Source organism: Aedes albopictus, chromosome 2 (assembly GCF_035046485.1).
Source record: "Aedes albopictus strain Foshan chromosome 2, AalbF5, whole genome shotgun sequence".
In the NCBI taxonomy this organism is placed as follows: Eukaryota; Metazoa; Arthropoda; class Insecta; order Diptera; family Culicidae; genus Aedes; species Aedes albopictus.
Genome location: NC_085137.1, coordinates 334,912,438 through 336,065,870, shown reverse-complemented (window position 1 = coordinate 336,065,870; position 1,153,433 = coordinate 334,912,438). Strand labels below are relative to the sequence as shown.

Below are 1,153,433 nucleotides of genomic sequence, written 5' to 3'. Positions count from 1 at the left end.
CTTCTGTACACGTTGTGCAAATGCAAAACGGTTAACTGGAGGTGGAGTGTTCTAGTTAGTGGAAATGCTCATAGAACTTTTGATTGAGAAGTATGCTCTAATCCAAGGGGAATGACATATCCTTTTCTAACCGGAATATCCGCATTTATCCGTTTCTAACCGTCGCTAACCGTGTCTAACCGCTGCTCACTTAGCAGCTCGCTTAGCAACGGTTAGCGACGGTTAGAAACGGATAAATGCGGATATTCCGGTTAGAAAAGGATATGTCATTCCCCTTGCTCTAATCCAGTTTAGACGTTGCTTCAAGAGGGAGCAAGACTAATTGTGCGAGATTGAGTCTTCAGTTATTCTAGCGCTTGGGTTTTGGAACATCATTACAGTGATTTCAGAGATCGACACTTTTTATGACCGATGATGTTTTCAGTTGGGAACAAATCAAGATTTGCAGGGCATTTCGGATCATCGTGCTTTACCACACGGAATACAAATGCCTTTAGTGGCAGAGGGAGATGTCCTTAAATCACCTTCTGTGGAAATTGGAAAGGTATACTTAAGCTAAAGGATCGAGTTGCGTTCCAGTAGAAAAACAAATAGAGGAGAGCTCTCAAAGATATGTGGTCCATTGATTTATTGAACAAGGCTTCACAATTCAAATGTTAAGAGAAGACGATGGAATTTGATGATGTGTGAGATCAGGCAAACGGAAACGGAAAGTGTGGAAACAGCACATCTGCAAATAAGCGCTATGAACTTCCAACTCAGTTCCAAACGTGACGTTCGATAACTGTTGGCGGTGCGATAACTGCAAATTTGTTGCAGTTAAAAAGCGTTGCAGTTAAACCGTTTGCATCGACCGAACGTCTACTGACCAATGTTTGGATTGCGATGCATCGCAGTTGGTTACGACAGGTTTAGCTCAATTACATTTGGCGATCTAGAGGATTTTACAACCGTTGATGTTAAAAAGCGGATAGGTCACCGCAATATCAAACAAGAAGTACTCGTCGGTTAAATGAAACCAAGAATGAAACGACGGCTGAGCAACGTAAGATACATGAGTGGAATGAACAATATTTTAAACGTACTTTTGACTATAAGAAGTTATACTTATGTTAACAGTAACTATAGAAAGAGAACTGAAATGGCACCTGACGTACTGGACGAGATAGCATCTCACAAGGCAGTAAAGGAACGGAAATTTGGATTGATGTTGTATCTGATTTTGAATAAATGCCTAATTTTTATTTGAAAGCCATAAATTAAGATTCGAATCAGTAAACATTTCGTCTCGTAGAAAAAGGGAGATGTGGTATCCTGTGTGAGATAATAATAATAATTGCAAATCTTACAGTTTGTATAAATACTCACACGAACTAATTGGTTGAAATTTAGAGTGCATATTTGATTGTGTTGAACGACGCCGACGCTTGGCCGTGAATATGGACGGCGGAAACCTGAAGCGTCTTGTGCGGTTCTGAGTCAAGCAGACGACACCGAGTTAGTTGACGGAGTACCACAGATGTTGTCGACCTAAAGCGAAGCAATAATATGTTTATTCTATTCGGAACCCGAGCACATCGCCCTTGCGAATGATGTTAACATTCAGTTCGTGTATGAAAAGATACAGGAGGCTGAATACACATTTTAGGTTAGGTCATCAAGCACGTGTTTATGTTAGGAAATAATCAAAACAATAAAATAATTGATATTTTTTTCGTCGCAAATTCTATTTAGCTAAATCAGAGGTTCCCAAACTTTTTGCTATCGCGGCGCCCTTTGAAATTTCCAAAAATGTCGCGGCGCACCAAGGTTTTTAACAATTTTTTTTTATTATTTTAAAGAACTTTCGCTTTGAAATGTCAAAGGCTAAATCCTGAAACACTTCTTATATCATGTTTTCTAAGAATTTGGATAAAATTGGAAAGCCAACTCCTCTTTTTAATTCCTCTAAGATAATTAAAATATTTGTAAGATTTCAAAAATAATGTTGATTTCTTCATAGAAGCTTTATGAATAAGATTTCGAAAACAAAACCCAGATGTAGAAGTAAAACAAGCAGCAGATATTTAATAATTCAACCGAAAATTCTAAAGCGTTTGCATTAATTAAAAAATTCTAATTGAATTAAAATGATTTCACAGAACATGACCAAAATTTCAATTTTTTGTGGAAATTGCAAAGCAACACTTTCAAACACTTCTATTTATGTTGTAATATTTCGGTAAACTAAGACACATGAAAAGATTGTAAACAACCTGCAAGATGGGCTTTGATTGAACTTTTAATTTTCATAAACTTAACCCTTTGGGGCTGGAGTAGCCATATATAACCCCGGTTATATGACATCACAAACTTATTCAAAATCAACGAGGTTGCGGCAGTTCTGATGAAACAGTCTGGCTCAAAAAGGTTAAAGCTAGCTGTTCACACTGTCAGAAAGACAAACTTGCATGCCGCTAAGCTGTTCCGAAGACCTTGTAATTATTCTGAAAAGAGCGAAAATAAGGTTCTTGAAATAAAAGCTATGGACAAGTTATAGTTAAATCAAAAGCTAAAGCATAAGAGGTCCATAAACAATTTCAAAAACTTAAATTTGAATAATTTTTAAATTTGATTTGATATTTAAAAAAAGGATGCCAGAAATCCTATGGACCAATCGAAAAATCAGGGAAGATTAAAAAAAAATGTGAAGCTACACTAGTTTTACTGAATAAAAAAAAATAAAGGTGTTCCTCAATACCAATAAAGAGTTTGTTCTTTTTGTTTTATCACATAAAAGCTTGCGGCGCACCTGGGAAAGGTTCGCGGCGCACCAGGGCGCCGCGGCGCACAGTTTGGGAAGCACTGAGCTAAATGTTATGTTTGCATTATTTTACATAGTTTTATTGCAAAAGCTTAGAAAACACAAATTGAAAGAAATAATAGCACGTACGCAGGCCTGACTTGCTAAAGCATGCTGACCTTCGCAAGAAAAAAAATAACCCCAATCAACACGTGTTCCATCATTCTGACATGAAATTTCTACTTACCGGTCTTCTGTTCGGAGAACCTCTGGGGATGGTTCGTCGGATCGGCTGTCATCATATTCCAAAATGTTATCCTCCGTACACCCTACAACGAAACAACACAGGCTTGTGTACAATGTACACAGATTTGTGTACTACTAGATCAGCCTCCACCCGTGTGTCAAATGTACACAGTCATTTTTCTGGCTCAGGCGCTGGTATGGGAGCAAAGTTCATAACTAATTTTCTCTGAACGATGGCATGCATTATCAGGAATCGATCAATGCAAAAATAATTGTTAATTTTGTTTTCATGCCAGCGCTGGAGCCGGAAAAGTATTGCTTTTTTCACTGAAAATTTTCCTTGCTTCGCTGAACAACATGACGTTTTCTTCCAGCGAAGGCTTACGCGATACAGAAAACCGCTGAATTTCACACTAACACTGCAGAAAATCTGTCAACAATAACTCAATACACATGCATTTTCAGCGAAAAGATCTATTTGCGTGACAACAATCCACTCCCATGACTACCGGGCGGCCGCCGTCAAATATCAGGATTGCCAACTGTCCGGCGACTGCTGTCAGTTTTCTTTGTCGCCGAATCTGGCGCTGGGTCTTCGGCGCGGAAACCCAAAGGTGGGAATAAAATGTTGGGGTTTGCGCGCAATATCTGTGTACATTTGACACAGCGGTGAGGCTGATCTAGTAGTACACAAATCTGTGTAACTTCTGTAACCGTGTATGAGACATTGTACAACTTTTACCTCTGGCTTTTTGATAGAGAAAGAACTGCGCTACCAATAGACGAGTGCACCGATGAACATTGAGTTCACTGAGCCTGAAAATTTTTGACAGCACAGCGGGGTCGACTCTCAACAACTTCTACTCAGAGATGCATCACCAAAATGCGCTGATAATATTTTTCTTTGATTTCTTACATGAATTTACATTTAAAGTGATGCATATGCATATAGTTAATGCACTAGCCCATATTTTTGCAACTTAATCGCGAAAACTAGATGCAATAAATTAAACAAATTTTCAGCTGGGTAGAAGTTGTTGAGAGTCGACCCCGCTGTGGTGTCAAAATTCGCGGCCCGAGTGAACTTTCAGCGGGCGGTGCACTCGTCTATTCAACTAGTCGAGTGGCGCGTGGCATTAATAATTTTGGAACAAGAGAGAATCTGAGAGAGATGGTGAGAGGCTAAAGAGAAAATTGCCAGGTATCAAATGAAAAGGCTTTTAGACAATCTAGATACAAACTGGTCGATTACAAATGTCTTTATACGAACCTTGTTATGAATTCTGCTATTGTTATATTTATTTACAATTTTCTGGATACCTTTGGGTTGCCATTTAAGAACTCATATCTTGTGTGAGTTAAACAATAAGAGAAATATTTGCACTGGACATCGTCAGTGATGTCAGATTTTTTCACAAGTGCTTCCGTAGATGAAAATTGATGAGCGGGGGGAGATTTTCAGAATTTTTATTCCGTAGATTCAGGTTGAAAATCCGTAGATTTCCCGTAGCTTTCCGTAGGTTTCCGTATAAAAAACCGGGTTTTCTGTAGATTTATTCCACGGATCCGTAGTTCCGTAAAATAAGCGCAATTCCGTAGATCTACGGAAATTTCCGTAGATCTGGTAACGCTGGACATCGTCGCGGAAAAAATAATTGAACAGGTTTTTCAGATCAATGTGATATTTTTGACAATGAGCACCTTTAATACGAACGACGAATTCAAGCTAGCCTTCATGGTCTCGGAAGCCGTTTATGAAGAAAAACGTTTTCAATTTTATTCTCTCGTGGTAACGAAATGCTTTCGATCTTAAAAGGTGTTTAATATACAAAGGCCATGTATGGACAGGGCCGATACAATCTTGGACACGAAATAACACATCTTCACTCCATGTATTCTCTCTGTAAATCCTTGACATAACTTCAAGAATATTCATCATTTTTTGAAATTATAATCGAATTTTTACTAGCTATTAGGCAAACCAATCTCCTCACAATACTGTTACTATAGCTGACAAGATAGCTGGTATAACATCTCAAATAGGCTTTTGATTAGTAGTACCGTAAAACGGGGTATCTTCGTAACTTTGATAGTGTGGCAGGCATTTAGAAGCTTGGTGACCCTAACCGCACGGCTTTGAGGCTGTTATATGAACGCTTCCACAGTTAAGCCTCAAACACAATGACAACGGCAAAACGGAACGGAACGGAACGGCAAAATTCCAATGTATGGAGCTCCGTGCAGTCGCTCACAATGAGTGCGCAACGGCGTCAACGGCATTGTACTAAAACGCACATTTTTCCAAAAATCTGGAAAAATGCAGAACGGCAGAAACGGCAGAGACGAACCAAAACATTGATTTCTTCTTTTTACCGTATTTTATGATTAGTGGGCTATGTTTATGTCAGTAGGAAGATCGAATTTTATGATTAAATTCTCAATCAGAATTTTTTCAGGTTTTCTACGGGTTCTCATCCAGAAAGAACTTCGAAAATAATATTACCAAATCATTCTTCAGGTAATATTTAAAGAATTCCTCCTGCAGTTCGTTCCTGGGCTCCTTCCGGGGTTTCTTCAGAAAGTCCGGGTTTCTGCAGTGAAGAACAAAAACATTTTTCCGAGTTTCATCTAGTTGATCCTTCCCTGATTTAGCAGAGTTTTTTACGGATTCGTCAAGGATTTTCTTTCGGTATTTTTCCAGTAAATACATACGGGAATCTAATGTGTTTTTCCTTGATTTCTTCAGTAGACTCTTCCGCGTCTCTTCAAGGACTGCCTTCCAAAATTCCCCCAGGACCTCATTCCCGTATATCTCGTAAAATTCCGCATTCCTACAGGAATTCAACCCGGGATACTTCCAGTTATTGTTTCCAAAATTTTCCCAAGGTATCCTTCCGGGATTCCTCTAGGTGATCCCTCCGGTATTCCATGAGATTCTTCCAAGAAATCCTCCCAGGATTCTTTCCAAGATTTTTCAAGACATTCTTCTGGGATTCATTTAAATGTTCCCTCCGAAATTCCATGAAGTCCTTCCAGGATTTCCTCCTGGGAATCTTCAAAGATTTCATCTCGAGATTCCTCCAGGAATTCCTCTCGGGCTTCCTCCAGGAAGTCCTCCCGAGATTCCTTCAGGAATTCCTCCCAAGATGTTTCCCGGAATTCCTCCCAGGATTCTTCCAGGAATTTCTACTACGGTTCCTCCGGAAATTCCTCCCGGGATTCCTTAAGGTGAATATATAACGAAGCCACACCTCGATTTTTCGAGAGCACAAATCTGAAGAACCGAATGTCGGTTTGAACTGAAAAGTTGATCGATTGGTTACCCGCTGGTGGTGACCAATCGATTAACTTTTCGGCGACAACCGACATTCGGTTCTTCAGATTTATGCTCTCGAAAATTCGAGTTGTGGCTTCGTCATATATTCACCTTAAGAAACTCCTTCAGGGATTCCTTTATATTCTTTCCGAGATTCTTTCTGTGATTCCTTCAGGAATTCCTTCCGCGATTCCTTCAGGAATTCCTTCCGGGATTCCTTCAGAAACTCCTTCAGGGATTCCTTCACAATTTCCTTCCAGGATTCCTTCCGAGATTCTTGCAGGAATTCCTTCCGAATTTCTTCAACAATCCCATCCAGTTTTCATTTCCGCGATTGCTTCAGGAATTCTTTCCGGCATTCCTTCAGGAATTCTTTCCGTGATTCCATAAAGAATTCCTTCAGGAATTCCTTCCGAGATACCTTCAGGAATTCCTTCCGAGATATCTTCAAAAATTCCTTCCGAGATTTCTTCAGGAATTGGGTTTTTAAATTAAGAAAAATGTATCGATTTTTTGATTTTATACGAAAGAGCACCTTTTTCTGAGCCACTATGATTTTTTTCAGATTTTTAGAACTTTATTTTGGTACCTAAAATTAATTTTAAAGAGATTTTTTCAAATCACCTTTTGACAGCTGGGTAACTGCTTGACAGCTCCGCCCAGTACAAAATGCGACAAGGGGTGATTCGACAAATCGCTCCCATACAAACTTTAAATTGATTTTTAAATAGGTTCCCGGGCACCAAAATTCATGAAAATTTGGATTTCGGCTCAGTTTTGCATGCAGATTCAGAATATGGAATTATCTCAACACCGCTAAAGAAGCCAATTCTTTTCGAGATTCCTTTAGATTTTCCTTCTGGGATTCCTTCCAAGAATTCCTTCCGTGATTCCTTCAGGAATTCCTCCCGGGATTCCTTCAGAAACTCCTTCATGGATTCCTTCAAAATTTCCTTCAGGGATTCCTTCAATATTTCCTTCCAGGATTCCTTCCGAGATTCTTTCAGGAATTCCTTCCGAGAATCCTTCAGCAATTCCTTTCCGGGATTTTTTCAGGAATTCCTTCCGAGAATCCTTCAGCAATTCCTTTCAAGATTCCTTCAGGAATTCCTACCGGGATTCCATCAGGAATTGTTTCCAGGAATTCTTCAGGAATTCCTCCCAGGAATCCTTCAGGAATTCCTCCGGGATTCCTTCAGGTATTCCTTCCAAGATATCTTCAGGAAGTCTTTCCGAGATTTCTTCAGGTTTTCCTTCTGGGATTCCTTCAGGAATTCCGTGATTCCTTCAGGAATTCCTCCCGGGATTCCTTCAGAAACTCCTTCAGCTATTCCTTCAAAATTTCCTTCAGGGATTACTTCAAAATTTCCTTCCAGGATTCCTTACGAGGTTCTTTCAGCAGAAATTCTTTCCGAGAATCCTTCAGCAATTCCTCTCCGGGATTTTTGCAGGAATTCCTTCCGAGAATCCTTCAGCAATTCCTTTCAAGATTCCTTCAGGAATTCCTTCCGGTATTCCTTCAGAAATTCCTTCAGGAATTCCTTCCGAGATTCCTTCTGGAATTCTTCCCGAAATTCCTTCAGGAATTCCTACCGGGATTCATCCAGGAATTCTTCCCAGGAATCCTTCTGGAATTCCTTCCAGGATTCTTTCAGGAATTCATTCCGGGATTCCTTCAGTTATTCTTCCGAAAATCCTTCAAGAATTCTTCCCGAGATTCCTTCAAAAATTCCTCCCTGGAATCCATCAGGAATTCCATCAAGGATTCTTTCAGGAATTCGTTCCGGGAATCCTTAAGGAATTCCTCTCGGGATTCCTTCAGGAATTCCTCCCAGGAATCCTTGAGAAATTCTTCCCAGGAATCCTTCAGGAATTCGTTCCAGGAATTCCTTCCGGGGTTCCTTCTGGGATTTCTTCAGGAGTTTGTTCTGGGGTTCCTTCAGGAGTCCCTTCTGAGGTTCCTCCAGGAGTTTCATCCGGCAATCCTCCAGTATTCCTTCCGGGATTCATCCAATAGTTCATTTTAGAATTCCGGGGTTCCTCCAGGAGTTCTATCGGAGAATCCCGTAAATGTTCCTTCCGGGATTCTTCCAGGAGTTCCTTTTGGGATTCCTTCAGGAGTTTCTTCCAGGATTCGTTCAGGAGTTTCGTCCAGGATTATTCCAGGAGGTCTTTCTGAGATTCCTCTAGAAGTCTTTTGCAAGGTATCTCCAGGAATTTCTCCCGGGATTGTTCCAGGAGTTCTTTCTTGGATTCCTTCAGGATTTCCTTCGGAGATTCGTCCAGGAGATCCTTCAGAAGTCCCTTCGGATGTTTCTCCAGGAGTTCCTCCTGGGATTCCCCCAAGATTTCCTTCTGGGGTACCTCCAGGAGTTCCTTCGGAGATTCCTTCAGGAGTTCCTTCTGGGATTTCTCCTAGAGTTCCTTTCTGAATCCCTGCAAAAAATCCTTCCGAGATGCCTCCAGGAATTCCTTCTTTCCTTCCGAGATTCCTCCAGGAGTTCCTTATGAGATTTCTGCAGGAGTTCCTTCTGAGATTCCTCCAGGTGCTCTTTCCGAGATTCCTCCAGGAATTCTTTCCAGGATTCAACCAGGAGTTCTATCTGGGATTTCTTCAGGAGTTCGTTCTGGGATTTCTTCAGGAGTTCCTTCTGACGTTCCTTCACGACTTCCATCCGGTAATTCTCCGGCAGTTTCCTGCGGGATTCATCCAGTACTTTCTTTTAGGATTCCTCCAGGAGTTCCTCTTGGGATGCTTTTGGGAGTCCCTTCCAAAGATCATCAAGGAGTTCCTTCCGAAATTTCTCCAGGAGTTTCGGAATTCATCCAGAAGTCCCATCTAGTATTCTTTCAGGAATTCCTCCCGAGTTAAATACTGGAATTCCTTCTAGGATTCCTTCAGGAATTACTTCTGGGATTTTTCCAGGAGTTCCTCCAGGAGCTTCTCCAGAATTTCCTTCAGAAATTTCTCCAGGAATTGCTCCAAGAATTTCTCCTCACTGGATTCCTTCAGAAATTCCATTTCCACGATTTTCCCAAGCCATCCTTCCGGGTTTGCGGAAGGAAATTCTGAAGAAATCCTGGAAGGAATCCCTGAAGGAAACCCGGGAGGAATTTCCGAAGGAATCCCGGTTGTAATTCCTGGAAGAATCCCTTTAGGAATTCCAGGACAAATCCTGTGAGAAACCTGGAAGAATCCTGGAGAGAATTCCGCGAGGAATCCAGGAAGGAATTTCTGGAGGAATGACGAGGGAAATTCCTAGAGAAACTCCTGAATTTTCTGGAGGAATCCCGCGAGGACTTCCTTGAGGAATCCCGGAAGGAAGTCCTGAAAAATCCAGAAAGGAATTCCTGAAGGTATCCCAGAAGGAATTCTTGAAGGAATTTCTGAAGGATTTCCGGAAGAAATTTCTGAAGAAATCCCGGAAGGAATTCCTGAAGGTATCCCGGAAGAAATTTCTGAAGGAATCCCGGAAGGAATTCCTGAAGTAATTCCGGATGGAAGTCCTGAAGGAATCCCGGAAGGCGGACCATAAAAATCCCGAAAGAAATTTCTGAAGGAATCCCGGACGGAATTCCTGGAATCCCGGAAGGAATATCTGGAATCCCGAAAGGAATTCATGAAGAAATCTCGAAAGAAATTCCTGAAGAAATCTCGGAAGGAATCCCTGAAGGAACCCCGGAAGGCATTCCTGAAGGAATCCAGGAAGAAATTGCTGAAGGAATCTAGGAAGGAATACTGGAAGGAATTGTTTAAGTAAATCGTTCCTCCAGGAATTTCTTCTGAATTAAAGGAATCCCAGGACAAACTACTGGAGGAATCTTAGAAGGAACTATTGGATGAATCGCGCAAGGAACTCCTGGAGAATTGCCGGAAGGAACTCCTGGAGGAACCTTAGAAGGAACTCTTGGAGAAATCATTGAAGTTATTAGGAAGAAATTGTTGAAGAAATTCGGAAGGAAATCCTAAAGGAACCCTAAAGGAATTCCTAAAGGAATCCCGTAAGAAATTTGTAAAGGTATCCCGGAACAAATTTCTGAAGGAACCCCGGGAGGAATTTCTGAAGAAATACGAAAGGAAATCCTGAAGGAATTTCTGAAAAAACCTCGGAAGGAATTCCTGTTGGAATCACGTAAGAAATTTCTGAAGGAATCCCGGAATAAATTTCTGAAGAAATCCCGGAAGGAATACTGGAAGGAATTATTGAAGTAATTCGGATGAAATTCCTGAAGGAACCTCGGAAGGAATTTATAATGACATGCCGGACGGAATTCTTGAAGGAATCCCAAAAGGAATTTCTGAAGGAATCCCGGAAAGAATTCATGAAGGAATCTCGAAAGGAATTCCTGAAGAAAACTCGGAAGGAATTCCTGAAGGATCCCCGGAAGGGATTCCAGAAGGGATCTAGGAAGGAATACTGGAAGGAATTGTTAAAATAATTCGTTCCTTCAGGAATTTCTTCCGAATTAAAGGAATCCCAGGAGAAACTCCTGGAGGAATCTTAGAAGGAACTACTGGATGAATCCCCCTAAGAACTCCTGGAGGAACCTCGGAAAGGACTCTTGAAGAAATCCCAGAAGGAACTCCTGAAGAAAACCCAGAAGAAACTCCTGGTTGAATCCGGAAGGAACATCTGGAGATGTTCCGGAAGTAACTCCTGAAGGAATCCAGGAAACGACTACTGCAGGAATCCCAGAAGTAAGTCCTGGATGAATCCCGGAAGGAACTCGTGGAGGAATCCCCGAAGTAATTTCTGAAGTATTCCCGGAAGGAACTCCTGGAGGAATCTCGGAAGAAATTCCTGAAGGAATCCCAGAAGGATCTCCTGGATGATTCCCGGAAGGTACTTGAGGAGGAATCCCGGAAGGAACTCCTGGCAAAATCCCAGAAAGAACTTCTGGAGGTATTCTGAAAGGTACTCCTGAAGGCAACTTAGCAGAAATTTCTGGAGGAATTTAGGAATGATTTCCTGGAGAAATCCCAGAAGGAACACCTAGAAGAATCAAGCAAGAAACTCCCGGAGAAATTCCAGAAGGAAGTCCTGGAGAAATCCTGTAGGAAACTCCTGAAGGAATCATGGAAGGAATTTCTGGAGGAATCCCAGAATGAACTAACGGAGGTATTTCGAAAAAAATCCCGATTTATTTCAGGAAGGAACTCTTGGAGGAATACCAGAAAAACCGCCTGGATGAATCTCGGATGGAACTCATAGAGGAATCTCCGAAGGAACTCCTGGAGGCATCTCGGAAGGAATTGCTGCAGGAATTGAGGAAGCAACTGCAGGAGAAATCCCAGAAGGAACTTCTGCAGGAACACTGGAAGGAAACCCTGGAGGAATTCCAGAAACAACTTCTGGAGGAATCCCGGAAGGATCTCATGGATGAAACCTGGAAGGAATTTCTGGAGAAACATCCGAAGGGACATCTGAAGGAACTCCTGGGGGAATCCCAGAAGAAATTCCTGGTGAAACCTCGGAAGAGACTTCTAAAGGAATCTCAGAAGGAACTCCTGGAGGAATCCCGGAAGGTACTTCTGGAGGAATCCCGGAAGAAACTCCTGAATGAATCCTAATAGGAAGTCCTGGAGGAATCTCGGAAGAAACATCTGGAATCTCAGAAGGAACGACTGGAGGAATTCCGGAAGGAACTCCAGGATGAATTCCAGAAATAACTCCTGAATAAATCTTAGAAGGAACTCTTGGAGGAATCCAAGAAGGAACTTCTGGAGGAATTCCGGGGGAACTCCTGGTGGAATCCCAGAGAAAACTCCTGCAGGAATCCTGGAAGGAACTTCTGGAGGAATCTCGGAAGGAACTTCTGGGGGAATCTCGGAAGGAGCTCTTGGAGGAATCCAAGAAATAACCCCTAGGAATGTCTCATAGCGATCACCTGGAAAAACCTCAGAATGAATTCCAGGTGAAATAACCGAATGCGAATTTGCACGGTTGTATTTTGTAAACAGAACAAATCAAAATAAAAACAAAAAAGCATTCATTTACACAAGAGTTTTCCGTTCTCATTGTGGGCTGGGAACGGCAAAACGGAACGGCACAACGGCAACGGCAGTTTTAGTACATTCCGTGCTTGCCGTTCCTGCCGTTCCGTTCCGTTTTGCCGTTGTCATTGTGTTTGGCCCTTTATTAATTGAGAACATCTTCTGCCAGTGACGTTGCATATGTGTGTCGTATGGCAGACACGAAGATACTCACTCTATGCTCAATAAAAGCCAAGGAAATTTCCTTTACGAAAAGTGCATGGACCGACCGAGAATCGAACCCGTCATTCTCAGCATGGTCATGCTGAATATCTACGCCTTTACAGTTTGTTATAGGGGGCTTCACATTAAATGCGGCGTAATTCTGCAAGGTAATAGAGATGCACCCTTCTTTTGTATCTGATGTTAGAAAGTACAGTCAGGTTTTTTTTACGCGGGAGATACCGTGCCATGCCCTAATACCGTGTGCCTCCTAATACCGTGTATTTGACAAAAAACTCAAATATTTTACTAAGTGTATTATTTTTTTAACTGAGGAGCTAGTTCAATCATTAGCATATTAAACCTTCTCAAGTTAGGCGTGATAAATTTGGCACATATTTACAAAAACAAGCGATTAAAAATATTTACAGAATGTGAGTGCAAAGTACCTATACACACGGTATTAGGGCATGGTTCCTTATGTGTTCCAAATACCGTGTTTCGATTAAAAATTGCAAACTGAAAATATTATTGATACTTTTTACTTTATGAATCAATTGCACAAACGTCTAGGCAACGTTTGACGCACAGGTTCTTTTAAGTATGAACTTAGTATGATTGATATAGCGATGATTCAAAGGACCACCAATGTATTGGGGTCACATACACGGTATTTGGAACAATAATATGTTTTACAATTTTGATTTTAACAATGGATTACACATTTGGAATTCCATTAATCATATTTATTATACATAATACACACAATAAGCAATAATGTAGCGTTTGAAAAATCAAAAAACATGGATTATTGATTTTTACAGGGCTCTTTGAAGTGAAGAGCATCCTTAAGGTCACGGTATTAGGGCATGGAACGGTACATACCGCGTAAAAAAAACGCGCAAAAATAAACCGCGTTAATTCCTAAATAGTACACCGCGTATAGTGGCACCCTTTTTTTGTATCTGATGTTAGAAAGTAAAGCATTTGCCCAAAATTGAAAATACATAGTAATACATCAATTTGTCAGAATATAGAATTAAACTTTCACATAAGATGTGTTTTTTCTAAATAAATCGAAATGTGATGAAATCCATCGCCCAGTTTACAATATCATCATCTGGTGGGCATCGTCAGCAGAAGGCGCTAGTGTAAAATATCATACGCAAAACAAACGTTACACGCGTCTCTGGTTGTAAAGGCCACAACTATGAAGATTCAAAATGGTCGTTAAAACGGTGGTCTATGAAGATTTTGCCAATGTTACGTCTGTTTGTCTGTGGATACACCCTTCTTTATTGATGCATTCATTCAATTTTAAACTTCAATAATGATGCACCCTTCTTTAATTCCAACTTAAATTCGTATCTATCAAATGATGAAAATACATAGTGGGAATAAAACGAAACAGTGTGTATAACTCGAATTTCTTTTACTTGAAAAATGAGTATCGTTACTTTTCGAACAACTTTCATTATGCCAAATATCCTTATTATGCATAATTAGAAATTATGCCAAATGTCCATTATGCCATTTGACCGTTATGCCAAGTGACCTTATGCCAAATGACCTTATGCCAAACGACTTTATGCCAAATGACTTTATGCCTAATGACACATACCCTATTTCAGTAACTCGCTTGGTAATTGATCTGCTCCAGCGGCTTTGTTGTTTTTCAACCGACCAACCTTCTCCTCAATCTCTTGGACGTAAGGGGCCGGAAGTCTTTCGTCCTGTGCACATACTCCTAAATCTGTTACCACGCCACCTTCGGTACTTGCACCGTCGCCATTGAGGTGCTCATCGTAATGCTGCCGCCACCTCTCGACCACCTCACGCTCGCTCGTGAGAATATTCCCGTGATTGTCTCGGCACATGTCGGCTTGTGACACAAAGCCTCTGCGCGAGCGGTTCAGCTTCTCGTAGAACTTTCGTGTGTTCTTAGCGCGGTACAGCTCTTCCATCGCTTCGCGATCTCGTTCATCCTCCGAAAGAATGAGTTCCGTTCAAAAAGCGTTACAAGGGAGGGGGAGGGGGTCTGAAATGGTCGATTTTAGCGTTACATAATTTGTGTACTATGTCATACGTACAGTTTCAAGCTGTGTACAAAAACTTAAACAGATTGGTAAAAATTTGATTGAGTTATAGCAGGACGTGCCCAAAATAGGTCACCCAGCCCAAGTGGCCCACCATTAGTGTAATGGATTGCCCACAGGGAGTGCGTTCAATGTTGGTCAGCAGGAGTAAAATCATTTTATTTTGTAAGGCGAAAAGCATCTAAACTCAAATTTCTCGAAATGAAAAGCTTTAACCGAAAAAATATTTGGTAGGCATCAAACCGGGCATCAATGAGAACAACCGCTATCAACTATTTTTTCGAATAATGTGTTCCACTTCGAGAAAACCGCCTTTATAAACTATTCGCCATACAATATTTTTGCAATTTAAGTCTCTCAAATAAAGACAAATCAATCAATCAATTTTGCAATTTACTTTTAGCGATTTTTTGCGCATATAAGCTAGTGCTAAATTGGTCGATGCGGAGGAAAACAGCAAAAGCATTTAATTCATTGTAGGATAATTTAGAAGCTTATCATCAAATTATAATAAAATACGTATTATTCTTAATAGTTGACATAACTGTTTTTATTTTATAGTATAAAATGTATCGTATTTGAGGAGTAAATATGTATCAGCTTTCCCATTACGTCTATTGCTATCATTGTCAATGTTGTATAATACGTTTGGAACATTAAAATATCATTCACAATAGCACCTTGTCAAGGTTTCTCACGATCTATCGAAAATTTGTGTTTCATATTTGTTCATTTGTAAGTTTGTTGTCTGTCGTTAAACGCTTTTCGTACCTACTGTGCAACAAATATTTAGAAAATAGTGAAAAATATAGTGTACTTATTTAAGATAAACTTTAGATGAGCAATAAGTTAAATGGTTATTCAATAGTAGCTATTAAAAGATTCAGGAAAAGTAAAATAATCAGTAGAATACAGTTGGAATAAGTGCATTCCTAGAAATAAAACCTTCCACGCTAAATGCAAGGATAATACAAGTTCACATATTGCTTTCGTATTTTTGGTTATTTGTTGCTTATCATCGGTTAGTACGTCACATCAAGGCAGTTGCTATTCCACGCATTACATTTATGGATCACTTTTGCGGCGTTTCAACCGTAGAGGAAACACTGGACGCATTCGAATCACCGTTGATACTGCTATCGTCAAATTCTCCATTCAAAGATAGGCCGACCTTTTCCATCAGTTCCGACAGGCGTTTTGCCTTGCGTTCTTCATTGTGCGAAATGATCGTACAAAGATGCTCGGTTAGCATTTCCTTACGCTCAAGAGCCTGGTGCAGTTCAACTTTCGCTTTGAGGAAGAGATTTTCGATGTTGAGGTAATTTTTCCTAAAAACAATAAAAAATCTGAAATTATGAAACTTTAACAGTAAGGAAAGACAGTGAACTTACTCAACGTTAGAAAAGTGTAGACTGGCAGCATCTATCTGTTTTCTAAGAATTGCTACATCAGTTGCTAACTCCGAGTCCAATTTGCCCAATTCCGTTTTGATTTCTTGCAGCTTGTTAGCTTCAGCAGCAGTCTTTTGTGCACTGGAAAATAAATAAAGCAAACATTTTTAATAAATCAATATAAACTTCCCTATTTATAAATATTGTTCTTCAAAATATCATGACAATTGAAAGGAAATGTAAAAAATGTGGATATTTGACAATATAGGTAGGTACTGTCTTTTGAAAGAAATTAGTAGAAATCATCAGAATGGTTCGGTTTATTCAATTGGCTTCTTTAGCGTCGTTCTGTAATTCTGTAATCTCAACGCATCCTCTGGCTCCGTTGCCTATCTGCGTTTTCCCTCCGCTGAGCGATACGTCTACCGGACGGAGTACGACGAGTGAGTGGGTGAGTAGCATGAGAATAGATGACCGCACACTTCGTAGTTGCTACTCTGTGATTGACCGGAGCAATCAAAATTGATTGCCAATGAATACTGCTTGGGATTAGCTTACTATTCTCAATGTGCACAGTTCGAGAACTCCCAAAGGTCAATAACGGCGCTGGCTACGTCCTTACAGTCATCGAGGATGGGAGGGAGTGTTAGTAAGACAACCGTTGTTATGAAGACCGAAAATCTCAGTGTCTCCCCGATCGGCTTAGGAAGTAGGGTAGAGTAGGGTAGGGTAGGTACATTGTTAGTCTAGGAGTCATCTATGGTTGGTGATGCGATCTGACAATGGATAAATCGACATTAACCGCTACGCACAAAAAATATGCGAGAAATAACAATTTCAATTCAATTCAATGGACTACCAGCTTTGCACGCAGCCACAGTTGATCAGCAGGAGTAAATCAATTTAATTTTGTACGGTGAAATGCATCTAAACTTGAATTACTTGAAATACAAAGTTTTTCCCGAAAAAATATTTGGTAGGCTTAATAGTGGTCACCATTGTGCACAACCACTACCAATTATTTTTCCACGTTAAGGAGGATCATTCTAGACGATTTGCCTTGAGTGAAATTCGAACGAACTTGTTTTACTACTCTTACCAACTGATGACAAGTAGAATGTCCCTTTTTGAAACCGAACTGCTGGTTCGGGATAATACTGGCAGTGCTCAGGTGCGCTTCGATGCGAGATATGATGAACCTTTCCAGTAGCTTACTTAGACAGGAAAGAAGACTAATCGGCCGATAGTTGGATGGGAGCGTCGCATCTTTATTAGGCTTGGGGATGGCAATCACAACGGCGTGCTTCCAGCGAGAGGGGAAATAGCAAATTTTTAAGCATGCCGAAAAGAGGTTAGCCAGTACTATCACGCCTTTTCGTGGAAGATTTTTTAGCAAAACGTTTCTAATTTGGTCCTCTCCAGGTGCTTTTTTAATCTTCAAGCTGCGGATATGTCTTTTGACGTCTTTTGGGCGAATTATGCATGAAGTGTCAGGCACAGGGACAGCCTGGTCAATGTACTCCGAAAAGTGGGTTACATTTCCAACGGTAGTTGGGTCACTTACCATCGAATTAGTATGGAATTTGGCAAAGCTATCGGCGAGTACTTTGGCCTTCAATGCTGGAGAGGCGACTAGTGTGGCATTATCAAAATGTGGTGGGCTGTACTTACAGGTATTTCGCAGAGCTTTTGTTATTTTCCACATTTGGTTGCACCCATGTTCCAGCGTTTGAAGAGTTTCTCTGAATGTTCGAAAACAAATCTGGTTGCATTCTTCTGTGATTCTAGAGTTGAGCGATTGGAGAATTTGTTTGTCCTTTGGTTCTAATCCATCTGGTGAATGTAATTACGGCTCAACAAGTTAGCTTATGAACTTTGAAGGCTATAGCCTTTATTATAATTTACGATTTTTGAATTTTTGATCTGATAGTTCGACCGGACTAACCACTTGTTTTGAACATTTGCTATCAACCTCGGGGGAAATTTTATGTATTCTTGCAAGCATTCGTGAAATGCGATATATGATGTGAGTTTATATGGAATTTTCTTAAACAGTGGAAACCCTGGAGTTAGACAAGAAAGAAGTCTCAGTTTGCAAACAAAGATTGTGCCACCATGTCATGGCGAAAAAGTTTATATTGCCTTTAGTAATGAAAGTAAATTTTACTGAAATGTGCATATGCGAATAACTAAAAAGCTTTACGTAGTAGTATTCAATAATGCTACAAAATCCTTTTGTGTATTATGATTAAAATTCCCTTTGCTTAGTATTCAAAGTAGGTAGTATCAATGTTGAGGGCATGCAAAGTTCTAATATGGTCGTAATGTCGTATAAAAGTTGAAAATGAAGAATTCAATTGAATTTCATCTATGAATCATGTTCTCATTACAATATGTTATCTTTTTAGAGTTTTTCCCATGTGCGCAGAATTAGGAACATAAGTGCGCAGAATTAGGAACATAAGTGCGCAGAATAAGGAACATTCCAAAAAAGGGTGCGCAGAATTAGGAACAGAGACACACTTTAGAATTTTCATGATTTTACATATACATTGAGTGTTTTGTATAAGAATTACATTTTTTCCTCATTTACAAAGCTAATAACTATGTGCAGTCAAAAATTCAGCCAAATCGGTTCGATTTGGAATTTGTTACATCTGATTGGAATTGAAAAAGTCTTAGATGCGCAGAATATGGGCCCTCCACGGTACATATTATACAATATGATAGGAAGCATTGGCTCGAAAGGTCGCGGAGCTTTCTACATCTAAATCTTAGAAGGTGTCCAACTAGCCGTACTTTCTAATCATTCAACAGTCGCAAGAAAGTGGCCAGGACAGTCATTGACCGTTGGAAGATTGCGTCAATCTTGTCTTTGGTGCAGAGCTTAATCCATAATCTTTGTGCTTTGGCAAAGGACGGGAAGGATGCACTAGCGTTACCAGGGTTCATGTTGTCCCCTAAGGACTCCCCTTTGCTAGTTCTCAGCGCGCTAAGCGCTGTGTGTCCACGGCGAGCAGCGCATCGACAAAGAGAGGGGGCAAAATTTAAGCTCTAGTATCCTGCCGCCACTCGCATAACAGTCCCATCTTTGCTGGGTTTCCTATTCATATGGGACTGTTTTGCGAGTGGGGGCAATATACTCCACATTAAAAAAATGAATAATTCAAATATTTCATCGCTACAAACTGAAATGAAATACAATTGCATTTCATTAATGTAAATACTACTTACTGTTGTTCTATAACTTTTTGCAGCATGTCGCGTTTTTGTCGGTTCTGCTCCTGCATGAGTTTCCTTTGCTGTTCGAAATCCTTCAGGGACATTCCTTTGAAGGGAGTAGCCGAATCCGGAGTGGAACCTTTCGTCATCGGAGTAGATGCAGGCAATCCCTCTAACACTGGGCTATCCGGCACCACCGTGTGAACAGCTGCACCAGCAGCGCTACCAGGCATCAAACTCACACCGCCCGACAGTTGTTTCGGCAGTATCAGTATGGATTCATCTTCCGGTGCGTTCATCATGGCGGGCAACGGTTTGAATGCGACCGCCTGTTGAATCGGATGGTTTGGGTAAATGCTAGAATCGACGCAACTGGTGGTTGTACTGCTGTCGGCGGGCTGCGTTTGCACATGCTCTTTTGCTGGAACCGATTTCGCGGGAGGTTTTTTCTCGCCTAGCCGAACGGGCTTTTGATGGGGACGCGAAATGTTCTTTGCTGCAACGAATCAAAACCCAGCGTAAACAGCTCAAACTTGCAACGAAAATTGATTTACTCCTACCTGAATCTTTGCCATTGGTTTGCCGGGTGATTTTATAAATATCGTCGTCAGAAAAACCAACAAATTGCTTCGACATTCTTAAAAATTAAAAAATGCTATCACAAGCGGTGAAGAATGTTTACGTTTGATGTCATCAAAAACTGTTTACGCAAGCTGAAACTGACGTTTCTCTGCACAGGGTTGTGCAATCCGCAGCGGCAGCGCTATTCTTTGAAGGGTTGGATTGCACTTTGTGCGATGGCGCCCTCTGTAAGCGTCTAGGATAAACTAGTGAAGGCACTGAAAGAAATTTGCTTATTAAAATATTGTATGTTGCTTTCATAACAAAACGCGCTGCCAACTTCCAGTTGGCATTTTTGAATCATCGCAACGAATCAAGCACCACCTCTGCTGTTGTTTGTGTTAGTGAGATCGTAGAAACGTCAGACTCTTGCCTGCTGATTGGCTGCGACGACTCTGGCGACGGTTTCCACTCGCGACGGATTCAAATCGTCGCGTTCGATAAGGGGGGAAATCGTCAATAACTAAGAAAAATGGGGAAAATTTTATTTTTTTTAAATGCGACGACGACGACGACGTCCTGTAGTGTCCTGCCCTCTAGTTTAGATCGATCCGCCAGTCTATAATGAAGAGAGTATCTACATGCTGGCAACACCAGAACGGAGACCGACTGTTAGGTGATGAAGTGGAGACAGATTGCTGTGTGACGAGAGACGATGCGGACGTGTCTCTACGCTCGGTGTGAGTGAAAACCTAAATACGAATAAATATGTACTTTGTTTAACTGAATCTTGTGAAGTGATATTATTAATTGATATTGAGTGAAGCTCCTTCTGTGAATTCAACAACCTGGCGACGAGAATAGAGCAAGGTAAGCGTGAAGAAATTCCGATTAAAACTGAAATTGGATGCAAAGAAGAAAAAAAAACGCGTGAGATTTTTTTTTCAAAATGGCCGAAGGTTGCGGGAAGTGCATTTCAATTCATCGGGCGAAGAGCTGTACAAGTGATGAAGAAGAAAAGATTGGGATTTGTGAATTAGCTAATGTGCAAATGATGATGGTTTATATTGATTGTGGAATAGGGGATTTTTTTTCATATTTGGACGTGATGAGCAGTCCGTGGAGCTCGATGTGGAGGAAGGAGACGGTTGTGTGTGTGTATGTGCGCGCTGGCAAACAAAGTGGCAGTCTGATGGTGAGAGTGATGCGTTATGGAAATTGAGCAAATATTCTATCATTGAATGATCATTACTGACGGTGTGTCACGGTGGTGGAAGCGCGAAGTACAGCGGAAGGCATAGTTGTGTTGATTGTGCTGATTGATAATGCTCGCATCTATTACGATGGTGTGGTTAGAAAAGAGATAAAGAAGAAATAAATGTGAATGTAGATAGCATACGAGGAGACGACGCGACGGTTGGGACGGAAGCTGTATTCTTGCGCTCTGCTAGCAATGAATATAAAGGTATGTAGAGATGTTCAAATAAACTTTCAATGGTCTGTAAAAAAAAAAAAAAAAAAAAACGGAGAACTGATAAACACGATAAGCTTTTTCAAACCAGAAGCTTTCGAAGGTATGTGTCGAAAGACGAAACAGTTGGTTGGTTTTGTATCCTTTCGACCAGTAGCGTCAAGGGAGGTGAGGAGGTGTAAGTTATTAATTTCTGGGACATATTTGCGAATGCAATATTATCCTTCGGACCAGTAGCGTCGAGGGAGGTGAGGATGGATGTTGTGGGAACATAATTCAGTTGGTTGTACTACAGTCACTATATACACAGTCTGGCGGACTGTCACTTTCGACCGGAGCCAATCGAGCATGACGTCACGGTGTAGCATTTATCGGTGTGGACACTATGACGTCATGCTCGATTGGCTCCGGTCGAAAGTGACAGTCCGCCAGACTGTGTATATAGTGACTGTAGGTTGTACGGGCGGTGCTCAGGTGAGGTTTGAAAATACATTGATATCGTTTTACATATATGAAGTTGTATCCCTTGGACCAGTAGCGTCGAGGGAGGTGAGGATGTAGATCGGAAAAATAAATATTGTACCAGTAGCGTACAAAGGAGAGGACGTAAATGTGCAAGATGTTGTATTGCTATGCAGGCGATAAAATCCATAACAATATTAAATTTGTTTTGTTTCTTGAATTGTACGATGCAAATTTTTATTACCAGCTAATAAACGAGTCTTCAAAACACGGGTGTTCGCAAAGGTAAGTGTTAAAATTTGGATTTATTCAAATATTTTGAAACATGCGTGGGACCTCATATTGAAACGTTAATCATTCAAAATTGTAGCAATAAACTGGTTTACATCGCTAAAATAAAGTAATTTAAAAGCTTGTTTAAATAAATAACTCATTTGTTACACTATTTAAAAGAGAAGCTTAGTCGATTTTATTTATGTACATGCTCTTCCCGACAATTGAAATGCACTATGAGAATCGGAAACGTGAAATTGGGCAAAATATCAATGAATCAAAATGCTTTACAGATGGAGGAAGCAAGACCGATACCACCCTTCAGATGCGAATCGATGGAGAAACAGAAGCTGTCTCGTGAATGGGAGTCCTGGAAAGGATCATTAGAATGTTACTTCGATGCGTATTCCATTACAGATCAACGTATCATGAAGGCGAAGCTACTCCATTTGGGCGGGGTAGAGCTTCAAAAGGTATTTCGAAGCTTGCCAGATCACGATAAATTTCCCATTGTGGCTCTGGACCCAAAATACTATGATTTGGCTATCGACGTTCTGGATGCGTACTTCCGTCCAGGAAAACAAGATGTGATTGAAAGAAGGAAGCTCCGTCAATTGAAGCAGGAGGTGGGAGAAAAGTTTTCACACTTTTTGATTCGGCTTCGCCAGCAAGCTGCAAATTGCGGGTTTGAGAAATACCATACTGATGTGGGTGAGGTCTTGAGAGAAATCTATCTAATCGACATTATTGTGGAGAATTGCCGTTCTGAAGAACTAAGGCGGAGTATTTTGAAGAAAGATCGTAAGCTTGCTGAGATCGAGGAAATCGCCGCATGCATTGAAGGCACAGAACAACAGTTGAAGGACTTGAAGGAGGCAACATCAATTGTTCGTGAAACGTCAGTATTTGAGGTTCAAGGTCGGAAACAGTTGTTCCGGGATAGAAACAAGGTGACTGAGTCGACAAGTGGAACAATGAATTTTCGATCTACTTCCGGTCAATCAAATTGGAGAAACACGAATGTGTCCTGTTTTGCTTGTGGTACACCAGGGCATATTTCTAAGTCACCAAATTGTCCTGCCAGAGGCCGCACATGCCGTCACTGCAAGAAGTTGGGTCATTACGAAGCTACGTGTCGCAAACGGAAAGCCGATGTCGCGGTCGGAATAAAGCCGAAAAAGGTATTCAGCGTTGGAAACAAACATGAAAACACCGAACCAAGACTGGAAAAGTCAGAGTCTACTACTGGAGAAACAGAGAAAGTCTATTATGCTTTCTATGGGGGAAATGAGTCCAATGTGCTTCCCGGAGTAGTTGGCGGTGTGCCAATTGAGCTATTGGTAGATTCTGGGGCGGATGTCAATCTGATTAAGTTCGAAACTTGGGAAGCAATGAAAGAGAAGAGAGTTCGCGTTAGCAGATCGGTCAAAGGATGCAACAAGACATTGAAAGGATATGGTAATGACAGGCCGCTAGACGTTATTGGATCTTTTGTTGCTGATATTACTGTCGGTTCCAAAACTGCAACTGCTGAGTTCTTTGTGGTGAAAGGTGGCCAGAAAAACCTTTTGGGAGATGCAACCGCAAAGCGACTGGGTGTTCTAAAGATCGGTTTGGATATCAATCAGGTTGACGCGTCGATGAGACCTTTCACTAAGATTACTGATGTTCAGGCCCACATTCGAATGAATCAGCAATTCAAACCGGTTTTCCAACCGCTTCGCAGGGTTCCAATCCCTATGGAGGAGGCGGTGAACAAAAAGCTAGACCAACTCTTGGCTCGTGATATCATAGAAGTGAAAACTGGACCAGCGACTTGGGTCTCACCTTTGGTGATTGTTGGAAAAGCTTCTGGCGAGCCTCGTATTTGCTTGGATTTGAGGAGAGTTAATGAGGCTGTGGTACGTGAACGCTTTCCCATGCCAGTAGTCGAGGAGTACCTCGCCCGGATCGGCAAAGGCAGAGTTTGGAGCAAACTAGATATTCGGGAAGCATTCCACCAAGTGGAGCTGGCAGAGGATTCCAGGGACGTAACAACTTTCATAACCAGCCGTGGTCTTTTTCGCTTCAAGCGTCTACCCTTCGGGTTGGTAACAGCTCCTGAAATCTTCCAACGTGTGATGGAGGAGATGCTGTCGGGATGTGAAGGTTGCTATTGGTATTTGGACGACGTGATTATCGAAGGGGAGACACAGGAGGCTCATGATACTAACTTGGAGAAGGTAATGTAAACGAGTAAACTTGGTTCATATTTTTTAAACGAGCATAAATAAATGTATGAAATGTTGTTCATTTTTTTTTCTCATGTTTGAATAGGTATTAGGCAGATTGAAGGAAAGAAAAGTAGAGTTGAACTGGGACAAATGTAAAATCGGTGTCAAAGAGTTGGATTTTTTGGGGCATAACATATCGGAAAACGGTATAAGTCCTTCCCAGATCAAAATTGATGCAGTGTTGTTATTTCGAGAGCCAGCAACAGAAGCAGAAGTAAGAAGTTTTCTGGGATTAGCAAACTATATGAACAAGTATATTCCTGATTTGGCTACCTTGGCGGAACCATTACGAAAGCTTATGCAGAAGAATGTTAAATTCGAATGGGGACAAGAGCAGAACGAATCTTTCCAGGCAATTAAACAAGCGTTGGCAGCTGCTACAAAACTTGGCTTCTTCGATCCGAAAGATCATACAGCTGTGATGGCTGATGCGAGTCCTACAGGATTAGGCGCCGTACTTATTCAGAAGAACGCCTTAGGTGATCCAAGGATAATTTGTAACGCTTCGAAATCTCTGACGGATACGGAACGAAGATATTGCCAGACGGAAAAGGAGGCTCTGGCACTGGTATGGAGTGTTGAGCGGTTTCGTAAGTATTTGTATGGTAAAGAGTTCGATCTTATCACGGATTGCAAAGCATTAGAATTTTTGTTCACCCCGCGATCAAAAGCTTGTGCGCGTATTGAGAGGTGGGTGCTGAGGCTGCAAGCTTTTGATTACAGAATGGTCCACATTCCTGGTTCTCAAAATATAGCTGATGCACTTTCTCGTTTGGGTTCGTCAAAGCCTGTACCGTTTGATCCTGAAGAAGAACTCTTCATTCGCCAAGTGGCTGCTACTGCAGCTGCTTCATTTGCTTTGAAGTGGGAAAAGATAGAAGAAGAGTGCAGGAAAGACCTCGAAATCATTGAACTAATCCAAATGATTCGAAATGAAGATGAGGAAAATATGCCGTTGTCGTATAAAGTGATCGCCAATGAACTCTGCATTGTTGGTGACGTTCTTCTACGAGTCGATCGGGTTATCATACCGAAATCCCTGAGAGATCACGTCTTAAAGCTAGCACACGAGGGCCACCCGGGCATGCGTATGATGAAGAGTCACTTAAGGTCGAACGTTTGGTGGCCGCAGATTGATCAACAGGTCGAAAGGGTGGTCAGGCAATGCAAAGGGTGTTCTTTGGTTGCTGCTCCTAATCCTCCGGAACCTCTAATTCGTAAGCAGCTTCCTGATCAACCGTGGATTGATGTTGCAGCTGATTTTCTCGGGCCGTTGCCTGACGGACAGTATCTATTGGTTGTGGTCGACTATTACAGCCGTTTTATGGAAGTCAGCGAAATGCATTCAATTACTGCTAGTGAAACGATTAGTGAATTAGCAATAATTTTCAGTCGTTTCGGACTGCCAATGACACTGAGAGTCGACAATGGTCCACAACTGAATGAAAATTGCGAAGAGTTCCGTGAGTTTTGTGAATCGAATGGTATTACGTTGATAAACACCATACCTTTCTGGCCTGCCATGAACGGAGAGGTGGAAAGACAAAACAGGTCTCTATTGAAAAGGCTCAGAATCGCACAACAACTAGGGAAGGATTGGAGAGCTGAGATGCGGCAATACCTATTGACCTACCACGCTACGAATCACACTACAACAGGAAAGTCGCCTGCTGAGCTCATGTTTGGCAGAAAATTAAGGACTAAGCTACCTCAAGTCCCACCAAACCGATTGGAAGATGAAGAAGTCAGAGATCGTGACACTATTACAAAAGAGAAAGGAAGGATATATACAGATGCAAAAAGGAAAGCCAAGGAAAGTGATATCGTAGAGGGCGACAGAGTAATCGTGAAACGAATGAAGAAAGATAATAAATTGGACACTGTGTTTTCACCAGAAGAATTTGAAGTTATTCGCAAAACGGGCGCTGATACTATTATCAGATCTTTTGTGACAGGAAAAGAGTACAGAAGGAATGTAGCACATCTCAGGAAGCTCGAAATTGCGAATGTTCCGGAATCATCAGATGCAGCTGCAAGGCAAAGTTCGTCTAATGGAAAGGTACAGCAGGTTCCAGAAACAGCAGATGAAACAGAGAGTACCGAAACATCATTGGACAAAGGAGAGTCACCGAAGAGAAAAACAACCAGATCAAGAAATGAACCGAAGTACTTCAAGGATTTCATCCCACATTAGCAGTCTAAAAGGAGGGGAGGGTTGTAGTGTCCTGCCCTCTAGTTTAGATCGATCCGCCAGTCTATAATGAAGAGAGTATCTACATGCTGGCAACACCAGAACGGAGACCGACTGTTAGGTGATGAAGTGGAGACAGATTGCTGTGTGACGAGAGACGATGCGGACGTGTCTCTACGCTCGGTGTGAGTGAAAACCTAAATACGAATAAATATGTACTTTGTTTAACTGAATCTTGTGAAGTGATATTATTAATTGATATTGAGTGAAGCTCCTTCTGTGAATTCAACACGTCCTGCCTGCCTACTCTGTTTTTTTACATTCGGTTCCATGAAGAAATGCCCCTCAAAATGGAATATCATATTTTCCCGTTTTTCTTGCCTTCCCGGTCACTTTTTCCAATTATTTTTTCCTACGAACACGTCGGAGCTCTGGCGGAATGCAACAGTGAAAGAATCATGCCGATCTGTTAACCCGTTCCCGAGCCTATTCGTGACATACAAACACCATTCTATTTTTATTTATATACTAGCTGTCCCGGCAAACTTTGTATTGCCAAGCTGTGGTAGTTTGACAATTGTACTTGCAACATGGCACTCTAGATTGGTTTCTTTTCAATCGTGTTGATTTTATTTCCCGGTCATAGAAAAACAGTATTTAAAAATTTTCTTATTGTTTGGTTCATTTTCGTAACTTTTATTACTTATAAACACAGCCACCATGAATATGAATCAAACCATGCAAGAGTCATCCTATTTGGTTCAGCCGTTCTTGAGTTTTGTTGCCTCAAAGGAACTTCAAACTCATTTTTATATATATAGATAGACATGGCAAAAAGCATCTAACTCGAGGTTCTCGAAATGAAACGCTTTTACCGGAAAAATATTTGATAGGCATCAAACCGGTCATCATTGTGCACAACCGCTACCAAATATTTTTTCAAATAATGTGTTCCACTTCGATAAATACGCCTTAAGATGCTATTTACCATACAATATTTTTGCGATTTACTTTAAGCGATTTTTCGCGCATTGAAGCTAGCACCACATTGGTTGATGCTGAGAGTAGGAAAACAGCCAAAGCATTTAATTCATTCCCGGAAGAATTTCTGCTCAAATGCATCAATATTTTTTTGGATTGCGGTATTTCAAAAAATCATTAATGCAAGATTCTTTGAAAGAATGCTTTGTGAATTTTGTAGCATAGGAGGTGTTTCTTAACAAATCCCTGAAGATTTTTTTTTTAATCCGTGAGGAGATTTTTAGCCGAATACTCTGACAAATTTCCGAAAGAATTTTGTCGGAAAGATTTTTTTGAAGAATTTCCAATAGGTTCTCCAAACGAATGCCTAGAGAAATTTCTGAATAAATATCTAGAGCTATTTCTGAAGTAATCCCTGGGCGAATTTTTCAAACAATCCCAACTAACAATCACTCATTTAACAGGCACCGACGAATGGATCATTGAAGCCAACTTTTCCGCTACTCACCGCATCAAAACAAAAGCGCCACCGTACATGGACTGTATTACAGTGACAGCAGTCGAGTTACGTCAAACACACAAGGCTACGGTGGCGCTATCTGTTCATTTCATAGCGGCCGTTTTAGTTATTTTAGTGATCCATTTATTCAGCATAATGTTGAATAACATTTAAAATATTTTCTCGTACAACCTATGTTCGGATTTTGTTCACACAAATTTGGAGAAGTTATATAGCATAGTGTTTTGTACCAACTTGATTGTTTGTTGTAAAACGCGTTTTACAAATATTCAGGAAAACTTTTATTAAGGTTTGTCAAAAATGGCTGAAAATAAATAAAATTAAGCAATGTTAACCGAGATGAACCAGCCCTGGGCTGAAAATCTCGTTAATAAAGATAATAAATAATATAAAAAAATGTTAAACTCTAACGAGAGTTCACGCAGAAAAAAATATTTTGAACTCAAAAATAAAGTGCTTTGATTCAAAGAAAATAAACCATTGATCCACGGCTTAATACCATTTTGCTTTGAATCAAATACATTTGGTATTAGTTTCAAAGTATTATTTTCATTGCTTTAACAATCAAGCCTCCGCGGCACTGATTGTAGTTTCAAATATTTGTTGACTTTGAATGTAAGTATTTTTTCAATTTGAAAGGCTATATTTTTTTGAAACAAATATTCATGGACTTAAATTCAAAAACAAAATATTTTTGTTTGAAAGTGAAAGCGAAATAAAAAAAGGCGAGTGAGAATCGAACACGGGTACTGCTATAATATGCTGTACTGATAGCGAGTTATCGTTCACGACCAGATCTGCTCTTGAAAATCTGAAGGTAAAATGGAATTACCTTGCTCATATTTGCATTACGCATTCTCCAATATTGAAAACAAAGAGATATTTTTATTGATTCAACAAACCTCGCGACTTCGTAACAAAGTCTCTTTAAATTTGGTTCTAATATGTATTATTTTTCTGCGTGTTATTATTTGCTATCATGTTAAGAAACCTATTATGAAAAAATAGTTACATATAACATAATCTGGGGTCTCCAGTTAGCCTAGTGGTTAAGGCTATGGATCGCCAATCCGGAGATGGTGGGTTCGATTCCCGTTCCAGTCGGGAAAATTTTCTCGACTCCCTGAGCATAATGTATCATTGTGCTTGCCTCACAATATACAAACTCATGCAATAGCAGGCAAAGGGAGCCCTTCAATTAATAACTGTGGAAGTGCTCAAAGAACACTAAGTTGAAGTGAGGCAGGCCAAGTCCCAGTGTCGGCTTTTCGGGCCCGTATGAAGTTGATCACCAATATTAACTTCTTTTCCCGATCTGCCTAGATAGCTGTGTAGTGTCGGTAGCGGTTAGTTTTACTGGCTAAGAATAGCATTACGGACCGCCTGTTCCAGTGGTAGGAATGCACTAGTGACCCCTAATTCATGGTGTGATGCGGCTTTACGCTTACCGTGCCTAGGAATGAATGGTTAGGGGGGTCTTATAAAAACCTAATCGCAAACGGAGCCTGTGGAGTACCAGGGCACCCTCCACAGTATTTGCCCTTACTGTGTTAACCGGAACAATAGCGCGGTGGACCTTGTGTTTCTCCGAGACAATCAGCTGCCCTTCTTCAATCTCATACTTGAGGCTGAATAAGGGCGGGATTATGAAGATGTTATTAATTAGTTTAAATTTTCACCTACATGGTTTCGCATTATGCGTTTTACACAGTGTATTCTGTGCATCCTCGCCTTTGGCGCACTCAAATCGATACCGATCTGGCTTTATTGTTGCTGTTCTTTTTTGTGCTGTGATTGTTAAGAGTTTAATCTTGCCTAGTTTGGGTAGTGGCTACGGTTAGGATAGCTCAGATCAATCTTCAGCAACAAAAGAACAGCAACGATCAATCTTTGTAGTCTTATGCAAAATGGTACAGCCCAAGTGGCGTTAGTCCAAGAACATTACTTTCGTAAGGGAAATTTATATCTAGGAAACCTTGTGAATCCGGTATTTGCTACTTTCAATAAAAATGAAATGGCAAACTCACGTGTCATGCATCGAACATGTGTGCTTGTCAACAACGCAATCGTTGCTACACTCATCTCTGAACTAACTGCCAGAGATGTATGTGCTATCACAATCGATGTATCTGTTGGAAACCTCAACAGGAAATACGTTTATTGTTCGGTTCATTTACCGCATGATGAACCATCCCCTACGGATGCTTTCAAGCAAGTCATTGCATACTGCACTTCAAAAGGCCTTCCGCTAATTGTTGGCAGTGATGTTAATGCTCACCATATAATCTGGGGCAGCTCAGACATCAATTTGCGAGGCTCCAGTTTGATGGAATACTTAAGTAATACACACACTTAGAAATTCTGAAATTTGCACAAAACGGAATCACCAAAGAACTTAAACGTTTTCAAGACTGAATCACAATTTGGACTCAATTTTACGCGCATCATGTAAGTGCTGGTTGGTTGCGTTAAATGTCAACAAATTCGTTTCACCAGGAACGTAGAAGCAGTATCACGTTCATCAGCCACATTCTAGCTCGGTGAAATAGCCGAGAGGTAAGAGATGTGGCTCACGATCAGGAGATCCGGTGTTCGAACCCATGCATGGCATTATTTTACTTTTCTATGTTTTATCTGTCAAATCGGTTTTAGCGATTGCTAGACGCTAAGAAAAAATAAGCTTTATTTTAGGGTGTCTTGAAAGACGTAAATTTACATGTTTCAACCTCTAAATTTGTGTTTTTGAAGATGCTCGTATATGTCAGGTTCAGGACACTTAAAATAACATGATATTTTCTTGGTGTGCAGATCTTGGATTACTTAACATAGGCAACCGCCCAACCTTCATGGTATCTGGTAGAGAGGAAGTGTTAGACATAACGCTTTGCTCTAGCAGAATTAGTCACGAGCTGACCAATTGGCATGTTTCAGATGAAGAATCTTTATCTGACCATCGCTACATCTTATATGAACATGTGAATGTTACTTCGCAAACTTTGCGTTTCAGGAATCCCCGGTCAACAAACTGGGATCTCTTTACCGATTTGGTTGCAGCCAAATTTCATGGATACTCCAAGTGATTTAGATGATGCCGTTGCTACTACAACTGCCTTCATCATGGAAGCTTTTGAAGAAGCCTGCCCTCTGTGGTCTGTGAAGACCACAAGAGGAACCCCTTGGTGGAACTCCGATCTGGCGAAGCTCAGAAAACAATGTAGAAAGAGTTGGAACAGACGACGTTCGGTTGGATCAGAAGCTTTCAGGTCGGCTCGCAAGGCCTACCAGAAAGCTCTTCGGTCTGCTGAACGATCCGGCTGGAAAAACCTTTGTACAAATGTTTCCAGTCTGAGTGAAGCCAGTCGATTGAACAAAATCCTTGCAAAATCTAAGGATTTTCAAGTGAACGAACTTCGTTTGCCAAATGGTGATTTCACTTCAAAAGCAATCCTGCTTGGGTGTTTTCTTAGATATCGAGGGTGCCTATGACAACGTGCCTTTCGATGCCATATTGGAAGCCGCACGGGGTCATGGTATATCTCCAATGATTTCCAATTGCTCAAAAATGCTCAAAAACCGACATCTTCTCTCGACTTTGCGTCAAGCGGTGATTAGTAAATTGAGTGTTTGTGGATGCCCCCAAGGGGGAGTCTTATCACCTCTTTTGTGGAATCTCGTAGCAGATACGCTATTGAGGCAACTCAATAATAGCGGTTTTCCTACTTATGGTTTTGCCGACGACTACCTAACATTGTTAGTCGGTATGTGCATCAGCACCCTTTTCGACCTGATGCAAAACGCTCTTCAGGTAGTTGAGGGTTGGTGTCGCCAATATGGCCTTTCGGTAAATCCGAGTAAAACATCTATTGTTCTTTTCACGGAAAAGCGAAACCGTAATGGTGTTCGACCTTTACGTCTCTTTGATTCTGAAATCAATGTGGTATCAGGTATCAGAAGGCCGGCTCCAGAGGCACGTTATCCTCCATTTGGGACATTTGTGCCACCGCCAAAATAACAGCCTATTTCATCATCTCCCTGAGGGAAAAGGAAGGAAAAAGGATTTGGATGGGGATAGGGACAGGTAGGGAAATAGGAAAAATACCCTGGAAGAGGGTACTAACGCACAAGCGTACCACAATGGGTTCAAACAGCGCCCTGAAAAGGGCACTGTAATAACGCATAAAGCGAAAGAGAGCCTATAGCTCTTTACCACAGCGGGTCAAGAACAACAGAACGTCCTGAAGATTCAGGTTTCTGAAGTCAGTTTCACTTAATAAGTGTTTACCGAATACTCGGAAACGCAATTGCGCAAAAACTGGACAGTTACATATTAAATGATACGAAGTTCCATAATCGGATTCACAGCTATCACATGCAAATGAATCAGCTTGCTGAATATTCGTCATGTGATAGCTGAGTCGGCAGTGGTCAGTCAATGCTTTGACCAGCATGCTGCAATTCTGCTTAGACAGATTAGTTAGATACTTCGCCACCCGTAGAGATGGCTCAGCACTATACAATTTGGTTTGACGACATGACTCCAAACTATTCCAATATTGTCTGTGTTGAGTGACAGCCCAGGTGTGAATCTGAAGCTTAATCCAACACTTCGATATCGGAATAGCTGGCTCAGGGCCAATGAAGTCATGTGATGCTCCAGTGCGAGCTAACTCATCAGCCAATTCATTTCCAGCGACGGAAGAATGGCCAGGTACCCATACAAGGTGAACAGCGTTTGCTGAATTCAGCTCCTCGATTTGAGTTCGACAAGCGATAACTATCTTCGACCTGGAGTTGGCCAAAGCAAGTGCTTTAATAGCAGCCTGGTTATCTGAACAGAAGTATATTACTTTGCCCATTACGTGCTGCTGAAGTGCTGATTGCACTCCGCACATAAGAGCGAAGATTTCGGCCTGAAAAACGGTGCAGTGTCTACTATCCTATCTTTGGTACTTCTTCAATCAATGATGACACTAAGACGATCAGATTGGGAATGCATTTATTGCTCAAAGAAACTTATCAGCTAACTTACAAAATTTTCCTGAGGGTGGAGCCTGGACAAATTCATTTAAACAAAAAGACTATTGCCAAGAATGGGCGTTTCCAAACACAGCATGGTGCTTAACGCATGCCTCGAAAAGTATGTCATCATCGTTCAACAATTGCCACACGCGTTGTTGAACGATGGTGTTTAATTTCTTGTAGCGCATGTTGTCAAACATCAGTGCATGTTTGAAAAGGTTTGAAATTTGACCCACGACACGGAATCGTTTTGGGTCTGCTTTGAAAACATGTGGCGGAAGAAATATGAAGAGAAACTGTAAACTCAAGTGTTTCATGTATACAGGAAATTTATTGGCTTTTTGCCTTACGGGAAACGTCGGTTGACTTTTGAGAAATGTAACTTGCTGATCTTATGGAAAACGTCGGTTTTCCAGGAAGGTTTTATGAAATAATGTTTAGGTACAGTACACTACCAAGACACTATAGCTCACGAGAATAAACACCAGCACCTGCTCGACCTTCGAGAAGGGAGCCATCAGTGTAACATCTGATGCCGTCTGAAATACTTCTTTCCAGATAATTAGATGTCCACTCTTCCCGGGAAGGGAATTTCGTGGAAAATGTCCTATATTTATGGAAAATTACAAGCAATTGTAAGATCACTTGGAGCAAGGACAATTTTGTCCCAATTCACCAAAAGTGGAAACAACAAGGTGTGTGTTGATGTGCGGTTCACAGGAGTTTCCTCTAGTAGACCGAGTACCCGTAACCGGTAAGTGCAAGAAAGGGCTTCTTGTTTTAGATGAATGTGTAGTGGGGCAACGTCAAAGAGCACTTCGAGCGCTGCCGTAGGAGTTGAAGAGAACGCTCCAGACATCGCCATTAAGCACATCCTTTGGAGATGGCCTAATTTTGATTGGACCGTTCTCACTTCACCCTTTTGCCACCACACAAGACATCCATAAGCCAATATTGGCCGAACCACAGTTGTGTAAATCCATTTGATATACTTGGGTTTTAGACCCCAAGTTGTACCAAAAGTACGCCGGCATTGCCCGAAGGCCATACAAGCTTTCTTGATTCTGAACTCAATGTGAGGTGTCCAGGAAAGCTTGGAATCAAGAATGACTCCAACGTACTTTACCTGTTCAGTCACATCGATTTCAGAATCAAAGAGACGCAACGCCATTACGGTTTCGCCTTTCCGTGAAAAGAACAATAGATGTTTTACTCGGATTAACCGAAAGGCCATATTGGCGACACCAACCCTCAACTAGCTGAAGGGCGTTTTGCATCAGGGTGCTGATGCACATACCAACTAACAATGTTAGGTAGTCGTCGGCAAAACCATAAGTAGGAAAACCGCTATTATTGAGTTTCCTCAATAGCGTATCTGCTACGAGATTCCACAAAAGCGGTGATAAAATTCCCCCTTGGGGGCATCCACAAACACTCAAATTCCTAATCCCTGCTAGACGCAATGTCGAGAAGAGATATCGGTTTTTGAGCATTTGGTGAATCCAATTGGAAATCATTGGAGATATACCATGACTCCTTGCGGCTTCCAATATGGCATCGAAAGGCACGTTGTCAAAGGCACCCTCGATATCTAAGAAAACACCCAAACAAGATTGCTTTTGAGCGAATGCTTTCTCGATATCGTTAACAACCTTGTGTAAAAGAGTCACAGTGGACTTACCAGATTGGTAGGCATGTTGGTTCACATGAAGAGGCACGTTGGCCAGATGAACATCACGGATGTGACGATCCACAATGCGTTCTAAGCATTTCAGAAGAAAAGAGGTCAAACTGATAGGTCTGAAACTCCTTGCTTCTTCATACGACGCACGACCCACTTTCGGAATAAACTTTACAGTAATATCCCTCCAGGATTTGGGAATATACCCTGTAGCAAAACTGCAAACAAGTAGTTTTTTCAAAACATGTTTGAAATAATCAAATCCCTTCTGAAGCAAAATAGGATAAATCCCATCTGCCCCAGGAGATTTGAAAGGAGCAAAGCTATTGAGAGCCCACTCAATCGACTCTATAGTTACAATACTCCGAGCCGAAGCTAAAGAATCATAACTACAAGAAAAGACATCAGGATCATCCGAAGATGCAATATCCTCACATCCAGGGAAGTGTTTGCTGAATAAGCATTCCAGAACTTCCTCATCAGAGGAAGTCAGATCGCCATTTGGCAAACGAAGCTCGTTCACCCGGAATTCTTTAGTTTTCGCAAGGATTTTGTTTAACCGACTGACTTCATTCAAGCTGGAAACATTTGTACAAAGGTTGTTCCAGCCGGATTGTTCAGCAGACCGGAGAGCTTTCCTGTAGGCCTTGCGAGCCGACCTAAAAGCCTCCAAACCAGCCGAACGTCGTCTGTTCCAACTCTTTCTGCATTGTTTCCTGAGTTTCGCCAGATACGAGTTCCACCAAGGGGTTCCTCTTGTGATTTTCACAGACCGTAGAGGGCAAGCTTCTTCAAAAGCTTCCATGATGAAGGTCGTTGTAGTATCAACGGCATCATCTAAATCACTTGGAGTGTCAATGGATGGTGAATATCCATGAAATTTGACTGCAACCAAATCAGTATAAAGATCCCAGTTTGTTGACCGAGGATTCCTGAAACGCAATGTTTGCGAAGTAACATTTAAATGTTCAAAAAAGATATAGCGATGTTCAGATAAAGATTCTTCATCTGACACCTGCCAATTGGTCAGCTCGTGACTAATTCTGCTAGAGCAAAGCGTTATATCTAACACTTCCTCTCTAGCAGATACCATGAAGGTTGGGCGGTTGCCTATGTTAAGTAATGCAAGATCTGTACTACTTAAGTACTCCATCAAACTGGAGCCTCTCAAGTTAATGTCTGAGCTGCCCCAGATGATATGGTGAGCATTAGCATCACTGCCAACAATTAGCGGAAGGCCTTTTGAAGTGCAGTATGCAATGACTTGTTTGGAAGCATCCGTAGAGGATGGTTCATCATGCGGTAAATACACAGAACAATAGACGTATTTCCTGTTGAGGTTTCCAACAGATACATCAATTGTGATAGCACATACATCTCTGGTGGTTAGTTCAGAGATGAGTGTTGCAACTATTGCGTTGTTGACAAGCACACAGGCTCGAGGCATGACACGCGAGTTTGCCATTTCATGTTTACTGAAAGTGGCAAACACCGGGTTCACAAGGTTTCCTAGATAGAAATTTCCCTTACGAAAGTAAGGTTCTTGTACCAAGGCCACTTGGGCTGTACCATTTTGCATAAGTCTTCAAAGATTGATCGTTGCTGTTCTTTTATGCTGAAGATTGATCTGAGCTATCCTAACCGTAGCCACTACCCAAAACAAGGTAAGATTAAACTCTTCGCAACAACAGCACAACAAAGAACAGCAACAATAAAACCAAATCGGTATCGATTGGAAAACGCCAAAGGCGAGGATACACAGAATACACTGTGTAAATCGCTTAATGCGAAACCATATAGGTGAAAATTTAAACTAATTAACAACATCTTCATAATCCCGCCCTTATTTAGCCTCAAGTGAGACTAAAGAAGGGCAGCTGATTGTCTCGGAGAAACACAAGGTCCACTGCACCATTGCTCCGGTAAGCGCAGTAAGGGCTACATACTGTGGAGGGCGCCCTGGTACTCCACAGGCTCCGTTAGCGGTTAGGTTTTTATTAGACCCCCCTAGCCATTCATTCCTAGGCACGGTAAGCATAAAGCCGCATCACACCATGAATTAGGGGTCACCTGTTGGTGGATTCTTACCACCGGAACAGGCGGTCCGTAGTGTTATTCTTAGCCAATTGAGACAATCGCTACCGACACTACACAGCTATCTAGGCTGATCGACAAAAGAAGTTAATATTGATGATCAACTTCATACGGACTCGAACAGCCGTCCATCAGCACCCTTTTCGACCTGATGCAAAACGCTCTTCAGGTAGTTGAGGGTTGGTGTCGCCAATATGGCCTTTCGGTAAATCCGAGTAAAACATCTATTGTTCTTTTCACGGAAAAGCGAAACCGTAATGGTGTTCGACCTTTACGTCTCTTTGATTCTGAAATCAATGTGACTGAACAGGTAAAGTACGTTTGAGTCATTCTTGATTCCAAGCTTTCCTGGACACCTCATGTTGAGTTCAGAATCAAGAAAGCTTGTATGGCCTTCGGGCAATGCCGGCGAACCTTTGGTACAACTTGGGGTCTTAAACCCAAGTATATCAAATGGATTTACACAACTGTTGTTCGTCCAATATTGGCTTATGGATGTCTGGTGTGGTGGCAAAAGGGCGAAGTGAGAACGGTCCAATCAAAATTAGGCCATCTCCAAAGGATGTGCTTAATGGCGATGTCTGGAGCGTTCTCTTCAACTCCTACGGCAGCGCTCGAAGTGCTCTTTGACGTTGCTCCACTACACGCAGAACTCGATGTACACAGCTATCAACTATCAAATTTGATTTGGTAAAACGAAATATTTTGCATGAGTCGTTAATTTAGATGTTAATTGACCAATTTATCCTTTGATTGAATAAAAAATATATTTGCATGCTTAATGGCTAGCAGTCAAAAAAGCCCAAAATCGCATATTTTGCCCTATAAATTGAGGTATAGCTCAAAATTGAGACGTGTTGGAGCAAATCTGAGCCCGGATTCGGATTCAGCGGCCCAAATTCTGTCAGAGACACATAAGTTTGCTCTTGAGACAGACCAAAAGTTATTTTTTGTTACGCTGTGTGTGTGGACGGCCAGTGGTGGCAAAATTGAAGACAGATACCATATTCTCGACATTCCAAATGTGTTCAACATAATGATCCTTTGGTGTAGCGTGAAAGAGCGCGCCGAGTGAAGCCACATTAGCTGTGAGAACTTTCCCACAAGCGCGTTCCAATTTGTCGTCGTCATCAAGCGGATTGAGTTGGCGAAATTAATGCCAAGTATCTTCACAACATTGGCTGTCTGTACCCATGGGATGTTTATCCTTCCACCTAAAAACCTATGTCGATCGAGATTGTTTTACGCATGTTGAGTATAGCCCCAGCTGGTAATTCAAATTGCTTAAACAGCTCCCTCATCTCATCTATTCGTCGAGTCGATGTGGAGATCACGCTTATGTCATCCGCATACGCTACGAGTGTATCTTCACCGCCACATATGCTTGCTCCAGTCTGTACACCAGGGGATGAAGGTATAGTACAAAGAGATGCATGGCTAGGGGGTCCCCTTGCCGAACAGAACGTTGGATGGTGATCGGACGCGAGAGATGCCCGTTGATAAGCAATCGAGAGGTTGAGCGATTGGCTATTTGAGAGAGGAGGGTAACGAATAATTATAACGAACAATTATTGTTCATTGAATCCGATCGACCGCATGGTAGAGAACAGAAAAGAGTGCCAGACCCGATCGAACGCGTGGTCAAAATCGAAGCTCAGCAGTTTTCCAGGGCGACGACGATGACGTAGGCTAGCTATACGATCTTTGAGAGCCAGAGTAGCCTGATATATATTCCTCTCCGAGTTGGAACATTTCTGTCCATCACTCAAGATGCGATGCGCCTTCATCACACTCTCCAGACGGTTTTTGAGAATACGAGAGAAAAGTTTGTAGTCCGTGTTCAACAACAAGATGGGTCGATACGATTTGACCGAGTCATCACCACCTCGTTTTTTCACCAGCACGATGATCCCGTCTACGAAGGTGGAGGGGAAGTTACCGGCGAGCGCCTCGTTCATCAGTAGGTTAAGTTCTCGGTGGATTATATCGAACATACGACGATAGAACTCATGTGGAATCCCATCGCAGCCGGGGGACTTCCTCGATGGACTCGCTCTGATTGCCGAGAGTATCTCAGCCGTCGTGATTTCTCTTGTGCATGCTTCGTTTGCCGCATCGTTTGGGGGAATGGAGTTTTCGCAGCCGAAGTTGTTCTGCTCTTCTGCAGCTGCTGCTGCCGGCGCCGGCTCGGAGTACAGGCTTGAGAAGTAGTTCACCAGATGTTGTTCGATCTCCTGCGGTGCCACAGTGATGTTGTCTTCCTCGGTGCGGAGTTTGGAGATGATTGTTTGTTTTCTTCGCCTTTCGCCCAGATGGAATAACGAGATTGGTTCCCCCGACACAAATGTCTCGTTTATCCGCATAAAGGTGTGGGAGAAATTATGCTGGAGATTTAGCATTTCTGCTTTTGGCCGATTGATGGTGGGAAGCATCGTTGGATTTTGGAAGTAACCATCGTACGCCACCCTCAACTCAGCGTACAGCCGTTGGTGTTCGTTGCGAAAATCATCGACCGCTGATTTAGATTTCCACATGAAAAAAGACTTTATCTTGGGTTTGGCGTATGTCATCCACCACTCCATCCAAGAATTGTAGTGCCTGCGTTGTCTCGTCCAATATTGCCAACGAAGCTGGAATTCTTCTACATTTTCGTTTGACAGTAGGTGAGGGCGCAGGGACCAAAACCCACGGCCGTGTTCACGCCCGAGATGCGGAAGGCAGATCCGGAGAGTGAGCGCTTTATGATCAGTAAACGAGCAAACGTGGGTGTTTGCCACTCGTAGTTGATCACGTAGGCCTCGGCTCACGTAGATGCGATCGAGACGGGATTGCGCATTTCGGTTGACGTAGGTGAAACCAGTGTCTCGTGGGCACAATTTCTCCCAGACATCGAGCAGTCCGATTTGTTGGACGGCCGTTTTGAGAGATGGACTTGTGTTCGGACTGGAAGAGTCGCACGGCCGAAGTACACAGTTGAAATCTCCGGCCAGAATAGTGTGCTGTGTACGATGCCGAAGATAGTAGGCAAGCGTGCCGTTGAAAAACTGTTCCCGCGCCGCACGATACGCTGTGCCGGAGGGGGCATAAATATTGCAGATTGTGGTATCTTGCACACGCAGGGCAATCAACCGGCCGTCCATGCTTTTCTCGACGTGGGAGTATTGAATGTGCTGCTTCAGGGCAATTGCGGTTCCTCTTCGGGCGTGATCTACATTAGAGAGAACGGTGTAGCCAGGAAGGTCGAGTTGCTCGTTCTCAACCTCCTGTAGGCAGACAATATCGAGCCACTGGCTGTTTATAAAGTTTCGGAGGGCGTTGATTTTAGTTGGGCTGGTAATGGTGTTGATGTTTATAGAGGCGACCATTATAGGATGTGAAAGCCATTTTAATGTCGGTATCCCTCTCCTCTCTCTAACTCGTCGTCGTCACCCATTCGGATTTTCTTTATCCGACGGCTTCGTCTGCTGCTTGTAGATGTGGACGATTCGTCGGTTTCGTTGCCGTTGTTGCTTGGCATAGCTAGAGCGCTGCCAGGCTTTTTGAAAAGATCCAACGTGGTGGTGTTGGGCGTAACAGTTGTCGGTGTAGCTATTTGGGATGGTACGCTCAACGTCATTGGCACACGATCAGCACAAGTGCTTTGTGCCACCGACGACGGTGCACGACGGTTGTCGGGGTTTGTTGACAAACCAGAAATTTCGCTCTGGTTCGAAGACTTCGAGAGTTCAGGAAATGCCTCCGACGAAGTAAGAGAAGGGACAGCGACCCGACGGTCGGGTTTGTTAGCGTTCGTTCGCTTCGACGTTGATAGTTTCGTGCCGCTTGGCTGTTTTTGGACTTGTCGTGGTGGACCCTGTTTCGTTACGTTCGCGTAGCTCTTTTGCACCAAGAGCTTTTTGTTTTGAACGCACGAGATCCCCGCGTGCGATTTTTCGTGGCAGTAGCGACATGACTGTAATTGACCTTTGTAGGCAATGTACGCCTGTTCTCCGTCTATCGTAACACACGAGTCGATGTTACTCCGCAACACCATACGAACAGACCAGATGCCGAGTGGTATACCGCCATACTCATACCCTTCGCCCCACGTTAGCTCGCGGATCGAAAGAACATCTCCGAAGGCGCTCAGGAAATCGGTGATTTTTGCCTCCGATACATCTTCGGGGAGATCGTGCACTTTCACCTCTACACTTCCATCTTCCAGCGTAATTCGTAGCTTGTATTTTTTCCCGTCACTCTCCACTTCGTGCTTCCCATCATGTTCTTCGACCACTCTTTGAGCTAGTGCGAGGTCATTGACCTTCACAAACGCACATGCTCCACCTTTGTGACACTGTAGTCTTAGCACTTCTTCCCTCTTCAAACCGAGGACCGTACGACAGAAGGCGTGTATTTTCTCGTAGGACGGTTTCAAGGGGAAGTTCGAATAATCGATTTTGAAAGTGTTTTCACGCCTCATCGTGGAAATTTCACACGCGACGCGGCCGAGGACGACTTCAAGTTGCAGTTCTGATAGCTTGACTTCTACACGCGGAACGATTTAGAAAAATACCACCGCCCAAGTGGCGCGATACCCTTCTTCTGTTCAGATAGCCAGGCTGCTATTAAAGCACTTGCTTCGGCCAACTCCAGGTCGAAGATAGTTATCGCTTGTCGAACTCAAATTGAGGAGCTGAATTCAGCAAACGCTGTTCACCTTGTATGGGTACCTGGCCATTCTTCCATCGCTGGAAATGAATTGGCTGATGAGTTAGCTCGCACTGGAGCATCACATGACTTCATTGGCCCTGAGCCAGCTATTCCGGTATCCATGTGTTGGGTGAAGCTTCAGATTGATACCTGGGCTGCCACTCAGCACAAACAATACTGGAATAGTTTGGAGTCATGTCGTCAAACAAAATTGTATTGTACTGAACCATCTCTAGGGGTGGCAAAGTATCTACCAATTTTGTCAAAGCAGAATTGCAGCATGCTGGTCAAAGCATTGACTGGCCACTGCCGACTCAGTTATCACATGGCGAATATTCAGCAAGCTGATTCATTTGCATGTGATAGCTGTGAATCCGATTATGGAACTTCGTATCATTTAATATGTAACTGTCCAGTTTTTGCGCAATTGCGTTTCCGAGTACTCGGAAAACACTTATTAAGTGAAACTGACTTCAGAAACCTGAATCTTCAGGACGTTCTGTTATTCTTGACCCGTTGTGGTAAAAAGCTATAGGCTCTCTTTACACTTTATGCAGCATTTATTGAATCCAATTGGAAATCATTGAAGAGAAACTGTAAAATCCGTACGGCTTAAATATGGCTTCAAGAAGTACGTGTTCAAAAATACCCTTGAAATCCAAGAAAACACCCCCACAAAATTGCTTTTGAGTGAATGCTTTCTTGATATCGTAAGCAACATTGCGTAAACGAATCACAGTAAACTTTCCATTTTAATAAGCATGTTGGTTCCCATGGGGAGGCATATTTGCTAGAAAAACATCACGGATGTGATGCTCGACAACGCGTTCTAATCATTTCAGAAGAAAGAAGTCAAACTGATAGGTATGATCTTCATACGTAGCATTATCCACTCCCGGAATAAACATGACAGTATAATACCGCCTAGATTTGGGAATAGTTATTGCAGCTTTGCTGTTTTATCTAAACATGTTTGAAGTATTTACATGTTGTAGATTTAAAAGGAGCAAAGCGATTTAGTGCACATTCAATCGATATCTATCAAGTTTATACGAAGATGTGAGCATTCAAGGAAATCATTATCAGAGGAAGTTAACCTTCCAGGACGCGAAACTGCACCGCACTCGCACTGTATACGAAAAGCGAGGTTTTTTGGTAGTGTTGTACTTTTTACAACAGCGCGCGCGCTGAAGGGTTAATGGCCGCAAAACAAACAAAGCCGCTGGAGCAGATCAACTACCAAGCGAGCTTCTAAAATACGGTGGAGAAGTACTGGTGAGAGCACTACACTGGGTCATTACCAAGATTTGGGAGGAGGAAGTATTACCGGAGGAATGGATGGAAGGTATCCCCGAGCAAAGGCGGATAACAAAATGATAACAAGTTCTGTTACCTGGTTATCATTCGTTTGATAATTGAGTTTGTTATCATTTAGGTTGAATTAAGAGCCAACATAACAAAAATGATAACTCATATTTACTTCTCGAATACCAAAATGATAAGAAGTTAAGTTATCATTGAGTTCAAGTTGATAACTAATTGTGTTATACAATATTTTGTTCAACATTTCATTTAGTTATCAACCTGAAAAAATACATCTGACTGATAACTGGTTTTGTTATCAATTAGTTATCATTTAGAGCTATTTTATCGACCAAAATAGTAAAAATCTACTTTACCGGCATCGTCACCTATTGAAAAAAGTTTCTTATAATTTACAACCAATGTTTTCAACTATTGCGCCCAGGCGGGTCTCGAACTCTGATCGAGTGATTGTCGGTCGCAGCCGATAGCCCCTATACATACATCTCTGGTGGTTAGTTCAGAGATGAGTGTTGCAACTATTGCGTTGTTGACAAGCACACAGGCTCGAGGCATGACACGCGAGTTTGCCATTTCATGTTTACTGAAAGTGGCAAACACCGGGTTCACAAGGTTTCCTAGATAGAAATTTCCCTTACGAAAGTAAGGTTCTTGTACCAAGGCCACTTGGGCTGTACCATTTTGCATAAGTCTTCAAAGATTGATCGTTGCTGTTCTTTTATGCTGAAGATTGATCTGAGCTATCCTAACCGTAGCCACTACCCAAAACAAGGTAAGATTAAACTCTTCGCAACAACAGCACAACAAAGAACAGCAACAATAAAACCAAATCGGTATCGATTGGAAAACGCCAAAGGCGAGGATACACAGAATACACTGTGTAAATCGCTTAATGCGAAACCATATAGGTGAAAATTTAAACTAATTAACAACATCTTCATAATCCCGCCCTTATTTAGCCTCAAGTGAGACTAAAGAAGGGCAGCTGATTGTCTCGGAGAAACACAAGGTCCACTGCACCATTGCTCCGGTAAGCGCAGTAAGGGCTACATACTGTGGAGGGCGCCCTGGTACTCCACAGGCTCCGTTAGCGGTTAGGTTTTTATTAGACCCCCCTAGCCATTCATTCCTAGGCACGGTAAGCATAAAGCCGCATCACACCATGAATTAGGGGTCACCTGTTGGTGGATTCTTACCACCGGAACAGGCGGTCCGTAGTGTTATTCTTAGCCAATTGAGACAATCGCTACCGACACTACACAGCTATCTAGGCTGATCGACAAAAGAAGTTAATATTGATGATCAACTTCATACGGACTCGAACAGCCGTCCATCAGCACCCTTTTCGACCTGATGCAAAACGCTCTTCAGGTAGTTGAGGGTTGGTGTCGCCAATATGGCCTTTCGGTAAATCCGAGTAAAACATCTATTGTTCTTTTCACGGAAAAGCGAAACCGTAATGGTGTTCGACCTTTACGTCTCTTTGATTCTGAAATCAATGTGACTGAACAGGTAAAGTACGTTTGAGTCATTCTTGATTCCAAGCTTTCCTGGACACCTCATGTTGAGTTCAGAATCAAGAAAGCTTGTATGGCCTTCGGGCAATGCCGGCGAACCTTTGGTACAACTTGGGGTCTTAAACCCAAGTATATCAAATGGATTTACACAACTGTTGTTCGTCCAATATTGGCTTATGGATGTCTGGTGTGGTGGCAAAAGGGCGAAGTGAGAACGGTCCAATCAAAATTAGGCCATCTCCAAAGGATGTGCTTAATGGCGATGTCTGGAGCGTTCTCTTCAACTCCTACGGCAGCGCTCGAAGTGCTCTTTGACGTTGCTCCACTACACGCAGAACTCGATGTACACAGCTATCAACTATCAAATTTGATTTGGTAAAACGAAATATTTTGCATGAGTCGTTAATTTAGATGTTAATTGACCAATTTATCCTTTGATTGAATAAAAAATATATTTGCATGCTTAATGGCTAGCAGTCAAAAAAGCCCAAAATCGCATATTTTGCCCTATAAATTGAGGTATAGCTCAAAATTGAGACGTGTTGGAGCAAATCTGAGCCCGGATTCGGATTCAGCGGCCCAAATTCTGTCAGAGACACATAAGTTTGCTCTTGAGACAGACCAAAAGTTATTTTTTGTTACGCTGTGTGTGTGGACGGCCAGTGGTGGCAAAATTGAAGACAGATACCATATTCTCGACATTCCAAATGTGTTCAACATAATGATCCTTTGGTGTAGCGTGAAAGAGCGCGCCGAGTGAAGCCACATTAGCTGTGAGAACTTTCCCACAAGCGCGTTCCAATTTGTCGTCGTCATCAAGCGGATTGAGTTGGCGAAATTAATGCCAAGTATCTTCACAACATTGGCTGTCTGTACCCATGGGATGTTTATCCTTCCACCTAAAAACCTATGTCGATCGAGATTGTTTTACGCATGTTGAGTATAGCCCCAGCTGGTAATTCAAATTGCTTAAACAGCTCCCTCATCTCATCTATTCGTCGAGTCGATGTGGAGATCACGCTTATGTCATCCGCATACGCTACGAGTGTATCTTCACCGCCACATATGCTTGCTCCAGTCTGTACACCAGGGGATGAAGGTATAGTACAAAGAGATGCATGGCTAGGGGGTCCCCTTGCCGAACAGAACGTTGGATGGTGATCGGACGCGAGAGATGCCCGTTGATAAGCAATCGAGAGGTTGAGCGATTGGCTATTTGAGAGAGGAGGGTAACGAATAATTATAACGAACAATTATTGTTCATTGAATCCGATCGACCGCATGGTAGAGAACAGAAAAGAGTGCCAGACCCGATCGAACGCGTGGTCAAAATCGAAGCTCAGCAGTTTTCCAGGGCGACGACGATGACGTAGGCTAGCTATACGATCTTTGAGAGCCAGAGTAGCCTGATATATATTCCTCTCCGAGTTGGAACATTTCTGTCCATCACTCAAGATGCGATGCGCCTTCATCACACTCTCCAGACGGTTTTTGAGAATACGAGAGAAAAGTTTGTAGTCCGTGTTCAACAACAAGATGGGTCGATACGATTTGACCGAGTCATCACCACCTCGTTTTTTCACCAGCACGATGATCCCGTCTACGAAGGTGGAGGGGAAGTTACCGGCGAGCGCCTCGTTCATCAGTAGGTTAAGTTCTCGGTGGATTATATCGAACATACGACGATAGAACTCATGTGGAATCCCATCGCAGCCGGGGGACTTCCTCGATGGACTCGCTCTGATTGCCGAGAGTATCTCAGCCGTCGTGATTTCTCTTGTGCATGCTTCGTTTGCCGCATCGTTTGGGGGAATGGAGTTTTCGCAGCCGAAGTTGTTCTGCTCTTCTGCAGCTGCTGCTGCCGGCGCCGGCTCGGAGTACAGGCTTGAGAAGTAGTTCACCAGATGTTGTTCGATCTCCTGCGGTGCCACAGTGATGTTGTCTTCCTCGGTGCGGAGTTTGGAGATGATTGTTTGTTTTCTTCGCCTTTCGCCCAGATGGAATAACGAGATTGGTTCCCCCGACACAAATGTCTCGTTTATCCGCATAAAGGTGTGGGAGAAATTATGCTGGAGATTTAGCATTTCTGCTTTTGGCCGATTGATGGTGGGAAGCATCGTTGGATTTTGGAAGTAACCATCGTACGCCACCCTCAACTCAGCGTACAGCCGTTGGTGTTCGTTGCGAAAATCATCGACCGCTGATTTAGATTTCCACATGAAAAAAGACTTTATCTTGGGTTTGGCGTATGTCATCCACCACTCCATCCAAGAATTGTAGTGCCTGCGTTGTCTCGTCCAATATTGCCAACGAAGCTGGAATTCTTCTACATTTTCGTTTGACAGTAGGTGAGGGCGCAGGGACCAAAACCCACGGCCGTGTTCACGCCCGAGATGCGGAAGGCAGATCCGGAGAGTGAGCGCTTTATGATCAGTAAACGAGCAAACGTGGGTGTTTGCCACTCGTAGTTGATCACGTAGGCCTCGGCTCACGTAGATGCGATCGAGACGGGATTGCGCATTTCGGTTGACGTAGGTGAAACCAGTGTCTCGTGGGCACAATTTCTCCCAGACATCGAGCAGTCCGATTTGTTGGACGGCCGTTTTGAGAGATGGACTTGTGTTCGGACTGGAAGAGTCGCACGGCCGAAGTACACAGTTGAAATCTCCGGCCAGAATAGTGTGCTGTGTACGATGCCGAAGATAGTAGGCAAGCGTGCCGTTGAAAAACTGTTCCCGCGCCGCACGATACGCTGTGCCGGAGGGGGCATAAATATTGCAGATTGTGGTATCTTGCACACGCAGGGCAATCAACCGGCCGTCCATGCTTTTCTCGACGTGGGAGTATTGAATGTGCTGCTTCAGGGCAATTGCGGTTCCTCTTCGGGCGTGATCTACATTAGAGAGAACGGTGTAGCCAGGAAGGTCGAGTTGCTCGTTCTCAACCTCCTGTAGGCAGACAATATCGAGCCACTGGCTGTTTATAAAGTTTCGGAGGGCGTTGATTTTAGTTGGGCTGGTAATGGTGTTGATGTTTATAGAGGCGACCATTATAGGATGTGAAAGCCATTTTAATGTCGGTATCCCTCTCCTCTCTCTAACTCGTCGTCGTCACCCATTCGGATTTTCTTTATCCGACGGCTTCGTCTGCTGCTTGTAGATGTGGACGATTCGTCGGTTTCGTTGCCGTTGTTGCTTGGCATAGCTAGAGCGCTGCCAGGCTTTTTGAAAAGATCCAACGTGGTGGTGTTGGGCGTAACAGTTGTCGGTGTAGCTATTTGGGATGGTACGCTCAACGTCATTGGCACACGATCAGCACAAGTGCTTTGTGCCACCGACGACGGTGCACGACGGTTGTCGGGGTTTGTTGACAAACCAGAAATTTCGCTCTGGTTCGAAGACTTCGAGAGTTCAGGAAATGCCTCCGACGAAGTAAGAGAAGGGACAGCGACCCGACGGTCGGGTTTGTTAGCGTTCGTTCGCTTCGACGTTGATAGTTTCGTGCCGCTTGGCTGTTTTTGGACTTGTCGTGGTGGACCCTGTTTCGTTACGTTCGCGTAGCTCTTTTGCACCAAGAGCTTTTTGTTTTGAACGCACGAGATCCCCGCGTGCGATTTTTCGTGGCAGTAGCGACATGACTGTAATTGACCTTTGTAGGCAATGTACGCCTGTTCTCCGTCTATCGTAACACACGAGTCGATGTTACTCCGCAACACCATACGAACAGACCAGATGCCGAGTGGTATACCGCCATACTCATACCCTTCGCCCCACGTTAGCTCGCGGATCGAAAGAACATCTCCGAAGGCGCTCAGGAAATCGGTGATTTTTGCCTCCGATACATCTTCGGGGAGATCGTGCACTTTCACCTCTACACTTCCATCTTCCAGCGTAATTCGTAGCTTGTATTTTTTCCCGTCACTCTCCACTTCGTGCTTCCCATCATGTTCTTCGACCACTCTTTGAGCTAGTGCGAGGTCATTGACCTTCACAAACGCACATGCTCCACCTTTGTGACACTGTAGTCTTAGCACTTCTTCCCTCTTCAAACCGAGGACCGTACGACAGAAGGCGTGTATTTTCTCGTAGGACGGTTTCAAGGGGAAGTTCGAATAATCGATTTTGAAAGTGTTTTCACGCCTCATCGTGGAAATTTCACACGCGACGCGGCCGAGGACGACTTCAAGTTGCAGTTCTGATAGCTTGACTTCTACACGCGGAACGATTTAGAAAAATACCACCGCCCAAGTGGCGCGATACCCTTCTTCTGTTCAGATAGCCAGGCTGCTATTAAAGCACTTGCTTCGGCCAACTCCAGGTCGAAGATAGTTATCGCTTGTCGAACTCAAATTGAGGAGCTGAATTCAGCAAACGCTGTTCACCTTGTATGGGTACCTGGCCATTCTTCCATCGCTGGAAATGAATTGGCTGATGAGTTAGCTCGCACTGGAGCATCACATGACTTCATTGGCCCTGAGCCAGCTATTCCGGTATCCATGTGTTGGGTGAAGCTTCAGATTGATACCTGGGCTGCCACTCAGCACAAACAATACTGGAATAGTTTGGAGTCATGTCGTCAAACAAAATTGTATTGTACTGAACCATCTCTAGGGGTGGCAAAGTATCTACCAATTTTGTCAAAGCAGAATTGCAGCATGCTGGTCAAAGCATTGACTGGCCACTGCCGACTCAGTTATCACATGGCGAATATTCAGCAAGCTGATTCATTTGCATGTGATAGCTGTGAATCCGATTATGGAACTTCGTATCATTTAATATGTAACTGTCCAGTTTTTGCGCAATTGCGTTTCCGAGTACTCGGAAAACACTTATTAAGTGAAACTGACTTCAGAAACCTGAATCTTCAGGACGTTCTGTTATTCTTGACCCGTTGTGGTAAAAAGCTATAGGCTCTCTTTACACTTTATGCAGCATTTATTGAATCCAATTGGAAATCATTGAAGAGAAACTGTAAAATCCGTACGGCTTAAATATGGCTTCAAGAAGTACGTGTTCAAAAATACCCTTGAAATCCAAGAAAACACCCCCACAAAATTGCTTTTGAGTGAATGCTTTCTTGATATCGTAAGCAACATTGCGTAAACGAATCACAGTAAACTTTCCATTTTAATAAGCATGTTGGTTCCCATGGGGAGGCATATTTGCTAGAAAAACATCACGGATGTGATGCTCGACAACGCGTTCTAATCATTTCAGAAGAAAGAAGTCAAACTGATAGGTATGATCTTCATACGTAGCATTATCCACTCCCGGAATAAACATGACAGTATAATACCGCCTAGATTTGGGAATAGTTATTGCAGCTTTGCTGTTTTATCTAAACATGTTTGAAGTATTTACATGTTGTAGATTTAAAAGGAGCAAAGCGATTTAGTGCACATTCAATCGATATCTATCAAGTTTATACGAAGATGTGAGCATTCAAGGAAATCATTATCAGAGGAAGTTAACCTTCCAGGACGCGAAACTGCACCGCACTCGCACTGTATACGAAAAGCGAGGTTTTTTGGTAGTGTTGTACTTTTTACAACAGCGCGCGCGCTGAAGGGTTAATGGCCGCAAAACAAACAAAGCCGCTGGAGCAGATCAACTACCAAGCGAGCTTCTAAAATACGGTGGAGAAGTACTGGTGAGAGCACTACACTGGGTCATTACCAAGATTTGGGAGGAGGAAGTATTACCGGAGGAATGGATGGAAGGTATCCCCGAGCAAAGGCGGATAACAAAATGATAACAAGTTCTGTTACCTGGTTATCATTCGTTTGATAATTGAGTTTGTTATCATTTAGGTTGAATTAAGAGCCAACATAACAAAAATGATAACTCATATTTACTTCTCGAATACCAAAATGATAAGAAGTTAAGTTATCATTGAGTTCAAGTTGATAACTAATTGTGTTATACAATATTTTGTTCAACATTTCATTTAGTTATCAACCTGAAAAAATACATCTGACTGATAACTGGTTTTGTTATCAATTAGTTATCATTTAGAGCTATTTTATCGACCAAAATAGTAAAAATCTACTTTACCGGCATCGTCACCTATTGAAAAAAGTTTCTTATAATTTACAACCAATGTTTTCAACTATTGCGCCCAGGCGGGTCTCGAACTCTGATCGAGTGATTGTCGGTCGCAGCCGATAGCCCCTATACCAACGGGACTCATTGAGAATGAGAGTAATAAAAGGCTACACTTTTGTACTGCAGTCGCATTGTAGGTGGAAAGCGGAATCTATTTTTAGATTCGAGGTTCATCAGACTCTCAGTTTTAGGAAAGCTTTGAAATGTGCGTTAGGAAACAGATAACATATTTTGTTATCATTTAGTATTTTTATGTTATCGCGATAGACCAAAATTATCGATAACTAAATTTGTTATCATCTGGTTATCATCAATTGAAAAAGATGATAACACAAATAACAAAATGATAACACCGATAACACAGTTTACTATCAAAGTGATATCATTTTGTTATCCGCCTTTGCTCGGGTCGTGTGTCCCATCTACAAAAAGGGCGACAAGTTGGATTGCGGGAACTACCGCGCGATCACACTACTGAGCGCTGCCTACAAGATACTCTCTCAAATTTTATGCCGCCGTCTATCACCGATTGCAAGAGAGTTCGTGGAGCAATATCAGGCTGGATTTATAGGTGAACGCGCTACAACGGACCAGATGTTCGCCATCCGCCAGGTGTTGCAGAAATGCCGCGAATACAACGTACCCACACATCATTTGTTCATCGATTTCAAATCGGCGTATGATACAATCGATCGAGAACAGCTATGGCAGATTATGCACGAGTACGGATTTCCGGATAAACTGCTACGATTGATCAAGGTGACGATAGATCGAGTGATGTGCGTAGTTCGAGTATCAGGGACACTCTCGAGTCCCTTCGAATCTCGCAGAAGATTACGGCAAGGTGATGGTCTTTCGTGCTTGCTGTTCAACATTGCTTTAGAGGGTGTAATAAGGAGAGCGGGGATAAACACGAGGGGGACGATTTTCACGAAGTCCGTTCAGCTGCTTGGTTTCGCCGATGATATTGATATTATTGCTCGTAAATTTGAGACGATGGCGGAAACGTACATCCGACTAAAGAGTGAAGCCAGGCGAATCGGATTAGTCATTAATGTGTCGAAGACAAAGTACATGATGGCAAAGGGCTCCAGGGAGGAATCACCGCGCCCGCCACCCCGAACTCATATCGACGGTGATGAAATCGAGGCGGTTGAAGAATTCGTGTACTTTGGCTCACTGGTGACCGACGACAACGACACCAGCAGAGAAATTCAGAGGCGCATTGTGGCAGGAAATCGTGCTTACTTTTTACTCCGCAGAACTCTACGATCGAATAAAGTTCGCCGTAACACGAAGTTAACCATCTACAAAACGCTGATTAGACCGGTCGTCCTCTATGGGCACGAAACATGGACCCTACGTGCAGAGGACCAACGCGCCCTTGGAGTTTTCGAACGGAAGGTGTTGCGTACCATTTACGGCGACGGCGGAGTGCAGATGGAAGACGGGACTTGGAGAAGGCGAATGAACCACGAGCTGCATCAGCTGCTAAGAGAACCAATCATCGTCCATACCGCGAAAATCGGGAGGCTACGGTGGGCGGGTCACGTCATCAGGATGTCGGATAGAAACCCGACTAAAATGGTTCTCGAGAGTCATCCGACCGGTACAAGAAGACGTGGAGCGCAGCGAGCTAGGTGGGTCGACCAAGTGGAGGACGATCTGCGGACCCTACGCAGAGTGCGGAACTGGAGACAAACAGCCATGGACCGAGTGGAATGGAGGCGGCTACTATGTACAGTACAGCAGAGGCCACCCCGGCCTTAGCCTGACCGGTAAGTAAGTAATGGCAGCTCGAGGCATGACACGCGAGATTCATTTTTACTGAAAGTAACAAACATCGGGTACAACGCCCCCCTCCGTAACGCTTTTTTGTATGAAAACCCGAAAAATTTTGTATGGGCCGTAACGCTTGGCCATACTCCCCCCCTCCCCCTACAGCGTTACGTAATTTGTGGATGGCGCCTAATGCGAAACCATATAGGTGGTAATTAAAGCTAAGATAGCTAGATAGAAATTCCCCCTACGAAAGTAAGGTTCCTGGACTAAAGCTGTTCTTTCATGCTGAAGATTGATCTGAGCTGTCATAACCATAGCCACTACCCAAACTAGGCATGATCAAACTCTTACAATCACAACATAAGAAAATAACAGCAGCGTTTAAAACCAGATCGGTATCGAATGAAGAACGTCAAAGGCGAAGATATACAGAGGACACTGTGTAAAACGCATAATGCGAAGAGCCATATAGGTGATAATTAAAGCTTATAAACAACATACTAATAACCCTACTTTTATTATCCTTGCAGTTGAGGTTTAAGAAGCATAGCTGATTATCTCAGAGAAACACAAGGTCAACTCCACTATTGCCCCGGTTAGCGCAGAAAGGGCAGAATACTGTGGAGAGCGTCCAAGTACTCCACAAGCTCCGTTAAGCGGTTAGGATTTTATTAGACCCTCCTAACCATTCATTCCTAGGCACGGTTAGCATATAGCCGCATAACACCATGAACTAGGGGTCACCTGTTTAATGGACTCTTACCACCGGAACAGGTGGTCCATAGTGTTATTCTTCGCCAATAGTGACACCACTAACGACACTACACAGTTATCTAGGTTGATCGAGAAATGAAGTTGAAATTGATGATCAACTTCATACCGACCCGAACAGCCGACAATGCAGTGATGCCCACCGAATAGTTTAACCACCATGAGTAAACATTTCGATTCTGGATGAAAATCGGTAAGTAATTAATGAAGCATGTGATTTGAATGCAGTCTTCGGCAAACTTGTACCTGATTGAGTAGCCTAGAAGTACCAAGGGTTATCTAATGCTCTAGGGCACTTGGGGGAATACTAGGGTCGATTGAATGAAAAACATCATTTTCCCATAGTAATTCCCATACAAACTTTGAAGGGCTTGTGCAGTCTCAAACTAAATGAGCTCAAATTTTGGGAGAAGGCATAGAATCTGATAACGAATCGAATAAGCGGTGTGGAGGAAAAACGATTTTTCGAAGCACGCTACATACATATGCAAAATGGTCATTGGCCAGAGGAATCTATCAGCTAATGCCTGTGGAAGTTCTCATAGGACACTAAGCTGAGAAACCGGCTGTGTCCCAGTGGAGACGTTTCGCTAAGAAGTAAAAGATGTATTGTGTAGCTCTTGCAATTAATTTGTGTTTTAATTTACTAATACAAGATTTTTGCGGTTCAATTTACGGAAAATATTAAAGCTAAATCAACACTGCTGTAATTTTCAATGGCAACAAATTATTGTATATGACCGGGTACACAAATTGATAATTTCATAGGTAGATAAACACTTGCGCGCCTAATTTCCGTACCAGCATCACATTTCAATTTTATAACCATTTAACACCTTCTTTCAACGATTGCTCTGTCTTGCTACGCTAAAAGCTCCATTATCTACGCCTCCACGCCACCCAGTCACAACAAACCGCATGCGATTAAACAATTATGCAAACAATTAGGGTCGAATCTATGCGGTGACGGCGCTACGAGAAAGAAAACTATGAGGAAAAACTTAGAACAAGCGAGTTTATCGATTGAACGACTGACTGACCGCAGCCCGTGATAAAGTGCGCAAAAAAAACTTGCTGATAATTGGATGTCTTGCTTGCACGCTACTTAGTTAGATATCCCTGACATAGCTCAGACCGGACACGCGCGCATTTGCTTTCCACTCGTCATCACGTGGATGTTCTACATCTACTTAGTAAAGGTACATGCTTACCTAATTGTGTTATTAGTTAAGGAAGTTTGATTTCTCCATTGAGGCGGGCACCGGCATCGGAGGCGTCGGAAAGCTAGACGAGGGAAATTTTCTATTTCCCTCTTCTTTGTTGAACTGAATCTAGAGCTTGATACAATTGTATTCTAATCGATTGTTCTCAGCGTGAGCTGAACAAGCTTTTTCACGTCAACCATTTCTTTCAATTGTTCTACTGAGAAGATGAATTGATTTTTTTGCCCTATAAAAAGGTGATTCAGCAAGTGAATGGACATCAGTATCTGTCGGTAGTTTGAACGGTTTGAAATCAGTGAACTGAAAACAACGCGCAGTCAAAATGAAACTGACTCTGGTTCTTCTGTTCGTCGGATTGGTGTGTGCCGTGTACGCCCAGGACGCCGCCAAGGATGTTAAGGATGCTGCAGGCAAGGCCAAAGCCGATCTGCCTGACGCACCCAAGCTGGATAAGGATGCAGTGACCACTCCGGATCCTAAGGATGCCCAGAAGAAGGTCGACGATGCCGCTGGAAAGGCAAAGGATGCTGCGGCCAAAGCCAAGGATGATATCTCCGGGCTGGGCAAGAAGCTCCAGGATGGATTCAAGCTTTGAGTGAAGTGTGTCTTCAATTTGACGGTTGAAGATTGACATATACAGTTAAGTTATTGTGATCAGTGATGAAATAAATAAAGCGTCTTCATAAAATTTCATAAAGCTAAAAATGTGTGATGTTGAAGGAAATTTCCATGCGAATCCATTTGTTCAAGCCGTGTATTAGTTTCTGTAGTGATATGGGATGACTCGTATATGCTATTAATGCTTTATAGGGCTCACAGTATCTAGTGAAATGCAGTACAATTTTCGTGTGATTAGAATTGTCCCTCATAATTCGGTTCAAGTGTTGGTATAGGAGTTTTTTGTGGTTACTATAGTTCTATACCCAAGGTGGCAAAAATAATAACTTTTTCATCACGATGTCCTGATAAAAGTTCAATGCCTTATGCGAAAGGTTTCTGATTATTTTCTCAATAACTCAATAGTGATACATAGAACATATAGTTATTTGTACATTTTAACAGGTAGGATAACACATAGTCAACAATAGTACGCCACAACACTCGGTTTGCGGCTGTCGCTCTCCGCTCTCTATCACGGCCAATGCTCGCCAGATTACGTTTCACCTGGTGATAGAGATGAACCAGCCAAGGGCTGAAAGTCTCTAAGGGGGCGTCCATAAATGACGTAGCTTTTTTAAGCGATTTTTAATACCCCCTCCCCCCTCGTAGCATTTGATGATGATGATGATGATGATGATGATGATTGAAGTGTACCCACCATCATCGCAAGGATTACCTATGGCTGCAGAATCACTCCGGGAGGGAATGATCTACCTGATGGTTTGTTGTAGCAGGGTGAGTTAAAATTCCTGAATTCCTTCGGTAGTCAACATAAAGTTGCTATCTCATGACAAAAGTCTGGCCAATCCACGAACTTAAGTCCGGGCATCAGTTCATTTAACTCCCTTAGGCTACCCCCCCGTGTGTGTGTGAACCCCGGAATTTACGAATGAAAATTGTACAATGTTATAATACTGAATCAATGAAAGGTAAAATTAAATAGATATAGTTAGGAAATAAACTAGGTATAGTTCGAAACGATCTCAGCAGTTCATCTAGATGGTCCTTTTCGCCGTTCGTGCATGACTTTCGTCTACACTAAATTACAGAAGATGGGGCATCGTAAGCGTCGTGGTCAATCCATTCCCCTCCGATCTGATCAGCAGGTTCTTCATTTTCTGGGCAAATCCCAAAACAATTCAAGCCAAGATTCTAGCACTAAATATGTAATGCAAATCAACGCAATAGATGATATATATTTGATAATGGGATAAAAGGAAATTAAATATATAATGTAATGAATATCATATAGTTAAATGAAATAAGATTGGTGATTATTGAAATATTATTCACCGACGAGTAGTATTGTTACATTCAACCCTGTAGTATTTCAGTAGGATAAAATATTTTTTATAAAGGTATTAATAATAAAATTACGAGTCAAAGTGATATTGTTGAACAAGTTTTGTTGTTTTTACTTTTTTTTTTGTACAAAAATAAAGCATCCCAAACAAAAGAACATCTAAACGTTCCTAAATTTGAAAAAAAAACCTCAAAAATGATGCACAAATTAGTCAATTTACCAATTGTTAACAAAAAACATGGTTAGTTTATTATCCATTTTACCAAAAACACGGATTGATTATGAGAAGGACTAACCTTTCTGAGAATTGAAGAATAAAATATTATTTGCGAAATTAAATAAAGTATCAGCTTGTCGATAATTTAAATGATTCACAACCAAGATAGAAAGATAAAGCATTATTATATGTAATAATAAGATGTAAACGTGATAGATGATATATAATCAATTTATAATGGAATATACTGCATTCAAATAAAAGATGTAGTACAATGAAATAAAAATATATTTAAATACTCTCTAAACTGAAAATTAAACTGCATAAAATTGTTAGTATCTCGTTCCAATACGAGCAGTCTCCAGGTTACTCTATTGAATACCTTATTTTTGTGTGAATAAAATAGTTAAACAGTCTGTAAAACATCATTTTGCCCATGATATGTGATTCTATGTAACAGGAAATCCAAATAGGTTAAGGTGAAAATGTGACGAAGCCACACCCCAAAACCACAAGAGCACAATTCTGAAGAACCGAACGACCGCACTAAAATGTCGATCGATTAGTCATCTGCTGGTAGTCACCAATCAACCAACCTCCAGCGCCAACCACCACTCCTCGGCTCCCCAGGCCTGCACCCCGAAAATTCAACATGTGGCCTCGTCACCTCTTCACCTTAAATGATCGCATTTCAGAGATGCCTATAAATAAATCTAAATTTTCAAAAATCAAGTCTCAATAAAATATTATTCTATAAAACTATATAAGATTTGAGCGATCTTCTTTCGAAGTACCACTCTGCAAAAATTTGACACAGTTGCTTGATGTATGTAGACGTATCAAAATCAAAGTTTTTCCTACATCCTCGCCATGGGTGAATGATTTTGATCGTGCTTCTTTGTAGCTGAATCGGGTGATTTGATGTGGATGTTCAGCCTGTTCTCATTGGATCAGCAAGGATGCCAAATCGATGAAAAATGAATCCCAGAAATAATCCCGTTCTGGGCTGCCACAACCAGGTGTGATTTTATGTAATTAGAAATCCTGAACAGATAACTCACTCGAAGTATTTTTTTTGTGTTGCTGTTGGATGGGAGAGGTGTTAAGGTATTTTGTGATTGTTTAATTCACCGTGTGAGAGCATGTTTAACCTTTCAGGACGCGCGCCATCAAGCAGCTGAAACTGCACCACGCTCGCGCTGCATACGACGAGCGAGGTTTTAAGGTGGTGTTGTACTTTTTACAACGGCGCGCGTCCTAAAGGGTTAATATTTGCATCTGGTGTTGCGTAGCGGAAACTCAACAATCGGAAGAGCTTTCAGAGGGAACACCGAGAAAAACTCAGTTTCCGAGTTGATGGTCCCACTCAGATATCGAAAAATCCCCCGCCCCCCTCCCAGCTTCCGTCGAAAGTGCGACAACCCATTGGCAATGAGTTTTCCCACTTCTGGCTGAAACTGAGCAGGAAAACAAATGATCCCCGGCCTATGAGCAGGCCCAACTCAGTGACTGAGTAGAAATTTTTCTCGGTGAAAATTGAAACTTTTCTGCAATACGGTTGATTATTGTCAAATTAAAACTTACCGCTAATATAAAAATGCAACAATCGTATGAGAATAAATAGGCTTATCAGAAAGGAAACAGATTGAGGACACGTTTGAAATATTTATAATGACGTGGAACATTCTCACCAGTTTCTGTCCTTCTTCGCGGCTCTGGTCATCTTTCGGGTTAAGCTGAGCAACCTTGCAGTAGGAAAACAAACACTACAAACCCCCCTCGTAGCATTTCGTCACAAATTCAGATACCCCCCTTTATAAATGACGTAGCTTGTTAAACACCCCCCCCCTCAACAAAATTTTCATGTAAAAAAAACTCGAACTTAGCACTGATTTCAATTTTAACATACAAATATATTATGAAAAAACAACAATAGCAAGAAAACATTGCTGACCGCCAAGATCAGATCGCCAACATCAAGACGATAGGTGCAACCAGTGGAGATTATCACCAAAGCTAATGACTCAATAAACCACTCATCGAATTGGTTTCATTTGAATAAAATTTGCCACGACATTCGAAGAACCCTGCAACATTTTTTTTTAAATTCTTACAGCATTTAATTTTGGAATTCCTCGAGAAGTTTCTTTTGGGATTCCTATTTTTGAGAATGTCTTCCTTTTTAATTCGTCCAGCACTTCCTTCTGGGACTTCTCCATGGATTTTCTTTGGGATTCCGTTAGAGAATTCCTCCTAATTGTATACTTTCAGGGGTTGCTTCAAAGATTCCTCCAATAATTCATTTCGCAGTTCCTTCTTAGATTCCTCCAAAAGCACCTTCTAAGATTTCTCCAGCAGTTTTTTTAAGGTTTTTCTAAAAGTTTATCCATGGTTTCCTTCAGGAGTTCTTTCAAGGTATTCTTCTCCTCTTTTCCACCAGCAGTTTCTTTACAGGGATTTTAACCGGAATTTCTTTTGAGATTCCATCAGAACTTCTTTCTGTGTTTCCTAAAGAAGTTCCTTTCGGGATTCCTCCAGGAGTATCTTCTTGGTTTCCTTCAGGAATTCACTCAGATATTCATTCCAAGATCTCGGCAGGTAACCCCTCCGGCATTCTTTCAAAACCCTCCCAGGAGTTGCTTCTGGGATTCCTCCAGGAGTTTTTTTTTATTCCTTCAGAAATTCCTTTCTGGATTCTTCTGGGATTCCTCGAGGACTCCCTTCTAGGATTTATCTAGGATTTTTTTCCCGGGATTGCTTCAGTAACTTTTTCCGGCATCCCTCCATTCACTCCATCCAAAATTCCTCCAGGATATCTTAGAATTCTACGAGGAATCCCTTAACGGATTCCTTCCATAGTTGGCTCTGGAATTCCTCTAGGATTTTCTTTCTTAGATTTCACCAGGAGTTATATCCAGATAATCTTCTATGATGCCCTAAAAGTTATTTTCGGGATTCCTTCAGAAATTCCTTACGGGATTCTTTCAATTATTTGTTTCGTGCTTTCTTCAGAAATTAAACCACGAGTTTTTTTTTTTTTTGATAATCTACAAATATCTCCTTCTAAGATTCTTCTAAAAGCTTATTCAAGATTTCTCCGAAAGCTTCATCAAGAACTGCTCCAGATACTCCACACGGAATTTCTTTTGAAGATAGTTGCAAGAGTTCCTTCTGAAATTCTTCTGGAAGTTCCTTCAGGCATTCCTTCTGAGATTCCTCCAGATCCTTTTGGAATGTTTTCAGAATTTTTTTTCTGGGATTTCCAGTAGGAATTCCTGTGGAAATGTTATCCTTCTCCTTTTGGGAAAACCTATAAACAACACAATGAGAAATTCCTAACAAAGTTGCTAGAGGAGCTCCTTTAGAAATTGTTGGATGAATTCTTCGAGGAAGTCCTGTAGAAACTATATAAGGAACTCCTGGAATAATGGCGTAATGCTAAAAACTTAGAAAAATGTTTCTTTGCAACCTTAGCGGCGTGCAGTGCCTTATAGCAAACAGAAAACTATTAGTCTTGAGAAGCATTTGAGCGAAATTGATTTTTGTCTGCAAACACAATACATTAATCTTTACGCAGGATTTCAAAACCATTTTCCCAGATACAGTTGTTGCGTCCGATAGCTGCAAGTCTTATGAAATGAAGCCGGCGTTTATTTCCATTATTTGTTATTTACATTAATGTGAATGGAAAAAAACATGCGATATATTTTTTTATTAACTGGATAATGATACTTAATGCAAGTAAAAATTTTATTAATTATTAAATATTTTTTCCAATAGGCCTAGTAGAAAGCTACGTAGCATATCATAAACCCCTACCCCCCTATCGTCACACTTCGTCACAAAATCACAAACACCCCCCTCCCCCCAAAAAGCTACGTCATTTATGGACGACCCCTAATAAAGACAAATCAATCAATCGTTTCACCTGGTCCACCCAGCGTCTCAGTGATTAACGCCTTCTTGTGCCAACCGGATCAGTAGCGAACTGGAGTATCGATTTTATAAACGTTTTGTACACGATGCATTTGGTGCGGTCGTAGATCCGACTTCCACTTAAAGGGTCACATACCTTGTGGGGATTAAAAACATTTTTTATTGCATAATTTAAAAGTTTACTAGCTAGACAATACACATTCCAAATTTAATAAAGATTGGAGCACTAGAACCAAAGTTATAGCCCATTGTAGCACGCATCCTTCATAAGCCAAAGCGCGAAACTTTAAACGCGATTAACTCGAAATGATTTGCAAACTTTTTTTAATTGATGGTATTTCAAATCTCATGGTATTGAACGGTTCACCGCATCAAAAAAATCCAAATCCATAACCCCTTAAAGCTTGCGCACTACAGAATCGGTACACTTCCAATCGGTAGCAGATCAAAAACGGTTTCACTTAGAAAAAAGTGTTGCTATTGAAGTTTAGCTATTTGTAAGTCAAATATGGGTCTTCTTAATTTTAAATAGTGCCAGTATTTTTCTGTTCGAATTGAACGAAAACCAATTGCTACCGTAAATAGTACAATGGAGCCTTCTGGTATTTCATTAGAATTCGAAGCGAGAATTGCCAGTGGTCCTTTTGCCTTATGTCCTATCTTTCAAAATGCAGGACATCCATAAAATCATCTGAATCTTAATTATTTGGCCACGTTTGCTTAAGGGTGCCTATTATCCCTCCCTCCATTCCCTAACTATAGTTTTGTTGTTGGTTTGGTTTTCGGATTTTTTTAATCAAATATAACAAACCACAACGGTGCACAAGGAAAGATAGTTTTTTCTACGTTGGTTGGATTTTGAAGTTCATTCCATTTTATTTCAGAAGGTTGCTTCATGTGCGAGTATAAGCACAATACCGGACTGTTTCGCATTTACATTGTACATATGTATATCACTGTGACAATTGATGATTTAGGGTTAAACCCCCCCCCCCCCCCCCGCTTTGCGACGAAAAAAAATATTTTTCGGTTGCGCCGCTAATTTCAAACTACGAATACAATTGCTCATTAGTACTCATTAGATTCATAACTGATTACAAAATGTAAGTGTCAAATCAAAAAAGGTATCATTGACCGTTGAAACCCCTCCCAGAGAAAATTTTCAGCTACGCCACTGAATAGGCAGATCATCAATCTCAGAAATATAAAACAAAAGGCTCATAAGGCATATAAAAAGAAATAATACATATGAAAATCTTGTGACTTTTATGGGTACATGCAATCATCTTAACTTAGAAATTAAAAAGCTTACGAAGAGCATAATGCGTCAGTAGAAAATAATATTGAAACAGATCCTAAGGGATTCTTCGACTATGTTAAAGGTAAACAAAAGTCAAATAAATTACCAATAAAAATGAGTCTCGACAATAGAACTTGCTGCTTTTTAAATTATCTAAATTTGGTTTCAATCCTATGCTTCTGAGATGGATTGAGTCATACTTAACAATAGAACGCAAAATGTAAGAATTGAGGAGAGTTTATCCAAAACAGTAAATGTATCATCCGGAGTTCCACAAGGTTTGCATCTAGAGCCATTATTATTTTTTTAGTTTGAGATCGATGTTGAATATGTTGTTAAGCGAATTCGCCTTTCCATACACGCTGACGATATGAAACTTTTCATGGAAATACGTAAACCATCTGACATCAGCATATTCCAAAATGAAATCAACATTTTTTTAACTGGTGTAACAAAAATCTTTTAGAACTTAATGTTAAAAATGTAATTTAATTGCGTTCACCAGAAAATTGAATTTAACCTTAGAAACAACAACCCTAGGTGAAAAAGTGTAGAACGATGCAACCAGATTAGAGATTTAGGTGTTATTCTGGACTCAAAACCAACCTTTGTTAATCACTTTAATAATATTATATACATAAAAGACAAAAAACATGCTTGAGTTCATCAAACGTTTTAGTTTGCCCTTTAACGACCCTTCAACAATTAAAACGCTTTATGTTACGTATGTAAGACCTTTACTTCAATACTGTAGTATTGTGTGGGCACCACATGAAGGAACTCATATCAACCGTATAGAGTCGGTACAAAAACAGTTTTTATTGTTTGCTTTAAGAAAACTAGATTGGACGGCGAACTCACCACTACCATCTTATGAGTCACGATGTGCGTTGATTGATCTAAGTTCCCTTGAAAAACGAAGAAAGTTTGCAATGGTGGCAGTTTTAAATGATGTCATATTAAATAAAGTATGCTCTCCGGAAATTCTAGAAATATAAACTTTTTTGCTCCCACTCGATTATTAAGGAATAGAAACTTGTTTTATATAAACAGTCATCGAAAAAAATACGCCTTGAATGGGCCTTTAAATATGATAATGTTTTGTTATAATAAACATAGCGACAGAATCGATGTAACTATGAGTAGAAACATGCTTGAAAAAGCTTTTTATGCAAGAAGACAGGCGCAATTAGGTTAATGCAAGTATAATATTACTGTAGCTATTGGTATATAAATAATTGTAACGGTCTACGAACTGATTGACGACAATAAATAAATAAATCGGCACCAACATTTCAAAAGGGCGTAACCCTCTCGAGCTATCCACTAGCACAAATAGAAAGATAAAATCCTCCTCTTTCGATTAATGGATATGAATTGCGTGAGATGTATGAAATACGACCCACAGCTCTGTGAGAAGGCATTGGTTGCAAAAGCAGTTACGCCCTTTTGAAATGTTGGTGCCGAAATAAATAAATAAAGAAATTCGACAAATGCTGAATAAGCGAGATACGGGGTGTTTTATATTAATTTTCATACATCATTGGGGCTATAGCATGACTGTTGATGTAATACAAACAAAGATTTTTAAGTACATGAGACCCAACTCTTGAATTTCCCATACAAAAGGATTCATCAAACAAGAGTCCCTACCAGCGGCGAGAACCACCACAAACGCACTTGTAACGCCTCCAACACGCCGAAAATTCTCTGAAACTTCTGAAACCTGCTCCGAACCATTCTCACACTTCCGTTTATAGAAGTACCTTCATGACTCTCTTACAGTTTTCTGAACTTAGGACTTAGGAACCACTAGAACACCAGTAACGTCGTTTAAAGTGACGTTAATAAAAATGGCCACTAGAACACCAGGTCCAGGTCGCCTCTGAGACCCTATGAATTACCCCAGAGATCCCCTAGAAATCCTCCAAAATGCAAGCTAAAATGCTCCTGAGACTTCATAGAACCCCCTGAAACACCATTGGATCCCCTGAAACACCCCTGAGCCCCTGAGTATCCCCTAGAAACCCCCTGAGATTTTTTGAAGAGCCTCTGAGACCCTTTGAGGCGCCGCGGAGACCACATGGAACCCTTTAAAGCACCCTGAGAGTACCATTTTTTTTAAACAATTTTCAAAAAAAGAAAGACGTCAATCTGGAGCTTGCCAAGGACGTCTTGGAACATGAGGAACAGACGCTGTTGTGAACCGCTCCTCGCGTAGAGAGAGATCAGACGCTCAGGTTTGCACAAGCAAACCTCACCTTCCCATGTCAGCCGACGAGCACACTTCCTACCGGGGTTGGTTACCCAATCTTTCCTAAGACAAAAAAAAAACAACGCACATTTTCTAGTCTCCTATAGCTTACATTGTAACGCGGTTCAGCACCATCGTCAACCCGATCGAGGGATTTGGAGGTTAGGAAATTTAAGCATTTAATCAGCCGTATATTTGGCCAAAACCTGCATTTAAATAGCACTTATGGTGCACATACGGCAAATAAGCAATTAATAACCTGCTGTAAAGGCGCATTTAGTGCCGAATTAACCCTAAAAGGGATACCTTCATGGCCTCAGTTTCGTCACCTCGCTGAGTGTGTTCCATCAAAGACGAGCTCTGAAAGGCGCCTGGGGTCCAATGGACCCCAGGTATCCCTTTTAGGGTTAATGCCATTTTATCTGCTTGTTGGTTATCGGGGTAGAATAACCGATAGATTACCCGTTTCCTATAAAAACACTTTGGTAATAAATAAACCAGAGAACTTTTGACGACAAGTTATTTCATATTCTGTAGGGTATTATTTATTGGATGTCGATATTTTTCGGTGATTGCTACACACTAACGCCTCGATTTTTTACGTTTCGGCGAGTGTATCGATTTAGACAAATCTGATGATGGCTGAAGAAGAGTAATCCGAAACGTAATAAATCGAGGCGTTAGTGTGTAGCAATCACCGAAAAATATCAACAACCAATATATATAAGTTATTTCATAGTCCCGAAAACAAAACCATTGAAGAAAGGGGTTAACTAACATTCCTACTCATTATACGTGATGACCATAAAGACGTGGTCGATGGTAGTATTTATTTAATTGATGTTTGAACTTTCAGATTATGCAAACTGGGTCCATTCATTGGACTGCTGTGTAAGTTTGATTGTTCTGATCAGTCACGGAGTCGCCCTTAAGAATTGAACGGTGATCATCTGGCTATGTTCAGGTTCAATAGAAATCTTAGGTAGGTACACTAATTTGGTAATGATCGAATAAATTGATAGTGGTGAAATTAATTTAAATTTTCATATAACGTGTCAGCGATATAAAGTTGAACACATGAGCGTGGATCTCAAATGAATTTGGGAACTGCCCTCAAATCTAAAATCATTCACCAAATTGTGCGTTTGCGGTTAGTGATATGGTTGTGGTTTATATTTCTATGTACTATAAAAGCAGAGCAACTGGTCGTCATCAGTACGTTTCAAGCATCCAATAGACTCAGTGCTCTTGTGTTTCCTGTGCGAAAAAATGACCGACGCCAGCAACTTACTTGCTCTGTTACAGCGTCCTCTGGAGCCAACTTTCCTCCCGAAAGACGACGGAAAAACGGTCATCGATGTTCCAGATGATTTCCTAACCGACCGTTATCGTCCGATCGGTGCTGAATTGCAGTCTCGGTTCTCCAGCGATGCCGAGCAACGAATTCCCATTCGTAGCACGGCCCCACCGGATCTCACATTCGCCGATGGAATCGACCGCCGCGGAGCATTCTCGCTGTTTATTCCGAAACATCGGGACGCTGCTGCCGCGTTGATCACCCTGTTCGTGTCCCAGCCTGATGTGCAGTCGTTGATGAGCGTGGCAACATATAGCCGCGATCGTTTGAATCCTGTGCTGTTCCAGTATGCGCTGGCCGTTGCCATCCAGCATCGCCCAGACACTAAGGACGTCAACATCCCATCCATTGTTTCACTGTTCCCGGATCAGTTCGTAGATCCATCTGTGTTTCCAAAGTTGCGCGAAGAAGGATCAGTTGTTCAGCGTGCTAATAGGGTAAGAAAATCAGTGTTATCCGAATATTTGAATTCAATCTAACAAATACATATTTTTGAACAGATGGTGATTGACATTCCGCCGAATTACACGGCTTCCGATCGCGAGGAAGAACAACGCCTTGCCTATTTCCGAGAAGACATCGGTGTCAACATGCACCACTGGCATTGGCACTTGGTCTACCCTGGAGATGGTCCCGATGCGGTGGTCCGAAAGGATCGTCGTGGAGAGCTGTTTTTCTACATGCACAGTCAGTTGATTGCTCGGTACAACATTGAACGTTTCTGCAACCGTCTGGCACGTGTTAAAAGTCTGACAAATCTGCGCGAACCGATTCCTGAGGCATACTTCCCCAAGATGATCCGTAGCTCCAATGCTCGATCATATCCTGGTAGACATGCCAATATTACATTGCAGGATGTTAATCGAGTGGACAATAATACGAATGTGCAGGTTAACGACCTAGAACGTTGGCGCGATCGTATTTTGGAAGCTATCGATCAAGGATTTGTATTGGACACACAGGGTAATAGGATTCCGTTAGATGAGACCAAAGGAATTGATATTCTGGGAGACATTGTTGAGGCTTCAAGCTTGTCTCCAAATCAGCGTTTGTACGGTAGTCTGCACAATATGGGACACAACGTCATTGCCTACATTCACGATCCTGACTATCGGTATCTGGAAGATTACGGCGTAATGGGTGATGTAACCACTGCTATGCGTGATCCAATTTTCTACCGCTGGCATGGATTCATCGATCAGGTGTTCCGCCGTTTCAAGGACTCGCTTAATCCGTACACCTCTTCTGATTTGTCTTTCCCTGGAGTTACCGTCAACTCCGTTGGAGTTCAGCTGAATCGCGCCAACACTCCACCCAATGTGCTTCTGACCTACTGGCAACGGTCGCAGGTTGATCTGGCTTCCGGTCTGGACTTCGGACCCGAGGGTAATGTGTTTGCGTCGTTCACTCATTTGCAACATGCACCATTCGCTTTCCGGGTGGAGATCAACAACGACACCGGTGCTGTTCGACGAGGAACCCTGAGAATCTGGTTGGCGCCCAAGGTGGACGAGCGTGGCACACCGCTAACGTTCCAGGAACAGAGGACGTACTTTGTGGAGATGGACACTTCGACTGTGACGCGTAAGTAGTTTCGATCATTTTAATCGGCTTTATTATCTTAACCCTCTACTTCCCATGGTTGCTCTAGAGCACCATTGATTTTCGACGAACTCCGGACAAAAGGAATTAGATGAATATGATGCAATAATTTTTAGAATATGGTTATAACCTCATAAGGTTAACCCAACTACTACCTACTTGTTTCAATAGTTGAACTATTGATAAATAATCAAAAAACTATTGATTTACAATTTTTTTTTTCATTGATTTCGAAAAATTTAGTCAATTTGCAATAATCTTAGTTCTACCACTTTTTTCGGAAACGATTTTTTGGCATAGATAGTCGTTCAAAGTCGTGGGAAGGAAAGGGTTAAGAATGCATTCATTAGGCTTGTCTTCGTACAGGGTTTTCTCTACACAGAACAGAAATGTGGTTCTCGTCCCATGATACACTTTATCAAGAAATTTATTACAAAGCTATCTTGACCGAAGTACACAATAAAGAGACTAGAACTAGAGACTGTCGCGTAAATTGAACTTGTGGATTGTTACCTGATTGATTGATCAATTGATTAAAATGGATCTTGATTTGAACTTGTAATTAACTGAGTGGTCTTCTAAATAGAGTTGGCCTGTTGACTGCGCTAGCTTACTTGCTTACTTTCAGTCCTGACCCTGAGCAGCCATGGTGTTGCAGAGGGCTGAATTGAAATATCTCCATCCTGGGCGATTGCCACCATCGCCTGGACCTGTAGTCTGGTCAAATTTCTATCGACTTTCTTTGTAGAGGCTGTGCCAGCAATGTCCTGCAGAGTTCCAATCTAAAGCTTGCTTGCAGATTTCCTTCCCGCTTCTGCGTAGCGTGTGGTGGGTTCACCTCCACTTTTGCTCTCGAAATTCTGTTGCTATCGCATTTTGATGACATCGACGGTGGAGCTGCACGTTGGAGATCCAATTGTGAGGCCACCATGTACGAATTTTATACCGCAGGCATCTATTGATGAAGACCTGCAGTCGTTGAGTGTGCTCCTCTGATACACACCAGGTTTCACTAGCAGCACAGATTTCACGTTTGAGTGGATAATTCGTTTGGTGCGTCGACTAAACGTACATTTCTTAAACTCGCAAGAGCAGCCCTCGCCTTCTTGATCCGTGTACCTATGCCAATCTCCAAAGATATTGAAAGCTTCAAGCATTCTTAACTGTTCGCCAAGCTACCGTAAAACTGGAAGGGTTGACTGCGTTGACATCCAACGGTTTATGATCTTGTTGAGGTTGATAATATGACCTGCCGCCTCGGCAAGATCATCAAGCTAACTGCGCTGGCATGGGGGCGGAATATTATATATTTATTTTTTAAATTCCTGACAATCAGACACATTATTTGGAACAAAATGCGATTAAAATCATCGCCTAATGCTAATTATGTGTTCCACAAACTAACTGAGTAGATGGCAATAGCGAGCAAACGTCAAATAGGAGCGAAAACGATGCGTACTAAAGAATATTTGAATAATCCAATAAAATGGAAAGAGAGTGAGGAGAGTGAGACGTTTGTTTGTGTGTGTTGTTACGATACAATCCACAGCATAGGGAATCAATACTATAATATACGCAAAGAAAAAATATACAGAAATTTCACAATGGTATTGAAAAAAAAAAACGCGTTACATATTTCAATAAAACGTCGTAAAAACCGAATTGTTATGAAAAATCGCGTAAAAATGTCAAGCTACGGTATAGATGCTAAAAGGTTTCAGGGGTTCTAGTCTCAGGGGGCTTCTAGGGACGTTTCAGGGGCGTTTCAGGGCGTTTCAGGGAGGGCCCAGAGTAGGCCGTCCCTTATTTTGCAAAAATTGGAAATGTTATAAGTTCGTTAGTGAAAAATGATCGTTTAAGCTAAGAAATGATCGTGTCAAAATTTGAAGTCCGTATGTCAAGGCTAAGTGGTCCCTCAAGGGGCTTAAAGTTGTCAAAAATGGTATGGGACCAAAAAAACATGAAATTTTTTTCGACATAAAAATATGCTATTCTACTAAAACCGTTGATTTTAGGGCCTTAAAGAGCGGCAAATGTGCTTAGAATTGCGATATCTCCACTCTTTTTTGAGTTATTGAACAAAATAGGGTAAGTTTCCTTCGAAATCTAAAAAAAATGGTCAAAAATTCTGAATTTTCGGTTGTTTTTTTTTGTCAATAACTCGGAAACGAGTAGAGATATCGCAAATCTAAGCACATTTTTGGTCCTTTGGGACCTAAAATCACCGGTTTCAGTATAATAGCGCATTTTTTTGTCGGAATCATGTTTTTTTTGGTCTCATACAATTTTAGACAACTTTAGGTCTTTTGAGGGACCACTTAGCCTTGAGATACGAATTTCAAATTTTGACACGATCATTTCTTAGCTAAAACGATCATTTTCCACAAACGAACTTATAACATTTCCAATTTTTGCAAAATATGGGACGGCCTAGTCCAGAGGCATTTTAGGGGGTTCCAGGATGCTTCAGGGCGTTACATGGGTTTCGAGGAGGGGGATTTCGGAGGCATTTCAGAGGCATTTCAGGAAGTTTCAGAGGATTTTTTATGAGTTTCACAGAAGTTACATAGGCGTTAAATAGGCGTTTTCGGGGGTTTCGGATGCAGTTCAGGAAGTTTCAGGGGATTTTCGGCGAGTTTCAGAGACATTACAGAGGCGTTACTTAGGCGTTTTCAAAAGTTTCGGAGGGTTACTGTGAGTTCCAGAGGGTATCGCACCTGAGACTCTCCGGAACGGAACCCTCGGAAACGCCCCTCTGTAATAATTCCTTAGCCCGCTAGAAATTGTCCAGAACTCCCTGAAATCCCTTCTTGTAACTTATCTGAGCCCCTCCAAAACCCCCAAACACCCCTCTGCAGTTTCTTGATATGCCTCAAAACTCCCTCTAAAACCTCGTCGGACCCCATGTAACGCACCTGAAGCCCTTACTTTTTATGGTTCCAACTTTTTGCTATTTAAATAATAAGCGAGATTTATAGAATAATTTATATGATATAATATCTTTCCTGGAACCAAGCATGCTACCACGGGGATGAATCTTCGTTACGAAAACCATTGCTCGTTCAATAGCTGAACATAGGCGAACCTGGTGGTGGAAGTCAAGCTTTAGCCGACGCCGAGCATGACTTCCACCTCGAAATTTCAAATTTGTTCAAAGTTACATTTCTGTTCTGTGATGCTTCTCAGTTAAGCGTTATACGATCTATTTCGCAGTTTTACGAGAATTTTCGGTGTTAAAGTTGTATAAGTAATGTTATTTAGCTCATTGCAGCACGACCATCACATCTTCTACTTATTCTTGAAATTCCTACTTTTAAACTCCAAACGACATGACAGTAGACAGCAGTAAGGGAATTCGATTTCATGTGTAAATGGGAGTAAGAACGCCAAGTAATGGAAAAATCTGCTCTGACAAACACCAGGACGAACTTTTTGAGAAATGGACAGGACGAATCCCCGATAAAACCGCTATAAGAACTCTTGTAGAAAATCCTACAGAAATTTCTAGATAAATGGTGGAACTCCTGCAGCAATGTCTAGAAAAAATCCGTGAGATATCTCCGGAAAAATTTCTACCGCAATAAGCACAGTTATTCCAGGTAAAATGCCCAAAGAAATTCGTGGAATAATTACATCACGTCACATCTGTAGAAATCTCAGGAGTTCCAGCAAGAATTTCGGGAGAAATTCTAGCACTGGAGGAATCATTGTTACAATTTCTAAAGGGGTTACAGTGAGAACATGGAAACAACTCAGGCAGAATTCCTGAAGTAATTATATAAAAAATCTTGGAGGCATTCCTGGAATATTTCAGGAATATCTGGAAGAAACTTTGAAAAATTTCCTGGTGGAAATCTATCAGGTATTCCTGGAGAAATTCTTCCAAGAATTGTTGGAACAATTACCGCTGTATCTCAGAGAGAAATTTCCAAGGAATCTCTGGAGAATTCACGGAAATTATTCTAGCGAAATCTGAGGAGGAAATCCTTTAGAAATTCCATCAAAATGCGCTGGTAAAGTTCCAGCAGCAATGCCTGGTGAATTTTAGCAAATACTCCTCGAACAGGAATATCTGTTGGAGCTTTTTCTGCAGGAATTACTAGAGGAATCTCAGTAAAATTATAAGAGGAATGAAAGAATCAATCCTTCAAAAAATCTGGGACAGAATAAATCTTGCAAATTAAATCTTTTTGGGGAATCTTACCGACATCTCCAGAGAAGCCGCAGGTGAAATCATATCAAGAACCTCTGGAGCAACTGCAACAGACATTCGACAGAATGTTTAACAACGTAATTTGTGGAGGAATCATAAGGGATAGACGGAGATAACTCTCTGGAGGACACGTTAGAAAACTTCAGGAAATCACAGGACGTATTTCATGTGGAACTCCATCAGGAACTCCTGGGTGAATTCCGAATTAATTATGGACGAAACTCAAGAGGAATTCCTGGAGACATCATCGAACGGAAAATTTTGCATTTTTCACTGCGATAAACGAAATGATGTACATCCCTGCGCTACATACTGGAAAGATTTTTTTTTTTGAAATTTCCCATCGTAATTAGGCTGCTCACGCAAATCTGCCAGGAAAAGTCCTACTTTCCCACACAAAAATAGCAGTGTGGTAATGGTTTATTATAGCACTGATTTGCGTGGCGTAATGAACCATTACAGCACTGTTTTCAGTTTGATCAACTTTTTGATGCTTTCTGGACGCAGGTTTGAAAAAATTTTGACAACTACTCAGTATAATCTGCTATGATCAGACTTTCCTCAACATGACCATGAATATCAGTGTGCAGTTTGATGAAAAAGTTTTGGCAAAAACTATTCTCAAGTGGTAATTTATGTAATTGCAAAAAACTTGGTATGCAACTATGTGCAGAATTTGATTTTTATAGCACTCGTTGTAATTATTTGACTGGGTCAACAAATTCGATTTTTCGGAACAAATCTTTTTCGATTCCTTTTAGCGTCCAAAACAACTGTGCAAAATTTGGGAGCGATCAGTTGTTTCCCCGTATTCCGCATTGGGATTGAAATTTGAATGGAATTTAGTATGGAAAAACGTGCTTTTTTGCATTTTTCTCATAAATTGAAATTGTATAAAACGATCTAAATAATGACGTTGAAGTATGGCCTAAGATATGCCGAAAAACTTTGCCGAAGACCGTAAAGTGATCCAACACTCTTTGAAAAAGGTATTACGTACAGATAGCCCGGTGGTGCTTAACATTTAACATGTAAAGGAATAACATCAATAATAAAATCTCAATTTTTGGTCTACCAGGCGAATAACTTTTTTACAAGCGTCGGATCACTTTGCGGTCTTCGGCGAACTTTTTCGGCACATCCTAGGCTATACTTTAACGTCATTAGTTACATAGTATTCTCATACTAAATTCTATACAAATTTCAGTCACAATGCGGAATACGGAGACGCAACCAATCGCTCCCAAATTTTGCACAGTTGTTTTGGATGCTAATATAGATTAAAAAAGCTTTGTTCCGGGTTAATACGATCAAAATTAAAGTTTCTTCATACAACGTTTACCCACTCTAGTAATTATCCAACTCTGCAAGCCTCGTTGGATAAATGTATGACTCGTGCTGTAACATCTTTATTCTGCACCTTGTTGCGTACACTATTATTTTGCAATTTCTCATCGTAATAGGCTGTTTTGCCCCAAGCAAATCTGCCAGGAAAAGGCCTACTTTCCCACATCAAATTGGCAGTGCTGAAAAGGATTTGTTCTTGGCTACTCTAGTTTCACCTTAAAAATTTAAAATTACATGAATATTTTATCTGTGCCCCCCCCCCCCAGAATGCTGAATTCCGATCAAAATTTTCCGAGGGGAGGGAGGGGTTTGTGCCATAAGAGAAAATCTAAATTTGTGTCAGCCTAATTTCATTTGCACTATAACAATATTTCTTTTTTCACCTGTATGAAAAATCAGTGTGCAACTCAATAACCAATAAAACACATAAACGATTCAATACACTGCACTAATCACAATTTCTCGTCACAATTCTTTCAGTGAACCCCGGAGTCAACACCATCGTACGCCGTTCGGACCAATCCAGCGTCACGATCCCGTACGAACGGACTTTCCGTTCCGTGGGCACCAGCACTCAGCCCAGTGATCCGAATGCGTTGGCTCAGTTCCGATTCTGCGGCTGCGGTTGGCCCCAGCATATGTTGGTACCGAAGGGAGCCGTCGGCGATGGCGTTCAGTTCGATATCTTTGCCATGGTGACAGACTACATGCAGGATGCTGTGGATAAGTCATCGGATACGTAAGTTTTCCTAGGAATTGACCGTACTACGGCAATCTGTTTGATATCTTATAGCCTCCGTTTTGTTGAGAGCTATTCAAATACTAATCGATGATTTCCTAAACCATCCAGGCTTGGACCATGTGACGATGCGCACTCGTTCTGCGGTTTGCGCGATAAGCTCTACCCGGACCGTCGAGCCATGGGATTCCCCTTCGATCGCAAGGTTGCTGCAACGGTCGCCACGCTGGACGACTTTGTCACCCCCAACTCGAACATGAGGACCAATTCCATTCGGGTGCGGTACAGCAACACTATTATCGCTCGTGCTTAGACTTCTTTCGTTCAATTATAATAAAAATACTTTCTTTACTTTTGTACCCGTAATTGATTTCAAATAAAAACAATTGCAACTCCAACTATGAATCACTGTTCTGTTTCACTGAAAGTTTTCGGCAAATGGTTTGGAACGATCTCCCACCGGTCGTTGATGGGCAGCCAGGTGTCGAAGCTTGGCGCTGGCAGGAAGTGCATCCGTTCGGGTTCGTTGGGTGACGACGATGAAGGTGCGCTGAAGACTTTGTTCAGCGTGTTCACCAGTATTTGTATCGGCTGCCCCGGTTGATAAGAGTTGTAAGTATTTTCGTATGTCATTTCGGCCGTGAGAACAAACGGTAGCCAAAGTAGCCACACGAGAGCTACGATAAAACGTTGGGAAGCGAGCATTACCGCAATGTAAGAACCGCAAAGTTAGACTAAATGATGTGGAGGAGTTTCTCTTTTCGGGTTTCGGTTTGCGTGAGACGGCGAAGAGTTGAAACAGATGTTTTTGAAGATATGGCTACATATCGTATTTTGTGCAACAACTGCAATAGATGGAGCTTCACCGCAATAGCGGGTAAACGAATATTTCAGCTGTCAAAATACTATGCACATGTACATAGGTATTAGACTGGGTCAACAAAGTTGTTTTTTTGGAACAAAGCTTTATCGATTCCTTTTAGTGTCCAAAACAACTGTGCAAAATTTGGGAGCAATTGGTTGCGTCCCCGTATTCCGCATTGCGATTAAAATATGTATGGAATTTGGCATGGTAAAAAGTGCTCTTTTGCATGTTTCTCATAAATTGATTTTTTTTTCTAAAACCATATATTGTCGTCGCGGTTGAAACCCGAAGTTTCCCCACACCCGACAATCGATTTTTCTCAAAATCCACACGTGAAACCTAACGTCGGACGTAGTGCGCTGGACAGCGGACCTGGTCCTCTATCCAGCGCACTGTGTCCGACGTACGTCCGACAAACGATTTAGGAGAAAAATCGATTTTCGCGTGTCGAAAATTCCGATTTTCAACTGTACGAACAATAACTAATGACGTTGAAGTTCAGCCTAGGATATGCCAAAAAACTTTGCCGAAGACCGTAGAGTGGATCCGTCACTTGTGGCAAAAGTTATTACGTGCAGATCGTCTGATGGTGCCCAACAAACATTAGTGCTGTACAACAGCTGAATAAACCGATTGGCACCGCCGAGTGCTCGGCAACCAGCTCAGCAAAAAATCACTTTACTGAGATCTCGGCAATCACAAATATGACAGCTCTCCATACTTTTGCCGAGCATATCAGTAAATCAAATTGCTGAATGCTCAGTAAAACCACTCACAGCACAAATGAGTTTGCTGAATCTCGGCATTTTTTTTTTGTTTATAGTTGTCACAAGAAAGGAAAAAAAAGTAAAAAAGATGAGCTGAAACATCGGACCCACATAAAACGCACTGTATAACCATTTTCAGTTGATTTATTGGCTTGAATATGACCAAATTAGTACATGTAATGGAATTTGACGCTGGTTGGGTTGAAACTGAGTTCGAGTGTTCTTTTTTTCAACACACTGCAAAGTGGATTCAGGATCATACTGAAGGAATTTGGACGTGCCGCTTTACACAAATCTCCACTGGAAAGTCTAAAATGAATGAGGAAATTTATTAACACAGTTTACTTACAAAATTAGCCACACATTCTTACACATTCACGTTATTTTGCGGTTGAATTATTAACTTCTGCAGCTAGTTAAACGAAAAAATAAAAAGAGCTGTTTTTCCACTACCATGGAATAGCGAATACTAAAGTGACAGCTGTATTTTGCAAATTTCGGCAATACATAATACAAATGCTGACATCTCGGCAATCTTTTATGCTGACTTCGGCTTTATTTGTGTTTGCAGATGTGCCCAGAAAATAATGCTGTCAAATTTCAGAACTTTAAAACGATTTGCTGGTATTTCGGCAATTGATTGTGGTAAATCTCAGCAAACGCATTTTGTTTGCTGAAATATCGGCAAATTTTTGAGTTGCCGATGGAAATCAGCATTTTATTCTGCCGAGCTCGAGAATCTGTTTTAAGTGTGTGCTTAACATTTGATTGATGATCAAATTTTTTATTTTCCCCATACAACGTTGACCCACTTTAATAGGTACCGTAAACCGGGGTCAAATTGATCAGCGGGGCGAAATTGATCATTTGGGTACTACATTGTAATTGCATACCAGGAACTTCTAAGCGTCGCAATGATCTCAAACTTCTTACCTCATATAGTTCATAAATGTCTAGAGATGAGTTTAGACTTTTATTTGTTTACAAAAAAGTTAGTTTTGCCATATTTTTTTAGGAATTTGCAATGTATTTCTCACTTAGCTGAAATCATTGCTTCTAAACAATCGATTGCCACCAGGACTTCCCGTAAATTTTTTGTTTTAACATTTTTGTGGAGCCTTGGTTGGAGAGTTGAGAAGCTATTCTAATTTGAATAAGTTAAAAAAAGTTCTTTTTTTGACGAAAAAGTCATTTATTGTAACAAAAAAACACTTATTTCAAAGGAAATTGCCTACCTTTAGGGGTTAAGAGGGAAATTTCAAAATTTAATTTTGCGTTTTAAGTGTCAAATTCACTAGTTGTAAGAGTTTTGACGCGTTATTCGGGTTTAGAAGAGCAAAATTAAGTGGATAAGGATTTTTATCTTTTTAACCGATGCTTAATTGTATACTGATCAATTTCTCCCCAAAGTGGCATCCTCAATTTTTTGATTTTTGAATTAATTTAACTAAAAGTTTAAACTTGTTGAACAAAATTCTATCACATGGTTTCATAGAGATCCACTGGGTACTGATTTTACAGGAATTCTTTTGACAATATTTGAATTGTCACTCATGTTATCCGCAAAAGTTGTTTTAAAGTGATCAATTTGACCCCGGATTACGGTATTGCATGTTGAATAGCGATTGCGCAAATAAAAAAATGAGATCAATAACAAAACAAGGAATGAAGCAGCCTGGATCGACTTTGGAAAGATTAGTATGATTAAAAATCAGAAAAGCCATGTTTACTAAAATTGATAACAGCGATGGCTTGTTAGGCTGAGTGTACCAGTTATCATAATAGTGGTTATATGAGATAATTCAATATTTTGCAACGTATTAAGAGTTTTAGTGACAAGATACATTTGAATTCTTGCTATTAAAACACTCATCGTAGGTCAGAGCTTGAAAACTTTCTAAATTTCCACTATGGCCAAATAGGGAACCACTATGGCGATAACTGGTACACTTACCCTAGCTATCGTGATATTTCAAATATTCAATTGACAAAGTCACGTAAAACTAACGATACATAACAGAATGATTTTAGTTGACAGACGAAGGAAGATGATTTGGCGATAGCTCGAAAAAGGTCCAAATGGTCGTCTTTCTTATGGCGGATAGGACACATCACCTCATTCTTCCACACCTCCGTGGCTGTTCGGTTTCACAGATCATGACTATTGACCGATGATCAACTTCTCAGAACCCCTCTTGATGAGTTCAGTTGCGATATCATCCTTACCAGCTGCAATTGTTGATTTTTGTGAGTTGGTCAAAGACATCCTTCACTTTGTTCTGCGTAGTAGTTGGATCACTGCACGTCCCCTGCTGCACTGAAAAAGTCGCTTTCTCGTACCGATGTTATCCAGGTTGTTCAGGTGTGAACTGCTACTTTCATCTTCACGCCATATCACGCCATTGAATATCATACCTTCTTGAGTACTGCACAGCAATTCCACTTACAGATGTTTGTTTTTCTTTTTATTGCATACATTTATTTACAGCTGTACGAATATATTTTGTACAGGGGACATGCCCAGAGTCCAAGAAAAGAATTATGACCAGAACATCCAGCATTCAATATTTTTTTGCAGTTTTTTCATGTATATTTGTTAAGGGATATGGGGAAGATTTACAGAATCCAAAATGGAGACCAAAAAATCGAAGACAGTCTTTCAGTATTGCGATTGTTTCATGCACACCCAAGTAACACACATGTTATATAAAAGTTACGACAGCGCAAGTTTTGGTTGTATAAAAGTTTATTTTACGTTATTAACACCGCTAGCCATGATGGTCTCCAATAGCGGAAGGTCCGAAAGAGCTTGAAACTATTGAGAAATCATCATGTCTACAGGTCGTAAGCCCTGATAAAGTGTGGAACGTTTTGATGGCTGTGATCCCTGACCATCATGTCAAAACCCAGGGATACCCAAGTGACCATACTGTTAGGGTGTAGGGGTTGCATGTGTGAGGCGCATATATTGACAGGCATTGCTATGGACCGTTAGGGCTGAGTAGGGTCGAAGAATGGATCTACGATTGCTGAATTATACTGAAAAACTCGTGATTCAGCAGTGGTGGCACCGCTTTCCGCTTTTGGTCGGCCTTGGTGGTTTGTGTGGGGTGGTGCGTGTCGGTGTGTGTGCTTTGTGCGTGTGGTGCTTACGGCTTCAGCAGGGTGGTTACTTGGGTAGTGTGGGATAATTGGGTTTGGGACTGAGGGGGTCGTCGTTGATAAGGCCGACATCATTGAGTGCTCAGTGTTGGCGGTTGTATTGGTGACGATTTCTTCAGCCTTAAGATCTCATTTATACCACGCACAGATTTTTGGGAAGAGGGAGTACTTTGTAATGCAAGAGAGGGACTTAAACTCTGCGTTACGGGTTGGGCGAGGTCATGCAGATAGACTCAACCCAGGTGACCGTGCGGCTCGGACAGTGATGCATGAATGAGTGCGGTGTGGGTGAGGTGCGCTGCCCTGTGGGTGCAGTTGAGTCCGGGTTGGAGTGGAAAGAGACCCTTCTCTACTCTAGGTCGGGTTCGGTTGTACGGGCGTGGTAGTGTTTGTCTTATTTGTGCCGTGTTGTGCGTGATTTGCGGCTCGAGCTGTGTGGTTACTTGGGAAGTATTGTACTCTGTAATCTAGATTTTGGTTTTAAGGTGAAGCTAAGGCTGGGCTGTGCCTCGGATTTGTTGGGCGCAGGTCGGGAGAGCTGGTGGCAGTTTGTGCTGGGGGGTTTACTCGATTGGTTATTCACTGATGGTGGCCAGTCGATCGACTTATCGGCGCTGCCTGTCATTTGGTTCTTGGGGTTTGTGCTCTCGAGGTTCGGGGCGTTGCTTCGTTGTATCTTCGCTTTAATACTAATATTCCTTGTTTGATTTAACTGACTGTTTTCTACAGGCGTTTAACTCATTCTATTTCATAGATTGCCAAATTTAAGGGTAATGGTTCAATAGGGTGTTAGCTATCAGAGTGGATTAGAACGAGTTGGCGCCTACAATACACCAACACTGACACACACACTCCAATACTTACACGCACACATGCACCTACAACTAGCTGTAAAAGACCAGTGGGCGGGACAATGGTGCCTACCCAACAGTTGTAGGTGGGGTGTTTGGCTTAGCTACATGACTTGGTCCGGCAAGCCCATAAACATCAATTGGTAGACGTATTGCCTAGTGAAAAGACAACGCAGATGGGCGAAAGCCAGGGGATGCGTTGATAATAGCAGAATAGCAGAATAGCAGAATATAAAAGTTTATTTTACGTTATTTCAACACAATGTTAGAATTGCGTAAAATAAACTTCTATACAACCAAAACTTGCGCTGTCGTCACTCTATTATAACATGTGTGTTGCTTGGGCACTAACCCGACGTCTCCACTAGACAGAAATGTCTTGCCATTTTGCTGGACAGATGTGTCATGACAGAAATGTTCTCTCGCTGTTTGCATGGAAAGCAGTGGTGTTGACCATTTCTGTTACGTTTTCTCTTTCTGGCAGCAAAATGGCAAGACATTTCTGTCTAGTGGAGACGTGGGGTAAGATTTAGATGTTCCAGCTCAGTATCTTTTTCACTGAGTTCAGTATTTTTTCCATCTTTTTACTGAGCAAGCAGATTTATCTCGGTACACTCGGTAATCGTATTTACCGTTCACCAGTAGAGATTTTTACCGTGCATCTGTAACTTTTGACAATTTATTAGCTGATCTCGGTAACTCATTTACAGAATATCCGAAAAAAAAACAACCGAGCGTACCGAGTTAAATCTGCTGTTGAGAACTCAGTAAAAACATGGAGAAAATACCGAGCTGATCTTAGTGTGTGGAGTTTATGATTTGAAACCATGTGATATAGATACTTTCGGAATTAGTGAAAGATACCAGAAAAAATACAAGATGACAGTCCTAAACCTAAAATATGCCATTTTTAATACATTCAGGATCTAGGACCATGCAATTTTCGTACAATAAATTGGTATTATCGGTATTCCCCCTTATCGAACGCGACGATTTGAATCCATCGCGGGTAAAATCATCGCCAGAGCCGTCGTCAGCCAATCTGCTGGCGGGAGTCTGACGTTTCTCCGATCTCACTAACACAATCAACAGTAGGTGCTTGATTCGTCGCGATGATTCAGAAATGCCAACTGGAAGTTGGTAGCGCGTTTTGTTGTGAATGCAACATGCAATATGGAGAATAGGGTGGCCCACACTTATATGAAAAACAAAAATTTCGAAAAATACCAAGTCTTACCTCCTCAATCAGTTGTTTTGGACTCCCAGAAGTTACGTTCAAAATTTGAGCAAAATCGGTTGAGCCTAAGGGGGCGCTCAAAACGCTTGAAGTTTGTATGGGAAAACTTGGCCAAATGTATGCAGAAAATTTAAGTTTTCGAATTTTGCCGCTAGGTGGCGCTGTAAGCGTTCAATATTCAAACCCTTTGGTATTATTGTTGGTGACTATATGCCAGAGAACTTTGTCGAAGACCGCGAAGTGATCCGACGGCTGTGGAAAAAATTATACCCTAGGCAAAGTAAGGCTAAGTATTGAGATTTCATTATTGATATTATTCCTTTACATGTATTGGAAAAATAACAATAAAGTTTATCCTCACCTTTCCTAGGGTATAACTTTTTTCACAGACGTTGGATCACTTTGCGGTCTTCGACAAAGTTGTTTGGCATATAGTCACCTACAATAATACCAAAGGGTTTGATTATTGAACGCTTACAGCGCTACCTAGCGGCAAAATTCGAAAACTTAAAATTTCTGCATACATTTGGCCAAGTTTTCCCATACAAACTTCAAGCGTTTTGAGCGCCCCCTTAGGCTCAACCGATTTTGCTCAAATTTTGAACATAGCTTATGGGAGTCCAAAACAACTGATTGAGGAGGTAAGACTTGGCATTTTTCGAAATTTTTGTTTTTCATATTAGTATGGGCCACCTTAATGGAGAAGGTATCCGAATTTCAAAAATGATGATCAGAAAATCCAAAAAGACGTAAAAAAATCAGCTGCTTTATGAAATTGAAGGTTCTAAAACAATGCAATATACCTATAATGGGTAAGGGGAAAATACCCCAAGATGGAGAATTACAAATAAATTTGGGTCTAAGATTTCATAGGGTCTGTCATAAACTATGTAGGCTCTAAGGGGCGATTTCTTCACCCTGGCTTAAGCGTTAAGCCAGGTTTAACTGTATGGGTAAGCCTGGCTTACAGGTTAAGCCGAGGTGAAGAAATCGGCCCTAAGAGTAGGAGGAGAAGTGACCAAAGTCTAAGGTTTTGTAACCAGTTGGTTCCAATCCGTAGGTTTTCTTGTTGTATGATTATTTGTTTTATGAAAATTCACGTTTTTAGGTGATTAATAACAGTAGGTATCACACTATCGAGAAACTGTGCCGCTACAAATAAGCTACCAAAACCGTTACCAAAAAGACTCATCAGAACTCGCACAAATATGGTGTCTGCTGAGAAGAATTAGAGGGAGTGGGATCTTCATGGGCACGGCCATCTTCAATTTTGGAAGATTGACCAGAAAATGGTAAGGCGTCCGTGTGTACAGACCGGTAAAAGTGCAGTGTCTCAAATTAGTAACCCTAGCCCCCCCCCACTATGGGGCGGCTCCATACAAACAGGTGGCCAAAAATATTTTCGCGTCATTTTTATAATGTCTTGCTCCTATTCGTAGGGTTTATGCCTGAAAAATATGAAAAACATGTTGAACAGGTTGTTTCAAAACGACAGTTTCAAACAGCATGAAATTACAAGGGCATTGCATACTTTTAGGCGTTTAAGGATTTCTGTTCCTATTTACAAAATGGATTCCAATTCGTAAAAACACGCTTCGCTAAGAGATCCAAGACCATATTTCGACTGCTCTATGATTGATCTACCGATAAAAGTGGCCATGACGACCAAATGTTTCCTCAGAGGTATTTAATGGCCAATAGGGTGATTTTATAAAGCAATATCTCAATTATCGCCGACAACATGATTGGAATTGCAGAAAAGCAGCTAGTAGCAGCCAAATTTGATTTCAATGCTTCCCAGGGATCCTAAACAAAGACATAGAAATAGTCCCGAAGCGAAACTCAGCGAAACTTTTTTTTGTATGGAACGATTTGTATGGGAAATTTTTATTTTTTTTTTTTGATGTGGCATCATTTAAACGTTTTACAATCAACATTTCTAGGTCTGATACGTCATTCAAAAGGTTTATAAGCAAGCTTTTAGAAACTTCTTTGAAAGTTTGACATTTTTTATTTAAGCCGAAGATATGCAAAGTTGAACATTTCATTAATTTTACCAAAAATTTGCAATGGTCTTATTCTGCTGCCAATATCTCGATAAGTATAGGTATCAGGTATCAGAAGGCCGGCTCCAGAGGCACGTTATCCTCCATTTGGGACATTTGTGCCATCGCCAAAATAACAGCCTATTTCATCATCTACCTGAGGGAAAAGGAAGGAAAAAGGATTTGGATGGGGATAGGGACAGGTAGGGAAATAGGAAAAATACCCTGGAAGAGGGTACTAACGCACAAGCGTACCACAATGGGTTCAAACAGCGCCCTGAAAAGGGCACTGTAATAACGCATAAAGCGAAAGAGAGCTTATAGCTCTTTACCACAGCGGGTTAAGAACAACAGAATATCCTGAAGTTTCAGGTTTCTGAAGTCAGTTTCACTTAATAAGTGTTTACCGAATACTCGGAAACGCAGTTGCGCGAAAACTGGACAGTTACATATCAAATGATACGAAGTTCCATAATCGGATTCACAGCTATCACAGGCACATGAATCAGCTTGCTGAATATTCGCCATGTGATAGCTGAGTCGGCAGTGGCCAGTCAATGCTTTGACCAGCATGCTGCAATTCTGCTTAGACAGATTAGTTAGATACTTCGCCACCCGTAGAGATGGCTCAGCACTATACAATTTGGTTTGACGACATGACTCCAAACTATTCCAATATTGTCTGTGTTGAGTGACAGCCCAGGTTTGAATCTGAAGCTTAATCCAACACTTCGATATCGGAATAGCTGGCTCAGGGCCAATGAAGTCATGTGATGCTCCAGAGCGAGCTAACTCATCAGCCAATTCTGGAGTTGGCCGAAGCAAGTGCTTTAATAGCAGCCTGGCTATCTGAACAGAAGTACAGGGGATGGCCAAAATGTTTGGGATAGGCAACTTTTTTTCTCTCACAAAAAAAGTTCAACATGCTATAACTTTTCATAGAGGGCATCAAAAAATCTCAAATTTTGACTGATTGTCAACCTGTTATATGTGCACCAATGGTACAAATTTGGGCTTGATTGATTAATCTTTCGCAAAGTTAGAGAACCGTTTGGGTAAAACACTATTTTTAAGACAACTCGTTTTTGAGCTGTCATATCTTGGAAACCAGTGAACCGAATTGAATAAAATTTTGAACGTACACTAACAATACACAAATGCTTCACAAACTATTAAAACATAGATACTTTTTGAACGTTGAAAAAAGTAATCATGGATTGACACTTTTTGGATTTTTCTCGAAAAAATGTAATTTTTTTACGTCAATGTCAATAAATTTTAGTGTTGATGTCCAAAGATTTTCCGCTTCTGTTTCCAAGTTATCTTCAATCAGATATATTAGAGCCTATTTAGATTAAAGGAAGAACACATTTAGTAATTTTTGTGTGGTATTGTAAATTTGAATTATTTTCCTCTATATGGGTAAAAATTTCAACCCGGTATAACTTAATTTGCCGTGAGAAAATATTACATTTTATAACGTTGTATTAAGTATCAATATATTGTTGATAAACGTTAAAAAATTCATTCAATTCGGTTGACTGGTTTCCGAGACATGACAGCTCAAAAATGAGTTATCTAAAAAATAGTGTTTTACTCGAACGGTTCTAACTTCGCCAAAAATTATTCAATCGAGCCCAAATTTGTACCAATGACGCACATATAACAGGTTGATAAACAGTCAAAATTTGAGATTTTTTGATGCACTCTATGAAAAGTTACAGCATGTTGAATTTTTTTGTGGGAGAAAAAAAGTAGCCTGTCCCAAACATTTTGGCCACCCCCTGTATATTACTTGGCCCATTACGTGCTGCTGAAGTGCTGATTGCACTCCGCACATAAGAGCAAAGATTTCGGCCTGAAAAACGGTGCAGTGTCTACCAAGTGAGTAAGACTGATACAGCCTTAGCTCACGAGAATAAGCACCAGCACCTGCTCGACCTTCAAGAAGGGAGCCATCAGTGTAACATACGATGCCATCTGAAACACTTTTCTCCAGATAACCAGATGTCCACTCTTCCCGGGAAGGGAATTTCGTGGAAAATGTCCTATATGGAAAATTACAAGCAATTGTAAGATCACTTGGAGCAAGGACAATTCTGTCCCAATTCATCAAAAGTGGAAACAACGAGGTGTGTGTTGATGTGCGGTTCACAGGAGTTTCCTCTAGTAGACCGAGTACCCCTAACAGGTAAGTGCAAGAAACGGCTTCTTGTTTGAGATGAATGTGCAGTGGGGCAACGTCAAAGAGAACTTCTAGCGCTGCCGTAGGAGTTGAAGAGAACGCTCCAGACATCGCCATTAATCGCCATTAAGCACATCCTTTGGAGATGGCCTAATTTTGATTGGACCGTTCTCACTTCACCCTTTTGCCACCACACAAGACATCCATAAGCCAATATTGACCGAACCACAGTTGTTTAAATCCATTTGATATACTTGGGTTTTAGACCCCAAGTTGTACCAAAAGTACGCCGGCATTGCCCGAAGGCCATACAAGCTTTCTTGATTCTGAACTCAATGTGAGGTGTCCAGGAAAGCTTGGAATCAAGAATGACTCCAACGTACTTTACCTGTTCAGTCACATCGATTTCAGAATCAAAGAGACGCAAAGGTCGAACGCCATTACGGTTTCGCCTTTCCGTGAAAAGAACAATAGATGTTTTACTCGGATTAACCGAAAGGCCATATTGGCGACACCAACCCTCAACTACCTGAAGGGCGTTTTGCATCAGGTCGAAAAAGGTGCTGATGCACATACCAACTAACAATGTTAGGTAGTCGTCGGCAAAACCATAAGTAGGAAAACCGCTATTATTGAGTTGCCTCAATAGCGTATCTGCTACGATATTCCACAAAAGCGGTGATAAGACTCCCCCTTGGGGGCATCCACAAACACTCAATTTCCTAATCCCTGCTAGACGCAATGTCGAGAAGAGATGTCGGTTTTTGAGCATTTGGTGAATCCAATTGGAAATCATTGGAGATATATCATGACTCCGTGCGGCTTCCAATATGACATCGAAAGGCACGTTGTCAAAGGCACCCTCGATATCTAAGAAAACTTCCAAACAAGATTGCGTAAACGATATCGTAAACAACCTTGTGTAAAAGAGTCACAGTGGACTTACCAGATTGGTAGGCATGTTGGTTCACATGAAGAGGCACGTTGGCCAGATGAACATCACGGATGTGATGATCCACAATACGTTCTAAGCATTTCAGAAGAAAAGAGGTCAAACTGATAGGTCTGAAACTCTTTGCTTCTTCATACGACGCACGACCCACTTTCGGAATAAACTTTACAGTAATATCCCTCCAGGATTTGGGAATATATCCAGTAGCAAAACTGCAAACAAGTAGTTTTTTTCAAAACATGTTTGAAATAATCAAATCCCTTCTGAAACAAAATAGGATAAATCCCATCTGCCCCAGGAGATTTGAAAGGAGCAAAGCTATTAAGAGCCCACTCAATCGGTTCTATAGTTACAATACTCCGAGCCGAAGCTAAAGAATCATAACTACAAGAAAAGACATCAGGATCATCCGAAGATGTAATATCCACACATCCAGGGAAGTGTATGCTGAATAAGCATTCCAGAACTTCCTCGTCAGAGGAAGTCAGATCGCCATTTGGCAAACGAAGTTCGTTCACCCGGAAAACCTTAGATTTCGCAAGGATTTTGTTTAACCGACTGACTTCACTCAAGCTGGAAACATTTGTACAAAGGTTTTTCCAGCCGGATTGTTCAGCAGACCGAAGAGCTTTCCTGTATGCCTTGCGAGCCGACCTGAAAGCCTCCGAACCAGCCGAACGTCGTCTGTTCCAACTCTTTCTACATTGTTTCCTGAGTTTCGCCAGATCAGAGTTCCACCAAGGGGTTCCTCTTGTGATCTTCACAGACCGTAGAGGGCATGCTTCTTCAAAAGCTTCCATGATGAAGGTCGTTGTAGTATCAACGGCATCATCTAAATCACTTGGAGTGTCAATGGATGGTGAATATCCATGAAATTTGGCTGCAACCAAATCAGTATAAAGATCCCAGTTTGTTGACCGAGGATTCCTGAAACGCAATGTTTGCGAGGTAACATTTATATGTTCAAAAAAGATATAGCGATGGTCAGATAAAGATTCTTCATCTGACACATGCCAATTGATCAGCTCGTGACTAATTCTGCTAGAGCAAAGTGTTATATCTAACACTTCCTCTCTAGCAGATACCATGAAGGTTGGGCGATTTTATTGCAAGATCTGTACTACTTAAGTACTCCATCAAACTGGAGCCTCTCAAGTTAATGTCTGAGCTGCCCGCATCACTGCCAACAATTAGCGGAAGGCCTTTTGAAGTGCAGTATGCGATGACTTGTTTGAAAACATCCGTAGGGGATGGTTCATCATGCGGTAAATACACAGAACAATAGACGTATTTCCTGTTGAGGTTTTCAACAGATACATCAATTGTGATAGCACATGCATCTCTGGTGGTTAGTTCAGAGATGAGTGTAGCAACTATTGCGTTGTTGACAAGCAAACAGGCTCGAGGCATGACACGCGAGTTTGCCATTTCATGTTTACTGAAAGTGGCAAACACCGGGTTCACAAGGTTTCCTAGATAGAAATTTCCCTTACGAAAGTAAGGTTCTTGTACCAAGGCCACTTGGGCTGTACCATTTTGCATAAGTCTGCAAAGCCTGATCGTTGCTGTTCTTTTATGCTGAAGCTTGATCTGAGCTATCCTAACCGTAGCCACTACCCAAACTAGGTAAGATTAAACTCTTCGCAACAACAGCACAACAAAGAACAGCAACAATAAAACCAAATCGGTATCGATTGGAAAACGCCAAAGGCGAGGATACACAGAATACACTGTGTAAATCGCATAATGCGAAACCATATAGGTGAAAATTTAAACTAATTAACAACATCTTCATAATCCCGCCCTTATTTAGCCTCAAGTGAGACTAAAGAAGGGCAGCTGATTGTCTCGGAGAAACACAAGGTCCACTGCACCATTGCTCCGGTTAGCGCAGTAAGGGCTACATACTGTGGAGGGCGCCCTGGTACTCCACAGGCTCCGTTAGCGGTTAGGTTTTTATTGGACCCCCCTAGCCATTCATTCCTAGGCACGGTAAGCATAAAGCCGCATCACACCATGAATTAGGGGTCACCTGTTGGTGGATTCTTACCACCGGAACAGGCGGTCCGTAGTGTTATTCTTAGCCAATTGAGACAATCGCTACCGCTACCAATTGAGACAATACTACACAATTATCTAGGCTGATCGAGAAAAGAAGTTAATATTGATGATCAACTTCATACGGACAATGGGGTGATTTTTATAGTGTCCTTCCCGGGACATCCCGGGACAAGAATTCTCGGGATTTGGATGATTTCGGGAATTCCCGAATCCCGGGATATAGTTTTAGAAATCCCGACCATTCCGGGATTCCCGGGATAAAGATCATTTGTAGCTATAATTGCCAAACATCATTGCAAAACATTATTTTCACTTTTGAAATCGGATCGTTTTTTTCACATGCACGCACTACCATCGGGCTTTGGACACTAGGTTTTACTTGAAAAAAAAAAACATAAAAACCTTGATTTTATGTAATGCATTTACCAAATTTAAATTTTCTATCTTTCTGGTTTATTCAGTGATTGCAAGAGCTATCTGGACATAGCCCCAATATAATATTTGGGAACCTGATTCCAAACTTGTACTATATTATATTAATGAATCGGTTTTTTTTTCTTCAGGAAATTCATGAATCTTAAAATTAAGTACTACAACATCTTTGAAATTATCCAAAAACCGCAATGAATTACAAGTACAGCATTTCGAAGCATTATTCGAAAAAATATTTTTTTAGAGAGGCTGTTCATTTAGAAAAATTTGAGTTCGCAATACAAAAATAAATGATTTTATTCCTCCCGTGAACGCACTTCATACGCGCATGAATTGAAAAAAAATCCAAACTTCTGTATTGAAATATTTGTAATGAGTTTGAACTCATTTCCTGAAGTTTGAAAGATTTCCTGAACTTGTAATAAGGCTCAACAGATGCAATTTTTACAATGCATCAAAAATACAAACATCATCCGTATCGATATTAGATAGATTATGATGCTTATTCCACTCAAACTATTGAAAACTTGTAGATTTTCACCTTGCAATAAATCAACTACATATTTGGGAGTTAAAACAAATATTTCTTGGTGAGCATCATGCTGATAATTTTGATTCTCGTTATATTACTTCTTGTTTTGGAAACAAAATAAAATCATAACTATTCAAAAAAATAATACTTGAACTGCACAAGAGTAAAAGAAAACATTTTTCTGGGTTTTTATTAAAATTTTGAAAAATCCCGGGATCCCGGGATTTCCCGGGATTGGCTAAGTATTTTGTCTCGAATCCCGGGACAAGAAAAGTGGCCGGGAAATGGACACTCCAGTGATTTTATAAAGCAATATCTCAATCATCGCCGACAACATGATTGGAATTGCAGAAAAGCAGCTAGTAGCAGCCAAATTTGATTTCAATGCCTCCCAGGGATCCTAAACAAAGACATAGAAATAGTCCCGAAGCGAAATTCAGCGAAACTTATTTTGTATGGAACGATTTGTATGGGAAATTTTTAATTTTTTTGATGTGGCATCATTTAAAAGTTTTACAATCAACATTTCTACGTCTCTCTCTCTTCTTGGCGTAACGTCCTCATTGGGACAAAGCCTGCTTCTCAGCTTTACACAGCTTTACACAGTTATTAACTGAGAGCTTCCTCTGCCAATGACCATTTTGCATGTGTATATCGTGTGGCAGGCACGAAGATACTCTATGCCCAAGGAAGTCAAGGAAATTTCCTTTACGAAAAGATCCTGGACCGACCGGGAATCGAACCCGTCACCCTCAACATGGTCATGCTGAATACCCGTGCGTTTACTGCCTCGGCTATATGGGCCCTATTTCTACGTCCTACATTTCTACGTCTGATACGTCATTCAAAAGGTTTATAAGCAAGCTTTTAGAAACTACTTTGAAAGTTTGACATTTTTTATTTAAGCCGAAGATATGCAAAGTTGAACATTTCATTAATTTTACCAAAAATTTGCAATGGTCTCATTCTGCTGCCAATATCTCGATAAGTATAGGGATTAGTAAACTAATATTCTAGGGTTTACTGGTCCAAGTGGTCTACTTCCAACTTCTTCCATCTTCCATGTGGCTCTACGTCCCCAATGGGACTTGGCCTGCCTCGCTTCAACTTAGTGTTCTTTGAGCACTTCCACGGTTATTAATTGAAGGGCTTTCTTTGCCTGCCATTGCATGAATTTGTATATTGCGTGGCAAGTACAATGATACACTATGCCTAGGGTGTAGAGAAAATTTTCCCGACCGGAACGGGAATCGAACCCGCCGTCTCCGGATTGGCGATCCATAGCCTTAACCACTAGGCTAACTGGAGACCCCAGTCTACTTCCAACTACCGAACCTTAATCTCAAATTGAATAAAGTTAATTTTCGATTTTTGGCCACCTGAATCCCCTTAGTGCCCGCCACCCCCCTACGTAGGGGCTGAATAAGGGATCTGCCTAAGTTCAGGTAATTAGGTCTGGTATTCGCCTGATGACCACCCTGACGGAAACCTCTAATTCCTTTATTTAGGACCTTGTATCTGTTTCAAAAAAACGGTCAACACATGGCGGTCGGGAGTCAAGATGGCTTCCGAGCCCAACAGCCGTGTGGCCCAACAGCGACGAGACGATAGTTCGCAGCAAGAGTGAGTACAGTACAGTGCCTAGGCATAGTCAAATAGTCTCGCTTACACGACACACAGCTATGTACCTATACCCACACGCCACACTAGGTTTTCGAATAAATATTAGAAACTAGCTGTCCCGGCAAACTTTGTCTTGCCAGGTTGAAGTGGTTTGACAACTGTGGAGGTCATTTTAGCACAGCACTCTAGATTGGTTTCATTTCGATCCTGTTGAATTTCTTCTCGATTCATGAAAAATCATTACTTTCACAGTTGTTCTACTCTTTAGTTGATTTTCGTTACTTTTTATTACATATAAACACAGCCACCACAAATACGAATCGAACCGTGCAAGAGTCATGCTGATCAGTTCAGCCGTTCGTGACCTTTATTGCCTCAAAGGGACTTCAAACTCATTTTTATATATATAGATGTGAAATTTCCTTTTCATTTTCATACGTTTTTGCGAAGCCCCTCCGATTATCAAGTAGCATGCCGGCCCTGAGACTCAGATAGAGGGGTTTCATGTTACTGAGCTTGTCCGGGAGTAGCTGGGAGCCACTGTGGCTGCGTGAGTCCTGTAAGTCTCTGTAGTTACAGTTTAAAAAAAAAATCATTTTTTGTATGGACTAAATTTATGAGAAGGGATGAGATGGTCAAAAGAGAGCCTACATAATTTTTGGACGGTTCCTTATTTCCCCAAATGGTGGAGAGTGTGCCTCTGGAGTCGAACTACCTGATATATCAAATGTAGGTACCCATTTTCCTTTTTTTTATCTATGTATGTAGTGTTGGGAGTTATTCCAGCAGTGATCAAAATCCAAGCTTTAGAATGATCTGCTTAAGGGGTTATACATGTTGAAGTCGAGCACAAAATCATTTTTTTTTATTCTTTTATCTAAAAGTATGGGTTTTGAGGAAGGCTGTGTCAAATTTTCATAGAGATTCAAGCAGTACAAGCAAAGATATATCGTTTTGCGCCTCGTTTCCTTATGGGCGCGTTGTGCAAACTTGAAACTTTAAACGCGATTATCTCGGAATTATGTTTTTCCAAAACCATTTTTTTTAGTTTTCCTATTTACCTATGTGTCCTTGAACGATCAGAATATTAAAAAATGTTTTTAGTTTTCAAACGGGGCCATTTTTTTTCCAAAAAAATCACTTTTCTTAATGCAAAAATGTATGGAAAAAATCATAACACTAGAAAAAGTTGATTGTTTATGTTAAGTAATACATCGTTATTACAACAAAACTGAATAAATAATTCCGCGCCACAACACTCGGTTCGTGGCTACAGTCCTCCATCCTAGGCCAGATCGTTCTGCACCTGGTCCGCCCATCTTGTACGCTGCCCTCCAGGTCTTCTTATACCATCCGGATGTCTTATGAACACCCGCTTTGCAGGGTTGTTGTCCGGAATTCTCATAACAAGCTCTGCCCATCGTATTCTTCCAGCTTTTGCGACCTTCCGAATGTTATGTTACGAATTCGCCGCCACACACCTTTCTCCTGTACACCACCAAAGATGGTCCTAAGAACCCGAGGTTCGAAAACTTCGAGTGCTCACATGTCTTCCTCCAGCATAGTCCAGGTCTCACCGTGCCCGTAGAGAATCACCGGTTCTATCAGCGTTTTGTACATGGTGCGAAGGAGAATAGTTTTGATGCGCCTTCGTATTTCACGGCTAACGTTGTTGTCCGCCGTTAGTAAGGATCCCAGGTAGACAAAATCTTCCTCCACCTCGAAAGTGTCTTCGTCATATCTTAACACTGATCTTAAGGCTTGCACTGGCGTTCGCGGTTCCGTCAGCCAGCATTACATAGTTTTTGACGCGGTCACCTTCAGTCCGACTTTTGCTACACTGCAAAAACTGCAAATATTTATTTCATATTTCGAACACATATATTTTTGCAATTTGTCTAGACAAATACTGTTTATGTGTGACACACATAACGAACTGTTTTTTTGTATTTATCGTTCTGATGTGTGATCACACATAAAAACAATACAGAATAACAAATATAATCAATAGATGTGCTCAAATGGTTTTTATATGAGAGAATAGAAGTTTTACCGGGGATTAATGTTCCAAGTTTGATCCATAAAACTGTATAATTGATTTTAAAGCAAAGCCAAGAGCTCATTTGAAAAGAGCCAAACATAGTAATGCACGGAAATTATGGTTGATTGTTTGTTAACCACCCAGTGAGTGACCAATCGGTCAACTTTGCAGCTCCGGCTCCGAGTGATGCTTCAAACTGTAAAAACTCTTGAAAATCCCCGAGTTTCCAATGAGTTTTCCATTTCAAGCGATTGAGGACGACTTTTCCATGCTCCAGTGCATATAGCCGCTATAATTTTGGTACAATAACTTCACTGAGAGTTGCAACTCTTGCAGCACCTTTTTTCTGTAAACGCCTTTCAGTCGCCATTATTTTCACTTTGCACTTCGCGGACGGCTGACACAGACGCCATGCATTGTTATTATGTGTGTACACACATATATTTTTGCTATGGGTGTTAACACATAACAACTATTTGTGAAACTAATCTAAAGCATGGACAACAAATATGTTGATCATATTTTAAATTATAAAATGTATGTGTGGGAACGTCAATTGGATCGATGTGAATTTTCACATAGAATAAATATTTGCAGTTTTTGCAGTGTACTTCACGTGTCAGGTGGGTTCTGACAATTCTGCCACCGTTCCAAATGTTTTAGCAATAATATGCGTCAAGATGCTCTGCTATTTATCCCTGCACATTTTGGCTCTCGACACGAAGCCTTCACGGAATGCGTTAAGCTTCTGCTAGAATTTACGTGTTTTTTGTGAACGGCACAGCACTTCCAATTGCTCGCACTACACATCTTCCATGTGCCGTGTGCCGTGCCGTTCCACGTTCTGCCAAGTCCCGTGCTGCAGCATGATCGCCCTCGCTGCGTTTTTCTCTACCAAAATCTCATTACACTTATTGTCGAATCAATCGTTCCTCCGGCTCCGTCCCTCATACCTAACGTTGGTTTCAGCTGCTTTATTGATGGCTGCTTTCATCGTACTTTTTTTGCTATTACGAAAATGCTTCGAATGAGTGTAATCAGCTGTGTATCTTTCAATTTCGCTCTGTAATGCATTTAGAGGGCGGAATTGAAAAGTACAAAACTGATTAAACTCGTTCAAGAAGGGAATTCTGCTTAAAAGGTTCGAAAAGTCGATACAAGAACGAAAGTTCTATTTAAAAGAGATCTTTTTTTGATAACATACTGGTGCAGAACGTGATACGAAAGAGTATCATGACTAATAAATTTCACTAAACAGAAATCGGAAAGTAATACTTTTCGGTGCTTTTGTTTTGATGAAAAAAGTAGTCCGTTATTATACCGTTATTCTGCTAAGTAAGTTGATGTTTTCATAACGTAATGACAAAATAATAAATTTTAAGACGAAGGAAACGTTTTTTTTTTTCAATTTCGTTATTCATCTGGCAAGACTTCGTGGTGCATCAAGTGTATCACAATGCACGATAAAACTCCCGCCCTTATCTATCATATGTGAGGATAAACATTCTGACAATGCGATTATAGGGCACTCTAAAAGACATTGTTTTTTTTTTTTGAGACAAAGACTGTTTTTCAGCTTAGTGTTCTCTCAGCTCCATGTTCTACTGTTATCAGCTGAAGCTTTCTATACTGATTGACAAATGTTTGACAAAGCTTACAACCATAACAATGACAGCAATAAAAAATGATATTTTTTCGTATCGGATGGTTTTCTACAAATGACCAGTCGATTTGCTGCCTACAGAGGTCTGATTCTTAAAGTGGCCATATCAGATCAAATCAGTGCAGTGGTTTATGCTTTCAACAGATAAAACATAGTTTGCTCAGCTTTGAAATCGTTGAATTCATAACCAACATGAATGAATTAGTTACTACTGGAACATGTTACGTAAAGAACATACATGGGCGCATTGTTGATACATGCGTCTCATATCACAGAGCAACAAAAACAAAACCATTCTTATCACACATCTCATTAGAATTTTGTCTAAACTGTGCACTTTATGCTGTGGAGATTGCGGTTTCCGTTGACAAAAATTCAATTGCCTTGTATAAAAGTGATCGATGCTTCACATTCTAATCACAGTCCCCATCCAATCGCAGATTGACTAGCACCGTACGGAAACGCAGTTTCATCGTCCGAAGATGTCCGAGAGTAAATCTTTCCAAGCGCTTCTCCAACGGCCCCTAGAGCCGTCGTTCATGCCGAAGGACGATGGCAAAACGTCACTGATTATTCCGGATGAGTATCTGAGTGATCGTTATCGTCCATTGGCAGGAGATTTGCAGAGTCGTTTCACGAGTGGTACTGATGTCGAAATCCCGGTACGGAATGTTGGTATTCCGGACCTTGCGTTTGCGGAGGTTATAGATCGTCGTGGGGCGTTCTCGTTGTTCATCGAGAAACATCGGGATATTGCTGGTCGGTTAATCGATGTGTTTGTCAAGGTTGTGGATCCTAGCTCCTTGGTGGGAATCGCAACTTATGCCAGGGATCGGTTAAACCCGGTTTTGTTCCAGTACGCCTTGTCAGTGGCGTTGCAGCATCGCCCCGATACCAAAGATGTACCGATACCCTCGATTTTGGAACTGTTCCCTGATCAGTTCGTGGATCCAACAACGTTCCCAAAGTTGCGCGAAGAAGGAAGCGTCGTCGATCAAACCAAAAGGGTGCGGTGAAACTTTGTGTGCAGTATTGCTGTTTTTCTACAGATCGTTACTTTTACAGACGGCCATTGACATTCAACCCAACTTCACTGCTTCGGATCGAGAACCGGAACAGAGAATGGCTTACTTCCGCGAGGATATCGGAGTCAACATGCACCATTGGCATTGGCATTTGGTGTATCCTGCTGGAGCTCCTCCGGAAATTGCTCGCAAGGATCGTCGTGGAGAATTGTTTTACTACATGCACAGCCAAATTATCTCTCGTTATAACGTTGACCGGTTCTGTAACCGTCTTGGACAGCTTCAGCCACTGACGAACCTTCAAGCTCCAATTCCAGAGGCGTATTTTCCAAAAATGGTTCGCAGTCTGAACAATCGTGCCTACCCGGCTCGGCACGATAACCAAGTCATGCGTGATCTCAATCGAACAGATAGTGATACGGTCGTTACTGTGAATGAGTTACAGCGTTGGAGGGATCGCGTCTACCAGGCAATTGATCAGGGTTTCGTTGTTGACGTAAGTATCGAATGATATTTTCCACCAACAAATACTTTCAACTTTGTTGTAATGTTTTTTCAGTCATCCGGTAAAAATATTCCATTGGACGAAGTTAAAGGAATCGATATATTAGGAGACTTGGTGGAAGCATCCACTTTATCCGTGAACAGAAGGCTGTATGGAAGTTTGCATAACTTTGGCCATGACTTTTTGGCCTACATCCACGATCCTGAAAATCGTTATTTGGAAGATTTTGGAGTGATGGGAGATGTAACGACGGCAATGCGTGATCCAGTGTTTTATCGGTGGCACGGAATGATCGATGGATTGTTTAGAAGATTCCTTGAAACGCTCAATCCTTACACTGCGGCTCAATTGGGATACACGGGGGTCAAAATCAACAGCATTAGCGCACGCGTTAACAGGGCAAATGCGCCAATGAATATTCTGTTAACATATTGGCAGAGATCGCAAGTTGATTTGGCTGCTGGGCTCGATTTTGGACCTCAAGGAAACGTTTTTGCAACCTTCACTCATCTCCAGAATGCTCCATTCACGTATGAAATTAAAGTGACTAACTCTACAGGGTCTCTGAAGCGCGGAACAGCTCGTATCTTCCTCGCTCCAAAAGTTGATGAACGTAACACTAGCTTGCAATTCCGTGAACAACGGCGATACTTCATCGAGTTGGATAAATTTGGAGTCAATTGTAATGAGTTTGTTCATTTTAGTGGGATTTCCAAGTCTAATATGATTAACTTTTTACAGTGAAACCGGGAGAAAATACTCTTACCCGCCGATCGGATCAATCTAGCGTTACTATACCATACGACAGATCCTTCCGCCGCGTTGGAACTAGTCAAACTCCAACCGATGCGAGGCAACTGGCAGAATTCCGATTCTGTGGATGTGGTTGGCCGCAGCACATGTTGCTTCCCAAGGGAGCCCCTGAAGGAGTTCAATTCGATCTGTTTGTTATGATTTCGAACTTTGACAATGACTCAGTTGGGCAGGAGTTTGATGAGTACTATTTTGCACAACACTTATTCGAATTGGTTCTTAATGTACTGTTTCTCTTACAGAACGGTTGACTGCAATGATGCTCATTCCTTCTGTGGAATCCGCGACAAGTTGTATCCGGACAAACGCACCATGGGATTCCCATTCGAGCGTCGTACTGAGGCAAACGTGGCCACGTTAAGCGACTTCATGCGACCGTATTCTAACATGGCTTCCACTAATGTGCAAATCAGGTTCACCAATACGATTATCAGTAGAACTTGAATTATGAAGTTATGATAAGGAAACCAAACCATGTTTGTAACCAAAGTATGAATTTTTGTAATGACCATAAACGATAGCAAAATAGTGGAAACTATAAATAAAGAAACTTTTTAAGCTGATACACATACCTGTTTATCTTAATTGTTTGGGCACAAAAGCCTCCATTGGATCTATGACGAAAAACTAATGAATCGGTCCCAGGGCAATCGCATACAGCCTGCCAATCGTCAATGCGACAATATGTCTTCTTAATTCAACCAAATATCGAAGTATTCTTCTCTTCTTGAGGCTATCGTAGTTCTATCAGTCAGAATGTCAGTGGATTACATTCTCGATCTTGACGAAGGACGGCGCAGTTTTCCTCCGTAACGGTTTCCATACTTTTTGTAATCACGGCGCCCTTCGAAACTTTTCGATAAATCCGCGGCGCCTCAGTATTCGAAGCCAGTGATATCCGATATTTTTCGTAGCTTGGAAGTCTTGGAACTTCAGTTTCATACTGGAGTCGGTTGCTAAATCAAAGAACTGTTCTGCTTCATTTATCAATAAGGACTCTGGAACTTCATCAATAAATGGATTTTTTACCCAACCAAACTACCTGTGTCCCCAACGCTGTTCGAGATTCTGCGCGTATGCGCAGATCGTACCGGGGCGCCACGATAGGTCCTGACGTCAATAATGTCGGAGAAGTGCCGCCCATCAATCAGAACGTGGTCGATTTGCGATTCCGTTTGTTGTGGTGATCTCCAGGTGTAACGATACGGGAGGCTGTGCTGGAAGAAGGTGCTACGAATGGCCATGTTCTTGGAGGCGGTGAAATCGATGAGGCGTAGGCCATTCTTGTTTGTCAGCTGGTGGGTGCTGAACTTTCCAATCGTCGGTCTGAATTCCTCCTTCTGGTCTACCTGAGCGTTTAAGTCTCCTATGATGATCTTCACGTCGTTGTTTGGGCAGCGGTCGTACTCGCGTTCGAGCTGTAAAATGCGCCTTTGTCATCATCAGTGCTTCCGGAGTGTGGGCTGTGCACGTTTATTATGCTGATGTTGAAGAATCGGCCCTTGATCCTCAACCTGCACATTCTTTCGTCGATCGGCCACCAACCGATCACGCGTCTCTGCATGTCGCCCATCACGATAAAAGCTGTTCCCAGCTCACGTGTGTTGCCGCAACTCTGGTACACTGAAACCTCCTTTTAGGTAGGATCCATTTAGGTAAATTCTATTCAGATCCCTCCATTTAGGAAACGTTACCTAAATGGAATTTGATTGTGTTCAGAGCAGTTGGAGTACTCAAGATTACAGATAAAGTTGGTTTACGGGAAAAAAGCAGAATTAAGAGTTAAGGGACGTTTATGGAATGTTTAAGGGTTAAAAGTATCCGAGAATTCGAGGGATTCCTGGAGTTTAGGCCATCTGATCTACAAGCGTACTCAGTGATCTATTGGAGTATTATGAACGACATTTATGCTTGCACAGCCTCATGTTGCTATGTGTTGTCATGTGGTGAGTTCGTTGTATGTTTGCGGATCTCCAAGAACTTTCTTGCGTATAGGTTGATTCTTTAATATTCTCCAAGAACTCCCTTGAGTATAGGTCATCGAATCTACTAGGGCTACTAGTTGTATCTTAGAGCATTAAGAATGAGGTTTATACTCACACAGCCCCAGGCATCTATGTTCTATCAAATGGTGGGTTCTATGATTGTATAGCATATCCTAGAGTTAAGGCTATCTAATCTTCAAGCGTAATCAGTGCTCTATTGAAGTATTGTGAATGAAATTTATGCTTGCATAGCCTCATGCAACTATGCGCTGTCAAATGGTGTGTTCGTTGTCAGTTTGAGTTGGAAGAATCTAAAGGTTTATAAGAACTCCCTTGAGCGTAGATCATCAAATCTACGAGGGCTTAACGCTAAAACGCCCAGAAACGCTTTGAAACGCTTTAAAACGTCTCTTGAACCCCTATAAAACCTCCGTGAAATTCACGTAAAAGTCTCTGGAGCCCCCCTAAAACCCCTATGGAACTTCCTGAAACGTCCTGAACCGCATTGAAACGCCTTGTAACACTTTGTAACGACTCTGAAACCCTCATTTAACCTCCGTGAAATTTACCTGCGAGCCTGTTAAGCCCCCCTCAAACTCACTGGAAACCACCTGAAATGCCCTGAAACGCATTGAAACGCTTTGAAACGCCTCTGAAACCCCTTTAATCCTGCTTGAAAGTCACCTGAGAGCGTCTGAAGCCCCCTAAAATCCCTGTGAAACCTCCTGAAATGCTCTGAATCGCCCTGAAACGCATTGAAACGCATTGAAACGCTCTGCAACGCCTTAGAAATCCCCTGAAACCTCCGTGAAATTCACATGCGAGCCTCTGAAGCTCCCTGAAGCCCCGTAAACCCCTGTGAAACCTCCTTAAACGCCTTGAAACGCTTTAAAATTCCTCTGAAACTTCTATGAAACCTACGAGAAATTCACCTGCGAGCCTCTGAAACCCCCCGAAACCTTCGTGAAACGTCCTGGGATGCCCTGAAACGCCATGCAATGCCTTGTAACGCCATGAAACACCACTTAAACCCATTTAAAACTCCAGTGATATTCACCTGAGAGCGTCTGAAGCCCCCTAAAATCCCTGTGAAACCTCTTGAAATGCTCTGAAACGCCCTGAAACGCATTGAAACGCCTTGAAACGCATTTGAAATCCCCTGAAACCTCCGTGAAATTCACATGCGAGCCTCTGAAGCTCCCTTAAGGCCTCCTAAACCTCCTGAAACGCCCTGAAACACATTAAAACGCCTTGGAAAGCTTTGAAACGCCTCCTAAACTCCCTTTAGAACCTCCGTGAAATTCAACTGAGAGCCTCTGAAGCTCCCTGAAACTCCTATGAAATCTACTGAAACGCCCTGAAACGCATTGAAACGCTTTGAAACGCCTCTTAAATCCTTATAAAACCTTCGTGAAAGTTACTTGAGACGCTCTGAAGCCCCCTAAAACCCCTGCGAAACCTCCTGAAACGCATTGAAACGCCTTGAAACACATTGAAACGCCCTGATACCCTCATGACACCTCCATGAAATTCACCAGCGAGCCTCTTAAGCTCCCTCAAATTCATCGGAAACCTTCTGTAATGCCCCAAGCTTGGCTCCAAAACGCCTTGAACCACATTGAAACGCTTTGAAACGCTTTGAAATGCCTCTGAAACCCCCATGGTAGCTGTGAAGCCCCCTTAAGCCCCCCTAAACCTCCTGAAACGCCCTGAAACGCATTAAAACGCCCTGACGCATCTTGAATCGCTTTAAAACGTTTTGAAATTCCTCTGAAACCCCTATTAAACCTCTGGCAAATTCACCTGCGACCCTCTGAAACCTCCTGTAACCGCCTGAAATGCTATGAAACGGCCTGAAACGCATTGAAACATCTTGAAACGCTTTAAAACGCCCCTGAAACCCACATGAAACCTCCGTGAAACTCAACTGAAAGTTTCTGAAGCCCCACAAAACCACTCTGAAACCTCCTGAAACGCCTTGAAACACCTCTGAAACACCAATGAAATCCATATGAAACGCACCTGAAAGCCTCTGAAGCCCCCAAAAATATCTCTGAAACCTCCTGAAACGCCCTGAAACGCCTTGAAACGCCTCTGCCTCCCCTAAAAACTCCCTTGAAATCCTTCTGGCCATCCCCCTTTTACATCTGAAAGACTTGATTCCCTCCCCTGTGCATCTGCAAGCAACTTGCCCTTCTCAAACTTTTTTGCAACCTTTAAATCCATCTAGGTAAAAAATCTATTTGGGCAGTCCCGACTCGTTATCTACATGGAGGTTCGGGTGTACCTCTATATGTTCGCACCATAGATCCTGTCCAACACACCTTCTGCAGCGCTACAATGCCGAACCCGCGGTCCTTCGGGTGCTCCCGATGAAAATGGAGAGATCTGCAGTTCCACGTACCGAGCTTTCAATTGCAAGTTCCTGTTCGTCACTGTGGTCGTCGCTATTGGTATCGGTTTGCATTCTTCTTTTGTTGATTTTTCGGTGCTAGTCTTTTTACGGCTGGCTCACAGGGCCTGACACCATCCCACTAATCCAGGGAGCTTGGCTTACCTTCCCGGAAGCTACGGGTTCTGCATTGGCATTTCCTCCAACTACAGCGCCAGTCTTTGCCGGGGATTGAGTTTTTAATGGGCGCCCAGCAGATAATATTTTACCTGAGCTTCCACCCAAATGATTATTTAAAAATAATTGTGTTAGGAAGACCCCTGACATGCAGTTTTCTTACATTAACTTTTAATTCATTCGTTTCTCGATGTTAAATTCTCGTGGTTCGTAAATTGTGAATGCTCAAAATTCACAATAAAATTTACGTGGTTAGTGCTAACATAATAACAGTAACGACAACAGTAAACAGTAACAGTAAAATTCATCAAAAACTTTTAACTAAAAAGGTACCTGTATTCTTTTCACGATAAAAATAATAGAGTACGATCTTTTCAATACATCTAAGTAAATGCAAATCTACTTGCTCCTTTTTCTAAAAGAGATGTTTTTTAAAGTGCTTTTTTCGTAGAAAATTGCAGTTAATTGTTTTACTATAAGGAATAGAGCATTAATAAATAATATGCTTCGATGATAGTTCGGAAAGTGCTCGGGACAAAGCTGTTACGAGAAACGAATGAATTGAAGGTTATTGTAAGGAAGCTGAATTTCAGGGGTCACCCCAACGTATTCATTTAAATAGATCATAAGTTAGAAACCAGAAGAGATAGCATAATGTTGTCTTTGGCAAAGTTGCTCTAAGTTTGTGAGTTATTAAAACATTTTGTAAGCGTATATAGAATAATTAAAAACCAGTTGTTTATATCAGCTAAATTTGGGGGGCTTCAATTTCAAAGTAATGGGGAAAAGGGTAAAAAAATACTAATCTACCCAAAAGACACTGTATATCTAAAGCTAAAGGTTTAGGCACAAACATTTGGACCTATTGTGAACTGTGATGGTGTATTATGATGTGATGGGCAATACATAATATTACCTAAAATATTTTGAATGATATTTTAAAGCTATAACCTCAAGCTTAAAAAAGCTTTTAGCTCACTGTACTACGAAAACAACATTTGATTTGGTTGCGAAGAATTTGACCGCCGTTTTCGAATACATTCGAACATCATTATTTTTGACCGTCCCACGTAACATCAATAGGTCAGCTCCAGAGGCATGTACTCTTGGGAAAATTTGTACCATCTCGCGTAACATTGTGACACGTATAACGGAAATTGAATTGAATAAAATAGACATGGAGAAGACGAAAATATAATTCGAGGGACAATTGTTTAATCTTATAATTTTAAGGAAATATTTACCACTTGTTTTACAACAATGTTTTACATAATATGAAGGTAAATTCATAATCAGTAATTTTGTATCAATATGGTCATTTCTCATGGAGCATTAGGCGAAGTGCAAGAATAAATTTGATCATTATTGGCCTGTGCTAAGTATGACGGGAATAAGGAAAAAACTCTACCAGATATCATCATCAACTTTCTGGCGATGTTCTTCCAAACCCATATTATGTTCTGCCTTATCGCTGACGCTATGATGGTTTGAGATTTGTTCAAGAAATTTCAAGCTCTTCAATGGCGTTCAAAAGGTTTAAGGGGCGTTTTAGACGGAGCTTTCGAGCCATATCTGAAACTCTGGAAACCCTCCGAAACGCCTTTGAATCCTCCTGAGACCTCCTGAAACGTCCCTGGGCTCGCTGAAGCACTCAAGAATCCTCCTAAGACTTTGTGAACCACTCTTGAGACCTGCTGACACAACCTCTGGACCTCTCTGAAATGTCCTTGAAATCCCCTGAAACAACCTGAAATCCCTCAAGTTATATCTGGTCTAGTGAATAAAGAAGCAAATTTTGAGGAACGTGTAAAACACAGCGGACTTGCATGGGCTGATCACGTGGTAGGAATGTCGGAAGAAAGTATTGCGAAAACTCAGCAGGGTATTTCGCGAACGGCCGTGAAAGCGCTGCGACGCTGGCTGCACTCGATTGAAGAAGACCGGACAAGCTTGAATGTTCGAAAAATCGGAGCAATATCTCCCAAGGCCGACCAAGCTGGTGTTATAATAAACGGGGATTTTTTTTATTATTACAGAACAGGTTTGGGCCGAAGGGACTCCGATTTCAATTAAAATTTTACCAGAGCTAGAGGTCGTGGACATATGATCATATATGGAATTCGAAAAAATCATAGTGGACTATTTTCCCAGAAAACGCTAGATGAAATTTCACGATTTTCCAAAACTTTCTAAAACACCCCTAACTTCGAAAAATCATGTCTCGAAAACTATGCATCGTAGAACAAACTTTTTTTTAGTAAAATCAACGCCAAATTACCTCTGCAATCTAATAAAAATACATGGAGAAAAAAAATCACAGAAAATTTTTCACCATAGAGAAAAAACGTCTAAAAATGCTGATAAAAGTACCGTCTGTATCATAGATTATTTTCAACAAAATTTTTCTAAGCGCAAAAACTGATGTTCCTTCTTTTGTTCTTTGACACCAGAGTGGAATCTCTTACCGTTTTGGAGATATAGCCATAAAACCAACGGCCAGTCGCTATATTTTCATAGGAAGCCATCTACAACAGCGGCCGTTCACTTGTTGCAATACATTTGCATTGCAACGAGCAAATGACATTCGCTCATTGCAACGTAACTCAGACACCAACGTGCATTGGAGTGCACTGACAGCACTTTTATGGCACTTGAATGCCTTTTAAATGCATTGAATATTCATGTTTTGTAATGATCGGGTTTGTAACTAAAATGTGTTTCAAATGACGGGTTCACAACGAGCGAATGCCACCGGTGATCGTGAGATTACTTATTGCACTCAAACCCAATATGTTTTCCATTTCAATTTAAGAAAACAAAGACTAACTATTAACGGAGCTTTGGTGAAATTTTCATTGAAATTGGAGACCCTTCGGCCCAAACTGTTCGGTAATAAAAAAAAATCCCCAAACGCGTCGTTGTCCCCACTAACGTCCTCAATGGGGTCCATTTTTTTCCTCCAGGGTCGTATAACTCAGCCTTTACCACTCCATGGTCGACTACATTATCGATATTTTCTATGAGTAACATTGCAATTCCCCAAGCCCAATGATTCTGGCTATTTCATTCACATCCGCAAACGATGATTCTATCGACTAATTTGCAATCTAATGCGAGAAATCCACTCTAGCTACTAAACAATAAATTTAGGTTATTCACCTGTCAAGTGACGCATCTGCGGCTGCAACGGGACTTGAACAAACTCGTGACTATTTGCCTAATTTTGATTGCAAACTGACTTATTAAGCCAATTTTCAATCAAATATAAATAGCTTCATAATCGCTTTTGTTTGATGGATTACCATTCAATATTGACTGGTAGCACCTCTTTCTGGTAGGTAATTAGTTGGGTTCAGGTTTGGGTTGGGTTCAATCTGAACCGGTATTGTGTTTACCATCAAACCACGATCGTTAAACAAAACTGACCTGCCAAGCAGAGTCCATCCTAATTGCTGACTACCAAAATGTCTTCCCCAATCGGATTATTATCAAAGGTCACCGATTGATGGCAGTGTTCGGAGCAACCGCAGGTCAATGTCAATTGCCGGATGGTCCGGATTTTTTTTTCCACAATAAATGGCATATATCTCACTGGTTCCTCTTCGAATCGAACCCAATTCAAAATGCTCGCCGCTTCGCGATTATTAATGACTGTGCTTGGATTTTTCTCAGCCTAGCAAACGACTCCAAGCTCCAAAACCTGTTGGGGCGGCGGAACAGGTTGAACTCGTCGAATCTTTCCTCAATTTGTGGATGCGAGGATCATCTATCAATAACCGTGACGGCAACTTCAGGATGCTGCTAAATGGATAGAAAGGGGGATTCTAAATCGAAGGAATAAAATTAAGCACATTAAGGAGAAACTATTGGAAAACATGCTATTTCGCAGGTGCAACTCAACGTTGAAAATTGATAGAAAATCGGCATTTTTTGTCACCCAGCGCGCTGTCTATAGCGTTACCCTAAGTATCTACAGTAAAAACATGGATTACTCGTGTTTAGGAATTTTGCATCAATTAATGGCAATTTCATATAATCGATATGATTGCGTACTCTGCAATTGTAAGTGGTTTCACCTTAACTAATGCTGTACATACCGATACATTCGATGCAAGTGTGGTAAAAGATGTGACCTTTTACTTAGAATCAACCTATCTGCTTATGAACTCTAATTTCGTAAGTTCCTGAAGTCCACACGGAAAATTCTTTTATTGGCAAAGGCAGAGCAAAACATCAACTATGACATTCAATAATTAAGGCTGACTATGTATATGATTTTTTCTATGAAACACATTTCTATGAAATCTCTTCCTTTAAAGAATGAAACAGAAGAATGAAGCTCTTCACGATCACGTGTTGTAAACTTTATTCATTAAATTTAGCATAATTGTTTTTAACCAATTGCTATAAGGCTGGCTGATGTTCCGTTCGTACACTATGTTTGTCCTCAAGGACATGCTTATTCTAGTGCTTTTTTTATATTAAGTAAACATACGCATTTGTGTGTACATCTTACAGAGAATCCATCCCATTCATAGGAAATGTCATGGCACACACATTAAACAAGCAACTGTCAGCACCCAAACAACCACCAAACAAAGCATCGCCTTTTTGGAGAAAACGATTCCGCTCGATGGGCGGCGTTTTGTTAATTTTCTTGTCAAATCAGTAAACGATTAGCCAAAATCACTGCTATCGGGTGGCAGCGGGTTACGACATTGGCGGCCAATCGTTTCGGCTATGCATATGAATCTCTGATGGATGCCACACAGAAGCCTTGAATCAGATTGGAATGCAAACAGCATCACAGAGCAAACGAACTCAAATATTAATATCAGTCAAGTTTACTGTACGGTAGGTTCGGCGATGACCAAAGACACTGATGGTACGGGCTCTACAACTAACAGCAGCTACCATTCATCATGCTACACGCGACGAGAATCGGCGACATTGAATATTTCTCACCCGGCCTGAGTTTGATCATATTAGCGGACAGGCTGGCGATATCGCCAATCAGAGGAAGTATAATCAGAGCTTGACTAGAAGAACACTTGTGGGGAAAATATGACAAAGCCATACCCTGAATTTTTAAGAGCATGGTTTGCGCCTTGGTATGCGCTGAAAAGTTAAGTTTTTTTTTTTTTTTTTTTGATGATTTTGTGGCTATATCGGTCTCTTTCTACTCATAGTATAAGGGAGTAGAGATCAAAGTGGATAATGAAATGATAGATATGATAGAATTCGCTAGGTAGCGAACAAGTGTGAAAATTTTTATAGAAGGTGAAATTAGGCAAGTAGGCCATGTATTGAACGAATACATCGAATGCGTGAAACTTCTGCCGTGCGACCTGTGCTTTTAAACAGATCGGCTTGGTTGGTAGTTTTCATACCACCTTTCACGCATTCGATGTATTCGTTCAATACATGGCCTACTTGCCTAATTTCACCTTCTATAAAAATTTTCACACTTGTTCGCTACCTAGCGAATTCTATCATATCTATCATTTCATTATCCACTTTGATCTCTACTCCCTTATACTATGAGTAGAAAGAGACCGATATAGCCACAAAATCATCAAGTTATTAATAGAATACGGTCGATAAATCAGCATATGATATGAAAAGTTAAGGTGAAACATAAAAAAATCCCATTGTAATTTTGCATACAAACTTTAGATGCACAAATATAACGAACGAAACATCAAACCAAGCCGCACTTGTTTAATCTGACTTTGCTCACTTGCAAAAAGAAGCAGTTTTTCCAAATCGAGCGCATTTGTTTACGATTTTTTAAGATTGGTGCTCTCGAAAACGTGAGTAGGGGTCCAAAACGGCCACTGCGGCAGCCATATTTGTATTTTCTGATGTTTCTCCTTAATCGGTTGATTCCACCAGCGGGTAATCGATCAGCTTTTTAGCGCAAATCGTCATTTGATTTTTCAGATTTAGGTCCTTGAAAATTCGGGATGTGGCTGCGGAAAAAGGTATCTTTGATTTAGCTACAATTCATGTCCAGCTGTATCTCGCCTACATACATGAAGGACTAACCGGTAACTGTTTGTATCGAGAAAGACATCAATCAGGATTTACATATATGCCTACATATATTTACTCTAGTTTTTCGACTGTAAGGCTTCCATTTCATCTGGATTATTTCCAACAAATATTTTTCAAAAATATGAGTGAGCATAAGTACAAACAAAGATTGTAGTAATTTCGGAGCAGTGCCAACTATGTCTCTTACCCCCCGGTGTCTACACCAAGCAGCAGCACCACTCATGAAGCCCTACAACTCGCGAGGCCCAAGGTGTCAATGGTGGAGTTGAACAGGAAGGTCATCGAGCTGCACGAATACGAAAAAGGCCGTAACAACGTGCACAGTGAGATTAAGCAAAGGGTGTCGAGCCTCAGGTATGCCGTGTTGGAAGCTGACCGCGAGCACACAGTGTTGCGTAAGAGCGCTGAGACTGCTGAAAAGGCTTTGAAACTGGCTTTGGAGCAGATTGTGGCGGTGGAAGCATCAACAGAGTTACAGGAGACGCCGAAAGGACGCAGAAAAAAGAGCTCGAACAAGCGGGATAGAGCAACACCAGGCGAGGAGGAACGCCCGAAGAAGACAAAGAATGTTCAAGGTAGCGAGGTCTCGAGCAACGAGAGAGCCAACAGCGATTGGAACGTCGTCAAAAATCGCAAGGAGAAGAAGAAAAATCAGCCCAAAAAGGAGGAATCGAAAGGTAATAATCGGATCGAAACAGGTAGAAAGCCGGCTCGAGACGAAAGGAGATCCAAAGAGAACAGGCAAGAACGCCGTCTGCCTCATCGAGAGAGACACATGAGAGACGCTCTGCTGGTCAAGGCAAACGACAAACAGTCGTACGCAGTAATCCTCAAGAAAGTCCGAGAGGATCCGGAGTTGACGGAACTGGGTGAGAACGTGGTGAGAACCAGGCACACTCAGCAAGGAGATATGATCTTTGAGCTGAAGAAGGATCCGACGATAAAAAGTTCTGCCTACCAAGAGCAGTTCGCCAAGTTATTGGTCGTGAACTGAAGACGCAATGCGAATTGGGAGAAGAGGTTCTAATGATCCGTCTGACGAAGGGGTACCAAGGCACACAAACAGCGATGATTCGACTGTCGGTACCTGCGGCTAGCAAATTGTTGAAGGTAGGCAAGGTACGAGTTGGAAGTTCGGTGTGCCCGCTGAGGGTCGCCGCCCGAATAGCAAGGAGTGACCGCAAACGGGTGTTGAGATGCTTCAAGTGCATGGGCTTTGGACACATGTCGGCCAACTGCAAAGGCCCAGACAGATCTGAACAATGCAGAAAATGCGGAGAGAAGGGACACTTTGCGAAGGACTGCTCGCAAGCGCCAAAGTGCATGCTCTGCACAACGGAAGAAGGAAACGTCCATTCGACGACTGGATACAAGTGCCCTGCATATAAGAAGGCGATCGTAGGCCAATAGTAATGGAGATAATGCAGATCAACCTGAATCATTGTGATACCGCAACTGTTGAGGCAGTCAACAACGGAAGCAAAGTGCGACGTTGCGATTATTGCAGAGCCATACCGAGTTCCTCTCGGTAACAACAACTGGGTGACAGATAGCACGGGAACGGCTGCTATACAAGTGATGGGAAGATTTCCTATTCAGGAAGTGATTGCAAGCACGTACGAAGCTTTCGTAATCGCCAAAATCAACGGTATTTTCAAATGCAGCTGCTATGCACCCCCAAGGTGGACAGCAGAGAAATTCGATCGGATGCTGGAGGAGTTAGCCGACAAGCTGGTTGGACGTAGGTCAGTACTGATCGGCGGAGACTTCAATGCGTGGGCCGTGGAGTGGGGTAGCACGCTAACCAACGCAAGAGGTCACAGCCTGCTGGAAGCACTAGCGAGGTTGGAGGTACAACCCAAGTAACAATTTTGATTCTATTTAGTTTTATTTGTTTTTATGACAGTTTTATCGGAACATTACATATTGATCTGATCTTATCGAAATTTCAGCTAACTATTCTTCATCAATTTGTGGTTTCAAGAACACCTCCAAGAATACTTGAGAATCAATCCATAAAACCATAAACACTACAAGAACTGTTGAACTTATTTTTGGTTTTATAAGGCTCTCGTAGTTATCTTCAATCAACCAATCTTGAGCAAGTGCAACTGTCCTCGCATAAGAACAGTTTGATACATGAAAAATATAAAAAACTCAAGCCAGAGCCGTAGCGTGCCGTTGGCCAGGTTGGCCCCCGCCAAGGGCGCCTGCCTCGGAGGGGCGCCGAAAAGGCATAAGGCTAAAAGCAAACAAAAAAAATGTTATCACGATTTCACTGTTCAAAGTATCTATGATTAACTAAAAAACTATCAGTAAGTTTTTATTTTTATTTCCTGAAAACAAATTAAATATTTTAGGAACTCCCAATAAATTTCATCAGATCTTTCTTCGGAATTTCTTGCTAGGTTTCTTTCAAAAACGCTTTCTGAAATTCTTCTAGGGATTTCTTTGAAAAAATCTTAAAGAATTTCTCCTGAAATTCTTTCGGAAACTTCTTCAGGAGTCCTCTGAAAAAAAAAAAACAAATCAGAAGTTGTTCTGGAGATTTATCTCGACATTTCTCGAAGGATTCCCTTAGAAGTTCCTCCTGGGAGGCTTAAGGAAGTAATCTAAGAAATTATTGAGAAATTATTGCAAAGATTCTTCCGGATGTTTCTCCAAGGATTTTATTAGATTACCTTTCACAAAAAATAAAAAAAAAACTTCTGCAGATATTCTTTCAAAACATCTTATTTTAGAGATAATTTTCTTCAAGTAAAGCCTGCGCACTTTAGAATCGGTACGCTTTCTACCGGCTGCAGATCAAAAACGGTTTAACCTAGAAAAAAATGTTGTAAGAAGCAAATGAAGCTTATTTATTGTGTTTTGTAGGAAAAATAAGAAAAAATCAGTTTTTATTTGTTCAAGATAAAATTTTGACCTGATTGTGAAATTCATGCCATTTTATTCTGCACAAACCAATGATCGTCAATATTTTCAAATTTCACAGCTTACGGGCTGATATTTCCGCAAGAAACGAAATTATACTCATCAAACATATGCTCAAAACAAGTTACGACATTAAAATTTTGACAAATATGGTTCACAAGACCATAATAAACTTATAGCCTTATTGGCCATTCACGCTATATTCAAAACATAATTTTACTCACACTAATTTTTTATGAAAAAATATTTCCTGAGATCGTTTTTTGGATTTAAAATTCCCCAATTCAAGTGGCCCAACTTAATTCATATCGAAACCTGGATTATTTTTGGAATTATTAGCAGTTTTCCCTCACAGTAGTCGGAAATTAACAGTCATAAGGCTAACTCCTCACAATAAGCCTAAAATAAGATAGTTTTCATGGATAAAACACTGAAAACCATATAGATTATGGAACTGTATATGTGATTCTATGATCACAAATAAAAAACTTCTGAGTAGATTCAGTTTTATTAACAAAAATCGTTAGATATTTCACGCCATCAAAACACATATAATGAATTTCGTCAGCAATAGTCCATACAGCTTTCGAGCCACGATTAATTATATTGTTCTGCATCAAATAATTGATTTCTTGTATACCAATACTAATCGTATAGTATCCTTCCCGTATGCGTATTTGCCGAACTAAAGCTTATGCGAAAATAACTTTTTTGACCTTAAATATCTATGCAAGTCTTTGATTTTCCATAAAACCTTTCAAAGGCTTACCATAGCTATATTGGAAATTTTAAAACACTTATGGAATATTTTACTCCCCTTAATCAACAATCATAAGGGGCTGTCCATAAACCACGTGGTCATGAGGGGGGGGGGGGTTCGGCCAATGACCATTTTGTATGGACGAATAAAAATTTTTGTATGGACTAATGACCACGCGGGGGGGGGGGGGTGTTGAAAAGTCCCAAAAAAATGACCACGTGGTTTATGGACAGCCCCTACCAAGAACTATTATATACTGCGTAATTGGTGGGTTTGATAATTATATATTCCTACACAAATCTTGAATCTGACAATGATTGGTTTTTGCTCAATGTGTGCACAAAAAACCGGCACTATTCATGAATTCAGATCAATAGTTCATCTAATAATATAAAAACAGCAAATTTTATACTTTTCCTACAATCTACAATAGATAAGCTTCAATTGCTTCTAACAACACTTTTTTCCAAGTGATTCCGTTTTTGAGCGGCAGCCGGTTGAAAGTGTACCGATTCTAAAGTGCGCAGGCTTTACACCTTCAGAAATTCCTCCACAGATTCCTCCAAAAATTTTTCTAGGGCTTGATACTTATATTTCTCAATACTTATTTCACTATTTTTCCTGGGTTTCTCCTGGATAATATTCAATAAATTTCTGAGGAATTTTTTATAAGGATTCTTCCGGAAATTCTTGTGAATATTTCTACAAAAACATATTTAAGGATTACGGATTAGGATTATGGATCTGCAATGGATTCCTATAGAAACTCCTGCAGATTCGTTTAGAAATCTCTGAAGCGATTCCTTCATAAATGTCTCTGAGAATTCCTTCAGAAATTCTTCCAGGATATTTATTTGGAAAACCATCGCTTAGAAAATATTTTTTCCAGGTATTCCGTTTGAAAGTCTGCCATTGGATTACTCTAGGTATGTCTTCATAAAACCTTCTACATGAAATTCTTCAGGCATTTCTTCAGAAACTGCTCCAGGAATTCTTCCAAGAATTTTTCCGTAAATTCCAATGGACATTCTTGCTGAATTTTTTTTTCGGGTTTCCATCAGGTATACCTCCGGATCTTCCTGCAGGAGTTACTACAGAGATTCTAGCACAATTTCGTTCAATGATTCAGCAGATTTTTTTTCCAGAGATTTTAACAGAAAGTCATATAGAGATTTCTTCAGGATTTCCTCCTGTTATTTCTCCATATCCATGATTCGTCTAATGTTTATTGAAAAATTTCTTCAAGATTTTCCAAGATATATTTTGATTGAAGAAACCTTTCGTTAATTTAATGGAAAATTCGGTTAAAACCAATTGAATAAATCATCGAAAATTTGTAAAATAGATCGTTTGAGGATTCCTGAAAACCTTTGGAACTCTATCAAGTGAAAAAAAAACACAGAAAATTAAAAAAAAAAGTGGAATTAGGTTCTTCGGAACACCAATTCTAAATAAAGAAACATTGAAAAAAGAAAATGAATTACCACATTTTTTTTTGTTAATTTACAATGATCAATTGTCGTGGGGCGCCAATCTGAATGCTTGCCAAGGGCGCCATGGGATCACGCTACGGCTAGCATCGTTTTTGCTCCGGTTTGACGTTTGCCCACTACCGCCACCTACTGAGTGGTTTGCGTAACACAGCTTGGTTAGCATTGGGCGATTATGTTTTCGTGACGATGATTTTGATCGCAAGTTGTTCCAAGTGATACGTCTGTTTGTCTGTGGTTTTACATTTATCGTTTGTCTCACAACTCGGTGATACAGCCGAGAGGTATAGTGCGTGCCTCTCAATCCGCGGACCAGAGTTCGAATCCAGTTCATTTTTTTACAAACATATGTTTTATCTCTCGGTTCGACTCTAGCGATTGCTAGCTCGACTTTATCTGTGATAGAAGACGTAAATTTGTGTCAAACGGGCCGCTCCTCTTATGTGCATCCAAGTGAACTTGAATTTACATGATTTTTTCTAAGAGTGCAGCTATATAAGTGCAGTATCGATAACGATTGGTTCAACTGGCAAAGAATAGCACTACGGACCGCCTCTTCCAGTGGTACACAGATAAAAATTATGAGATTTACACGTCATGTAAACTTCAGTTAAGTCATGTAAATTTACTGTTATGATGGTTTACATGATATATCATGTAAATTTGTGTTATATGTCATGTAAACACACAGAGTCATGCTGAATTACATGACAAATAATGGAAGTTTACATGATATTTCATGACTTTTACATGACATGCCATGTAAATTTCTGTGATTTCCCACGCTCCAATCATGTGCATCATATGTCACAGAATTTTACACTCTTTTTTCAATCTGTGTAGGATTCCAGTAGTCAGGTGACTTTTAATTCATGGTGTTAAGCAGCTTTATGCTTACCGTGCCAGGAATGAATGGTAAAGGGAGTGTAATAAAACCCATATTGCGCACGGGACCTGTAGACTACCAGGGTACCCTCCACAGTATTTTGCCCTTACTGCGCTTAACGGAGCAATAGCGCAGTGGACCTTGTGTTTGTCCCAGGCAATCAGCTGCCCTGCACAGATCGAAAAGATAGTGTAAATTTCTGTGACATATAATGCATATGATTGGAGCGTTTGATTCCACAGCAGTTTACATGATATGTCATGTAAATCTCAAGAAATATCATGTAAACTTCCATTATATGTCATGTAATTCAGCAAGACTCAGATTTTTTACATGACATATAACACAAATTTACATGAACTATCATGTAAACTATCATAACTGGAAGTTTACATGACTGAAATGAAGTTTACATGACGTGTAAACTTGATTATTTTTATCTGTGTGCTTATTCTCAAACTTGAGATTGTATGAGAGCGGGATTATGAAGATGACATTGATTAGTTTTAATTTTCATCTGTATGGTTTCACATAATGCGATTTACATAGTGTATTAATGTATTATGCACAGATCGAAAAAGAGTGTATAATTCTGTGACATATGATGCACATAATTGGAGCGTGGGATATCACAGAAGTTTACATGACATATCATGTAAAAGTCATAAAATGTCATGTAAACTTCCATTATATGTCATGTAATTCTGCATGACTCTGAATGTTTACATGACATATACCACAAATTTACATGATATGTCATGTAAACCATCGTAACAATAAGTTTACATGACTAAAATGAAGTTTACATGACATGTAAATGACATTATTTTTATCTGTGTGGGTATGATTGCTTTTGGCGTTTTACAATCGCTACCGATCTGGTTTTATTGCAGCTGTTCTTTTTTGTGCTGTGATTGTAACGAGAATAATCTTATCTTTGGGTAGTGGCTACGGTTAGGATAGCTCAGATCAATCTCTTTACTAATTTGGTTGAGGCCAACTTTCATTCACTGTCCATTGACACTCCTAGTAGTTTTGATGATGCCGTTGATACTACACAGATAAAAATAATGAGATTTACACGTCATGTAAACATCATTTTAGTCGTGTAAACTAAGTGTTATGGTGGTTTACATGATATATCATGTAAATTTGTGTTATATGTCATGTAAACACACAGAGTCATGCTGAATTACATGACATATAATGGAAGTTTACGTGATATTTTATGACTTTTACATGACATGTCATGTAAACTTCTGTGATATTCCACGCTCCAATCATGTGCATCATATTTCACAGAATTTTACACTCTTTTTTCGATCTGTGTACAACGTATTCCGCCATAGCACACAGATAAAAATAATGAGGTTCACACGTCATGTAAACTTCGTTTTGTCATGTTAATTTAGTGTTATGACAGTTTACATGATATATCATATAAATTTGTGTTATATGTCATCTAAATACTCAGAGTCATGCTGAATTACATGACATATAATGGAAGTTTACATGATATTTTATGACTTTTACATGATATGTTATGTAAACTTCTGTGAAATCCCACGCTCCAATCATGTGCATTATTAGAGTGTCCATCCCGGGACATCCCGGGACAAGAATTCCCGGGATTTGAGTTATTTCGGGATTTCTCGAATCCCGGGATATAATTTCAGAAATCCCGACAATCCCGGGAATCCCGGGATGAAGACAATGTGTGGCTAAAACTGCCAAATATCAAGGCAAAACTTTATCTTACCATTTTTACTTTTGAAATCTGACCGGTTTTCACTATACTTGAAAAATAAAGCAATAATTCATGATAAACTTGATATCATGCTATGCATTTAAGTATTTTTTTTCTATCATATTGGTTTCTTCAGGAGCGGCAAGAACAAACTGGACATAGCCCACATATCATATTGCATTGTGATGTTTGAAAACTTTATACCAAACTTTTACTATAATATTGAAATAATCTGACATTCTCAGAAGGAAATTCATAAATCTGAAAAACAAGCACAAAATCTTTGAAATTATTCAAAAACCGCAATTGCAAAAAGAGACCAAGCTTTTGTATTGAAATATTAAGAAACTAAGAATTCAAAAGGTTCCCTAAAGTTATAATGAAGTGCGATTTCTACAATGCATCAACAATACAAACATCATCCGTATTGATGTAATACAGATTATGATACTTATTTCTCTTAAAGTATTAGATATTGGTAGAAAATTCCTTGCAACATAACAAACGAACACTGATACTTTTATATTTCGTTTTTGACGTTTGTACATAAAATATATGGTAGTTCAGTACATTGTACACAAATTTTATAAAACTTCTTGCGATGGACACAAAAATAACCATGACTTTAAAAATAACATTTCAACTGCACAAAAGCAAAACAAATCAATTTTCTGGGTTTGATTGAAATTTTAAAAAATCCCGGGATCCCGGGATTTCCCGGGATTAGCTAAGTATTTTGTCCCGAATCCCGGGACACGAAAAATGGCCGGGAAATGGACACTCTATGCATTATATGTCACAGAAATTCACACTATCTTTTCCATCTGTGCAGCTTTTGAAGATGCTTGCCCTCTGCGGTCTGTGAAGATCACAAAAGGAACTTTGGTCTGGCTAACCTCAGGGAACAATGTAGAAATAGACAACGTTCGGCTGTATCGGAGGCTTTTATGTTGGCTTGTGAGGCTGCTGAACGTACCTTCATTTATACAAATGTTCCCAGTTTAAGTGAATCAAGTTGGTTGAACAAAGCCCTTGCTAAATCTAAGGATGTCCGAGTGAACGAACTTCGTTTGCTAAATTTCGTTTGGCAATTTCATTTCCGCTGATGAGCAAGTTTTGGAATATTTATTCAATGCATACTTGAGGAGTAGGGTGGGGCTAATTTTAAAAAATCTCAGGGATATGATTTCTCAAGTGGAAAGTGATCTACTAGTAGAAATAAGTGAGCTGTTTAAAAATGAGCGATTTCTGTTGATGTTTAGAGGTGGCGCAAAGCTTTTAAGTGAAATTTTTTGCTAGAGGAAATATTCAAAAAACATTTCAAATTTAATTACAAACATAACATATCTAGACTAAATCGGTGATTCTAGAACCCATTTGGGCCAAATTTACGCTCAAAATTGCGATATCTCTACTGTTTTCTGAGATATTAAAAAAGGAGGTTTTTTGAGTTGGATACCAAAATATGACATTTTTTTCTAATATCGCGGAAACCCTTTGCATCACCCCTAAATATCAACAGAAATCGCTTATTTTTGCACAGTTGCACTTATTTCGACCAGTAGATCACTTTCCACATGGGAAATCATATCCAGGAGGTTTTTTTTTCCAAAATTAGCCCCACCCTATTGAGGATATTACATTTTTTGATGATCCTGATGCCTTTCCTTGTTTCTATGCTTCTCTGGCTTCGAATTGGAGTATCATAACTTTAGAATCGATTGAGTGGACACTAAATAGCTTTCCTCCTTTCAAAGCTCCCGGAGCAGATGGAATATACCCTTTTTTGCTTCAGAAGGGGTTTGATTATTTCAAACATGTTTTGAAAAGATAACTACTTGTTTCAGTTTTGCTATAAGGTATATTCCTAAATCTTGGTGAGATATTACTGTAAAGTTTGTTCCGAAATAGTGAGTCTATATTCTTTTGGCATGCTTAGAACGCATTGTCATATATCACATCCGTAGTATTCATCTGGCCAATGTGCCTCTTCATGTGAGCCAACACGTTAATCCATCTGGAAAGTCCAATGAGACTCTTTTACACACGATTGTTTACGATATCGAGAAATAATTCACTTAGAAGCAATCTTGTTGAGGTGTTTTATTAGTTATCGAGAGTGCTTTTGAAAACATACCTTTCAATGCCATATTGGAAGCCACACGGAGCCAAACTTTTATTTTCGATACTCCTGTATAGTTTTGTTTTCAATCTAAATAGGGTATTGGTTCCCTTATTAAGCATGTGGCTCCCATTTTCATCCCACGAAAAACAAAGGATTGAAGCGCTGTTTCTTTTGTTTCTTATTTTTGTATTTTTTGTTAGAAGTGAGCACCCATGAAAACAAAAAGAACGGAGTCAATCGGTGCCGTAATCGCTTGTTTTCGAATAGGATGAAAATGGGAGCATGAGATTACTGATGGCACACATACCCTATAGCCGATTTTGCATTTAAGACATTCCTGAATAAATTTCACCAATGAAACGAGAGGGTATCAATAACGTCGTATGATCGATGATTCCCACCGCTAATTTGATTCTATCTTGACTGTCAGCAGCAATGGACAATGTTTGTCGTTTTATTTTAGCATGTTTATCTTCTGAAAAATTAATCCAATCGCATCATTTGGATGGAAACCGACAAGTGACGAACCTACCACAAAACCGGCTAGACGTCGGCCGGCTTGACCACCACAGGAATATCGCATCTTTTTCTGACGAATACCGACCAATGCGGTGATGTGAGAGAATGGAGAAAGAGAGAAATCACCAGCTTTGGACAATCCTTAGGTCGGATGATGGTTATTCTCTTTCCGAAGCCAAAAGAATATTTTAGGCAAGGAGGGTGAACTATCATGTTACGTTCCATGTTCACGTTAAATTCTATAAATAAATACTTATGAATCAACAAAAATCATAACTCACTGAAAACAACAACCCATTGAGCCCATCACTCCCCTGCTAAAGAGAAACAACTTTATCACACCCCGTTCGTTCCTTAGAGTAGCGAGTAGCTTCTTCGCTGATCTTCCCGCTGACCAGCAGCAGCGAGACCTAGGGTCGACACCAACGGAGCAAGAGCGAACAACACCCGGCGGTATAAAAACGTTGTAAGAAGATGGAGCATCTTTTAGTTCTCATTTGAATTTTCACCTGACCGCTATAATCACTGCCACGTTCTCGGGGATCGGTTTACGACGACGGATCGTTATCCGAGTGTGTTTTTCTTTTTCTTTCGACGCGAGTGAAATTGATGAACTGTGTATGTGTGTGGGCTGAGTGCTAAACCTCTGACAAGGGCGCGAAAAGTCTAATCGGCAAGGACTCGAGGAAGTGCGTGTGTTAGTTTTCAAGGAGCACGACATCAAGTATTGCAGTTGATTACATAAGGATAGCAAGGCAGTGCCGGCTGAGAGGGCGTGAAAAATGGTGAGTGTCGATCGGTATCGATGTTTTTTTTGCGCGACGCAATAAATGTCAGGAGTCATTGCGAAGGATTACACGCAAGGGTGGTCTGGTGCAGGATGAGTGATATGCTCATGTGAAGATTTGCATTGTAAGCGAGTGTGATTGATGGAAACAGGTATCGAGCGCAGATGGGCTACAATGTAGGATTTTTGCGGACCGATGGTAATAAATTTGATCTTGGTTATTGCCGTTATTCGGAACCCAAGCTGTAGTGATGGGTGATGTTGATTGAAGAGTGTACGAGAAGCTATTTGTCGATTTTATGATGCCTTCAGTAGCAGTTATCCATCGTGTTGTTTGCCAAGATGTTGAAAATTTCGTAAGATATTCAATAAAAATTAAAATAAAGAAGTTTATTTGTGCTACTGTGTCAACGTTCACCTGATTAGGCATTGCAATATTTCCTATAATGCTTTTAGTAATCTTAAATTTTCCGCGTTATGCTTTTTCCTCCAGTCTAGCTTCGATAAATAAGAATATTTTAAGTGTTTAATAGAATATTAATGTAAATTGGAGTAAATAAATATAATTAAAGTTTGCGATACACAAACAATATATATCGTCGTTGGGGGTGCTTGCTTAATAGGTTTTGCATCTTTGCATGAAAAAGTCCTTTGATAATTGGAATGTGATCTTTGGTAATGCATGCACAAAACCGTTATGTGTCCGACAATTTTTTTGCTTTTTTCTACACCGTGTATTTTAAATGGGTGCTGGGTACCCGGGTACCCTGTCGGCCACATAAGGGTTAAAGAAAACATGTATTTTATCATATATAATAACTTCGTAGAACATTTAAAAATTCCTAAGAATGTCTGAAAAAAGTTACAATGAAATAACTGATATTAAGGGGTCGTTTTCAGGAAATAACTTATATCTTTCAAAATGGAGCATATAGAACAAAAGTTCGTTCGGCAAGTTTTCTTATAATGATATTTCCTACAACTTTCCTGAAGACATCAGTATACTATATTCACATATGGTAAACACTGAATTTTCATCTCACTACTAGGTGAATTGTTCACAAAAGTAATACTTTCAAAAGAAGGGTTCTTGTCTATCAAACAACTTCTTGCAACAAACTTTTGTCCTATCTGCTCCGTTTTTAAAGATATGTTAACGACCCCTAAATATCAGTTTTTTCATTGTAACTTTTTTCAGACATTTTTAGGAATTTTCAAATGTTCTACAAACTTATTATATATGATAAAATGCATATTTTCTATAAAGACGACAAAGTTCTATCTTCAATACTTTTTGAGTTTTTTGAAAATTTTAGTTACGAACTAAAATATTTCATAGCTCAATTTTACTGTCAAGGAAGCAAGTGTCCAGCCTGAGTTGAAACAAAATTTACACCTATTATAAACTTTCATATTCAATTGAAAAATCTTGCCCCATTTTGCCTCTGTAAATGTCACAAACCCGTAAAAAAGGCTACTTTTCAAAATAAATTAGTAAATATATCAAAAACTGTCATAGATACAATGTTGCCGGCTTCAGAAGAAATACGTATTTTGTCATATTAAATAACTTTGTAGACCACTTGAAAATTCCCAAAAATTTCTGGAAAAAGTTACAATAAAAAAACTGATTTTAAGGGGCCATTCACAAATAATGGCCCATATCTCTAGAAATTGAGCAGATAGAGCAAAAGTTTGTTCGGCAAGTTTTCTCATAATGCCATTTTCTACAACTTTGCTGAAGACACTTATGATACTTAGTGATACTTCCAAAAGAAGGGCTTTGATATACCAAACAACTTCTTGGAAGACACCAAACCTCTAAAATCAATTTTTCATGTCCAAAACAATTTCGATCACGAAATTGGGCCTTTGGAAACAGTGTGCGTCTCATTACTACCCAGACGGATCAGGTCATGTTCGGTTCCGCCTACCAGCATGTACTTTGTTTTTGAGGCATTCACCACCAGTCCGACCTTTGCTGCTTCGTGTTTCAGGCAGGTGCACATGTGTACATGTTCAGCTGTACAGGTGTACATGTACAGCTCTGTCACCATTCCAAATGTCCTGGCGATAATGTCCATGTCATCCGCAAAACACACAAATTGACCGGATTTTGCGGCTGTTGAGCCCGGCTCACCGCATCACACCTTCCCGAGCGATGTTGAAGAGTAGGCATGAGAGTCCTTCACCTTGTCGTAGTCCCCGGCGAGATTCGAATGAACTAGATAGTTCACCAGTACATACGTAGTTTTGCACACCGTCCATCGTAGCTTTAATCAGTCTAGTCAGCTTCTCAGGAAAGCCGTTTTCGTCCATGATTTCCCATAGCTCAGCGCGGTCGATACTGTCGTATGCCGCTTTGAGGTCGATGAACAGGTGATGCGTTGGGACCTGGTATTCTCGGCATTTCTGGAGGATTTGCCGTATGGCGAAGATCTGGTCCGTTGTCGACCGGCCGCCGATGAAGCCACCTTGATAGCTTTCATCGAACTCATTCGTTTTAGGTGACGGGCGACGGAAGATAATCAGGGATAGCACTTTGTGGGCAGCATTCAAAATAGTGATCGCTCTGAAGTTCTCACATTCCAAATGGTCGCCTTTCTTGTGAATGGGGAAGATTACCACTCCTCCGGTAGCTGTTCGGATTCCCAGATCCTGAGTATCAGCCGGTGCAGACTGGAAGCCAACTTTTCTGGGCCGTATATGAAGAGTGAATTCAGATATATCGAAATCAATTGTTTATATTGACGTTGCTTGAGAACATTCATGTTGGAATTCGTTGACAGTATTGAAGTAGCCGATGTTGGTTATAGGCTGATATCATTCATACGAACTTTCTTCTCTCCTCGATAAATCATCAACTGCAGACGATACGAATCCTGAATTTTGAATATTCTGTTGAGCTCCAGTAAGGTTTCAGTAACTGCTGCTGTCGACAGTGCTAAGAAAAAACAAATACTCCCGCTACTTGAACAACATACGATACCGTTAATTGTTCAGTACCACCTTCAACAGATTCCACAAATGTTCAAACAAAGAGGACAACACGACAGGCTAAAAGTTCTAGGATTTGAGCGAACAATTCTTTATCCCTGAAGAAGGTCCCAAACCAGGACCGAAACGTCGGAGCGAAGAAATTGTAGTTCGCTTAATGATTAAATAAGACTGCCGAGTCAATACAAAACACTAAGGCCTTTTTTTACACGAGTAGTTTTTCTGCTTTAACTCGGTCAATTTTGAACCTACCTATCTGATTTTCCGTACACATGTAGTACTAACCGTGTCTACCTTAGTAACCCTCTCTTTAGGGTTTTTCAATAAAATTACCAAATTCAGCAACACTTCCATCATTAGCTATTGCGACATTTGCACCCATTTAGACTCGACCGAAACTCACTATCATCACAGTCGAATTTCGCACACGACTTCGCAGCGCCTGGCATACACAAGTTCGGTTGAGTTCATGACAGGGGCGACTGATGCACAACAGGTAAACAAAATAAGTTTGATTTGTGTGAAATGTCGCTGGGAAATGATGATTCAGTGGATTTTCAAATTATCACACTAGTCTAAACATTGATAAGAAACCTAATATGTTAAAACAGATGAAATGGCAAACGAAATGAAGATATTAATAGATATACCGCATTTAGTTCACTACTGGACTGCGAACTGCGACATTATAAGTGCGAAAACGTAAATAAAAGTGCGCGATTGCATCAAATCAGGTTGATGTCTTCGGCGCACTATTTCTTCAATCTATGGAGAACAAGTGCTCTGAAGACACCGAGTTGATTTGATGCAATCGCGCACTTTTATTAGCGTTTTCGCACTCGTGTAAACTAGTGCGATAGTCCAGTGGTGAACTAAATGCGCTATACATTTCATACTTTCACAATTTATCCTTTTCTATGTTCCAATATACCTATAACTGATGAACTGGCAACACTGTCACATTTTTATTAATAACTAGCCATTTATTATAGTCCTAACTAACTCAAATCATCTTTAAATTGCATCAAAACATGTTTTATTCACGAAATTTGGAAATTTCACCAAATTTTACATGAAACATCTTTTTTAGGCACCACAATTCTTGGTTTCAATTAATTTAAAAATAGTTATTTATGCAACAAGTTGCAAAATGATGATTTTTTCAGCACGAGTCGTACATTTATCCAACGAGGCTTGCCGAGTTGGATAAATACGATGAGTGCTGAAAAAATCGAGTTTTGCAACGAGTTGCATACAACATTTTTTTAATTATGAATCTTTTATCACTACACAGATCGAAAATATAGTGTAAATTTTTGTGACATATAATGCACATGATTGGAGCGTGGGATTTCACAGAAGTTTACATGACATGCCATGTAAATCTCATGAAATATCATGTAAACTTCCATCTTATGTCATGTAATTAAGCATGACTCAGAGTTTTTACATGACATATAACACAAATTTACATGATATATCATGTAAACCATCATAACTGGAAGTTTACATGACTAAAATGAAGTTTACATGACGTGTAAACCTCATTATTTTTATCTGTGTACACAAACTTGCATCAGGAGGAAACACGTGCGCGCATCCAAGCTCGTCGACGTATTTTTTTATTCGATCAGGTAGGCTATGGTGTATGCCAGTGGTCACCAAACTGCGGCCCTCGACCAGATTTTGTGCGGCCCGCGAACTGATTTTCAAATGTATAAGAAAGCGGCCCACGTAAAGATTCCATAATGAAAATCAGAAATTTAACCATATGTTAAAACTTCAATGAGAATGAATTGCGAATATCATGGAGATTTTTTCAAAAGAAGTAAGATTTTTGAAAGTTTTCCAAGCTGTAACAGGCTACTTTTTCGAATATTGTTTCGAAAATATTCGAAAATGTTGTTTCGCTTAAATGTGTTTCGCTTAAATAATGAGTTTAGGCTAAATTTCATAGGCTCTCTGCCATGGATTTTCGACTCGTTATTAGTAATTTATTTAAATTCACGAAAATTAACTTAAAATATTTTCCATTTTGTTTCTATCGGCGAAAAAACTTCCTTGTTTATACTTTATAATCACCACTCTGCCAGGAAACTATTTCAATTTTTTTTACAGAATTGTTGCCTATAACTTCTTTAAAAAAAAGTGTTGTCCAAACTTTCGGAATTTCGCTGAAAACTTCAGGGATTCGGCAAGACACTCTTTATTCTCCTAGTAATACTTTTGGGAATCCTTCTTAAAATATCTATTCTGAATCGTCTACAAATACTTGTTCACATTGCTCAGAAAATCATGTCTGCAGGTTTTTCTTTATTAGCTTCTAAAGAAATCATTCTGAAATTTCTCAAAATCCACGAGGAATCCCAAAAACCTCACAGTACCAAGATTTTGTTTGAATTCTTCTCAGGAAATCCTTAAGCTGCAATAAGAAACTCCATTAGGAAATTTATCAAAACTGGATCCAGAGGTTTTACAAGAAATTTGTCCGTGTTCGTGTCTAGGACTTCCACAATTCTGCACTTATAATCTGCGTTATAAGTACGCTGTAAGTTTATCCACAATATTCTTAAAAAGCTTCATATTGTTCTAGCCAGCTATTGCTATTTTTTGTGACTTAATGTAGCTTGTCTGAAATAATTTTTTCAACATTAACCAAAAACTGCACAAACTATTTTATGTTTTCAATACCATACAATTTTCAATTTATTTCCAAGTTAAATAAAATCTCCTGATAACTCCAGGTTGTTTAGTTTTTTGCTCTTGTTCAATGTTAAAAAATGTTATTTGTAAAATTGAACTAATGCTTATTCTTTAAACTCTTCGAAAAATCAAACAAATGTATTTTGTGTTAAATCCTTGGTTAAATCTTGAAAATTATTGAAAATAAACTCTTTAATGACTTGCGGCCCGCAGTATCTTTTCAAAATACAATTTTGGCCCGCAAAGACAGATAGGCTGAGGATCACTGGTGTATGCCTACGACCGAGCTACCGTTGTCAAACAGTTCTTCGCCGGCAAAGGCAAAAGTCACTAAAGTAGCTTCAGCAGCTGCTTCTCACCCGATCTGCAGCCTTAATCGGATTAAGAACCGTCCAGATTTGGATTCTAGATTGTCAGTGGATGCAGAAGCAGAAGCTGAATAAACGCAAGTCTGGGCAGTTAATAAAAAGTATATGCTGACAAAGGTGCCGAAAAGTGCTACTTTTCAGTACTCATAAAAGTGCCGAAAAGTAATACTTTTCGGCACACTTGCATCGGTGGTGAAAAGTAGGCCGTTTCATCCAACTTCAGGCCATTGAAAAGTTTAATTTTTCACCATGTAATTGCAAAAAAAAAAATTCTAATAGAAAAACGTATGATAATTTAGAAAGGCGGGCGCTAAAATGTAGTGCCTTCGATCAGGCTGAAATTTTACATAGTTTATATGGGAACAAAATAAAACACAATATTTTTCCCATTTTTTATTTGTTCCCAAATAACCGTGTCCCATGCTAGTAGTTATGCTGTTTATTGCACTTAGTTCATAACTGGTTGTCGCAAGTTAATTTATATCATTCAAGCCCATAAACCAAATAATTTGGTAGAAAAATAAAAATTAATCGTACCAAACACACGCTTATCTCTCTTATAGTCACCCCACCTTTTAGCTAAAACTAATTTTTGTTTTTCTTCCCTAGGAAATCGAAACCTTGATTTTTATAGATGACTTTTAGGGCTGTTCTGTATATGTATCTCAAAATGGTTTATGGGATCTTTTAAAGCGTTTTCACATTTTTTATTCTTCAATTACTTAATTTAAAGCTCTATTGTCCACTAGGGCACTGCGTGAGCGATTCCAATTGGAAGCTGTTCACTTTGTACAGCGCCTAAATGTATGCTATCCTAATTGTACTACAACGAACTGGTTGTCGTTGCGCTTCTTTCACTTTCTATCCTATCATGGTAGAATGATGAACACGAGGATGTTGGTTGTTCCTGTTTCAAGTCCGATTGGGGGTCCATTATGGGTTGCCGTTCGCCGTTGTCCATGTATCCGGGTTCGTTTGAGTCATGGGCTCAGAAGAGGGTCAGTGTCAGCTGCTCTCAGGAGGAAAGAGCAACTGACGAAAGTCCCGGGGCTGGGATCGAACCCATGACCATCTGCTTGTGAAGCAAACGTGTAGCCATTACGCCACGGGCCCCGGCAACTTTTTACATTTTGTTGAAATCATTGAAAAATTGATGTTTTGTTCACCTATGTCCAGGGATGGGAACACTCACTTTTAAACAGTTACACTCACTTGCAGTTTTCTCAGCTCAGAAGCGTGTAATCAAGAAACGATGTATGGACGACTTTTGCCTTGTGGTTTTGTCTAAAACTTTGCCGAATAGAGTAGGGGTCGCACACAAATCCCAAAGTCGTGACAGAGCTGTGAATGTGACTCTCCACGAGGTGAGTGTAATTTTCATTCACCTCGTGGAGAGTTGCCTTCGTATTTCCCTCACGACTTCGGTATGCGTGTGCGACCTGTACTCTATTCGGCAAACTTTTAGACAAAACCACAAGGCAAAAGTCGCCCATACATCGTTTTTTGATTGCACGCTTCTGAGCTGAGAAAACTGCAAGTGAGTGTAACTCTTTCCAAGTGAGTGTTCCCATCCTTGCCTATGTCATTTTTTATTTCGTGTTTTTGTAACATATTTTATATTTTCATCAATCATTCTATTATAGTAAAATAGTTGAGCGGAGTTGAAAACATTCCATTTTTTTAAATTACACAGAAAATGAAATTTTCCATGAAAAAGAGAAAACAAAAATAGAAATATTTCAACAATAATCATAAAATTTCAAAATGTTTTCATTAAAAAAATAGAAAATATAGGCTTTAATGAGAAATATTGGGGATGTTCAAAAATAAAAATTGGAAAAATAAAATTCACAAAATTGTTAATTAAAAAGAATCATCTTCCAAAGCATGTTGATTTTATATGACGAAAAATTATATTTAGATCAAAATAAAAAAATTTGGATATAGAGGGTTAAGCAGATATGTCATCACTCAATTGACTTAAGCAATTTCTCAACCTGCAAAAATTTCCGCATTCGAAAGACCCGTTACCAAGCGCACGAATGCTTAGAATGGTTTGTGCTTTGTCGGGTGCACAATACCCCGTCTGCTGGTAGAACGATCAATATTGATATTTGCCTTACCGTTTCAACGTTTTACCGAAAATTATGACCTCACCACATTGTGACATAAAATCGCACTTCGCGTTGTCAGAGTCGACACCGAGAAAAGGCTGCCGCTTCCAGTTTTTATTGACACACAGAGTCACGTCGACTTTTCGCATTCCTACTCGTGTAGCGCAGCATAAAAAGCAGACGAACCTGTCCAATTATTACAGGTGACCTCGGTACATCCAATGCGGGTCCGGCAAAAGAAACTCGACTAGAGTTGAGAAACTGAAATAATAAAAAAAAAAAAAAACAGAAACAGAGATGCACAAGCACAGCCCAACCCTTTTCGGTGGTGTCCTTAGTACATATTGGTTCCAATAGTGCAGTAATTACCGTTCGCAATGGGGATCCCCCTTTTTGGGTCCTTTTTTAGTAGTTGGCAGACTGGGCTATGGGCTTGAAAGTAAAGGTCAAACTCGTACGGGTTATATTTGAGACTTGGTTAAAGCGAATTATGTCACTTTAGTCCGCAATTTCAGAGAACTCTAATTAATTTTGGTGAATTAAACTGCGCTGATTCATGTAGCTTTGTCGACTTCATTTTAGTATTTCCTCATACAGTCACAACTGGCATTTTCTCGTTTATATTTTTATTGAGATTGATGTTGATGCCGCACAATCTTGTCAGTTATGATTTTTGTGGATATAAAATATTTTGTTTCATGTACTTTTTTTAAGGTTGTACGTCATGTATGCCTGTTTTTGCTACGATTATCATTGTGCATTACAATCTTCAAGTCGAGTCAAGTACAAGACACTGAAGACGACCTTACAGTTGAGGTCGAAATACGTATCTGTCAAAGGATGCAAATTCTTAGTGGAATTCAAAGGAACCGTACTTAACCCGATTTTCTTTTATTTACAATCTTCAAGTGTTACATTCCAATCCGTTGCAAGATTTCTTTGGTAATTTTCTGTAAAATATTTTTTGTTTTATTAAGCTGTTCAAAACATAAACCATTCTGTTCATAATGGTCCGACACATTCCCACTACACACCTATGGTAGTCATTGTCATTAACTGTTTTACTCGAGGGTTATAACTCGCGTGCATGATCTCAACGAGCCAGCCCGCAGAGCATTTCTTTTTCGCCAATTGTGGCTCACCTTCAACCGGATGAATCTGGAGTGCATTATCACTACTGTTCGTTGGAAGATCCGAAAGAAACAAGACTTGAACTTTGCCAGCGCGGTCTGGTATTTATCACCGGGCGATAACGATCGATTCGACGAAAATTACTCATCTGAGACACCTTACCCCGCAGCGACAAAACGCACAGTGACAGGAAATTTGGGCGATCAGGGAAAAAATACATTGCTAGTAAACTAAAGTTATTAACTATTTTCAATGACCAAAATTTTCTTTACAAAATCATTAAACATAATCATTTCAAACATTGGAATTTACAGAAATTCAAATACCTTGCGTTGTATTAAATCAATTTCAAATATTTTGGCAAGAACTAAATGCTGAATATAACAAATTTCTATTATCTGGACACAATTTTGCATTACATTGGTACGAGTATTACGAGTATCAGCGTGTTCGAAGCAGACGTATGCGCCGGCGCACCACGCCTCGACACCGAAGTTTTTTCCACGCCGTCGCCACCATCAAGTTGACCCGCATGTTCACTATTGACTGTTCACATTTTTCCACGCCACCTATCAATATTTCCCACGCCGCGCCGATGAGAAAACATCAAAGTTTTTTTTCTCGTCAGCACTTTACGAACTACCTCTGTAGACCTGATAGCGATAATACTGATATTTATTAAACAGTTTGCATTTGTTTGGCTTGTATTTTTTTCGTATCCCGGGTAGAGGTGAATAACAAACCAATAACTAGAGAATAACATATTTTGTCATCATATCTAAATTTGCAATTCTTTAGTTTCTATGAATAGCTCAGGATGACACATAAAAAACAAAATATGCTATCATTGTAAAATTTGTAATTGGCGTGTTATTAATAAAAAGTATAATAACATAATAATAACAAATGTTACTATCATACTACACCTAAACCTTGATTTACGTCCACTATTGGCTTAGCGAAAAAAATTTCTACTTCCAAAATAATGATCAAAATACACATTTTTATATTTTTGTACACTTCTCTCAATCACGAAGATTCTTTAAAAAATATAAAACTGTTGAATTTGCTGATAATCTTAGCGGTAGAATTTTTTGTCGCTTAGCCAATCATGGACGTAAAAAAAGGACAAGGTGTATCCTGCCACAATATCACAACAATAACATAATTTACCATCATATTTAAATACCCGGGCAGAGGAGAATTACAAAGCAATGGCAAGTTTTACCATTAAAAAGAATTACTGAATGGTAAAATTTGCCATTGGTTTGTTTGAAATAAGTGACAAAAGGGCAAAAATAATAACTGACATTGTTCGACGAAATAACTAAAGAATGCCAAATTTTGACATTACAATGGCAAACCAAGAACAAAAAAAAATTTAAGGTTGAAAATTGCAAAATATACCATGCATAAACTATTGAAAACAGAACAATAACAAACTTAGTTATTCGTTTGTCAACCAAAAGAAAGGTATATTAGGTTGTTTATATTAAACTCATAAGAGGTCAACAATATCTCGCCAACTACAGAATTAGTTAGGGGTAGGCGGGGCAATATGGACACCCTAAGGTTTTTGCCAACTTTACCTGGCAAGGTGTCAAAAAAGTTTTGTTTTTTGATACATGTATCCTTTTAATGTCTATTTAGCATCTATTGCATAAGAATACTCATGAAGAAAAATTATTTATCCACTTCAAAAAATGTCTTGAAAAATGTTAGTTTTTCATGACCGTCTTCAAGCTTACGGGGCAGAATGGACACCCCCATGGGGCAATATGGACACCATGAGACTTTTACGAATTTCATACATTATTCACACCTATAAAGTCATTTCATTACAAAACAACTGTTGTGGATGTATAATACGCCGAAGTAGTTCATTTTTGTTCAGTTAATTTAAATTCAGACTGTTTTGGATAAAGCTTCGTTTTTGTCGGCATGTACAGTTGTGCCTAGAACAACTATTTTCCTCTGCTGTCGTTTTTTGACCAATTTGTTTCACCCTATGTCTACTATAGTGAACATTTCACCGAAAATATACTGAAATCGAAGAATTTGGTTGGTTTGTGATTCAGGTTATATTTTTCCCTGGCCGCTTCTTTCAAAAAGGTGAGTGTCCATTTTGCCCCGACAGCAGAAGATATTTCCAAACTTGATTTTAGATATAATAAAGAAGAAAATATAAACATGTTAAGCATGTAGATACAGCAAAACTACTTGCATGTGTTCTAGAAATATCAGGTTTTAATCGACCTGCGATAAATTAATCACTAAATCTTATTTTAGATGGTGTGAAAATTATAATTTTCATGCACAAAAAACGGAGGACGCAACTTGCTCGTGTAAAATCAAGTATAATTTTAATTTCGAATGTTTCTTTCCTGAAACTACGTTTTAGACAAATAGTCCATTCTCTATTCGTTAAAAGTTCAAAAAAGTTCGCGTATTTCAAAATTTTGAGGGTGTCCATTCTGCCCCGGGTGTCCATATTGCCCCGCCTACCCCTATCATAGCAAAATAAGATATTCAGTAGTTATTCTTCCAATTTTCAAATCATTTGATAAATGACAAGCAAATGACATATTTTGATATAACATCAAAATTTGCTATTGATACGTTGTTTTAAGCTCTTCATGAAGAACTCATGCATGGTAAAATTAGTTATGACAATAAAATTTGTTATTCTTTTGTTTTTGGTTTGCCATTCACCTCTACCCGGGTATGTTTTTTATTTTGAGATTCTTTTTGCTATTATTTTGTTATTACAATGGCAAAATCAGTTATTCTTTAGTTGTTATTCCATAGAAATTTAGATATTATTTTTGTTATTTTAACTCTTATTTCAAACAAACTTTTGCCATTAAATCATTCTATTTTAATGGTAAAATTTGCCCTTCATTTGCCATTTAGCTCTACCCGGGATGTTTCCTTGGATTTATGAATCTTTTGATAATTTGTTTATAATTTTATATAGTCAAGAGCTGAAAGTCTCTTAAATAAAGACAAATCAATCAATCAATCAATGATTTTATTATTATCATCATCATCATCATCATTTCTTCCGCAATACTTGGAAGATATTTGCTTTGGAAGATTTTTATGGCAATTTACTTATGCCTTTCTTGGTTACTTTTTCACAATTCCCTTGGCAGATTTCCAGTTCAACTACCGTTAGCCTCATGGTAGTGGCTTGGTAGAGCCTATCCGGTGACGGGTAACAAGATTATCGATCCTAGTGAATATTCAATATATAGGGGGTGGCCAAAATGTTTGGGATAGGCAACTTTTTTTTTCTCTCACAAATAGTTCAACATGCTGTAACTTTTCATAGAGTGCATTAAAAATTCTCAAATTTTGACTGTTTATCAACCTATTATATGTGCATCATTGGTACATATTTGAGCTCGATTGGTTAATCTTTCGCGAAGCTAGAACCGTTCTCGTAAAACACTATTTTTTTAGACAACTAATTTTTGAACTGTCATATCTCGAAGACCAGTGCACCGAATTGAAAGAAATTTTGAACGACTACACTAGTTTACAAAATAAAACGAAAGTCGTGAACTTCTGTCATCGACCAAAATTTTTGAAGCACAATTTAGCGCTGATTTCGAAACCGCGCTTCAAAAAATTTTAAGCAGAGCAGTTTTTCAGTTTTACCTCAATATCGAGTTTTACAATTTTTTTCAATATGGAATTTACTAAAAGTCAAATATCTTGCGTTTTGTTCAACCAATTTCAAATCTTTTTCCGTAAATTAAAAGCTGAATACAATATCATTCGATCACCTGAATGCAGGTTTTGCGTCAGATTGATGAAATTCAAGATATCGGCAATTTTTTGGGACAATCTCCTTCAATTTTAGCAAAATTTCCAAAAATTTTTGAAGAAATGTATTTTTTTCAATAAGAAAAAAACAGTTTAAAAATTCTTTTTCAACGTTTATTTGACATTTTATATGTAGGCGAAATACAGTAAAAAATTCAGCTCAATCGGAGCATTTATTACGGAGAATGAGATGTGTGAAGTTAGCGACTTTGCTTAAAAACAGAACAAATATCGATTTCAAATCATCATCCTTGTATGAAAAATCGAAAAAAATTCCGCTCTACTGTAATTTTTTTTCCTTCACGTTTTTAAACTGAGGGCATGATTCTACACCAAAAATGCTCATCAGCTTACCGAGTTCAACAATGCTGTAAACTAGTGCTATCAACAATATATTAATGTTTGAAAATTCTTTAAAACATTGTCATTAAATTTTATTTTTGATATAAAAAGATTTTCTTTTTTTATTCTTAAGATATCTATAATAAGATATATTAGAGCCCATTTGGATTAACCCTTTGGAGCCGGAGGGGTCATATTTGACCCCAACATAGAAACGGCTGTATAAATTCACCGATTCGATAAACCAGAATACTGTCTTCGGCAAAGCTGTTGCATATTGAGTCTTCTATTAGGGAAAATGGGAATATTTCTATTTGGGACTTCATTGATAACCTAGAACATCCTGAACAACATGAATTTGGAAAAACGAAATAATTGACATATCAGTTGTTCTAAAAGCTGAACTTGGATGTGGGTTACGTTTATATGTATTTATTTGGCCTTTGTGAAGAATATCAAAAGGTGTTTTTTTATTCTGGGATGTTCTAGGTGTTCCAAATTGTCCTATAGTGAAGTCCTGCAAATTTACAAGAACATTTTTATATATTTACGCCGCAAATAATTGCATTGCATAAACTACTGGGATCCGTGAAGTTCTTGACATCTACAATGTCATTTACAGACGCTATAGGAATATTCCAGGTCAGCCAAACTACCTTGAAGTTTAGGACTTCAGGTCTACACTCGTAACAGTATCCATAACTGTTATACTGAGTAACGCTGCATAACCAACCGCAGTTACTGGAGCAATCTGAAGTCTACCAGCTTATTGTAAACCTTTGGGACATTCAGGGTCGTCCAAACTATTCTATGATGAAGTCCTTCAAACCTACACGAATAACTTTATGTGTTTTCGTCATAAATAATAGTATTGCATAATCCGCTGGGATCCGCGAAACCCTTGAAATCTCAAAAGTCATTTAAAGACACTGCAGCGATATTCCACGTCAGCCAAACTACCTTGGAGTACAGGACTTCAAGTCTACACTCGTAACAGTATCTATATCTGTTATACTGAGTAATGCTGCATAACCAGCCGCAGTTACTGGAGCAATTTGAAGTCTTCTATATATTATTATGAACCTTTGGGACATTCAGGGTTGTCCAAACTATCCTGAAGTAAGCTCTTGATAGTAATAGTAGTTATTCTAACAATGAACTTTGAATTGTAATCTGTTAACCCCCTGGCATATCATGGGTCATTTCAAGGTAGTATTGAGATCACGTTTGAGATATTCCAGATCAACAAAAATACTCCGGAGACCATAACTTCAGGTTTACACTTGTGATAATAGCTTTTGCCACCACTTTAAGTAGTGTTACATAATCCACTGTACCAAAGTAGTTAGAGGAGCAATAAGCGTTGTTATATATTTTTGGGATATTATGGATTTTCTTACTGTTATGAAGCTTAGTGGTTAAAAACAGCCGTTGTAACTTTCAGAAGACTTACTGGACATGATAGATTACAAGTCGTAGCTTTTAATTAAAGAAGTTACCGTTACACCCGCAGACTTAAGGATCTAAACTCAATAATAGTTTGGATGACCTAGGATATCCTGACTGATCTGATGCTGTCTATTGAACTTTCAGAAGACTTGCTGGACATGATAGATTACAAATCGTAGCTTTGTATAATGAAAAAAGTTACCGTTACACCCGTAGACTTTAGGATCTAAACTCAAGAGCAGTCTGGATGACCTAGGATATCCCGATTGATCTGATACTGTATTTTGAACTTTCAGAAGACTTACTGGACATGATAGATTGCAAATCGTAGCTTTGTATAATGAAAGAAGTTATCGTTACACCCGTAGACTTTAGGATCTAAGCTCAATGTCGTTACACTTGTGGACTTAAAGAACTAAACTCAAGAATAGTTTGGATGACCTAGGATATCCGGAAAGAAATATTCTGCATGATGTTCTACCATTTTTATGCTAGTGACCACCAAAACTACAGAAAATGAAGAAAAAACTCCATAATAACGCTTGAAAAAAATCCGGCTTTAAAGAGTTAAACAGCCTCCATCTTGAATTTCAAATCGCCATATTGTATTTTAGGCTGCCATCCTGGATTTTCTGGTCGCCATGTTTGGACTCCGGACATCTTCTCCCCATACCAAATATACCCATATTGTCTGGATTCAGAGCCTAAAACTCCATCAAACAGCCGCCATCTTGAATTTTAAACTGCCATATTGGATTTTAGACCGCCATCTAGGATATTCTGGTCGTCATTTTTGGGCTCCGGACGTCTTCATCATACCAAATGTACCCATATTTCATGATTTTAGACTCTAAAACTCTATTAAACAGCCGCCATTTTGAATTTGGAGCCGCCATCTTGGTTTTTAGATCGCCATTTTGGATATTCTGGTCACCATGTTTGGACTCCAGACATCTTCCTTATACCAAATATACCCATATTGCATGGTTTTAGAGCCTAAAACTCCATTAAAAAGCCGCCATATTGAATTTGCCAGGAAACCAAAGTCAAATACTATGTAATATTTTTAGAAATGTGCTGGAACCTCTTTCTTTCAGGAGAGGGGTGAATAAATTTTACTTGTGCCTATCTTTATTAAGCAAATTCGTTAAAAGAAGATATTTGATGCGTAATATCAACTACATAATGAAGAGGGAATTTAGTTTGTAGAAATGCGTTTTGTTTCTGAGATGTTGTTCAAACATGATTTATCGACAATATTTTATGGAATTCAGTTTATGTTGTGTGGCATAATGGCCTATATTTCTGTACATGCTCATCATAAAATGCAATTCAAATGAGTTTCATAATGAAAATTGTTGAGTTGACCGGTTGAAAAACAACAGAGCCGCTGAAGCAGACCAACTACCAAGCGAGCTTCTGGAAAACGGTGGAGAAGCGCTGGTTGGAGCGAGCACTACACTGGGTCATTACCAAGATTTGGGAGGAGAAAGTATTACCGGAGGATTGCATGGAAGGTAGCGTGTGTCCCATCTACAATCTTATACCAAATATACCCATATTGCATGGTTTTAGAGCCTAAAACTCCATTAAAAAGCCGCCATATTGAATTTAGAGCCACCATCTTGAATATTAGGCCGACATCTTGAATTTTGGGCCGACATCGTGGAATTTATGGTCTCCAGTGTTGGTTTCCACAGAAAATTTGTCAACCATGCTAAAGGTTATGAAAAACGCCGCAGTTTGATGTATCGCATGATGGGGGTAGGTGCAGTTTTATATACGGCCAGTTCTAAAGGTGCTGGCCCGGACCACTAAAATGGCCATAACTCCAGAACGCATCGACCGCTCTGGACCATTTTTAATAGCGAACAATGCGGTAACATTCCTGTTCGATTCGAGCTATAACCCGAAAAATTGGCCAATGGGATGTGCCTTAAAAGTGAGAGAACTTTTTTGGACACAGACATACATACACACAAACATACACACACACCCATACATACACACAGACATCATCTCAATTCGTCGAACTGAGTTGATTGCTATATGTATGTGTCTTGACCCTCCGAGCCTTCTATCGAAAATTCATTTTTTGAGTGAACATATAGCCTTTCAGTACACTTTGGTGTACGAGAAAGGCAAAAAGGTTTGAGTGTACTCTAAGTTTCTCTAGTAAATCAAACATCGTTTAGGAAAATTTCTTAGAGTCGAATCCAAAGTAGTAGTTCAGAATAACCGCGCGTTTACCGCATTGGTATTATGATTTTACCAACTTTCATGCTTGATCCAGTCACTGTGCAGAATCAGTTTGCGTGCGAGACCTGGCGGACTACTTCACAACAATATCTCAATCAGCTTGGTGTGGAGCCGTAGGACGTTTCGAAGAAAACAATGACCAAAAACGAGCAAGTAATATATTTTACTGCCATCTGCGGTGGAACGATATGTCCATATCGCCGTGAGAAGTTTTAAAGTTGAAAAGGGTCACACTCTAGAAAAGTAACTCTCCCCTGAGCTTGTCCGCCTGGCGGATACGTGACGCGATTCCTTAAGAAGATAGCAGATGTGAAATGTGCGCAGCGAGATCACGGATCGCGCCATCCAGCGGATTTCATTTGTGTAATAAATCAATTTTTACGATTCCACACACAGCCTAGAACGACCGGTTTCACGGGGTGCAGGTTGAGTGTCAGCCATCCGAATATGTCATAGTGTAGCATCTTAGGCTACGAACTGGAGGGAAAGCTGCGGCCTATTTGATGCCGATCGAAATTCGTCCAATGCGAGTATCGAAGTTGGCTGAGTTAAGGGTACTAATTTGATAAATTTAAGGTGGGATGAGTAGGAATCGGACGAGTAACCTTCAATCGTTCAATGTCGTTCGGCTGATGAGTTTAAAAACGAATGGCTGTTCGCTGAGAACAACTTGCTAATTAAATGTGTAAGATGTGAAGGCGAGTAAGAATATTACGAGAAGTGGATTATAACCTCTTTGATTTGAAAAAGAGCTTTAGGAGACAGATTAATTTTAAGAGATTGGGAGTAAAAGGGTGCAAGTAACATAAAACCACTTTTTTCCAAGAAAACAGGACTTGAAGTTTTTCAGCATTTTTTCTTCCATACATGTTATAGGTATAGAACTCCATTAAAACATTTTTTTTTTCGTTAATTACCTAAACTAAAATTGTATTGAGGCCAATCAACCTAAAACCCAATCAGATTAAAAGAAAATAACATTTTGAATTTTTATGTGAAACAAGTAAACACCAGAAAATCAATCAAACGGGACAAACTTCAACGTTCATGCTTGATCGAGCGAAAATAATTTCTACTGTAGAAACAATTATTTACCAATCAGACCAAATCAGACTAACACATTTTAATTTGTTTCAACACTTTTTTGACAATGAAGATTCATCATTTAATTTAAAATGTTTAGTTTTGCCATTTTCTTTACGGTACAAATGATTAAACCAAGGATGAGCGAAACAAAATTGAAGGTATCTTCAAAATGATGTTACCAGTACAAATAATACTGGATGAAGTAATGACAAGCATGATGTGATTAATTTTACCAGTTGGTTTACTCTTTGGCGAAATATGAAACTTTTTGAATAATCATTGCAGAAAAATTGCATCAAGTTCCACGACTGTTGTTCAATGTCGGCCAATGAATATGAATGCATTTATCAACACCAAAGGCAACCCACGCGTGAATTTGACTCAACATTTGTTAATATTAAGACCAATATTTCCCCAAGCAGTTTGATGGATGACGATCAACCATGCAGAACATCCACAAGCGACGACGTGGCTTGACAACTATTCTAATTGGGAAGACGGTCGTGTGAAACCGGTTTCATCGCCCCAAAGTTTGAAAACGCAAATAAAAGTAAAATTTTTTTCGTTAACAACTGCATCGTTTTGCGTGGGCCGGGGGTTGAAAATTGAGAATAACGTAGCTGACACTCAGCGTCCGTATGCGTCAACTTGCTGTCGCATAAGTGGGTATCAGTCAAAATTTGAGATGTCGGCAGAAATGAAAGTCAAAAGATTAATTAGCGCCACTTAGGGTAGAGATATTTCGAAAAGGAAGCAAATTTAAAAATACAAACAAAAATGATAGGAATACTTCGGGAGGAGTCAACTCTGACCTTACACTGCATTACTAATGAGTTGCTGAAAACCACTCAGAAGCAATTTGACTAATGATGCAAGGACATTAATCAACAATATAAATATCTCGACTTCTTGAAGCTGACTCACTAGCTATTCTTATTAGACGCTCCCAAATTTCAAGACATTCTTGTTCCACCACGTTTCTCGTTCTCGAAACCAAATACAAATACTGTGTATTATTTTTAGAAATATGCTGGAATCTCTTTCTTCCAGGAGAGGGGTGAATAAATTTTACTTGTGCCTATCTTTATTAAGCTTATTCGTTAAGAGAAGATATTTGGTGCGTAATATGAACTACATACTGAAGAGGGAATTTAGTTTGTAGAAATGCGTTTTGTTTCTGAGATGTTGTTCAAACATGAGTTATCGACAATTTTTTATGGAATTCAGTTTATGTTGTGTGACTCGAGGACTTCAGTAGCATAATGGTCTATATTTCTGTACATGCTCATCATAAAATGCAATTGAAATGAGTTACATAATGAACATTGTTGAGTTGACCGGTTGAAAACAACAGAGCCGCTGTGCAGACCAACTACCAAGCGAGCTTCGGTGTACGGTGGAGAAGCACTGGTTGGAGCGAGCACTATACTGGGTCATTACTAATATTTGGGAGGGGGAAGTATTACCGGAGGAATGGATGGAAGGTAGCGTATGTCCCATCTACAAAAAGGGCAACATGTTGGATTACGGGAACTATCGCGCGATCACACTACTGAGCGCTGCCTAGAAATTGCTCTCTCAAATTTTATGCCGCCGTCTATCACCGATTGCAAGAGAGTTTGTGGGGTAAAATCAGGCTGGATTTATGGGTGAACGCGACTAGATGTTTGCAATCCACCAGGAGTTACAGAAATGCCGCGAATATAACGTGCCTACACATCACTTGTTCATCGATTTCAAATCGGCGTAAGATATTTATTTATTTATTTATTTATTTATTTATTTATTTATTTAAAAATTACATCATCTGACGACAAAGGTCTACATGACTAAACTAACGCAACTAAACAACAAAACAAAATGTTACAAAACTTACAAGAACATTATACAAGACTACGTAGACGAGTTTTAAAAGTTTCACAGCTAACATTAAAATCAAAAAGATTATACCGAAGACGGCTAATAACAAGACAGACAGCTCCCACCCTGTCGCAGGCGACATGGTTGAAACGCCCTCAACGATTCACAGGAACATTAAATCATGAGTGTGTGCGTGTACATGCTAATACGTACACGGAAATTGTAGCATCGAACGCACACTCATTCATGATGTTGTTCCCTGAAGTCGCTTGCGGCGCTAGTGTGATTGTAGCTCCCAAAGTATATGGAGCAAGAGGGTAGATGTCTGTCTTGTTATTAGCCGTCTTCGATTATACACAGAATTAAAAATTTCACACATTGCACGTATAGGTACCTTTTGTCCATATGTTGTCGGATGGAAAGGAAGCCTAAAAAAGGGCCTGTTTCGCAGAGCTACCGAAGTTGCATTTATGTTCAATTTTGCCATGATATTTGGATATAAAGAGTGGTACGGTCAAAATTTGGTCACACCATTTTTTTATAACCTTAGTTTTCGTACATCAAAACAGCTTATTTTTGGACCAGTAATAATACATTATATGTAGCTTATGCCATAAAATTTTCATCAAAAGCCATTAAGTATTGGTTGATATATAGACCTGCCTTTTTAAAATTATGTACAAAGCGCTCCATAGTAAATTTTCGGCAATTTAAGGACATTAAAGCACAATTTCGATTATAGAAATACCAAAACTTCTCCGATTCTTATGAAAATTTTACAGTATAATACTATTATAAAAATATGTTCTTAGTTAAATTTTGAGCCATTTTGTATGAATACTCTCAAAGTTGTAGCAGTTTGAATATGAAAAAACTAACCAGGTGCCACTTAAAAAAATATAACTTTGTAACGACTAGATAAAATAAAATAAAATTTTTACACAACATTTTGAAATGCATACTTTACGAACAGAAAATTTTTCATTGAAATCGGTTAACTTTTTCTGGTTATATAAATAAAACAGTAAAAATGTGTTCTTATTTTTAAATCCTCTTTGTACAAAACTTTAAAATTGCAGATCTCAGGATTCAACAATATCTCCGCAAATACTAAACCGATTTTGATGAAAAATTTATGGTATAAACTGCATACAATGTACCATTACTGGTTCGAAAATCAGCTATTTTGGTGTACGCAGTCTAAAGTTATAAAAAAATTGTATGTCCAAAATTTGACCGTACCACCCTTTAATCGATCGAGAACAGCTATGGCAGATTATGCACGAATATGGATTCCCGGATAAACTGATACGATTAATCAAGACGACGATGGATTGGAGTCCCTTCGAATTTCGCAGAGGGTTACGGCAAGGTGATGGTCTTTCGTGCTTTCTGTTCAACATTGCTTTAGAGTGTGTAATAAGGAAAGCGGGGATAAACACGGGTGGGACGGTTCTCACGAAGTCCGTTCAGCTGCTTGGTTTCGCTGATGATATTGATATTATAGCTCGTAAATTTGAGTCGATGGTGTATACGTACATCTGACTAAAGAGTGAAGCCATCCGAATCGGATTAGTCATTAATGTGTCGAAGACAAAGTACATGATGGTAAAGGGCTCTAGGGAAGAATTACCACGCTCGCCCCCCCCCCGAATTTCCATCTGGGACTCCTTCCATGAATTTCATGCGAGAGATTTCTCTGGGAGTTGTTTCTGGGATTTCTTCAATAATTCTTTTTAGGTTTTTTTTTTCAGGAATCCTACAATAACTTCTTTCAGTATTCCTCAGAGCTCCTTTCGATATTTTTCAAGTAAATACTTCTGAGATTCCCTCAAGAAATTCTGGAATTCTGGGCTGCTGTCAAGAATTGCTTGTGGAATTTCCTCAGGAGCTCTTTCGTGGATTCCTTCGGAAACTCTTGCAGGGATTGCTCCGGAAAGTTCTTCTGGAATTCTTGTAGAATTCTTCAGGAACTCTTTTTAGGATTCATCTAGGATCTCTTTTTTGGTTTTCTCCAAAAGTTCCGTTTGAACTTCCTCCAGAAGTTCATTTTTGAATTATTTCAGAAGTTGATCTTCCAATAGTTTATTGGACAGATTTTTCCTCCGGAATTTTTATAAATGGTATTTCTCATGATGTTTCTACAGTATTTCTTTGGGGAAACACTCCAGGGATTAGTTTACAGGGATCCGGAGAAACTAACACAAATTAGGATAGACTTTTCTGAGCATGAGCATAGATGACCGTACAATTCGTAGTTGCTACTCCGTGATTGACCAGAGCAATCGAAATTGCACAAAGAACCAATGAATAGGGTTTGGGACTAGCTTACTATTCTCAATGTACACAGTTCGAGAGCTCTCAACTTTAGTAAGGGGGCGTCCATAAATGACGTAGCTTTTTAGGGGGGAGGGGGGTGTTTGTGATTTTGTGACGAAGTGTGACGATAGGGGGGTAGGGGTTTATGATATGCTACGTATCTTTCTACTAAGCCTATTGAAAAAAAGTATTTCGTAATTAATAAAATTCTTACTCGTTATCCAGTAAATCAAAAAACAAAATACATTGCATGATTTTTTTTTTCATTAACATCAATGTAAATAACCAATGAAGGAGATTAAAAGCAGCCTCATTTAATAGGACATGCAGCTATCGGACGCAACAACTGTAGCTTAGAAAATGGTTTTGAAATCCTGCGTAAAGAATAATGTATTGTATTTGCAGACACAATTTAATTTCGCTCAAATGTTCCTCACGACCAATAGTTTGTTGCTTGCTATAGAGCACTGCTCAGTGCTCACCACTAAGATTGCAAAGGAAATTTTTTTCAGGACTTCCTCGAAGAATTCCTCCAACAATTTCTTAAGAAGCTCCTGTAGCAGCTTTGTAAGGAGTTTCTCATGGTGATTTTTATAGGTTTCCCCAACAGGAGAAGGATAACATTTCCACAAAAATTCCTATTAGGAATACCAAAAAAAAAACTTCTGAAAACATTCCACAAAGGATCTGGAGGAATCTCAGAAGAAACTTCCAGAAGAATTTCAGAAGGAACTCCTGGAGGAATTTTGAAAGGAAAACATAGAGAAATTTTGAAGGAAACTCCGTGACGAGTTCGTTGAGCAATTCTAGATGGAGCATTCGGAGAAATCTTGAAAAAACTCCTGAAAGAGTCTCAGAAGGAGATATTTGTAGATTCTTAGAAGGAACTCCTGGTTCAACTTTTGGGGAATCCCGGAAGATTATCTGGATATAACACCTGGTGAAATATAAGAAAAAAAAATCCTGGAGAAATTCCAGAAAGAACAATGAGAGGAATCCCTAAAGGGATTCCTCGCGGAGTTCTAAGAGAATGGAGGGATGCCGGAAAAAGTTCCTGGAGGAGTCCCGAAAAAAAAAATCCTGGATAAATCCTAGAAGGAAGTCCGCGAGGAATTCCAGAAAAACCCTGGAAGGAATTCCTGAACGAATCCGGAAGCAATTCCTGGGAGGGCTTTTAAAGAATGCCGGTGGGATTTCCTGCCGAGATCTCGGATTGAATATCTGAGTGAATTCCTGAAGGAAAGCAAGTACGAACTCCTGAAGGAATCCCGAAAGGAACTTTTTTGAAAAACATAGAAAGAAGTTTTGATGGAATCTCAAAAGAAATTCCCGTTATATCCCTAAAAAGACGTCCGAAGAAACTGTTGGTGGAAGAGAGGAGAAGAAACCCTTGAAAGAACTCTTGAAGGAAACCAGAAAAAAAAAAACATTAGAAAGCAAACTCGCGGAGAAATCTCAGAAGAAACTTTTTAAGGAATCTAAGAGGGAACTCTGGTAGGATATATTGAGGGATCTTTGAAGGAACCTCTGAAGGAATACAAAAAGGAGAAATTCTCAAATGGAATTCCAAAGGAAATTCTTGCAGAAATCCCGGAAAGAAGTCCTGGAGGAATTAAAAAAGGGAGAAATTCTCAAAAACGGGAATCCGAAAAGAAACTCCTTGAAGAATTCCAAAATGAACTGCTCTAAGAATTTTAGAAGAAACTCCTGCAGGGTCCTTAAAATGTCGTTATTCAAATGCAACCAATTTGAAATTCTGAAGAGATTTATTAGTGAGCAAACTAATATCTTCGGAAGAGCTCAGGTAATATATTGGGAGCATCAATTTCCTGTTCTTCGGCATCCAGCAGAATGATGGGTGGTTTATTCAGTCATTAACTTTGGTGATAATCTCCACTAGTTGCACATATGGTCTTGATGTCAGCGATCTGATCCAGGCAGTCGGCAATGTTTTTTGCTATTGTTGTTTTTTCATAATATTCTAATAATATTCTATAAACAACAAGTTAGAATTGAAATCAGAGCTAAATTTGAGTTTTTTTTTGTTTTTTTTTTTTACATGAAATTTGTTTAAGGGGGGGGGGGTGTTTAAAAAGCTACGTCATTTACAGAGGGGGGTATCTGAATTTGTGACGAAATGCTACGAGGGGGGAGGGGGGTATTAAAAATCGCTTAAAAAAAGCTACGTCATTTATGGACGACCCCTAAGGTCAATAACGGCCTCTTAACCGCACCCCATGAAACTCTCTGAAAATTGTTTTAAAACGCATCAAAAAGACCGCCCCCCCCCACTCAGACTCCACCCTGAAGCTCACATGAGGGTCTATGAAACCGCATAAACCTCTTCTGATACCTTCTGAAATTCCCTGAAGCATTATTAATAGCTAGAAGGGCCCCTTACAATTGTAAAGGACCTAAAGATACTTAACATTCAGGGAGACTGAAGGCGATTCTCTCAGATCCGGATCCAGCGGAAAAGCAATCTTCATTCGACGCATCAATTAAGATTGTAACATTGCTACCCTCTTCCTAATTCGCTTTGACTGTAACTACGTGGCCGTTAATAATTCCATAACATGGAGTTATTTTTATCAACAATGGATTTCAACTGAAGCGAGTTCGTTTGATGGACCTGTATGTTTTGTTGTAGTGCGGTTCTTAAGTTAAGACCACATTGAAAATAGACCCTCATTTTTCCTCGAGGTGTCTCTAACAACAAATTGTACATCACTTGGCTTAGCAAAATAATGCATCTAATTTACAGTCGCTCGTCGAGCGTCAAAGGATGCTTTCTAACTTATCGCTTTTACGATCCGCGTTGAGTAGAATGACCATAGCGGACCATTTGCATTTTATATTTTTCAACAAAAAAAAATAACTCCCATGAGAAGCAAAGAAAACTATGCAGTTTTCTGTCGAGTAACGCGATCAGATTGACCAAGATACTTATTCCAACTGAACAAGTATAAACAGATCTGCAGATTGACTAGACAACGTCCAAGACTGTGTGATCAAAATAGCACACATCTTGACAGCGCAAATTTCGGTGAATGGCTGTTACAGTGATTCCCATCGAAACCAGTTAGATACGGTCGTCGTCACCCCATGACCAACCGTTTTGTCGTCTAGCCCGACAACTAGTCGCGTCTTCAACATTTCGCCAAGAAGATGTATGTATCCACACTCGTTATTGACAGTGAACTTGGCGGTCAGCTTTTTCCTGCTCTCCTCCAAACCAGATGATGATGATGCGTTCAGAGTTGGTGGGTTTATAGTTAGCTCATCGCCACCGTATAGAGGAAATTTTGCGATTAGCGATCATCGCTACTCGTCCATCGCACGCGGTCAATGAATCTTGTTTCGGAATGAGCGGCGCACTGGAAGAGAGCAGACGAGCTGCGTGTGACCGGATCGCAAACGGACAATGTGCTGTGTGTACACACTGTCGCACGTTTTCGTGTGTAACTCAACAAAGGGTTCGTCGCTAATGGATTTAGCATTTAAATCACCCGTTCCGCCTGGCAATGGAATGCCTTCGGACGGACGGATGATATGATAATTATACCCGGGGTTTCAAGTTCACGTTACGCAAAATGATAAGTAGTTGTCTTTCGTTGCGATGAATAAATCTCGAGTGCCAAATAAGGCATTTGTTTTTTCGAAGAGTGATTGAAAGAGTCAAGGGGATATGTATTTCCCAAAAAAAAGCTCCAAAAAGCCATTTTTAGCATATCAAACACTCGACATTCCAACAACGTCACTCGGCGGGGTTGGGAAGATAAATCCCGTTGATTGTCGGGTACGATAATGTTTTGAGGACGCGCTCATCCGGAATGCAAATGAGAGGCTAGCCACAAAAGTGCTACAAAGCCAGTCAAAGTGAATCTTCTTCCCGCCCGTTGCACATGGGATTAAGGATTCAGCAAATGTCAGACGTCGAAAGTTGGCGGCATAATGAAATCATCGTTCATCTACAGTGTGTTTTGATTATCGGCGGTTATTTAAAATTTCTCTCCATGCTAGAATTGAGAGGTTTATTTGCCATATCAAAAAGATGCACAACGATTGTCTTCAGGAAGTCCAATACCTTGTAATATCTTGTACAATAGCAATTAAATAATTCAATAATATCGCCAGGAAATTCAACGACGAGTTTAGTGAGAGGGTCTAATAGCGATGTTGTAATAGAAAAACTAATATTGGAATATCTTTAGAACAGTTTCATCAAAATACATGGAACGGAAACCTCTAAATGAGCTCATCGTTAAATTGCCTGGTAAATATCTTGATAAATCAGCGCAGATATCTTTATTATGGTTCTTCATGAAACTGGTAGGTTAATGCACTGTCTCAGATTATATTAAGACGTTTCCGAGAAGGTAACTTGCGAAAAGGCTGGCCTAATCTTTGTTCTTTTGTCGCGGAACTTTGTGCAAGGTTAAGGAATACCGACTTAATCGTTTTCATGCCATCTCGAAAAGTTATTTGAATTTCGCATCGATTTTCAGCAACACTGCCGCAATAATTTAGGTAAAATAAAAATTCAAAGCACATTTGTGACTACAACTCCGTGACATGAATCCGTAACAACAATGCTTGATTATAATTTTCACAGCCGTAAAGAGAAAATATCATTCATGGCCCACAAAAACAACCTGTGTAGGTTTCTGAAATTCAGTCGGAATCGAGCAATCAGCCGACGTCGTCGTCAGTCTGAGAAGTTTGCAGGAGATCTCCCTTGGCAAGGCCGGTAGGTTTGTTTGTGCATGCGAATGCCGCATTGTCCCCTCTGCTGCATAGGAGGTATATCTCTGGTTGCCAACACGTGGGTCTCTGTTGTCTTCATTTGGCCCAACCACAAGCAGGCGCGACTTCGCAGGCCCTGTGGTTCAAGGTTGATGGAATTCTGAACCATTCATAAACAGCGTTACGCTGAAGGAGGAGGGGATGGTTGTCCTTATAGCCGAGCCTTTTTATCAAAATCGTTACGGGAATGTTTCTTTCCGAATCAATAATTTTCAATCGGAACGTTACAGAATAAGTGAACGCCGCCCAAGTGCCCGAAAAGGCGGCTACCCGAAAAGTATCGTTTTGTTTTGATTGTAGAATGTTGTACATCAAAACGGGTTGGATGTAGGAAATTGATAGTTTGTCATGTGATTGGGTTAGGCGTGTGTGACCGAGGAGACTGACCGGTTGCGAGTGGGAAGCTGAATGAGCATCTTCTTTTCGTGTGCGTTAGGCGTTGGCCTTGTACGGCAGTGGTTGGTTGTAGGGTAATTGATCCGATCATGGAGGAGTTAAGCGCTGGGTTCATGTTTAAACCACAATTGTATCGCCCCAAGCAAACTTTTTACATGGATTGAATTGAAAATAATAAAATCCATCCTTAATCTACGGGAAAATAACGAAATACTGCCACTTTGATGTTGTTATGAGCATTTTATTCGTTTTTATCTGAAAGATCATTGTGTTCCTAATGTTGCGGTATGTGTTCCTAATGTTGCGGTATTTTGTTCCTATTGTTGCGGTATCCCATTGAAATCATATGGGATACCGCAACATTAGGAACACTACCGCAACAATAGGAACACAGCAGCAAACACATTTATGAAAATATTTTTTTAAAATAGGTTTTTGGGCAAATCTTAAGCAAACAAATGGTGCAATCTCATAATTTAAGCACCATACATCTATTAAAAATACCTTTTGGTAACATTTCAGTCGAAAAAGTGCTCAATTGCCATTACCGCAACAATAGGTACTACCGCAACGATGGGGACAATTACCCTATCTATTCAATGTGAAGGTTGTGTTCGTAATTTATGATTTTGAACGGGTAATCAAGAAGATTGCCTGATATTGCAAATAGTAGTGTGTTATTATTAGAAGAATATGAATGCTTCATAAAGTTAGCATCAAGACATAGTCCTTCTTTAGCAGTATGCTGTCAAAACATAATATCGAAAACATGTTTCGATTGACAGTTAATGTATAATATTTTATTTAGATTAGCATGTTAGCTCTATGATACGCTAATTTATCCTGTAATTTGTTCGATATTTCCATAAAAATACATAATCTTCTTCTTATTTTGTGGTTGTACGTTCTCACTGGGACTTGGTCTGTCTCACTTCAAATTAGTGCTCTTTGAGCACTTCTACTGTTATTAATTAAAGAACTTTCTTTGCCTGCCATTACATGAATTAATATGCATATAGGAGGCAATCAGTGAAGTACTAGATTGAAAGTAGTGAGCTGGATTTTTGTATGGTGAGATGTTCAATTCTCCATTTTTGCAATTAATTGGTGCAAACAGCGTGGGTTATATGATTTCTTAGTTAGTTTGATGCTGTTTGAGCAAAAGTTTGGGTAACTTTGTTGTTGTATTATTTATTTAATGCAAGTTCAACAACACAGTTACCCAAACTTTTGCTCAAACAGCATCAAATTAGTCAAGAAACCATAAAACCCACGCTGTTTGCACCATTTCATTGCAGAAATGGAGAATTGATCATCTCATCATACAAAAATCCAGCTCACTACTTTCAATCTAGTACTTCACTGATTGCCTCCTATTGCGAGGCAAGTACAACGATACACTACAGTCAGGAAATTCGAGAAAAGTTCGCGACCACAATGGGAATCGAACTCGCCGTCTCTGGAATGGCGATCCAAAACCTTATCTACAAGGCTAACTGCCCGACCAGTAACACACAACAAGATCATAACAAAATTATGACAACTGTTGTTAGAAATAACAATAGTTGATATAATTCTGTTATAAGGATTTTTTTTTTCCACAATTATGTTAATTGTTATATTTTTAGTAGTTAAATTATAACAAAACATGTTGCATTTATTCTAACAGGTGTATAACAACATTTGTTATATTATGCATTATAATGTAATTGTCTCTAACATAATTTCGTAACACGTTTATTGCAATCTTTGTTATATTTTTTGTAACAGAATTGTTTCAAAATTTATAAGATTTCATGTGTTGTCGCGAAAAAGATCAATAATTTTTGTTATTTTGGTTACTCGAGCCAAAAGATTTGTAACAAAACTTGTAACAAATATGTTCTGAAATATAAAACAGAACATTTTATAATTTTGCTATAATTTTGCAAGTTTAGTCTAACAAAATTTGATATTATCTTGTTATGTTTATATCTCAACTTGTTATATTTTTGTTTTATTTGAAACGAGTTTTGTTAGATTTTTTGTTATTTAAACTACTAAAAGGTACATGTTTTATGACAACCGTTGTTACAAAAATCATTGTAACAAACTAACACAACTTGTCTTCGGCATCTGTGCTACATGATCAGCCCAGTGCAGCCTGCCATGTTTTATTAGTCCTATTCGCAGCATCAAAATTCCTTTTGTATGAAAGCTTGATAGCTGAACAGCTTGATTACAGCTCATGTGTAAGTCACACATCCGGTTGGCTTTGGAGCATTGAATGGATGCATATCAGTTGGTGAGCTCTTTCCATACTCTTATTGTGAAAATTAAATTGAAGATTCCTTTTATGTACAAAGAGGATTGCTGTTTGTATTCATTCAACAGACAATGAAATGACAGTTCCGCTGCACAATGGTCCATGAACCAGATTTACGAGGAAAGATGCATGAGATTTAGAGACGCATTGTGGCAGGAAATTGAGCTTACTTTGGACTCCACAGAACTCTACGATCGAACAAAGTTCGCCGTCACACGAAATTACAAAATGCTAATTAGATCGGTAGTCCTCAATGGGCACGGAACATGGACTCCACGTGCAGAGGACCAACGCACCCTTGGAGTTTTCGAACGGAAGGTGTTGCGTAGTATCTACGGCGGAGTGCAGATGGAAGACGGGACTTGGAGAAGGCGAATGAACCACGAGCTACATCAGCTGCTGAGAGAACCAACCATCGTCCATACCGTGAAAATCGGGAGGCTACGCTACGGTGAGCGGGTCACGTCATCAGGATGTCGGATAGCAACCCGATTAAAATGGTTCTCGAGGGCCATCCGACCGGTACTAAAAGACGAGGTGCGCAGTGAGCTGGGTGGGCCGATCAAGTGGAGGACGATTTGCGTACCCTATATGCAAAGTGCGGAACTGCAGACGCAGAGCCATGGACCGAGTCGAATGAAGACGACTCCTACGTACAGCAGAGAACAATGAAGCCATAGTCTGACCGGTAATATTCTGAAGGCATTACAGGGGCGTTTTAGGAATTTTCACAGGGTTTTATTGAGTTCTCTCTATCCATTTCATGGAGTTTCAGAGAACTATCAGCTGGTTTCAGGGTTTTCAGGGGCATATTTAGGGGCTTACGAGGGTTTCCATGTTACATAGGGTGTACGAGAGTGTAAAGGTGCCTGCAGAGGGTTTTCGGCGGGTTTCAAAGGAATTAAAGATGTCAGGGACGGTTTGTTGCGGATGGTTTTTGGGTGTAACAGAGTATTTGAGGGAGACTCAGGGGCAGAGTTAATTCCAGGGTTGACAATCGTCCTTCTCGTCATCACTGCGTGAAGATAACAATAAAACAATCTTCATCCGAAAGAACAACGGTGACGATTAGCCTTTTCGTCGCCGACTGCGGGCGTCACGACGAAGCTCAATCATAAATAGTCACCCACCAACTTTAAGGGTGGCCACTCAGAGCGGCAAATAAAATTCCCGAGTTTTTCCCGGTTTTCCCGGTAGATTTTTGAAGATTTTCCCGATTTTGAAATATAACACACAGTCAAAATTAAACGTAACCTGCTAAGAAAATTTCAAGAGATTTAATATTGAATACTTTCAAATCCTTGGATTAAACATATGACCCTTCAAATAAGTTTATAATTAATTTACTGAACATTTAGCTGTGTTGTTTGATCTGTTTGTCTCGTATATAATGGCTATTGAAGTTACAACAACTTCATTAGAGATTCGTTAAATTCGTAGATAATGAAGATGTACAAATTATGCAGTTATTAAAGAAAACAAAAATAAAGAGGATAATCCTGGGGGGTCGAAATTTTTAGAGAAAACACTATGAATATAGGATTTGTTGTACGAATTTAATAATAGATGGATTTCTTAGTATTATTCCAAAAGTCTTTTCCAAAAAATATTTGGTAAATTCGTTTGGGTACTAATAGGCAATAACAGAATGCCCAGGAAAAAAAACATCCTAGATGAACATCTGGTGGACTATCTGGAAAGATTACTCGTGAAAGAGTTGCAAAATAGGGAAATCTTCTGGAGAAATACGTGTAGTATTTTTGATGATCGTTCTTAAGTTATTTCAATGTAAAACCAGTGGCGAACTTATGGTAGCGTAAATGGCCACTGCAGAGAGTCAGGTAGGTTTTTTAGGCTGAAATCGTAAATTCTAGGAAAAATTTAAGAGATCAAAGAAATCTTGAATATTGTCTAAAATTGTCTAGCATTTAGTTATTTCATCAGCGATTGCAATATGAAATTCTAAGTGATTAATTTTCTGATCCCATTTTTAGATATGTTAGGAATTTCTGAAAGTATTTTCCTCAAAATTTAGAGGCAGGTCAATTATTTGGGAATTCTCCAAATTCCCCAGAATTTCGTGAACCAAGAGTTTCGCCAGGAATTTATGATATAGCTTCACTAAAAGAGATTTTTCAAACAACTTACTCCAGTTTTCCCCGAACACTTTTTTTCACCAGTTCAACAAAAGAATGCTTCAAAGAACTTAATGAAAAACGACAGAAATTTTTCAAACAAATTATTAGAAATACTGTAATGAACCACACTAGGCGAGCTTTGATTCTTATATTCTTCCAAATGTTTTTCACTAATTATTTTTAAATTGTTAGAATGTTTTAACCAGAATCACTATTCCAGATTTTGAAAATTATTAATTTGAATTTCTTCTGGCATTACATCAAGATTTTCTTGGAGCAATTCTTTCAAGAAATCAGTCAAAAATTTGATCAGCATCCTACCCGAATCTCTCAAAGACTTCACTCATAGGCTATAACAAATATTCTCCTAGAGATTGCACCAGGACTTTTTTCAGATAGAAGTTATATTTTTTTTGTTTTATAGAACTTTTATATGACATTTGATACTCCTTGAATATGTATATCCTGAAATGCAGGAGGGTTATATGAATCTATAAATATTTTTTTTTGTCTCAACCAGTCTTTCCACCATAATGTTCTTGAATATCTTTTAAATTATTCAAATTGTGGCCAGCTCACTCTACAGTTTTTGACTGCATATTCCACAGATTCTCGTACTAATGCTTCTGGAGACAATATACATTTAATAAGTCGCCCGAGTGTCCATGTTGGAAATTCCCGGTGGCTAGCAACAATTCCCGAGGTTTTCCCGACTTTTTCCCGGTGGTTTCAAATTCCCGAGCTTTCCCGGTTTTCCCGAAATTCCCGACTGGGTGGCCACCCTGAACTTTTCCGTCGTCCCCTTTGTTCCCTGAAAATGAGCGACGACGGGCCAAGCGAACGCCAACTGGGAATAGCTTTTATTGGCGTTTCGGCACTCACGATGATGTGAAACCTCACTAGCTCAGTTGGTAAGAGTGCTGGATTGGCAATCTAGAGGTTTGTTGTTTGATTCCAGGTGCAAATATTTTTTATTAAAATCTTTTTGTTTTTTTGTGTGTTGCTGGTGGCAACATTGACTCCGTCGGCTAGATGCACTTGGACGAAGAGCTAAACAAAGCGAATGAAGATTTTGTTTTCGTCACGACGCAAGCCCTTCACGACGATTCGCTGGCTTGAATGAGTCATCCGATGTGGAACGAGCAACGATGACGATCTAGTTTTCGTTCTCGTCGTCGACTTTTTTGGTCGTACGGTGACGATTTTCAGCCCTGGTTAATTCAGATGGTTTTGGAAAATTCCGTAGGTGTTTGGGTGTGGAATACACTAAATGGTTGAAAGTCTTGTTTTTTTTATTTGCAGTAAAGCCAGGTTGAAACTTAACATTTTATTAAATGAACACAAATAACCGTGTATATGATAAGCACTATGCACCCGTCGAAAGTAATGTATGTAACGCTAACAGAAGCTCAGAAAATATTCGATGACTTTGACTCCGACAAACGAGAAGTGGGCCCAACCCGGGAGCTTCTTGACAGCTGCCGAACAACGTCAGCGTACCTAAAAATTTTGGTCCGGGTGGTACTGTCAGATTCAAAGCGGCAAGCGCTACTTTTGAAAAGGACGAAAACCAACAACAACAAACCGCACAAAAAATATTAAAACATTAACCAGAAATTTTAATTTGCTGGTTCCGCTTTTTTGTGGTAGATAAATGCAAATTAAGTGCGGCATGATGAATTTGTTTACTAGAAGTGAAAATTATATCTATAAAACGGGTAAAGGCAAAATAGTCGGCACGCACAAAATTTATAAGATACTCATGTTTTCTTCTAGTGCGGTTATTAAGCACCAGCAAGTAATAAATTAGGTTACTTATGCTAACATTTTACAGCTACATATCTGGTGGCAAAGCCAAAATGGAAGTTAAAAATAATCATTTGCAGATGTTTTTTTTTTCGAGTTTTGGTCTAGCATGCGCAGTCACCAATTAATATGGAAGACAGTTTAAACATGTGGTTTTATTACATTTCTTACAACAAATTAAAAGAAAAATCAAAATAATTTCAATTTAATGAACATTAGTTTTGCGCTTCTGTTGAATGCGTCCTTTTGATACGAAACGCTAGCCTTTCGTTGGCTTCCACCACAGAACAGATATACAAGATCCTTATAAAACTATTTGCTGATTTGGAAACGCAACACTAGCGATCCTGGTGGCGGAAGTCAAGCATTCTACACTGTTAATTTTTTTGAATCTTATGAACTTAGACGAAAAAACTCGTCTAATAATGTAAACAAAAATCCGCCATCAAGGTGATTGCAAAAAGAGGTGCTCTAACCCACTGGCAGCTTTCCGACAACTGAAAACTGTTTTCTTGAGGAAAAAATGTGTATTGCATTGTTTACACCACATCGAACTGCACAGTATAACACTGCACAGTATAAAAGAAAGACGGTTGAAAAGTGTGACGATAAGTACACCCGCGTCAAACGGTTGGTCAAACATCGCCACACGAACGACCAATTCGCTCCGATTGACACAATGTTTGTCACAAACGATCAAACATAGCACAGGTCTGTGCGATTTGGTCGGTCGTGTGGCCAGGTTTGACCAACCGTTTGTCTGATATGTACTACCTGTGATCGCATAACTGTCCCATATGAATAAGAAACCTCGCAAAGACAGTATTTTCACGTCGAGAAATGTCACGAATTAGTAATTATCTCATTGTGTCTCAATTATGTCCTGATTCCTCTTTATCTGACAAATCTCCTATTCGACCTTTACTCTGCTTTTCTCACCAAAGTCGTTGCGGGGTGACCAGTTATGCCGGTGTGTGCGTTTCTTCTCGTGAAAAAAGTGATGATGAAATTTATCCTTGTGAAAACACAAATGTTCGCTATGAAAATGCATTCACTGGATTCCAGATGGAGAATGGAATACACTGAATACATATTCATTGCAAATATTGATGCCTTGAAAGAGAATATTGCCTTCCGAATTTCAATGATGACGGTGATATCACTGACGAATCCTTCAACCTTAATAAGGCGCTCTGACGTTTATCATCCTTCTCTCTCAAGCAACAGCATAGATTCGCGACTTCGAAGTTGCCGAATGTGCGTGAAGGTTTACGTGAGAAAAAAAACGAGAGGGAAATATGTTTTGCTTTTTTTTCACGCACATTCTAACAGTTATTTACGAGGTTTTTCATTAGTGCGACAAAGAGTTCAGATCTCTTTCAACTTCGTAGTCGTGAATAGCATTTTTTTTGTTTAATGTTTTCGTAGGGAAAACAAACCTATACTCTCCGGGAGCCAAAAAGAGAAAAATGATCAAACGTCAGATAGCCTTATAAACATCTCCGGAAAGGATAGGGTAAGGGGTATTTTGTACCCTTTTAGGAAGTGGCCGAACAATTTAGCGAAAAAGAACGCGGCAGTTTTAGAAAAGTGTGACAGTGAGTGTATTAAGTATGCACTTATCTGCAAACGGTAATGGTGCCGGCGGGCACAACTAACTGGTTCGTATTTTGACGTTTCTTGAAGGGGATAACAATCGGTTGGTGTCACCGAACGGTTAGCAATAACTGCAGGGGTGAGGAGAAGAATAAAACCACTTTATTTTCCCCCAAGAAACGTCAAATTCCGGACCGGTTCTGCCCGCCGCCACCATTACCGCTCGCGGGTAAGTGGATAGGAAAACAGCGTGACAGAGCGGGGAAGGGGTCATGAAATCCTGGAAAACGATCGACGTAACATTTGAATCTTCCCTAAACAGCACAATAAACTGAAAACCAAAATGAAGTTCACTCTATAGTTGAGTACTTTGCGTGTTCCCATAAAAATTTACAAGGTTTTGTAGAGATTTTATGATTAGGTATATGGAACATTTAATAAAACTCCCTAGGTAGTCTACAATTTATACCTGCCCGGTACAAAATTCCTCCACTACTCTACCACTCGTAGTAAAAGCCAAAAAAATCCATTTTACAAGCCGATGCGGATTAGCTGATCGCTCATTTCATAAATGAAAATTTGACAGTAGGTCAAATTCTACACGTGGGTATTAACACAGAACAGATACCCATCTTAGAACAAATCGATATTTTCCCTCCCATGGTTGGCAATTTTTGATAACCGCTGCAGAATAAAACCAGTTTTACCTGCTTTGGAATCATAGTGCAATGATCTTGTCTAAACTGACTGGCATCGCTTGTCTAAAATCGTTTGACATTTCGGTTGAACTCGTCTTTGTTTTGAACAGGATACTTCCAAAATTCTGTACAGGTAATACGAGTACAGTGCATATCCGAAATAGTTGCACTGCCACGCCATCCAATTCGTCGCATACAAATAAATGATATTGTTCATTCCAGCGTTCATACTCCGATCTTGATCCAGTGGCCGTTTATCGCGATACGATTGTGCAAGTGCGATTTGTTCACGGTGGCTAATTGTCTAGCTGCACCCGGATGGTTTTGAGAGCGTAGGATTTCTAATGAAGCGATTTGGGTTCGACGATATTCATCCCCAGACGTCATGACCCCACCGCAAAATCACTAAGGCGCAAAGATTGACGCACCACCATCTTTCAAATGTTAGAAGGCATAGGCCAGTGGAAGTGGTTCACCTAGGATGAACCAAACGTCAAAGCCACTTTTTCTTTTCATAGAGACTCATTTTGTTACATAATTATTAAATATTATAGTGAAATATGAATCGAGCTAACCTTGCACTCGTCTAAACTGGCGAATCTTCAATGAGATGACACTCAAACGAACTTGCATGAGGCCCAACCTATTTTTGTCTTATTTTCGCATGTTGTTTTGCCCTTTCGCATGCTGCTTCTGTTTATGACGTATTAACCGCGGTTGGTGGAGAGTAACAGAGACAACACTCGCTGGCCATGCCTTGTCGTTTGATCATTTTGATTGCCGCAACACCACAGGTCTCGCTCGATTATTTGCATGTCTCGTGAGTGAAATCAATGTTTCAATACATCAGACGGTGGACATGTATCGTTTTACGCAACGAATATCATCCCGTGTATTCATCTGCTCAGCGCATTTTACAGCGGAAGACTTCGTAAATGTGACGTGCACAGCGAAAGGGTAAGCATAATTAATAACATCAGAGTTGTTTGAGAATAATGGATGAGTCGAAGTTAGGGGCTGTCCATAAACCACGTGGTCATTTTTTTGGGACTTTTCAACCCGCCCCCCCCCTCCGCGTGGTCATTAGTCCATACAATTTTTTTTATTTGTCCATACAAAATGGTCATTGGCCAAACCCCCCCCCCCCCTCATGACCACGTGGGTTATGGACAGCCCCTTATCATATGTGAATATATAATACAGTAATCGCCCAAATATTTGAACCACACCAGTTATTCCAAACATAATAAGGAGGGAATTTTTTGTTTCGCTGCTAAATAATGACGAAATAATTATAAAAAGTTCAGCATTGATCCTAATATAGATTTCTATATTTTCGCGCATTATCTAATTTGACCTCTGGGACTTTTCCGAAATTCATTGCGACCTCAACAAAATACTTTCGAAATTGAAGTACATTAAAAAAGGATTGTTTAAGAAAACTAAGCTGCTCCCATTGAGTCAAATCATATGGAGGAAAAAATAAAACAAACAGCAAAGCTGGCGAGCACCAAAAATTCACTGATAATCCAAATGAGCAGACGGAGAAGGCAACGTCTGAAAGTGTTTTAATCTATCTATCTTCTACATTAATAAAAATGAATGTTAGAAAGTAGGGATTTTATAATGTATCTTTTCCTCTAATCCTGGCAACATAAAAAAAAACAAAAATTGTTTCGCCACATATGTATGTGAGAGTGTGCATTAGTACTGTCGATAATAAAACGGTGCTAAAAAAAGATTTTTATTTTGGTTTTTTCGTGTCGCATTTATTAGGCATGCACAAAAGGAAAAATGTATATAATACATGCATGAATATTGCTGAAATGCCTAACAGTACGAGTATTTGCTGAACATTGGCTAGTTAATGGTGCCAGTAGCTGGCTGAATATCAAGCTGTATTGAATATTCTTTATCTGTGTAACCAGCTTGAAAACATACACACACATTCAGAATTATTCATCTGTTGTTCAACCCTAAATCAAATAATTTTCTGACAGCTGATCCAAGCTGAGTGTCGCGGACTGACTCAATGTACTCTCTCAGCGGGAGCCAAACATCAGGAGCCAAACATTGAAGATGGAGGTTATGTTAAACCTTGTTGAACCTGTGTGATTGATTGAAGAGTATTGTTATCTAGGTGTCTAGACGGATATAATCAAAACTGTTGTCACTATATCTCCATTTGCCGCTGTCAAGCCGTTGGAAAACGAGGAGAAGGATAAACATTGTTTTGAGCCTATTTTAGCTAATTTTGTAACAACTATCCATCAAAATTTCCATCGCGAATGGTAAATAATAAACTTTGAACCAGTGTTGGTAAACTCACACTCAAAGCACACTCATGAACCGCTCCTGCGTGAGCAAACTCGAGCGCGATTCTGAATCGTTTTCTCACGCGCGAGTTTTTCATGCAAAATCTCGCTCTCACGAGTCAAGCGCCGAAATCTCGTTTGCTTATAAAACAAATTCAAATCAGTTTGAACGACATTCAATGTTGTTGTACGCTAGATTTGCTTTTGTTCTATCATGCAATCCTAAAAACTTCGATGTAAATAGTAGTAACACCAAGAAATAAAGCAATGAGTAAAATCACGAGTCAACTCATGCATGATTTTTTCGGCGGCGAGTTTGGCGAGTCAAGAATCGCGCGTGAAACAACTCATCCATGAGATTTGAAAATTTGAGTTTTTCCCAACACTGCTTTGAACACGAGAACAAAATGGGAATAATGGTGGATTGATCGTGTATACCGTTTCCGAACAGCGTCGCGATGGCGTTTTTGACAACCGCGCTGAGAGAAGTGGTTGCAAGAAAATTGAACGCTCGTGCGTGTTTACAAGCTGTGTGTCGGGAGTGTGTAGGTGTGTGTTGGCTAGCTTGAAAAATAAAATCGTGGATTTTGCATTAGTGAAGCCTTTATTTTAAAATTGACGGTTCCCGTATTGTGATTGTGACCGAATTTAAAGAGCTTGTCGTTATTCCACTGCACTGGTGACCGATTTGGTAATACACCGCGACCGACAACAGGCCGGCACGCATGGCGTTGCATATTTTGTAAAATACTCACTTAATATCTAAAAGATTATTATGTCCTGTTTCTGGTGCTGTAGTATTTTGTCTATTTTGTGTAAAAATTACATATCAGAACGTTACAATGAGATAGGGTTGAACGTAGTGTCACCAGGAAGTATTGAGAGCATTCGTAAAATAATCAGGGCTGCGAGTGTTGTTTTGTTCCGTGATTATTTTCAAGCAGTTCTCTGCAGTATTCCTCAAGATGTGACTGGCACAACAATTGTGAAGTGTCAAATGGATAGCGACAAGCTTGGTGAGAATGTTTCATGCTTTCATATTTCACTTTAATATTTAATAATTATGTAACAAAATGAGTCTCTATGAGCTTGAGCTTGAGCTTGAGCTTGATTGACCGCCCGCAGTTGCAACTCCAGTATCGCCAGACCAGCTACACTCACACAAGGAACCAATGAGATAGCTGCTTGGGACTAACAGGCATCTTCAGTGTATGAGCGTTGGTGGTCTTGTATTTTAGGCGATAATGGCGCCTGCTGCGTCAGGTTGCAGGTCAATGGGGAAGGGGAGGGAAGTGATGATTGCAATCGCTTGCCCACATCAGGCCGTTGAGTCCTCTGCGCCTGCACAAGGTCATGCGGATGTTGGTGTGTTGGTGGGAAATGTTTTATTTTTGGCACATGGATCATGCATTGGTGCAAGGGTGCCAGGCGTAAAGCGATAGAATGTGTGAAGATTACTATGAAGCGGCACAGTCCGCTTGGTTGCATAACTTGTAGGCGTTATATGATAAATTGACACTGTGCTGTAATGAAAGTTGGAAGGAAGGGAAACGGCTTTTTTTTTTCAATCCGTTTCTGGTTCTAGCGATCGCTACGAACATACGAATATACATGAGATGTATATGTAGGAGAGAGAGAGAGAGAGAGAGAGTGAGAGAGAAAGTAGATAGAAAGATTCAAAGTAGGAGGAAAGGGACGAGCCAGGGATTGAACCCAGGACCTTCTGCATATGAATCAGAAGCGGTAGCCACTAGACCACCAAGCTCGTCTTATGTAACAAAATGAGTCTCTATGAAAAGAAAAAGTGGCTTTGACGTTTGGTTCATCCTAGGTGAACCACTTCCACTGGCCTATGCCTTCTAACATTTGAAAGATGGTGGTGCGTCAATCTTTGCGCCTTAGTGATTTTGCGGTGGGGTCATGACGTCTGGGGATGAATATCGTCGAACCCAAATCGCTTCATTAGAAATCCTACGCTCTCAAAACCATCCGGGTGCAGCTAGACAATTAGCCACCGTGAACAAATCGCACTTGCACAATCGTATCGCGATAAACGGCCACTGGATCAAGATCGGAGTATGAACGCTGGAATGAACAATATCATTTATTTGTATGCGACGAATTGGATGGCGTGGCAGTGCAACTATTTCGGATATGCACTGTACTCGTATTACCTGTACAGAATTTTGGAAGTATCCTGTTCAAAACAAAGACGAGTTCAACCGAAATGTCAAACGATTTTAGACAAGCGATGCCAGTCAGTTTAGACAAGATCATTGCACTATGATTCCAAAGCAGGTAAAACTGGTTTTATTCTGCAGCGGTTATCAAAAATTGCCAACCATGGGAGGGAAAATATCGATTTGTTCTAAGATGGGTATCTGTTCTGTGCTTCCACTCACCACGAAACAAAAAGATGTTTTCGCATGGACAAAAATTGTTGCGTCGGTGAAGGATGGACCCGTTGTTTACGAACAGTAGCGACATCTGCGATTTGCAAGTAGGTACGCGAAACTGAGCTCATCTGTCAAGTTACGGGAGGGTTGAGTGGGCCAAAGAAAAAAAAGCGCGAGATCTTGGATGATTGTAGAGTTGGATCCAGTTCGAGAGCACCGAAAAATTGTGAAGGGGGAAAGGAGAGAGGATGAGGCTGCTTCATGACTATTAGAAAGTGAGATGCGCATGTAGTTTGTTGGATTTGGGAGGGAGTAGAAGAAGCGTGTATAGAGCGAGAGCGGAGAAAGATTCTGGAAGACTCAAAACGCGCGAAAAGAAGGCGAGCTGCACACTTAATTTATTTTGCCGAGGTCAGCAAAATAAATTGCCGAGAATCCAACAGCTGAGAGATCGGCAAAAATCTCGGTAAAAGATCAGATTGCCGACTGAACTGCAAACTAGGAGAAAGTTCAGCTGTCAAACTTTGACGAGCGGTTCGGTAATGCATAACCGAAAATTTCGGCACGTGTGATTACCGAACACAGATAAAAATAATGAGATTTACATGTCACGTAAATTTAATTTTAGTCATATAAACTTAATGTTATGATGGTTTACATGATATATCATGTAAATTTGTGTTATATGTCATGTAAACTCATGCTGAATTACATGACATATAATGAAAGTTTACATGACATTTCATTAACTTTACATGATATACTATATACTTCTGTGATATCTCACGCTCCAATTATGTACATCATATGCCACAGAATTTTACACTCTTTTTTCGATCTGTGAAGTTCAGTAAATGATTATTTTCATTCCTGATAATTTGTAAGAAGAAGAAGAAAAATTATAAATAAATTTTCTATTTAGGAATTCAATTGTTATTCAAAAGGGAAATACAGTTTCACAACTGGAACAGGTCAGAACATTTTACATATAGGTAGAATACTCGTTTAATTCATGAAAGGTCCGCACTAGCAAACTAGTGGCAGGAACCCGGTAGTTGACGATAAAGTTCGTACGTCCCAAAATGTAACGAACTGAAAAGAAAATGAAAAAAGGCATAACATTCATAAACACGTGCATGAGCGTACAAAATGTATTGATTTAAATAGCAATAAAATTACTTACAGGGATAAAATTCCAACGAAGACACTGACTTTCTCCTTTTCCCTTTGTTTTACGAAGATAGCACCTAATTTCATGCCTAATTTGGCAGCGCGTGTTGTTTTGAGAGTTTGACAGAGAAACTTTACCGAAGTTCAGCAAAATGATTAGATTGCCGATTGCTGGGGTAAAATATTTTGCCGAGATTCAGCAAATCATGTAGATAACAGCTCCTAATACGCGCTCTGATACTCGCTAATAAATATTAATTTCCTAATCCTGCCTGAATTTTGAAGTGATTGTAGTGCAGTATGTCATGACTTTTTATTGAACATCCATCTGTCAACAAAACATTCAGCGGACTGTTGGGTAATTTCTTTTCAATTAATTTATGATATTTCAACTAAGTTTTAACAACTTTTAGGAACTGGCACTGGCACACTCATTTTTTAATAGGGTCATTAGAATTACGGAAAAGGAACTGAATATATCCATTTCCATTTCCATATCCAAGATGTCAAAAACACAGTAAGGCCCGTCTACTGTTTTGATCAAGGTAAGTAAAAGGAAGGTAATCCAATATGTCAGATTGCACCATCCGCCATATTGAAAAACCTAACGACAGCTGGCAAGTTTGTGTTTCACTAGTGAGATGACAAACAAAAACTTTCAGCCCTAGCAACGTAGCAACCCCATAGAAACCATTCACGCTTAACTTTCTCGGCACTAAAATCGGGCAAACTCCATGACACTCATCAAGTGTTTCCTACTTACACAGATTGCAAATTTGCTCGTAAACCCACTTAAGCAAATATTTTGCAATATTTTCGGCATAGCAATCTCTTTTGGTTAAGAAATCACTATTGTATTCATAATTCACAAAAATACGGGGGCATGAGCAAACAAGACTGATAAGAGCAACGATGGACGGTGCGCAAAACAGCGTAAGGATTTCGGGTGAACTATCCAGTTCATTTGAATCTCGACGGGGACTACGACAAGGTGATGGACTTTCCTGCCTACTATTCCTCATCGCCCTGGAAGGTGTTATACGACGAGCCGGGCTCAACAGCCGGGGTACGATCTTCACGAAATCCAGCCAATTTGTCTGTTTTGCGGATGACATGGATATTATTGCTAGAACATTTGGAACGGTGGCAGAACAGTACACCCGCCTGAAACGTGAAGCAGCAAAGGTCGGACTGGTGGTGAATGCGGCTAAGACGAAGTACATGCTGGTAGGTGGGACTGAGCGAGACAGGACAAGCCTTGGCAGCAATGTTACGATAGACGGGGATACTTTCGAGGTGGTAGAAGAATTCGTCTACCTCGGTTCCTTGCTAACGGCTGACAATAACGTGAGTCGTGAAATACGAAGGCGCATCATCAGTGGAAGTCGAGCCTACTACGGGCTCCAGAAGAAACTGCGGTCAAAAAAGATTCACCCCGCACCAAATGTACCATGTACAAGACGTTAATAAGACCGGTGGTTCTCTACGGACACGAGACATGGACAATGCTCGAGGAGGACCTACAAGTACTCAGAGTTTTCGAGCGACGGGTGCTAAGGACGATCTTCGGCGGCGTGCAGGAGAACGGTGTGTGGCGGAGAAGGATGAACCACGAGCTCGCTGCACTTTACGGCGAACCCAGCATCCAGAAAGTGGCCAAAGCCGGAAGGTTACGATGGGCAGTGCATGTTGCAAGAATACCGGACAACAACCCTGCAAAGTTGGTGTTTGTTAACCATCCGGTTGGTACAAGAAGGCGTAGAGCGCAGAGAGCACGATGGGCGGACCAGGTGGAGCGTGATCTGGCGAGTGTTGGGCGTGACCGACGTTGGAGAGCTGCAGCTGCAAATCGAGTATTATGGCGGTAAATTGCTGATTCAGTATTATCATGAATTTGATGTTAACTAAATAAATGAAATGAATGAGCAAATTTTAAACCTGGGGGAATATTACTCATTTTGTGAGTGCCATGGAAATATGTCGACATTGGTTATCCGTAGAATGTTGTAGCCGATGCGGCGCAGCAACGCTTCTGTAGCGTTCTGCAGCATAAACAAACTGGCCGGCTGTCATCTCCATCCCCCCGCAGTGTACCGCACTCCCGCATCCACTTACTGCTTATACGCTTCCTTAAAAACACCTTGGTTTTGATAATCTCAGGCCTTGACGTGGCAGAAGACCCTAAGACGCGTGAGATGCACAACTAAATCAAACAGCACATTGATGTTTCAGCTGACTTAAGAAGTTAGAAGACGCAGATAATCATTGGAATATGGAATATATTGTCTTCTAGTAGGGTACCTCACCGTTTCAGTTATGTGTTGAACAATCTTGAGTAACCGGTTTGTAGATTCAACAATGTCGAAGATTCTTGATGTGCATGTGAAGAAGTGCCATAATCTATGAACTCTGAAGAAAATCACAAACAATGACCACTAGTTACACAAATAAAATGCCACAATAAAGATATAATAGGTACTACTAATACCATGTTTTCAATTTATTTATGGGACATCACACGGTTCATACACTGTGGATCATAGAATACAAAACAGAATGTGATTGATCCCTTCTGTGGGCTTCGTGGCCGTGCGGTTAGCGGCGTCAGTCGTTTAGGCGTATTGTGAGTGCCACGGAGTGAGGGTTCGATTCCCGCTCCAGCCGGAGGAAACTTTTCGTCAAACGAAAAATCCTGCACTGGTCCACTGGGTGGTTCCGTGTTGTCCGTTGCCTAATGTTAGTGAATGTTCAGTCTGTGCAACCTCTGGTTGAAGACGGTGTAGTGTTTAAAAAAAAAAGTTGTTACGGTTCACATCCTCCCAAATTTGGTTTGATTACAACTTTATCAAATACTCGTTAGGATTTCTTTTAAAATGCCGAGAGCTATCGATTGTAGTGCCATCTACGTCCCTGCCTGGGCCTTTATTGAGGATATGTCTAGTTTAGTCCTATTCCTATGGTTGGGATGACAAATGAACCATTGTTCTATGGATTGTGTTAAGTAACATTTTATCAACGCACGTTAGATTTTTTCCATGACATGCTTGATCGCAATAATCATATTCATGGGATCAATATTTCCTAATACTGCTAATATCATTAATTATTATGGAAGCTGTCCCGCCCCTAGTGTCAAATTGTTGTTGAACTAGGCTTTACCGATTGAGCTCGTTATTTCACTTTACCGAGACCAAATTTCAAGATTAAGTGTGTGATGCAATCACGGCTCTTCCAAGAATCGTTGGTCATTCAGTGTTATATGTTCTAGGTAGAGTCAGTCTAGTTAGAGTCTGGCGGACTGTCACTTTCGATCGGAGCCAATCGAGCATGACGTCACGGTGTAGCATTTATCGGTGACGTCATGCTCGATTGGCTCTGGTCGAAAGTGACAGTCCGCCAGACTCTAATTATAGGGACTCTAGTTCTAGGCGGTAGCATCGAAAAATCAAAAATCAAAATGGAGTCCAGGCAGTACGACACTGGGGATTACCTTTTCGCGGTTTCGGAGGGTTGCAAGTGCATAACAGGGTTTCTAAGGAGGTTTTAGAGAGGTTTCGGAGACATTTTCAATTTTAGGAAATTTCAGAGGTTTTTCAATCGGTTTTAGGGGCTGTCCATAAACCACGTGGTCATGAGGGGGTGGGGGGGGGGGGGTGGGTTCGGCCAATGACCATTTTGTGTGGACGAATAAAAAAATTTGTATGGACTAATGACCACGGGGGGGGGGGGGGTTAGAGAAGTCCCAAAAAATGACCACGTGGTTTATGGACAGCCCCTTAGAGGCGTTTCAGCTAATTTAAGGGGCGTTTTCAGAATCTGGGAAAGGTCAATGGGGGTTCAGTGACGTTTGCCTCTCCTGAAACGCATTGCGGCCCCTTGGAACGCCCTTGAAACTCCCATTAAACCCGCTGAAGAACCGCCTGAAGCTACATGTAACGCCCTTAAATTGTGCTGGAATCACCCGAAACCCCATGCCCATGCCAAAGCGCCCATGGACCGCCCTCGAAACCCGCAACAAACCCCCAATTGCGCCCCTAGAACCCTTTGAAACGCTCTTCAACACACAAAAGCGCCCCTGAACTGTAGTGCCGTATAGGGATGTAGTACCGGTACCTTCTTTCTTCTTTTGTTGGGTTCGAGGGACTTTAACCCGAAGGTCATTCGTCCCTTTGAGTACCGGTACCGAAAATACCGGTATTACCGACCAATTTTTGGTATCGAAATACATACCGGTACTGACTGAATTCTGGTACCGGTACTTTCGGTACCGTAAAATCTCTCCCGAAGTGCTAAAATCCTGTAATGGAAATAAAGGAAAACATTTACAACCAAGTACTTTGACAAACAAACATTTCATATATGCAACTTTTCTGCAAATCCAGGATATCATAGCAATGACTGGTTTAATGAACGTTGAATTTTGGAAATAGATTTACTAGCTAAGAATAAAACTTGTTAGATTAGGGTTTCTTGCTATTTCTTAAGTTTTTAGCATCATCAAGAAAAAACAGTTATTTTTTTTCTGTCTGCACCTACCAGCTATCTATCTATCTGGTTTTTGGTACATGTAAGGTTTATCCTGTTTAATTTTAGACTGGCCAAGATACTGCAGGCACAGGCCTGTGAAACTACGCAGAAGCTAAACAATAGCTCCAAAAACAATTTCATACTACTCATTTCTTTCTATCATTTTATCTATCTATACTTGTTTTTGTTTAATTTAGATTTTACTGGTTAACTTTTATGCCATCTCTGACAACCGGAATTCTTAAATGCCTGATAAATTGTAGATAGATTTGTAGATTTATGTGCAAATAGATTATTCTTCATTTTAGTGAAAAATTTCCCAGTACCGGTATTTTACCGTTACTACCGGTACTGTAAGCCCCAGTACCGAAATACCGGTACTCATCAAAAGTGGTTGATACTGCGACCCCTAGTGCCGAAGGATGCATGTGTCATCTTTATATCTGACTGTAAAACGAATTCAAAACATATCATATCATATCAGAAGAAAGCTCCTGAATCCTGACTTGGTAACTGTGGGTAGTGCTATCGACACATTAACTCTATGAAAAGAATCTACCTTAGTGAGAAAAAGGAAGAATTCCCAAGTGGTTCAATACCTCCAGTAAACTGAAGTCAATTCGCAAAGTGCCTGTATCATCATCAAACCGGCTTGCACAGGCTTAACTAACCCTCTAGCCTAGCATGAACCATGCCGGCACTCAAAGTGGTGGCAATCAATTTGCTTCCCTACCGTGTGCGCAAAGCACTGCGCGCGTAAAAAAACTGCTGAAAAAACAAGTGGTTTCAAATAAAAGATGAGAAATGTGCGATAATGAGCACAGCTGGTCTGTGTTGTTTGCTGTTTATTGCATTTCACGTCCGGCAAAAAGGTGGCCTGGCCTGCCCTGCCTGCAAGAAGCCCGAACAATTAGTCAGCGCAGTGTAGTGTACAAGATGGACTCATGAATTCTAAGCAGGGAGGGGGTTCACTTTATTTATGCACGGTACCTAGATGACCATCGTGACGTAATATATTGAGTGGGTCTGAATGGGCAGAATAGTCTTTGAGGAAGGCTGCTCTGAAAGATCTATACGATTTGCAAGCTGAGGTGTGCTGTATGTATGCAAATTCTTCTTTGTGTTAATTTGCAAATAAAATCATCGTAATTTGTAATGGAATCTGGTTAATGGTATGGATTCGAACAAATCGTTTAGGGGTTGATTAATTCCATTTTTTTAATTAACTACTTTCTAACAAATGATGATATGACAGTCAGTGTTAAAAGGTCAAAAAATTGAATAAAGTCCTATTAAGTCAGAGGTATTATTGTAGTGAAATAGTTCCAAATCTCCGAAACTTCTTCCTAACACTGCTTTCGTATATTAAGCATACAAGAGGGAATAACTTAAAAGACGATTTCCATACCTTGCTGAAGCGCAAGAAACATAGATCAGTTCAATAGGTAAGAAGGCTAGAGCCCGTGACTTATCCGGTTTCTCCACTTCCACGCCGCGCCGATGATCGTGGAGATGATGCTTCAGAAGATACAATTAACGTGCGAATCTCCTGTCCAGTCATTGTCGGTTAGCGATAGTATCTCCCGCTTCATTCCTATAATGGGAGGATGTGGATATCGAATGGCTTCTACACGGTGCACGGTGCAGTAGCGGCCTTGACTGGGTTTCTTTTATTACACTTAGTACTACATGCCTACCGTAGGAACGTGCTATAGTCAGTCAGTGGCAATACGGTACCCAAACCAATCTCGCACGGATGCTATGTCAGCTAATATCTGATCAGGGAATGCACGCCGCAGATTAGAAACTTCAGTGAATAAATAATTGGTAGGTTTATTGGATGCGCTTGGCATCTGGGTAGTTTACGCATTTCATTACACATTAGAGGAACAAACGTAATGGAGGAGGGCTCGATTGGTTATTATGGATGAAATTATTATGGTACTGGTTTAGGGAGCGTCCTTATATGACGAGACGTTTTACAACTTTTTGCCACAAACTTCTTGATTATCACGTTTTAATGAAATAAGAATCTTTTGCTCCTTAAGTTTAACGTCTTTAATTCCTATAACCGATTTCTCGAGAGTGAATAATATAAGGTATGAATTTTCGGAAATATTTCCTCTTAATGTAAGCATCGTGGAGCAGCTATTACGAAGAAACTTCCATATGCAATTATTTCTCATCGCTAACCAGTATTTTGCGTGATCATACTTTTAGGCTCAGGGATATCATCCCGACCGCCCATATTGACTCGTGTTTATATTCAATAAATCTACAGTGGTTCTATTAGTCATTCGTTTATGACTTTGCGATTCTACCGCTGCTGAATGGCAAACACGACAATTACTTTGTAATGAGCCAATTAATAAAACCTACAGAAGAAAGTGAAACGTTGCATCACCGGTTTGCGTGAAGATGTATAGCTAGCGGTCCTACATCCTAGGTATGTTCATCGGTGATTTGGCGAATGCAGATGAATTACTATTTGTGTAAGAGAGGTAATATACTACACGAGAATCAGAAAGTAATTCTAAAACATAGTGATATGTTACAAAAACCTAGGCGCTTGTGTCTTGTTTTTCTTAGGTTTTTGTACTTTCCTCACTTGTTTTTTTTTCTTCTGTTTATGCTTCTCGGTATTATATTTTCACTATAACAGTTGCTGCTTTCTAGGCTTACTTTTGTCATTATGCTGTTTGTACCCACTGGGACAAAGCCTGCTTCTCAGCTTAGGGTTATTATAAACACTACCACATTTATTAACTGAGATCTTCTACTGCCACACTTTTTTTTTCCTTTATTTACGAGATTTTCGGTAGTAAGCCGGTTCATCTCGGGATTGCCTTTTGACATATGTTGAAAGAGTTAAATGGTGTTTAGCCTAGCACAGCATAGCATGAATACTTCCACAAATCGTGAATGGAGTTGCAAGGATTAACACACTGGAACCTCTTTTATGCACATGGCTGGGACTACATGAATTTAAAAAAAAAAGTTTATGCCCTGTTTTATTTCATTTAAAGAGGGAAAATTATGCATAAATTAAGTTTCGAATTTAATGAGGGAATGTAGTTCGCGAGAACAGGTCTTGCTCTTTGGCATTAGGGGGTTTTCAGAAAGTTTCCAGAGAGCCCAAAATAGGGGGTTTCAAGGTGCTTCAAGGGCATTTTAAGGGGTTGTTTCAGTGAAATAGAGGATCCTTTTAACTCTCGAGCGTTCGCGTTGTTGTATTTTGTACAACATATTGAAAAAAATCTCACTTTTCATATTCAGCATTAGCGTGGTGCTGGCGGCATTCGTTCAAGATTTGTTGGCGTTTTAATGGGATTACGGAGAGTTCAGGGGCATTTCAATAGTACTAAAGGGGTTTCAGGGACGTTTCAAGGGACTTAACTGCCCTCGGACGCATACATGTCACATGTTACAATAGAAAAACTCGAGAAAACGCAATTCAAAATAAACTTTGGCTATGGTCGCATTTGTTTGACTTCAGGCTCAAATAACCATCATTCAATCATCAACAATCATCAATTTTTCAAAAGTAGTTTTCTTCACGTAAGTCACAAAACCGTCATTGAAAATTTTTTCACGGTTATCCAGATGGTGGCCAGAGTGCAGTGATAAATTTTTATTAACAGTGGTTGAAATTTCAGCGAGAAAACTGCTTTTGAGTTTTTGCCAAACGATGATGGTTTGGTTCCTCTTCAGTGCAATTCAACTATCGAAATATATGTAAATTCATATGTTGACCAAATATTCCAAAAATACGCATCAAAATATGAAGTTTGACATAAAAAACTCAAAAATGTCGATATGTAACATGTGACATTTATGCGTCCGACGGCAGTTTAAGTGCAATTCAAGAGATCTCAAGAGCCTTTAAAGGGCGTTGCAAGGGGTTCGAGAGTCGTTTCAAGGAATTCCAGAATCAATTCAGAGTCATCTAAGAGAGTTTCAGGGTGTTTCAGGAACATTTTTAGGGCGTTCCTAGAGGTTTTAGGGGCGTTTAATATCATTTCAGGGGCTTTCAGGTACGATACCAGGGAGATTATGGACCCTATTAATGGTGTCAAAGGTGGTTTCAGAGGCTTTTCGAATCAGGTCGTATCAGGTGGTTTCACCATTTAAATCAAACGGTATTTCAGGGAAGTTTCAAAAGATATTGTAATGGGGTCTCTAAAAATTCTCTGACACTTTCTGAAATGCCTCCAAGGTGCTCCTGAAAGTCCCACGACCCCATGTAACCAGAGATGCCAGATTTTTTTTTTATCAACAATCTGTATTAATACAGATTTTTCTGTATTGCCGTATTTGAGGGTTTAGCAGACACCGAGAGTCCCAGATTTCAATAGAAACTAACAATGATGTACTACTTTTTTACGGTTTTAAATTTTTACTGGTATTTATTTTTCTGAAACATGTGTGAAAATTTACAGATTTTCATAATTTTTTTAAAGTTTAAGCAGCAATTTATAAAGTTTTCATAAAATTTATTGAAAATAACTTCAAATTCAATGTTTTCTGGAGAAATCTGTATCACATTTTAAACATCTGTATTTTTCTATACTCTGTATCTTGCCTGTATAGAAGCAAACATCTGTATAATACAGAAAAAATCTGTATATCTGGCATCTCTGCATGTAACGCACCAAAGATGCTCCAAAACCCCCGAAAACTCCTCCGTGATGCTTCCGTAACACCTCTGAATACCGCGGAAATGCTTCAAAAATTCCTGAAATGTTTCCAAAATCCCTTGGACCACATGTAACGCAAGTGAGAGGTTCAGAATCCCCCGAAAATTCCTCCATAACGCTTCTGTAACGCCTCTGAATTTTGCGGAAATGTTCTGAAACTTCCTAAAATACCTCAAGAATCCCCCTTAAAACCCTTCGGTTCCCATGTAATGCACATGAGAGGCTCCGAAACCCCCGGACACTCTTCTGTAACGCTTCCGTAACGCCTCCAACCCTCCAAAAATGCTCTGAAACTTCCTGAAATGCCACCAAAATCCCCCTTGAACGCTCTCGCACCTCATATAACGAACCTGAGATTCTCCGAAACCCCCAAAAACGCCTCTGAAACCATCGTAAAATGCTCTGAGAATTCCTAAAATGCCCTCGGTGCCGTTCAGACCCCATGTTGAGCAAGTGAGACTTTCGGAAACTCCCGAAAACGTACCTGTAACACCTATAAAACCCGTCTAAAATCCACTGAAACTCTCTGCAATGCTTTCGAAAACCAATTGTGCATAGGCGTATAATAGAAACAAAGACTAAATTTTCGTTGAGGTTGACTTGACCAAGACAATGAATGAATCGTGCAGGATTGCGTAATTTATTAGTGTGTATAAGTGTCACTTTAATCGAGATTTGCACCAGTGTAGATTAAGTGTTGATATTTTGAGGCCTTGAGGCCACTTGCGAGCGCAGCCTTTTTTTCTCGCTCGTTCATTCTGTTGAACCCAAGAAAGAGCGAGATAAAAGAGGGGACAAAGCGCCCCCTCTATTATCTGTTTCTTTCGCGTGTTTGTTTACGAGAGTGAGTGAGAAAAAAGAAAAAGCTGCGCACGCTAGAGCTTGAGACCTCGGAAAACATGACTTTATGAAAACAGTATAATTATTTGGTTCTCTTTCAACGGTAACAAAATTCAAAAATCAACTGAACCAAATCCTCCCACTCTCATCCTATTCGTCATGCACTGATCTCATTCTGATAGGTTGTTGGCCTGCACAAATCCATTGACATTACATCACCCATATAGCTACAGCTAGTTGTCCTTAGCGTATGTATGGTTTTTCCATCATTTCGCCAACCGATACTGCACGATGCAGCCAACTTAGCTAGAACACTCCTACGGTCTGTCGGTCGAATCTTTGCAAACAAGTGTCACCCGTAGACCACAAGCCTAACGTGATAAAAGCCACGGAAGGTCGTTGGATCCGCGTCCGTCGGTATAGTTTTCAAATATTTATCATCATATTAACATATGATGGCTACATCATCCCCCTCCCAACAACGGAAAAGAACAGCAGACAATACCTACAACCGCAATCCTCAAAGCAGGTTTTGGACCAGATGATTGGAACCGAAGATGGCTAGCAGAATCTCGCAGGTCGCAAAAACCAGTTTGTTTTTCTTTCGGCGATATATTTTTGCCGATTTTTAATATCGATTCTTTGGTTCGCTTGATTTTTTCTTTTCAAAAAAACATATTGAAAAGCTGTGACTGCGTCCATTTGAAACAGCATTTGCAATTCAAATTTTCAGCATTCGATCATCGGACGCCGGACGGGAAGGAGTTGACTCTCTGGTTCACAATAGCATTGTTAGCAATGGCGTCCTCGTTCAAGGTAGCATTCCATCTTGGTGAACGGCCTTTGAAATTGTTTGTTTTGTTATCAGTATAAAATTCTAATAAAGTGACCCATAACTATGTTTGAAATATTTCCTATGAAACCACTTATGATTGTTTTCGTTTTTCTTTCTTTCAACAGAATTTCCCCTTTCTGGCAATTGTATCGCTGCTAGCGGTCTGTCGGGCAGATATTCCATTACTGGAACTTGGACTAGACTCGGAAGCTCAGCAGTTCAAAAATGTACTCGAACCAAGCGAATCGGAAAACGTTTTCAGTGGATATTCGAACGATAAACCAATAGTGCCATTCCCCGAGCCAACTAACGAATGTGTAGGAGGACCAGATGTTTGTGGCTACAAATATACGACCCAGTCCTGCCCTTGGGAAGTGCGAACGGAATACAGAACATCCACGCAAATTGAAACCAAAGTGAAAACGGAAGTATCAACCAGGGTCCAGACGGAAACCGTAACGCAGACTGTTCCGACCACCATAACGGAAACTACCACGAAGGTCACGAGATTGTGTAACGAGTATTTGCCACCGGTTGAGCCTGTTACAACTACAGTTCGGCCAAACCCCCTTACAACAACGGTTACTCTACCTCCTACGACAACGACGATCACTTCACGTGGACCTCCACTTTCCACAACTCGTACTATAACTCCTACTACTACCGTAGTAATCAGTCAAACACCTTTTGTAACGAACACTCGCACTGTAACTCCTACAATTACCAGCGTCTTCACTGCCCAGAGCACTTCGGTGACCAGGACCATCACACCCACTTCCACCTTCCTGAGCTATTTGCCTTCCGTGTCCATTACTCGTACAATAACACCAACTTACACCAGTTTAGTCTACTTGGATTCCGTAACCCAAACGCGAACAGTTACTCCTACGTCAACGTACCTTGAATATCTGCCTTCTGTAACAGTGAATCGTACGGTCATTCCTACATCGACCAGTCTGTTCTACCTTCCATCGGTAACCGTGAACAGGACTGTCACTCCAACCAGTACGAATGTTTTCTACGAGGTAGCAGCTACCATCAACCGAACCGTGACACCAACTTCCACTAACGTGTTCTACGCCGCATCAGTAACCGTCAACCGCACAGTGACGCCAACCTCGACCCGGCTCTCGTATCTGGACTCGGTGACCATAGATCGAACCGTTACGCCCACGTCTACCAGACTGATCACGTTGGACTCGACCAATACGCAGACTCGTACGCTAACGCCAACCTTCGTCGTGCAGGAGACAGCTGATACGCGAACCGTTACGAGGTAAGTAATTTTCTGGTAAATGCCATGCAGGCTCTTCACCATTACTGGGTTAGCCGCTTGTAGTTTTTATCTACGCAATTAAAGACACTTTATTAATTCTTAGCATTTTGAAACGCGAAGATGAAACTATTTGAGCACGAATTAGACTAACTAAACAACTAATGTATTCTTTCTTTTTAGGACCATCACTCCATCGTTCGTTGTACAAACGTCCGTCCCTACGTCCACGATCACTAGAACATTCACCCCGACCAATGTGATCACAACAACCGCTGCAACCACCAGCACTGTTGTCCGTACCGTGACTCCACGAGCAACTAGCACAACGACTATCACGGCAGGCGTCTCAACAGTCACCGTTCGGGACACTAAGACCATTACCACCACACCGGTGTTGACGTCAACTCCCACCATCTACTCTACCGTGACACTCCCTGCCGTTACGCAAACCATCTGCAAGCCCGTCAACACGTATCTACCGGACGCGGGAACTCCAACCGTTACCCGTACGCGCACCGAAACCGTTACCGAACGTTTGACGGAAACCGTCATCGCGTGTACGCCCACGAACGCATATCTTCCAGTTCAGCAAACGGCCACCGTGAAGCGATCCTCCCTGAACCGAGACGTCGTTCCACCGGAAGCGGAACGATTCAACTTTGTCTAATATGAAAACCTCGTAACGATGTCGTATGAACAAGGAATAATACTCCGTCCTCTGTCGTAGAAATGAGATATGCCAGAAGCGTAGCTTCTCTTTGCCTCCTTCCGCAAGCTGGTGCTCTATCGATCCAGATTTCCCTAACTTTTTAAAACGAGAGAAACAAACAAATACTCAACATTTCTCTGTTGATACAAAGTTCAACGCTGTGTTTTAGCAATTGTTAGCAATAGATGTATTTTCATTTTAGTGTAAATAATAACGACGAAAGCTGCCCGACGAAAAGAGCTGTTTGTTGAAGTGTTGTAACTCTTCGGAAAGGTTTCGTCAGAATAGTGTGAGCAGATTGCTTCAGCGGTACGAAACCAATGCACTGTGTAACGAAATAAAAAAAAATCGAAACTAGCTGTACAGTAACCCAAAATGTGTTCAAAATGATGGCACGCGAAATAAAGACTTCATGGTTGTGTTTTTGAATCCATTAGTAAACGGTTGAATAGTAGACTTCTTCTTCGAATGGGAAGGGGTATGACCAATGACAAAATCCCTGAGAATATCACGACAAACAATCGGAACATCCTAAAGTGGCCTAAACTAATATGAAAAATAAAAATTTTGAAAAATGCCAAGTCTTACCTTCTGAATCGGTTGTTTTGCCCTCCCAGAAGCTACGTTCAAAATTTGAGCAAAATTGATTAAGCCTAAGGGGGCGCTCAACAGGCTTGAAGTTTGTATGTAAAAACGTGGCCAAATGTATGTAGAAATCTTAAGTATTCGATTTTTGCCGCTAGATGGCGCTGTAAGCGTTTAATGATAAAACCCTTTGGTTTTACGGTGACTAACAACTTTGTCGAAAACCGCAAAGTGATACGACGCCTGGTAATAATGTTATACCCTATAGATAGTAGAGTAAACATAGATCCGCTAAGATGAATCCGTTGTATCCAAACGAACTGTCAAAATCTGTATCCAAACGAGCATGACGTCACGATTAGGACAACATCAATGGAACGCATGACGTCATATTCAATCGTCGCACTTTTGAAAGTTACTACTTGCACGCTTGAAACATTTTAGTCAGCGGTGTCCGCGGATCTATGTTTACTCTACTATCTATATTATACCCTAGCTAGGTAATATGAGACGGCATTTTGTTTGTATTTCAGTACCATGATTTCGGGTGAAATTGATCAGTGGGGTGAAATTGATCGACGAGAGAGCCATTTTTATTTGTTAAAAATAACGCTTTAAACCTAGAACAATTTGAAAAAAAAAAATGTTCATCACCTGCCTCAGAAGTTATTGAATGATGAGTTTACATGTTTTACAGCCAATTAGTCATACATTTCTGTATAAAACTCAATATTTTCTGAAATTGCCTGACAGGCGAACTTCAAAAATACTTTCAAACTTTTGTTGCTGTAGCTGTATTGCAAATGTAATGAATATTCGAATTAATGTTTCTAGCTGTCAAGTATTCGCTGAACCCGATTTCGTCATCAAAAATTCTATAAATATTGAAATTTATTCATAAAATTGTACTTTTGCGGAAGTAATAACATATTTAGTATGAAAACTGCATACTTTCAGGCGTTTTCTCAAGATTTATTAAACTTTATACTTAAATAATTAAAAATTCAGCAAACTTCTAAAAATTTTGCATAGCTTTTCGCATTCCAAGGTGGTTAGTTTAGGAGGAAAACATATTTTCAGCACTTACAAATACATTTCACTGACTGATCAATTTCATCCCGTAATTAAAATTTTTGATTTTTTATTTCAAATGATATTTTTTGTAATACAATGATTTGCAGTAGAATTATTAACCTCGTTGACAGATGAAAACTATGGTCGTACTTGTTTTAAAGCATTAAATTTCACCATATCGATAAGTATTCAAAAAATATTCGCCAAAATCTACGAAAAATGATCAATTTCACCCGAAATCACGGTACATGTAAAATAGACCTGTTCACTTTTTTTTATCTATCCGTGTCACATCAAATTCTGAATCCATATGCAATAACAAGTCTTCTGTACAAAAATAAGTCAAACTGATGCAGGTTTTGAGGTGTATCAAATAAATTTTATGTTTTTTAGAGCTTTTTCTAGAATATGGACACCAATATCCAGAAAATTGTACCGTGAACGTGACAAAAATATCGTTGAAATATAGTTAGAACAATACTCTACAACTTTGCCAAACACATTGGTGTTTAAATTGCGTATTTCAAAGTTATTTAACAATTTTCGTAAAAAAAAACAATGAAAAATATAATATGTTTACGATTATCTATTTAAAAGTAATGTAAATTTACATTGTTTCACGTGACTAATTTAATAAGCTATTGCTTCTATTTGTTATGAACATCATCCATACATCATAGGGTATTGGTTCCCTTATTAAGCATGTGGCTCCCATTTTCATCCTACGAAAAACAAGGGATTGGAGCGCTGTTTGTTTTGTTTCTTATTTTTGTATTTTTTGTTAGAAGTGAGCACCCATGTAAACACAAAGAACGGAATCAATCGGTGCCGTAATCGCTTGTTTTCGAATAGGATGAATATGGGAGCGTGAGATTACTGATGGCACACATACCCTATATGCGTAGGAATTCGTTTTCATGGACTATTTATCAAAAGTTTGTCACATATTTATATACTAAAAATTGCACAGAGTAGCCAGCAGGAAATAAAACAAAATTACCCATGATTAAAACGTCGTTACACTTCTTCGTCTCATTTGTAACAGTTACAAATTAGTGCAGATGGTTGAGTAAATATGAGACAGTCGATTCGAAGATTCAAGGCTCGATTAAGTTGTAAAGCTGGAAGTATTATTTCCACTTTTCTGCAAGGGAAACTACGTCACTGTATCTTATCGCAATTTGGCATCCAAGTCATGTTTCGAAACTGTAGAGTGTATAATAAGAATGAAGTTTCCCTTCATCGTTCAGCTGTGTGAATTTGTGCGTAAATCCGTTCCGATATACGTACACTCCCAGTCACGGCAGCTGGAACAAACGAGATCGATAACAACAATGATAAATGTACACCGTGAACTAGATTTCACGATCTCTAGAACGCCCATTTGACAGCTGGAACTAGTTCACGGTGTATATATGCTTGTTCTCGAATTTGCGTTTGTTTGTTCAAGTTTATCAGAACGATTTTTTTCACGTGCAAGTAAATTTCACAGTTGCATGAAAAATTTTGAGTCCAGAATCTGTTCCACCATATTGAAAAGTTTTAGCAAAATTGATCGTAATTAAGCAGATGCTCAATAAATATTTTGCCCAGTTGGTTTCGTCGTCACGATTTTTTATCAACAAGTAAACCAAATATCTAGCTAGTCGTAGGCTTAATTAACAGATTCCCATCATTATTATTTGGGAGACATGGCTGAATCATCATCCTATCTGCTACAAGGAAAGAAAAAACGTTTTTCATGTACTTTACTATTACTTTAGAGCTTTTAGTAGAACTTGTTACTTCAGACTCTAGTTTAATTTAAAAACACTTCACTAATACTTCACTTTTGCAAAAGAAAATAAAAAATGAATAACTCTTTTAAAGAAAACTAGAAAGGACGAGCAAATTCCTTTTAATTCTACTACTGTGCTTATCTTCGGTCAGATAGGCCTTTTTCGTCTGTGACTTACAGACTTCTTCAGTGTCAAGTGCTCGACTCGAATCGAGCACTTGACACTGAAGAAGTCTGTAAGTCACAGACGAAATAGGCCTATCTGACCGAAGATAAGCACAGTAGTAGAATTAAAAGGAATGTGCTCGTCCTTTCTAGTTTTCTTTAAAAGAGTTATTCATTTTTTATTTTCTTTTGCAAAAGTGAAGTATTAGTGAAGTGTTTTTAAATTAAACTAGAGTCTGAAGTTTTTCATGTATTTGTACTTGAACTTGAGCTAAGACCTTCTGATCCACAGGCTCCAGTCTTATCATATGCACCATTTCTGACACGTAAATCAAAAGACATTAGAATTCGATGGCATGATGCCTTAACCATAGGTAACTGCATTTTAACACCTATGTGCCTGAGCCCCATTTTGCACCCAATTTCAAAACTTCAACAATCTGATTCTCAGCCGTTCCTCAACAAAAATTAATGAAATTTTGACAGTTGATCACAAAACCCTTCTAGTTTATGTAACCGGGATCATGGATCCGGATTTTTCCGTTGTTCCGGATTTATGGCCGGGGGTACTGGGGTAACCTCCTTATCAGAAAGAGGTGCAACCTATAATTTGCCTGCAAAAACTAGCTTGCACCATATCATATTGGACCATGTTTTTAAAGATTTCGGATACACTGGCCACTTCTCCGGATGTTCCGGAAACCTGGTGCCCCAGGGAAGTGGCCACTTTCTGGCCGGTTCTGAAACCTAGCTCGCGACACATCAAACTTCATGATTTTGCAAAACAAGAGTATTGGACCATGTTTCTAGAGATTTGGGATATACCGGCCACTTCTCCGGATGTTCCGGAAACCTGGTGCCCTCAGTGAAGTGGCCACTTTCTGCTCGGTTCTGAAACCTAGCTTGCGACATATCATACTTTAAGATTTTGCAAAACAAGAGTGTTGGGCCATGTCTCTTGAGATTTCGGATGCTCTGGCCACTTCTCCAGATGTACCGGAAACCTGGAGCCCCATGTAAGTGACCACTTTCTGACCGGTTCTGATACCTAGCTTGCGACATATCAAACTTCATGATTTTGCAAAACAAGAGTATTGGGCCTTGTTTCCAAAAAAATCGGATACACTGGCCACTTCTCCGGATGTTCCGGAAACCTGGTGCCCCCAGGGAAGTGGCCACTTTCTGGTCGGTTCTGATAACTAGCTTGCGATATAGCAAAATTCATGATTTTGAAAAACAAAAGTATTTGACCATGTTTCCAGAGATTTCGGGTACACCGGTCACTTCTCCGGACGTTCCGGGCCCTGGTGCCCCCAGGGAAAAGGCCACTTTCTGACCGGTTCTGAAACCTAGCTTGCGACATATCAAACTTCATGATTTTGCAAAACAAGAGTATTGGACCATGTTTCCAGAAATTTCGGATACAGTGACCACTTCTCCGGATATTTCAGAAACCTGGTGCCCCTAGAGATGTGGCCACTTTCTGACCGGTTCTGAAACTAGCTTGCGATATATTAAACTTTGTCTTGCTTTGCAAAATCATGATGTTTGATATGCCGCAAGCTAGGTTTCAAAAGCGGTCAGTAAGTGGCCACTTCCCTAGGGGCACCTGGGTCCGGAACATCCGGAGAAGTGGCCAGTGTATCTGAAATTTCTAGAAACATGGTCCAATACTCTTGCTTTGCAAAATCATGAAGTATGATATGGTGCAAGCTAGTTTTCAAAGGCAAAGTATGGGTTGCACCTCTATCTGATAAGGAGGTTCCCAGTCAACCAGTGATCGTATAAGATGCTGCATAAGATGATAAAGTGGAGGCGATATGCGTACATTTTATATGCGCCCAAATGGAGGCATGCACGCATATGGCCTCCACCTTATCATCTTATGCAACATCTTATACGATTACTGGTTGTCTGGGTTACCCCAGTACCCCCGGCCATAAATCCGGAACAACGGAAAAATCCGGATCCATGATCCCGGTTACATAAACTAGAAGGATTTTGTGATCAACTGTCAAAAATTCATGAACTTTCGTTGAGGAACGACTGAGAATCAGATTTTTGAAGTTTTGAAATTGGGTGCAAAATGGGGCTCAGGCACATAGGTGTTAAGGTTCAACATAATAAAACGAAATTTTTGGACAAATTTTACCGCAATAGGATGCAAGCATGTTTTAGAAGTGAGAATGGTGGGAATCAACAAGATAAGATGCAGTCATGCTTCTTAAAATACAAAAAAAAATCTCATTAAAAGGAGTAAATAGCCTTTTTGTTTATCTCACGTATTATTTTGTACGAAATAAAATGACTTCGTACTTCACCAATACATAATCTCAATTTTTTTTTCTCTTCTGGTCATAGTTGCTGCTAGCAATGGTGAGGGCAGGAACCTAATTTGTTTCAACTTAAAACCATTGCTCGTTAAAATAAGGCTAAATTTCAATGAAATGGCATGCGTGCCAGCTGAAACGAACTTACGACACATAAGCGATTAGCAGAGAAGGATAAAGTACAGTTGATTCCAAAACATATGCTGTATTTGATCTGTGTTAGATGGCCTTTCAATAAATAAACTTACTTTGAAAATCCTAATTACAGATGTGAAATGAATTTAATTTGATTTTGTATGAGAACTTATTGGACACGGTGTAAGTGCAACATGTTTATGTTTCGGTTATCGAATGTTATTCGCTAATTGCAGCGACTGGTAAACGTCAAACCGTGTTGGCAGAGGAAGCTCTCAGTTGATAACTGTGGAAGTACTTAGGCATAGAACACTAGCTGAGAGCAACCTTGGAGATCAAGATAATGAAAAAAATCAAGATGCGTTATCCGTGCAAGGACGTACAAGTGCTACAAGTGCAGGTGACCATCAAGTAGGAACCCACTCCTGCTTTTCCTGATTGCCTTAAGCGAAAAAAAACCAGTTCCTTACAGCACAGATTTCACGTTCGAGTTGAAAATTTGGATTTTGGTGCGTCGACTAATCTATTCGTTTTCCCATACATTTCTTAAACTCGCAAAAGCAGCCCTCAACTTCTTGAGCCGTGCACCTATGTCGATCTAGGTGTCACCATCGGCCGCCATTTGGCTACCAAGATATTGGAAACATTCAACATTCCGCATTTTTCCCCAGCTACCGTAAAATTGGAAAGGTTGACCGTGTTTACATCTGGTCAACCCTTCCAGCTTTGGTCTTGTTGACGTTGATGGTAAGATCTGCCGCCGAGAAGCAGGGATTGGCGGCATGCACCGTGCGGTGCGAAAAAAGCGTGTGCTTCACACAATCGCAAGTGCTCGTCTCCCGTTTTGCCGAGAGACAAGAGATGTATGAGTGAGAGCTTTCGTAATTGTGCGAGAGACAATCGCAGCACTAGCTCTACGGCGCAGGGAGTAATGCACGGTGCTTGGGACTGTGCTTGTCTCCAAACAGAAAAAATCAATCAATAAATTAATTGAAGAGTTTGTGTTTTCGGCAAAGTTGTTAAGCTTGTCAAGGGTTGACAAGTGATGGGTCGTTTGATTCGAAATTTTTGCAATCATGCGTAGTATCAAGCCAAGTGCAAAGCACGGAGACAAGCACCGAGCGAGTGCATACTAGCCTGGTACACGGTTTATATGGGAAAATACAAAAAATGGAAAAACTCTAACTACTGTACACTTTTTGAGTTCCACTTTGGTCCCATATCAACTGTGCAAAATTTCAGATCAATCCGAAAAACTATATTTTAGCGCCCGCCATTCTTAGTTTTTCGTACGATTTACTATGGGGAAATTGTACATCTGCAAAGAAAAATAGCTAGGAGGCACCCCTAGATCCCAAAATATAAGTCGATGAATGATTTCGGTAGAAAACTTCACGAGGAATCAGACCTCCGAAGCCCCACAAACCGATGCGACGTTCGTGGAAAAAGTTATTAAGCCTCACCCGATCGATAAAATGACGAGATTTTATTATTTATTGTTATTCCTTAGATGTTAAACAGCATTGGCATGCCATTCGATTTTCAGTCAATAACTTTTTCCACATGCCTTAGATCGCTTTGCGGTCTTCGGAGGGTTGGTTTCCAACAGAAATCATTCATCGATTTATTTTTAGGAGTTAAGGGGCAACCAGTGGCGATTTTTGTTTGAAAAAGTGATTTTCCCCATAGTAAATCGTATGAAAACTTAAAATGGCTGGCGCTAAAATATAGTTTCTCTGATCGAGCTGAAATTTTGCACAGTTGATATGGGACCAAAAAGGAACTCAAAAAGTGTACAGGAGTAAAATGTCTTTCGGTGTCCCACGCTAGTGCATACGACAGAGCGTGAGAGACAGGAGAGCTCCAGCGCGCGGCAAAGTAAGCGAGCAACACACAACCGATTGCGCGTACTCGTCTCCTTCTAGTTTGTTGTGCTGTCTCGTAGCAGAGTGTGCGGCACGCAAAGAGTTTTGAGTCGCACCCTATCCCTGCCGAGAAGTGATTGAGAAAATCATCGAGCCTGTTATGCTTATGCATATCAGAGCGCCGTTGAGCTAGAGCAACGTCGTTAGCCAATTCGAAGTCATTTAGGTGCTCCATGGTAATAAGCTGCCACAGCAACCCACGATTAGGTTCACGATCCATCGCACCTACCAGGATCTCGTCGATTACGATGAGGAACACTAGCGGTAATAGTATACAAACATCCTTGCCTCACTTCAGCAACGACGTCAATCTTCTCCTGTATCCTGTTAAGGATCACTTTACAGAGGACTTTGAGAACGGTACACAATAACATGATGCTCCACCAATTAAGTATAATAATTATCGCATACAGTCAGGTCGCCCTTTTACATCCAGTCGGCCGAAAATGTCGCGATTTCCCATGTTCCTATGCTCACTCCTCTATATTCCTCCAGGTAACATCTGTGATCCATTGCTTTCTCCGGGTGCATAGCTCCATTACCATAACCTCCTCAAGTCGTATGCATCACAAAAAAAAACTTTATTAGTCAGAAACAAGCCAGATCTTTCCAAAAATCTCGACTAGTGCTAATATACGATTTGAATCAGTTCTCTTCCAAAATATCGCCAATCAGAAAGCTCTCTGGTTTCTGGAACAGCTTTTTAATTCCTATCAAATATTCCGTAAAGTCATACTAATGTTCGTTCACTGTCATTAGGCCGAACGGTTATCAGGAAAAAATACAATTTTGCAGGAACTGTAACTGGAAACGGAACGATTTTTAAATCTGTTAATCATTTCAATAATTAGCTACTACATCTACAATACTAATATTGTTTGATAGTTTTTATCGTTTTCATCATTAAGTAAATGGATGAAACTGCAAAGAATAGTCTATGTTTAGAAGAAGGAAAAATCCAAAATTTGAACATTAGCAGTTTATGCGCCAAAAATTCATGGATAATATCAGTAGATTTAACTCTTTTAATTATTATATCAGTATAAATGCAGACATTTCCAGAAATGTTCCAGAAAAGTTGAGCCCCTTCAGAAATTCTTCCAGATATTTTATTTATAGAAAAAAAAACCTCTATAGATTTCTGCAATAATTTGTCCAAAGAAAGTATTCTATTGATTCCTTTAGAAAGAAGAAGTTAGAGATTTCTTCGCTTAGAAAATCTTTCATTGATGCATTTCGAAAAGTTCCATGTGATTAGAGATTACTCCATAAATTTATGCTAGAATTCCCCTAGAAAGCCTTTCATGAATATCCTCATAAATTCCTCCAGAAAACAATAAATTTTGAATTTCTTTCAGAAATTAATCTGGGCCGCCAATAATTTACCCATTCCGATGAAAATTTTACAGTATCATCTGCGCACTATTAGCTATTATTGGTGAAAAAATCAGCCAAAAGTTATACACTATTTTCCGTGGCGCAATTTGATTCCGTACACCCTTTATTCCAGCAGAGTTAATTCAGAGATTCCTACATAATTTCAATCAGAAATTCCAGCAGGAATTCTTCTAGACATTCCTACAAAAACTCATTGTTCACGCCAATGTGAACTGTTATATCCTGGATTCAGTTTTAGCCTACGAATCTTACCAGTCGCACCCACTGTTCGTTACATCATATGAACACTATCGATCCAGCTATCGCTCTTTCCAATAGAGTTAATAAACTATAGAGGAAGAATGTCGCTGGCGTCGCTGCTGAAACATCTCTTGCTGGCGGAGATAGGCCGGGCTATAAGTGTCAAAGCGAAAAAGTATGCAGTTTGACAGATAGATACCCGACATGTTTGCGAGCGAGAACAAAGGGAACAGCAGCGACATTCGTCCTCTATAGTTTATTAACTCTATTCTCTTTCCATCCGATCAAGAGCCAGACCAGCGAATACTACCTGGATTGTTTCTACGCTGATTCGTTATGAAGCTCGTCCCAACTGGACAGACTGCATGTGTACAGAAATAGCCTACCATCCAGAAATGATATTATATATCACTGTCCGGAGCGTTTCCACGCTGTTTCATAACAACGTCTGGATAGCTATACTGTACTGTATTGCTCGATTAGCAGCATCCGAGCTGAATGCTTCCCCATTTCGTGTGTACGAGATCGACCGCTGATTATAAAACAATAACCTTCCTGCCGTACACCTACCCCCCCTTCTTTGGGGACTCTTATCCTGATTTACTGTGCAGTAGCTGTAGCAGACAGTCAGTACTGTAGTTGATCGCCCTATCGTACGGTCCTATCACACAGTCTTCACTGTGCTTTGCGCGTTCTACCGCCGCGTCGCACCGTTCGCCCACAGAATGGGAACGGGCAATGATATAATTAGATTAGTGTGAACATTGTATATAGTGTAAATAAACCTAGCATGACTTCCGAAATATAATGAGTGTTTTGTAAACGTGATTACTACAACATTGATTCAATGAACTCTAGGGAGAATTATCACTTGGACTTTCGTGCTAGTGTACCGATTACGCTAATCAGTGTGACCTGCAGATACATCCGTTATAGCTCTATCGGGCCTGAGCTCGACCATCCATCAGGCGTTCAACATTGGTCCTTCGAGCCGGATAGACGCTCAGGCCTAGTGTTTCATGCTTCTTCAGACCTTACAGAAGCTTGTGGGTATTGTCTGCGATCGCCATCGCGCATACCCTACGGGCGCCATCACGCGCCAGTTTCATACGTGTCCCTATTCTCCGAATGCCATCAACACCTGCATTCACCACGTCAAAATGGTGGAACACCTGCTCCTAAGTCTTCTTCTAACGCAAACCAAGTTGTTGAACATTCGTGACATCATCAACTAAAACAGTAGTCGAAGCAAAATCCCATCATCGTCTGCGGTTCGAGCAGAATTCTTCACCAATTTACACCAATTCATCATCACATGGCACGAGGAACCTGCCAAAGTGCATCAGTCGCACTATGGGAAAATCGTCATCGCCATCTTCGATGCCTAACAACTATAATTCAAACTGTGGCCATCGAGCACCAACATCAAGCTGCCAATTTTCCGTTTTGAATTCCTGTTCCTCGACACACTATCTGTTGTCGGACCGGAGGGACTTATCTTTGCGAGCAAATCAGAGGAATGCTCCACAAGTTTGGCAGTATGAATGGACCTTTTCCAACGAACGTGATCATCGTCACTTCTACCAGTCATCGTCGATATACCGGGACATGGTCCAGACACCATGTTATCAATGTGAACAGCCCTCGTCAAGCAAGCACCAGTTTCGATTCGCCAGTAGAGAGGACTCCTTATCCTGATTTACTGTGCAGTAGCTGTAGCAGACAGTCAGTACTGTAGTTGATCGCCCTATCGTACGGTCCTATCACACAGTCTTCACTGTGCTTTGCGCGTTCTACCGCCGCGTCGCACCGTTCGCCCACAGAATGGGAACGGGCAATGATATAATTAGATTAGTGTGAACATTGTATATAGTGTAAATAAACCTAGCATGACTTCCGAAATATAATGAGTGTTTTGTAAACGTGATTACTACAACATTGATTCAATGAACTCTAGGGAGAATTATCACTTGGACTTTCGTGCTAGTGTACCGATTACGCTAATCAGTGTGACCTGCAGATACATCCGTTATAGCTCTATCGGGCCTGAGCTCGACCATCCATCAGGCGTTCAACATTGTGGTCCTTCGAGCCGGATTGATGCTCAGGTCTGGAGTCCGCATTGCTTCAGAAGATAAGGAAAGAAGCCCGTTTGCATATATCGCAATCGCCATTGCGACAACTCTGCGGATTCCATTGTTCGTTGATCTGTGAGGTCCTAAGTGCAATGGATGTTATCTACAATTGCAACAATTATTGTCACCGGAACTTATTACCATCTGTGAATTGCTTCGTTAATCGAATTCATCGCGAAAAAATTGTGCGTGTTACTCTAGGTGGACGAGCACCCAATGTTTGCTGCACACCATTGCTTAAGATCTCGACAACGACGGTTGTGTTCCCGTGTGATAATGGAAATAACCCTCCCCATGCTACACAAAATGGATGTACACGAAACCCTACATGCGATAATAGTTGAATAGATACAAATAAGACAATGCGTTCCGATATCTGCACAACCAATACACACCACAATTGTCAATCCTCCGTCCAACGTACGCTTCATTGCACTCAAGTGGAGTCGTTTGAAAATATTTTCCAATGCGTATGGCTACAGTTGCTGTACCACAGGATTGACAAATCGCTTGCATAACATCAGTAGCTATCCTCCGTATGAATCTTCCCGCAATGCACGCCAAGTGATTGGGCTGGGGGATTTGTTTGCGTGCAGTCCACAGTCAGACTGTGTCACAGGATAAGCTGCTACATCACATTACTACGGTCAATCTTCCGCTTCCGACTCTTGTTCCTCGACGCAAACCATTGTGTTCGGACCGGAGGGATTCATCATTGCGTGTATACCAGCAAGGAATACACCACAAGATTGGCCGTAAACTCCATCGAAGAACGCAGTGCAGTATTGGAACGTAATATGCATCACCCACAACATTCCGGAGAAACGTCTGGACCGATTTCCAACGATCACCCTACCGCGCCAAGTTTTTATTCAACACTACTCTGCAATCGTCAATATCAACCCGTCAGTCGAGGGGACTCCTGACCCAAGCTCGGGGGAATCGAGTATGTTCCAGGATCATCTATAAAGAGTAACAAGGCTTTCCGTTTGGGTCCTCGGACCCAACGGACAGTACTTGGCCACAGGCAAGTACCCTTTGATTTCTTTCTGTGTGCAGTCATTCAGCCGTTAAACCATTCTAGCTTCGGATGTCTCCTGGCTTCGACACTGCAGTATCCTAATTCTCCAATCACGATGATTACCTGCAATCATCTGTGGTCTACCAGTTAGTACAACGTCGACTACAGAAACCATCACGACACCAATAAGAAGCAATTGTTACCAAGAACTAGTACATTGAAGTCACCATTCTGGAATACATCCACTCCGGACCGCTTCGACCCTGCGTGACTGGCGATGACCCGTTTCATCGATGTGATCTTATCTAACGCACACTACCTAACGACCTACAACACGTGACGAAATTCCCAGTAACCCGCCTTCAAGACTCGACAATCCACAGCACACTACTGTTAGCAGTGATCAGAGATATTGTTGCAAAGTTTATAATCAAGTTGAACCCTTACGGGATTCAAGGCGGGGAGTATGTTCACGCCGAACGTGAACAAAGCTTCTGAATTTTGGCCAATATTCTCCTACCACACACTCATGGTGCGCAGATGGTGAATTTTGCTGTTTCTACAGTCGCTAAGGCGATCACACATGCTGGGAGATAGCTGAGTACATCCGTACCTGTGACAATAGTTTTGCAGTCCGAGCCGTTTCTACACTGCTTCTAAACAATCTAGATGCTGATCCATATAGTAGATCTGGCTCTACGGTAGTAAAGAGATGTGTATATGGTGTGCACATCTAGCTATCGTATCGTAAGTTATACAAAGCAGAGCATCACAATTTTCTCTGCAGAACAACCAAACCCCCCCCCCCCCCACGACCTTCTGCTACCTTTTCCTTACATGTACTTCTACTGCAATAGAAATTCCATCACATCACCACTCCCGTCAGTACGTTAGTTGACCGCCAACTATTACGGTCCTGCGGCTCAGCCCGGAGCCGCGCGCGCTCGTTCTCCAACGCGAAATAGACCCACAGATCGGGAGTGGTGCAAGACTAATTGTAATTAGTGTACATAGTCCGTATGAGTAATAAATGTTGAATTATTGTGAAGAGTTTGCCTTTTGCATTGACTATTGAAAGTTCACTTTAGTTCTACGGTATAAGTGTACATACTGTGTCATTGATCTACGTTCTTGTGCTTCATCCCCGACCTGAGCTCGACCACCCGCACCGGCGTCAACACTCATATTGACTTTTTTATTATTAGTCTCTCCTACTGGTATTTTTTTTATCCATGTTCATAGTTTGTTCTATGATCACTGAAAATTTTCTAACAGATCTTCTGGGAAATATTTTGATTGAACTTCAGAAGGATGCTTTGGTAAAGCTACTGGAAAATTCTGGTAAAACTAATTGAACACGTCAAAAGATCATTTGAGATTTCCTGGAACCCCTGAAATTCAGTTGAGTGTCTTTTATATCAAATTCAGTTGAACAAAAGATTCAAATAGAATAAAAATGTAACAAAAATACTGTAAGATGTCTTGAAGAAAATTATGCATCATTTATGCAAGGAATCTGAAATGTAATGTCTTATTATTCTGATGGCCTTAGCGAGATCCTTTAAATGCAAAATTTGTTCGTACTTATACTCGAAGTAAGTAAATTATTTTTCAGACGACACCCGAAGGAATTCCCAAAGAAAAACCGTAAAAAAAATCGGTAAGAATTTGTTTCTACGAAACACCAACATCCAACTTAAAAAAAATGAATAACTAGGTACAAACTTTTGCAAATTAACAATGTCCAATTGCCGTGGGGCGCCAATCTGTATGCTTTCCAAGGGCGCCATGGAGCCACCTTACGGTTCTGACTGGGTCATGGGATAAAGCAGGTGACAATGTTCTATTTTAAATGCACACTAGCGCCACGTGTACTAAGAATTCAACTATTTGCGAGCCATTAGACTTCTGACAAACTTTGCTTAAGACAAGAATGTTCTAGATGAACTAGAGCATGAGATAATTATCACATAAAAGATGCGAAACGTCGCAGTAGAATTACATAAAGCATTTACCAATTTGAGAGAAATGAGACTTTTGAACAACATTGCTGACTACCCGAGCAGGAACGAATAACTTGCACATAACTGCAGCATACCAAAGTCAGGTATCATACCAAGACAATGTATTGGTCGGTTACCCAGGTATTGAAAATAACTTATTTTGGTATTTTGTAGGTATGTATGAAATACCTCAACGAGTTATTGGTTTGGTGTTGAGGGTTGTTTGAGGTATTATTCAGTAATGGAAAAATCGCTATTTGTATGGAAAAAATCGCCGATTATTATTTATGTATTGCCATACCTGAGGCCATTATTCACTTGTTATGCCCAGAATATACACCAGTTATTATTTTAGGTATTTTACCTCTTATGCAGGACTTCTTAATACCTCATTCAGGTTGTAGGTATTCGGTTTTCCATACCTGAGTTAGGTATTCTTCAGCTATTTTCTCCTGGTCGGGTACAAGGACTTACTAAGTGGTCTGTATCAATCAAGCCTTTCAAATAAACGAATTAGTAAAATAAAAAGAAAATGTTGAATTTAAAAGCACACTAGCGCCATGCAGCGGTGGAAATGAGCACCACTCATTTAACCTATTTTTGTTAACAGAAGTTATCTGAACAATATTTTGGATGACCGCAACTTGATAAAAGCAATGAAATCCAGAAGGAACTTCCTAAGAATTCTGATCCTGCAGGAATTGTCTTATACATAGATGGTTGCTTTTATGCATTCATTCCAGATATGCCACCACTCCCCACTGAATCGAATCATTAATGTGGTACTTCTAGAGCAATAAGAATATCTTTTGGGGGTTTCCTAAGCTCTCCTAAAGCATCGTTAATAATAATGATACTAAAAGGTTGAGAATGATTTGAAATTTATTAAATTTCATTGAAATCTTTGTTACAAAATACATATTACACTTAATGAGAGGTAATTCAATTAAAGCATACGCTTCACAAAACATTCTTTGGTCCCTAAATCTACTAAGCCAGCAAATTCACTCACGCATTTCCCACATATTCTCGATTATACCACTTGCATTCAACAACATTTCGCCTTCAAGCCACGGGAGGCAAAGCTCCCAGGTTGAGCGAAACTGCTTGCTGTCCGAATGGCGAAACGCGAACACTGCTTCCACTGCTACCGGAGGAGCTTTCGTAATCCGAGCTCAAAATGTTAGCTCCACTCGAGCTGCCTCGGGCGTTTCCAACGGCGGTTGGAGGCAGATACTCATTATCCGGTTCACGAGCTTCGTCACTGACCTCCGGTGCTGGGGGAAGGTAAGCGTTGTTGACCGTCGGTTGACGGCTGTCGTCCTGAACAGAACTCACAATCGTCACGGTGGACACAATGGTCGAATATTGCGTCACAGGAGTGGGTCGGATCACTAGAGTGCTTGTTCTAGTTTGGTACTGAATCACAGGCTGAATGAGGGTTGAGTATACGGTGAGGTACTGCTGATCAACTACCGTAGATGTTAGGTAAACTGGATATTGCACTGTTGACGTGTAGTACACAGGATATTGAGCTGTTCGGGTAAGTGTCTGCGTTCGGTACACTGTTTGGCATGGTGCTTCTCTGAAGGGGATGCTAGGCCTAGGATAGAAGTATCCTTGAAATCCTTGACCATAGCAGCCAGCGACAACAGCCAAAACAAGCAGAAATGATTTCTGTGAAATCAAAATTAATTATTAGAAGGACATCCAAACATAAGTCTCTTAATCTTAACTTACCATTTTGAATCCAAACTCCAAATATAGCTTTTATCGAGGAGGGATGTTTTGTTGAACCTTTCGCTATCGAAAGTGATATTAATGATTTCCATATTGGACGATTCTTTTAAATAGTTCGATGCTATCAAACCTCCAAAAGTGGGGGCCATCGGTGGCACAGGCCATGTGTGGAGTAATGTCTTGAAGTGATAATTGACGAACAATAACTGTGCAACCTACTGCCAGCGTACGCAACGGATGGTCGCTGGATTGAGAGATCCGCAACAGGTTTGTCCGAGAGGGATTGACACTGAAACCACACTTTGCATCTACAACGGTCAACACCGCCCATTACTTCACCGTTTGTTGGTCAGATTCAGGTTCAAGCTGATATGTAATTCAATTAGCGTGCATGCATCTGTCAGTAGCGTTGCTTCTGTTCAACAGAAACTGTTAGATGCTTTAGATGCAATTGTATGCAGATGATAATTTGAGTTACATTTGTCACTTAGAATCGAATGAGGCTGCAATGTGAGAAGCATATTTTTGGTTCAAGGTTACATCGTTGCGAATGTCAGAAAATTTATGAACTAATCACGACGAAGCTAATCTACAATTTTAGATAGAAGCACAACCTGAGACATTCATCAATCTAAAGGAAAACTCAATCGAATATGGTCACAGAAGACACACAGAAGACACACAGAAGACTTTTCAGTTGATCACTATTTGGAATATGTTTTCAGAATCGTATGGTAATCGAAGGTATCGAAGACCTTAAAAATAGTGTCATTGTTTTTTTTTCCTGAGGTAATATGTCGTATTTGAATCGTGGTTGAAAAAGTACAGATCATATCATCCACAAAAATACGTAAAGCTGAAAACCCAAATTGATATTCATTATGCATATTCGCAAGCAACAATAGCTTTTTAGCTCTTTGTTTTATTACGTCATGAGATCCATTATAAAGTAAGAAATATGGCTTCCAACATAAATGAAAATAGAACATAATAGCGTCTGAGACTATTTGGGCAGGGGGACCTATTTTGGGCACTCGCTGCTATAACTCAGTCAATTTTTAACTAATTGACTTTATTTTTTAAACACGGTGAATTACACACAGTATCTAGCCATGTGCAAAAATTCAAGTCAATTGATTTGAACTTGACTGAGTAAAAGCAGCAAGTTACCAAAATAGGCTACCCTGCCCAATTGGTCCCAGACCCTACAACATAATAGAACATAGTACAACATAAATATAAAATAGAATAATGCGACCATACTGGTACTGAAATTGTAAGAACTTCCTTATACACCAAAACCTCCATTTAGGTAACGAGTCGGGACTGCCTAAATAGGTTTTTTACCTAAATGGATTCAGGTTTTTACCTAAATGGATTTGAAGATGGCAAAGAAGTTTAAGCAGGACGAGTCTGGGACGGGACGTGACTGCTCATTGGTACAAGCCCTCTTATTGCTCTAGTGTTGCCAACACTTTTCATATGCAAATCAATCAAAACTTGTTGACTAGTTTTATTTAGCATTCTACTTCAAAGAATGAGTTTGAAAACAATCTGATCTTCCTCGTTTGGATCTCACACACAGACTTCCATCCCTTGCCGGCAAAACTTCGGATTCTTCGAAAATTAGTAAAAATCTCGTTTTCAGCTTTCTGAACCATCCAGCAATTTTGACAGTTGATCAGCAACGTTGTGCTGATACTCAGCAATTCATTTTGCTGATTTTTTTTGTGCTGGAAGCATTTCAAAAATGTGGTGTGTAGGAATTTCAGGAGGGGGGGGGGGGTGTCAGAGGCGTTACAGGGGGGAGGGCTTCAGGGGTATTTTCAGGGAGTTTGGAAGAGTCTCAGTTGCGTTACATGGGATTCGATGGGCTTTTAAGGGGATGTTGAGGGCATTTCAGAAAGCTTCAAAGGATTTTTGGCGAGTGTCAGAGGCGTTACTCAGGTGTTACGTAGGCGTTACGTAGGTGTTACGTAGGCGATTTCGGTGGTTTCTGAGGGTCGCAGGTGCGTTACATGGAGTCCGAGGGGGTTTTAGGGGGATTTCGAAGGCATTTCAGAAAGCTTCAGATTATTTTTAGCGAGTTACAGAGGCGTTACTCAGGCGTTACGAAGACGTTACGAAGGCGTTTTCGGGGGTTTCTGAGGGTCTCAGGTGCGTTACATGGGGTCCGAAGGGATTTTAGGGGGATTCCGAAGGTATTTCAGAAAGCTTCAGATGAATTTTAGCTAGTTTGAGAGGCGTTACGTAGGCAATTTCGGTGGTTTATGAGGGTCTCAAATGCGTTACATGGGGTCCGAGGAGGTTTTAGGGAGATTCCGAAGGCATTTCAGAAAGCTTCAGAGGGTTTTTAGAGAGTTTCAGAGGCGTTACGTAGGCGATTTCGGTGGTTTCTGATGGTCTTTTTTTTTCTCTGTTCGGGACATAACTAACCACTGCGACCAATATTTGATCTATTGTGGTATACCCCGTGTCGTATTACTTTATCATCATTGAGAAGTTATAAAGTATTCGGTTTTGTTACAGTAGACACACTTATTTCTGAGTTGCCTGTTCGGTACTTTTTTGACGAGATTATAAAAGTAGTACGGTCTTGGTAGTTTCGGTAATCGATTTTACTGAGGTTCAGTAAAACAACTGTCAAAATCGTATGGAAAAAGTAAACAATGCATTTTTGCTGAACGAGCTCGGTGCTCAGCAGTTTTAGTCTCGTCAAAAAATTACCGAAATCGGTAATCAAAATTAGGTGTGGACATTTTCAACATAATCGAAAGGAAGGATTCTGATTGATAGGTTACGCTTTTAACACGCTCCTTTTTCAGTCAAAATTGGATAACTTAACGAGAAAGTCAAGAAATAATACCGATATTGACCATGCATCGGAACCCTAGGCCTTTCTGTTTTAAACCAGTGTACACTGAATAAAAGATTAGGAATACTAACCCATGTTTCCTTGTTTCAAGATCCATCTCGGCCACACCTAAAACCGAGACCTTTCACTTTCAACAAGGTGTAAAATGTAATTAGGACCGAAGTGTTTTCCTTTGATTACTAAAGTATGCTGTTCCACTAGTTGGAAGCAGTTAGGACTAGGGTTCGATTTGGTAGGTCTTTCGCCGCAACGCAACCCAAAAGGGAGATCTACCCACGCTACGGGCTCCGTTAAAGATCGAGCAAATTTTAAACCCCCCTCAATCTGAGGGTCTCAGATGCGTTACATGGGGGCTGTCCATTTATTACGTAAGGTTTAGAGGCGTCACACAGGCGTTTTAAGGGGTTGCGGAAGGTGTCAGGAGTGTTACAGGGTTTTTGAGGAAGGTTAAGGGGGCAGTTTTTGAAAATACATTTTGGATCACAGCTCTTAAGCAAGTTTCAGAGAGATTTCAGCGGCGCTTCAAAGCGCTTCCTCAACGATTCAGGTTGCTCAAGAAAGTTCTTAGGAAACCTTAAACAGTCCCAAACCAACCCCATCCCCCTCATTGCTCCCCTGCTGAGCATGCCCTGAACTGCCGTTAAATTCACTTGCAACTTAATTCCCTTAAACCAGACCTGCCCAACCTTTCACAGCCGTGAGCCACATGTGACACTCCATATCAGTCCACGGGCCAACAATTAAAATTCGACGATAATATACTTTATTTTCTGAAATTTGCTTGTAAGAAAATGGCTTCAACCCGAAAAAAAAATAGAATTCTAAAAATGAAAATGAAACTTTTGTTTCAACGCTGATTATCTGATTCTCCAATTCTCTGGTTCTCTGATTCTCTGACTAGATTTTTACAATTATTTTTTAATTTTGATCTTTTGATTCTCTGATTCTGTGATAATCTGATTCTGTTATTCTCTGATTATCTGATTTTCTGATTCTTTCATTCTCTGTTTCTCTGATCCTCTGACCTTTTGATTTTTCACAATGATATTTTGATTTTTAAATGTTTTGATTTTTTGATTATTCAATTCTCTGATTCTCTGTTTCTCTGATTCTTTGATTCTCTGATTCTATGATTCCTTTATTCTCTATTTACCTGATCCTCTGACTTTTTGATTTTTTTACCATTTTTTTTTAATTTTGAAATATTTTATTTTTTTATTTTTTGATTCTTTAATTCTCTGATCCTCTGTGTACGATGTTTCGTATGCATAAAATACACGGACACATTTGCTTGCGTCCTCCCTAGGAGGAAGACAATTTCTTTATTCACATATTACCGAAAGGAAAAAGTTTTTTTTTTCGATTTTTCTGTATCCTGGATCCTAATGTTTCTATGTCGTACCAGAGCTTGATGAAATTTTACGATGAAAAAAAAAAACAAATTTTTGAATGATCGTAGACTTATAATTGATTTGTTTTAATTTACACGCACATCCCATCCGAAGGAGGTTTGGATTGTGAAAAGACGATAACCATGTGCGACTGTAGAATCGAGTTCAGTTCTAGGCCTGCTGGCGACGGAGATAGTCGAGTGACTCCGTAGCTTGAAGGAATAGAAGTGCCCGTCTAGCGAATTGGGCGTCGTGAGTTCGAGTCTCACCGGAGTACGTGGGTTTCTTTTCATAATTCAAATCTCAATTTGTTCATCGAGCACATGTTCTGTTGTGCACATGGATGTCAAAGCATTTTCAACAGTGTAATTTCCCACATGGCTTGGCCAGCCAAAGAAAAATCAAGAAATCGACACTTGTACGGAAACGTTATTGAAGTGTCAGTAGTGACGTATTTTTAATATGTGGATAAGAGTTTCCATTTTTAAATTGCGTACAATGTAAAAATGTGTCACATTTCAGGTTATGTCAAGGGCAATTACGTCAGTTTATTCAATTGTGTCACACTCAAAAACGATTTTTTTTTTGTGTGGGGACCAAAGTTCAAAATGGTAGATCTTTTCAAGCCCTAATACTTTGCCGCAGAAAGTATTGCGCTATCTCTTAACACATCCGAGATAATTTGCCACACTCCCAAAAAGGCGAAATCCCATATGCTCTTGTAGTTTCCGATAACTCTCACCCCTGCACAATGGTCGGAAAAACATAAAGTTCGGCCAAAACTCTTTTTATGTGTTTAATTGAAGTTATAGGTTGTCTAGATATGTTATATAGTATTCTTAGTGTTTAAAAAGCGGTATTCAAAAATTACGTAACTTCAATAATTTCAAAAACGGTAAAAATCAGTAAACCCCACATTTTTTGCGTTTTTTGTTAGAAAATCAGTTTGAATTTAATTATATGATCATCTTTCGATCAAATCCAATCAAGTTTGTTCAAAAAGTGTGAAAAATGTGGGAAGATAAATTTTATTTCAGTCAAAAATGGAAAAATAACGTAAAATATATGAAAAAACATGACTTTTTTAAATAGCTCTAATTTGAAAAACTGCAAATTTCTGCAAAAAGTTTAAACGTTTTTATGCAGCCCTAAGCATGATGTTTAAGATGTACTATTAGAAATTGCGGCGACACGTGACGACACGAACCGTTTTTTAACTTAAAAATTACCAAAATTCCTAAGGTACAATATATGAAAATTTGAAAAGTTTTGTGACATATTAATTTTGCACCATACGTGCATTCAAACAGTCCAATAACAAGCTTTCATATGCTGGATAACATAAAAAATATATTCCATTCTCAAAATATTATTATTTTACTTTTTTCGAATAATTCATTTTTCAATTTTATGACTTAGGCCACTTTGGCAGTGAAAATGTTATTGAAATACAAAAGCTGGTATGCTTTTAATTAAGAATCATAAAACTACAACACATTATCTTCGTTATAAGGTGAAAAAAAGTTTAAAAATATCAATTCCGTTTTTTGATAGTTTTGGCCGCCCCTTTGTATGGAGCCCGACCAATGTGCCCTGTCTGGTAAGATCCGTTTAGTATGAGTCCGTTTAATAGGAATTCGTTTAATAAGAGACTCGACTGTATTAGCTGACTAGACTGATTGCTTTTCTTAGGTACTTTCGAACTCGAAAGTAAGATGAGGTTGAACTTGATGAAGTACGAGGTCAAGGGTGTTCCAGGTTTCGTAATTATATAACCTTGCTGATCCATCTCAATACAGCCCTTAAAAATACCTGAATTTGGTGATGATTTTTTTACGATTTAAAATGGGGTCTTATAGTTTCAAAAACAGAACTACTTAGGGGCTGTCCATTAATTACGTAAGGGTTTATGGGGGGAGGGGGGGTTTGAGAAATCTTACGCGCCATACAAAAATATGTGGGTTCTCATACAAAAAATCTTACAAGGGGGGGTGGGGGTGTCGAAAAATCGTAAAATTTCCCTTACGTAATTAATGGACAGCCCCTTAAAAATGTGGGCTGCCCATTACCAATCTCAATTCATCGCTTCCATACAGCTATTTGCAAAAGGATTAGTAATCTTGTCGATGTTTCCACGAATATGGAATGTTGTCGATTGGATGATATATTAATCGGTAAAGCTTTATCGATTTGCATCCTTCCTTTGACTCATTATTCAACACTAAATATGCATTTTTTAAACTCCAGAAACACTAAATAATATTTCTTATCGATTTGAGAGGATGCTCTGCCCATATATAATGAAAAAAAATGTTACCAAGCAAAACCCAATTGGCGTTGCCAGCTTCTTATTTCAGTTTTGTGATTTTCTGTGCGATCGCATATTATGGGATGTACATGCCAGAGGAAGTATCCCCATCCCCATCAAATGTCAAGGAGTCAATCTTATCCATATTTTTGGAAGGTGTTCTTCTCTCAGATGAGATAAATGTTCGTTTTTTTTTTTTTTTTGAAAGACCATGCAGCTAGCAACACACTTGAAAGCGACCGTTACAGCTCAAAGTTAATTTTAGCTCACATCATGTTCAAAATGTGCAATAAACTCCCTCATCATGATTTGAATGCCATTTATATAGCCATTCAAAATATTCGTTGGGTTTTCTTTTTCTGGAGCTACATTCTGGAATGCTTTCTGGGGATAGAGCGCTTATTAGCATAATCTTCAAAAGAGCAAGATTTAAACCAGTTTTGAATCAGAAATTCTTTTACTCGCTTTTAACTTTTGAAAAGATATATTTCTACCCCAAAATCGGACCATCGCTCAGCACGATGAGCAAATGCTAGCTTTGTGTTAGATAGCCCCAACCCGGATTTGAATAAAACTCGGAGACATTCTCTCCAGTGTAGCATGTTTTTTTTTCTTTTTTGAAACGGGTAACAAAAGAAAACAACAGATTCCCGCAGGTACCCCAAAGCATATGAGCTTCAAAGCAAGCTTTTCTTTTATTATGCATGGAGCTTTTAAAGATCAAACAGACATGTAAACATTCGTGAGCTTGGTATCATCAATCACTAGTGAATAATGAAATTCAAGACGTGTAACGGTCCAGTGGCGAGGTAGCTAGCGAAAACTTTATCTCGAATGAGATTGAATTCAAATAGGTGTCCTAGATGTGAACGCTTTCCTAAATCATCATCAGAATATAATAAATCAACAGTTTACCGTAATTTATGCGCATATGGCTGATCAGTCTATAAATAGACAGATCAATTGGTAGACGCAAGCAGACGTCACAACAACAAAAAAACGCTATTTTGACTGTATGCTACATCAAGTTTGTTGAACCATGCTGTGCACTGACGATCAGTCGAGATTGTGTAACATCCTCCATAGCGTGTCAATCGTCGTGGAATTTAATCAAGCAGGTGGTAATTGATAATTCAAACAGAAGGTGAAAACGTAAGAAGAGTTTGATGTTATTCAACATATAACCTTGATAACAAGCGGCATCGTATCACGTCGCTGTTGGTCGTATCCTGGAACTGATGATACTTAGTCAGAAAACAATTCTAATCTGGGATTATTTTTCCATTTAGCAAACCCGGGGAAGTCCTCCTTATTTATTCTGATTTAGATTTCCACGCCTACATATTATGTATGTTTTTTGATTGTCTTTCCAATGAGCCATTATCTCACATTTCAGTCAATTTCATTAAGTGAACCGAATAGCGAAGTCCCTTGTCTACTCGGTCCATGGCTGTGTGTCGCCAATTCCGCACTCTGCGTAGGGTCCGCAGATCAACCTAACCTTGATTGACCTACCTAGCTGGCTGCGCACCACGTCTTCTTGTACCGGTCGGATGACTCTCGATAATCATCTTAATGGGGTTGCTATCCGACGTCCAGCATGCCTTGAAGGTTTATTCATGTTTTATCCTGGTTTTATACGAGCATTTGCAAAAACTAGTTGTTTTTTATTAGTTTTATGTGGTAGCCATTTACTTTGCACCATTAGCATTCCATAAAACTACATCATCAGTTAAAGACTTGCAAGTGGTCATGAATTGGTTTTATCACTTATTATATGCCATTTCAATAAAACTTGCATTTGCGGTTGTTGCCGGAGATTTTTTTTTTTGTAAACAAACATACAAAACTGTGAGGCAATGCTTAAAACCATCAAAAGATTTCGTGGCCGTATCATAGACCAAGAAATGCTGTGATAAAACCGTTAGTGCTATGTCATGAGCTCAGTTATGCCCACCATAGGAGGGTTAACCCTATTGGAAAAAATCATCAGGAACACAGAGTTTTATCATGAAAACATGTCAGCTAGCCGGGATAATTTATGTAAATACTGAAAAATCATTACTCAATATTATGATTTCAAGAACAGCTGATCAAACTTAACGATTCAACACGTTTCCGTCTTTTTATGTTCAGGAAAACTACACAATGTCTTTGAAACTCCGCTATGTTAAAGTAAACCTTTTTTGTACTCAATTCCACCGAGTAAATTAAATGCATTTAACTTCCAATTAATGCACAGTTTGTGTGACGCACTTGTTTTTTGTCATTATCACAGTCACATTCCCCACAAATTTCCCGTGACGCGTATTGAAAATGAAAACAAACCTGAATTCCAGATCGACATTTTTCCAATTGATGGCTGGATAAATAACCAAGCATAATTTATTCTGACGATCGAACATTGATAGTGAAAAATAAACAAAACAAGTATTTGACAAGTCAGAATATGGGTTTATTTAGAAGGTTGTATCGGGGATACGATACAACTATGATACAACCCGAAATCCTAAGCCGGTATGCATACGAAGTCCTGTAGATCGTAACAAAGATTGAGCTAACTAGCCAGAACGTGGGCTTTTGGTGGCATATAAGAGTTCGAGATGACTTTCAAGTCGGCATCAATGGTTTTATTCTTAGGGTTTTTGAATCGCTAAAAAAACTTCGATAAAATCAAAATTGTTAATTGGGTGATGACGTGACCCGCCCACCGTAGCCTCCCGATTTTCGCGGTATGGACGATGGTTGGTTCTCCCAGCAGCTGATGCAGCTCGTGGTTCATTCGCCTTCTCCAAGTCCCGTCTTCCATCTGCACTCCGCCGTAGATGGTACGCAACACCTTCCGTTCGAAAACTCCAAGGGCGCGTTGGTCCTCTGCACGTAGGGTCCATGTTTGGTGCCCATAGAGGACGACCGGTCTAATCAACGTTATGTAGATGGTTAACTTCGTGTTACGGCGAACTTTATTCGATCGTAGAGTTCTGCGGAGTCCAAAGTAGGCAAGATTTCCTGCCACAATGCGCCTCTGAATTTCTCTGCTGGTGTCGTTGTCGGCGGTCACCAGTGAGCCCAAGTACACGAATTCTTCAACCGCCTCGATTTCAGCACCGTCGATATGAATTCGGGGTGGCGGGCGCGGTGATTCCTCCTGGAGCCCTTTGCCATCATGTACTTTGTCTTCGACACATTAATGACTAATCCGATTCGCCTGGCTTCACTCTTTAGTCGGATGTACGTTTCCGCCATCGTCTCAAATTTACGAGCAATAATATCAATATCATCGGCGAAACCAAGCAGCTGAACGGACTTCGTGAAAATCGTCCCACTCGTGTTTATCCCCGCTCTTCTTATTACACCCTCCAAAGCAATGTTGAACAGCAAGCACGAAAGACCATCACCTTGCCGTAACCCTCTGCGAGATTCGAAGGGACTCGAGAGTGTCCTTGACACTCGAACTACGCACATCACTCGATCCATCGTCGCCTTGATCAACCGTATCAGTTTATCCGGGAATCCGTATTCGTGCATAATCTGTCATAGCTGTTCTCGATCGATTGTATCGTACGCCGATTTGAAACCGATGACCAAGTGATGTGTGGGCACGTTGTATTCGCGGCATTTCTGCAACACCTGGCGGATGGCGATCATCTGGTCCGTTGTAGCGCGTTCACCCATAAACCCAGCCTGATATTGCCCACGAACTCTCTTGCAATCGGTGATAGACGGCGGCATAAAATTTGAGAGAGTATCTTGTAGGCAGCGCTCAGTAGTGTGATCGCGCGGTAGTTCCCGCAATCCAACTTGTCGCCCTTTTTGTAGATGGGACACACGATACCTTCCATCCATTCCTCCGGTAATACTTCCTCCTCCCAAATCTTGGTAATGACCCAGTGTAGTGCTCTCACCAGTGCTTCTCCACCGTATTTTAGAAGCTCGCTTGGTAGTTGATCTGCTCCAGCGGCTTTGTTGTTTTTCAACCGGCCAACCTCTTCCTCAATCTCTTGAAGGTCAGGGGCCGGAAGTCTTTCGTCCTGTGCACATACTCCTAGATCTGTTACCACGCCACCTTCGGTACTTGCAACGTCGCCATTGAGGTGCTCATCGTAATGCTGCCGCCACCTCTCGACCACCTCACGCTCGCTAGTGAGAATATTCCCGTGATTATCTCGGCACATGTCGGCTTGTGGCACAAAGCCTCTGCGCGAGCGGTTCAGCTTCTCGTAGAACTTTCTTGTGTCCTGAGCGCGGTACAGCTCTTCCATCGCTTCGCGATCTCGTTCTTCCTGCTGGCGCTTCTTCATCCGGAAGACTGAGTTCTGCCTGTTCCGCGCCTGTTTGTAACGTGCCTCATTCGCTCTCGTACGGTGTTGCAGCATTCTCGCCCATACTGCATTCTTCTCGGTTTTAAACTGTTCACATTCGCCGTCGTACCAGTCGTTTCTGTGATTCGGAGTCGCGAAGCCTAGTGCTGTAGCCGAGGTACTACCTATGGCGGATCGGATGTCCCTCCAGCCATCTTCAAGTGTAGCTGCGCCAAGCTGCTCTTCCGTTGGTAGGGCCACTGCTAACTGCTGCGCGTAGTCTTGAGCCACTTCTACGTTACGCAGCTGCTCGATTTTGAGCCGCGGCGTTCGACTTCGACGCGTGGTGATAACTGTCGAAAGTTTTGAGCGCATGCATACAGCAACTTAATAGTGATCCGAATCCATATTCGCACTGCGGAATGTGCGGACATTGGTTATATCCAAGAAGAATTTACCATCGATTAGAACGTGATCGATTTGGTTTTCTGTTTGATGGTCGGGTGATCTTCAGGTGGCTTTATGGACTGGATATCTTTGCGGGGAAAGAAAGTGATTCGGACTACCATACCACGGGAAATTGCAAAATTTACGCATCGCTGGTCGTTATCATTCGATACGGCGTGCAGGCTGTTTCGTCAGATTACCGATCTGTACATTTCCTCCCTTCCTACCTGCGCGTTCATGTAGCCGATAACGATTTCCACGTCACACAGAGATCAATAAGTATCGGAAGTTTGCTCTAACTGCGCGTAGAACGCTTCTTTCTCGTAATTAGTTCCCCCTTCGTCGGGGCAGTGAGCATTGATGGTGCTGAGTTGACGAAATGGCCCTTACATACATACATTTATTTGTTCAACATCATTAAGACAAGACATACCGTCGATGGGGGTGACAATGGGTCTGGGGGGTGAGATTGGGTCAAAACGGAGAAACATAAAATTTGAAATAGCTCATCAACTATCGCTAATTTATATTGAAAACTTTATATTGTTTCAAAGAGAAGATGGTTTTTGCACATCATGATGCAGAATAAGATGTTTAGCAATAATCGTTTTTTGTTAAATTTGTGGCTAAACTTATATGATGAAACTACTAGTAAATCACTCTGAAAAAATTTCTCCTTCGTAATGTTTCACACAAGTACCTAACCATAAATTTTCTTATAAGTGGTTAGCTGTAGGTATTACCTGGTTGATGCAACGAAAAAAGCGAACCATCAATGCACTTTTTATTTAAAAATTCAATATTTTCGACCCTATGTCTAAATATTAAGAATGGGGGTGAGATTGGGTCAAGCAAGTTATCAAGTGCACATAACCTTAACTGAAAATTCAACTTGTTATCCAGTCCCCATTTGACGTTAGAGTGGTGCCATGTTTACCGTATCTTCATAAAAGCACGCTTTTTTCGAAAATATGTCGAAGAAGTGTGAATCGAGAGTGTTCATACGTTTAGTGCCTAAAATCATTTATAACAATAAACCCATGCGTTTGGACAGCTCCTCTGACCATCAGCTAATTGTTAGTGTACTGCAATATCGTAAGCTCACAAAATATACTTGATAGCGTTTTTCTTCTCCACTCATTTTTTAAATTTTAAGGAAATATTGTGAAACTACCAGACGGTAGTGGCATCCAGAAAATACCGGGCCATAAAAACCGGTTACATGACAAAATTTCGGAAGACGAACGAACGTCGAAAAATATCATGTTTTTTTTTCTTCAATAAATCTTTTAATGCGCCTCTCCCTCATTGTAATCCCCCCTCCTCTCATGGAGGTTGAAACTTAAAATGAGGATGATTATGGTGGCTAAAAATGGCGATACAACATACAAACTTTATTTTATCAAGTTTCAACCATTTTTTCGATTGTATTAGCCCTTTTAGGTGGATTAATCATCTTTTAAAATTACCTAAGTTTTTATTCGTCATGGTTACATTGTATTTTAAGTAGGTTTACTAGATATGATCAATAAAATTAACTTGTGATCTTAGATAGGCGACTTCAAATACTTTGACCCATTCTCACCCCCTCTAAGGGGTGAGATTGGGTCAATTTTCAATCATTTGTAGTTTTTTAGACAATTCATATAATGTGATACTTTCTTGCTAAACTATTATTACCATATAGAAGAGTATACATACCAAATTAAAAGTTATTCTGACTTCAACTGCATTTGTTATTTAACAAACAATCTTTGAGTATCCGTTTTTGACCCATTCTCACCCCCAACGATGGTAATCAATAATAGTACGCTACAATACTCGGTTTGTGACTGCCGCTCTCTATCCTCGGTCGCACCCGATGCTCGCCAAGTCACGCTCCACCTGGTCCGCCCATCGTGCTCTCTGCGCTCAACGCCCTCTTGTGCCAACCAGATCAGTTGCAAACACCAGCTTTGCAGGGTTGTTGTGCGGCATTCTTGCAACATGCCCTGCCCATCGTATCCTTCCGGCTTTGGCCACCTTTTGGATGCTGGGTTCGCCGTAAAGTGAAGCGAGCTCGTGGTTCATCCTTCTCCGCCACACACCGTTCTCCTCCACACCGCCGAAGATCGTTCTTAGCACGCGTCGTTCGAAAACTCCGAGTGTTTGTAGGTCCTCCTCGAGCATGGTCCATGTCTCGTGCCCGTAGAGGATCACCGGTCTTATTAGCGTTTTGTACATGGTGCATTTGGTGCGTGGGTGAATCTTTTTCGACCGCAGTTTCTTCTGGAGCCCGTAGTAGGCCCGACTTCCGCTGATGATGCGCCTCCGAATTTCACGGCTCACGTTGTTGTCAGCCGTCAGTAAGGATCCGAGGTAGACGAACTCCTCCACCACCTCGAAAATATCCCCGTCTATCGTAACATTACTACCCAGACGGATCCGGTCGTGTTCGGTTCTGCCTACCAGCATGTACTTTGTTTTTGAGGCATTCACCACTAGTCCGACCTTTGCTGCTTCGCGTTTCAGGCGGGTGTACAGCTCTGCCACCGTTCCAAATGTTCTAGCGATAATGTCCATGTCGTCCGCAAAGCACACAAATTGACCGGATTTTGTGAAAATCGTTCCCCGGCTGTTGAGCCCGGCTCGTCGCATTACACCTTCCAGAGCGATGTTGAAGAGTAGGCATGAGAGTCCGTCACCTTGTCGCAGTCCCCGGCGTGATTCGAATGAACTGGATAGTTCACCCGAAACCCTTACGCAGTTTTGCACATCGTCCATCGTTGCTTTAATCAGTCTAGTCAGCTTCCCAGGAAATCCGTTTTCGTCCATGATTCTCCATAACTCTGCGCGGTCGATACTGTCGTATGCCGCCATGAAGTCGATGAACAGGTGATGCGTTGGGACCTGGTATTCACGGCATTTCTGGAGGATTTGCCGTACGGTAAAGATTTGGTCCGTTGTCGACCCAGATAACTTCCTACGAACTCATTCGTTTTAGGTGACAGACGACGGAAGATGATCTGGGATAGCACTTTGTAGGCAGCATTCAAAATAGTGATCGCCCTGAAGTTCTCACATTCCAAATGGTCGCCTTTCTTGTGAATGGGGCAGATTACCCCTTCCTTCCACTCCTCCGGTAGCTGTTCGGTTTCCCAGATCCTGACTATCAGCCGATGCAGACAGGTGGTCAACTCTTCTGAGCCCATCTTGTTGAGTTCAGCTGCGATACCATCCTTACCAGCTGCTTTGTTGGTTTTGAGCTGGTGAATGGCATCCTTAACTTCCCTCAGCGTGGGAGTTGGTTCATTTCCGTCCTCCGCTGCACTGGTGTCGTCATTTCTTCCGTTGCCGTGTGCTCCCGTGTCTACGTTCTCCACGCCGTTCAGTCGAATTGCTGCTTCCACCTTTCGATCACCTCACGTCCGTCCGTCAAGAGGCCGCCGTCTTTATCCCTGCATATTTCGGCTCGCAGCACGAAGCCGTTGCGGGATGCGTTGAGCTTCTGATAGAACTTCCGTGTTTCTTGGGAACGGCACAGCAGTTCCATTTCTTCACACTCCGCTTCTTCCAGGCGGCGCTTTTTCTCCCGAAAGAGGCGGGTCTGCTGTTTCCGCTTCTGTTTGTAACGTTACACGATCTGTCGAGTCCCTTGCTGCAGCATTACCGCCCTCGCTGCGTTCTTCTCCTCCAAAACTGTTCTGCACTCTTCGTCGAACCATTCGTTCCGTCGATTCCGTTCCACGTACCCGATGGTGCTCTCGGCTGCGTCGTTGATGGCTGCTTTCACTGTACTCTAGCAAGCCTCTAGAGGGGCCTCATCGAGCTCGCCCTCGTCTGGCAACGCGGCTTCGAGATTCTGCGCGTATGCTGAGGCGACATCCGATTGCTTCAGTCACTCTAGATTGTACCGTGGCGGTCGCCGGTACCGTACATTGTTGATGACGGAGAGTTTTGGGCGCAGTTTGACCATCACCAGATAGTGGTCGGAGTCGATGTTGGCGCCACGGTAGGTCCTGACGTCGATAATGTCGGAGAAGTGCCGTCCGTCAATCAGAACGTGGTCGATTTGAGATTCCGTCTGCTGTAGTGATCTCCAGGTGTAACGATAAGGGAGGCTGTGTTGGAAAAAGGTGCTACGTATGGCCATATTTTTGGAGGCGGCGAAATCAATGAGTCGTAGGCCGTTTTCGTTCGTCAGCTGGTGGGCACTGAACTTACCAATCGTCGGTCTGAACTCTTCCTCCTGGCCTACCTGAGCGTTCAAATCTCCTATGATGATCTTGACGTCGTGGCTTGAGCAGCGATCGTACTAGCGTTCGAGCTGCGCGTAAAATGCGTCCTTGTCATCATCAGTACTTGCGGAGTGTGGGCTGTGCACGTTTATTATGCTGAAGTTGAAGAATCGGCCCTTGATCCTCAACCTGCACATTCTTTCGTCGATCGGCCACCAACCGATCACGCGCCTCTGCATGTCACCCATCACGATGAAAGCTGTTCACAGCTCGCGTGTGTTGCCGCAGCTCTGGTAGATGGTATGATTACCTCTAAACGTTCGCACCATGGATCCTGTCCAACACACCTCCTGCAGCGCTACGATGCCGAACCCGCGGTCCTTCAGTAGATCGGCGAGTATGCGGGTGCTTCCAATGAAGTTGAGAGATCGACAGTTCCATGTACCGAGTTTCCAATCGCAAGTCCTTTTTGCTCGCTGGGGTCGTTGCCGTTGGTCTCGGTTCGTATTATTCTATTGCTGATTTTCCGTTACAATGGTTTTTTACGGCTGGCTCGTAAGGCCTGACACCAACCCCCTACTTTCCGGAGGACCATAGTGCACAGTTGAGCTTAGAGTCCTTCCCTGGCACTCGGACGTAGATCAGCCGCCCCTAACATGGGGATCAGACGCTGTTGTGAGCCGCTCCTCCTGGAGAACAGACGCTCAGGTTTGCCGAAGCAAACCCCCTCCTTCCCTGTCAGCCTACGACCAAAGTTCCCACCGGGGTTGGTTACCCGATGTTCCCTAAGGTTGCTCATAGTTTCCAGCCGGTACCGCGTGGAGGTAGGGATAGGAGTTGCTGGGCAGAGGCTAGTGGATCACAATGAGATCTGAATTGCGCAGCATACCCAGCCTTTACCGTGCCGAAATGGCCCTTAATCACAAGAATAACAACCAAAAAATCACGCAAAAAAATACGCTGATGTTTTTTTTTATCAAATTGTCCTAAATTAAAGGGAGGGTGACAAGAAGTATTAGAGAACCCAGGTAACATTTTGATGCTGTACAAACGATTTTCCAACCAAAAAAAATAGAATTTCCACTTGTACTACAATGTGAATCATCATTCTCTTCGTTTAAAACATAGGCCATAGGTAAACACTAAGATGAGCTCGCCAATCGCCAGTGTCGCCCTTTGAGGAAATAAGTTATATTAATTTCTGCAAAATATTTCCTTAACCTCGGCGAACAAACATAATGATTGCTGGGATATCTTGAATGCTATAACGATCCAACGTCGTGCCATTGGACTGCAGTCCCATTCGCGACAGAGCAGAGCTACGCATATTTATGTTACACGAAATTGCATTCTATACGTGTGTGTTTTTGTTGGTCTACATTAATGTGGATATTTTTTCAAAAGCTGTGTGTGAATCGCTATAATTTTGATCTTTTCAAACTCTAACAAAGTATATTCTTCAACAATACTAATATCATGTTATTAACATGAAATCAAACCCTGATGATGTCGATAGACTGCGTTAACATTTAAAAATAAAAACATTTTAATGGTCGGCATCCTCGAAACAGTTGAAGGTAGCATTCCAATAGTCTCGTCGTCACCAATCGCCCCTTCTCGGTTTGATCCAATTAAATCAGATTTGCATAAATGAATCTATAAAGTAACTTAAACTGTCTTCCATCCGAATCGTAGAAAAGTTATTTACCAAACGGAACCAGTTCTCGCTTGGATGCCTATCTCACGCAGTGTTTTCAAGTCAGAGTCGATTATTTTCAAATTTTGCTAGAAAACAAAAATTTGCTCTCGTTCTGTTGATTACCTGGTAGAACGTTGAACCGCACCCCAAAAAACTAGTCTGTGAGAATCGGGGGAAAACTGGATTTTTTGTCGTAGTCGCTATATGGTATCATCCCAAAAAGCAATGCAGCGACGAGGAATCTCGCAGAAGCGTTTTTGGAAAGGACAAAATTTACATAAAGTTCAGCAAGCTTCCAGAACCGTGGGTTCAGAGAGCGGACGAAAGAAGCAAGCAGGTCTGGTTGAAATTTCGTCCAGTTTTAATCATCGTAAATTAGAATCGTCTCCTTCTCTCATGTCTTGTCGCATTATGGATAGTGGTTGATGATACACTTAGAAAGGGGGACTTGGAGCTGCCGGGACTGTTGAAAGTGGGCGTTCCAGGGTCTTGAAAAATTGATATTCTGGAGAGGATACCGGTCTCTCATCTCGCCAAGATATGTCCAAGAAATGCCAGTTCACAGACTTGAGACGACCTTTGATTACTTTTCTTTGGAGGAACAGGAAGGAGTTGTACTCATCGGGTTTTCCAAATCAACGCAGCATGAAGCATTTGTTTAGCACTGCAAGTCAATCGCAATTTGCCAAACTTGATATTCTGCATTTCATGGTTATCAAATTTGGCGACCAAATTAGCACATTTTGTCTTGAATGCAGATCGTTTTGCGCCATTTCGCACTGCTAAGCTGTCCGATCATTTTATTACCCGAAAAAGCTTACTGATCTAAATCAGCTTGGTATCTCTTTTGTCTCTGTTAAGCTTTCTAGAACGATTAGATATAAATAAGGCCGCGTTGCCATCCTGGGCTTTAGTATAGATTTGAAAGTTAACCATCGACTTGGATCGATGGCAAGAACGCTGTCCGGTCTACTACGGTAGAAGCGATATCGAGCCTGACGACGCGACACAACAGAAGGACGCACGCAGATACGCGGATTGATTTGGTGTGATAATTAACCCGGATGCGGATATAGTGCAGTGCGAAAATTCTACGAAAAATAAAGACTGATCAAAAAGTGCTTCAAGATGGTGAGTGGGCGAAGATGGCGTGGTTTGTGGGAAATTTGTGCGAAAAGTCTGAAAACGGAAAGCAGTGAAAACATGCGGAACATTAAACGAGGACAAACAATGTGAACGATGTTGTTAGAGATTTGGAGGAGGATTACGACTGGGAGGAAATGTTGAACTGTTGTGGCTTTCTCAGTCTAACAGAATTAAAACGGCTAGTTTGGCATAGCCCGACGTTTCGGTCCCGTGTATTGGGCCTTTTTTGAGGGATAAACAGTCAAAGAGGTCCAATATACGGAAACGAAACGTTGGGGTATGCCAAACTAGCCGTTACAATTCTCTTAGACTGAGAATGGCTCAACAGTTCAACAAATTTGTTAGAGATGAAATGTGATATGCAAGGTTGCAACCATTCATTTACAAAGATTTACATTCATTTGCTATTATCTCAGTTCAGAAGCATGGTATCGAAAAACAATGTATGGATCAATTTAACCTTGTAGTTTTATCTGAAAGTTTGCCGAATATCATTGGGGTCGCACACGCATTCCAAAGTCGTGAGCGAGCTGTGAAGGCAACTTTCCACAGCGTGAATGAAATTTACATTCACCGCGTGGAGAGTTGCCTTCACAGCTCGCTCACGACTTTGGTATAGGTTTGCGACCCCAATGATATTCGGCAAACTTTCAGATAAAACTATAAGATTAAATTCATTCATACATTGTTTTTCGATAGCATGCTTCTGAACTGAGATAATAGCAAATGAATGTAAATCTTTGCAAATGAATGGTCGCAACCTTGGTGATATGTGCTTCATATTTAGCCTTTATAAACTTCCATGCAGCCTCTGCTTTTCCATTCCATGCATCGTGTCATCTGAAAGTACGTTTGTTTTTTTTCTGAAACTTATTGGAAACTTTTCGTGACTTGTTGTTTAAAGGGAAACACTAGTTTTGTAAAACAATATAGTTATGTTATAATAAGTATTACAGTTTAGAAGACAATTTAAACCGAATCAGTATATATCATATATGGTAAAACTCAGGCCCCAAATACGCTTTGCGCATGGAGTTGGTTAGACTTTTAGTATTTTCATGCAAAGCCACATGAAAACAACACAGTACAGTGAAGGCAACCTCAAAAACTAAATAATAAATAGTTTATTATTATTATTGGCTCTTTATTATGGGGATTTTCAGCCCGAGGCTGGTTCATCCCCATAATAATAAATAATATCAAAACCACTGCGCTTTATAATTTGCATATCTCGATTGTATAATATTATTGCTGACAGCATCCCAAATTGGACTGACACAATAGTGTGCACACACCTTAAAAGTATCATTGCAGCGCAGGATCACGTCGGATCGAGTTGGGGAATAGAAGAATAAGTGCACCGAAGACGTCGAAACGATCCGAGGCAAATGTGCACTGCTTTTATCACACTTTTTAGGCGAACCAAAAAGAGTGTGAGAGTCCTATTTGGAATTAAATCTGCAATACCACGTTCGAGTTTTGGTTTTCGTCGATATTTGTAGTATTTTGACAATCTTCAACAGTAAAACCACACTGAAAACGATTTTTTAGTGGAAGGAACGGCGTCACATATGGTGACTAGGGCAGTTCAGACTACAAAAATGTTAAAAACTCAAAGCTCCCATATGTTCATTACAATCCTTGGTGCAAAACTAGAGTCCAGTCAAATTTTCAGCCATTTCGGTGGCAATTTAATGGTGGCCCAAGAGTAAAATAGGTTTGTATGGGAATTACTATGGAGAATTTTCAAAAAAAGTTCTCCACGTTGTAGAGCATCCACACATGGATAAAGTCATAGGGAAAAAGCCAAATTGAATTCTTCAGATCTCAATGATGAATGTTGCCGAAGACCGTAACTCATTTCGACTCACGAGTCAAAAGTTATTAATCAATATTCATACATGCATGCTTGAACAGAAGACCACAGCTCGACCGACACGCTTGACACGCAATCACAGTATGCGTGTTAGCTTCTTGCACACTTTGCAGGACATCGTGTAAGAAGATGCGCATGCCAGTGAGAATTTGTTGAATATCTTTTTTGCCGATTGTCGAAATAAGTTCCAGTCTTCGGCAACATTCATCATTGAGGACTGAAGAATTCAATTTGGCTTTGACCCTATGACTTTATCCATGTGTGAATGCTCTACAACGTGGAGAACTTTTTTTGAAAATTCTCCATAGCAATTCCCATACAAACCTATTTTGCTCTTGGGCCACCATTAAATCGCCACTGAAATGGCTGAAAATTTGACTGGACTCTAGTTTTGCACCAAGGATTGTAATGAACATATGGGAGCTTTGAATTTTCAACATGTTTGAAATCTGAACTGCCCTAATGGTGACTTAGGGTATTATCGGCAGGTTTGTTTTCTTCGTCATAGGGAGCTTTTGTAGACCAAATAGCCTGAGACATGGTCGTATGTATAATTCAGCCTGGTTGAAAAGATTTGACAATTTTTGTGGAGCGGACCTGGTGTGATGGTTAGAACACTTGACTATCACACCTAGAACCTGGGATCGAATCACACTCCATAAAAAATCGCAAAATGTGTTTGTTTTGTCAAATGGCTAAAAGTGATTATTTCGTGTGCTATTGCGTTTGAGAGGCCCCTGCGGAACCTATTCCAGGTATTCCAGAGCGGTCACATCAGTACTTCAGTCATTTTTTTTCTGTCCCATTCTCTCGAAATCATGAATATTGATATGTCGCACGGCATGTTTTGCTTGCAAACCAGAAATAACCCCGATGACATCTATGTAGAACCTGTGTTAGATGTTCCGGGGTAACCATATTAGTTGATAAAGAATTCAGTCTTTCGTTTCTGACTCAGTCATTTGAAATCATGAAGATTGATATGTCGCACGGCATGTTTAGGTTAAAAACCCGAAGTGTTCTCAATGAGGCCCCGTGGTACCTGTCACTGGGACCCTGATGGATCAACTTTTTCAAATCTGGTTATATTGCAGTTGTGTTTCACTGTTCACAACAAAAATTGCGCTGAAAATCGATTGTACAAACACTATACATAACACATGAAATAATTATTTTTAGTCATTTTGGCAACCCCCTGACCCCAGCACAAGCCGGAATATCTCCGGAATGGTTCCGGATATTGCATGGCCACTTAAGTATAATAAACTAGCAACAATTTATGATAGATTGAGGGTGACTTCAAAAAATCGGATGAAAATTGACGAAATACGATCATTTCGAAAATGAAATTTCTAGGATCGGGTACGTGAAGGTTAATGAACTCAGATCTTCCCTCACATTGACGTAGGGGAAATTACGTTTTTTGGCAGTTTTTTTTTCTCTCCGTCATGGGGAACGGACGCGTGATGTCGACTATATCCGACAGAGATGATTCTCTCGACTTTGCCAACATATTCTCTCATCTATCAAACTGTCAAGCCGTTATCAAGCTCAACATATCAAATGGTGCTATGAAAAAGATATTATAGTACAAAATACAGACTGTTTTTCAGCCGAAAATGAATGACTGCGGCGGTCGTTTTCAGTTCCTCGATGTGAGAACTGACAGAGTCCGAAAGCTCCATTCGTGAGCGACCCAACAAGGTCAATTCCCAATCATCCACACACTACTTATGCTGGAAGGCCATTCGTCTCAAGCGGTGGCTTGTGAAATGAGTGCCCTATACGTTACCACGGGTGAAAACACTCAACTACAGAAAATTGAATGGAAATTCAGCCCTGTCAGCTCTCGCTTTCAGCACGCTGCGTGCGAGTGTGAGTACCTATTTCATTTCGCTCCCGTGTTGCTGATCGGAAAACAACAATAACAGGAAAACTAAAACGGAGAAAATAAAAAAAGCAAAATATCGCTATCATAAAGGCCTGTCGAAAAATTGCAGCACTGCTTGCGAATAATATTTCCTCCTGAACTTTTCATGTCGTTTAAGAAACTTTCTTGTAATTTTGGGTTCGATCAGGATTGAAAAAGTAAAAATAATGATGAGCTGTCAATTTGACAAACACACAAGGGTGGAAAATTTGCAAACTAAGTTTTAAAACAATTTTATTGCTACTGATAATGCGGTGCACTCTGAAAGTGGTCCATTTATCCGGAAGCTGCCGTTAAAGATGTTTTTATATATGAATCAGTTGTATTGGAAGTATTTTTAATTGGTTACGAAAATCTTTTATAGAGCAGAATAAAACATAAAATGTTACTTGGGACGGCATCCATACTTAGCAGTTATGGGAAAAGTAATAAGGTATTTTGATAAATTTCGTTAGTTTATTCTGCTGAGTGTACTTGTAATATGACACATAATCTATCACCTTACGTCAGCCCACACCTACTATGGCGAACCCTTTGCGATACAGCCATTTCCTAACAAGACTTCGACATTCCAGAATGGATTAGTGTAGAAGCAGAAGGCTCAACGGTCTGCCATGGGCAAGCGATTTTATAAATAACTAGCTGTTCCGGCAAACGTCGTACTGCCTGATGCCTACTATGTTTTTTGACATTCAGTTCCATAGAAAGGCCCCCTCAGAATGGAATTTTAGATTTTCCCGTTTTTCTTGCCTTTCCGGTCACTTTTTCCAATTATGTTTTCGGACGAACACGACGGAGCCCTGTACGAAAGCAACTGTGAAAGTAACTTTTGAATCCGTTGACCAGTTTTCATGTCTATTGGTGACATACAAATTCCTCTTTCATTTATCTATTTATCTATATATATAAAAATGAGTTTGAAGTCCCTTTGAGGCAACAAAACTCAAGAACGGCTGAACTGATCAGAATGAATCTTGCACGGTTCGGTTCGTATTCGTGTTGGCTGTGTTTATATGTCCAAAAAGTTACGAAAATCAACTAGGAAAGTAAAAAAAATGATAAAGAACTAATTTTTCATGAGCTGAGAAGGAAATCAACACGATCGAAATGAAACCAATCTAGAGTGCGGTGCTATTTTGAGCTCAACAAATGTCAAACCTCCACAAGACGGCAAGACAAAGTTTGCCGGGACAGCTAGTATAAGATAAGATTTCCATTCCCGGCAGACGTTGTACTGCCATTTTCGTAATTTGACAACTGTTGTGACTCAGACAAACAGACGTAACACTCTTTAAAACGGCTTGGCACATGCATTTAACGATCAGTTTAAATTTAATTTGATTTGGGCGATTCTTCTACCAGAGGCGTTAGTGTTCAATCGCTTTGACGTTTGCCAGTGCACACGTTGCTGAATGATGCAAACGAAAATTACAGGCGCTTTGTTTAGTAGTGTTGATTGATTGATTGATTTGTCTTTCAGACTTTCAGTTGTTTAGTAGTAATCCATCACGGCCGACAGTGTCTCGCACGGTTCTACCAACAGGTGGCAGTGTGCTCATGAAAAAGACAACGAGCAAATGTTTTGAGGAATTTCCTTTAAGAGTTACGTCTGATTGTCTGTGGTTGTGGATAATTTTGGCATCGCATTCTAGATTGATTTTGTTGCGATTGTTTTTAATTTTCCACAATGATCTGTCATTTGACGTTGGTGTCATTCTCACCTAAAAATAGTAGATCCCAAACACTCACACGCCTGTTACTGTCGCCAAAATGAACCGGCCTACAGTAACCACCTGAAACGTCTTGGATCGCTCTGAAAACCCCTTTAAAACTCTTTAAAATTTCCTAAAATACTCGAAAGAAGATTTTTGTGAAGTCGCCCTTAATCGGTCATAAATTGGCGCTAGTTTATTATACTTGAGTGGTCGTGCAATATCCGGAACCATTCCAGAGATATTACGGATTGTGTTGGGGTCAGGAGGTTGCCAAAATGGCTAAAAGTGATTATTTCGTTTGTTATTGTTTAAGAACCATCGATTTTCAGCGAAATATTTGTTGCGACCAGTGAAACACAGTTCCGATAACCAGATTTGAATAAGTTGACCCATCTGGATCCCCGTAGCAGGTTCCACGGGGGTGTCTCGGGGACATTTCTGGTGTGTAAGCAAAACATGCCATGAGACGCATCAATCTTCATGATTTCGAGGGAATGGGACAGAAAAAAATTACTGAAGCATGTAATAACTGATATGGCCGCTCCGGAACACCTAGAACACGTTCCACGGGGGCTTCTCAAACACAATAACTCACGAAATAATCACTTTTAGCCATTTGGCAAAACATACCCGTTCTCCGCCTCCTGACCCCAACACAATCCGGAATATCTCCGGAATGGTTCCAGATAATGCATGACCACTTGAGTGTTATCAACTTTCACCAATTTATGATCGATTGAGGATGACTCTAAAAATATTGGATGAATACTGACGAAATGCCAGCATTTTGAAAATGAGTTGTCGGGGGTCGGGAACGTGAAGGTTAATTTCGGATAATATGACACAGTAAAATGTCTTCTATTATTTAATTAAATTTGTTTGTTTCTTCCTTTTACAGAAATTCTTCATTTTATTATTAGCAACTCTAGTGGCTGCAGCCCAATCAGAGTTTAACGGATACACATACACCACGCCTACCTGTCCACTGACGTACAACACGGTTACTACTACTTTATTGAAAACAAGCGTACAAACTGTCTCCGTACCAGTTGAACCAAGTACTCGATATGTTACACGACAAACCACTATCATCCAAACTTCTGCCATTACCGAGACCGTTCCCGTTTACAATACTATTACACGTATTAACACGGTGACCCGCACTCAACCTCCTCCACCACCACTAACGCTCACCAATACAGTTACTCAGCCTCCAATAGTGTCAACTTTTGTTTCCACTATTGTCAGACCAACACCAGTGTTCAAAACCATTACAGATGTAGTAACTTTCACCCAACCCCCGGTGATTCTTCCCCCAGAAGTGGTTACAAGAGTTGTGACTCAACCCCCTGTAACTAGATTCCAGACTAGAGTTTTGACAGAAACTATCCCTGTTGTAACGAGAGTCACTAATGTTGTTAGCGTACCTGGACCAACTATCACTCTGCCACCAGTGATCACAACCGCAACCAAAACATTACCGCCAGTAGTACGGTATAGCACTTCTTACCTTACAACCACAACTCCGGTCATTGAATTCTCAACAGTCACTCTTCCACCTACTACGCGTACTCTTCCCGCACAAACAGTTCTAAGAACTACGACTTTACCTCCGGTGACAACTACATCTACATCCATCATCGCCACACCCACTCCCGTCTACCGTACAATCGTCAGTACCACTACTACATCCCTGCCACCACTGCCACCAAGTACTCAGGTCATTTATTCCACCATAATTCCACCACCGATCGTTAAAACCGTTCAGCTGACATCGACCTCCATCCAACGTGACACCCAGATCATTACGCGTACCATAGTCAACACTGTAACATCTCCCGTTCCTCAATACATCACCACAACCATTCAACTGCCACCGGTGACTACAACAGCAGTCTGCTCAATAACGAAAGGATATCTACCGGTGAAACCTGATCCCGCCTATCTGCCTCAATTCAAAGACAATCGCAATCGTGAGGATGACTACCAACCACGGTACAACGATATCTACCCGTAATGATGACGAATTAAGCCACCTCCAGCTACACGCGAACATGATACTCAACGATATGGTATGAATGGATCATGTGTAAATGAAACTGTTGCAAGCGGTGTTCCAGTGAAGCAAGACATCCGAAGTAGTTGTTTGAATGCTAGAGAATGAAATAAATGTACATTTTGAAATGGTTAACTTTGGAGCTTTGGTTTTGTGAAACTATCCCTAATTGATTGAAAATCAAGCCCACGATCCTGTGGATGGTCAAAAACTTTTTTACCCATATTTGATAAACTCGACTCAACGAATTCTGGCTGTATAGGTAATCACGCTACTTGGGCGGTGGCTTCTATATTCGTCTGTTTTCCACTATAACTCAGTCAAATTTGAATCAATTGACACAACTTTTAAAGTGTGGTGAGATAGGTATAGTATCTACCCGTGTACAACATTTCAAGTCGATTGGTTCAAAATTGACTGAGTTATAGTGCAACAGGGACGAATATAGAAGCCACCGCCCAAGTGGCGCGATACCCTACGTGTTGTCTCCAACAAGTAAGCTAAAAATGACAAAATTCACTAATTCTTCCTAAAAATGTAAAGGCTCGACTGGGATAGGGCTGGCTTCACGGCTTAGTACTGTATTGACACTTTCACAAGTATAAACCGGGAATGGCCATGAAAATGTTTGACACTTTTTTATTCTTCAATTACTTAATCCTTATGTAGCCGACAGGATACCCGGGTACCCAGCGCCCATTTAAAAAGCACGGTATAGAAAAAAGCAAAAAAATTGTCGGACACATAACGGTTAACCTAATTTACAGCTCTTTTGTCCACTAGGGCACTGCGTGAGCGATTCCAATTGTAAGCTGTACTTACACTTTGTACAGCAGCTAAATGTATTCTATTCAAATTCTACTATATCGAACTGGTTGCCGTTTCGCTGCTTTCATATTCTATCCTTTCATGGTAGAATGATGAGCACGAGAATGTTGCTGTGTGGCTGTTCTTTTTTCCAGTACAATTGGGGGTATTATAAGGTGCCTTTCGCCGATGTCCACTACTCCGGATCCATTTGAGCCATGGTCAGTGTCAGCTACTCTCAGGGGGAAAGAGCAACCGACGAAAGTGTCGGGGCAGTGATCGAACGCATGACCATTTGCTTATGAAGCAAACGTGTGACCAATTGCGCCACGGGCCCCGGTAGCGCTTGACACTTCTAAGGTAATTTTGACAGGCCACACACATGCACGAAAAAACCGGATCATATATTCTACTTAATCGATCTTGTTGCCGTCCATTTCATCGCTCATGTAACATCTGTCAAAATGACCTGAGAGTTGTCAGTCATTTTGAGGTTAGTTTCGTTGGCGTAATAAAGAATATGTGTATTAGACCTGTTCACTTTGAAACTTTTTTTCTCCGATTCTCCGTGACACATCAAATTATCAATCCACATGCAAGAACAAGTCTTCAGTACAAAACTGAGCCAAATTGATAAAGGTTTAGAGGTGTATCAAATCGGTTTTGTGTTTTTTTAGCCGTTTTCACAGAAATTTACAAAATTGCTCCGAAAAGGTGCCGGAGATACCGTTAGGATATAGTTAGAACAATACTCTACAACTTTGCCGAAGACACTACGGTGTTTAAATTGCGTATTTCGAAGTTATTCAACGATTTTCGTTAAAAAATCACGAAAAAACACGATATTTTTACGATTTTACATATAAAAGTCATGTAATTTTACATTATTTTACGTGACTAACTTAATGAGCTATTACTCCTTTGTGTAATGAACATTTCCTCCATACATCGTTTTTGTGTAGGAATTCGTTTTCATTGACTAATTATCAAAAGTATGTCATTTTCATACTAAGGGTCTGTTCCAATTGGCGAATTAAAAATAATTTTTACTTAAATTTGACAGTTCGACACTTAAACTTGACATTTCTCCTAAGGAAATAATTATCGAACTGTCAAGTTTAAGTGAAAATTAATTTTAACTCTCCAATTGGAACAGACCCTAAAAATCGCACAGAGTTACCAGCACGAATAAAAACAAAGTTACCCATGATTAAGACGCCATGCCATCGTATTCTAATGTATCTAATGAATCAAACAAGTATCAGAAATGGTGCAGTTGATAAGACTCGAGCCTGCTGATCAGAAGGTCCCAGGTCCAAGCTCAAATACATAATAACCTTTTTTGTTCTTTCTTTGTAGCAGTTAGGATGATGAATCTGCCATGACTTACACGCATTCTCCCAAATAATAATGATCGGGACCTGCCAATTAAGCCCATTCCAGGACTAGCTAGATACTTACTTTACTTGTTAACAATAAATCGTGTCGACGAGATCAGCTGGGCGAAATATTGAGCATCTGTTTGATAACGATCAATTTAGCTAAAAAAAATCAATACGATGATGGAACTGCTTCTGGATGCAACATTTTTCAGACAACTGTGGGTGGAGCTTACTTGTATCTATTTACCCACAAATCAACACAACTACTGAACAACTGAAGGGAAACTTCATTCATACTATGCACTCTACGGTTTCGAAACAAGGCTATGATGCCAAATTGCAATGAGATGCAGTGCGTAGTTTCATTAACTTATAGCTGGATCGAGACGCAAAAAAATCCTATTCCAGGATTCGAACCTTGAATCTTCGAATCCATAATCTCATGCTCAACCATCTGCACCAATTTGAAACAAATGCAGATGAGACAAAGAAATGTAATGACGTTTTAATCATGGGTAAGTTTGTTTTATTTTGTGCTGGCAACTCTGTACAATTTTTAGTATCAGCGTGACAAACTTTTGATAATTAGTCAATGAAAACGAATTCCTACACTAAAATGATGTATAGACGAAATGTTCGTTACACATAGGAACAATAGCTCATTAGATTAGTCACGTAAAACAATGTAAAATTACATGACTTTTACAAGAAAAATCGTAAAAATGTTGTATTTTTTCGTGATTTTTTAACGAAAATCGTTGATTTACTTTGAAATACGCAATTTAAACACCGTAGTGTCTTCGGCAAAGTTGTAGAGTATTGTTCTAACTATATTTTAACGGGTATCTCCGGCACTTTTTCGGAGCAATTTTCTGGAAATTTGAGTACATTTTCGTGAAAATGCTCGAAAAAACACAAAATCGATTTGATATTGTCTATCCGGTTGGAAAATTGTCATTTTCTTGGTCCACAAGTGTCGCAACTGTTTCGCATCTAGTGCGCTGTGTTGCTGACAACAACGGGAAGGATGCGCACTACTTTTGACATGATTCAAAAACGTCGCGAGTTGGGTCGCGTCGCGACTTGATTGTGCGAAGTCCGGTTTGGTGGCGGCTCGACAATACACCTCTAAACCTTTATCAATTTGGCTCAATTTTGGACTGAAGCCTTGTTTTTGCATGTGGATTGATAATTTGATGTGACACGGGTAGGTCAAAAAAAGTGAACAGGTCTAATGTGTATGGAAACCGATTTTGAAAATATTACTCGATTAAAAAAAAACAAAATGGATCCAGTTTCGAATTGAGGTTTTGAGAGTACATAGGGTCTTGTACTATTTGGGCAGGTGTATTTGTTTTGGGCACTTTCTGTTATAACTAAGTCAATTTCAAACCGATTGATTTGAATTTTTGTATAGAGTTAGATACTGTAGGTGCCTAACACTATACAAAAAATCAAATCAATCGGTTTGAAATTGAGTTAGTTATAGCAGCGAGTGCCCAAAATAGGTACTGAAAATAGTGGGCTGAAAATAAAACTCAATATTCTTTGTGAATGAGCAAACAACAAGTAGCATTTTCAGTTTTGTTGGCTTGCTAGATAATCAGATATAGGGTAAAAGCACTAGACTTCACCACTGCTCTAGTCTTCGCCCCCTCCATACAAATTCCATTTTTTATGTATGAAGTGGCGAAGATTGAAGCAGAATTTTAGGGGGGCGAAGTCTAGTGTTTTTACCCTATGCTTTTGCAAATTGAAACGAATTGCGAGGCGGCCATTGTGGCTGCTAGCTTTGGATTCCAACTAGGGTTTATGACCCCATTTCCGGCACTACAGGTAAAAAAAAATTGTGCAGTACCTGTACTCACAACGAAACGACCGTTTTCGTCCACTTCTTCCATCTGAATCAGATACCTTATTGGGTGAACTAAAGCATGGTCCAGTTAGAATCCGGACACAAGGTATAATTTATTACGACGCTCTCAATGATCATCAGTAGGTCGGCTCCAGAGGCACGTTCTCCTCCATTTGGGAAATTTGTGCCATCAATGATCATAACCATCTTTCTTTTACAGCAGTCTGATCATAAACTAGTCCTGTTTTAATGATGTAAATTCCATCGATTTTTTTTTGCATCAAATGAAAAGTTATTTCAGATTGAGAATTAGAGAAGGAAAAAAATCTTGCACAAACAGGTTGAAAATTTAGCGAGGTCAGTTACGACAGTCGCTGAAAATGTTGATATCTCCAAAACCATTTCGTCTGATGTGCTCAGATGTTGTTAACCATGTTATGAGGAAGTGTCTCTGGACGATTGAAGTTTGTGTTCATGGATAAGTCTGCTTGGAATTTCAAGATTTGGCAGATTGAATCGAATTTGCCATTCAGTCATGAAATGCTTACGTACGTATATGGTTTACGTCACGTGTAAATTCCTATTTTTTTAAGAGTGTATGGCATCCCTGCCACCGAAAATTGTTCGCAGCCCTTTACGTTCGAAGACTCCAAAGGCTCTCCAATCAACTTCTTTCAACGTCCACGTTTCATGACCGTATAAAGAAACCGGAAGAATCAAAGTCTTGTACAACGCGAGTTTTGTCTTCGGTTGCAGCCTACAGAACATCAGCTGGTTTCGCAGACCGAAAAAGGCCTAATTTGCAGCCGCAATCCGTCTTCTCACCTCGCGGGTAACATCATTATCGCACGTCACTAGAGTACCAAGGTTCGTCCATAACATCAAACGTTTCGCCATATAGCACCACTTCACCACTACCACGGCCGGATCGAAGTTGACATCAAATTCAAGAAAAAACTGCATCAACAATATTTCTCCATAATACACCGTTCGTGGCTGCCATTCTCCATTCTCGGTCACGTCCGATGCTCGCCAAGTCACGCTCCACCTGATCCGCCCATCGTGCTCTCTGTGCTCCACGCCTTCTTGTGCCAACCGGATCTGTCGCGAACACCAACTTTGCAGGGTTGTTGTCCGGCTTTCTTGAAACATGCGCTGCCCATCGTATCCTTCCGGCTTTACCACCTTCTGGATGCAGAGTTCGCCGTAGAGTGCAGCGAGCTCGTAGTTCATCCTTCGTTCTCCTGCACACCGCCGAAGATCGTCCTTAGCAAGCGTCGCTGGAAAACTCCGAGGGCTTGCAGGTTCTCCTCGAGCATGGTCCAGGTCTCGTGTCCGTAGGGGACCATCGGTCTTAATAGCGTTTTGTACATGGTGCATTTGGTGCGTGGGTGAATCTTTTTTTTTTTTTTAATTTTTAACTTTAAATTTTGTAAGAGGGAAAAGCCCCTTTGAGTGATTTCCAAATTTACATGTTGAAATCGTTCTCAAAAAGGCATAAAAACTCTTAATCTTTTCAAAATACATTATAAACAATTTGTAAAACTAAATAAAGGCTCCTCCGGAAATAATCCATAGCCGAGCCGATATCTTGATAAGAACTTGATAGGGATGGTCCATGATCCGAGGTACTCTGTATGGCGATCGAATTTTGAATGCTGAAAATATAAAAAAAAACAAAGCAGTATCAAATATTATAAGAAATATCTTGTAAATATGAATAAAGAAGCTTCATTATTGGCAAACATTTAGTGCCAAGAATATTTCGTGTGGATTCAGGTAAGGAGTAGTTTAAACTAATGATACTATCAATAAATTTTTGTCTAGGTAAGTTATAGCGTTTACAATGGAAAACAATATGATCAATATCTTGGTATGATTCACCACAATCACATAAATTTGATTCTTCAATGTTAATTCGATATAGATGACTATTAGAAATGTAATGATTTGAAATAAGTCTTGCAAATGTACAAATAAAATTTCTCCCTACATTCAAATTTTGAAACCATGGATTATTATTTACCAACGGATATATCGAATGACACCATCGCCCTTTCTCACTTGAATTCCAATCAATTTGCCAAGTTTCAAGTGAATTCCTTTTTATTTGAGCGAAGTACTCTGAAGGAAAAATTTCACGATTTAATATTATACCACGATTGGCACCTAGCTTAGCCAAAGAATCGGCTTGTTCATTTCCATAAATTAGACAATGAGCAGGAATCCACACGAATTTAATTATATAACCCCTAGATTGCAAGTTGTATAATAATTCCTTCAACATTAAAATAATATGATGAGATTTACAATTGAATTGATTGTTTCTGATTGAATTAATAGAGCTCAAACTGTCAGAACAAATGATAAACAAGTTAGGAGATAAATCTTTAATTAAATTGCATGCAAAATATAAAGCGATTAATTCAGCTACAAATATAGAACAAGGTGATTGTAATTAAAAAAAATGTGCTGAACATGAATTATACACACCAAAACCTGCATTGTTTCCAATAAGAGATCCATCAGTATAAAACAATTGATTTTGATTAATTCCAACAAATTTACGTTCAAATAATATTCTAGCGTATCGTGAATATTCAGTATCTGGAATTTGCTTTAACTCCAATTGCAAAGATGTATCAATTATTGGTGAAAATGAATGTGCCTGAATATCACAGCTTTTGAAATAATTATTAGTTGAAGGAATTATTTGTTGCCCATTACAATGAATGAATGATTCTAAAATTCTACATGAAGGATTGATTTCATATAAATCATTCAATATACTAATTATTGAATGATTATTTGAAAAACATTGCACTAAAAATTTATTATTCAGCTCTTGAAAGCGAATTTTAATCGGAATAACCCCTGCTAATACTTCTTCAGATTTTGTGTGGGTGGAATTCATTAATTTTAGGCAAATTCTTAGACAACGAAACTGAATTTTTTCAAGTTTTGAAAAATGTGTTTGAGATGCGGAACCAAAAGTAAAACAACCATATTCCAACACAGAGCGAATTGTAGTTTTGTAAAGAGTAATCATATCTAAAGGATGGGAACCCCACCAAGTACCGGTAATACTACGGAGAAAATTAATTCGCTTTGCACAAACTTTTTGAATGTATCTAATATGACAATTCCAAATCAGTTTTGAATCATACCAAATACCCAGATATTTATAAACAAAAACTTGTTCAATTTCGTTTCCAGCAAGATCCAAATCAATGCTAATGGTAGAATGTTTACGTGAAAAAAATAATAAATTTAGTTTTTTGAGCTGAAAAAGTAAAACCATTATTATGAGCCCATAGACTAATATTATCCAATGAACATTACATGAAATGTCGAATTACCGCACGCTGAAAAATCCGTTGCGATAAACGTGAACAAAAAGTCACGAACATCAGAACCTACTGCCGGTTCGATTTTGTGATTTAGTTCCCGTTAACGTGATTTGCAGTGCCCGTCTGTTGCGAATATGTGAGAACGAAGTTCATGTCTACTCAACTACACTGATCCATTCGTAACGCTTGGGAAACCAAGGAACAAAATCACGTTATCGGGAACTCAACGAACGGCTTTTAAGAATTCGTTCCTGTTTCTGTGAAAAACATTCATGCGATCTGTCATTTGGTACTGCCTGAGAAAAAATGAAAAAAAAAAACAAAAGCTGCAAGAGTGAACAATGTGTACTGTATTGTCGAGACATGTAAAAAACACTAAGTAAATAAGCTATTATCGCAGTGCTATTGTGAAGAAAGGTGAATTCAGTGTTAAAGAAATACGAGAATGTGGTTTGTGTGCTATTTTCCACTACGAAGACTTGACGTGATTGGTAAGTTGGATGCTGTAAAAATACAACGGAATTGTGTGCTGGTGATGTAATGTCCACAAAATCACGATAATTCATTCAAGTTGCCGTGAAAAATGTATAATCTTTCGTAAAAAATGGTTCACCTTTCAAATATTATTCGATACTTTATGCTCAGAAGTGTTCCGACATCTATAAAACTGGCTACCGAAAATGTTCCACGGGTTCCTATTTTTGTGAAAACAAATCTGACTTCCATGAACTAAGTGCTCACCGCTGTCAAAAACCAAAACAGACCGTGAACTAAGTTCTGGTTGCCGTGATTTTGTCTCCTATATTCATGAATTGAATTTCCATATCCGTGAACTTACTTCACGGTTTTGAATTCACTGTTCCTCGAATTGCGCCGAGCGTTCCGTTACGGAGGCGTTACGTATGTGCGGCGGAACTATGTTCCCAAAATCGTAAATTTTATTCACGGTGTATAATCGTAAAACGAAATCTGACGTGTTCTCAGATTCGTGACTGAGTGTGGACGATTTTCGGAACGGATTATTTTGCGTGCGTAATCCGGGGTAACATTGATCAGAATTTTCGATCTTTCTTGAATAATTCTCTTGTTAATGCAAATGTTACATGTTTCATATTTTTAAAACAAGTACTGGCCCTCTGATTATGTGTTAAGCTACTCGAAAAAGTATTGCAAAACTTCTAAACATGTTTGAATAGACTTTTTAAACTAATTTTTGATTTTGTTGATTTGGGGTAACATTGATCATGTCAGTGATCAATGTTCGTTTGTGTTGAAACTACTCTTACTTACTAAATTCGGGGTCGCTGATTTCGAATATGTTGTCCAAATTCTTACAAGTTATGTACTTTTTGAGTTATTTTAAGATTAAAATCCTCCAAGCATCGAATATCGCCTAAAGGTAGGCAATAGCTTAAGGATTTGATAGCCTGCTTTTAATAAATCGTATATTTTACAGAAAAAGTGCATTTTCATAAAAGTTTCGTTCATTAAATCCAAGTCTAGGATATCATATTGAAGTAATACAGTGATTTCGAGCCTTATATTGTATCTAGTATTCATGCCATGCATGAATGTTTGACCATGTATCTCATTGCGTTACGAAACACAGTTATGGAAAAATCGATTTATTTCAATGTTTATGAAATCAAATTTTCAAGAATTACATGCCATTTAATAGCTAAACAATTTCAGATTACGATATACCTTTCGATAACAGAAACTGATTCAATGTAAAGTGCTTATTTGAACATTTCATCAGGTCGGTCAAGCCGATCAATGTTACCCCGCTGATCAATGATACCCCGTTTTACGGTACTTCCCTATTTTTTCCACTGATGGAAATTACATTGTCATCGGCAAATTGAATAAAATAACATCCATTAGGATTTATTGATAACATATCGCTTGTGAATAAATTGTATAAAAATGGACTCAAACATGAGCCTTGAGGAAGACCAAAATAACTATAACGAATCATTTTTGAAGACCCGTCATGATAAAAATTCATGATTTTGAAGGAAAATAAATTATAAATAAAATTAGTTATTATTACTGGAGTTTTAAAGTTATTCATTTTATGGAAAAGTAAATCAATCAGAACAGAATCATAGGCACCAGAAACATCAAGAAAAGTTGAAATAACATCTTGTTTTCTATTAAACGTTAATTGTAGGCAATGTGAAGGCAAAAGTGCTGTACAATCCCGCGTCTCACGACCTTTTCTAAATCCAAACTGAGAAGATGCAAATATATTATTTTTTTCTGCCCATAATTCAAAACGATTCAAAATCATCCTTTCCATTAATTTACGAAGACATGATAACAAACTAATTGGTCTACGACTATCAGCCAAAGAAGGATCCTTACCAGGTTTCAATATACTAACCACTTTAATCGATCGCCATTCTAATGGAAAAATATTTTCAAAAAGAAAACTATTGAAAATAGAAAGTAAATGAACTTTGCCATCAATTGGCAAATTTTTAAGAACAACGAATTTTATATTATCAATTCCGGGAGCAGTATTATTAGTTAATGATAACGCCAAATCTAATTCTTCTAATGAAAAAGCAGCAGATAACTCAGGGAAGTGATTAATTGATTAATAATGTTTATAAGTTACTGAAGGTGGAACAAAATCAGGACAAATTTTAGACGCAAATTGATCTATCCAATTATCTGTATATTCTAAAATAGAAGGAGGAGACGAATCACAATTTCTTAAATTTCTTGCTACAGACCATAATTTAGATAATGAAGTCTCCCTATCAAGACCATCAATGAAATTTTTCCAGTAATTACGTTTCTTGTATTTAGTAATTCTAGTGAAATAGCTTCTGCCTTACGATATTTAAAATAATCATCCCTAGATCCAGTACGACGAAAAATTTTAAAAGCTGCTGCTTTAAAAGTAGGACATTTTTTATTTTTAACTGCTGATACTGAACTATTTTTACGAGATTTAATCAAACATTTAATTATAATATTTTTAAATTGCTCATAATTTTCAACTTGAGAATTGAGATTATTTATATTTATTAACGACAATGAAATTAAATAAGTAAATTTTCCCCAGTCTACATTTTTTGATAAATCAGGAGCTTGATTATTTTGAAAAACATGATTGCGATCAGGATGACAAATTTCAATTAAAATGGGGAGATGATCACTACCATTCGGATCATCAATAGTTTTCCAAGAAGAAAGAAATGACAAACTACTTGAACAAATGGATAAATCAATACATGAACTTGATAAAGGAGGAACAGCAATCATCGTAAATGATCCATCATTTAAAATATTCAAATTTAATTCGTCAATCAATTCCAAAATCAGAGTACCTCGTCCATCAATTTTATCACTTCCCCAAGCAAAATTATGAGCATTAAAATCACCCAAAATGAAAAATGGAGAAGGAACATTATCCAAAATGTTTCTTATATCAGAAATTGAAAATGAAATATTGGGTGGAATATAAAAACAAACAATGTTAAAATTAAAGTTATTCTGAGTAATGGAGACAACTAAATATTCAATTTGAGTGAATATTGAAAAATTCATATATTTAAATTCAATTCCCTCTCGAATGCCAACCAACACACCTCCAAAGGAATTGTTTCTATCTTTCCGAACCATATTAAAAGATGGAATACGGAAATATTTGGTTTCAATTAACCATGTTTCATTTAAACAAATTATATCTAAATTATAAATTGAAATCAAAGCTTTTAATCTATCTATTTTTGGAATTATACTACGACAATTCCATTGTAAAATATTTAATTTTCTAGTATCATTGGGAGTCATTACGATTAAAAAAAATGAAGCAATGAAGGGTCCAAATGAGTTTAGTTTTTCAAAAAGGTTTGCAAAAACGGTAAAATTTTCTTTACCAATGATTTCCAAAAATTCCAAAATTGTCAAAATTGATGTTTTGTCATTAGTATGTGTAGTATTACTAGAAGAATCATTCGTATTGGCATTATTTCTACTAGTTGAAGCATCTTCATCAACTTTTTGAAATCCAGGTATGGTACGTTGGGAAAATTTCTATCAAAGGATGTTGCCGGTTCAAAAGAGAAGTTTGGTTTTTTATTCAAATTTGTAATCTTTTTTCTTTTTATCGGAGGTTTATAAACGAATTCATTAGCATTAGTGAAGTCATTCTGTACATCAATAGATAAATTGTCAAATATATTTGGATCAGAAAAATCACCTGAAGATTTCAATATTTCCGAATAAGATGTTTGATTTTTATTTTTTAGTTTTTGGTTTAATTTTGCCTGCTTACCAATATAAACAGAACATTCCTTGAGAGACAAATGTTTCTGTTTACAGTATATACAGATATCGAAAAATTTTACCACAATCTGTTGATGAATGAGGTTCACCACATTTACCACATTTGGGTTTATTTGAACAAAATTTAATAGTGTGTCCAAATAGTAAACAACGTTCGCAGTGCATGAGTTTTGGAAAATAAAGCCTCACGTCAAACGTTACATTGTTAACCACAACGAAATCAGGTAGAACTGACCCGGCAAAAGTAATTTTAAAGCAATTAGAGTGAACATATTCTGAACCTTTGTCACTCAAAATCAATTTTGATAAACGATTACATTCCAACACTTGAACAGGTGAAATAGAATTGTTTTTAAAAACTCCAATACCAGAATTTCTAACATCTTCAGATTTCAAGGATTCGTCATATATGACCCCACTTATTTCACAAAAATCGCATGGAGCATACACGCGATAAGAGTTTGCAAGTGTGATTCGAGTAGAGAATTTGCATCCTCTCTTTTACCAAAAATAACTCTTAACTTGTCAAGAGAAATCTTTTTGATTTCCTTGACAGAAGAATATTTTTTGTAAATTTCTGATGATATTAGTAAAACATTTATAGGTTTATCCTTTTTACGGAAATAAACCAAAAATGGGCCAGGGAATGTAGCAGGATAAAGCTTCACACGAAATGGATTCGTTTTTGATGAAGAAGATCCTGGAGGAGGGTCACCTTCTTTTGAACCATCAACATCCATAACAAACAACAATAATTAAAAAAAAATAATAATAATAAATAAAATAATAGAAATAGAAAGGTAATAAAATGAAATTGTACTCAAGGTTTCCTGGACAACAAACGTTTCTTCAATAAATTGCTTCTTCAATCCGTAACCTCCGTTCACTGCTCCTTCCGCCACAAACTAGTCCTCTTGAATCCAAAATCTTCGAAAATGTTTGGTCTTGAATCAAAGCTTCAATGAACGCCACTGACTTCACCGCACCAATCCGTCTTGCAAAAATCCGCTGATCCCAAATCGATTTCCTATTATTCCGCAATCCTCGAAAACCTGTAATTGGAAAATATTTGAAAAACGCAGAAAAAATCTGACAAGCACAAAAAAGACCGTCTAGCCTGGTCAAGGCCTACTTACCGAGTGATGTGGGTGAATCTTTTTAGACCGCAGCTTCTTCTTCTGGATCCCGTAGTAGGTCCGACTTCCGCTGATGATGTGTCTTCGAATTTCACGACTCACGTTGTTGTCAGCCGTCAGTAAGGATCCGAGATAAACGAATTCCTCCACCACATCGAAGGTATCCCCATCTATCGTATGTCACATTACTACCCAGACGAATCCGGTCGTGTTCGGTTTCGCCTACTAGCATTAACTTTATTTTTGAGGCTTTCTCCACCAGTCCGACCTTTGCTGCTTCGCGTTTCAGGCGGGTGTACAGCTCTGCCACCATTCCAAATGTTCTGGCAATAATGTCCATGTTGTCCGCAAAGCACACACATTGATCGGATTTTGTGAAAATCATTTCCCGGCTGTTGAGCTCGGCTCGTCGCATCACACCTTCCAGAGCGATGTTGAAGAGTAGGCTTGAGAGTCCATCACCTTGTCGTAGTCCCCGGCGAGATTCGAATGAACTGGATTCACCCGAAACCCTTAGGCAGTTTTGCACACCGTCTATCGTTGCTTTAGTCTAGTCAGCTTCCCAGGAAAGCCGTTACAAGCAACTTCCTAGTTGCTATTACTATACTCCCCCAAAATTTTGTAGATATCTTATCCTACAAAGAAATTTAACAGAATTCTTTCAAGGAATCCATGAAAACCACTAAAAGTGATCTAATGGCTTAGACAAACGTCATCAGAAAGAGAGTAAGTAATATGTGCCCCAAGAACATTCAAGTGTTTTACTTAGTTTGTTTTTTTTTATATTCTCGAGTACGTCGAATTCCTTCAGAATCGAACCCGCTACAGTGTTTTTTACACAATGGTGACCCGGACCTTCTTAGGTCCCCATCAGCAAAATTTCTCAGCTCCACCAGTGACGAAGCAATGGACAAACTTCATGAAAAATCCCCCGCAATTTAAAATATTTTTTTTTTCATTTCTCAACAGACTGAAGTTAGCAGGAAATTCCAAAGCACCATTGTGTTCCGGAAATTTTCTATGCTTCGGGGTGATTCCATCAGCAGCGTTGCTTCCTAATTCGATGACCGCATGGCAAATGTCAGACTGAATCGTCTGCTGCATTGCCAACGGATCGGTTCATAAATAAGAAGATTAGCACACACATAGCGCAGGAGCGCCGAGCGGTCCATCAACAATGGCTGTTCATCAACCATGTGGATTATAGATTCGGTTGATAATTTATCATAATCAAAGCAAATGGGTGAACTCATTTGAGTTTTTTTTTTTTAATATATTGGAGATATGGTAATGAAAATATTTTGTAGTTTATAATAAGTATAAAAAATCAAATGTTTCCATTGACATTCCCCTTTATGACCTTCAGTAGCTCTAAGAAGCCCAACCACGTTTGAGCATTCGTTTCATTGCAGACACAATTGCTCGCACTATTGGCAGTTCAATGATTTACACGGTTGCAGCATCAGCATAAAATAGCCCTCCAAATGACCGTGTCAAGTAACACTAGTACGTGACCACAGGCGACCCGACCGATCAGCACGCATGGGCAGTGGGCATCTAACAACGGCCACAGCACAAGTGCTTTGCCAAACACTTGAACCAGGCTATGTACCAAGCAAATATCAATTTCTGTTTCCCAACGTTGCCGTGCCGTACCCATTTGCGGATTGATGTAACATCACCACCACACCGCCGGGCGGAGAAGAAGCCGCCAATTTCTTCTTATATTTCCGCGATTCTTCGGATCGATCGTTCCGCTAATATTTGAACACAATTTTTCGCCGCTCGACATCCAGCCACGCGTCGTTGGCCCCTTTGGGGGTAGTTGAGGTGAGACGATCAACACTTTGTGCAAGTGGTATATAATCTAAACATCCTATCGTCAAAATTGAACATTTTTATTTAATTTCGTAGTTGAGTGGGCCTGGTGTGGTGGTTGAAGCACGTGACTATCACACCGACGACCTGGGATCGAATCCCTATCCCGACAAACTTCCAAAATGTGAGTTCCTTCTTAGAAAGGGAAGTAAAGCGTGGATTCCGAGATGAACTAGCCAAGTTTTAGCACTCGTTAACAAAGATAAATAAAACAAATTTCGCAGAGAAAGAAATCCAAGAAATAACCATTTTTGTGTCACCCTCAAATTTCATTGGTTTCATTAGAGTTTGGTACAGGAGCCATTGGCTGAAGGAGCATAAGTTTAAAAAATATAAAAAGAGGGAGTTTAGTACGTATATTGTGTCAGGGCTTCAATGAGGAAATTTAGTTCGCGAGAACAGCTCTTGCTCCTGGGAGTTTGAGCTGGGGCCAATGGCGTTTCCAGAAAGTTTTCAGAGAGCCTAAGAGAGCGTTTCAATAGGATTACGGGGATGTCAGAAGCGTTTGGACAATATTCAAAGGGTTTCAGAGACGCTTAAAGGCATTTGAGAGTTACGGGAATATTTCAAAGCATTTTAGATGCATTTCAGGAGATCCAGGAGATCTCAGGGATTCCTAGAGGATTTATGAGCGTTTTATAGCATTTAAGCGGCATTTTAAGGGGTTTCTGGAGCATTTTAAAGATGTTCCTAGGGATTTCAGGGGTGTGTCAAATTGTTTATGTTGATTTCAAGGGCGTTTCAAAGTGATTACGGAGGTTTCAGGGGTGTTTCGAGACATTTCAGATCAGGGTTGTAAGGATAAAGGGGTTTCAGAGGCTCCAATGGATAACGGGGATTTCAAGGGTATTTAAATGGGACTATGGAGGTTCCAGGGATGACTCAAGGGCTTTGTGAAGAGGTATCTAAAAATCGCTTCCAAAACCCGCCAAAAATCCTCGGATACCTACTTCTTGATATGCCACCGAAATATCCATAAAATACCCTCGGACCGCATGTAACGCACCTGAGACACTCTTAAACCCCCAAAAATGCTTCTGCAACGCTTTTGAAACAAACACCCAAATACATAAAATAAATCCCCCTGAAACCACCTCGACTCTCATGTAACTCACCAGAGACCCTCCGAAAACACCTCCGTAACGCATCTGAAGCTCGCTGAAAATACTATGAAATTTCTTGAAATGGTCCCGAAATCCTCCTAAATCCCACTCGGCCCCATGTAACGCACCTGAGACCCTCCAAAACTATCGAAAACACACCTGTAACGCCTCTAAAACTTGCAGTTCTACGCCTACACAGGACGGAGATGGTTAAGTGACTCTGTCGCTTGGAGGAAAGAAGCACCCGTCCAGCGAATTGGGAGTCGTGGGATCGATTGGGTCTACAATTAGCCTAGTGGTTAAGGCTATGGATCGCCAATCCGGAGACGGCGGGTTCGATTCCCGTTCCGGTTGGGGGAATTTTCTCGACTCCCTGGGCATAGTGTACCGCACAATGTACAAATTCATGCAATGGCAGGCAAAGAAAGCCCATCAATTAATAACTGTAGAAGTGCTCAAAGAACACTAAGTTGAAGCGAGGCAGGCTAAGTCCCAGTGGGGACGTAGAGCCATAAAGAAGAAGATGAAGGGTTCGATTCTCAACGGAGTACGTGTATTTCTTTCCATAATACACATCTCAATTTGTTCATGGATGTCATGGATGTTGTGAATATTGCGTAACTCACTGGATCAATCCGTTCTCCGCCATCTTAGCAAACTACAGCAGAATGTAGCTATGTAGATAATTCCATATTCTGAATCAGCATGCCAAACTGCATGGGAACCTTCTAAAAAATCAGATTGAAGATTGCATGGGAGCAATTTATCGAATCACCCCTCGTTGCATTTTGTACTGGGCGGAGCTGTGAACCAATTGCTCGGCTGTCAGAAGGTGATTTCGAAAAATCTCTTTGAAATTGTTTTAAGTACCAAAATTAAGTTCAAAAAATCTGAAAAAATCATTGTGGTTCAGAAAAAGGTGCTCTTTTGTTTGAAATAAAAAAAAATCAATATATTTTTCTTAATTTAAAAACCCAATTGGCATAATCCGGAACCGCACGATGAATGAAGGTGACTTGCTCCGCCAAAGCTCCTCTCCTCAATGAGGCAGCTTCATACTGACACCATCGTCATGGTGCTGGGCTGGCTGTCTCTGATGCATGCTGAGGGACGGACACGCAAGGGAAATAACAGTAAACTATATTCAAACCCCACAGATGTCAAAGCATATTCAACGTGAAATGTGTCAAACAGAGACGGAAACAGTAGACTCACCTCTTTTACAGAAACTTTTTCCAAAGTTTATCGTATGAGCACTTTAAACGGCAGGCCTAAAATAATGTTTTTTCAATCGAGCTAAAAATTTGCACAGTTGGTATGTGATCAAAATGGAACTTAAATAGTGCACAGAAGCGAACGAAACCGTTACCCTTAGAAAGGTCTTGCTAAACACCTGCGCGTATTCCGCTATAGCTATTTGGGCGTATGCTCATTTTGCCCCGTCTACCCCTGAATGCTGGATGACGACGGCCTTGACTGATGTGATGATTTGGCTAAGGGGAGTCCCCATCTTTTCGCTTCCTAAGAATAAAAAGTTCAATCGTACACCATCTACCCACCGCTACCAGTCGTTGTACTCTTTGATTTGTGGAACAGATTGCTGGAAATCTTATGTTCAAGTGAAGACGGTCAACAAACCAAGCGCAAATACCGCAGCCAGACTTGAAAAATCTAATCGAAATTAAAATTACCGGTATTCACCTATATGGAAAAGGTCTTGGTCCGATTTTTTTTTGTTATCATTTCGGGGAATTTTGTACCGTGACCAATTTGAATATTGTCATCGTAGACGTCGTCTTCATGACATGCGTAAACATGACAATGACATTATGGTGGCTGACGCGCACTTACCAGGTCTCGCCTAGTCAAAAGGTGTTGTTCGTGAAGATTAGCGACTAGCATGTGATTGGGGCGCACGAAAATGCTGTTGTTGTTATGGGGAAACAACGAAAGATGACTGAAGATAAATTGAAATTGCTGGGGTGGGTTGGATGCGCCATGGGTGGCTGCAGATTGGTTCATGATGTTACCACAAATAAATCACATCATAACGTATGTACATATGTTTGTAATATGTATGTATGTACATTGTACACATCATAGTAGTTATATGATTCACTAATATGAATTCTCAATTGAAATGTATTTCGATTCTTGAGCCACTGGAACAAGAAAAAAAGAATTTAAGTATTCCATACATACGAAACACTTTTGGCAATGATGTGTTGAATTCTGCCTTTATATTCCAGCATTATTGGTACAGGTACATTATTGTTTTTTTTGCAAAATTTGTTGAATAGAAAAACATTGCTGATGAACAGCACAATAATGTATTGATCGAATCATCTAATTTTGTTAAATTTCAGAACTATTTGTATTATGTAGGCAACACATTTAAAATCAGGGTTCATCGGCGGCCGGTCGACAACGGATCAGATCTTCACTGTACGGTAATTCCTCCTGAAATGCCGTGCATACCAGGTCCCAACGCATCACCTGTTTATCGACTTCAAGGCGACATAAGGCAGTATCGACCGCATACTGCTTACTACTTTCAGTCCTGAGCATGGTGTTGCAGAGGGCCGAATAGAAAGATCTCCATCCTGGGCGATTGCCAGCCATCGCCTTGACCTGTGGCTAGGTCAAATTTCTGTCGACACCCTTTTTTTCCTTTTTAAGGCTGCTTTCGCTCCCGAACATCTGTCGCCATCGGCTTTTGATGACATCGACGAGAAAGCTCCACGTTGTTGATCCAATTGTGAGGCCACCATGCACGAATTGTAGCAGCAGGCATCTATTGGTGAAGAGCTGCAGCAGTTGAGTGTTCCCCACTGATACACACCAAGTTTCACTGGCGTATAGCAGCACAGATTTCACGTTCGAGTTAAAAATTTGGATTTTGGTGCGTCGAGTAATCTGATTGTTTTTCCATACATTTCTTAAACTCGCAAAAGCAGTCCTCGCCTTCTTGATGCGTCCACCTGTGTCGATCTTGGTGCCACCATTTGGCTACCAAGGTATTGGAAGCTTTCAACATTATCTACTGCTTGCCCAGCTACCATGAAGCTGGAAGGTTTGGTCGTGTTTACATCCAACGATTTGGTCTTGTTGACGTTGATAATATGACCTGCCGCTGAGGAGCGATCGGCAAGATCATCGAGCTTACTCTGCATATCAGAGTGCCGTTGAACTAGAGCAACGTCATCAGGCAGTTTGAAGTCATTAAGGTGCTCCATGTTAATGGGCTGCTATAGCAACCCACGATCAATCGCACCTACCAGGATCTCGTTGATTACGATGAGGAACAGTAGCAGTGATACCTAGTATACATCCTTGCCGCACTCCAGCAACGACCCAGATGGGATATTTTTTCCTGTTCGGGTCTGCGACCAGTTTTTGGATCTATTGTGACATCACCCGTATCCTTAGTGTAGTGCATGTCGCATTACTCAATTGCCATTGAGGGGCAATAAAGTATCGATTTTGATACAGTTTTTGTTTTGTTTCCTTAACCCTAAAAGGGATACCTTCATGGCCTCAGTTTCGTCACCTCGCTGAGTGTGTATCCCTTTTAGGGTTAAACAAAACAATACTACTGATATTGGCCATGCATCGGAAACCTAGCATCACCCTTGTTTTCTTCCCAATAGCAATTTTAGGACCTAGGTTTTAACATAAGCAGCAATATCATTCCAATAATGGAACATGTGTTCAGTAATAAGGATTCTGGTATGTTCCTTGCATACTAGTACTTACCAGTCTTTGAAGAGTAACAATGATTTTTCATAAGCGTCTAACTGACCTGATCGATTTCTCTTCGTCGACTCTCTCTTTTGTTAATAACTTGATCAAAACAAACGAAAACATTATTGTTTTTGTTTGTATAGCAAGATGTTGTCGTCTTTGCATTTCAACCAAAAAATCTTTGGAAAACTTTATGCACTTTCTGTAATAACACATTTCAACCAAAAAATCTTGAAAAACTTTATGCACTTTCTGTAATAACACAAAGAGAGGATCGATGAAGAGAAATCGAGAATGTCAGATAGACCCCAATGAAAAATCAATTTCAAGTTAGTGCATACATTGATCCCTAACCCAATTTGGTTTCCTTTGCATTGAGTTTGGCCTCGGATGGTGAGGTTTTTAACTACTTGCAATGTAAAGTTGGTTATCTTAGTTTAATTCTAAAACTGGAAACCTCCAAGATATTAGTAGCAAAGACTAAATACTATGATTCCTTGAATTATCAGAACACATATTCTAAAATTGAAAAATGGGACGACACTAGATTTTGGTTTGGTAGATCTTTCACCGCAACGCAACCCAAAAAGGTGATCTACCCACGCTACGGGCTCCGTTAAAGACCGAGCATCTTTTAAATCCCCTCAATCATTCGTCCATCAGCACGGGTCGCCTAACACCTTGGATTGGGGTTACCTGTTTGGTGGACTTTCACCTCCGGAACAGGTGGTCTGTAGTGCTATTCTAAGCCAGCGCTACACGGATGGGATAGGACAAGACACCGTTGTGCAGTACTCTGCACGGGAATGCCATGTACTGTGCTTCAACGAGGCCGATGATTTTCTCAGGGACACACTTACGCATGAAAGCTCCCCACATGTTTTTATCGTGATTAAGACTGTCGAAAGCATTTTCATAATCAATAAACACCAGGTACAGAGATTCTTGGGATTCATTGATTTGCTCCAAGATGATACGGAGCGAGACAGTATGGTGTTCACAAGATCGTCCGGCACGGAATCCTGCTTGCTGCCGCCGGAAATGTCGCGGTTTTCCATATGTTGCAGAATAATTGATGCAGCAGTCGTGCAAATACTACAGGATCAGCTTTGAACATCTCGGCTGATATGCCGACCCCCGGGACCCTTTCGAATTCATGCTACAGATGACTGTTTCTATCTACTGCAATGATGAAGCTTCACTGTCCCGGATGATGTACAGTACAATAGCTCTGCGCAGAGCTGCGCCAAATCAGTCATGTCAGTTAACCGTTATGTGACCAGCAGTTTTTTTTTGCTTTTTTCTACACCGTGTCTTTTAAATGGGGGCTGGGTACCCGGGTACCCTGCCGGTCACATAAGGGTTAACTACTGATTTGGCACCACCATCACTATTACTGTAGGCCGATTAATATCAAGACGACAGTGATCGGCAACGACTTGATACTGAACCGCACTCCAGAGCACTATCATTGCAGATCAATTGATGTTTTTGCGATTTTAGCTAAAACTTAAACAATGAATAACATGCAAAACTTGTTGTTTCGTATCACATATTCAAATTTCATCACGGTAAGTGTTTATTCTGATTTTTAAACGAATTTTAAAAGTGGCCTATCAGTGATATCTACCCGCCATCGCAGTCACTTCAGCTGTGATGGAAAAAGGAAAGTAACGGTGACTCGACAGAGCACACACTGACTTGGATCGCATTCAGCATTAGAATAACTAGCCACAGAAGTCCAATGTCGCGGCTGTTCGTGTGACTAACATCTAGTTTTCCACGCCCTTACAGCGTCATTAGCGGTCATAGAAGTGTCAAATAAATTTTGTTTACCAAAACAAAATATCCTTTACAAGATGAATACTTAAAAACGATGATTTATTACAATTAGAGTTATCAATTTAATTAAATAGGAAAAGTGACAACAACGCCATTGGAGTTCTAGTGTATTTCTATTCATTCAGCCTATCAAATTCAGCGGTTTGCCTACCATCAGCACGACATAAATATCACAAGGCAGGCTAGTAACATATGTAAACATAGATTTTGGATGTAAACATGTGACGTCATTCTAATCGTTCTTCACATGATCAAATTGCTGGGGAGTACTAGATCGCCTCTGAACGATTTGAATTACGTCATCAAAAACTGTCAGATTTCCGGAAGGTATCACCTTCTAAATGTTGTACACCGTGACCATCAGTGATGAGAATTGTCAGACAAAAGAGGCACACAACAAGCAACAAAGAAAGCGTGACGATTACTCTTTATTCCTACTGGTAACAGATAATGACATGATCTCAAAAATTTTTATTGCAAACAAAACGGATGCTTTTCAACTCTTGAATAATCAATTATTACCAACCCAAAGTCGAAACTGTTTGATGACAGATCTTCAGCAGAGTTGCAGTGTTTACCGACTCGAAGTTACCGTTCGAGAATCGCAATGCAAGGCTTAAAAATCTCTAAACTCGTGGTGTACGACATTTATCCTATTATTTTCAAGTTGGGACAAACTTATGTCGCATTGGTTGGATTGTCGCAAAAAACACAGGTTGCGACATTGTCATTATTGTTGCGTGATGGTTGAATTATGATTCACTGCCTACCATTGATAGTGACAGAAAGCAATTCTGGCTCTGCTGTGTACGCCAGTAGGCGCTAGCTTCTGGCTAGTGTCGCTACGTCCATGGTAAGGTATGTCGGCTCTGCTTGGGGCACTGCGCTAAGTACTAAGTGCTATAGTCGTATGCTGAAAGGTACTTACAGGCTAATGTGCCTGAGGGTTGCGAGCGCGTACCGTACCGTGTCACACGACGCACTCTGCGTCATCACTGGTATGGTGCCTATCAGCATCCTTATCAGTGAAGACATGGAGTTCTTCGAAATGCGCGGCACAAGAGGCATACTCAGGACTGCCAAGATGATCTCTATGGTCAAATGGCAGCGCGCGTGGGACAGTTCCACCAAAGGAAGGTGGACCCAAAGGTTGATACCGAGGGTAGATAGTTGGATTAATAGGCACCATGAGGAAGTAACATTCCACCTGACACAGCACAGGTCCTTTCAGGCCATAGTTGCTTCCGACAGTACCGTTTCAGGCATTCGGATTCTCCCAATTGCCCTGTTTGTGCTGGTTTAGAGGAAACGGCGGAACACGTTTTGTTCGTGTGCTCGCGTTTGTCACACGATGCGTGACCGCATGCTTGCCACATGCGGAGAGGTCACCACTCCGGACAATCTTGTCCAGAGGATGTGTAGGTATAAGTTTGGCTGGAACGTCGTTTCAACGGCTATCTTCCATATCGTCTGGGAGCTACAGGGGTTCGGAGTCGGCTTCGTAGGTCATACCGGTGCCCTGCGGTCGAAATCGACCCTTACAGCGATTAAGTGGCCGCGGAGAGGAAGTCCTGGTGGCATTGCTGTCGTGGCATCGTTCTACTGGGTTGGATCCGAGCCCGCGGTTGGAAAGGGGTCCCCGGCAAGGGCCGGAGAAGGTGGAGACCGTGCTGTCAGCAACCTTCTGGTGCATCTGATAGGGCCTGAAGGGTAGTGATACCCTTCCTTACGGGCAGGTCAGATCGGGTTGCACTGCACGTAGGCATCAGTTCTTGATGTCTGCAAAACATTTGGGCGTGAACGGGGTTAATCCTGCACGCCTTTCGAGGACAAAGGGAGTCATGAGGACCACTCGGGAAACTGTCTAAGCGCCAGTATGCTATCGTGATGGACTCTCTAAAGCGAGTCATCGATGTTCGTTGCTTCAGGCTACTCAACTAACCTTGAGGGTGCGATGTGCATTAGCCCCTCTCTGAAGTCATGCCTTCTTGGTGGTTCCGGATACGACGAAGGGTTTGGCGACCATAGTAATGTAATAAGTGAGTCGAGGAGAGAGTAGTCCTGGCTTTCACTTGTGTTGTAGAAGACGGCCTTAACCCCGCACTACCCTCACCTTCCTGTTAGGGTGTCTGTTGAGCAGATTCTTCCCCTATGGTTTTGAAGGAGAAAAAGCAGGGTGTTGCCATTTCGATCTTGCTGTTCAACATAGCACTGGAAGTAGCGATTAGGAGAGCCGGTGTGCAAAGCCGGTAGCATATGCTCTTGGACTTCGCGGACGATATCGAAATCATTGGAACTGTACGGCCGGCCGTGGAAAAAGGGAAGACTGCGAGAATTGAACTTTTGATTAAAACCACAAAGATCAAGTACATGCTGGTGGTCAACGTCGGTCCGGTCGTGGTAGAGGTGAAGAGGTGGTGCTAGGTGGTGAAAAGTTTGATGTTGTGGACGAATTTGTTCATCTTGGCACTCAAGTGACGTGCACTATCGATGTTCCACGCATGGTGAAAAGACGGATTGCGACTACGAGTCGGGCCTTTTTCGGTCTCTGAAACCAGCTGAAGTCTCCTTGGCTGCAAATGCAGACAAAACTGTGAGGTATATACCAAGCTTGTCCATTAATATATGGTGCATACCCGCCTTATCCTTGCTGCCTGACAGGCTCACTGCTCACACAGACAAATCGATTATGTTTGCAACACAATCGTGGTCGTAGGGAGAAGTTGATGGTAAACTTAGTGCCGGATTAAGGATTGTGAGTTTCCGTGGCCCATTAACCTTCACGTACCCAACCCGAGCAAAGTCTGACAGCAAATCGAAAACTTATTTTGATGTTGTGATATTGCAAATTATGATTACTCAGGTTGATGTCGTTTTGGTCGTTTTAACGGTTAAAACATCAAAAATGAGAGCAGAAAAATGTTCCTGTGAAAGCAAGTTGAAAACAATTCCTGCTATCAGTGATGGCAAATTGATTACTGTTTTTGCTATCAGTGCGAAAAAATGGAAAAATAGTTAAACTTAGAGTTTTTTCGAATAATATGGAAACCTAAATGCAATACGCTAATTGCACTGATGGTATATCATTAGATGCTTTATACAAGGTTGCCTAAAGTTTTGAAATAACTTAAAAACTTAAACATTTGTAATTATTTTAAATGACAGCAAAACGATATCAAAATTTGAAATCGAAATTAATCAAGTCAATCTGATATCAAAATATGATATCAATTTGCTGCTGATTACAAATCGTGTTTTCGATTTGCTATCATTTTGTTGTTAGACTTTGCTCGGGAACCCCCGACAACGTAATTTCAAAATGTTAGCATTTCATTCGTTTTTTTTTTTAAAGTCGCCCTCAATCGATCGTAAATTGATGCAAGTTTATTACACTCAAGTGGCCATGCAATATCCGGAACCATTATTCCGGACTGTACTGGGGTCAATGAGTGGGGAAGGTGAATGTTTTGCCAAATGGCTAAAAGTGATTATTTCGTTTGTTGTTGTGTTCGAGAGGCCCCCGCGGAACCTGTTTCAGGTGTTTCAGAGCGGCCATATCAGTTTATTTCTTCTTCCCCATTATCTCGAAATCATGAAGAACCAGAAATATCCCCGATGACACCCCCATGGAACCTGTGCTAGATTTTCCGGGTGGCCATATTAGTTGATACAGACTTCAGTCTATCGTTTCTGATTCAATAATTCAAAATCATGAAGATTGATATGTCGCATGGCATGTTTAGGTTGAAAACCAGAAGTGTCTCCAATGAGGCCCCGCGGAACCTGTCACGGTGATCCGGATGGGTCAACTTATTCAAATCTGGTTATCGCAGTTGTGTTTCACTGATCGCAGCAAAAAAAATCGCTGAAAATTGAAGATTCAAACACAATTATACACACGAAATAATCACTTTTAGCCATTTTCGCAATCCTCTGACCCCCCAGCACAATCCGGAATATCTCCGGAATGGTAACGGTTATTGCATGGTCACTTGAGTAAAATAAACTTGAACCAATTTATGATCGATTGAGAGCGACTTCAATAAATTGGATGAAAATTTATGAAATACCAGCATTTTGGAAATGAGTTGTCGGGGATCGGGTACGTGAAGGTTAAAACAACAAATAGTAAAACCTGAAATACTGGATACATAGGAAGCAAAAACTCTTTTTAATCTCACACACCGTGTATGATCTACGATTAATTATTAAATAAATTACGAAAGAAAGGAAATACTGCACACAATGATCAATAGATAACAGAGCCATTATAAAAGGTATCAAATCGTCATTACAATAACTATTAGCAATAAATAAATTTGTATTATAAAGTACGAATTCATAACAAAGACGAAACTCGACACCCATCTCTACAGCTAGAACCCGAAGAGATTTGCATGTCGATCTACTTATTCGCCCGATAGTCGATGACAACCCTCTTCTGAAACACTGCCATGTGCTCCAAAGCGCGAAATTGGTTATGGTTTTTAAAAACGGTCAATCAGCATCTGAGCTGGCCTCAAGGGCCGCCAGTTAGCACCTTGTGAATGTTTTTCAACTTTGGTCTCCGAGCATCGTGCTCACCGAATCACGAGCTCTCTTCATCTCTGCCTCGGAACCGCTATCAGCTTAAGGAAGGATCAGCCCAAAATCACGAAATTTGGCGTAGCGTCTTACCCGGGGCCAACAACGGGCAGCGCGTGAGTCTTGGGAAACTCAATACTTCTTTGTCGAGTTGTGCTTTTACCGCCGACGTCGTTTGCCACATTGTCTAAATGTTATAATGCCATGCAAAATATACAAACCGACCTATACCTACCTGTTGTTATGGTTCGCCTTCTGTGACGACGACGTTGACGACGGCGACGACGTTGATGATGATGAGAGCAGATGACCGACGGCGACTACGCGAACGCGACGTCGTCGTCGCTGGAATTGCCCTAGGCGAGCGCGGTGGGCGTCTTTTACTAATATTCTCGCGCAGCTGCGAAACCGGCGAATTTAATGCGATGATACATTTCGTCTAGAAAGAGTTATGATTTAGTTGTGGGTTGCTCGTTCGCAGAAAAGTATTGTGATATACTATGGTATTTAGGAAATTGGAGTTGCGATTTATGTATAGGCTTGTCTATAAGACTATTTTGTTCTCAAATCGATTTTTACAACTGGCACGATTTTGCGCAAATTTCTCAGTTTCACTGTTTCGGCTAATTTTCGGCGTGTGATTCTTTTCGAGTTGTGCCGGTTCTATTTACATAGTACCGGGAGAATTGGTGAGGATGTTCTTTTTATCTTTCATGTCTATGCTAGTTATTTTTTGATTTGTAAGCCAGAAAGGGGATGGGCGCAACATTATTTCTCGTTTCATAGAGAGAGCAAAGGCGAGCCTAGCCAGGACATTTTGCGGAAAATCTTATGTCCCATACCAGGAAGAAGAGCATCAATTAAGGTGAATCGGGACGCTGTGTTATTTTTCCTATCTTCCCTCTCTTTCTAACAATTTGCCTCGCGATTTTGAAGATGGTAATCTCGATTTCTATCGCACAGATGAGGCTGAAAAACAATCAGCATATGCACTGCAAGTGAGCATACACAATGATAGATTTTTGTTCCATTATATGAAGTAGAATCTGAGATTACCATCTTAGTAGCAACAGAGCAATGGCGGATATTTCCTCGACCGTCCCGTCCGCCCTTAAGGGGTTGTCCATAAACCACGTGGTCATTAGGGGGGGGGGGGGTGACCATTTTGTATGAACAAATAAAAAAAATTGTATGGACTAATGACCACGCGGGGGGGGGGGGGGGTTTGAAAAGTCCCAAAAAAATGACCACGTGGTTTATGGACAGCCCCTAAGTGACATTGACTTTCTTAGCAATGTCACTCCCAACACTTTTGCTTCTCATCAATATCATATATTATACAGAGCGGCTGACAAGATGTCGACGTTTTATGATTTTGTTCAATTGTGTACAATGATGCTGTACAGTACACGGAGTCTCGTCAGCGTTACAGTTGCACATGTGGAACATTACGTGATCCGTACGTGGTATACGTCGGTGCCCACCACCGAAAATTGTCCACCCAAGTCATGTTTTGGTTGCTATCGGTTCGCTGCTGCGTCTGTTTTGTTTGACTAACGTTAACTTCAGCACTGCGTTATCCCAGACCTATGAGGATTCGGAGAACTGTATTCTAAAAACTTCGTACTGGAAGCCCTTTCAAATGCGCAAAAAGTTTGGAGATTACTTCGTAGTCAACACTTTGTTGTGGTTAATCTATGTTGGGTATTGTTTGGACCCCTGATATTTATCGTGTAATCTAGTCCACCGTTGACACCAGAAATGCGCACCTCCACTTGTCTAAATGACTTCAGCATGACATTCAATCCATCGTCCATGTTACGGGAACTTATAGGGACTCTCGGCTGAATTCTATTAAGCAGCTCGCAAACTCCGGGATGTGGGTGCGAATCAGCTAAAAGCTGTAATAGAGTATGTTTATTTCCTTTATAATTTCATTGTTTTACATTTTACTTACATTTTTCAGTGTTGAGCGTAGCAATACATTTTGCCCATAGTTTCTAAGTTCACGTACTTTAATATCTGTGATTTAGTAATAAGTTAGGTTTAATTTAATTAGATTTAGGAAGAAACTATCTGTGATTACCTGTGATACTAGCTTTAAATATAGATAACAATAAATATAAGTTTTACTTCACTGACCAATTCATGGTCCGTGCATGCGAGCTTCGCATCGCACGATTTCGACTGTTATGTCCTATATGAATAGGAATACCAATTGTCTCTCATCGTTGCTGTATGCCTGGGTGCTATCATTTAGACTGGTTCATAAATATATTTAAAACAGTGCCAGGTGGGGCAGTGTTGGCGGCAACAGTCCATATCATTTTAAAGGATGACTAGAATCACCTTGAATAACACGCTAGCTTGGCGAGAACAGTGACGGACCTATTTCGTTTTCGCAGGATGGAGCAGTCTGTGATGAGGCTCCTTACATCCGTTAGTTTCACAGATTTGTTTTGATTGGCACAATCTCTTTTCATTGCTTCCCAGGCAACTATTTTAACCCTTTGAAGCCGGAATTTTCCCAAGCGTTTTTATAGAGCTTTTTCTACGTATTTCAGTAGTTTTGGTGCTACATACATACATACATTTATTTGTTCAACATCATATTTAAGACAAGACATATTTTTTTTTTTTTTTTATCCATTTCGTTTATTTTAAGGCTCATTCACCGTTTACAGTTTTACAGAGCCGCGATTCATGCTTTACAATTCTTATTGTAATTCAAAACTTTTCTATTTTTACTAACGATGATTTCCGGATGACCGGTGTTTGGGAAACACTGGTCCGAGCACATTTTTTTCGATTCACCATCTTCTTTATTCCGCTTCGATCGTCGTCGCTTATTTGTAGCCTCGTTGTAATCTGATGAGCTCGATGTATTCTCATTGTCGTCAATATCGGTCCACTCGTCTTCGTTTTGTTGTTTCGCTTCAGATGGCATAGGCAATGATGTTTGTTGTGCGTTGTTGATGGGAGGAAAGTCCTCTGGATTGAAAATCCCGTCGCCGTCGGTTGAATTTGATGGTGCTAATGGTGATGCTGATTTATTGCGAGCTGAGGTGCTCGATTCTAGACATCTTTTGCCTGGATGAGCTGGTTGGTTGCAATGGCGGCACGATTTGGGTTGATTTTCGTAAGAAACCATGGTTTCTTCTTGGTCAATTGTGATGTAGGAAGGAATTTCTCGGAGCAAATTCATTCGTAGAACCCGCACGCCGTTCGGTATTCCGGGGAAGTAATGTTTCCAGGTCTCATTCCGGATGGTTATCACCTCTCCAAACTTCATCATGTAGTCCCGAATGGTGGTGTGGCTCATCGACGGGGGAAGGTTATGCACCCTAACCGTCACCGCAGCACAGTCCACGTAGACGGGAACACGAAATTCTGTGCCATCACAAAGCATTTTACGCTTCCAATTGTGTTGCGATTGGTAGCGCGAAGCAATCTCATGCGACTTCATTTCTATAAGTACGCAGTTGCGGAGATGATGCAACTGAATGCTAATTACATCCGCATAATTGAGCTTCAGCTCACTCTCCAAAAAATGTTGCACCTTTGCAACATCAGGTCGTGTTGGGAGAACACTAAAATCGATCACCAGGGTGTTTTTTCGCGCACTGCACATTATTCCGGCGGTACGAACAATAGCGAGAGAGATGAATAAATGCGTCCGTCGTATGTGATGGTTGACTATCGACTGTAGACAAAACATAATCAACAATAGTACGCCACAATACTCGGTTTGTGGCTGCCGCTCTCCATCCTCGATCGCACCCAATGCTCGCCAGGTCACGCTCCACCTGGTCCGCCCATCGTGCTCTCTGCGCTCCACGCCTTCTTGTGTCAACTCAGTATCAGTTGCAAACACCAGCTTTGCAGGGTTGTTGTCCGGCATTCTTGCAACATGCCCTGCCCACCGTATCCTTCCGGTTTTGGCCAGCTTCTGGATGCTGGGTTCGCCGTAAAGTGCAGCGAGCTCGTGGTTCATCCTTCTCCGCCACACACCGTTCTCCTGCACACCGCCGAAGATCGTCCTTAGCATGCGTCGCTCGAAAACTCCGAGTGCTTGCAGGTCCTCCTCGAGCATGGTCCATGTCGTTTTGGTTGCTCAACAGTATAAATAGGGTAGAATATAATGCAGAATATTATTTCTGGATATACTAGGCAATCCAAACTGTTGTTGAGTTTAGATCCTACAGTCTACGTGTGTAACGGTAACTTCTTTTATTACATAAAGCTACGATTTGTATTCCATCATGTCCAATAAGTCTTATGAAAGTTCAATAGACAGTATCAGATCAGTCGGGATGTCCTAGGTCATCCAAACCGTTCTTAAGTGCAGATCCTGGAGTCTACTGATGTAACGGTAACTTCTTTTATTATACAAAGCTACGGTTTGTATTCCATCATGTTATTGGACAGTATCAGATCAGTCGGGATATCCTAGGTCATCCAAACCGTTCTTAAGTTTATATCCTAAAGTCTATGGGTGTAACGATAACCTTTTTTCATTATACGAAGCTATGATATACGATCTATCATGTCCAGTAAATCTTCTGAAAGTTTAATGGACATCATCAGATGAGCTGGGGTCATCCAAACTATTATGATGTCTAAAATCTAGCATCTACAGTAAATGAAGTTTCTGTTTTGGCTATATAGAGTTATGTTGCATTATCTATTATACTTACTGGAACTCAGAGAATATAAACAGAGACTATGACATAGCTTCGGGATATTCAGAATCGTATACACTGTCCTGCAATGTATTACATGGGGTCTACAACCGTAATAATATCTTTTTTGCTGTTTTGAGTTACACAACAAGTGTAAGCCTGAAGCTATGGTGTGCGGTGTAGTTTGGTTGATCTGGAATATCTCAAAAGTATCTTGGAATGACTCATGAAATGCCAGGGAGATGACAGATTTTAGTTGAGAGTGTACAGCTCATTGTGAGAATAACTACTGTTACTGTCAAGAGCTAAACATCAAGACAGTTTGGACGAACCTAAATGTCCCAAAGGTTTATAATAATATCTAGTAGACTTCAGGTTGTGGTCCAAACACCGCGATGGATTTCGCAACGCAATTTCAAATATCCCTATAGTGTATCTGAATTACTTTTTAGATTTCCAGAGCTTCACGGATCCCAGCAGATTATGCAATGTTATTGTTTATAGCGAAAACACAAAAACATATTCTAGTTGATTTGAAGGACTCCATTGACGACCCTCAATGTCTGACTTGGTATGAACACCGCGATAATTTATATGCTTAGTTAGAATGGCTATTTTCAGTGAAATGATCAACAAACAGTATTATTTGCGTAACGCGTTTCGGTCTACTACTCTTCGACCATCATCAGACGCCTAAAAAATGTCGCAAAGGTCTGTAATAATATCTAGTAAACTTCAGGTCGGTCCAATATTCATGATTGATTACACTGCTCGACTTAATTTTACAAAATGTGGTGTTATGGGATGAGAAAAAAAAATAACAAGGATTTGGGACCCTAGAAGTGTCATAGTGAAAGAATTTTTGAAAAATATTGGACCGGGCCTTCACAGTTCAAAACCAAAGTTTGTATGGAGAACGTGGGTGTTCAATTGATATGTGCATTAGAACGTGCCGTGCATATTTTTAGGCGTTTTCGGTATTTGGGTTAGTTTCGTTATTGTCTAATGTCTAAATAGGGGAAATTACCTATTCTCGGCCGTTTTGTTCTCTTCGTCTTTGGGGGTTTTTTGAAACCTATAGAACTCAGAATTGGTCTCAAATCCTTCCCAACTAAGCTGAATTATATGGCCAAGTTTCAGGTAATTTGGCTGACAAAAACCCTCCATGACGAAAAGAACAAACCTGCCGATAATACCCATTGTCACCCTATATGCACAGCGCGTTTCAATGCACATATCAATTGAACACCCACGTTCTCCATACAAACTTTGGTTTTGAACTGTGAAGGCCCGGTCCAATATTTTTTCAAAAATTCTTTCACTATTACACTTCTAGGGTCCCAAACCCCTGTTATTTTTTTTCTCATTCTATAACTTTTTTTTCACCATTTATGGCCCTCTATCACCCTTTAAAAAGTTTGCACTCACGAACCTAACACCCTGTATATAATTAAGTTATTTTATAGTAGAAACAATACAAGCAATCCCAAGTGGTAATGTTTTCATTTGCTCTTTTCTTTTGTGGTTCAAGGCAGTCATCGATAAGTCACGGTTGACGTTCAACGCTATTTTACCTGGGATCCCTTGAAATGTCCCTGAGACCCCTAAAGCACCCCTGAGGTCACTGAGACCCCACCGAAACCCCCTGTGGCTCCCTGAATCGACCTTGCTATTCCCCAAAGTTGCCCAGAGACCCTTCGGAATGCCCCTGAAACCCCATGCGACCTTTTAAAACCTCCAGATACTCCCATGCACGCCCTTGAGACCCCCTGAAGCACCCCTCAGGCCCCTGGAATCCCCAAGAAATCACTTAAGGTCCCATTAGACATGACAAATATTTGGCCAAACAAGCCCAACAAATGACCAACACAACGCAAATCATGGCAACCTCGGATGAATGTCGGACTACCATGACAAATATTTGTCATTATGACAAACAGTCTAATGGCCCCTTTAGAATCCACTGAAACTCCCCTGAGATCCCATAAACCCACCTGAGCCCTGTGGAAAGCCATTGAGACCCCATGGGACCGAAACCTCCTGTAGCTCCCTGAATCCCCTGAAAGCCACTCTAGGGTGCCCATCAATTTTGAGTGCATAAAAATAACCTACATAGAAAGATGTTTTGGTGTACTAAATCTTTGTAGTAGTGCTGAGAATATCAAGCTTACATTAAAAAGGAATTTAATTTGAAAATTCTACATGGGATAGACAAAATGATCGGGACAGGCAAAATTTTAACTTTCCAAAATATCTTCAATTAGCTGTAACTTTTCGAAAAGTGCATCAAATATTCTCAAATTTTCACTATAATTTCAAGTTGAATCAAACGTTTTTCAAAGCTATCAAGTTATATAAGTCATAAATGGCGCACAAGACCGGGATAAGAGCAAGCAAAAAGGCCTGCTTTGAGGGTCTCTGTCAGAGTGCCAATACTAACCCGTGGGGTGACGCCTACAGGATCGTTATGGCCAAGACGAGAGGTGTGATGGCTCCTACAGAGCAATCTCCAGAGATGTTGGAGGGGATCATCGGAGGACTTTTTCCGCGTCATGATCCAAGTCCTTGGCCTCCTTTCGTAGGACAGCCGGAGACTGGGGCTGGCGATGAGGAAAGGGTCACCGATGTGGAACTTGCGGGGATAGCTAAGTCCCTTAGCGTAGGTAAGGCCTCAGGTCCGGACGGAGCTCCGAACCTGGCCTTAAAAGTAGCTATTGCAGAGGCTCCCGAGATGTTCAGGTCTGCTATGCAGAAATGCCTGGACGAGGGAGTTTTCCCAGAAGCTTGGAAGAGGCAGAGCCTGGTACTATTGCCAAAGGCGGGGAAACCACCTGGAGACCCGTCGGCATATAGACCAATATGCTTGATTGACACGGTGGGGAAGGTGCTCGAAAAGATCATCCTCAATAGAATGTTGAGGTTCACTGAGGGCGTAAATGGTCTTTCGAGCAACCAGTATGGCTTCCGGAAGGGGAGCTCCACCGTAGACGCTATCTTGTCGGTTACAAAAACCGCCGAGAAAGCACTCGAGCCTAAGAGGAGGGGAATTCGCTTCTGCGGGGTAGTGACTCTGGATGTAAGGAATGCATTTAATAGCGCCAGTTGGGCTGCTATTGCCGATACGCTCTTGCGTCTGCCCGAGCAGAAGGGCATACCTTACAAATACCAGGCGAAGAGCAACATGTGCTCTAATACCTAAAATTGTTATTACTGCGTTATTCTACGAAATGTTATGAGAACATCACAATAACAGTTGGAGATATTTGAGCAGAATTTGGTATTGATATAGTATTTGTTGGTTCTGCAGTGAAAATAACCGAAGAACAAGATTTGCTATTACATCATGAAGTCATCAATGAAATGAAACATTTGATAACAAGAAATGTTATTAGTTTGTTATTCAATAACTTTGGAATAACAAATACAGTACTTAAAATTTTAGGTATGCATTCATTATCGAAATAACAAGACTTGTTATTTTGTAGGTGTTATTTATACAAAATTTTGGTATTCGATTTTGTTATTTTGCCTCTTATTACCAGCTTATGGAGGGCATATCAAGGTATGGTAGTATTTAAGATAAATACCTTGATATGCTATTCACTTGTTATTTTCTTCTGCTCGGGTGGGGATACCGGAGTACTTGTACAAGATTCTTGGAAGCTACTTTCAGAATCGCGTACTAGTTTACGACACGGAGGTGGGTCGGAAGTGCTTTCACATAACCTCAGGAGTCTCGCAAGGTTCCATCCTGGGTCCGGTGTTATGGAATGTCATGTACGACGAGGTGTTGAGGTTAGAGTATCCAGTGGGAGTGGTGATTGTCGGATTTGCCGACGATATTACGCTCGAAGTCTACGGTGAAACGATCGAGGAGGTAAAGTTGACTACCAACCACTCGATCAAGGTTGTGGAGGCGTGGATGCGGTCCAGAAAACTGAAGCTGGCTCACCACAAGACAGAGGTGACGGTTGTTAACAACATGCAGTCGGCGTAGCAGACGGAGATCAGTGTAGGAGAGTGCACTATCCTGTCAAAGCGCTCTGTCAAGCACTTGGGCGTGATGATCGATGATAAGCTTACCTTCGGTAGCCACGTCGATTATGCCTGTAAAAGAGCCTCCACAGCTATTGCGGCACTGTCCCGGATGATGTCCAATAGCTCAGCGGTGTACGCCAGTAAGCGCAAGCTTCTGGCTAGTGTTTCTACGTCTATACTTAGGTATGGCGGCCCGGCGTGGGGTACCGTGCTAAGTACTGAATGCTACCGACGGAAGCTGGAAAGTACTTACAAGCTTATGTGTCTGAGGGTTGCGAGCGCGTACCGTACCGTGTCATACGACGCTCTCTGCGTCATTACTGGTATGGTGCCTATGAGCATTCTTATCAGTGAGGACATGGAGTGCTTCGAAATGCGCAGCACAAGAGGCATACGCAGGACTGTCAGGATGGCCTCTATGGTCAAATGGCAGCGCGCGTGGAACAGTTCCACCAAAGGAAGGTGGACCCATAGGTTGATACCGAGGGTAGATAGTTGGATTAATAGGCACCATGGGGAAGTTACATTCCACCTGACACAGGTCCTTACAGGTCATGGTTGCTTCCGACAGTATCTACACCGTTTCGGGCATGCGGATTCTCCCGAATGCCCAGTGTGCAATGGTTTAGAGGAAACGGCGGAACACGTTTTGTTCGTGTGCCCGCGTTTTCGCACAATGCGTGACCGCATGCTTGCCACATGCGGGGAGGACACAACTCCGGACAACTTGGTCCAGAGGATGTGTAGGGATGAGGTTAGCTGGAATGCCGTTTCAACGGCTATCACCCATATCGTCTGGGAGCTACAGAGGAGGTGGCGCGTGGACTCGGAGAATGGCTAGTCCAGATGCAGTGCAAGAGGTGGTCCAGGGGTTCGAAGTCGGCTTTGTAGGTCATACCGGTGCCCTGCGGTCGAGATCGACCCTTACAGCGATTAAGTGGCCGCGGAGAGGAAGTCCCGGTAGCGGTGCTGTCGTGGCGTCGGTCTACTGGGTTGGATCCGAGCCCACGGTTGGGAAGGGGTTCCCGGCAAGGGTCGAGGTAGGTGAGACCCTGCTGTCTGCAACCTTCGGGTGCATCTGATAGGGCCTGAAGGGTAGTGATACCCTTCCTTACGGGCAGGTCAGATCGGGTTGCACGTGGGCATCAGTTCTTGATGTCTGCCAAGCAGTTGCGCGCGGGCGAGGTTGATCCTGCCCGCCTTCCGAGGACAAAGGGAGTGGTGAGGACCACTCGGGAAACTGGCTAAGTGCCAGCATGCTACCGTGATGGACTCTTCAGAGCGAGTCATCGATGTTCGTTGCTGCTAGGCTACGGCAGCTAACCTTGAGGGTGCGATATGCACTAGCCCCTCTCTGAAGCAATACCTTCTTGGTGGTTCCGGAGAGACGTAGGGTTTGGCGACCATAAGAATGTGTTTTAGTGGGTCGAGGTGAGAGTAGTCCTGGCTTTTACTAGTGTTGTAGAAGACGGCCTTAACCTCACACTACCCTAACCTTCCTGTTAGGGTGTCTGTTGAGCAGATTTATCCCCCTATGGTTTAGAAGGAAAAAAAAACCCTGTTATTTTTTTTTCTCATTCTATAACAAAATTAAGTGTTGAACGGTGTTGTTATGCAACGTTACTCAGTATAGCAGGTATAGCTACTGTTACGAGTGTAGATCTGAAGTTCTGAACTCCAGAGTAGTTTGGCTGACCTGTAATATCCCTATAGTGTCTGTTGCGTACAGATGTAGTACGTATGGTGCTTAGTGTAACTGTCAACACTGAGAACTACAAGCGCCGGCACTGCCTATGAGCAATCTATTAGGCAGTGTTGTTCAATCAGTGAGCCCGGTAGGAACTGCACTGCTGTTGGGAAATCTGTCTGTTTCGTGAACGAATGCTAGATTGTAAGTTTTGAATGAAATGTAATTTAATATAATCCAATTAAACCCAATAAATTTGCAGTATTGAAGCTGCGTGAAATAATGCTGCTGTCGATATGGTGTTCTGGTTCTGAGCGCGACTGACTTCCCAACAGTGTCTATAAATGATATTTGAGGTTTCAAGAGTTTCACGGATTTCAGTAGATTATGCAATGCTATTATTTATGGCAGTAAAAACACATAAAATTATTCTTGTAGATTTCCAGGACTTCACTCTACAGTTTGGAACACCTAGAACATCCCAGAATATAAAATACCTTTTGATCTTCTCAACGAAGCTTAAATGAATACATATGAACGTAACCCATATCCAAATTCAGCTTTTAGAACTGGTATGTCAATTATTTCGTTTCTCCAAACTCCATGGTGTTCAGGATGTTCTAGGTTGTCAATAAAACCACAAATACAAATATTTCCAGTTTTCTGCTCGGTTTTTCTGTGTTCTGTTTTATTAAATGTGTGAATTTATGCAGCCGTTTTCATGTTGGGGTCATATATGACCCTTCTGGCTCCAAAGGGTAAAGTCACTATTGCATACCTATATGTACGGCTGAGGACGTTTTCATTGCAAATGATGTTTTTTTTTGAACTTATTACCGTCAAGGCACCATTCACCGTGGGGGCTCCATTCACCGTGTGCCTTCGAATATTTTTTCATTATTTCCATATTATGATTGAATGATATGACAATTTCCCTACAATTTCACCAATACAACAGTAATGTATTGTTACCATGCCAAAACGCTCATTAGAAACATTTAAAAGTATCATTTTGACACTAAAGTGTGTTTACATGAAGCGGGTTTCTGCTCGTTCATTGCATTCATAGTGAAAAAACGAAAACTGCGCTAAGGTGATATAAGCGATAAACTAAATGTAGTAATATTTTTATTCCACCAAGAAGCAATTAAATTCACATATCAGGTATGTATTTTGCATTACCGAAGTAAGTTTAACAAGAAAGTACGATTACTCGTACTTTTTAATTGAAACAAAAAGGCACGGTGAATGGGTACCCTAAAAATCAATGGTCTCCATTCACCGTGCCCCATATTGTCCCATATATCTAAAAAAAACGAAAATTTGAACATTCGTTTTTCTAATAAAATCTTGCAAGTTATTACTTGAAATGAATTTAAACGAAGAAAATTCTCTTGGTTGGGTTGTTTTGATCATTTTTAAACAAAGTAGGGTATCGCGCTACTTGGGCGGTGGTTTTCTTCGTCTGTTATTTTCGTCTGTTTTCCACTGTAACTCGGTCAATTTTGAACCGATTGACTTGAAATTTTGTACACGGGTAGATACTATACCTATCTCACCGCATTCCAAGAATTGTGTCAATTGGTTCAAGATTGACTGAGTTATAGTGGAAAACAGACGAATATAGAAGCCACCGCCCAAGTAGCGCGATTCCCTAGAATAACATTTCTCATACACGGTGAATGGGTCCCTACTACCACGGTGAATGGTGACCTACCACGGAATTAGGCGACCCTACTACCCTTTACTAATTGTACTATATCACCAAATTTTGTGAAAAATTTTCTACTTCTGTGGATTTTGCTTTAATTTTAATCTATAATGAAGGCAAATAAAAGCGGCACCAACAATGTTTATAAGACTGGTGTCAAATGACAGCCCTTATTTGCCTCGAATCCTCTTAGATCCACGGTGAATGGTGCCTTGACGGTACGATGTGTCTGGTAAAATCATAGAAGAGTACAAATTAACTTGACTAAGGACTGTTCAATTCATGAAACGGACAAGTTTGCTATTAAAAGACAACGCGTAGTTCAAATTTAATCAGCCTTGGTTTGTTGTTTGGTATATTATATTTACATACAATAACCACAATTCAATTGCATAAAAATAGTTGAATCTTAAAGAAATGTAACAAAGTGTAAAAAAGGGACATTTTTAGAGGGTAGTAATGACTGTGCGAGATATCACTCTCCGTCCTATTGAGCTCCAAATAGCCTGCCAAACACGTACATCGCAGCCCGAGCAGGAAAGAATAACTGACACATAACTGGAGCAAATCGAAGTCAGGTATCATACCAATACAAAGTATTGGTTGGTTATCCAGGTATTGAAAATAACTTGTTTTGGTATTTTGTAGGTATTGATACAATACCTCAACAAGTTATTGGTTTGGTGTTAAAGACTGCTTGAGGTATTATTGAATAATGAAAAAATCGCTATTTGTATGGAAAAACCGCCAATTATTATTTAGGTATTGCACAGAATATACACCAGTAATTATTTTAGGTATTTTACCTCTTATGCAGGGCTACTTAATACCTCATTCAGGTTGTAAGTATTCGGTTTTCCATACCTGAGTTAGTTATTCTTCAGCTATTTTCTCCTGCTCGGGAGGGAAAACAAGCGCAGTCCAACAAACGCTGAAGTTAGTTACAAGGATGAGATCATTCATTTGCAATCATTTACATTCACTTGCTGTTAACTCGCTTAAGAAACATTGCAGCAAAAATCAATGTATGGAACAATTTTTCATTTTTGTTTTACCTGAAACTTTGTAGCAGAATGTATTAGCGTAGAATCAATAGTTAAGTCAACAGAAGCCAGCAAACGCAACTCTCCACGGCGTGCATGTTATTTACATTCACCGCGTGGAGAGTTGCCTTTACAGCTCGCTCACGACTTTGGTATGCGTGTGCGACCCCAATGTTATTCGGCAAACTTTCAGATAAAACTACAAGGTTAAATTCATCCAAACATTGTTTTTCGATAGCATGCTTCTGAAATGAGAAGTGAATGTAACTCTTTGTAAATGAATGGTCCCATCCCTGGTTAGTTAGAATGTCATGACAATTAATCAGTGAGTTTGATAAGTAGTATTAAGTGTGAAGTATGGCTTGGTAATCCAAAGGTTATTAGTATCGCTGTGGAGCGGACCTGGTGTGATAGTTAGAACACTTCACTACCACGCCGAGGACCTGGGATCGAATCCCATTCCCGACAAACACGCAAAACATGAGTTCTTCCTTCGGAAGGGAAGTAAAGTATGGGCCCGAGATGAACTAGCCTAGGGCTAAAATCTCGTTAATAGCATAGCATAGCGTAGCATAGCCGACCGTACACCTCCTGGGGTGGCTGTCGATAGAGAAGTTTAATGCGCCACAAAAGTTGCCTGGGACTTGACAAACCTTTCATTTAACGAACTTTCGACACCTGGCCAGGTCCTTACGATCAGCGGGGATGGGGAGGAAATGTTGATTAGATATCTACTCAGAATATGTCCAAGAACTTGGCCCACTTCATCGATATCTAGATTTGGAAATTGGGGGTTTAATGGGATGCTTTCCTTGGCGAAAAAGCGTACGACAAATTGTCATGGTTTAACCATTTACCTGGTTACCACTGAAAACGTAAAAATAAACATTAATCAAGTCGCACAAATTTCGTAGGTAGTACAGCCATAGACCACAGTTGTGAGGATTGCCTCCTTCCCGTCGGATACCAAAACACAAAGATTGGAGACTTCTCTCTGACTTCTCAACAAGACTGACGCAATCCTCCAACAGTCTAGAGTTGTCCTGGCCTCATTCTTGCGACTGCTGAGGAATATGAAAGGATGGTTAGTTAGACACCTAAAGAAAGATGTAGAAAGTTATACGACCTCTTGGGCCTAGGTGTCAAGGGGATATGGGTGTTGTGCTAGGTGTTGTTAGTGGAAGAGTACTCCAAAGGATGCGGTTGGTCAACGTTCAGGTACACCATTATTAGACTGCTCCGAAATAGTTATCTGCCCAATACATCCTGGTTTCCTCGTCATCTTAATGGCATTTATTTGTATAACTTGATTTTTCACTTGAGAATCTGAAATATTACATAATATTAACATTGACGCCGAATAAGCTACATATTAGTGATACGCTCGCCACAGTTACATATTTTTATAATATAATTTGTATCATACAATAAATTTACCTGAATCCTGCTGAAATAAAATATTGATTAGCAGCAAAATTGAAACAAAAATATTACATAAACATCAAAAAAGTGCATCAAACTTTGATCTTGGAATATTTGTAAACTACTGCCTGATTACTTTAGGCAGGAAAATTTCAAGATCAAAATTTGATTTGGTAGATCTTACGCCGCAACGAACCATTCTGAGGTGACCTACCCACGTTACGGGACAATGGACATACACAATAACGTTATTTGCATAAATGTCCCAAAAATTCAAAAAGTGCAGAAATTCATTCAGAGATTTCTTTGAAAATTTTCATTTTTGACCCAACAAACATTATTGCTGCAAAAATCCCTTCATGGCTCACCTCTGGTTACTGGTTTTGCTGTATTTGACGAACGATCTTTCTGTACGAGTAGTGTTGGTTTGTACCGCAATAGGACACAATCGGCGAAGTACTAAAATTAAAGTAATGACCTGAATTTTTGTATGGTGAGAAGGTCAATTCTCCGTTTCTACAATAAAATGGTACAGGGCTAAAATCTCGTTAATACAGATAAAAAAACCCAGATTAATCCACCTAGTGGTGATAGTGCCTTTCTCGTTCCTGAATTCTGAGAATACTCTAGAACGGAACAAATCTTATTTTCTTCTTTTGTCACAGTGCTCGCTGACTTATCAATGGGGGAGTAGAGTTGGTAAATAATTTATGTATTTGGTTATCCAACGTTTTTGATGATTTGATGTTTTATAAATATGCATGGGTTTGGTTCACTTTTTTAACTGACCGGCGGGACACCTGGAACCGGTTCCGGAACACAACCGGTTCAGACATGTTATTTGTGGATTGATTGGTAATTATCTGTGACAAATATCGGAAGCAGCTTGTTAAGCGTTTCGACCTACTATTCTTTGGTCATCGTCAGACGCATTCAACTGGATTCACCCCTTCAATTTCTTCAATTTAATATATCGGCACCAACATTTCAGAAGGGCGTAACTGCTTTTGCAACCAATGCCTTCTCACAGAGCTGTGGGTCGTATTTCATTCATCTCACGCAATTCACATCCATTAATCGAAAGAGGAGGATTTTATCTTTCTATTTGTGCTAGTGGATTGCTCGAGAGGGATGGGATACGCTCCACAGCTTTGTGAGAAGGCATTGGTTGTAAATGCAGTTACGCCTTTTTGAAATGTTGGTGCCGATATAAGCGGTTCAGATATTATCTGAAACTATTTTCCTGCTTACCGTTCATCTGGTTATAGAAAAAGCCGCTCTTTGATGTGTCGCATGCATGGGTTTGGTTCACTTTTTTGATTGGCCACTTCCGGGGGGACACCTGGAACCGGTTTCGGGACACAACCGGTTCAGATAAGGTATGAAACTATTTTCCTGTTTACCGTTCATCTGGTTATCGAAAAAGCCGCTCTTTGATGCGTTGCATGCATGGGTTTGGTTCAATTTTTTTATTGGCCACTTTCGGCAGGACACCCGGAACCGGTTCCGGAACACTTCCGGTTCAAATATGGTCTGAAACTACTTTCCTGCTTACCATTCAACTAGTTATCGAAAAGCCGCTCTTTGATGTGTCGCATGCATGGGTTATGTTCACTTTTATATTTGGCCACTTCAGGCAGGACACCCGGAACCGGTTCCGGAACACTACCGGTTCAGATATAGTCTGAGACTATTTTCCTACTTCCCGTTCATCAGATAATCGAAAATGCCGTGGTTTGATGGATCGCATGCATGGGTTTGTTGCATTTTCATATCTGGCCCCTTCCTGGGGTACCCATCCGGAACACCTAAATGGCCATAACTCCGGAATGGCTGGACCGATCCGGACCATTTTCAATAGGAAACAATGGGACCACATTCCGCGTCGAATGAACCGTCGGTCGTTAAAATCGGTTGATGTTTACTATCTAAAAGTTAGGTGACCTTTTTTGTACACACACACACACATACGCACACACATACATACACACACACACATACACACACACAGACATCATCCCAACTCGTCGAGCTGAGTCGATTGGTATATAACACTTGACCCCTCCGGAGGCTCTATCAAATTTTCGTTTTTGGAGTGAACATATAGCCTTTCGGTACACCTTGGTGTACGAGAAAGGCAAAAAATCGCTTCAAGTCATAAACGTTATTGTTTTTTTTTTTCTGAAAATGCATGTATAGCACCTCAACTTTTGTGCGTATAAGGCACGTTTACTTTATCTTATGCGATGTAACTTTTCTATTTATATAACATGCACATAAACTGTATCCTGGGCAGCTCAGCATCTGTTCCTTCTGTACGAACTTGTCCTCAACAGCGGACACGGATAGAAACGTGACTTCTCAAAGGATTCGAGCCTGATAGCATTGCACAATGGTCCATAGGCCGCTTTTAATTGAAAAAAAAATACGCCTAAATTATTAGTTTTAGCTATATGCTGTCTTCGGACAAGTTTCTTCACATTTTTTTCAGTAATGTGAAATTAGGGTGGCCTAAAACGGTTCTCGAGGTCACAATGTCAACCTTTCATTGTTTCTTAATTCTGAACAACTTTGTCGATGAAACCATATTGCTAATATATTAATTGTCTATTTATTGAAAAATCATTCGAATAAATGAGAACAACGGATCCAAGGCAAAACTATCGTAAGGTGCTACAAGGGGTCGAGAAAACATTTCCATTATTCATGCTGGTGAGGTTGCCTCAATTTATAAAGGAACCCCAAAAGAACCCCCCCCCCCCCTCCCCCGGCCGTTCGCGAAAAATGATGCAAACAGTCTACCAAATATCGTTTTTTTTTCACAACACTCACCATGGATATTCACACACATCCTACAAGAGATCTGCAATGCATCTCCAGCAACTTTGATATAAAGATATCAGAAGCTATTTAAGTTTCTGAGGTTTTGCATAGGACTGCAGAAGGAATCTGTTACTCCATTTAAAATGAATTCTCCTTCAAATCTACCAGAACACCACGAAGGAATTCAAACGAATCTTTCAATCATCTTGGAAAGATTTTGACATTGATTTCTCTAGAAATCCAGGAATGGTAGGAAATTTATCCTGGTCCTTAATGGTCCTGGCATTCATTTTACCATAAGCCTGCTCAGGATCTCCCACAGCATTTCGAAAGATTTTATTGGGAAACTTCCAGAAATATTTTCAGCAGGAAAATATTCCTAGTCGAGCGACAGTGTTATTTTTATTATGCCGCGTCATAATTAGCGTAGGAAAATATTTCAACGTGGAGTGTACCTGGGAGTTGATATGAAATAACAGCAGTTCATTTTACGAATTTGAAATTGCACTTCTTGTCAATAATGAACATGTGCACCACGAAGCGATTTATTCCCAAAAGTTGCACCACGAGCTAAAAGGTATGACAACCCCTGTCTTATGGTTTCAGAGATATTATTTTTTTTGAAGACACCAAATGAGGCCCCCAGACACTCCACTGAGACCTCCTGAAGCGTCCCTGAGACCACTTGGGGCCCTCTGACCCCACATGGGATCACTTGAAATGTCCCTGAGACCTCTAAAGTCCCCCTGAGGATACTGAGACCCCCTGAAACCCCACCAAAACCCCCGCGGTGGCTCCCTGAATCGACCCTGATATTCCCCAGAGCCCCCTAGAGACCCTTCGGAATGCCCCTGAAACCCCGTGGGACCTTTTAAAACGTCCAGAGACTCCCATGCACACCCTTAAGACCCACTGAAGCACCCCTGAGGCCCCTGGAACTCCCAAGAAATCCCTTAGAGTCCACTGAAACGTCCGTGAGGTCCTATAAAACCCGCCCGAGTCCTGTGGAATGCCATTGAGACCCAGGGTTCCCACCAATTAAGAGTGCATAAAAATAACCTCCATAGAAAGAGGTTTTGGTGTACTTAATCTTTGTAGTGATGAGACTATCAAGCTTACATTAAAATGGGGTTTAATACAAAAATTCTAGTTTCCAACTGTTATAGTCATCGCTCCTACAATATTTTAGAACTTCAGAAGGATAGTATAATAAATAACGCAATATATTTATTTCAATTCAATTAAGAAACGTCTGCTAGTTGAATCAATCATTCTCGTTAGTTCAAACCGGCGGCGCTCAGCCAAGAGACGTCGATCTCATGGAACTCTGTTTTATCCGCGAGACGCCACTAAGCCGCATGGCTACCGCTGCTGCTGCTGCTGTTTCCTCAGTTCTGCACAATCTGCGACGCTTCTTGGCCAATTAGATATAAATAAGACCACTGTCATAAACATCTCCGTAGTGCCAAACGTAACAACAGCCTAGAACGATCGCCATCGTGGCGAGACCCGTGTCCGGTACCGTATAGTAACTGTCGTGGGCGAGCGAGCTTGCAGTATCCGTTTACCTTAGCATCCGAGCATTGCGGATGTGCTGGGTTGCGCCCGAGAAGGTGTGAAATCTGATCAGATCATCTGGTGTGGTTGCTCAAAGGAGCTAGCTGATCATCAGCGAAAAGAAGAGTGAAAAGTGTTGTTCTCGCACTGCTGCTGCTGAGGATCACGTTGGCGGAAAAGCAAACAGACTGAAGTGATAATAGGGTGGCATTACGTTGCGTAACCGATAAGTAACTAACGGACGGACTGAAAGTGAAATTTAACGGAATTAGGGAAAATAATCAGCTGGAAAATGGTGAGTGAAAGATTAAGTGAACATCTGGAATGGAAAAAATAAGGACGCTGGTGGTGCACTGATACAAGAGTTTTAAAAGTTGTAAATACTTTCAATAAGCTGATAGTTTGCGTGATTTTTCGTGTCTGAGTGCAAATATGCAAACATATGGAAGTATGGATTTATCGCAGCGCAGTTGAACAAGTTGATAATTAGCAAGAAATCCTTCGACGGATTTAATAAATTACATCATAGGCCAAGAGCAGAAAAATCAACAAATATATACCAAAGTTCCAAAGTGTCATAGTGTTTATCAATACTATCTAAGGGGCCAATGACCATTTTGTATGGACAAATAAAAAATTTTGTATGGACTAATGACCACGCGGGGGGGGGGTTGAAAAGTCCCAAAAAAATGACCACGTGGTTTATGGAGGCAATAAACTGTTCCTGTGTTCAAATTAAAGATAAATGTGAAATCTTTAAAAGTGTCAAACAAAAAAAAACGGGGGCTTGGTGAATCAAAAACCAAATGTGTTATTTGAAATCATTTTGTAAAAATTATTGGAAATGTCCAATTACTCTTTTTTTACTTCTACAAAAAAAAAGTGAATCAGATCACTTTGCGAAAATTTTATCCACGAAAATCTAGAAACATTTCATGCAAACCCAGATTTTTCCACATTATTTCTGATACTACTCTCCTTGAAGTTTCTTCAGTTCAGCTTAAAATCCATTAAGAGATGTTCATATTAAATTCATTCTGGAAAATAGGTCAAAAGGTATTGCACTTTCGCATTCTTTTGAATTATCAGCGAATGACGCAACCTTCCTCCAGATCACAGATATTTTGAATCTTATGATTTATATTTTTGTAACCATGCCGTCAGTATTAGAAGAAACAAATCGAATGGAATAGATTTTTTTTTTTCAATTTTTATTTACGTGTATTTTAACTTAGGCTTATTCTACACTAATAGAAAATAAGAATTGTTGAACTGAATAATAAGCATTTGAAAGATTTCTAGAATATGTTTCTAAAAATAATACAAAAAAAAACTATTTTATGACATATTCGGAATATTCCCAGAAACTCACTGTGTAAATAAAACAGACGCGAAGAAGGTACCTTGGACGCGATATTTGGCAATCTGTCTTCAAAAATTTCTGAATACTAAAAAAATGTTCAAAAACGCAGTCCCATAATGTTTTAAAGAACCATTTTATAGAAATCGCAAAACTCCACCAAAATCTGAAAAACACTTAGAAAAAAAATATTTTTTTTTTGTTTTAAAATTTATTTAGACCGAAGTTTTTTTTCTTCTCCCGAAATACAGGGTAGAAGAGCTGAATATGCATCTAAAGTAATTTAAAACAAATGTCAGTTGGTACTAAAACAAATAAATCAGCTTCACTGCAAATTGTGTAAAGTAAAGAAAAAAAATCTGTGATGATGTTTCAGGAGATATGTGTTATACCATATAGCCGAGGCGGTAAACGCACGGGTATTCAGCATGACCATGCTGAGGGTGACGGGTTCGATTCCCGGTCGGTCCAGGATCTTTTCGTAAAGGAAATTTCCTTGACTTCCTTGGGCATAGAGTATCTTCGTGCCTGCCACACGATATACACATGCAAAATGGTCATTGGCAGAGGAAGCTCTCAGTTAATAACTGTGGAAGTGCTCATAGAACACTAAGCTGAGAAGCAGGCTTTGTCCCAGGAGGACGTTACGCCAAGAAGAAGAAGAAGAAGAAGTGTTATACCAACATTATAATAAACAGAATAAGCTTCCGGGCACACTTCACGAAATATTCTAGCCCTAAAATATTTTGCGACAAAAACTTAAAAAACGCAAATTGTCTAAAAATCTTCTTTTGCGAAAATTTATTAAATTAAATTAAAGTTATTAATTTACTGAAATATAATCCTAGAGAAATCGATATTTTTTCCTAAATTTACGTGTATAAATATAATCGTAAAAAAATAATCATGAATGGATCATTTGAGAAGTAATAAATTGCTTTCAAAAACGTTACATCTGAACCTAAAGGTCAAGCTTTCTATCTTGTAATGTATTTTTTTTGAACAATAGTATCTTTTATATTCTTCTCTATTTTAAACATTTCCAGAAACTTGCCGCATTGATATTAGTTGCCCTGGTGGCAGCCTCACAAGCTGAAGAATTCAACGGATATTTCTACCCAAAGCCCAGCTGCGACTTTGGAGTCCCTCAAACAGTGTACGTTACTCGAACACAAACCGACTATCAAACTCGTACCGAAACTGTACCAGGAGGAATTCAATACGACGAGCAAACAATTACCGAAGCTGTGTACATTACCTCGTCCTATACTCAAACTGTTCCGGTCTATCAAACCGTAACTAGAACTAACACTTTCACTGTCACAGCCCCTCCTCCACCTCCACGAGTGCAATACAGCACCATCACTCTTCCACCGGTTGTCTCTACCTATACTTCGACCTACATTCAAGCTACTCCTGTTTATCAGACCATTCGAGATGTTAGTACCGTCACTCTGCCACCCCAAATCCTCCCGCCACAGACCTACTATGACACCGTGACGCTACCGGCAGCTACCAGAACCTCAACCGTCTACCGCACTAATACCGTTCCAGTGGTACAAACTGTCCGTGATGTCGTCACTGTAGTTGCTCCTCCTGTAACTCTCCCACCACAAGTCATCTACTCCACTGTCCAATTGCCTCCTCAATACCTCACCTCCACTCAGTACATCACATCAACCAGACCGGTAGTCCAGACCATCCGTGAGACCATCACCCGTCCTCCAGTCACTCTTCCGGGACAGACCTACTATAACACAATCACCCAACCCCCAGTTACCGTTGTTTCCACCGTTGTGAATACCGTCCCTACCCCCGTCTACCGAACCATTACCAACACCCAAACCGTCACGCTCCCTCCACCACCACCACAATACCAAACGATCTACTCCACTGTAACCCTCCCCGGACAAGACCAAACCATAACTAACTACCGCACGACCACCCTTCGGGACGTCCAATACCTCACCCGAACGATAACAAGCACCGCTCCTGCAGTGCAATATGACGCGCAAACCATCTATTCCACCGTGACACTCCCGGCTGTCACCAAGACCTTCTGTGGACCGGAAAATACCTACCTTCCAGCGGCGGACGACAACAACATCGGCAGGAGCTACAGCGGATTCGGAGGCTTCAACCGACAGTACAACAGTTTCTTCTGAAATCAGTTCTAGTGATATAGGATGTGGTGTTAATAAAATACTCAAAGAGTACTGCCAGTAGACCAGAAAGAAAATTCTGAATGTAAATACATGAGGAACGTTTGGTGATTCGAAATTGCAGACGAACTATAATAGTATACGAATGAATAAACGAATTGTGCGAAATTCAAAATTGTTGGTAATCTGGAAAGAAAGTGGTCCCCGTTTAACATGAGAAGGCGTTCTTTTCTCAAGTGGTTCGGACGGACAGTCACATGAAATATACTCCTAGGATGATGTTTGGCGGGTAGCCTAATTTGGGTCACTGCAATTAAAATATCCTGATGAAACTGTTATCAATAAGCATGATCCAGTCAAATAAATAAAGTTTAACGGAAAATGGAATTCCATGGAGTAGAGTAAACAAATGTGGATTGTAAAAAAACATCTGAGGGTTAGCAGAAGTCGTATAACAAAGTCCAACTAGATACTCAATAACTATTCAGCCTATCCATATAAAATCAATATAGTGGATAATGTCGAGACACTTGGGCTGCCCATGATCGCATAGTCAACGTAACCACCATTGACAATGTCCAACACTCAAGCTAATAACTAACGCATGAACATATTTGCGACCAGTTTAATTCAAACGAGTACAAAATCGAACCTTAAGGAAGATGTTTTTGAACTTCGTATTATTCATTGTTAAAAGTGTATTGAAAACTACAGTATAGCGTTTACGTCGACTATGTGAAATTGGGCACTGGCGGGGATACTAGTGCACCCTGGGTGAGTAGGTTGGTGTCACGCGATCCAGCCGTAAAAAGACTAGCACCGCAAAATCAACAAGAGAAGAATGCGAACCAATACCAATAGCGACGACCACAGTGACGAAAAGGGACTTGCGATTGGAAGCTCGGTACGTGGAACTGCAGATCTCTCAACTTCAGCGCTGCAGGAGGTGTGTTGGACAGGATCCATGGTGCGAACGTTTAGAGGTAATCATACCATCTACCAGAGTCGCGGCAACACACGTGAGCTGGGAACAGCTTTTATAGTGGTGGGCGACATGTAGAGGTGTGTTATCGGTTGGTGGCCGATCGACGGAAGAATGTGCAGGTTGAGGATCAAGGGCCGATTCTTCAACTTCAGCATAATAAACGTGCACAGCCCATACTGATGATGACAAGGACGCATTTTAAGCGCAGCTGGAACGCGAGTACGATCGCTGCCCAAGCCACGACATCAAGATCATCAAAGGAGACCAAAACGCTCAGGTAGGCCAGGAGAAGGAATTCAGACCGTCGATTGGAAAGTTCAGCGCCCACCAGCTGAAGAACGAAAATGGCCTACGCCTTATCAATTTCGCCGGCTCAAAGAACATGGCCATTCGTAGCACCTTCTTCCAGCACAGCCTCCCGTATCGTTACACCTGGAGATCACCACAACAAACGGAATCGCAAATCGACCACGTTCTGATTAATGGACGGCACTTCACCGACATTATCGATGTCAGGACCAAGCCCGTGCACAAGGGGGTGGTTTTGGGGGTTTAACCCTCCCCATCACCGACGCTTCTTACACTAGGCGCCCCTCCGCCTTTTGCCGAAATTGTGAAAAACCCCTCCCATGGCGCCACTTCTGTGCACGGGCCTGGTCAGGACCTATCGTGGCGCTAATATCGACTCTGATCACTACCTGGTGATGGTTAAACTGCGCCCAAAACTCACCGTTATTAACAATATACAGAACCGGCGGCCACCCCGGTACGATCTAGAGCGAATGAAGCAGCCGGATGGCGCAACCGCATACGCGCAGAATCCGGAGGCAGCGTTGCCGGACGAGGGTGTACTTGATGTGGCCCCTCTAGAGGGCTGCTGGAGTACAGTCAAAGCAGCCATCAACAACGCAGCCGAGAGCACTATCGGGTACGTGGAACGGAGTCGACGAAACGATTGGTTCGACGAGGAGTGCAGAGCGGTTCTGAAGGAGAAGGATGCAACGCGGGCGGTAATGCTGCAGCATGGAACCCGACGGAATATGGAGAGATACAGACAGAAGTGGAAGTAGCAGACCCGTCTATTCCGGGAGAAAAAGCACCGCCTGGAAGAAGCGGAGTGCGAGAAAATGGAACTTCTGTGCCGTTCACAAGAAACTCGAAAATTCTACCAGAAGCTCAACGCATCCGGCAAAGGCTACGTACCGCGAGCCGAAATCTGCAGGGAAAAGGACGGGAGCCTCCTGACGGACAAACGTGAGGTGATCGAAAGGTGGATCCAGCATTTCGACGAGCACCTGAATGGCGAAAAGAATGTAGGCACGGGGGATGGCAGCGGAGGAAATGACTGTGTTGGTGCAGTAGAGGACGGGAACGAACTAGAGGTGGGCAAAACAGCTCACTTCAGTGATCGGATCTGAGCCGATTCAATCACTCTAGTGATCCGGATCTTTTGAACGGATCTGCAGCTCAGACATGAATGACCAAACCGCACCGAGCGAATAGGATTGCTTGCAGCTCATTCTCTCAGACACAGCATACAACACTCATTCTCTCGATGTGGCATACCCGCATCCGCATTACCCCTTCCTTATCAACACATTGCATGTTGCTCTCTGATGTTGCTGATGAGCCAAAAGAAAGAAGTCGAATAGAGTCGAATGTGTGAGTAGCTGCATGTTTGGGTCGTTCGAGTCAGGATGGCCATTACAGTCGGGTCTGCGCTCTCCAGATTGAGCATGGTGCGCATTGTATGCGGACCGCTTGCGTGGTGTCTATTCGCCAGGGGACAGAACTCGGTTGGTAAAACTGTGGTGGTGAGGGTACGGAGCCAGCGCTGTTTAGCTGTGTTTGGTTGGCGCGAGGAAAAAGCACGTGTCATAAAGCTAAGAATATAGACCAAAGTGATGCAAAGAGAAGTGAATGATTCTTTTCTCGGGCCATTTGCACAGATGCATACGGACGGGTGATCCACATCTCTCTGGAAAAGAGCCACGGTTCTCTCGCTCACTGCACTGATCCGGATCTTTTTAACAGCTCCGGATCTGATTGCCCATCTCTAGAACGAACCAACTCCCACGCTGAGGGAAGTTAAGGATGCCATTCACCAACTCAAAAACAACAAAGCGGCTGGTAAGGACGGTATCGCAGTAGAACTCATCAAGATGGGCCCCGAAAAGTTGGCCACCTGTCTGCACCGGCTAGAAGTCCCATCCACAAGAAAGACGAGAAGTTAATGTTTGAGAGCATTCGAGCAATCACCATTTTGAATTCCGCCTACAAATTGCTATCCCAGATCATCTACCTTCGTCATTCACCTAAAACGAATGAGTTCGTGGGAAGTTATCAAGCCAGTTTCATCGACGGCCGGTCGACAACGGACCAGATTTTCACCGTTCGGCAAATCCTCCAGAAATGCCGTGAATATCAGGTCCCGTTCCAACACACTGCCTGTTCACAGACAAACAGACGTAACACTCTTCAAAACGGCTTGCCACATGCATTTAACCACAGACAAACAGACGTAACTCTTAGAGGAAATTCATCAAAAACTTTTCCCATGAACACACTGCCGCCTGTTGGTAGAACCGCGCGCGACACTGTCGGCCATGATGGATTTGGATTTGACGTTTTGCTGACACGCACACTACTACAGAAATTGCCTGTAATTTTCGTTTGCATCATTCAGCAACGTGTACACTGGCAAACGTCAAAGCGATCGAACACTAGCGCATCTGGTGGAACGATCGCGCAAATCAAATGTAATTTGAATTGATCGATCATTGATCATTTTTCAATACGAGTATCAGCAATCATTTTTCAATTTGCTGAACCATCCAGTAATTTTGACATTTGATCAGCAAAGTTGTGCTGAAATTCAGCAAAAATGTTGCTGAAATTCAGCAATTTATTTTACTGATTGTTTTGTGCTGGGAGCATTTAAAAAAAATTGGTGTGTAGTGTCCATGATTCAAGTCTAGAGATTTTTTTCCATTTTTTTTATCATTTTTCTGCGTACTTGGTGTAATAGTCAAAGTACAAGACTATCGCGCCGTGGGCCTGGGATAGGAACCCACCCGACAAACATATAAAATAAAAGACCTTCCTTCGCAAGGGAAGCGGAGCAGCCCTGGGCTAAAAATCTCGGTTATAAAGTTAAAATAGACATTCTGAGATCCACTATTCACACTTATTCAGATTTCCACGATATCAGACTTTTTTATTTTGCCGTGAGTTGCACAACCGAGGTCAGCAAACAACTATTTTACAATTGATTTCAGAAATGTTGACTGTTCATTGCTGAGATTCGGAAAACGTTTTGCTGACACTCAGCTCACAAACGTTAGTTTTTGCAGGAATATCAGTTATCAGTAAGCTACGTGAACTTGGCGTCGGCCACGTTCTTAGGGTCATCGAAGAAGGGAATGAAATGTTGGTATAACGTACGTTGATCATAGAGTTCGAGGTCATCTCTACTGCTCCACGACTGTCACGGAAAGTTACGGAGTTTTTGTTAGTGGAGAGGGGGAAAAGTCGCATGATATGGATTCCCTTCAGTAAGGTTAATAGATAAGAGCACATAATGTTGTTTTTGATCTCACAATCAGGCTAATAACCATAAAATCTCATAAATGAGTTATGTGTTTCATGCGATCTATATGTATTTGGATTGCAACACAAATGCGCACGGTTGTGTAATGTGTCGTTATTAAATCAACAAACAAGCAACATCTAGACCAAAAAAACAGATAATCACAAAAATAAGTGATGTGATTCATGCGATCTCTATGTGGATTGCGACACGAGTGCAAGCATCGTTAATAAGCAAACAAAAAACCACATCTATGTGGAATAAAACACTTATTTTCATTTTCACTTAAATAATATTGAGCAATCACCTGACGAGGGTGGTTGGTTGTTTGCTTTCCGCGTGAAGCGAACAACATCACTGCAGTTTGCACGGCATACTGCAACTCCAAAAGGTCATATTACTTATCGAAGTGAATCCTGACCCAACGATACCTGCCCTACTAACAATCACTCCTTCCTGCAGCCTTTGGTGGAGACGTGCGGTAAACGCCAACTTTCACATAACAAAGGTTGCTATTAACATTCCTTCACTTTTCCAACCTGACTGCAAGGACGTGGCCGGCGCCGTTATTGTACTGTTAAAGAGAGCCTCTGAAGCGTGCACAGTGAGAATGTTAACCACTCCCAGTCAATTATTCAGTTGATTCATTGTGCAACTGTCATTGGTTCGAGTCAATCACGGAGTAGCAACCATAGATATGTGCAGTCAGTCTAAGCTAAGCTAAGCTTTCATTTTCACTTAAAATTACACATGTAAAACATGAAGAAACATAATTTTGTTATTGATCAATACTTACTTTGAAATTTTGGCCGACAATTGACGTAAAAAGAACCTTTCAATTTTTGTTAAGTAAAAAGTAGAAAAAAATTGTTTGGTATTATACATCATAAACTATCAATTATTTTAATAATATGAAACGAGCTCACCGATAAACTTCCAGCATTGGATAAATATACAACTCGTGCTGCAAAAAAAAACCTTATTTTGAAACTTGTAGCATAAAATATATTTTTGCGTAAGATTTTCGACTGGAAGTTTAATGTTTTGGAGATTTTGGCTTTCTCAGTCTAGGAAATCCAAACGATTAAATTGGCATTGCCCGACGTTTCGGCCTAATTTATTTGGCCTTTTTCAAGGGTAAAGCTGTCTATCGTTTTTGTTATAATTTATAACTAGTGCCACAGTTTCTTTTGGAGCTTATTGTAGCCTTTCTATACATATGGATTTACGGCGAATTTTTGCAATAATTTTGGAAGGGACGTAGACACTGCGTTTGCACATTCATCAACTCACTTGGTACTCCGAAAAATATATTTTCAGAGTAAAGCCAAACTAAAAAAGTTCTTGTTTAATCTTAGATTTCAAATCTGTTTTAAACTAACTCAAAGACGACGTTATGTAAAACGTGGGAGGGAGGGGGGTTGTCTCGCGTTTGTTTCAATTGCATAACGTGATATTTGAATGAACTATAAGTCAAGCACTATAATTTTGCCTAAAAAAGTATGAAGCGTGTGAATACACCAGAGATACTCCCCCACAATATTAGCGTTAGCGTTAGCGTAGTCATGGTATACTTCGTAGATTGGATACTAACAACATGTATGTAGCTTTTGATAATCTTGCTCGGATTGCTTTTCGGAACAAGGCCGGAGAGTTGACTTTGTTCCAATCTTATGCAAGAATACCAAAAGCAAAAATGTCATTATTCCCGGCAACGCCCATCTTTACCATAACTTGAGATAAGGGAAGGAAATGTTGATGTAGCACTTATTTAAGAGGCCTTCGACTCAGTGACACTCCCATAAGTACTACGGAGTGGGTGGTTGGGAGATGTATTATGTTGGTCAAGGATTTCGTCTGAAAAGCTGGCGATGGACCCACGGCATTGGTTGTTTACCTGGTTAAAATACTCCCCCACAACCCTATTGAACATAATCTCATAAGCTCTTAGATTTGAATCACACGGATTCCTAAAATAGACAATTTTAAACAAATGTTTCGTCACGGCGTGTTTGAAATAAGTAAATGTAAATATTCATTGAAAATGTCGGCCGCATACTGTCAACATCTATGGAAACAGTGAAATAGGATAGGAAAGCATCTTGGATTAAGGTTCAATATTGATTTTTATGTGCAAAATGTGATTTTTTCAATAGTCACAACCAAAAAGAAACATCGCTTTCGACTAAGATAAATTGCTTTGCATGGATGTACCTCTTCATATTCATAAATCAATCCAGATTGATCTGAATCAACTCTTTATTGACTCCTTGACCTTTTCAGCAGTTCTTCCACCCAACAGACACACACATCCCGCAACTAGAAGCCGTGGATAATAACTGGAATCTAAGATAAAATTCTAAAAATAATTATCAAACCGTATAATGTGTGTGCAGAACAAATTAACCAAACTTGAAACCGAAATGTTAGGAAGATGAAATCAGCGCCTGTACGCCGACAAGCGATCCCCATACGAGAAGTCCACAAAAAGAATCGCACCTCGCAAGGCTTCCGCCACGTTTGTCAACAATAGATCAGCTACCGTCTTGGCGCAATATAAGCACATCGGCGGCGGTGGCCGCACTACCTACCATCATCGTTCAATGATGGAGCCGATGCACCTCAAGCATCAAACTTCATGACCAATTAGATATAAATAAGGCCCGCGGCATAACGAGCGGCTTAGTACCAAAGCGACAATTGACCGGTAAAACCGTCCTGGGGTATCATCTCAAATCACCTCCCGGGAGCTGCTGGTCAGGTGCACAGAATCGTGCGTGTGTGTGGCCATCAGTAGTGGGGTGGGAAGTAAATCTGATGTACCGCAATACCGCGTGAATACCATACTTGTCCGGAAAGGGGCGAAGCAGAACTTGCGACGGATTGTGAAGATCAAGTGCTACATGAGGTGAAAACTGATCTTGCACGGCAGTTGCGAGAACAAAAAGCCTGTGAGAAACTCTAGCTGACCAAAGTGCTAAGGACAGATCTAACAGGTCTGACAAAAGACGGCCGGCCACCCTTGGATGGGCTGAAAGTGAAGCTTGACTTGCTGAAGCAAACGAGATCAGTGTGACAATGGTGAGTGTGAAGGTGATATTTACGATGTATTATTGTTCTGCCGGATTCGCGATGCGAAAAGAATGAAGAGATGTTTGCCATCAGAAGATGGTGTATTCCATAGTTTGACCTTAGCTAACGATGTTTAACGATTCTATTTGATTGTTATTGTGGAATGATTGCTACTCAACGGTTTTATACAATGTGCCAATTTTTAGTGATAATGCATCAGTAATTCACTCAAACTCGTGGATAGTACATTCCTAAATTTTGATGAAACATAAAAAAATGTGTCACCGATTCTTCAAAGTAGGTGGCATCCTGGAATCTGTGAAAAATGTTTGTTTTCCACTATAATTTTCCAGAAAATTAGGCGACCCCAATATTCTTCAATTAAGTTTTAGTTCTTGGCTGACCTGGCAAACGCAGTATTGTACATTGAAAAGCTTGTGATGTTTTTTTAACAGTTGAGCTATTGCACTACCACAGTCTCAGGAGCGTCCATAAAGTAGGGATTCAGCAAGTTGTGACAACCCAAATTAAATTTTCAGAGGGCTCATACAACATGACAAAGGGGGAAGGGGGTTGAAAATAACGTTTACAGTCGGATCTCGTTTCCTATAGGAATGCCTTTAAGGAATTCCTCCTCAAATTTCTCTAGGTATACCACGATTGTTCCATGAATTCTTTCAAGAATTTCTCCAGAAATTCCTTCAAAAGTTCTTCCAGGAAATTCAACAGGAATACCTCTGCAAATTCCTCTGCAGGAATTCTTCCTTGCATTCATTTAGTAACGTCTCCAGGGAATCCTCCTGAAATTCCTCCAGGGATTTTTCCCGAATGCTTCCATAAATTTCTCCAGGAATTTTACCAAGAATTCCACTATGAATTCTTCCAGTTGGTCAAGTAATTCTTTAAATTGATCACGGAATGCTATTTTGATGCACGAATGGCAAAAGTGGTGAAAAAAAATCAACTGTGGTGTATAAGATGCCTGTATGATACAATGAACACCAAGAAGGTGCATAGAATTTTTAAACGGAGTTTGAAGTGCGTATGGTACATTATTTTCCTTAATAATCAAGGGAACGTCAAGATAGTGCATGCGTGGCAAGTAATTGTAAATTGATGCATATTTATTATGCTAAGATGGAGCAGGGAATTTGAAGATGGTTCTCAAGTTAGTCGATGTATAATGTTCTAATTGCGTGCGGCCATAAAGGTGCATGATGTCAGCATGATGTATTGAACTCCTAGATAACACTGAGATTATTAGGATGGTGCATGGAATACTAATATGGAGCATGGCTTTCGAAGATGGTGCATGATGTCAGTATGATGCATTAGAGTCGACATTGTTTATGATACATATAATGCTATTTTGAAGTACGAAATTTCAAATGATTTTATAGTAAACGCCATGATGATATAGTAAACGCCACGATTGCACTTGAAAAGCTTTGGTAATGCATAAAATGTGACGATGGTACATGATTTCGACACATAATTCATTCCAGGATATCATCTAGGCACTGATTTTGTGAATATCATGGTGGTGCATGAGGGTGGGGCTAATTTTGAAAAATCTCTCCGGGATATGAAATCCCCAGTGGAAAGTAATCTACTAGTAGAAATAAGTAAGCTGTACAAAAATGAGCAATTTCGGTTGATATTGAGGAGTGGCGCAAAGGGCTTAAGTGAAATTTTTGCTAAAGCAAATCTTCGAAAAACATTTCAAATTTAATTTTTAAACATAACTTTACTAGACTAAATCTGTGATTTTAGCACCCAATTGGGCCTAATTTTGGCACCAACATTTCAAAAGGGCGTAACCTTCTCTCAAAGCTGTGAATCGTATGTTCAATCTTTTGGACAATCTATAAGCACTAAAAGAAAGCTAAAATCCCCCTCTTTCTGATAGTGGGGATGGATTTCATGGGAAATATGAAATATGTTCCACAGCTTCAAAAAAAGGCACTGTTTTGAAATGCAGTTACGCCCTTTTAAAATGCAGGTGCCGATTTGTGCTCAAAATTGCGATATCTCCCCTGGTTTTCGAGATATTTGAAAAAAAAATGCCATATTTTGGTACATATCCCAAAAAATACCGAAATACGACATTTTCTTCGAATATTTCAAAAATCAGTAGAGATATCGCAATTTTGAGCACAAATTTGGTCCAATAGGGTTCTAAAATCACCGATTTAGTCTAGTAAAGTTATGTTGAAAAATTAAATTTGAAATGTTTTTTGAAGATTTGCTCTAGCAAATTGCCCCACCCCTAAATATCAACCGAAATCGCTCATTTTTGTACAGCTCACTTATTTTGACAAGTAGATCACTTTCCACTTGGGAAATCATATCCCGGAGACATTTTTTTTAATAAGCCCCACCCTAGTGGTGCATGGAATGCAAAGAAGCTGCATGATGCCAGAATGGTGCATTAGTTTCACCATGATTCTGTTAACCCTTCAGCACGCGCGCTGTTGTAAAAAGTACAACACTACAAAAAAACCTCGCTTTTCGTATAGAGCGCGAGCGCTGTGCAGTTTCGGTTGCTTGATGGCGAGCGTCCTGGATGGTTAACATCAAACATGTTTCATGTTTAGGTGCACAAATTTCAAAAATAGTGCAGGAAACTTAAAGTGACGCGGAATTCAATATGGTCTAGGTATTCATTTCATTCATTTATTTAGTTAACATCAAATTCATGATAATACTGAATCAACAATTTGCCGCTATAATACTCGATTTGCAGCTGCAGCTCTCCAACCTCGGTTGCTCCCAACACTCGCCAGATCTTGTTCCACCTGGTCCGCCCATCGTGCTCTCTGCGCTCCACGCCTTCTTGTACCAACCGGATGGTTAGCAAACACCAACTTTGCAGGGTTGTTTTCCGGCATTCTTGCAACATGCCCTGCCCACTGTATCCTTCCGGCTTTGGCCACTTTCTGGATGCTGGGTTCGCCGTAAAGTGCAGCGAGCTCGTGGTTCATCCTTCTCCGCCACACACCGTTCTCCTGCACGCCGCCGAAGATCGTCCTTAGCACGCATCGTTCGAAAACACCGAGTGCTTGCAGGTCCCCCTCTAGCATGGTCCATGTCTCGTGTCCGTAGAGGACCATCGGTCTTATTAGCGTTATGAACATGGTGCATTTGGTGCATGGGTAAATCTTTTTCGACCGCAGTTTCTTCTGGAGTCCGTAGTAGGCCCGACTTCCGCTGATGATGCGCCTCCGAGTTTCACGGTTCACGTTGTTGTCAGCCCGTCAGTAAGGATCCGAGGTAGACGAATTCCTCCAGCACCTCGAAAGTATCCCCGTCTATCGTAACATTACTACCCAGACGGATCCGATCGTGTTCGGTTCCGCCTACCAGCATGTACTTTGTTTTTGAGGCATTCACCACCAGTCCGACCTTAGCTGCTTCGCGTTTTAGGCGGGTATACAGCTCTGCCACCGTTCCAAATGGTAATAATGTCCATGTCGTCCGCAAAGCACACAAATTTACAGGATTTTGTGAAAATCGATCCCCGGCTGTTGAGCCCGGCTCGTCGCATCACACCTTTCAGAGCGATGTTGAAGAGTCCATCACCTTGTCGCAGTCCCCGGCGAGATTCGAATGAACTGGATAGTTCACCCGAAATCCTTACGCAGTTTTGCACACCGTCCATCGTTGCTTTAATCAGTCTAGTCAGCTTCCCATGAAAGCCGTTTTCGTCCATGATTCTCCATAGCTCTGCGCGGTCGATACTGTCGTATGCCGCCTTGAAGTCGATGAACAGGTGATGCGTTGGGACCTGGTATTCACGGCATTTCTGGAGGATTTGCTGTACGGTTATTGTCCTCCGCTGCACTGGCGTCGTCGTTTCCTCCGTTGCCGTGGGCTCCCGGGCCTACGTTCTCCACACCGTTCAGGTGCTGATCGAAGTGCTGCTTCCACCTTTCGATCACCTCACGTCCGTATGTCAAGAGGCCACCGTCCTTATTCTTGCATATTTCGGCTCGCGGCACGAAGCCGTTGCAGAATGCGTTGAGCTTCTGATAGAACGTCCGTGTTTCTTGGGAACGGCACAGCAGTTCCATTTCTTAGCACTCCGCTTCTTCCAGGTGGCGCTTTTTCTCCCGAAAGAGGCGGGTCTGCTGTTTCCGCTTCTGTTTGTAACGTTCCACGTTCTGTCGGGTCCCTTACTGCAGCATTACCACCCTCGTTGCGTTCTTCTCCTCCAAAACCGTTCTGCACTCTGCGTCGAACCATTCGTTCCTCGATTCCGTTCCACGTACCCGATGGTGCTCTCGGCTGCTTCGTTGATGGCTACTTTCACTGTACTCCAGCAGTTCTCTAGAGGCGCCTTATCGAGCTCGCCCTCGCTTGGTAACGCGGCCTCAAGGTTCTGCGCGTATGCTGAGGCGACATCCGGTTGTTTCAGTGGCTCTAGGTTGTACCGTGGCGGTCGCCGGTACCGTATATTGTTGATGATGGAGAGTTTTGGGCGCATTTCGACCATCACCAGATAGTGGTCGGAGTCGATGTTGGCGCCACGATAGGACCTGATGTCGATAATATCGGAGAAGTGGCGTTCGTCAATCAGAACGTGGTCGATTTGAGATTCCGTCTGCTGTGGTGATCTCCAGGTGTAACGATAAGGGAGGCTATGTTGGAAAAAGGTGCTACGTATGGCCAAATTTTTGGAGGCGGTGATATCAATGAGTCGTAGCCGTAGGCCGTTTTCGTTCGTCTGCTGGTGGGCACTGAACTTACCAATCGTCGGTCTGAATTTCTCCTCTTGGCCTACCTGAGCGTTCAAATCTCCTATGATGATCTTGACGTCGTGGCTTGGGCAGCGATTGTACTCGCGTTCGAGCTGCGCATAGAATGCGTCCTTGTCATCATCAGTGCTTCCGAAGTGTGGGCTGTGTACGTTTATTATGCTGAAGTTGAAGAATCGGCCCTTGATCCTCAACCTGCACATTCTTTCGTCGATCGGCCACCAGCCGATCGCGTGCCTCTGCATATAACCCATCACGATGAAAGCTGTTCCCAACTCGCGTGTATTGCCGCAGCTCTGGTAGATGGTATGATTACCTCTAAACGTTCGCACCATGGACCCTGTCCAACACACCTCCTGCAGCGCTACGATGCCGAGCTCGCGGTCCTTTAGTAGATCGGCGAGTATGCGGGTGCTTCCAATGAAGTTAAGAGATCGGCAGTTCCACGTGCCGAGTTTCCAATCGCAAGTCCTTTTTGTTCGCTGGTCGTTGCCGTTGGTCTCGGTTCGTATTATTCTGTTGTTCATTTTCCGTTACAATGTTTTTTACGGCTGGCACGTAGGGCCTGACACCAACCCTCTACTTTCCGGAGGACCATAGTACACAGTTGAGCTAAGAGGCCTTCCCTGGCACTCGGACGTAGATCAGCCGCCCCTAACATGGGGATCAGACGCTGCTGTAAGCCGCTCATCCAGGAAAACAGACGCTCAGATTTGATAAAGCACCCCCTGTGCACGCTAATGGAATTCCCAGCTATCACATACAAATGAATCAACTTGCTGAGTATTCCCATGTGATAGCTGGGTTCGCAGTGACCAGTCACTGGTTTGATCAGCTTTTTTTTTTGGTCTATGTACTTGAATAGATATGTTTGATTCGCCACTCCTGCAGTTGGCTTAGTACAATACGATATTGTTTGGCAACATGCCTCCAAACCAGTGGCGTAGCCAGAAATTTGCTCTGGGAGGGGTTTTCGATGTTCAATTTTACCTTTTTTATTTGACACTCACATTTCGTAAAAATATACACTGAATTTGAGCCATAGGTTTAAAATAGTGGCGCAGCCGAAAAATGTGTATTGTTTGTGCTGGGTGGCAATCTGAAGCTTTACCAACACATCGATACCGGAGTGGCTGGCTCAGGTCGTAAGATGCTCCATTGCGACATAACTCATCAGTCAATTCAATTACAGCGATGGAAGAATGGCCAAGTACCCATACAAATTGTGGGCTTCGTGGCCGAGCTAAAGCGTCAGTCGTTTAGGTGTCTCGTAAGCCTCGGAGTGTGGGTTTTTTTTTTATTCCTGTTCGGGTTTGTCACTGCGACCAGTTTTTAGATCTATTGTGACATTACCCGTATCCTTAGTGTAGTGCATGTCGCATTTCTCAATTGCCATTGAGGGGCAATAAAGTATCGATTTTGATACAGTTTTTGTTTTGTTTTCTTAGAAAACAAAACAAGAGTACTGATATTGGCCATGCATCGGAAATCTAGCATCACCCTTGTTTTACTGCCAAATTCTCCCCAGTAGGAAGTTTAGGACCCGGGTTTTAACATTAGCAGCAATATCATTCCAATAATGAAACATGTGTTCAGTAATAAGGATTCTACATAGTATGTTCCTTGCGTACTAGCACTTTCCAGTCTTCGAAGAGTTAGTACATACATGGATCCCTAACCCAATTTGATTTCCTTTGCATTGAGTTTAGCCTCAGATGGCGAGGTTTTTAACTATATGCAAAGTAAAGTTGGTAAACTCAGTTTTATTCAAAAACTGGAAGTCACCAAAACACCAGTAGTAAGGACTAAATACTATATTTCCTTGAATTACCAGAACACATATTCCAAAATTGAAAAATAGGACGACACTAGATTTCGGTTTGGTAGATCTATCACCGTAACGCAACCCAAAAAGGCGATCTACCCACGCTACGGGCTCCGTTAAAGATCGAGCATCTTTTAAACCCCCTCAACCATTCATCCCTCAGCACGGGTCGCCTGACACCTTGGATTGGGGTTACCTGTTTGGTGGACTTTTACCCCCGGAACAGGTGGTCCGTAGTGCTATTCTAAGCCGGCAGCTACACGGGCAGTGTGGGTTCGATTCCCGCTCCAGTTGGGGGAAACTTTTCGTCGAACGGAAAATTCTCCACTGGGCCACTGGGTGTTATAAGTGTTGTCCGTTGTCAAATGTTTGTAATGTTCAGTCTGTAGAGGCCGCAAGGTCGAAGACGGTGTGAATGTCTTTTAAAATTGAACTGCATTTTTTTGCATTCCACTCCTCGATTTGACCGTACCGTTGTAGAATAAGACTGATGATGCCCTAGCTCACAAGTATAGACACCAGCACCTGCTCGACTTTCGAGAAGGGAGTCATCAGTGTAACATACGATGCCTTCGAAAATACTTCTCTCCAGATAACCAGATGCCCACTCTTCCCGGGAAAAACATTTCGTGGAAAATTTCCTATATGGAACATTACAAGCAATTGTAAGATCACTTGGAGCAAGGACCACTTTGTCCCAATTCACCAAAAATAGAAACTACGAGGTATCTGTTGATCTGCTGTTCACATGATTTTCATCTAGTGAAATAGGTAGGTACCGTAAACCGGGGTCAAATTGATCAGCGGGGTGAAATTGATCACTCGGGTACTACATTGTAATTCCATACTAGGAACTCTTAAGCGTCGTAATGATCTTAAACTTTTTACGTCATCTGATTCGTAGATGTCTAGAGATGAGTGTAGACTTTTAATTTTTTAGAAAAAAGTTAGTTTTGCCTTATTTTTTCAAGGAATTTGCAATGTATTTCTCATTTAGCTGAAATCATTGCTGCTAAACAATCAATTGCTAATAGAACTTCCCGTGAATTCTCTGTTTTAACATTTTTGTGGAGCCTTGGTTGGGATGTTATGCAGCTAATCAGAACATAAAATTGTTATAAAAAGTTCATTTTATGAAGAAATAGTCATTTATTGTAATAAAAATCACTTATTTCAAATGAAATTGCCTACCTTTGGGCGTTTACGGGGAAATTTTGAAATTTAATTTTGCATTTAAAGTATAAAATTCACTAGTTCTAAGATTTTAGACGCGTTATTCGGTTTTAGAAGAGCAAAATTAAGCGGTGAAGGAAATTTTCCTTTCCAATCGATGCTTAATTGTATACTGATCAATTTCGCCCCAAATCGGCATGTTCAATATTTTGATATTTGAAGTTATTTAACTTAAAGTTTAAATTTGTTGAACAAAATTCTGTTACATGGTTCCATAGAGATTCACTGGGTACTGATTTTACAGAAATTCTTTTGGCAATATTTGGACAGGCACTGGTGTTATCCGCAAAAGTTGTTTTAAAGTGATCAATTTGACCCCGGATTACGGTACCCATAGGCGGTAAGTGCAAGCGAGTGTTTCTTGTATGAGAAGAAGCCCCAGCTCCCTCATCTATCGGTTCTTCTCAAGGTGTGAAGAACAAGAATAAGTTAAAATTCACAAAAATAAAGAGATAAAAAAAGTTCTTCTCAAACCCTTGTGTGCTTTGTAGTTTTTCTATGTATTCGAATAAATTTTGCAGCGTTTTTGCCATAAATATATTAGTTTTAATGATTAGCTTTAAATATAACGAAATAAAAAAAATAGAATCCTTTGTATTGTTTTACGAGTGATACCGTGATTTTTCGGGATGTCCAGTATACTGAGAGGCCATCATCAAATTGATAGTTTTCAACACACAGTAGACCATCCAATCAAATGAAAACATGTCTCCATGAAGCGATCAAAGATGCAAGCTGCACTTTTTCACAATCAATTGATTGTTCGCATTTTTCTGCATTTTCCCACGCCCTCAAAGATAAATGCAGACAATAATTCACAAAGCTACCTACACCACCGTTAAATACACCTCCTCTTTGAGCACACAATTTGTCACTATTTCTCGCACCTACGTCAGCGCCTGACTATCCAAGTGCCAACGCAGAAGATGGGCCGCTAAAATACGTTTACCTTGCCGGTAGCGGTGCAACCGTTGCTGATTCGCGCTTAGGAGCGATTAATAATCGGTTTCTGACGCCCAGTCAACGATGCCGTCGTCGTCGCCGTCATCCGGTTGCAATGTCATCAAGGGACGGACTACAATCCTACCATTTTTGTGTACTAAGACAACTATGAACCGGTTTTCCATGAAGATTAACACACTATGCGTGGTCATTAGTAAACCTATCGATCAAATTGCTTGCTTCAGATGAGGAAGCTGGTTTTACTCAAATGAGATAATGAAAAATTAGTGTTCAACACTAATGTCAAATGACCTGTATATTATAACTGTACGTTGTTAATACAGCTATCTATCTACTGGCATCTTTGTTTGAAGATGATCTACATAACTCTGATGTTTACCGAAAATATTAGAGTGCCGTGGTTTAGTGGCGGCAGTGGTTTACCTTCAAAACCGTTCGAGCAAATATTCTAGCATCTTAGCAAGGCGTTATAGAAAAGATGTTCCAACTGTTATCACTAATATTTGTCTTTGGTCTTTTACTTGCAGAACGTTGTAGGGCTCATAACTTTTGCACTTGTTGCATTTGTTCAAGCAGAGAAGTTCGATGGATATTTTTACCCGAAACCCAGCTGTGGACTTCAGGAAGCACAAACTGTGTACGTAACACAAACAGTTACTGATTACCAAGTACAAACCCAAACTCTACCAGGAGGGATCCAGCATGATGAAAGAGTTGTAACACAGTACTCTTCGATATATGTCACGTCTACATATACTCAAACAGCCCCAGTGTACCAGACCGTTACCCATACAAATACATTCACAGTTCCTGCCCAAGTACAACCAGGACAAACAATCTACCAAACGGTTACTTTACCACCAATAGTTTCTACTTATGTGTCAACTCAAATTCAGGCCACTCCAGTATACCAAACTGTGCGAGATACCACTACTGTAACACTGCCACCTCAGGTTCTTCCTGCACAAACCGTTACTACAACTATCCAGCAACCCCCAGTCATCAGTACTTCAACATTAGTAAGAACCGAAACCATACCAGTAGTTTCCACCATACGCGATACCACTACTGTATCTGCACCAGCTGTTACCCTTCCTCCCCAAATCATCTATTCCACCATTCAACAACCTGCCCAATACATCACCACAACTTCATACTATACGACGACTTCTCCAGTGATTCAAACCGTTCAAACAACGATCACCGCAGCCCCGATTCAACTGCCAGGGCAAACCATCTACACCACCGTTACTCAACCTCCACAGGTCATCTACTCCACGGTTAATCAACCAGTGCCAACTCCCGTCTATCAAACAGTTACGGAGTATAAAACCGTTCAAGCACCTGGCCAAGCTCCTGTATACCAAACAATCTACAGCACCGTGACCTTGCCAGGCCAAGTGCATACCGTCGACAACGTGCTGACGATGACCCTCCGGGATGTCCAGTACATTACTCAAACGGTGACCCAAACTCGGCCCGGTGTCCAACTCGATGCCCAGACCGTATACTCCACCGTTCAACTGCCAGCTGTCACGCAGACCTACTGCGGACCTCAGAATACGTATTTGCCTGCGGCGCATGACAACGCCATAGGTCGTGCAGGTTTTGGAGGTTTCAGCCCTCGATTCAATAGGTTCTTTTAACAAACGAATAGAGAATAATTTCCTTAGGTAAAATCGAAACAAAAACAACGAAAACTAAGTGCAATTCAATGGGAACTGGAAGCATGTAAATATGTAATTTTGCGCTATTCTACAGGATGCCATAAATTTCAATTAAATGTATCGAATCGACCAAACAAAACCGTTGTTTTATTGAAAGAAATTTCCCCACCAAACAGCAACTATTACCTAATAAGCAAAAAGTTTGGGGTCGATCCTCTTTAAAGTTTCGCAATTCTCACGGAAACGGTGTTAAACAAAAGACTTCACTCGGATACAAGTAACGAACCCTTTGAGGACAGAGAAGCAAAACCAGCCGGTAAATTTTATTCTTTTCTCTCACGCTTTCAGTTCCACCTTAACCCAGTAGAGCTTCGGACTCGTGAACCGCAGATTAATTGGTGCATATTTTAAGATGCAACATACGAATAACTCCCATGCTAAATGACAGAAAAAAAGAGGGCAAACAATAGGTGCAGTGACACGCATTAATGATTTCGGTGCTCAACTCGGTGGGCTTTGGGCCACCACCACCACTTCGGTCAATGTCAAAAGTGCTAACTAGCCTGCGCCAGGTTCTATTTGAATTTGAATGAATTCGTTAATGAATCAACCACGTTGAAGCGACGGCGGCGCGGCGGTAGCCTTGAGGCTAATTCTAGATGGCTGGAAAGGCTGACACCAAGATGTTAGAATCTGATGGCGATTTTGCATTCTTTATGACGTGCGTCAAACTGCATCAGGAAGTAAACTGTACAATTAGCAAGCGCTTCTGAAAACAAAAGAAAAAGTGGGTTTTCCGGGGATTCGGGGATTCTCACTGGCTGAAATTTCGGAGAACGTGAGCAGGTAATGCAACCAACATTTATTGTCTGTCGCGGATGTTCGCAAATAGCGAAAATAATGTTCTTCATCACAAGTTGTACGACTCTAGCGAATTGGGAGTCGCTGGTTCGATTCCCACCGAAGCATGTGAACATCTTTTCGCAATTCAGATATCAACTTGTTCTTCAAACACGTGTTTCTGATGTGTCCATGAATATCAAAGCATTTCAATCTTCGAAGTTGCTGAAAATGTTTAAAACAGTCAATGTTTGTACATATTATTTCATGTTTAGTAAATATTAGGCGGTATCTCTTTTCAATTCCAATCGCCTCGAAAACTGTTTACCGTTTTCTTGTTTCCAGTCATGCTCTAAATCAAGTTCGCGTATCTTCTTTGCAGAAATAGATTATGTAATACGCTGAACCTGAACGGTTAGTTTCGGCGCAGATTTATAAAGGCTGCTCGCAGAAAAAACTGTCGCGAAAAATTTGCAAATTTTGTCCTTGTGGACGACCCTGCCGAACATTCCTCCTATCGTGTATCATCAATGCGAAGGAAACGCACGTTCGTCATCAACCCAGCAAAGTTGTGATGCAGTCAACATCGTAGGCAGGCCTGATGAATATTTAAATGAGGTTCGATCAGTAATCTAGATGGAACAACAAGTATCTGAATCAAGTTTTAAGATTTTTATGTTTATTCCGATGCTACAGATCCCTCGTGATTGCGGAATGGAGCAACTGTAAAACCATAAAATATCAAACGATAAATTTGGCAGCTTGAAAAGAGATGTTCGACGTCAATGCTAACGTTTGTAATCGAAACCAGTCGGTTCGTTCAAGGAGTTACACAAGGGCTTGCCAAAGCTGTTGAAAAGCTGTTGAACTGAATATGTTAAAAAGAAATCTGTTAATTGATGATTATGCGTTCGTTCTGCATTCTCAACTAATTTGTTCCATTCCGTCAATATTTTTTTTTTTTTTTTTTTTTTTTTTTCATGCGAGCGTTCGTGCGAGACAGTCGCAACTTTTCGTTCGTCCGGTTTGTCTCCCGATACTATCCAGTTCGGCAGTTCGGTGGCTTTTTCCAGTGCTAGTTTTCCGAGTGATCAAGTGTTGAAGTGAAAATCCCTAGTGGGACGCGTGCGGTTGGCTAGGCCACAATTTTTGCCGCAAAAGTTCGTTTAGTTTGAGTAAAGTTCACGTTTTCATTTTATCACGTGGCGCATCGACCGATTATCGAGCACATCAGTGCAGCACCCCCCGCACACCGCGCCGCTCGCGCGGCCGTGATCGGCTTCTTCCAGTGAGTACCCAAGCTCATCGTCGTCGACAGCAGCAGCCCACCGAGAGAAGAGCAGAGAGCGTTCAACCGCCGCACACCAGCGCAGCGTCGGGCGCTCAGCAGCAGCTCGCTTCCTCCCTGTGCGGGCCATCCGATCGCTTGGACCTGTCGTCGTCGAGCCTGTGGCTAAACAGAGTGCACAAAGATAAGTACATAAAGTTACCTCTCGTTGTTCCCCCCTCTCCACTGACTCTTTGATTAGATTTAATTTGGTACATAAGCAGTTTTTTCTCACTTTTCCTGTAGCGTTAATTTTGTCCCTTGTTTTTTGATTATTTCTCGTCCCTGTGATAGTGGTAGTTTAAGATTTTTGAGTGACCCGTGGTGGTAGTTAGCTACCACAATGGGCGATGATGATGATGGCGGGGGAACATCGTACCGCATCAACGAAGCTTCGTTATTGGCATCGGACTGCTCGAGCCAACAAGGCGATGTAAATGCTAATCCCTTTGTCTCCCTTCACCCTGGTGCTTCTGCAATGGACACCAACAGTAAATCTGTTTCGACGTCCCCCCGCCTCAAGGCCTACCCTCCCGACTTTGGCGGGCCATATGTTGTTTTCTTCCGACCCAAAGGCAAACGTTTGAACACCGTTCAAATCAGCAAGGATCTGACTAAGCGGTATTCTTCCGTTGTCTCCATTGACATGGTCGGTACAGCTAAGCTTCGGGTGACAGTAGGCGACCGAAAACACGCTAATGAGATTGTGGCCTGCGAGTTGTTTACACTTGAGTACTTCGTTTACCTACCAAGCGCGTCGATAGAGATTTCGGGGAAGGTCGCCGACGCATCTTTGACCTGCGAAACGATCATGCAAGGCTGTGGTCGTTTCCATAACCCTTCTCTTCCTCCTGTCCAGATACTGGATTGCCGGCAACTGCATTCGGTGTCCCAGGAGGGCGAGAAGAAGGTTTACACACCATCTGAAGAATTTTCTGTGACCTTCTCCGGATCTGCATTACCAGATCTGCTGGTGATTGGCAAACTTCGGCTACCTGTGAGGCTGTATGTACCGAAGGTAATGAATTGCATCAATTGCAAGCAGCTGGGTCACACCGCCCAGTACTGCAGCAATAAACCTCGCTGTGCAACATGCGGGGAGAGACATGTGGACGGTGCGTGTAAAACGCCACCCAAGTGTGTTTATTGTGGCAGCGACCGTCCACATGATCTGATTGATTGCCCAAGGTACATACAGCAGAAAAAACATCAAAAACGATCGTTGCAGCAGCGATCACGGCGAAGCTACGCCGAAATGCTGAAAAAAGCTGCCCCGACCGTTGAATCCCGTAACATCTACTCGTCTTTATCTCTCGATGATCAGGGCTCTGACTCTGAGGTCGGGGACGGGGTTCCCTTTGTTTTCAAGGGTGAAACGAGGAAACGGATGAGGCTCCAGAGACCCACCAAAAAACCTCGGAATCTGCCTAGCAGCGACCCCCAACCCACCATGACAAATTTGAAGAGTGGTAAGAAAGCCACAAAACGTTCCCCTCCGGGATTAAAAATCCAGGACGAACGAGACTTTCCATCACTCCCGGGAACATCTAAAATCCCAGATGTCCCACGTTTTTCGAATTCTCAACCGGAAAGACAGCATTCGGAGCACCAGGAGCAACCTCAGGGTGCGCCATTGTTTACGCTCTCTGGCATTGTAGACATCATCCTCAGCTTCTTCAATGCTTCAGACTCCGTGAAGAACATTGTAAAAGGACTTCTTCCTTGCGTGACCCCTCTTTTGAAGCAGTTGGCTTCTAAAATGCCCCTCCTTGCGACAATCGTATCTTTCGATGGCTAATTTAACCACCGAGTTCGAAGATACGATTTCGGTTCTACACTGGAACTGTCGTAGTATTACACCGAAATTAGACGTTTTTAAATTTTTAGTTTACAATTTACAATGCGATGTTTTTGCACTATCCGAAACATGGCTGACACCTGATGTAACCTTACCTTTTCCCGATTATAATATCATTCGCCTTGATCGATCCGACTCTTACGGAGGGGTGCTTCTAGGGATCAAGAAGCAGCACTCATTTTACAGAGTCGATTTTCATCCGATGACAGGCATTGAAGCCGTCGCATGTGAGGTGACTATCCGAGGTAAAACCCTCAGTGTTGCCTCCATATATCTTCCACCGAGAACTGCAATATTTCGCAGGGATCTCGCCCACATCTGCTCGGTTATGCCCGAGCCTCGGCTGCTCATGGGAGATTTCAACTCCCATGGTACAGGCTGGGGGGAACTGTACGATGACAGCCGTTCAACGTTGATATATGACCTCTGCGACGACTTCAACATGACAATTTTGAATACCGGAGAAGTTACACGAGTGGCACCTCCAGCTCAAGATGGCAGCCCTAGAAACAGCCGATTAGACCTCTCAATCTGTTCGAGCTCACTATCGCTGGAGTGTACATGGAAGGTTATCCAGGATCCTCATGGTAGTGATCATCTGCCGATTGTTGTTTCTATTTCCAATGGGTCACATCAACCTCCATCTATCGACATCGCCTACGATCTCACCAAGCACATTGACTGGGAGAAGTACGCAGAAGCAATTATCGACGGTGAACAATCGGTAGAAGTCCTTCCACCGCGGGAAGAGTATCAGTTTCTATCAGAACTGATCATCAGTAGTGCGCGTCAGGCACAACGTCGACCAGTGCCAGGTCCGTCGGTTCGCAGGAAACCCCCCAATCCGTGGTGGGATAGTGAGTGTACAGAAATATATCGCGAGAAATCCGCGGCGTTCAAAGAGTTTCGGAAACGCGGTTCGGTCGAAAACTTCAAGCGGTTCGCTTCCCTTGAAAGCAAGTTCAAGAACTTGATCAAGGCGAAGAAAAGCGGTTACTGGCGTCGGTTCGTCGAGGGTTTGTCGCGCGAGACTTCGATGAGAACTCTTTGGAACGTCGGTAGAAGAATGCGTAACGCGTCGTCGGTCAACGAGGATCGAGAAAGCTCTCCTCGATGGATCCTCAAGTTCGCAAAAAAAGTTTGTCCAGATTCCGTGCCCGTGGAGCGAATAATTCGTGATGTTTCCGACGATAGGGACGACATGGATAGACCGTTTTCAATGATTGAATTCTCACTTGCTCTTCTTTCATGTAACAATTCCGCTCCAGGAATGGATCGAATCAAGTTCAACTTGCTTAAAAACCTCCCCGACGTCGCTAAGAGGCGCTTGTTGAACTTGTTCAATCAGTTCCTGGATAACAACATCGTTCCGGATGATTGGAGACAAGTGAGGGTGATAGCTGTTCAAAAACCCGGGAAACCCGCGTCGGATCATAATTCGTACCGTCCAATCGCGATGTTGTCTTGTCTACGGAAGCTGTTGGAGAAGATGATTCTCTTTCGACTGGACAAATGGGTTGAATCGAATGGCATGTTGTCAGACACACAGTTTGGTTTCCGCAGAGGCAAAGGTACGAACGACTGTCTTGCGTTGCTTTCTTCAGAAATTCAGCTTGCCTTTGCTCAAAAGCAGCAAATGGGCTCAGTGTTTTTGGATATTAAGGGTGCTTTTGATTCAGTTTGTGTCGATGTTCTTTCCGACAAACTACACGACTGTGGCCTTTCCCCAATTCTTAACAACTTTTTGTATAATTTGCTGTTTGAGAAGCAGATGAGTTTCGCTCATGGTGACTTGACAGTTTCACGAATTAGCTACATGGGCCTCCCCCAGGGTTCATGTCTTAGCCCCCTTCTTTACAACTTTTATGTTAGAGACATAGATGATTGTCTCATGGAAAACTGCACGTTAAGGCAGCTTGCGGATGACTGTGTTGTCTCTGTAACGGGATCAATAGCAGTCGATCTGCAAGGACCACTACAGGATACTTTGGACAATTTGTCTACTTGGGCTCTCAAGCTGGGTATCGAGTTCTCTCCGGAGAAAACTGAGATGGTTGTCTTTTCTAAAAAACACAAACCGGCAAAGTTTCCGCTCGTTCTGATGGGTAAGACAATCACTCATAGCATGTCTTCACAATACCTCGGCGTCTGGTTCGACTCCAAATGCACCTGGGGGAAGCACATTGTGTATCTGATACAGAAATGCCAAAAACGAATCAACTTTATGCGAACTATTACCGGAACATGGTGGGGAGCACACCCGGAAGATCTGATCAGGCTGTACCAAACAACCATTCTATCGGTTTTAGAATACGGTAGCTTCTGTTTTCAAGCCGCGGCGAAAACACACTTGCTGAAGCTTCAACGGGTTCAGTACCGTTGCCTTCGGATCGCGTTAGGTTGCATGAACTCGACTCACACAATGAGTTTAGAGGTACTTGCTGGTGTACAGCCTCTGACAGACCGCTTTGCGGAGTTGTCGTTCCGGTTCCTCATCCGATGCGAGGTTGTGAATCCGTTGGTCATAGAAAACTTCGAAAAGCTGCTCGAACAGAATCCCCAAACTCGTTTTATGAGTGTGTACTACTGGTACATGACGCTGGAGGTAAGCCCATCTCCGGTTAACACCAATCGTGACAACTTCTCAGACTTCGACAGCTCCTTTGTGGATTTTGATCTCTCTATGAGGGATGAGATCACCGGTATACCGGAATCTTTTCGTTCCATAGGTATTCCACAAATTTTTGCAAGTAAGTTCGGGCATGTTAGCGGGGCCAGACAGTTCTTCACAGATGGTTCCAAAACCGATGATTCGACTGGATTCGGTGTCTACAACGAATTTCATAGCGCCACCTTTATGCTTCAAAAGCCATGTTCGGTATATATTGCTGAGCTAGCGGCTATATACTACACCTTAGAGTACATTCGCACTCTCCCACCTGAGCACTACTTCATTTTTACCGACAGTCTAAGCTCTCTGGAGGCTGTTCGGTCAATGAAACCGATGAAGCACTCAGCGTACTTCCTGAAAGGAATACGCCAAGTCTTGAGTGCTTTGTCCAAACGCTCATACATCATCACCATAGCTTGGGTCCCTTCACATTGCTCAATTCCGGGCAATGAGAAAGCGGACTCTCTGGCTAAGGTGGGCGCTAGCGAAGGCGATATTTATGAGCGTCAAATCGCCTTCGACGAATTTTTTGAATTGGCCCGTCAGGAGACCTTGATCAGCTGGCAACACAAATGGAGAGATGGAGAGATGGGTAGATGGTTGCACTCCATCATTCCACAGGTGTCGAAGAAGCCATGGTTCAAAGGGTTGGATTTGAGCCGCGATTTCATTCGTGTAATGTGTCGGTTGATGTCCAACCACTATTTGTTGAACGCACATACCTTCCGTGTTGGGCTCTCAGAAAGCAATCTCTGTGTCTGTGGCGTGGCTTACCAGGATATCGAACATGTCGTGTGGGGATGCAATGAGTATCGTGAGGTCAGATCTGAGCTGCATGAAATTCTCCGGGTCCGAGGAAAACAACAGAAACCCGTTAGAGAAGTGTTGGCAGGACTTGATTTGGAATACATGAACCTGATTTACCAGTTTTTGAAACGTGTTGATGTCAGAGTTTGATGTAGTACGTTCCTTGTTTTCGTTGTCCGCCTTTTGGTTTTGTTGTTCGCCCCTGTCTGTCGTCACCCCCTTCCGTTTGTCCTCTTCTTGTCGTTTTCTACCGATAAAGTCCTTTCTTTTTGGTTCCGTTACAGATATGGACAATTTGTCCCATCAAAGTTTTAGTATAAGTTAGCAAATAATTTAGTTTTAAACCCATAAATCCGTTCTTCCCATTTTTTTTTTTCTTCAATCCTTAACCTCGAAACAGCCGCGAGTACTTCGGCTTCCCAAACTAACATAGTTTTAAGGCAGTAATAAATTGTAAAATGTATAACCATTATAAAAAAAAAAATTGCCCATGTGGCGCCCGAGCCTTCCAAATAAACGAATAAGTAAAAAAAAAAAAAAAAATAATTTCTTTAAAATTTTAGCTCACATTTCTTGTCAATTTCTCGATTTTTGCTTAGGCTAACCAAGCTATGTGGAAATTACAATGTACAATGCCTTACACGTGTTCGATGAACAAATTGAAATTTGAGTTGCGAAAAGAAATCCACGTACTCCAATGGGAATCGAACAACTCCCAATTCACTAGCTGGGCGCTTCTTTCCTCCAAGCTACGGGGCCATTTGACCATATCCGTCCACACTTCTTTTAAAACATACGATGTAAAAAAATAACAACCTAATCAATCCATCTTGCGGTGATGGTGCCTTTTTCAAGCCTTCGAAACATAAATTCAACAAAACTCATGACATATTGATGTATATCGCACTTTTATCCGTTTAACATTATAAGTAAAGTAACCCACTAGGCCATTTGGGTACATTTTAGAGTAGGGTTCCCTTATCAAGTATGTGGCTGCCATTTTCATCCTCCGAAAAACAAAGGATTGAAGCGTTTTGTTTTGTTCCTTATTTATGTAGCTTTTGTTAGAAGTGAGCACGCATTAAAACAAAAAGAACGAAATCAATCGGTGCCGTCACTTGTTTTCAAATAGGATGAATTTAGGAGCGTGGAATTACTTATGACACACATACCCTATATCACTAGTTTACAGCATTTTTGAACTCGGTGAGCTAATAATCGTTTTTGGTGCAGAACGAGATAGAAAAAAAAACAGTAGAGTGGAAATTTTTTCGACTTTCCGTACAAGGGTGATGATTTGAAATCGATTTTTGTTCTATTTTTAAGCAAAGTCACTCACTTCACACATCTCATTCTCCGTAATCAATGCTCCGATTAAGCTGATTTTTTTACTGTAACTAGCCTACATATGATAAATGATGTCAAATAAACGTCGAGGAATAATTTTTGAATTGTTTTTTTTTCTTATTGAAAAAAAAAATACATTTTCTTCACATAGTTTTTAAAATTTTGCTAAAATTTAAGGAGATCGTCCCCAAAACTCGCCAATATCTTGAAATTCATCAATCTGACACAAAACCTGCCTTCAGATGATCGAATGGAATCATGCTCATTAATTTATGGAAAAAGATTTAGAATTGGTTGAACAAAACGCAAAATATTTGAATTTTGGTAAATTCCATATTTTAAAAAGTTGTAAAACTCGATATTGAGCTAAAACTCAAAAACTGTTCTACTTAAACATTTTTTTAGCACGGTTTCGAAATCAGCGCTAAATTGTGCTCCAAAAATTTCGGTCGTTGACAGAAGTTCACTACTTTTGTTTTATTTTGTAAACTAGTATTCGGAAGAAATTTCTAAAATGTCAAGATGAACAACTTTGCAGAAGAAAGTTTTCTTCCAGGACGCTTCTATGAAAAGTTAAAACTGATCTAGATGAGTTGCAACTTATCTAGAACAAATATTGCTTAACCATATTTTAATTTAAAAAAACTCTTACAAGACACTTCTCTGAACACAACAATCCTCTAGGATGGATATAGCGTGGGTCATTTTTTTTTCAGATCTAGTTTATGTTATTCCATTTCGGGTCCTGGAGTGATTGTACACAATTTGAGCGCGATCATTTATGTCTACACTTTGCACATCGCGATTGAAAATTGTATGGAATTTTATATCGGGAAACATCCTTTTTGCATTTTCTTTATAAAAGAATACACTAATTCGGGAAGCATGTAACCGATATGTAAAATTTTAGCCTCTGATGTTCTGAAAAACTTTGCAGAAGACCTCAAAGGGATTCGAGTTTTGTGACAAAAATTATAACCTAAAGGTTGGTACGGTCAAAATTTGGTCACACCATTTTTTCATAACTTTAGACTTCGTACAAAAAAACAGCTTATTTTTGGACCAGTAATGGTGCATTATATGCAGCTTATACCATAAAATTTTCATCAAAATCCATGAAGCATTGGTTGATATATAAATAAAACCAACGACTTGCCTTTTTGAAATTTTGTACAAAGCGCTCCATAGTAATTTTTGGCAATTTAAGGACAGTAAAGCACAATTTTGATTATAGAACTTCCAATACTGCTCCGATTCTTATGAAAATTTTACAGTTATATACTATTATAAAAATATGTTCTTAGTTAAATTTTGAGCCATTTTGTATGAATACTTTCAAAGCTGTAGCAGTTTGAATGTGAAAAAACTGACCGGGTGACACTTGAGAAAATATAACTTTGTAACGGCTGGGTCTTTTTTTTTTCTTCTAAACCATAGGGGGAAAAATCTGCTCAACAAACACCCTAACAGGATGGTTAGGGTAGTGTGGGGTTTAGGCCGTCTTCTACAACAAAAGTAAAAGTCAGGACCACTCTATCCTCGACCCACTAAAACACATTCCTATGGTCGCCAAACCCTACGTCTCTCCGGAACCACCAAGAAGGCATTGCTTCAGAGAGGGACTAGTGCACATCGTACCCTCAAGGTTAGCTGCGTAGCCTGCAGCAACGAACATCGATGACTCGCTTTGGAGAGTCCATCACGGTGCTGGCGCTTAGCCAGTTTCCCGAGTGTTCCTCGCCACTCGCTTTGTCCTCGGAAGGCGGGCAGGGTCAACCCCGCCCGCGCCCAACTGCTTTGCAGACATCAAGAACTGATGCCCACGTGCAACCCGATCTGACCTACTGAAGGCAAGGGTATCACTACCCTTCAAGCCCTATCAGCTGCACCAGAAGGTTGCTGACAGCAGCGTCTCCACCTGCCCCGACCGTTGCCGGGGACCCCTTTCCAGCCGCGGGCTCGGATCCAACCCAGTAGACCGACGCCACGACAGCACCGCTACCGGGACTTCCTCTCCGCGGCCACTTAATCGCTGTAAGGGTCGATCTCGACCGCAGGGCACCGGTATGACCTACGAAGCCGATTCCGAACCCCTGGACCACCTCTTGTACTGTATCTGGACTAGCCATTCTCCGAGTCCACGCGCCACCTCCTCTGTAGCTCCCAGACGATATGGGTGATAGCCGTTGAAACGGCGTTTTAGCCAAACTCATCCCTACACATCCTCTGGACCAAGTTGTACGGGTTTGTGTCCTCCCCGCATGTGGCAAGCATGCGGTCACGCATTGTGCGAAAACGCGGGCACACGAACAAAACGTGTTCCGCCGTTTCCTCTAAACCATTGCACACTGAGAATCCGCATGCCCGAAACGGTGTAGATACTGTCGGAAGCAACCATGACCTGTAAGGACCTGTGTCAGGTGGAATGTAACTTCCCCATTTCGCCTATTAATCCAACTATGTACCCTCGGTATCAACCTATGGGTCCACCTTCCTTTGGTGGAACTGTCCCACGCGCGCTGCCATTTGACCATAGAGGCCATCCTGGTAGTCCTTCGTATGCCTCTTTTGCCGCGCATTTCGAAGCAGCCAATGTCCTCACTGATAAGGATGCCGATGGGCACCATACCAGTAATGTCGCAGAGAGCGTCGTGTGACACGGTACGGTACGCGCTCGCAACCCTCAGGCACATAAGCCTGTAAGTACTTTCCAGCTTCCGTCGGTAGCATTCAGTACTTAGCGCGGTACCCCACGCCGGGCCGCCATACCTAATTATGGACGTAGCAACACTAGCCAGAAACTTGCGCTTACTGGCGTACACCGCAGAGCTATTGGACATCATCCGGGACAGTGCCGCAATAGCTGTGGAGGCTCTTTTACAGGCATAATCAACGTGGCTACCGGTAAGCTTATCGTCGATCATCACGCCCAAGTGTTTGACGGAGCGCTGGGTCTCCAGTTAGCCTAGTGGTTAAGGCTATGGATCGCCAATCCGGAGTCGGCGGGTTCGATTCCCGTTCCGGTCGGGAAAGTTTTCTCGGGCATAGTGTATCATTGTACTTGCCTCACAATATACAAACTCATGCAATGGCAGGCAAAGAATGCCCTTCAATTAACAACTGTGGAAGTGCTCAAAGAACACTAAGTTGAAGCGAGGCAGGCCAATTCCTAGTGAGGACGTAGAGCCACAGAGAAGAAGAAGAAGAACGGCTAGACAAAATTCAATGAAATTTTTACACAACATTTTGACATGCATACTTTGCAAACAGGAAAATTTTCATCGAAATCGGTTAACTTTTTCTGGCTATATGTATAAATAAAACAATGAAAATGTGTTCTTATTTTTGAATCCTCTTTGTACAAAACTTTAAAATTGCACATCTCAGGATTCAACAATATCTCCACAAAAACTAAACCGATTTTGATGAAAATGGTATAAGCTACATACAATGTACCATTACTGATCCAAAAATCAGCTATTTTGGTGTACGCAGTCTAAAGTTATGAAAAAAATTGTATGACCAAAATTTGACCGTATCACCCTTTATTGATCGTTTGAGTGTAAACAGCGGAGTGTGGCACTCTCATGTGTTAAAATACACATAAAACAAAAAAAAATAACATGTTAAGGAATAACAATCGCTTTGCGGTCTTCGACATAGTTTTTCGACACATCCTGAGCTATACTTCTACATAAGCTGTTATATGGTATAGGACAGTTTTGAGAAACTTACAAGAACAATACGAAAAAAGTATATTTTCCCATGTGAAATCCCATACAAACTTCAATCGCGATGCGCAAAATGTAGGCTAAACCAATCATATCCAAATTTTACACAGTTGTTTGAGACTTTAAAGAGCATCTAGAAATTGAGCGAATGCCTTCTCGATATCGTAAACAACCTTGTATAAAAGAGTCACAGTGGACTTACCAGATTGGTAGGCATGTTGGTTCACATGAAGAGGCACGTTGGCCAGATGAACATCACGGATGTGATGATCGACAATGCATTCTAAGCATTTCAGAATAATAGAGGTCAAACTGATAGGTCTGAAACTCCTTTCTTCTTCATACGACGCACGACCCACTTTCGGAATACCCTTTACAGTAATATCCCGCCATGATTTGAGAATATGCCCTGTAGCAAAACTGCAAACAAGATTTTTTTTTTCAAAAAATGTTTGAAATAATGAAACGCCTACTGAAGCAAAATAGGATAAATCCCATCTGCCCCAGGAGATTTGAAAGAAGCAAAACTTTTTAAAGCCCACTCAATCAATTCTATAGTAACAAATAATCCGAGCCGAAGCCAGAGAATCATTACTACAAGAAAAGACCGAAGATGTACAGTAAGGGGGGGGGGGAATGGTCAAGATGGGTCATCTAAGAAATGGATCCCTATAACTTTCTAAATATAAATCGCATTTCTCTGTATTTTACCACGACTTTCAGATACACTAGTCAGCTATGATATAAAATGATAGAAAGGTCATACAAACTCAGTTTAATTTCCCGAACTCGGCTGTGCAAATCCCGGTTTCTGAATTTTAACCGAGACTCAGCAACAGCAACAGGAAGGTAGGTTGCTTGGCAACAGGGCGTGTAATGCTGATTCTCGGCATTTATAAGCTGAGATCTCATGAAAACATTTAACTGGCTACTCGGCTGTGCAAATCTCGGCATTTGTAAACCGAGATTCGGCATTTAAAATTAAGTGTGTAAGGTTAGAAACCTAATTCGTGACAAGCAATTTTTAAAACATGACCGATCTTGCCCCACCTATTTTTTACGGGGGCAAAATGGGTCAGGTAGCAGACAATTACATTTTTCTCCAACAAAAAATACTATCTCTTCTATTTTTCTTTATACTTCTAAGCTTCACATACGTACAAATTACATGAAGGCAGTGATGAAACACACTGGTGGTTATTTCTAAGAACTAAAAGATTTTTGTTCAGGCAGTCATAAACGGACTTCAAAAACCTATGGCTTTTGCAAAAAAAAAATAATCTATGTACAGAAATTTTAAGCCCTCTAATCGCTTCGATAACGTAGGTCACGGAATAACCTTTCAATGAAAAATACATTATTTTCAAAAACTATGCAAACATGCAAAAAACTAAGGCTGACCCATCTTGCCCCGCCTATACTTTACACGTAGTTAAATGGGATGTATAGCATAAGGAGTATAACGAAATTTTTTTTATTGTTTTTTGTGCAAGGAACGTAGAGAATTTTCAAAATCTGGGAAAATTACTGAAAGATTCTAAAATATGTTGTGCGCTTGAAAACGGCACTGACCCATCTTGCCCACACATACTATAATATCCACACATCCGGGGAAGTGGGTACTGAATAAGCATTCCAGAACTTCCTCATCAGAGGAAGTGAAACCGCCATTTGGCAAACGAAGTTCATTCACTAGAAATTCCTAAGATTTCACAAGGATTTTGTTTAACCGACTGACTTTATTCAAACTGGAAACATTTGTTTTTCCAGCCGCATCGTTCAGCAGACCGGATGGAGAGCTTTCTTGTAGGCCTTGCGAGCCGACCTGAAAACCTCCGAGCCAGCCCAACGTTTTCTGTTTCAACTCTTTCTACATTGTTTACTGAGCTTCGCTAAATCAGAATTCCACCAAAGGTTTCTTTTAGTAGTCTTTAATTACAGACTGCAGTGCAGAGCTTCCATGATGAAAGTCGTTGTACTATCAACTCACTTTGAGTGTCAATAGATGGTGAGTATCCATGACATTTGGCCGCAACCAAATCAGTAAAGAGATCCCCGATTGACCAGGGATTCCTGAAACGCAAAGTTTAAGTAACATTCACATGTTCAAAAAAGATGTAGCGATGGTCAGATAAAGATGCTTAAACTGACACATGCCAATTGGTCAGCTCGTGACTAATTCTGCTGGAGCAAAGCGTTATGTCTAACATTTCCTCTCTAGCAGATACCATGAAGGTTGTGCGGTTGCCTATGTTAAGTAATCCAAGATCTGTACTACTAAAGTACTCCATCAAACTGGAGCCTTTCAAGTTAATGTGTGAGCTGCCCCAGATGATATGGCGAGCCATCAATCAGCGGAAGGCCTTTTGAAGTACAGTATGCGATGATTTGTTCGAAAGCATCCGTAGGGGATGGCTCATCATGCGGTAAATAAACCGAACAATAGAGGTTCACAAGGTTTCATAAATAGAAATTCCCCTTCGAAAAGTAAGGTTCTTGGACTAAGGCCACTTGGGCTGTGCCATTTTGCTACTACCCAAACTAGGAAAACTAGGCAACTTCATACAGGCTCGAACATCCGACACAACCTAGGATGGAATCTTGCGGGGCTCTTGAGGTTATGTGAAAGTAATTCCGACCCACCTCTGCGTCGTAAAATAGTACTCGATTCGATTCTGGAAGAAGCTTGCGAGAATCTTGTACAGGTACACGGGTACCTGGCCCAGACCCGGAAGCGCATCGACAATAGCCGCCGAACTGGTGAATCCCTCTCCTCTCACGCTGAAGAGCCATCTCGGCAGTCTTTGTAACCGATAAGATAGCGTCTACGGTCGACCTTCCCTTTCGGTAGCCGAATTATTTGCACGAGAGACCATTTACACCCTTAGTATGCCTCAACAGCCTGTTGTGGATGATCTTCTGTTCCCGGCCGTATCGATTAGGCGTATAGACAAGCTGAAACAGGATCTAGAAAAGCGTAGGCACAACCGAGGATGGAGAGACGCGAGCATGCGCCGTGCAAACTGACGTAACATTTGGCCAAGGTTTGTTTAATTATCTTTGAAGAAAATAGGGCGCCATTTCGTCCCGGTTAACTTCGTCTCAAACCGGCAGTCTTCAATGGAATAAATACGGAACAACTTAATTACCGCCCTCGTCCTGAATTCAGTAAATATCGTAGCGTTCCTAACCATGACCGTCACCGCGGGACAAACTGCACGTCTGTCTCCAATGGCAAATCAGCGATCAACTCATCGCCATCATCACAAAACCTGCAAGCAGTCCCAATATGGTATCGGACGTAATAATTTGTCACTCTCTTTCACCTACGCCTTCATCTCGTGAAACGTCTTCTGCCTATGTCCAACACGGAGATGAGTGGGAATACCCTCCAACCGTACCACCAGAGAGAAACCGCCTGACGCCGCTCGAGATCAAGTTGCTGAAGTACACTAGAATAGTCGTATGCCTACTTAGGAATTTCGTCATCTTACCGTTTCTAAACACATGTATGCAAACATTTGTTTTGGACCCACCTGAACTTCCTATACGCATGATCAAGAGGTAGCTTAAAACTTCAAAGGTTTGGCTTTTGGAGGGAGATTTTGAATCGATTAACAATTTTAAAAAATATCTTGAAGCCTTGTGCTTTCGCATAAATCAGAGTACTTTTGAGCACAGCGAACAATACTTCATTTGTACCTTCTTTTATTCATTTGAGTATCATCACTAAGTGCAACCCAAACTGCATTCTCTGGCTTATGACAGCGTAAATTGATCTTTATGGCTGAAATTATCGCAATAAAGAGAGTTGTCTCTATAAACCACGCATTCATATAGAGTTTCCACTGTTCAAAATGCAAATTGAGTTCGTTTACGACGAATTTTGATCAACCGCTTGGTTTTATTTGAGCAAATCATTAGACCACGACTCATCGGTAGTGGTCGACCTTCGAATTTTGTGTGCAAATTTTTCGACTATTTATCGAAGGTGTGCAAAAATGTCGGGCGACATTACTTGCAAAACCACCAACCAGCCAGCTTTAATATCTCTTCTGTTGACACTCAATTTAGTGAGGGATTTACCTAAATCTAAATTTATTCGCTACTCAGCGTCAGAGGGAATGCAGTAGCCACTGGGCAAGACAAAGTTTGTACCTGTCCATCTACAATTGCCATCGATGCTTATTTTCTCCCACGCATTTTGCGCTTCGTCATCGTCACTGAGCAGGAGATTAGCGCTGAGGATCTTGAGTAGATGCACAATTAACGCTGTGATTATGCTAAAGTGCAAGCTGAATGGAGGTTTCTAAAAAAATGATGCAGTCTGTGCCTGTGTTTCGTTAAACAAGGCAATATTTCCGTTTTGTGTGCGGTCACCGTGAAATGTTAATCAGAAAATCAGATCGCTAATCGATGTAAAATGCGTGTACTGCGCCAATGACAGTCAAAATATGTTTTGTTATCAAATGTTTTAGTTATTGGAGATAGAGGTTTTTATTTTCAAACTTTGATGCCACTGTAATAGTTATTTATGCAATTCAGTATCAAAAATTATAATTTATATTACTCATTTTGGTATCATAATGACCAATTTTTCCGAACTGGTTCTTTATGCAACTGAAATGAGTTGCATAATGAAAAATAGTTGTATAATGTTCATAATGCAACTCATTTGGGTTGCATTATGAACATTATGCAACTCAAATGGGTTGCATTATGAAAAAATCATAGCATAAAATATTGTATGAAACTCATTGCAAAACTCGATTTTTTCAGCACTCTTCGTATTTATCCAACTCGGCAGGCCTCGTTGGATAAATGTACGACTCGTACTGAAAAAATCAACTTTTTGCAACTCGTTACATAAATAACTATTAAGCAACAAGTTGTAAAATGATAATTCTTTAAGCACGAGTCGTACATTTATCCAACGAGACTTGCCGAGTTGGATAAATATGATGAGTGCTTAAGAAATTCAGTTTTGCAACAAGTTGCATACACATTGTTTTGTCATTACGAAAAATCAGATTTGAATAGATTTTTTTTTTCTAGGTTACATACTTCTGTAGATTGAAGTATGACTGAGTATTATGATCAATCAACCTCATTTAACCGTTATGTGTCAGGGTTGCATTATTCGGCGGAAAAAAAAACAAAAAGTGACGCGTGTTTGTGGCAGTTGCGATGGAAATCTCGGTCGCGTTGTATTGTTCGAAGGAAAAATTGAAAAGTGACACGTGTTTGGGACAGGTGCACATTGTCCTTCCTCGTGAAGTAACAAAAATGGATGCACACTCGGTAGCAAACAGTATTGCAGAAAATTGAAGGAGTCAATGAGTGGTTGCGGTCATCCGACGACATGGAACTGGGTGAGATCATTCCGAGTTTTTTTCTTTACATACTAGAAGAGGTTGGGGTAATTTCGCCAATGCGTTTTCATGAGGACTCCTGGAGTCTGTAATATCTGCAAATTATTCTTGTAGCTCTGGTGCTGGCCTAATATTGAAGCTATAATAATGTTAAAAGAAAGTGATTGCAGTTCACAACAATCATTGAGCAAATTTAAAATAACTGGCTCAATTACCTCAACGGCTGTCGATCACAGGTAACACATCCCGAGTAGGAGAAAATAGTTGAAAAATAACTAACTGAGGTATGGAAAACCGAATACCTACACCTGAATAATAATCGGCGATTTTTCCATAGTTGAATGATAGCTCAAGCAGACCTCAACACCAAACCAATAACTCGTTGAGGTATTGTATCAATACCGCGCAGCGACCCGCAGCCATCCCGGTCATGTGTACGAGTGTGGAGAGGGGGTCTTCCAAGCTCCGTTTACAGGCGAGTACACTCGTAATCCCAGCAACTGTCTCTCTGTGCCCGTTGTTCCATTTTCCAGAAATTCAAACACGCCATCGAGTAACACGGTTTCCAATCCGGTGTTGAATGATACCTTGCTGATTTATTATCAGAACGCTGGTGGAATGAACTGCGACGTTACCAAATACTACCTAACAATATCTGACGGCTGCTACGATGTTGTAGTACGGACCGAAACCTGGCTTGATCCCCGAACCACATCCAGTTCTGTTTTCCGTCCCGATTACGAAGTATTTCGCTGCGACCGGAGCCCCAGAAACAGCCGCAAACTAACAGGTGGTGGTGTCCTCATAGCTGTGAAGAAGACACGTAGGGTCACCAATATCCAAAACGACCTATGGGGAAGCGTCGAACAAGTGTGGGTTCGTATCCATCTGTCGAACCGCTCTATCTTCCTTTGCGGAATCTACTTCCCGCCAGATCGTATACGTGATGAATCATTGATCGATACGCATACCCTGTCTATTATGCCAGTTGTCGAAACTGCCTCAGCCACGGATGAAATCATCGTCATTGGGGACTTCAACCTACCAGGAATTTCATGGCGGTCGTCCTGCAATGGGTTTCTTTATCCCGACGTCGAGCACTCCTCTATACATAACGGTGCTTCCAAACTCCTCGATCGTTACAGTACCGCTACGCTAAGACAGATTAATCATGTGACTAATGAAAACAATCGGTATTTGGATTTGTGTTTCGTTAGCGCTCAAGACGAAGCTCCACTTATTATCGAGGCTCCGTCACCTTTGGTCAAGGATGTCAATAATCATAAAGCGTTAGTTATCACACTCCATGATCACCAGATTAGCTTGGCGCAATCGATCAGTTCGGTTTTTAACGATTTTCGTAAAGCCGACCATCAGAGCATTACCGAATACCTGGCAGCTATTGACTGGAATGATGTTCTCGATGAACGTGACGTGGACATTGCAGCGCGGGCTCTCTCGCACATTCTGGGACATTTCGCCGATAGGCATGTGCCTAAAAAGGTTCACGCCAACATCAGCCATCCATGGATAACTCGCGATCTGCGCAGGATGAAGACAACGAAACGAGCAGCACTTAAGCGTTATTCGAAATACCGGACCTTCTCTCTCCGCGAGCACTATACCAGATTGAACTCGGCGTACAAGATCGCTAGTCGCCTGTGTTTCAATCGATATCAGCGCAAAATTCAGCAAAATCTGAAGTCTAAACCGCAGGAGTTTTGGAGGTTCGTGAATGAGAAGAGGCAAGAATCTGGGCTTCCTACGACGATGTCTTTGGGCAAAAAGGTGTCAGCTTTTTACAGAAAAAATCCCGAGCATTTTCTGCAATGAAACTCTTCCGGCAGCGTGTGTCGCTGAGGCAGCAAATAATGTACCTTTGGTAGAGGACACTTGGGCCAACTTCGTTATCGATGCGACAATGATTTGCGATGCGGCTGCGCGGTTAAAAACATCCACGAAACCCGGGCCGGATGGAATTCCTTCCGATTTTCTGAAAAAGCACATTGAAAGTTTGCTGATTCCCATACTGCACGTGTTTAATCTCTCGTTGTCTAATGAGGTGTTCCCATCTACATATTTGGAAGACGTCTACGTTGTTTCTTGTGTACAAGAAAGGCAACCGGCAAAATGTAAACAACTATCGGGGTATTTCGTATTTATGCGCGATCTCTAAACTGTTTGAATTAGTTTTGATGGACCCACTGCTGTCTCATTGTAAACAATACCTGAACGAAACGCAACACGGATTCATCCCGGGCAGATCCACCGCTACTAATCTCCTGTGCCTCACATCTGATATTGCTGACAGCTTTGCCGAAAAATCGCAGACAGATGTCATCTATACCGACTTGTCCGCGGCCTTGGACAAAATTAACCACGCCATCGGAACTGCTAAATTAGAGAGATTCGGTTTAAGCGGCAACCTTCTGCGTTGGTTTGAATCGTATCTTACTGTGCGTAAACTAAGCGGCGATTGCCAATCCACCGAGTTCTTGGCAACATCCGGAATTCCCCAAGGAAGTCACCTTGGGCCTCTGATTTTCCTACTCTATTTTAATGACGTAAACCGCATGCTGCGATGTCCTCGGCTGTCATACGCGGACGATATAATGCTTTACCTTTTAGTCCGTTCCATCTATGACGCCTTGAAACTTCAAGAAGATATCAATTCCTTCGCAACATGGTGCGCACTAAATCGGATGGCTGTGAACCCAAGTAAATGTTCGGTAACCTCGTTCTTCCGAATAAGTCAACCAATTCAGATCAACTACAAACTCCGCGACGCAACAATCCAACGCATCGATCAAGTGAAAGATCTTGAAGTAATCCTGGACACTAAGCTTACGTTTAAGCACCATGTCGTACATATCGTTGACAAAGCGTCTAGGACCTTGGGATTCATTTTTCGCATCGCCAAGGACTTCATCGACGTTTACTGTTTAAAATCCCTGTATTGCTCCTTGGTCCGCTCCACCCTCGAATACTGCTCTGCTGTTTGGTATCCGCATTATCAGAATGGTTCTAACAGAATCGAATCAGTGCAGCATCGTTTCATCCGCTATGCGCTACGCCTGCTTCCATGACGCGATCCGCTCCGGTTACCAAGTTACAGCAATCGATACCTACAAAATACCAAAATAAGTTATTTTCAATACCTGGTCACCGACCAATACCTTGTCTTGGTATGATACCTGACTTTGGTATGCTCCAGTAATGTGGCAGTTATTCATTCGTGCTCGGGATGGGACTACTCTTAGTAAAATACATAATTCGAAAATAGCTATCGCAGCTTGAAAGTTTATTCTCCGTATACTCTAATGTCGAATTCGTTTTTGAACCTGGGTTGGAACTGGATTGGCAGAAAATGTATAAACAAACAAACGTCAAACAAACTCAAACAAACTTTAGTACAAGCGAAACCGAAGTCGGGTTGGGGTTGAAACTGTGATCTGATCCATAGCGTCATAGTGAAAGAATTTTTGAAAAATATTGGACCTGGCCTTCACAGTTTAAAACCGAAGTTTGTATGGAGAACTTGGGGTGTTAGTTGCGTTATTGTCTAACGCCTAAAGATATGCACTTTGACAATTCTAGGGTCCCAAACCTCTGTTATTTTTTTTCTCACCGCATAACAAAATTTACACGCAAAACAAGAAAAGCTACCAAAAATTGAGATATGCCTTTTCTACCAATTTATGTATTAAAAACGTACACAAAATGAGATAAATCATAATCCATTCGTTGTATTAAAATGCGCTACACGGTTCCATAGCTTCCATACCACTACACACAAACACCTCCATTCAAACCCGAGAAGTTGAACCGGGCTGCGTCTAAAAATAACTTTCGCTTCGCTGCTGAGCTTCGCGTCCTATTGTCTACATGGAATTTTCCACTTGCAAACAGCAACCTGCTGGATGCGGGCTTTTCAGTGCACAATAGGTCTAGAGTCGTATTTACGAAGACAAAAATGTTTCTGCCAAGTTCTGTAAAGTTGAGTAAAGTTGAATAATCAATCAAGCCCAAATTTGCACCAATTAAATCAAACTCGTTGAGGAACAAGTAATCAAAATTTGAATAGTTTTGGTGGACTTTATAAAAGGATACAACTTGCTAAGAATGTTTTAGGAAATTTTTAAAACTTAGCTTGCTTTTGTGTATACCTGTAGGCGGCGCTAGAGGTCAAGCAAATTTTAAATTTAATGTATCTTAGAATTCTGGTCACTTACAAAGTTGGTGTCTTTGACAATGTTGTTTGGTAGGTCAAGGGCTTACAGTTAATGGTCCACTGGTTTCGAAATTTTACCACAAGGAAGCGCAAGTTACACATTTGCAAAATTATGGAAATGAATGTTTTTTTTTGTAAAGCAATCAAAAAGCTGTAATTTAGTTTTCTTTGAACATATTTAAGTCAAGTCAAGGGTTTTTCAAAGAGCTATATATTAGTCATAAATGTGCAAAATTTCATTTCATTCGGTTCACTTAATCCAGTGATATAGCAGTTTAACGAAGAACACTCAAATATGAAACATTTTACTAGAGTCGCTCCAACTTTATGTAAAACTATCCAATCGAGCTCAGATTTGTACCATTTATAGCTAATTAGTTGTGCATATAGCAGATAAAATATGAGAATATTCCCTACACATTATAGAAAGTTACAGGTTGCTGAATATATTCGAGATAATAAGTAAAAGATACATGCTTCTACTAATTTGCAACTAACGCCGTCTACTGACAGAATCCTAAACCAATCAGCTAATCAACTGAAACGCCTTAATAAACCAAACAACATTGCCGAAGAAACCAACTTTCTAAGTAATCAGAGTTCTGAGATATATGGAATATAATAATTAATTTATCGTCAGCGTTACCTAGTGGTGGAATTTTGAATCAAACGGCCCATCACCAGTAAAACCTTGGCTGGCTTAATAACTTTGCCAAGTATACCGAATATTTAAGTAATCATGGTGCTAAGATGTACGGTATGGAAATTTCGCCAGTGCTACGTCTTGCTGTCTGTGATATCTGTCATACCAGAGACAAACAGACGTAACACTGATGAAATGTTTATACAAAATATCTCATCATCCTGGTTACTTAGAGAGTTGGTGTCTTCGGCAATATTATTTGGCTGGTCAAGAACTAACAAATGATGAGCCGTTTGATTCAAAATTCCACCACAAGGCAGTGCTGGTGAGCAAACAAATATTATACATATTCCATATATCTTAGAACTCAGATCACTTAGAAAGTTGATGTCTTCGGCGATGTTGTTAGGTTGGTTACGGCCGCTCAGTTGATTAGCTGATTGGTTCAAGGTTCTGTCAGTAGGCGGCGCTAGTTACGAATTAATTGAAGCATGCAACTTTTATTTATTATTTCAAATATATTCAGCAAGCTGTAACTTTTTCCAAAATGCACCAAATATTCTCAAAATTTTTCCTGCCAGTTGCACAACTAGTGAGCTATAAACGGTACAAATTTGGGCTCGATTGGATAACTTTACATAAAATTGGAGCAACTCTAATAAAGTAGTTCATATTTGAGTGTTCTTCGTTTAATTGCCATATCTCTGAATCAAGTGAACCGAATGAAATGCGACATTGCACAATTATGACTAATACATAGCTCTTTGAAAAACCTTTGACTTGACTTAGACACGTTCAAAGAAAACAAACTTACAGCTTGTTGATTACTTCAAATATCAATCATTTGAATGATTTTGCAAATGTGTAACTAGCGCCGCCTAGTGGACCATTAACTGTAAGCCCTTGACTCACTTAACAACGTTGTCGAAGACACCAACTTTCTAAGTGGTGAGAGTCCTGAGATATATGAAATTTAGAATTTGCCGTTTATTGGTGGAATTTCTAATTAAACGATCCATCACCATCCATCATGGCATCGCAAATAAAATTATTAGAAAGCAGATTTTTGAATCAGTTTAACCAGACGAACCACCCTAACATAACAATAATAGGGAATAGAGTCCACAATTGAAAATAAACTTTCAAAAACACAATATGTGTCTAAAAACTTTAAGCTGAAGCTTAAACAGTTTTGTCTTCGCAAATACGGCTCTGGACCCATTGTGCAGTGTGGCGGCTGTATCACTTCCATCACCAAGCCACGTTTGTGTTGATGATGATGGCTTTCAGCCTCTTGCCTATTCATGTGCAGTTATAGCCGTGCTGGTTAGAGCGCAGGATACTGTGTATCACCATGATAGTGTCTCGATTCGATTCCCGCCGCCGCCCGTATTTCTTTTTAAACATGTATTGGCATTTGATGCCGCCGCTGCTGCCATGATCAGTCTAAAAATAGAACAAATAATGAGAAACCAGTGCGACAGACCACACGCACACATACGAAATATTCCTTTTCCAGATTCTAGGAAGCCAATGCAATTTTTGGTATACTGCCACCTACCATTTTTTGTATTTGCAAGGCCCTAATACAATATTTGTATATGTTTCATACCCAATTGTATTAGAATCTGCCAATCTCAGGTTGCGTGTAGTGTTGATCGGTGTAATAAGAGGAATTAGGAACATAGGACACCCTAAGAAAAAATGTCCGTTAGGCATGTAAAGCAGAGAAAAACATATTATCAAAACAGATTAAATTGCTGCGTAAGCCATGATTTACTGATTATTTGAAATGTTCCATGATTTTGCGAATGAAATAATCAAAGATTGCCTTGGTAATCGCGAAGTTTTATCAGTTTAATCAGTTTACGCTGTTAAGTGAATCCCCCTAGCATTCTTGCAATTTTAACATATCAGTGTTCAGTGAAGTGTGACAACCCATACAAAAATTTCAAAGGTCTCATACATGTGACATGTGACATAGGGGGAGGGAGAAAGAAAATGGGCAATTTTTGCGTGACGTAATTAATTGACGCTCCCTTACTGCTAATTCGAAATTATACGAATTACACGATATTTTTGGTTTTTTTGAAGGGATATAAACCATTGAAAAATAGAACATTGACTTGTTTCTTCACACGTCTGCATCAAAATTTTTAACTTAAAATTCCATGGTTTAGACAAAAACAAAGGTGTTTCGCCCCTGGTGTTCATTTTGCCCCGAACTCCCCTACGACAATGAAACCGACAGTGATTTTTCATAAGGGCCTATCTGACTTGATCGATTTCTCTTCGTCGACTCTCTCTCTCTCTCTCTTCTTGGCGTAACGTCCTCACTGGGACAAAGCCTGCATCTCAGCTTTACCAAAGATTTTTAGGGCAGGTCTAGGAGAATGCAAAAAACACTATTATCGAGTTTATCCAAACTACTCTAATATGTATTTCTACGCTACCCTAGGTAGGGTATTGGTTCCCTTATTAAGCATGTGGCTGAGCCATTTTCATCCTACGTAAAACAAAGGATTAATTATATTTTTTGTTAGAAGTGAGCAATGTAACCGTTCGTCGAATTAGCACAAGAGAATCCTAAAACGCGATGGCTTTTGCGCCACCCTTGCGAACAAGAGACCACCGGTTCATTTTTAGGTTTGCCCGACTGATTTGTCGACTCTACTCTCAAGGGCTCCTTCGAACGGCCGCTATCTAGAACAAAAACCCAAAACGCACTAAATTTTATACATACACATAAATCAATCGGTGCCGTAATCACTTGTTTTCGAATAGGATGAATATGAGAGCGTGAGATTACTGATGGCACACATACCCATGGTTTGATTTGTTGACCAGTCATCGTTGAATTCGGCATTATACCACAAAGCACACCGCTAACGCATCGTTTCCAGAAGCCCGTGATCGTTTATCGGGTTGCATAAGCAAAGGCGAAGAAAATCGACCAGTTACGCACATACAAGTTATATGATTCCCATGCGTTTCTCACCTAGGTTAGGTGAGAAGGAGGCGAAACATGTTTCTGCGTTAATCACTAGGGGAGGATTCAATGCAAAATGCGCTGCTGTGCCAACGCAACCAGATGTTGTACTGATGATATTATTATGGATTTTTTTTTATTGGAAGTTGGTAATTGTCTTCAATGTTATTTTATTTCAATAAGGCCGTTACAAATATTTATTTCACTTTTTGTCCCACCACTCTTTGGCTGGTCGATGGGGGGATAAAAATAATAAAGCATTTAATCTGAAAATATTAAAAACTCATCGAAGTCTTTAAAGAATTTTTAGCAAGACCCGATATTTTGATAAATATTTTTTCATCTGCCCCCTCAAAATGCAAAATCCTGCCAAAAATTTTTGAAGGGGGGGGGGGACAAAAAGTCAAAATAAAATTTGTATCCGCCTAAGAGAAATTCAGGTATTTTGGACAGACCATTATGTATTCATATTTTAGACATTTACTGCAAAATGAAGTGTCAATCCGGAGATGGCGGGTTCGATTCCCGTTCCGGTCGGGAAAATGTTCTCGACTCCCTGCCACACAATGTACAAATTATTCATGCAATGGTAGGCAAAGAAAGCCCTTCGATTAATAACAGTGGAAGTGGTAGGGCAAAGAAAACCCATCGATTAATAACTGTGGAAGTGCTTAAATAACGGTAATTAATGTATGAGGCAGGCCAAGTCCCAGTGGGAACGTAGAGCCATAAAGAAGAAGAAGAAGAAGATCTTCTTCAGAAGATACTCTGACAGTTGAGCACAATCATAAAACTTTGATTTGAAAATAAATTTTCTCGGTGACCTGAAATGTTTCTGTTTCCGAGAGGGGAACCAAGTTTTTAGAGCGGCTCAGGTTTTTTTGAAGCAACGCTTAAACTGAAATTTATTAAGAAAATTCAATAAACATAATTCACAACACAGACTAAAATTACTAACAACTTACAATTAAATGGTTTCCTTGCCACGACTTCTTTTATCAATTCTCTGGTTGGACTATAATTGGGACCGTTACCCTAATCGGTATGTTGCGCGGATTCTATTTTTGTATTTAATCACAAATATTTTCAATTATACATTACATCAGTCCTGCAGAATATCAGTCTCAGTGCCTGTTTTTCAGCCGAAAATGAATGACTGCGGCGTTCGTCCGAGAGCTCCTTTCGTGAGCGACCCAACAAGATCAATTCCCAATTATCCACACACTACTCATACTGAAAGGCCATTCGTCTCAAGCGGTGGCTTGTGAGACTGAGTGCCCTATACGCTACCACGGGTGAAAACACTCAACTACAGAAAATTGAATGGAAATTTAGCTCTGCGTGCGAGTGTGAGTCCCTATTTCAATCCCGACTAGATGGACATTACAAAATTATAACAAGCTGTGTTATTTTGTTACAATAAATTTTTATAACAAAGGGTTGCTATAAAACATGTACCGTTAGTAGTTAAAATAACAAAAATTCTAACAAAGTTCCCACTGAAAAGAACAAAAATGTGATAAGGGGCTGTCCATTAATTACGTAAGGGAATTTTAGCAATTTTTCGACACCCCCTCCCCCCCTAGTAAGATTTTTTGTATGAGAACCCAAATATTTTTGTATGGCGCGTAAGATTTCTCAAACCCCCCCTCCCTCCATAAACCCTTACGTAATTAATGGACAGCCCCTAACTTGTGTTACGATCATAACAAAAATATTACAAAACTTGCTCCATGAAATATGATAGAATTTAACAAAACTATAACAAATTGTGTTATAATTCCTTTGACCTATTAGGGTAAAAACTATTTTTATACTCATTTTTTGGGTAAATATTGTTGAGTGTGTTATTCTATTTTTAGAAAAAGTAAGGAACATAAAAAAATGGTTTCCAGAACGTTATATAAAATTCTTGAATCCGAACGGGATTTGAACCAAGACACCTACCATCGGTAGAAATCTGGCGCCACTACCAATGAGGCCATCACGGCTCTTGAAGAGTGCGGTGATAGAAGCTTTACTTTTTCTACGTATTGCCAGTTTCGTCATTCAAATCCTTGTTTGTCAGACGTACAATTAGAATAACCAGCCACAGAAATCCAATGTCGCGACTGTTCGTGTGACTAACATCTAGTTTGCCTCGCCCTTACAGCGTCAGTACACTGAACGACGGCTTGCGGTGAAAATTACTATTCTGAGGGTCAATTTAAATGCACAACGCCACTAAATTTGTGCAGACAGAGTTTCGTTTTAATTCAACAGAATTATGTTTTCAATTTTACCATGGACTCGATTTTCAATTAAAAAAAGTTTCTGTTGGCAACCGGATTCGAACCAAGAACCTTGACATCACCAGACTCGCACGCTACCACTCAGCTATCGAACCGGTTGATGTGAGAAGAAACAAAACGCACACAAGAAGCGTTGGTGGGTCGATGATCATGTTTTGCCATGGTAAATTTAAAAACATTTTTATGCTTGTCATTACTGCAAGGCTCCTTTCAGTGTAGCGGTACTATACACTACCCGCCATAAATATGGAATCGCATCGCCTAGTATTGCAACACCCCAGTTGAATATTGCAGCACCCCCAGAAAGTTTGGCATCACCTGAAGACTTCATCATTTTCTGAACTGTATCTCAAAAACCGTATCCCCTGCATAGTTTAGACCTTCAGCAAAGTTGATCAGAAGACCTATGGCTATCAAATGGTAGTAAGTTTAGTGCGTAATTCCGCCGCTATGTGGCGCTAGTGTGCATTTAAAACCATGTACTTTGAGATGGTTTATCTCATGATTCGGACCACCTAGAAAGTTCGTGTCTTCAGCAATGTTGATCAGACGGTCTATGGCTATCAAATGGTGGTAAGTTTAGTGCGTAATTCCGCCGCTATGTGACGCTAGTGTGCATTTAAAACGAAGTACTTTGACATGGTTTATCTCATGATTCTGACCACCTAGAAAGTTCGTGTCTTCAGCAATGTTGATCAGACGGTCTATGGCTATCAAATGGTGGTAAGTTTAGTGCGTAATTCTGCCGCTATGTGTCGCTTGTGTGCATTTAAAACGAAGTACTTTGACATGGTTTATCTCATGATTCTGACCACCTAGAATGTTCGTGTCTTCAGCAATGTTGATCAGACGGTCTGTGGCTATCAAATGGTGGTAAGTTTAGTGCGTAATTCCGCCGCTATGTGGCGCTAATGTGCATTTAAAACGAAGTACTTTGACATGGATTCTCTCATGATTCGGACCACCTAGAAAGTACGAGTCTTCAGCAATGTTGATCAGACGGTCTATGGCTATCAAATGGTGGTAAGTTTAGTGCGTAATTCCGCCGCTATGTGACGCTAGTGTGCATTTAAAACGAAGTACTTTGACATGGTTTATCTCATGATTCTGACCACCTAGATAGTTCGTGTCTTCAGCAATGTTGATCAGACGGTCTATGGCTATCAAATGGTGGTAAGTTTAGTGCGTAATTCCGCCGCTATGTGGCGCTAGTGTGGATTTAAAACGAAGTACTTTGACATGATTTATCTCATGATTCTGATCACCTAGGCCATACGCCGCAGTTTGTCACGCCGTCGGTTTTTATTTTTCTCGCCGGCGATCAGTGCACAAACAAAATTAATGTTGCATTCCTTCAAGGATTCTTCTTGAATTTTTTTCGGGGATTTCTCCTGATACGCTGTCGTGGATTTCTCTTAAAATTCTTTCGGGGTGTCCTCCTGGAATTTCTTCGATGGTTTCTTTTAGAATTCTTACGGAGATTCCTCCTTGATTTCCTCCAGGAATTCCTCATAGAATTCCTCCAGGAGTCCTCCTGGAATTTCTTCGGGGATTTCTCCTAGAGTTTCTTCGGAGATTTCTTCTGAACTTCCTAAGGAGTTTCCTCTTCCCCCTGGGATTCCTGCAGGGATTTTTCATGTAATTTCTTCAGAGATTTCTCTTGAAATTTCTTCAGGATATCCTCCTGGAATTCCGTCGAAGTATTTATTCTGGGCTTCCTTCAGGGATTCCTTCGGAGATTTCTCCTTGAATTCTTTCGGCGATTTCTTTTGGAATTCCTTCGGGGTCTCCTCCTAGAGTTCTTTTGGGGATTTCTCCTGGAATAATTTCGGGGATTGATCCGCGAGTTCTTTCGGAAATTCCTGCTGAACTTCCTTCAGGGATTCCTCTTGAAATTTCTTCGGAGATTCCTCCTGACATTCCGTCGGGGATTCCCCCTGGAATTTCTACGGGAACTCCTCCAGCAATTACTTCGGAGGTTCTTCCTGGATTTCCTTTGGAGTTTCCTCGTGGAATTTCTGTTGTGATTCCTCTTCGAATTTCTTCGGAGATTGCTCCAGAAATTTCTCATTGAATTCCTCCGGGGATTCCACCTGGAATTCCTTCGGGGTTTCCTACTGGAATTCCTTGGGGAATTTCTTCTGGAATTCATTCGGGGACTCCTCTTGGAATTCCTTCGGTGATTCCTCCTAGAATTCCCTCACGAATTTCTCCTGGAACTCTTTCAGAGGATATTTTTCGTTGATCCGTTATTGAAATCCTTTGGAGATTCTTACCCGAATTCCCTTGGAAGTTCCCACTGGAGTCCTGCTGGAATTTTTTTGTGGATAATTGCTGGAATTCCTTTGGGATTCACGCAGGATTATTTTCGGAATTTTCTCTTGAAATTCCTGCGGGGATTCCTCCTGAAATGCCTTTGGGGATTCCCCCTAAAATTCCATCGAAGATTCCTTTTCAATTTTATCCACGGGTTCCTCATGAAATTTCTTCGAGGATTCGTCTAATTTTTTTTCGATGGTTCCTCCGAGAAGTCTTTTGAGGATTCCTTCACGAATTACTTTGAAAAATTCTTTGGGGATTCCTCCTGGACTTCCTTCTGGATTCCTCCTGAAATTCTTTCGGGGATTCCTCTTGATATTCCGTCGTGGATTCCACCGGGAGTTCCTTCGGGGTATCCTCTTAGAGTTTCTTCGGGGATTTGTCTTGGAATTCCTTCGTGGATTCCTGCTGGACTTCCTTCAAAGTTTCCTCCTGATATTTCTCCGAGTATTCCTCCTGATATTCCGTCGGGGATTCCTCCTAAAATTAACACGGGAACTCCTCCTGGAATAACTTTGAAGTTTCCTCTTGGAATTCCTGTGGTGATTCCTCCTTTTTTTTCGGAAATTCCTCCTGGAATTCCTTAAATTTTCCATGGAATTCCTCTTGGAATTCCTTCAGGGCTTCCTTCTTGAATTTATTCGGTGATTTCTCCAAGAATTCCTTCGGAAATTATTTCTAGAATTCGTGGATTCTTCCTAAAGTTCCTTCGAGGATTCCTTCTTGAATTTCTTCGGGGATTCCTTCTAACTTCCTATGGAAATTCCTCTTGGGGGTTTCCTCTTTAAAAACCTTTGAGGATTCCGCTCGAAATTCCTTCGAATATTTCTTCCGAAGTTCTTTCGGTGGCTCCTCCTGGGGTTTTTGCATAAATTTCTCCTGTAATTTCTTCGGAGATTCCTTCGAAGATTCTTTCTGGAATTCCTGCTGGGATTCCTCTTAGAATTCCTTCGGGGATTCCTCCTAGAATTCTCTCAGGGATTTCTGCTGGAGTTCCTCCAGAAATACCTCTAAGGTAATTTTCGTTGATTCCTCTTAGAATTCCTTTAGGGACTCTTTTTCTAATTTCTTCTAAACTCCCACTTGAATTCTTTGAGGTTTCTTGCTGGAAAATCTTTTGGAATTTCTCCTGGCTATTTTTCGTTGATTCCTCCTAGAAATCCTTGCTTAAAGGATTCCTTCTCGAATTCCCTTAGAAATTCCCGCTGGAATTCCTTCGAGGATTTCTGCTGTAAAACCCTTAGGATACCTTCTTGAATTCATTTATGGAATCCTGAAATTCCTCGAAAATGTCAATCATGGATTCCTTTAGAAGTTTCTGCAGGGATCTCTCCAAGACAGACTCTTGAACCACCAGAGATTCCTGCAGTAGTTCCTTCAGGATTTCATACAGTAGTTCCTGCAGAGATAAGCCCAGAATTTTCTTCACGGATTTCTCCAGTTTTTTTTCAAGGTTCCTCCTGGAATTCCTTCTAAGATTCCTCCCTGAAGAAACGAGATTCCTTCCCTCTAAATAAATGAAACAAAAATTGTAGCAAAATCTCTATTGTATTGCCTTTAATTGCAATGCAGTATTGCAACATGAACTACACTAAGGATGCGGGTATTGTCACAATAGGTCTAATCACTGGTCGCAGCAACGGATCTAAACAGGACTTACAAAAGGTATTCATTCAATCAATAGTTTATGTCATCAATGGTCATGAAATAGCTCAGACTACAAATTCTAGAGCGTAATGATAACTTATTTGCTTTGTTAATGTAACATTATGGTCAAATTTTGGTCACGCCGATTCACGCCGCCGAAAGCTGCCACAGGCGTGTCGCCGCCGCCGCCGGCCAAAAATGGTCATCACGCTGCCGCCGAGCAAAATATAGTCGGCGCACAGGTAGGTCTAGGTGGTCAGAATCATGAGATAAACAATTTCGAAGTACTTTGTTGTAAATGCACACTGGCGCCACATAGTGGCGGAATTACGCACTAAACTTATCACCATTTGATAGCCATAGACCGCGTGACAAACTTGTCTGAAAACACGAACTTTCTACGTGGTCAGAATCATGAGATAAACCATGTTAAAGTACTTCATTGTAAATGCAAACTGGCGCCACCTAGCGGCGAAATTACCATGTCAAAGTACTTCGTTTTAAATGCACACTAGCGCCACATAGCGGTGGAAATACGCACTAAAATTACCACCATTTAATAGCCATAGACCTTCTGATCAACATTACTGAAGACACGAACTTTCTAGGTGGTCAGAATCATGAGATAAACCATGTCAAAGTACTTCGTTTTAAATCCACACTAACGTCACATAGCGGCGGAATTACGCACTAAAATTACCACCATTTGATAGCCATAGACCGTCTGATCAACATTGCTGAAGACACGAACTTTCTAGGTGGTCAGAATCATGAGATAAACCATGTCAAAGTACTTCGTTTTAAATCCACACTAGCGCCACATAGCGGCGGAATTACGCACTAAACTTACCACCATTTGATAGCCATAGACCGTCTGATCAACATTGCTGAAGACACGAACTTTCTAGGTGGTCAGAATCATGAGATAAACCATGTCAAAGTACTTCGTTTTAAATGCACACTAGCGTCACATAGCGGCGGAATTACGCACTAAAATAACCACCATTTGATAGCCATAACCCTTCTGATCAACATTACTGAAGACACGAACATTCTAGGTGGTCAGAATCTTGAGATAAACAATGTCAAAGTACTTCATTGTAAATGCACACTAGCGCCACATAGCGGCGGAATTACGTACCAAACATTTCACCATTTGAAGGTCATAAACCTGCTGAACAACTTTGCCGAAGGTCTAAACTTTGCAGAGGATACGGTTTTTGAGATATAGTTTAGTAAATCATAAGGTTTTCAGGTGATGCCAAACTTTTTGGGGTGCTGCAATATTCAATTGGGGTGTTGCAATACTAGAAGATGCGATTCCATATTTATGGCGGGTAGTGTAAGTGTCAAATAAATTTTGTTTACCAAAACAAAAGGTCCTCTGCAAGATGGGCACTTAAACATAATCAATTATTTCAACCAAAGTTATTAAAATAATTAAATAGGAAAACTGAGTACAGCGCCATTGGCGTTCTAGTGTATTTCTATTGACATACACCAGCGCGGTAGTATGACGTCACATTGAGCTCGTTGACACATACACGCAGAGAAATTTCATCTTATTGAATCAAAAAAATATATTTTTGGAGCTCATTTTTGTTATAAACAGTCTTATTTTTGAATTCTACAATTTTATTTTGTTCATTCAACTATTAAATTTGTTGTTTTCAATACTACAGCTGAACGAGACAAAAATTGTAAATTAAAAAATGTATTTTTTTTGTTTGAAATACTTTTTTATTTTTGATTCTATAAAATATTGTAAATCCAAAAAATGTTCACGTCTAAATGGCAGGCAGCTGACACACTAGTGTATGCGAAAAAGATTGCAACTTTGTAAGTGCCATCTGCCAAATTTTAAGCGTTGTTGGCACCTCCAACCATAGAGGAAAATCACGCTGACCGATAATTTATGATCATGTTTTGGCAATATCGGAAAGCGGCAAACGTCCATAACGTAGAAAGTGATTCACATTTATTGATCAATTTTCAAGAGCAGTTGTGGCTATAATGAACAACGCGCAATAATTCATCAGCATTCCAGAAGTGTGTGTTCGATTCCCGCTTGGAGTAATTGTTGTTTTGCCAAAACATTAAAAAATTGTAAATTCAACAAAAAATTTCTTTGTAGATGTTGGCAGCCGACTTTTTTAAAAACAACAATTTTTTTTATCTGTATTAACAAGATTATTAGCCCTAGGCTAGTTCATCTCGGGGCCCACACTTTACTTCCCTTCCGAAGGAAGAACCCACATTTTGTGAGTTTGTCGGGAGTGGGATTCGATCCCAGGTCCTCGGCGTGATAGTCTAGTGTTTTAACCATCACACCAGGTCCGCTCCACACAACAAATTGGATTTTTAAACCAAAAAGTATTTATTTTTGAAATCAAAAAATAAAATTATTAGCCGGGGAACGACAATCATTTTTGTTGTTTTTACACAGGATTTTTTTGAGTTTAAAAAAGATTTTTCTGCGTGTAATAGACTTGGTTTGTCGTTAGAGATTTTGTTTTAATCGATCACAATTATATCATATGCAGATATGATAACAGCTTTAGATATAATTTAGTTACATTCAAAATTTTATTTTATTTTAAGCAATTAAATGAAATCCATTACATAAGCGGTCGTCCATTAAGTATATCGTCACGTTCAGAGAAGCCAGGGAGGGTTAAAAAAATTACAACTTTAGCGTGACATACAACGGAAGTTAAAGAAATTAGCAGAAGTCGGAAGGAGTTTAAAAGAGCAAGTTTTATGTGAAAGACTGTGGAAGAAGCAGAGCAATAGAAATATCCAGGTAAAAACCCCCGAGCAGAGTCCCAATCGTCCTCAACAGTAATGCGCCACCTACTCGTTTTCAAACCGCCCGCAGGACCCCTTATATTTGACCTTGGTTTTCTTGGTGTAGTCCTTGGAGTACGTGTAGCAGGCCCGAAAGCCCATGCGTGGTCCTACCGACTCCCAGCCAGGCCCAGTTCTCGATCACGACAACCCGAGACTGCATACGTAGAACGGAAACCTGACAGAAAGTGCCGCGTATCCCAGTGTCACTACACTTGGCATTCGCGAGCGTCGCCATTTTGCCTGGAGCTTCGCGGCATCGTCAAGTTAAGACCGCGAACGCTGGGCAGTTGAAGCCAACGGAAGGAAAGCAAGCGAGAAAGAAGAAGAGAAGCCAACGTAGCGTCGCTGATCGAGAGGAGCGAGCCAGCGTCGACGAAGGAAGGTGGAAAGGAGTGGTTGCGGAACGAAGAAGGGGCCCGCCGACCGTAAAAGGGAAGAAGAAGAAGATAGGAAGTTAAGGTAGGAGATAGGCTGTTAGAAAGTGGGATGAAATAAAGGTACCTTGTGCACAAAAGTTAGAATAAAGTGTGAAAAGTGTTTGCAATTCGGTACTTCAAGTGTTTTCTTGGTCGCGACTGGTCAAGCGCATATGCCGACTCTGAGGCAGTTGTAGAAGGGGGTCTCATTGATGCCGGATAAGAGGAGGTCCCATTAGTTACAAACTAGAGAGATCACGAAGCTAAATTAAAAGCTATGGTTCGTGAGGACAAGCGAAGACGGAAGAAGCATCCTGAGTAACGTTGAGGTTGAATGTCACTATACACACCAAATTTTGTTTACTGGTATTCAACAAACTTTGCTGATTTTTTTTTTGTGCTGATTTCATTCAGCAATGCGAATTTACTGAATATCAGCAATTATTTTTCAACTTGCTGAACCATCCAGCAATTTTGACAATTGATCAGCAACGTTGTGCTGAAATTCAGCAAAAAAAATTGCTGAAATTCAGCAATTTATTTTGCTGATTTTTTTGTGTTTTTGCGTTTCAAAAAATTTGGTGTGTAGAGTGAAGGAAGAGTCGATATTCAACCTACATAGTAATGCAGTAATGGAGGAGTATAATGAAAACATGGTGGTCATATATGCATTTGGTCAAACCATAGTCGTCTCTAAATGACGAGATGTGGCCCTTCCGGTGTTCTGCAAGTGAGAAACATGTGCAGGTTTATTCAAAAAACGTACAGGACCTCGAAGAAGCAAATTTTAACAGCTAAGAAGTATTTTTTTTGAATATAACTGGCACACGACTCTTAGATCATGAGATCGTCTAAGATTCTGGCAACGAAATGTTTCTGGTATTGGATTAGTGGGTTTGCCTAGAATCAATTAAATTACCGTGTGTTTTAGTAGATCAATAGGTTGACGAAATAATATTCCAGACGCATATGAAGGCCGTATACAATATGTAGCTGGGAGATGGTAACCTTTTGTTTGTGTGTGTGTGTGTTTTTTTTTGTCGAGAGGTGAAGGAAGATGTGGCATACCAGTTTAGCATCCCATGCGCAGAGATGCGAATCGTCAGCATTCGCGCATCATCGAACACCGTGACCCAACCGCGACAACAATATTCGCGCTCCATCAGACATCACGACTTCGCGACGCGACGACGTGCACGTCGTCGGTCGTCAGCGACACGAAGTCGGTCGGACAGAAGAGACTGCGCCGCCGACGATCTAATCTAATCTAATCTAATCTAATCTAATACAAACGCAGCCAGTACGAGAAAGCATCCTGGAAAGTAATCGGGTTAGATCATGCCCGATTACTTTCCTTGTCAATTTTGAGGCTTGCAGCATATCATAGATATGACACAAGCGTCAAAGCGGCCAGGCCTACTGCGCTGTATTTGCCGCAAAGATGATTCGACTCGAGTTTTGAATGATTGTTCTTTCGTCGAAGTTATTCTCGAATCCACAGGGGAGGAAGGATGCGTGGACATACCGTACCAAACGCTCCAGATTTTATATGGTTAATATGGTTGAAATATATGTAAATGTGTCATATTGAATGATATATAATGTAAATTGGAAAGGTCTCACCCATTTATTGAGTAGCTTTGTAGTACGTCGATCCTACAATTCGTTGAATCAGGAATCCGCTGTGACACTGCTATCACTATATGAACATTGAAACAGTAACTACAACTCACATAATTTGTCATCGCCAGACCATATGCCGGGTGCATACACTTTCAAACTTAACTTATTTGCACACGAGATTTTCTTTATTAAAAACATGCGAACTTTTCATCTAGTTCACATTATGAACGACACCTGTCTTGGCGCAATATGTGATAGCACAGCGCAACATTTTTTTGTCCCAAGAGCAAACTTATGTGTCTCCGAAGGATTTTGGGCTGCTGAATCCGAATCCGGGCTCAGATTTGCTCTAACACGTCACAATTTTGAGCTATACCTCAATTTAAAGGGCAAAATATGCGATTTTGGCCTTTTTTGACTGCAAGCCATTAAGCTTGGAAATATTTTTTTTAAGCAATCAAAAGGTTAATTGGTCAATTAACATCTAAATTTACGACTCATGCAAAATATTTCGTTTTACCTAATCAAATTTGATAGATTTAAGCATTTTATGTTAGTATGAAAACTTGCATGCAACTTTTGGAGGGTGACTTGTATGGGAAATATCGTACCTAACATAAATCGCTTGAAACTATCAAATTCGATTTGGTAAAATGAAATATTTTGCATGAGTCGTTAATTTAGATGTTAATTGACCAATTAACCTTTTGATTTCTTAAAAAAATATTTCCAAGCTTAATGGCTTGCAGTCAAAAAAGCCCAAAATCGCATTTTTTTGCCGTATAAATTGAGGTATAGCTCAAAATTGTGACGTGTTAGAGCAAATCTGAGCCCGGATTCGGATTCAGCGGCCCAAAATCCTTCGGAGACACATAAGTTTGCTCTTGAGACAGACCAAAAGTTGATTTTTGTTACGCTGTGTAGCCAATAGGAAAACAAATTGTGCAGTATCACCGCAGGTGCAAACTGATTTTTGTCAGCCGAAACTGTTACAGCTCGAGATCCACGATATAGAAGCACCAGCTAAACGCAAAGAAACTCAACTTCTTCATAGCATATCTTCTGAGGCGTTGAAAGATTTCTTCATAAATTTTGATATTTTTTCAAAAGAACTTGTACTTTCCACCATTTTACCAAAGGAATCCAAACTCAAACATATTCTTTAAACGTTCTTGCACACTAAAACTTCCCGGCTGCACACGGATAATGACGACGCACTAACAAACCGACTGTAGTGCGATCAAACCGACACGAAAACTGACTGGCACCATCGTCACTGCAAATCACTCTCCAATCACTTTGCAAGCGCTTCTCAATGGAAAACTATCCGGACGGAAGGCATAGCGCCACTATTCAGAGACCGCGCCGCCGACGAACGTCCTTTTTCACATCACAGCAACCGGGCGGCAAGCACGTGTCATCCAAAACAGGCTGGAGGCAATTTTGCGGCAATCGGCCGAAACTGTAGTGCGGAAATTTACAAATATAGTTTAGGATACGCCGAAAAACTTTGTCGAAGACCGCAACGTGATCAGACACTTGTGAAAAAAAAAACTAAAGCCTAGACAGTACGTACCCATTCAATGAGATTTTATTGCTATTGTTATTCCTTTACATGTTAAATATTAAGCACCACCATATAGGTTGCAGTTAATATCTTTTCTTACAAGCTTCGGATTACTTTGTAGTCTTTGACAAAGTATTTTGGCACATATAATACTATAGTTCTATATAATCGGCCATGTGATTTAAGTAAAAATAGTGTCTCTCACGAGAAAAATGAAAGATAACGATGTTTTCTCATATAAACTCCCATACAAATTTCAAATGAGTTTAGCACCGCCCAAATGTTAACGGATTGAGCTGAAAATTTGACCAGAGCATTGTGGCATCATATAAAACGAAAGGAAAAGAGTGTCCATCGAACATTTTGACATGTGGTAATTTGAGCCACGCTAACCTACACTAATAGCTCTTAGCTTTTGTTTGTATGTTTAGTTAAAAATACAGAAAACAACAAGACTTAAAGGGTCAGCTCACGTGATTTAGATCAAACACTAACAAAAACAAACATTTCTCTACAGCATCCTCTCCCACAAAACATGACCACATCGTGCTATCTCTCGGAGAGTGAGCGCTTGGTAATTTATTTTTCTTGGTTCAAAGCAACTCAGCTCCATTGGCAGTAACTGCTACGTCTGACCAGCGACAAACCCGCGCGGAAGCACGTTTTTACAACCAAAACAAAATAACACAAAAAACGGCGGTTTACCTGTTCGTTCGTTCATCGCCCCAAAAGGTTCGTTTCTCTCTTTCGTCTCGATTCGAGACTCTCAACCAAAAGTCTTTGAGGTACAGTAATTTCTCAAATACCGTGGGATTGGTTGAAATGCACAAAATATAATGATCTTGGAATGCAATTGTTGTTAACAAAAACCATTTAAGTAGGTATTACAAATATTATGTTCCTAACTTATGATACACAGTGTATTACGAAAAAATATAATGATCTGCTGCAAATATGATCGGATTTACTTAAGTTCTTTACCCATTATTTGTATATCAAAAGATGAAGGGTTCAGGCTCCAGTGCAAAAAATAAATGTATTCTCCCTATGAAAAAAAAGATGAGAGATACAACCACCGATTCAAAATTATAATTCTTTATTATTTGTTTTGAGTCTTGACTAATCTTTCTCAAGCAAAACGGAATACTACAATAAGTTTTATCATTTCAATGCTTTACATACTCTAGCTGTCAACCCTTGTTTTTTTTTTTGTAGTAGGTGACCCTTATGAAAATTTAAAGGGTTTCACGGGACGTATAAGACTGATAATAGTTTTTCTGCAAGTGCAAGTTTCAATCAAGCTAAAGATTAGCGCCACTATAACAACACATTTTGGAACCATATAAGCGATGCGGTAAGCGCACAAGACCATGCAGTAAAATTATGCCGAGGGTAACGAGTTCGATTCTCGGTTGGCCCAGAAACTTTCTGTAAGGGAAATTTCCTTGACTTCCTTGCGCATAGAATATCTTCATACACATGCAAAATGATCATTTGCAGAGGAGGCTTTCACTTAATAACTGTAGAAGTGTTCATAGAACACTAGCTAAGATTTAGACGTTGTCACAGTTGGGATGTTAGACCAACAAGAAGTAGTACAAGAAGAAGAAGGAATTATGAACCCTACTCAGGTTATTCTAACGCCGCACAGTGGGATCGTTCTGAAAAAAGACGATCAAAACCTCTAAGAGCCGTTAGATGACATTTTAGCATATAGGTGTCTTTGGAAGATGTGTTCAGAAAAATCTTCTCTATTTTTATGCATATTCACTGTACGGTAAAACTGTAGGGTGAACCCGAGCAAAAAAATATTTTTTCAAAATAATTTTTTAGAGGGTAGATGTCTTCAGCAAAGTTGTAGAACAAGTATTTTCAAATAACTTTGCTGAAGACACCATATAGCTTGGATTTCATTTTTAGGGATAAAATATGAAAGTTTAAAAAACAATCTCAAAATCAGTTTTTTGAACTTTTCCATGATTATATCGTAAAATTTCAACGTGATATGTTCTACAAGTTTGTAGGTACTACTGGAATACACTATCTTGCCGAAGACACCAGCTCTGTAAAATTGAAAATTTCTCCAGTAAACCAATTTTTTTGAATTTTTTTCACTATTTTCACTATTGAATATTTTTTGAATAGGCACTTTTTGGCAGCCGTGCTATCAAAATTTCAATGCTTTATCATGTCCAGAATAGACCAAAAGTGGCTTAACAATCGGGTCTGATAAGGCACTTTGATGCCTGATGCTATTTTAATAGTCATTTTTTCAAAGAAAATATTCACAAGTTTCATACAAATCAATTAATACAAACTGAAAACTCACGAAAACTTTTTGACATTAATATTTGTTAATCCAATTAGTATTCTTGTTGAACACTGTGGTTGACTTTTCATTGAATATACGACAAAAAATATCGCTTTTTAATTTTTAGAAGAGCTTTTAATGCCAATTAAAAACTGGGTTTCTTATCTAATTTTTTATTGTAATTCCCAATGCATTTGCTTATGTTAAAATACATACATTAATCAATCAACTTAAACAATGATAACATTTTTTTTTTCATTTGCTATGTTAACATTATACACACTTAAAATAAAGTACAGCTGTTCTATTTTCGGTAAAAGCTAAGATTACCGAATGTTCAGCAACATGTTACCGAAGTTCGTCAAAAAATTACCGAACGTTCGGTAAACTCTACTGAATCATCAATAATGTTTACTGGACGTTCGGTAAAAAATAGCCGAACTTCGGTAATCCGAACTTTTACCGAAAATAGAACAGCCGAACAAGTGACTCTGAAATAAGTGTGTAACTTCGGTTAAAAAGAGAAGATTTTTCTGAACACATCTTCCAAAGACACCTATATGCTAAAATGTCATCTAACAGCTCTTAGAGGTTTTGATCGTCTTTTTTCAGAATGATCCCACTGTGGCGCCGCACTCCCCAAAGGAAAGCTGTGAACCCACTCACTCACCTCAAGACAGTCGCGAGCGCCGCGATCCAAGCCGTTCGACTTCGGCGAACTCGCAATCTTCGAGTAACCTTTCTCGCGGTAAGACGTGTGTGTCGATCGATCGCCGGACCATCGTTGCGCTCCCATTGGGGTCCCCAAGGCAGGCCCTAGCCCGCTCCACAAAGGTGTCGTGCTGCATTTAGCGACCCAGGCCAGACCATACAGATAGAAAGGCTGAAAAGGAAGCTGAAGAAAAAGATCTTACATCTCTGGTCGTCGCGTCGGTGACCAATGCTGTTCGGAGATGAAGGAAAGGTGAAAATAGTGTGCTTGGTGGCTTTCTTCTCGCTGACGAGAGTTGAGATGGGTTTATAGGTCTTTGTTTTGTGCATTGTGTCGCCAGGAATGTGTTTGGAATTTTTTTAGCTGGCCTAGTTTCACTTTGGTTTCTGAAATTTACATCCAAATCAATGTAGATGTGAAGAAAATTTATTTCATAAATTCAAATCCTGTAGCACTTTGGAAAATGATCAAGAATATTTTATTGATCATGGTATAAAGGAAAACCTAGCAAATCAACGTTGAGGTCCGTGTATGCAACTGGCAACCGCAAAAGGTGGAGAGCAAAAAGAAGAATTGTGCAACGTAATCGAGCTCCGTGGTGTCCAAGATTGGTACTAGTGTATGTGAGTGGTCTGCAGTTTGAAAAGGTCCATTTGGGTTGCAAGAAATGATCAACTAGCGAGTTTGAATAAACTCGAAGGGGTCAATCGAGTTAGTGAGTTGATTAATTCCAGAGTAAAGAAACCGTGAAATCATCCTAGGAGCGAATGTGTGTGTCATCACTACATGTGTCCATCGAGTTCTCAACAAACCACAGCTGAGCAGTAACGAAGATCAACCAATCAATTAAATCAATATAATACAAGTGTATTGACGTTCGTTAAGCCAAACGGATAGAAATGGTGAGACTCAAGGAAATCCTCCACAGGAGGAGGATGCTGATTCAACGACTGGTTTTTGCCAGTGCAACCGTCTTGCTGTTTCTAGTCCAACCGGTTAAATGCCAAATCATCAACCGAACGCCGCACTTCATACCCGGATCCGGCGACATGTCTCGCTTCAGTCTACCGGAAAACACTCCAGTTGGCAGTGTTGTTTATCAGCTGAGAGGTAAGTCCAAATCATTCGTCTCAAAAACTTGAAAAATCACTTTTATTTTCACGCAATACTCCGACCAATCGAACAGACTGATCCAGAACGCACCGTCACACACCTGCTTTACGCAGAGTATCGTTCCGGTTCGCTTATTGCTCATCATGCAGCTCTTCTTGCAGCACTCTCGTTAGACACCACCCAACTCTTCGCCCGTACGGCTTATTTTCTTTCCGTCGAAGCTCCGGTTTTTCAACTTTTGCTTCCCACATTGGCTCAGCTCCGGCCGGTTGTCTGCGGGTCTGTTCGAAGAAGTTGTTATTTTATTATTTCTTCACCAGCTGCACTACCCTCTCTACAGAGATAGGTACCTACCTATAGCCAACTTGTGATCGCACTCGCATGGTCGGCTGAGTATCGACCTTCAGAAGAAGAGAATAACGTAGGTCTCGAGCCAGATCCTATGCGGGGCGCCAACATCGACGACCAAGGAACAAAGAAGTTCTTCTGGCAATTGCATCAGGTGTGATTGCCTTCGTCATCACAATTTGCCGTGTTGGGCAACTTTCAGCAGAAGTCAGTTATTTTTTTTACTGATGAAGAAAGATTCAGTTGACGCAAGGAGACATCCCAGACAATCAATTCGTACATATGATGAATTTTGTAACCGTGTTATACGTACTTGCGGTTTAGTTTTATCGCATAATATGCAGCAAAAGCGCTATACGCGTACAAAAGGGGAGGCGATATACGTGAATTTGCGTGACAATAATAACGCCATATGACTTGAAGCGATATCTTATTCGATATAAGGTGTGCACTAATGCGTGATTTCCCACACTGTTTCTACTATCTCTCTCTCTGGCTCTCTGGCATTTCACGGTTCAGTTTCTTGTAGCGTTTTGGCACTGCATCCGCAGTCCAACAATTTCTGTTTCATTGTTCACGTATCAAGTCGCATTATGTCAACATGAACGATTATAGCTCTTGCGAGTTTGTTTGCACACTTGAACGGGTTTATTTTTTCAGTAATGCGATTTCATTCATACATTAATGCGAGTAAAACCTTCATAATATGAAAAGTATCAAGCGAAATCCTATAGGTTCATCGTAATGAAACATCAGAATATCGTTTACTACGATGTAGTCATACAAAATAAAAGTTGCTTTGTATTATTATACGACTTTATCAGATACATCGCAATATGCTCAAAAAAAAATATCATATGCGATGACAGTTGTCCCTCCGCCGTACACATATGCGATAGTAACTTGAAATAGTACTTTATACGATATACTGTGCGCATCCTTATGCGACTCATGGTTGATTGAGATTGTTGATAAACTTGTTTTTAGAGCTCCATACCATACTATTTGCAAATTCATGAAAATCAGGGCTAGATTATTTATTTAGAATCTAAAGGTGCTATTAGACTGTTTGCTATGATGCCAAATATTTGCTTCGTAAAGTTTTGCCAAATATTTGATCAAATCGGATCAAATATACTTGTCACAGTAATCGGTGATCAAATATTTGACACAAACATATTTGATCAAAAGCTTTGACAAGTGCTGTGTTTGGTGAAAGTGGGCTCAAACATGCCCTTCGGCATAAATATCAAACTTCATTTATTTACGAAACACAGTTATTGAAGCATTTTTGGTCCTATAGGTGATATTACTGATTCTTTCTTTAATTTCAAATTGCGCCAGCCAATGGAACATTTATTGAACTGAGAAATACAAAATAACTACGACCAGCAGAACAAAACAAAAACCGTAACCGAATGCAAGAGTTCAACTAAACTATCCCTGGTAACGAGTGTGGGCACCTGGACTTCCAAACTACTTTGGTTTGCAAAGGCGGGGATCGGCAACCAGCAGGATACGGCCAAGGTACGGCCAGGAATCAGGATATCCTTCAGTTCCTTGCGAGAGGCTTCATCCACATACTTCTGGTAGAAAGAAACCAGCTCCTAGGGAATGGATTGGCGGATGGCGTAGACTTGGGTGACATGACCACCACCGGAAACGCGGATCAGGATGTCGACACTGACAAACTTAGACGTAGACGCTATCTTGTCGGTTACAAAAACCGCCGAGAAAGCACTCGAGCCTAAGAGGAGGGGAATTCGCTTTTGCGCGGTAGTGACTCTGGATGTAAGGAATGCGTTTAATAGCGCCAGCTGGTCTGCTATTGCCGATGCGCTCTTGCGTCTGGGGATACCGGAGTACTTGTACAAGATTCTCGGAAGTTACTTTCAGAATCGTGTACTAGTCTACGACACGAAGGTGGGTCGGAAGTGCTTTCACATAACCTCAGGAGTCCCGCAAGATTCCATCCTGGGTCCGGTGTTATGGAATGTCATGTACGACGAGGTGTTGAGGTTAGAGTATCCAGTGGGAGTAGTGATTGTCGGATTTGCCGACGACATTACGCTCAAAGTCTACGGTGAAATGATCGAGGAGGTAAAGTTGACTACCAACCACTCGATCAAGGTTGTGGAGGCGTGGATGCGGTCCAGGAAACTGGAGCTGGCTCACCAGTGCTGTCATGGTAAAATCAGAGCTGGTTACCCAAGATTTCAAAATAGCTGCGCCCCCTATAATGCTACGCCGCCCGTATAAATAAATCAAACATTGCGCTCAATATGACGATTTTACGGTTTCCTAAAATAAAGCAAATAAAACAACTTTCCGCTCACAAAAAAATGTTAATCATAGATGGGAAATTGCGCTCATCATATACCAAAAATAGTGTAATATTTTTTCGGCATCCCATGATAGAGAGTGGCGATCTCAGATTCGAAAACAGTCCTCATCGTAAATTAATAACAATGTAAAAATTCCTGCATTCTTCAATGAGTTGCATTTAGCATTTCAGAAGAAGGAAATGCCCTTGACATATTTCAAAAATAGAATGAGAAAATTGCTCTCATCAAAATTTGATACAAAAGGTTAAAACTGCTGCGCCTCTCATAATAAGAAATGGGATCTCATATCAAATGTTCTCAAAGTATATTATTATAACAATGTAATTAATGAAAGTGATTTCATGCCATGATTTTGTATAAACTCCTCCGGGTGTTTTTGCGGGCATTCATCCAGAAATTCCTTTGAACGTTTCTCTAGGTGTTGATACCTCTAAGAAGTCCTCTATGTATTCCTACAGGAATTCCTCCAGGGATTCTTGCAGGAACACCTTAAAAAAATCCTGCAGGAATTCCCCCAAGTATTTCTGCAAGGATATCTCCAAAGATTTATCCGGAAAATCAATCAGGGATCCCTCCATGAATTTCTCCAGAGATTTTTCCTGGAATACCTTCAAGAATTTCTCCAGGAGTTCTTTTAAGAAGTCTTCTAAGAGTTCATCCAATAATTCCTTAAGAAATTTCTCCGAGAATTCCTCCAGAAGTTTTCCAAAAACTTCTCCAGGAATTTCTCCAAGAATTGCCCAGGAATTTTCCAATTTTTTTCCAAGAGGTTCTCTAAGATTTTCTCTAAGAATTCCTTCAGAAACTTCTCCAATAATTTCTTCAGGAAATCCTTTAGAAATGCCTGCAGCAATTCCTCCAGCAATTTCCGGCAAGACTTACTCCAAGTATGCTCCTGGAACTCCTTCCAGAATTTCTCTAGCAGTACCTCCAAAAATTCAACGAATTTTTTCACAAATACTTTCAGTACCTCTTAATTCCGCCCTCTTTTGCTTAGTTTTTGACAGATACGCGTATTTCGACTAACACTTATAATCTTCCTCAGTGTCTGTTATCCTCTGGATCTGTCAAAGGGTAGGAGCAATCTTTTTCATGAATTTCTCCAAAAAATCTTCCGGAAACTCCTTACAAAAATACGCCAGGGATTCTTGACAAAAAGTCCAAATTAAATTTATATTAGCCTACAGGAAATGTTGTAGAAATTCCTGGAACAATTTTTGGAGAAATTTATGAAAAAAATATTGGAAAAATTGCTGGAGAAATTCCTGAAAAAAATACTAAATAAATAATTCTTGTAGGAAGAAGAAATTTCGAAGGTACTCCTGGAGAAATTCTTAGAGTAATTCCTGAGGGAGATTCTGAAGTAATTTTTGAAGGAATTTTACAAGGAATTATCATAGCTATTCTTGGAAGACCTACTGGGTTCCAATCTAACGCTTGCTTGCAGATTTCGTTTCCGCCCCTGCGTAGAGTGTGGCCGACCCTCCTCCACTTTCGCTCCCGAATTTCTGTCGCTATCGGCTTTTGATGACATCGACGATGGAGCTCCACGTTGGAGATCCAATTATAAGTCCACCATGCACGAATTATATGCCGCAGGCACCTATTGATGAAGACCTGCAGCCGTTGAGTGTTCTCCACTGATACACATCAGGTTTCACTGGTGTATAGCAGCACAAGTTTCACGTTCGATTTGAACATTCGGATTTTGGTACGTTGACTTATCTGGTTTTTCCCATACATTTCTTAAACTGGATAATAAGTAGCCTGGAGAAATTCATAGAAGAATTCATTGAGGTACCGTGATTTCTGGTGAAATTGGTCGACGTGAAGGTCATTTTTGTTTGTTTAAAATAACGCTTTAAACTTAACACAATTTGTGGAAAATGATGATCATCTGTCTCAAGAGTTATTGATGACAAGTTTACATGTTTTATAACCAATTAGCCACATACATTAAATTCAATATTTTTCCAAACTGCGTGTTAGGCGAACTTCAAAGACACTTACAAACTACTGTTACCGTAGTTGTATCGCACATGAAATAAACATCCAAATGAATTCTTAGGGTACCGTCGATGGGGGTGACAATGGGTCTGGGGGGTGAGATTGGGTCAAAACGGAGAAACATAAAATTGGAAATAGCGCATGCGTTTTGACAGCTCCTCTGATCATCAGCTAATCTTTAGTGTACAGCAATATCGTAAGCCCACAAAATAGACTTTATAGGGTTTTTCTTCTCCGCTCATTTTTTAAATTTTAAGGAAATATCGTGAAACTACCAGACGGTAGTGGCATCCAGGAAACACCGGGCCATAAAACCGGTAACATGACAAAATTTCGGAAGACGAACGAACGTCGAAAAATATCATGTTTTTTTTTCAATAAATATCTTAATGCATCTCTCCCTCATTTTAACCCCCCCCCCCCTCCTCTCATGGATGTTGAAACTTTAAATGAGGATGATTATGGTGGCTTAAATGGCGATACAACATTCAAACTTTACTCTATCAAATTTCAACATTTTTTTCGATTGTATTGGCCCTTTAAGGTGGATTAATCATCTTTAAAAATTTCCTAAGTTTTTATTCGTCATGGTTACATTGTTTTTTAAGTAGGTTTACTAGATATGATCAATAAATCAATAAATAGGCGACTTTAAATACTTTGACCCATTCTCACCCCCTCTAAGAGATTGGATCAATTTTCAATCATTTGTAGTTTAGTACACAATTCATAGAATGTGATACTTTCTTGCTAAACTATCATTACCATATAGAAGAGTATACATACCAAATAAAAAGTTATTCCGACTTCAACTGCATGTGTTATTTTACAAACAATCTTTCAGTATCCTTTTTTGACCCATTCTCACCCCCAACGACGGTAGAAGACATATTTTGGCTCAGGGCATGTAAATATTTTGGCCCACCTTGAGAATTTTATTACAATTATCATATAATCTCTACAAAATTTCGGCAAATTATTATTGGAACTTTCAATAAAAAATTGCGAAGATATTGTAGAAATATCTGCCCGGGCCAAAATACGTCCACTACCCTATAGTTGACAAGGATTCACTGAATCCGATTTCGTTATCAAAAGTTCTATAAAAAATTAAATTTATTCATAAATTTGTATTTTTCCGGAAGTAATCTCTTGTTCAGTATGGCAACTGCATAGCTTCAGGAGTTTTCTTTGGATTTATCAAACTTAAAACTTAAAAAAATAAACTTAAAATTTTAAAACATTGCAAAAATTTTACGTAATTTTTCGCATTCTGGGATGGTTATTTCAGGTGGGAAACATATTTCCAGCACTTACAAAGGCATTTCATTTACCGTAAAACGGGGTAAGTTTGATGGTTTTTCAGCGAATTTTCCTAATACTTGTAACAGTATTTCTCCTAATTTTATATTTTTAAAACAAGTACTGGGATATCAGTTATCAATTGCAATTAAAAGATTCTAGACTCTTAAATATTCTGGGTGACTTTTAGGGTTCCATATGAGCGAGAATCAGATTTTCATTTTGGGGTGACTTTGATAGTTCCCTGAAAAACCTATCAAATCTTAAAAAAAAACAATCACATATTGAATTCTTAGGAGTATGAACATGATGAGAGAAACCATGTGCAATGAACTCGGCGAAAAGGTGCAGGTAAGAGCCCTGACGGCGGAGGCAACTCTCCAGTGTAAAAACCTGGACGAGATTACTGACGCAGAGGATCTCGCAGCCGCACTCAAACAGCAGTGTGAGATAGATGTACCAAGTGCATCGATCCGCCTGCGTAAGGGTCCGGCTGGCACGCAGATTGCCGCGTTCAAACTTCCCGTAGGGGATGCGAACAAGGCGATTTCAGTCGGGAAGATCAAGGTAGCTTGGTCAGTGTGCCCGCTCAGCATATACGAGCCGCCAGAGGCGTGCTTCAAGTGCTTTGAGCAAGGGCATAAGTCCTGGGCATGCAAAGGCCCAGACCGGATTAAGCTCTGCAGGAAGTGTGGAGTAGAAGGCCATATCGCCAGGAAGTGCAACTCTGCACCAAAATGCCTGATTTGCACGGCGAACAAGGGCCACACGACGGGCGGGCCTAAATGTCCAGGCACGCGAGGAGGTCGAAGTTCCAAACGATAATGCAGGTTACACAACTAAACCTGAACCACTGTGAAGCCGCACAACAGTTGCTATGGCAGTCAGTCTCGGAGTCAAGTACAGACATCGCACTACTATCGGACCCATACCGCATCCCTCCCGATAACGGAAACTGGGTAGCGAATAAGGTCAAGCTAGCGGCGATCTGTACAACCGGTCGTTTTCCGGTCCAGGAAATAGTTTCCACGTCGCACGAGGGCTTCGCAATAGCGAAGAACAACGGGGTATACTACTGCAGTTGTTATGCCCCTCCCAGGTGGACGATAGACCAGTTCTCGTCTATGCTGGAATCGTTAACAAGCGCAATGGTGGGATTGAGTCCCGTGGTCATCGGTGGAGACTTCAACGCCTGGGCGATTGAGTGGGGTAGCCGCTTGACTAACGCGAGAGGTTGGGCCTTACTCGAAGCTATGGCTAGACTAAACGTGGATGTCGCGAACGTAGGCGACAAAAAAACCTTCAGTAGGAATGGTGCAGAGTCCATCATTGATGTAACCTTCTGGAGCCCGGGTCTAAACCCTAGCTCGGACTGGAGGGTCGACGATGGATACACGCATAGTGACCATCTGGCGATTCGATACAGAGTGGAACACGGAGGAAGACGGCCACAGCCTTGGCCACAGCCGAAGGTCATCGACCGTCATCGGGGATGGCTGACCTCGCGATTCGATAAGCCGGCATTTGTGGAGCGATTGTTTATGGAGAGTAACACCGACGATCCAGCGATGATCTTGTAGGAACCCTAAGCCGTGCATGTGACGCCGCTATGCCAAGGCGATCCCTACCCAGAAATTGACGCAAACCGGTGTACTGATGGTGTCCAGAAATCGCAGAACTCCGCGCATCCTGTTTAAGAGCTAGAAGGAGGATGCAAAGGGCTCGTACCAATGAGGATAGAATTGAACGAAGCGAGGCCTACAGGGCGGTTAAACTGGCACTGAATAAAGAGATTAAGACTCGTAAGCGGGCGTGCTTCGAAATTCTCTGCCAGGCAGCCAACACGACCTCATGGGGTGATACCTACAGAGTAGTCATGGCCAAAACGAAGGGCGCGTCAGCACCCCCAGAACGCTCCCCAGAGATGCTGCAGAAGATCGTGGAAACGCTGTTCCCGCGCCACGATACAAGACCATGGGCCCCCGTTCCCTATAGCCAAACCGGCCATAGCGAGGTAGCCCCGGTGACGAACGACGAACTCATTGCAATAGCGAAGTCGCTCAAGTTGAACAAGGCCCCGGGTCCGGACGGTATCCCGACATTAGCCATCAAGACGGCCATCGAGGCTAAGCCTGACATGTTCAGAATGGCTATGCAGATGTGCCTAGACAGAGGCGAATTTCCGGAGAAGTGGAAAAGGCAAAGATTGGTTCTACTGCCCAAACCCGGCAAGCCACATGGCGACCCGTCGGCATACAGACCTATCTGCCTGCTGGACACCGCCGGAAAACTGTTGGAACGGATCATTCTGTCGAGGCTGATGGTCTATACCAAGAAAACCGATGACTCTGGTCTCTCGGATAACCAGTTCGGCTTCCGGAAGGGTCGATCGACGGTGGACGCTATTAGGGCTGTAACCAAAACGGCCGAGATAGCGCTCCAAAAGAAGCGAACAGGAATCCGCTATTGCGCGGTCGTCACGCTGGACGTTAAGAATGCGTTCAACAGCGTCATCTGGGCCGCCATTGAGTGTGCAGTACACCACCTAGGAGTCCCGGTTAGCCTATGCCGGATATTGGAGAGCTACTTCCAGAATAGAGTGCTAATCTATGACACCGAGGAAGGCGAGAGGAGCTACAAAATCACCGCAGGGGTCCATCTTGGGCCCGATACTATGGAACGCGGCGTATGATGGCGTATTGAGGCTCAAACTTCCACCGGGCGTAAAGCTGGTCGGCTTCGCCGATGATATTACCCTCGTGGTATACGGTGAGTCGATAGAGGAAGTGAAACTGACAGCAACTCACGCAATTGGCATAGTGGAGGATTGGATGAGGTCGAGACATTTGGCACTCGCCTACCACAAAACCGAGGTGGTGGTGGTGGTAAACAACCGCAAGTCTGAACAGCAGGCAGTGGTCTCCACAGGTGGATGCACGCGTTCACTGAAGCAATTGGGGGTCATGATCGACGATTAGCTGAAATTCGGAAGCCACGTAGAAAATGCCTGCAAAAAGGCAAGCATGGCGATAATGGCATTGTCAAAGATAATGTCAAACAGCTCGGCAATAGTCTCGAGTAAGCGTAAGCTGCTCACGGCAGTAGCGGTCTCCATACTACGGTATGGCGCCGCTGCATGGTCGAAGGCGCTAGTGGATAACCGAAACGTAAAGCGACTTGAGAGTACCCACAGGCTGATATGCCTTAGGGTGGTGAACGCATACCGCACGGTCTCAAAGGACGCGGTATGTGTGCTAGCGGGCATGATGCCCATAGCGTTAGTGGTGGCAGAGGATGAAGAATGCTTCGAGCGACGCGGCATAAGAGGCGCGAGGCGTATCGCCAGAACCTCGTCTATGCTGAAGTGGCAGAGGGAATGGGATTCCTCCAGCAAGGGTAGATGGACACACAGGCTCATACCGAGCGAGTCCAAGTGGACGAGCAGGCCCCATGGCGAGGTGAATTTTCACTTGACTCAATTTCTGTCAGGCCATGGGTGCTTTAGGTGGTATCTGCACAGATTCGGACACGCAGGCTCCCCCGCATGTCCGGAGTGTGCAGACTGCGACGAGACCGCGGAGCATGTGCTCTTTGAATGTCCACGTTTCGTGGAGCAAAGGTCGAGTATGCAGGAGGTATGCGGTAGAGATATCACGCCTGACAACATTGTTGAAAGGATGTGTATGGGGGCGGACAAGTGGGACTCCGTTACTTCCACGGTTTCTCGAATCGTACTTGAACTACAGAGTAAATGACGAGCCGAACAACAGCTAGTTGATTTGCCCCCCCTTTCCCATCCAGGAGCTTGAGTTCAGCTTGAGTCTAAGTACTAGCCAGGACCCGAGCCTCCAGGGGAGAGTGAACAACTTAAGGCGGTAGCTGGTGGAACGCTTATTAGAGTGTACTCATGTACGGTCCCCCCCTCTCGAAGTCATCCCTAACGGGCGTACCGCGAAAGTAAGGAAGAGAGAGAATGAGTTTTTAGTGGGTCGATCCCCACATCACCCGAGGAACCACCTCTTGGGTATCTGTTGCAGATTTTCTCATTCTATAAAAAAAAAATGCGATGTATTAGATAGATCTTTTTATATCAAAACATTGATTTTTTTTACTAAATTCTACATATAAAACCCGATTTAATCCACCTATGGTGAACAGAACCCTTCTTACACTTATTAAATTTATTGTTGTATTATTTGTTTTTAACATATTTATTTTGTGTAATTGACCAAAAGTTATAGAAAATATTGTGGATTTGGCATCTAGTGGATTGGTTTCCAAAATAGCATCATGGACCATGGACTAAACTACCAGAAATGCCAGACACCTCATAGAATCTTGTATGGAATTCTTAAAAAATAGCTAACATATTCTGGAATATTGTATCTTTTGTTAACTGCCAAAAGATCTTGAATCGATTATCAAATGGATAAGAAAATCAGCGAGATACACTTTGTCTAATATCTCTTAATCGGTCGAATAAGTTAGCTCCGAAGTACTTGGTATTCATGGTTACGGTGTCAAAAGGACAAAAATGATATATCTACTAAGTTAATAAGTTTTTGCATTAGCTAGTTATTTTGGCTGTCCGGTTCTTGCATTTTTTCCCACAATATATAAATTCAAAGCTTTCATTTAACATATTGTTAGTTTTCATAAAATTCCTGGTATTTGTAATTTGTTATTTATAATTTTGTTGAAAACAATTTCCTACTAGTATACACTTTGTATGAGGTCAGCATTATTTATTTAAAAATAAATTCCCATACACTGGTCAAAAACTTGTAGTAATAATCATGGTAGGCACTGACTTAGGACGGACACATAGATGTTGACATTCAATAAACAACCTTCGAACTGAACAGTTGTGTTTCCTTAAGTTCAGAAGTGGGATACATCTCATAGCCCCAGGATGCTGACGTTGGACCAGAGACAATCGGATATACAAGATTTGCAAAATTTCGGAACTGGTTTTCCTTTTGCGAATCATCGAAAATTATCTGAAAGGACCTGCGATTCTGAACAACAGACGCACGGTGTCAAAATTTCGATTATTATCGAACTTTCATGTACCTCGGATTTTTCTTCATAGAATGTTAGAATTTCGGCTATAATGTATAAATGCAAAATTTGAAAATATTCTATCGGGGAAAATTTGAGTTAGATGAGTTTTTGGGTATTTTCCATACAAAAAATCAATAATTACTATTTTAGCCCAAAAAACGTCCCATACAAAATGTATGGAAAAATTTTCGCCGATGAAATATTTTCTAGTTTTCCGATTATGAATATATAGCCGAAATACTATTCATTTTCGAAGAAAAATCCGAGGTACATGAATGTTCGATAATAATCGAAATTTTGACACCGTGAGACGTATTTAGAAGGAGAAATCGGAAGAGCAAATGGACGTCATTCGGGATACGATAATGTTCAAGGGCAAATTAGAACGGCGTCTGAAGGAGAAACAAGCTCGTTTTTCAAACTCGAAGATATATTTTTCTTGCTACCAAATTTTTCGGGAAGAGCGGCGAAAGTTTTGAACATTTTGAAAACATTGCAAAAGAAATGAAAAGAATTTTTAATGTCAAAGACGAAGTAATGAAGTTAATCATTTTGAAACGCCTGACTGGAGTAGCGAAGATTTGGTCTATGTCACACCCAAGTTTGATGGCAATGGATCTCCAGGAGCTGTTAAGAAATATGAAGGAATTATTTTCGAAGGTTGTTTATTGAATGTCAACATCTATGTGTCCGTCCTAAGTCAGTGCCTACCATGATTATTACTACCAAATGATCGTTATGTAGTAACGGATATAGAGGGTTTTCAAGCATCTAGTGTTCCTTTTCACTCAGTGTGTTCGCCAGGAAAAATGAAACTGTGGTTGTCTCCCAATAATTTGATTGGTCAAAATTTAACTGATGAAAATGACGATGAGGACATCGGTTAATCAGGATGGCCGAAATGTAGTAATAATCATGGTAGGCACTGACTTAGGACGGACACATAGATGTTGACATTCAATAAACAACCTTCGAACTGAACAGTTGTGTTTCCTTAAAAACTAATGCAAGATAACAAGTGAATATAATAATAAAAAATAATTTATTGAAATACTCTTCGTAAGATATCTCAGTAATCAAATATCTAATCGAAATAAAATTTCAGGGCCTTTTACAAGGATATTGTAGCTTTCATTTGGTGCTTAGAGAACCCAAATCGGTTGACAGACGGCTGAGATATTTATTATGATACACTTGGTCAAAAATCTCAAAAGGTTTAGTTGTATAAATCCTAAGTACTCTTCGAAAGATATCTCTGTAACCAAACGTCCAATCGAAATAAATTTACTGGGCGATTTACTAGGATGCTGTAGGTTTCATTTGGTGCCAGGAGAACCCAAATCGATTGTCAAACGGCCGAAATATTTATTATGATACACTTGGTCAAAAATCTTAAAAAGTTTAGATGTATGACTCATAAGTACTCTTCGAGAGATATCTCGGTAACCAAACGTCCAATCGAAAAAAAAAAATCAATAGCGTTCTACTAGGATGTAGTAGCTTTCATCTGCTTCCAAGAGAACTCAAATCGGTTGACAGACGACTGAGAAACTTACTTGGTGTAAGAAGGGTAAAATGCCAGGAAATTCCTCCAGAAATTTCTGCAGAAATTACTTCAGAAATCCTTCAACAAAATAAAATCAATAAAGATTCCTCTCAGAATTTCTCTTGGAAAACGTCTAAGAATTTTTCCCAGACTTTCTCCAAGAATTCCATAAGGAATTTCTGCAGAGATGCCTTTCAAATTTCTCTGAGTTTTCTCCATGAATTGGTCCAGGAATCTCTCACGAAAGCCAAGCACTCCTCTGGAGATTCCTCCTAGGGTTCTGCAGAGATTTCTTACCACGAATTCCTCCATAGATTGCTTCTCTAATTTCTCTTAGTTTTTCGCCAGGAATTCCTCCAGAAAAATTTAAATGAATTCCTCCAGGAATTCTCCATTCATCCTCTCCATTCATCTAGGGGATTCGTCCAATAATTCCTCCAGGTATTTCAGGAATTCATTTTAGGAGCAGTTAGGCCGTTACAAATACTTGATTGGTCGAGGAGAGGGGAGATAAAAATAAAAAAGCATATAATCTGAAACTTATTACAAACTCATTGGATTTGTTAAAGAATTTTTAGCAAAACTAGATATTTTGATAAATATTTTTTAGCTGCCCCCTCAAAATGCAAAATCCAGCCAAAATTTGTTGAAGGGCAGAGGGAGACAAAAAGTCAAAATTTAATTTGTATCGGCCTCATTTAAAAAAACCATTCAGATTTCCCTGCGTATGTTCTTCCAGTGATTCCTTGTTGAAATGGGGAATCCCTGGAGGAAATCCTGAAGGAATTTGAAGAGAAATTCTTGGAGGAATGAGATCCTGAAAGAATTTCTGAAAAAAAAACTCTGGAACTTCTGAAGTAAGTCCTGCATGAATTCCTGCAAAAACACCTTGAACAATTCCTTCAGGAGTTCTTGGAGGAATTTTTGGAGGAATTCCTTGATGAGTTCCTGGTGGAACTTAAAGTTTTCATGGAGATATTCTTGGAAAAAATACCTGCAATAATTTCTACAGGATTTTCTTGGGGACCATTTATAAATGACTTAGCATTATAAGAGGGGGCAGTCTCTGAAATTGCTACTAGCCATGAAAGTAGACCACGAGAAAGGAGGGTATTGAAAGTTGTCCAAAAAATGCTGCGTCATGTGTGGATGCTCCCTAGTTGAAAATTATGGTAAAAATCCTAGAGAAAGTCCTGGAGGAATCCTTGGAGAATTTCATGGAGAAATTCCTCGAGAAATTCTTGGAGGTACTCCTCAAGAAATGCTTGATGGAATTCCTGGAAAAATTGTTAAAGGAATTTCTTAAGGATTTTCCGGAAGATTATTATGATTTAGAAAAAAACATGGAAAAATTTATGGAGGTATTCTCGGAGAATTTTGTAAAGAAATTCTTGGAGGTTATTCTAGAGAAATTCCTGATGGAATTCTCGTAGATATTCATGAAGGAATTATTTGTGAAACTTCTGGAGAAATTTGTGGAGGAATTCCTGGAGAAATAATTGGAAAAATTTCTGTACGATTCCTTGGACGGACTATTGGAGGAATTTCTGGAAAAATCTCCGGAGGAATCTTTGAAAGAATTCATGGAGAATTCTCGAAAGAATTCCTGGAGGACCTTCTTGTGAATTCTTTTGAGGAATCCCTAGAAAAATTTCCGGAGGTATTCGTGAATCAATTTATTGAAGAATTTTTGCAGAAATTTCTGAAGGATTTCTGGGGGGAATTCCTGGAGGAATTTCTAGAATAATTTCCGGCAGGATTTCTGGAGGATTTGCTGGAGCAATTCCTTGAGGAAATCCCTGTGGAATTTCTGGAGGAATCCTTAGAAGAATTCTCGAAGCAATTTAAACAGTAATTCCTGGAAAAATTCTTTCAGGAAACCCTGTAGAAATTCTCGGAGTAATCCCGGGAGGAATTCTGGAGGAATTTCTGGAATTATTGCTTGAGCAATTCCTGGAGGATTTTTCGGGAGATTCCCTGGAGCTATCCCCGGAGATATTTCTGGATGAAATTGATGAGGAAGTCCTGGAGGGGTACCTGGATAAATTTCTGGAGGAATCCGTAAAATAATTTCCGGAGGAATTCTGAAGTAAATTGTGGAAAAATTCCTGAAATAATTCCCGGAGTAATTCCTTTAGGAATCCCGGTAGAGTTTCTGTATTAATTCCTACATGAACTCCCGGAGGTATCCCTGGAAAACTGAGTAAAAGAATTCCTGAGGGCATCCCTGTAGAAACTCCTGGAGAATTTCTTTAAGGAGTCTCCTGGTGAAATTCTTGGGGAATCCGTGGAGGAAGTTCTGGAGAGAGATCCTTATATCACAGCAAAAAAAGCAAAAAAAAAACTTAAACAGCACATACATTGAAGATCAACTGAAATTTGCGGCAGAAAAATGTAAATTACCAACATTTAACGTCAACCGAGCAGCCCGCTGCTGGTGAGACGACTTGTTTACAGATTTTAAAGCATATTCGCTTTAAATTTGCATGCATCTGCTATATATCATACCAGCAACGCTCCGTTATCAGCTAAACGAACGGCTGCTCGCAGCTGTGACGGTTTCACTGTTGTCTCAAATACACAGTGTACACAGTGTACAGTGTACACACCTACACTCAGAAATAAAAGTATACACGGAATTACTATTATTTATGCATTTTGTATCCGCATCTCTCTCACTCTCTTTCTGTTTTCATGCTATCTGGTGCTTCGCCTGGGTTGACGTAACACTTCTCTTCAACCCAGGCTAAACGGCAGATAGCATGAAAACAGAAAGAGAGTGAGAGAGATGCGGATACAAAATGCATAAATAATAGTAATTCCGTGTATACTTTTATTTCTGAGTGTAGGTCACAGTTTGAAAAAAAAAACCTGTAAAATTAAGACGGATCGAATGTAACAAAGGGACCCCGTCATACATGATGGAAATTGTTGTGCGATCTTAAAATTATATTGCAGATATCTGTTAGAAAATATAAAAAAAAAATTAAGATCCGAGCGAGAATTGAACTCAGACCCTTCGAGTGTGAGTAGCACGCCCGAGCTATCTCGGCTATCTCATCTTGTTGAACAGAAGACAGTCAAAGTTAAACTGCTTCTACCATAATGCACGCATTACTGACATGCTCCGACTGCTGCAAAGAGTACTGAGAGAGACAACGGGGAAACCGCAACAGCTGCGAGCAGCCGTTCTTTAGCTGACGACGGAGAGTGGCTGGCATGGTTTATAGCAGATGCATGTAAATTTAAAGCGAATATGCTTTAAAATCTGTAAAGAAGCCGTCTGACCAGCAGCGGACTGCTCGGCTGACGTTGAATGTTGGCGATTTACATTTTTGTGTCGCAAATTTCAGTTGATCTTCAATTTATGTGTTGTATAATTTTCATGATTTCTTTCTGTGTACTTTTGAATATTTGAATTCAATGTGTTGTATAATTTTCATGATTTCTTTCTGTGTACTTTTGAATATTTGAATCAACCGTTAAAAAGGTGATCGGTGGGAAGCGATGAGAGTGTGACGTCTGTTTCTCTGTGGTTTTATCTTTCATATTTTTTGCTGTGTACTTTATCGATCTTGTTGCCGTCCTCTTCATGCTCATGTTACATCTGTCAAAATGATTGAAAATATAAAGTAAGAAATCATGAAAATTAAACAACAAGTAAATTGAAGATCAACTGAAATTTGCGACAGAAAAATGTAAATCGCCAACATTCAACGTCAGCCGAGCAGTCCGCTGCTGGTCAGACGGCTTCTTTACAGATTTTAAAGCATATTCGCTTTAAATTTACATGCATCTGCTATAAACCATGCCAGCCACTCTCCGTCGTCAGCTAAAGAACGGCTGCTCGCAGCTGTTGCGGTTTCCCCGTTGTCTCTCTCAGTACTCTTTGCAGCAGTCGGAGCATGTCAGTAATGCGTGCATTATGGTAGAAGCAGTTTAACTTTGACTGTCTTCTGTTCAACAAGATGAGATAGCCGAGATAGCTCGGGCGTGCTACTCACACTCGAAGGGTCTGAGTTCAATTCTCGCTCGGATCTCAATTTTTTTATATTTTCTATCAGATATCTGCAATATAATTTTAAGATCGCACAAAAATTTCCATCATATATGACGGGGTCTTTTTGTTACATTCGATCCGTCTTAATTTTTGAGGTTTTTTTTTCGAACTGTGTGGGTGTAGTAAACACTTTTTTTTTTCTAATTCTTGTTTTGAAATCAGAACATTGTCAACAACAAATCGAAGTGAATATCCATTTAAATTGAAGAGACATTGAGTGTTTTTTTCGAATGATATTTAATTGATAACAAATTGATTAGACAGTAGTGCGAATTCAAGTGCCAATCAATTCATATCAGAGTGCAGATTTTTTACCGTCTATGTTAACCCTCGAGCAGTCGCGTCTTTGACTACCTGCAGCGACGCCCCGCTCACGCTATGTATCACATGCGAGCATTTTTCATGGTGCGTTTTTACTCAGCACATGACGCGACCGCTCCCGGGTTAAATATCAAGTCAGTAAAGTAACGAGTGTAGCAAGAGTTTATATTGAGTAAAGCTTACCCAACCAGCAAGACTACTAAACTGGTGCAGTGGTACCGTATCAGACTGCGAATGCCAAGGTTCCATGTTCGAGGCTGAGTTTTAGACGTTAAGGTTTGAAACTTTTTTTATGGTCATAATAATTTCAAACATAATATTAATCATAGGAAATCGAATTTTCGTTTGTATAATTTACAAATTTTAACAACTGTAAAAAATATTATAAGTAAACAAGTTGTGGGGTATAATTGAGAACCACAAAGTATGATATAGAAAAGCGGGTAACATCACTTGTTTGCTTATGATAAGGTTTTAACAGTAGCCAAAATTTGCAAATTATTCAAACTACTTGTATATTCACTAACATGTATGTATGTATGTTTGTAACGCATTACGTGTAACGCGTAACGCACTATGTGTTATGTGTAGAATGTCACAAACAACTAGCAGACCACACGAAAGTTTATAAAAATATATCATATAATATGGATTGATTATTAAAACTTAGATCTAAATACACTCAAACCTCCATTTAGGTAGGATCCATTTAGGTAAAATCTATTTAGGTCCCTCCATTTAGGTAACGTTACCTAAATAGAATTCGGTTGTGTTCAGAACAGTTTGAGTACTTATGATTGATGACGTCATACCCGACATTAACCTATCATTCACCTGTTTTTATTTTGGCCTCCAAACCCAACATAGACCCAACAGTTGTTCGATGTTGGTCCAACAGTGGCCCAACATACGATAAAAATTTACCCGACATTGGCCCGACATTCAACAATTTTTCAGTCTGGCGCAATTTTTCAGGGTTTTTTGTGTTCCGCGCCCAGCTAGTAATTTGCATGACAATTCTCACCTGAGACCCTTCAAAACCCCCGAAAACGCCCCTGAAGCCCCTCCCCTACAGAAACTCCCTTGAAAGTTCTCTGAAACTCCGCATGACCATCTTTAAATCTCCTATTCGAGTTACTCTCCCTAGTTAAACTTCTTTGCAACCTTGTACTCCATTTAGGTAATGAACTGAATCCATTTAGGTAATGAATCCATTTAGGTAAAAATTCTATTTAGGCAGTCCCGACCCATTACCTAAATAGAGGTTTTGGTGTATTAATGGAACGAATTGACCTCGGCTTTTTTTCTGCACCGGTGTTTCAGCGTGGTCAATATAGAGTGAAAACTGTAGGCACCCACAATGGTACTTCAACTTTGACGATTTCTGTGGCCCAAACCGCTGGATGAAAATATTTCGAATTTTGACCACAACATTTCCTATATTTACTGATGCTGCAGTGAAATTTTTATGAAGGTACTTAAATTTTTCACTGAAATACGGATTTTTGAAAAAGGTATGGCCAAAAATGGATTTTTTTAAATAAGTTGTCATAACTCAAAATATATCATTTCTATTAATTTGAAATTTTGTCCATACATTATCAATATATTGATGATGAAGTGGTAAAATTTTCAGCCAAAAATATTGATAATTGTCAAAGTTGCAGCAGATTAAACATGACGCATTTTAGGAGAAAAAATCAGCTCGGCTTTTTTTTTTGCTACTGAGTGTATTCTATAAGCCACCATAAGAAATCGAGAAAAGTTGTCATAAGTATGCATATGGGTTCCGGTACTTTGGTACGTATATAGCAGTTTTGTGCAGTTTAAACAATTGAATTAGTTTTTATGGGGGCGCACGAAAAAAAATAAATTGGTGATTTTAGGGCGGAAGAAAAAAAATAAAAAAATATAAATGTTATAAATGAGCCAATTTCAAGATATTTTTTTTTGATACTCATGGCGGCGCAAAAAATAAATGAAATTTATATGGTGATTTCGGAGCGCAAAAATATTGGGAAAATTCTAAATGGGCAAATTACAAGATAACATTTCTGATATTCATGAGGGCGCAAAAAAAAGAAATTCGATTGGTGATTTCGGGGCGGAAGAAAACATGGGGAAAATCCTGAATGGGCGAGTTACAAGATAGCAATTCTAATATTCAGGGGGGCGCAAAAAATATTTAAATGATGATTTTAGGGCGGACGAAAAAAGATGTAAACCACAAAAGTACCTATACAAATACCAAAAAAAATTTTTATGATATTTATGGGGGCGCAAACAAAATAAATTGGTGATTTCGAGGCAGAAGAAAATATAGGAAGAATCAGACATGGGCGAATTACAAGATACATTTTCTGCTATTCATTAGGGCGGAAGACCACAAAGGTATATCAGTGGATTAATTACATGATAACTTTTTCTGAATGGGAAAAATAAATTGAAATCAGAATGATGATTTCGAGACGGAAGAAAAATTGGGAAAATCCTGAATGGGCGAATTACAAGATCGTATTTCTGATATTCATGGGGGCGGAAAAAATATTAAAATTAAAAAGGTCATTTAAGGGCGGAAGAAAAAATGGTAAAACTACAAAGGTACCTATATTAGTGGGCGAATTACAAGATAAGTTTTACAATATTTAAGGGGGCGCAAAACAAAAATAATAAATTGGTGATTTTGAGGCGGAAGAAAATATTGGAAAAAATCAGGCATGGGCGAATTACAAGCTAAATTTTCTGCTATTTATGAGGGCGGAAAAATAATGGTAAGGCCACAAATGTATATCAGTGGATTAGATTTTTTTATTGTGCTTATTAAGTTTTGGATATTGTGGATTAAGTTTTATGGTACTTATGGGGGTGCAAAAGAAAAATAAATAAATTGGTGATATCGGGGCGGAAGAAAATATTGGAAAAAAACAGACATGGGCGAATTACAAGCTAAATTTTCTACTATTTATGAGGGCGGAAAAATAATGATTAGGCCACAAATCTATATCAGTGAATTAATTACAAGATAACTTTTTCTGATAACGGGACGCAAAAAAAATTAAATTAAGATAGTGATTTCGGGGCGAAAGAAAAATTGGGAAAATCCTGAATGGGCGAATTACAAGATCGTATTTCTGATATTTATGGGGGCGGAAAAATATTAAAATTAAAATAGTCATTTTAAGGCGGAAGAAAAAAATGGTAAAACCACAAAGATATCTATAATAATGGGCGAATTACAAGATAAGTTTTACAATATTTAAGGGGGCGCAAAAGAAAAATAATAAATTGGTGATTTCGGGGCGGAAGAAAATATTGGAAAAACCAGACATGGGAGAATTACAAGCTAAATTTTCTGCTATTTATGAGGGCGGGAAAAAAAGGCAAGACCACAAAAATATTTGTGGATTAAGTTTTTTTATTGTGTTTATTAAGTTTTGGATATTGTGGATTAAGTTTTATGGTATGGGGGCATGGGGCGCAAAAATATTAAAATTAAAATGGTGATTTTAGGGCGGAAGAAAATTTTGGTAAAACCACAGAGGTTCCAATATTAGTGGACGAATTACAAGAAAAGTTTTATGGTATTTATGGGGGCGCAAAAGAAAAAGAAATAAATTGGTGATTTCGGGGCGGAAGAAAATATTGGAAAAATCAGACATGGGCGAATTACGCGATCAACGATCAATCATCATCAGTGATAAATTTTCTGCTATTTATGAGGGCGGAAAATAATGGTGAGGCCACAAATGTATATCAGTGCATTATTTACATGATAACTTTTTCTGATACCCAACGGGGCGCAAAAAAAATGAAATTAGAATAGTGATTTCGGGGCGAAAGAAAAATTGGGAAAATCCTCAATGGGCGAATTATAAGATCGTATTTCTGATATTCATGGAGGCGGAAAAATATTAAAATTAAAATGGTCATTTTAAAGAGGAAGAAAAAATTGGTAAAACCACAAAGGTACCTATATGAGTGAGCGAATTACAAGATAAGTTTTACGATATTTAAGGGGGCGCGAAAGAAAAATAATAAATTGGTGATTTCGAGGCGGAAAAAAAATTGGAAAAAATCAGACATGGGCGAATTACAAGCTAAATTTTCTACTATTTATGAGGGCGGAAAAATAATGGTTAGGCCACAAATCTATATCAGTGAATTAATTACAAGATAACTTTTTCTGATAACGGGACGCAAAAAAAAATAAATTAAGATAGTGATTTCGGGGCGAAAGAAAAATTGGGAAAATCCTGAATGGGCGAATTACAAGATCGTATTTCTGATATTTATGGGGGCGGAAAAATATTAAAATAAAAATAGTCATTTTAAGGCGGAAGAAAAAAATGGTAAAACCACACAGATATCTATAATAGTGGGCGAATTACAAGATAAGTTTTACAATATTTAAGGGGGCGCAAAAGAAAAATAATAAATTGGTGATTTCGGGGCGGAAGAAAATATTGGATAAACCAGACATGGGAGAATTACAAGCTAAATTTTCTGCTACTTATTAGGGGGGGGGGGGGGGAAATGGCAAGACCACAAAAATATATATATGGATTAAGATTTTTTATTGTGTTTATTAAGTTTTGGATATTGTGGATTAAGTTTTATGGTATGGGGGCATGGGGCGCAAAAAATATTAAAATTAAAATGATGATTTTAGGGCGGAAGAAAATTTTGGTAAAACCACAAAGGTTCCAATGTTAGTGGACGAATTACAAGAAAAGTTTTAGGGTATTTATGGGGGCGCAAAAGAAAAAGAAATAAATTGGTGATTTCGGGGCGGAAGAAAATATTGGAAAAATCAGACATGGGCGAATTACAAGCTAAATTTTCTGCTATTTATGAGGGCGGAAAAATAATGGTGAGGCCACAAATGTATATCAGTGCATTATTTACAAGATAACTTTTTCTGATACCCAACGGGGCGCAAAAAAAATGAAATTAGAATAGTGATTTCGGGGCGAAAGAAAAATTGGGAAAATCCTCAATGGGCGAATTATAAGATCGTATTTCTGATATTCATGGAGTCGGAAAAATATTTAAATTAAAATGGTCACTTTAAAGTGGAAGAAAAAATTGGTAAAACCACAAAGGTACCTATATTAGTGAGCGAATTACAAGATAAGTTTTACGATATTTAAGGGGGCGCGAAAGAAAAATAATAAATTGATGATTTCGGGGCGGAAGAAAATATTGGAAAAAATCAGACATGGGCGAATTACAAGCTAAATTTTCTACTATTTATGAGGGCGGAAAAATAATGGTTAGGCCACAAATCTATATCAGTGAATTAATTACAAGATAACTTTTTCTGATAACGGGACGCAAAAAAATAAATCAAGATAGTGATTTCGGGGCGAAAGAAAAATTGGGAATATCCTGAATGGGCGAATTACAAGATCGTATTTCTGATATTTATGGGAGCGGAAAAATATTAAAATTAAAATGGTCATTTTAAGATGGATGTAAAAAATGGTAAAACCACAAAGATATCTATATTAGTGGGCGAATTACAAGATAAGTTTTACAATAGGGGTACTCACTAAACAGATTAAATTGCTGCGTAAGCCATGATTTTCCGCTTATTTGAAATGTTTCATAATTTTGCAAATGAAATAATCAAAGATTGCCTTGGTGATCGCGACGTTTAATCAGTTTAATCAGTTTACGCTGTTAAGTGAATCCCCCTAAAATTTAAGGGGGCGCAAAAGAAAAATAATAAATTGGTGATATCGGGGCGGAAGAAAATATTGGAAAAACCAGACATGGGAGAATTACAAGCTAAATTTTCTGCTACTTATTAGAGGGGGGGGGGGGGGGAATGGCAAGACCACAAAAATATATTTATGGATTAAGTTTTTTTATTGTGTTTATTAAGTTTTGGATATTGTGGATTAAGTTTTATGGTATGGGGGCATGGGGCGCAAAAAATATTAAAATTAAAATGGTGGTTTTAGGGCGGAAGAAAATTTTGGTAAAACCACAAAGGTTCCAATATTAGTGGACGAATTACAAGAAAAGTTTTATGGTATTTATGGGGGTGCAAAAGAAAAAGAAATAAATTGGTGATTTCGGGGCGGAAGAAAATATTGGAAAAATCAGACATGGGCGAATTACGCGATCAACGATCAATCATCATCAGTGATAAATTTTCTGCTATTTATGAGGGCGGAAAATAATGGTGAGGCCACAAATGTATATCAGTGCATTATTTACAAGATAACTTTTTCTGATACCCAACGGGGCGCAAAAAAAAAAAGAAATTAGAATAGTGATTTCGGGGCGAAAGAAAATTGGGAAAATCCTTAATGGGCGAATTATAAGATCGTATTTCTGATATTCAGGGGGGCGGAAAAATATTAAAATTAAAATGGTCATTTTAGGGCGGAAGAAAAAAATGGTAAAACCATAAAGATACCTATATTAGTGAGCGAATTACAAGATAAGTTTTATGATATTTATGGAGGCGCAAAAGAAAAAAAAGGTGGTTTCGGGGCGGAAGAAAATATTTGTGAAACCACAAAGGTTCCAATATAAGTGAGCAAATTACAAGATATCGTAAAACTTATATTTAAGGGGGCGCGAAAGAAAAATAATAAATTGGTGATTTCGGGGCGGAGGAAAATATTGGAAAAAAAATCAGATATGGGCGAATTACAAGATAAATTTTCTGCTATTCATGAGAGCGTAGAATATGGTAAGATCACAGATACTCATGAGGGCTCAAACAAATTTCGATCGGTGCTTTCGGGGCGGAAGAAAAAAAATATGCAAAAATCAGACATGGGTGAATTATAGATAATTTTTTGCTATTCGTGGGGGCGTAAGAAAAAAAAATGCTAAGACCACAAAGGTATATCAGTGGGTTAATTACACGCAAAAACGGCTACGCTCAAAAATGTGTTTGACCTGCACATTTTTAGTAAACATCCATGCCGCACATGACTGTGTTGGAAACACACATTTTTTTAAAATTGCTCGTACGCTCACATGAGCATGTATTTTGCAATAATTTCGACATGGCAGCTCACTGGGTTTATAAACCACCTTCAAATACCGAAAAATATTGATATTTTGCAAAAATGTGAGCGTACGAGCAATTTAAAAAAATGTGTGTTTCCAACACAGTCCCTGTGCGGCATGGGCGCTACTCAAAAATGAGCGTTTTTATTTTAGAGAGTACAAGATTACTTTTTCTGATACTCATGGGGGCGCAAGAATAAAAATAAAATCAATTTGGCGAATTCGGGGCAGAAGTAAAAATTGGTCAAACCAAAAAGGTATATTAGTAGGTAAATTACAAGATAACTTTCTCGATATTCATGAGGGCGGATAAGTATAAGGTTTGCGGCTTATAACAATTCTGATTGGTTGCACATCAATAGAGCAAATATTGCGGTAGATGCGAAGAATATCTAGTATTTATATTGTTATAGCTTGCATTAAATAAGGTATGCACAAAAAAAATAAAACGTTTTTCAAAGAAGCGTATTTTTATCCTGAGGGCTAAAACAAATTTTTTTTCACCAACTGAAGAGCTGGTTACTCAGTGAGTAACTTGGAGTAACCACGATGACACCACTGTGGCTCACCACAAGACAGAGGTGACGGTTGTTAACAACCTGAAGTCGGAGCAGCAGACGGAGATCAGTGTAGGAGAGTGTACTATCCTGTCAAAGCGCTCCGTCAAACACTTGGGCGTGATGATCGACGATAAGCTTACCTTCGGTAGCCACGTCGATTATGCCTGTAAAAGAGCCTCCACAGCTATTGCGGCACTGTCCCGGATGATGTCCAATAGCTCTGCGGTGTACGCCAGTAAGTGCAAGCTTCTGGCTAGTGTTGCTACGTCCATACTTAGGTATGGCGGCCCGGCGTGGGGCACCGCGCTAAGTACTAAATGCTACCGACGGAAGCTGAAAAGTACTTACAGGCTTATGTGCCTGAGGGTTGCGAGCGCGTACCGTACCGTATCACACGACGCTCTCTGCGTCATTACTGGTATGGTGCCTATCAGCATTCTTATCAGTGAGGACATGGAGTGCTTCGAAATGCGCGGCACAAGAGGCATACGCAGGACTGTCAGGATGGCCTCTATGGTCAAATGGCAGCATGCGTGGGGCAGTTCCACCAAAGGAAGGTGGACCCACAGGTTGATACCGAGGGTAGATAGTTGGATTAATAGGCGCCATGGGGAAGTTACATTTCACCTGACACAGGTCCTTACAGGTCATGGTTGCTTCCGACAGTATCTACACCGTTTCGGGCATGCGGATTCTCCCGAAAGCCCAGTGTGCAATGGTTTAGAGGAAACGGCGGAACACGTTTTGTTCGTGTGCCCGCGTTTTCGCACAATGCGTGACCGCATGCTTGCCACATGCGGGGAGGACACAAACCCGGACAACTTGGTCCAGAGGATGTGAAGCAATACCTTCTTGGTGGTTCCGGAGAGACGTAGGGTTTGGCGACCATAGGAATGGTTTAGTGGGTACGAGGAGAGAGTAGTCCTGGATTTTACTTTTGTTGTAGAAGACGGCCTGTCAGACCTACACTACGCTAACCTTCTATTAGGGTGTCTGTTGAGCAGATTATCCCCCTATGGTTTAGAAGGAAAAAAAAAAAACACTGACAAACTTTTCCTTGCCGAGCAACAGCAGCAGCTTCTGGAGCATATACTGCAGAATCTCGGGTTGGTCCAGCGAGCAGCCGTTCACCCGTAGCAAACCTTGCGTGCCTTTACGATATCCGTTTTAATATGTACACAAAATCTTCTTTCGGCCACCCTTGCCAAGTTGACAGTTTTTGATCAGTTTTCGAACGTGGCTTACGACTCATTAAAATGATGAATTTACGAAACAAACCCATTGAATGAAGGTTGGAACAGTATTACATTTACCATTTTTTGATGCCTGATGCCCCCGAAATTTGACTAGGTTTTTATCAGTGTTAGAACCTGATGTGCAACATTTTAAATACCATATTTTTTATTTCTTCTGGGCAGCCGTGTGCAGCATAGCTGTCCCATGTTAATAGGGATTCCCATATAACATTGGACAACTATGCTACACACGGCAGTGAGGATCCCTCTGATATTCCTCCAGTATTTCGTTCTATTATTCTCTCTGAATTTCCTTCCTGGATTTTTTTCGCGAGTTATTTTTTTTTCTGGGATACCTCATGGAGGTCCACAAGGGCGTAGCCAGAGGGGGGCAGGGGGGGGCCGTTGCCCCCCCCTGACCGAGCAACTATGTTCTAACTTAACCGAAAAACTTAGATGATCAGAGCTGTTTTTGACTAGTAAAAATAAAATTCTCCTGCATCCTCGTATTTTTTTAAAAGTATGCAGGAATTCCTTCGGATATTCTTGGAGGAATATCTTCGAAAATTCCTGAGGGTATTCCTTCGGAAATACCTGGAGGAATTCCTTCGGAAATTCCTGGAGGAATACCTTCAGAAATTCCTGGAGGATTTTTTTCGGAAATTGTTTTTAGATTTTTTTTTGGAAATTCCTGGAGGAATACCGTCGGAAATTGCTAGCAGAATTGCTTCGGAAAATCTTGAAGGAATTCTTCCGGAAATTCCGGGAGGAATTCCTTCGGAAATTCCATTAGGAATTCCTTCAAAAAATCCTGGAGGAATTCTTTCCGAAATTTCGGGAGGAATTCCTTCGGAAATTGCTGGACGAATTCCTTTGGAGATTCCCGGAGGAATTAATTCGGGAATTCCAGGAGAAATTCCTTTAGGAATTCCTGGAGGAATTCTTTCGGAAATTCCTGAAGGAATTCCATCGGAAATTGCTGGACGAATTCCATTGGAAAATTCTGGAGGAATTCCTACCAACATTCTTGGAGGAATCCTTTCGCAAAATCCTGGAAGAATTCCTTCGGAAATTTCTGGAGAAATTCCATCGCAAATTCCTGAAGGACTTCATTCGGAAATAACTGGAGGAATTCCATCGAAAATTCCTTGACGAGGTCCTTCGAGATCTTGGATGAATACTTTCGGAAATTTCTGAAGAAATACTTTCAGAAATTCGGAAATTGCTGGACGAATTCCTTCGGAGATTCCTGGAGGAATTCATTCGGAAATTCCAGAAGGAATTTCTTTAGGAATTCCGGGAGGAATTCTTTCGGAAATTCCGGGAGGAATTGCTTCGGAAATTCCTGAAGCAATTCCTTCAAAAAATCCTGGAGGAATTCCTTAAAAAATTCCAGAAGGAATTCCTTCCAAAATTCTTGGAGGAATCCCTTCGCAAATTCCTGGAAGAATTCCTTCGGAAATTCCTGATAGAATTCCTTCGGAAATTCCTGAAGAAATTTGTTCGGAATTTCCTGAAGGAATTCCTTCAGAAATTTCTGGAGGAATTCCTTCGGAAATTCCTTGGGGAGTTCCCTCGAAAAGTCTTAGATGAATATCTCCGGAAATTTCTGGATGAATTCTTTCAGAAATCTATAGAGAAATTCCTGAGAAAATCCTTGGAAGAATTCCTTAGGACATTCCTGGAAAAAAATCATTCTAAACTTCTTAGAGGAATGCTTTTTATGATTTCTGGAGGAATTCCTTCGGAAATTACTGGACGAATTCCTTCAGAAATTCCTGGAGGTATTCCTTCGAAAATTCCTGGAGATTTTTTTTCGGAAAGTCTTTTTGGATTTTATTTTTGGAAATTCCAAGAGGAATTCCCTCGAAAATTCATGGAGGAATTCCTTTACAAATTCCGTTAGGAATTCCTTCAAAAATTCCTGGAGGAACTTTTTCGGAAATTCAAGGAGGAATTCCTTCGGAAATTGCTGGACGAATTCGTTTAAAGATTCATTGAGGAATTCCCTTGGAAATTCCTGCAGAAATTCTTTCGGAAGCTCTTAGGGGAATTTCTTCGGAAATTCCTGAAGAAATCCCTCAGGAATCTCTTGGATGCATTCCTTCTGAAATTCGTGGAGCAATTATTTCGGAAATTCCTGGAGGAATTCCTTCGTAAATTCTTGGAGGAATTTCTTTGAAAATTCCCGGAGGAATTCCATTGGAAATTCCTGGAGGAATTCCTTTGGAAATTCCTTCGGAAATTCCTGGAGAAACTCTTTTGGAAATTCCTAAAGGATTTTTTTTTTTTTGGAAATTCCAGGAAGAATTCCTTCAGAAATTCCAGAAGAAATTCTGTCGGAAATTCCTGGAGATATTCCTTTGGAAATTTCCAAAGGAATTTCTCCATGAATTTCCGATGTATTTCCACCAGGAATTTTGCGAAGGAATTCCTTCAGGATTTTCCGAATGAATTCCTCCATGTATTTCCGAGAGGAACTTCCGGACAAATTCCTCCAGGAAATTTCGGACAAATTCCTCCACAAATTTCTGGAGGAATTACTCTAGGAATTTCCGGAGGAAGGGAATTCCTCTTGGAATTTTCAAAGGATTTCCTCCTGGAATTTCCGCAAAAATCCTTCATGAATTTTCGAAGGAATTCCTCCAATAATTGCCGAACAAATTCTTCCAGGAATTTTGCCAAGGAATTTCTAAAGATATTCCTCCAGAAATTTTCCAAATTTCCGAATTTCCGAAGAAATTCCTCCATGAATGTCCGAAGGAATTCCTCCATGAATTTCCAAAAGAATTCGGAATTTTGCGAAGGATTTTCTAAAGAATTTTCCGAAGGAATTCCTACATGAATTTCCAAAGGAATTCCTCCAGAAATTTTCCGACGGAATCACTCCACGAATTTCCGAAGAAATTCTTCGAGGAATTTCCGGAGGAATTCCTCCAGGAAATACCGACGGAATTCCTCCATGAATTTCCGAAGGAATTGCTCCAGAAATTTTCCGAAAGAATTCATCCACGAATTTCTGAAGAAATTCCTCCACGAATTTTCAAAGGAATTACCCCAGGAATTTCCTGAGAAATTCCTCCATGAATTTCTTCAGAAATTTCAGGAGGAAATCCTCCAGGAATTTCCGAAGGAGATCCTCCAAGAATTTTCAAAGAAATTCCTTCTGCAATTTCCGAAGGAATTCCTCCTGGAATTTCCGAAAGAATTCCTTTATAAATTTCCGAAGGAATTCCTTCAGGAATTTCCGAAGGAAATCTTCCAGCAATTTCCGAAGGAATTCCTCCTGGAATTTCCGAGGGAATTCCTGCAGTAATTTCCGGTGGAATTCCTGCCGGGATTTTCAATGGAATTTCACCTGGAATTTTCAAAGATTGCCTGCCGGAATTTCCGAAGGAATTATTTCATGAATGTCCGAAGGAATTCCACCAGGAATTTTTGAAAGAATTTCTCCAGGAATTCCTTTACGAATTTCCGGAGGAGTTCCTCCATAAATTTCAGAAGGAATTCCTTCAGGACTTTTGCGAAGGAATTGTTCAAGGATTTTCTGAAGGAATTCCTCCATGAATTTCCGAAGGAATTCCTCCAGAAATTTCAGGAAGGAATTTCTCCAGGTATTTCCGAAGGAATTACTCCAGGAATTTTCGAAGAAATTCCTCCAGGAATTACCTAAGTAAATCCTCCACGAATTCTCGAAGGAATTCCTCCAAGAATTTCCGAGGGAATTCCTCCAGGATTTTCCCGAAGAATTCCTCCATGAGTTTCCGGAGGAGTTTGTCTAGGAATTTCCGTAGGAATTCCTCCAGGAATTTTCAAAGGAATTTCTCCTGGAATTTTCAAAGGATTTTCTCCTGAATTTCCGAAGGAATTCCTCTACGAATTTCCAAAGAAATCCCTCCCGGAATTTCCAAAGGAATTTCTTATGGATTTGCCTTAAAATACCTCCAAAAATTTTCGAATGAATTCCTCCAAATATTTTTGACGGTTGCCCTCAAAAAAATTCTTTAGGATTTTCTCACATAATCCCCAAACGTGTTTCTGAAGGAATGTTTGAAGAAGTTTCCCAAGTTTTCGTAGGAGTTCCGCAATACATTTTTGAAGGAATTTCTTGAGGAATTTCCGAAGAAACTTCTCAAGGATCTTTCGCTGGAATTCCTTGAGGAATTTCGTAAAGATTTATAAAAAAACGAAAAAAAATCCTCAACGAACTTATCAAACAATTTCTCACGAAATTTCCGAAGAAATTCCATAAGACATTTCAGACATATGTCAAAAGAATTTCCAAACGAACTCCTTTAACAATTTCCGAACTTTTCTTATCAAGGTATTTTTAAAGAAATTCTTCAAAGAATTTCTGAATGAGTTCCTCTAGGAAATAAAAAATCACAAAAAGCATTTCTTCAGGAATTTCCGAAATATTATTTCAATGAAGTTTTGAAAGATTTTTAAAGAAATTCCTTATGGAATTTCAGAAGGGATATCTCATGAGACTTTTAGTGGATTTTTTTCAATATTTTCGATAGAATTACTTCAGAAATTTGGGAAGTAATTCTCACAGAAATTTCCGGATGAATTCCTCCAAGAATTTTTGAAGGTATTCCCCAAGGAATTTTCGAAAGAATTCCTCACGAAAACTCCGAAGGAGTTCCTCAAGGAATATTCTAAATCTATTTCAAAGAAATTCCTCAAGGAATTCCCGAAGAATCTTCTAAAGGAAATCGTAGAAGAACTCTCGAAGGAATGTCTTATGGAATTTCGCAAGGAGCTTTAGAAATGAAGGAATTCCTTAGGAAATTTCTGAAGAATTTGTCAAGGAATTTCCGGTGGAATTCCTCAAGGATTTTCGAAATAAATTCCTGAAATTATTTTTTAATTGATTCCTTTAAATATTTCCGAATGCATTCCTCTAGCAACTTCCAAAGATATTCCTCCAGGAATTTCCGAAGGAATTCCTTTAGAAATTTTCAAAGATTTGTTTTCCGGTAATTCCGAAGGAATTCATTACAGGATTTTTCGAAGAAATTTCTCCAAAAAATTCTTGAGGTATTCCTCAAGGAAAGGAATCTTAGTTTGATTGGAATTTTTGAAACAATTCCCGGAGATATTTTTAAAGTATTTTCTTGAGCTTCTCAAACGGATTTCTGGTGGAATTAAGAATGATACTTGTAAATAATTACTGGTGAAATTCTCAAAAGAATGCATGGTGAAATTCGTAATAAAACTTCTGGAGAAATTATTGAAGAAATTTCTGAAGGTATTCCCAACGGAATTACTGCAAGTTTTCCGAAGGTAATTTCTGCTGGAATATCTACAATCAAATATCCTGGAAAAATATTAAAGAAATTTCTGGAGAAACTGCTGGATAAATTCAAATTCATGATGGCATTTGTTAAGAAATTCCGGAAGCAAAATCTTGAGGAATTCCTCAGGATTATAATCATATATGATTCTTCCACTGATCCATTCCTGTTAATTACCCATATTTCATACTTCACTTTTATTTTTTTAATGATGAAGTACTTGAACTCCTTGTTACTGCAAAGTGGTTTTCAGTTTAAGGGTGCTCGCCCCCCCCTGGCCGAAGAGCTGGCTACGCCCTTGGAGGTCCATCTGAAAGTCTCCAAAGAATACTTACGAGGATTTCTCTTCGATTTTGTTCTTGTATTTTACCTGCAGTTCCTTTTTGTTTTGTTTTTTGGAATTCGGTCTGCAAATTCATTCAGATGTTTTTTCAGGGATTTTTGCAGAAATTTCTCCTTGAGACGCTTTTAAAATTTATCGAGTAGTTCTTTCTGAGCTTTTAAAAATTCTTTTTGGGATCATACCGAATATTTCTACTGAGATTCCTTTAAAAGGTCATTCTGACGCTCCTCAAAATGTTAGATTTCTCCCTTAGACTAAGACTTCCTAAGACTTTCTCTCGGTATTCCTTCTGAAGTATCATACTGGATATTTTCAGGAATCCATGCTGGAAATTCTTCCTAAATTTCTTCTGAGATTTCTCCTCTCGGAATTTCTTCTGGTCATTCATTAAGATCCTTCTGGTATAGTTCTTATATTATTTCAGTAGTTCATCCTTTCCTTATGGATTCCCAAGCAACCAAAAGTTCGGATTCCACTTGAAGAACGAACTCAGAAGTTCAAGTTTGGTTCAATTCCGGTTTCGTTGAAGTTGATTCTCCAAAAAGTTACTCATGTATTGTTTATGGACTTGGAAGTACATGTACAAACTTTTGACTTCTCTTAAAAACCAAAATAAAGAAAAAAAAGGTCCAGAAACAACTTACTTTGAACTTTTGAGCAGAGTTCAATTAAAATTTAACCGAACTCATGTTGAACTTTTGCGTGCCTCTAAAGCTCAAATAAAGTTCAGTTGGACATATTCCAATAACTTAAAAAGTTCCATTTCGAACTCGTGTTGAAGTTGCTAGTCAAAATCAGATAAATATTAACCGTACCAAAAGTGAACTTCACTTGAACTTCGGCGACAGCGGAGCTCGGGAGAAGTTCTCATTCAATTAAATCACTCGGAAATCGAGCTCAGCAGACACAGCTTGTGTTAATTTCACAAGCACACTTTGCTTCACTATAATATTTCAACGTACCGTAAAATGGGATATCTTTGATAATGCGGGTAACTTTGATAGTGCGACAGGCATGGTATAGTTTATCTTATAACTATGATTCCTTACACCAGTTAAGAAAAGGCATACGTAGATCAAAACTATACATGTGAAAGTCCATCTTAGACGTATTTTCATTAAAGCCGAGTCTATATTTCACTTTATGGGCAAAAAATAAAAATTGTTGATATTTTTGTCATTTGTCAACGCTTTCAAACAATCTGCTGTACAACTTTGTTTCGACTATTTTTCAATAAAAGGCCTCTTATTCTTGGTAGATCCATCATAGCAGATTCCAAATCTGGCCTTGAATCTCTTAACGAAGTGCGTTTTCACAAACTGGAATCAATTTTGTAAATGTTGACATAAATCTCCATACACCAATAAACGCCGAAAATTATGCAATGCCCTTGTAATTTCATGCAATTAAATATGTTATGTTAAAAATTTGTTTATAAAACATTCAGACACAATAAAAAAAAGAGAATTCACTATGAATAACATGTAATCATATGTTAATTTGCCGTTGAGAATGTATTTTTACAAAGAAAATGATTTGTGATAGCTAAATACTCTGTGTTTCTCACTCAGTACTCCACAAACTCATTCTTATATGTAGTATTTTGTGAAAAAACATATTTTGCTATAAAAATTCAATCTAATATATTCCACAAGGCTTCTTTCATCATGTTCTTACTACTAAGATTTCAATCTGTGATAATTTTTTTAGATTTGATGTGTTTTTCAGAGCACTATCAAAGTTACCCCGAAATGAAAATGTGATTCTCGCTCATATGAAAAATTTAAAGTCACCTAATATATTTAAAATTATCGGATATTTCAATTGCAATTGATAACTGATACCCCAGTTCTTGTTTTAAAAATATTAAACTAGGGAAAATACTGATACATAGAAAAATAATCAGAAAATTTGCTGAAAAACTATCAAAGTTACCCCTTACTTGTAATCAACGCAAAGCATCCGTATTGTGTGGCTCAAAGGCTGCCCCCGCATCGGACAACTGTTCCCTCGGATTCCGCTGGAGTTTTTGTTTTGGCTGTGCGAGTTCAAATCTCAGTAAGTAAAAAACATCAAAAAATATTTCAAGGTAGGGGGATTAGGGGCATAATGGACACCCGGGGCGAAATGGACACCCCTGCTCTTGTCGAAACCGTTGACTTTTATGTAAAACTTTTAATGCATAAGTGTAAAAAAACAAGTCAATGTTCTATTTTTCAAAAGTATCACTTATATTCCTTCAAAATAATCAAAATACCATTGAAATTGAAGTATGTTTTTCATATGGAGGATTTCTTATAATTTCGGAGCAGCAGCAAATAAGGTATAACGCGTGTTTAAGTGTGTCCACCATACAAACAAGTAAATTGTTACCTTATCTACATGTATAGGAAGATTTAGCAATGGACGAAGTATTTTATTTTTGATCAGAATTTACTTAAAATAGCAATTTCAATGTTGTAGTCGATTCGGGGAGAAATGAACACTGGCAATTATGAATGGGTGTATGCGTGTTGCATACTGTTAGGCGGTTTAGAGAGTGTGGAAAAAATCAATCCGATTATTTTAGGCTAAAATTTATTTAATTAACTTTGATGTTATGTAAACTCGTCTAAGATGGAGTATTATATCTGTGGTATTGATCTCCGTAGGCAAATTACTTAACTGGTCGATATTCTCAAAGATACAGCATAAAATATGCAGGGGTGTCCATTATGCCCCGATGGGTGTCCATTTCGCCCCGTACCTTTCCTGCCAGCCCCAAAAAACACACGGTTTACAATTCATTATTTCTTCGCAATAATGACATTTTACCTGCTGTAAATGTTTGAAATACGTAGGAAATAAGTTAAAGTTGTAAGGTAACTGATAATATGTTAAGTTTTTGTCTGTTATACAGGCCTAACATACTCATTTGCTTAGGGTGTCCATTATGCCCCTAATCCCCCTATTAGTCAATTTGGATTCACATGAACTAATGTCTCTAAATAATAAATTACTTTTGAGGACTAAACACATTTTTTTTTTCATTTTTTCGAAGCTTATTTTTAAGCTGAATAGCGTTCCTTTCAGCGACACAAGTGTACTTTTTGTGAACTCATGAACTGAATATGAATTTCTTTTGGCATTTTTTCGCAGTATTTTTTTTGGTGATTTCTTCCATGATCTTTATGGTATTCATTCATTGATCATTGATTCTTCCCGGGATTGAGTGTTGAATCAGCTTTAAGTTTACATACACGTTAATGAAAAAGAAAAGATCTCACCGGAATTCCTTTCCCAAGTAACACAGAAAACATCTTTTAAAATTAAAGCTGCAAAAGATGTATTATAACTGTGATATAAGTGTATTAGGAAGCATATTATGTTAGTATTAGGCTTTAATTAAGTAAGCCGCTGACAAACAGCAAAAACAATATCATAGATTTCACCAAGCATTAAATGAGTACACTTTACTAAAATAAAACATTATTAGAGCCTTGTGCAAATCAATCACGAAGGCGAAAATGTTTGTATTCGATAATAAGTTTGCCGAATTTTCATAATTACAGTACAAATATGTAAATTAAACGCTGATTTTTTGCATGCACACTTTTCATGGACCATTATTTGGTCAGCAGCGGTTGAAGATATCCCCGTGGAGGACGATAATGTCGAAGTAGAATCACACGTTAACTGCCAAACGTCGAAAACAATGGCCAGAGAAACGTTTTATCTGGAACAGTTGGTTATAAATTTCAGGATGCAGGTTGAATTCCCGTGTACAGTCGAATAGTTGTTGATTACATACCTTTCAGAACGTCAAGCTGCATCGCAAGCCTTTTCGGCAACAGCAATCCCGAATTGGATTGCAATTAATCTAATCCTCTAGTCTGCAAAAACAACTGTACAGATACTGGACAAAAACGAATCAACAGCAGAGCGAAGAAAATAATGACAATGTTTACGTTTACATTTTGACAGATTTTGTTCTGCCAAAAAATAAGTTGTATTGTAGCTATTTTGGAGTTCAAATTGTTCCCGCAAAACATAATTATAGCGCAATAAAACGTTCGTTGAAAATATGTCACCGAAACGTTATATAACCGTTGGCACAAGTCGTTCTACAATCTATTGGAAGAATGATTTGATAATGTTTGAATAACAAATTACTGTACCTGTCAAAAATGTGCATACACAAATAAGAATATTGAAGAAATTAATTTTTTTTTCTTAATTTTTTTGATATATTTGGTAATAAAACTTTTTATTAATTTTATAACATTCTCGTCTCCTATGTTTTCTGTACAGTGATAAATCCTACGCTCAAAAATAATTGGATTCGAATAGTTGTTTTAATATTTTTGTACGGCACTGTAAGCTTCATAGGCTGTCAGCCATATTGATTCTTCATGTGGAGTCAATAAACTGATAAAATATCATAATATGGATGACTTATTTGCAATTATTGTGGTGGGCATTTTAATTAAATTCAGCAGCGCTTAAAATCTGGGTGAGCAGAATCGAAACATTTACCATAAATCTTTAATTGCATGTAAACCAGTAGTAGCTTGAACATAATACATGGCTTAATTCGCTATCCAATAATTGACTACACTATTATTGACTGCATATTATTTCCAAGTTTCATGTTTATGCGTTTGAAGAAGTCAGACGTATTCATAATTAAATTTATTTTTTTTTTCGTACGTCAGATTTTATGCCACTCACATTGTTGATTATATTTGTTATTGTAGTATAAATGCTTTCTACTAGTTAGGGTATCGCGCTACTTGGGCGGTGGTTTTCTTCGTCTGTTATTTTCGTCTGTTTTCCACTGTAACTCGGTCAATTTTGAACCGATTGACTTGAAATTTTGTACACGGGTAGATACTATACCTATCTCACCGCATTCCAAGAATTGTGTCAATTGATTCAAGATTGACTGAGTTATTGTGGAAAACAGATGAATATAGAAGCCACCGCCCAAGTAGCGCGATTCCCTATATAACTTTCAAAAAACTTGGATCCAACTTTTGCAAATAATGTCTGGAGCAACATTTGAAAAGGGCCCAAGAGGTGTTGTGTCTTTTTTCGAAAACGCTCCGTAGGGCCTAACAGCAGCCCGCCCACGCAAACGAACACCGCTATCCGAAAGATCGATGTTCGCTCTATCTGCTAACGGTCTTAGTTTGTGTGAATAAGCTGATGGGGACTCAGGAGCGACGTGTGAAGTCATTGTTTACCAATGCTTGTAAGCCCTTTTCAAATGTTGCTCCAGATGTGTCGTACAAATGTTTCCTGCGAGTAATATAACTAAGAAAATGCGTAATTTGAACTAATAAAGGTGATTGTATTATAAGTGTATTCTGCAAGTGATATTATTGATAAATATGTTGATACATTTTTGGGCGTTGGATGGTATGTACTTTAATCATGTTTTTAGTAAAATAAATGCGTTGGGATACATCTTATATTACATGTAAGATGTTTTATAAGCCGCCATTTTTTGCGCTGTTTTGATTATATAAGTGTTCAAAATTAAGTAAATAATACAAGGAAAATACACCACGCTTTGTATGAATAGTGGAATTGCAACTCTTATAGAGCATCTTGTGTTACTTGGGTTAGATAATTCTTCCAGGATTCCTCCCGGGTCTACTTCATCGATATCTTTGGGAATTTCTTCCGGAATTCCTTACTGGATTCTCTCACGGATTGTTCCCGAGACTGAATCAGGGATCATGACCAGCAATTCCTTTAAGATTCTTCATGGGGTTTCTCCCGGGATTTCTCTTGGGATTTCTTAATTGATTACTCCCAGGTCTCCATTAGAAACTTTTCCCGAGATTTTCCGGGATTTCTTGAAGGACTTCCTTCAGAATTCCTTGTGCGATTCCTTGATTGATCCCCACATTTCTACAGGAATTCTTTTAGGTATTTCTTTCAAAATGAATTTGAAGATTCCAATGGAAGTTCTTCTACACTCAAACCTTCATTAGGTCCTGTTAGGTAAAATCTATTTAGGTATCCATTAAGGTAACGTTGTCTCAATGGAATTTGATTCTGTTCAGATCTGTTTGAGTTCTAAGGAATAGAGATAGAGTTGGTTTTACGGAAAAAAGCAGAGTTAATAGTTAAGGGGCGCTAAGGCAATCTAATCTACTAGCGTAATCAGTGATCTATTGAAGCTTTATGAAAATTCATGCTATCACAGCCCTATGTAACTACTGTACTGTACTGTCAAATGGTGAGTTTATTTTCTGTTGGAGGACCTACAAGAACTCCCTTGAGTAGGTCATTGGATCTACCAACGTATTTGGTTGTCATCTCTAAAAGCTTTATGACTAAGGTGCACACTCTCACAACCTCAGGCAGCTGTTCCATCAAGTCTTAAGTTCAATGATTGAATAGTAGTATCCAAGAATTCTGTTGAGGCCATCTGATGTACAAGTGATCTATTGGAGCATTATGAATGAAATGTATGCTTACACAGCCTCATGGAACTGAGTTTATGTCTGTTTGAGGATCTCCAAGAAATCCATTGAGTATTGATCATCGTATCTTATCAAGTGTTTGGTTGTCTTTAAGAGCTTTATGCCTAAAATTCATACTCACACAGCCGCAGGTAACTATGGTCAGACACTTCGTTAGGCAACAGTTGTTTGCGCCTCCACGAGTCTATTGTATCTATAGCAGTGACGTAGCAAGGGGGTGCGATGGGTGCGGTCCGCACCGGGCTCCTGATTTCAGGGGGCCTCCAAATCAAGGAAGGTTTCTAACACAAGTGGTATCAATAGATGGAAACTGTTCTGGCAGCACTGCGCGGGAGCCGGTTACCACACGGTATGCTTTGGACGATGAGGCAAAGGTAAGCGTCGGTTGACAGGTGTCAGAATGACAGAATGGAAATGACAGATGAAATGACAGGAGTAAGAGGGAAGGAAAGATGTCAACAAATTGTAAATAAAAACAAATAGAAGAAGTAGAATTAACTGCAGATTGAGATTATATTGAATTGCAAGTGAAGAGTAGGATTGTGGTAAATGTAGCCAAGTTGAAGAGTGTTTGAGCCAGGTTTTAGTGCAAAGAATTTAACCGAGGTGACGCAATTGGTCAAAAGATTACAATTTGCAAAAGCCCGTAAGTAAAGAGGGAGTAATTGAATGAGTGAAAACAGTGGAGATGATCGATGTGCTATTTCATTGAACAGGGTCCGGTGAAGTTACAGTTGTGACTCAGCTTACGCGGACGGTTAACGTTGGACGGCGAACAACACCCACGAACTCTATTAAGGAAGGGACAAAGTAGTACCTGTAGAATTGTAAGTAGAGTGGATTTAGTTTAAACGAAGGTATTTTAATTTGAATTGAAATTAGGAACTGCGACAACGATATCTTGTTGGAAGGAAGGCATTAACAGGAGAGAAGCAAACTTAAAATTGTAAGTTGGACTAAATTATAGTAATTGTATATGAATAATTAACGAAAACTGAATATTTAAATTACAGTTTGATCTGCCAAAATAAACGGCCGATTCGCAAAAATTGTTTGCCCCATTTGATCCGAACAAAATCAAAAATTTTAAAATCGGATTCTTCGAAATGGCTTCCTCACCTTCCAAGTCCGAGCAATGTTTGTTCTGCTCGATGACGGAGTCGATGTCTGAGGACGTAAACTGGGTCCAATGTGGGAAATGTGAACACTGGGCACATTTTTCTTGCGCTGGTGTTGACGAAGGGGTTGTCAAAAGTGATTGGCGGTGCCCACAGTGTCTCCCAAGTAGTGCGCAGCAGCTGAAAGTTCCGGATGCAGCGGCCAAGAAGCGGAGCAAGAAGTCCGGCCAAAGAAGCGATGGAGGGTCCGACCTTGGAGCTGGCTCTGACGTGGATCCGATTGAGAAACAGTTGGAAGAGGAGCAACTCGCCAAGGAGAAGGCCTTCGCAAAGCAGATGGCGGCGCGGAAGAAGCTACTCGCTCGGCAGAAGGCGTGGAAGGAAGAGCAGCAGAAGCAAGAACAGGAGATGCGTGAGCTGGAACTCCAGGTTCAACGCGAAATGGAGGAGCAGCAGTTGGAGCACGAACAGAAGTTGCTGGACGCCCAACTGGCAGCAGAGCAAGACTTTGTGAAGAGGCGGGAAGCGATTCGGAGGCAGTTTGCGAACAGCGTTAACCGAGTAAACTCGTTGAAAGGCGAAGCTTCGGAAGACCATCCGAAGAAGAGGGTGAAGGAGTGGCTGAAGGATCAGCCAGCGGCAGTCGACAAGCCGTCGACCGCAGATTTTCGTGGAGCGTACCCGAAAGGAGACGAATCATTTGGAGCGGGATGCTCGAAGCATGTTGGCAAGCCAAAGCCAATGTCGAAAGTGCCGGTGATCACTGGCACAAGTGAGGACAGCGACAGTAGCAGCGACGAGTCGTGCGAAGACGTTCGTGCGGAGAGCAGCCGGCGTGCCAGTCTGCGGAGGAACAAAGTTGCTAACGGGCTGGGGCCCAGAGTTGGCCGAATTTATGGAGAGCAGGTTGACGATCGAACGGATAGCAGTCGGCGTAGCAGCTTACGGAGTAGCAGAGTTGCTGACGGGCCGGGGCCAAAAGTATTTCGAATTTCTAGGGAACAGCTTGCTGCTCGGAAAGCGGTGTCTCAACACCTTCCGACGTTCCGTGGAGAACCGGAAGTCTGGCCGCTATTCATAAGCAGTTTCGAGCATACGACGGCGGCATGCGGATTTTCAAACTTGGAAAACTTGAAGCGGTTGCAGGACTGTCTACGAGGGGACGCGTTGGAAGCAGTTAGAAGCAGACTCGTCCTTCCGGATTCGGTTCCGGACGTGATAAACGACCTGAGAAATCTTTTTGGACGACCAGAGAAGCTGCTTAAAACGTTGTTGGTTAAAGTTAGAAATGCTCCAACTCCGCGAGCAGATCGGCTAGAGACGTTCATCAGCTTCGGAATTACTGTGAAACAGTTATGTGATCATCTAGAAGCTGCAGGGATGAAGGATCACCTTAACAACCCGATGTTGGTGCAGGAATTGGTTGAGAAGTTACCTCCGAGCTACAAACTAGATTGGGTCCGATATAAGAGAGGGAAGGTGAACAGTCCGCTGAGGATGTTCACAAACTTCACAACAGAAATAGTTTCCGATGTTTCTGAGGTGACAGAATTCTCTACACTGTCACTGAATGAGCGCGCGCGTGGGCGAGAGATTCCAAGAAGGGAGTTTTTGCATTTGCACGATTCCGAAGAAACGTTTCACGAAGGTCCTCATAGTGCATTTTCCGGTCGGATCTGCTGGATATGTGGTGAAACTGATCATCTAATCAAGAACTGTGAAGAGTTCAGAAACATGAACATCGCAGAGAGACTGGAGGAAGTCGAGAGGCAGGGGCTCTGTGGAATTTGTTTGAATAAACACGCTAACGATCGCTGTTTTTCGAGAATTCAGTGTATGATACGGAACTGCCGAGGAAGCCATCATCCTCTTTTGCATCGGGTGGAAGAATCGGTGCAACTTCAGAAATCGAACTCGGATTGTGCTGTTATCTTTCGGATGGTTCCAGTAACGCTACATGTCGGCCACCGGAGGTTCGACACCGTGGCATTCCTGGATGAAGGGTCCTCTGCTACGCTAGTAGATAATGCGGTGGCTAAGCGACTAAACGCAGAAGGAGTTCGTGAACCATTGATCGTTACATGGACGGGAAACATCAATCGATACGAAAACGAATCCAGAAGCGTTGAAATGATGGTGTCTGCAAGGGGTTCGACGGAGAAGTTTCCACTGTTTAATACACGCACAGTAACTGAGTTGCAGCTACCAAAACAGGATGTTCGATACGGGGAGGTGGTTAGGCGTTATAATCATCTCGCTGATGTGCCAGCGGACGATTCTCTGGCTGGAGTGCCCACCATTCTTGTCGGGTTGGACAATCTCCATCTGTTTGCACCGTTAGAGTCAAGGATTGGGAAGGATAGAGAGCCGATAGCCGTGCGGTCAAAATTGGGATGGACAATTTATGGACCTGAGAAGCGGAAGGTAGTTAGGAACACATACGTCAATCTACACTCTGTTCGAACCATAAGTGATCCCCGGATTAGTAAAAAGGATCCTATGGACGCTACGCAATCAGCTTCGATTACTGGACCTGAATTGGAAAAAGGAGGAAACGATGAGGGTACAACAGAGATAAACGTAAAGCGAGTTTGCACCTACCATAAAACAGATCGATCGGGAAGACGGAATCTTCGGGCACATAAGTTCCAGGGAATGAACGTGGATGGAAAAAAGCGAACCAAGGAAAATACTTTAGCGGATGTTATTGAGGACCGTCTGTCGGAAGAGGTAAATGTTGCTGGATTGAGAAGGTCATCGCCATCAGCAGGGTTGAATTTGTATCAGGAAGCAGAAGGAGAAAGACATGGAGAATTAGGATACGAGGTCGAGAGTGTGAAACGAAGGTGTTCGGTTCGTGGAGTAGTAGAGGAAGCCATCCCATCCGGCGACGGAAGAATCCGTCAAACGTGGCTGCGTACCAGCACTGGAGAGTACAAACGAGCGACAGTAAAGCTGGCCAGAATGGAGATGAGTTGTGGTAACCCTGAGCCGGATGAAGCCTCCGGGGCAAAGTTACGGGCCGGGGAATGTTCTGGCAGCACTGCGCGGGAGCCGGTTACCACACGGTATGCTTTGGACGATGAGGCAAAGGTAAGCGTCGGTTGACAGGTGTCAGAATGACAGAATGGAAATGACAGATGAAATGACAGGAGTAAGAGGGAAGGAAAGATGTCAACAAATTGTAAATAAAAACAAATAGAAGAAGTAGAATTAACTGCAGATTGAGATTATATTGAATTGCAAGTGAAGAGTAGGATTGTGGTAAATGTAGCCAAGTTGAAGAGTGTTTGAGCCAGGTTTTATTGCAAAGAATTTAACCGAGGTGACGCAATTGGTCAAAAGATTACAATTTGCAAAAGCCCGTAAGTAAAGAGGGAGTAATTGAATGAGTGAAAACAGTGGAGATGATCGATGTGCTATTTCATTGAACAGGGTCCGGTGAAGTTACAGTTGTGACTCAGCTTACGCGGACGGTTAACGTTGGACGGCGAACAACACCCACGAACTCTATTAAGGAAGGGACAAAGTAGTACCTGTAGAATTGTAAGTAGAGTGGATTTAGTTTAAACGAAGGTATTTTAATTTGAATTGAAATTAGGAACTGCGACAACGATATCTTGTTGGAAGGAAGGCATTAACAGGAGAGAAGCAAACTTAAAATTGTAAGTTGGACTAAATTATAGTAATTGTATATGAATAATTAACGAAAACTGAATATTTAAATTACAGTTTGATCTGCCAAAATAAACGGCCGATTCGCAAAAATTGTTTGCCCCATTTGATCCGAACAGAAACCTTGGAAGAATGCCCAAAGAATTCATTGAAAAAATCAAAATAAAACTTCTCAAAGGAATTTAAGTGGGAGTTCTTGGAAGAATTCTTACATTTTTACCCTTCTTACACCCATAAGAAGGGTATAAATACCGCTTGGAAAACCAACTTGCGATCCGAGGCCCATATACCAATCAACTCAGCTCGACGAATTGAGCAAATGTCTGTATGTGCGTGTGTGTGTGTGTGTGTGTGTGTGTGTGTGTGTGTGTGTGTGTGTGTGTGTGTGTGTGTGTGTGTGTGTGTGTGTGTGTGTGTTTTTTTTTTTTTCCTCCCAACCTCCCCAGCAGAGAAAACCGATTGGAAAAACTCTGCTACACCTAGATGCCTCAATCCCCCTGGTACCACTGATGCGACTGCTTCAGGGGGGGCAATGCGCTCATGCGCTTTTCTGTTATAGTGCTCATGCACTTTTTGTCGCTTCTAAACTGTGCTCATCGTCTATGCACTTACTCTTTAAGCGATCCCAGCTTGCTGGTCGCTCCTCCACTTCCTCTGCAACTCCGTCAGCATTTTTGTGACTGCCCTGCTGATCGCATTCCACGTCTCTTCAGTGCGGCACATCTCGTCGACGACGTTGTCCACGCTTAATGCCGGCATCGATCTTCTTACTTCCTCGAATCTGGGGCAGATGAACACTACGTGCTCCGGTGTCTCCTCCACGTTCTCGCACTCCGGGCAAAAGGGCGAAGCGGCATGGCCAAACCGATGAAGGTACTGCCTGAAGCAGCCGTGACCAGACAAAAACTGGGTTAGGTGAAAGTTCACTTCTCCGTGCTTCCTGTTCACCCAAGTCGACACGTCAGGGATGAGCCGATGGGTCCATCTCCCTTTCTCCGTGGAATCCCATTCCTGTTGCCACTTTGTCATTGAGGCCGTTCGCACCAACGTTCTCACTTGGCTGGTCCTCCTCCGCTCATAGCACTCGATGTCCTCCTCCAAGGTGATGCAGATCGGGATCATCCCTGCAATCACACAAACTGCCTCCGACGATATTGTTCTATACGCGCTCGTTACTCGCATGGCCATGAGCCGGAACGCGCTGTTTAGCTTCATCCGATTTCGCTTTATTTTCAGCGCCGCACCCCAGGCTGGGACTCCGTACCGCAGTATCGAAGATGACACACTAGCTAGCAACCGCCTCTTGCTGCTTCTCGGACCACCGGTGTTTGGCATAATCCTCGACAGTGCGTTGATCGCCTTCGCCGCCTTTTCACAGGCATAGTCGACGTGGCTATTAAAGTTTAGCCGATCGTCAATCATCACACCCAGGTGCTTCAGCTCTCGCTTCGACGCTACTACGTGTTCTCCGACGGAGATTTCCACTCGCTGCACTGCCTTGCAGTTGCTCACCAAAAGTACCTCCGTTTTGTGGTGGGCTATCTTTAGCTTGACTCCATCCATCCAGTTTTCGATGATGCCGATCGATTCTGCCGCCAACATCTCCACCTCTTCCAGTGTCTCGCCTATTACTGATAGGACGATATCGTCCGCGAAACCCACGAGCACGACGCCTGTGGGTAGCTGCAACGTAAGCACTCCGTTGTACATAGCGTTCCACAGCGTTGGCCCGAGGATGGAGCCCTGTGGAACTCCCGCCGTCACTTTCATCCTCCTCTGCCCAGCTTCAGTGTCGTACACCAAGACTCTGTTCTGGAAGTAACTTTTCAAGATCCGACACAAGTAGTCTGGAACTCGCATTCTATGCAGCGCTACGGCGATGGCCTCCCAGCTGGCGCTGTTGAACGCGTTCTTGACGTCGATTGTGATTACGGCGCAGTACCGGTTTCCTCTCCTCTTCTGTTTTGACGCCTTCTCGGCCTTCTCCAGAACCGTCCGGATAGCATCCACCGTCGACTTTTCCTTCCGGAATCCAAACTGCAGCTGTGACAGTCCACGTTCTCCTTCTGTGAACGGCACCACCCTTCTCCAGCAGCTTCCCAAGTGTGTCCAACAGGCATATCGGTCTAAACGATGCTGGATCCCCCGGCGGTTTTCCAGGCTTTGGCAGTAAAACCAGTTTCTGCACCTTCCATATGTCTGGGAAGTGGCCTTCTTCCAAACATTTCTGCATCACCGTCCTGAACATGTCGGGGTAAGCTAGGACCGCCGATTTTAACGCCACATTGGGGATCCCGTCCGGACCCGGGGCTTTGTTCCCTTTCAGTTTTTTCGCTACTGCCTTCAGCTCGACATTGGAGACCTGCCGAGCTTCCGCACTTGCTTTGTCCTCCTCACCATACGGTGTTGGTGGCCACGTCGTTGGTTCGTGCTTCGGAAAAAGACCCTCCACGATTACCTTCAGCTTTTCTGGACACATTTCTGCTGGCGTCGCTGGACCTTTAATCTTTGCCATCACGACTCGGTACGCGTCACCCCAGGGGTTTGCGTCGGCCTCTCGGCATAGCTCTTTGTGACAGTTCGACTTGCTCACGATTATCTCCTTTTTAAATGCGGCTCTGGCCTCCTGGAACGCTAACTTCCGCTCTTCCCTATCCGGGAGGTTTCTTGCCCTCTGGTAGCGTCTTCTGGCTCTTAGACAGGCAGCACGGAGAGTGCCGAGTGTCTCGTTCCACCAATGCGCAGGACGTCGTCTGTACCTTGGCTCCCGTTTCCGTGGCATTGTAGTGTCGCATGCCCTTGTAATCGCTCTTGTTAGCTCTACCGCATCTAGGTCTGGAGTGTCACTGTCCATACGGAGTGCCTCAACGAAGAGGTCCTTGTCGAAGGCCTTCGTCTTCCACTTTCGCTCGCATGTTCTGTTTCTCTGCATGGCCGTAGGGTTCCGTTGGCCAACGCTGTAGCAGATCGCCTGGTGATCACTGTGGGTGTACTCTTCGCTTACTTTCCAGTTCATGTTGCTTGCTAGCGATGGACTGCAGAAGGTAATGTCGATGATCGACTCCCGCCCGTCTTTCCTGAATGTGCTTACGGTGCCAACGTTGCACAGTTGTACCTCCAACCTCGCTAGTGCTTCCAGCAGGCTGTAACCTCTTGCGTTGGTTAGCTTGCTACCCCACTCCACGGCCCACGCATTGAAGTCTCCGCCGATCAGTACTGGCCTACGTTCAACCAGCTTGTCGGCTAACTCCTCCAGCATCCGGTCGAATTTCTCCGCTGTCCACCTTGGGGGTGCATAGCAGCTGCATATGAAGATACCGTTGATTTTGGCGATGACGAAACCTTCGTACGTGCTTGCAATCACTTCCTGAATAGGAAATCTTCCCATCACTTGTATAGCAGCCGTTCCCGTGCTATCTGACACCCAGTTGTTGTTACCGAGAGGAACTCGGTACGGCTCTGCAATAATCGCAACATCGCACTTTGCTTCCGTTGTTGACTGCCTCAACAGTTGCTGTGCGATATCACAATGATTCAGGTTGATCTGCATTATCTCCATTACTGTTGGCCTGCGATCACCTTCTTATATGCAGGGCACTTGTATCCACCCGTCGAATGGACGTTTCCTTCTTCCGCTGTGCAGAGCATGCACTTTGGCGCTTGCGAGCAGTCCTTCGCAAAGTGTCCCTTCTCTCCGCATTTTCTGCATTGTTCAGATCTGTCTGGGCCTTTGCAGTTGGCCGACATGTGTCCAAAGCCCATGCACTTGAAGCATCTCAACACCCGTTTGCGGTCACTCCTTGCTATTCGGGCGGCGACCCTCAGCGGGCACACTGAACAACCAACTCGTACCTTGCCTACCTTCAACAATTTGCTAGCCGCAGGCACCGACAGTCGAATCATCGCTGTTTGTGTGCCTTGGTACCCCTTCGTCAGACGGATCGTTAGAACCTCTTCTCCCAATTCGCATTGCGTCTTCAGTTCACGCCCAAGCTCCTCCACTGTTGTGATCTCGTCCAGGTATCGGCATTCGATCGTTGCTTCCTGGCACAAAGCTTTCACGTTCCCACCATCCCCGACGAGGTCGCCCAATGACTTGGCGAACTGCTCTCGGTAGGCAGAACTTTTAATCGCCGGATCCTTCTTCAGCTCAAAGAGCATATCTCCTTGCTGAGTGCGCCTGATTCTCACCACGTTCTCACCCAGTTCCTTCAACTCCGGATCCTCTCGGACTTTCTTGAGGATTGCTGCGTACGACTGTTGGTCGTTTGCCTTGACCAGCAGGGCGTCTCCCATGTGTCTCTCTCGATGGGGCATACGGCGTTCTTGCCTGTTCTCTTTGGATCTTCTTTCGTCTCGAGCCGGCTTTCTACCTTTTTCGATCCGATTATTCCCTTTCGTTTCCTCCTTTTTGGGCTGATTTTTCTTCTTCTCCTTGCGATTTTTGACGACGTTCCAATCGCTGTTGGCTCTCTCGTCGCTCAACTCCTCGCTACCTTGAACATTCTTTGTCTTCTTCGGGCGTTCCTCCTCGCCTGGTGTTTCTCTATCCCGCTTGTTCGAGTTCTTATTTCTGCGCCCTTTCGGCGTCTCCTGTAACTCTGTTGATGCTTCCACCGCCGCAATCTGCTCCAAAGCCAGCTTCAAAGCCTTTTCAGCAGTCTCAGCTCTCTTACGCAACGCTGTGTGCTCGCGGTCAGCTTCCAACACGGCATACCTGAGGCTCGACACCCTTTGCTTAATCTCAGTGTGCACGTTGTTACGGCCTTTTACGTATTCGTGCAGCTCGATGACCTTCCTGTTCAACTCCACCATTGACACCTTGGGCCTCGCAAGTTGTAGGCCTTCTTGAGTGGTGCTGCTGCTCGGTGTAGACACCGGGGGCCCTCCTTTAGTGCTACCGCTTGGTGTGGACATTTGACTCGTTACCCCTTTTGCTCCGAAGAGTCCATGTTGTCCACCTCGTGGCGTGCTGCTGTTATCCGTTGCCGCGATACTAAAAGCTTCTACCGGCGAACGTGTCAACCTACTGCTCCTTAGGAATGCGCTCGCATCCTTATCATCTGCTACCTCCGTTGTTGTGTGATTGTTGTTCTTCTCCATTTGGTTGGGTCCCCCCTCCAAGCCGCTATCTTCGCCCGTCGTAAGTAGTTGCCATCGTGATCCCATGGTGATCTTTGCAAGCAGTGAGGGCATGCTAGGGTTGACACGGTCCTTTATGGGGAACCGTGTTCAGAGCCAGATCGGCATTAGTCAGGAATGTTCAACTGAGCCTACTTCCACCGGCTAAGGTGCCGAGTTCGGAACGTACTTGGAGGCCTGCCAAGGTTTTAACGGGACGGGGGCAACCATTCCGTTAGCCCACTCGCCGTTTCGGAAAGGTGTCACCCATTCTTACTAGGGTAGTGGAATAGTACGGTTGTCAGCTCTGTAGCGTTTGGTAGTATACACTGAACGACGGCTTGCGGTGAAAATTACTATTCTGAGGGTCAATTTAAATGCACAACGCCACTAAATTTGTGCAGACAGAGTTTCGTTTTAATTCAACAGAATTATGTTTTCAATTTTACCATGGACTCGATTTTCAATTAAAAAAAGTTTCTGTTGGCAACCGGATTCGAACCAAGAACCTTGACATCACCAGACTCGCACGCTACCACTCAGCTATCGAACCGGTTGATGTGAGAAGAAACAAAACGCACACAAGAAGCGTTGGTGGGTCGATGATCATGTTTTGCCATGGTAAATTTAAAAACATTTTTATGCTTGTCATTACTGCAAGGCTCCTTTCAGTGTATACGTATTCCTTGCTCGTGTCCATGTCCATGTGCTGCCAGCAGTGTTGCGAATACTCACTTGCAAGAGTGATACTCATTTGCTTCTATCTCAGTCCAGAAGCATGCTATCAAAAAATGATGTTAGAAGGGCTTTTAGATTGTTGTTTAATCTAAAAGTTTGCCGAATAAAGTAAATGTCGCAGACGCATACCAAAGTTGTGAGAGAGCTGTGAGTACGAGGTGAGTAAAATTCATGTAATTTATACTCACCTTGCACTCACAGCTCTCTCACGGTTTTGGTATGCGTTTGCGATCTTTACTTTATTCGGCAAACTTTTAAATCAAACTACAATCTAAAACCCCTTCAAACATCATTTTTTGATAGCATGCTTCTGGACTGAGATAGAAGCAAGTGAGTATAATTTTTTGCTAGTGAGTATTCGCAACACTGGCTGCCAGTTTGCCATAATTAGGGTCTTACTGGCGTCGATCCTAATGTGCCGGTTGGCACGCCGGGTGTTTGTGTGTGTGTGTGTGTGTGTGTGTGTGTGTGTGTGTGTGTGTGTGTGTGTGTGTGTGTGTTTTTCCTCCCAACCTCCCCAGCAGAGAAAACCGATTGGAAAGACTCTGCTACACCTTGATGCCTCGATCCCCCTGGTACCACTGATATGCGACTGCTTCAGGGGGGGCAATGCGCTCATGCGCTCTTCTGCTACTGTGCTCATGCACTTTTTGTCGCTCCTAATCTGTACTCATACACGTCTCGTATTTTGCCTACTCCGGTTGGTGTTGGCTCGCCATTAAGCGGACAACATGCTTAGTTTCAAATTTGTTATTCTACACGTTCTAATGTTAGTACCTAACATATCGCCATTCAGCGACACATAGGTACAACATACACACAATTTGTTATTCTAATACCACGCAAGGCATTCGGATCCTACTAACTTGCTCCGAACGGTGTCCTCCCCGTGCCGCCGTTGTGCCATTTAGCACTCCAGCTTTTCGCGCACGACTCGTGTAGTCCCCGACGGTGGATCTACCATACGCCGACAAAGAGTTCCCCGGCAGTGGAACATCTTCCGAAACCGTTTCTTCACAGACAGATGCCGAGGTCTCTCCTGCGATTCCGGTTGGAGACTGGCTTCCGGTTCACAGGCGCCCCGACGACCAAATTCCGGTGCTTCTTCGCGATAGACTCGGTCTAGTCCCCGGCGGTGGACCTAGCCTACTCCGACGGAGAAAAACCCCGGCGGTGGAAGTTCTCCCGATACCGATGCTTCTATCCCGACCAGTAAGGTGCCGAAGTCGGTCCGGCGATTCCGGTTGGTGGTGGACTTCCGGTTCACCGGCGCTCCGACGACCAAAAAACCGGTGCCACGTTACGGACGACTCAGTCATGTCCCCGGCGGTGGATCATGCCTACCCGGATCACGTTCCGCCGCTCTCTGGTCTTCGCGCCACTTCCTCTGCAGCGCGGACAGCATCCTCGTTACTGCTCTGTCGACAGCGTTCCACGTGTTTTCATCGCGACACATCTCTTCGACAATGTTCTCGACTGTCACTCCGCGCAGCAAGACGCGAATTTCTTCGAACCTGGGGCATTCGAAAACGACATGTTCCGGTGTCTCCTCCACGTTAACACACTCCGGGCAAAAGGGCGAAAGAGCGTGCCCAAACCGGTGCAGGTACTTCCTGAAGCAGCCATGGCCGGACAGGAACTGCGTCAGATGGAAGTTCACCTCCCCATGCTTCCTATTCACCCACGCTGACACGCTAGGGATAAGCCGGTTAGTCCACCTGCCATTCGCCGAATTGTCCCACTCTTGCTGCCATTTAGCCAACGAGTTCGCTCTGACTATATCTCTTACGCTCCTGGTGCTTCTGCGTTGGTAGCATTCCACGTCTTCGGCGATGGTGATGCAAATGGGCATCATTCCCGCGATAACACATACTGCCTCCGTCGAAATGGTTCTGTACGCGCTGGCGACCCGAGTGGCCATGAGTCGGAATGCGCTGTCTAGCGCTCTTCTATTCCGCTTCGTACTCAGTGCTTCAGCCCATGCTGGGGCACCATACCTGAGTATTGAGCCTGCTACGCTCGCCAGAAGACGCCTCTTACTACTTCGTGGTCCCCCGACGTTCGGCATTATCGTCGCTATAGCATTGACAGCCTTCGCCGCCTTTCCGCAGGCGTAGTCGACGTGCTCCTTGAAGTTAAGTCGATCATCGACCATCACTCCTAGATGCTTCAAAGCTCGTTTCGATGTGATTACGTGCTCTCCGACTACGATCTCCATCGTTTGGGCTGCTTTACAGTTGCTGACCAGAAGCACCTCCGTTTTGTGATGGGCAATCTGTAGCTTGACCCCAGTCATCCATCTTTCAACAGTGGACATTGATTCCGTCGTCAGCATTTCAACTTCTTCAAGAGTCTCTCCCATTACCGTCAACACGACGTCGTCTGCGAAGCCCACAATGACGACTCCTTTGGGAAGTTGTAACGACAGTACGCCGTTGTACATGGCATTCCAGAGCGTTGGGCCTAGTATGGACCCTTGTGGAACACCTGCCGTTACTTCTATAGACCTCTGCCCTTCGTTGGTCTCGTACACCAGTACCCTGTTCTGGAAGTAGCTCCGTAAAATCTGGCACAGATAATCGGGAACCCGCATACTGTGTAGCGCTACGGCGATAGCCTCCCTGCTGGCACTGTTAAACGCATTTTTGACGTCTATCGTTACCACAGCGCAGAATCGGTCACCTCTCCGTTTTTTCTTGGACGCCTTCTGGGCATTCTCGATGACTACCCGAATCGCATCCACCGTCGATTTTCCCTTACGGAATCCGAATTGCATCGCTGACAGTCCCCTCTCACTTTCGGCGTATTCTGTCAACCTGTTAAGGATGACCTTTTCTAACAGTTTTCCTAGGGTATCCAGCAGGCAGATCGGTCTATACGATCCTGGGTCCCCCGGCGGCTTTCCTGGTTTCGGTAGAAGCACCAACTTTTGAACCTTCCAACCGTCTGGGAAGTAGCCTTCATCCAGGCATTTTTGGAGCACCATCCTGATCATGTCCGGAAACGCCAATATCGCCGTTTTAACTGCTACGTTCGGGATCCCATCCGGACCGGGAGCTTTCCCGATCTTGAGCCCCTTCGCAATTACCAGCAACTCTGCATTGGATAGCCGAGCACCTTCGTTGGGTTCTTCTGCATTCTCTGCGTATGGTGTGGGCGGCCAAAACGTTGGGCCATGTTGAGGAAAAAGACCTTCCACGATCCTCCTTAGTTTGTCCGGGCACATTTCCACGGTTACTGCTGGACCTTTGAGCTTCGATACCACGATTCGGTACGCGTTGCCCCAGGGGTTGGCGTCGGCTTCTCGACACAACTCTTTGTAGCAGTTCGACTTACTCAGCCTTATCTCGCGTTTAAGAGCGGCTCGAGCTCCCCGAAAAACGGTTCGCCTTGCTTCTCTCTCAGCTTCATTTCTGGCCCTCTGGAAACGTCTCCTAACACGGAGGCAAGCAGCACGGAGGGTACTGATCGTCGCGTTCCACCAATACGCTGGCCGTCTTCTGTTTCTGGGCTCTATCTTCCTCGGCATTGCTATGTCACATGCCGTAACAATCGCTTCCGTTAGTTCACCTGCATCAAGGGTTGCACCGCCGTATGGCCGCAGCGCCTCGACAAAGACTTCTTTGTCGAAGTCTTTTGTCTTCCATCTTCGTTCGCATGTTCGCGTTCTCCTCGTCGAAGTAGAGGCTCGCCGGCTAATGCTGTAGAGGATCGCCTGGTGATCACTGTTGGAATATTCCTCGCTGACTCTCCAGTTCATGTCTTCCGTAAGCGACGGACTACAGAACGTAACATCGATGATGGATTCACGGCCGTCTCTGCGGAATGTGCTGGCCATACCATCGTTGCAAAGCCTCACATCCAGCTTCGCCAGGGCTTCCAGTAGGCTGTACCCCCTAACATTGGTGAGCCTACTACCCCATTCCACGGCCCAGGCGTTGAAATCTCCTCCGATGACTACCGGCTTCCGCCCGACCAGCGTGTCCGTGAGTGCATCCAACATCCTGTTGTACTCTTCATCTGACCACCTTGGAGGTGCATAGCAACTGCAAACGAAGACTTCATTAATTTTGGCAACCACACCCAATTGCCGTTCTCAGGGGGCACCCGATACGGCTCTGCGATGATTGCAACATCGCACTTAGTCTCTGTTGTCGACTGCCACAACAGTTGCTGTGCGACGTCGCAGTGATTGAGGTTGATTTGGGTTATCTCAATCATTGTTGACCTGCCATCGCCTTTTTATAGGCCGGGCACTTAAAGCCTCCCGTCTTATGGTCGTTTCCGTCCTCCGGCTTACACAGCATGCACTTGGGTTGGCTCGTGCAGTCCCGAGCAACGTGGCCGTTTCCACCGCAACTCCAGCATCGTCCGGACCTGTCGGGGCCCTTGCAATTTCTCGCCTGATGACCAAACTCCATGCATTTAAAGCATCGCTCCATTTGTTTGGTGGCTCGGGGAGCCAGTCGCAACGAGCACTCCGCCCATCGAATTTTCACCTTGCCAGTTGCTACCAGCTTATTGGCAATATCCACAGGCAATCGGATTGCCGCCGTCTGAGTGCCTCCATACGACTTCCTTATCCGAATCACCATCGGGCCTTCGACGTTGCACTGCTCCTTCAATGCGCGTTTCAGATCATCTTCTGTCGTGATCTCGTCCAGATCCTTGACTTCAACCACCGCCTCCTGTGATAAGGCTCTCACATTGGCCTCGTTCTCCAGGGATTTGGCAACGAGCTCCCTGAACGCCGAGCTCTTAGCCGTCGGATCCTTCTTGAGCTCGAACAGCATCTCTCCTTTTTGGGTGCGTCTGGTCTTCACTACGTTTTCGCCCAACACCTTTAACTCCGGGTCCTCCTGCAGTTTCCTAAGCAGAGCAGCGTACGTCGTCTTGTCCTTCGCCTCGACGATCAATGCATCGCCCTTCTTCCTCTCCCTAGGAGGCCGGTGGGTTTCTTTCTTCTTCTGTTCCTTCTTCTTTTCTTCCTTCTTCTTATCTTCTTTTTCCTTTCGCTTTTTCTTCTTCTTCGCCTGCTGATTCTCCACAGTGCGCCATCCATCATCACTCCGATTGCTGGCACGCTCCCGTTCGCTTCTCTGTTTCTTCGGGACTTCCTCTTCTCCTGGCGTGTCCCTGCCTCGTTTCTCTGAGCGAGTACTCCGGTGGCTCCTCGGCGTCTCCATGCTTTCAGCCGTAGGTCTATCCGTGGCTTCCGCCAGAGACTTCTCGGCTGTTTCCACTCTCAGCTTGAGCGCCTTCTGATCGCGTTCCGCAACTGTAACGGCAGACTTGATGCTCGTCACTAGTTGCTTGATCTTCAGGTGAACGTTGTGCTTGTCTTTGACAAACTCGTACAACTCGTTCACCCTTCTCCTCACTTCGAACAAGCTCGACTCTTGTGCTGTGCCGCTGTTCGAGTTCGGTGTAAGCACTCGCTGATTCAGGAATGCTAGCTCCCGTTGGCTTCCTTGAGGCTCGCTCCGTATCGCGCTACTACTCGTTCTCGCAGCAGTTTCCAGCGGCGTCACTGGTGATCGCTGCATCATTCCACTTCTTCTGAACGCGTCCGCGTTCTCTCCAACTACTTCGGTATAATTTGATGTCTCCATTCTATTGGGTCCCCCCTCCGAGCCGCTATCTCCACCTGCTGTACGTAGTCGCTTTCGTGATCTCTTGGTTGTCTATGAATCAGGGAGGCCAAGCGAGGGTTGAACACGTACCTTCATGGGGTCCGTGTCCAGAGCCAGATCAGCGCAAGTCGGGAGTGTTACATCCGAGCCTAGTACCCATCAAAAATGATGGACAGATGAAGAACGTATCCGGAGGCCTGCCAAGGTTTTACCGGGACGGAGGCAGACGCACCATTAGCCCGCTCGCCGTTTCAAGTAGGTGTCACCCTTCCTTACTCAGGGAGCAGAATGGCACGAATGTCAGCCCATCGTCGTCATCCTATCCGTAATCCGTAGTCCGTTGTCGTTTGCGTTGACCAGTATGCCATATTCAGGATGTTACTGGCATCGATCCTGATGTGCCGGTTGGCACTCCGAGTATTTGGGCTAAGGCACTTTGGAAGCGGTACCAGGTCGCTTGTACAGAGTTGCTTGCGGATGTGTGGCTTTTTATGGAGATCCAACAGAGCCCACTGTTGAAACCCCGCCACATCCTAGGCATCCTCTGCTTGAGCTATCTGGAAACCAGAAGCTCGGTCACTCCCCGAAGGAAGAGCCAAAGGTGGTAATCCACACGGATGTGTGAACGATTTTCGCTTAAGAATTCCCAAGCTGCCCAAGCTTCCCAAGCTGTGTGTGTGTGTGTGTGTGTGTGTGTGTGTGTGTGTGTGTGTGTGTGTGTGTGTGTGTGTGTGTGTGTGTGTGTGTGTGTGTGTGTGTGTGTGTGTGTGTGTGTGTGTGTGTGTGTGTGTGTGTGTGTGTGTGTGTGTGTGTGTGTGTGTGTGTGTGTGTGTGTGTGTGTGTGTGTGTGTGTGTGTGTGTGTGTGTGTGTGTGTGTGTGTGTGTGTGTGTGTGTGTGTGTGTGTGTGTGTGTGTGTGTGTGTGTGTGTGTTACAAAAAAATGTCACTCACGGTTCTCAGCCTTCTGTTGACCGATTTGAGTTCTCTTGGAAGCAAATGAAAGCTACTACATCCTAGTAGAACGCTATTGAATTTTATTTTGATTGGACGTTCGATTACCGAGATATCTTTCAAAGAGTGCTAGGGAGTAGTACAACTTAATTATTTTAGATATTTTTGAGAAACTGTATCACCATAAATTTCTCAGCTGTCTATCAACCGATTTGGATTCTTAAGGCCCCAAACGAAAGGGGCTGTTAGGGGCTATTAGGAATCCGGAAGAATCCCCGGAAGGAATTCAAAAAGGAATACCAAGACAAATGGATTGAAAAAATACGGAAAAAATCTTGTAAAAAACTCTGGGAGGAATTTCAAGAGGTATTTCCAAAGAACTTCCAGATATAAAAGGAGATCTGGCATTTCTGGTAGTTGAGCGGCTTTAGGGGCGCACTTTCAAAACAAGAACTGTACAGAAATCGATGCTTCATTGCCTCTCAATGACAATGGAGTAGTACGACATGTACTAAATACTAAGGATACGGGCACCCTTCTAAATTCTAATTACAATGTTTTCCAGTACAATACGGGTATTGCCACAAAAGATCTAAATACTGGTCGCAGTGGCTCACCCGAACGAAAAAAAAAGACCTTCTCCAAGCAACACACATGTTACATAAGAGTTACGACAGCTTAGGATGTGTAGAAGTTAATATGACATAGTTCTACCATTCTGTTAGAATTACGTCATATTAACTTCTATACCACCAACATGTTCGCTACTGCAATTCTTATATGAAATGCGTGTTGCTTGTGTCGGCCAAACGGCATTTGGCTTAATGACCATCGGCCGTATGGCCTGACACCTGTCTGGGCCAATGACCTAGTTGGCTGCACATTCATTTCATAAGCGAATAATCATGGATTTGGTTTTAGGGCTTTAGACACAGCATTTGCCATTTTGCTTTCATTTTTTCTTCCAGAGAGCGACTGGTGTTGACCCTTTTCAGATTCTGATCCCATACCTCTATCGAACCCGGATATCTTGATATCGATGAACGGCTAACTTCTAATGGATCCCAAATCAGACTGGTAATAAACAACAGTCATACATCAACATCCTCATACTTATCATTCTAGCGTGGATGAAGGATGAAGTGGATGAAATCGGTGCCTAAATCGTCTGTTTCTAAAATAGAGTGAACAGAGGAGCATAGGCTGAAGAAATGTACTCATCATACCCAATTACGCTTGGAAATGCCGGTACCGATACTTCTAAAGTTTAGTCACAGACAAACAGACGTAACACCTAGAACAGTTTTCGTGAAAATTCATCGCCCAGCTCCTGGTGGAAATGTTTCACGCTACACTGAGTTGTGCAATATCGTCAACCGAAAGCGCTAGTGTGAAATGTCAAACGCAAAGAAAAGCGATGCGCGCGCCTCTGGTTATGAAACCTACAACTATGATGATTCAAAATTAACGTTAAAAGAGTGGTCGATGGAAATTTCGCAAGTGTTACGTCTGTTCGTCTGTGATTTAGTGTTATAAGCTTCCCCATCAAGTGAATGTATAGCTTCCTTTGTCAGTTCCGGCTCTGGTCAAACAAGAAATAGAAAAAAAAAAGTCAATGCTCAGATCTAATGCGGACTGCACATTTTAAGCCTAACTTCAATTTGCTTTACTTATCTGAGAATAGTAACAGCACTACGTGTTTAAATGCAACATTGTTGATCTCAAGTAACCTTTATTTGTCACACGCAAAGCATATAGGCTTTTCCATGTTGATGTGCTACATCACGTTCTACTCATGGTTCGGTCGAAGTATCTATAGCGTATTATTTTTTTTTCTAATTGCCAGGCTCATTAGATAATATGCACCAGAAGCCTTAAACAGAACAATGTTCAAGTATCACGTAGCACTCGTAGCAGTTAATTATCATGTGTCTTAAGCGGATTTTTCAAGAATTTTCAAATAAATTTAACTTTAATCAATATGCAGCAGATTTTTTTCCTAAAATTACCAGCAGTTGCTCTCAATTTCCAATGACCACTTACTATTCTATAATCAGGATTGACTGAAAATGCATATGTAATGGTTGGATGAGACATTGCATTATGATGATGTTTTTGAGCTCTCATTTGCAGATGAAGATCATGTGACGATGGAGCGTGGTCAAAAGTTATGGTTGCCAAACTTAAACTTGATAGAACAGGTTTAACAACAAATAATTTTCACGCAAAAATAATAAAATGCCTTATTTCCCCAAGCCACCAAACGCATTAAGCAATCCACCGGTCGTTAACCATTGTAACTTGCTCTATCGTAAAACTCCCGTTCGTGATTCAGGTGCTAATAATGGCAAAATGAAATATTTCATGCTAAACGAAGCATACTCACTAGTTCAACTGCCTACCAGCACAACCAGTGCGTCGCTATAAGCTTGAGAGGATGAAGGCTTGAGAAACACCACGAACGCTACGTGCCCTCGAAGGCCATCGAGATGTGGATCGTAGATATTTTGGGAGCCCATATGTTACTGGGGCTAGCTATCACTCTACCACCGCACCGTTTGCCATATGCACATTCGGCAGTGTGGTGTGTGAAGGCAAAGGCAAATACACGCAACACAGATGGTTGAATGATACATGCCGAGAAATTAATGTGTTCTTCACCACGGGTGCAAACACCATAAACCACCAATAATATCATATCAAGATTTTTACACATTTTTTTGCCATACAGGTGCTTGCGGTGTGTGACTGCAAAACATGGTCACGGCTGGGCATGCACTTGCTTAATTCATTTGATGGTTGAAGACCTTATGATTTTGTTGAAGATAATCTTGAACGCATTGTTCATTACAATGTAACAAATTGAGAAAAGTAGTACATATTAGAACAATAAATGATGTTGCACATAGTGGATTGAGTGGGTTCAATTAATATTACTATTACCATCAACTTATTAGCAAAATTTAAGTCAATGTTTGGTTTAATGAATGTGATAATGTTGTATTATTGTCACATGAATTTTCATTATGACTAACTCGTTTACATTCCAACGACTGTGTAGCGCAACGAGCAACCATAAAGCTTCACAAACAAATTCATGAAGAAATCTCTCCCAAAACGAAAACCGGTATTGCAACTATTCCGCCAAGCTCTCGTAACCAATGACTCACGACACGACACTATTTCCCGTTCGTCGGGGGTTTGGATCTTACTATTCACGATCGCGATCTTGAAACTCTTTCTCTCTCTCTATCTTTCTCCTGTTTTCGCGACACCATGATAGAGGATATACAAAATCTTTACCCGACTGGAACTGATGTTTTGGCCGGTCCCCATGGAAAGATCAACATGGTGAAGTTCCAACCTCTCTTTTGCCTGACGATTACGACGGAAGCGACTCGAGTCCAACATGTTGGCTGGTACCTATCTCCTTCCTTGCCGGAGTCTTGGTATTCTTCTGTTTGTTTCCTCCTTTCGAGCTACTCGCGAGTTGGCCAATGCTCTCACCATTGGAATGTTTATGTTTAGTTTTTGCTTGCATTGGGTTTGTATAACTGACTGGTTAACCGGTTGGACCAACTTAAATCGATTTTATGCTTTGTAAAGTAGAACGGTGGAAAATCTTTTTGTAAAAAATCAGATGTAGCACAGCATAAGGAGGAACACTTGCACATCGTCGATAAAGTGGCAAGGATGAGGACAAGGCGGGGCGATGATGTTATGGGCGCCTTATGTTTTAGGAGATAGTTTAATATTTTTACTAAGAGACTCCCGCGTGATACCAAGGTTTCCGAGTCAAATAAATAACTTTAGTGTTTGAAGCAGAGGTTCCCAAACTTTTTGCTACCGCGGCGCCTTTTGTAATTTTCAAAATTTTCGCGGCGCACCAACAATTTTTTACAAAGAATTTTAATAATTTTAACACCTTCAGTTCAAAATTTCAAATATAAATCGTAAAACAGCCTTTAATGTCATTTTTTTCATAATAAAAAAAAAGAAAAATTGCTTAAAGATCGCAGAATTTAACACAAATCTTAGGTTTCTGAAGGATTGCATTGCAAAACTTTTATTTTTTTTTCAAATAAAGTACGTAGATTACCAAATTTTAGGCAAAATAGATATAAAAAAGAATTGTTCAGAAGCTGTCAGAACGGCTGACAGTGACGGCGAGGGGTCATGTTTTTGTATTCGGAATTCAAAAAACTCAACTCAACTCAATAACTCAAAAAAAGCGGTTTCAGAATCATGCATGAAATCGTCACATAAATTGTCGCAGATTTTTTTACGATAAGGAGCTAAACCAGTCTGTAGGAGGAAATCTCAATCATAGAGATAAACTAACAAGTTATGATAGTGATGTAAGTAAAAATGTCATACCGAAACTTTTGAGACAGCACAAAATATAAGTGTAGAATTTGCTCAATGTTAAAATACACGTTAATAAAAACAAAACAAACACAAAAAGAGCACGAAGACCTGCAATCTCCATGAAGATTGAAGTATGGCACTATTATGGAAAGAACTTAAAAACAGATTCTTGAAATATCTACTTTGAATTACAAGCTATTGATAAAATCGAAAACTAAGCCGAATTACAAAAAGTCCAACAAATTGAGAGTCTTACCAAAATTTTCAATATTCAGGAAATATAAAAATTTAAAAAAAATCTAAATGTTTCATGAGGATGTAACAAATTCCGGGAAACATTCGTAGACTTTGGAATATTTACTATTTAATAAAATTTTAAAAGAGGGTAAACCCCTTTGAATGACATTCTTTTGAAGTCTTCCACAAAAAAGCCAAAACATTGGTATCGAACACAAAAAAAAGGGAGATTACACTAGTTTTACAAAACAATACAAAAACAGCTAAAAATATATTCTGCCTTCACTAATAAGGGTTTGTTCTTTGTGTTTTGGCTCAAGAGCCTGCGGCGCACCTGAGGGATGTTCACGGCGCACCAGGGCACAGTGATGCGAGGGCGGAAAAAAGTCGAAAAATCAACTTACGTATTTTGATTCAACTGTATTTTTTCATTTTAACTCGACATTTGAATAGTCTATTTTCAAAATTTGGTGCTGATTGAACGAAAATTGAATTTTTTCCAGAGCTTTAAAGTGGGTGTAAATCATACTTGAAATTTAAGCTCCCATATAAAATGTATGGAAAAACAAAAACAAACTTCCTCTATGTTTTCAAATATGAGCACACATTTGTACACATTTGACGCTATATTTATTTTGAAGATTTTTTTGTCAGCTTTCAGAAAACCTAGGGGTTATTTTGCGCAAACTTGCGCAACATATGTTTTTCGGCAAAGAAACAATTAGAAAGCCCTTATGTTGAATGACATTTGACCTCCTGCTTATAGTTAGCGTATTGCTTTACTTATTTTGAGAATAAATAATAGGAGATACATGTATATCTTCAAATTGTTACGATTGTATTGCTTCCATTTCTTATCTTTTATCATTCCACTTTTTATTTTCAAGGCTCAGAGGTCATGAAGCTTTACGGAGCCATGCAAGCAACTCATACATAGACGAGAGGTCAATGGGAAAACATCTTTATATCTAAATTATTTCCAACATTTTCTCAAATTCTACATTGAAGTTGAATCATCCTATTTATTTGTATCGGCTCAGCTACCATAGCGCATAACAGAGCCGCTGGTTGTTGTAGAATGTTAACATTTTTATGTGTAAAAAGTATTTTAGTATTGTAGTCTGTGTTCGATTTATAACCGTTCCAGAATATTTTTCGTATTTAAAATTTCAATTGCGATGGTGGCCCTTTGGGCCCTATTTCTTGATTTTCTCGAAGTAAAAAGGACCAATTTTAATTAGAAAGCATGAAATGACCCTAATATTCAAATCCGATCTTTTGATAAGTTGGTTGGCATGAATTTATCAACAAGCAAAAGTTTGATATTCACACAAAACGTAAGGCGTGGAATGTGTCAAACGCCAAAAAAGGTAAATTGGCATAGACAATTTTAAGTAAATAACTACGGAAGTCTTTAAAGAACTTTAATTGAAGTTGATGAGCAGATTTTGTTGAAGCTGGGACGTTACGCCAATAAATAGAAGGAAGTTGGTTTTTATTGAAATTGTAATCCCACGTATCTTTAATGAAAAAAAAACAAAATACTTGAACTTATTAATCCATGTTATATATATCAGGTTTTGTAATTGTTTGCATTACACACTTCTGGTAAACTTTTTTTGTTCTGTGTGAGTAATTACATGCTTTTGTTTTTCTATCGGATATTTTGCCTTATTCAGATAGATCCTAATTTTCGCCACTTCCACAAGCATTAACCAATAACTCTATGCTCTGGCTTATTTTACCGGTAGCTGTTCGAAAAATATTTCTTTACAATATTTTTTTAGTATTGATTCAACATTTTTTTGTGTTCATGAATATTAGAAATTTATGGAAAATATAAATAAATACATAACTAAGTACTGGTACGAAATTGTTTTAGTTGGTTCAAAAGTGTAACGGTCAAACGAATTGGTTCTTCTGATCATTTAGGAGAACTTCAACGTTTCTCCAACTGAACAATAATTTATTTTAACCGGTTCATAACTAAGTTGGTTTTGGCCAGTTTGCAAAATTATTTAGTTTCGTTGATCTATCATTATTTGAAAATAATAATGTTTTTTACACTGACACTGCACAGGCGGAACTTTTTTATTCTTTTCAAAAGTTTATCGGATTAGTGAACCGGCTTTCCTTATCACTTCTTTTGGTCGTTCATAAAAATAAATTAACAATTATCAAGCTGGACAGCAAAATTAATTAACCGGTTCATAAATTATTGTTTTTGATTAACCGGGTCTCAAAATTATCTTTTTTTTGTCGAATGGGCATCCATTTACTAGTGGGATAAATTTCTTGATTTTATCGGTTCGAAAATGAACCGGTTTTCCAATTCACTTATTTTATTTTTTGTGGAAGGTTAGCTATAAGAAGTAATTATAAAACAACTATCCTCAAGAGATATACTGTAATTATTTAACCGATAAAAAATAGATCGGTTAGATAAAACGGTTCAACAAATAATGCATTCTCCACTTGTTTATCATCATAATGTATAGAACATCAGCATAATACCAGTTGGACGAAATCCTTGATTTTACCGGTTCAAAAGTGAACCGGTTGAGCAAACCGGTTCGCAAAATAATACATTTTATTCATGTTTAATTTCCCATGAAAATAATTTATAAAAAATTAACGATTTCTAATCGGAATTATAAAATATTTTTTACCGGTTCAAAAATGAATCGGTAAAATGAACCGGTTCGGCGAATTGAACATTTCTATTGTACTATTCACTTCTCACTCAAAAAAAAATCTGTTATCTCCATTGGTTCCCTTTTGGGCGTTGGAGGGTAAAAAACATTCCCAAATTGTCCACTTCCCCAGGGGAACCAGGATTCCGGAACGGTCCTGAAAGTGGCCAATGTGGCCCATAGGAAGTCAACATGACTTCTAGTTAACTTATTCTAAAAAATAATAAAGTTTTTATAAGCTTTGAACGAATATCATGCATGTTAAGACTTTTTGCCACCTTTTGTATGGAGCCGCATCACTGTGCAGGGCGCCGCGGCGCACAGTTTGGGAAGCACTGGTTTAAAGTGTTACCTTTTAGGTGACTCCTTCTAACTATTCACCGCAGCAATGGAAAGTGTAGGAGGCGTATGGAAGTTAGGCCATATCCGCCCAGCGTCCTATTTATAGGATAGATGCCCCGAACGCCCAATGTCCTATAAATAGGACAGTCCTTTTGATGTAAATATCTCCAGAATTTAGCAAAAATTTAGAGCCGTGTGCTCAGCAGACTTTCAGCACTTGACTGGTATGGAGCCTCGTAGCCGTGCGGTTAGGGTCACCAAGCTTCTAATCGCACCATGCTGTGGGGTGAGGGTTCGATTCCCGCTCCGGGCGATGAAACTTTTCGTGAGAACAGTTTCTTCTCCGTATCCACTGGTGCATGCTCCGTGTGTCCCTTGTCTAGTGTTAAGTTTCATTCAGTCTGTGCAGCCTTTGGCTGAAGACGGTGTGCGCGTCTTTTTTTTCTTTTTTAAAGATTATTTCCGGAATTTATTCTGTTATTCCATTTGAGAATCCTGTCGAAAATGAATATGAAAGAATATAGATTTCTGCCGAGATTTCAGGCAACCTTAGATTTTTTTAAGTTTCCGTGTCGGAATTACTGATAGGATTTCTTCAAAAAATCAGGAATTCAATTTTTCAAGAATTTCTTTAATAGTTTCATCGGGAATTTCTTCAATGGTTCTTTCACGGATCCCTGCTGAGCTTCCATCAGAGATTCCTGCCATGATTTCTCTAAAGATTCTATCAGGTATTCTCTACGGGACAGGGAGGGGTTTTCTCATGTTTTGGGAAAGGGCGGAGGGGCGCCTAGTGTATGGAACATTGGCAATGGGAGGAGTTGAACCCCCAAAACCCCTCCCTTGTGCACGGGCTTGCTACGGGATTCCTTCAGGAATAGAATAATCTCTAATTTAGAAAATCTTGAGAGGATTCTTTCAGATTTTCTAGCCGGTATTTCTTCTGGGATTAGTGCTGGAATTACTTTTCTCCTGGTATTCTTTCAAAGTTTTCTATTCTATTCAGACAATCCTAGTGTAAATCTTTCAGGGATACGTGCCGATTCTTCTCTAATTTTTTGCAGGTATTTCTCTCAGGATGTCTCCAGTAATTCCTCCCTGGATTTCTTCTGTGACTTTTTCAGTTGAGCTTCCAGCTGAGATACCTCTCGGGGTTCTACTAGATATTACTCCCAGAATGTCTTTAGGAAATCCTCCCGGGATTTCTGCCGGGATTGTATTAGAACATCTTAAGCTAACAAATGTTCTAGTCGGCGTTCCTTCAGGGATTACTGCTGAAGTTCTTTCAAAGATCCCTTCCGGGATTTTGTAAAAGATTCCTTTATAGGTTCCTGCTAGGATTGCTTCAGGAATTCCTCCCTATATTCCTTCAAAGATTCTTTCAGGGAATCTTGCGGGTATTCATGCCAGGATTCTTGTTGTGGTCTTTTCAATGATTCTTTTCGATTTTTTTACATTCCTCGAGGGATTTTTCCTATGATTTCACCCGGGATTTTTTCAATTAATCTTCCAAGGAGTCCTGCCGACCTTTCAACCGGAATTCCTTCCGTGATTTCTTTGAGGATCCCATGAGGAATTCTGAACGGGTTCCCTTTGGGATTTTCTTTTGTGACATTCAGGGATTTCTCCCGGGATTTCTACAGGAGAACTTCCTCCAACGTGAGTTACAGCTAATGAGAGCAGGATAATAGGAGAAAAATAGAGAAGCAGAGAAAAATATGCTTTTTGATGCACGTAGTAAACCAAGACGTCATCTGATAGTCATTCTCTTATTCTTCTTGAGTAGTTATTCTCTCTTTCACTGAATGTAGCTACATTGTATATATTCGGATCAGAACACAACGATAGTATAAAAGTTATGCTAAAACCACAGACAAACAGACGTAAAACTTCGAACATTTTTCGATTCAAATCATAGTCATAGAAACATATTCGCCAAATGCTAATAGGACTATGTTTGGCCGACCACCAACTAGGTGGCGATAGTGAGCAAACGTCAAACTCGAACAAAAACGATGCGAGCGCCACGGTTGGGCAGTTGGCCAACTACCAATTTTGAAAAAGACCGTTAAATCGGTGTACGATAGGAAATATTAGAGTGTTACGTCTGTTTGTCTGTGCTAAAACAGAGCTTGTCAAAATTATCGTATGTTGGCATGTCTCCAAAACAACAACTTTTGTAATAGGGGAACTTACTTTTTTTTGGCAGTTTTGTTCTCTTCATCATGGGGGGTTCTTTGAAACCTGTTGATCTCAAAGTTGGCCTCGAATCCTTCCCAATCAAGCTGCCCAAATTTCAGGCCAGGCAATTCGGCTTACAAAAACCGTTTATGACGAAGAGATCAAACCTGCCGATAATACCCTTTGTCACCCTACATAATCTGAATTGCTTCAAACACATTATTGATTCTATCACTCAAAGAGTATTCTAAAATACAATGCAAATCGTGAGTCATAACATAATGAAAAAGGACACATTTCGGTTAACCCTCTAATACCCAATCCCGCCTTCAGACGGGGTATAATTTGATCATTTTTGTAATTTTTGTTTTGTGGACAATTAATTTTTTTTTATATTTTTGGCTGATATTTAGGACTATTCTGTGTATCTCAAAATAGTTTTTGGTGTCTTTTGAAGCTTATTAATATTTTTTTAAAAATCATTGGAAAATTGATGTTTTGTCACCTTTCAGAAGCCATTGTATATTTTGTATTGAATCGCTTCAATTAACATATATTAAATTTTTCCCAAATCATTCTATCATAGTAGAATAGTTTAAGGGATTCGAATACACTCTGAACTTATTTTTGTTAAATTACACGAAAAACAAAATTTCCTATGATAAAAATTTAAAATAAAAGTAATTCAACAATAACCATAAAATTTCAAAATACTTTTGTCTCAAAAAATTCGTCTTCCAAATAGGCTTTCAAGAAAAATATAAAAGTGTGCGGATGTTTAAAAATAAAAATTATAAAAATCAAAAACCGAAATGGGACACGTTCGGTGTAGTACTAGATTTGTAGTAATGAGCTAAATCTTAGAATGGTGAGGAGGTCAATTCTCCGTTTCTGCAATGAAATGGTCCAAAAAGCGTGGGTATTATGATTCCTTGCCTAATTTGATGCTGTTTGAGCAAAACTTTGGATAACTATGTTGTTTATGTTGCGAGAAATGGAGAAAACAACAACACTGTTGCCCAATGTTTTGCTCAAAAAGCATCAAATTAGGCTAGGAAACAAAATACCCACGCTTTTTGCATCATTTTATTGCAGAAACGGAGAATTGACATTCTCACTATACTAAAATTTAGCTCATTACTACAAATCTAGTACTTCGCCGATCTGTCATATTCACAAAATCGAGAATCATCTTCCAAAACATGTTTAAATCGATTTTAGATGACGAAAAATGATATTTAGATCAAATTCAAAAATTTGGGTATTAGAGGGTTAAAAGATCAATGCACTTTCCGGTATGATTGTTTTGAATCCACGGGCTGTAGATAAAAACAAAACAAAACTAACAAGCGAGTAACCCAGTTAACCGGATAAATCGATTCTTCTCCAAACACGATTCCATCAACCTAAAAATTCCTCTTTACGCAAGATATTGTGTAAATTGAAATCAATACTGCAACGATTTGGTCAGCTAAAAGCCACTAGATGCTGCCAGGAAAACCTACGTTGAATCAACATCCACAACAGCGCACCACCGAAAACCTTTGGTCCGTGGCACACTACTACATAACATCGTCACGCTGTGCCGCCAACCGGCCATGCCAGTAGTGGCGGTAATGTTCCACCACCTTAGATTAGCCCAAACCTCAATTTGGCTCGTCCGAACGATCGCGGAGTTTTTTCCCATGCAGCCAAACCTTTCATCCACGGTTTCACAGCTTCTCTAAAGAGCCAATGCCTATTCAACCACTCAAGGCGAAGGCACCAAAACAAAATAAGAGATTTTGCATACTGTGCGTCTCTGAACATTCATAAAAATCGGCGATCACTGTCATTTCGTCGGTGAAAGCAGTGAACCCTAACTTGATATTTTACCTCCTTCGTTTGAATCGATTTATTTATCTCGAAGAAAGCTTTGAACTGGGTAAGTCGAACTCATGGAGCTCGTTGCAGCATCCACAATCTCTTAATAATTACACAAGTTTACAAAATAAAACGAAAGTCGTGAACTTCTGTCAACGACCAAAATTTTTGAAGCAAAATTTAGTGCTGATTTCGAAGCCGACCTTCAAAAATTTTTAAGTAGAACAGTTTTTGAGTTTTAGCTCAATATCGAGTTTTGCAACTTTTCAAAATATGTAATTTACTAAAATTCAAATATATTTCATTTTGTTCAACCAATTTCAAATCTTTTTCCATAAATTAAAAGCTGAATACAATACCATTCGATCATCTGAATACAGGTTTTGCGTCAGATTGATGAAATTCAAGATATTGGCGAGTTTTAGGGACGATCTTCTTAAATTTTAGCAAAATTCCCAAAATTTTATGAAGAAATGTATTTTTTTTAAATAAGAAAAAACAACTTAAAAATTCTCTCTCGACGTTTATTTGACATATCATATGTAGGCGAGTTACAGTAAAAATTTCAGCTCAATCGGAGCATTGATTACGGAGAATGAGATGTTTGAAGTGAGCGACTTTGCTTAAAAATAGAACAAAAATCGATTTCAAATCATCAACCTTGTATGGAAAGTCGAAAAAATTTCCGCTCTACTGTAATTTTTTTCTTTCGCGTTTTCGAACTCAGGGCATGATTCTACACCAAAAATGATCATCAGCTTACCGAGTTCAAAAATGCTGTAAACTAGTGTTATGAGACTGTGAGACAATCAGAACTTCGACCATCATATCACTACTGGCTGATAACTTAATTGATCCCAAACCTCTCATACTATGAATATCAGCACAAGTTTAAATCTTGTGCTCCAATGATGATGGCTAGTGCTAGTGTATAATTTCACCATTGTCCACCAATCTATTGTTTGTATTTCTCCCGGTCATATTTTGTCCAAACAAAGAGCAGAAAAAACCAGTTCCGTTGCCAAACACAACACAAGAGAAATTCACTTTCACGCAGATGAAATATTTTGACGACGCCACCGCTGTCCCATTCACTGATTCAAAGATGATAAAAAAAACGTGTGCAGCTATCATGATGGACGGAAGCTGCGGTGCTCCTACCACAAGGTTTGCAATCTTGAGCACCAGTAAACGTCCACAGCATCATCCATTTCGGTTTTCGCGAACCTTTATTACACTAGGTACTCCAAAAGTGTGCTTATTGTCAATTTGATGATACTAAAATGAACGGTGGCACGGGTGAATCTTTCATTTGCTCGGAAAGAGAAGCACCCACAGATGAAAGCCACTGGCTATTTTCTTTTGCTGGGGTTCATGGTTATTGAACTCTGCCGTTGGTGGCTTTGAAACATACATTTATTGTTGCTTCACATGTTATCGTGAATTATCTCAGAAACCCCAAATTCGATGTGCGGGCGATAACTTGGTCATTTGACCACAACTGATCTCATATGTATGTATGTATAGGTCGTTCACAGCGGTTTTGACCTCTGTAAGCTTGTGGTGAATTCAATTGTGTTACGTGTCCCGATTTTAGCAGTTGAAATTTGGCACGGTTAAGGTTGAGTAACTCGCCATATATTTCCTATTGGATCATAAGCCTCCTCCCAGCATCTCCTATCCCTACCTCCTCATGGCACCGGCTGGGCTGCAAGCAACCATAGATTGGTGGGTGGCCAACCCCGGTGGGAACTTAGCTCATACCCGAGCAGGAGAAAATAGCTGAAGAATAACAAACTCAGGTATGGAAAACCGAATACCTACAACCTGAATGAGGTATTAAGAAGCCCTACATAAGAGGTAAAATACCTAAAATAATAACTGATGTGTTTCCTGTGCATAACACGCGAATAATGACTTCGGGTATGGTAATACCTAAATAATAATCGGTGATTTTTCCATACAAATAGTGATTTTTCCATAATTGAATAATACCTCAATCAGTCCTCAAAACCAAAATAATAACTCATTGAGGTATTCTATCAATACCTACAAAATACCAAAATAAGTTATTTTCAATACCTGGACAACCGACCAATACCTGGTTTTGGTATGATACCTGACTTTGGTATGCTCCAGTTATGTGTCAGTTATTCATTCCTGCTCGGGTAGGCTGACAGGGAAGGTATGTTTGCTTCTGTAAGCCTGAGCATCTGTTCTTAAGGTTCAGGGTGGAGAGGATCTCAATAGCGTATGGTCTCCATAAAAGAAGCGGTTAATCAACGTCAAAGTACAAGTGAGGGATTCTAAGCCTATCTGTGCACCATGGTTCTCCAGAAAGTTAGGGGGTTAGGGCCTGATTCTACAAGGCAGCCGTAAAAAAGAATTGCAATGGAAAGTATGTAATCCAGGATGGACTACTTACTCTCTCACTTTCTGTCCCCACGGTGATGCAGAGGGCCTAATTGAAAGATCTTCATCCTGGGCGATTGCGCGCCATCGCCCTGACCTGTGGCCAGGTCAAATTTCTGTCGACTTGCTTAATTTCATTGTTGAAACTGCACCGTGGACCTCTGGGTCTGCCTCTGCTGCGATGTCCTGCTGCGTTAAATCTAACGCTTTCCGACCAGAAGCACATAACAAGATAATAACAAAATTATGGCAGCTGTTGTTAGATATAACAATAGTTACTTAATATAATTCTGTTAGAAGGTTTTTCTATGTGAATATCCATTACTAAATTGAATTATTTTAGTAACAAAATATAACAAAACTTGTTTAATTTATAACAGATGTATAATAACATTTATTTTATTATACATCATTATATAATTGCCTCTAACATAATTTCGTAACATGTTTATTGCAATCTTTGTTATATTTTTTGTAACAAAATTATTTCAGAATTTATGAGATTTTTTGTGTTGCCGCGAAAAAGATTGATGATTTTTGTTATTTTAGTCACTCGAGCCAAGAGATTCATAACAAAACTTATAACAAATTTGTTCAGAAATATATAACAGAACTTGTTATAATTTTGTTCTGATTTCGCAAGTTTAATCTAACAAAATTTGATATAATCTTGTTGTGATTACCCATATCTCAACTAGTTTTATTTTTGTTTTAATTGGAACGAGTTTTGTTAGATTTTTTTTTGTTATTTAAACTACTAACGGTGAATGTTTTATAACAACCGATGTTGCAAAAATCATTGTATAAAATAACACAACCTGTAATAATTTTGCTATCCTCACCAAGTCGGGTTTTGTTCCGCCTTTACGTAGAGTGTGGCCACCCCCACTTTCGCTCCCAAATAGTTGTCGCTATCGGCTTTTGATGATATTGACGATGGAGCTCCACGTTGAAGATCCTATCGCCAGGCTACAAGATAAAAACTTGCAGCCGTTGAGTGTTCTTCACTGATATTCAGCAAGTTTCATTGGCGTGGCGTACAGCAGCGCAGATTTCAAGTTCGAGTTGAAAATTGGGATCTTGATGCGTTGACTAATATGGTTGTTTTCCATACATTTCTCAACTCGCAAAAGCAGCCTTCGCTTTCTTGATCATGCACCTATGTCGATCTTTGTGCCACCTTTTTCTGCCATTTGGCTACTAAGACATTGGAAGCTTCCAACATTCTCCACTGATTGCCCAGCTACCGTAAAGTTAGAAAGGTTGACCGTGTTTACAGTTTGCTCTGCATATCAGAACGCCGTTGAGCTAGTAGAGCAACGTCATCAGTCAATTCGAAGCCGCTTAGGTGCTCCATGGTAATAGGTTGCCACAGCAACAAGGGCCCATATAGCCGAGGCGGTAAACGCACGGCTATTCAGCATGACCATGCTGAGGGTGACGGGTTCGATTCCCGGTCGGTCCAGGATCTTTTCGTAAAGGAAATTTCCTTGACTTCCTTGGGCATAGAGTATCTTCGTAGGTACCTGCCACACGATATACACATGCAAAATGGTCATTGGCAGAGGAAGCTCTCAGTTAATAACTGTGGAAGTGCTCATAGAACACTAAGCTGAGTAGCAGGCTTTGTCCCAGGAGGACGTTACGCCAAGAAGAAGAAGAAGCAACAAGGGCGTAGCCAGAGGGGGGCAGGGCACCAGGCACCAGATTTATTTATTTTTTTATTCGAGCCGACTCAAGGATTATCAATAATTCAAAGAGTTGCAAAAAAAAATATTTAAAAAACTATTCTCTAGACTATTCTAATATTTGAGGTTTTTATCCACAATTATCAAACCTTTTGCCTTTCTCGTTCACTAAGTGTACTGGAAAGGCTATATTTTCACTCCAAAAATGACTTTTTGATAGAAGGCCCGGAGGGTCGAGTCACATATACCAATCGACTCAGCTCGACGAATTGAGGTGATGTCTGTGTATGTGTGTATGTGTGTGTGTGTGTGCGTGTGTATGTATGTGTGTATGTGTGTGTACAAAAAACTAACATCAACTCAGTTCGACGAATTGAGATGACGTCTGTATGTGTCTATTAGAGTGGGTCAACGTTGTATGCAGAAAACTTAATTTTGATCGCATCAACCCGGAACAAAGTTTTTTTCAATCTGTATTAGCGTCCAAAACAATTGTGCAAAATTTGGAAGCGATTGTTTGCGTCCTTGTATTCCGCCTTGCGATTGAAATTGGTATGGAATGTAATATGGGAAAACGTACTTTTCTGCATTTTATTCAAAATTTGAATTCTTTTGTCTAACACCATGTAACCATTGACGTTAAAGTATAGCCTAGGATAAGCCGAAAAACTTTACCGAAGACCGCAAAGTGATCTCGACTCTCTCTTTCGCTAAAAACTTGATCAAAACAAATTATTATTCTTTTTGTTTCTAGAGCAAGATGTAGTCGTCGTCTTCGCATTTCAACCAAAAAATCTTTGGAAAACTTAATACACTTCCCGTAATAACACAAAGAGAGGATCGATGAAGAGAAATCGAAAATGCCAGTTAGGCCTCAATGAAGAATCAGTGTCGAAATTTCCATCGCAATGCGGAATACGGGGACGCAACCAATCGCTCCCAAATTTTCACAGCCTGAGGGCATCCCGGGAAGGAGTTCCCAAAACCCCTGCTCCCACCTGGCTCCGTCTCTGCGGGGACGTGAGCACATTCGGTGACGCCAAACCGGCCAATAGCCAGCCCCATATCCCAACCCAATACAGTCCACTGCGGTAAGTATCCAACAGCGTCTCAAAATTCAAGATGACGACTGATTAATGGAATTTATGGACTTGAAACCATGCAGTATGGGTATATTTGATGTGGGGAAGAAATCTGGACTCCAAAAATGACAAACAGAGTATCCAAGATAGTGGTCTAAAATCCAAGATGGTAGCTCAAAACTCAAAATGACTTCTGTTTAATGGAGTTTTAGGCTCTAAAACCATGCAATATGGGTATATCTGGTATTGTGACGAAGTCTGGAGTCCAAAAATGACAATTAAAATATCCAAGATGGCTACCAAAATATCCAAGATGGCGTCCCAAAATTCAAGATGGCGGCATAAACTTCAAGATGGCAGGTATTTAATGAAGGTTTAGGCTCTAAAACCGTTCAATATGGGCCTATTTGGTATGGGGAAGACAACCGGAGTTCAAAAATAGCTACCAGAATATCAAAGAAGGCGTCTCAACATTCAAAATGGTGGCTGTTTAATGAAGTTTTGGACTCTAAAACCATTCAATATGGGTGTATCTGGTATGAGGAAGAATTCTGGAGTCCAAAAATAGCGACCAGAATTTCCAAGCTGCCGGACTTCAATCCTAAACGGCGGCTCAAAAATTAAAAACCAGATAAACGATATGATCTCTGATGTCAAGAAATGAATTTCTGTTAAACGTATGGAAGTGCAATATTCATCAACATGTCACTTGAGTTGTGTTGAAATGTGTTTTCGAAGGCACGAGAAAGGCGCCATCACCGCTAGGTGGATTAATTAGGGTTTTTTTCTTGAGAATCACAGAAAATTTCGCCAAGTGTTTCTCTACGAGATCCACTTCAATCTTATCATAGAATTTAACCAAATAACAAGCTTGGTTGAATGGTTAAATTTTGTGATGTTTATTCATGGAATACAGAAACAGCATGCCCAGTTTCCGGTAGGGAAAAACTTTGAAGAATTATATGCTGCTATAGAGTGCAGTTCTGTGCTACTGCTACACGAATTTTCACTTGTATACAATTCAATCAAACGTCATGCTAAGAGAATAATACCTGAGATTTCTTTACAAATTATTTTAAGGACATCTCCAATAATTCATTTGGGCATTTATTCAGGAACTTCTCCAGGGATTCTTTCAGAGATTCCTCAAGGGACATGTCCAGGAGTTTCTCTTTCGTGAATTCTTCCATGGATATCTTGCAAGATTCAGATAGTTTTTTTTTTTTTCAGGGTTTGGAAATGCTTCAAGAATTCCTCCCACGATTCCTTTAGATTTTTTTGCAGATACTTCTGCAAGAATACATCGATAAATAACTTCAGGAATTTTCCATAGCTTCTTTCAGTAATTCTAGCATGGATTGCTCCAGAGAGTTTTTCAAGAATTCCTCTATGGGTTTCACCAGACATTCCTCTGGGAATTTCTCCATCACTGGGATATCTCCTCCAGTGATTGTTCAAGTGCTTTTTTCGACGCTTCTTCCAGGAATTTCCAGGAGTTCCTAAAATCATTGTACAAAACATTCTTTTGGGAGTCCATTTAAAGATTCCAACAATAATTCGTCCAAAAATTATTGCAGACATGGATGCCTTCATTTTTTTTCTACAGAAATTCTTCCTGGTATTTGTTAAGAAAGCTTCCCTGGGATTTCCTAAGGAATTCCCCATGGGATTGCTTCCGGGATTCCTCCAGGTTTTCCTTCAAGCATTCCTTCAAGGATTCACCCGGGAATATCTTCTGTGTTTCTTTCAGAAACAACTCCAAGAATTATTTTAAACAATCCTTCAAGGGTTCCTCCAGGAACACTTTTTAGAGCTCCTTCAGCAGTTCTTCTTGGAATTCTTTCAGGAACTCCTCCAAATATTAATCCAATGCTTTCTCCAGGAACTTTTTAGGAATTCCCTAAGGAATGCCTCTAAGAATTGCTTCCAGGATTTCTCCTGGGGTTTCTTCAGGAACTGCTACAGGGATTTTTCAAGGAGTTCTTCCACGAACTCTTCTTAGAATTCCTTCAGGATTTCTCCAAGGATTCCATCTGCAATTTCTTCAGAAACTTTAACTGGGATTCCTCCATGAATTTCTTAGGAGATTCTTCTAAGAATTATTCCAGGGATCCTCTGGGAATTGTTGCAGTGATTCCCCTAAAAATTCATCCAAGGATTTATTCAGACATGCGTATAGAGATTTCTCCAGAAATTCCTCCAGGAATTCTTCTAGAGATTCCTCCAGAAGTATTTCTAGAGATTTCTCCGTTTATCTCTACGGGCATTTTTTCTAGGATATTCTCCAGGGGTTCTTCCAAGAATTTCTGCAGGGCTTAACTCGGGACTTCCTTCTGTGATTCTCTCTGGAGCAACTTATTTTAAAACGTCCTCCAGGAACTCTTTTTAGTTTTCCTCCAGCAATTCCTCCTTGTCTTTTTAAAGGAACTTTTCCAGGAATTGATTCGGTACTTCCTCCAGGAACTGCTTAGGGATTCTCTTAGTAATTCCTCTTGAAATTGCTTCCGGGATTCCTTCTGTAGTTTCTTCTAAGAATTCCTCCCGAATTTGTTCAAGAACTCCATCTGCGATTTCTTCAGGAATTATTTCTGGTATTCCTATACGAATTCCCTAAGAGATTCATCCACGAATTTCTTCAGGAATTCCTCTAGGAATTACTTCAGGAATTCCTTCAGAAATTCTTCCAGGATTTTTTCTAGGAATACCTTCTGGAATTTTTCCAGAAATTCCGCCAAGAAATCTTCCAGTATTCCCTCCAGGAATTGCTTCAGGCATTCCTCCAGGAATGGCACTAAAAACTCCTTCAAGAACTTTTTTAGTGACTTTTCCAGAGTTTTCTTCAGAAATTCGTTCGAGAATTTCTCCGGGAATTCCTCCAGAGATTTCTCTAGAAATCCCTCCAGGAATTTCTCAGGGGAACCAGGAATAACCTCGGGAATTTTTCAAGGGGTTTTTCCCAGGAAATCCTCCGAATATTCCTGCAGGAAATCCTCTAGAAGTTCCTCTAAGGATTCTTCCTGGAAATCCTCTAGGGATTTCTTCAGAAATTCTTCCAGGAAATTCCTGGAGGAATACCATCAGTAATTTTTCAGGGATTCCCCCAGGGGCTTCTTTACAAACTTCTTCTAGGATTCCCCCAAGGATTTCTTCAGGAATTCCTTCGAGGATTTATCCAAGAATTCCTCCAGAAATCCCGCTAGAAATTCCGCCAAAATTTTCTCAAGGGATTTTTTTCAGAAATTTTTTTTCTAGAATTTTTTTCAGTAATTCTTCCAAGAACTCCTCTAAAGTTTTCTCCAGAAATTCCCAAAGCGCTCCAGGCTTTCCTCCAGGGTGTTTTCAGGAATTTCTCCAGGAACTTCTCTAGGAATTACCCCTGGAGTTTCTTCATGAATTCCCCCAGGAATTTCTTCAGGAATTGCTCCTAGACATCTTTCAGAAATTATGTCAGCAATTCATCTAGGTATATATCTAGGAATTTCTGCCGAGATTCCATCAGGAATTGCTTAAGGGATTCCTCTTGAGATTTCTCCATGGAATCTCTTCAGGAAATTCTTTGAAGATTCCTCCAGGAAATCCTGCAGAAGTTTTTTCCAAGGATTCTTCCAAGAAATCTTCTAGGGATTTCTTCAGAAATTCTTCTAGAATATTCTCCAGGAATACCTTCAAGAATTTTTCAGGGATTCCTCCAGGAATTACACCAGGAATTAATCAAGAAACTCCATCATAAATTATGTCAGCAATTCATCCAGGAGTTACTCCAGGCAATCCTTCAGGGAATTCGGAAATTATTCCTTGATTTTTTCAAGGAAAACCTTCAGGAATTTTTCCAAAAATTCCGTCAAGAAATCTTTCAGTTTTCCCTCCTGAAATTGCTACTGATATTTATATATGAATTCCTCTAAAAACTCGTCCTTAAACTCTTTCAGGGATTTTTCCACGGATTTCTTGAGAAATTCGTTCGAGGATTTCTCCAGGAATTCCTCCAGAGATTTATCTTGAAATCCTTCGGGGAATTTCTCAGGGGATTTTTTCAAAAATTTCTCCCAGAGCTCCTCTAGAGATTTCGCCAGAAATTCATCCAGAAGTTGTTGCAGGAATTTCTCCCATTCCTTCAAGGATTCCACCAACAATTCCCAAAGGAGAACCTCCAAGAATTCCTCCAGGATTTTATCCAGGAATTTCTCCAAGAACTACTCCAGGAAATTCTCCAGAAATTACCCCAAGAATTTCTTCAGGAATTCCTCCAGCAATTTCTCTAGGACTTGATCCAGGAATTGCTCCTGGACATCCTTCAGAAATTATGTCAACAATTTCTCCAGGATTTTTTCCAAAAACTCTTCAGGAGATTTTTTCAAAAATTCTGAAAGTAGGCAAATCACTTTTAAATTAAAGAGTTTTACCACGATTAATTACTTCTTCTTCTTTTTTAGGGTTAGACGTTCGCATTGGAGCTTGGCCTGCTTCTCTTCAATTTAGTGTTCTTTGAGCATTTCCACAGTTATTAATTGAAGGGCTTCCTTTGCCTGTCATTGTATGAATTTGTACATTGTATGGCAAGTACATTGATACACTATGCCCACGGAGTCGAGAAAATTTTCCCGACCGAAACCGGGAATCGAACCCGCCATCTCCGGATTGGCGATCCAGCCTTAACCACTAAGCTAACTGGAGACCTCTGGAAATGATAAATGATTGTAAAACATGAATCTTCTTTATATTAAGTGAATGGCTAGAATAGCTACTTCACAACCAAGGATACACAAAAATAGGAACACAGTAGTTACCGTAACTCCTAGTTGCAACCGATTATTTAGTCCTAACGTCAGCTATGTAACAAAAACATTAAAAAAGCAAGACAATATTTTTTCTATAAATTGAAAAAAAAATCCACCCATATCTAGCCATCTATGAACTAAATGAGGTCAAATTATCGGTAAAATGTTTATGATCATAACGACGTTAGAAGTTCCTGGTATTACAGATGGAATTACAATTTAGTTCTTGAGTGACACAGCCTCGAACTGTGGGGTATATTCTCGCTCCAGGAAACGTTGTAGTCTGTAACTTTTCGACAAACGGGTAGTTCTTCACTAGGCTACTTCTGTGTATTGTCCATTGTCCAGTCTAATATTCAGGATGTGTTATATACAGTATGTGTATTGCCATTCTTCGCACAGTTGTCCCATGTTGTATAGAAATCCCTAAATACATGGGTCAATTATGCGTAGAATGGCAGTCTAGGTTCTGGTTGTTTTTATTCGTAATAAATTTTATGACATGTTATATGGATTTCGGCAAACTACGATGGGCCGGTCACGTATCATGAACGCCTAAAAACGTATAACATTTCAATATGAAGACCATTTCGTTTGTTTTACAATAAGAGCTTTGAAATGTATTCTCATTAAGTTGATTTGTTAAACAAAAGTGCATGTTCATCAGTTTTTGTGCAATACTACTTTATATGAGAAAAATGGTAGAACACTAAAATCTATTTTATTTTAATTTTCCCCGATGAAAGATTTTCTACCCTCCTGAATCTTTTTCTACACGGTTAAGGCTAACTTATAACGAAAAAAAATTTTAGGTTCATGAAAGTTGGATAATAATCGTGTTTCAGCACACCGCACACTGGAGTAACAGGGTCCAATTCATGGCCAAAAAGTTTTAACACGTTTTTATGGTGTATTATGTATGTACTAGCGATAAAATTGTGAATTTAGATATTGAGGAAGCATTTTGGATTATAAATAGCCATATTAATCCACTTAAAGGTTAGAAATGATTTCTTATAACCTCTCCAAGGACAACGTTTATTTTCACCCCCAAAAATCGCTTGAAGCGTCGAACATTTTTATTTGACAACAGAGAACTGAAAAATAATTATATTGTTTGGAAACAAGGGCCACCTCGTTTCATAGAAATTCTCCTAGAAGTGTGAGAGAAATTCAATTCTTTTATAAGTGTACATAACGTGTTTATGTCTTCAGCAAAGTTGTAAGGAGTGTCATAATTGGGAAACTTGTTGAGCAATTGTTCTATCTTAACAATTTTTGGGAATATGGGCCGTTATTTTTGAACGGTCCCTAAAATTCAGTTTAAATGTTGTACCTTTTCCTAGATATTTTGGGAATCACATTTTCATTTTGGGGTAACTTTTACAGTGCCCTGGAAAACACATCAAAACTCAAAAATTAATCATGGATTGAAATTTTAGGAGTTTGAACATGATGAGTATATCAGTTTAAATTTTTCTATTAAAACATGCAATTTTAACACAACTTTAAACATAACAGTAAGTTCGTGGAGTACTGAGTGAAAAACTCAATGAGTTTAGCTATAAAAAAACAATATTTATCTGAAAATATTTTCTTAACGGTGCATTAACATATGATTACATGCTACAAATAGTGAGCTCTTTATTTGAGTTGTTTTTGATTTTTTTATAACAAATTTTGAACACAACAGTTCTAGCAACATTAGATTACTACTGCATTGCATACATTTAGGCGTTTATCGGTGTATGGAGATTTCTGCCCAAATTTACTAAATTAATTCCATTTGACACATTTTGTTAAGAGATAGAAGACCAGATTTGTATTCTGCTATGATCTATCTACCGAGAATAAGTGGCCGTTCATTGAAAAAGTAGTCGAAACAAAGTTGTTATATCAAAATTAAACATAAATTGTAACTAAAAACTAGTCAAAAAGGTGTAAATTTCAAAATGATTTATTTTTTCGTCTGGTACTTTCTGGTACCCGTTCTCTTGCGATTCACAAAGGATATGCCTTATATTTTATTGTAATTTTATCCAGATCGCGGAATGCTGCAGAATCTGTAAACTTTTTGAATGCTGAAAATGGTTCAAAATTGACAAAAAACATGATTTTGAAAACTCTTCTGTAAGAGAGCAAAATAAATGAAACCAGGTGAAATTTTTTGTTTAAATGATACACCCTTATCAGGAGAACTGTGTTACATACTCAGTTATTTTTTCAAATTGTCAATATTTCGATAATTGAAGTTCTTCCGATGAGTTATGATGCAAATGAAAAAAAACAGTAGAGAAAATCGTCAAATTTCGGCATTTATTCTTAAAAAAATATGCACCCCAAAGTATTTTATTGATTGCCACATGATAAAGCATTACTTCATTAATCTTTAAAAAATATTAGACTCTGGAAAACCTTGAAAAAAATTTTTTGACTTATGGCCAGGAATTTGGCCCATTTACGCCTGTGTGCACCGTGCGCTTCTGAGCTGAGAAAACATCAAGTGAGTGTAACTCTCTGCAAGTGAGTGTTCCCATCCCTGCTGCTGATGAATGTTTTGTAGACATTGACAAAAAAAATCAGAGCAGAATAATGCACGAGTAAAAAAAATCCATAATCTTTCAGAAATTGGTCAACGCAATCAGGTGAGCTTTTTTTAACGTATTGTACAAAATACAACAGCGTGGCTGCTGAAGGGTAAAATAAAGCTTTTAGAATATAATGCTATTATATTCAATTTCATCGTGTTGCGCTTAGTTTCAAAAACTAGTAGATACATATTTACTAAGGATGTCAGGAGTTTACTGATAGCTTTCATAAAACAGAACGCATTACAGCTGAGTTCTGCAACTTATCGCTTTTGAACGAATCTTATTATAATGGTCCCAATGTCAATGTCAATGTCAATGTGAAAAGTGATTACTAAGGGTATTCATTGAACAGATTTAATAGTTACGAAGGCCATGATTATCTGATCATTGAAATGTTTCATGAAATTTCGGATGAAATAATCAAAGATTGCCTTGATGATCGCAATTAGGAGATTTACTAAACAGCGTAAACCGATTAAACTGATTAACTATGAAACTGCTATATAATCACGGTGTGTCTGGTAGAACAAATTTATTACAAAAAAAATGGGCATCGCTAATTTTTACGCTACGTGAAAGTTGACGCTACCAGCTTTCATTCAAGCCCAACATCGAAATATTCCATCGGGGGAACTTTTTCATACAAAAATTTGGTATGTTTGTTAAGTAGAAATAGGGATTAATTTGGAACCGTGCATTTTGTATGGGGAAAAACAGTTTTCTGAAAAAGTTGTTCGGGATCCCTCGGTGGATTTTTTTGAGGGACCCTGCAAATGAAAGCTGAAAGCCTCTATTTTTGAATAACGAAAAATTTGACGATGCCTATTTTTTTGTTATAAACTTTTCCCATACACACGCCGTGTAATGCAACGGTATACAAACATACTTTTTCGTTAAATTGAAATTTGAATCGTTTGCGTTTTTTTTTTCAACACTATACCCAATTGTTTTTGAAATCTTTTGCCCTTGATCAAAAATCTTTCAGCAATGGATCTTTGAAATATCTTCAAGGGATATAGTTTCTACATAATTGACCTTTACCTCGTTTCAATTTCGGTTGAATGTCGATCATTCCAAACATTCATATTCTCATTATCTAACTATGGCTAATTAATTCATCACGCAGTTCACACGCCACACTACTCTGCCAGACACGATCACCAGACATGCAGAACTAAACGTGCTTCGCATGCAGGGTGTGTGGTGGGCCCCCGTGACTACTACTACTGGGTGCATAAATTTACTGGGTCGGGTGGAGCCGTCGTTACCGGCGAAGGTGTGTGTAGGTCATATGAAGTTATGATCTGCTGTTATGGTAGACGACATGTAATGAGCATATACCGGCGTATGTATGCTGTGGCCACTGCAAGATAGATAATATTGTACTTTCATTTCTGTTCGCTCTTTATGTATGCGATCGGGCCCTTTTTGCCCGCAGTTTTAGCGCCGCCATGTGCTCCGATGAACTAGTTTCTCACGACATTTAGCCTGTGTTTTCGTACCACCTAAGCAAAGCGAACTTGAGAACTTGTGGAACAGTTGGGAATAGTGATGAATATCGAGAGCTAATTGAAAGGCGTGCAACCTTGACTTGGTTCAATGATTCTTATAGTCTCCATTCTAGTGTTAGGGTTGTGTAATAACAACAACTGGGACTTGTTTTGTGAATGGTTTAGTACAGCGCCATAGCTGAATGAAGTATAAACTGAGCTCGTGACTCGAAGTGAGCAGTGTTCCGACATACACAAAATAGCGTAGAACTCATATAGCCGATACGATAAGCGCACTGGTATTCAGCAAGACCATGTTAGGGATTATGGGTTCGATTCCCAGTCGGTTCAGAAACTTTTCGTAACAGAAGTTTGTTGCGGGTTTGTTCATCGGCTTTTTTTCGGTGAAAAAGGCCGATGAACAAATCTGCAACATAATTAGCAACGGTGATGATCCATATAAAATAACAGAAGTTCCCATCACTTTCTTGGGCATAGGGAATCCTCGTGCTTGTCAAACGATATACGAGTGCAAAATAGTATTTAGCAGAGGAAGCTCTCAGTCAAGAACTGTGGATAACTGATCAAACCGAAAATTTGTGGTGCGGCTTCAGCATATATTCACTAGCCTGGTACACGGTTTACATGGGAAAATACAAAAAATGGAAAAACTCAAGTTCCTGTATACTTTTTGTGTTCCTCTTTGGTCCTATATCAACTCTGCAAAATTTCAGATCGATCGGAAAAACTATATTTTAGCGCCCGCCATTATTAGTTTTTCATACGATTTACTATGGGGAAATTTTACTCTTGCAAAGAAAAATCGCTAGGAGTCACCCCTAGATCCCTAAAAATAAGTCGACGAATGATTTCTGTAGAATATTTTACTAGGAATCAGACCTCCGAAGACAGCAAATCGGTGCGACGTTCGTGTAAAAAGTTATTAGGCCTCACAGGATCGATAAAATAACGAGATTTTATTATTTATTGTTATTCCTTACATGTTAAACAGCGTTTGCATGCCATTCGGTTTTCATTCAATAACTTTTTCCACATGCCTCAGATCGTTTTGCGGTCTTGGGATGGTTGGTTCCTTGTAAAATTTCCAATAGAAATCATTCATCGATTTATTTTTAGGAGTTAAGGGGCAACCTGTGGCGATTTTTCTTTGAAAAAGTGATTTTCCCCATACTAAATCGTATGAAAACTTAAAATGGCTGGCGCTAAAATATAGTTTCTCCGATCGATCTGAAATTTTGCACAGTTGATATGGGACCAAAATGGAACTCAAAAAGTGTACAGGAGTAAAATGTCTTTTTGTGTCCCATGCTAATATTCACCTTCTATTGATATATGTTTACAATTTGGTTCAGGAATATTATCGCTCAATATTGCAATTTCTAAATTGAACACATAATTATCTTAGGAGTCATTGTTTATAGTTTTTTTAAGAAACTTTTATCGTACATAAGTGCTAATAACAAATCTAAAATGGCACCGTTTTGCACTTCCTATGCTAATGTCAATGACCATAGCTAAGCCCAATAACGGATGTTGCACGATATCAAATAACTCGCAGCACAGCTCTATATGTTATGTTCAGTGATGTTGTGACATTTGAACAGCCTCTCACTTGAGCAAGTGACCTTTCTGACCAGTGATCTAAATGGCTAGCCACAACCGATCTCTTTGTGAGCACCCGACGATTAGAACACAAACACGAAGACCACTTATCTTGTTGATTCTAGCGCCCCAAAGAACCCCTGCATCAAACGAAACACTTTCGATAATTTGAACCTTGTGTGCACATTTCCTACCCATTATTTCTTTTCACTTTCAATTCATCGGTACCGGCGCTGCGCGGAGCAGCGTGGCGCAGCGCAGTGGCTGGTGCTCTAGCAGCTAGACAAGAGAGGATCGACCCCCGACACCAGCAATCAATCGTTTGTAAATTGCGGCTGCTGCTGCTGGTGGTGCATGCATATCGTTGAACTTGGGAGCCGCGCGCGCCTGCGTTTCCACCGTTTATAGGCTTTCGATTTTGTTTCCCCAAGCATGTGGAGCAATCACCGCTGCTGGCTGCCGGTGGTCAGTCAAAACTGGGCATTTGATTTCCAGACTGAAGAGAAGAATGGAACGAGGAAGAGTGTTAATTGTAAATAATTTTAGATGGGTACTTTACAGGAAAAAGTTGATTAGTATGAATGCCATTGTTTTGATATTGTTGGAAAAACGAAGAAAATGTTTATTCACTACAACTATGCAAAAAAATGTGTTGTTGGTTTTTATTTTTGTTTCATCTTTTGTGGACTAAAGGTTCATTGGAATCCCCGGATAAATCCCCTATAAAATCCTATAATAAATCATTTTCATCATTTGATTTTACCTTAAATGTCCAAAATATATACGCGTAATGGTCTGTCCAGTTAGCCTAGTGATAAGGCTATGGATCGCCAATCCGGAGACAGTGGGTACGATGCCCGTTCCTGTCGGGAAAATTTTCACGATTCCCTGGGCATAATGTATTATTGCCCTTGTCTCACAATATACAAGTTCATGCAATGGCAGGCAAAGAAAGCCCTTTAATTAATAACGGTGGAAGTGCTCTTAGAACACTAAGTTGAAGATAGGCAGGCCAGGTTCCAATGAGAACGTGGAGCCATAAAGAAGAAGAAGATGAACGGTCTGTTAAAATTACCTGAAACATAAAACTCACTGAAGGAATCCCAGAATAAATCCCTGGGAGTATCCCTAGAGTAATTGCTAAAAGATATCCTGGAGTAATCACGGGAGGATTTCCTGGAGGAATTCCACGAGAAAGCCTTACAGAATCTTTGGAGAAATCTCAGGAGGAAAGCCTGGAGGACATCCCTGTAGACATCCCCAGATGAATCTCCGGCGAAATTGATGGAAGAATCAGTGAATCAGGAATCTCTGAAGGTATCTCTAAAGAAGTCCCTGGAAGAATGTCTGAAAGAATCTACTCAATGATTCAAACTAGCCGTATAATAGCCATATAAGGCTAAACAGATGAAATATAGTGCTAATGGTTTCTTGGGTCTGTTGAAATATATCTCTGGAGAAATTCCTGAATAATATCTGGAGTAATCCCTAAAGGAATCCATAGAGAAACCCCGTGAGAAATTCCTAAAGGGGCCATCCATAAACCACGTGTCCCCAGTAGGGGGGGGGAGGGTTGTTGTTGGGCAAAGGCCACGGTCCATATAAATTCAATTTTTTTTTTCTATGAAAGAAAGATCACGCGGGAAGGGGCTTCGGAATCTCCCAAAAAATGATTACGTGGTTTATGGGCAATCCCAAAGGCATCTCTGAAGGAATCCTTCGAGGAATTCCTTAAAGAATACTTGAAGGAATCTCTAGATGAGTTTCTGGAAAAATCCCTGGTAGAATTTCTCGTGGAACCCCTGACGAGATCTACAGAAGAATCCCTATGTGTTGGTGGTTCATGGATTGTTTTCGGCGAAATTTTTTTTTTCGCCGAAAACAATCGATGAACCACCAACACATCAATTCGCGGCGATTGAAAAATCAATATCAGAAGAATCCCTAGAGAAATATCTAGAGGAATCCCAGGAGGAATCCGTGCAAGAAACGCTGAATAAATCTAAACAACCCTGCAACGATATCAAAAAGGAATGTCTGAAGCATTTTTTTTTGTAAAGAGACTGCCAGAGCAAAGGCGGATAACAACATGATAACAAGTTCTGTTATTCTGGTTATCATTCGTTTGATAATTGAGTTTATTATCATACAGGTTGGATTAAAAGTCAACAAAACGAGAGCTCAAATATACTTATCGAATATAAAAATGATAAGTAGTTAAGTTGTCATCTAGGTTATGATTGAGTTCAAGTTGATAACTAATTGTGTTATAGAATAATTTGTGGGAAATAACATTTAGTTATCAACATGAAAAAAACACAGCTGATTGTTTTTTTTATCAATAAGTTGTCATTCAGAGCTATTATTCGACCAAAATAGTTGTAAAAAGTTAAAAATTAGTTAAAAAATAAAGTTTCTCATAATTTACAACCAATGTTTTCAGCTATTGCGCCCAGCGGGTCTCGAAGCTTGGTCGTGTGATTACCGATTGCAGCCGATAGTCCCTAAACCAACGGAACTCAGTGAAAGTGAGAGTAATTGAAGGCTACGACTTCGTACTACAGTGGCATTAATGGTGGAAAGCAGAATCGAGGTTCAACAGACTCTTAGTTTTGAAAAGGCTATGAAATATGCCCTTGGAAATTGAAAACATATTTTGCTATCATCTAGTATGTTTATGTTATCGCGTAAATTCAAAATTATCAATAGCTAAAGTTGTTATCAATAGGAAAATATGATAAGAAAAATAACAAAATGATAACACCGACAACACAGTTTATTATCAAAGTGATATCACTGTTACCTGTCTTTGCTCGGGTACCCAACAGGGCATTCGTCTTTGAATTTGTTTCAATTTATTTCGAAAGTACAATAGCAGTCTTTCCATAAGTTTTTAAAAATAATGATAAGTATATCACTGTTCCTGAGATATATTATTTTCATTAACTTCAGGTTTTCTGGGGTGAATCCATGTAACTTATCTCCGATTTGTCCAGGTCTGCAGTTCGTTCTCGCTTGCGTTTTTCTCCGAAAGTGCCTCGTTTGAGTTGTCAGCCTGATTGCTTTCCGTTTTGCTTTCCCGGGTGGACGAGAATATCTAAATCATATGTATCTCAAATCGAACAATTTTCATGTCATAGCTCGATGTGATTTTTATGTGTTATTCAAAAATCTAATGAATATGGAACGAATAGCTCAAAGTGATATGTATGCTATCAGTTTTTGTTCTTGTCGAAATAGCTTAAAATTTCAACATAAGAACAAATTTAGCTCTTCTGCCCGACATGGAACACATACACCCATGGAGATGGCTCAATGTTAGTGAAATGCCATGTGCCCCTTTCTGAGCTGTGGAAACGAAGAACCGCATGCTCTTATTCCCATGTTATTTACAATAGCTAGTCACAGTTGAGTGGTAAGCATTGCCGCCTGTGAATCCTAAGGTTGTAGGTGCAATGCTACATGCTAACATTTTTTTAATTTTTTTTTCTAAAAAAAAAAATGACAGATCTTGTCAGCTATTGTTTTGATCTTGTAATATTTAAACGAGCTATTATTGAGTAGTTCACCATATTAGATTTTGCTATTATTTCTGTTATTTTACCTGCTACCAATTTTCATCCTATTGAAAATAGAGGTGTTTGTTTTGTTTTTTATTTTATTTTGTTGGGAGTAAGCATGCATGATAACAAACAGAACGGAAGCAATTTTCGCTTAAATCGCCTGTTATCTATGAAGGAATCCCGGGAGGAATGCCTGGGGGATTTCCTGCAGATATTCCTGGAAGAACCCATAGTGAAGTCAGTGCAGTGGATTAATCTCTGGAGGAATTCCTGGAAGAACTTCAGCAGAAATTTTTAGGATGAATCTCTGGAAGAATCCCTTGAGGAATGCCTGTTGAAATAGCTGAATGAATTCTCAGAAAAATCTCTGAATAAATCTTTGAAGAAATCCCTAAATGATCTTTGAAGGAATCCTTGAAGGGATCCCTGGATGAATCCGTAGAGAAAATCCTTAAAGAATTACTGGAAACATCCTTAACGAAATCTCTGGAATAATCCTTGAAAAAATCCTATAGGAGTTAATAAGGGAAGCCCTGGTAAAACTCTTGTGGAAACCTTACCAAAAATTCAGTAAGAATCTGTGGAAGATTTCCTGAAAAAAATCCTGAAAAAAAATCCAAAAAGCAATCCCTACTAGAATCCATGATGGAACATCTGAGGCAATCTTTGGAGGAATTCTTGGCAAAATTCTCAGAGGAAACCCTGAAGGAATCTTTAGAAGAATCCCTAGAGAAATACCTGAAAGTATCTGTAGAGGAATCGCTGGCGGAATCCGTAGACTGAATGAATTCCTGCTAGTATCTCGGAAGGAATAGCTGAAAAGATCCCTGATGGATACCCTGAAGGAATCCATGGTAGAAATTCTGTGGGAATCCCTGGTGAAGTCCTTGCAGGAGTACCTAGAAAAACCCATAAAGGCGGAGAAATTGCTGCAGAGCTCAATGATACATATTGCCCTTTACTGGCATTTACCAGATTCGCTGATATGTCTCATACTGGAAAAACTTGTAATACGAAGGCAAATGTTGCTAATTGACCAATTAAGAGATGAAATTTGTGAATTAGCGACATTTCGTGCCTTCTAATTACAAGGTTTTCCAATATCTTGCAGAATTCTTCAAAAGAACGTTTGAAGGGATTCATCGAGAAATCCATGGAGAATCTGTTGAGGAATCCGTGAAAAATCTCCTTCACAAACTTTCCTTAAGAAATCTCTGAAGTAATTCCTGGTAGAATTCTAGGTAAAATCAGTATAAATATTCCTGAAGAATATTGGGTCTTTAGTTAGCCTAGTAGTTAGAGCTATGGATCGCCAATCCGGAGACGCAGGGTTCGATTCCCGTTCCGGTCGAGAAAATTTTCACGACTCCCTTGGCATAGTGTACTTGGCATTGTACAAATTCATGCAATGGCAGGCAAAGATCACTAAGTTTTTTTTTATTCTTAATCACTTAACCTAATTTACAGCTCTAAATATTGTCCACTGGGGCACTACGTGAGCATTTTCAATTGATAGCTGCACTTACATTTTGTACAGCGCCTAGATTCTATTCTACTTCATCCAACTGGTTGCCTTTATGCTTCTTTCACTTTTTCTACTTTATACCTAGTAGAATGATGAGCACAAGGATGAGGATGGATGGCCGTTGTTCCTTTCCAGTCCGATTGGGGGTCCACTATAAGTAGCAGTAATGCGGTAATGCTGCAGCATGGAACCCGACAGAATGTGGAGCGATACAGACAGAAGCGGAAGCAGCAGACCCGTCTCTTCCGGGAGAAAAAGCGCTGCCTGGAAGAAGCGGAGTGCGAGGAAATGGAACTGCTGTGCCGTTCACAGGAAACACGGAAGTTCTATCAGAAGCTCAACGCATCCCGCAAAGGCTACGTGCCGCAAGCCGAAATCTGCAGGGATAAGGATGGGAGCCTCCTGACGGACAAACGTGAGGTGATCGAAAGGTGGAAGCAGCACTTCGACGAGCACCTGAATGGCGAAGAGAATGTAGGCACGGAGGACCAAGGCAGCGGAGGAAATGACTATGTTGGTACAGCAGAGGACGGGAACGAACCAACTCCCACGCTGAGGGAAGTTAAGGATGCCATCCACCAGCTCAAAAACAACAAAGCGGCTGGTAAGGACGGTATCGCAGCAGAACTCATCAAGATGGGCCCGGAAAAGTTGGCCACCTGTCTGCACCAGTTAGTAGTCAAGATCTGGGAAACCGAACAGCTACCGGAGGAGTGGAAGGAAGGGATAATCTGTCCCATCCACAAGAAAGGCGACAAGTTAATGTGTGAGAACTTTCGAGCGATCATCATTTTAAACGCCGCCTACAAAGTGCTATCCCAGATCATCTTCCGTCGTCTCTCACCTAAAGTAAATGAGTTCGTGGGAAGTTACCAAGCCGGTTTCATCGACGGCCGGTCGACGACGGACCAGATCTTCACCGTACGGCAAATCCTCCAGAAATGCCGTGAATACCAGGTCCCAACGCATCACCTGTTCATCGACTTCAAAGCGGCATACGACAGTATCGACCGCACAGAGCTATGGAAAATTATGGACGAGAACAGCTTTCCCGGGAAGCTGACTAGACTGATAAGAGCAACGATGGACGGTGTGCAGAACAGCGTAAGGATTTCGGGTGAACTATCCAGTTCATTTGAATCTCGACGGGGACTACGGCAAGGTGATGGACTTTCCTGCCTACTATTCAACATCGCCCTGGAAGGTGTTATGCGACGAGCCGGGGTACGATCTTCACGAAATCCAGCCAATTTGTCTGTTTTGCGGATGACATGGATATTATTGCTAGAACATTTGGAACGGTGGCAGAACAGTACACCCGCCTGAAACGTGAAGCAGCAAAGGTCGGACTGGTGGTGAATGCGGCTAAGACAAAGTACATGCTGGTAGGTGGGACTGAGCGAGATAGGACAAGCCTTGGCAGCAATGTTACGATAGACGGGGATACTTTCGAGGTGGTAGAAGAATTCGTCTACCTCGGTTCCTTGCTAACGGCTGACAATAACGTGAGCCGTGAAATACGAAGGTGCATCATCAGTGGAAGTCGTGCCTACTATGGGCTCCAGAAGAAACTGCGGTCAAAAAAGATTCACCCCCGCACCAAATGTACCATGTACAAGACGTTAATAAGACCGGTGGTTCTCTACGGACACGAGACATGGACGATGCTCGAGGAGGACCAGCAAGCACTCGGAGTTTTCGAGCGACGGGTGCTAAGGACGATCTTCGGCGGCGTGCAGGAGAACGGTGTGTGGCGGAGAAGGATGTACCACGAGCTCGCTGCACTTTACGGCGAACCCAGCATCCAGAAAGTGGCCAAAGCCGGAAGGATACGATGGGCAGGGCATGTTGCAAGAATGCCGGACAACAACCCTGCAAAGTTGGTGTTTGCTAACCATCCGGTTGGTACAAGAAGGCGTGGAGCGCAGAGAGCACGATGGGCGGACCAGGTGGAGCGTGATCTGGCGAGTGTTGGGCGTGACCGACGTTGGAGAGCTGCAGCTGCAAATCGAGTATTATGGCGACAAATTGTTGATTCAGTATTATCATGAATTTGATGTTAACTAAATAAATGAATATAAGTAGCAGTTCGCCGATGTCCAGGTATCCGGGTCCGTTTGAGCCATGGGGCTCAGAAGAGGGTCAGTGTCAGTTGCTCTCGGGGGAAAAGCAACTGACGAAAAATTGCAAGTGCCGGGGCTGGGAATCAAACCCATGACCATCCGCATATGAAGCGAACGTGTGACCAACTACGCCACGGGCCCCGGCCTAGATCACTAAGTTGAAGAGAGGCAAACTTGTTACTTCTGGCAGTGCACTGAAAATTAAACAAAAAAAATCATATATGTTTCTTTTAAGGATTTGATCCTACTTTGAATTTTGAATATCTTATTCCTAGGTGATACAAAATCCTATGTTTGTTTCCTTTGACGTTTCTTTTTACCAATCCAATTTTCACCGTACTAATCCCAAGCAGAACATATATCACCGCACCGCAAGTTTTTATTGTACACGAGCCATTTTTAAGTAATATTAGTATTGGTTTGGGTTACAAGTACATTTAAGCATTGGGTTAGAATTATATAACTGTAGCTCCTGTGCAACTAAAACATGCGTTGCCGTGACTCTTCTGTGACATATGCGCTGCTTGAGATTTGAAGTTTTTATGGGCTTGGTGGTCTAGTGACTATTGCTTCTGGTTCATATGCAGAAGGTCCTGGGTTCAATCCCTAGCCCGTCTTTTTCCTTCTACTTTGTATTTTTCCATCCACTTTCTCTATACTCTCCTCTCTATATATACAATTCATGTGTATTCACAGCCATTGCTAGAACCAGAACGGTTGAACCTTACGCCTGGCATCCACGCACCAATGTGTGAGTCCTCTGCCAACCATATCCCACCAACACTCCGACATCCGCATGAGTTTGTACAGACCATTCTATTTTCAACACTATTTTATTACAAAATAATTTACACCTCTCATATATCAAGTTTGTTTTCTGGTTAGTATGCTGAAAACCATCCTAATATATAGACAGCAAACTTTGCCAACTTTCTATGTACCACAGTCTATCACCCACACAAGTTCAATCTCCAGTGGCACCTTATACTGCACCGTCAAATGAACCGGCTGAGCTGCCCCATTGTATGCGAAAGTTGCCCTATTTCTCATGATCACCGCCACCATAGTTCAAGAAGACGCGCGGAAAAAGCAGCGCACCCAGAGTATCTTTACCAAATCCCTTACTTTGTACGTCGTACCTATACCTACATTCTCTCTTTCGGTGCAGCAAACGAGCTGGAGCTGTTTGGAAATTCATCACCCGGTTGCCCATAAATCGTGGACAACATTCGCACTCCCCAGCTATGGGGCCACTTCCCGTGCAAAGTCAGATAAGAAAATGATAACAAGTTCTGTTATCTGGTTATCATTCGTTTGATAATTGAGTTTGTTATCATTTAGGTTGAATTAAGAGCCAACATAACAAAAATGATAACTCATATTTACTTCTCGAATACCAAAATGATAAGAAGTTAAGTTATCATTGAGTTCAAGTTGATAACTAATTGTGTTATACAATATTTTGTTCAACATTTCATTTAGTTATCAACATGAAAAAATACATGTGACTGATAACTGGTTTTGTTATCAATTAGTTATCATTTAGAGCTGTTTTATCGACCAAAATAGTAAAAATCTACTTTACCGACATCGTCACCTATTGAAAAAAGTTTCTTGTAACTTTCAACCAATGTTTACGATTATTGCGCCCAGGCGGGTCTCGAACCCTGATCGAGTGATTGTCGGTCGCAGCCGATAGCCCCTATACCAACGGGACTCATTGAGAGTGAGAGTAATAAAAGGCTACGCTTTCGTACTGCAGACGCATTGTAGGTGGGAAGCGGAATCTATTTTTAGATTCGAGGTTCATCAGACTCTCAGTTTTGGGAAAGCTTTGAAATGTGCGTTTGGAAACAGATAACATATTTTGCTATCATTTTGTATTTTTATGTTATCGCGATAGACCAAAATTATCTATAACTAAATTTGTTATCATCTGGTTATCATCAATTGAAAAAGTTGATAACAAAAACAACAAAATGATAACACCGATAACACAGTTAATTATCAAAGTGATATCACTTTGTTATCCGCCTTTGCTCGGGTTGACCACCACCATACCACTATATGATGGCCGCGGCGACCGCAGTAGTGATCATCATTGTGCCGTCGATGAACGGTATGTAGCATCGTCACGTGCGACTAACTGGCAGTACTGTGATGGCAAAATAAATGCAGATATTAGCATTCTTGGACGGTTTTGCACTTGAGTTGGTCCCGATTTTGTATCTGTCTCTCTTCCATCGGGCACATGACTCGTCGTTCAACAAAACCGTACGCGGCAGCTAAGCGGTTGTTTTATTTGGACGCGAAAATGTAAAAGTTGTTTATGACCGGGCAAGTGGTAGGTATAGCGGTTTTCTTTAAAACACTTCTCGCATGAACCTTTTCGTCCCACAGATGCTGGAAGTGTGCTCAGTGGATTATCGTTGCTACTTTATTATTAGACAACAAGTATCCCGGAAATTTGCAGTGATTTAATATATGCAGTATGCATACTCTAAATTCTCTTTTTATACAATTTTTTGGTCTGCCAAAAAAATTGCGTATGAAAGTTTTCAAAACTTTTATTATGGGATCGTCTCTACATTTTTACAGGATATTAAGGATGATAAAAGATATCTCTGGCACAAATTAGAGCCTCGTCGAAAAGAAATAGCGACCAGGAGAGAAGAATCTTTTCGAAAGAACATCGTGTAATGTCGAGAAAATCATGTAAAATAAAACCGCGTAAAGTCGTGTAAAAAAAAATAGTGTAGTATGTACTACAGGAAGTAGAATACACCGAAAATAGCAAGCCTTTTAGCAAAGAACCTTTTTGCTATTGTATTGTGTGGTAGGTACTCCATGTCCTACAAAGTCAAGAATATTTCTAATACAAAAATGATCCTCGAATGCAGGGATGGGACCATTCATTTGCAAAGAGCTACATTCACTTGCTATTATCTCAGTTCAGAAGCATGCTATCGAAAAACAATGAATGGATGAATAGAACCTTGAAGTTTTATCTGAAAGTATGCCGAATAACATTGGGGTCGCACACGCATTCCAAAGTCGTGAGCGAGCTGTGAAGGCAACTCTCCACGCGGTGAATGTAAATTACATTCACGCCGTGGAGAGTTGCGTTTGCTGCCTTCTGTTGACTTAACTATTCAGGCCAAACATGTCTAAAGGTCCAATCTGCAGAAAAGAGGCTCTCTTTGGTTTCCCTCTCTTTCGTTAATATCTCAGCTGTTTATTTGTATTATGATTGTCTCCTTGCATTGAACGATGGTCAAAACAATCGTCTTTTGATTTGTACTGCAAAAATAGTTGAAAAGTGTACCATTACATTACAATAATTGAAAGAGAAAGTGAACAAAGAGAGCCTCTCAAATGCAGATAGGACCTATTGAAATGTTTGGCCTGTATTCATTCTACGCTAATATATTCTTCTACAAAGTTTCAGGTAAAACAAAAATGAAAAAGTGTTCCATACATTGATTTTTGCTGCGATGTTTCTGAAGCGAGTTAACATCAAGTGAATGTAAATGATTGCAAATGAATCATCCCATCCTTGCTCGAATGTTCAAATTAGATGTGTCGAAAGATGTATGGAAAAAGTCCTTGCCGAAATAGTAAGGGTTTTAAGGGTAAGGCATTTGGTTACTCAAATTGATGGACCCCTCGTTAGTTAGAGCCATAACAATTTTTGCAGACCCCTCGATTTTGGTCAAATTAGTGGCTCATTTAAACTGTTATAACTCGACAATTTGTTCTAAAAAAAACTCCCTCAAAATGAATCGTTGTTGAAAAGAGAGAAGATAAAGCTGCTATTTATAGTTATATAAAGTTGGGTCGGCCATATTGGTTTTGGACGCCATCTTGGATGTTTATACCAAAACATTTTTTTTCGACATGTTGGCAACCACCGATTTTCTAAATTTTAGCATCAATTGAAAGCTGAGACATTTATACACAAGATATCAAAACATTAGAAATGTCTTTTTTTCCTATCAAAATTTATCTGCTGTTTTGTAAATCAAGCCACGTTTTCTCCATACATTTCCATGCGCACTAGAGGGGGTCAACGTTGTATGGAGAAACTTTAAATTTGATCACATCAACCTGGAGCAAAACTTTTTCGATCTATATTAGCGTCCAAAATAACTGTGCAAAATTTGGGAGCGATTGATTGCGTCCCCGTATTCCGCATTGCGATTGAAATTTGTATGGAAGTTAGTATGGGAAACGTACTTTTTTGCATTTTATTCATAAGTGGAATTCTTTTGTCTAATACTATGTAACTAATTACGTCAAAGTATAGTCTAGGATATGCCGAAAAACTTTGCCCAAGACCGCAAAGTGATCTGACGCATGTGAAAAAAGTTATTCGCCTGGAAATTTAGGCCATCAATTAAGATCTTATTATAATTATAATAATTATTGATGTTAATCCTTTACATGTTAAATGTTAAACACCACCAGGCAATCTGTACGTTATAACTTTTTTTACAAGTGTCGGATCACTTTGCGGTCTTCGGCAAAGTTTTTCGGCATATCCAAGGCTATATTTTACGTCATTAGTTAGATCGTTTTATACGAAAAATTTCAGTTTATGAGAAAAATGCGAAAAAGCACGCTTTCCCATACTAAATTAGCTGAGCTTAGCTTAGACTGACTACTTTCCCATACTAAATTCCATACAAATTTCAATCGCAATGCGGAATACGGGGAAGCAACCAATCTCTCTCAAATTTTGCACAGTTGCTTTGGATGCTAAAATGAATCGAAAAAGCTTTGTTCCGAAAAAAGCACAGCACAAAAATCGACTTTGTTGACCCAGTCTAATGCGCACCGGCAACGGCATACAACATCATCCGAGTTTACGCCCTGATATATACACACACTCACCGGCAGCGAAATCTGGGTACATTCCCATTTTTGACTGTTTCTCGATGATGCGGATATTGTTTTTATAACTTTTTTCATGTTTTGAAAAGCTTAAACCTTCGGCTGTCCATTAGTGAGTTCAGAATTTAAATTCCTGTTCGTAAACACTGCGAAATAGCGCTGCATTTATGTGAAATCAATAAGGCCGACCCAACTTTTTATAACTTTTTTATTGTATTTCTCAATATTCATCATTTTAGAACATCTTAGACTCACTAGCACCACCCAGCAGCAGCAGATAATATCATGATCAACTTTGCCGAATTCTCCTATGTGGCCGATTCTCGAGGTACAGTAGTTTAGAAATTCAAAGACTAGCGCCAGTTAGCGGATAGACCTAGAATCAACTAGTTCCCTACCGCACAACTCTTGATGTGTTGATCAACCTTGCCGAAAACGGAATTCTTTAGTATTGATTTTCTTAGACCCTCTAGCGCCACCTTCCAGATAAACCAGTTCACTATTTGATAGTTCTTGATATCTTGATCAACGAAATTCTTCTAAGTGACCTGGTAAGAGATACAGCAGATTATAATTGCTAAGACTCACTAGTGCCACCTAGTAGAGAAAACTAGAATCAGCTAGTTCATTATCGGATAGCTCTTGGTGTGCTGATCAACGTTGGCGAAGACGAAATTATTCTAATTGGTCTGGTTCTCGAGATACAGCAGTTTAGATTTCTTAGACTCACTAGCGCGTGTACGCCAGTAAGCGCAAGCTTCTGGCTAGTGTTGCTACGTCCATACTTAGGTATGGCGGCCCGGCGTGGGGCACCGCGCTAAGTACTAAATCCTACCGACGGAAGGTGGAAAGTACTTACAGGCTTATGTGCCTGAGGGTTGCGAGCGCGTACCGTACCGTGTGACACGACGCTCTCTGCGTCATTACTGGTATGGTGCCTATAGGCATCCTTATCAGTGAGGACATGGAGTGCTTCGAAATGCGCGACATAAGAGGCATACGCAGGACTGCCAGGATGGCCTCTATGGTCAAATGGCAGCGCGCGTGGGACAGTTCCACCAAAGGAAGGTGGACCCATAGGTTGATACCGTGGGTAGATAGTTGGATTAATAGGCGCCATGGGGAAGTTACATTCCACCTGACACAGGTCCTTACAGGTCATGGTTGCTTCCGACAGTATCTACACCGTTTCGGGCATGCGGATTCTCCCGAATGCCCAGTGTGCAATGGTTAAGAGGAAACGGCAGAACACGTTTTGTTCGTGTGCCCACGTTTTCGCACAATGCGTGACCGCATGCTTGCCACATGCGGGGAGGACACAAACCCGGACAACTTGGTCCAGAGGATGTGTAGGGATGAGTTTGGCTGGAACACCGTTTCAACGGCTATCACCCATATCGTCTGGGAGCTACAGAGGAGGTGGCACGTTGACTCGGAGAGTGGCTAGTCCAGATGCAGTACAAGAGGTGGTCCAGGGGTTCGGAGTCGGCTTCGTAGGTCATACCGGTGCCCTGCGGTCGAGATCGACCCTTACAGCGATTAAGTAGCCGCGGAGAGGAAGTCTCGGTAGCGGTTGGAAAGGGGTCCCCGGCAAGGGTCGGGGTAGTTGAGACCCTGCTGTCTGCAACCTTCGGGTGCATCTGATAGGGCCTGAAGGGTAGTGATACCCTTCCTTACGGGCAGGTCAGATCGGGTTGCACGTGGGCATCAGTTCTTGATGTCTACAAAGCAATTGGGCGCGGGCGGGGTTGACCCAGCCCGCCTTCCGAGGACAAAGGGAATGGCGAGGACCACTCGGGAAACTGGCTAAGCGCCAGCATGCTACCGTGATGGACTCTCCAAAGCGAGTCATCGATGTTCGTTGCTGCAGGCTACGCAGCTAACCTTGTGGGTGCGATGTGCACTAGCCCCTTTCTGAAGCAATACCTTCTTGGTGATTCCGGAGAGACGTAGGGTTTGGCGACCATAGGAATGGTTTAGTGGGTACGAGGAGAGAGTAGTCCTGGCTTTTACTTTTGTTGTAGAAGACGGCCTCAGACCTACACTACCCTAACCTTCTGTTAGGGTGTCTGTTGAGCAGATTATCCCCCTATGGTTTAGAAGGAAAATAAAAGGCTCACTGCGCTAGTGACCCTTTTATTTTCCCTACACAAGCGAAAAAAAACTAGATTCAACTATTTCACTATCGGACAATTCTTGATGACCTGATCTACTTTGTCGAAGATGAAATTCTTTTAAGTTTTGTGGTTCTTAGAAGTTAGAATTCGTAAGACTCACTAGCGCCACCTTGCGGATACACCTAGGGTAAACTAGAATGACTTCGTGGTCGTGCGGCTAGTGTCACCAAGCATGTAGTTGCATCGTGCTGAGATGGAAAAGTTTTCGACTGTGCCACTGCGCGTTGCATGCTAGTCCGTTGTCTATGTGTTAGTGTCGTGATACCTTGAAAGAGCTAATAGCTCACTGGAAGCATTGAACGTGTCCGTGGTTTAAAAAAAAGTTCACTATCGGATAAATAGAGCTTGATGCCCTGATCAACTTTGCCGGAGACTCTGCACTTAACCCAAGAATGGTTTCAAATTATGCTAGGTACAGGGGATGGCCAAAATGTTTGGGATAGGCAACTTTTTTTCTCCCACAAAAAAAATCAACATGCTGTAACTTTTCATAGAGTGCATCAAAAAATCTTAAATTTTGTCTGTTTGTCACCCTATTATATGTGTATCATTGGTACAAATTTGGGCTCGGTTGATTAATTTTTCGCGAAATTAGAACCGTTCGGGTAAACACTATTTTTTATACAACAAGTTTTTGAAGTGTCATATCTCGGAAACCAGTGAACCAAATTGAATGATTTTTTTAACGTTTATCAACAATATATTGATACTTAATACGACGTTATAAAATGTAATATTTTCTCACAACGAATTAAGTTATACCGGGTTGAAATTTTTAGCCATATAGAGGAAAAAAAGTTAAATTTACAATACCACACAAAAATTATTAAATGTGTTCTTCCTTCAATCTAAATAGGCTCTAATATATCTGATTAGAGATAATTTGAGAACACAAGTGGAAAATCTTTGGATATCCACACGAAAATTTATTGACATTGATGTAAAAAAATTACATTTTTTCGAGAAAAATCCAAAAAGTGTCAATCCTTGATAACTTTGTTCACCGTTTAAAAAGTACCCATGTTTTAATAGTTTGTGAGGCATTTACATATTGTTAGTGTATGTTCAAAATTTCATTCAATTCGGTTCACTGGTTTCCGAGATATGACAGCTCAAAAATGAGTTGTCTAAAAAATGGTGTTTTACCCGAACGGTTCTAACTTTGCGAAATATTAATCAATCGAGCCCAAATTTGTACCAATGATGCACATATAGTAGGTTGATAAACAGTCAAAATTTGAGATTTTTTGATGCGCTCTATGAAAAGTTATAGCATGCTGAACTTTTTGTGAGAGAAAAAAAAGTTGCCTATCCCAAATATTTTGGCCATCCCATGTACACTACGCATTGCAAAAGTACGCTTGATAGAATACACGAACGCGACGATACTGGAAATAGCTGGGGACACAAACCTTATAAAAGTAAAAAGTTTTATGATCACTAGCGCCGCCTATTGGAGAAAATATGTATTAAATAACGTACTATCGCAGAATCCCTTACTACTAATCTTCCAACATGCCTAATTGATTCACGGTAGGTAATCGTTAAAATCACTGATCTACTGGGCGTTCGAGACATCTGATCAATAAATAGATCGCTGGGTTAAGTAGAAAATGACTACTGCGATGGCTGTGTAGGGCTTGGCGGAGCACACTGACTGGGACAGAACGATGTTATGGACGAACAAAACCACTAGTGATCTGGATATCCATCCTAGAGTTTTGGTGTCTGTAGAGAAGTGTTTTGTAAGAGTTTTTGCTAAAATTTGGATACCGTAATCCGGGGTAACATTGATCAGAATTTTTGATATTTCTTGAATAATTCTCTTGTTAAAGCAAACGTTACATGTTGTATATTTTTGAAACAAGTACTGGCCCTCTAAGTATGTGTTAAGCTACTCGAAAAATTATTGTAAAATTTTAAAACATGTTTAAATAGGCTTTATAATCTAATTTTTGAATTTGTTGATTTAAGGTATCATGTCAGTGATCAATGTTCGTTAATGTTGAAAATACCCTTACTTACTAAATTCGGGGTCGCTGATTTCGAATATGTCGTCCAAATTCTTACAAGTAATGTTCTTTTTGAGTTATTTTAGGATTAAAATCCTCCGAACCGCGAATAACGTCTAAAGGTAGGCAATGTCTTGAATTGATCGCCTACTTTTAATAAATCGTGTATTTTATTAAAAAAGAGCATTTTCATAAAAGTTTTGTTTATTAAATCCAACTCTTAGGTATCATATTGAAGTAATACAGTGATTTCGAACCTCATATTGTATCTAATATTCACTCCAAGCATGAATGTTTGACAATGTATCTCATTGCGTTACGAAACACAGTTATGGAAAAATCGGTTTATTTCAATGTTTATGAAATTCAATTTTCATGAATTGCATGTCATTTAGTAGCTAAATATTAGCAGATTACGATATACCATTTGATAGCAGAAACTGATTCAATGTAAAATGCTTTTTTGAACATTTCATGAGGTCGGTCAAGCCGATCAATGTTACCCCGCTGATCAATGATACCCCGTTTTACGGTACATAATAGTTGATCTGAACAAGTTGCAACAGGTCTAGATCAGTTTTAGCTTTTTATAGAAGCTCTGTAGAAGGAAACTTTCTTCTGCAAAGTTGTTCATTCTGCTATTTTTTTACATTTCTTTCGAAGACACTTATACACTCAAACTTCCATTAGAGTAATGAGTCGGATATACTTATATTGATCCATTACGTATATGGATTTATTACGTAAATGGATTCAATTTTTGACTTAAATAGATTTCATGCATTTCCATTGCAGTTTGCGTCAAAATATATACAATAAATCTTTATTTCTTTATTTTTTTTTATTTCTTTATTTCTTTATTATGTCCAACTGATTAAATTAAGGTCTTATTGAACCACTTATCTAAATTGCATACAAAAACTTATCAAACATAAACAAGATAAACAATTCAAAATACTTCCTAATAGCTTTACAATGATGTGCAATATCATACTAAACAAATACAACAATCATACAATCATCTTCAACTAAAAAGGTAAAACATAAGCCAAAAGAACGTTAGGCCGAAAACGTTATTAGGTCGAAAAGGACATTAGGCCGAAAATGTTGTTAGGTCGAAGAGGTCACCAGATCAAATATTCGTTTGGTCGGAAAAAGGTTGTGTGGCCGCAAAATATTATTGCGTCAAAGTGTTTATTAGGCCGATTAGGTAATTAAGCCGAATAGGTCATTAGGCCGAATAGGTCATTATGCATAAAGACTTTTTCGGCCTAAAGACCTTTTCGGTCTAACGATTTTTGAGGCCCAATGACATGTTCAGCCTAATGATCTATTCGGCCTATTGACCTGACATATTCGGCCTAATGACCTTTTCGAAGAATAGATGTTTTCGAAACCGTAACATATGCACATTTGTTTTGCTGTGAAAACAGTCAATTTCCATTTAAGTTATGTTATTTAAATGGAGCGGCTTTAATGGAGTTTACTTTAATGGATTCGACTTGAATGGAGGTCTGAGTGTACTCTAAAATGCACACGAAAGGCACAGTAGGCCACTTAACATATAAAGTTGAAAAAATCAATTTTGATAAATATTTATCAGCAAAAAATTATAAAAAAAAATAATTCGAACGTTAGGTTAGCAAAAATATAGAAGAAAAAAATATTCCATAACAAAAACCTACATAATCACGAAAAAAGGAGGTTTTTTTCTTGTTAAAATAACAAAAAAAGGTGATTATGTACCGATTTTTTGAGCCCTCTAAGCAGATACCCTCTACGAATGAGTGTAATCAGTTTAGTACCTTTTAATTCCGCCCTATTTTGCTTTGAAAGATACGCGTATTTCGACTACCACTTGTAATCTTATCCACTAACTGACACTGAGGAAGATTACAAGTGGTATTCGAAATAGGCGTATCTGTCAAAGAATAAGCAAAATAGGGCGGAATTAAAAGGTTTAAAACTGATAACACTCATTCGAAAAAAGGTGATATAGAATTTATTGGATAACTCATGAAACAGCAAGTGGAGGCAGCTAATTTTTCAGGTCAAAACATGTCAATACCACTGGCATCGATATTGTGGAGAAAGAAAAGTGGGGTAACTCGGGGCTTTTGTTATTCACTATGTAATATGAAATCATCACGAGAATAAATGAAAATTGCCAATTTTTAGAACACCTAACATGATGTAAAAAAAATATCTGACTATTTTCTAATGTAACATATCTGGATAATTACTGAGATGAAGCACAATTATAATAAATAAAAATGAAGCTGCTTCGACCTATATTTCATTCAACCAATCAAGTCAACTGGTTCAAAATTGACTGTGTTAAAGCTCCAAGTATGTAAAATAGCCCCCCTGTCCAAATGGTCCCAGATATGGGTTTCACGGCTTTACTAGAAGCCCAATAGTCAAAACAATATTTTTGCATAACTTAATCGCATAATCTACTATGTCCAAAAATAAGCGACTGACCAATAACGATACATCTACAATATACCAATCCGAATTACTCCATCATCTCAAATTGATATTTTCACCTCTCACCTTCTTTCTTTGCAGGCATTGACCCTGAAGGAAGTAAGCTCCGGTACAGTATATCGGGACCCGTTTTCAGCGTGGATCGCGATAGCGGTGTCGTGCGGTTACGACAGTCGCTAGATCGAGAGCTCCAGGACAGCGTGGAAGTAATCATCAGCATAACAGGTATGCAAACGCCGACGTCACTGCAAAGTTTAATCGTCCAATGAACTGGTTCAACCGATGTAGAAGTAAACGTCTTAGATGTTTTGCCATTAATTATCCAAGCAAATCACCTTACATCACCTTATACACCGGTTCGACATGCTGTTACTAAAACGCTTTCACAATCGTTAATTTGCCATTTTTGCCGTTGCTGTCCTCTCTGCATGTGTCTATTTTTTCTTCTCATCCATACAGACGAAGGCGTGCTTGGTACGGAACCGAACACCATCTCGCTCAGGCGTGAAATTCCTATACGCGACTACAACGACAATGCGCCGACGTTCGTTGGGCGGCCGTACAGCGCCTCGATGAGCGAGTCCACCAAACCGGGAAGCACTGTCAAGATTAGCCCGGAAATAGTCGTCACCGATCTCGACGAGGGAATGAACGCAGAAGTAAAACTTTCCTGCTATCTCGATCCCACCAAAGAAAACGACGACATCTGCGAAGTGTTTGAAGTGAAAACGGAAAAGATTGCTCAAGGAAAATTTGGAGCTACAATCATTTTGAAAAAGACCTTAGATTTTGAAACTAGGCCGTCCTATATCCTGACAATTCAGGCCAAGGATGGAGCTGTTACAAATCCACTGAAATCGTATGCTACCGTAGCCATCACAATCATAGATGTTCAGGATCAACCTCCTGTGTTCATCAACGCACCGTATTCAGCATCAATCCCTGAGAATACGCTTGAAGGGACGGTAGTTCTTACGATCAATGCAACCGATGGGGATACTGGAAGCCCACGACCTATTGTATTGACCCTTGAAAATGAACCAATGGGTCACTTCAAATTACGATTTATTGGAAACCCTCGCGCGGGTATAGCCGAACTTGTAACGACCGACCGACCTCTCGACCGAGAAGATCCTAAAATTACTAAAAATGGTGGCGCATATACCTTTTCTGTGCGTGCCACAGAGCTGATAAATAATGAAGTCCCTGGAGATTCCACCAGCTCACAAATTACCATTGTTCTGACCGATGTTGATGACCACATTCCCGTATTCAACAAACCTTCCTTTGAAGTTTCAATTCCGGAAAACTTAGAACACGATACGCCTCTACCGGATCTTGCAATTATCGTAACAGATATGGATCTTGGCGCAAACAGTCGTTACACTCTGTCCCTTAGAAACATTCACAACTCCGAAGGTGTGTTTGCCGTGGTACCAACGCATGGTGAAGGACGAACACCCATCGTCGTAAAAGTAGTAGACTCTTCAAAACTGGACTACGACGTACCGGATGGTGATATGCGAATCTTCATATTCGATATCGTTGCCTCTGTCAACGGGGAAGAAAAGTCAAAAACAGAAGTAACCGTTCATCTACAGGACGCCAACGATAACTCTCCTATTTTTCCGCGAACTAATTACAAACTTCAGGTCAAAGAAAACTCCCCCAAAGGTTATAAAATTGCGGAAATTTCAGCAATGGATCACGACACCGGGAAGTTCGGTAAACTCACATATTCTGTGAAAGGCTTTGGAGCAGAGTACTTCTACACGGACCCACAGAAAGGTGGAGTGTTTGTAAATCTAAACCTCGACTACGAAGAGCAAAAGAGCTACAGTTTGGCGCTGGTCGCAACTGATGGAGGAAAACGAGAAACCAACGCAAATTTATTGATTGACATCATGGACGTGAATGACAACAGCCCGGCGTTCGAGTCGCTAGAGTACACTCGAACGATTCGAGAAGGAGCCGTAGAGTTCGAACCGCAGTTCTTCGTACATGCCACGGATCTTGATGGTCCGCAGCAGGGCGGAGGAAAAATAACTTATTCCATTGAGTCCGAAAATAGCATCTCTGGACACGTCTTCACCGTAGATCCAGACAGCGGAGAGATCAAAATAACCCGACCGGTAAACTCGATGGACACGGAACGGGGACAATATGAGTTAATTGTGGTGGCAACAGATCACGGAGTTCCACCTCTGAAGAACGATACACGGGTTCTGGTCAGAGTTGGAATATCTGGTAATCAGCGACCGATATTCAAGGGATTGTACACAAACGGAAAGAATGACATTCCGGGACCGCCAAGCTATCGAGTCAGCATACCGGAGAATGCACCGGCAGGGTACAACGTAACAAGTGTCAGTGCTACGGATCCGGATGGAATAGATGATCTGCTGATGTACAAAATCGTCGGTGCGAGCGATAACTTCGAAATCAACGATCAGTAAGTATATATTTAAAGTACAAAATGTAACAATAAATAATAAACGTCAAACTTAAGGGCGGACGGGACGGTCGAAGAAATATCCGCCATTGCTCTGTTGCTACTAAGATGGTAATCTCAGATTCTACTTCATATTTTGCAACAAAAACGTATCACTGTGTATGCTCACTTGCAGTGCATATGCTGATTGGTTTTCAGCATCTTCAGTGCGATAGAACTCGAGATTACCATCTTCAAAATCGCGAGGCAAATTGTTAGAAAGAGAGGCAAGATAGGAAAAATAACACGGCGTCCCGTTTCACCTTAAGGCGAAACTGGATCCATTTCCTCACTTTTTGGTTTTTTTTAGAGAATAACGAAGCAATATTTTCAAAATCGGTTTTCGTACACATGTAGAGTATGGATCAAGGTATCTCCTTATTTTTTTTTCAGATGGAAAATTTTCTTAGTTTTCGCAAAAACCATGTTTGAACAAAATTTTACAAAAAAAAAATATTTCTGCAAAAACATTTTCCACTACAAAAAAAAATCAACAGATACCTTGATCCATACTCTACATGTGCACGAAAACCGATTTGAAAATATTGCTTCGTTATTTTATAAAAAAAATCAAAAATCAAAAATGTGAGGAAATGCTTCCAGTTTCGCCTTAAGTCCCTCTCCCACTCTCAGCCGAACTTCCATATGAGAGGTTTAAGTTTAAGATTGGGGGTGCACAAATGGATTATAACCTAAATTTCAGGGAGTTTCAGGGATTTTCAGGGGTTTCAGGGAGCGTCAGGGTGTTTCAGAGAAATTCAACAGAAGTCTGCTGGGATTTCAAATGTATTTCAAGGTGTTAGTGGGGGCTTCAGAGGGTTTCAGGGGACTTTATGAGTTTTCATGGGTCTTTCAGGGCAAGTTTCTGCGTGTTTTCAACGCGTTTTAGGGCATATCAAAGCTCCGCATGATATTTTAGAGGGTTTGACAGCGATATGAGAGTCTGGGGTGCTACAGGGATGTTTGAAAGGGTGAATGGACGTCCCAGGGGTTTTTAGAAGAATTTTTGTGGCTTCCATTTGTTTTGAGATGCTGCGAAGGATTTTAGGGAGCTTTTATACGGGTGTTTCAGGGGAGTTTCTGAGAGGTTTTAAGGTTTTTCAATGGGTTTCATGACATTTCAGGGAAGTTCCCAAAAGGTCTGAGTTTGAGGCGTTTCAATGAAATTTCAAAGGAGTTTTCTGGGGTTCAAGTGCATGAGGGATAATAGGGGTTTTAAGAGAGAGTTTCAGAGCGATTCCAGTTCGATTCAGGGGTTTTCATGGCGTTTGTACTTCAATGTGTAAGGGTACACATTTTAAAGCATAATTTATTTTAAAATTAACGTTAGGTTTACAAGTTTTGAACTGCAAGTGCGGAAGGAGTTTAGGGAAGTAATGTTTATTATGTTTGGAAGATAGTTTTTCCAAAAAAAGTTCCGTAATCCGGGGTAACATTGATCAGAATTTTCGATCTTTCTTGAATAATTCTCTTGTTTAAGCAAACGTTGCATGTTTTATATTTTTAAAACAAGTACTGGCCCTTTGAGTATGTGTTAAGCTACTCGAGAAACTATTGTAAAACTTTAAAACATGTTTAAATAGGTTTTTAATCTAATTTTCGAATTTGTTGATATGGGGTAACATTGATCATGTCAGTGATCAATGTTCGTTTGTGTTGAAAATACCCTTTCTTACTAAAATCGGGGTCGCTAATTTCGAATATGTCGTCCAAATTCTTACAAGTTATGTACTTTTTGAGATATTTTAGGATTAAAATCCTCCAAATCGCGAATAACGCCTAAAGGTAGGCAATAGCCGAATGAATTGATAGGCTGCTTCTAATAAATCGTATATTTTATTGAAAAGTAGCATTTTCATAGAAGTTTCGGTTATAAAATCCAACTCTAGGATATCACATTGAAGTAATACAGTGATTTCGAACCTCATATTTTATCTAGTATTCATGTCATGCATGAATGTTTGTCAATGTATCTCATTGCGTTACGAAATACAGTTATGTAAAAATCGATTTATTTCAAAGTTTATGAAATTCAATTTTCATAAACTACTTGTCATTTAATAGCATAATAATAGCAGATAGCAATATACCATTCGATAGTAGGAACTGATTCAATATAAAATGCTTGTTTGGACATTTCATGAGGTCGGTCAAGCCGATCAATGTTACCCCGTTTTACGGTATTCTGTAAGGATATTTTTGCCAAGCACTCAAGAAAAGCAGTTTAATAAATCTTATTTAGTACATACTCATGCAGAATTTCCGTTCTCATGTGATATTCAGAATCGGTATGAATGCCTTTTTTATCAAAACTAAGCATTATCTCTTCTGAAAATATCGTTGAAAGCTTGTCTTATGCAATTATTGCATCTGCGCCGCTATGAGCACATTCATTCTTTCATTTATTTAGTATTACTTTAGTATTTCATTTTTTTAGTATTAATCTGATTCAAGATAAAACTGAATCAACAATATTTCTCCATAATACACGGTTCGTGGCTGCCGCTCTTCATCCTGCCGCTCCACCTGGTCCACCCATCGTGCTCTCTGCGCTCCACGCCTTATTGTGCCAACCAGATCAGTTGCAAACACCAGCTTTGCAGGGTTGTTGTCCAGGATTCTTGCAACATGCCCTGCCCACCGCATCCTTCCGGCTTTGGCCACCTTCTGGATGCTGGGTTCGCCGTAAAGTGCAGCGAGCTCGTGGTTCATCCTTCTCCGCCATACACCGTTCTCCTGCACACCGCCGAAGATCGTTCTTTGCACGCGTCGCTCAAAAACTCCGAGTGCTTGCAGGTCCTCCTCGAGCATGGTCCATGTCTCGTGCCCGTAGAGGATTACCGGTCTTATTAGCGTTTTGTACATGGCGCATTTGGTGCGTGGGTGAATCTTTTTCGGCCGCAGTTTCTTCTAGAGCCCGTAGTAGGCCCGACTTCCGCTGATGATGCGCCTCCGAATTTCACGGCTCACGTTGTTGTCAGTCGTCAGTAAGGATCCGAGGTAGACGAATTCCTCCACCACCTCGAAAGTATCCCCGTCTATCGTAACATTACTACCCAGACGGATCCGGTCGTGTTCGGTTCCGCCTACCAGCATGTACCTTGTTTTTGAGGCATTCACCACCAGTCCGACCATTGCTGCTTCGCGTTTCAGGCGGGTGTACAGCTCTGCCACCGTTCCAAATGTTCTGGCAATAATGTTCATGTCGTCCGCAAAGCACACAAACTGTCCGGATTTTGTGAAAATCGTTCCCCGGCTGTTGAGCCCGGCTCGTCGCATCACACCTTTCAGAGCGATGTTGAAGAGTAGGCATGAGAGTCCATCCCATTGTCGCAGTCCCCGGCGAGATTCGAATGAACTAGATAGTTCACCCGAAACCCTTACGCAGTTTTGCACAACGTCCATCGTTGCTTTAATCAGTCTAGTCAGCTTCCCAGGAAAGCCGTTTTCGTTCATGATTCTCCATAGCTCTGCGCGGTCGATACTATCGTATGCCGCTTTGAAGTCGATGAACAGGTGGTGCGTTGGGACCTGGTATTCACGGCATTTCTGGAGGATTTGCCGTACGGTAAAGATCTGGTCCGTTGTCGAACGGCCGTCGATGAAGCCGGCTTGTTAACTTCCAACGAATTCATTTGTTTTAGGTGACAGACGACGGAAGATGATCTGGGATAGCACTTTGTAGGCAGCATTCAAAATAGTGATCACCCTGAAGTTCTCACATTCCAAATGGTCGCCCATTTGGTCGCCCGCTATGAGCACATATTAAGATGATAAGGGGCTGTTCATAAACCACGTAGACCAAAATTTGGCCATCTCAGAACTCCCCCCCCCCCCTCCCCCCTCGTAGACTTTTGTTCATACAAAAATTTTGAAATTTGTATGGAGCGTAGACTTCGGCAAGACCCCCCCCCCCCTCCACTCCCACAAAAAGTCTACGTGGTTTATGAACGGCCCCTAATACATATTGTGTAACTAATTACATCTGTCTTATTTCAGCACCGGCCTTATCACCGTCGCTCGTGACGCTCGGCTCGATCGGGACTCCAATCCGGAAAGCTACTCCATTGTCGTCAACGCCATTGATGCTGGCTTCCCTATCCCGGAAACAGCCACCACTACCGTGTACGTCAAAATCCAGGACGTCAATGACAAACCTCCGAAATTCAACCAACAATCCTACACCGCATATGTGTCCGAGCGAAGCAGCGTTGACACTGAGGTGCTGCGGGTAACAGCTACGGACACGGATGTCAATGCCAGAATCCTATACTCGATTGTAGATCCCATCACGGCCAAAACGAAGGCCGGTATCCCACTGCACACAACTTCCACATTCGACTACAAGACTGCCTTCCGAATCAGTGAAGATGAGGGCGTTATCTACGTTAACAGTACCTTGGACTACAACTATGCCGCTGTTATATCGCTCACGGTTCGAGCAGTTGATGTGAATGCCGAGTACAACGTCGATATGCAACAAGACCGAGCCGAAGTCACTCTCTACATTCAGTCGTTCAAAGATATAAACCCAGTTTTCAAAAACAAAGGGTGGAACACGGTTAGACCGAAAATCGAAGTCAAAGTTAAGGAGGAATCTCCCATTGGCAGCGCGGTGATGAAACTGGAAGCTGAAGATCCCGTAGCTGACGTCCCAATTGTGGACTTTGAAATGGTTATGGCGGATGTTGATGGGTATTTCAAACTGAACGAGAGAACTGGAGATATTATTTTGAACAAGCGGTTAGACTACGAAACGATCAACAAAACCCATATTAATTTCGTGGTTCGCGCAACGACAAGCAATCGGAAAAGGCAATCCCTTGCTTACGTCAATGTTACCATTGAAAATGTGAACGATAATGCTCCGGTGTTTGAAAAAGAAGTCTATCGAGTGACGGTAATGGAGTCAGATCGGTATCCTCATCAGGTCATGACCGTGAAGGCTACGGATGCAGATGCTGTCCTAACACAAAAAGATGTGCTGCTGGGCTATAATTCAGTATGGTACAGTATAGCCGGCTCCCACTCTAATCTATTTACGATAGATAACCGGACCGGTGTAATAAGCATCGCCAAGGGTCAAAGTTTAGATCGGGAGAAGCAATCGGTGCTAAAACTAGTGATCACCGCGGAGGATTCGCCTGGAAAAGCAACTGATGCCAAGCGGGGATACGCTGAAGTGATCATTGATGTGCTGGATGTCAACGATAATGCACCGGTTTTCGGGCAGAAATCCTACACGGCCGTCATACCGGAGAATGTATTGGCTGATACGTTCGTGATTGCCATCACGGCCAACGATCCGGACGAGGGACCCGGTGGAGAAGTGCGGTATGAATTTCTCAATGAAGGAGAAGCGAATGGTGAGTTTTGTTGAGCTGTTTTCTACCCTTTAACGCATACCAGTATAAGTGGAGCCCACAGATTGCAACTCTCGTTATTTAAAATTAAAAAAAAAATCTAGAATTTTTAAAATAATCATTTAGAATTGTACATAATTATTTAGAAATTTAGAGTAAGACTACGGGAAGATCTACTATTTGTTCGTGGGTTTTCCTTTGTGCCTATGTATATTAGCGTGGGACACAAAAAGACATTTTACTCCTGTACACTTTTAGAGTTCCTTTTTGGCCCCATATCAACTGTGCAAAATTTCAGCTCGATCGGAGAAACTATATTTTAGCGCTAGCCGTTTTAAGTTTTCATACGATTTACTATGGGGAAAATCACTTTTTCAAAGAAAAATCGCCACAGGTTGCCCCTTAACCCCTAAAAATATATCAATGAATGATTTGTGTTGGAAATCAACCGTACGAAGACCGCAAAGTGATGTAAGGCATGTGGAAAAAGTTATTGACTGAAAACCGAATGGCATGCAAACCAAATGCAAACGCTGTTTAACATGTAAGGAATAACAATAAATAATAAAATCTCGTCACTTTTTCGATCAGGTAAGGCTTAATAACTTTTTCCACGAATGTCGCATCTACATAAATCATTCAACGATTTATTTTTAGGGATCAATGGGTGACCTCAAGCGATTTTTCTTTGAAGATGTAAATTTCCCTCATAGTAAATCGTATGAAAAACTAAGAATGGCGGGCGCTAAAATATAGTTTCTTCGATCGATCTGAAATTTTGCACTGTTGATATGGGACCAAAATGGAACCCAAAAAGTATACAGGAGTTGGAGTTTTTCCTTTTTTATATTTTCTCATATAAATGGTGTACCAGGCTAATGTATATACATTTATATTCCTGTATAAATTTCACCAAAGAAAAATCTTCTTAGATGATACGGCGGTCCTTTTTTACTTACAACAATACAAATTTTATTTTCTCGTCCAATTTAAGGTCTACTTCATATCAACCCCAAAACGGGTGAAATCAAAACGAAGGTGCTCCTCACCGGCAAAGGTCGTTCGGATCCCTACGAGATGGTCGTCCGAGCCCAGGACAGTGGAAGCCAGCTGCCGAAGCAACGCTCGCTGTACAGTGACGTCACGTTCATCCTTTACATAGGAGACATCAGCGCAAACGATGGAATCCCCTTCTTCATAGCGCCGAAAGTGGGACAAATAGCCAACGTGACCGAGGTAAGCCGACAGACAACGCAGCAACGGTGACTTTTAACGATGATAAAGTGCACACTCATCTGGTGCTTGCAAGTGTCAGTTGTGTGAATAGAGGGAAATTTTGATTGATTGTTTCGTTCGACAAGGCATGAGGGATGGTGAATAAAATACCAAGAGTTGAGGTGTGGGGAACTGTTTTGACACATAATTGATGAGTTTTGTTCTCTTTCAGAACGCAACGATCGGTGCACCAGTATTCCAAGTGGTGGCCAGCGATCCCGATAGTCCTGCTACGCCAAGTGGCACGTTGCGCTATCGTATTCAACCGGACATTGAGGATGCTAAATCGTTCAGGATAGACTCGAAAACGGGGTTGATTTCCACTACAAGGTCGTTGGATCGTGAAACTAAGTCAATGTACAATATAATTATTGAAGTGAGTGATATGGGCGAGCCCCCGCAAGCATCAACTATTGTTCTACGAATCAACGTATTGGACATTGATGATCATAAACCAAGGTTCTTAAGGGACATTGACGCACAACCCATTGAAATGATGGTTCTTGAAGAGCAGCCTGCTGGATCGATAGTAGGTAATCTTTCAGCAATAGACGAAGATGTTGGAGATAATGGTGCCATCGACTACGAATTTATAGATGGTAATGAACTAGGATTATTCAAAATCTCTAGAACTGAAACCAATGCTGCAATCATTACTACAACAGCACCGTTGGATCGCGAATCCTTGGAGCAAGTTAGTCTAACCATCAAATGCTTCAAGTATAAGATTGATCCTGTTCCTACCATAACGACCTACAACAAGTACGATAAATCCGAACAAAAGATCATCATACATGTGGCAGACATTGACGACCACGCTCCCAAGTTCGAAAAAGAAAACCAAACTGTTGGAATTCGTCACAATGTTCCTATAGATACGCCCATAGCGTCATGCAGAGCCCGTGACGAAGATTCAAGTGCGTCACCTATTTTCTACAGTCTCGAAGACATTACGTTTGTTCCGCAGTTTTATCGAAGAGACAATCATACCGAAAACTATATGGCAGTCTTCAATCTCAACAACTCCACCGGAGATATCCGTACTACACGGTCAATGTCCGACTATGTGGACGGGTTCTTCCAAATGACTGTTCGTGCAAACAATTCCTACAACGCGGATCGTGTCACCGACAATCAGTTAAGGATCTTCGTCATACGTGACAAGTCCTTGCTGCGATTTGTCTTCTCAAAACCGCCCTCGGACATCAACGCCGTACTCACCAACTTTGCGTCCGAGCTTCAATCGCGGCTCACAGAACACAATCTGGAATTGTCTATTTTCGACGCTCAAGTGCTAGCCAAACCGGATCATAGTTTAGATTTCAGTTCCACAAGTTCCTGCTTCCAGCTATCCCGACACGGTTCAGCCCTGCCACCAATCGAGATGATGAAAATTATGGACAGCCAAGAGATGAAGGATGCCTTGATAGAAACCTATCTGAAGTACTCCGTCCACAAGATAGATTCGTGTTCCATCGCGAGAAAAGCTCCCACGGCAGCACTGATTGCATCGTCGGGAACTTGGCTTGTGATTTTGGCCGGATTGATTGGGTTCGCTGCGTTCGCTTCCACCATGACTGCTTGCTGTTTGGCAAGAAGGTAAGTAGTGTATGATAGTTGGTGTTGAACCTTAACCATTCTAGATACATTATTTGCTATCAAATTCTTCTTCTTTTTGGCATGTTGTCTTCGATGGAATAAAGCCTGCTTCCTAACTTAGCGTTCTATTAGCACTTTCACAGTTTTGACTGAGAGATTCTCTGCCAAAAGTTTCTCGACCGATCGGGAATTGCACCCGTCCCTCTTAGCATGGTCATGCCGAACACCCACACCCTAATAACTGTTGAAATATGGGCCCAATGAAGTAATATTCCTTCCGAATATAGCAGAACACATTTGATGAAGTTCGTAAATTATTTTCAAAAGAATGAGCTTTGAGAATCTTTGATCTTTTATGGCTATTTTTTTTTGTTCTTGGTTTGCCATTGTAATGTCAAAATTTGCCATTCTTTAATTATTTCATAGATCAATGTCAGTTATCATTTTTGCCCTTTTGTCTCTTATTTCAAACAAACCAGTGGCAAATTTTATCATTCAGTAATTCTTATTGAATGGTAGAACTTGCAATTGTTTTGTAATTCTTTTCTGGCCGGGAAGTGTTTCGATTCTAAAAGGCAGATTTTATCAACAAAGCTACTTCATGCGATTCTTGTATAAAAGCAAGAGCATTCGAAGCATTATAAGTGTATCTATCTCTTAGGAAGTAGCTTAGGTGTACTTATCTCTTCTATTTTTGTCCCATATTTTCAGATATAAAAATCAAATCCGATCAACGTCATCGTCACAGCGAATTGCCGGATCCGATATCTACGGAAGTGCCACTCCAGTCTTGTACACTGAACCCATCTACGGAGCGCTGTAGTAGATAAATGCCACAATCCTCAGAAGATAAAAAACCAACAAACTATAGTCTGTACAAAACAAGTCAAACAAAAGTCATGATGTGCAAAACACCACAACAAAACTGCATGCATTTGCGTTTGTAGGTACGTGCGGTATCACGTGCTTTGCAAGGCCATGAATCGGAACTGAAGACATTATGGGTATAGCACGATAAAATAATAAGTAACGAGTGGAAGTTGGTGCCCCGAGCCCCGTATGGGTTGTTGAACGAACAGAGACCCGTGCGTTGCTGGGCGGCGGATAATAGCATGTTAAGTTTCGACTAGAAAAAAATTAATGGGTAGAATCATAGTTAGGAGGAACTCTTATTTATTATCATTGTTTTTAAAATAGACATTCAAGAACGTGACAGGCGAAGTGAGTGTAGAGCTTACACTATAATCAACGTGAGTTTGAGTGCATTCTGAGCTTTGGCGGTCCGAATCAGACATTTTGGACAGGTTGAGAATGTATCTCTGTATGACTGGGACTGAAATGTTGTTTGTAAATAAAAATGAAAAATAAACGAAATGGTATTTTTCAGTGTACTTAAATCATTGAGGCTCAATTGGGAATCTTATGTTATATCCAGAATGTTCAAAAAGCCGAAGAAAATGATAATGTCCGATTGTCATGGCAAACAAACAATCGTACTTTTTTTTTCGTTTTACTGATCATTTTAGCGAAAAGTGCTATTGCACTCCTGGAAGATTTGCTATTTTCATTTGGGCCTTAAAAGTATATTCGAAATTCCGCTACAACATATTTGTCCTACAATGAAAAATAAAATTGACTCAATAACTGATCAAACTAAACTGAACCCTTTTCCGTACGTCGAAGTAAGGGCATGATATTGAACAATAACTAAGGATTATCTCTGTTAAATTGCACAAAATGTCCTGCTTCACGTGCTCGAGTCATTAATTACATAAGAAATACTTTAAAATAACATTATTTAACAACACATAAAGGATTATACCTCATCATCTGAACCGTCAATACAAAAGCACGCTGATCTTGCTCATCATCCATCCCTCATATCGTTAGTATTCCTCGTTTCATATACCATTTAATCAGACACGCACCACTGCAGCCCAGTTGTCACCCAAAGGATTCGAGAAGAAGAAAAAAACACCACGAATAAAATTCAAATTACAAGCGTAAATCCGCTTTGAGGCGACATCGACGATAAAAATCGCTCCGTTCAAACCAATAATAAATACATTTCACCGGCTAATCCGGCCGATCTCATGGTGGGCCTACACAACACGACAGTGGAAAACTTTAAACTTTTCTACCCCCTTTGGTTTGGCCAACATGGCCACTTCCACACTCGCCCAGTTGTGAGGCCCCGAAACCGGGAAGTATCAAAATAAATGTTACAGTTATTTGAAGAACAATACCAGCGAACCAGTGAATTACCACCCCTTTCTTCCGTTTGATGGGCGATGATGGTATACATACGCAGTCGATGTGCGATGGAAACGGTTCATTGAAAAATGTTATAGGATAGGATTTTAAAGAATAGGGAAGAGTGGTACAAAACAAACTAGCTGTAAAATGTAGCTGTTTGAAAGGTGTACGAAAAGCATAGTTTTTTTTTTCTTCAACATCAATTATTTCTATATTGTTTATGCTCACTGAACTTCAAGTGGCCGATTCACTTCCACTTTCGCTCTTGAATATCTGTACCAGATTTCACTGGCGTACAGCAGAACAGATTTCACGTTTGAGTAGCAAATTCGAACTTTGGTGCATTGACTAATCTGACTGTTTTTCGATACATTTCTTAAGCTCGCAAAAGAAGCTTTCGCCTTCTCGATTCATGCACCTAAACATGCCGGTCCTGGTGCTGCTATCAGCCGCAACTTGGCTGCTAATATATTGGAAGCTTTCAACATTCTCCACCTAGCTACCGTAAAACTGAAAGTGCTGACCGTGTTCACTTCTATCGATTTGGTCTTGTTGACGTTGATGGTAAGACCTGCCGGCGAAAAGCAATCAGCTAGATCATCGAGTTTACTTCGCATATCAGAGCATCACGCTATGTCTGAACCAGCAGATTATAAAAATTGATTGTACATCGGATTTTTTTCCGCAGAACATCAGTATTCAACCTATATTTTCATTTGCAGTAGGTTTAAAAATATTCTATCGGTGAAAATTTTTCCATACATTTTGTATGGAAGAGATATTAGCCGAAAACGAGAATTTCATGTAAATTTGTATGAAAAACAGCTAAAAAGATGAAAAAATCAAAATTTTCCCGGTGAAATATTTTAAAAGTTTCTGCATATGATAATATAGCATGAATTCTGATATTCTGTGGAAAGAAACCCGATGTACATTCAAATTTTATAATCTTCTAGTTCAGACATAGCGTGCGAGCATCGTTGAGCTAAGAGTCAGTCATCAGCCAATTCAAAATCATTTGAGTGCTTCATGGTAATGGGCTGCCACAGCAACCCATGATTTGGTTCACGATCAATCGCACGTACCAGGATCTCGTCTATTGCAATAACGAACAGTAGCGATGATAGTTTACATCTTTGCCCAACTCCAGCTACCCAGACAACCAATTTGCACATATAATGAAGTTTATGCTCATGTTATACGTACTTTTATGCGTTAAAGTTACATCACATAAGATGCAGCAAAAGTGCCTTATGCGTACAAAAGTGGAGGCGCTATACGTGCATTGACGGAACAATAATAACGCTTTATGACTTAAAGCGATATCTTATGCGATGCACCGCGTGCACTATTGCGACGCAATTTAGCATCTTATGCGATTTAATAATATCAAAAAAAATAAACAATTCTGTCAGCTCGATATTGAACTAATGACCTCTGGATTGTCGAGCCACACTTAACACACAACACCAAACGCTGCTTATGAAACAAGCTGATTAATTATCATGATATTCTAACCCACCTCAGTGTTTGTTGGAATGCACTTGGTTCACTTGCGCTGTGCGTGTTTGGCAGGCTAAAATGATTTCCCGTACTGCCCCTCTCTGGCTCTAGCACTTCCCATTGTTGATTATCAAGCCAACAAAACAAATAATGATGACTTTGCAACCATAATTATGGCTGTTCACTTTCTTGTAGCTTTTCGGCACTGCAACAGAAACTCTTTAATTGTTATCACATATCAAATCGCATTATGTCAACCTAAACGCTTCTAGCTTATGCGAGTTTGTATGCACACTTTAACGACTTTATTTGTACTTTTATGCGATTTTATCCATACACCTTTGCGAAGTAAACTGACACAACAAGAAAAGTACCAAACGAAGTCGTATACTCATCGCAGTACGCAATTATGCGAATTCATTTGACACTTTGCGAGTTCGCTCGCACGCTTTTACGGGTCAGTAAAGTTCATCGCAATAAAACATCAGAATATCATCTACTACGATGTGCTCATACCTGATAAAAGTTAATCTGTATTCTTATAAGACTTTACCTGACACATCGCAATAAGTTCAAAAAATAACATCATATGCGATGAAATTTGTCAGTCAACGGTAGATATATGCGATAGTGACTTAAAATAGTACTTTATACGATGTACAACGTGGTTTCTTATGCGAATCCTGGTTGTCTGGGTACGGCCCGAATGGGATCGGACTATTTGGACACCGTTGTGCAGTACTCTGCATGAAAATGCCCTGTACTGTGTTTCAATGAGGCCGATGATTTTAAATATAGTCCACACATGATCGTCCGACCCGATCTCCTGCTTGCTGCCATCGGAGAGTTGCGTCAATATTCTCCAATCTGGGGCTCTGTTCGACTTCATGCTACGAATAACTAAATTTCTATCTCTTGCAATGGTGGAGCTTCGGTATTGCCGCTGGTAATACATTGAACTCTTGGCGGTGCAGCCGGTAATTTGAAAAGGTTTCCACGAATAGCGCCGACTGGCTACGGCTTTGGCTCCTTGTGTTTTCCCTCGATCTTTGGCGTTCTTTTGCTCCTCTATCTTTCTTCAGTTGTCATTTGTTATCCACTGCTTTCTCTGAGTGCGTAGCAAACCCAAATTATTTTCGATGAAAACGTCCCTGATGGAGCTACATTAATCTTCTACGCTTTCACCTTCCCGAATATCTGCATCATGCTTCCATAGCTCATCCACGAAAAACCTTTTCACCGCAGCGTATTCTAGTCGGCATGTGTTGAACCGGCGCCCGATTTTCTTCACCAGTGGATGGATCCCTTATAATGCCAGATTTCGTTATTCAGGAGATAATCGGACACAATGTCGACGCAACATCTCCATCTTTGGCTGTTGCAGATGAGGTCGTTTTGATTTTCCGTGACACCATTACGGGAAACTCATGTCCAGGGCTGGCATTTCCTCACTCACTGCGCGCAATGCGCAATTTCTAAACGCAAAGCGTAAAGAGCAGGTGGCTACGCAATGAGAAATAAAAAGAACGCAGTGAGCAGTTTGCCATTACATACTGCGTTATTTGTTCTGTTCACTGTGAAAGAGTGTGAAAGTAAATTGACAATGAGTGAGGCGAAACGAAGTGAAATCAGAGACAAACAGACGTAACACTGTCAAAATTTGCTTTTTATATTTGTGAAGATCCTGATTACTTTGAGAATTGATGTTTTCGGTAAAGTTGTTAGGCTGTTCAAGGGCCTAAAGGTTATGGATCGTTTGATTCAGTATGCCACCAATAGGTGGTGCTAGAAGTCAAACAAATTTTATATTTCATATATCTTAGGACTCTGATCACTTAGAAAGTTGGTGTCTTCGGCAATGTTGTTTGGTAAGTCAAGGGCTCAAAGTAAATGGACCACTTGTTTCGAAACTCAGCCACTAGGCGGCGCTAGTTAGACATTTGCAAGATCATGCAAATGATTGATTTTTTTCTAAGTATTCAACATGCTGTAATTTTGTTTTCTTTGAACATATTCAACTCAAGTCAAATGTTTTACAAAGACCACTATGCTAGCCGTAAATGTGCAAAACTTTATTTCATTCGGTTCACTAAATTCTGAGATAAAGCAGTTTAATGAAAAATACTCAAATATGAATCATTTAACTAGATTCGCTCTAACTTCATGTACAATTATCCAATCAAGCCCAAATTTGTACCATTTAGAGCTAACTAGTTGTGCAATAAGCGATAAAAATTTGAGAATTTTTGGTGCACTCTATAGAAAGTTACAGCTTGCTGAATATTTGTACGATAACTAATGAAAGTTTCATGATTCTTCTAATTGAAAACTAGCGCCACCTACTGGCAGAATATTGAACCAATTTACCAATCAATTGAAAGGCCTTAACCAACCAAACAACATTGCCGAAGACACCATTTTTCTAAGTGATCAGAATCCTGAAATATATATAATATAAATTCTGTTTGCTCTGTAGCGCCGCCTAGTGGAGGAATTTTTATCAAACGGATCATAATTGGTAGGTTCTTAACCAGCCAAATATTTTTTTCCGAAGACATCAACTCTTAAAGTTATCACGATCATGAGATATTTGGTATAAAAATTTTGTCAGTAACCTATCAACAAAAAAAATTGTTGAAAATTTTAATTATGTTTAATGGCGTTCAGCTGCATACAAAAGTGCAGAAACTACACCTAATATAGTTTAAAAATAAGTAACATATTGTGGCACCAATTGTGATTACATAAACCATAAATGGAACAATTTGCATTATTTTTGAATTATATGGCAATCAAGTGAGTGAGTGCTTTTTAGCGTGAACCGAGCACTTTTGACGTTTGCGGAACGACTGTGGCGGTCGAAACCCCGTTGGATTTTTTTCTATTTTACCGCAATATCATCCTATTCTAATGTTCTCCATTACCCTGCTAAAAAAATCTGTTGGTAATCTAAACTGAAGACAGAAACTAAACTCGTGTTTTTTTGCATTTGGTTCAGCAGAAAATTTACCCAAAATATTAAGTATGGTCCCGCAAAATGTTGGAAGCATACTTATTGAGTACCGTAAACCGGGGTCAAATTGATCTCCGGGTCGAAATTGATCAGGCGATTTTCAGTAAGATTGAGCAAACTTTTAATAGTTTCTTCACATGTATCGTGCTGTAAGTATCGAGTAGGGGGATTAGGGGCATAATGGACACCCGGGGCAAAATGGACACTCCTGTTTGTGTCGAAACCGTTGACTTTTATGTAAAACTTTTAATGCATAGGTATAAAGGAACAAGTCATTGTTCTATTTCTCAAAAGTATCATTAATATTCCTTCAAAATAATGAAAATATCATTGAAATTGAAATATGTTTTTCATATGGTGGATTTCTTATAATTTCGAAGCAGCAGCAAATAAGGTACTACACGTGTTTGAGTGTGTCCACCATAAAACAAAAAAAAATGTTAGCATATCTACATGTATATGCAGATTTAGCAATGGTTGAAGTACTATATTTTTTCTCAGAACTTACTCAAAATAGCAATTTCAATGCTGTAGTCGATTCGGGGCGAAATGAACACTGGCAATTATGAATGGATGTATGCGCGTTGCATACTGTTAGGCGTTTTAGAGAGTGTGGAAAAAATCAAACCGATTATTTTAGCCTAAAGTTTATTTATTTAACTTTGATGTTATGTAAACTCGTCTAAGATGAAGTATTATATCTGTGGTATTGATCTCCGTAGGCAAATTACTTAACTGGTCGGTATTATCAAAGATACAACATAAAATATGGACGGGTGTCCATTATGCCCCGATGGGTGTCCATTACGCCCCGTACCTTTCGTGCCAGCTCAAAAAAACACACGGTTTACAATTCATTATTTCTTCGCAATAACGACATTCTACCTACTGTAAATGATTGAAATACGTAGGAAACAAGTTGAAGTTGTAAGCCAACTGATAATATGTTAAGTTTTTGTCTGTTATACAGGCCTAACATACTCATTTGCTTGGGGTGTCCATTATGCCCCTAATCCCCCTACTTAACGATATTTGTAGGGAAACTATTTAAAGTATGCTTTATCTAACCGAAAAACGTCTGATCAATTTCGACCCGGAGATCAATTTGACCCCGGTTTACGGTAATATCTTAATGGTGGGTCCAAGATAAGAAGTATATTCGAGATTTTATTCTGTCTTTATTATAGAACCTGGGAGTAGTTTGCCTCTCGCTTTTCGAGATGGTTTTTAAAGACTTTTCTGTAACTATAGATTAGCAAGATCTTCGAAAGATGTTGAGGACATTTACACTATTTATTTGTTGGATGAGAGTTCGACTGTACTATTATAGCTGTTTTGATTATCGGCAACGCAGTCTTTTTAATTTGTAAAACGAGTTTTATTATATAACCCGACGTTTCGGCGCAGGTATGGCGCCTTCTTCAGGGGAAAAATAAAGTATTCGTTTTTGATTTGGGGTTATGGCGAACTGTAACTGTCGGGGTTTTATAATGTTGGTACATGACTAACTGCGGTGAAAACTAAAATTTAAAATTGGTTTCAATACTATTTTTGCGCGCTTTTAGTTTTCTGTTGGTTTAACCTCACTGTTGTTAGTTGCAGCGGTTTTGAAAAGATTTCGGTGGTTTCGTGCCCATAGAGGACGACCGGTCTAATCAGCGTTTTGTAGATAGTTAACTTCGTGTTACGGCGAACTTTATTTGATCGTAGAGTTCTTCGGAGTCCAAAATAAGCACGGTTTCCTGCCACAATGCGCCTCTAAGTTTCTCTGCTGGTGTCGTTGTCGGCGATCACCAGTGAGCCCAAGTACACGAGTTCTTCAACCGCCTCGATTTCATTACCGTCGATATATATTCGGGGTGGCGGGCGCGGTGATTCCTCCCTGGAGCCCTTTGCCATCATGTACTTTGTCGTCGACACATTAATGACTAATCCGATTCGCCTGGCTTCACTCTTTAGTCGGATGTGCGTTTCCGCCATCGTCTCAAATTTACGAGCAATAATATCAATATCATCATCGAAACCCAGCAACTGACCCAAGTAACACACTTGTCCCCGAAGGGTCACGGCGGCGCAGGTTTTTGTTGCGCAGAAGTCACTGTAACTTACTTCTATCAAGTAAGTGTTTATTTGTTATAAGTAAGTCACAGCGACTTCTGCGCAACAAAAACCTGCACCGCCGTGACTCTTCTATGACTAGTGTGTTACTTGGGAAACGGACTTCATGAAAATCATTCAACTCGTTTTTATCCCCGCTCTCCTAATTACACCCTCTAAAGCAGTGGTCACCAAAGTGCGGCCCGCGGGCCGCACGTGTTGTCCAGTTCGCAATAATGCCGTAAAATTCCTTGAAATGTTTGTTATGGAAGTCATTCTACTCAGGGACTCAGGGACTCGAGAGTGTCCCTGATACTCGAACTACGCACATCTCTCGATCCATCGTCGCCTTGATCAATCGTATCAGTTTATCCGGGAATCCGTATTCGTGCAAAATCTGCCATAGCTGTTCTCGATCGATTGTATCATACGCCGATTTGAAATCGATGAACAAGTGATGTGTGGGCACGTTGCATTCGCGGCATTTCTGCAACACCTGGCGGATGGCGAACATCTGGTCCGTTGTAGCGCGTACACTCATAAATCCAGCCTGATATTGCCCCACGAACTCTCTTGCAATCGGCGATAGACGGCGACATAAAATTTGACAGAGTATCTTGTAGGCAGCGCTCAGCAGTGTGATCGCGCGGTAGTTCCCGCAATACAACTTGTCGCCCTTTTTGTAGATGGGACACACACGATATTTATTTTATACTGGAAGCTATATTAATATGTTTAATTAAGAGTTATACTTGACCAATTTATCTGTTCTGATGTAATGACGAATGTATGATATGATGGATGAAATCATCCAAAACATGAAGATCTTTTTGCAGACTATTTTGCACTACTGTTCCCTATCAAGCAAAAGAGGCGCTTGCAATTTGCTTCTGCTGGCTAGAATTTCAATCGCGATTCTCTCAGCTAGACCTGCACGTGTTTCGCTGCGGTCATACATGACTTGCTCATAATTGCAACTGGATAGGATACCCACAATGAATTCCAACTCTTTCGAGCCACCTCACAAGAACCGTCCCTAAAAGTTAAACAAATGCAGCATAAAATTGCTAACCCCTTTTTTGCCTGTTTAAAAAGTGTACACCACCAACTAGCAACACCCCTTCCACTCGGGCCGTGCAGCAAGTAGAAATAATGTTATAAAAAATAACAGGAATTGAAGTGCGCGCTTAGCTGAAAGGCAAGATCCTCCGCGCCGGCAGTCCTAATGTTGAAAAAATTATGTTAGTTTTACTCCACAACCTGGACCAAGTGTACGAGAACCGAGGGTGGGTTGGCGATAACCATTATTCATGTTCCTACCGTTTGTATACCTAACGGGTGATCGGTAAAATGCGCGGAAGGAGAAAGGGGTACCCGCCGCGTCATATCATCGGGATACGACAGGGGTAAAATGTCATAAATTTTGTCATAATCATAATCGGTGCAAGCGCGAGCGGTGATTTCGATTGTACTCCGACGGGTTAACGGATTTTCTCGCTCGGGGCTGATGGGTGTGCTGCTGCAGCAGTAGTGTAGTTTATTGTGATTTTTGCCTCTGGCAGTACTTTGGTGACCCGCTTATGGTCAAGTCCGCAGAACTGTTAGACCATGTGCGGGTAATCAGGGCCAGCCAGCTTCGTTGTGCTTATGAAGCGAAAATCCTTTTTATTGCGTTTATGTTTTCAGCTCGTAAAACTTCCAATTGGGTTCATTGTATCGTTTGGAGCATCATGATTGTTGCTAGTCGTTATAAAAAAAAAACTTCGTACGTTTAGATAAAAACCATTATAAGAAATGGATAGTTATTAATATATGTACACACAAATTTCTACATGTGCAACGTTGACTCCTGTTTGAAGCCTTTTAATATTATTCTGATAAGGACCCACATTTGGCACGGTAAAGGCTGGGTATGCTGCGCAATGCAGATCCCATTGTGATCCACTAGCCTCTGCCCACCCGAGCAGGAGAAAATAGCTGTAGAATAACAAACTCAGGTATGGAAAACCTAATACCGACAACCTGAATGAGTTATTGATTAGCCCTGCATAAGAGGTAAAATACCTCAAATAATAACTGGAGTGTATTCTGTGCATAACTAGTGAATAATGACATCAGGTATTACAATACCTAAATAATAATCGGCGATTTTTCTATACAGATAGCGATTTTTCCATAATTGAATAATACCTCAAGCAGTCCTCAAGATCAAACCAATAACTCGTTGAGATATTTAATCAATACCTACAAAATACCAAAATAAGTTATTTTCAATACCTGGATAACCGACCAATACCTTGTCTTGGTATGATACCTGACTTTGGTATGCTGCAGTTATGTGTCAGTTATTCGTTCCTGCTCGGGCAGCAATTTCTATCCCTACCTCCTCGTGGTACCGGCCGAAAACTACGAGTAACCTTAGGGAAGATCAGGTAACCATCCCCGGTAGGAATTTTGGTCGTAGGCTGACAGGGAAAAGGGGTTTGCTTCTGCAAACCTGAGCGTCTATTCTCCAGAAGGAGCGGCTCACAATGACGTCTGATCCCCATGTTAGGGGCGGCTGATCAACGTCCGAGTGTCAGGGAAGGACTCTAAGCTCAACTGTACACTATGGTCCTTTGGAAAATAGGGGGTTGGTGTCAGGCCCTACGAGCTAGCTGAAAAAAACCATTGTAACGGAAAATCAGCAACAGAATAATACGAACCAAGACCAACGGCAACGACACCAGCGAACAAAAAGGACTTGCGATTGGAAACTCGGTACGTGGAACTGCCGATCTTCCAACTTCATTGGGAGCACCCGCATACTCGCCGATCTACAGAAGGACCGCGGCCTCAGCATCGTAGCGCTGCAGGAGGTGTGTTGGACAGGATCCATCGTGCGAACGTTTAGTGGTAATCATACCTTCTACCAGAGCTGCGGTAACACACGCGAGCTAGGAAAAGCTTTCATCGTGATGGGCGATATGCAGAGGCGCGTTATCGGTTGGTGGCCGATCGATGAAAGAATGTGCAGGTTGAGGATCAAGGGTCGATTCTTCAACTTCTGCATAATAAACATGCACAACCCACACTCCGGAAGCACTGATGATGACAAGGGCGCATTTTACGCGCAGCTCGAACGCGAGTACGACCGCTGCTCAAGCCACGACGTCAAGATCATCATAGGAGATTTAAACGCTCAGGTAGGCCAGGAAGAGGAGACCAACAGACGAACGAAAACGGTCTACGATTCATTGATTTCGCCGCCTCCAAAAACATGGCTAAACGTAGCATCTTTTTCCAACACAACCTCCCTTATCGTTACACCTGGAGATCACCACAGCAGACAGAATCTCATATCGACCACGCACATATCCTACATTTGTAACGGGTATACATATGTAGTTTTTGTTCTCTAAATGTTTTTCGTAATCTTCAATAAAATTATTCCCATAGATATAGACTAAATATCGAACCAGTCTAAAAGACATTATTCACCTTTCCGCTTGAACATTCTTCCGAGTTCACGAGTAGCACCTCTTAAGATGGACAAGTTAAATGAGTTCCCACTACAGCCAACACGCACATGTGACCTGCAGTCCAAAAGGCATAGTGCTAACACTTTTTGCGAAATTGCGCGCTCGGCGCTGTGCATTGACCCCCCTAAAGTTGCATTCAAAGGATGTTGAACTTTGCCGAATGGGTTGACTCTCTCTTGGGTCGGAGATATAGACGAGTCGTATGACGAAAGACTTTCGATGCAGACCACCCTCCTCCCCCTGACCTTGAATATTTCGCGAGCGTGGAAACGAAAATCTGCGGTATTCTCTCGGGAAATATTTCAGACCTGATGGTGGTAATTGCATTTCGCGACTTATCTGAGGCATCTAGGACTTTGATCAACCACTTCGTTCTGGCTAGTGGAAGAGGCAGGAGTGATCGAATTCAAGTTTCGCGCCGTGACGTGTGTTTAAAGGTAGTCTTTGTTAACATGCTTTGTCTTCATTTAACTTATTAAGTCTTTCCCTTTAGCTAGTAGTGCAGTTAAGTTTTGTGCAAAGTTGTCGAGAAGAAGGAGATTGTGCGTTGGATTAGTTTTGTGCAGGTAAACCGTGTGTGAAATTTGCGTGTATTTTATGTGTGTTAATTTGGTCGTCGTATGACACCACGTGCTCCCCAACTAGGTCTGTGGCCGTCTTCAAGACCGAACACGTCACACCCCAAGCTAGGATCGCTTCTGACCCCACCGTCAGCTACGAGGTTTTTCCCGGAGGTGCGGAAACCGGAAGAGGGCCAGCGTCCGTCAATCGCGCCCTAGGCTTAGGTAGAAGACACCCAAGTTCACCGTCAAATTGCGCCAACCGTCGAAACGTTCATCGGCGGCGCCGCGACGGCCGCCCCCGTCGTCCAACACACAGACCGGAGGTTTACTGCAGCAGCGTCCATCTCGACACCCCTCGACGCGCGATCCCCAGCGGCGAGTTCATGCTCGATGAGTGACCGCCGTGGGTAGATCATCGAAAGCAGTCCTCCAAGCGTACGCAACGAAGTAAATGGTCAAACCGTGAGTAACAAATCATGCATGATAGTAGATAAGTCCATGCGCATGGCTCGTTCTTCCCGCTATCGAAGCTACTAAAGTAGATAGCGTAATTTTCGAATCACGTGGCCCACCGTAGTATCCGCTTTCGCGCCGGTGGCCACCTCTTGAGCACGCACACACACACACACGCACACCGTCCCGGATGAACAGCACTTGCACGTAGAGTACTCTGACGACACGACGACAGGTTAGGTCAGCCAGTGATGAAAACTTAGCGATCTTACTATATCATTACCGTCTAGTTTCCTCGTCTCAAAGAAATTAAATCCTTTTCCTTTTCCCTTGAATTGTCTCCCGAAGTCTGACGTCAGCCGACTCGTTTGTATCCTTGATCGGGAGTAATTAGACCCATTCCCTGGGGGTCTCAACGGCCGGGCAATCCATAAACTGGTAGGTGGTCTCCGAAAGGAGTGGCGCATAAGCCACCTCAATTTAATCCCGACAAACTCGCAGGCTGGCGTGTTACATTTGGCGCCCAACAAAACAAGGCTTTTGATCGTTTATATCTTATTTTCATATTTTCCTGTATAAAACGAATTTTCAGTCGGAACATTTAGTTGTAATTTGTATAGGGTAAGTGCTCCAATTATGGTTATAGTACCAATCATTCGCCATAGTTGATTTTCACCCTTTAACGGTGTAAACCAACAAGGAAAAATTTGTGAACAACAGATCACGTTCACAAAAGATGATTGAACTCATTTAAACTTAACATTTTGCTCAAATTATGGTAGAAATAAATCATTTTCCTTAAAATTTCGGCTTCCTTGCACCCTTTTTCGCCATAGTGTACCAGTTATGGCTAATCCCATAAGGAATGCATGCAAATAGTGCGAAAAGGAACCGAAGTTAAAAAATGTAACCATAATTGGTACAGGGTTCCTATCACTGGCACACGCTGTAATAAATACTAAAAGTAGTTTTGACTCCGTTTCTATATTTTTCATGTAAAGTGTGGAAACTTAGCTATCTTTTAACATATTGATGACATTCGCTGGTCTTCTTGTTATTTTTGTACAAATAGTTTTCCTTAGTAGTGCCATATTTGGTACATCCACCCTAGTAATATGCACGTTTTTTCATTTTTGTATTTAATAATTATTTATTTGGTCCTGTAGCTACTCGTTGTTTAAATTATTCTGTATTTGTGAATATAATTTATATAAAATAGTGTCCCGTCAGTATTTATTATTATTTATTATTTATTTGTGAAGTTTTTTTTTCTTCGAGTAAATGTATTTGACTGTTTTCATGCATTTTGAATAATTTCTTCATATAATAACGAATTACATTTAAAAAAAATAGAACAACTACATACTCAAAATGATTCGCATACTCCCACGAGCTCAAGATCTCAATCAAGAGGAGATCGATTATGAGCTCCTTATTCGCAATCAAGAACAAGATGTTTTTACACTCGATTTGGCTGGAAAGCAAAGGCATTTGAGAAGTTTATTTAAAGAGGATTTGAAAGAGGGAAGATCTTACAAATCGCCTCTCTCAATAACGGCAGAAATTGAACATATTCAAGGCAGGATCGATACACTCGAGAAAGCGCTTGAGAAAAAAGTGGAACTGAAATACGAATCCAGGGTTTTGCATTACTGGTATCGGGCAAAATGGAGTAAGGCTTTTGGGGAGGAAGAAAAGAGAATGCGAAGAGAACTGTGCCAAAGGATTGAAGCGATAATGAAACATTATCAGTTTGGGCCACCCCAAAACCCTATTGTAGGTCAAATTAACACTATACTCTCGGGTACAGAAGGTGCTGTAGGCGGTCACAGATCAAGGTCTGAAACGTCTGATCAGGGAAGCGAGAAGAACAAAGCTTCGCCAACGGCGGACAACGAGAAGCATACAGGGACAAAACCTAAAGAACCAATGGAGAAGTTCGATAACCCTTCAGAAGTTACGATCAGCCGTACCGAATGGCTAGAGATGAAGCGAACTTTGGCAGAGTTAACCGCTAAACTGTTAGAAGCCAATGCAGCGCAGCCAGGTGGGTACCGGTACGATACTCCTGGGACTTCGTATCAACCGAATACGGAACCGTCTAAATTAGCTCCGGTCAACGGACAGCAGCATCTGCCGTTGGACAGACGTTACCAGCTTCCAGCTCCACCGACTCAGCTCAATGATGCGCACAGTCCAAGTAAAGTCGCACCAGGACATTCACATCCGACAAACCAAGGCTGGGATCAACCTCAACCGTTGGACCTACACCGCGACACCGTACAGGAGACTAGTAGCGAAGACGATGATCGGAGGCATCCGCCGATGTCAAATGGACAGCAGTACGAAGGGCCAAGGTTCTTTCCAGGGGCGCGGGATATCAATCATCGAGTAAGGACACGCTGCGTAGACAGACGGGGAAGACTTTCAGGGCCAGTTGAAAGCGAACTGGACAATTTCTCGGAAAACCGGTACAGTGATTCTTCCAGGTTTCGTTCTGGAACGGCACGGATGGGATTCAACTACAGACAGGCGCACCAAAACCGAATTGAAAAATGGAAGCTTCGGTTTTCTGGAGATCAAAGGTCCGTCTCTGTGGAAAACTTCTTGTACAAGGCCAAAAAGCTGGCTGACCGGGAAGGGATCCCCAGAGAAATCCTTTTAAGGGATGTGCACATGTTGCTGGAAGGACCAGCGTCAGATTGGTTCTTCACATTTGTGGATGAACTGAACTCGTGGCAGCAATTTGAGACGTCCATAACCTACAGATTCGGAAACCCCAACATGGATCAAGGGATCAGGTCGAAGATCCATGAACGAAAACAGCTCCGAGGGGAAACTTTCATAGCCTTCGTTTCGGAGATTGAAAAGTTGGATAGGCTGCTGTCGCGTCTGTTATCGAAGCGAAGGAAGTTTGAGGTAGTGTGGGACAATATGCGCCAACACTACCGGACTAAAATATCGCTGGTCGAGGTAAAGGATCTTCAACATCTCATACGATTAAATCACCGGATCGATGCGGCCGATCCTCAACTTCAACAACAGACCAGCGAAGTGCCGATGCGGCGACCAGTCCACCAAATCGAGGCCGAATATAGTGACTACAATAGCGATCAGTCGGCATCGATAAACGCGATTGATAGTCGGAACAAAAGAGCCTTGAGACAGAGGAATCAACGAGATGCTCCAAGGGGTCAACAGATCACAGCTCCTCGTCAGACAGCTCCTGAACCGCAGCAGCTCAATTGCTGGAACTGTCAGAAGCAGGGACATAGCTGGAGACAGTGTCAGAGACCTAAGGTGGTGTTTTGCTATGGATGCGGTAACCTGGGTAGGACCATCCGCAGTTGCGAACGGTGTTCCAGACTAGGAGAAGGACAAAACCATGGCCAGCAGGGAAACGAGTAATGGGGTGCGACGCCGGGAATTCGTTCATCCCGCAGGAAGCCGACATTCCCCAATTAGCAAAACCAAATACAACCTACAATCCATTTTCACAGATTTAACACGTTAAGATTAAAAATTCAAAGTGTCCTCACATTAGGGTGAAAATCTTCGAGTCAGAACTAGAAGCTCTTCTGGACTCGGGAGCGGGTATCAGTATTTTAAACTCCCTAGATATTGTTCATAGGTATAATCTTGTAATTCAACCTGCAGCGATCCGCGTAACCACAGCCGATGGTTCGGTACACGGATGCTTAGGGTACGTCAATTTACCTTTGTCCTATAAAGGACTTACCAAGGTCGTGCCAACTCTGGTTGTCCCTGAAATTTCGCGACATTTAATATTAGGGGCCGACTTTTGGGAGTCTTTTGGCATCAGGTCAATGATTGATCTAGGTCAGGGACTCGAAGAAATCGAAACCGTAGAACATCGCACCAGTTCAGCAGTTTGCTTCACGGTAGAGCTATCAGGCGACCTCCCGAAGATGGAAGCAACGGAAGAAGATGACACACTAGACATCCCCGTGTATGAAGGACCGACAGAAACTACACCGAATATTGACGAGATAGAAACGGAACACGAGCTGATAGTAGAACAAAGATAGAAGCTCTCAGATGTGGTCAAACAGTTCGGGCTAACAGGTTAAGGGAAGCTAGGAAGGACCAACCTGATAGAACATGAGATAATTCTCAAGGAGGGAGCAAAAAATAGAGTAACGCCGATGTACAAATGTTCTCCGTACATCCAACAGGCCATTGATGAGGAAGTAGAGCGGTTCAAAAAGCTAGATGCGATAGAAGAATGCTACAGCGAATGGACTAACCCTTTAGTACCAGTTCTCAAAAAGAATGGTAAAGTAAGGGTATGTTTAGATTCGCGGAAGATCAATAAAATGACCGTGAAAGATTCGTACCCAATGCGGAATATGCAAGACATATTCCGGCAATTGGGGAAAGCAAAATACTTTACCGTCATTGATCTGAAAGACGCTTACTTCCAGATACCCTTGAAGCAAGAGAGTCGCAACTTCACAGCTTTCCGTACGGCGAAAGGAGTATTTCGGTTCAAAGTACTTTCTTTCGGATTAATGAATGCTCCATTCACTATGTCTAGGTTGATGGACAAGGCGATAGGCTTTGACCTAGAACCTTACGTCTTTGTCTATCTAGACGATATAGTGATTGCGTCGAACAGCTTTGAGGACCATTTAAGGCTGCTGAAGATTGTCGCGGAACGGTTACGGAGTGCAGGACTAACGATATCCATTGAAAAGTCCAGGTTTTGTAGGAAGCAAGTTGTATACTTGGGGTACCTTCTCAACGAGCACGGTGTGGCCATCGACGCATCCCGTATACAACCCATACTCGACTACGCTCAACCAAAAACCCAGGAAGACATCCGAAGGTTGATGGGTCTAGCGGGTTTTTACCAACGCTTTATTAAAAACTACAGCGCTATTACAGCCCCGATAACCGATCTTTTGACAAAGGAAAACAAAAAGTTTAAATGGACGAAAGAAGCAGAGGAAGGATTTCGGGAACTTAAGTCTGTTCTCACATCGGCTCCGATATTGGGTAACCCAGACTTCTCTCGGATGTTTACCATCGAGTCAGACGCTTCAGATAGGGCCATAGGCGCCGCCCTAGTGCAAGAACAAGATGGCGAAACTAAGGTCATAAGCTACTTTAGTAAAAAGCTGAATCGAACCCAACGTCGCTATTCTGCTGTAGAGAAGGAGTGCCTAGGAGTGATCTCGGCCATACAGCACTTCCGTCATTATGTAGATGGGACAAAGTTTCGCGTGGTAACGGATGCTCGGAGTTTACTATGGCTTTTCAACGTTGGCACAGAAACCGGTAATGCCAAGTTACTTCGATGGGCTCTCCGTATCCAGGCATACGATTTTGACCTGGAGTACCGGAAAGGAAAAGCCAACATAACAGCGGACTGCTTGTCTCGCTCAGTAGAAATCGACACACTCACGTTGACCGAACCAGATTTTGAGTATGAAGACCTTATCGATAAGATCCAGTCAGATCCAGGGAAGCACACAGACTTTCGTGTAATCGATGGCCAAGTCTATCGATACACGAAAACCCAAAGTAGACAAACCGATCCGCGGTTTGCGTGGAAACTGATTCCAAATGCGGCACAGCGGAAGAAAATAGTGAAAAAGGAACACGAGAAGGCTCATCTAGGATTTGAGAAGACGCTAGCTACTGTGAAGCAACGGTATTTTTGGCCCAAGATGAACGAGGAGGTGCGCAGGTTCTGTCGAAGTTGTTTAAAGTGCCAGACCAGCAAGGCTGGGAACACCAATGTCACTCCACCGATGGGGTCCCAGAAACCTGTTGAGTATCCCTGGCAATTCGTGACACTCGACTACGTCGGGCCATTGCCACCGTCCGGGAAAGGCAGACACACCTGTCTGTTGGTTGCAACCGATATGTTTAGTAAATTCATTCTCGTACAACCATTCAGGGAAGCGAAAGCGCATTCGTTAGTGGAGTTCCTGGAGAACATGGTATTTCGTCTGTTTGGAGTCCCGGAAATCGTGCTGACGGACAACGGCACGCAATTTGTGTCAAAACAATTTAAAGAGCTGCTCAGGACGTACAATGTTTCCCACTGGTTAACGCCGGCTTACCACCCGCAGGTTAATAACACCGAGAGGGTTAACCGGGTTATAACAACAGCCATTCGCGCGACTCTGAAAGGTGAACACAACCATTGGGCGGACAATCTGCAGGAGATCGCAGACGCGATCAGAAACGCTGTTCATGACTCAACCAAGCACAGTCCCTACTTCGTAGTATTCGGCCGGAGCAAAGTATCGGATGGTTCCGAATATGCGCGAATCAGAGACAACCATACGACAGCGACCGACAATGACCAAACTATAACCGATCGTAGACGAAAACTTTTTGATCAAGTGAAGCAAAACTTATCGGCCGCCTACATCAAGCACTCCAAGACGTACAACCTGAGGTCGAACCCTAACTGCCCTACCTACGCAGTGGGCGAAAACGTTTTGAAACAGACTTTTGATCTATCTAACAAGGGGCAGGGCTTTTGTAGGAAGTTGGCTCCAAAATACGAACCGGCAGTTGTTCGTAAGGTTTTGGGAACCAACACCTATAAACTGGAGGACTTGAATGGCAAGCGTTTAGGGGTCTACTTCGCAAATAAGCTGAAGAAGATGCCAACTCGTCCAAACCGATAAGTGGTATGGTTTTTCAAGCTATGTCCCTTCTAGTGAGAGCTGTTAAAGCAACGAACCTCCTAGAAGCAACCACAGATTACGATGAGCAAAAACACCTTCGGGTTAACAACATCTTCAGGCAACATTCGACGGACTCGTGGGAGGGGAGTTTTCGAACGAACCGAACACTTGAGGGTACCGAATTTGTCAACATCAGCTATGAATAACTTTTCTGAAGTGACTACAAAACGACGCGTTTACGGAAACACCGACAGGGTATTGTACCAAGTCTTACGACCCGATTTACGTGGCGTAAGCATTGTAAATATGTAAAAAGTTAGTAGTTAGTATGCCTAGTTCCCTAACCCTTAGATGTAATATTAGTAATTAGCCTATTTGTTAATAGTAAATCATAAATTTCACTCACAATATCGTTGTTGTTCGTTTGGCGATACGTCGTTCTTGTAAATAGTAGATTTAGCTAGGATTTTCCAATTTTTCCGTTGATTGTTATTTATTTCCATCGCGTTTCCATTTTCGTTATTTATTTATTTATTCGTCGTTTGATATTGTGCCTAAAAGTGAAGTATAGTATGAATTTGTTGCAATAAATTGTTATTTATGTAGATTAGTACGATTTCTTACCGTTTTGTAGTCAGTTCCTTGTTGTTATGTAGTAGACCTCAATCGTTCTCAAGTTTTGCCATTTCGTATTTTCCGTCCTTTCAGATTCCGTTAATATGTCCAGTCCACGTCCTTCCTCCCTCAGTTAATCGGTTTCTCCGTCCTATCGTTCCGTTTACCATTCTCGTCCTTCAGTTTCCTGCTGGGGTCGGTCCAACTGTGGAAGAAAAACATAAACAAACAACTTACATCTAATGTTGGAACGATCATTATCGTTTTACTCTCCTCAAATTCTCCCAGCGGGAACAGGTCGCCGTCCGTTAGCTCCGTAATACATTTTGGCCACCGTAATGCACCCGAAATACACTAAATTTCCACTTTTTCACAAAATTTTCACGCACTGTTTTGATCGCGAGCACCATCTGTGCCGTCGGTCGGTTTTGACGTTTCTCTTCCGTTGTTGATGACTTGGTATGTGTGATAAACTGCTACGTGTGTATGAGTGAGTGATGAATGAAACGATGAACTTCGTTCATTTTGAGTTTGAATGCGAGGGGTGTGTGAATGGATTTTTTTTTGTCAATGTTTTAATGTTTAATTTCTTTAAGAATTTTTTTGTCGAGTAAAGCTCGGCGTTTAAAAATTCTTTTAAGAAGATACTTTGCGTTTCAATGTTACGATAAGCGATTATGACGGATCATTATCCGTAGAAGCAAATCGTGAGTTGAAGCAGTCATTTATGGTGGGAAAGAGTTGAGTCTCGCGTGCTCGCTTCGGGTTGGGCTAGAGATTGCAATTCAGACCCACCGGTTTACGTCCATTTCGGTGGAGATTTTCGTGTACATTGTCTTCGTTAATCGGCGTTGTCCTGGTGTAGAAGATGATGTATCGTTTCGTGTCAGTTTTCCGCGTGAGCTCTCTCAATGTTCGTCGACCACATTGAGCAGATGCCTTTTAAATGTTGTTTCAGTTTTCATGTATTTTTTCCGATTTTGCGTGTTTGGAGTCATCAGCAGCAGCAACAACAATAAACCAAATTTCCTCAAACTTTTTCTTATTGCCGTTTTTTTTTTTTGCCATTTCGAGGTTTTCTGTTAGTTTAAATTATTGTAAGTAGTGATGGATTATTTGAATTTGTTTTCGCTGAAGGCTGGAGACAAAATTGTCGTTGATAGTCAGTAGCAGGCAGGTTCCGTAATAGAATCTGTGCTGTAAGCAGAGATGGAGTCAACTTCGGTTGATGATGAATCTATATGACCCCGAAAATTTAATTCAATGTTTCTTAAGCTCCTGCAATTTGTAAATATGTAATTAGATTTTGTGTTCATTGTTTTGCCTACGAAAATTTGATTGGTGATTGTAATCTCCATTCCAATGCCAATCAAATTTTCGTACTTTTAGTGGGGAATGATGTAACGGGTATACATATGTAGTTTTTGTTCTCTAAATGTTTTTCGTAATCTTCAATAAAATTATTCCCATAGATATAGACTAAATATTGAACCAGTCTAAAAGACATTATTCACCTTTCCGCATGAACATTCTTCCGAGTTCACGAGTAGCACCTCTTAAGATGGACAAGTTAAATGAGTTCCCACTACAGCCAACACGCACATGTGACCTGCAGTCCAAAAGGCATAGTGCTAACACTTTTTGCGAAATTGCGCGCTCGGCGCTGTGCATTGACCCCCCTAAAGTTGCATTCAAAGGATGTTGAACTTTGCCGAATGGGTTGACTCTCTCTTGGGTCGGAGATATAGACGAGTCGTATGACGAAAGACTTTCGATGCAGACCACCCTCCTCCCCCTGACCTTGAATATTTCGCGAGCGTGGAAACGAAAATCTGCGGTATTCTCTCGGGAAATATTTCAGACCTGATGGTGGTAATTGCATTTCGCGACTTATCTGAGGCATCTAGGACTTTGATCAACCACTTCGTTCTGGCTAGTGGAAGAGGCAGGAGTGATCGAATTCAAGTTTCGCGCCGTGACGTGTGTTTAAAGGTAGTCTTTGTTAACATGCTTTGTCTTCATTTAACTTATTAAGTCTTTCCCTTTAGCTAGTAGTGCAGTTAAGTTTTGTGCAAAGTTGTCGAGAAGAAGGAGATTGTGCGTTGGATTAGTTTTGTGCAGGTAAACCGTGTGTGAAATTTGCGTGTATTTTATGTGTGTTAATTTGGTCGTCGTATGACACCACGTGCTCCCCAACTAGGTCTGTGGCCGTCTTCAAGACCGAACACGTCACACCCCAAGCTAGGATCGCTTCTGACCCCACCGTCAGCTACGAGGTTTTTCCCGGAGGTGCGGAAACCGGAAGAGGGCCAGCGTCCGTCAATCGCGCCCTAGGCTTAGGTAGAAGACACCCAAGTTCACCGTCAAATTGCGCCAACCGTCGAAACGTTCATCGGCGGCGCCGCGACGGCCGCCCCCGTCGTCCAACACACAGACCGGAGGTATACTGCAGCAGCGTCCATCTCGACACCCCTCGACGCGCGATCCCCAGCGGCGAGTTCATGCTCGATGAGTGACCGCCGTGGGTAGATCATCGAAAGCAGTCCTCCAAGCGTACGCAACGAAGTAAATGGTCAAACCGTGAGTAACAAATCATGCATGATAGTAGATAAGTCCATGCGCATGGCTCGTTTTTCCCGCTATCGAAGCTACTAAAGTAGATAGCGTAATTTTCGAATCACGTGGCCCACCGTAGTATCCGCTTTCGCGCCGGTGGCCACCTCTTGAGCACGCACACACACACACGCACACCGTCCCGGATGAAAAGCACTTGCACGTAGAGTACTCTGACGACGCGACGACAGGTTAGGTCAGCCAGTGATGAAAACTTAGCGATCTTACTATATTATTACCGTCTCGTTTCCTCGTCTCAAAGAAATTAAATCCTTCTCCTTTTCCCTTGAATTGTCTCCCGAAGTCTGACGTCAGCCGACTCGTTTGTATCCTTGATCGGGAGTAATTAGACCCATTCCCTGGGGGTCTCAACGGCCGGGCAATCCATAAACTGGTAGGTGGTCTCCGAAAGGAGTGGCGCATAAGCCACCTCACTTTAATCCCGACAAACTCGCAGGCTGGCGTGTTACACATTATCGACGTAAGGACTTATCGTGGCGCCAACATCGACTCCGATAAACTGCGCCCAAAACTTTCCGTCACCAACAATACGGTACCGGCGACCGCCACGGACAACCTAGAGCGACTAAAACAACCGGATGTCGCCACCCCATACGCGCAGAATCACGAGGCCACGTTGCCAGACATCGCAACATCGCATTTCAGATCATAAATTTGCAACTGTCATGGAAAGCACTTTTTTGCGCATTGTGCCGCACATTTAAATCAAAATTGCAAGAAAACGATAAGAGCTAGACGTTTGGTGTCAAAGAACGAATTGTAGAGTGTAACAGGGGCCACAACTTTGCCAAAGAAAGAATTTTAATTTATTATGCATGTTTCAAAGATTATTGACAAAAACCAATAAAAATACACTATTTTTAGCTATTTTGCTCTACAAAACTTGGTTATTTAACTAAACCAATCGATTCAAAGATGCCATTTGTTAGAAAATTCAATAATCTTTTGAATAAGGGTAAAAAAACTTCGATAAGTTTGACCATTTTCAAGTTATTGCCAGTTTAGGCAAAAAGAGTCATAAACATGGGAAGTTCAATAACTACGTAACGGTTGAGATTTGACCATACGCGTAGAACAATTTTTTTCTCCATTTATGGTCCTCTATCACCCTTTAAAAAGTTTGCACTCAGGAACCTAACACCCTGTATAAAAAAAAGCATCCATCGAGCTTACTACTCCTGTCAGTACACCTCATGTTCTGATCGCTATGGCAAACAAGTGTAGCCACATGCATCTTTCCTTAACACAATGCACTCTCTGTGGTCTTTTTGTGCCAGTTTTGATTCCAAATCGTTACTACTGCAATGTTTGCTATCCAGATCCAACTTTCAAAGCAATATCGTGCAGCTTGTACTCCGTCCACCGTTTAAGTGTTAGTATAGCCGTAGCTTTTCGGACGTCACCTGGTTGTGACCGATGGTCATCGGAATGTAGATCCTGCCGGGCCTCTATCTCAAAAATCCCGCGAACTGCAAAGCCGTTCATTGCTGAGGGATATTCCGGACACGGGATGGTCGGGTAAATCATCCACCACCAGGAATCCCGTGAAAACGAAAAAAAAAACTCCGACGGATCACCAACAAAACAAGTACTGTGATTGCTAATGAAAATATTTTGACCTTTGACAGATACAGCTATGCCGCGTTGAAAGATTAGCTGTAAATAAGTTATTTTGGTGTCGAGAAATTCTTCCCATAGCCATAACAAAATTGGAACTAATGTATGAACACGCTAGGAAGATGCTATTTAAATGTATTATTTTCGTTATTATAAGTACTTTTTCAATCGTTTGCAACGTAGTTGTTGGAAACTTATTTTAACGTAATTTTAACTTATTTAGAACCAAAACACTGGGTTTGAATTGCGATTTGTGTTCCACCAGAAAAAGTATGCTGATCACATCACCGCCTAAAAGCATTAGTACAAATATAAAAAAGCAATCCAAAATAACATTCTTTTCTTTTTAATTTTGTTGTTATTCAGCTGAAAAAAAATTTCTTAAACATATACACATTTGAATCGCAACTGAAGAACGATCAGAATTAAAAGCTATAGTTGATTTTTTTATTATTCTTAAAACTTTCAACCGATACTGTAATTCTCATGGAAAACTGCCATATTGTTTTTCAAGAGAAATATCCCAAATTTTCAAAATTTTAATGTTCATTTTTTAATTTGACTCAGTGGCGCTTGAATTCTGATGAAGTAAAACCATAAGTTTCACCATGAAACTAGCAGCGCATGTGAAAAAACTCCGCCTTTATTGCATGAGCTTTTAAATTATATTGTCAGTACAGTTTATAAACTATCATATATAAGCCTAGCCTTCATCATCTGAAAAAAATATCATGTTGTTGCAGTTATCAATACAATTACTTTGTGTCCGTTGATACGACTCGTGTACGTTTTGATAATAATACATAGTTTATATTTATATTGGTCTTGTATTATGGGATTCCATAAGTTAAATTACCTTCAAACAACTGAATTCCAACAAATGCTTATGGTATGTTATATTAAAGCATTCTATATGCAATATTGCATGAAAATAACCTTATTCCAACTAATGAACATAATTGCATTATATAGGTTGTCTGCTAGTTGTTGATTATGACAAATAGCTTATTTACAATCTAAACCTTGGGTGGAATGTACTTGGAACGGAATTATTAGTACTATAAGTGTATTGGCATACATCTTGTATAACTTATGAGATGTTTTATAAGCCGCCATTTTTTGCGCTGTTTTGAATATATAAGTGTTTCAAATTATGTTAATAATGCAAGAAAAATACATCAGATCTAGTATGAAACGTGTATTTTGAACTGTTATATAACAAGTTGTGTTACTTGGGCAATATGTGTGCTTTGCGGACGTCATATACATTATCGCTAGAACATTTGAAACGGTGGCAGAACTGTACACCCGCCTGAAACGTGAAGCAGGAAAGGTCGGACTGTTGGTGAATGCGTCAAAAACAAAGTACATGCTGGCAGGCGAAACTGAACACAACCGGGTCCATCTAGGCAGTAATGTAACGATAGACGGGGATACTTTCGAGGTAGTGGAGGAATTCGTCTACCTCGAATCCTTATTGACAGCAGCCAACAATGCTAGCCGTGAAATAAAAAGGCGAACTATCAGTGGAAGTCGTGCCTACTACAAGCTACAAAGGAAGCTGTGGGCTAAAAAAATTATCCACGTACCATGTGCACCAAGTACAAAACGCTAATAAGACCGGTGGTCCTCTACGAACACGAGACATGTACTATGCCCGAGAAAAACCTGCAACCACTCGGAGTTTTCGAGCGACGCGTGCTAAGAACGGCATTCGGCAGTTTGCAGGAAAATGATGTGTGGCGGAGAAGGATGAACCACGAGCTTGCTGCACTCTACGGCGAACCCAGCATCCAGAAGGAGGCCAAAGTCGGAAGGATAAATATGGTGGGTAGGACATGTTGTAAGAATTCCAGACAACAACCCTGCAAAGTTGGTGTTCGCGACTGATCCGGTTAGCACAAGAAGGCGTGGATTGCAGAGAGCACGATAGGCGGACCGAGTGGAGCATGACTTGGCGAACATTGGGCTGACCGAGGATGGAGAGCGACAGCCACAAACCGAGTATTGTGGCCTAGATTGTGGCGTACTATGTAGATCTTGAGGAACCATCCATTAAGTGCATCATGATCCTAGGGAGGCAGGGTTTTTTCAAGTGTGAAAATCAATGTATTGAGTATAGGAAAAACACGTACAAAGGGGGATGGGGGGTTGTGAGGACCCATGTAGCCGAGGCGGTAAACGCACGGGTATTCAGCATGACCATGCTGAGGGTGACGGGTTCGATTCCCGGTCGGTCCAGGATCTTTTCGTAAAGGAAATTTCCTTGACTTCCTTGGGCATAGAGTATCTTCGTGCCTGCCACACGATATACACATGCAAAATGGTCATTGGCAGAGGAAGCTCTCAGTTAAAAACTGTGGAAGTGCTCATTGAACACTAAGCTGAGAAGCAGGCTTTGTCCCAGTGAGGACGTTACGCCAAGAAGAGAGAGAGAGGGGGTCGAAAATCCCCAATTTTAGCGTGACGTACTTTGTGGATGCTCCCTAAATGTGATATCAAGAAAATAAATGCATGTACGGAATGAGAAGGAGCCAAAAATTAGTTTTTGTTTTATAAAAAAGGTTAATGTAAACATGTTAAGTATGTAATACAGCAAAGCAAATTAAATGTGTATTAGAGATCTCAGTTTTCTATCGACCTGCAATTATTTTCTCATTAAATCTTATTTTGAATGGAGGGAAAATTATTATTTCCCTCCATAAAAAAAAAACAGAGGACGCCACTTTTTCGTGTAAACTCAGATATTCTAATTTTCTCTGCTGAAACTGGATTTTATATTAATGGTTTATATACTCCCTGAATCAAAATTGCAAAAGAGTTTGCATGTATCCCAGGTAACCAACAAGCAGTTGTAATGCGCCTTTTCAGAATGTCATTAAATGAAAATTAGCCGTGTATGCCCCTTAAGTGCTGCTTAAAAGCAGGTTTTGGCCCAATAAGGGTTGATTGAATGCTTATCCCTCAGACAATCGAAAAGAGAAACGAAAATATGTGTAGAATTGTACACATCTTCCCTCGCTCCTTTTCTATCGCCCTCCTGTTTCTCTTTTCTTCACTCTGCGTTTCAAAAAAGGTTAAAAGGTCAAAAATGTATGCAAATTTGGTTATACCGGACAGTGTTTTCTGCTTGAAGGCCCCAAAAAATCGTGCAGTAAAAATGCTACACAACAGCTGTCACATTTTTAGTAGCAGTTCAGTTGCTAATGGAATGTAGATATAATGCTGGAATATGGCTTGTTTAAATGCCTATTGGTTAACTGGGATGGGAATATTGAGGCTGTCTATTCTGCTCCGGGTGTCTATACTACCCCACCTACCCCTAAACCACAAATTATTCGATAAGTAAATCACTTAGCAACTAAAACACAAACGTCATGATCCTTGGTAATCAATCCGATTCCCTCAACACACATTTGTATTCCTAAACAAATTGGGATCTACCGAAAGCCTCCAGCCAACTCTTAATGAAAAGTGCCATAAAAAATTTAATTAAATTTCCAGCTCTCATCAATTTCAAACCCACCAACGACGAATGCATAACAAGTGCCGAATACGTTTTGCAACCGACATGTTTATTTCTAACGCCTTCGTCCGTTCATCTGAATACCTAGAGCTAGCCCACATCGGTGCATTCATCGGTAAAAGTCAAAAGGCTCATTACCTCTGCGATTGTTATTCAAATTATGCCGCTCTCCATAGAGGAAACTGGAACTGCAGGACGAATGACGAAAAGGACCCCTTTTGTCTTTTCGCATCACGGTGGCGATGGTGTGGTGGTGCGATTTTGTCTGGTTGGTTCAGCCTGAGCATGCCGTTAACCAGACCTGAACACCTCTCCCAGAGGGGTTGACATGGCCCGAAAGAATGAAGAACCGTTCCCAATTGGAATCGTTTGCATAAATTAAATTTTCCATGTTTGTTTCAGAAATGACAAAACATGAGATAATTTATAGGACAGGATTTTGAAGATTCCGGTGACGGGGAATATAATTATCATAAAACTAGTTAGCGATGATTTTCAGCTGTTGCCTGTTATGCTACTCAGCGTTCAAGTTCTATTACAAGAAATTCAAATGCATCGCGCCTTTTGTTATGCAATGCAACGTGAAAAACGAGGAATTCAAAACTGAATTCGGTTGAATTGGGCTATCTCATACCAACAGCCTCGACAGTTATCAGCTATCATCTGGCATGTGTTCATTTGCCATGTTTGCGTGATATAATATAATGCCAGTATAAATGATTATGTTTGCAGTTGGTAGCATTAACAAGTGAGCCGTCAACAGCAAAGTAAACATAGTCAGCCGACCAGTGAATAAAGAACTCAAGTGCTAGGAATCATAAAATGCTGTCCACCATATGGTAACTGTTTGGTATCAAATAAACATAAAAGTAAAAGTAAATATAAAGAATATAGGAAAAGTTACGGTCAGTTCTGGGTAACAAAATATTTAATTGAAACCCATATGTATCAACAAAAGTTATTAGGGGTTTTGAAAGAATACCTTGGTTTATTAAGTAGGCCGTTCTGCATATAAGATAAGCATTCTGAGCTCTAAAGAATCAATCAGTTAGTAATAAGAACGAGCATCGTCTTCGGCTAATAGTCCTACGGATTGAATATCACGGAAATTATATGAATATGCAATCGCACCTTCCGTCACAGTCTTCCTAATATCATTGCATTTTCTTGTTCCGTTTCCACGAACCTGTTAGTATAATCGATTAGCTTTCATCAAATTCTCGATTCTATACCATTACCCGGAAAACCATTACCCGGAAAACCAATACCCGGAATGCCATTTACCGGAAAACCATTTACCGGAATGTACCGTTTACCGGAAAGTACCATTTACCGGAATGTACCATATACCGGAATGTACTATTTACCGGATATATACTTACCCTCAAGTAACACACTTGTCACAGAAGAGTCACGGTGGCACAGCGTTTTGTTGCACAGAAGTCATTGCAACTTACTTCAAGCAATTACATAAGTATTTATATGTTAGAAGTAAGTCACAATATCTTCTACGCAACAAAACCTTGCGCTGCCGTGACTCTTCTGTGATGAGTGGGTTACTTGGGCCGTCTACCCCCGTTGGTTTGAATGCCACCTCATGCAAACTATCGGAATTCATTTTTAATTTGAACTTATAGCAACTCTGTGCATTTGATCAATTATTTGTTTTAATGATGTGCAGATTAGCGGGTTTCAAATTAAAAATTGCTCAGATTAGATGCGATCAAACCAACGGGGGTGGACGGTACTGAAATGTGCATGTCCAGAAAAAAAAGTTTATGAAAACTTTGCATGGTAGGGGCTATATACCACATGGTCTATATTAAGCTATGTACATAGTAACATAGTTCCTACTTCTGAAAGCCAATCCAGACAGAAGATTTAATTCTTAGTCCAACCGAGGATCATTCATCATAATCATCATAATCTGGATATAATAGAAGAACCCAATTATTATTAGGCTACATAGTGATCAGGCTAGAGCAAAGACTGAAAACGAGCATCGAAAGAACAGCCTGTTGCTAGAAGAAGAGCAAATATCTAAGAGTGAAATTTACAATTTGTTATTTAAACAATTCTGTAACAGGCTTAGTTCAAAGAACAATACATTGAATAAAGAAACATATCAGACAAAGTTAATAGTGTCGTAAATCAAGTTTGCAACGATGCAACTTGATGCAATTGAAGAAGGGCAAAACTTCTACCTAAAAAGCAGCAATTGCCAATAAACAACATGGTAACCAAACAGCTCTATAACAGTGTATGTCAAAAGAACAGCCTATGTTTTAAAGAAGGAAAAACACTAAATGGAATTAATAGATTGATCGCCAAGTAATTCTGTAACGTTACATCGTTAGAAAGAATAGCCTAAAAATTGAAGAAGGGCAAATCTCCTATACAGTAAAAAACCGACTGCCTATAAACTTCATAAATTAACCTAGAAGCAGAATCTGTGACGAAATGGAAGAAAATGTCATATGGAAAACTACAGTCTAAAAATGTTCATTCAGCCCAACGATGCTTGCTCTACTTTGCTAAGTGAACTGAACCGAGAATTTATTTTTAGTTATATAATCTTGAAACCATATTTAGAATATAGTTTAAAGGCTTGACTATCTTGAACTTGATCATCAACTGATAAGATTAATCGAAATAAGAAACAGAATATCAGATCAGGTTTAAAAACACCGAAACATTTTCTGTGACCTTAGGTTTTCCTAGGCCTTTCCGGGAAATAATTCATTTCGGGAAATGGGGCAGTTCGGAAAATGGTTTTCTGTGAAATGCATTGTTCCGGAAAATGTATTTCTGGGAAAAAAAAATTTGAACCTTACGACCATAACAGTAAACCTAGAAAGAACAGCCCATGTTAAAAGAAGGGCAAATATCTGCTGGAAATATTAGCAATCAGCACATTGTTTATAAACTCGTTGATGAACCACATGTATGTACACTACATGATAGCTCCTTCGGTCAACCAATTTACTGCTAATCATAATTTGGCGAAACTAGTGTGCAGCTAAATTACCGCGTCATGGTTTGGATCAAAACATAACCGGTGCAAAAGGCATGGGATCAAATGCCTGGATATCGCTGTGCAATCTGGAAACAAATTTCGGGAAAACAATCTTTTCCGATAAATGGTTTTCCGGTAAATGGTTCATTCCGGTAAATGGTACATTCCGGTAAATGATTCATTCCGGTAAATGGTCTTTCCGGTAAATGGTTTTCCGGTAAATGGTTCATTCCGGGTTTTGGTTTTCCGGTAAATGGCATTCCGGGTAATGGTTTTCCGGGTAATGTCGTAGAACCCAAATTCTCATAATATTCAAATTAATTAAGTATCGATTTGTACGGCTTAACCAGCCGAGTGGAAATTTAACTTAATTCCGAAAGCTAGACTTTACAAATACTGGCTTGAGTGAGAAATGGACAAATTGGCGTTCAATTTGCGAAAAAGTAAAACTTCCAATCGGGTGGTTAAGCCGCAAAAATCGATAAATAAATAATTTGATTATTTTATCGAGCAACGGACTCATGATCCGTAACCGGTCGTTTGAGAACGTCCCGACCCGTAGGAAGCTTTCTGCTCATCACGCAGTCTCTTTAACACACACGGAAAAAAAAACAGATTACCTAAAAAATACGTTAAAAGAACGCAAAAATAAGTACACCGCTTGAACTGGGCGGTGCCCAGAAGGCAGATAGGTCTGTATGCCGAAGGGTCGGCAGGTGGCTTGCCGGGTTTGGGCAGAAGGACCAATCTTTGCCTTTTCCACCTCTCCGGAAATTCGCATCTCTCTAGGCACATCTGCATAGCCAATCTGAACATGTCAGGGCTAGCATCTATGGCCGTCTTGATGGTTTCTGTCGGGATACCGACCAGAGCCGAAGTCTTGTTCAACTTAACCCGTAAACACCTGGGACGATCTTCTTTTGGAAGAACTGCAATATCTTCTTTGTTTTAAAACATTTTACCCTGGAGTCTTTTTTTAATTATCAAGGGGAATAGTTGTGCTAAGAAATGCAAGGTACCTTTCCTATTTGTACCTTCCCCCCTTTCGCTGGTAGCCGAAAATATGAGGCTATTTTTTGTATTTTTTATAAATTCAACATGTAGAATGCTCAAATTTCATCGTTTTGCTAATCATCAATTGTTTTGACTGATCCTTGACATGCAATGTATCACTACCCATCATAGTTCAAGTTTTCTTCCTAGAGCTATACTAAGGCCTCCAAAGTACTCCGAAGTTCGTGTCACAAATTCAACATTTTAAACCAAATTTTATATACGATGAATGATCACAGAACATATTCTACGGTACTTAAAAAGTCTCAAAGCAAAAAAAGCAAAAAAAGGGCCGCAAAAAAACTCATGGTGCATACATGTATTAAAGTGATCTAGGTCATCCAAACTACTCTGGAATTAATTTTCTTAAGATCTACAGGATCTACCATCATTTGTGTTCTTGGACAGAATTTAGTTACGTTTATGTCCATTAGACCTCGTATTGCTTTTTTTTTTTATTTATTTATTTATTTAAAGTGGATCTTTTAACTATTGTCATTCGGATCCACTCGTATTGCTAAGAGCAACTCAATATTGTGGTAGTTGGACATTCCGTGAAATACAAATGGCCTCCAATACACTTTGAAGGTTGGGTTACAATGTCTACATAGTGTATCAAGCTTTAATTGTGAAAAATATTCGTGGAATGTAGCCTATATTGCTGATAGAGCCTCAGTGCACAACTATAATGCTTTTGATACACTCATGGGATATTCACGGCGTTCCAAACTATTCTGGAATTAGGACCTTCAAGGTCTACAGGCTCTCTTCACTCTATTGACATAATTCTTTCACGATTGTGTCTGTTTCTCGGAAATATCTTCAGGAGCTATTGTGGAATTCCTCCTGGAGTTTCTCAGGAATAACCCCAGGATTTTTTCGAGAAATCTTGCAGAAGTTCCTCGGAATTTCTTCCGGGAGTCCCTCGAAAATTCCCCCAGGAGTTTCCCGAGGGTCCACGGGAGTTCGCCAAGGATTCTTTGAGAGTCCCAAAGGATTTCTCCAGGAGTTCCCAGAAAACTCCTTCAGGTAATTTTTCCAAAAGTTCCTCCAAAAATGTCTCCTGGGACTCCTCCAGGAAGTTTTCTTGGGATTCCTCTTGGCATTCCTCCAGAGATTTTTTTATTCTTCATTCACTTAAGGATAGACTTGTGAGAATCCCAAAATGGCCGACTTTGGCACCTACTCACGATTTTGAGAGCACAAATCTCTTCGTTAACAAAACCAGCGCACTTGATCTTCTTATTTTCAGCTTATTACAAGTGAGCAAGAATAGAATAATCAAATGCATCGTTGTGTGGAGCTTGCTTCTTGAGGTTTGTGCGTCTGAAGTTCTGTTGCACTGTTGAAGCGGGATTTCAAGACGTTTGTCCTTAACCTAATTTACAGCTCTTTTGTCCACTGGGACACTGCGTGAGCGATTCCAATGTGCACTTTCATTTTGTGTGGCGTCTAAATGTATTCTATTCTTTTTCTACTATATCGAACTGGTTGCCTTTGCACTGCTGTCACTTTTCTACCCTGTCCAATGAATGATGAACACGAGGATGTTGATGTGTGGCTCTTGTTCCTTTTCCAGTCCGATTGGGGGTCCATTATGAGTTGCCGTTAGCCGATATCCAGGTTTCCAGGTCCGTTGTAGCATATGTTCTGAAGAGGGTCAAGTGCCAGCCGTTCTCGGAGGGAAAAGCAACTGACGAATAAATGCAAGTGTCGGGGCTGTGATCGAACCCATGACCATTCACTTATAAAGGGAATGTGTGTAGCGACTACGCTACGGGCCCCGGCTTCCAGCGAATTTCTCCGGGTGATTTATCCACAACTTCCACAATTCATCAAGGGATTCCTTCAGAAATTCCTCCACAGTGTCCTCCAGATATCATTCCAGGATTTTTTCCAGGAATTCCTCCACAAATTCATCCCGAAATTCCTACAGGCCGTTTTTCAGGAACCCTCACAGTGATACCTCCTAAGATTTCTCAAATGACTCCTTTTGGAATTCCTTCAGGAATTGTCCAAGGGATTCCACCACGAATTCTTTCAGGGATGCCCCCAAAGATTCCTCCTGGATTCAACCAAGAAATCATCTAGGAACTCCTCGTGGAATTTCTCCATGAAATACTGAAGGGTCTCAGGTACAGGTCTACAGGTACCCCGCCAGGATTTTTTCTTCTTAGACTCCTCCAGCTGTTTCTCAGAGGATCCCTTCAGGAAACCAGGGATTTCTTCTGAGAATACCCCACAAAATCCCTCTGAAATTCCTCCAGGAATTGCATCAGTCACTCCTCAAGGAATTTCTTGGAGGAAAAGCCTACTTCGAAGACGATCAATGGTTTCAATGAGCAATGGTGATCGTCTTCGAAGTAGGTTCTAAATTCCGGAGTGCTAATTTTCGGAACGAGTTTCCCCCGATAGGGCATCCAATTTGGCTGCGATTGTGCGGGAAAATTCGAACCAAATCGACAGTTACAGGTTCTACCGAACCACACTGGACGAGAACACTGTAACTATTGAGTCCCTGAAGAAGGTCCCAAACGGACCGAAACGTCGGACAAAATAACATAAATAGTGTTTTATTTTTGTCAAGACTGACAAGCCACCACGAAACAGCACGTTATTGTCAGCCGTTAGCAAGGAACCGAGGTAGACGAATTCTTCTACCACCTCGAAAGTAGCCCCGTCTATCGTAACATTGCTGCCAAGGCTTGTCCTGTCTCGCTCAGTCCCACCTACCAGCATGTACTTTGTCTTAGCCGCATTCACCACCAGTCCGACCTTTGCTGCTTCACGTTTCAGGAGGGTGTACTGTTCTGCCACCGTTCCAAATGTTCTAGCAATAATATCCATGTCATCCGCAAAACAGACAAATTGGCTGGATTTCGTGAAGATCGTACCCCGGCTGTTGAGCCCATCTCGTCGCATAACACCTTCCAGGGCGATGTTGAATAGTAGGCAGGAAAGTCCATCACCTTGTCGTAGTCCCCGTCGAGATTCAAATGAACTGGATAGTTCACCCGAAATCCTTACGCTGTTCTGCACACCGTCCATCGCTGCTCTTATCAGTCTAGTCAGCTTCCCGGGAAAGCTGTTCTCGTCCATAATTTCCCATAGCTCTGTGCGGTCGATACTGTCGTATGCCGCTTTGAAGTCGATGAACAGGTGATGCGTTGGGACCTGGTATTCACGGAATTTCTGGAGGATTTACCGTACGGTGAAAATCTGGTCCATTGTCAACCGGCCGTCGATGAAACCGGCTTTGTAACTTCCCACGAACTCATTTACTTTAGGTGAAAGACGACGGAAGATGATCTGGGATAGCACTTTGTAGGCGGCATTCAAAATGGTGATCGCTCGAAAGTTCTCACACATTAACTTGTCGCCTTTCTTGTGGATGGGACAGATTATCCCTTCCTTCCACTCCTCCGGTAGCTGTTCGGTTTCCCAGATCTTGACTACTAACTGGTGCAGACAGGTGGCCAACTTTTCCGGGCCCATCTTGATGAGTTCTTCTGCGATACCGTCCTTACCAGCCGCTTTGTTGTTTTTGAGCTGGTGGATGACATCCTTAACTTCCCTCAGCGTGGGAACGAACACCTACAGGAACTATTATACAGGAATTCCTCTTGAAATTGTTCCGGGAAATACTCCAGAAACTCCAACAATAAATATTCCAGAAATTCTTCCATGAATAACTTACAATAATTCCTACAGGAAATGGTGTAGGAAATACAAAAGGAATTTCTTCAGGATTTCCTCCTGAAATTTCTTCAAGATATTCTTGAAGATAATCCAAAGAAATGTTTAGAGGAGTTCGTGTAGGAATTGTTGAAGTTACTTTTTTATTTATTTTCTGCAGGAATTTCTGCAGAAAATCTTGAAGTATTTCTTGTAGGAATTCATGGATTACTTTTTGGAGGAGTTTCCAAAATAATTCCTGGAGGTATTTCTGGAGGAATTGCGAGAATATTTCCGGGAGGAGTTCCGGGATAAATTCCTAAAGTATTTCCCAGAACAAATCCTGGAAGAATTCCATATATATATGGATTCCAACAGGAAATGCTGTAAAAATTACAACACGAATTCCTCCACAAATTTCTCCAAGAATTGTTCCAGCAAATCCTTCATGAATTACTCAAGGAAATCATATACGATTTCCTTGAGTAATTCATGAAGGATTTGCTGGAACAATTCTTGGAGAAATTTGTGGAGGAATTCGTGTTGTAATTTTTACAGCATTTCCTGTTGGAATTTCTGCAGTTATTCCTGAAGGAATAACTGGAGGAATTTCTGGAATGTTTCTTGTAGGAAAACCAGGAGTATTTCCCGGAAAAATTCCTAGAAAATTCCTGAAATAACTCCTTCAGGAATTCCTAGAGTAATTCCTGGAGAAATTTCTGTAGGAATTTCTGAAGAAATTTCTGGAGGAAATCCAGCAGTAGCTCCTGAAGGAATTCCTGGAGTACTTGCTGGAGGAATTTCTGGAACATATCCAAGATTATATCCTGGAAGAATTCCTGGAGGAATTCCTGAAGTAATCCCTGTACTTGCTGGTGTAGTTTCAGGAATACATCTTGGAAGAATTCATGGAGGAATTCCTGGAGGAATCCTAGGAGGAATTCGTGAAGGAATCCATTAAGGAATTCCTAGATGAGTGACTGATGGGATTCCTGCAAGAATTTATGAAGAATTTTGTGGGGTATTCCCTGGAGGAATTCCTGGTGGAATTGCTGATGGAATCCCCTGCGGAACAGCTGGAGTAATCCTAGAAAGATTTCCTGGTGGAATTACGGGATGAATTGCTTCAGGATTTCATGGAGAAATACCAGGAGCAATCACTAGATGATTTGTTGGTTGAATCCTGAAGGAATCTCTTATGACATCCCTGAAAGAATTCGTTGTTTAATCCCCCGGACAGTTACTGGAGGAATTCCAAATGGAATTCTATGACGAATTTCGGAAGGAATCACTATGAGGAAACCTGAAAGAACCCTTGTAGGAATTACTTGAGGAATTTCGGGATGAACTTGTGGAGGAATTCCTAGAAGAATAGCTGGAGGACACTCTGCCGCAATTCTGCAAAGTGACGTAAGCGCCATTCAAAATTTCGATATTTTTTGGTATATTATATGTAATATCTGGGGTAAAAATAACACTGTGGTATTCCTACTGTATAAGAATGCAAGATCTAATCGTAATGTATCATCTATGGAAAGAAATTTGGAGGATAAGCAAGAGTTTTATGCATAATAACCAAAAAATGGACCAAAACTGTCAACGTCGCTTACGTCACTTTGCAGAATTGCAGCAGACTGTCGAGGAATTTCTGAAGGAATTCCTTGATGAATTCTTAGATGAATTAGCAGTTAATGGATAAATTATCCTGAGAAATTCTCAGGAGGAATTCCAAGAAGAATCAACGAAAAACTTCCTGGAGGAATCCCAGCAGAAATTTCTGGAGGAACTCTTGGAAAAATTACATGGAGGAGATGACAGGGAATTCCGGAAGAAATTCTTGGGGACTCCCGAGGAATCCTCGGGGAACTCCCGTGGAATCCTCGGAAAACTTTTGGAGGAATTCCCGAGGAACTCCCGGAAGAATTCCCGATGAATTCCTGCAATTTTTTTCAAAAGATTCCTGGAGTAATTCCTGAGGAACTCCAGGAGGAATTCCACAACCGCTCTTGAGGAAATTTCTGAGAAACTCCTGGGAAATTCGTGGAGCATTTCATGGGAAGTCCTGGACGAATTCTCGAAGAGCTTGCAGAGCTTGAAAGTTTCAGTTCCAGAACAGTTTTGATGACTTAGATCACCAAGTGAATGTTGTAAAACAAGTTATCATTGCACTCTGAGGCTCTAAGTGGCGTAGGTTATATTCCGCGAGCGTTCGTTATAATAAAAATATCCAAAGATTTACAGATATGTATTGCAACCCAAACTTCTGAATATTTTGGTGCGCATTTGTGTACCAGTGTACACCAAAATAACAAAACACATAGCGATACTCGTAATATTATGAGGTGCAACAGACACAATCGTGAAAGAATTATGTCGATAGAGTGAAGAGAAACAAGGGTAGAGCCTGTGGATCTTGAAGGTCCTAATTCAGAATAGTTTGGAAAACCTGTAATATCCCATAAATGTACCAAAAGCATAATAGTTGTGCACTGAGGCTCCATCAACAGTATAGACTACATTCCACGAATATTTTTTACAATTTAAGCTTGATACATTATGTAGATATTGTAACCCAAACTTCAAAGTGTATTGGAGGCCATTTGTATTTCACAGAATGTCCAACTACCACAATATTGAGTTGCTCTTGGCAATACGAGGTCTAATGAACATCAACGTAACTAAATTTCTTGAACAGAGTAAACACAAATGATGACAAATCCTGTAGATCTTAAGAAAATTAATTCCAGAGTAGTTTGGATGCCTAGATCACCTAATACATGTACCATGAGTTCTCTAGCGGTGCTTTGAAGCTTTTTGAGTACCGTAAACTATGTTCTGTGATCATTCACCGTGTAAAAAATTTGGTTCAAAATGTTGAATTTATGACACAAACTTCGGAGTACTTTGGAGAGGATGAAAACTTGGAGGCTCTGAGATGAAAACTTGAACAGACTATGATGGGTAGTGATACATTGCATGTCAAGGATCAGTAGCAAAACGATGAAATTTGAGCAAAAACATGTAGAATTTATAAAAAATACAAAAATGCCACGTATTTTCGGCTACCAGCGAAAGGGGGAGAGGTACCATGCATTTCATAGCACAACTATTCCCCTTGACTATTAAAAAAATCCGGGGTAAAATGTTTTAAAACAAAGAAGATATTGCATTTCTACCAAAAGTAGATCGTCCTGGATGTTTACGGGTTAAGCGACTCTGCTATGGCGATGAACTCGTCGTTCGCCACCGGGGTGACCTCACTTTGGCCGGTTTGGCCCATAGGGTACGGGGGCCCATGGTCTTATTTCGTGGCGCGGGAACAACGTCTCTAAAATGTTGTGCAGCATCTCGGGAGAGCGTTCTGGAGGTGCTGAAGCGCCCTTTATTTTGGCCAAGACTACTCTGTAGGCATCACGCCAGGGGGTCGTGTTGGCCCGCCCGCTTACGCACCTTAATCTCTTTAGGAACGTTCATAAATTACGTCACGCAAAAAATTGCTCAATTTCAACCCCCCCTCCCCTCTATGTCACGCTTTTTGTATAAGATCTCTAAAATTTTTGGATGGATTGTCACAGAGCCCAGCCTCTTGCGTTTATCGTGTGGTTACCCCCCTCAATCACCCAGTCGTTAAAGTCCCCACGGGACTCAATCTCACAATTGAATTTGATAGCGAATCTAGCATAGAAAAAAGTCTAGGAAATTTCCATTACGAAAAGTTTTTGGAGCGACCGGGAAACGAACCCATCACCTTAAGCATGGCCTTGCTGAAAACACTCGAGTTTACCGCTTTGATTACATAAACTTCCTGAGCCCCAGGGATAGGGTGCGACTCAAAACTCTTTGCGTGCCGCACACTCTGCTACGAGACAGCACAACAAACTAGAAGGAGACGAGTACGCGCAATCGGTTGTGTGTTGCTCGCTTACTTTGCCGCGCGCTGGAGCTCTCCTGTCTCTCACGCACTGTCGTATGCACCAAGGTTTTTATATAATGGAAGGTTAAGCAGGTCGTTTAGTTTGTGGGGAAAAGCAGAGGAAGCCAAATTTCAAAGGAATTTGCTGAGGGGGGGTGTTTGTTTTCAGAATTTCTCACGGTGAAAAAATAATGGCTGCTCAGGCAGTTGTGACATCTAAGACTACCTTAGAATATGTAAATACCTTGGTATGCACTCTCTCGGTGCTTGTCTCCGTGCTTTGCACTTGGCTTGATACTACGCATGATTGGAAAAATTTCGAATCAAACGACCCATCACTTGTCAGCCCTTGACAAGCTTAACAACTTTGCCGAAAACACAAACTCTTCAATTAATTTATTAATTGATTTTTTCTGTTTGGAGACAAGCACAGTCCCAAGCACCGCGCATTACTCCCTGCGCCGTAGAGCTAGTGCTGCGATTGTCTCTCGCACAATTACGAAAGCTCTCACTCATACGTCTCTTGTCTCTCGGCAAAACGGGAGACGAGCACTTGCGATTGTGTGAAACACACGCCTTTTTCGCACCGCACGGTGCATGCCGCCAATCCCTGCTGAGCCCCCCTCCCTTTAACACCCCTGAAATCCCCTGAAATCCCCTGAAATCCCATGGAATCCCCAAAAGCGCCTCTGTAACCCCCTGAACTCCTCTAAAATTCTTAATAAGGGTAATACATTTATTGCACTTTGTACTTCGGAATGAATTTTAACACACTTTTACTAAAAAGATGATTCGTAACACCAACAACTCACACTAACTACGAATGATAGGTTATACTCCCGAATATAAGAACCCTCGCTAATAAAAATAGATATTGATACAACTTAAGAGTAACCCCTGCAAGGCGGTCCGATTGAATCAATTGCTTTTGATGTATTGTTCTATCTCGTGTCGAATCAGACCTATTCCGGAGCATTTTTTATGCCACAACCTTAACCCGATCTGACCGAGCGCAAACTAGGCCGTTTGGAGAGCAAAAGAGTTGGAAGAGTTCAAAAGGCGGTGCACCGATTCGTTCCCGAAACAAGTTTGCAACTTTTCGTGATGCGCCAATTTCATGACGATTTTTAGCAATAATTTATCGAACGGTAAAAATCAAACATGCCGCTGGTAGAACGAATTTTATTTGATTTTATGATCGTTCCGGTTGTGGATCGCTTTGACGAAATTTTGGTGATAAATTGATGTTAACTCCTTCCCTTACTGGTGAGCAGATGTTCCATCTGCCAGAAATGTTTTCGAAGCTACTGTTTGGATGTGTTTTGTATATCAGATCTCTTACATTCCACGAATGCGGAAGTGTAGTTTGAATATAAGGACAATGTTGGTCGTATTTATAATGTTTCGGGTTTTCTTGAAAAGCCTGTAATTAGCATAACAAAAAACAGTTCAGCGGCATCAGCACTTAGATGAACTCTCTTTGACAATAATTACTTCCTTATCCTTTTTACACCCCTTATGCATCCCTTCACAGCAACGTTAGTCAGCAACTTTTCGATTTGGTTTGTCACCTTCCGCAAAAAGTGTGTTTCTTTCCTCCTCCTAGGCTGCATTATTTCCACCGGTCCAACAGACACGTGTGCGTGTGCAACCGGTGAACTATACGATTATCATTGTTGCTGCTATACTCCTCAACGCTGGTACGGATTGCCACCCCTCGCATTTCGACAGCTCACGCTTGGCTGCACTCTTTGAAGTGATCGTCAATAAAAATCACCACTCCGCACGTGTCCCTGTTTAATCACGTCCGATTGTCTACCTGATGCGAGGGACAGTAATTTTTTTCTGTTTTGCTTCCAAAAGCAAACTTACACCTTTACTTTCAATCTAAGAAGGGATCAACATCACTTCCGGGTATAAGGGCATCTTTGACACAGTGCCAAAGTGATTGAATCAAAGCAAGAAAAGATAATTCCTACTGAGAAATGGGCGTTAATCCTTTTTCGTGAAGAATGAAAGTGTACTTCAAATTTGTCACTCCTGTTAAAGCGATGTTAATGATAATCTGCCTTTGGGGAAATATTCTTAAGTGGTTTTCATGCTGTTTTCGAAAAAAAAACTAAATCTTTCAAGCAATTCACAACCACATTACTTTGATTTTAGTTCAAAACAACCCGATGATTACGAGAAATCGTAAATATCATTGTACGAATATCAAAATATTTAAAAACATGATGTGTTGTAAAATAGACTGTTCAAGCCCGTATTTGAATTAAAGAATTAAAGAGTTCTCTTTGACGTTGTTTCCACTTTTGGTGGGTTGGGACAAAGTTGTCCTTGCGCCAAGTGATCTTACCATTGAGGGGCCCAGAATCAAAGGAGCGTTAGTGACCATTTTGTCGATTTTCAGCTGAGCATACCAACAAATTCTTCAGGTTTCAAGCTTTCAGGAACTTTTTTAAGATTATTTTTACGATGATTAGAAAAAATACTATAAATCGTAGAAAATTGGGTCCATTTTCAAACTCCATACATTTTGTATGGGATGAAAAATTGGGGAAAAACTTTAAACTTCATTTACTCCAAAGTGGGTTTTTGTCACTTACACCCCTTTTCTAACCCCCTCAATTGGTTGTGACTTTCCATATAGGACATTTTCAACAAAATTCCCTTCTCGGGATGAGTGGACATCTGGTTATCTGGAGACGGCAACGTATGTTACACTGATGGCTCCCTTCTCGATGGTCGAACAGGTGCTGGTGGCCACTCTCGTGAGCTATAAAGCTACATCAGTCTTACTCACTTGTGCAATCAGCACTTTAGCAGCACGTAATGGGCAAAGTCATATACTGCTGTTCAGATAGCCAGACTGCTATTAAAGCACTTGCTTTGGCCAACTCTAGGTCCAACTTAGTTATCGCTTGTCGGAGCTGAATTCAGCAAACGCTGTTCACATTGTAATGGCCAGGTACCCATCGCTGAAAATGATTTGACGTTTCCATCGCTGAAAATGATTTGACTGATGATTTAGCTCGCACTGGAGTATCACATGACTTCATTGGCCCTGAGCCAGCTATTCCGATATCAAGTGTTGGGTAAAGCTTCAGATTCACATCTGGACTGCCACTCAGCACAAACAATATTGGAATAGTTTGGAGTCATGTCGTCAAACAAAATTGTATTGTATTGAGCCATCTCCAGGGGTGGCGAAGTATCTAACAAATCTGACCAAGCAGAATTGCAGCATGCTGGTTAAAGCATTGACTGGCCACTGTCGACTCAGCTATCATATGGCGAATATTCAGCAACCTCATACATTTGTATGTGATAGCTGTGAATCCGATTATGGAACTGCGTATCATCTGATATGCAACTGTCCATTTTTTGCGCAACTGCGTTTAAGAGTACTCGGTAAACACTTATTAAGTGAAACTGACTTGAGAAATCTGAATCTTCAGGATGTTCTGTTGTTCTTGACCCGCTGTGGTACGTTTATGCGTGTATGACGATCTTATTCCCTTACCTGTCCTTTTCCCTTTCCCATCCTTTTTTCCTTCCCTTCTCCCTCATATAAATGATGAATAGGTTCGTATTCATGGCGATGGCACAAATTTCCGAAATGGAGGAAAACGTGCCTCTGGAGCCCACCTACTGATACCAGTGTCTGAAATCTTGGTTTCCAGGGATCGAACACGGGAATTTACTCTGTATGCTGGCCCTTATGCCTTAAGCCTAGGCCTCGCACTCTGAAACGAGAAAAAAGTGCAATCACAGAAAAACAAATGTCGCCCTCCACTCGCTTACTATCGAACACCTTTGTAACGGTTAATTCAAATATTCGGTAGTTGGTCAATTGACCAGTCGCGGCGTTGGTATCGTTTTCGTTCCTGTTTGACGTTTGCACACTACCGCCACCTAGTGGTGGTCCGGCCACGTATAGTACGACTAGCATTGGGTCCCTGCGTTTTCGTAACGATGTTTTTAAATTAATTTTGTTCGAAGTGTTACGACTGTTTCTCTGTGGGGTAATGATCTCTTCCCTAAATACTAAACAATATACTAAAAAATATATAATATATTGTATCAAAACTATGCAAATAATTATTACGAGTTGCAAGCAATCTCGCGGTTCACATCAGAACGAACTCACCAAATTCATCATCTTGAGTTCGCAAATCGCCAATTACGATAATGGATTACATGCTCCAGTGGTCATCCAAATTGTTCTTCTCCGAATTAAGCTGAGAAAATGTTGCAGCTATTATGTATTCCTACACCGAGGTAGCAAATAGAATACTTGCACAACAGAGATTCTTCATCAAACTGTCCACCACACTATCTTGAGCACTTACGTCAGATTCTAAATCGTTTCAGTCCCTTTTTCTTCTGCACAAATCGTTTAACAAGTTTTCCTCAACTCGCGCACTTCTTAACCCTAAAAGGGATACCTTCATAGCCTCAGTTTTGTCACCTCGCTGAGTGTGTTCCATCAAAGACGAGCTGTGAAAGGCGCCTGGGGTCCAATGAACCCCAGGTATCCCTTTTAGGGTTAAGAAGGAACGACTATGTTTTCTGATTTTTCGACGCTTTTCCCACCGCTTTAACCAGCTATGTGTAAGATTTAAACTTTCTTCATATTTGTAAACCACGTTTCATCTTTTTTCACAAATCAATATGCACTACCGAGGATTCAAAAAACGCACACTTATTCCAAAACTTCCAACTTCCATTGCCTTTTGGTGCCTTCAGCTTTTGTACGGCAGAATTCAAGTTTAGCATGACAGCTAATTTGGAAACCTGTTTCCTCTCAATGATTGCTTCCTAACCTTTTTTAGAACCGATCGGACTCAATCTATCATTTTTGAGATTAGCAAAGCCATCTTAACTAGGAAACCTTGACCCATACGGACCGGAACATCAGAAAAAAAACATAAACTACCCAGGTAACCAATAAGCACAGTGCTTCCCAAACTGTGCGCCGCGGCGCCCTGGTGCGCCGTGAACATTTCGCTGGTGCGCCGCAGGCTCTTGAGGCAATACAGAATGAAAAACAAATCAATAAAGGAACGTATTTTTTTAGTTTGATAGGATAGAACTTGGAAGTGTTGCTTCAGGGTATTTATACAAAATGTATCCCAATCTTCGAATATTCTATGGAATTTCTAGTATCCTCCTAAAACATTTGATTTTGAACAATCTTTTAAATTTGAGGAATTTTGAGAAATTATTGTTAAGATTTTAAAATAGATAGGTACCGTCATGCGGGGCTACTTTTGAAATACGGGGCTACTTTGGACACTTTTGAATATGGATTTTTTGAATTTGAAATATCGTTCAAATCTGTTTGATGTCTTTGGGACTATTATGACGCAATATTTTCCCCTTCATTTGGTTGAAATTGTTTTTCAAACAAACTCTTTATTGCTTGTCAGGAGGCGAAAAAACATCGAATGAATCATAAAAATATACGTTACGTATCAGAACATTTGCTCTGTAAGCATTGTTTCTGCAGTTCATAAATTTCAAAGGGTTGCTCAATTCGTGCAAGAAGTATCGACGTAGCATATACAATCGAATATTTATATGGATACACAATATAAATGACCGTTTCACCTAAATAAAGGAATGATGGCCCCCAGACAGCCTTTAAGTCTATATTAAAATATCACGCTGCTCATAATACCAAAGGTAGCACAGAACCACCTAAAAACGCATATATTTATTGAAATCATGTATGATATAGTATACAACAGTATTGGTACAAAGTAGAATTCTAAATAAACCCGGAATTTTAACTGCAGTTTTGTTTTAATTATGAATGTCCAAAGTAGCCCCCCTCTGGTTCTATATGATATGTCTCCGATTGATGTATGGACAACTTTTTTGTTTATGGATGGATTTAGTTCAAATTTTGCATGCATCCTACATACATACTCACAATTATTATGTGTAAAAATTGTGGAAATACATTCACTACTCTGGAAGTTATAATGTCATAAAGTTGAAAAACCATTAAAAAGTGTATAAAGAAGCCCCGCACGACGGTAATTGAATTTTCGATATTTGCTTTAGCTGAGTTTTCGATTCTATCAACAGCTTGATTTCAAAAATATTATAAGAGTTCTGTCCAAAACAATTTCTGTCAGTCTCCCGGTCTTTGAGTTTTTAACTAGTTTTCGGGACGACATGTTTTACTAACGTCACTGAATACTTCTACAAATTGTTGATTTCGTGCTACTAGCTCACATTTCCACGAGACTCTGACATTTTTTATAAATTTTGTGCACCAAACACACTCCTGAAAGTTTATCAACTTTTTCAATGGTAGTTCAAAGATAGTCATCCAAAACTCTAATCAAAGATAGCCCTAAAAGCTTTCCTCAACACATAATGATTAAACGCATGGTAATAAATAGTCCTTAACATTATATTTTTTTATCATAGTTTGCTGAAATTTTCCACACCACATTATTAACTAATTATCTTTGAAGGTTTTGTAATTCCCGCAGAAACCTAAGGTTTTCAAAAAAATCTGTGGAATCATTTCAATTCACTCGGAACTATCAAAGTATTTTACTGTTATTGGTTAAATTATTTGGAGTCAGTAGCTTGCTTTAGATGTATGTACATAGAAGTTTTAGTCATATTTGACTAGTCAGTGCGATAAATAAATATGACATTTGAAATCAAACAAATATTTATGAAATCCTTAAAAAAACATGTTGAGAAACTCGAATTTCCATTTTGAGAAAAAGAGAAGAACCAGCCAAGGGCTGAAAGTCTCTTAAATAAAGACAAATCAATCAATTTTGAGAAAACATAGAACTGAAAATTCTTCACAATTTTGCATTTAAAATTTTGAGCTGGAGTTTTTTTTTAATTCTCTATTAAAAGATGTTAGTGTGCCGCGGAATTTTCAAAAATTTCAAAAGGCGCCGCGATAGCAAAAAGTTTGGGAACCTCTGAATAAGCAGTTAAAATGGCATTAATTCGGCACTATATGAGCCTTTACAGCAGGTCATAAAATGCTAATCTGCCGTATATGTGCCATTAGTGTTAACTAAATGCAGATTTTGATCCGATATACGATATAGATCAGATAAAGCGCGTTGGATTTTGTGATCTATTTAAGGCATGAGTATTACACCGGCAATTGCATCGTTATGCTATGAGCTCGGCAGGTGTTGACAATAAAATCGATAGTAGAAAACCAACCATGTAATTAATTTGCCAATATATGTTTTCCCACTGATTTTATTCGTTGTTACATATGATTGACTGGACATGGGCATGATGATGACTTCTACAGCCGTGGCACGTAAATTAGAAAGTGGCAATGTGTTGTGATTTTAGCACAGACAAACAGACGTAACACTCTGATGATTCCCATCGTACATCGATTTAACGGTCTATTTAAAAAAAATGATAGTTGGCCACATGGTCATCCGTGGCGCTTATATTGTTTTTGTTCGAGTTTGACGTTTATCCACTACCGCCACCTAGTTGATGGTCGGTCAAACTCAGTCATTTTAGCATTGGGCGAACATGTTACCGTGACTATGATGTGAATCGAAAAATGTTCGAAGTGTTACGTCTGTTTGTCTGTGTTTCATGGCAATAAAGTAGTTGACCTAAATATACCGTGCATTTGAAATGCTACGAAACAGCTGTCAGATTTTAAGTAGCATTTTAATTGTTAATATAGGGCAATTTAGCAGTCGAACTGCTATCATACGGCAGTAAGCAGGCCGAATGCAGATATAAAACAGAAATACAGCTTATTCAAATGATTATTGGTTACCTGGGTAGTGTTTTAGATTTCACCAAAAGACTGCAACGCCAATATTTCGAAGCAAAATCATCCCAGTCGTATTCCCAACCAAGTATAAATAAAGTGCATTCTTCAACATAAATTTAATCCACAATGATGGACATGGTGAAAAAAATCATACTATCTGCGCTATTATAACAACTTTCTAAAAAGAAACTTATCTTGTTTATATTCAACCTCTATGTCGTTACACACCTTATTCGAAAATAACTAGAGTATTGATAATCTTATAAAGCATTGGGCTCCCATTTACATCCTACTCAAATCAAAGAATAAAAGGGCTGTTTGTTTTGTTTCTTGTTTAAGTCAGCACGCATGAAAACAGGGCCCATATAGCCGAGGCGGTAAACGCACGGGTATTCAGCATGACCATGCTGAGGGTGACGGGTTCGATTCCCGGTCGGTCCAGGATCTTTTCGTAAAGGAAATTTCCTTGACTTCCTTGGGCATAGAGTATCTTCGTGCCTGCCACACGATATACGCATGCAAAATGGTCATTGGCAGAGGAAGCTCTCAGTTAATAACTGTGGAAGTGCTCATAGAACACTAAGCTGAGAAGCAGGCTTTGTCCCAATGAGGACGTTACGCCAAGAAGAGAGAGAGAGAGAGAGCATGAAAACAAAAAGAACGAAATGAATCAGTACCGTAATCGCTTGTTTTCGGATAAGATTAATTTGGGAGTATGAGACTACTATTGGTACTCGCACCTTACATTTAAAGTTGTATTCCTGACATCGATGTCATGTTAAATTTGCATCGTTATCCATCGTTATTTTGTTTTTATCTTTAGTATTGGCAACCAAAAATTGACCTTGGAACATTTCAATGAAGTTCAACTATTTTAACTCAATAAAATTATGGTTATTATTTGTTAATCAAATGCACTGAACAACCAACCAAGGCTGCTTAACTTTGAACTATGTGAACAGACCTTATTCTTGCCACGCAAGTTGAATTGCAAGTTAAATTTCAAAAATCTATAAAGAACGCTTTCAATTTAAAACTGTGAAAAAATAACAAAAAGTAATCACGAGAGTAAACGTTATGTTGAAGTGTATAAAACAATTTTATCACTACAAATTGCTATTCAAAGCAGTTATCGGTAGAAAATTATCACTTTAAGAGACATCCACCTAGCCCCTATCTTTATATAATCATGGATCACACTCCAATAAACACTAACATTTCGCATCCTACCCCAATATCTATTCAATAACACCCTCAACTGCAAACTTCCCCACCCCAGACGGAATTCACTCAGCAAAATCCCAGCATGACCAGCTTGAGCCTTTTTCTTCATCCCCCTACAACCAACAGCGCGCGTTACGATCCCGGTCGACAGCAGTCATTGAATGTGCAGTGCAAGATTCTTTTGATGAATGACTTGAATGCCCCCGGTGCGGCGCCCAGACGAACCTTACTTCCACTCGAAGAGCTGCCTCATGATTATTAGCATTCAAGAGCAGAAGCATCATAACGAAATTCTGCTCACCACCCAATTGGTCGAAATTAGATTGCGCTTCCGAAGAAAAACAAACGCCACCACGCTTCTTCTTGGCGGCTCGTGCACTTTACCCTGGGCCGACGACCGCGCGCCGCCGCCGGTTGCATGCAGTGCAGAGCTGGGAATGAAGAGGGAGTGCAACCCTCGGAAGTGCGACTCGAACCATTTGGGTGAATGTGCTGGAAAGGGAGAAAAGAGGGAAAATCGGTTAGAGAGTACGAGAAGGGACGAAATGTAAAAGAGAGTGTAAATCAGCGAACAGGAATCCTCCAGGGAGTCCTGACGGTAGATCCTTTCTATATCATTCGGAGTGAGCGTTGAGCAGGAGTTAGTTGGTGTTTGATAGCGGCAGAGATTAGATCGAACGAGACGAGGCGTAGTTTCGTGCGTGTGCGCAGTGGATTAGGATCTACGGATTATGGATAATTTGCAGTGACTCAGGCGATAATTAGTGAGTGAAGATAGATTGAAGATCTCAGAATGTCGTCGTATTGTGGATTCGATGAAACATCTTTCGACGACTTCGCGGATTACACATCTGAAGATAGTGGTTTCGAAAAAAGTTTGGAATCTAATGGTGAACTATCGTTTAGCTTTGCTTCGAGAAAGTTAGATTTTGAAACCGTAGCGCCATGTGTTCAGCCGCCTGCTCCGCGAAAACGTGGACGAAAGTCGTTGAAGGAGAAAAGCCTAGAGCAGACGTCGGCCGAGTTCCATCCCAGTTTAGGAGTTCAAACCTCGACACCAACCAAACCATCAACTGCCGCCAATAAAGATCAGAAACCTAAACGGAAGTATGCAATGGGGAAGAGCCGTATCACCAGAAACCGAAGTCCCACTCAAGTCGTCAAGATCAAACGGTTTCGTCGATTGAAAGCGAACGATCGGGAGCGAAATCGAATGCACACCTTGAACGAAGCTTTGGAGAGACTACGGCTCACTCTGCCGACATTCCCCGAGGATACCAAACTGACCAAGATAGAGACACTACGATTCGCTTATAATTACATATTTTCACTAGTTCAGGTACTTGAACTGGACGAGGAAGTTCATCTGGATTTGGAGAAGCTTCAGAGTTTAACGCTGAGTGGTGAAAGGATCAACAAGCAACTGTTCGACGCCATGTTCATCAATCCTCCGCCACACTTCATGGAGTCCGGATTTGGATGCAGCGAGTTCTACAGCAGCATGCAGCAGTATGGCATAACCATGAGCAACCCCCAAAGCTACGATCATCCTAGCTTCTCCAAGCAAAACTATCAAATGTTCCGAGGTGCCTTCGACGCGGCCTACAATAGTCATAAGCAACCTTACCTCAATCAAACATATCCCCCATCTACACCGAACTATCAGCAACATCAATCCCCGCTGAATTCAGGATTCTACCAGCATCAGTCAACGGTTAATCCAGCGGACGTGTGTGGTGGTCCCTCGTATCAAATGACTCCGAATTCTGCGCATCAATCACCTCAGCAGCAAGCGATGCACTTCGGTAGCAGTTTCTACAGTCAAACCCCACCCTGGACCGAAACATCTTCGGGCTACAACGAACCGACGGGATTTCACGTGGCAGAAACAACCAGCAGGAAACCCGGAGAAATCTATCCGGTGCCGTTGTAGCTTAGGAACTGTTATGCTTTTTGGAATTGGTTGTATGTTTGAACACGCAAAGTTAACAAGTTAAAAGTGCATAATTGTAAACTCTGGTGATAAATCATTCTCAAGTAGGTGAACTAGTGAATTGCATATTTGGACAAATAGCTGAATAAGTGATCTTCAAATCATGCATGTTTCGCATTTTTTTCTAATCCAAGTGAAAAGTGCAAAACGTAACGATTTGTTAGGAAAACATAGATTTTAAGAAAACGTTCCCATCTTTTACGATAATAGTAGTACAACATTTGAATGTGATTTAAGAAGAGAATAACTTTGATTGCTCTTTATCAAACAAAAACTCTCTATTTCATTCAAATTCGAACCAAGAATGCCTTCGACTTTGAATGTTGAACTGGGTTGTAGAATACGATCACGATGAAAAATATCAGTGATAAACGCAAAGAGTGAATTTGCAACGATAGCAGCATATAGTACCACGATTTAGTTCATATTTTTTTTGTTGCTATCTCAAATTATATTACTGGCACAAAATACTAGTAAAACTGAAACTAATTTCAAACGAAACGCAGAGGTTTTCGTTGATTTCATGTAATGAAGTTATCAATTTGTTTGAAGGCGGTAACGGTTAGTATGAAGATGCTTTTGAAGACATTACGATCCTTGGAAAAATATTCCGTTACACACCACCTAGTGATGCTAAATTTCACATTTAAATTTTGGAAAAGATCTGCGGGATTTTCAGATTTACTTTTTTAACTGAAATCATACATAAATTATTGAGGGATCGCCTTTATGTGTCCTTCAGGTGAAATTCTACATATGTAATCGAGTTAGGTTATATTTAACTCAAATCTCAACAGCTGAGCATTTGGTATCTTTTAACCAATATTCTGAAAACCGAATTTTGGTAAAACACCTTCGTTCATCTAACTTTGACGAAGCTCGGTATCTTTTATGCGTAATATTGAGTTTTCTGGACAAATATGTATCTGATATTGGCAAAGTTTTATCGTAAGTCCATGAGCTAAAATTTGGATATTTGGAAAAAAAAAACTCAGGGGAAACTGTCCGATGAAATTTTGGAAAAATCTCTTGAAAAAATTCTCGAAGGACTTAATGATCTCAGTGAAAATCGTCAAGTTAGTTAATTTCTGAATTGATATGTTCCTGAATGAAATTTAAGTATCTTATGGCGGTGTTTTTCTAAGAAATTTAAAGATCTGATGCGGATCTTCAGAGTGTGGCAAAATGACTGGAATTATTTAAAAATTGTCTTGTTATTAATCCAAGAGTTTCTTTAAAACTTTCAATATTATCTAACACATTCCACCAAAATCACTCTGAAAAAATCGAAAAAATGTACAACTTCCAAAGGTTCCGTTAAATACTCCAAAAAAAAATCACTAATATATTTGTAAGACATTCCAAGCAACGTTCCGATGGTCACACTTGGGATTGTATCTTTTATTTTGGTGTAATGATGGTTCTAAGAACCTCTTTTACTCTATATGATTAAAAATGTTACCTGGGTATGGACCCTAAGTTATTCAATATTTTCTTCTTGAAATTCAATGGCTATTTTCACGGGAAGCTCGTTAAAATCGTACCCATGAATTATTTCATGACTATTTTCGAGAAGGTCATCTGCATGTGAATAGTAAATTGTTTCATATACTCCTTCTGAAAATTCTCAAAATATAACATTTCATTCTGAAAAAAAATGTCCAACAGATTCAAATGTGTTCGGTCTTGGAGTATTCTGCTTTTCCTGAGGTTTTTTCCAGTAATGCCCACACATCTGACTAGGTATGCTTTTGAAAAAAAAAATCATAAATTCCTTTATTACTTCTGATAAAGGAATATTTTGAAAACTTTTCAAAAATTTGCCTGGGAGTTCTTTTTGAAGTTACGATAGGAAATTCCGGCATGGCTTCCCCAAGTAATAGCCTCAGATAGTCACTCACTATTTCTTTTTTTAATGTGTAATTAGAAACTCTACCAGCAACTCAAGCAAATAATTTCTTCGGAGATTTCGGCAGGATTTTTTCAGGAACAGAAACACCAGAAATTTCATTCTTAATTCAGCCTCTCAATCAATGGTGTCATCGACGTTACTCCAAGTTAGCCCAACTTGAAAAAAAAACTTGAAAATTAGAAGACACAGAATGCTGATTAATTGGCAAATTGAGAGATAAAATTGTGAAATCATCGTTTTCTTGGTGGGATTCGAACCCACAACTCTGTATTCACTACACCGGCGCTTTAACCAACTAACTAACTAACTAACAATTCTGCAGAATGGCAAGCCAAACTGACTCCGAGCCCATACAATGATCACTTTTATTTTCATAATTCCATCTTTCTTTCGGCTTATATTCCAGTATGTTTCGACTTACCATCAAATTGGTACATGCCTGTAAAGAGCAACTCTTGAAAAATTCTATCAAAGACTCATACAGGAATTTCTTTCTTCAGTTCCTAACAAAGATGAATTCAAATTCCTTCAGTGTTTCTTTCAAAAATTCTGGCTGAGATTCCTTCATAAATTTCGAAAGTTTTGATGAAGAAGACTTCTATGGATTTTTTTCCGATATTGCTCCACGGGTTTCTACCAACGTTCCATTCGGAAATTCCTCCAGTGGTTTATCAGAAATTTTTCCAGAGTTTTTTGAACAAATTCCTCTATGGCATTTTTCAGATACTCCCTTGGGAATTTTTCCAGAAATTTCTTTAAGCATTTTTTTTCAGAAGATTTCTATGAGTCAATTATGAAAATTCGCCATGGATTAATTCGGAAATCTAGGGACGCGTTTGGAAAAACCATTGAAAATTTCTCCTGATGACTTTCTAATTCTAAACCCTTCAGAATTCTCATCTATGTTTTTCCAGTAGAGTCTTCAAAAAAATCTTCTAGACATTCCTTTAGAAGTTTGTAGAGGCATTTCTTCAAGAAGTCCACCAAAGATTAGTTCTAGAATTGTTCTAAGAGTTCCATTGAAAATTTTCCCAGTAATGTTTCCAGGCATTTCTTCAGGGATTCATCCAGATATTCATGCAGAAATCTTCCAGGAATTATTGCAATATAACTTCCAGTAATGCAGGCCGGAAATCATTAACAGATTCCTACAGGATGCTCTCCAGATATTCCTCCATGCATTCCCATAGTTCTCCATTCTCTTTACTTTACGAATTTATCCACGAATTATTCAAGGTATTTATTCATAATTCCTTTATTAACCCTAAAAGGGATACCTGGGGTCCATTGGACCCCAGGCGCCTTTCAGAGCTCGTCTTTGATGGAACACACTCAGCGAGGTGACGAAACTGAGGCCATGAAAGTATCCCTTTTAGAGTTGATATTTGAAGAGTATTTTATGCATCTTTACTGAATCTCATCAAAGCGTATCTCCAAGTATTCCTACAGGAATTCCTTCAGAAATACCTCCACAGATTGCTCTATAACAGGTCAAATTATTGGGGGGGGGGGTGTGGAGGCAAAGCCTGGTTTTTCTGATTTTTTTGTATGGGAAAATCGAAAAATCGTCAAATATTGGGAATTTTAGCGATTTTTTTCGGGAGTTTTGGCAAGAGGTTAGATCAAAAGCTCTGTCTTGGGGTTTTCCAGAAATAACTTTAAAAAACCTACAGAGATTTCTTCCGCAATTCTTAGTAGTTGCTTGAGAAATATCTGCAGGGATTTCTTTTTAGAAGTTGCTCCTGCAGATCCATCAGCAAAAAATACAAAAAAAAAACAAATTCTGACAGTACCTATATAAGAATTCGTGGCTATGTTGCTGTAGGTAATCTTGGAAAAAATTCTGAACATGGGATAGAGTATATTCAAAAATAATTCTCAGAGGAATCTTTAGAAGAAAACTTGCCAAACTAATAAAAGCAATTCGATAGTTAAAGGAAACAATCGTGAACAAATAATTCATGGAGGGTTTCCCCGGAATCATTCTAAATAAGGCGAAACATTGATTTTTTTTCCACTAGGGCGTACCACACGCATACCAGGAACCTACATATTATCGAACTTGCATGAACCTAAAATCTTTTTCCATAGGGTTTCAGCTTATGGTCTCACCTTTCAGAAAAGCCTTTGTTCAAAATATTCTATCGGTAAAAATTGAAATAAATCAAGTTTGAAGATTTTCTATCAAATGAGGTATATTCAGAGCGTAATTTTGTTGATCATCCCGAACTGCAAACAACAAGGTATCATTCGTGACCTGTCATATACCCGATGGTCTCTTCATAGTTTTATAAACATTATATTCACTTGTCATTTCTCCGGCATCTGTGTTATATGATCAGCCCAAGGGGGTCTGCCGTGGTTAATTAGCTCATTTTTTATTTTGTGGGTTTTGTGGTCATGCGGTTAGTGGTGGTAAACGTTTAGGTGTATAGTAGTAAGCAATGGAGTAAGACTCTGAAGAAACTTTTCGTGAAACGAAAAATTCCTAACTCGCTCCTGTGTGTTGTCGGTTATATGATGATAGTAATATTCTGTCTGTTCAGCGTCTGGCTGAAGAAGGTGTGAATTGCCATATTTGTTTAATATTTTAAGTAACATGAACATTCGCCGGTACGATTTCCATATCAGCCATCTTCTTTACCCCTACCGCAATATCGCAGCTTTTTCCATCAGACTTTATTTACGTGGTTAGCTTAAGTTATGCCATCGTCCTGCTAACAATTGGGTGGAAAACAACTAAGAAGCATTAACGTGGGTAGCAGAGTGTTTGTGTGGTGAGGCACACAGTATACCAGAAGACGAGGCACGCTATTTAGCAATGTTAACTTCAATTTTGGACGTCAACTTGTGACGTCATCCTTATCGTCCTTTTACTTGGATGAAATTGATGAGGAGCAATCGATCATTCAAAAAGTCATTTTTGAACACATTATTTTCAAAAATCCGTATTTTAGTGAAAAATTGAAGTTGCTTTATGAAAATTTCACTGCAACGTCAGAAAATATAGGAAATGATGTGGTCGAAATTTGAATAGGATAAAAGCTCCCTTAGTTGAGGTAGTACCAATAGTGAAGGTAGTGGCAATTTAGCACTATTTCGACCAAAAAGCTTGCACATGAAATTTTTTTAGATGCATTATACCTAATCAATGACATTAATTCAGTTTTCTGTTCAGGATTTTCCGAAAAACCTATTTTAAACAATTATTTTCCTTAATTATTTTGCTCCTTTGCACCTATAGTGGTGGGTCCCATAAGAATTGAATGGGATGCGCCACTATAGGAACCAATGTTAAATTTTACCTCCATAATAGGAACCGTGTACCTATAGTTGTTGCAAGTGATTTATTGATAAAAACTGAAATAAACAATGATTTTTACATTTTTCATAGCAAATTTAAGTGAAAAGCTACCGATTAACTTGTTCAGACTTTTGATTTTGTGGTATTACCAATTTAATTCAATTATTTTACTGCAAGGAGCTACTAATAGAACCACTATTGGTACATTTACCCTAATTGTAATCCAATGATTTGGGAAACAACCATCGTCAAAGTTGAAGTACTTATTTGTATGCCCACTATTTTCACTCCGTATTGACCATAATGAAGCACCAGTGCAGCAGAAAAGCCGACGTCAATTCGTTCCATTCCATGTTTAGTCTAAGTTTTTAATAAACAATTAATGTTGTAAGACGCGTTTACTTAAAGTTCCGTATATTAATTATTTATGATATAGCGCATTTAGTTCACCACTGGACTATCGCACGAGTTTTCAAGAGTGCGAAAACGTAAATAAAAGTGCGCGATTGCAACAAATCAACTCGGTGTGTCACCTAAATGGTGGTGTAATATATGATCATGGTGCGAAATAGAATCAAGGTGTGACACACAATATGAATTCCCAATATGGGGTTTCAACATGCTGTGGTGCTAACATCGCCAAGTATTTTTTTTAAAAGCTTTTATAAATTGACCAGTTGATTATTATCAAGCCCTGAAAAAGTTCCGATCCGAGGACCGAACATCGGCGAAGATAAGAAACAATCAACGTAAAACCAAAGACTGCCTAAGCCGAAATCCAAAATTGTAAATCGCCCATTGGGATTCTGGAGGATGCTTTGATAAACATATCATATAACTGACAATTTGAGTGTTCGACTCTTTGAATGCACTGAATGTTGAACTTTTCGGCTAAGCAGTCACCAAACTCTTTCAGCAAATTATTTGGTTAGTTTAACAGACACAGAACGAACAAAGATTTTTCCTTTGAAGATGACAAGAAACATTGCCGAAACGTAAAGAAACGCATACCAGGAACCTAAGTATTATCAAACTTGCATGAACCTTACCTCTTTTTTTGGCATTTCACACCGTCTTCTGCCAGACGCTGAACAGACTGCATACCACCATAGACGAATTTCGCGCCAACTCGACCAGTGGTTGGCAACACCCTCTCAGAATCGAATGAAACTTGGTGGGCATAAAGACTAGGTTTTTATAAGCAACCTTGCATACTTAAATTTTCGAAAATATTCAAGAGTAACATTTGAAGAGGGCCTAACTTTTTTCGAAGAATTTTTTAAAATTGATGTAACTCAAAAATGACAAGACCTATAGAAAAGTGTTGTATGGGGGACTTTTAGAGAATTGTCCAAGCTTTCATGAAAAAATATTTAAAAAATTCTAAATACATTTTTACACGCTAAAAATATATTTTTAAAATTAAAAGTCAATTTACAGAAAATGCCCACTTTTTTATGTTTTGAAATTTTTTTTCCAAGAAAGTCAATATTGTTGCCTAACTTTCCTGCATACATCACGAGATGGGCACTTTTAAGGAAAAAAAGTTTTTCTAACAAAAACTTTTTCATGTTATTTTTTTTAGCGTGTTGCGCATTAACTCGTACAGGATGTATCAAGAATCCTTATACCCATTTAATAACACTCAATGGGCATTACCACTTTGTTTGATTGGGTGCCTTCTTTTTCTTGGCGTTACATCCCAACTGGAATAGAACCTGTTTCTCAGCTTGTTTTGATATCTGAATGCTTAAAACAGCATTCTGTTGGCTGAAATTGTATTATTGTGTGCCTAGAACCAGTGAACTAACATCATTATTAGAAGCGGCCCATATAGCCGAGGCGGTAAACGCACGGGTATTCAGCATGACCATGCTGAGGGTGACGGGTTCGATTCCCGGTCGGTCCAGGATCTTTTCGTAAAGGAAATTTCCTTGACTTCCTTGGGCATAGAGTATCTTCGTGCCTGCCACACGATATACGCATGCAAAATGGTCATTGGCAGAGGAAGCTCTCAGTTAATAACTGTGGAAGTGCTCATAGAACACTAAGCTGAGAAGCAGGTTTTGACCCAATGAGGACGTTACGCCAAGAAGAGAGTGATTAGAAGCGAATGATAAAGAATCGGTTTTATTTCAACGATGGCTTACCACTGATCGATGCAATTTGGAATTTATTACTAAGACTATAGACGAGTTTGTTCCGTATTTTGTAGAAAAAGTTGATAAGCTTATAACTCATGATTTCATTTATAAAGAACAATCCTCATTTTTGCGGGATAAAAAAGAATCTCTTAAACAGGGTAAATTTGTGACTTTTCAGAAAATTATTCATTTATCATTCAAAATTCAGCTCAAGGTTACCATTGGAATAATTCTCAAGCTACCATTCACCCCTTTGAAGTGTACTACAGAAAAGAAAAGAAGTTGGAAAACTTGAGCTTTATAATAATATCTGAAGTACTTACACACGATACAACAGCAGTTCAGTTATTTATATCAAAACTGCTGGATTTCATTAAACAATCGATTGATTTCTCAAAAATTACTTTCATGTCAGATGGAGCAGCAGCTCATTATAAGAACAAAAAAAAATTGCCAGTTTGTGCAGTTTTCGGTCCAAGTATGGATTGGAAGCAGAATGGCACTTCTTCGCAACTTCACATGGCAAAGGTCCATGTGACGCTGTTGGAGGTACTCTCAAGCGAATGACAAAACGAGCAAGTCTTGCTCGAGATTATGGAAACACAATCACAACTCCTCGAGAACTGTATGACTGGGCAGTTAAACAGTCAGATATACATATAACAAAATTGAATTTCTGCTTTATTTCAAATGAACAATATGCAAAAATGACGGATGAACTTGAAGAACTATACACATACAGTCACGTAAAAACAATACCTGGTACACAAAAATTTCATTCATTTGTGCCAATTTCTGAAAATCAAATTGAAGCGAAGAAGTTTTCGAATTCAAAAAATAATCCAAAAAAGTTTACTTTGTTTCATATAGACTAAAGATCTAATATTCAAAAAACGTTACAATAGAATGTATAAAAGAAGGATGTATATATTGTAGAAAAGAAAATAATTGAATACACATATACATATGTACATATTTCATCAATACACAAGCGTTTTCATTGATATAAAACCCTAAAAGCAAATTTGTCTTGAGCCCTTTCCAATATCAAGCACATTTTCAATGTCAAGCACGTTAAGATATTAAAAAAGTAGTTGAGCCCATTAAGTTTTAATGGATTGTCATTGGGATTCTGGATACATTACTGTACGAGTTAATGCACAACACGCAAAAAAAAATAAAATGAAAAAGCTTTTTTTTGGAAATTTTTTTTTTCCTTAAAAGTGCCCATCTTGTGATGTATGGAGGAAAGTTAGGCAACTATATTGTCTTTCTTGGGAAAAAATTTCAAAACATAAAAAAGTGGGCTTTTTCTGTAAATTGACTTTTAATTTTGAAAAGATATTTTTTAGCGTGTGGAACATTTTTTTATATTTTTTAAATATGTTTTCTTGAAAGCTTGGACAATTCCCTAAAAGTCCCCCATACATCACTTTTTTGTACAACTTATCATATTCGAGTTATATTTTTTTGTGAAAAAAACGGCTAATGCGCAACACGCTAAAAAAACTAACATGAAAAAGTTTTTGTTAGAAAAACTTTTTTTCCTTAAAAGTGCCCATCTTGTGATGTATGGAAGAAAGTTAGGCAACAATATTGACTTTCTTGGAAAAAAAATTTCAAAACATAAAAAAGTGGGCATTTTCTGTAAATTGACTTTTAATTTTAAAAATATATTTTTTAGCGTGTAAAAATGTATTTAGAATTTTTAAAATATTTTTTCATAAGAGCTTGGACAATTCTCTAAATGTCACCCATACATCACTTTTTTGTACATCTTATCATATTCGAGTTATTTTTTGTGAAAAAAAAACGGTTAAAGAACTTTGACTCTTTTTAAATGTTAGTCTAGGTTAATTTTGAAAAAAACAAAATACGCAAAGTTGCTTGAAAAGGTAAAGTCTTGAAACCTACAAAATTTCATAACATTCTGAGGGGGTGCTGCCAACCCCGAAGACGAGTTGGTGCGAAATTCGTCCATATATCCACCATATAATAGACAACACACAGAAGCGAGTTAGGAAATTTTCGTTTCACGAAAAGTTTCTTCTGAGTCTTACTCCATGACTTACTACTATACACCTAAACGTTTACCACCACTAACTGCATGACCACAAAACCCACAAAATAAAAAATGAGCTAATTAGCCACGGCAGACCCCCTTGGGCTGATCATATAACACAGATGCCGGAGAAATGACAAGTGAATATAATGTTTATAAAACTATGAAGAGACCATCGGGTATGTGACAGGTCACGAACGATACCTTGTTGTTTGCAGTTCGGGATGATCAACAAAATTACGCTCTGAATATACCTCATTTGATAGAAAATCTTAAAACTTGATTTATTTCAATTTTTACCGATAGAATATTTTGAACAAAGGCTTTTCTGAAAGGTAAGACCATAAGCTGAAACCCTATGGAAAAAGATTTTAGGTTCACGCAAGTTCGATAATATGTAGGTTCCTGGTATGCGTGTACCAGTGAGCAGCTCTGATTTTACCATGGCAACACTGCTCTCACTGAGCTTTAGAATTCTGCCAGGAAGATATACCGATATAAATTTCTTCCTGGCAATCTCCTACAAATTATTCCAGAAATTCGACACAACTCCATGAAGGTTTCTTCGAGAAATTATTCAAGGAGTCCATCAAGGCGTCTTCCCGATAATTAAAGATGGGATTTCCCTAAACACTGCTGGAAATTTTTCAAAACTTTTAGGAATTCTTAAAGAAAATTTTCAAGGAATTCTTTGAAAAATTCTTTCAAAATTTTGTCCTGAAATTCAATGTGTATTTTGAATTTCAGCAATAATTAATCCATGCTGCAAAAAACTACCAAACAATGATCTAGGTCAAAATCTTTTTTTTTTTGGGTTTCGTCGTTCTGCAGGGAATTAAAAAAAAAATTTGTGATAAAAAAAGTATACGAGCATCAGAAAAGACTCCAAAACCTCATACCAGAATCACCGTTGATATTCTTGTGAAACAAAAAAAAACAGGACTACACACTTAGAAAAAATGACGGATTACGGTAAAATTTTACCGTAATCTCAACAGCTGAACGTATGGTAAAAAGTTCGGTGATTTTTCAAACTACCGAACTTACTGCGAATCTCAGGAAAATGCATCTGTCAAAATTAACCGAACGTTCGGTATTTATTACAAATTTACCGTAAAAATCGCAGAACGTTCGGTATGTTTGTTTACAAATGAATTCTCAATATCACTGAACGTACGGTAAATTTTACAAATATACGGTGATTTTATGCGAGCACAAAAAAACAATATTTTCATTAAAAACATCGATGATGGGATTGAATACATGACCTTCTGATCAGGAACCACACTTGCTGCCACTTTTTTTTTTTTATTAATGTGTATTTTAACTTATAGCTAATTCTACACTTAAACTTGCTGCCACTGTACAAGAGAGTCTTGCTTGGAGATGATGGGCAAATTCTAATAGAAGTGATGCTCGAAGCTGCCGGCGTGGCTGTCAAAAGCATTTTACAGTAGTACGGTAAAATAGTCCCATCACCGATCTGTTCGGTAAAATATTCACAGGTCTCCTGTAAATTTATCTGATTTCACCGGTTCTTCAGTGATTTCTTAGATTTCACCGATTTTCTCCTGCAATTTCATCGATTTCGCCGTAATACTGTAGTTTGCTTGTTTACAGACCAGCTCCGGTGATTTTTTTCACCGAATACTGTAATTTATTCTAAGTGTGTAACTTTCATTGAATCCGCCAGTATTTTTTTGAAAATTATCGTCTAATATCTAAGAATTTTTTCTGAGTTCTGTAGAAATTCTTAATTGTGAATCGAAATAGAAATATCTTTAGAAATTCTCCCAAGAAAATCCAATTGAAATCAAAATGTTTCTTTAGTTTTTCTTTAGAGAATGTTGTTCTTATCCACCAAAGTGTACCTTTAAAAACTTGTTCATGAATCTTCCATGAATTATTTTTCAAATTTAGATGAATATACCATTACATGTTTTCAGGATTTCTTCCAGGGATTCGACTGTAAATTTATCCCACATTGTTACTGTAAATGGAAAACGATTTTTTTTATAAATTTCTCAAGGAAACTGATCGTCTAAGCATGCATCATTTGTTGACACTAGTCAAATATCAATTTAACTAAAATATACATACGTATGAAGTCTAGCAGTCAACTCGATTTATTGATAACTTCTTCGTTTCGTCTATGTTCATGTTGTTTTTTTTTTTAATCTTTCGTCGTTTTTTTGTTAATCTGGTTTGTCTCCGCTTCATGTTGTTCTTTCATAAGTAATTCAAAATTTTTGTTCGATATTTTTTCAATACGTTTCGATGCAAATTCACTCGTTACAGCATTTACTTAGATTTATTTACGAGGTATCCCAGGTAATATCCTGCTTATGTTCATGTACATTATTTTTCAATTTATCAATATGCAAGACACAAAAATTTTACAATCATTTCTGTAAAAACCGTGAAGCAGATCTGCTTGAAAAATTTAGTCTGTCTGTGCCATATTAGTAGTAAGAAATTCAAAGGTCTGATAAAACTGCTAGTCATACTAGAAAAATGCAAAACGTATAGTGTCAAAGTAGCACTAAATTGACTGTTTCGTTGTAAAACTCTTAATTCAATGCTACCATGATATGGTGGAGACGGCTCAGTCACTGACTGAATCTCTCGTCCAGGACAATCTTCTTGCCTTTCTAAATATCACACGAATGTAAATGAACTATTTTTACTCAGAAGTTTATATTTTGTACCATTTTCCGAGAATAAATACAACTCCAATTAAAAGTCATTACTGTTCACGATTATTTCCGCCCGAAACGACCCTCCCATGTTACCGGATTGACCGAGACCATCCGAACCATCCATGCTAATCGCAATCCGTTCCGCTACGATTAGTTCTGTCCAATCATCAAAACATTACCAAAGAGCAGTGCGATTTCACCCATTTAGACCCCGGAATACACCGGTAAGCAAATATTTGGAAGAACAAACAAATGAAACTAAAATCTTTCAACTTTTAAAATCCACCGAAGCATCACTGCTCAAGGACGCCGGAACAAGCGTAATCAGCGAATCAAAAATTCATTGGATTTTATCTGTTTACACACTACATTGAAGAGCAACATTCGTAGTGGAAAAAACGACTGTTTCCACTCAAGTCTGCTGCGCAGAGGGGACGTGACGGTGTTGCCAGATTTACTGAAGACGATCCATCTATGTGCAAAGATTTATATCACAAAGACAACTTTCGTAGAGCGTTCGACCACCGATTTAGACCAATTTCTTCCACTTCTCGTAGTTATACAAGTTCTGGAAACACTGCTATCATACTAGTCAAAGCTTTTCCCTTTAAACTACTTCTGTTATTCCCCCCGTACGCATGTCGAACCTTAACTACACGTCACAACAACAATGTAGAACCATCCAACCGACAGGCAAACGGACCCCGCTATCCTGTTCACCGCACAGCACTATTCCAATTCATCACAATTAAAGGAGCAAACAAACAGGACCCCAGGCAGTGATGCACAGTGCGAGTGCAGTACCTACTGCAGTGCCAGTGGTGACGGCAGCGCGGCGACGTTGAACTAACAACGCACGCGCTGGCAACGAGGAAAATCTCAACGACCCTCGTCGTTCTATTCCGATCCGACGACAACGGACGACGGGTGAGTCCTTCCTGTCCCCGCTACATTCGCATCTACAGATCCGCATCAGTCGGTCTGATTATGCGAATAATCCGTCGGTTGACACCTCAGGGGTTCTCTCGAATGGGAGGAAAAAAAGAGCCTGGAATGCATCTAGCGAAACGCTGAACAAAGGAGAATTTTGAAAAGCCGGTCCGATTGTGTCGGGTTGGTTGGTATTGTGTTTCCTAATGGACAGTCAGTCAGCATACGTAAGATTCTGTTTGGTGAGGGATCCATTGATGTTACCAAATCAAGTCCGGATAGCAAATCAGTGCATTAACTACTGTAAACTTATTGTACTGCTTTTAGTAAACTATTATAATGAAAACGGATAAGTTTATATAACATATAACTTCGCAGACTACCTTGGTACGTTACGGTATAAGATTACCAAATCAACTTTGATCCTGATGATGTCTTCCTATTTTTTTAATCTAAAATTTTGATAGATTTTACTAACTTACTTATGTTATCGACAGATTCCTGATAAATTGGCAAGTATCATTATAAGCATTTGTTTCCCAGCATTCTGAGACGGTTGGCCGCGGTCTAATTTACTGGCATGACTGCCCTTACTTTCAAGGTTAACAACCACCTGGCCTTGTGAGTGCCGCCTGGTAGGTCCTCCCCTAACTACTGCCTCATACGCTTCTGTGGTTGCTTGCCGTAAGTGATCGCATCTGGCGGGCTACCCGAGATTTCGAAGGCTTCAGTATGAGTAGACTTTGGCATCTTCAGCTTCTGGGGGCTTACTGCTTGGTGGTCTAGTGGCTACCGCTTCAGACTCATATGCAGAAGGCCCTGGGTTCAATCCCTGGCCCGTCTCTTTCCTCCTACTTTGTATCTTTCTTTTCTCCCTCCTCTCTACATATACAACTTTGTACATTTACATGTTATGTATATTTACATGTTCACAGCCATCGCTAGTACTGAAACGGGTTAAAAAAAGCTGTTTCCCTTCCTTCCAAACTTTCGCAGCACAGTTTCTCAATCCTGTTAGATAACGCCTACAAGTTATGCAATCAAGCGAACTGTGCCGCACAACAGAATAATAAAAACTCACAATTCTATCACCTTACCCTGGTATCCACGCACCAATGTGTGAACCTTCTGCCAACCAAGTTCCACCAACACTCCGACATCCGCATGAATTTGTGCTGAAGCAAAGGTATATATACAAACGATTGCAATCATCACTTCCTTACTTTTCCCCACATTGACCTGCATTCTGACGTGGCCGCCTAAAAATAGAAGATCACCAACGCTCACACACTGAAGATGCCTGCTAGTCCCCGGCAGATATCGCATTGGTTCCTTGTGTGAGTGTAGCTGGTATGGAGATACTGAAGTAGCATTTACGGGCGGTCAATCAAGCTCAAGCTTAAGCTTCAGCTTCTGGGGATTTACTGCTGTTTGACCGTCCTCAACGACTTACGAAGTCTCAGCAAAGTCTTCTTGAGATCCTTGCTGATCTTCGACTTCAAGGACGAAACGTCATTGATGGATTAAAGCTGCTGCGTAGTCTTCTCCATGGAAGAAACACCATCTCTATGTTTGATAATATGGCTCTCATTGATAACGCTCCATCCATGATCCATGTTCGGGATGGATTTGTCACCCATTCGATTATTCATTCCTCGGCACAGGTCACTTAACACCTTGAATTGGGGATGTCTTTAAGGTCTTCGACAAAGTTGTTGGCCATATTCATAGTTGCCAAGCTTCACACCAATAACATTAACAATTGAACGCCATGCTGAACGCTTACAGTGCAATTTAGGGCCTGTCTATAAACTACGTAGACTCTTAAGGGGAGGGAGGGGTCTGGCCAAAGTCTACGCTCCAAACTTTGTGTGCACAAAAGTCTTCGCGGGGGGACGGTGGTCTGAGATGGCCAAAAATGAGTCTACGTAGTTTATGGACAGGTCCTTAGCGGCTACAATCTAAATCTTGTTTCTTTTTCTGCATAAAATTTATCAATTTTTTCAATTCAAACTTCAAGCTCGTCAAACGTTCTGGAGTTGAACCAAAACTTTACAGAACCGGGCTTTTTCAAGTTCGATTTTTTATATAAAGTTGTTCCACATTTGTTTCCCCTCAGTGAAATATACATATTTCAGAAATTAAGGTACGCGAATTACAAAGACTATGCCTACCAGGTGCTACTTCTCCGCTTCTTCTATGAGCACTTTAGCAGTTATTTAACTAAAACTTTACCTCAAGAAATCACAAAGAAGCTGAAAGAATTCCTGAAGAGAGCTCTAAAGGAGGATCCAAAGGGATTCCTAGAGGAGTCCTTGAGTGTACTCTGTGGTAGAATCCCTGAAAAATTTCCTTCAAAAAAAACTCCGAAAAATGCTTCTGGAGGAACTCATGTGAGAATCCCTGAAGGAGTTGCTCCTGGACGAAACTACATATCGGCATCAACATTTCAAAAGGGCGTAACTACTTTTACAACCAATTACTTCTCACAGAGCTGTGCGTCGTATATCATTCATCTTACGCAATTCACATCCATTAAACGAAAGAGGAGGATTTTATCTTTCTATTTGTGCTAGTGGATTGCTCGGGAGGGATGAGATACGGTCCACAGCTTTATGAGAAGGCATTGGTTGCAAAAGCAGTTACGCCCTTTTGAAATGTTGGTGCCGATATAAGGAGTTCCCAGAGGAATCCGAATGGGGATTTAATATAAATCACAAAATAACAATCATCCAGCGATTCAGGTTTACTTCATGAGCAACTTCTTAAAGAACTTTAGGAAGAATTCCTGAAGAAATCCCCGAAAGAGCTCCTGGAGCAATCCCTCAGAAAATACCAAAAAAAATCCTCAGGGAACTCCAGAAGTAATCCCCCGAACAATTCCAGGAGGAATTTCTGCAGAAATTTCGGAAAAAAATCCCTCAAGACATTCCTGGAGGAATCCCAGAAGGAGTCCCTGAAGAATTTCCTGGAGAAATCTCTGAAAGAGTTCTCGAAGAAATCTCTCCAACAATTCCAAGAGAAATCCCTCGAGGATTTCTAGGAAAAATCCGTGTAGTAATTTCTGGAGGAATTTTCGCAAAATTTCTAAATCAATTCTAACAGAAAACAGTAAAGAAGATCCTGGGGTAATCTCTTAAAGAGTTTATGAAGAATCAAAGACACGGACACGTTTAATGCTTGCAGTGAGCTATTTGCTCTTTGAAGGAAGCACGACACTAGACAACGGACTAGCCAGCAATGCCCAGTGGCACAGCCGAAAACTTTTCCTGACAGTTGCGGCGGGAATTTAACCTCCTCAGCACGATGCGACTAAAGGCTTGGTGACCTAAGCCGCACGGCCACAAAGCCACACATTCATCCTAGTAATTCCAGGAAAATCTCAAAAAGAATACCAGTATAAACCTTTGAAAGAGTTCCTTGACAAATCCCTTAAAGAATTCCAGAAGAATTCTTCGAAGGAATTTCTGGAGGAATCCGTGAAGGAACTGCTGCAATGAATTAAATGAATGAAAATCTTGAAAGGAATCGCTGATGGAATTCTTGTAGAAAACCCTGAAGGAAATACTGGAAATCTATGAAAAAATGCCTAAAGAAATGATGATTAACCTGGGCTTGTTAGGGGAATATCTGTAGATAAAAAGAAAATCGGTTTAAGTACTGTTCCTTTGAATACCACTAAGAATTTGCATCCTTTGACAGATACGTATTTCAACCTCAACTGTAAGGTCGTCTTCAGTGTCTTGTACTTGACTCGAGTCAATAGATAAATTTGAGAAGGCATTCCTGAAGGAGTTCCTGGACAAATCTCCCCAGCAAATTCGATTTGCAGGAAAATCTACGAAGCATCTTCTGGATAAATTCAAGAAGAACATCTAAGAAGAGTCCCCGAAGAATTTCAGGGAAATCTTTGAAGGAGTTTCTGGAGTAATCCATGATGGAGTTTTTGAATAAATTCCTTAAAGAAATCTGTGAAAAATACCACAAACAATTCTAGGAAAAAAAAACGAAAGAAACTTCTGCAGGAATCTCTGAAGAGCTCCTGAAGAAACCTCTGAAAGAGTCCCTGGAGAAATCTCTGAAGGACTCCTGGGGAAATCTCTCAAGGAATTCCAATTGAAATCCTCCTAGGAATTTCAAGAGAAATTGATTTCATTTCTTTTATTCTTATTATTCAGTAACCAGAGGGAATTCCAGGGAAAATATCTTCGGGAATTCCTAGAAACATTCCAAGATTGACAGATTTCTTCTTGGCACTCTGCGATCGAGCGTTGTGCATTGCTGCAAATTTGCTGCCACTTTTATTGATTGAATGCCCTGTACTTTTTGTTTGAGCTTAGGGCTCGTTTTTTAGAATTGTTAGTGACGTTGGTTGTTTCGGTTTGAATTGAGGGGGTTAGAAGCAAAGGGGTGTAAGTGACAAAAACCCATTTTCAAGTAAATGAGGTTTAAAGTTTTTCACCAATTTTTCATGCCATACAAAATGTATGGAGTTTCAAAATCAACCCAATTTTCAGTGATTTATTGTAATTTTTCTAATCATCGTAAAAATAATCTTAAAAAAGTTCCTGAAAGCTTGAGATTCGAAGTTTTTTTTTATATGCGCAGCTCAAAATCGACAAAATGGTCACTTACACCCTATTGATTCTGGGCCCCTCAATTTCAAGGAACTTCTAGATTAAGGGGTTATTTGTCGTGTCCTTAAACGATCAGAAAATTTAAAATGTTTTTTAGTTCTCAAACGGGGACGAATTGTTCCAAAAAAATCACTTTTTTCATGCAAAAATGTATGAAAGAAATCATAACACTGATATGATTTTTTTTTAAAGTTGATCGTTCAAGGGAACGAAACATAAATTGGTTGAAATCGGTTGAGAACTGTTTCCGCAATCGTAGACACCGCATTGACGTTTTTGGAAAACATAATTCCGAGATAATCGCGTTTAAAGTTTCAAGTTTGCACTAAGCGCCCATAAGGGAATGAGGCGCAAAACGCTATATCTTTGCTTGTACTGCTTGGATCTCTATGAAAATTTGACACAGCATTCTTAAGAGCCCATACTTTAAGATACAATAATAAAAATATTTTTCTTCCTTGCAGTTTGGCCTGACACTATTAAGTAATGTCGCATTCAGCACGTTGCGCCTGAGGAAGGCTGAAGAAAAGTAAGCTGAAACGCGTAACGAGTAAGTAGAAAGCTGTTTTAATCCAAGCTATCACCGAGAAAAGCCAATGCAAACAAATTAGTATAGGGTTTTTGACCCCATTCCTGGCACCACAGGTAAACAAAATTGTGCATTACCTAAATTCACAACGATACTAACGTTTTCATCCACTGCTTTCATCTGAATCTGATATCTTATTGCGTGAACTTGTTGTTAACAGTGATTGTTGCGAAGATTTTCTGTCGGAAAGTTAATTTTGAACGAGTTTAGTCCAACGTCAATTTTCGGCACCAGTGCCGAACTTCCAGCAAAATCAAATGGGAAATCACTTCGGCACCCACCTTTGTGCTGACGAAGTGCACTCGCCTGCGTGTGATAATTGTTTTGAGCACTTGTGCGGCTTCAGAGTGAGCGTGTAGCTAATTGACTGTGGATCCCGTTGCGGAAATGTTGCGGGCGATGATTATCCACGGAAGTGCGTTTGGAAAATAGGCCTTGACGGCGCCGCAGTGCTGCCTCCTGGCGGGAGTCGTATGGCAAACGTGAGAAAAAACGAAACAAAACACGTTTGTACTTCTTCACGCACACGATGACAGATACAAATGGCATTTCCCATTTGAGTGAGTGCATTTTTGCTGCCGTCGGCAAGTGATATTTTGATTTGTTTTGCTGTAACGTGCCGGGAATTGACGCGGGTTCCCAAGTTTGAAACCCTACATGTTACGCGGTGCCATTAGACTGTTTGAAATTATACCAAATATTTGCCATTGAAGTCCGACATTCATCCAATGTTGCTATGATTCACGTTGTGTTGGTCATTTGTTGGGCTTGTTTGGCCAAATATTTGTCGCTTCTAATGGGACCTTAAGGCTTTTTACGGCATCATCAGCATCGGCAGCCATGGCTCGAAATTTAGAAGTGATAATTCTCAGCCACAAAAGCGAATATTTGTATGAAAAAGTATCATCCTATACGCTCTCTCGCAGTGATTGCAATGATACTTTTTCAGCTGCGTTGCTGCAGAATTATCGATTTTTTATCACTTCAAAAACGCGAGGCAAACAATCATTGAAAAGCAAAAAGTCAATGATTCCTTTGCAAGCTCCGTGATGAATCATGATGTAGTATTTGTTAGTTTAGCAGTGAAAATAACTGACGAACGAGTTTTGCTATTACATCATGGAGCTATCGAAAAATGTAAGTTAATAGCAAGGAATATTATTCCTTTGCTATGCTATACCTTCTGGATAGCAAATACAGCATTTGAAATGTTATGACTGCATTTATTTTTGAAACAACATGACTTTGTCATTTTCTAGGTGTTGTTTATACAAAATTATGGTGTTCATTTTAGTTATTTTGCCTCGTATTGCCACCCAATGAAGGGCATATCGGGGTATACTGGTATTAGGAATTAATACCTTGATATATTATTCAGTTCTTATTCTTTTTTTCTCGGGTATTATTATAAGTATCAATGGCAGAAATATTATCTGATTCATTTCAATATTCCCAAGGGAAACAACTGATTTTCAGAAGGATATGTCACCACGTGCACCCATAAGTATGTTTAAATCGGCTCATATCATAATTTGCTAATAAAAAAAATCCATCAGCTCGCTGAAACCATAATCATGATTGTCACCACGTGTCACCAACCGTAGCTCATTGACCGCCTGCCTGATATCTGATACTTTCAGAAACGGTGACACAGATGGAAGTTCTCACCATAGCACGTGCCAACCATCTTTAGTCCCGGATCACCCACCCGTCAGAAGATCTTGATACTCGACAGCCAAACAATCCTCCTTCCGGCGCAAAGTGCGAAAATGCGCACACTCCTCTGCCAAACGCCTCCCACTTGTGGTTTTGTTTGCATTTTCTCTTTTTAATGGCCGCCACGCGACTTGGTCGGTAAAGTCTGGTGTAGTGCCTGCACCCGAAAATACTCAACAAGTTGTCGCCTTCAAGACACGTGTCCTACCGATGGTGATGCGCCACCAGCCGCCACCGGCCACTTCCGATAACTTATTGTTATTGTTTTCTCTTTTTAATAAACATTCATTACCGTATGGAGTTGTATGGTGAACCGAGTTTATTATGAATTAATTATTTTATTGGCTACCGAGTGGATGGCCACGTGGCGTTCAGAGTGTGGGATGAGAAGTGTATACGGAAAAGAAAGCACGTGACCGAACGGAAGCGAACGAATGTTATAGTTTATTTGAATTTTCTCCATTTTCCGGTTCTTCGTTTGCGATCGGTTCTAATGCAGCACCCTTCTAGAATGCCGCTCCAGGAGCACGCAGAAATTGGTTTGAGGCGACAGGCGCATTAAATTGAGTCGTAAAAGAGCGTGAAATTTGTCCTTAGTTACGGGTTGGTAATACGTCTTGTTGTGGTAGGTTTTTTTTCGGAATGGGATAGAAGCATGTATGCATTTACGAGAATTTGCCCAAAATACTTTCTGTTTGCATTACCATGAGCGATAATAGGATTAGGTTTACTTTTGGTTAGAAGAAATAACGTTAATTGAAAATAGGATCGTTTTGACAAATTTTGAATGTGCAGTCATATTTAAATTCCGAAAACGAATGAATATCGTAGAAGCGTGGTAAAATTGGTTGGTTTGATCTTTGTCATGAAATGTTCAAATGACCGTATTTCATTGAAGCGGTTCCTGATCACAATTTGTGGTTTGTTATCTGTTAGAAAAAAAAACAGGTTTTCCATTCCATTGCCTTAATTTGCACGTTGGACGTAGTGCAAGAGGTAATTCATCAGATCCTATATATCAAGCACCAATGGCAATTGAACAGAAGGGATACACGCTTTAAGATGCGGCAAGCATTTCTCTTTCACGAGCAAACAGTACAAACGTTGCCGTCGTCTGAGAAGAAAGCATAAAACTGCAATTTCACGCCGAATATGTTGTTGCTTGTTCGATCACCTTGTCTCAAACCGCCAAGAAAGAAGCGTGACAAACGAAGGCAATCTGCCTTAATAGGAAATAGGAAATCGACTGTTTGTCACGAGGATATTGAGTTCTCAGTCAAAACTGTCCTCGGGGTATTAACATTTGGGAGCTTGGTTGTACCCACCAGGAATCATTTTTTTTTTCCTCTCATGTTGGTTTAATATGCGTCACGTGAGCAAATACGCACAGGATAATTATGGTCCACGCAGGCACCAGGTACTGTGTAGCACCCCAGAAACTGGAAAAATGTATTCCTTTTCATCAGTTGAGAAGGGATCTAAACGCCCGCGGCCATTAAAGGCTAATATTATAGAATTTATTTCCAAATCAAATAAGCTAATGTGCGTCTATTTGTTTATCTTTCCTATCTAACGAGCACCCTGCTGATTCGCTTCTCTCCTACATGTGCCTGTTTGAATGCTTACTGTTGTAGTCCTCTCTGGCTGCAAAACATGTTTGCTGAGAAGAAGAAGATATACGTCAGCCGTGGCACGAATGCATCATCAGCATTGAAATCCGAAACAAACGGGGCGGAAAGTGTGCTTCCTATATCTAGGAAATTTGTTTGGCAATGGGATTAGTGGTTGATGCGCGTGTAAAGTATTCTGTAGAAGTGAGATCAAAGCATGATTGGCTATGGAGCTATTGATCGTGAAAATAAGCCATCGAATTGATTTCTTTTATTTTGCGAATTAGAGAACGGAGAATGACTAAGACACCGTTCCAACTATTTCGCAGAGTTCTCCTTATTCATCCTTCGGAAATCAAAGGATTGAAATTTGTTCGATGATATTATCCCTTTGTTTACGAATTTAATAATAGTGCTGCGACCCTAAATGAATTGAAATTTTTGCCCAAAATCACATAAATTCTCATTGCATACAATTGATTGAACAACATCACAATTAGGATAACAAATAATCAATAATAGGGTATGTGTGCCATCAGTAATCTCATGCTCCCATTTTCATCCTATTCCAAGCGATTACGGCACCGATTGACTTCGTTCTTTTTGTTTTTATAAGTGCTCACTTCTAACAAAAAATACAAAAATAAGAAACAAAACAAACAGCGCTTCAATCCTTTGTTTTTCGTGGGGTGAAAATGGGAGCCACATGCTTAATAAGGGAACCAATACCCTAGTAAACTACGCCACAATACTCGGTTTGTGGCTGCCGCTCTCCATCCTCGGTCACATTCAATGTTCGCCAGATCACGCTGATGATGCGCCTTCGTATTACACGACTCACATATTGTTGTCAGTCAGCCAGCAGTAAGCATTCAAGGTAGACGAGTTCCTGTACGACCTCGAAGGTGTACCTCCGCTGTACAGCTCTGCCTCCATTCCAAATGTTTTGGTGATTGTATTCATGTCGTCCAAAAAGCACATAAATTGACCGGATTGCGTGAAAATCTTACCCCGGCTGTTGAGTCCGGCTAGTCGCATTACATGTTCCTGGGCGATGTTGAAGAATACGCATGAGAGCCCATCACAAGGGGCCTGCAACTCTCAACTCTGTAGTATTTCTTGCTCAAGTATATTACGCGTTGCAAGAAAAATTTTGATTCCAGGAAAATCCAAACCCGTGGGAAGGGATATTTTCCTGGACAACGATCGTAGGTAGCTATGCTCAATGAATGTTGTTTTGTCTTTTGACAGAATGGAAACTCGGTAGCTCATGAAAAATGCCAATTTGAGAGAGCTTGTCGCAGATTGGGAGAACCCGCTCATTAGCTTGGAGGATGTGTGGTCTTTTGATCGCGGATTTTCCCTATATAATGTGAATCGTGATACTACAGAGGACAGAGGGGATCGCTAACTTTTTAGATTTTTAGATGTTCGTTTATGATCCGGCGGGGTTGGGTTAATATCGAACAAATAAGATGCAGCGACACGGTAATTCGTCAGTGTTCTATTCCGGAGTCATCTCCATAATGGCATAATGTGGGAACTTTTGGGGAACTTAGTGTCGTACTCTAGAAGAGTACTTTTGCACTGGATAACAGGCCATTTACGGGGAAATCTTATTCAACAACCGACATCCACTCACACGGACATTCATGTTCTGCAACCAGATACGACGATGACAGTCAATTTTTAAACTGCCTAGATAAATCAAGGCATACTGGGCACATTTTCTTATACGCGGGGATAGCCCTCTGCGCGTTATTTCCGCACCGAAATCCAAATTTTTAAATTTCCGTGTAATACCAGTAGTATTTCTAGTATTTTTCAGTTTTGCGTAGTATGCCTTGCGTCCATAGCAACATCTGTACGAAAAAACAACAATGGTTTGGCTGTCAATTTCTGTCGATTGGATTTCGTGAGCTTAAATCCATAAAAGATATTCAAAGGTATTCTCGGATGAAATGACCAGTAAATGTCAAGGTTAGTAACAGATATTCCAACGATCGATTTCAAACGGAGTAATTTGATTTTTTATTTTATCAGCCACATCAAATGTGCCAAAATCAAATTGCAGGATAGGCCGCGACACTTACCGCGACATGAACTTTTTCTCGTAGCAATTGATGATCTCGCTAAAAGACCTCACCAAGGACACACACGGCCTTTTCAACAGTGGCCGAGTCATAGAAGCTCACATGAGCGTCTGCAAACGAGAAACGTTGGATTGGTTCTGAGCGGGACATTGATCATGGAGTAAAAACTGCGATTACTTCAAGAAAATCTTTGTCTGCACATAAACGGCAGAGCAGTAATTGCCTGGAACAAATCGTATCTGCTGAATAGCGCTAGTTCCAGACCCAACAGGATCCCGCACTGGTGTAATGCAAGGCTAGGTAGAGGCTTCACCCAAGAGGACGCAATTAATCATTTCGTTGCGTAGTGTACTTTCCGCATGCAATATTTCATTGTATAAACGTATATTTTCAAAATCGATAAAATTTTAAAACAAAGAGTTTTAGCGTACTGTCTTATCGTTTCATTGAGCTGAAAAAAAGAAATCGACTTACAAACTTTGACAGCCGTGCTCAAAATGCTCGTCTAATATGTGAAGATGAATCAAAGCAACCTGCTTGCTAAACCGATAGTATTTTCGTAGTATTTCCTAGTATTTATGCATACTATTGAAGGTTTAGAGTTGCATACCCCTTGGCCCATCACCTTGTCGCAGTCCCTGTAGATATTCTAATGTACTGGATAGTTTGTCCTGAACCCTTACGCAGTTGTGCACACCGTCCGTCGTTGTTGCTTTGATCAGTCTGGTCAGCTTACCGGAAAAGCCGTTCTCTACCATGATATTCCATAATTCTGTCGTATGCCGTCTTGAAATCGATGAGCGCATCACCTGCGTTAGGACCTCCATTTCTGCAGGATTTGCCGTACGGGAAGATCTTGTCCAATGTCGGTCGGCCATCGATGATGTCGGCTTGATAACTGCTCACGAACTGATTCGTTTTAGGTGACAGATGACGGAAGATTATCTGGAATAGCTCTTTGTAGGCGGCATTCAAAATGATGATCGCTGTGAAATTCGCACATTCCAAATGGTTCCTTTACTTGTGATTGAGGCAGATTACCCCTTCCTTTCACTCTACCTGTAGTCGTTAGTTTTCACAGATCCTGAACATCAACCACTACAGACAGATGGCATGACAGATGCCAGCTTTTCTAGAACAATTTTGATTAGTTTAGCTACAATACCATTCTTAACCGATATATTGTTTATTTTAACCTGGTGAATGGCACCATCTACGTCCTCCGTGCCATTCAGGTGTTAATCAAAGTGCTGCTTTAACTTTTCAATCACCCCACGTCGTCCGTCCATCCAGAGGCTCCCATGCTTAGCCCTGCAGATTTCGGCTCGCGGTATCAAGCTGTTACGAGATATGGTCGGCGTTCGGTCAGAATGGACTACGCGGTTTTTTGGATAAGTAAAAATATGCGAGGGAATTCGAAAACTCTGAACTTCTCGTCATTATTTTGAAGCAGGTGCTTCGCTACATAAAGAAACTATAGTATTTCGGACAAAAATGCACTACATTTGACATTCCAAGTTCTTGCAGGGCATTTTCCCGAAGTCGTTGAAAAACAGATGGTCCAGTCTGATTTAACGCCGGCCATATGTATGTCAAGCTTTCACCCCCGCACCAAATGTACCATGTACAAGACGTTAATAAGACCGGTGGTTCTCTACGGACACGAGACATGGACGATGCTCGAGGAGGACCTGCAAGCACTCGGAGTTTTCGAGCGATGGGTGCTAATGACGATCTTCGGCGGCGTACAGGAGAACGGTGTGTGGCGGAGAAGGATGAACCACGAGTTCGCTGCACTTTACGGCGAACCCAGCATCCGGAAAGTGGCCAAAGCCGGAAGGATACGATGGGCAGGGCATGTTGCAAGAATGCCGGACAACAACCATGCAAAGCTGGTGTTTGCTAACCATCCGGTTGGTACAAGAAGGCGAGGAGCGCAGAGCGTGATCTGGCGAGTGTTGGGCGTAACCGACGTTGGAGAGCTGCAGCTGCAAATCAAGTATTATGGCGGCAAATGGTTGATTCAGCATTATCATGAATTTGATGTTAACTAAATAAATGAAATGAATGAATGTCAAGCTTCTGATAGAACTTCCGTTTTTCGTGAGAATACCATAGCAATTCCATCTCCTTACTTACCGCTTCTTCTAGGCGGCGTTTTTTGGCTACAGCATAACCGCCCGCGCTACGTTCTTCTCCACCGAAATCCATTGGCGTAGCTAGCTTTTCTTTTTTCTTACATATTCTCCTAATCAAACACGAGTATCACCTACTCATACTTAACGATCGGATTTTTCGATCGTTTAGTATGAGTAGGTGAAACTAGCGCTCAAGCGCCGTATATATAAGAGTTAGAATATGGCGTCTTTGGTGATAATTGTAGGAAAAACACTAATCTACAGCTTTGTCGAACACCACATTTCAAAATTAGGTTTCTGAATTGAGTTATGGACAAATGAGTCAAACGATCGGAAACATCCCTGCTGGTGGCCCACACTTATGATGATGATGATGATGATGATTGTGTACCCACCATCAGCGCAAGGATTACCTATGGCTGTAGAGTCATACCAGAAGGGAATGATCTACCTGATGGTTTGTTGTAGCAGGGTAAGCTAAATTTACTGGAGACCTTCGGAAGACAACACGATGGTTGTTATCTCGTGACAAAGTCTGGCCACCCCACGAACATTTGTCCAGAAACCAGTTCATTTAGCTTCCTTAGGCTACCCCTCCCAATATCCCAAGTAACATGTAATTTGATTATATGTATTTAATTATATAGTTAACCAATTACCTGATTTAACCTGAAACCTGAAAAAATATTATGAGTATAATACCTAGAATTTTAATTGACGTTCGGCTGTTCGAGTCCGTATGAAGTTGATCATCAATATTAACTTCTTTTTCTCGATCAGCCTAGATAGCTGTGTAGTGTCTCAATTGGCTAAGAATAACACTACGGACCGCCTGTTCCGGTGGTAAGAATCCACCAACAGGTGACCCCTAATTCATGGTGTGATGCGGCTTTATGCTTACCGTGCCTAGGAATGAATGGCTAGGGGGGTCTAATAAAAACCCAACCGCTAACGGAGCCTGTGGAGTACCAGGGCGCCCTCCACAGTATGTAGCCCTTACTGCGCTAACCGGAGCAATGGTGCAGTGGACCTTGTGTTTCTCCGAGACAATCAGCTGCCCTTCTTTAGTCTCACTTGAGGCTAAATAAGGGCGGGATTATGAAGATGTTGTTAATTAGTTTAAATTTTCACCTATATGGTTTCGCATTATGCGATTTACACAGTGTATTCTGTGTATCCTCGCCTTTGGCGTTTTCCAATCGATACCGATTTGGTTTTATTGTTGCTGTTCTTTGTTGTGCTGTTGTTGCGAAGAGTTTAATCTTACCTAGTTTGGGTAGTGGCTACGGTTAAGATAGCTCAGATCAATCTTCAGCATAAAAGAACAGCAACGATCAATCTTTGCAGACTTATGCAAAATGGTACAGCCCAAGTGGCCTTGGTACAAGAACCTTACTTTCGTAAGGGAAATTTCTATCTAGGAAACCTTGTGAACCCGGTGTTTGCCACTTTCAGTAAACATGAAATGGCAAACTCGCGTGTCATGCCTCGAGCCTGTGTGCTTGTCAACAACGCAATAGTTGCTACACTCATCTCTGAACTAACCACCAGAGATGTATGTGCTATCACAATTGATGTATCTGTTGGAAACCTCAACAGGAAATACGTCTATTGTTCTGTGTATTTACCGCATGATGAACCATCCCCTACGGATGCTTTCAAACAAGTCATCGCATACTGCACTTCAAAAGGCCTTCCGCTAATTGTTGGCAGTGATGCTAATGCTCACCATATCATCTGGGGCAGCTCAGACATTAACTTGAGAGGCTCCAGTTTGATGGAGTACTTAAGTAGTACAGATCTCGCATTACTTAACATAGGCAACCGCCCAACCTTCATGGTATCTGCTAGAGAGGAAGTGTTAGATATAACGCTTTGCTCTAGCAGAATTAGTCACGAGCTGACCAACTGGCATGTGTCAGATGAAGAATCTTTATCTGACCATCGCTACATCTTTTTTGAACATTTAAATGTTACTTCGCAAACATTGCGTTTCAGGAATCCTCGGTCAACAAACTGGGATCTTTATACTGATTTGGTTGCAGCCAAATTTCATGGATATTCACCATCCATTGACACTCCAAGTGATTTAGATGATGCCGTTGATACTACAACGACCTTCATCATGGAAGCTTTTGAAGAAGCATGCCCTCTACGGTCTGTGAAGATCACAAGAGGAACCCCTTGGTGGAACTCTGATCTGGCGAAACTCAGGAAACAATGTAGAAAGAGTTGGAACAGACGACGTTCGGCTGGTTCGGAGGCTTTCAGGTCGGCTCGCATGGCCTACAGGAAAGCTCTCCGGTCTGCTGAACGATCCGGCTGGAAAAACCTTTGTACAAATGTTTCCAATCTGAGTGAAGTCAGTCGGATAAACAAAATCCTTGCGAAATCTAAGGATTTCCGGGTGAACGAACTTCGTTTGCCAAATGGCGATCTGACTTCCTCTGATGAGGAAGTTCTGGAATGCTTATTCAGCACACACTTCCCTGGATGTGTAGATATTACATCTTCGGATGATCCTGATGTCTTTTCTTGTAGTTATGATTCTTTAGCTTCGGCTCGGAGTATTGTAACTATAGAATCGATTGAGTGGGCTCTTAATAGCTTTGCTCCTTTCAAATCTCCTGGGGCAGATGGGATTTATCCTATTTTGCTTCAGAAGGGATTTGATTATTTCAAACATGTTTTGAAAAAAACTACTTGTTTGCAGTTTTGCTACAGGGTATATTCCCAAATCCTGGAGGGATATTACTGTAAAGTTTATTCCGAAAGTGGGTCGTGCGTCGTATGAAGAAGCAAAGAGTTTCAGACCTATCAGTTTGACCTCTTTTCTTCTGAAATGCTTAGAACGCATTGTGGATCATCACATCCGTGATGTTCATCTGGCCAACGTGCCTCTTCATGTGAACCAACATTCCTACCAATCTGGTAAGTCCACTGTGACTCTTTTACACAAGGTTGTTTACGATATCGAGAAAGCATTCGCTCAAAAGCAATCTTGTTTGGGTGTTTTCTTAGATATCGAGGGTGCCTTTGACAACGTGCCTTTCGATGCCATATTGGAAGCCGCACGGAGTCATGGTATATCTCCAATGATTTCCAATTGGATTCACCAAATGCTCAAAACCGATATCTCTTCTCGACATTGCGTCTAGCAGGGATTAGGAAATTGAGTGTTTGTGGATGCCCCCAAGGGGGAGTCTTATCACCGCTTTTGTGGAATCTCGTAGCAGATACGCTATTGAGGCAACTCAATAATAGCGGTTTTCCTACTTATGGTTTTGCCGACGACTACCTAACATTGTTAGTTGGTATGTGCATCAGCACCCTTTTCGACCTGATGCAAAACGCCCTTCAGGTAGTTGAGGGTTGGTGTCGCCAATATGGCCTTTCGGTTAATCCGAGTAAAACATCTATTGTTCTTTTCACGGAAAGGCGAAACCGTAATGGCGTTCGACCTTTGCGTCTCTTTGATTCTGAAATCGATGTGACTGAACAGGTAAAGTACGTTGGAGTCATTCTTGATTCCAAGCTTTCCTGGACACCTCACATTGAGTTCAGAATCAAGAAAGCTTGTATGGCCTTTGGGCAATGCCGGCGTACTTTTGGTACAACCCAAGTATATCAAATGGATCTTCACAACTGTGGTTCGGCCAATTTTGGCTTATGGATGTCTTGTGTGGTGGCAAAAGGGTGAAGTGAGAACGGTCCAATCAAAATTAGGCCATCTCCAAAGGATGTGCTTAATGGCGATGTCTGGGGCGTTCTCTTCAACTCCTACGGCAGCGCGCGAAGTTCTCTTTGACGTTGCCCCACTACACATTCATCTCAAACAAGAAGCCCTTTCTTGCACTTACCGGTTACGGGTACTCGGTCTACTAGAGGAAACTCCTGTGAACCGCACATCAACACACACCTCGTTGTTTCCACTTTTAGTGAATTGGGACAAAATTGTCCTTGCTCCAAGTGATCTTACAATTGCTTGTAATTTTCCATATAGGACATTTTCCACGAAATTCCCTTCCCGGGAAGAGTGGACATCTGGTTATCTGGAAAGAAGTATTTCAGACGGCATCGTATGTTGCACTGATGGCTCCCTTCTCGAAGGTCGAGCAGGTGCTGGTGTTTATTCTCGTGAGCTAAGGCTGTATCAGTCTTATTCACTTGGTAGACACTGCACCGTTTTTCAGGCCGAAATCTTTGCTCTTATGTGTGGAGTGCAATCAGCACTTCAGCAGCACGTAATGGGCAAAGTAATATACTTCTGTTCAGATAGCCAGGCTGCTATTAAAGCACTTGCTTCGGCCAACTCCAGGTCGAAGATAGTTATCGCTTGTCGAACTCAAATCGAGGAGCTGAATTCAGCAAACGCTGTTCACCTTGTATGGGTACCTGGCCATTCTTCCATCGCTGGAAATGAATTGGCTGATGAGTTAGCTCGCACTGGAGCATCACATGACTTAATTGGCCCTGAGCCAGCTATTCCGGTATCCAAGTGTTGGGTAAAGCTTCAGATTGACATCTGGGCTGCCACTCAGCACAAACAATACTGGAATAGTTTGGAGTCATGTCGTCAAACCAAATTGTATAGTGCTGAGCCATCTCTACGGATGGCGAAGTATCTAACTAATCTGTCTAAGAAGAATTGCAGCATGCTGGTCAAAGCATTGACTGGCCACTGCCGACTCAGCTATCACATGGCGAATATTCAGCAAGCTGATTCATTTGCCTGTGATAGCTGTGAATCCGATTATGGAACTTCGTATCATTTGATATGTAACTGTCCAGTTTTCGCGCAACTGCGTTTCCGAGTATTCGGTAAACACTTATTAAGTGAAACTGACTTCAGAAACCTGAATCTTCAGGATATTCTGTTGTTCTTAACCCGCTGTGGTAAAGAACTATAGGCTCTCTTTCGCTTTATGCGTTATTACAGTGCCCTTTTCAGGGCGCTGTTTGAACCCATTGTGGTACGCTTGTGCGTTAGTACCCTCTGCCAGGGTATTTTTCCTATTTCCCTACCTGTCCCTATCCCCATCCAAATCCTTTTTCCTTCCTTTTCCCTCAGGTATATGATGAAATAGGCTGTTATTTTGGCGATGGCACAAATGTCCCAAATGGAGGATAACGTGCCTCTGGAGCCGGCCTTCTGATACCTGATACCCCTCCCAATATCCCAAGTAACATGTAATTTGATTATATGTATTTAATTATATAGTTAACCAATTACCTGATTTAACCTGAAACCTGAAAAAATATTATGAGTATAATACCTAGAATTTTAATTGACGTACATTGCAATTACAACTTTATTTACTGATGGCCCACACTTATATGAAAAAACACAAATTATGATAAATGCCAAGTCTTACCTCTTGAATCGGTAATTTTGGACTCCCAAAAGCTACGTTCAAAATTTGTGCTTAATCGATTAAGCTGAAGGGGCGGTCAAAGAGCTTGAAGTTTATATGGGAAAACGTGGCCAAATGTATACAGAAATCTTAAGTTTTCGATTTTTGCCGCTAGGTGACGCTGTAACCCTTTGGTATTATTGTAGGTGATTATATACTTAACAAATTTGTCGAAGGCCGTAAAGTGATACTTCGCCTGTTGAAAAAGTTATACCCTAGGTAAAGTGAGGTAAGAAATTATGGTTGTTTTTTTTTTCAGTACATGCAAAGGAATAATATCAATAATGATATCTCAATTCCTTGCCTCACTTTGCCTAGGGTATAACTTTTTTCACTGGCGTCGGATTACTTTGCGGTCTTGAACAAAGTTGTTTGGTTTATAGTCACCTACAGGGGATACTCAAAATAACTGGGACAGGTAAAATGTTTACCTTTTAAAAAATGTTCAAATCGCTGCTGTTATTTTTCGAAAATAGCATCAAATATGCTCAAATTTTTACTGTAAGTTGATCAACTAGTTGTGTATCAGTGGTCAAAATTTGGGAATGATCGGATCATTGTACACGAAGTTATAAAGATTCTAGAAAAAGGTATAATTATCCGATGGCCAACTTTGAGCTGTTATATCTCCGGATTCAATGAACCGAATGCAACGAAATTTTGATCATTTATGACTAATATAATGAACTATGAAAAACAGTTTACTTAATTTGAAATTATTAATAAGAAAAAAGTTATGGCGGTTAGAATAAATGTATGTTTTTTAGTAAATTTATCTATTTTTCATATGCATCCTATTACTTTTTCAATTAATGCCGATTTTTTTTGTTACTTCCTTTCAAAACATATTCATATTGAAGTCAATTAGAGGGAATTTAAATGAATTATAATTACTATCTCGAATTTTGAAACGATGATGAAGTTTTGGATAAGTTGGTGGTATATTAGAAAAATAATCCAATCGTAATAATTTTCTTTCGTGTAAAGAATTTTAAGTTTAGTGAAATATTTTTATTAGCTCATTATATAAGTCATAAATGATCAAAATTTCATTGCATTCGGTTCATTGAATCCGGAGATATAACAGCTCAAAGTTAGCTATAGGATAATTATACCTTTTTCTAGAACCTTTATTAGTTCGTGTAGAATGGCTCGATCTTTTCCAAATTTTGACCACTGATACACAACTAGTTGATCAACCTACAGTAAAAAATTGAGAATATTTGATGCATTTTTCGAAAAGTTACAGCGAGTTGAACAATTTTTGAAAAGTGAAAATTTTACCTATCCCAGTTATTATGAGTATCCCCTGTACAATAATCATAAAGGGTATTATAAATAAGCGTTTACAGCGCCACCTAGAGGCAAAAAGTCGAAAACTTAAAATTTCTGCATATATTTGACCACGTTGTCCCATACAAACTTCAAGCACTTTGAGTGCCCCCTTTGGCTTAATCGATTTTACTCAAATTTTGAACGTAGCTTCAGGGAGTCCAAAACAACAAATTCAGGAGGTGAGACTTGGCATTTTTCAAAATTTGTGTTTTTCAAATAAGTGTGGGCAACCCCACACTGCACTCCTCATCGAACCAATAAATTTTATTCATAACTAAATGAATATCTATCTCTACGTAGTATGTGTCACAAGCGTGTGTAGCTTCTTCTTCTTCTCACACATTTTCCTTCATAAACACAAAAAAAGCGATATGAAGGAGGGGGTAAGTATCCTTTCTTGCATTTTTTTTTCTTTTTCGTGTTTGTTTAGTAGAGTAAGAAAAAAGAAAAACCTGCGTACGCTAGTGGTTTTTGTGAAGTGCTCATAGAAAACTTAGCTGATATGCAGGATTTGTCTCAGTAGATATCACTCTAAGAAAACGAAATAAGGAGATAAATATTCTAAAATATTATGATGTCAATCATCAGGTCAATCCGTCTTTAAACTATGCATGTCAATGAGTGCAAGAATAAAGATTCAAAATAGAGTGATTCATTATAGACTTCAGCATGTTTTCATATGTGTTTCTCCCCAAGTAACTAGGTTGCATCTAGATCTTGGGTGAAAATGTCCTTTTGTAGACTTTGAATTATAACCTTGAAAATGAGATCCAGAATTTAAATTAGATCGGGAGTGTATATACGATATATTTCAATGAAAATTGCACCAAAATCTTTGTTTGGGTTGTGATTAAAAAATACGCAGAAATGATTTGGGTCCTTTTACAGTACTGTAGCTGGCTCCAGGTTATCCAAAACGTTCAGAAGTTTTGTACGTAGTCAACTGAATACAGAAAGTTTTGTTCACTTTTCAAATCACTTGAACCCTATTCATTATATTCAAACGGATTCTGATACTTAAAATATTACTGTTCATGTCCTGTACATGTTCCAAGCAACATAAAACGCTCTGGAGTTCTGATTCTAAGGCCTATATCTGTAAGTTACTGTAACAGCAGAGTATCAAACTAATTTATGCATATCAGAACTGATTTCAGTAGGTCCATACATGGAAACCAAAATATGAGAGACTAATTCCACATCATTGGCGATACCTGTAAAAATGCGTTGAGTTTTTTTTTAACTTAATACAGTGCGTTGTGGTAGTCATGTAAGCTCAGTTGAAAAAAAATATAGTTGTACATATGCACATCCTAATGGCTTCCTGTAAACTTCAAACTATTCTAAAATTGAGATATATGGTTTGCATTTGTGATGAGCAGTCAACAAAATTGCACAAACATCAGAATTGATCCCTTTTGATTCATACATGTAACACAAGTCATGGGAGACAAATTGAGTTCTTGAGGGGTATCCGGATTATTTCATAATCAGATTCTCCGCTCAAAAATTAGTCTAAACCCAAAATTTCATAACTTTTGGATTTCAGGAACTGTTTCTAAAATGCATTTAATGTTTGTATGGGCATTTAAAGTTTGTTCGCGTCGAACTGTAATTTTATCGATTGAACTGTCATTCTATCCGTACGAAAATTTAAACTGTTTTGTTAATTTAACCATCAAAACAAAGGTATTAAAATCCAATAAAATCACGTTATGCTCAGAAAAATGAACTCTTTCGATCAGGCTATAGAAAACAGCAATATGTTATTCGCTAAACAACCCAATTACCAGAGCATCAGGGATATTTGAGTTCATCATAACATTGTATTGTGAGCATTTCCGATCTGACAAACAAGCGGCTACAAAATATATAACATATCTTTGAACTGATCTTCTATGACCACTCAAACACACTACATATATATAATTTGAACTGTCTGTACTCGATGTTTTATTACAAGTGTCGATCAAACGACGACGGTAACATCTTGAAATTGGTTCTGTTCTCAGTGGTGCTACTATTACAACAGATAGGTATTACAACACTTTGCTGACACCTCGGATAATATGTTCACATATTTATCACATTACAACCAAACTACCGTTTCTAATCTCCAGTATATTATAGATTCCCGCTGAGTGCTTGCATTCTACAGTTCATCCTGCTACAGATGTAATCCCTAATAATGCCCACCAACCACACTAGTCACGGTCAATGATTGCGACCGACGACCGAAACTGGTGCGACAGACAGGTATATTCCAGTGTCCCTATTCCCTAACGTTACGGTTCGATTACTTTTGGCTACATTCAGTAATGTAGGAATACAAATCACTATGCGTTTGATTTTATAGTGTGATAAGTTAAATGTCATTTCCGTTCCGCAAGTACGTGTTATGGTCAGCTCTCTACCTCCAAGCACTTTGTGATTGGAGAAATCAGGAAAAACAACGCCCTACTCATGCCCGAGCCGTTTCTTAATTTTCGGAGCAGCTGCATTTACATATGAAACCGTTTTTTTACTGCTGCGTCCATTGCAGGGTGCCCTATTTTTCCCACATTAGATATGCACTCCCAACGACCATCGACTTCACTATGTGCGAGGAACTTTCGAACTGTTGACTGTTTCCGGTTACCTGTTACCGACGGTTCAGCAAAATTAATTACCGGCCTCAGCTCAATCAGAGTTTCTATTATTTTCCCTTCCGAATGGCCCGGACGGTAATGGTGGCGCAGAATAGAATCGAATAAGGGTACAAAAATCGTTAACGCCAATCGACAGATGCGTGCAGGTTAAATCAAGCGATTTTTTTTGGGTTTCGTGATTCATTTTTTTTTTCGAAAAAAAAAAATTTGGTCCCTCTTCATAAGAGAAGAATTATGGATATGTTTCCCAAATGCAATGTTTCATTCGGTTTTAACGACGAAATATAGATTAACACAACTTCCCTACATTTTTTAACGTGGAAGTAGTACGCGTTAGTCCTGTTCAATGAGCGAGAAGGATGTAGTAACTTCGAGCAAGTTTAATCTACCTCAATGAACAGGATCATTCATACTTTTATCATTTTGAACTAATCTGAAAACGTATAAATAGATAAGTGGTTTCGGAAGTGAGGAACATGGGAGCGTAGGCTATCCAATTGCTATTACCTACGCTGATTCGACGAGTCGACGAAACGATTGGTTCGACGAGGAGTGCAGAGCGGTTCTGGAGGAGAAGGATGCAGCGCGGGCGGTAATGCTGCAGCATGGAACCCGGCAGAATGTGGAGCGATACAAACAGAAGCGGAAGCAGCAGACCCGTCTCTTGAGGGAGAAAAAGCGCCGCCTGGAAGAAGCGGAGTGCGAGGAAATGGAACTGCTGTGCCGTTCACAAGAAACACATAAGCTCTACCAGAAGCTCAACGCATCCCGCAAAGGCTACGTGCCGCAAGCCGAAATCTGCAGGGATAAGGACGGGAGCCTCCTGACGGACAAACGTAAGGTGATCGAAAGGTGGAAGCAGCACTTCGACGAGCACCTCAATGGCGAAGAGAATGTAGGCACGGAGGACCAAGGCAGCGGATGAAATGACTATGTTGGTGCAGCAGAGGACGGGAACGAACCAACTCCCACGCTGAGAGAAGTTAAGGATGCCATCCACCAGCTCAAAAACAACAAAGCGGCCGGTAAGGACGGTATCACAGCAGAACTCATCAAGATGGGTCCGGAAAAGTTGGCCACCTGTCTGCAACAGTTAGTAGTCAAGATCTGGGAAACCGAATAGCTACCGGAGGAGTGGGAGGAAGGGATAATATGTCCCATCCACAAGAAAGGCGACAAGTTAATGTGTGAGAACTTTCGAGCGATCACCATTTTGAATGTCGCCTACAAAGTGCTATCCCAGATCATCTTCCGTCGTCTTTCACCTAAAGTAAATGAGTTCGTGGGAAGTTACCAAGCCGGTTTCATCGACGGCCGGTCGACAACGGACCAGATCTTCATCGTACGGCAAATCCTCCAGAAATGCCGTGAATACCAGGTACCAACGCATCACCTGTTCATCGACTTCAAAGCGGCATACGACAGTATCAACCGCACAGAGCTATGGAAAATTATGGACGAGAACAGCTTTCCCGGGAAGCTTACCAGACTGATAAGAGCAACGATGGACGGTGTGCAGAACCGCGTAAGGATTTCGGGTGAACTATCCAGTTCATTTGAATCTCGACGGGGACTACGACAAGGTGATGGACTTTCCTGCCTACTATTCAACATCGCCCTGGAAGGTGTGATGCGACAAGCCGGGCTCAACAGCCGGGGTACGATCTTCACGAAATCCAGCCAAATTGTCTGTTTTGCGGATGACATGGATATTATTGCTAGAACATTTGGAACGGTGGCAGAACAGTACACCCGCCTGAAACGTGAAGCAGCAAAGGTCGGACTGGTGGTGAATGCAAAGTACATGCTGGTAGGTGGGACTGAGCGAGACAGGACAAGCCTTGGCAGCAATGTTACGATAGACGGGGATACTTTCGAGGTGGTAGAAGAATTCGTCTACCTCGGTTCCTTGCTAACGGGTGACAATAACGTGAACCGTGAAATACGAAGGCACATCATCAGTGGAAGTCGTGCCTACTATGGGCTCCAGAAGAAACTGCGGTCAAAAAAGATTCACCTCCGCACCAAATGTACCATGTACAAGACGTTAATAAGACCGGTGGTTCTCTATGGACACGAGGCATGGACGATGCTCAAGGAGGACCTGCAAGCACTCGGAGTTTTCGAGCGACGCGTGCTAAGGACGATCTTCGGCGGCGTGCAGGAGAACGGTGTGTGGCGGAGAAGGATGAACCACGAGCTCGCTGCACTTTACGGCGAACCCAGCATCCAGAAAGTGGCCAAAGCTGGAAGGATACGATGGGCAGGGCATGCTGCAAGAATGCCGGACAACACCCCTGCAAAGTTTGTGTTTGCTAACCATCCGGTTGGTACAAGAAGGCGTGGAGCGCAGAGAGCACGATTGGCGGACCAGGTGGAGCGTGATCTGGTGAGTGTTGGGCGTGACCGACGATGCAGAGCTGCAGCTGCTAATCGAGTATTATGGCAGCAAATTGTTGATTCAGTATTATCATGAATTTGATGGTAACTAAATAAATGAATGAATACCTACGCTGATCCTGAATATAATAAAATGTGAATATGTTTATGACACACTATACTATATGTACTGGAAAGTAGGATCACTTCCAGTTGGGTGCCACGTTAGAAAGAAAACAAAATATAGGAGCTGTTTACTTCGGCACTGCAGTATTGGGGAATCAAAAAGACAGATTTTCCCAACGTTTTGACTCGTATTAGAGTTAGAATAACCAGAATTATCCCTTGAAGAAAACTTTAATGGGAGTTGAAATATTAGACGAAAATCCAAAACTTTTATTTTCGTTCCCCAAGACTGCATTGTCGAAATTAATAGCTCCATCGATCGTAATAGTCGAACTCTCTTTATCCGGAAAAATATTCATTCCTTACGTACCTCAGTCTATGATTGATTACCTTACAAATCACGTAGTAGCCAGATTTTCCACGAAAATAACCCGAATGTGTATCTCTACATACTATGTCAACCATGACTATAAATCACCAATAAAGGACTGCGCAGATAAACGGACCTTTTAAAATCCTTTCTAGAATTGGCATTTAAATACTTTTTGATGAATGACTTCAACTCGCATCTAAATAGCAGCACCCCTATGGCAAGCCATTCAAGCTATAGAGAGCTATAGAGAAATGAAAACGAGAGCAAAAGCCACCCCAGAACGTGTTGCCGGCCGGCGAAGCTGACTGAACGGGGAAAATCTTTTGTTTAACCATCACCTGCTCACCTCGTCGGGATGCTTTGGCCAAAAACCAAAACGCGTCTGCAAACAATAGGTACAGGGGTTTCTGGGGTAGTATGCACTGTAGGAGCAAAATGTACCCATGTTGTATTTTCAATATTGTTGTTATTAATTTTACATGGTGAAAGACTGGGCTGCAAAACGGTGAGTCGATAAGAAAAGCGTCCAACATAGCCTGGTCATCATTAGTTACTATCTCATGCTTCCACGTCAAGCGATGACAAAGACCACCAGCTAAGAGGTGTGTGCTTAACTGGTAGTGCAGCCTGGGCACTGTTGTCCTTCTGACTTCAGCTAGATTGAGGAGGTACGACCCGAGCGTCTACAGGGTGCGGCAGGAAAAAATGCGAAAAGTTCAAGGCACTACTACACGCTAAATATGGGATATATATGACTATTTTTTCTTGACAGTGTATCAGTCAATGTCAATATTCTAGCACTGAAAAATAAAAATGAACATATTTGATGTTTAACATGTGATAATGTAGGCCTAATAAGCGGATATCAATAAACTGCGCGCCCAATGGTCATTAAACAAAATGACTATAACAGTAACAAAATTAGCTCAAATTCGATGAACAACCAGACCTCACTGATCCAGAGCCATGTAGTTTCACATACCAGATGGAATAAGTACATATATTTGATGATATTGTAGAGAAAATCTAAAATTTTGTTTTATCAGATGCAAAATTTAGCGACCTGTGTGATTTTCTGCGATTTGGAAATTCTGGTTGTCTTCATCTTCAGGCGCCGCCCTGTAAAGGTTAGTGACCAAAATGGGACATTTTTTAATTACCTTTTCAGAAAATTAGCCTATTATAGATCATGGAACGTTGAAACATAGGTTGGTTAATGTCAAATGGACGAAAATCAGGTTTGAAGTTGAAAAACACTTTCGCATTTTTTCCTGCCGCATACTGTATTCACGAAGGAGGTGCGGTTCAAACAGCGTCTGTTCTGGCATCCAGCGGCTGTGTAAGAAATGCTGCACCACGAACAGCTAGATCCAAGGTGGTAGCCCCATCAGCGTGGTCGTCCCAGTGTTGGTTGAAACGTTAAACAGAACGATGGCCCTCCGGTGAGACAGGAGTGTTGGAGTAGGTCCAATAAGCCACACGTAAAAATCCCCATTGCGAATAACATAGAAGAAAATACGACTCGATACAATCGGCAAACACCCAAGCGACGAAATAAGGACTGCGATTGGAAACTTGGAACATGGAATTGCAAGTCACTTGGTTTCGCAGGATGTGACAGGATAATCTACGGCGAACTACATCTCCGCAACTTCGACATCGTGACGTTGCAGGAACTTTGTTGGACTAGACAGAAAGTGTGGAAAAGCGGGCGACAACGTGTGATCGGGTGGCAGCCATGTGCTGCATGTTGAGAGTTAAAGGCCGTTTCTTCAACCACAGCATCATCAACGTCCACTGCCCACACGAAGGGAAAACTGATGACGAGAAAGAAGCGTTCTACGCGTTGTTAGAGAAAGCATAAGGATGGTTGCTCGCCGCGTGACGTGAAAATCATTGTCGGCGACATGAACGCCCAGGTAGGAAGGGAGGAAATGTACAGACCGGTAACCGAGCGAAACAGCCTGCACGCCGCGCCGTATCGAATGATAACGGCCAGCGATACGTAAACCTTGCAGCCTCCCGTGGTATGGTAGTCCGAAGCACCTTCTTCCACCGCAAATATATCCACAAAGCCGACTGGAGATCATCCGATCATCAAACAGAAAACCAAATCGACCACTTTCTAATCGACGGTAAATTCTTCTCGGATAAAACCAATGTCCGCACATACCACAGTGCGAATATATAGACTCGGATGATTACTTATTAGCTGTATTCTTGCGCTCAAACTTTCAACGGTTATTAAATACCACGCGTCGAAGTCGAATGCCGCGGCTCAATATCGAGCACCTGCGTAACGTAGAAGTGGCTCAAGACTACGCGCAGCAGCTAGTAGTGGCCCTACCCCAATGGAAGAGCAGCTTGGCGCAGCTACACTTAAAGATGACTGGAGGGACATCCGATCCGCCATAGGTAGTACCTCGGCTGCAGCACTAGGCTTGGCGACTCCGAATCACAGAAACGACTGGTACGACGGCGAATGTGAACAGTTGAAAAACGAGAAGAATGCAGCATGGGCGAGAATGCTGCAACACCGTACGAGAGCGAATGAGGCACGTTATAGACAGGCGCGGAACAGGCAGAACTCAGCCTTCCGGAGGAAGAAGCGCCAGCAGGAAGTACGAGATCGCGAACCAATGGGAGAGCTGTACCACGCTAAGGACACACGGAAGTTCTACGAGAAGCTTAACCGCTCGCGCAGAGGCTTTGTGCCACAAGCCGACATGTGCCGGGACAATCACGGGAATCTTCTCACGAGTGAGCGAGAGGTGATCGAGAAATGGCGGCAGCATTACGATGAGCACCACATTGGTGACGTTGCAAGCACCGAAGGTGGTGTAATAACAGATCTAGGAGTACGTGCGCAGGACGAAAGATTTCCAGCCCCTAACCTCCGAGAGATTGGGAAGGAGGTTGGTCGGTTGAAAAAACAAAGCCTCTGGAGCAGATCAACTATCAAGCGAGCTTCTAAAATACGGCGGAGAAGCACGAGTGAGAGCACTACACTGGGTCATTACCAAGATTTGGAACTTGGATTGCGGGAACTATCGCACGATCACACTACTGAACGCTGCCTACAAGATACTCTCTCAAATTCTATGCCACCGCCTACCACCGATGGCCAGAGAGTTTGTGGGGCAATATCAGGCTGAATTCATGGGTAACGCGCTATAACGGATCAGATGTTCGCCATTCGCCAGGTGTTGCAGAAATGCCGCGAATACAACGTGCCCACACATCATTTGTTCATCGATTTTAAATCGGCGTATGATACAATCCATCGAGATCAGCTATTGCAGATTGTGCACGAATACGGATTTCCAGTTAAACTGATACGATTGATCAAGGCGACGATGGATCGAGTGCGTAGTTTGACTATCTTGAGCCACTTGGAATCTCGCAGAGGGTTACGGCAAGGTGATGGTCTTTCGTGCTTGCTGTTTAACATTGCTTTAGAGGGTGTAATAAAAAGAGCGGGGATAAACACGAGTGGAAAGATTTCCACGAAGTCCATTCAGCTGCTTGGTTTCGCCGATGATATTGATATTATAGCTTGCAAATTTGAGACGATGGCGGAAACGTGCATGCGACTGAAGAATGAAGCCAGGCGAATCGGACTAGCCATTAATGTGTCGAAGACAAAGTACATGATGGCAAAGGGCTTCAGGGAGGAATCACCGTGCCCGTTGCAGAATTCGTGTACTTGGGCGCACTGGTGACCGCCGTTATCAACATCAGCAGAGAAATTCAGAGACGCATTGTGGCAGGAAATCGAGCTTACTTTGGACTCCGCAGTTCTCTATGATCGAACAAAGTTTGCCGTCACACGAAGTTACCTATCTACAAAACGCTGACTAGACCGGTAGTCCTCTATGGACACGAGGCATGGACTCTACGTACAGAGGACCAACGCGCTCTTGGAGTTTTCGAATGGAAGGTGTTGCGTACCATCTACGGCGAAATGCAGATGGAAGATGGGACTTGGAGAAGGCGAATGTACCACGAGCTGCATCAGCTGCTGAGAGAAACAACAATCGTCCACACCGCGAAAATCGGGAGGCTACGGTGGGCGGGTCACGTCATCAATAGCAACCCGACTAAAATGGTTCTCAAGAGTCATCCAACTGGTAGAAGAAGACGTGGTGCGCAGTGAGCTAGGTGGGTCGATCAGGATGAGGATGATCTGCGGACCCTTCGCAGAGTGCGAAACTGATGGATACACAAAGCCATGGACCGAGTAGAATGGAGACGTACAGTACAGCAGAGACCACTCAGGCCTAAGCCTAACCGGTCCGGTCCGCATGACGTTTTGACTTCATATTGCCACAAATTCCTAATCCGTAGTACATTTTTCCCCAGGATCCCCTACATGATTTTTTTCTCTTCGGATAAAGTTCATATCAGAATCTGCCGACAGCACGTGTTATATGCCTTTTAAACCAGAGGTGCTCTGAAAAGTCAGCTGGGCGAAATACTACTACAATCAATTCGCCCCCGTATAATTCCATCGTAAATCAGAGAAATCCTCTGCTGCTTTACCGCCTACATCCTCCGTTTCCCGACTCTCATGGTGGTACCTATGCGGCATGGTGCACTCACAGTCAGTCAATGGCACAGTTCCCTGGCTGCATTGCATACATTAACAATGCCCGGGCCGGGTGCTGCAGAGAGTCCTGAAATTAATTTTATTACTCTTCTACCGGGGATGAGATGCCGATCGATCGTAAATGCATGCCTTTCACGAAAAATCTGTTTAAGGCGCAGGACTCAGTCAGGGTGAGGGTGCTCGCTCTAATGGTACCGCACATTATCGGATCCAATCGACCAGTTGGGACATTCTGAGTTGGGTGTGGGTCACTGAGGGAAATTGTTGCCCTTTTCGTCTATGGAAATGCAAACGGACGGACCATAATCATAAAAATTGATTGTCGCCATTATTTGATTTGATTTTTCTTTTGTTTTGAGGTTGTAAAACTGTTAGCAAGCCGTTGATTTATGTGAAAGAACATCGTTATGCTGCCAACACTATAGAGCTATATGTAGGTCACGGACAAAACTAGACAACTTATTTTGAACGATGTCTATAGGCATAGCCGTGCATACAAACATGCACAATTCTTTTGAAATGGTAAAGCAAACAATTACGTTTCACCGGACAGAACGAGAGACATATGAAATAATATTGCATTAGCGTTGTGCATCGTCATTGTTGTGAAGAGTGCATTTTTCAAAACCCAAAAAGGGTTGCCACCACTTCAGGGAACCATTTTTGCAAAAAAGATTGCATCTGTAATAATAATTGTAATGACAATAACTCTGAATGCAAATTCCAGCAAGGGAGAACGACCAGTTGTTGCGGATGTCCATTTGGGAAGTAAACCGTTATATCAGCTTCTATTGACCTTTCTTTCCAACCGATCAACTCGCCTATTTGAGTGTTTGTTTTGATTGAATTATGGCATCACATATATGAATCACCGCGTTAATAACTATCACGTCTTCTAAAATATTCCTATACAGTCATTCCATAGAAAACGATATAGTGCAACTCCGATTGTCATGAAACCTGGTAGGTTCAAAGTTCTTCGAAAATAATTAGACCCGCAATTTTTTATTTCGTCACTAGAGTGACCAATTTTCAGATAAAGGTTTTTAAAAACTAAAAATTTTCAAAAAATAACTTTTTAACCAATTGACCAAATTTAAACTTCTTTTTTCTTTGTTGTTAAGCTATTGAATTGTTATTTTTAGGAAAATACGATGAAGGGGTGTAATCAGTTTCGTACCTTTTAATTCCGCCCTAATTGCTTATCCTTTGACAGATACGCGTATTTCGACTACCACTTGTAATCTTCATCAGTGTCAGTTATCCACTCGTGGAGTTTACTTCAGCTTGAAACATTACAAATTTGCGGCAATATGACATATTTTATTTTGTCGGCTACTTTTGCGTATTTCGCGGCCATTATGCGATCCCATATTTTTGATTATTTTATTGACTAAAACTCAACTTTTGCATGCCAAATAAATATTAAACTAAACATAACCTAAAGAGAGGTTATGTTTTGTGAAATCCCATTTCGTATTTGTATTCGTATTGAACCGTTCCAGATATATATATTATTATTATTTTAATCCGGGTAGAAATAATATTTTTTTTTTATTCTTTATTAAAGTGATTTTCCTCCGTAGGACCACAGGTAGAAATAATAGATTTAGTGGTAAATTTACAGAAAAATGAATGATTTAGCTGCTAGGGAACTGGTATTTCCGTTTTTAACTTCCAAATTTTCACGACATAACCTCTACTTTCAATCGCCAATTGTTAAGACAGATTAAGACTATAACTTAGTAGTTATCTTGTCAAAACATCCGAAAATTTGAGCCCAAGTTCTTATCTAGTATCAATCAAGTGGTCAATATTTCATCACAATCGGTTGTTTTTTTTCTAAGGCAAATTTTAGACACTTTTTAACAATTTTAAGTTTCGTGTTTTGACTGTACAACTGTCATTAGTGTCCCGATTCTCAAATAACAAAATTTGATACTGTAAATCCTTAATAAAAACTGTTTTTAGCCATATGTTGAGCCATATAACATGAAAACTATCGAAGATGTAACTGTTTGAATGTCCGCTTATAGCAACTTTGTGACACATATACGGCAACAACTTTTTAAAATTGAAAATGTAAGCACAGACAAACAGACGTAACACTTGAGAAGTTTCCATCGACCACGCATTTAACGATCAGTTTAAATTTTCGTAGTTATGGTTTTCACAACCAGAGGCGCGCGCAGCGTTTTTCTATGCGTTTAACATTTCACACTAGCGCCTTCTGTTGACGATATTGCACAACACAGTGATTCGTGCAACTTTTCCACCAGGTGATGGTAGTGTGAACTGGGCAATGGATTTCCATGAAAATCGTTCAAGGTGTTACGTCTGTTTGTCTGTGATGTAAGTTTGCATAACGTTTTTGAAAGGCATGTTTCTTGTTTCAACGACATCATTGGTTTGCCAAAGACTACGGTTCGTACAAAATTTGAAACTTTTGTATGGAAATTTACGAGGAGGAGAGGGTCTGAGATGGCCAAAAACGGAGTCTACGTAGTATACACATAGACAGCAGCGCCTTAACGGAGATTTTCCCATAAAATCAAAATCCAATAACATTTATTGTTCGAATTCAAAGTCATTTTTATTTTCACAGTCCATATCTTTCTCTCAAGTTACATAATTATGACATAATTATGACGTTCTAACTACTTATTGTTCAACCTTAACGATAAAATACGGATCGTAGTTGTTCTCTGGAATGGGCGGAGAATCGTTGACGTACGTTGTATGTTCGTGCACATCCGACGTGTCATCGTCGGCGTAGGTAAAATCAGCCTCAAGTTCCGCTTCACTAACCGAGCTGCCCACTTCACTGACATTAGCTCCTTCCGGTTGTGTTGCCGGCACTTTCTTTCGCCGTCTTACATGTCGCGTGCTTCGGCGCACTCCAGAGATGGTCAACCGCTTCAAGGAGTTTTTAAGTTTCTTCATGAAAAAGTTGGCCAACTCCCGTTGATTCACCACTTCCTTTTCATCGCTACCGATGATTTGGAAGATTTCCAAAATGTTTCGGTTGGGCATGATGGCGGTCTTCGGGCCTTTTCGGCTAGCACCAGTCCAGGTACACATCGTTTGAAACTTTTTGGTGAACAGCAAATCAAGCACGCACAACATACGATCCTCAGCACAACTTCCGCTCACATTTACCCGAAGCCATTTCACCTAAAAGAGTTGTTGAGTGCAATTAATACTATGTCTTCAAAAATGAAACCTAGAACTAATTGTTTGGGGGCGAAATGCGAAATTTTGTTTGAACAGGATCTTGCTACTAAAGAGTATCATGGGTAATGAACTACCTCCTGCTGGTATTTACACAACCGTTTGCTTTTTTCTTCAAAAAACTCCTCTACGATTTAGAGGAATATCTAAAAATTTCAATTCAATAAAGTTACACCGAAAAACGGTTTTAAAGTGACTATTTATATGAAAAATTTGCAATGTCTCTTATGTGCTTCGATAATGCATGAGTAAGTGTTTAAATGATGGCAAAACTAGCTACTAAGAACCCCTATAGGCACAGCTGTAAATACGTGGATATTCAGCGAGGGTTACGGGTTCAATTTCCGGTCGGTCCCGGTATTTTTCGTAATGAAAATTTTCTTGACTTCCTTGGGCATAGAGTAGCTTCGTACATCGTAACTGCCACACGATATACACAAGCAAAGTGTGAAAGTTCTCATAAAACACTAAGCTAAGAAGACTTTGTCCTAATGGAGACGTTAAGCCACAAAGAAGAAAACTAGCTGTAAAGTTTCGAGCTCGTGTAGTTTGTACTAAACAAATAATTTTATATGTTTAAGCACTACTGCACAACCAGCCTGAAGTACGCTCATTACCCATACTATCGTTCTAGGCTTAAATAATATTCTACGGCTCAAATAATCTTACCAATTTTGCATTGAATTCCTTATCATCCAAGTTCCTCTCCAGCTGCTCCAACTCCTCCTCGGTGTCCATTGGGTTGAAACTGAACGACAACGTTTGCTCAATGTCACTTTTGGCGGCACGTTCTTGCAATCGTGTCGCCTCCAAAATTTCACAATTCTGCTGCGAAATTCCTGCCACTCGCCTCTCCAGCAGATCCAACCGTTGATTGATCCGCTGCTGCATACCAATGATGATATCCATTTTGTCCAAACATTTCTGAATGGGATCCTCCACCTCAACGTGGTCCGCTTCGTCATCGGATACCAGCTGGACAGTCTCGGTGTGGGCCGATGCGTTAGCAGGAAATCGTTCCTCAGCTCGTTTTCCAATTTGACTGATTTTTGGTGTGCTTCCGTTATGATTTCGTTCATCCAAGCGAGAAGGATTCCTGTTTACCAGTTTCTGTAAGAAATTTTGCGATTCCTTCTCGTGCCGCACTTTCTTCGAGGGCCCTTCTTCCACAGACATATCATCCAGCACGCTCATGGCGTGGTTGTACGAGCCAATCATGTTGTGTTTCACCGTGCAATTGTATCTGAGCCACGAGCTATCGGGGTAGCTATTTTCATTGCACAGATATCTCTCCTGCTCTGCCACGCTTACGTCGGGCCACAACACTGCATAGCCGCCCGGTGTTCTGCGAAGCCAATTGTTCGGAACCACCGAGAGCTCCCGGCTGCCTCTGGCGTTGATTGTTTCGATCACAGCGAACGGCATATCTGAGAGGTTTGACATAATTTATTAGACTAATAATAGCAGGATATTATTAAAACTAGTTTACCTGTGGCACAATATCACACTTTTTAGAGATACAAAATCGATACTTTACAAAAGTAAACAAAAAAACGAACGCGAAACGTCAATTTGTTGCTAGTTCACGTGGAGTTCGGTAACGAGTGTTGGTCGGCGCTTGCAAGTTCAACTACGGTTTAGTGAGCATCGTAAATCAGCTCTCAGTGAAAGTGTGTAAACGTATTGGTGGGACGGTATGCTGTGGTAATGGTTGACATCAAGGTTGACATCATTATACTGAACATGTAGTTGTTATGAAATTCAAATAACTCAACGTACATATGTACAGATGGGTAAATTATTGGTCAAATTGGGAAAAAATCCACAGCTCAGGTGAGATTTGAACTCACGACCCTTATTCGCTAGACAAGTGCTTTACCAACTAAGCTACCGAGCCAATTAATGACCCGGCAACTTAGTTGTCATAAGGTTCAATTCTAATCTCATCGATCTATATCATCTTCCCTAAACCGCAAATATAACCATCTCTGTTGTACATATGTACGAAGAGCGAAAGCGATTTGTTTATTGTTTGAAACTGTTTGCCTATCGTACAGGCAACGCTTCCTCAACCACTTGTAGAGGAAGAACAATGCTACCTGGAAGGCGATCAAACGCGTCGTTCGCATTCTATTTGATACGACGGGTAACTACGTAGAGGTAGATGCTCGAAAACGACTCACTTGAAGTGCAAATTTTCGGTAATACCAATCCGTGTGGTCAAATTATGAAATTCAAATAACTCAACGTACATATGTACAGATGGGTAAATTATTGGTCAAATTGGGAAAAAATCCACAGCTCAGGTGAGATTTGAACTCACGACCCTTATTCGCTAGACAAGTGCTTTACCAACTAAGCTACCGAGCCAATTAATGACCCGGCAACTTAGTTGTCATAAGGTTCAATTCTAATCTCATCGATCTATATCATCTTCCCCTAAACCGCAAATATAACCATCTCTGTTGTACATATGTACGAAGAGCGAAAGCGATTTGTTTATTGTTTGAAACTGTTTGCCTATCGTACAGGCAACGCTTCCTCAACCACTTGTAGAGGAAGAACAATGCTACCTGGAAGGCGATCAAACGCGTCGTTCGCATTCTATTTGATACGACGGGTAACTACGTAGAGGTAGATGCTCGAAAACGACTCACTTGAAGTGCAAATTTTCGGTAATACCAATCCGTGTGGTCAAATTATGAAATTCAAATAACTCAACGTACATATGTACAGATGGGTAAATTATTGGTCAAATTGGGAAAAAATCCACAGCTCAGGTGAGATTTGAACTCACGACCCTTATTCGCTAGACAAGTGCTTTACCAACTAAGCTACCGAGCACTTGTCTAGCGAATAAGGGTCGTGAGTTCAAATCTCACCTGAGCTGTGGATTTTTTCCCAATTTGACCAATAATTTACCTTGAATTTCATAATTTGACCACACGGATTGGTATTACCGAAAATTTGCACTTCAAGTGAGTCGTTTTCGAGCATCTACCTCTACGTAGTTACCCGTCGTATCAAATAGAATGCGAACGACGCGTTTGATCGCCTTCCAGGTAGCATTGTTCTTCCTCTACAAGTGGTTGAGGAAGCGTTGCCTGTACGATAGGCAAACAGTTTCAAACAATAAACAAATCGCTTTCGCTCTTCGTACATATGTACAACAGAGATGGTTATATTTGCGGTTTAGGGGAAGATGATATAGATCGATGAGATTAGAATTGAACCTTATGACAACTAAGTTGCCGGGTCATTAATTGGCTCGGTAGCTTAGTTGGTAAAGCACTTGTCTAGCGAATAAGGGTCGTGAGTTCAAATCTCACCTGAGCTGTGGATTTTTTCCCAATTTGACCAATAATTTACCCATCTGTACATATGTACGTTGAGTTATTTGAATTTCATAATTTGACCACACGGATTGGTATTACCGAAAATTTGCACTTCAAGTGAGATGTAGTTGTTATTACATACACAGAGATGAGCATACAAAATTCTCATAACAGGTAAGAGCACACAGATCACAATTTGATAGAAAAATTAAAGACAGACTTGGTCGAAAAGCCGGCAATGAAAAAAATAATGGAGAATAAGAAAAAAGGACAATATTCGGAATTATTTTTTGCTTTAACGTTGAAAAGGAAGACTATTTTCCTTATCATTATTGTTAATTAATTAAGTTCGACTCTTTTTATCATTGAGGATTTCAGACTTAGGCTGGTTCAACTCTTTTATATTTTTTTGCTTCATAGTGAACACGATAAATAAAACTCGTAATAATCTCTATTTGCATCACATTCAAGTTTAACATTCTACAACTTGAAAGTAGATTATGCGTAAAGCTTGGTAAAACTTGGCTTTTCCAAAACTATTGCTAAAGCTAAAAAATGTAATTTTCGCAAAAAAAACAACACATAATTTCAAATCGATATTTTCTAATTATTATCATCATTATCTATTGGTTTCAATACATCATTGGTAAGATAATGAAGCAAGCTTTCCAACAAACACGTGGTTTTACGAAATAATTGAACCATTGAATGAAAAAAAGGTACAAGAAGAAGAAGAAGTTGAAAAAGGCATGAGATTCAAATTTTGATAATCGGCATCTTTTTTTTCCCAAACATTCCCAGGCTCAAAATCAGTTTATGGTCAAGCTTTAGGTCTACTCTAATGATTTTGTATGCGAAATGCTGCGGTAAATTGCGGTCTTGGGAGATTCAGAGTTTTTTACGCACGAGGCCGCCCGGGCGCACCCCTTGAGATTAAACGACGATTCTCAAACATTCTAAGCAAATTCCCTTGGAATTCATTTTTGAAAGTAACTACACAATAGTGTTGATCATTCTAAGCACAAAAAAAATTAAAAAATAAAACAAATTCAAACTTTTTTATATATTATCAGTTATTTGACCATATTGAAAATACGCCATTTTCAAAACTTGGTCGTTATTTTTGAAAATGTTCATAGACAATATATTTTAGTCGAACCAACTACAGAATACCAATAAATCCTCGAAAATATGACGAAAATATTTTTGTCCGCCTGCTTGTATGGGAATCCCCCATAGTGCAATCCCCCTACAATTAAGATATTAGGTAGGTCATACTAGTTCGAATGTTTTTTTTTTGTTTCTCATGTGAAAATAGCGCTCAAGTAATCACGGTGCTGGAAGCCTTATCGCATGCAGATATACGGTGTATTTAGAGCAATCATTACTTTGCATAAACACTTAAGGTAATTCTGGATTTGAACCTACTTCTCAGCTTCCACCCATTCACCCTTATCGATTGAAAGCATCATACGTCAAAATGTTGTTATTTGTAAACCGGGTGACCGCTTAACCCTTAAGCCAAGTAGCAATCCTTAGTGATAACTTTATTAGCTTTCTCTGTTTCGGTATCTAACTACACAGATAAAGAAAAAGGAGATATACACGTCTTGTAAACTTCATTTCAGTCATGTAAACTTATTGTTATGATTTTTTTTTAATCAGTAGCAGTTATTGTTATGATGTTTACATGATATATCATGTAAATTTGTGTTATATGTTATCGTTATGTAAACACTCAGAGTCATGTTGAATTACATGACATATAATCGTAGTTTACATGATATTTCATGACTTTTGCATGATATGTCATGTAAACTTCTATGATATCCCACGCTGCAATTATGTGCACCATATATCACAGAATTTTACACTCTTTTTTCGATCTGTGTAGCTTATACTTTTATAATGACTATAAAAACAACTCTCATGTTTGTGTCACAGCTTTAATACACTGTTTTTTTTTTTTTTGTTCCTAATTTCCATTTCACGAACCACCCTAACGAAATATGGCATATGCACCTATTTTTCGTGTTTCAAAACAGCCAAACTTTGACCGCATTGGTCAAACACTTAGTGAAGTCCGATTGAGCCGATTTTTTTTTTTTTGTTTTGAGGAGACGAAACTTTTGAGCACTGCCCGTATTTTAAATTCGATGATCAAACTTTTCCCATACATTACATTGGCACCCTAATAAGTAACTCATGGTAATCATTTCAGTGGGTTTTGTTCACGAATAGAATAGTTGTAAAGATTTGAACAAAACAAAAATATGACGTTTATCGCTGTATGAACAATTGAGTGATATATCGTAAGAAATGAAGCCAAGAGCATTGGTACCTCGTCATTAATTATCACCAAGTAGAATAACTACTACTACGAACCGATTTCGATTCGCTAGCGCCCGAAACGACCCCTTCATACATAGAGCTCTCAACAAGAGGGGGAGAAGAATCGATTCCTTTTTTTTTCGAAAATTCCCTGATTGACAAAGGCGATTTATCGGATTTCACGTTTGTCAACAGCCGTTATAATCAGCAAATTTGGGTACTTTTGACACGGCACGCTGTGGCGATTTGTTTGTTGCGCAGCTTATTCGACACGCTAGATCAACGCTAGACCATAGAATGAGTATCCGCAAGCAACCATTGCATTGCATTGTTGGCAGAGAAGAAATTCGTTTCGAAATTTCGGAAATTTCATCAACCACACAGAAGCGATCAGAATCAATCAGGATTTTGGTGGATTAATTGTGCGGAGTCTTTGAATTACGGCCACTTTGCTTTGGTGAAACATGCTTCTGATTTCGAATACAAATTCATTTGAAATTATTGCACCGAACCGATAGAAATCTTCATGATCGTTATCACCCCCTAATGACTCGTAGGAATGCATAAATGAAATGGGATAAATATTCAAATGACTGCCCTATGGATCACCTATTACGACTGCATCAGTGATGATTTTTTTTGGCTTTCGGTTGGTGATGGACAGAGCCTCAGTGAAGGACGAACCCCTGCGTTAATATTTTGTTGGGGTAGCATTTCCAAAGGCTCATCGGTCGGTGCTGTTAAGGATCAACCACCGTAACTACAAAACTTTTTGACGATGGTTAGATACTGGTGCATTCAAAGTAAGATTGAATTACACTTGCTGGTGTAGCTTTTTTTGTGGGGTGAGCTGTAGGCAGTTAGAACTTTGAAAATCGCGATTAATTCAATTGGGTAATGTTTGCCCTTCCTTTCGAGCTAACGGTGTTTCAGAAAATGGATGAAGGAAAGCGATGCATGTAGTATTGAATGGTCCACATCAAATAGTTGTTGGCAATGTAAAAGATGCACTGGAAACGCAATGAAAAAAGATAAGTTTAGCATTGTAATCAATACTAATAATCAATAAATAACATGTTGAAATCAATATCAATCGAACCTTTACCGGTGAGCTATGAATGTTTCCTTCTTATTTCAAACTAGATTCAAACCTATAAAGCCTAATTCTTTGAAAATCTTGCAACAGTATATCTTACAACCGCGTACCTTAAGAGTTAAGGTTCATTATCCCGTCACACAAAAGCGTGCCAAATGTATCGTCTTCTAATCTTGATCTTATCATAAACTTCCTATCTTTGCACATTACCAAAAGCGATCATCTTTCCGTTTCGAAAACCAGCCTTTCAGATTCAGGTAAAATAAGAATTGAAATAAGCAGAACGGAAAATCAGACATGCCCATTCCCCTTAGAATACAGGCACCGTATTTTGTTTCGTTACCTTTATCTGATGTATGTACATCGAATTAAGCTATGACGATCTTCAGTTCCCCCTTTTCCGTGTGTGCTGTTGTTTTCACTTATATCTTGTAGTTGAAACTTTGAGTGTCTACTTGAAGTGTTATGTTTAATTAAATGTGCATTGCACTGGAACAAGTTTCAGCGGTCTACTGATTCAGCAGCCCTACTGATAAATGTACATATTTTTAGAGGAACGTAGAAACATTTTCTATGCACACATCAGAAACTACCATTTTACCCATCAGTGAAATGATTCTTATTAGAGGATTGTCTTAACATTAAAATTTCATATAACTTTACAGATGGTGTAGTCAACAAACCAGATTCATAAAAAAAGTATATTCTTCTTCTTTCTAGTGTTGGGTATGTCCTAACTGGAACAAATTCTACTTCTAAGCTTAAGAGTTCTATGAGCACTTCAAAAGATATTAACTGAGAGCTTTATTGCCAATAGTAGATTTGCATTCTTATATCATGTGGCGGGGCCGATGATAAGTAATTTGGCCTTCCGGGAGTCAAACGGTCAGTCACCATTTCCAGCACTACGCTGCTGCTGTGTACAACAACCGAGCTCTTTTCAACGTGTTGTTCAAAATACAACAGCGCAACTACTAAAGGGATAAAGCTGGAATCTTTAAGAAATAATGACACATCTTGCTGTAACAGAAACACTCCAAGAATGATATGTGCTATATTGCCAATATTCAATTGTTAATGCAATGCTGTAAGTGTTACATATTATATATAAAAAAATATACTCTAATTTATCAGAATATACCATATTGACTTGAAACTTCTGAACACTTTTAATGGAACTGCAGTGCCTTTCCCATGAAACACGGAAGTTCTACGATAAGCTCAACGCACACCGCAACAACTTCGTGCCGTGAGCCGGAATATGCAGGGATAAGGACGGACGTGCGGTGATCGAAAGGTGGAAGCTGCACTTCGGCGAGCATCAGAATGGCGTGAAGAACGTAGGCACGGGAGACCACGACAACGGAGGGAACGACTACGCCAATGCATCAGAGAACGGAAATGAGTCAACTCCCCCGATGAGGGAAGTTACGCATGCCATTCACCAGCTCAAAACCAAAAAAGCAGTTGGTAAGGATTGTATCGCACCTGAACTCATCAAGATGGGCCTAGAAAAGTTGCCCACTTGTCTGCACCGGCTGATAGTCAGGATCTGGGAAACCGAACAGTTATCGGAGCAACGGCGTAGCCAGCTTTTACTTTCGGTTGCTCACTCTCCTAAACAAACAAAGAAAGGGGTAATCTGTCCCATTCACAAGAAAGGCGACCATTTGGAATGTGAGAACTTCAGAGCGATCACCATTTTGAATGCTGCCTACACAGTGCTATCCCAGATAATTTTCCGTCGTCTTTCGCCAAAAGTGAATGAGTTTGCGGGAACTTATCAAGCCTCCTTCGTCGATGGCCGCTCGACAACGGACCAGATCTTCACCGTACCCCGAGTAGAGGGGAATATCAAATTAATAACTACGAAATTACAAAATCTGTTTTTATATCTCATTTTGTTATTATTGTATTATCAAGGAATTACGTTTCCATAACATGTTTTGTTTGACAATCTTATTTTGTTATGACCAAGCTATTTATATACAGCCATTAAATAACATTTCAATATTACATTTTGTTGTGGAACAAGTTTGGTTATTATTGTATTATTGAAAGTGTACAAATATTATCAAAACTAAAACAAGTTTTGAAATAAATCCTACGTCATTCAACAACGTTATTTACAGTATTTCGCGAGTTATGCTTACGGTATCACATTTGATAAGAGGTGTGGTATATTACGTGACATGGAGGTGCTGTAATGTGTACAAAACCAAGTCCCTGCTGGGCGCCGCGAGGTTTGAAATTGACTGAGTTGTAGCTGAAAAGTTCCCAAAATATCAGCCACTGCCCAAGCGGCGCACAGTGCTGCGCCCCATAGACAAAAGTGAAAAAATCGACTTCAAAATTTTGTTCAATCTAGTATGTCATGCTGTTCATACATGCTTAAAGTATGTTGCTCGGCCATTATAAGCTTGAATATCGTGTTTATTATACCAAAAAATCCTAGATTACCAAACAGTGTTTTCGTTGTCCATAAAAAAATAATATTTTATAAAACAGCTTTATCTTTGGTCTAGCTCAACATTATTAAACGTTTAAGTTTTCAGTGAAATTCAAATTAGAAGGTCTATAACACATCAGTAGAATCTATTTTTTCGTTAGGCACGGCAACATGTTTTGATATTTGTGAAAATAAAATGTCATAATGTAAGTACTATATGGCGTAGAGGAAAAACGACCTCAAAAATCAAATTGATGAAACAAAAAATGACCTCAAAATACCTCTCTGAATTTTTCACCATGTTTTCTTTATAGTATCCACTGAGTACTGAATTCGACTCCAGCTGCTTTTATTTGCTAATTTGTTAGTAATTGAGCTTTTTTCCAAGTGATGTATTTATAGTCAAAATCAAAGATATTTTTGATCAAGTGTTCTTTTCTGATCCGTTTAAACGAAAAATGTAACAGTTTATATTTTTTTTTTTTGAGATTTTACCCTAGAGGGAATTCATCTCAGTTGCTTTATTATCTTCTAACAGTTTATATTGCTCCCTCGTTTCCTTATGATTTGCTGATTTCTACGAAGAATTTGAGGGTAAACTTCTACGATTTCTCCAGTTTTAAAGTAAGCAACTGGACAAGAAGTAGCCAAACGCACGACCTTCAAGAAACAAAATTTTCGATGAAAATAAAGTTTGGTAAATAAGTCATTCTTGCAATTACCTTTTTATTATGATCTATTTGTTTACATAGTTGCCTAAATTGCATTCTTGGAAAAAAAAACAGCAAGATTTAAATAAATTGGCGTTTAACACACTTAAGCGATTATGAATTATATATAGGACATTTATGCAAATTGTAGCTTTTATCAAGTTTGTCAACTTCACCGAAGACACTATTGAGAAAAAATGTATGGTACGTTAGTTATGATTTTTGTCCTGCAGTTCCATACATTCGCAGCACTGTGCGGCGCAGCACCCTACATACATCAAAACGAGAACATAGCAGACGATATTGGAGGTGAGGCTTGAAAGGGACGTTCCAGATTCCGCCTTTGACATGAGAATTTCAATGATAAAAATGACAAACTTATTGAGTAAACTTGTTTGAACGAAGCTAATACAGACAGCTGAATCCAAAATTGTAGATGGTTTTGAATGGGATTTTTCAGAAATATTTTGTATTTTCACATGTTTTCCTTGTCGTTCCAGAGGATGAAGTCGGATCTACCTATTTGTGGTAAAAGATTACATGAATAGTTGAAAATACGCATATGAGGGAAGAGAGAAACTGAAGTTTCTGATTGTTCCGCCATTCTCACATGCTGGTCTAAATATGTATAGCATTCTCAGCCAACACGAAGTCATATGTATAGGGGCATCTGGGGTAATACGCACTGTTTAAGCAAAACGCACCCCCTTTGTTTTTCAGGGATTATCGGTTTTAGAGCTTTGAAACCTTATCAGTCTAATAGAACGTCTTAATAAATGAGCATCTGGAAAATTTTACATATCTGCGTTACCTAATTAGTGAGAAAAATGAATAAAATTGAAAAGCACGATTCTGATCTAATTTTCCCGATCGTTTGTCGAATGATTTGATGGTGAAAACCGACCAAACATCTAATGCTGTTGTGTTTATTCAGTTCATTGAGGGCAATGCTAAGCATAGGAAAAATAACTTAAACAGTAATCTACGTAAATTATATGTTTTAAACTATTTTATTTTTTGCAATTGGTTGGGTCAAAACGCACCTATAGAAAACAAGCTGTAATAATATCTATGAGTGCTCTGTAAGTAATCGCAAACAAAATTGAGCTATTGTTTGTCTTAAAACCTTATAAAACATGCATTTTGTCTAAGAAGTAAAAAGATTTCTAAAATCGACGGTGCATCTTGCCTCAATGTTGTGGTGCGTCTCGCCCCTTTGTTTGAGTGCATCCTGCCCCATTGTTGTAGTGCATTTTACCCCGAGCAAGGGTGCACACTGCCCCGCATAAACATACGAAGCCGTAATGTTAGTCTTTACAAAAAACGTTATTTTCAAGAGCTGAACTGTATTAAGGCTGAAATTTTGTTTGGTTTCTCTTAGAATGAAAGTATATGCAGTGAATGCATGCATTAAACCAATAAATTATTGCCTTTTTATATGCATTTGGACGCATCTTCCTTAAGTGGTGCGTATTACCCCAGAATCCCCTATGATGTAGAAAAGGATGCTAATGTGGAGGCCATATGCATACATGCTTTCATTTTACCACGGGTAAAGCGTACGCATATCGCCTCCACTTTAGCATCCTATTCAACAGCATGTGTGATTGTTTGATATCATAACTAATTTTGCTTTCGGAATGTTATCAATAACTCTTTAATATCAAAATGTGTTATTGAAATATTTCCCAAATTCACTGTTATTAAGTTGTTATTAATACCAACAAAATATGTTATTCAATTGATTTTCCAGGAACAAATTTTTGTTATGTGACTTGTTATTTTGCCGCTTATGACAGACAAGTTTATAACTAAATATGCTATGTTAATAACATAAAAATAACTAATTCCATTATGCAGTTATTTTGCCAAAATAACGCATTTTGTTATGTTGTTGTTATTCTCTTCTGCTCGGGACGGCAAATTCTGCAAAATAGCCGCGAATACCAGGTCCCAACGCACCACCCCCACCACCAGCTTCATCGACTTCAAGGCGGCGTACGACAGTATCGACCGCACAGAGCTATGGAAAATCATGGACGGGAACGACTTCTCTGGGAGGCTCACTAGACTAATGAAAAACGACGAAGGACGGTGTAAAAAACTACGTAAGGGTGTGTGGCGATCAGTCTAGTGCGTTCGAATCTCGACGGAGACTGCGACAAGTTGATGGGCTCTCATGCCTGCTCTTCAATACCGCCCTGGAAGGTGTTATGCGACAAGCCGGGCCAATTTGTCTGTTCTGCGGATGACATGGATATTATTGCTGGAACGTTTGGAACGGTGGCAGAACTATACGCTCGCTTTAAACGTAAAGCAGCTAAGGTCGGACTCACGGTGAACGCGTCGAAAACGAAGACATACTGGCAGGCGGAACCACGAACGACAGGGCAAGCCTAAGCAGAAGTGTTACGATAGACGGGGACACTTTCGCGATGGCGGAGGACTTCGTCTACCTTAGGGTTCTTATTAACGGCCGCAAAATATAAAGGTGCTTCATCAGTGGAATCACAAGAATCTGCGATCGAGAAAGATTCACCCACGCGCCAAATGTACCATGTACAAAACGCTGATAAGACCGGTGGTTCTCTACGGGCTCGAGACCTGGACTATGCTCGGGGAGGACATGCAAGCACTTGAAGTTTTCGATCGGTCCTAAACACCCGATCTTTAGCGGTGTGTGCCGGTGAAGAATGAATCACGAGCTCGCTGCACCTAGCATCCGGATGGTGGCAAAAGCTGGAAGTAGGCGGACCAGATGCAGAACGAACTGGAAAATGTGGGACGCGACCAAGGATGGAGAATTGCCGCCACGAGTCGAGTGTTGTGGCGAAGAATAGTTGATTTAGTTTTATTATGATTGTAATATAATGCTTAGTAATTAAATGAAATGAATGAATCAAATACAGCATATGTTTTAGGATGACGTCTTCTTCTACTTTTTATAAGCCTTAGATGTATCAAAGGTATGTTAACTCCGGTCCAATTTATAGGACTTTGTACTTTACCCAATCTGAAACTTATTGATTATTTCGTATGAAACTTATATATTATTTCGTATAGTCATAGTTGATATCGATTTTATTTCCTTAAGAATTGTATCAAAACTTTCTTCAAAAGTATCTCACCGATAGGCTGTCCAAAAAAAAAATCGATGTATGAAAAGGCAAGGTGCTCAACCATAATGAAAGATTTACATAGTTGCTGCACTTTTGTAGGTCATTTCGATATTCTAAATCATTTAAAGGCTTCGCCAGTGGGATCTTCGAGAAATTACCATTTCAATTCTTGATGTTTTCCAGTACTTTGTATTTTTCAATGTACCTCTAGACATACGTAAAATGTATACACTGAACGGCGGCTTGCGGTGAAAATTACTATTCTGAGGGTCAATTTAAATGCAAAACGCCACTAAATTTGTGCAGACTGAGTTTCGTTTTAATTCAACATTTATGTTTTCAATTTACCATGGACTAGATTTTCTATTAAAAAAAGTTTCTGTTGGTAACCGGATTCGAACCAAGAACCTTGACATCACTAGGCTCGCACGCTACCACTCAGCTATCGAACCGGTTGATGTGAGAAGAAACAAAACGCACACAAGAAGCGTTGGTGGGTCGATGATCATGTTTTGCCAAAAACATGTTTATGCTTGTCATTATTGCAACGCTCCTTTCAGTGTATAATTTGGATATTTTGCGTTTAATTTGACCCCAGAACCGTTTCATAAATCTACTGCCAACCAACCTATAATCGAAAAACATATTCTACGTATGAACAAGTTTGATCATCAAAAAAATGCAACAAAGCCTTGAATTTAAATCTGAACCTATTCAGTACGAATGATTACGAGAACAACAAAGGCCGATACATAAAGGTTTGCAAATACTCAACTCCCAGATAAAATAGTTCAAATCTTTCTCCATAGAAGTGTGGATCCTCGTAGCCGTGAGCTTAGGGTCACAAAGCTTTCAATCGCACCATGCTATGGGGTGAGGGTTCGATTCCCGCTCCGGGCGATGAAACTTTTCGCGAGAATAGTTTCTTCTCCGTATCCACTGGTACATGATCCGTGTGTGCGTTGTCTAGTTTCGTTCAGTCTGTACAGCCGCTGGCTGAAGACGGTGTCCGTGTCTTTCTAATAAAATTTAAGATACGAATAGTACTATCAGATAAAAGTTTCTTAGACCAGCTAGACCAGCTCTACAAGGAAGTCACGGAAAAATCGCTCATTTTTGAATATTTAAGGTAAATGTCACGGACTACCTTCGAAAAATGCCAAATGATATTCACCATGAATTCCGGTTTCTAACAGGATTTATCCCGAGATATACCGCAGATATTTTTTTTATTCTACAAACACTTAACCTAATTTACAGCTCTTTTGTCCACTAGGGCACTACGTGAGCGACTCCAATTGGCAGCTGCACTTACGCTTTGTACAGCGCCCAAATGTATTCTATTCTACTATATCGAACTGGTTGCCTTTGTGCTGCTGTCATTTTTCTACCCTGTCCATGGTAGAGTGATGAGCACGAAGATGTTGAAATGTGGTCAGGTGTCCGACGCTCTCGGAGGGTTAAGAACTGACGAAAAATTGCAAGTGCCGGGGCTGGGATCGTACCCATGACCATCCACTTATGAAGTGAACGTGTGACCACTACACCACGGGCTCCGAAATATCGCAGATGTTGTCGCGGAAATTCTGTTGAAGTTTCTCTCTGGATTCCTCCTAAAGGAGTTGTTCCTGGGATTTCTACCAAAGCTCCTCCAAGGGTTTTAATGAGGTTTCCACTAATTTTCTACAGAAATTCCCTTCGGGATTCTTTCCGATGTTTCTCCTGTGATTTCTTGAAAAAATTTCCAATACCTTTCTTCTAGAGTTTCTCCTAGAATTTCTACGTGCTATTTTTTTCGGATATTTTTCAAAGCTTCTCCTTGTAGTTGACTATCTAATTTCTTACAGCGATCCACTTGAGATTATTTTCTTACAGATTTTCTCGGGTTTATTCCCAGAGCTCTTCCCGAGATTCTGGATGCTTCCTTTTGGAGTTTCTTTACAAATAGGACACGATCGGTGAAGTACTAGATTTATAGTGGTGAGCTGAATCTTTGTATGGAGAGAAGGTAAATTCTCCATTTCTGCAAGGAAATCGTGTAAAAAACGTGTGTATCGTGATTCCTTGTCTAATTTGATGCTGTTTGAGCATAACATTGGAATACTGCGTTGCTGTTTTCTCCATTTCTTGTAATAGGACAGATTGGTGAAGTACTAGATTTGTAGTAATGAGCTGAATTTTAGTATGGTGAGAAGGTCAATTCTCCGATTCTGCAATGAAATGGTGGAAAAAGCGTGGGTATTATGATTCCTTGCCTAATTTGATGCTGTTTGAGCAAAACTTTGGGCAACAGTGTTGTCGTTTTCTCCATTTCTTGCAACATAAACAACATAGTTATCCAAAGTTTTGTTCAAATAGCATCAAACTAGGCAAGGAATCATAATACCCACGCCTTTTGCACCTTTTCATTGTAGAAACGGAGAACTGACCTTCTCACCATACTAAAACTCAGCTCATTACTACAAATCTAGTACTACACCGAACGTGCCCCATTTCAACAGCACAGGTTTTCAAAGTTTTGCCCAAACAGCATCATTCTACCACAAACAAACAGACGTAACACTCTGATAAATCCCATCGTACACCGATTTAACGGACTTTTTTTCAAAATTGATAGTTGGCCAACTGCCCAACCGTGGCACTCACATCGTTTTTGTTCGAGTGTGACGTTTGCTCACTACCGCCATCTAGTTGATGGTTGGCCAAACTTAGTCCTTTTAACATTGGGTGAATATGTTCCCGTGACTATGATTTGAATCGAAAAAAGTTCGAAGTGTTACGTCTGTTTGTCTGTGATTCTACCATTTCCTTGCAGAAACGGAGATTTCGCATGCTCACCATATACAAATTCAGCTCATTACTAAAAATCTAGTACTTCACCGATCGTGCCCCATTGCTCCCGGAGTTCTTGCAGAATTTTTGCAAAGGGTTTTTCTCGGAATGTATTCTGGGATAACTTTCGAGATATTCCAGGAGAAATATCTGAAGAAATGCCGGTCAAATTTTGCAAAAATCTGCGCAAAGACTTATTGGAGGAATCTCGAGAGGAACTTCGAAAGAAATCATGCGAGAAACGCGGAAATCTAGTAAAAAAAAGTTCTGGGGCTAATCCCAGGAGGAAATATTAAAGAAATTCAAGGAAAAACTCTGAAAACCTCTAAAAAAGGGAGAAACTACGTGTGAAATCCCGCAAGGAAAACCACGAGAAATATAGAAAAAAAAATGTGTGTGGAAGAAATTCCTGGAAGAACTTTTGCAAAAATCTCGAGAGAAACTATTGGAAATCTATCCCGAAACCACTAAGAACAAAACATTCCTTAAATGCATTTTTCTTTTAAATTTTTAACTCCAGTTTTGAGGATATTTCTGTATAGTTTTTGAGATGTATAGAAATTTTATTAAATTTACATTTAAAATTTCCCCCTGGAAAAAAACCTGGAAAACTCAGGGAATTTTATTTTGGCTTGAGTCAACACTCTGTATTTAATTCTGACGCCATGAACTACCGTGTTTTGCCGAGTGTTCTGCAAATGGGCAGCTCGTAGATCGCAAGAAATTTCTTGGCCTATCTCCACTCGTCCGTTCCTGGTCATGAAAACAGAACACTGAACGGCAGTTACTGGAGTGATTCTATTTGAGGTGCATACCTAGTGTAAACTGCTACTTCTTCTTTTTGTCGTAAAATCTCCTCTGCGACAAAGCCTGTTTCTCAGCTTAGTGTTCTATGAGCACTGCCACAGTCATTAACTGAAAGCTTCCTCTGCCAATGACCATTTTGCATGTGTATATCGTGTGGCAAGCATGAAGATACTCTATGGCCAAGTAAGTCAAGGAAATTTCCTTTACGTAAAGTTCCTGGACCGACCGGAAATCGAACTGGCACTGTCAAATATAACGACTGCTGTTGCTTCTGCGAAAATGTGCGGCAGCTCAAATTTGAATCAAAACTGTTTGTTCAACAAGTGACCTGGCAGTCGTGTTATTAAACACTAGCTACCATGCGTCTCCATTGCTTATTGAATACGCGTAAGCTACAGGTTTTAATTTAGGCGGTTTCCATTAAAACTTTGAAAGTTTGCCACCCAAACCCAGGCCCGGATTTAAGGGGGGGGGCAAAGGGGGCAAATGTCCCGGGCCCCCCGATTAGGGGGGCCTCTCAAGAATCCTGAAGCACTATATATTATGTTCAACAAAATTATATAAAATGCACTTCGACAGACGATTAAATTTTATAGATGTCCTAGAGCTGTTATAAATGGGTTCTTTTAAGGCATTCAGATTATTTCATAACCAAAATTTTTACTTGAAAAGTTTCATAATTTTTGATAACTTTATATCAAAATCCTATGTTTCATAATGTTTGGTGCAAACATATTTTGCTCTTTTGATTATAATAGGGTATGAGTGCCATCATTAATCTCACGCTCCTATATTCATCCTATTCTAAAACAAGGGATTACGGCACCGATTAATTCCTTTCTTTATGTATTCATGCGTGCTCACTTCCAACAAAAATACAGACATAAGAAACAAAACAAACAGAATTGTATCCTTTGTTTTTCGTAGGATGAAAATGGGAGCCACATGCTTAGGAAGTTAACCAGTACCCTATGAGGCAGGAAAAAATGCGAAGGTGTTTTTCAACTTCAAACCTTATTTTCGTCTATTTGACGCTAATCAATCTCTGTTTTAATGTTCAATGATCTCTAACAGCCTAATTTTCAGAAAATTTTTTGATTTTTTTTTTCGTTTTTGTCACAACCTTTACAAGACAGCGCTTGAAACTGAAGACAATCAACGTTTTCAAACCATAATATCATCAAATGTATGTGCTAATTTCAATGAAACTACATGGCTCTGGATTAGCATGGCTTGGGTTTTCATCTCATTATATTTTAAAAAAAATAGTATATTAGCCATTTTGTCTAATGACAATTGGCGCGCAGTTTATTGATAATCACTTTTCCAACTTACATTATTACAAGTTAAAAATCAAGTATATTTATTTTTATTTTTATAGTTGACATATTCAAAATTTTGTTTTTAGGGGCCCACTTTATAAAGTTTGCCCCGGGCCCCTCGAAGCCTAAATCCGGCAATGCCCAAACCCAACGAATCGAATCACGTGCATGTTGTACTCATTTTTACATCTATTTGTCCCATGGATTAGACCGGGATTTGATTTTCTAATTGGACGCAGTATGATTAACTACGGAATCAATCTACATACTTGGGAATTTTTCGTATAAGATTTGAACCAAAATACAGGCATAGGGCTTAAATACAACGTGATTCAAGACAGTATCATCAGTAAAGGCGGCTCCAGTAGTGGTGCGCAAGCGCGCCATTCACTCAACCACAGTTTATTCAAACACGTGCTTTCTAAATGGCACATACACCACCGTAAAACACTGTCAGACATCAGATGGGTAATATACCCATTGGGTATAGGAGTTTTGTTTTGATTTCGATGATGAAATAACGAGAAGAATCTGTCTAGAATACGTATTGCACTCTCCGATGTTACAAAATCCTCAATAAGTTTGTTTGTGGCTGTCGTGTTTACAGTACATCTCATTACAATGTTGCTTTAATTACTCATCTTGCATCTTCAATGCATGCACCTTCTATGGCTACTCAATAGTTTACTGCTCGCGCTGAAGTGCAGTATTTAGGAAATCGCCTTTAACCATCGTGATTTGCATCTAGCTGGCACCGAATCTGTGTTTGGTTTGTTATCAGTATCTACGTTCTGTGACAGTGTCAATCTTATCTTATCGCGAAACTTTTCGTTGTTGATCGCTAGTCATCCAGGCAGTCTTGAATCGAAAACGCTTAGAGCTATAATAGCCTCATCCTGGTCCGGCAATAGCTCAGTCGTGCAAAACCACTCTGCGTGAACAAAATTTCATTCAGAACTTTCGGTTTGATTGATTCGTGTTTTTTTTTTGGTAAACATGTCAGCTGATGTGCATCGCGTCCTCTCGATCCAAAGCCATGTAGTGCACGGATACGTTGGTAACAAAAGTGCAGTTTTTCCATTGCAGGTGAGACTATTCAGTGAGTTTAGAGCTCAATGTATATTGAGTTGAATGTTATGAATGTGACTATATCTTAATTGACCTCATGGACTCTATTAATAGATAAACTAAATTCAGACTCAGATCTATCCCTAGTGATGTAAACACAATGCATATTTCACGTATTCGCGCGTATGTGTATACAGCACATATTAGATCTTCGAATTTCACCATATCATTAAAAAAATATACCGATCATGATTTCGTCGTTGTTTTCAGAGGAGATTTTATAGTTGAAATAAGTTATGTAAAAAAAAAGTTTTAAAATGATTTAATATTTGAACGCCAATATCCACAAGAGTATTAGTTTAAGAAAAAAGGAAATAAAAACATTTTCCCATTCAAAATAACAGGTTCAGTGTTAATATAATCCTATGATGCACACAAAACTTGACACAAAGTATTAGTGGAAATTAATCTATGGTATTACTGAGCAGAAAGTGTGTGTGCAGAAAAAAATAAATAGATAATAGTCAAAATAATGTATTGATAAATAAGAAAATTCTCAGCTTTACATTTCTTTTTGCCTTTTATACATCTCCTGTTTTTCAAATAATGAATAGATACGTAATTTGGATGCCAAACATTGAAACCATTTGAATGGATTGATTTGGTTATTTGTAAAAACTGTTTTAGAATTTGGAAATACCCCAGACATACGAATGATACGATAATGGTGGACAACTTTTTAACTTTTGTATCTTAGAAAATATCCTTCCTGTGAGCAGCACTGACGCATTCTTGTGCCGTTCACCATTGACCGTTGCATAAACGTTCCGCATATCATTTCGATCCATGCTTTCCTGCGCTCCAGCTCTTCATGCTGCATGCAGTGGATTCGTTTCTCTTCTGCTCTTGCCACCCTATTGAGCCAGCTATTAGAAATCGACTTCTGGCGACATTTTCCTCGTTCGTCACTCGTTGGCGTTTCTTGTCAAAACAGCCAATTCATGTGAGTCGTTGGGCGGTATACCTATCATCTTTTCCGCTGTCGTTGTATCTAACAAACGTCCATAAACCGGTAACATCACTTGACCGTTGAACTCTCCTATCCTCTCGTCTAGCTTCCAATGTTTGAACCTGGCGGATCTTTATGATGATACATAACTGCAAAATAACTTGCACTGCTTTGTCTTTATTATGCTGCAACAGGCCTAATATACATTATGTCAACAGAAATGGTATCAGCAACTCCAAGATCACATGCTATACTTATATTTTTTTTCTATTACATAGGTTCTTGGCTTTGAAGTGGACAACATAAATTCGGTGCAGTTCTCGAACCACACTGGCTACACCAATGGCTTCAAGGGTCAAGTGCTGAACGAAACTGAACTTGCTGAGTTATTTTCCGGCCTGAAGGCGAACGACTTACTCAACCAATACACTCATCTCTTGACTGGATATGTCGGCAATATTAACTTCCTGGCGGAAATTGCCAACATCCTTAAAACTCTGCGATCCGTCAATCCAAACCTTATCTATGGTGAGTGGTCTGTATATAAGACGTCCTCTAATTAGGTTTTGTAAAAATAAAATTAAAAATATGAATATTCATAGTCTCTTTAATAGCACAGATATGAAAAAAAAATATGATTGGACATTACTGTTACGAGGCGTTTTATCATTTATTTGTTTTGTCATCGTCAATGGATGGTCCATACTTATTGCACCTTGAATTTTCGCTTATCAAATGTGCAACATTGTATTCTAATCTAAATATACTGCAAAAGATAACCATCTGTGTACTTTCCTCCAGTCTGCGATCCAGTGATGGGTGATGATGGCGTCATGTATGTACCGCAGGAACTGCTTCCAGTCTACCGGGATACGATTGTACCGTTGGCAGACATTGTGACCCCGAACCAGTTCGAGGTCGAACTACTCACCGGCAAAAGCATAAAATCTGAACAAGAAGCATGGGATGCCGTCGAATGGTTCCACGACAAAGGCGTGAAGACTGTGGCCATTTCCTCGTCCGAGCTTGGCGGATCCAACGATTTGCTGGCGCTGGTTAGCCATAAAGAAGGCATGTATTTGACATTACTATTGTTTATCATTACGTAGCATGCTGAATAAGCTTTTATTTGCAGGAAACAAATCTCAACGTTATCGCATGGTAATACCGAAGCAGGGTAACGGAATTCGTTTTACCGGCACGGGTGATCTTTTCGCAGCACTATTCCTGGCGCATTCTACCTTGAGCAAATTTGATATGTGTGCCACCCTGGAGCGAACGATCGCTAGTTTGCAAGCAGTCATCACCAAAACACTAACTTACATTCCCGAAGATGTGAAGGCCGGAAAGGCGAAGGTGACTTCTACGCAGCGTGAGCTGAAAATTATCCAAAGTAAGCAAGATATCGAACAACCAAAGGTTACATATCACTGTTCTAAAGTTTGAAGATATTTATTACATTGTTTGTTTGTTTTTTGTGTTTTGCTTTTGATGTATGAGACAATAATACTTTAAAATATATACCAAATTGTAGATGTTTGTTGTAAAATATGATATATGTACAATGTCGGGTCAATAAAACTTATTGCAAATATCTTGAGCAGCCTGGTGGAATTCGTTGGTACCTGTTGGTACAAGTTGTCAAGAAAATGTTCCCAATACTATCTTTAATAAATACAATAAGTGCCTGTCCATAAACTGCGTCTAAGGTCCACGCAAATTTTCAAAAACAATTGCATGGACTAAATTCTACGAGGGGGAGGGGGTGAGTATCTGAGATTGCTCAAATTTAGTCTCCGTCAGTGGTGATCATCCTGCGGCCCGCGGGCCGCATGCGGCCCTCCTAGCCTTAAGATGCGGCCCGCGAAGTACTTTAAGACGAATCAAAATATTTGAACGATTATTTGAAATAACTCGTTAAAAATCTAATTTTTGAAGAAATTTAATGATGAAGTATTTCATCAACTTTAGAAGAGACTTATGAGAAGAATTTACTAAAATCTTCAAGAAACTCCAGGAAAATTTTCGGAAAAATCCGGAAGCTATTCTAGGAGATATTTTTGGAAACGATTAATGAGGAATTCCTGAAGTAACTTGAGGGCAGTTCTAAAGGCAAATCTAAGAGGAGTTCTTGAAGGTGTTCCAAGAGAATTCTAGAAAAACTAAAAGAAACTTCAAGAAATTTCTCGAAAACCTTCTGAAGCAACTCCACAAGAAATTTCAGGAGAAAATCCAGCAAACCTTTTTGGAGCGATTCAAAAGAAATTCTTGTAAAAGCTGCTTGACAAGTTCTTGAAGTGGCTTCAAGGCAATTCCAGGGGCAACTTCTAAATTGTTTGTTTGAATTTCAATTTGAAGCTCAAACGTTTTTCTCAACCAAACTTACAAATCTAAATTGAACTTCACGAAGGGCAATAGATTATAAAGTTTGACCTGTGTAGTTCTGAACAGTTCAGATTTTTAATAAATATGCTTTAGAATTGTTCTTTTTGTTGTTTTTGTGCATCGATGTTTTATGCGGCCCGCAGGTCGATCCCGAATTGCAAATTTGGTCCGCGGTATTCTCCAGCCTGAGCACCACTGGTCTACGTAGTTTATGGACAGCACCTAATCAGTATGCAGCTATTTTTATGATAATTGTAGCATGGTACGAATACCACAAGTGTATCTAAGGTATAGAGGTACCGTATTTTTTTTCTAAACCATAGGGGGGAAATCTGCTCAACAGACACCCTAACAGGAAGGTTAGGGTAGTGTGAGGTTAAGGCCGTCTACATTCCTATGGTTGCCAAACCCTTCGTCTCTCCGGAACCACCAAAAAATCGTTGCTTCAGAGAGGGGCTAGTGCACATCGCACCCTCAAGGTTAGCTGCGTAGCCTGCAGCAACAAACGTCGATGACTCGCTTTGGAGAGTCCATCACGGTAGCATGCTGGCGCTTAGCCAATTTTCCGAGTGGTCCTCACCACTCCCTTTGTCCTCGGAAGGCGGGCAGGGTCAACCCCGCCCGCGCCCAACTGCTTGGCAGACATCAAGAACTGATGCCCACGTGCAACCCGATCTGACCTACTGAAGGCAAGGGTATCACTACCCTCCAGGCCCTATCAGCTGCACCAGAAGGTTGCTGACAGCAGGGTCTCCACCTGCCCCGACCCTAACCGGGGACCCCATTCGAACCGCGGGCTTGGATCCAACCCAGTAGACCGACGCCACGACAGCACCGCTACCGGGACTTCCTCTCCGCGGCCACTTAATCGCTGTAAGGATCGATCTCGACCGCAGGGCACCGCTATGACCTACGAAGCCAACTCCGAACCCCTGGACCAACTCTTGTACTGCATCTGAACTAGCCACGCGCCACTTCCTCTGTAGCTCCCAGACGATAAGGGTGATAGCCGTTGAAACGACGTTCCAGCCAAACTCATCCCTGCACATCCTCTGGACAGAATTGTCCGGAGTTGTGTCCTCCCCGCATGTGGCAAGCATGCGGTCACGCATTGTGCGAAAACGCGGGCACACGAACAAAACGTGTTCCGCCGTTTCCTCTAAACCATTGCACACTGGGCATTCGGGAGAATTCGCATGCCCGAAACGGTGTAGATACTGTCGGAAGCAACCATGACCTGAAAGGACCTTTGTCAGGTGTAATGTAACTTTCCCATAGCGCCTATTCATCCAACTATCTACCCTCGGTATCAACCTATGGGTCCACCTTCCTTTGGTGGAACTGTCCCAGGCGCATGCCATTTGACCATAGAGGCCATCCTGGCAGTCCTGCGTATACCTCTTGTGCCGCGCATTTCGAAGCAGTCCATGCCTCACTGATTAGGATGCCGATAGGCACCATACCAGTAATGACGCAGAGAGCGTCGTGTGACACGGTACGGTACGCGCTCGCAACCCTCAGGCACATAAGGCCTTGAAACATTCCAGCTTCTGCCGGGCCGCCATACCTAAGTATGGACGTAGCAACACTAGCCAGTGGCTTTCGCTTACTGGCGTACACCGCAGAGCTATAGGACATCATCCGGGACAGTGCCGCAATAGCTGTGGCTACCGAAGGTAAGCTTAATTATCGTTGATCATCACGCCCAAGTGTTTGACGGAGCGCTTTGACAGGATAATGCACTCACCTACACTGATCTTCGCCTGCTGCTCCGACTTCCGGTTGTTACCAACCGTCACCTCAGTCTTGTGGTGAGGCAGCTCCAGTTTCCTGGATCGCATCCACGCCTCCACAACCTTGATCGAGTGGTCGGTAAACACCGAAACACTGTTGAAGGTCTACCATTACACAGTATCGGTTCTACTCCTGTTGCGTACAGTTTCAGTACGTTTGTTGTTGAGTGGAACAGGTAACTCAAAAGCAAGAGTGTAGTACATACGCGGCGGTGCGAAGGCCGACGGTGGTTATAATTTTACAACTCGGCAGTGTCGTTTGGTTAGTGAACGAGAAAGGGCACTGCAGTTAGGAGATACGTTTGTCCCGAGAGCGAATACCACATTGTAAGATTTAATACCAAGTAATGTAAAAATGTAATAATAATTGAATAAATAAATTGCAGTATTGAAGCTGCTTGGAGTAAGAAGCTGCTGTCGATGGGTGGTTTTAGTTCTGCGGCAAAGCGTCCCTAACAACTCCTCTCAAAAATTTAAACAGATATTCATACTTTTTATCCCTCTATATTTTGCCTTTCGGCAGTAGTTTGATGATGATCATAAATGAATTCAGTAACAAATTTTGAAAACGACGTATAATCAATGCTGTAGCATAGATTATACGTCGTTTTCAAAATTTGTTACTGAATTGGTCAATGTTTGACCGTTAGATAATGAAAGCAAAAAGTTCGTCGCAAAATGGGGCTGACAAAATCGGGTCCGTACTGTTATCGATTATTTACGAGTTGAAAAGTACGCAATAAATTCAGCTTCTATTTCGGCAATAAATTCAGCTTCTATTTTGTCACCAACAAAAAAAAATCGAGACCATGTCGTTATCAGTTATCAGTTAGGACAAAAAGTAATCGCCGCGCCTTCTTTGTTGCTTGTTTTGTGCCTCTTTTGCCCGACAATTCTCTTCTCTGTACCTCATACTTCCACGGGGCTGTCCATTAATTACGTAAGGGTGTATGGGGGGAGGGGGGGTTTAAGAAATCTTACGCGCCATACAAACATATTTGGGGTTTCATACAAAAAATCTTACAATGGGGGGAGGGGTACACTGATATATGTTGCCCTTTACTGGCATTTACCAGGTTAGCTGGTATGTCAAAAAACATACAGAAAAACTTGTAGTTAGAAGACACAGAATGTTGCTAATTGACAAATTGAGGGATGAATTTTTGAAAAAAATCGCGTTCTGGTGGGATTCGAACCCACGACCCCGTATTCGCTAGACCGGTGCACACTGGGGCAGGATTGAAAATACACGGAAAAAACCTCTAGCTCGTCGAGATGTCGAGATACGCACTTGGTGTCTTCAGAGAAAATATTTCTATGAACAAGGTCGATATTCTGAATGGTGGCATATTTTTCTTACGTTATTCGCATAAAAGTCCTATAAGCCATTTTGGCCATCTTTCATTTTAGCGGTATGGTGTCTTCGGCAAAGTTGTTCGACTATTTATGCTAAAAAAGTTTGCCGAAGACGTCAAATTTCCAAAGCCTACTGTTCTTGAGATATTAGTCGTTTTATAAAATACCTACCTAAAATCGAGTTTTTGCATTAAATTACGTTTGTAATCAAAATTAATGTCCGTTTTCGAGTTATAATAATTAAAAATACTAAAATAAAACATATGTAAAATAAATTAGTTGGAAAAAACAAAATATGCATTGATTTTTCATAGAAAGTTCCTGAAAATCACGCAAAATGTATATAGGACGTTCTTGCAGTCGGGCAAGTTCGGGCAAGTTTTTTCATCGGCAATCACCTAAAAAATACATAAGCTTTCATGTAAATTTTTTTCACCGACATGATATTTGATGATTTTTTTTAAATAGCGTTCAAAGTTTACTGTTTTGTGTGAAATAGTACAACATTTTTGCACATATTTTACCATATTGTATGTTGCCAAGTGAACCATGAGAAGTATGAATGCAATCTAGTTACAGGTTTAGCCATATTTAAGCTCCAAACAAATTGTAAAACACAAAAATGTCCGAAACGCCAATAAAAGTGAGTTTTTAGATCATTGAACACACAAAAAATATTTCTATTCAATAAAACTATATAAGATAATGATAAAACCAAGGCTAAATGGCGTGCTTAGGACATTTTTGCGCTTTACAATTTGTTTGGAGCTTAAAAATAACTAAACCTGTAACTAGATTGCATTTATACTTCTCATGGTTCACTTGGCAACATACAACATGGTAAAATATGTGCAAAAATGTTGTACTATTTCACACAAAACAGTAAACTTTGAACGCTATTTAAAAAAAATCATCAAATATCATGTCGGTGAAAAAAATTTACATGAAAGCTTATGTATTTTTTAGGTGATTGCCGATGAAAAAACTTGCCCGAACTTGCCCGACTGCAAGAACGTCCTATATACATTTTGCGTGATTTTCAGGAACTTTCTATGAAAAATCAATGCATATTTTGTTTTTTCCAACTAATTTATTTTACATATGTTTTATTTTAGTATTTTTCACTATTATAACTCGAAAACGGACATTAAATTTGTTTACAAACGTAATTTAATAAAAAAAACTCGATTTTAGGTAGGTATTTCATAAAACGACCAATATCTCAAGAACAGTAGGCTTTGGAAATTTGACGTCTTCGGCAAAATTTTTTAGCATAAATAGTCGAACAACTTTGCCGAAGACACCATACCGCTAAAATGAAAGATGGCCAAAATGGCTTATAGGACTTTTATGCGAATAACGTAAGAAAAATATGCCACCATTCAGAATATCGACCTTGTCCATAGAAATATTTTCTCTGAAGACACCAAGTGCGTATCTCGACATCTCGACGAGCTAGAGGTTTTTTCCGTGTATTTTCAATCCTGCCCCAGTGTGCGGTGCTTTAAACCAACTAAGCCACAGAACAGGTGATAATTCTGCGGAATAGAAAGCCAAACTGAACCCGAGCCCTCACCATGAACATTCACTTTTTCAAGAACCATCTATCTCTCTTTCGGCTTAGATGTCAATCCACAACACAGCCTCGTGTGTGCCCAACAACTACAAGTGAGAGCGTATTATTTTTATTTGAAGCCGAGACTTACTCTCGCACTCCGCATACCTAGCCACCAAGCAGTCTGTTTGCTGGTGTCTAATTCAGTAGGGCGTCGAGAGCTCGGCACGGTCGCACGCTCCACGACCAACTGCGCCGATGACGCAAAGGTAGGGTACACTGATATATGTTGCCCTTTACTGGCATTTACCAGGTTAGCTGGTATGTCATAAACATACAGAAAAACTTGTAGTTAGAAGACACAGAATGTTGCTAATTGACAAATTGAGGGATGAATTTTTGAAAAAAAATCGCGTTCTGGTGGGATTCGAACCCACGACCCCGTATTCGCTAGACCGGTGCTTTAACCAACTAAGCCACAGAACAGGTGATAATTCTGCGGAATAGAAAGCCAAACTGAACCCGAGCCCTCACCATGAACATTCACTTTTTCAAGAACCATCTATCTCTCTTTCGGCTTAGATGTCAATCCACAACACAGCCTCGTTTGTGCCCAACAACTACAAGTGAGAGCGTATTATTTTTATTTGAAGCCGAGACTTACTCTCGCACTCCGCATACCTAGCCACCAAGCAGTCTGGGGAGGGGGTGTCGGAAAATCGCAAAAAATCCCTTACGTAATTAATGGACAGCCCCATGACAATAACCGCCAGCTAAGAATTGTGTGCTTAGTAGTATGGGACACACTTGTATGGAAAAAATAAATCCTCGCTCCAGTCGGCTTTTTAGATCTCATTTAGGTCCCATATGATCTGTACAAAATTTCAGCGCAATCGGTGAAACTATAATTTAGCGCAAGCGGTTCAAAGTTTTCATAGGATTTACTATGGGAAAAGTTACACTTTCAGGTAAAAAATCCCAGAGGTTGTCCTTTGTCTCCTTAATTCAAATCGATCAACGCTTCTTGTAGAAAAATCGTTAATGAAACTTTCCTTCGAAGACAGCAAAGCGATTGGATGCTTGTAAAAAAGTTATTGATTTATTATCGATTAGTGATCCAACGAACGGCTTTTTGTTTTGTTTTATCAGCAGCACTGCTGCTGCCGTTGTTGCATGGGGTGGCGGGAGGCATCTCCACCCCCAGAAACAGCAACAACCACACGGTAAAAAATCTGCACGCTCGATGTAAGGGAAAAATCCATTAACTATTCAACATCCCAATCAACATGATCACCAATGTTTTTCCTTTGAAATTGCAATGCTGTCACTGTTGATTTCAGAACCAAAACAAACCCACCAGAGGAATTAACTGAAAATCATTTCGATTTGCACTACTGTATAAAGCAGTACGATCCAAAGTGAAAAGCTATTGGCTTGGTAATGACTGTTTTGGACATGAAAGTAAATAGATGACAGGTGGTAGAAAGTGTTTCGCTTCGATACGCACCTCTCTAACAGATATGAAGTAGTGTAGTGGGGAAACAGATGATTGTGAATCTCAAGGTCCTGGTATCGCATCTGGGTGTGATGAACGCTTTTTTTTAATTTCAGGTTTGAAATCAAAACATTGTCAACAACTAATTGAAGTGAATTTCCATTAAAATTGAAGAGACATTGAATGTTCTTTTTCGAATGATATTTAATTGATAACAAACAGATTAGACAGTAGTGCGAATTCAAGTGCCAATCAGTTCATATCAGAGTGCAGATTTTTTACCGTGAAGGCAGCAGCTACAGTGCTGCTGATAATACAAAACAAAAAACCGTTCGTTGGGTCACTAATCGGCAATAAATCAATAACTTTTTCCACAAGCATCCAATTGTTTTGCGGTCTTCGAAAAAAAGTCTCATTAATGATTAATCTACAAGAAGCGGTGATCGATTTGAATTAAGGAGACAAGGGGCGAACTCTGGGATTTTTCACCTGAAAGTGTAACTTTTCCCATAGTAAATCCTATGAAAACTTTGAACCGGTTGCGCTAAATTATAGTTTCACCGATTGCGCTGAAATTTTGTACACTTCATATGGGACCTAAATGGCATCCAAAAAGTCGACTGGAGCGAGAATTTGATGTTTGTCCCACACTAGTAGTTAGGTGTTAGGCACCGGCAGCCAATTAAACGCCCCATAATAAATTAAAAAGTTTCCATAAATAATTCGAAAATTGCCAATAAATAAATAGGGGTGGAAGCAATAATAAACTATAAAAGTTCCATAAACAAATCAAAAAGCGCATAAATAAATCAAAACTTCTCATAAATAATCGATTTTTGAGCAATAAAAAATGCCAGAATTTCCACAAATAAATCAACAATTCACACACAATACGCGACGCGACACAAGACAACACTTATCGTTCTTACAATCGTCAAGAAAAGATTTAAAAAATTACCTTTTGTCGACCGGTTTCGGGCGAGATCTAGCCCATCTTCAGGACAATGTCCGACTGACTGCGGTGTGTTCGTACGTTGTTCGTATACGTCCAAAAGAAGAGAAATTTACTCTATCGTCAAGTCTGCTAGGTCGAAGAGACACGATGCGATGGGAGGGTCATCCTCATTCATCAATTGCTTTTTCGACCCTGTGATGAACATGGACTCCCATGCATTCAAATGCGAAGATTTGTTGACACATTTGAGCAGTTTCGCTTCTTCCCAGTTGATGTTGTGATTACTGCTCGCTGTATGAACTGCCACGCTGGATTCGTTTTGTTTGTTTGTGTCAACGGCATTCTTATGTTCCCTGATTCTGGTTTTGAATTTCCGGCGTGTCTGACCTATGTAGACAGCTGGACAGTCCCTGCATGGAATTTCATAAATTCCTGACTGCTCAACAATTCCAACCGAGATTCCAACATAAAATTTCGAACATACTACATCACAGAACTATTACACAGCGCAACATTTTTTTGTCTCAAGAACAAACTTATGTGTCTCCGAAGGTTTTTGGGCAGCTGAATCCGAATCCGGGCTCAGATTTGCTCCAACACGTCACAATTTTGAGCTATACCTCAATTTATAGGGCAAAATATGCGATTTTGGGCTTTTTTGACTGCAAGCCATTAAGCTTGGAAATATTTTTTTAAGCAATCAAAAGGTTAATTGGTCAATTAACATCTAAATTAACGACTCATGCAAAATATTTCATTTTACCTACTTAATCTAATTTTATAGATTTAAGCATTTTATGTTAGTATGAAAACTTGCATGCAACTTTTGGAGGATGACTTGTATGGGAAATATCGTACCTAACATAAATCGCTTAAAACTATCAAATTCGATTTGGTAGAACGAAATATTTTGCATGAGTCGTTAATTTAGATGTTAATTGACCAATTAACCTTTTGATTGTTTAAAAAAATATGTCCTTGCCTAATGGCTTGCAGTCAAAAAAGCCCAAAATCGCATATTTTGCCCTATAAATTGAGGTATAGCTCAAAGTTGTGACGTGTTAGAGCAAATCTGAGCCCGGATTCGGATTCAGCGGCCCAAAATCCTTCGGAGACACATAAGTTTGCTCTTGAGACAGACAAAAAGTTATTTTTTGTTGCGCTGTGTTATGATAGAAAGACTGAACTATGTGTCGCTAACGCTCGTCGGACTTTAAAAAGGGATAACATCTCTGTTCGCATTCTACCGGGCAAATTCTTGGATCTGTGGATTGCCTAGATCCGAATTGACGCAGTTACGGCGCGTCGGATTTTGGAAACCTCGGCGGCCTTCTGCCGCCTCAGTTCCTCAATCCTCTATGCGGCATCGCCGCATGGCTTGGCCGAAACTTTTACTTTACTCATTAGGAGGATTCACTAAACAGCGTAAACCGATTAAACTGATTAAACGTCGCGATCACCAAGATAATCTTTATTCATTCGCAAAATCATGAAACATTTCAAATAAGCAGAAAATCATGGCCTACGCAGCAATTTAATCTGTTTAGTGAGTACCCCTTTTGTTTCGTATTTATTGCTAAATTTTCAATTGCTTTTTTATGTTTTTCAATTGGGAATTTTTAAATTATTTATGGAAAAATCAGATTTATTTATGGAAAATTTAAACTTTTTTGGTGGAAAAAATGTAGTTATTTATTGCAATTTTTGAATTATTTGTGGAAAATCCGACATTTTTTATTGCTCAAAAATCAATTATTTATGGGAAATTTTGATTTATTTATGCACTTTTTGATTTGTTTATGGAAATTGTATAGTTTATTATTGCTTCCACCCTTACTTCTTTATTGGCAATTTCTGATTTTGGTATGGAAAATGATCACTTTTCTATGAGTCGTTTATATTTTAGCCGTTAGGCACCCTGGGTACTATTGCCCTTCTGACTTCAGCTAGATTGAAATTTTGAGGTGCGTATCGAGCGTCTGTTCAACAAGGAGGTGCAGCTCAAACAGCATCTGTTCTAGCCAGGGGACCCGAATGCGGCAAGCTCATCTTTTGCGAGTGTGTTAGTGTGACTGGCAACGCGACCCTTGACGCGACCATAAGCCTAGTCGAACCCTGCTTGGAAATCGGTTTGTTTAGTTGATGGGGGTGGCCCGCGAATCGCATTGTGTTGTTTGGGAAGGCCCGCTCGATGCATGTTAGGTAGGCGTAGTTTGTTCGAGTTTGACGTGCCTGCACCCTCCCTGGTTCTAGCATCCAGCGGCTGAGTATGAAATGCTCCTCCACTGGAAGCTAAGGAGGAAGGAGGCAGCCCCACCACGATGGAAAAGGGACCTCAGACCAACAACCTACCGTTCTCGAAACCCAAAAATCGTTGCAGCAACCGAAAATGAAAGATTACGAACTGATTCAACGGCAACGACTGTTAGCGCGAAACAACGGACAAGCATGGAAACTTGGAATAATGTATTAACCCTAGCCCCTCGATCGCTTGCGAAAAATCGAAAATTTTCCGAACGGCTCCTGGCCCGAGCGCCCAGAGACAGAATTCTCTCTCTCAAAATATGGACCCTCTGACAAGATGGACCAACCAGTGGTCTTAGCCAGTCGTCAAGACTAGTAATCCTACATTATAGAGATCTGCGGAGGCGGCCATTGTAAGCCAATCGTGCAGAAAGAACTGTCAAAGTGTGAGCCAAATGAACAGGCTGATCGTTCGTAAGAAGGCGTCGATTGAACGGTATTGCAATCCGAGCTAAATAAATTAAAATTATTTATTTTTAATATCGAGAAATTGACGGTATATGTAAGTTTAGTAAAAAGATAGAATTTAATTAATTCTGCTTTCAAAAGCTCAAGCTTATGACGAAACTTTTGTTGCTGCACTTCTCGAAAAAGCTTTCATTGCTGCTTCTTGCTTCAGTTCTGCCGATATGTTTAGCTTAACACTTTACAATAAATTTCAGATTTCATCGATTGCTCCGCTTTTTTTTTCAAAATTTTGGCCCCCCGTCCTTGCACCGACGCGAAAGTCTCCGAAACGTCATTTGACACCCCAACTTTGTGTTGTACACATTGTTATGAGTGTGTTCGTGTGAGCGGGGACGACGGGTTGAGCTGCGTTCGGTTTCTATTTATAGTTCAGTTCAATTTGTTGCTCCAGTTTTTTTTTTGTTAAAAATTATGTTTGATTCGCTTCTACAGAGTTTTTTTTTTATTTGGATTTGTCTTTATTACGAAAACGATAGCCTGCTAGTTAAGTATTACAACTTTTGTTCGGGTCAAGGAAAGATGAAGCGAAAAGCGTTCGTGGATTGCTCCATAGTGAGTTCAGTTCGACTGATACCGGTTGCATTGCCGGCCGCTGGATACCGATTCACCGTCTGCGAAGGAGTAGCCAAGAACACATCGGCAAAGGAAATTATTTAACAAGGTGGAATAACAACTGGCCAAAAAGTATCATCCGGACAAGAACAAGGTCGATCCGAATCCGAGCCTAAAGTTTCAGGAAGTTTCCGAAGCGTACAAGGTGAGATGCATTGCACAACAGAAACAACATTGTAACACAAAGTGGAAGTAGATTATCCCAGTTTATTTGTAATGACCACCAATCGATGTAAATTTTATATCTTCTCCATGGAAAATCTGATCGGATCTCGCTTACTCACGATTATCATTCATTTGTAGGTGCTGAGCTCCGATGCCACTGATGACACGAAACGAACCGATCTGTGGCCGACGATGTGCCAAGGAAGTATTCCCTGCCATTATTGCTACCACAAAGGCTAGTCTGTAAAAGTAAATTATAGCCCCCCAACCGGCCATCTGAAAAATCTAGCGGTGCCGTATGGGCGATGTCTTAAAATCTACCTCTTTCACCTCCGCCTGGGCAAGAGTCTGGATCTATCGGAACCGCAAAGTGTTCGCTAAGAATGCTTTCTTCTGTTGATGCATGGGTGAAGAATGTATGGCGATAGGCGTATTGTACGGCGCCTAAGGATTTTACCGCCCTGAAGGATTATTACGAAGCAGTCGTCATTCAATCCGAGTGATTTGCGATTCTCTACAGGTAAGTACTTGGCATAAATATTTTTCAATTCTTCATTGGGGAATTGTAAGAGGAATACAATTTTCAATCAGATACCACCAATGAAAACAATTCCGGGAACACCGGGAAACTTAGCGAGTTGGTTTGGAAACAACCGCAACAGCAACTGCAGCTTTTACCCAAGAATTATTTCACCCGTTATTCAGGAACTTCTCAAGGAACCGGTTCCACGGGATGACCTCCAGGAGTTATGGGAATTTTCTTCAGAATTTCCTGATGGATTCCCAGGAAATTCTTCAGGATATTTTTATGAATTTCTGCAAAAGTAGGATTCTAAAACTGACCCCCCGGGTAATTTTTTGGACAGTTGCCCGGGTAGTTCATCCAAGAGTTTCCCGAAAATTCCTCAAGTTCTTCAATAACCTCTTCAGCTGTTCCACGGGATTCCTTCAGAGTTCCTCTGGAGTCCCTCCAGGAATTCTCCAGAAAGTTTACGGGAATCCGTCCAAGAGTTCCGCAAGAATTCTTGCAGCATTCTTATGTAAAACATCCTCCAAGCCCAAGATTTTTCTGGGAATTTTTCAATTTTTTCCCTGGTAGTTCATCCATATTTGATCCTCCAGACGTTCTCAAAGATTCATACAGCATTTTTATGGACATCCTTCCGGGAATTCTCCGATGAGTTTCACAGGAATTCTTCCAAGATTTGCCTGGTAATTCAACCAGGATTCTCCCAACGGTTCTTTTAGAAGTTCCCCGGGAAATCCACCCAATGCCCAAGAAATTCATTCCAGAAGCGAGTACAGAAGGTACCCGTAAATTTTCTCCAACACTTCCCCGGAAATTCATTGTTCCCCGGGAATCTCTCCTGCAGTTCTTCCACTTCCACAGAAATTTATTCCGATCAGATGATCCAAATGAATTGCCTCAGGAGTTTCCCTGGAATTCCTCCCTGGATTCTCTAGGAATATTTCCACGAGAATTCCTTTAGAATATCACCCATCTATGCTGCCGTGAATCGCACATCAACCCCATGTTTGCTGGTTTTCTATGCAAATGGAACAGATATGCAATTTACAGTAGAATAATTAATTCAAAATTTATGGTAAAATCCCTTCAATTTTCCTGAAAATTTATCCAAGATTTCTCTCGGAATTAATCCATAGTTATCTAATTCCCAACATTTATGCAAATCCCTTCAGGAGTTCCAAGAAAATTTCTCAATTAATAACTCTAAAATTCCTCCAAAAGTTTCTCGAGAATTCCTCCAGAAGTTCCTCGGTTGTTCCCTCAGAAGTTCCCCGAGTATTCAGCCATGGAATTCCACGGATAATTCTACACCACACGAGTTCCTCAGAAATTTCTCAGGAGAATATTTTCAGAAATCCCTTCTGAATTCTTCCACGAGTTCCCCGGAAATATCTCTAGGAGTTCTTTGAAAATAGCTCCAGAAGTTCCCCGGAAATTTCTGCAGGAGTTTTTTTTTTTTGGTAATTTTTTCGGGAGTTCCTGAGGAATTTCTTATGAATTTCCTCGAGGGTTCATCCAAAAGTTTTCCGGAAACATCTCCAGAAGCTCATCGTGAATTCTTCCAGGAGTTTCTCAGGAATTCCTCCAAGAGTTCCTCGAGAATTTTATTCTATTTATTTATTGCTTCACGAGTTCTTCGAAAATTCTTCCAGGAATTTATTGGCAATTTCTACAGAAGTTCCTCGATTATTCCTCCAGGAATTCTCCGGAAAAATCTCCAGGAGTTCATCGGATATTCCTCCACTATTTCCTCAAGCATTATTCCAAGGCGTTTCTCGTACATTTCCTCAAGATTTCCTCGGGAATTCCTCCTGGAATTCTTCCACGAGTTCCTCGAAAATATCTTTGGAAATTCCTTGAGAATTCCTCCAGCAGTTCACCGGTAATATCTTTAGGAGTTCTTCAGGAATATCGAAGTTCATCGGGAATTCCTCCTGGAGTTCCTCAGGAATTTCTAAAGAATTTCCTCGAGGATTCTTCCAAGAGTTCTCCGGGAATATCTCTAGAAGCTCCTCGGGAATTCTCACAGGAGTTTCTCAAGAGCTCCTCGGGAATTCCTCCAGAAGTTCCTCCGGTTCACCGGTAATATCTTTAGGAGTTCTTCGGGAATATAGAGGTTTGTTAGCATATGCAATATCGAACATTACCCGCAATACCCAATGATGTCAATCATGGTAGGCCATGTCTTTTTGAATTGTACCGTCTAGTTAATAAACTCATTTTTTTTCGTTTCAACCGTCAAGCGAAGTAGTTCGTTCTTCGGCTCTCTCCCCATTTTCCAATAGGTTATGGGCCCAGAGTTTTAGCCATTTTTTTTTTCTCTCGAAAAGTAAATCGCGAAATTTGTCCGAACGATGAACGCGCCAGGAAATTCCCAGCAGGTTGGTGATGGTGCTGCTGCTCAAAGGGTGCACAGTTCAACGAGTCTGCCGTCGATCGAGCGTCTAGTGGGGCGAGAAAATTGGCCCACGTGGAAGTTTGCGGTCCAGACGTTTCTCGAACTGGAAGACCTGTGGGAAGCAGTCAAGCCGACACCGAATGCGGACGGAACGGATCCTGCCGTCGACCCGTTGAAGGACAGAAGAGCGCGGGGGAAAATTATTCTGCTGCTTGACCCAGTCAACTACGTCCACGTGCGTGAAGCGAAAACAGCCAAGGAAGCGTGGTCCAAGCTGGAATCGGCGTTTGAAGACACGGGACTCACGCGAAAAGTTGGTTTGCTGCGAAAATTAATTACGGCGTCCCTAGCAACCAACGGGTCCATGGAAACGTAGGTACGTCAACACGATCGTAGCAACCGCCCACCAGTTGCGTGGCATCGGGTTCGACATCAGCGAGGAATGGATCGGCACTCTCCTACTGGCGGGCCTGCCAGAAGAGTATCGGCCGATGATAATGGCACTGGAGAATTCCGGAACAGCAATTACCGGTGACATCGTCAAAACGAAGTTGCTGCAGGAAGTTCGTGTGTCGTCGTCGTCGTCTGCGGCGGGTGCTGCGTTTTCAAGCAACAAGCACCACGGCCGAAAACCGAAGCAAGCCGACCCACCGCCTCAAGGTAAGGGACCCAAGTGCCGACGGTGCCAGAAGTACGGCCACATCGCCCGAGAATGTCCTCAGAAGGAGCCCAGGAATGGTAACGCGTGGTGCACAGTCCTTTCTGCGATTTCCGAAGATGATGGCAACTGGTACTTCGACTCCGGTGCATCGAACCATTTCTCAAGAACGGAAAGTTCGCTGGAAAACGTCCGGCGGCATGGTGGCACGGTGGTCGCTGCCAACCGAGGTTCGATGGAAGTTGTTGCGAAGGGAAGCATGAAGCTGAGACCTGAATGCTGTCCCGAAGACCCTCCGATAGAGGTGCATGAAGTCCATGTGATTCCGGAGCTGTCGGCAAACCTGCTATCCGTGAATCAAATCGTGCAACGAGGGCACACCGTCACGTTCACCACCGACGGTGTCACAGTGAAAAATCCAGAGGGACACATCATTGCTACCGGAAGTAGAACGAATGGTCTATTCAAGCTAGACCAACTCCCGTCTACGAAAGCACTGGCATGCGCGCCGGTGGTCACCGCCGATCTGTGGCACAGAAGGATGGGTCACATCAATTTCAACAGTCTGCAGCGCCTGAGGGGCGGCCTGGTGGCGGGCCTCGAATTCAGCGACGTAGCCAAGAAGGATGAGAACTGCAGGATTTGCGCATTAGGTAAGCTTTCTCGTTTGCCTTTCAGCAATGTCGGTTCAAGAGCGACGGAGCTTTTGGAACTGGTACACTCCGACATCTGTGGACCAATGGAGACGGATTCGTTGGGTGGTAGCCGGTACTATCTCACCTTCATCGATGACAAGTCGCGGAGAATCAGCGTGTACTTCCTAGCCGAGAAGTCGGCGGAAAGCGTGTTCAAGGCCTTCGAAGATTTCCGGCGCTCAGCTGAAAGACAGACTGGTAAGAAATTAAAAGTGCTACGAACAGACAACGGGAAAGAGTTTACCAACAAGCTTTTGGGCGACCATCTGAAGCGATTGGGAGTCCGCCACCAAACCTCGGTCGACTACACGCCCGAGCAAAACGGACTGGCGGAGCGTGTAAACCACACCATCGTGGAGCGTGCGCGGTGTATGCTCTTTGAAGCAAACCTTCCGAAAAGTTTTTGGGCAGAAGCGGCAGCAACAGCTGTGTACCTAGTGAATCGTTCTCCGACGAAGGGGCACGATAAGACACCGGAAGAAATGTGGAGCGGTAAGAAGCCGAGCCTAGCACACGTCCGTGTTTTTGGGTCGTCGGTGATGGCCCACATACCGAAGCAGAAACGTAAGAAGTGGGATGCAAAAGCGCACGAATGTATTCTCACTGGGTTCGATGAAGACACCAAGGCGTATCGCCTGTGGGACCCGAAAGCGAAGCAGATAATCAAGCGACGAGATGTAAGTTTCATCCGTGAAGGAGGAGCGGCACAGGCCACTAGCAATGTCAAGGCAACAGAAGCACGGAAAACGATTCGACTGGACCTGGAAGGCGAATTCCCGTGGGAACCGGCTGCCTGCGAAAGGGAACCTACCGTGCAAGGTAGCACCGAGCAAGCAACGGCAACACCATTCGACGAAGACGATTCCGACAGCGAATACAGCGATACCGTGGGTCCTATTCCAGACGACACTGTGACAACTCCTGCGCTCCCGTCGCGCACATCTTCAAATCCGCCCGAGTCACCGGCGTTGAGGCGAAGCGGCAGGGAGCGCTTCCTTACAGGCAAGTTAAAAGATTATTTTTTCAAAACCACTGGACTGCCCTCCACCCGTTTTACAGGCGAACCTGACGACAGCACGGCAACCGCCGAGCACGATGATGGTCCTGAAGCTCAAGCAAGCCGCTTGCAGCAGGGATTCGTCGTCACAAACCGGACGAAGAACAACGATCCACGTACCCCATCCGAGGCGTTAAATGGTCAACAAGGCGACCTGTGGAGAGCTGCGATGGACGATGAGTATCAATCGCACATCGAGAACGGTACCTGGGAACTGGTCGAGTTGCCACCGAACCGCAAAGCCATAGGTTGCAAGTGGCTGTTCAAGACGAAGGAGGATACCATGGGGAACGTCGTCCGTCACAAGGCCAGGCTGGTGGCCCAGGGATTCTCGCAGAAGTTTGGCGTCGACTTTGACGAGGTTTTCGCTCCTGTCGCCAAACAGGCCACATTTCGTTCGCTCTTGACCATCGCAAGCCGGCGCCGAATGCAGGTGAAACATGTGGATGTCAAGACTGCGTACCTTCATGGGAAGCTGTACGAGCCCATCTACATGAAGCAGCCGGAAGGATACTCCACGGGAGACCCCAACACAGTTTGCCGGTTGCGGAGAAGCATATACGGACTGAAGCAATCCGCTCGTGTATGGAACCTGCGGATCGACGAGGTGCTCCGGGAAATGGGGTTCAAGCCTTCAGAAGCGGATCCATGTCTGTACGTCCGGCGAAAAGGCAATTCGGTCTCGTATATCCTGCTCTACGTCGACGACATGCTGATTGCCACTCGGAGCGAGGAAGAATTCGCCACGATTTTCGGAGAGCTGCGGAAGAAGTTCGAGGTTGCCAATCTGGGGGACGTGAAACAGTTCCTTGGTATTGAAGTCGAGCGAGATTCCGGCGGATTCAAGCTAAACCAGCGCAGCTACATCACGAAGCTTGTAGAGAGACACGGTCTGAAGGATGCCAAACCGTCGAAGATACCGTTGGATCCAGCCTACCTACAGCAGAAGGAGGAGGAGAATCAGCTGCCGAGCAACGCGCAGTATCTCAGCCTGATTGGAGGTCTGTTGTACGTGGCTGTCCATTCACGTCCGGACATAGCGGTCAGCACATCGATTCTGGCACAGAAGTCGAGCTGCCCCACGCAGTTGGAATGGCAGGAGGCCAAAAGAGTTCTCAGGTACCTGAAGGCTACATGCGACCATAAGTTGCACCTTGGGTCGTCGAACTCGGGTTTGGAGCTGTTTGCGGATGCTGACTGGGCCGGCAACCACCGTGACCGGAATTCCAACACCGGTTTCCTGATTCGTCTCGGAGGCGGTATCATAAGCTGGGCATCCAGGAAGCAAACCTGCGTTGCGCTATCCTCCACAGAAGCGGAGTTCGTGGCGTTGGCAGAGGCTTGCCAGGAGCTCACTTGGATGAAGAAGCTGCTAGCGGATTTCGGCGAGGACGTCTCGGAACCAGTACCAACCTACGAAGACAACCAAAGTTGTATAAAGCTAGTTTGCAGTGATCGAATTGAAAAACGATCGAAGCACATCGAAACTAAATATTTCTATGTTAGGGACCTGCAAGAGAAGAAACAGATTAGTTTGCAATATTGTCCAACTGAAAATATGCTTGCAGATATACTAACTAAACCTTTGCAACAGTGTAGGATTAAAATATTGAACAAGCAGTTAGGGCTATTTCCAAGTCAGTTCGAGGAGGAGTGTTAGCATATGCAATATCGAACATTACCCGCAATACCCAATGATGTCAATCATGGTAGGCCATGTCTTTTTGAATTGTACCGTCTAGTTAATAAACTCATTTTTTTTCGTTTCAACCGTCAAGCGAAGTAGTTCGTTCTTCGGCTCTCTCCCCATTTTCCAATAAGGTTCCTCGTAAATTCCTCCTGGAGTTGCTCGGAAATTTCCCCAGGAGTTCCTCAGGAATTTTTAGGGGAATTTTTCAAGAATTTCCTAAAAGATTCATCCAGGAGTTCCCCGAAAATATCTCCAAAGTTCCCCGGAAATATCTCCAGGAGCTCTTCGGGAATATCTCCAGAAGTTCCTCAGAAATTCCTGCAGGAGTTCCTGGGGAATCCCTCCAGGAGCTCTTCAGGGATTTTTTCTGGAGTTCCTCGAGAATTCCACCAAGAGTTTTTCGGAAATTTCTTCAGAAGTTCCTCGAGAATTCCTCCAGGAGTTTCCCGGAAATATCTCCAGGAATTACTTCCACGACTTCCTCGCGAATTCTTCCAGGAGTTCCTCGAGAATTCCTCTTGGAATTCCACGAAGAATCTTCCACTAGTTCCTCAGAAATTCCCGCAGGAGCTACTTGGAAATTTCTCCGGGAGTTCCCCAGGAATATCTCAATAATTTCGAGGAATATCTCAATAATTTTGAGGATTCATCCGGGAATTCTCGGGGAATATCTACAGGTATTTCTTGGGAATTCTTTCAGGAGTTCCTCGAAAATTCCTCCAGTAGTTCCCCGGGATTTCTTCCAAAAGTTCCTTGGGAATTCCTCCAGAAGTTTCTCTAAAATTCCTACAGGAGTTCCTCGAGAATATCTTTAGAAATTTCTTGAGAATTCCTTCAGGATATTTCACCGGAAATATCTTCAGGAGTTCTTCGGATATATCTCTAGGAGTTGCTCGGGAATTCTTTAAGGAGTTCCACAGGAATTCCTCCAGAAGTTCCTCGGGAATTCTTCCAGAAATTACGGAATTCTTCCAGGAGTTCCTCGGGAAATCCTCCAAAAGTTTCTCTGGAATTCCTCCCATAAGTTCCTCGAATATTTCTTCAGAAGTTTTCCGGGTATCTATCCATGAGTACTTCAGGAATTTCACCAGTAATTCCTCGAGAATTCTTCCAGCAGTTTCCTGGAAAAATCTCCAGGAGTTTCTCGAATATTCCTCCACTAGTTCCTCGGTAATTACTCCAAGGAGTTCCTCGCGAATTCCTCCAAGAGTTCTTCGGGAATTTCTCCTGGAATTCCACCACAAAATCCACAGAAATCTCTCCAACAGCATATCTTCAAAATTCTTCTAGAATTCCTCCAGGAGTTCAGCGGAAATATCTTCAGGAGTTCTTCGGGAATATGTCCAGAAGTCCCTCGGTAATTCCTCCTGAAGTTCCTTGGAAATTTCTCCGGGAGTTTCTTGGAAATCTCTCCGAAAGTTCTTCAGGAATTTCTTAAAAATTTCCTCAAATATTCATCCAGGAGTTCCCCGGAAATATCTCCTAAAGTTCCTCGGGAATTCTTTTAGGAGTTCCTCGGGAATTCCTCCAGAAGTTCCTTGGGACTTCTTCCAGGAGTCCCTCGGGAATTCCTCCAAAAGTTTCTCTGAAATTCCTCCATAAGTTTTTCGGATATTCCTTCAGGAGTTCTCCGGGTATCCATCTGAGTTCTTCGTGAATTTCTCCAGAAGTTTCTCGAGAATTCTTCCAGGAGTTCTCCGGAAATATCTCCAGGAGTTTCTCGGATATTCTTCCACTAGTTCCTCGTGAATTCCTCCAAGAGTTTCTCGGGCATTTCATCTGAAATTCCTTCACGAAATCCTCAGAAATTCCAGCATGAGTTCCTTGAGAATATATTCAGAAATTCCTCCATAATTCCTCCAGGAGTTCAGCGGAAATATCTTCATGAGTTCTTCGGAAATATCTCCTGAAGTTCCTCGGTAATTTCTCCTGGAGTTCCTCGAAAATTTCTCCGGGAGTTCCAGCATGAGTTCCTTGAGAATATATTCAGAAATTCCTCCATAATTCCTCCAGGAGTTCAGCGGAAATATCTTCATGAGTTCTTCGGAAATATCTCCTGAAGTTCCTCGGTAATTTCTCCTGGAGTTCCTCGAAAATTTCTCCATGAGTTCTTCTGGAATTCCACGGAGAACCCTCCACGAGTTCCTCAGAAATTCCTTCAGGAGATCCCCGAAAATATCTCCAGGAGTTCTTCGGGAATATCCTCAGAAGTTCCTCGAAAATTCCTGCAGGAGTTCCTCGGGCATTCCTCTAGAAGTTCCTTCAGGAGTTCTCCGGGTATTCATTCATTAGTTTCTCGGGAATTCCTCCTGGAGTTCTTCGGAAACTTCTCCAAGAGTTTAGCGGGAATTTCTCCAAAAGTTCCTCGAGAATTCTTCCAGGATTTTCTCGGAAATATATCCAGGAGTTCCTCCTCCACAAGTTTCTTTTGAATTGCTCCAACGAGTTCCTCGGGAATTCACCCAGCGATTCCTCGTGAATTCTTCCAGTAGTTCATCGGGAATTCCTCCAGAAGTTTTTCGGAAATTCTTCCAGGAGATCTCCGGAAGTATCTCCAGGAGTTCCCTGGATAATCTCCCACTAGTCCCTCGGAAATTACTCCGAGGAGTTCCTCGCAAATTCTTTCAGAAGTTCCACGAGAATTCCTCCACGAGTTCCTCGGAAATTCCTGAAGGAGTTTTTCAGGAATATCTTCATGAATTCCTTAAGAATTCCTCCAGGAATTTCTGGAAATATCTTTAAATTCTTCGGGAATATCACCAGAAGTTCCGCAGGATTTCCCATGGGATGTCCTCTTGGAGTTTCTCGGAAAGTTCTCCGGGAGTTCCTTGAAAATTTCTCCGGGAGTTCCTCAGGAATTTCTCAAAAACTCCTCGGGGATTCTTCCTGGAGTTGCTCGGGAATTCCTCCAGGAGTTCCTTCTGAAGTTCCTTGGGAAGTTCTCCTGCTATTTGTCTAAATTTCTCCAGGAATTCTTCAAGATTTTTTTCACGAGCTCCTCTGAAAATATCTCTAAAAATTCCTCGAGAATTCCTCTAGGAGTTCCCCGGAAATATCTCCAGGATTTCCTCGGAAATTCCTCCAGGTGTTTCAGGGAATTTTTCCAGGAGTTTCTCAAGAATCCCCCCAGGAGTTCCTCGGGTATTCATCCAGAAGTTCCTCGGGAATTCCCCCATGAGTTTCCTGGGAATTTCTCCAGGAGTTCCTTGAAAATTGCGCCAGGAGATCTTAAGAACATCCTCCAGGATTTCTTCGAGAACTCCTCCTTGGGATTTCCTCCAGGAGATCCCCGAGAATTAGTTTTAAAGTTCCACAGGAATTCTTTGGGAATTTTTCCGGGAGTTCCTCGGAAATTCCTCCTGAAGCACCTTGAATACTCCTCCAGGACTTCATCGAGATTTTTTTTTTTTCGAACTCTGGGTATGGAGAACCGTTGCCGGAGTTCGTTAACCACGGTCTCTTGGTTGAGGTGGTGGTATTTAGTGTGATAGTGGGAGATTATTAGTGTCGTTATGTGATGGTCACGGGGCATAATTATAGGGTTCTTTGCTGCGTCGGTAATGAATGGACAGTGCGATGTACGTCCACGCATACGTAAGATACCATTTTCGTCAATGTACGGCGATGACTTGAAAAGCGGACTACTTCGATGAACCGGCTTATGTTGGGCCAGAGTGCTGATTTCCACAGCAAATCTTTCCCGTTGGGCTTGGATTATGATACAGAATTCAGCCGCACGTATCTCCTCCATGGATAAGGGACCGGTGTGGGTTTGCTGATGCAATGCCTTACGTCGGCAGTTGGCTGCGAAGCGTAGTACGAATCCAACTACGTTGACTAAACGTTTCCAGCTTGAATAGTCGGTTACGCGTACCGCCGGTGATTCAGTCGAGACGTGTGCAACTAGATGTCCTCGAAGCTCTTCTTCTGTGGATTTGTTGACCATGGGTTGCTTTGGCCAATCAGTTTCACTTTTCCAGAGAAATCCTGGACCAGTGAACCATCTGCTGTTAGCGGTGAGGTCTGGTGATCCTTGCCACTTTGTGGCGTCATCTGCCGCGTTTTCCTTCGTTGGTACCCACAGCCACTCATTTGCTTCCGTGGTGTCAAGAATTTCACTAACTCGGTGTGCCACGAAATGTGTGAAGCGACGGTGGTCTGAGTTAATCCAACATAATACGTCTCGAGAGTCGGACCAAAAGAAGCGTCGACTAGCGTGAATGGTCAGGGATTCAGCGATAGTTTGTGCCAATCTTGCACCAAGAACTGCTGCCTGCAGTTCTAACCTTGGGATTGACTGAAATTTCAAAGGAGCAACTCTAGTTTTCGCTGTGACCAGGGTGCACTTAACTCCATTGCTGTATGCGAATCTCAAGTACGAAACAGCAGCAAACCCATTCTCACTGGCGTCGACAAAAGTGTGCAACTCAGTTGTGCAATTTGAGAGATCACCAACGTTGTAACACCGTGGAATTTGTATACGCTCAACTTCAGGCAACACTTGTAACCAGGATTGCCACTTCAAGAACGATGTACCTTTTATCTCCTCATCCCATTCTCCGGAGCGCCAAATTTCTTGCAAAAGCACCTTCAGATATATCATGAAGTGGGCAATTAAACCCAAGGGATCGAAGATGGTCATGAGCACCCTCAGAACCTCTCGCTTTGTGGGGCGACGTCGCCCAAGCAGAAGCTCTTCATCGTAACGAGTCCAACATATTTTGTAGGTAAACGTGTCTCTCTCGGTGCACCACCACAAGCCCAATACTTTCTCCGTTGCCGCCTCAGCTGATAGATCGAGATTTTTCACCTTGGCATCCTTTTCTTCTAGGGCTTGCAGAACTACGGGGGAGTTACTTATCCAATTGCGTATTTCAAACCCACCTTGGGAATGAATGTGCTTAACTTGATTCGCCAACTCGATTGCTTCTTCCTCCGTTTTAACGCTCACCAGCATATCGTCCACGTAATGTCGCTTGATTATGACGTCCACTGCCTGAGGGTACTTTCCAATGAAACGCTCCGCGTTCAAATTTTTAACGAACTGCGCACTGCTAGGTGAGCAACACGCACCGAAGGTCATGACGCACATTTCGAACACAGCAATCTGCCCAGACTCATCTTTCCAAAGGAATCGTTGACATGAGCGGTCCTGTTCTCGAATCTGCACCTGATGGAACATCTCACGTATGTCGCCGGTTAGTCCAACGCGGTATTCCCGAAATTGCAGAAGAATGGAGAAAATGGATGTCACTTGGTCGGGACCCTTCATAAGAGCGGAATTCAGAGATACTCCAAAGGTCGTAGCAGCCGCATCCCACACGATTCTCACTTTTCCCGGCTTATTTGGATTAAACACAGGAAATACCGGTAAATACCAGGCTCGCGAAACAGGGCGATTTTCTTCTTCTTTTGTCAGTCGTCGAATATAACCTTTTGACATATACTCTGCAATTTTCTGGTTCAGGGCCTTGCTGAGACTTGGATCCTTGCTCATGCGCTTTTCCAGTAACTGATATCTCCGCAGTGCCATTGGTCGACTATCTGGTAGACGGGTATTGTCGTATCGCCAAAGCAATCCTGTTTCGTAACAGCTGCCATTGAAGTTGGTTAGCGATTCAAGCATGCTACAGCTTCTCTGATCCTCGGACGAAAGTAGAGCCTTATTTGACCTTACTACACCAAGACTGTCTAGGGCAAAATATTCCTTCATCGCCTGATGCAGGTCTTCATCCGAGGGATCGTTGCGAGATCCTATGTGGAAGGTATAGTGTACCATATTTGGTGCATTTTCATCGTCACTTCCGCCACATATGGTCCATCCCAGTCGCGTCTTTATGGCTATAGGTTGTTCCATTTTTCCTTCTCTACACTGCAGTACAATACTGACATGAGCGTGCTTCAGTCCGATCAGAATTCGTGGACGGGCGCTTTCGTAGGACTCGATAGGAAGATCTTGCAGATACGGATACTGTTCCATCATTTTCTCGGCATCCAGGGATTGACGTGGTAGTTGTAACTCCTTCACCGTTCGCACCTTATCCAACTTGAACGTTTTTGCTCCAGCGAAAGTTCCGGCAATCGAAATGGTGATGGCACGTGATCCTTCCTCACATCGCTCGGTTCCCCCCGTCCACCGGAGATACAGTGGACTTTCAACACCATCCAGTTCAAGCTCATCCGCCAAATCTTGGTCCATAAGGGTTAGCTTGGAACCTTCATCCAAGAATGCGAACGTCTCAATGCACCCGTTTTTTCCGAATAGTGTTACTGGTAGGTAACGAAATAGAGAAGTGTTGGAATTGGACCGATGAGTGTTACACTCGTGCTGTGTCGGACTCGAACCTGGTTGATCCCGCTGATTATCGTCGACTGTCGAGGCCACATCTTTCTTGCTTTGATTCTCGTTATGTAGCAGTTCGTGATGTTTCCGTGAACAACCATTCCTTCCGCATGCTTTGGCTTTACACATACCGTTATGTTTCTTCAGGCATCGGCGACACAGATTGAAATCGCGGATTACAGCCCACCGAGAATCCCTGGACAGTTCCAGAAATTGTTTGCATTTGTCGATTCCTTTGCAAGTGGATTTGCAAACTGGACATTGGTCAGCAGTTTTTCGGGTAGCGTCGACCTCTGAAGATTGATCCGTTTCAATTGAATCTAAATGTGCGTTGAGAAACCCCGTATTCTTCTTGGTTGCGCGGTAGTCGTTCCGCGTGTTCTTGAATTCTGGTGTTTCTGGTATAGTTACCGTGCTTGCTGCCTCTGCCAAGGAATAGATCCAGTTTCCGAAAGTTGCCAAGTTGACTCGTGGTAGCGTATGACGATATCTGGCCTAGTCTAACTTGATCGATGGAGGTAATCTGGAAACGAGTGTATGTAACAACGACACATTGTACATATGCTCCTCCAACTCGCAGGCGTCCACGATGGCGCAGAAGTTTTGAACTTCCACCGCAAAATCCATTATTGTCTCTAGCTTGTCTTCTTTCAACGTTGGCAAAGCTGCGATTTTCGCTATCAACGAATGTACAATGGCTCCCGGCTGACCAAACCGCATACGTAGCGTATCGATGACTCCTCTCACGTTGGACGGATGCATCAAACGACTCTTCACCGCATCATAAGCTTTCCCTGTCAGGCTTTTCTGTAATCGGACTGCGTTTTCTGCATCTGTGAATCCACACATGGCTGTTGTGTTACTATACGACGAGAAAAATATGGGCCACTCTTCTGGATTCCCCGAAAAGCTTGGCAGATCTTTCGATATGGCCTGACGCGCCGCCAGTTGCTTTTGTGTAATACTGCATGGATCTTCGATATATCTTCCATGTCTTGGGTCTCTCCTAGAATCTGACAGCCACAATGGAACTTGCTCCGAGCGGTAACGATCTTCTACTGCGCTGGCTACCGGGACGTACTGCCGAGCTGCTACTCTCTCGCGACGATCACAGAATTCCGTTGCTGGGTTCACTGTTTCACCAATAGCACTGGACATTGCTCTCATAGAAAACGTTCTACCGTCATGCCGTAGTGAAAATGACTGCTCTCTTGGTAATCCTAGTTGATTCCGAGCCAGCGTACTCGGGTTCTGCGTAGAATGTCGTTCGGGATCGAACACGTCCGGGTAGTTCATCAGGCTTCCTTCTTCACGATGTGCATTGTTGACTTGCACCCAATCCCGTATTCGGCTCAAGCTAGAACTATCATTGCTACCTGCCCTTGAGCTTGTCCTGGAACTTCTCTCGCTGGCGGCCTCCTGCAAAATGGCATATTTTCGTTCGAGGAACTCTTTAGGCAACCGCTGCTCTTCCTCCAGTTTCTGCATTTGAAGCTTCAGGAGTGTCCTTGAAGACCTCCGCGACGATGTAGACGACATGACGCTCGATGCCGTACTGAAACACGGTGTTGTGTACTTTAACGGTAGATTATAATTATCGTTTAGTCCCCTAGGTAGTATCGTACGTCTTCGGTTTCTGTCTCGTCTTGAGTATCAGTCGGTAGCGTTGCGCGGTATTGTACGTAGACTAGTGGACGGGTTATGTGCAAGGTACAATTTTAGAGCACTGGCTAAACCTATTATGATGGCAGAATTACTTAATTTCCTTAGAGTATGTCACATTACAATTATTACCTAAAGCTCATGAAATAGCTATCACGAATTCAATTGACGTTCTAATTCACTTGGTGTATATCTAATAATCACAAATTATCTTCTACAAATTTAATGCCAACTCACTTTGCTATTGCAGGATTGTTTTCCTTCTATCCATCTTCTTCCTTACTCACCAGTTGACAGCCGTTGGTATTACCTGTCATCTCGGCGCTCGTGGTGTTCGTAATTCAGGGTTGTATTGTAGGGGCGCGCTGGCAGCAAGGGGCTCGCCAACAGTTTGCACTGACTTCAATTACCCGACCGGATTCATGAATGTCACCCATCTTTGATGTACGGCGTCTAGGATCGTTTCACCGTTCACCGTATTGCACCTGATGAAGCCAAGTATGTACAAGTTCCTGAAGATGAAGTGCGTCTAGATCGGCCCAAAGAAGGTGCCGTTTATCTTGACCCACCATTCGGAACCGAGCATCCAGAACGATTCGATCCGCTATCATATCGCCACCGGTGATGAACATGCTCAAACTCGAACCCGGCAATCTGCACATGACCATCTATCTGAGTCATGTGGCTTAACAGTCATTCAATAGATCATGGTTACTCAACCTTCGTTTCGCGACCCCCCAACTGCTTGCAGGCACACTACTTCGATTAGTCTACGAAAAGCGTGCAAACTGACTGGGGCGTCGCGAGAGCCAATGTTGGGAAACGATGCGATAGATGATATTTTACTGCGAAACTTTCCTTAGATGAGCGGAGTCGGGTACACTGATGGTACTCACAAAAACTTCTCAACATTATTTTCAGTTCATACAAATAGGGCCCATATAGCCGAGGCGGTAAACGCACGGGTATTCAGCATGACCATGCTCAGGGTGACGGGTTCGATTCCCGGTCGGTCCAGGATCTTTTCGTAAAGGAAATTTCCTTGACTTCCTTGGGCATAGAGTATATTCGTGCCTGCCACACGATATACACATGCAAAATGGTCATTGGCAGAGGAAGCTCTCAGTTAATAACTGTGGAAGTGCTCATAGAACACTAAGCTGAGAAGCAGGCTTTGTCCCAGTGAGGACGTTACGCCGAGAAGAGGAGAGGACAAATAGTGTTCTCATTGAAATAGACTTCATACTATCAATTTTACAAGTATTTACATATATTTTACATATTTTCAGGAATCACGTGCCTACAAGCAACGAACTTCTTCCAAAGAAGCGACCGGGTTGCAGCGCCTTCACGGATGTTGCAAAAAACGATCCTTCGTCGTGCCCGCAACGCCAACATCAATCAACGAGATCTATCGACACGCGCTCATTTCGGATTAGAACCGACCCAAGGTAACCCTAACGAAAGCAAATTTAATCATATCCGAAGCCAAACTGTTGGAAGCTATCCAGGAAAAAAGTCGAAAACTTTACTTTCAAAAAAAAGGTTAAAAGGAAAATTCGTTTCCAGGCCTGTACATAGGGTTAGTACATATTAGTCGCTTACAAGTAATTTAACAAATATTCCTTTTGATTAGAATCTAATATCTGTGAAGAAAAGCAATAACTACCAAGAATAACGCTTGAGTCTTGCGTCAATGATAATCCTTTTGCAAAAAATACCGCCTACTAAAATAATGTTTCTATTGCTTGTTTCAAATCGTGGAACACTTAGGATTAAAGCTTCTATGTAAATAATGTTCTGATACGAATGTTTGTAAATTTCCAGTTGTCATTCACTTGATTGTTGCAATAAAATTTTATCAATAACCGTGTTAATCAGTTTAAACCTTTTTCAACCCCCTCCCCCCGATGTCACACTTTTTGTATTTGATGTGACGTGTAGAGTTTCATCGAGCGACCCCCTGGTATCGGGCGACGCGCGCTCGGCGCGAACATGAGTGGAGAGAAAGAGAAGAAAATGTCAGTTTTTTTCAGTTGGAATAAATACGTTGAACAGTTCACACGCAGTGTTTCGATTCATTTGCAAATCCTCAAAAAAACCAATTCCTCCGATCTATTTCCCGAACATTTTGGTCCATTCGAGCCAGATGAACGTTTTTGTGATGGTTTTTTGTTGATTTGTGGTGAAATTCCGGTAAAACGAGAGAACTTTCTGATTTCCACCGTGTGGAAAATTCAATCGGCGACGACGCCGAGGACGCGTCAGTGCAGTGTGTTGTGCGTACGCGAAACATGTATGATCGTGTTCGAAACACCGATTCTAAGTGAAGGGAATCCCTGAATAAATTTGAACGATTTGTGAACGAACAGTGAAAAGTGGTGGTCCAATGACCGAAGAAACTCCTTATACGCTACGGAGTAAACACCCGAGAAAGCTTCTTGGTTCTGTGAGTGGTACACCGGCGGCGATTTACGAGTCCGTACAGAAGCAAAAGCAAGAACAAGTGAACAAAGAAATGACGAAGAAACTAGACAGAATTCTCGATCATCGTGATCTGGCGAAGCAGCGGATGCTCCGGATACGCGAGAGTTTGAAACAGGACGTCCTCAACATTCACTGGCTCAAGCTACAACTGGAGACGCTTCGTCAGTGTAACGATGAATTGCAGAAAACGTACATCGAAATCTGTGACATTGTTCCGCGAGAGCAGCGAGATGAACACAAGCAAAATCACTTCCGCTGCGAGGAGCTGCATAACGAGTTGTTTGTGTACATCCAAACGGAAGTCGCGAAGTGGAACGCGGCAGAAGAAGAAAAACAACGAGGAAGAATGAGTGCGTTAGCTCCTGTTTTCGTACCGCAGCAACCGGTGGCAGTGAACAACTCGATGCCTCACTTACTGGTGCCACTGCCAACATTCGATGGCAGCCTTGAAAATTGGTATTCCTTCAAGTGTATGTTCAAAACCTTAATGAACAGGCAGGGATGGGAACACTCACTTTTGAAGAATTACATTCACTTGCTGTTTTCTCAGCTCAGAAGCGTGCAATCAAGAAACGATATCAGTTGCTAGCCAGACATTGCTCGCGTCAGACGTAATTCTTTGTCTTTCTTGCTTTCCTTCGCGTTTGGTGAAAAATGTCGAGTGCTCGAAAAAACACTCTAGTTATTGATTTTAGTGTTCTGCCGATTCGCCCTGAAATTGCTAAAGTGCGAGATTTTTTGGAGAATGAAATTAGCTTCAATATTCGGACATTCGGAGCATACAGTTGCACCATACCCGCAACTGCGTGTTCATTGAGATGATTTCTCATGAAATTGCTGTTCGCTATCAAAAAGAGCATAACTGGAGGAAAGTTATGCTTTGTGGAGACGTAAAGTTTCGCATACCGATTTTCGTGGATTGTGATGCCGTGACGGTACGGGTGCACGATCTTCCCCCGTCAATGAGCCACGTCACAATCGCTGACCATATGTTAAAGTATGGCGAGGTAATATCCATCAGGAATGAGAAGTGGAAGCACTACTTTCCTGGTATAGCCAACGGGGTGCGAGTACTGAGAATGAACCTACTCCGTCACATTCCCTCGTTTATTACCATCGAAACTCACGAAACCATGGTTTCTTACATCGATCAACCGAAATCATGTCGCCACTGCGGCCAACCGTCTCATCCTGGCGGAAAATGCCCGGACTCGAACGTCGTTTCTTCCCCTCAAAATGTGAGAACACCTACTTCGACGACGTCAAAGTCATTCGGCGGGTTATTCAATTGTGATGATTTCCCACCGATAAACGAAGAGCGGCAAACGCCATCATCACCCGTTCACGTGAACAAAACAGCACGCAGAGAAACAACAAACGAGACAACAAACCAACAGAAGACTGATGACGACGACTGGACTGATGATGACAAAGCATCGAGCTCATCCACCGAACACAATAGTGCATCGAACAAGCGACGGCGATCGAGGCGCAACAATGCACAGCTTGCAACGAAAAAGGCTTGCTCTGATCAGTGTCCCCCAAACGCGGATCATGCGGTACAAACGTTATCACCGGATGAAAAAGAAGGGTCATCAAAAAATAAATTTATTAACGATGTAAATTATCCTATACAAAATAGAAAATGAAAACCGGCTCTGTTAAGCTAAATTTGGCGGGTGAGCCTTGAAATAAACGAAATAGTAAAAAAGAAACGATATATGGACGACTTTTGTCTTTTGGTTTTGTCTAAAAGTTTGCCGAACAAAGTATGGGTCGCACACGCATATCGAAGGCGTGAGAGAGCTGCGAAGGCAACTCTCCACGAGGTGAGTGTAAATTACACTCACCTCGTGGAGAGTCGCTTTCACAGCTCTGTCACGACTTAGGTATGGGTTTGCGACACCTACTCTATTCGACAAACTTTTAGACAAAACCACAAGCCAAAAGTCGTCCATACATCGTTTCTTGATTGCACGCTTCTGAGCTGAGAAAACAGCAAGTGAGTGTAACTCTTCGCAAGTGAGTGTTCCCATCCCTGTGAACAGGTACCCCCACGAATCCCCAGTCATCAAACTATACCACTTGAAGAATTCGCTGGTCGGAAGCGCTGCCGGTAAGATAGACCAAGACGTAATCAACAACAACGATTACGAATCAGCGTGGAAGATGCTTGAGGAAACCTACGAGGACGAACGACTCATCATCGATACCCATATAGACGCCTTACTCTCGTTGCCCAAGATGACGAGTGAGAACGCTACTGAGTTGCGGAACTTGCTCGATGCTTGCATGAAACACGTTGACGCACTGAAGAACCGGTCGTTACCCGTTGAAGGACTCTCTGAGATGATCCTGGTCAATGTGGTAGCGAAACGATTGGACAAGGAAACCAGGAAGTTGTGGGAGTCGCAGATTCCGGCTGATGAGTTACCTTCGTACACTGATATGATCGACTTCCTTCGAGACCGGAGTCGCATACTACAGAAGATGAAAAGCTACGAGCAGTACCCACCGGCTCCAACTAAGCAAAGAGGAAAATCCATTGACCAGAAGCCCACCCAAGCCAGGAATTTTGCACAAACTTCAACGCAATCCAACGAAGTGTGTGCATGTTGCAACGGCGAGCATGTGATCTACAAGTGCGATGTATTCGAGAATCTCACAGTGAGCGACCGATACACCAAAGTGAGACAAGCTGGCCTCTGCTTCAATTGTCTACGGCGTGGGCATCGTTCTGCAGATTGCAACTCAGACAGGACCTGCCGAACATGTAAGCGTAGACATCACAGCCTTCTCCACGAAGAAAAATCGACGACCACACAGCCGCAGGTTAGCCAACTTGCCGTGGCAGTAGAACCAGTCGCAGAAGAAGATCCAAAAAATGATGAACCAACGCAAGGATCGGTGAATTGTGCCCGTACGGGCATGACGAAACAAGTGCTCCTTTCGACGGCTGAAGTATTTGTTTGCGATGCCAGCAACAGACGGGTGCTATGCCGTGCGCTACTGGATTCCGGCTCCGATGCAAACCTCATCAGTGCGGCACTTGCGAAAAAGCTCAACATCATCCTACAACATGTCAATATTCCGATTAGCGGCGTCAATAACGCCGCAACCCTAGTTAAGTATAAACTTCGTACCAAGATCAGCTCACGCGTTAATTCATTTGACGCAGTTCTAGATTTCCTGGTCGTGCCGACGATCACTGCTAACCTGCCCGTCACGAAGGTGGACACGCGCTCCTGGAACATACCCGCAAACATCGCTTTGGCGGATCCGTCGTTCCATGCTCCGGACGAAATCCAGATGATCATCGGTGCTGAATTATTTTTCGAGCTGCTCAAAGGCGGCCGCATGAAATTCGCTGGCGGAACACCGATGTTGGTAGAAACACAACTTGGATGGATTGTAAGCCGTCCCGTCAAGGTCAACCGAACCGGTCCCGCACGTAGCGTATGCCAGTTCAACCATGCTGAAGAGCAACTTAACCGCACACTTGTGAGGTTCTGGGAGATAGAGGCGTGCAACGAAGCATCACCATACACACCAGCGGAACAAGCCATCGAAAAGCACTACGAACAAACAGTATCCCGCGACGAAACGGGTCGGTATGTTGTCAGACTACCGTTTAACGAAAACAAAGGTCAACTAGGTGACTCGTTGGAATCGGCCCGATCCCGATTCAACCGACTCCTGCGATCGTTCGTGAACGAAGAAAAAAGGAAGCGCTACTCCGAATTCATGGCAGAGTACCTAGCACTTGGCCATATGGTTGAAGTTCACGATCAGCCCGATGATTGTTACTTCCTACCACATCACGCGGTCTACAAGGAGTCAAGCTCGACTACAAAAATCCGTGTAGTGTTCGACGCGTCGGCGAAGACCACATCTGGTATATCACTGAACGATGCTTTGGGGGTAGGACCGACAGTGCAAAACGATCTCATCACGATTCTTCTTCGATTCTGCTGCTATCCTGTGGTACTAACCGCCGACATTCCGAAGATGTACCGTCAGGTGCAAGTACATGACGACGACAGAAAGTTTCAGGGTATCCTGTGGCTTAACTCCAACAACGAAATAGCTGCATTCGAACTGACAACCGTTACGTACGGTTGCGCCAGTGCCCCCTATTTGGCAACGCGCACGTTGATGCAGTTGGCGAAAGATGAAGCTGCCGAGTTACCGCTTGGATCCAGAGTCATTGTAGAAAATAGTTATATCGACGACTTCCTCACAGGAGGTAACAGTGAGCAAGAGGTGATTGCAATGGTCCACTGCACGAATTTATGCTGGCCTGCTTACTCTCACGCGAAATTTGACGTTTGAGCGGTGCCGACACCGCTCAAACGTCAAATTTCGCGTGAGAGTAAGCAGGCCAGAATAAATTCGTGCAGTGCACCATCTACGAGCAACTCACTGAGCTACTGCGACGAGGTGGCTTTGGAATCCATAAGTTCTGCACCAATAGTAAAATGGTTCGTAACATCATTCCATCCGAACTTCAAGAAACACTTTTCGATTTCGAGGAAGCCGACATCAATAACGTCATCAGGACCCTTGGCGTCATTTGGAACCCTGACGACGACTATTTCACCTTCAACGTTAGTCCACTCCAAGGTAAATTTAATGGAAGGTACTGGCATATACGCAGTCAGTAGATGCGGGGAGAGGCTTATGACGGGGGTGGTGGATGCGACTGCTGGCGAGTTTGTTTACGCTGTACTCTATCGGTTTCTGTGGGGTTGCTAGGAGTTGTTTTTACCCCCACACAAGTGAAAATTTTTGTCGTAGTGGAAGAGCAGCTTTTTTGCGATTTAAAATTAATGATTGTAAGAAAAATTCAACTTATTTGGGTGGTTTGGATGCAGCAACATTGGCAATACGCATGTGGAATCTTTACTGCCATAAATTCGAAGAAAAACTTATTTAAAAGAGGACTTGACATGATGAAAGGCGGTGTAGCTGCGGCAGTTTCTAAGGTTTTAAATGGGAATTACACCCGGAGCTGTAACTTTTTGGGCGACAGGTAGTGATGGGGAAGATGGGTGGCAAGGACTAGCCGTACCCACCAAGCCGTTGGTACCCAGGTATGACAGGTACTAGCAGGAGGATCCTTATGTCGGCGGGAAGCGGTTGTCATCAACCAAAAAGCACCAGATGCAGTTGGGAAACATTTGGGATTGCTGTGATTTGTCTGGCGGGTGAACGGATTTCCGATACTTTGTCCGGCAAACACTGCTCGATAAAATCACGAATTTCTTTAGGGACATAAGGTACACCGGGGCAAGTTGAAACGGGTGGGGCAAGATGAAACAGCGGGTTAACATGATCTTTTCTAATTATGATAAACAGGTTGATCGCCATAACACATACTTTTTGATTCAAACAATCTTTTAGCGAAGGACAAATTTCCAAATTGTATTGAAATCTATTTCAAAATTTCGTGTTTCATCTTGCCCCACCCGTTTCAACTTGCCCCACGCGTTTCAACTTGCCCCGGTGTACCTTACGTCGAAACGTATCCCCAAAGTCTTTCGGATGGAACGTGAAGAAAAAGTGCACAAGAGTGATCGCTTCGAGGCTCTGACACTTTTGAGTCATGGCTTGTATGCCATGTATATAGTTCCAAATCAAAACAAACTTGCCAGCTGTCATTCCGAATTCCAATATGGCGGATTGTATGATTTATCATATTGGATTACCTTCCTTTTACTTACCTTGGTCCACTCCATGGTAAGGTGACGAGCGCAACGCCGACCAAGCGCAATGTACTTTCTGCCATTGGACAGCTTTTCGATCCATGTGGGTATCTTGGTCCTGTGATTACGACAGCAAAGCTGCTGATGCAAGATCTGTGGAGACTCAAAATAGGTTGGGACGAAGCATTGCCAAAGGAACAGTACGATTTGTGGACCACTTTTCGGGAACAGTTGCCGATGTTAAATGAACTGCAAAAGAAGCGATGTGTTATTTCAAGTGGAGCAGATGTTATAGAACTTCATGGATTTTCGGACGCTTCCAAGCGTGCGTATGGGGCAGTCTTGTACACAAGGTGCATCTCCCCGGAAGGAACAGTGAATGTCGAACTCGTGTGCAGCAAATCAAGAGTGGCACCCTTGAAGCCAATGACCATCCCCCGGCTGGAATTGTGTGGTACACTCCTTTTGGCAAGGCTAGTTGAAAAAACTGTAGCGGCGATGAAAATCCCCTTTTCCAATGTGACACTTCACACTGATTCGCAAGTTTGTTTGAGCTGGCTTGCGAAGTCACCGCTTGCTTTGAATCAGTTCGTTGCAAACCGTGTCGCTACTGTGCACGAACTGACGCAGGACTACAACTGGCGTTATGTGCGGTCGCAGGACAACACGGCCGATATAATTTCACGTGGTGTGCTACCAGCTGAACTGCTTACAGAGGAACAGTGGTTCAATGGTGCTCCAATATTGTGGCAATCGAATTCCCCTAACGAGAAGATACTGTGTTTGGACGACAGCGAACTGCCAGAGTTGAAACCAACGGTGGTCGCCACTGCCGTGCAAATAAAATCCCATGTAGATTTGACACGGATTAGCAGCTTTCGACGTCTACAACGAGTGTGGGCTTACGTGTTACGGTTCATCGAGAACGTACGCTCGAAGCAACGTAATACACCTGAACTCCAAACGCAGGACATCAAGAAGGCAACGCACACCATCATGATGCTCGTGCAGAGGGAGTCATTTCACGAGCTTTTCGACGCGCTGAAGCAAGGTAAGAAGACGTTGAAGCAGTATCGAGGATTGGCTCCGTTCATCGACGAGGAAGGATTGATTAGGGTTGGCGGGCGTCTTAAATATTCGTCAATTCCCTACGACGGCAAACATCAGATCTTGTTGCCTGAGAAGCACCACGTGATTCAGATACTAGTTCGTCAGCTTCACAAAGACCATTTCCATGTCGGTCAGCGGGGTTTACTGTCCATCGCACGGTGTGTTGAAACAGGATTATTATCGCACTTTCATGAACCTAAAATATTTTTTCGTTATAAGTTAGCCATAGCTGTATATATTAAGATTCTGGAGGTTAAAAAATCTTTCATCGGGGAAAATTAAAATAAATTCGATTTTAGTAGTTTACCACTTTTCCCATATGATATGGTATTACGCAAATCTGATGAACCTAAACTCCGCTAGAAAAAATCCCCTTTCTATTAATAAATTTGAAACCATTTAGACAGAAACGAATGGAAAAGTCTTGACAACGAGTTTAAATTTGTTTGGCGTTCGTTTAATGTGTCCAGCCCACTACAGTCTGCCGAAAGTCATCATAAAAGTCTACATTTCTTCCATTTAATGGAGGTAAACAAATACTTCCCATCACTGCGACTCATACATTTGAGGAAGCGCCATACACCTGTGACTCATACCATTTGCAGCCCATACCCTTCATGTGCTAATTTGCCTGAAATGGCGGGTATTTGTTGCACATACTTTGCATGTCAAACACATCCACATGGATATTTGCCAAAAAGTATTAGTCGACTATACTGAGCGTGCATGATTCATTCGTAAATGTTCTGTCGAGGACTTTTGTCTATACAAAATCTTAAAATTTTCAAAAACCTTTTTTCCTTATTACTTCTAAAATGATACCTTTAGGGTTGAGTGGGCTGTTGAGTCTCAAATAACAAAAAGTTGACGTAAAATACATAAGATTGGCGTTGTCATATTATGCTAATGCATTCAAAAATGATTATTCAACATTTAGTTTAAAATAAGGCACACTGGGCCAAGTTAAAACGGGTGGGGTAAGAAGAAACACCGGGTTAACGTGATATTATCTAGTCATGATTAGCAATTTGAATGTCACAACAGTTTTTTTTAATCAAACAATCATTTGGTCAAGGATAATTATATAAATTGTATTGAAATCTTTTTCAAAACATCACAAGTTTTTATAAGGAATTTACCGAATGCAACGCATGCTTAATACATATATGTCAATGTGAATGACATCTTATCCAGCTTTTTACGCTAGCCATAAAGCAACAAGGGGTGAATCGATTTTGACATTTCTTGCCGACAGATTTTATAGTAAGATCTGAGTAGGCCAATATGTAGGTTGTTGATTCAATTGTCAAAAATTTTCACAATTGTTTACAACAGTTTACAACTAGGTTTACGGCTGACCGTTTTGAATTATAATTTTCACAAATTTCCCATTTGTAACAACTTTCTTCTAATTTTAGGCACTCGAATGGAAAGATCAACGCTTTTATTGGCAGCTGTTATTATTAAAAAAAAAGGTCGTTCAGCTTTGAAAGTATTCCTACTTTCTATTCAGTGCGCATAATTTGTTTATTCGGAAGCTTTTTACACCTTGACAGAAAGTGGACCGCAATTTGGCCTTTTCTTAAAAACCCAGCGCAAAATGAAATTACCTTTATAATGTGATTCATTTATCACTCAACAAAACAAAAGTTTTGGTCTCCCAAGGGAAAACTGAAAGATGAATAATGCCCTAAATCCCGCCGTATGTTGTTTGTATATCAATTACACTCGACATCTCTATCCTGAATTTATTTAAAAAACAATTAAAACGTTGTAGTTCTTTTCTTTGATTTTTCTATATTAATTACATATTTAGCTTTGTGTTAATATATAATACTGCGGAAATGACGGCTTCGACAGTTTCTTGACCTCAGGGGGACAGGGACTAATTGAAGTCATTGTAGTATGTTGTGCATAAAGATGTGTAATATGAAAAATAGATTTGAGTTGTAATCATCTACACATAATTTTGTCGTTTTGTCAACTAATGTAATCGTTAATGTCGGTTTAGTTTCAATGTTTTGGGTAGTGCAGTCAGCGGGGCCGTGAAGGGTCCTAATCGGATGACACTCATACGAGGCCCAGATCTAGACAAATTCAGGGCTAGGTACAGTAACTGTAACTGTACAGAACTGTTCAATGAGCGCCAGTCATCAACATAATCCAACCACTAAAATCGCTGTCTGGATTTCACAGTTTGTCCACTTTTAGCCTGGTGAAGTAAAAAAAACATTTGCACTCAAGATTGCACTCCATTGACAAAAGTCACATCTTTCTACTTTTTTCCAATGGTTGACACGTATTACAGTAAGATTTTAGCTGAATTTTTTTATTGGTCCATTGGTTCAATTAGTTGATATCACACGGTGCACCGCGGTGTTTGCATGTTCGGCAGTAACAACCTAAAAAGAAATTTTCTAAGGATTAAATATAAAATATCAAAGTTATAGCTACTAAATTTTAATTTTCTGAAAACCACAATTGAAACATTTGACGTTTCATCATCAACAACCAAATTTTCACCACTGACGAGCTTGCTTCGATCCAACCATAATAAAATTATAGTGTCGGCAAGAATTGTCAGAGAGGGGTGATCCAAATTTTATGGAACGCCAGCGTAAAAAGCTGGATAGTATAAGTCTAAAATATATTGGGAACATATCAATTTGCAAGCAATCTGATAAATTTCAATAATGGTAGTCTCATGCAGTGATTTTTTTCTATGTTCATCTGGGTTATCTGTAGTTTTTTTTTATAGGACATTTTGGTCTTGATAAAAACTTCATGCATTTTAATGGTTTCAATGTTATGACTGCATAAAATAAAGCTTCTTTTTCCCAAGTAAAGTTCTTTCATTTTTGCAAAGTGAGTTTGACAACAGATTCAGTATGGGGAGAAATATCACTTGTCCATGCAGAGCGTGATAAAAACGAATTAAAAAGTCACCCGTACACACGATACCTTCCAACCATATTCTATGTGTAATAACTATTTAGCAAACTAAATCTATCCAATGATTCTGAAATGAAGCATACAATAACCAATAAAAGTTCTTAATAAGTTGTATTGAAACCTCAAATTGCGTCAATCTTGCCTCACTTTACACATCACAGTTGTTGTTGTTTTTTTAAATATATTTTATGACATTCCCAGAACATTGATGTCTTCTTAATATTGTTCTACATTTTCAATTTTCATTTTGTCTGTAGGTTTAGTTCAATGGTTCCCAAACTTGTCGGAGCAATCGCCCCCTTGAAGCTGTTGAAAAATATTTTCGCCCCCCTAAGCTTGCTTTTTTTATAAATACGATTTGAAATTTTGGATTTGCATTAAAATCTACAAATTCTGTCTATTTTGTTAGCCACTAGAACAAAAGCTGCTTTTTTCACTGTATTTTTTTATTTTCTTAATGTTTTGACGTGCGCAAAATAATATCACATTTTCATTTAATTTTCAGCTTTAAATTGAGAGAGTTAGAAGCAAAGGGATGTAAGCGACAAAAACCCACTTTCAAGTAAACGAGGTTTAAAGTTTTTCACCAATTTTTCATAACATACAAAATGTATGGAGTTCCAAAATCAACCCAATTTTCTCCGATTTATTGTATTTTTTTCTAATCACCATAAAAATAATCTTGATCAGTTCATGAAATAAAGCTTTAAATCGGAAGAAGAGGGCTCCTCAATTTTTAATAAAAAATCGTGAATAAATAGCATTCAGAATCATATTTTTTGCTAGAATTTCAAGGAAATGTAACTTCTAAATAAAATTATTTCCAAATATCGAAGAAGGAAGAATAGATGGTAGGGTTTTAGAATTCAGCTTTATACGTCGTCTTGGTTTTCTCAAAGAAACTCCAAAAGTTCGACGAAGATTGAAATTTCACCGTAAATTAGATAATTCCGTAATTAATACATATGCCAAATAATAAAACAAAAAACCTTCAAGTAGAGTGGAAAATTTCAGCAATAGGATATTTGTAAAATCAAAGGAAGAAAAAAGGCCTAAGAATCTTCAATACAATCTTAAAATCCCAAATTTTGTTTAAAATTCTATCAGAAAATCTCAAAATACGATTGAAAAACTCTGGTAAAATTAAAATACTTTCAGAGCTTCTCTATATCATGGAATATATGAATGCTTAAAGAACGCGTTTTCAATTTACACCTGAGACACACAAGTTTTGTATTTCTTTAAACATGATGAATGTATCAAATCATATTGTTGTAAACTTGCGATAATCAACGAGTATAATTTCTGTAATTACATACTTCATTTTTTAAAATACCAGGTAACAACAAATGTACTACATACATGTTAAAATTTCAAACATGTATTCGAGTATTAAGTGCATTAAGTAGATTTATTATATTAAATCAGATGTTATTTGATAAATGGCATTTTAAATTATACACAACCAAAAAATATAGGTATTGCTGTGTTTTCAAAAAAAAAACGAAAACTGTTATTTTGAAAGAGATCTGTTTTCACTCAATGGCTGATGGCTCAAGAAAAGCACATGATCAAATTCTCCGAAATAGTTGTACTTGAGTTGAGATTAGGTTTTCAAAATGAATCTTTCTGAAAATAATTACAACCCGTTTAAGGGGAACTTATTCTATTGTGTGGTAAGGTATAATAAGCCTGGTAAATCCCAAATTGATATAGAAACTTTTCCAATCGAGCTAATTTGTTCGACCAACAAAGCTCATCTTGACAAAGAGACCGAAACTGTCAAAAATACCCAAAATCACTTGAAATGGTTTTCGGAAAATCGCCCCCTTGTTGGATTTTTCGCCCCCCAATTTCTAATTTTAAAATTTTCGCCCCCTTCGATGTCGTTTTCGCCCCCAAGGGGGCGATTTCGCCCACTTTGGGAATCACTGGTTTAGTTAGTTTTTTTTCTCAGCATAATCAGCAATTATTAGAGTGCGTCATCGTTTATATGGAAAAATGAAAAATTCAATGGTATCCCATCAGATCAAAGCTTTCAGGATTCAAAAAAGTGTGCAAAATTTGGGCACGATCGGTTATGTCTACGTTTTGCGCATCGCGTTTGAAGTTTGTATGGGGTTTTACATGGGAAAACACACTTTTTTGCATTTCTCTCATAACGAGCTCAAATTTGTCTAAAACCATAAAACCGATACAGTGAAAACATAGCCTAGGGTGTCCTGAAAAACTTTGTCGAAGACCGCGAAGTGATCTGATGCTTATGAAAAAAGTTATAACGTTGGCATTGCTTGGCGAAACAACATGATTTTGTCGCTATTGTTATTCCTTTACATGTTAAAACATAAACACATGTATGCGGTTTGTTGGTTATAACTATTGTCACAAGCATCGGTTCGCTTTGCGGTCTTCAACAAAGTTTTTCAGAACATTCAAGGCTATCATTTAATAGTATCGGTTAAAAAGTTTCAGACAAACTTTTTCAACTTATGACAAAAACGCAAAAAAGTATGTTTTTCCATACAAAATCCCATACAAATTTCAATTGCAATGCGCAAAGTGTAGACGCAACCGATCGTGCTCAAATTTTGCACAGATACTCAGGACCCGAAACGGAACCAAAAAAGCTTTGATCTGAGAAAACGGTTCGGATGACCCACACTAATGGACATATCTAAAGCTAAGTAAAAAAGCAAAAATGGAGTTGAGGACTGTTCCTTTTAATTGCACCACGATTTTGCATTCTTTGATAGATATTTCAACCTTAACTGTTAGGTCATCTTCAGTGTCTCGTACTTAATCCGATATTCTGTTTACGTACATGTATTCCGCTAGCATGCCCAGGTTCATCATCATCATCTGATTTCTTCACCTCGGATTAACCGGTAAACCGAACTTACCCATATAGTTAAACCTGGTTTAACGCTTAAGCCAGGGTGAAAAAATCGGCCCTATGTGTCCAACATGCAAACAAAAGTATTCAAAGGATGAATTTTCACTTGCTAGTAAAACATCGAGCCTTGCAAAATCAGAGCACAATATACATAAAAGTTCTTTTTATATTCGAAGAGTTATAAGTATTTCTGCTAAACTAGCTCAAAACAAGTAAATTTACAGTTAACATGAATGTTAAAAAATACGCGTGATTAAGTCACCATATTTGTTTAATGATTTCCCAATCGAAGCATCTTTCCCGGCCGTGTGATCGGCATCGTTACATGGTTTGGCATGCAAAGTATGTGCAACAAATACCCACCATGCAAATTAGCACATGAAGAGTATGTGCTGCAAATGGTATGAGTCACAGGTGTATGGCGCTTCCTCAAATGTATGAGTCGCACTAATGGGAAGTATTTGTTTACCTCCATTAAATGGAATAAATGTAGACTTTTATGATGACTTTCGGCAGACTGTAGTGGGCTGGACACATTAAACGAACGCTAAACAAATTTAAACTCGTTGTCAAGACTTTTCCATTCGTTTCTGTCTAAATGGTTTCAAATTTATTAATAGAAAGGGGATTTTTTCTAGCGGAGTTTAGGTTCATCAGATTTGCGTAATACCATATCATATGGGAAAAGTGGTAAACTACTAAAATCGAATTTATTTTAATTTTCCCCGATGAAAGATTTTTTAACCTCCAGAATCTTAATATATACAGCTAAGGCTAACTTATAACGAAAAAATATTTTAGGTTCATGAAAGTGCGATAATAATCCTGTTTCGACACACCGTGCATCGTACGCGAAAGGTACTGGCCGATCAAGGTAAAGGTGCTGATCAAACGAATCGTCTCCAAATGCTATGTCTGCTTCTGCCACAATCCACCACCAGTTCATGGGCGATCTACCAGACTATCGGATTACACCTTCACCTGTGTTTTCGAATACCGGGGTTGATTACGCTGGACCGGTATATCTCAAAGAATACCTAGCTGACATCAAAGAAGCCTAGCTGACATCATATAATGAACGACAGAACTAAGCTCAGATCGAGTCTGAAATAAAATTTGGAGCACACCTGAGCACCAAAGAAGCCTAGCTGACATCATATAATGAACGACAATGTTAAGCTCAGATCGAGTCTGAAATAAAATTTGGAGCACACCTGAGCATCAAAGAAGCCTAGCTGACATCATATAATGAACGACAATTTTAAGCTCAGATCGAGTCTGAAATAAAATTTGGAGCACACCTGAGCATCAAAGAAGCCTAGCTGACATCATATAATGAACGACAATGTTAAGCTCAGATCGAGTCTGAAATAAAATTTGGAGCACACCTGAGCATCAAAGAAGCCTAGCTGACATCATATAATGAACGACAATTTTAAGCTCAGATCGAGTCTGAAATAAAATTTGGAGCACACCTGAGCACCAAAGAAGCCTAGCTGACATCATATGTATAATGAACGACAATTTTAAGCTCAGATCGAGTCTGAAATAAAATTTGGAGCACACCTGAGCATCAAAGAAGCTTAGCTGACATCATATAATGAACGACAATGTTAAGCTCAGATCGAGTCTGAAATAAAATTTGGAGCACACCTGAGCATCAAAGAAGCCTAGCTGACATCATATAATGAACGACAGAACTAAGCTCAGATCGAGTCTGAAATAAAATTTGGAGCACACCTGAGCACCAAAGAAGCCTAGCTGACATCATATAATGAACGACAATTTTAAGCTCAGATCGAGTCTGAAATAAAATTTGGAGCACACCTGAGCATCAAAGAAGCCTAGCTGACATCATATAATGAACGACAATGTTAAGCTCAGATCGAGTCTGAAATAAAATTTGGAGCACACCTGAGCATCAAAGAAGCCTAGCTGACATCATATAATGAACGACAATTTTAAGCTCAGATCGAGTCTGAAATAAAATTTGGAGCACACCTGATCACCAAAGAAGCCTAGCTGACATCATATGTATAATGAACGACAATTTTAAGCTCAGATCGAGTCTGAAATAAAATTTGGAGCACACCTGAGCATCAAAGAAGCTTAGCTGACATCATATAATGAACGACAATGTTAAGCTCAGATCGAGTCTGAAATAAAATTTGGAGCACACCTGAGCATCAAAGAAGCCTAGCTGACATCATATAATGAACGACAATGTTAAGCTCAGATCGAGTCTGAAATAAAATTTGGAGCACACCTGAGCATCAAAGAAGCCTAGCTGACATCATATAATGAACGACAATTTTAAGCTCAGATCGAGTCTGAAATAAAATTTGGAGCACACCTGAGCATCAAAGAAGCCTAGCTGACATCATATAATGAACGACAGAACTAAGCTCAGATCGAGTCTGAAATAAAATTTGGAGCACACCTGAGCACCAAAGAAGCCTAGCTGACATCATATAATGAACGACAGAACTAAGCTCAGATCGAGTCTGAAATAAAATTTGGAGCACACCTGAGCATCAAAGAAGCCTAGCTGACATCATATAATGAACGACAATGTTAAGCTCAGATCGAGTCTGAAATAAAATTTGGAGCACACCTGAGCATCAAAGAAGCCTAGCTGACATCATATAATGAACGACAATTTTAAGCTCAGATCGAGTCTGAAATAAAATTTGGAGCACACCTGAGCATCAAAGAAGCCTAGCTGACATCATATAATGAACGACAATGTTAAGCTCAGATCGAGTCTGAAATAAAATTTGGAGCACACCTGAGCATCAAAGAAGCCTAGCTGACATCATATAATGAACGACAGAACTAAGCTCAGATCGAGTCTGAAATAAAATTTGGAGCATACCTGAGCATCAAAGAAGCCTAGCTGACATCATATAATGAACGACAGAACTAAGCTCAGATCGAGTCTGAAATAAAATTTGGAGCACACCTGAGCACCAAAGAAGCCTAGCTGACATCATATAATGAACGACAATTTTAAGCTCAGATCGAGTCTGAAATAAAATTTGGAGCACACCTGAGCATCAAAGAAGCCTAGCTGACATCATATAATGAACGACAATGTTAAGCTCAGATCGAGTCTGAAATAAAATTTGGAGCACACCTGAGCATCAAAGAAGCCTAGCTGACATCATATAATGAACGACAATTTTAAGCTCAGATCGAGTCTGAAATAAAATTTGGAGCACACCTGATCACCAAAGAAGCCTAGCTGACATCATATGTATAATGAACGACAATTTTAAGCTCAGATCGAGTCTGAAATAAAATTTGGAGCACACCTGAGCATCAAAGAAGCTTAGCTGACATCATATAATGAACGACAATGTTAAGCTCAGATCGAGTCTGAAATAAAATTTGGAGCACACCTGAGCATCAAAGAAGCCTAGCTGACATCATATAATGAACGACAATGTTAAGCTCAGATCGAGTCTGAAATAAAATTTGGAGCACACCTGAGCATCAAAAAAGCCTAGCTGACATCATATAATGAACGACAGAACTAAGCTCAGATCGAGTCTGAAATAAAATTTGGAGCACACCTGAGCATCAAAGAAGCCTAGCTGACATCATATAATGAACGACAATTTTAAGCTCAGATCGAGTCTGAAATAAAATTTGGAGCACACCTGAGCATCAAAGAAGCCTAGCTGACATCATATAATGAACGACAATTTTAAGCTCAGATCGAGTCTGAAATAAAATTTGGAGCACACCTGAGCATCAAAGAAGCCTAGCTGACATCATATAATGAACGACAGAACTAAGCTCAGATCGAGTCTGAAATAAAATTTGGAGCACACCTGAGCACCAAAGAAGCCTAGCTGACATCATATAATGAACGACAGAACTAAGCTCAGATCGAGTCTGAAATAAAATTTGGAGCACACCTGAGCACCAAAGAAGCCTAGCTGACATCATATAATGAACGACAGAACTAAGCTCAGATCGAGTCTGAAATAAAATTTGGAGCACACCTGAGCACCAAAGAAGCCTAGCTGACATCATATAATGAACGACAGAACTAAGCTCAGATCGAGTCTGAAATAAAATTTGGAGCACACCTGAGCATCAAAGAAGCCTAGCTGACATAATATCATGAACGACAATGTTAAGCTCAGATCGAGTCTGAAATAAAATTTGGAGCATACCTGAGCATCAAAGAAGCCTAGCTGACACCATATAATGAACGACAGAACTAAGCTCAGATCGAGTCTGAAATAAAATTTGGAGCACACCTGAGCATCAAAGAAGCTTAGCTGACATCATATAATGAACGACAATGTTAAGCTCAGATCGAGTCTGAAATAAAATTTGGAGCACACCTGAGCATCAAAGAAGCCTAGCTGACATCATATAATGAACGACAATGTTAAGCTCAGATCGAGTCTGAAATAAAATTTGGAGCACACCTGAGCATCAAAGAAGCCTAGCTGACATCATATAATGAACGACAATGTTAAGCTCAGATCGAGTCTGAAATAAAATTTGGAGCACACCTGAGCATCAAAGAAGCCTAGCTGACATCATATAATGAACGACAATGTTAAGCTCAGATCGAGTCTGAAATAAAATTTGGAGCACACCTGAGCATCAAAGAAGCCTAGCTGACATCATATAATGAACGACAGAACTAAGCTCAGATCGAGTCTGAAATAAAATTTGGAGCATACCTGAGCATCAAAGAAGCCTAGCTGACATCATATAATGAACGACAATGTTAAGCTCAGATCGAGTCTGAAATAAAATTTGGAGCACACCTGAGCATCAAAGAAGCCTAGCTGACATCATATAATGAACGACAATGTTAAGCTCAGATCGAGTCTGAAATAAAATTTGGAGCACACCTGAGCATCAAAGAAGCCTAGCTGACATCATATAATGAACGACAATTTTAAGCTCAGATCGAGTCTGAAATAAAATTTGGAGCACACCTGAGCATCAAAGAAGCCTAGCTGACATCATATAATGAACGACAGAACTAAGCTCAGATCGAGTCTGAAATAAAATTTGGAGCACACCTGAGCACCAAAGAAGCCTAGCTGACATCATATAATGAACGACAATGTTAAGCTCAGATCGAGTCTGAAATAAAATTTGGAGCACACCTGAGCATCAAAGAAGCCTAGCTGACATCATATAATGAACGACAATGTTAAGCTCAGATCGAGTCTGAAATAAAATTTGGAGCACACCTGAGCATCAAAGAAGCCTAGCTGACATCATATAATGAACGACAATTTTAAGCTCAGATCGAGTCTGAAATAAAATTTGGAGCACACCTGAGCATCAAAGAAGCCTAGCTGACATCATATAATGAACGACAATGTTAAGCTCAGATCGAGTCTGAAATAAAATTTGGAGCACACCTGAGCATCAAAGAAGCCTAGCTGACATCATATAATGAACGACAATTTTAAGCTCAGATCGAGTCTGAAATAAAATTTGGAGCACACCTGAGCATCAAAGAAGCCTAGCTGACATCATATAATGAACGACAATGTTAAGCTCAGATCGAGTCTGAAATAAAATTTGGAGCACACCTGAGCATCAAAGAAGCCTAGCTGACATCATATAATGAACGACAATGTTAAGCTCAGATCGAGTCTGAAATAAAATTTGGAGCACACCTGAGCATCAAAAAAGCCTAGCTGACATCATATAATGAACGACAGAACTAAGCTCAGATCGAGTCTGAAATAAAATTTGGAGCACACCTGAGCACCAAAGAAGCCTAGCTGACATCATATAATGAACGACAGAACTAAGCTCAGATCGAGTCTGAAATAAAATTTGGAGCACACCTGAGCACCAAAGAAACCTAGCTGACATCATATAATGAACGACAGAACTAAGCTCAGATCGAGTCTGAAATAAAATTTGGAGCACACCTGAGCATCAAAGAAGCCTAGCTGACATAATATCATGAACGACAATGTTAAGCTCAGATCGAGTCTGAAATAAAATTTGGAGCATACCTGAGCATCAAAGAAGCCTAGCTGACACCATATAATGAACGACAGAACTAAGCTCAGATCGAGTCTGAAATAAAATTTGGAGCACACCTGAGCATCAAAGAAGCTTAGCTGACATCATATAATGAACGACAATGTTAAGCTCAGATCGAGTCTGAAATAAAATTTGGAGCACACCTGAGCATCAAAGAAGCCTAGCTGACATCATATAATGAACGACAATGTTAAGCTCAGATCGAGTCTGAAATAAAATTTGGAGCACACCTGAGCATCAAAGAAGCCTAGCTGACATCATATAATGAACGACAATGTTAAGCTCAGATCGAGTCTGAAATAAAATTTGGAGCACACCTGAGCATCAAAGAAGCCTAGCTGACATCATATAATGAACGACAATGTTAAGCTCAGATCGAGTCTGAAATAAAATTTGGAGCACACCTGAGCATCAAAGAAGCCTAGCTGACATCATATAATGAACGACAGAACTAAGCTCAGATCGAGTCTGAAATAAAATTTGGAGCACACCTGAGCACCAAAGAAGCCTAGCTGACATCATATAATGAACGACAATGTTAAGCTCAGATCGAGTCTGAAATAAAATTTGGAGCACACCTGAGCATCAAAGAAGCCTAGCTGACATCATATAATGAACGACAATGTTAAGCTCAGATCGAGTCTGAAATAAAATTTGGAGCACACCTGAGCATCAAAGAAGCCTAGCTGACATCATATAATGAACGACAATTTTAAGCTCAGATCGAGTCTGAAATAAAATTTGGAGCACACCTGAGCATCAAAGAAGCCTAGCTGACATCATATAATGAACGACAGAACTAAGCTCAGATCGAGTCTGAAATAAAATTTGGAGCACACCTGAGCACCAAAGAAGCCTAGCTGACATCATATAATGAACGACAATGTTAAGCTCAGATCGAGTCTGAAATAAAATTTGGAGCACACCTGAGCATCAAAGAAGCCTAGCTGACATCATATAATGAACGACAATGTTAAGCTCAGATCGAGTCTGAAATAAAATTTGGAGCACACCTGAGCATCAAAGAAGCCTAGCTGACATCATATAATGAACGACAATTTTAAGCTCAGATCGAGTCTGAAATAAAATTTGGAGCACACCTGAGCATCAAAGAAGCCTAGCTGACATCATATAATGAACGACAATGTTAAGCTCAGATCGAGTCTGAAATAAAATTTGGAGCACACCTGAGCATCAAAGAAGCCTAGCTGACATCATATAATGAACGACAATGTTAAGCTCAGATCGAGTCTGAAATAAAATTTGGAGCACACCTGAGCATCAAAGAAGCCTAGCTGACATCATATAATGAACGACAATGTTAAGCTCAGATCGAGTCTGAAATAAAATTTGGAGCACACCTGAGCATCAAAGAAGCCTAGCTGACATCATATAATGAACGACAATGTTAAGCTCAGATCGAGTCTGAAATAAAATTTGGAGCACACCTGAGCATCAAAGAAGCCTAGCTGACATCATATAATGAACGACAATGTTAAGCTCAGATCGAGTCTGAAATAAAATTTGGAGCACACCTGAGCATCAAAAAAGCCTAGCTGACATCATATAATGAACGACAGAACTAAGCTCAGATCGAGTCTGAAATAAAATTTGGAGCACACCTGAGCACCAAAGAAGCCTAGCTGACATCATATAATGAACGACAGAACTAAGCTCAGATCGAGTCTGAAATAAAATTTGGAGCACACCTGAGCACCAAAGAAGCCTAGCTGACATCATATAATGAACGACAGAACTAAGCTCAGATCGAGTCTGAAATAAAATTTGGAGCACACCTGAGCATCAAAGAAGCCTAGCTGACATAATATCATGAACGACAATGTTAAGCTCAGATCGAGTCTGAAATAAAATTTGGAGCATACCTGAGCATCAAAGAAGCCTAGCTGACACCATATAATGAACGACAGAACTAAGCTCAGATCGAGTCTGAAATAAAATTTGGAGCACACCTGAGCATCAAAGAAGCTTAGCTGACATCATATAATGAACGACAATGTTAAGCTCAGATCGAGTCTGAAATAAAATTTGGAGCACACCTGAGCATCAAAGAAGCCTAGCTGACATCATATAATGAACGACAATGTTAAGCTCAGATCGAGTCTGAAATAAAATTTGGAGCACACCTGAGCATCAAAAAAGCCTAGCTGACATCATATAATGAACGACAGAACTAAGCTCAGATCGAGTCTGAAATAAAATTTGGAGCACACCTGAGCACCAAAGAAGCCTAGCTGACATCATATAATGAACGACAGAACTAAGCTCAGATCGAGTCTGAAATAAAATTTGGAGCACACCTGAGCACCAAAGAAGCCTAGCTGACATCATATAATGAACGACAGAACTAAGCTCAGATCGAGTCTGAAATAAAATTTGGAGCACACCTGAGCATCAAAGAAGCCTAGCTGACATAATATCATGAACGACAATGTTAAGCTCAGATCGAGTCTGAAATAAAATTTGGAGCATACCTGAGCATCAAAGAAGCCTAGCTGACACCATATAATGAACGACAGAACTAAGCTCAGATCGAGTCTGAAATAAAATTTGGAGCACACCTGAGCATCAAAGAAGCTTAGCTGACATCATATAATGAACGACAATGTTAAGCTCAGATCGAGTCTGAAATAAAATTTGGAGCACACCTGAGCATCAAAGAAGCCTAGCTGACATCATATAATGAACGACAATGTTAAGCTCAGATCGAGTCTGAAATAAAATTTGGAGCACACCTGAGCATCAAAGAAGCCTAGCTGACATCATATAATGAACGACAATGTTAAGCTCAGATCGAGTCTGAAATAAAATTTGGAGCACACCTGAGCATCAAAGAAGCCTAGCTGACATCATATAATGAACGACAATGTTAAGCTCAGATCGAGTCTGAAATAAAATTTGGAGCACACCTGAGCATCAAAGAAGCCTAGCTGACATCATATAATGAACGACAGAACTAAGCTCAGATCGAGTCTGAAATAAAATTTGGAGCACACCTGAGCACCAAAGAAGCCTAGCTGACATCATATAATGAACGACAATGTTAAGCTCAGATCGAGTCTGAAATAAAATTTGGAGCACACCTGAGCATCAAAGAAGCCTAGCTGACATCATATAATGAACGACAATGTTAAGCTCAGATCGAGTCTGAAATAAAATTTGGAGCACACCTGAGCATCAAAGAAGCCTAGCTGACATCATATAATGAACGACAATTTTAAGCTCAGATCGAGTCTGAAATAAAATTTGGAGCACACCTGAGCATCAAAGAAGCCTAGCTGACATCATATAATGAACGACAGAACTAAGCTCAGATCGAGTCTGAAATAAAATTTGGAGCACACCTGAGCACCAAAGAAGCCTAGCTGACATCATATAATGAACGACAATGTTAAGCTCAGATCGAGTCTGAAATAAAATTTGGAGCACACCTGAGCATCAAAGAAGCCTAGCTGACATCATATAATGAACGACAATGTTAAGCTCAGATCGAGTCTGAAATAAAATTTGGAGCACACCTGAGCATCAAAGAAGCCTAGCTGACATCATATAATGAACGACAATTTTAAGCTCAGATCGAGTCTGAAATAAAATTTGGAGCACACCTGAGCATCAAAGAAGCCTAGCTGACATCATATAATGAACGACAATGTTAAGCTCAGATCGAGTCTGAAATAAAATTTGGAGCACACCTGAGCATCAAAGAAGCCTAGCTGACATCATATAATGAACGACAATGTTAAGCTCAGATCGAGTCTGAAATAAAATTTGGAGCACACCTGAGCATCAAAGAAGCCTAGCTGACATCATATAATGAACGACAGAACTAAGCTCAGATCGAGTCTGAAATAAAATTTGGAGCATACCTGAGCATCAAAGAAGCCTAGCTGACATCATATAATGAACGACAGAACTAAGCTCAGATCGAGTCTGAAATAAAATTTGGAGCACACCTGAGCACCAAAGAAGCCTAGCTGACATCATATAATGAACGACAATGTTAAGCTCAGATCGAGTCTGAAATAAAATTTGGAGCACACCTGAGCATCAAAGAAGCCTAGCTGACATCATATAATGAACGACAATTTTAAGCTCAGATCGAGTCTGAAATAAAATTTGGAGCACACCTGAGCATCAAAGAAGCCTAGCTGACATCATATAATGAACGACAATGTTAAGCTCAGATCGAGTCTGAAATAAAATTTGGAGCACACCTGAGCATCAAAGAAGCCTAGCTGACATCATATAATGAACGACAATTTTAAGCTCAGATCGAGTCTGAAATAAAATTTGGAGCACACCTGAGCATCAAAGAAGCCTAGCTGACATCATATAATGAACGACAATGTTAAGCTCAGATCGAGTCTGAAATAAAATTTGGAGCACACCTGAGCATCAAAGAAGCCTAGCTGACATCATATAATGAACGACAATGTTAAGCTCAGATCGAGTCTGAAATAAAATTTGGAGCACACCTGAGCATCAAAGAAGCCTAGCTGACATCATATAATGAACGACAGAACTAAGCTCAGATCGAGTCTGAAATAAAATTTGGAGCATACCTGAGCATCAAAGAAGCCTAGCTGACATCATATAATGAACGACAGAACTAAGCTCAGATCGAGTCTGAAATAAAATTTGGAGCACACCTGAGCACCAAAGAAGCCTAGCTGACATCATATAATGAACGACAATGTTAAGCTCAGATCGAGTCTGAAATAAAATTTGGAGCACACCTGAGCATCAAAGAAGCCTAGCTGACATCATATAATGAACGACAATTTTAAGCTCAGATCGAGTCTGAAATAAAATTTGGAGCACACCTGAGCATCAAAGAAGCCTAGCTGACATCATATAATGAACGACAATGTTAAGCTCAGATCGAGTCTGAAATAAAATTTGGAGCACACCTGAGCATCAAAGAAGCCTAGCTGACATCATATAATGAACGACAGAACTAAGCTCAGATCGAGTCTGAAATAAAATTTGGAGCATACCTGAGCATCAAAGAAGCCTAGCTGACATCATATAATGAACGACAGAACTAAGCTCAGATCGAGTCTGAAATAAAATTTGGAGCACACCTGAGCACCAAAGAAGCCTAGCTGACATCATATAATGAACGACAGAACTAAGCTCAGATCGAGTCTGAAATAAAATTTGGAGCACACCTGAGCATCAAAGAAGCCTAGCTGACATCATATAATGAACGACAATTTTAAGCTCAGATCGAGTCTGAAATAAAATTTGGAGCACACCTGAGCACCAAAGAAGCCTAGCTGACATCATATAATGAACGACAATGTTAAGCTCAGATCGAGTCTGAAATAAAATTTGGAGCACACCTGAGCATCAAAGAAGCCTAGCTGACATCATATAATGAACGACAATGTTAAGCTCAGATCGAGTCTGAAATAAAATTTGGAGCACACCTGAGCACCAAAGAAGCCTAGCTGACATCATATAATGAACGACAGAACTAAGCTCAGATCGAGTCTGAAATAAAATTTGGAGCACACCTGAGCATCAAAGAAGCCTAGCTGACATCATATAATGAACGACAATGTTAAGCTCAGATCGAGTCTGAAATAAAATTTGGAGCACACCTGAGCATCAAAGAAGCCTAGCTGACATCATATAATGAACGACAATTTTAAGCTCAGATCGAGTCTGAAATAAAATTTGGAGCACACCTGAGCATCAAAGAAGCCTAGCTGACATCATATAATGAACGACAATTTTAAGCTCAGATCGAGTCTGAAATAAAATTTGGAGCACACCTGAGCATCAAAGAAGCCTAGCTGACATCATATAATGAACGACAGAACTAAGCTCAGATCGAGTCTGAAATAAAATTTGGAGCACACCTGAGCACCAAAGAAGCCTAGCTGACATCATATAATGAACGACAATGTTAAGCTCAGATCGAGTCTGAAATAAAATTTGGAGCACACCTGAGCATCAAAGAAGCCTAGCTGACATCATATAATGAACGACAATTTTAAGCTCAGATCGAGTCTGAAATAAAATTTGGAGCACACCTGAGCATCAAAGAAGCCTAGCTGACATCATATAATGAACGACAATGTTAAGCTCAGATCGAGTCTGAAATAAAATTTGGAGCACACCTGAGCATCAAAGAAGCCTAGCTGACATCATATAATGAACGACAATTTTAAGCTCAGATCGAGTCTGAAATAAAATTTGGAGCACACCTGAGCATCAAAGAAGCCTAGCTGACATCATATAATGAACGACAATTTTAAGCTCAGATCGAGTCTGAAATAAAATTTGGAGCACACCTGAGCATCAAAGAAGCCTAGCTGACATCATATAATGAACGACAATGTTAAGCTCAGATCGAGTCTGAAATAAAATTTGGAGCACACCTGAGCATCAAAGAAGCCTAGCTGACATCATATAATGAACGACAATGTTAAGCTCAGATCGAGTCTGAAATAAAATTTGGAGCACACCTGAGCATCAAAGAAGCCTAGCTGACATCATATAATGAACGACAATGTTAAGCTCAGATCGAGTCTGAAATAAAATTTGGAGCACACCTGAGCATCAAAGAAGCCTAGCTGACATCATATAATGAACGACAATGTTAAGCTCAGATCGAGTCTGAAATAAAATTTGGAGCATACCTGAGCATCAAAGAAGCCTAGCTGACATCATATAATGAACGACAATGTTAAGCTCAGATCGAGTCTGAAATAAAATTTGGAGCACACCTGAGCATCAAAGAAGCCTAGCTGACATCATATAATGAACGACAGAACTAAGCTCAGATCGAGTCTGAAATAAAATTTGGAGCACACCTGAGCATCAAAGAAGCCTAGCTGACATAATATAATGAACGACAATGTTAAGCTCAGATCGAGTCTGAAATAAAATTTGGAGCACACCTGAGCATCAAAGAAGCCTAGCTGACATCATATAATGAACGACAATGTTAAGCTCAGATCGAGTCTGAAATAAAATTTGGAGCACACCTGAGCATCAAAGAAGCCTAGCTGACATCATATAATGAACGACAGAACTAAGCTCAGATCGAGTCTGAAATAAAATTTGGAGCATACCTGAGCATCAAAGAAGCCTAGCTGACATCATATAATGAACGACAGAACTAAGCTCAGATCGAGTCTGAAATAAAATTTGGAGCACACCTGAGCACCAAAGAAGCCTAGCTGACATCATATAATGAACGACAATGTTAAGCTCAGATCGAGTCTGAAATAAAATTTGGAGCACACCTGAGCATCAAAGAAGCCTAGCTGACATCATATAATGAACGACAATTTTAAGCTCAGATCGAGTCTGAAATAAAATTTGGAGCACACCTGAGCACCAAAGAAGCCTAGCTGACATCATATGTATAATGAACGACAATTTTAAGCTCAGATCGAGTCTGAAATAAAATTTGGAGCACACCTGAGCATCAAAGAAGCTTAGCTGACATCATATAATGAACGACAATGTTAAGCTCAGATCGAGTCTGAAATAAAATTTGGAGCACACCTGAGCATCAAAGAAGCCTAGCTGACATCATATAATGAACGACAATGTTAAGCTCAGATCGAGTCTGAAATAAAATTTGGAGCACACCTGAGCATCAAAGAAGCCTAGCTGACATCATATAATGAACGACAATGTTAAGCTCAGATCGAGTCTGAAATAAAATTTGGAGCACACCTGAGCATCAAAGAAGCCTAGCTGACATCATATAATGAACGACAGAACTAAGCTCAGATCGAGTCTGAAATAAAATTTGGAGCATACCTGAGCATCAAAGAAGCCTAGCTGACATCATATAATGAACGACAGAACTAAGCTCAGATCGAGTCTGAAATAAAATTTGGAGCACACCTGAGCATCAAAGAAGCCTAGCTGACATAATATCATGAACGACAATGTTAAGCTCAGATCGAGTCTGAAATAAAATTTGGAGCATACCTGAGCATCAAAGAAGCCTAGCTGACACCATATAATGAACGACAGAACTAAGCTCAGATCGAGTCTGAAATAAAATTTGGAGCACACCTGAGCATCAAAGAAGCCTAGCTGACATCATATAATGAACGACAATGTTAAGCTCAGATCGAGTCTGAAATAAAATTTGGAGCACACCTGAGCATCAAAGAAGCCTAGCTGACATCATATAATGAACGACAATGTTAAGCTCAGATCGAGTCTGAAATAAAATTTGGAGCACACCTGAGCATCAAAGAAGCCTAGCTGACATCATATAATGAACGACAATTTTAAGCTCAGATCGAGTCTGAAATAAAATTTGGAGCACACCTGAGCATCAAAGAAGCCTAGCTGACATCATATAATGAACGACAATGTTAAGCTCAGATCGAGTCTGAAATAAAATTTGGAGCACACCTGAGCATCAAAGAAGCCTAGCTGACATCATATAATGAACGACAATGTTAAGCTCAGATCGAGTCTGAAATAAAATTTGGAGCACACCTGAGCATCAAAGAAGCCTAGCTGACATCATATAATGAACGACAGAACTAAGCTCAGATCGAGTCTGAAATAAAATTTGGAGCATACCTGAGCATCAAAGAAGCCTAGCTGACATCATATAATGAACGACAGAACTAAGCTCAGATCGAGTCTGAAATAAAATTTGGAGCACACCTGAGCATCAAAGAAGCCTAGCTGACATAATATCATGAACGACAATGTTAAGCTCAGATCGAGTCTGAAATAAAATTTGGAGCACACCTGAGCATCAAAGAAGCCTAGCTGACATCATATAATGAACGACAGAACTAAGCTCAGATCGAGTCTGAAATAAAATTTGGAGCATACCTGAGCATCAAAGAAGCCTAGCTGACACCATATAATGAACGACAGAACTAAGCTCAGATCGAGTCTGAAATAAAATTTGGAGCACACCTGAGCATCAAAGAAGCCTAGCTGACATCATATAATGAACGACAATGTTAAGCTCAGATCGAGTCTGAAATAAAATTTGGAGCACACCTGAGCACCAAAGAAGCCTAGCTGACATCATATAATGAACGACAGAACTAAGCTCAGATCGAGTCTGAAATAAAATTTGGAGCACACCTGAGCATCAAAGAAGCCTAGCTGACATAATATCATGAACGACAATGTTAAGCTCAGATCGAGTCTGAAATAAAATTTGGAGCATACCTGAGCATCAAAGAAGCCTAGCTGACACCATATAATGAACGACAGAACTAAGCTCAGATCGAGTCTGAAATAAAATTTGGAGCACACCTGAGCATCAAAGAAGCCTAGCTGACATCATATAATGAACGACAATGTTAAGCTCAGATCGAGTCTGAAATAAAATTTGGAGCATACCTGAGCATCAAAGAAGCCTAGCTGACATCATATAATGAACGACAGAACTAAGCTCAGATCGAGTCTGAAATAAAATTTGGAGCACACCTGAGCATCAAAGAAGCCTAGCTGACATCATATAATGAACGACAATGTTAAGCTCAGATCGAGTCTGAAATAAAATTTGGAGCACACCTGAGCATCAAAGAAGCCTAGCTGACATCATATAATGAACGACAATGTTAAGCTCAGATCGAGTCTGAAATAAAATTTGGAGCACACCTGAGCATCAAAGAAGCCTAGCTGACATCATATGTATAATGAACGACAATTTGAAGCTCAGATCGAGTCTGAAATAAAATTTGGAGCACACCTGAGCACCAAAGAAGCCTAGCTGACATCATATAATGAACGACAGAACTAAGCTGAGTTCGGCATCGTGGGCATAGAGTGTCTTCGTGCCTGCCACACGATATACACAAGAAAAATGGTCATTATGCCATATCAACATTACGACAACTGACGTTATGCCAAATAGTGAAGACCTTTTGTAAACCTGCTCTTCCAGCGTACAATGCTAAGCTACTAAATGTGTTTGTTGCATGATATACAGATAGGGAATCGCGCTACTTGGGCGGTGGCTTCTATATTCGTCTGTTTTCCACTATAACTCAGTCAAATTTGAACCAATTGACACAACTTTTGGAATGTGGTGAGATAGGTATAGTATCTACCCGTGTACAACATTTCAAGTCAATTTGTTCAAAACTGACTGAGATATAGTGGAAAACAGACGAATATAGAAGCCACCGCCCAAGTGGCGCGATACCCTAGGTTGAATAGGAAGGAAATTCTTTTTTACGACAAAAAGTTTCCCATTAGTGTTTGTGAGTTGTACAAAATTATACATGTGAAGTACCTATATAATCGAAAACTGCCTACAGCCTAGGCAGATGAACATGTTGTCATAAAATAAGAAGAAAAGAACCAGCTTACATGATTTTAAAATTGCGTCCCCAAGCCGGTGGCGTTGCGTTTCCAGCATCGGGACGTCTTTTTGCCACCGCAGTGTCGTCGGTTGTCTCCAGATTTAAGGCATATTATTAGGACTTTCTCGCGATCTACTTGTCGACAAAATATTCTCGTTGATTTAGATCCTACTCGGCGCTAGGAAGCGGATTGGAGATATATTTGGCATTCGTTGCAATCGAGAGCAGTACATGCGACTGTAGCGCTTCCCACAAGTTGTCCAACGCGTTCGACATGATCGGATCCCGCTCGTACATCAAGTACAGGTCTTGGAGAACTTCGCCTCGTGAAATCAGGGCCAAGCGTACCAGACGCTTTACGAAAGAGGCCACTTGGCCTTCAGGAAGGAGGCCTTCAAAACGCAGAGCCAGCCTTTGTTGGTGTTTTCGGAGATATTCTGGATAAACGCCGTGCGGGCAGAATTCCTTCGGTGCCAGCAGAAGTAGAAGCAGAAGTAGAAGTAGTAGCAGAATTCCAAAATCCGATTTATTAGATAAGTATTCAGTCAATGGAGGACCTGTCTCAGCTTGACCAGCGGGATGTAAACGTTGTCGGAACTGGCTTCCAGTGAATGTTTAGTTTCCGCCACAATCAGTTTCATGGCTGTGGCCAATGCTTGCGAAATCCCCGCCGGCTTTTCGTGTCCGAACGACTCTTTGTACTAGCTTGCAGCCACTGCTTGTGGGACGATCCGGATCATTAGTCAGCTAGTTTGTTGGATGCGCTTTCCGGGGCAGCGAGGAACTCGCTAGCTTTATCCTTCAGCTACCAGGAGATGGCCTTACAGGATGACTGCTGTTGGTCGGAATTTGCAGACGACAATATCTTTGCTATTTAAAAAGCTGTTCGGACACTTCTTCACGCAGGCTATCGTACTTAAATAAATTACAAATCACAATCACTGCTGCAAAATAAAAATCATTTACCTAATCAAAACAGAGACGATCTGACAAAAAAAAACCGTTGACGAATTTGCTAGCGCAATATCAACTGACGTCTAAGGGCGCAGCCTGAAATCACGGCCGGCTTCGCCTACCACACTAATACCAACACGAGCCGTCAAGTGACACTTGTTTCGGAGAGTTTCGCGGCGGAGCAACTACGGCGGCCCCATCTAGCTTTGCAACAAGTGTTGGCAGCTGATGTAAACAAAATGAACAGCGTTGCCGAATCGACATATGTAACTTCCGCTTATCTCTATGTAGAGGATTTCTAGTCAAGACAAGTTCAAAAAAAAAAAATATGTAGGTACCATGCCTTGATTCGATGTCAACAACACTCAGCCAAATAACCTTAAGATTTCCATAAGGTCCAACTTATGAAACGGCCTTTAAATAATTCATAATGATTCGGATGAATTTTATAAGGTCACTCTATGACGTAAAATCGTCTCACAGCTTGGCTTTTATTCATGTTTAGCAACATGGTTTTCTCAAGCGTCGATAGCCGTGTGTATAAAACACGGGCTCGGTAATCCCGACGTTCATGGATCGCCAAGTAACCACGATGTTGAAGCCTTATATTGCATGCAGATATACGGTGTACTTAGAGCAATCATTACTTTACATGCAAACTTAAAGTTGATTTAAAGTGGAAATGGGCAATTATGCGAGTGCTCTAAGATTATACCAGTATAATCTTAATTTGATTCTATAATTGCCCACTTCCACTTTAAATCAACCTTAAGTTTGCATGTAAAGTAATGATTGCACTAAATTCACCGTATATCTGCATGCAATAAGGCTTCAGCTCCGTGGTTACTTGGGGAATCCAGTCTGCATTATTTTAAGATTTTTTTGTTCTTTCCATATAACAAGCACGATCAATTTTCATAAGGTATTCTTATGGATGGCATAAGAATAATCTATATATATAAAAATAAGTTTGAATTCGCTTTGAGGCAACAAAACTCAGAAACGGATGAACCGATCAGAAAGACTCTTGCACGGTTCGATTCGTATTCATAGTGGCTGTGTTTATATGTAGAAAAAGTTACGAAGGGAATCGCGCCACTTGGGCGGTGGTTCTATATTCGTCTGTTTTCCACTATAACTCAGTCAAATTTTAACCAATTGGCACAACTTTTGGAATGTGGTGAGATAGGGATAGTATCTACCCGAGTACAACATTTCAAGTCAATTGGTTCAAAACTGACTGAGTTATAGTGGCAAACAGACGAATATAGAACCACCGCCCAAGTGGCGCGATACCCAAAATCAACTAAAAAAGTAAGAAAATTGATCAAGTACTGATTGTTCATGAGCTGAGAAGGAAATAAACACGATCGAAATGATACCAATCTAGAGTGCGGTGACTTTGTGAGCTCAACAGTTGTCAAACCACCACAGCTTGGCAAGACAACGTTTGCCGGGACAGCTAGTTCTTATTAATTATTAGTTATAGCAAATTTTCATAAGGTATTTCGATGAATTTCACTAGTTTTTTTCGCTGAGTGAATGGACTCACTCGGGGGCCGAACAACGCAAATAAAATTTGGGCTTGTTCACAAATGTCATAACGCTGGAGGGGGTGGGTGGGTGTCCTTCATGGTGTTACAGCTCGAACAAAATAAAATTTTCCCCATATAAACAGTGTTACGAAGGGGTGGGTGGGTGTTGAAAACGACCAATTTTAGCGTTATGACATTTGTGAATGAACCCTTTCAGAAAGACTCCACCGACACCGGGTGAAACATTAAATAGTTTCAAATTAGCTTAACATGTTTATCTATCATTTTTCATACTCTTTTGATAAATGTCAATGCAAATTTGATTACTGATGCCTAGATACTTTTAATCTTGTGTCATCAAAACAGAAAGCATTTTAAAAAATCCTCAAACTGAGAAATACGAATAGAAAATGTGATGGGAAATGTTTGCATCGATTTTCTCAATGTTTATGGTTATGGGGATAGGCCCTTTTCAAATGTAACGCGAGTTATTTTATACCAGAGAATTTGTTATTTATAGAGAAGCGCGAAGAGGATTTTGGTTATGTTTATTTACATTTCGATTGGGAACTCGTTTGACGGTTCAATAGTCCATTTTACGAGCCGATTTTATGAATGAATTTTGACAGGAGGTAGCGTCCAATAACCCATGAAAATCAATATAATCATCAACATAGTTGTCACTTCGTAAAATAGCTCATTGGAATTTTTGGTTTCAGTCTTCGCGCATCTCTATAACAAATTCTCTGTATTATACCAGCTTCGCTGTCAAAAAAGGGGAAAATGAAAAAAAAAACGCCAACAGTCGCCGAACACGCTCGTTCAAAACTACTCTAAAGTGAGTCGTTTTCGACTCACTTTGGTAGAAAGTGGAACAGCTCAAAAGAGAGTAATCTGCCTTTACTCACTTTAGAGTAACTTTTGATTTTATCAAAAGTGAGTAGAAAGTGAGTAACTTGTAAAATCGCAAATTTAAAAAGTGAGTAGATGTCATTTTTTTTTTCTTTGTCGTTTTCTTTTTCTACCATGAAAAAAAAAAATCAAAAAGAAAATTACAGAAAGCAACAAAAACGAACATTTATTCAATTATCAATGTCCATTGATACAAAGTTGGATGAAAATTATACAACTATCCTCTGTAAGATCCTTTGTGGTTGTGGTGATCCTTCGGTGGTCTTACGCTGCAACCGCAGTCCACGGGACACTCCGAGACATGCATAGCCTTGCCCTCTTTTATTAACTGAAAGCAATTTAAGATTTTTCTTAGTTTTATGTATTTACATACAGAGAAATTTTTCAACTCACGTGACTGATTAAAAAAAAGATAAATTTCTACATGTTTGGGACATGTTTGCCTTGCAGTCTGTTAGAATGCATATCTGTAAGAATTTGTTTAATTTCAAAGTTGATATTTCCACACTCTAATTAATTGGATAAAATAAAACTTACCTGTTGAACAACAGATGTGGTTTTCCATAATTTAGAAGAATTTATTGCTGAGATTCCACCTGTTTAGACTCCTGCGCGAAAATTCGTTGCGTGGATTTTTCTTGCGTGGGCCCACAGATTTAAAACCAGACCGCGTCCTGGTGAATATTTTACGCTGTGTTGTTAGGTACACATTTGGTGATAGTTTTGCATTGTAAACAAACATTTATAACGCACCTACGCTGAAAATGAGCCTAATCATTTATTCGCGTCGGAATCTACAAATCTTCGCAACGGGCAATAACGTAGAGATATTGTGCGTTTAGCACTAAATTGATTTCCGAAAAAACTTCATCGACTTCCGCTGCCTTTCCTATGCGTTAAACATAACGTCGGAAGTAGTGCGCTGTATAGAAAACCAGATTTACTGTACAGCGCACTACTTCCGACGTTATGTTTAACGCATAGGAAAGGCAGCGGAAGTCGATGAAGTTTTTTCGGAAATCAATTTAGTGTTAAACGCACAATATTTGTGTTACATAATTTTATTTGCAAGAGGTCAGGACTTCTTAATGGCGGTTACCGGCACGAAATTTGAATAATGTTACTCAAAAATAGAATTCTGCCATAAATTTGAGCGGGTGAGTGAAAAACAGCTCACTTTGGAAAAAATGCCAAGTTACTCAAAAATGAGTATCGTCCAAAATTCAAACGTGTGAGTGAAAAATCACTCAGTTAAGAAAAATGCTGTCACTCACTTTTTTAAATTTTCAATGAAATCGAAAAGTGAGTAAAATTCTACTCTCCTGAGAGTAGTTTTGAACGAGCGTGAACGAACGACCGCAAGAAAGCAAGCAGTCAAAAAGAGAAAAGAAGTTGAGTACGCGTTTCTGCCGTCGATCCGCTTGTGCTTCAGAATTTGCAACTTTTTCTCCGATTAGGGCCCGTTTTTCCGTCGAAATTCCATCAAAATGAGCTCCGCGGTAATGTTGTTCGCCTGTTCGAAGTGTTTTTCACGCCATCCGTTCGAGGAATTGTCCCCTGGGCAGCAACTTTGCAAGGTAATTTTTGGTGGCACACAAAGCCAAATCATGGCTGATGAATGGCGAATCGAGGACAGGGAAAAGATGCTGTTGCAAAATCTGCGTCACTGCGGGATGTGGACAGACCTTGGATCGGGACATTTTTGAAAGTGCGACAACCGAGTGCCTAAAAACTGTGATTGTTACGAGCAAAATGAGTGGGAAGAGAGTGAAAATGGCCGGAATACAGTGCCGAGGGAACATTTTTGGTGACACTATGGATACATTGCGAAAAACTACGCCACAAATCATCGGCTTTCAAATGACCCTGCTTGAGTAGTAGTGACGTGTATTGAAGCCGATCCGAGGAAAAACAGTTTTGACTGATGCAAGTGAAGAATGGATCGGATTCCTTATTTGTGTGAATTTGAGTAAATCCTGTAATAACGTCCATCGGATATTTAAAAAAACAGTGCACTTACAATCATAATTTTGACAAAGTGTAAAGAAAATACATCACTTCAAGCCACTTTCGTATGGTGGTCAGGGCTGCCAGTTGAACGCCATAGTGTGAGCTGTGAAGTGTTTCGTGCCAGGACCGTACTCAGAGGACGTTGAAATATTTCCTAAGTTTGTACATTCCGATTTTTTTTTCAAAGTTCTAGAAGCAAACAAAATGGACAATGGATAAGTATTATACATTTTATTTTAACAATGCCCAGTAAGCTAACAAATACTGTTAATTTATGCAATAAAAATCAATGAGAAAATCTAAGGTATTTCAAAAAAAAATTATTCATTCTTTACAGGTCAGAGAACGTTTGAAAATTACGTTTATGCAATTCAGTATTATAATTCTTTTTTTTGTATTACTCATTTAAGTGTCATAATGACCTATTTTTCCGTACCGGTTCACAAGGGGCCGTTCATAAACCACGTAGACTTTTTGGGGGGAGGGGGGGTCTGGACAAAGTCTACGCTCCATACAAATTTATTTTTTTTTGTATGGACAAAAGTCTACGAGGGGGGGGTCTGAGATGACCAAATTTTGGTCTACGTGGTTTATGAACAGCCCCTAATGCAACTGAAATAAGCTGCATAATGTTCATTATGCAACTCATTCTAAAGGCATTATAAACATTATGCAACTCAATTGAGTTGTATAATGATAAAGCCTTGAATGAAACTCGCTGCAAAACTCGTTTTTTTAGCACTCTCGGCAAGCCTCGTTGGATAAATGGTCGACTCGTGCTGAAAAAAAGTAAGCATGACACCCATTGATGATGTGCCGTAAGCTGTTGGGGGCATCGACTCTATTCCCTTATCTTTCCTTTCCCTATCCCATCCCTCATTCCTCCCTTCGCTCTCCCTCAGGTAAATGGAGGAGAACGTTCCTCTTGAGCCGACCTACTGATACCTGATAGGGGCATCGAGGGTAATATGCACTGTCGAGGCAAAACGCACTCCCTTCGTTTTTTCAGTCAATGTTCAGCCGATTCTCATGAAATTTTGTACACTGATAGCACTGATCGTGCCTACTCTGCCGTGAATCGCATATTTGTTCCATTTGCATAGGAAATCCAGCAAAGATGGGACTGATATGTGATTCACGGCAGTACTTGTGTACAAAATTTCATGAGAATCGGTTGAAAATTGACTGAGTTATAGCAAAAACCAGACCCGTCCAAAAAAAAAAATCGGGAGCAAGTTGATTTGTTTTATATCACTATGACGCACACAGGCTTACAGGGGATAGACAAAATGATCGGGACACAAAATGATCCCTCCTCTAAAAATTAGAGGGATAGACAAAATGATCCCTTCTCTAAAAATTTTCAAACAGCTGTAACTTTTCGAAAAGTGCATCATAAATTCTCAAATTCTCACTGTAGGTTGATCAAAATTTGGAAAAGATCGGACTATTCTGCACGAAGTTATAAATATTCCAGAAAAAGGTAAAATTATCCGAGAGCCAACTTTGAGCTGTTATATCTCCGGATTCAATGAACCGAATGCAATGAAATTTTGACCATTTATGTCTTATATAATGTGCTTTGAAAAACTCCCTGGGCTTGGATTATATCTTCCAGGAAGCTTCGATTACAGGCATGTAGTCGATGTGCTTTACAGTAATGATTGGAATAGCTGAATGTATAATCAATGGCAAACAATTCTGTAAAAATCATATCTTCAAGTCATCTGATATAGTTATACTGATCATGCTACTGCATAGTATATAGAACATTTGTCGAAGTCATTTATGTGCTGGGAAAATATAATTTCAAGTTGGTGAGAATATTACAAACTGAGGGAGGGTAATAGGCCCAGTCAGACCCCTGAATGGGTAATGTGGGTTAGTCTATGGGAATGCCATTGAAGGTTTGTAATATTCTCCGAGGCTTTCGAAATCCAACAGGGCGCGTCCCCGGGTTGCGGATAGGGGGAAAAGGGAGATTTTTCGCATTTGTACTGTAGTCAGCCAATGTGATATTATCTCCTATGGTGTTGTAGTGCGAATGAATGATCCCATTCTATGGGAATTTGAACCTTGTAATGTATTGTTTATTAACTCCAATTTTCTAAGTTTGACGAGGTTTTGAAGACAAACATGTGATGAGAGAATTGCCTAATAGGAAAGTCACATCAGCAAAACTTTTAGGATGCAAATGCTATCCATGGGGTCATGTCTAGCATTTAATATGTATGGCAATGACTGGTTCTTACCTAGCAGGGGTACTACAAGACCACGCGGACAATTCGATTAAGGCTTAATTGGGGATAATCTATTTTCCAGAACTGAAGGGACATTTTTTCCGGGATGACTGGCGAGTCGGAGAGGGTAGAAGTTTCCGTTTGTTATAATTGACAAAACAAACAATTGGGCGCTTTTCTCTTTCTTTGACTTGCTTGGTATTTTGTGGATTATTGTTTTTTGGTTTTGGAAGCTATGCGATTCACTATTGAGTCTTAAAATTATTTTGCATCTGAATAGCATTGATATTGTCAAGTCTGTACCAACACCCTAATCCCACACCAAAATACCCTTTTCCTATCCCATGGCGTTTATGTGGTCAGCAAAGACTATTCAGCCATTACCCCTCCTTATCATCGGCTTTGGACTGACTTGCGCTCTCATTGCCCCACCAAATGCTGCAAAATGAAAATGAAAATGAAAATATAATGTGCTTTGTAAAACTTTTGACTTAACCCAAAATTTCTTTACACGGAAGAAAATTATAACGACTACATTATTTTTCTAATAAAACATAAAATTTTCTTAAATTTCAACATCGTTTGAAAATTCAAGATGCTAATCAAAGTTCATTTAATTTCCATCCAATTGTCTTGAATACAGATATGTTTTAAAAGAAAGTAACAACATAGTCGGCAATTCATTGAAAAAGTAATGGGATGCATATTAAAAATAGACCAATTTACCAAATAATCATAAAATTAATGAAATCGCTATAACTTTTTCTCTTGTTAATAATTTCAAGTTGAGTCAAACGTTTTTCAGAGCTCATTATATAAGTCATACATGGACAAAATTTCATTGCATTCGGTTCTTTGAATCCGGAGATACAACAGCTCAATTTGGCTATCGGATAATTTTACCTTTTTTCTAAAATGCTTATAACTTCGTGCAGAATAGTCAGATCTTTTTCAATTTTTTTTTCAATTGATACACAACTAGTTGATCAACTTACAGAAAAAAAATTGAGAATATTTGATACACTTTTCGAAAAGTTACAGCTAATTGAATATTTTTTGAAATGTGAAAATTTTGCCTGTCCCGATCATTTTGTCTATCTCCTGTATACGTCAAAACATACATATATTCAATATTTTTTGTTCGGCGCAAGCCCATCTGTCAAAGTAAGGCTTCAATTGTGAGTATCGAAAAGTGCGTGCGCTGTTTCCGTAAGCTCTGTAAAAGCGAGCTAAAGTGATTTTCAAGAACGAAATTGTATCGCCACCAGAACAAAGTTATAATTTACGTTCTTAATGTGTAAATTCATGTGATTGAAGCTAGGTAAAGCTTATTTCAAGCAAAATTTAAGTGACTCATTATTGTGCCAAGGAACACCGAAAATCACACAATTATGGGTCACTTTTTGTGCAGCATAAAATTGAGAGTTCTGCGTACATGGGCATTGCATACTTTTAGGCGTTTATCGGTGGTTGTGTTGAAAATTTTGTCCCAATTTTGAAAAATTGATTCCAAATTGTGAAAACACGCTTCGTTAAGAGGTTTGAGACCAGGTTTAGATTCTACTGTAGTTGATCTATCGAGAATAAATAATCATTCATTGAAAAAAATAGACAAAACATTATTGTTGAGCCGTTTCTTCTTGACTGATTCATAATAGACAACAAATTGACCCATAATTGTTACACAGCCAATTTTGACCCATTATTGTAGTTTTCATTAATTACCAACATTTTAATAATTTTCACCGCCCAAATCTGCCCTCGGACGCATAACACAAACACATAACACATGTTACAATAGAAAAACACGACAAAACCACATTTTAAGTTTTAATATAAACTTTTGATATTGTCGCATATGATTCAACGCAATTCAACAATCGAAATATATATAAATTCATAAATTGACAAAATATTTCAACAATACGAACCAAAATATGACTTTTTACATAAAAACCTCAAAAATGTCGAAATGTAACATGTGACATTTATGCGTCCGACGGCAGCAAAGTGAATTTACAAGCAGATTTTTATATAAAACAGTAAAAAGGAGTTTCAATGAAGAGAATATAAAATAAAAATAATGAAAATGTAATTTTTGTATGAAAAACTATTCATGTTATGAAATGATTGCTCCTTGAGTGACCCATAATTGTGCAATGAGTGTATATTAAGGCTAAATTTTAAAATATATCGTTTTGAATGATAGTATTTGCACGCATTAAAACAATAGGGGGATTCAATTAACAGCGTAAACCGCTGATTAAAGATTATTTTGATTAAACGTCGCGATCGCCAAGGCAGTCTTTGATTATTTTTCATTCGGAATTCCATGAAACATTTCAAATAGCTGAAAATTATGGTTTACGCAGAAATTGAAACTGTTTAGTGAGTCCCATTAATATGGTATTGCCAAGCTTGCTATTTGATGAAAATATTCGCGAAATGATGAGATTCGCTTTCGACAACGAATACGTTTTCACCCTTCCTCGCTTTATCAAACCAACCTCCCGTACGAATAGCACATGATCAGACTCGACGCTGATCAGCATTGTTGGCTGCTCCTTTTCGCCGTTGAGCTTTTGCGTTCCAGCCAAGCCTGTCTTTTCATCGCTTCCGATGCTTTTCGGTCAGCTTATTGCGAAGCATCGTAGGCTGGAAACGTTATTGGTGTGGTGTTGGTACATGCGAATGTTGCTTCTGTGTGCGTGTCGAGCGTTTGTGCCGTAGCTTCTAAAACCAAACCATTCGGTGTTGTTCGTTTATTCCGTTTATTCGGATGAGCATGTGGCGGCACTGACAGATGTGTGCGAAATCGTTTGTGAGTTACATGTTCGTTTTGCCACCTCTTTGCCTCTGGTCATCGCTGAGCAGTGTACAGTTCAATCGCAAGCGATAAAAATACAGTTGATAAGTTGATTGAGCATTCGTGAGGTGATAATTTGCATCATTGGGTATTGCCTTTTTATATGCTTATGAACGCATCTTCCCTAACTGGTGCATATGACCCCAGAATCCCCTAGTATCAGTCTACCCCGTTTGACATAATGCCATTTGGCGTAATGCCGTTTGGTATAATAGTCATTTGGCATAATATTCGTTTGGCATAATGGTCGCTTGGCATAACAATAACTGAAGTTGTATGTATTGATCATTTTTATGTAGGGTGACGATGGGTGTTATCGGCAGGTTTGTTCTCTTCGTCATGGGGGGTTCTGTGAGCCGAATTGCCTGAAATTTGGGCATACAATTCAGCTAGGTTGGGAAGGGTTCGAGGCCTGCTCTGAGACCTTACTTACATACTTACCGATCAGGCTAAGGCCGGGTGGTCTATGCTGTACATATGTAGTAGCCGTTTCCATTCCACTCGGTCCATTGCTGTTTGTCTCCAGTTCAGCACTCTGCGTAGGGTCCGCAGATCGTCCTCCACTTGGTCGACCCACCTAGCTCGCTGGGCTCCACGTCTTCTTGTACCGGTCGGATGACTCTCGAGAACCATTTTAATCGGATTGCTATCCGAAATTCTGTTGACGTGACCCGCCCACCGTAGCCTCCCGATTTTCGCGATGTGGACAATGGTTGGTTCTCTCAGCAGCTGATGCAGCTCGTGGTTCATTCGTCTTCTCCAAGTCCCGTCTTCAATCTGCACTCCGCCGTAGATGGTACGCCACACCTTCCGTTCGAAAACTCCAAGGGCGCGTTAATCCTCTGCACGTAGGGTCCATGTTTCGTGCCCATAGAGGACGACCGGTCTAATCGGCGTTTTGTAGATGATTAACTTCGTGTTACGGCGAACTTTATTCGAACGTAGAGTTTTGCGGAGTCCAAAGTAAGCACGATTTCCTGACACAATACGCCTCTGAATTTCTCTGCTGATGTCGTTGTCGGTGGTCACCAGCGAGCCCAAGTACACGAATTCTTCAACCGCCTCGATATCATCACCATTGATATAAATTCGGGGTGGCGGGCGCGGTGATTGTTCCCTGGAGCCCTTTGCCATCATGTACTTTGTCTTCGACAATATAATGGCTAATCCGATTCGCCTGGTTTCACTCTTTAGTCGGATGCAGAGTATCTGTACGCACATATCTCAATACGAGATTTTGGCTGTAAGCACATGGAAATTTCTTTAGCTTGAGACTCGCGATGTTAGCGCACATCACATTAGCATTGCGAGTCTCAATGAGCCATATCAATGAGACAAGTCTCAAATCATCTGTCAATATGAGAAGTTTTCTGAGCGGGTAGATTTTCATGAACTAGTTTTCAAATTATGCACTTTTTTTGCAGCTTCAAGATTTTTCCCTACAATACAATATCCGTGCATTTGGTCAACATGGTCAACGTCAGTGAGGATTTCTTTAACAAATAGGCATACCGAAAAACATCGTGTACATCGCTCATTATCCATATCGAAAGACTATTTTCACAGTAGAGAAGTTGCATATTCAGATTTCTGTAGGGATTGTTCAAATAAATTCGATTTCGGAGATTCGTCTCCAGAAAAAAAAACTTGTTAAATTCTTGTCTTAAGTTTAAAAAATTCGTGAAAAAAATCGTTCCATAGAGACAGAAGCGATCTTGTGTAAAGTTTGAAATGATTAAATATAATGCAGGATATAGTTTTTTTTTCTGAACACAAAACGTACAGTATTTTATCTGAATATAGTTCATTGATTACATAAAACTAAATGGGATAGGATTGTTTGGAAAATCGTCCGTGTCGTACAAAAAGAAAGGGACGCGAGTTATTTTTTGAGAGTGTCATACATACAATCTCACAAGTCCTGTTGATGGCTAGTAACCCTAGTAAGGTGTTGGGTTCAGTTCGACCCAGGCACACTTAATATGTACTACGCCAGTGTGATTTGATTGACCTAGACCCTTAAGAAGGTTAGATATGTATAAGGTGAAGATTTAACGAAGCGACACCTCGAATATTCAAGAGCATATTTCTAAAGAACCAAACGGCGGTATGCGCTGAAAAGTTGATCGTGTTGTCACCACCACCGGATGACGCAGATTTCCATTTCAAACCTAAGATTTGTGCTCCAAAAAATCGAGATGTGGCTTCATATTTTTATCTTTTGTTTTTTGGGTATCCCTACACCATCTAAAATTTAGATGTGGTTTTCAACCTTTTTCAGTCCGTGGACTCTTTTGGGATTTTTCATGATCGTCATTCCCCCCTTCATCGAACAGTTTCATAAAAATACACTGTAGTAGGGTAGCGGACGTATTTTGGCCCGGGGCATATATTTTTATTGAAAGTTCCAACAATGGAAGATAATAATCTTGTTTTTAATCATCGAGCAGCTTAAAAAAGTTTTTTGATCTAAAAATCCATGCGAAACTTGTACATGAACATTTTTTTCTAGTAAGTTTATCCCTGACGTTGATAAAGCACAACTCTATTATCTTCGTTGTCCACTCTTTGCTTCAACTTTATCTGCAGCATCGTTGAAAACCCAGTTTCCTACAGATGTAGTCACAAATGGTAATAAAACTCATAAGGTCACTTGAGAAATGTTGGGGTGTATGTCTCTTATGAGAACCCAGAACTCATATTGGAGTTTGATCGAAGAAGTCTTCTGCGATTCAATAGACCTGTAGTTCGATTAACTCATCCTGGGAATTGATCTGGACTATTCAGGCCAAACATTTCAATAGGTCCTATCTGCATTTGAGAGGCTCTCTTTGTTTACTTTCTCTTTCAATTATTGCAATGTAAAGCTAAGTTTCGTGTTGCCAAGTAGAGCGTAGAATTCCACCTTTTTCCGCAAGTAATTTTGACAACTTATCCTGTATGGGGAGAAACGTTACTTTTCCTTACGGAATAATAGCGCGGACAATTTTTCCGCAAGGAAAAGTGACAGCTCCATTTGATTTGCACGGGAGGCGTTACGAGTGTTACACTTTTTTCATTACTTGCCATCTGCGAACTGCACAAGTAATTTTGAAGCGGAATCATTACTTGACCATTACTTGTCCTATCTTTTTACACAGTACGTACGAAGTGGAAACTAGCCATAATGGTACACTTTTCAACTATTTTTGCAGTAGAAATCAAAAGACGATTGTTTTGACCATCGTTCAATGCAAGGAGGCAATCAAAATACAAATAAACAGCTGAGATATTAACGAAAGAAAGAGAAACCAAAGAGAGCCTCTCTTCTGCAGATTGGACCTTTAGACATGTTTGGCCTGTATTCTCAACTGCAAAAGTATTTGATGATTGGAATCATTGTTGGCACAAAGTATTGAATTCATAGCGCTGGATTTAACAAAATTAACAATTTTAATCATTTAGTCCAAAGCGATGCTCAAAGATTTCGGTAGCGTCTTGGTAGCAAGTGCTTGACAATGAATACACTGACATATTTCAGTGTTGAAAATTGTTTCTTTGGTGTTTAGCTAAGAACATTAGATGATAATCTTGGGCGGACAATTCCCCCCCTGAAAGGACAAAATTCCCCCCTAGGGGGGAATTCCCCACCGGTTGAAAACCACTGAAGGTGATTCTAAGATTCTAAATGGATACAGCTAAAACCACTAAAACCACAATTTTTGATTCCCGGGTTATCGGGTCTCGATAATTGGCCTACAGTTAATTGAATCCCCAGATCATCGATCTCTTAGTCGATATGTTTCTTCCGGGGCGAGACCAGATTTGTAAGTTTCTTCTGGCAGAAATCTCAATGAGACGAGTCTCACGAGACGTCTCATTGAGGCACGTACACTAGATTTTTCATGTGCGTGCTATGATCTCAAATCTCACTAATTTCTTGAAACGCATTTCAAACCAAGCGCATGGCACACTATCTCATTCATATATGTATACTAGACTGGCTCAAATACAAAAATCAAGACCAACAATTGAAAAGGCCACATCAACATTGCGTAAACAAACACGTTTCTGTCGACTTAGGGCCTTCTGGGATCCACCCACGCATCTCACCACCATTAACAGAAAGCTTGATGTTTGCGCTTTCTGTTAGTGGTGGTGAGGTGTGTGGGTGGAGTTCAAAAGGCCTCAAGTCGATAGAAACATGTTTGTTTACAAAATGTAGTTGTGGCCTTTTCAATTGTTGGTCTTGAAATGTCGAAAAATTCCACGGGGCACCCCCTAGAATCGTGCCTTTGGATGAGAAGAGCAATCTGTGAAAATTTCAGCTCTATCGATTCAAAACTGAGCTGGCGCAAATCAGTTGAAGGTTTGTATGGGATCTTCAGTCCAAATATATGGGAAATTGGATGACCTCCAGTCTCTCATTCAGCACGCTGGTTGAAAGAGTTTGATTTGGCTCATAATTGAAAAACTAATAACTCTCGGTTATTACATGCAGCACGTGTTTGCTGTTCGAAACTTGATCTCTACATCAGAGGTGGCTCAATAGTTGGTCAGTAATAATGCACCAAGCTTTCTCCAGCTTGATATAGTGAGTTGTCTTGTTTTCATAGAAATTATTAAAAAAATGTTCATTTTAGTCCTGTGTTGCAATACCATCACGGATTCGGCTAAAAATTTGTCCAGAGTAGTAGAATATTGGTCTCTGAATGATACAGAAGAAAAATTTACTTTTAATTGCATTTTTCATCAAAAATTTAATCCATAAAGATGGTCATATTATAAAACATCATTCTTTTTGCTCCATTGATGCAGATTTTCGACTCTAGCGAATTTTGTTATTATTTATTTTCAACAAAGTTGGTCCTATGTTTTTTGTATACCTTATTTATTAATACTGCCCATAACTGCATATTTGTAACATTTGCAGTTTTTGTCAAAATTGAGTTAATAACGGGGCTCATCTCCAAATCATCAGTACTTTCATCTATCCAAATGAACTTTACAAGTTTGTTCCACAAAATGTGAAAAAAATACCAAGTCGTTTTGTCTCATTAACAAATATTAACGAATGTAACCGCATAACAGTCACACTGGGAATACATACTGGCCTCATAACGTACAATGAATCTTATTTTGCTCTAGTATTTTTTGAACTATTGGCCCAGCATACAAGAAGAGCTGTAGAAGATTTCATTGCGAAGTAATTAATTTTGTATTTTTGCCAAATTTTTGAGATTTAGATCCTTTCCCATACTAGTGCAAATTGCAAACTTTGAGCTCAATTTTCTCCAATGCCTACTTCTGTCGAATGTGACTGTTATGCAGTTATGGGCAGAATAATCGGATGCAAAGTTTTTATTTCCAACATCATTGTTATGCAAAATTTGCATTAGGTTGCATTGTTATTTGGAAGAACCTTCAAAGAACGAAACTGTTTTGATTACTGTACCTGTAATGGCGCACAATAACCAAACCAGCAATGCTATAAAGAAGCAGTTTTCTGCATTTAAAACCACATTATTCCTACTTTCGACTGCATGCATATATAAATTGTTTATTTAATATTTTCATGCCCTTCTTGCTTTACAATTGAATTTCATTCAAAAAATCGAATCTCACTTGAAACTTTAATATCTCAACAACTAATTATCCAATTGAGTTTAAATTTCGCCAGAATGTTTATTACTCATGCTGCTGCAGCATAGCACACACTTTTCTGATATTCAAAATGATATACCATATGTGAACAGTAATTTTATACATATTTTCAATTTTCAGAAATCGAAATAGTCACCTCATTTAACACCTGGCTGATTTTCTATAAAATAAAACTATTTTTATTCGATTCAAAAATTATTACTATAATGAATGATGATGTACTGAACAACGAAGCAAGGGTGGTTAAATTTGAACTACGCGTTTTGTTTTTATAGCCTTGTAAATTTGTCCGTTTTATAAATTGAACAGTCCTATGCGCTATAGCGCGCAAGCTTCGACCGACAAACACGTGCTGCATGTAACAACCGAGAGTAAGCGGGGGAAGATGTCCTCATTCTGTTTTCGTTAGCTAAAACCGCAACTAAATTAAGTTTCATCATGTTATGGTCTTCTACAGAGTTGTTCCTTAGGGTATCAACTACCATTCTTTCAATTCTGAGCTAAATCGAACTCGCTGAACAGGCGTACTGAGTGAGAGACTGTAGGTCATCGATTCTAGAGGGTGCCCCGTGATTTTTTTTTTCAACTTTTCTTTCTTGCCATACAAATGTGGGCCGGTCTAATGTATACATGAGCTTTCAGACACTCTGGTCGGATGTACGTTTCCGCCATCGTCTCAGATTTACGAGCAATAATATCAATATCATCAGCGAAACCAAGCAGCTGAACGGACTTCGTGAAAATCGTTCCACTCGTGTTTATCCCCGCTCTCCTGATTACACCCTCTAAAGCAATGTTGAACAGCAAGCATGAACGACCATTACCTTGCCGTAACCCTCTGCGAGATTCGAAGGGACTCGAGAGTGCCCCTGATACTCGAACCAACGACGAACCGACGTGACAGTGGTGTTTCAAAACTGTCCCCCCTAAATTTAACGGTCGACTAGCGAAGCGAGCGAACGCATCTGTCAAATTAGCGAAGACGCGAACCATTTCCTATATCAACACACGGGGGTTTGGGATCAAGCTATCAAACCAACGCGAACCGTTATAGAGGTGGCGATAGTGTTCGGCTATTTTTCATCATGGCGTCGGGAACAACAAATTTGAATTTATTTGTTCTAGCTGTCACGTCGGTTCGTCGGTGCTCGAACTACGCACATCACTCGATCCATCGTCGCCTTGATCAATCGTATCAGTTTATCCGGGAATCCGTATCCGTATAACGCTTGAAGTTTGTATGGGAAAACTTGACCAAATGTATGCAGAAATTTTAAATTTTCGAATTTTGCCGCTAGGTGGCGCTGTAAGCAATCAATAATCAAACCCTTTGATATTATTGTAGGTGACTATATACCAAACAACTTTGTCGAAGACCGCAAAGTGATCCAACGTCTGTGAAAAAAGTTATACCCTACGTAAAGTGAGACTAAACTTTATTGTTGTTTTTCCAATACATGTAAAGGAATAATATCAATAATGAAATCTCAATACTAGATGGGACACACGATACCTTCCATCCATGCCTCCGGTAATACTTCCTTCTCCCAAATCTTGGTAATGACCCAGTGTAGTGCTCTCACCAGTGCTTCTCCACCGTATTTAAGAAGCTCGCTTGGTAGTTGATCTGCTCCAGCGGCTTTGTTGTTTTTCAACTGGCCAACCTCCTCCTCAAGCTCTTGGAGGTGCGTTTGGAAAATAGCTGACAAGTGATATTTTGATTTATTTTGCTGTTGGAAGCGGGACATTTGGCATAAGGTCGTTTGGCATAAGGTTACTTGGCATAAAGTCATTTGGTATACAGTAAGGACCCGATTTTGTCAGCCCCATTTTGCGACAAACATTTTGCGCTCGTTATCTTACGGACAAACTAAAACCAATTAACTTATGTTTATCGTCATAGCTTTTATGCAGAACATAGAGAGATAAAAAGTTTGTAAAAACTGTTCAGGTTTTTGTAGAGAGCAAAAACGGTGCTCTGAAAAGGGGCTGAAGTAGTATTATATGGTACACACCTAGAAAATATCATGTAATTTTAAATGTCCTGAACCTGACATATACGAGCATCTCCAAAAACACAAATTTAGAGGTTGAAGCATGTAAATTTACGTCTTTCAAGACACCCCAAAATAAAACTTATTTTTTCTTAGCGTCTAGCAATCGCTAAAACTGATTTGACAGATAAAACATAGAAAAGTAAAATAATGCCATGAATGGATTCGAACACCGGATCTCCTGATCGTGAGCCACAACTCTTACCTCTCGGCTATTTCACCGAGTTAGAAGGTGGCTGATGAACGTGATACTGCTTCTACTTTTCTGGTGAAACGGATTTGTTGACATCTAACGCAACCAACCAGCACTTACATGATGCGCGTAAAATTGAGTCCAAATTATGATTCAGTCTTGAAAACATTTACGTTCTTTGGTGATTCCGTTTCGTGCAAATTTCAGAATTTCTAAGTGTGTAGTAGTTACAATACGATGTTCGGTAACGGTCATTTGGCATAATCGAACGTAATACAAATTTAATTTGAATCACATAGTATTCACTTGAAGTAGGGTGACTTTGGGTATTATCGACAGGTTTGTTCTCTTTGTCATGGGGAACCGGCCAAATGGCCGGAGGCATCGTCATATAATTCATCTCGGTTGGGAAGGATTTAAGGCCAATTCTGAGTTCCAGTTTCAAAAAATTCCCATGACGAAGAGAACAAAACTGCCGAGAATACGTCAGTTCCCCTATATGGAAAACAAACTAGTTTGAACGTCATCTAAGTTATTTACACAAGACAGTCTTATGTGGTATTTTTGTTCAGCCCTCGTCGGGGTAAATTGACCAACAATTTAAAATTTTACTTTTCTAATTTGCTATGGGATTAATTTACTTCGTTCTAATGTTTCAATCGCTCCAAAATGTGATCGGTATTATAGCTGTGAGGTGAATTTGCAAAAACTATTAGATTTTAGGTGATTTCCCAGTTGTGCTCAAATTGTCCCATTGGCCAAATTACCCCGATTACCCCTAGGTTAACCCTACAGGTGTTTCCTACCTGACTATGGTGATGAACTAGCCATCTGCTCTAAAAATCTCCCTAATAAAATTATAGAAGGTATGTGACATAGTAGGCGTACATGCCGATAACTAATAGTTATTTATGTGACGAGTTGCAGAAAGTTGATTTTTTCAGCACGAGTCGTACATTTATCCAACGAGGCTTGCCGAGTTGGATAAATACGAAGAGTACTCAAAAAATCGAGTTTTGCAACAAGTTCCATACAAAATTTTATGCAATGTTTTTTTTTCATAATGCAACTCATTTGAGTTGCATAATGTTCATAATGCAACTCAAATGAGTTGCATTATGAACATTATGCAACTATTTTCAATTATGCAACTCATTTCAGTTGCATTATGAACCGGTTCGGAAAAGTTGGTCATTATGATACTGAAATGAGTAGTATAAAATAGAAATTATGACAGTGAATTGTATAAAAGTTCTTTTCATGTGCGCATTAAAAAAAATATAGTGCACATAACAAAAAAAGTGCGCAAAATTAGGAACACACCTCATAATTTCCATGATTTTTTTATAAAAACCCAGTGTTCTGTAGAAGAATTGGGTTTTTGAATTTTGAAAAATGTATTGATTTTTTGTTTTTATACGAAAGAGCACCTTTTTCTAAGCTACAGTAGACGTTAGATAACTGTAACATGTTTACGTTTCACTTACCGAATGAAATTTGATAACTGCAATAACTGAGAGACGTCAAAGAGCTGTCAATGAATTAAATGCTTTGGCTGTTTTCCTACTCTCCGCACTGACCAATGTGGCGCTAGCTTCTATGCGCGAAAAATCGCTAAAAGTAAATCGCAAAAATATTGTATAGCGAATAGCTAAAGGCGTATTTCTCGAAGTGGAACACATTATTCGAAAAAATATTTGGTAGCGATTGTGCACAATGATGACCGGTCTGGTGCCCACCAAATATTTTTTCGTTAAAAGCGTTCCATTTCGAGAAATTCGAGTTTAGATGCTTTTCGCCATACAAAATAAAATGATTTAACTCCTGCTGACCAACATTGAACGCACTCCCTGCGGGTAATCTATTGCTGCAGAATGCAGCCAATGTGCATTGGAAAAACATCGCATTGCAGCAAAAGTTCATGCGAAAAACATCGCATCGCTGTTGACATTTCATTTTGATGGATAACGGTGCGATAACTGCAATATTGTTGCACTTAGCGGACTTGCAGTTGAAAAGCATTGCAGTTAAAGTGTTTGTGTTATTAAGTTTAAAGATTGTTTATAATGTATTTTGAAAAGATTAAGAGTTTTTGTGCCTTTTTGAGAACGATTTCAACATGTAAATTTGGAAATCACTCAAAGGGGCTTTTCCCTCCTACAAAATTTAAAGTTAAAAATAAATAAATAAATAATCAATACATATCTGTGAATAATATTACATTTGCTACAAAATTGTTCAGTTTTGTGTTCAGGGCACACAAATCCATTTCGGAACGTTTATGCGGGTACTTTCAATATGGGACGCTCATGATTTAGGTATTTTTCACACATTGATAATAACCCTTTCCCGCTCAATAAACTTACTAGTATTTTTTTTTTTGATAACTTTCAATATCTTATTTAGTTTAGAACGTGCGCGGGTTGAATGAATGAGATAGTTTTAAACTATCGAATGCATTCAGTTTGCTCATACATGCATAGTGCTCAAATCTTATTTTACATGATTTTATTACCCTATTTCAGTTTTATTTTTTTTTTTAATTACTTATAACTTGGTAAATCCCAATATGTTTCGAATGGCTTCAATAATACCTAATAATATTTTCAAAAAATGTTCAACTAGCTGTAACTTTTCAAAAAGGGCATCAAATATTCTCAATTTTTTACTGTAAGATCATCAACTAGTTGTGTATCAGTGGTCCAAATTTGGAAAAGATCGGACTATTTTTCACGAAGTTATAATGATTCTTGAAAAAGGTATAATTATCCAATAACCAACTTTGAGCTGTTATATCTCCGGATTCAATTAACCGAATGCAATGAAATTAACCATTTATGACTTAAATAATAAGCTATGAAAAACCTTCGACTTAACTTAATATTCTTAACACGGAAGAAAATTATAACGATCAGATTATTTTTCTAATATAACACCAATTTATCCAAAACTTCATCATCGTTTCAAAATTCGAGATAGTAATTATAGTTCATTTAAATTCCCTCTAATTGACTTGAATTTATTTATGTTTCAAAGGAAAACAACCAAATAGCCGGCAATCAATTGAAAAAGTAATGGGATGCACATGAAAAATAGATCAATTTACTAAAAAAACATAGAATAAATGAATTCGCTATAACTTTTTTTCTTATTAATAATTTTAAATTAACTGTTTTTCAAAGTTTATTAGGGTAAATCGGTGTAATTTGGCCACCTGAAGCAAAAGTCGATTGAAGATGCAGAAAACAATGTTTAATCTCTCGTACATCGTATGGTCAGAATGTTTTTGATACAGTCCCGATTCGTTCGTTGGCGGCTCGTTAGATGGGCTGTCTCGATGGTTGGATGTTCACTGGTTAGGGCAAAACCCAACTAAAAAGCACTGTCAATGTCAAAATCGATGTCAAAACGAGTTTGACGTCTGTCCGTCGTCGCGTCGCAGCTCCTGTATACAGACCGTTTGCGCAAGTATGTGAGTGTTTCGTGACGTATTTCTCGTCACTTGCGTGTGTTTAGAGCATTTTGATCAGTTGTCAGTTGCCCCAACGAACGAACACGATTCGCTAATCGGGGCGCAGTCGTGACCCAACGAGCGAATCCTCACTGTAATACTATACTAGTTGCATAAAAATATCATGGTCTAATCGTGTTTAAATGCCAAAAAATGATTTTTGAAAAAAGTGTTGTTTTTGGGTCGATTTTGAACCGTCGGGGTAATATGAGCACCCTATTTTCAATAAAGAATTTATATCGCCTAATGCAATACAAACTTAATATGATTCGCTTGATGTTGAATCATATAGTATCAACTTAAAGTGTACAGAAAACAAACTAATTTGGAAGTTATTTAAAGTATTTAAACAAGAGAAGTTTTATGAGATGTTTTTGTTAAGCCCTCGTCGGAGTAATTTGGCCAACAATTTTGAATTTTATTTTTCTAATTTACTATAAGACTAAATTACTTCGTTCTAATGTTTCAATCGCTTCAATATCAGGCCAGTATTGGAGCTCCTAGGTAGATTTTCAAAAAATCAGGCCAAACATTTCAATAGGTCCTATCTGCATTTGAGAGGCTCTCTTTGTTCAATTTCTCTTTCAATTATTGCAATGTAATGGTACACTTTTCAACTATTTTTGCAGTGCAAATCAAAAGACGATTATTTTGACCATCGTTCAATGCAAGGAGACAATCATTATACAAATAAATAGCTGAGATATTAACGAAAGAGAGGGAAACCAAACAGAGCCTCTCTTCTGCAGATTGGACCTTTAGACATGTTTGGCCTGAAATACTAGTGATTAAGTGATTTTCCAATGGTGCTCAAAGTGTCCCATTGGCCAAATTACCCCGACTACCCCTATATTAGTCATAAATGATCAAAATTTCATTGCATTCGATTCATTGAATTCGGAGATATAACACCTCAAAGTTTACTATCGGATAATTATTAGCGTGGGACACAAAAATACATTTTACTCCTGTACACTTTTTGAGTTCCATTTTGGCCCCATATAAACTGTGCAAAATTTCAGTTCGATCGGAGATACTATATTTTAGCGCTAGCCGTTTTAAAAGTTTTCATACGATTTACTATGGGAAAAATCACTTTTTCAAAGAAAAATCACCACAGGTTGCCCCTCAACCCCTAAAAATATATCGATGAATGATTTCTGGTGGAAATTTAACGAGGAACAAATCCTCTGAAGACCGCAAAGCGATCTAAGGCATGTGGAAAAAGTTATTAACTGAAAACCGAATGGCATGCCAACGCTGTTTAACATGTAAGGAATAACAATAAATAATAAAATCTCGTCATTTTATCAATTGGATAAGGCTTAATAACTTTTTCCACGAACGTCGCATCGCTTTACGGTCTTCAGAGCTCTAATTCCTCGCGAAATTTACTACAGAAATCATTCATCGACCTTACCTGTCCCAGTTATTTTGAGTATACCCTATAATGCACCCACTCGCATAACAGTCCCATCTTTGCTGGGTTTCCTATTCATATGGGACTGTTATGCGAGTGGGGGCAGTGGACACTCATACAAACAACCAATTAGATAGCTGCTTGGGACTAACTTGCATCTTCAATGTGTGGGTGTTGGTGGTGGGATCCGTAGGCCGTATTTATCTGAGAAAAAAGCCTAAACAATTATTTTTTTCGCTATACGGCATCTTCGGGGAAGTTTCTTCCTATTTTTCAATGTTGTAAAACCAGGGTGGTTTAAATGGTTCTCAAGAACGCAACGTTAAAGTTTTGGTTTTTCCATACAAAGCAGTGAAGTGTTCAATTGAAAAGCATCTAATTCCGAACAACTTTGCTTAAAAAAAAATTATTTCTTATAGTTACAGAGATACAGGGGGTGGCCAAAATGTTTGGGATAGGCAATTTTTTTTCTCTCACTAAAAAGCTCAACATCCTGTAACTTTTCATAGAATTTATCAAAAATTTTCAAATTTTGCCTGTTTGTATTGGTACAAATTACAAATAAATAAATAAATAAATTTGGACTCGATTGGTGAATTTTTCGCGAAGCTAGAACCATTTTCGTTAAACACTATTTTCAGACAAATATGTTTGAACTGTCATATCTCCGAAACCAGTGAACCGAATCGAATTAAATTTTGAACGTTTATCAACAATATTTTGATACTTGATGCGCCATTATAAAATGTAATATTTTCTCACAACGAATAAAATTATACCGTGGGGTGCCCTAATTTCGCGCGGGTCCAAATTTCGCTCACTTATTATTTTTTGAGATCATAATCATAGAGATAAATGTTGAATTGTCCTAATTTTACTTTAGACAGCGTAGCAAAAGTGTATTTTGGACAATTGCACAATTAGTTTTATGATTATGATCTCTAAATATTGTCAGTTAGGAAAATTTGAATCCGCGTGAAATTAGGGCACCCCACGGTACCGGTTTCACCCATATAGATGAAATTAAGTAAAATTTACAATACTACTCAAAAGTTACTAAATGTGGTCTTCCTTCAATCCAAATAGGCTCTAAAATATATAATTAGAGATATCTTGAGAACAGAAGTAGAAAATCTTTTGATATCAAAACTAAATTAAATGACATTGATGTAAAAAAATACATTTGTTCGAGAAAGATCCAAAAGGTGTCAATTAAAAAAAAAAAACAACTATGTTTTAATAACATTTCAATACTATCATATGATAAACGTTTAAAGTTTCATTCAATTCGGTTGACTGGTTTCTGAGATATGAGAGTTAGAAAATAAGCTGCCTGAAAAATAGTGTTTTACGAGAACGGTTCTAGCAACGCGAAAGATTAACCAATCGAGTCCTAATTTGTACCAATGATGCACATAGGTGCACATGAATAGGTTGACGAACAGTCAAAATTTGAGATGCACTCTATGGAAAGTTACAGCATGTTGAACTTTTTTGTGAGAGAACAAAAAGTTGCCTATCCCTAACATTTTGGCCACTCCCCGTATTTTCCCTTTGAATTATAATGGCCCATACAAATTCGTATCTTTTTCAGTATAAATTTCTTAAAATAAGTTGTTTTGCTAATTACCGATATTTTAATAATTAATATTCAACCCGTTTAGCTGTTAAGGTAAATTTCATAATAATTATTTTTAAATTTTATTCCTATTCCAGGATTGCCGAGGGTCATTTCCAATCGTTAAATGTACGTACTGCCGTACGGAGTTCCAGCAGACCAGCAAGGGCAGCACCGCCGCTATTTGCAAAAAATGCGACCAAAATGTTAAACAGTATGGAAAACCGTCCGCCTGCGAGCTGTGCAACATTATTGCTGCATTCATTGGATCTAAATGCCAAAGGTTTGTGTTGATTTTTCATATTATCTTCTGTCAAAGTATCCTTCATAACCCGCAAATGGGGATCCATTGCTGATAATTATGTTGTGGGGCCGTGAATTTTTTATGCAAACAAACATAATTATGAACAATGGTATTTCCGTCTCCTTCCTCACCTTGTTTCACCACTCCATCCAACTCATAACAAAACATCTTCTCGACTGTATCAGCACACAAGCATCAGTTGCTGTTGCAATGACTCCAAAATTACGTTTGATTATGACGCAAACATATTTGTACCATTCCCCCCGAATAGGTGTACAAACTCCGAGTTAAAGTACGGACCAGCGGTAACTTGTGATCAATGCAAACAACGATGTGCCTTTAATAGGCCAGACTATAAGGTTAGCATCACGCCAACTTGAAGTGATGACCAACACCTATGCTAATCTTCACACAAGCCCCAAAACTATCGACCGATGATCCCTGGGGCCGCCCATAGATGGGATTGACTGACCACACGCACACACATCCGTAACGTGGACACTGTACGGTGTTCTGAAATGAAAGAAACAAAAAAGGATCGAGCAGACGTTCGGTTCCAAGCAATCCGAAAGTTGAAGAATGATCTAATGGAGGTGGATCTAGAAATAAGATAGTTATTAAAATATCAGTGAGAAGAGAAAAATATCTAGCCATAGAAAACTAATACAATGCTAAGATACAGTGTAGGTTTTAAGGTCGTTTGAATTGAAATACCTATGCGATTACCAAAAACAACCGATAAAATATTTGAAATCAAAGAGAGCGCACATATTTCAAAATGTTTAGGATAGCTTCTCTGGGTCACATCAAATAATATGATTTTTTTTACTAAATGATGATGGTACATATTTTACTGTAGCAACGATACATTTTTTGTTCAAAATTATGGCCTAATAATGTGCACATGAGAATTTCAACATATCAACAAAGTTGTATTAACAGATCAGTTACAATTAGTGTCATAACTATTATTTATTATTCACGTAAACGAAAACAACACTGGAAAACCTTAGAATCCTATCTAGTTGACATAACATTCAGAAGATGTACAAAAAATCGCGCATAAGGGCCATCTATTAAGTACGCTTAGATTAGATTAAATGTATCCAACCTGGCACATGCCTGAAATTTAAAATGCACGTTCCCTTGCGTTCATGGTTCATATAGCCAAAGGGGCAAACGCGCGGGTTTGCAGCAAGACATCGGGTTCCTGGTCGATCGAAGATCATTTTGTAACGAAAGCTACCTTGACATTTTTGGGCATAGAGTATCTTTGTGTCGGCCACACTACTACATACACGCTATGCATGTAAAATGGTCCATGGTCAGTTAATAAGCATGAAAGTTTTCGTAAAAGCGTAGAAGTTGGCACGATGCGTCAAGAAGAACAATTTGGGAATGTAATATTTTTGCAAAAAAATTGCGTCGATATTGAACTGTTGGGCGATTTGAATATCATGTTTTCTATACTGCCCAACTCGCGTAACAGTCCCATTTGTAAAAAGTAGAAATTGTAAAAACGGCATTTAAAGTTTAAAAGAAAACTTGTTTTCATGTAAAACTTTGAAAAATCGCCGTAACTTGAAAACATTTTTGATCATCTTGAAATTTTCACAAATTGCTTTGCACTTCAATACAAAACTTCAGGCAAACTGAAACCTATGTAAAACTTAGAACAAATTACAGTTTACAGTTACATCGTCTTTCACAACTGAACTTATGAAAAGTTATGAAAAATCGAAAACTATTGTTCTGCGAGCAGTATAAAGCTAGGAACAAAAATGCTCATGTAACAGAAACTTGATATCCGCAAATGCGCATCAAATATTTCTATCAAGTATCAACTTCAAGTACCGCCGTTCGGGGTGACATTGGGCCTAGAGGGTGACATTGGCCCATCGTTCCCACGGATTCATAATAAGTTAGAGAATCCGACGGTGGGTGCAAAGTATCTTAGAAGTATGTACCGTCAGTGTACCAGTAGCCGCTCATGACCCAATAGCCGCTCACTGTTGCAAAAATCAAGTTTACACGCATAAATAGGGGGTTGTGGGGCAAGATGGTCATATGGGGCAAGATGGCCACCCTATGTTTTAAGCATTAATTCGCAACACAAAAATATTTTCTGCATGGGTTGTGATTATAAACAATGCTTCTTGTTTATAATATGCGAAAAAGTTACTATTTGTTTGAAACATCTACTATAAAATAGTGTTTGAAGTTTGAGTGTTCAAAAACAGTGTTTTTTTATAGTATCAGGTCATCTGATTTTAAGGATTAGTAATGAAATAACATCGTTTTAAAAATTATTTTTAATTTTTAATGGTGTCTATATGTGACTGTTGTTGATCCTGGACAATAAAATTTCAATGTTTTGAATTGATTATGCCATATAAGAAATGATAAAGGTATCGTAATCATTCGGGGCAAGATGGCCACCTGTGGTAAGGCCTATGTCGCCATCCAAAAATCAATCTAAAGCAGCCTCAAAACTGTTATTGATGTTTAAAGATACTGCAAAACCACAGAAAATTGCTTTTTCATATTAGTTGGGGCTTTTAAAATTAATTACGATGTAGATGATATCTCAGAAAAACTTTGAAGTTATTTGCTCCTGAACGGTGATTGGTTTCATTTAATATTTTGGTACAGATATGGAAAATCGTAGCTCCCTCCCCCTGGATATTCAATCTTGACACGATGGGAGGGCTTAACCCAGTGGTGCTCAGGCTGGAGGATACCGCGTGCCAAATTTGCAATTTGAGATCGACCTGCGGGCCGCATAAAACATCGGTGCACAAAAACAACAACAAGAACAATTCTAAAGCATATTTATTAAAAATCTGAACTGTTCAATTTAGATTTATAAGTTTGGTTGAGAAAAACGTTTGAGCTTCAAATTGAAATTCAAACAAACAATTGAGAAGTTGCCCCTAGAATTGCCTTGAAGCCACTTCAAGAACTTGCCAAGCAGCTTTTATAAGGATTTCTTTTGAATCACTCCAAAAAGGTTTGCTGGATTTTCTCCTGAAATTTCTCGTGGAGCTGCTTCAGAAGGTTTTCGAGAAATTTCTTGAAGTTTCTTTTAGTTTTTGTAGAATTCTCTAGGAACACCTCCAAGAATTTCTCTTAGATTTGCCTTTGGAACTGCCCTGAAGTTTCTTCAGGAATTCCTCATTAATCGTTTCGAAGAATTTCTCCTAGAATAGCTTCCGGATTTTTCCGAAAATTTTCCAGGAGTTTCTTGAAGATTTTAGTAAATTGATTTTCCTCAGGCGTTCAAGGCATCTTTTGTGTCTTGATGCAGTTGGTCCTGGAATCTTGTTTGTAGTTACTCCTGAAAAATCTCTTCTTGTTGCTCGAGGAATTTATTCTAAATTGTTTGAGAAATTTCTGTTAGAGTGGCACCAGTACATTTTTCTATGAGATGTTCCTTTAATTTCCATTCGCCGCAACTTTCTCATTGAGTTTCTTCAGGTTTATTTTCTCCAGGATGATATGAGTTTCTCCATATGTTTTGCTTAGAGTTGCTTTAAAAATTTCTCCAATAATGTTTCCTGGAGTTTCTCCAAAAATATATCCAAAAGTTTCTTCAAAAGGGCACAGGAGACGCTTTATGAATCTCGCCTGAGATTTTTTTTTCTTTAAGTTTGTTCAGGAGTTTCGCTTGGACAATTCAAATTGTATTCGTAAGTTTTGTTTCGAAAAATGTGTGAGTCTTATAATAGAAATTTAAACAAACAGTGAAAAATAAACAATACCGTCTACCCCCGTTGGTTTGAATGGCACCTCATGCAAACCAACGGGGTACGCTTTTTAATTTGAACTTCTAGTAGCCCTGTTGACATCGAAAAACACACTGATGATAACCTTTTTTCTGTTTTGTTTTGATTCTGCATTCCGTTTCACTGTGGTTTCACCTCGTTCCATAAGCAGAATGACGTTTGAACCATTTTTAGTTTGAACGATGTGCAGATTAGTGGGGGTCAAATTAAAAAGTGTTCAGATAGGTCAAACCAACGGGGGTAGACGGTATTGGCAACCAAGTTGAGATTTGTTGAGAATTTTGTCAAAAACTTCGTGTTTTGTGTTTTTATGTTCTCCGGAAAGGCGAAATGTGAAATATTTGCTCAGCGTTGCATTGACTGCGCCTAAAAACTGAAACTAATTTTTAAATGATTCAAGATCACATTTTTGACAAACTTTCATTTGATTCGTACCACTTATAAATCACTATAAGCTGGCATCGTGACTTAGCTAAAATGCCGAAATATTTCGGAGTTGCGATTTCGAATTTTACCAGAACGGATTGTTCTTTTTGTTTATTTATCATTTAATTTGTATTCAACACTGTGAAAATTGATCAGTATTTTTTTTTTGTTTGATTTCTTAATAAATTTAACGAGTTATTTAAAATAATCGTTCAAAAATTTCGATTCGTCTTAAAGTACTCCGCGGGCCGCATCTTAAGGCTTGGAGGGCCGCATGCGGCCCGCGGGCCGCAGGATGAGCACCACTGGCTTAACCCATTAGCACTTTAGCGCCAGTTCATTCACCACCGCTTGGACTTTGAGCTAGATATATCTAGTTTACGAGTTGAGCGCAAGTGAAGGAATCGCCGTAAGTGCTAATGGGAACCAAAGGAGTATCCGTTGTGCATTTATCACAAGTCAAAAACAAATTATATTTCAGCTTGCATAGACTTAATCTTTGCATTCCTTGAATTTTCTCAAATTTAACAATAATTGTTAAATTTAACGTAACGCAAGAGTGGGTAGGGGAGGTCTCTGCGTTACATTCATCATTCATTACTTGAATTCATTAGTACACAGGACAGGGGACGCTAGGATAAGTTGACTTACAGCCTTACAGATTAGATTCATTACAATTAGAAAATTATGGACTGATTAGGTAAAGATAAAACTGTTGATTTTAGGAGTTTATATTTGTATTTCTTATTTTTATAGGTTTTGTAGGGATGAATATATAAAAGTTGACAAATAATCATTATCATTTTTATTTTTGACAAAAATCAGTTGACTGAACTTTTTTGATTTTATATATTAGACGGTATTATTTCACTGATAAAAAAAAGCAGGAATTTAGTTAGGACTTAGGACGGTTGACAATGTAAAGGGTTACGATGGATATAATATTACTTTGGACTGAGATGATCACAGATATGCAGAAGACGACTAGCGAAATTAGGAACACAATTTGATACATTATTGACTATATTTTGACAAATAGGGTTTGACAAATTTCTTTACAATATCGAATGGAAGCTCAAAAAGTGTTATCTAACACTAATATGAGAGTTATTTGGGGATGATGCTGGTGCTGTCAATGACTAACATCGGTTATTAACACGATTGGTAATCAGCTTGAAATAATTTTCAGAATGTATTATAAAATAACTGAGGATATTATCTGATTTATTGTTTGGGGAAGCTGTCAGAAAAACTAGTTGCCCATATCGGCTAAAAACGCTAGCTCTGGTAGCTGTCTTCGAATAATTTTCAGAAATATCAAATCTTTAAAAATTAGCTACGACACATTTATTTTTGCTCTTTGTATATTTCTTAAGAATAGTACTCTGAAGGCGTTTACATAGACAGCCTTTTTTTCTCTCTGAATGTTGTCCAGTGACCTCGGAGATTTTAGATTATTGAAATATGTTGAATTATCAAATCATCTTTGGAGCTTCCATTCGATCAAAACACTAGTGCGATGGGAAAAGTTAAAAACAGTATTTTTAAAAACTACTACGACCCAATGCTAATTACTATACACTTTGCTCAAGTTGACGACATCGTCTAGTCCATCGTGAGTATTGGTCCTAGTAGGGGGAAAGTTGGGAAAGGGTCCAAGCTCTGCTATTAGCTGTCCTGCAGCTCCACCTGGTCACTCTTCAAAAAAAAAAAGATATGGAAAATCGTAGCTAAAACCGCCATAAGAGGATTCGTTACAAGACGTTGAATTACAGTGTAATGCGTGAGAAGAGTAGTAATGTATCTGCAGATAAATCGTTTCGAGAGAAACAAGTTTGTTGAAAAAATAGATCAAACCATAGAACATTTCCAAAGAAATTTCTATCAATTTTATTTCAAACATTTTCATAAAGAAAATGTTGGCAAATACCACACCATCTGTAGGCAAAGCGTTGCGGATGATTCGACCTTGGTTTATTGAACGTTGCTTAGGGATTAAAGCACACTAATTGTGAAAATTTAGCTCTGTGACCGTCTTGCCCCGATGGGGTGGCCATCTTGCCCCATATGGCAAAAATTCTATGTCGAAAGTAACATTTTTCAAATGAATTTATTTTGCATTCGTAGTGCAAAATAAAATGCTTTTTTGTGTTAATAAGATAAAAAAGACATGAAACAAAGGGGATCAATGTTAAATAGCCATATTCTATTGAAAGTATATGCTCCCAAGCCGCCTAAGCTTAGGGTGGCCATCTTGCCCCTGAACCCCCTACACTTTTTTCGGTGCTGATATTCTTGGACAATATAAATTAGACGAGAGCAAAGCCATTTTATGCAATATTTACTGGATAACATAAATTTTAAAAACAAAACAATGAAATTTTTTGAGCGGCTATTGGGCCCAAAAAAGCTGTAGGTAATTTCTTGTGTTCCAATAACCGCTCACGCAAAAACATACGTCAAAATCGTAAAATCTGCCGATTTTAGTACACAGTGTGTTTAACCCTTATTATACACTCCTACGGAACAGAAAAAAATAATTGTAAAAACATAGAGTTGAAAAAATAATGCACTTTTCCGCAAAAGTCTATTTAAAAGATGGTATAATTTTGTTCGTGAGCGGAATTAAGACCACTTTGGTCTCACACCAAATGTAACAAAATCATACTTTTATGAAAAGTTCTACATAAGTCTTGATTTATATCTGATTGTACTCAGATTGAACTAACATAAAATAGAAAAACATAACAAATTGACTTAACAGTCATTCAACAGCTGATGTTTTTCTGCGAAACTGGCCTTAGATGAGCGGAATCTGGTACCCTGATGGTATTCTAGTAGTATAGCACATAATATGCATTCCCCTCGTATTCTAAACGTGTGAAATTTTGGCCCAATGTCACCCCACTTTGGCCCAATGACACCCCGCACGACGGTACTAAAAGGAAATCAAACAAGTATGGAGGGCTCTAAATCCCCATTCCGGAAACGGCGAGTTCGGTTTCCTTTCCAATCAAGAAATTTGTCCGACCAGACTCCCTGGGAATAGTGTACCATTGTGCGTGTCACGCAATACCTATACAAATGCATGCAATGGCAGACAGAGAAAACGCTTCAATTGCAATAACTATAGAACACAAACACTAAGTTGAAAGGAGGCGGGCCAAACTCTGGTGGAAAGGTAGAGTTCCAAAGAAGCAAAAGTAGTTTTATCATGTGGTGTTTTTGTTCAGCTGCCATCAAAGGAATTTGGTTAATGTTTTCAATATTATTTATCTAATTTATGAACTACTTCTTTATACTAGGGCTGATATTAGAGCGACAAGGTTAATTTGCAATAATTACTAGCATTTTAAGTGGGGGTTCCCAACAGAGAGGGTTGGTAGAGCCTTCCAGTGATGAAGAGAAGTGTGTAACTGTGTTCCCAAAAGTTACTGCAAACATTTCATTGAAATCGGATGAAAAAATTTGCATGTGAAAGTAAATCAAACATCGGCACCAACATCCATAAAGAACGTTACTGTTTGACCGATATTAACTGAATTTTCTATTCTGAATACAAAACATAAGAATGTGTCAAGGGATTGTTCATATATTTTATAACGTCAAAAATGTGGGCTTCGTGGCCGTGCGGTTAGTGGCACCAGTCGTCTAGCCGTTTCGTAAGCCTCGGAGTGTGGGTTCAATTACCGCTTCAGTCGGTGAATCGTTCAGTCTGTGCAACCTCTGGTCTTTTTTTAATTCAAGACCAATAATTAAAAAGGCCGCATCAACATTTTGTAAACAAACATGTTTCTATCATCACTACTAACAGAAAGCGCAAACATCAAACTTTCTGTTAATGGGGGTGAGATACGTGGGTGGATCCCAGAAAGCCCGACAGAAAGTCGACAGAAACGTGCTTGTTTACGCAATGTTGATGCAGCCTTTTCAATTGTTGGTCTTGAATTGAAAATTCAAGTTCACAAATCAAACTCCAACGTATTTGGCCTCTCTCAAGCAAACCACCATTATCGTAAAAAAGGCTTTTTTTCCTGCCTAGTTGATATAATAAAATGCGTGGAAGGAATAAAATACGGCCGATAGCTTTGTAGGAAGGTGTTGTTTGCAAAAGCAGTTACGCCCTCTTGAAATTTTGGTGCTCATATGTTTCTTGGGATGTACGTATATTTCAACCTTAACTGTAAGGTCGTCTTAAGAATCTTGTGCTCAAGAAACCGTCATGCAATCATCAACTTTTCAAAAGCAGTTTTTTCGCTCAAAACTGTGTTTGAAAAATATGTCACTGTTGTCCACATATGTAGAGTGCAGTGATAAATTCCATTACCAATAATAGGATTTAGAACGAAAAAACTGCTTTTGATTTTTTGCAATACGTACGATGATGGTTTGTTTCCTTTTAACTTAATCTAAAAAAAAACATGGAAACACAGACAAACAGACGTAACACCTCGAACATTTTTTTTTATTCAAAACATAGTCACGGAGACATATTTGCATAATGATAAAACCACAGACAAACAGACGTAACACTCTGACATTTCCCATCGTACACCGAATTAACGGTCCATTTAAAGATTTGATAGTTGGCCAACTGCCCACCCGTGGCGCTCGCATCGTTTTTGTTCGAGTTCGACGTTTGCCCACTACCGCCACCTAGTTCATGGTCGGCCAAACTCAGTCCTTTTAGTATTGGGCGAACAGGTTTCCGGGACTATGATTTGAATCGAAAAATGTTCGTAGTGTTACGTCTGTTTGTCTGTGATAAAACTAACGTGTTTGGCCAAACATAATTCAATGTGGTGTTAGTTTGCAAACGCAAAACTCGAGCACGGTGTACGATGGAAATGAGTGTTACGTCTGTTTGTCTGCGATGGAAGTATTGAGAAAGCCTTTTTTCACTTACCCTGATTTGAGGAAAATTTTCTTACTTAGACACTTGATTTGAAGCCCAGGGAAATTCAGGAAATGTAGTAATTCAACAGACTTGGTCAAATCACTTCTTTTACTACAATGGGACACGTTCAGCGAAGTACTAGATTTGTAGTGATGAGCTGAATGTTTGTATGGTGAGAAGGTAAATTCTCCGTTTCTACAATGTAATGATGCAAAAAAGTGTGGGCATTTATGATTCCTTATCTAATTTGATGCTGTTTGAGTGAAACTTTGGGAAATTGTGTCGATTAATAGGGGTAGTCGGGGTAATTTGGCCAATGGGGCAATTTGAGCACCTTACAGAAATCACCTAAAATTTAATATTTTTAACAAACCAACCTTACAGCTCTACTACTGGTCTGATATGGAAGCAATTGTAACGTTAGAACGAATCAATTTAGGCCCACAGTAAATTAGAAAAGTAAAATTGAAAAACGTTGGCCAAATTACCCGAAAAGGGCTGAATAAAAACACCACATAAGACTCCTGTTGTTCAAATAGGGAATCGCGCCACTTGGGCGGTGGCTTCTATTTTCGTCTGTTTTCCGCTATAACTCAATCAAATTTGAACCAATTGACACAATTTTCGGAATTCGGTGAGATAGGTATAGTATCTACCCGTGAACAACATTTCAAGTCAATTGGTTCAAAATTGACTGAGTTATGGTGGAAAACAGACGAATATAGAAGCCACCGCCCAAGTGGCGCGATACCCTACATTAGATAGGTTTAAAATTAGTTTATTATCTGTATACATCAAGTTGACACACTACAATTCAATGTTTATCGGTGCATATTATTTTTTTTGTTACATTAGGCGAATAAAATCTTCATTGAAAAAAGAGTGCTCAAATTACCCCGACGGTTTAAAATCGACGCAAAAATCATACTTTTTTCAAAAATCTTTTTTTGGCATATCAACACGATTTGACTTTGATATTTTCATGTATCTTGCGTAGTATAATCAGAATCATTATGATCATACAATGAACGAGTGATTTATCGTTGTTTTCTGCATGTTAAAACGACTTTTGCTTAGGGTGGCCAAACTACCCCGATTTACCCTAAGAGCAACATTAACGGCAGCTACTATTCGAGCAACCCGCGCAGCGCTACCATTTTGACTTAACCACCCTTTTCCACACCGGTAGCAATCAAATTAGTCACCCTGATTCGTATCGGGAGGGCTGTCATATTCCCATAGAATTTTTAGCAGCGCAACTGTCCCGCTATTATATTTGGTCACCCACCCATAGCGCTACTATTTTGCGAGCGCATCCAGCAGCGACCGGTAAAGTTTGCTGCAATGATGGAGGGTTGCCAAACGGGGTATAGAAGCGCACCGTTAAAGGTGCTCTAAGCAAGAAATGAAGTTAACTATAACACAGTTACCTAAAGTTTTGCTCAAACACGCATCAAATTAGGCAAGTAATCATAATATCCACGCTTTTTGCACCATGTTGTTGCCCAAACGGATATTTTACTTTCTCGTCAATATGCAAAAATCCAGATCATTATAACAAATCTAGTACTACACTGAGTTCGTCTTATTCCCTGATTTATTAGACGCTTGATTTACGCTGATTAAAACAATTTTGGTATCGCTTATTCCAATGGTTGCGGTTGAATCGCCCGCCGTCAATTCTCGACTGTCAACGCAGTTATTTCATTGTTATGGATTGTAAGTGGCCCAAATGTGTTTTGTTATCTTCAAAAAAGTATTAACGATCAATATGGAAAAATATAGTTCTAGTTTATGGAGGCGTCAAATTTGATGGGTTACTAATTGAAAATCAAGTGTATCAAACATTCGTTATTTTTGTTTATTTTTCAGTAAAAAATCGTTCAGATGAAACTATATTTTTCAAACTAAAACCCGATGTTTCAAAAGAGACGCTCCAAAATTTTCAAATACATTCTATCTATAATAACAACATGCCCTTGAAGGAAGATACACAGACAGAAAGGACTTGAAAATGTAGTGTACGTTGGTAGATATCCAATAATGTTTGCAAATGAAACCACGAAAAATATTTACAAAGTAAGCCTAGTGAAAAAAAAATGTATAACCATCTGTTATAACAGCAGTCTAAGTTGAGAAGTAGATATTGAATAAGACGATAGGTCGCATGTGTATAAACATCCAAAGTATTACGAAAAGTTAGTGTTTCGGTCAACCAACTGTAAAATTATCGAAAATGATGTGGCATGAACGGTTACAACGCACTCTAGTAAAAAAAAATATAAAACACGATCAAATTGTTGTTACAATTAGAACACCTAGAGATGATCAGAATGGGTATTGAAAATTACAAAAGGAACCGTAGAACACATTTCAGTAGAGTAAGACTCTCCTGCCTTGTAGAGTTAGGCCACATGATATACGCATGTAAAAACGATAATTTCATTTTGTTTTTACTAACGTGTATTTTAACTGAAAGAAGAAGGATGCAGACACTAAAGTTTAAAATTAATAAACTAGATTGATATTAGTCCGATACTGCCGGTGGACACATAACTCCCATGGGCAAAAATAGACAAATGGAGAAAATCGCGTCCGAAGTTGTTTTGCATTTATTGTGATGTATGCGAGCTAAAGCGTACTCCATCAACCAGTACTGAATTTTGGACAGTAAATTTTGTGATAGAGCGATTTATAATTTTCATTGACTTTTCCATGAAATGTGATGCTCATTCATTTTCATTTATTTAGTTCACATCAAATTCATGATAATACTGAATCAACAATTTGCCGCCATAATACTCGATTTGCAGCTGCAGCTCTCCATCCTCGGTCACGCCCAACACTCGCCAGATCACGCTCCACCTGGTCCGCCCATCGTGCTCTCTGCGCTCCACGCCTTCTTGTACCAACCGGATGGTTAGCAAACACCAACTTTGCAGGGTTGTTGTCCGGCATTCTTGCAACATGCCCTGCCCACCGTATCCTTCCAGCTTTGGCCACTTTCTGGATACTGTGTTCGCCGTAAAGTGCAGCGAGCTCGTGGTTCATCCTTCTCCGCCAAACACCGTTCTCCTGCACACCGCCGAAGATCGTCCTTAGCACCCGTCGCTCGAAAACTCCGAGTGCTTGCAGGTCCTCCTCGAGCATCGTCCATGTCTCGTGTCCGTAGAGAACCACCGGTCTTATTAACGTCTTGTACATGGTACATTTGGTGCGGGGGTGAATCTTTTTTGACCGCAGTTTCTTCTGGAGCCCATAGTAGGCACGACTTCCACTGATGATGCGCCTTCGTATTTCACGGCTCACGTTATTGTCAGCCGTTAGCAAGGAACCGAGGTAGACGAATTCTTCTACCACCTCGAAAGTATCCCCGTCTATCGTAACATTGCTGCCAAGGCTTGTCCTGTCTCGTTCAGTCCCACCTACTTTGTCTTAGCCGCATTCACCACCAGTCCGACCTTTGCTGCTTCACGTTTCAGGCGGGTGTACTGTTCTGCCACCGTTCCAAATGTTCTGGCAATAATATCCATGTCATCCGCAAAACAGACAAATTGGCTGGATTTCGTGAAGATTGTACCCCGGCTGTTGAGCCCGGCTCGTCGCATAACACCTTCCAGGGCGATGTTGAATAGTAGGCAGGAAAGTCCATCACCTTGTCGTAGTCCCCGTCGAGATTCAAATGAACTGGATAGCTCACCCGAAATCCTCACGCTGTTCTGCACACCGTCCATCGTTGCTCTTATCAGTCTAGTCAGCTTCCCGGGAAGGCTGTTCTCGTCCATAATTTTCCATAGCTCTGTGCGGTCGATACTGTCGTATGCCGCTTTGAAGTCGATGAACAGGTGATGCGTTGGGACCTGGTATTCACGGCATTTCTGGAGGATTTGCCGTACGGTGAAGATCTGGTCCGTTGTCGACCGGCCGTCGATGAAACCGGCTTGGTAACTTCCCACGAACTCATTTACTTTAGGTGAAAGACGACGGAAGATGATCTGGGATAGCACTTTATAGGCGGCATTCAAAATGGTGATCGCTCGAAAGTTCTCACACATTAACTTGTCGCCTTTCTTGTGGATGGGACAGATTATCCCTTCCTTCCACTCCTCCGGTAGCTGTTCGGTTTCCCAGATCTTGACTACTAACTGGTGCAGACAGGTGGCCAACTTTTCCGGGCCCATCTTGATGAGTTCTGCTGCGATACCGTCCTTACCAGCCGCTTTGTTGTTTTTGGGCTGGTGGATGGCATCCTTAACTTCCCTCAGCGTGGGAGTTGGTTCGTTCCCGTCCTCTGCTGCACCAATATAGTCATTTCCTCCGCTGCCTTGGTCCTCCGTGCCTACATTCTCTTCGCCATTCAGGTGCTCGTCGAAGTGCTGCTTCCACCTTTCGATCACCTCACGTTTGTCCGTCAGGAGGCTCCCTTCCTTATCCCTGCATATTTCGGCTTGCGGCACGTAGCCTTTGCGGGATGCGTTGAGCTTCTGGTAGAACTTGCGTGTTCCCTGTGAACGGCACAGCAGTTCCATTTCCTCGCACTCCGCTTCTTCCAGGCGGCGCTTTTTCTCCCGGAAGAGACGGGTCTGCTGCTTCCGCTTCTGTCTGTATCGCTCCACATTCTGTCGGGTTCCATGCTGCAGCATTACCGCCCGCGCTGCATCCTTCTCCAGAACCGCTCTGCACTCCTCGTCAAACTAATCGTTTCGTCGACTCCGTTCTACGTACCCGATAGTGCTCTCGGCTGCGTTGTTGATGGCTGCTTTCACTGTACTCCAGCAGTCCTCTAGAGGGGCCACATCGAGCACACCCTCGTCCGGCAACGCTGCCTCGAGATTCTGCGCGTATGCGGTGGCGACATCCGGTTGCTTCAGTCGCTCTAGATCGTACCGGGGCGGCCGCCGGTAATGTACATTGTTAATAACGGAGAGTTTTGGGCGCAGTTTAACCATCACCAGGTAGTGATCGGAGTCGATATTAGCGCCACGATAGGTCCTGACGTCGATAATGTCGGAGAAGTGCCGTCCATCAATCAGAACGTGGTCGATTTGCGATTCCGTTTGTTGTGGTGATCTCCAGGTGTAACGATACGGGAGGCTGTGCTGGAAGAAGGTGCTACGAATGGCCATGTGATGCTCATACATACGTCCATTTTTTAGAAAGTGACAAATCGGCGCTGCATTTTTTCTACAATTTTTCAGAACAAATGACCTGTTTCCATTTGCCTAATTGAAAATATTATATAATTCATGTACATTAGATACAGAAATCCTTCCGGCGGCAGTATATATCGCTTGCGGAAATATCTATCTATATATATAACAATGCAGTGGCAGACGTGGGACCGCGCATAACTCGCAAAAGAAACGTTAGATTTGGACCGTATTGGTTTTGCTCTGTTAGTTTTCACCCAAGGAAGGATTATGAGGCAAAAATAACATTGCGAAATAGGAGATCTTACGTATTCTCGGCAGTTTTGTTTTCTTCGTCATGGGTTTTTTTTTGAAACCTGCAGGTCTCAAAGTTGGCCTCAAATCCTTCCCAACCAAGCTGAGTTATATGCCCAAATTTCAGGCAATTTGGCCCACAAAAATCCTCCATGACGAAGAGAACAAACCTGCCGATAATACCCATCGTCCCCTGGTCTATACAGGGGATAGATAAAATGATCGTGACAGGCAAAATTTTCAATTTCCAAAAAAAGTTCAACTAGTTGTAATTTTTCAAAAACTGCATCAAATATTCTCAAATTTGCACTGTAAGTAGTTCAACTAGGGTATCGCGCCACTTGGGCGGTGGCTTCTATATTCGTTTGTTTGGCACTATAACTCAGTCAATTTTGAACCAATTGACTTGAAATGTTGTACACGGGTAGCTACTATACCTATCTCACTGCATTCCAAAAATTGTGTCAATTGGTTCAAATTTGACTGAGTTATAGCAGGAAACAAACGAAAATAGAAGCCACCGCCCAAGTGGCGCGATTCCCTACTTGGATATCAGTGGTCAAAATTTGGAAAAGATCGCGCTTTTCTGCACGAAGTTATAAGAAGTCTAGGAAAAGGCATAATTAGCCGATAGCAAACTTTGAGCTGTTATATGTCCGGATTCAACGAACCGAAGGCAATGAAATTTTGATCATTTATGACTTATGTAATGAGCTATGGAAAGCTTTTAACTTAACTTAAAATTCTTTACACGGAAAAAAATTATACCGATTAGATTATTTTTCTAATAACACGCCAAATTATTCAAAACTTCAACGGTGGGCTTCGTGCTCGTGCGGCTAGAGGCGTCATGTCATCTAGGCATTTCGTAAGCCTCGGAGTGTGGGTTCGATTCCCGCTCCAGTCGGGGAAAACTTTTTGTCAAACGAAAAATTCTCCACTGGGTGTTATGTGTGTTGTCCGTTGTCTAATGTTAGTGTTTGTTCAGTCTATACAACCTCTGGTTGAAGACGGTGTAGTGTCTTATTTTTTCAACATCGTTTCAAAACTCAAGATCAAGATGCTTATTATAGTTCACTTAAATTCCCTCTAATTGACTTGAATATAAATATGTTTTGAAGGAAAGTAACAAAATTTTCGGCAAAAAAATAAAAAAGTTATGAGATGCATATAAAAAAAACCAATTTACCAAGAAGTTATAAAATAAATAAAATCGCTATAACTTTTTCTCTTAAAAAATAATTCAAGTTAAGTCAAACGTTTTGAAAAGTTCATTATATAAGTCATAAATGGTCATAATTTAATTGCATTCGGTTCATTGAATCCAAAGATATAACAGCTGAAAGTTGGCTATCGGATAATTATAGGTTTTTCTAGAATCTTTATAACATCGTGCAGAATAGCTCGTTCTTTTTCAAATTTTGACTACTGATACACAAGTAGTTGATCAACATACAGTGAAAATTTGAGAATATTTGATGCACTTTTCAAAAAGTTACAGCTAGTTGAACATTTATTGGATAGTGCCAATTTTACCTGCCCCGATTATTTTGTCTATCCCCTGTGTATGTATATATTTTTTGAGGATCGATTTTCCATGCAATTACGTACGGGGACTTGGTCATGAGACGTCAAAAACACAGTAGGCTAGAAAAAAAAACTTGCCGGGGTCAGTTAATTGAATATATAAATAAACAGACAGTGAATTCGCAATGGTTGCTGTATCTCTGTTATCGAGTACCTAGAATTAGTAAAACATCATAAAGTTTTCTGCTTTTTTTATTTTCTTTTTCCTTAAGTACGTAGAATAAGGAAATGGTATTTAATTGTTGTTTATAATTCTGTAGAGACATTTAAAAGTCTTAAAGGCATTTTTACGTTCCTTGCTCTTTGATTTATGAGTTCGGCTGGTTTAACCATCTGTTTCATACATTTTCCAACAATCCGTTTTTCCATTTCATTTGTTTTTCTTTCAATCATTCGTCAAATATATCCATTATTAACCCTAGTAGAATGTTGGGGTCAATATGACCCAGACAGGTACTGAACGTGCACTATGCCATCGAGAGCTTAGCTTAGAATTGAGAACATACGACACAGCTAAGAATTTGAAATATTTTGCATAAAAATCAGTTTTTTGTATAATATTTTTTATTGCCCTTTTTTCGGTTTGACTTAGACTCCATTACAGCTCATTAAAATTGAAAAAGTCCTGGGTGCGTAGATCCTTTCGCATAACTTTAAAGTGTTAAATGTCAAAGACAAACACACATAAATATTTGATCACATTTCTTGTCAGAGATCAATATTGTTCGTGCAGTTGAACGGAAACGGAATTTTTTACACGCGAAAATCGATGTTTCTTAAACCGTGTGTCGAACGTACGTCGGGCACAGTGCGCTGGATAGAGGGCCAGGTCCGCTGTCTAGCGCTCTACGTCCGACGTTAGGTTTTACGTATGAATTTTGAGAAAATTCGATTGTCGGGTGTGGGGAAACTTCGGGTTTCAACCGCGACGACAATAATTTGTCAACGAGGCCACAGGATGCGTTATTACAGAAGATCAATAATTTGTTGCAATACATCCGCAGTTCGTTGAATACATCAGGTGAATGAAAAATCTATAGGGTGGGGAGGGGCAAGATTGGTTACATAAGGATGGATTATCATAACTTTGGAAATACAAATCGTATTGGTTTGTATTCACCCTTCACTTTTCAATACACTAGCTAGCTATGCTAAAAGAAAGTATCGGTATATTAGCCTCATTCCATTCATATTCACTCCTCTTTGCTCAAGCGAATCGAGAAAGATGCAGCAAACGGATTGTCGTGATCAAACACGCAAACCTCGCAAATTTATTTGTATTATAACTGACCTTGTTATAATTCTGATATAAATAAATCAGGTTTTCAAATATTTTTTGTCAAATATATCTAAATATAACATACGATGATATATCTATCGACCGCTGATATAATTTTGCTACATTTTTGTTATGTCTTTCTGATCGGGAAGCAAACACACAAACTAAAGCGCAACCGTTCGCTGCTTACTGGCTTCGAACGTGGAAGAAGATTAAAAGTGGAAATCAGAAACCCTAAAATTGGCTAAAAGTCAATAAAAAATATTGAGAAAACAAGATATTTAACAAGCAGTTTTAAAAAGTGAACAATTTTGTGTCTATAAAAAATTACGGGCAGGATGGGTCACCTTTTAAGTAGTGAATATTTTCTTAACGAAAAACGGCAATATATACGATTTTTTCTGTATACTGTTATGCTCCATATTCATACTGAATAAAAAAGAGCTACAAGAAAACATTTCAACCACTTCCAAGCAGAGACATCAAAATGCAGCCGTCTTGCATTGAAACCCGTTTCGCGATGGCCCATAAGAATTACTTTTCCTAGGCAAAATTAAGCTATGAACACAGAACAAGGACTGTTAACAAGAATGCAATCAGGCAAACAAAACCCAATTCCAGGATTGGCTGATGGACCAAAACCAATAAATGAAACCTCGTCATCTTGTGATCGTAAATTGTTATTCCTTTGAGGATAACTGGGCACTTTAATGTTTTGTGTTGTAAGTGTGAATTCGTGATGTTATATTTTAATGTGCATTTGTAGTTTTCTGTCTTATTTTTGCGGGGCCAAGTGAAAAATAAAATAGAACATTTATAGGATTATTATTGTTTGGTCGTGATATGTCTCCCAACGTGGGCTATTAATTATACTATTTTTTTAATTGTAATAATATTTCACCGAATTCTGTGATTTATTCTTAGTGTGTATTAATATACATTAGTTGTATATGTAAGGGAACGCCCATAAATTACGTCACACAAAAATTGCCCATTTTCAACCCCCCTCCTCCAATGTCACACTTTTTGTATGAGACCTCTAAATTTTTTGGGTGGGTCGTCACACTTTGCTGAGCCCCCCTCCCCTCTAAAAGCGTGACGTAATTTATGGACGTTCCCTAAGGAAGATGAAAAGATAAAGTAGATAGAAAAATACAAAGTAGGAAGAAAAGAAAGGTCCAGGGATAGAACCCAGGAATTTCTGCATACGAATCAGAAGCGGTAGTCACTACACCACCGTTGGAATAGCGTTGATGAACATAAACAAAGAATCTATAATTTCACAATCGCGCTGATGAGTGCATCGTAATAAAAAGAAACGCACTTGCCTATTTATTAAGTTAATATTTTGAAATTTATTAAGAAACTATTTAAACTAAGATCCACCTCCAATAGTTCATTATATTGTTTGCTAGGCTCAGTGTCCACGTTACTATGTTACACCACATTTTTCACTTGAACTTGGACTGTTCAATTAACAATAAGAACCCTTTCGTTTCTCCATCTTATTCTACAGGTCGATGGCAAGCTACTGTGTTGGCTCTGCACGTTGTCCTACAAGCGTGCCCTGACCAAGGCACGCCAAGCGGAAAGCGATCGTCGCCGTGCGAAGAAACGTGGAGCTGATGGTGGCCCACCGCCGGCGTTGTCTTCGTCGGCATCAGGTGCCGGAACAGGCAGCCGCGGAGGAACCGGCTCCAGCAATGCCGCTTCCGGACCGCTCGGATCCAGTGCAAATTCTGGTAGTCGTGCGGACAACCGCAGCACGTCGGACAAAACCAATAGCAGCAGCAACAGCAGTTCGTTGAATCGTGGAGGTGGATCCGGTTTACCTCCGTTGGGTGATGTAGGTTTGGGCCCCGTTGATCTACCGGATCCGGTACCCTTATCAGTTGAATCATCCGCCCCTACTGGAATGGATCGAGTGGACAACGCCCGGAATGACAACGGACGGCATTCGTCAAGCAAAAAGCCTCGTACCGACATGAAACCGGGTTCGGAAGGACCGGAAAAACTGGGACACCATAAAAGCTCCCACCACCATCATCATCACCATCATTCAAAGTATGTCGACCCACATAGTTCCGATCATGTCATCGCGATGACTCAGCTGAAGGAAACAATTGCCACGTTGCAGCGGAAGATAAAACAGAAGGATGCTATTATTTTAGAGAAAGAAAAGGAGGTAAGTTTTTGATTGCGAAATAATTGCAGCAAACTTCTGTACACTAATGAAACTGGTCGTATAAAAGTCATGAAAGTTTTTCCAATTAAATGTTGAGCTTAAACTGTGATCTTGTGCAGTCTGGAATCGGACCAGTGACGTGAAGTTGTATTGATCCATGCTTATTGAAAGTAGTTACAAATATAAATAATGCGAATTATTATTTTTTCATTCTCTTTTATTTAACAGATCAGTGCATGGAAGGGAAAGCATTTATACTTAGAGCAGGATTTGATGAAAAAATACAAGGATATGGAGAAGAACTACGAATTCAAGCTTGAAGTGCTGAACAAGAAGCTCAAGTCGCAACTGTTAGAGATCGCTCAGCTGTCGAAGGCCGCCAAGGATGCCGCCGAAAAGAGGAAGAAACCGATTGGATTTTTGGCAACCACCAAGCTACACAAGCTCAAGCCGGAATCGAAGGAAAAGGAACGCGAGAAGACCAGCGGACGAAATCGCATCATCGAGGATGAAGACGAAGATGAGGAAAAGGAGGACAAGGAAAACGACAAAGGAGAATCGGGCGCTAACACTCCGAAAGATACCGGAAAGGAAAGTCCTCGGGATGTCGACTCTGGCAAGGAGAGTCCGCGTGACTCGGACAAGGAGGATGATAAGGAAGATGAAAACGACAAGAAGGACAAAAAAGACAGCGAGTCCGACAAGGAGAAGGATGATGAGCAGAGTAAAAGTAATGGCTCTGTCAAGGACGCAGAAGATTCCGACAAGGAGAACGATGAGAAAAAAGATGATCAAAAGGAAACAGAAAAGGAGGAAGATAAGGAAAGCGATGAGAAGGACCGCAGCAGCTCTGACAAAGGATCTCGTCGAAATTCTGAGCATGGCTCGGAAAAGGAATCTGACAAGGGGTCTGACAAAGGATCCGACAAGGGATCAGACAATGAGTCGGACAAGGAATCCGATCATGATTCTGACAAAGAATCTGATCGCGGATCCGAGAAGGGTTCTACTAAGGGATCAAACCGTGGTTCAGACAAAGGATCTGATCGTGGATCGGATAAGGGATCAGATCATGGTTCTGACAAGGGGTCGGATCGCGGATCTGATAAGGGATCGGATCGTGGCTCTGATCGAGGTTCTGATAAGGAATCCGATCATGGTTCCGATAAAGGATCCGATCGCGGCTCTGACAAAGGATCGGATCACGGATCCGATAAGGAAAGTGACAACGAATCCGATGATCGATCTGCAAAGGGTAGTGGCAAGGACAGCGGATCCGAAAGTGGATCTGATCGGGACAGTGACCGTGATTCAGATTAAATCTGAAGCTGCTTCTCTGCATCGGAAGCAGATCGTTTTATTACAAACGGACAAGATTAGTGTTATCCTCAAATTTAACTTATAAGACATGTCCCTAGATCGTAAACTGGTACGCACTATTATTTGTTTTAGTTGCCAATTTCTTTATTTCCGCTTAATAGATCCTCCATTAATTGCTGCAAAACTGAAAAAAATCACGCCGTTGAACTCTACTGGTAAATGTTAAACCCTTCAACATAAAAAAAACTTGTTGCAGCTCAAACCGATTCATGAAGCCATCTTTTCACGATTTTTATTCTTTTGCTTCCTACTCCCTAGTTACGGTTACATAGATGTAGTGCATGTATTTCCTCTGTGCTTCTTTTCTCCCACTTGCTATCTGCAAACTTGTTGAGCTGATAAAAGCAGATTGCAATAGAAAAAAAAATAGAACCTACACCATTAGAACCCAATAGATCGTAAGAACTGTCTCCCTAATCTGCCCTAATTTATGATTTACATTTTAAAGTCGGTTTAATTAGAACAAAAAAAAAACTTGTAATGAACAGAATACTTAAAATAAAAATCAAATAAAAATTTTACGAGGGAAATGCCAATGTTGCTGTATTTTGGAAAGAACAGGCCAGAAGATAATGTGGAGCCTACCTGTCTCTGAGTTTATTGTCAACGTCATGCCTATCCTCGATGCTCTCTTTAGAGCAGCGAAAGCTTGCTTCACTGCCCTGCGATCTAGGCCGATGAGATCGGTTACCGTTCCTCTGTACGATAGTAACTTCTTCAAATGCAATGCTGCCGTGTGCAGCATAGCTGTCCCATGTTAATGAGAATTCTGGCATCGAAAAGAGCGAACGTCTCAGGTTTCACACAGAGCGCGAACGACATGTTGGGCCTTCAAGATTTTAATATTGTTCTTGCTCAACACAGTTGTTCGGGAAGCGATTTTCGTACAGACTGAGTGGCAAACAGTTTCCACAATAAACAAATTGTACTCGCTAGGCCCTTTTTAAATGTTGATCTAGAAGTGGTACTGTTGAGTTAGTGTCTTATTTTTAATCTTTGTCTCTTTCTGAAAATAGGCAGGCTTTTCCGATCGTTTATAGGTACCATAATCCGGGCTCAAATTGATCATTTTAAAACAACTTTTCCGGATAACATCAGTGGAAATTCAAATATTGGCAAAAGAATTTCTGTAAAGCCAGTGCCCATTGGATCTCCATGAATTGGCTCTTCTAAAGCCGAATAACGCGTTTAAAATCTTACAACTAGCGAATTTAATACTTTAAATGCAAAATTAAATTTTAAAATTTCCCCCTTAAACGCCTAAAGGTAGGCAATTCCATTTGAAATAAGTGATTTCTATCACCATAAATGACTTTTTAATCATAAAATGAACTTATTTTTAACTATGTCATGCTCTGATTAGCTACATAACTTCCCAACCAAGGCTCCACAAAAATGATTAAACAGAGAATTTACGGGAAGTTCTATTAGCAATAGATTGTTTAGTCGCAATGATTTCAGCTAAATGAGAAATACATGGCAAATTCCTTAAAAAATAAGGCAAAACTAACTTTTTTTTTAAATATTAAAAGTCTACACTCATCGCTAGACATCTACGAACCAGATGGCGTGAAAAGTTTAAGATCATTACGACGCTTAAGAGTCCCTAGTATGGAATTACAATGTAGTACCCGAATGATCAACTTCACCCCGCTGATCAATTTGATCCCAGTTTACGGTACTTGTGGCTGGTTTATTCACATCAGTAAGAGCCTACAAAGACACATTCGTAAATAATTATGGAAAAGTCATCAATAATTAATTGGTTTCAAATGTCATTATTCTCATTTTTAAAGAGAGCAGCTTTATCTTCGAAAAGATTTCCCGTACATGACTTTATATATTGTCTTCACTTAATTTAAGTACTTGATGAAATATATCAAAATATATTTACATGATACATTACATGTTATAAAAACAAACAAATATTGGAATAAGAGCACTATCAGCGAGAACTGGACGTAAAAACTATTCAGTCTTAAACTGATAACGAACTCGTTTGCTTTAAGCTATGGCATGATCTGAAGGGTTCTTTCGCAAATGTCGCATGACCTTTTCTACAAACGTATCCACATCGTCATACTCGTCGTCTTCCTCGATGTGATACAGTACCTTCCGTTGTTCGGCGTCCCTCAACAAATTGGACCACACGTTCGCCTCCTAAAAGTTAGAACATTAGTAAATCATATGAATTGTGGTAAGCTTCCGTTGAGATTGAACTAAATTACCCGTAGATCGGCAAAATTGCCACACATGACCAAGCACTTTCTGGCCCGTGTCAGAGCCACATTTAGCCTCTGGGGGTTGTCCAAAAACCCGGTTCCGATGGACCTCGCCAGGGAAATCACCACCACGTCGTACTCCTGCCCTTGCACCGAGTCGATCGACAAAACCGACACCTGGGTGATCTTCTTCGCCTGCAGAAACTTTTCGCACTCTCGTTTGTGTCGGGTATAAGGCGTGATAATGGCAATGGACGTATGCCGATCGCAGAACTGAATGATTTCGGTGAGCAGTTTTAAAACAAACTGGATCTCTTCGTTATTGTAGATTTGGTGTTCCATCTGCGTTTGGTTCTGCTGGCATTCCAAGCTGAAGATGGTGTACGGTTTGAAAGGGAACCCGTCGCATTTGGTAGCTTTCGGATCGCTCGTCAGCTTCCCGTCATAGAAATACTCGTTGGGCCATTTAAGTATTTCCGGGTGCATACGGTACTGCACGGTTAGCATTTTTACTCCTTCCAAATTTGTTCCAATGAATGAGTTTTGGATTCTCGAAAACAGAGAATTTTTCAGCCCAGCTTCGGCACATTCTTTCCCGAACACAAGCGGAGGCAACTGCTTGACATCGCCCACCAATATCAGCTTTTTCACGTCGAACTGAAGAGGCGTGAAGGAAGCAATTTCCGTACACTGAGTCGCCTCATCAATAATACAAATGTCGAACCTCAACGATTGCGTGTAATCGGTTAAGCTCCCACAGCTTCCCAGCGTAGTGCAAACTACGTCCGCTTTGGCCACGAACTGCTTCTTGGCATGCATTTCCATACCTCGGCGCTCCTTGTCGTACAGGTCTATGTTTTCGAAGTTCTCCGGCAGCAGGCGTTTGATTTGCTCGAGCCGGGATTCCAGTTGATCTAGCTCATCCTGCAAACGGGTGGTTTGCAGTAAACTTCCGCCCTGAAGACTGGTACATCGAAGATGTTTGATCCTTTTCTGCAGATTTTCAACCTTTATGGGGTGTGGAAAAAAGATGAGTTAGAGATTTTTTTTATCGCTTATGATTGAAATAAAGTAACCAATACAAGTTGGACCCCTATATTTTGGACCCTCCTGAGTCGCCTTACCTAAATTTTCTCAGAGTTGATGAAGATATGACCAAAACTTCTAGAATCATTCACAATATCAGATTGCTCGGCACAGGTAGCTAATTATGAATGGTTTTCAGGGATTACCAATTGGCCGCAGTGATTTTTGTGTGAAGGTGTTTAAAGTTCAGCATTGTAGCGTTTTATTTTTCAAACTTTTTCCTACGCTAGCTGTACAGGAAGTGTGCTGGCGGGAACGTGTACTCTACATAACTCTCCAAACACTCTGCAGTTAACTCGGGGGATAGGTCTGACAGCTCGTTGTAAGCCAAGGGGATAGACACTTAAAATTTCATCTCCTACAGCTCGGCCATCCTACAAAAGTTCTCGCCAGCCCTAAATTCCTATCTCTTAATACATTTGATTGATCTCGTTGCGATCTGAACTTGTATGTGACAACCATCACTTAATATTCTCTGTTATTCTCCTGCAACAAATAGGAAAACCATGTTACTGATCATCATCACTTAGTTCAATTTCAGATTCATCTCGTGAATTTCCTGGAGGATCTTGCTTATATAGGCGCATATTTTGTGGGTCGAATATTCCCTCAAAGTGCTTTCCCGACACCTGATACCCGTCAATATCGGCAATGACATAACGATTCCTATCCAGTACCCTTTTGACCTGATAGGGGCCTCTGAACCGTGGTCTCAACTTTTCATTTTCACCAACAACCGGAACACTACGGATTACAACCAGATCACCCTCTTTAAAAGCTGTTTTCAAACACTTACTGTCGTGTTTTCGTTTATTATAATCCTGGAGGTTGCGCATGCGGATAGCCGCTTCGTCCCTTGACCGTTCCAAATCATCGCGATCTGGACTCTCCAGCAAGTCCTGAAAATACTGCACGGCATCATTGGGTATCCTTCGTTGCTGCAAAACCCCGAACAAAAGCTTCGACGGTATCGACCCAGAACCACGAGTCCAAGTATTGTTCAAGAGATATTCGGCGTCGATCAAAGCAGTATCCCAAGAACAACTGGAGGACTCAACTAGTTTTGCCAAGAGAGGAACTAACGTGCGATTATATCGCTCCACTTGACCGTTGGCCTGCGGACAAGCCGTCGCTGCCAGACTATGGACAACCCCATGCGTGTCAACAAAACTTTTGAACGCCTGCGAAGTAAAGCACGCTCCCCGATCCGAGACCAGTATCCTAGGGGTACTGTAGTTAATGAAATAAGACTTCAAATGTTTCATAACCTCATGCGTATTGGTCGTCTTTGTAGGGTAGAGCTTAATAAATTTGGAAAAACCATCAACCACTGCCAGCACGTACTTATTTTTCCCCTTCGTGGCTTCCAGCGGACCCAAATGATCTACGTGAACCATCCAGAACGGTCTATTACCCTTGTCGATGCTTTGAAGCTCTCCATCTGTCTTCTTAGTCTTTGGGTTGTACATAATGCATGAAATACACCTTTTCGTATGCGCAAGAACTTTATCAGCCATTTGTGGAAACCAAAAAGAACGTTTTATCAACTGCATCACTTTATCTTTGCCAAAATGACCAAGTGAATCATGAAATCTGTATATAACCGATTCCTCCAATTCCTGTGGGACATACAACAGGAGATGACCATTTTCCGATTTATACAACAGATTATCACGAACCTCATAACCAGTTACCTTGCCTTCCTCGACCGATGATTTGAGACGACACAGCTTTTCATCTTTAATCTGCGCAACATATAGCGAATCTTCGAACAAATTCCGTTCTCCCTCATTTGTTTCTACGGCATGAACATACATCCTGGATAACGCATCAACGTGTTGCATTCGTTCTCCCGACCTGTGCACTATCTGCTTGTCGAACTCGGCGATGAAGTCTGCCCATCTAGCAATTTTGCTGTTGGTGTCCCGTTTCTCTAACGTGTGCTTCAGGGCCTTACAATCCGTAACAATCTCAAACGGAATACCAATGAGATAATGTCTGAAGCGTTGGAGCGAATATACGACCGCCAAAGTTTCCAGCTCGAACGAGTGAAGTCTACTTTCTGCTGGGTTTGTTCTGCGGCTGAAGAACATAACAGGATGAAACTTGCCATCACTCTGCTGCCGTTGCATGAGAATGCCTCCAAACCCATGCGATGATGCATCCGTATGAAGCTGCGTTTCAGCCACCGGAGAATAAATGCTTAGAACAGGACGAGATACGAGCAAAGCTTTCAGTGTTTCAAACGCCTCCAGATGCTGCGGGCCGAAATGGTAAACCGAATCCTTTTTAAGCAGATCATACAGAGGACTGGCAATAGCGGAAAAACCCTTGATAAACTTCCGAAAATAGCTCAACAAACCCATAAACCTTTGCAGACATTTTGCGTTCTGTGGAATTGGCAGATCTCGGACGGCTTTCACATGACGATCACATGGGCTAATCTGGTTCGAACGAATGTCATACCCAACAAATTCAACCTGTGTAACTAAGAATCGACATTTTTCCAGATTAAGCTCAATACCATTATCCTTCAACACCGAAAATACGCGACGCAATAGGTCGAGATGCTCATCAACGGTCTTCGTAAACAGCATGAAATCATCCATAAAAACAACCAACTCACCAGACTTGACGAACTGATTCAAAACTTTTGCCACGTAGCGACAGAAAACGGACGGCGCATTGGTGTATCCAAACGGCAGCTTGTTAAATTCATATTGCCCGTTTTCCGTAACAAAAGACGTATACTTTTTACAGCCCTCAGACAATTCAACGTGAAAGAATCCATTCTTCATATCCATCGTAGAGAAGTACTTCATTCCTTCTAGTTTGGCAATTTGATCTTCGATTATCGGAAGCGGAAATCGATCTCGTTCAACCAACTTGTTCAGCGCTTTAAAATTGATACATAATCGGTACCGACCATTGCTTTTCTTAACAACCCGCATAGAAATTTACAATTCACGATATCGTTTAAATCGTAAGACATTCATCCGTGGAATGATAACTACAAAAGTAATAATAGTTCTATGATTTCATGATTAAAATCGAAAAAAGGAAATTATTCAATACTTTTCAAGTATCATAACATTTGTGATAACGATACATTGAATGATACATGAATAATTTCTAATAATATATTTTCATCTAGGTGGCAATGGATTTGATTATTTTCAGACTTTTTCAATGTTTGAACATTACAATGGCATGTAACTACTGTTGTGTGTACTTCCAGTTCTTCATCAGTGACAAATTTAAAGTATTTAAATACTTCTGAGCCTTTCTGAGCACAAAAGAAACTACACTTCAGTTGGGCTCAAGCGGGGACGAGTGCGGGAATCCCATTGTCACCAAAAACTGCCACTCTTGACGGCTGCTGTTTCCATGTCAGCAGCTGCAGTTCTCTAATTCCTATGAATGCACTTGAAAGCTTACCTTTTCCGGCTTCCCCTGCATTCCGAAGTCGAACTCCCTATTTTCAAGTTTCCACCTGGCGATTTCTTTATCGGAGCACCCCCGCTGCTGATGGTCTTTACCAACTGTTTTTTTTCCTTCACAACAAAACTGGGTTCCAACCTACCGCGAGCACTGATTCCGGTTGGTGTAATGCGTAAGCAGCACACGAAGAGTTATCAAACAAATATTAAGCACACTTCAATCGCAGTTCGATTCCCGATTCAACAAATAAAAACGCAGCGGATGTACACAACGATTCAGATAATCATAGGAAAACTTGACAGTGTCCAACAAGTGCCGCAGGGGTGAACTTTTTTCGGGTCGATAAAGCAGGTTTGGTGAAATATTTCCGTTTTGTTTTTATTATTCGCTGTATCATGAAGTTGATGATAAAGTGATTATAATGTGTATAATTCAGCATAATTTTTGTTCGAGAAATATAGCATTTTTGAATGGTAACGATACTTAACAACCCATTCGGTATATCATTAAAACTCCCAAAATTTTAACTTCTATCATCAATATGATTTGTGGTATCACCGATTTATAATCCAGTTTATGATAACACGAATAATAAGAAAATCTTACACTGTAAAATAGATGTATGATACCGGTTTATTCGGGAAGGACCACCCTACTGGAATATGGGGACTCGCTTTCGCATATGATTCCATCATGCAACCAACCTTCAACTATTTCGTCAACCGCGTCCTTTTCGAATTTTCCCATTCGTTGAGGAGAAACATTGAAATATTTATCCTCCTTTAAGCGTATCGTGGCCACATACTTTACAGTCTTACTAGCGTCCGGTTGCTTTTGACGATAAAACGTTTCAAAATCGGAATTAATCTGCTCTCCGTATTGCCTTGTCTCGACATCGTCACCCACCATCAACTCCAGATCATCAAAGTCAGCAGCCGCAGGCAAGCCATCTCCAAACGCCTCGTTTAACATATTAAGATCAAACCGACTGCCTATTGCCGATACTTCAGGCTTCTTAAAACGTATCACAGTTATATTGTTCTGTCTGAGGAAATCACGACCCAAAATAGCGCTTACACCCATAGTCTCATTATCGACCACCCAAAACGAAACATCAAAAACCAGTTTGCCCTTGATGATCACTTTTGTTTTCATACAACCCTCCACCTTTACTTTGGATTGATTGATACCGGTGATATCTATGGATGGATTCCCTACATTACTATTTGCCCTAACCAAATTAGCAAGTTCAGATCGTTTGATTAGACTCACCGCACTGCCCGAATCAACCAGCAATTTTAGCTGCTTCAATCGCCGGCCAATTATCGCATCGCATGTCGTCATCCCGTCCTCGTCCGTGTCGATAAGCTCATTGGGTACTGCATCCCGTGCTGTTATCTCTTCATCGTTAGCTGCAGCAATCATAGCAACCGTCGCCTTTGATGTTCCTGCTTTTCCGTCGTTCACTACCTTGAAGCACTGTTCTGCACTATGTCCCACCTTCAAACACGCAGTGCAGCGGGGTCGTCGTTGTGGTTTCGGGCAATTCACTGACTTATGTCCGGGATCATTGCAATTGAAGCAAATGAAATCAGCCGCTCCAACTGCCGATGGACCTGATGCAGCTTTCCCACCGGATCCGGATTGACGCATCGGTGGACGTGATACACCTGCTTCTGGTTTCTTCATCAAAAAGTTTGACTCGCACCACTTGATCCGCTTCAACAAACTGAAAACCGTAGTATATTCGTTTGCCGCAATCTGATAATACAGCTTGTCCCGTGAAAGACCACTGATGATATATTTCACCACCGAGGATTCCGAAACTTGTCCTTTGCTGGCGATGTTTTGTATCCGGAAAACGTAATTATCGTAGGTTTCCTGTGGCGCTTTCACTGCCGTCATCAACTCTCGATGTATGTCTGCATCATCGTGGTAGTTCGGGAAGGTTGTCAACAACATAACTTTGAATCCCTGGAAGCCGAAGATTCTTTCCTCTACTGAACTGTACCACAGCTTCGCCGGACCAGCCAACCTAGTTGTCGCGTACAGAAGAGCGGCATTGTCCGTCCATCCGTACAGTTTCCGATAATGCTCCACCTTCCGCACCCAAATGGCCGCATCGTACGATCCGTCGAACTCGCTGATCAAAGCCCTCACTTCTTCCGGATGCAGCGGGCGCGCCCCTCTAGCCTCCTGTGTTGCTTGAGATGCCGAATTCAGCGACATTTCCGTGCCACCCGCCGGTGTAGTGTTCGGTTCGTTTGCTTGCTGCTCGGGCTCCCGCTTTATTACCGCTTCTTTCTCTTCCCGTTCGTCCGTGGCGTTTCGTCGTCGTTTGATTTTCGGCATTCGTTCCAAAATGGCGTTTCGTTTCCACCGGCGTGATCCGATGGATTCGTTCTTCGTTTAAAATCCGCGTATCCGTCGCTCGTTTTGAATCTACTTTATAGCACTACCGCCGCGGAACTTTTTTTACGTTCGTATTTCGTTACAAAATCAATTTTGCGGACTCACTTTCCGCCATCCCACTTCTGAAAATTGTAGCGTTTTATTTTTCAAACTTTTTCCTACGCTAGCTGTACAGGAAGTGTGCTGGCGGGAACGTGTACTCTACATAACTCTCCAAACACTCTGCAGTTAACTCGGGGGATAGGTCTGACAGCTCGTTGTAAGCCAAGGGGATAGACACTTAAAATTTCATCTCCTACAGCATGATCAATAAGACAATGATTGTTCTGTTCTGGCTATACGAAATACGAACAATGATAGGACAAAAAAAAAACTTTGCCAGCTGTCTGTAACGGTTAATTTTTAGGATCTGGGAAACCGAACATCTACCAAAAAAGTGAAAAGTAAGGATAATCTTCCCTATCCACAAGAAATGAGTGGAATGTAAAAAAAATCGAGTGATCAACATTAGCTTTGAATGAGTGAGAAGAAAAAAAAGCTAACCACTGGTTTCAGGTAAACTATCCGGTTCATTTAACCGGTTCATACGACGAGCGAGGTTTTTTGGTAGTGTACAACGGCGCGCGTCCTGAAGGGTTAAATCCCGCCGGGTTCTGCGATACGTCCTTTCTCAAAATGACGTATTTAACCCTCCTTTGGCATTGGGGTCATTGTTAACCCAAATCGTACACTACGCAGGTAAGCTATTCCCAACGTGAAGCAAAAGGAAGGTTAAATACATTCACATAAATTTTCGGTATACGAAATGATTTGGATGGGGCGGGGCAAGATGGGTCACCTAAGAATGGATCATCATAACTTTGTAAATACAAATAGTATTGGTTTGTATTCATCCTCTAATCTTTAATACACTAGTTACGTATGCTAAAAGTCAAGAATAAGTTCATTAAATACCTACAAAATATGATGTTAAACAAGCAATTTTGAGAAGTGACCGATTTTGCCCTGTGAAAAAAGTGCGGGGCAAGATGGGTCACCTATTTAAGTAATTCATATTTTCTCAACGAAAAACGGCAACAAATAAGATGAGTTCCGTATTTATCAGGCATTGCACTTGTGAGCGAGCTCAACGAGCATGAGCCTAACGTGATCGCAGTGTCCCGGTGCTGTGAGCGATCTGTTATGCTCAACTCCTTTAAACTCACCGATCACGATGGCTCACTTCTGCAATAAACAATGAGCTAGAAATTGCTTGACGACGCCTTTCTACTTGGTCTATTATGTGCCAGTCGAAAATCATAGCAAATCATCACTATTTTCATGCAGCCACTTCTATCATAACCTGCATTTGTAGAAGTTGATACTAACTGAGGCTGAGAAACTGCTAAATACGACTAACGGATAAACCACGACTCCCGGATAAAAAGCTCAGCAGCATGGAACGTTTGACACAGTCAATCACAGGGTCAACATTATTGTTGGGTAATCCAGACTCTGGGGCTACGCGAAAAAAAAAAACGAAAGGAAAACTGTGAAGTTCTTATTGACTTGTCTAGTGGATTGATATTCGAAGACCTCAATGGAAGCGGTGCCGCTTGATTGGGCGATGGCGTATTGTTACAAAAGTGGCCTGGGGCGTCTTTTCCTTTGTTGACGCAATCGATGGTCCACGGACGAGACCGTATTCTGTTTGTAGGTTGGGACTCTACGATCCGAGAAATTATAGTATGACAGCTCCACACTGACTACGGACCGACTGGGACCATCAATTAATGAGGTAGTATTTTGAGATGGAGGGGAACCCTCTGATTTTCCTACGAACCATTTATTAGGATTAGGAAAACAAGGTTACGATAAGGGAGGAAGTGTCAAACATCTTCCAAAAATGCAACATTATGGATGCTCCCTGATGATAAACATTTAGTGGTCAGCTCACTTTCCTCCTAGGTAGTTGATCCAGCGTATGAGCGTATTGAGCTCTTTGGAGACGGTTCTGGTCTAACCTTACCCTGTAAAAGGCTACTCAGAATAAGAGAAACGTCGAAATACAACAGTTATTTATATTGGTAAAGGTTTCATACATGAAAAATGCTATCGAAAATGTGGCATTTTTTCCATAATAAATCCAAGCTCAGCTAGTTTAGGTACAGTGAGCTGCGGTGCTCGATGCTCATTTAACTGATGAGCGTCCTAGTCAAGGTCCTAGTTCAATGAGCTTGAACGCTCATGGCCTATCTTTCTGATAAGCATCAAGTTAGCATGAAATTGGCTGAGTTTTGCTCGTGAGCCGAGCTTTTTCAATCCCTGATATATGCTCCATATCCATACTGAGTAAACAAAAGCTACTAGTAAACATTTAATAAATTTATTTGGAAAATAAAAAAAACTTTACGATTTGAGTGGTCCTTACACGACTTGAAAATCGATGTTTTCACTAAAAAAATATCTTAATTTTATGTTATAATTTAGAAAAGCAAAAAGAACCAAATGACGGTTTGCGCTGAAAAGTTGGTCGATTTGTCACCACCAGCGGGTGACCATTCGAACAACTTTTCAGCGCAAACCGACAATTGGTTCTTCAAATGTGTGCTCTTGAAAATTCGATGAGTGGCTTCGTCATAATCTTCACCAAAAGACGCTTATTCCAAAGACGTCTGTTTGTCTGTGTTTAAACTTTTAAAATAATGAAAAAAGTGTCTTCGTTATAAAAAGTGTACCTACCTCTAAGTAATACGTTTCGTAAATTGGATCCTCATCCCGTAGCTTTCGACACCTGATCTGCTCGTCGACGTGTTTTCTGGCAAGGTCGTCGAGAAACACTATCCTACACTCGGGGTTGACCTTATTGGATGCACCCGTCCGAAGCATATTACACCTTTCGTCCTTATCTGTAAAATATATCTTGTAAAAAAATCTGCAATTTTATGACATGACATCTAGCCCACTTGGAGTTCGAATGTACATTTGAATCTTCCACCAATAATCCATTAAATTTGTAAAATAGAAAAAATAAACTCGAATTTTGATGCATTAATTGTCAGAAGTATCAGATAGGTAGGTACCTTCAAATATATTTGTGAAATTCCAAGTAGGCATAGTCTGGCATAGAAAGCAACAACTTACTCAATAACCTAAACAACTTCATCAGTTTCAGCACGATTACGTCAACGGCAGTATTGGACTGGGCGCAAACCAAAATTTTCGGTCGACGTTCGGGCATACCTCTCCGCAGTTGCAACACCAAATTACTGATCACCCTAGACTTTCCGGTCCCAGGGGGTCCCTGTATCAGCATTATGTGTGGCCGATGCATGTCCAAACACTGTCCAAATACGCTCAGCAAAATGTCGCCCTGCTGAACGTTGAGCCCCTCCTTTCGGATATAATCTTTGGTTAATTGGTATTCCTGTGGCGATCGATGCTGCCAGCCGATACTTACCTTTCCCTTGTACGTGCTGCGGTCGATCTCCATGTTACTACTGTAGAAATTGCACTTGGGCGAGAGTATGTTATCCAGTAGAGGAGAATTCTGAAGATTGAAAAGAACGTGGAACTGTCGCATATGCAGGTTAATTTGTGTTAGCGCCAGAATCCGGTACTGTTCTCCATGGCCATCTTTTATCCTCTGCGATAGGGGAGTTTTGGCAGTTTCGATGGTCGCATGGAAGAACTTGAGTCCGTTCTCTTCGGAGTATTGAATCTGTTGACGGCGACCAGTGACCACAGCCGGAAAACGCATATGGTTTCCGGTGCTTCGGTCTCTGAACATTATCAGCACATAATCTTTGTTGTTGATGGATTGTATCTTGCTGCTTTCCACTAAAATCAAATAGAGATGGAAGGGTGTATTTGTACTACATTAAGTTTAAAAAAAAGTTTAGATAGATAATAGCTACCGAAGATAAAAAATGTATGCCATGAGATCCAAGTTTCAAGTGTATATCGTGTGGCGAGCACGAAGATACTCTATACCAAGAAAGTTTTCTTCACTAAAAGTTCATGAACCGACTGGGAATCGAGCCCGTCACCCTCAGCATGGTCACGCCTTTACAGCTGTGGATATAGGGGCCCTAGTTAGTTCGTCAGCGTCAGTGTCGACTTGCATTTTTATTTCTTTTTGTCACTGTCAGTGTTCGTTATTACATATTGCAAATTATCTCATCCGAATCAGAGAATTTGTGTCAGCCTAATGCTAATGCTAATATTATGTTAGGATCTACATAGTAGTAAAACATATATTTATGCTGATTTAGATCGCAACAGGCTGAATAACGCACTATGGCCAAAACACCCGACTGGTCAAAACTGATGCTTCTACCCTATGTTTGAAACGACGGTGCCAAAATAAATATAATCAGCAACTGCCAAATACTGAACTCTTGGAGACGTAATGGTGTGTTGTACATGTGATATGTTTCACGAACGGATAGTACTTTACAACAAGAATGAAGAATCACTTATGATTTTATTGAATATAACAGGTACTTTAACACTCTCAAATGTAATCACGGAAATAGCTAGCCTAGCGTTTAATCAATTACTGATTTGGTTTGCACTTCCATCTAGGAGGCGTTTATCGCGCCATTGTACACGACACGTGGCAGAAAAGTGCCCGCTTTTGCCACAAGTGTTGCACTGTTGGTTGATGGCTGGACATAGATCCTTCTGGTGAGCGAGACGATTGCAACGTGAACACCGACCACGTTTTCCCACGTAATGTTTCCCACCGTTTGTACGATGGTTTTGGCGTCTCCAGCGTTTATGCTTCTGCTTCGGTATCGACTCGGTCTTATCCATATGCCCAGCGATGACTTTAGTATTATTGAGTCCGTCTTTCACGGAGCTGGAGGCTTCACAACAAGTGGCTATTTGGATAATTTTCTCTGTGTCATATCCAAATTTTTGGGCCATTCTAGCTAGTTCTCGATTTTGCATACCTTTTATTAGCTGTGATCGAATAAGGTGTTCTTGGAATGTTTGTTCATATCCACGAAACTTCATTTCATCAATCAGTCTAGAATAATAATCCATTTTCTCACTTTTTTCTTGGTACATACGATTGATAGTTCCAAGTTCTTCTTGCGAAACCGTCATAGACTTCAAATAGACATCAAAGTCGGCTACAAATTTATCGTAGCAACCTGCTTCATCGAAATTCGGCTTCAGTTGTGCAGCCTGAATAATACTTCGCATGAAGTCCCCGCTGGAGAGATATAGAAGCTGTGCTAGACGTTTCTGATCTTTGATGTTCAAAGCTGATGTGTTCACCTCGAAAGTTGTACGAAACTTTGTCCAGGCTTCCCACAATTTGTGACCTGGAGTGTCTTTCGTAATCGGCTTTAGCAGCTCCACTCGAACATCGATGGCTCCGTTTCGTGGAAACTTATCTTTAGACTTGAAGTATGAATGCTCGAATTTGCAGCTTTCGGTTGGATCTTTGCCACTGGAATGCCCATGAGGTTTAACCAACTTAGCTGAGTTATTGCACATGGTTTCGAATAGGTCGATACGATCCGCTAGTGAGTCAGAATGTGGTAAAACCGGAGGTTTTTTGATCGAAAAGCTTACTATTGGTGATGTAGCTTTATCTCCGGATTCAGGTGGTTTTGGTTGAGTATCGATTCCATCTTGAGGTCGATCTGATGGTAAATGGCCTTTGGAATCCTTAGAATTGATTGAATCGTTTTCCACACTAATGGCGCAATATTCGCTTGAACCAGCTTCCATTTTGAGGCCGGCTATAAAAAAGCGAAAATATACAAGTTAGTGGACTCACCATGGTTATTTATAAAAATGATAAAATTATCAAAAGCACACAAAAACATAAATAGAAAAAAGTTAGAGAACCTGATAAGATCTCAAAATCAGCCAATATAAAAACAGTTAGAAGATTTTTGAAATGATCGATTCACACATAGGGTGGGGCGGGGCAAGATGGGTCGCATAAGGATGGATCACCATAACTTTGTAAATACAAATCGTATTGGTTTGTATTCGTCCGCTACTCTTTAATACACTAGTTAGCTATGCTAAAAGTCGATAAAAAGTTCATTAAATACAAAATATGATGTTAAACAAGCAGTTTTAAAAAGTGATCGATTTTGCACCGTGAAAAAAGTACGGGGCAAGATGGGTCACCTTTTAAGTAATTCACATTTTCTCGACGAAAAACGTCAAAATATAAGATTTGTTCCGCATCCATATATGCTCCATATCCATACTGAATAAACAAGAGCTACTATGTAGTAAACATTTTATAGATTTATTTGATATATAAAAAACTTTACGATTTGAGTGGTCCTAAGGCGTCTTGAAAATCGATGTTTTCACTAAAAAATTATCATAATTTTATGTTATAATTTTGAGTGTTCATTCCGCTTGATTGAAGTCATTTATGAGATAGTCTTGTAATAAAAAATAAATAACTTTTAAATGCTCCAAAAATACGTTCAAAATTGAAGGTGACCCATCTTGCCCCGCGGCCGTTTATATGGAGATTATATGGAATGTATCGCATAAGAAAAATGGCTAAAAACCATTTTATTTTTTATTTCCAATGAGAGTGAATAATTTTTCAATCAATGCCCCAAACTTTTATATATTCATGCTGGTCATCTAACAAAATTATTAATCTAAACAAAACATGAGTAATGCGCCCAAAAATGGCACTGACCCATCTTGCCCCGCCCCACCCTATATTTTCACTTATTGGATGTTACGATAGTATCCATAAATGATATACATAACTGCCCTAGTACAGCGTGGACACTTTTAGCTAAACCCACACAACCCTTAATTAAGGCTTAAGGGAGTGCATAGATTGAGGGTGATCAAAAATCGAACTTATTTTATTGCATAATCTGAAAGTATGCTGGCTAGACAATACACATATCAAATTTCATAAAGATTGGAGAACTAGAACCAATGTTACAGCCCATTGTAGCGCGCACCCTCCATAAGGACAAGGCAAAGCGCAAAACTTAAGACGTTATTAATCCTCAAAGCCCTAGGACAAACTTCTTTTTTTTAATCGGCTGATACTCAGGAACTATAAAATATAAAAAATAGCGGTTTTCACTATGATCGATTGGAAGAGTTGTACTTCATGCAAGGGCAGGGAATGAAATTATCAGCAAATTGAGACGATAATTGGCGTTTTCCGAGTAACCGAACAATTCAACGATTCTTTTTCCAGCGAGAAATGTTTATCGGTCATTGCTGTTGTCCACGACCAAAGATAGCCGAGAACTGAAAATCGCTCTAACAATTTTCGCTATCCAACTTTATCGCCTTGCCAATTATCGCGATAATTATCAGAAGACAAATAACAAAAATTGTGCCACCAACGGGATTCGAACCTAGACCCTCCACAAAAATGTGTCTTGGCGCGCACCATAACCATGCGACCACACAAGCTGCTCGAGAGGATGAAGAAATTTGATGCATAAAAGCTACCTTCGGTGACGACGGCAAGACGGAAAGGCGAACAAAGAGCAGAAAGCAAACTAGTCGACTTTTCATTGCTGGTGATAATCCATTTTCGGCGCTGCGGGACGAGCGAGAACGCATTCTCGGGAGAAAACCGGGTCTGAATTTATCGCACGTCTTTTTTCGCTGATAATGCTTGCGAGAGAGTTTTCTATGATCGCGATCGTGATCGATAATTTCATTCCTTGTGCAAGGGTAGTTGTCAAACCGGAAGTCCATGCTTGAACCCGATTTTGCACCGGAAATAAGTGTTCCCTGGTTCAATGTTTCGGCGGTTCGTCTATCAATCTGGCATTTTAAAATATTTCTGAACTCTTTAACAACTTGAAATAGTATGCCAACGCAAGAACACAATGGTAAAAGTATCACTCATGTGATTAATCCATCTAGAATTCAAACACGGGTCAAACTTCAAGCCAACGAATAATTACAAGACCATTGCATACTTTTAGACGTTTATCGGTTTCTGTCCCAATTTACAAAAATTGATTCCACTTTGTAAAAACACGTTTCGGTAAGAAATTGAAGGCCAGATTTGGATTCCAATTTAATAGATCTACCGAGAATAAATAGCTATTTATTGAAAAAGCAGCCAATAGGCTGCTGTAGAACATATCGCTACAACATTGCACCAGGGAACACTTATTTCCGGTGCAAAATAAGGTTCAAGCATGGACTTCCGGTTTGACAACTACCCTTGCAAGAAGTACAAATCTTCCCATCGATCATAGTGAAAACTACTTATTTTTTATATTTTATAGTTTCTGAGTGTCAGCCGATTAAAAATAAGAAGTTTGTCCTGGGGTTTTGAGGGTCCCAACAGAAATTCCTGAAGGAATCGTAAGAGAAAAACCTGAATGAGTTTGTAGGAAAATTCCAAGTAAAATTCCTGGACAAATTGTTACGGGTATAAACATTTGTTACACTAATAAGACAAAATAATAGTTTAAGATGTAATAAGTTTAAAATTCGGGCGTTCTTTCTTTTATATAATTTATTTTAATTTGTCAACCTTCCCCGTGTTTAAATGCACACTTATAGAGTTCTGGAAGTGTAGAGCCCATGAAATACAATCCTATTTTTGTTGCCAACTTTCTGTCCAATTCGGGCAGCGGTTAAGTACTAGAGATGTAAACTTTTCCCTGACACGGACGTCAAGTTGTAGAACTCTAGTAAAAAGCCCGAATCGGAATGCCCGATTAGGATTAGTTTTCCTAGACAAAAACAAGTTATGAATGCAGCAACAGATACTGCGAACTAACAGACGAACTGTCAATACCTACAATTCCAGAATGACTGATCATTCTAAACCAATAAATGAAACCTCGTCATCCTGTGTTCAGAAGGTGTTATCCATCTAGAATATTTGTGTTTTGTGTTGTGCTGTTTTAATTGGTAGTGTCTCTTGTTTGTGCATTTGTAAGGTTCTATATGTAGTTATATTTAATTCTTGGTTAATATTTTTTTTTATTTTTGTAACATGGCGCCCAACGTGGGGCTTGAACAATTGTAGGGTTCCATGTTGTATTTTTGTAACAAAATCCGCGAAGCGTTTCAATCAGGAGTAGTTTTTGGAGAAATCCCTACAGAAACTTTTGGTACCCGTAACGTGGGTAGATCACCTTATAATGGTGCGTTACGGCGTAAGATCTACCATAACCAATTTTAATTTCGTAATGTTCCAGCTTGGTTTAAATGCAGAAAAATTATAAGATCAAAATTAGGTTTACTTTACTGTGTTTTGTTTTATTTTTGTATATTATTTTTCACTACTAATATTCCATTTTTCCGTGTTATTTGCTTGATTTTAACTTCAACTTTAATAAAATAAAGATTTGTTTCAGCGCTGTTCAGGTAAATAAAGTTGTAATTGTAATGTAAGTCAATTTACATTCTATGTATCATAATTATAATATTTATTGTTTCAGATAAAATCAGGTAATTTGTCAATTATATAATTAAATATATTCAAATTATATGATACTTGGGATATTGGGAGGGGTAGCCTAAGGCTCTGTCTCAATTGAGATATTAAAAATAATTTTAATCAAATTTGACAGTTCGAAAATTATTTCAAAGCTCGAAAATCATTGTGCTGTCAAATTTAATTTTTTTTCTGGCCCAATTTAAACACGTCAATGTTGATCGATGTTGACAATGTTGCCTTATCAAAAATGATTCCGCTCAGAAATGAAAACTTGTTGGAAAATTTAAAAACAAAATATTATTTTGCCTTGAAATTGCTTCGATGCTTTCCTCATTTATTCCTCCAAGTTGCCTCTCACTAGAAATTCTCACTGGTGGTTCTTCCGTAGCACAATTTCTCCAGCATGTGACTCTTTAGGGAGATTCCTGGAGAAACTTCCGGAAGAATATAGAAGAAATTTGTGAGGAATTCCTGACAAAACTTGAGGAATTGTTCCAGGGTGTCTTGAAAATTCTGAGGGAACTTCCGGAGGAGTTCCTAACAATACCCTAGAGAAGTTCATAAAAAAAACTTCCAGAGAAATTCAGAAACTCCTGGAGCAATTGCGGGAAGAATTTCTGTAAGTACTGCAAATGAGAAATTCCTTGAGGAATTGTTCCATTTATTTCTAATCCCTGGAGGAACTTGAGGAGGGATTCCTGGACGAAATATTGGAGAAGTTTTAGGATAAATATTTATAAGAGGTGCGCAGAAAAAATCCTTTGTTGCACTTCCTTATGTTGACTTCACATACACTACCCGTCATAAGTACGGACTCACAAAAAGTATTGCAACAATATTGCATCACCCTGACTCACCTCGATATCTCCAAAACCTGAGGACTTACAAAGATGTTGTCTTTAGGAAAATTATTCAGAAGACCGAAAGCAACAACTTTTCTGAAGGCGGCATTTTTGTAGGTGTTTTGGTTTTAAAGATATCGAGGTGAGTCAGGGTGATGCAATATTGTTGCAATACTTTTTGTGAGTCCGTACTTATGACGGGTAGTGTACATGTGAATCCCGGGCAACTCCCTGGAACAATCCGTTCCCAGCCATCTTAGCAAACTACAGTAGAATCACTTGGCATAATACGGAACCTCACGGTGATGGCGACTTGCTCCGCCAACAGTCCACTCGTCAATGAGGCAGCATCACACTGACGACGACCCCGTCATGGTGCTGGCTGTCACTGATGCTTGCTAGGGGAAATACACGCATGGGAAATGCTACTCAGCTTTGTTCATACCCCACAATACACAAAAAGGGAATCAAGAGCCAAGAGGTAGCGTGAATACGTTCGATCGTTTACGACCACTTCACTTCCTATCTATAAATATAAATATAAATCTATTTATATAAAAATGAGTTTGAGGTCTCTTGAGGCAACAAAACTCACGATCGGATAAACCGATCAGCATGACTCTTGCACGGTTCGACCCGTATTCTTGGTGGCAGTGTTTATATGTGGAAAAAGTTATCAAAATTATCAAGAAAAATATGAAAATAGTGAAGTTAATGTTTTTCAATGAGCTGGGAAGAAATTCACCATGATCGAAATAAAACTAATCAAGAGGGCTGTCAACAGTTGTAAAAGTTTGCCGAGGCAGCTTAAATATAAAAATGTGTTTGTATCCCCTTTGAGGGAAAATAGTTTAAATACTGATTTTTTTATGAGCAGGGAAGAAAATCAACACGATCGAAATATTTATCTAATGCCGAATTCTTGAACAATATTCAACGGAAAACATTTCGCTATCCGTCGTAAATCAAGCTACGGACTTCAGCAAGATAATTAGGCAAAATTTCATCCATACCAAATCCATACACATATTTCTATGATAAAAATGATTACATTATATTTATTACGGACGCATAGACGGGCCCACCTCAAAATCGAAGCAAGAGAGAAACAGAGAGAAAAGCGCAAACCGATATGTAAACAAACACCAGTGGACAAGCGTGCGCATGCGCCAAAGTATCTAAATACCAAGGTAAGAGATTACCACTAATATTCACGGATTAGTGAGAAAAGGAAAAAAGCAAAAAATAGTTATGAAGTTTGCGCTGATTTGTATGGGCACATCACTATTTAGCAAACTTTCTTAAGAAATTAAGCACTCCCATCTTAGAAGCTATTATTTAATTGCATCTGACTGGATTAAATGTGACCTCCATTAGGGTGGCTCAAGCTTGTATGGCAAAACCACATGTCAAAAAGTTCGATGGGCCCCCTTCTCATTTCGTTCTATATGACGCCACGATGCTCTGGTCAAATTTTCAACTAAATCCGTTAACATTAGGGCGGTGCTAAACTCGTTTGAAGTTTGTATGGGCGTTTATATGGGAAAACATCGTTTTTTGCAGTTTTCTTCGGAGGGGTTCAAATTTTCCTTAAAACACGTAATCGATCCCATAGAAATATAGCCTGGGATATGCCGAAAAATTTTGTCGAAGACCGCAAAGTGATCAGACACTTGCGAAAAAAGCTTTAGCCTAGACAGTACGGGCTCATTCAATGAGATTTTATTGCTATTGTTATTCCTTTACATGTTAAATGTTAAGCACCACCAGATGGTCTGCATGTAATATCTTTTCTTACAAGCTTCGGATGACTTTGCGGTCTTCGACAAAGTTTTTCAGCACATGTGAGACTATAGTTCTATATAATCGGCTATATGTTTTATGTAAAAATAATGCCCCTTATGAGGAAAATGCTAAAAACGATGTTTTTCCATATAAACTCCCATACAAACTTCAAACGAGTTTAGCACCGCCCTAATGTTAACGGATTTAGCTGAAAATTTGACCAGAGCATCGTGGCGTCATATAGAACGAAATGAGAAGGGGACCCATCGAACTTTTTGACATGTGGTATTTTGAGCCACGCTAACCTCCATGCAATAAAACAGAAAATATCGCAATTTGAAAATCGGTAACAATTTTTTTTTAATTGGTTCTAAACATATTTTTTCAGCATTTAGAAACATCCAAACTAACAACACTTCACAAACTTTACTGAAATAATGACATTTTAGTGTAAAAACACCAACTTTTCATAACTAACGCAGATGTGTTGGTGAGTCTCATTTTTGACATTTGCGGGAATCTCTTACCTTGGTACATATTTATATACTTTGCGCATGCGCGAGCCGGTGAGGACGAAAATTATCGTTCTGTCAAACATAAGTCTGCTCTGGAGCAGAATTATTTTTTAAAGTTCGAAAATCAAGGAAAAATAATTTTCGAACTGTCAAATTATTTTGACATATTTATTTTATTTTTAATATCCCAATTAAGACAGACCCTAAGGAAGCTAAATGAACTGGTTTCTGGACAAATGTTCGTGGGGTGGCCAGACTTTGTCACGAGATAACAACCATCGTGTTGTCTTCCGAAGGTCTCCAGTAAATTTTGCTTACCCTGCTACAACAAACCATCAGGTAGATCATTCCCTTCCGGTATGACTCTACAGCCATAGGTAATCCTTGCGCTGATGGTGGGTACACAATCATCATCAAATCCCTACAGAAACTTTTGGATGCAGCCCTAGACAATTTCCAGTAGAAATTCCTGAAACAAGTTCTGCAAGAAATTTCAGCAAGAATTTCGGGGCATCCCAGCAAGAGTTCCTGGAAGAATCCCAAGAAAAACATCACAGGATGGCAAATACTCTCGGGGAAGATATCTGAAGGGATTCTTATAAAAATCGCCGAAAGAACAACACCAGCAAGAGAGTGTAAATTAGCTTAAGTTAAAATACACATAAATATAAACATAAAAAAAAACACCAGCAAGTATATTTGGGGAATTCCCACCACTAATTCTTGAATTTCCAATAGAAATTCTTTAACCCTCCAGGACGCATGCATTTGTAAAAAGTACAAAACTACAAAAAAAAAACTTCGTTGTACACAGCGCAAGCGCGGTGCAGTTTTAAACTCAAACAGGCGCGCGCCCTGAAAGGTTAAAAAGTTCCAGAGAAAAATTCATGATGAAAAAAAAATAGAGAAATCACTGGAAGAGTCCCGGCAGTAATTCCCAAAGCAATTAGAACAAGTAATCAACTGCATAAATTCCTGGAGAAATCTTAAAAAGTGTTGCTGGAGGAAACTCTCGAGAAAACGAGGAAACAGAGGCAAATCTTGTATGTGTTTTCCATATTGCGACGAGATACATTGAAGACAATTCGTGTCCGATCACGGACACTGGACGGAGGTTGGCCGGCTCTTCCCACTGAAGAGGGCCGCAGGAACAAAGCTGCAGACGATAGCTCGACGACTTGGAATAACTCTTAAGTGTTAGCCTTGTAAAAGGCTGATGGTTTCGGCTGTCCAAGTAAGAAGGCTTGAGGATGAATTTTCTCCGATGTTTATTCGATCACTACTTCACAAAGACTCATGCTCTTCGAGCGAATTCCATTACATTTATACCCTACCCCAACATTCCCAAACTACACCACGCACCAATCAGCGTGAGCCTCGCTCGCATTGGTTGGTGCCCTGCTCGATGCTGCGATGCGAACATGTCGCAGCGTGTTCTTCGCGTCCTCGTCTCGCTTCGCTAGCATGATGATTCTGGCCGCCGCCACCGCTCGCATGTGGTGGCCGTCGTCGTCCCCGTTCAAATGAGCAGCCGCTCGTCGGCCGCCAGCCAAGCAACAGAAGCATTGCCGTTCGGGTGGGTAGTGCGCGTTCACACATTAGACACAGGTGTTAGTAAGGAGGGGGACCGTAATAACCCGCGGTCGACTCGGGATTAGTTGGTTGGGATTTTGGGGATGTTAATGGTACGGGTGAGGATTAATTAGGATATTATTAACACAAACACATATTTACACATTATGTACGCTCCGTGCGCGGACATTCTCCCCCGGGCGAAAAGACATCTAATGGAGATTTTGTTCAATAGGCAAAGGAGTGAGTTTCGAAATAGGACGACGGAAAACACCGTTAACCGTTTGGACATCTGCGACACGAACAACCGAATCGGAACCTGGGTAGACGTTTACAATACGACCTAACTTCCACAACTGCGGAGGAATGTTGTCTTCCTTCAACAACACTACCGTATCTGGAGTAACATTCTTGCAACCCTTCGTCCATTTCTGCCTAGTTTGTAGAGTGTTCAAGTACTCCCGAGACCAACGTCTCCAAAAATGATCACGAATCCGTTGAACGAGCTGCCAACGAGACAATCGATTGAGTTTCGTATCCTCCAGATTTGGCTCTGGAATGGCCGTCAATTCGCGACCGATTAGAAAGTGGCCCGGAGTAATCGCCTCAGGCTCGTTGGGGTCTGCGGAGGAGGAAAACAGAGGCCTCGAATTGAGGATGGCCTCGATCTGCGTTAAAACGGTGTAATACTCCTCGAACGTCAGAGAAGCATCACGGAGGACCTTTTTAAGGTGGGTTTTGGTGCTTTTTACACCCGCCTCCCACAAACCGCCGAAATTCGGAGCACGGGGAGGGATAAACGTCCATCTAATCTCACGGGCCTGGCAAAACTCATTTAGCTTACCCTGCAGTTGATCGCCTTTGAACAACTCGTACAAACTATGCAGTTCAGACTTAGCGCCGACGAAATTGGACCCATTGTCCGAGAACAATTCTTCGACCAGGCCACGGCGAGCGACAAAGCGGTGTAGCGCAGCAACAAACGCTGCGGCGGACAGATCCGAAACCAATTCTAGGTGGATCGCCTTTGTGGCCATACAAACGAACAGACAAATGTAGGCCTTAACGAGAGTGGACTTTCTTCCCCCTTGACGAATAAAGACAGGACCAGCAAAGTCAACACCGGACTTGGAAAACGGTGGAGCAGGAACAACACGCGCCTCTGGCAAATCACCCATCGACGGTTGCAACAACTGCGGACTACAACGGAAACAGGTAACACAACTACGAATGATCTTTCGCGCCACAGATCTAGCATTCAACAACCAGAACTTCTGACGTATGTAAGCGATTAGACCGGACGGACCAATGTGCAACAGCTCTCTGTGCAGCGTTCTCAACAGCGATTCGACGATCGGATTCTTGTCCGGGAGCAACATCTGGTGCTTCGCACCGAAAGGCAGACTGGCATTCCTTAACCTACCACCAACTCGTAGGATATCGTTTCTCATCATTACACCCAAGTTACCCAGACGACGCAACGGTTCTTTCGATTCAAGACGACCGATCTCATCTGCAAACTCGCTTCTCTGGACGAACTTCACAATCACATTCATTGACTCACGCATTTCCTGTACTGTTAGATATCGCGACGTGATTCGCTGCGATCTAGCGGATCTCGCATTCGTTACAAACCTTCGCACATACGCTATCACACGTTGTAGTTTTCGAAAAGAACCGAAGGCCGTCATCACTGGGAGAGGCTCCGGCACAGACACCGCAGAGGTATTGGTAACTGGATTCCATTCCGGAAGTTCATCATCGGAAATAAGCACGGGTTCATCAACTCGGTAGGTACGACTACGCAAGAACTGTGGCCCATGCCACCAAAGGTCATTCGACACCAACAACTGAGGAGGTTGACCACGACTAACGACGTCAGCCGGGTTTTCGGCAGATTTGACGTAATTCCAATCGGCACTAGACGAACCTTCGACGATCTCTGATACTCGATTGCGAACGAACAGATTGAGTTGCGGTAGAGGTTTCCGCAACCACGCTAATACAATTTGACTGTCCGACCAGAAATGCACAGATTCAAACTCCATTTTCACAGCCGGATACACCTTCAAAAACAATCGAACGAGCAACAAGGCAGCGCAAAGCTCAGACCGAGGGATTGTCAATCCTTTGATTGGAACAACCTTCGACTTGCTACAAACAAGCGACACTTTCACTCCATCCTGAGTGACCACGCGAATGTACAGACACGCTCCATACGCTACACTGGACGCATCTGCAAACCCATGAATTTCATAACGAACGGGATTAACTGCACCGAAAAACCGTGGGATCTTGATCTCGTGTATGTGATTCAAAGTGTCCCGAAACACAATCCATGCTTGCAGCAACTTACCATCCAAAACATCATCCCACTTCAGCTTGCTCATCCAAATTTGCTGCATGATGATCTTCGCGAAAACAACAACAGGCGAAATGAGACCCAGAGGATCAAAGATTTTCGCAATTTGCGACAGGACGTTTCGTTTAGTCGGTGAACAGCTACCATGACTAGGGAGATCCAAACGAAAGCGATAAACATCCTCTGCTGGATCCCAAAGCAGGCCTACGGTCTTGATAGCCTGATTGATGTCTGAATCTTCGAACGACAGAAACTGTTCCCTATCCTTCTCTGGAACGGTCTCCAAAATGGCTGGTTCATTAGAACACCATTTGTGGATCGGAAATCCTCCACAGCTGATGATTTCTGTAAGCTCTACACGACGTTGAATAGCCTCTTCAACCGTTTCAGCGCCTGTCAAGGCATCATCACCATAAAAATCCTCAAGAATAATCTGAGCGGCAAACGGATAGCGAGTGCTTTCATCGAAAGCAAGCTGTTGAAGCGATCTTGTAGCCAAGAATGGCGCAGCAGATGTGCCGTAGGTCACCGTCGTTAATTCAAGAACCTGCAACGGATCGGTAGGATTTTCTCTCCAGAAAATTCGAAGCAATGGTGTGTGAATACGGTCTACCTGAATTTGGCGGTACATCTTACTGATGTCGGCGGAGAACACATAGCGATGTTTGCGAAAACGTAGGATTATGGAAAACAGATCGTTTTGAACCACAGGACCAATCATCAAACAGTCATTCAAAGAAGGACCTTTTGCTTTCGACGAAGCATCAAACACAACTCTCAACTTCGTTGACGAGCTGCTCGGCTTCAACACCGCATGGTGAGGAAGGTAGTATTTCACAAGATTAGGAGGATCCTGTGATTCATCGATTGGTTCGCAATGGTTGAGGCTCTTGTATTCGTTAATGAACTCAACATAAAGCTTTTTCAAGTCAGGGTCTTTCTGGAACCGCTGTTCCATCATGAAGAAACGACGTAGGGCGATAGATCGATTGCTTTCCATCTGGAAAACCGACTCTTTCAGGGGCAACTGAACGATATAGCGACCACTCTGATCGCGACGAGTTGTGGAACAGAAAATCTCTTCGCACAATTGCTCTTCTCCGGTGAGAAGTTCACATGAATCCACTGATTCAACTGACCAAAACTTTTCCATCGTTTCAGAAAGATTTTGAAGACTAGCTGTGTAGCAATGCTGCTCAACGCGTGGGGAACCAACATCTTCAATGGAACCTGCAACGACCCATCCCAAACGAGTCTCTTGAAGAACAGGAAGATTCTCAGCTATCTTAAACTGTCCCGTCATCAGAAGCACAAAAAACAATTGAACTCCAATAAGCAAATCAACGTCACCTGGCTTGTAGAACTCTGGATCTGCGAGAGACAGACCACGAGGGAGATTCCATCGTTTGATATCGATCGGTACTGACGGCATCGAACCGGCAACCTTACCCGCAACCAGGCACTGCAACTGATCACGGAAGTCAGAATAACACGAACGCAATTCAAGATTAACCATTTCTGAGATAGAGGACTGTTGACCATTGGCACCTACAACATCAACCTTGGTGGAATAACACGGTAGACTCAACGATTCAACCAAACGTTTCGACACTAGATGTGCCTGAGAACCACAATCCAAAAGGGCACGGCAAGACTTCAGATTCCCATTCACATCTTTCACTTGAACCCTCGCTGTCATGAGCAAACTGTTACAAACACGAGGCATCTGCTTCATCGAACACGAAACTGTTGGAACGGACTGAGATTCACCAGAAACAGACTTGGATTTTACATTTGGAACAACTGATTTCGAGGTAGACGGATCTGACTGTGAGGCGGACTGCATAACCGATTTCGAAGTGGACTGAACATCATTCTTATCGAGATGGAGAAGAGTATGGTGTTTTGCCTTACATTTGGAACACGAATACGGTGAAGAACACGCACTACTCAAATGACCCACCCTAAGGCAATTATAACATGCTCTGATGCTTCTTACCTTGGCTTGGCGGTGAGCGACGGTCATCTCTCTGAAGGCTTCGCACTTGTAGACCGGATGGTTTCCGGTTCCACACAGCTCACACGTCCGATCCTTGGTGGTAACCGCATACGACTTCGATGTTGCGTTCTTCGGTTGGTATCCAGGATTCTTCACAGGAACCGATGTCTTCGATGTAGAAGCTTGCTTGGCCAACGATGCTTCCACACGTTCCAGCACAGCGCATCGTTTCTTCAGAAACTCGATGGTGTCTTCATACTCCGGCAGCTCCTTGTGGGGAATAGTAGCCTCCCACTGAAGCCTCGTCTCCTTATCCAGCGCCGCGGCCAGAAGGTTGACCACGAAGTGCTCCGAAAATCCAGTCATCTCTTCATTCATCAGAGCCAGCCCATCGACGTGTTGAGTAACCTCGCCCAAGTAACACACATGTTATATAAAAGTTACGACAGCGCAAATTTTGGTTGTATAGTAGTTTACTTTACGTTATTTCAACACAATGTTAGAATTACGTAAAATAAACTTCTATACAACCAAAACATGCGCTGTCGTAACTCTATTATAACATGTGTGTTGCTTGGGCGTCAATAAGCGCTCTGAGCTCCTTGGCGTTCTCTCGATGCACCTTTGGAAGTGCCAGCAGGCCGTTGATGTGGACGTCCACTATGACCCGCTTGTCCTCGTATCTGTCCTCCAGTATCTTCCACGCGTGCTCGTAATCGTTCTGGCTCAACGTGCGAGAATCGATTATCCCAGCAGCTGTGCCGACCAGAGCTCTGTCCAAATGATAGAGCTTGATGGCGTCTGAATCGGCTGATGTGCGCATGACATCTAAAAACATGGCCTTGAAGCGCGGCCAGTTTTCCGGCTTACCGTCGAAGGAGGGAATCGGTGCCTTCAACGGCTGTTGCTGCACAATGATACGAGGAGCGTCTGGCTGCTGCTGCGTATTCGCTTGTGCTCTCGGTTGTGCGTCATCGTTGATGGATTGCACAATCGTCTCCAGCAGCACACACGTATCAGTGTGCTGCGTTTCGAACAAATCGTACGCTTCGATTTGCTCGCCCAGGCGATCATCGGGAATGACCGCAACAATTTGGTTGTGATACTCTCGGTACTCACTGTAGAAGCGGTCCAGCTTCTTCGAATACACAGCCAGCATCGCCGTACTCGGAGCAGTGGACCCAGCTCCTGCCATACCTTCCAACGCCTTCCGAATCTTCGTGACCTGCGCCTTGGCCTGTCCACGTTGATGCACTAGCGTCGTGATGTCCGTCATTGTGACTTTTTGTTCACTTTTCGTTGGTGTTCGATCCAACGTCATCACCACACTCGCGCGCGACTAACACGGGTTGAAAATATCGGACTGTTGTCACTGTGGCACTCGCGCGCGATTTACTTTCGAGGTTGAAAGTTCGGTTACACTCACTACTGGTTCACTTGAACCGGAACGGTGGTGCGCCTCTCGCACCACGCAGGAACAGAACGTGTTCGGACACGTCAGCGAAACACACTCCCACTGTCGGCGTTCACGCCTGACCTTTGACCACTCGCGCGCGACTTACTTCCGACTTTGCGAATCGGACTAAACTTCCACTCGCGCGCGATTTACTTCGATTCAAATAGTACACGGTGTACTCACTTTCACAAAACACTTGGACAGCCACAGGAAAATAATTTCCGAATAACTGCGCCGGCTATCGTCTCAGCGGAACGGGTTCGTCGCAATCGTCAGATTGGCGACTGGGTAGCGGACTGTATGCGGGTGGTGCCTCAATCGTCAGATTGACGACACGCGTACGTTGCGGGTGCAACACCAAAACGGATCGCTCGTGGATCCGGGTCGACTGGACCAAAATGTCCGATCACGGACACTGGACGGAGGTTGGCCGGCTCTTCCCACTGAAGAGGGCCGCAGGAACAAAGCTGCAGACGATAGCTCGACGACTTGGAATAACTCTTAAGTGTTAGCCTTGTAAAAGGCTGATGGTTTCGGCTGTCCAAGTAAGAAGGCTTGAGGATGAATTTTCTCCGATGTTTATTCGATCACTACTTCACAAAGACTCATGCTCTTCGAGCGAATTCCATTACATTTATACCCTACCCCAACATTCCCAAACTACACCACGCACCAATCAGCGTGAGCCTCGCTCGCATTGGTTGGTGCCCTGCTCGATGCTGCGATGCGAACATGTCGCAGCGTGTTCTTCGCGTCCTCGTCTCGCTTCGCTAGCATGATGATTCTGGCCGCCGCCACCGCTCGCATGTGGTGGCCGTCGTCGTCCCCGTTCAAATGAGCAGCCGCTCGTCGGCCGCCAGCCAAGCAACAGAAGCATTGCCGTTCGGGTGGGTAGTGCGCGTTCACACATTAGACACAGGTGTTAGTAAGGAGGGGGACCGTAATAACCCGCGGTCGACTCGGGATTAGTTGGTTGGGATTTTGGGGATGTTAATGGTACGGGTGAGGATTAATTAGGATATTATTAACACAAACACATATTTACACATTATGTACGCTCCGTGCGCGGACAATTCGATAGGTACACTCAATGCTAAGGGCCTCTATGGCCACAGCTAGGCGTGCGTATTCAGCTTGACCATGCTGATGGTGACAAATTTGATTCCCGGTCGGTGCAGGAAGTTTTCGTTAACGGATTTTTCTTTGAATTCTTTAATGTGCATAGTGTTCACCGCATCAGCCCATCGTATCAAACAACCCTACGGTGAGCCATTGTGAGCCACTACGTAGGCCCCACGGCTTGACTGACATAAGTAAAGATGATATGCAAAATTGAAAGCACTGGAAATTGAGGCTTTGTATTGGATAGATATTCGATCTACAGTTAAATACTAGTGATTTGAGATGTGGTAAATTAAATGTAATATTATTGAAGTAAAGAGGTTAATTGAAATCTTGTTTGTAGAAATAGGAAACATATGTATCTTGTCTCTGTTTGCGAATTGATTAAAGTGAACTCAGTCGGAGACTAAAATGTGAGTACACACATTGAAATAGTAACCTGAACTTGATTGTAATAAAAACATTATTTATAGCTTTGAGCTGAACAGACTCCAAATTGCGAGTTTCTGCTACGAGAACTCCGAAAGAATCTCTTCGCAACACATAGAGTATCTTTGTGCCTGCCACGCGATATACACACAAAAATGGTCACGGATAGCAGGCTTGGTTATACCGATCGAAATGACTTCCTTGCATATACCTATATTACAGGAGAAGCGAGAGACAGTATGAAACGGAAAGTACCCAGGTAACCACTAAGCATTTGAATAAGCCGTACATCAGCCCGTATTATGCATTTGAACTGCTTGCTGCCCTACGGAAGCAGTTCGAATGCATAACTGCCTTGAGTTAGCATAAGCTGTGCTGCTCAAAAACTTTTGGCTGTTAATTAGCATTTCAACTGCTTGAGGTGTTTTCACTTGGGAGCAATCAGAATGCTTTTCAACTGCTCTTTAAATGCTAAGAGCAAAGAGGTTAGGAGATATGTTATGCATTTGGCAACACATATTGTCTCTCTCTTACAGAGCCTATGTTTCTGTTGACAAATTTGTGCATCTGATTTGTTTCTTCATTTTCCCCTACTCATCCTAAAGTCCCACAGAAAACATTACTGTAGCTGCATGGGATTGGGAACATGTCTATCAAAAAATCACCAATTATCATTTCGTCGGAAAATATGTGCCGAATATGTGGATCATAAGATTGTTTGAAAAAGGGAGGAGAGAATCATATTCCACAGATAAAAGAAGACATGGTAATGCTCTACCACAATGAAATTTTTCTTGAAAAAAATGTGTTGTATGTTGAAACTGAAGCTGTTAGTCAATTATTCTTTATATTGGTATAAAAATCAACGCACGCTAGCGGAACAACTGTAGCATCGTGGATCAGGAGCAACAGAATCAGAAGCAGATATGATTGATCAATCTCCGGATTGTAAGTTCAAACCCACATCACAACAAAAATGAACAAAAAGTACCACCTAGCACCAGCTGTAATAATATGGAAGGACGATGAAGCGGGGAAGCAGGCTGAGAGAACGAGAAGCAGACGTCAATCCATTTTTGTTTTTTTTTTTGCTCGACGAGGCGTTACGCTTCTTTGACATTTCGTCACGACGTTCCTGAAGGGGTAGCACTAAGACAGCCCGTTATTTTGCCAAATCCTGCTGTGAGGTAGCACTATAGGTGCATATACGGCTAATAGGCATTAATCGCCTTGTCGTAAAGGCTATTATAATGCTGAAGGAATGCTATTTTAAGGTGAATCGGGACGCTGTGTTATTTTTCCTATCTTTCCTCTCTTTCTAACAATTTGCCTCGCGATTTTGAAGATGGTAATCTCGATTCCTATCGCACAGATGAGACTAAAAAACAATCAGCATATGCACTGCAAGTGAGCATACACAATGATAGATTTTTGTTCCATTATCTAAAGTAGAATCTGAGATTACCATCTTAGTAGCAACAGGCAATGGCGGATATTTCCTCGACCGTCCCGTTCGTCCTTAAATGCTTACTGGTTACTTGGGTATGCTAACGGTGCATTATCTGATTTTCTCCGTGACAATGGATCATTAAAATAACTAAAACGGCCGCTATGAGATGAACAGATAGCGCCATGTGTTTGTGTTTGACATAACTCCTCTGCTGCCAGAATGTTAAAACCCATATATAGTGGCGCCTTTGTTTTGATGCGGTGAGTGCTAATCAAGTTTGCTTCTATGATCGATTGTCAGAAAAAAGTTTAAGACAGAAAAAAAACTAGATCCGCTCATTTAACATGTTAGTCCACTGTTCTATAAAAAAACACCGCTAGGGTACTTACCGCTGCAGTTCATCACAAACGTCCGCCCCTGGCCGCGAATCTGGTTGACCTTCATCTGGATGGGCTCCTGTGTCCGCTTCTTGACCTCCACGTACTGTCCCAGTATGTCGTGGAACAGCTCCGTCTTCAGAATAGGCAGCACGATCCGTTTATAGTCATCAAAATCGGCATACTCCTCGACCATCGGCAGCAACGGTTGGTTGCCGTTGATGGCCGCCCCGGACGGATTGTCGAACCAGTCGGCGTCCCAGCTGGTGATGTCCTTAATGATCTCGTTCTGGCAACTTTCCTGTGACATGTCCCGGAAGAAGTCGGTGTTGTCCTTGTAGAATTTAGTCTGGACCGTCATAAAGTTGCCTTCTTCGAGCTCGAAGGTGCGCGTTTGGATGAGGGATTCGCTCCATTGGACGTGTTTCTTTGAGGGCTGAATGTGTTTCCCGCGTGGAGATTTCAGTATAGATTTGAGGCGGGAGGACTTCTGAGCGACTGAGATGACTTGTTGCTTCCGAGGTGGTGTTTTAAGGATTGGGATTACGTGAGGTTTTGAAAATGGTGTAGGTTTGGCGGGAGCTGTGGGGAGTGGAATGTTGTCCAAAATCGATTGAATGGAATCTCTACTGGGAGCTTTCTGTGTGGTGGATGGCCGTAGTTTTGGTATTTTGAATGCTGGAGCGTTTTGAGCTACGCGACTAACTTTAGCGACACTGTTGAAGGTGAGTTTTGGTGCTTTGGTTATGGCAATGTCGATCAGATCATCAATAGGCGGTACATCGGTCAGGGCAGTTGATTGCGTACAGATGAAATCTTCTCCGTTGTTGTTGGTTCCAGAGAGAGATTCTTGATGATTGTTTGCAGCTTTACTAGGCCCAGGAATGGGTTCAGTTAGGAAAGCACCTCGATTGCACGGGGTGAATTTAACCTTGGGTTTAGTGGAAGTTTTGTGCCTTGAATCACCATCGTTGGCAAGATTTTTCTTGGCAGTTATTTCTTTCAACTTTTGCTTGCGAACTTCTTTGGTGACTTCGGGTTTCCGAACTGGTGAATGCTTCGGTATCTTTGGTGGCTTTTTGTTCAACGATGCCGCACTGGCGCTCGTTCGTCGTTTGACTACGTGATGCGGCTCTATCAAAGGAACTTTCTTACTGATCCAGGCATTTGATGCGCTGTTGGAGTTCTTTTCGTTCATGGGCGTTCGACCCGATTCGGGAGATTTTGGCAACGGAGGCTTAAAAACACTTGGAGGCGCTGCTGAGCGAACGGAACCCGGTGGATTCAGAATTGGTGTCTGTTCGTTCTTATCTTCGAATTCATCGAAGAAATTGTCCAAAAACTCATCCGGGTTTTCGACTCCAATGTCCATACGGTCATTAGCATCAACAGTTGGCAACTCTTCAATCCCAGACATGTCGTGATCAGATTCCGGTGTTTCCTCTGCTGGATCTGGTTCTTTAAACACATCTAGGATATCATCAGGAATATCCATATCTCTGGAACAGTACTCATCCAGTTCGATTGGCTTTTCACTTGGTAACGCCTTAATGATCGGCACCTCCTCAACGCCAGTGCTCTGTTTAGTCCTGAGTGGAGAGCTTCTTTGGGATAATCGCTGGAACCATCTCTTGGAATCTTCCAAGTAATCTTCGTCCTCGTCGTCATCTTCGATATAGATTGGAGCATCGTCGAATACGATTGGTGTTCTTTGTGGAGAAGCATTTTCGACTTTGATTTTTGTTACCTCGGGCACAGGTTCCGGCTCTGGTTCCTCTTCTTGAGATTCCACCTCCAGTAGCTCTTTCTTCACTTGTCGGTAGTACGATTGTGTTAACGCAAGTTCGCTAAAGTCTTGTTCATCTTCCGCTTCATCACTGTCATCTAAAGTGATAGAAAGAATTGTTTTCTGAGGTCCGGATCGCTCTGGGTAGGAATATGAGTCCTGAAATAGTTCATCGATTCCATCTTTCAACTTCTCCGCTCCATTATGCTCGCTCTTACAGTCTCCATTCTGATTAATGTTGGCTTCTGCTTTATCAGCTGATTTTTTCCGATCTCGTGAGTCTGATGAACTTCGTTTATGCTTATCTCTATCTTTGTTTCTATCTTCTTCCTGTTTCTGCAAACTTTCACTTTTGACATGTCTTTCCAGTTGCCTGTTTTCCTTATTCGCATGTCCTTTGGTGAGGTCAATTTCTTCATGGAGTCGAGGCCCTTCCAACTCCTTAGCCTTCTTTTCCGTTTCCTTTAAAATGCGTTCATCCATCCGTGTCACCCGCTCTGCCGATTCCATCTCCTGTACTGCCTCTTCATCTGATGACAGATCAATCCTTTCCACAATGCGAAACAGCCGTTCATCTCTCGGAACCGGCACCGGAGCCTGGTCCTTCTGGCCTTCTTCTGCCGCCATCCGCTCCAAATCGAACACTTTGACATCTTCCGGTTCCTCATCGCTACCCAGGATCACTTCCACGTCGCCTTCGCGAACGATTCGGTTCCGATCCCTGCACACCTGGAACAACAACACATGGTTGTTTTCCCGGTAGAACGATTCATCCTGGAAGCAGGGCGTCCCGATTCCAATGAGATCACCTTCCGAGAGAATCGTCGACCCTGGGTGCTCTTTGCAGAATTTCCGATTGTTGACGTAGGTTCCAGTTGTGGACTGTAAGAAGCGTAATTCAATAGCGTTCCTCAGAGAGATGAGATTCAACGAATCTTACCGTTTCATCCGTCAGGGTAGCAACGCCGTGCTTGCTCCGAATTATACAGTGGCGCTTGGATATGTGCTGGAAATGGACCTGCAAAATATCAAAGGGTCATAAATGTTTTTGTTCCATTGTATTACATTCCCACTGGGGCAAATAATTTTACAAAGTTTTCATTAGTAAATTATATTATATAGGTAGCTTGGTTTGGCATGCACAAAGTCGAAGAAATTTCTAATCCCTCCATCCCTGACGAGCTATAAACTAGTATCCTGGCTAATCTTCCACTAACCTTATCCAGCGGAATGGCTGAGCGAACCGAACGGCTGATGTCCGTTTGCGCTTCGATGTTTACGGTCAGAAAGTCCGTCTGGTGCAGCCGCCGCAGATACCAACGGGTCGATTCTCTGCAACCGGTAACAAATTTAGCTCATCTAACAAGAACTTCTTTTCCGGAGCGCCCTAATCCTCCCCGATGTAAACAAAAGCAGATGCTCGGCATCACTTTCTTGTTCTTACCTGTAATCCATCACTAAGAACGTTTTTCTCAAATCCCTGGCTTCCTCCAGCCAGGAAGCACTAAACGGTGTCAAAAAACCAAACTTCTATCCACCAGGCTGCTGTTTTATCGAAAAATTGCAAAATTATAGATCACAAAACTAGCAAATCAGCTATTTTGATACGGAAATCACGACTGCTGCTGCTCGTTCTGACAACTGCGACGTTTTATTTGTAAAAACTGCTGATGAAGCGCAACATTCTCGTGCGATCCCCCGCTGTTGAGTGATGTTGCGCCAGTTGCGCACATAGTTCAATTGCACTAACACTATAACCATTTGATGGTGGCAAACAAACCATATTGAACACGTTCGAAGTGGTTTATTTTCAACCATACTGAAGGTTTGTGTAGGTTTGTGTTAGTGCTCGATCACAAATGGCTGTGTCCTGCGACGTAGCACACTGCAGTGCTGCCAGCATCATCGACACATTTTGCTTGTCAAAAAACGACTTCCCGATGTGGTGACATAACATAAAAACAAACTGTCCACTCGGTCAGTTCCTTTCAGCGATAACAGTTTTTATCAAAAAATACGGTAATTTCCAATATTTTACCAGAAATTTCCATACCATTCAACAAAACAAAACCCCTCTTCCAGATGTGGCCACTGCTGTCCCAGTGCAGAACGGTGCTAAGTACCGCTTTGTTGAGTTCTCTGTCCCGCACTTCAGCGAGCTTGTTTCATGTGCTTGCCGGTGGTGCCAGTGGCGGTCGGATGGGCGCCAATTCACCCCTCGCAAATCAATCCTCCAGCCGATTGCTGCTTGACCGATTGCCGAATCAGTTGCTCACTCCCGCCCTCGGTTCAATGGTCAATCCGGCCTGTGGCTTCAAAGTGAAAGGGCACCTGAAGCGGCGCTGTAAGGACTGTTTCTTTGTCGTTCGGCACCAGCGGCTGTACGTGATCTGCAAGACCCACCCCAGGCACAAGCAAATGTCGATGAAAAAACGCGAGAAGAACACATGGATACTTACGGATGCCACCCAGGGTCCGGTTCGGGCGTGGTAAATATGTATTTGTCATAATAGAGCGATTAAAAGATTTGCTAAATTTAAAGTTATAATACTGTAATATATTTTTTTCGAATAGTCCCAAGTTAAATTCGTTCAAACATTTAAATAATTTCAAAGGAATATTGTATTCTAATCAAGATGTACAAAATTGGCGCCAGCAAGTTATTCTACATATAGTATTTACAAGTCAGTATAACTATTAAGGTCGGATTTATAAGAATAACTTTCTGGACCTTATATATCTCTGTGTTAAAACCTTCATGTATGTTTGTAAGAATGATTAGTACTTTTTAGTTTTTTTTTTATTATATGGGTTAGGGGCGATTTCTTCACCCTGGCTTAAGCGTTAAGCCAGGTTTAACTGTATGGGTAAGCCTGGCTTACCGGTTAAGCCGAGGTGAAGAAATCGGCCATTAAAGACACATTTTACGGGCCCTGCATCATCATTACCAATTTTTCAAAGATGATTTTGGGCATATTTGACATTTTTATCGCATTCTACATTATTCTTGTCGTCCAAAACTGTATTCAACATGATATTAGTGTGACATTAAATATTAATTGAACGACGATTAAGATTAACATTAAAATTGTGATTTTAGGGCATTTTAGTCAATGCTGCTATATTTTAAACACCAACGCACTAATTTTTAAAAGTAAATTATTATGCAGATTTTTTAGCATACAAACATTTTTAATTTTTACAACTTTGAGGTAGGTATGGCTGGTCAAAGTATAGGCCTTTTAAGCATTGTAACGCTTTTATCATAAAAAATCAACATTTATGGTCTTTGTACTCCAAAATATCTTTCAAATGAATGAGACTAAAGAGTTATAGCTCAATATCGAGTTTTGCAACTTTTCAAAATAATGCAATTTACTAAAATTCAAATATATTGCGCTTTGTTCAACCAATTTTAAATCTTTTTCAATAAATTAAAAGCTGAATACAATACGATTCGATCATCTGAATACAGGTTTTACGTCAGATTGATGAAATTCAAGATATTGGCGAGTTTTAGGGACGATCTTCTTAAATTTTAGCAAAATTCCCAAATGTTTTTGATGAAATGTATTTTTTTTTTTTCAATATGAAAAAACAACTTAAAAATTCTTTCTCGACGTTTATTTGACATATCATATGTAGGCGAGTTACAGTAAAAATTTCAGCTCAATCGGAGCATTGATTACGGAGAATAAGATGTTTGAAGTGAGCGACTTTGCTTAAAAATAGAACTAAAATCGATTTCAAATCATCAACCTTGTATGGAAAGTCGAAAAAATTTCCGCTCTACTGTAATTTTTTTCTTTCGCGTTTTCGAACTCAGGGTATGATTCTACACCAAAAATGATCATCAGCTTACCGAGTTCAAAAATGCTGTAAACTAGTGTAATGTTTTAATGTTCCTGTAAATCGTTGACGGCGTTTCGACCATGTCGCCTGCAACAGAGGGAGAGCTGTTTGTCTTGTTATTTGCCGTCTTCGGTTGTTGTCTTCAGCAGAGTTGTTAGGTTGGTCAGACACTTACAGTTGATGAATAGTTTGATTTCAAGTTCCACCAACAGGCGGCGCTGGAGAACTTACAAATTTTAAATTTCTTATGTCTCATGATCCCAATTACTTAGAAAGGCGTTTTCTTCAGCAAAGCTGTTTGGCGAGTCAAGAACTTGATTTACCATTAGATGCGAGATTTCGCTACTAGAAGGCGCTAGTTTTTATTTTGCAAAAGCTGGAAAGTGATTAGAATTTCTCAAAAAGTATTCTACAAGCTGGAACTTTTTTTCACTTTGGACATATTTGATTCGAATTAAATGGTAATCGAAGACCAATAAATTAGTCGTAAATGTTTAAAATTTCATTTGATTCGATTCACTTAGCCCTAAGATCTCTCTCTCTCTTCGTGGCGTAACGTCCTCACTGGGACAAAGCCTGCTTCTCAGCTTAGTGTTCTATGAGCACTTCCACAGTTATTAACTGAGAGCTTCCTCTGCCAATGACCATTTTGCATGTGTATATCGTGTGGCAGGCACGAAGATACTCTATGCCCAAGGAAGTCAAGGAAATTTCCTTTACGAAAAGATCCTGGACCGACCGGGAATCGAACCCGTCACCCTCAGCATGGTCATGCTGAATACCCGTGCGTTTACCGCCTCGGCTATATGGGCCCTAAGATGTATTCTGCCTGAAGCGCTCCATCTTCGTACAGAGTTAACCAATCAAGTCTGTTATGTTAAGTAAACGGATCATTAAGATCTATCTTTCAAGCCGTGAAATAACAAGACCGTTCAGATTCATGGTCTACAAACAACTCCTTGTATTTCTCTTTATTCTTACATTAGCTTCCGTAGGTCCCATTAGAGCATCTTTAACGGTGCGCTTCCATACCCCGTTTGGCAGCCCTCCATCATTGCAGCAAACTTTACCGGTCGCTGCTGGATGCGCTCGCAAAATAGTAGCGCTATGGGTGGGTGACCAAATATAGTAGCGGGACAGTTGCGCTGCTAAAAATTCTATGGGAATATGACAGCCCTCCCGATACGAATCAGGGTGACTAATTTGATTGCTACCGGTGTGGAAAAGGGTGGTTAAGTCAAAATGGTAGCGCTGCGCGGGTTGCTCGAATAGTAGCCGCCGTTAATGTTGCTCTTAGGAGTTCCAAGTACTCATCTGAGAGTAGCGTTATTATATCAAACGTGGAGTCACTAGAAAGTCCAAATTTGTAGCAATTACAGATAACAAAATAAGAAAATACATATCAGGCCAAACATGTCTAAAGGTCCTATCTGCAGAAGAGAGGCTCTCTTTTGTTTCCCTCTCTTTCGTTAATATCTCAGCTGTTTGTTTGTATTATGATTGTCTCCTTGCATTGAACGATGGTCAAAACAATCGTCTTTTGATTTGTACTGCAAAAATAGTTGAAAAGTGTACCATTACATTGCAATAATTGAAAGAGAAAGGAAACAAAGAGAGCGTCTCAAATGCAGATAGGACCTATTGAAATGTTTGGCCTGGACTGATATTATCAGTCAAAATTTGAAAATTTTTTGATAAAATTCTTAAATGGATTGATTTGTCTTTATTTCAGAGACTTTCAGAAAAAAGTTATGGCTTGTTGAATGTTTTCTAGAAAATTAATAAAATTGTGATGCTTTTGAAAATTTGCACTATAGTGCCACGATGTGGAAGAAATTCAAACCAAACGGCTATTAAGCTGAAAGTCTTTGATCTACCAAACAACTTTACCGAAACAACTATCTTTCTAATTAATCAGGATCCTGAGAAAAACGAAACTAAAAATGTGTATGCGCACTAGGGCCTCCTAAGTGGAAGGATTCGAAATCATACGGCCCATCAATTGAAAGTTCCAGCCAAACAACTTTGTCGAGGATACCAACTGTCTGAATAATTAGAATCTTTAAATATATGGGAAACATCTCATTCTTCGTAATCGATGCTCCGATTGAGCTGATTTTTTTACTGTAACTCGCCTATACAGTCATGACTCGCTGGTTGGGGGCTTAATAGTTGGGTGGCTTTTTAGTTGGGGCTCCGTTAGTTGGGCTGTCAGCCAACTAAAAAGCACCTGGATGTCATAATTCAATGTCAAACTGAAAATGACAACCAATCTGTAATTCCGAGGGGCGAGCTAATGAGTTTTTGGTTTCTTAAACTTTACTGATAATCGAGAATAATTTCTATTTCATATTTCTTAAAAAAAAAGCAATACGTACAATTACTTCGAAACAAATGCAAAACATCGGCAAACTTTATTTTGTCTATCATTGAAAGCGTTTTGTGCTTGCATTTTGGTCCGGGTGGTTTCATAAACATCTATATTTTCACTTCACCGACTAAAAATGTGTAAAAATAATTATTTCTCGCATTGGCCATATATGTATCTTGCAAAACGTATCAGTTTTGCTCTAAATGTAAAACAAATTTAAAATTTTTACTTTTTACTTCTAACCTAAACATGATTAAAAAAAAACAATGCGCACGCCCCTTGTGCTGCTGTCACTTCACCCAACTAGCGAATCGAATTCGTTGGTTGGGTGGAGGTTGTGGCTCAACGAGCGGGTTCCGACTGTAGTGGAAAATCTGACGACGGATGCGTCGAAACGTTGTAACGTTACGGTAGACTGTGTCATTTCAAATTACAATGGTATTTTGATTATTTGGAATTGGAAGGGATATAAATAGTACGTTTGAATAATTGAACAATGACTTGTTTCATCACACGTCTACATTCAATTCTCAACTTAAAATTCCACGGTGTGATCGAAAACAGGGGTGTCCATTTCGCCCCGGGTGTTCATTATGCCCCGTTCCCCCTGCTTTACTCGCCCATAAGGAATCGAGGTGCAAAATGCAATATATTTGCTTTACTGCCTCAATATCTATGAGCATTTGACACAGCATTCATAAGAACCCATACTTTAAAATAAAAGAATAAAAAAATGACATTTTTCCCGACCTCAACATATAATATGTATATAAAGTCGGTGACAAAAGTTAGTAAGGAGTGTACAGTCATGACTCGCTGGTTGGGGGCTTAATAGTTGGGTGGCTTTTTAGTTGGGGCTCCGTTAGTTGGGCTGTCAGCCAACTAAAAAGCACCTGGATGTCATAATTCAATGTCAAACTGAAAATGACAACCAATCTGTAATTCCGAGGGGCGAGCTAATGAGTTTTTGGTTTCTTAAACTTTACTGATAATCGAGAATAATTTCTATTTCATATTTCTTAAAAAAAAAGCAATACGTACAATTACTTCGAAACAAATGCAAAACATCGGCAAACTTTATTTTGTCTATCATTGAAAGCGTTTTGTGCTTGCATTTTGGTCCGGGTGGTTTCATAAACATCTATATTTTCACTTCACCGACTAAAAATGTGTAAAAATAATTATTTCTCGCATTGGCCATATATGTATCTTGCAAAACGTATCAGTTTTGCTCTAAATGTAAAACAAATTTAAAATTTTTACTTTTTACTTCTAACCTAAACATGATTAAAAAAAAACAATGCGCACGCCCCTTGTGCTGCTGTCACTTCACCCAACTAGCGAATCGAATTCGTTGGTTGGGTGGAGGTTGTGGCTCAACGAGCGGGTTCCGACTGTATCGTAAAGTAGTTGAAAATGTTTACAATAGCCTCACAAACAGTCAATATCAACTCCTGATGTATATCGTGAACTAGGGGCTCATTTACACAACAAACATGGCGTTTCGCTTACAAACTCAGATGTTTTCGCGTGCAAGAATGATGACAACAATACTTCACCATGCCGTGAGGCTGATAAATAATCGCCCAACAATTTGCATTAAGGCGATGTCCATAAACTACGTAGACTAATTTTTGGCCATCTCAGACCACCCTCCTCCGTAGACTTTTGTTTATACAAAAATTTTAAATTTTATGTGGAGCGTAGACTTCGGTCAGACCCCCCTCCCCCCAACAGAGTTTACGTAGTTTTTGGGCAGGCCCTAATTGCTGACTCGCTTCTACACATTACAAAAATTTTGCTTTTCCGTCTCAATTCTTGATAAGCGTAGTTACAAATCCGCTTCACATCCTTTGACCATGCATACCACGTTGATTGTAAAGTTTGGAACAATTTCCTAAAAGTTTCATATTTAGCAGTTCCACGAAAAGCAGTTCTGAGGATACACTGGGAAATCTCTTGGTGTGTTCAGAGAGCAAGCTACTGAGAGGGTTCCCAGCGATTTTGCCGAAACATGGAGGAGATATTGTACGTCCAATACATCGAAATCCTATTTCATCCAAAAATGGAATGCTGTGATTGACTACAAGAGCGGGCATTCAAACTGATTTTGATTATTTGTTGTAAATGGTAATCTATGAATTTGGATTATAAATTCAATTCACGATAACTTTTGATTTCATAGATGAAATATTCTCAAATTTTCACTAAGAATGCTCGAATACCAAACGTTTCGAATGTTGAATTTCAAATTTATGAGGGACAGGTCGATGGCCACGATCGTGATACAACCACGATTGAATATTAGTAGTTCAGAGAGAATTTCATTGAAAATCGCCCTAAAATTTCAAATCGCTCAAACTATCAATTCCCTCGATGAAACATTTCCAAAATTTCAGAGATGATACCTGGATACTATATCTTTCGAATGGTGGGTACCGCTTAGATGGGTATTTTATTTTGTTAATAACGGTTTTAGACACACCGTGCGAAAAGGAGGACATTTTTATGGAAAAGGAGGACATTTGATTGATGATCAAAAAGGAGGACAAGAATACCAAAATGGTCACCCTAATCAATGAACACTTCCACAGTTATTAACTGTGAGCTCCCTCTGCCAATGACCATTCTGCATGTGTATATCGTGTACCAGGCACGATACGAAACTTTTATGGACCGCGAATCGAATCCGTCATCCCCAGCATGATCATGCTGGATACTAGCGTGGGACACAAACATACATTTTATTTCTGTACACTTTTTGAGTTATATTTTGGCCCCATATCAACTGCAAAGTTTCAGCTCGATCGGAGTTATCGGAGTTTTCATACGATTTACTATGGGGAAAATCACTTTTTCAAATAAAAATCGCCACAGGTTGCCCCTTAACCTCTAAAAATAAATCGATGAATGATTTCTGTTTGAAATTTTACGAGGATCCAACTCTCTGAAGACTGTAAAGCGATTCAAGCATGTGGAAAAAGTTATTGATTGAAAACCGAATGGCATGCCAATGCTGTTTGACATGTAAGGAATAACAATAAATAATAAAATTTCGTAATGTTATCGATCGGGTTAGGCTTAATAACTTTTTCCACAAACTGATTCCTCGTGAAGTTTTCTACAGAACTCATGCATCGATTTATTTTTAGGGATCTAGGGGTGACTCCTAGCGATTTTTCTCAACCATGTTGTATGGGAATGTCCCGAATACGGTATTGTCAGATCCGATTTATGTGCATCCCTCAGGGCCCAGAAAAGGAAGACATTAGAGATGTGTTGGGTGTATTCTTGAAGCAAGCTGAAGTCTTCGTTTAATAACCCCGTCTTTTATTTTATTGCACCGTCTTCAGCTATGCTGCACAGACTGAATAATCTTAATCTAATTGCCTTATACTATTTCTAAAACTATGTCTACTATGATGGAAGTCAAACATAAAATCGATCTCATTTAACAGATTAAAACACCTTTCAAGAGGATGGTTCTGACCGTACTCAGTGCGATGAAAAGCGGTCCAAAACAGCGTTCCAAGAGGGCCGGACAGTCGATTCGGTCACTGAGTAAATCGAACGCAAACATCCTTCGAAGATCCACACGTCGCCGTCGCAGAGTTTCAAGATGAATTAATTGACAACGATGTTCATATGGCGGCAATCTCAGTCGGTCGTTCCATGGCAATCCTCGAAGCAGCGCGAAACGGACAAAGCAGCGTTGCACCCTCTCAATTGTGGCAATTTGTGTCTCGCGATGCGGAGCCCAGATTTGTACGGCGTATTCCAGGATGCTGCGAACCAGTGAACAGTATTTAGAGTACCTTCAAAGCGTATACATCACGGAATTCGTATGCGTTTCGTTCGACGTATGAAACCCAACACGGCAAAAGCTTTAGCAGTGGTCTTGTTGTTCCACTTGTCCACCACGTGTCCCTTCGAAAATCGTCTGTATGTATCGTTACAGGTTGTTTGTCCACTCTACGCTTGACCAGCAGCAGTACGCCACACCATGCTGTTATGTACGTGTCAACGAATAGCCCCATCGCCCTATCCTTTCCTCAAATATTTTTGTTCCCCCTAACCTCGACCAAACCGCGAGTTTTTCGGTTCCCAAAACTAACAAAACTAACATAGTTTATAAGTCAAAACATGAAACTGTAAAAAGTTTTAATTGAATTCGGCTCCGTTGTGCCTGTTGGCGCATGAGCCTAAAATAAATGATTAAGTAAAAAAACCCGATTTAATCCACCTATGGTGAACAGAACCCTTCTTACACTTATTAAAATTATTGTTGTATTATTTGTATTTAACATATTTATTTTGTGTGATGGACCAAAAGTTCTAGAAAATATTGTGGATTTGGCATCTAGTGGATTGGTTTCCAAAATAGCATCATGGACCATGGACTAAACTACCAGAAATGCCAGACACCTCCTAGAATCTTGTATGCAATGTTTAAAAAATAGCTTACATATTCTGGAATATTGTATCTTTTGTTAACTGCCAAAAGATCTTGAATCGATTAACAATAGGGTAAGAAAATCAGCGAGATACACTTTGTCTAATATCTCTTAATCAGTCGATTAAATAAGCTCCGAAGTACTTGGTATTCGTGGTTATGGTGTAAAAAGGACAAAAATGATATATCTACTAAGTTAATCAGTTTTGACATTAGCTAGTTATTTTGGCTGTCCGGTTCTTGCATTTTTCCCACAATATATAAATTCAAAGCTTTCATTTAACATATTGTTAGTTTTCATAAAATTCCTGTGTATTTGTAATTTGTTATTTATAACTTTGTTGAAAACAATTACCTGCTAGTATACACTTTGTATGAGGACAGCATTATTTATTGAAAAATAATTTCCCATGGACTGGTCAAAAACTTATCTTGCATTACAAGTGAATATACAGTTTCTTACCGATTTTGGCAACACCCGTTGTTGTCTACTCCCGATTTTGGCAACACCCGTTTTTGGCAACATTTCTTTCCCGATTTTGGCAACACCCGTTTTTGGCAACAATTTCTTACCGATTTTGGCAACACCCGATTTTGGCAACAATTTTTTACCGATTTTGGCAACAAAAAATTTTGACCAAAAATTTTTACCGAAAAATCGTTTGTATTTGTAAATGTAGTGATATTTTAGCCTTACTTTTCTTTAAAAAATCAAAATTCATTAAATTTTCCAAAACCGACTATTTTACAAATCCTGACGTAATTTATGAACGTCACCTACAGGGGTCGTTTTATAGCTTGTGAATAGTCCATATTTATAATACAAGCCAAATTAACGCATAAAAGTTGAAAATAATCCATACATTTTTTTTTACCGATTTTGGCAACACCCCAATTTGGCAACATAAAATTCACCTCGTGTTGCCAAAATCGGTAAGAAACTGTAATAATAAAAAAGAATTTATTGAAATACTCTTCGTAAGTAATCAAATGTCGGATCGAAATAAAATTTCAGGGCCTTATACAAGGATATTGTAGCTTTCATTTGGTGCTTAGAGAACCCAAATCAGATGACAGACGGCTGAGATATTTATTATGGTACCCTTGGTCAAAAATCTCTCAAAAAGTTAACCTGTATTACTCTCAAGTACTCTTTGAAAGATATCTCGGTAACCAAATGTCCAATCCTAATGAAATTGTATAGGGTTCTACTAAAATGTTGTAGCTTTCATTTGGTGTCAAGATAACCAAAATCGGTTGACAGACGGCTAAGATATTTATTATGATACACTTGGTCAAAAATCTCAAAAAGTTTAGTTGTATAAATCCTAAGTACTCTTCAAAAGATATCTCTGTAACCAAATGTCCAATCGAAATAAAATTTCTGGGCGACCTACTAGGATGCTGTAGCTTTCATTCTGTGCCAAAAGAACTCAAATCAATTGACAAACGGCCAAAATATTTATTATGATACACTTGGTCAAAAATCTTAAAAAGTTTAGATGTATGACTCAAAAGTACTCTTCGAGAGATATCTCGGTAACCAAACGTCCAATCGAAAAAAAATTCAATAGCGTTCTACTAGGATGTAGTAGCTTTCATTTGCTTCCAAGAGAACTCAAATCGGTTGACAGACGGCTGAGAAACGTGCGTGACTTTTTTTTTGTAACGCACATACACACATACACATACACACATACACACACACACACACACACACACACACACACACACACACACACACACACACACACACACACACACACACACACACACACACACACACACACACACACACACACATACACACACACACACACACACACACATACAGACATTTGCTCAGTTCGTCGAGCTGAGTTCATTGGTATATGAGACTCGGCCCTCCGGGCCTCGGATCGAAAGTCGGTTTTTCGAGCGATATTTATACCCTTCTTATGGGTGTAAGAAGGGTAAAAAGCGTAATCGACATGGCTACCAAAACGTGAGTTTATCGTCGATTATCACCCTCAAGTGTTTGACTGAACGTTTCGAGATGACTACACTACTACGCAGCAACCATAAAGGCAGCTTAAATATGTGACCACGTTTGCTTAGACGGTGTGTTATACACGGTCAGAAAATTCACTCATTTTGGAGCTAAAGTGGGACAACTCAAAAATGAGTAAATTTTATTTCCAGCGATAGCGCTGGCCCAAGTGCGAAAATCTCATCAGTTAAGGTTGTATAATATTCTTGCCGATGTGAAGAATATTATACGGCTTAAACTGTTTGGATTTTTGCACTTGGGCCAGTGCTATCGCTGGAAATAAAATTACTCATTTTTTGAGCTGTTCCAGTTTAGCTCAGTTTTGTGTGAATCTTACTCATTTTAGAGTAACTTTTTCTTAGCGTGTACCCCGCTTCCCCCTACTGTTAACCAACGCATGATCGATCAATCAGTTGGTCGGCTCCATAGGCACGCATGATCAATAACATGTCCTATGGAGAAAGTTCATATCAACCATTTGTGTGGTGTACCATGCGTCTCCATGGGAGTCGAACCACTACTGAACGCACCTCGTATCGCATCGCAGGCTATTGTTGGTGGGGCGAGGTATGTCAATCAGCAGCAGCGTGTAATCAAAAAAGTGTCACTGGTGATAGCTCGGTCGGCGTTGGTGGAAAATGTTTCTCTCAGTTTTCCACTTTCTGCTCGCGAGCGAAATTCCTCTATCCATGCTGATGCTATCAACCAACGGTTGTCAGACTTCTAGCAGCCAGCGTATGGTGGTTCACTCATACCGCGAAAGGCTTATTGTGGTACTACCATGGTATGAAACCAATAACATTAAGCACCTGCAGCAGGTTTCCACTCTCGCAGCCAAAGAGAGATCTTAACTTTTTCTCCTGCTTTTGTATGTCGAAGAAACACGACCAGCAACTTGATTATCATCCACCGCACGAATCGCGTGAGAATCGCTGAGAGCAACGGAGACGCGAAAACGTTCAATCTTGGCGCGTGGAAAACCTCTATCCCACCAAGCTGTACGCAGAAAGTTAAGCTCACCCACTGACTGGGGGAAAACTCTTTTTTTCTCGATGCTCCTCGTGGACTCGCTCAACGACTGGTCTTTAGGATCTTCAGTCGAGATTCGGCCGTTCAATTGTGCGCACGTTTTGGAATTGAAAGCTGCACTTTTACAGCCTGCTAGAGCCTAGCTAAAGCCTAGGCGGAAAATCGGTTCCCCCTTTTGCAGTGAAGAAAAGCCATCTTGGTCAACGTAAGGAGGGGTTTGGCCCTTTCTGTGCCCTAGTGAAGTGACTGTATTTGGTGTCAGTGGACGAGACAAAGGTGGCTAAAGGACTTCAGTGGCGGCTTTCTATCGCTTACGACAGGACATTTTTTGTAAGAATTCCCGAGAGCGAAAAATCGGTATCGGTCGGAAAAATGATTCTTGAAAACTAGTGAAATAGTTCAGCAGTGTCAATAGTGGAAAGGTGAAATCAGGAAAACCGTTTTTCATGAATTTGGGTGACTTAGCTGAGGCAGTGATGTAGAAACGACGTGTGAAAAGTGGTTGAAAAAAAGTTAGTGTTTCAAATTCTTTGGATCACACATTTGAGGTTGAGCTGTGAAAGGTCCAGAGTAGCAATTATCTCTGATCGTGAGGATTGAAAAGAAAGCGGATTAAGAGGAAAAGTGTGATTTGCTGCTGCTGATTGCTTCGAAAAGGAAGCTCGCAAATAAAAAGGTGATTGAAAATTCTGCTTTGTTCAAAGGAGGGTGTAGCACTTGATGTGGAGCGAGAGAGAAGAAGTTTTGCTGCCCTCCAAGTTGGGGGTTCATAGAAAAAAGCCAACGCTGAAGCACGCTTGTGAAGTATGAGTCTTTTTTTCAAGCCCTTTATTAGCAAGTACCGCAATTCAATAAGTTACACATTTTAGCTTTTTTTCACGATAATCGTACAGCTGCAATGCCCAAAGGGAATCAACGCTTCAGTTTTGTGCAAAAACAGTGATCTTTCTTGAGTTGCTTGCTTGTTACAGTTTTGTGCTAATGTTAGTCGATTCGCATTTACTAGTTGTCCGTTTCGAGTGGGTGGAAACTGCGAGAAGGAAAATGAGCTGTCAATCTGGAAAATGGTGCAATAACTTGTCCCACAAAGCGGGTGCAGAGCTAGTAGCAGTAATAAATCCAGCACTGGATTAAACCTCAAAGGTTCTAACCGCAGCCCAGGTAAATGCGTTCGGAAAAGTTGAAAATATCGATTGGGAAAAATGTGTGTGCGTTTTCCTTGCACGGTGGTGCTTTCCCATTTTTTCCCGTTTCGGGGTACATTGTGTGTGGTACCGATTTTCTTCACTGCTGGGTGAGAACAAGAGCAGATACGAAGAGTGAGTGAGCTTTCTCAGCAATTGTTTCGCGACGAGAGCGGACGGAGAATACTTCTGAAGTGAAACTGAGCAACCGAGATGCAGGAGAATCGGTACAATTACCTAGTACTTTTCTGTGGTATTGTTGTTTCAATTGACTTCAGTGTGGTGGACTGTTGTTTAAGAAACAGTGTCTTTAGAAAGTTGAAGTGACCTTTAATGCTTTACCAGTCTGTTCAATGAGTACATTAAAGCACTAGGTAGTCTTTATTAGAAGATAGAGTTTTGAAACCGATGTGAACATTTCGACTATGTTAATTTATAAGAACAAAAAAAAACTCAAAAAAGCCTTTTTACTTTCATTTCGCTTCTTCTTTTTTTGCTTTTTTTCTTTTTGGCATGGCGTTCCAATAGATATAGCACCTGACTCTTGAGCACTTACATATTTATCAACTGAGAGCTTTCTTCGATAATCATGTGGTAGGCACAATATGTACTCACGGCAGAAGCAGTCCGTAAGTCGTAGACGGACAACACAGGCCATCGATAATTCAGAATTCCAGAAAAAATATCTTCAAAAATAAACTATTCTAATACAGTAATGTTCCGATTTTATCACGCCCTCCGCGTGTCAGTCCTTCATTTTTCATTAATTTACTGTAACATTTTAGAGCAAGTGCTTTCCCTCTTCTTGAAGATGAATGTTGAAAGCACGCTTTGCGACGTTAAAAATATTGAAAATGCGAATAGATTTTGCAGAAAATTTAAAAGTAGTTTTGAAAAGAGGCGTGATAAAATCGGAACAATACTGTAATTAAGGTATTTATCCATAATTATCAAACCTTTTCTACTCAAGAACCTCAGGAAATTTTGCCAAGTTTTTCTCCAAGAGAACCACTTATCATAGAATTGTACCAAAAAATAAGCTTGGTTGAATGGCTAAATTGTGTGATGTTTATTCATGGATTACAAAAACAGCATGCCAAATTTTCCAGATATGCCGAAACTGGTTCTGGTAGGGAAAAGAAGGACTTTGTAGAACCATATGCTGCTATAGAGTGCAGTTATGTGCTACTGATAAACGAATTTTCACTAGTATTCAATTCAAACAAACGTTACGCTAAGAGCTAAATACCTGGGATTTATTTACGATTTTTTTTCGAGGACACCTTCAGAAATTCATTTAGCATAGCATAGCATAGCATAGCATAGCCGACCGTACACATCCTGGGGTGGCTGTCAATAGAGACGTGAAATGCGCCAGAAAAGTTGCCTGGGAGTTGACAAACCTTTCATTGAACGATCTCTTTGTTTGACACCTGGCCAGGTCCTTACGATCAGCGGGGATGGGGAGGAAATGTTGATTAGATATCCATGATATGATAATGCCCAAGAACTTGGGCCACCTCATAGATATCTGGAGTTGGAAATTGGATGGGGAGGTATATGGGAAGCTTTCCATGGCGAAAAAGCAAAGCGTGTTGTTGATTAACATTTAAGAGTTGTCATTTACCTGATTACCGCTGGAAAAGTAAACCTTTGTAGCAAAAAGTTAAGGTTGTTTAATCTCACCATAATTTAACTACGCTAGATCGTCATCCGGAATGATTCGGCTTTGAAACAGCAACACCAGAAAATGACAGCTGTGAGGAACCTGCTGTCCGAGTCCAGACGCCGCCGCGAATCCAGTTTCGTGAATTATCTGGTGAATTTGAAGCGAATCAGCGTACCGTTGAAAATTACCATAGCCGGTCACCAGATTGTGAAAGAAAAGACGGCACATATCGGACAATTCAGCAACTGCGGCCAAGAGTCCATCATCAGAAGTTCCAGCTCTATTCTTCCTATAGTTCAACACAATTTGATTTCTGAATTTTCATCTTTACACAAAAAACTTCACCAATAGCACTAAACGGTTGACATCAGCTGAATTCTATTTAAGTCCAAATTCCACGAGCACGAAAAAAATCGTCGGACACCTTCAGAAATTCATTTAAGGCATTTATTCAAGAACTTCTCCAGGGATTGTTTCCACACGCTAAAACTGCTCAGCACTAAAATGTGTAAGACCTACTCATAAGTGCATAATTTTCAGACCACACAAAAATGTGTGACAGTTACACATTCTCAAAAAACAGCTCGTACACTCGTCTAGATGCGAAATGTTGATTTTTTTGTTTTCCAAGGTCACTAGTAAACCTAGCTAGACTGGCGTACAAAAATTTTTGCGAATTTAACGATTTGGCGGACACTGGAGCTGATTTTGTAAATGTGCAAGGGTTACACATTTTTGGTGTAGTCTGGAAATTATGCACTTTAGTGCTGAGCGGCGTTAGCGTGGCAGGATTTTCTCATTCGTGGATTCTTCCATGAGCATCTTGCAGGGTTCCGATAGTGATTATTTCATGGTTTGTTCCAAGAAATGCTTCAGGCATTTCTCCCATGATTCCTTCAGAAATTTTTATAGATACATACTTCTGCAAGGATGAATCAACAAATTTCTCCAGGATATTTTCCATAGCTTTTTTTGGTGATTCCTTCATAGATTGCTCCAGATTTTTTCAAGAATTCTTCTATGGGTTCACCAGTCATTTCTCCGGGAATTTCTCATGAGATATCTTAAGAGTTTCCTCCAGTGATTGTTCCAGTGCTTTTTTCGAAGATTCTTCCAAGAATTTCTTTAGGGTTTCCCAAAGGAATGTCTACCGAAATTCTATTAGGTATTTCTGCAAGTGTTCTTTCAGAGATTTCTTCGGTGACTTCTCCATACATTCCTTTATGAATTCCACTAGAGATTGCTCCAATAATTCAATCTGGAATAATTCGAAATATTTCAGCAGCAATATCTTCCAGAAACCCTTACAGGAAAATCAAGGAGTTTCTCCAAAAATTATTGCAGACATGGATTATTTCTTCATATTTTTTTCCTACAGAAATTCTTCCAGGAATTTGTTGAAAATGCTTTCCTGGGATTTCCTAATTAATTCCTCATTGGATTGCTTCCGTGATTCAGGAATCCGAAGATTGCAGGTTCGAGTCCTGTCACGGTCGCCATGTACTAATTTGGAGTTTTCTTCAGAATAAAGTGTATACCCGTTAGCTGTTGGGCTCGGAACCAGAATGATTTATTCAATTTGCTTTTCGTGGTAACCGACCAACGCTCGGTGGCGTATGGTTTATTCTGTTGTGCTTAGTTGCACGATTAAGCAGGCCACACAAAGTGCATAGCCTGTTTGATTGTTATGATATAAACATCCGCGTGGACGTTTATTTAACTTTGCCGATTCATCACACTACATCCTGCAGAGATTCCTCAAGAAGTTCCTCCATGAACTCATCGTAAAATTACTTCAGGATTTCTCTAAGGATTTTATCTGCAATTTTTTCAGGAATTCTTACTTAAAATTCCTCCAGGAATTTCTCAAGGGATTCTTCCACGAATTTCTTCAGAGATTCCTCCAGGAATTATTCCAGGGATTCCTCTGGGGATTGCTACAGGGATTCCCCTTAAAATTCATCTAGGGATTCCTTCAGATATGCCTCTAGAGATTCCTCCAGGAGTGTTTCTATAGAGTCCTCCGTTAATCCCTACAGGCATTCCTCTAGGATATCCTTTAGGGATTCCTCTAAGAAATACAGGGTTTAACTCGGGAATTGCCTCTGTGATTCTTTCGGGAACAACTTATTTTAAAAATTCCTCTAAAGATTCTCCCAGGAACTCTTTCCTAAGACTTCCAGAACTGTTAAGAGATTCCCTTAGGAATTACTCTTGAAATTGCTTCCGGGGTTCCTTCTGGAGTTTCTTCAGGAACTCTTCTAAGGATTCCTCCAGAATTTCTCAATAAAATTTCATCTGCGATTTCTTCAGGAGTTCTGGTATTACTCTAAAAATTCCTTGAGAGATTTATCCACGATTTTTTTTCTGGAATTCCTCCAGGATTTTTCCAGGGAATTCTGGAAATTCCTGCGGGGATTTCTCTAAAAATTCCTTCAGGAATTCATCTAGAGATTCCTCCAGAAATTTCGCCAGAAATTCCACTAGAGATTTCTCCAGGAGTTCCTCTGGAGATTCCTTCAAAAACTCATACAGGCATTCCTCTAGGATATCCTCCATGATCCCTCCAAGAATTCTTACATTTTTTTAGAGACTCATATAATATCCTCCAGGGTTTCCTCAATGCATTCCTTCATGAATTCCTTCAGAGATTCTTTCTGTAATTGCTTCCGGGATTTTTTCCAAGAATTCCACCAGGAATTCCTACAGAAATTTGTCCAGTAATTCTTCAAGGGATTCCTCCAAATATATTTTTAGAGACTCCTACAGGAAATCCTTTAAAGATTTATCCAGGCATTACTTCAGGGAATCCTCCAATAATTCCATCATAAATTCTCCAAGGCATTCTTCCAATAAATTTTCCAGGGATTCCTCCTTGGATTCTTGCAGAAATTTGTCTAGGCTTATTCAGCGATTCCTCCAGGAATTCCACCAGATATTCCTCCAGGATTTGCTTCAGGGAGTCCTGGGGTTGCTTCAGGAATTCTTCCTGGGATTCCTCCCGAAATTCATGCAGGCATTCCTCCAGGATTTCATCCAGAAATTTCTCCAGGTTCTCTGCGAGGAATTCCTCCAGAAATTACTACAGGATTTCCTTCAGGGATTCTTCCAGAAATTAATCAAGGAATTCCATTATAAATTATGTCAGCAATTCATCCGTCAGTGATTCCTACAGATTTTTTTTCCATAATACTTTCTGAAACTTTTCTTGAAATTCCTCCAAGAATTTTTCCAGATCTTCCTCCAGGAATTGCTGCAAGGATTCCTCCAGGAATTCCGCTAAAAAATTCTCCAGGAACTTCTTCAGGGATTTTTCTAAGGATTTCTCCCCGAATTTCGCCAATGATTCCCCAGGGATTCCTTCAGAAATTCCTTCAAGGATTTTTCCAGAAATTCATCCAGAAATGTATCTAGAAATTCTTCCAAGAATTTTTCAGAAGATTTTTTCACATATTTCTCCTAGGGCTCCTCTAGAGATTCCCTCAGAAATTTATCCAGTTATTGTTGTAAGAATTCCTCCAGAGATTCCTTCAAGGATTCCTCCAGCAATTCCCAATGGAAAACCTTCAGGAATTCCTCCAGGCATTCATCCAAAATTTCATCCACAAATTTCTCCTGAAAATTTTTCGGGGATTTCTCCACAAATTTCTTCAAGGATTCCCCCAGGGAGTCTTTCAGAAATTGAGTCGAGGATTTCTCAAGGGGTTTATTCAGAAATAGAAAAATAATAAAAATAGAAATCCTCTGGAGATTCCTCTAGAAAATCATCCAGTAATTCTTTCATGAGTTCTTCTAAAGATTCCTCAAGTAAATCCCACAGGAATACCTCTAGTAACTCCTCCAGCCATTCCTTCAGGGTTTTATCCAGAAATTTCTTCAGGAACATCTCCAGGAAATATCCCAGGAAAATCTTCAGGAACTGCTCCAGGGCATCCTTCAGAAATTATGTCAGCACTTCCTTCAGGAGTTTCCCAAGAAAATCCTCTAGGAATTTCTGCAGAGATTCTTCCAAGAAATTCTCCAGGAATACTTTCAGGAATTTTTCAGGGATTGCTCCAGACATTGCTCCAGACATTTCTCCAGACATTCCTCCGGAGATTCCTCCACGAATATCTCCAGGGATATTCTCAGAGATGCCTCCAGGGAATCCTCCTGAATTTTCTCTAGAATTTTCTAGGAATTTCTCAGGGGATTTTTTTCAAATACACAGCAAAAAAAATATGAAAGTTAAACAGCACGTAAATTGAAGATCAACTGAAATTTGCGACAGAAAAATGTAAATCGCCAACATTCAACGTCAGCCGAGCAGTCCGCTGCTGGTCAGACGGCTTGTTTACAGATTTTAAAGCATATTCGCTTTAAATTTACATGCATCTGCTATAAACCATGCCAGCCACTCTCCATCGTCAGCTAAAGAACGGCTGCTCGCAGCTGTGACGGTTTCCCCGTTGTCTCTTTCAGTACTCTTTGCAGCAGCCGGAGCATGTCGGGAATGCGTGCATTATGGTAGAAGCAGTTTGACTTTGACTGTCTGCTGTTTAACAAGCTGAGATAGCCGAGAGAGCTCGGGCGTGCTACTCACACTCCAAGGATCTGAGTTCCATTCTCGCTCGGATCTCAATTTTTCTTTATATTTTCTAACAGATATCTGCAATGTAATTTTAAGATCGCACAAAAATTTCCATCATATATGACGGGGTCCTTTTGTTACATTCGATCCGTCATAATTTTACAGGTTTTTTTCGAACTGTGTATTTGTCCCAGGGTTCCTCTAAAGATTCCCCCAGAAATATATCCAGAAATTGTTGTAAAAATTTCTCCAGAGATTCCTCCATGATGTTTTTCAAGGATTCCTCCAGCAATTCCCAAAGAAAAACCTTCAGGATTTCCTCCAAACATTTCTCCAAGAATTCATCCACGAATCTTCAGGAATTACCCCAAGAATTTCTCAAGATTTTTTCAGTGATATCTCTAGTCATTTTTCCTGGAATTCCTCCTGAGATTCCTTCATGAATTGCTTTAGGGATTCCTCCACGGATTTCTTCACGAATTTTTACAGGGATTTTCTCAGGGGTTCTTCCAGAAAATCCTTCAAAGATTTCTCTAGGAAATCCTCTAGAAGTTCCTGTAAGGATTTCACCAGGAAATCCTACAGGGATTTCTTCAGAAATTCTTCCAGGAAATTCTCGAGGAATACCTTCAGGAATTTTTCAGGAAATTCTTAAGGAGATTTCTCTAGAAATTCATCCAGTAATCCTTTCAAGAATTCCTTTACAGATTTATCCAGGAATTGCTGCAAGGTTCCTGGAATTCGGCTAAAAATTCTTACAGTTACCTCTTCGGGGATTTTTCCAGAAATTTCTTCTATGAATTTCTTAGAGGATTTTTTCAGATATTTCTCGCAGGATTCCTCTAGAGATTCCCCCAGAAACTTATCCAGTAAATGTTGTAATAATTCCTCCAGACATTTCTCAAGAAATTCCTTCAATGATTCCTCCAGCAATTCCTTAAAGAAAACCTTCAAGAATTTCTCCACGAGTTTCTCCAGGGATTTTCTCAGGGATTCCTCCAGAAAATCCTTCGAAGATTCCTTCAGGAAATTCTCCAGAAGTTCCATCCAGGATTCTTCCAGGAAATACCTTTAGAAATTCCCCCATGAAATTCTCCTGATATACCTTCAGGAATTTTTCAGGAATTTCTTAAGGAATTACTCCAGAAACTCCTCCAGGGATTTCTCCACAAATTTCTTCAAGGATTCCCCCAGGGATTCTTTCGGGAATTGATTCGAGGATTTCTCAAGGGATTTTTTCAGAAATAGAAAAACAATAGAAATAGTAACCAGTAATTCTTTCATGAATTCCTCTAGAGATTCCGCTATTCCCATAGGAATACTTCAAGGAATTCCTCCAGACATTCATCCAGGATTTTATCCAGGAACTTCCTCAGTAACATCTCCAGGAATTCCTCCAGAAAATATCCCAGGAATTTCGTCAGGAATTCCTCCAGGAACTGCTCCTGGACATCCTTCGGAAATTATGTCAGCAATTCCTTTAGGAATTTCTCCAGGAAATCCTCTACGGGTTTTTGCAGAGATTCTTCATGAAATTCTCCAGGAATACTTTCAGGAATTTTTCAGGGTTTGCTCCAGACATTTCTCCAGAAATTCCTCCAGAGATTCCCCCAGGAATTGTTTAAGGAATTCCTCTAGGGGTTCCTCCACGAATATCTCCAGGGATGCGCCTTCAGGGAATCCTCAAGAAATTTCTCCGTGGGTTCTTCCAGGAAATCCCCAACGGATTTTTTCGGAAATTTCTACAGCAATTCCTCACAGAATTCACCGGGGATCTCTTTAGGAATTCTTCCAGGGGTTGCTCCAAGAATTCACCCAAGAAATTGCTCCTAAAATTCCGGCTGGCTCTTATCCAAGAACTCCTCCAGGAATTACGCCCGGAATTTGTTAAAAAGTATCTCCAGGTTTCTCGCTAGAGATTTTCCCAGGAATTCCTTCAGGGATTTCTCCAAGAATTCTTCCAAGGAATGTCCCAGAAATTATTCTTGGATTTCTTCAAAGATTTCCTCATGAGATCTCTACAGAAATTTTCAAAGCATAGTTTTACATTAGTTTTAGTTTGATATTAATATATTAAGGCAGGATATGTGTGATAGGTAGTTACTGGGAAGAGGCTAATGACCTCAAGGGGGTCTGTATTATTTGAGAAAATGTTGTTTTCGGGTAAATTTTGTAATATCTCCTAAGATCACCCTTATCTCATCAATCATCATCTGGAGACATGATGCTTGAATACTTGAACAATTAGCTCAGATTTTAAGCTTTTTGCACTTGAAAAAAAACAGTTTTCATACAAATTCGATCTGTGTTTTTTATATCGTTTTTATTTGGTTTGTTTTTGTTGTACTCAGTAGATTTCGTCCATCCCTTATTTCTATTGTTATTTTCCATATCCTCATTTGAACATTAATCCACCACAATAAAGAAGAAGGTTTTTATTTGAGCAATATTAAACGAATAGGCTTTGTGGGTAATCCTTATGGTATTATGTGTACAAGAACTAATCGTAGATTAGCTGCCACTTTCTAATCCCAATTGTCCGTTCAAGATAATCTAATGTTATCCGCTCTCCACGGTAGTCACAAAAGCAATTACCACTTCTTAATAACCTTCCACCAGCACCATTATTCAAAACGAGAAGAGATTAGAAGCCCTACAGAAACGCAGCAGCAGCAACAGAATAGCTGATACAGTCCGTTAGAACTCGGTCGGTAAACATCCAATTTAGCACATCCTATATATTGTCTAGAGAAATAAAGCGTGCGGTGAAGCATTACAACCTCCATATTTATCTATGGGTATCATTGTTACCGGGTACACAGAAAAACTAAGGTGTCAAACATAGTGTTTCGTGATGTCTTACAATTCCACGTTACGTATCCTACACACATTTGTTCTCGATTGGCCTGGATAAGAGCAGGAGGAGGTGGTGGAAGCCGACACTTGGAGGACAGCCCAGGCAGTTGTTGTCTTGTGCTACATAACCACATTTGCTTGAGTGTGGCTTGTGGCTTGATGGTGGTGGCTCAATGATCCTGGTGGTGACCTACGATAGCGGAGACGTGTGGCACCTAATGGTGGTTGGATGGGTGGGCTCGACGGACTTGCTTCACGGTATGCATGAATGTAATACGACACTCGAAACGGTACTAATTATATATGGGAAAGTGGAAGTTTGTCCATGCTCATCAACTAGTCCTTGTGGCTTGACGACACACAGCGGAACCAGCAGGAAATGGTAATTTCACGCCCGAACAATTAGTGCATTGAAAGAACCTTGGGAATGGTGGGTCATGCAGCCAATGTTTGGTTGGTGAATAGAAATTGAGACTATGCTAAAATGGTATAATAAAGGCTAAAATAAAACAAAAGCAAAGGAAAAATATAAAAAAAAAAAACAATCTGTCTTTAATAAACACACAAATTGTATTCATAAAATGTGGCTATACAAAGTAATCGGGACAGATCTGGAATTTATGCAAAAATGCAAGTGCATCAAAAATTCTACAATTTTCACTTTAAGTTGAACAATTAGTTGTCTATCGATGATCTGAATTCGGGAAAGATAGGACTATTCTACATGAAGTAAGACAGATGACATTTCTACACGACTATTAGTCATGAAGTAAGACAGATGACTAGTAAAAGGCATAATTATCGGATAGCCAGTTTTGAACTGTTATTTCTCGTTGTTGAACGCAATGAAATTTGGAAAGCCGAACTTATGTGTCCCGATTATCGCGGATACAGGCTTTATTTTTCTAATTATTTGACGCGGATAACTAAAATTCACCAGGTCCGAATAATTTGCGACGTTCTTTCACATGAAAGAATATTGATGTTAATATTCCACAATTTGATGTTTATCATGAAAAATAATACAAACAATGGTACAGAAAATATATCAAATAAAAAAAAAACTTACGCCAAGTGGCATTAGAGCCCATTAATTTACTCGGAACTCATGGCAGAGGGCCTAGAGAAATTTCTAGTATAATTTTCAACGCGTTCACCGGGTTTTGTCGATAGGTACTTCATTGAGGAACGAAAATATTTTGTGGTAGTTTTACAAGATTGTTTTTATAAAAATGTTTTAAATTTCCTTAAGATCTACCTATTAGGAAATCTCCACATTTTTTTCTGCAATTTCCTCAATAAATCTTCATAAAATTTTCCCGGAACTCTGCCATAAATTACATGCACATTTCCGGAAGTAAATAACTTGAAAACTTTTGGCGAAACTAGATGCATTTCCTCATTTTTAAGGTTTCGTTTTTATAAAACTTCCGTAACTTGCGCGGTTGGCCACCACCGCCAGCACCATGCTAATGCTGAATACAAAAAGCGAGATTTTTTCAACGTGTTGTACAAAATACAACAGCGCGATCTCTCGAGGGTTAAATAACGGAGCAATATTTTTTCATTCACATATAGAGGAAGGATCGAGGTATCTCCTTTTTTTCCAGTGAAAAAAGTTCATCAGGATTCCAACATGAAAACATAAATAACAATATTCCTCTATCTTTCTTCTTGTCTTTGTCTAAAAACTGATTTTGAAAACATTGCTGCGTTATGTAGAAAATAATCTAGAAAAAACAAAACCCGATGCAATGTATCTAGTTTCGCCTAAATCATATATATATATATCTAAATTTCGGGTGAAATTCTTCTTAAAATTCTTTGAACATTTCCTCTAGAAAATGCTTCAAGCATTCTGGGATTCGATATAAGTAGTATTGCATTCCTCCAAAATTTGAGGGAAGATTTATCCGGCACGATAAAATTTCGAGCAATTGCAAAAAAAGGTAACCAAGTTTTTAAAAAGTTCGAAAATTTGAACGTAACTGGACAGATAGCTGCAATGTTTCTAATAATAACCAAAACATGTATTTTCCCAGTAGTATATAAAAATTCGAAGTTCATATGACATGTTAAACCTAAGCCTGATGGATTTACATATGTAGGTCTTAGTCGTAACCGACATCATGGTAAAGGAAAAAATATCCATAAGATGTTTGTGAACTAGGGTTATTGACCCCTTTCCCGGCACAACAGGTAAACAAAATTGTGCATTACCTAAATCTACAACGAAACGACCGTTTTCGTCCACTTCTTCCATCTGAAACAGATACCTTATTGCGTAAACTTGTTGTTAACAGTGATTGTTGTGAAGATTTTCTGCCGAAAAGTTGATTTGAAACGAATTTACTGCACCTAGTCTAGCACCAATTCTCGGCAACAGTGCCGAACTTCCAGCAAAATCAAATGGGAAATCACTTCGACACCCATCTTTGCGCTGCCGAAGTGCATTCGTCTGCGTGTAATATTTGTTTTGAGCACTTGTGCGGCTTCAGAGTGAAAGTGTAGCTCATTGACTGTGGATCCCGTTGCGGAAATGTTGCGGGAGTTGATTGCCTACGGAAGGGCATTTACAAAATATGCGGCAAGTGATATTTTGATTTGTGTTGCTGTGAGGGGCCGGGAATTGACGCGGGTGCCCAAGTAGTTCGAAACCCTATTTATTTCTTGTTAATTTTTTTTTTCGTTAAGTGAAACGTTGTTGGTGCCCTGAGTAATATTCCCTTCCTAAAATAGGTCCTGGGTCACCCTTATTTTTATCAAATGTCCTAAAATCCAGCAATTTTGACAGATAATAAGCAATGCTTTTCTGAGATTGAGCAAAAAAATGCTTTAAATTCAGTTTAAAGCATTTCAAAATTTTGGGTGTGCATGACGCACTAGTATTCACTTCACGTTCCGATACAATGCTAATGCAGAACTGACATGCTTTAGCCAAGTAACTTGGAGATTACATGGAATGTCAACAGGCAAGTTGTTTAAATGTCATTATGGTAACATTTTGCTCCTTCTGCTAAATTTCAAAACTCATGTAAAACCCGTCTGAGTGGTCCCTCAGTATTTGTTGCATATTTTTTTAGACATTTTTGAGAATTTGAAAATTTTGCATCAAAGCTGTGCTGTAAAGGGAGATACGGTCAAAATTTGGTCACATAATTTTTTTCATAACTTTAGACTGCGTACACCAAAACAGCTGATTTTTGGACCAGTAATGCTACATTATATGTAGCTTATACCATAAAATTTTCATCAAAATCTAAGTATTGGTTGATATATAGATAAAACCATCGACCTACCTTTTAAAAATTTTGTACAAAGGCGCTCCATAGTATATTTTCGGAAATTTAAGGTCAGTAAAGCACAATTTTGATTATAGAACTACCAATACTGCTCCGATTTTTATCAAAATTTTACAGTATAATACTATTATGAAATTATGTTCTTATTTTGAGCCATTTTGTATGAATACTTTCAAAGATGTAGCAGTTTGAATATGAAAAAAACTGACCGGGTGCCACTTAAGCACATATAACTTTGTGACGGCTGGATCAAATGTAATGAATTTTTTACACAATTTTGATATGCATACTTTACATAATACATACAGAAAAATTTTCATTGAAATTGGTTAAGTATCTCTGGCTCTATAAATAAAACAGTAAAAATGTGTTCTTATTTGTGCACAAAAATTTAAAATTGCAGATCTCAGGGTTCAACAATATCTCCGCAAATACTTAACCGATTTTGATGAAAATTTTATGGTAGAAGCTACATATAATGTACCATTACTGATCCAAAAATCAGCTGTTTTGGTGTACGCAGTCTAAAGTTATGAAAAAAATTGTGACCAAAATTTGACTTGACTTGACAAAATTTGACCACCTAAACAAATATAACTTTGTACCGGCTGGATCAAATCGAATGGAATTTTTACACAATATTTTGATATGTATACTTTACAAACAGAATTTTTTTTATTGAAATTGGTTCAGTATTTCTGGCTCTATGAATAGAAGAGTAAAAAGGTGTTCTTATTTTTTAATCCTCTTTGTACAAAATTTTAAAATTGCAGTTATCAGGATTCACAATATCTCCGCAAATACTTTACCGATTTTGATGAAAGTTTTATGGTATAAGCTACATATAATGTACCATTACTGGTCCAAAAATCAGCTGTTTTGGTGTACGCAGTCTCAAGTTATGAAACTAAATGAGTGACCAAATTTTGACCGTATCACCCTTTACGACAATATACCTGTTTCTTCAACAACTTTAACAACTAATATTCCAAAAAACCCCATCTCACATCTTGGTAACATTTAACAAATAATAAATGGGCCGAGATTTTTCATTTGAATATGAAAGAGGCTTGTTACAGGTATTAATTTTGAAAATTCTCAAAAAAAACTTGTGGAGGTTATAATGGAAAAACATATATTTAGAGACCTTTCACAAAAATGACCTTAAGCTCTAAAAGCTGAGCAAATTGTGCAACAGTTCATTTGGCAAGTTTCCTGCTAACGAAATTTCCTGCAAACGAAAGAAAAATAATTTAATTTCGCAATTTGTTTTTGAAAATAAAATACTGACTAACTTCAAATCTACTTTAAGTCAAAACATAGAAGGTATGACTAAATTTAGATGTTTTTGACAACTCCGCCAAACTTTTGCAAAACTTAAAGTATTTCAACCTTGATTTCATAACCATAACCATTATACTTTCGTACCGTCGTTGGGGGTGAGAATGGGTCAAAAAAGGATACTCAAAGATTATTTGTTTAATAACAAATGCAATTGAAGTTGGAATAACTTTTTATTTGGTATGTATACTCTTCTATGTGGTTATGATAGTTTAGCAAGAAAGTATCACATTATATGAATTACTTACTAAACTACAAATGATTGAAAATTGACCCAATCTCACCCCTTAGAGGGGGTGTGAATGGGTCAAAGTATTCGAAGTCAACCAACTTAAAATATAAGTTAATTTTATTAATCATATCTAGTAAACCTACCTAAAAACAATGTCACCTTGACGATTAAAAACTTAGGTAATTTTAAAAGATGATTATTCCACCTGAAAGAGCCAATACAACCGAAAAAATGGTTTAAATTTGATAAAATAACGTTTGTATCGCCATTTTTAGCAATCATAATCATTCTCATTTAAAGTTTCAACCTCCTTGAGAAGAAATGGGGTTACAATAAGGAAGGGGCACATTGAAAGATTGATTAAAAAAAAATCAACATGATATTTTTAGTTTACTGTATAAGAAAATTTGTTTAATTCTTTTAATCTTTTTACCCTTCTTACACCCATAAGAAGGGTATAAATATCGCTCGAAAACCCGACTTTCGATCCGAGGCCCGGAGGGCCGAGTATCATATACCAATGAACTCAGCTCGACGAACTGAGCAAATGTCTGTATGTGTGTGTGTGTGTATGTGTGTATGTGTGTATGTGTGTGTGTGTATGTGCGTTACAAAAAAAAGTCACGCACGTATCTCAGCCGTCTGTCAACCGATTTGAGTTCTCTTGGAAGCAAATGAAAGCTACTACATCCTAGTAGAACGCTATTGAATTTTTTTTCGATTGGGCGTTTGGTTACCGAGATATTTCTCGAATAGTACTTATGAGTCATACATCTAAACTTTTTATGATTTTTGGCCAAGTGTATCATAATAAATATTTCGACCGTTTATCAATCGATTTGGGTTCTCTTGGCACCAAATGAAAGCTACAGCATCCTAGTAGATCGCCCAGAAATTTTATTTCGATTGGACATTTGGTTACAGAGATATCTTTCGAAGAGTACTTAGGATTTATACTTGTAACTAAACCTTTTGAGATTTTTGACCAAGTGCATTATAATAAATATCTCAGCCGTCTGTCAACCGATTTCGGTTCTCCTGGCACCAAATGAAAGCTACAACATTCTAGTAGAACCCTATACAATTTCATTAGGATTGGACATTTGGTTACCGAGATATCTTTCAAAGAGTACTTGGAAGTAATACAGCTTAACTTTTTGAGAGATTTTTGACCAAGGGTACCATAATAAGTATCTCAGCCGTCTGTCAACCGATTTGGGTTCTCTAAGCACCAAATGAAAGCTACAATATCCTTGTAAAAGGCCCTGAAATTTTATTTTGATTCGACATTCGATTACTGAGATATCTTACGAAGAGTATTTCAATAAATTCTTTTTTATTACTATATTCACTTGTTATCTTGCATTAGTTTTTGACCAGTCTATGGTAAATTATTTTTTAATAAATAATGCTGACCTCATATAAAGTGTACACTGAAACCTCCATTTAAGTCGATGCATGGCTGATCGAAAATAATTTTTACCGTTCAAGCAATAACAAAACTAAAGACTTTTATATTTTTTAACACTTTGCATGAGAAAGCAGGTTGGTCAAAAAATATTAAACTGTATAGTATAGTCATTACCTGCACGGTAAAAATTATTTTCGATCAGCCATACATCGACTCAAATGGAGGTTTCAGTGTATACTAGCAGGTTATTGTTTTCAATAAAGTTATAAATAACAAATAAACAGGAATTCTATGAAAACTAACAATATGTTAAATGAAAGCTTTGAATTTATGTATTGTGGGAAAATGCAAGAACTGGACAGCCAAAATAACTAGCTAATTCCAAAACTGATTAGCATAGTAGATATATTATATTTGTCCTTTTTACACCATAACCATGAATACCAAGTACTTCGGAGCTAATTTATTCGACTGATTAAGAGATATTAGACAAAGTGTATCTCGCTGATTTTCTTATCCATTTGTTTATCGATTCAAGATCTTTTGGCAGTTAACAAAAGATACAATATTTCAGAATATGTAAGCTATTTTTTAAAAATTTCACACGAGATTCTAGAAGGTGTCTGGCATTTCTGGTAGTTTAGTCTATGGTCCATGATGCTATTTTGGAAACCAATCCACTAGATGCCAAATCCAAAATATTTTCTAGAACTTTTGGTCCATCACACAAAATAAATATGTTAAATACAAATACAACAACAATAGTTTTAATAAGTGTAAGAAGGGTTCTGTTCACCATAGGTGGATTAAATCAGGTTTTTTGTAAACATTTCACATTATTAGACCCTTTCACGCAATAACATTTAAATGGATTTGTTTAAATAAATTTTGTATTAGTCCTAGTACAACGGTAGACTTATTCTTCTTTCTTTAGAATTTTTATGTATTTTATGAATGATTTCTATATGACACTCTTAATTCATAAAGTTCAAGTTAAATACTCAATAAGCAATCTCATATGCCGCAATTCAACGTTCGTTCGTTTTCCGATATTATGCTCTGTTTTATATCCCCGGATTTCCTGGATCCCACTACCGTCTGGTAATTTCACGATATTTCCTTAAAATTTCAAAAATGAGTGAAGAAGCTTACGATATTGCAGTATACTAAAAATTAGATGATGATTAGAGGAGCCTTCCAAACGCATGGGCTTATTGCTATAAATGCTTTTAGGCTCTAAACGTAGGAACACACTCGATTGACACTTCTTCGACATATTTTCGAAAAAAGCTTGCATGGCACCACTTTAATGTCAAATGGGGACTGAATAACAAGTTGAATTTTTAGTTAAGGTTATGTGTACAGTCAGGTTTTTTTACTCAGTTCAAAATCCAAAAAACCGCGTAAAAAAAGTCTCACCATTTCTCGACGAATTATGCAAAAATAAGACGATGTTTTTTTTTTTTTGTGTATGGAGTTTTCATTTACGCGGCCGCGTAAATGAAAACCGCGTAAAAAAACTTGTACTCGATAACTTGCTTGAGTCAAGCAGCTTGACCCAATCTCACCCCCATTCTTAATATTTAGACATAGGGTCGAAAATATTGTATTTTTCAATAAAAAGTACATTGACAGCCCGCTTTTTTCGTTGCATCAACCAGGTAATACCTACAGCTAATTACTTATAAGAAAATTTATGATTAGGTACTTGTGTGATTTTTTTTCAGAATAATTTATTAGTAGTTTCATCATACAAGTTTAGCCTCAAATTTAACAAAAATACGATTCTTGCTAACCATCTTATTCTGCATCATGACGTGTAAAAACACCCCCTCTTTGAAATAATATAAAGTTTTTAATATAAATTAATGACAGTTGATAAGCTATTTCAAATTTGATGTTTCTCCGTTTTGACACAATCTCACCCCCCCAGACCCATTGTCACCCCCATCGACGGTAGCCGATTTGTCAACGTGCTTCCAAATAAATAAACTTACAGTTTCATACATGCAAATTGCTCTACGAGTAACTATTTCGTTTCCCCGAACAAAAGATTGAATCGTTCGCGTGTAGCATTTCTAGCATTTCTAGCGATTGCACAATTGGATGTAGGTAGGCGAAGCCTACCCCCTTCGTCCCCACCCAAACATCGACGATCCTCGAAGAACACATCGATTTACTGCCTCAATTGTTCCCAACGGTCCGTAATGAACTCCGGTCCAGTTTGTCGGCTCAACGATCAAATCCAATTTTGTGTTCCGTACATATTTAATCACTGGAATGGAATCTATTCTCCCATTATTCTCATGTTCCGTCCGACTGACTGTTCCTCGCCCAGCATGCGTTTTTCTTTCTCTTGTGTCCATCTACCTACACCCTCTATATGGAACCAATCAACGAAACCGTTTTTATATGCTTGAAGCCATCCACTTACTTGGCTTGTGGGTTCTTGATGGGGAACTGAAGATGTTCGGATAGTTTTTACTGGGCCCACTACGAATAGCTGAGCCTCCCACACACACTCTCTCTGGTGGTCACTAAATGTTTAGGTGTTCTCAATCATTGAGATAATGGAACGAAGATAGTTTATATAATATTTAATGGAGACGCATGGTAAACCGTTTTATTGAAGAGTCTTGAATGTATAGTAACTTTGAGATGAAATTCATATTCAATTTTATTACCATTATTAGCAAAATATGGTTTAATACGAATGTGTAAACCATCCATCGAGAACACCGCACGTTTGGAAGCCTCTGCCCCACTTCAAGGAACACACATAACGAGCACCCATTATGAATTCATTGGAAAACGGCTCAATGAGTAGTGGTCGGGAGTCCTGTTTGAGGAGTAAGGGGGTCGGATAGTAATGGCTGGGGAGCAGATTGATTCGAATGAAAAGTGCTGACGAGGGTGACCGACCTGTTATTGTTGGCGGCATTGTACTCAGCGTCAGCAAAGGCCCAACCGAGCAGGCAGTGCCTGCCAGCCAGGATGGGAAGCTTTTTGATGTGTGGAAGTTGTTTTTTTTTCTGTTTCGATCGACCATCTACTTGCACTACATACCACTAGCACCGTGTTGTGTGCGTGTGTCATCTACCGATGAAATATTCTAGGGAAAACAAGGAAAAAGGGGGATCCAAGGGGGGTCTCCACGGTGGTAGTCTGGCAGTAGAGTGCTCAATCGTTTGGATTCTTCTGATTGGAAAAGTTTTTTTTCACTTGGTTCGGTGCTTGAAGATGGAAAACTGGTCCAAATTTGGATGCTTGTTGTTGTTTTTTTTTCCAATACCGGAGAATATATGGTGGGACCAATGGCTGGTTGTCGTGAGCGTTGTTCCAGTTGGCGCCGTAAAGTATGGCGCATCTAGAATACATCAAGTGTATGGTATGGAGCATAGCCATCGTTCTTGTTTTGTACTGGTCTAGAATCATAGTCTGAAACCGCGTGTATGGTGACAAAGAGCAACGTGAACAGGCATGCGTACTGCAACGACAACTAAATTATACGTTTGTTTGGTTTGCCCTAGAAAAATGTTTTTAAGGCCGGACGAGCATAGGCGAAACTAGAGATTTTAATTAGGAGGTGAATCATACTAGAAAGTTTCACTATGACGTGCAGCAAACCAGCTTTTTTTCATTTTCGTGGGCATAGTGAATAAGCTCCGTTATATTCCGATGCATAAGTTATTTGTACGGTTATTTGGCACGGTAAAGGGGGTATGCTGCGCAATCCAGATCCCATTGTGATCGACTAGCCTCTGCCCAGCATCTCATATCCCTACCTCAATGCGGTACCGGCCGGAAACTATGAGCAACCTTAGGGAAGATCGGGTAACCAACCCCGGTGGGAACTTTGGTTGTAGGCTGACAGGGAAGGGGGGGGGGGGTTTGCTTCGGTAAACCTGAGCGTCTGTTCTCCAGGAGGAGCGGTTCACAACAGCGTCTGATCCCCATGTTAGGGGCGGCTGGTCTACGTCCGAGTGCCAGGGAAGGACTCTAAGCTCAACTGTGCACTATGGTCCTCCGGAAAGTAGGGGGTTGGTGTCAGGCCCTACGAGCCAGTCGTAAAAAAAAAACCATTGTAGCGGAAAATCAGCAACAGAATAATACGAACCGAGACCAACGGCAACGACCCCAGCGAACAAAAAGGACTTGCGATTGGAATCTCGGTACGTGGAACTGCCGATCTCTCAACTTCATTGGGAGCACCCGCATACTCGCCGATCTACTGAAGGACCGCGGGTTCGGCATCGTAGCGCTGCAGGAGGTGTGTTGGACAGGATCCATGGTACGAACGTTGAGAGGTAATCATACCATCTACCAGAGCTGCGGCAACACATGCGAGCTGGGAACAGCTTTCATCGTGATGGGTGATATGCAGAGGCGCGTGATCGGTTGGTGGCCGATCGACGAAAGAATGTGCAGGTTGAGGATCAAAGGCCGATTCTTCAACTTCAGCATAATAAACGTGCACAGCCCACACTCTGGAAGTACTGATGATGACAAGGACGCATTTTACGCGCAGCTCGAACGCGAGTACGATCGCTGCCCAAGCCATGACGTCAAGATCATCATAGCTGATTTGAACGCCAGGCCAGGAGGAGGAATTCAGACCGACGATTGGTAAGTTCAGCGCCCACCAGCAGACGAACGAAAACGGCCTACGACTCATTGATTTCGCCGCCTCCAAAAATATGGCCATACGTAGCACCTTTTTCCAACACAGCCTCCCTTATCGTTACACCTGGAGATCACCACAGCAGACGGAATCTCAAATCGACCACGTTCTGATTGACGGACGGCACTTCTCCGACATTATCGACGTCAGGACCTATCGTGGCGCCAACATCGACTCCGACCACTATCTGGTGATGGTCAAACTGCGCCCAAAACTCTCCGTCATCAACAATGTACGATACCGGCGACCGCCACGGTACAACCTAGAGCGACTGAAGCAACCGGATGTCGCCTCAGCATACGCGCAGAATCTCGAGGTCGCGTTGCCAGACGAGGGCGAGCTCGATGAGGCCCCTCTAGAGGACTGCTGGAGTACAGTGAAAGCAGCCATCAACGACACAGCTGAGAGCACCATCGGGTACGTGGAACGGAATCGACGGAACGAATGGTTCGACGAAGAGTGCAGAACGGTTTTGGAGGAGAAGAATGCAGCGAGGGCGGTAATGCTGCAGCAAGGGACTCGACAGAACGTGGAACGTTATAAACAGAAGCGGAAACAGCAGACCCGCCTCTTTCGGGAGAAAAAGCGCCGCCTGGAAGAAGCGGAGTGTGAAGAAATGGAACTGCTGTGCCGCTCCCAAGAAACACGGAAGTTCTACCAGAAGCTCAACGCATCCCGCAACGGCTTCGTGCCACGAGCCGAAATATGCAGGGATAAAGACGGAGGCCTCTTGACGGACGGACGTGAGGTGATCGAAAGGTGGAAGCAGCACTTCGATCAGCACCTGAACGGCGTGGAGAACGTAGGCACGGGAGCCCACGGCAACGGAGGAAATGACGACGCCAGTGCAGCGGAGGACGGAAATGTACCAACTCCCACGCTGAGGGAAGTTAAGGATGCCATTAATCAGCTCAAAACCAACTAAGCAGCTTGTAAGGATGGTATCGCAGCTGAACTCATCAAGATGGGCCCAGAAAAGTTGGCCACCTGTCTACATCGGCTGATAGTCAGGATCTGGGAAACCGAACAGCTACCGGAGGAGTGGAAGGAAGGGGTAATCTGCCCCATTCACAAGAAACGCGACCATTTGGAATGTGAGAACTTCAAGGCGATCACTATTTTGAATGCTGCCTACAAAGTGCTATCCCAGATCATCTTCCGTCGTCTGTCACCTAAAACAAATGATTTCGTGGGAAGTTATCAAGCCGGCTTCATCGACGGCCGGTTCAGATCTTTACCGTACGGCAAATCCTCCAGAAATTCCGTGAATACCAGGTCCCAACGCATCACCTGTTCATCGACTTCAAAGCGGCATACGACAGTATCGACCGCGCAGAGCTATGGAGAATCATGGACGAAAACGGCTTTCCTGGGAAGCTGACTAGACTGATTAAAGCAACGATGGACGGTGTGCAAAACTGCGTAAGGGTTTCGGGTGAACTATCTAGTTCATTCGAATCTTGCCGGGGACTGCGACAAGGCGATGGCCTCTCATGCCTACTCTTCAACATCGCTCTGGAAGGTGTGATGCGACGAGCCGGGCTCAACAGCCGGGGAACGATTTTCACAAAATCCGGACAATTTATGTGCTTTGCGGACGACATGGACATAATTACCAGAACATTTGGGACGGTGGCAGAGCTGTACACCCGCCTGAAACGCGAAGCAGCAAAGGTCGGACTGGTGGTGAATGCCTCAAAAACAAAGTACATGCTGGTAGGCGGAACCGAAAACGACCGGATCCGTCTGGGTAGTAATGTTACGATAGACGGGGATACTTTTGAGGTGGTGGAGGAATTCGTCTACCTCGGATCCTTACTGACGGCTGACAACAACGTGAGCCGTGAAATTCGGAGGCGCATCATCAGCGGAAGTCGGGCCTACTCAAGAAGAAACTGCGGTCGAAAAAGATTCACCCACGCACCAAATGCACCATGTATAAAACGTTAATAAGACCCTAGATAAGACCGGTAATCCTTTACGGGCACGAGACATGGACCATGCTCGAGGGGGACCTGCAAGCACTCGGAGTTTTCGAGCGACGCGTGCTAAGGACGATCTTCGGCGGTGTGCAGGAGAACGGTGTGTGGCGGAGAAGAATGAACCACGAGCTCGCTGCACTTTACGGCGAACCCAGCATCCAGAAGGTGGCCAAAGCCGGAAGGATACGGTGGGCAGGGCATGTTGCAAGAATGCCGGACAACAACCCTGCAAAGCTGATGTTTGCAACTGATCCGGTTGGCACAAGAAGGCGTGGAGCGCAGAGAGCACGATGGGCGGACCAGGTGGAGCGTTACTTGGCGAGCATCGGGCGCGACCGAGGATGGAGAGCGGCAGCCACGAACCGTGTATTATGGAGAAATATTGTTGATTCAGTTTTATATTGAATTTGATGTAATACTAAATAAATGAATGAATGAAGTTATTTGTTACTTGTGCTTTCGAAATCGTGAGTATGTAGGTGCCAAAGTCGGCCATTGTGGCGACCATTTTGGGATTCTAACAAGTCTGTCCTTAAAGCATCCCAAACAAGAAACGGAGCCACACTGTGGTCTTCAAAACTGAGACGGATACATACACCGAGGTGCTGAGGGCCATGCGAGGCGAAAATCTTCTCTCACCGCTGGGCGCGGATGTAAAAAGCGTACGGCGCATCAGGACTGGAGAGATGATGCTAGTGCTGAATAAGAGAGAGCCCTAACGGTGGAGGCGACGCTCCATAGCATAGCATAGCATAGCATGAATACTTGCACAAATCTTGGATGGAGTTGCAAAGTTGAATTTCCATTGACATTGTTGATGTCGCTACTATATACAATGTCATAGATTCACTCAGCTCCACACACCTGGCCAAGTCCTTGCAAGCATTTATAAATCCCTTCATCAACTAAGAAAGAGCCCAGAACTGAAGCATCTTCCAATATGTAGATGAAAGGATGTTGAAAATAGCGAATTTTCAACTTATATGCAGTTATAAAGTAAATATACTGAAATAGAATTATTTATAAATAAATAAATAATACTAGAAAGATCTCACCAACTGTTGTGGGGTTTTTGTGGTTCAATGCCGATCATCTAATTCGGCACCAACATTTCAAAAGGGCGTAACTGCTTTTGCAACCAATGCCTTCTCACAGAGCTGTGGGTCGTATTTCATTTATCTCACGCAATTCACATCCATTAATCGAAAAAGGAGGATTTTATCTTTCTATTTGTGCTAGTGGATTGCTCGAGAGGGATGGGATACGCTTTACAGCTTTGTGAGAAGGCATTGGTTGTAAATGCAGTTACGCCCTTTTGAAATGTTGGTGCCGAATTGTCTTGATTAATGTTCTTCTCTGTAAAGAACAACACAAAACTCAGTAAAGTACAACACAATACTGAACACTAAACACCCGCGAATCTATTGTTTTGATTTTCACTCGAGACAATAGCGAACGCGATCAATTATGCTGCCATACTCACCCCTACAGGAGCGATGCATGCACAGCAAAGAACAACACAATACTGAACTCTAAAACACTCGCGCATCTATTGTTTTGATTTTCACTCGAGACAATAGCGATCGCGATCAATTATGCTGCCATACTCACCCCTACAGGAGTGATGCATGTACAGCAAAGAACAACACAATACTCCCTAACGGTGGAGGCGACTCTCCAGAGCCCAAAGAAGTTATCCAGTACCATACCAGCCAGTAAGTCTGAATTGTACTAAAACGTTTTAGTACCGGAAGTTATCCAGTACCATACCAGCCAGTGAGTATATATGATATGAGAAATCAACTTTCAAAGTACTCCGAGCGTGGAAAATGGATTTTCCGTGTGAATTTTCCACGGCTAATTAATAAGAAGTAACAAAAGAGAGCGAAAAAGGCGATTTAAAGGAAAATTCTATTTTTTTTTTCAGTATTTAGCGCACTTTATCTTACTGGCTGGGAGTTTTAACCAATCCAGTGAGCCAGAATTTTCTCAGACGCTTTAATAAGCATAATGTAACAGTTTTCCGGGAAAATTTTCCACGGTCAATTGATTTTTAATTATCATTTGATGGAATATGCAGTTTTTCAGAGAAAATTCAGGGTTCTCAGTAATAAGCGCACTTTATCATACTGGCTGGGAGTTTTAACCAATCCAGTGAGCCAGAATTTTCTCAGACGCTTTCATAAGCATAATGTAACAGTTTTCCGGGAAAATTTTCCACGGCTAATTGATTTTTAAGTATCATTTGATGGAATATGCAGTTTTTCAGAGAAAATTCAGAGTTCTCAGTAATAAGCGCACTTTATCTTACTGGCTGGGAGTTTTACCCAATCCAGTGAGCCAGAATTTTCTCAGACGCTTTCCCAAGCATAATGTAACAGTTTTCCGGGAAAATTTTCTACGGCTAATTGATTTTTAATTATCATTTGATGGAATATGCAGTTTTTCAGAGAAAATTCAGAGTTCTCAGTAATAAGCGCACTTTATCTTACTGGCTGGGAGTTTTACCCAATCCAGTGAGCCAGAATTTTCTCAGACGCTTTCCCAAGCATAATGTAACAGTTTTCCGGGAAAATTTTCCACGGCTAATTGATTTTTAATTATCATTTGATGGAATATGCAGTTTTCAGAGAAAATTCCGGGTTCTCAGTAATAAGCGCACTTTATCTTACTGGCTGGGAGTTTTACCCAATCCAGTGAGCCAGAATTTTCTCAGACGCTTTCCCAAACATAATGTAACAGTTTTCCGAGAAAATTTTCCACGGCTAATTGATTTTTAATTATCATTTGATGGAATATGCAGTTTTTCAGAGAAAATTCCGGGTTCTCAGTAATAAGCGCACTATATCTTACTGGCTGAGAGTTTTACCCAATCCAGTGAGCCAGAATTTTCTCAGACGCTTTTTCAAACATAATGTAACAGTTTTCCGGGAAAATTTTCCACGGCTAATTGATTTTTAATTATCATTTGATGAAATATGCAGTTTTTCAGAGAAAATTCAGGGTTCTCAGTAATAAGCGCACTTTATCTTACTGGCTGGGAGTTTTACCCAATCCAGTGAGCCAGAATTTTCTCAGACGCTTTCATAAGCATAATGTAACAGTTTTCCGGGAAAATTTTCCACGGCTAATTGATTTTTAAGTATCATTTGATGGAATATGCAGTTTTTCAGAGAAAATTCAGAGTTCTCAGTAATAAGCGCACTTTATCTTACTAGCTGGGAGTTTTACCCAATCCAGTGAGCCAGAATTTTCTCAGACGCTTTCCCAAACATAATGTAACAGTTTTCCGGGAAAATTTTCCACGGCTAATTGATTTTTAATTATCATTTGATGGAATATGCAGTTTTTCAGAGAAAATTCAGAGTTCTCAGTAATAAGCGCAGAGAAAATTCAGGGTTCTCAGTAATAAGCGCACTTTATCTTACTGGCTGGGAGTTTTACCCAATCCAGTGAGCCAGAATTTTCTCAGACGCTTTCTCAAACATAATGTAACAGTTTTCCGGGAAAATTTTCCACGGCTAATTGATTTTTAATTATCATTTGATAAAATATGCAGTTTTTAAAAGAAAATTCAGGGTTCTCAGTAATAAGCGCACTTTATCTTACTGGCTGGGAGTTTTACCCAATCCAGTGAGCCAGAATTTTCTCAGACGCTTTCCCAAGCATAATGTAACAGTTTTCCGGGAAAATTTTCCACGGCTAATTGATTTTTAATTATCATTTGACGGAATATGCAGTTTTTCAGAGAAAATTCAGAGTTCTCAGTAATAAGTGCACTTTATCTTACTGGCTGGGAGTTTTACCCAATCCAGTGAGCCAGAATTTTCTCAGACGCTTTCCTAAGCATAATGTAACAGTTTTCCGGGAAAATTTTCCACGGCTAATTGATTTTTAATTATCATTTGACGGAATATGCAGTTTTTCAGAGAAAATTCAGAGTTCTCAGTAATAAGCGCACTTTATCTTACTGGCTGGGAGTTTTACCCAATCCAGTGAACCAGAATTTTCTCAGACGCTTTCCCAAACAAAATGTAACAGTTTTCCGGGAAAATTTTCCACGGCTAATTGATTTTTAATTATCATTTGATGAAATATGCAGTTTTTCAGAGAAAATTCAGGGTTCTCAGTAATAAGCGCACTTTATCTTACTGGCTGGGAGTTTTAACCAATCCAGTGAGCCAGAATGTTCTCAGACGCTTTCCCAAGCATATTGTAACAGTTTTCCGGGAAAATTTTCCACGGCTAATTGATTTTTAATTATCATTTGACGGAATATGCAGTTTTTCAGAGAAAATTCAGGGTTCTCAGTAATAAGCGCACTTTATCTTCCTGGCTGGGAGTTTTACCCAATCCAGTGAGCCAGAATTTTCTCAGACGCTTTCTCAAACATAATGTAACAGTTTTCCGGGAAAATTTTCCACGGCTAATTGATTTTTAATTATCATTTGACGGAATATGCAGTTTTTCAGAGAAAATTCAGGGTTCTCAGTAATAAGCGCACTTTATCTTCCTGGCTGGGAGTTTTACCCAATCCAGTGAGCCAGAATTTTCTCAGACGCTTTCTCAAACATAATGTATTAGTTTTCCGGGAAAATTTTCCACGGCTAATTGATTTTTAATTATCATTTGACGGAATATGCAGTTTTTCAGAGAAAATTCAGGGTTCTCAGTAATAAGCGCACTTTATCTTACTGGCTGGGAGTTTTACCCATTCCAGTGAGCCAGAATTTTCTCAGACGCTTTCTCAAACATAATGTAACAGTTTTCCGGGAAAATTTTCCACGGCTAATTGATTTTTAATTATCATTTGACGGAATATGCAGTTTTCCAGAGAAAATTCAGAGTTCTCAGTAATAAGCGCACTTTATCTTACTGGCTGGGAGTTTTAACCAATCCAGTGAGCCAGAATGTTCTCAGACGCTTTCCCAAGCATATTGTAACAGTTTTCCGGGAAAATTTTCCACGGCTTATTGATATTTAATAATCATTAGGTGGAATATGCATTTTTTCAAAGAAAATTCAGAGTTCTCAGTAATAAGCGCACTTTATCTTACTAGCTGGGAGTTTTACCCAATCCAGTGAGCCAGAATTTTCTCAGACGCTTTCCCAAGCATAATGTAACAGTTTTCCGGGAAAATTTTCCACGGCTAATTGATTTTTAATTATCATTTGACGGAATATGCAGTTTTTCAGAGAAAATTCAGGGTTCTCAGTAATAAGCGCACTTTATCTTACTGGCTGGGAGTTTTACCCAATCCAGTGAGCCAGAATTTTCTCAGACGCTTTCTCAAACATAATGTAACAGTTTTCCGGGAAAATTTTCCACGGCTAATTGATTTTTAATTATCATTTGACGGAATATGCAGTTTTCCAGAGAAAATTCAGAGTTCTCAGTAATAAGCGCACTTTATCTTACTGGCTGGGAGTTTTACCCAATCCAGTGAGCCAGAATTTTCTCAGACGCTTTCCCAAGCATAATGTAACAGTTTTCCGGGAAAATTTTCCACGGCTAATTGATTTTTAATTATCATTTGACGGAATATGCAGTTTTCCAGAGAAAATTCAGAGTTCTCAGTAATAAGCGCACTTTATCTTACTGGCTGGGAGTTTTAACCAATCCAGTGAGCCAGAATGTTCTCAGACGCTTTCCCAAGCATATTGTAACAGTTTTCCGGGAAAATTTTCCACGGCTTATTGATATTTAATAATCATTAGGTGGAATATGCATTTTTTCAGAGAAAATTCAGAGTTCTCAGTAATAAGCGCACTTTATCTTACTAGCTGGGAGTTTTACCCAATCCAGTGAGCCAGAATTTTCTCAGACGCTTTCCCAAGCATAATGTAACAGTTTTCCGGGAAAATTTTCCACGGCTAATTGATTTTTAATTATCATTTGACGGAATATGCAGTTTTTCAGAGAAAATTCAGGGTTCTCAGTAATAAGCGCACTTTATCTTACTGGCTGGGAGTTTTACCCAATCCAGTGAGCCAGAATTTTCTCAGACGCTTTCTCAAACATAATGTAACAGTTTTCCGGGAAAATTTTCCACGGCTAATTGATTTTTAATTATCATTTGACGGAATATGCAGTTTTCCAGAGAAAATTCAGAGTTCTCAGTAATAAGCGCACTTCATCTTACTGGCTGGGAGTTTTACCCAATCCAGTGAGCCAGAATGTTCTCAGACGCTTTCCCAAGCATATTGTAACAGTTTTCCGGGAAAATTTTCCACGGCTTATTGATATTTAATAATCATTAGGTGGAATATGCATTTTTTCAGAGAAAATTCAGAGTTCTCAGTAATAAGCGCACTTTATCTTACTAGCTGGGAGTTTTACCCAATCCAGTGAGCCAGAATTTTCTCAGACGCTTTCCCAAGCATAATGTAACAGTTTTCCGGGAAAATTTTCCACGGCTAATTGATTTTTAATTATCATTTGATGAAATATGCAGTTTTTCAGAGAAAATTCAGGGTTCTCAGTAATAAGCGCACTTTATCTTACTGGCTGGGAGTTTTACCCAATCCAGTGAGCCAGAATTTTCTCAGACGCTTTCCCAAGCATAATGTAACAGTTTTCCGGGAAAATTTTCCATGGCTAATTGATTTTTAATTATCATTTGATGGAATATGCAGTTTTTCAGAGAAAATTCAGGGTTCTCAGTAATAAGCGCACTTTATCTTACTGGCTGGGAGTTTTACCCAATCCAGTGAGCCAGAATTTTCTCAGACGCTTTCCCAAGCATAATGTAACAGTTTTCCGGGAAAATTTTCCACGGCTAATTGATTTTTAATTATCATTTGATGGAATATGCAGTTTTTCAGAGAAAATTCAGGGTTCTCAGTAATAAGCGCACTTTATCTTACTGGCTGGGAGTTTTACCCAATCCAGTGAGACAGAATTTTCTCAGGCGCTTTTCCAAATATAATTTAACAGTTTTCCGGGGAAATTTTCCACGGTCAATTGATTTTTAATTATCATTTGATGGAATATGCAGTTTTTCAAAGAAAATTCCGGGTTCTCAGTAATAAGCGCACTTTATCTTACTGGCTGGGAGTTTTACCCAATCCAGTGAGTCAGAATTTTCTCAGGCGCTTTTACAAATATAATTTAACAGTTTTCCGGGAAAATTTTCCACGGTCAATTGATTTTTAATTATCATTTGATAAAATATGCAGTTTTTCAAGGAAAATTCAGGGTTCTCAGTAATAAGCGCACTATATCTTACTGGCTGGGAATTTTAACCAATCCAGTGAGCCAGAATTTTCTCAGCCCCTTTTTAAATATAATTTAACAGTTTTCCGGGAAAATTTTCCACGGTCAATTGATTTTTAATTATCATATGATAAAATATGCAGTTTTTCAAAGAAAATTCAGGGTTCTCAGTAATAAGCGCACTATAACTTACTGGCTGGGAGTTTTACCCAATCCAGTGAGCCAGAATTTTCTCAGACACTTTCACAAGCATAATGTAACAGTTTTCCGGGAAAATTTTCCACGGCTAATTGATTTTCAAGCATCATTTGATGGAATATGCAGTTTTTCAGAGAAAATTCAGAGTTCTCAGTAATAAGTGAACTTTATCTTACTGGCTGGGAGTTTTACCCAATCCAGTGAGCCAGAATTTTCTCAGACGCTTTTCCAAGCATAATGTAACAGTTTTTCGGGAAAATTTTCCACGGCTAATTGATTTTTAATTATCATTTGATGGAATATGCAGTTTTTCAAAGAAAATTCAGGGTTCTCAGTAATAAGCGCACTTTATCTTACTGGCTGGGAGTTTTAACCAATCCAGTGAGCCAGAATTTTTTCAGACGCTTTCCCAAGCATAATGTAACAGTTTTCCGGGTAAATTTGCCACGGCTAATTGATATTTAACCCTAAAAGGGATACCTTCATGGCCTCAGTTTCGTCACCACGCTGAGTGTGTTCCATCAAAGACGAGCTCTGAAAGGCGCCTGCGGTCCAATGGACCCCAGGTATCCCTTTTAGGGTTAATAATCATTTGGTGGAATATGCATTTTTTCAGAGAAAATTCAGAGTTCTCAGTAATAAGCGCACTTTATCTTACTGGCTGTGAGTTTTAATTAATCCAGTGAGCCAGAATTTTCTAAGACGCTTTTCCAAGCATAATGTAACAGTTTTCCGGGAAAATTTTCCACGGCTAATTTATTTTTAATTATCATTTGACGGAATATGCAGTTTTTCAGAGAAAATTCAGGGTTCTCAGTAATAAGCGCACATTATCTTACTGGCTGGGAGTTTTAATCAATCCAGTGAGCCAGAATTTTCTCAGACGCTTTCCCAAGCATAATGTAACAGTTTTCCGGGTAAATTTGCCACGGCTAATTGATATTTAACCCTAAAAGGGATACCTTCATGGCCTCAGTTTCGTCACCACGCTGAGTGTGTTCCATCAAAGACGAGCTCTGAAAGGCGCCTGCGGTCCAATGGACCCCAGGTATCCCTTTTAGGGTTAATAATCATTTGGTGGAATATGCATTTTTTCAGAGAAAATTCAGAGTTCTCAGTAATAAGCGCACTTTATCTTACTGGCTGGGAGTTTTACCAAATCCAGTGAGCCAGAATTTTCTCAGACGCTTTTCCAAACATAATGTAACAGTTTTCCGGGAAAATTTTCCACGGCTAATTGATTTTTAATACTAAGAACCCGGAATTTTCTCTGAAAAACTGCATATTCCATCAAATAATAATTAAAAATCAATTAGCCGTGGAAAATTTTCCCGGAAAACTGTAACATTATGCTTGGAAAAGCGTCTGAGAAAATTCTGGCTCACTGGATTAATTAAAACTCCCAGCCAGTAAGATATAGTGCGCTTATTACTGAGAACCCTGAATTTTCTCTGAAAAACTGCATATTCCATCAAATGATAATTAAAAATCAATTGGCCGTGGTAATTTTTCCCGGAAAACTGTTACATTATGCTTGGGAAAGCGTCTGAGAAAATTCTGGCTCACTGGATTGGTTAAAACTCCCAGCCAGTAAGATAAAGTGCGCTTATTACTGAGAACCCTGAATTTTCTCTGAAAAACTGCATATTCCATCAAATGATAATTAAAAATCCATTGGCCGTGGAAAATTTTCCCGGAAAACTGTTACATTATGCTTGGGAAAGCGTCTGAGAAAATTCTGGCTCACTGGATTGGTTGAAACTCCCAGCCAGTAAGATAAAGTGCGCTTATTACTGAGAACCCTGAATTTGCTCTGAAAAACTGCATATTCCATCAAATGATAATTAAAAATCAATTAGCCGTGGAAAATTTTCCCGGAAAACTGTTACATTATGCTTGGGAAAGCGTCTGAGAAAATTCTGGCTCACTGGATTGGTTAAAACTCCCAGCCAGTAAGATAAAGTGCGCTTATTACTGAGAACCCTGAATTTTCTCTGAAAAACTGCATATTCCATCAATTGATGCTTGAAAATTAATTAGCCGTGGAAAATTTTCCCGGAAAACTGTTACATTATGCTTGGGAAAGCGTCTGAGAAAATTCTGGCTCACTGGATTGGTTAAAACTCCCAGCCAGTAAGATAAAGTGCGCTTATTACTGAGAACCCTGAATTTTCTCTGAAAAACTGCATATTCCATCAAATGATAATTAAAAATCCATTGGCCGTGGAAAATTTTCCCGGAAAACTGTTACATTATGCTTGGGAAAGCGTCTGAGGAAATTCTGGCTCACTGGATTGGTTAAAACTCCCAACTAGTAAGATAAAGTGCGCTTGTTACTGAGAACTCTGAATTTTCTCTGAAAAACTGCATATTCCATCAAATGAAAATTAAAAATCAATTAGTCGTGGAAAATTTTCCCGGAAAACTGTTACATTATGCTTGGAAAAGCGTCTGAGAAAATTCTGGCTCACTGGATTGGTTAAAACTCTCAGCCAGTAAGATATAGTGCGCTTATTACTGAGAACCCTGAATTTTCTCTGAAAAACTGCATATTCCATCAAATGATAATTAAAAATCAACTAGCCGTGGAAAATTTTCCCGGAAACTGTTACATTATGCTTGGAAAAGCGTCTGAGAAAATTCTGGCTCACTGGATTGGTTAAAACTCTCAGCCAGTAAGATATAGTGCGCTTATTACTGAGAACCCTGAATTTTCTCTGAAAAACTGCATATTTCATCAATTGATACTTGAAAATCAATTAGCCGTGGAAAATTTTCCCGGAAAACTGTTACATTATGTTTGGAAAAGCGTCTGAGAAAATTCTGGCTCACTGGATTGGGTAAAACTCCCAGCCAGTAAGATAAAGTGCACTTATTACTGAGAACTCTTAATTTTCTCTGAAAAACTGCATATTCCATCAAATGATGCTTGAAAATCAATTAGCCGTGGAAAATTTTCCCGGAAAACTGTTACATTATATTTGGAAAAGCGTCTGAGAAAATTCTGGCTCACTGGATTGGGTAAAACTCCCAGCCAGTAAGATAAAGTGCACTTATTACTGAGAACTCTTAATTTTCTCTGAAAAACTGCATATTCCATCAAATGATGCTTGAAAATCAATTAGCCGTGGAAAATTTTCCCGGAAAACTGTTACATTATGCTTGGAAAAGCGTCTGAGAAAATTCTGGCTCACTGGATTGGGTAAAACTCCCAGCCAGTAAGATACAGTGCACTTATTACTGAGAACCCTGAATTTTCTCTGAAAAACTGCATATTCCATCAAATGATGTTTGAAAATCAATTAGCCGTGGAAAATTTTCCCGGAAAACTGTTACATTATGCTTGGAAAAGCGTCTGAGAAAATTCTGGCTCACTGGATTGGGTAAAACTCCCAGCCAGTAAGATACAGTGCGCTTATTACTGAGAACCCTGAATTTTCTCTGAAAAACTGCATATTCCATCAAATGATAATTAAAAATCCATTGGCCGTGGAAAATTTTCCCGGAAAACTGTTACATTATGCTTGGGAAAGCGTCTGAGGAAATTCTGGCTCACTGGATTGGTTAAAACTCCCAACTAGTAAGATAAAGTGCGCTTGTTACTGAGAACTCTGAATTTTCTCTGAAAAACTGCATATTCCATCAAATGATAATTAAAAATCAATTAGCCGTGGATAATTTTCCCGGAAAACTGTTACATTATGTTTGGAAAAGCGTCTGAGAAAATTCTGGCTCACTGGATTGGTTAAAACTCCCAACTAGTAAGTTAAAGTGCGCTTGTTACTGAGAACTCTGAATTTTCTCTGAAAAACTGCATATTCCATCAAATGATAATTAAAAATCAATTAGCCGTGGAAAATTTTCCCGGAAAACTGTTACATTATGCTTGGAAAAGCGTCTGAGAAAATTCTGGCTCACTGGATTGGTTAAAACTCTCAGCCAGTAAGATATAGTGCGCTTATTACTGAGAACCCTGAATTTTCTCTGAAAAACTGCATATTCCATCAATTGATAATTAAAAATCAATTATCCGTGGAAAATTTTCCCGGAAAACTGTTACATTATGCTTAGAAAAGCGTCTGAGAAAATTCTGGCTCACTGGATTGGGATAAACTCCCAGCCAGTAAGGTAAAGTGCACTTATTACTGAGAACCCTGAATTTTCTCTGAAAAACTGCATATTCCATCAATTGATGCTTGAAAATCAATTAGCCGTGGAAAATTTTCCCGGAAAACTGTTACATTATGCTTGGAAAAGCGTCTGAGAAAATTCTAGCTCACTGGATTGGTTAAAACTCCCAACTAGTAAGATAAAGTGCGCTTGTTACTGAGAACTTTGAATTTTCTCTGAAAAACTGCATATTCCATCAAATGATGCTTGAAAATCAATTAGCTGTGGAAAATTTTCCCGGAAAACTGTTACATTATGCTTGGAAAAGCGTCTGAGAAAATTCTGGCTCACTGGATTGGATAAAACTCCCAGCCAGTAAGATAAAGTGCGCTTGTTACTAAGAACTCTGAATTTTCTCTGAAAAACTGCATATTCCATCAATTGATAATTAAAAATCAATTGGCCGTGGAAAATTTTCCCGGAAAACTGTTACATTATGTTTGGAAAAGCGTCTGAGAAAATTCTAGCTCACTGGATTGGTTAAAACTCCCAACCAGTAAGATAAAGTGCGCTTGTTACTAAGAACTCTGAATTTTCTCTGCAAAACTGCATATTCCATCAAATAATAATTAAAAATCAATTGGCCGTGGAAAATTTTCCCGGAAAACTATTACATTATGTTTGGAAAAGCGTCTGAGAAAATTCTAGCTCACTGGATTGGTTAAAACTCCCAACCAGTAAGATAAAGTGCGCTTGTTACTAAGAACTCTGAATTTTCTCTGAAAAACTGCATATTCCATCAATTGATGCTTGAAAATCAATTAGCCGTGGAAAATTTTCCCGGAAAACTGTTACATTATGCTTGGAAAAGCGTCTGAGAAAATTCTGGCTCACTGGATTGGATAAAACTCCCAGCCAGTAAGATAAAGTGCACTTATTACTGAGAACCCTGAATTTTCTCTGAAAAACTGCATATTCCATCAAATGATAATTAAAAATCAATTAGCCGTGGAAAATTTTCCCGGAAAACTGTTACATTATGCTTGGGAAAGCGTCTGAGAAAATTCTGGCTCACTGGATTGGGTAAAACTCCCAGCCAGTAAGATAAAGTGCGCTTAATACTGAGAACTCTTAATTTTCTCTGAAAAACTGCATATTCCATCAAATGATGCTTAAAAATCAATTAGCCGTGGAAAATTTTCCCGGAAAACTGTTACATTATGCTTGGGAAAGCGTCTGAGAAAATTCTGGCTCACTGGATTGGGTAAAACTTCCAGCCAGTAAGATAAAGTGCGCTTAATACTGAGAACTCTTAATTTTCTCTGAAAAACTGCATATTCCATCAAATGATGCTTGAAAATCAATTAGCCGTGGAAAATTTTCCCGGAAAACTGTTACATTATGCTTGGAAAAGCGTCTGAGAAAATTCTGGCTCACTGGATTTATTAAAACTCCCAGCCAGTAAGATATAGTGCGCTTATTACTGAGAACCCTGAATTTTCTCTGAAAAACTGCATATTCCATCAAATGATAATTAAAAATCAATTAGCCGTGGAAAATTTTCCCGGAAAACTGTTACATTATGCTTGGGAAAGCGTCTGAGAAAATTCTGGCTCACTGGATTGGGTAAAACTCCCAGCCAGTAAGATAAAGTGCGCTTAATACTGAGAACTCTTAATTTTCTCTGAAAAACTGCATATTCCATCAAATGATGCTTAAAAATCAATTAGCCGTGGAAAATTTTCCCGGAAAACTGTTACATTATGCTTGGGAAAGCGTCTGAGAAAATTCTGGCTCACTGGATTGGGTAAAACTTCCAGCCAGTAAGATAAAGTGCGCTTAATACTGAGAACTCTTAATTTTCTCTGAAAAACTGCATATTCCATCAAATGATGCTTGAAAATCAATTAGCCGTGGAAAATTTTCCCGGAAAACTGTTACATTATGCTTGGAAAAGCGTCTGAGAAAATTCTGGCTCACTGGATTTATTAAAACTCCCAGCCAGTAAGATATAGTGCGCTTATTACTGAGAACCCTGAATTTTCTCTGAAAAACTGCATATTCCATCAAATGATAATTAAAAATCAATTAGCCGTGGAAAATTTTCCCGGAAAACTGTTACATTATGTTTGGAAAAGCGTCTGAGAAAATTCTGGCTCACTGGATTGGTTAAAACTCCCAACTAGTAAGATAAAGTGCGCTTGTTACTGAGAACTCTGAATTTTCTCTGAAAAAACTGCATATTCCATCAATTGATGCTTGAAAATCAATTAGCCGTGGAAAATTTTCCCGGAAAACTGTTACATTATGTTTGGAAAAGCGTCTGAGAAAATTCTGGCTCACTGGATTGGGTAAAACTCCCAGCCAGTAAGATAAAGTGCGCTAAATACTGAAAAAAATAGAATTTTCCTATAAAACGCCTTTTTCGCTCTCTTATGTTACTTAATTATCCGTGGAAAATTCACTCGGAAAATCCATTTTCCACGCTCGGAGTACTTTGAAAGTTGATTTCTCATATCATATATACTCACTGGCTGGTATGGTACTGGATAACTTCCGGTACTAAAACGTTTTAGTACAATTCTGACTTACTGGCTGGTATGGTACTGGATAACTTCTTTGGGCTCCGGTACTAAAACGTTTTAGTACAATTCTGACTTACTGGCTGGTATGGTACTGGATAACTTCTTTGGGCTACTCTCCAGTGTAAAAATTTGGACGAGACCACCGACACGCAGAGGAGCTCGCATCCGCACTTAAGCAGCAGTGCGAGGTAGATGCACCAAGTGCATCGATCCGCCAGCGAATGAGTCCGGCAGGCACGCAGATCGCCACGTCGATCGGCGTCGATCTGTACCAGGCCCGTGCACAGAAGTGGCGCTAAAGGAAGGGGTTTTATCCCAATTTCGGCAAAAGGCGGAGGAGCGCCTAGTGTATGATGTGTCGGTTTGGGGGGGGGGGTTGCTGAGTTAAGACTAAAAACCCCCTTGTGCACGGGCTTGATCTGTACAACCGGTCGTTTTCCGGTCCAGGAAATAATTTCCACGTCGCACGAGGGCTTCGCTAAAGTGATGATCATCGGAGTGTGCCACTTCAGTTGTTATGCTCCTCCAAGTGGCCGATAGCCCAGTTCTCGTATATGCTGGATTCGCTATCAAGCACACTAGTGGGATTGGGTCCCGTGGTCATCGGTGGAGACTTCAAAGCCTGCCATTTGATAAGCCGCCATTTGTGGAGCGATTGCTTATGGAGGGTAACACCGACGATCTATCCAGCGATAATCTAGTCGGAACTCTAAGCCGTGCATGTGACGCCGCAATGCCAAGACGATCCCTACCCTGAAATGGACGCAAACCGGAATACTGGTGGTGCTCAGAAATCGCAGAACTCCGCGTATGCTGCCTAAGAGATTCAAACTGCTTATGACCCTGGGAGCTTCGGCTGCCCCTGAAGGGGACTACCTAAACCCCAAGGAGCTGGTCTGAGCCACGGCCGCTTCCGGGGTGGGCACGCAAGGCCTCTTTTGCTCCCGGGTCCTAGGGCGTTTCTAGACAAACAGCTTTGCAGCGAACTACCCGCCCCCGACCGGACGGTACCGAGTAGCACACAGGGGTGATGCCTACAGAGTAATCATTGTCAAAACGAAGGACGCGTCAGCACCCCCGAGATGCTATAGAAGATCGTAGAAACGCTGTTTCTGCGCAACAATACAAGACCTTGGTCCGTCCCCTATGGTCAAACCGGCAATAGCGAGGTCGCCCCGGTGACGAACGATGAACTCATTGCAATAGCGAAGTCGCTTAAGTTGAACAAGGCTTCGGGTCCGGACAGTACCCCGACAGTAGCCATCAAGACGGCCATCGAGGCTAGCCCTGACATGCTCATAATGGCTTTTCAGAGTGCCTAGACAGAGGTGAATTTCCGGAGAGGTGGAAAAGGCAAAAATTGGTTCTACTGCCCTAACTCAGGAAGCCACCTGGTGACTCGTCGGCATAAGACTTATCTTCCATTCTGGACACCGCCGGAAAACTGTTGGAACGGACCATTCTGTCGAGGCTGATGCTCTATACCGAGAAACCCGATGACTCTGGCCTCTCGGATAACCAGATCGGCGGCTTCCGGAAGGGTCGATCGACGGTGGACGCTATTAGGGCTGTAATCAAAACGGCCGAGATAGCGCTCCAAAAGAAGCGAACAGGAATCCGTCGTCACTTCCCATCTGGGGGCTTGAGTCCAATGGGCAATCTACAGTACTAGGCAGGACTCAGTCTTCCAGTGCAGAGAGGACAACTTAAGGCGGTAGGCGGTAGCCGATGGAACGCTTATCAATAGAGTGTACAAATATATGGTCCCCTCCTTCTCGAAGTTGTCCCTACGAAGTGGCTAGGATATTTTAAGTTGAAGTTCAGATGGGCTTAAGAGAGGTTCTTTAAGGCTTCAGAAGTTTTCAGGAGTGGTTCTGGGGGGCTTTAGAAGAGTTTTAAAGCGGTTCCAATGCATTTGAGTGGGGATTTCAAGGGTTTTCAGAGAGGTTTTAGGGCCCTTCACAGACTCTCAGGGGAGCTTTAAAGAATTTCAGGAGGGTTCCTAAGGCATTTAAAAGCTTTTTAGACATTTTAGAGGTGATCCAAGGAGTTTTAGGGGGCTTCGCATGTTTTTGAGCGAGCTTCAAAGGGATGCAGATGAATTTCACGGCGTTTAAAGGCTTTCAGAGGTTTTCAAAGAGATTTTAGGAGGTTTTACAGGCTATCAGGTTATCTTCTGGGCGATTTCAGGGGATCAAGAAGCATTCCATGACGTTTATGGGCTTTTAGGGGTTTTCGGAGGGGGTTAAAGGAGATTTTATCAGATGAATTTCTGAGGATTTCAGGAAGTTTTTGAGGCATCCCCAGGTAATAAAAAAAAGTTCCTGGGATCAAAGTGGGCTAAACGGGCTTTACGATGAGCCCCAGGGTGATTCTAGGGGAATTTTAGATGCATTACAAGGAATTTAAGAGACGTTCGCGGTGGTTTAAGGGACTTCACAGGATTTCAGGTATGCTTCAGGGAGTTTCAGAGGCTATTCGAGGTGTTTTAAGAGCAGTGATGGCAATGTCATTTCGACATATCTATATATATTCAACCATCTACAGCTCACTTTAGAAGCTGAACCTGAGAATATGGTGTATGAAAAACTTGTGCTGCTAGACCAGTTCTACAAGAAAGTCACAGAAAAACCGCTTTTTTAATGTTTAAGGTAAATGTCATGTACTACCTTCGGAAAATGCGAACTGATATTAATTAGTACCAATTTTCTCCGTTCTTCGAAATCACCGCTACAAAGCTGGTTCTTGTCATCGATGGACCCGTGAAAGCATTTGGTATGAGCTTGTGAGAATCAGAGCTATGTAGTACACTCCTGTTAATTTTACAAGTTTTCAAAACATACGTCATATTTTCGAGTCTGAAGTACGTCAAAGACTTGTTACCATTCCATTTGGTTTTGATTCATCAAATCCATAGGTTGGAAATTCAATTTAAAAAAAACAATAGAAAAGCAAGCAAAATGTACAAAGTGTGGCGTTCTTATTTGTCCTCCAATAATGCGTAAAATCTGTATTTTCCTATTCCAATGACGTCAACAAAAACTTTCGCCTAAGTCAGCAGGTTCCATTCAGTAAAGCACCGCGCCAAATGCTGCACAAGACACCGTCGTCAGTGAACTGCACAAACATCAGCAGCATCGGCATTCGACAAGCACGCATCAGTACGCCTATATGCCTATACCTAGACTTAGTTTGGTAGGTACACATAAACCAATAGTTGTACGCTCGCTAGATGCTTTGCGCTCACTCCACGCCACATAGGCTGCGCCCTTGCTCCCGTGCCAAAAGTTCCACCCGGGGAGTTCCGGCCATAATGGCGATGTCTGGTGGAAAATCAGCATGACGTGTACTACAGCGAAAGGCTTCTGCTCCTGCTGCTCTACAACTGCTCAACTCGGGATGTTTTGTATGTGTACTGGGAAAGCATCGGCACGTATAGAAGCGGAAGAAAAAAATCGAGTCGATGCCAAAAAGCTGGTAAATTGGAGAAAAAAAGGGAGACGGCAACGGGAAATTAAACCGGGTAGATACATTACAGTGTGGGTACCCCCGGTAGCACTGTGGTGTGAATGTCGTTGAGATTACTGCTTTATGGGCCGTTTTACAGAGAGGCTACCAACCGTAGTACACTGGCAGGCCAAACAAGCAGAGTGCAGCCTGCCAGCATCAGCCTTTGCTCATGATGCGATATTGAGAATGACGAGAGTAAGGAAAACTATAATTTACATATCGTCAATCAGGGTTGGTTCTAGTTATTTAACAATAATTTGGTAAAATATATTTAACCCGTATTTTTGTATGTTTCCTTTCCTGGGCAATCAAAACTTTAATATTTTGGCTGATATTTTGTACTGTTTTGCATATCTCAAAATGGTTTTTGTTGTCTTTTGAGACGTAGGTATTTTTTTTTTCAATCATTGAAAAAATGATGTTTAGTCAACTTTCAGATGTCATTTAACCTATTTTACAGCTCTTTTGTTCACTAGGGCACTACGTGAGCGATTCCAATTGGCAGCTGCACTTATACTTTGTACAGCGCCTAAATGTATTCTATTATATTTTTATTCTACTGTATTGAACTGGTTTGCCTTTGTGCTGTTTTCACTTTTCTATCCTGGTCCTTGGTAGAATGATGAGCATGATGATGAAATGATGTGTGGCTGTTGTTTCTTTTCCAGTCCGATTCGGGGTCCTCCATTATGGGTTGCCGTTCGCCGATATTCAAGTTTCCGGGTCCGTTAGAGTTATATGCTCAGAAGAGGGTCAGGTGTCAGTCGCTCTCTGGGGGAAGAGCAGCTGACGAAAAATTGCAAGTGCCGGGGCTGGGATCGAACCCATGACTATCTGCTTATGAAACGAAGGTGTAGGCACTGCGTCACGAGCCCCAGCAATTTTAGATGTTATTGTTTCTGTTGTTTCTAAATCACAACGGCCAACATTATTTTCTTTAAAAATACACAGAAAGTAATATTTTCCATGAAAAGAATTTGAAATAATAGTATTTCAACAATTATATAAATAAATCTCGGTTTTTTCGTCTTCAAAAATCAGTATCCTAATGCGGCTTTCAGGAAAAATGTAGAAGTGCAGCGATGTTCAAAAATGAAAAGTAGAAAAATCAAAAATTTAAATTCACAAAATCTTAAATGATAAGAATCATTTTCCAATACATGTTTAGGTCGATTTTAGATGACAAAAAATGATATTTATATCAAAAAATGGATAATCAGATAATTATGAGGTTTACACGTCTTGTAGATTTTATTCTAATAATGTACACTTCATGCTATGATGGTTTATATGATATATCATGTAAATTTGTGGTATATGTCATGTAATCATTCTGAACCATGCTAAATTACATGATATATAATGGAAGTTTACGTGATATTCCATGACGTTTACATGATAAGTCATGTAAACTTCCGTGGCACATCACACGCTTCAATTATGTGCATTATTTGTCACAGAATGTTGCACTCTTTTTACGATCTGACGAAGACGAAGTCTTGTGTTTTTACCCTAGTAAATTTCTCCTTCTTATAAAAAGGCTATTGTTTGAGTATTTTGTTAAAAAACATACAAACTATTACCAATTTTTGCAACATGAGGTGAATTTTATGTTGCAAAATGGGGCGTTGCCAAGATCGGTGTTTTTTTTGTAATTTATATTCAACTTTTATGCGATATTTTGGCTTATATTATAAATTCGGACCATCCACAAGTATCAAAACGCTCCGCTTAGGTACAGTTCATAAATTACGTCACGGTTTGTAAAATACTCTATATCCAAGAAAGTCAAGGGAATTTCCATAAATAAAAGTGAACCGACCGAGAATCAAACCCGTCACCCTCAGAATGTGCATGCTGAATACCCACTTCTCTGGCTATATGGGCCCCGTCCATCCCGATATTCATGTTGGTATTATTTATATACAGATTTATTCTTATGTACAACAGTTACTACAGGACGGGGCAAAGCAGGTACTCACGGCAGCTCGAGATTAAAAGGTCACTAATATTTTAAGGATGTGCAGAATTAGTATTTGGGCTAGGGAATTGTTTAACGTGTCTTCTTAGTCAAATTTTGGTAATGCTCTGTCTGCGTATAAGAAAAAAATAAATTTTTCAAGAAGTTTACAGATTGTTTAACTGAAAGATACTTAGCCCAGCTAACAGGAAGTTGGATGTGCACCGTTAAGTCACGGCTAGGCGATATTTTGGTCAGGTATAGATGATTAAAGAATTCAACTATTAACTTTTTTGACGCTAATTTGATACAGATGTTTCGTTACATACTATAGGTCAGCAGTACATTATATAATGTGCTTGATTTGTGCTTTCTAGTGCTTTCCGGACATTCCCCAAAATCAATGACAAAGAGTCCGATCTAATTTGACACCGGTGTTGAATAGGATGCCAACGTGGAGGCCATTTGCGTCCTCCTAGCCAAATTGGGTATTCAGATTTGTTTCCATTATTCGAACTTTCACGTGAAAACGAAACCTAAGCCAAAATTTTATAACTTTTGGAGCCCTCGTACTATTAAAAAATAAATAAAATATATATTTTATATATGTATAAAATATATATATATACACTCCCGTTCAAAAGTTTGTGGTCACCCCCTCAAAAACATGTTATTTTTTTAGGTCCATATCTCCGCCAATTTGCGTCCGATTTCAAAACCCTAGGTTTCATTCAAAAGATAATAAGTCAAAGAAGCTTTGAACATGATTTAAAAGAAACTATTTCAAAAAAATTTGTATGTAAACTTAACCCAAAGTTGCCAAATTTTCTAAAAAATGAATATAAACTTACGGCAGTGTCGCTGGAAGTTGGGTCGACCAAATTTTAAGATGAGAGCGGTAATATGACCCATTTTCTATTAGCTTTCAACTGCTATTTACAGAACTTAGCTAAAAAATCTACACTGTTGAAAATGCTTTGACATCCATGTGCACAACAGAACATGCGCTCGATGAACAAATTGAGATTTGAAATTATGAAAAGAAATCCACGTACTCCGGTGAGACTCGAACTCACGACTCCCAATTCGCTAGACGGGCGCTTCTATTCCTTCAAGCTACGGAGTCACTCGACTATCTCCGTCGCCAGCAGGCCTAGAACTGAACTCGATTCCACAATCGCACATGTTTATCTTCTTTTCACAATCCAAACCCCCTTCGGATGGGATTAGATGAACATCTAACACATTGTCTGTTGTGCACATGTATGTCAAAGCGGGAGAGGAAGTTATTTTTAATTGTCGAGAGCTTCGGGCACTGCCTTCCAATCACTTATTGGTATGGCAATTAGTGTGCAGTCGGACTCTCGACGGGTCGGTCCTCGGCCGACCGAATACGGTAAGGGTGACCGTAGCACCTTACAAATGTCAATTTCTTGATTTTGCTTTGGCTGACCAAGCCATGTGGGAAATTACACTGTTGAAAATGCTTTGACATCCATGTGCACAACAGAACATGTGCTCGATGAACAAATTGAGATTTGAAATTATGAAAAGAAATCCACGTACTCCGGTGAGACTCGAACTCACGACTCCCAATTCGCTAGACGGGCGCTTCTATTCCTTCAAGCTACGGAGTCACTCGACTATCTCCGTCGCCAGCAGGCCTAGAACTGAACTCGATTCCACAATCGCACATGGTTATCTTCTTATCTTGAGTTCTTCGGTTATCTTGAGAAATATGAGAAGTGACTTGAACAGAAATCGCATGTGAAATAAGTTTCAAAATTACGGAAGGATCTTGAGAAGAAACCATTAAAGAAACTTCTTAAAGCGATGCCAGAAGGAACTCCTTAAGAAATGTAAGAATGATCTTTCGGATATTCCAGATGAAACATATATGATGGAATCTCAGAAGGAATAACTGGAGGAATTCTAGAAGATCTCCAGAATAATTCCAGAAGTTTAGCATTCTATAAACTAGGATGCCAATGTGAACTTTTTTTTTCCTCGATGTGCATATCGCAAGCCAGATTCCAAAACTGGTCGCTTCCTCCGGGATTACCAAGTGGCCTGAAAATGTGTCAAAAACACGCAAATTTATGAAGTTTGCCATGTCGAAAGACATGCATCGGCAGCATTTAGCACCAACCAAAAAAAAAGAAGACTCTGCGATACCCCGAAATATTTCCGGAACCACATGACCAACGACATTTATTGAGTCAGATGCAACCACTAGAAGCTTAGTTTTTATTTTAATGTAAAAAAAGCAAAACGGAACATGTTGTGAAGAGGCATTGCTGGCATCGACTCTTTCAGCAGATTACTGTGAACAAACATTTTAGCTGTATAAGAGTGGAACAAACCGTTCTTAAGCAAACTTCAGCTTAAGAAACTGTTATTCAGCTAGTTCTGTTTCTTGGGTATATTACCGCTCTCATCTTAAAATTTGGTCGACCCAATTTCCAGCGACACTGCCGTAAGTTTATATTATTTTTTTAGAAAATTTGTCAACTTTGGGTTAAGTTTACATACAATTTTTTTTGAAAAAGTTTATTTTAAATCATGTTCAACGTTTCTTTGACTTATAATCTTATGTATGAGACTTAGAGTTTTGAAATCGAACGCAAATTGGCGAAGATATGGGCCTAAAAAATGACATGTTTTTGAGGGGGTGGCCCCAAACTTTTGATCGGGAGTGTACCTGAATATCAAAGAATGAACTCTGGGAGAAATTCAATAAAGAACCTCTTAAGGTATTTCAGAAGGACCTTTTTAAGGAATCCTAGAAGAAATATCTGGAAGAATCCCAAGAAGAATTCCTGCTAAATCCCAGAAGGAAAACTCTAAGAAAAATGTTTTCAGTAATCCTGGAAAGAACTTGTTGGGAATTGCTGCTTAAGACGTTATTGGCATCTTGATCTGAACTTTCACGTTCCCAAGAGCTACTTTCTGTATTTTATGAAGTTAGAAGTTGTTTGCAAGCAAGTTTTATCTGTCAATTTCTTGATTTTGCTTTGGCTGACCAAGCCATGTGGGAAATTACACTGTTGAAAATGCTTTGACATCCATGTGCACAACAGAACATGTGCTCGATGAACAAATTGAGATTTGAAATTATGAAAAGAAATCCACGTACTCCGGTGAGACTCGAACTCACGACTCCCAATTCGCTAGACGGGCGCTTCTATTCCTTCAAGCTACGGAGTCACTCGACTATCTCCGTCGCCAGCAGGCCTAGAACTGAACTCGATTCCACAATCGCACATGGTTATTAGACTGGGTCAACAAAGTCGATTTTTCGGAACAAAGCTTTTTCGACTCATTTTAGCGTACAAAGTAACTGTGCAAAATTTGGGAGCTATTGGTTGCTTCCCCGTATTCCGCATTGCGATTGAAATTTGTATGGAATTTTGTATGGGAAAACGTACTTTTTTGCATTTTTCTCATAAATTGAAATTTTTCGTCTAAAACAATCCAACCAATGAGGTTAAAGTATAGCCTAGGATATGCCGAAAAACTTTGCCGAAGACCGCAAAGTGATCCGACACTTGTGAAAAAAGTTATAACGTACAGATTGCCCGGTGGTGCTTAACAGTTAACATGTAAAGGAATAACATCAATAATAAAATCTCAATTTTTGGTCTAACTTTCAAGGCGAATAACTTTTTTCACAAGCGTCGGATCACTTTGCGGCCTTCGGCAAAGTTTTTTGGCATATCCTAGGCTATACTTTAACGTCATTGGTTGGATTGTTTTAGACGAAAAATTTCAATTTATGAGAAAAATGCAAAAAAGTACGTTTTCCCATACTAACTTCCATACAAATTTCAATCGCAATGCGGAATACGGGGACGCAACCATTCGCTCCCAAATTTTGCACAGTTGTTTTGGACGCTAATATGGATTGAAAAAGCTTTGTTCCGGGTTGATACGATCAAATTTAAAGTTTCTCCATACAACGTTGACCCACTCTAATGGTTATCTTCTTTTCACAATCCAAACCCCCTTCGGATGGGATTAGATGAACATCTAACACATTGTCTGTTGTGCACATGTATGTCAAAGCGGGAGAGGAAGTTATTTTTAATTGTCGAGAGCTTCGGGCACTGCCTTCCAATCACTTATTGGTATGGCAATTAGTGTGCAGTCGGACTCTCGACGGGTCGGTCCTCGGCCGACCGATTACGGTAAGGGTGACCGTAGCACCTTACAAATGTCAATTTCTTGATTTTGCTTTGGCTGACCAAGCCATGTGGGAAATTACACTGTTGAAAATGCTTTGACATCCATGTGCACAACAGAACATGTGCTCGATGAACAAATTGAGATTTGAAATTATGAAAAGAAATCCACGTACTCCGGTGAGACTCGAACTCACGACTCCCAATTCGCTAGACGGGCGCTTCTATTCCTTCAAGCTACGGAGTCACTCGACTATCTCCGTCGCCAGCAGGCCTAGAACTGAACTCGATTCCACAATCGCACATGGTTATCTTCTTTTCACAATCCAAACCCCCTTCGGATGGGATTAGATGAACATCTAACACATTGTCTGTTGTGCACATGTATGTCAAAGCGGGAGAGGAAGTTATTTTTAATTGTCGAGAGCTTCGGGCACTGCCTTCCAATCACTTATTGGTATGGCAATTAGTGTGCAGTCGGACTCTCGACGGGTCGGTCCTCGGCCGACCGATTACGGTAAGGGTGACCGTAGCACCTTACAAATGTCAATTTCTTGATTTTGCTTTGGCTGACCAAGCCATGTGGGAAATTACACTGTTGAAAATGCTTTGACATCCATGTGCACAACAGAACATGTGCTCGATGAACAAATTGAGATTTGAAATTATGAAAAGAAATCCACGTACTCCGGTGAGACTCGAACTCACGACTCCCAATTCGCTAGACGGGCGCTTCTATTCCTTCAAGCTACGGAGTCACTCGACTATCTCCGTCGCCAGCAGGCCTAGAACTGAACTCGATTCCACAATCGCACATGGTTATCTTCTTTTCACAATCCAAACCCCCTTCGGATGGGATTAGATGAACATCTAACACATTGTCTGTTGTGCACATGTATGTCAAAGCGGGAGAGGAAGTTATTTTTAATTGTCGAGAGCTTCGGGCACTGCCTTCCAATCACTTATTGGTATGGCAATTAGTGTGCAGTCGGACTCTCGACGGGTCGGTCCTCGGCCGACCGATTACGGTAAGGGTGACCGTAGCACCTTACAAATGTCAATTTCTTGATTTTGCTTTGGCTGACCAAGCCATGTGGGAAATTACACTGTTGAAAATGCTTTGACATCCATGTGCACAACAGAACATGTGCTCGATGAACAAATTGAGATTTGAAATTATGAAAAGAAATCCACGTACTCCGGTGAGACTCGAACTCACGACTCCCAATTCGCTAGACGGGCGCTTCTATTCCTTCAAGCTACGGAGTCACTCGACTATCTCCGTCGCCAGCAGGCCTAGAACTGAACTCGATTCCACAATCGCACATGGTTATCTTCTTTTCACAATCCAAACCCCCTTCGGATGGGATTAGATGAACATCTAACACATTGTCTGTTGTGCACATGTATGTCAAAGCGGGAGAGGAAGTTATTTTTAATTGTCGAGAGCTTCGGGCACTGCCTTCCAATCACTTATTGGTATGGCAATTAGTGTGCAGTCGGACTCTCGACGGGTCGGTCCTCGGCCGACCGATTACGGTAAGGGTGACCGTAGCACCTTACAAATGTCAATTTCTTGATTTTGCTTTGGCTGACCAAGCCATGTGGGAAATTACACTGTTGAAAATGCTTTGACATCCATGTGCACAACAGAACATGTGCTCGATGAACAAATTGAGATTTGAAATTATGAAAAGAAATCCACGTACTCCGGTGAGACTCGAACTCACGACTCCCAATTCGCTAGACGGGCGCTTCTATTCCTTCAAGCTACGGAGTCACTCGACTATCTCCGTCGCCAGCAGGCCTAGAACTGAACTCGATTCCACAATCGCACATGGTTATCTTCTTTTCACAATCCAAACCCCCTTCGGATGGGATTAGATGAACATCTAACACATTGTCTGTTGTGCACATGTATGTCAAAGCGGGAGAGGAAGTTATTTTTAATTGTCGAGAGCTTCGGGCACTGCCTTCCAATCACTTATTGGTATGGCAATTAGTGTGCAGTCGGACTCTCGACGGGTCGGTCCTCGGCCGACCGATTACGGTAAGGGTGACCGTAGCACCTTACAAATGTCAATTTCTTGATTTTGCTTTGGCTGACCAAGCCATGTGGGAAATTACACTGTTGAAAATGCTTTGACATCCATGTGCACAACAGAACATGTGCTCGATGAACAAATTGAGATTTGAAATTATGAAAAGAAATCCACGTACTCCGGTGAGACTCGAACTCACGACTCCCAATTCGCTAGACGGGCGCTTCTATTCCTTCAAGCTACGGAGTCACTCGACTATCTCCGTCGCCAGCAGGCCTAGAACTGAACTCGATTCCACAATCGCACATGGTTATCTTCTTTTCACAATCCAAACCCCCTTCGGATGGGATTAGATGAACATCTAACACATTGTCTGTTGTGCACATGTATGTCAAAGCGGGAGAGGAAGTTATTTTTAATTGTCGAGAGCTTCGGGCACTGCCTTCCAATCACTTATTGGTATGGCAATTAGTGTGCAGTCGGACTCTCGACGGGTCGGTCCTCGGCCGACCGATTACGGTAAGGGTGACCGTAGCACCTTACAAATGTCAATTTCTTGATTTTGCTTTGGCTGACCAAGCCATGTGGGAAATTACACTGTTGAAAATGCTTTGACATCCATGTGCACAACAGAACATGTGCTCGATGAACAAATTGAGATTTGAAATTATGAAAAGAAATCCACGTACTCCGGTGAGACTCGAACTCACGACTCCCAATTCGCTAGACGGGCGCTTCTATTCCTTCAAGCTACGGAGTCACTCGACTATCTCCGTCGCCAGCAGGCCTAGAACTGAACTCGATTCCACAATCGCACATGGTTATCTTCTTTTCACAATCCAAACCCCCTTCGGATGGGATTAGATGAACATCTAACACATTGTCTGTTGTGCACATGTATGTCAAAGCGGGAGAGGAAGTTATTTTTAATTGTCGAGAGCTTCGGGCACTGCCTTCCAATCACTTATTGGTATGGCAATTAGTGTGCAGTCGGACTCTCGACGGGTCGGTCCTCGGCCGACCGATTACGGTAAGGGTGACCGTAGCACCTTACAAATGTCAATTTCTTGATTTTGCTTTGGCTGACCAAGCCATGTGGGAAATTACACTGTTGAAAATGCTTTGACATCCATGTGCACAACAGAACATGTGCTCGATGAACAAATTGAGATTTGAAATTATGAAAAGAAATCCACGTACTCCGGTGAGACTCGAACTCACGACTCCCAATTCGCTAGACGGGCGCTTCTATTCCTTCAAGCTACGGAGTCACTCGACTATCTCCGTCGCCAGCAGGCCTAGAACTGAACTCGATTCCACAATCGCACATGGTTATCTTCTTTTCACAATCCAAACCCCCTTCGGATGGGATTAGATGAACATCTAACACATTGTCTGTTGTGCACATGTATGTCAAAGCGGGAGAGGAAGTTATTTTTAATTGTCGAGAGCTTCGGGCACTGCCTTCCAATCACTTATTGGTATGGCAATTAGTGTGCAGTCGGACTCTCGACGGGTCGGTCCTCGGCCGACCGATTACGGTAAGGGTGACCGTAGCACCTTACAAATGTCAATTTCTTGATTTTGCTTTGGCTGACCAAGCCATGTGGGAAATTACACTGTTGAAAATGCTTTGACATCCATGTGCACAACAGAACATGTGCTCGATGAACAAATTGAGATTTGAAATTATGAAAAGAAATCCACGTACTCCGGTGAGACTCGAACTCACGACTCCCAATTCGCTAGACGGGCGCTTCTATTCCTTCAAGCTACGGAGTCACTCGACTATCTCCGTCGCCAGCAGGCCTAGAACTGAACTCGATTCCACAATCGCACATGGTTATCTTCTTTTCACAATCCAAACCCCCTTCGGATGGGATTAGATGAACATCTAACACATTGTCTGTTGTGCACATGTATGTCAAAGCGGGAGAGGAAGTTATTTTTAATTGTCGAGAGCTTCGGGCACTGCCTTCCAATCACTTATTGGTATGGCAATTAGTGTGCAGTCGGACTCTCGACGGGTCGGTCCTCGGCCGACCGATTACGGTAAGGGTGACCGTAGCACCTTACAAATGTCAATTTCTTGATTTTGCTTTGGCTGACCAAGCCATGTGGGAAATTACACTGTTGAAAATGCTTTGACATCCATGTGCACAACAGAACATGTGCTCGATGAACAAATTGAGATTTGAAATTATGAAAAGAAATCCACGTACTCCGGTGAGACTCGAACTCACGACTCCCAATTCGCTAGACGGGCGCTTCTATTCCTTCAAGCTACGGAGTCACTCGACTATCTCCGTCGCCAGCAGGCCTAGAACTGAACTCGATTCCACAATCGCACATGGTTATCTTCTTTTCACAATCCAAACCCCCTTCGGATGGGATTAGATGAACATCTAACACATTGTCTGTTGTGCACATGTATGTCAAAGCGGGAGAGGAAGTTATTTTTCCTTACCGTAATCGGTCGGCCGAGGACCGACCCGTCGAGAGTCCGACTGCACACTAATTGCCATACCAATAAGTGATTGGAAGGCAGTGCCCGAAGCTCTCGACAATTAAAAATAACTTCCTCTCCCGCTTTGACATACATGTGCACAACAGACAATGTGTTAGATGTTCATCTAATCCCATCCGAAGGGGGTTTGGATTGTGAAAAGAAGATAACCATGTGCGATTGTGGAATCGAGTTCAGTTCTAGGCCTGCTGGCGACGGAGATAGTCGAGTGACTCCGTAGCTTGAAGGAATAGAAGCGCCCGTCTAGCGAATTGGGAGTCGTGAGTTCGAGTCTCACCGGAGTACGTGGATTTCTTTTCATAATTTCAAATCTCAATTTGTTCATCGAGCACATGTTCTGTTGTGCACATGGATGTCAAAGCATTTTCAACAGTGTAATTTCCCACATGGCTTGGTCAGCCAAAGCAAAATCAAGAAATTGACATTTGTAAGGTGCTACGGTCACCCTTACCGTAATCGGTCGGCCGAGGACCGACCCGTCGAGAGTCCGACTGCACACTAATTGCCATACCAATAAGTGATTGGAAGGCAGTGCCCGAAGCTCTCGACAATTAAAAATAACTTCCTCTCCCGCTTTGACATACATGTGCACAACAGACAATGTGTTAGATGTTCATCTAATCCCATCCGAAGGGGGTTTGGATTGTGAAAAGAAGATAACCATGTGCGATTGTGGAATCGAGTTCAGTTCTAGGCCTGCTGGCGACGGAGATAGTCGAGTGACTCCGTAGCTTGAAGGAATAGAAGCGCCCGTCTAGCGAATTGGGAGTCGTGAGTTCGAGTCTCACCGGAGTACGTGGATTTCTTTTCATAATTTCAAATCTCAATTTGTTCATCGAGCACATGTTCTGTTGTGCACATGGATGTCAAAGCATTTTCAACAGTGTAATTTCCCACATGGCTTGGTCAGCCAAAGCAAAATCAAGAAATTGACATTTGTAAGGTGCTACGGTCACCCTTACCGTAATCGGTCGGCCGAGGACCGACCCGTCGAGAGTCCGACTGCACACTAATTGCCATACCAATAAGTGATTGGAAGGCAGTGCCCGAAGCTCTCGACAATTAAAAATAACTTCCTCTCCCGCTTTGACATACATGTGCACAACAGACAATGTGTTAGATGTTCATCTAATCCCATCCGAAGGGGGTTTGGATTGTGAAAAGAAGATAACCATGTGCGATTGTGGAATCGAGTTCAGTTCTAGGCCTGCTGGCGACGGAGATAGTCGAGTGACTCCGTAGCTTGAAGGAATAGAAGCGCCCGTCTAGCGAATTGGGAGTCGTGAGTTCGAGTCTCACCGGAGTACGTGGATTTCTTTTCATAATTTCAAATCTCAATTTGTTCATCGAGCACATGTTCTGTTGTGCACATGGATGTCAAAGCATTTTCAACAGTGTAATTTCCCACATGGCTTGGTCAGCCAAAGCAAAATCAAGAAATTGACATTTGTAAGGTGCTACGGTCACCCTTACCGTAATCGGTCGGCCGAGGACCGACCCGTCGAGAGTCCGACTGCACACTAATTGCCATACCAATAAGTGATTGGAAGGCAGTGCCCGAAGCTCTCGACAATTAAAAATAACTTCCTCTCCCGCTTTGACATACATGTGCACAACAGACAATGTGTTAGATGTTCATCTAATCCCATCCGAAGGGGGTTTGGATTGTGAAAAGAAGATAACCATGTGCGATTGTGGAATCGAGTTCAGTTCTAGGCCTGCTGGCGACGGAGATAGTCGAGTGACTCCGTAGCTTGAAGGAATAGAAGCGCCCGTCTAGCGAATTGGGAGTCGTGAGTTCGAGTCTCACCGGAGTACGTGGATTTCTTTTCATAATTTCAAATCTCAATTTGTTCATCGAGCACATGTTCTGTTGTGCACATGGATGTCAAAGCATTTTCAACAGTGTAATTTCCCACATGGCTTGGTCAGCCAAAGCAAAATCAAGAAATTGACATTTGTAAGGTGCTACGGTCACCCTTACCGTAATCGGTCGGCCGAGGACCGACCCGTCGAGAGTCCGACTGCACACTAATTGCCATACCAATAAGTGATTGGAAGGCAGTGCCCGAAGCTCTCGACAATTAAAAATAACTTCCTCTCCCGCTTTGACATACATGTGCACAACAGACAATGTGTTAGATGTTCATCTAATCCCATCCGAAGGGGGTTTGGATTGTGAAAAGAAGATAACCATGTGCGATTGTGGAATCGAGTTCAGTTCTAGGCCTGCTGGCGACGGAGATAGTCGAGTGACTCCGTAGCTTGAAGGAATAGAAGCGCCCGTCTAGCGAATTGGGAGTCGTGAGTTCGAGTCTCACCGGAGTACGTGGATTTCTTTTCATAATTTCAAATCTCAATTTGTTCATCGAGCACATGTTCTGTTGTGCACATGGATGTCAAAGCATTTTCAACAGTGTAATTTCCCACATGGCTTGGTCAGCCAAAGCAAAATCAAGAAATTGACATTTGTAAGGTGCTACGGTCACCCTTACCGTAATCGGTCGGCCGAGGACCGACCCGTCGAGAGTCCGACTGCACACTAATTGCCATACCAATAAGTGATTGGAAGGCAGTGCCCGAAGCTCTCGACAATTAAAAATAACTTCCTCTCCCGCTTTGACATACATGTGCACAACAGACAATGTGTTAGATGTTCATCTAATCCCATCCGAAGGGGGTTTGGATTGTGAAAAGAAGATAACCATGTGCGATTGTGGAATCGAGTTCAGTTCTAGGCCTGCTGGCGACGGAGATAGTCGAGTGACTCCGTAGCTTGAAGGAATAGAAGCGCCCGTCTAGCGAATTGGGAGTCGTGAGTTCGAGTCTCACCGGAGTACGTGGATTTCTTTTCATAATTTCAAATCTCAATTTGTTCATCGAGCACATGTTCTGTTGTGCACATGGATGTCAAAGCATTTTCAACAGTGTAATTTCCCACATGGCTTGGTCAGCCAAAGCAAAATCAAGAAATTGACATTTGTAAGGTGCTACGGTCACCCTTACCGTAATCGGTCGGCCGAGGACCGACCCGTCGAGAGTCCGACTGCACACTAATTGCCATACCAATAAGTGATTGGAAGGCAGTGCCCGAAGCTCTCGACAATTAAAAATAACTTCCTCTCCCGCTTTGACATACATGTGCACAACAGACAATGTGTTAGATGTTCATCTAATCCCATCCGAAGGGGGTTTGGATTGTGAAAAGAAGATAACCATGTGCGATTGTGGAATCGAGTTCAGTTCTAGGCCTGCTGGCGACGGAGATAGTCGAGTGACTCCGTAGCTTGAAGGAATAGAAGCGCCCGTCTAGCGAATTGGGAGTCGTGAGTTCGAGTCTCACCGGAGTACGTGGATTTCTTTTCATAATTTCAAATCTCAATTTGTTCATCGAGCACATGTTCTGTTGTGCACATGGATGTCAAAGCATTTTCAACAGTGTAATTTCCCACATGGCTTGGTCAGCCAAAGCAAAATCAAGAAATTGACATTTGTAAGGTGCTACGGTCACCCTTACCGTAATCGGTCGGCCGAGGACCGACCCGTCGAGAGTCCGACTGCACACTAATTGCCATACCAATAAGTGATTGGAAGGCAGTGCCCGAAGCTCTCGACAATTAAAAATAACTTCCTCTCCCGCTTTGACATACATGTGCACAACAGACAATGTGTTAGATGTTCATCTAATCCCATCCGAAGGGGGTTTGGATTGTGAAAAGAAGATAACCATGTGCGATTGTGGAATCGAGTTCAGTTCTAGGCCTGCTGGCGACGGAGATAGTCGAGTGACTCCGTAGCTTGAAGGAATAGAAGCGCCCGTCTAGCGAATTGGGAGTCGTGAGTTCGAGTCTCACCGGAGTACGTGGATTTCTTTTCATAATTTCAAATCTCAATTTGTTCATCGAGCACATGTTCTGTTGTGCACATGGATGTCAAAGCATTTTCAACAGTGTAATTTCCCACATGGCTTGGTCAGCCAAAGCAAAATCAAGAAATTGACATTTGTAAGGTGCTACGGTCACCCTTACCGTAATCGGTCGGCCGAGGACCGACCCGTCGAGAGTCCGACTGCACACTAATTGCCATACCAATAAGTGATTGGAAGGCAGTGCCCGAAGCTCTCGACAATTAAAAATAACTTCCTCTCCCGCTTTGACATACATGTGCACAACAGACAATGTGTTAGATGTTCATCTAATCCCATCCGAAGGGGGTTTGGATTGTGAAAAGAAGATAACCATGTGCGATTGTGGAATCGAGTTCAGTTCTAGGCCTGCTGGCGACGGAGATAGTCGAGTGACTCCGTAGCTTGAAGGAATAGAAGCGCCCGTCTAGCGAATTGGGAGTCGTGAGTTCGAGTCTCACCGGAGTACGTGGATTTCTTTTCATAATTTCAAATCTCAATTTGTTCATCGAGCACATGTTCTGTTGTGCACATGGATGTCAAAGCATTTTCAACAGTGTAATTTCCCACATGGCTTGGTCAGCCAAAGCAAAATCAAGAAATTGACATTTGTAAGGTGCTACGGTCACCCTTACCGTAATCGGTCGGCCGAGGACCGACCCGTCGAGAGTCCGACTGCACACTAATTGCCATACCAATAAGTGATTGGAAGGCAGTGCCCGAAGCTCTCGACAATTAAAAATAACTTCCTCTCCCGCTTTGACATACATGTGCACAACAGACAATGTGTTAGATGTTCATCTAATCCCATCCGAAGGGGGTTTGGATTGTGAAAAGAAGATAACCATGTGCGATTGTGGAATCGAGTTCAGTTCTAGGCCTGCTGGCGACGGAGATAGTCGAGTGACTCCGTAGCTTGAAGGAATAGAAGCGCCCGTCTAGCGAATTGGGAGTCGTGAGTTCGAGTCTCACCGGAGTACGTGGATTTCTTTTCATAATTTCAAATCTCAATTTGTTCATCGAGCACATGTTCTGTTGTGCACATGGATGTCAAAGCATTTTCAACAGTGTAAGTTTTATCTACTTGAGCATCCAAAAGGTTCGGTTTGGTTCATTAAACAGCATTTTGGATCAAATGAAAAGTATTTTGTCATGGATAACATAAATTTTAGTTATTTGAGATCTTCATACCAGTTTGCTTAACAATTCAGTAATGTAAGACCCAAAATCAGCAGCACCATTGTGTGCAAATATAATGAAGCATAGGGAAGTTAAGTTGAAAACTCGAACTAAAAGGCACATGACAAAAAAACTTTAACGTTTTGTTAAATACTCCTTTCACACTGAATTTAAAAGCGTAAATAAATCTGACAAGTGACGACCCTGCGCTCATAATTCTACGCTTTATGATGGCCTCCATATTTCTGGCAAATATGCATGCTCGGTTGCCCTTTTCGTATCTTTCATTCCTCGCCTGGAAAATGCAGCGAAAAATACTAGGAGCGAGCGATGGTGATTTCTATACTAGACGACGACGACAGCAGCGGCGGCTCTGAAGACACCAGGAAATGCAAAAGATGAAAGAAAATGGATGCCTTCTTTAGTTTGTCCTGGTGCCACCACGTTGCCGTTGTTGTTGGCTGTCGGGAAGTGTGTAAGAATGCGACGAAAGTGTGCAAAGTTTTCCAAAACGGCCTAAAATTCGAGTGACCGAGTGGGATTCTGAATGGGGCTACCGACTCCGGCGAAAGAGGCAGGGCTGTACAATGCAGATGCGGAATGCAGATATTCCAGAATCTGTACCGAGAGGTCGAGAGGCATCCTTGAGAAGCGAACGGGACGGACTGGACTTGCGTTGCATAGGATATGGTCATGTGTGAGATGTGTTTTTTTCGTTTGGTGATAAACCGAGTGTTGTGTTATGAGTTTGTGGTTTGTAACGAGGCCGCAATGTGGCAAGCTGTCACAGCATATGAAAATAAAAAGGCGGGGATCGATATGAGTTACAACATAAGCCAAATTTGGCACGTTTTCTCTTTTTTCTGTACTTAGTGGTAAGACAATCCTTGTTCCAACATTTTCGAGTGCTTTCATGTCGTTTTTATTTCAGTTTTTATTTGCTGTCAACTATTAAACGCGGGCTTAAAATATTGTACTGAATCCACAGAATTCACCGCATGCGTTCATGATAGAACAAAAAAAACTGTTTCAATAAATAGAAAACATTTCCAAGGGATGTCACGTCATTGCGTTTATGTTGAATGGGTATTTTATGGGTGAGCTACATCGTCTCGTATCGAAGGTTGAAACAGAATGGTCGAACCGATTCGTCTACTATATTTATCGCGTCAAATCATAAAATGAACCTTCATTTTACGACTTTATATGTAGATTGCATGTATCCTGGATTTGTGAGAGCGATTAACCCTTGCCCTTCGCATTCTGGAGAGGTGTTAAAGTCTTCTGACAAATGGTATACCATCCGTTTTACGCATACGTATGTTTTGTTTTTAAACGGGTAGGAGAGAGTTGAAGCACAGGTTCCAACTAAAGGTTTTAAATCATTTACATCACTTAACGATATTATTCTGTATTGATAGCTGCTTAAAATACACAACATTTTTAATTTCAATGGTATCAAACTAGCATGTGCTAAATAAAACAAAAACCTGCTTGACTTCCTAGCGCATAGAGAATTCTCGTATCTGCCATACGATATACGCACGCAAAATGGTCATTGGCGGAGGAAGTTGCGTGTCCCATTCAACAGACTCTGGAGCAGTTTTTCGCCAGCGAATACCAGGCTGGTTTTCATGAGAAGCCGATCAGTGACGGATCAAATATTTAACCTGCAAATGTTCCAATACAAACTTTACATTCTGAGGAACATGGTTTTCCAGCAACACTAATAAGGTTGGTACGTGCAACGCTGGATGGATGAAAATCAAATGTTCGGATCACAAGCCAAGTATCTACATCTTTTGCGACCTTCACACTTAAATTAAATCGCCGACCTCAGCAAACGGATTGCCGAGAATCCAACAGCCGAGAATTTGGTAATAATTTTTACCGAATCTCGGTAAATATTTTACCGAGATGTCGTTAAAACTTTGCCGAGATCTCGGTAATCCAACTTTTTACCGAGATCTCGGCAAAGTTCACCGAGACTCGGTAATGGTTTACCGAAATCTCGGTAAAAGTTTTACCGAGAATCAGTAAATATTTTACCGAGATATCAGCTGTTGGATTCTCGGTAAACCGTTTACCGAGATCAATTTCTGAATTTAAGTGTGTTGGGTGAACCGATCAGTTATAAAAATCAAAGTTATAACCGGTTAGGTTATTGTTAAGGAGTATAACAGAATGTGTTATTAAATTAGCCGGCTAAGTGTAAAAATTACAAAAGTTATAACAATAATAGACTCATGAATAGGCCTATCCGGGTCTCCAGTTAGCCTAGTGGTTAAGGCTTTGGATCGCCAATCCGGAGACGGTGAGTTCGATTCCCGTTCCGGTCGGAAAACTTTTCCTACCTTCTTGGGCATAGTGTATCTTTGTATTTGCCTCACTTTATGCAACATGCAATGACAGGCAAAGAAAAGCCCTTCAATTAATAACTGTGGAAGTGCTCAAAGAACACTAAGTTGAAAAGAGACAAGCCAAGTCCCAGTGGGGACGTAGAGCTAAAAAGAAGAAGAAGAAGAAGAAGAAGAAGAAGAAGAAGAAGAAGAAGAAGAAGAGGAAGAATAATAGGCCTATCTATATCATAATTATAACAGGTCTTGATACAATTCTAAGTGGCAATGTTTATTGGAAAATCCATCGCCAATTCTTACATGGATTTCCAGGAGAATAATTGGAGGAATTCATGGTCAATTAACCAATCAATAAATCAATTTTTTTGACTTATACAAAATCCTTAAAGCAATTGGGTTTTTGTATTTTGAAAAAAAAAAGTTGGTTTTTCAATTTAATTCTGAAGGAATTCTTGGAGGAGATCTTGAAGAAATTCCTTTCAGCAATTTCTGAAGGAATCATTGGAGGAAATTCTCAGGAATTTCTTAGAGGAGTTCCTGAAATAATCCTTGAAGAAAAAGCCGATGTCAAAGTTGCCAATAAAGAAATTTTTAATGTAAACTTTGGGTGAATTCTTGAAAGAATACATTAGAAATTTTCAGGATAAATCCTTGGAGAAGTTTCCGAAGTGCCCTGAGGGAAGTACCTAAAGGGAGGAAGTGTAAGAACTTCTAAAAGATTTGGTATAACGTCTCAATTGGGACAAAACTTACTTCTCAGCTTAATGTTTTATGAGTATGTACTTCCGTAGTTATCAATCAAGATCTGGGGAAACTCTTTTGAGGAAATAATTCCTAAAAGTACTCTATATCCATACCCAATACATAAATGTACAACCTCTAAGACATGTACATTATCCTGTATTTGAAATTCAAGTGCCACCCAGTAGCTTAACTACATACAACATTTTCCCCACCTTGAGAGCCAAGCACTTCTCGACAACTTCGCCTACGATTCGGACTTTCTGGAACGTCAGAATAATGAGATCTAATATGTAAAAAGCTCAGAATAATGAGATATAATAGAATAATATGTAAAAAAGTGGAAACAACGAGGTGTGTGTTGATGTGCGGTTCACAGGAGTTTCCTCTAGTAGACCGAGTATCCGTAGACGGTAAGTGCAAGAAAGTGCTTCTTGTTTGAGATGAATGTGTAGTGGAGCAACGTCAAAGAGAGCGTCGAGCGCTGCCGTGGGAGTTGAAGAGAACGCTCCAGACATCGCCATTAGGCACATCCTTCTGAGATGGCCTAACTTTGATTGGACCGTTCTCATTTTGCCCTTTTGCCACCACACAAGACATCCATAGGCCAATATTGGCCGAACAACAGTTGTGTAATAACAGTTGTGATATACTTGGGTTTCAGACCCCAAGTTATACCAAAAGTTCGCCGGCATTGCCCAAAGGCCATACAAGCTTTCTTGATTCTGAACTCAATGTGAGGTGTCCAGGAAAGTTTGGAATCAAGAATAACTCCAACGTACTTTACCTGTTCAGTCACATCGATTTCAGAATCAAAGAGACGCAGAGGTCGAACGCCATTACGGCTTCGCCTTTCCGTAAAAAGAACAATAGATGTTTTACTCGGATTTACCGAAAGGCCATATTGGCGACACCAACCCTCAACTACCTGAAGGGCGCTTTGCTTCAGGCTTGGCTTCAGGTCGAAAAGAGTGCTGATGTACATACCGACTAACAATGTTAGATAGTCGTCGGTAAAACCATAAGTAGGAAAACCGCTAATATTGAGTTGCCTCAATAGCGTATCTGCTACGAGATTCCACAAAAGTGGTGATAAAACTCCCCCTTAGGGGCATCCACAAACACTAAGTTTCCTAATAGCCGCTTGACGCAATGTCGAGAAGAGATGTCGGTTTTTGAGCATTTGGTGAATCCAATTGGAAATCATTGGAGATATACCATGACCCCGTGCGGCTTCCAATATGGCATCGAAAAGCACGTTGTCAAAGGCACCCTCGATATCTAAGAAAACACCCAAGCAGGATTGATTTTGAGCGAATGCTTTCTCGATATCCTAAACAACCTTGTGTAAAAGAGTCACAGTGGACTTCCCAGATTGGTAGGCATGTTGGTTCACATGAAGAGGCACATTGGCCAGATGAACATCACGAATCTAATGATCCACAATGCGTTCTAAGCATTTCAGAAGAAAAGAGGTCAAACTGATAGGTCTGAAGCTCTTTGCTTCTTTATACGACGCACGACTCAGTTTCGGAATGAAATTCACAGTAATATCCCGCCAAGATTTGGGAATATACCCTGTAGCAAAACTGCAAACAAATATTTTTCAAAACAAGTTTGAAATAATCAAATCCCTTCTGAAGCAAAATAGGATAAATCCCATCTGCCCCAGGAGATTTGAAAGGAGCAAAACTATTAAGTGCCCACTCAATCGATTCTTTAGTTACAATACTCCGAGCCGAGGCCAGGGAATCATAACTACAAGGAAAGACATCAGGTTCATCCGAAGATGTAATATCCACACATCCAGGGAAGTGTGTGCTGAATAAGCATTCCAGAACATCCTCATCAGAGGAAGTCAGATCGCCATTTGGCAAACGAAGTTCGTTCACTCGGAAATCTTTAGATTTCGCAAGGATTTTGTTTAACCGACAATGCGTAAAAACTGGCAATTGCAACAAAATTTCATCTTTTTTACCGTTACGTAATTTTTAAACGTTCCCTGCCTCAAAAAATGAATAGAAAAGATGTAAACTTCACGTAGTTTTAATTATTTTTAAATTTTTGCTGAGGTGGCTTTCATTTTATGAATCAATGGAAGTTTAATTTGGTGGGCCAAAATATGTGCACTTGGTGGTCCAAAATAAAATCAGGTGTTCCAAAATAGAAGTCCGAGATCCTTCAGGAGTTTTGATATTTCTTGTATTTACTACACCAATTTTGAGTTCTGTTTGGCCTTTTTCGACAGAAAACTTGTTGCTCTACGTAATGCCTACTGAAATTATCCATAATTTGAAGTGGGAACCTTCTTTTTTCGCTGAATTTTTCATCCACTTCCTAAAGGGGTCCAAAATACCTCCCTTACCCTAATTCTACTAGAGCAAAGCGTTAACACTTCCTCTCTAGCAGATACCATGAAGGTTGGGCGGTTGCCTATGTTAAGTAATGCAAGATCTGTACTACTTAAGTATCAAACTGGAGCCTCTCAATTTAATGTCTGAGCTACCCCAGATGATATGGTGAGCATTAGCATTACTGCCAACAATTAGCGGAAGGCCTTTTGAAGTACAGTATGCGATGACGTATTTGAAAGCATCCGTAGGGGATGGTTCGTCATGCGATTAATAAACCGAACAATAGACGTATTTCCTGTTGAGGTTTCCAATAGATACATCAATTGTGATAGCACATACATCTCCGGTGGTTAGTTCAGAGATGAGTGTAGCAACGTTGTTGACAAGCACACAAGCACGAGGCATGACACGCGAGTTTACCATTTCATGTTCACTGAAAGTAGCAAACACCAGGTTCACAAGGTTTCCTAGATAGAAATTCCCCTTACGCAAGTAAGGTTCTTGGACCAAGGCCACTTGGGCTGTGCCATTTTGCATGAGTCTGCAAAGATTGATTGTTGCTGTACTTTAATGCTGAAGATTGATCTGAGCTATCCTAACCGAAGCCACTACTCAAACTAGACAAGATTAAACTCTTCGCAACAACAGCACAACAAAGGGCAGCAGCAACAAAACCAGATCGATATCGATTAGAAAACGCCAAAGACGAGGATACACAGAATACACTGTGTAAACCGCATAATGCGAAAATTTTAACTAATTAACAACATCTTCATAATCCCGCCCTTATTTAGCCTCAAGTGAGACCAAAGAAGGGCAGCTGGTTGTCTCGGAGAAACACAAGGTCCACTGCACCATTGCTCCGGTTAGCGCATTAAGGGCAACATACTGTGGAGGGCGCCCTGGTACTCCACAGGCTCCGTTTGCGGTTAGGTTTTTATTAGACCCCCCTAGCCATTCATTCCTAAGGCACGGTAAGCATAAAGCCGCATCACACCATGAGTTAGGGGGACACCTTTTGGTGGACTCTTACCTCCGGAACAGAGACAATCACTACCGACACTAGACAGCTATCTAGGCTGATCGAGAAAAGAAGTTAATATTGATGATCAACATCATACGGGCTCGAACAGCCGGTAAGGTCGTCGACTTCATGCGCGGTTGCGAATGAGCTTGCTGGACCTGGAAACACTAAATGCTCGGGAAAACTGGAGGAGCATCATTCAAACCTAAACAAGTGAGCTACATAGCTTTCGCAACATAATCTCAACTTTCAATCGCCAAAATGAATGAATGAGCCGGTGATAGAACTATCATAAATGACTAAGAAACCCAGTTAGAATATGAGTTTGCTTGGGATGCTAGTTCTATTTTTTCTTCCTTTTTTCAGAAGGACCATCTTTACCTTTAGATGAAGAGTATCATCAACTATTTTTGGCCGGCGGATTCTTACATCTGTAATTCTGAACGAGGGATCATCCTAAAAGACCCAAGCTCACTTCGTTTTAAAATAGATTTAAATAATAAATTGTAATACTTATTTGATGAACAAAAAAACTCTAAACTTTTTACCCTAATTGAGCGCATTTGCTGGCTTATTTATGCTTGAATCTTTGACCCACCAGTGGCTCCCAAAACATGAATACACATTTTACCCTGTTCATCAGCAGAGAGCTTACGATATGCTAAAAAGTTGAGCTATTAAGCTTTCAATGGTGAAACTTTTCCCTGTTAGGCAAATACATCTTCTCGCTGGCTCCACCCCTATACATCCTCTTATCTAAACTGGTACCATCAGCCATTACCAGTGAACACCGGCAATTAGCAGTAAAACGTACGCGAGCACCTTTTATGTATGCGCATAATTTACAATTCAAATTGATCTCTCGTCAACAGGGTCCCCCCCCGGCCACACGGCGGTGGTGATGACAACCCATCACGGTCCGTCGTCGTCGTCGTTGCCGTCGTTGTCATCATGATGGCCCTCCCAGAGCTCTTGGAAGATGCCAACCCAAGGAAGTTCTAGAAGAGATCCTCGAGGGAGCAAGGGAATGCCCGTGGCGCCCGAGTGCACAATTAAAATGTGATAAACATGACGTAAAAAACTGAGAAATTTCCATCGCCGGCAAAACCCACGGATCTTGTAGTGAGTGCATTAATTGCGGGGAAGCATCTGCTCTAGGGACAACTGCGGGCAAACAGAGTGAAGCCGTGATGACATGCAAAATACTGCGATGGAAACTGTGAGAACAAGTTGTACATATTTTCAATTATAACCCTAATTGAATCTGGCCGTAGGATTAGTGTAAAACTGTACACTGAAAAGGATTACAGCTTAATGAAGAAATTATCGCGTTTTGAGATAACATCGCCAGTTTCCTAGGTGAGGCTAAAATAGATGTGCTTTTATGATTGTCCAAGTTACTCGGTTGATGGACGGTTCTATCCGCGATAAGCATAGTGCAATGCCACCATTTAATACGTAATCGATTTAAGGCTTTTTGATAGCTGAATCACACGCATATTGGCTGGCTAACGATAACCCAATAGCGTATTCATAGAGTATAAAAATAAAACTGTACTGGTAAACGACGACGGACGACGACGACCTGACCTCAGGCTTTATTTCCCCCCTTTCTGACGGTTGAAGGGAGTGGTTTACAATAATAGCCATCGTGTCACCGCAATAATTCGTGCGAAGAAACAAGCCAGTAGTGTGCGAAAAATATGACCAACAGTCGGAAGACATAAATTGACGACGTCATCAACGCCAGCGGGAAAGATTTGTGATGGTAAGGTTAAGAAAATGTGCCGTTATAGCTGTCATCAAATTGCATTTAGCAGCTTTTGGCTATTTATTTACACTTGATTTATAGGTATATCTTTTACAAGATGCGTCAGTGGACAATCTGCATGCTGTCGAATAGCAGTTATTGTTTAAGGCTGGCTGTATGTCTTCAACGCTTCGCATCGTCATTTCATATCATCCACATTGATTTTTGATACATTGAATACATTTTCACCTAAACTACAAAATCTCGCCACAAAAATTGCATCCAATACCTACAGTGAAAAGGCCATAACATAACATACCAGGCCTAGCCTTTGGAGCTGTTTAATTGCAACATATTTTTTTTCATCAAAACACCTGTATAAAAACCGGGAAAACATTATACAGTGTATCAAACAATTGTTCGTACAGCAATTTTTTCATCAAAATATCTTTTCATTCAAATGTTCATAACTTTTTTTATACGTCAATAAAAAACGCTGAAAAAACTGGTAGAATTTTGAGCGAGATTGAATTAGTTTTCGGAAAATTATAGAACTTTTAGTAAAGTTTGATAATTTATTAAACAAGATTTCAATACTCTATATCTCAAGCAACATTGTATGAAGATTTTTCAAACTTTTTTGAGGGGAAACTTACACATGAACATTTAATACGCAATCTTGAAAGAATTAATTTGTTCACCACAAAAAATATGAAAAATCTGTTTATGTAGTTAACAATGTTTATAAATTTACCATATTTTACACATATAATCTGCCAAACGTTTTCCACCAATAAAAATATTACATTAGGAAAGTTTTAAGAAGTTGTAAACACTTGGCACTTTTATTGATCAATATATGATGAATTTCCAAGTAATACTCTGAACATATACAGATTTTTCATATTTATTGTAGTGAATATAAAACTTCAAACAAAACTGCATATGAAAGCCTTAAATATAAGCTGTAACACAACCAAAAATGACAAAGTTTCAGTAAGTACATATGAGGATATAATCCCAGACAGAGTTTAAGTACTGACGATCAAAATGTGATAGTGCTTTGTTTGAGATAAGAGGTAAAAGTACTGAAAATAATGACAAAAAATAAGTTAGTTGAACCATCTAATCAATAGCAAAATATGATATTTGAGGATCAATCAAATAGCTCACTGCTATTGGTTAGATCTTACGAAGAGCTAAATGTGCTATGATGATGATGATGTTACAGGAGTAAAATTGAGATATTATTTTCAGTACTTTTGCCTCTTATCTCAAACAAACAAATATCACTTTTTGTTCTCCATATCAAAATATGCTATTATTGAGCCTTTACCCTCTGCTTTTCAAAAATCTCACAAGTTTTACTAAAAGTTCTATAACTTTCAGAAAACTTTTTCGATCCTGCCCGAAATTCTTCCAATGGAGCTTTAATATATTGTTTATTATTGATCAACATTTCAGCGTTTTTGATTGACGCATAAAAAAGTTATGAACATTTGAATGAAATACATATTCTTTCGACGAAAAAATTGCTGTACGGACAATTGGTCGGCGTTAAGTCAGAGGGGACCAAGTAACAAAATTGACGAAAATTAGATTTTTTAAGCATTTGATCAAGAATTACTTTAGCTACTTGGAACATTCACCCGATTTTCTTAATGTTACAATTAACGAGAGTTATAGCACAATTTTCTTTTAATTGAACTGCGAAAATCGATAATAGTATGCAGTCAGAGTGGACCAAGTGCTTGATGTCAAGAGAATTGAAAAAATATAAATCGGTTTAAATCCAATAATCAAAATAGTTTATCATCAAAATATAATACTCCCTAACGCATTTTCTGATGAATCTTGTTCAAGAAAGCACGCGAAAATTCATTTTATTATGGTCAATATCGTATTTTACAGATCACCGTGTTGAAGCAAGTTGTGAAAATTCGCGTGCAGACAAAGTTGACCATGTGTCTATAAGAAAAATAGTTGAAATTACTTTATTCTTCGTAATCCTTTCCAAATCAAAATATGTTTGTTTAGTAGTTGTTGGGCATCATATTGAAATGTACCAACACCCGTTTCATGAAAAAATTGATTTTACCGGTTATTTAAGAATTGTGTACTTGATTCACTCTGTCTGAACGAAATTCTTAAAAACGCCAGTCCTCTAAATAAATTATTATGAACTGTGCAACTATAATATTCCAAAAACGTACCGAATTATGAAAACACGTTCAAAAGTTGTTGACTATTAAATGTTCAAATTAAGAATTCTTAAATAGCTCATCAATTGACTACCCTTCATGTGATATTGAACTATTGTACTTGGTCCACTCTGACTGAACATAAAAATTGAAAATGGCAATCAACAGTGTAATAACAGAAATATCAAATTTCAAACTTGCTGCTCACATTATACATCAATCCTATTAACTGTTGTCCTACTTGTGCATTATTTCTTCATCAAATTTGTACAAACTTGAGTGTGAACTGTAGTTGGTTGTAGATTTTCCAAAAATCGTTAAGTCAGAGTGGACTAAGTACAATCAATTACTTGGCAATTTCTCGGTTTCAAACTTAGTTTTACGTTTTTTTCGCGATCAATATAGAGTGATGATTTGATGAATAGTTATTAAGATTTGTGGCAAAAATACATGAACATTTGTTGAAAAACTCAAAACTTATAGAGTTGCAAACTCAAAAGTCGTTTTTCTAGAAATTAGGTAAAAGACACATGGTCCTCTCTGACTTAACGCCGACCAATTGTTTGGTACACTGTAGGTATTTTGAATAATCGTTATCATTGTCATTAAAACTCTGCACATGGACAAACAAAACAAACAATTTAAGAGAATTGCATCTTTAACAAAAGGTATACAACAGCATTCAAACATTAAAAGTTCGATTTTAAATCAGCTTTATCAGCTTTTCTTGCAACAAAGTTACACTGAAAGACTATACTTACATTCAAAACACATTTTTTACGGGAGATGGTTCCTACACTGCTGTTTTTCGAGAAAGTGACGTAAACGGTATTAATAATTTTGCTACATGTTTAGTTATTATTCATCAAACTCTTGATCGTTCGCTATGTTTTCCCCTAAGGACGCTAGATTACCACACTAGATCTTGCATCCTAATAAGGCAAACATACCGCAATGTTATTATTTCATCAGATATATACCAAAAGACATCGAAATTTGGAATGGCGCTTACGTCACTTTGCAGAAGAACGGTAGTACATTTTCTTAATAATTTGAATGGAAAAACAACAGATAAAATTAATCGCAAAAACGCTAATACATAGAAATAAGGTATGAGTAGTACCCTTCTTCATGATATGCCCCAAAATCCATTCAATTTGAAAAACATGCGATTTAGGTATTGATTGTTTACGATCTTTTTGTCGTTATCCGTGCACACTTTTAACTAAAATAAGGAACAAAACAAAACTGCTCCCCATAGCTTATTTTTAAATAGGATGAAAATATGTGCACTATGCCTAAGATGAAGACCGTTCCGCTGCTTTAATTTCTATATGTTTAGCAATCAATGTTTCATTCTCGAGAATGGTGTGCCAGCTTCTGGTATGGTGGATAACTATTCTCTGTGATAGAATATAACATTAATGTCTGGATGAATTGCTCTAAAAGTACCATTTAAAATATGTTACACACTATTTTTATTTTGCTGGTAATCAGCAAAATTTTGCTGGTTTTTGACATGCTGTAAATTCAGCAATGAATCCAGCAAAACAATATTTGCTGGTTGACCAGTAAAACGCAATTTCAAATATTTGACAGCAGCAATGCTGTGAATCAGCAAACACCATTTTATTTTGCTGGAGTTCCAGCAAGCTTCAAGTGTATATGAATTGCTGTATATTCAGCTTATTTAAGTATTTTTACTGATCGCGCTCAGTAAAACTGAATTAAAACATCTGATTGAGGAAAATTATCTCGGAATTTAAAGATAATCACCATAAAGGCCGACTAGCAATACACAGAGGCCTTTATGATGAATATCTTTAGAATCCGAGATGTTTCTTGTAAAATAAAGGATTATAAAAATGCAATTACAACGTGCAAACCACGAATACATTATAAATATCATTGTATTTAGAACTTGCATATTGAAATTGCACCTTTAATTATTCAACATATACAACTTTTTATTGAGTATAAACCTTGGTAAAAACAATAAACAATGCGTGAACATTTTAAAATTCTGAGCGCTTCACTTCAGTTGAAGCAAAAAAGCGGTTACTGTAGTCGATGGTTTCGATACATTCATAATCGATGCCGTAAAAAACGAATAAAAATTTGAAAGCGACGGTTCAAATTTACAGTTGAAGTAGAAATGTGTCATAATCATTGTGAAAAAACCTCGTTCGATTTCGGACCCTGTTCCAAAACATTGTTTTCCGACTCGGATGTATGTCTCCCCTGCCGTGTATAATGGGGCCTTGATAACCATGATGGGATTCCTGGTGCCTCGGTATGAAGCTGCGAACTGCTCGATATCATCCTCAACCTGTAAGTAAGAAAATGTAGTTCAACAACAATAGAACCTATAATATTGAAATCGATTTTTTCAAAATCTATATGTCAAACTATAACACTTGGTAGCAGATCTGATCAGCTTCAACTACAAGTAGGATGGGGTGGGGCAAGATGGGTCGCGGGGCAAGATGGGTCAGTGCCATTTTCGGGCGCATTACTTATGTTTTGATTATGTTAATAATTTTGTTAGATGACCAGCATGAATAAGGTACACCGGGGCAAGTTGAAACGGGTGGGGCAAGATGAAACGCGAAGTTTTGAAATAGATTTCAATATAATTTGGAAATTTACCCTTCGTTAAAAGATTGTTTGATTTTTTTTTTTTTTTTTATTTCTTTTTTTATTGCGGGATTTTCTGCCGTAGGCAGGTTCATCCCGAGAAAAAGATTGTTTGAATCAAAAACTATGTGCAATCAAATTGTTTATTATCATTTGAAAACATCATGTTCACCCGCTGTTTCATCTTGCCCCACCCGTTTCAACTTGCCCCGAAGTTTGGGAAATAAAAAATAAAATGGTTTTTAGCCATTTTTCTTATGCGATATATTCTATATAATCTTCATATAAACGGCCGCGGGACAAGATGGGTCACCTTCAATTTTGAACGCATTTTTGGAGCATTAAAAAGTTATTTTTTTTTATTACGTCTCACAAATGACTTCAATCAAGCGGAATGAACGTTCAAAATTAGAACATAAAATTATGATAATTTTTAGTGAAAACATCGATTTTCAAGTCGCCTTAGGACCACTCAAATCGTAAAGTTTTTTTTATATTCCAAATAAATTTATAAAATGTTTACTACTAGTACTTGTTCACTCACTATGGATATGGAGAATATTAATGTGGAACAAATATTATATTTTGACGTTTTTTGTTGAGAAAATGTGTATTACTTACAACGTGACCCATCTTGTTCCGCACTTTTTTCAAGGCGCAAAATCGATCACTTTTGAAAACTGCTTGTTTAACATCATATTTTGTATTTAATGAACTTTTAACCGACTTTTAGCATAGCTAGCTAGTGTATTAAAGAGAAGCAGATGAATACAAACCAATACGACTTGTATTTACAAAGTTATGGTGATCCATCCTTAGGTGACCCATCTTGCCCCGCCCCACCCTACAACGATGATTTTTGTTTTAGTACGGGTTGAAGTATGAAGTTTGGCCAACCCAAAACACCCCAGTTTTTTTTTTATTTCATCAATAGTGTTGAACTTACTAACAATTTGTATTGAATAGCTGAAAACTCATGATGATAATGTAGGGTGCTACCTACACTGAAATAAATTTTGTTGTCGTTTCCACCGAATCCATGGTAGAATTAAGAACTGTACCAACAATTTTCAACCGAATGCAAAATTCTGTTAATTGTACTGAAACATTGTCTATATTACCATGCGTGTATTACTGTTGACTAAAAACATTCTTGGTTCTACTATTTGGGCATTGTAATTTCGACCATGTAGACTTGAATGTTGCGCATCTTAGATAAACATGGTCAAAAATACAATGTCAAAATAGTAACATAAAGAATGTTTTTAGTCAATGGTACTTCACGCATGGTAATATTGACAATGTTTCAGTACAATTAACAGAATTTTGCATTCGGTTGAAAATTGTTGGTACAGTTCTTAATTTTACCATGGATTCGGTGGAAACAACAACAAAATTTATTTCAGTGTATATTCCGCTTATTATATTGTGCATATCCCACCCCACTGGATCCTGTCCAGTTTGTATAAGTTATAATACAAAACTTATAATGCATAAGTGCGCAGAAGACTCCATCACGATTCAATGCGAATGTACAGTTTTATCCACGATTCCGCACTTATAATAACTACGAAAGGGACCGGTGAGGTGGGAAATGCGCAATATAAATCACAGACAAACAGATGTAACCTCAGAACAAATTGCGAAAAATCATCATCACGAAAACTCTATCGTTAATTTCTAATCAAGTTTCGCAAATACAAACAATAAAAAAGAAGAGTGTTACATTTGTTTGCCTGTGGAACAAACTATAAAATAAATTGTTGTTCTGCGAACAAACAAAAAATAAATAAACCTAAATTATACATACATTTATCCACTCGACGATTCTTTCAAGCATGTTCGAGATTTTTTGTGGACCTTTGATTGCCCGTTTTGCGCCTCGTGAGGGATTTCTGTCCTTGATTACGAGCAGCGACCGGATGAACTCTGCAAAAAATACTTTATGCATTCTACATAATTGTTTAACATTGTAGTTTTATACTATTGCCAACGGTTGGGTAAAGATGTTTGAATTTCTCGAGAATTGTTTCCTCCATCGCATTCCATTTTTCCATGGGACATGTCTGCTCAGGGAACATAGCAGCAAAATCCATTTCAATCTAAAATAGATAACTAGCTATAGCTGTTAAAGGATACTCAGGCATGTATAATTACCAAACAACCATCAAACGCAGTAGATAGTGGAAACGTCTCTAGAACCGCCTGTACGATATCATCCGGTGTCGATTTTCGCAAAACGTTTCGGGTTTCGAATGTTTTTACTCAATCGCTTTTGATCATTTCAAACGATGCATCCGACGGTACGATGAATTTCAATTTGGCGACCTAAAACACAGAATAGAAAGTAGACATTCATTTTATTTTTTGTTTCGAGTAGATGAACTTATGCTATTTTCGGCAGCGAGTTTGGCAATTATTATACACGATTATTACTGGGACTGGGCCATTTGGGCAGAGGACCTATTTTTGCACTTTCAGCTATAACTCGGCCAGCTTCATAGTAATTAATTACACCCGATTGTTTTTTTTGCACGGGTCTGGTTTTTGCTATCACTCAGTCAATTTTCGAGCGATTCTCATGAAATTTTGTACACGAATAGTACTTATGGTGCCTACATGTGTACAAAGTTTCATGAAAATCGGCTGAAAATTGACTAAGTTATAGCAAAAGCCAAACCCGCCAGACATGGGTATTTACAGACAAATACTATTTGTTGCACACCGTGCAACAAATTAAGTAAATTTTTATGTAGGGTGCCCAAAATGAGTCTCCCTGTCAGGTCCTATGTCCTTGAACATATGATTACTTTCAATAACTAAAGCTTCATTGTACCATGTACGACTGAGCGTTACAAAAATATAGTATGGTGTATTAAAAAAAAAGTAATGTGCCATGAGGTCGCCTTTCACCGTTCATGCTCCATTCACCGCTCGTTTCATACAATTTATATTCAAATCGTATGAAACGGGCGGTGAATGGAGCATGAGCGGTGAATAGTTCCGGGATGCATTCAATACGGTTTAAGGCGTCAATAATCGTTCAAAATATTTGTCTATTGAGGGTCTGTTCCAATTAAATTAATTTTCACTTAAACTTGACAGTTCGATAATTATTTCCTTAGGAGAACTGTCAAGTTCAAGTGTCGAACTATCAAATTTAAGTAAAAATTAATTTTTATTCGCCAAGATGTTTGAGCACTTTTTTTGACAAATATCTGACCCTGTGTACTAACAGCTTAAGTTTGCTAAACGCTCTTCCAAAGCAGCAGCGTGAATGGCAAAAGAAGTAGTAGTTCAAAGACGCTTCTAAATGTAATAACTGAACAGCTACCGATAAGTAAAAAAGCAGGTTGTCAAATTAAAAAAACGCTCTGTGGGCTCCTTAAAAGTAGCCTCATTATGAATGCACTAAAAGCTAAATTTATAATCATTAACGTTTGCATATTGTTTGTTAAATAAAAGTAAAAACAAAAAGCATGTGTAAATGATTACTTACAAGGTCGTTCAGTTCGTCATCAGTCAGTTCAGTTTCAGAATTCGCTAGCGGATCCGATTCGGTTACTTCTTTCGAGCAGCGCATCTGTTGTTTTTCCTTCTTTACTAGGTACTCGATGTGGTAATGCAACTTGCCACTATGTCTACCGAAGCCCCGTCCATTTGGATAGAACCAAAGTGCCTGAAATTATAACATGAATTAGTTGAAAAGTGAAGTTCCTCAAAAACTCGATGGACTTTAGACACAATCAAATACGCGTAAAGTTAAATAGGAAAACCTGGTGAACATGTTGAATAACACACCTTTTTGCTTCGGAGCAAAGCAGAAAGACGTGAAGTATCAGTACAGTTAGTCTTCGATATAACGTACATTGTGGGTTGATAACGATAGGGCAAAATAGTCGAAACATAAAATCAGTTAGTTGTTTTTTCTAAATTATGTTTGAAATCGAAGCAGGACTTAAAAATTTAGGTGACATTAAACACAATAGACAAACAGACGTAACTATTGAAATATTTAAAATAAAGTCATTGTTTGGAAGTTATGGGAATTGACGACAAAATGCAAAACGAAATTAACAAAAACATGGGTAAAAAAAAAAACAAACAAATAAAAAAATTTAGGAAATAGATTCAAAAAGTTCTTGACAAAAACACATAACATGTTTCTAACAATTTTTATGTTAATAAACCTACCTGTGGCACATCCGCACACTCGGATCGCAGCATATCGAACTTTTTAACCAATGATTTTGCAATCACATTCTTGTAATGGACACTTGGATGGCTGTAAAAAACGGTCTTTCATTATTATAATGTTTTTCTTGCTTTGAATCTTAAATTTCATAAGCTTCATTATGAAACATTATTTATATTAGGATTTGCCAAGGGATTTGCAGCTAATATAGTATTCATATTCATATCCATATTCATTCGTGGATGCGAATATGGACTGAGTACAATTATTGAGTGATTTACATACTTCAAGAAGCATAAATTATGTTACACTGAAGTTTTTTTTTTTACGCGGTCTGTCCTAAAAAAAACGCGTTACTTCAAAACACACGTAAAATAGTCAGGTCCACATCTACCGTGACTTGACTTTTTTACAACGTTTTTTTTATTTGTTTTATTTATTTTTTTACGACGGTTACGTTTTTTATTACCGTCGTAAAAAAATCTTAAGTGTATGTATATGAAAGAACGTGCCTCTGGAGCCCACCTACTTTTTTTTTTTTTTTTTTTGCTAGGTTTCTAGCTGCACTCTGAATAGAGTTGAAACCTCTACACTAGACCCGAAGATAGAAAAGAGTACGTAATCTTTCAGAAGCAGTTTGCCAGCCGTACGCGGAAAATGATATCCATTAAGACACTGTTGCCTACTGACTCAGAAAGTTACGGTAGAAGGTTGGAAAGTTTTCAATTGGTCAGTCAGTCAGGATTTGCCTATGTAGTGTTATGGTCACACGGTTTGTTCAATTTTGTGGTATGGTTCAATATGTTTTTCTTCTCGTTAAGTCAGTGGTCGTATGTTGGTTTTTTTCATCGAATCAATCAAACCCTGTATGTTAAAATATAGTCGATCCTGTGTCAAATTGTTTTCTTGATTTCGCTAATCGTTTTCTACTTCTCTGTGTTCATCTCTTGTGTCCTTAAATTGTCATCGGTCCAAAACCCACAGAAACATGCAATTGAACTTCTGATATTTTTCTGTTGGTTCAAAATACCATCTAAGAGATAAACAAAAATACGTTTGTGGGGATAAACAAAAATACGTTTGATTGTAATACAATTTTAAAATAATAAAGATTGCTTGTCAACTATTATGTATTCGTCCACCTACAAATACTATGGAAAATGTTCAAATTCGTTCAATTGTCTTATCGGTCCTACCTAGATAAACCATGTCATTTTCTCAAGCGTAGCCTAGAAATGTCAACCTAGTCATACACAAGTAACGTTGTTCAGTTAATAAAAAGCAGTCAGTTTTTGTCCAAAATGTCACGTCGAACGCATTGACGTCAACAATGCGTTTAAGTGTTCGCACGTTAGCTTCGAATCTATCAGCACAATTAAGTGCTGCAAATCTCCTTCCCACTATTAATTCTTCGGTCGATTTTAATTGCTTTATTTAAAAAAAATATGACCAACTAACATTCTAAAAATTCGAAAACGCGACTATGACAATAATAAATTACTAATCAAAATCAACCGAGAAACGTGGGAAATAGAGCCCAAACAACTTTTTGAAGTCAGTTGGCTGTAAAAGGTTCCAAAACCTGTCACAAATCCTACAATACTTTTATTAGGATTTGTAACGATCATCAAAGCCTTCTTAAATCCAACCGACTTGGAACTATTGCTTGGGAATAGACTCTAATGAGCCCTGGCGGATCCTCCATGTTTATCGAGCATGTCTGATGCATATGATCAGCCATACTCCATCTGCAGCAGCCGGTTCGTGATGAACCGTTGGAGGCGCATTAAAGTGTTAAAAAGGTGATATGTTTCACTAAAGAACACTACATTACAATAATCAAAATGAAACTCCTTCACTTTAATACCGTCAACCCCTGCGAACTTGGCCAGGGGTGCCTCTGGAGCCCACCTACTGATACAATATACTTACTATCCAAAGTGTTCGACAAGATATTGGCTCAGGACTTTCGTAATATCCTTGATCAGTTGATTGTTGACCGGTGCTCCGTCTCGCAGCAATTCCATCACTTTCCGTCCTTCTGTAGTAAGTTCAAACACACGGTCAATATCGAATTCCTTAGAAGTATAGTAGAAGAAGTAGATAAATATCATGGTATCGCACAAGGTCAAACGAGTGGCATAACGATTTATTTGTGTAAAGTAGATTTTAGTTTTAGTACATAGTTACCTTTTCCAGGGCAATATGAGATGGACCCGCTGCACCTTCCTGCTCAATGAACTCGTATTCTTCGTAAGATTCATCAGCTTTCGCCGTAGCCGGTTCGTTTTTCACATCGCCTGATTCCAGTTGAATATCTCGTTGGATTTTGATGATTTTTTTTCTTTGGCCGGTATTCAAGTTCAGTCGGTTAAAGTCAATTTCTTCGAGCATCATGAAAGCTTCTACGTCCAGAATTCCTTCGTGCACTGTCGAGGTTCGGAATTGTTTTCAAAATAATGTAATCTTTAAAAATCTCCGTTGAAGAATCGCTTTGAGATATAATGAGTGTTGTCGTTATACTTTTTCCAGAACGCAAAAGTCGTATGACAATAAATATTATCTAGAAAGATTAGTTGAAGTTGATTTGTAGTTTCAACTTGGTACGCCTGCAGGAAATCATCAAAGTCAATCGCGTCCCACAAAACTAACAGCATTCTTGGTGTATTGTCTAATACAACTATTTCCTGAATTTCCCCGAAGACGGGCAAGTTCTGACCTGAGTCTTTGACTGCTACTATGCAGTTGATCCGGAATTGTACTCCGTTGAAAACCATTTCCTTTGGGCTGAAGCAACGATCCTCTATGTTGTGATTTAGCATGTTAGCAGATTTTAAATTTTTGATCAATTCTATTTTGCCAGACTGGTAGCTCAAACGATCTTTCAATGGACGCTCTGCTATAGTAACGGCTTGAGCGAATGTTTGTCGTTTAGCCAAACTAAGGCAAATATTTTTGTAGTTTTTGGCAACGTTCATCTGAGATTTTATAGTTTTATTTTTTTCTTCGAATACACGGCAGTCGAAGTGTTGCAGTGGTCCAATTTTTTTTATGCATTCTGCATAGTGTGAAAGGTGATGTATTTTGTTTGGACGACGTTTGAACTGATCGAAATACATGTTGTAAAATGCTTTAATACTGAATTCCAGTTCAGCTATTAAAAAATCAGGAACCGTTGGTGAAAAAGAAATGCGAGTAATATTAATTAAGGTACACCGGGGCAAGTTGAAACGGGTGGGGCAAGATGAAACACGAAGTTTTGAAATAGATTTCAATACAATTTCTATTTTTTTCTTTCGCTAAAAGATTGTTTGAATCAAAAACTATGTGTTATGGCATTCAAACTGTTCACCATCATTGGATAACATCATGTTAACCCGCTGTTTCATCTTGCCCCACCCGTTTCAACTTGCCCCGGTGTACCTTAACGCACTTATGATGGCCATGTACTTGCAGTCATGCGGTACTTTATGACCAAAAAGAAATGGAAATGCGCGAAGAAACAGTAAATACTGAGAAGCTGTTTGTCTCATCCTATGTGCTTTTGGCTGAAGCAACATCTGTTTAGTTATATTTGCCGAAGGCTTATTCTTTCTATCACGGTATCCGTAAATGAACGTCCTGAGTCGATAGTTTATGAAATCTACAGTGAACCCATGTAGTTTGTTTCGATAATAACGGGAAAGGACTAACTGTATCGTCAATGGTATTACTCCCTCTGCTAAATCGTGCATGGTGTCGAACGCGTGGTTATTGGTCAAATGATATAGCTGTAGATCATTCAAAGCGCATCCTGTAGATTTGAGGCCACAATCCGAAGCTGTTATTTTCTTTTTTCGAAGTAGTCCCAAATGTTTGTCATACCATTGTCGATCTTTCGGTGGGTAACTGTTGGTATAGGGATCATCGTGGAATTCGCTTCGAGTAATAGTGCACTCACGACAGAAAAACTTGGCAGAAGGTCCCAAAAATCCAAATAACTCATGAACGGCCAGCGTATCTCCAGCTACTACAATCACTGCAGCTCGTAAAATATATTTTTCTCTACCAAAGAAAATCGTGACGCCTTTCTCCAACTTTTTAAGGTCTTCAATAAGCGGTGCAAGAATCGCATTGTACCCAAAACGCTTGGCATCAGCAGATTTCGCGTATATCAAAGGGAATACCGTCTTTGGTGATGAATTATACTTTTGAGGAAGGTTATCGATTTTGAAGTACATAGCAGACACCTTATTATTGCCAGATCTTGAGCTTAGAGCATTGCATGTTTCCACATCATCTTCATATATGACTATCCTGCAAGCACCGGGGTACGCTTTGAAAAAATCATTCGATCTGTAAGATTCTCCATCAGTAAACGAACGATAAGTTTTTCCAATTGTTTCACCAATTTCCCACTGCATGATAGAATTTGTCTGCTCTGGTAGAGCAGAACGATTTTCTGGATTCCTAAGAATCATTTTTAAGGATTGTATGATGGGAATGTACTGGAATGTATTTTGAACCTGTAAAGGGTATTATGTTATTTTAAGATATAATGTTGTTCCAAGGAATGTACATTAATTACGTAAAAATATTTTTTTGTAGAATGGACAGGAGATCCACCGACAAACCGACAATTTAACAGTCAGGTCTTTTTTTTACGCGGTTCCATACTCCATACAAAAAAAATTTCATCGTCTTATTTTTGCATGATTCGTCGAGAAATGGTGAGACTTTTTCTACGCGGTTTTTCGAATTTTGAACTGAGTTTTTTTTTACGCGGTACGTATCCCCCGCGTAAAAAAACCTGACACGGGGGTTTGGGATCAAACTATCAAATCATGACGAACCGTTATAGAGGTGGCAGTAGTGTTCGGTTATTTTTCAACATGGTGTCGGGGACAATAAATTTGAATTTATTTGTTATAGCTGTCATGTCAGTTTGTCGGTGGAAGATCTGAATCTGCTTGCGCTTATACTCAGATTTTTTAATGTGACGAGATGAGATAAAAAAAAAAGTAAAAATAAATTACGTAATTGATGCACAGAAAACATTCGATAACTGCCAGGTTATTGCCTACATTTTTTTTACTGCCAGGTCCAATATGTGTAACAACTTTGTTGTTATTGCACCGCTATCTGTCAAATAATAGAATTCAATGATTTGTGATCGCAGATCACATATGACTGTGGATTAATTATTATATGAATTATGTGATCTTTTTCTTTCTTCTTCTCTTCTTCTTCTCATGACTTTACGTTCCCACTGGAACTTGGTCAGACTCTCTTCAACTTAGTGTTTTTTGAACACATATACAGCCAGTGCATGAATTTCTATATTGTGAGGCAACAAGCACAATGATACACTTGTCGAGATACACACTAGTCGTGATACACAGGTAGTCGAGAACATTTTCCCGACCTGAACGGAAATTGAACCCGCCGACTCCGGTTTGGCGATCCATAGCCTTAACCATTAGGGTAACTGGCGACCCCTGGAACTGTATGTTATAAACGCAAATTAGCGAATAATTAAAATCGCCTGGTCAATTAATCTTAATCATATCCTGACTTGTCCATATCCTGATTTGTCCCGTTTCAATACGGGACACAAGTTGGAAACTCAACAAAACATAAATCGCTGTCCAAAAACAGAAGTGGATAGTGTTAATAATGTCATTTAAAAAACAAATTTGCTATTGAAGTTTTTATAAAATTTGAGATTGTTCGTCTCGAAATCTTATGCTTAATATAAGGGGAGTTTTATAGATTAGGGTCAATCCTTATATTAAAATCTTGTAAAATCAAACTATCACAGGCCACCATGGACACCTGTGTTGTACAGCACAAAATTCGATCCGACTTTCGAAAGGTATTTGAAGTAAAGATTTATTGGAATTGTATGTTGGTAGAACTCCACATCATAGTTTAAGTTTTCGAAAATGTGTTTTGAGAGACATGTTTAGGATGCATTTTTATTTTAAATAGGTGCCGCTTCATGAATTATACAAGTGAACCCTTCAGGACACGCGCTGTTGTAAAAAGTACAACACTACCAAAAAACCTCGCTCGTCGTATACAGCGTGAGCGCGATGTAGTTTCAGTTGCTTTGTTGGCGCGCGTCCTGAAAGGTTAAATACGCTTATATTGGGATGAAAAAACTCAAACTACGGCTATTCGTTTATGATATAATGTGCATAATGATAGATAATGGGTCTCTAGTTTGCCTAGTGGTTAAGGCTAAGGATCGCCAATCCGGAGACGGTGGGTACGATTCCCGTTCCGGTCGGGAAAATTTTCTCGATTCCCTGGGCATAGTGTATCATTGTACTTGCCCCACAATATACAAATTCATGCAATGGCAGGCAAAGAAAGCCCTTCAAATTATAACTGTGGAAGTACCCAAAGAACACTAAGTTGAAGCGAGGCAGGCCAAGTCCCAGTGGGGACGTAGAGCCATAAAGAAGAAGAAGAATGATAGAACTAAATTGAAATAATTATAATGTTTGACACATTGCATAGTGGTTCAATTACTGTAGTCATTTTTAGCATTTGGCATCAAAATAATGTTGCAATTAAATCCCTGCTACTGAACGAATGGGTGATGTAGAATGAAAAACTTGAACCTTTGTTGCATGTTCTGTTCCGCAAACAAAACGTACTCCTTCACGTTCTCGGAGCATAATTGTGCGAGGTTCTGGAATAGCACCTACAGCTGTGTTCAAGAAGGATAGTTGTTTCGCGGAAGTGGAAACATCAGTGAAAATTCCTTCCACACGCAATTTGTTTTGAATTTGGACAATATCATGCGAATCAATATGAGGAGCATGTTTTTCAATGAACTTCCCAACATTTTTAGATACATAACTGTTGATATGATCTATTATTGATTCGCAAAAGGTCATTATCTGTTTAATTTTCGTATCTGTCAAAGAAACATCAGCTTTTAAACGGCAAACGGAAATTGCAGCAAACTGGCGCAGAGTGTTTATGTCTTCGTCCACATCTTTCTTAGTCGGTTCACTACATTCGTGGACGGATGTTTCCACTTCGGTTTCTGCCTTATCAACCACTGAATCAATCGTTCCGCTTCCCAATGCTCTTCGGTTTGCCGGACCAGTTGTGTTGGTGGACTGCGGATGTTTTGCAATTATGTGTTGCCTAAGCCCATGAAATTTCCTATAGCCCATTTTGCACCCACTTTGCATGCAAGTGAAGTGAACAAATTTTGTTTGATAATCGTGATTTTTCTCGTGCTGTTTGAGGTGCCGTCTCAATCCGTCCACATAGCCACCCACTAGCTGCTTACACAAGAAGCACCTCAAAATATCCGCCATAATCACCGGCCCTGTCAATCAATGCAAAACAAAATCATCTTTAAGTTACATACCAAAAAGCCCCTCGAAGTCGAATTCTTCCTCCTGTAGTGGGGCAATCGCCAACTCAAGCTCCGCATCCATTTTCTCACCGTTTTACACCGAAAAATACGCAAAACTTATTACTTTTTTAACACTAGCACAAGATAAAAACAAAACTTTTTGCTGCTGACGAAGTTCACGACGATGACAACGATGACCCCAGGCGAAAAACAATCACGGAGTGACAGATAGGTATGACTTTGCTGACTGTTCAGTAACTCAGATGATGAGTGCTGTGTTTCAGTAATCAAAGCGTGCCGTTGCTGGTTTCCAGCAAAAGGATGATTTGCTGGCTGATGTTCAGCAATTTGTTTTGCTGGATGCGAAAATGAAAATTTGGTGTGTATATCTCTTTCGAGACGGAACACAAAAAGTGAAATTCCCATACAAATGACTTAACTTTGGCTCTCCAAAACTTTTTGATTTCCCAAAAAAATATCATTTGTTGTTCATTATTTGGAAGAACTACTCTTTATCATTCGATTTCTAGCTTTGACTACCTAGATGAATCGGAAATAAAAAATATGCGATAAATAAAACGTTTTCATATTTTACGGATTTTCTCCACTTTTTGTTCATATTGCTGTAGCAATTCTTAAATGAAACGTAAACAAAAGTTCATTTGCACACATACAAGTATACATGATCGGCCAATTATTAAAATATTGATTTGAATGATTTGTCTTTATTTAAGAGACTTTCACTATTATTAAAATAGTTTATATCACATAAAACAAAGACTAAACTGATGAAAAATATGCTAAACGTTTATTGCTTAACAGCTTTGTGCTTTTGTTTATAAACTTAGTTTTTCAGACTTCAGACTGTTTATAAACTTCAGAACTTTCAGACAAAAATATAAAGCATAGCATATATATCTCAAACACTGATGGTGCTTCGGTGCTGACACGGGTAATGCGTCGAACCCTTGGCGGATCATGCTGAGGTGTTGGTGGCGTGGCCGACACTTGAAAAACGATTCCAAAGTGCTCGAACCAGCGTTTCAACTGGTCAGCCGGGTCGGTCAGTAACTGTCCAGACGTGTCTTTCACGGGTATCGTAGCATTCATCTTGGTCCCACTAAGGCGACGTGAGACATCGTAGAGGAAACGGATGTCGCCTGTGTTTGCGGCTTTCTCGCCTTCGTCGGCTAGGGAATCCGCCCACGCTCTTTTGTCCGCTGACGGGCTACGACTTTGGCTCCTCGTGTTTTCGCTCGCTCTATCGCGACTTGGGCGTTCCTTCGCTCCTCTATCTTCCTCCAGGTGTCCTCATCTGTGATCCACTGCTTTCTCCGGGTGCGTAGCCCACCCAAATTATTCTCGCCAGTGGCGATAAAAGCGTCCTTGATGGCGCTCAATTGATCTTCTACGCTTCCACCTGTTGGAATATCCGCAACACGGTTCTCTAGCACCTCGATGAAGGACCTTTTCATCGCAGCGTCTTCCAGTTGGCGTGTGTTGAACCTACGCCTACGATTTTCTCCTCCTGTCGATGGATCCTAGCAATGCGCAGTTGGATCTCGCCGATTAGGAAATGATGGTCAGACGCAATGTCGGCGCTACGTTTGTTCCGCACATCAAGAAGCCTCCGTCTCCATTTTCGGCATATGCAGATGTGGTCGATTTGTTTTTCCGTGACGCCATCACGAGAAACCCATGTCACTGTGTGCACTGGTCGATGAGGAAAGAGCTATCCCTCAATCAAGATGTCATTGTTGCTACAAAACTCCACAAAACTCTGCAAACAGCACTCCGTTTTCACTCATTTCTCCGAGACCATGGTGTTCCATGACGAACTCATAGTCCGAGTTGTCGGAACCAACCTTCGCGTTGAAGTCGTCCATGAGGATCTTGAAATCACGACAGTATTCAGTTGACTGTAAAAGTTCTCTTTATCTTGCAATTCGGCAGCATCGGTTGGCGCGTAACATTGGATCACAATAAGGTTTCGAACCCGTGTTCGGAATCTGGCTACAATTATCCCCTCATGAATAGGTTCTCACTTCATGAGCGCAGCGTGGGCGTGAGCGCTGAGCACAAAACCAATACCGTGGCAAGGACCGTGTACACCTCGTAGGCCAGAGTATAGCAGAATTTGACCCGACGCCAATCTGTGTTCTCCAAAGTTCGGCCAACGGACTTCGCTCAGTTCTAGGATATCAAGCTTCATACGGCATGGCTCATTAACTAGTTGTGCCAGTTGTACCAGCTGGGCTAAGGTTAATTCATTCCAAGTTTCAAATCTTGTCCGTTGTTTTGCGCTAAAAGTCGTTGCCGTTGAATCAATTCGTAATCTTTCATTTTCGGTTTCTGTAACGGTTTTTTTTGGTTTCGGAAACAGTAGGTTGTTGACCTAAGGTCCCCTATCCACCGTGGTGGGGCTGCCACCTTAGGTATAGCTTTCGTTGGAGGAGCATTTCATGTTCAGCCGCTGGATGTTAGAACAGACGCTGTTTGAGCCACACCTCCTTGATGAACAGACGCTCGAGACGTACTTCCTCAATCTAGCTGAAGTCAGAAGGGCAGCAGTGCTCAGGCTGCACTACCAGCTAAGCACACAACTCTTAGCTGGCGGTCTTTGTCAAGCGATGACCCGTGGAAGTATGAGGTTGGAACTGATGAGGACCAGAGCTATGTTGGACGCTCTCCTTTTCAACTCACCGTTTTGGAACACAAAATCTGACATTCTCTGAAGAAAATCGGAGTGTCGCTGATGCCCCTCGGCGTCGATACCACCTTAACAATACCGACCTTGCCAATCGGCACAACTGTCGCGTCACGGATCGGCTGTCAGAGCAGATGAGATGGCAAAACAGGTTGAGGATAAAAGTGAATTGAAGAAGTGATATGCAGTTCACGAAGATCATATTAATCGCTACTTAAAAGCTAATTTTCTACACTAATGTTATGGACCTAATTACTATATTTCATTTAAAAGTGAATTCCAAGGTAGTATATAATGTAATTTGCAAAATTTCCCTAAAACTAAACATTTATCTTGAACTTAGAACCTATATGTACAAACTTAACCTACAGTACGGAGGAGTCGAGCAATCTTTAGGCTTGATTGGTTCATCCTACGAGGTAAGAACTCGAACTACTTTAACAAGAAATCCATTATACATGCAACAAACCTTGACAGGACAGAACAGTAAGACAGTGCGCAGGAAGTTAGTGCCGGAACCAAGACTAAAAGACTAAACGTAAGGAACTATAAATTAAAACTTAACCCTAAAACATGCCCTAAAATTTTATTTACTTGCACAGGAATTAAAAACGGTCCTAAACTTCGGACGAATAAAGGCCGCTATGAATTCGGAAACCATACATGGTCTTTTATTGTTACCGCGATACGCTAGTAACACGGAGGTACAAACATGAAAGTTCGATACTAAATGAAATTTTGACACCGTACGACTTTATTGAGAAATTTGAAATAAAAAAAAAATAGAGCGTAGAAACCACTAGATACATATGCCAATCAACTTCATTTTCTCCCGTGACAGAAAGGGTGACAAGGCAGTGACTTTTCCTAATTTTGGCAAAGAACGAAGGTGCCTAGTGTGTGGAACTTTGACAATGGGAGGGGTTTACCCCCCAAAATCCCTCCCTTGTGCACGGGCTTGGACTATGGATATGACTATCAACATTACACTGCATTTGTACAAAAACAGTTTGACCATAATGAGATTATTCATTTTTACAATTAATAAAACTTTGAACGGAGCACGATCGTTTTCGCTGAAACAATGTTTATCCTGTCCATTAGGGTGGCCTACACTTATATGAAAAACAAAAATTTCGAAAATTGCCAAGTCTTACCTCCTTGTTTTGGACTCCCAGAAGCTACGTTCAAAATTTGAGCAAAATCAGTTGAGCCTAAGGGGGCGCTCAAAATGCTTGAAGTTTATATGGGAAAACTTGACCAAATGTATGCAGAAATTTTTGGTTTTCGAATTTTGCCGCTAGGTGGCGCTGTAAGCGTTCAATAAATAAACCCTTTTGTATTATTGTAGGTGACTATATGCCAAAGAACTTTGTCGAAGACCGCGATGTGATCCGACGGCTGTGAAAAAAGTAATACCCTAGGCAATGTGAGGCAAAGTATTGAGATTTCATTATTGATATTATTCCTTTACACGTTTTTGAAAAAAACAACAATAAAGTTTATCCTCACTTTACAAGGGTATAACTTTTTTCACAGACGTTGGATCACTTTGCGGTCTTCGACAAAGTTGTTTGTCATATAGTCACCTACAATATTACTAAAGGGTTTGATTATTGAACGCTTACAGTGCCACCTAGCGGCAAAATTCGAAAACTTATAATTTCTGCATACATTTGGCCAAATTTTCCCATACGAACTTCAAGCGTTTTGAGCGCCCCCTTAGGCTTGATTGATTTTGCTCAAATTTTGAACGTAGCTTCTGGGAGTCCAAAATAACTGATTTAAGAGGTAAGACTTGGCATTTTTAGAAATTTTTGTTTTTCATATAAGTGTGGGCCACCTTACTGTTCATGTTATATTTTATACAATAAAAACATTTTTTTTATTATTTTTCCTTTCAGGCCCATGTTGTACCACAATAAAATAACAAGTGATCATAATCCAAGAGGAAAACAAGGAAAATCAGAGCGCTAGTGTGTGGTGAAAATACTCGTAGAGTGCTGTATATATTTCTTCATTGTTCGGCTTATGTGTATCTTTCATCAATAGTGAATTGATCGGAAAAAGGTGTGAGCGCGGTGGACTTTTTTTCGGTGAGATTCTTTATTACCCGACGTAATAATAAATGTTTCACCGGGTGGTGGCGGCCAGCACATAGACACTACATCGAAGGAAAATTATCGTGCGGTGTGTCGGATTTTGGGGGGAACGCGGTCAAGATCTGAGAACGAACACCTATAGCCAAGGAATTTCAACACAAACACATTTTTTTTGGAAGGCGCTTTCCTTGCTGTTACGCATGAACGTGTAAGACGGAGAGTCGGGTGCGCTGCAATAAAGAAGTAAGTATAAATGAATAATAAATATTGCGCCTAAACAGGTGGATTATGATCCAAACAGCTTCGAGGGAATGTAGGGGCTGTGAGAGAGACACATTTACTGAAGTGAATGGGAGATAAAATGTAAGGGTTCACTCAATAAGTAGGAAATCGTCACTTTTCCCAAGCAACGCACATGTTATAATAAAATTACGACAGCGCACGTTTTGGTTGTATAGAAGTTTATTTTACGTAATTCTAACATTGTGTTGAAATAACGTAAAATAAACTTTTATACAACTAAAACTTGCGCTATCGTAACTTTTAAATAACATGTGTGTTGCTTGGGTTGTCTGGCCTTTTTTATATTATTTTTATTTTCTTCATTTTTTGTCTGCAAACGAGATTTTCAGCACGTAAGTTCATCTCGGGACCCATAGCTTAACTACCTTACCAAAGGAAGATCTCTCATTTTCTGAGTTTGTCGGGACAAGGATTCGATAGCAGGTCCTCAGCGTGACAGTCACGTGCTTTAACCAACGCACAAGGTCTACTGCACATGCCGGCCTTTGTTTCAATTCAGTATACCGAGTAAACCAACTTTCTATATTTATTCATTGAACAGCATTTAGAGTAACAGTTTTAATTTATGGTATAAATCCCTTGTTATTAGACTATGGTATTGAGAAATTAATACAAGTGTACTGATTTTTTTGTCAACCCAATCGTGTGCTTCTATCAGGCACCTTTATCCATTTTGACATTTTAATTTAGGAGAGAATGGTTCCTGCAAAGTCTGCTGGCTGATTATTGTGAGGAAGGGGGAAGAAAGTGATGGTGCAATCAAATGCTCAGTAGACTACGGAGTTTTACTATGTTTGTGCAAGTTCAAGCAATGTCTCTTTGGCACAGGTTCACGTTGATACGTGGATGCCGTTTGGCTGTCGTATGTAGAGATTACTGTGAAGATGGGTACTAGGGTAATAGGGCTTTCAGCTCGATTGAACCCGAGTCGACACGACGGTGTAAAAGTCATGGGCTTGTGGAGAATAATTGTCTAAAAACTTTGTTGTATTCCTACAAGATGTAGAAAACGGTACCGAATTCATATTTCTGCCTCTACGACAGAATAATAAATGGGCAATGCTTACTCATATTACACGATGGCTGCCAATCCGCTCTTCATTAAAATGCACATGTTTTACATACATATTTGAACTTTCCCTTAGCTAAGCATTTGCAATTCGTTTCGCCAGTTGGTACGTTATGCTTTTGCTTCACATACAGCAATTTGCATATTTTAGAAAGCTTCAAAAAAGGGCAAAATCTTGCTGAGAGTAAAGAAGGCATCTTGTGTATTTATCTGGGCTGAAAAAAGTGAAGTAAAAAATCTTCTAGTATTTTTTCCATCACTCAAAGAGAATAAATAGAATGAACAGCATTTAGGTTTTATTTTCAAACCCAAACAAACATTTTTTTATTATTGAACCCCAAAGCTAACGATTACAATGTATAAGCCCTCAATGGATTTTCATTCTTTCGTATCCTGTTTCTTGAAAAGGATCCAAAAGACCCACTCATAGTCGTAGAAAAAATCAATAAAATTTAATGGGTTTCTACTTTCTCCATGCACTCCACACGATTGCACTCAACCATGAAAATAACCGCATAATGGTAATATCCACGACGAGCAGCAGCCCGGTGAGCAGGAACAACTGAGCACCAACGATGTGCATTATTTGCCAGGGTACATGGCAGCAGGCAGAAGAAATGTAAGTCAACTATGGTTGGAACTAGCTGCATGCTTTCAATTCCCGCGGCCCTCAAAATAGGTTCCATATGTCGTCCTGGGGAACTCAATTTGCCCCCGAGGAGGCAATATATTGCCTAGAAAGACGCCACAACAACCATTGTGGTGGCTTTCGCTCCAGACCATCAACGCTATATAGTACATGCATTGCATATATGCTTCTGTTATTTAAGTTGCCCATTGAATTAAGGAACACAACAAATGCATTGACTAAAGTGAGCGGATTTTGCTGCTGTTGATTTGTTGGTTCGCTGTATCGTAAAATGTTGCTAGAACGTGACTGGTCAGTTATGTATATCCTTTTAGTGACGAACCAGCACAATTGTGCGGTTTAGCGATAACAGTTTTGCATATATATTTTTTTCATCTATTCAATCGAGCCCAAATTTGTACCAATGATGCAGATGTAACAGGTTGATAAACAGTCAAAATTTGAGATTTTTTTTATGCACTCTATGAAAAGTTACAGCATGTAGAATTTTTTTGTGGGAGAAAAATAGTTGCCTATCCCAGGCATTTTGGCCGTCCCCTGTACTGCCGTAATTCTGCAAAGTGACGTAAGCGACATTGATAGTTTTTGCCCGTTTTTTGGTACTCTTGCTCATTCTCTAAGTTTCTTTCCGTAGATGATAGACTACGACTAGATCTTGAATTATAATACAGCAGGCATACCACACTGTTATTTTTACACCAGATATTATATAAAATATACCAAAAAATATCGACATTTTGAATGGCGCTTACGTCACTTTGCAGAATTACGGCAGTGTATATTACTTTGTCCATGACGTGCTGCTGAAGTTCTGATTGCACTCCGCAAATAAGAGCAAATATTTCGGCCTGAAAAACGGTGCAGTGTCCACCAAGTGAGTAAGACTGATACAGCCTTAGCTCACGAGAATAAACACCAGCACTTGCTCGACCTACGAGAAGGGAGCCATCAGTGTAACATTACGATGCCGTCTGAAATACTTCTTTCCAGATATCCAGAAGTCCTCTCTTCCCGGGAAGGGAATTTCGTGGTAAATGTCCTATATGGGATATTACAAGCAATCACTTGGAGCAAGGACAATTTTGTCCCAATTCGCCAAAAGTGGGAACAACGAGGTGTGTGTTGATGTGCGGTTCACAGGGGTTTCCTCTAGTAAACCGAGTACCATAGGCGAAACTACTGGGGGTGCCAGGCACCCCCTAGAATTCTAAAGCATTACTGTGAGATATGGGACAATGAATGATGAATGGATGAACTAATGAATTTTTGTTTGTAGTGCACCCCCTGGCACAAATCCGTAGTTTCGCCCATGCCGAGTACCCGTAGACGATAAGTGCAAGAAAGTGCTTCTTGTTTGAGATGAATGTGGGGCAGCGTCAAAGAGAACTTCTAGCGCTGCCGTAGGAGTTGAAGAGAATGCTCCAGACATCGCCATTAAGCACATCATTTGGAGATGGCCTAACTTTGATTGGATCGTTCTCATTTCGTCCTTTTGCCACCACACAAGACATCCATAGACCAATGTTTGCCGAACAACAGTTGTGTAAATCTAGCTACTTTATCAGCGCTGCAGTCTTGGGGAATCAAAACGACTGTTTTAGATTTGTCCCGACGTTTCGACTCTGTTTCGAGTCTTCTTCAAAGGGAAAATTCTGACTTTGGTCGTTTTGGTTGGCAGCGCCGATAAAGTAGCTAGATCACACATATCAGTCGAACTCTCTTAAGTACCGTTGTGTAAATCCATTTGATATACTTGGGTTTCAGACCCCAAGTAGTACCAAAGGCATTGACCGAAGGCCATACAAGCTTTCTTGATTCTGAACTCAATATGACGTGTCCAGGAAAGCTTGGCATCAAGAGTGACTCCAACGTACATTGCCTGTTCAGTCACATCGATTTCAGAATCAAAAAGACGCAAAGGTCGAACGCCTTTACGGTTTCGCTTTTCCGTAAAAAGAACAATAGATGTTTTACTCGGATTTACCCAAAAGCCATATTGGCGACACCACTCCTCAACTACTTGAAGGACGCTTTGCATCAGGTTGAAAAGGGTGCTAGTGCTGATGCACATACCGACTAGCAATGTTAGCTAGTCGTCGGCAAAACCATAAGTAAGAAACTCGCTTCACCCCTAGCTTCACCCGAACCTCCGTTTAGGTAACGAGTCGGGACTGCCTAAAAAGAATTTTTACATAAATGGATTCAGTTCATTACCTAAATGGATTTGAAGATTGCAAAGAAGTTTGAGCAGAGGTGTTTCAAGGCGTTTCAGGAGCTTTCAGAGAGGTTTTAGGGGGTTTCAGAAGCTCTCAGGTAAATTTCACGGGGTTTTTCAAGAGATTTTAGGGGCATTTTAAAGCGTTTCAAGGCGTTTCAGGGCGTTTTAATGCATTTCAGACCGCTTCAGAAGGTTTAATGGGCCTTAAGAGAGCTTTAGAGACTCGTAGGTGAATTTCATGGGGATTTCAGAAGCGTTTCAATGCGTTTTAAGGCATTTCAATGCGTTGGTTTAAATTTTCATTAGAAATTTTTTTGTTTGCATCTTATGACTTTTGCCTCGACCTCAAATGTAAGATCGTCTCTTGCTTGACTAGAGTTGGAATAGTATTTAACTCGATTTTCTTTCACTTACAGATATTTCACTCGCACGCCCATTTTTATCATCATTTTGGATTTAAATATTACACAAAATCTGTCTGTTTAACTGTGTGACGTTTATTTTATTGCTCTTGGATATTCTATTAAGTGGATCGACCTTGAGATTTTATCTAGCAATTGATGATATCGATGCTTTCTTCAAACTTGCCAGACTCGCTGGTTCAATAACATTTGTCTATTTTTGTCGTTATGTTAAACACGTTAAACAAGAAGAACAAACTATTTTGGAAATATTAAGAAAATCATGAATAATTTCTTTTCGGATGAGTGTTTCGTGTCAATAAATAATTGTAATCTCTATCTATAGAAGTTCCGACACAGAACTGTGAAAACCCGAGCACTGTTGACGGTACGATGCCGTTCTGCATATATGAGTGATTCATTGATTATTGCCGTGCTCTATATTTAGGACCAACCTTGCACGAAGTGGTTTTTCTTATCCATTTGATTTTAGTAAACGCCGTTATTGTAGGGTTATTTTTAGCAACTGCAAATTGAGCGCTACGCTTTAAAAGCGTTTGCTCACCAAGCTACGTATAATCACACTGCAAACGTGAACCTTCATCATCAGCGGAAGGAAAGATGTACTTGATTAGCCAGGGCAGCGATTTATTAGAACTCCCCATCTCGAGCTACGTCTACGGTGTGCTGTAAGGATATTCCGTGTGAAATCGACTGGCGAGGAGATCGTAAGACACAGTCCGGCTCGTACCGGCTAGCTTTGTAGTTTAAATTTAGAAGCGTGTGGTCAACGGGCCCTGTCCCACATTACCGGGCACTGCATATGATGTTCAATCCCAGATTAGTGTCTGGGATTAGTCAGCCATGTGTAGGATGTAATCCTTTGGTATTTGATTGCGGTAGCCGGTTGAAGGATTATTACCATGAAGCATTTGACCAATGTCATTGGAATGGCATTATAGACTAATCGTTTGATGTCATGTTAAAGCATGTAGTCAAACGATAAAGATTTCTTTAGTTAATTGCTCGACTTTATACAATATATTATTTCAGTTTCTTCGAAGAGATGTACAGCCAATATTTCATGATGTATTACGACATGGTTCTTTCAACTGCCAACATTTTATTTACAAAACTGTTAAAATTTCAGTGACAGTCGAGCATGATAAAATTCAGCTGGCATTTCGTTTCTACAATGGAACATTTCCTGTCAAGCATCGTAATCTTTGATGTGAGTTGGAATTAACCCTTATCTTGGAATGGTGCTGCCAGTAGCGGTTTTAGGCTTTGCTCTACAATCGTGCACCAGCATACTTTCTCTCTCGGCTGCCTTTTCACGTGGCACGGAATAATGAAGGGTCGGTCGTCGATGGGCGAAATTAGAAAATTTCTTCGACGAGCTAAATTTTTATGACGCGCAGCAACAAGGGAACCCTGTCCTACCGAAGACGTCATGCCAAATGCCACCGGCCGGCCGGTTGGCGTAGACCATTGCTGTGCTTCTTTTTTTTTCGTGGCCAAAGGGCGTAATAAAAACTTGGAAGAGGGTTTCCGCTGAATCGTTTTCTTTTGCTGAGTCCTTCTATTTCGCATCCCTTTCCGCAACGTTTCATTTCATTGCTATGACCACAATGATATGAACTTTGATGCTGACGGTATGTATCGGTATTGCTAAACTCATGTCTTTGGAGGGATTGGAAAAGATTCCGTTTGTTTTACAGATTTGGTGTTAGCTAAACGTGATCAACATTTGAAAGGGTTGTTGAGTTAAACTAATGCAGTTTAATAGAATCAGTTCAATATTTTCTATCGTTTGAAGCTCATAGCATATGGGATCATTCATTCGATTGGTAATGGCAATGTATAATGTTTTAAATGATTAATGAAAAAAAACAAAGAACAAAACCAAAAAATGTTACCGTATATATAAATGAATATCAATGTTACTAATATCAACGGCTTTTATCGATGAAACCATTTACAGCAGGTTACCTGCGATCTGTTATAAAAATGGGGAGAAAAGCCAAGTGCCGTTCTATCTGTTGATACTTTGTCAATCTTAAAGCAGCAGCTACTGTTCATGCTAACCCCATGCTCAAGCTGAAATATATTCAGATACTTATGATCTCTGAAGCAAATTCATTCCAAACACGAAGATTTATGAAACGTTACTTTGAAATACTTATCCTGCGTGCGTACCCTACACGGACTCACATGACATCCATCCACGTTTGGCACGTCCAACACGTCCAGCGAGCAACACTCCGATCCGGAACCGGCCAGCATGGGCACGCGAAAGGAAGGAAAATTGTAAATCTGCAATTATCATTACTACACCATTATTGCCACACGAAATGGCCAGCGCCCAGTATACCAAACCATGGGCTTTGGGCACATAAAGTGAAGATGAACGCCACCGGACTGATAAAACCGACGTCGCTAGAACGATGGACTCGTCCCGCGTCGCCAGCGCGCAAGGACACGAGATGGGGAGCACGGACAAATGACCCCGAGGCTCGAATGTTGAAAATCTATATCTGCTCGGTTGGATCAATGTCGTTGATTATGCTGCCAGAGGGCTGCCACGGTCGTATGGGTAGGGGGTTTGGTGCACTGGAATATGGTCTGGACAAGGGCACCCAAGAGGGTACGAGAGCCGTAGCCATAAATTATGTGACATCATCTGTGACCCGGTCATCAGTTTGGTGCTGCTATCGGAAGGAGCCGCTATTTTACAGCTATGTTTGGCTCGTCGATGAACTGGACTCCGTTAGGGTGTTTATTCGGAGTGATGGATATATCGTTCTGCTTCAGTAGATGGTTGCTGTATGTCTATTACTGGAGTACAAGGGTGCAAGTGTATGCGAGGGCCACACATGGCTAGGCTAATTTATTGAGCAAATACTTGGTCGTAATTTGAAGCAGTACACTTACTTACAACAACTAATGCCGGTTGGATATGATTTTACAAGACTTATTTATATCAAAAGTAACACCATATAATACTCAAAAATGGTTTAAATGCGTGGTGATAGGAGAAGGGACCGCACATAAACCCAATATATAAATGTGTGCCCTTATTTCTATTCGATATTTCAGTTAAACAGATGCAGACGTTTAGTTACCGCACAACAGAATCTCCGAAAGACAAGACCGTCAAGTTCCCAGTAGAATACCATTCAGGTCCACCACAAAGTGTCATTATAATGTAAATCTATCTTCCCAAACTGATTACGAAATCTTCAAGCGGAGGTGCATTAGCATCGATTTCAGCTCAGTTGTTGCTTTCCCTTCAGCATATTTTCAAGAAGACAAAACTTCCTGGAAGAAGTAATGCATTGCCATTGCATGAACCAAGTGGCACACTAAAGCAACTTCATGTTTTATGCTCACTTTGCTTTGCTTCCTATGTCGGGGAAGAGTCCTTCGAAGTCGGGAGCTGCATACATGCAGTAGTATGCGCATACATTTAGGCGAATATAGAACAGTAATAACTTTTGTCTCTTTTGACCCGCTTGCTCTATTGCTGCTGGTATATATCCCCGTTCAATAAGCTGAAAAGTTTTTTACTGTTAAAGAGAGAAGTGGCAAAAGCACCGACGAAGGAAAAGGTTCACCTTAGATAAAATGACGAAATTCTAGAAATACTTGAACAGTGTTTTATAAACTGTGGGTCGCAACCTACTGCACTGATGAGTCACGGGTTGATTTTTAGGGCCGATTTCTTCACCTACCCGGCTTAACAACGTAAGCCTGGTTTATCTTAAACCACACTTAAAGTTAAGCCAAATTCTTAAGCCAGGTTTAAATATTGGCATTTCTTCACACCGGTTTAGCAAATAAAGGCGACGGCTTACGCTAAGCCAAGCTTAACGAAATTTCCCATATCTTTCCAGTGACTTTCCAATGGAAACGTCATTTTAAGCCGCCGATATTTTGAAACGCCCGTTATATGCAGTATGGAGTAACAACAACAAAATATCCGCTGAAATTTTAGCAGGAAAAGCGGAATCGCTCGGTATTTTTTTTTCGGATACAGAAGGAAATTAACAATAATGATCTACCTAGACTGTTGATGTTTTCCCCAACGCTAGTATCGAAGATCTACGATTTAGTACCTACTACATATGATCGTTCCACAACATTTGGTGTTCGAATTTGAGTCTCATTGTACAAAGTTGGAGTGCCACATTGCAGAAAAGGCGTTGTGATATTGATTTTATGTTTTGATATCCATAATCGCCTTCGAATAAAGTTGCATTTCGATAGTGAGTTTTTGAAAATGTGTTTGTCGTGAGATGCTCCAGAGTTCAGACCATTTTACGAATGAGCCATTTTACGAGACGTTTCGGATCAGCTGATCGCTCATTTCATGAATAAAAATTTGACAGGATGATGTGTCCAAGCCCGTGAGTGTTAATATCATTATCAACACTGTTGTCGTTTCGTAGAATAGACTATATGTTTAAAATTATGAACTATGTATGTACATTCAATGAAAGCCACAGCAAAGTTCATGTTACACTAGAAACTGAAATATTAAAGTTTTGCTCAAACAGCATAAAATTAGGCAAGGAACCATAATACCCACGCTTTTTGCACGATTTCCATGCAGAAACGGAGAATTCACCTTCTCACTATACAAAAATTCAGCTCATTACTACAAATCTAGTACTTCTCCGATCGTGTCCTATTAATATTCATCATGAAAAAATTAGGATTAAATGTGCGCTTAAAAAATCGAGTTTTGCAACGAGTTGCAAAACATTTTTGCAAGGAAAAACAAATCACTAGAATATGATCATTTCTATCAGTACCATCATGCTTCGCGGTGGTTCGATGGGAACAGTCATGTGTTCCATCATGCTAGACACTAAATTTTGATCAAGCAAGCTGTACCATAACCGTGACAATTTGACAAACTCTCTAAAAACTCTCTAAAAGGTTTGTAAAAAAATATCTCTTGAACCATAAGAGACGAAAATGTTTATTGTGACCTGAAATTATGGAAGGACCTGGTTAAAATAAATAGAAACTTCAATGCAAATGTACTTTCAACTTCCAAATCAGTATGACAAATTTCCAAAACTACCAACACGGTGCCTTTTTGAAGGCTTTCAATCTAATGTAAAAACTTGATTGTCCCAAACCCGATGTGAATATTTTATATTGACGACCCGCCGGCTATAGGTTATCATTTTCTTTATCATCGTCTCCATCCGTAACCAAACGTTTTACAATTTTATCGTTCCTAAGTGTACATGTTTCTTAAAAAAATATTTTCTGCCGTTTCAAAAATTTATTTATGAAGCAGGTGAAGAAACCCAAACTCTGCAATTTGCGGCTTAAGCCTGGCTTAGCGCTGCTAAGCCACCTCAGAGCACCGCTTAAAATAAGCCACACTTAACGTAAACCGTAGCTTTATTAAACCGGGTTTAGTGGTTAAGCCGAGGTGAAGAAATTGAAAAAAAGTTAAACCCGGCTTAAAATGTTGCTAAGCCTGGTTTAAAATTTAAGCCCGGGTGAAGAAATCGGCCCTCAGTGAATCGTGAAGATTTGAATCACGGAACAAATGCACCCTCAACTTGATCCAACATATTTTGTTAGCCGTTCTCGAAATATGCAATTAATCTCTAAAAGAATGAGTCATAGTCCGAGGTATATTAAGTCTTCTGTGTGTGTTTGGATCCAATTTCAAGTAGGGTAACTTACGTACTTTCGGCAATATTGTTTTCTTCGTCATGTGGGATTTTCTCTCTCTCTCTCTCTCTTTTTGGCGTAACGTCCTCACTGGGACAAAGCCTGCTTCTCAGCTTAGTGTTCTATGAGCACTTCCACAGTTATTAACTGAGAGCTTCCTCTGCCAATGACCATTTTGCATGTGTATATCGTGTGGCAGGCACGAAGATACTCTATGCCCAAGGAAGTCAAGGAAATTTCCTTTACGAAAAGATCCTGGACCGACCGGGGATCGAACCCGTCACCCTCAGCATGGTCATGCTGAATACCCGTGCGTTTACCGCCTCGGCTATATGGGCCCGTTGTGGGATTTTATGAAATCTGTTAAACTGAGAGTTGGCCTCTAATCCTTCCCAACCAAGCTGAGTTATATGTCCAAGTTTCAGGTAACAAACCCGCTGTACATACTCTTCGTCACCCTAACTCTCGAATGTATTGAGATTCTGGTTGAATTTATCTTATAATTTCACTATTGTTTTAAAAAAATGTTTTCACTTTGTTGCTTGTAGTTTACATTCACGTTTAGTTTTATTCAGGATTAGCTTAGATTCAGATGATGCCCCAATAGCTGAATTTTAATTAGTACAAATTTCCACTAAGTCTCGTGTTTCAGGTATCAGTATCGGTAGGTCGGCTCCAGAAGCACGTTCTCTTTCATTTGGAAAATTTGTGCCATCACCATGCACACGAGACTATTCATCTTTTACCCAAGGGAGAGGAAAAGGAATCAGGGATGGGATAAGGAAAAGGAAGGTTAAGGAGTAGGATCGTCTAAAATGCATAAGCGTACCACAAAGGATTCAAACAACGCAGCGCCCAGAAAAAGACACTGCTATAACGCATAACGCGTAAAAAGAGCCTAAAACTCTCTACCACAGCGGGTCAACAGAACAACAGAACGTCCTGAAGATTTAGGTATCTGAAGTTAGTTTAACTTAATAAGTGTTAACTGAGTACTCGGAAACGCAGTTGCGCAAAAACTGGACAGTTACATATTAAATGATAAGTTCCATAACCAGACGTTCAAGAGAATCAAACTTTGGGTTGTGTATGGAATGTGAAACTTGTAGAGAACATATCGGCACCAACATTTCAAAAGGGCGTAACTGCATTTGGAAGTAATACCTACCTACCTTGTTGGCTACAAAGTAACTTTACTCCAATGCCGAGCGTATAGTAGAGCACCATCTTCGTCGGTCTTGGGCGATGTTCCTCCAGTTTCCCCGAACGTGTAGGGATCGTAGATCCTCTTCAACCGCGTGCAGCCAGCGAGTTCGTGGCCGCCCACGAAGTCGCCTACCTCTACCGGGTTCTCTGCTGAATATTGTTTTCGCTATTCTTTCTTCCGACATTCGCACTACGTGTCCAGCCCACTGAAGTCTGCCGTATTTTATACGTTTCACAATATTCGCATCTTCGTACACTTGGTACAACTCGTGATTCATGCGTCTGCGCCACACTCCATTTTCTTGTTTCCCACCGAGAATTGTCCGCAGCACTTTGCGCTCAAAAACTCCAAAAGCTTTTCGGTCTACCTCCTTTAACGTCCACGCTTCGTGACCGTAGAGGGCAACCGGAAGAATCAGCGTCTTATACAGAGCGAATTTTGTTTGCGTTTGCAAGTTACGGGACCTAAGCTGGCTACGCAATCCGTAAAAGGCCCTATACGCAGCTGCAATACGCCTTTTCACTTCACGGGAAACGTCATTGTCACATGTCACAAGTGTTCCAAGATAAACAAATTCTTCAACAACTTCAAACACTTCCCCATCAATCACTACCTCAGCACTAACACCACTAGGCCTGCTTCTGTCTCTACCCGCTATCATGTACTTCGTCTTGGTAGAGTGAATCGTCAAGCCTATCCTCGCTGTCTCTCTCTTCAGAGGAGCATAAGCTTCCTCCACTGCCCTACGATCGATGCCGATGAGATCAATATCGTCCGCAAAACCGAGGAGCATGTGCGACCGTGTGATGATAGAGCCATTCCTCTGCACGCCTGACCTCCTAATCGCTCCTTCGAGTGCAATGTTGAACAATAAATTTGAAAGAGCATCCCCCTGCTTCAATCCATCCAAGGTCACAAACGACGTAGACACTTCGTCCGCGATCCGAACACTTGATTTTGATCCATCCAGCGTTGCGCGTATCAGCCTAATTAATTTCGCCGGAAAACCATGTTCTGACATTATCTGCCAAAGCTCATTTCTTTTCACTGAATCGTACGCTGCTTTAAAATCAATGAACAGATGGTGAGTCTGCAAGTTATATTCCCGAAATTTATCTAGGATCATCCGCAGGGTAAACATTTGATCCGTCGTTGATAGGCCCTCACGAAAACCAGCCTGGTATTCGCCGACGAAGGACTCCTCAAGAGGTCGCAGTCTGTTGAACAGGACACGCGACAGTATCTTATACGCCGAATTTAAAAGGGTAATCCCTCTGTAATTGGCACACTCCAGTCTGTGCCCTTTCTTGTAGATTGGGCATATGAGGCCATCCAACCAACTAGTGGGCAATTCTTCATCCTCCCAAATCTTTATAATAATCTGATGGATTGATTGATGTAGCTGCTCGCTTCCGTGCTTAAGAAGTTCGACCGGGATCTCGTCCTTCCCAGCAGCCTTGCTGTTTTTCAGCTCCTTAAGGGCCTTTTTAACCTCATCCAGTGTTGGTGGTTCCACTGCTTGACTGTCATCCATTATGTTAATCCTGTTCCTGGGTGCTCCTTCGCTGCTACCATTCAACAAATCTTCGAAGTGCTCCTTCCACCTGGCTGCCACCATTGTTTTGTCTGTCAGCAAATTTCCTTCCCGGTCATTGCACATGGCGGGCACTGGCGCAGTCTTGTGCCGCGCGCCATTGACAGTTGCATAAAATCTCCGCATATCGTTCCTGTCCATACTTTCCTGCGCTTCAGCAATAACACTCTCTTCGTGTTGCCGTTTTTTCCTGCGGTGGATTCGTTTCTCTTCTGCTCTTGCAACCCTGTACCGCTCTCTGTTCTGCCGGGTACCGGCCACTAGCATTCGACTTCTGGCGGTATTCTTTTCGTTCGTCGCTCGTTGGCAGTCCTCGTCAAACCAACCATTACGTTGGCGTCGCTGAGCGGTACCAATCACCTCTTGCGCTGTTGTTGTCACTGCTTCGTGGATACTTCTCCACAAGCTGTTGACATCTCCAGATCCGTTGGTCTCTCCTATCCTCTCGTCTAGCTTCTGATGGTACTGTGCAGCAACCCCTTCGGCTGACAAGCGCTGGATATTGAAACGCATCGTCCTGTTGTTTCTTGAACTCGTGACGCTGGATAATCGCGCCCGAATTTTAGCGGCTACAAGATAATGATCCGAGTCGATGTTGTAGCCCCCTCGACTATGCTCAGTGGAAAAGGGGGATCTCCAGGGTCGGAATGAGGGGAAACCGGTAAACAACACTCACCAAAACTCAACTCTCCACTTCCAGCGGGAACTCGCATTAGAGCATATCCACAGATATGCTGTAGTTTGGTGGCAATCAATGGCAACTCATTAAGGGAAACATAACTCAAAGGCCACACTGCCAATGCAATTTTGGACGAAACGCAAAGAGAGAGAGGTATGAAGACTCCCTTCGAGTCCGAACGATACACAAACAAAACTAATAGTGAATGTTTCAACTTTCTGAATGAACTTACACAACAACCAGAAATTACGTGCACATCTTATATTACAAATATTTACAATTGTTTGGTTGTGAATTGGCCATGGCTTATTATCTAATGCTATTGTGACGTCACATTCTATGTCTACTACTTGCGGTTTTTGACTCTGGTTGGTACACTGCGGGCTGTCGGATTGTGGCTTGGGATCGTGGTGGTGACTGACGAGCTGTTAGAGCGATGGAGCTGATCGAGTGGAAATCCGGGACGGCGGGCAACGCCTGGTGACCACCGGGACAACAGATGACGTCAGTGGGTCCTAGTCCTCGTGACCTTTCTCAAACCCGACCGATGGTGTAACTTGTCAGTCGTTATATGGTCCACGGATTTGCCGGAGTACGTCCAGCGATCAATCGACGTCCGACGCTCAGTCTCCGAGGATCCTTGGTATGCCAATCAGCGACAAGATGGCTTCCTTGGTGAATGAAAGGATCACCGATACTCCTTTGTGGCTTATTGGAGGAATAAAGATGGCGTCCTTTCACAAAGCTGGCAAATAATATAAAAGAAAAAGGCCCTTTGTGGACCTACCACGGCCATTAGTCTTCCACAACGTGTTCTCACTTTTATCTTAAAACCGCATTTTAGTCGTATTAGGGAGTCTGTTTTAGCTTGTTTTTACTAATAAACACTATTTGTGCAAGTATTTACCTTTTTCCTGCTTGATTTTAATTTGTTCTGTGCTTGTATATGTTTGTTGCACTATACTCGGTGCAACTACCCTAGACTAAGACAATAGACTTTAAAGCATTTTTACATTTAGATTTCGTTTTAACACTACTAACCACTTTTTATAACTTTTAACACTACTAACAACACTAATTTTGACGTTTAGTTTACTGCTGTAATAGTATCTAGAATAAGACAATCAAATTATTGAAAAAATCACTATTAGCAAAAAATCACTATTTCAGCGAACCTTTTCGAACGTTAATCCGGCGCGCACTTACTGCTCGCTGTACGTTCGTAGCGAAATTGAACTGGCGAGTGCTAGCATGCCGAGATCGACCTGAAAATTCCCTTATGAATACGAGCAAATCCGAATTGCTCGTATTTAGACATTTATCGCTCTCTTGAGTACCACCGCCCCCTGGCCATGCCTCTGGATTGCTGCTTCGGCTGAGATCTTTTGCCGGCGCTCAAACCGCTGTTCAAAGACTGCTGGCTGGTGAGTGGTACCGTTGGAAAGGGTTGGGATTGTGTGAGTGGGAGAGTTTTTTAATTCTCTCTGTGAGCATAGTGAGCATAGCCCAGGGTTGTATCCTGGGGTTAATAATTTTTGTTTATTTGTGATGGAGTCACAAGGCAAATTCTGGAACCATCGGTTACAATACCCCTCCGACCGACTGCGAAATAAAGGAATTTATTTTCGCCTCAGAAATTAGTACCCGAAATATCTATTCTCTCGATTCATTTACAAAACGGCATAGAAGATTTGCATGCACAATTTGTTTTTCTTCTTAGTTTCTTTTACGCGTCGGCTATTAACTAGCGCGACTAAAACAAGGACGTTTACTCTACTTGTGATCGAGGCTAGCATAAGTGAGTTACCTTTCCAGCTGTCAGTAATTATCCATTTCGCATCGTAAACAACAATCAACTCAAAACAAGTCGATTCGCGGAAAATTGATCACTTTTGAGCTCAAATTAAGACGATTCTCCAGCTGAGGTTCATTTGTCAGTTTTGTTGCCATTTCGCATTTGTGTGGGAGATCATCCTGGACCAAATTCCGAGAAACAAGATGTTTTAAACCATCGGTAAGTATTGCTATCCTTTTCTGACTGCTGCTGATTAAACCACCTGCACCTACACGTACGCACGCCTCATTTCATTCATCTTTTCCTTTTATCCTTTTCCAGTATTTTCCCGGTCTGCAGTCCCGAGAAAATGATCGATTCACCTATCAGGCTAAGTATTCTGTTTTATTTCACGTCAATTCAGTGTTGACCAAACTTGTAATTTTTGTTTCGAGCACTCTAACTGTTTTCTAATTTTTCTTTCTAGGTACACGGTTTCAAATCGGCTGCGGAGAAGATGCCGAGCGACTTCCCTGCCTCATCGACGAGGTCGTAGGAGCTTGTGCCCACCCGGGCTCGGATTATACACGGGCTGTAACAAGGAGCCAGTTTTGCGTTGAACTTATCAACGGCGGAGGATTGTTTGAAGTTCCTTTTCAGGACTTTATCCCCGATTTTGTACACCGGCGCAGGTGTTTTTCGGCGCAGGTTGTAATAGTGTGAATTTTTTTTATAATTTTTGTGTAAATTCCTGACTACTAGGTCGTGAATAGATTTATCAATGATTAATTTGTTTTCTAATCTCTTTTCCTCCGAAATTTCTTCCGCATCTCGGTCTACTTTATGTTCGTCACCTCTTTCTACTGCTTCGTGACCAAAAATGACTTTATAGGGTGAAAAACCTGTTGAGCAATGTGGGGTCGTATTTAGGACGTGTTCTACCTCGGAAATCCTGCTGTCCCACAGGGTCTGATCTGTTCGGACGTAGGTGCGAATGCACGCATTAATGGTCCTATTGAGTCTTTCGACTGGGTTGGCTTGACAATGGTGTCTCGAGTTAGTCCAGTGCTGTATTCTAAATTTCTCTAGGAGAGCTTTGAATTCCTTCGATAAGAAGGTCGAAGCATTGTCCGATATAAGACATTCCGGTACGGCATATCGACGGAACCAGCTGTCTTCCAAAATCCTGTTCACCTGGGAGGTCGATATCTTTCTTATAGGAAACAGCAAGCAGAATTTCGAAAAGAGATCCATCACTACGAAAAGATGACAATTCCCTGATTTGCTTCTTGGAAGCGACTGAATGAAATCAACGGCGATTATCTGGAAGGGTTTCGTCGTAACTCGCTGCTGACCCATTACAGGGTGCTGCGACCTATTGCTGGGTTTGCTTTCCTGACAGATTCGACACTTTTGAACGTAGGTTTTAATTTCTTTGGCCATTTGTGGCCAGTAGAACTTCTTGCGGACTCTCGCAAGAGTTTTCTCATGTCCTAAATGCAATGCCTCATCGTGCTCCTCGTACAGTACTTTCTCGCGTAAAGCGGTCGGTACGCACACCTTCCACTCAAAACGATAATCAATGCTTTCTGGACTCGAGACAAATTTCTTCAATATGCCGTTTTCTACCCTAAAATCTTTGAAATTCTCAGGTTCCGCTTGAACCTGTTTCACCATGTAACCATACCAGTCGGACTTATCGGACGAGGCACTGACTTCTTCCACAGCTCTGGACAGAGCGTCAGGCACAATATTGTCCACACCTTTGCGGTGTTTCACCTCCATATCATGCTTTTGGAGTTCTAGGCTCCACCTACTCAGCCTGGATGAAGTCTTCCAGCTGCTTCGGAGAATATACGTTAGTGCGGAGGCATCAGTAATTACTGTGAACTTCGAACCTTCGATGTAGCAACGGAATTTCTCTAACGACTTCAGAACGGCTAGAGCTTCTTTTTCCGTTGCCGCATAGCGTTGTTGGGTTGTCCCTAGTTTCTGCGAGAAGTAGGCAACGGGTTTTTCAATGTCGTCATACAATTGAGTCAAAACTCCCGCGATTGCTAAATCGCTCGCATCGCAGTGGATGCTAAAGGGCCTGGAAAAATCTGGGTTGGTCAAAATCGGAGCGCTGATGAGCAGCTCCTTAATCTTGACGAATGCTTCCTCGGCGTCATCGTTCCATTTTATTGTTTTTGGTTGACCCTTTAGGAGATCGGTCAGCGGGCGTACAATTTCGCTAAATGTAGCGATAAAACGCCTGTAGTAGTTGCACATGCCCAGAAATCTCCTCAGTGCACGGAGTGATTTGGGCCTCTCAAAATTGACGATGGCTTCGACTCGTTCTGGATTCGGACGAAGCCCGGTTCGACTCAGAATGTACCCCAAATAAGGAACTTCGGGTACACAGAACTTTGATTTCTCCAGGTTTATGGACAAATTCGCGGTACTGAGCCTACGTGCTAGTTCTCTGAGCCTGTCCATGTGCTCCTCAAACGTATTGCTTACCACGATGATGTCATCGAGGTAAACGAATACGTTTGGTTCCAGTTCACTCCCGCCCAATACACGGTCCATCAATCTGGACAGGGTAGCCGGACTGTTCGCCAGACCGAAGGGCATCCGAGTGAACTGGAACAACCCTCTCCCTAACACTGAAAACGCGGTAAATTTACGGGACCGTGGATGTAACGGCACCTGTAAGAAAGCTTTTGACAAGTCTATTGTCGAAATGTATCGACTTGGCCCTAGACGACTCAGGATCCTATCTGCGTGTGGGAGAGGGTAGGAGTCCCGAACAGTTCGCTCATTGAGCTTCCTGGCATCCAGGCACAGCCGGACCGATCCATCCGGCTTGTCAACGGGTACAAGACGGAGTGCCCAGTCACTGTATGACCGTTCGATAATGCCACACTGTAGCATGTTGTCAAGTTCCTTGTTAATCTTTTCTTGCCGACTAGGGGAGGTTGGGAACGGATTGATTCGAACCGGAGGGAGCTTCTTAGTTTCATCCGATAGCTCTATGCGATGACTGATCATCGACGTAGTGTCGAGTTGACCATCTACCGCTGGTTTGAACAACAATTTGACCTCCTCTAGTTTCTTCAACTGTTCATCTGATAGTATCGTCTCTACCTCGTGATCCTGCAGTTCATCTACCGATATGGGCACATCATCGGCCGCCACAGTTGGCACTATCCCGAATGATTGCCAGAAGTCCGATCCAAGGATCAATTTTCGTTTAACGGACGGGATCACGAGTGCTGACAAGAACTTTGTTACACCCTTAAACGTCACGGGCAACTCCACACATCCCGAAACGTCCAATTTTTGACCGCTCGCGGTACTAATATCAATGTTTGCTGGCTGTAAACGAAGCCTACAGGCTTTGAGGAGAGACGAACTACCTGAACCAAGTATGCTTCGGTTCGCTCCACTATCGAGCAAGCCGATTAAGGGCACATTCAAAATGTTTACTCTCACGAATGGTCTATCGTCATTTGCAACTTTGAGAAAATGCTCACTGATCTCTACACTGGAGCAGTGTCTATATTCATCCTCTTCTACTTGTCTTTCACCGAGTGAGCAAATGTTACAATCTGGAGAAACAGGGGACTTAGGAGTGCTTTCTACCTCCGCCTGCCCCTTCAGGCGGGAATTTAAGCGTTTTTTGCACAGAACGGGCAGTCCTTCGTGTCAAAATTGAAGAAACCACACCTGTAACAAAATTTATGTTTAGGGCGGTCACAATCCGCTTGGTGGTGACCAGAAAGCCGGCAGTTATAACAAACACCAGGCTTCGGAGGAGTGTATTTCTCCAGAATCGCCTGCAACCCTTTGTCTACCACGTTACTGTTCTGCGCTTGACTTTGTTCACCCGGTTGATCCTGACGTATGGGCTTTTGCGTAATTTTCTCATCCTCTGTTTTATTCAGTTTCTGTTCCGAACGAGTTTTGTCGGGTCGATTCACCGATCCAGTCGGCTTCGGTTTGGAGTTCGACTTCAGCTCACTAACCTGATTCCGGCTTTTCGAAGAGTTCTCTTCCTGATTACGGTTTTCGTACTTGTACCAGAACGTGGCATCCAGTTTTCGACCAAAAGGTTTCAAATCTGCCAGGTTATCTATATTAGCCGCAACTACATAGCCTTTGTAGTCCGCTCTGAGATTTCGGAAGACTATCTCGAACTTCTTCCGCTCGGAAATCGGCTTGGTAAGTGAGTTAAAAAGCTTCTGCATATCAAAGAAGAAATCCTGGAATTTCTCTTTTGGTCTCTGTTTCCTCTCAATAGCCCTGAACTCACTGACATGGTCGTGATCGGGGCTCAGGAACTCCCTTTTCATTTCCGTGACTAAGTCCTTCCATGTAGAGAATTCCCCATTTTCAACTCCTGCCATAAACCAAATTTTGGCTGCGCCCGCAAACAAGTGGATTGCGGAACGGAAAAGCTCCTTTTCGGAAACGTCCTCCGATTTGGCATAGAACTCCACTTCTTTGATAAAACGCATCAGACCCTGTCCCCCATCTCTCCCATCGTAACGTAAATTCCAGTCCGATACCGGTCTACTTCGCTTTGTGTAGGACCTTCGCTGCCTGGACTTCCGTCTGCTTGGAGGAGATGGCGACGAGGAAGAATCCGTGTCTATCTCCGAAGAGTTTCGTAAGCCTGTGGGATTTCGAATCTTCCCTGACAAATCGATCCGATTCAAAACTGTTTCTTCTAGCGATCTACGGGAATTCATTCCTGACCCCGAAGGCTGTTGAAGCATTGCTGGGAAGCAAGAGGTTGGAGAGAGTTCCTTAGTTGGCTCCAAATTTGACTTAAGTTGTCGTCTACCCAATGCACCTCTGAGGTTGGACTGCTTTGACCTAACATCTTCCTGTGAACCTAAATCGTCTTCCGTCTGAGTTTCTTGAGACCTACTTTGAACCTGCCTCACCATACCAGATGTGCTTGGCTGGGCCAGCTGCAGCTGTGTTAATGAATTCGAAATCTGAAGCATAATTTCTTTACGAATGGATTCAACAGGTGTGAATAGCGTGAAGTACGTATTGTACAGTTGACGAATCGTACTCGAAAGCTTGTCTAAATCCTCTAAATCCGCATCCTCCTCCGCCGTCTCCTGAATGGCAGAGCATCGTACGGAGTAATGCACTAGGCGAGTTCTCAAGGAGTCCTTAACACCCTCGAAACTCTTTTTCTTCTCTAGAAAATCCCTTATTTCTTCTACGTTGTGGTCGATCACTTTAATCTCGTCATCGACCGTGCGATTTTGGCACTTCGAAAAATCAACTTTTACCTGTTCACCTTTGTCCTTCAATGCTTCCCTCAAACGCCTCCTTAAAACTCCTACAGATTCAGTCTTCTCAAATGCAACGGCTCGTACATCTAGCTCAAACTCAACTTCCTCCTTCTCTAAATGATGAACCAGTAGCGTCTTATATTTCATTTGGATTTCAGAATCCATGGCTTGGGATTTTTCGTGTTGCAGCAGTGTTCAGGTAGTAAAGAGTGCTCGAATCACGGCCAGATCAACGTCTGTGCCCTCTCCAGACTCACTCTTATCTCCACCTGTACTCACCCTTCTCAGTCGCGATTGTGACTAATCGGACTCCAGGACGGTTTAAAATAAGCCACTGTGATTCTAGGGCTCACTCTTTACCTCCTGAACAGCTTCTGCTTCCACGAAAATTCCAACAAAGCACCTAAAAACATAAAAAAGTTATAATACTATCCCAACAACAAAAGTAAACATGCACCAAAACAAACTAAATGAACAATGATCACACCGGGGGTGTCCCGATGGAATATTATCAAAAAAGAAACATGCAAATTATAAAAATGAACCTAATTATTTGCCGTTCAGAGAACGCAACGCTCTGAAAACAGTCTAAACTGTTTTCTTCCTTCCTCTCACGGGAACGAAGAGATATTTGTAACCGATTCACCAAATTTGTTATTCTAGATTTTATGTTGGGCGCCAATTTGTAGCCCCCTCGACTATGCTCAGTGGAAAAGGGGGATCTCCAGGGTCGGAATGAGGGGAAACCGGTAAACAACACTCACCAAAACTCAACTCTCCACTTCCAGCGGGAACTCGCATTAGAGCATATCCACAGATATGCTGTAGTTTGGTGGCAATCAATGGCAACTCATTAAGGGAAACATAACTCAAAGGCCACACTGCCAATGCAATTTTGGACGAAACGCAAAGAGAGAGAGGTATGAAGACTCCCTTCGAGTCCGAACGATACACAAACAAAACTAATAGTGAATGTTTCAACTTTCTGAATGAACTTACACAACAACCAGAAATTACGTGCACATCTTATATTACAAATATTTACAATTGTTTGGTTGTGAATTGGCCATGGCTTATTATCTAATGCTATTGTGACGTCACATTCTATGTCTACTACTTGCGGTTTTTGACTCTGGTTGGTACACTGCGGGCTGTCGGATTGTGGCTTGGGATCGTGGTGGTGACTGACGAGCTGTCAGAGCGATGGAGCTGATCGAGTGGAAATCCGGGACGGCGGGCAACGCCTGGTGACCACCGGGACAACAGATGACGTCAGTGGGTCCTAGTCCTCGTGACCTTTCTCAAACCCGACCGATGGTGTAACTTGTCAGTCGTTATATGGTCCACGGATTTGCCGGAGTACGTCCAGCGATCAATCGACGTCCGACGCTCAGTCTCCGAGGATCCTTGGTATGCCAATCAGCGACAAGATGGCTTCCTTGGTGAATGAAAGGATCACCGATACTCCTTTGTGGCTTATTGGAGGAATAAAGATGGCGTCCTTTCACAAAGCTGGCAAATAATATAAAAGAAAAAGGCCCTTTGTGGACCTACCACGGCCATTAGTCTTCCACAACGTGTTCTCACTTTTATCTTAAAACCGCATTTTAGTCGTATTAGGGAGTCTGTTTTAGCTTGTTTTTACTAATAAACACTATTTGTGCAAGTATTTACCTTTTTCCTGCTTGATTTTAATTTGTTCTGTGCTTGTATATGTTTGTTGCACTATACTCGGTGCAACTACCCTAGACTAAGACAATAGACTTTAAAGCATTTTTACATTTAGATTTCGTTTTAACACTACTAACCACTTTTTATAACTTTTAACACTACTAACAACACTAATTTTGACGTTTAGTTTACTGCTGTAATAGTATCTAGAATAAGACAATCAAATTATTGAAAAAATCACTATTAGCAAAAAATCACTATTTCAGCGAACCTTTTCGAACGTTAATCCGGCGCGCACTTACTGCTCGCTGTACGTTCGTAGCGAAATTGAACTGGCGAGTGCTAGCATGCCGAGATCGACCTGAAAATTCCCTTATGAATACGAGCAAATCCGAATTGCTCGTATTTAGACATTTATCGCTCTCTTGAGTACCACCGCCCCCTGGCCATGCCTCTGGATTGCTGCTTCGGCTGAGATCTTTTGCCGGCGCTCAAACCGCTGTTCAAAGACTGCTGGCTGGTGAGTGGTACCGTTGGAAAGGGTTGGGATTGTGTGAGTGGGAGAGTTTTTTAATTCTCTCTGTGAGCATAGTGAGCATAGCCCAGGGTTGTATCCTGGGGTTAATAATTTTTGTTTATTTGTGATGGAGTCACAAGGCAAATTCTGGAACCATCGGTTACAATGTTCGGGCCTCTGTAGGACCTCACATCTATGACGTCCGAGAAATGTCGCCCGTCGACCAGCACGTGGTCTATCTGGGAGCAAGTGTCACCACTCGGGTGTCGCCAGGTGTGTTTTCGGATATTCTTACGTGCGAAGTAGGTACTGCTGATTGCCATCCCTCTAGCAGCAGCGAATGTCACAAGACGCAGACCATTATCGTTGGTAACAGAATGAAGGCTTTCCGTTCCAATGACAGGCCGAAAGAAACTTTCTCTGCCGATCTGCGCATTTGCATCTCCGATGACTATTTTGACATCTTGTTTTGGGCACTCTCCGTAGGCCTTATCAAGGCTCTCATAGAACTCATCCTTCATGTCATCGGGTTTGTCGTTCGTTGGCGCATAGATGCTGATCAGGCTGTAGTTGAAGAACTTGCCCTTCATCCTCAACACACAGATTCGGTCGCTTATCGGCTTCCACCGAATAACTCGCTTCATCTGCTTCCCGATCACTATAAAGCCAACTCCGCGTTCTGCCTTATCGCCGCCGCTGTAGTAGATGTGGTACTTGAATGAAGTGTTGGCGATGGGATCCACCGCTCGGAATTCGCGTTCTCCAGTTTTGGGCCAGCGTATCTCCTGGATAGCGGCCACATTAACGCCGACATTCCGCCGGAAGTAATACCTTCTTTCAAAGCTGTAGGTCGTACTGCCTCCCTTACACTCAAACCACCGTGGTTGTCGGAAAGAGGAGAGTTTTTCCCATCTGGTACTTGTTGTGAAAAACATGGAAATCATAACACATGATCCACAGCTTTAAAAGAAGGTGATGATTCCAAAAGCAGTTACGCCCTTTTGAAATGTTGATGTCGATATGTTTGTTCGATCTTCTTTTGGCGCGATAAATTATGTTAACGAATTAGAAATTGGTGTTAGGATTTCCAATGAAAGCTCAGAACTTGAACAAACTCCTAATAGTTACGCATCATTAAGAATATATTTAATGTACCTATGTACAGTGCATGTAATCAATCGGAAGCATTTTTCCACTTTCACTCATTCCATCCAATTCATAAGCATCAACGGCAACACTTGTCGGCAGACAGCAACACGGACAGGAGATGTTCCCCGAATAAGCAGTAAATAATTTGCAAATTGCATGGCCCGCCGAATCCGCACCAATAAATTTAATTGCCAGGGTACTAAAGCAGGATTATAACGACATAAAACTTTACGTCATAACCCCTTTTCTGTCGCTCGTTTTTATTCCCTAAACGCCACCGACCTCGTTCGTTACCAATTCCCAAAGTTAGCTCCAAACGCGAAGCGAACACAAACACATACACCTTATGCACGGTAGGGTGCCCACCAATTCATCCAATGGTGGCCTCAATTCGGTTGATCATTATATATTACGTTTCTAATACGATTTCGTAATTACTCATGGATATCATTCGGACCAGCAAACTTAGAATCATTTCAAATGAAACCCAATTTAGATAAACACTCCTCAGCTTTGTTTAGACATGAAACCAGCTAAGACCAAACATCACACGCTACCCTATTTAAGCTTGGTAACGATGCCGAACCGGAAGGACCATCTTCCAAAGACCATCACGTCTTCGTTCACCATCGTCCCGTCGTAGGGCGGCGTCTTCTTCAGAGATGCAGTAGTGGGTGCGGGAAATTATGGCCCCAGTAATTTCCAACGGCGTGGCAGGGTTTTGTAATTTTTTTTCCTACATTCTTTGCTTTTGCTGCTGCTTCAGCGTTGAAGTGAATTACCGAAATGAAATGAGTTTTGCTATGCTGTCAGCAGTTTTTTTCTCTCTCTCTGAACTTCCACTTCAAAAGTTTTGATGCTGTATCGGAGCATAGGAAATGACATTTTACGTGTTGGATGGCTACTGAGAAACTTCTCTTGGTTCACGAAAGCAAAAACTGGCTACAGAGTTAATTGTTCACAATATATTTTTTGATTCAATTTACATATTTTCTTCTTCTTGGTGTGACGGACCGACTGGGACAACGTCTGCTTCTGAGCTACGGAATATATTCAAATCGTCCGCATCGACCGTAGGGCGCAGTGTAGGAAGCTTTTGCTCCTCTGATGAGAAAGTGGTGTATGGTGCTTAAGTGTGAATCACGAGTTGTATCAAGTGTACAATCGAATGTTGTGAAACCAATAAAATACGGCGGACTAAAGTGGGCTGGACACGTAGTGCGAATGTTGGAAGAATGAATAGCGAAAATAATATTCAGCAGGGAACCAGGTAGAAGTCGGGAAACTGTAGTAAAATCGTACAAGAACGTTAAGTTTAGCACCACTAGTTCAACTTAGTGGTCTACAAGGTATTAAAGCGAGGTTAGGAAGAAAAGTTGAAATGAAGCACAAGGTCAAAAGCACTCAAAAGGCAAGAGTAATACATATTTGACATGTCAAAGTGTTCTTGCCTGGTAGCCAGAACAGTGAATATAACACATGACCTTCGTATTTGTAATCAACAACTAACCCATCGAGTCTGACACTCTCAATGTAAAAAGAATTCACATAAAGTTCATCGAAAACGAAAATAAAGGATGTTTCCTGACCTTTCCATCCACAAAAATCTTATCATCCATCGCTCGTAACAAAAGCACTTTCATGTTGCTACACACTGCCGATGACATCCAGTCAATCATCGACAATGTGGAACACACCGTGATGGGGGGAAAACGGATGGAAAAGCCGCAGTGACAGAGAAAAAAGAGTCACTTAACTCACACCGCACCGGAATGTTCTTACACACCTAGTTAGAGCTAGGGTGGGGGCCGTGTGGATCCACATGGTTGAGCACACAACACATCCTCACATTCAGTACATGCTGTGTGCGGGTTGTTTCCGTTGTTTTACTCACCATGATGGGCTGAGTTGGAGTACAAAACATAATCCAAGCAACGCCTTAGTATCCTCAGCATGCATTATGAACCGGAAAGCACAGACGCTCTAGAGAGCATCGAAAAGAAGAAAACATGATTGCCACATAGTGGCGGCATACAGTATTGTTTCTGGGGTGCACCATGCGAATCTGATGCTTGTTGGTGCTTTTCGTTTTGAGACTATTCTCACCTATGATGATGTGCGCGTTTTCTAGAAAACAGAAAAAAATGACAATAGCAAAACAACGGCGAAACTATTTGTGTGGTGGGATGAAAGCAGAGAGATGAGCCACTTCGCAGACGGATTGAAGGGTTGGAAAGACAATGAAATCCTTGCAAGAGCTATCGACTGCTTGTTGTGTGGACTAAATATTGTGATTCAGAAACTGAATGGGGTCGGTACTGAAGTTGAAAATAACCATTCAACTATATTCTAACATCTGTAATTGTTTAGAGGTTTGCACCTGATATCTTAAGTGTATTTGATAATTGAGCTTCCAGAATTCCGCTAGAGATTGTTTCAAAGGTTCCGTCTGGAATTAAACGAAATATTTCTGCTCAATTCAAAAATTAATCCATGAATAACTTAGAAATTTGGCTAAAAAAACCTTTGCAGTCCACCCAAGTATTCCGTCAACAACTCGTCCAGAAATTATTGCAGACATGGGTTCCTACTGATTTTTGATCCAGAGATCTCTACAGAAATTATTCCAGGAATTCGCTAATCCAGCTCTCTTGAGATTCTTCCGGATTTCTCATGGGGTTTCAGAAATTCCTCCAATAATTCCTCCACGGATTCGCTCAAGAATTCCTTCTGTGATTCTTTCAGGAACTACTTCAGGGATTATTTTAAAAATACCTCCAAGAACTCTTTTTAGGATACCTTCAGGAATTAATCCAAGACTTTCTCCAGGAACTGTTTACACAGCTAATTGCGTTCGGTAATTTTTACAGCAGAGATTCCTCAAAGAATCCTTCTACAAACTCTTTTTTAGAAGTTCTTCAGGATTACGTCAGAAATTTCAGAGGTTTCTTTAGTACCTCCTGGGATTATTCAGAAACTCCTCCTGGAATTCTCTCAAGAATTGCCTACAGGAATTCTTACAGGATTCATCTGGAAATTCCTGCAGGGATTGCCCTAAAAATTCCTGCAGGGATTCGTTTAGGAATTCCTCTAGAGATTCCTCCAGGAATTCTTCCAGAAATTCCTCCAGGAATTCTTCCAGAAATTCCTCCAGGAATTCTTCCAGAAATTCCTCCAGTTATTCCACTAGAGATTCCTCCCAGGATTTGTCCCGGAATTTCTTCGGGGATTCCTCCCGCGATTCCTCCTAAAAGTGCTCCAGTGATTTTCTCTAGGGATTTCGCCAGGAGTTTATGCAGGGATTCCTTCAATAATTCCTCTAGAGATTTCTCAAAAAAAATCCCTAGAGATTCCTTCTGGAATTCCTACAATCATGTCTCCAGGAATTTCTTCAGGTGTTCTTCCAGGCATTCATTCAGGAATTTCTATAGGGGTTCCTTCATTCAGGAACTCCTCCAGGAATACCTTAAATAATTCCATCAGAAATCACCCCAGGAATTCCTTCAGAAATTCCCCAGAAATTTATCCAGGAATTCCTTCAGAAATAACTACGTAAATTTTTCCAGGAAATCCTTCAGGGATTCCTCACCGAATTTATCCAGGAATTATTCCAGGTCTTTCTCAAGGAGTTTACCCAAGAGTTCTTCCTGTAGTTTTTCCAAGAATTCCTCAAGGTGTTTCTCCAGGGATTCCTCCAGAAATTCCACCATGAATTCCGCCTAGAATTCCTCCTGGAATTCCTCCAGAAATTCCTCTAGGAATGTCTCTGGGAATTTCTTCAAAAAATTCATAAATTAAAGAACTCCTCTAGATATTCTTCCAGGAATTCGTTCAGGGATTCCTCCAGGAATTTGTCCAGGAAAAGTTCCACGAAATTTCTCCAAGAATTACTCTAGGGATTTCTCCTGGAATTCCTCCTGGAAGTCCTCCTGGAATTCCGCCAGGAATTTCTCCTGAAGTGCCTCCAGGCATTCCTTCAGAATTTGCTTCAGAGAATCCTCCAGGAATTCCTCCAGGGTATTTTCCAAGAATACCCCCAGAGATTCCCCAAGATTTTTTCTAAGGATTCCTCCAGGTATTCCTCCCAGAATTCCTCTAGACAAACCTACCGAAATTTATTCAGTGATTCCTTCAGGATTTCTTCCAGAAATTCCTCAAGGGATATCTCCAGGGATTCGTCCAGGGTTTCTCCCAAGCAACACACATGTTATATAAAAGTTACGACAGCGCAAGTTTTGGTTGTATAGAAGTTTATTTTACGTTATTTCAACACAATGTTAAAATTACGTAAAATAAACTTCTATACAACCAAAACTTGCGCTGTCGTAACTCTATTATAACATGTGTGTTGCTTGGGCTGCCAGGGGTTGCTCCAGGCATTCGTCCAAAAATTTCTGCGATGCCTCCAGGAAATCCTTTTGTTAGTCCTTCAAAAAGTCCTCCAGGGATTCCTCTAAAAAATTCTCTAGCGATTTCTCCAGGGATTCCTCCATGTATACATTTAAAAATCCCTCTAACAATTTCTCCAGGGATTCCGCCAGGACTTTGTATAGAATTGCTTCAGTGATTTTTCCAGGAATTCTTCAAGGGATTTCTCCAAAAAATCCTCCAGGAATTTGTCAGCGAATTCCTCCAGGAATTCCTCAAAGGAATTCTTCAGAAATTTCTCCAGGGATTCCTCCCATAACTGCTCTTAGGATAATGATTGCTCCATATATGCTTTCAGAAATTCCTCAAGGGTGTACCTGGAGCAATTCCTCTAGGCATTTCTCCAGGAATTTCTCCAGGTATTGCTCCAGGAATTTCTGTAGTAATTCCTTCCTCTCGGGAACTTTTCTTTTTTTTTTTTTTTTCATAGTGATTACGGCGGTAGCACACTGTGCTTATGTTCTAACACCGCACCCTTTCCCTACGTTTGCTTCTATGAGCCTCTATTTTTGTTTCAACACACAGAAGTACGTAGGCATATCGTGGCCCAAGTCGACACTGTTTTGGCCTGCGTTGAACAAAAATAGTTATAATAAAAGTTTCCCTTTTTTTCTTTTTGTCAATTGGTTTTTTGTAGTATGGTCCATGTATTTAGTTAGGTTCTTGTCAATTTGTCAGTTATTCGAAGTAGATTTCCAAGGTAATAGTCAATTAAGTCATTCTGATCTGTTCTATCATACCAGTTTTAGTCATTGCTTTATTGAAGTATAGTTTTATTGGAAATATGCTGAATATCGTTATTAAAAAGAGACGTATGGAACTGTGTCCTGGTAGTTGTTGCGTCATGCACATTAGTATGGGACAAACATCAAATTCTCGCTCCAGTCGACTTTTTTGATACCATTTAGGTCCCATATGAACTGTGCAAAATTTCAGCGCAATCGGTGAAACTATAATTTAGCGCAAGCGGCTCAAAGTTTTAATAGGATTTACTATGGGAAAAGTTACACTTTCAATCAAAAAATCCCAGAGGTCGCCCTTTGTCTCCTTAATTCAAATCGATCAACGTTTCTTGTAGAAAAATCATTTGTGAAACTTTCCTTCGAAGACCGCAAAACGATTGGATGCTTGTGAAAAAAGTTATTGATTTATTACCGATTAGTGATCCAACGAACGGCTTTTTGTTTTGTTTTATTAGCAGCACTGTAGCTGCTGCCTTAGCTGCTGCTGTTTCTGGGGGTTTTGATGCCTCCCGGCACCCCATGCAGCAACGGTAGCAGCAGTGCTGCTGATTAAACAAAACAAAAAGCCGTTCGTTGGATCACTAATCGGTAATAAATCAATAACTTTTTTCACAAGCATCCAATCGTTTTGCGGTCTTCGAAGGAAAGTTTCACAAATGATTTTTCTACAAGAAACGTTGATCGATTTGAATTAAGGAGACAAAGGGCGACCTCTGGGATTTTTTGATTGAAAGTGTAACTTTTCCCATAGTAAATCCTATGAAAACTTTGAGCCGCTTGCGCTAAATTATAGTTTCACCAATCGCGCTGAAATTTTGTACAGCTCATATGGGACCTAAATGGTATCAAAAAAGTCGACTGGAGCGAGGATTTATTTTTTCCATACAAGCGTGTCCCATACTAATGCACATACGTCATGTCTTAATAATGCCTAGGAGATTAACAAAAACACGTGTGTTCGGTCAGTAGAAAGTCAAGGAAAATAGGTTTCTTTATTGTCAGTTGTTATGTAAGCCTCGCTTGAAGCACTTCCCGTGAGAACCCTGTCATCTGTACACCAACTAATCCGTATCTTCGTACTCAGCTAAATACTGTACTGTCAACCGTCGAAAAGCCTACGGGTAAATATTTAAAAAAATGAATAATAATGCTGTCTAGCGCATTGTTTTCTATTGGCCACTATTTTAGTCTAGTCCCAACTGCAAGCTATTTTCCAATCTTAGCATCAATTGTCTTCTAGATACTTCTAGATAGATTCATCGAATCAGTCGAACCCGTATTATAAAATATTCGATTCTTTGTCAAATTGTTTTCTTGATTTCTACTTCTCTGTGTTCATCTCTTGTGTCCTTAAATTGTCATCGGTGAAAAACCCACAGAAACATGTAACTGAACTCCTGATATTTTTCTGTTGGTGTCATAACACTATCTAAGAGAAGAACAAAAATAAGTTGGTCAGTTGATTGTAATAAAACAAAAATTGCTTGTCAACTATTATGTATTCATCCCCCTACAAATACTATGAAAAATATTCAAATTCGTTCTATCCTATCGGTCCTACCTCGATAAACCATGTCATTTTCTCATGCGTGGCCTAGAAATGTCAACCTAGTCATACAAAAGTAACGTTGTTCAGTTAATAAAAAGCAGTCAGCTTTTGTCCAAAATGTCACGTCGAACGCATTGATGTCAACAATGCGTTTGAATGTTCGCACGTTAGCTTCGAATCTATCAGCACAATTAAGTGCTGCAAATCTCCTTCCCACTATCAATTCGTCGGTTGATTTTAATTGCATTATTTAAAGAAAATATGACCAACTAACATCGTAAAAAATCGAAAAAGCGACTATGACATTAATGAATTACTAATCAAAATCAACCGAGAAACGTGGGAAATAGAGCCCAAACAACATTTTAAAGTCAGCTGGCTGTTAAAGGTTCCAAAACCTGTCACAAATCCTATAATACTTTTATTAGGATTTGTAACGATCATCAAAACCTTCTCAAATCCAACCGACTTGGAACTGTTGCTTGGGAATAGACTCTACTGAGCCCTGGCGGTTCCTCCGTGTTTATCGAGCATGTCTGATGCATATGATCAGCCATACTCCATCTGCAGCAGCCGGTTCGTGATGAACCGTTGGAGGCGCATTAAAGTGTTAAAAAGGTGATATGTTTCACTAAAGGACACTACATTACAATAATCAAAATGAAACTCCTTCACTTTAATACCGTCAACCCCTGCGAACTTGGCCAGGGAATTCCTTCCTCTCGGGAACTTTTCGAAAATTAATTCAGGGGTCAGGAATTTCAGAAATCCGTCCATCATCTCTTCGGGGGACTCATCCAAATTTTTTTCCAGGATTACTTGAAGAACTTTTGAATTATTTGAATGATTCTTGAAAGAGTTCCTCCAAGAGGACCCAAGAAATTTTACAAGAAAGCATCCAGGAATGCTTTCACATTTATCTCCGAAAACTATTTAAGGAATTCATCCACATATTTATTCAGGAATCCATTCATGAATTCCTTGAAGGAAATACCCCCTGAAGCTCTAAGAGGCATATAATCCAAAATAATTAGGTGAGTTGTTATATATAAGCATTTATACGAAAGATGTATAGATTATTAAGCATCTGATCGATTTCATCGCAGTTGGTAACATTATTGGCTAATAAGCAAAACCCGACAAACTGGTTATCGATAGAAGGAACAGTGTTGAGCACTGCAATTAGTCGCAGGCAGCAGCTTTCCCCTGGGAGCTGTCGTCTGCGGCGGGAAAAATGATTGATCCCTTTCATATTAGATATTACCGCGAACAGTTCCTCATTCCCTGCTCTGGCCGGACGCCCTTTAGGTACACCACGATGGATTTACCGCGTTTTCCTAAACGCAAACACTAAACCTGCTAATTTATCTACAATAACGAGATTGGCACTAAGAGGATTGAGTGAAAAAGAGATTGATGATTTGCAGTCATGGAACATGGCAAAAGTAGTAGCAAACAGCAGCACTCGTCGTGGAATCGTGTAGCGTCGTCGTCGCGCCACACTGCCATCATCCTTCGTCGTCCAGCAGCCAGCTATTCGTATGAATTCGCTTCCTTGCTTTCCGATTCCGACTGTGTGTTTCCAGTCAACCATTCATCATATTTTCCCCCAAATCGCCAGGGTTTTTCTCACCACCGCGTCGCGTCATCATCCGTACGTATAGGTCTCATGCTGGAGGAAATCTATTTATAATTTCATTTATCCAACTGAGCTCTCAAGTTGAAGGTTTGTTGGATGTTTTTTGGGCACGGTTCTGCTTAAAGCCGGTAATTCCTTTTGATTCTTATGTCTATTCATTTGGAATCAAGAATTTGAGCAATGCGTTTAAACGCAAGGACAGGATTACTGTGTATACGGTTTAGGTCAGTAGCGAGCGTTGCCTAATGATACGTGAAAATGAGAATATTCAATAGTAAACGATGCCATCTGTGAAAAATTACAGATTATGCAGCCGCACGTGGTCGCGCGGCTGCCGATGTCAGTCGTTTAGGCTCACTATACACCTAAACGAGGGTTCGATTCCCGTTCTTGTCGGGAGAATGCTTTCATCATGCGAAAAATCCTCCACTGTCAATGAAAAAAAATGTAACAAAAATCCCGACATAAAGCGAGCTGCTATTCGTTGTTTATACTAGAAGCATTTTGTGAATAGGAAATAACTTCAGTGATTCAATGAAAAATTTAGTACCAAATGCTAGATCGAATATGTTCCCCATCGAACCCATTTTCCACTTCATAGGTACTCATCAAGTACTATCGATTCAAGAACCATTCAACGTCATTCTTTGCGCGGTAAGAATGTCACCGACGGCATGACCCTACAGGACAAAGGCAATCCATCTTTACCGCAGGAAGTGATGATGAAATGTTTTGTCATCAAAGCAAAGAACCACGGAAAAAATGTGTGGTGTTGTGTTATGGTGGATTGGTTTATCATTCGCCTCGTAAATCCGCTTCCCAATGCTCTGCTGGTTTGCTGTTGCAACCATATCGTCGTTGTCGTTATCCCAATTACGTACACAACATTAACACTCGATGGGACTTTTATGGAAATCGTGATTGTAGTTCGTTTTGCAGTTACAGTCGGGATTCTTATAGCACACCCAAGTAACCTTGGGGCTATTATAGTGATATTAAAGAGCTGACAAGACCCTAGCTCCTAATAGCACTGTATGCTGAAAAAGGACAAATATAGTGCTAATAGTTGCGGTGCCGCCCACTTTATGTCCACATTTCTCGGTTGTCTGACATCCAATTCATCTATTTTTGTCTTCTCCGCCATTGGGGGAAATTAAACCACTGTCTCCAATAAGCTAAGCTTTTGTGGCATAAAAAATTGGGGCAAATAATAAGCTTCTAGTTTTCCAAAAATCACTTGATTTGGCCCCGCGTAATTGGAGATCCGGTTGCAAATTGTACGGGAAAGAAAATCTAGTGTTTCACATTTTGCGCTATTTGTTTGAAGGAAAAAAGGATTTAAGGAGCATGATTGAATCTATTGTTGCTGTTTGGTATTTTGTCATGCATGTTTTTAAAGTCAGATCAAACCTCGAATCGAAACTCCGCAGAATTTATTAAATTTTGTTTCGTTTTATAAAATTCTAAAAATTTTGTCTTCAAAAAATAAATTTTGACGAAGTAAAATGAAATTCCTGGCTGTTCGGGCTTGTTCGGAAGTTAGCCATCAATGTTAACTTCTTTTCCCGATCAGCCTAGATAGCTGTGTAGTGTCGGTAGCGATTGTCTCAATTGGCTAAGAATAACACTACGGACCGCCTGATCCAGTGGTAAGAGTCCACTAAACAGGTGACCCCTAATTCATGGTGTTATGCGGCTTTATGCTTACCGTGCCAAGGAATAAATGGTTAGGGGGGTCTAATAAAAACCTAACCACAAACGGAGCCTGTGGAGAATTAGGGCGTCCTCCACAGTATGACGCCCTTACTGCGCTAACCGGAGCAATAGTGCAGTGGACCTTGCGTTTCTCCGAGATAATCAGTTGCCCTTCTTAAGTCTCAAATTTGAGGCTAAATAAGGGCGGGATTATTCAAATGTTGTAAATTAGCTTACATTACTACCTATACGGTTTCGCTAAATGCGTTTTCGCCATTGGCGTTTTTTTTTTTCAATTGACACCGATTTGGTTTGTCGTTGATGTTTCCTTTTTGTGCTGTGATTGTGAAGAGTGTAATCCTGTCTAGTTTGGGTAGTGGCTACGGCTAGGAAACCTCCATTGGCGTAACTAGGATTTTTTCCTGGAGGGGGCCCAGGGGGGGCCTGACTTGAGATGAATTTTAAGCGGGATGGGCGCCCGATAAGTGAATATGCAAATCAGTATTGTAGTTTTGAGTAATCAAAATGACTGTTTCAGATTTGTTCATAGTTTTGTATACTATATGAGTACGAACAATTCTTCCATGATTTTTTTTCATAGCTTAATTTAGTGATTCCATCTTGGCTTCTTCCAGAAATTCAATCAAGAATTCATCTAGGGATTCCACTAGACATTTTTTCGGGGATTTGTCCTGGGATATCTATAGAGGTTCCTCCAGTAATTGTTCCAGTGCTTTTTTCGAAGTTTCCATCAGGAATTTCTCCAGGGATCCTTTAAGGTATTTCTGCAGGTATTCAGAGATTTCTACAGGGATATCTCCATATATGCCTTCCAAAATTCCACTAGAGATTGCTCCTATAATTACATCTGGAATGATTCGAAGTATTTCTGCAGGAATGTATTCCAGAAATTCTTTTAGAAAATTTTACTTAGAGATTCTTAAAAAAAAAACACTCCAAGAATTGCTTGAAAAATTTGTACAAAAAACCTTTAGGAATCCTAGTTTTTTTATGTGTATTAACGAGATTTTTAGCCCTAGGCTAGTTCATCTCGGGGCCCACGCTTTATTTCCCTTCCGAAGGAAGAAGTCATATTTTGCGAGTTTGTCGGGAGTGGGATTCGATCCCTCGGCGTGATAGTCAAGTGTTCTAACCATCCCACCAGGTCCGCTCCACTAGGGATCCTAGTATTCCTTCAACAATTACTGCAAACATTGATTTCTTCATTTTTTTTATCCAGGAATATTCCTACAAAAAATCTTCCAGGTATTCGCTAAGAAAGCTCTCCTGAGATTCCATAAAGAGTTCCTAATGGGGCTTGCTTCCGGGATTCCTCATCGGGTTTCTTCAGAAATTACTTCAAGAGTTCCTCCAGGGATTCACCGGAAATTTCTTCTGTCATTCTTACAAAAACGAATTCCGAGATTATTTTAAACATTTCTAGAAGAACTCTTATTGGGATTCCATCAGAAACTCCCGCAGGAATTAATCCAGGATTTCAGGATTTCCTCAGGAATTTCAGCGGTTTCTTCAGTATTTCCCCTGAGAATTCTTCAGAAAATACTCCTGGAATTCCCTCAGAAATCGAACTTTGTATTTCATCAGGAATGAATCTTGAGATTCCTCCATGAACTCCTTCGGAAATTCCTCCCTGATTTTTTTCAAGAATTATTCCAGGTATTCCTCCTGGCATACCTCTAGGATTTCATTCAGGCATTTCTCCAGAGACTTCTGCACGAGTTCTACCAAGAGTTTCTCCAGGTATTACCCCAGGTATTTCCTCAGGAATTACTCCAGGAATTTATTCAAGTTTGGATCCAGGAATTCTTCCATGAATTCCTCCAAAAATTCTTCCAGGAATTTCTTCTCTATGGTTTCCTCTACACATTCCTCCAGGATTTATTTCATGGAACCCTCCAGGAATTCCACCGATGATTCCTGCAGTAATTCCTCCAGAAAATCCTCCTGGAACTCCACCAGAAATTCCTTTCTGAATTCCTCTAAAAATTTCTCCTTGAATTCCTTCAGAAATTTCTCCATGGATTCCTTCCAGAATTCCTCTAGAGATTCTTCCAGGAATTCATTCATGGATTCTCAAGATATTCATTTAGGGATTCCTCCTGCAGATCTTCCATGAATAGTTCCACGGATTTTCCTCAAGATTTCCTATAGAGATTTGTCCAGGAATTCCTCCTGAGGTTCTCCCAGAAATTGTTTCAAGGATTCCTCCAGTTTTTGCCTTTCTCGTACACTAAGTGTACTGGAAAGGCTATATGTTCACTCCAAAAATGACTTTTTGATAGAAGGCCCGGAGGGTCGAGTCACATATACCAATCGACTCAGCTCGACGAATTGAGGTGATGTATGTGTGTGTATGTATGTATGTGTGTGTGTATGTGTGTGTACAAATAAACTCACATCACTTTTTGGCAGTAAACCTCAACCGATTTTAATGACCGACGGTTCATTCGACGCGGAATCTGGTCCCATTGTTTCCTATTGAAAATGGTTCGGATCGGTCCAGCCGTTCCGGAGTTATGGCCATTTACGTGTTCCGGACCAGTATCCTTGGAAGGGGCCATACATAAAAATGTAACAAACGCATACATGCGACACATCTAACTGCGGCATTTTGGATAACCTGATGAACAGTCAGCAAGAAAACAGTCTCAGACCATATATGAACCAGTAGTGTTCCGGAACCGGTTCCGGGAGTCCCGCCGGAAGTGGCCAAATATAAAAGTGAACCAAATCCATGCATGCGACACATCAAATTGCGGCATTTTGGATAACCTGATGAACAGTCAGCAAGAAAACAGTCTCAGACCATATATGAACCGGTAGTGTTCTGGGACCGGTTCCGGGAGTCCCGCAGGAAGTGGCCAAATATAAAAGTGAACCAAATCCATGCATGCGATATGTCAAAGCGCGACTTTTTTGATAACCCAATGAAAGGTTGGCATAAAAAAGACTCAGACCATATCTGAACCGGCAGTGTATCGGAACCGGTTCCGGATGTCCCGCTGGAAGTTCATACATAAAAGTGATCCAAACCCATGCATGCGGCACATCAAACTACGGCATTTTCGATAACCTGATGAGCAGTTAGCAAGAAAACAGTCTCAGACCTTTTATGAACCGGTAGTGTTTCAGAACCGATTCCGGGTGTTCCGCCGGAAGTGGCCGTATATAAAAGTTGACAAAACTCTTGCATGTGGCAAATCAAATCACGGCTTTTTCGACAACTTGATGACCGGTTATTGAGGAAGTAGGCTAAGACCACATTATGGACTGTCAGTAGTGCCGAAACTAGTTCCCTCCGAAAGCGGCTAAATATAAAATTGAACAAAAACCATGGCTTTTTTGATAACCTAATAAACTTTAGCAAGCAAATAGGCTCAGACTATTTAAAAGACTATCGGTAGCGTTCCGCAACCTGTTCCGGGCCGGAAGTGACACCAAACCCATGCATGCGATAGCTCAAATCACGGCTTTTTAGGTAACATGTTGAACAGTTGCAACAAAATAGACGCAAGCCCTATCAGTGTGTTACGGAACTGATTACGGGTGTCCCGCCAGAAATGATCAAATGTAAAAGAGAACCAATACATGCGACGTATTGATGACTTATTCAGTAACAAGATAAACGGTTAACCAACAAATAATCTCAGACCATATTTGGGAGAACCGGTAGTGTTCCAGAACTGGTGACAAGACGAGTAACGCGTCGGAAGTGGTAAAATATAGAAAGGAACTAAACCATAGCGGCGTTTTTGATAATCTGATGAACAGTCAACAAGAAAATAGTCTCAGACCACAGTAGTTCGGAATCGGTTGCGGGTGTGATTTGATAGAAGTGAACCAAAACCATGCATGCGATACATAAAATCGCGGCATTTTCAAAAATTTGCCGAACGGTTAGCAAGAAAATAGCCTCAAATCACATCAATTTCCGGCTTTTCAGGTCACGTGATGAACAGTTGACAAAAACATAGTCTAAGACCATATTTGAGACAACCGGAATCAGTTCCAGGTGTCCGCCGGAAGTAGTCAAACGTAAAATTTAATCAAACCCATGCAAGCTGCACATCAAATAGCGGAATTATAAAGGTTAACAAAATAAAAGTCAAAGCGATAAATCAAATTGTGGCTTTTTTGATAGCATGTAAACGTTGGGTAAGATTATAAATGAAGAAATGATCAAAGTCTTCATATATGCGAGAGAACGAAATCGTGACCAAAGCGATCTTTTCAAATCACACCATTTCAGATTCCTGCGGTGTAAATGTATAGTAGGATGGATCAACGTTTTATATAAAAATATAATTTAATCGCGTCAACCTTATACAGTTTTTCAATCTCCAATCTCCTTATGCTTCTAAAATTACTGCTCATAATTTGGGTGCGGCTGGTTGAGCCCTCACTATTCTCATTGCGATTGAAATTTGAATGGAAAATTTACATTTTCTGCATTTTCCTCGTAGGAAGGTCAAATTTTACATGAATCGTGTTACCAATGATAATAAAATATAACCTAAAATGTGCTGAAATAAACATTGGCGAAGATCACAAAGTGATTTGTGATTGTGAATAAAGTTAACCTTCTTCAAGCATTAGCTGACGCTCACCCCGCTGCCGTAGTGGATGGAATGGGGTCACAATGACCCCAATACATGACTAGGGTTAAGGTGGTCAAGCAGTCAACTGAGAGGTCTGATCTTTTTCTGCTCTGTTTTGTTGTTGAACATAACATCGGAATATGTATCATCAATAAGTTTCGAAAATCGATGATGGCTTTGTTAAAATTGTTGCTAGTGTAAAGTGTTTTCAGGATTCAGGAACATTTTGGCTAACGTCGAAGGAAAGTTTATGAGAACATATTCGACGAGACAGGGACTATCACCACTAGGTGGATTAATCTGGGTTTTTTTTTGTAAGAATTCCCCCAGGAATTCTTCCAAGTAATTCTCTAGAAATTCCTCTAAGGATGCCTCCAGGAATTCCTCAAGAGGTTACTTAAGTATTACCCCAAGAATCCCTTCAGAAAATCCTCCAGGAATTGATCCAGGAACTCCCATAGGATTTTTTTTAGAAATTACTACCGCAATTCCTTCAGGAATTTCTCCTGGAATTCCTCCAAAAATTCCTCTGGGAATTCCTCTAGAAATTTCTCTTGGATTTTCTTCAGAAATTTCTCTTGGAGTTTCTTCAGAAATTTCTCTTGGAATTTCTTTAGGAATTCCTCCATTAGCTGCTTCCAGATCTTCTCTCGAGGTTCCTCCAGGAATTCATTCATGAATTCTTCCAGGGATAGTTCCAAGGAATTTCCAAATAAATTCCTTTACAGATTAATCCAGGAATTCTTCCTGGGATTCCGCAAGGAATTTATCCAGAACTTCCTGCAGGAATTTGTCCAGAACTTTCCAGGCATTCCTCCTGAGGTTTCTCCAGAAATTGCTTCAGGGATTCCTCCAGGGATTTTTCAAAGAATTTTCCCAGGGATTCTTCCAAGAATTTCTCTAGAAATTTCTCTAAGGATTCCTCTAGGAATTTTTCGAGAGGTTTCTTTAGAAATTTCTCCAGGGAGTTTCTCCATGGACTCATCTCAGGATTTCTCCAGCAATTCATCTAGAGATTGCTTCGGGAGTTCTTCTAAAAACTCTAAACTCCACTAGATTGCTCCCAGAGTTCTTTTGAAAACTCCACCAGGTACTCATCTAGAAATGTATCCAGAGATTACTCCAGGCATTAGTCCAGGAATTTCTCCAGGGATTTTTCAAGGCAATTCCCCAGGGTATCCTCCAGGGATTTCTTAAGGAATTTCTCGAAAGATTCCTCCAGGAATTGATACAGGCATGTCTCCAGGAATTTATCCAGGGGTTACTCCAGGCATTCATCCAGAAGTTCCTCCAGAGATTTCTATAGGGATTCCTCCAGGCATTAATCCAGGATTCCTTCAGAAATTATTACCTCAATTTCTCCAAGAATTTATCTAGAAAATCCTCCAGAGATTCATTTAGAAATTACCCCAAGAATTCCTCTCGGAGTTTATCCAAGAAATATTTCAATAGTTCTTCCTGGGATTCCTGAATGATTTCCTCCTGAGATATCTCTAGGAATTCCTTCAAATATTTTTTCAGGATTCCTCCAGGAAATCCTCAAGGGATTCTTTTAAAAATTTCCCCACAAATTCTTTCTGGAATTTATTCAAGAATTATTCCAGGTATTCCTCCTGGGATTCTTCCAGGATTTCATCCAGGCATTTTTCCAGGGACTCCTCTAGGAGTTCTACCACGAATTTCACCAAAAATTACCCCAGGTATTTCTTCAGGAATACTTTCGGTAATTTATTCAGGAATGGATCCAGGAATTCCTCCAGGAGTTTCTTCGTAAATTCGTACAGCAATTCCTTCAGGAATTGTTCCAGGAATTCCTCCAGAAATCCTTCCAGGATTTCCCCCAAGAATTAATCCAGGAATTTAGTCTCCGAGGTTTCCTCTACACATTCCTCCAGGAATTATTTTATGGATTCCTCCAGAAATTCCTCCGATGATTTCTCCAGTAATTCTTCCAGAAATTCCTTCTGAAATTGCTCCTGTAAGTCCTCCAGAAATTCCTCTGGAAATTTCTCCTGGAACTCCATTAGAAATTCCTCTCAGAATTCCTCTAGGAATTTCTCTAGGAATTTCTTTGGGAATTTCTCTATGAATATATTCAGAAATTTCTCCATAGATTCCTTCCAGAATTCCTCTAGAGATTCTTCCAGGAATTCATTGAACGATTCCTCAAAGAATTGATTAAAGGATTCCTCCTGAAATTAATCCATGAATAGTTCCATGGAATTTCCCCAAGATTTCCTATAAAGATTTGTCCAGAAATTCCTCCTGAAATTCCACCTGAAACTTGTCCGGAAGTTCCTCCAGGAATCCCTCCTCCAGGAATCCTTCCTCCAGAGTTTCAGAGATTTCTCCAGGGTTCTTTCCAAGAATATCTCTAGGGATTCTTTCAAGAATTTTTGTAGAAAATTTCTCTAAGAAATTTTGCGGGAATTCCTTACGAGGTTTCTTCAGAAATACTCCAGGAATTCCTTCAGAAAGTCTTTCAGGAATTCATATAGGAATTCCTTCAGGAATTCCTCAGAAATTACTACCGCAGTGTCTCCAGGGGCTCCTCAAGAAATTCCACCAAGATTTACCGTAGGTATTTCTTCAGAAATTCCTTCAGGAATTTCTTCAGAAATTGATCCAGGAATCCCTCCAGGAATTTCTTCGGAAATTCCTACAGCATTCCTCCAGGAATTTCTGCAGAAAATCCTTTAGAGATTACTTCCGATATTCTTTCAGGAGATTCTTCAGGAAATTCTATAGGAATTTTTCCAAGGGATTCCTCCGGAAATTCTTTCAGGTTTCCTCTAGGAATAAATCCATGAATTTCAACTCCAGGGATTCCTCTAGAAATCCGTCCAGGAGTTATTTCACGGGTTCTTCTAGAAATTCCACCAGGAATTTCTCCAAGAATATACCAGAAATTCCTGCAGGGATTCCTCTAAGGATTCTTCCGTGAGATTCCTCCAAGAATTCCTCCTGGAATTCCTCCAGAAATTCCTCTGGGAATTCTTCTAGAAGTTTATCTTGGAATTTCATCAGAAATTTCTCTAGTGCTCCAGGCATTACTCCAGGAACTTCTCCAGGGATGCCTCCTTCAGAAATGTATCCATTAACTTTGAACCAATGGCTGAAAGTCTCTTTAAAAAAGACAAATCAATCAATCAATCCATTTACTTTTCCAGGGAATCCGCCAGGAATTTGTCCAAAAAATTTTCTAGGATTTCCTCCAGAAATCCATCTTGGAATTGCTGAGAAAATTTGCTTATGATTTCACAAAAAAAATGTGCCTATGATGCTTCGTTCTATGATTTTTCAAAGTAGGTGGTGTCTGTGGAAAATGTTTGATTTTCACTGGAGTTTTCCGGAAAATTAGGCAACCCTGATTTTTTTCAATTTAGTTTTTCAAATATATATGATCCCTACCTTATTTCATTAACCTTCAGAAACTTCATACCAATTTGTACGAATGTACGATAATAAAAAAAATCCCCTAATGCTCCAGGCATCCAGGAACTTTTCCAGCGATTCCGCATGGAATTTTTTCAGAAGGTTATTCAGCGGTTAGTTAAAAAATTTCAGTATTCCGTTCATAATGTTTTTCAGGGATTCACCCCAGGGCTTTTTCAGGATTACTTGTAGATTTTTTGAATAATTTGAAGGATTTCTAGAGAATTCCTCCAGCGATTTGTATTGAAATTCTTTTAGATAATTTTAGAGGGACATAGTTACCAAAAAAATCTCCAAGAAGTCATCCAGGAATTCTTTCACAATTATCTAATGAATACTAAGTCTTTTACAAGTCCAATCATGAATACCTTCAAACTTACGATTACATCTTGCAGCACCAGCTTTTAAATATATTAAAACTTCCTCAATGACCATTTGAATTTGTGCGTTGTTTGATAGACGCAAAAATACCCCTGGCCCACGAAATAAAAGAAATTAATAGTGTCCGACTAGAAATCACCTCCAGCATGGTTTTTATGAATACACTCGCGTTTACGCTTCAGCTACGTACATCTATTCTCACTAGGAATTCACAAACTTTTGCTGGAATTCCATTGCAAATTCAACCAGAGTTGTTTTCCCACATGATACTTGATTTCCGTAAAGAAGCACTTAACCATATTTTGCAGTAATGCTGCTAGAAAATTCAAAGATTCTTAAAGATACCCATCCAGGAATTCCTGGAAATTATCATTCAGATTTAATTTCTCAGCGATTTAAAAAAGAAGATGTACAAAGAATTGCTTGTCTCCAATAACTGTCAATTTAAACACATATCATGCCAAATAAATTTCTATTACTGTACGTGCAGTTGAAACCCGGAATTTTCGACTAGCGAAGTTGAGTTTTTCTCCAAATCCGTGCGTCGGACCTTACTTCGGAAGTGGTGCGCTGTATAGCTGTTTGCTATACAGCGCACTACTTCCGAAGTTAGGTCCGACGAACGGATTTGGAGAAAAATCCAACTTCGCTAGTCGAAAACTCCGATTTTCAACTAAATTGAGAATATAGATCTATGTTTGTAGAGACGAACCAGCCAAGGGCTGAAAGTCTCTCTAAAAAACACAAATCAATCAATCAAATCTATGTTTGTCACCACGACAGTGGTTTTCAGATTTTTTCTAATTTATATATATAAAGTCATGAAAAATTTCTGGGGGGGCCTAGCGGATTCTGGGGGGGGCCTGGCCCCCCTGCCCCCCCCCTCTAGTTACGCCAATGGAAACCTCAGATCAATTTTCAGCGTAAGAAGCGTGCGTGGCCCAAGTGGCTCTACTTCAAAAAGTTCATTTTCATAGGGTAACTTCTGTATAGGTTACCTTGTGAACCCAGTTTTGCTTCTTTCATTATAAATGAAGTGTCGTGCCTCGAGCATGCTATATCTTAGAATAACGTTAACAGTATGTTTCAACCTTTCCTTATGGATGCCTTCAAGCAAGCTCTTGTATTCAGCATTTTTTCGTTGATATTTGGCAGTATTGCTACGATGATTTCATCATCTGAAGTAGCTCAAACATTAATTTGAGATGCTTCAGTTTGATGGAATACTTAGGTAGTACAGTTCATGGATAACTTAACATAGAATTGCACCTAACCAATCTCTGCATGAGCAGAATTTGTCATGAGTTGACCGATTGGCATGTGTCAGATGACGAGTCTCCATTTGACCTTCTTTGCACTTTTGAGTGTTCCTTCGCAAAATTTGCGTATTCCGGCGTCCCTGCTCAACGAATTAGGAAACCTGTACTAATTGGTTGCGACCACATTTTGTGGATAACTCGCTTCCATTGCTACTCCAAGAGAGTTTCATTGTGGTTTTGTACTTACAACGCCCTCGATTGTGGCATACCATAACTATTGCTTTGAAAGAAGTTTGTCCTCTGCAGTCTGTGCGGACTGCAAGAGGTATTCCTGAATGGTACTCTGATCTGTTCAAGTTCAAAATATCTTCGGATAAACCATTCTTTTGTATAGTTACGAATCTCTAGCTTCCGCTTGAGAATTATAGCTATATAATCGACTTAGTGGGCCCTAAATAGCTCTGCTTAATTCAAATCTTCAGGAGGAAATGGGCTTTTGTCCTATTTTTCTGCAGAGGGATTTGAGTATTTCAAACATGTTTTGAACTCTTGTAGTTTTCTATGGGGTTTTTTCATGGCGTGAAATTACTCTGTAGTTTTATCCCGAAAGGGTGCGTGCGTTGTATAAAGATGGAATGAGTTTCAGATTTATCTGGTTACCTCGTTCTTTCTGAAATGCTTGAAACGCATTGTCGATTATCACATCAGTGATGTTCGTCTGGCTGACATGCCTACTCATGTGAACTCACATGCCTCCCAATTTGGGATGTCCACAGTGACTCTTTTACACAAAGTTGTATATGTTTTCAAGAAAGTACTCGCTCAAACGTAGGTTTTGCGGTAATTTCTTGAATATTGAGGATGCTTTCGATGACGTGCCTTTCAATGTCATATTGAAAGTCGCATGACGTCACAAGCTACCTCCAATGAGCTATAGGCTCTCTTTACGCTTATGCGTTTTACAGTGTCCTTTTCAGGGCACTGAATAAACCCATTGTGGTATGGGCTAAGAGCTCTCATTGCGCTTATGCGTTCATTCCCTCTTCTAGGGTACCCCTTCCTATTTCATCACCTTTCCCTTTCCTAATCCCATTCCATCCCTTGTCCCATTCTCCCTCAGGTAAATGATGAAATAGGCTTATATGTATGGCGATGGCACAAATGTCCCAAATGGAGGATAACGTGCCTCTGGAGCCGGCCTTCTGATAAAGCAAATGAGTACGTTAGACCTGTATAACAGAGAAAAATTTAACATATTATCAATTGCCTTACAACTTTAACTTGTTACCCACGTATTTCAATCATTTACAGCAGGTAAAATGTCTTTATTGTGAAGAAATAATGAATTGTAAACCGTGCGTCTTTTGGGGCTGGCAGGAAAGGTACGGGGCGAAATGGACACCGACCGGGGTATAATGGACACCCCTGCAAATTTAATGCTAATTCTTTGTTTGCATTGGGCCATTGGGTTATTTTCCTACGGTGATCAATAACACAGATCTCATACTCCATCTTAGACGAGTTTACATAACATCAACATTAATTAAATAAACTTTAGTCTAAAATAATCGAATTGATTTTTTCCAAACTCTCTAAACAGTATGCAATGTGTGTACATCCATTCCTAATTGCCAGTGTTCATTTCGCCCCGAATCGACTCCAACATCAAAATTGCTATTTTGAGTCTATTCTGATCAAAAATAAAATACTTCACCCATTGATTGATTTAGCTAAAGTATAGAGACTATCAGCCCCTTCACCAATTGCTGAATCTGCGTATACATGTGGATAAGTTAACAATTCACTTGTTTATATGGTGGACACACTCAAACACTCGTAATACCTTATTTGCTACTGCTTCAAAATTATAAGAATTTCACCATATGGAAAGCATATTTCAATTTCAATGGTGTCCATTAGGCTTTGGGACAGAAGGTCGAAAGACAAATGGTCGAAGGATAAAAGGTCGAAGGACAAAATGTCGAATGGACAAAAGGTTGAATGGAAAAAATGTTGAATAGACAAAAGGTCGAATGGACAAAAGGTCGAATGGACAAAAGGTCGAATGGAACAAAAGGTCGAATGGGACAAAAGGTCGAATAAGACAAAAGGTCGAATGGGACAAAAAGTCGAATGGGTTGTCCATTAGACCTTTTGACCAATCGACCTTTTGTCCATTCGAACTTTTGTCCATTCGACCTTTTGTCCATTCCCCAATTCTGTCTGGAAGGTCTAGTTTTTTTCTAAGGAGATCAAGCTTTTGATAGAAATCCTTGTAATTATACCACTGACTGATTACACTAGTTTACAGCATTTTTGAACTCGATAAGCTGATGATCATTTTTGGTGTAGAATCATGCCCTGAGTTCGAAAACGGAAAGGAAAAAAATTACAGTAGAGCGGATTTTTTTTCGATTTTCCATAGAAGGTTGATGATTTGAAATCGATTTTTCTTCTATTTTTAAGCAACGTCGCTCACTTCACACATCTCATTCTCCGTAATTAATGTTCCGATTGAGCTGATTTTTTTACTGTAACTCGCCTACATATGCAATGCCAAATTAACGTTGAGAAAAAATTTTTAGATTGTTTTTTTCTTATTGAAAAAAATACATTTCTTCATATATTTTTGGAAATTTGGCTAAAATATAAGGAGATCGTCCCTAAAACTCGCCAATATATTAAATTTCATCAATCTGGCACAAAACTGGCATTCAGATGATCGAATGGTATTGTATTCAGCTTTTAATTTATGGAAAAAGATTTGAAATTAGTTGAACAAAACGCAAGATATTTGAATTTTGGTAAATTTCATATTTTTAAAAGTTGTAAAACTCAATATTGAGCTAAAACTCAAAAACTGCTCTACTTAAAATTTTTTGAAGCACGGTTTCGAAATCAGTGCTAAATTGTACTTTAAAAATTTTGGTCGTTGACAAAAGTTCACGACTTTCGTTTTATTTTGTAAACTAGTGTTATTATTGGCAGAATATTCAATCATTTTCTTAAAAAAAATGTAGTGTAAATATTTTCATATGTTTCTGGTATTATCCCTTAAGAATATTGTATTGATAAATAATATTCAACTGACTTAAGCAATTGCCTGACGAATTTACTATTATAGTTTTCAGAGGCATATAATTCAGGAAAACGAGCAAATAATTTCTAACTTCTGCAGAACATTGTTAATCTCAGGGATATTCTTCGATGATGTGGTAAAGATATTTACGATAAAACTTAATGAGACATTTTCTTCTAAAGTCTACACGAAATTTCCTGCGGAACTCATTAGTTTATACTAAAAAAAATTCAAGTGAAAATTTTGACAAAAGTTAATTTTGGGAATTATTTAAAAGGAAAAAAACAGCCTTCCTTTTTCAGGCTTTCTGTGCAAATTTCTTAGAGGATTTATTCAACAAGAGACAAACCAGCCAAGGGCTGAAAGTCTCTATTATAAAGCATAACCTAGCAGTGAGACCATATCTATTTTGGGCTGATTTTTTTCTAACATCCCAGAGAATCGTACAATATAGAAGTTCAAAAAAAGAAATCAAGCCTAACTTTACCAAACACCGTATATAACAATATCCACGAACGGAGAAAATCGAAGGGGTAGTTCACTGTTCCCATAACAAAATTCAGCGCCTCATGTGAAAATCTCTTTTTTGTTTGCATATGTTGCAAATCGTGCAATAAAATCTAATGATATTTTTAGAAGTGTCAAAAAGTTGAAATTTACAGCTTGTCCTGATAGTACTGTAATACCATAGAAAAAGAATATTAAAAGTATAAGAATTATTGCAAAAACCACAAAGAAACATCTGAAGAAATTACTGAAGGTTGTAGTCTTGCCGAGCGCCATGAGCGAGAGATTTGCGAACTACAGAATATTTGAATAGTTCGTTAAAAAGGGAAACGATGGGAAGTTGGTAGAGTGAAACGTCTGTTTGTCTGTGGCTAGAGTATGTATCATGGAACGAACTCATCAATAGAATTTTGGAACAAAAAGAGCAAAAAACTTTACTTTTCAAAAAAAATGTTAGAGGAACATACTGCTGAGTTCACGGATGCATTTTTAGTTGATATCATGAAAGAATTTTCGGAGAAACTTTCGTCCCAACTAACATTTTTGCTGCTTAAGAGTTTAAGAAAGCTTTCTTTCGAAGGTAATTGCTTCATAAGCTGTTATACAGCTACATTTGTTAATAGGGGTAGAAGTGTCTTGTTACATGTTGCATGTCTTTCACAAGAGGTTAAAGCGAAATTAATGGATTTAGTTATCTCATATTGCGGGAGCAATCAAAGAAATTAGATAAAATGAAACCTGCATGTATATTGGAAGAATTATTTGGAGAATTTCCAAACTGTTTGTCTGAAATAAGGATCTGAAATAAACTTAAAACTTTCGCCACAGATTTAATCTATAATCGAAACTTTTGCACGTTAAACTTCTAGGATTTGTGACCGGGCTTTTTCAAAGAGCTTCTCTTCAGAAGTGCCAAACGAATGTAACATTTGTTACGGGTATTTAACTGACATGTTACCATAAATCTTGTTGATCTGTGCATCTATTTCCACATAAACCCAGGGCCGGATCTAAGGGGGGGCCGGGGGGGCCCGGGCCCCGGGCCCCCACATTTTTGGGGCCCCCACAAATACCTTTTTTGCTTGCTAACATTAGCTTTATTCTTCATTTTGTTCAAGTACTGTTCGAAAATAAGGAAAAACATTTTTGGTCATCTATCAGAAGGGCCTCCACATCCGCTCGGGCCCCGGGCCCCCACAATCCTTAATCCGGGCCTGCATAAACCCCTCCAGCAGCTTCGCCATTCGATGAAATGAACGTGTTTTTCTTGCACAAAAAAGCCATGCTGAAAAGTCATGAACTTTAACTATTTCACTATTCCATTTTGTAACACAAATGAATTCCTAGCCTTTTTTTCCTAAATGCGACTTTTGTTACTTTTTTGCGGCCCTTCCCAAGGTGTTACAATTTAAGAAATCATGCTTAGAAATGTCTCAACATTTGCATTTTAAAATAGATTTTATTTTCTACGTAACTTTCTCTTTCATTGTAACAGTTGCACGTCAAAGCGAGTTCATCGACTTGATGGCTGCTAACCAACCAATACAGACAAATGGAAAACTAAAAACAAAATGCAAAAATATCACTAATCCTTCATTTTATGCAATTCCTATCCCTTGAATGTTATTTTAAGTTATACCTTCCTACAAATTCTCATCCCACTCATTTTCTTCACGTGCCATTTGAGTCCTACCAACCGGGATTGCGGGATTAGATAATAGTGGTAGCTCACTAAACAGAATAAGGGAAAACAGCTGTTGAATGTTCATCTCGCATGTTTTACATGGTGTCTGTTCCTCTTCTTACTGTCCCGTGCTCTCCTGCAAGTAACCAACCGCGACCACCACCGCGGTAGCATTTTATAATTGATAGAACGAACTTTTTGGCATCGGCCAGCTGGCGGTTCTCTCGTGCGGATTCGAGTGGATGATGATACTGCCAGCTAAGCGGAATGGTGCCACTACCGGTCATAATTGGTGGCGTCGTCTCGTCGTTGCCGTGCTCACCACCTCGTCACTTTTGGGCATGCCGCCGCTGCCGCCTGTGGTGGTTTGCATTGAGAACAAACTTTTTTCTGTTGGAAGGAACATAATAATCAATTCATGTGTCTTAATTTATGTTTGTTGCGAATGTGACACGTGAAACTTGCCATTTATGAATGGCATTCAAAACATTAACGTTAGTTTTTAACTTGTAAACCATTCTATATTTAACTCACTCTTGTGTTGTTTGTCATGGAGACGCATGGTTGCCCATTGATATTTTGCTTCTTTGTCTAAATGGTAACCGCAAACATGTATCGTATGAGTCAAACCGTTTTTCAGCAGATTTTTTAGCAATTATCTATAATAATTTATAGTTTCATTGCTTATCACATAGGGTATCGGGATGCTTCGTTGGCATAGTCCCCTCGTTCGGCCTATCTTAACATTAACCAAAAACTCAAACAAACTCGCCGAACTGGATATCGGAAACGCTTTGCGTCAAACAACTGTAACATTTCGTTTCAATTTTAGCACTTTGGAGTATTAAAATTGTATGAAAATGTCACTTTGTTAAGCTTTTGTAGACGCCATGATTCTTTGGCTTAGTGGGTAGTCTATACACATGATCATAAATGGCATGATTCTGGAATGTTTCGAATTTCCCTTTCAATAAATGAACATTTGATGCGACGGTCAAAGATGCTATTTTGAATTTGTATGTTTGTTTTTAACGAATAATAACTATTTTACAAATTACATGTGGGCCGAATATTGAGGACATTTTTTTCACTATGTACCCAAATCTTGGCCCATCAGTAAAGTGACGTCAAAAACACCGATAAAGTGACGCCAACAACATTGCTTGCGTAAGAACCAGAAAGAACGAACAGAAAGATAGATTTTGTGTGCGGTGACTGTAGAAATATAACACAATAATCGGGTTATATTGTTTTCGTTACTTAATAAGAAAGAACTTTAGTTTAAGTGATTTTTTTTATAGTTTGTTGAAAATTTGACTCTGCAAATGTAATTTGAAAGTATGATTGGTAACCAAACAGAGGTAATACCGCAGCAGAAATATTGAGAAAATGAGATAATAAGTGGTTCTAGTGCATGTAAAGCAATAGGCCAACGTTGTATCCACTAATAGGCCAATTTTTGTACCATAGACCAACGTTGCATACCTTCACATCGAATCTTTTCAACTTAGTTATGTAAATTATTGAATATTTACGTTAGTTTACTTCCAGTAGGTGAAACATGCATTGCCTAGAGTGCGTAATAGGGTCAACATATTATTTCTAGTGCTATTAATTCATGAGTTATGGTCAAAATTGTCAAGGCGGTTTGCAAATTAGGCCAAGGAATGATCCATATACCCTATATCAGTGAGTTTATTTTTCAGAATCTGTAATGCTCAAGTGCATAAGATAACGTTGATGGTTTGTGGTCGGTCATATTATTTGATGTCGTTTGGCTAAATAATATGCAACCAAATGCCGTGTATAAATAATGTGATCGAGCCTCTATTCCCTATAACATCATATCACTACTGATGGAACATCGCCCATGAGGGAAAGTATACGAATATTATCTGTTCAATTGGGAAACCAGGACAAAAAGAAAAAAGGAAAAATCTCTAATAAATATCAATATATATATATATATATATATATATATATATATATATATATATATATATATATATATATATATATATATATATATATATATATATATATATATATATATATATTCCACATATTTTGAATATTTTTAATTGTTCTTAATCAGTCAAAATATTAGCTTAAAATTCTTCTGCTTAAAATAGGCTACTCTACTTCTATATCCATTACACAATGGGATAATGTTTCCACTGGCATGCTATAAATACGACGGAACGCATAAATCCGTCGGCATTGGCATCCACAGCAGGTACATACCTCACACCAACGGACCGAGACCGAGCATAAACACCAACGGATCATATCAGCATTAAATAGCAATAGCAGCACCCGTTCATGTGTTTAACGGAGAAGCAACACAAGTTTACAAAATAAAATGAAAGTCGTGAACTTCTGTCAACGACCAAAATTTTTGATGCACAATTTAGTGCTGATTTCGAAACCGACCTTCAAAAAATTGAAAGTAGAACAGTTTTTGAGTTTTAGCTCAATATCGAGTTTTACAACTTTTCAAAATATGTAATTTACTAAAATTCAAATATATTGCGTTTTGTTCAGCCAATTTTAAATCTTTTTCCATAAATTGAAAGCTGAATACAATACCATTCGATCATCTGAATACAGGTTTTGCGCCAGATTGATGAAATTCAAGATATTGACGATTTTTAGGGACGATCTTCTTAAATTTTAGCAAAATTCCCAAAATTTTTTGAACAAATGTATTTTTTTTAACAAGAAAAAACCAACTTAAAAATTCTTTCTCGACGTTTATTTGACATATCATATGTAGGCGAGTTACAGTAAAAATTTCAGCTCAATCGGAGCATTGGTTACGGAGAATGAGATATTTGAAGTGAGCGACTTTGCTTAAAAATAGAACAAAAATCGATTTCAAATCATCAACCTTGTATGGAAAGTCGAAAAAATTTCCGCTCTACTGTAATTTTTTTCCTTCGCGTTTTCGAACTCAGGGCATGATTCTACACCAAAAATGATCATCAGCTTACCGAGTTCAAAAATGCTGTAAACTAGTGCAATCGGTGCAGTGTCTATTTTCGAACACGCGGCTTTTATTTATAGCTGCATAGTGTAAAAACGAGACGCTGCATGCGCTAAATTTAGAGCTCATTTTCTCACGCGTCACGGGTTCCGGTGGCAATGGAATGCTTTCACGACGCACTATACGCGCAGCCACCGCGCGGTGCCGTCCGAATCACTAAATGCGTGCGTACCTACATATGTTTGTTGACTGCAGCAGTCCAGTTGTCGGGATGATGACCCACTGACGATGAGCGATGAGCAGACGCGTGAAATATGTTTTGTGTTTATGTATTTAACGCAGGACTTGGACTAGAAATTCAAAGTCTTGCATTAAATATATCAACTCAAAGCACATATTCTCTATTGCATCACGTGGGATAGTGTGGAACAATGCAATTTTTGTATAAATGGGTCGAATAAATTTGGCATTTGACTGCCAAGTGATACCGACTAAATTGTTTAAATCTAAGATCTCAAATTGTTTAAATTTACTAATTCATATAACACAACTTTTCAATTCCCTTGTAAAACAATAATAGCATCCTAATCAAATCTAGAACCAATCAAACGAAAAGATTTCTCCTCTAAAGCTAGAAATCTGTTTGAAGTTCGTCGGTCGGCTTTGAATTATTAGTTTTTCGGCATCTGTTGTCCCTTCTCCAAGCCGGCCACTCAGCTCAGAGCCCTTCTACAACCTCCCACACGGGCGCGGAATACATGCCGTCCTTTACCCACCCAGTGCTTCACTCTCCGACACGAACAAAATGATGACCGGCCGAGTCAAGGCAAGATGAGAAAAGATAAAAATAAAATTGAGAATAATCGTAAAATATGAAAACAAATAGTATCAAACAGCGGTACGCCATCAGGCAGAGCCGAGCCGAATTACGTTCCACTTGATCGGGCCCCGCCGTAGTATAGTGGGACTCTGTTTTGATCTTCCTCATCAAATGTGTATTGCGCGCTGTGGAACGCACTGACCGCTGACTCAACAGGGTTGGTTCAAGGAGCTTAATTTTCACTTGTAACAGTTAGAACCGTTTTATACCTTTGTATTACTTATCCTTGGGCAGATACGCGTATTTCGTCTACCATATGAAATCTTCCCAAGCTTCAGTTATTCATTCCACTACAGGTGATATTCGAAATATACGTATCTGTCAAAGGATAAGTATTAGAGGGCGGAACCAAAAGGTATCAACTGATTACACTCAATCAAAGAAAGTATTTTGCTTAGAAAGTTTCCTGATATGCATTCGAAATTCTCCTAAAACCCCATGCGTTACATGGGCACCTGAAATCCTTGAAAACGCGTGAGTAACGCCTCTGAAACTCGCCAAAAATTCTCTGAAATGCCTTTGAAATCCCCCTAAAACCCATTCGGACCCCATGTAACGCACCTGAGACCTTCAGAAATCCCCGAAAACGCTTACATAACACCTGCGTAACGCCTCTGACACACGCCCAAAACCCTCTAAAGCATTTCGAAATGGAGATTTGAAACCTAAAAACCCCATGAGATCGCAACTGGGATCCTTCGAAGGCCCTCAAAAACGCCCTTGGAGCCCCCATGCAACGCCCTCTCCTCCTGAAACTCCCTTGAAAGCCCTCGCATGACCCCTTTAAATCTCCAGGTCGCTCGCCCTTCTTAAACTTCTTTGCAATCTTCAAATCCAGTTAGGTAACAAACTGAATCCTCTTAGGTAAAACATCTATTGGGGCAGTCCCGACTCATTACCTAAATAGAGGTTTTGGTGTATTAAAAGCGGAACCTAAAATCAGAATCCTTCCTTGCGATTGAGTTGAAAATGACTACTGTAACAAAACCGCGAATACTTTAAAATTTCTCAATAGTGATAAAGTAATAACTTCCGATCCCGAATTTCTGTCGCTATCAGTTTATGATGATATCGGCGATAGAGCTTTTTTTAATTCTTCAATCACTTAACCTAATTTACAGCTCTTTTGTCCATTAGGGCACTGCGTGAGCGATTCCAATTGGAAGCTGTACTTACAATTTGTACAGCGCCTAAATTTATTCTTTTTTAATTCTACTATATCCAACTGCCCAAGTAACATACCGAAGCATGTTGAAGCTGAAGAAGTTTTAAAATATGTTATATAAAAGTATTGCAGAAGATTTAAAAAAAAAACATCCATAATTAAAATATAGATTTCAATAAACATGTGCATATTGAATAATGTTTCCAATATGTTTTCAGAGAACAAACAATATTTTTGCGTCTCGTTCTCCGAGTCTGACTTGTGCATTTGACTAGAGTTTATGATTAAGCGAGCATCGCCGGAATTGAAAATTTACAGCTCCCACCAGGTTTAGACTGGATGCCTGCCTGACCAGCCACTCAAAAATTTTGTATACCTACCACGATCTGCTTTACTGTTTGCCAGCTGGTCTATCTCAGCCAATAGGGGAACTAAGCCCAAAATGCCAAGATGGGGTAAAATGGCCCAACTCATAAAATCATTCCTGAATGGGACTGGATCATTACTATAGGGGAATGGTGTCAAGATATGTTTGCATTGAACATTCTTCTAGAAACTAGGCCACCAAACCCATGAAATATCTTTTGATTTTCCAATGAAAACTGGCAACTTCCGGTTTTTAGTGCTTGCAATTAAGATTTTCTGGTAATTTTATTACCAGCCAAGTGTTTCCAACGAGATTGAGACACACATGGAGGCGCATGGTTGTTGATGTCTACGCTTTCCATGTTAGGGGTCATTCAAATATTACGATCATCGTTTTGCGGGAGAGGGGTAACACTCCATTTATTGAATCATTATACAAAAAAAACGGTACAGAGGGCGGAAAAGGAGTCGGAAATGCCCGAAAACTGGTGGACGAAATTTTTTAATGTTTTCATGAAGTGGCATCTTACCCCATGGCAGGTGGCCTTTTTGCACCACTTCCGTTCTACGAACCAGTTTTTAAAATCGCTAAAAATCGATGAAAATTCAATAGTTTAGTGAATATTTTTGCTGAAGTATCGAGCAAATATTGTCTAGTTGCTGTTACCACTTTGGATGCCCAACAAATGAGGCTAATTATCATTGAAAACGATGAAAGTTTGAAAAATGGCATTTTACTCCACTTTACCCTACCTGCGTAACGTACCATTTTGTGTTGCATCTGGAAAACACCTCAATAGGCCTGACTCGTTGTCTCCTCAGCTGATATCGTTCATCCTTTTTATAATTTCTTGTAATTTACTCCACCGTTCCAATAAGCGTAATTCCCGTAAATCACACTCAATGTCTTCCCCAGTTTTGGTTGCTCTCTGTTTTGTTTATTTTTGACAGTACATTGCATTCGTGCCAGTCAGTGCGAGCAGTACATGTCACAGAAGAGTCACGGATGGTCACGGCAGTACAAGTTTTTGTTGCACAGAAGTCAACTTAAGGTTAAAAGTAAGTCACAATGACTTCTGCGCAACAAAAACTTGTACTACCGTGACCATCCGTGACTCTTCCATAACATGGGTGCTGTTTCGATAATTGACAACAAAACGAAACACTTTTGACAGTCTTTCGAAGATGCTTTCAATTACAGTATATGACAAAAAAATCTTAACCTAGAGAAATAAATATAAATTATGTGATTCTATGCACTCATCCACAAGATTATTCTGTTGCCGCTTAATCGTTTCAAATAAAAGAACGTTGATGTAAAAAAAGTATGCTGATGATCAGCTGATTGAAAACATAAAATAATGCATTCTAGCAAAGTCACAAGTGCGAATATTTTTGGATAGCTCTGTATGTTTTTCATGGCAGTCGTTTGGTGCTGTCCCCATATTGATTCTTCTGGAATAACAAGAAGCTTATGGAAGAAGCCCAACGTTTGCGATAAAAAAATATAATAATTTGGTAATATTATATCGGACGAATGGTGCATTTATTTTATGGAGGTAAAATATCATTATTCACGATAAAATTCAAAGCGCACACTGTATTTAGCTTTATTTAGCTATGATCGAATTTATATTGTCCAGATTTAGTAAACGTTTTTCTGACGACCAGCTCACAAAACAAAAAAAATATATCCAATTTACCATTTCATGTAAATCATGCGTCATGAATATTACCTGTAAAAAAAATGTTAGAATGTATTTTGAAACATCTCGCTGACATGTTTGTTTGTTTTCATTAGGTTACATCAAAACTTTTGCATAACCATAACTTGTTGCAGAAGACAAAATTCTTGCGCTTTTTCAGTCATGCAGAAGACTCGGAACATGTTGCCGCATCTCCAATTCATAACAGGAAAATGTTGTGGAGAAGTACGACAAGCTTTTCTATAACAAGGTGTGTTGCTTGGGTGGTTGCCGTTACGCTGCTTTCACTTTCTACCCTATCATGCTAGAATGATGAGCACGAGGAAGCTGATGTGTGGCTGTTCGTTGTTCCTGTTTCCAGTCCGATTGGGGGTCCATTATAAGTTGCCGTTTGCCGATGTCCAAGTATCCGGGTCCATTTGAGCCATTGGCTCAGAAGAGGGTCAGTGTCAGTTGCTCTCAGGGGGAAATAGCAACTGACGAAAGTGCCGGGGCTGGGATCGAACCCATGACCATCTGCTTTTGAAGCAAACGTGTAGCCACTACGCCACGGGCCCCGGCAGACGATAGAGCTTTATACTGAAAATTTGTTCCAAAAAGTTGGCTCTAGGGAGGGGGGAGTAACCCTAAACCCCATCCCCCCATGGCTACACCACTGACATTGACAGTGCTTTTTAGTTAGGTTTTGTCCCAACCAGCAAACATCCAATCATCGAGAAAGCCCATCTAACGAGCCCCCAACTATTTAACTATTTTTCCATTCGACCTTTTGTCCGTTCGACCTTTTGTCCGTTCGACCTTTTGTCCGTTCGACCTTTTGTCCGTTCGACTTTTTGTCCACTCGACGTGTAGTGCATTTGATTTTTTTTACAATCGACCTATCGTCCTTCGACCATCTGCTCTTCGATCTTCTGTCATAGATTCTCTCTGAACACCCTCAAAATCTTCCTGTAACGCCTCTGAGGGCCTCCGAAATCCTTCAATATGCCTCTGAAATCCGCTGAAAATCCTCTGAAACTTCTTGAAATGGCTCCGAAAACCCTCAAAAGCGCTTTTGTAACGTACCTGAGACCCTCCTAAATCCCAGAAAACGCCCCAGTAAGGCCTCTGAAACTCGCTAAAATCCTCTGAACCCCATGCACTTCCCCTGAGACACTCTGAAAACGCCCCTGTATTGTCTCTGAATGTCGCTAAAAATCCACTGAAACTTCCTGAAATACCGCCAAAACCTCCTAAAACCCCATGTAACGCATTTGAGACTCTCCAAAAGCCAAAGAAAAGCTCCTGTAACGCCTCCGCAACCCCCCGAGATTCCTTTGATACTTTCTGAAATGCCATCGAAACCCCCGGAAATTCCCTCGAACCCCCTGTAACGTATATGATATCTTAAACCCCCGAGAACGCCCCTGTATTGCGCAAACCCGCTGAAAATCCACTGAAACTCACTGAAATACCACCGAAAAGTTCCAGAAACCCTTCGAAAATCCTGGAAATCCTCTGAAACATTCAGGCATACCTTCGAAACCCTTCTGAAATCCCTCGGACCCCATGTAACACATCTGAGACCCTCTGAAACCCTCGAAAAAGCTCCAGTATCGCTTGAAAGGGGTCTCCACTTAGCCTAGTGGTGGGGGCTATGGATCGCTAATCCGGAGACGGCGGGTTCGATTCCCGTTCCGGTCGGGATAATTTTCTCGACTCCCTGGGCATAGTGTATCATTGTACTTGCCACACAATGGTCAAATTTATGCAATGTCCCTTCAATTAATAACTTTGGAAGTGCTCTAGGAACACTAAGTTGAAGAGAGGCAGACCAAGTTCCAATTCGAATGTCAAGAAGAAGAATCATTTGAAAATCCTCTGAAATGCATCCGAAACCCCCTTTTTAACCCTTCTGTATGACTCAATGTTCCAACTGGAACTTAGCCTGCCTCTCATAATCTTAGTGCACTTCCACAGTTAAATATTAATTGAAGGGCTTTCTTTGCCTGCCATTGTAGGGATTTGTGTATTGTGAGACAAGTACAATGATACACTATGCCTAAGGGGTCAAGAAAATTTTCCCGACCGGAACAGGTATCGAACCCGCCGTCTTCGGATTGGTGATTTACAGCATAGGCTACATGGAGACCACAATTAATCGGTTCCCACTATATGAGCGCAGCGTGAACATGAGCGCTGAGCAGCACACCAACCTTTGCAGTTTCTGCAGCTTCCGGAGGAGGAGCATTTCTCAGCCGCTATATGCCAGAACAGAGGCTGTTAGAGCCGCACCTCCTTGGTGAACAGACGCCCGGAACATATTTCCTCAATCTTGCTGAACTCAGAACTGTTTTCTAGGATGCTCTATCAGCTAAACACACAACTCTTTGCTGGCGGTCTTTGTCATCGATTGACCATTGCAAGAATGAGGTAAGAACTTGTGGAGGCCATAGCTATGAGGGACGCTCCTTCCGGACCGTTTTGCGATATGCGCAATGACCGAGAAGATTATTTTTGAGTGATAAAACGATGGAGAAAGGGAGATTTCAAGACTTCTTGTCGAATGGAGATCGGCCACGTTAGGTATGTGTCGGTGAATAAATCTTCAGTAACGATAGAGAAGCTGTGGAGTCCGATATAACATAAAGTACGGTGATAGAAAATTGAAGCAAATTATAGAGCGAAATAGGGTGTTGATTCCCTTATTAAGCATGTGGCTCCTATTTCCATCCTACGAAAAACAAACGATTGAAGCGCTCTTTGTTTTGTTTCATATTTTTGTATTTGTTGTTAGAAGTGAGCACGCATGGAAACAAAAAGAACGGAATCAATAGGTGCCGTAATCCCTTGTTTTCGAATAGAATGAATATGGGAACGTGAGATTACTGATGGCACTCGTACCCTGATATAAAATTATATTTTTTAAATTTCTTGATTTCTCCAAATTGCACATAAGTTCAACCCTGCCGAAACAACAAGCAAATTCGGTTCCAACCAAAGCAGAGAGCGCTGGGAATCGCAAAATGCCCACTGCAAATGGAATTTCGCTGGCCACAGAAATGCGTACGGATCGCGTTCAGTCGCTTCAAAATTTACGAACTCTTAAAAATTCGGAAACCCGTATGCCCCTTGCAATAAATAACATTTTATAATGGAAATGACTTGCCGAACGAATCCAATCGACGACGGGCAGAAAACACGATGCCGCGCGCGTCGTTCGTCGCTGTAGTGCCAATGATCGAGTTGTGGGAGAGTGTGTGTCTAAAGCGATACAACCGCCGTCGTCGTGCCGTCGTCCGTCGTGGTCCTAAGGCTAACCACGAGACGAAATTCCTGCTCAGCACGTGGAAAATGTGAAACTTTTAATTAAAACTGTCTTCCCCGCTTAGCCTTCTGGTTTGTGGGCGAGTTTGTTGCTGCCAATAATGCATACTGTGAATGCTGGTAGACGTGGACAGAGAAGCGAACCCAATCATCTCCGGGCCTTGCGGTCATTTTGAAATAGGACACCTCTTGTATCGACCGGACAAACACTGGATGACGTTATCAGTTGTGAATGGTGCTGGAGAAATGCCGACTGAAGCAGTGCGTTTGGGATATTGCCAATGTGTATGCGGTGTTGATTCGTTTTCGGACGTTCCTTGTACATACACTGACATATATATAAGGAACACTAATCTGCAGCGCACCAGAAGTGTTTGTGCGGCAACGAATGTATACATTTTATTTATTTAGTACATATTACATCAAACTCAAGAAAAAACTGAATCAACAAAATTTCTCCATAATACACGGTTCGTGGCTGCCGTTCTCCATCCTCGGTCACGCCCGATGCTCGCCAAGTCACGCTCCACCTGATGCGCCCATCGTGCTCTCTGCGCTCCTCGCCTTCTTGTGCCAACCGGATCTGTCGCGAACACCAACTTTACAGGGTTGTTGTTTGGAATTCTTGCAACATGTCCTGCCCATCGTATACTTCCGGCAAGACTTCCGGCTTTGGCCACCTTCTGGATGCTGGTTTCACCGTAAAGTGCAGCGAGCTCGTGGTTCATCCTTCTCCGCCACACACCCTTCTCCTGCATACCGTCGAAGGTCGTCCTTATCAGGCGTCTCTCAAAAACTCCGATTGCTTGTAGGTTCTCCTCGAGCATGATCCATGTCTCGTGTCCGTAGAGGACGACCGGTCTTATTAGTGTTTTATACATGGTGCATTTGGTGCGTGGGTGAATCTTTTTAAACCGTAGGCTCTTCTGGAGCCCGTAGTAGGCCCGATTTCCGCTGATGATGCGCCTTCGAATTTCACGACTCACATTGTTGTTAGCCGTCAGTAAGGATCCGAGGTAGACGAATTCCTCCACCACCTCGAAGGTATCTCCGTCTATAGACGGTACGATAGCTATCGTAGCATTACTGCCCAGAAGGATCCGGCCGTGTTCGGTTCCGCTTACCAGCATGTAGGGCCTTTTACCATTTGGGCAGGTGTACCTATTTTAAGCACTTGCCGCTATAACTAAGTCAATTTCAAACCTATCAATTTCAATTTTTGTATAGAGTTAGATACTGTACGTACCTAACTATATACATAACTTTAAATCAATTGGAATGAAATTGACTTAGTTATAGCGACAAGTGCCCAAAATAGATACACCTGCCCAAATGGTACAAGATCCTTCTTTGTTTTTGAGGCATTCACAAACAGTCCTCCGCGAGATTCGAATAAACGGGAAACCCTTACGCAGTTTTGCACATCGTCCATCGCTGCTTTAATCAGTCAAGTCAGCTTCCCAGGAAAACCGTGTTCGTTCATGGTTTTCCATAGCTTTGCGCATCCGATACTGTCGTATGCTGCTTTAAAGTTGATGAACAGGTGATGCGTTGGGACATAGAATTCACGGCATTTCTGGGGGATTTGACGTACGGCGAGGATCTAGTCCGTTGTCGACCGACCGTTGATGAAGTCGACTTGATAACTTCCCACGAACTCATTCGATTTAGATGACAGACGACGGAAGATGATCTTGGATAGCACTTTGTAGGCAGAATTCAAAATAGTGATCGCTCTGAAGTTTTCACATTCCAAATGGTCGCCTTTCTTGTGAATAGGGCAGATTATCCATTCCTTCCACTCCTTCGGTAGCTGTTCGGTTTCCTAGATCCTGACTATCAGCCAATGCAGACAGGTGGCCAACTTTTCTGGGCCCATCTTGATGAGTTCAGCTGCGATACCATCCTTACAAGCTGCTTTGTTGGCTTTGAGTTGATGATTGGCATCCTTAACTTCCCTCAGCGTGAGTGTTGGTTCATTTCTGTCTTCTGCTGGACTGGCATCGTCGGTCCCTCCGTTGCCGTGGTTTCCCGTGCATACGTTCTCCACACCATTCAGGTGCTAATCAAAGTGCTGCTTCCACCTTTCGACCACCTCACGTCCGCCCGTCAAGAGGCCTCCGTCCTTATCCCTGCATAGTTCGGCTCGCGGCACTAAGCCGTTGCGGGATGCGTTGAGCTCTGGTAGAACTTCTGTGTTTCTTGGTACGTCACTGCAGTTCCATTTCTTCGCACTCCACTTCTTCCAGGCGGCGCTTTTTCGACCAAAAGAGGCTGGTCTGCTGTTCCCGTTTCTGTTTTTAACGCTCCACGTTCTGTCAGGTTCCTTGCGGCAGCATGTAGGACCATGCTGCGTTCTTCTCCTCCAAAATCGCTCTGCATTCCTCGTCGAAAATTCGTTTAGTCGACTCCTTTCCACGATAGTGCTCTCGGCTGCGTCGTTGATGGCTGCTTTGTCTATTCTTCAGCAGTCTCCTAGAGGGGCCGGGCTACATAGAGCTCGCCCTCGTCTGGCAGCACGACCTCGAGATTCTGCGCGTATGCTGAGGCGACATCCGGTTGTTTAAGTCGCTCTAGGTTGTACCGTGGCGGTCACCGGTACCGTACATTATTGATGACGGAAAGTTTTGGGGCGCAGTTTGACAACCACCAAATAGTGGTCGGAGTCGAAGTTAGCGCCACGATAGGTCCTTCCGTCGATAATGTCGGAGAATTGCCGTCCATCAATCAGAACGTGGTCGATTTGCGATTCCGTCTCACCACAGCAGGTATGGCAACATAGGAGGCCGTGTTGGAAAAGGTGCTACGAATGGTCATGTTTATGGAAGCGGCGATATGATTGAGTCGTAGGCCGTTTTCGATCGTCTGCTGGTTGGCGCTGAACTTTACAATTTGACGGTCTGAATTCCTTCTCCTGGCCTACCTGAGCGTTTAGGTCTCCTATGATGATCTTGACGTCGTGGCCTGGGCAACGGCTGTACTCGCACTCGAGCTACGCGTAAATTGCGTATTTGTCAACATCAGTGCTTCCGAAGTGAGGTTGAAGATTGAAGATTCGGCCCTTGATCCTAAACCAGCATATTCTTTCGTCGATCGGCCACCAACCGATCACGCGCCTCTGTATGTCATCATCACGATAAAAGATGTTCCCAGCGCAAGTGTGTTGCCGCCACTTTGGTAGATGGTATCATTATCCCTAAACGTTCCCACCATGGATCCTGTCCAACACACCTGCAGCGCTACGATGCTTAACCCGCGATCCTTTAGTAGATCGGCGAGTATGCGAGAGCTCCCAATGAAGTTGAGAGATCAGCAGTTCCACGTACCGATTTTCCAACCGCAAGTCCTTTTTGTTCACTGAGGTCGTTGCCATTGGTCTCGGTTCGTCTTTTGCTTTCCTCCAGTCTCTACTCGCCTAGATTTTTTTCCAAAAGACTATGAAACGCATAGCAAATTCAAGATAATAATAAGAGGTAAAAGAAGTTCGAAGATTTTTTTGAATTCTGCCTATCAGTCGGTCGTTTCCACAATTATTTTTTTTTTTAATTTCAATTTTTAAAAATATAAAATTTTTGGGCCCTACAAGTTCTTTAGGGTGTCCCAAGTTGATTTTCAAAAAAAAAAATGATGAATTAAACAATAAATGGCATAAAATCCAACTTGATCGCCAAAGGTAACTCTACCCGGGTAGACGTGAATATCATAATCATATCTTGGAACGATCAAATTTTGATGTCATATTTTAATATAATATTGATGAGATAATCAAAAAGTTGCCAAATAGCTGCCTAATATCTCATCGTGATATGATTTTTTAGAGAAAGACGTGTGTTCAGTAACAGGGTTGGTTTATTAAAAACAAGTTTTTCAGTAGTTGATCGGGTCTAAACAACATCTTGGTAACCAGGGTGGTGACTAGTCAACTGCTCCTACGATTCTACTCTTCACCCCCTCTCAGTTGAATGTCTCCAATCCAATCTTAGTCCGCAATGTACTTAGAGTTGGGGCTGGTAGGGGCTTGGTTAGGATGTCCGCACAGAACAGATGTGTATCTTCGAACAAATGTGAAGTTTCGAGGTGGAAGTTGTGAAATTGTTACTTGGAAAACTAGATTGGAATGAATTTCCATGGGAAAATAAAAAATCATCAAAGCGTGCTACGCCGCCTCCCTATGCTCGCTGCAGGCTAAAGCTTGACTTCCACCACCAGGTTCGCTAGTGTTGAGCTATCAAACGGGCAGTGCTTTTCGTGACGAAGATTCACCCCCGTGATGTCCGCCTCTTGCTGTTGAGTTGGCACGTACACAAGCTTTACCTTTCCTTCTGCTACAGCTTCTCTGATAAAGTGGAACTTGACGTCAATGTGCTTCACGCGTTTAGTTTCCTCCTTTTCCGCCATGGCAATGGCCCCTTGATTGTCCTCGTGTATTGGAACCGGGTACAAGTTGGATTCTCCCAAGTTTGTCAATAGTCCGCTAAGCCAGATTGTTTCGCTAATTGAACTGCTCATTGCAATATATTCAGCCTCCGTCGATGACATTGCCACTGTGCCCTGCTTCTTGGATGACCATAGGACAGTACAGCCGAAAGCCTTGATCAGGAATCCAGATACACATTTGCGATCCAGCTCGTCACTAGCATAGTCAGCATCAACGAAAACTTTGATTGGTGGTTCATGCGGGTTTCTCTTGAATGTCAGCTTCATATCCTTGGTAGCTTGAAGGTATCGCAGTACTCGCTTTGCATGTTTCCAGTGATCCTCTCCTGCAGCATCCTGGAATCTTGCTAAGTAGCCCACAATGTAGCACAGGTCCACTCTTGATCCCAGCATCAGGTACATCAAGCTCCCAACAAGTTCACGATACGGATAGCTGCATCCTCCAGTCGCTGGCCGTAACTGCAACTTTGTTTCAGCAGGCGTACTAGCTGGTTTACAATTCTCCATTCCGAAACGTGACAGGATTTTCCGAATAAATGCTTCTTGAGATAGATACATGCCGCCCTCATCTCGTTCAATCTTGATGCCCAGAAAATGATGGAGTTCATTCATATGTCATCTCGAATTCTTCTCTAAGTCGCTTCTTGATACTTTCTACGGCTCGTAAATCAGCCGCAACCACGAGTAAATCGTCCACGTAGATCACGATGAATGCTATGTTCCTTCCTTGTCCACGAACGTATACGCAATAGTCGTGGCGAGAGCGAACGAAACCCATGTTGAGGAGAACTTCGTTGAATCGACCATTCCAGCAGCGAGGGGATTGCTTGAGACCGTAGAGGGACTTCTTCAACAAGCACACCAGGGACGGCTGACCTTTTACCCCCTCTGGAACACGCATGTACACGTTTTCTTGAAGAACGCCATTGAGGAACGCCGTCTTAACGTCCATTTGGTGAACCTTCATATCTCGATGGGTCGCAACAGCCAGAATCGTCCGAATCGTTCAAAGTTTTGCTACAGGGGCGAATGTCTCTTCATAATCAACATGCTTCCGCTGCAGGTATCCTTTGGCAACCAAACGGGCCTTGTAGCGCTCAGGATTCCCGTCAGCATCCGTTTTCAATGTAAACACCCATTTGCTCGGAATCGGTTTTACTGCATCTGGGCATTTTACCATCGTCCAGGTTTGATTCTTCTCCAGAGACTTCAGTTCGTCATCGATTGCCTTCCTCCATTCCGTCTCGTGCGGGTGTCCGTCAACCTCCGCGTAGCATGTAGGTACCTGTTGGAATTCATCAGCAGCAGAGAGGGCTCTATAAGGGGCAATGAAATCAGCAAACCAACCTGGAGTCTTGCGCTCCCGACCACTGGACCTCGGAACAATCTCCTCACAGCTGTTCCCATTTGATTGTGGTGGGAGCGCCGATGCACCTTCTTCACTGATATCTTCATCAGCAGGCTCGTACTCGTCTTCAGATTCGCAAGTTTCTGGTATAGCGTTTCCAGGCTCGACTGCTTCGCGCTCTTCGTCGTTGGTCTCAACAGGGATGGGAATGACTTCTGGGATGACTAACTTCGCAAATTCCTCTTTCTCCGGTGTCTTGAATGGGAATCTTGATTCGTCAAACTTCACATCGCGCGCTAGGAACATTTTTCGTTTTTCCAGATCCCACAAGCGGTAACCAGTCAGGGCATAACCAAGCATCACGCTACGTTGACCAGAGGCATCCAACTTGCTTCTCTTCTGCTTCGGAATCCACGCAAATGAAAGACATCCAAATATTCGCAGCTTACCAACATCCGGTTTTTCGCCATGCCAGAGCTCAGCGGGTGTAACACTTCCTCTCAGAGCTTCCGTTGGGCTTCGGTTCGTCACGTAGACTGCATTCAACACTGCTTCTCCCCACATCGATTTCGGTGCGCCAGATTCCTTCAACATCGCTCTCATCTTCTCCGCAAGCGTTCGGTTGAATCTTTCTGCCACTCCGTTGTGTTGAGGGGTGTAGCCAACAGTCGATTCCACTTGAATTCCCTGCTTCGTGTAATACTCGTGCTGCTCGTTTGAAAAATATTCTCTTCCTAGGTCGCATCTCAGGTTTGCAATTTTCGATCCAAACTTGGCCGTCGCCATAGCTTCATAGACCTTGAAGTACTCGAAGACTTGACATTTTCGTTTCATCAGGTAGACAACAGCAAAATGGGTGTAGTCGTCGATGAACGACACAAAGTACTGATATCCATCCGCTGTCCTCGGTGTTATCTGGCCACAGACATCCGTATGAACACGCTCCAACGGTCTTGTTGTTCTTGGTCGACTCTTGTTGAACGGTAACCGGATCATTTTACTCTCAGCACAGCACTCACAAAGTCCGCCTTCGCCATTCACTTCGCCAAGTCCATCAACCATCTCGTTCTGTTTCAGCCGTTGAACATTATTGAAGCTTAAATGTCCGAACCGCTTGTGCCATAGCTTCAGATCTTCACTGCCTTTTGCAACCATTGCCGAATCGTACGTCACACAGCTCATCTTCAGATAATACAAACTTCCACGTAGCTTTGCCACAGCTATGGTTTCTCCGTCCTTGGACAATATTGCTCGATCGGGCTTGAAATCTACCTTCACACCAGCCTTCATCAAACGCGATAACGACAGCAAGTTGAACTTGAGATTCTTCACAAAAAGCACATTCCCCAGAGACAACGTCAAGCCGCTTCCATTTACAGCAACCTTTCCTTTCACCGTTCCTTCTTTGGTAGCAGTTAGCTTCTCACCTTCTTTCGCACTTTCGATCACTAAGGGCTCGCCGAACTCGCATAAATCTTGAAAATAATCTTCATTATACGCCATATGCCGACTTGCTCCCGAATCCAGGATCCATTCAATGAACGATTCTGCCTTGTGATCCTTTCTTTCTTCCTGAGACAGAACCAGCGCAATTTCTCTATCCACAGGAACGGTCGCGACTTGAGCCTTACCATGTCGATTCTTCATCTTCGGACAGGAGAATTTCTTGTGTCCCACTTCGCCGCATACGAAGCATTTTCCTTGAAACTTGTTTTTCTCCTTGCTTCTCACCGGCTTCGCTGCAAACGCTGATCCTGATCCATCCGAAACACCATCCACAAAGGAACCGCTCTCTCTTCCCGATCGCTTCTGTTCTTCAGCCAATAATCGTGCCTTCACAGTGTCCAGCTTCAGCTGATCGTCTCCAAGATTCTCCATAGCGGTAGTCACGACATCATAGGACGACGGCAGTGAAATGAACAGCTGACTTACGGCATCCAACTCCGAAACAGTAGCTCCAGCACCTTTTAACTGGCGGATCAGCTCATCAAAGCGGCGGAAATGGTCCATTAACGGTGTTCCTTCTACCATCTTCAATGTTGCCAGAGATCTTCGAATGTAGGTTTGCGTTGCAAAGCCCTTCTTCGCAAACGTATTCGCCAGGGAATTCCACATCTCCTTCGCAGTATCCTTGTCGCGCACATACTCCAGATGCGAATCAGCAATGTACGCCACCAGAAGAGCCTTTGCTTTTTCGTCCTTTTCGCGGAACGCTGCCAGCTGCGCTTCATCCATGGGTACATCCTTCGTGAGCATCTCCTTCACGCCGTGGGCAGACATCTGCGTTTCTACTCGGAATCTCCATACGTCGTATCCCTCTCCGGCAAATTGAACAATTCCAACTTTCGCTGCACTCGACATCCTTCTTTCTTCTCCAACGAACTTTACGATCTTGAAATGATTCGGTTTATCGTCAGTGGCCTAACGCAACTGGGCTCACAACCTTTAGAGAAAGACGTGTGTTCAGTAACAGGGTTGGTTTATTAAAAACAAGTTTTTCAGTAGTTGATCGGGTCTAAACAACATCTTGGTAACCAGGGTGGTGACTAGTCAACTGCTCCTACGATTCTACTCTTCAGATTTCAAAATTAGTTCTTAATTTGATCTTTGGAAAGCCTAGTGCAACTCGCTGTATATGTACATGTTGAAATTTCCCAACATTGCGCATAAAAACTATTTTAAGTTTTCAACTTGCATAATGCGCCGTTCCCATAGTTCCCATAGTTCCCATAAGGTAATGCTTCAGGAGTATTTTACAAACAAGCACTGGGACAAAAAGGAAGTAGAAGTGGCCTTCATTTACAATAAGCGGGTTTATGGATGCTTCGATTGAACCAAAAAAAAAAACAAAGTAATCGGCACAAAAAATGCATATAATCGATATTTGCTTTTCTTTAAAAAAGGCATAAAAGTTTCTTCAACGAAATTATGCAGGAGGCGTGGATATTATGATTCCTTGCCTTATTTGGGGCTGTTGGAATAAAACTTTGGAAAACTTTGTAGCAAGAAATTGAGAAAACAATAACACAGTTACCCAAAGTTTTGCTTAAACACCATTAGGTTAGGCAAGGAATCATAATAGCCAGGCTTTTTGCGTCATTTCGTTGCAGAGATTGAGAATTTACCTTCTCACCATACAAAAAATCAGCTCATTACTACAATCTAGTACTTCACTGATTGCGTCCTATTGGTGGAAATTCATCCTGTTTTAGGCGCAAAATAAACCAAACATGTTTCTACACATGTCGTTTTTAAAGTTTGGATCACTAGCTTTGTTAACAATTCAGAGAAAAAGCATAAAATGTGAAATCATCTACAGTAGACGTTCGATTGGTGCAAACGCTTTAACTGCAATGCTTTTTAACTGCAAGTCCGCTAAGTGCAACAATTTTGCAGTTATCGCACCGCTATCCGTCGAAATAAAATGTCAACAGCGATGCGATGTTTTTCGCATGCACTTTTGATGCAGTGCGATGTTTTCCGAATGCACTTTCGCTGCATTTTGCAACAACTGACAGCTCTTTGACGCCTGTCAGTTGTTGCAGTTATCGAATTTTATTCGGTAAGTGAAAAGTAAACATGTTGCAGTTATCGAACGTCTACTGTATTAGGAAAATATGCAATTTCTAATTGAGTCTTAAATCATTTTTAATTTTCATACTATCACGTCAGTTTGCAAATTTTGGGTGGAAACTGTATTAATATTCTGCAATAGAACATTTATCATTGGGAAATCTGAAAAATACTGCTCAAGATCAAAATTAGCTCTTCACATTTCCATCTGCAACATCCAGAAATCGAAAGATCTGAAAATTACTTCTCAAGATCAAAATAAGTTCTTTCACACATTCATCTATAACATCCGAAAATTGTAAGATCTGAAAACTACTATTCAAGATCATAATTAGTTCTTTCACACACTCATCCAAAACATGGCGGGACCAAACCAACACAACTACCATGAGTGGTGCAGTGGTAATGTCACTGCTCATAAATCACAAGGTCATAAGTTCGATTCTGGTCGCGGCCATTTTTTTTTACTCTTATCCATCTGTCAGATTATTTTATGATATTGGTTAGATGTGCTACAGCCCAGATCTCCCCAGATATTAGTCTGATCTTATAACATCAAAATGAGATATTATTATGTTCTTCCCCATACTAATTTTTAATCTTATTTTTGATCTTTTATCTCTTATGTCAAACAAACCAATAGCTAATTATGATCTTGAGTACTTCACTGAGGAATATCAAATGATGATATTGTTTTGATTTTTACTTCTACTCGGGTAATATGTATTTTGAGAGATATCTGTACGTACAAAATGGCTAAACCGAGACATCATCGCGGCATCCCAGAGAATACACATTGTCGACTTCACTGTAGCTTCGATGGTGGTGGAGGAAGACAAAGTCAGCGACAGTATCAACAACGTCAGAGAAGAGACATGCTAAATGGTTCATTTTGATGTGACTGATGCCACGAGAATGTGACAAGTTGTACTTTTTCTTGGTCGTGACACAATCGAGAAATAGAGATTTCAGTGCAATTTGGTGCATTGAATGGTTGAAACGGGTTACCTATGTTTGTCAACTCGAGCTCTAAATTAGTTGATGGCTGTTTAGAAAGGTGTGTGCAACTAGAAAAGCCATTCAATTAGTTGGAATAACAATCAATAGCAGTAGGTTTCACGTAGGTTCTGAACGGTGTAGAATGCCAGCATACATACCCCGTCCAAACAAATCCAAATCGTGCAACGAACGAACAAGCCCGTATCAAATTTTGTGGAAACAGGTGCCGCTTCGCATCAGTATAAGCTGGGAAAATGAAACGCCATGTGTGGTTGTGTGCTCAGCTAGCGGGAGGAAAACAACACCATACATCGCACATGCAATGAAACTTTTTCGCATAGGAGAAAACGAGTCAAAACGGACCGATGCGAGGAAATAGTACAGCTGTGGTAGACTTTTTCTATTGGGATGCAAGGTTTATTCGCAATTTAGCATCTTTGGAGAAATTTCGGAGACCAGCCAAGGGCTGAAAGACTCGTTAATAAAGACAATAACAATATAATAAGGAAATTTCAGAGAGGTACAAGAGGTTGATGCGTATCAATCGGAAACGTGTAAAAATTTCAATGTGAATAACGTTACTTTGCAAGATTACGGCAGTAATAATAGAACTACTGCCTCAGTTACGTTTTTCTGCGCATTGGTAAGCTACCATATTGTAATTAGCATCTACGATTTAAACGGTTACGCAGACTTTTAACATGGGAAAATGAGGTTTGTTTTTTGCCCGACGTTTCGACACCGCTGTCATCTTCAGGAGTAAAATTTTTTTCGAAAAATTCATTACCCCCGAAGATGACACAAAACCCCAGTGTAGAAACGACGGGCAAATAATAAACCTCGTTTTCCCATATTAAAAGACATCGTAGCCGTTTAAATCGAAGATTCAAATCCTCAGTCGATCTTCCAGAAGATAATTAGGATCTTTCTTCCAGCTACAATTAATTCAACAAATTGAGTGTGGCCCACTTGGCCGGAAGGTGTACATGTAGCAGTTGTGAGTATAGTTGGCTTCATTAGCAGTTTTTGCTAAATTGGTTTAAAGCATCGCTAATATAATATTTTAAAACTAAAAATATCACTTTGGAAAGTAATATTTAGTAAATGGAGACGCATGGTTGTTATTGTTTAATTCGCAATGGTGGTTCCATTCAGTACAACTATCCCCTACAGCAAGGAGATTGCAAACAGCTATCGGACAGCGATATGCAAAGTAGTATCCGAATCATCCATCTTCAACGGGGGCTTTGACAAACATATTGACCGGTCAGTAGTGACGGCATGGAAAACAACAGACGGCATACCGAATACGCATAAATATTCGTCGATGTATGCACTCACATGTGTATAAGCATAAGTATTCATACGGCGCACAGTTGCCGTATTGTTTTGAGGTAAACAGTTTCTACATGATATTTCTTGTTGACGTCAGATTTGGTTTTCCTGTGATGAAAAATTGAGGCATGGGGGAGGAAACTGCTGGTAGGTATCTATAGAGTCACGTCGTCGTCGTGCACGAGGGAGTGTCTTGTTTGTGGCAACAAGGAAAAACGATATTGGTCAGTGGAGCTGTGCTGTGTGTAGTCAGTAAAAGCGAAAACAAAACAAACAAAAATATGGATGCTCATTTGTGGGAGTATTTTTCGGGCATGTTTTTCTTTTCGTCAACCATCAACATGTTATTTTGGATGGATAAAGTTGAATACACATGCATTTTGGAATGGTTCTGGGATTGTAAGGCTCTTTAATTCTATAGGAATAAATGAAAAATAAAAACATTATAACGGCTTCTGCCGATCAACTTGACTTTTCTCGGATTTTACATTAAAAGCTTTACTTAATGAATGGTCTTTAAGATATTCAAAATACTAGAGTCAGGTAATAAGCGAAACAATCAAAGATCTTCCGAAAAAACGCCTGGAAGATTGCCACAAAGAGTTTAAGGGAAAAAGGATGGCAACTGGTTTTTATTTTGATGACTGTTGAAAGTTATAATGGAAATGCTTGAAAAGTTTGTGGATGATATTTTGAAATAATTAAAAAAAAACCCAGATTAATTCACCTAGTGGTGATAGTGCCTTTCTCGTCGAATATTTATGTACTCATAAACTTTTCTTCGACGTTAGCCAAAATGTTCCTGAATCCTGAAAACACTTTACACTAGCAACAATTTTAACAAAGCCATCATCGATTTTCGAGGCTTATTGATGATACATATTCCGATGTTATGTTCAACAACAAAACAGAGCAGAAAAAGATCAGACCTCTCAGTTGACTGCTTGACCACCTTAACCATAGTCGTGTATTGGGGTCATTGTGACCCTATTCCATCCACTACGGCAGCGAGGTGAGCGTCAGCTAATGCTTGAAGAAGGTTAACTTTATTCACAATCACAGATCACTTTGTGATCTTCGCCAATGTTTATTTCAGCACACTTTAGGCTATATTTTATTATCATTGGTAACACGATTCATGTAAAATTTGATCTTCCTACGAGGAAAATGCAGAAAATGTAAATTTTCCCAAATTGTGAGCAGTAATTTTAGAAGCATAAGGAGATTTTAGATTGAAAAACTGTATCCAGCTTTTTACGCTGTAGTGAGGGGTGATTCATTTTTGACGGGTCTTGCCGACAGCCCTTGCAGCATCACAGTAACCGAAAATTTCAGTTCACTGCTTTACATTTGTCAAATGTTTTCATATGGTGTTACCATTGCTACCATCACAACAAATATTGAAGGGATTGCTCCAGAAGAAATGGTCAACAGATTCTCGAATGGATCTCATGGAGGATTGTTCGTAATAAATTGTTCAAAGATTCCCCAAAAGCAATTTCTGACGGATACTCTGACAGAGGAAGATTCTCCAAAATTAATTGTTGGAGGATTTCCTGGTTCATTCGTAGTGGGAGGAATTGCCAGAGGACTTACGGAAGGAGCTACACTGTCGGAGGAAATGATAAACTGAGGATTTTCGATTCCTCCAGCGCTTAACTACAGTGATTTGAACCAACCCCTCCACCCCAACTCCAAAGTCGTGCGCGCTGGCTGTAGTACATAACAAGCGGGCACGACATTGGGGCTGAGGGGGCTAATGCGCTGTACTTACGCGCATGTCCTCCAACAGTTCCTTTTGGGAATTCCTCCCGAAACTCCCACCGGAGATCCTCCAGATCTTTCAGGAATGCCCACCGGGGATTGCTGTATTAGGTCGCACCGAGGGGGGGGGGATTCCGGTGGGAATTCCTGGAGCAGTCCTATACGGACGGCGTGGTGAAACACTCCTGAGTTGGAGGGAAATTTCAGGTTTTGGAAGGGAACCTGGTCGATTGGGAAGCGAAGGTGTCCGCATAGTGATCCCGATGAACAAATCATGCCAGGCAGGCAATGTCAGGCAGCTGAGGGTCCTTCGTGTTACTCCGCCCGGTCGGTGAAACCACTTCACGAGGGCCAAATGAAGGTTACGACGACGGTCCAGCTGCAGATCAGCACTAAGTAGCATCATCAGGGCCCCATCCGACACCATACATGAGTTACCCGTAATTACGGTTGTAGTAGGGCATAAATTGTGTCGTGTAGACGATAGGAGTCTCCTTATAAAACCCGTCAATCGCAATTCACTTTTTTCTCCCTTCTTACGAAGCCTCGGCGGAAAATGCCGACTCTGAGCGGGCTGGTGGTCCTGGATGAGCGGCTGGTGGTAAATCCTGATTACAATTCCTCGGTGTCAACTGATTCTGCAGCTAAAGGAGGCGGACAACGATCATAAACCTAAAAAGAAATCAATTTTAAATCATAACAAATGTTTCCACTAGCTGAAAATTTTTGACAACTCAGGAGCGATGAACTGAAATTTTCGGCTACTGTGTTGCTGCATGGGCTGTCGGCAAGATCTGTCAAAAATGCATTACCCCTCATCAAGCGTAAAAAGCTGGATAGGGTTGACGCGATTAAATTATATTTTTATATAAAACGTTGATCCATCCTACTATACATTTACACCGCAGGAATCTGAAATGGTGTGGTTTGAAGAGATCGCTTTGGTCACGATTTCGTTCTCTCACATATATGAAGACTTTGATCATTTCTTCATTTATAATCTTACCCAACGTTTACATGCTATCAAAAACAACAACAACAACCACAATTTGATTTATCGCTTTGACATTTATTTTGTTAACCTTTATTATTCCGCTATTTGATGTGCATCTTGCATGGGTTTGGTTAAATTTTACGTTTGACTACTTCCGGCGGGACACCTGGAACTGATACCGGTTGTCTCAAATATGGTCTTAGACTATGTTTTTGTCAACTGTTCATCACGTGACCTGAAAAGCCGGAAATTGATGTGATTTGAGGCTATTTTCTTGCTAACCGTTCGGCAAATTTTAGAAAATGCCGCGATTTTATGTATCGCATGCATGGTTTTGGTTCACTTCTATCAAATCACACCCATAACCGATTCCGAACTACTGTGGCCTAAGACTATTTTCTTGTTGACTGTTCATCAGATTATCAAAAACGCCACTATGGTTTAGTTCCTTTCTATATTTTACCACTTCCGACGCGTTACTCGTCTTGTCACCAGTTCTGGAACACTACCGGTTCTCCAAAATATGGTCTGAGATTATTTGTTGGTTAACCGTTTATCTTGTTACTGAATAAGTCATCGATATGTCGCATGTATTGGTTCTCTTTTACATTTGATCATTTCTGGCGGCACACCCGTAATCAGTTCCGTAACACACTGATAGGGCTTGCGCCTATTTTCTTGCAACTTTTCATCATGTTACCTAAAAAGCCGTGATTTGAGGTATCGCATGCATGGGTTTGGAGTCACTTCCGGCCTGGAACCGGTTGCGATACAGTACCGATAGTCTCTAAAATAGTCTGAGCCTATTTGCTTGCTAAAGTTTATTAGGTTATCAAAAAAGCCATGGCTTTGGTTCAATTTTATATTTAGCCGCTTTCGGAGGGAACTAGTTTCGGCACTACTGACAGTCCATAATGTGGCCTTAGCCTACTTCCTCAATAACCGGTCATCAGGTTGTCGAAAAAGCCGTGATTTGATTTGCCGCATGCAAGAGTTTTGTCACCTTTTAAATACGGCCACTTCCAGCGGAACACCCGGAATCGGTTCTGAAACACTACCGGTTCATATAAGGTCTGAGACTTTTTCTTGCTAACTGTTCATCAGGTTATCGAAAATGCCGTAGTTTGATGTGCCGCATGCATGGGTTTGGATCACTTTTATATATGACCACTTTCAGCGGGACATCCGGAACCGGTTCTGATACACTGCCGGTTCAGATATGGTCTGAGTCTTTTTTATGCCAACCTTTCATTGGGTTATCAAAAAAGTCGCGCTTTGATATATCGCATGCATGGATTTGGTTCACTTTTATATTTGGCCACTTCCTGCGGGACTCCCGGAACCGGTTCCGGAACACTACCGGTTCATATATGGTCTGAGACTGTTTTCTTGCTCACTGTTTATCAGGTTATCCAAAATACCGAAATTTGATGTGTCGCATGCATGGATTTGGTTCACTTTTATATGTGGCCACTTCCGGCGGGACTCCCGGAACCGGTTCCGGAACACAACCGGTTCAGATATGGTCTGAGACTGTTTTCTTGCTGACTGTTCATCAGGTTATCCAAAATGCCGAAATTTGATGTGTCGCATGCATGGATTTGGTTCACTTCTATATTTGGCCACTTCCGGCGGGACTCCCGGAACCGGTTCCGGAACACTACCGGATCAGATATGGTCTGAGACTGTTTTCTTGCTGATTGTTCATCAGGTTATCCAAAATGCCGCAATTTGATGTGTCGCATGCATGGATTTGGTTCACTTTCATATTTGGCCACTTCCGGTGGAACTCCGGGAACCGGTTTCGGAACACTACCGGTTCAGATATGGTCTGAGACTGTTTTCTTGCTGACTGTTCATCGGGTTATCCAAAATGCCGCAGTTTGATGTGTCGCATGCATGTGTTTGTTACATTTTTATGTATGGCCCCTTCCAAGGGTACTGGTCCGGAACACCTAAATGGCCATATCTCCGGAACGGCTGAACCGATCCGAACCATTTTCAATAGGAAACAATGGGACCAGATTCCGCGTCGAATGAACCGTCGGTCATTGAAATCGGATGAGGTTTACTGCCAAAAAGTGATGTGAGTTTTTTTGTACACACACATACAGACACACACACACGCACACACATACACACACACATACACACACACAGACATCACCTCAATTCGTCGAGCTGAGTCGATTGGTATATATGATTTGACCCTCCGGGCCTTCTATCAAAAAGTCATTTTTGGAGTGAACATATAGCCTTTCCAGTACACTTAGTGTACGAGAAAGGCAAAAACTAAGAAAAAATTTGAAAGAAACGTGGGAAGAGAATGATATCTCTAGTATGCAGCATTTTTGAACTCGGAAAGATGATAAACATTTTGAGTGTAAATCATGTCGTAACTAAACCATTCGAACTCCCATATCAAAATTATTGTCAATATCTAGCATCTCGTGAACTTAGGGTGTTTAAACCGACTTTTAATCAACAAATTGAAACGGCTTTCAACCATTTATTAAGATATGAACGCCGTCATCCACAGATGCCAGATATGCAGATTTGTCTGTATTATACAGATTTTTGACCTTCTGTGCAGACGAGATACAGAGTACAGAAAAATACAGATTTTTAAAATGTGAAACAAATTTCTCGAAACAGCATAAAATTTGAAGTTATTTTCAATAAATTTAATGAGAGCTTTCTAAACTGCGGCTTAAATTTTAAAGAATTTATGAACATTTGTACATTATCACACATGTTTTAGAAAAATAAATACCAGTAAAAATTTAAAACCGTCAAAAAGTAGTATATTTTTGTAAGTTTCTATTGGAATCTTGGACTCTCTGTGTCTGCTATACCCTCAAATACGGTGATACAGAAACATCTGTATTGATACAGATTTTTTACAAAATAACTTCGCATTACTGCCGTCATCACCCAGCGACTTTACAGACTGCATGAACCCTAACACTAGTTTGAAACATTTAGGGCTTTACCGGTAATTTTCAAACTTTTTTTTATGCTTAAAACTTGTTCGAACACTAGCGAATACTTTCTTATTTGTCATTTCATTACTTATTTTTAAAACTTATTCTTCCATGCTCGTTAAGTAGATAAAAATCTATAAAGCCATAAATGTTTCAGTTATAAATATTATCGCCTGGAGCGGGAATCGAACTCTTACCGTCCCAGACAACCAATTTGCACATATAATGAAGTTTATGTTCTTGTTATACGTACTTTTATGCGGTAAAATAACATCGCATAAGATGCAGTAAATGTGCCATATGCGTACAAAAGTGGAGGCGCTGTACGTGCATTAATGGAAAAATAATAACGCTATATGACTTCTGGCGATATCTTATGCGATGCACGGTGTGCACTCTTGCGACGTAATATAGCATCTTATACGACTTAATGATATTCTAAAAAAAAAACAATTGTTGTCACCTCAGTATCGAACTAAGAACCTTTGGATTTTCGAGCCAAACTTTACACTTAACACCAAACACCACTTAAGAAACACACTGATTATCTGTCATGGCATTCTAACTCACCTCAGTGTTCGTTATAATGTAATGTACTTGATTTTCCTGCGCGGTACGTGTTTAACAAGCTATCTGAAGCTCAAAATGACGAAGCGTGATTTCCCGCACATTTATCACTACCTCTCTCTTGCTAGCACCACCCATTTTTAATTATCAGGTCAACAAAACAAAAATGATGACTTTATAACTTGTTTTGTAACCATAATGATGACTGTTAACTTTCTTGTAACTTTTGGCACTCCAGCAGCACCTCTTTCATTGTTATCACATATCACATCGCAAAATAGCAACGTTAACGAGTCTAGCTTATGCGAGTTTGTATGCACATTTTAACGAGTTTATTTTTACTTTTATGTGATTTAGTTTATGCATCAATGCGAGTTTAATTGACAAAATGAGAAAAGTACCAAGCGAAGTCGTATAATCATTGCAGTGCACTATAATGCGAATTCAATTGACACTTTGCGAGTCCGCCGAACTCTTTTTCGAAAAACATCAGAATATCGTCTACTACGATGTAGTTATACATTATACAGCCACGGGCTGAAAGTCTCTTTAATAAAGATAATAAAAAAAATAATTAAAAAAAATGATTTTACCAGATAAATAGCAAAAGGCTCAAAAAATAACATCATATGCGATGAAAATTTTCCGTCAGCCGTATATATATGCGATAGTGAGTAAAAATAGTACTTTATACGATGCACAGCGTACATTCTTATGCGATATCTGGTTGTCTGGGGTATATTATGCGGCAATTAGATGATTTGTGGCTCTAACCGTACGACCACGAGGCTCCACAGCATTCCTAGCATATTTTGTGTCATACCTCAATAATAAACCTATATCATATAAATACGATGACCTAGCTCCAGTCAAAGCTCGCAGTAATGAAGACAGATGAATGGTGTTACTATCAATGCTTACAAATGTGAAGGTTTTCAGTTCAATGCCAGGTCCGAGCTCCACTCGCAGCGCTTTTTATTGCTAGCTCACGTTTTAATTTACCCTTTGTAGTATACTATAGCTAATCCGGAATTCACCGATTTTTCACAAACACACGTAGCAACTAATCGAGCACAAACCCCAAACGAAAAGGCAAAGGTTCACTCCGAACTGGATTTAAAGTAGCCTCGTAGCACAAATCTCCCAGCGGGAAACATCGGAAACTATGCAAATGAGTTTTCGCCGTCGCCGTCGTCGTCGGATCACGCCCGGCGCCTTTCAATATCGTCGATGAATAATGCCCAATTCCGACACCGTCCGATGTGGGTTCCTTTGGGTAGGTATTTATAGGCTTACCCTTTCGCTATCTGTCTCTCTATTGATGAAATTACGCGCCGGGCACGGACACGCTGGGCATGGGTTGTGTTAGGCCAGTACCCTACGATTTTATTCTCGAAACTCACCTTTGGGGTGGGATCCGGAGAAAAGATGGAAAGAGGAATCATTAGTAGGCAGGTCCATGAGTCTAGTAAGTATACGTTGTAAAGTCTATGGTAGGTCACCTGCCTGAATGTACGTATACTTAAGGCAGCAATAAAACCGATTGCAAGGGGGTGTTTTATCGGCATTACACGTGTAGTAGGGAGAATCATTAAATCGATTACACTAGTTTACAGCATTTTTGAACTCGGTAAGCTGATGATCATTTTTGGTGTAGAATCATGCCCGGAGTTCGAAAACGTGAAGGAAAAAAATAACAGTAGAGCGAAAAATTTTTCGACTTTCCATACAAGGCTGACGATTTGAAATCGATTTTTGTTCTATTTTTATGCAACGTCGCTCACTTCACACATCTCATTCTTCGTAATCAATGCTCCGATTGAGCTGAATTTTTTACTGTAACTCGCAGACATATAATATGTCAAATAAACGTTGAGAAAGAATTTTTAGATTGTTTTTTTCATATTAAAAAAAATACATTTCTTCATATATTTTTGGAAATTTGTCTAAAATTTAAGGAGATCGTCCCTAAAACTCTCCAATATCTTAAATTTCATCAATCTGACGCAAAACTTGTATTCAGATGATCGAATGGTATTGTATTCAGCTTTTAATTTATGGAAAAAGATTTGAAATTAGTTGAACAAAACGCAAGATATTTGAATTTCAGTAAATTCCATATTTTTAAAAGTTGTAAAACTCGATATTGAGCTAAAACTCAAAAACTGCTCTACTTAAATTTTTTTGAAGCACGGTTTCGAAATCAGTGCTAAATTGTACTTCAAAAATTTTGGTCGTTGACAGAAGTTCACGACTTTCGTTTTATTTTGTAAACTAGTGTTATTGCAGAACGATTGATTGGTTGTGGTTGTGGTACCCTGCACGAAGTGGATGTTCCAGGAAGCGACTCAAACAGCAACACGAATAAATGATTGACTTGTCTAGCCTTCACCATATCGTCGAGCGCCGTCGTCGTCGTAATGTCTGCTAATAGGAAACCACTAATTTCTTTCGCCACCGGCGATTACATTGAAATCGTATATCCATTACTGATTCTGGTTTTATTGGTAGCAAGGTATTTCATTGATAGAATGTTTAGAAGACTAAAGTATTGATTATTATATCAAAAACTAACATCTAGGGTGGATCAAAGACTCGATTTTACTCCATACTGCTTATTCGATTTATAATCAGATTTCATACCTCCTCTTTGAGCTTATTTAGTTGAAAATTAAGACTTAACAAGCCGTACAATCGACCGTGGTGTTTTCGTGTCGTAGAGGGTTAGTATAACTCCTTGAAACCTAGGAAATGCTACAACTTTACCAAAGAGCGCATTCAATTTGGACGTTTTTTAATTAATAATTATATAGGGTATGTGTTCCATCAGTAATCTCATGCTCCCATATTCATCCTATTCGAAAGCAAGCGATTACGGCACCGCTTGATTCCATTCTTTTTGTTTTCATGCATGCTCACTTCTAAAAAAATTCAAAAATATGAAACAAAATAATCGTCACCTTCAATCCATTGTTTTTTGTAGGATGAAAATGTGAGCCACATGCTTATAAGCTTATAAGCTTATAATAAGGGAGCCAATACCCTACTTTTATCCATCTTGAGAAACTTCAACAATAAGCATTTCGAAAATCGCGGAAAAATATACCGTTTTTGACTCCATATTTTTCAATTCATTCGTTTTTTATGCATTGGATTTCGTGAATCATTTTCTTTTGCATTAATAAGTGTAATATTCATCGTGAATCTAGGTTATTATAATGCCATAAAATTTTAATTTTTCATATACCTTACCCTTCGATTACCAAAAATTATTTTTATGAATTTCAAACCAAGCAAAAGAAAACAATTTTCGATGTCAAAAAGAAATTCAAAGGTCTAGTTTACTCAACCATACTTGAGTTACAGCAAATACAGAATATGATAAAAATGTGTGGGACCTTGTAAAATGTTATTCGAGATATTGTTTTTACTGTTTTACTGTTTTATCAAAAAGGATCAACTATTGCTCAGATATGTTAATTTTCAGACCGTCCCGAATAAAACTTAACAAGGTCCATTTTTGCACAAATTCAACTTTTTTGAATTCGTTGTTTCTTAAAAACTATTCGAGGCAAGAAAAAAAATACGAAATTCTCCACTCCCAAATACACTGGAAACTTTGGGATAAGCTTACATACAAAGAGTTTCATAAAAGTTTCACCTAAAGCATGTTCAAAGTTTTATGTTTATTCTTCAACCAATTAACCTAATTTACAGCTCTTTTGTCCACTAGGGCACTGCGTGGGCGATTCCAATTGGCAGCTGCACTTACACTTCGCACAGCGCCTAAATGTATTCTATTCTAATTATACTATTCATATCGAACTGGTAGCCTTTGCACTGCTCTAACTTTCTACCCTGTCCATGGTAGAATGATGAGCACGAGGATGTTGATGTGTGGTTTTTGTTCCTTTTCCAATCCGATTGAGGGGTCCATTATGAGTTTCCATTAGCCGATATCCAAGTTCCCGGGTCCGTTAGAGCATATGCTCAGAAGGGGTAGAGCAGCCGACGAAAAATTGCAAGTGCCGGGGCTGGAATCGAACCCATGACCATCCGCTTATGAAGTGAATGTGTAGCCACTACGCTACGGGCCCCGGCATGATGTTCAAAGTTACCTTGATTTATTATCTTAAAAAGGCTTAAAAAATGACATGTTTTTAAGGGGTGACCCCATTGATCGGGAATGTACATATAAAATATTTACAAAATTCCTGACTGCTACAACCATTTAACACCAATCAAACCTTTTTTCTATTATAGACTCCTTAAATTAATCAAACTTACTGTTTCTTTATAATACTGTGTGATGTCATACTTTCCAAAGGAAATACATATCTCAAAATGAAGTTCAATGTGTACTTATGTCATTCAATGATCATATACCACATTGAAACTACTTAAAACAAACGTGAAAAGACATCCTACAATCCGTCTCAATTAGCAAATATCTACGGCACTACCTGCCTGGAGGAACTACCGCGACAAATTGAATTACTACTATCACAATCATCCTTCAGGCCATCAATCTTATTCCTATATGTACGTTTTTCACCGCTTCATATGGCGCAATGCAACTAGTCACCTCGCTGCTCTACGACTGGTGACGGTGAGTGCTGGCGCTGGTGCTGCTGCGGAACTCGCTCATAGAAAAGAAAGACTATGTCCTATTTATAGCGCAAATGAAGTGCCATTATCTCGTGTATGCTGCCTTTGAGCTATTAAACTATCGTCACACGGCCTGCCATTTGCCGTCGCCGTTTTTGGTCCTCGTCGTCGTCGTCTTCGTCAACATCATCATCATCGACATCGTCACGGGTACAGGTGTAACTTATATATCGAAAGGTACACATAAATACCATTGAGTTACCATTACCCAATGGATGTGGTATGTAGTACCATGAAGCAATGACAACATATATCCTTCGCTTGTGGTTCCTGTACAGTGGTTATCAACTTATGAAACACAAGTTCACATTTATAAAAGTACAAATTCACCGTCATATGTGACTATAATATAAGTTTTGTTTAATATTAGTCTAATTTTACTTATGTGATATTCTATTAAGATTTTTTGTTGCTTATTTCGATGTTTTTGAATTCGTAATTTACTGGTTGAAAACTCCTTCAACCAGATGAAAGCTAAACGTATCTCTTCAACAGTTTCCATCACGGGCACCATTGGATAGCACTCTTCCGTTGCCATCAGCCACGCTTTCCAGCCCTTTATACGAGCCATGAGTTAAGTTGAAAGTTCACTTGACTCCGACTGCTGGTGGTGGTGCACCACAACCTTCGTGTGCTTAGGCTGCTGCTGGCTGGGCCCATTATGATAAGATTTTAATCAAAAATTTAAATTCCAAGCTCTGACGTTGTTGCCGGTCTACTGCAGACCGAAAACACGAAAAAGAACACATAAATAGAAGGAAAATGCAAATAAGCTCCCTTATTGGATGTTCTTGAGAAGTGAGGAAAATTGAAAAAAGGGCCGTCTGAGAAGAGGACGAAGCGCGTGAGCGTTTCACCAAAGAGAATGGTGGAATGATTATGCGGCCATGATACCTGATCAAACAGGTGAGGTGAGCTTAGAGACGTTACAGCCGAATGGAGGTAGAAGACATAGGTAATTGAAATGACGCACATGGAACCGTATTCTTGATGTAACGAACATGAGTACCACCAGAAGAAGAACACAGATTACAATCTCTTGAAGCTTAACCACCTGCTAAAAGCGTGTGAACGTTATTGAAATTTACCGCATGTTTATTTCAACAGGGAAAATCATACAACAGAAATATTCTTCATGGAGATTTTCATTACGCTTGATTGTAGAAACTTATCAGGTAACCGTGTTTTTGATTTTCTTTTTGTTTTCTTCTTTCAGGTGAGTTTCCTCGATGGATAGTTGGATTTCTGGAAATAATTGCGTGAGTAAAACTTTCACACGGAATAACGTAATCATTTAAAAATACTTTATTGATCCATTTTTCATCTAGTTAATTGGCGAGCTTCATATTTGAATATGTTCCCCAATTCTATATCATATCATTTTTTTGGTAAATAAAACACTTAATGTTTTTCTATAATTTTCTTCTGAGGTGATAATGTACTTTGTGGTGCACTTCTGTGCTCCATTGAGATTAAAACTATGGAAAATTTAGGTGCTTGTGATCATCTCACATGTGGGGGCTCGGAGCCACAGTAGTGTTGTGAGGCCCCATTTCCAGGGGTATATTTTTGATTAAATAAAAAAATATAAAAAATAATTCTTACAAATTAGTACTAGTGTCGTTCTGAAGGAATTTAAAGGTTGGAAAATTAGCTTTGCTAGAAAAAAAAATTGGTTTTAAAATCATTCAGAACAGAGATCATGACAAAGGAAAATAGGATATGAAGTAAAATCGCTTTTTGCGATTTTGGTCGTTGCTTCAGTTTCCATAGACTCGTAATTCACATCAGACTCTCTAGAGAAATGTCTAGACCAATTCATAGCAATAATTTGGAAAATTTCTAGTAAATTTTCTAACGCAGCCGCTGGGGTAGTTTTTGCGAGAACTCTAAAGAAGCTCTAGCGGAATCCCTAGATCAATTTCTTGAAGAGTTGCTGACCGATTACCATGATTTTTTGTAGAACTTTAGCAGCTCTAACGAGGCTATCAGAGGGATCTCTGGCGACTTCCCGAAAAAAGTCCGACAAAATTCTGAAAACAAATTCCGCTATTTTAGAAGGAATTCGAATAGAGACTGTTGAAGATTTTTTTGCGAAAATCTAGGAGAAGTTTCTAATGTAGTAGGACATAATCGACGAAGTACTAGCAGATTATTTGTATGATGCGATTTTCGACTGTGAAGATTATTTCGAATGATTTGTTCTGGCTTGCAGTCTTAATAATTGGCCTACGAATTTATTTTCTTGGCTTCAACGTTCGATCCCAATTTGGATCTTCATTATCCCTGATGAAGATCCAAATTGGGATCGAAACGTTGGAGCCAAGAAAATAAATTCGTAGGCCAATTATTAAGACTGCAAGCCAGAACAAATCATTCGAGATTATTTGTATGGTGAGAAGGTCAATTCTCAGATTCTGCCTTAAAATGGTTCAAAAAGTGTGGGCATTATGATCAGGGCTGAAAATAGTCGCCGTACGAGCAGAAAAGTCGACGACGAGAACGAAAACTAGCCCGTCATCGTTGCTCGTTCCACATCGGATGACTCATTTTAGCCAGCGAATCGTCGCGAAGGGCTTGCGTCGTGACGAAAACAAAGTGGGCTTCGTGGCCGTGCGGTTAGCGGCGTCAGTCGTCTAGGCGTTTCGTAAGCCTCGGAGTGCGGGTTCGATTCCCGCTCCAGTCGGGGAAAACTTTTCGTCGAACGGAAAATTCTCCATTGGGCCACTGGGTGTTGTTATATGTGTTGTCTGTTGACTCGTGTTAATAATATTCAGTCTGTGCAGCCTACATATGGCTGAAGACGGTATAGTGTCTTTTTTAAAATCGCCATTCGTTTTGTTTCGCTCTTCGTCCAAGTGCGCCTAGCCGACGAAGTCAATGTTGAGAAGGACGATTGTCAACCCTGATTATGATTCTTTGACAAACATGGTGTTTGGACAAAATTTTGGGTAACTGTGTAGTTTAAGTTGCAAGAAATTGAGAAAACAACAACAAGGTTACCCAAAGTTTTGCTTAAACAGCATCAAATAAGACAAGGAATCATAATACCCACACGTTTTGAACCATTTCATTGTAGAATCGGAGAATTGACCTTCTCACCATACAAAAATTCAGCTCATTACTTCAATTCTAGTACTTCAACGATTGTGTCCTATTGCTAACTTCATTTCTTAAAGAATGTCCTGTGAAACTTCTGGAAAATCTTTGATGGAAATTGCGGATTAATTTTTGCCTGATTTTTACAAAAAAGTTCTCAGATTATGTTGATTTTGTCAAGAATTCTCCAAAAAATACACAATGAGTGCAGAAATAAAATGTTTCAGCAACTGAACCATTTTCCGAATGTTTCCGAAAAAAACAAGACTTCTCTTGCAATTCTAGGTACTAAGATTTCCGTGGAAATTTCTTCCAGAATATTTCTAGAATTTCCTACACAAATAAACACGAATATTCGGCAGGAACATTTTGACTCTCCATTCTACAGTTCAAGCGAAGTTTTTCTCAAGGACTTCCGATAAAATATGTTGATCGATTACACAAGATTTACTGGTTCTGCTACTTTGTCCCGCAAGTTGGTTTCCCGAATGTCATTTCCCCCGAACGCCGATTCCCTGAATGGCAAATTTCTCCGAATGACTCTTTTCCCCGAATCACACCTTCATAACTTTAAAGGCAGTTCTTTCAAGTTCTATTGCTCCTCAGACCTGCTGAAACACTGCTGAATAAAGAATGATAATATAATACATTTTTCATTTGATGTTCGTTCTTCCTAGAACCACATTTACCCTAATGACTTTTCAAATTATGCTCTGTTAACTTTTTGAACAACCTATACCACACATTCGGGGAACAGCAGCACAATCAGATTTACTACATAGTTCAAATAAAAAATGTGACAAATTTTTGGAGGAGCTTGAATTGCTGCAGTCCTTCAGATAAGAACCTCAATACACAATACAAAGTTATATACTTTCCACCAGTACATAGCACATTCATTACACTTTATTTTCTTGGGTTTGTGCTGACGTAAGAACATAACTACACCCACGGAACGCGATACGAGAACGGACACAACACGTATTGTTCTTGCAAACTATTAGGTGGTTTTTAATTTACCTTTTTTGCCGACCGGTTTTGGGGGGGGGGGGTTTGGTACTGACTGCCAGCCAGGGTGTTAAAAATTCGAAGGTTGAAAGTGAAGATTAACATTCTAATTTTTTCATTCGTGTTTGGCCACATTCATTGTCAGCTGAATGCCTCTCTTTTTTCATTCAATTCTCTGTCACGAATATTTTTTCGCACGTCGTAAAATGTCTAATTTCTGTTAACAGACGCACAATCCGACTTAGTGGACAAATAGAGCAGTTAATTAGTATTGTAATCAACTACTATTCACAAGTTTTGAGGTGATTGGAAGAATAATCGGGTGTTACGGTCTAGTTATATTTCTCAGTGAAAATTGTCAGTGACAGAAAAATGAATGAATAAGTGAGAAAATTCATTCACCAAAATGAATATTATTTTGATTCCTCAGTTGAGAATCTTCAAAATTCACGATGAATTTCACTCTCTGAAAATTAAAATTTTAAACTCTGCTGCCAGCAACTGTTGTGCGGACTCAAAGCGGTTTAGGGGTCGTGGCCTGCATTATAGATGGCTGTTTTGTACTGTGCCTGGGAATTTAGGCCCACTTGTCGTATGACCCTTGTTATTCGGACAAATCAGGCTTTTTGATGCCTAGTTGCATTCCTTGGCGATGTGGCCCTCGTCGCCGCACTTCATGCACAATTTGATCCAGTCGGGACCTTTACCTACATTTCCACGACTTGAGTCCTTGCTCGTAGCACATGGCGGCTCATAAATGCTGAGCGGGTATACTGACCAACCCACTCTGTCGCCTTGTTGGTCTCCCCTACTGAGAACTTAACCGTATCTGCGTGCTTGCTAGGCATGCTTACAGACAGATTGATGCACTTGGTGCATCTACTTCGCACTGCTGCGGCACTGAGCGGTTTTTATATCAGAGAGTGGCCTCCGCCAGCAGGGCTCTCACCTGCACCTTCTCGCCCAAGGTATTTAGGGCTCGTACCTTGTAGGAGGCGCCTTTTTCGGCTGCCTTCTTTTTTCAACATCAGCATAATTTCTTCTGCCTTGGTGTGCTGAATGTTTTTTTCCCATCCGCGCCCAGCAACAAGAGTACCGTAATCCGGGGTAACATTGATCAGAATTTTCGATCTTTCTTGAATAATTCCCTTGTTAAAGCAAATGTTACATGTTTTATATTTTTAAAAGAAGTACTGGCCCTCTGAGTTTGTGTTAAGCTACTCGAAAAAGTATTGTAAAACTTTAAAACATGTTTAAAAGGGTTTTTAAATCTAATTTTTGATTGTGTTGATTTGGGGTAACATTGATCATGTCAGTGATCAATGTTCATTTGTGTTGAAAATATCTTTACTTACTAAATTCGGGGTCGCTGATTTCGAATATGTTGTCTAAATTCTTACAAATAATGTACTTTTTAAGTTATTTTAGGATTAAAATCCTCTAAACCACGAATAACGCCTAAAGGTAGGCAATGGCATAAGGAATTGATAGTCGACTTTTAATAAATCGTAAATTTTACTGAAAAATAGCATTTTCATAAAAGTTTCGTTTATTAAATCAAACTCTAGGATATCATATTGAAGTAATACAGTGATTTCGAACCTCATATTATATCTAGTATTCACGCCAAGCATGAATGTTTGACAGTGTATCTCATTGCGTTACGAAACACAGTTATGGAAAAATCGATTTAATTCAATGTTTATGAAATTCAATTTTCTTAAATTGCATGTCATTTAATAGCTAAATGATAGCAGATTACGATATACCATTCCATAGTAGAAACTGATTCAATGTAAAATGCTTGTTTGAAGATTTCATGAGGTGGGTCAAGCCGATCATTGTTACCCCGCTGATCAATGATACCCCGGATTACGGTATTATTTTTCCTCACCTTCTCTTTATTCCCTATCGTGATCCAGGGTGATTCTTGTCACTCCGTTTGGGCTCGGTCGTCGGCTTCAAAGGGGTCAACCTTTTAGGGCTTATCTCTACCCCGGTTTCCCCTGGCGTGCTTAACAGCCGATTTAGACACCTGGTTACTCGTGCTTGCCATCTCCGTATTCTTCTGTGGCTCGCTATCCCCTGCCTGGAGCTTCTTGCCGTCAGCGGGATACGCTTCTCCAGAGGGGTTCGGCCTACATGTAGCTCAAGCCCTAGGACAGTTTGTTCTCTTTATTTCGGCTGCATGGTGTCACGCGTCAACGTCGAGCTTCCAGCAAAAAAAAAGTTTTCCGTTTGGGTGGACCTCTCCTCTTTGTATGCATCGACCACGCCCCCTTTCTCAGCCAGAAGGTCGGTATTTTTCTTGACCAGAGCCACCAACTTGCGGAGTTTCAGCAGACCTTGCTTAAGATCTTTGCTGGTGTAGCCGAGCGGCTCGTTCAGTTGCTCGGCGTCTACCGTCATTTTCGATAGCTCACTCCTGATGTGGCTCAGCACTCGCGTGAGGTCTGCGCCTCTTCTACAAGTGCCTTGTGCCGCCCAAGTAACACAATGTGTTGCATAATAGTTAAGAATTCACTTATAGTACTTATTCAAAAGTATTTTTCTGGTTAATTTTACTTAAAACCGAACACCTATATAATGAAAACAGCGCAAAAAATGGCGGCTTATAAAACACCTTACATGTTGTATAACATGTATTCGAATACACTTATAATGCTAAAATTGACATGCACAGTACGTTGAATTCAACATTTGAGTAAATATTAGTTTTATTGGTCTGCAATTAAAACTTGGAAAACTCGTTCATATTACAATCATGTATATGAGTTCAAATTAAGTTGATTTCAGGTCATTTAACCTAGATAATGCACTTATATGCCGTACCATATGCAGATGTTGAAATTAGGCTCATTCCAAGTCATATAACTTAATTTCAACAAACAATGAAGAGAGTCACTGTGAAACATATAAACTGTCAGGGGAAAAAAAAACAAATCAAAACAAATTTAATTTATAAATATACCCAATTCCTTCAAATCGAAAAATAATGTCCAACTGATGTATTCAATGTCCTTTCAAAATTATTCAGATAACAAATTCTGAAATGGGTTTTACTCAGTAGTGGTAAGGATGTTTTACGTGCGGTTCAAGTTTTATCGTGAAACCACTGATTTCACTCGCCCGTAAATTAAGCGCCATTCAATTTATTTGAAAATGTTGCATGAATCAACAAAATAATACTGCTTTGTGATAATTATTTGCAAATTCACGTGAAGATTCAATATGGCTGATTCACAAACAAGTTACAGTGCTGTTCAAAGTTTTATGAACTGTTTCAATCACAATTTCATTCAACCTACAACATGGAGTCATAATACTTATGATTACTGATAATACCTCAAGCAAAATTCCACTAGCAAAAATAATATTAACCTTTTCAACATTTTAATTTATAAAGTACACGTATTCATGTTTATGAACGGTACTGTAATGTTCAAAGTTTACTGAAGAATTTATCCATTTTTACAAACTTTGATCTCATCTTGCTGTGATAACGTTGAAAATACATCATTATGACAACAATCCAACAACGGATAATGGTTGTGTATCATTAATGATTATAATATGTCTCGATAACATTTCTTAAACATGCGCACATGAAAAATATTACTTTTGTTTTTGGGCAATCAATATCACATTAAAATAACTTTATTACAACTTCTTCTTCAGTGAGGCTAGATCTGTCAAATGTCAAAGTCTTGTTGTCAAGATTCGTGATATTTACTTTTTTGATGATCCAAATTTTCGTCGGGTTTTACAGTATTCAGGGGATTTCTAATGCATTTGAGTAGTCAAGTCAAAAGCTTCTTCAATTAAATGCAACAGAATAAATGATAAGGAAATCGACCAACAGCACTAGGACGCTTAGTATGACGTATAGATCGGGAGAAATCGGATGTCTGTGACAGTAACCCAGTGTAGTTCACATCTGCTGGTGAATAAATTGTGTACAATCATCGGCAATCAGCACAAATGCTGAGGTGAAAAATATTAGAAAGCTGACGAATCCACGGTGGATGCAGATGTGCGGCGGTGTCGCTAAAACTAGTAGGTTTCATTGTGAGAGGTGACAATTACAACATTTGTGACAAATAAAGGTAAAAGTTTGCTGCATTGTGCAGAACGTAAGTTGATGCGGATGGATTTGCGATTGGATTGTTACGGTTCTAACTGCCGTCGGTCTGGATTTGCGAATGGGCAGCGTGCTGAGTGTGTCTGATGTACGAATGCAAAAATTGTTCGCTAACACGAATACTTTATCTTTTGATGCTCGAGTAATGTTATTGATTAGTATAATAACCATATTTTATACATGATTAGGCCGATAAACGAAACACAAATATTCTTGTTGTTTGTTATTGAAAAACACAATTACAGCTTAATAATTACATAAGATGTTGTCTGAAACTCATATAAGACATTTATAATGCATCTTTGGAAATGTTTATTTTAAAAAGATGTTTTCTGTGTTACTTGGGCGTTTTGGCTGCTCACTGGGGGAGTACTCCGAGTCAGTATAGTCAACTCTGAATGAATAAGGCCTCCAAAGTTCGACAGCCAATGATTTTTCTCAAAATACTGAGTTAAGCTTACTTTATGTACCGAGAAAATTTTTCTGATAATCACAATTTTGAAAGGATATTCAAAAGTTTTCGAACCGTAGAAGACTTCAACAAATAAGATATATCTTGATATGAAAGATATTAGAATATGTACTGAATTTTGTTCTGAATATGTTAAAAAATGTAATTAGTCCAAAAGTTTAGATAATTTTAAATTTTTTATCATATCACTCTCATTTGAATCGGCTGCATTTCGCTACTCAGTTTTGCTGAGAATATTGCACTTTTCCGCAAAAAATTGAAGCTAAATTTTACAGGAACTCTATATTAGACATAAGATTTCTGGCAAAATTCGCCAAGAATACTCTGTTCGATTAAAAAAAGCATCAAAGGATGAATGTCGTTTCTGTCGTAATTTTTTCTAGTATCCAATATACATACTTTTGAAACGGATTCTGAACATATTTTTGTAAATTTTCTCCAAAGTTTATTCAAAAATCGTTGATGCATTTAGTAATTCTATCGCAAATCTTTTCCAAAAGTTATTAAAAAAAATTTATACCAGGGATTCTCCAAGATACTTCTCTAGCAATACTCGAATCTAAATTTCTAAAATCTATCAAAATTTCCTCTGGATTTTTCTCTTTCTTTCCTAGAGCTGTCTGGGAAAGAATTTTCTGTTTGGAACTCTATCAGACGTTCCTCCAGGACTTCAATTGGAAATTGCTCTACCAATCTTTGCAAAACTATCTTCCATAAATCGGCTACAAATATTTCTCAATGATTATGTCTACAGGTTTTCACGGCACATCTTCATTGGCTTTCTAATAAATTCCACAAAAATTTAAATCAAAAATCTTCAATACAAATTTGTAAGCAGAATTTTTAGAAATTCTTCTAAAACCCCCTAAAATTGCACCTCTAAATTATTCACAGATTCATTAAGAAATTTCTCATAATCCACCAAATCGCAAACAAAACCTCAAACAATTTTGTGTTGAATCCTGTAAATTGCATATAACAAATTCTTGAATGACTAGCGGCCCGCAGTCTCTTTTTTAAATTCAATTTTGGCCGTCGAAGGCGGTAGGGCTGAGGATCACTGCACTAGACTAAGGATACGGGTAATGTAACTATAGATCTAAAAACTGGTCGCAGTGACAAACCCGAAAAGGAATAAAAAAAATGTAACAGGAAGTTGAGAGAACCAGGTTGTCGACTCTACATTTAGCTGCCCATCACAATGTTATGCTATTTTGAATTATAAGCAAAATTTGGCTGTCCAAATTTCTTTGTACATCTCTTGTCATCGTTGTATCTTACCCAAGCGAGGATGGGTTCAAAATTATAGCAACTTTAACCCTCTACTTCCCATGGTTGCTCTAGAGCACCATCGATTATCGACGAACTCCGGACAAACGGAATTAGATGAATATGATGCAATAATTTTTAGAATATGATTATAACCTCATAAGGTTAACCCAACTACTAACTACTTATTTCAATAGTTGAACTATTGATAAAAAATCAAAAACCTATTGATTAACAACCAAATTTTTTTTCATTGATTTCGAAAAATTTAGCCAATTTGCAATAACTTTTGTTCTACCACTTTTTTCGTAAACGCTTTTTTGGCATAGAGATAACCGTTCAAAGTCGTGGGAAGGAAAGGGTTAAAATTATTGCCCATAAAACAAGATTTGCATATCAACATAACTTTAATTGCGCATTTTATAGACTGTGATATGTTTCCATGCTAAAGAATTGTGACATTTTTCCATTCAGTGGGGCCATAAAAGCCACTCCTTCCATGTTATCTTTGAACATTGCCCTACTAACCACTATCCTGCTAGAGTGTGCCAGGTGCCAACCGAAAGTTCTGTTACTGCAAACCACCGACTGACGACGAGCGACAACGGAAGTGAAACTGTAGATCTTGGAAGTGTGTGCTGGTCTATCATATAAGCGGGAATTTCCCCCGCCTCTGGGAAAATAGCGTCTGCTACCTACCTAGCGGCAAACACCGAACGTGAACCCGCAACTGACAGAAGCTTCAGGTGTTCGGTGGCACGTTGCAGTGGAAACGTGGGGTGGGTGGTGGAAAACCGCTCACTGTGGAAAACGAAAAAAAAAACGTCGCGTGTGTGGGAGAGGCCGAGAGCGTCTGAGAATGTTTGAGAATCTCCCTGGTACGTCCGGTTGAGAGCACGTGCGCGCGTGTGTGTGTGTGTGGGTGCAAAACGGAAGAGCAACAAGAGAGCGAAAAGTCGGAAATATCTGTCGGAAGCTCAACAATTTTCATCTGACGGGTGGGTAGGTTCCGCTCCCTCAATCACACTGCTGCTGCTGAGGGGCGCAGGCGTCGTCGATGAGATGAATCTTTGTTAGAGCGAGCAGTGACGTCATGGTTGTGACGTTCCCGTTCGTTGCTATCCACCGCGCGCCGGTTCGACAGGGATGAATGGAATTGGGCGAAACAAAGGAGCGGAACTATGTTGTAACTGGGATGCCAAGTGAAAATATGAGCCACCGCAACCGGGATAAAAGGAATGAATGGGGGGAAACGATGACGTCAACGTTGATAGCCATCGACAGTTTGAGATGAACGGGGCAAAAATTCCTCCTTCACTGCTGGTCCGCTGCAACCGGGAGCACTGACACTACTGTGTCACACTTGACTTCATCGTTCTCGTATTTGCGCTCGCTGCTCTCGGAAAGTGCACAATGTTTTCAGTTTCGTCGTAATGTGCTATTCATAGCTTTGTATATTCAACATTTCGAGTCTCTTCACTGGCGAATAGAATTTTGTTTTCAAGTGATTGTTAAAAGTTTATTAATTTTCCATATACTTGACATATGAAAATTATCAAAAACTCCTTTATCACTAACGATTTAACTCCGGCAGTAAATTCTCAGCTTTTTGGAATACACATACAGATAGCGGCTTTTTTTCGAATTGCGGTTTGCACAATGTTTTCAGTTTCGTCGTAATGTGCTATTCATAGCTTTGTATATTCAACATTTCGAGTCTCTTCACTGGCGAATAGAATTTTGTTTTCAAGTGATTGTTAAAAGTTTATTAATTTTCCATATACTTGACATATGAAAATTATCAAAAACTCCTTTATCACTAACGATTTAACTCCGGCAGTAAATTCTCAGCTTTTTGGAATACACATACAGATAGCGGCTTTTTTTCGAATTGCGGTTTGGGTTTGAGTGGTTTTACATTTGTTATTTTCATGATTCTACCAAACAATATAGAGCAGAGGAATCAAATTCATATTTAGAATTATCATCAATTTCATCTTCATAAATAAGATTTAAAACTATGCGATATAAGCTGTATTCGGAACATCGGAACAACATATGCTTTAAAACTTACTGGCCAATGCTCAGTTGTTCAAAACGCACTGTGGTGAACAAAAACAAACAAACAAACAAGTGTCTTCATTGGGGCAGCAGGGACGGATGTCCTGGGGCCTGACGCACCCCCCCGCTTGCGAGTCAGCCGCGTAGTTGCCGGCTAAGAATAGGACTACTAACCCCAATTCAAGGTGTCAAGCGACCCGTGCCGAGGAATGAGTGATCGAGGGGGTGAAAAAGATGCTCGATCTTTAACGGAGCCTGTGGGGTACCTGGGCACCCCCCACAGTATGCTGTCCCTTACCGCGTTAATGCAGAGCTCTGGCGTGGTGGACATTATTTCTCGTGCAACTCGTGGGAACAATGAGCAAGAATTCAAAATCAAATAATTTAGGTGGAAGTAGCGGTGCGATCAACCCCTTCGCAAGAAGCGGGTTGATGAGGTCTCCGACAAGGAGAAGCGAGGAGTCAGGTGCTGGAAGCTGCTTACGCAGCTCAAGCGTGGGAGCTCCTGTCCACTCCACGGCAAGCCAGCCGGCGGAGGTCATGGACGGAGCATGGTTGCTGAGGGCCATCAGCCAAGTTGCAGAAAAAGGACGGCCCGCATTTGAGGTAGCTGAGCAGCAGCTCGGCAAAATTATCGACTTTGCGACAACTAAGTCGAATATAAGCAAGGACCTGAAAACGGCCTTGCTTCGGCTTAGGGCGTCTGTCGATAATGCCAAGCAGGAGCACGCGGTTGCGTTGCTGGCTGCAGCAGCGGCGGAACCCGCAAAGGAGAAAGCTTCTAAGTTTACACAAACGGAGGCCTTCTCCTTCGCGGGTAGTCCGAAGAGAGTGGAAGCGAATGCTCGCGACAAAAGCGACAAGCATTCGCAGAAGCGGGCGAGGCAGCCGTCAGGTGAGGAGCTGTCTGGCGGCGCCCGCAAGGCCAGGCGTATAATAACCCCGAAAGCCGGTGGTTATGCCGGAAAGTCGGACCCCAGCCAGGGTTCCCGGAAAACTGGGAAGGGTGGGCCTGAAAAGGCCGGCCCGTCCCGGATTGATGGGAACAAGGGGTTGCGACCAATGGTGGGCCCTCAGCAGCCACAGAGCAGGGCGGTCCAAGGAGAAGACCCTCCTTGGACAAAGGTAGAGCGGAAGAAGAAGAAGAAGGTGAATCCGCAGGTAGAAGTGAAGGACGCCAAGCCAAGGCGTAGGAAGGCAGGTGCCAGGCGCGAAAAAGGTGACGCTATCGTCATCAAGACCGAACAGTCGAAATACTCGGACGTCTTGAAGGCGATGAGGTGCGACGCCAAGCTCGAGGGTCTTGGAGCCGACGTACGCAGTATCAGACGTACTCGTACGGGCGAAATGATCCTGGAGCTTAAGCGCCAGAAGGATCACAAGGGCGCCGCCTACAAGAGGCTGGCAGAAGAGGTCCTTGGAGATGGAGTGGAGGTGAGGGCTCTTACGCATGAGGCGACTCTGAAGGTCAAAGACCTAGACGAGATCACCGAAGCGGAAGAGCTCGTCACGGCACTGCGGCAACAGTGCGATGTTCAGGTGGCCGCCACAGCCGTCAGGCTGCGGAAGGGGCCAGCAGGGACACAGATAGCTCTGGTTCAGCTACCTGTGGCGGATGTTAAAAAGTCCGTTAAAGTAGGGAGTATTAAGGTGGGCTGGTGTGTTTGTCACCTGACATTCCACGAGCCACCTGAGGTTTGCTTCAGGTGTCTGGAACCAGGACACAAGTCGTGGGACTGCAAAGGCCCCGACAGGCGCAAACTGTGTAGGCGATGCGGCGCTGAAGGCCATAAGGCCCAAAGCTGCACGAGTCCGCCCATCTGCATGATCTGTACCGGGAAAACCTCGAAAAACAGACATGCGATGGGTGGTCCAGGGTGCCCGGCCTTTAAGAAAGCCGCAGCGAGCAACAAATCACAGTGCAGGTAACGCAGCTGAACCTGAACCACTGTGATGCGGCTCAGCAACTGCTTTGTCAGGCGGTTTCTGAGTGGGAGACGGATATCGCCATCATTTCGGACCCATACCGAGTACCCGCCGGCAACGGCAACTGGGCCTCGGATGGGACCAGGAAAATGGCGGCGATATGGACGACGGGTAAATACCCCGTGCAGGAGTTGGTGTCTACTACCTATGAGGGCTTCGTGGTCGCCAAAGTAAACGGGGTCTTCTTCTGTAGCTGTTATGCGCCTCCGCGGTGGCCGATCGAGCGGTTCACGCAAATGCTGGACCGCTTAACGACCGTGCTAACAGGGCGAAGGCCGGTGGTAATAGCGGGTGACTTTAATGCCTGGGCTGTGGAATGGGGAAGCCGTTTCACGAACCAGCGGGGTCAGATCCTGCTAGAAACACTGGCCATCTTAGATGTCGACTTGGCTAACGTCGGTACCAAGAGTACCTATAGTCGAAACGGAGCGGAGTCAATTATTGACGTGACCTTTTGTAGTCCTGGCCTAACAAGTAGTTCGAACTGGAGAGTAGATGATGGCTACACTCACAGCGACCACCTGGCGGTTCGCTACAGTATCGACTACAACAACAGCAGACAGCGGATAGAAGAAGAGGCGGCTAGGCCAAGGCCAAGCCCTCGTAGGTGGAAGACATCATACTTCGACGAAGAGGTATTTAGGGAAGCGCTCCGCCGTGAGCGAAACTTACTCGGTTTAGACGGCGACGAGCTGGTGGCGGTGCTCTCACGTGCGTGTGATGCGACCATGCCTAGGAGAGTCCGCCCTAGAAATGGGAGGCCACCGGCTTACTGGTGGACCGACGCGATTGCGGACCTGCGCCGCGCCTGCCTACGGGCTAGGCGGCGGATGCAGCGAGCACGATCAGAGGAAGAGCGAAACGAACGGCGGGTGGTGTTCGCCGCTGCAAAAGCCGCGCTCAAGACCGAGATAAGAGCAAGCAAAAAGGCCTGCTTTGAGGGTCTCTGTCAGAGTGCCAATACGAACCCGTGGGGTGATGCCTACAGGATCGTTATGGCCAAGACGAGAGGTGTGATGGCTCCTACAGAGCAATCTCCAGAGATGTTGGAGGGGATCATTGGAGGACTTTTTCCGCGCCATGATCCTAGTCCTTGGCCTCCTTTCGTAGGACAGCCGGGGACTGGGGCTGGCGATGAGGAAATGGTCACCGATGTGGAACTTGCGGGGATAGCTAAGTCCCTTAGCGTAGGTAAGGCCCCAGGTCCGGACGGAGTTCCGAACCTGGCCTTAAAAGTAGCTATTGCAGAAGCTCCCGAGATGTTCAGGTCTGCTATGCAGAAATGCCTGGACGAGGGAGTTTTCCCAGAAGCTTGGAAGAGGCAGAGCCTGGTACTATTGCCAAAGGCGGGGAAACCACCCGGAGACCCGTCGGCATATAGACCAATATGCTTGATTGACACGGCGGGGAAGGTGCTCGAAAAGATCATCCTCAATAGAATGTTGAAGTTCACTGAGGGCGTAAATGGTCTCTCGAGCAACCAGTATGGCTTCCGGAAGGGGAGGTCCACCGTAGACGCTATCTTGTCGGTTACAAAAACCGCCGAGAAAGCACTCGAGCCTAAGAGGAGGGGAATTCGCTTTTGCGGGGTAGTGACTCTGGATGTAAGGAATGCATTTAATAGCGCCAGTTGGGCTGCTATTGCTGATGCGCTCTTGCGTCTGGGGATACCGGAGTACTTGTACAAGATTCTCGGAAGCTACTTCCAGAATCGCGTACTAGTATACGACACGGAGGTGGGTCGGAAGTGCTTTCACATAACCTCAGGAGTCCCGCAAGGTTCCATCCTGGGTCCGGTGTTATGGAATGTCATGTACGACGAGGTGTTGAGGTTAGAGTACCCAGTGGGAGTGGTGATTGTCGGATTTGCCGACGATATTACGCTCGAAGTCTACGGTGAAACGATCGAGGAGGTGAAGTTGACTACCGACCACTCGATCAAGGTTGTGGAGGCGTGGATGCGGTCCAGAAAACTGGAGCTGGCTCACCACAAGACAGAGGTGACGGTTGTTAACAACATGCAGTCGGCGCAGCAGACGGAGATCAGTGTAGGAGAGTGCACTATCCTGTCGAAGCGCTCTGTCAAGCACTTGGGCGTGATGATCGACGATAAGCTTACCTTCGGTAGCCACGTCGGTTATGCCTGTAAAAGAGCCTCCACAGCTATTGCGGCACTGTCCCGGATGATGTCCAATAGCTCAGCGGTGTACGCCAGTAAGCGCAAGCTTCTGGCTAGTGTTGCTACGTCCATACTTAGGTATGGCGGCCCGGCGTGGGGTACCGCGCTAAGTACTGAATGCTACCGACGGAAGCTGGAAAGTACTTACAGGCTTATGTGTCTGAGGGTTGCAAGCGCGTACCGTACCGTGTCACACGACGCTCTCTGTGTCATTACTGGTATGGTGCCCATCAGCATTCTTATCAGTGAGGATATGGAGTGCTTCGAAATGCGCGGCACAAGAGGCATACGCAAGACTGTCAGGATGGCCTCTATGGTCAAATGGCAGCGCGCGTGGGACAGTTCCACCAAAGGAAGGTGGACCCATAGGTTGATACCGAGGGTAGATAGTTGGATTAATAGGCGCCATGGGGAAGTTTCATTCCACCTGACACAGGTCCTTACAGGTCATGGTTGCTTCCGACAGTATCTACACCGTTTCGGGCATGCGGATTCTCCCGAATGCCCAGTGTGCAATGGTTTAGAGGAAACGGCGGAACACGTTTTGTTCGTGTGCCCGCGTTTTCGCACAATGCGTGACCGCATGCTTGCCACATGCGGGGAGGACACAACTCCGGACAACTTGGTCCAGAGAATGTGTAGGGATGAGATTAGCTGGAATGCCGTTTCAACGGCTATCACCCATATCGTCTGGGAGCTACAAAGGAGGTGGCGCGTGGACTCGGAGAATGGCTAGTCCAGATGCAGTACAAGAGGTGGTCCAGGGGTTCGAAGTCGGCTTCGTAGGTCATACCGGTGCCCTGCGGTCGAGATCGACCCTTACAGCGATTAAGTGGCCGCGGAGAGGAAGTCCCGGTAGCGGTGCTGTCGTGGCGTCAGTCTACTGGGTTGGATCTGAGCCCGCGGTTGGAAAGGGGTCCCCGGCAAGGGTCGGGGTAGGTGAGACCCTGCTGTCTGCAACCTACGGATGCAGCTGATAAGGCCTGAAGGGTAGTGATACCCTTGCCTTCAGCAGGTCAGATCGGGTTGCATGTGGGCATCAGTTCTTGATGTCCGCTCAGCAGTAGGGCGCGGGCGGGGTTGACCCTGCCCGCCTTCCGAGGACAAAGGGAGTGGCGAGGACCACTCGGGAAACTGGCTAAGCGCCAGCATGCTATCGTGATGGACTCTCCAGTGCGAGTCATCGATGTTCGTTGCTGCTAGGCTACGGCAGCTAACCTTGAGGGTGCGATATGCACTAGCCCCTCTCTGAAGCAATACCTTTTTGGTGGTTCCGGAGAGACGTAGGGTTTGGCGACCATAGGAATGTGTTTTAGTGGGTCGAGGAGAGAGTAGTCCTGGCTTCTACCGGCATTGTAGAAGACGGCCTCATCCCCACACTACCCTAACCTTCCTGTTAGGGTGTCTGATGAGCAGATTTATCCCCCTATGGTTTAGAAGGAAAAAAAAAAAAAAAAAAACAAGTGTCTTCATAAGCTTGTCCCTATGAAGTAAAGGGACCTCCGCCAAACCGACGCGACTGTCGCCGGCGACAGCGATTTTTCAGTTGAGTAAACAATTTAAGGTGAAATGGGAGAGCGTCCAGGTGCATTTTTGACTCGCATTTTTGAGAGCACCGATCTCGTCATCCACAAAACACCCGAAAACGAAAATGCTACTCAATGTTTATCACGAGTGAGCAAGGCTACTCATTGCTTTTACAGCTCTTTTTGTTGTTTAGATGACGAGATCCGTGCTTTCGGTATTTGCAAGGCAACCATTGTGACGGCCATCTTTGGATTCGCTCATATATGTCCTTAAGCCACGAAGCGCATTTTCAAAAGCACAACTTGGAAAAACCAAACACCGCCTTTGAACGACTGTTAACTCACTTATTGTAAATAACTGATTAAATTGTCAGCACGATTCGATACCGATAGAAGGCCGGCTCGGCACGGTAAAGGCTGGGTATGCTGCGCAATTCAGATCCCATTGTGATCCACTCGCCTCTGCCCAGCAACTCCTATCCCTACCTCCACGCGGTACCGGCCGGAAACTATGAGCAACCTTAGGGAAGATCGGGTAACCAACCCCGGTGGGAACTTTGGTCGTAGGCTGACAGGGAAGGGGGGGTTTGCTTCGGTAAACCTGAGCGTCTGTTCTCCAGGAGGAACGGCTCACAACAACGTCTGATCCCCATGTTAGGGGCGGCTGATCTACGTCCGAGTGCCAGGGAAGGACTCTAAGCTCAACTGTGCACTATGGTCCTCCGGAAAGTAGGGGGTTGGTGTCAGGCCCTACGAGCCAGCCGTAAAAAACCATTGTAACGGAAAATCAGCAACAGAATAATACGAACCGAGACCAACGGTAACGACCCCAGCGAACAAAAAGGACTTGCGACTGGAAACTCGGTACGTGGAACTGCCGATCTCTCAACTTCATTGGGACCACCCGCATACTCGCCGATCTACTGAAGGACCGCGGATTCGGCATCGTAGCGCTGCAGGAGGTGTGTTGGACAGGATCCATGGTGCGAACGTTTAGAGGTAATCATACCATCTACCAGAGCTGCGGCAACACACGCGAACTGGGAACAGCTTTCATCGTGATCGGTGATATGCAGAGGCGCGTGATCGGTTGGTGGCCGATCGACGAAAGAATGTGCAGGTTGAGGATCAAGGGCCGATTCTTCAACTTCAGCATAATAAACGTGCACAGCCCACACTCCGGAAGCACTGATGATGACAAGGACGCATTTTACGCGCAGCTCGAACGCGAGTACGATCGCTGCCCAAACCACAACGTCAAGATCATCATAGGTGATTTGAACGCTCAGGTAGGCCAGGAGGAGGAATTCAGACCGACGATTGGTAAGTTTAGCGCCCACCAGCAAGCGAACGAAAATGGCCTACGACTCATTGATTTCGCCGCCTCCAAAAATATGGCCATACGTAGCACCTTTTTCCAACACAGCCTCCCTTATCGTTACACCTGGAGATCACCACAGCAGACAGAATCTCAAATCGACCACGTTCTGATTGATGGACGGCACTTCTCCGACATTATCGACGTCAGGACCTATCGTGGCGCCAACATCGACTACGACCACTATCAGGTGATGGTCAAACTGCGCCCAAAACTCTCCGTCATCAACAATGTACGATACCGGCGACCGCCAGGGTGCAACCTAGAGCGACTGAAGCAACCGGATGTCGCCTCAGCATACGCGCAGAATCTCGAGGCCGCGTTGCCAGACGAGGGCGAGCTCGATGAGGCCCCTCTAGAGGACTGCTGGAGTACAGTGAAAGCAGCCATCAACGACGCAGCCGAGAGCACCATCGGGTACGTGGAACGGAATCGACGGAACGAATGGTTCGACGATGAGTGCAGAACGGTTTTGGAGGAGAAGAATGCAGCGAGGGCGGTAATGCTGCAGCAAGGGACTCGATAGAACGTGGAACGTTATAAACAGAAGCGGAAACAGCAGACCCGCCGCTTTCGGGAGAAAAAGCGCTGCCTGGAAGAAGCGGAGTGTGAAGAAATGGAACTGTTGTGCCGTTCCCAAGAAACACGGAAGTTCTATCAGAAGCTATCGCATCCCGCAACGGCTTCGTGCCGCGAGCCGAAATATGCAGGGATAAAGACGGAGGCCTCTTGACGGACGGACGTGAGGTGATCGAAAGGTGGAAGCAGCACTTCGATCAGCACCTGAACGGCGTGGAGAACGTAGGCACGGGAGCCCACGGCAACGGAGGAAACGACGACGCCAATGCAGCGGAGGACGGAAATGAACCAACTCCCACGCTGAGGGAAGTTAAGGATGCCATTCACCAGCTCAAAACCATCAAAGCAGCTGGTAAGGATGGTATCGCAGCTGAACTCATCAAGATGGGTCCAGAAAAGTTTACCACCTTTCTGCATCGGCTGATAGTTAGGATCTGGGAAACCGAACAGCTACCGGAGGAGTGGAAGGAAGGAGTAATCTGCACCATTCACAAGAAAGGCGACCATTTGGAATGTGAGAACTTCAGGGCGATCACTATTGTGAATGCTGCCTACAAAGTGCTATCCCAGATCATCTTCCGTCGTCTGTCACCTAAGACAAATGAGTTCGTGGGAAGTTATCAAGCCGGCTTCATCGACGGCCGGTCGACAACGGATCAGATCTTTACCGTACGGCAAATCCTCCAGAAATGCCGTGAATACCAGGTCCCAACGCATCACCTGTTCATCGACTTCAAAGCGGCATACGACAGTATCGACCGCGCAGAGCTATGGAGAATCATGGACGAAAACGGCTTTCCTGGGAAGCTGACTAGACTGATTAAAGCAACGATGGACGGTATGCAAAACTGCATAAGGGTTTCGGGTGAACTATTCAGTTCATTCGAATCTCGCCGGGGACTGCGACAAGGTGACGGATTCTCATGCCTACTCTTCAACATCGCTCTGGAAGGTGTGATGCGACGAGCCGGGCTCAACAGCCGGGGAACGATTTTCCGGACAATTTGTGTGCTTTGCGGACGACATGGACATTGTTGCCAGAACATTTGGAACGGTGGCAGAGCTGTACACCCACCTGAAACGCGAAGCAGCAAAGGTCGGACTGGTGGTAAATGCCTCAAAAACAAAGTACATGCTGGTAGGCGGAACCGAAAACGACCGGATCCGCCTGGGTAGTAATGTTACGATAGACGGGGATACTTTCGAGGTGGTGGAGGAATTCGTCTACCTCGGATCCTTACTGACGGCTGACAACAACGTGAGCCGTGAAATTCGGAGGCGCATCATCAGCGGAAGTCGGGCCTACTACGGGCTCCAGAAGAAACTGCGGTCGAAAAATATTCACCCACGCACCAAATGCACCATGTACAAAACGCTAATAAGACCGGTAATCCCAAGGGTAATCCTCTACGGGCACGAAACATGGACCATGCTCGAGGAGGACCTGCAAGCACTCGGAATTTTCGAGCGACGCGTGCTAAGGACGATCTTCGGCGGTGTGCAGGAGAACGGTGTGTGGCGGAGAAGAATGAACCACGAGCTCGCTGCACTTTACGGCGAACCCAGCAACCAGAAGGTGGCCAAAGCCGGAAGGATACGGTGGGCAGGGCATGTGGCAAGAATGCCGGACAACAACCCTGCAAAGCTGGTGTTTGCAACTGATCCGGTTGGCACAAGAAGGCGTGGAGCGCAGAGAGCACGATGGGCGGACCAGGTGGAGCGTGACTTTGCGAGCATCGGGCGCGACCGAGGATGGAGAGCGGCAGCCACGAACCGTGTATTATGGATAAATATTGTTGATTTAGTTTTATCATGAATTTGATGTAATACTAAATAAATGAAATGAGAAGGCCGGCTCCAGAGGCACGTTATCCTTCATTTGGGACATTTGTGCCCATTTGACGGTACTTACTTTTTGTGCTTTTGGAAATGCGAGGTTCGGCTTCGAAGTACCTTCGCCTGGTTGGTTTTTTTATTTTTTTTTCAAATTCAAAATAGTTTATTTATTTGATATCATTGCAGATTTCATAACAGCGCACGTGAGATTTTAATGAACTTTTGTTCCTCGAAAAAATCTCAAATGCACCGGCAGCTGCGATTGTTGTTGTTGCTTAAACCTACTCAGATACTACAAGCCATCATACATATTTACTATTACAAATATCTACCTATGTTGTTTTTTATATGTACCTTGAGCGCTCGCTTAAAACAAGATAGAGAATAAGAGTTCTTCGCTTCGTTGGGTAAGCTGTTGTATGTGCGAGGGGCACTAGACGTAAATCTTCTTCTGCCTATTTCTGAGCTGAAATTTGAAGCAACTATTCTATCTGAATTCCTAGTTTCATAACGATGGATTGCATTACCGAGGATAAAATTGTGGTGTATGTCTTGGATACAAACAATACGATGGGTTATTATTGAAACTTGGTAATCATAAAGTGCACATATTGGTATAACCATTTGTTCAGTATCGTTGTATAAATTGATTGTTGGATAGAGAAATGGGAGTTTATATATGGTTTTCATGCATCTATTCTGCTGAACTTGTAATCCTCTTAATTGGAACCTACCAACAGAACCCCATACAGCAGCAGCGTATTGATATCGACTATTAATAAAAGCGTGATAAATTTTCAATAATGCATGTTTAGGTAGGAAATAAGAAAGTTTTCTTAGTATACCATATAAAGGGGCGCAGCTTCGAATAAGGTGATTAATATGTGTTTTCCAAGAGAGATGAGAGTCGAGGTAAATTCCTAGATATTTGAAACTATCAGTTTCTTCGATTACAGTGTTTCTAAATACTAATCTAGAATACGGGGCAAGAACTGTTCGTGGGCCTCTAAATACCATAAACTTTGTTTTGTTAGCATTAAGTGACAATAGATTATTTTCAAGGAAAGCGTTAACAGCATGAAGATCTTCCCGCATTTTGTCGATGATTTCCTGTGGATTGTCACCGACGTAGGAAAGAACGGTAGCATCTGCGAAGAGCCTCGGGATGCCGTGAAGTTGCAGCTTGCTCAGGTCATTAATGTAGATAAGAAATAGAAGCGGTCCCAGATTGCTTCCCTGTGGTACTCCTATGTCAATGTTGCGATCTCTACTGCTATGGCCGTTGAATAAAACCGCTTATCTTCGGTCTGTCAGGTAGCTCCGCAAAAAATCATTGGGAAGCCCTCGCACCCCATATGCAGCTAATTTTTTCAGGAGAAACTCGTGATCAATAGTATCGAATGCCTTCGACAGATCCAGAAACAGGCATCCAGCCATTTTCTTTTGACGATCAATTGTATCCGATAGTTCTTCAACTAACTCTAGCACAGCAGTCTGGGTTGACGATCCTTTCCGAAATCCATATTGTTTGCAATAGAAGAAGTTGTTTCTGTCCAGATAGTGTAGAAGACGTTTGGCCAACAGTTGCTCGAATATTTTGTTTAGCGCCGGCAGCACTGAGATCGGTCTGTAGTTGTTGAGTTCCTTGCGATCTCCATGTTTGAACACTGGGAAAACTACGGCTTTCTTCAGACATTCAGGATAAACTCCAAGGCTTATGGAATCATTGAAACTATTGGCTAGAATAGGCGACAGCAAATCACGGTGGTCTCTGATAATGGATATCGGCAAACGATCATATCCAGTAGCTTTAGCGCTGTTCAAATTTACTATTACATTACAGACTTCCTCCGGTGTAGTGGGACTAAGGGACTTCCTCCGGTGTAGTGGTTTGGGGGAGCGGTAACGAGAAACAGCTCGGCTGTCGCATAACACCTTCCAAGGCGATGTTGAATATGTAGTGTAGGTTCGAATAAACTGCATATTCCACCCGAGATCCTCAGGCTGTTTTGTACACCGTTCATCATTGCTCTTATCAGTCTGGAAAGCTGCCCTAGAGAGCAGTTCTCATCTATGATTTTCCATAGCTCTGTGCAATCGATGCTTTCGTATGCCACCTTGAACTCGATGGACAGGTGATACGTTGGGACCTGGTATTCACGGCCTTCCTGGAGGGGTTTCCTACAGTTAAGATCTGATCCGTTGTCGACCGGCCGTCGATGAAACCGGCATAGTAACTTCCCACGAACTCATTTACTTTAGGTGATAGACGACGGACATTCAAATTGGTGATCGCTCGAAAGTTCTCACACATTAAATTGTCGCCTTTCTTGTGAATGGGACAGATTATCACTTCCTTCCACTCCTTCGGTAGCTGTTCGGTTTCCCAGATCTTGGATTCAAGGTATTACTAGGCGTTTTCCTCCCTACAAGGTGGAGGAGGGGCTATTTCTACATAGTTTATGAACAGCCCCTTCTGGAACTCCTCGAAACCTTGAACCTTGAAACTCCCTGGAACCTCTAGAACATCCCTAGAATGCCTATGAAAGCCTTTTGAACCCCCTCGTGAATCCCTCTGGAATACTCTTGAAACGCCCCTGAGACGTCCTGAAATTGCCTGGAACGCTTTTTGAACTCCATAAGACCATCTACAATATCTCCCAAATTACCCTGAAATCCCCTAAAACCTCTCAAACTCTTTGTAACGCCTCCGGAATGCCCATGAAGCCCCCTAAAATATCCTTAATCCTCCTAAAACGCGCCTGAAATCGCATAAGACCCCTACAACACCCCTGGATCACCAATGCAACCTTCTGAAACTTCCTGAAACGCACAGAAACATTCCTGGAGTGCTCTTGAAATACCCTGTATCAAGCCCTTGAAGACCCCTGGATCGCCCCTGTTTCAGACGTGCAAATCCCCGAAAACACCACAAACCCCTTGAAACGCCACAAATAGCCCCCCTAATAACAGCCCTGATACGCCTATGAAGCCCCTGGAACACCCTTAACCCCAGTAAAACTACCTGGGACGCCCCTGAAACCTTCTGGGACTGCCTGCAACATCCCCGGAACGCTTATTAAATTCCCCAAAAACCTGTCAATCCCTTCAGAACGCCCTTGAAACCTCCAGAAAGCCCCCTCAACCATCCTATAACACCCCTGCATCACCCCTGAAACCTCTTAAAGTCCCCAGAAACACCCTGAAACACCACTGCAATGCCTGCTTGAATGCTCCTTGAATACCCCTAAAACACCCCCAAAAGCACCTGAACCCCCCTAAAAACCTTTAGGACCCCTTTGGAACGTCCACCAAAGCCCTTTAACCTTCCTAAAGCTCCCCGGAAACCACTTGGAACGTCGCTGACATCCTCCTAAACCCCCCGAGTTCATTTGGAACACCCCTGCCCTGGGACGTCCCTGGAACGCACGTAAAATCTCCCAAAATCTTCAGAGGCCCCCTGGAACACGCAAAAAAAAAAAGTTTGAAATTACCTAATTTTCCAGAAAACCGTGAAAATATGAGATAACAAAATGAACCCATTTTAAGTTGAATAGCAACTAATGGGTGTTTACCATAGCGTTTCATTTAATTTCATCTTATCCTATCAAACCACTTTTCCTACGAATAAATAAATAAGATAAATAAGATAATCAAGCGGAAAAGAAAAAAACAGATTTTGTTACTAGAGAAGAAAGCGTGTCACCCATCATTTATCGTAAAGTGTGCCATGTGTCAATACAGTAATTCGTGTTAGATTTATCGGTATTACTCGATGTCCGTGGAATTGTGCCAAAAAATGGACATCAGTAAAACCGTCATGGATGAGCACACACGACTCGGATCAAACTGCCGCTCGATGATAAATGTACATATGAATAAGTAAAGTTTATTAATGTCATTTTCAATGTAGCATGAGTAGAGTATGCCAGTTTCGTGATTCCTTACCGGTTCGTTCCCCAAGTATTTTTTTTTTTCAGAACAACCAATTTTGTTTTATGAAACGTTAATAGTAGTTTACGCAACAAGGTGCAGAATGAGGATTTTTACAGCACAAGTCGTACACGAGCGCTGTAAAAATCGAGTTCTGCACCGAGATGCGTACAACATTTTTTGCAATTTCATAAATTACCGCCTGAGGATGGTTTTTAACAAAACCTTTTCATCAAACTGCACACTGATGATCATAGACATGCTTAAGAAAGTCTGATCATAGGAGGTTATACTGTGCAGTTGTCAAAATTTTTCAAAACTGCGTCCTAAAAGCATCAAGAAGCTTATCAAAACTGAAAACAGTGCTGTAATGGTTCATTACGCAACGCAAATCAGTGCTGTAATGAATCATTACAGCACTGCTAATGTGGTGTGGGAAAGTAGGCCTTTTCCTGGCAGACTTGCGTGAGGTAAAACAGCCTGTTACGATGAGAAATTGCAAAAAAAGTCAACCAAATAGATGCTGTAATGGAATTAGATCTAGTAGCACCAGAAATGTATCCAGAAATTTGCTCTGAGGGGACTTTCGATATCACTAGTTTACAAAACAAAACGAAAGTCGTGAACTTCTGTCAACGACCAAAGTTTTTAACACACAATTTAGTGCAGATTTTGAAATCGTGCTTCAAAAAATTTTAAGTAGAGCAGTTTTTGAATTTTAGTTCAATATCGAGTTTGACATTTTTTTTAAATATGGGATTTACTAAAATTCAAATATCTTGCGTTTTCTTCAACTAGGGTGCGGGCACCGGTTTTGGCCAGTCTAAGGGAAATCATTTTTATAAAAATAATCAATAATCCTATGAATACAACCAATGTGTCAGATGAAAGGTTTCAATCTATAATTTCAAGGAAAAATGCTGAAATCAAGCCAATACTTGATTTTTGTATTAAAAGTGGCACTGGCCAAAATAGAAGCACATCCGCAGTTTTGGCCATATTTTTAAGTTTGGTTTCTATTTTGGCCAATCACGTGTATTTCTTATGGGAGTGGCCAAATTAGAAGCGCCCTGGCCAAAATATATATATGGGAGCTGATTTTTTAAGGAAATATATTTTTTTTCTTCTAGTTTTTAATCAAAACGTGTGGTTTTCACAGCTGCAATCATCATATTCTATTAGGATCTACTAGTAAAATATAAATTTACGCCGATTTGGATTGCAACAGACCGCACTATGGCCAAAACTCCGGACTGGCCAAAACTGAAGCTTCTACCCTAATTTAAAATCTTTTTCCATAAATTAAAAGCTAAATATAATACCTTTCGATCTTCTGACAGCCTTGTATGAAAAGTCGAAAAAAATTACGCTCTACTGTATTTTTTTTCCTTCGCGTTTCCGAACTCACCAAAAATGATCATCAGCTTACCGAGTTCAAAAATGCTGTAAATTAATGTAATCAATTTCACCTTACAGTTGCTATTGAGGCCCATCTAAACGAACAACACAATGATGGGTTTGTCTGGGTTCTATTCCCAACCGATTTAGAAACTTTTTGTAATGAATATTTTTTGGACTTCCTGAGGCAAATGCAAATTGGCGATTGGCGAAGAAATTCTGTGAAAGTGCTAATTGAACCCTTAGGATTGTACGCTACGCCAAGAAGAAGAAGTAGAAGTACTATTTTATATTCCTAGATAAAAAAAAATCGTATTTGGGAAGCATATTAGACTGAAATTCGTTAACATGACATGGCACATATTTGTGTTTCAATCATTCAGACATATTCTTCTCTTCACAATACGGTTAATTATGTTGTTATATTTAAGAAAATGTGTTCTAGGTCAACCGTCATTTGAGAGTAAAGTAACATACCAAGGCCACTTGTCAACATTTCCACAAACTAGAAAATGTCAGAACAGTAACATATAGTTAATTTTCTCGACATCAGAACATCGTAGTAAAACATCATTACCGACAACTTAATCGTCCACCGACAGATTTCTCGCAAGGTTGATGCTCATCTTGGCATTTGAAATGTGATCAAACATTGGCAGTGATCTTGAGATACCTGATCCGTTGCAGCTGGTCCACTTTTCAGTCGGTTTCTGTTGGACATCGACATTCAGCAGCGTTCGACGATGCAGGATAAACACATACATAATCTCCGTTGTGGCACAGAGCTATAAAACAAATCCCAACAAAAACTTCGCATGCAATATGAGTTTTCCCGCAGTCAATGTCACTACAAGCAATCAAGATCAACCACCTACTCGAGACCGGATAAGCTGTTTCGTTTACCATGGATGATGTCACACTATACTATGCCACGCATCTGGTGGCAATACCTAAATAAATGCGTATCCGTTTGACGACGCACACAAGGATAGGGTGTATAATGAACGGTCAAAATATTCTTTTTGTTCGTGCTTTCGTAACTGATACTCCTCATGTTCAAATAGAGATTTCAATGAACGGCGAAGACTATAGATGTGATAAATATTGTTTTTAGAGATCAACCTAATCAACTAAACTTCACCTATCATTAATGATACTTCTTCTCTTTTTGATGTAACATCTCAATAAACCTCTCAGAATAGTGTTTTCTGAGTTCTTTCACACATTTATTAACTGAGAGCTTTCTTAGGCAAGGGATCATGCAAACGTAACCTCACCAAACGGCGTATGTAACAAGTGTAAATAAAATCGAACAATGGATATACCGGACTTTAGCAACGGTTTTCTTCGATCATGGATTTTGTTACAAATGGTGTTTACTTGCAATGTTTTATCCGTTTTTTTTTTCTGTGACAGACAGGAGATGCACTATGGCCCTGTAAAACGTCGTGAATTTTATTAATTTAACCTATATATTTTACTTAAAAGGGCAAACTAACTGATATACTTTGTGAAATACTTATCTGTCAAAGTTTTACCATCTACTATCAAACCCGTCCCATTGTGCGACGGTCACAGTTTTGAGTGAACTTCCCATTTGATAGATCAAAATAGTGATCACGAAAATAGAAATTTGTTTTGAGTGAGAGTGGCAGCCAGTCGTCTATGTCGGCCAGCTCTCGCGGCGGCAACGACAACGCCAACGAACAACCGAAACATATTGATTTTGGCAGTAGTCGGATATTTAAACTTTGTTTCCGCATGCGGAAACTAATGGATTTTCAACGCTTCTAACGCCATTCTCAAATAACAGTGAAAAACTCACACCCCTCCCTGCCACCCCTTCTTATGCCATTCATAAGATCACCAAACTCCACCTGTTTATTTATTTACAAAACATTTTAATGATCATTCGCTTCACTAAAAAATAACATTCGATCTATTTACTACAATCTCGCCGCCGAGCGTACAATGTTACAAACAATCGCGGAGACCACCCAGCTCCTCACGTATGGCGATACGATGGGTGTGGAAGAGATATAACCGCCCCAATAAATGTGTAAACAGTGAAAATGGGACGACTGACTGTGGGTTGCTCTTGGCTGGGGCGGCTTCAGTGTTAGGGATTCTCTTGAGAAGAATAAACAACTTGTAATTACGTCGTCGGTTCAAGTGTGGGAATCAATGTCAATCCGCGGTCTAATATTTATGATCAATTCTTCAAAAAATTCCACCGTGGAATGAGACCAAGGTACACTAGTCAAAATGGCTAGTATCTTGACATCTTGGGTCTCCTGCTCTTTATAATAGATAGCAAGGGGAACACATACATAGCATAGCATAGCAGGCTTTTCATTATCACATAGAATCAAAGAAATACAAAAAAGTAATTTATGTCAATATGAAATTTAAATGGAATAAAACAATAGCATGGAACGAGCTCACTAATCGATATGTATCCATTCAATGCTCCATCATTGGTCAAATGCGTGATTTAAGCATTAACCCAACCAAGCTACGTTAGTTACCACACACCCCTCATTTGTGTATAGAAAAAGCAAACTGACTGCTGCCATTGAGCAAACGGAGTAACTAGTGGAACAGCATATTTCCACATATGGCATTACATTTCATACTAAGTTAAATGTTAAAGGTTTCGGTTTTGGAGTTCCCGAAAATGATATTGAAACGAGGAAAAACAAGTTAGTACTCCTTATATTATTTTCTATGTTCACTGGTTTGAATCAGAAATAACTTGGGTTCCGAGGTATGGTCAATGACGGTTTCATTTCTTGACTTTTTTCGTAACAAGTTCCGATTTTGACGGAAAAAAAGAGTGTGTGACAATCGGAGTCATTCATTCATAAACCTTCCATGAGATTAAGTCTCCAGTTAGCCTAGTGGTTAAGGCTAAGGATCGCCAATCCGGCTACGGCGGATTCGATTCCCGTTCCGGTCGGGAAAATTTTCTCGACTCCCTGGGCATAGTGTATCATTGTACTTGCCTCACAATATACAAATTCATGCAATGGCAGGCAAAGGAAGCCCTTCAATTAATAACTGTGGAATTGCGTTGGGCAATTTTGAATCGATGTTCGCAACATCGATGTTTTTGTTCCGATTAATCGATTTTTTGAATCGATGATGAAGCCCTACGAAATCGACCAAATCGATTTTTTACATTCGATTTTTCTTTCGATTCAAAAATATTAAATTTTCTTTTTTTTTCAGAATGATTCCGAATAGATTCCGAACATTTTTTTTTGTCAGAAGCCCTCTTAGGATTCTAGATGAATGTTTCTTAATAATGTTGTGGATCCCCTCTTAGGAACCTTCTCAGGGTTATGGGGCAATCTCTAGGGTTCTAATGGGATGTCTTTCAATACTGTAGGAGAATTTCTCTCAGGATTCTAGGAGAATCCCTCTCAGGATTCTAGGAGAATCCCTCTCAGGATTCTGGAAGAATCCGTCAGGGAGTTCTGGGGATATCCGTCTAGGCATTCTGGGAGAATCCCGAGGAAAAACTTCTCAGGTTTCTGAGGGAATCCATCACAGGATTCCGGGATAATCCATCTCGGGAATCTGAGGAAATCTCTCAGGATTCTAGAAGAATTCCTCTAAAATTTTTGAGTAAATCCATGTCAGAATACGGGAGTAATCTCTCCCAGAATTCTAAGGAAATCCTTAATAGAATTCAGGAAGAATTTCTATTGAAAGTTTTCTCTTTTCTGGAATAAGGTCTCTCAGGATGCTGGTGTGATAATTTTCAGCATTTTGGAGGAATCTCGCTATCTCGAATGTCGCTAAATGTGTCAAAATGCTCGGTAATTTCGTTCGGCCGTAAACGCTCCCTATTACACTTTGATTATTCCCTGGCGGAAACCCGATTAAAGCGTGAAACTACAGTGAAGGATTTGGGTATTCTCTTGGATGTTCAGCTGACCTTCAAAGACCATGTGGCGTACATCGTTTCAAAAGCCTCGTCACAGCTGGGATTTCTGTTTCGCTTCTGCAAAAAGTTCACGGACGTATACTGCCTGAGAGCTTTGTATTGTTCTATTGTGCGTCCAGTACTAGAATACTCATCCGTCGTATGGTCACCGTACTACAGGAACGGAATTCAACGGATTGAGGCCGTCCAGCGTAAATTTATTCGTTTCGCCCTTCGTCACCTCAGTTGGAGGCACCCGTTAAACTTGCCAAGCTACGAAAGCCGCTGCAAACTGATATGCCTGGAGCTACTCGAGCCGAGGCGCGACGTGGCAAAAGCGTGTTTTATAGGGGATCTCCTACAAGGCAATATTGATTGTCCGCTGCTCCTCAGCATGCTGGATATCAACATACACTACCGGAATCTTCGCCAAAATGCATTCATCCGTATTCCCCGCACCAGAACTAATTATGGATTCCATGAACCGATCCGCAGTATGTCCCGTGTTTTCAACAAATGTCATCGTGTATTTAATTTTAATTTGTCCCGTGAAACTAATAAGCTTAATTTTAGAAGAGTTTTATGTTAGTTTTAAGATAAACCATTGTCATTGGGGTGGGGATTTCACCTGTTGACGAATAAACAATAAACAATCTTTCACAGAATTTTAGAGGAATCCTCAGGATTATGGAAAAGTCTCTTTAAAAATTATGGAGGATTTTTTCTCAACAGTATTATATGGGAATATCTATCAGAACTCTAGGGAATCTCTGGATTCTAAGGGAATTCATTTCAGGATTTTGGGGTATTCCATACCAAGGGTGAAATCCCTTTCAGGATTCTAAGGAATTTCTTGATGATTTGAGCTGATTCCTCTAAGGATTCTAGAAGACCCTCACTGAGGATCCTACTCAGAATTCTGAGGAAATCTTTTTCAGCATTTTCAGGAACTCCTCTCAGACTTCTTGGAGAAACATACTCAGCATTATCAGAATTGTGGGGGAATATTTCTTAGGATTCTGGAGGAATCCTACACAGGATCACTAGAATCTGTCTCAGGATTCTGTGTAAGATCCATTTAAGATTCTGGAGGAATATCACAATGTATTCTGCGGGTACTCTTTTCCAGATTTTCTGAAAATTCGGCTTTCTGGGGTAATCCCCGTCAGGAATCTGAGGAAATTTCTCTCAAGGTTCTGGGGAACTTTTCTCATGATTCTGGAGAAATCCTTGAGATTCTGGGCCTTTTTTTCAAGGGCACTTTCTTTCAGAATTATTAATTATTGAAGAATCTCTCACGAGATTTTAGGCAGATTTCTCTAGAAATTTGGATTTTGGAGAAACCCTCGCATAGACTTTGTAATTCCTCTTAGGGTTCGGAAGAAATCCTTCTCAGCATTCAACGAGAATCCCAGTAGAATGCTGTTTTCTGTGTTCTGGAAGAGTTGGTTGAAGAAATCACTTTTAGGATTCTGGAAGAATCCCTTTTCATTCTCTTGAGATTCTGGTGTAATAGTTTAAAGAATTCTAGAGAAATCACTCTCAGAATTCTGGGATAATCCCTATCAGAAGTTTAGGGGAGTCCTTTTAAAGATACTAGGGGAATGTCTTTCAGGAATCTGCGGTAGTTTTCTGTTTTATGTGAGAATACCTCTCAGAATTCTAGAGAATCCTTCTTAGAATGCTGGGGAAGTCCATTCTAGAAGTTTTCGTAACTCCTTCCAGGGAGAATCCTTATCAGATTTTCAGAAAAAAATCTCTTAGTTTCTTAGATACATTTCTCTCTGGAATTACCTAAGCTACCCTTCTCAGGATCCAGGGTCATTTCTTTTTAAGTTTCTTGGTGAATTCATCTTAGGAATCCTAAAATATTTTGTTTTTGTTAGAATCTCTCACAAATTATCTCAAGAATGTGGAAGAATCGCTCTTGGAATTCCTCTCGCGATTCTGGGAGAATTTATCTTAGGATTCTGGAACATTTTAGAAGAATCCCAAAGGAAAGCTTCTTTTAGGATTCTGAGACAACCTATCACAGGATTCTGGGAGAATTCCTCTCTGGACTCTGTGACAATCCGTCTCATAGATATGGAGTAATTTCTCTCAGGATTCTAGGAAAACCCTTAAAAGAATTCGGAGGGAATTCCTACCAAGATACCGGAAGAGTCTTGCTTTCTTTTCTAGATAATGTCGCTCAGGATTCTGGTGTATTTTCTGCATTCTGAAGAAAGCTCTCATAATTCCTTTCAGAATTATTAAGTCTCTTTAAAGAGGAGAAATTTCTCTCAGCAGTCTGCGGGAATTTATCCCAGTACTATATGGGAATACTTCTCAGAGTTCTGGGGAATGTAAGGATCCCAGGATTTTTCTTTCGATTCCAAAAATTTAATTAATTTTTTTTCCATAATGCACTGTCTCAACGTTATATCTGTTTTCGAATCAGATTCGCGAAGTGTTTGATGTGCACAAATAAAACATACTATGAACTTGAACAACATGCAGCAAACGAATCATTTTATAGTTTTGTAATATTTTAAAATATCGAATCGATGTGAAAACATCGATTCAAAGCATTCGATTAAATCGGTGAATCGATTTTGCTGATCCGATTCGAATCGATTCACAAAAATCGATGTCTCAGTCAGATTTGCCCAATGCTACTGTGGAAATGCTCAAAGAACACTAAGTTGAAGTGAGGCAGGCCAAGTTCCAGTGGGGACTTAGAGCCAGAAAGTAGAAGAAGAAGAGGTTAAGTTGAAAACAACGATTGTAAAAAAAATGAATATTGTATATCTCCTCAGTAGAGATAAAGTACCATGACATGCAACCCGGGTAGAGGCTAATGGCAAACAAAGGACAAAATAATAACTGGTTTTGCCATCATATCTCGTTTTGCCATTCTTCTGTTATTATGAAAAACTTAAAATGGCAAATCAATAGCAAAATATACAATCATAGCAAATCTTGTCATTGATATGTTATTCATGAATAATGCTAAATAACACATCAATAACAAAAATTACTATCATGGTAAAACTTGCAATTTAGCACCTTTTATAATGAATTGTATAAAATATCAAAACAATAACATAATTTACATTCCTAGCTGAATTTGCCATTATTTTGATATTGTGAGAAATTATTTATAAACATTAGGCACCATAACATATTTTACTCTTAATATGCCATTAACTATTATATTGTATATTTCAAGCATAACTTTTCAATTTGACGTATCTCGCAAAAGTAAACAAATCCGAATTCTCAGCTGTGTGTTTCATTCGCAATGGATTCTATTTGATGCACATCAATTTATGTTAATTTAGAACTCAAACAATTAATAGAAATAGCTCATTTTACCTCTTTTCTGCTACTTTGAAATAATAACTGAATCTACCATTATTTTAAAATTGAATTTGAACAACTAAACCTACCATTGTTTTGATCGCCACATAAACAGCTAAATTTGTTCTTATTCTGTTATCAATAACTCAAGAATGTCATATTTTGTTATTCACCGATAACAGTGATTTTGGGTCTTATTTTGTTATCAATATCTCAATAATAACTTATTTTTTTCTTCAATTTAATCCGCATGCTTTATAATTAATTTGTTATTACAATGGCAAAATAAGTTATTTTTAAGTTTTTCTGCTACCAAAATTTTGTTATTATTTTTGTTATTTTAACTCTTATTTCAAACAAACAAATAACACATTTTGCCATTCAAACATTCTGTTTTAATGGTAAAATTTGCTATTCTTTTGCCATTAAGCTCTACCCGGGAAAGGACACGGGATATACCACAATAGATCAAACATTGGTCGTTGCCTGTGTAACCTTCCGTGACTCGCGTGGTTGGCCACCATCGTCAGCACCACGCTAATGCTGAGTACAAAAAGCGAGATTTTTTCAACGCGTTGTACAAAATATAACAGCGCCATCAATCGAGGATTAATGAACAGCACTGAACAGAGAAAAATAATGCAAAATTCTTCTATGAGAAACAATGTGCCCACTCTGCCCAATCGAAGCGAATTGGACTCTGGTTAAAAATAATCCCTAATAAACGAATAGCAGCATTTATTTTGTGAGCTTTGTGGCCGAGCGGTTAGCACCGTCAGTCTGTTAGGTGTCTCGTTAGCGTCGGAGTGTAGGTTCAATTCCCGCTCCAGTTGGGGAAAACTTTTATATGCTGTATCTTTGTTAATTAATAAGCTATGGAAGAGGCATTCTATTGGTCAATTATCCATTTGTCCATTTCATTAACACTAACTTCCGTTGACTACTTTTTGCTGTGCACATTCTTTAACACATAATAGAAGAACATTGTAGTTGCATAAGGTTGCATTTGAGATTGACTTATAATATTCGATTATGATATGGTGTTTAAAGATGAAGGATCTCATTCTTTTATAAAAGTAAAATAAAACATCATCATGAGAAGAAGAATTTGTAAACAGGCAAGAATGTCTCAATCTTGCCAGAATTATACGTAATTTCAGAAAGCCACACAGTCACACATTTATGCCTTCATCAAACACCCTCTTACACCTCATAATGTCAAACGTTCCGTGGATATCCCGCCTTACTTAAAGTTCCTCCTTACGCACGGTAAAAAAAACCTCGGCGCGTTTGGTGTTTTTCCCACCCGCACCCCTCAGTAACGATACGCACTCACTCCTGACAGTAGGTAATTTACATGAATTACCATATACTTAGCAACACTAGTGGAAGGAACATTGAAGCTCATGTTACCATCCCGTAGCACCGATCCCGGAGGCAATCTTGAAACAGAGAAAAAAAAATTAGCTTGTTTCCACCACCGCTACCGCAGGCAATTTTCCCCTTCCCGGAAAAGAGTCATTGTCTGTGTTGATTAAATGTACCTAATGTCTGGAGACAAATGTTGCCACGTGGCGTGGCTTTTTCATGTCAAATAAATGCTGTAATTTCAATTGAGGATCTTTAAACAATCGGTTTTTGAGATCTATATGGTAGATCTCCAATTATTATAATGTTTTAGCTCGTTATTGGATCGGGAAACACTTTTAATCTCTTGCAGCATAAACTGAATCCAAAAGTTACAACACTGACCAGCAAAACTAGGGGCTGTACCGAACGCACATTCCATTATTTCATTGCTACAGCAAAATGTGTTGCACCGATTGACATGAAATTTTGTTGGTAAAATAAACACATCTTAAGATGTTATTCGTCCACATTTAAGCTATTTTAATGTATGTATATATTGCAGAGTTATAGCTGTATTTCTGTGTTCCGATTATTTCGGATACGGGTTTTATTTTTTTTTTCATCTGTTCAGACTAGGGATGCCATATACACAGATTTATCTGTATTATACAGATTTTTGAGCATCTATACAGATTACGTTTTATGTGAAATACAGATACAGTATTGTTCCGATTTTATCACGCCCCTTTTCAAAAATGCTTTTGAATATTCTACAAAATTTATACGCATTTTCAATATTTTAAACGTTGCAAAACACGCCTTCAACTTTTATCTTGAAGAAGAGGGGAAACACTTGTTCTCCAATGTAATAGTAAATTAATGAAAAATAAAGGAATGAGATTTTTGAAAAGCGTGATACAGATTTTTCAAAATGTCATCTGGCATCCCTGGTAGACTTTGTTTTATGTGATGTAAACTGTTTCAATGAATCAACCATTGTTCATACTTGTATGAGTGCAATCAAACTTTTGCTTACGTTGCCCGTGAGATTTACCACAATAAAGTAAACAAAAAGTGATCAAGAACCGTAAAACATGAAAAAGTTTTATCTGTCCCGTATTATTTTTTTATTTGCGATTTATCTTGGTAGACAAAGCTAAAAATCAAAAGATAAAGAGTAGTTCTTTCAAATGAGGAAAAATAATTGTTGTTTTGTTGGGAAATCTAAGAGTTCTGGGAAAGGGATATTCCCTTCCAATTCCTATTCCGTGACCAAGACATTGTTTAAAACATTGAATCAACCGTTTCTTTGATTATAAGAAAATGACATTTACCGCGTGCAAAATATACTTTCTTACAAAACATGGTTTATTTGTTTTGATCTACTACAAATTCAGCCTAATATTCAGAATGTCTGAATTACTCACTATCAATTGCCAATCATTGTTCCCGCCTGGAAAATTGATTAGCCAAGAGCACTCGGTGCACTCCACGAAAAGTGCTCAATATGGAGATCCTTCCAAGTGGCTTAATGTGAACCAAACGCTGTCGTATGCTACACCATACGGGCGGATGCTATCATCAGACCATAATCAGCTTTTTCATAATTAATTTGAGTTGATTAGGTAGCTGATGACACAAAGAGATTCTTGGCTATAGTTTTTCCTTTTTTATGCGGCGTCACATCCTCTCTAGTAATCCTACATTATAGAGATCTGCGGAGGCGGCCATTGTAAGCCAATCGTGCAGAAAGAACTGTCAAAGTGTGAGCCAAATGAACAGGCTGATCGTTCGTAAGAAGGCGTCGATTGAACGGTATTGCAATCCGAGCTAAATAAATTAAAATTATTTATTTTTAATATCGAGAAATTGACGGTATATGTAAGTTTAGTAAAAAGATAGAATTTAATTAATTCTGCTTTCAAAAGTATGACGAAACTTTTGTTGCTGCACTTCTCGAAAAAACTTTCATTGCTGCTTCTTGCTTCAGTTCTGCCGATATGTTTAGCTTAACACTTTACAATAAATTTCAGATTTCATCGATTGCTCCGCTATTTTTTCTCAAAATTTTGAAAAAAAATCTATTATAATTAGAAAATGTAAACAAAACAACTTGAACCACTACGAAGTCACGCACAAAGTTTGAACATCTAGCTTTGCAGCAAGTGTTGGCAGCTGATGTAAACAAAATGAACAGCGTTGCCGAATCGACATATGTAACTTCCGCTTATCTCTATGTAGAGGATTTCTAATCCTCTCCATCTCGGTTCCACCACGCTCGAATGGGTTCTTCCTTATCGCAGAGAAAGCATCTGCTATTCCATTCGGCTCGGTGACGTTCAGTTTTATCCTAATAACCGATAAATATAGAAACGGGTTACATGTATGAGTGTTTCATTTTGGGCATGTTAGGTCTTCAATATCTGAGGTGGAAGGGGTAATAGCACGGCCAAGTTATTGATATTTAAGAACGATTTTCTATATAATGTTATTGGCTTTAACATGTTCGTTTATATTAGAGCAAAATCAATCCATTTTGTTCTGTTTTTAATGAACTCATGAAAACACAATTCACTCTAAAAAGAAAAATCATATTTATCAACACGTCCCTGCATACAGATCCGAAAAACACCTGTGAAGTGCACGCGTTTCGAAATCAATTTTCACGTCACTTCTCACTGATTGACTCTGGCTATCGGAAATACGCAGCCAGTTTAGCGATGCTTCGTCGCCATGCTGATCACATAATTTACTGCAAATTATGTCACGTTCGAAGGTTTATTTGAAACCATTCAAAACCCCGTACATTGCGCCGGTTTCTCCTCGTGCGTATGTATGATCGAACGGATTCCATAGCACACATACCCGATCAGGAATGGAAAACTAACATCAGTACATCGCGGTCGATAATCCTGGCATGAATGCAGTATAATATATTTTGGTACTATAGAAGTATTTTTTGTCACAGCTAAGAAACACATCAATGGAGTAATGAGAACTGCTTAATACATTTCTATAATATTTATATGTTATGAGAAGGAAAACTTTAGTATGCCAATATCTGAATTGAATAAATGACGAGATTGGGAAATGTGGACTATGTTCGTTTTTCAGTTATGCGATACTTTCTATAATCAATATGTTGCTGGTAGGTATTGAAACAATAATACCTCATTCATGTGTTTCAACTCTTTTGTCCTGCTCGGGTACCCTTTCTGATACATCCTATGGGAAGATAATGAAAGGAAGTAAAGTGAAAGGATAACTGCTTTGCTCGATTCTGAGCCTGCTACTTCAGAAACAGGAATGAAGGGAATGCGAAGCAATAATCGATTAAAGACGAAATACGTGTTTCAAAGCTGTGATTGCTGCAATACTTTTTTTAGAAGAGCACTCGGTTGAAGTGATGGGCAATGGGCATACGAATATACTTCCAGTGACTGTTACAATCAAGTGCTAAAAGAAGAAAAAGCCACAATAAGTAAACATCTTACTGAAAAAGCCACAATAAGTAAACTTCTTTACTGACAGGGGGTTTCATACACTAATTTTGTTTAGGATTGTTTAGAGTGAGCATGAATTGTGAACTAAAGAAACTCCAACATTCCTAAAGGATTATTTTCTCTAAAAATAGATATATATATCCAGGAGTACTCCCTAGGATTTCCCCAAAAATTCTATCTGCGGTTGTGAGATTTATCCAAGAGCCATGGGATTAATGCAGAAATTTCTTCCGAAATATCTCTAGAAATTCATTCCGAGAATCCTCCAGGAAGTTTTTCTTAGACTCATCCAGAAATTGCTTCTAAGATTATTCAAGCTAGTTTTCTCATGGTTTCCTAAGGCAATCCACCACGTTGTGTCTCCACAAATTTATTCTAGGATTCCTTTACGAGTTCGTTTGTTTCTCTACGATGCGGAATTCGATACGAAAAAGTGAAAAAAGTGCACTTTGCCTATGCTGCGCCATGGCAAATTTTGGCGGAGTCACGTTTTTCATAGGGTTCTCATTCCTGCCACCAGATGCGGAGGGATCGTTAGCTTTCGTTGGATTTACCTATAGGCAAATCTGACGGAAGCTTACGATCACTCTTTTCTCTGGTGGCAGGAATGAGAACCCTACGAAAAACGTGACTCCGCCAAAATTTACCATGGCGCAGCATAGGCAAAGTGCACTTTTTTCCCTTTTTCATATCGAATTCCGCATCGTAGAGAAACAAACGAGCACTTTTTGGAAATAAAATTTAATTCTCTTTCAAATGCGCTTAGATCCGGTAAGTACTTACGAACAATTTATATGATAAATTTGATGAGCTCTTGCTATGCCTGCAGCGGGCGATCTTCCGGATTTTTTGTTAGCTGGCAAATCCGGTGTCTGTCGGCGTGGGCATCAAGAATTATGATAAAGGAAGCCATTACCAATGGAAAATAGCAACTTCTAGAGCAAAAAATGAGTAAAATTTGACGACAAAAAACTGACCTTTTTATGTAAACAAACGATTTTCTCCTTATCTCACCAAGCGCCTCTACAATTGGGGGTAATCCGAGTTAGCCTATACTTTTTTTTTTTTTATGAACACATTTATTTGGAACACATTCACAGTTATGTACAATACATTTTACAAAACGTTACAAAACTTAAAGCAACATATAATCTAACATAAAATCTAATGCGTCTATAGTCAAATTTTCTGCATCTAAGATAAACTTTATATAAACTATAAACAATTTGAGAGCTTTGTTTTTCGCACTAATATTGATGTTTTTGAGTTCTGGTAACGAAAAATCCTTATATCTATGTCTTCTACCTGTAATTGTCTCTAGTTTGGGAAGGACATGATTCCATAGATGTCGTATTCGAGAGCATAACGCAAATTTATGTTCTAAATCCTCGTTTGCACTACGACAGTTCTGACAAATCGGGCTCTGCAATCTATTTTGCCGAAACAGCAAAGTAGCGTGAGGTATTTTACCATTGACAAACAAGTAAAACAATGATTTTTCTTCTGATGATAAGGTTTTGTTTCGTATGTTACTCCAAACCCTCTTCCAAGAGACAGTATTATTATCTGTTACTACCTTTGGTGATGTCAACTTTGCTTTGTAGTATTTATGGAGCTCTTTTGCTGATAGATGTTCGATCGTATACTCGGAAAGATATGGAACTTCTTTTGCAATAACTATGAGACAAGGATATAACGCAGGAATTGCTTGAATATGAGGTGGATTGCTCAAAAACTGATGGAAAGAGTGCGCGAATGGTAAGTTTTGCTCACATTGCAAAAATCTGTTTACTAACAGTGCCTTACATTTTTGCATCGGCAGATGAAGATTTAAGCCTCCTTTATCAATAGGAAGGGTCAGTTGATCTAAAGCTACTCTTGTAGGATATCTGCCCCAAATAAAATATCCTATTTGTGATGTCATTCTTGCTAGTATAGCATTTGGAACACTTAAAATTGATGCTACAAACCATAACCTGGCGGTAATGAACGTATTTAGTAGGATAACTTTTTGGAGCAGAGAAAGAATCCTAGGTTTATAAAGCCACATTAACCTTGACGTACTCCGAACTACTTCAGTCCAGTTATGTTCGATTGTCTTTTTGAGAGAATTGAAAAAAGTTATGCCTAAAATTTTAACCGAATCGTTAACGTTCAACCATCCATAGTTATTGTAACCAGCACTATTTATTCCTATGTTAACTGCTATCGTTTTATTCAGATTAAGGACCGCTCCTGCGCAAACTCCAAAATCTTCAAAAGTTCTCCTAATAGTTTCCACCTTGCGATCATCGACTATTATTATCGATATGTCGTCTGCGTAGGCAACGACTAGCTCCAAACGATTGTCACAGATTGTTTGCAGCTTCTCTATCAGTGGATGCAAATATATAACAAATAAATGCATGCTCAGGGGGTCACCCTGACGTATAGATCTTTGGACGGGAAAACTCTGAGACAGATGCCCATTTATAAGGAGTCGTGAGCACGAGTTTTGCATGATTCGTTCTAACAATCCTATCAGGTCATCGTTAAAACGAATTTCCCTCATAACGTTTAATAGGTACCGTTGATCCACACGATCAAACGCGTGATCTAGGTCGAAAGATATAAGCCTGCCTGTCTTGCGCTTGCAATTAAGTTCGACAATTTTGTCTTTGATTCCTAAAACCGCCTCAAAGATATTTTTACCATTATTGGAACATTTCTGATTTTCATTCAAAACGTGATTATTTATCATTATTTTCTCCAAGCGTGCTTTTAGAATTCGAGCTAGTAGTTTATAGTCACAATTTAGTAACGTGATAGGTCTAAAAGATTTAACCGATGAATGGTCGGAGTTTTTCTTGCACAGGACAATTACTCCTTCCAAAAACTCTGGAGGTAAGTTCCCCTGAATCGCCTCATTCAAAATCAAGTTCAACTGTCGATGAATGATGTCAAAAGCTTTAACGTAAAATTCTTTAGGTATTCCATCACTTCCCGGCGATTTCTTAGCCGCCGCGGACTGAATGGAGAAGAAAATTTCTTCCGTAGTAATTTCGTTCATCGCATGGTTATTAGCCTCACAGTTAATGTCAATTGTTCGATTGCTGGGAAAATTTGTGTTTGGTTCATGATTCTGGGCAGTATAAAGCTGATTAAAATAGTTAAAAACATGTCCTTCAATTTCAGCGGCATTCCGCAAAACTCTACCATTATGTGAAATTTCAGTGATAGTACTATTCTTTTTCAGTCTAGCTCGGTCAGCCAACCGGAAGGTTGAGAGTTTTTCCCCGGATATGATCTTATCATTGAGCCTCTCAAAGGTTTGCGAAAAGTGGTTTTGCAACAAAAGCATTTTACCTTTGATTTTGTTAATTTCTGCCGTTCCCCTTGGATTTTGATAGAGATTATCATAAGCTATTCTAAGCTGCCCTGCCGGTACAACATTTCATTCTCAGCATGAAACCTTCGAAAAGTTTCGTTTGTTTTCCACCGAAAAAAACTTCTTATTTTCGGTTTGGCAAAGGCCACCCACCACGATATCCAACTATTGTAATTTCTACGTTCGCGAAGCCATCGGTTCCATTTGATTTCAAATTCTTGCAAGTTATCTTCGGTTAAAACATGAGCACGTATTGACCAATACCCGTTTCCACAAGATCGGCCCTGATTTGGCAAGCAACAACGAATTTTGTAAGGTTTATGATCTGAGAACGATGTTACATAAAATTCCGCTGTTCGTAGCTGTGCTACCAATGATTCAGTGATGTACAAGCGATCAATACGAGATGCACAGTTTGGTCGAATAAAACTGTACTGAATTTGATTTGGTTTAAGCAGATCCCACGTATCTTTAAGATTCAAATTACTAAGCAGTGTGCCCAAAGCCGGACTGAAGTTATTCGAGCCAGTTGAATCCCTGTTGGAAACAACACAATTAAAATCACCACCCAACACCAAATGCTCGGAAGTCGACTGTAAATAAAATGGTAAAATATTCTGAAAGAAGTTTTCCCTACTAGCGCAATTCGCTGTTCCCGATGGAGCATAAACATTGACAATCTTAACGCCACCATCCAAGGTAACTGATATTACTCGACTATCTATGCTTCGTTGAACATTTGAGAACGACATGTGAGATTTCAAGGCTATCGCCGTGCCACGTTTTTGGTTGTCAACGTTCGTTATTACATTGAAACCCGGAATAGCAAGGTATGGATTCTCAACTTCCTGCAACAAGACTATATCTAAATCTACCGATCTAATGAACGTGCGTAAGGATTGTATCTTGGTGTTGTTCGAAATTGCGTTAGTATTGATACTGGCTATGTTGTAGCTATGATTGAGATTGCTCATCGCTCCCCTATTTACCTACTCTCTGCTTCTTTGAACGATCCCGACCTTTCGTAACAGTGACAAACTGTTGATCTGATGAGCTGTCGTATGAGTTAGTATCACTATCCGATATTTCCATTGAACAATTAGTGCCGGTACCACCGCCGACAACGTCCAGTGGTTTTTTGAACGATCCGGTTGGACTAACATCAGTTCTTACCAGTGTAGGGGCAATCATTGTCGATACCTCTCCCGCTTTTGAAGAATTTCTGCTCCGGCTTCGTCGATCCTTCGGTTGTTTTTGTTTCTCGGTTGCCGATTCCGCGCTCACCTGCTCAGCCAAACTCTCTCCCTTGAGAGCATTGCTGAGTTCCGGAACGTTCGGCTGATCGTTACTTCCTTGCTGAGAGGTACTCACAACCTCCGCTGGTGCTTCTTCCGACGATGTGGCCTTTTCGCTCGCATGATCTGTGATCTCCATGATGTTCTCTTCGTTGGCTGTCGTAGCGATCGATGTACTACTACCTTCATCAGCAGCTTTTCGGTTGTGTTCGTTGAGGTCTACGAAGTTCATGGCCAAAGGCTCCTGCTTGGGGGGTGGTGCGCTGAGCACCCCTGCGTACCCTTCAGGTTTCTGGCGATTTGTGTTTAGTCTTGCATTGAGATCGGTTTTTTGACCGATTAGTTTTTTGTTTTCTACGCATGAAATGCCCGTGTGTATGGCATTCATACAATGTTTGCATGTCTGTGGTTGACCTCTGTAGGTGATTAGTGTTTGTTCTCCCTGTATCGTTACGAACGACTTGATGTGTCTTCGTAGTATCATTTTGGCTACTCGTACTCCCGATGGTCTGCTTTTGAATGTGTAGATGTCTCCCCACATCTGTTCCTGAAGGTTGATGATTTCGCCGTATTGTTTGAGGTACGCAACAATGTCGTCGTTCCGGATGTTTTCAGAGAGGTCGTGGATCTTAACCTCCACTCCTCCATCCTCCATCACCAATTTGACTCTGACTCTGGTTTTGTTGATGATAATCTCGTGTTTGCCGTTATGTTGATCCACAGTATCCTGTGCAATCTTTAGGGTAGAACATTTGACATGAACACAGTTCTGCACATGATTCATCTGCAGTCTGACCACCTGCTCCAGCTTCAAACATAGGGCATTGTGCACGAATAAGTGCAGATCCTCAAACGATGGACGCTTCGGAAAGTTTGTCAGGTCGATCCTGAATGTATTTTCTCTGGGTTTCACCTGTGCCATGTTGCGTTGTGCATTCGCAGATGCAGTTCACAAAATATGTCGCCAGACAACACTGACGCGGAAGAATCGAAGCTAGCTACACACTAGGTGTACACTACAGCTCAACGAACGACGACTCTCTCTCAGAGCGAAGATTTTGCGTCTTGACGCACCGAACGCTCGATGCAAACTGTACTCAAAAGTTATCACATGCGATATCTCAAGATCTAGTTTATTTGGAATGATATCACTAGCTTACAGCATTTTTTAACTCGGTAATCTGATGATCGTTTTTGGTGTAGAATCATGCCCTGAGTTCGAAAACGCGAAGGAAAAAATTACAGTAGAGCGGATTTTTTTTTTCGACTTTCCATACAAGGTGGATGATCTGAAATTGATTTTTGTTCTATTTTTAAGCAAAGTCGCTCACTTCAAACATCTCATTCTCCGTAATCAATGATCCGATTGAACTGAATTTTTTACTGTAACTCGCCTACATATGATATGTCAAATAAACGTTGAGGAAGAATTTTTAAGTTGTTTTTTTTTTCTTATTGAAAAATATATATTTCTTCATATATTTTTGGAAAATTTGCTAAAATTTAAGAAGATCGTCCCCAAAACTCGCCATTATCTTGATTTTTATCAATCAGACGCAAAACCTGCATTCAGATGGTGGAATGGTATTGTATTTAGATTTCATTTTATGGAATAAGATTTAAAATTAGTTGAACAAAACGCAAGATATTTCAATTTAATTAAATTCCATATTTTTAAAAGTTGTTAAACTCGATATTGAACTAAAACTCAAAAACTATTCTACTTTAAATTTTTTGAAGCACGGTTTCGAAATAAGCGCTAAATTATGCTTCAAAAACTTTGGTCGTTGATAGAAGTTCACGACTTTCGTTTTATTTTGTAAACTAGTGTATTTAATCTCTTCGGCAAAGTTCAGACGGGCTTGGTGGTCTAGTGGCTACCGCATCTGATTCCCGTAAATTAACAAATAAATAAATTCGTATGCAGAAGGTCCTGGGTTCAATCCCTGGCCCGTCCCTTTCTCCTAATTTGCATCTTTCTATATACTTTCTCCCTCCTTTCTACATATACAACTCATGTATATTCACATGTTCATAGCCATCGTTAGAACAGAAACGGATTGAAAAAGCCGTTTTCTCTCCTTCCAACTTTCAAAGCACAGTGTCCATCTACCATATAACGCCTAAGAGTTATGCAATCAAGCGAACTGTGACGCATTATATTCAGAGTAATAAATACAATAATCTATCACCTTACGCCTGGCATCCACGCACCAATGTGTGAACCCATTGCCAACCATATCCCACCAACACTCCGCATGAATTTGTGCAGACGCAGAGGTATATTCGGTCTGATATGGATACAAACGATTGCAATCAACACAACCTTCTTCTCTTCCCCACATTGACCTGCCACCAGTGCCACCTAACGTGGCAGGCGCCATTGTCGCCTAAAATGGATGATCACCAACACTCACACACTGAAGATGCCTGCTTAGTTCCCGGCAGATATCTCATTGATTCCTTGTGCGAGTGACCAGCGCGCGATCGCTTAATTTCCGTGCACATAGACAATCTTTCTAAATAATCATCAATTGTATGTTTGCTTGCATCTGAAGGAAACTAGATTTAGAGAATCGAGCCACTTGGGCAGTTGCTTCTCTTTTGGAATCTTTTCCGCTATAACTCAGTCAATCTTGATCCAATTGACACAATTTTTGGAACGCGGTGAGATAGGTATAATATCTAGCCGTGTACAAAATTTCAAGTCAAGTCAAAATAGAAGCCACTGCCCAAGTGGCTCGGTACCCTATATGAAGAAATAGCGTGAGGGTGTTTTGCCCTGGGAGTGCGCATCACCCCAGGAAGGCGAAGGAGGCGCATGGTAATTATTGGGTTGATACCATATAATAAGAGAAGAGCTCAATCGCTCAAATTTCGTGCTTGAAGCGCGGATAAATAAGATATTTTTTTCCAAATGTGGAAAATCATCGTTTTTCACGCGATTCCTCATATCAGTCATTCTAGGGCTTAACCAGTTTAATTTCAAATCTAATTTGCTTGCATCCGAAGAAAACTTCATATACCTATATCTATAATGAAGCAGTTTAAACGCGTTTTGTTGATTTATCGCGACAAACATTCAGTGTCCAACACTTCCGACCGTTTGAGTCATCAGCTGCATCACATTCGCTTGTGATAGCGTCAATTCCACTGCTTACAAATTGACAGAACTTCCATTGAAGCGACACGACAGACGTGCATTCCGGTTGGCGTTATTGTTGCGTTGGACCTAATTTCCTCTCGGTGATCATCGGCATCCACACTCCGCTCCTCACCACCCCGACCCAGAACCGTTTCATTGTAGTTTCCGGCATTCGCAATCACAAAGGCACAACCGGGCAACTGCCGGTGGCCACGAACGTGATGCTGCGTCGTATCAGAAAACGAGTCCATGGCTGCAGTTTTGGCACTAGAGAGAAAATTGAATTTGCTTTTTAAGAAAAATACCGTTCGGTTGCCCGACCCTTGCATGAACGCTATACCTCGAGGAAGTGTTGTGTCGTCACCAAGCGGCGGCGGGGAACTGAAGTTTTATCGCTCTCCAGTCATACCATGGGAATGTATTTCCTCCTTGGCACCAGGCATCGTTAGTGGATTTATGTGGGTCAATTGTATTTTCGTACGCGTCACTGACGACTGCTGCTAGTGCCGTAAGGACGAGGTGGGGAACGTCATCACATTCCATTTTTTTTTCGAATGAGCTACCAGAGTGAATGTGAAGTTCCTGCAAGAACGAAAAGCCATGGGGCACTGGGACACACACATGAGCCTACCATCATCATTTGGCCCTTCGGAGGCAGACGTACATACTACACAAGAAAGCCCACGGAGGACGCTCGTTATTTGTGTCTATGTTGCTGAACTGTGTAAACAAATAAATGTAAATGATATGCAAATTAATTTCCGAACCGCTCGCTTCGGATTGATGTTTATGGCATTTGAGGATGGTTACGTGCGTACACGTGTTGGGTATACTAAAACCATAAGGACGACAATGGACCTTAAATGCCAATGGGGCAAATGGCGCATGGATTTTTTTTTTAAGTTTTTAGCTGAGTGAAATACTGCAGAAATAAATCATTTCATACTATATTATAGATACAACGATGAAAAAATCCAATATGGTATTTCGTTTGGTCTTGAAGGTATCCACATAAGGAGCACGGTAGAAATTAATGAAGGAATCCATAAAAAAAATCATTGAGAAATTCCTGATAAAATCTTGATAGAATTCCCGCTGAGTATCCTGTAGAGACATCTGACATCTTCCTTGAGAGACATCTGCCAGAATTCTGGAGGAAACCCGGGAAGAATCCCAAAAAGAACTAATGTACGAATCCCGGAAGAAATCTATGCAAGAATCCCGAGAAAAATCAGAAGTAATCCTGGAGAAATCCTTGAAGCAATCTCGGAAATAATCCGTGAAAGAAAGAGGATTTCTAAAGGTAACTTGGGAGGAATCAATGAAGTTGAAGAGACAATTCTAATTCGTTAAGAAATTTTAGAAAGAACACCATTACTGAATGCTGGAGGTATCCACGAAGCAATCCTAAGAGAAATATCTAAAGAAAACTCGGGATCATTAATCAATGAAGAAATCCTGGAGGAATATCGCTAAAGGAATATCGGGGAAAGACATCAAATACGTGAAGTATTCTCGAGATGCGGCAGCGTATAGAAGTCAACTTGACGTAATTCTAACTCAATGCTAGAATTACGTCAAATTAACTACTATACAACCAAAACTTGTGCTGCCGATATGGCATGTGTGTTACTAGGGTTGATAGCAGTCCCGGAAGACATTCCCAAAGGAATCCCGGAAGAAATCAATGAAGGCATGTCGAAAGGAATCCTGAGAGAAAATTTTAAACAAATCCCGAAAAGAACCTGGAAAGAATCCCTGAATAACCTGAGTGTAGAATTAGCTTAAGGGGATTTTTTTTATTACCGTACGGGTTTGGGCCGAGGGGTCTTAGATTTTTAAGAAACTTTTTCCACAGGCAGGGCTCATAGATATATGAACAAAATAAAAATGAGAAAAATTCAGGGTCGCCTATTTTCCCGGAAAACCCAGGTGGAATTTTTTTTTTATTTCCCCTGATACTACTTACTTCGAAAAATCATAACTCAAGAACGAAGCATAGTAGAAAAAAAGTTTTTTTTTGAGAAATGAAAGCAAATTTTCTCAAAAATAAAAAAAAATATGAACTGGGCATAATATTTCCACAAAATTTTCCACAGTTGAGAAAATTCATAAAGAAAAGCCGGAAAAACTATGTCCGAACTCGTGGAAAATTTTCAAAAAAATATCTTTGAGAAGGTTGTTTCATAGGCTTAATTCGCTGCAGTTTTTGGAATGCACTGATTTTTTTCGTTTTTCAGTTATGATCAATTATGTTGAAAAATGTCCAAATGTGCCATATCAGTTTTTTTTTTGAAAAATTATAACTCTAGAACGAAGCATTGTAGAAACAAAGTTTTTTTTAATGAAAATGAAGGCAAATTTTCTCAGAAATCAAAAAAAAAATGAAGTGGAAAAAGTTTTCCACAAAATTTTCCGCCGTTGAGAAAATTCATAAAGATAAGCCGGAAAAACTATGTCCGAACTCGCGGAAAATTTTCGAAAAAATATTTTTGAGAAGCTAATTTCATAAGCTTTGATTGCTGATATTTTTGGAATGTACTATTTTTCCATTCCTGAGTTTTGGTCAATTTTGTGAAAAATGACCATATAACATAGGCTTACACAGTTAGAAAAAATCACCGACTTCGGTAATGTTTTACCGAAATCCCAACCGTTAAGTTTGTTTTACAGGAAAAAATCGGTAAAGGTAGCAACTTTTACCGATGTCCGTTAGAGTTTGACAGATAAACGATAACATTTTACCGAAATTTGTTAATTTTTTACAGAATTTCGTTAAAAAACCATTACCGAACGCTCAGCGGTTGAGATTTCGGTAAAAATTACCGAACACGATTAGCTGTGTACATGGTCATTTTCCACAAAATTTGCCTATAACTCAGAAAAGTAAAAAGTGCATTCCAAAAATTTCAGCAATTTAAGCTTATGAAACAACCTTCTCAAAAATATATTTTTGAAAATTTTCCGCGCGTTCGGACGTTGTGGAAAACTTTTTCCACTTCATATATATTTTGGATTTCTGAGAAAATTTGCTTTAATTTTCATTATAAAACTTTGTTTCTACGATGCTTCGTTCTTGTGTTATGATTTTTCAAAATAAGGCTTATATGGCACATTTGGACATTTTTAAAAAAATTGGCCATAACTCAAAAACGAAAAAAGTACATTCCAAAAATTGCAGACCAATGAAATAGTTTTATCAAAATTTTCCACGAGTTGGGGCATAGTTTTTCCGGCTTTTCTTTACAATTTTTTCTCAACTGTGGAAAAATTTGTCCAGTTCATTTTTTTTTGGATTTCCGAGAGAATTTTCTTTCATTTTCTGAAATAAAAACTTTGTTTCTACGATGCTTCGTTTTTGATTTTTCAAAGTTAGTAGTGTCAGGGGAAAACAAGAAATTTCCACCCGAATTTTCCGGGAAAATAGGTGACCCTGAATTTTTCTCAATATTTTTTCATTTATTTATCGATGAGCCCTGCCTGTGAAAAAAGTTCTATGAAAATCTAAGACCCTTCGGCCCAATATGTACGATAATAAAAAATGCCCTTAAGTTGAAATACACATTAAAAAAAAAACAAAAAAAAAAATGAGTGAATCTTTGGAGAAATAACTGGAAAAATTAAGAAGAAATTCCGGGAGGTATCAATGAATAAGCCCTGGGAGAAACCTCTAGAGGAATCAATGAGAGTATCTCTGATGGAATCTCTGGAAAAATCCGTGAAAAACCCATAAGAAATCCGGAAGAAATTAATGGAATTTCTAAATGGAATTCCACGAAAAAATCTTGGATGTAACCTTGACAGAATCCTGGAAGAACCGCTCAAGGAATCTCGTCAAGAATCCCCAAATGAATCCAGGGAAAATCACTGACGGAACTCCGGGAAAAATGCCATAAAAATTCCAGGAAGAACCCCGGGGGTAACAATTGATAAAATCCCGTGAGGAATCTCTGAAGAAACTTTTGATTTTTAAAGAAACCCTTAAAGAAATCCCGTGAGAAATAAATGAAAAATCTCCGTTGGAATCCTTGGGAAAAGCCCGGAAGGGGTACCGGAAGGAAACTCTGAAAACATTCGAAAAAAATCTGTGAAACAATATTGGAAGAAATCCCTTTGGGAATGCCAACAGGAACTTCTATAAAAAACAGAGAGGAATTCCGGGAAGAATTTCAGGTGAAATCCTGAAACGAATCCGTATAGGATACTAGGGACGATTTTTATGATGAAATTTAGTAGAAATTGAAGGAGAACTATCTGAAGAAATTGATGAATATTTTTATCGAGTAATCCATACGGGAGGCCTTTCTAGACCTAGATATCCGTGATATAAATTGCATTGGTAATTCTCAATTGAATATCATTTCAACACTAATGTTATTGTTATAAATCCGTTACAATTGGTTCATTGAGTCCGGAGGCATAATAGTTCACAAATGACTAAGAATCGCTCTAACTTCATGTAGAATAGCCCAAATTTGCCCAAATTTGGATCTTTAACAGACAGCTAGGTGATCAACTAGTAGACAATTTGAGAATTTTTAGGCACTATACGAAAAGTGACAACTAATTAAACACTTCTTGATATTTTTTTCGTATTCATCTCAGTTTGTTTAAAAGTCATTCAGCAAACCAATTTTTGAGAAATCCTTTTATTTTAGAGGATAATTATTGGTAACACGATTAATTATGATAATGAACATTTCTGAAAAGCATAATTGTTTGCGTTAACACGTGTTACAGAAATATGATTTTTGTTTTAAGATCAAGCTGGATACATTTCTTCATTTTTTTGGTTTTTTGTTTTTTTTATATATAAAAGAATAACTCAAATTCGATTTTCATACACATTTAGAGGTAGAATTCTGAATCTTTTCATGGAAAATGTTTTTCGTTTTTACAAAAACATTTGTTTAAAAATAGATCAGGAAAAATATTCAAGAGATACCTTGATCCTTCCTCTAAATGTGTATAAAAACCGATTTTGAAAATATTGCTGCGTTATTTAATAAAAAAGTCAAAAACCAAAAAATGAGCAATTACATCCAGTTTTGCCTTAAGTTCAGAATCTCAAATCGTGAATGCAAAACGATCTTCAAACTTCTCAGCGTGAAAAGGATAGGGTAGCGAACTACTTGGGCAGCGGCCGAGTGTTTTGGGCACTCTTCGCTATAACTCAGTCAATTCCAAACCAATTGAATTGAAATTTTGTACACAGCTAGATACTATACGTATCTCATCGCGTTCCAAAAATTGTGTCAATTGGTTCAGGATTGGCTGAGTTATAGCAAAAAAGTGCCCAAAATAGGACCCCTGCCGAGATGGTTCCACTTCCCTATTTCATTGATTTTACTTCTCAAACGTTTTGCTTGCAATATCAATAATCCCAATCATTTTCCAATTTGAGGTTTTCCACCCGATTGATAGCTTCAACTAGACGATGATCAACTAGTTTTCGTGTGAAGTTAATACGTTCAAAGCGAAAGCTTCACACGTACCCCATCATGCCCAGGCACAGCCTTCCAATTTTCCAAAAGTTGCCACATCCTGGCACAAAAAAGCACCATTTTAAAATTGCTTGCGTGTTTGCGCCGTAGGAATGAAACATTCTCGCCTTTCTGTGTTACTCGGTGTCGGATCGTGTCAGGTCAAGTGACTCCGAATCAACTCGTACTTCACAAGTCATGGTGGATTTCAACCAGTACAATATTCCGGTGTAGGCACTCCGGAGGTGAATTTTCGATTCTTGTTATGCCTTTATTTAGGGTAATTCATGTATTTTGGACAGGCTGAGGACAATGTTGGAAAAATCGTCTCCTAGCTTTCTTAGAAAGCAATTGATTATTTTGCAAAGTTACTAATACGCTTATAATATGATTGTACTTTGCGTTCCTGGTGACAAAAACCTTAACGAAAGCATTTTAAGCTGAGAAAATTACAATTTCCAATCGCCTGTTAGAATTGCATTTTGGACACCGAATATATGTTTTGGACACCCTCAGGTATATATAATTTGGACAGGGCAATTATCTCAATGTTTAGCCATAAATACTGCTAAATCATGGAAGTAGCATCAATTAACAAATATTTTCTTACAAATAATCAAATTTCTCCGCTTAACAGGCATCTATTATGAAAACTATTACAGTTTTTGCTAAAATCGATTAAATCACGGGTTCCCAACCGGTGGTCCGCGGCCCCCTGGGGGGCCGTGAAGCCAGTCCAGGGGGGCCGCGACGTTATTAAAAAAGTGTTAAATTTTTATTCTATTTTGTGCAAATTATACCAATTTTCAATTTTGTATACCGCCACCCCCAAAATCCACAATTTGAGGAGCAAATTTTCGGCTGCGCCGCTATTTTTCAGTTTCGACTCAAATTGAATGTATATCATTGTTTACGAAATAAGAGTGCCGAATAAAAAAAATGTATCATTGATCGTCGAAAATCGCTCCCACAATAAATTCCTGGCTACATCACTGTACCCAAAAAACTCGGTGTCGTTCATTTAATTCATATTTTTTTTCTAAAAAATTTCATTGGGCCGCAGATGTTTTGAGAATGCTTAAAAGGGTTCGCCACCACAAAAAGGTTGGGAACCCTTGGATTAAATATTGCCAGACCCACGGAATACGCCTCCAAGTATGCAATCGTAAAGCATTCCCATGTATTTCGTCAGGTGACCAAAATATATTTACAGTAGAAAACTTGTAATGTATTTTGGACACCATCTATTTTAAGCGTTCTAGATGAATGCTAAGAGATTGGCTGCCTAATTCTTCTTTACTGAACATTTTTCTTTGCAATAAGGCTTTTAAATTTCTTATGATTATTAGTTTAACGATTTTGAGGTGAATATTTTATGTGACTGTGGAGTGTATGTCGTCTTGCATACCTGTGCATTTGACGGGTTTTAGTGAAACAATTTACATTTTCGATAATTTTTAAGTAAATTCTTAATTGTTAAGCGTATTTTCAACGTAAGTCAATAGAATAGGGTCTATTTAATCCAATAATCGATATTGAGAAGTATCTACTTTTATTAGCTCTCAGAAACAAGACATACATCGCCGTGCATGTCCAAGTTACATACATGTCCAAATTATATTTTTTACCCTATGCATTAAATCATCTAGAAAACGCGATGCATGATTGCTTCCTATTCCTTCAGGTCATTGCAAGTAACGTCGGGTGACTGCGACTGGTAGACGAGTTTTTCCCCCATTTATTTTAAGTCGAAAATTCGAGTAATTGAAATGTAAACAAAATCATTCCCAGAAGTGGGGAGCTCTTGGCCCACGTGCATCGTAATGATGGGATTGTTCTTCCAACTAGTGACTATTTGCATCACATTTAGACTCGGATCGCGTGACTTGGCTGTTTGTTGTTCGCTGTCTGGGAAAATGCCATTCCATAGTAGCACTCGGTTCGTGTCATACACCAGGAGTCTAAGTGAGCAAGTTCCAAGTGCTTTCTGAAATATGTAAATTTGTCAGGCTACTAACACGAGTCATGGATCGTCTGAAAAAAGTATTATCTTGTTGGGCAGATTTGTATTGATTCTCTTGCTGTTATTCACAATCAGTGAGTGTTATTCGAAACGTGAAAAACAGGATTAGGTAGGAAAAGTTGAATGAACGTTGCAAATATGCAAACGATAACAATAAATCTCACGTTTCCGGAAATTTTCATAGCATAAATCATTCTACATCCAGGTGATACGGAAGCAAGAGTCACTTTAATTTGCGGCACTGCATTATTCTGTTTCACTTACTGTGGTGTACGGACCCCTATAGTAAAACTTAATTTTCAATAGTAGAAAAAATATCGTGGTATTTTCTAGATTATAATAATACATAAAAACAATCGAAAGTTTTAAGATTGAGATTTTATTCTTTATTAAACGTCCATACTCATAACTCCGAACCATAAACGTCACAATTTTGAGCTATACCTCAATTTATAGGGCAAAATATGTGGTTTTGAATTCTGGATCTAGCCGTGCATTTAGCTGTGGGCAGCAATTTGACGGTAGGTAATATTAAAAATTTAGCCAAGCGGGACAACTAACCAAAACATTGAGTTTTTTGTGTTACACCTAATTTTTCTGTTCAATTCTACTGATTCTGAATCAACTGCACGGCCACAGCAACCCTGTTTCCGTTCCAAACAACAACTCTCCCGATTAGCAATCGAATAAATGATACCACCAACCTTCTCTGCACGTTATCTGATTCACATCAATTCCACTCAATCGGCTGCCGCCCGTAATTGTGTCCTAATGACGATAATCCACCTTGTTTCGGGCTTATCATCGATGGAACAAAGCACGGCAACTGATGGGGCTACAGTTACGGCATACGGTTGACGAAAAAAAAACTGGAAACTGAAAGCTTTTGCTTTATGGAGCGTGATGTAACAAAACAGTAGCATTACTGGTTGGTCTTATCCATTGTACATTTGAAAGATCAGTTGTAACAACAGCTGCTGATTCTCATAATACGTCTGAATAGCTATTTATAGTATTATAGAGGAAGATTGCTTATGGAGTCTCCCCGAGCATGAACGGATAACTGCATAATATGGCAACATGCCAAAGACTGTCATCATACCCAAACATGATATTTGTCTGGTATTAATAACAACTTATTTTTGTATTGTATGGGTATTAACTAACCTTTTTCAATACCCTATTCAGGCTGCAACAGCTGGTTTTACTTCTCGGGTTGAAGAGTTGCCGGTCAAAAACTGTGTGTCTCAATTATTTTATAAACTGAATATTATGACATCTACCAGCGTAGCTTAATTCTGTATTGACTATTTCATGAGCGTTATGGCACATTCCTTTGACTCGGTGCATTTATTCTCAATTTCCTCTACTTGGTGTTCATTTCATTTCAATTCCTTTATCATAGAAACCGCAATTGGCAAAAAACAAACACCAGAAAATAATTCCACCGACAGACGGGCTTGATGGTCATGACTACCCTAGCAGAAGGACATACCTTACAAATACCGTGCGGAGACCAACCTGTGCTCTAGCACCTCAAGTTGGTATTGCTATATTATTCTACGTAAAGTTGTGAGAACACCACAATAACAATTGGAGGTATTTGAGCAAAGTTAGGTATTGATGTGGTATTGTTGATTTAGCTGGGAAAATAACTGAAGAACAAGATTTGTTATTATTGCTTTGTGCGTTCAAGATGCAAACGATGCCCAAATGCGCTTCAAACGCGGTAACACATGTTACCAAAGGCAACGTAGCAACCATAGCCAAAATCACCGCCAACCTAGGATTCGAAAGCTCCCACTGACATCGGGTTACTTGTTAGAAAATCTTACCGCATTTGGTGCTCCCGCATTTGATATTTGCATTTTGAATGCACACAGCAATACATCATGGAGCTATCAAAAAATGTTCCATTTAATAGCAAGACATGTTATTGCTTTGTTATTTCATACCTTCAGGATAACAAATAGAGCATTTAAAATTATGGTATGCATTCATATGCATATTGAAATAACAAGACTTGTTATTTTTCAGGTATTATTTATACAAAATTATGGTATTCATTTTTGTTATTTTGCCTCTTATGTCCACCTAATGAAGGGCATATCGAGGTATAATGTTATTTAAGATTAATACCTCGATATGTTATTTTGTGGTTATTCTTTTCTGCTCGGGTAGCAGCCAAGTGTTTACACTCCAATTGTCCAAGTAGTTTGTTTTTGTTTTCACAAAGGATCGTATAGTGTTTTTTTTCTTTTTTTTTTAATCTATACTATGGCAGTCAAGTCAGTTTCGATTCGATTGATCTTCATCCCCGCTCTGTTATTTTGATGTTCAATTCGATAATTCAACAAATGGAATAATGGATAATTCCCAAATGGAAAGATAATGATTGATATTAAAAGCAAGAAAACACAAGGTACAATTCCATGATTATTCGTCATCTTTTCGTACTTTTTTTTTTCTTTTGGCGCAGCATCACCACTAGGCTTGTTTCTTACTTCCACTGTTTCAAACTTGAAGCATTTTTCAATAAACGATCAACAAAGATTGAAAAGGCATATATGCTTTACGATACTTGATAATTGGTCATAATCAAAGAAGGTGGAAGAGAAAGGGTAACATGATTTAATGGACATACGATTGTACATATTTACAATAATTCAAGTTGAATGGTAAGAGTTACATGAGTTCTTGCCAAAAAGTATGTACAGTCGAATTCGATGTTGAGTTTTTTTTTCTTTCTAAAAATGATTCAACATTCGGGATTGGCGACATCCTCTTTGAATGCAGCATTAACTGGACAACCAAATGGTAGTAAACATCATCATTTATTCCCATAAAAACAATTCCTAGTTAAAACAAAAAAAAACAGCAAAATTCATAAAACATGATATTCTATTGCCAGCACATCCTCTAAATTGCTGCGTATACATGTGGACTATATTATAAATTGCGAGCGCTCCATTTCCATATTCTATATATACTATGCCTACAACAACGCCGGCCGGTTGATAGATACCAGACCAAGCGCCACCAATCAGAAAGAGGCTCATAAATTTTCAATTATCATTTATCGATTTTTCATCAACCTCCGGTCCGCACTTCCTGGATGTTGTTCAGTGTGTGCGTGCGAGTGTATGCAGGAAACATTTTCGACTGCTCAATTGGTTCAAGCACTTCTAGCTTATTGATTTTCACATTAGGCTATCGTTTCCTCGTTTTTCGATGCCCTCTTTCGCTTTCGGCACATTAGCTTAGGGCACGACGTCGTTCACAGGGTAGGGTAGCTTGCTATGACTTCAAACTTTTACGTATGTTGAAGGTAGGTGGGAAGTACGGTGAATGGAATGTTCAAAGGAAGGGAAGAGGTACTACTTTTGCGGTTTTGGTGGGTGAAGATTTCAAGGGTGGCTTTAAACATGTGTTGCACATAGTACTATATTTTTTAGATTTTTAATAAGTTATTTGTTGTTTAGAGGCTTTTGAACATGAAATAATTCGAAAAGTACATAACTTGTAAGTATTTTGGCAACATATTCGAAACCAGGGTCCTCGAATTTAGTAAGTAAGGGTATTTTCAGTACAAACGAACACTGATCACTGAGATGATCAATGCTACCCCAAATCATCAAATTGAAAATTTCGATTAAAAAACCTATTTGAACATGTTTTAAAAATTCGCCAATACTATGCAACGCTATGCAATGCATTAAAACACTTCTGAAGCTCCCACTCAAACCCGTGTGTAGCTCATTTTAGAGCCTATAAAGCCCCTTCAAATCTCTGGGACCATCGAAAACGCCCTGAAACCCCTCCAAAGCTTCCTCTTCATGAAGCGCGCCTAAGAGTCTGTGAAGCCATTAAAAGCTTCTTAAACCTCCTGAAGGTCCTGAAACTCCTTGAAACGTTATGAAACGCCTGTGAAACCGTTATGAAACTAACCTTAGAGCCTATGAAGCCCCGTAAAACACCTATGAAAGCTAATGAAACGGTCTGAAACACCTTGATATGCCTCTGGAATTCCCACTGAATCCGCCGTGAAGCTCACCTTGCCCATAAAGCCACCTAAAACCTCTCTGAAACTTTCAAAAACGCTCTGAAACGCCTTGAAACTTCTTGAAACCCCCTTAGTACTCACCTGTGAGTCTGTGAAGCCCACTGATAACTCTCTTTGAAAGGCTCTAAAACGTCCTGAAACGCATTTAAACACCTTTGGACTTCCTTAAAACCCAGGTGAATCTTACTGAAGAGCTTGTTAAGTCTCCTAAAACCACCAACGAATCGACGTGATAGCTAGAGCAAATATACTCAAATTGTTCTCCGCAACGTCATGATCAAAAATAGTCGAACACTACGGCACTCCGATTTGCTAATTCGACACTAAACCCCGTGTGATCATACACCAGAAGGCTCACGTCTGTACTGATTCAACAGAAGCGATAGCTCGCATCTCCAATCAACCGTTAAATCGTGCTGTACACTTTTGAAACACCATTGCACTTCGGATCGTCGGTACCAAAACCCCTCAAAAACCTTTTGAGATACCTTGAAACGGATTAAAATTGATCTGAATCTCCTTGAAACCCCCGAAAAGTTTATCTGAGAGCCTACACACTTAGAAAAAATGACGGATTACGGTAAAATTTTACCGTAACCTCAACAGCTGAACGTACGGTAAAAAGTTCGGTGATTTTTCAAACCACCGAACGTACTGCGAATCTCAGGAAAATGCATCTGTCAAAATTACCGGAACGTTCGGTACTTTTTACAAATTCACCGTAAAAATCGCAGAACGTTCGGTATGCTTGTTTACAAATGAATTCTCAATATCACTGAACGTACGGTAAATTTTACAAATTTACGGCGATTTTATGCGAGCACAAAAAAAAACAATATTTTCATAAAAAACGTCGATGATGGGATTGAATACATGGCCTTCTGATCAGGAACCACACTTGCTGCCACTGTACAAGAGAGTCTTGCTTGGAGATGATGCGCGAATTCTAATAGAACTGATGCTCGAAGCTGCCGGCGTGGCTGTCAAACGCATTTTACAGTAGTACGGTAAAATAGTCCCATCACCGATCTGTTCGGTAAAATATTCACAGGTCTCCTGTAAATTTGTCTCATTTCACCGGTTCTTCGGCGATTCCTTAGATTTCACCGATTTTCTCCTGCAATTCGATCGATTTCGCCGTAATACTGTAGTTTGCTTGTTTACAGACCAGTTTCGGTGATTTTTTTCACCGAATACTGTAATTTATTCTAAGTGTGTATGAAGCCCCCAAAAACACTCTCAAACTTCTCCAATCCCCTGAAACGCCTTTTGACGCCTTGAAATTCCCCAGACACTACCGTGACGCTGACCTGAGACCCGGTGAAACCCACCATAGCCCTCTGATACCTCCTGAAATACCTTAATACGCCTCTGAGATGTAGGTTTTATTTTAGTTTTTAGGAGATGATTTTTTTGAAAATAAAAAGCAGTTATTAAGTTATGAAGAGAAGACCGTTTTTTGGTCACTTGAATATCCTTGGGTTTTTCGAAGGATTTTTTCAACCGTGCGGCTCCGTGGTCGTGCGGCTAGGGTCACCAAGCTTAGTCGCATCGTGCTGAGGAGCGCGGGATCGATTCCCGCCGCAGCTGTCAGGAGAAGTTTTCGGCTGTGCCACTGGGCGTTGCATGCTAGTCCGTTGTCTAGTGTCGTGCTTCCTTCAAAGAGCGAAAAGCTCACTGGAAGCATTGAACGTGTCCGTGTCTTCTTTTCTTTTAACCGTCCAAATCAAGTTGAATCGTTCTGGCAGGGAACTGCCTTGTAGATCTCGTGAGCCTAACAGGTACTACGATATCGCTCACTTCCTCCTGAAACGATCGATAACAAGTATGCTATTGTCACGGTCGCCATGTGCCATTCCTTTTCCTTGCACTGGACACTTCGAAGGATGTTTATTGGTGAGCTCGTTCCATTTTATCATAATAATTAATGCTAAAGGATGTATAAAATTCTGCTCTGGTTTTTGTGTATTTATCTAACAAATATTGAAAAGTTCGTCACGTCATGTGTCGGCGCTAGTTCCAAATGCACATTTAGTAGATAATAAATATTTTTCTTTCATTTTTTGCATGTACACAAAAATTTGAATGGTTCGTCATCTTCGGTGTCGACATTTGTAATATTTTAGTCTAAATGAATAAATGTTTTGACTCAAATAAAGGTTGCATGAATTTCTGGAAAAAAGAGAGGGTCGGTAAAAGATAGACGGTGAACCATGCGGTAAGATGTTTCTGATTTATTTATAACGTGTTATTTTGTTAATACTTGTGAATTGATCGCGTTTAGCATTGTCTCGCGCGGAAACGCAAACTACAGATGCGTCGGTATTTAGCATTGTATTCTCCTTAGTTGCGAATGAATAACTTATGTAGAGTGAGTTTTGAGGCACAATAGATCGCGTTCGTCGTCCACGGTTTAGAAGGGTATTTCTTCTTGAGCGCATTATTAATCGCGAATCAAAACATGACATTCGTTTACCACGATGAAATCCTCAACATATCTCCATTTCCCCTGTCCAAACTCCTAGTGATTTCTCGTAGTAACGCAGAGAATTCCTCGGTTATTGGCCTAAGCGAGAATCACGTCATCACTTCCTTCCCTATCCTCAATTGACCTGCATTCGGACGCGGCCGGCGCTGGTATTGCTTATTGAAAAGTATTGGGATTCCAGCATTTACACAATGAAGAGAAAGCTAATCCCAAGCACCATCTGTTGGTTCATTATGAAAATGCAGTTGTCCTTGCAATAACAGAGGAGCAACCGCGGGCGGTCAATCATGCTCATGCTCATGCTCAATTATGATTTCCTCTGGGTAATAATGTGGGAGAAGATGCTATGGGAAATGCTATACCATATAATTCAATTGGCGTGTCATTGAATGGTGAGTATCCATGAAATTCGACCAATACTAAATCAGTAGAGAGATCCTATAACATAAACGTAAAATCCTGCGATGTTTAATAAGATGTATTGTCGCAATTGCCTTTTATTAGAGTCCGGCGGCGTTTGTACACCCGCAAGTTGTACAGCCGCAGTGATATCCGCAAAGCAAAACAAAAGATAATATGTTCCTGCCAAAAACAAAATCATGTGGATTTCGTGAAGTGATAAATGTTTTGAGCGTATTTGTGATGATCGGAAAGAGTGGCTCTGCGAAATGAGTATGCTTGCTGTCAAATTCCATGAAATGGGATAAAATTCTATGGTAATCTGGTGACGCTATTTAGTAATGATCGCGCTTATATCAGGAGCCGATGGCAGATTATCGCCATATCCTGAATTTTCTTGAGGGGCATAATAGGATTGGTCAGGTAAAGCTTCTTCATCTGGCATGTCAATCGAGCAACTCGTGGTTAATTCTTTGATAGACCTTTTGTAAGGAACATCCGTTGACGTAAACGGTCTGTGTGGAGAAACTTCGAATCGACGGCGGATTACAAGAAAATTCATCTCATCTGCGTAACCATCTCAAATCACATTTTTTTTTTCAATTTGACATTGTATAAAAATATAGTATTTGTTTAAGCAGTTTATTCATGGATACCGCCCTACTAATGAAATCCTTTTCTTATTCATTTGCAGATTCAACAGCAGTGTGATAAGCCAACCGCCAGCCATCTAAGCCTTTGAAGATCCGTCTCAGTAGTGATAATTAGTGTAACCGAAATGTGCCGTGTAGTGCTGTGCAGTGTTTCCGTCACGGAACACGCGGAAATGTCTTCATCTGATCGGTGAAAGCCACGTCCTCGTGCCATGTCATTGACTGCGTCACAACAACCACCAGCATCTCTGTTCGAACTGCCGCTGTCGAGGAGACCGTCGTCGTCCTCGCTCTCGTCTGAGTCATCGCTAGAGCTGGTGAGCTCGTCGGCGACCGTATCGCTAGAACAGCCGGAGAAATTTCCACAAGCCTCCTCGTCATCGCTATCGCTCTCAGTGCTCTTCGTACGAAGAAGTGGCGGGACAACCGCACATCAGCAGATAGAGTTAGGCGCAAATTCAGTTTGTTTCGAGTTCATTAGCGTTTGCGTGTTGCTATTATCCCTACCCGTAATAGTGCCCGGTTATCGTCTCGTAAGCATAGCGCATAAAGATGGCAATAGGCGACCTAGTTTTATGAGTTGAATAGAGAAGATGTCTGGATTCATGTAGCGGTGAGTTTCGTTAATGCGTAGCTAATCGACTTAGCTAGGTAGTTGTGTATCCTTTCCGTTCCTAAGTTTCCCTCTATATAATGTTACTTTTGGTGTTGTAGGGCATGCGAGCTGTCCTTCCGTACTGTAATGTGAAGGAACAGTTTGAAGAGTTTACTTATGCTAGACATGGAAATGGCTAGTTTAGCCGAAGCAACGCAGGCAAAGCGATAGTTCAACTGAGTGATCTCTCTCTGTATCTTTGCGTCCTTCCCCTTCTCTCTATATCTGTTGCTTTCGTATATGTGCGTAACCAGTGGCCCTATGGTGGGCGATCGCGACCGAGAGCGTGAAGCGGTGCGCTGGGAACTGGGGGAAACTACGCCACCCCCGTTTAATAATGGTGGGCCGGGAACCACGATGTGCAGCGGTTCGGCAGCGCCGGGCAGTTCACTGCCGGGAAGCAGCTTCGACGATGGTACCATCAATACAACAACGAACATCGGAGGCTATGGAGGAGGAGGCAGTAGCTCTGGCGGCATCGGTGGAGCTAGCCTACCGGGTGGAGGTGGAGCAGGCGGCGGTGGCGGCACTTCAGGCGGAGGCGGAAGTGCAAAGGAGGTACGCTATGCGCCCTTCCCTGTGCAATCTCCGACTCATCCCACCTCTGCAAGTTTTACGCAAATGTCCCAGGCACCGCTGCAGAGGGCGCATTCCAGGTAGGATACACCCGGGTCGATAGAAACGGACTTCTGAAATACAATGTTCATCTTATTCCTCAAACTCAGATCTATGTCATCAATACCACCGGAGCCCTTCATGATAATGCGCTCGAAGGCGCTCAATCGACGTGTTCTAATCAATGTAGGTGGCGTTAAGCACGAAGTCCTATGGCGAACACTCGAACGTCTGCCTCATACACGACTCGGAAGACTGCGCGAGTGTAACACGCACGAAGCAATATCGGAGCTATGCGATGACTACTCACTGATAGACAACGAATACTTTTTCGATAGACACCCGAAGAGTTTTAGTTCGATACTTAATTTCTATCGCACCGGAAAGCTGCACCTGGTGGACGAGATGTGTGTGCTGGCGTTCAGCGATGACCTCGAGTACTGGGGCGTCGATGAGCTGTATCTGGAGTCTTGCTGTCAGCACAAGTACCACCAACGAAAGGAACACGTTCACGAAGAAATGCGAAAAGAAGCGGAAAGTTTACGTCAACGAGAGGAAGAAGAATTCGGCGACGGAAAATGCGCACAATATCAAAAGTACCTCTGGGAGCTCCTCGAAAAGCCGAACACTAGCTTTGCCGCTAGGGTAAGTTTAGCTCGTTAGCGAAACCATCTTCTCCGGCTGCGAAGCAAGACTGGTTCTCGGTAACGAGAGTTTTTCTTCCCTTTTAACATAACAACCAAGATGTTCTTTTCAGGAATCATTCATCATCGATTATCGCATTAAGTTCGTGTTCTCTTTAGTTTCTTTCCGATGGAATCTTTCTGTTTCATTAGTCTCCTCGATTTGCCCCATTCAGTTAAATCTACCCCTCTGCTCCCACACCTCACTCTCCTCTGCCGCCCTTCGTTCGACGAACAAATAGTCGAAGATAAGTAGCAAAGAAACACATTTTCCAAACCAAATTCGCAAGAAAACAACCAGACTGTCACATTTCGGTACGATTATTCATTTCTCCAATGCTTGGCCGGGAAAAAAATGAGAAAGACTGTTTGTGAAAGTGGATCGAACATCGTCGTCCGTCGCCGTAGGTCGGAGTTGGATTCGAATTGGTACATTGATGACTGGCACAAGAAATCCAAAGACAGATAACCACTATAGGCAGGCAGTGTGGCATTTGGAATATGGTGATTTTTCAGGATTTACATGATAAACAGGAGGGTGGGTATCCGATGCATTAACTAGCTCAAATGCCGGAATATAGTACGCATTAGGCTATTTATCAAAATGAAAACAATTTGTCGGTTTTTGGCGAACTAGCAAGATTGCTCCAAAACGCACCAACGAAGTAAACACGCTTGAATAAATAAAAAATGATTTATGGATTTCCAGTTCGATGCTAAAACACTGCAGCACTTGATTCTTGAATATCAGAAAATCAATAAAAGAAACTAAGAGGAGCTTCATCAAAAATTCTTCCAGCAAAAATTTTAGAGGTTCTCAAGGATTAGTTCCTCCAGGAAAGTTCTTTGTGTTATCCTCATTCGATAGATTCAACACATAATTTGTCCATCAATTTCACTTGGAATACTGCCATCCCAAGAAACAGAGATAGTTGAATAACCGTTTCTTAAGCTGAAGTTTCCTTAAGAGTTGTTTATTCAACTTTTATACAGCTTAAATAATTTTCAAGCCCATACAAAAGTGGAATTCTCAGCAGGAACGAATATTAGAAGAGCTTCTATATGACCTCTATTTGAATCTTGGAATCGCAAGAAAGCTAGAATTCTGCCACTGTTTATTTTATTTTCTTAACAAAATTCTTAATCAGTTTTACCTGAATTTTGTTTTACAAGTTTTATTAGACTTCTACAGAAATAAAAACCCAAATTTAATTTTCATTATGAAACTTTACTTTTACTTTGAGAAACCAAAAAAGCAATTAGTTTTCATGTTGTAAAGAGTCTAACACAATTGACAATTGAGTACGGATTTTAAAAACGATCAATGCATTCCTTCAAAAGTAAACACTTTTTATTTTGTTACCATATGTTTCAAATCCAGCTTCATAGAACAAGTATCCACCCAACGCTTCTAGGCGACCACCTTCCCGCATGTTCACTCTTCTGGCAGTGATCCAGAAGCAATTACTTAGAAAGCTAAGTATCATGCTGAACGGATTGAAATTTTCAATTTCCCCGCTTTGTGTCTCCTAATGGTACCGCTATTAGGACCCACTTAGTGAAGCTGACTCCACCGAATCATTTCCGAGAAACGCAACGTAACTATTTTTCCTGCTCATGCTGGTACATCTTTTATAACATACCACTACTGGCTGCTGCAAAACAAAGCACTTCGCCACGCCACGCCAACCAGTGGGAAAGTACTAGGGATTATCGAAATTAGATAATTTGCCCCGATTGTCTGAAACGGTCGCAGCGTATAAGCAGTCCGCGTCCGTTTTCATTTAGCGCTACCGATTGGGGGGGTAGCTTTGGTAACTGGCGGTGGTGGCGTGCACGGTGTCACTGCCAAAGGCAAAGAAGTTCATTTAGTTAATGGGAGGAAGCACTTCATTTCGCCGATGCGTCAGTGTTTCCGATTGCGAAATAAGGGTCATTCGATTGGTGGCGTTCATAAAGAGAATTGCTTCTGAATAATCAAATTCCAATCCAGACAAGTTGCCCTGCAATGCAGTTGCACTTGGTTGATTGGGTGTTTCCAAGTAGGGATCGGGTTATTTTGGAACTCATTAATTTATCCGTACAAGTACATTTGTCATTTTGAGTGCTTTGGCCATGGCACATGCACTTAGTCAAACTTAACATCATTTATTGGTGTTCTGCTGAACCACAGTTGATTATGCTAGAGGATATAGAGACAAATGGACATCAGATTGAAAATCTCGCAATCCTTCAATTATTGGTCTCAGGGGGCTGACTCCTGTGGTATACCAATTATAATTGAGGATGTGATTCCAAAGCTAAGAAAGAAGTATTCTTCGAGAAACGCAAAGACGTTTCCGGTAGATCCGATTCAATTCGAAACATTTAAAAAAATAGTAATTGCAAACCAATTCAAAATGTTAAAAAATTCTGCATTTCAAACAGGAAACTGAACGTATTTTTGTATAGTTAAAAGCTGTCTTCATCTCAATCGAGATGTGGTTACATTTGTCCGATGTCAGCATTTTTTCGTACAGTTTCTTGGGCCTTGTAGTTCAGCCAGAAACTACTTTCTAACAGATGCAACCATGAGTTTCTCCATTGATCCAAATGGTGTCGAAAATGTAGAGGACAAGTATGTTTTGACTCACCTGACAACTGTTTGACTCAATTACAATGTGATCTTTGTCCGTCTCGTAGAGTAGTGTTTTTCCTACATCACTAAAGGAAGCCATATTCCTACTCTCATATTTACAGCATTTAAGTGCTAGTAACAACTACTGATACTTCGAAAAATTCGATCGTTTAACATGAGTAGACAATACTAATCTTAAATAAAGATAATCTTCTATAAATCCAGGTGGAATTTTCCAGCATAATATGAGGAGCATTAAGATTTTAAAATAAAGCCTTTACAAAATTCTTATATTATCTAGAGGGATTTAATTATCAACTACTTGTTTGAATCTTTGGTGCAAGCTTTTAATTCATTGAATAAATTTTAGTGAGGAAAAAAACAAGGGAACCTTGAAAGAATGTTGATAGCGAAAATTTTGACTTATTTTATTTATTTTCATGTTGATTACTAGGATAATTGCAAGACGAATAAAGATCTCTCGATGAAATTTCCAGATCATGAATTAAATGAAACGATGAAATTCTTTAAGAATTTCCCAAAATATAGCTAAGAGATTTTCTATAGAAATATAAGGAGAAGTTTCTGATTGAAGCACTTTTTTTTAATTCTTCAATCACTTAACCTAATTTACAGCTCTTTTCGTCCACTAGGGCACTGCATGAGCGATTCCAATTGGTGGCTGCACTTACACTTTGTACAGCACCTAAATGTATTCTTTTCTAATTCTACTATATCGAACTGGTTTGCCTTTTGCGCTGCTGTCAGTTTTCTACCCTGTCCATAGTAGAATGATGAGCACGAGGATGTTGATGTATGGCTCTTGTTCCTTTTCCAGTCCAATTGGGGATCCATTATGAGTTGCCGTTTAGCCGATATCCAAGTTTCCGGGTCCGTTAGAGCATATGCTCAGAAGAGGGTCAGATGTCAGCCGCTCTCGGTGGGAAGAGCAAATGACGAAAAATTGCAAGTGCCGGGACTGGGATCGAACCCATGACCATCCACTTATAAAGAGAACGTGCAGCCACTACGCCGCGGGCCCCGGCATTTTTGATGGAAGCACTTGGTAAATATACCTAAAGATACTAGCTGTACCCGGCAAACTTTATCTTGCCTACTGCATTTTTGACGTTAATAGGCAAGACCAAATCCCCTGTCAAATCAAAATGTATGGAAAATCGATTTTCTAAAACTCTCAATTTTTTCATGTTTTGCCTCATAAACCTTCCTTGGGTGAAAACTAGCAGAACAAATCTAAGACGACCAAAATCGGACCTTCCGTTCGCAAGTTATGCGTGGTCCCACGTATGCCACTGCATATATATATAAGTATATATATATAGATAATTCACTGGCGTAGCCACGAGGGGGGTTTCAGGGTTAAACACCGACCCCAGCCCCCCCCCCCCCCCCCCCCCAGAGCCAAAATTTGCGGAACAAATTTTCAGAATAAAACGCTTTGCGACGAAAAAATTTTTTGGCTGCGCCGCTATTTTCAAACTACGAATACGATTGCTCATTACTGTTTACAAAATGTAAGTGTCAAATCAAAAAAAAGGTATCATTGATCGTCGAAAACTCCTCCTAGAGACAATTTCTGGCTACGCCACTGATATATATATATACATTTGTTTTCAAGAAATTCCTGAAAAATACCTGAAGAAGTTTCTGGGACTGCATTTAGAAAAGTTCGAAATATACATTTGTATAACCCAAATTATAAAATTATGATAGCTCTTTTATTATTCACTAGAAGAAGCACTACAGAAATTTTCGTCAACATCAAAATCCCAAAACAGTTCCTTCGGAAATTCCGTCCAAACCTCTCTTCGGGAAATTTATAACAAATTCTTTGAAAAACTCTTTCAAATTTGTCAAACTAATAATTACATGTTTCTCGCTGAAACCAGGACACCATTTACATAAAGTTTGGGATTTACAGCTTTTATTTCTTATTCGTTAGAGTATGATAAAAACTGGATGAACACCCCTTTCATTGGCCCAATCGATTGACCCCTTGAACTATAAAATACTATCAATGTGACGATTTTTCGTGTATTCTTCAGAACCGTTTAAAATCATAATCCTGGTGGTATTCAACTGTATTCTGTAAGGATGCTTCAATAAATTCAATCACAGAAAAGGTTGTGATTATGTTGAAAAGAAAATTCAACTGACTCCGAACCAACATCATGAGCACTCCATATTGAACCAATCATTCAACACAATGTGTCGACTAATTACAAGTTTAACAGATTGTTTAAACACATGACCAAATAAGGTATACGTCATTAAAAAGTAAACATTGACTACTCGAATCAAAAAATCTGACAAAATTAGACATTTAAAACAAAGTTGCCTCACATTTTTATCAGAAATAACTTTTAGAGCTGCAAAAATGCTTCGCCTGAATTTTTTCTTTTTCAATTTCACTTGAAGTTCTTCCAGAAATCCTTTTCTAAGAGGAATAATTGTTCTCGTTTTGCCAAGAATTTCTTTGACAATTTATTACTGAATAACTTAATTACTTAATTCAGAATCACTTAAACTGCTTCAACCATATAATACACAAACTGAACGATCACAAGCATTAGGCAACGAACAACAAACGAAACGGACAATGGACAATTGAAGAAATTTTTGTTCGACGAAAATTGTTTACCCTGTTGGAGCGGAAATCGAAACCCCAATCGCTCAGAATAAATATATAAAAAAATTGAATACTTCTCCAGGAAAATCTCCTTGATTTCATGTTGTAGACTTCATCCAGAAGTTGCACTAGAGTATTCTCTGAAAAAGTTTCGTGGGAATTCTACATGTGATTTTCCATTTTTTTTTCTTTCAGAAACTTTTGATCATTCAATGGTCCATAAACCAGATTTACGTGGAAATATGCATGTAGCACCTTCAAATGATTTTTTTAACAAATATGGACTTCTACAAAGATGTTCCTAATAATAAGGCCCTCTTTCCAATGTTCATGAAAATTAGGGTGGTCCATATTTTCACAGAAATTGGAAATCAAACTTTTTTATTTGCAAGAATAACTATATACATTCTTCGGAAAAGTTATAGATCTATCAATGTTGAGCAAGTTTGCTGAAGACAGTTGTTTTGTAGCTTCGAAATTGACCGATCTAGGGATATTTTTCAAAAAAAAAGGCTTATATGTGCCATATAAGCCTTTTTTTGAAAAATCATAACTCAAGAACGCAGCATCGTAGAAACAAAGTTTTTTTTTTTAGAAAATGAAATTAAATTTTCTCAGAAGTCCAAAAAAAACATGAAGTGGAAAAAGTTTTCCACAAAATTTTTCACCGTTGAGAAAATTCATAAAGAATAGCCGGAATAACTATGCCCAAACTCGCGGCAAATTTTCAAAAAAAAATATTTTTGAGACGGTAACTTTATAAGCTTTAATGGTTATGGCCAATTTTGTAAAAAATGACAATGTACGCAAATATTATATGGTAATTTTGTGCATTCCAAAAAATCAGCGATGAAAGCTTATGAAATTACCACCTCAAAAAAAATTTTTTTTTTTCAATTTTCCGCGAGTCCGGGCATAGTTTTTCTGACTTTTCTTTATGAACTTTCTCAACGGTAGAAAATTTTGTGGAAAACTTTTTTTACTTCATATTTTTTTTTGATTTCTGAGAAAATTTGCTTTCATTTTCATTAGAAAACTTTGTTTCGATGATGCTTCGTTCTTGAGCTATGATTTTTCAAAGAAAGGCTTATATGGCACATTTTTCACATTTTTTCAACAAAACTGGCAATATTTTTTTATCTGTATGAACGAGATTTTTAACCCTGGGCTAGTTCATCTCGGGACCCACGATTTACTTCCCTTCCGAAGGAAGAAATCACATTTTGTGAGTTTGACGGGAGTGGGTTTCGATCCCAGGTCCTCGGCGTGATAGTCAAGTGTTCTAACCATCCAACCAGATCCGCTCCAAAACTGGCTATGACTCAAAAACGAAAAAAGTTCATCTTAAAAAATTCAGCCATCAAAGCTTATGAAATTACCTTCTCAATTTTTTTTATTTTCCACGAGCTCGGGCGTAGTTTTTCCGGCTTTTCTGTACGAATTTTCTCAACTGTGAAAAAATTTGGGGAAAACTTTTTCCAGTTCATATATTTTTTGGATTTCTGAGAAAAAGCGAAATTTTATTTTACAAAAAAAAACTTTGTTTCTACGATGCTGCGTTCTTGAGTTATGATTTTTCAAAGTAAGTAGTGTCAGGGACAATTCCTCATTATGTCTACGAAAATAATAATCAACCAACTATTTTGCCAAAATTTCGTTTAACATCCAGTACTTCAGTTGGGCAATAAGTGTGTCATAAGTTAAATTTGAATTTATTACTATGTTTCACCGAAATTATCCAAAAGTTCTTGTGTCGATTTATGCTGGAAAAATCCTGTCTAAATTGATGGTTACATTTAAACGTAACATGAACGATGTTTTTTTATAATTCAAATCTATAGTATAAGTAAAGTAGAGATAGGTAGGTAGTTTTCGAACAACCATAATCTACAGACTTTCTTATTTATTGGCATAAGTAAAAAAGAGAATTTCACAAATCATACACATATGGGAAACACTATACTATTTAAACTTCGACAAAGCTTGAAAAAATATTCTCATTGTGGAATTTATTTGTTAACTTGCCCCAAGTAGGGAAAAGAAAGACTCCATCCAATCATTTTCAGCAAGCAAAGGAAGGATACGACGGCGCAAGGCAGTTAATTCTCAGTGCTCAATTGCTTGAGTTTCGCGCTGAAGCTCAATATTAATAATGAATAATAGTCGTTTTCAACGCTTTTCTTTTTACTGTATCACTCATTCTCGGGCTGAATAAGTTCAATTCTAGTTCTTATGTACTTATATATGTAGAAAACTTTATATAGAAGGATACGGGGCATAACACTACATGGTACGTGGTCAAAAAAAAAACTGACGGAGCTGATTTTATGGATGCCATACGTTTCGGAGGATAGTTTACGGATTTGACTAACGGGCGCCAACTTTACTTTCGGCCCACGCGACACGAAATTTGCTGAATTAAACAAACAATTCACAAAAGTTTTACCTTTTGACTTGTAGTGACAAACCAGGGGGCTCCATCAAACTATTCACTGCAGCAATGAGTGGAAGAAGATGGGGGCGCATGACAGTTAATGGTTTGAAGCCATGTAATCAATGTTTGTTTTTCACGCTTTCCCCTCGACTTGTAGGGCTTAATCGGCTCTACTTTACATCTAGTTTGTTTTCATCTGAAGAAAACGTCATATAACGAAAAAGCATGAAGGCGTTTTGTACCGAGGATGCGTTTTATACCAGGTTACCTTGAGTTGAAATGATTAAAATGTTTTCTCATAGATATTCAAGAAAGACAAATGAGTTATGATATAGGGTACTGGTTCCCTTATTAAGCATGTGGCTCGCATTTTCATCCTACGAAAAACAAAGGATTGCAGCGCTGTTTATTTTATTTCTTATTTTTGTATTTTTTGTTAGAAGTGAGCACCCATGAAAACAAAAAGAACGGAATCAATCGGTGCCGCAATCGCTTGTTTTTGAATAGGATGAATATGGGAGCGTGAGATTACTGATGGCACACATACCCTACTTCCATCGGACGAGGAAATGACCTGAACCATCCGGGTTCTTCGGATCACAATCCAGTCTGGTATGGTTTCAATTTCCCATTAATCACCATTCAGCAGAGTTATCTGATTATAGTTTTACAACAGAAGTGTAATAGACCTCTGTATGAAAAAATGAGACATTGATACGCATTCGTCCCACCGGACTATTCTAGGCGTAACCAATTAATTGTGGAATGGACGTCATTAGTAAGGTTGATGAATTGCATGTACTCGTTCGTTCCGTACTTGTTTCTGTGGTCCTGCTGCCGACCACAAGCACAGCGGAACTGGCCCTGCGTGTTTTATGACTAATGACTTGCAGCTCCCGCACCCCACCTCAGCACCTTCAATGGTAAATCATCTGGAAACACAACACCCAGATCCGTAGGTACGGCTCTCCGCCGTTCAATGAGCCGTCAAGGGAGATTTACTTACTGGTATTCTCCCAGGCTGCTGCTGGCCGTACGGGTGTGGTGGGAGCCAGCTGTAGAAACGCACTTCCGTCCTGCGACGAGTATTACTCGCACGACAACTTATTTTCGCGCCAGGTGATGATTTCCATCGACGCGACATCCGACACTGCAAGAAAAAAAAAAGCTAATATGAATCGTTTTGCTGCGGATCATAAATCATCTTCATGTACTGCACCGTCGTCGTCGCTGGACTTGAACTGTTTCCAAATGCCACCATTGCCTCAATGGTAACCCTTGCAAGACTGATTCTAGTTTGGTTGGATATTTTTGAGTACTCTTGGTTCTTCTGTCTTGGTATTAGTAGTTATTTTCAACTTTAATATTTCACACAAAAAAATTACGATACAATCATGTAAAATTAGTATAATAACTCAGATAGAAAAGGGTCAACATTCGTTAAGCTAGACCACCTTGTTCTATTCCTAGTAAGTTGTGACACTGCGCTGTTCGACTGCCGCCACCGACAAGTCTACGGAACCGTAAGCAAAAATAGAAAGGCACCATCGGACGTGACTCAACTGGGTCAAGTGCACCACCCTAGAAATGTGACAGCTCTGTATATTGTTTTCTTGCGTATTTTAGCTATTCTCCGGGTTTCATCGTTCTTCGTCCGACTACTGAAGAGGCACCGATAGCGTATTTCATTAAAAACGCATGATTTCTAGGTAAAGCGTTTATTCAACAGGGGACATGGCTCAGTGGAAGAAACAAAAAGCTATAAAAATGGCAAACATACCAAACAGACACGCACACAACCTTCTATTTCCTATTTATTCTCTAGGTAAAGGTGATTGCATCCCAATCAAAATCCAAACACGATCCCACCGCCACACCCATTGACCGGGACAACTCTGGACTTCAAAACAGTTTAACTCCTAAACTACCAAGGGTCCAAAAAAAGTCGGAAGTCCAACTTTGACAAGGCATTTCTCGGCCGTTTTGCAACCGATTTCAAAACTTTTTTTTGCAATGGAACCGGACAGGTTTCAAGATCATCGTCCATTTAAAAAAATATGAAATAGATGCGTCTACCCAAAGTTATTAAGCAAAAGGCACTTCCTAGTTTTTTTGAAAGCGCATTTTTTGTGCACATTGATCAATAAAACAAAATTTAAAGCGATGACATATGGTTTTTTCGACTCTAAATCATGCGTACAGCTGGAGTGAACATGTTTAGGCAGAATTAGTGATTTTTCAGCACACAAATAATTTACCTTACTCAAAAAATGCTAAAATACCCTATTTTTCACATAAAATAAGCAATAAATCAAAATTCAAAGCGATGACATATCGTTTTTTTGGTCTTAAATTATTTGTAGGATTGTACTCGACATTTTTGATGAACAATGAAAATGTTCTAATTACACTCTTATTTTGTTTTACCCAAAAAACTACGAAAATTCCATGATTTTTACACAAAGTTGTCAACAAAACTAAATTTAAAACGATAACATGTAGTTTTTTACCCTTGAAATGTTCGTAGCAGTTTAGGGGACATACTTGAAGAATAATAGTGATGTTTCCATTACACTCAAATTTTGATTCACTCAAAAATCAAAGAAAGTATCACATTTTTCACGCAAAGTGCTTAACAATGCAAAGGCTTACAATGCAAAGTAGTTTTTTACATTTAAATTATTCGTGAAAGCGTATTGGACGTTCTTGATGAGTAATAGTGATGTTTTCATGACACACTTAATTTGTTTTACTCGAAAAGCTACAAAAATACCATATTTTTTTATACAAAACAGTCAATAAAACAAAATTTAAAGCCATAACATGTAGTTGTATGGCCTTAAATTTTCCGTTACAATGTACTGGATCTGTTTTTGGTAAAATGTTAATGTTCACATTACACTAATATTTTGTTTTATAAAAAAAAATGTACGAAAATACCACAAAAAAGCGAATAAGCCAACATTCAAAACATTGATGTGTAGTTATTCAACTTTGAATTTATCGTAGTAGTTTAGTGGATTTATTTGAACAATCCTAGTAATTTTTTTTATTACACTCATTTTTTTTTACTCGGAATACTAGGAAAACACCACATATTTCACACAAAGTAGTCAACAAATAAAAATATAAGGCAATGCATTCTGTTTTTTTTTTTTTTTGAATTTTTGGCTTGAATTTTTTCGTGAAATGATGAACGTTGAACAATAATACCGCCTTCATGACACTTTTAATTCATTTTACCAAACAAGTTCTTAAAATACCATAATTTTCTTACAATATAGCCAATAAAACAAAATTTAAAGCAATGACATTGTTAGTCTTAAAATTTTCCGTTTTGTTTTACAAAAAAATCACGAATATGCCATATTTTTTACACAAAATAGCCAATAACACAAAATTCAAAATAAACACATGCAGATTTCTATTACTGACTTTTTTGTACTAGTTTCAGGTTATCTACTACCTGAAAAAAAATACAATGCAAACCGAAAATTCACCAGAGGTTTTTTGAAATTTCTTTTTATTTGAGTCCATTTGCGTCTTCTGAACATGCAGTAGCAATCACCAAAAAATAAACGGAAATCCCGTGAAAATGAAAAAAAGTAACGAACTCAACTGGTTTCCAATGTTAAGGTTAGGTTATGTGTCATTATTAAAGAGATTTTCAGCCTTCTTTCATTCATGTTTCTTGGGATTCCTTTTCAAATTCCTCTCGGAGATTCTTTCGTATTCCTATCGACGTTTTTACCCTAGATTCAAACAGTTCTTTCCGGAAAAATTCCTGGAGAATATTGCAGGATTTCTGAAATCCAAATATTGTCTCCTGAAGGTTTTTATGAGAATCCTATAGATTTTCTTCCAGAGGTTTTCCCATATTTGCTCTCAGAGTCTCTCGTTGGATTTTTCTTCCTGCGTTTTCCCCAAACAAATTTTCGTGGAATTGATTCTCTTTTCTCCGGGAATATACATCAGATGTTGTCGTAGAATTTCTCTTAGAGTTTCTCTCGGAATTTTTCTTGAAGGTTTTCCGCGATTTCTTCCAGTATTCCTGTTGGTACTTCTCCATGAGATTTTTCCGGGATTTCTAAGGTTTTTACAGAATCTATTGCTGGGATTTCAACTGAGGCTCCTCCCGGATTTTAAAGGAGTTTTTCACGAGTTTTCTGAAGGAATTGCTTCTGGGATTTCTCCCGAAGTTTTAAGAAATTTGAATGATTTTATTCTGGAGTTTCTCCCCGGATTTCTACAGAAGTTACATCCGGGATATTTTATAAAGGTTCTTGCGAGAGTTTTTTTTTTAAGTTTCACCTGAGATTACTCTCGGAGTTTGTGCTCTAGAAGCTGAAATACAGTGCTCCAAACTTAAGCATTTTGTATGAAAATCGGTCAATGCGTCCAGTACTGTACTTTTCTAGAAGTGTTTCTCGGAAAACCTCCTGCCTGAGATAACCTACAAAATTGATTGTTGTAAATTATGCAATGAGAAACGCGAGAGAAACTTCGGAAGATATCCTGAGAAGAACTGGGAAATCTCGGAATGCTCTGGTAGGAAATATTTAGAAAATTCATGAAAGAACTCTGAAAATCTCTAAGAGAAATCCCGGGAGAAACTCCGGATGAAAACCAGCGAAGAAATTCAGGAGAAATATCGGAAAACTCTTTGGCAGAAATTCCAGAAGTAATAATCGGAAATTTCTAAAAATATACATCAACATGTGACTATATGCTGCGCATAGTAAGTTCTCTTTATTTAAGTTGTTTTTGATTTTTTTGATAATCAAATTAAGAAAACAACGAGTGTAATTGAAAGATCACTATTGTTTATCAAACAAGTCTAGTACTTTTTTTACAAATAATTTCATGCTAAAAAAAACTATAATGCATTGACACCAATTTTTATTTGATGACTACTTTGTGTGCAAAATGTGGTATTTTCCTAGTATTTTGAGTGATATAAAATATGAGTGTAATAAAAACATCACTAAGGTTGTTCAAATAAATCCACTAAACTACTACTATATATTCAAAGTTGAAAAACTACATATCATTGCTTTAAATTTTAGCTTATTCGCTTTTTTGTGGTATTTTCGTACATTTTTTTAAAAAACAAAATATTAGTGTAATGTGAACATCAACATTTTATCAAAAACAGATCCAGTACATTGTAACGGAAAATTTAAGGCCATACAACTACATATCGTGGCTTTAAATTTTGTTTTTTTTAACTGTTTTGTATGAAAATTATGGTATTTTTATAGCTTTTCGAGTAAAACAAATTAAGTGTGTCATGAAAACATCACTATTACTCATCAAGAACGTCCAATACGCTTTCACGAATAATTTAAACGTAAAAAACTACTTTGCATTGTAAGCCATTATTTTTGTTAAGCACTTTGCGTGAAAAATGTGGTACTTTCTTTGATTTTTGAGTGAATCAAAATTTGAGTGTAATGGAAACATCACTATTATTCTTCAAGTATGTCCCCTAAACTGCTACGAACATTTCAAGGGTAAAAAACTACATGTTATCGTTTTAAATTTAGTTTTGTTGACAACTTTGTGTAAAAATCATGGAATTTTCGTAGTTTTTTGGGTAAAACAAAATAAGAGTGTAATTAGAACATTTTCATTGTTCATCAAAAATGTCGAGTACAATCCTACAAATAATTTAAGACCAAAAAAACGATATGTCATCGCTTTGAATTTTGATTTATTGCTTATTTTATGTGAAAAATAGGGTATTTTAGCATTTTTTGAGTAAGGTAAATTATTTGTGTGCTGAAAAATCACTAATTCTGCCTAAACATGTTCACTCCAGCTGTACGCATGATTTAGAGTCGAAAAAACCATATGTCATCGCTTTAAATTTTGTTTTATTGATCAATGTGCACAAAAAATGCGCTCTCAAAAAAACTAGGAAGTGCCTTTTGCTTAATAACTTTGGGTAGACGCATCTATTTCATATTTTTTTAAATGGACGATGATCTTGAAACCTGTCCGGTTCCATTGCAAAAAAAAGTTTTGAAATCGGTTGCAAAACGGCCGAGAAATGCCTTGTCAAAGTTGGACTTCCGACTTTTTTTGGACCCTTGGTAGTTCGCGGGAGTTTTTACCCCCTCGGTAGTTTAAGTGTTAATATACAAATTCAAATTGTATGCAAATTCGAAACGACTACTTGACGAGACACTTTTGACAAATTTTCAAACGACTGAAACTTTCGCACTCTCTGTGTAACGACACCCCATCATTACCAATTCTTCGTTTCAATCATCGCAGCACCATCGCGTTTTACAACTCCCACCTTTTGCAACTCCAACGAACAATATGACGACCGACTCGCTACCCTTCGTGGGTAACAACTGTCTTGAGAACTTCCAGTAACAAGTCCATTCCACCAGTGACCTTCCACAAGTGTTTCGATCGCTTGTACCCCTAGCTGTAGGGTAGGGTGCGGCTTATTTTTCAAAAGTTGTTGAAAACTTCAATACAAGTATTATTTTTTCGAATGTAAACCAGAAAAAAGAAAATGCTCCGAGATTTTATTTAAAAAAATGTGGACATTCTTAGGTCACGCAAGCGCCCATTCTTCAATTCCCATAACTTCATCAATTTCTAGCAATTTGAAGAGAATCTTGCCAAAAAAAATGAAAATTAGTTGAAAATTGGCAAAGTTTTGAAATTTTACATTAAAGTCCCATTTTAAATCTATAAATCTAGAAAACTGCAAGGCACTCGCGCCTCTAAATCTCAATAATTCTTGACTTAAACTCCGAATATTCTTTTCACGTTCTTTGAATCTATAAAAGCACAAAATTCCAATGTTCAACAGCTTTGAAAAAATATGCCGCACCCTACCTGTATAGTCAAAAAGCACGCGTTTCGAATCGTATTCGATGTTGGCTTGTTCAGCGTAGTACAACCCCCTCTCGAATCCAGCTGAATTTGATTTTTTTTATCCCCTAATTTATGCTACCGGGTTTCCTGCCTTGTTTTATCCAAGTGGAGTGGGCGCGCCAAAAACGGCCCCTTCACTCCCTCCACCCCGAAATGCTGCGCTTTGATTTCCAAGTTGGAAGCTTTGTGAGTTACTTACCTACCTACCTACTTATCGTTACAATCAGCGATATAGCTGTGGATAGGCAATCCTGGCTGGATATGGAAACTTTTCGGACAAGGTAGAGCAGACTGGTGCTTGTTGAGATTTTTTTTTTGTTTCGACGCGTTGAGAGACAAAGTCGAATCCATTCATGAATTCCTATACATAGTCAGTATATTTTTTTTTCATCCGATGAGGCAATGAAAAACTGAGCTTTAAATGATTTTGTAACTAAAACATTGTTACTAGAAAAATGCAAAGTCTTACCCACTGAATATGTTGTTTTGCATACTATTGGTTAAGTTTTCACAAACTAAATTTTAGGTCATTGAGTGATTTCTCAGTTTTAAACGATTTCAAATTTTCAACCGTAACTTTTGAAAATCCAAACAATAGATTCAAAGTATACACCAGGCCTGAAAATCCGGGGACTTGAAGAAAAAATCAATCTCATTTTAGCAGCAATTCCATCTATGGTTTGCTTCATTTCTTCAGAGAATTCCTTTTTCAACAGGAGATTCGTCCAGGAATTCAGTCTTGGGGATCCACCAAACACTCTATCTGTGATTACTTTAGGAATAACTGATTCATGGTAATTGCTTCCAGTCTGTTGCAATTAAAAACGGATTCTTATGCTTCATCCGACGTTTCAGAAACATTCATTGTGCACAATATTCATCTGGGGGTTACACTAAGAACTCCATATGTCCATTACTCTAGGTATGCCATCTGGAGTATTTCTTCAGGAAGTTCTGCTGGGGAGTCCTTCGAAAATTTGTTCAGAAGTTCTCCAGGGATTCCTTTTCTGGATTGCTGCAAGAATTTCTTCTGAGAATTCTTGCATATTAATTTATGAAAATCTCTAGAAGGTTTTAGCTTTGGATACCTGCGAAATTTCCTTCTGGAGATAAATCCAGGAAACTTCATGAACATTCTGGTGATTCCTTTAGCAATTCCATCTGTGGATTCGTCCAGGAACTCATACTTGAGATTACTCCAGATATGCCATTTGGGTATTATTTTAGAAATTCCTGCTAGGGGCTACTCCGTAAACTTATTCAAGAGAATTCCCAGGGATTACTACAGTTATTTCTTCTGTAAATTATTTCACATTGTTTAATGAATTTCTTCAGAAGATTCCCCCAGGAGTTCCTTCAGAAGATACTTAAGGGATTCCTTGAACCCTGGGATTCCTACGAGAGTTCCTTCTAAAGATTAATCCCGGAACTCTATCAATGGGTTTCTTGAAGAACTCATGTATGATTCCCAGACCGAACTTCTGAATAATTTCCATAAAGAGCTCCATTTAGCGATTCCATCTTTGGATTATTCCAAGAATTCCTTCAACACCACTTTGGGGATTCCTCCAGAAACTCCATTTGCTTATACCTCCAGGAATTCATTGTGGGAATTCATCCAAAAACTTAGTCTTTGGATTACTACAGCAATACCATCTGGGATTTTTTTCTGAAATCCTTCTGATGATTCCTGTAAAAAGCCATTTTGGGAATTACTCTAAGAACTTCTTCTGGGAATTACTCTTTTTAGAGATTCTTATAAAAAAAAAAACATCTGTCTGAATTACTTCAGGAGTGCCATCTGGGCATTTTTCAGAAATTCCTGCTGAAGATTGCTCCTGAAACTTACTTCGGGGATTCCATCAGCAATTCCATTACAAGTTTTATTTTTGTGATAAACGTGCTATTTTAACTTGTTAATTTTGTCCCATGTTCAATTCACATTTGTAGTGCTCTGACGTGATAGAGCGTCATGAGATCAATTCATCAATTCATGCTGGGGACTCCTTTGGAAACTTCTTCAATCAATTCCACAGAGATTCATTCAAGAAGTCCTTCTATGGGCTCCTCTGTGAATTTCTTTCTCAAAATTACAGCAGGATTCTCTGCTTCATCTTTTTTATGAATTTATTCAGAATTTTTTTCCAGCAGTTTCGTTGGAACTGTCTTAAAGAATTCCTACAAAACTTTCATCTTGAATTACTACGAGAGTATCTTCAGGAGATTATCCAGTATCTCTTTGTGTCCTGGAGGAGTTCCAGGAAGAACTCCTGGAGAATTTCAAAAAGATATTTCTGAAAGATTCTCGGAAGGAACTCGTGGAGGACTCCTTCTGGGTCCTTCAGCGATACCATCTTTGGATTACCCCAAGAAATGCCATCTGCTTATTCCTCCAGGAACTTGTTCTAGGGATTCGTCCTGGAACACCGTCTTTAGATTACTACAGATACTGGGGATTTTTGCAGAAATCCATCTGATGATTTCTGCAATAAGCCATTCTAGGAATTACTCTTGGAATTCTTTATGGGGATTCCTCCAAGAGCTTTTTCTGGGGATTCCTCTAGAAATTCCATCTGGTAACTCCTCTCCACCATCTGTCAATTGCATCAGGAGTTCCATGTGGGCATCCCTTCTGGACTTCCTGCTGGGGATTTCGCCAGAAACTTGCTTAGGGGCTTCCATCAGGAATTTATCCGATGAGACCTTCTGGGAACTCCTCCAATAATTTGTTCTGTAGATTCTTTAATATTTCTTTATGATTTTTTTCAACAAATTTTTCCAGGAATTCCTGCAGCAGTTTTTCAAGAGATTGCTAAAATAGTTTAGTCTGGGATTCCTCAGAGTTTCAATAATTCAATCTATAGATTTCTCCATGAACTTCCAAAAGAATATCCTAAATCTCAAAAAGGAACACCTGGAGGATTCCTAAAAAAAACTCCAGGAAGGTTCCCCGAAGGAGTTTCTGAAGAATTCTCACAAGTTAAGGTTTTAAGAAGGTACTTCTGGAAATCTTCCAGAAAGAACTTCTGAAGCAATTCTAGTATGGACTCCAACGTAGAAGAACCTCCTGAAAATTCCTTCAAAATTTCCAGAAGGAATTCTAGAAAGGTATCCGGAAAGACTACCAGCAAAAAGTCCAGCAGGGCTAGATAGAAGCTCCACCGAATCTCAATTCATAAAATAAAACAGAAAGAAATGGTGGAGAAAGAATGAAAAAAAAGATCTCTTGGTTTGATTTTCGTGCACGTAACATAGTTGGGAGCACCTATCTAAACTTTATTGATTGTAAGGTCTAAATATGCTTGCTAAATATTCTACCGGATTTATTTGTATTGGGAATTTTTGATGGTTTTTTAAAGAATTTTCCACTGAGCGCGTGGTATGTTTAAAAAAATCCAAGCCGAAAGATTTTTCTGGGGTTTGATTTGACCTATTTTGGATGAACCCCAGATTTGGGGTTTCCAGCGGTTTCATCCTAAATTCTAAAACTGGAATTTCATCACAATATTAAAAGATACCATTTTTTTCAATTTTGCTCAATAACACAGGTTTAAATTTTGCAACAACAATGAAATTCTCCCTCCTGATAATGTTGTTTTTTGCCCATTTGAATTTACCAAAATATATAACCTTTAAAAATAGGACCCCCACAAGATTGTTACCCAGGGCTCCTGCATTTGTAAATCCAGCCCTGCCTGGAGAATTTCTAGAAAGAACTCAAAGAGGATTCCCAGAAGAAACACTTGAAGGATACCCAGTATGGAGTACTGGACAATTTCTAAAGATGATCCTGGCAGAAATCCAGAAGAAGCTTTTGAAGAAATCCAGTAACATATTTATGGATGGTCTTCAGAGGAAACTCCTGCACAATGAACTCCTAGTGGAATCCTAGAAAAAACTCTCGAAGATATTCCTAGTCAAACACCAGAAGTACTTTATTGTTTTTTTATTTGCCTTCCAGTGTTCTGTGGCCAATCTCAGAAAGATTTGCTGAAAGAATAGCAGAAGAAACTATACGAAGAATATCGGCTAGAACTCCTTATAAAAGAGGAAACTTTAGGAGGAAGCTTTTGGTGGAATTTTTGGAGAAATTTCCGGAAAAAAATTTTTGGAAGAATTACTGTAAGAATTTCGGAATAAAACCCTGGTAGAACTTCGACAATAATTTCAGATAAAGCCCAAAATAAATTTCTTGAGAAACTTATTTTCTTGTGGAACTCCTGAAGAAGTTTAAACCCCTAAGTTAAACTTAAAAGTAGTTCTGAAGAAAGTCTGTATTATATGTATTACATAAAAACTTACATCAGATTTCCTAATGTATGCTAGAACAAACACCTAAAGAAATTCATTCACAGGCTATGTTCTATCGGAAACGAAAAACCTGAAAGAAAAACTATAAGACTTTAAATAAAAAGAAAATCGCGTTAAGTACTGTTCCTTTGAATTCCACTAAGAATTTGCATCCTTTGACAGATACGTATTTCGACCTCAACTGTAAGGTCGTCTTCAGTGTCTTGTACTTGATTCGACTTTGTATTTTTCAAAAATTTCTTAGTAGGTAGTTTCGATGAGTTCAGCAAAGTTATCAAAAAGAGATAATTTCTCCAAACTTAAGCAGAATACTATTAAAATAAAATTTTCAATTGAAGTAAGTTAAAAAATGAACTCAACTCAAGGCAGTCTGCTCTATCCAACAAAGCTATGTCTCTTTGTAAACAAATAATCCAACTCCAGACCCCGTTCAAACGAAACATTAAATCGAAAACCGATTGCCTCTAGCACCATCCAACGACCGGGGACAATCAACCCAGCTGGTCATCAAAGCTAATACGTGATCCGTTCCGATTGGATCCTAGCCCAAAACCAGACAGACTCGAACAGATGTACACCTTGCCACCTCACCTGCCTCCATCCCCCTTCCACCCTCTCGAAACAGACACACTCACTGCAAAAGCTACGGCGATAATGATTATGTTTTGATTTGATGATCCCGAACAACCAGTGCTTCTTTTTCTTCCTTCCCTTTCCGTCGGCACCCCCCTTCGCACCAGAGTCCCACCGCACTCACCACCGCCCACCCCACGAGGGCGGTTGGTCGTGGTCCAGCAATTTCTTGGCTCATCGGCGGCGGCTGCGGTTGCCTGCGGCCAACATCCTTCCGTTTGTTCTATAAAGTTTGATTTTCTTTTTTTGTTTTTTGTTTTACCAGCAGCCCTTTTCTTCCGTTCCGACACCGAACACCGCAAACCATAACCCCCAGTAAACTCGTTGACTAACGTAGACGTAACGATCAACACCCGCTCTCACTCATGACTAAAACCTAACTCTGATGCCGATTTTCCATCCTATAACAACATACTCGTCATACTAGGTCATACAGTGGGTATACACTTAAGCTTCGATCGCTGAGAGTTAGGAAAAATCTAAACAAACATATCCCCCGTCGAATAAAATAAAAACCATTACGAGTGGCGCTAATGATATCCAAAGACTGCAGTGCGTAAAGAAGGGCAACTACAGATTATTATGAAATGTGCATTTTTTTAAATTTTTTTTGCTCATGCTTCTGTTTTTAAAAAAATATTATGATTATTTTTTCTTTACTATAACGATTTTCATTCCGAAGAATGCATTTCTTGTTTTACTTTTTTTACTCGTTTCAATTTTTATAGAAACTTTTTTTAAAGAATTTCCAACGTTATTTGCCTTTAGTTCTTTTGAAGCAGTTATCTTTTGAACCAAATTTCTATCTTAATTTACTTGTTTGTTGCCCAGTCTGCCACTAGAAAGTCTTCGATGTCAATCTCAAAAAAAAACCAACGGGTAGCGATTTTTAACAGTTCAAATTACCCCCAATTAAATCAGTCTTTCAATAAATGTACTTAAAACGTGCTCCACACTACTAAACCGATCCCCAACTTTTTATCGTACCATGTGTTGTTTATGTTATTTTTCCTCCTCCGGTATTTTCCTCCATGTTAACACATTTAGTTTTGATTTTCTCGCATATTCACCAGAGATCATCCCGTCGTGGTCGTGTTTTTCTTATTATGTGACCAATTTTCAGCAGTCAAATAGTTATATTGTAAACATTGAACGCCAAACGAACAGACAGACAGTATGACACCTTGCGTCCAATTAACTACAGATAAACATTCAGCAGATGCCGAAAACGATGAACCAACGAAAACCCCTGCCAGAGCCGGCTAATTTTCCAAAAAAGAATCACGGTTGTGGTTTCTGAATCACTCCCCTTGGGAAAATTCGTCCGCTCTTCCAGGGACGTTGGTCCACCGTTAAACGGTCAATACGATGATAGCGCACAGTCATCCCAGCTCCCATATCCCCCCTCCAAGCTCATGTTCCCTCTCGAATCAATGGTTGATGTCGTCAAATCGTGTAAATTCGTGCCTAGTGTAAAATCTTTCTTCCGCTTACGGCTCTCGTATACATATTGTCGTTGTTGTTTCCGGATTAGCCTAATACGCGACAAGATGTTGTTGAGTGGTACGTTCAATACCCAGGCAAAAAAATGAAGAGAAAAAGCTGGAACCGATCTACGCAGCGCCGGGCGCGGGATCCAACAGGACAAGGATTCCCTGCCCGGGGTCAAGCACCGATGTCAATCATTGTTTTTTGATTGTTTTTGTTTTCTTCTTCGCCATTTTGATGTTATTTTTTTCTTTCTCTCTCATGTACCTGCAGATGACTTTCGTATCAAATTGGGTGACAATAGGTGAACAAATTGATGAAAACGTTTACACTACAGTTCATTACAGTGAAATGAAGGAAAGAACAAGCAAAAGAACAAAACACGTGTTAATTGACAGGAATAAATGAAAACTGAAAGTAAAAGAAACATAAAAAAAATGAATCAAATTGAACCAGGTACCAGAGGCACGTCATCCTCCATTTGGGACTATTGTTTCATCTCAATAGAAAATTAACCTACTACAATGATTTCAAACAGCTCTAAAAGATACAAATTTAATAGAAACTTCTCTGCTAGTGGTTAGTGTAAAACAATTTCATTTTCCGTCCCCAAGCAACATTTTTTAGTCAAACAGACTAAAGGAGGTTAATAGAATCTTCATAAAACCAAAATAAACGGTATCTGGTTTTATGACGGTTCTCAAAACTTCTACAAGGCTAATTTTTCATCAAAATGTTACTAGGGTCGTGACTGCAATCTCTGCCAGTAATGTTTGTACTGAATTGCAGCTCAGAGTTGGAACCAAAAACACTGGTGAACAACATTTGCTGAAATCAGCCTCTCGATTTGAGCTCGACAAGCGATAACTAATTTCAGCGACCTGAAGTTGTTAGAAGCAAGTGCTTTAAGAGCAGTCTGGCAATCTAAACTAGGGCTGCCCAACCTTTTACGCCTGTTTCATACAAAAACAAAAACATCCATAAGCCAGTATTGGTCGAACAACAGCTGTGTGATTCCATGTAATATATAAGCTTTGTCGATTCTGAACTCAACACCTCAGGAAAGCTTGACAGCAAGAATAGTTCCAATATACTCTATCTGTTCAGGCACAATGATTTCAGAGGTAAAAAAACGCAATGGTGGAACGCCATCACGGTTTCAACTTTCCGTCACAAAACAAAAGATGTTTTACTCGGATCTCCATAGAGGCAATATAAGCAACACTAATTCTCAACTACCTGAAGTGCGCTTTGCACCAGGTCGCAAAGTGACGCAAAGTATGCGCTGATGCGCATACCAACAAAAAAAAGTTAGGCAGCCGTCGGTAAAATCATAAGTAGGTATGAAAACCACTATTATTTAGTTGCCTCAATAGCGTATCTTTTTCTAGAACACAAAAAAGTGGTAACAAGACTCCCTCTTGGGAGCATCCACAAACACCCAATTGCCTAATCGCTGATTTGCGTAATGTCGAGAAGAAATGTCGATTTCAAAGGTGAATCCAATTGGTAATCATTACAGATATTTCACGACTTCGTGCAGCTTCCAATGTGGCCAAAAGCACCCTCGATATCAAAGAAATCAATTAAATTAATAATGCCAATAAATTAATAATGCCACCCTTCTTTAACCTCAAAGACTAAGTTTAAAGCAGATTGAGAATCTCCCAGGATTTATTTTTCTTGAGTAAGAGATTCAGTAATTCTTTCCAGTAAATTTTTCAAGGCGGGATTTCTCCCAGAGATTTCCAAAGGCTTTTCTCACATTTTTTTTTCAGTACTTCTAATAGTGTTCCTCCCAGGACTTTTTCTAGAGTTTTCATGTGTGCTCTACAGAAATTCAGCCCTGAATATCTTCCAGAGGTTTTTCCAGGGTTGCTTCTCAAATCCCTCACTGGTATCTCCCGGAGTTACTGGTGAAGTTTCTTTTAGGAAGTTTTGTGAGCTTTCTTCGAGAGTTTCTGTCAGTATATAGCAGCTTTTTTTAATGTGCCTCCCAGGATTTTTTCTGGAGTTTTCTTGAGTTTTCTGCAGAAATTCAGCCCTGAATATCTTCCAGAGGTTTTTCCAGTGTTGCTTCTCGAACCCCTCACTGGTATCTCCCAGAGTTACTGGTGAAATTTCTTTTAGAAAGTGTTATGAGCTTTCTTCGAGAGTTTCTGTCAGTATATTTCGTAAAAAATCTCGCGGGATTACTCTTAGTTCCACTTGAGACTCTTTCCATGGAAGTCTCAAAGTTTTTCACAATTTTTCCAAGATTTCTTCCGAGAACTCTTCCCGCGATTTCTTTCAGTATTTGATCCAGTGATCTTTTGCTGTGATCATATTGAGATTTCTCGTAGAAAAGCTTTGCCAAGATTGTTCTCAGCGTTTTTCTCAGAACCTCTACCGAAAATTGTTCCGGGATTTCTTTGGGTATTTATTTAGGGATTTCGATACATACTCCGGGAGTTTAAGCCCAGATTTTCCAGGATTTTTTCTCAGAATACCTACTGGGATAGCCTAAGAAAGTCCTTGTAAGAAATATTGTTCCTCTCGCGAGGAACTCCGTGAAGAGCTGTTGGAGAAATAACGAAAGGAATTTCTAGAAAAACTGAGATGACTCAGATAAACCTGGAAGGAAATATAAGGCGAAATTTCGAGAGGAACTCTGGGAACCTTTTTCAAAATTTTCAGAGGCATTACAGGGATAAGCAGGCGAAAAACTACAAGACTAACCTGGTCAAGGAAGTGGCATCCCTATTCCACTAATGCAAAGTTTTCGTAGCCAACATAACTGCGGCTCAAGCATACGGCTCAAGCTGACAACCTATCTTTTAACACAGCAGCAAAATTTCAATGCTGGGTAAGAAAACAAGAAGACCATAACAGTTCCCTGAACCTGGTATATTCTGTAGGAAAAATCCCTGGTACATATTCTACAGAAGTCTCGCAAAAATCTTTTGATGTTTTGGTTTTTTTAGGGAATATCTCTTACTGGATTTCCGGGAAAGCCTTCCAACAGTTTTGTTGATGGTTTCCCGTCAGTAAGAGTCCCCAAAAGAACTTTAAGAGACTTCTTTAGGGTGTCTGGAAGGAATCGCCTAATAGTTTCTGAAAGAAATCCCGGGTTACTTATAAAACAATTGTTGTGTGTTGCTTTATTAGTAACCCGAGAACCACGCCAGCCCATCAACTCCAGTAGAAATTCTTGGTGAAACTCTGATAGTAATCACAGAAACAAGAGATGTCCCGGAAGAAACATCTGGGTATTCTACGATGGAAATCTTGGAACAAATTCGAGAAAATTCCTTGAACTTGGGAAAACTCCTGCAAGTAACAAACTCCGGCAAATTCCCAGGAATAAAAAAAAATCCGGAAAAAATCGCGAGTAATTCAATAAGAAATTGTCTAATTTGAAGAAGGAAATTTGTCTAATTTGAAGAATAAAATGCAGGAGAAATCCCGTAAGACGTTCAATTGAGGTTCCAGGATATAATTTTGGGAAAAATCCTCAAAGGAAGTTCGGAACGAACCCTGAGTAGAATACCTAATAAATCCTTAAACAAATTTCTGAAGGAAATCCTAATCATAGTAAGAGTTCTTGAGGCCCAAAGTTTTATGCAAAGCTTACAAGTATCCATTAGAATATTTAGAATTATATCGATACCGTTAACCAGAGCCTTGATCTCCGGGTCGAAATTGATCAGACAGTTTTCCGTTAGATAAAGCCCACTTTAAATAGTTTCCTTAAAAATGATTTCTTGTATTTGATTCCAACAGCACGATACTTGAAAGGAAATTCTTTAAAGTAGGGTAGGATGGGGCAAGATGAGCACCCTAAGGATCACGTTGAGTTTATTGAAAGTGAACACAATTTTTCATAGTACCTCTCAGTAGTTCTTTTCTATATCATGTTTTCTACCACCCATAAACATGGCAGGGTTTAAAATTCACAATAAGGATGATTTATTTGACTAAACAAAAAAGATGTTATATGGTCAGTTCGAACATGCTACGGGGCAAGACGAGCACCCCTACGGGGCAAGAAAAGCGCATCATTAAAATCTCAATATTTTAACAATAAATTGATTATACAGTGATTGAAATAGCAAATCTTGTTTATAGCTATGGTTTCACGTTCTAAAATTATTATTTTTTGTCGATTGTTGAAAAAAATGCGGTTTTATAATACTTTATACAAAATGACCCGAAAAACAATAAACGATTATTAGGTTGCTAATTTTTAGGAATTTAGGCAACCAAATAGTTGCAGAGGATACAGAAACCTATATCCGACACTATTGAGTAGATTACAATAATTTCAAAATATTTTCTATATTCCCATCAGGGGTGCTCATGTTGCCCACTATAGGTAAATAACTAAAATTGAATAAATTTTTATGTTTGATCTTAGAAAATATTTTTTAATGCAAATTAAAATGCTTTGCAGTAAGCTAGTAATGTTGGCTTATAACCAGAATTATGGTAAAAATTTGATTCTGACATAAAAACCTTATTTTATTCTGATGATTTCCTATAAGAAAATGCTAAAAATCCATGCTATTGACTAATTTGACGATATTTTTTAATTCGTTCATTATGAATTACCTTTTATCAGGTTTATAAACAGGATGAACTTTATTCTAACGGATTATGAAGTTTTTGGGCAAAATTCCTCATAAAAGTAGTAAAACGGAGGGGTGCTCATCTTGCCCCGGGTGGCCATCTTGCCCCGTCCTACCCTATGTTTGATCTAACTGAGAAACGGCTGATCAATTTCGACCCGGAGATCATTTTGACTCCGGTTTACGGTTTCACCCGTTTTTATTCTAAACTAGCTGTCCCGGCAAACGTCGTTCTACCTGCCTACTGAGTTATTTAACATGCAGCTCTGTAGAAAAATGCCCCCTAAAACGGAATTTCAAACTTTCTCGTTTTCGGTGTGTCGATTTTTTCGTACAAACACGTCGGAACCCTGCGCAAAAGAAACACTGAAAGAATGGTGAAGATCCATTGGCCCGTTTCCGAACCTATTCGTGAAATACAAACACCATTCCATTTTTATTTATATAGATAGATAGATAATGCATCTATTAAAAATGTCCTTTGTGAGCTTTTTGGTCGAAATTGGGCTAAATTTCCACTTCCACCACTATTGGTACTACCTCCACTTAAGGAGCGTTTACCCTACCACGCAATGAAATATTAAAACTCAGAATCTAACTCAGCATTAAAATAACGTGAAAAACTAGAAAAGCTAAAACAGAATATGGGTTTGAACTTTTGAATGATTACTACAAACACATTGTTTTGCCAAACAGATAACATCTACATACCTAATTTGCGTTCAATTTGAAACGAAAGTCATTTGTTTTCATGTTTACTTCACAGCTACAAACAATGAATCTGCTACAATGTTCGATGTTCTATTGTATAACTATTTATTTTCGTATCATTTCTGTCTATTCCCCATTTATGTCATTAACTTCATCTTCATCCAAAAATGAAAATATCACATTACTGTAACAACTAATCTTTTCCATACATCTCCATACTAATAATAATAAATAAAACTATAATTGTACCACACATATGTTTCATCATGTCGGAATGGGCAAATGCGATATAACCAGGCGGCAGGCGTGCTGTAGAATCCTCGGATACGTAAAAATAACCGACCAAGTGGAATCCGGGGAGAAGCATCCACCGCCGTGGGCAGTTGGCTTGCCCGTCGGATCAGGCCCATTTCCCACAGAAGCAGCGGGATGCTTCTCTCGCCAGTCGGCGCCAGGCTAGGATGTTTCAATCTTTTACGGCGCCGACGTCGGATTTCGCGTACGTTTCCTTAAAGTCGATCTAAAGTAGAGAACCGGAAAAAAACAAGACTCAGATTTTCCTTTCCTTGACAATCGTCTACTGTCTCGAGAAAGGGATCGAAACCCTAATGAACCCACCAAACAAACGTTTTTTGTGCACTGATAACAAAATTTTTGTCTTTTGGGCAATTTTGTTGATTGTTGATTATGTTTTCTGTTAACTGTTATCTCTTTCTCTTTTGTCTTAATTTCAGTTCGAAATTTCTAGCCGTTTTTGTGCTTGATCGGGCATTTTTGAAACCTATGTTCCTCTTTTTCACACAAAAGTAGTTTTGAAGCAAATCTATTTTCATTGCTGTATGACGGAAAAGTTTGCATCCCTCATTGGAATCGTTACTTTGTTTTGGTGTTAAGATTTTTGATTCACTAACCATTGTGTTTTACTTTAACGATTGGTACCGTTTTTTCACTACATGCAAACATATTAGATTGACCTTCTATAGTGCAAGAATTCCGTACCACTGTGTGTGTGTTCATTGGACATTTTTTCTTTGTGTTTGATGTGATGTTAATTAATAGCCACTCGCCAAAAGTTCTGGAAATTTTTCTCTCTTTCTCTCTTTTCGGTTCTTTGTCATTTTGTTGATCATGTTCCTTGGTTCCAAAGTAGATGGTCGAGAAAAATTTCTAGTAGTTGTCACTAGCATCCACCCACTGGTGGAAAGTTTCCCACACTACAACACACATAAAACTCATAGAAAAAAAACAGAAACCAAAGAAAAATCAAAATTCAAACGCAGTAGACGAGAAAATCAGCCTTCCACAAAACAAAACAAAAAACCTCCCCCAGATGTCTTCAAACCCGATGTAGAGCGCCCTCCAGATGGCGCGCGCGCTCGTTTTGTGTAGGTATAACTTAAGGATGAGGCCCCTCTTGATTCCAGAAACAACAACTGTTCCACATCAGCTTTGTTCCGGGGATTTGGTTACCAATCCCGTAAATCATACAATGATTGATGCACAAAATCCAGTACCCATTTGCTGCTTTTCTCGAAAGTTGCCATTGACACAAATGCTCGGGAATCGGCCTCGACACGTGTTCAAACCGAATGAATAAACGGAACATGTGTCTAGATTTGTGTAACTTTTCGAAATCTTTTACTACCCGAATTGCAAACATTCGCTGAAAACAATTTTGATTTTCTTTAACCTCACTGTTACACAGTTTTTAGGTTTTAGCAGAAGTCATTTCATTTCTTTTTTGTTCATCGTTATGCTCGATACCCACTCGTAGAGTTAGCTATGTGTCCCCAAATAGTTATAACATTGTATTTATCGGCGTATTTATGGTTTTGAATGGCTTTCCGTGGATTCTAATTGAGATGACTATACCTAAGAGTTCCTGTCATCTTATTGTAGTTCCAGTATTTATTGAAACAGGATGTTTAATAAACTATTCCGTAAATACTTAGACAAAGTTTCAACAGGAGCCATTTTACGGCTATCGAAAAAGAACAGCAGAAAGTATTTCTTGAAATCTGCCACTAATTTCTCTATAGATTTCACTGGAATCTGAAAATCTTCCATGAATACCTCCATGAAGTTTTCTCAGAGTTCTCAGGAACTCTAATTGCTTAAGGATTGTCTGTAAAAAGGTCCCCATTCTTGGAGCCAGAAATTACTCCGGAGAATACATCAGAATGAATTCCGGATTATCGCCTAAAACTTTTCCTACATACTTTCAATAAGCCTCTAAAAAAATTGTTCAAAATTCTGAAGTTTCTCTTTTGAATCCTCCCCATACAAGAATTGTAAGAATTGGCCTTATTAATTTCTCCACGTATTGCAATATCCTCCAAACCTCCAAACAACATTCAATTTGAATGTAAATCGAAAGTAGTAATATAAAAGGCTGTACCATACACTACTGGCAAAAACTGCAAAATAATGAAAATAAATTTCAATAAAAAAGAGTACGTAACAGCGACCACAAGGTATCTTCAAAGCATCAATTATTCAATAACACCTATTGAACTGTACAATCTCCAAAAAAGGATCCACAAAAAGCTATTCAACACCCAATAATTCCAAAGAACATGATCAATTGAAAAGCAAACAACAACCGAAACGTTCATTCGCCTGTTGCACTTCCGTCTATTCTCGTCCATTGGAAAGTGAATTCCAAGCAAAAACCGCTTACTAATTGCTTTTTCATCAAAACACATCATTCGCCGTATGTACATAACCACTCCTACCAAAAAAACCCCTCGCTGTCAAATTTGCAAGTACAAACAGTTTCGCCTCACTGTACACATTTCATCCCCTTGTTCAACAACACTGTCTTTACATTTGTGTATATACGTTGCTACTTTTTATCGTGCATTGCATTTCTATGAACGCCTTTTTCCTATCATGTTATCGATGTTTTCCCATATAGAACAAGAAAAAAACGCCACAAAATAAAGAAAACTGTATCCACACCCATCCTACGAACAGCATTCACCACCACCAAAAAAAAACGAGCCCCAAAATTCCCTCCGTTTATTTTTCGTATAAATTTTAATGAAAGTGTACGGGAAATGAATGCGGAAATATGGGTTGGAAGAAAAAAAAAACGAAAGCAAAACAACAAACGAAACAACAAACGAAACCACCAAAATAGACATAGCCACCCGCTGAAAACGCAACAATTTTGGCTTCATCATCGTCATCGGCCGTTCGACAGCTTGACAGCTAAAGTGCAAATTAGTTAGCGCGCTTGACAGGACCAGGAAAAGCGCACGAAAGAACATACGAACGAGTGCGGAAGCGATGATGTGCGCTTTCGGTAGGATTTAGGTCAAATACGTCGATAGTGTAGAGAGGTGTTACATATAACGAAGGAGCGGTAAGAAATGGTTTGGAATGCTATCATCCGTTTGTAATTGCAGGGAAATGGATCTCAATCATTTGTATTGTCAACTTAAAAAAAATAATCTGCTTACCAAAATAGTTTCAAACATCGATGAGAAATTACTTTTGTAAAAGGTTTAATAGCTATACTTTTATTGCCAGGTTTTTTGCCAATCCGAATATTATTTCAGAGACGACGAAAATTAACGTAATTTATGAGATTCCTTCAATAGCCCGAAAATCTATTGTTGTTTATTTTTATTTATGTTTTTGGTCACGTTGTTCATTTGGGTAGCCCTATTATGACTTCTATGTTAATTTCAGCCAATCTGCTGTTCATATATCAAGTTTTTGTCGATTTGCTGTTTCATATGCCTAAAATGTTTTTTTTTGGTATTTGACAAAATAAACGGAGCATTTCTAAGCTTCAATTTTTTTTTCGCTAGACAATGCTAGTTTCACCACATATTAATGTACATTGATATGTAAGTCATTAACCCTCTAATACCCAACCCCGCCTTTAGACGGGGTATAGTTTGAGAATTTTTGTAATTTTTGTTTCGAGGGAAATCAAATTTTTTATATTTTTGGCTGATATTTAGGTCTGTTTTGTATATCTAAAAATGGTTTTTGGTGTATTTTAAAGCCTATTTACATTTTTCAAAAATCATTGGAAAATTGATGTTTTGGTCACCTTTTAGAAGTCATTGTTTATTTTGTATTGAATCGCTACAATTAACATATTTTAAACTTTTCCCCATTCTATCCTTGTTTAATAGTTTAAGGGGATCGAATACACTCTGAAATTATTTTCCTTAAAATAACACGGAAAATAAAATTTTATATGAAAAAAATTTAAAATAAAAATATATCAACAATAATCATAAAGTCTCAAAATGATTTCATCCCAAAAAATCCGTACCCCAAATAGGCTTCCAGGCAAAATATAAAAGTGTGAGGATGTTCAAAAATAAAAATTAGTTGAATCAAAAACTGAAATTCACGAAATCGAGAATTAAAAAGAATCATCTTCCAAAACATGTTTAAATCGATTTTAGTTGACGAAAAATGATATTTAGATCAAAACCAAAAATTTGGGTATTAGAGGGTTAATATACAGGGTGTTAGGTTCCTGAGTGCAAACTTTTTAAAGGGTGATAGAGGACCATAAATGGTGAAAAAAAATGTTCTACGCATACGGCCAAATCTCAACCGTTACGTAGTTATTGAACTTCCCATGTTTTTGACTCTTATTGCCTTAACTGGCTCTAACTTAAAAATGATCAAACTTATTGCAGTTTTACCCTTATTCGAAAGTTTATTGAATTTTCTATCAAATGGCATTTCTGAATTGATTGGTTAGGTTTAATAACTAAGTTTTCTAGAACAAATATCTCAAAATAGTGTGTTTTAATTTGTTTTTGTCAATTATCTTTGAAAAATGCGTAATTCTTAGGCAAAGTTGTTGCCCTGTTTTACTCTACAATTCGTTCTTTGACACCAAACTTCTGTCTTTTATCGATTTCTTGAAATTTCGATTGAAACATTGCAATTCAGATCATAAATTTGCAACTGTCAAGGTAAGCACTTTTTTGCGCATTGAGCCGCACATTTAAATCGAAAGTGCAAGAAAACGATAAGAGCTAGAAGTTTGGTATCAAAGAACGAATTGTAGAGTGAAACAGGGACCACAACTTTGTCAATGAAAGAATTTTTATTTATTACGCATGTTTAAAAAATATTTGACAAAACCAAATTAAAACACACTATTTTGAGCTATTTTGTTCTAGAAAACTTAATTATTTAATTAAACCAATCGATTCAAAAGATACCATTTGATAGAAAATTCAAAAACTTTCGAATAAGGGTAAAAAACTGCGATAAGTTTGACATTTTAAAGTTATAGCCAGTTAATAATAATAATAAAAAAAACATGGGAAGTTCAATAACTACGTAACGGTTGAGATTTGACCATATGCGTAGAACTTTTTTTTACCATTTATGGTCCTCTATCACCCTATAAATAGTTTGCACTCACGAACCTAACACTCTGTATGTATAATCAGAACTTTAGTCAATAATAAACTATTGGAATCAGATTGTACCGACTTTTCGAACCCTCTAAACAGAATACCCTCTTCGAATGAGTGTAATCAGTTTCGTACCTTTTAATAGGGCGGAATTAAAAGGTACGAAACTGATTACTCTCATTCGAATATTGGAATCATATTGATAACCTGAACTTATATTTCATAATTTTATGAAAAGCTGATGTATTTTTTTTTTGTTTTTCTGCGAAAGATTTTTAGAAAATTGTTCATTTTGGCAGAGTGCCTCACACAATTTCGGAAGCGCGGGTTATTCAAAAAGTTTAAAACTTGCTAGGATATGAAGTGTGTGGAAAACTCGTACACGGATAACTGAATTTCATTCCTCAACTGAAATATCAGACCAAGTTTACACGACCCGCCAAAGCAATACCCTTCGAGCAACCAGCAACGAGACAACAAGGCCCGACAATTTGCATACCTAATGACCAGAGCTAACCCAACAATTTGCCCCAGTGTTCACCTGTTTCGCCGGAAGAGTGCTGATTCTAGAAACTCTTGATTGTCGACAAATGGTTCGAGCCGAGTCAGTCACTACAGTGATGTCGTCGTCAAAGCACAATAATGTGTACAAAGAGACACACTCGCACAAAACTTCTACCATAGCTTCTGACCTGAACCCGACTCCCTTCGGATCCAATGACCTCATCCTCATGCTGGTTGGTCGGTCGGTCGGTCGGTATAGTGTACTGAGTTCAGGGTAGTATATCTGTCGCAAGCCATAAAGTTGAGCGACATTTATCTTTTCTCTGATGCTCCAACCATCATCGTCGTCCACGACTCGTCGTGCACAGTTTTGACAAAGACGACGATGAGGACAACAACCAACGTGTTGTTACTGTTGGTGAGGAGAGGAGGAGGGGTTGGTCCTCGTGTCACTTTCCACCCAACTCATCAATTTTCCATCCACGTACCTCGTCATACATTAAGTGCGCTTTCATCGCTTTATGGCGAACCGACTTTTTCCTGCACTCACTTGGTCTCTCAGCCCCGATCTCGAAAATACGCGGTGACTGATTTACAGGCGATTTTATTTTTGAAAGTTTACAAAAAGTATACTCAGAAATTATATTACGGTAATATATTAATGAAAAAGAATTAAGTTTTAAAAACAAGTTGTTTTGGAAATACGTAGCATAATTACCTGTGTATTGATTTCAGTATATCCACACTGTATTTAGTCATATATGTAACTATGAAATATTCGGGGAAATGGAACATAGCCCTTTCGGTACCTAGCACTTAAAAGTAAGTATCTCCATCGAAATACTGTCCCAACTTTGACTCTCCAAAACTCTTAGACTTTGTACACTGTACAGGGTGTTTACTACCTGAAAAAAAAAACCTTGAAAACCGGGAATCATCAGGGAATTTTATTTAACGGAGAAAACCTGGAATACTCAGGGAAGTTTTGCACCAATAAAAATAAAACATTGCAGGGATGCTACAGAAACTTTTCCGGGTATTGTTCCCTTCGCACCTGCTTATTGCTCAAAGAAATTTTCGTAAGATTTCTACCAGGATTAATCCCGAATTCCCTATAAAAATTTCTCTTGAGATAAATCATAGAAGTTGTCGCGGAATTTCTCCTAGAATTTCTCTTGTAAATTTTACGCGATTTTTACGGTGTTCCTCTTGGGACTTTCCCAGGAGATTTTCCCAGAATGTCTCGCATAGTTACTCCTGGGATTTCTACTAGAGTTCCTCCAAGGATTTAAGGTGTTTTTACGAATTTTTTGAAGGAGTTGCTGGGACTTCTTCTTTTATTTTTCTGTAAATTCTACAACAAAAATTTGTGAGCTTTCTTCCATAGTTCCTTACTGGTTTTCTACAGGAATATAAAAAAAGACAATTACACCGTTTTCGACCTTGCGGCCTCTACAGAATAAACATTACTAACATTTGACAACGGACAACACGTATAACACCCAGTGGCCCAGTGGAGAAATTTCCGTTTGAAGAAAAGTTTTCCCCGACTGGAGCGGAAATCGAACCCACATTTCGAGGCTAAAGAGACACCCAACCGACTGACGCCGCTAACCGCTCGGCCACGAAGCCCACATATATCTGGAATATGTATTGAAAGCTCTTGCGGAATTTACCAGACATTTTTACCAGACATTTTCTCGAAATTTCTCCTGGAACTTCCCTTGTAAAATTTCTTCCTTTGTTGGTCCTAGAATGTCTCTCAGAGTTTTTTTTTCTGAATTTACCCTTGACTTTCTCATATTTTTTTTAATGGGTACTCCCAGAGATCTTGCAGTGGTTTTTCCACAACTTTCCCAAAATGTCTACTTAGATAACTTATGCAATTCCTTGTAAAAAAATCTCAGTGAAATATCCGAAGACATCCAAATGAAACCTTGCAGGAGACTCCGCAATGTTTCATTGACGAAATCTCGATAGTAACTTCAAAAAAATAACTGAGAAAAAATGAGACATCTCGGAAAAAAGTTCTAAAAGTAATTCCGAGAAGAAATACTAAGAAAAAACATCAAAGAATACAAATATGGCTGCCACAATGGCCGATTTGGATTTGGTTTTGGAAAAACAGCCTCTTTTTGCAAGTGAGCCAAGACAGATTAAACATGTGCGGCTTGGTTCGATGCTGTGTTTGTCAGATCTATGCCTCCTAAGTTTGTATGCAAAAGTGCAATAGGATTTCTTCATTTTTCACCTTAAAGCGCTGTTTGCAGATCGGAAGGAATTTCTCGGCCTATCTTGATGCTTGGGAAATTCCTTGCCTGAATCGCCCAAGAAACCGTTTTTCTTCGATCACAGTACGCAGTTGGGAAGAAATGACAATTCAAATGGCACTCACTGTAGAAAGTTTCTGCCAGGAATAGGTCAAGAAATGTCTTGAGCGATTCCTTTTAAACTCGAAACTGGGCTTAAGAATATCTAAGGAGGAACTTTGAAAACCGTGAGGGAATCCAAGATAAACACCGGAAAACTCTTTGGAGGAAATCGCTTCAACTTTTGCAAGAATCTCGTAAAAATCCCAAGAGAAACTGTTGAAAATCTATCCAGAAAAACCACTAAGACAAATTCGTGAAGAAACTTTAGAAAATTTCGGAAGGACCTTCAGGATGAATCCACTGAGAAACTCTGGAAGCATATCGTAAAAACATCTGGAAAGAATATGGGGAAGTGATACCTCGCACCTCTGCGGAAATCCAGGAAGAAACTATGGAATAAATCCCAGGAACATTTTTTTTTAATTTTTATTTCTGTGTATTTTAATATATGCTAATTCTACACTTATGATCCCAGGAACAACACTCAGAAACATTGGAAGGTGTTTACTTAATTTTTGAGGATATTTTTTAACAATTTTGGAAAAATATATAAATTTTAGAAAATTTGGGCAAATATTTTTAACTGAAAACTATCAAAATTTCCTCCTGGAAAAACTAGGAAACTCAAGGAATTTTTTTTTTTTGGATTTGAGTAGACACCCTGTTTTAGCAATACACTTTTTCTTCACCAGCTGGAAGAACTATCCTTTATCTTTCGTTTTTTTTTATTTTTTTTTTTTTTTTTTTTTTTTTTTTTTTTTTTTTTTTTTTTTTTTTTTTTTTTTTTTTTTTTTTTTTTTTTTTTTTTTTTTTATTTTTGGTGGGGATGAACCAGCCTCGGGCTGAATTTCCCCATAATAAAAAGTCAATAATAATAATAATTATTTTTGCAAAGATTTTAAATAAATTTAAAATATGTTTTGTTTTAAAATTTAGGTTTTTTCTTGTATAAATTGTTTAACTTTAAGTAAATATAAAAGCTTGTCTGCACACATGCAGGTATAAGCATGTCAGAGGCTTTCAAACTCTAATATATAAAAATATTCTGATTAAAACCACTAAATTTGAGAATAAAAAGTTCAAATCTAAGGAAACTCTTCTTCTTTTTCTTCTTTTATGGCTCTACGTCCCCACTGGGACTTGGCCTGCCTAGCTTCAACTTAGTGTTCTTTGAGCATTTCCACAGTTATTAATTGAAGGGCTTCCTTTGCCTTCCATTGCATGAATTTGCATATTGTGAGGCAAGTAGGGAAAATGGGGGAAAAATGAACACCCTAAGCGTTTGGCGTCGTTTTCAATGGAAATATGTTGGAGTCTTTCTTTTTTCCCATGTTATATCTTAGATGGTATTATGTTCTAAACATTCCAGAAGAAAAAAATGCTGAAAAATACAGTTTTCTTCATTTTTTTCGATTGTAAAAAATGCAAGAAAACCGAGTAGCGAAAAACAGTGAGGGTAAAATGAACGGTCGATGGGGGTAGAATGAACAAATATCTAAAAGTTAATTAAAACGTGTAATTTCGATATATTCAACTGCATGCCAGTAAATTAGACGTAAATTGTATGTGCTACGATGTTGAAACTTCTTATATAAATTTTGTAATGTACTGAAATAGTTATTTGAAAAAAATCTACTAAACAGGCGGATTTTCTAATAACAATCTTATTTTGTTGAAGTGAAATATGTTCTCTTAACTTTTTACTTTAGCTATGTAACGATATGCATTAGAGATTCCAGTATACCGAGTTTGAACAAAATCTTGTAAAAATAATATAAAGTTTGAACTAACTGTTCATTTTACCCCCAAGCTCTGTTTGTTTTAAATTAACTTCAAAAAATTTATTCAAAATAATTTTTTACATTAGTCCTTATTGTTTGCATGATTTTCGATATTTTTGTCATTTTAAAGTGGTTCAGTTAATTTTTAAGTCCAATATCAGCAAAAGTACAATGATTTATGTTGTTGCATAGAACCTAATTGTTAAAATATGCAAAAATATCCTAAATGCTGTAAAACACCACCCTGTTAATCCCCTCCCCCCCTTGTTCATTTTACCCACAATTCTCCTACAATGATACACTATGCGCAGGGAGTTGAGAAAATGTTCCCGACTTGAACGAGAATCGAACACGCTGTCTTCAGATTGGCGATCCATAGCCTTAACCACTATGCTAACTGGAGACCCCAAGGAGACTCAGCTTCCCAGAATTTAAATTTGCAGACAAAAAAAACTAAAGAATTCATATTTCAAAGTAGCAAATTGGATTTAAAATAATAAGTGATTGGAATGATGTATAGGATTTTTTTATAATTACGTAACAGACACTAAAAAAATGATGGAGCGGACCTGGTGTGATGGTTAGAACACTTCACTATCACGCCGAGGACCTGGGATCAAATCCCACTCTCGACAAACTCGCAAAATGTGAGTTTTTTCTTCGGAAGGGAAGTAAAGCGTGGGTCCCGAGATGAACTAGCCTAGGGCTAAAAATCTAGTTAATACGGATAAAAAAAATAAAAAAAATATCAGGAATCATCTTATATAACTGAAAAGATCTGAGACTAAGATTTTTTCAAGTATTTGTTTAATGTTACAGAATTTCATCTTAGCACGTTTATGATCGTGCAACTCCTAAACAAGATTTCAAGTTTTAGGGTAGATTATTTTTTCAGTGAGACGTTTCAAAGTTGTACCTCGACAAAAAAAAAATAAAAAAAACATATGTGAGTTTTTTGACACCTTTCCACAAGGTTAAAACCTATGAACTCATCGTTACCGAATAATGGTTCAATGTGATTGGCTACGTGGCAAATCTTGAAGATACAAGTCAGCTTTCTATAAAATCGAAATGATTAGTAAGGTTTTTGGAAAATTGCAATTATGTGACACCTACCATAGACCCGCGTTGAATGTTACTCGCAGTGTATTTTTTTCACATCTTCGAAGACATCAGTTCAATCCAATTTTTCGAATGCTCTTTTCAAAAGTGAGGTGAAGAATTAACCTAAAAAGGTAAACGACGTTACACCAAGAACAAAATATGTGTCTGCTAGCTAGAACATCAAGCTACTATGTGATGCTAATATAACTCTGATCTGAATATTTTTGCGACCACAAGGTCCATAAATGTCGGAAACATCCGAAAAGGGTTGGGCTGCCCTGCTGTAGTACTTAACTGCTGTAGGTATTTAACATCCGTCAATAGAGATAGCTTGTGTTCGCACAGCACGAGAATGCGATGCGAATCGTTCTTGAGTTAATGTGATATTTGGCAATGACCTGCTTCGAAAGTCTTAAACAGTTATATGTGTATTACTTTTCAGTGCCATCTTGCGGTTCAACGCTGATCTAATTTATGAAATTGTTAATGTTTTAATTTTTTCGCAAAACTTCACAGAAATTGTGCTTCTAAAGATTGGCAAGGTCGCTATTTCAGATTTCTGATCTCTTCTACAATAACTCCTCCCTCCGAACACTCATTTGCTAGTTTTCGCTTATCGAAAAGCAGATTGAAATTCAAGATAATTCAAAAAGTTTTTGTAAACAGACAACTTCGGATAAACCTAACTAAACTATCTGTTGACCTCAGATGGACCAAACTTATGGAGGCGCATGGTTCTTTGTGAAATTTTAATTGTGAAATAAAATGCACATGTTTTAAAAGCATGATAATTTATTTTTGCTCTTTTCTCCACGATCGCTAAACATACCAATGGTAAATTGTGATATTTTGAACAACACTTGCATACACTGTGGTAGCCGGTCGTTTTCGCAAATTGACACATCGAAAGAACGCGTCGACGTCTATCGACGACAAAGATGGTAATAAAAAAGCAAGCTTGACAGTCCGAAGACCGAGTTGGACGCTATCAACAGGAAACCCGCGAACGACGCGACGACGGAAGACGCAACTGGCTTCCGTATTCGCACCATCACAACGCTTCACATGTATATTTGAGGATCCTAAGTATTCACTATATACCTAGATACATGCATGTGGTGAGCGAACATATCGTCATCGCCGGTCGGTCGCAAGACGAACGCGCGAGTATTTCCGCTCTGGCATTATGGGACTCCCATTGCACACCTTGGCTGGCACTGGGCCACAGGCGAGCTTTCTGATAGGTATAGCCAGTCAGGGAAACGTCGAGCTATATATTGTATACACATCGCATCGGTGTGATAATGACGCGGTTACGTTGATGGTGGCGAGGTCGGAAAAACGCGATTGAAAGATTCAATTTGTTGATAACCGAGTCCACTTCCCGCGGTGACATGCAAAATTTATTTGTTTTTTGGCCTTGGGAGAACCGGCATGTGCCACTGCAGGGTTATGTGTGGTATTGCTACAGCCTTCGGTGGAAGTCTCCTTCCACGGAATACTATTTGATAAAGTTGTCAAAGAATTGTCCATTTGTTTGGTATTTTTATTGATCAAGTATAGGGGGATATCTTTGTGGGACACGCCACAGTAAAATGTAAATATAACCTTTCAATTGGAGTTAAGTGTAGTCATTGTATTACCAAGTAATAAGCAATGTTCAATGTTTGTAATTGCAATTAAAGACATTGTAATTGTAATAATTTCTCATACCACAAAAAGCTTAGTATGAAACGGAAGAGCATGTGACTGAGAAAGCGATGAAACACAGCTAAAAATTACACAGATTACAAGTGAAATATCGACGAAGCTTTCTAGAAATTCAAGAAGCTAGTGCTTCTAAATCAATGCAAATGACCAATCCCAAGACTTACAACTAGAAAAAGCAACTTTTGAAACACAATAAAACTCTTCTGAAAATATAATGTCAGCTACCAAGAGCACTTAAACCACTTTATATTAAAATTATTGGTTTTGATTTACCTACAGCCGAAAGCTGGTGCATGTTCTATGCAGCTTTAAAGTTCCTTGCAAGCTCTACATTAACATCCAAACAATTTTAAGGGTTGTTAATCAAAACAAGTTGATCTCTCAAATTGATCAATTCGTTATTATTCCTCTTTGTGAGTAACACGTTCAATACCTCATACAACAGCTGAATAATTTCCACCACATGAAAAAAATCATTGAATAAACATTGAAACTTCAATCGCATCGCACCATTGAATTTGCTCTCAATATCCCTGTATAAATTTCAACAATCAAATCCAATCGGGCCACTTTCCACGCGATGGTCATTTCGATAAACAATTAAAACAATCGCACTGATCACACCCTCGCCGGCTCATCACCGGCACCTGATCCTCTAGAGAGTATTTCGGATATTTGTTTATTTGAATTCCGGCGCTGGGCCGCAGCGGCTGCAACTATACACACGATCAATTTACAGAACGAGCACAATTAATCCGCGGCGGCATTCCATTAGCACCTCGGTTGCCGCCGGTACACGGCTCATTTTTGAGAAGTTAAAATAAATAATTACCCGAATGGTGTACACGGTGTCACGTTGTTTCCATACAGCTTCGGAGCGCCAGGTCGATCGCATCTCTACGAGAGGATTGTTTACAAGCATGAGCCCAGCTGGAAAATCTTCTGAATCCCGCCTAATTGGCAGGAAGATTGATTCACTTAGCGAAATATGATAACCTTTCTATTTAACGATAGTTTCAATTGTATTCGTATACATTGTTTGTAAGACAGATTACACTAGTTTTAAAAACAAAAGGAAAATCGTGAATTTCTATAAATGACCAAAATGTGTGATGCATAATTAGGTACAAATGATCAAGCACGATTTCGAGACCGTACCTCAAAAAAATAAGAATAGCAGTTTTTCAGTTTTACCTGAAAGTCGAGTTTAACATTTTTTTTTAATGTGGAACTTACTAAAATTTAAATATCTTGCGTTGCAGTCAAACAATTTTGAAACTTTCTGCATCTGAGCAAAATTTTACCGTGAGGTAATTTTCAAAATATAATAAAGCATTGTAGTTTTTTTTAATGAGATTTTATTTTGTTGTTCCTCAAACTACATTCGAAATATAACATGTTATCGAGTTACAGTAAAATGTCAGCTCAATCGGAACATTAGTTTCGAAGAATAGGACGTACGAAAAGAACAACTTTGCTTATAAATAGAACAAAAATCGATTTCGAATAGTCAGCCTTGAAAGTCAAAAATATGTCCGCTCCACGTTAATTTTTCCCCTTTACGTTGTCAAACTCAGGGCATGATTCTACACTAAAAATGATCATCAGTCGAGTCATCTGCTTACCGAGTTCAACGATGCTGTAAACTAGTGTTATTCAATTATGTCATTATGGTTTTCCCTAGTAGATGGGTAATTAGTTTTGAGAGCTTTAGGACCTTTGGGAGACGACTTAATCTTGAGATGGGGCTACAGAGATATGGTATTTTTTCAATGTTTTCAGAAGTTAAACAAGCCTGTTATGCAAAGAATTGTTGTAAGTTACAAAATTTTACCGTTATGAAATATCGGATAGAATTAAAAAAGGTATTTTTATTAAAATTAATAAAAAAATTCCCCAAATATTTTGCTGAAAAAAAAGCTTCAATACTGACTGACTGACTGACAATCTGGGATAACCCAACGACCATTTGTATGCCAAAAATGCATTTCCGAAACAATAACTTTAACTTAAGTTATTGCAAAGTGGCTTAATCATTTTTTTTTATTGTAAACAAATAGATGTTTGACTATGTATCTATAGTTGCATTATGCATTATGCTAATGAAGAACAATCATATTCTAAAACTATTACATCGTATCCATTTAATTCTATTTATCTCTACTAATTCATCGAAAATTGATGGTGCTCTAGAGAACAACCATATGAAAAATAGGATTTAAACTTGAAAAAAATAATTGTGAGAAGTAGCATGTTTCAGTGATAGTATAAATAGTTAAACTGTTGTGGCTTTCTCAGTCTACTTAAGAGCATTGAAACGGCTAGTTTGGCATTGCCCGACGTTTCGGTCCCGTGTATTGGACCTTTTTCAAGGGATAACTAAAAACGATATGCAACATTAGAACATAGACGCAATACAAATATACATTTGACATACGCAGTCAACCGTCTCTCGTTATGCGGTTTTTGAATGCAGTTTGAGAGTTGGAGCTTCTTCTAATGCCCTAATTTGTACAAAAAAGCGTTATTAAAAATGCTTAAATTATCAAACTGACTATCTACATGGTAACAATTATCATCGACTCACATGTACCATAAAACACACTGCACTGCACACACTAGCAGTCGACACTACCAATCATACCGAATAGTCAATCAAACGATAGCCGCCATGACTCAAACCTACAGTTAATAGATAGATGTATGTCACTCACTGTGATCTGTAGTGTGCAGTGCAAGTTGTTCCAAAAATTACAAAAAAAAAAAATATGTGTTTTATTTTAAATGTGAGTCGATGATAGTTGTTACCATGTAAATAGTCAGTTTGATAATTTTGGCATTTTTAATAACACTTTTTTGTACAAATTTTGGCATTACAAGAAGCTCCAATTCTCAAACTGCATTCAAAACCCGCATAACGAGAGACGGTTGACTGCGTATGTTAAATGTATATTTGTATTGCGTCTATGTTCTAAAGTTGCATATCGTTTTTAGGTATTCCTTGAAAAAGGTCCAATACACGAGACCGAAACGCCGGGCTATGCCAAACTAGCCGTTTCAAAGTCCTAGACTGAGAAAGCCACAGCAGTTCAACATTTCCTTTCAGTCGTATACCTCCTCCAAAACTAAATCATGAAATTTTACCCAGATTTCAGCAAATAGTTATTACCGATAGGTCAACAATTGTTCATGCTCAACATTTTGTTAATTGAAGCTTTGGTAATTTTATACTCTTTGTCAGAGAAACTAGAAAGAGTCAGAGAAAGTTGAAATGTTTGGTGTACAACTAGGCTTGAAAGAATTTGCAAGGATGCTTACAATTACAAAAAAGATGAAAGGTAAAAGAGGCTTTAGAGCTATGTATTAATGAATTTAAACATCATACTATAGCGACCACAAACAGTAATTAACAATCATTAAAAAAAAAGTCCTTCGCGAATTTCTGAATATACTCTGCGATAAATTTTAATAGAGAATTGATTGGAATCTCTTACATAAAAACTGACCCATATTCTCCCTAAAGCTATTCCATAATCCTTTCCAGCAATTCCAGGACAAAACTGACAGTATTTTTTTCTGAGAACTCCTTCATAGATTAAAAATTGCAGTCGAAATTCACCTAAATGTGTAAAAAAATCTGTAATTATTGATTTTGTAATTCAATTTTAGCGGTCTATATCTAGACTTTGTGTTTCATATTATTTAATATAAAATCAAATATACATGTAGACATCAATTTCATATCATCAAATTAGCGCGTTAAAACAACTTCATCTGTATTGATATTGCAAAAACTTAGGGCACCACTGAAATATTGGAAATCGTACTTCAACAGGGTATTAAGCAAGAACATGCACAATTATAAGAAATCCAACATCCAATTTCGGAAGTTCGACTAAAATAGAAGCTTTTACACGAGTTTTAGAATATTTGGAAGTTTGAGAAATTTTGTAGAAAAATGTAAAAAATAAGGGGTCTCTCGATACAAAGCACAGAATAATCGAAGGTTTTTTCAAACGCTGTTGATTGTTAAGTTTGCTTTCTTCAATATAAAATACATATAGGGGATAAACGGAATGATCCGGATTTGAACATTTCAGAAACAAAAATGATCAATTGTGTTTACAGGAGATAGACAAAATGATCGGGACAGGCAAAATTTTCACTTTTCAAAAAATGTTCAACTGGCTGTAGTTTTTCGAAAAGTGCTTCGAATATTCTCATATTTTTTACTGTAAGTTCATCAATTAGTAGTGTATCAGTGGTCCAAATTAAGAAAAGATCGGGCCATTCTCCACGAAGTTATAAAGACTCTTGGAAAAGGTGAAATTATCCGATAGCCAACTTTGAGCTGTTATATCTCCGGATTCAATGAACCGAATGCAATGAAATTTTGACCATTTATGACTATTATATAAGTCATATCTATAAAAACCCGTTGACTTAACTTAAAATTCTTAACACGGAAGTAAATTACAACGATAAGATTATTTTTCTAATAAAACACCAAATTATCCAAAACTTCAACATCGTTTCAAAATTCAAGATGCAAATTATAGTTTGTTTAACTTTCCTCTAATTGGCATATATATATGAATGTAGTTTAAAGAAAAATACCAACAAAGCCGCCTACAAAATGAAACAATAATGGAATACATATTGAAAATAGACCAAATTGCTAAAAATCGTGAAAAAAAAATAAAATGGCTATAACTTTTTCTCTTGTTGAAAATTTCAAGTTAAGTCAAATGTTTTCCAGAGTTCATTATATAAGTCATAAATGGTCAAAATTTCATTGCAATCGGTTCATTCAATCCGGAGATATAATAGCTCAAAGTTGGCTATCAGATAATTTTACCTTTTACAAGAATCTTTATAACTTCGTGGAAAATGGCCCGATCTATCCAGAATTTGTTCCACTGATACACAACTAGTTGACGAACTTACAGTAAAAATTTGAGGAAATTCGATGCACTTTACGAAAAGTTATAGCTAGTTGAACATTTTTTGAGAAGTGAAAATATTGCCTGTCCCGATCATTTTGTCTATCCCCTGTATGTAACTTTCTTTAGAGAGCATTGGAAATCCTAAGGTTTTTATTGTTAGTTGACGAACTGGTTGTCCAGATGAGAGCTATTCAATTGGAATTAATTTCCTAATAGTCATTTCTAAACCGTTCTATCTTTAGAACCAATAAACCGAAATGAAATTTCAACCATTCATGACATATGCAATTAAAAAAACGTTTTAGAAAACAATTAAAGCGATTACTCTCAACTCAAAACTTCAACACCGGGTCAATGTTGAAGATGGTAATTTCATAACAATTAATTAATAGCAACAACAAAACAGTCTACAATAACTTTAAAGAAATGGGATTCATGTGAAATACAGTTTTCTGATTTTTCATTTAGTTGAATTTCCCACGTAGGACTATTAGCAACTATTCTCTGTTGAATTTGCAATGGTATATTGTCATCAAAATCCCATATTTCAACAAAGTAATACAAATATTATTCATGCGCCCTTGTGAATTACGGTCATTTTTGACACAAACCGTTCACTACGTCAACGAGCTGTTTCCAACGTGATGCATTAGGAAGGTGGAAAGTTACAGGGAAGTAGTCGTTAAGCTGGTAATATAGCTAAAAAAATTTAAAAAAATCACCCAGAGAATCAAGTTTCAAAGTAATATTGCCGAACGAAATCTATTTCTCATCTCCGTATTCTGTATTTTTGGTTTTGCTGCCCAAAAAACATTGTGCTTTAATTTTTCAAAAATTGTATAATCTTAAAATTCTAGCTAAGCAGATGGGTGACATTTCTTACTAAATCTTTTTACTAAAATCTGGGATAATCTTTAAACTTCAGATGCATTATTTAATTTTTACCAATTGTCGAGTTTTAACAAAACAGATCAAATTTTGTCTTTTAAGGTGTTTCTATTTGATAACTTTTGTGTGATGAGTTTTACTGAAACTTGTGCAACAATATAATAGAATCAATGCTTTGGGGCCATAAGTACGTCACGGTCCTAGGGGGAGGTGAAAATTTGACAAGCAATGTGTTAAGTATAGGAAAACCCATTGAAAATTCCCAATTTTAGCGTGACGTATTCAATGGATGCTCCCTTTATTAAGATTTAATATTTGAAATTTGATTTGGACTAAAGTGCCTACTCATAACCGTTTAAAACAAAAACTTAAAAGTAATACGATCATATTTGTATAATTATTTCATTAACTTTCATTAAAAATTTAAAGGCTTTTGATACACTTTGTTCCATGGAAATCATTCCAAAAAGGATTGCAGCACCCGATGCATCGTGATGGTTGCAATAAAATCCTAATCAAAACTATCTAGGGAAAACTATCTCCTTCAACAACCGAGAAACGTTCAATCGCTCTGTTTACAGATTGAATCATGGAAGAAATCACGGTCAGTCAGCACCCGTAGCTTCCAGCCAGCAGTATATTTGTTTGTTTGTGATGATTTTCCTCCCGACGATGATGCCGCTAGATACGCGGCACTTAAACGCCGACAGTATTACCTGCATTGTTGAAAGAAAACTGACACAAATTGCTAAAATTTCACCGAGAATCGTTCGTTATTGTTGCACAATAAAGCTCTCATTCTAGTACAGCAGCTCGAGGTGCAGTCAGTGAATATCAAACAACACAATAGAGGGGCAATTCACATTCAAACACACTAACTGTGCAACACTCTCTTGAAGTTTCGCATAGTTTTCCGGTTCGTTAGAGGCACCCATTTGTGTCACACCCCACCACGACTCGGTGACGTGAGGCGCGTCAACCAAGAGTGCAAAACTATTCCTATACATAACGGTTGTCAGCGCCGCACATTGCAACAGAGCCTTCTCTATACGACGACGACGGTATTTAGGGTTTCCCGGGTTTTCCTTCTCTTCCTTCACAACAACAACAACTGCTCGAGAGAAGTGACGAATGTGTGTGGGGAGGCTCACTTTCAGTTCCTTCTAACAGTAGCGGATGGGAAAAGGGCACTGGCGCATGCATGCTTGTGCAAACAACAACGTCTGTTTCATGTTGTTTCATAAATCACAGTTAGAGCACTCACTTTGTAACTTGGTTTCGTTTGGGACGGCTTTCCACAGCCAAATCCTAGCCAACCATTATTACTGCATTGTTGTGCATGGTGACACTCAGGTCCCCGGACCGGAATGTTGTTGTGACGAGTCTCCGCATAACTTCAACTTGGGAATTCACATACCCTTATTTGACAGCGATGATAGTGCGGAGTGGGCCTAGATTACAGTTCATTTACATCCAGTATTGTTAGCTGGGTCAAATATAATCTCTATATTGTATCTCTATAATACACGTAACCCCGAGATTTTGAAAACTAACATACATAAAATGTTGTCCATTAGTTTATTATATGAATACTGGTCGCCATATCCTTCTAACATGGTCGCCATGTAGTATGAATTAGTCGGTTATAATACAATAAGGTTTCCTTTTTTAAGAAAATAGTTTTGCATATTTTGAAACCCAATTTCCATCAAGGTTTTGGCACGATCTATAACAGCTGAAAGTTGGCTAACGGATAATTTTACCTTTTACAAGAATTCTTATAACTTCGTGAAAAATGGCCCGATCTTTTAAAAATGTTGACCACTGATACACAACTAGTAGATGAACTTACAGTAAAAAATTGAGAATATTAGATGCACTTTTCGAAAAGTTACAGCTAGTTGAACATTTTTTGAAAAAAGAAAATTTTGCCTGTAACGATCATTTTGTCTTTCCCCTGTTTATGAATTTCTCTTCATTTCGGTAGCGAGATGACTGAAACACGGTCTTCAGCTGAGAAAGAAAAAAACAGTTTAGTTGCAAAATTAGCTACGCCCTTTTGAAATATTGGCCTAATTTTTGAAAGCTCTCTACTCGGAAGCAGCGCATTATTAGTTTGCGTGGCTACTGTTTGGAAGGTGTAATTATCCACATGCCATCCATTATGCATTAAAGTGACATGCGAGCTGAATTGCTTTCAAGTTTAAATAGGGGCTAGGTTTTAACCGTCGTCCATTCCGGACGCACGGGTGTAGCACATTATTCAATTTGTTCAAAATGTTTCTTACTATATCATTTTCGCCTTCTTTAAAGTGGAGTCGAGAAGCACGCAAATAATTCTGGAATTTATGGTTAGGTAAAAAGTCTGAAGGGTTTATTGGTTTCGCTTGGGTTTCGAAGCTGCCAATGAAATACTAAGCTGAGAATGTCACGTCTAGTAGATGCATTCTATTATTTTGAATAAACAATTGTTCAGCTTTTTATGTGACAAAATTTCACTATTAGCAAAATTTACCCTTTTCGAACAATCAAATTTATTGATTGTACAACTCTTTGAGATCACAATTGAAATTATATAACAATTAAAAAACAAATTAGAAAATAGGTATCTGTAACAAACGATAGCATTCCCAACCATTGCACTGTATTTAAATAAAAATGATACATATATGACTATACATTCCAATTTATGTAAACTCATCCATACACCAAACAAAGTACACCATCTACAGCAAAGAAACAAGTGAACGAAAATATCAACAAACTTTTGTTTCGTAGTGCGCTTGCATGATCGTAGAAATATTCAATCATTTTTGTTTCTGTTATTTGTTTGCTCACTTCTAGTTCGAAACGAATGCTACAGTATTGCCTTTTTACGTACATACCTCCAACAACTCCTTCAACTATTACACCATCCGAGAAACTTTGTAGCATAACTCAAACCATCGCATCGGGTTCTGCACACTTCCCTCTTCTGAAACCGTGCGAAACCCTCCCGTGTCGTTCCCCCCTTCGTATCGGATACATATATTGTTTTAAACTTTGCCCCAAACATCACTTCGACACGGTCAAAGTTTAATTGAAATTTTAGAACCAATCCTTTCCACAGGCACTACGGGGCTCTTGCTCGTTTCAATCAATCCCCCTTCGTGTGATGTTGATCCAACATAGATCGATAGGACTTCCGACATTTTAACCACTTAGAACATCGGTAGCCGAGTAACGTGAAATCACTTCCGAAAATAGAATCAGCAAGGCTAGTTTAAACAAGTCATCTGGAAACCTAATTAAGGGCCTTTCAAAGGCGATTCCACATCGTCATTCGTATCGCTTTTTTACATGCTGGGAGAACCAATTTAGGTATTATAGCGATTATGCTACCCTCCCAGTAGGGTAGTTTCCTGTGATGATGACAAATTTTTTGTCATTTCAATAGTATTCTTTTTTCTGTCTTCAAGCAAGAATATACAAATAAGCAATGTACAAATATTTAATTTACGAGTATTTTTCAGACGGTTCATTCAACTCTGCCTTGAAAATAATATTCTAGGAGATCGAATTTCATACACGAGGTTATAGCATTCAAAATAGCAACAGGAAAGAAAATGTCAGTGGCATTTTCGTAGAATCGTGCTGGTTTTCGGTACACTTCAGGAAGTCATCGATATAGCTCCCAGCTTTCGCAAAGTTGTTCAGCAAATTCACGATGTCTTCGGGACGGTCTTTGACAAACATCTCTTAGTACATAGTTAGTGGTTGTCAATAGCCAACCTCGGGCACGCCCAACGCTCGCCAGATCTCTTTCCATCTGATCCGCACATCTTGCTCACTGCCTCCACTTTAACATCTTATACGATCACTGGTTAAATGGGTGCCCTCTAGATCTACTTATACAATCTGGATCTCTTGCGAACACCAGCTTTTCAGGGTTGTTGTACGACAGTTCCATAACATGACATGCGCATCGCATGTTCGCCATAGAGTTCAGCGATCTCGTTGTTCATCCTTCACTGCTACACAAAGTTTTCCTGCATTCCGCCAAAGATAATCCTAAGAACCTGACGCTTGAACACTTCGAGTGCTTGCATGGCCTCCTCCAGCATAGTCCATGTTTCGTGCCTTTATAGAACCACCGGTCTTATCTGCGTTTTGTACATCTTTTTTAACCGCAGATTCTTGTGAAGCCCATGGTAGGCCCTACTTCCACTGATGCGCCTCCGTATTTCACGGATAATGCTGTTGTCTACCGTTAAAAAGAACCCGCTGAAGTCCTCGAGCACCTAGATAGAGTTCCCGAGTATTGTAACACTGCTGCATAGGCTTACCCTGTCGTTTGCGGTTCCACCTGCCAGCATGTACTTCGTTTTCGACGCATAAACCAGTATTAACCGATCTTTACTGCTTCACATTTCAGGCGGTTGTGCAGTTATGCCACCGTTCCAAATGTTCTTGGAAGACATGTCATCCGCAAAACAGATGAATTGCAAAAATCATGTCTCGGCTGTTGAGCCTGGCTTGTCGCTCAACACCTTCCAGGGCGCTGTTGAACAGCAGGCATAAGATTTCAGTACCTTATCGTAGTCCCCGGCGAGTTTCGAACGAGCTACACAGATCGCTCGAAACCTTTACGCAGTTTTTACACCGCCCATCGTCGATTCAATCAGTCAAGTGAGTCTCTCGGGGAAGCCGTTTTCGTCCATGATTTTCCATAGCTCTCAGCGGCTGATAATTCCGTATTCGCGGCGTTTTCAACCGCACGGCGGAAGATTTGCCGCACGGTAAAGGTCTGGTCCTTTGTCGACCGGCCGTCGACAAAGCCGGTTTGATAACTTCCCAAAAAATCATTTACTTTATATGAAAGGCGACGGAAGATGATCTGGGATCACTTTGTGGGCGGCATTCAGAATTATGATCGGAAGACCTCACACTCCAACTCGTCACCATTCTTATAAATGGGACAAATGACCCCTTCTACTTCTTCGGCAGCTATTCAGTCTCCCAAATTCGAAATATTAACCGATTCAGGCAGGTGGCCAACTTTTTCGGACCCCTTCTTGGTGAGTTCAGCTCCGATACCATCCTTACCAGCAGACCTATTGCTCTTGAGCTGCTGGATAGCTTACTAAACTTCCCTCAACGTAACAGTTGCCTCATTGCTGGTCCCTGCTGTACTGACGCAGACATTTCTCCCGCTGCCTTGGTCCTCCAGGTCTGCGCTCCCCGTACCATTCAGTTGTTCGTCGTAGTGCTGCTTCCACTCTCCAATCAACTCACGTCCGTCCGTCAAGAGGCCTCCGTCTTTATCCCTGCATATTTCGACTCGCGGCACGAAGCCGTTGCGGGATGCGTTGAGCTTCTAGTAGAACTTCCGTGTTTCTTGGGAACGGCACAGCAGTTCCATTCCGGGTCTGCTGTTTCCGCTTCTGTTTGTAACGTTCCACGTTCTGTCGGGTCCCTTGCTGCAGCATTACCACCCTCGCTGCGTTCTTCTCCTTCAAAACCGCTCTGAACTCTTCATCGTCCACGTACCCGATGGTGCTTTCGGCTGCGTCGTTGATGCTGCTTTCACTGTACTAGAACAGTCCTGTAGAGGGGCCTCATCGAGCTCGCCCTCGTTTGTCAACGTGGCCTCGAGATTCTGCGCGTATGCTGAGGCGACATCCGGTTGTTTCAGTCGCTCTAGGTTGTAGCATGGCGGTCGCCGGTACCGTACATTGTTGATGACGGAGAATTTTGAGCGCAGTTTGACCATAGACTAATTTCAATACCTCGATGTACCAAAGAAAACCATTAAATTTTCAGTGTCCAGTCCGGTACCCAATATATATTCATTACCGTGTATTTTTTTCCGTGTAAATAGTCTTTTGTGTAAATTATATTTAGCGTGTTACACCGATCTGACAGCTCTGACAGTAAGGGACTAAACATAAATTACGTAAGTGAGTACCGAGGATTATTCATAATCTGCGAACTTGACTGCGGAAAAAATTGCGACCATGACGCCGCTGGTTTGACCATCACCAGATAGTGGTCGGAGTCGATGTTGGCGCCACGATAGGTCCTGACGTCGATAATGTCGGAGAAGTGCTGTCCGTCAATCAGAACGTGGTCGATTTGAGATTCCGTCTGCTGTGGTGATATCCAGGTGTAACGATAAGGGAGGCTGTGTTGGAAAATGGTCTACGTATGGCCATTAGGCCTGTCCAGCTTTTCAAAAATGTTCTCTGATTCTCAAGTCCACCCCCATATTTTGATTGGCATCCTAAAAGAAGTAGCTGGTCAAAATTTCAGCCAAATCCATTGAAATTAAGAGGTGCATCAAATCAATTTTGTGTTTTACGACTATTTTTGTACTTCAAAAAATCATAACTACTCTAAAACATGTCAAAACTTAATTCTTTCGGCAGAAATTGAAAGCTGTACTTGTCTGCTACAACTTCTCCGAACAACGTGTGCCAATAAAATTGAAGGAAACATGTGTAATTATCACATTTGTAATCAGAAAAACCTTAAAAAGTTGATTTTTTGATAGATTTCGTTCTGGAACACCCTAATATACTTAATAAGTTGGATTTTTCAAAACGGCATCATATTCTTCAATGTTTTTTGGTTATTTGCTTCTTTGACTCCAATGCTGTAGGAGTTGAGCAAAAATTACTAAAATTCGTGAAAGTCAAATGTGGTCTAAAAACTAGCTTTTTGGAGGCAATCAAGTTGTGGCGCGAAATTGTACTGAACGTAGTAGCTTTGCTTCCTAGTAGTTTGCCTTGGCTACCCCCTACCACGGGTGATAACAAACAAGTGCGATGACAGGTGTTGGCTATCATATCAGTGCTGACGCGATGCCACTTTTTGCGCGCCAAAGCGTGATTGCACCCGAAAAGCTAGTTTTTAGGCCACATTTGGCTTTCACGAATTTTAGTAATTTTTGCTCAACTCCTACAGCATTGGTGCCAAAGAAGCAAATAACCAAAAAACATTGAAGAATATGATGCCGTTTTGAAAAATCCAACTTATTACGTATATTAGGGTATTTCAGAACAAAATCTATCAAAAAATCAACTTTTTAAGGTTTTTCTGATTACAAATGTGATAATTACACATGTTTCCTTCAATTTTATTGGCACACGTTGCTCGGAGAAGTTGTAGCAAACAAGTATACCTTTCAATTTCTGCCGAAAGAATAAAGTTTTGACATGTTTTTGTGTATTTATGATTTTTTGAAGTTCAAAAATAGTCGAAAAACACAAAATTGATTTGATGCACCTCTTAATTTTAATGGATTTGGCTGAAATTTTGACCAGTTACTTCTTTTAGGATACCAATCAAAATATGGGGGTGGACTTGAGAATCAGAGAACATTTTTGAAAAGCTGGACAGGCCTAATGGCCATATTTTTGGAGGCGGCGAAATCAATGAGACGTGGGCCGTTTTCGTTCGTCTGCTGGTGGGCGCTGAACTTACCAATCGTCGGTCTGAATTCCTCCTCCTGGCCTATCTGAGCGTTTAAATATCCTATGATGGTCTTGATGTTGTGGCTTGGGCAGCGATCGTACTCGCGTTTGAGCTGCGCGTAAAATGCGTTCTTATCATCATCAGTGCTTCCGGAGTGTGGGCTGTGCACGTTTATTATGCTGAAGTTGAAGAATCGGCCCTTGATCCTCAACCTGCACATTCTTTCGTCGATCGATCACCAACCGATCTCGTGCCTCTGCATATCACCCATCACGATGAAAGCTGTTCCCAGCTCGCGTGTGTTGCCGCAGCTCTGATAGATGGTATGATTACATCTAAACGTTCGCACCATGGATCCTGTCCAACAAACCTCCTGCAGCGCTACGATGCCGAACCCGCGGTCCTTCAGTATATCGGCGAGTATGCGGGTGCTCCCAATGAAGTTGAGAGATCGGCAGCTCCACATACCGAGTTTCCAATCGCAAGTCCTTTTTGTTCGCTGGGGTCGTTGCCGTTGATCTCGATTCGTATTATTCTGTTGCCGATTTTCCGCTACAATGTTTTTTTACGGCTGGCTCGTAGGATTGGCTCTACTTACCGGAGGACCATAGTGCACAGTTGAGCTTAGAGCCCTTCCCTGGCACTAATTTCACCTTTTTGGGCTTATGGTGCTATTACTCGACCAATCATGTCAGTTCTACAATGCCATTATATTAGCACGGAAGGCGAATAATAGTGTCATGTAGTTACTTGGAAAGTCTCCTATGATGATCTTGGCTTCGTATTCTGGGCAGCTGTCGTACTCGCTTTCGAGCTGTGCGTAGAATCCGTTAATGTCAGTGCTTCTAGACTGTTGGCTGTGCACGTTTATTTTGCTACAGTTGAAGTGATCGGACACCAACCCATCACGCGCTCCTGCATCTCACCCATCAAACTATGTAAAAGCTGTTCCCAGCTCGCGTGTATTGCCGTGCCGCAGCTCTGATAGATAGTAGGATAACCTCTAAACGTTTGCACCGTTGATCCTGTTCTACCGAACCCTCGGTCCTTCAGTATATCGGCAAGTATGCGGGTGCTCCTACAGCCGCAGCTGTAAAGGCGTGGGTATTCAGCATGACTATGCTGAGGGCGACGGGTTCAATACCCGGTCGGCCCAGGAACTTTTCGTAATGGAATTGTCCTCGACTTCATTGGGCATAGAGTATTTTCGTGCCAGCCTCACAATCTCCACATGCAAAATGATGATTTGCAGAGGAAGCGCTCAGTTAATAACTGTGGGAGTGCGCATAGAACACTGGGGTCATTGTCGTTGATCTCGGTTCGATCTATCTTGTTGATTATTCGGTGTTGGTGTTTTTACGACTGGCTCGCAGGGCTTAATGCCAACCTTCCGGTTTACTGTCCGGAGGGTCCCAGTAAGTTTGCCGAAGCAAACCCCCGTTAATGTCAGCATACGACCAAAGTTCCCACCGGGATTGGTTACCCGATCTTTCCTAAGGTTGCTCGTATCCCAGCCAGTACCACGTGAAGGTATGGAACTAAGTTGTATGGCAACAGGCTGAAGGAACTTACAAAAGGTCTGGATCGCATTGCCTGCCTTTACCGTGCCAAATTAGGATGTTTTTCTAGGGAAGTGTATCCGTTAGCGTTGATAAATAAAGTTTTTACGATTTCAACTTTTCTAAAATATGTGTCATTATCATTGCATGCATATTTATTAGTACCGTAATCTGGCAGTTAGTTGATCAGCGGGGTGAAGTTGATCACTATGAGAACCACGTCCTTCAACCGCTGAGAACGCTACAATTCTGTTTCAATGGAACAACTATTGACGTAAATCAATTGTGTGAATATTTTTGAAGAAGTTTTGAATGTTTATATGGCAATTATGTCAGATTTTACATGAAAATCTATGAAAACTCGGTAAAAAGACTGTCTTTCAAAAAATCGCCTCCCATCAACGCCTTGTATATCAGATGACTCACGAAACACTTTTATTCGTTCGTGGTAGGCTTATTTATTGAATATAGCTTTGAGTTAAAATTGAAGTTATCATATAAGTTTTATTTGAAAATAGCATATTTTTGCGAAAGTAAGACGAATTGTACCACTTTTAGGCGTTTAATGAGGGTCATTCTGTAACCTACTACTTACCTTACCGGTCAGGCTAAGGCCGGGGTGGCCTCTGCTGTACATAGTAGCCGCCTCCATTCCACTCGGTCCAAGGCTGTTTGTCTCCAGTTCCGCACTCTGCGTAGTGTCCGCAGATCGTCCTCCACTTGGTCGACCCACCTAGCTCGCTGCGCTCCACGTCTTCTTGTACCGGTCGGATGACTCTCGAGAACCATTTTAGTCGGGTTGCTATCCGACATCCTGATGACGTGACCCGCCCACCGTAGCCTCCCGATTTTTGCGGTATGGACGATGGTTGGTTCTCCCAGCAGCTGATGCAGCTCGTGGTTCATTCGCCTTCTCCAAGTCCCGTCTTCCATCTGCACTCCGCCGTAGATGGTACGCAACACCTTCCGTTCGAAAACTCCAAGGGCGCGTTGGTCCTCTGCACGTAGGGTCCATGTTTCGTGCCCATAGAGGACGACCGGTCTAATCAACGTTTTGTAGATGGTTAACTTCGTGTTACGGCGAACTTTATTCGATCGCAGAGTTCTGCGGAGTCCAAAGTAGGCACGATTTCCTGCCACAATGCGCCTCTGAATTTCTCTGCTGGTGTCGTTGTCGTCGGTCACCAGTGAGCCCAAGTACACGAATTCTTCAACCGCCTCGATTTCATCACCGTCGATATGAATTCGGGGTGGCAGGCGCGGTGATTCCTCCCTGGAGCCCTTTGCCATCATGTACTTTGTCTTCGACACATTAATGACTAATCCGATTCGCCTGGCTTCCCTCTTTAGTCGGATGTACGTTTCCGCCATCGTCTCAAATTTACGAGCAATAATATCAATATCATCGGCGAAACCAAGCAGCTGAACGGACTTCGTGAAAATCGTCCCACTCGTGTTTATCCCCGCTCTTCTTATTACACCCTCCAAAGCAATGTTGAACAGCAAGCACGAAAGACCATCACCTTGCCGTAACCCGGCGAACATATGGTCCGTTGTAGCGCGTTCACCCATGAATCCAGCCTGATATTGCCCCACGAACTCTCTTGCAATCGGTGATAGACGGCGGCATAAAATTTGGGAGAGTATCTTGTAGGCAGCGCTCAGTAGTGTGATCGCGCGGTAGTTTCCGCAATCCAACTTGTCGCCCTTTTTGTAGATGGGACACACGATACCTTCCATCCATTCCTCCGGTAATACTTCCTCCTCCCAAATCTTGGTAATGACCCAGTGTAGTGCTCTCACCAGTGCTTCTCCACCGTATTTTAGAAGCTCGCTTGGTAGTTGATCTGCTCCAGCGGCTTTGTTGTTTTTCAACCGACCAACCTCCTCCTCAATCTCTTGAAGGTCAGGGGCCGGAAGTCTTTCGTCCTGTGCACACCTGTAACCTGTAACCTACTACACTTTATTTTATTTTTAACATACAAAATACACTGGTTGTAAAAAATTTGAAAACTTATTCAGATTCAGTATCATCGAATTTGTCAATCATTTTCTAATTTTGTAATGTAATGTCATTGGTTGATCATCTTCACCCCGTATTGAAAGTTTTCAAATTTGGCCATTTGAACAGTTTTTGTAATAATTTTAACAATGGAACATGATACAGATACACTCAGTATATGTTTCAAAAATATTTGTTTATGCATTGTACCTGATTTTATTGAAAAGAATAGAGGAAAAGTGATCAACTTCCCTTCAGATTACGGTATATTAATCTTAAGGATATTGAACCCTGTTGAAAGCAGACTACAAAAATCTTCACAGTACAATATCTACTACCGTTCTCATAAGCACTTAAGAAAAAAAAATATACATCAGCTCGTAGTGCCTGTGTTTTATAAACCAATAAATTCCATTCCAAATCGCCCATAACTGTCATTGAAAAGAGAGAAAAGGGTTTTCATTCAATTCATCAAAATCCATCACAACCCCAACAATCAATAACTAGAATTTGTAAAATTTAAGGTTAAACCTCGTTCTGCTGATTTTTCAGTTTTAGTTCCTTCCTTTGCCTGTTTATTATAGTCAGCCCTAGTTGTATTCATATGGTGTATGGTTGAATCATGTTACAATCTAGTAAACAAAAAATATTTCACTAGTTTTAGATCTATAGATAATTACCAATCGATTAATGAAAATAGTTCAAATGCATAGCAAAGGCTAGAAAGTCTTAATGTCTTTTCGTTCAAAGTTTGGTTGTTTCGTTTCCGTTTTTTGGTGCCCATTCATTTCTCAATATACTTTCGAAGAAAATTTTATGTTATGCACATATTGAATTTCCAACAAACTGACCTGTCCCGTTTTTGTCTCTATCGTGTGACGTCCATTGTCTGCTGACACCAACAATGCAGAACCTAATTGCAAAACAAAATGCTACTATTGAATTGCCAAGTGATCGTCGTACGTGTCTGTTCAATGTAATGTGTGTGTATTATTTTTGTAACCGTGATTGTTGAAATAATCACCGAAAGAATACTGTTTTTCGCGCTCCAAAACTGATGCCTCTTCGGAACTAATTGCAAGGATACACGCAACGAGTGCACATCGAGAGAACTGGCAACTCTCAAATCTGTTTGATTGATAATTGTTTTTGATATGAATACATGGGCGGTTTCTGTTGGGCTTAAGTGAAACTTCACTTTCGTCACAGATTTGCGTATTCATTTCCAGCAATACCGGAGAGTTGCCAATGTTTCCGATTTGAGCTCTTAGCACCAAACAAACAGCACACAATTGCTACAAAAATAATAACATCAACGCAATGAATTAGAACGTTATGAACTTTTCGGTTTTCTAACCCGTAAATAATTCGATAAGCACGACTGCAGACCCTTGCGAAAAAAATTCTTGACGGTTAACAACTAGACAGCCTCCTGTATTCTAAGAACAAATAATATTAACGTTTAGTTTCCCGACCACAACTTTCCCAGTAATCATCCCTCTCAGATGTAATGGAACCCTCCAACATGGCAGATCAATGTGTATACTTCCACGAATTGTCCCTCTTTTTCTAGTCTGTATCAAAAACCAAACGTTGCTATAACAAACATAATCCTACGTAATAAATCTGTGTGAACAAATAATGTAAGTGTCCCTGTACTAACCAGAAAAAGAGAACCAGTGTGCGCTTTTTGTCCCCTCTTTTTCAACCCACAACAAAGTAACCAAAAGCCATCATGGATAGAGAGAACAGATGTGGCGCCATTCGAGCTTCATGAAACGGCCTGCTTTATCACGCGCTTTTTCGAACGTTTTCCTTCAGAGCTGCTATCTTCCAAATGGGTGCAGCCTTCTCCTATCTACCACCCACAGACACCAATCTTTCCACCCTAAATCCCCTAAAAAATAAACTAAAACTAACTCACCACGTTCTTATTCTCACACTCTTCTCGTACTCCTTCCCTTCCCTTCCAACCAACTCGTCACAATCCAACCCGTGGATGTGTGTGCGTGTAAAACAAAAAACAAAAGAAAATCTCTTGCAAACATGGAAAATTCGATTTGAAAAATCTCTATAAATTTCTATCACTCCCGAGAAAAAAAACACACTTCTTTTTCCCGACAAAAATAAAAACAATCCCCACGCTCTCTTTCTGACTCTGGAAGCCTTCTGGAAAGCGCACAACAAAACAGGAAAAACGACGATCTTGGCTCCTGGCCTCCTCCCGTGTTCGCGCGCGGGCTGTCGACGGCCAGGCAGGCAAACTCGTACAGAGAGACCATTCGTGTCGCGAGCCATCGCAATTGGCGGGTTTAATTTCTTCTTTTGGTCGTGTTGAACGATACCTATATCTGGACCTGGACGGACACTCTCCGAGGGTGCACGTCTTTTAATTTCATACAGTTGTTTTCCGCAGTGGCACTTTCGGAGATGGTGAAATGATTTCGGATGATTCCTAGGAGTTATTATAACCAACTTCGAGTGTCCTTTTGCGAGGGTTCAGGTTGGGTCAGAGTAGATAATGTGTCCGTTACGATGAGTAAAATATTCAAAAACTTGATTGATGACATGCAGGTAAGTGGTGAACGTGAAAAAGTTAAAAAAAACTGAAAAGCTCAAGGAAAATTGAAGGATGATCAAGTTTTGGAAATGTTTTCAGGGTGTACTACACCCTGAGACCACTTTTACGTTTATCAGATCGAAAAAAAAATCAACTGTTAAAACAGTGAGAAAAATATGGCTTTGACACTTCTTTTGACAAAAAAAGATGTGGTAAAAAATAGAAAAATATTTAGTTTTCTCATTGTTTTTTCCGGATTTTTTATGGCCAATGATGGACGTAAAAAGAGGACAAGGTATTTTAACAATCATGTATAAATATTTGCTTATTTTTTGGAATACCGTGTAAAGATTATCTATTGGTATTTTGGAGTTGATCAAAAATGTTGGCTCTGCGTAGATTTTCAGAAAACTTCCCTCGTTGTCATTAGGCGAGCAGTCTAGAAAATTTGGGATTTTTTATAGAAATCTTAATTTTATTCTATTCAGTTTTTATAAACCCAACCTAAAACTGAAAAAAAAACACTGCAAAACATTTCAATTTTTATTTGATGAGATGTACGGATGATGTGTAAGAGTCACTATCTGTACCCTAGGATTTGTCGTAAAGTGTTAAAAATTGATGAACCGTGAATGTCCTATGGGAATTTTTCAAAACTTCTAAAACTAAAGTTGTTTTAGAAGTTTATGTAAACCGTGTACATTTTTCAGAATTGCTAAATAGCTTAAGAAGCATATATTTATTGATTATGATTGCTGAAATTTTTAAAACTCTTGAAAAAGGCTTCTTTGAATTCAAATAAGCTATGAACATGAACCAAAACATAAATAAAAAATCTCTGGATTTTCAGAGGAGTTACGGCTGCAGTCTGGATTTCTTTAAAAACTGTTTGAATATTATGAATTCAGCGCTTAAACCTTGTACACTTTTATGATTTACTTTAAACTTACTACAGTTTCCTCAAGATATATGTACTCTTATTTTAGCTTTGATACTTGTTATCTAGTCTCGAAGATAGCTTAAGTTCATGGTAATTCGATTTTGGGCACTTTTTTACTATGAATCAACAATTTTCAGATCGTGGAATAAATTTTTGACCACGGCTAAAGTATTTACGCATTTTCCCATGTAGAAAAAATATCAAACCGATTGGATCAAAATTGACTACCGTCAAATGGGGTAACTTGCAACACTTTCCGACTTTGAAGCAATATCATTGAAAATCTAAACATTTGAACCATCCTGTAAAGCATCGTGTACGCTAATTACCCAGAGTAGAATACTATGCTGCAATTGATTTATCAAAATATGTTGTCACCTAATCAGGAGGTGCGAAATACATGCTTGTTGCAAGTTTCCCCATCCGTGGGGTAACTTGCAACACAGGACATGAAGTTAAGTTAGCTATCATTAAACAGCACGAACATTCTAGTGCTTAGTCGTATTGTAGATTTTTGATGAAATGCATGAAAAATGCATTGTTAAGATGTACACTAACCAATTGACATATCATTTTTCATGAAAGGGTTGATAGTTATTGCAAGTGAGAGTATATCGTTTAACAACAGGTCTCACGTCCCTCAAATATAAAATATATATGGATTTCATGATACTAGTACTATAGTAACAAAATGTCAACAATGATAATTGTCATTTCTTGAAAAGGTAGAGTGAGTCATCTTTAAGTAGTTTTTAGTTGAAGTGGTGTTTGACAATTTCAGCTAAAGTAACCTTGATTGAAACACATCTATTGAACTTTTTAAATATCGGAATCGGTAATTTGATGCTCAGCTGAAATAATTTAGTCCATCTAGGTTCAGAATTGATGTTGGTGATTGTTTTGAAGCGCCCATAAAATAAATTAAACTTTTAACAAGATGCAACATGAATAAAACACCATAATATGGGATTTCCTAACAATGTTTGAAAATCACGTTCAAAAAATGTAAAAAATGAGTTGTCATTTGAAAATGAACTCGTTATATAATCAAGAAATGATCCGTTTCGGTTATTTCTGTCAAAAATGTCGTGAAATGAAGATAAATAATAGAAGATTTTGTCAAATTTAACTGTTGCAAGTTACCCCATAGTGGTTGACGAATATAATAATGATTTTTTACATTACTTAGTCGATAAGTTTATTAAACTTTTATCGTTTAGCTAAGCTTACTATTAGGTACCCTAACTGCAACCAAGGTCATCAGACTTATCGCACTTACCATAGGGGAGAGATGAAACACGATTTTCATACTTGTTTTTATGGCATAAAATGAGCAAACCGTTTTAACAGTGTAGCTAAACAATAAACAAAGAAACAAAAATATTTTTTCCACTAAATCGATCCTTGGTATACATCATCTCTATAACCGAAATAGAAGGGCATACTAGTTTTCATTATTATTAGAAAATACTTCACATTTAGTGTATGCCATCGTGTTGCAAGTTACACCGCTGTTGCAAGTAACCCCGTTTGACGGTAAGTTTAAAAAAACGGACACGTTGAATGCTTCCAGTGAGCTATACACTCTTTGAAGGAAGCACGACACTAGGCAACGGACTAGCATGCAATGCCCAGTGGCACAGCCGAAAACTTTTCCAGACAGCTGCGGTGGGAATCGAACCCACGCTCCCCAGCATGATGCGACTAAGTGCTTGGTGACACTAGCCGCACGGCCACGAAGCCACACCCAAGTTTTTGTGGAAAAGTGATCACAAGATGGGAAACTGCCCAAATGCCCACATAACCTTGATTTGTAAAATATGTTTCTTATAAATTAAATTTATTAGGAATCTAGATCAAGAAAATTATCACGAAGCATTCATCGATGAACAATCTTATCTGCCCTGACCAATATCTACCCTGACCTTAAGTGATACATAAATTACTACGTCAATTACAAATTTCTGTATCAGCATACTCGAACCTATTAAAGTCTACGAAGCAACTCTGTGAAATTAAATCCCATACAAAAGAAGAAAACAAATCTACCAATGCGATCATATGATTGATTTTTCAGTAAATGTACTCAAAAAAATACCGCGAAGGAACTGCTCTCTCTAGTTTTTCCGTTTCTGTTGCCTATCTCTCTAATTGCAGGTAATTGCCGTGATATCTATTCTCTTCATAGTATTATCTACGATAGCTTTGACACTCAATACATTACCGTCCCTGCAATCCGAACATAACGGCACCTCCCAGGACAATCCTGAACTAGCGATGGTTGAGGCGGTGTGCATCACCTGGTTCACGCTCGAATACGTCCTGCGGTTTAGCGCCTCGCCGGACAAGTGGAAATTTTTCAAAGGTGGCCTCAATATAATCGATCTGTTTGCCATTCTGCCCTACTTTGTGTCCTTGTTCCTGTTGGAGACCAACAAGAACGCCACGGACCAGTTCCAGGATGTGCGCCGGGTGGTGCAAGTCTTTCGCATCATGCGCATCCTGCGAATCCTCAAGCTGGCCCGACATTCAACGGGCCTGCAGTCGCTTGGCTTCACGCTGAGAAATTCCTACAAGGAACTGGGTCTGCTAATGTTGTTCCTGGCAATGGGCGTACTCATCTTTTCGTCCCTGGCATATTTTGCTGAAAAAGACGAGCCTCAGACCAAGTTTGTATCTATACCCGAAACATTTTGGTGGGCGGGAATCACGATGACTACGGTTGGCTACGGGGACATCTACCCCACTACTCCGCTTGGAAAAGTGATTGGTACCGTTTGTTGCATATGCGGCGTACTGGTAATCGCATTGCCCATTCCTATCATCGTTAACAATTTTGCTGAGTTTTACAAGAATCAGATGCGGCGGGAGAAGGCCCTGAAGCGGCGCGAGGCCCTCGATCGGGCCAAGCGCGAGGGAAGCATCGTCAGCTTCCACCATATCAATCTGCGGGATGCCTTCGCCAAGAGTATGGACCTGATCGATGTCATCGTTGATACTGGTGAGTAGCGTTTTGCATTTCTACATAAAATATTAGTAAAACTGTTTTCATGTTTAATCTAAAAGCACTAATTTGTCCATAATCTTGTACGATAGTAAAGAGATCATTATAGGAAAAGGACTTTTCCCATTGTTTTGTGGATTCCTTTAGATTGCATGATTAGCTGATATCGTTTCAATTATAAAATCTCTGCTAATAATTCAACATAGGATTCCCATAGGTTAAAATAAGGTCGTACTTCACGAATCATTTTTGTTATCATTCTATTGTAACACTTTTTACATGCCTACCCAAGTGGTTTAGTAGAAGTAGTGAAGCACTAGCTATGCAGAATAGATCACATATCACTGTAAGAGAACTTAGAAAGCTTCAACGAAAAAAAAAACTCATTTTCCGTAGACAGATAGATCGCTTCTCAAAATTTGTCCGAATCGCACGCAATCATTAGCCACAAAATATTCTAGGAAAGTCCACGTAAATCATTCTTGCGCTTATGTTGGTATGTTCCAAAAAAAGTTAATGTTTGTGTTCTTTTGCTGGTGTATTTTTCTTCTGAAATCTTTTTCCTTCGTATGATTTCCAATTAGCATTTATTTTAAATGTGTTGTGTGTATAAAATCAGGTGAAGATCAATGTATGCGGGAAAAGAAAATATACATGGTCAGCGTCCAAGTGTTAGGAAAAAAATGAACTATCATGTGGTATGTTCTTCACAATATATATTTTTTTTTCAATTTGTTAAGTTTACAAATTAAAAAATTAGAAATAGTAATTAAACTCTTTCAAATTAAAAATAGGACAACAACGGCGAAAACAAATGATGAAATGTACCTACCCATATTCAAAAAAAAGATCGACAAAAGGAGGAAAATATTACTTCTTCACTTCAAAATTTGAATGGCTAACAAATAATCGTAAATGATGTTAAATAGGATGACAAAGTGGAAGCAATTTCAGTCGAATTGACACTCACATAAATCGATGCATTTTCGTATATGGCCTCCACTTAACCTCATATATGGCGTTGCTTTGACTAAATTATTGGAAGAATTCCTTTCAACTATTTGAAATCAATAAAATTGTCACAATAATGACGAAAATGTAAATTCCAGTAAATTTTGATAGGCAGGGAGATGACCATAGAACACAAAATATTTATAAAATATTCAAAATATCAGTAAACCAGATAAACGATAAAAAGTGCACTTGTAAAAATTACAATTAAAAAAAGCATTGAAACACGTGATATTCAAATATTCAATTGTATAAAAATAATTTCCAAGACAGCCTTGATCTATTTAGTTTTAATGATAATTGTAGACGGATCACTGAAACCTAAAATCTTAAAATCTCGGGAAAAAACAACGTTTTTTTTTTCAAAAAGAAACATTTGATGGAAAGAATGATGCTTTTCCCGAAATTACAGAAATAATTCCCATAAGGGAACGTCCATAAATTACGTCACGCAAAAATCAACCATTTTCAACCCCCCTCCCCTCTATGTCACACTTTTTGTATGGGACCTCTAAAATTTTTGTATGGGTTGTCACACTTTTCTGAACCCCCCCCCCCCTCTCCCCCCTCAAAACGTGACGTAATTTATGGACGTTCCCTAACGGAAACCTACAAAAACACCTAAAGCTATCTGATAAGAATATAATTATATGAGAAGTTCGGCAAGTAGATTCCTAAGTGAAACTTCTAGGTATTTAAATAAGTTTCCAGTACAAAGTCATTAAAAAATGTCATTGATTGTTTTTATGCAAAATTCTCATAGAATCTTGTAGCTTCTGGGAAAATATTTGGTTTAGTCAAATTAAAATTCTAGGGGGAATTTTCAATATAATTTACCAAATTATTATCTATTTTCCCTGGACGTTGAGTATCCATCTATTTGTGGACTGGACTGTTTTGCACGAGAATCAAACTTATGCTTGGTTATATTGTTACCCCGGCAGAGGTGAATGACAAATCTAGAACATTAAAAGAACATAATTTATCATCATATCTGATTTTGACGTTCTAGAGTTGTTCATCATTTGCTGGAAATTACAAATGAGTGGCAAAAATAGTATTATAACACTAACTAACTACTTCTGTTATTGCTAAGATATGATTGACTTTTTGTGGGTAGAAGAAAATGACAAACTAATGGTAAGTTTTGATATTGTGAAAGTATTTAATAATTACTAGATTTCCCCTGCTTTTGCATATAGAGAGAAGAACTAATTTTGTTATTATTTTATTCTCAATAACTCAATAGTGGTATGTTTTGCAATTCTCAACCTACATTTTTTTGTTCTTGGTTTGTCATTATAATGACAAAGTTTGACATTCTTTAGTTATTTTATCGAACAATGTCAGTTATTATTTTTGTTCTTTTGACACTTATTTCAAACAAACCAATGACAAGTTTTGTCATTTAGTAATTATAATTCAATGGAAAAACTTGCCATTGTTTTGCAATTCTTCTACTCAGGTAAATTCATGCCAACTAGTATAGCAAACTATCAGATTTTTGTGGAGCGGACCTGGTGTGATGTTTGAAGCACATGAATATCACGCCGAGGTCCTGGGAACAAATCCCACTTCCGACAAACTCACAAAATGCAAGTTTTTTCTGTGGAAAGGAAACACTAAGAGTGGGACAAAATAATTACTCGAAAACGAAATTACTCGAAACGAAGCATTTCCGGCTCAAGGTGTCTTCGATAAAGTTTTTTGTAATGATCATGTAAGCATCAATTTCCAATAACTTAGTAGTTCGCAACTTATCCGCATCTCAGTTCTATCGCTGCTGCCGTCCTGTACAGACGGAGGCAAGTGTGCTCTTTGGATTGCTTTGTGCATGCCTACAGCGTGCGATCGCTGTTAGGTAGTCCGTTTTGTTGTCGGTCGTTCACACCAGTTCGCTTGGCTCGGTAGTGCTTTCGGTGCGTAGAAATAACATTTAATTATCGTTATGACCGAGTTGATTCTCAACACCGTGCAGTTCCGTTTCCCGGTGGGTAGCCCACGTCCAACATGGGAGGAAATCGCCAGCTTTCTGAAGCGGCTGGATACGGACGTAATGGCGATGGAAACGGTTTATAAAACAGCGAAAGATCGTTCGCTGTTTATCAAGTTTTCGTCCCTGGAGGCAATGACGGAGTCGTTGGAGAAGAACCTGAATCCCATAATGTTTGTTTACGCTAGTGGAAAGGAAGTTGAGGTGCGTATGACGGTTGCGGGAACCAACTCACAATACGTGCGAGTATTTGATTTGCCGCCGGAATTGAGCGACGATAGCTTGTCGATGGTCCTCTTGGAGTACGGAGAAGTCGAACGAGTGGTGCGAGAAAAATTTCCGGCGGACTTGGGCCTCGACCATCTATACAACGGAATACGGGGAGTATATATGGATGTAAAAAAAGGCATTCCGCCATCGGTTGACGTCGGCAACTACAAAGGAAGGATATTTTACGAAGGTTTAAAAGACACGTGCTTTTTGTGTCACGGAGTTGGACATCGACAAGACGTTTGCCCTCAGCGACAACCCCGGAACAAGAAAGGAAAGAAGAAGGAGAATAAGTCAAGTTCATATGCTGCGATCGTGGCTGGGGAAGGAACGGTATCGGAAGTGCAGCTGTCATCAGAGGACTTGGACGAGGACGATATCATCGAACTAGTGGAGGAAGAGTTACATGAAGAACATACGGAATTAACAGAAGCGGAGAAACGTAAGTCTGAAGCGGAATCCGAAAAGGAGAGGCTTCGGAAACAAGGTATGGAGACGCTAGAAGAGGTAGCCAAAGCGATACAGGAAGCGATGAGGAACCCACAGGCAAACCAACGGCGAGCCGAATTCGCCACATCAAGCTCTGGATCAGGATCACGCCCCAAGAAGAAGGTTGCGCGAAGAACTTTTTATTGATTTTCTTTTGAATTGTAACTAGAATTACAAATTTTCAACAGGATTATCGGCTCGGTAAAGTTTTTAGATAAGCAGATGAGCCTTTAAAATAAACAATTTGGAAAAAAAAAACTTATCCGCATAGATGGTGCCACCATTTAACTTTTTGGTTTTACGTCCTAGAGACTTCGCGTCTTCGGCAAAGTTGTTCATTTTAACAAAATAAACAACTCTATCTTAGACGTCAAAATTGCACAGCTTACTGTTTTGGAGTTACCGTCAAGGCGCCATTCACCGTGGGGGCTCCATTCACCGTGTGCCTTCCAATATTTTTTCATTATTTCCATATTATGATTGAATGATATGACAATTTCCCTTCAATTTCACCAATACAACACTAATGTATTGTTACCATGTTAAAACGCTCATTAGAAACATTTAAAAGTATCATTTTGACGCTAAAGTGTGTTTACATGAAGCGGGTTTCTGCTCGTTCACTGCATTCATAGTGAAAAATCGAAAACTGCGCTAAGGTGATTTAAGCGATAAACTAAATGTAGTAAGGTACCCCGGGGCAAGTGGGACCTAAAAAAATGCTAATTTGGTTTTGTCATGCCAAAAATTTCAGAACACATTTTTTTAAATAATTCCAATGATCCCAGAAGACGTTGTTGGTATATTTGTACTTATTAACGTGCATTAAAACTGTTTCATAATTTTTGCATTCCATATATTATGCATATAATGAAAAGTGTAGCAGATCTTCATTTACTGCGTTTCACGGGTCAAGTGGGACCTATTCAAGGTTTTTGTTCGAAGGGCTTAATATAAGTTGCAACAAATAAGGTAACATAAATCATAAATCCCTTATATGAATGACTATGTTTAGAGATTAAAATAAGAAGAGGTTTAAGGTATCGTGCATAAATTACGTAACACACAAAAAATCGCTGGGGAAAAAACTTGAATCAACTCTAGCAGCTCATGCAAAATAAAACGTTTTTTTTTCTATACAAAAAGCGCCGTAAAGTGAAGAGACAAAAGATTTCGAAACTTGGTCTCTATATTATATAGTTGATGAATCTAGCCAAAAGTATATATGGGGAGATTTTCAGTATTATCTTTTCCCTTACATAATCTCACGGTCATTAAATAATGTTTTTATTAAATCATGAATTTTGAAATGATTATTTCCCTATTTTAATTTTTTATGAACGGTTCCTGAATGCTCAAAAGAATTCATTATGCAGCGTAAAGTGAAAAAATAATGGAAGATATTTAGAGAAAAACATAAAAAATACATGCTTTTGGTTTTTTTCCAAGGTTTTACCATTTTTAACAAGATGTTTTTCATATAAATAGAAGTAATAAAGTATAATTCAACAGTAGATTACTTAACACGTCAATTTTTATTGACTTTCATGCTAATTTCATATTAGGCTGGACAAGGAGAGATGAATTCATAAAATTGTGTTTGTTTATTCTCATAGGTCCCACTTACCCCAGATAGCGAAATGCACTGGGGCAAGTGAGAGCAGTAAACTAAAAGTAATAAATAAAAATAAAATACAGCTTTTTCGCTTGAAATCATTTGCAAGAACTCCAAATACTATCCTGAAATCGAAAAAGTATTTGTAGAATGACAAATCTATTTTTAAACGACGAATGTAGTAGAGCACGTCAATCTCACCTAGTGAATTGAAAATTACATATAAACAACAATAACGTATATGGTCTCTTTATGGTCGAAACAATAACATTTTTTGTATTTAAAGTATCCGTAGGTGTGGTACCTATGTTTTCCATGAAGAATGTTAGTCTTAAAAATAAATAATAAAAAAAATACCAGCCATAGGTCTCACTTGCCCCGGATTCTCACTTGCCCCGGGGTACCTTAACGTTTTTATTCCACCAAGCAATTAAATTCACATATCAGGTATGTATTTTGCATTACCGAAGTAAGTTTAACAAGAAAGTACGATTACTCGTACTTTTTAGTTGAAACAAAAAGGCACGGTAAATGGGTACCCTAAAAATCAATGGTCTCCATTCACCGTGCCCCATATTGTCCCATAAATCTAGAAAAAATCGAAAATTTGAACATTCGTTTTTCTAATAAAATCTTGCAAGTTATTACTTGAAATGAATTTAAACGAAGAAAATTCCCTCGGCTGGGTTGTTTTGATCATTTTTAAACAAAGTAGAATAAAATTTCTCATACACGGTGAATGGGTCCCTACTACCACGGTGAATGGTGACCTACCACGGAATTAGGCGACCCTACTACCCTTTACTAATTGCACTATATCACCAAATTTTGTGAAAAATTTTCTACTTCTGTGGATATTGCTTTAATTTTAACCTATAACACAAGTTTACAAAATAAAACGAAAGTCGTGAACTTCTGTCAACGACCAACATTTTTGAAGCACAATTTAGTGCTGATTTCGAAACCGACCTTCAAAAAAATTTAAGTAGAACAGTTTTTGAGTTTTAGCTCAATATCGAGTTTTGAAACTTTTCAAAATATGTAATTTACTAAAATTCAAATATATTACGTTTTGTTCAACCAATTTCAAATCTTTTTCCATAAATTAAAAGCTGAATACAATACCATTCGATCATCTGAAAACAGGTTTTGCGTCAGATTGATGAAATTCAAGATATTGGCGAGTTTTAGGGACGATCTTCTTAAATTTTAGCAAAATTTCCAAAAATTTTTGAAGAAATGTATTTTTTTCAATAAGAAAAACCCAACTTAAAAATTCTTTCTCGACGTTTATTTGACATATCATATGTAGGCGATTTACAGTAAAAATTTCAGCTCAATCGGTGCATTGATTACGGAGAATGAGATTTTTGAAGTGAGCGACTTTGCTTAAAAATAGAACAAAAATCGATTTCAAATCATCAGCCTTGTATGGAAAGTCGAAAAAAATTTCGCTCTACTGTATTTTTTTTCCTTCGCGTTTTCGAACTCAGGGCATGATTCTACACCAAAAATGATCATCAGCTTACCGAGTTCAAAAATGCTGTAAACTAGTGTAATGAAGGCAATTAAAAGCGGCACCAACAATGTTTTTAAGACTGGTGTCAAATGACAGCCCTTATTTGCCCCAAATCCTCTTAGATCCACGGTGAATGGTGCCTTGACGGAATTATAGGATCGATATATATTCACATGGTTTCTTGTAAAAACGCCAAAATTCGCTTTGAATATTGAAATTTATTTTCAAAATATCTCTAAAATAATAGGCTGTGGAATTATGACGCCTAAAAAAAGTTGTTTATTTTGTCAAAATGAACAACTTTGCTGCGACGCGAAGTGATTAAAACGTAAAACTAAAAAGTTAAATGGCGGGGCCAATTTTGGAGATAAGTTGTGAATACAGATGGAACCTGAGTTGTGACATCTAAAACTTCGTGATTATTGTGCAAAACAAAATTGTTGAAACATGTTTTAGAGATTTTGGATACATCGGTAACTTCGCAAGGTGTTCCAGAAACCTGGTGACTCCGGGGAAGCAGGCTTGTCCGCACTGAGCGCATGAAAATTCTGCTCTTTGGATTTACACCATCAAGCACTTCATAAATTAGAAATCTTTTCATCTTATCAGATAGAAGGGTGTTGAAATATTGTAAATGTCATTTCGAACTGTCAAAAAACCGCTCCGCAGAGCCACACCGAGCGCGCAAAGAGATTTTCACCCGGGTGAAAACACTCTGGTGAATTTCATTTTGAACGGCCCGTGCGGCGCTGCGGTGCGGTTTTTTGACAGTTCGAAATGACATTTACAATATTTCAACATCCTTCTATCTGATAAGATGAAAAGATTTCTAATTTATGAAGAGCTTGATGGTGCAAATCCAAAGAGCAAAATATTTTCATGCGCTCAGTGCGGACAAGCCTGCGGGGAAGTGGCCACTTTTTGACCGGTTCTGGAACATGGCGAGTGACATATCTTTGAGACGAATGGTATAATAAGGTTATAATAATAACAATTGTTACACAACAATTTTCATGATTTTGTCTATTGGAACATCTTTTGAGAGATTTTGGATACACTGCTCCCCTAGGGAAGTGGCCACGATTTGGTGTTCTTAAACGTAATTTGTGACATATCAAACATCATGATCTAAAATGACAGTTTTCAGGAAATTATCGAACATTTATGAATTCTCTATTTGACTGGTAGGCTCTGGTAGGTAATGAGATAATTTCGCTCTTTTTTATTTCGTGGAAATATTTCAAAGCAACTTCTAGAACTCAGCCATATCTATCAACAATATTTCATTAAAATTCAACAAAACATGATCAAAATCCAACAATTTGTTTTGCTGAAAATTATACTTTGATCTTACTTTTTTACAAGTTACGATAAATTTAGATTTTTTTTTGCTAGATGTTTCTGTTTTTTTAGATAAATTAACTAAATCCTTTGACAGCTCCCATTTTGAAATTGAACAACACTTGCTGTGGATGCATACAGAGGATACTCAAAATAACTGGGACAGGTAAAGCTTTCACTTTTCGAAAAATGTTCAACTAGCTGTAACTTTTCGAATAGGCAATCAAATATTCTCAAATTTTTACTGTAAATTCTTCAACTAGTTGTGTATCAGTGGTCCAATTTTAGAAAAGTTCGGGCTATCTACACGAAGTTAAAAATATTCTAGAAAATGGTATAGCCAACTTTGAGCTGTTATATCTCCGGATTCAATAAACCGAATGCAATGAAATTTTGATCATTTACGACTAATGCAATGAGCTATTGAAAACTTTTGACTAAACTTAAAAAAATTACACGAAAGAAAATTATAACGATCAGTTTATTTTCCTAATAAAACGCCAATTTATCCAAAACTTCATCATCGTTTCAAAATTTAAGATAGTAATTATAGTTAATTGAAATTCCCTCTAATTGACTTGAATATGTTAATGTTTCGAAGGAAAGCAACCAAATGGCTGGCATTATATTGAAAAAAATAATGGGATGCATATGAAAAATATATAAATTTAGTAAAAAAAACATAGAATAAATTAAATCGCTATAACTTGTTTTGTTACACCTCGTCCTTTTTTTACGTCCATGCTTGGCAAAGCGACAAAAAATTCTACCGCCAAAACAATAAGCAAATTCAACATTTTTATATTTTTTAAAACATCTCCGTGATTAGGAGAAGTGTACAAAAATATATAAATATCTATTTTGATTATTATGTTGGCAGTAGAATTTTATTCCGCTAAGCCAATAGTGGACGTAAAATAAGGTTTAGGTGTATTAATAATTTCAAATTAAGTCAAATGTTTTTCAAAGTCCATTATATTAGTCATAAATGATCAAAATTTCATTGCATTCGGTTCATTGAATCCGGAGATATAAATGCTCAAAGTTGGCTATCCGATAATTATACCCTTTTCTAGAACCTTTCTAACTTCGTGTAGAATACCCCGGTCTTTTTCAAATTTTGACCACTGATACACAACTATTTTTGACAAGTAAAAATTTTACCTGTCCCAGTTATTTTGAGTATCCCCTGTAACTCTCCCATGTGCAGTGATGGGAACACTCACTTGCAAAGAATTACACTCACTTGTTGTTTCTCCAGCTCAGAAGCGTGAAATGAAGGAACGATGCATGGACGACTTTTGCCTTGGGGTTTTGTCTAAAAATTTGCCGAATAGAGTAGGGGTCGCACACGCATACCAATGTCGTGACAGAGATGTGAAAGCGACTCTTCACGAGGTGAGTGTAATTTACATTCACCTCGTGGAGAGTTGCCTTTACGGCTTTCTCGTAACTTGGGTATGTGTGTGCGATCCCTACTTTATTCGGCCAACTTTTAGACAAAACCACAACTTTGAAAATCGTTTCTCAAGGCTTAAGTGATCCTCCACAGGTGATTCTTTATTAAATTGAAATTAAAACTGTATGGGGACACAAAAAAAAACATGAAATTATTTCGGCGAAAATTTATTTCACTAAAACCGATGATTTCAAAACCCTGATGGAACAAAAATTTGCTAGCAGTTGCGATATATCTTTTTGTTTCAAGTTTTCCTAAAGTTTTCCTTTAGGATCCCAAAAAATGCCCAAAAATGTTAATTTTTCGGTAGTTTTTCGTTAATAACTCAGAAACTAGAAACTTTTAATTTTGACATGATTGTTTGAGGCTAAAGCGATCGTTTTGCAATATTAAACTTTAACATTTGCAACTTACCTAGATTTACGAGGAAAGATGCATTTAGCGCCTTCAAATAATTTTTTTAACAAAAATGGTCTTCTACAAAAATGTTTCTAATAATAAGGTTTTTTTTTCTAATGTACATGAAAATTAGGGTAGTCCATATTTTTAAACAAATTGGAAACCAAACTTTTTTATTTGCAATAGTTACTGTATACATTTTTCAGCAAAACTGTAAGATCTATCAATATGAAGCAAGTTTGCTAACGACAATATTTATGTAGCCTAAAAATTTACCGATCTTGAGATATTTTTCTGAATTTGCTTAGGGTGGTTCAAGAACCGGTTTTCTGGTTATAACATTTTCAGTTTCAGTTTCTCATGAAAGTCGTCAAAGAAACACCTTGTACAGATTTTAAGTCGAATGCAATTGAAACTTAGGAACCCCTAGATTTTAAGAACTTTTAGATGATAAAGTCACAATATCAGATCTACCCTAAACATGCTTGATTTCAGATAAAAACAATTTCAACAAATTTTGTAAATGAAATGACACAAACGTTGTTTCAGAATCAGTTAAAAAGTGGTCATATCGCTGGAGGCATCAATATTCCGGAATATCTGGAGACCCTGATTAATATTTCCGATAAAATCACCATAAACTACCATCGAATTATAATAAATTATATTTTTGAACAATATTTTGAAGCATATTATGTATTCCTGCTTAAACAAGAAGCCGTATTGAAACTGCATAATAAAATCATTGGCGGTATAATTTTCAATAATAAACACGCCATTAAACGAATGGTAGGTTTATTCGTTTATCCCAGAAAATTTGGGATTTTTCATTGTTAAGATACATAGCCCCCATTTCCTATTGTAAAAGTGGCATTTACAATAAATGTGATGGTAGAAAACCTTAGGATTTGTTGTTGCCCTATTGTTTAAAACATTTAAATGAATGGCATCTACCACTCAATTTAGCGTATTGTTATAATACATTGTTTTGCATGTTCATGAACCAGCTTTTCAAAAATCTATAGAAATATGTTTCAAAATTCATATTTTGCAAAATCACGAAGTTTGGTATGTTCCAGAACTGGTCTAAACGTGTTCCTTGGTGGCACAAAGTTTCCGGAACATACGAAGAAGTGAAGCCGTTATAGAAATTTCCTCAATTTCCCCGAGTATAGAGTATCGTTATTTCTACCATACCATACCATCTATAAAATCGAGAAAACTCTCAGTTAATAACTGTGAAAACTGAGAAGCAGGCTTCGTTCTAATAGAATTGTCTTAAAAATCTTAAACATTAATATGTCGCAAGCCATGTTTCAGCTACAGTCAAAATGTGGCCACTTTCCGGAACAGGTTTCCGGAACATCCGGAACATCTGTTCTGAATCTCTAGAAACATGTTTCAATAGCCCTGTTTTGTAAAATCATGAAGTTTGATATGTCGCAAGCCAGAATCCAGAACCAATCGAAAGTTGCCACTTCCTTAGGGGGATCAAGTTTTCTGAACATCCGGAGAAGAGGCCGATGCATCCAAAATTTTTAAAACATGTTCGAATAACTTTATTTTGCAAAATTGAACAAGCTAGTCTAGACATTTTTAACATGGAAAAGTACATGATATATTGCAGTCCTTGGCATTCACTATCCCTATTCAAGGACCAAAGCTTATAAGAGAGATTCGAATAATAATTTTGAAAAATTGTTACAAAAAGTATTACATTACATTATATATTAATGACATTTCCTTTTAAACATGATACAGCGATAGTGACCAAGCCAAAAACTTTCGTCGATTAGGGGAAGGTGAGGTAATATGCACCCCCTAAGCAAACGTTGCTCTATAGCTAAGATTAAGATGATTTTATGGGTGTATTGTGTATTGAAAGTTAGTTTACTTATTTTACTAAGAGACGCCAACTTTTGGTGCACGTGATATCAATTTTACCGAACCAAATTAACAATTCTAGATTGAGTTTAAATAAGGGCGAAACTAACATGAGAGAGTTCTCTTCATCGACTCTGTCTTCTGCAAATTGAAGTGACAAGATGCAAACTCAATCGAACTTTTTTACACTTACACGGTAGATTGCATCGCAACCTAGCGTTTTATGACCAAAAAGTTCAACAATACTTGCATCTTGTCACTTTAATTTGAAAAAGAGAGAGTCGATGAAGAGAACTCTCTCATGTTACTTTCGCCCTTATTTAAACTCAATCTAGAATTTAAAAAAGTATTACGTTTTGGGTGCTGAAAAACTGTTGGGGGCAAAACGCACCTTATGGTGGGGCAATACGACCTCTGGCATTTTCCGCTTTGAGTTCTAATGAAATACCATGCGGCTTCATCTTAGTTACGACAGCAAATGGAAGAAGTAGGAGGCGGATAGTAGTTAATAGGTTGATTCCATATAATCAGCGCGCAAATGCTTAAATTGCGTGCGCTTCAAATTAGACATTTACTTAGACAATCTTTCCAAATATGTAAAATCATCGATTTCCACGCTTTTCAATCGAATATTCTTTGCATTCTTGAGCTTGTCCGGCTCATTTTTACGTCTAGTTTGCTTGCATTGAATGGAACTTCACTTATATAATAAAATAGCGTGAGGGCGTTTTGCCCCGGGGGTGCGTATTACCCCAGGTTACCCTACCACAAAATTTGAACAATACCAAACTATATACACAGTAATAAATGGCTTCAAGCTTTTCACCGAACCAAAAGTGTCGACAGCCGACAACCACAATCAACATAGCCGTGCAAAACTAGAGCACTAAGTGCGCATGATATTACTGCACCCATGAGAAAAGAACCGGAAATCAGTAAATTACAACTAGGTAACTGAATTAGCACCTGCAATTATTCCTAGCGTAGCCACCGCGACCAGGTGAATTAAGAACATGAACCATTGCAACCAGCTTTGCGGTTTTACGTTGGAAAATTAGCCGGGTGTTCGTTTCGTTAACTATGTGGTACGTGACATTTGTTGTCTGGTCTGTGACCAGTGCAACCCCGTTCAAATAAAACAATAGCGCCAGGAAAAATTACTCAGATTAAAATTTATTCGTGACTGCACACTGGTTGTGGAAGAAATTCTCCCTCATTCTATGTACCTATTGTCTAGCGAAATTCAACAGAACGGTTTAATTCTTCCTATTGTTAGGGAAGAAACTCGAGTAAATCAACCAGATAGTTTTGTAACAAGGTAGTAAAAACAAAACAATGCATGCCAAGATAATCATCTACACTAGATATATTTTTGTAACGGGCGTCCAAAATCAAACAAAAGGAAAATCAGTTATTAAATTCAGGCATATTGGTATGTTTTGTGATTCTATTTTTTCAAATCCATTAATCAGAGCTCTGGACCTATTCGAAACCACTACGTATTCATCAGAATAGAATAATGTAATTATTACTCCACGCTGTTTGTTCAACTGAAACACAAAGAACAAAGCCCATTTCTTCTGTTTTTACTTGTCAACTCCCACACTAACTGCTAGGAACAGTCAGAAGATCAGCTCTATGGATTTTCCTCGCGAATCACAAAGCAAGTACATGCATATGTGACTGTACCAGTGGCACTTGTAAAATGTGAGGACATATTTCAGAGCAGTAAAATGCAAATTGCCTTTTGAAATTACTGTAACATGCCCACAGTGGCCACACGAGACCGAATCCATGCCGCTACCAATCCATGACTACACGCGTGGAAAATGTGCACGATTGAGTATACGTTAGAACTGTTCATCGCTACTACCAATACGTTTTCTCGCGAGAATCACTTGAATTAGCAATAGCAAATACTGTCGTTATTGCATGATGCAAATTAGAAAAGCTTGCAAATGCTCGCCGATCAGAAAAAAACAACTGAGTAACATTTCAAGGTATTATTCTTAAATACTATCATACCAGGATATACCCTTCATAAGGTGATAATAAGAGGCAAAATAACAAAAACGATTATTATGGTATAAATAATACCTACCAAATAACAAGTCTTAATACTTCATAATGAATGCATACCTAATATTTCAAGGGCTGTGTTTGTTATCCAAAAGGTATTAAATACCAAAGTAATGACATTTCTTAGTATTAAATTCTCCAATTGTTATTGTGATGTTCTCATGACATTTCGTATAATTGCATAGCAATAACATATCTAGGGAAAAACACAAATATTTGTATGAAAATATAAGGTTGACAGGACAAACAGAACCCACCTTCTCATCAGTGAACACCTCTAAAATATTCACATACAGAGCTCCGTCTATCTGTCACACCGAAGTCGGGCTCAGTTGGAGTACCCTGAGCTGAGGCAATATTTCAGCTGTGTGACATGCCCTTTCCGATTAGGTGACCCTACGAAATAAATCAGCATCACTGGGTGGATACCCACCATTTGGTCATTTCGCCCGGTTCATGCAAAGGCACAAAGGGATTGAAATTGGTAAACGCGATCCAAAATTAAGTAAAAAAAAGAGTTATTGACCTAAAATTGAAAAACGTATATTTAGATACACTCAATTATTGAGAAGTATGGAATACACTAGCTGGCAAGATAGGTATGTAATTTATTTAGCTGATGCAACATAATAAATTTTACCGCTTTTCTCCTATAGTTCCCACTGTACAGTGGGAGGAATATGGGCGAATTTTCAACTCGTTGACCACCAATGGACACGTTGACCGAAGCTCCCGTTGAAGGCTTAATCTGCCCAAAAGGGTGACAATATGCGAATTACGTGCAAAGTTCATTCCGAATGCATGCCGATAACATTTCGGCAAATTGATTTTCGCGTTAAAATTTATTGCCATATCGCTCGTTGCAGCCATAAGTAAATGAAATACGGGCAGCGTTGTGAATGAATTTTAGATTACTGAACTACTAGAACTAGTGACAGAGCTCAAGAGTAGATAGTTGTCATGGAATCATGAACAATAAATTATTTTCTAATTTAAGACTAAGTATATGTTTGACTAGTTTTTGGATCCGTCAAAAACTATAAAGATTTCAATAAAACTTTGAATCGAAATCAGCGTTTAGTTATTTTCTCATGCGTAACGGTCCAACAATATAGATCTGCTGTTAGCACATCGTGAATTAATAATGTTGATCAAACATTCAAATTGTTCTGCCATGCCGCAACGCCCGCGCGTCTATACTGGGCTGTACGGAATGCAATATTCGTAAATGACTGAAGGAGTAAATTCCACTAAAAAATACCGGACAATGCACCCACTGGACACTGAACAGGCCGCATTCCTACTACAATATTGAAACTTTTGGCACCCCATCAAATATTCATTCAGAGACCACAGTATGAAAACCGAGCCTTTAAATGTATAATAAACGAACAAAGGCTGCGTACGTACAGGTGGATGCATCTGCATTTCATAGGAAAATTCTGGAGCAACATTTGAAAAGGGCTCAAGAGGTCTTGTGTCTTTTTTTTTCTAAAACGCTTCGTAGGGCCTAACAGCAGCCCGCCCACTCAAATGAACACCGTTATTCGAAAGATCAATGTTGGCTCTATCTTAGTTTGTGTGAATTAGCTCAGGAGCGACGTGTGAAGTCATTGTTTACCAATGCTTGTATGCCCTTTTAAAATGTTGCTCCAGAATTTGCCTTCGGCCAAATATGCTACGACAAAATACACTGCGAATCTAGTCCGATTGCATTATAATTTGAAGATAGACATTCCTTGGAGATATGCTATTTACAATGATGAAAAATGGTATGGCATTGGTGGTACAACTCACTTGACATTTCGATGCCCTATCATACTAGCATCAGAAATCAAATGACTTCATCTTTTTGCGTCAGAGGTCCCTTTATGTTATGTGCCAGAATCCTCTATATTCTCATGCAGGGACTCATTAAGCACATTTATAACCTTTCAGGACGCGCGCCTATTTGTGCCTAAAACTACGGTCGCAGCGTATACAATAAGCGAGGTTTTTTAGTGATGTACTTTTTACAACTGATTCAGTAACTCTCCAGTTTAATCTATTCATTTGTCGAGAATTCGGCTTGAATAGACTGCAACACTAGGGTACCCCATATAGAGAAGGTGTCGAAAAATTAACTAGCTCACCCCTTTTAACGAAAGATTAAGATCTCAGAAACACAAGATCCGTACACCAGCGTTTCTCAAACTATGGGTTGCAGGCTTACTTTTGGTGGGTCCCGAAGGTTTTGTTCAATATGGTAATAAATGTCTAAATAACTTGAATATAAACTTAAGCAATCCTTTTTTGAAATTTACAAAATACTCTCTTAAAGAATTGGCAAAATTATTAATAGAAGTGAGGTTTCTCCGCAGCTTTATACAAACTTGCACATTTATGAGTCTTACTAAAGCAAAAAAAAAATAGTGGCATATTTGGTAGTATGCAAATCATGCCAGAATCCCGAAAATCAGCAAAAAAAATACCGAAAAGGTGGCAAGATACCATCGAATGTTTAGTTATCTCCAAGGATTGTCTGTAATATTTTTATCAAATTTCGGCAAAGCTCTCCTTTGGTGAAATTATGCTGAATTACGAAAATCTGTGCCTGTACCGAAATCAGGGCAGCTAGGATTTTTTTCTGGAGGGGGCCCAGGGGGGAGGCTGACTTAAGATGGCTTCTAAGCGGTATGGTCGCCCGATATGTGAATATGCCACGCCAAAATTGCAGTTTTGAAGAATCAAAATGACTGTTTTAGATTTGTTCCTAATTCCGTAAACTATATGAATATGAACAATTCCTCCAGGATTTTCTTCAAAGCTTGCTGCAGCGATTCCATCATGGATTTCTCTAGAGATTCATTCTAGAATGCATCGAGCGATTCCACCAGACATTTCTTTGGGGATGTGTCCTGGGATATCTTGAGAGGTTCCTCTAGTGATTGTTCCAGTGCTGTTATCACGGTTTCCTTCTGAAATTTCTCCAGAAATCCTTTAACGTATTTTTACAGGTATTCTGCCTCCAGAGATTTCTTCAGGGATTTCTTCATATATTTTTGCCAGAATTCCACTAGAGATTGCTCCAATAATTTCATTTGGAATTGTTCGAAGTTTTCTGCAGGAATGTGTTCCCGAAATTCTTTCAGAAAGTGTTACTAGAGATTATCCAAAATTAATCCAGGAATTCCTTAAAAATTTTATACAAAACAATTATTCCTTCAATAATACGTCTAGGAATTACTGCAGATATGGATCCCTTCAGATTTTTTTATCCAGGGATTAATAAAGAAATTTTTCCAGGAATTCGCTAAGAAATCTCTCCTGTTTAGAAATTTTCTGAGGAATTCCTATTGGTATTCCTTGCGAAATTCCTCTTGACGTTTCTTGAGGAACTCCTCTAAGAGTTCCTCTACGCACTTTTTTTAGATTCCTTCAGGATTTCAGCGGTTTCTTCAAAACTTCCTCCAGAAACCCCTTCTCCAGTTAGCCTAGTGGTTAAGGCTATGGATCGCCAACCCGGAGACGGCGGGTTCGATTCCCGTTCCGGTCGGGAAGATTTTCTCGTCTCCCTGGGCATAGTGTAATTGTGCTTGCCTCACAATATACAAATTCATGCAATGGCTGGCAAAGAAAGCCCTCCAATTAATAACTGTGGAAGTGCTCAGAGAACACTAAGTTGGAGAGAGGCAGGCCAAGTTCCAGTGGGAACGTAGAGCCATACAGAAGATGAAGAAGAAGAAGAAACCCATTATGGGATTTCTCCCTGGAATTCCTCAAAGAATACCTCAAGGGATGTCTCTAGAAATTCCTTCAGGAATTGTTCCAGGATTTCTTAGTGAATTCCTTTGAGGATTCGTCTAAAAACCGTCCAGGAATTTCTCTAAAAAATCCGCTAGAGATTCCTCTAAGCATTCCTCCGGAGATTGATTCTTCCAGGTGTTCCACTAGAGGTACCTCAACTAATTCCTCCAGAAATTCTTTCAGGGATTCCTCTAGGGATTCTCCAGTGATTTTTGAAGAAAATCCTCCAGAAATTCACCAGGGATGCCTCATGAAAGTTATGCAGGGATTCCACCAGAAGTTCTTCTGGAGATTTCCACCCGGGATTCTTCAAGCGATTTCTTCAGCAATTTCTTCAAGGATTCATCCCATATTTGCTGTAAGGATTTCTCCAGAAGTTCATCCAGGGATTCCTCCAGTTATAATTTTCCGAATTGCTATTGAAGATAATTTCCGAAATTACTCCAGAGATTCCTACTTACTAAGGCATAACTGCAGGAATTTCTCTAGAATTTTCTCTAGGAATTTCTTCAAAAATTTCTTCAAGGACTCTCCCAGAACTCCTGAAGAGATTCCTCCAGAATTTCATTCAGGGATTTCTCCAGGAATTCTTCTAGGGATGGTTCCTCGGAAGTCTCGGGGTTTCCAGTTAGCCTAGTGGTTAAGGCTATGGATCGCCAATCCGGAGACGGCGGGTTCGATTCCCGTTCCGGTCGGGAAAATTTTCTCGATTCCCTGGGCATAGTGTATCATTGTACTTGCCTCAAAATATACAAATTCATGCAATGGCAGGCAAAGAAAAGCCCTTCAATTAATAACTGTGGAAGTGCTCAAAGAACACTAAGTTGAAGCGAGGCAGGCCAAGTCCCAGTGAGGACGTCGAGCCATTAAGAAGAAGAAGAAGGTTCCTCGGAAGTATTCCAAGAATGCCTCTAGATATTTTTCTATGAACTCCTCCTGGAATTCCGCCAGGAATTTGTCCAAAAGTTTCTCTAGGCATTCCTAGGCATTGAAGTACCTTCAGAAGTTGCTTCAAGGATTTCTTCAGAAATTCCTTCAGGGATTTTTCCAAGAATTCCCCTGGGATTCTTCCAAGAATTTCTCCGGAAATTTCTCTAAGGATACTTTCCGGAATCTCCCAGTAGATTTCTTCACAAATTTCTTCAGGGATTCCTCCCAGAATTCTTCTTGAGAATCCTCCAGGAATTCATCCAAGGATTCTTTCAGGATGTCTCCCAGGGTTTGCTCCAGGAACTCATCCGAAAAATTCTGCAGTGAGTAATCCAGAAATTTCTCCTGGAATTCCTCCAGGGATTCCTCCAGGTATTGCTCCAGGAATTTCTTCAAGAATTCCTCCACTGATTCATCCAGAGATTTCTCTAGATTTTTTTTTTTGGGCATTTGTTCAGGAATTTCTCCAGAGATTTCACCAGGAATTTGTGCAGAAGTTCCTCCAGGATTTCCTCTAGAGATTCCTCTAAGAATTGTTCTAAGGATTTTTTCAAGAATTCCTCCAGGGATTTTTCCCAGAATTTCTCCAAAAATTCTTTTAGAAATTCCTCCAGGAATTCGTCCAAATATTTCTCCAAGAATTCCTCCAGAAATTTGTCTAGGAATTCCTCCCAGGATTTTTCAAGCGATTTCTTCAAAAATTTGTCTGAGGATTCTTTCTATTTGCTCTAATGATTCCTCCAGGAATTCATTCAGGGATTCCTTCATGTATGCTTTCAGAAATTCCTCCAGGGATTCCTACACGGTTTACTCCATGCATACCTGCAAGAATTCCTCTAGGAATTTCTCCAGGAATTCTTTCAGCGATGGCTAAACCAGTTTTTTTTCTGGAATTGCTCCAGGAATACCTGTAGTTATATCCTCAGAAATCTTGGATCTTTTCAAAAATTGATGCAGGGGATCGGTCAGAAATTTCTGAAATCCGTTTATCATCTTTTCCAGGGAATTACCTGAAGATTTTTTTGAATTTCGTGAATGATTTCTGTAGGAATTCCTTTGACGATTTGTATAAGAATATCTAGTTGCTACAGTAATTTATCCTGCAATTCTTTCAGGAATATATCCTGTTATTCTTTTACAGTCATTGTGACTTACTTCAAACATAATAGTACTTACATGCTAGAAGCACTTTCAGACATTTTTCTATGAAATTTTCCAGGAATTCATACAGAGCAGATTCTTTCGGAATTCTCCAAGGGTTTCTGCCCGAAATTTCAATTGAAAATTCATCTCGAATTCCTTTAGGAATTGATTTTCAATTTCCTTCAGATACTTTATTTTATGTATACATTCCAGATATTTGTCCAGGAAAGGGATAGCTAAAATAATTACAACGGCCGCTATGGAATGAACAGATAGCGCCACTGTAGTCTGTTTGACATAACTCCACTGATGTCACAATGTTAATGTCCAAATACGATGGCGCCTCTGTTTACTGTGAATGGTAGAAAAGTTGGCTTCATTGATCCATTCCTTCAGGAAAACTCCAGGATTTTTCCAAGAATTCCATCATTTTAGAGTTTCTCGAAACTACTACGAAAATAATTCTTCAAGAAAAAATTTCTACAGGGTTTACCTTCAGAAATTCTTACAAGGACATCTCGAGGGTCTCCATTAGTGATAGTGTCAAGGCTTTTATGAGAATACCTCCAAAAAATTTTCCAAGAACCTTCCTGGAATACGTCAATTGATGAGTATATAAAACTTAACGTTTATTCTTAGAGGACTAGAGATCCAGGTTATTTCAAGATTGCTGATAAGGTAAAACAAATTGGATGATTATTTACTGGAAAAACTCCAGTTAATTATGTACACAATTTCTAAAAATCTTTGGACGGTTTTCCATTTGCGTTATATTGGAGAAAATTTTGAAGGATATCATGAAGAAAATTCTGGGTTAGTCCTAAAAAGAGTTCAGCTGTGATTTGTTGCGATAGTTTTGTAATTTGTAATTTGAAATTTATTATTCAATGTAAACCTGTCAGTTACATAACTTTTAACCAAGTCAAGGACTATCAGATGCAGATATTAACAAAAGGAATTATAAGGTACGAAGCTGATTACAATCATTCGAAGTTGTCCACTTATCTCAGATTCTCTAAAAATGGATGCTTGGGCATTTTTTAGAAAACCAAAAGTGCGCAGTGAACTTCAAATGCAGCTAATTACAACCTTTATTAGAATATTTATGACACAAATAAACTTACATCACAATGAAAGCGATAAAATGTATGTTTTTTTGTAAAATTACCCCTTTTCAAATGACGCATGTTATGGAAATTCGTGATGGTGGGTCGCCAAATTCTATTACACTCAAAAGTAGGTCACAAGCTGGAAAAGTTTGAGAACCCCTGCCGTACACGAAATCCCAATCAAAAAATATTTCGAAAACGCGCCGATTTTATGAAAAATAAACTATTTTAGGTACATTTATCAACAAAATTTTTCATAAGAGTTCATAAAATAAATGAAAATAAAACTAATCAACCAGCCATTCCATGAAAAAAATAGACTCCACTTGGTGCTCCGATATTACTCAATTTCGGTAGGAATGATCGTTACCTAAAATAATTAAACCTGTATTTTTTAGTGTCACCCTGAGGGTGGCCTTTTTGAAAATAGACATTTCTTTTTTTTTTTCTTTTTCTTCGAACCGTCTTAAATTTTGAACCAATTGACCGATTTTCAATATTTTTTACGAATAAAAAGATTTTAAAGTTCAAGATTTAGGAAAAAATATCGCGCAACAAAATAAGTTAGCTTTAATATGCAAAAATGGTCAAAATATAAGTTTTTTTTTTCACAATCTTGGACTTTGTATATTTTTTAACAAAAGTTTAACTATTTTTACAAAACATATCCAAAAATTTGATATGTTCTTCAAATCGTTTTTGAGCTTCATTTTTTTTTTTTTTTTTTTGAAAATATCATGTTTTGTGCTTATATGACACGCGTCACGTTTTGCGTGAGAATCTTTATACATACTTCCAAAAATCGTTATGTTGTTAAATATATATACCAACCAACATATCAAACGGCCAGATTTGAAAAGAAGATTCAATTGGGAATTGGACCTTTCTACTTCGAAAGAAATCAATAAATACAGCGTAACGGGACACCATCGCAAAAAAAATGACGAATTTTGACCAAATGCCAAGAAGTTTGCTACTTTCAAGAAGCAGTTTTCAAAATTCAAAGAAGAGTATAAATAATTATCTTCATTTTGGTGCAAAAATAAGCATAATCAACAGCAGGAGTCCGGAAACATTGTTCAATGAAGTTTAAAAACCGCAGTGTAGAAGTGCGTGGAATGTGTCATATACGCATGGAATGACCATGTGTCTCCATCACTTAAAATTCCGTTTATTTTTTTTTATTTTTATACATATACGAGCATGGGCTACTGGGTGAGCTGCGATTAAAAAAAACTGCAATTAGGTAAAAAAACAGTGAATTCGCCTGCTGCAGAGTGATAATCCCCCAAGAATTGCTTCAGGCATTCATTCAGAAGTTCCTTCTGAATTCCTTGTGATTTTCCTACGGAAGTTTCCTCTGAGATTCCTCCCAGAGATTTTTCCTAGAATCATTCGGGAGCTCCTTCTGGAGTTCCTCCAGAAGTGCCTTCAGACTGAGATTGATCTGAAACGTCTATCTAAGATTTCTTCAGAGGTTCCTTGGAGGGATCTCCAGAAGTTCCTCCTGAAATTACTCCAGTAGTTTCTTCTGGTATTCCTCCAGGAATTAAATCTGGTAGTCCACAAGAGGTGTCTTCTTGGATTCGTCAAGAAGCTCCTTAGGATTTCCATTTCTTTGAATTCCTATAGTAGTGCCATCTGGTAATGCTTCAAAAGTTTCTTCTGCGATTTTTCAAGGAGCTCTTTCTGAGATTTCTCAAGAAGTTTCTTAGAATTTGCCTTAGATTCCTCCAGCAGCTCCTTCGAGAATTCCCTCAGGAGTTTCTTTACGAATACCTCCTGAAGTTTCTTCTGGGATTTTCCCAAAATTTTCAAAGATTGATTAAAAGTTGCTTCTGGGATGTATCCAAGAGTATCTTGAAAGACTCATCCTTCTGGGAATTTCAATCGCGATCTCTTCCGGGATTCACTCCTTCCGTTTTGGATTTATTCAAGAGTCTAATGGGATTTGTCTAGGAGTTTCTTCTGAGATTCCACCTTTGAAAATTCCAAAATTCTCCAGGAATTTCTTCCGCTATTCTTCCAGGATTTTTTCCTGGATTACTTAAGGAGTTCCTTTTGGAATTTCTCAACATGCTCCTTCTGAGATGTCTACAAGAGTTTTTTCTGGGATTGATCCAGGAGATCTTTCCTGGGTTTCACCAAGAATTTCTTGCAGGGATTTTTTTATTAGCTCTTATCGGAATTACACCAGAAACCCTTTCTAGAATTCCTTCATGAATTTCTCCCATACTTTCTTCTGGTATTTCTTCAGGATTTTCTCCGGAGATTTCACCAAAAGTGCCTTGTGGGATCCTTTCAGGAATTTCTCCTGGATTTATTTCAGGTTTCCTCGAGAAGTTCTTTCCGGGATTGCTAAAGAAGGAGTGAATTATCCGGAACGAACTCCTGGAGAAATACCGGAAGAAACCACGGTTGAAATTCCCAGAAAAAGTAATCGTTAGAGGAACTCTTGGATAAATCTCAGAAGCAACTTCTGGTTAATCACGAAACGCGACGCGAGATAAGACACGACACGTATGGTTCTTGCAATCGTCAAAATAATTAAAAAACTACCTTAATGCCGACCGGTTTCGGGCTCGATGCAGCCCATCTACGGGACAATGTCCGACCGTAGATGGGCTGCATCGAGCCCAAAACCGGTCGGCATTAAGGTAATTTTTTAATTATTTTGACGATTGCAAGAACCATAAGTGTCGTGTCTTATCTCGCGTCGCGTTTCGTGATTGTCGTGTTTGTTCTTACGTTAGCACTAAGTACACAAATTGAAAGTGAACTTCTGGTTAATCTTCGAAAATTTTGGAGGAATCCCAGAAGGAATTCATGGAGGTATTCGTAAATGAACTCCTGAGAGAATCCTCGAAGGAGCTTCTGGAGGAATCCAACACAGACTATATGAAACTCCTTGAGGAATCTCAGAACGAACTCCTTGAAAAATCACAGAAGAAACTTTTGAAGCATTACCAGAAGGCACTGCTGGTGGAATTCTTAAAAAGGAAATCCTGAGGAACTTCTTGACGAATCCAACAAGAAACTTTTTGTGGATTCTCAAGTTTAATTCAAAAGTGTAAAGATGCTCAATAAAGAAAAATCAAAAACCAAAATTCACAAAATCGCGAATTTAGAAAAATGATATTTAGATCAAAATATAAAATGTGGGTCTTAGAGGATTAATACAACAACTAATTGGAAGACTGTCATACCTGAAGAAAAGATTTCAAAAGTATTGCGTAAATAAAAGTTATGGCAATATTTGAAACCCCAACTTTCATTATCCTTAAAATAACAATCTGAAAACTTCAACGCTAAAAGGTATCTGATTTTGATTGCCGTTCCAAAATCTCTTCGTAATATTTTTTTTTATTTGTCTAGAACATACAGTACTATCGTGCCTGCTTAGCAGGCCCTGCTATATCGGTACGAATAGAAATAATGGTCAATGTGTAGGAAAAGAATGCTCTCAGGTAATAACCATGGAAGGAGAAAGACCGAACCAATTAATTCAAACAGGGGTATTATCGGACAATTAACAGTTAATTAAATACTACAGAACTTTCTCTACATCCATGCTAGTCATGAGTACTTCCGTTGTTTTACTAAAACTTATTGCTACCACAATTCCCTCTAGCTTCAGAACCTTTTAATAAATTCATCCCAGGTCGTCAGTAGTTGTGCTAAGGCTAAGCTCACCTCGAACCTAGCAAACCGCTAAATTTTTCGACGTTTATAGTTATTGCAACAGGAAACATAAGCAATTTCACTTCAAGGACATCTGTTGCAGCTCCACCCGCAAGAACCTGACGACGACCGTGGGGGATATTGCTGTACACAAAACTCGCCGCCATGCTGTAAGACCGAGCTGTTTCTTCTGCTGTTCTGCCATGCCGTATACCATCGCTGGCTTTCTCCGCATCCAACAACGTATTTGTGAGCCATCAATGTGGCAAGAAGTAAAAACACTTTACCACCGGCTGGGCTGGTTTCCCAACTGCACACGAAAAACTCGAGCAAAAGACGAAAAATGGACGACTGAATAATTGAACCTACCTCTCCACGGTACGGTACGGTCACGGTGTGGTACCTAACCTATAACACAGTTGTACCACGTCACTATCCCAGAGAGAGAACCAACTCGTCCGTGGTATATGACTGCGGCAAAAACAATCCTTCGGTACAAATAATGACTACACTCCAAAGAACACGTGCTGCTGCCCCTCGGTGAACACAAGGTGGAAGAAGGTACATTTCCGGACATCGGTTGAGTTTATGCCAGTTGCCATTCAGGAACCTTGAGACAATGTACAGTAGGATTAATTCGTAAATTGTAAGCCAGAAAATTATCGCTGTATGTTTCATAAGCATTTACGGGTGTGACAGAATACCAAAGGTTAACGCAATAAATTGATTGTGTGGTCATGTCATAAAACAAAAGGTATGAACAAAAAAATAAATAAAATTAGTCAATGTAATTAATTCTGCAAAATTGGGTTGTTTAGTGATTTAAATATTGCCTTTTTCTTTAGCCTAATCGAAAGAGCTGATTTTTCTGAGTATAACGTGATTTTATTGCGTTCCGATTCCTTTGTTTTGATGGTTGAATAAACAAAACAGTTTTAATTTCCGTGGCTAGAATGACAGTTCAATCGATAAAGTGACAGTTCACCCCGAACAAAAAAATTTCCCCATACAAACTTTAAATGATTTTTAAAAATAGTTCCCGGGCACCTAAAATGATGAAATTTTGGATTTCGACTAATTTTTGGACGGAGATTCCGATTATGCAATAATCTGGATACCCCTAAAGAACCCAATTAAAACATCTCATTGGATATGATGTACCTATTTAGACAAACATTCTGTAGCATCGAACCAAGCTGCGATTTGTTAATCACGGTTTTGCTCACTTTCAAAAAGAGGCATAAAATCCAAATCAGGTGCAGTTGTTTACGAATTTATAAGATTAGTGCTTTTGATAACGTGAGTAGGGTTAGAAGTCGGCCATTGGCAGCCATGTTTGTGTTTTCTGATAAGCAAAAAGAAAATCGGATTAAGTGTTGTTCCTTTTAATTCCAATAAGTATTTTCATTCTTTGACAGATACGTATTTCGACCCCAACTGTAAGGTCGTCTTCAGTATCTCGTACTTGACGCGACTACGTCTTCAGTACGTGACACTACTGAAGGCGACCTTACAGTTGAGGTCGAAATACGTATCTGTCAAAGGGTGCACAATGTGCACTGCACATTCTTGGTGAAATTAAAAGGAACAGTACTCAAGCCGATTTTCTTTTTACTTATAGATATTATACTAACACGCCCAGGTTCATCATCATTATTTTCTGATGTTTTACCTTAACCCAATCAAAATAGTTTTCATCCTTTTCTATCATATTCTAACGCAAGAAAGTTTAGAATTCCCAAACTTTAAGTAAATGGTTGCAACAAGATTTTTTTTTATTCTTAATCACTTAACCTAATTTACAGCTCTATTATCCATGGGGGCACTACGTGAGCAATTTCAATTGACAGCTGCACTTACATTTTGTACAGCGCCTAGATTCTATTCTACTTTATCGAACTGGTTGCCTTTCTGCTGCTTTCACTTTTTCTACTTTATACCTAAATAGTAGAATGATGAGCACAAGGATGATGATGGATGGCCGTTGCTCCTTTCCAGTACGATTGGGGATTCATTATGAGTAGCAGTTCGCCGATGTCCAGGTATCCGGGTCCGTTTAAGCCATGAGGCTCAGAAGAGGGTCAGTGTCAGTTGCTCTCGGGGGAAAAGCAACTGACGATAAATGGCAAGTGCCGGGGCTGGGAATCAAACCCATGACCATCCGCATATGAAGCGATCGTGTGACCAACTACGCCACGGGCCCCGGCACAAGAAATTATGGAGTAGAAACTTTTTAATCTTTTGTTTAACGTTTTATTATTGTTTGTATTTTTTTTACTTATTCGTTTATTTGGAAGGCTCGGGCGCCACAAGGTATGTGCGTTTAACAAATAGTGGTTGGGCATCAGCCGATACATTACACGAATGAAGTCGCGGCCTAAATCCAACCCCTTGAACCATCTCTTTTTTGACACCTGTGGGATGATAGGATGCAACCATCTACCCATCTCGACATCTTTTCATTTGTGTTGCCAGCTGATCAAGGTCTACTGACGGGTTAATGCAAAAAAAAATCGTCGAAGGCGATTTGACGCTCGTCAATATCGCCTTCACTAGCGCCCACCTTAGCCAGAGAGTTCTCTTTCTAATTGCCCTGAATCGAGCAATGTGAAGGAACCCAAGCTATGATGATGGTGTATGAGCGTTTGGACAAAGCACTCAAGACCTGGCGTATTCCATTCAGGAAGTACGCTGGCGCTGAGTGCTTCATCAGTTTCATTGACCGAAGCTTAGACTGTTGGTAAAAATGAAATAGTGCTCAGGCGAAAGAGTGTTAAGGACAGACTTGTTAGAATCCCAAAATGGCCGCCACAATGGTCGATATTGGCACCTTTTCACGATTTCGAAAGCACAAATCTCTTCGTAAACAAAACCGACGCACCTGAGCTTCTTATTTTAAGCCTATTATAAGTGAGCAAGAACAGAATAATGAAATGTACTGTTGTTTGAAGCTTGCTTCTTGAGATTTGTGCGTCTGAAGTTCTGATGCGGGATTTCAAGACGTTTGTCCTTAATGTACTCCAAGGTGTTATATATAGTCGCTAGCTCCGCAACGTATACAGAACAGGGTTTTTGAAGCATGAAGACGATGCTATGAAATTCATTGTAAACACCGAAACAAGTCACGGTTTCTGAACCATCTGTGAAGAACTGTCTGTCCCCGCTAACATGCTCGAATTTACTTGCAAAAATTTGTGGAATACCTACGGAACGAAAAGATGCTGGTATACCGGTGATCTCATCCCTCATAGAGATATCAAAATCCACATGTTAACCGGAGATAGGCTTGCCTCCAGCGTCCTGTACCAGTAGTATACATTCATAAAACGAGTTTGAGGATTCAGTTCGAGCGGTCTGTCAGAGGCTGTACACCAGCAAGTACCTCTAAACTCATTGTGTAAGTCGAGTGCATGCAACGTAACGCGATCCGAAGGCAACGGTACTGAGCCCGTTGAAGCAAGTGTGATTAAAAACAAAAGCTACCGTATTCTAAATCCAACAGAATGGTTGCTTGATACAGCTTGATCTGTGTGAAGAATTAGCCTAAGTTAAAATTCACGAATAAAAAAAGCAGCTTGATCAGATATTCCGGGTGTGCTCCCTACCATGTTCTGGTTACAGTGCGCATAAAGTAGATTCGCTTTTGGCACTTCTGTATGAGATGCACAGTTTGTATTTTTTAGGAAAGACAACCATCTCAGTTTTCTCTGGAGAGAATTCGATATCCAGCTTGAGAGCCCAAGCCCAAGTAGACAAATTATCCAAAGTATGCTGTAGTGGTCCTTGCAGATCGATTGCTATTGATCCCATTATAGAAACAACACAGTCATCCGCAAGCTGTCTTAACGTGCAATTTTCCATGAAACAATCATCTATGTCTCTGACATAAAAATTGTGAAGAAGGGGACTAAAACATGAACCCTTGGCCTGGGGGAGACCCATGTAACTAATTCGTGAAACTGCCACCATGAGCAAAACTCATCTGCTTCTCAAACAGCAAATTATACAAAAAGTTGTTCAAAATTGGTGAGAGGCCACTTTCATGTAGTTTGTCGGAAAGAATATTGACACAAACTGAATCGAAATCCCCCTTAATATCCAAAAACACTGAGCCGATTTGCTGCTTTTGAGCAAAGGCAAGCTGAATAATTCAGCCTGAGCTTCTGAAGCAAGCAACGCAAGACAGCCGTCCTTTCCTTTGCCTCTGTGGAAACCAAATTGTGTGTCTGACAACATGCTATTCGATTCAATTCATTTGTCCAGTCGAAAAAGAATCATCTTTTCCATCAGCTTCCGTAGGCAAGACAACATTGCGATTGGACGGTACAAGTTATGATCCGACGCGGGTTTCCCTGGCTTTCTAAAATACCCAGATAATCAATAAACATTTAAACAACAACAACAAACAATTTAAACAAGCTGTATTTGAACATTATCTACATTCCACTTGCCTACTGCTCTATAATAGCAGTTCAACTGTCCTTAATAAGCAATTGAACTGCTACTGAAAGTGTGACAGATGTTGCGTAATATTTCAAATACCTACCTACACGATCTTTGGGGAGTTCATGCAAAAAAAAACTGTCCAGCACATCCTAAATTGCATAAATTGCCCTTTTTAGAAGCGCAGAGTGGAGAGGAGATATGAGAGAGAGATAGAAAAGCCAGCAAGAGAAGAAGTGTGGAATTCTACGTATATTTTCGTTTCCGTTTTCGATAGTCTGAAGGACAAGCATTTAATCAGCCATATATAGGGCCGAAACCTGCACTTAAGCAGCGCTTAAGGCACATATACAGCTAATTATCATTAGAAGACCTGCTGTAAAGGCGCATTTCAACAACAACATTTCTTGAACGTTGTAAATGCCTTTACAGCAGGCCATAATTTCTGTCGGTTATTTTGTTACTTCCTTTCAAAACATATTTGTTTTTAAGTCAATTGGAGGGAATTTAAAAAATCTACTATTTCAATTATAAACTATAATTAATAATTATAAACTTTAATTTCTTGGATTGAAGTTTCTCAAAATACATCATATTAGTTAAACGCTTTGGTTCATCGATTCCGGTGATAGAATAGTTATTACGGTGCACCGTTATCGTCCAACAATTATGCCTTTTACTTGAATCTGTCTAACTTCATGTATAGAATAGCCTTATCTTTCCCTAATTTGGACCATTGAAAGACAACTAGTTGATCAACCTGTCGTGAAAATTTGAAAATTGCTAATGCACTTTTCGAAAAGTTACAGCTGATTAACAATTCTTTCACAAGTTAAAATTTTGCGTGTCCTGATGATTTTGTCTGTTCCCTGTACGTCATAAGGCAAAATAAAAAACTAAATCGAGTTCAAATTGGCGAATATATGTATGCGCTTCATAATACCATGTCTTTAACGGGGTGCCTTAAAATCTTTGATCAGGAGTGTTCATTAGGACTCTAGTTTACAATTTCCTTAGAAAGTAGGCATATCTTTGTATTGGAAAAATACAATCATTTTCTAAACAAACAACTATTTTTATATTTTTGTATATTTATACAAAGTATTGTAGTATAACATGAAAAGGGGTTTCTATATACAAAATGTTTAAAATCAGAAAACAACTGTTTAAGCTCTTATACAGACTCGTTTATGCCAAATACACAAATTTGAAACTAATTTTCTGGAAAACATGTTAAACTTACGGACATTTCAAAATTTTCAGAAAACTGAAAATAGTTACGAGTTGCAAAAAGTTTTTTTTTATCTGTATTAACGAGATTTTTAGCCCTGGGCTGATAGCCCTGGGCTGATAGCCCTCGGCAAGCCTCGTTGGATAAATGTACGACTCGTGCTGAAAAAAATCATCTTTTTGCAATCCGTTACATAAATAACTAAGGTTCAAAGTTCAATGTTTTAAATGCAACCCAATGGTTGTATAATAGATACGCATATACAAAACCGAGCGCAATTGTATGCATAGGAAACAATTTCTTAAGCGATGTTATTGGAAAAATAGCATAGATGTTATTGAAGAAATAGCAATTTTTGCAGAAGCTTCTGGAAGCCTTTCAGGAAATGTTCTACCGGTTTCAAGCAATGTTTAGAATTGTGTATTCACCCACTCCCAAACGGCAGAACTGCAAATTTGTGCCCATACATTCCTGGATAATAATCTCGACAATATTGAAATTACGTGAGTAACCTCTGCCGTTTTTTGTAAGGAACATAACGCTCAAGTTTCTACAGGGAGCATATCAGAATTGCAATACAAAACATAAATTATAAATGTACGGATTAGTTTCAGAAATATGGATTGAAGAAGATAATACATAACAAATATATGTCTGTCAGTTTTTTTAATCGAATAAGTATGTCAATCGGAGTAATGCAATAGGTACCTTACAGTATAAAAACAAACTGAAATTGTTCAACTACAAAATGAAACACCAGCAATATTTTCTAGCAAATATTTTGTTCAATTCGATTTCTTAAGTTAAGTTAGTTGTTTTGATTAGATATTCCTGCTTTTATGTAAAATGCATATCCCTGATAAATTAGCAACGCTTTATACAACAACAATATAATTTTGTGGATTTTATTTACCGAAAGTTTTCATTCAGCAGCATCATTCAGAACAGTCCATTGAATACGTAGCAGCATTCATGTAAAATAACGTAAATAGATTGATTTATTAGCTGTTTTGAATTTCCAAATCATAATGCACAAAAAATGCGAAAAAACACCGAAAGAAACCATTCGCAGCTCGCTTGCAAGGTATCCAAAAATGATTAGCAATATGTTTCCGTCCTTCATAGCTGTGCATACAGGTTACTGCTTGGTTTCAAAATTTCTAAACTCAATAAAATTGAATTATTGTTGAAATGCCTTCCATCCAGACAGTCAGGAAAATATTGCTGGTCGTTACCGATGATTAGTTTGACTTAGAGAATTAGATTCCGACCTAAATATTTAGATATTGAATTAGAATTCCCACTTTCGTAACCATCCTAGTCAGTACCATCTCGGTTGATCCATAAACTTTTTGCCAGGTGAACAAAGCGACCTAATGGAATCACCAGTGGAATCAGTGGTTGCCACCCCTTTAGCAGCCAGACGTCGACAGCCGCCACTGTCATCCAGACTAGCAGAATTGAACGAAGAGCTACGGGCCGAGTCACCGAGTATGATAAACAATTTTAGCGATTTCATTAGATAGCCAATCTTCCTATGCTAGAAGACCCGCCAATATGTATCACATGCATTAGAGCTACCTTTGATGTCGTAAAGTCACAAATCGTATCTTTAAACACTATCGGGTCCGTAGATTGCTAGACCTCCAGGTGCCATGCTGAATATGTAAAAAGTTCCCTACTACTACTATTATCACAACATCCACACACCTTGTTGTATGCACTCATATCAATGTAGACTTAAGCGAATGCATAAACGGAGAAGTTCCAATTAAAAAGAAGAAAACACAAAGGCTGTAAAATGTTTAGACCCGTATTCGAAAGCATAGAGTGTACAAATGAACCGGTGAGAACAAAGAGTCCAAGACTCCCGCTTAGATAGGGTTGCAAATCATACTTAGGTATATTCAAGATCGTACCATTTTACCGGAAGATATCAACGAACAGCAACAATCAACTCTAATCTTATCAATTTCAACTACGTAGAACGATCTCTTACGATCATATCCTTAGTCCAGTAAATTACTCTTGCAGCACTTTATCTAGAGTCTATCATGGCTATCTGCTTGTTTTAACTTAAACGACCAGCTTCACTCTATTTAGCTATAAATGAATACTTCCATCGGACTAGTTTTAAATTGTGTTGCAAAAATGGCCAATGTGAGCTTACTTATAACATTAGACTATCAACTTAGCTACTCTAACGTCAAACAACTGATCAGCTTCTTTCGTAACAACAAACGGTTAGCTTTCTTTCTGTGCAAGATGCTTGAAGAAAAAAACGGCTTCAAAAAGTTTTAAAGCGTTTAAACAAGTGGCCGGAGAATGCTTCATTTGTTTTATTATCAAAGATTTGGAAATGCTGTAAAAAGACTTCTGTTTGATAACACAGCGCAACATTTTTTTGTCTCAAGAGCAAACTTATGTGTCTCCGAAGGATTTTGGGCCGCTGAATCCGAATCCGGGCTCAGATTTGCTCTAACACGTCACAATTTTGAGCTATACCTCAATTTATAGGGCAAAATATGCGATTTTGGGCTTTTTTGACTGCAAGCCATTGAGTTTGGAAATATTTTTTTTAAGCAATCAAAAAGTTAATTGGTCAAATAACATCTAAATTAACGACTCATGCAAAATATTTCGTTTTACCTAATCAAATTTGTTAGATTTAAGCATTTTATGTTAGTATGAAAACTTGCATGCAACTCCAAGACTTGTATGGGCAATATCGTACCTAACATAAATCGCTTAAAACTATCAAATTCGAATTGGTAAAACGAAATATTTTGCATGAGTCGTTAATTTAGATGTTAATTGACCAATTAATCTTTTGATTGCTTAAAAAAAAAAATATTTCCTTGCTTAATGGCTTGCAGTCATAAAAGCCCAAAATCGCATATTTTGCCCTATAAATTGAGGTATAGCTCAAAATTCGGACGTGTTAGAGCAAATCTGAGCCCGGATTCGTATTCAGCGACCCAAAATCCTTCGGAGACACATAAGTTTGCTCTTGAGACAGACAAAAAGTTAATTTTTGTTACGCTGTGTAATTGCTGACCTTGCTGCATTTACAGCAATCAGCGTGAAAACATTATTTCAAGGCGATGTTGTTCTTCAAATGGTTTCTTAGAATATCGGTTGGACAATTGACAGGTTACCTGTTAGGTATCATATTTTGCTGCATAGGTCTTAAGCGACTCAAAATAAACAAATTCACATGCATTTTATACAACTCTACTGATGCACCCTATTTTATAGCTTTGATGCGTCAATTCTGCCGTATGCCGCCTTGAAATCAATGAACATGTGGGTTCCGGGTCATTTGGCCGAATGCTGTTTTACCGAATGTCATTTGGTCGAATGCCATTTGGCCGAATGTCATTTGGCCGTATGCCATTTGGCCGAAAAACGAATGATGAACTCAAGTAAGCATGCCATTGCTCTTTTCATCAGTATAACCCGAAAGAACAGTCTATGATCTAAAGAAAATCTCTGATGATCATATTGGCAGCTAGAATATTAACGAGAGTTTGTCCTCACCCATGATTTTTTTCGATAATAATGCGGCCAAAGGACATTCGGCCAAACGACCATTTCAGCCAGATGGCATTAGGCCAAACGGCATTCGGCTAAATGGGTGGACACAAACAGGTGATACGTTGGAATTTTTTTATATTTGTGGAATATAAAGATCTATCCTTTTGGTTAACATAAGCATTTCTTACACTAACTTGATTCTACGTGACAGCATTGACATAGGGAACGCAACATGTTCATCGAAATGGCACTTCCACCTTTCAATCTCGTCACGTTGTTCCATCAAGGGGCCGTCCACGTGGACAGAAAAACCGTGATTTTTTACCCCCTCCCCCCTACTCGTGGACAAGCGTGGATATTTCACTGACCCCTACCCCCCTCCCCTAATGTCCACGTGGACTTAAGAAAAAATATATATAATACATTTTTTTATTAAAAAAAACTGTGACGTTTACATTTTTTAAAGTTTCTTTTTTAGAGAATGATGCATTACACTAAATATATTTCCTAATTTTATATATTACAACTATTTTTGTATAACAAGTTATATACATCAGTAACCATGACTTTCTAAATGTTTTTCAATCGATGATTGTCCCAATTTTTTAGATGACTGTAGTAATTATGAAAACTATCAAAGACTGTATTTTCCTTTTTTTTTTTGAACATTATCATTGCCGAAAACAATTTTTACAGAAACATTTCAAAAGTGCATAGTGCAGTTTCAAAACTCACTTATAGTGATATGATTTTAACTTTAATGTGCTCTAGAATATTTATTATTTTAGCATAAATTTTCTACATTTTTTTTCTACATTTTCTACATTTTAACGAAGATTCCAACCGACACTTCATCACTGTTACGATCTACGTTTTATTTTGAACCTCAGGATTTTGCTTAGTATTCTTTACTAGACAGTTCGAAACACTGATAATTTTTCAAAACAAAAATTGCTATATGAGTTTTAAAATTGGTATGCTATGCTATGATTTTATACTTTGAGTTGCCGTCCCCAACTAAAAACAAGTGATTTTCAAAAATAATACAACAGAGAACTGTCATGAAGAAGAATCACATCAATAATACGACATAATTTGTATCGTTCATGTATCTTTTTTTTTAGTCAATATTGTCCACGTGGACATTTGACAGACCCTCACCCCCCTCTTCGTGGACAAGCATGGACTTTTCTCAGACCCCGTCCTTCCTCTAATTTGTCAACGTGCTATATGGACGGCCCCCAAGATGTTCCCGTCTTTATAGCTGCGACCCAAACGGTTCGAAAATAACATCACCAAAGCTAAATCGGAAAGAAACAAAGAAAATGTGAAAATGAATCAATTTTTATCGCTCAATTCACTTCAATTCGCAATCTCAATCACCTAATGATATTCAGACGATTGAATCAGAACCGACTCATTGATTCAATTCGCAGTACCCATACCTCCCAATGAACGCTAAACGTACGTTCCAAAATGAATGCTTTCGTCCATGACTCATAATGAATGTAAACACTCGTTCATGACTCGGGTGAGCTTCATTGAGCAGTCGTTTATTGCACCGTGTGCTACTACTAATCGTGGTAGTGTGTAAGGGTAAACGCCATATTTGAATGAATGTTCTGTACCGTTCTCAAGAAACACGGAAGTTCTACTAGAAACTCAACAACGCATTTCACACGTAGCTTCTTGACTTGACGTGAGCCGAACTGTGCAGGTATAAGAACGGCAGTCTTGTAACGGACCGACGTGAGGTGCTTGAAAGCTGAAAGCAGCACTTCGATGAGCATCTGAATGCTTCAGATTGTGCATGGTATTGAATAATGGGAACATAATAATTGAATAAGTTTTTCCCATATACAGGGGATGGCCAAAATGTTTGGGATAGGCAACTTTTTTTTCTCTCACAAAAAAGTTCAACAAGCTATAACTTTCCATAGAGCGCATCAAAAAATCTCAAATTTTGACTGTTTATCAACCTATTATGTGTGCATCATTGGTACAAATTTGGACTCGATTGATTAATATTTCGCAAAGTTAGAACCGTTCGGGTAAAACACTACTTTTCAGACAACTCATTTTTGAGGTGTCATATCTCGGAAACCAGTGAACCGAATTGAATGAAATTTTGTACGTACACTAACAATATACAAATGCTTCACTTTTAAAACATAGGTACTTTTTAAACGCTGAAAAAAGCTATCATGGATTGACACTTTTTGGATTTTTCTCGAAAAAAAGTATTTTTTTTTTTTACATCAATGTCAATAAATTGTAGTGTTGATATCAAAAGATTTTCCACTTCTGTTCTCAAGTTATCTCTATTAAGATATATTAGAGCCTATTTAGATTGAAGGAAGAACGCATCTAGTAATTTTTGTGTGGTATTGTAAATTTGGCTTATTTTCCTATATATGGGTAAAAATTTCAATCCGGTATAACTTAATTCGCCGTGAGAAAATATTACATTTTATAACGTCGTATTAAGTATCAATATATTGTTGATAAACGTTAAAAAACTCATTCAATTCGGTTCACTGGTTTCCGAGATATGACAGTTCCAAAATTAGTTGTCTAAATAATAGTGTTTTACCCGATCGGTTCTAACTTCGCGAAAAATTAATCAATCGAGCCCAAATTTGCACCAATGATGCACATATAATAGGTTGACAAACAGTCAAAATTTGAGATTTTTTGATGCACTCTATGAAAAGTTACAGCATGTTGAATTTTTTTGTGAGAGAAAAAAAGTTGCCTATCCCAAACATTTTGGCCATCCCCTGTATGTCTATATACTTGTCTGTACATCGACCATCACGATAATAACGGTTGCACGCTCACATGTGTTGCCGCAGCCTTGATGGGCGACTGATACAGTCTTCCCTGCTGACATAGGGAACAAATGGTTTTGTGAGCCACTCCGAACCTGGAAAACATATAGACATCGACGCTCAAGTCTGCATAATCAAACCCCGCCCCATTCTCTGCCTTAATGCGACCAAAGTTTGCACCGAATTTTGTTACTTGTTAGAACTTCAAGACTTTTCATGTTTCAGTAGAAGATGAAAACTTTGGTTTTAGTATTTGTCAGAGATGAAATGCTTTTGAATCCTTAGTGTCGGTGTTCATTGTTTAAAATATGAACTCCGAACAAACCGGCAAACAAATCATAGTTTATATAGTCAAGTTGACGCTCTTTTTGTTAACTAAGATCTACAAATTCTCTACAAATTCTGCTTCTCAGTGAAGATAAGTTCCAGCAAAATATACAAAAACTACTCACATTGTACACGTCATGTTTGATAATAACTTTTTGAAGTATAATTTTCAACACTCTCGCCTTGTAAACTTTATGAAGCTTCACATAAACCGTTTTGATCAAAACTAATACTGTGCAAAAATCACACAGGCCAAAATACCGTCCAACAGAAAAACAGACCATTCTAAATCTCAATCATAGGAACAATAATCAAACAAGAAAAGAACATCAACAACTGATCAACTGTATTCGGAATGCACATGCAATGCATTCCAATAGGCACTGTGTATGGATAACTTATCCTCGCTTTCCCATCGCCGTTGCTAAAATAACTTTTAAAGTATATAAATAGAAAAAAAACTCAATCAACCATCTAAGAACTTAAAGCTAGAGTTAGATCAATTTTAAAACCTGACCGGAAAACAAGAACCAAACAAACAGCTTTCTGTGTATAAAAAATAGTAGGAATGTCACAAATCCTAAATTTCTAATATAGAGTGATTCGATGAATAAAAGACACACACACCCTAGAACATGCAACCTCAACAGCTAACTACTTTCCTTGTATCAGATGATGTTATGTTAATGGATAATTGTAGTGAGTGAACTAGCGATGGAATGACCGGTCTAAATAAAATGATCACAGTTTTGGACAAAACGAATGTCTTTAGTTTAATATGGATTATGATTTAGTTGGCACTTGAATGTTTTGGTTTCTCCTTATATGAAGTCTTGTATGCCTCGCATTTCTAGATCAGCCCAGTGTGCGACACTCTACTAAATATGTAGGTTGTACGTTTTCATTTCAGTTTTTTTTTTATATTTTTAGTTAACGGTATTCAACGGTTACTGAATCTGGTGTGATTTTTTGTAGCTTCTTGTAGTTTCGTTCACATTTGATGTCGGTAAATGCCATTGTTTCCATCTGTCTTGGTTTATCGAAAAATCTTTTTTTAAGTGTGTTGAATCTCGTCCTTTTATGATAATTTTAAGAAGTGGCTTGTGTGCAAAATGAAGTACATGCATATGCAATCTATAATCCTTAATGTCAAGTGCTGTGTCTCATCCATATAACAATCGTAATGAGTTCTGTTTAGAAGACTGTCTGAAAGAACCCCTAGGTTAATTAAACAAATTCTCTAAACACAGGATAGGGTTATTGATATGTTAGTCATACGTATGTTTTCCGATAGTATTGAACTTGATCAGATTTTTGTTTAAAAAATGTTAAAAATAAATTCGTACAGTATCAAACATTACCTAACTTTTGAAATTTCACTGTAAAGGCGAAAAATGATATGTTGAGATATTGATCTTGACATGTTAATTGGACATCAATAAAGTCAATAAAGTTGTAACTCGGTTTTGAACTTCATTCCATTTTGTTGGTTATTTTAAATATAGTGGAAAACATTCGTATGCACAATATCTTGTACTTAATCTAGTGTCATCATAGTTAGCAGAAGCAGAACTACTGTCGTAAGGGGTAGAATAGAATAGCGAGTGCAGAATCAACTCGGCTTCTAATGTCTTCGGTGTTGTTCTCCATCTTACGCTCCTCTTAACAAATAACGAAGATCCGTGTGTGCGTGTGCTTCCCCATACCAAGCCAAACAGATGTCCAATTGACACATATTTTCGATTTGATTATTCATTTATCCTGGCGTAGGGCACAATCTCTCGACCGGAGATGGAAATAGCACTGAAGAGGGCGATTCAGTGGGTGGAGGCCGCAATCCTGCCATGACCGGTGTCGGTTGCTACAAAAACTACAAACATTCCGCTGGATTGAGAAAAAGAGTCAATTCACAGGTATTTAAAATGGTTTCGTGCGAGTGAGATACGTATATTTTCTTCAAAACTGTTTGCTGTATCGATCCGAATCAACATTTCCATATTTAAAACATCTATGTTTATTCTATCGCAACAAATTTTAGTCCGACAACTATCCGCAAAACTCGACTGGACCTATGGACACCGAGGCGGCCCCTCCCTATAGCCCATCAATGCAGCAACATAACATGATGATGGATATGGATGCCACTGAGGAACAACAACTGATCATGCAGGAGACTCCACAGCATGAGCCTCCCGTAATGATGGCTACCAGGGCGGTACGTATTACTGATAACAGCACACTTCTTCCTCTGCACTCTATAACCGTTACGACATAATCTGACATACAAAAAACTCAATCTCATTCATACTAAATCGGTTTCCTTGCTGACACCCAAAAGTCACTTAATTTATCTAACATCCTATTGGCGTGTGTAAAACATAAAATATATACCTTTAAATATGAAGCATATTAATCTTCAACTTATAACATCGTAGCTAGAATCTCACACAATACACGAGAACACACGAAACAACCTGTAAATAAAACTCTTCCAATCTTTCGTCAATCAACTATACTTTCTATATAGTACTACAACAATCAATGGAGCAACGAGGTATTTCTCAACTTTCTATCCATTTCTAACTAATATTCAGCAAAGAAGTTTCACTGATTTGGATCATTCGATTCTTGACTCGGAAAAGAAAGACAAAGATGGAAAATTTGTTCCCATTACCTTTACACACTCATTGCTTGTGAGCTTTTGTTCTCTTGTTTGTCGCCTAAACAATTATGTTCGCCAATTGAAACAGTGATTAAAAGCGTTCAAAACCAACGAACTTCCTATACCTAACCAATTGGCTCCGCTGAAACTTTTAATCATCCACACAGCTGCTGTATAATTGGTATACCAGAAATCCAAAAGCTCTGCCACTATATGAACACTGAAGCGATTTACAACACACACCGTTTTGAAGCGAGCTTCTATCATGCTTATGCATAGCAGCTTCGATTTTCCTTTTTTATGCCGAACACCAACTACACCACAGTTGGATAATTAACTGTAGGACATAACGCAGATTCGTTCAGAATTTTTCATGGTCCTCATTTAACTAACTTCAGAGGATATTTCAGCATGCGCCAATCATCTATTATTCTTGTGTTATTTATTGCTTTCGTAGACTGAGATGTTCCGTAATTGTTGAACCTTTGGCCCGACATTATTGAAGTTTACTTAATACGTATTAAAATACGCCACACACACAACATTCTACAGAAAACTACTGAAGATAAGTCTACGAAAGTTTAAAATGTTTCCCCAAAATCCTGACAGCGATTACTCCAGATTCCTGAGAGGAATCTTAAGAATTCTGATAAGGATTTCCACAAAATACTGAGAAAAGTTCCCACAGAATCCTGAGAGAAATTCCACAATAATGGGATTGTCCCACAATCCTGAGAGAGATATCTCCCCAGAATCTTGAGAGGGATTTCTCCAGAACCCTGATAAGCATTTCCACACACCCATGAGAGGAATTTATCTCACAATTCTGTAAGTGATTCTCCTGGAATCCTGGAAAAGATTACTTCAGGAGGCTGAGAATGATTCTGCCTAGAATTCTGAAAGGGATTCCTCTAAAACCTTGAAATGGCTCTTCCAGAGCCCTGAGAAGCATTCTCCCAGAATTCCGAAAGGATTTCTTCCAGAATCTTTAAATTAACCCATTATGAATCCTGAGAGGGAAATTTTAACAGTAGGCATTACGCTAAGACCCTAAAGAATTACTCCAGAAACCAGATGTGGATTCCCCCTGATTCCTTAGAGTGATTCCCACAGAATACTGAGAATTATAAACTCAGAATCCTGATAGAAATTCTCGTTGAATCTTTGGAGGTGCTCCTTCAGAATCCTGAATAAGAATCCTGAGAGTGTTTTCTCTGAAAATATTCCCGAGAGAAAATGGGAGGGGTTTTCCAGAGAGGGATTGTCATGAAATGAATCACATGAAGCTTGAGAAGGACTCTTCCACAATCTTGAGAAGTTTTACTCCAGAATACTCAGGAGGATTACCCCCAGAATCTAGAGAGGGATATCCACAGAATCCTGATAGAATTTCTTGGTGAATCTTTTTAGAGGGGCTCTTCCACAACCCAGGAGGAAATTAATCCAAAATTCTGAGAGAAAATACTCCAGAATTGTGAGAGAGATTCCCTCACAATCGTGATCCTCCAAGAATCATGGAAGGGATTCTTCATGAATCCTGAGAGGAAATTAATCATAAGAGGGACTCTCCCATAAACCAGAGAGGTAATTCGCAAGAATCCTCAGAGGGATTTCCCCCAGAATTTAGGGAAGGATACCCGCAGAGTCCTATTAGAAATTTTCTCTGAACCTTAAGAGGGACTCTTCCAAAATCTTAAGAGTGATTCCTCCAAAATGCTGAGAGAAAATACTCTAGAATTGTTAAAGGGATCCTTTATTAATCATGAGAGGGATTCTCCCTGAATCCTGTGAGGGATCGTCATGATCACATGAATCTTAGAAAAAAGATAGAGGAATTATTCCACAATCCTGAGAGGTATTACTCCAGAATTCTCAGAGGAATTACTCCCAGAACCCAGAGAGGAATACCGGCAGCATCCTGATAGAAACTCTCTCTGAATTTTCAGAAGGACTCTTCCAGAATCATGAGAGATATTCTTTCAAAATGGAGAGAGAAAGATAATTTGTGAGAGAGATTTCCTCAGAATCTTAATAAGAATTTCCACAGAATCTAGAGATTATCCCACAATTTTGAAACTGATTCTCCTGGAATCCTGAAAAGGAAAATTGAAAGAGACAGAGACTCTTTCAGAATCCTGCGTAGTATTCTTACTAAATCCCAAAATAAATTGTTCCAGAAGCTTGAAAGGAATTCACCCAGTTTCCTAGAGGAATTTTCAACAGTTAATATTCCCCTAGAATCCTTATAGAGATTACACCAAAATCCTGTGGATTCCTCCTGAATTTTAAAAGTGATTCCTGTAGAAAACTGAAAGTGATACCCGCTAAAAAAGAATAAAATTAATTGAATTCTCTCTAAAAGAAACTCTTCCACAATATTGAGAGAGATTAAAAAAACCGCTGGGAGATTTCCTTAGAATCCTGAGAGTGATGCTTCATGCTCTATTGTGAGAAGATTTTTTTTAGAATCATAGAAAGAATTCTCTCTGATGACCGAGAGGTATTTCACAAAAATCCTGATAGTTCAGATCACTGAGAGTCATTTCTTAGAATTCTGAAAATGATTCCACAGAATACTGAGTAAGATTCCCGCAGAATGCTGAAAGAGATTCCCCGAAAATCCTGACAAAAAGGTTTCACAGAATCTTGAGAGGGGGATGACCCCACAATCCTGAAACTGGTTCTCCTGTAATTCTGGAAAGGATTCCTCCAGAAAGCTGAGAATAATTGTCTCAGAATCTAGAAAGGAATTCACTCTGAATCCTGAGAGGGTTTTTAAACTGTGAAGATTCCCATAGAGTCGTAAGAGGGATTACCTCAGAATCCTGATGTGGATTTAACGTTAATCCTGAGAGTGATTTTCACAGTATACTGAGAGGGATACTCGCAGAATTCTGATATAGATTCTGTCTGAATCTTTGGAGGGACTCATCCAAAATCCTGTTCCTCCAAAAAGCTGAGAGAAAATATTCGAGAATTGTTAGAGAGATTGTCCGAAAAACATGAGAGAGATTCATCCTGAATCCCGATAAGAATTTCCTCCGAATCTTGAGAGCATCCCACATTTCTGAAACTCATTCTCCTGGAATCCTGGAAGAGATTGCTTCAGAATTCTGAGAATGATTCTCCCAGAAATCTGAAAGGGTTTTCCAGAACCTTGAAAGGGACTCTTCCAAAATGTTGAGAAGTATTCTTATTAAATCTCAGAGATTCCTCCAGAACTTTGAAAGGAATTCACTCAGAATTCTGAGAGAGATTTTTTATCTAGAATTCTTAAAAATGTTGTCCCAGGATCCTGATGTTGATTCTCCCTGAATCCTGAGAACTATTCTCACAGGAAACTGAGAGGGATACCCGCAAAATCATGATAGAAATTCTCTCTGAATTCTTACATTATCCTGGAGATAGATTCCCATAAAATACTAGGAGAGATTGCCCCATAATCCTTAGAGTGATTCATGCTCTTGGACTCTTTAAAGGAATTCTCACCTGGACTTGGATCCGGTGCCCAGGAACAGTTTCCAGGGTCTCCAAACGATCAGAAACCACAATAGAATGACATATATATCTTCCAAAATCACAAAGTTTGATATGTCGCATGATCAGGTCCAATCTTCGGAACCTGAACCCCATTCCCGGGAAACCCGTACATCGATTCCAGAATGTTCATAGTTGTTTAAATCAAGGCAATAACAGCTTAGGAAGGCAAAAAATTTAAAAGCACAAAGTTTGAGGATCACCTTCAATAATTGACCTCGGAAACGGTTTCTCAGAATAGTCAGAACACGAGATCCAGGGTATGTGATGACGATTGGAGGGTCACCAGTTAGCCTAGTGGTTTAAGCTATGGATCGCCAATACGGAGATGGCGGAGAAGGCAAAGAAAGACCTTCAATTAATTACTGTGGAAGTGCTCGAAGAACATGTAAAAATCCATGGAATTTCAATTCTTCCAGTCCCATTTTAGCAATTTTTACTTTGAATAGAAATATTTGCAACCATTAGTAGAGTGTGAAGCTCCACACATTTTATACAAGTCTTAAAACTCCTTGAACAAGCTTCAATTCCGCACCAACATTTCTAAAGAACGAAACTGCTTTTTGAAACTACACCTCCTTCATATTATTTCAACCTTTACATGAAAAATACTGCCACTGTTGCAAAGAAAAACAGTCTATCAGTAGTTGCAGAACACTTGGAAAGGATAAAATACGATCCACAGCTTTGCGAGAAGGTAATGTTGCCAAAAGCAGTTATGCCCTATTCAAATGTTGGTGATCAATTTCACTACCTTAACTCTTCCATATACGAAGTACTCATGATCTCATATAAGACGCTGCTATTCACTTTAAGCCCACCGTAATTTTCAAGTTATATTTCATACAAATGTGTTTTTTTTTTTTTGCTGTGTGCCAAGTCTATACTTATCACTTAGCAAGTCCGCTAATAATTTGTGATGCGTTTAAAGTAAACTTATAAGAGAAAACGGCCAATAGAAATAATTCCCAATAATGACGACAGACTCTTAATAGTGTTACAACAATTACGAAGCATCTTATTTTAATGCATGTTCACATTATAACTATTCTGTGAACTATAGTTAACTCTCTTTTAATAAATTTCCACTGTTTGAGATAATTGGTTTTCATTTATTAATTTTATTCATTTTTTATTTCTCCACCTGACTCATTCTTTTCTTCTTCATCAGCATTATGTAATGGAGAGTTGACTGTATTTTTATAATTCAAAGTTTCCAGTAATCAACCGATTCCACTGCTCTTACTTCCATTTTCATCCTTTTTTCTCCACACCTAGCTTTCTCCGCACACCAAGTAAATGTTCTTTACAATCACCTTCTACTGTTGTTCATTTAAAATCTACGATATATCTCGCCCTCCCGTCTCCGTCACCATGTACCACCACCCTTCATTTCGATTCTCGTTTTTCAACCTAACTACCCCGAAACTCGTTCTAGGAAGTAGAAGAACTACGCCGTCAAGTTGCTTTAGAAACTTCTTCCACTAGTAAACGGGACAAATCCGATACTGAACTGCCATCCGAGTTTGAGTGTTGTTTTTGCACGTCAAAGGTACATTTCTTCTTGCCTATTGTATTACCTACTTGATGTAATTTATGAATGATCTACTTGTAGATGTCGAATTCCATTTGTTTTCTACTTTGGTATAAATGCCGGTGCATAATGTTATAAATATTTTGATTGTATATACATTGCAGTATTCATAGCGTTGTGATTAGATTTTGTTTCATCTTATAATTTCCCATTTAGATGAACATCAAAATACGACATCAATTACAACATAAGGAAAATTTGTAGCAATTTTCTACTTCTTCAGTTTTCCATTTTCTTTTTTCCTTATCTTCTGATTAACATTTCTACACTCAATCCCAAAGGGCGTGCCTTCCCCAATAAAAGCACATTAGCAGGAATGGCTTGAATCACTTCCTTCCCTTTTTAATGAAGCACGCAGCGATTTTGGCGCCTAACTCCACCATTGCCATGCTGCTACTCCGGGCTCATAAAAAGTCATTTAGAAGGATGCTCTGCTCGACCGACGTCGTTTGCTAAAAATACATCACTCTGACAGGACCTTTGCTCGTCGCGCTTTGCACATCGAAATACCACTGGAACCTCCCTGCCATTTAGCTGCTGCTGCAACATGTGGCAATACTGCTGGGTCCCGCCTAGCGAAGCTTTGCCGGCCGCATCACTGGCAGAGAAAATGATAATGATGAATAAAAAATTTAACCAAATTATCACGCTATTAACCTAAATTGCCCCTTATAATTTCACGCCTAGTAGCCTCTAGTTTCGACAGGACACGTTCGCTTTGCGCCCTATTTCCTAAATAATTCCTCCCCAGCTTCAGCGCCTTCACGTTGGCTGTGCCGTCCAATGCTTGCGTCGTATCTAACTCAGTGTCGATTCACTACCGCAAGAATGAAATACTTTGATAAATGGCACAATAACGGACTAAGTTTGCTACTTGACAGTGTCACTGTATAGTTGTAAAGAGGTTTGATTAAGACTGTTGTTCTTTTATTTTTTCTTCAAAAAATAAAATTACAGAGAGTTTAGAGACCTTTGTTTTAACGGGGTCTCAAATTCACACTACAAAATACATGAAATAGGGGAAATTACCTATTCTCGGCCGTTTTGTTCACTTCGTCTTTGGGGATTTTTTGAAATCTATTGAACTCAGAGTTGGTCTCAAATCCTTCCCAACTAAGCTGAATTATATGGCCAAGTTTCAGACAATTTGGCTGACAAAAAACCCCCATGACGAAGAGAACAAACCTGCCGATAATACCCATTGTCACCCTACTTGGTTTTCTAGAAAAAAAAAAGTTTGATTTTTTTTTTGTTATGAGTCAAGCAGAACTCAGTAACAAATTTTGAAAACGACGTATAATCAACGGTGTTGCATTGATTATACGTCGTTTTCAAAATTTGTTACTGAACTTTACTCTTGATTATTTACTTCCAATATTTTCATAGATTGTCAACGTTATAAGGCAACCTAAAGAGCTTGAACGTAGACTACTACTCAGAAGAGCTGAGATCGATTCCCTACAATAAGCTGAATTCAAGAAGTAATAAAGCCTAAATGAAACCATATGTCGAAAAAAAAGTATAATCAAACCTCTTTTCAACGCCAAAACAACGAAAATGTGTTGGATTACCCTCAACTGCATTATATGACTTGTTAGCATAGCGAAATCATCTAAAATCACTATGACTAAGTCACCTACCAAGTAAAAGTTTTGGGTTTCCCTTATGATTTGGTGTTAATTGTGAAAAATACTTCAGGGAGTCTGAAACAATTTTGTTTTAATCCGTGATTTCTAGAGCTTTCTAGGACATATCCAAGTTTTGGATACTTTTCACCCAAATTTTTTTGTGAAATGAGCTCCCGATACATCGTTTTGCTCTCAGTATGAAGCCAAATGGGATACCGTAAGCTTTCGATTGATGAGTGCCTTGGCGATACTTTTTATGAACAATATTCATCTACCATGGACACTGTGTCAAAACTAACTTTCACATTGTGGTTTGTCTGACAGTACTTACTATCAAAACATCATTACATGATATCTCAAATTCACATCATTACATATTTTCTTCACACATAGACGTTTTGTATTACATGTAGCACACGTACACACATTGCTTTGATTTCGACACGTGTTCTAATTTTCGTATTTCGATTTACCACACCTACACCGCAATCCGTTACGATACTTGAAACACCGAAATTCAAAACACCACCCACTGTCGTCCTGTCCGGTGCGCGCTACCTGTTCCACAGAACAAATTTTCCAGTTCCTTCCGATCGGTTACACACTCACACTACCACCCACCATCGAGGGTGGCACCAGACACGATAACTCATTTCCAGAATCCTCCCCGGCAGGACGAAACCACGAACGACGAATGTATTCCGTTGCGCTCCAAGAGCGTATGACACATGCTGAAACGGTTCCGCTCGACCAATGGCAGCAGCGATAACGATTCCGGCCACGATCCAGATGGCACCACCGATCAATCCCGATCTTGCTACGCAGAGAGTAAATTTAACGAATTTTAGCGTCTCAAAGACTAATGCCGAAGGCGGATAAGCCAATCAATCTCCAAATACATATCATTAGGATAAGAGAAGGCTGGATGGCCTCGAAAAAAGTAATGCTACTTGTAAAATAAATAGCAAATATAGCAGGACCGTGACATGGGGTCCATCAATCCGATTGCTCTCTGTTTATGTTGGCACACACACACACGTCACTGACTGTCGATTGTCTAACTCGATAACGAGAATGGCTTTTCTCAATGTTCAAATACTACCACCTAGCAGCTAGCAACTTCCGTCGAGTGAAGGTGAGTCGACACCGTTTTTGAGTGATCTACTGCGGGGAATCCCGCGGTAATGAACGGCTTTTCACTGTGATAGAGATAGAGAAAACGGTTTGTATGGGAGAAAACACTATGTTCGATGGTTTGGTTTCTAAAAATTCAAAGCAAATGAATAAAACCTGAGCCTGAATTTGGTTCGAATATTTTGTGTTGACACATTCTCTGTAACTACATCACTTGAAAATTTTTGCTTGTGACATTCTCGGAATGAAAAGCATTTTTCGAAAAAAAAAATATATGAAAGGTATTATAGCGGGGGATTGTAACATAAGGCTGAATTCCAAAAGGCTGAATGCACAAAAGGCTAAATACGAAAGGCTGAAATCAAAAAAAGGTAACATAAGGCATTTACAAAATGGGTTAATTTGGCCAAACTTGAACACAGGGACGGTAGTACGGTCCAATTAGAGTGATACGTCTGTTTGTTTGAGTTGTATGTGTTGAGGTTAGTCTTTGGGCTGGTGCATTTGAATACTAGGCGAATCACTATTTCAACCTTATGTTACTTCAGCCTTTTGATGCATTCAGCCCTTTTTAATTTCAGCTATTCATGTTTCAGCCTTTTGTTATTTCAGTCTTTTGTTATTCAGCCTTTTGTACGTAACCCCAAAGCGGTCATCATTATGCATAGTCATTACCAGTATTTTTCGAAAAACATTTAGCGGAAGCTGCACCCTATCGCAATCAGTATTCACTATTCATTTTTAGGATAGTGTAGGATTATGATATTACAAAATGATTAAGTTCATTTGTTCCCTGACAGCATACAAAAACTTCCACGTTTTTAAATGTCGATGCTTAGCGGTTCAGGTTGAGAATATTAGGTTTTGCTTACCTGAGTTTGTAAACTATTTTCTCCTGCTCAGATACTTAATAAGTAGGTTGTCTCGGAAGAATTTTAATCTACAACAAGTACTGTTTCTATAAAAAGATTAATACTGTAAACCAGTGTCAAATTTATCGCTGGGTGTCATTTTTCCGTTAGATTAGGCAGGCATACTTCAAATTGTTTCCCTTTCAAGTATCGTGCTGTTGAAATCGGATACTAAACGATATTTGTAAGAAAACTATTCATTTGAAGCATGCTATATCTAATGGAAAACCGAGAAATAAATTTGACCCCTGTTTACGGTACCTATTTCAACTTATTTATAACAAAAATCAAAACTTGAAATTTTGAAGTGAAACGAGAACGAAATAACGAAAGCTTTTAGCAAATGTCAAAATTCGTGGCAGAGAAATTTCAAAAAACTATATTTCGACAATGTGTTTGACAAAAAGTTCTAACGCCATAGCTAGAGTACTTTCTGGTGTCCTTCCGAAAAAAAATGCGATAATACTTCTGGTACAATAACTGCTAATGGAAAATTTTTAACACATTTTACAGGAAATCCATGATGATTTTTTTCATTTAATGGCTTATTTTATTTCTAATATGGTTAATTTTGTGAAATTTTTAGAAATTTTTAACGGATATCCAGACAAATTTATTGACAATTTAACAGATTTTTTGCAAGTCAGTTAGTCAATATCAGATTAAATTATTATCAGCATAAATTTCTTTTGCAATTTCCATAAGGAACCGTTTCGATAGGAATTTTGACAGAAATAACTGCCATAATTCAGAAAGACAACCTCTCCAAAATACATTTTTATGAATTCAGAGATTTTTTTTAGAACATTCTAACTGAAAATTTTGCAAGAGATTCTCAATAGAATGCATGAACAATCCAACAATTTAGAATTTAGATGGTCAAATCGAACCAAACCATTTCAAAAACTTTTCTAAATTCCCAGAAATTTCTCTTACACTACAGTAGAATTTGTAAATCTGGTTGATTGGTACGCTGGTCCGTTTATCCAGCATGCGAGCATAAGTGGATTATTATTATTGTTATTATTATTATTATTATTATTATTATCGATATTTTCAGCCACGGGCTGGTTCATATCCACATATTTGTGGATAATTTATCCAATGATTATTGCATATCGATTGCTGTTGATCTCGTGAAACAAGGCAGTCATCTTCAAGCTGTTTTAACTTGAAATGTTCAATAGTCAGTGACTGTCCTAACGTACCATAGAACGAAAGTCTTTATCTTTTACATAAAAGTTACAAAAATACGAGCTTAATCTTTCAGCGCGCGCGCCTATTTGATACCAAAACTGCACTGCGCTCGCGTCGTATACACCGAGCGAGGTTTTTTGGTAGTGTTGTACTTTTTACAACAGCGCGCGTCCTGAAGGGTTAAACATGATCCCTAAGAGAAATCCAACGCAAAATACTCGTTTGATTCCAATCAGTATAAAAAGCACAATTCGCCCCCTTAATGCTAGAACTAGGTAACTCGTTTTGACAAATGCGGGTAATAAAGGCTGGTAAAACTTATCCTGCTATAAAACAAACTCTTTGTTGGTCTTAAAAGATGAATTAATATGTGTTTTTATAGTTTCAATTGACAAATTTTTGTTTATTGTGGTGTACGTTCAGATATAAACAAATTCCTCACGATTTCGCAAAACCAGTAACCTAGTTCTAGCATTAAGGGGACGAATTATTCTAAGCTGTATGTTTATTACCGAACCCTGTTGAAGGCTTGATAGGTGGTAAAATAACAATACCAACGTTTTGTACCACTAATAGCAAAACTAGTTATTTTTTCGTGAGTTGTTATGCATTTGTTATCAAGAAGTTATTGTAGAAGAATCATCTTCTACAGCAACTCAAGTGGAGACGGCAGCATCGCAATTGCACGGTTCGAATTATGCTCCGATATGGGCCATTCCAATTTATGAATGGCTATCACACTCTTTTTCCTGATTGTATATTAGGACTTCGGCATTTTGTTACGGTCGCCATGTAAGATTGATGCGAAGAAGAGATACCCTAAAACTGGGGACATGCAAAATTTTCACTTTTCAAAAAATGGTCAGCTGTAACTTTTCGAAAAAAGGAACAAGCAATCTCAAACTTTCACTGGAAGTTGATCAACTAGTTGTGTATCAATGGCCCAAATTTGAATTGAAACATTGAACTATGTTACATGAAGTGAGATAGATTCTATAAATGGCATAATTATTTGACAGCCAATTTTGAACTGTTACATCTCTGGGTTCAATGAACCGAATGTAATAAAATCTTGACCGTTTATAACTTATACTAGCAGTCCCGGCAAACGTCGTTGTGCCTGCCTACTGTGTTCTTTGACATGCAGCTCTGTAGAAAAAATGCGCCGCAAAATATAATTTCAAACTTTCTTGGTTTCGATGCGTTCCCGGTCGATTTTCCCAATTATTTTTTCGTACGAACACGTCGAAGCCCTTCACGAATGAAACACTGAAAGAATGGTGTATATCCGTTGGCCCGTTCCCGAACCTATTCGTGACATAGAAATACCATTCCATTTTTATTTATATAGATAGATCATAAGCTTTGAAAAACGAACTTAACATGAAATAATTTATGAGAAAACAGTTATAACGATTTCATTTATTTTATGATTTTTTTAGTAAATCGGTATATTTGTAATATGCATCCCATTACTGCTGGCTTTTTGTTACTTCCTTTCAAAAGATATATATTCGCGTGGTTCAAAAAATCGTTTTTGCTCCACACCACTTATTCGATTCATAGTCAGATTCTATGCCTTCTCCCAAAATTTGAGATAATTTGGTTGAAAATTCAGAGTGCACAAGCCCTTCAAATTTGTATAGGAATTACTATGGAAGAACGATCTTTTCCACTCAATCAACCGTAGCATTTTCGGATAATTAACTACTGTAATTTGTCTATCTCCCGATTTTTACGCTTTGATCTTAGATGGCGACCGTAACAAAATATTTTAGGCAATGCAACTCAAACTCGCATCAGGGCCAGCACCAGCCTATCTAAATAGGTACGATCAGTGTGTACAAACACAGTCATGTTTAATATTCAGATCTAAGGCCTTCTTACGAAAGTGCTCCTACCAACATAAGTTAATACCTTTGTCCGAAAGGTTTATATTTGCTCTGTCTGATAGTGGTATAAGTTTCTGTTAAGAAATCGATGTGGGCGAAATGGCGATATGCGAATGTGTCAATGACGGATACCAATGCCAATTGGCCACAAAGTAGCGCAAGTTATCAAGAAAATCTTTGAATCGATCTACCATCTTCTACGTCAACTCAAGTGGACACGATAGCATCACGATTAGACAGTACGAACTATAATCCAATGCAGGCTTTCAGGATTAATTGATAGCCAGCTTGATTTTATGTAAATGGATGATTTCAGCGAGAATCACTCATCGAAGAACTAGCGCCACTAGTTAACTGACTTAAATATTCAGCGTTTGGTTACGGTCGCCATGTGATATCGAAGAGAATAGGGTAAGTAAAATATTTTGACAACACAACTCTAAGTTTAATTGCGCATCAGGGCCAGTATCGACCTGTCTGGATAGGTACACTTAGTGTGTTTACAAACACAGTCATATTTGATATTCAGGCCTTAGCCCTTTTTTTGCAAATGCTCCATAGGACTTCATGTACGCAAGTTAATCCCATTATCTGTGAAGTACGATTGTGCAAATTACGGATACCAATGCTGATAGGCTATTTTAAAAAGTTGCTCCAGAATGTTATCGCAAAATAGCGCAAGTTATCAAGAAAATCTCGTGATCCAGACTTCTTTGGCAAAATATTTCTGCTCATGTTGCCTTAATGATTTGATGGCTATGATACTTTGTGACACTAGTCATTAAAATCATTTAAAAAGTCATCACCACTTAGCATCAGGGGCCGTCCATATACCACGTGGACAACTTGGAGGGGGGAGGGGATTCGAGAAAAGTCCACGCTTGTCCACGGAGAGGGGGGTGGGGGTGTTTCAAATGTCCACGTGGACAACATTGATATAAAAATTAAAAAAAAAACAAAGATGCACCAACGAAACAAATAATAATAATAAGTAGTTTTTGAAACAATTTCCAAAGCATCTTCTGAAGCAACTTTTGGAATAAATCCTGAGAAATTATTAAAAAAAAGACGAGAGGAGTTACAAGATGAAATTCCAGGAGATAATTTTGGTGGATTTCCCGAATAAACTTTCGGTGAATACTCCTGGGAACTTATCATAAGCGTGAGCTAGTATTAGCATTAAGCGAGTTGCACAAATTCGTAGGTGTTACAGTCCTAGAATGCTGTTATGAGAGCTGCCTTCTTCCCGTCTGTTGCCAAAGCACAAAGGTTTAGGATTGATATCTGACACTACGATCGAAGCAAGCCGGAAGAGTTCTCCTAAGAACTAAAAGTTCACTTTTAAAAGAATTCCTGGATAAAAGTCCCGGAAAACATTCGAAGAAACATTCCTGAAGAAACTCCCTCAAGAGTTTCAGCAGAAATTTTCGAAGAAACTATAGAAGCTTTTGCGGAGGATCTTCCAGAAAAATTCGTGCAAAAAAAATAATCAAAATTAACAATGGTACTTTCGGAAAACTTCCAGAAGAAACTTCTGACACAATTTCCTGGGAAACTTCAGGAAGATTTGCCAGAAAAAATACAGAAGAATTCCCGGGAAAGTTTCTGTCAGAATTCCTGGAAGAATTACCACAATCTTCGGGGGAGCTTCTGAAAGAATTCTCATAGGAATTTCTGGAAAACTCGCAGAGAAACTCCCTGCAGAATTCCTTGATGAATTATTGAAAAAAAAACACGGTGGAACTTTGGAAAACTGGATTAACTCTCGCATAAATTCCCGCATGTTGGAATACCGCAGCATTTCTTGGATGAACCCTCAGGAAAACTTCCGAAAGAATTCCCAATGGAGTTTCTGATACCACTGAAACTCCTATAGTAAATTCTGGTGGAAGTCTTAGAGGAATTTTCAGTGAAACTCCTAGAGAAATTCCAGGTGAAAATTCTGGAGTAACATTCCTAGAAGAATACCAAGTGAACCCAATAGTACCTCCTTAAAAAAAATCCCGGTGAAACTCTTAGAGGAATTCCCTACCAAACATCTGGATGAATTCCCATAGGAACTTATGAGAAAGTTCCCGAAGCAACTCCCGGAAGAACTTTTGAAATAATGCTCCGTAGAACCCCCAGCGGAATCCTAAGAGGAAATCCTAGTGGGGTTTCAATTCAATTGAAGTCACTAGTGGATCTTCTAGCTAGAGGATTTCCCGAAGGATCTCCTTCAGGAATTCACATTGGACTTCTGAAGGTCTTCCCAGTGGTACTTCTAGACGAATTTTCCGTGGTATTTCTCGAGGAATTCAAGGTGAGGAATCCCCTTAAAAATTTCACAATAAATTCCCAGTTAAATATCTGAAAGAATCTGCGGCAGAATTCCTGGAGGATCCCACAATGGAAGACCATTTGGAGAAATTTTCTCAACAAATTATGACAATCATGGATAAAAAAACATTCCGTTCAATTAAAAATAATGTTGTATATACTTCTTTTAGAAAGACTTGAAAGGAAGTCATTCAAATTGCAATTATTACGTTAAAAAATCAATAAATTATAAGTTGTACCTATTACGAGAATTTCAGAATATTTGTAATTTATTAAGTTATAAACTATATATAAAACGTTACTTACAAAAAAAAACCCGGATTGATCCACCTAGTGGTGATAGTGCCTTTCTCGTCGAATATGTACTCATGACGTTTCCGTTGACGTGAGCTGAAATGTTCCTGAATCATGAGAATACTTAGAATTTTATCAGAGCCATCATTGAATTGACTTTGATGGCACATATTCCGACGTTATGTTCAACGTATAGGCAGAGCTGAAAAATATGAGACCTCTCAGGTGACAGCTTGACCTCCTTCACTATCACTGGAGGCCGATCAGCACCAAGACGATACAACTTTTTCACAAACACAGATACCTTTACGATTTTTTACACCCTTTAAGTATTTTCTACACACTTCTACACACGCTACATTTTATTATCATTGGATACAAGATGCATGTAAAATTTGACTAAAACATGTAAGTTACTGAAATTGTTCATACTGAATCCCATTCAACTTTCAACCACATTACAGTGCGTGAGGGAGCAACCAGTCGCACAAAAATTTTACGCAGTCATTTTAGACGCGAAAGAGAATTGAAAAAGTTTGTTCGGAGTTATTACGATTAAATTTTAATTTTTCCATACAACGTTAACCCATCTTTCTGCATTATTACACCTCAGGAATCTGAAATGGTGTGATTGGATGAGATCGTCTTAGTTTTGTCAAGATATCTATCACTTGCTTTAATTTTTCTCATTTTTGAATTCCGACGAAGCACCCAACGCTAGTTTTGGAATACTACCGGTAGTTTCTTATGTGGTCTGAGACTATTTTCTTGCTTAACTGCTTACCGTTCATCAGGTTATCGGAAAATCCGCGATATGACGTGTCGCATGCATGGGTTTGGTTCGCTTTTATATTTGGCCACTTTACGGCTCACGGAACACTCGGAACCGGTTTCGGAACACCATCGGTTGTCCCAAATATGGTCTGAAACTATTTTCTTCTTCTTCTTCTTCTTCTTATTTCTGGCGAGCCGACACCGTTCGGCATCAGCTCTAGTTTAACGTCCGCCTATTTCTGGTACTAAGCCTAAACACGGACGGTCAGGAAGACATCCACACACACCTGACACCCTACATATCGGACCCATCAACACATGGGCCGGGACCTACGGCTTTACTTCCTATCCGAGGGAAGGCGTGATCAGATATTTTTGTCTCAGAAATACCGACGGCGTCGACTAGGATTGAACCTAGACCGACTGGGGTGAGAGGCAACCACGCTTACCACTACACCACCGACGCCGCTAACTATTTTCTTGCTAACCGTTCATCAGGTTACCTAAGGAGCCGCGATTTGATGTGTCGCATGCATGTGTTTGGTTCACTTAAATATTTGGCGGTGGAGCGGGCCTGGTTTGATGGTTAGAACACTAGACTATCATGCCAAGGGCCTGCACACTACGATTCAGATGTTCCAGCTCAGTAATTTTTTTATTGAGTTCAGTATATTTTTTTATCTTTATACTGAGTTTTCAACAGCAGATTTATCTCGGTACACTCGGTAATCGTATTTACCGTTCACCAGTAACGATTTTTACCGTGTATCAGTAACTTTTGACAGTTTATTATCTGAGCTCGGTAACTCATTTATAGGATATCCGCAAAAGAAACAACCGAGCGTACCGAGTTAAATCTGCTGTAGAGAACTCAGTAAAAAGATGGGAAAAATACCGAGCTGATCTTAGTGTGTGGGATCGAATCCCACTCCCGACATATTCACAAAACGTAGGTTCTTCCTTCGGTAGTGAAGGGAAGGGTCCCGAGATGAACTAGCTTCGAGATAAAAATCTCGTTAATAAAGGCAAAAAAAATATATGGCCACTTCCGGAGGGAACCCGGAACCGGTTCCGGAACACCACCGGTTGTCTTAAATATGGTCTAAAACTATTCTTTACTAACCATTCAACAGGTCGCCTAAGGAGCCGCGATTTTAAGTGTCGCATGCATGGGTTCGGTTCACTTTTATATTTGGCCACATCTGGCGGGACATACGAAACCAGTTCCGGAACACTACCGGTAGAATCTTAGGTTGTCTGAGACTATTTTCTTGCTTATCATTCATCAAGTTATTGAAAAAGCCGCGACTTGATATGTCGCATGCCTGGGTTTGCTTCACTGTTATATTTGGCCACTTCCGGCGGGACCTCCGGAACCGGTTATGGAACACCGGTAGTTTCTTATGTGATCTGAGACCATTTTCTTGCTAACCGTTCATCAGGTTATCGCAAAGGGCGCGATTTGACGTGTCGCTTGCATGGGTTTGTTTCATTTTTATATTTGTCCACTTCCGGCGGGACGCCCGGAACCGGTTCAGCAACACTACCGGTTCAGATATGATCTGAGACTATTTTCCTGTTAACCGTTCATCAGGTTATTGAAAAAGCTGCGATTTGATGAGTCGCATGTATGGGTTTGGTTCACTTTTATATTTGGCCACTTCTGGTGGGACCTTCGGAACCAGTTCCGGAACATTGCCGGTTCAGATACGGTCTGAGACTATTTTCTTGCTTACCGTTCATCAGATTATCGAAAATGCCGTGGTTTGATGTGTCGCATGCGTGGGTTTGTTGCATTTTCATATCTAGCCCCTTCCTGGGGTACCGATCCGGAACGCCTAAATGGCCATAATTCCGGAACGGCTGGACCGATCCGAACCATTTTCAATAGCAAACAATGGGACCAGATTCCGCGTCGAATGAACCGTCGGTCATTAAAATCGGTTCAGATTTACTGCCGAAAAGTGACGTGAGTTCGTTTGTACACATACACACACACATACACACACACATACACACACACAGACATCACCTCAATTCGTCGAGCTGAGTTGATTGGTATATGTGACTCGAATCTCCGGGCCTTCTATCAAAAAGTCATTTTTGGAGTGAACATATAGCCTTTCCAGTACACTTAGTGTACGAGAAAGGCAAAAATAATTTTCAAAAAAAATTCAAAATCGAAATAGTTATTTATGCAACAAGTTGCAAAATGATGATTTTTTCAGCACGAGTTGTACATTTATCCAACGAGGCTTGCCGAGTTGGATAAATACGACGAGTGCTGAAAAAATCGAGTTTTGCAACGCGTCGCATACAACATTTTTTGCAATTACGAAAAATACTCGCTCCGGATAATCTATATAGCTACACATACATGAAATCAAGAGGTACCACGTGGGAGCATCCATGCGCACCGGCGCAGTTTTTTGTTCGATCAGGTAGGCTATGGTGTTGAAGGTGCCACACATTTTCAAGCTCCGTCGTCGTCGTCGTCAATCAGCAACATTAAGAAGGAGCAAAAGTAGCTTCAGCTGCTGCTTCTGCACCTGATCGACGGTCCGAATCGAATCGTTAATAGTCCTGATTTGGATTCGAGCTGCTAATTGGATGTAGGAGCAACAGGTTTATCTACGGATATCGCAGTAGTGGGCAAAATGTATGTGATGGCAAAAGTGCCGAAAAGTGCTACTTTTCAGCACTCTTAAGAGTGCCGAAAAGTAGTACTTTTCGGCACCTTTGCTTTAGTGGAGAAAAGTAGGCCGTTTTATCGTTGCAACCGCGAGTGAAAAGTAGGGTAATAAGAAACGTAATTGCAAAAAAGTATTTTTTTTTGTTATGTCCACGTGGACATTGGTGGAGGGGGGTAGGGGTCAACGTAAAGTCCACGCTTGTCCACGGGGAGGGAGGAGGGGGTCAAAAACAACGATTTTTCTGTCCACGTGGTATATGGACGGCCCCTCACTAGATTTTTATCTTTTGATTTTTTTTTCGAATTTAAATGTTTAAAACATAAATTTGCGAAACATAACAGAACGCTGAAACTATACCGAACCTTTCAATAGTCCAAAGGTATTACAATCCAAATATTATCAATATGACATGCTGTAGGTAAAACTTCACATAAGCATAACTTTGTAATCATTCTCATAATCTGCATAGTTCAATAGTAAAAAGTAAAATAACTTATGCTAAAGTATTTGCTATACATTACAGGTTAGCACTAGAAAAAACTATTTATATTTAAAAACTAGGAAACCAAAACTATCGAGCATAATTGTGTTCAAACCCGATACAAAAGCCGTATTTCAGTTCTCTGCTAAGTACTACACATAATTGGCTCTACGCTCTTACGCGTATCTTTCTGATCCTGAAATCTATCCACGCACAAAGTTGTATTCAAAACTTGCTTTCTTCTAGTCAAATCCACGTTCCCGCGTCCTCAAAGTGTCTATCGTGTGTTTCCTATTTTTTTTTTCGTGAGTGTACCCCAGTCAGTGTGCTGTGAGTGTGTCCATAGATGTGGTTTTATGGCGTTTTGTTCCGTGTGATTTGCGGCCAACCGATAGGGGGGGTTGCTTCCCAAAAAAAAAAACTAGGACACTAGAGCCAAACGAAACCAGCTCAACCCGCGTTGTTGGTCGGTTGGTGGTGGGAAGCAAACTTTTCTTCATCGGATCGGTACTGCAGCAATGCACAGTGTGTGTAACTAACAACTTTACCAACAACAACAACATCTTGCCGTTCTCCGGCAGAAATGTGTCGCTTTCTCCCTTCTTGTTGCTTCAATGCGCTTTTGTGTGAAACTAACATCACAATAGTGTGAGATGATTCGTTTTTTTGTTGGCGGTTTTCCGCTCGTTCTCTTGGGATTACTTTCAGGGAGAAGGACTTGTCGCTAATAAATTAAAACTTTTTGAAACTGTCATTGGTCTTTTTATATCGTGCGGTATGAAACGTTCTGATTATTTTCCAAGGAAACAGCTAATTCGTCACGCTATGCAAACAAAACTAGATAAAATCTCGAAGATTACCTACTTCATGATAGAACTTATAAACCAATCAGTGATCGTTAATCATCCTTGTGTAACTATTGGTTCCGATTGTTTGTCCCTACACATTTTTATTGCAGAGCTACGTCAATATCATAAGCTGGGGTAAAATTGATCTTTTATTCGATCTTTTTCAAGCATTGTGTTTTTTATATGTAAAAGTAAAAGTTTCAAATTGTGTTCAAATTTTGTTGAATTAGGGTAACATTAATCACTCAAGTAAGCAAAACTCGTTTGTGTGACAAGTACCCTTACACCCTTGCTAACAAAATTCAGGATTCCCGACTGATTGATGTTTTTTTTTTAAAAATAAGCATTTATAAAAAAGTTTTATCAATGAAATTTATATCTGGGAAGCCATATGTATATAGTTATTTCATTGGCTTCTTTACTTTATTTCAGAAAGTATATCATTGTCTGTGTTTCGTAAGGTGTAAAGAAAAATCAAACCACCAGTGTAAAAGATACTCAATTCCCATGAACTTCATGTTTTTGTATGCCTAAGTAGATAACAAAACACCATTCGGCATAAGCTTATTTAATGAAAAACACCCAAGTAGCACTTGTAACTTAGGAAATATTTTAGAAAAATGTTAAAGATTGCATAGCCGTTTCACTTCAGACTAATGGTAACAAATCTATTTTTGCAGTACACATTGTGGTTGCTCAGGCATTGCAATGCAACCTTAATTTGGCATAAGCTACATTAATGTCACACAGTGGCTTCCGTGAAACATGCTCTGGAACTGTCAAATTTCAAAAGTTGCATTCTTGACATCATCCTGTTACATTGAAACCAAACACCAAAAAAAATGACCAGACCAGTTGCTGCGAAGTCAATGTTTGGTTACCATGTATCATGTTACCGAAAGTCGTTTCCAAATGACGACAGTGTAACTTTTTGTTGTTACATTGTAAACACATATAAGACGCACAAAAACGTTCAATTACTTAGTCACAAATGTGCAACTTACCAGTTACTAACAGGTTGAGTTCAACACTGCATGTCAAAAGTATCAACTAATTAGATATGTTTGTATGCTAAAACTTAAACAACAAATTCGATGTTTTCACCTTATTATATAAAAGATGCATTTAAAAATAATTGGTTCAAATCCTGCAGTGTAGAGTCCTGTATAAAACAATGTATTATGTGGATAATGATATTTTCAGACATATAACCGGCAATGTAGGTTCAGCTCAGTAATCACAATGGCGATTACTTGTTTCAGTTACAAAAAAAACTGACATAAAATTGCTTTCAGTTATGATTTTGGAGTTTTAACCAAACAAACTGGAAAAGAAAACTTACGACATTTGACAAAAAAGGCCTGGCAAGCCTAGTACCCTTCTTCCCGTTCAAAAACCGTATAAAATTTCAGTGAGTCATGCAAGTGCATATGCTGAAATTAATGAATTGCGCAAGCGCGCGTGTTTTCCGTTAGTAAAACTGGCAATTTCACCGGAAAAATACAATTGCCAGGCTTATTTAGGATACCGACCAAAAACATTTCCATTTTATTTGAGAGGCACTTTATTCAATCGCCATTGCCATGCATGGTAGGTCCATCATCATCATTTTTCATAATTGTTATGTCGAAACCAACAATGTAACTTTGAGTTTATTTTTCTATCGCAGTGTAAACAAATTACATTACACATTGGTTACCATCTAATCTCTTATGCAACGAACCACATGTTGCATAAAGGCTCCACCTCCTGCGCTTTTTCGGTTGCACAGCTGTGGGAATCGATGTTGCAGTAATTTAGAATCGACTTTTGCATTTGTCACATAGAAATTACCGTGATTTAGTTGTAACAAAGTGTGCTACTTGGGCATGAAAAGGGTCAAGCCTTGGGTCTAGCCGGTCAGTGTTACCCCGTTTAACAGTGCCTTCAATCTTTGTATATGAATCTCATGTCATATTTTGAAATACCTACACCTCCTTTTGTCGTATCCGAATTTTTAATTTTTAATTTTTTTATTCCTTAATATAAATCCAGAGCTTCATTATATACTCTACTCATCTCGTATGTATAAATTTCCGAGAGGCTGATAATTCAAACTAGTGTGTTTTGACACACATTTTAGTGTCTATATGAATCAGATCACTACTCGAAATTTTAACCCACTACGCCCCCAGTTTGCTAGACAGGCCGCGTAAACCAACTTCGTTGCAGAAAATTAGACGACTCTGCGGAGAATAAAGCCAACATGGCGCCCTATGTTTACCACACCTCACACCTTTCTTCACAACTCTCTATCTCCTTCGGTCCTTAGATGTCTACATTCAACACTCTCTGATGGTGCCCACGAACAACAATGAGAGTATGTTTTTTAGTGACGAGACTGTTACCCATAAACCCATGATATAATCAGTGTGTGTTGGGCGTTTGGCTCCACTGCATGTCCCTCGCACGATAGAGTTGCCACCGCTCTGTTTCAACACAAATAGACTAATTGAATTCGAAAAATCGCGAAAAAAATTCCTCGTAGTTCTGGTGGAATTTAAACCCATGGCTTCCCAAGTCCACTAGAAAGGGCGCGTTAACCAACCTCACCACAGACCAGAACTAAAGACCGAAAGAGATGGAGAGTTGCGAGTAAAGCATGGGATAAGGTGGACATTGGGTTTAGGTTGGCCACAGACAAACAGACGTAGCACTTGGAACAAATTGCGATTAAAACCATCGTCACGAAAACATGATCGCCCAATGCTAACTATGCTGTGTTTCGCAAATCTACTGAGTAGATGGCGGCAGTGAGCAAATGTCAAACAGGAGCAAAAAATAGGCGAGTGCCTTAAGCGAGCGATTTTCGAACATTTAAATTATCCGTTAAAAAGTGAAACGATTGGAAGTGAGTGTAGTGGGACTTCTGTTTGTCTGTGGGTTGGCTTTCTATTCCGCAGAATCGTTACATGTGAGGTGGCGAAGTTGTTTAACGCGCCGATTTTACCGTCAAATAATTTGAAATTGCGGAGACATGTGAGAGGATTAGAACCAAAGGGGTGTAAGTGACAAAAAAACCACTTCCGAATAAATGAGATTTTAAGTTTTTCACCAATTTTTCATCCCATACAAAATATATGGAGTTTCAAAATCGACCCAATTTTAGGCGATTTATTTTTATTTTTCTTATCATCGCAAAAATAATCCTAAAAAAGTTCCTGAAAACTGAAATCCGAAGGTATTTTTTAAATGCTCAGCTCAAAATCGACAAAGTGATCACTTACACTCCTTTGATTTTGGGCCCCTTAAGTATACACATCTTTGTGCGGTGTTGAATCTGTTCTTTTTGTGCTTCTTCAAAGATCAAAATAGATAAAAACTTACATAGCATTGCTTCATGGAGTGCATCGTGAAAGTTTTTATCAAGTGTATTACACATTGCTCCGTGCCGGAAAACATATCAGATTTAAAAAAAAAAAACAAATGTTCAAATGGAGATTGGCCTTGAAAATTGTCAGATTGAGCTATATTTATTGTATACTTCCGAGCATTCCAGGGTTTCTGAAATCTTTATTATCGAGATTTAAATCTAGACTAGATCATCTCGGATTCTTGGGATTTGGTAAAAAAAAACAAAAACACTCAAATATTCCAGTGTTTTTGTCTCGAGAAGGTCCCGGGATGGAGGCTGCCATGGAGACGCATGGTAACTCTTAATGTACGATATTTTTTATCAATCTCTCTACAACAGCGTTTCTCAAACTATGGGTCGCGACCCACTGGTGGGTCGCGGGCTGATTGTTGGTGGGTCGCGAAGGCTTGAGCCATATTGTAATAAATATCTTAGTAAACGTATATCAAATAATATTTGCAATTCATTTTCTAATTTGCAAATATTTTCTTGGAGAATCAGTAGATTTATTTCTTGACATTCAGTTTCTCCTTAATTCTACTTAAAATTATTTGGTATTGTAGGCGTATATTGAATAATAAAACTAATTTCTGAGTTCTGAAATCGATTTTGAAATTATGAGTTTTCTTCTGGTCGGTTTCAGATTAGGGTACAATTTTAGATTTTACTTGTGTTGTGGAAAAAATGAGTTCAAGATGTTGCTTGCAATTAGAATTTCCAGGATGCCAAACTCAGCAGTTAAATTATCAGAAAAAAAGAAACACAAAACCTTACCTTTACTGAACTTTAGTAAAGAACTTCGATAAAATTCTGCTAAATATCGATAATCTGAACTTTTACGGCTCAGTGTTAAAATACACGTTAATAAAAACAAAAAAAATGAAAAGTGATTTCAATAAAAATAGAAATGAAATAAGTGTGTATGAAGGATATGAGTACAAATTTTAAGATGATTTGTTTGACCATCCAACAGTACTATAACTCTAATAATTCTACTTGATGTTCACCGACTTGCTATAAATATGTATAACATTTTCAACATGATCTTTTATTTGAAAATAGATTTTAAAGTTCTGCAGAAGCATATCATTGCCAGTATATCTTCAAAGACTTTGTATAAATAGCATATTATTTTTTTTTTCTAGAGTGTATGAGAGAATATCTAAAACCTGTTCTGTAGTGTTGAATGGAACTAGACTGGTTGAATTTATTGGAAACTTGAAAATTTATCTTAACTTATTTGAACTAACAGTATACTGAAGTTGAGCACTATAAATTGAAAAAGCATTTTTTTAGTTTGAGTTCTTCGTTACGTAAGTTTTTGAATACCAAAAAAAGTGAGAAAATGTACATATTTGTTGAAAAATCATCAATTTATTTTTTTTTCATGAAAATACGCACTGGTGGGTCGCCAAATTTTATAAAAATCAAAAGTGGGTCGCAAGCTGAAAAAGTTTGAGAACCCCTGCTCTACAAGAAGTAATCCTGCATATATGAAAACACAGATTACGTAATTACATCAGTTTGTTGTCCTCAAATCTACGTTTACTGTCGTGTAACAGTAAGATAACAACAAACTTTCATATTCATATGCCTAATTCGCTTAGCAAAATGTGCTTATCCCTTTAATACTGCAATTTTCCATAATGTTGACGTTCCTTTCAAATGCTACAAGTTTTCCACAGCCGGTTTGTTTTACACTTCAACAGGTTTTTTTTTGGTTTCCATAGAATATTGTATCATAATTTGCTTTAGTTTGTTTCAAGTATGTTGATAAAACACCTCGCAGTAGACACATCAATGAGATATAGATAGAAGCCTGCACTATCTACCAAGTACGCACATTGATTTCAGTTTTTTTTTTAAGATTTTCAGTATACGTAACTAGTGAAGTAGTTTTTGTGAATACAGCTGTCGTTCATGACCCAATTCGTAGACACAGTGATACTAATATTGCTCAATCTATGCTATTCTTTTCTCCACTATCTGCGGATGCCATTCATCGCCATTACCTCTCGCGCCCGACTAGGAGTACAAAGAGTTTATCGATGCTGAAGGTTTAATGCCACTTCCAACTTCCGACTTCCACACGACGGTCTGCTTAGAGATGCGTATGCTAAAGAATAGTATGAACAATAACTGTATAGCCCCACCAGCACAATTCGGTCCAAGTACAATATCATATCCATATCCGTATGTGGATACACCAATCAAACATTCTAATAACTGTAATAATAATAATAATGTTAATAGTAACGTCAACGGTACCAGTAACAACAATAATGCTAGCGTTAGTAATAACAATAGTAATAGTAACAATGGTGATTTAGCTAGTGTCGATAGCTCCGATACATACGCTAGTTGTCAAACGCATCCATTCCTGTCACAAGGTGATCTAACATCCGATATTGTAGATATGTCATTCGACTTAGATACGCTAGATACGAACAATCTGTACATAAATCCACTGGAAAAGGATACTCAACAGCAGCGTTCTGTAGGTACTAGGTCCCAGGTGAAGAAAAGTGCTTCCGGAGATACTGGCCTGAGAAGTTTGGGTGCCAGCCCGATGGACGACGAGTATAAGCAATTTCAGGCCTCGTTTGACACGTCCGATCGGGGAAGTCGCGTCAGTTTGAACGAAACCCCGGTGCCAAAGCATCGCAAGACCCGTTTCCAACAGGGTGCCGCCTCAGCAGCGCTGGCCGCTGCTACTCGGCCGAAAACTCGCTTCGAGAATCTGAAATCATCGATCGAAAGCCTTGAAGAAGCCAGTGCGGTTGCTGCACCTAGCAGTAGCAGTTCTATCAAAAAGACGCGAAGATCTTCCTTTATGCCAGCCAAAAGTATAGCCTCGGCAACCAAACTCATCAACCAGCACCTGTTCGGTATCCAGAATCAAACGGTAAAAGGTAAGTGAAAGCACTCCATGAAACGTCCAACCATTAGCCTCTCGCATAAGCATATCCGTCACACGATACACGCAACGTATCATACCATGTCAATCATGAGCGTTACCAAATTTATACCATAACTAATCAACACACATACCCTGCATTTCAGTCAGGGAAGAATCTCAAAATCGACTTGAGCGTAGTAGTATCGTTGTCCATTTCTAAAACAAATTGGATTACATTACAAACCACATCACACATTCAGGCACATTGAACACAGCTACATCTGTACACACTCAGTTATTCGCTCGCGAATGTTGTCACCATTGTTACTCTGTCACTGGAAATGTTTATGTTTCACAACTATTTTACACAATAATATGTCACATTTGCATACATACCAAACGCCACACATGTTTTGATGTTCTTTTGTATACGCTAAACACTTTGTTACAATAGGTTTTAGTTCCGTACACTTCACAAACTTTTATTTGGCGTTACATGTATCTTGCCCATATGTTATATCAATTCACTGAATAAGAACGATGAGTCTTAAACATGTTATCCTTGCTACACAATAAGTATAAGTAGATCAATCTGCGATGAATTGAAGAGTCTATCAATTTAGGAATGTCCGATGTAAGTTTCAAAAAGTTGAGTAGCACTTGGTAGGCTCACAGAAACGAACTAACAAATATATTTATTATTGGTTATTATTGGTGCAACCGAAGATTATGAATGGCTTCACTTAATCTGAAAACATCTTTTCAAAGATGTTTTGTGCAGCCTGATCATTCAGCAGACCAGAGAGTGTTTTTTTTTTGTAGGTAAATCTTGAGTCACGGTCGCCATGTAATAATAGGTTTAACTTAAGAGATTGAATCAATCTGAACTTTATTCATATGCAATAGACCTGTTCACTTTTTTTACCTACCCGTTTAACACCAAATTATCAATCCACATGCAAAAACAAGTCTTCAGTCCAAAATTGAGCCAAATTGATAAAGGTTTAGAGGTGTATCAAATCGATTTTGTGTTTTTTCGAGCATTTTCACGGAAATGTACTCCAATATCCAGAAAATTGCACCGAAAAGGTATGGAAAGCACAGTTAAAATATAGTTGGAACAATACTCTACAACTTTGCCGAAGACACTACGGTGTTTAAATTGCTTATTTCAAAGTTATTCAATAATTTTCGTTAAAAAATCGCGAAAAAATACAATATTTTTACGGTTTTTCATTTAAAAGTCATGTAAATTTACATTGTATTAGGTGACTAATTTAATTAGCTATTGCTCCTATGTGCTACGAACATTTCGTCCATACATCATTTTAGTGTAGGAATTCGTTTTCATTGACTAATTATCAAAAGTATGGCACGTTGATACTAAAAATCGCATAGAGTTGCCAGCACAAAATTAAACAAAGTTACCCATGATTGAAACGTCATTACATTTCTTTGTCGCATATGCATCAGTTTCAATTTAGTGTAGATAGTTGAGCATGAGACTGCCGATTCGAAGATTCAAGGTTCGAGCCCTGGAATAGGATTTTTTTGCGTCTCGATCCAGCTATGAGTTAATGAGACTACACTCTGCATCTCATTGCAATTTGGCATCATAGCCTTGTTTCGAAACCGTAGAGTGCATAGTAAGAATGAAGTTTCCCTTTATCGTGTAGTTTATGGCTAGATAGATGCAAGTAATCTCCACCGTTGAATGATAAATTTTGCATCCAAAAGCAGTTCCATCATCGTATTGAATTGATTTAGCTAAATTAATCGGTATCAAACAGATGTCCAATATTTCGTCCAGCTGATCTCGTCGACATGATTTCTTGTCAACAAATAAACTAAATATCTAGCTAGTCCTGGAATTGGCTTAATTGGCAGGTCCCGATCATCATTATTTGGGAGATTGCGTGTAAGTCATGGGCCATGGCTCATGGCAGATTCATCATTCTAACTGCTACAAAGAAAAAAAAAGTTTATTATGCATTTGAACTTGAACCTGGGACCTTCTGATCCACAGGCTCGAGCCTTATCATCTGCGCTATTTCTGTTACTTGAATCAAAGGACATTAGAATACGATGGCATGACGTCTTAATCATGGGTAACTTTGTTTTAATTCGTGCTGGCAACTCTACGCGATTTTTAGTATCAACGTGACATACTTTTGATAATAAGTCATTGAAAACGAATTCCTACACAAAAACGATGTATGGACGAAATGTTCGTTATACAAAGTAGAAATTGCTAATTAATTTAGTCACTTAAAATAATGTAAAATTACATGACTTTTATATGTAAAATCGTAAAAATATCGTGTTTTTTCGTGATTTTTCAACTAAAATTATTGAATAGCTTCGAAATAAGCAATTTAAACACCGTAGTATCTTCGGCAAAGTTGTAGAGTATTGTACTAACTATATCATAACGGTATTTTCGGCACCCTTTGGGAGCAATTTTCTGGATTTATGAGTAAATTTCTGTGAAAACGGTTAAAAAAACACACAATCAATTTGATACACCTTTAAATCTTTATCAATTTGGCTCAATTTTGGACTGAAGACTTGTTTTTGCATGTGGGTTGAAGAATCGGAGAATCGGAGAAAAAAAGTTTCAAAGTGAACAGGTCTAATGTGCAATCATTAGCACTTATTCCTACTAGAGCGAGCTAGAGATCATTTTCTCTCTTTGATTCTGAAATTGAAGTAACTGATCAGGTCAAATGCGTTGGAGTTTTTCATGATTCCATGTTTTCTTGGACACCTCACATTGAGTACAGAGTTAAGAAGGCTTGTATGACCTTCAGGCAATGCATCTCAAACAAGACGCACTTTCCGCCTATCGGTACTTGGTTTACTAGAGAAAACTCCTGTGAACCGCAGATCATCACACAACTCGTAGATTCCACTTTTGGTGAATTGGGATAACGTTGTCCTTGCTCCAAGTGATCTGACAATTACTTGTCATTTTCCATATAGGATATTTCCCCCAATCGTCTTCCCGGGAAGAGTTTGGTTATCTGGAAAGAAGTATTTCAGTATGTTACACTGATGGCTTCCTTATCAAAGGTCGAGCAGGTGCTGGTGTCTACTCTCGTGAGCTAAGGCTACACCAATCTTACTAATTTGGTAGACACTGCACTGTTTTTCAGGTCGAAATCTTTGCTCTTATGTGCGGAGTGCTATAAGCACTTCAACAGCACGGGCTGTCCATAAACCACGTGTTCATTTTTTTCTGGATTCTCCAACACAAAAACCTCCGAGTACTCGGTAAACGCTTATTAAGTGAAACTGTCTTTAGAAACCTGAATCTTCAGGCTGTTCTGCTGTTATTAACCCGCTTTGTTAAAGACTTTTAGGGTCTGTTTACGTGTTATGCGTTATTACAGTGCCCTTTTCAGAGCTCTATTTGAACCCATTGTGGTACGCTTATGCGTTAGTGTCGTCTCCTAGGGTGACGATGGATGAGAACGTGCCTCTGGAGCCGACCTACTGATACCTGATAATTTGAGTCACGGTCGCCATGTAATAAGAGGCTTGGTTAATAAAACTATTTCCTTGAGAAATCAAATCAATCTGCACTTTATTTATGTGCGATGATTAGCACTTATTCCAACTAGAGCCAGCTGCCCAACTAACAAAAGTAGCTGCATAAGAGCTTATAGAACAAACGCTTATGTGAAAGTGGTTGATTATGCTATTTTACAGCAAAAATGTTAGTTGGGTGGATATCATTATCATAGTTGGGCCAAAGGCGAACGATATCGTTAAGAAATTGATAGAATATCCATCGGAAGGTTGATCAAAGGAAAATATAACGGTTGACACTTTTGATATAATTCGTTTACTGCCCAAATTCTGCAAAGTGACGTAAGCGACATTGATAGTTTTGGCCCATTTTTTGGTTATTATGCATAAAACTCTTGCTCATCCTCAAATTTTTTTTTTCATAGATGATAGATTACGACTAGATCTTGCATTCTAATACAACAGGCATACCACAGTGTTATTTTTACACCAGATATTACATATAATATACCAACAAATATCGACATTTTGAATGGCGCTTACGTCACTTTGCAGAATTACGGCAGTTTAGTTTTGTTTCCACATTATTTCTGAAAGAACTCAAAACAAATCTTGTGTTTGTTTGAAAAACTCTAGCAGAAATTTTTGAGTATTTTTTGTCAGATCTTCTAAATAATTAATAAGTAATACATTGCCTCCCGGAGCGGACCTGATGTGATGGTTAAAGCACGTGACTTTCACGCCTTGGACCTGGGATCAAATCCCACTTCCGGCAAACTCACAAAATATGAGTTCTCCCTTGGGAAGTGAAGCTTTGATCCCGAGATGAATTAGCCTAGGGCTAGGGCTAAACATCTCGTTAACCCTCCTAAGATGTTAGGCTTTCCACACCACGATGGCGTAGTGTATGTTCAGCATGCCTATCTGGGTCATACTGTCCCCAACATCCTACGGATAAAAAAATAATAAAATGAAAATAAAAATAAACATTGTTTCCAACATTTTGCCAAAAACCCCTTCATTTAAATATAGCGCCAGCAATTGAAATACGAAATGTCTTTACACAAGCACCGAGTGTTCCCATAAAATTTAATTTAAGAAATTCAACAAACTCAACATGTGCAAATTCTCTAGAAATTCTTTTAAAAATTTCACTTGTGACAAATATTCCAGAAATTCACTAATTCTGAAATTTACCAATGAACTATTACATTTCTTTCATCGGGAGTTCGTCTCGCTTGCTTGAAATGTTGCATACAGTTTTTTTTTCGTATAATTGTCTTTTAGAGACTAATCATGACAAAAAGTTTGCCTGAATAATTCCGCAATCAATGATCCCAGCATTCTTAAAAAGTTCAGTCAGATATTTTACAGAACTTTTCTGAAATAAATCATGAGTTAAATCAAATATACGGTCAGAATGTCCCCAAATACGTAAAAAATCATCAAATTAAAAAAATATTCCTCGGACAACCTTGGATGAAGGATTCTCCTTTCAGAATTTCCTGAGTATTCCAGGATTTCCAAAGTGCAATTGAATTTATGGATTCCAGATTTTTATAGACCCTTCCGAGTCGTATACACTCTGAATCCAAAAGCTTTGCCATTTGAATTTTTATACGTTACTATTTTAAATAAATATTATTTTTTTCATTATTGATCAGATCTTGACCAATTTTAAATTACTGTTTTGAAAAATTAAATTGAGCATTTTTTTTTCGTTTGTTAGAAAATTAAAAAAATAAAACTCATAGTTATCATTTATTTTAGTTTTTTTAGATTTTTATCAAAAGTTACAAATCTGTTTTAGTTCGTTAGTACGATACATGTCGTTTTTATAGTATGTCACAACGCATACTGGGGACATTCTCCAACGATTTTGTTACCAAAGGGGTCACTTTTAACAAGTTAAGAAAACTATCACAACAAGCAGATCGTCAACTTCGATAAATAACTTCAAATGTTTTCACAACTCATCTTTACTTATAGTTAAAACTGTTGATTTCCTGTTAGATACGTTTAAATGCTAGAACTCTAGATAATAGCAAACAAACACTACACAATACACGTTGAGTTATAAATGTAAACCACGAAATGTTTTCGTTTTCAAAATGAGTAGATGTAGCCCGAATATAACAGTGCTAAGATAGTTTCTAGAAATTCAAACATCGAAGTTAAACCATTAACATTTCATCTGTGTTGTCTCTTTTTTACTTTTCTCTCTTTTGCATCCGTCAACTTCATCAATAATGTTGCGACCTGATCGTAAACATTTATTTCCGAATATCATCCATCACTGCAAATGCCAAAATTGTGCGACCCATTTCGAATCCAACCAACCAAAAAACCAAACAAAAAAATGATTGCTCATTTGACCACTAAATCAACCGCAGGTAAAGATGATACTAAAAAGTTATCGTTGTCCATAGATTCGATAGAAACGTCACCTCAGTTAGAAACGCATCGGCGATCGAAATCGATCCTAAAAAATAAATCAGAAGCGTCGAGACTCTTGTCCGATCCAGAAAGCGAAAGACTATTGGCAGACAATATGTCTGGATCCGGGGTCTCGGACAACGGTGCCAATATGGTAAATTTGATTTTTGAATGTCGTTTGAATGAACATAACTTGTTTTAGCTCCCCGCCCCTTTTTTCCCCCATTCTACTTGAAGCGAGTTTCTAGTTCTTTGGTTTTGTAACAGTTTGTTCTAGTGATTTTTGAAAACCAGTTCGTTCTCCAAATAGCATTCAAAATATGTACATGCTCTTCTTTTGAAGGTTCCCAGAAACCTTTTATTTAGATTTCTTAGTCAGTTTTATAAACCGTTAGCTAAACTGATGCCTTACCAGGCTCAGCATAGAATTTTGAATTTTGTTGGCTTAGTTTTTGTTTTGTTTGTACAATATATTTAAAAATGTGTTTTTCGGTCTAGTTTTTGTCTCCTCTATAGCTTAGCTCGGATGTTATCACCAAACGTTTTAACGCGATCTGTGTCCAATTTTTCCAGTTTTTGTTTTCATTGCACGGCTGTTGTTGAATGTTTCAAAGCCTTACTCGCCAAAGGTTTTTATAGCACTGTTCTAGATACATCTGTGTGTACCTACTGACTGTAATTAGCTCCTGTGTGCAAGAGAATTAGGCTTTTTAATGTTTAAAAGTTCTAGTATTGATAATAAATAACAACAGAGAGAAGTTCATTTATAGTTAAAATAAATATAATTAGGAAATTGGTTCCTTAAACCAATAAAAAAGGAGATACATTTATTCGTTTATAAATATTTTCACAGAAAGTTGTATCATATATCATGTTCCCTATTTGAACCCTGAGAATGAGCCTAATTCTCCTCCACAACCTTGTTGTATTTACATAGTTTCCATCTATTGTAAGCATAAAATTACTCGATCAAAACTAATGCTGTTACTTTCGACTTTGCCCTTTCAATCACTCGGGATCACCCGCATACACCCAAGCAGGGGAGCGACTCAAATACTGACTACTCCGGAAGCACAATGATCGCCACCTCGATTACCCCGATAGCACAGCGACATCGACTGGTACACCAGCGATCGACACCGGCCTCGCTGGGCAGCAAAGCAGCGGCCAAGTTCCAGCAGCCACGCTTCTCCCAGGAGGAGTTCGCCCGGCAGAACAAACCACAGCTGACTCGGGGCGTCGGTATCGGTACCTACGTCGATCATCTGACCGGTGATCGTCGGTTAGAGACGGGCACTAGGGAGAGCAGCACAGGTATGCATAGTACGTTCGTAGTGTGTGCCGAAACTTCACAGTGAAAAAAATCCTATCATTTTAGAATCGGAAACGGCATTCTCAACATATCTTGCAGCTAGTAATAGTAACAATAAAGACAAAACATCGTTCGCCGGCAGTAGTTTAACGTCAAGTGATGAAAGCAAGACGACCACGAGTAGGGGGAACTCCGTGGAAAACCACGGTGGAAGTAGCGGCTATGGAGCATCGTCATCGTAGCAGGTAGGCCAATTGAGGTTGAGGTTAAGGTTCAACAATTCTTAAGAATTGATTAAATACTACAGCTGCACTGTAAAAAACATGCAGGCATAACTTTTCCACAAAACTTGATATGCACTGTCTATAATAATAGGATAATAGGATCTCCAGTTAGCCTAGTGGTTGAGGCTATGGATGCCAATCCGGAGACGGCGGGTTCGATTCCTGTTCCGGTCGGAAAACTTTTCTCGACTCCCTGGGCATAGTGTATCATTGCACTTGCCACACAATGTACAAATTCATGCAATGGCAGGCAAATAAAGCCCTTCATTTAATAACTGAGGAAGTGCTCTAAGAAAACTAAGTTGAAGAGAGGCAGGTCAAGTTTCAATGCGAACGTCGAGCCATAAAGAAGAAGAAGATGAAGATAATAATAGGAATCATGCGGTGGAATAAAATCCTTTTTCTTAGTGCAATTGGTCAAGATATGAGACAAAGATGTTAAATTGTTAATTTTAACAACTTTGTAGAGCAGAGTACCAAAAACATAATAATTAATTCATTATTTAAAAATATGATCTAAACTAAAAGGTATAATTAACTCAGTGACAATGATTTTTCTCGATTTAACTTAACGTTTATGGTTTTTTTTTTTTCAAGCACTTCAAAACAGTGCAAACTCTGAATCCACCTTGATCTGCGATACCATCCTTACCAGCTCATCTATCGTTTTTCAGCTGGTTGATACCATACTTAACTTCCTTCAAAGTAGGAGTTGGTTCACTTTCGTCCCCTGCTCCACTGACACAGTCGTACCTACAAACTCAGCATTGTAAAACATAATTAAGTATACCTTGTTTCATATAGAACGTGATTAAAACATAAGAAAGATGTTGCATAGACTCCACGTTCTGTGCTTTTTTTTCAGTCGTAGAGCAGTCTGAAAAACAGGATTTATTGTTTCAAACTAAACCGTTGATACTGGTCATATTAGTCAAAGTGATCCCTCTGTGAGACATGTTGTGTTACTTGTGTATAAGTAAGAAATCATTCGAACAGGTGGCACTGGGGTGAAAAAAAATATTTTGCTTATATCTAGACAAAGTGAAGAAATGTAGAGATGGTTTCTTCAACAAAACCGATCAATTATTGACAAATAATAGCTCTTGTGTCGAAAAGATATCCAGTAAAAAAAATGCCATACTAGATGTAATTTATGTCATAGATATCTTGGTTTACAATCAAAGCCTCTCGCAATAATGTATTTATGGGAGCATCCATTAAGTACGTCACGCTAAAAATTTGAATTTTCAACCTTTCTTCCAACAGTGTTTGAAATCGATGATTTTGCGATCAAAATTATATAACTTTTTTTGATTTGGGGGCTGTTCATAAATCACGTAGACCAAATTTTGCCCATATCAGACCCACCCCCTCCTCCCTCGTAGACTTTTGTCCATACAAAAAATTTGAAATTTTTATGGAGCGTGGACTTTGGCCAGACCCACCCACCCTCCAAGAAGTCCACGTGATTTATGAACGGCCCTTTGTTTTAGAGGTTTGGCTACAAAGTTTTTCAGCATGTTAAAAGACGTCCTTTGATAAAATGTAATTGATAATTGATTCTCCTAGAAGTGAGATAAATAAAATATTTTTTTCTAGAAAAATAAATAGAGATGTCTTCAGTATGTTAATGCTCTACCTCTTACGGTTTTCGAGATATGGGGTGTTTTGTGTGAAGTACCCCTAAAACTAGTTTTTTAGTGTAACTTCAACAGATAAAATCCTACAGTTTTGTGACCTTCCACAAACTTGTTCAAGATATCAAAATACACATTTCTTTCGGAGATGTGAAGTCAGTATAACTCAATACAAAAAAGTTATTGGCAAATTTACCATATTTGTAGGTCGGTAATTGAATTGGCTTAGTCGGTAATTGAAAGATCAAACTGTTTACTATCACTTGGAGGTGGAACCCTCGTGGGCAATAGTGGGAAAGTTGATTTAACCCGGGAGCGGTCCCGTCGTGTACTGAGTACACGCACCTGGAAGAACGCACGCTCGTGAAACACAGCGTGATCATGGTGTCGTTGGGGGTGGTCGAAGACGCGGCACTGCTGGAGGGTTAAATACAAGACAAAACTTATTATTTTACATGCAATACAAGAAAAGTAATTTTTACTGCATTGCGTAACTTCCGGCAATATTTTTACAATATTTTTTATTTGCCACACAGCATGTTTTAATTATTGATTTTTAATTCCTATTGATTATTATTAAATGGTCAGGCAATATTTGATGAATTTTCGCCAATTTTCGCTGTTCGTTTGTTTTTTCGGGGCAATACTCAAGTTCTTTAATGCTGGTAATAGGAAAAAGGAAATATAAAACTGTTCAAGGTCTGCATGTGTTTATATTTATTTTATTTGTATTCGTTGTTTGACTTTTCAACTTCGGACATCAGGAGAAACTTTGCTTTGCCTTTCGCTGTTTTTTACAGCGTTCATCAACGAATTTAACTTACAACTAGGAAGCAATTGGAATAGATCAGATATCAATATATAACAAGCTGTGACAGGAAATAATGGGAAAATATTGTTTTAAACCTAATTTTCATTCTCTTGACGTTAACCAATTACTTGTTTTAACGTCCCAACGTCTGTATCAGATTATTTCTTCATGAGTATTTTTTCATATTTTTCATAGTAGCGCCTCAAGCTGAAGACCAAGAGCATTATCAAACCGTTGAAAATCAAATTTAATATCAAATTGCACATTTGATATAAACGATTCATTTTATTTTCTTTTGAAATTGCATTGATTTCACCAATAATGTAAAATTACAGCTGTGTTATTTAGAAAATTCAATAAGAATATATTCTGCAATTTATCATTCCCCTACATTTCTTTCTTTGGGAGTTTGTCCCACTTGCTTGAAATTTTACATGCAGTTTTTCTCCGTGCATTAATCATGAAATGTTGCTAAAAGTTCCACCCTCTAATACCCTACCCCCGCATAAAAATAACACATTTAATATTTTGACCATTGTAGCCATTTCATTTTATGACTTTTGGGCAGGCAGTCAATTGATAGTCATTCCTTGGGAATGTACTTATGTTGTCATAAGTTTGAAGAAATTTTTTACTTTTATTTAGAATTAGTTTTAGTTATAGCTCTCGGGTTATAACAATATTTTCTTCCGATTTTTCAATTTTTAGTGATAAAAATTCACTGTTCTGTGCAAAAATATTGTAAAGTAACGCAATGCAGTAAAAATTACTGCGAGGTTCTGAATTATATTTTTTTTTCTTATAGAACATGTAAAATAAAATGTTTTCGTCTTGTATTTAATCAACTTTACCACTATTGCCCACAAAGATTTCCACCCCAAGTATATATGGTAAAAGTCGAATCTTTCCGACTGAGCCATCTGCGGCATTTTGCGCCGGAAATAGTTACTTAAGGCGAAACTGGAAGCATTTCCTCATTTTTTTTGGTTTTTGATTTTTTATTAAATTACGAAGCAATATTTTCAAAATCGGTTTTCGTGCACATGTAGAGTATGGATCAGGGTATCTTCTGAATTTTTTAATCGGTAGAAAATGTTTTTCGTTTTTAAGTGAAATTTTGTTCAAAAATCGTTTCCTTAAAAACGAAAAACATTTTCAACCGCGTAAAAAAATCAGAAGATACCCTGATCCATACTCTACAATCTACATGTGCACGAAAACCGATTTTGAAAATATTGCTTCGTTATTTAATAAAAAATCAAAAACCAAAAAATGAGGGAATGCTTCCAGTTTCGCCTTAAGGTGAAATTTGATCTAAAAATAAATTTGCCAAAAACTTTTTTGTATTGAGATATACTGACTTAACATCTTCGAACGACTGTAGGAATTTATCTGTTGAAGTTACACAGAAAAAAAACTAGTTTTAGGGGTACTTCTCACAAAACACCTCATACCTCGAAAACCGTAAGAGGTGGAGCTTTGACATGTTCTACGAAATATTTTCTCTTATTATGGGCTAAAACTTTGCTGTTGTCTCACCTCTAGGAGGATTTATCATCAATTACATTTTATCAAAACTATTATCTCACTTCTAGGGGAATTATTAATTAATTACATTTTATCAAAGGACACCATTTAACTTGCTGAAGAACTATGTAAAACACGCCAAACCTCTAAAACTAACCAAAAAAAGTTGTTTTTTTTTATTTTGATCGCAAACTCTTCGATTTTGAACACTGTGCTTTCTCCCCCTTTCGTAAGGGTACTCAAGCAGGAACGAATAACTGGCACATAACTGCAGCATACCAACGTCAGGTATCATACCAAGACAAGGTATTGGTCGGTTATCCTAATATTTGAAATACCCTATTTAGGTATTGTGTAAGCATTGAGTCACCGACAAAGTATACCTCAATGAGTTATTGGTTTGGTATTGAGGATACCTCAATTATGTAATTATGGAAAGATCAGGTATTGCAATACCTGATGTCATTGTTCACGTGTTATTCGTAGAACACACACTAATAATTATATTTTAGGTATTTTACCTCTTATTTACCTCTTATTACCTCATTCAGGATGTAAGTACAGTCGAGTCTCCTATTAGACGCTGCCACCCACTTCATGCCCACCTCAATTCCTCAGCTGTCTTGCATCCAATCCAGCTGATTTTTGAGTGCACTTACTTACTATAGACTCGTTACATACAAAAAATGAAATAAATTGGTTAGAAGACAGCCTGGAAAACGCTTTGGGCGTGAAGTGGGAGGCAGCGTCTAATAGGAGACCCGACTGTGTTGGGTTTTGCGTACCTGAGCTTGGTATTCTGCAGCTATTTTCTCCTGCTTGGATATTAATACTTATTACATTGACTTGCAAACATTCAAAAAACCTCGAAAATTTCTGTCATTGTCAATGAACTTTGGTGGATTTCTACTAGAACATTTTTCACAGCTCTACTTAGGCGGATACAAATTTAATTTTGACTTTTTATTTCCCCCTCCTTCAAAAATTTTGAGCCAGATTTTACATTTTGAGAGGGGGCAGATAAAAAATATTTATCAAAATATCTGGTCTCTCTAAAAATTCTTTAACAAATCCGATGAGTTTTTAATATTTTTCAGATTTAATGCTTTATTATTTTTATCCCCCTCGAACAGCCAAAGAGAGATGGGACAAAAAGTGAAATAAATATTTGTAATGGCCTTATATGAGTAAAAACATATCCCCTATATGAAGGGCCCCCACAACACTGTGGCCCCGGGCCCCCACATTTGTTAAGCCGGCCCTGGTTATACCAATCAAAATCAAATCTACTTTGGCGACTACTTTTAGCCGCAGTCAAAGATACGCGACGCGCGAGATAGTCACTCTAAAAAAACATAAGGTGTTGTACCATTTGGGCAGGTGTACCTATTTTGGGTATTTGCCGCTATAACTAAGTCAATTTCAAACCAATTAATGTGAATTTTTGTATGGGGTTGGATACTAGTACGTATCTGTTCCAAACATCAAGTTATAGGTATAAAATTGACTTGGCAATCGCTACAAGTGTCCAGAATAGGGTACACCTACCCAAATGATACAAGACCCTACTTGTTTTCAAATGTTCCAACATGTCGAAGCATTTCAACACCACGAAAAGCGAATATAGAAGAATAAACGGCAACATACCAAAGTCAGGTATTATACCAAGACAAGGTATTGGTTAGTTATCCTGGTATTGAGTTTATTTTGCTATTGTATAGGTATTGAATCACACACAAAAAATACCTCTACGAGTTCTTGGAGCCTGCTTATTGTATCCGTTAAAGAAGCTGGGAAGGCGAAGGTCACTAGGTCGATTGATTATCGAGACGAATTGCAATTCAGAATTTTTGGAGCTAGAAACGGAATGGTTTTAAATCTAGTAAACCTTCCAATAAGAAGTTACTACTTCTATAATACTTATATTGTTCTATAGTGCATCTTTGAGAAATTTTCATTAAAGCCAAATTTAAATGAAACTCTTTGGGCAATGAAAAATAAAAATTGTGGATATTTTCATCACTTGTTAATGCGTTTCAAACAATCTGCTATGCAACAATTGGCTTTGAAATCCTATGTAATTTTATGTTTTTAGTTAAAATTGAAGTATTCAAAATTTGTTCAAATATGTTTGAAAAAAAAAACAACTCAAATAAAGAGAACTCACTATGCATAGCATATAAACATAAATTGATGTACCATAAATCAGGCCAAATATTTTAATAGGTCCTATCTGCATTTGAGAGGCTCTCTTGGTTCACTTTCTCTTTCAATTATTGCAATGTGATGGTAAACTTTTCAACTATTTTTGCAGTACAAGTCAAAAGGCGATTGTTTTGACCTTCGTTCAATGGAAGGAGATAATCAAAATACAAATAAACGGCTGAGATATTAACGAAAGAGAGGGAAACCAAAGAGAGCCTCTCTTCTGCAGATTGGACCTTTAGACATGTTTAGCCTGAAATAGTTATTTATGTAACGAGTTGCAAAAAGTTGATCAATGGGAGCGGACCTGGTGTGGTGGATAGAACACAAGACTATCACGCCGAGGACTTGGGATCGAATCCCACTCCCGACATACTCACAAAATGTGGGATCTTCCTTCGGAGGGGAAGTAAAGCGTGGGTCCCGAGATGAACTAGCCTACACACTTAATTTTGATTACCGAGTTCGGTAATTTTTTGACGAGATTAAAACTGCTGAGCACCGAACTCGTTCAGCAAAAATGCATTGTTTACCTTTTCCATACGATTTTGACAGTTGTTTTACTGAACCTCAGTAAAATCGATTACCGAAACTACCGAGATCGTACTGCTGTTATAATCTCGTCAAAAAAGTACCGAACAGGTAATTCAGAAATAAGTGTGTAGGGTTAAAAATCTCGTTAATACCGACAAAAAAACACGAGTAGTACATAATTACATAAATACGAAGAGTGCTGAAAATATCGAGTTGTGCAACGAGTTGTCGAGTTCTATACAAAAATTTATGCAATATTTTTTTCATAATGCAACCCATTTGAGTTGCATAATGTTCATAATGCAACTGAAATGTGTTATATTATGAACATTATGCAACTATGTTTCATTATGCAACTCATTTCAGTTGCAAATGAACCAGTTCGGAAAAATTGACCACAATGATACCAAAATGAGTTATATAAAATGTAAATCCTAGGAGGTGAACCAGCCTGTGGCTGAAAGCCTCACTAATAAAGAAATATTAAAAAAAATGTAAATTATGATACTGAATTGCATAAAAAATAATTTTATACAGATAATTACACAGCGCAACATTTGTTTGTCTCAAGAGCAAACTTATGTGTCTCTGACAGATTTTGGGCCGCTGAATCCGCTCCAGCATGTCACAATTTTGAGCTATACCTCAATTTATAGAGCAAAATTTGCGCTTTTGGGCTATTTTGATTGCAAGCCATTAAGCATGGAAACATTTTTTTCAACCAATCAAAGCATATATTGGTCAATTAACATCTAAATTAACGACTCATGTAAAATATTTCGTTTTACCAAATCGAATTTGATAGTTTTGAACGATTTATGTTAGGTACGATATTTCCCATACAAGTCACCCTTCAAAAGTTGCATGCGAGTTTACATACTGTCATAAAATGGTTAAATCTATCAAATTTGATTTGGTAATACGAAATATTTTGCATGAGTCGTTTATTTAGATGTTAATTGAGCAATTTATGCTTTGATTGGTGTAATTAAATATTTCCATGCTTAATGGCTTGCAGTTCATATAGCCGAGGCGGTAAACGCACGGGTATTCAGCATGACCATGCTGAGGGTGACGGGTTCGATTCCCGGTCGGTCCAGGATCTTTTCGTAAAGGAAATTTCCTCGACTTCCTTGGGCATAGAGTATCTTCGTGCCTGCCACACGATATACACATGCAAAATGGTCATTGGCAGAGGAAGCTCTCAGTTAATAACTGTGGAAGTGCTCATAGAACACTAAGCTGAGAAGCAGGCTTTGTCCCAGTGAGGACGTTACGCCAGGAAGAGGAGAGGAGAGGAGGAGGCTTGCAGTCAAAAAGCCCAAAATCGCATATTTTGCCCTATAAATTGAGGTATAGCTCAAAATCGTGAGGTGCTAGAGCAAATCTGAGCCCGGATTCGGATTCAGCGGCCCAAAATCTGTCAGAGACACATAAGTTTGCTCTTGAGACAGACCAAAAGTTAATTTTTGTTATGCTGTGTTATTATGGGTAGCTAAATCAACTCAGTTCAGCTCGACGAACTCGCTTTGATATGCAGAATTTCATGGAAAAATACATGTTCTAACATAAAACGTCAATGTAATATGTTCTGCACGATATCTCCAGTCATGTTTGTAATCCATAGATTTCGGTCTGTGAATAATGTGTGGGTTTCAAGTTTTTTTTTGCAGGATTATCCAGGTAGAAAATATTACTTTCAGTTATATATAAAAAATACGGGTCCCCTAAAATTCCAAACTTATACAATTTTAAACTGTGACCCCCAGTCTTGTTAGAGATCACATTCATTTGAACTTTTTCGTCGATATTCGGCCTCCTTTGTCTCCGACATTCGCTAGTGTGCAATCAAACTACTGTACGAAACAAAAATGTCAAACGAATGCACTTCACCACGATAGCGTCTTCGGGAGACGGTTCGGATTTTGTTATTCCTGTCTTCTTCCATAATGAGAGCTGTGTTGGCCAAATGTGTGTCGTATTCAATGCAACATACAAGAATAAACTAATACTAACATTCATAATCGGAATTGGCTGCAAATCTATGCGAAAAGCTTGAGTTAGACAAATGTCATCGTTTCAGACGATAATGATTTGACGCTTTCTTATGTTTATTGAACTTCGTTCCACCGCTTGTGTTGTGTGTAAGAGGTAACGGTAGCGCACGAATGTAACCAAGCAAGCTGACACCCGACTGCACCAAATGAAGGTAGTGAAAAGTGTCGAATGTTTACAAGACTGGTGACCCCAGTACTTATATTTTAAAAATATAAAACTAAAAAAACTGTTACATGAAAAAACATAATAAAAAAATGGCTAGTTTTCATAAATATCGCGTTTTACGGTCATCAACAATAAGTGCCAAAAAAATATTTTTTTTTTTTTTTTATTTGAATGTAATCGTTGATAAGGCTGTTTAATATTACATACCCGTCTGTAATGTTTAAACAGACCTTTACGTGGTTGTTCACATTATTTTGTATACGTACGCCATTCACCTCTAGGTAAATCAACCCTTCTTTCACTTTTTCATCTATTTACAGGAAGTTCCAAAGATCCACCTCAACGAAAAATACTAAGAATCTAGATCATGTTAAGCCAAAATCGTGTAAATACGCCACCCAGCTCGTTCGTTGAACGGAAAACTCTACAAACAAACCAAAGACATAAATAATTATGAAGGGAAATCCTCACCGAACAAACTGAAGCATGTGCCGACAAAAACAGATACCAAAACTGGATTAGAAAACCCATTGTCATTGTTAGCGAAGAGAACACAAAAACGAAATAGTAGCGACAAAATCAATTGCAACACAAACTAAACTAAGATCTTTTAAAGACATTCGAACTAGGAAAGTAAAAATATTTAATTTTAAACATTTGCCTCTGCAAAGGCATTAACGAAACCATTCAAAAATATATCATTTCGAAACCTAAAAGATATACTAGACATTTATGTTGGAAAGGCGGAAAGATATTAGTCGTCACAGTCAAACACTGATCGTCAAATGCATCGATTATATCGTCAATCGCACTCTACTAGGCTAAACACAGATATTTAAACGGAGAAAAACCAAATAACACGTGGATCACCTTTCCATCGTAACGTTCAGCAAGAACGATCTTAAGAGATCCCATCATCATAAGCAGCAGCAGCAACAACCGAATAACGTTACAAGTAGTGTACAGCTAGCTTCAGCGAAGCATTTCTGCATCTACTTGCGCAGGACTCCATCTAGCGAAGTGCCATTCACTCCTCGCCTCTATGTAGGCTGCGTGCATGGCACGCAGAGGGTGCCATCAGCTCACCATAGAGCACGTGCTAGCTCGCTCAGCTATTGTACCGCAATCGTCGCCATTTTGTTTCGATAGAAGACGTAAAAACGGCTGTTTTTGGTCTAGTCAGCTACGTTAGAAATGCATATTGTTTATGTTTTGTAAATATCGATTTAAAGAGACAGAACGATTTAGTCAGTGCACAGATGAAAATTAAGATTGAAGAAATATTAACGATTAATAAGACTTGAATTACAAGCTAAGTTTTATCCCACGTTTTTCTCGAACAAAACCCATCTTACAGAAGATGAAAATAACTGATAAATTTCAGGCATATGCGAGTGATATTTGTTTCTAAAAGAAAGCAAACTTTTGATTGTACATTTTCCACTTCAAAACGTTTATTGAAGAACTGTTTGTAAAATTTCGAAAGCAGAGTGAAAAAAAGTCGCCATTTTCAGGACAAATACGGGGATGTACAGTAGGAAAGAGATAGATAATTCCGCCGTTTTCTCAGATGAAACCCGAAAATTTATACGTGTATATTTTTTTAAACCGATGAGTGAGATGTCTCTTCATTACCAGTGCTGTGCTTGTCTCGTTGGAATCGGTTCTTATAATGGCACTCACGATGAAAACATAATCATAGTAAGAATTAACATTTTATTTTTGTCTGTGCTACAGTTTTCTCCTGGTTTTGTGTCACAACCAATGGCTTCTTTAAACCTACCACCAGGTGGAGTTGGTCCAATTTGTAATTGCAAAGTTTCCAAAACTAAAATAGAACTTTCTTTCACCAAACTGGTCAACAAATTTAAGAAAACAAGAATGTCATAGGTTTTAATGTTTGTTTGTCTCAATTAAGACAATCGGACATCCTCATTTTCTTCATTTTGTTTATCTTTCTGGAGAAAAGTGCAGTTTATGAAAAAATACTCAATTGACCATTTTTGAAGGTAAAGATGTTATAAATTATCAAGTGATTATTTGAATCATTTGACTACAGATGTCGTAAGGTTTTATGAAAAATGGTGAAGTATATAGCTTATTTGAGATGAGTTGATTAACTGTTTGTCTCATCACTATAACCTTTTTTCCATTGTAACTAATTTCAAGATAAGTTGTTTTCAAAGTTAGTTATGTTCTTAAAAAAATTGAAAAAAGTACCATTCGTTTGATTGAATACGAAGCTAACCATTTAAAAAAACTCAAAAACAGTTAAATTCTGAACAATTTTGGTGCATTCCAAAAAAAAATTACCTCTTATTGAACATTGTTTTTGAAAGCTGATAATGTAGTCTGCCGCGATTTTTTGTCTATCCCTTATAATAGTGTTTAAATTCTCTAATAAACTAAAATCTAGACGAACATTTGAAAAGGGCCTATCTGCTTTGCGTTAACAAACATGTTTTGTCTCTGCAGGGCCTATCTGCATCCAACCACGCACATCAACACCCTTATCAGAAAGATTGTTCTTCAAGCTATCTGTTAAGGGTGTTGATGTGAGTAAGTGGGCCCTACAGAGACAGAAACATGTTTGTTTACGAAAAGCAGATAGGCCCTTTTCAAATGTTCGTCTTGAAATGTAAGAATCGATTCCATCGAAAACATTCTTCTATCCTTTTTCGGTTCAAAAAAGAACATCGTCTTCGTATAAACCATTTTTCTCAAAACTCAGACAACCCAAAAATTAAATCAAGGATCGTCCTGGACAATCAATTGTTTGCATTGTGGTGAACTATCAAATCAAAAACTGATAAATACATAATCTAGGCAACAGCGGTTGATTTATTATTGACGGAAAACTTTGAAATCCGACTTTCTTGTTACGACTTTTACCCCATTTCTATGAAAAAGATGTATTCACACCTTCAATCATAACCAAAAAGAGAACAATCACCCTAAGAGCAACTTATTCCGTGTCTCACTAATACCGACAATGCACGCTTTCTCGAATCAAACAACTTTCACTTTATCCGACCGTATGCCCCAATAGCAACGTATGGAAATCGACATGCATTATTCGAAAGCAATACAATCTCTAATATAAAGTAATGCATAATTTCCATGGAAAAACCCAAAGATGATCGCCGATACCAAACGAAACATTTATACAATATAAACTATTTCAACAACAGGAATTCTACAACAGCAACAACAACAACTATAGCTATTGCTTGGTATTCCGTTCCAAATCGTAGCACGTTTTCTACCTGTTTTGCGGAGAAATAGTGTTTGAAGTCTTGGAAATTTACCGGCATCACTTCTGTACTTAAAAAATGTTATTTAACGAAAAAAAACTACAAAACGAAGGAAAAGTTTGAAAAATAGTTCGCAACGGGGTTGTCTAGAGTTAAGTCACGAATCAAACGAGATGTAAGCTTCTTCGCCATCTCTCTTTTTCGGAAAGAAATACAAAAATAATTTATAACAAAAAAGTAAAAAGAAACTTTTTCAAAGAAAAAAACAAAAGCAAAAACAAGATAAATATAAAAAACAAGAACATAAAAAAATGATGGCTTATATCTGTGATTTAATTAAATTAAATAATAAAGGTAAACAAACATGTTGGTGAACATTGTAAATTAAATAAAAAATAAATTTAAAACTATGTTAACATTGAAATATAACAAAAATGTGCTTTTTAAATATTTTCGATTCAAAGACATTATATATACACATAAAAAGGACAAAAAAAACTGTAAAAAGCGACTACCACACAGAAAAAAAAACAGCCGAAATCGTTTAGATTGTAACAACCCAGGAAGAAAAGAGAAATACATTATATTACAAATGCTTATATATGAATGTGTAAAAAAACTAAATCTATAGAAGAAGAAAACCAATGCTAGGTGATAAGAGTAAGTAAGTGAACCAAAAAAGCACACACACAACAAATCAAGTAGAAAAATGCGTCGTTAGATTCTACATACCGGCAGTGTCGACAGTGCACGTACATACACACACACAAAAAAACAAACACTCACACTCACAAAACGTCCACGAATACGGTGGAAATCGAATATCATTTCGCATCATGACATCGGTTCGTACTCTAAGTTTAAGAAAACACACGCTAGTCATTAGGCTTAAGAAACGAATTAGGTGAAGACCGCTTACGGTACATATAGCAAATAGGTAAAAAAGAGCGGTTGGATATTACTATGAATATTTTCTTTTTATTATCTTTATTAACGAGATTTTCAGCCCAGGGCTGGTTCATCTCGGTCATATGAATATATATTATTTTGTTTATTTTTGACTAGTTTTTGTTTGTTCGTTAGTTGGTTATTTCTTTCGAGAATATCGTTTTCTTATGTTTGTTTCTATGTTATGCTCTAGCTCTAATTGTTATGTAAATTTTTGAATAAAGAAATTTATTTCAGAGCTTTAAAAAATGTGTTGTAATTTATTTTAGTTTTAGTTCATCCTTTTCAATCAAAATTTATTTTTTAGAGGTACTGAACATGAACACTGTAATACTGCCGTGAATCGCATATCAGTCCCATTTGCATAGGAAATCCAGCAAAGATGGGACTGATATGCTTCACGGCAGAATAGTATTTATGATATGATGTTCATCTCATATGTTTTTTTTTTTTTACATTTAACATATAATTGTTTATAATGTTTATACCAGATTGTCTGGTAAGTTCGATAAAAATCATGAATTCCTTTTGAATATTTACAACTTACTTTGAATAATAGTTTGTTTTGGATGCCTATTCCGTATGGACCCCAAGCATGTTCTACATCGCGATTCTTCAATTTCAATTCTGAATCTGTACGCAAACTGGCACAATTTTTTTTTAGTTATTGTGTGTACTCAGGAACTTGTTCAAATTCTGCATATGCATATGCAGAATCTGCTCCCATATGGGAGTGGTTTGATGAATCACCCTTCGGTGGATTTTGTACTAGAATAAGACGTGGCAAACAGTTAGGCAGTTAACATTGATCCTATATTTTGAACCTCTTTACGTAGTTTCGAACAAGTTCAGCATGAGTCTAATTGGAGGTCTTCAGAATATTATGAATATATTTTGCTCTTGAGCAATCGGAAAGCTTCACTCGGAAGTTTATCCGAACAAAATAGCTTGAATTTATTTACCACGGAAAGTAGAACTTTTGATTACATGGCACATACAATAATAACGCCTTGAACACATTTTATTCTAAGTGGCGTGGAAATCTAACTAGGGTCTTGTACCATTCGGGCAGGTATACCTATTTTGGGCACTTGCGTTTTAACTGAGTCGATTTCAAACCAATTTTTTGCATGGGATTAAATACTGTACGTTAGTGGCGTAGCCATGGGGAGGGTTTTAGTGTTAAAACCCTTCAGAGCTTTTTTTTGGAACAAATTTATCAGAATAAAACTCTCACTGTTGAACTCAGATTTTATTCCAAATCCTTCCTAACCAAACTGAGTTATATTTCCAAATTTCAGGCAATTTGGCCCAGAAAACCCCCCCATGACGAAGAGAACAAACCTGCCGATAATACCCTTCGTCACCCTATATGACCTCATTGTTCACTGCTTTTTTTGAAATATGAGTGTCAATTTAAAAAAAATGTATCATTGGCCGCCGAAAACCCCGAAATTACTCTCTATGTTTGGCGTGAGATTTTAGGAGCTGTTCATCATCAGTACCTCTCATATACCTCTATAACTTTTTTATTCAAATATAATTTAAACCCATCACTACCATTACGACGTGCAGCATCTTGTGAGCAACACTAAATTTAGGAACAACTGAAAACTAACAAAAAACGAGCGCGGTTTAGTAACGTCCTAATTTCCAAATAAAGAAACCAAAATCGAAAATTTTAGGCGAGATAATCACTAAAAATAAACTTTTCGGCATACCAAAAAATACCCTTGAAGTAATAAGTACTCAAATTCATCAAAATTCAGCGGAAACAGGAGATTCGATATCTAACAAGAAAAAAAAACATAATCGTTAGGCAAATTTTTCATACAAAATTCTTGTAAAAAGTGTTAACACGTTATGTGAGTTTTCTTTACCATTGTGCATTGTTCTTATATTTTCCAACTAAAAGAAAACAAAGTGAGCAAAAACCAAAGTCAATACGTTGCTACCAACAGGGACTGTATAGAAAATACACTATAGAAACAATCACGGAGATATAATCAGCTACATTCGTTGTTATAAATCAAAACTGTTGAAAGAACTTGTTTCATTTATTTTTCCCCATTTCGCTGGCAGGAAGCTGCTATTGCCAAGCCGAAAATTTAACAAATAATGCGAAAATAAATGTTTAGACTAATTGTTATTCTCTGGCGAAACAAGAGACAAAAGGGCTATTATGAAACCCGGGCAGGCGTGGTCACAATATATAGAAATGTGAGAAAGACCGCATGATTTTACAATTAAAATTCAAATTACAACATTTAAAAGACAAAAAGTTACTTATTTTGTCAGCTTCAAAGATAAAAGAGAAAAATCAACTTATATATGAAAAATAACATTGCACCGATCCGAAACCAAAGAAATGTTCAAGCTCACTAATCGAAGCAGAACAAGAAATATTAAAGATTGATACCTTTGTCACAAGTCCTTATTTCCCACCCGAATTATAAGAGTGAACCAAGTGACAAATATTCATTATTCGCGTTATTATCATCCCGCCAAAAATATATGTAGAAGATTTGCAGACGTTCGTTTCAAACAAATCAAATCTCCGCACACGAGGACATTCAGCAACAAAAAAAAACATCTGAACTACAGTGACCCCACAATTTATGAATCGGCAAAAATGACCACAGTTTATGGATCACTCATTTGATCAACATGGTGATTCAGGAATAGTGTACAAAATTAAGGTGATTCATCGGTGTGGGGTCACTGTACAACTGAACGATTACGCAGCGCATTAGCAATAATGTCGTAACATCACGAGTGGAAGAAAATACTTGTATTTTGTCCCCGCCTCCCCTTAAAACATCAAGCACACAAAACTCAACAATTCAGCAAATTGTATCATAGCAGCATCTGAAGGCATCACGATATTGTACTAGGTTATGAAGTATAATTTTTATTGTAATTTTACTCGAAGACAACAAATGATAAAACTGTGAAAGGAAGAAAATCTATACAAAGTTTAGATGAAAAAATAAATAACAAAACATTTTTATTGATATGTTTTTTACACTTTTTTTTTTTTACTGTGCTTCGAAACTAAGCCATGACAGGGTGTTGCCTCTTTTTTTTAAATGTGATTCTCAACACTTTTATACGTCACTTTTGAACGAATTTCATGCATAAATAATGTCACGAAACTTTCAACATAAAAAGATTCTGGGACACGGTAAAGGCTGGGTATCGCGTAATTATAGTATCATACAGACCCAGCACCTAGAACAATTTTCATAAAATCCATCTCCCAGTTTTACACTGCACAGGCACCACCTGGTGAACTTGTTTCACGACACACTGAGTTGTGCAACATCCCCAGCAGAAGGCGCTAGTGTGAAACGTTGAACGCGAAGAAAACCTTGAACTAGGTATGTATTTATAAAATAATCGTTAGAAGCGTGGTTGATGAAAATGTTTCCTTATGTGGTGGAGCGGACCTGGTGTGATGGTTAGAACACGTGACTATCACTCCGAGGACCTGGGATCGAATCCCACTCCCGATAAACTCACAAAATGTGAGTTCTTCCTTCGGAAGGGAAGTAAAGCGTGGGTCTTGAGATGAACTAGCCCAGGGCTAAAAACCTCGTTAATACAGATAAAAAAAATGTTTCCATTGTAACGTCTATTTGTCTGTGGCGTAATAATGACCGCATTGAGGTCATTAGCATTTACCAGCTACTCCTGTACTTAACCTCCCCTCCACATAGGACCGGCCGGCGGGCTACGACCAACGTTGGAGAAGATCGGGTGGAAACATCGGTCGACTGACAGAGAAACATCGTGTAGGCTGACAGAGTACGGAAGGCCGACAAGTCTAAGAATCTATTCTTCAGGAGGGATCTTGGGAGGGATGTCAAATCATACCCAGGTAACCACTAAGCACTGTTGTAAACACTTGAAAGGCCATCTAGCAGCTTTTCAGTCTCAATAAGCTCTGCACAAGGTTTTCAAATGCTTATAGGCCCTGCAAACCATAAGCAGTAAAGTAGGTCGTATATAGGTATATATCGTTATCTTGTAGGGCTTGCAGGCCCTGTGCCTATAAGTCGAATAAGACGACTGTCAGTGCTGTTGGACGGCTTGGGTTACTTCAAACATATTTTCACCAAAGTTTCCAAATATCATGGATGACAGTGCAAACAACATTAATGAAAATTGTTTCATTTTGGAACATCAGTTTGATAATTTCTAGTTAAAACAACTATACAGTATAAAATATTTTCAAATGCGGTATGCAAGAAAGGCCCTACCTTCGATGGGTGGATTAATCTGCTTTGTGGCAGTTGCCAGCATCCGAGCGATGAAATCAAAACAAAAAAAGTGTTGCCGTTCAGGCGGCTGTTCACTCTTCGCTTCTCCATCTTTTCTTTCTGGGTTAGTTGTGTCCGCCGCCGGCCATTAAGGTGAATATTATCGTCGCACCACCAAATCGAAGTCGTCGCTAGAAGCACATGCGAAGTTGCAGCTGCGAAGTAAATTTGAATCTATTTTTTCTGTTGCGCATCATTAAGCTAATTAAGAGCAACAATATGCACTAATCCAAATTGAGTTGCGACATTTCTAAGTAAGTTAAAAATCAATTTTCGCACTTTCGGTCACTTCGTATTTCGACCAAAAGCATAATATTCACCTTAACCGCTCACGGATAAGTGGATAAATTTTGAACTACTTCGAATGCAAAAAATAATCATTCGAAGACAAGCAAACGAAGCAAACGTTTTGGCTTGGTGTACATGGTAGTGTGCATTTTCTATCGTTTTGCTGTCTTATAATTTGTTCGTTTATACCGCTTGCCAAGTAAAAACAAAAACAACGTGTTTGGCCATTCTCCCTCCAAATTTCGATCGAAGAGGACGTGTTGGAAAATATTCCCGAGTGTTAAGTTATCGCGGCGTTATAAATTGAATTTTTGATAAGCCTCACTATTTGACTGCGGTCAGGAGTGTTGGTCATTATTGATTACATACAGTGATTAGTGAAGATTGAAGTGATTAATCCTTAATTAACTTTTGAATCCACTGAACTTGCTTTGTTGTTGTGTGCTGACGGTAGGTATTCGTCTGGTTCTAGCGAGTGATCAAATGATCCTCGTTAGATGGACGAAAGTGATGATGAGAACGGGGGATTTTCTAGTCCCCTAGAGGATAACCAATCTATATCAGGATATGAATCAGCTACAGATGGTAATTTGCGCAGGAAAATGACAGATGACATGACAAACGGAAACGAACGAATCAAGAAACAGAAAATGGACTCCGGAACAAACAAACAGGACAAAAAATCGAAAGAAAAACAGAAGGACAAGAATAAAAATGGAAAACCGAATTCTGGTCTCTTCGGGGACTGGGAAAAAAACCGAGTTTTTAAAACATTTATCATAGAACCGAAAGATGAACAATCCAAACCACTTCACATAATGGAAATAGCTAGACTACTACACAACATCAAAATAACGTATCAGGAACTAGTTCAAGCCGGAAGAAACAGGTACAAAATTACATTTGCTAATCCCAGACATGCCGAACAACTAATCAACTCCAAGGTATTAACAGAAGATTTCAAATACAAAATCTATGTCCCTACCATGTACAAGGAAACCATAGGAATCGTAAAAGATATACCACCCTCAATCCCAGAATCTGAATTGTTAGCAAACCTTGAATCAGAAAGAATCAAAATCACAAAAATTGAAAGAATAATGAAGCTACAGAAGAAAGATCTAGTCCCAACATACTCAATCAGAATTTATGCAGAGGGGGAAAAACTTCCCCGCGAAGTACAAATCTACGGACAACCCAAGGAAGTGGAATGCTACATTTTTCCATTGAAATGCTGTGTAAAATGCGTCAGATATGGACACAAAACAAAAGCATGTAAGTCACCTAAAGTAAGATGCACCAACTGCTCGATGAAGGACATCAAGGACATGAATGTAATTCATTGAATATCAGTTGTTGGCATTGTAAGGAGGCACATAAAGCGTTTGACCCAGACTGTAAGGAAAGACAAAGACAAGATGACATAAGAAAGGCAATGGCTTACAATAAGCTAACTTTTATGGAAGCTGCTAAACTATACCCAGTTCAAAGACAAGTACAGTACAGACTCCAAGATAAGGCCGAATTTCCAGAACTAGATGAACCTGAAAACCAAGAACAAGATTTAATCGTGAATACAGAAAACCCCCAAAACCAAACCCTCAAAAACAAACCTCCAAACGTGATCAACCAAAAACAAGTCATTAACAAGAACACACCGCCAAACAATACCCAGACGAATAACAACAATAATAATGCTCCCTCAGAATACATAACAAAAACAGAACTTGAACAGATCGTCAACAAACTTAAGGTAGAAATTATTAAACAACTCAATGTAACTAAACTCATCAACAAAATAAAACAAATCCAAGAAACAATTGTTAACAACATTTCACAGGCTAATGAAACAAACAGTAAAACAAACAACCATCAACTTCTAATTGACATAAATAAACAACTTAACGAACTGGTCAATCCCGAGATTCTACAAAATTCTGAACCTCCCGACCGTAAATCCTGAAATGGCTGACTTCAGGAATTTAAACTTCCTCCAAAACAATATCAATAGCATTCGTCCAACTGCAAACCGGTCATTACTTTCTCATTTGCTACAATCACATAAAATAGACATTGCTTTCTTATCTGAAATTTGGTTAAAACCAAACGAAGATTTTAAATTTGCCGGATATAAGTTCCCAAAACGAACCCGTGACAATGGTTATGGGGGAGTGGGGTTCTTAATAAAAAACGAAATTGATTTTGAAATTTTGAAAATTCCTGATTTACATCCCATAGAAGCAATAGCTGTCAAAACTCTTAACACTTCTGTCCCATATTTACTTATTTCAATTTATATCCCCCCCAGTCCAATTAACAATAACCAAATTAAACATCCCTTAAAACTTCTTTTTGATTTCATTGATAAAGTAAATATAAGTACAGTTTTAGCTGGTGACTTTAATGCCCATCATCCAATCTGGAATAATGCTAACAAAATTTGCCCAAGAGGAGAACTTCTAATTGATTTGATAGACAATAAGGACATTACTTCAATAAATGATGGCTCACCTACAATGCTTAAACCACCTAACACTACTCCATCTGCAATAGACATTACATTCGTTTCATCTGATTTAGCCCCGAAAACCAGTTGGACGGTTTTGGATGAAGAAATTTGTGGAGACCACAAAATAATAATTTTCCAAATTCTTAATGCTGCAAAACACTTCAACTACCAAACAGTACTAGTAAATAACAAGAAAGCAATAGAAAATCTAAACCTGATCGATCCAAATTCTTTAAACACCCCAAATGAACTGATAACCTCTTTCAATCAAATAATAACAGATGCTAAATACAAACCCAACAAAAAGTTCCAACCAAAAAAGTGGTGGACTACTGAAATTCAAAATCTTCTTGTTGATAAAAACAAAAAACTTGTTGCATACTGTAAAAATTTAACTTTAGAAAACTTTCTAGCATTTAAAAAAGCAAGAACAATTTTAAAAGCTAAAATTCGTAAAGAGAAACGAAAAAGCTTTCATCAATTAACGGACTTATTGACCCCAGAATTAAATATCAAACAACTTTGGTCCACTGTGAAACTAATAAGTGGTGGATATTCAAATAAGAATAACATTAAATTGTTAAATGATCCAATTCTGTCATCTCAGTTTATGGACACAAATTTTCCAAACATAACAAACGAAGTTCAATATAATATTCAACCCACTGTAAATAAATTATCTATTAATTTTAATGAAGTTTTTAGTTATATTCGCTCAAAGAAAAACAGTTCAGCTCCTGGCCCTGATAACATTTCCTTTCTTATTCTTAAAAACCTTAACTTTGAATTACTACAACAAATAAGTTTAATTTGTAATAATGTTTTAACTTCTTTAACCATTCCTTTGGATTGGTTAAAAATTAAATGTGTTCCTATCCTAAAACCCGGTAAGCCTGAAAATTCTTCGGAATCGTATAGACCTATATGTTTAATCTCAACTTTTCTTAAAACTATAAATATGAAAATCAAAAAAGAACTAAATAAATATACAACAGAAAATGACATTATCCCTAAATATTCCTTTGGCTTTAAAAAGAAAACATCATCTGTAAATTGTGTAAATACCTTAGTTTCCTTAGTAAATAAAGCAAAGAGTGAGAGTAAAATAGTTTTAGTAACATTTCTGGACTTATCTAAAGCTTTTGATAATGTAAATATATCTAAACTACTTAATATTCTTAAAGATTATAATTACCCTCCGGAATTAGTGAATTGGCTGTATATATATTTAAAACAAAGGAATATTATCCTTACACTTAACGATGGTAGCACAATAGAAAGACAGACTAATAAGGGTCTTCCACAAGGTTGCCCATTATCACCAATCCTTTTTAACATATATACTTCGAAACTTCATTCTACTGAAATAGAGGGTATTCTTATTCAATTTGCAGATGATTTTGCTTTGGTAACCGAAGGTGATAATTTAACTATTGCCAGTAATAAAATGAACTCATCTCTTAACTTAATAAACTCTGAATTAATATCCTTGGGAATGAAAGTAAATTCAAATAAATCAGGTACAATATGCTTTTCCAATAATCCTCCCGATAACATTAATATTCATATAAACAATAATCCAATAGAAATCAAAGCTGTACATAAATATTTAGGTATCTGGATTGATCAAAAACTTAACTTCAAAACTCATATCACAGAAACTGTAAATAAGTGTAAACGAAAAATTAATATACTAAAAATGCTCAGCAGAAAAAAGGGTGGTTGCCATCCAGCTACTTTGCAAAAAATAAATAACTCAATTATTAGATCCGTTTTAGATTATGGTATTTCAGTTTATTCCTCCTCTAGTAAAACAGATTTCAATAGACTTGAAAAAGTTCAGAACTTATCCATACGAACTAGCTTCAGATTTTTACAATCAACCCCAATTCATGTAATATATGCAGAAGCAGGTGAACTCCCATTAAAATACAGAGCACAATATTTAACTTTCAAAGAAATCCTTAAAACTTTATTCTATAATAATAGTCCTACTGTAAATAAAATTAAAGACTTGATCAATTCAGATGTAATACCTAAATACACTTCTTATTTAGAAAAAGTTGCATCAATTAATAATTTTCACATTCTTCAATGCAAAGCTTCAATAGACGACACAATTACACTAGACGATCTAAACAAACTCATTATTAACCCGGTAATCAACAATTTAAATAAAAATACAACCCCCATATCAGTTCAAAAGTTGTTGGTACAATATTTACTTAGAGATAACTTTTCAACTCATTTTAAAATTTTTACAGATGGCTCTAAAACAATTCAAGGTGTAGGTTACGGTTTTTATGATGAGAAAAATAGAAAGTCTTTCAGCTTTAAACTTAGTCCAGCTTTTTCAATAATGAATGCAGAATTAGTAGCAATTATAGAAGCAATAGAATACGCAATTAGCATAAACCAACTTAAAATAGTAATTTTGACAGACTCACAAAGTAGTTGCCTCAATCTTCTCAACCCTAATACAGACAATTATTTAATAAATAAACTTTTTACATTGATTTACTACAATAATTTGGAAGAAATTGTTATACAATGGATTCCAGGACATGTAAATATATTGGGTAATGATAGAGCTGATGCAGCTGCTAAGTTAGGTGTAAATAGAACACAACAAGAAAACTATGCTCTTACTTTAGGAGACTGCCTGTTAAATTTTAAACATGAACTTTTAACTGAATGGACCAGAGAATATGAAATGTTATCTACAGAAAAAGGTATTAAACACTTTGAAATAATGGATAAAATAGAACTTAAACCATGGTTTTACAATATACAACTATCAACAACAGAAACCATAATAATCAATAGAATTCGAACTTTTCATACGGCTACCAAAGAAAGACTTGCACAATGGAAACTCATTAGATCAGACATTTGTACCACTTGCAATATCCAGGAAAATCTACACCATATCCTTTTTGATTGTGTTAGACTTTCAACAATTAGAAGTAAGTACCCTGTTCTCATTCAGAAACTTGAATTAAAAAATATATTAAAAAATAAAAAACTAGACCAGTATTTACAGTTGGCTGAATTCATCAATGAAGCAAAAGTTAGTGTTTGATTCTTGTAAATATTCCTTTTTATTATCATATTTAATTATCATTATTTAATCACTTTATCTGAATAATCACTGGAGTAGTTGGTATAGATTACACTTTCATGAAAACACTCAAATAGTTTTGTTCGCGTAACCGTCATTTTGAATAACTGATACAAACTTGACACTTGGCAAATATGGACCAAACAGGTCTGAGCCATTTAAAAGGGAGAGAAAAAAAAAAAAAAACGTGTTTGGCTCGTTTGTGCTCGCGTTTTTAGTTTTTCAGTTGATTTTTAATACTAAAAATAATAATTTTGGATTTAACGGGGTGATAAGTGTTCTAAATAGTGTATTACATCGTAACAAGTGCCACTTTCCACCACAATCAGGTAAACATTGTGAATGTTACTTCGCGGTTTGCAGAATCCGCTGAAGACGCCACCGTTGTTGACCTTCCGCTGGCGGCACTATTTTCGCAACATGTCTTGCCCGGAGTTGATTCCGCCGGCTGCCGTGCGCGGGTTGACCGTACTGGACAGAAGTGCCTTTGATAGGCGGGTGAATGCTCCCCAGCTAGTTGTTCCTAGGGAACTGGACTTCCAGAAAATATGCGTGGCAGTGAAAAAACTGCTGCTAAAGATGGAACGCTTCAAGCCGATTGTTTCCGGCGAATACAAAATAACTCTGCATCCTTTAGCAGTGAAGCGGTGGGAAGATTTGAAGGAAGCTGGCTTAGAGGATAAAGGGTTGAGCGAAAAGGATCTTGTCTGGGAAGAGATTCAATTGGGGTATGACAACTGGCGCTACGATGAGATATTGAAAGCGGTTTTGCCGGAAGATAAGGAAGCACTTACGGCGTTTTCGAAGGTGGGTCACGTTGTGCATTTGAACCTGAAGGAGCATTTGCTGCCGTACAAGGATCTTATTGGACAGGTCATCAAGGACAAGGTTGTGGGCTGTAGGACGGTCGTCAATAAACTGATGACGATAGACAACACCTATCGGAACTTCCAGATGGAATTACTGTGCGGAGATGAAGACTATCAGGTATCACTGAAAGAGAATGGGTGCATTTTTGAGTTTGATTTCTCGAAAGTGTATTGGAACTCGAGACTTTCGACGGAGCACTTGAGAGTTGTTGAAATGCTGAAGAAAGGCGACGTTCTGCTTGACGTGTACGCTGGAGTGGGACCGTTCAGCATACCAGCAGGCAAGAAAGGTTGCACCGTTCTAGCCAATGATCTGAATCCCGATTCGTACAACGCCTTGGTGCATAATTGTTCCAAGAATAAGGTACAGTCACGAGTTACGTGCTTGAATAAAAATGGGATCGACTTTATCAAAGATGAGATCAAGCAGTTCATCATTTCCAAAAGCCAAGACGATAACCACACAGGAAACACTCACATTACGATGAACCTTCCGGCATTGGCAGTGGAACATCTGGAGAACTATGTTGGGTTACTCCAAAATGAAGCAATCGAAATCAAACATTTTCCTTTGGTTCACGTCTATTGCTTCGCCAAAGGAGTAGAAGACAACAAACTTCTTGCCCGAAACTTGGTCGAGACAAACATGGGCATTCAACTAGGGGGCAATTTGAAAGAAATTGCATTCGTGAGAAACGTGGCTCCTAATAAAGACATGATGCGAGTTAGCTTCTACTTGACCAAGGAAGTTTTGTGCCAAGATCGTAGCCAACTGAAACGTGCACCGTCGGAGGCGGATAGCCAACCGGATTCCAAACGAAAATGTAACAACTAAATTGACGATCAACGAAGATATCTAATAACACTTTTTTTTCCTTTTCGCATTTCAGGTCCACCAGAAGAGTCAAAAGATGGGCAAACGGAACATCAAAAATCGCAATCAACAGAAGCAGACGGCCAAAAAAGTTAAAAATGTTTTCGCCGTCAATCAGGCCAAGAAAGGAAACGTTAAGAAAGCGAAAGAAGTGACATCAAAGCTGAAAAAGGTATTTTCTTGGCGTAATGCATCTACGTTTAATAAATTTATTGACTGAATGAAACACTTCCATTCCAGATCAACGTGCAGGATAAACGTGAAAAGGCAGACAAAAAGTTCCAGGATCTTCACGCGCAGATAGTGGCGAAAAAACCGGACAAGAAGCCCCTGCCGGCGAAACCTGCATCGCAGAAAAACAAAGCTCAAACCAACACCAAACAGGTCGAAGCGGGCTTCGATAAGATGCAGGTGTAGAATGAAGGAATCCCTGCCTAATATGATAAGTATCAAGTTTATTTATCTTCCTGTACCTATTTTGCTTAAGTATATGACGGTATAATTGTTCAAACTGTGTGTTCCAAGATTCCATTTTTGGTCAAAGGTGACAGCATATTACATTTACTATGTATAAAGATATGTACTTGAATGAATATTGAATTTGGCGAACTTCACTGATCTTTAAGAAAATCATTTCAGTTTCTTAAGAATTTCCACCAGAAAATCCTCCAGATTGTTTCATACTTTTCATCTTTTCATACAAACTCTATTCTGTCTGGAATTTGAAGATTTGGAGTGAACATTCATTCTTGCCAATTTGCCAATTTTTAGCCTAATGCTACGACTACACATGGCATTAGGAAAAAATCGGAAATTGTTATTGGATTCGCGAAGATTAACACTATCAGCACAGACTATCAGGGTGGCCACGGACTCGGGAAAAAGTCGGGAATTGAAATTCATCGGGGAAAAGTCGGGAGTTTTGTTTATGATCGGGAATTTTCTATTTAATTGAACATTTCTATTCATATATATGAATTTTCTATTCAATTGAACAAAAAATGTGTATACGGTTGGTCAAACCTAGCCACACTGCTGATCAATTTGCTCAGGTTTGTGCTATATTTAATCAATTGTGTAAACATTACGTAAATCGAAGCGAGTTGGCCGTTGGGCACACGATGTTTGACCAACAGTTTGATGGCTTCAGAATAAAAAGCCAAACCTGTTTTCAGCATTTTGCTCACTTCAAATCAACTTAACCTATTCTTTTCACTAAAAGTGCCTTGAATTCCGTAAGAAATTCTGCACGGAATTTTGTCACAAATAAATTCAAATACTGCCTACAGCAAATTTCACGACGCAATTTGTTCAGAAATACTGTTCGAATATTATCAAAGAATCACGTAGAATCATTCTTCAGTTCATCGAAAATCGATGATGCTCTGGAGTAACCATGGGAAGTAGAGGGTTGATACAAAATCGAGTTGCCTGCCTTAACCCCGGAGCGGTCGCGTCGTGTACTGGGTACACGCACCATGAAAAATGCTCGCATGTGGTACACAGCGTAAGCGGGGCGTCGCTGCAGGTAGTCAAAGACGCGACTACTCGAGGGTTAATTCTAAATTATAATTCATTTATTACAAATACCAGCCTTACAGTTAAAATAAGAACTATTTGAACACACTGAAGATAACCTTTAACAATCGCGACACCACAGATAATAGACGGTACCGTCATTTCGGGTTTCCTGGAGAATATGTAGGTGTCGCAACATTTGCAGTTTTACGTTCACCTTTTTGTCGATTAGCCGACCCATCTTCCGAGCAATGTCCCCTTGTGTGACGAATTTGATATCTGCAATGGAAAAGAATGTACAAACAATGAGTTTTTTCAACACTAGTTGCTATCGGTACCAACGTTTGAATTACTTACTTGGAAATGCTGACTGCTGTTGGTTGAAAATCTTCCACAGGGCCAGGTCCTGCTGGTTCGTTACGGCTTTCTTGTTCTTGTATAGCAAGGAGTACTTCTCCTCGAAACAGGGCACGATAACCGATTGCATGAATGCCACCAGCTCGTCCAGGTTCTCGCGGCCTCGCATATACTTGGGAATTTGATCGAACTCTTCGTGGGTGATATTGAAGTTGAAATCCACAAACGACAGGCATCGAGGTTTCATTTTCGTAACGAAGGGCGATTTTTGATAATCGGCGAGAAACATTTTATCCGCGATTGTCTTTTTGGCGGAATCGACGGGGTTTGTCTGCCCGTTCTGTTCCCGCAGTACGTGCTTCCTCTGGTGATTGTCGTCCTTCAACTGTTCCATCAAATGAATAACAAGCATTTGGTTGCGCTGCATTTTCCTGACAACGTCGACATATTTCGGACCGAGTTCGCTGCGGAATTTGTCCAACGACAGTTTTGCCTTGTGGAATGCACTAGTCGTATCGAGACATTGTCTGTTCAGTTCGTTCATCTCAAGAACAATGTCGGGCTTACAGGCCTGAAGTTCGAAGAAAGTTTCTAATCGATGAAGTAGCTGCACTTGCCTTTCTAGTAGAGTTGTTATATTTTCCATTTTGTAAGCGTTACCTGATGATGAAAAAGAAAAAAAAACAAATCAGTCAAATTAACTCATTTCAATAAATAAATTAGTAAATTAGATTACCTACTATTGAATCAAACAACCTACAAACGGTCAAAACTGTGAATATGAATTCTGAGCGTTGTATATAGATGATTATTGGATTTGATATGTGTCGCGAGACACGTTCGTGCTTTCTGTTTTGATACTTTTTTGCGCTTCATAGAGTTTTTGGCTTCATGTAGCACTCATACCAACACATTAACCCAAGCACCCCAGTGTGTTGAATTTAAATGTGAGAATAAATACCTTATACGTAGATAGGGCTTTGGCCTTAGGTTTTTGGGACGAAGTAAAACAGGATGAAATAGGACTTAGGTAGGGTCTGGGACCATTCGGGCAGGGGGCCTATTTTGATTGCAATCATTAGTATCCACATCAGACCGAATATACCTCTGCGTCTCACATAGGCGTAAATGGACCAAATTCCTGGCCATAAGCAGAGCCGTAGCGTGGGGTTGGCCAGGTTGGCCCCCGCCAAGGGCGCCAACCTCAGAGGGGCGCCGAAAAGGCCTAAGGCTAGAAGGAAACTGGATGATGCTAATTATAATTATTATGTTTTATAAAGAACACTTTACCAGATGAGTTGACATTCGTGTTCAATCGGATGTTGCTTATGTTTTCTGGAATGTTGTCAAGATTTCACTGTTTATAATATTTGAGATTGATAATATATTTTTTTTTTCATTTTTCAGTATTTTCAAAAACTCAGATTCCTCTAGTTTATTCTAAGCATTTACCATGATATGAGCAGGGAGTTTATCTACTATTTTATTTTGAGAAACCATTTTCAAAATTCTAGTTTCTTTCTAAAAATTCCTAAACATTCTCACTGAGGATGGTTTGAGATTACTTCCGAGGGTTTTCTTCGCATTCATTGAAGTATTTATTTTATTCCTTTAGAAATTCAGGAAGTTAAGTAGAATGTTTTTCAGGAATAAGTCAAACGATTCCTCCTGATATTTCTCTAAAGATTTTATTAGATAATTGAACCTTAGTTATGTCAAAGTTTCAGCAAATATTCTTACAAAAAATCTTTCAGTGATAAATTTGTAAATTTTCTTGAAGGATAGCCTCAGAAATTCCTCCTACTTCTATTTCACATTTTTTTTCCTGGGTTTCTCCTGGAAAATATTAAAAAAGGTTCATTATAAATTTTCCAGAATTGTCTTCAGAAATCTTCCTAAGAAGATTCCTGCAAAAATATCTACAAGGTTAACTTTGAAACCCTTCAGTAATTTGTACAGAAAACCCTGCAGATTTCTTTCGAAATTCCTGCAGGGATTTCTTCAGCAATGCCTTTAAGCATTCGTTCAGAAATTCTTCCTGTTATTTTTTTAGAAAATATTTTATAGATTTCTTTAGTAAATAATTTGACCAAATATTTTTTCAAAAAGTGTTCTATAGATTCCTTCAGAAAAAAGGCAACGACAACATTAGAGCTTGGAAAATCTTCAAAAATTGTTCCATGTTCACTAGAGATCCAAACATTTCTGGTAGAATTTCCATGGAAAACATTTTATGAATTTCATAATAAATTGCTTCAGAAAACCGTAAATATAGAATTTCTTCAGACATCACTAGGTTTTCCGTTTGGAAATCTACCATTGATTTGTAACAAAATTTCTTTAAAGAATTCGATTGAAAGCTTCCATGGATTCCTTCAAAAATTTCTCTGGGATTTCTTCATAAAATTTTCTACGGATTTTTTGTAGAAAATCCTCAAGAGATTCTTTAAGAAACTTTTACCGGGATTCCTTCAAAAATTTCAGCAGTATTTCCGAAATTCTTCCAGGGGTTCTCCACGAATTCCTACAGGCATTCCTTCATATATTTCTTTACAAACTACTACAGAAATTCCTGTAAGAATTATTACATGAATTCCGTTGGAAATTCTTGCTGAAATGTCTCCTGGATTTTCAGATAAACCGGATATTCCAGCAGAATTCCTTCAGAGATTCCTGCATAATTTTGTTTAGTAATACCAGCAGGAATTATTGCACAGATTTCAACAAAAGCTCATATAGAAATTTCTTCGGGAATACCTCGACAGCAGAACCAGCTGTATAGCAGTTTCTTAAGCTAAACCTTGCTTTAGAGTGGTATATTGCATCCTACAGCAAAAATGTATGTTGGGTTATCCTGTCTATAGCTTGTCTAATGATTAATGAAAAGTTTGTCACAGATCTTCTGTGAAATATTGTAATTAAACTTCAGAAGATCTGTTTAAGTTAATGGAAAAATTCTGGTAAAACCAATTGAGCTAATCGTCGAAAATTTGTAAAATAAATCGTTTGAGTTTTCCTGAAAACCCTTGAAAATCAATTGAGTATATTTTTTAAACATCATTCAGTTGAACAAAAAACCCAGGAAAGAAAAGAATCTGTAAGATAACTTGAAGAAATGTATTCATCATTTATGTCATTTCTTATTATTATGTTGGTCTTAGTGAAATTCTTGAAATACAAAATGTGTTTGCACTTATATTCGTACAAGAGAAATAAATTTTGGAAAAAAATTAGGTGACATCCATTGAAAAATAAAAGAAAAACACGAATGAAAAATACTCAAAAAAATAAAAAATCGAGGGACAACTTGTTTTTTCGAAACACCAAAACCCAACTTTTAAACATTTAAAACAAAATGAATAACTACAATCTTTTTAAAAAACACAATCACCAATTGTCGTAGGGCGCCAATCTGTATGCTTGCCAAGGGCGCCATGGGACTACGCTACGGCTCTGGCCATAAGTTAATTTTTTTCTGTGGTTTTCCAAAGGTAGAGAAACGACTTTTTCAACCCGTTTTTGTTCTAGCGATGGCTATGAACATATGAATACACATTAGATCTGTTCACTTTGAAACTTTTTTTCTCCGATTCTCCTTGACATATCAAATTATCAATCCACAAGCAAAAACAACTTTGCCGAAGACACTACGGTGTTCAAATTGCGTATTTCGAAGTTATTCAACAATTTTAGTTGAAAAATCACGAAAAAGCACAATATTTTTACGGTTTACATATATAAATTATGTAAATTTACATTATTTTACCTGACTAACTCAATTAGCTATTACTCCTACATATGTGTTACGAACTTTTCGTCCATAAAGACTGTATTCGATGAAAGAAAATATTGTATAACTTTTGATTGCGTTCGCGAAAATAGCTAATTTGTTTACCATGAATAGTGTAGCTAATACCATAAATTTTTTATCAAATTCGGTTGAGTATTAGCGGAGATATACCGTGACCGGCCCTAATTCTGCGCACTTTCTTGAATATACTACAAAATCATGGATGCTAGTTCAATATTTGCTTCAAATATATTTTTTGAATATTGTTTCAATAGTAATGAAATAGTTTGTGAATAAAAATGTTTCAAACTAAGGAACATTATTTTGTAAAATAATAAAATGGTGTTGGAAGTACTGGAAATTGCCTGAAATCTATATCCGTTAACGAAGCTGCTAAAATATTACCTTATAAATTGAAGCATTTTGCGACATAAATAAAGAAGATAATGTCTACATTTCCATGTGCATCCTGTACTGCTATTTTCGAGGAATCAGAATCGGCAGAAAACAATTGAGTTTTCTTCTTCTTTTCTTAATCTGTTCTTCTTAGGTGCGCAGAATTAGGAACCGGTATTAAAGGATGGTCCTAATTCTGCGCAGACATTCCAACTTTAAGTTTTGAACATATAATTAATAAACAAACATCATATAAATGCCACCATAGTTATAACTAAGATATTCTATGTTTCTAGCAATCCGGTGAATGTAAATTACGTTTTAACAAATTAGTTTAGAAACTTTAAAGGCAAATTTACGCTTCTTGCATTTTTGATCTGATAGTTCAACCGGACTAATCACTTGTTTGAAACATTTGCCATCAACCTCGGGGGAAATTTTGTGTATTCATGCAAGCATTCCTCAAATGCGACATGTGATGTAAGTTTACATGGAATTTTCTTAAACTAAGAAAACCCTGGAGTTGGAGAAGAAAGAAGTCTCAGTTTGCAAACAAAGATTGTGCCACCTTGTCATGGCGAAAAAGTTTATATTGCCTTTAGAAATGAAAGTAAATTTTACTAATATGTACTTGTGCGGATAACTAAAAAGCTTCACATGGTCGTATTCGATATTGCTACCAATTCCGTCATAATTAAAATTCACTTTGCTTAGTACAGGTATACCTCGATTTAGTGGACATTTCAATTTTTGAAATGTCTATAAAATCGAATTTTACATAAAATCGAAGCAATTTTTTTTATTTTATTTTTATTTGAATTTTATACCAACATGTACCAAAACATATAAAAACTGCATGAAAATTGAGTTTTCGATAAAAGGCTCGGAGTTTTTGACCTATATTAGTAATTCTCGCTTAATAACGAATAAACCACTATTTCGCTATTTTTTATGCTTGAAATATTTTGTCTAAAACTATTTATGGTTGATTGAAAAGCCAATATTTTGTGCAATGGACATATACAATAACGCTATTTGCATAAATGTCCCAAAAAATTGAAAAAAAAAAATAAATCGGAAATTCATTCAGGGATTTTTTTGAAAATATCTCTGAGGATTTATTTACCCTGGAATTTGTTTACGAATTGCTTCATAAATTCCTCCAGGGTTCCCATCTGAAATTCCTCAAGGGATTCCTTCGGAAATTTAGAGATTCGTGACAAGCACTTGATAGAGCGTGGTTACTGGTTGTGCTGTATTTAACGAACGATCTTTCTGTGTGAGTAGTGTAGGCTTGTGCCGCTATCTTCTCGGTCTCGGTTGCCTTTTGTTGCAATTCTGAGGTGTTAAATAAAGTTAAGTGAACTCAGAATTTTCAACTCTATTACGACGGTCTGCGAATGAAATTTGCCACATTAAATCATCATGTTACAGTTTACACAAGTTATTTCAGAGATTTTTTGAGAAATTGGTCCAAGAATTATTTCAGAAATTCTTCTAGTTATTTATTCATAAATTTCTCTAGGCATTTATTTGGAGAATCTTTTGGAGAAATCTACCAAAAATTTCTTCAGAAACTCTTGTAAAATATCTTTCTGTTTTTGTTTGCTGAAATTTGTCTGAGTGTTCGGCCAAAAAATCCTTTTCGGATTCTTTCAAAAAATCTTCCATTTGGAAATTTTCTTCAGAGATTTGTTTAGAAATCCTTTCTGTTCTATGAATTTCACAAAGAATTCATTCCAAGCATTTCAATGATTTTCTTCTGAAATTCCTCCCCATTTTTTTCCTAAAAAATATTTTTAAATTTGAGTAGAAATTCCCCTGATGATTCTTACAAAAATGCATTCAGAGATTTCATTAGAAATATCTTTGGACATTTATTCAAATTACTCCAGAGATTCCTTTAATAAAACTTTCAGCTATGCCTTCATAATCTATTTTTCAGAAAATGTTTCAAAAATTTAAACTGGGGTTACTTTCTAAACTCTTCCAAGGATTTCATCAAAAATTCTCACAACAATTTCCAATTTCTACAGAAATTCCTCTCCAGTGATGTCTCCGGATGTTTCAGAAAGAGTTGTGTATGAATTTTTGTTGATACTCCTCCAGGGATTTCTTCAGAAAATCCTTCAGAGATTTACCTTTTTTTCGAGACTTTTAGATATTTGTCTGAAAAATCCTTCGGGAATTCCTTAGAGCATTCTCTCAAACGGTTCCCCGAGGATTTATTTCAAAACTTTCTCCAGGGTTGGCTTTAGAAGTTGCTCCAGGGATTTTTTTTTAATCTGAATTTCTGTCAGAAAAACTTCCTGGGATTTCTCTAGAATATTCTCCAGGGACTCTTTAAAAAGTATGAGATCCATTAGGGAACTTGCTGCAGGGATTCCTGTAGAAATTACCCGGGGGGTTCCTTCAGAAAATCTTCCATGGATTTTATTATAAATTCGACTAATAATTTCTTAAAAAATATCTCCAGGTTTTCCTCCAGAGTTTTTTTTTTATAATTTTCTACATTGATTTTAATAAACTTCCACAGATTTTTCGAAAATTCTTTCATAGACCCTTGTTGAAATCCATCCTAGGACTCGTTTAAAAAATCTTTCACGAGTTCCTGAAAATAATCTTTGAAAACTGCTCATAGATTTACTTCAAAAATTCATCCAGGAAATTCGAAAGAAATTCAGTCAGAATTTTTTCACAAAATCTTCTAGGGATTCCTCTAGACTTCAGAATGTCATATAGAAACTTCTCTAAGAACTTCTTAAGAAAGTCTTACACGGATGGCTTGTTTTGAGTTTCTGTTTCTTTCTGATGGGTAGTTTTGAGTTTCTGTTTCTCAATGTATCAGGATCAGAAAATCAAAACTTCTTTAAAATTATCTCAGAAGTTTTCAAAAAAACTGTCTCCAATGATTTCTTTTGGAATTCTATAAGATATTATAAAGGAAAATCCCAAAATTTATTCACGTGCCTTTAGATATTGCTTGAAGAAATTTTTCTTCCAGAAATTGCTCCAAGGATTTCTTAAGTTAGAAAGTCTTTAGGAAATCCTCCAAGGATTACTTCAGAAATTTTTCTACAAATTTTGCCGACTGCTATAGAGGATTGCTATGGAAAGGCTGGAAGACATTTATACAGAGATTCCTGCAGAAATTGACACAGAGATTTCCTCAGAAATTCCGCCGGTTATTCCTCTATATATTTTATTAGAAACTAGCTGCCCCGGCAAACTTTGTCTTGCCAAGTTGTGGTGGTTTGACAATTGTTAAGGTCATTGCAGCATGGCACTCTAGATTAATTTCATTTCGATCGTGTTGGTTTTCTTCCCCGGTGATTTTTATCAGTTCTTTTTCAATTTTGTTACTTTTCTAGTTGATTTTCCTAACTTTTTGTACATATAAACACAGCCACCATGAAAACGAATCGAACCGTGCAAGAGCCATCCTAATCGGTTCAGCCGTTTGTGAGTTTTGTTGCCTCGAAGGAACTTCAAACTCATTTTTATATATATAGATATCTCCAGGATTTCCTCCAAGCGCACCTCTAAGAATTCCTCTATGAGTTTCTCAAAGACTTCATTGAAACTTTGTTTAAATTTTTTTTGGGGTTCTCCCAGGTTTTTTTTTAATATCTCGACAGGTTTTGTTAGTTATTCTAGCAGTAGTTTCCAGGTATTCCTTCCGGAACTTCTTCAGAAAATCCATCTATGAATTTTAAAAATAATCCTTTTTTCAGAAATGCTTTATGGAGTTTATTTAGAATTTTCTTCAGATTTTTTAAAATTCTTTTTGAAATTTCTTCAGTTATACTTTCGGAGATATCTTTAGATACTTGTTCAATATTACTAGAACTACTTCAGAAATTTCGGCAGGGATTTCTTAGAAAGTTGTTCCATGTATTCTTTAAGGACGTTGTTCCAGCAGCTCACGAATTGCTCAAGCGGCTTCTTCAAAGATTCCTCCAGGAATTCATCCTTGGGAATGTGCACGTGAAGGGACGCTGAAATCGGGAAACCTTGACTAACTAGATCTGAGTACTAGAAATAATTTATCACAAATCTTGTCAGTAATCATCCGAAGCATTACAATGACCTTGTTAGGGAATTTGCTATAAATTTTGGAATTCAATCATCAAATCTACCAAAAATATCAGGTATTTAATACAATTCTCGGTGAGGAAGTCATAAGAATCGTTGAAAAAAGTTTGTTGGAAAACTTTGAGAGAAGATCTGGCGAATCAGTTTGCATGCATCCGTCAAAAATGTTGTTATTGCTAAGGGATCTTTAAAAAATATTGCCAGAAAATCACTCCATATACTCCGCTCATCGCCATCATCGACAAAGTCAGGGATATTTATAAAAAAAATGAAGTCAGAAAGGGAAGTATGAGATTACAGTAAATATATAGAACTAAGTATGTCATGAGGTATGCATTGGCGCTAATATGGGTACTCTACAAAACAATTTATTGATATGAAGTGCTTCGCGTGTTAAAGGCTGAAAACCCCTGGTTTATAAGTCATCATGTAATAAATTACAAGTTTTAAACTGATTGAATAGTTAAAAAAAATACCATTAAAAATGTACATAAAATCGAGGTAAAATGTACATAAAATCGAAGTACATCGAGTAAATCGAGAGTCTATATAATCGAGGGTCCACTAAATCGAGGTATACCTGTAATCTAAATGGGTAGTATCAGTGTTGGGGACATGCAGAGTTCCAATACGGTCGTAAAGTCGCATGAAAGTTGCAAATGAAGAATGCAATTGAATTTCATCTATGAAACATGTTCTCATTACAATATGTTATCTTTTTAGAGTTTTTCCATGTGCGCAGAATTAGGAACATTAGTCCGCAGAATAAGGAACATACAGGGGATGGCCAAAATGTTTGGGATAGGCAACTTTCTTTTCCCTAACAAAAAAGTTCAACATGCTATAACTTTTCATAGAGTGCATCAAAAAATCTCAAATTTTGACTGTTCGTCAACCTATTATATGTGCATCATCGGTACAAATTTGGGCTCGATTGATTAATGTTTCGCAAAGTTAGAACCGTTCGGGTAAAACACTATTTTTAGACAACTCATTTTTGAGCTGTCATACCTCGGAAACCAGTGAACCGAATTGAATGAAATTTTGAACGTACACTAACAATATGTAAATGCTTCACAAACTATTAAAACATAGGTACTTTTCAAACGGTGAAAAAAGTTATCAAAAAATCTCAAATTTTGACTGTTCGTCAACCTATTATATGTGCATCATCGGTACAAATTTGGGCTCGATTGATTAATGTTTCGCAAAGTTAGAACCGTTCGGGTAAAACACTATTTCTAGACAACTCATTTTTGAGCTGTCATATCTCGGGAACCAGTGAACCGAATTGAATGAAATTTTGAACGTACACTAACAATATGTAAATGCTTCACAAACTATTAAAACATAGGTACTTTTTAAACGTTGAAAAAAGTTATCATGGATTGACACTTTTTGGATTTTTCTCGAAAAAATGTAACTGTTTTACATCAATGTCTATAAATTTTAGTGTTGATATTCATAGATGTTCCACTTCTGTTTTTAAGTTATCTCTTCACATATATTTTAGAGTCTATTTAGATTCTGAAAGTCTCTCAAATAAAGATAAATCAATCAATCAATCTATTTAGATTGAAGGAAGAACACATTCAAGCCGGTAAACTTAATTGGCTGTGAGAAAATATTACATTTTAGAACGCCGTATTAAGTATAAATATATTGTCGATAAACGTTAAAAAAATCATTCAATTCGGTTCGCTGGTTTCCGAAATAAGACAGTTCAAAAACTAGTTGTCTAAATAATAGTGTTTTACTAGAACGGTTATAACTTCGCGAAAAATTAATCAATCGAGCCCAAATTTGTACCAATGGTGCACATATAATAGGTTGACAAACAGTCAAAATTTGAGGTTTTTTGATGCACTTTATGAAAAGTTTCAGCATGTTGATTTTTTTTTTTTGTGGGAGAAAAAAAGTTGCCTATCCCAAACATTTCGGCCATCCCCTGTACCAAAAAAGGGTGCGCAGAATTAGAAACAAAGACACACTTTAGAATTTTCATGATTTTACATAAAAATTGAGTGTTTTGTATAAGAATTATATTTTTTCCTTATTAACAAAACTAATAACTATGTGTGGTCAAAAATTCAGCCAAATCGGTTCGATTTGGAATTTATTACAGCTGATTGAAATTGAAAAAGTCTTAGGTGCGCAGAATATGAGCCCTCCACGGTACTCTTTTCTATCTTCGGGTCTAGTGTAGAGGTTTCAACTCTATTCAGAGTGCAGCTAGAAACCTAGCAAAAAAAATCCTATATTATCAAACGTCTTTGCTAAAAAATAACAAAACCTCTTGATTCCTAAGCACTTTAACTTTCGAAGCATTGATGGCAATGAGTGTTATGAAATTTATACAGTAACAGTATGACAACAATAGTTAGTGTTTTGAATCCAAAATCATAGTTCAAAACCATAATTTTCGCAAGAAATTCTTTAAAAAAAAAAAACATGGTTATTCATATGATTTTCGGAGTTGCAGTTTTCTCAGCAGTGTACGATTTTAACGAAATCCAGCCAACTTGTCTGATAGGATGCACATTATTGCCATAGAACATTTGAAATTGGAGTAGAGTACCAGTACCACCCGAACTGTTTTGTAGATATCACAGCTACTTTACTCACCTAAATGTCCAGATTGAATAATCAAGTTTGACCGATACTACCAGCAAATATAATTTCAAACGTGAATTTATACGGATTCTCAATCGCTACAAGCAGTTGTATCATGCAATGCAATTTGTTGTGTATTAAGCGTACACGATTTGCAATCAGATTGGATATCTACCTTACATCTTCTATTCATTCTACACATTCCCCATTTGCCTGTTGCTCCTCGTAAGCTCTTTCGGTTGCGTGACCATAACCCTCCTCAACCAAGTTTGTGGCAGTATTCAGCAGATTAGCATTGATTTGTGTACTTCTAATTAAATTATACCAAATGGACACTTTAAACCTGGTGGCGATAAAAGGAATCGAGAACCAATAAAGAACTAGATAATCCTAATAAAATTCACTAATTGCATTTGATTCAACCGGACCAGGTAAAACGTATGAAACCCATGTTGGCTATAAAAGTTCCATCGAAACAAGACAATTTTGTCAGTAGGCACCGTGAAAGTGTCTAGGACGGCGTTTCGAAATCCTAAAATTGATAAAGTGGAAAAGTGATTATTGTGCTGTTACCTAGTGTTAGATTCCCCTCATTTCGACCATCCCCAGTCTGTCTAGCTTAAGAAAGTAAAAATGCCTTTCCTAGAGCATCTGAGTGACAACTTCACGGCTGTGCTTCGACCCGAGGCGCGGTTATCGGCCGAAACCCGCTACCTCGGATGGAACGTGGCTCCCGAAGATCTGCCGCACATTCCTGAGCACTGGCTCAAGTATCCGGAACCAGAAGCCTCGCTGCACTTTCTGCTCGGTTTGCTGTACATCGCCTTTACGGTATTTGCCCTGGTCGGAAATGGGCTAGTCATATGGGTGTTTTCTTCGTAAGTGCTTTGATCGCTTTCGACTTTCGTGAACCAATTTCAGCTCTAAACATGTGCTCCGTTTGTATTACAGTGCCAAATCGCTGCGAACCCCGTCCAACGTGTTCGTCGTTAATCTAGCGGTTTGCGATTTCCTGATGATGGTTAAAACGCCTATCTTCATCTACAATTCCTTCACCAAAGGCTTCTCAACAGGTTTCCTCGGGTGTCAAATTTTCGCCTTCATCGGGTCATTGTCTGGTAAGTCTATTAAAGTGTATAAATTGCTATGTACCTATGTAACGAGTATCAAAAACAAGTTTTTATAGCACGAGTTGTGCGTTTATCCAATGAGGCATGCCGGGTTGGATGAATACGAAAAGTGCTAAAAAATCTAGTTTTGCAAAATTTTATGCAATAATTTTTATATTATACAACTCATTTGGATTGCATAATGTTCATAATGCAACCCAGATGAGTAGTGTAATGAACATTATGCAACTAGTTCTCATTATGCAACTCATTTCAGTCGCATAATGCACCATTGCGGAGAAGTTGGCCATTATGATACCGAAATGAGTTATATAAAATAGAAGTTATGATATTGAATTGCATAAAGATAGTTAAGATAGTTGTTTATCATCCTTTTGTGAACGAGATTGTTTGAAAAATAAATCACTAAAATTGTTGGGATAGACGATATTTTCACAAAATGTTCAAAGTTTTTTTAGTTTGCGGCATAAATCCAACTTTTTGAACCATGATATCAAAGATATGGGATAATGGAGTGTAATCATCTACTCATCTCTCCATTTGTGTTATGTTACTATCAGTTGGGAACGGTGGTGGATTTTTGAGAGAGTTTCCTATTCACATGGAACTGTTGTGCGATAGCGAGTAGAATTGCCTTTCATTCGCGAACAAACGAAGCATGCAAAACTCTGACTTGTAATTCGCAAAGAAGCTCCGAACTTTTTACAACTTAATGAAATCGAAAAAAATCATTCGTTTAATACGGTAGAAGTACAAAAATGTTTTCAAAAATATGAATGAGATTCGAACTAAGATCGTTTGAGTGATAACCAAGCGCGTTTCCTCTAGGTCGTTTTACCCTGTTGAAGATCGGTCGTTAGATTTAAAGCAAGTTCTGAACGTGCGTGAGTGCACGAAAACGTTTCGGTGCCATCTGCGCGTTATACCCGAGGTAATTTACGAACTTTTTGTAGAAGACACCACATTGATCTAACGTGAATTTATCTATTTATGATCGCATATTTGCGGGTTGAATTACGGCGAAATGCGCAGTAGTCTAATTATCCTAGTTGTTCGATCACTGCTCCTGTGTTTCAATATCGACATACACTTAGGCAAATAAACCTAAAATTATCATAAGATCTAACTTATGAAATGGCTTTTAAACGATTCATAACGGCTAGAACGATTTTCATAAGGTCGGTCTATGACGCAGAATCGACTCACAGTTTGACTTTTATACACATTTAGCAACACGATATTCTCAAGCGTCGATAGCCGCGTGGGTTGGGTACGAGCTCAGTGATCTCGACGTTCATGGATCGATTCCAGTCTGCATCATTTTGGGTTTTTTTCTGCTCTTTTCATAAGTTTATCTTATGTTACTAGGTCATAATAAGCATGTTCAATTTTCATAGGGTATTCTTATAGCATCCATACTTTACAGTTATGGCTAAATTTCATAAGGTATTTTGATGAATTTCGGTAGTTTACTTCGCTGAGTGTAACTCAGGTATTCAAAACCGTTTGTTTGTATTGTTGAGAACAAATTGATTCTAAAATGCAGTGGATTTCTGGTCTGGCTGAATGTGATTTGAAAAAAATGGTGATCAGTGACATAGAAACATAATTGGATCCTCCAACACCCATATTTCTAATAACGTGTTCAATTCTCTCATAGATTGTTTGGTACTATGAGTTGGTAAGAAGTTTTAAACCTGACGGCAATTTGGAGAATCTGAAGTGTTCATCATTTGCATCAAAATAAAAATATTTTGCTGATTCCCTTCTTCTTCTTCTTCTTCTTCTTTATGGCCTCCCTCGCTTTAACTTATGTCGTTTTCGTTTTTAATTCAGTTCCAACCTGGGTTGGAACTGGATGAGATCACAGTTTCAACCCCAACCCGACTTCGGTTTCGCTTGTACTAAAGTTTGTTTGACGTTTGTTTGTTTACACACTTTCCGCCAATCCAGTTCCAACCCAGGTTCAAAAACGAATTCGACATTAATGTTCTTTAATTAAAGGGCTTTCTTTGCCTGCCATTTCATGAATTTGTAAGTACAGGGGGTGGCCAGAATGCTTGGGATAGGCAACTTTTTTTCTCTCTCATAAACAAAAATTCAACATGCTGTAACTTTTCATAGAGTGCATAAAAAATTCTCAAATACCTATTGACTGTTTATCAACCTATTATATGTGTATTATTGATACAAATTTGAGCTCGATTGATTAATCATTCGCGAAGCTAGGACCGTTCTCGTAAAACACTATTTTTAGCAGTGAAGAGAATTGTCAGACAAAAGAGGCACAAAACAAGCAACAAAGACGACGCGGCGATTACTCTTTATCCCAACTGGTAACAGATAATGACATGATCTCGATTTTTTTTTTGTTGCAGACAAAGCGGAAGCTGAATTTGTTGCGTACTTTTCAACTCGTGAATAATCAATACCAGTTCAAAATCGAACTTTTTTGATTATACATCTTCAGCAGCGTTGCAGTGTTTACCGACTCGAAGTTACCGCTCGAAAATCGCAGTGCAAGCCTTAAAAATCTCTAAACTCGAGCTGCACGATCTTTGTCTTATTCTGTTCAAGTTGGGACAAACCTATGTCGCATTGGGTAGAATGTCGCAACAAATTCAGGTTGCGACATTGTCGTTATTGTTGCGCGATGGTTGAATTTTGATTCACTGATTTTTAGACAACTAATTTTTGAACTGCCATATCTCGGAGACCAGTGAACCGAATTGAATGAAAATTTGAGCGATTATCAACAATATATTAATGCTTGAAAATTCTTCAAAACATAGGTACTTTTTGGGTTCATTCACAAATGTCATAACGCTAAAATTGGTAGTTTTCAACACCCACCCACCCCTTCGTAACACTGTTTATATGGGGAAAATTTTATTTTGTTCGAGCTGTAACACCTTGAAGGACACCCACCCACCCCCTCCAGCGTTATGATATTTGTGAACAAGCCCTAACGTTGAAAAAAGTTGTGATGGGTTTACACTTTTTGTAAATTACTTGAAAAAACGTATTTTTTTCATTATATTCATTACTTCATTACATTTCACATTTGATTCTGTTCTTAAGATAGAGGTAGTCGGGGTAATTTGGGCAATTTGAGCACCCCTGAGAAATCACATAAAATCTAGTAACTTTTGCAAATTCACCTTACAGCTCTAATACTGGTCTGATATTGGAGCGACTAAAACATTAGAATGAAGTAATTTAATCCCATAGTAAATTAGAAACATAAAATTGAAAATTGTTGGCCAAATTATTCTGACGAGGGCTGAAGAAAAATACCACATGAGATTTCTTTTGTTTAAAAATCTTAGATGACTTTCAAATTAGTTTGTTCTTCATATACTTCAAGTTGATATTATATTTATGATTCAATATCAAGCGAAGCAAATTAAGTTTGTATTACGTTAGGTGATATTAATTCTTCATTGAAAATAGGGTGCTCGTATTACCCCGACGGTTCAAAATCGACGCAAAAACAACACTTTTTTTCAAAAATATTTTTTTTGGCATATAAACACGATGACATGTTTATGCAACTAGTGTAGTTTTATATACGATGTGCGAAAGATTCAACTTTGTTTTCTGTTAATCGACTTTTGCTCAGGGTGGCAAAATTCCCAGATTTACTCTATCTATTATCAGATATATTAGAACCTATTTAGATTAACCGTTATGTGGCCGGTAAACTTTTTTTGCTTTTTTTCTACACCGTGTATTTTAAATGGGTGCTGGGTACCCGGGTACCCTGCCGGCCACATAAGGGTTAAAGGAGGATTGTGAGGCAAGCACAATGGGGTGCGTTGATTATAACAGAATAACAGAATAACAGGAGGATTGTGAGGCAAGCACAATGATACACTATGCCCAGGGAGTCGAGAAAATTTTCCCAACTGGAACGGGAATTGGGAACCGTCTCCGGATTGGCGATCCACAGCCTTAACCACTAAGCTAACTGGGGAGACCCCTGTCGCTGATTGCATGAATTTACTCCACGAAAAGCTGTTAGAATTACCAGATTTTTACATGGCAGGAAGATTATTATATTCTTCATCCAAAAAGAAAACTCATTTTTGTTTTTAAAAGAAAGGTCTTTGGTTCGGTTTAGCAAAACCCCGAACAATTGAGTTTTTAAATTTTGAAAAATGCATTATTTTTTTGATTTTATATAAAAGAGCAGAAGCGAAGAATTTCAGAATTTTATGCTTTATTGTGTTGCATCGTAAGAAGCAAAAGCAGTTCTTGTTAGTTTTCTGTGCTATATCAAGCCTACATATTAAAAAATAGATACTGGAATTTAAAAACTATTTTCAACTGAAAGCAATAAAACTGTTTCAAATTGTGTTTCATTTTTTTTATTTCAGGTATTGGTGCTAGCGCAACCAACGCATGCATTGCGTACGACAGGTAAGGCTAGATTTTAAAAAAGTGTACATTATTGTGTTATCAATGTTACAAGAATGTTCATTACAAATTGTTCGGTGTGAAAGATATACTTTGGAGTATATTAGAAAATCAGCCGAATATCGGACCGAATGTGAACATAAAAATAGAAATGGCAAAATTTCTACATTGGAAAATGATCATTTTAGCTAACAAAAAAGATCATGTCAAACTTTGGATTCCATATGTCAAGGATAGGGTCAGAGACCTAACTTCTCATAAATTACATGTAAAAATACATAACGATTCTAGTAAAACCGATGATTTTAGGGCGTACTCAGGATTGCGATATCTCACAAGGACGTCCTAATACATATTCACTATTCGAATAAAGCCTATCCACGTTAAATTTCGGACACCTTAAAACTGCAGAATTTCGAAAACGCTGTTAACTTTGCCGAATACGAACAGATTTGAATGAACTAAATTTTGTTTTCGAGGTTAAGGACTAAAGTAAACAGGAAGCATCGATGTTTGCATGCTTTACCACTGGATTGTTTGTAATATCACCGATTTGATGTCCGAAATTTAAAGTGGACAGGCTTAAGTTATGTTAAGAAAAAAAATCTAAATTGATATAATCTATCGTTTCGCGTTCTCAATAGATACAATACCATCGCCCGACCTTTCGAAGGAAAACTTACCCATACAAAAGCCATCTTCATTACCTGCATGGTGTGGGCCTACACTTTCCCTTGGGCCATCTTACCATTGATGGAAATCTGGGGACGCTTCGTACCTGGTAAGTACAATGCTTTGATATGTTCTGTTATAACCAACACACCCGCGGGCCATGGCCAATCGACGTTGAATCGCTGAGCAATACGTCTACCCAGAAAAAACGAATAGCATAGCAAATCCTTCAACTGATGGATAGGTTCGAATGTCCCGTCCCTCCCTATTACCCTTGGGAGGTTATAAGTAGTTTTCAGTTTAAATTTTTGTATCGATTATGAGTATGACACCAACTCTTACTATTCCTTGGACACAATTACCATGAAGCAATAAAGAAAATATTATCAAAGCAATTAAAAAATAAAGATGCGAGCACAAACCAATTGCTCAAACATCTAGTTTTACTCGATCGAATTTGCATTAGTGTCAAACTGATGTTTAATCGTTAGGCCTGTACACATGATCAAGGAAAGAACTCAAGAAACAACAACAGTTTGGCACTAAATTAAAATTTGATCGAGTCAAACAAGATGTTTGATCCTGTGTACTAACAGCTTTAGTTCATCCATTGTCAAATATTTAACCCCGTGTACTCGGAGCCAAAGGCAGTTTGTGACAAGAGATTTTATTTTACTTTCAATCAATTGGATTTCTAAATTTTGATTTTTTTTTATTTTTGAATTGTATAGAAAAGAGCACCGTTTTCTAAGCCACTATGATTTTTTTGGGATTTTTGAACTTTAATGATGATAGCTTAAATCAATTTCAAAGAGATTTTTGATATCACCTTTTGACGAATGGGCATTGCCCATTGGGCAACAACTAAGTTTATGTAAACTTTTTTAAGAGGAAACAAACCATCATCGTTTAGCGAAAAGTCAAAAGCAGTTTTCTCGCTGAAATCTCAACCAATGTTTATAATAATTTATCACTGCACTCTATCAAGCACCTGGATAACAGTGAAATAATTTTCATTGGCCTGTTTGTAATTTAGAGCAATAAAACTGCTTTTGAAAAATTGATGATTGCTGATGACTGAATGATGGTTATTTGAGCCTTAATCGAAATGTATTTAGACGTTACTCTTGGCCATAAAGAGCGAATTAATCATTAGCGTGGGTCATAGAGGTCGTTTTTTTTTTCAGATCAAGGTTTTTTTTTTGTTTATTCCATTTCGGGCCCTGAGCGACTGTACACAATTTGAGTGCTATCACCCGGATAAAAACTAACCATAGGGTGTTTGGTGAAAACCATTCCTGCACCATACAGTGTACCAGCTTCAATAATGTGTATTGTAATGAAATGGTTCGCTAAAAGCTTTGCACATTGTAGCTACTATACATTTACATTCGATTTTTATGTAACAATAAATTATACCGTTTTTCTTACGTTTGAACCATTCACTTTTCCGAAACATTATTTTTTCCATGCATTTTTAACTATTTATTCAGTTTTAGATTTTTTTTTTCGTGCTTTGTTTTGTTGATGTTGGTGACTTTTTTAATGCAAAGGAAAGGAAAGAAAAAAAGTGAATAAGTTGAAACATCAATTTAAAGTCAATAAAAGTTTAAATAAGTAGTAAACCAGATGTGTTAAGAACTGCAGATCCAAGAGATACGGCGGGCTAGGTATGTAGAGTGCGATGAGACGAATACGATTGACGAACTTTATCTTTGACGTAGAGCCATCTTTAACATATCGATTGGACTGAACACTGAAAGAACTTCTAATATAGGTTCGTCTGCGGGTTCACTTTTTAACCTAACTTATACTTGAATCGAACTTGACAGTTTTCTCTTGAGTTGTTATGTATTTCCCGTGTATTTCAAACCTTAGTCAAACTGGGGCCTCAATATTGCAATAACGGTTAAGCACGCTGTAATGATACTTATGTACCTCGTCACCCACTTTATGCAACTACATTACTGGTCTAATAATACTTAGCGCGCTCGGCATAGTTCCATCATGCCGCTCAAAGTATTGCCACAAATAATGCTTAGTTTGCAAAACCCGGTTATCTGACTAGCTCGGGAGCATGGGAGCTAAGCTTCAGCTGTTAATGCAATCAGAGACTACTCAGACTTATGCCGTTTTTCTTTTTGATCCAGTTCCAACCTGGGTTGGAACTGGAAGAGATCACAGTTTCAACCCCAACCCGACTTCGGTTTCGCTTGTACTAAAATTTGTTTGACGTTGTTTGTTTACACATTTTCCGCCAATCCAGTTCCAACCCAAGGAACAATTGTAAGTCATAAATAAGCATACATGTCGAGCTATTGCTGGTTTATAACATTCTCAGCTGAACAAAACCAAATGCTGAATAATAAACTGAAATTAAGTTATTTACATTGTAAATAAGCCAAAATGCAACATTTGACACTTATGTGAACAACGATTCAATTACAAGCTTAACAAACGTCAGCATTTTTTGTTTGTTCGATTTGTTCTTACTAGCTTTAATATAAGCTTAAGAAGAACTTTTTTCTACACGTTAAAGAACTTATGTTCCACAGTTTCCAATAGCTGATTATTGCAGTTTATATAAGTCGAACAAATGCTTTTGATTTTAATACTTCAGCTATTGTGGATACGTTCAATAATGTTTTAACAGTAAGCTATATAAAAGTATTTATGATTTGTTTGTTCGATTATGACTCTTCAATTCAACAACAGATTTAAGTGATGATAAGAGAGCAGTTCTTCAGTTTTAAATGTGTATTGATGTTTGTTGTACATCAATGCTAAATATTTGAAACATTTGCTAATTCAGTAAATATTTCCCATCTTCCATAAATCTGCTTTGTGAAGATGTTTTGCTCTCAGCGACCGACTTCTCAGTTCCAGGATGGCGTAGACGGCAAGGCATGCGACGGATGATTGGGAGATCACGAGTTCAAATCCCAAGTTGAAAAAAATTTTAGGAGAGCTGGTGTGTTACAAATGTGTATGGATGAGACAAAAAACATGATTGAACAATAATTGCACCTCGCACGTCAATTTGTTTTTTTTTTATTTTCAGCAGGTTATCATAGCTGAATACAAGTTTAATAAGAGACTGATAAAACACAGCGCTTGGAGAGAAGAATGCTGAATAACTTCTCCACTTTTGTTTGAACAACGCCTGATTACGAGCTGTGATGAAATAATGTTAAACTGTAATTCAATCAAATGTGGAATAAAAATGTCATTGCAATGTTGGTTAAATGAGTGATTGTTCCTTGGGAACCCAGGTTAGAAAAGAAAAACGGCATTAGACGTGGGCGATCCTATATATGAAGGGTTATCCAAAACGCTCTGGGGAATTCCCAAAGCGAATTCTTATAATGCTAGTAAGCCTAAGATGCCATTAACAGGAGAAAAATGACAAGATAATATAACATTATATGGTTTATGTAATGTAAAACAATACAACATAACAAAAGAGAACCATTCCAAAACCATTTGATTAAATGTATAACCAGTAGTGAAATAACAATTAAAACAATACATTTACGGTACATTGTATTGTTTGAAACCATACGTGTACCATACAATGTACGGTGTATTAAAACCCACGTATCAGTAGGGGAGACTGGGGAGACTTGATCCCTTTTTCTTAATTTACCTGAAACTTTAAGAAAAACACAAAACTAGATCCGATTTCCGTACAGAATGGCAGGTAAACATCTATTGTAAGTTAATACACAACAGAAGGCCTGTACATTATTGTTAAAGTTTTCAAAACTGTGTTTTTATGGAAGCATGTCTTATGATGTATTTTAAAAAAATGGGTGACACTTGATCCCCCTCAGAGCACATGGTTTATTTAAAGGGAAAATAATTCCAGAGTCTTCCTATTCGTTTTCTTTTCGAGTTTTCTTGTATTTTCGATGAATATGGAGTGTTTGAAATTGTAAGATTTCCCTAAATTTTTAAGGATACGCAGTATTTTCAAAATGGGGAGACTTGATCCCCCTTTTCATGGTTTGTACTGAATTTATACTCATCTGACACATTTTTTCGTTGGATAGGCTAGAATTCCAAGTAAATAGAGGCTTCCGAATAGAATTTTATTTTTCACATATATAATGTGTGTGTAATCCTCGAGGGATCAAGTCTCCCCATGTCACTGTTGTGTATACTAAGCTGAATTAATTAAAATATGTTAACAACAGCCTTATTTGGATAAATAAGTTTAAAAGTATTTTATTTAAACTATGTGCAGTAAAATTTTGACACAATTTGGTTCAATTTTCACAAAGTTATTGAGATTTTTCGGAATCGCCGAAAAGATTTCTGAAGGACTGAAAACAAACCATCAGCCGGTAAAAAATAATGCAATGTACAATCGAAATCACTTGTAGCCAAAACATAGTCGTTTGCCCAGGAGTAGTTTTGGAAAAAATATGCTAGAAGAAAAATGTTTTTGATTCCGAGAAAATATGGGGGGAACAAGTCTCCCCAGGGATCAAGTCTCCTCAGTCTCCCCTATTTAGAACAATTCATATACAATAAAATATATGTTTTTGCAAAAATATGTATATGTATTGGCATTACATCCCTACTGGAACATAGCCTTTAAACTCCAAACGAGATGACAGTAGACAGCATTGGAAGTGAACTCGATTTCGTGTGATACTGGGTGTAAGAACGCCAGTAACGGTCCGCTTTGTCTTAGATAAATTTTGCAGAAAATCTCTAGAGGATAGTATGATAAATCCCTGGAGGAACTTGAGAAATCACTGGAGAAATTCACGAAGAAATGCTCAGAAGAACTCTTGAAGGAATTCCTAAAGACATTCCTGAATAAATGGTGGAACTCCTGGAGGAATGCCTGGAAAAAAAATCGTGCTTTATCCTCGGAGGAATTTCTACCGCAATAAACACAGTTATTCCTGGTAACATTCAGGGGCAGTCTTTAGTTACATAAGGAACTTCTGTATAAATCTCAGCAGGAACTTCTGGAGGAATTCGTGCATTGGTGGAATCCTGGTTGGATTTTTAAGAAGGGTCACAGTGAGAATCCATGAAAAAAACGCAGGTTGAATTCCTGAAGTAATTTAACCCTCGAGCGATCGCGCTGTTGTATTTTGTACAACACGTTGAAAAAATCTCGGTTTTTGTACTCAGCGTTAGCGTGGTGCTGACGCAGGTAGCCAACCGCGCGAGTTACGAAAGGTTAAAAAAATCCTAGATGCATTCCAGGAAGAATTCCTGGAAAAATCAAATAAGGAATATCTGGAGGAATCTTTGAAGAAATTTCTAGTGGAATTTTATCTGTTATTCTTGGAGAAATCCTTACAATTTTTTTAAAGAATTACTTCTGTATCTCAGAAGGAAATTTCCAAGGAATCTCTGGAGAAACTTCTGGAGAAATCACAGTTTTTCTAGCGGAATCTGAAAAGGAAATCTTTTGGAAACACCGTCAAATTGTGCTGGATGAGTTGCAGCAAGAATATCTGGGTGAATTTTGGCAAATACCCCAAGTAACACACTTGTCATAGAAGAGTCACAGCGGCGCAGGTTTTCATGACGCAGAAGTCCCTGCGATTTACTTCTAGCCAGTAAGTATTCATTTGTTAGAAGTAAGTCACAGTGACTCCTGCGCAACAAAACCTGCGCCGCCGTAAATCTTCTGCGACAAATGCGACAGGAATAGTTGAAATATTGGAACTTTTCGGAGGATCCTTGCAGGAGTGACTGGAGAAATCCTAGTATGAATTTTAAGAGGAACGACATAATTAAACCTTGGAAAAATCTTGGACAGAATAAATCTTGAAAAGCAAATCTCTTTGGGGAATCCTACAGAAATTACTTGAGAAACCACAGGGAAAATTCGTGGAGGAATAATATGAAGAACATCTGAAGCAATTAAGGCAGGCGTTTCTAAAGATATCATAGCAGATATAAAACTCAGTAAGAATTTATGGAGGAATCATAGAAGGTTGAAGGATCCTTGGATAAATATCCTTAGAATCGCATGAGATATGTCATGATGCACTCAACCAGGAACTCCTGGGTGAATTCCCGAATTATTTCTAGAGGAATCTCGAGAGGAATTCTTGGAGGTATCATCGGATTATAATTTTGCTTGCGTCACATAGATTTCTTACTTATAATCATACCAATAGATAACGCTTGACGTTTGACCAGTTCTAGATGCAAAAAAGGAGAAGAATCTTGATTTATGTGACATTGGCTTAAATAGTTAAATATAAAGAGAAGACATGCCAAGTATTCGACTTATGTATGATCTTACAAACTTTTAAAAATATATAAAATTCAATGTTGAAAAAAAATATATAAGAAAGGCTGGAAATCACTGTTGGGTGATTAACATAATCTTTTTAGTAATTATCTTTTCAAAATATGTATTTAAAACGAAATTCGTGAAAAAAAAATTTTGCTTCGATATAACGTAACTTCGATATAACGTAACGAAAATAAAATTGCATTTACGTTATATCGAGGTATGACTGTATGGAGAAAAATATTTTTTTATTTTTTTACGATACTTAACAACCCGTATAAAATATTGTAAAAATCTTATTTACAATTTACTGTATGGTGTCTACATTACATCTTAATGTTTTTGTATTTTTATTTTTGCAGTGGTGTCTATTGTAAAAATATGGTTCTAAATAGTATTGTTACAATACAACGTTCGGTTTTTCTACTGTATTTTTTATTCGAGCAGTCATGCCTACATTTTTTGTATGGGTATGAGAAAACACACTTGTTTGCATTTTCCTTATAAAAGAATAAAATTATTCTGAAAGCACGTAACCGATTTCGCAAAAGCAGGTAGGTGTCTACTCATTAGGCGAAATAAAATTCCCTGAGGAAATTTTAAATGTACAAATACAGAAATTAGCCCAAATTTCATGAAAATTCTATTTCTATTTTTTATTCTCAAAAACTATACAGAAATATCCTCAAAACTTAGGTTAAAAATTTTAAGGAAAAATGCGCAAGATTTTTCATCTAACATATTCTACCAAATCGCTGAACTCTTTCGAAAACTGTTAAACAAAATTCTTTCGAATATAATACAAAAATCAGTTAAGGAATATTTCTAAATTTTCCTCAAAGTTCTTCTGGGCTATTTGAAAGAAATTGCTTTGAAATTTCCGCCTACAATGACATCTAAATACCTACTCTAAAAATCATTAAAAAAAATCAGGAGTTCAATCAGTATTTAATTCCACAGACTATATGAACGTTAAATTCCGTACACAGTGTTGGATATAAGCTTCGATGTTTGCACTCTGCGCTTGTGGTATAGTCATGTAGAGATTTCAAAATTCTACCCATGATTCTTCTTTTAAATCTTTCCAGAATTTCTCCTTTAAATTCATTTCCAATGTCTCGCAGAGTTTCTCTTTGAAATTATCAAAGGTTTTTCTTGTCTGGCTTTCTCCAGTTTTCCGTAATATATCCAGACGTTTTTACGTAAATAGCTCCTTCCGAGATTTTTCACGATTTCAGGTTTTTGGAGATTTTTCACGGGATCTCTACTAGAGTATGTACCCCCGGAGTTTCTTGCTAGATTCCTCCTGGGGATCTTTCCAATTGTTTTCCAAAGTTGTTCCAGAAATTTCTTTTAGTGGGTAAGGGATAGATTTCCAACTATTTCTCTTGGGATGATTGCAGAAGTTCTTCAAGAGACAGTTTTCAGAAATTTCTCGTGGATATCGTACGTAGTTTCTCCTGGAATTCATTTTAGAGGTTTTCGGAGTTCCTCCTTAAATTTTCCTAATATTTCCTCCTGGTATTAGACCAACCGCTTTTTTTCGAGATTCCTCGGGAATTTCTTCTAAGAAATCTCGTAAGTTATCCCAAGAGAAATTTCGTGAAAAACTCTTTGAAAAAGCCTTCAAAAACTCTGGGAGCAATTTTTAAACAAATCCCAAAAGGAGCTTCCAGAGCAGAGAGTAAAAAATTCGAAGATTGAAAGTGAAGATCGACATTCTCATTTTTTCATTCGTGTTCGGCCACATTCATTGTCAGCTGAATGCCTCTCTTTTTTCATTCAATTCTCTGTCACGAATATTTTTTGGCACGTTGTAAAATGTCCGATTTCTGTTAACAGACGCACAATCCGACTTAATGAACAAATAGGAAACATAATTAATATTCTAATTAACTACTATTCACAAGTTTTGAGGTGATTGGAAGTATAATCGGGAGTTACGGTCCAGTTTTAAATCTCAGTGAAAATTGTCAGTGACAGAAAAATGAATGATTAGGCGAAAAAAATCATTCACCAAAATGAATTTTATTTTGATCCCTCAATTGATAATTTTCAAAATTCACGATGAATTTCATTCATTGAAAATGAAAATTTTAAACTCTGTTCCAGAGTCTCAGTCTCTGGTAGATATCGGGAAGAGCTCTGGGAATAATACAGAGGGAATCTGTAAAAAAATAATCTCAGGTGGATCACTGCAAGAAAGTAAATAATCAACTACTAGAAAAGGCCTAGAAAATATCCGAATAAAAACACGGGACGAACTTCATGAGAAATACCAGCAGTAGCTCCTGCAGAAATTCCAGAAGACTCCTCGAATAATCTGAAGAGAAAGTCCAGGATAAATTCTGTAAAAACTCTGAGACATCCCAGACTCAACACCGGAAGGAATCTTCTAATACAAATCCCTGAAACCAGCTGAAACTTCTGTAGAAATCCAAGAGAAACTTTCGAAAGCTATCGAAATTTTTCTGAAGAAATCACAAGAGAAACTTCGGAAGAAATCCCCGACGGAATTCCAGCAAAAAATAGTGAAAAACTCCCTAAAACCCTTGGAGGAGCTTTAGTAGAAATCCAAGAAATAACTTCTTAAAGAAATCCCAGGAACAACTCCTTAAAGAGGAATCCCGAGAGTAACCAACAGAAATTTCGTGACCACATCGGCGGTATATCTTGAAAGACACTCTTATGATGATCTCGGGATGAATTCTGGTAGAAACCCACGGAAACTCTAGGAGCAATACTGGGAAATACTCTAGAGAAATTCTGTATGATGATATGAATATTCTTAAGGAAGAATCCCAGAAAAATTTACATAAATAATATAATAAAATAAATAAAATTTACATAAATAACATTTAATGTTCGAATCTAAGAAAAATGGTGTTAGGAATCCGGAAGAATTTCCGAGAGGAATTCAGAAAGAATTACCATGACAAATAACGTGAAACAATCCGGAAAAATCTTGTAAAAAACCAAGATTTTTCTCAGTAGTAGACACCTTGAGTATAGCTTGAGCTTCAGATGTCCTGGAAAACTTTGCCGAAGACCGCAAAGCTAGTCTCGTGACAAATGTTATAACCACCTGATCGTCTGAGGGTGCTTAACATTCAACATGTAAAGGAATAACATCAATAATAAAATCTCAAGTTTTGGCTAGATTTGCCTAGAGTACCGTGACCATATCATGCAACTCACTATAAAGGATATGTGAATGGAAAATCCCTCTTTGTGTTTTTTATCTCGTTTCAGAGAGCAAGTAAAAGCGCTTTATAGCTTGGGCATAAGGGGTAAACACCTATGTCCTATCCCAGGAGAAACTAAGGAGTAATGGAGTATGCATTAATTTCTTAGCTACGCAACTCCCAACCATTCATCTTAAAAAAAACCCATCCCCTTCAAATGAAACGGTTGGTACGGTTGTACCCGTTTCTTTTATCATCGAATTCAAAAGATTGCGTCAATCATGTTATTCGTAAGTAAATAATCTGATTGCCGTATTTTTTTTCTGTTTTCTCCAACCTCCATAGTCTGCATAGTGGGGCTGGCCATTTTGATATGTGTATTCTATCATTGCTGATAAGCTGCAAATATTAATGTTGACAAAACATATCGAGAAGAAATTCTGGTATTTCCAGGATGCTTTTCAATACTGACTGTGCAAGCGCTAATAGAATAGAAATAGAATTGCCAAGAGTACCGGTACTGGGACCAGCCTAGATTCGGCGCACTTTCACGAATATAACTAAAAATCATGGATGATAATGCAATATTAGCTTCAAATATATTTTTAAATGTTGTTTCTATAGTAATGAAAAAGTTTGTAAAGAAAAATGGTTTAAACTAACGACCATACTTCGAATGAGTGTAATAAGTTTCGTACTTTTTAATTCCGCCCTAATTGCTTATCCTTTGACAGATACGCGTATTTCGACTACCACTTGTAATCTTCCTGGGGGCTGTCCATTTATTACGTAAGGCTATTTTCACGAGTTTTCGACATCCCCCCCCCCCCTTGTAAGATTTTTTTTGTACGAGAACCAAAATATTTGTGTATGGCACGTAAGATTTTTCAAACCCCATCCCCCCCTCCCCCATACACCCTTACGTAATTAATGAACAGCCCCCTGGTAGTCGAAATACGCGTATCTGTCAAAGGATAAGCAATTTGGGCGGACTTGAAAGGTACGAATCTGATTACACTCATTCGAAGAGGGTATTCTGTGTAGAGGGTTCGAAAAGCCGGTACACGAACTGTACCGTATGCGTGATGTTTGCACCATCGTCAAATAAAATTCCAGTTTGACTTGTGAAGACAATGTATTAGTTTTATTTGCAGGCATTTAAGCTATTACTCATATCCTAGTAGGCTGTGAATAAAAAGTGTTGATTTTCTTAGTTTTACACTTGCATAATGACTAAGTGGCAACCTAGCTCGTGATTTGTCCACGCGCAAATGTCGAAAAGTATCCGTGGTAGTGTCAAAGTCAAGATTAACAATTTTTGAATTTATTTTTTTATTTTGACATTACATAATGGTGTCCCAAGTAACACAGAAAACATCTTCAGATATTTCAATTTTAAAAGATGTTTTTTAAGTATACTATAAGCGATTCATAATACATCTTGTGTTGGAATCAAGCTCTAAATATATTAGGCGATAACAAACAGCAACGAAAAATGTCATTTGGGGTACAACGCATGAAAAACTTTTATATTACAATTAAACAACAAAATAATATAACACACGAGGTAAATCTATCATGTAGAAACGTTATAAAGTAAAACAAGAAGAAGCTATTTGTAATTGACTTGGGAATTTTTAGGATGCTAATCCTGATAACTCTAGATTGAGTTTAAATAAGGGCGAAAGTAACATGAGAGAGTTCTCTTCATCGACTCTCTCTTCTTCAAATTAAAGTGACAAGATGCAAGTATGGTTGCACTTTTAGGGCATAAATCGCTAGGTTGCGATGCAATCTAGCGTCTAAGTGTAAAAAAGTTCGATTGAATTTGCATCTTGTCACTTTAATTTGCAGAAGAGAGAGTCGATGAAGAGAACTCTCTCATGTTACTTTCGCCCTTATTTAAACTCAATCTAGAACTTTCCGTTTCACAGACGCATAGACGGTGAGCGGTTCAAGGCAGCTAGTGTCAAGAACCAGTTGTTTTCAAGAATAATTTGCTCTTACGACCAGTGATTGTGTCTTAGTCGGCCACCCTCAATAATGCGATTATCGTTATACCCAATCCTACGATATGAACTCCGTCACCCAAACAGAGAAAATATTGTAAAATCTGTTCAATTTACGCAAAACTAAAGCAACTGCCTGAATCTATTTGGCCACTCCAGTCATATCAACCTACCAAAAACAAACTATAAGCTATCCTGCACCAAGATTTTGTTGATCCCGTTTTCTGGAATTAATCGAAAAGAACTAATTTCATATATTCGACACTGCCGGTATTGATAGCTGCTGCTGTTGATGGTTACACACATTCGACTTCCAGCTAGTGTGAAACCCTCCGGGACCCCGTCTCAGTGATCTGATATATGGCTTCGTAATTCTTCGTGATCATGGAAGATCCGGAGTAATCCGTAAACTACAATCTTCCGACGAGCCTCCCCGACAAACAAACAACGATAGTGAGGTTACTGTTGGCAATGTTTTGATATTTTGACCAGAGATGTCCATATCCTCAGTGTGGGAAAGAGAAATAGAAAATAAACCACTCACGCTGTGCATCTGAACAGGAGCTCTTCTCTTATATGTGGATCCACCACTGCGATTCGGATGCGCGCAAGCTTGGTGGGTAGAAATAAATCTCTTAGCTCCCTGAGCACTGGGCCACACAACAGTGCGACGAGAGCGATTTAAAATTCTCTTCGGTGAAAGTGTACACGGAGAGACGAAACTACCCAAAAGTGAGTTCTTTCCACCCAACTTCGGGGTTGCGTGCGTCAAGCCAATTTTGAGTTGATGGAATCGATGTTTTTGTTGGGTTGTTCCCGCTTGCTTCCATGTGAAAAAAATACCTAATTTTAAGTTTTTTCCACCCAACCGAAATTTTGACTAGGTTGTATTCACCCAAATTTGAGTACTGTGCTAGAAACTCAGTGTTGGCTTGACGCACGGAACTGCAAAAGTTGGGCTGTTTCTCTCTTCACTCTCTGACAACAACAGAAAGAGCGCATGAAAAGGGAGATGAAAAAGAACTCAAAATTGAGTTTAAAAGTACCTAATTTTGAGTTTTTCAGTTTCTCCGTGTAAAAAATCACCCGGGCGCGCGCTCTAGTGAGGTTTTTGCGCCAGAGTGCGCGCTGCGGTGAAACACCGCAGAGTTCTCGCACCGGCGACACCATGGTGATAATTCGGTGACTGCTGGGTGAAAACACGGGAGAGCGCCGGAGAGCGATGCGCGTGAAAGAGTGAGCCACACTCGATCCGAGGCGGTCGAGCAAGAGCACGCACTAGCGCTTGGTCTACCTACCACCAGTGATGGAAAACAGTGAGGAATGCAGCTGAGTAGACACAAACGCATAGCTGTCCTACTCGTGAACAACAGAAGCCAGAATATATTCGCACTTCTTTCACTCGCGAGCTAACGAAGCTGGTCGCACTCGTGATTGATTCGCGAAGCAGCTCTGAACATTTTTCAATTTTGTGAAAAAAAAACGAATTTACACGGCCGACAGATTATCTTTCCAGGCACAATAAAGCACAAACCACTACTATCTGATGGATAATTACTTGTTTTGCTATTAAAATCGCACTAAAATGCAATTCCCGCATCTCCACTTGTTCTTCGCGAATAAAAATTCATGAGTGTTTTTGTTTTTGCTTTGCTTCATACTCGTGAAGCAAGCGGGTGCGAATAAACTCACACATGGCTTACTCTCGGCACCGTGAGTAAACCATTTGTTGCTTTTACACTCGCGAGTTGATTCACGATGAGAGTGTTTCCATCTCTGCCTACCACCCAAAACAAGAGAAACTGGCTTCTTGGTGTGGTGAACAATGTTCCTATCCCCAGTGTGGTCGATAAACTGACGCCGCAGTGAATCGCTACGGTGAAATGCCATCTCTGATTTTGACAGCTGTTGTGTTGTTAAGAATGTTGTTATATAGAAGTTATTTCAACGTTGTACAGATTTTCACAAACCAAAAATATGGCTAATGTGTAGTTTGGTTGAAAACATGTATTTTTGATGTATTATCAATGCTGTTAAAACTGTCTTCCACAAGCTGTTGTGGTGTTGTTTAGTATATTTTGTTCAGATTATAGTACCGGTCAAAAAATGTTAAATAAATAAACAAATAAAAATATGTAACAAATTGAAACATTTCTTTTGCTTTTTTTAATGAAAATTATTTTTGTTTTAACTACATATTTTTAAATCTTACTTGAGTAAAAGCCAGTATTGAGCTGACTGGTTAAGATCAATTCAAATTTCTGACTTTGTTAGAAATTGAAATAGATCTTAATATTTTTGAACGACACTGTAAACCACATATAAGAGCTGCCATATTGCTTTTCGTGAGGATTGAGAAAAAGATTTCATCAAACCGTACTATTCAGTTGGATCAACTTATAATTTACAATTAAATGAAATGGCGGTTGAATTTTGGATGAGTAAAAATTCACCATAAATCTCAAACCGCAAGTGGAATGTCTCTACTGCTATTGAGTGTTGGCCATTCAATGTATTTGAATTTCATAGGAATTGGTTACAAAATGTCATTCTTGGTCAGTCCCACTTATCACTTAATTTTTTTTTCCAAATTTGCAAGAGTATATTTTCACCTTTGTTTTTCCGGTTGCTACTTAGGGTACGCATTCATATATTTTGTATCAGTACTGGTTTGTAAAATCAATGATACCGGTAGGTTGTGTAGCCTAAGTACAACTTAAGTATAGCCTAAGTGCAACCTATGCATATGATATGTCATATAAAAGTTATATGTTATATAACGTTGAAGTAACTTAATTACAGCCAATGAATATAATTGTATTATTAAAGTATTTTACAAGCTTTTTTATTGACAGGAAAACTTAATTTGAGCTAATCAATACATGAAAGCTGGATGGAACGCATCTATTAGTACTATATGTGTATTGGGATACATCTTATATAACCTAAAAGATGTTTTATAAGCCGCCATTTTTTGCGCTGTTTTGAATATATAAGTGTTCAATATTACGTTAATAATGCAAGAAAAATACAACAGAACTTGTATGAATAGTAGTTTACGCAACAAGGTGCAGAATGACGATTTTTACAGCACGAGTCGTACATTTATCCAACGAGGCTTGCCGAGTTGGATAATTACGACGAGTGCTGTAAAAATCGAGTTCTGCACCGAGTTGCGTACAACGTTTTTTGCAAGTTCATAAATTACCGCTTGAGGATAGTTTTTAACACAACTTTTGCATCAAACTGCACACTGATGATCATAGTTATGTTTAAGGTGAATATATAACGAAGCCACACTTCAAATTTTCAAAAGCACAAATCTAAAGAACCGAGTGTTGATTTGCGCTGAAAAGTTGATCGATTGGTCACCACCAGCGGGTCACCAACCGATCAACTTTTCAGCGCAATCCGTTTATTGGTTCCTCAGATTTGTGCTCTTGAAAATTCGAGGTGTGGCTTCGTTATATATTCACCTTAAGAAAATCTGATCATAGCAGGTTATACTGTGCAGTTGTCACAATTTTTCAAAACTGCGTCCAGCAATCATCAAGAAGTTGAGCAAAACTGAAAACAGTGCTGTAATGGTTCATTACGCAACGCAAATCAGTGCTGTAATGAACCATTACAGCACTGTTAGTTTGATGTGGGAAAGTAGGCCTTTTCCTGTCAGATTTGCGTGAGGTAAAACAGCCTATTACGATGAGAAATTGCAAAAAAGTGTATTTTAAACTATTATATAGCAAGCTGTGTTACTTGGGGTAGACATTGGCACACAAACAAAAGTTATAATAACTATTGATTCTGGAATTTGGTACGGATCGATAGTTTTTCGGAAATCGAAAAAAACGGAGGTTGCGTTCGGGCAAATTCAAGACTTTCTTATATGGCGCTACTCGTAGCTCCTGGATGCCATTGGTAATAATATAAGTTTTTTTTCTATGGTCGAAGGATCATAAAGGCCACCGTAATTTTTCTTTTCGATATGCCATGCCGTTAAGTCGCTGATTTCGCGTTTCTTTGCCATTTTTCTCATTGAGCGCATATAATTCATCCAAATCTTATTTTTGGTGGCAGCGATAGCTTTCTTAATCCATGTTAACCTTGGACGACCAGTGGACACCTTCGGGAATAGTTGCCCTTGCTTTTTTTCGGTCTAAGACTGTTTTACGGTTCTCCTGAACACTCCTGAAATGTCTTTTTTAACATTTGCGCGTGGACAAGTCCCGACTACCGCTGCTACCCCTTCATGGTGCAAATTTTAAACTTAAGAAATCGGATTTTTTTACCCGCAACCTACTGTGATATGAGTTAGAGCTTACGTACATGCAATAAAAACCAAGACATTGTGAGTACAGGTGATATGGGTACCTTATTTGTACGATGGTGCAAACATTATCACGCATACGGTAAAAAATAAAATGGTTTTGCAAGTACTGAAATTTGACTGAAACCTGTGCCCGTTAGCAAAGCTGCTAAGAAGTTGCCTCATCACCTGAAGATGCATTCCACGCATTTCTACACCGCGGTTTTTGAACTTCGTTGATCGATATTTTAGTGTTGTTCCAGCTGTCGATTAGGATTCTTTTTGAAAATAGTTGTTCTAGGCACGCTGTACATGCCAACAAAAACGAAGCTTTATCCAAAACAGCCTGAATTTAAATTAACTGAACAAAAATGAACTACTTCGGCGTATTATTCATCCATAATAGTTGTTTTGTAATGAAATGACTTTATAGGTGTCTCCTCCCCCTGGATATTCGATCTTGACGCGATGGGAGGGCTTAACCCATTAGCACTTTAGCGCCAGTTCATTCACCACCGCTTGGACTTTGAGAGCTAGATATATCTAGTTTACGAGTTGAGCGCAAGTGAAGGAATCGCCGTAAGTGCTAATGGGAACCAAAGGAGTATCCGTTGTGCATTTATCACAAGTCAAAAACAAATTATAATTCAGCTTGCATAGACCTAATCTTTGCATTCTTTGAATTTTCTCAAATTTAACAATAATTGTTAAATTTAACGTAACGCAAGAGTGGGTAGATGAGGTCTCTGCGTTACACTCATCATTCATTACTTGAATTCGTTAGTACACAGGACAGGGGACGCTAGGATAAGTTGACTTACAGCCTTACAGATTAGATTCATTACAATTAGAAAATTATGGACTGATTAGGTAAAGATAAAACTGTTGGTTTTAGGAGTTTATATTTGTATTTCTTATTTTTATAGGTTTTGTAGGAAGGAATAGATGAAAGTTGACAAATAACCATTATCATTTTTATTTTTATCAAAAATCAGTTAACTGAACTTTTTTGTTTTTATATCTTAGACGGTATTATTTCACTGACCAAAAGCATACATACATACATAGTTACATATTTCTTTAGGACTTAGGACGGGTGACAATGTAACGGGTTACGGTGGATATAATATTACTTTGGACTGAGATGATCACAGATATGCAGAAGATGACTAGCGAAATTAGGAACACAATTTGATACATTATAGACTATATTTTGACGTAAAGGGTTTGACTAATTTCTTTACAACATCGAATGGAAGCTCAAAAAGTGTTATCTAACACTAATATGAGAGTTATTTGGGGATGATGCTGGTGCTGTCAATGACTAACATCGGTTATTGACACTATTGGTAATCAGCTTGAAATAATTTTCAGAATGTATTATAAAATAACTGAGGATATTATCTGATTATTGTTTGGGGAAGCTGCCAGACAAACTAGTTGCCCATATTGGCTAAAAACGCTAGTTCTGGTAGCTGTCTTCGAATAATTTTCAGAAATATCAAATCTTTAAAAATTTGCTACGACACATTTTTTTTGCTCTTTGTATATTTCTTATGAATAGTACTCTGAAGGCGTTAACATAGACAGCCTTTTTTCTCTCTGAATGTTGTCCAGTGACCTCGGAGATTTTCGATTACTGAAATATTGTTCAATTATCAAATCATCTTTGGAGCTTCCATTCGATCAAAACACTAGTGCGATGGGAAAAGTTCAAAACAGTGTTTTTAAAAACTACTACGACCCAATGCTAATTACTACACACTTTGCTCAAGTTGACGACGTCGTCTAGTCCATCGTGAGTATTGGTCCTAGTAGGGGGAAAGTTGGGAAAGGGTCCAGGCCTTGCTATCAGCTGTCCTGCAGCTCCACCTGGTCAAAAAAAAAATACTTTATAGGTGTAAATAATGTACGAAATTCGTAAAAGTCTCATGGTGTCCATATTGCCCCATGGGGGTGTCCATTCTGCCCTGTATGCTTGAAGATGGTCATGAAAAACAAACATTTTTCATAACATTTTTTGAAGTGGATAAATCATTTATCTTCGTCAGCATTCTTATGCAATAGATGCTAAATAGACTTTAAAAGGATACATGTATCAAAAAACTAAACTTTTTTGACATCTTGCCAGGTAAAATTAGCAAAAACCTTAGGGTGTCCATATTGCCCCGCCTACCCCTATCTTCTGATTTTTTTGTGGTGGAAAAAGTTTTCCATTTTTGCAGAAACCATTTTTTTGTGAAATTTTATTCAAAAATGGTTTCTGCAAAAACGAAGAACATTTTCCACCACGAAAAAAAAATCAGGAGATACCTTGATCCATTAGGGCAGTTCAGACTTTAAACATGTCAAAAATTCAAATCTCCCATATGTTCATTACAATCCTTGGTGCAAAACTAGAGTCCTGTCAAATTTTCAGCCATTTCGGTGGTGATTTAATGGTGGCCCAAAAGCAAAATAGGTTTATATGGGAATTACTATGGAGAATTTTCAAAAAAGGTTCTCCACGCTGTAGAGCATCAATACATGGATGACGTCATAGGGTCAAAGCCGAATTGAATTCTTCAGACCTCAATGATGAATGTTGCCGAAGACCGCAACTCGTTTCGACTCACGAGACAGAAGTTATTAATCAATTATCGTCCATGCATGCTTGAACAGAAGACCACAGCTCGATCGACATGCTCGACACGCAATCATAGTATGCGTGTTACCTTCTTGCACACCTTGCAGGTCATCGTGTATGAAAATGCGCATGCGAGTGAGAAATTGTTCAATAACTTTTTACCCGATTGTCGAAATAAGTTCCGGTCTTCGGCAACATTCATAATTGAGATCTGAAGAATTCAATTCGGCTTTGACCCTATGACTTCATCTATGTGTTAATGCTGTACAGCGCGGAGAACCTTTTTTGAAAATTCTTCATAGTAATTCCCATATAAACCTATTTTGCTTTTGGGCCACCATTAAATCACCACCGAAATGGCTGAAAATTTGACAGGACTCTAGTTTTGCACCAAGGATTGTAATGAACATATGGGAGCTTTGAATTTTGGACATGTTTAAAGTCTGAACTGCCCTATTGATCCATACTCTACATTTGTACGAAAACAGATTTTGAAAATATTGCTTTGTTATTTTATAAAAAATCAAAAACCAAACAAATGAGGAAATGGATCCAGTTTCGCCTTAATGTCATGATCGGTCCACTAGAAACACTGGTGGTCAATCACTTGCATATTCGCTAGTGTATACGTTGAGTGGATCCTAATATTATAGCTATAGAGTACCGAGCCACTTGGACTGGTACTCTGGGAACTTTCTTGCAATAACTCAGTCAATTTCAAACCACGCCTAGATACTCTATGACCAAATCAAGGACATGTCCGTTAGATCTTGGACCGACCGGGAATCGAACACATCACACTCACTTTCCGCGGTCTTGCTGAATACCCGAGCGTATACCGCTACGATCATACGGGTGGGTCAATGGGTCATTGATAAATATGATAATTTTGTTGTAGAAGGTACCTAATCTGTTTATGTTGTTAAATAAATTTACCTAAGAGACAAGCACGGGATTTCGGACCGAAACGACAGCATCAACATTTTTTCATTAGATTACTTCAATAAAATTTGTTTATTGACTGTGAAAATGTTACATCCTGACGACACTACCAGCTACTATATAATATGCACGCGCGAACAAACGAACGAAAGAAAAAAAAAACCTTTGCAATTAATAACCGCGTTTTGATTCGCACTGCCACTCTCGTTCTATCTCTGTAATTGCAGGGAAGGGATCCCTGAAACGCGTTTTCAAATTTTCTATCGAGAAACCTACCAATATACTGCATATTTGTAGCTACTAAAAATGTTTTGTTTTGTGTAATATGGGGATGATTGTTTCGCGGAGAGACCTCCTCGTGTCCGATATCGAATTTTCACCACAAAAATCACCATTAACGTTTCAGTTTAGTTAGATGTGTGAATGGTGCAATGAATGCATGTGTTTTTGCGATTGATAAATTAATTGTATATAGGTTAATATATAATTAAAGTAGTGTGAAAGTCAACAAAAGCGGAGGAAAGTCGCCTCGTTTAAACTACGGAAATTGTCACATTGATTCCGAGGTTGCCATTGTCCGCGAAGAGCTGTGCGATTGAGGTATCGAACACCAGACAGTCCGAATTGAGGATCGCACTGGCCACACCTTCATGGATCGATCGAGGCATAGCTTCCCACGTTAGCCGGCGCCGGTTACCGTTCAGTTCCAATCGGTAGGCAAAATTCTCTGCCTCTTTTCGAGATCCAATCAGCTGGACAATCGCGTAGAACTGCTGATGTCCGTCGTACTTCTCTTGCTTCTCCAACACCAGCATAAAGTGGTGACCGAAGCAGGACTGCATCATGACCCAATCGACCGCACCGGGAAGATTGATGTCCGTCGCCAGGAAAACAATATCTTCCCCTTGGAGTGTGGTAATGCTTTTGTGGGACATCATCAGATGTGGCATAACGTAGTCCAGTGATCCCTGCCATTTGCATGACGCTCCTGGACACGGACAAAGATACGGACGGAACTCGCAGGCTTCCTCGTGTTCCGCTTTCTCGGTGTAGACCAACGACACGGTACAACCGTGGTTCGAATGTTTGCAGGGAAATTTTACATTGGATGCCACCTTTTCCATGGCCAGATTGCGGATGTTGCCCAGGGAACCGCGGCATGTGGGACAACAGGTCAATTTGGAGCGGCAGCTGGTGCACACCAAGTGGCCACTCTGGCACTGCAGAATCGGCGGTAGCACGTAGTCAAAGCAAACCGGACACTCGAACAACGAAGCCAAATCTGCCGAAATTCCATTATCACCCGCTCCGACCGATGAAATGGAGGAATTTGATGAAGACGAGCCAGTCACTTCTCGTCTCTTCGGGTTATTTATCTTGTTTGACATTTTTTCCTCTTTGTAGAATTCAATTTCACTGGGAAAACCTCCCGAGTAGCTCACCACACAAACCTGAAATCACTTCACCGCTAGCAAAACCCAATCCTAATCGAAATCAATTTTGATTAGAAAAGCTAATTACACTTTTCTCAGCTGCTGGTGCTCCGCCACCACCTCCCTTTTCCGATGAAAATGCTGATGCAGTGCGATGTTAGGTCACTCGTCCAGCGCAAAAACACGCACCTCCTGCCCTTCCTATCGGGTTTCCATCACTGCGCTGCGTTGCTTGTTCTAAAACGATTTTCCTGCAAAAACAAACTTTACGATAACGGGATTTTCTCGAGCTGAAAATTTGGAAATATTTATTTACACACTTGACGCCGCGCAGAGCAATTCGATCGAAAGTGTTTTTCCTTCCCTTCGTATGATGGATGATTCGCTGGTAGTGCTCTTTTGTTTTTTTTCACAATCACCTTCACTACACTGACTAAACTGAAAACTAAACTGCTGCTGGCTGGCTGGGTGACTGACGAACGACGCACGCACACTACTGCATGTACGCCATCTCGCTGATGCGCTGTTTTGCCAAAACGTGAAACCCGAGTAAAAAATACCTGCGCGTTGGTCGACTGTCAAAATTTTATTTACCCATCAGCGGGATGTCGCCTCCGGTAGAGCTGGGAGATATTACACGGGACACAAAAACACTTTGGCTTCGCTCAAATATTTTTGTGAAGCCCAGTTTCGTACGAACACGTGTTCGTAGGGGGAGTCGGCAAATTAGATCCCAAAGTTAGGGGCTGTCCATTAATCACGTAAGGGTTTATGGGGGGAGGGGGGTTTGTGAAATCTTACGTGCCATACAAAAATATTTGGCTTCTCATACAAAAAATCTTACCAGGGAGGTGGGGGTGTCGAAAAACCTTGAAAATCCCCTTACGTAATAAATGGGCAGCCCCTTAGATCCGTAACTTCGGGATACGGATTGGCTTTGAAGACTAGGATGAGCGCTTCCTGGCAGAAAGTTTTTACGGTGACTGCCATTTGAACTGAATAATTCAGTTAATTTGTTGAAAAATACGCCAATGCGTAGGAAAATGCGTGTTATTTATCAATGCGTATAAAAATGCGAGAGTTCCACCAATGCGCATAAAAATGCGTGTTTTCTATCAATGCGTAGAAAAATGCGTGTTTTCTATCAATGCGTAGAAAACTGCAAGTTTTTTTGTCAATGCGAATAAAAATACGAACAATTTTATCAATGCGTTGGTATTGCTAATTTAGAGAAAAATTTCCGTTTCACGGAAGATTGGGAAAGCTACCGCAGCTGTCAGACTACTGATTTTCACCAAGTTATCATCAATCGGGTCAAAGATGCCTTGGATACGACGCCGATGATCATTGTTTGTTGTTGCTTCCCAGAGCAATTCACATTGCAAGCATACTTTGATTAAACCGTCTGTTTCAATGATATGATGATTTTCAGGGCTGCGGTAGGACTTTGACAGCTGCGGTAGAACTCGGCGGCTACCGCAAAGTGGAATTTTTTCAAAAAATCCGCAATAAGTGCAAGCTGTAAAACTTTGACAGGTGTTGTTCAATTTTAGAAATGCGTACCTTAATACGCTAATGCGTAACAAAATGCGCCAATGCGTACGTCAATACGCAAGGTTGAATCAAAAATGCGCTAGTGATTCGCCCCTCGAGTCAGACGAAAAGAATTGCTGAAAGCCACGACCGGAAGTTTAATTGCTTTATTCCTCAATTGCAAGAAATATTTCTAGTATCGGTGAATGCGACTAATGGGACTATAAACTACCTAGAGTGTTGGAATTGATTCTTCTGTTACTGGCACGGCATACAAATTCTAAATGTTGTACACCGTGTGTTACGGGTAGTCTTGCTTGCAGTCTGCTGAGAGCGCCCAGTTTCCTGAGGCGCTCTTTCAGCTCTTCCGCTCAACCAATGCCGTAAATTGAGGTTTGGCTTGGGGTTACATTTGTAGAACCGTGCAATATCATTGCTCCTACCTACTCGGGGAACAATTGTGGACTTTTTAGGTTCGTACTGGATCGTACAGATTTTTTTCAGACGTAATGTTAGCTTGTGGGGTCATCAGTTTACACACTTAATTTAATTTGCCGAGGCCGGCAAAATAAATCGCCGAGAATCCAACAGCTGAGCACTCGGTAAAAATCTCGGTAAAAGTTCAAATTGCCGACTAACCTGCAAACTTGACAAACATCAACTGTCAAACTTTGACGAGTGGTTCGGTAATACATTGCCGAAAACTTCGGCACACATTATTACCGAAATTCAGTAAATGTTTATTTTCTTTCATGCTTATTGATAAGAAGAAGTAAAATAAAACGAAAATGATGAATATGCCAACATTTTTATTCATACAAGCAAATAACCAACAAATAACGCAAAAAAATGCATACTCCTGAATACAATTTTACACTTCTCCCGGGGTCACTTCCTCGCACGCTCGCCACCGATGTGCCGGACCAGATGGATGTCCTTCGGCTGACGCTCTCGGCATGGATCGTGCACAGATGGTGTCCTTGAACAATCCGGTACTCTTCGCTGGCTTCCTGCAGGGCAGCAACGGTGATGCATTCGAAGCGCAGATCCGCCTTAGAAATCACGCACCAAGCGCTGGAACGACAACGGACTGTAGGTAGCGACGGATTTTTTGCAGAGCTACCATTCCCGGTCGGTGATGATGCGGCATTTTTACTCTGCCGGACGAGGGAGCACTTTTCCGGGCGGTCTTTGTGGACATCTACCATTTCGGGTGGATTTATGACCGATTTGCTTGATGCGGACTATTTTGCTAGCTTTGCTGGTTTTCTATCTGCTGGCAGCAATCAAACTGGCAGGTTTTTAGAGTGAGAATCCGGCACTCCTTCAACAGCGCTCTATCCAAAACAACGAACTGAAAAGAAATTAAGAGAGGCATTAGTAAATTAATGAATGTTAATATCAGAATCATATTTACACATCAATAGCAAAAAGCGAGTTCAATTGCTTTACTTACGAAAATCATTCCAGCTTCAAAAAATCCTTCTTCCTTTTTTTTTCGAAGATGGCACCCGGAAACATGTCTCGTTTTGACTTTTGACAGATGCACTTTACCGAAATTCAGCAATATGATTAGATTACCGATTGCTGTGGCAAAAAAGTTTGCCGATAATCAGTAATGAACGTAAATTACCGAATTTCGTTACTTTTGACAAGTTCTTTTTTATGAACTGTCAAATTTTAACGACATTTCAGTTGAACTAATCTTTACCGATTGAGTTCGTTATTCGTGTTTACCGAGATCAAATTTGGAGATTAAGTGTGTAGGTCTCTAGATCTATCGGCTAGGGAAGATCGACATTGATACGTGCAACCTTTCTCAAATCGGCATTTTCATTAGAGGCAATATGAACTCTGCTTATGATGGGTTTATGTTCGGATTTCATCCATATAATTTAAATGAGCAATTATAATCGAAAATTATAGCGACTGTGAGAAAAGTCAAAGACATTTTTTTTACCATGGCACCATGCCACATTAAAAAAAATCTGCTGCCAAACGATCTCGAACCAAGAACCTTGCGGTTGCTAGACTCGCTTGCTGATGCGCTAACGGAACAATATTCATAAGAAAAGACAAAACGCTTTCAAAAATTTGGTTTCTGGAGGATAAACTGTCATTGATCGACAACTCAAGGGTGACGTGATCGAAACCGTTGGAAAGACGAAGAGAAAAATTGCGCGTCGTGTTACATTGAAAGCGTGGAAAACACTCGGGAAAACAAGGTGGAAAACGTCAAAAGCCCGACTGGGGGAATAGGGTGGTTCGAAGTGGCGTCACAAAAAATTCGCTAGTTGCATATTGATTGTTGGTAGCACTTTTTCTGCACAGCTCAAGATAGTGCAGCACTCAAAAATTCGAGAGTGTAGCAGGGCACCGTGCCCACCAATCAGCGTTTGCAAAGTTGTCAATATTTTGGTTTTTATTCATGCACACCAAAGTAACTGCACCAAAAATGTTCGTTTTTTCAGTGAAAAGTGTAGCACGAAGCGGTGCAGCACCGCCGCAAAAACGAAAATGACATATGAAGCGTAGCACACACTGAACTGAAACCCCGCCTAAAATTGACTGAAGAGAGATACGATCGCGCCCCTTAACGATTGCCAGTCGGAAACCGAATACTCCACCGACCGTATGATGTCATCCTGAAATTGGATGACAGACATATGAAATTGGAATGCCGTCCATATGGTCGAACAACTTTGTTTTCTATGGATAAAAGTTTTTTCAGCACTTCTCTTTTTTAACTTTTGATTTGGGCGGTGTTTTGGATCTGGATACCCTTTCGGGTACCCACTTCAAAAAGGTAACATGTCCAAGAAGAAACATGCAAAGTCCAAACTGACAACGTCGCGAGTATTATGATCGAGGAACAAGTCACGCTATCGATGGCTGTATTTGACGAAACTGTGTATTGCCTTCACTTTGCAACCAATGTTCATTCACACAGCGTGCGTCGACTCACACACGAATGAGATAATCTTCCGTCGCTTTTAGGATGATTGCGATATGACTGATCGTCATTCGAAAACACGATTTTGGTGATTTGGATTGGATGGTCGAACAAATCAGTCGGTTTCGGGATGGGGTTTTCGTTCAGTACAGCGCCAGACCCCCTCTCTCCCCGTTACGTAATATTTGAACCACAATTTGAACGAACCCTTTTCATTCCTGTACACTTTTTGAGTTCCATTTCGGCACCATACAAACTGTGCAAAATTTTGGCTCGATTGGAGAAATTATATTTTCGCGCCAGCCGTTTTAAGTTTTCATACAATTTACCCTGGGGAAATCAGTTTTTCAAGGAAAAATCGCCACAGGTCGCCCCTTAGCTCCTAAGAATAAATCAATGAATGATTTATGTTGGAAATTTGACAAGGAATCAACCAGTATGTGGAAAAAGTTATTTTCTGAAAATCAAATAGTATGGCAACGCATCGTCCGGCCACTTGAATGGCTCTTCAGTAACTAAACCCCTGAAAGGACGTCGAAAATGTCTGGAGGTGAAATTAAAGTCGTTGCAAGTTCCGTTTGTGCAACAGTTGTGGCTTTGTTGTTGGTTGGTTTCTTCTCAGGTTTCGGGTTGGAGTTTAACCAATTTTCGCTGAAGGATTCCCTGTTAGCTGCTCTGCCATCGTTCAACTCTCGGTTCAACTTTAGGAACAAATCCGTTCGAGCTTTTTGCGAAACACGCTTCTGGTAATGGAGGTCAGATGTTAAAAGATTTAAAATAATTGTTAAAACCGTAGTCAATGGTAACTTTGCAAGTGTTACATCTGTTTGTCTTTGTTGTACTTTTTCTAACATCTTGATATACAGGGTGTTAGGTTCCTGAGTGCAAACTTTTTAAAGTGTGATAGAGGACCATAAATGGTGAAAAAAATTGTTCTACACATATGGTCAAATCTCAACCGTTACGTAGTTATTCAACTTCCCATGTTTTTGACTCTTATTGCCTTAACTGGCTATAACTTGAAAATGGTCGAACTTATCGAAGTTTTTTGGCCCTTATTCGAAAGATTATTAAATTTTCTATCAAATGGCATCTTTGAATCGATTGGTTTAGTTAAATAACTAAGTTTTCTAGAGCAAAACAGCTGAAAATAGTGTATTTTTATTGGGTTTTGTCAATTATCTTTGAAACATGCGTAATAAATTAAAATTCTTTCTTAGGCAAAGTTGTGGCCCCTGTTTCACTTTACAATCTCTTATCGTTTTGTTGCAATTTCGATTTTAACATCGCATTTCAGATCATAAATTTGCAATTGTCATGCAAAGCACTTTTTTGCGCATTGTGCCGCACATTTAAATCAAAATTGCAAGAAAACGATAAGAGCTAGAAGTTTATTGTCAAAGAACGAATTGAAGAGTGTAACAGGAGCCACAACTTTGCCTAAGAAAAAAATTTAATTTATTACGCATGTTTCAAAGATAATTGACAAAAACCAATAAAAATACACTATTTTCAGCTATTTTGCTCTAGAAAACTTAGTTATTTAACTAAACCAATCGATTCAAAGATGCCATTTGATAGAAAATTTACTAACCTCTCGAATAAGGGTAAAAAAAACTTCGAAAAGTTTGACCATTTCCAAGTTATTGCCAGTTAAGGCAATAAGAGTCAAAAACATGGGAAGTTCAATAACTACGTAACGGTTGAGATTTGACCATATGCGTAGAACAATTTTTTTCTCCATTTATGGTCCTCTATCTCCCTTTAAAAAGTTTGCACTCATCAACCTAACACCCTGTATTTGTTTTCTGTCATATTTCAGAGGGTTACCTGACTTCATGCACCTTCGACTATCTGACCAACACATTCGACAATCGTATGTTTGTTGGTACCATATTCACATTCAGCTACGTACTTCCGATGAGCCTGATTATCTATTACTACAGTCAAATCGTAAGTCATGTTGTAAATCACGAGAAGGCCCTACGCGAACAGGCCAAGAAAATGAATGTAGATTCATTGCGATCGAACCAAAACCAAGCCAACACTTCCGTTGAGGTGCGGATTGCCAAGGCCGCCATAACGGTCTGTTTTCTGTTCGTGGCATCCTGGACGCCATATGCTGTGCTGGCCTTGATTGGAGCGTTTGGAGATAAGACCTTGCTGACGCCGGGTGTTACTATGTTCCCAGCTTGTGCATGTAAATTCGTCGCCTGTCTAGATCCGTACGTGTACGCCATCAGCCATCCGAGGTACCGAGTAGAACTACAGAAAAGGCTGCCTTGGTTAGCGATCACAGAATCGCTGCCATCCGATTCGGCTTCTACAGCTACTGACGCAACCACAGCCAACACGTCGGCACCAGTATCTTCTTAATGTATCGTTGATTAGGTTTAAGTCATTATTTAATTTAGCGTAAAACAAACATTGTTTTAGTGATGAGATGAATAACATTTGATGATGACCAATGCTTCGTTTAACTGGACATGATAAGGAACTGGTTTAAATGAATTTTATTTTCATGCAAGAAAAAAAATACAAAAAAAAAATACGAACGATAAATAAATATTCAATGCAAATTCGAATCACAACACGACTACTTATTACCTAGGTTAAGATGTGACAACAGAAATTTGCCTGCCTTGTGCTCTGTTTTAATAGTTAGGTTGTTTTCGTATCTCGTATCATTGAAAGCCCATGACCTAGGTGTATATCATTGAGGATGGCGCCAGTGCTATAGGTGGCTGCCAACATACACTACCCGTCATAAGTACGGACTCACAAAAAGTATTGCAACAACATTGCATCACCCTGACTCACCTCGGTACAGTAACGATTCGTTCGTTGAGAGCTCGTTAGATGGGCTGTCTCGATGGTTGAATGTTCACTGCTTGGGGCAAAACCCAACTAAAAAGCACTGTCAATGTCAAAATAGATGTCAAAACGAGTTTGACGTCTGACCGCCGTCGCATCACAGCTCCTGTATACAGAACGTTTACGCAAGTATGTGAGTGTTCCGTGACGTATTTCTCGTCACTTGCGTGTGTCTAGAGCATTTTGATCAGTTGTCAGTTGCCCCAACGAACGAACACGATTCGCTAATCGGGGCGCAGTCGTGACCCCCCGTATAAAAATGAACCATTGGATTTTCTGTTGATACCATTGATTTACAATAGAAAGTACCGTCCACATAAAAATGTATTGTTTTTCAAATGTCAAACTATATTTGCAAATTGTATCTACAATACAAAAACATAACATTTTTATGTAACAATAGATTGTATTGTTTTCCATATGTTTTACCATACGCATTTATTTTTTTTTTCGTGTGTTTTTATAATCAAATTTTGGGGATTTTGCTTTACCGTGCATGTTTTGGTGTCATTTCTGGAGCAACATTTGAAAAGGGCCCAAGAGGTCTTGTGTCTTTTTTCTAGAACGCTCCGTAGGGCACAACAGCAGCCCGCCCACGCAAATGAACACCGTTATCCGAAAGATCGATGTTTGCTCTATCTGATAACGGTCTCAGTTTTTGTGAATAAGCTGAAGGGGGCTCAGGAGCGACGTGTGAAGTCATTGTTTACCAATGCTTGTATGCCCTTTTCAAATGTTGCTCCAGATTTTGTCTCAAAAAAAAAACAAAAAGTTTTGCAAAAAAACTCAAAACTCAAACTCAAACTCAAAAAAAAAAAAAAGGTTTTGCGGTTGGCCAACCAGCGAATCCGGACTGTATCTCCAAAACCTGAGGACTTTCATAGATGCTGTCTTCAGCAAAGTTATTCAGAAGCCCAAAAGCAACAACTTTTCTGAAGGCGGCATTTTTGTAGGTGATCTGATCGAGGTGAGTCAGGGTGATGCAATATTGTTGCAATACCTTTTGTGAGTCCGTACTTATGACGGGTAGTGTATTGAGCATTGCAATGATTTCGCGACGATCGTGCAAATGTTCAATCTATAAAAGAACAATGTTCACATATCCAACAACAAAGGAAACAGTGCGTAAACAAACCGATTAGTCGAAACACCACCCCAAAATGCGCACCCGCTGCTAAATTACTGCAGCAGCGACTGCAACCAATGTATTTATGCTGAAACCGGTGTGAACATTTTGTGGTGGGACAATTGTGTTTGCCTGTGCCTCGTATTAGGCGCAAGATGGTCAATAGGTGTTATCATTTCATTTCATTTATTTAGTTCACATCAAATTCATGATAATACTGAATCAACAATTTGCCGCCATAATACTCGATTTGCAGCTGCAGCTCTCCATCCTCGGTCACGCCCAACACTCGCCAGATCACGCTCCACCTGGTCCGCCCATCGTGCTTTCTGCGCTCCACGCCTTCTTGTACCAACCGGATGGTTAGCAAACACCAACTTTGCAGGGTTGTTGTCCGGCATTCTTGCAACATGCCCTGCCCACCGTATCCTTCCGGCTTTGGCCACCTTCTGGATGCTGGGTTCGCCGTAAAGTGCAGCGAGCTCGTGGTTCATCCTTCTCCGCCACACACCGTTCTCCTGCACACCGCCGAAAATCGTCCTTAGCACCCGTCGCTCGAAAACTCCGAGTGCTTGCAGGTCCTCCTCGAGCATCGTCCATGTCTCGTGTCCGTAGAGAACCACCGGTCTTATTAACGTCTTGTACATGGTACATTTGGTGCGGGGGTGAATCTTTTTTGACCGCAGTTTCTTCTGGAGCCCATAGTAGGCACGACTTCCACTGATGATGCGCCTTCGTATTTCACGGCTCACGTTATTGTCAGCCGTTAGCAAGGAACCGAGGTAGACGAATTCTTCTACCACCTCGAAAGTATCCCCGCCTATCGTAACATTGCTGCCAAGGCTTGTCCTGTCTCGCTCAGTCCCACTTACCAGCATGTGCTTTGTCTTAGCCGCATTCACCACCAGTCCGACCTTTGCTGCTTCACGTTTCAGGCGGGTGTACTGTTCTGCCACCGTTCCAAATGTTCTGGCAATAATATCCATGTCATCCGCAAAACAGACAAATTGGCTGGGTTTCGTGAAGATCGTACCCCGGCTGTTGAGCCCGGCTCGTCGCATAACACCTTCCAGGGCGATGTTGAATAGTAGGCAGGAAAGTCCATCACCTTGTCGTAGTCCCCGTCGAGATTCAAATGAACTGTATAGCTCACCCGAAATCCTTACGCTGTTCTGCATACCGTCCATCGTTGCTCTTATCAGTCTAGTCAGCTTCCCGGGAAAGCTGTTCTCGTCCATAATTTTCCATAGCTCTGTGCGGTCGATATTGTCGTATGCCGCTTTGATGTCGATGAACAGGTGATGCGTTGGGACCTGGTATTCACGGCATTTCTGGAGGATTTGCCGTACGGTGAAGATCTGGTCCGTTGTCGACCGGCCGTCGATGAAACCGGCTTGGTAACTTCCCACGAACTCATTTACTTCAGGTGAAAGACGACGGAAGATGATCTGGGATAGCACTTTGTAGGCGGCATTCAAAACGGTGATCGCTCGAAAGTTCTCACACATTAACTTGTCGCCTTTCTTGTGGATGGGACAGATTATTCCTTCCTTACACTCCTCCGGTAGCTGTCCAGTTTCCCAGATCTTGACTACTAACTGGTGCAGACAGGTGGCCAACTTTTCCGGGCCCATCTTGATGAGTTCTGCTGTGATACCGTCCTTACCAGCCGCTTTGTTGTTTTTGAGCTGGTGGATGGCATCCTTAACTTCCCTCAGCGTGGGAGTTGGTTCGTTCCCGTCCTCTGCTGCACCAACATAGTCATTTCCTCCACTGCCTTGGTCCTCCGTGCCTACATTCTCTTCACCATTCAAGAGCTCGTCGAAGTGCTGCTTCCACCTTTCGATCACCTCACGTTTGTCCGTCAGGAGGCTCCCTTCCTTATCCCTGCATATTTCGGCTTGCGGCACATAGCCTTTGCGGGATGCGTTGAGCTTCTGGTAGAACTTGCGTGTTTCCTGTGAACGGCACAGCAGTTCCATTTCCTCGCACTCCGCTTCTTCCAGGCGGCGCTTTTTCTCCCGGAAGAGACGGGTCTGCTGCTTCCGCTTCTGTCTGTATCGCTCCGCATTCTGTCGGGGTCCATGCTGCAGCATTACCGCCCGCGCTGCATCCTTCTCCTCCAGAACCGCTCTGCACTCCTCGTCGAACCAATCGTTTCGTCGACTCCGTTCTACGTACCCGATAGTGCTCTCGGCTGCGTTGTTGATGGCTGCTTTCACTGTACTCCAGCAGTCCTCTAGAGGGGCCACATCGAGCACACCCTCGTTCGGCAACGCTGCCTCGAGATTCTGCGCGTATGCGGTGGCGACATCCGGTTGCTTCAGTCGCTCTAAATCGTACCGGGGCGGCCGCCGGTAATGTACATTGTTAATAACGGAGAGTTTTGGGCGCAGTTTAACCATCACCAGGTAGTGATCGGAGTCGATATTAGCGCCACGATAGGCCCTGACGTCGATAATGTCGGAGAAGTGCCGTCCATCAATCAGAACGTGGTCGATTTGCGATTCCGTTTGTTGTGGTGATCTCCAGGGCCCTGTAGCATAATCAGGCTAATAATATTAGCTACAAGTTACAAGTTACAAGTACTAATATTACAAGTGCTAATAATTTGTGTTGCATAAAGGCTCAATTTTCCACTAATATTATTAGCACTTGTAATATTAGTGACCATGAAAATACAAGTTGTTTCGGTTCATTTACCTGTCAAAATTCATCCGACAGTTCACTATTAATTTGAAATGGCAGTTGATGTTTGTTTATATTCTGCATTTTCCGCGTAACATCCGGAAATAACTTCATTTGTTTCGAAGTTTTGCATTCTTTATACGATAGGTGAAGAAAAGCATGTGCTGTTTGGATAATTTTCGGCCGCTCTGACGAAATATTTTTTTACAAAGTATGGCACTACAAGTACCTAGATTTTTTGTAAAATGTCCCAAAGATTTAATAGTAATGGTTGAAAAACAATGTATAAAGATTTAGCAACATGTATTATGCTTCTTGTTAAAATCCTAAGTGATCAGGGATGCAATAATTGAGCTTTTACCTACTTTTATATGTCGCAACTCGATTCGAGTTAGTGTATGTATATTGTAGCTCTTGATTAGCTTAATGATGCGCAATACAAGCAATTGATTCAAATTTATATCGCATCTGCAACTTTACCTGTGCTTATGCAGTGACCATAATATATAGCTTTACCAAGAACCTCCAATTAAAGATGGGTACTGTAAAAACTTTGGAGAACTTGAGAGACTCAGCAGAAATTATATTTTGGATACAAAGTGTACATCAACGCAATTTTCTCTTCAATGAGTTTCGAATACATACTGCCAAATTTAATCGTCGAAAACTGGAATTAAGGTTGACATGTTAGATAAATAATATCTTTTGAGTTCATCAAAATGGTAAATCGATATATTCAAAACTAAATATGACTTCTGCAATACTTAAAATCTAACTTGTAAATTATTTTACAAGACCTTTGAGACTTGTAATCAAAAGTACAAGTCATAGCTAATATTTTATACTTGTAGTTTGTTTATGCAACATACACTTGTAAATTCTACTAATAATATTAGTCCAACCGACTTGTAGTATTGGACTTGTAACTTGTACTTGTAGTATTTTTATGCAACAGAAAATTATAAATTACAAGCTACAAGACTAATATTATTAGTAAAATTTTCATTATGCTACAGGCCCCAGGTGTAACGATACGGGAGGCTGTGCTGGAAGAAGGTGCTACGAATGGCCATGCTCTTGGAGGCGGCGAAATCGATGAGGCGTAGGCCATTTTCGTTCGTCAGCTGGTGGGCGCTGAACTTTCCAATCGTCGGTCTGAATTCCTCCTCCTGGCCTACCTGAGCGTTTAGATCCCCTATGATGATCTTGACGTCGTGGTTTGGGCAGCGGTCGTACTCGCGTTCGAGCTGCGCGTAAAATACGTCTCAGTGCTTCCGGAGTGAGGGCTGTGCACGCAATGTGCACGTTTATTATGCTAATGTTGAAGAATAGGTGTTATCAATAGAGTTAATAAACTACCGTATTACCCCGCTAATACGACACCGACTGTTGTCGTATAACCGGGGTATACTTTTAATTCGACAAACTGGTCACCCTACACCACCATGCTCATTGAAATTTGGCAACTCTATTTTTGTTTTTGTTTTGATTTCCGGATTTGTTATGAAACATAATTTCATCAAATATTGTTGTGGCGCGAATGAAAAGCTCGTTCTTTCTACGATTGTTGCCATCCTCAGTTTATTCCGGTTGGTCTCCAGGCGGTTTGGGTGTTGAATAGCACCAACTCAGAACTTCCGAAATTTGCGGCTGCAAGAGGAGTTGCTGCGGGTGCGAGTATAAGCGCAATTTCAAACTGTTTTGCATATACAGTGTACATCGCTGTGACATTTGAACACTTTTTAATTCGACATGTGTCGTATAAGCGGGGTACGAATTAAAAAGTGTCGTATTAAAACGTGTCGAACCAGAGGGGTAAGACGGTATACACTGCGAACCCTGCATTACCCTTTAAGGAATAAAAAGTACTCTTTTTTTGCAGATATATGGAGCTGTCAAAATAAAGGGTACTTAAAAATTTTGCACAAAGAGTAATTTTTGCCCATTTTCAAGTTTCAAGTGTTTACTCTTTAAAGGGTGAAAAATCTGTTCAGCAGTTTGTCCTAGGCGCTAGCTCTTTTAACTTGATATCGGGAGCAAGAAAAAAAAAATAGAAATAACTGGTAAGTGTAATAATGACTGTCTACATTTTGCTTGTAATGATATAATCATTGAAAATATTGTGTCTCGATTTCAGGACATCCGAAAA

At 40.0% G+C, this 1,153,433-nt stretch overlaps 23 protein-coding genes and 2 long non-coding RNA genes across 47 annotated transcripts; 17 read left to right on the top strand and 8 right to left on the bottom strand.

Annotated features, from left to right (window-relative positions):
- Positions 1 to 15,158: 15,158 nt before the first annotated feature.
- On the bottom strand, positions 15,159 to 19,969 carry LOC109398105 (RAB6-interacting golgin). The gene is made up of 4 exons (XM_019670467.3): positions 19,810 to 19,969; positions 19,262 to 19,745; positions 16,028 to 16,168; positions 15,159 to 15,964 (listed from the first exon to the last, which is right to left on the bottom strand). The coding sequence occupies exons 1-4, from the start codon at positions 19,883 to 19,885 to the stop codon at positions 15,709 to 15,711; spliced, it is 957 nt and encodes a 318-aa protein (XP_019526012.3). The 5' UTR covers positions 19,886 to 19,969; the 3' UTR covers positions 15,159 to 15,708.
- Positions 19,970 to 20,396: 427 nt separating this feature from the next.
- Positions 20,397 to 24,248, top strand: LOC134288270 (uncharacterized protein K02A2.6-like). The gene is made up of 2 exons (XM_062852587.1): positions 20,397 to 21,564; positions 21,736 to 24,248. The coding sequence occupies exon 2, from the start codon at positions 22,253 to 22,255 to the stop codon at positions 24,245 to 24,247; it is 1,995 nt and encodes a 664-aa protein (XP_062708571.1). The 5' UTR covers positions 20,397 to 21,564; positions 21,736 to 22,252; the 3' UTR covers position 24,248.
- A 30,185-nt stretch (positions 24,249 to 54,433) lies between these two features.
- LOC109397959 (uncharacterized) lies at positions 54,434 to 54,881 on the top strand. Its single transcript, XM_019707849.3, has one exon. It carries the CDS (start codon positions 54,507 to 54,509, stop codon positions 54,777 to 54,779), a length of 273 nt encoding a protein of 90 aa, XP_019563394.1. The 5' UTR covers positions 54,434 to 54,506; the 3' UTR covers positions 54,780 to 54,881.
- Positions 54,882 to 65,062: 10,181 nt separating this feature from the next.
- On the top strand, positions 65,063 to 73,918 carry LOC115267476 (phenoloxidase 2-like). Its single transcript, XM_062852586.1, has 4 exons — positions 65,063 to 65,648; positions 65,712 to 66,795; positions 72,854 to 73,112; positions 73,224 to 73,918. Exons 1-4 carry the CDS (start codon positions 65,124 to 65,126, stop codon positions 73,423 to 73,425), a joined length of 2,070 nt encoding a protein of 689 aa, XP_062708570.1. The 5' UTR covers positions 65,063 to 65,123; the 3' UTR covers positions 73,426 to 73,918.
- A 20,018-nt stretch (positions 73,919 to 93,936) lies between these two features.
- LOC109431713 (phenoloxidase 8) lies at positions 93,937 to 96,438 on the top strand. Its single transcript, XM_019707980.2, has 5 exons — positions 93,937 to 94,535; positions 94,594 to 95,049; positions 95,113 to 95,740; positions 95,800 to 96,055; positions 96,114 to 96,438. The coding sequence occupies exons 1-5, from the start codon at positions 94,011 to 94,013 to the stop codon at positions 96,313 to 96,315; spliced, it is 2,067 nt and encodes a 688-aa protein (XP_019563525.2). The 5' UTR covers positions 93,937 to 94,010; the 3' UTR covers positions 96,316 to 96,438.
- Positions 96,439 to 106,738: 10,300 nt separating this feature from the next.
- Positions 106,739 to 117,410, top strand: LOC134286716 (uncharacterized). The gene is made up of 2 exons (XM_062848377.1): positions 106,739 to 107,298; positions 117,299 to 117,410. The coding sequence occupies exons 1-2, from the start codon at positions 106,739 to 106,741 to the stop codon at positions 117,408 to 117,410; spliced, it is 672 nt and encodes a 223-aa protein (XP_062704361.1).
- Positions 117,298 to 173,137, top strand: LOC115253492 (mucin-2). Of its 2 annotated transcripts, none has more exons than XM_029874496.2 (3): positions 117,298 to 117,725; positions 170,837 to 171,987; positions 172,168 to 173,137. In XM_029874496.2, exons 1-3 carry the CDS (start codon positions 117,723 to 117,725, stop codon positions 172,652 to 172,654), a joined length of 1,641 nt encoding a protein of 546 aa, XP_029730356.2. In that variant the 5' UTR covers positions 117,298 to 117,722; the 3' UTR covers positions 172,655 to 173,137. The 2 variants fall into 2 exon arrangements, with proteins under 2 accessions (XP_029730356.2, XP_029730355.2); XM_029874495.2 differs by lacking the exon at positions 117,298 to 117,725 and adding an exon at positions 170,569 to 170,692.
- A 15,211-nt stretch (positions 173,138 to 188,348) lies between these two features.
- LOC115267484 (uncharacterized) lies at positions 188,349 to 189,366 on the bottom strand. Its single transcript, XM_029874497.2, has 2 exons — positions 189,225 to 189,366; positions 188,349 to 189,161 (listed from the first exon to the last, which is right to left on the bottom strand). Exons 1-2 carry the CDS (start codon positions 189,225 to 189,227, stop codon positions 188,550 to 188,552), a joined length of 615 nt encoding a protein of 204 aa, XP_029730357.2. The 5' UTR covers positions 189,228 to 189,366; the 3' UTR covers positions 188,349 to 188,549.
- Positions 189,367 to 207,358: 17,992 nt separating this feature from the next.
- Positions 207,359 to 215,320, top strand: LOC109398112 (hepatitis A virus cellular receptor 1-like). Its single transcript, XM_019670473.3, has 2 exons — positions 207,359 to 207,593; positions 214,028 to 215,320. Exons 1-2 carry the CDS (start codon positions 207,591 to 207,593, stop codon positions 215,144 to 215,146), a joined length of 1,122 nt encoding a protein of 373 aa, XP_019526018.3. The 5' UTR covers positions 207,359 to 207,590; the 3' UTR covers positions 215,147 to 215,320.
- A 44,699-nt stretch (positions 215,321 to 260,019) lies between these two features.
- On the top strand, positions 260,020 to 263,828 carry LOC109431727 (uncharacterized). Its single transcript, XM_029859866.2, has 2 exons — positions 260,020 to 260,426; positions 262,538 to 263,828. Exons 1-2 carry the CDS (start codon positions 260,424 to 260,426, stop codon positions 263,654 to 263,656), a joined length of 1,122 nt encoding a protein of 373 aa, XP_029715726.2. The 5' UTR covers positions 260,020 to 260,423; the 3' UTR covers positions 263,657 to 263,828.
- Positions 263,829 to 270,904: 7,076 nt separating this feature from the next.
- On the top strand, positions 270,905 to 281,873 carry LOC109431730 (mucin-5AC). Its single transcript, XM_029859867.2, has 2 exons — positions 270,905 to 271,308; positions 280,605 to 281,873. The coding sequence occupies exons 1-2, from the start codon at positions 271,306 to 271,308 to the stop codon at positions 281,721 to 281,723; spliced, it is 1,122 nt and encodes a 373-aa protein (XP_029715727.2). The 5' UTR covers positions 270,905 to 271,305; the 3' UTR covers positions 281,724 to 281,873.
- A 15,341-nt stretch (positions 281,874 to 297,214) lies between these two features.
- Positions 297,215 to 302,511, top strand: LOC134286715 (uncharacterized). The gene is made up of 3 exons (XM_062848376.1): positions 297,215 to 297,302; positions 300,107 to 301,424; positions 302,463 to 302,511. The coding sequence occupies exons 1-3, from the start codon at positions 297,215 to 297,217 to the stop codon at positions 302,509 to 302,511; spliced, it is 1,455 nt and encodes a 484-aa protein (XP_062704360.1).
- Positions 302,512 to 323,218: 20,707 nt separating this feature from the next.
- LOC109431693 (cadherin-23) lies at positions 323,219 to 438,541 on the top strand. The gene is made up of 7 exons (XM_029874476.2): positions 323,219 to 324,406; positions 425,797 to 425,940; positions 426,175 to 428,167; positions 432,206 to 433,572; positions 434,564 to 434,805; positions 435,017 to 436,443; positions 437,155 to 438,541. The coding sequence occupies exons 1-7, from the start codon at positions 324,196 to 324,198 to the stop codon at positions 437,264 to 437,266; spliced, it is 5,496 nt and encodes a 1,831-aa protein (XP_029730336.2). The 5' UTR covers positions 323,219 to 324,195; the 3' UTR covers positions 437,267 to 438,541.
- Positions 438,542 to 486,063: 47,522 nt separating this feature from the next.
- LOC115267506 (basic helix-loop-helix neural transcription factor TAP) lies at positions 486,064 to 487,922 on the top strand. The gene has a single exon (XM_062848879.1). The coding sequence runs from the start codon at positions 486,382 to 486,384 to the stop codon at positions 487,519 to 487,521; it is 1,140 nt and encodes a 379-aa protein (XP_062704863.1). The 5' UTR covers positions 486,064 to 486,381; the 3' UTR covers positions 487,522 to 487,922.
- Positions 487,923 to 532,839: 44,917 nt separating this feature from the next.
- LOC109431735 (uncharacterized) lies at positions 532,840 to 535,280 on the bottom strand. Its single transcript, XM_029874580.2, has 3 exons — positions 535,020 to 535,280; positions 534,200 to 534,957; positions 532,840 to 533,473 (listed from the first exon to the last, which is right to left on the bottom strand). The coding sequence occupies exons 2-3, from the start codon at positions 534,953 to 534,955 to the stop codon at positions 532,961 to 532,963; spliced, it is 1,269 nt and encodes a 422-aa protein (XP_029730440.2). The 5' UTR covers positions 534,956 to 534,957; positions 535,020 to 535,280; the 3' UTR covers positions 532,840 to 532,960.
- A 16,801-nt stretch (positions 535,281 to 552,081) lies between these two features.
- Positions 552,082 to 555,208, top strand: LOC109431683 (pyridoxal kinase). The gene is made up of 4 exons (XM_029874477.2): positions 552,082 to 552,617; positions 553,887 to 554,136; positions 554,410 to 554,679; positions 554,744 to 555,208. The coding sequence occupies exons 1-4, from the start codon at positions 552,528 to 552,530 to the stop codon at positions 555,052 to 555,054; spliced, it is 921 nt and encodes a 306-aa protein (XP_029730337.1). The 5' UTR covers positions 552,082 to 552,527; the 3' UTR covers positions 555,055 to 555,208.
- Positions 555,209 to 617,996: 62,788 nt separating this feature from the next.
- On the top strand, positions 617,997 to 660,027 carry LOC109431665 (serine-aspartate repeat-containing protein C). Of its 2 annotated transcripts, XM_019707912.3 has the most exons (5): positions 617,997 to 618,232; positions 638,309 to 638,493; positions 638,786 to 638,873; positions 657,449 to 658,117; positions 658,346 to 660,027. In XM_019707912.3, exons 1-5 carry the CDS (start codon positions 618,143 to 618,145, stop codon positions 659,435 to 659,437), a joined length of 2,124 nt encoding a protein of 707 aa, XP_019563457.3. In that variant the 5' UTR covers positions 617,997 to 618,142; the 3' UTR covers positions 659,438 to 660,027. The 2 variants fall into 2 exon arrangements, with proteins under 2 accessions (XP_019563457.3, XP_019563458.3); XM_019707913.3 differs by lacking the exons at positions 617,997 to 618,232; positions 638,786 to 638,873 and having other exon boundaries at positions 638,352 to 638,493.
- Positions 659,748 to 695,477, bottom strand: LOC109431662 (uncharacterized). Of its 3 annotated transcripts, XM_062852560.1 has the most exons (9): positions 695,213 to 695,443; positions 694,986 to 695,100; positions 694,709 to 694,786; positions 691,995 to 694,650; positions 672,098 to 672,477; positions 671,782 to 672,031; positions 671,380 to 671,546; positions 661,726 to 662,727; positions 659,748 to 661,657 (listed from the first exon to the last, which is right to left on the bottom strand). In XM_062852560.1, the coding sequence occupies exons 1-9, from the start codon at positions 695,221 to 695,223 to the stop codon at positions 661,502 to 661,504; spliced, it is 4,815 nt and encodes a 1,604-aa protein (XP_062708544.1). In that variant the 5' UTR covers positions 695,224 to 695,443; the 3' UTR covers positions 659,748 to 661,501. The 3 variants fall into 3 exon arrangements, with proteins under 3 accessions (XP_062708544.1, XP_062708543.1, XP_062708545.1); XM_062852559.1 differs by having other exon boundaries at positions 671,782 to 672,477; positions 695,213 to 695,442; XM_062852561.1 differs by lacking the exons at positions 659,748 to 661,657; positions 661,726 to 662,727; positions 671,380 to 671,546; positions 671,782 to 672,031; positions 672,098 to 672,477 and adding an exon at positions 672,571 to 674,396 and having other exon boundaries at positions 695,213 to 695,477.
- Positions 695,478 to 707,447: 11,970 nt separating this feature from the next.
- LOC109398038 (potassium voltage-gated channel protein Shab) lies at positions 707,448 to 1,089,604 on the top strand. 14 transcript variants are annotated; one of them, XM_062852562.1, is made up of 17 exons: positions 771,232 to 771,977; positions 772,245 to 772,386; positions 793,373 to 793,813; positions 937,843 to 938,246; positions 938,711 to 939,112; positions 939,182 to 939,716; positions 1,001,483 to 1,002,326; positions 1,034,071 to 1,034,202; positions 1,041,177 to 1,041,319; positions 1,041,445 to 1,041,621; positions 1,041,934 to 1,041,960; positions 1,047,044 to 1,047,157; positions 1,066,794 to 1,067,676; positions 1,073,588 to 1,073,784; positions 1,074,671 to 1,074,944; positions 1,075,009 to 1,075,187; positions 1,084,484 to 1,089,604. In XM_062852562.1, exons 4-16 carry the CDS (start codon positions 938,014 to 938,016, stop codon positions 1,075,182 to 1,075,184), a joined length of 4,137 nt encoding a protein of 1,378 aa, XP_062708546.1. In that variant the 5' UTR covers positions 771,232 to 771,977; positions 772,245 to 772,386; positions 793,373 to 793,813; positions 937,843 to 938,013; the 3' UTR covers positions 1,075,185 to 1,075,187; positions 1,084,484 to 1,089,604. The 14 variants fall into 14 exon arrangements, with proteins under 14 accessions (XP_029730444.2, XP_062708548.1, XP_029730455.2 ...); XM_062852563.1 differs by adding an exon at positions 877,111 to 877,153 and having other exon boundaries at positions 771,232 to 772,386; XM_029874584.2 differs by lacking the exons at positions 771,232 to 771,977; positions 772,245 to 772,386 and adding an exon at positions 707,448 to 708,178.
- Positions 776,076 to 788,957, bottom strand: LOC115260211 (uncharacterized). The gene is made up of 5 exons (XR_009997116.1): positions 788,852 to 788,957; positions 779,364 to 779,534; positions 779,191 to 779,308; positions 779,017 to 779,135; positions 776,076 to 776,898 (listed from the first exon to the last, which is right to left on the bottom strand). It is a non-coding gene; the product is annotated as an uncharacterized LOC115260211 (long non-coding RNA).
- A 4,688-nt stretch (positions 1,089,605 to 1,094,292) lies between the features above and the next one.
- On the top strand, positions 1,094,293 to 1,100,859 carry LOC109431704 (tRNA (guanine(37)-N1)-methyltransferase). Of its 3 annotated transcripts, none has more exons than XR_009997859.1 (3): positions 1,098,941 to 1,100,298; positions 1,100,365 to 1,100,520; positions 1,100,589 to 1,100,859. XR_009997859.1 is itself a non-coding variant. In XM_062852558.1 (3 exons), the coding sequence occupies exons 1-3, from the start codon at positions 1,098,948 to 1,098,950 to the stop codon at positions 1,100,763 to 1,100,765; spliced, it is 1,677 nt and encodes a 558-aa protein (XP_062708542.1). In that variant the 5' UTR covers positions 1,098,941 to 1,098,947; the 3' UTR covers positions 1,100,766 to 1,100,859. The 3 variants fall into 3 exon arrangements, 1 of the variants encoding a protein (XP_062708542.1); XM_062852558.1 differs by having other exon boundaries at positions 1,098,941 to 1,100,303; positions 1,100,377 to 1,100,520; XR_009997858.1 differs by lacking the exons at positions 1,098,941 to 1,100,298; positions 1,100,589 to 1,100,859 and adding an exon at positions 1,094,293 to 1,098,934 and having other exon boundaries at positions 1,100,365 to 1,100,503.
- Positions 1,100,860 to 1,101,356: 497 nt separating this feature from the next.
- Positions 1,101,357 to 1,103,289, bottom strand: LOC109431660 (uncharacterized). Of its 2 annotated transcripts, none has more exons than XM_019707905.3 (3): positions 1,102,960 to 1,103,289; positions 1,102,224 to 1,102,883; positions 1,101,357 to 1,102,145 (listed from the first exon to the last, which is right to left on the bottom strand). In XM_019707905.3, exons 2-3 carry the CDS (start codon positions 1,102,867 to 1,102,869, stop codon positions 1,101,988 to 1,101,990), a joined length of 804 nt encoding a protein of 267 aa, XP_019563450.2. In that variant the 5' UTR covers positions 1,102,870 to 1,102,883; positions 1,102,960 to 1,103,289; the 3' UTR covers positions 1,101,357 to 1,101,987. The 2 variants fall into 2 exon arrangements, with proteins under 2 accessions (XP_019563450.2, XP_019563451.2); XM_019707906.3 differs by having other exon boundaries at positions 1,102,984 to 1,103,289.
- A 10,302-nt stretch (positions 1,103,290 to 1,113,591) lies between these two features.
- On the top strand, positions 1,113,592 to 1,147,181 carry LOC109398017 (opsin, ultraviolet-sensitive). Its single transcript, XM_062852584.1, has 5 exons — positions 1,113,592 to 1,113,995; positions 1,114,069 to 1,114,235; positions 1,118,627 to 1,118,669; positions 1,119,311 to 1,119,447; positions 1,146,419 to 1,147,181. Exons 1-5 carry the CDS (start codon positions 1,113,751 to 1,113,753, stop codon positions 1,146,970 to 1,146,972), a joined length of 1,146 nt encoding a protein of 381 aa, XP_062708568.1. The 5' UTR covers positions 1,113,592 to 1,113,750; the 3' UTR covers positions 1,146,973 to 1,147,181.
- LOC109398018 (E3 ubiquitin-protein ligase sina) lies at positions 1,139,084 to 1,140,613 on the bottom strand. Of its 3 annotated transcripts, XM_019670359.3 has the most exons (3): positions 1,140,427 to 1,140,613; positions 1,140,199 to 1,140,361; positions 1,139,084 to 1,140,128 (listed from the first exon to the last, which is right to left on the bottom strand). In XM_019670359.3, exon 3 carries the CDS (start codon positions 1,140,063 to 1,140,065, stop codon positions 1,139,211 to 1,139,213), a length of 855 nt encoding a protein of 284 aa, XP_019525904.1. In that variant the 5' UTR covers positions 1,140,066 to 1,140,128; positions 1,140,199 to 1,140,361; positions 1,140,427 to 1,140,613; the 3' UTR covers positions 1,139,084 to 1,139,210. The 3 variants fall into 3 exon arrangements, with proteins under 3 accessions (XP_019525904.1, XP_062708569.1, XP_019525905.1); XM_062852585.1 differs by having other exon boundaries at positions 1,139,084 to 1,140,361; positions 1,140,427 to 1,140,612; XM_019670360.3 differs by having other exon boundaries at positions 1,139,084 to 1,140,361; positions 1,140,431 to 1,140,612.
- Positions 1,142,433 to 1,143,405, bottom strand: LOC134288268 (uncharacterized). Its single transcript, XR_009997860.1, has 2 exons — positions 1,143,100 to 1,143,405; positions 1,142,433 to 1,142,997 (listed from the first exon to the last, which is right to left on the bottom strand). It is a non-coding gene; the product is annotated as an uncharacterized LOC134288268 (long non-coding RNA).
- Positions 1,147,182 to 1,153,433: the final 6,252 nt, after the last annotated feature.

Excerpts from the sequence above, each read along its gene's own strand:
- LOC109398105 (XM_019670467.3), bottom strand. The coding sequence starts at position 19,885 with ATGTCGAAGCAATTTGTTGGTTTTTCTGACGACGATATTTATAAAATC. Across the intron at positions 19,746-19,809 it reads AACCAATGGCAAAGATTCAG|CAAAGAACATTTCGCGTCCC; the intron begins GTAGGAGTAAAT and ends GATTCGTTGCAG. Across the intron at positions 15,965-16,027 it reads CTACACTTTTCTAACGTTGA|GAAAAATTACCTCAACATCG; the intron begins GTAAGTTCACTG and ends TATTGTTTTTAG.
- LOC134288270 (XM_062852587.1), top strand. The coding sequence starts at position 22,253 with ATGAGAATCGGAAACGTGAAATTGGGCAAAATATCAATGAATCAAAAT.
- LOC109397959 (XM_019707849.3), top strand. The coding sequence starts at position 54,507 with ATGAAACTGACTCTGGTTCTTCTGTTCGTCGGATTGGTGTGTGCCGTG.
- LOC115267476 (XM_062852586.1), top strand. The coding sequence starts at position 65,124 with ATGACCGACGCCAGCAACTTACTTGCTCTGTTACAGCGTCCTCTGGAG. Across the intron at positions 65,649-65,711 it reads TTGTTCAGCGTGCTAATAGG|ATGGTGATTGACATTCCGCC; the intron begins GTAAGAAAATCA and ends ATTTTTGAACAG. Across the intron at positions 73,113-73,223 it reads GTGGATAAGTCATCGGATAC|GCTTGGACCATGTGACGATG; the intron begins GTAAGTTTTCCT and ends TAAACCATCCAG.
- LOC109431713 (XM_019707980.2), top strand. The coding sequence starts at position 94,011 with ATGTCCGAGAGTAAATCTTTCCAAGCGCTTCTCCAACGGCCCCTAGAG. Across the intron at positions 95,050-95,112 it reads ATCAGGGTTTCGTTGTTGAC|TCATCCGGTAAAAATATTCC; the intron begins GTAAGTATCGAA and ends ATGTTTTTTCAG. Across the intron at positions 95,741-95,799 it reads GGATAAATTTGGAGTCAATT|TGAAACCGGGAGAAAATACT; the intron begins GTAATGAGTTTG and ends AACTTTTTACAG.
- LOC134286716 (XM_062848377.1), top strand. The coding sequence starts at position 106,739 with ATGGTGGAGTTGAACAGGAAGGTCATCGAGCTGCACGAATACGAAAAA. Across the intron at positions 107,299-117,298 it reads AAGGCAAACGACAAACAGTC|AGTAGCGAGTAGCTTCTTCG; the intron begins GTACGCAGTAAT and ends TTCGTTCCTTAG.
- LOC115253492 (XM_029874495.2), top strand. Across the intron at positions 171,988-172,167 it reads GATACGCGAACCGTTACGAG|GACCATCACTCCATCGTTCG; the intron begins GTAAGTAATTTT and ends CTTTCTTTTTAG.
- LOC134286715 (XM_062848376.1), top strand. The coding sequence starts at position 297,215 with ATGCCTCAACAGCCTGTTGTGGATGATCTTCTGTTCCCGGCCGTATCG. Across the intron at positions 297,303-300,106 it reads GAAACAGGATCTAGAAAAGC|CGACCCGCAGCCATCCCGGT; the intron begins GTAGGCACAACC and ends AATACCGCGCAG. Across the intron at positions 301,425-302,462 it reads AAACCGCAGGAGTTTTGGAG|ATCAACTACAAACTCCGCGA; the intron begins GTTCGTGAATGA and ends CAACCAATTCAG.
- LOC109431693 (XM_029874476.2), top strand. The coding sequence starts at position 324,196 with ATGGTGAGACTCAAGGAAATCCTCCACAGGAGGAGGATGCTGATTCAA. Across the intron at positions 428,168-432,205 it reads AACTTCGAAATCAACGATCA|CACCGGCCTTATCACCGTCG; the intron begins GTAAGTATATAT and ends GTCTTATTTCAG. Across the intron at positions 436,444-437,154 it reads GCTTGCTGTTTGGCAAGAAG|ATATAAAAATCAAATCCGAT; the intron begins GTAAGTAGTGTA and ends CCATATTTTCAG.
- LOC115267506 (XM_062848879.1), top strand. The coding sequence starts at position 486,382 with ATGTCGTCGTATTGTGGATTCGATGAAACATCTTTCGACGACTTCGCG.
- LOC109431735 (XM_029874580.2), bottom strand. The coding sequence starts at position 534,955 with ATGCCGTTCGCTGTGATCGAAACAATCAACGCCAGAGGCAGCCGGGAG. Across the intron at positions 533,474-534,199 it reads AGGAATTCAATGCAAAATTG|GTGAAATGGCTTCGGGTAAA; the intron begins GTAAGATTATTT and ends CAACTCTTTTAG.
- LOC109431683 (XM_029874477.2), top strand. The coding sequence starts at position 552,528 with ATGTCAGCTGATGTGCATCGCGTCCTCTCGATCCAAAGCCATGTAGTG. Across the intron at positions 554,137-554,409 it reads CAATCCAAACCTTATCTATG|TCTGCGATCCAGTGATGGGT; the intron begins GTGAGTGGTCTG and ends ACTTTCCTCCAG. Across the intron at positions 554,680-554,743 it reads GCTGGTTAGCCATAAAGAAG|GAAACAAATCTCAACGTTAT; the intron begins GCATGTATTTGA and ends TTTTATTTGCAG.
- LOC109431665 (XM_019707912.3), top strand. The coding sequence starts at position 618,143 with ATGAGCTCCGCGGTAATGTTGTTCGCCTGTTCGAAGTGTTTTTCACGC. Across the intron at positions 638,494-638,785 it reads ATTGGATCTAAATGCCAAAG|GTGTACAAACTCCGAGTTAA; the intron begins GTTTGTGTTGAT and ends CCCCCCGAATAG. Across the intron at positions 638,874-657,448 it reads TTAATAGGCCAGACTATAAG|GTCGATGGCAAGCTACTGTG; the intron begins GTTAGCATCACG and ends CTTATTCTACAG.
- LOC109431662 (XM_062852559.1), bottom strand. Across the intron at positions 694,651-694,708 it reads CTACCCTGACGGATGAAACG|TCCACAACTGGAACCTACGT; the intron begins GTAAGATTCGTT and ends CGCTTCTTACAG. Across the intron at positions 672,478-691,994 it reads GTTTGTGATGAACTGCAGCG|TGGAAAGCAGCAAGATACAA; the intron begins GTAAGTACCCTA and ends ATTTGATTTTAG.
- LOC109398038 (XM_029874584.2), top strand. The coding sequence starts at position 938,014 with ATGTCATTGACTGCGTCACAACAACCACCAGCATCTCTGTTCGAACTG. Across the intron at positions 939,113-939,181 it reads CTGCAGAGGGCGCATTCCAG|ATCTATGTCATCAATACCAC; the intron begins GTAGGATACACC and ends CCTCAAACTCAG. Across the intron at positions 939,717-1,001,482 it reads ACACTAGCTTTGCCGCTAGG|GTAATTGCCGTGATATCTAT; the intron begins GTAAGTTTAGCT and ends CTCTAATTGCAG.
- LOC109431704 (XM_062852558.1), top strand. The coding sequence starts at position 1,098,948 with ATGTTACTTCGCGGTTTGCAGAATCCGCTGAAGACGCCACCGTTGTTG. Across the intron at positions 1,100,304-1,100,376 it reads ATTCCAAACGAAAATGTAAC|AGTCAAAAGATGGGCAAACG; the intron begins AACTAAATTGAC and ends GTCCACCAGAAG. Across the intron at positions 1,100,521-1,100,588 it reads TGACATCAAAGCTGAAAAAG|ATCAACGTGCAGGATAAACG; the intron begins GTATTTTCTTGG and ends CTTCCATTCCAG.
- LOC109431660 (XM_019707905.3), bottom strand. The coding sequence starts at position 1,102,869 with ATGGAAAATATAACAACTCTACTAGAAAGGCAAGTGCAGCTACTTCAT. Across the intron at positions 1,102,146-1,102,223 it reads ACAGCAGTCAGCATTTCCAA|ATATCAAATTCGTCACACAA; the intron begins GTAAGTAATTCA and ends TTTCCATTGCAG.
- LOC109398017 (XM_062852584.1), top strand. The coding sequence starts at position 1,113,751 with ATGCCTTTCCTAGAGCATCTGAGTGACAACTTCACGGCTGTGCTTCGA. Across the intron at positions 1,114,236-1,118,626 it reads CTTCATCGGGTCATTGTCTG|GTATTGGTGCTAGCGCAACC; the intron begins GTAAGTCTATTA and ends TTTTTATTTCAG. Across the intron at positions 1,119,448-1,146,418 it reads CTGGGGACGCTTCGTACCTG|AGGGTTACCTGACTTCATGC; the intron begins GTAAGTACAATG and ends GTCATATTTCAG.
- LOC109398018 (XM_019670359.3), bottom strand. The coding sequence starts at position 1,140,065 with ATGTCAAACAAGATAAATAACCCGAAGAGACGAGAAGTGACTGGCTCG.